The 1,153,433-nt window shown below is 36.7% G+C and overlaps 5 protein-coding genes, 1 non-coding gene and 1 pseudogene across 6 annotated transcripts; 3 read left to right on the forward strand and 4 right to left on the reverse strand.

Annotated features, from left to right (window-relative positions):
* Positions 1 to 229,843: 229,843 nt before the first annotated feature.
* On the forward strand, positions 229,844 to 795,804 carry IL1RAPL2 (interleukin 1 receptor accessory protein like 2). Its single transcript, XM_063084855.1, has 12 exons — positions 229,844 to 229,987; positions 230,413 to 230,467; positions 234,141 to 234,362; positions 247,736 to 248,009; positions 281,257 to 281,443; positions 306,674 to 306,827; positions 527,081 to 527,155; positions 740,497 to 740,626; positions 766,274 to 766,419; positions 775,074 to 775,217; positions 781,089 to 781,259; positions 795,107 to 795,804. Exons 1-12 carry the CDS (start codon positions 229,844 to 229,846, stop codon positions 795,802 to 795,804), a joined length of 2,400 nt encoding a protein of 799 aa, XP_062940925.1.
* TEX13A (testis expressed 13A) lies at positions 265,736 to 266,972 on the reverse strand. Its single transcript, XM_063083696.1, has 2 exons — positions 266,541 to 266,972; positions 265,736 to 266,413 (listed from the first exon to the last, which is right to left on the reverse strand). Exons 1-2 carry the CDS (start codon positions 266,970 to 266,972, stop codon positions 265,736 to 265,738), a joined length of 1,110 nt encoding a protein of 369 aa, XP_062939766.1.
* On the reverse strand, positions 602,471 to 602,654 carry LOC134368876 (U2 spliceosomal RNA). The gene has a single exon (XR_010022562.1). It is a non-coding gene; the product is annotated as a U2 spliceosomal RNA (small nuclear RNA).
* On the reverse strand, positions 607,645 to 607,962 carry LOC134367736 (large ribosomal subunit protein eL36-like). Its single transcript, XM_063084461.1, has one exon. It carries the CDS (start codon positions 607,960 to 607,962, stop codon positions 607,645 to 607,647), a length of 318 nt encoding a protein of 105 aa, XP_062940531.1.
* Positions 795,805 to 840,053: 44,249 nt separating the features above from the next.
* On the forward strand, positions 840,054 to 975,590 carry NRK (Nik related kinase). Its single transcript, XM_063084051.1, has 29 exons — positions 840,054 to 840,233; positions 847,281 to 847,346; positions 897,826 to 897,882; positions 899,199 to 899,270; positions 907,082 to 907,207; positions 910,339 to 910,449; positions 911,931 to 912,021; positions 914,979 to 915,109; positions 916,707 to 916,761; positions 926,531 to 926,609; positions 927,694 to 927,869; positions 929,394 to 929,457; positions 929,878 to 931,039; positions 940,500 to 940,604; positions 943,585 to 943,652; positions 945,375 to 945,469; positions 949,169 to 949,266; positions 950,412 to 950,779; positions 952,304 to 952,637; positions 955,288 to 955,474; positions 956,046 to 956,201; positions 958,101 to 958,244; positions 960,167 to 960,325; positions 963,807 to 963,911; positions 965,506 to 965,648; positions 965,940 to 966,089; positions 968,922 to 969,081; positions 973,325 to 973,464; positions 975,495 to 975,590. The coding sequence occupies exons 1-29, from the start codon at positions 840,177 to 840,179 to the stop codon at positions 975,588 to 975,590; spliced, it is 4,755 nt and encodes a 1,584-aa protein (XP_062940121.1). The 5' UTR covers positions 840,054 to 840,176.
* An 88,560-nt stretch (positions 975,591 to 1,064,150) lies between these two features.
* SERPINA7 (serpin family A member 7) lies at positions 1,064,151 to 1,067,714 on the reverse strand. The gene is made up of 4 exons (XM_063084454.1): positions 1,067,066 to 1,067,714; positions 1,065,742 to 1,066,015; positions 1,064,883 to 1,065,030; positions 1,064,151 to 1,064,354 (listed from the first exon to the last, which is right to left on the reverse strand). Exons 1-4 carry the CDS (start codon positions 1,067,694 to 1,067,696, stop codon positions 1,064,151 to 1,064,153), a joined length of 1,257 nt encoding a protein of 418 aa, XP_062940524.1. The 5' UTR covers positions 1,067,697 to 1,067,714.
* A 54,069-nt stretch (positions 1,067,715 to 1,121,783) lies between these two features.
* Positions 1,121,784 to 1,123,550, forward strand: LOC134368304 (CTD small phosphatase-like protein 2; annotated as a pseudogene).
* The last annotated feature ends 29,883 nt before the right edge of the window (positions 1,123,551 to 1,153,433 follow it).

Here is a 1,153,433-nt window from a genome sequence, read left to right on the forward strand (position 1 = left end):
TATTTGTTATATAGTAACATTACAAAACAGAAATCTATGGAAGAAGTTTTATGTAACTGAAGTTTGGCAATTGAATGTTATTAGTAATGAAATGGAAGAAATATTATTATTGTACAGGTCTACCTTACCTTACATTGATTGAAAATTATCACTTTCCATCACTGTGTACCTCTATTTCAAATACTTTTATTGCTTCCCCAAATAAATGAAGATATTCTTTAAAACAAATTTTTCAAAGAGAGTGATAAAGGTCTAGCCTCCAGAGCTGCAATGTCAATTTGATAGTTGCATTGGGGCTATTGAGCATTCAATACGTGACTAGATCAATTTGACATGTGCTGTGAGTATAAAATACACAACTTCTTTTAAAGGTTTAGTATTAAAAAAAAGAATGTAAAATATCTCATAAATAATATTTATATTGCTTACATGTGGAAATGATAATATTTTGCATATATAGGATAAAATAAAATATTAAAGAAACTTTACCAGTTTTTGTTGTTTTTTTGTTGGTTTTTTTGTTTGTTTTGTTTTTTTGCTTTTTAAATGTGGTTACTAGAAAGTTTTAAATTACACATATGGCTCGCATGATTTGTCGATTAGATGGTGCTGCTTGGGGCTAGACATCATGTTTTTGCAGCAAACCTTATGGATGACCCTGCTTGCCTGAAGGTCAAATGGTGCTACTGAGCTTGGGACTAGATTCGGTTTACAGCAGGGCTTCTCAAAGTGTGGTCCTGGACATGCAGCATCAGTATCACCTGACAACTTGTTAGAAATGCACATTCTTGGGCCCTATTCCAGACCTACTGAGTCAAAAAGATGGGAGCAAGGCTCAGAAATATGTGTATTTACAAGCACCCCCCGGGCAATTCTGATGCAAACTAAAGATTGAGAAGGGATGGTTTGAAGGATCCTGTGGTAAATCTGAGAATACTTGTTTCTAGTGTTCTATGGTGCACGCCCCAAGTGAATAACGACAGACACTCACTGTTAAAGTCAAGAATTATGGATTTTACTTCTCGGCTGGCCAGCTGTCTCCCCAGAAAGCCTGGTTAGAGAGCAGCCCCAGCCTCATTAGAGAAGGGTTTATAAAGGCAAAAACCACATCCTGTCCAGGATACAGGATGTCCTGCAAGAGCAAGCAAGCTGGTTTACAGGAGCCAAAATAGGCAAGTTAAGCCATTTTTATTGGCTCCTCTTCCTGTCTTCAGGCAGAGTTTCCTAAATCGGGGGTCTTCTAACAGATGGTTAACTAGGTTACTGTGGTTGTGAGTTAAAACTAGGTAAAAAAGCTTTTTGGGTAAGGGTCTTTATCACACCTGGGTGCAAGGGCAGGAAATGTGGTTACTTGAGGAGGGGTCTGCTTTAGAGAGCAACTCTGTTTCTCATCTACACAGGAAAGAGCTGGCAATCTGTGGTTTTCTTGCTAACACTGGAACAGTCTTGTGACCACAGAGCTACAGAGTGCAGAAACGTATTTAGCTGTTTTCACAAATGGGACAAGGATGGAGTCAGTCATGTCAGCTTGCAACACTAGTGTATCAGCTTTGAAAATCTGGATTTATACCTTCATATGTTTGCTTATATCATGGCCCAGTTGCCTCAAGATGAGCATTGTAATGGTGACAATTATTGATTATAAAAGCCCTTTAATGAGACAACCATCTGCTGTTTATATTTAGAAGGGAGAATATGACCCTTTACCTTAAAATGTATGAACAACATCTACTCACAATTCTCTCAAGGATTTAAATGTGTAGTAAATTAAAATAACTACCTATACAATTATTATTTCTACTGAATGTAGACAAATGACAAGACTTGGTGAGAAAAGGATAGGAAGAAGAAGAATTAAATTATTTTCCTTCATTCACAAATATTTGTTGAGCACTAATGGGTAAAGAGAATCTAGAGAATTAGCTACTGCAGGCAAGGATGAGGAAACAGCATTTCTCACTGCCCAGAAGCAGCGATCTCAATTATTTCTCACAATGCATGTATGGATTGATGAAGTAAGAAATGATTTTCAGCATTGGCTTTATGTAATAGTCATAACAATAATTATGTAATAATCCTAACAGTAACAGCTTTTTGTAAGCAGAGGCTTTTGTAATTGTTTTTAGAAATCATGAACGTCCATAATGAGTGTGTTTTTCTTTTGAACTGTGACCTGGCTTTTAAGAGCACATAGAATATTCTTAGTCAATGTGAACCTCACAGCATCTATTACATGTATTGTAGTGAATATTTAAAACCTTTTAGGTTACACTGGAATGTTGATACAAAAATATTCACCCCTGAGCATTTGGCATTAGATAGCTTTTGGAACTTGTCTAAAAGGAGCTACATTTTAAAATATCATTTCCCTGTTGTGCTAGGTTCTAGGGTAAGGAGAAAAAAGACAGAGTTTACCTTCTAGGAACTCATAGTTTCCTGCTGCTATTAAATCTGGTTGTACCTTAGATCACCTGGGGGACTTTTAAAAAAATACCAAAACTCAGGCCCTTCTTAATTAAATAAAAATCATTAGGAGTAGGTGCAATGAGAGTTGAGAACTACTGGTAGAGCTGTTAAATACTTAAATACAGTGTCACAGAACTAAACTAAACATATTAATAAAGTATTACAAGAATGCAACTAAATTTTTAAGGGGACATTGCTAATGTTTGGGGAATATTTCACCAAAAATGTAAATCAGACAAGAATCAATAAGGTATGACAACTAGTTTCTTTCCTGTTTTGTTCTGAGATCTCTGTTTTTCCCCTGCTTTCTGGGACCAACACTAGTTAGTACGTTTTCTGAGTTCTTGTGTTGATGTCTTCTGTTGAGCTCTTTCCTCCCCATTACATATACTTAATACTCTTTGCATACTCTCTTCTAAGCGGCCTTTGGTGAACTAGATAGAAAGACTTAGGTTCCTTGTTTGTATTGCTAATGAGAATTACTTGCATTCCCAGTTGCTGGTTTCTTTTGTTCTGCTGAACATCTGTGCAGCCCACTGAGTCTCTTCAGATTGCTTTGGAATTGATACATATGAGGGCACTTCAAAAAGTTCAGGGAAAGATTCATATTATCTTTTCATTCTATTTTTCCATGAACTACTTGAAGTACCCTCATATCTTCTCAGTCATTAAATTAGTTTTTCAAGAATGGGCTTTAAAGTCTTTTTCAAATTTAGTACTTCTTCCTGTTTTGCCCTGATATCTCCATGTGGCAGGGGGATGTTCCTGTTCTTGTCACCACACTGTAGGCAATGAAACCATCACCCTTTGTTAAGCGTAACATCTCATTACATTTCTCACAATTCTCCCTAACTGGAATACCTGGTTAAAGATTAAGGGAGGGGATGGGGGTGTCTAGAACATTTTCTTACTAGGCTTTTCACCAATCCTCTTTTCAGCCCCACCCTAAGCCCTGTCTTCAGAGATACGTGATGACTTCAATATCTGTGTGTTTCAGGAGTTGCATGGTGGAAAATAGGCTTGTTTCTTGTTGATATCCTGACATATAGGTTTAGGTTTTCACTTTCCTCAGTATGTTAAGTTAGTTACTACTGTATTTGTTTTCTAGGTTCCAAAATGTTGTTGACATTTCTTGCTTGCTAATTATCTTCTTTCCTGTTCTCTTTGTGCATGCTTGTTTCTTAAATGTCAATTTAGTGTGGTGGTTTTGGAGAAGAGAGTATGAAAAATATGTGTGTTCAATCTACCATGTTTACTAGGAAGTAGCTATTTGCATTTTTAAAATGTTTCAATTCCATAACAGGGAGTCAAGTTTATCAATAGTTTTACATACTAATGACTAAAACACAAAGTATGTCTTAAAGTACCATTTAGGTTTTACAATTAAACACAAGTATAAAGATAATGTATGAATATGTGCATTGCTTCTCTATTCATCTTAATGCATACTGTAGTCTAAGATTGCCACCTCAGCCTTAAAATTGGCAAAGTGATGAAAATGTTGAGTTTAGAGCAAGCTGTAAAAATGTTTAGGAGTGATTAATGAATCCAGAGAATTATATATTTGCCATGCCAATATTCTTATGCATTTGAATTCCCTTTCCCATATCCTATGATAAGCCCCCCAGAAGGTAAATCAAGATATTTATGCCACTTTCAAATAACAGACTAATAAGTAAGAGATAAAATAATAGGCACAATCATACTTTAAAACTTTGACATGCCTTTCTCAGGAACAGAGAAAACAGGAAAAAAAAATCAGTAAGTATGTAGAACATTTGAGCAAACAGATGGCAACTTGAACTAATTGACACATATAGTAAATTACACCAAACAACTACAGACTATACCCCCATTTTTTTCAAATCCAAATGTTTGGAAATTAAGCAAAACATTTAAAAAAAAAAACATGGATCAAAGAATAATCATAATAGAAATTACAAAACTATTAAAACTGAACTTATAATGAGAATATAAATCCTCTTATATTAATAAGCAAAAGAAAAAACTAAAAAATTCAGGCCAAATATTTGAGAAAATACTTTACAAAACTTCAAATGGCTAATAAGTTATTTGAAAAGGTGTTCGATATTATTAGTTATTGGGGAAATGTAAATTAAGACCACAATAAACCACTACCTGCACATCAGAGTAGATAAAATTTGAAAGCCTGATAGTATGAAGTATTGGCAAAAATGTTGAACAGCTAGAACTCTCATACACTGCTAGTAGAAATGTAAATTGGCATAGCCATTTTGGAAAAACTTTCAAAATGTTTGAATGCCAATTATATGCAAACCCTGTGACCTAGCAGTTTTACTTTCAGCCAAGAGAAATAAGTCTATACATGCACCAAAAGTCAGGAACAGAAATTCCCATAGCAATTTATTTATAATAACCAAAACCTGGTTCATCAAATGACGTATAAATAAATTACAGTATATTAATCCAATGGAATATGACACAGCAATGAAAAAAATAAATTACACACAACTACCTAGATGAATCACACCTGCGTAAAATACAGGGGAAAAAGAAGCAAGACACAACAGGGCACATCCTTTATGATTATATTAATATGAATTTTTCAAAACAGGTAAGCTTAATCTTTGGTAATGCAAGTCAGGATAGTGGTTACCTTAGGGGGGTGCTGACTGGAGAGGGATACAGTGGAGCCCTCTGGAATACTGGTAATATTTTATATCATCTTCTGGGTGGTAGTTACATAATCAATATGTATATCTATTCATCTATCTATCTATGGAACTATGCACTTAAGGTTTGTGTACTTTTCAGAATATATTTTCAATTAATAAAAGTAACAAAAAAACTCAGCAAGACTCAAACAAGGGAGAGAAGTTCAGAGAAAGTAATGTAGAGGCTGAAAAGAAATGAGAACATTTGTCTGGATATGTATATTCACATTGCTAGAATAAATGTGTGTTTTTTTTTTTTTTTGTTTTGTTTTTTAATGAAAAATAGAATCCAGCAGACTGTCACTGAAAGAAGCAGATTGAAAAACTGCCTTTTGGTTAACAGGGAATTTAGTGACTTTATCTGTGAACAGAATCAGGCTTCACATTTTACAATGATATAATTGAAATCACTTCATCCCTATAATGTGGGAAATCAATGTCCCTCTATGTTATTTGTAGCCTTCGATGTATGCTTATCATCTTTTCTTCTTTTCTAAGAAACTCTTTCTGGGCATTACGATGGCAATATAAATAACTTTTTCTTTTTCTTCCTATCTGGCCCTACTTCACCCTGTTTCTCCACTCTGACCTTTCTTTTTCTTCAGTAAACTTGCAGCTTTGTACTGGTAAACCAGATTTTTTTATCTTACATCCTGAACTGTGAGAGTGATGTAAATCCTCTCTAAATCACATGTAAAGATTTCTTCACTCTTTTATGTTGAATGCTCTGGAATTGTCAGCAAAAGTGTAAAAGTCTGCAGTGAAGTAAGTCATAGAAAATAAAAAAATGTGTCAACTGTGTTATTCTAGAATATTGAAATGGCAGTAAAAGAAGAGAACAAGATTGACACCTTTTTATTTTTATTACCTTCAAGGTCTAAAATGTTCTTTTTAAATATTATTACATAGGAAAGAGCCAGAATATGTGATGAGACAAAACAAGAAACTGCTACTGATGAAAAAAAAAGTAGCTGTTTCCTAGTTTATTGAAATAAGGTAAAAGAGAAGAGACAGAAAAGCTCAGTCTCACATTCTTCAGACATCAGGGAACAATTAATTTCTTATTACATTTCTGGTGTTGTGATATTCAAGAACAGCAAACTAACTGTTTGCAAAAGAACATTCCTTAGGTTAGATGTGGTCCTGGGTGAAAATTAAACTCGGAACTCCTCCATTTGATTCTCACCCACAGTTTGTTTGTTTTTTTAAATTTGAGGGAAGCTTATAAATTGTCTGTGGCATCTAAATGGAGGACCTTGCCATGCCAACTCACTAACAAGCAGGAATGGATAACTTCACCAGATAGACCAAGCAAAATCAGTCCCCCTCCCGAGTTCTTACACCTAGAACAGGTTATCTCATTGCTCCCAGAGGAAACCCCTAATTATGCTCTGGAGCGCTCTAACCCTATTTAGGTAAGAATTAAACGCTAGGATTTGTAAATGAGCGTGCCCAGTTGAGCTGAGCAAGCAGCTAGAAGTTGCTTGAAAGGATGACTGACTTAAAATTTTGCCTAGAAACAATGAATGGAAACTGCTTCTCAAGTGAGAAGAGAAAGACCTATTGCTGTTTAGAAAGTTTCTTCTCTCTCCATAATCTATGTTGGTTTGCAGTAGTGGTGACTTCTGATTTCACCTTAACAAATATGTGAGTTACTACCCTAGGTAATAATACCAGAGAAGATCATTTTAGGATTCCAAAAGAAAATTTGTGTAACATTTGTCAAAAGTCTAATAATTAGGAAATTAGCAAGTTAGGCATTAACTACAGGATTTTCCATAGTCTGAGGCTGTCTCTGTTTCTCAAATTAACTTTTGAGATTATCTAACATTTATTAACTTTGTCAATCCTATACCTTTTATTTCTGACTGTCAACCTCAGGAGAATACAGCATGTTTTTAATCAGTCCAGGATTCTAGATTTGGTTTCTTATAGTAGTAACTTTGGTTCTATTCCCTGATCAGAGATCACATCACAGCCATATATAAAGGTCAAAAGGGAAACTGAAAGGCTATTGGTCTGCTCTGCGTAACCTCCTTCATCAACATGTAATGATTAATCAACTACCATAATCATGTTGCGTAAAAAAAAAAAAGAAAAAAAGAAAAAGTGGGGGAGGAATGAAAACTATGTTCTGTTTATGATGAACATATAAGTTTATATTCACATGGGCTATCTAATCCATTTATTTAACATTTGGAAATTTGCAGGGCAAGGTGAGTTTGCATCTATTCCATGCCTTAGCATTTGACTTCCACAGCCTATGATCTTCTCTTCCATTGGCAAAAACTTACTCAGATATAAATAAAATACATGAAAGATATTTCAGTGTGGTTTTGATTTGCATTTCCCAAATGCTGAGTGATGCTGAGCATTTTTTCATGTGTCCGTTGGCCATTCATATATCTTCTTTGAGAAATGCCTATTTAGCTCTTTTGCCCATTTTTTAATAGGGTTACTTGTTTTTTTGTTGTAAAGTTGTTTCAGTTCCTTGTATATTCTGGATATTAACCCTTTGTCAGATGTATATTTGGCAAATATTTTCTCCCACTCTGTTAGTTGTCTTTTAACTCTGTTAATTGTTTCTTTTGCTGTGCAGAAGCTTTTTAGTTTGATATAATCCCATTTGTTTATTTTTCCTTTGGTTGCCCGTGCTTTTGGGGTCATATTCATGAAGTCTGTGTCCAGTCCTATTTCCTGAAGTGTTTCTCTCATGTTTTCTTTTAGAAGTTTTAATGTTTCAGGGTGTATATTTAATTCTTTAATCCATTTTGAGTTGATTTTGGTATATGGTGAGAGGTAAGGGGCTAGTTTCATTCTCCTGCATATGGATATCCAGTTATCCAGCACCATTTGCTGAAGAGGCACCTCAGTTAGGGTGGCTAATATCCAAAAGACTGTGAACAATAAATGCTGGCGAAGTTGTGGAGAAAAAGGAACTCTCATACACTTTTGGTAGGAATGAAAAATTGTGCAGCCTCTGTAGAAAATGGTATGGAGGTTCTTCAAACAATTGGAGATAGATCTACCATATGACCCAGCTATCCCACTGCTGGGAATATACCCAGAGGAATGGAAATCATCAAGTCAAAGGTGTACCTGTTCCCCAATGTTCATCACAGCACTCTTTACAATAGCCAAGAGTTGGAACCAGCCCAAATGTCCGTCATCAGATGAGTGGATACGGAAAATGTGGTATATCTACACAATGGAATACTACTCTGCTATAATGAAATACTGCCATTTGCAACGACATGGATGGACCTAGAGAGAATTATATTAAGTGAAATGAGTCAGACACATAAAGAGAAATATCACATGTTCTCACTTGTTTGTGGGAGCTAAAAATAAATAAATAAATACACAAAAACCCGGTGGGGGAGGGGAGGGAAGAAGACACAACAATTACCATTCCTTGAAGTTGATACGACAAGTGAACAGAAAGGACATTTTGGGGAGGGAGGGGGGAGTGGGGGGAGGGAGGGGGAGAGGGAGGAGGGAGGGAGGTTTCGGTAATTGGCCACAATAATCAACCACATTGTATACTGACAAAATAAAATATATATATAAAAAAGATAATCTCTTCTTTTCCTATCCCAGGTTTATTTATCTGAGTCATAGTAGTTAACACATTCTCTCATAAATGGTCCCTAGAAATTAAGCAATCAATTGTGCTTGATACCAAGGAGTGGCTGGCTCAGGATCACACTCTCATATTAACTCTTTTTTCCTCTGCTTCACTTTACTTTTCCCTTACTTCTGCTATCCTGAGCTAGCACTACCAAAGAGTAGTAGTGGCATATAAGATTTTGCCTCAGGCTGTGCTTTCTAGGGATACCAAACTAAGACAGAGACTGTTTACATAAATTTTATTTAATTTTATTTTTTGTTTTGTTTTTGTTTTTGGTGGCTGGCCAGTACAGGGATCCAAAATCTTGACCTTGGTGTTACAAGGTGGTGCTCTAAGCGAATGAGCTAACCAGCAAGTCCTACATACATTTTAAAAACATACAAAAATATTTATTCTTATCAGTTATAAAATTACAAGAACATTCATGATTTAGTTACACAATAACATCAGAATAGCAGGTACTTTTGGGCGAGGAAGAATGTGGGAATGCTTTAACTGTACTAGGGTACATCAAAAAGTTCAAGCAAAATTTTGTATTATCTTTTAACTTTAGTTTTCCATGAATTATTTTTAAGTACCCTCATATTTGTAATATTCTACCTATACAAAGAAAAAGAAAAAGATCGTAAGTAAATATGGTAAGACTTTGTTTATATTTGTAAAATCTAAGTAGTAGACATGTAATCTCTCATTTTTGGTGTATTTCATTTTTTAAAGAGACTATTCAACTCTATACTCTCTAAGATGCATTCCAAATGTAAATTTATTTTACTGAAAGTGCACAGTACCATAAAATTCTCCCTTTTGACATATACAATTTGGTGGTTTTTACTATATTCAGAATGTTAGGTAACCATCACCACTTTCTAGTTCCAGAACGTTATCATTACCTCACAAATAAACCTATTAGCAGTTGTAAGGGTCAAAGGAAAACTTCATCACTGAAGGTCATTAATAAAAATCACTGATGGATTTAGACCAATATGAAGAAAGGGCATAACAAATTCTACTATTTAACATGCTGGGAAGAGGCAAAGTACAGGTGAAATCATAAGAGAGTAATGTCCCAATTTCCAATGAGCATAGCAAAGCTCATATAACGTAGTTCATGAGAGAGAGAAGGTGGGGGAAGATACCAGCCGCAGAACAAGCTCTTTCGTGGTGGGGGGGGGGGTGTCCTCACAGGTGAAAAAAGGAAGTCATGAGTTAAAGCTAGATACAGACATCTCGTATGCAAAAGAAAATACTTCAGGTAATTTAACAGCTGCCCTCAGACAGAATAGGGAGGGGTAGCCAAAGGGAGGGGTGTCTCAGAGGAAGCCTGGCTGTTTGCATTTTCTGATGTAAATTTATTTCCACAAAGAAGCAGCTTTCTAGCCAATCTTGTTTTTCCAATCTTTCTGAATAAGCCATCTTGAAATATGTCAAAGAAATATATTTTAGGGCCAAAATATTTTGTTTTCCCACAATCATTCCCCATATCCAGCCTCCCCTCTACCCCACCCTCTGGAAACCACTAATCTATTCTTTGTCTTTGTGAATTTCCCTATTCTGTACATTTCAAATAATGATTCCATTTATTTACATGTTCTTTTCTGTCTGGCTTCTTTCACTTAGTATAATGTATTCAAGATTCATCCATGTTGTAGTAGGTATCAGTTTGTAATTAATTTATGGCTAAATAATATTCTATTGTACAGATATATCACATATATCCATTTATGTGTTTATAGACATTTGGGTTGTTTCTACACTTTGGCTATTATGACTAATACTGCTATGAACATTTTAGTGTGTGTTTTAGCATGGGCTTATATTTTTGTTTCTCTTGGATATATACATAGGAGTAGAATTGTTGAGTTGGATGGTAACTCTGGGTTTAACCATTTGAGAAACTGCCAAACTGTTTTCCTAAGTGACCATACCATTTTACATTCCCACCACTGATGTACGAGGCTTCCAGTTTCTCCACATTCTCACCAACATAATAACAGGGATTTTGTTTGTTTTTATTGTTTGCTTGTTTTCGTTCATTTGTTTTTGCATTTCTCTGATGACAAATGATGTTATGCACTTTTTATATGCTTAGTGGCAAAAGGTTCAGTTTTTGGCCCATTTTGAAATTGGTTTGTTTTGTTATTGCTGAGTTGTAAGAGTTTTTTAAAATATATTTGGGATACATGTCCCTTATGAGATATATGATTTGTAAACATTTGATTCCACTTTGTGAGTTTTCTTTTCACTTTCCTGATGGTGTCCTTCGAATCACAAAAGATTTTAATTCTGATGATATCCTATTTACCTACTATTTTTTGGTTGTTTATGCTTTTGGTATCATATCTAAGAAACCATTCCTTAATCCAAGATCATGAAAATTTACCCTTATGTTTTCCTTTAAAAGTTTTATAGTTTGAGTTCTTATGTTGGATTTTTATCCATTTTAAGTTTTTTGTTTGTTTGTTTGTTTGTATGTGGTGTGACATAGGTGCCCAAATTCATTCTTTTGCATGTGGATATTCAGTTGTCCCAGCAACATTTGTTGAAAAGACTATTCTTTTCCCCATTAAACAGTCTTGACAACCTTATCTAAAATCAATTGGCCATAGAAGTATGGGTTTATTTCTGGACTCTCAACTCTTTTCCATTGACATATATGTCTATCCTTATGTCAATACTACATTGTCTTGATTATTGTAGCTTTGTAGTAGGTTTTGATACCAGGAAATGAGTCCTTCTACTTTCTTTTTCTTCAAGATTATTTGTTCTATTCTGGGCCACTTGAAATTCAATATGAATTTTAAGATTAGCTTTTCCATTTCTGCAAAAATGCCAGTTAGCATTTGATAGGTACTACCTTAAATCTGTATATCAATTTGACACACTGACAATATTAAGTCTTCCAATCCATGAAAACGAATTTCTTTCCCATTTACTTAGGTCTTCTCAAATTCCTTCAATAAGTTTTGTAGTTTCCAGTCTACAAACATTGTACTAATTTTGTTCAATTTATTTTTATATTATGCTTCTAAAGTCTATTAGACCTGGAAATGTTTTCTTTGTTTTAGGATTTTTCATTATTAGCGATAGAAATACAATGGAATTTTGTGTGTTGATTTTGTATTCTGCAGCCTTGCTGAACTACTTATTAATTCTTATCATTTTTAGTTGATATGCTAGAATTTTCTGCATAAATGATGATGTCATCTGCAAAAAGAAATAGTTTTACTTTTTCTTTGCAATCTGGATGTCTCTTATTAAATTTCTTGTGTAATTTCCATGGCTTGTACTTCCAACACTGTTGAGTAGAAGTAGTGAGGGCAGACAACCTTGTCTTATTCCTAATCTTAGCAGGAAAGCTTTCGGTCTTTCACCATTAAGTATGATGCTAGAGTGGGTTTTTCATAGATGCTTTTTTATCTGTTTAAGGAAGTTCCCTTCTATTCTTAGTTTGTTGAATGTTTTTATTATGAAAGGGTGTTGGGTTTTTTCAAATGCTTTTCCTTTATGTACTTAAATGATCATGTGTTTTTTCCTTTATGCTCTTAATATGGTGTGTTATATTGATTGATATTAGTATCCCAAATCAACCTTGCATTCAGAGGATAAATCCTAGTTTATCATGTATTATAATCACTTTCCTATATTGCTGGATTCTGTTTGCTAGTATTTTTGTGTGTTTTGGGGGGGGGATTTTTCCATCTATATTCATAACAGAAAACCTGTAGCTTTCTTTTTTTGTGCTATTTCTTGTTTTGCTATCAGGGTAATACTGACCTCAAAAAATAAGAAGTGTTCCATCTTCTACTTTTTAAAAAAGTTTAAGAAGTAATGGTGCTAGTACTACTTTCAACGTTTTTGGAGTTTACCAGTAACAACATTTGGTCTTGGAATTTTATTTGTGAAAAGTTCTCTGTTTATTTTTTAAATATCTTCACATTTATATATGTCTTTCTAGGAATTTGTTCATTTCATTGAGATTATCTAATTCATTGCCATACAATAATATTCCCTTATCATTTTTTCATTTATTTAAATTGGTAGTTATGTCCTCTTCCTTCATTGCTGATTTTAGTAATTTGAGTCTTATCTCTTTTTTTCTTTGTGAGTGTAGCTAAAGGTTTGTTAATTTTGTCAGTCTTTTCAAGGAAACGAATTTTGGTTTTGTTGATTTTCTCTAGCTTTCCTATTGTCAATTTCATTTATTTCCACTCTTATTTCTATTCTTATGCTTATTTTGTTTGTTATTCTTTTACTAGCTTATTGAGGTGGAAGGTCAGTTATTGATACGTTGTCTTTCTTTTTCTTTTAATTTAGGCATTGTCAGCTATAAATTTCCTTTTAAACACTAATTTAGCCATATCCCATAAGCATTTGTATGTACTATTTTCATTTTTATTCATGTGAAAATATTTTCCAATTTCTCTTGTCACATGACCCATTGTTTATTTAGGAATATGTTGTTTATTTTTCACATATTTATTAATTTTCCAAATTTCTTCCTGTTATTGATACCCACACACACGTATATGTAAAATGTACAACATGATGTTGTAATATACATATACATAGTGAGGTGATTACTACAGTCAAGCAAATTAATGTATTCATCATCTCATATAGTTACCTGTGTTTTATGGTAGGAGTACCTAACCTAAAAATCTACTCACTTGGCAAATTTCCAGTATAAAATTTATTAGTGTGTATAGTCTTGATGTTGTACATTAGAACTCTAGATTGATTCATTTTACATAACTGCTACTTTGTGTCTTTGTCCTACATGTAATTTTATTCCATTGTAATCATAGAAGATGCTTTATATAATTTCAATTTTTAAAAATTTACTGAAACTTGTTTTGTGGCCTAGCATACGGTCTATCCTGGAGAATGTTCCATGGGCACTGGAAAAGCATGTGTATTCTGCTGTTGTTGGATGGAGTGTTCGATCGTTATGTATAAATTGAGTTCATTTATAATTTGTTGTTCAAATCTATTACCTTGTTGATCTTCTGTTTCGGTTGTTCTATGTATTACTAAAAGCAAGGTATTAAAGTCTCCAGCTATTATTATTAAACTGTCTGTTTCTCCCTTCAATTTTGTCAGTTTTTGTTTCATGTATTTTGGGAATCTTTTATTATGTCCATACATGTTTATACTTATTATATTTATTTGATAGATTGTCATTATATTATTGTAAAATTCCCTTCTTTGTTTCTAGTAACAATTCTTGCCTTAAATTCTATTTTTTTTAATATCAGTATAGTTACTCCAGGTCATTTTTGGTTATTGTTTGCATAATATATCTATTTTCATTTTTTACTTGCAATCTGTTTGTGTCTTTGAATCTAAAGTGTATCTTTTTATACAGAATATACTTATAGTTGCATTATATTTTATTTCAATTGACCCAATCACTGCCTTTTAATTAGTGTTTAATCCATTCATATTTAATTTCTGCCCAACTCAAATTTATAATTATTGCCTTATATACTTGTCTTCAAAATCAGATAGGTATTTAAAATCAGATGTATTTTGTTACAAACAAAAATACCTTTATAGTGTCTTTTATGTTTACCTATGTAGCTTCCTTTACTGGTACTTTTTATTTCTTCTTTGGGATTCAAGTTAATGTCTAGTGTTTTTTCATTTCATCCTGTAGAACTTCCTTTAGTATTTATTTTAGGGCAGGCCTGCTAGTAATAATTCTGTTTTTTGTTATCCAGCTCTTCTGGGCCTCCATGGTTTCTAATAAGAAATTAGCTGTTAATCATATTAGGCATCTTTGTACATGGTGTGTTGCTCGTGTCCTTCTGCTTTAAAGATTCTCTCCTTGTCTTTGGCTTTTGACAGTTTGATTATACTGTATCTAGGTGTGAATCTCTTTGAGCCTATTGTATTTAGAGTTCATTAAGCTTCTTGGACATGTAACTTAAACTTTTTCATCAAATTTGGCAAGGTTTTGGCCATTATTTCTTCAAATATTTTTTCACCCTTTCTCTCTCTTTCCTGTCTTTCTAGGACTCCCATAATGGAAATGTTGGTATGCTTGATGAAATCCAACAGATATCCTTAGGTCATGTTCATTTTCTTCATTCTTTCTTACCCCAATTTTTTTATTATTGTAAAACAATACATAACATAGATTTATTCATCTGAATGATTTTAAAGTTTACAGTACAATGTATTAAGTACAATCATAATGTTGTACAACTATCACCACCATCAATCACCATAACTCCTTTCATCTGGTAAAAGTGAAACTCTGTACCCATTAAACAATAACTTCCCATTACCCATCATTAAACTTTCCATCTGTATGATTTTAACTTGTCTCTATGATTTTAACTATTTTAGGTACTTCATATAAAAATGGAATCATATAGTATTTGTTTATGACTGGCTTATTTTACTTAATATAATGATTAGTGATATTGAATATCTTTTCATGTTCTTATTGGCCATTTATATATCCTCTTTAGAGAAATGTCTATTCAATTCCTTTGCCTATTTTTGAATTGGAATATATTTTAGATGTTGAGTTTTAAGATTTCTTTATATATTCTGGATACTATTTCCTTATCAGACATACGATTTGCAAATATTTTCTCTCACTTTGTGGTTTGCGTTTTTACTCTATTGATATTGTCATTTGGTGCACAATTAAAAAAATATAAAGTGCAATTTGTCTGTTTTTTGTTGTTGCTATTGATTGTGCCTTTGGTATCTAATTCATTAAATTATTATTCCTAAATCCAAAGTTGTGAAACTTTTGCCTTCTGTTTTCTCCTAAAAGTTTTATAATTTTAGATCTTCCATTTAGGTCCTTGATTCATTTTGAGTTAATTTTTTATTTGGTATTAGGTATAAGTCCAACTTCAATTTTTTCCATATAGATATACAGCTTTTCCAGTACCATTTGTTCAAAAGACTGTCTTTTCCTCATTGAACGGTCATGGGACCCTTGTCAAAAATCATTTGACCATTTATGTGGGGGTTTATGTCTGGGCTCTCTATGCTGTTCTACTGGTTGATATGTCTGTCTTTAAGGCAGTACCACACTGTTTTAGCTACCAGTAGCTTTATAGTAAGTTTTGAAATAAAGAAGTGTGAGTCCCCAGCTTTCTTTCTTTCTTTTTTTTTTTTTTTTTTAAATTATTTTGGCTATTTAGGGTTCCTTGAGATTTATTCATTCTTTTTGTTTCTGCTTCTCAGACTGGATAATTTCAAATTGGCCTGTCTTAAATTTTGCTGATTCTTTATTTCTGCCTACTCAAATCTGTTGTTGAACCTCTGTAGTAAACTTTTCATTTTAGTTATTGTATTTTTCAGCTCTAGATTTTCTGTTTAGTTCATTTTTATCATTTCTCTCTATATATTGACATTGTCTGTTAGATGAGACATTTATCCTCCTAGTTTCCTTTTGTTAAATGCTCTGGGAACCCAACTATGTAGAAGTTCCAACCAGTTCTGCTACTTCCAATAACTGCTAGGCTGCTCATTTTCATTGATTCTGGGCTCTTGTTTTTAAGTGCTACTGAAGAGCTGGGGAGGGGTAGTAGGTATAATTCAAGTTAAAAGTGCCATAAAGGTTGATGTTCTTATTGAGATTCAGTCATTTTTCTTGAGTAAATGCTCCCCAGAATGTTGCCAATCTTTGACTAATTTCTAGAATTCTAAAAAAGTTGCTTCTGACTATTTTTGACAGCATACTCATTGTTTTTATGGAGAAGAGGATTTTTGGAGGTCCTTACTTTGCCATTTTCTCTGATCCAGTCCCAGGGAGAAAATTTTGATGAGCAGAGAAACCTCAGTGGAATGTATTAAATGAACAAATTAATGAGTTACTATTGAACATTGGAGAACCTCCATTCCCGAAGAAAGGAAAGTCAGCCTGGTGATCCTTATGGACCTTCCCAACTCTGAAATTTTCACTGATTTTTGAGGACAGAATTGATACCTGTTGTGTATTGATTTGTGCAAATAGAATCATAGAATCAAGATGAATGATGGGATTTTAATAATATAGATATTCCATCAACCAACCTATCATTGGCGTGAAAGTTGAGGATGACCGCTATAAATTCTTTTTTTTTTTTCTTTTTTGTCTTTTTGTGACCGGTAAGGGGATCACAACCCTTGGCTTGGTGTCGCCCGCACTGCACTCAGCCAGTGAGCACACCGGCCATCCCTATATAGGATCCGAACCCACGGTGGGAGCGCCGCTGCGCTCCCAAGCGCTGCACTCTCCCGAGTGCATCACGGGGTCGGCCCAAAATTCTTTAAAAAAAAAAAAAACACAACAAATATTTCCTGATCATCTTCTGTGTACTTAGCTCCATCAGAGGAGCATCAAGTAAAATAAATATATGACACTTTTGTCACTTCCCTAATAAAAGTATTCTGTTGGGGAATTATTTCCAGTATCTGAAGCAAACTTGCAAACATTGCAAGAATTAATTGCTAAATTGCTTGAGATGTACAGGATATGTTGTCGAAGTGCAGGCATTTTTCATGGAACAATTCTGACATGGGTATTTCTAAATTTTCAAACTATATATAGAGAAAGATATTAATATTATGGAACTGTTATTTTGTTCATGCTTTCCTCAAATCAAATATCATTTTTGGTCATTGATTTTTAAAAGTATAGTCCAGGCCCCAATTTGCATCATCTCCATGCATTAAACTCTAGTGCACTGTCAGTATTTGGTGTGATGATAAGATTGCTTTGAATTTGCCCAATCTCAGCCATATACTGGAGGCATTGTGATCTGATTGTATTCACTTCAAAAGTACATCTATTTAAATCATATCAGCGCAGCACTGTGTTGAAATGACCATTAATGTCCTCTCCAAGCATCTTGCATCCCAGTTGATGCATTCCATTACAGGAGGATGTTTTCCGATCTCATATTAGGGTTAAAGCTACATTCATCTTTGAACTCTTGCTTAACACACTGACCTCTCATTTACTTTGAATTGCTATATTGGCCAGGATTCTTTGTGGCAGTTAAACACCACTTTTTAGAGCTTACCAGTACTAATAAAGTCAGGCTTAGGGACTCAATTCGATTAAGGACCAGTCAGTTTCACTTTTCTTTTACTTTAGCCTCTACCTTGTTTACCAAGATATACTGGACAAGAAATCGACCTTAGCTTCACCTTGAACTAACTGTGTGAATTTGAGAAAATCACATAACTTCTCTGGACCTTCATTTTTTTATCTGTAAATGAAAACATTTGCACCAGATGATCTTAACTTTAAGATTCTGTGACTTTAACAAAATAAACAGGGCAGGCTGAGAAAAAAAAATGGTGAACTTAATGCAAGCTCATTTTTCCTATTGAAGATAAAACTACATATCATGACTCCCAAGACCACTCCTCTTCCCACCTCTCTTACAATTTAAATCTTACCTATTTTTGGAAGTGTACTACAGACTCCATCACCTCCATAACATCTTTCCCAACCGTGCCAGCAACTGACAGTGATATATTCTTGTATTTTTTTTTCAATTCTAGTATTTATTATCATCACTACACTTAGTCTTTTCTATCACCTTGTATTATTGTCTAATGTTAGTGCTTTAGAGAACAGAGATAATGAGTTATAAACTTTTATATGTTCCAAAGCACATTGCCCAGTATTTTATATGCTTAATAGGTTCTAGATTTGTTGAATGAATGTTGAATGGGTGAAGAGAGTTTAGAACGCATCCTGAACCTATTGTTCTAAATTCACAATTCAAAGTGTGATTGAATTTTTCATATTTTTCTTTCACAGCAAAGGTACTTAATTTTGAAGATATTTTAAGAAATCTAAAATAAAATTTAAAGTTTACCTTAAATATGAATCCTTTCCCTTCTAGTACCCAAATTTTTGCTCGCCATAAAATCAAGAGTACTTCTTTTTAACTTGAATGCCCTGCCAGGAAAAACATTTTTCTTTTATATTCTCTAGAATATAACATGATTTGATCAGCCAGTGTGTGACTGGCATGTTATTTTCTATTACCTTTTTAGGAAACATGACAAATGACGTTGTCAGCACTGAAGGGAGTGTTGGGTTACTTGCAAGCACCAGAGCCAGTTCTCTAATATTTGATGGAAACAGATGGTAGCATTCCCACCACAAGGAATGGACAGGAGCAAAGTCAAACAATATTCAGGTCAACATTTGATTAGATTTATTATAGATATTAGCTCACCATGTCTCAGCTCCTTGAGAATTTGACACCAAGTGTTTTGTCAGTCCTTTATTCTCTATTTTAGCCTGCATAGAGAGCATGCCAGAATATAGTGCTTAGCAACCCAAAATTCATCTGGCCCAGGAGATATGAACAAACCCATTAGCGTTAGTCCTCATGCTGAGAGAGCCATGTTGTTTCTCGATCAGGTTGAGGCTGTGCCACACTTAGAGAAATTAGTTACCCCAACAAAATTGTTTTCTCTCTTGTTTTCTGTACCAGAATGAGACTCCAGGGAATAACCAAAGTTGATGTTGTATAAAGAAATTTCAAAGCTTCCGAACTCCCACAACTCAAGTAGCCATGGAAATAAGCACTGGCCAAAAATGTACTTAGATTGGATGGTAATTTGCAGCCATTTGGGGGAAGGAAACTGAAACATGTTCTATGTGATATTATTCTGTAGAATAGGAAGGCTTTGTTGAGTTGGTGTTTTAAGAAATAATGGGGAAAATTTGGACTGCTTCGTGTAGGTTTGTGAGGTGGGTGGTAGTGATGGTGCTGAGGGGAGTGGGTTTACAATACCTAGGCAAGATTGATGATAACATATTTTTTTTCATAAAGCATGTGCAGAAGTAAAATGGTCTTTTCTTAGATTCTCTCCTATGTCATTTGCTTAAGGAAATAGTAACCTTTCTCATTGGTTTTTCAGAAAAGATAGAGATGATTTGCTCTCACAATTTAAGTAGAAATAAAGATGTACCATGCCCCCGAATTGGCTTATATGAAAAAATCAAGATTACACCTTCAAAAATTCATGCATCTTGTTCCTGTGACCCCTTAGGCATGATAAAGGGTTTAATACTTTTATAACTGGATTTAGTAAATGCAACACTGGCATGATTCATTACATTCATGTCGTTTTTTCCTTGTGGTTATTTAGCCATTCATTTGTTCATAAGCCAACTTCCCTTGACCAAAGAGACTCAGCTTATATTAAGTACTAAGCCCAAGAGGACCCTCTACAACCACATTGCAGGTGGGCTACCTTCTATGCCACCTGCTCACATCTATATTCCATGCCATCGGTGTTCACTGGTTCAGTTGGGTCCTCTCTGGCAACATTAATCCCCAGAGCTTGGCTTGACAATGTCAGCATGCATTTTCAGTTCCCGAATTCTAGTGTACCTTAAGTGTCATTGTGCAGCCTAGGCTTTCTTATTACTACTATATTTATTGCTGTCACTGCTTCAACTGTTTTATTTATCTGACTCAACTCCAGGCAGTTTTTGCTCAATCTCTGGCAGGTGTTTAACCAGCATGTGTGTTTGGGGCAGCAATTCATTCATCCATTTTGACATCTGCACCTGACATCTTCATTAATGCCCCACACATCTTTTTCAAATTTCAGATCTGTTAGATGTCTGTATTCTTTCTGCATCCAGCTCTTTGCCAGAAAGTATATTTCATGTAAATGTCACTTTTTCAGATGTTTCACATGTTCTACAGTGGAACCATATGCCTTAGAGAAATAATGCCATTTTAGTTATGTATCCAAACATAGCTTGACAATGACTGCTCACAAATTCTAAGTCAGCTTGTAAGCTTTTACACTTTTCGTGAAATGTTTTCTTTAGGGCTTGTAAACTTCTTCCCCTGTTATTGCTTACTTGATGTACTCATGTGTTTTTTTTTTACATTAACTACAACCACCTTACCACCTTTTTATTGCCCTTTCAATTCATCACATTCAGCTGAGTTGCTGCCTCAGGCAAGTGCTTTCTCTCTGTTTATTGAGTTTGGTGTTCTCTTTGCCACAGAAATTCTACCTTGGACTTTCTTCAGTCTGTGACCATTTGCTAAGCTCTTTAAACATCAATGATGTTCAGTTCTTAGAAATCCTACATTAAAGAAGAAATAGTATTGCTAATTTTATGGAATTGATTCAAGATTTATAGTCAGGTACTATGAGTTGTCTACTTAAAGATGAGCAGGTAACCCCGGGGAAGCCATGTTGACAGGGAAGTAAGTTGTGGCATGGTCTGTGTGACTTGAGAGCTGTTTTCCCTGTTTACATATTTGCCATCATTTTTGCATAAGTGTTAACATTTTTTGAGTGCCCACTATGTACTAGGTACTCTGCTAAGGTCTCTACATGAAGTATCTCTTTTAATACTCAGAGTAGCCCTTCAAAGTAGGTTCTACTACTATCTCTGTATTACAGATGAGGAAACATAGACTCAGGAGAGTAAATGACCAGTTTTAGGACATAAAACTAGTACGTGGTAGAGCAGGTATTTGGATCTAGGGAGTATAGCTTCAGAGTCCAGATTCCTCTTAACCTTCACACTGTACTGCCTTCTTACAGTATAGCTACCATTTACTATTGTGCACCAATGATGAGCCAGGCACATAGTATAGTTAGCCACTATGCATTCAATGATTTATTAAATCATTTCATCAGCCCTCGAAGACAGGTGACATCACTATTTTTCTTTTACAGAAGAAGTAACTGAAGCTTAGAGAAAACAAGTAGTGTCTACAAAGTGATTCAGCTAGTAAGTAGCAGAGACAGGATTTTAACTTATATTCTTGACTTATATACCATACTGTACCAATAAATGATTAAAAAATAACACACAGTTTCCTACAGCCACAAGCAAAAATCATACCTTTAATCCTTCTGCTTGCAGGACCTATTAAGTGGAAGACATTGGGATAGATCAATAATATCAATAATTTATGTGTACTTATTCCTGAGATCGAAAATGGTGGAAATTCCCAAGTAGCAGGGAAGTAATGCCTTTCTTCACTAAGAGTTGGTTTGCCAAAAAATGCCAGATTATCTTGTCAGAAGTAGCACTGAGGAAGGGGTAGAATAGAATGTGGCATGCAAGCCTAGGAAAAGTGAACATATGGAAACGTGTATTACAGTGGAAACAGCAACATAGAAAAAGAAAGTGTGAAGCAGGGGGATTGCAGTGCTTTATTATTTCTTCTTCCCCATTTCTCACCCAAAATAAACCAGCCAGTGAATTGCTAGGATCTGTCTTTACCTGTCTAATCGTCAAGCAGGGATTGGTGCATTGAAGAGACATGATATTTGAATGGAGAATGTAGGAAGGATGATTTAAGAATATGAGCTGTTGCCCAAGGAAGGCAGGCCAGGTTAGATTTTTCATGGTGGGAGTTATAAATGCCTTGGGTATTAGAGGAATATGTGGCATTAATTGTGAGAAGGCCACTACAAAGATAGAAAGATACTCATATGCAGATTTTATCTACTTCAGATTTGATTATGGCTAATCTAAATTTCAGGCATTATTTATTCCTACTTCTGAGAATCTTTAAGTGATCTGAAAGAAATTAAAAGACTTTTCTTTTTAATACTATAATTTGGGCCAGGAAATTTTTGTTTCTTAACATTCCGTTAGCAGGGGCTTAAAATTTGCTGCCAGGCTTCTCTTGGAATCTTCCTCCACTGGCAAAGCCCTAGAAATGCTAATTTTATAAATTGTCATTTGGCCAGCAGCCCCACCACTCTTGAATTTTTACTCAAGTACCTATGAAGACATAGAAAAATGATGAGAACTCACAACAATGAAGATAATTTGGATTGACAGTTGAATTATTGCTAGAGCCAGGAAGAAATTTTCACTAGCTGAATATTAGGAAGAAATGGACTGAAAAGTGTTATCAGTAAACTACTCATATTATGCTGCTAGAAATTTGGTAAGCCAGTACACTGAGAATTAGTAGAAAAACTACTTTGCTTCCATACACTCTGAATCCTGGTTCCAAAACACAAATTCTATACCCAGCAAAACATGGGGTCGTTGTCCTATTGCATGTAAAGTACATTTTTAGATGTCTAGAAGGCTGAACCCTACTCTCTAAAATATTGCCTTTCTTCCTGAATATACTTGGAAGCTGGAGCTCTCAGAAAACAGTTAAGGAAGAGGGAAAACAGGAGTGGCTTTGGGATTTTTGAATATGAAGCTGTGGTGAATCACATCTTCAGTGCCCAAAAACACACTGCTGTAGTTGGGAGCAGAGAAAAGAACAATTTTGATGATAGTGTATTACGGGACTTCTAGTTTTTCATGTATTTCATCAGTTCAGATTATCAACAAGGCAGGCAGTTAGGTCAGGAGAAGATCCAGTCTAAGTCCAAAGGAGGTACGTTAGAAGAAATCAAGTTAGAACAGGCAGTTGAGAATGGGAGATATATACATCAACCTATTGTCTAGCTGTGTATCTGAGAAGGAATTTACTTAACACCCAGTCTGAGTTTAGCCAAAGACAATTGTCTTCTAACTACTGGTAAACATGGGATCAAGATACATTGTTACTCCTTTGAAAGTAAGCAATGAAAGAAAAAACAATGTAGGACATACTAAAAGTTTGCCAACAGGCTAAAGGTGAAATTATTTGGCAGACTCAGAGAAAGAGCATATTTCTGAAAATGAGTTTTTAAAGGAATCAGAAAAATATTAGAAAGTTTACTGTTACTTTAGCTAAAATACAAGATGACATAGCTTTTATGAAGAAGCAGTAGAGTATCAAATGGCAGGTGTTCATAACCTTTTGTGAGGTCATGGACCACTTTTAAAGTGTGTTGAAAATTCTGGACCCTTTCCCATATAAAACAAATTTATAAATATACTCACAAATTTTATTTTTTGCTTTCAGTTTCTGGGTTTTCTCATATATTCTAAAGCCTGTTTATGAACTTCAGTTTAAGAACCTCTGCCATAATCAAAGAACGGATTAAGATGACAAAACAACAGAATGAGACTATTAAAAATGGGACACAATCAAGATAAGGAAAGATTACAAGAAATTAAAACTCAGCCCCAACTGATATTATCAACTTCAGCTGTAGAGAGCAGAATTGACAATGCTGAAAATCAAATCAGTGAGAATGTCATATATACTTGAAAAATAGTTTCAGAAAGCAGTGAAAAACACAAAGATGAAACTCATGAGGGAGAAGATGATAAACGTGAAGAATGGATATCCAGTATATCTAATAATAATTGTTAGTATTCCTAAGGAAGAAACAAAACCAACCAAAACGATAATAGGATATATATAAAGAAAAATAAAACTTTCGTGAGTTGTAAAAAGACCTGAGTAGGCTCATCAGAGCCTAGACAAAATTAGTGAGAAGAGAGAAGAGAGCCACATTTAAGTTTTTTTTTCTTTTTTTAATTCAAAATATTTTAACACTTGTACATATTTATGTGGTACAGTATATTTCACTACATACATTGCACAATGATTCACTTAGGTAGGTTTATTTTTTTATTGAAACTCGATTGTACATGTCTGCGGGGTACAGAGTTTAATATCCACACCTGTGTGCAATATGTGATGCTCAAATCAGGATAATTAGTATATTCAGCATTACATAATGCAATCACTTTTCGTGGCCCTTTACCAATTTCTCACATAGTTTTGTACCCATTAGTCCACCAGTTTTTAATCATAGATGCCAATGCAAATAGCATTTTTGTATATAATCATACATTTGTTTGGCATACAAGTGTAGCCACCAGTGATTATAAATAGTAAGAAATAAATGCAGAAAAATAATATAGTGGTTAAGAACTTGTGCTGTGGAGTCAGGCCAGCTCTACTACTTAGCAGTCGTGTGGATTTGGATGAGCTAAGTAACTCTTCTGACTCTATTTTTATGTCTCTGAAACAAGGCTATTCACAGCTACCTCACAGGGTTCCTATGAAAATTAAATGAGGTAGTTTATGTAAAATGCTTAATAAGCACTTAGGAAGCACTATCTGTCTGTGGCTAATAATATTGCTGCTATTATCATTGTCGTCATCATGGGCTGTAGGATTCTATATGACTTTTAGTTCCTTTATTATTTTCTATATTTTCCAGATTTTCTACAATGAGCATGTATTGCTTTTATAACCAGGGAAACATATTATTTTTTAAATACCTGTATACAAATTGATATATAGCATCCAGGGCAAATGGTACTACAGGGCAACAGAAAGTATAGTAATATATATATATATATTTTTTTACATTTTCCTAATTTTTGGTAATAATCACGTATTAGGTTAATTTTTAAAAACTTATTTTAAAAGGTTATTTTATTTAGAACATATATATGAACTACATATGCTCATCATAGACGGTCGGGACCCTGCAGAATGTTTAGTGCCCCTTATACCAAGAAATGACCATTTTTGATTTTTGTGTGTACATTTGTTTTTTAATCCATGTTCATGGCATTATTGAGATTATATTACCTAGAATTCCATATCCTGCTTTTTTAAAGCCCAGTATTTTACTGGAAGAATTTATTCATGCAATTGAAATTCCAACAATTATAATTTTTAATAGTTGCTCAGATGATTCAGCCTTTCTGTGATTGTGGTGTACCTAGTATATTAGTTCATTTCTGTTGCTTATAAGAAAACATCTGAAATTGGATAATTTATAAAGAAATGAATTTATTTCTTACAGTTGTGAAGGCTGGGAAGTCCAAGGTCCAGGGAACACATCTGGTGAGGACCTTGTTCTGAGTGGAAATTCTCTACAGGGTCCCATGGCAACCAGGGTGTCACGTGGTGAGAGTGGGCTGAGCAAGAGTGAGTAAATATTCTCACTAGCTCTCCTTATAAAGCCATCAGAACCACGCCCATGACGACTCATTAAACCATCAACTCATTACTCCATGAAGAGATCAATCTATGCACTAGGGCATAGTCATCATATCCAATCACCTCTTAAAGGTCCCACGTTTCAAATACCATAATAAGATTTCCCACCATCTTAACACTGTTACAATGAAGATTGAGTTTCCAATACATGGACTTTTAGGGGACACATTTGACTCATGGCACCTAAATTGTTTATAATTTTTTGTTGTTATGTTTGATGCTCCAACAAAGAGTTATGCATGTGTATAACTTTTAATCTAAGTTTCTGACCATTTCCTTAAAATTGATTTCTAAATTTAGGGATATTAGGCCAAAAGGATGCATATTTTTAAGACTCTTGATGTAACTTGTTGCTTTCCAGAAAGATTGTAGTAATTTATATTCTTCCAACCAATTCCTTAACTCTAATGTCCAATGACAGCATTCCCTCATTAACATCATTTAATATTTAATTCTGTATTAATTTCATAAGCAAAAAATCCAGTTTAGTTGTTTTGACTTCCATTACTTTGTATATCAACCTGAACATTTATTTCAAATGTTTATTGGCCAGTTATAGTTTCTTCTCTGTGAATTGCCCATGTGTGATTTTTGCCATTTTTTTATTTGCAGTCTTAGTCATTTCATTGCGATTTGGGAAAATCATGTATAATCTGAAATTATTCGCATATTAAAAACAAAATGAAACTTTGTTATAATGTATGTAAAAGTTTAGAATAGTTTTGACCAGTGAGACCAGAGATCATAATTTTTATGGCAGAAAGAAAATGAAAAGAATACTTCATAGAATGATATATACATTTTCCTCTCAAATAAGTAAATAATTGTTCCTCTCAAGAGAATTTGTGACTTCTAGCCAAGGCTTTTCTTCAAACGTGAAAATTAACATATCATCTGCTTTAATCCATAAATAAACTCTTCAGCAATCATTTTCACTTGAAGAATGTGCTATAATTGCACAGCCAAAATGTTTTTTTTTTTTTTTTTTTTTTAATTCGTTCTGTTCTCCTTTCTTAGTAGTCCCAGAATGGACTGGACACTTTCCAAGGCTGAAATTAAACATGATCTTACAGGATCTCAGTTCTTGGAAATTTCGTGAATGTGTATGTAACTATTGTGACAGGGCAAGAATGTAGTATAGTAAGAGCATAATATTCTCAATTAGGGCATCTGTGGCTCTCTTTTCTCAAGTTTTATCAACATCTTCCATGCATATATTCAGAACTGAAACATCTAGCATTGCTCTTAATGGGGCAATGTGCTTCTCTTCCACAGTTAGACTTCCTCAACCTTTATGGTTCTGATAGAGTCCAAACTTACCGATTGAAAGCATATTCTATACTGAGCATAGTTAATGTTGTGTTGTATAGTCCTTGATACTGTGCTTTTCTTTTACCTCCCTTTCCACAAGTGCCATTATGTTTTTCTCTCCTTTCCCCCACCTTTAGCCATTTTACTATACATTTCTTATTCCATTTTATTCTTGTAAAATTTATTTTCCTTCTCTCATTCCAGAAGATAAAGCCAAATACCATCCAGAAGGGTCCATCCAAGAATATTTTTCACACTGTGGTTATGACCCATTGTGAAATCAGTTTAGTAGGTTGCAACTAGCACTTTGAAATGAAATAAAATAGAATATATCAGAGTATATCACATATAGTATGGCAATTACTTTTTCATGAAACAAATGTAGGAATGTACTGGATCTAATCTAAAATGTATTTCAGCCTGTGTGTCAAGATAAAAAATATATCTAAGAAACACTGCTATAAAGCACATTTTAGGATGCAAGCTATAGATTTAGTGCCAGTTTAAGGGGCAGGAGGCAGAGAAACTGGGTTCTGCTTTCAGTGATCCTTCTTTTCTCTGTGTTCTTCCTCCATCTCCATATGGTGCTCCCTCTGCCCTCTCAATAGATATTGAATAAATATTTAAAGAAATTTGATTTGAAGGAACACCAAATTAGTTGCCTGCTGATTTTGCTTATATGTCTTGGCTCAAGTCTGTATAGACCTTAAATTGAGAAAAAGATGCTATTGTACAAAATGTATTTATTTGTTAGCATAGTAATACTTGTAAAAAGTAAACCCCAAAACTTTAGTGATGCTATAGCACAGTAGAAGATCACTTCTTAATCATGTACTAATCCATTGCAGGTATGGGCAAGTAAATGAATAGTTTTCCTACAAAAGGTAATTCAGGAACCAGATTTCTTCCATGCTGTGACTCCTCTTTCAGAGTCTTCTGCATCCAGCCTGAGGATGGGAAAGGAAAGAATGGAAGAAGACAAACTCACTTACTAAAAACTCCCATCTGAAAGTGATACTCATCACTTCTGTTCACATTCCATCATCAAGAACTGGTTATTTGGCCACACCAGTACCCAAGGAGGGGTTGGGAAATGTACCTGACTAGGCAACTGCCTTCCAGCAACACCACTACACAGTAGGGGGTGGGCAAGAATTTTTGGTGAGCACCTGACTGTTTCAGTCACAGTAAGTTATAGTACTCATCAGGGTGTCTCTAGAAATTTCCAACATAGGTTTAGGAACACATCACTTCTCCCCTTACCACCTCTATGCTCTTTTTGTAGTGTGACAGGGTTGTATTGATCATTTGTGCATCTATACTTTTTTGGATAAAAGTAAGCCATTTCATTTTCTATCTTACTAAGGTAGAAACTTGGGCACCTTCACATTTAGTTGTATATTACTTTTAGTTTAAAATGAATTTAGTTGGCAAGCATGAAGTGTATAAGATAGTAAATTCTAAATTGTAGGCAGCCACCTCATTTATTCAGCTGCTGATTTCCATTTGGTTGACCAGTCAGAGCACTTTGCATTATATGATTTGTGATATCCGGATGCGGTAGAATGGCTTTAAGTTTTGATTAAACAGAAAGCTTGAGAGGTTTCAATGGTAAGCCAGTAATATTGGAAACATTACAATCCGGTTTAGATAAATAATCATCTGAATGAATTGGATATAAACATATTTATTTTCTGCAGAAAGCACTTTTTTAGACATTGCTCTTATGATTTTCATTTAAGCTTCAGAATATCAAAATAGTTTATAATTATAGATAACAATTGTTGGCAAATGCATTATTGCTTTATTAGAATTCTTGCCCAATATTGGTATTGTGCTATTACTTGATTATTGCTTTATTTTTTCTTCTCTGATAGTCAGGACAAAATATTGAGATTTGGAATCCTCTACTAGCAATTAGAATTTTCTTCAAGATACCTGCCAACAGTGTGACTATGGAAAATTGTGTTGCCTGTGTCTGAAATGCAACATGCAAATATCTTCAAAATAATGAATTCAGGAGACTTGTTGAATCACCACTGATAAAATGACTTTGCTTCACTGAAATGATTCTAACACTAAATTTGTATAATGAATTACTCTCTTTTTTCCCTTTTGTTTTCTGCTCTAGTTTAGTGAGCAGGTTAATTAAGTGCTAATATTAAATTTGCTAGAGTATACAAAAAAAGAAATAGCATTCACCCTGTTGATTAAATGGCAAGGTAAAAGGCTGGCCATGAAGTTTAATTGGAGGCATGGGAGCTGTTGATTTCCTTGTGTGATCTGACCACCTGAATGTTGATTCTTTTCTAACGAATGATTGTGGAAAAGAGGAAAATGGTGACATGGAAAATAGCGTTCACTCAATTCAAAAATAAATAATCATTATTAATCCATTGAAATATTAGTCATGTGAAACACTCCACAAGAAAGGGTTCTAGTAGTAAATAAGTTATGGAAACACTGAATCATCTCTCACAGATAATCATAATACGTGTGAGCCTTTTAAAGGATTTGAGAAATCTTTTAGTTAGGAAGCCTATTTGACTTTCTTAACCTAGAGATCTCAATTTATTTTAAGCAACTATTTTTGTTTAGTATTAAGCCTAATCTCTGTATCTATGCCCAACCCTTTTTCTTATAAGAGGTGGAAAATAATGCTTATAGTTTTTAAAGGACAGAAATATTTTCGTTTTGAAAACCAAAGTTCAGGTGTAAACCAAAAATAATCCAAAACAGGTTTCAAACAAAAACTTCCACAGGAATGTTCGTAGCAGCACTATCTATAATAACCAAAAGATGGAAACAACCCAAGTATCCATCAACAGATGAATGGATAAAAAATGTGGTAGGTCCATATAATGGAATATTATTTGGCCACATAAAAGAATGAAGTTCTGATAAATGCTACAGCATGGATGAACTTTGAAAACATGCTAAGTGAAAGAATCCAGTCACATAAGACCATATATTATATTTCATTTATATGAAATATCCAGAATTGAAAATGTGTAGAGACAGAAATTTGATTAGTGGTTGCTTCGGGCTAAGGAGGTGGTAGTGTAGGAGGATGTCAGCTAAGGGGTAAAGAGTGTCTCTTTTTGGTGGTGAAAATGTTGGAAAATTGGCTGTGGTGATGGTTGCAAATATAAGTGAATATATTAAAAATCACTGAATTGCACACAAAATGGATGATTGTATGGTGTGTGAATTATATCCCAATAAGTGTTTTTAGAGACTGTTTAAATAATTAAATGTCCATAAGCTCCTCTTCTTAAATATGAGGAACATTGTTTAAAAGGAGGTGTTACTCTGAAAAAACTGCTCTTCATTTTACCATTTTCAGTTTGAATCATCAGTAGCAATATTATACATGTCAAATTTGGTATATCATATAATGATACAAGGGGTCTTCAAAAAGTTTATGGAAGGACTTGTATTTTTTAATTTTTTCACAAACTTTTTGAAGACCCCTTGTATATGTTATACGTGGATGGATATCTGTTCATATGTAGATATAAATACTTTTAAGTGAACTAGTTTGAAGTACTATGTAAAGGTATTTACAACTATATTACCAGAATACTTTCAAAAAGGTCTAGAGGAGGGCCAGCCCCATGGCTCACTCAGGAGAGTGCGGTGCTGGGAGCGCAGCAGCACTTGGAGCACAGAGGCCGTGGGTTTGGATCCTATATAGGGATGGCCGGTGCACTCACTGGCTGAGCGTGGTGCAGACGACACTGAGCCAAGAGTTGCGATCCCCTTACCGATCGGGGGGGGGGGGAAGGTCTAGAGGAAATGTAAAGTAATATAAATGTTATATTATCCTTGATTTTTTGGCAATTAAAACAAAATGAATGACGAATAGAAGACACTTGGAAGAGTTTAGGCCTCAAGGTTTTATTGTGAGTGTTAAAGAAAGGCAGACCCATGTCATATTTTGAGGTTTGTTTATTCTAGTTCTGGTCACTGAAACTGTAATATGTTTCTTTTTCTGGATCCTCTTCTTTTCTTGGATCTCTTAACTTTGCCGTGCCCCTGGGCTCAATCCTTGGACCCATTCTCATCACTGTCTGCACTGATTCCCTTGATAATCTCATCTAGTTTCATGGCTTTAAATATCTTTATGTTGATGACTCCATAATTTGTATCTCCAGATCAGACTTCTTCCCATAACTCGACGTGTATAGCCAACTTGCCTAATCATCATTTCCATTTGGATGCCTAATAGATATCTCACACTTCATAACATTTCCCAAACAAAACTGATCTTTCTTCTAAATCCTGATCTATCCAATCTTCTCTTCTTAGTTAATGGCTTATCCATCCTTCCTGTTTCTCACTTTAAAATCTTTGAGTCACCTTGATTCATCTTCTCTTATACTTCAGGTCTGCTGCCCCCTCTGAGAGGCTTTGCACTGGTTTTTCCTTCTACCTAGAATGTTCTTCCCCTGATATCCATATGCTTGTCACTCCTTCCCCCCTTTCAAAGCTTTGTTCAAATGTCACCTTTCTTCTTAGTGCAGGCCATATCAACCACTCGACTTAAAACCGCAAGACTCAGCACCACTGATCCCCTGCCTACTCTATTTTTCCATAATACTTATCACCATCTAGTACACTGTTAAATTTACTTACATGTCAAGTTAACATTGAACTCTCTCTCCCAGCTAGAATGTAAACTTCATTTGTTCACTTTGTGTGTCCACAGTGCCAAAATCTGTGACCATATAGCACATGGTTAGCACTCAAGAAATATTTGTTCAATGAACAAAGGGTACTATATCAGCATATAGTCTCTGTTATTTTTTAATGACCCTAAAAATGGTTCCTCATATTTGGAAGTAGCTGATGTGGATTTTCCAAAACAAACAAACATTTCTTTTACAGGGTGCATGGTGTATGTTTTTTGACCAGACAAACATGTACAATTTATAACAATCACCAAGCAGCTATTCTTTACCCACATGCTCTCTCCATCCACAGCCATCTCCAACTCAAATTAAGTGCCAAATTTTAATCTTTATCACTTACTGAACATATTTCCAATTTTTATGCCTTCTCTACTAGAAAGGCAATAAGAACTTTGATTTCTGGATTTTTCTCTTCTTTTCTAAACGTCTCCCCTACACAGCTTAAAGAGTAAAATCAAGGACATTTTGTATGAAAGTTGGGATTACAATAACATTTAATTATCACTCATTTCACATTGAGTGCATTTTTACAAAATTCTTATGACTTTGTTCTCTTATCAGTGTTAACTTGTCTCTGAAAATAGTTTACAGCTTAGCAAAGAAAGCAAAATAATATGTGTACACAATTAGCACAAATTATTCTTGCAACAAGAACTTTAATTTCAGAAGTTGGGACTTAAATGACTCTTATATTTAGGTTGTCAACCTCATGGTCTCATTAATGTAAATTTTACATTTAATTTATTAGGACAGTGCTGCCTCCTTGGAACTGGCATATATAGTCTGTAAGTTATGTGATGTCTAGTGGGAAACACTGGTTTAGGATTCCTTTCCCTAGGTTTTATTTCCAGCTAATTCATTAACTTCGTGTGTGATCTCAGACTAATTAACTTCTGTGCCTCGGGGTTTTTTAAACCTAAGAATTCAGATAAATATTCTTCTGTACATGTCTTATAAAAAGAGACATTACTGAGGGCTGGACAGAGCACGGGTTTTGGAGTCATAAAGACCTGGATTGAAATCCTGCCTCAGCCACTAACTAGCTTTGTGGCTTTGCGGAAGTCAATGTCACTGATCCTTATTTCTGTCATCTGTAAAATGATGATAAGTCCTTCTTTACAAGGTTGTAAGGATTAGATAAATCATTTGAAAGTGTCTAGCATAGTGGCCAGCACAAATCTCAGTTCCCTGCATCCTCTTCCTCCTCTACCTGCCTCTGTCCTGGCTGTAAAATGTGGTTGGAGCATTAAATTTTATATATGCATAAAGCACCTGTCATTCAGTCGGTGCCTAATAAATGTTAGTTCCCTTAGATGTGCTACAAGGTAATTGAGGTTACTAAATATGAAAGAGTGAATATTATAATATTAGGAAAAGAAAATGAGGAACATAAGAAAATAAATTTTTAAAGGAAAACATGAAAACTTAGTAAATATAATAATTATTTCTACTGAACATAATTCCTGTTCATTTGAGACTGTTCTCCTTTCCAAATGCCTCAAGTATCCAAAATGTAGACTCAGATCCATAGGCAAGCCCATTATCTTACTGAGCCCTACGTTTTTGCAAAGATTTCATAAGGTATGTAATATAAATTCATAACTAAGAAAAATATTTAAATTACCAAATCTAATACTTTGCCCAACATGTTTAACAATCAGAGCGTTATCTGCTGCTAAGTGGAATCATATGTATGGTATACAGGGCTCATTGATCTCTTGGAAATAAGAATCTTAGGGGAATGTGTGTCTTTATAAATATGTACCAATTAATTTTAACAACATGTACACCTTCTTTGACATGCTTCCAAAATGAGATGTACTTGTATAGTGTATATGAATACTAAAGATGAACATTTGCTAATGTCTTGAGGAGAAACAGCCAATTAGCAAGTCCATTGATTGTGGTCCTATTACAATAAGTATTTGTTTTTAACACAACTTACCTTGATTTAATTCAGTATTAGTCATGCGTGAGTGGTAATGTGCTCTAATATATAGAGAGACATTTTTTGAAATTCATACAACTTGCTTTCTCTTTTTTCACCTTACTTTGGAATTAGATAGGAAAATACTTATTTTTTTTCTTTTTTCAGGATCATAAGGGGAGTCCTATTCCTCTGGGTTTTTAAAAGATACATAAATGTGGCTTCATAGTAAGGTGCATGCTGACTTAATATTTTTAAACTAAATTAAAATGTACAATATCTAATTACATAGCATTTGCTACAATTTCAGATCTGGTGGTCAGGAGATACCTGTTTGTGAAAATAAAATGACATGAAGTATGATAAACCCCATTACCAAATGGGAAATAAATAGGGAGAAAATAGCTAAACCAAACAGGGAATATGAGACCTAAACTTTTGGTATTCTGGTTTTTTTCCTTATTTTTATTTTTCAAAGTGAAAGAGAACAACTCACTTAAAGTAAATATAGAGTCATTCATCATATTCAACCTTTTGAGTTGAGGTTACCAAAAAAGACTAAACATAACAAATATTTGGCTCCTATTGGAAAATTGTAAATAAAACCCATTTCATGAAAGTGGCTTTAATTTTTTGATATTCATCTTAACAGTTCAGTTCAACAAATAGTTACTCTGAGCAGTCTACCATGGTGTTTAAGAGCATAAGCTGTGTAATCAAATAGACCTGGGTTTGATTTCCCATACATCGCTTTCCTGTTTGACTTGGAGCAAGTTAATCAACTTCTATCTTTGTTTTTTCAGCTGTACAGTTGGGCTCTCAGAACCTACATTTCAGGGATATAGTGAGGATTCATAAGGAAAGTGTATACACCTCCCTATAGTAAGCACTCAATGAATGGTAACTGCTAATACAAACTACATGCCAGACTCTACATGCTGGTTGTACAAAAATAAAAAGGACATTATTTGGTATTGAGGTTTGAGTATACTATAAGACGAGAGTATATTGAGACATAACTGTAATGCAGCTGGCTTGACAAATAACATGCTCCAATCAGCAACAATTTGTATTGCAAATATTATAGAAAATATATACTATACAGGTGATGCTAAATGAGCTCTATGTGTGTAAAATATTGAAGAATGTATGAGTTTTCCAGCCTTGATGTAAAACTCCTGGTGAGGCCTAAGTTGGCTATGGTTTTGGAGCACAAAATATCGATATTTAAAAAAAAAAAAATATTTTGAGGACATTCATTACACCCTTAACATCTTTAGAGTGAGAAAAACATTTTAAGAAAACAAAGTTTGTTTTGGTCTAAAGTGACTCATTTTTAAATAAAATTGACATTTAGGAAAATAGGTATGTTTTTTGTTGCTCAGAAGATATACATACAAAAAACTTGTATGAGGCCAAAATATCATGCATCAAGCATCTTCAGGTTTATTGGTCCATCCCTGTAGATTGCTTTACAATTAAAAGATAGAGCCCTCCGTAATGCAGTCAAATGAATGAGGTACAAGAACACAACATGACTTATTTTAATGCAAAGAGTGAATTTACTTTAACAAAAACATCAACACACAAAATAATGTTATCTCATTGACAGTTGAGTATTTCTGAGAAGAGAATTTTTGAGATGTGCCATAAACCCTGATCACTTACATGATATTACCTGTATAGTAGATTATATGATAGATGAGCAAGACAGGTGTTTTTCACATCATCTACTCCTTTCCTGCATTCATCAGCTGATAGAGCTACAAGAGTACCATTGGAAGGAAACCAGGTTCTTCTTATGCCCACTTACAAAATTCAGTTTTCTAATTCATTTAGCATTTTATTCAGAAAGAGCTCTCTGTGAACTAGTGATGCGTGCTTTCCAAATTCTGATCAGAACTCATGATGGCAGCACCCAATCTCAGCAAGGTTCCTCTGAATCAGAAGATTCATTTATGTCCAGTGTAATATTTAAGTGCAAATGTAAAGCTACACGAATAAGCCAGTTGTTGGGTTGAGGCAATATCTATGCTAATTGTCTGGTTGGGCTTTTATATTGTTAAGGCAATTCACAACTAAAGCCAGAAAGCTTCATTATTTTAGTTATACTAAGTTTCCATTTGTATTGTCAAGGCTAGGGCTCAGACCCTCCAATCCTGTTGTACAGACTGGGTCACCAGATCCCTCACAAGCCAGGCTGGCTCATCAGACCCCTCACACGCAGGTCCACAAGCTAGGTAATTGGGAAAGGTCCCAGGAGCCATTGGCAGATGATACGAGCTCAGTCCTCAGCAGCAGCAGCAGCAGCAGCAGAAGCTTACAGCAGTGGTGGCAGCAGTGGCTGCCGTCCCTCAGAGGGTCACTGTGGCACTGGCAGCAACAGCTTACAGCAACAGCCTCGAGCAGCAGTAGTGGCCTCCCCGTCTCCCCCTCCGCCCCCCGGGATTATCCACAGGGGGAGCCTGTGGATCAGAACCACTCATCCTCTATACTTAAGTCCATAACCCAGGACACCTGGGTGCCCACGCACAATTACATTAGACCATAACCAAGGAACACCTGGGCACACGTGCATATTAGCATCAAATGCTTGGCAAGATTCTGAACATCTGAGGGGCCCTGACCATTTTCCTATATTTTCCCAACAACAAATTATATTTAAGTGTGATTATAAGTAATACACCTGGTTCTCCTGCCTGGGTCGTAAAGGGGTGCTGAAGGCAATCACAAAAAGTGTAAAAACATGTCTCTACCTCCAACACGGTAGGAATATTTGCTTACCTTCCATGGCTACTACATTTAAAGGCCACTTTTATTATTGACTCTGTGCACAGCTGAGAGGTTACAGAAATGAGAAAATCTTAGCCCTGGCCTCAAGGATATTACAGTCTAGATGAGGAGATTAACAAGTCAACAATTGTTTATATACAGTGTGGTAAGTGTTCTGATAGAAGAAAACACAGGTGCTGTGGGAATCCAGAGGAAGGGCAGATATACAAGTTAGGGAAACCTTTGTAAACTAAGAAAACATACATTTGGATAGATAAGTACTGAGATACACATCACATATTATATTGAAATACTTTATAAGTTGTATTTTGACATCCTCTTGAGTGGCTAAACCCTTAACCAAACATTTCAGATAGAGTTACAGAATTGTTTTGTTTTCTCTATTCCAAGGAATTTATGTACCCAGGATCAGAAAAAAGCTTAAGGAACTTTATTTGGCCTCTCTGTTATAATACCCTGAAGCCAAGCTAACTGGCTTAGTATAAGATGAACACTGAATCAAGAAAATAGAATAAAGTTTCCAGATGAAACAGAGGTATTCATTATTATGAGTATAAATATTTTTCTCCCGTAAACTGCAGCCGTGAAATGTGTTCTAAAGTGTTCTTGATTTTCCTGGTGATGTCAATCATAAATTCAGTCACCCCAATCAACCACCAAGTATGCCAACACAGACACTAGCACATCTAATGTTTCTTTTCGTAGCAAAACTAGTAATCCCATTTTTTTCCCCTCTTCATTTCTCTTCTTTGTACTTTCTTTAGGATGATTATTTTTCTTGGGCAATGAATTGAACAACCGTGAGGAGGATGGGAGTTAGGCCATGTTCCAGACTGACAAAATTAGGCTATAGAATTCAAAAGGTGTCCAGGGACAGTTACACTGAAGACAGAGTAAGTGATCTTCTTCTCTGCCCTGGGCCAATAGGTCCAACTGAATTAAGTCAGCTGGCCAGTTATTTGAAAAGTGCCATGTGTGTAAAGTGGATTTAAAGAAAAACTTTTACCTCAAAAGCACTCCATAGGTAAGCATATGTTCACTCAGCAGACATTGACTCTGGAAAGGAAGAAAACCATAGTGATTTTAAATCATTAATCATTATAAGCCTTCAAATCATAAATAAACAACATGGGGAAGTAATTTTTTCCTTCTTGCCATCATTACCCACAAAAACATGAATGTTTGGAAGTTCAGAATCAATTCAATTCAATACATATTTTTTGAAGGTCTGCTAGGTGCTAGAAATATAATGATAAACAAACGTAACTCCTGTACTCATGGAGCTTCCAGTCTAACAGGCAAAGCAGATATTGCGCAAGTTGTTACAGGTTTGATGACTGCTATGAAAGAAAAGTCCATGAGGTTATGGGTGTGTAAGAGGGGCCTAATCTAGCCTTGGAGCAGGCAGATGTGGTCAAAGGCTCACCTACGTTGTATCTTAGAGTTGGTAGGGGCAGAGGGGAAAGTAGCCAGCTTCTCTTCTTTGTCTGTAATTCTCAGTATGGCTGACATATGCCTCAAAGTCATTCAGACACATTCGCCAGGGAATATGGGCAAAGAATAGTCTTTAGCTGATTCACATGCTTTATGTTCAGGTTTTTATTTTCTAAACTGGGGTGTTTGCTGTTCTTTACACTCCTCCCAAGATGATGGAAAGCCATTTCATCATAGTGCTAACCTGTATCACTGTAGCTTTCTAGAAGAGTTAACCCTTACCCATTACTTGGTGTATTAGGGCTCTCCAGAGCGACAGGATCAATAGGATATGTTATAAATATATGAGAGGGGACTTATTGCGGGAATTAGTTCAAGCGATTGTGCAGAAATGTCCCACGATAGGCCATCTGCTACCTGGATTTCTGTAGCATGGCTCAGTCCAAGTCCGAAGGCCTCAAAACCAGGGAAGCTGATGATGTCCTTGGTGTGAGTCCAGCAACCCAAAAGCCGAAGAGTCTCGAGCTCTGGTATCCCTTGATAGGAGAGAAGACTGTATTCCACCTCCAGTGGATAGAGAGAGAGCTTCACCTTTTTTCTCTGTCTTTTGTTCTCTCTGGGCCCTCAGTGGATTGGATGGTTCTCGCCTGCATTGAGGGTGGGTCTTTCCCACTCAGTCCATTCATGCTCTCATGCTAATCTCTGCTGGAAACACCCTCACGGACATACCTAAAAAGATAGCTTTTATCAGGTTTCTTAACATTCTTTAATCTGATCAAGTTGACACCTAGAATTAATATTCACAAGTCCCCTTCTTGTCAACTTGGTGTCCATACTATCTCCTTAAATCATACTTAAACTTCAGATAGTATAACCAAAACCACATTAATCCCTTTCTCAGAAGAGGTAAAGTCCTTAGATGATATTTACCCTTCTCTCAATATCCCATGACTTAAATGCAAATACTGTGAGGTAAGGTTAACAATATTTAAATTCTGGTAGGGTAAAGTAAGTAAATCTCGTGGTACATGATAAAGAACAAGAGGAACAAAAACAAAGATAATCGCTTTATACGTGTACAGTATTATACATAGAGACGTATTCTTAACAAGGAGAACAATTACAATCCTTGTTTCTGTAACTGGTCACGTGGTCGAAGCTGGTATTTATAGCTACCTTCTTCTACTACCCATTCTGTATTCCCTTTGCCTTCAGTGAGCACCTCAGCTGGTCGTGGTTCTTTACCTGGAGGAGTGACCTAAACCTTCATCCCTGAGGAGTCTGGGTCATTCGTAGTCTTGCCTGGGTTTGGTTGTTGTAATTTTCCATTGACTTTAATCACAGGGCACGGTAATACTAAGAGATGCCCTAAGGGATCCCCTGTATTCCAGATATAATCTTCCTTACCTCCATTGTGAAGTAGTAGTCCAACTTCCACTTGGTAATCTGGGCCAGTCACCCCAGCCAAGACCATAACTCCTGTCTTAGCCCGTTGATTCAGAGGCATGAGGAGCACAAAGTGGCCAGGTGGCAGCCTTAACTTCCAGTTCAATGGAGTCATTTTTGTGTCTCCTGATGGAAGCATTCCTCCCACTGGAACCAAGACCTCTAGACCAGCAGAGCATAAAATCACAGGGACAGGAAGCAAAAATTTTGGGTCCCTAGGAGTAATAGTGAGTGGTGACACTTCCGTTTCCACCACTTGATTCCTGGACCTGTGAATCCTGGCTATTGGAGAAACAGTACCATATATTGAGCACTGATTTAAAGCATATACAGCCTTCTAGAGAATGTTTCCCCAACCCTGTAGGGTATTGGCACCAAGCTGGTGTTGTCACTGTGATTTCAAAAGGCCATTCCACCATTCTATCAGACTGGCTGCTTCAGGATGATGGGGAACATGGTAAGACCAATGAATTCCATGAGCATGAGCCCATTGTTGCAATTCTTTAGCTGTGAAGTGAGTTCCTTGGTCAGAAGCAATGCTGTGCGGAATGCCATGACAGTGAATAAGGCTGTAAGCAATAAATTTTGTTTTCTTTATAAAATACCCAGTTCCATGTATTTTGTTATAAGCAACTGAAACAGACTAATACACTTGGGAACTCTTTTAGATATGTTCTTCAAGAATTCTGTGGCATTCTTAGACCCAGCACAATGTCTTTACTCTTCCTCCATTTGGTTCCAGAACTTCTCTCCTAGTAGGAAACATAAGAAGTTAAATTGATTTGTTAAGAGTTTTCTGTACCAAACAGTGCATTGAAAATAGATATTAGTTTCCCTTATTAGTTAAAAAACACCAGAGAGCAGAAAAGTAATTTGAAAAAAAAAAAGGTGGGTGGGACTGTGAAATCCAATAGTATTTGTCCTGACACTTACCCCAAATGATTTAAAGTTACTTTCTGCTGTGAAAGGAAGTCTATAACAAAGAGTTGGGGATCAGTACTTTTTTCTTTGCTCCACAAGTTTTGTGCAGGAAAGCATGGTAAACTGTCTTTCAGAATACACTTGAGTTATTGCCACAATTTAAAAGACCTGAAGATCTGTCCTGTTGTGGTCCAAGTAAAGGGTGTAGAGTAGGGAGTACTCCTTTTCCTTTTTTCTCAGCTTTAGTTGACTTAGCAGGTAAAAGGCACTCCTGGAATATGCTGAATTGAGTAGGAAGATCTGGGTTCTAATGATCCCAGCAGGTACTACTGTCTGACACTAAACCTGGACAACTCACTTCCCTTCTCTGGGCCTCAGTTTCACCATCTCTAAAAATGAGAAGGTTCAACTGTAATTCTGTGACTTTCTTCATAGTCATAGGCATTCTATGGAGGCACCATTAGGAAGAATTCTGGTGGCCAAGGGTTTGCCACTCACACACACACACACACACCCTGCCCAATGTTTTCAATAACAGTGGCTCTGCTTTTCTCTGCTTTCATGTTTTCATCTTCATGGATGATTTTATTTGACCAAAGGCATTCATATCTTTTTTTTTAAAAAAATGGTAAGCCATTGTAGTAGATAATTTTTAAGAAGTATGATTCTTTTGATTGCTACAGGTATCCTGCTCCAAGAGGCTCTCCTGCTGCTGGATAATTCATAAAACCAGCTCATGTGGGAGGAGGTGGCTTAGCTAGAAGGTGGTTAAAAATCTCTGAAGCTCTAAAGGAAAATAATTTCCTCTTCTTGAATGTAAATTTTTTGCTGCTGAGTTAAGATATGACAGTAGTGAAAAGTGGCTTGTACCCCTGGGTGTACCCACAGAGGTTTCCCTTGAATGAAATGGGAGGAGCTAGCAGTCTAAGCCTGGTAGAGTGTATGTTATAGAGGCTCCAGGGGTGTCAGTCACTGGTGCCCTGCAGTTCTGCAGTGAGCTAGAAAAGGCCTCAGGCCAGGAATTCTTCTGAGTGAAAAGTCCCTGAGATTGAGGGTTAGAAACAAGCCTCTGAGAGCTTTGAGTTTGTAGGGGAATTGCCCTTTGTCTTTGGATGGGACCAGGGCAGGGAGGGGATCTGAAGAACTATCTAGGCAGAATGGCATTTGGGGGCCTTAGGACTGGGAGGTAAGCTGGAATATGGAGGGAGGGAAGCAGACACTGCTTCTGTGAACCCCCACCTAATCAGAATATGCTCATCATAAGGGATTCTGAGGGGATTTAAGACCCAAGGAAACATCACACTTGCTTTTTTTGGGGATTTTTATGATCAGAAACTTAGAATTTGGGGACTTTATATTCTTTTTATCATTGCCATCATTTCATTTTGCTAAGGTTTCTTTAGAAAATGTCATGCCTAGTTATGTTCCAAAGGATGTGTATTTCTTTAGGAATATCCTTGTCAGGGCTAGTGTTATGGGTATGTGCTTGGTTTAATGTTCTGCTGTCACTATCATGAACTTCTTAATAACCTTTGAACAAGGGATCCCACCTTTTCATTTTGTACCAGTCTACAAATTATGTAGCTGGTCTTGGTCCTCAGTATCCATTTTATCCTAATTTTACTAGGTTATATGGTCCATGAATGGTATTAGGGAGGAAAATGGACAGAAAGGGAGCAATGTGACTTGTTGTATGTCCCAGACATCCAGAGTTTGTCTTAAGTCTAATCGCCAGGTGGACTGGCTGGAAAACGAGATGGCGTGGGATTAGGACAGGAGTGTTAAGCTCCCTGAAAATTGGGTATGGTCATTTCTGGGTTGCTGCTTAGGTAATTTATGTGTCATATGTGAATTATTTTTAAGGTTCCTCCTGTGAGCTCTTTTGTAAACTTGGCCAGATAGAGTGCTGGATTAGGAGGGCAGGGCAGGGCAGACTGAGTGATGGATTAGGAGGATTTACTGCTGGTACCAGATAAGAAAAGAGACTCTGCTAGCAGCTTTCTCCCACTCTGGAATGCTGTGTACAGTACAAATTGATAAGTGAATGCTGGCACATGCCTTGGGCTCCCCTTTAGGAGAGATGCTGAGGCAATATCGAGATTACTTATTGTTATTATTTATAATATTCCCATTAAGCCCTCAGGATGAGGCCTCATGTGGTTAACATTTCAGTGCTGTGGGCATCAGAGAAAAGTCTATCTCAGGCTTAGTAACCTGGAGATAAGTACCAAGCGAACAAACACGGCAGGTTAAAAGTTAATTTCACCTGGAGTTAATTACACCAATAGAGTTGTTAATTAGTGACCCACAATTACTGGGGTACATACTCTGAGGGGTTTACCATGAGAAATACTGGGTCTCCTTTCTTCTCACAGGGTCTCTTTGGAATTAGCAACAGTGAGATGCTGGGTTTTTGGGTCAGTCTGTGGCTGTAGAAGTTTAAGACAAGTTAGCTTGCTAGTCAATAACCAAGGCTTTGCTGGTGCCTCTTCTAACCAGATGAAAAATCATCTCTTTCTGTGGTATATTAAAAAAGATCCAAAGAAAGCACGTATACCCTAACTTCTCTCTTGCTAGGAAAAAAGCTTTAAGAAGAGTATATCAGACTAGCGAAGCCTGTTTGTGTTAGCCTTTGTTACTAGCAGCTTACATTGCCCCATCTGGAGATGGGTTATTATGTGTCCTCTTATTTCTAAGCTGATTCTTACATTTAATACAAGCAGAGTTAGTATGCAGGCCTTGTGCTAGCATGTACTCTTGGTGCTCAGGGTCTTATAGTGGTCCCTTACAGTTTCTGAAATCAATCTTGCTCTGAAATGGGGGTGTCCCATTTGTAGCTTCTCCCTCCTACAGTCATTTATAATTATTGATTTGCACTGAAGGAAATGTAAGATGGAACACATTTTTGTCTCTTGGAATATTGTGCCTTTCATTTGCTTCTGTTGCTCTCCTTGACCAGAATGCCTTCCTCTGTTCTCTCTCCTTGCCCAAACCCACTCTTCGTGACTCCCTCAAGTGCCACTATCTCCATGAAACCTTCTCTAAATACACCATCTCAAATCCATCATCCTACTCTTGAAATTGATATGGTACTTAAGCTGTGTACCATAATAGTTAACATTTAGTTAACCTGTACCTTAAATTTCCTTTTCCTGTTATTGCTTTAAGTCTCTTTAGCCATATAACTCCTATAGGAAATATACTTATTTCATTTTTATCCTTCAGAGTTCCTGCTCCACTTAATAAATATATGATTGATTATTAAGTTAGTGGAAGGATTCATTCCCTGATGGCCTTGTTAAGAATGTAAATGTTATAAGAGAAGAGCAGCCATTTATGCTTTCCCACAATTTAGCTTGTTAGATTAACCCTGGAATACAAGGCTTGGATTGTATATTGGACAAAAAGAGGAAAGGAGAAGTACCAAAGGTGATCATCAAAAAAAGAAAAAAAAAAAAAAGACCATCCTTGTTTTAAGATAAGGAAACAAGTGTAGAGAGGTTAACTGATTTGCCTAGGAATACACATGTAATACGAGTAAGTAACAGAAGCAAAACTTGAACCCAAGTTCTCTGACTAAATTCTGTGCTCTTCCCTACTGGGAAATATGGTATGCTGGCAACCTTGAGTGGGTAGGTGTGGGTCCTTCACTTTTCTGGTGTCCTTCTTAAAATGCAGCACCCAGGGGAATATGGGAAAGAGGAAGAGGGGGGAAAATAATTGCTGTGCATTCACTTAGAAATTCCAGTGCTGGCTAATCGCAATCTGTGAATCAAAACTGTAATGTTAATATCTTCTGATCATCCCCCTCATTCTTCTAACAACTCCTCCTAGCCCCTCATTGGACTCCTCCTTTTCCCATTCCACCTTCCCGCTTCTCCCTCCAAGTGTATAATTACAGTTTTGCAAGAAAAATTATAGACTACATATTGCTATATTCACACCAGGAATTTGCATTGATTTTATGGAACCAAGCTCTGAGTGCCACTTGGTGTTGCATTCCCATAGCAACACCAAATAGTAGAAAGGGAGAGAGGAAAAAAAATCTAAAAACTCAGCAACTGCAGCTCCTGGATCTTGTGCATTTATGATTTGGCTCTTCCTTGACAAGTTGCCTACTTTTCTAACTGTTTTTGAAAAGGAGACATGAATTAGAATAATACCATATTATATTTTGATTGCTTTGCATTTCAAAAAATGCTTGAAAGGGCATTGCATTACAGTAAAAGAAATAAAAATGATTTTTGGATGAGAGACGGCAGAGAGTGTGAAAAAGTTTATAAAAGCACCCTGAGAACTCTAGTTTCTCTGACCTGCTATAGTAAAAATCGGAGCACTCTGAAAGCCTCTGGCTCATTCTTTTACACCTGTAGGCTCAGAAGAAAGAAGAAAAGCAGCCAGAGTTCACACATTGCTGCTTTGGAGTCAGATCACGTTTGCGCATTTGAGTTGACCTTCTGGAGCCTAAGCTCTTGCCTGACTTTTTATGTTCTGTTTGACCAAAGATCTGAATTTGCCTTTCAGATTTGTCTGAGTTGCTGGATCCCTTGTCTCCAGCCACCCTGTGAAATGATAACTGCTTTGCTGCTAGCCATGTCCTGATGCTAGAGGCTGGTACTGTTAGCATGACTTGGCTCCCCTTACCATGGGTAATATTTTTCAGTGCTCCTCCCAGTCTCACCTAAATTGTCACCTCATCTGAGAGTTCCTTCCTGACCAATTTATATAAAGTAGCTCCCTCTCACCCATCTCTCCAAGAACTCTCAATCCTATTACTTTGCCTTATTTTTTCCATAGGACATATTATTAACCAAGATTACCTAATGTGTTGGCTTGTTTATTTTCTGAACTGCCCCACTGGAATGTAAAAGCAGTGGTCTCACCTGTCTTATATTCAGCACTTTACCTCCAGCTCCCAGCAGAGCGCCTGGCTCAGAATAGGTGCTCAATAAATAATTGCTGAATTAATGAATGAATGGATTTGGCAAGTGCTTATTGAACATCTGTTATGTGCCTACCACATGTCTACCCATTATGGAGAATAGACACCACCAGTCTCCTGGGGAGTTTACCCACAGAAATGCCAGACTTTGAAAGACTAATGTGTACTGTGTTTCTTGTTGCTTCCTGTCACCGTGGCCCTCACAGCAGTAGCAGCTCAGGAACTGTTTTGGGCCTTCATGGGCCAAGGAATTTCCAAGGCACTCTTCAGAGCTGGAGGGATTAGTTTGATTTACTTCAGATATGTTTCTAGCAACCTTGCTTTCTCCTAATTCACTGTTGGACAGTTAAGTTCTAAAAACGTTGGCATGGTTAAGTCTGTCTGCTGATACAGGCCAAAATTAATTTGAAGGTAAGTAAATATATTTGGGAAGCTAACAGCCAAGATTTCTGCCATGTACACCCAAAGGCAAAGACCATTAATACTCAAACAGTGAGGCTAAGAAGACCTTCATGGTGACTAAGGTATTTTAGTAATTTTCTTTAGATTTATTGACTTTTTTTTTTTATAAGAAGCAATGAAGATGTTAAGGAGAAGCACTCACTTGCTAGAAGAAAAATCATTTGCCCCAGAGTAGGAAACTAAATCAGCAGCTGTTACTAATGACAACCACCACAAAAACTACTTAGTGCATAGCCTACTCTACACCAGGAATGATGCTAAATGCTTTTCGTGTACTTATTCTATGGAAAGGAAGGACACTTTAGGGTTGAGCCTGAGAGAATTTTTTTTTTTCTTTCTAGATGTCATTCGGCATTTCCTTTCCTGGGATAAGACACATCAACACCCCACTATAGGGACATTGGAAGGCACCTTTTTAAAGACCTTTGTTGTGCTTTTTAAACGGCTTCTCTTCACAGTTAGCTTCATAATTCACTCAACTTTTTTTGGCCTCTGCTTCCCTTAGGAGGCCGATGCTATATGCTCTATATGCCTAATAGAGGTGTTGGATGGCTATCTTATTTTCTCTTTCTGGTTAATAGTTCATACAAATGCTAGGCATTACTTTTGGTCGTTGTTGATGGTCATCATTACTTAGTGGGTTTCTTTATCCCTGAGAGGTAACTAGTTCTCATTACATGTCACTGACTGCCAGAATCTTATTATCCACAGTCCTTGGGGTCTCAGCAACCAGATATCAAATAGTTTGCTGAATCTGGTAGTATTTGGTTATTGGTAGCCATGGTATTTCAGAAGGGAGATCTGGATTTAACTGAATGAGCCACGATAAGGTTTTCTAGATTCTAGAAGGTGTACATTTGGCTTTATTTTAAAAAAGTAATAAACATGTATTGTCTTCATATTATTTCAATTATGAAAAAAAATTGAATAGTCTTAAAACAGCAGTTAATACTTATATTTTCTCTTTCAACCAGTAGGTTTCACCATGAACCTAATTATTCATGTGTAATCCCATATCATACAGTAATGATATTTTCATAACAAGTCGTTTCCTTCAGGAATGTTGAGCATGTCCTGCACACATCTGTATGGCTTTATGGAAAATGAATGGAGTCAATGACCTCACCTGCCATCCCAAATTATAAATCACCCCTGGATCTTGTTGTGCCCTTAGGGATAGTAAAAAGATTGCATGGACCTGGACCCATATAACATATCAGCAGTGTCCCTTACCTTCTTTGGACTAGTCTATGTCCTGAAATAGATGACAGCTTTGAGTTTGGAGTCTAAATTGGGACAGAAAAGACACAAAGTGTTTCCTTTTTTAACTCCTCCATGCTTCCTCCACCTCCATTTTAGTATTTTTGACACCAAGTTTCTTTCAGTCATGCTTTAAGAGATTCTTTCTGTATGATTAGAAAATAAACAGTGTATCTTTACAAATAACAAACCATAAAGATAAGTATGTTTCAAGTACATAGGACTCATTTTCCACATATACGATAATTTAATGATTGTGTGTGTATGTGTATGTGATTATGCAATCAGATACTATACTTTATGAATCTATGACAAGTTCACAGGTACTTTTAATGATCTATGAGATCTGAAGGTGAGAGCATGTTACTCAAAATTCACTGATCAATCCAGGATGGGTTTGAAAATTTCCCAGTAACTGCTCTTTAGCGCTAATACCCATTTATAATCATTCATTTCAACCAATTCCTAAATAAAAGCTTCAGAGAAAAAAATTCTCCTTTGGCTTTTCCTGATCAGTATGCATAATGATTGACTTATTTTATATTGTATTACATGCCTTTATCACAATACTATGTTGTACCAAGGATTAATTTCTTTTGTATTGAAGAAAAAGAAGAAATACATCTCTACCTATCTCTTTACCTGAATCAACATCAAAGACACGCAGATATGATTTACAAATATTAGTTTGGGCAATGTGGCAGACTAGATGTCCTGGAAATTCTCATGATAAAATGCCTGGGAATACTGAAAAACATATAGCAAACATTCCTTTTAAATGCATAGCTGCTCTTTAGACCCCCTACCGATGAGGAATTGGCCAACAGACACAAAGAATGATTGTGTATTGTAATGATGAATAAGCTAACTATACTGATCTAACCATCACACAATCTACACGATTATTGAAAATCAACATTGTACCCCAGATGTATGTATAATAAAAAAATTTTAAAAATGCATAGCTGCTTTCACAGGAAATTCAGGGAAAAAAGCCAGGGCCCCACAAAAATAGGACTCTGGAAACCAGAGTAGTAAGGTAACAGTGAACTTGCAGTTGCCCTGGGAATATTTTCCCATCTTAGTAACTTACCACCTTGGATTTTAATGTACTCATAAGGGATGAAAGATGAAGCCTTGATTTTACACATGATGGTGATTTGGAAATGAGACTGCCATTTGGACCTCTAAATTGCTATATTTACATAGAAATGGTGGCCTTATATATATATATATATATATATATGTATATATATATATATATATGTATGTATATGTATATATATATGTATATGTATGTATATGTATATATATATGTATATGTATGTATGTATGTGTATGACTATGAACAAAGGGAGAGTACAAGTAAACTACTCTGTCTTGGTCTGGGCTTTCTGAGTGTGTGTGTGTGTGTGTGTATTTGTGAAAGCTCTGAGAGAAGGAGAATAATTAGCTGTGGGAGAGCTACATGACAGATGCCAATTTCAAAAAGATTCATCACACGTTCCGACCCTCTGTTTGTCTCTTTCCTTTTCTCTCTTTCTTTGAGAAGAAAGTTGATCCTAGTAATTTCAGCCATGCATTAAACAGGAAACAATAATAAATGTGTAGAATTCATATTTTTCTAAAGAGAACTTAAAAATTGTTGCTTCATGTAATATACAAAACTGGTTTATTCCACATGAACAGAGAATCACAAGTTTGTTTTTTGTACTTTTTGTTCCACTTTGTATTCAGCTATATAGAACTTCTAAATTCAGAATGAAAAGAAAGCTGTTCAGTATCAACCCATCTAAGCAATAAATGTTATATTTTAAAAACGGTATGTTGCCGGTCAAAACAAACAAAGTTATAAAATCCACACTGGGCAGGCCGGGTAGCTCAGTTATAGCACAGCCTTATTACACTAAGGTCGTGGGTTCGGATCCCCATATTGGCCAGCCACCAAAATAAAGAAATAAAGAAATAAAATAAAACCTACATTGACAAAACGCTACCTTCAGTGAGAGTCTGCAGAAACTAAAAAACCACAGAATTAGACCTTTAAGAACTTCAGATATTAAAAGTATCAAATACTAGATATAACATTTATATTTAAAGTACATAAATAAATAAATGGAATCAAAAACATGAATGAAGGAGAAGATACAATAAAAATGTTGAGTTATATTTTCAGAAGAACCAAATATATTTCACGGATATGAAAAACTCAGTGGATGGATTAAACTGTTGGGCATAAACAGAATTAGTGAGCTGGAAGAAAAATATGAAGAAATTGTCGGAATGCAGTACAGAGAGACATTAGATAAAAGATATAAAAAGCATGGAGAGTAGAGTGAGAACTATCATATGTCTAGCTAAAGTTCCAAAAGTTAAAAAAAAAAAAAAAAAGTCAGATTGGGACAGAAGTAATATTCAAAGAGATAATAGCTGAGAATTTTCTAGAAGTAATGAAAGACAGCTTCAGCGTCAGGTTGTATAATGTATAATGCAGAAAAAGAAATCACCACCTAGGTATAGAATGATTAAACTGCAGAACACCAAAACTGAAAAGAATATAAAATTTAAAAATAAATAAACAAAAAACAGCTCAGCTTTCCACCTCCAAATGATGTAAAGGAAAAGAAGCTAAGTGTAGAAGAAGCATGGTAAATACAAAGCACCAAGTCAAATGGTGGAATGTATAAGTAAACACAATAATATAAATGGGCTAATAACTTGAAAAGACAATTATTAGTTTAGATTTTTAGAATATGCTATATATAAGATTACCAAAAATATAAGGACAATAGAAAGATCGGAAGTAAAATGATGGATGTTTATCAGGCAAATACTAATGTATCCAGTAAATATTTGTATAGCTACATTATATATCAGATAAATAAACCTTAAGGTTAAAAAAAAAATGCTAAGAAAAAGAAGACTACACAATCAAGTCAATTAGCTATGAATTTTTAACAATTCTATTTTTGTATTTACCTAATAATTCAGTCTCAAAATGAATAAAGTAAAAATTGACTGAATAACAGAAAGAAATACACAAATCCACAATCATGGAAGAAGATTTTAATACATTTCTCAATGTAATTAATAAATTAAAAAGACAAAGTCGGTGAGAATATAGTTTAGAGTTCAGTGCACATTTTCTGTAAGGGGCCAAATAGGAAATATTTTAGACTTTGTGGACCAGATGTTCGCTCTTATAACAACTCATGTGTGCTGACATAATATAAAATCATCCCTGGACAATACTAAAGTGACTGAGCATGGCTATTTCCAATAAAACTTCATTTATGAACACTGAAATGTGAATTTTCCTGTGTCATAAAATCTATTTTTGCTAATTTTTAACCATTTAAAAATGTGAGAACTATTTTTGGCCTACAGGCCTAAAACAGGCAGCAAACCAGACTTGGCCCACAGGCTGTAGTTTGCCAAACCCTGATATCAAAGATTTGTATAACACAATTAATAAGTTTAACTTAGTGAAAAACTTTCCATCTAATGATTAGGAAATACATATAATTCTCAAGAATATGCGGAGTATTTACTAAAGTTGCCATTTAATAGGCTATAAAGCAAGTATTGAATCAGTATATTTGAAGAAATTCACATAGTACAGACCATATTCTCTTGACACAGTACCATCAATTTAGAAATAATAAGAGAATTACTCTTAAATCACATACTTCTGAAAAAATTTAAAATATATATGTAAATAAATATTCACTTATCAAAAAATTCATATTGAACTTTTGAAAACATTTAGAATAAAAGATAAAGAAAAAACTACAGGTAAAAATTTGCAAAATCAAGTAAAATGCTTGGATAGAAATTCATAGCATTAAATATATTAAAAAATACAATGTTATAAATTCATAAGCTAAGTGTGCAATTCTAAAGGTTAGTAAAAGAACAAAATAAACAGAAAGAAAGTAGAAAGAAAATGAGGATAGAAATTAATGAATCAAACAAGAAAAGTACAATAGAGAGATTCAACAAAGCCCAAAGTTGGTTCTCTGAAAAGATTAAAAACCTTTGGCAATATTGAGAAGTGAAAGAGAGGGAGAGAGGGAGAAAACACAAATGAACAGTAAACAATATTAGGAATTAAAAGGGGGGATATGGCTAGACTTAAAGTAACAAATAATAAAATACTAAAAGACAATTTTATAGAAATTGTATTAGTCAGTTTTCTGTCACTTAGAATACCTATTACTGGGCAATTTATAAAGATGTGGAATTTATTTCACAGTTTTGGAGGCTGGGAAGTCCAAGATCCAGGGGGTGCATCTGGTGAGGGCCTTCGTCTCAGTGGGGACTTTCTGCTGAAACCGGTGACAGTGCAGGGCATCACATGGCAAGGGCTGAGCAAGAGCTCATTCACATGCTTTTTCCTCTCCTTATAAAACTCCCAGTCTACTCCCTGATAACCCATTAAACTATTAACCCAGTAATCCATGAATAGATTAATCCATTCATGAGGGCAGAATCCTCATGATTCAATCACCTCCCAAAGGCCCCACCATTGAACACTGCCACATTGGAAACCAAGCTTCCATATGAGATTTGGAGGTGACAAACATTCAGAACATAGCATCAATATAAATGAGAACTTAGACAAAAACCAAACCACATTTTTTGTAAAGAAAAACATAACTTGCCTACACTAACTGAAGAAGAAATAAAACACCTGACTAGACTTATTAAAGAAATTAAATCTGTAGTTAAATAAACAAAACTATCTTTAGAAAACCAGAGATACCACAGGAAAATTCTATAACCATTTAAGGGACAGATAATTTCAAGTTCACATAAACTCTCCAAAAAGGATAAAAGCATGTATTTGCAAATTCATTTTATAAAGATAATCTTGATTACAAAATTAGATGAAGACAATAGGAAAAATTAAAACTATAAATGAAGCTTATTATGAACATGGATAAAAATTATAATTTAAATATTAGCAGACTGAAGCAATGTATGAAAATAATAATAATTTAAACCCAGTTCAGTTTCATAGTATTCTAAAGTTGGCTGAACATTAGAGAAAATATTAATGTAACTCATCACACTGATGAAAAGAAACAAAACTATATTACCATCTTAATAAATACAGTAAAATCATTCAATAAAACCAGTGCCTGTTCATAAAACAAAAACAAACAAAACAACAAAAGCACAGTTAACAAACTAGGAATAGAAGCAACTAATGAAGTGTATCTACAGAATAATCTGCTGCAATCATCATGCTCAATAGTGAAATCTTAGGTGAAAATCAAGAACAGGACAAAATTGCTCTATTGTCATTTCTACTCAACAGTGTACTAATGGTCCTACTCAGTCCAGTAAGGCAAGGAAAATAAATGAAAGAAAATTATTGGAATCAAAAAATCAATGCTGTCATAATTTATAGACATTATGATTTGTCTATCTAAAAGACCTGGGATAAGCTACAAACTCTTTGAGTTAATGATACTTCAACAAAAATTAATTATATTCCTAAATACCAGCAGCAAACATTTGGAAAAAGAAAAATTTTAAGAAGGATACCAATTATAATTGCAAGAAAAATAATAAGGTATGTAAAAGTAAATCTAACAAAGACATTTAAGACCTTAATGGAGAAAATATAAATTTTTTTTGAAAGACATTAGACTTAAGTAAATGCACATATAAAGCATGTCCGTGGAAGACTCACTATAAGAAAGATGACAGTTGTCTCCACTTAATCTATATATTCAATGCAGTTGCAGTCAAAATCCCAACAGGTTTTCAGGTTTTTTTTTTTTTTTTTTTTTTGTGTGTGTAAGAATACACCTGGTTCTAAAATGCATACAGAACGACAAAGGGCTCAGAACATCCAAGAAAATTTTCATTAAAATGGGGAGATGGGGAAAGGACATGGCTTACTTATTATTAATTAATTAATTAATTAATTTGTTAATTAATAAAGCTATACTACTTAAGATAATTCTCTTATGTGACAACTAGGATAATAGAATTCAGTAGAATAGAGATCCTGGGAAAACTCCTTTTCATATAGAAAACTTGATATGAGAGAAATGACACTGAATATTAGCTAGGAAAATATAGGCTATTCAATAAATAGTGTTGGTTCCACTGATCATACACACTTAAAACATATACAACCTATACAAATATAAATTCCAGGCATTGTACACACTTAAATGTAAAAATATAACCTATAAAATATTTAGAACAATATAGAAAAGGCTAACTTTATTACCTCACGGTAGGAAAGGACTTTCCTTTTTAAAGTTTCAAAATAGAAGACATAAATACAAAGGAAAATAAACATAAAGGAAAAGATTAATTCATTTTACTGTATTAGAACCTTTGATCATTTTTTTAAAAAAGTTAAGAAAAAGACGGTGAGATGATATTTGTAAGATATAAAGTCAACTAATAATTAATATTTACTATAAAAATTCCTACTAATCAACAAGAAGGGCTGGCTGGTTAGCTCAGTTGGTTAGAGCACTGCCTTGTCAAGGCTTTGGATCCCTGTACAGGCCAGCTGCTACAAAAGACAAAAACAACAATAAAACCCCAAAAACAACCTAAGAGAAAATTAGGCAAAGGTTATGAGCAGGCAATTCACAGAAGAGGAAACCTGAATGGCCAATAAACATAGAAAAAGATGTTTGATTTTACTTGTAATTAGAGACACATAAAGTACAACTAACATGATGTATAACTTCTCCACCCACCAAATTAGTAAAAATTTAATGTCTGACTATACTAAATTGTTGTGAAAATGTGTGGAGTGGGATCTCTCATAAGCTACTGGTGGGAGTTTAAATTGGTGCAATTACTGTGGAGAGCAATTTATCAATATCTAATAAAATTGAAGATGAGCATATCCTACTAGTCAGCAATTACACTCTTAGGTATATCACCTGAAGAAATTCTTGTACATTTGCACCAAAAGATATGTAGGATATGAAAAAAACATCTTTGTAAAAAAAATCATTGATAGGGGAATGGATAAATAAATTGCAGTAAAGTCATAAAATTAAACACTAAATAGTGCAGATAAATGAATTAGAGTTAACTATGTCAACATAATATTGATATAGTAACGAGCCAAGAAAAGCAATGTGCCAATTGAAATTTACAGTACAGTTCCATTTTTACAAATTTCGAAGACATGTAAGACAATGTTGTAAGTTGATGATACTTCTGTACATGTAAGCATCTTTAAAAGACTCCAAGAGAATAATAAACAAGTATATAAAAATAGTGGTTACCTTGTGATAGGGAAGGAATGGGAATGCACTGGTGGAAGAGTACAGAAAGGGCTTTGGTTGTATCATGGTAATATTTCTAAGCTGGGTGATGTTTCATGGGTATTCATTATATTAATTCTTGTCCTTTTGAATGTCTGAAATATTTTATAATATATTAAAAAGTAGCCCACTATGTCCCCTCCACTCTATGTTACCTTTTTCTTCTAAATTCCTATTTTTAAAATGACATTATTAATTTTCAAGTTACCTAACCTTGAAACCTCAGCTTCATCTTAGAATCTTCCATTTTTAGTGCTCTCCACAATCAGTTGACAGCATTGTAGCATTTCCCTTCTAAATTCTCATGTCCTGTCCATTTTGTTTTTTTCTTTACTTCTGCTACCACCTTTGCTTGTTACCTGTCACTGTGATCTTTACATTAACCCTCTCACTGGTCCTCCTGCCACTAGGCCAGTGCTTCTCAGCCTTAGCTGCACATTGGAATCAGATGGGGTGCTTTAAAAAAATTTACTAAAAAATTTATTAGTAAATTCCTCATGTCTGAATCCCACCCTAGGGATTCCATTTAAATGGTAGGCTATGGGACTCTGGCTTTACTACTTTTTAAAGCACCCCATATGAGTCTAATGTTCAGCCAAAGCGGATAACCATTGCTCTAGGTGAGAGGTTGGCAAGCTTTTTTGTAAAGAACCACACATATTTTAGGATTTACAAGCTTGACAGTCTTTGTTGCAGCTACTCAGTTTTTCCATCGTAGCTTGAAAGCAACCATCAATGACACATAAATGAATGGGTATGGCTGTGTTCCAACAAAACTTCATTTATAAAAACAGGCAGCCGGACGAGATTTGACCCAAAGACTGTAACTGCTGACCCCTGCTCTAGGTCAGTGGTTCTTAAATTTGAGGATGTATCACATCACCTGGAGAGCTTGTTGAAATACAGATTGTTGAGCTCCTCTCCCAGAGTTTATGATCCAGTCCATAGGGGAGGAGGTAGAATTTGCATTTCTAACAAGTTTCCAGGTGGTGCTGATGCTGCTGGTCTGGAAACCACATTCTGAGGGCCACTTATCTAGACCCTTTGAGCTCTAGTCCATTATCTGCACTGCTTCATGATTAATCTACTGCAGCCCTGTTTTAGATTTCCAATTAAAGTTGGTAGAAGAGCAGAATAATTCCTTATGTGATAAAATAATTAATAAAATATCAGCACAAATACCGACATCATAGTTAATTATGAAGTTCTAACAGTATTTTCTTTGAAGTGGGAAACAAGGCAATAGCACCACTATTATTTGAATTAGTTCTGGATGTACCAGCAAATGCAATTAGAGAAAAGAAGATATTAAACAACTGAAAAAGAATAGACACAATGATCATCATTTGAAAATGATATGATTGTATACCTGGAAAATCCAATATTACCAACTGAAATTATCAGACTTATATAAGTACATATCTATAGAAATATAGAAAATATTACTGAGTCCATGCATAAAAGCAGCTAAAACCTCACAATAAATCTGAGAAATTTATAGGACCTATATGAACAAAAATTTTAAAACTCTATTGAGAGACATGAATAGATGGAAAGAAATACCTTGTTCTTGGATATGAAGACAACATTGAAAAGATGTTAAAATGTAATGTGATCGCAATTAAAATCAAGGGAACATTGGACAAGGCATTTTGACTTCAAAATACATACAAAATATGGAAATAAACATGTGAGAATAGCTAGGAAAATTATGAAAAGGCAAAGTGATAAATAAGATTAATTTTATCATATATATATATTGTATATATATATAGTATACTACTATACTATATACTATCATATATGCATATATATATAGTATACTACTATAATTAAAAGTTTAAAAATAGGAAGACAGGTCAGAGAAGTAGATTTTTTAATTCCACAATTAAACTCGAACACTAACATATATGATTAAAGGCTCATATTAAAGTAGTGGGAAAAAATATGTTGAAACTGACTATCCATTTAAAGAGAAAAAAGTAAAGATAACTCTATCTCATTATTTATACCAAAGTTAATTCTAGAGAGATTATAGATTTGAAAATAATATTAGTGAAACTGTAGAAGTATTAGAAATAAGCATGACTTGAGAGGTCGGGGGATGAGGAATCTTGAAATATAAAAGGCCTAAGACACATAATCTAGAAACTCTAGTGGAAAATATTAACAAATATCACTACATAAATTTTAAAATTCTTCACAGGAAAATATAATGAAAAGGAAAAAGCTTGGAAATATTTTGCAGCACATACGACAGATAAAAGGTTAATAATTTGCTTTCTTATGAATCAATGCATGATCATTCAATACAAAAGAAAAGAGATGTGAACAAGCAATTCACTAAAGGAGAAATATAAAAGGCTTATAAATATAGGGCACAATCTTCAGTTACTTTCATGAGTAAATGCAGATCAAAATGAGAGGCAAATAATAAATTTTGATAATATGCAGTGTTGGCAAGTAAACAGATTACATAGTTAGAAGCAAATCCATTACTGGAAATTTGTCCTACCAGTCACAGGTTCTCCACCTTAGGCAATTTTGGCTCTGAGGCAAATCATTTGGCAATGCCTGAAGGCATTTTTTATATAGTCAATATATTCATAGTCATTTGATTTATTTTACTTTTATATTTAATTTAATTTAATTTAATTTTACTTCTCAAAATACATTGTACTTGATTTTCATGCTCCTTTGCCCATTCCTCTCCACCCAACCCCCCCGCCCCCCATATCGTATCTGTGTACTTGGCTTAAATAGTTCAAGGAATTTTTGTGGTTATTCTGTCTTCTTCCCGCCACCCTTTGTTTGTATGTTTATTTATTTATTAATTTTTGGCTCCCACAAATAAGTGAGAATGTGGCATTTTTCTTTCTGTGCCTGACTTGTTTCACTTAATATAATTTTCTCTAAGTCCATCCATGTTGTTGTGAATGGTAGTATTTCATTCTTTTTTTTTTATAGCAGAGTAGTATTCTATTGTGTAGCTGTACCACAGTTTCCTTATCCACTCATCAGATGATGGCCATTTCAGCTGGTTCCAGCTCTTGGCTATTGTATATAGAGCTGCAATAAACATTGGAGTACAGGTATCCCTTCAGCATGATGATTTCCATTCTTCTGGGTATATTCCCAGCAGTAGGATTTCTGGGTCATATGGTAGATCTATCTGTAATTGTCTGAGGAGCCTCCATATCATTTTCCATAAAGGCTGCACCATTTTGCAGCCCCACCAACAGTGGATAAGAGTTCCTTTTTCTCTGCAACCTCTCCAGCACTTATCGTTCTCAGTCTTTTGAATGTTAGCCATCCTAACTGAGGTGAGATAGTATCTCATTGTTGTTTTTCTTTGCATTTCCCTGATGCTGAGTGATATTGATCACTTTTTCATGTGTCTGTTGGCCATTTGTATGTCTTCCTTTGAGAAATGTCTGTTCAGCTTCTTTGCCCATTTTTTAATTGGGTTATTTTTTTGTTGTTGTAAAGTTGTTTGAGCTCCTTGTATATTCTGGATATTAATCCTTCATCAGATGTATATTTAGCAAATATTTTCTCCCACTCTATGGGTTGTTTTTTACTCGGTTGTTTCTTTTGCTTTGCAAAAGGTTTTTAGTTTGATATAATCCCATTTGTTTATTTTACCTTTAGTTGCCTGTGCTTTTAGGGTCCTGTTCATGAATTCTGTACCCACTCCTATTTCCTGGAGTGTTTCCCCTATGTTTTCTTTAAGGAGCTTTATTGTTTCAGGGAGTATATTTAATTCTTTCATCCATTTTTGAGCTGATTTTGGTATATGGTGAAAGATACAGGTCTAGTTTCATTCTCCTACATATGATTATCCAGTTTTCTCAGCACCATTTGTTGAAAAGCCAGTCTCTTCCCCAGTATGTAGACTTGCTAACTTTGTCAAAGATCAGACGGCTGTAGGCATATGGGTTAATTTCTAGGTTCTCTCTCTATTCTGTTCCATTGATTTGTGTGTCTGTTTTTATGCCAGTACCATGCTGTTTTGGTTATTATACTTTTGTAATATAGTTTAAAGTCAGGTAGTGTTATGCCACCAGCTTTTTTTTTTCAGGATTGCTTTGGATATGTGTGGTCTTTTGTTGTTCTACATAAATGTCTGGATAGCTTTTTCCATCTCAGAGAAAAATGTCATTGGGATTTTGATAGGGATTGCATTGATTTTGTAGATCACTTTGGGTAATATGGACATTTTCACAATGTTAATTCTTCCAATCCAAGAGCATGGGATATCTTTCCATCTTCTTGTGCCCTCTTTAATTTCTCTCAACAGTCGTTTGTAGTTCTCTTCATAGAGATTTTTTGCATCCTTGGTCAGCTTTATTCCTAAATATTTAATTTTTTGTAGCTATTGTAAATGGGCTGGCTTTATTGATTTCTTTTTCTGCATGTTCACCAGTGGAGTATAGAAATGCTACTGATTTTTCTGTGTTGATTTTGTAGCCTGCACCTTTGCTGAAATTGTTTATCAACTCTAGGAGTTTTTTAATAGAAGCTTTAGGCTTTTCAATATATATGATTATGTCATCTGCAAAAAGGGACAGCTTGACTTCATCCTTTCCAATCTGGATGCCCTTTATTTCCTTCTCTTCTCTGATTGCTCTGGCTAGTACTTCCAACACTATGTTGAATAGGAGTGGTGAGAGTGGGCATCCTTGTCTAGTTCCTGTTTTTAAGGGAAAAGCTTTCAGCTTTTCTCCATTCAGGATGATATTGGTAGTGAGCTTATGGTATATGACTTTAATTATGTTGAGCTACTTTCCATCTATGCCTAACTTGTAGAGAGTCTTTATCATGAAAGGATGTTGAATTTTGTCAAATGCCTTTTCAGTGTCAATAGAGATGATCATGCGGTTGTTTTTGCTTTTATTAACGTGGTGTATAACATTTATTGATTTACATAAGTTGAACCAACCTTGCATCCCTGGGATGAATCCCACTTGATCATGGTGTATAATTTTGTGTATGTGTTGCTGTATTCTATGAGCCAGTATTTTATTGAGGATTTTTGCGTCTATATTCATCAAGGATATTGGCCTGTAGTTTTCTATTTTTGATGCATCTTTGTCTGGTTTTGGTATCAGGGTGATATTTCCCTCATAGAATGAATTTGGAAGAATGGTCTCTGTTTCTATCTTTTGGAATAGTTTGTAGAGAATTGGTATCAGTTCCTCTTTGAACATTTGATAGAACTCTTCAGTGAACCCATCTGGTTCTGGGCTTTTCTTTGTTGGGAGCCTTTTGATGACAGTTTCAATCTCTTGTATTGTTATTGGTCTGTTCAGATGTTCTATATCTTCTTGGCTCAGTTTTGGTAATTTGTATGCATCCAGAAATTTATCCATTTCCTCCAGATTTTCAAATTTGTTGGCATATAGATGTTTATTGATTATCACAACTGGGTGGTGTGCTACTCTAATCTAGTGGATTGAGACCAGGGACTTTGCTAAACATCTTAGGATGTACAAAATAACCTGTGGAACAAAGAATTATCTGACCAAAAATGTCAATTGTGCCGAAGCTAAGAAATCCTGCTATACATATGCATGTGTGTGTAGATGAATGTTCAAGGGTGTTCTTTGGTACATTGTTTATAAAAGAAAAATGCTGCAAGCAACTTAAATATCCATCAATAGGGGTATGGTCAAATAAAATATGACACATTCAGAGTACTGTTATACAGTTTATAAAAAGAATAAGGTAGATAGATGCTGATAGAAAAATATTTCCAAGAGATGATAAGGAAAAAAATCAAGATATGGAACAGTGTATACAACATGTCCTTAGTTCTAAAATAGTAAAGGGATGCATGAACATATACAAAGGCATGTATGCATATAAGTGTGAAGGTCTACAAAGATGCATAAGAAATTATTGAAATAGTTAACTCTAGGTAATAGATCTAGGCAGGGAGACCCAGTTTTTATTGTGTTCTCTTTTGTATCATTTGAAATTTTACTTTATGAAATTGTTATTTTCATATTTAAGAAACCCAGCTTACCTTCCCATGCCTTCTCTCCATTTTGGTGTTTGCTTCGTGCCCTCTGCCTACAAAGGCTTTCTCCTAATTCCTATTTTTGCCTTTTAAAATCTTTTGTAGTAAGCCCCATCTCAAAGACCACTTTCTACGTCTAATCTTTCCTAGTCCCCTCAATCACTTGGGATCATTCATTAACACACACATAACATTTTATATATATATAAAAAGATAAAAGAAGTGTGTTCAGGTTTTAAGGCACCCGTACTCTGTGCTGTAGTGATTTGTGAACTTTTCTGATTTTCTTCTTGTCTCTATTTCCATTAGATTTTGAGCTTTTTGTTCATCTTTGAATTGGTTACAGTGTGTAGCAGAGTGCCTGATGCATAATCATTGGTCAATAAATATTTGGTAGCTTGAATCAAACTGAATGAAAGTTTATAACATATAGGCAAATATAAATGCATAAACTTAAAGGAAATAGAAAAAATAACAAAACTTTTTCAGTCTGTTGGCAATCTAAACTCTTTAGTACCTTTAGTACCTTTTCACCTTAACAGTTACTTTCTTTAGTACCTTTAGTGTACTAAAGATGTTTTTGAGTACCTTTTGACTTTAACAGTTTTGTGTTTTCTGAACAGAAGCCAACCATGTATACTGTAATACACCTAAGTGATGTTTTCATACTCTATTTCCTTCAATAAAAAGCTTTTCAATTCTTATAGCAGTTCCACTGAAATTATAATTGCTACTTTCAAGTGTCAGTCATTTTTCACATGTCTCACTATTTCTTTTTATTTTGCATGTGATGCATCAATTGCACAGTGTGTGAGACACTTCTTTTATCATCATCTCTAGCTTCTTTGTTTCTTGAGTGTTACATGTTACTGCTGAAATACAGCATTTCAGATATTCATGAGGCTGAAACATGTCCATCATCATGTTTCTTTGGGAACAACATGATGTATAGTAGATATACTGATTAAGTTGTTTCTTGAGGCATTCTTCATCATCTGTCTTATACATCATGATAAGGTCAAATTATGGTGGAAATTTTATTGTAAAATTAGGAGTTACTGATCTTTTGAACCATTATGAACTCTCTAAAAAAGTTGTCATCAGATCAGGGCTTGGTTAGAGGTATGAGAATATCATCTTGCCATTTTCTAGTCTTTCTGGGTATTTTAAGACTTTTCCTATCCGAATGTATTTCATAATTGTTTTCAAGTCAGAATTCGGCTTATTTGTCACTGTAGCTTCGATTTCTTTTCTACAGGTGCAAAAATATTCTTCAGTGTTGAATATACTATGTATGTGGTATTCTCTATTCCTGAAACAACTCTAGTATCTAATACAAGTGGGCCATGGTTTTTGTCACCCTGTGAAGCAGTATTATGGCTATTGGCCACCCACTCAACAGTGTTAGGTTACTGTTCTTCATTGCTTAAATGCAACCTCATCCCTCAGTTCAACTTCATCCCAACTAGTAGAAATTATGAGTTTACTTTCTACTGACAGTACTCTGGCTATATTTGTTCTCAAACTTTAAATCTCTTTAGCAAGTGTAGAGGTACAATTTTAAAAACCTCTGGCATTTTTACAGGTATTTTAATTGACAAATGCCCAACTGAATTAGCAATCTAGTCACCTACATTTGAGGGCACAGTAATAAAAGGTACACAAGCAAACATTTAGAATTAACATTCAACTTCTCAGATGGAAGACAAGAATATACGAACCAGAAATTGCTGTTATTCTCTTTATTATTTTAAGAAATTGTAATATTTATTTTTATTTCAACCTTGGATAAATTTAAGGAAGCATGAGGAGATAATTAGTTTATAATTTTAAAGCATAAAGTCAATGTAAGAAAATCTGCCACAGTTAATTATAGTGTCCAGACTAGGAACTTTCAGTCTCTTCCAGAATAATTTATGAGCACAGAGTTAATCAAACACGTGGGATTTTCAAAACATTTAATTAAGAAAAAAAAATATGAAAGGCACTTTTGAGAAAATATGGTCAGCAATAATCCCATTACCCCCACTGTCAAACTTCCCTACTAGCTGCTATTTTACTCATGTGCTCCTATCTGTATCTTCTTAAATGCCATGTGAGGGGGCTGCAAAAGTAGAAGACTTGACCTTTGCCTTCAAGATAGCTCTGGAGACAGTACTTAATATGGAAACAAGTGCTGCACTGTGTGATTCAGACAAGTATGATAAAAGCATAGAAGTTCCAGTGGACTGGGGTCATCTGAGCAAGGCAGGTCATATGGAGTTGATGGGCCTTAAAGGATGGATTAAAACATTACTGATTGAAACATAATAGTGTAGAATGATGTTAATCATGTGTTAGAGATTTCATCCTACATTAAGGTCAAAGAAATATTCTTGGATTATGGGAAATAATTCAACGTAAAAAATTGTCTTCAAATAGTGCCTTATTATAGATACATTTGATGGTGTGTTTATTGTTTTGTTATTGGAAAGGAGCAGAGAAGAGAGATGAGAAGTAATGTCTTAGTACTTTTAACTTGTGGTTAAGGACTAAATAGAAAGAAAATGACTAAAACTGACTGCAACAATAAGAATAAAAATAATGAAAAAGTATTACAAGCAGTATATAAGTGAACATTGATCAAAACTTACCGTATTGATTAAAGCATGTTATTAAAAAGCAAATTCACGTAGCTTTTCTTTATTTTTATAGAGGATTGGATTAAATTATCTTTCAGCTTCAAAATCTGTAAATTTATTAAAGTATCAGAACTTGTTTATCCCACTCTAGAATAGATATGAGTGTTTTCAGATAACAATAATCGAAAAGCAGCATCCCTCATATCACATTTTTTAATTGCAGAGATATTTAAGAGCTCCCATTGGTGCTGCACAGTGAAGTTGAATAAGTGCATGATGATACTAGAGAGAGATTATACATGCTGAGGATGGGTAGGTGTTATATTCCAACCTGTAACTGTCTTCACATATGTCAGTTTGCAATTATTGCCTCTTGTCAGTAAGATCCTACCTACATGGATTTCCCAGAATTTAGCAGAGAGAGAGAAACTGAAGGAGCTTTGGGCTTGGAGATAAAGAAACAGGTAATAGATAACATTTTTTTTTCCCTCAGAAAATATTTCTCAGAATAAATGAAGCATTTAACTAAGTCTTTGGAGCTATCAAATATTTGTCTTTTTCTGAGATCCGCATGCATTACATTTACAAACTTCATTGTGTGTACCTGTATTTCAGTGTTGGCATTTTATCTTAGAAACATGTGATATACAACAGGAAATGAAAAGCTGGCAGTAGACCCCCAATGCCAGTCTTATAATTTCAAACCAATCCACTAATTTTATATTAGTCAGTATCACCCATTTGCCTTTGGCATCTTTGTTCACAGTATTTTCCTTCCTTCTTTCAATTTATCCTTTAGGTTTCTGCTCAAATTCCACCTCCTCTATAAAGATTTTCTTGACTGTTTATCTTCTATCTCCATATTCTTTTCTCTTTCTGTGAATGTCTCTGTAGCACTGAGGGCTCAATTATACATGATCTTACACTGGTCTCTAGATTATTCTGCTGTGCTTCACCATCATGCTTGCTCCTCCAGGACTGGACAATTCTCTAAACCTCAGTTTCTCTACCTATACAATGGAGGTAATAATATAGCCACCTTAAAGGATTATTTGGTGGATTAAGTGAGATAGACCATGTTAATTGTATAGCATAGAGTCTGGCACACAGTAAATACTCAATAAACTTTAGCTATTATTATTTACTCTGTAAATCCTTAGTAATTTATAGCTTGATTAAGCTTCCTTTTCAAGTGTGAATTCTAAAAGATTACAACTATGCATCTGCTAGAAAGAGCATTGGGTTACGTCTACAGAAGCAAATCAACTAGTTAAACATTGAAAATACAGTCAACTGGTTGCTTTTTCTACATGCCACTAATAACTAGTTTGGCTGAACTATCTGAGTCAAATGATTGGGTGTTTAGATGTCTTGTTATCAGAATGTACATAATACGTACATTTCCACAAGTATCACTGCTTAGAAAAAGAAGTTGAAGAATAAGGCCATGCCTGTGAAGCATTTAGATAGAATTGCCACTTAACTCAGTAAAATAACCATTTTGACAGGCTTTTTTTTTAAAAAAAATTCTGATTTCAGTTGATTCTCTAACTCGATTTAAATTTCCTGGGATTTTGTGTGTAGAAAGAGCTTCAATCTTTTAGTCCTGCCCTGATTTCTTTTAAGTGCCAAATACATCGACCAATACTTAATCTTTTTATCCTCCTGCTGTGGGGAATTTTCTGGTTGCAACAGGCATTAAGAAATGGCATGAAATGTACATGCACTGTCTGCCTCACTGGCACTAATGTTAATATGCTGCATTTTGCTTGAATAGGGACCTTGTTACCTATATTCTCATATATCTGTTCTGCATTTCCATCTCTTCCCATTTTGGCAATAAAAAATACATTCCATTTTGAAGTGGACTTCCTGACTATCCAGATTATAAGCTCCCAGTCACCCTAGCCTGTGTGCAAATATCTTACTCAATAGTCAGGATTATTCAGGGGGATGGCCCTTCCGGCACAGGAAATAGTGCTCCAGGGACATGAGTCAAAACAGTTTCTGAAAAGGCCAAGGGGTAGCATAGGTTTGTTGAGAATGTGACTCAACATGATTCCTGCTTCTGGCAAATATGAATGGTAGTGGCAATAACTTATTGATTTGGAATTTATGCCCTGACTTCTTTCAGAAAGCTTTAAGGTAGTTTATAAACTGAGCATAATGCAAAATAAATAAATACATACATAAATAAAACTTTTAGGGATTAAAGCAGAATAAGACCATTCTATTAATGAGTACAGTGATGTCACTGCCAACTATAAAACTGTTCCTTACTAAATCAGTGAGTTTTTTTTCTTGCTTTGTACCCTATATCGAATTAGTTCCTAAATGACAGTTTTCAGGCACTATTGTTGGCTAGATCATTGTTGGTCGCTGATATTTTGTATTCCGCCCTCCCTCCCTCCACCGCCTCCTGCCCAGGAAGGTTGCCCTCCTGCATTGTAACTTGATCCCGAACAAGGTGCCTGGGGACCCACTGAGTTACATAGAGCAGCCCTCAACTGCTTTGTGACAGTAAGTACAAATGGGTATAACATGCATGTGTGTTTCTCAGTGAATCATTCATTACCTGTATGATGTCTCTCTCCCCAGGCAATAGGTATGATAGCACAGCCCCCTCAGTAAAGCATGAATGATAAGTTTTGTAGACTGTTAGTGGAAATTTTTAGTGTTTTTCTTCATGCTTCAGTTTATCTTGCCAACCAAAAGCATAGCACAGACACCTTTGCCAACATCCATGAAACTGTAAGACCAAGCTTTGCTTTTGAAGGTTTGGAAAAGTGATCTGTATTAAGTCTTTAGTCACCCAGAGTAAAGAGTTAAAGTTTCCAAATTCTGGTTTTAATGGGTTTCCCCTGACCACTGGCCATGTGGTGTGATGTAGAGACATTTCCTACAGGGATACATGCCTTAGCAAATTTTTGTCATCACTGTCGCATCAACTCAGCATTTTCTTGTCATCTTTCAGTTCTTATAAACTCCTTCTGAATTGACAGCTGTCACCAACATGCTTAGGTAGCAGCTTAGAGGTTAACCTAATTGACTAAGGTTAAATTTTCTACTTGCTCACTAAACCCTAAGAAATTTGGGGTGGTTTATAGTTAGGAGCTATTGCCTTGTTATGTATAAAGGAATTATGAGATGCTGTAGTTTCCCTACATCCTAATAGTAACTGTTCCCACAGAACTATTGTATTTTGTTTCTGTATGCATCAGAAATTGAATTCACAGTAACTCTAGAGTTTATTTTATTATAACATTATTGATAGAAAATATCAATAATATAGGTTTTGCCATATTCTGTTAGCACATGATATCTTATCTTGCTCTAGTTAACCCTTAAGTGCCTGAGAAGACACTATGGCAATAATACTATTTGAAATATCTTTGTTTTACTTTTATCATGCTTTCGTTGAAGCTTATTTTTAAAATTTAAAAATGTACACTCCACACATGCTAAAATGCTTTTGTGATGTTTTGAAAACTGTGTCCAACAAATTCACTGATTAAGGAAATCTATTCTTTCTCCTCAGTTACATATGCAGTTTTTCACCAAGTGTGGACATGTGCTTTACTGATGCACGAACGTACAGACTCCATGGTGATAAGGGAACTGCTGACACTATTCACACTACAATTATGGTAATTAATAGGCTTATCCAGAGCTGACCACTAAATGAGTTTTCATAAAGTGAATTATATTACTCTTATTTAGTACTTAATTCTTCTTTCCCATATGGCTGGAGACACAAATGTCAACTATGGATACCTCAACTCAGCCACAGTGACATAGTGAGCAACTGGTAGACAAATTGTGTGTACCCTCCCTCAGAAAAGTCTGGTGATCTATTGGAAATGAAGTTTATAAGAAATGTACTTGCTCCTTGGCTCATTCCCTTGAGGTTAATTTCAGTGTAGGTACACTGGGGTGCACATCTTGAGCCCTGGTGACAAATAAGGCATATGATTTGACCATTCTTGTAAACTTTGGGCACTGAACACTCTAACATCATTATAATTTCCCCTACAATGGCTCATCTTTCTTGTAAACCTGCACTTCTAGTTCCAGAGAGGACTGAATGAGTGAGGGTGGATGGCCCAATCTACCCTCATAACTGGGAGACCAACTCTGAATGCATGGTTTGTACCTGCTGCTGGGAATAAGCAGTATGTGAAAGAGAGTAAGGATCATATTTTTGACAAAGATAATTCCCATTAAACATTTTCTCAGGTTTCTGAGTCTCCTTTACATTCATATGTGGCATTTTTTGCTCCCTTGGATTATATCTTCTCATAGAGCAGGTATCATGCATGTTCTTTACTCTTGTACAATGCCTTTTACTGCCCAATATTTGACATATTTTTAATTTAAGAGAAAAAAAGTAAACGGATGACCATATTCTCTCATTGAAGAATTGTTCCTATTTGAATATCCTCTCTATCTTCTGGATTTCAGATATAAACCCTGAAATTAGTTTTGACCATGAATATAACTATTTTCCAAACCATTTCAAACTAGTTATTTAGACTCATTATGTCATAACACCATTTTTCTCTCTTTCATGCTTTCTTCATCTCTTTCGTTTTATTATATATAATATCAGATTCCACTGCCATCCTTTTCTAATTTCTCATGTCCTCCTCTTGCCTTTAAAGTAGCTATGAGTATTTCTTAAGTCCCTCTTTTCTGGTTAGTGCTTCAGGTAGTTAATTTAACCACTCCTGGTTTTCTGTGAAGAAGTTAGAGACATTTTGGCTCTTGACTATGCTATGTGATGTCTTTTGGTCTCAACTGTTCTGTGCTAGGCAGTTGGATGTTGTTGCTAAGTCAAGGATGAGCCCCTATTCGATTCTGTCTACCTCCTACATCACCGAAATCTATATTATTGGCTGGAAAAAAAGGACCAATATGTATCTTTTAGCTCATGAGAAGTTTTGATGACTTCTCCATGTATAAGGACTCATCATCACACACTATAAAAATCTGGAGTATGTCTTTCCTCGCGTGGTTTAAAAGTCAAAGGAAAATGTTAATACTTTGGCCGATGGGAGATTCTTCTTCATTCGTATCATCTAAATAAAACTTTATAGCATATTAGAGATCATTTAACTACTCTCTACCTCCTTGGGATAGTGTGGGAGGGGTATGTTTTTAACAATGGTAACGTCTTTTGTGATGTAAAATGAGGGACTTCAAAATGGCACTGAAATAGTCCTGCATTCATGATTCTTCTTTTTCTTTACAAGATATCTGAGAGGAAACATATCAATAATCTACTAATCTCCACAGCAAATCATAACATACCATGAATCATGCAAAGAATATAAGGCGACTTGAGGATTATAAAAATGTAACAGGTATTGAAGACTCTTCAAAAGCACTAGAACATCAGTGGCCCAAGAGAGAAAGAAGACCTTTAAAGCATATTGCAAATTATTATTCAATAATGCAGATGCATTGTTTGATACCTTCCTGTGGTCAGTAGCAGTTGAGAGACCTGTGTTGCAAAATCATATTTAAAGGTCACAGCTGTTTTTTTCTAGATGCTACCTACTCTCGAAGATGTTTAAACACATTTTTTAAAGAAATTGTAATTACTGTAGGGATGCTGTCCTATCCCTATAGAACTTCTAGGGCCTATTAGAGAAGAAATACTTTAGTAGAAATACTTTGTTTTATCAACACTAGTGAAGCCCAGTGGGGAAAACAAAAACAAACAATCAAAAAAACATAAGGTGGCTGTATGCATGGGAATTGTCCTGAAATTCACTTTACCAGTAGGGGTCGTTAGGACAGAACTTTCCTCTGGAGATTTGAGGAAATGATGTTACTAGGCAGCAATGAAGAGTGAGAATGCTTGCTACTCATGTACCTTCATACCCCTTCTCCCTAAGATTTGGAGTGTTTTGAATCTCTACACAAACTACTTTTGGCCTTATTCAATATCTTATTGTTTATTTACAAAATGTTAATATGTTAGTACATTTAAGTTATTGAGCAACCTGGGCAAGGAAGATTTCATATGGCATATGCCTGAGGATCAGTGATCAAGGGAACAGATAAGTTACATGAGTTTATCAAAGGAAAATCTAGAGGAAAGGCCCATACAGTCGTTCGAGGAAGGGAGTCTTAGAATGAAGAGTTTTAGAATCAGGCCCCAAAAGGAGATTGAGATGATAACTAGAACACAGATAGAAAGCCAGAAAACCTTTCAATGAATGGACAGAATGTCAGAGGTCTGCCTTCCAACAGGTAGGAGACTAAAAGGACCATTCAGAGGGTCACTGATGATAATGAATCAAGCCCAGGGTGTTTATGTTACATTCACATTGAAGGTTAAAAGGCCAAGGCTTTATCTACTAGCAACTCGAAAAATGAGTGCATCAATTGAAATTTCAAGAATTTTTCCTTCCCTTTGTTGCATTGTTTAAGACAACATTTACTGAGTACCCACTTTGAGCCAGGCACTAAAACAGTCTCTAGGGAATACAGAAATGTATAAAATAGGGTCCCTGCCTGTCACAAGCTTATGGTATAGTGGGGAAGACAACTGAAACAGTCCACAATGATAAAAACATTAAGTGCTATGATGAAATCATTCAGTAGGAGCTAAGAGAGAGCAAAGGAGGAACACCTGCATTTTATGTAGATGTTATTGTTCATGTGTGAGCAAAACCAAAAATGATCTTAGAAAGAGGTGTCACTAGAGTTGAATCTTTAAAAGTAAGAGGATTGGCAGGTGGATGGGGGTGGGTGGATATGAAGGAATTTTAATTAGCAGGAAAACATGTACTAAGATATTGATGGAGGCCAGTGTTGCTTCTTGAAGCAGCCAGTTAAGCTAAAACTGGGAGTAGAAGGGAAGAGATGACAGATGACGCTATAAATGTAAACAGGAGTCAGATCATGAAGGGCCTTTGTAGGCCATAGTGAAGAGTCTGGACATTACTTTGGAAACAGCAGGAAATCACTGAAGGATATTACACAGAGAGTGACGTAATCAGATTTGCATTTTAGAAAAAAAATCAAACTGGCTTTTGTAAGATAAGTACTGTAATAGAGATAAGCAGAGGGGTTAAAGGAGCACAGAGGAGGTATGCAGAGGGGTGCACCCAACTCAGTTACTAACAGACAGGTTAAATAAGCCCATACAACTAGCAAAGGCAGTTGTGGAATGCATTTATTTAATTTGAGCTCCTTTTTTCTCCAGAATTTTGAGTGCTTTTTAGTTCACAGTAGTTTGGGACATTTACCAAGATGTGATAGTTGAAAGACACATCTGTAGGTTATAGCTGCTTAATGTAGTTAGAGGGCTATCAAGATGCAGGGGCACTTTTCCTACCACTTTGAGGAGGACATCAAGAAAGACATTGACTTCTAACATGGCCCTTGTGGCTTTGTCAGAGGCAGAATCCTGACTTCTCACATCATCAGCAATATCATTAGGGAAAATCAGGAATTTGATGTTTCTCTTCAGGCCTTCTCTACTCAATATGAGTGCTTGAGGTTTGGCACTTCCCATTCAAAAAATAGAAAAGCCTACACACAAAAAAAATAATAATAAATAAATAATTAGTTTAAGGTAATTCCAACATTAGGGCCACTGCTATGTCAAGAAATATTATTCAATGATTTAGCTTGAGGAAGAATAGGTAAAACTTGATTTTAGATTTTAGAGTTTCAGGGGCTGGCTGGTTAGCTAAGTTAGAGCATGCTGCTGATAACACCAAGGTCCAGGGTTCAATCCCTTGGCCAGCTGCCAAAAAAAAAAAAAAAAAAAAGAAAGAAAAATATTTTATATTTTTAATTTCTCTTGAGTTACAGTCCATCAGTGCTCCCAGTTTCCTTTGGAAGTGAAATCAAGTCACCATCACCTGTTTTGAATTGTGGCTGGAAATTGCCACAGTTAGGAAATCAAACAGCTGGGCACCTTGACATTGCAAATGAAGCAGAGCCACTTGAAAGAAAAAAAAAAGTTACCCTGATGTTTGCACATTTGTTTTTTCATTGCCTGATGCCAGCTGACCAAAACTGTATTCAGCAGAGTCGGGAAATTGATTTTATTGAAATTGGTAAGTAAAACATATATAAATTAGTAATTGCAAAGTCATAAAATGTTTCTCATAGGTTAAGCATCTTTATTCATGAGTCTGACATGGTCTCTAATGATATTGCTGAATTGATCCTCCTAATAATATTTTGCAAGATCAGCTGTTATTATTGGCACCCCCTTGAATGTCAACACTTTACTTGCCAAGAAGAACACATTAAGCTTACATATACAAGCCAATATTATGTAACAAGGAAGTACAATGTTGCTGAAGACAAAATTTGTCTGAAGAGTAAAGGTGAACAACTAATCAATCCTTGGTTGTGCACTATTATTTAAGGGGGATCATTTAACTTAAATTTTGTTTGCTGTTAAGCTCACAGTTTGGTCTTTCATTATTACTTAATTGCATACGTTTTGGTAAATGGTTGCCTTTCATTTTGATGTTATATTCAGGGAAGCTTTCAAGGAAATGCAGATAGGACTTAAGTTCTCCTAATTCCCAAGTCAACTTTTATTGAATCTTTATGCAGTGCCAAGAACCATATTAGCTAGTTTCACGGAGAATATCTCATTGAATCCTCACAACACAACCCTGTGACACAAGTATATTTTACGTATAAGGAATTCAAGGTCCAGGATCATTAAATAACAAGCCCAAGGCTTCACAGGTATTAAGTAAGAAGCTAAGATGTGAACTTAGACAGTCTGAGTCCAGGGACCTCACTTTTAAACATTATGCTATACCGTCATTTTTTTTTTTTCCTCCAAAGTCAAGACTGTCAGTACCCAGAAGATGGTTACTACCATTACCAACATATACTCTGGCTTCAGAGCAAAATTTTAAATACATTGAAACTCTTAATTCCTTCCTACCCTATGCTCCAACTTCCACCTTTTGATAATTACCAAACAGACATGAAAACATGTCCACAGAAAGACTTATACATAATGTTCATAGCTGCTTTATTCATAATAGCCCCAAATCAGAAACAATGCAGATGTCCATCAACAGGTGAATAGATTGTGGTGTAGTCATACAATAGAATACCACCTAATTAAGTGAGGTGAATTATTGATACACACAACATGGGTGAATTTTACAGACATAATGATGAGTGGAAAATGCCAGACACAGGAGAGTACGTACTGTATGAATACATTTATATAAAGTTCAAGAATAGGCAAAACTAATTTATGGTGAAAAAAAATCAGAATGGCGGTTACCTTTGGAGAGGGATTGTCTAGAAAGAGTACAGAGGAACTTTCTTGGGTAAATGAAATATCATTTCACTTGATTGTGATATGAAACACACAGGTTTATGCATTTTTTAAAAGCTCATTGCATCGTACACTTAGGACCTGCCCATTTTAGTCATTATAAATTGTACTCCAATAAGAATGTAAAATGAGAAAACAAAAAACAAGAGCAAAGTTTAACCCTCAAATAACTTTCACATAGGCTTGTCTCTTACATGGTGTAAGAGTCTACCTGTGCCTAGAATTAGTATGTTACATTCAGAAACTTTGGTCTGTTTCATAACAGTGTGCTCACTGCAACTAATAAAGTAGTTAGTGATCAAGAAAGGGTAAGTAAAGACCTAGCTGTTAAGCTGAATTGAGTGGCCTTCTAAGTTGTAGTTTCTTTCTGCCACCTGGGCCATGTTGTTCAAGTAATCTCAAGAGCAAAGACACATGTTCTAATTAGTCTTTATAATAGAAGCAGAAAGTGCTACTTTTCTATGTGTTGATATCTGTCAGAGCTAGTCTCCTTTCATTCTGAAAGAAATCAATCCTTCATGTGATAGAGGATTATCCTCCTTGCCAACCAAAAAACTGGCTTTGATCCCTCTTATCTCTCATTCTTAAAGGGTGTCATCATTTCACCATTTCTCTAGCAGCCTGCAGGGTTCCAAACAAACAAGGCACTATTTTAATTTAAGCAGAGTCATATCTATTCAACCACTCACATGTATGGCTATTTTAGTGGTTTGAAACTGCTCAGTTTTTCTGAAATGAAATGTCTGAATATAAGATTCTTAATTTAGGATAAGAAAATAAGGGAAAGTTTTATTATCACTGCAATATACAGGTTTATGCTTTACTTTTTCTTCCTATCATGTAGTCATTCCCCAAACATGACAGGTTCAATTTTCCTTCACAATCAGAACTTAAATTCACTCAATAACCAAGTATATATTGAGGTTTAGGTTTACTAGCCTCAATGCAGCATGAGTCAGTTCATTTTAATTCAATCCAATAAACATTTAATGAACTCTTACTGCACGCCAGACACTGTGCTTGATAAAGAGATCAAAAAGATAAATACAGCCTCTTCCCTCAAGGAGAATACAGTCCATAAGTATGTAATAAGTAATTAAAGGTATGATGAGTAATATAAATGATGACATGCAGGCTACCGTGGGTACAAACAGCATGGGGAAAATAGTCTAGAGGATCAGGAAACGCTTCCATGAGGAGGCAATATTTAAGCTAAAACTTGTAAAATAATTGGAAATTAGCTATGGACAGACTGAAAATGGTTACTATTTTTAACATTAAGCAGCCAATTCTTCTTTGTTCTAGCATACATGCTATCATGCAGTCATGCCAAAGCCCACTGGCTTGTTTCTTAAGTAGATAAAAAAAGACCTGGATATAGAGAGAATATTATGCTTTGAATGAATTTATTTTCAGTCATTCAACAAATATTTATTGATTGCCTGCTACATGCCAGACACTGTTCTAGGCCCTAGGAATGGAGTAGCTAATAAGGCGAACAAGGTCTTTGAGATCAAAGAGCTTATATCTATTGGGAGGAGAGAGACAAGAAAATGATAAATAAGAAAATAGCAGGTATTGATAAATGTTGAAAATGAAGTAGAGAAAGACTCGAGCGTTTCCTTTTAATTAGATAGGAAGTGACATTTAAGTTGAAACATGAATTATAAGAAGGAGCCAGACAAGTGAACATCTTAGGAATATGTAGCATCAAAGGGTCAAAGATCTAAGACACCAAAAACTTGGCCAGCTAGAGGGACAGATAGGCCACTATGGCTGGATCATAGTGGACACGAGGAGACAGTGGATAGAAATGAGGTGTAGACTGGAGTCAGTTCATATGTGTTTTTGCAAACTTAGGAAAGGATTTGGATTTTATGCTGTGTGAAGGAAATCTCCTAGAACTTCACTATCCAATATGATAGCCACTACCAGCATGTGGCTTAAGCATTTAATATGTGACTAGTCCAAAATGAGATATACGAAGACTTAGTATGAAAAACAAAATGTAAAATATCTCACTAACATGGACTACATACTGAAATGATAATATTTTGGATATATTGGGTTAAATATATTTTTATTAATTTTACCTGTTTATATTCTTTAAAATGTGGCTATTAGAATGTTTAAAGTTCCATGTGTGGCTCATATTTGTGTCTCACGTTATATTTCTATTGGACAGCACTGCCCTAGAAAGTTTCAAGCAAAGGAGCAATATAATATTATTTCTGGTTTTTTGAAGATAACTGTGGCTATTGTATGGCAAAAATTGGAAGAAGGCAATACTGGAAGCAGGGGAGTTAATTAAAGGATTCTTGTAATAATTAGAAAAGAGATAATCATGGGTTGGACTGAGGTGACAGCAGTGTAGGAAAGGGTATGATTTATGACATTTTGGGTAGGTACAGTTGATCTTATTTTCTTATAGTTTGGGTATAAGAGAAGGAGGAAAAAAGGAAAAGTTTCCAAAAAGACAAAGCCTTGGGTTTTTAGCCGGAACAATTTTGTATGTGGTGGTATTATTAAGTGAGATGACAAAGAGATAAGGGACAGTCTCTGGTTTGGGGTAGAAATCAAGAGTTCTGTTTTGAGATACTTGCTAGATATCCAAGTTGATGAATCAAGTAGGTAATTGAACATAAGACTGAATTGTGGGGAAGGGTCAGAGCTGAAATTATAAATTTAGGATTCATAAGCATATAGATGTAAACACCATCTGTGGGGATAGACCATCACCCAGTGATAGTTTATAGAGAAAAGAAGAGATTGATTGGTAATACAGAAGGCAAGTACAGAAAGTGTTACTATAATACTATAACAAGGGACTTGTCAACTGAGTTATACTATCTGCTGTTGAGAAATCAAGTGAAGACAGAAAAGTGATTATTCTATTTGGAAACATAAAGGTCAAAGTTGGCCTTGGTTAAGTGGTGGTGGCAGAAGCCTCTTTAGAGTGGGATGAGAGGAGAATGTGGGTGGGGATGTGAAGACAAATAATCTGACAATTCTTTCAAGATTTTCCCTGAGGTAAAGCAGAGAAATAGGGCAGTAGCTGGAGAAGGATATGGTAAGAAGAGTAAATTTTCTTTCTTTCATTATTATTATTAAAATAGGAGATACTAGGGTAGCTTAAATGTTGATGGGAATGATCCCGTTGAGAGGAGGGGATTGCTTGCATGAGAGAAAAAGGACAATTGAAGGGGTGACATTTTGAGAACTCTAGATGGAGCTCTTTCATTGGAACAGGGAAACATTCATTGTAGCAGGAGAAGGCAAAGAGTGTGGGAAGAGATGATGTGTACATGGAGTGGGAGAGTGTGGGATAAGGGCAGGGAAATGAGCTATTGCAACTGATTCGAAGAGAGCAGAGAAGGTGTGAAGTATTTTTTCAAAGTGCAAAAGTAAACATACTAGGGAAGTGTAGGAATATCTCTGGGCAATATTGTGTGTCATTTGAAATTTGTGGCCATACATTTGAAGTGAGGCCAATCTACACAGTTGTACAGTTTTCTCCAACAACTTTCTGGATCTTAATGGAAGAACTGAAAGAAGCTGTTACTAATAAATTCTACAGCTAAGGTTGTGGAAAGTTACTTGTTGCTTACTTTATTTACGTTGCCTGATATTCATTTAGTCTGGCCTACTTTTCCAGTATGCAAGACCATTAAAACAGAAACCAATATGTTTCCTTGCAGGTACCCCCTTTTTTACACAGTGGTACACATACAGTGACTGTCTGAAAATCAGACCTCCAAGTGGAGATTAAAATTTCCCCAACCTTGCTTTAATTCTAGCATACATTCTGGCCTACAAGGGTGATAATGGCAAATGACATTTTTTTCCTACATATAAGGCAAACATTTAATTTCATGCCTGATGTTTCCAATTTCCTACTTAGTCTTTTGCCATTTAATCGTCCACTTCAAGATTATTACTCCTCCCACTCATACCACTTCTTTTTTTCTTTCCACACTGTACTTTGGTCACATTCCTCTGTTGTCTCATTCTTTTAAGTGTATCTTTTACTCTATGGCTGTTTCCATCCTTCCTCAGTTCCTTCTTCATCTTTCATTTCCTTCTGAAAGACTATTACTTGTAGATTTACTCTCTACCACATCATATATGGGTATGTTTTTATTGTGCTTTCATGTTAATATGAAATATGTTCTTTCAGCAAGGTACTTATTAATATTCCTTAAAAGTTCCTAACTGCAGATTATCTTGAAGTAGCCTAAGCTGCAGAGGAAGGACACCTATCTCTACTATGGAATTGCAATTAGAAGTCTACTTTCTATTTATAGCTCTATATTTTTAAAAATCACTTGGTGTTAGTGATTCATCTGAAACTAGAGAATTATTGTTGGTGTCTTGGGATAGCAGAGAGGCACAAGCTGGAGATCTTTCATGGGTGGCACTAGAAGTTTGGAGCCTGTTTGCTCTAAGCTAAAATGATATGGACCCCACCTAAGATAATTCTGGGAGTCAGAAGTACTGATCATCGGTCTCTAGCCTCACTGTAGGTATCAATATTCAAAAATGGTATGATGATGCTTTCATTGACCCTGGCTTTTTTCTAAAGAAACACTCTCATGTAATCAATGGCTGTATTGACTGAAGTACAAAATAAAATTAACTTTGAATTTAGAAAGCTTTTAAAATGCTTTCAAAAAGGGCTAGTTTCTGGTATGTTTAAGTACTCTAAATATTAAAGGTTACATTAAAATAGTGCCTGTTTCAAACAACAGTTACAGTAGCCTGAATGTTTTATACAAAGTCCGTAGAACTACAGGTTGATTATAATTAAATTACAGTTATTAACCACAAGAATCTATCGGCATTGAATTTCTATTATAATGAGAAGCCTGGTGTGCTGCTTCCCTTTCTTTAGCCTTCATGGATGGGGCATTTTAATCTCCAGCATTGCTCCAGCACCTGAGGACCAATCTGGCTTGTAATCGGAAGAAATAGAAAGACCCATTGGAGCCTTCAACCTAGCAGAAAGTCAGCCTTCTTCTGTTCTGCCTCTTGCTTGTTCTTGTGACCAAATCCCTGCCTTGTACCCACATTTAAGTAACTGGGTTCCCATTTTTTGCTCTCCAACACTTGCTCTCTTTACCTTTTACCTGACCCTCTCTGGCACTGCCAGTAACCCTGTTGCCACAGGGTTACCCTAACAATTGGCCCCACTGACCTACTGAGATATCCTATGTTACCCAACATTGGATATTCTTGATGTCAACTGCCTATCTGATTAGATTTCCTAGCATCGCCTTCTGCTGCGATCTGCACAGAAGACCTGTACTACTGGGATAAGCACATCTAGTCTACAGGATTCTGGACATTGCCTCTCTGGTCTGTTCTACAGATACTCATTCTCTTTAGACCCTTTGCCATAGTTAATTAATGTAATCAATTGCAAAAAACTGAATTCTGCCACTTCATTCACTATACAATAAACAGATAAACATGAGAAAGCTGGCCTTCAGGAGGATCAACCTGTTTCATCATTACGGTATAACTGTCTTGTCTCTATTTGAAGCTTTTTAGACAAACCACTATAACCAGAAGAGAGAATATGAAATAGTTAAAGCCCAAATCAGACAAACTCAAGCATAGTTAAATAAATGCTTCCTAAGAGAGATAACCAAAACAAAGGTGTTTTGAGAGTGTTGATATTAGAATAAACTTCATAGGTAAATTGAGCATCTTTTAAAGTGAAGTTTGGCGACTATACTGGTAGTTCTAACCATGGGATCATAACAGATGGATATACTAAGCGATGTGACAAGGACATGGTAAAGGGCTTTCTTATTACACAGTAGGTAAACTCAGAGGAGAGAGAGCAGAAGCAATTCATAGGCTCAGGTTTGCATATCAAAAGAGTGAAAGATGATGTGAAAAGTGAGGGTGCTCCTGAAGAGAACAGAAATCAGATTCTAGTTAGGTTGGTAATTGGGACCAAAGTGAAAGCAAAGGGGGTAAAAATAAAAGTGATGAGTTTCTGCAGAACGAATTTGGGAAGATTGCAGCAAGAGCTGTGTGAAATTGAATGAGTGCAAGCAGGAAACGGCACAGAATAGAAATGCAAAGCATTCAAGACCCTTCAAGTAGGGTCCTAAGGGTTCTGCCTGTCATCCGCCAATAAAAATAATAGGAGCGAAAGAGTCCTTCTATGTCTGAACTGCTATATGTAAAAAGCATAGAAGGACAAAGGGAGGTCTATTTGAGGAATAAAACATCAAGTTTACAGGAAGACAGGAAAATATCATAGAACGAGTTTGAGTGTAAAATAAAGATAAGCCTGACAAAGGAAGAGAATGAAAAGAAGAGCTAACATCCATAAGATGCCTGGAAAGCACATCCATTTCACAATTTTAGTTTTCCGAATGAGAAGCGGACACGAACTCCACTTAAATAGCGCCTTTTGTGAACTGTAAGTTGTCCTTTACGTATTTCAAAATGTCTCCTTGATTTGAGGAATGAAGTCTTGGAGTCCTTTTTGAAGTCACAAGGAACTGAATGTTTTAAATCTTGTAAACGATGGTTCGTGAACTCTCTGGGAAAAAAATCTCTTAAACTTTATTTTCATAATGGCGGCATTTGTATTGTTTATGTATAATGCTGTTTTTCCTAAAATGAAGAATGTCAGTAGCCATTACCCCAAACCTGTAATACACCCACAAAGACAAAAGCCATTATTTATTAATCATAGGAAATTAGGATAGTCCCAGGAAAAGGACAATTTTTTTAAGAGATTCTATGAATTAAGGCCTTTTTATTTTTATTTGTTACTATTGATTATACATATTCATGGGGCAAGAGCTGACCGTCAGCACCTGTGACCAAGACGTGGTGAGCAAATCAGTGCTATCAGCACGCCCAGCACCTCAAACTGCAGTTATTCCCTTTGTTCCCCAGCCAACCTCTCCCCAATGTCCCTCTCCCTCCCCACCTAGCCCCAGCAACCTTAGGTCTGTTCTCTCCCTCTGCAAGTTCAAAACACCACTGTGGTCTGTCTTTCCTTCTTTCTTTCTTAGCTCCCACTTATGATTGAGTACATGCAGTATTTTTCCCTCTGTGCCAGGCTTGTTTCACTTAACATAATTTTCTCCCCACTCATCCATGTTGCTGCAAATGACAGAATTTCTTTCTTTTTTAAGGCTGAGTAGTATTCCATTGTGTATATATACCACATTTTCCTTATCCAGTCATCTGTTGAGGGACATTTAGGTTGGTTCCAACTCTTGGCTATGGTAAACAGAGCTGCAATGAACATGGGAGTACAGGTATCCCTTCGACATGATGATTTCCATTCCTTTGGGTATATACCCAGAAGAGGGATTGCTTGATCATATGGCACTTTTATCTGTAGTTGTTTGAGAAGCCTCCACATAGTTTTCCATAATTGTTTTACTAAGTTACAGTCCCACCAATAGTGTAGGAGCATTCCCTTCTCTCCACATCCTCGCCAGCATTTTTTATTCTGTCTTTTTGACAATGGCCAGTCTGACTGGAGTGAGATGATATCTAAATGTGATTTTGATTTGCATTTGCCTGATGACTAGTGATGCTGAGCATTTTTTCATGTACCTGTTGTCCATTTGCATGTCTTCCTTCAGAAAATGTCTCTTCAGCTCCTTTGCCCATCTTTCAACTGGCTTAATTTTTTACTGTGTAGTTTTTTGAGTTCCTTGTAGAGTATTAAAAAATGGGTTAAAGAAAAATATTTTATGATTCTGTAGAAAACTCACAATTTCAGGTGATCTAGTTCTGTAAGCACTATCATAATATTATGCCATTCATAGTGTTTTATTGAGATCCTGTGTGAGAATTTTAAGGTTTTACATGTCCCAGAAAATTGTTTACATTGGTAAAGAAATGGAGTGACTGTTTAAGATGATGTTATTACCCTGGATAGGGGTGTGTGATCAATAGGATTTCTAAATGTTTCTTTCTTTCACCGTTGTGGTGATATTGTAGATGATAGATTTGCTTTGACATCAGTGTTAAATAGGAAAATCACCCAGGACATGCTTAAATTATATTCCTACCCATTCAGACTCTCCTAAATATACAATGCACAGCTGTTTTTAAATCACCATTCGGCATGTTATTTAATTTTTATTACTCTATATTACTATAAGTATCCAGTGAAAATGAGAGTGAAATCTGATATGGGCTCTAAAATCAATGAGCCATCAAAGAGTTGGCAATAATTTTGATAGAAGTTTGGAGTGCTTAATTATCACCCAAAATGTAGATGCTGAATTTCATTCTTGCTCCAAATGCTTCTTAAGAAGTCAAATATTTAGGATCTTCCATTTGCAGATTGGGTTTTACAGGTGAACATACCAAAGTCCTAACTTTTAGTGCTTAGCAATTTTTCATATCATCTTTAGGTTATATTATCTGTTTCTGTCTCTGTGTTATGTTCTCTCTCTCTCCCTCACCCTCTCTCTCCCTCCCCCCAGACGTACACAGGCATGCTAGAGATTTAAGGAAAGGTAATTACTTTTTCATCCTCTGTGTATCTTTCCATAATTTTCTTCCCCATATTTTAACTTTTCTGGAGTAAGTTTCTATTACTGCTGTCAGTCTGGAACTGGCTCACTTGGTAAGAGTGGGAGAAGGAACCGTTTTTCTTCTTCATTACATGTCCCACCTGTGATTCTGCAACTCTCTGCTTTAGTCATCTGTCCATCTACACTTGTCACTCATATTATTTTTCTCTGTGTCTCTATCTCCTCCATTTCCCTCCCACCAGTCCCCACACACTCAAATCTGTAATTGCAGAGGTCATTTATCTTCTCTTCCATGATGAGAAAAAATAATTGATATTAAAATAGGTAATGTTTATTGAATTCTTACTGTATGCCAGGCAGTGTTCTAAGAAGTTTACGGACATTAATTCATCTAATCCACCTAATTAGCTTTTCTTCAATTCTATTTCAAGATTTCAAGAAGGTTACAAAAAGGTAAGGTAACAAAAAGGTAAAAAATAGACATCTTGTTGCAGGCCTTAAAGAATCCTTATACATAAGAGATTTTTGTAGTTCCATGTCATCTATCTACCACCAGAAAATTTAAACCATTAGCTATTTCACTTGGATGTCTTCATATGTTGTTTTCAATATACATGTCTCTCCTGGTGATGTAGTTTTAATTCTCCAAGTCATCAGAAAAGGAGAGAGATTTAAATTTCAATTGATGAATAACCAGGATAAGCAGCCTGACGAGTGGGTGAAAATAAAGAAAAATGCTTGGGAGATTGAAATTGCAGCTGTGTTTTGAAGTCATATTAAAAGAGGATGATGTCACTAACATTAAAGAAACTTCTTATATTTTAAAAATATTTATGAGGCAGGAGGTAGACTTTTTAAAATTTCCAATGTTGAGTCCATACAACGTATGGGAAACATGCGGTTAGTGAAATGAGAAAATGTTGAATTTTTGATTAAAAATAGATGTCTTGCTCTCAGAGTTCAGCAACATAATTTCATTTTTATTGGAATCCTTCCTATCTCTAACATTGAAAATTTTTCTAAGGATGAAAATTTTGAGGAGTATGTACCTTTCAAAGTTCAGAATATAATTTTATTTTCATCAAATTATGCTCACATGTAATGTTAAAAATTCACTGAAGGATGAAAATGTTGAGGAGATCCTGAAACCTATTTCCAACCATTTTTAATAAGAATCTTGTGGTACCTCAATACCCAGGGTATTACTACAATTTGTCTTAAAAGGTCGCTCACCATACGTCTTTTACATGTTGTGAAGTTTCATCTGCAGAATGTGAGATGCTATTATCTAAATTCAATTCACACATTTGGTTCAAGGTTGAAATGTCCTGCCCCTCAGTGAGGTGGGAGAGGAAAACTGCTTTGTCTAATGTTAATGGAAAAATTTCACCTGTGAAATAGCTTCAAACTGTGAGATTAAATTCCCCATGTATGTTCTATGCTCACTTTCTCAGCCTTCCTCCCACTATCCCAGACTACCCTCTCTTTGGATTCTTCCAAGAAAGTTTTTAAATACCAGGTTGCACAGAGGGTAAATCAAAAGATCTGAGCAGGAAGGATCATTTCTGTGACCTTGGGGAAATCTTCTCCCTGTATGTATTGCCTCTCCAGATAGATTTTAAGCTTAGTAAGGAGAGGGACAGAGATTTTACCTTCCTGTAGCCTTCTACAATGCCTCACATAGGACAGTGCTTAATAAAGTTTTAATGACATTGATCTGAAATAAACACCCTAGCAACTCAGTACCTTGGTTGTCCATAAACATTCCTATGTCTGTGGTTCATGAACCAACGACATGAGCATCACTTGAGAGCTCGTATATGTAGAATCTCAGGTCCCACCCCAGACTTTCTCAATCACAATGTACATTTGAAAAAGATTGCCTTGTGATTTGTAGGCCATTAGTCTATGAAGTACTGCTCTGTGGCATTAAGGATTTTGTACTTTACTAATCTCACCTTAAACACTTTTGTCTTTCTCTTATCTTACATCTCTTCTGGGTCCCTCTTTCCTCCTCTTCTACTTACATTATAGGCTACTGGTTCCACCTTTCTAGTTCACCATATAATTCTAAGTTTTGTGAGGATTAGTCCTCACTAAAATGCTTTGAACTCTTTAATAATAATAATAATAATAATAATAATAATAATAATAATAATAATAATAATAATAATTAACATCTAATCATCTCTGCTTCCTCAGCTAACTTAGTTAAAATTATGTGAACTTAGATAACAGAGAGAGGAATTTTTAGTCTTCTCAGCCTTAAGTTCCCCAGGCCAAAGTTATGAAGGATTTCTCTCAAAAATCATGGATTACAGTATTATTGCCCTTCAAGTAATGAGCAGGGTTTTGGTAGGGAAAGAGCCTTTGAAAGGAAATAATTTCTGATTCTCATGGCTATGGAATCTTACTTACGTTTTATATAGATAAGGGGCAAGGCAACTAAATGAAGTTCATTTTGAGATTTCAGACACATAAGGGATTTTTTATCTTTGCCTAATGTTTATTTTTGCTGTGTTTTTTCTCTCTAAAAGCCATGGTGCTTCAAAATTTAATGAGATTATATGATGTATTATCATCATTTGCGAATGCAGTTATCAGCTGTGATTAATCCTGTCCATTCCAAGAAACCATACTGGGTGTTACTTTTCCCTCTTAGCGGGTATTTGTGTCAAACTTGCTTTATGAACTTTGACCAGAACTTCTGCAGAAAAGAGAAGGAAAGCCAATGGGATATTTGGAGTAAGGCTTTTTATGACTGACTTTATGTGGGCCTTTATGAGTGCTTGGATGGAAACATCTCACAGAAATTCACATCATCTGGAGAGAAAACAATTTAAATCTTAGTATACAGATATAATATACATTACTAACAACTTGTAAAAGGAAAATAATACTGGATATTTCCTGCTGATTTAAAAGATATGTTTGATTAAATTAAAGCAACATCAGCTCCTTGAATGTAACTCTCTCAGGACACTTAGGTAGGCCTTAGATTTCAAGGAAAACAGATGATTAGTCCTAGAGTTCCAAGCTCTATTGAAGAAAAAAAAAAAAAAAAAGGTAAGTCTCAGGCGACTACTGTACGCATTTAAGCAGTAAATTTTTATCCCACAAGATTACAGATGGGTTCATCAATTATTGGGCACTTAGGCTCACCTGGAACTCTGAGAGCTACTATCTCCAAGAATTAACTAAAAACATATTTTGAGATTGTGTCTTTGTTGGGTCCTAGTTGTGTCGCCTTGCCACCACCATTATCTGTACTACCACATAGGCAGGATAACTGAAGTCCTCATTAGGTCCTTTCCCAGAGGAAAAGGATGGATTTGTAAGGTTTGGTTGGAGTGAGTGGGTTAGAACCAGGACCCACAATTATTCAGTTTTAATCTACCCATGGTTATAAACCCTTACCTGGTCAATCATAAAAACAGTTATGGCTATTACAGCCACCTCCCAAATGGGCTCTCTGCCAAGGAATAAATTTAGCTGGCAGCTGCCTTTCTTATTTCCTGTTTGTGCCTTTCACTCCTGCCAACAACTTGCATCCCCAGTTCTCCCATCAATGAAAGGCTTGTTTAGATGCTGAAACAGCTACAAAGATGAGTGAAAGGGATACTGAAGCTCAAAGAAGTGATGTGACTTGTCTTCAATTGCAAAAGATAATAGCAGAATTATGACCAAGGAGAGGTGCTCAGTTACTTGTTGAGTTGAACAGATCTTAAGACTTTGAGGGAAATTAAAAAGAACAGCTGCTCCTCAGGAACTACTTTGGAATATGACATATAGTCCTGTAGCCTCACTGTATAGATGTGGAAACCATGGCCAAGATAGTGTTATCTGTCCAGAACTAAATTAAACCTAGGTCGTTTATCATAGGCCGGTGCAGTTTTTCCAGCATAATGTCTTATTAATATTCCATTGGCCAAATATATCCACCACTATTTGGCTCAGTTTAGGAGTATACCTCCCCTTTTTGTACTGAAGAAGGAAATTTTATCCTAATTTAAATCCTAGTGACATAAAGTTCGACATGGAATATAAATTGTGTGGCAGTAGGGCCTGACAATCTTTTTTTATTTTTTTAATTGAAGCATAATTGGTTATACATATTTTGGGGTGTACAGTGAGTATTAGTATTTGTGTACAATATGTGATGATCAAATAAATATTATTAGCATATTCATTATTACAAATTGTAATTATTCTGTGTCCCTTTCCCAATTACTCCCTAACACTCCTCCTCCTCTTCCACCTCTAATAACCATAGGTTTCTCCTCTCATTCTGAAAGTTCAACCTTATATTGTTGTGCTTTCCTTCCTTCCTTCCTTCCCTCCTTCCTTCCCCCCTTCCTTCCTTCTCCCTTCCTCCCTCCCTCCCTCCCTCCCTCCCTCCCTTCCTTCCACCCACGTATGAGTGAGGACATGTGGTATTTCTCGTTCTGTGCCTGGCTTATTTCCTTTAACATAATTTTTTCCAAGCTCATCCATGTTGCTGCAAATAGCAGAATTTCATCTTTTTATGGCTAAGTAGTATTCCATTATGTATATATGCCACATTTTCCTTATCCAGTCATCCATTGATGGACATTTAGGTTGGATCCATATCTTGGCTATTGTAAACAGAGCTGCAGTGAACATGGGAGTGCAGCTATCCCTTCGACATGACAATTTCCATTCCTTTGGCTATATACCCAGAAGTGGGATTGCTGGATCATATGGTAGTTCTATCTGTAGTTGTTTGAGAAACTTCCATATTGTTTTGCATAATGGCTATACTATTTTATAGTACCACTAACAGTGTAGAAGAGTTCCCCTTTCTTCATATCCTTACCAGCATTTGTTATTCTCAGTCTTGTGATAATAGCAAGTCTAACTGGGGTGAGATGGTATCTCAGTGTGGTTTTGATTTGCATTTCCCTGAGGATTAGTGTGGTTGAGCAATTTTTCATGCACCTGTTGGCCATTTCCATGTCTTCCTTTCAAAAATGTCTATCATCTTCTTTTCCTATTTTTTAATTGGAATCTTTTTTTTTTAATATGAAGTTGTTTGAGTTTCTTATATATTCTGGATATTAATTTATTGTCAGGTGTATAGTTTGCAAATATTTTCTCTCATTCTGTAGATTGTCTATTCACTCTCTTGATTGTTTCCTTTGATGTGCAGAAGCTTTTTAGTTTGATATATCCCATTTGCTTATTTTTTCTTTTGTTGTTTGTGCTTTTGGGGTCTTGTTCATAAAGTCTTTCCCCAGTCCTACTTCCTGAAGTGTTTCCTCTATGTTTTTTTTTAGTCATTTTATGGTTTAATGTCTTATACATAAGTCTTTAATCCATATTGAGTTGATTTTTGTGTATGGTGAGAGGTATAGTACTAGTCTCATTGTTCTGTATATGGATGTCCAACTTTCTCAGCACCCTTTATTGAAGAGGCAGTCTTTTCCCCAATGTATGTTCTTGTTGCCTTTGTCAAACATCATTTGGTTGTAGGTATGTGGGTTGATTTCTGGGTTCTCTTTTCTGTTACATTATTCTAAGTGTCTGTTTTTATGCCAGTACCTAGATTATCTGTTCAATGCTCAGAGAGTGGTGTTCAGGTCCCTCACATTATTGTATTGGGGTCTGTCTCTTTCTTTAGGTCTACTAATGTTTGCTTTATGTATCTGTGTGCTCCAGTGTTTGTGCATATATATTTATGATTAATATGTGTTCCTGCTGGATAAATCCCACTAACATTATATACTGGCCTACTTTGTCTCTTTTTGTGGTTTTTGGTTTAAAGTCTATTTTGTGATACAAAAATAGCTACTCCCTACTCCTGCTCATTTTTGCTTTCCATTTGTATGGTACATCTTTTTCCATCCCTTCACTTTTGTTCTGCATGTGCCTTTACAGGTGAGGTGAGTCTCTTGAAGACAGCATATAGTTGGGTCTAGCTTTTTAATCTAATCAGTCAGTCTATGTCTTTCAAGTGCAGAGTTTAATCCATTTACATTTAGGGTTTTTACTGAAAGGTATTGTCTTACTCCTGGCATTTGATCACTTTTTGTTTAGATGTTTTAAATATCTTTTGTTTGTTTCTTCCCGTTTTATTATTCATCTCCGATGTTTGTTGGTTTTTTTAAGATGGTGGTAAGATTTACTCTCTTTCTCTTTCTCATTTCCTTTTTTTTTTTTTTTAACCAATGAGTTTTGTTCTTTCTTTTGTATTCATGATAGTGATTATCATTTTCAGATTCCAGATGCAGGACTCCCTTGAAAATTACTTGCAGGCTGGTTGTGTGGTGGTGTGCTCCTGCAGTTTTTGTTTATCTGGGAAATACACTATTTTTCCCTCATTTCTGAAGTATAGCCTTGCTGTGTAAAGTATTCTTTGCTGGAAATGTTTTTCTTTTAGTATTTTGAATATATCATCCCATTTTCTTCTGTCCTGTAGAGTTTCAGTGGAGAAGTCTGCTGTTAGTCAGAAACGGGCTCCTTTGTAAGTGACTTGGTTCTTTTCTCTTGCTGCTTTTAGAATTCTCCCTTTGTCTTTGAGCTTTGCCAGTTATACTATAGTGTGTCCTGGAGAGGATCTTTTTGGACTGAATCTGTTTGGAGGTCTTTGAGCTTCCTGCATATGAAGGTCTATGTCTCTTGCTATACCTGGGAAGTTTTCCATTATTATTTCATTGAGTAGGTTTTCAATGCCTTTTCCTTTCTCTTCCCCTTCTGGCATACCCATGATTCAGATATTTGTGCACTTAAGGTTGCCTGCTAGCTCTCTTTGATTTTCTTCTTTTTTAATTTTTTTTTCTTTTTTTGTTCACCTAGGTTATTTTGAAAAGACCATCTTCAAAATCTGAAATTCTGCTTGTTCTAACCTGTGGCTTAAGCTCTCAGTTGTATCTTTTCTTTTGCTGAGTGAATCTTTTAGTTCCATGAGATTTGCTACATTCTTTTTTAGGGTATTTATCTCTTTGGAAATTTCCTCCTTCACATCTTGGATGTTTTTTCTCATTTCATTGTGTTCTCTGAGTCTTCTCTTATCTCTTTGAATTTTCTTAAGATTGTTGCTTGGAATTCCTTCTCAGTCATTTCAAGAGTTTCATGCTCTATGGGGTCTGGTACTTGAGAATTTCTATATTCCTTTGGTGGTGTCATATTTTCTTGTTTATTCATACTTCTAGTGTCTCTACATTGATGTCTGGTCACCTGGTAGAGCAGTTGTTCTATTACTCTGCAGTGGGCTTTGAGGAGAAAGATTTTCTCCTTTTTGCTCTCTCTGCTGGTGACTCTCCTTGTGTCAGTGCATTTGAGTGTGCAGTGGGCTGCCTGTTGGGTGGACCTGTCTGCTACTGTGGTGGTGATCTGTCCTTGAGGTTGTCACCTCAAGATGTAGGTATGGCCGTGGTAGACCACCTGCATGGAAGCAGTGCTTATGGCACACTTCCACCTGGGTTCCTGGTCGTGGGACATACTTCTGCCCTCTGTTCAAGTCAGAGGAAGGCCACCTGCAACTTCTGCCTGGGTTGCTAATCCTGGGACATGCTACTGCCTTCTGTTCAGATGGGGTGAGGGCTACCAGGGCCTGACAATCTTTAAGGTCTCTTTTCATGCTAAGATTCTAGACATAAAATCCACTAGTGACAAAGATAAAAATTATTCATGCTAAGCATAATGCCATATGCACTAGAGCTGTGTTCCTACCTTTTAAAGAAGATGGAACATTCAGCTACTACATAATTATGGGTTGGTTTTTTTTGGAATGTAAATTTTAATAAGACAGTTTTGTGAACATCACAGTAGGAATGTGAGCTGATAAAACAGATATACTACAAAGACCTAGTGGTGATGTCAGAAGTGATCCATATACCTGGAGCAAATGAAAAAAGAAATGTCAGTAAGAGAAAAGTTCATTGACTGAGACTTCAATGGCAAAGTAGGAAAATTCAGAAGCATTTCAGTATCATAAACTCCATACCTTGAACTGGACTTGGTGACTCAGTAATTAAATGATTAATAAAGACAGTAATACCCTTTCAAAGTGACAACTGCACTTTCTAATAAAAGAAACAGCTTTCCTGTTGCCACACACTCATTATAGGCTATTAGGTTTCAGTGTACACATTTTATAGAGTCATTCCTTGTATTCTGGATCACCATGCCATTTTAAATAGCTTTCTCTAGCTCTGGAGCTCATCAACTAGCCATATTTTCTCCTTTGGGCATGTTTTTTCTCCCCTGACATGTAGTATGTAAGATGGTTGTGGAAAGGGTGTGTGGTCTATGTTCATCAAACAGAGACATACTAAGTGAACTAAATAGAATTTGGAAGTTTGGTCTTGAATTAGTGAGCATGATTTCCACTTTTTATAAGTGGAAGAGGTAACCCATTGTGATAAAGCAAAATTTCAGCCCCAAAATATATTTCTTTGATATATTTCAAGACTGCTAATTCAGGGAGACAGGAAAAACAAAAATAGGTAGAAATTTGCATTTGTGTGTGTATGTAAAGAAACTTACATCTATTTACATCTATATGTGTGAAGAGCCAGGATTCTTCTGAGGCACCCCTCCTTTGATTATTATCTGTTGTTTCTGAGCTCAGCTGTGAGATTACCTGAAGTATATTTTTATTTGCAAACGCTAGATGTCTGCTTAACTTTAACTTCTGACTTCCTTCTTTCACCTGTGACAACACCTCCCCCCAGAACTTCAGAGAAACCTGGTCTCAGGCCATTGTTCTGGGGCTTGTACCTCCCCCCACCTTCTCTCTCTCATGAACACTGGTATATAAGCTTCTGTAACCCCGTTGGAATTTGGGGACATTTGGGACATTACTCTCTCGTGATTCCCCTGTGCTTTACCTTCTCCTAGCACATCAGATAATAAAATTTGTTATACCTTTTCTTCTTATTGATCTAAATTTGTCAATGATTTTTATTAATGAACCTTTAGGGGTAAAGTTTTCTTTTGGCCCCTACTCCATATGTGGTACAATTTCCAGCATCAGGAAGGCTCATGCATTTCCTCTCCTTCCCTCATTCGGATGTCTCTCAAATAGCACCTAAAATTCTGCTCTCTGAAAGTTATTCTATTAGTTTAAGGCCTTATTGTCTCGTATACTGCTACTCCCACCTCCCACACTCAGACCACTCATCAGGTTTCACTAATTATTGGCAGCTTAGTGTGAATGAGGTATATGAGCCCAAACTGTAAAGGACAGAGGAGGAACAACAATGAGGGTCCATGGCCCTTAGTGCAGTTAAAGGCACCACAATATGGATTCTAGATAGGGACAGGTAAATAACCTGCTTTACAATTTTGCCTTCGATGAGCCTGGCCTGGAGGCAAGTGATGGTGTTTATCAGACAAATAAATGGGTAATGCTGATCCCATTCATTGGGTTTGGGAAGTGTAGTTACTGCCATACTACTAGATGCTATAGGGGGCACAGAAGCAGCAGAAGGTATTATTATCCTAGGCATTCAAAGCTGGAAGGGACTTCGGCTGATGCAACGATGACTGAGATAAAGCAAATTATCTAAGGTTACAAAAGGAGAGTGGCAGAGCTCTGACTAATGAGAGCTAATCAATATTGTTTGGCTTGAACAGATTTTCAATTAGAGAAGTAATGTGATGAAAAGAGGGTTTTTATCTCTTTCTAATACTGTTTTGTTATGTGTAACTTTCCAACACTGTGCTTTTAATGGAGCATTTCCCTATATGAGTATGTGTGCCTCCTTATTATTTTCTTGCAGAAACCTCTCCCTATTACCTTAAATAAACTTTGTCTTGACATCTGCACACTTTCTGGAAATAATCTGTGTGTGATACTTTTTAAAAGTTTATTTAAAAAATTAAATTAACTGCACAAAATATTTTAATCATTTATTTTGTGTCTTGAAGGGCTTTGTATTATCTTGATAAGTGATTTTTGTCATCTTTTATGTAGAGTTTTGCTTTTTATTTTGTTTGTAGTCATACTGCTTTAAGAGCAGGTAGATCTTGAATAAATAATGTATTGCATATTTGAATGGTTTCCCCCAAAGTTAGGGTATATTCTGTTAACCCAGAAATGCCAATCTGATGTAGTGCAAATAGAAGTTTTTCCCGAAATAGCACTTGGCACCTTGGCAGTGTGCACATTTACTGCTAATTTTTTACCTACTGTGGTGCAAGAGTTTTATTCTTATTCTGGGGTGGACTTTGAATGTTTCATTTGCATGCCTGTTATAGTGGTAATAGACTATACTTTTTTTAAGATACAGTTTTTCTTTTTATTATCATGTTTCTCTTTTACCAGACTTTTAAGTTTGCTAGTTAGAGTCAGAGGGGAACTATCTGCTGTCTTTTAATGTTTATTTTAGATGGTTTAATGGAAGAGAGAGAATGTCACTGTGGTAATTGGCCATTTCCCTCATCTTAATAGCATTCTATAGCAGTTTCTTTAGATAGCAGTGCTCAGCAAAAGGCATTTGTGCAACTTCATCTTTGATTTGTCCATTCTTACATCTTCATGAGTGTTTTGAGTGCCTTAGCCAAATGGGCTTACCAAAGACTCTAAGCCTGCTGTTTGGCATTTGCTGCATGGCCTTGGCCAGAAGAAATGTGAGCTAAAAATAAATAAGCAAAAATAGAGAATTCTGGAACACTAGAAAATTCAGAATTAACAAAGATTTATAGTGCTGGATAATTCCCAGCTTCAAAGCAATTTTTGACCATAGCATTTAAATTATCTTTTGAAAATCTCTCAATTTATTTACAACTCCTTAGTAGAGACTGTAGAAAGTAGGGAGACTCTGAGGATATGTTATTCTCCTGATGAGATGCAACATTGGCAATGGATGTGGGTGGAGAGGTGGCAATATTGGAAACCTGAGGGGAAGATCTTGAATGGGAGTTAGAAGTAAGAAATTTACTTGAAATTTACAGCATGTGGTTAAGGACTTGGACTTTGACTCCAAATCCTGGCTCTGTCTTTTACTAGTTATGTGACCTTGGGTAATTTACTTAACCTCTATGAGCCTGCCTTTTCATATGTGAAGTTAGTACCAATAATTCAACTTCATAATGTTGCCATGAAACTCAGAGAGATGAAATACGAGTATATAAAGCTTTTAGTGAAGTAACTGGTACATATGAAGTGTTCAATAAATGGAAAACGGCATTAACATTTTATTTAATTCTCAGTGTTTATTATGGCTCCCTCAGGTTTCTTCTTTCATTGAAAGATCTCTGAAAAAATGCTGTTTCAGCTTTTCTTGTTTTTTTTAAAAAACAAATTTATTGAGACATAACTTACAAACCATAAAAACCACACATTTTTTAAATATTTTTTTTTATTGAAACACATTGATGGAGTACAGAGTTGTATTTCAATACATGTATACAATGTATGATGATCTGTTCAGGGCAATGAGCATATTCATCGTTGCAAAACAATGATTCCTTTGTGATGTGCACATTTGATCTCTTCTAGTCATTTGATTACATACAGTAATCATTGTTAATTATAGATTCCTGGGTTAACTGTCTCCCCATCCCTTTCCACACTCTTGTAACCATCGTTCTTCTTTTTCACCAGTGCAACTTATTTTAGTTTTGGGGATTTGTTTATTTATTCATTTCTTTAGCTCAACATATAAGTGAGAATATGCATTATTTCTCTTTCTGTGCCTGGCTTATTTCACTTAACATAATTTTCTCCAAGTTCATCCATGCTGCTGTGAATGGCAGAATTTCATTCTTTTTTATGGCTGAGTAGTATTCCATTGTGTATATACACCACATTTTCTTCATCCAATCATCCATTGATGGACAATTAGATTGGTTCCATATCGTGGCTATTGTAGTTAGAGCTATTATGAAAATGAGAGTGCAGTTATTCCTTAAACATGATGCTTTCCATTCCTTTGGGCATATAACCAGCAGTGGGATTGCTGGATCATATGGAAGATCTATCTGTACTTGTTTGAGAAACCTCCATACTATTTTCTGTAATGGCTGTACTAATTTATAATCCCATCAACAATGTATAAGGGTTTCCCTTTCTCTGCATCCTCCCCAGGATTTGGTACTTTCTTTTTGATAATAGCAAGTCTAACTGGGGTGAGGTCGTATCTCAATGTGGTTTTGATTTGCATTTCCCTGATGATGACTGATGTTGAGCATTTCTTCATATACTTGTTGGCCATTTGTATGTCTTCTTTTGAGAAATGTCTATTCAGCTCCCTTGTCCATTTTTTAATTGGGTAATTTGGGTTTTTTTTATTATTCAGTTGTTTGAGTTCCTAGAATATAGTGGATATTAGTTCCTTGTCAGATGCAGAGTTTGCAAATATTTTCTCCCATTTTCTCTTCACTCTGCTGTTCATTTCCTTTGAAGTGCAGAAGATTTTCAGTTTTATGAAATCCCATTTGTTTATCTTTTCTTTTGTTGCCTGTGCTTTTGAGGTCTTATTCATTAAATCTTTGCCTAGTCCTATGTCTTGGAGCATTTCACCTGAAAACAATGCATTTGAATTGTGCGATAAATGATTTTTAGTAAATTTACCAAGTTTTACAACCATCACCATAATCCAATTTAGAACATTTTTTATCACAACCAGCCCTAGGCAACCACTATTTGCTTTCTGGCTATATGGAATTGCATATTCTGGAAAATTTATATAAATTGAATCATACAATATGTGGTATTTTATGACTGGTTTCTTTCACATATCACGATGTTATCAAGGTTCATCCATGTTGTAGCATGAATCAGTACTTCTTTCCTTTTTATAGCTAAATAACATTCCATGTGCATATATTACATTTTGTTTATCCAGTCATCAGTTGATGGGCATGCAGGTTTGTTTCTACTTTTTGGCTATTACAAATGATGCTGCCATCAACGTTCGTGTACAAGTCCTTGTATGGACATATGTTTTCTTATCTCTTGGATATTGTAGTTGACTGAATTATTTTCCCCCCAAACTCCCTGAAGCTTGAATTGGGTCTCCAAGTTTTATGTATTAGAAACTCAGCCCCCACTGTGACTGTTAAGAGGGTGGGAAATCCTTTTATGTTAATCGAAAGTGGAGCCTTGAAGAGGTGATTGGGTTGTAGGATTGTGCAGTAGTGAATGGATTAAAAATGGTGGTCAGGTGTGTGGTTCTGAGGGTTTAAAAGAAGAGGAGAGTCTGTCTCTCTCTGCTTCCACCATCTTGCACTGTGAGACCCCTTGGTCACTGTCACCACCACCAGATGGACTTTGGACTTCCCAGCCTCACAAACTGTAAGCAATAAATTTTGTTTTCTTTATAAATTACCCAGTTCCAATATTTTATTATAAGCAACAGAAACGGACTAATTCAGATATATACCTAGAAGTGAAATTGTAGTGGTATTATTATTAGTTATTATTAGTTATTAATAGTAATTATTACCTCTATTTCATGATTCACCTATTACTCAGGTGCACTGATTGCTATGGAAAAACAAAGTAATCTTAGATGCCCCTTAAAGAAACATCACTAAAAACAAAACAAAAAGCAATAGCCCTTAACTAAATTAAAAAAAAAAAACTAAAAATTTCTGCAGGAAACCAATTTTAGTAACAAGATAGGTCATTTGAAGACATTTTTTCACATCAACTTTGGAAGAATTTTGAAGAAAATGTTTTTGTTTTGTTTTTGTTTTCTAACACCTCAAGTTTTGTCTTGTCTACACTTTTGTAAGACACATTTTTGTACACTGGAATGTCAATAGGACATATGATGCCTCAGCAAGGCAAAGATTTACCAGTGATTAATACAGGGTATAAATAATGGTGTCTGCATCTGGGCATCAAAGCAAGGAAGATATATCTTGTGATATCCCTACCTTTTTTTCCTGGGATGCACAAATCAGCCCTTAACAGAAGGGAGAGAGAGGATGAATGCTTTCGCACCAGTCAGTGGAATGAAATACAATTCTATGGCAAGGAAGACTACACAGTGGTTTGTGCCTAGTAAAGGCATTAGGAATTTCCAGGTTCCTAGCTAAAGGGTCATATTTAGATAGCCCTTATTTTAAGCAATATGTATGTTTCTGAAAATAAATAAATGCAAATATTGTGGGCCTATTATGGATATGTATTTTAGTACCAACTGTATGCTAGCCTGTAGAACTAGTCCTCTAGGCAGGGAGGCAAGGCTAGCTTTTACACAAATACACACACACACACACACACAACAGAATGATAAAATGCAACATTATTAAGTGCTAATTTATATGGTACCATGGGATTTCAACAAAGGGTAAGGTAAGTGGAGTACTCAGGTTAAGCAGTTAACAAAATCAGATTTTTATATTTTCTTTCATTTCAGTTTCTCTGCTTCCTAATCATTTCCCTACCCACATCTTCTATAAAAAGGAAATGAGTTATTCTGATTTAAACTCTGGTGGTAAAACCCATTGATACATGTGTCAAGTCAAAAGGATTCAGTCAGGTTAGATAACTCTGGAGTAGTGTTTTCTCCAAGTGTGGTTCAAGAACTTTTTTCATCTAAGTATTCATTTTGATCAGGTTCTCCAGATGATTGTGATTCACACTGGTTTAAGAACACTGAAGTGGAGGCCTCGATAGTGTTGTCTTTCCTTTACTTCCATCTGTTACACAAATTTAACTTGATGGGAAAGAATTCAATGGGATATTGTAAGAAAGCTGTAATTAAACAAAGAAAAGAGTAGATAGTATATGTGTGAGAAGTTCCATGGCTTCCATCAGGGTCTCAGACAACTCTGTGACTCCAGAAAAGATTAAGAACTACTTTTATTGGAAGCCTCGAGTGAGATCTCTGGCTTTAGTCCCATTCCCTTTGTGCTTTTAGCTATGTCAGCAGAACAGCAGCATCAAAGAATTGCATCTGCAGGGATAATTGTCATGATGGCAGGAAGCAGAGGTCCTTATACAGCTCCAAAAGTACCAGGGAAGGCTGTAGATGACCCACATTGAAAGAGGTTTTGAGAAGTAGAGACACTCTCCTTCCTAGTGAGTTTCTATACTTCCTGCTTACCAGTGACTGAGGTGTCATGTCAACTGGATTTTAGAGGAGAAATATCCTCAAATGTAGAGGGAGAGTTTTAGTCCTTGTTTGCTGGTATGGGTGAGGAAATTAGAGAGAGGCTTCTGGAGAATAGTGGTCCAGTTCTCTGCCTTGATGACTCTCTTTCTCTATGATGAAATAATCTACTTTTTAAATTTCCTTCCTTTGGAATGCCTACTTTATGCCCTCCTGCCTACCAAAAATCCTCTCTGTTATTCAAAGCCCAACTCAAGCCTTACCTCCTCTACAGCTTTTTCCATGATGAGTTTTCTTCGACATTGATCTCTTTTTTCTATTGTGTCTTATAGCATGTAATCAATGTCTTGTTACAGTACCTATTGCCTTATTGAAAAAGCATTGAATGTATTTGTTTTTATTCTCTCAATTATATTGTAAGATACTGGTAGACAGGACAGAGCTGCCTTCTTGACTCCTTTGATATGACTCAAGAAACCTAGCACAATAAGCACTAGGCACATTTTAGGTATTCAGTCACCTGAACTGACATGCCTGGAATGTTGATTGCTTATAATTCTATTCCTAAAATTGTATATCTTCCAAGCTAAGGTTCTATAAGTAATGTAGGAAGAATGGCTGTGACGAAATGGAAATTCACATCAGAGGAAAGGCACTTTTGTTAAGTGAAAATTAACTGTAGTTTTAAAAAATTTGAACTCAGAGCTAAAAAAAAATATATACCTATCAAGTAAGTCAGATTTTGTTTATAAAGGGGAGGGGAGTGATGATCCCTCAAAACTAAAGAAAAGTGATTGACCACTTGAATCGCACTTTTCAGTTTCTGAATTGTTCTTTGAGGGAGAATAGCTTTTAAAGACGTCAAAAACTCTAGTTATTAAGAACAAAAGGATGCAAAATGTATCAGTGTGCAATTACAATATTAATAAAAAAGAAAGATAAAAAGAGGTGGCATAATAGAGTATAATGTGAGTATAATAAAGAATAACATAATCGAGGGTGAACAGGGAACGAGAGCTGAGTGTGGGTGAAATAGAGTAGGTAGAGGAGAGGCTACAGGGAGGGAGTACAGGCATGTCTGGCAATAGAAATTAAAAGAAGTAAAGCATAGAAAAGAAAATAGAGGTAAGAGGAATACAATTTCTAGTAGGAAGCTTGGAAGAAAGTGACTAAGAGAAAACACAGCTGAGACCAGAGAATTTCCTATGTTCTGACGAATAATGACTATTCAGGACTGCAGCTAAGAAATTTGACCCTCATCTGCTCTTAGGTAAGCTACTGAGTGCAACACAAAGGGTTACTAAGAGAAGCCTCCTGGCCCAAAGTAGCACCCCCACCCCCATCACGTGCCCCAAATCCCCACCATTAAACTCATTCTTTGGGTTAAAGTAGTTGCATTTTCAGGAGTCCTTCTTTAAAGGCAAGTTAAACTGACTGGAAGGCTTAAAATATGCGCAGCTTTAATATCTGCCTTGAACCCTTCATAGAAAATTAGTCTTTGAGAATACTTTTAAATGTGCCTGCTACAGAAGAGGATCAAAACACTGCACGATTTGACCTTTCCAGCCTCATCTCTTCCTAATCCCTACCCTTTTGCTTATTACACTCTAGCCATAAATGAACACATCATGTTTATTTGTTATCCCGTGCCTTTGTATGTGCATTTCCTCTGCTTGTATGCCGTCCTCCGACCTCAGCTCAAAAAGTGTCTCCCCTGAAGCCTTACTTGAGTTGCCTTCCCCTATCCTTCCACTTAAACTTGCATATACCTTTCTGTGAGCAATATTGTCGATATATTGTAATTGGTGTTATCAGTATCTGTGTTCCTATCTAGACCATAGTTTCATACTTCTAAACCAAACTATGCTTATTCCATAATCACACATATCACATAGGAAGGCAGTGCTGTGTTTTAATTTGGGGGCACTGAAGTCAGAAAAACTGGAGTTGGAACTCCTGCTCTGACATTTCCTAGCTGTGGACCTAAGATAAGTTACATAACCTCTCTGAGCCTCAGTTTTGTCATTTAAAAACCAGGCATAACAACAACAACAATATTAATATCTAATAGTACTATGGACAGATTTAAATAAAATAATGCATACATGTGAAAGTACTTTAGTCTATTCAGATCTTTTTAGCCTTGATCTATGGAAACATACAAAAGAAAAAGGACTAGGAATCAAGAAAATTGAGTTCTATTTTGGGTTCCTACACTGACTTACTTTTTTAATTCCTGGCAAGTTACTCGAGGCCAGTTTTTCCTATTTTCAACAAACATTGTCAAGATATTGGTCTTTTACGTGCTTATTTAACCATTGAGTTTAAACAAAGGGAGGAACCTAAAAGGAAATTGGAGCCTCTCAGAGTGAGATATCTAAGAAATGCCAGGTGTTGCTATGGCCACCTGAAAAACAGCCAATCATCTTAATCACAATTGTTACCATTTCTTTAGGGCTTATGTATAATGTGTCCAGGCATTAGGCCAAGTATTTTATTTATAGTTCTCTGTATTTAGTCATGTATAAGCTAGGGCTGGTTGGTCACTGGGCAGGTGTGCAATGAGAGTATTCAAGTATGGAATTGAGTAGACTGAGATTGTATGGCTCTATTATTCAGTAGCATGTTTTTCTTTTCTGTAGAATAATTTTTCTCCTTTCTTTCTTTCTCTTACTGTCCCTCTAGATGTTTTCCCTTTGTTTAAAGCAATATGAAGAGAATTATACTTTCAACCATTGTGTGAAATCTTATGTCACTTCTGGAAGCTATTTCGTGGGGAAAGCTATAAAAATTAAAACGCTAGCTCTATAAAAACAGCCATAAGCGTCTTTTTACTGGAGTGAGGTTACTGCTAACGTATAATTAGTAGTAACACATATATTAGCAATTAGAAAGTCAGGAGAATTAAGACATGAACAAAAGACCATCTGTTATGTGAGAAATATCCAACCTTCAAAATCAGTAGGTAATAGATGCTCTCTTCTTCAAACATAATAAATAGTTAAAGAATAACAAAGGAATGTCTTATTGCTTGCTAAAAATACTCTTGGGAATTCCCCCAAAAGAGCTACACAATAATAGTAAAAAGTTCTGATTTTAAAAAATTGAACTAGAGACAACAACTGGCAAAAATTTTCCTCTAACCTTATCCTGATGTTCAGGGACTCCCTCAGAAGTAATTGTGGACCTCAATTGTTTATTTTTAAGTAAAGTGATTTCTGGTTAAAATTGAAATAAACTTTGAATTTAAAATCTCTCTAACTCATTTATGAAATTCACATAAAAGGCATTTGATGTGCTCCTGAATGTAGCAGACAAAAAGGAATCATAGGAAACTCTGAAGAGCAGGGGAAAGGTCCCATATTTTGGAGCCAAAGAAAACTGGGAAGTTTCTTAACCTCATTAAAAGTCATTTTCATTCTCTATAAAATGGAAGTATTAGCATTTAGCACAATGCTACTGCTGCTGTTGTGACAGACAAAATTCTGGACAGGATGGACCAGGGAGTTACTCTGAGTGACAAGTCATCTTTACTTAATGGAGGTAGATTGATCTGTCATATATAAAATGAGGATTAATAACACAATCAGTACTCACTGTGTAAGCTTTGAGAATGCAAGAAGATGATACAGGTAAAACACCATGGTGCCTGGCACCTAGCTCTCATTGTTACTCCTGGGAATCCCCCTGGTCACCAGTAATCACCAAGGGGACAGAGATGCCCCAGCACTGGCTTGAGTTTGGGAAAACCCCACACTACTAGTAGACTTGAGCAGTGACTCAGCAAGGTGGACAGAGGAGAGACAAAAGAAATGATACCTTGATATCTCTTATATAATACAGATTAGATATAGGGGAATGAGGACTTTATGCTAAATTCAGGTGACTAGGCATTCACTTAAAGATGTTCTATCCCTGCCTTAGCATATCCATTTATTTACACATCATTTATCATGGTTATTGGAACAGCGTCAGTAGTTTTCTAAGGCAAAGCCACACTGCAAAATAGGTTGGTGTTCTGTTTCTTTTCAGTTCTAATCTGATTGCCAGATCTAACTTGGGGGAGGTAGACTTGAATTATTTCCACATAACCTATGTGAACATTCCAGAAATATCTTGAGATGTACTCAAGTAAAAGTGTTGGTTTGATGATTTCCATTCCTTTGGGTATATACCCAGAACTGGGATTGCTGGATCATATGGAAGATCTATCTGTAGTTGTTTCAGAAACCTCCACAATGTTTTCCATAGTGGTTGTACTAATTTACAGTCCCACCAGCAATGCAGGAGCATTCCCTTCTCTCCACATCCTGGCCAGCATTTGTTATTCTCTATCTTTTTGATTATAGCCAGTATAACTGGTATGTCAAAGGGATACCTTCACTCCCATGTTCGTTGCAGGTCTGTTCCCAATAGCCATGATATGGAATCAACCTAAATGTCCCTCGATGGATGATTGGATAAGGAAACCGTGGTATATACACACCATGGAACACTACTCTGCCATAAGAAAAGAATGAAATTCTCCCATTCGCAACAACATGAAGGAGCTGGGAGAAACTTATGTTGAGTGAAATAAGCAAAGCACAGAGGGATAAACACCACATGTGCTACTCATAAGTGGGTGCTAAGAGAGAAAGAAGGAAGGAAATAAAGACCACAGTGGTGTGTTGGACTTGCAGAGGGAGAGAACACACCTAGGGATGCAAAGTGGAGTGGGGAAAGGGGGAGGAGGAGGGAGGTCGGGGATAATTGAGTGGGGGACACAGGGTATAATCACAATTTGTGGTAATGGGCATGCTGCCACTTTGGATCTGACCATCACATCTTGGGCACAAGCGGTGACAATCAGTCTGTCTCTCATGAATATTCATAACCAATAAAAAATAATTATTTTTTAAAAGTGCTAGTTCGCATTTAATTGTGATACAAGGAGAAGGCCTCCAATTAACTGCCATTTTAATCCTTTAGTGCTTATTCTTTCAGCAGGACCATGGATATTAATTCTAGTCTGCTGTGTGGCTCCAGGGACATCTTGGATCCTGGTTGTGTGGGCCAAGGAAAAATACACTGAGGAACTGCCCTTCACATTTTTATCCCCATGAAACCAGTTTGAAAGAAGAATCAAAAGCAATCTGTGAGATGGAGGGAGAGGCATTATTAGGTATGATGCTGGAAGTTTGTGCGTGGCCGTGGAGCTTGTATATGTACGAGCTAGCTAGGGAACTCCTCTTCTGCCTCACTGAGCCACTGCTCAGTCCGTCAGCAATGCAGGACTTCTGAAAACACCAGCTGGTTGCAAGGGGCACCTCTGCCTCCAGTAATAATTTAGTGAATGGGGATTCTCAGGAGGTTGCTTCAGGAAGCCCAGGTATTAATGACAGTGTTAGTCTGTTTTCATTTGCTATGACTGCTCTCAGTCTAAGTTCACTTGTTCTTTGTATGATTTTGATCATGACTAGGACTGGACTTCCCAAGACAATAAGTATTTGCCAATGATAAGCTAAGCTGAGGCTCCTTATTACCCTCCCTTCCATTCTTCCTTCCTTTTCCTCTACTTATTCAAAGAGTAAATCATATACCTACCATATGATAGAATGCAGAGGTATGTGGGTACTTCAAAAAGTTCGTGGAAAAATTTATATTATCTTTTAATTCTATTTTTCCACGAATTTTTTGAAGTAACTTCCTATGTAACTGCAATCAAAACATGCATGGTCCTTGTCCATAGTACAGTTAGGATGTGAGCCTTCATATCAACCATACAATTGTATAAATTAGTAAATGTGGGGGTTACTCTCTAAGGCACATTTCTGAACACTAGGTATGTTGTTCTTATCCTTCACAAGATTTATGCCAGTTCTCATTCCCCGTGAGGAATTTTTAGAAAAATCTAAATAAAATATATTATTAGATTCAGAGTCACATACACTATATATGTATAAATTTAGATTTGAAATATATATAGCTCAAGGTTAATGAAACTCTTGTAAAGATAGGGAGCCTAACACTTGGGAGGATGAGGGAAATTAAGAAATGTGACTGTTTCCAAACGATTCATTTATTCCCATTCTGCTGTCAGCGAAAATCAAGAATAACCAGGTTATAATCTTTAATTTCTGAAGATTCTGCTACATTATTTTTTAGGTGCCTATTTTCTAAAGAATTCACAGTGACATGTGCTAAATGACTTATAGATAGACTTACAGATACTTTCTTCTTCCATCTCAAGGAGGAGCTTGGTCAAGAAGCAAAGAAAATTTAAAACTTAAGTTATGTCTCCCTTCACACTCCAGGTTGCTGGGGAAATAAGAAAGGCCTTTTCTTGGATAGCCCAGGCTCCTTGGCTTTCAGCTCTGTGACTTTTCATGGGCACAGACCCCGCATGTAGGTAGACTACCTGTTAAATAGGATGTGAGGGACAATGAAAGTTCCCCCATCAGCCTCCTCAGAGTGAGAACCCCCCTCCCTCATTTCAGTGGTTGCTTTGGGACCTCTGGAAGTCTGTATTTGAATTTTAGTATCTGCTCTGAGAAGGCTTTATCCCATCACACAGTTCCATCCCACAGAGGTGATGGTTAGTGGGCAAGTGGATTGTCTCCTGTGGAGAAGGACACAGAAAAGGTCCAAAACCTGCGATATGGCTTCAGATGGATATTTACACTTTAAGATTAATGAATACTGAGGACATAAGGCACTAGATAAGAAGGGAGATGGGCACAGAAAGGAGATAGAATGTGAGTGACCTAAGACAACCCTTCCCCATTTTGTTATTTGGTTAGGCTAACACTGCCCTTCTTTGTAGACCTAATCACAATATAAGATTTAAGAGTTCTCAAGTTACCTGCTCCCCTTGATTGTGAGTTCTGTGATGGTAGGAATGCAGATTTTAGTTGTTTTGTATCACTTGCCCCTGGGTCAGGCCCGACATGTGATAAATGTTTAGTAAATGCTGGGTTTTTTAAAAACGGAATGTTGTTACAGGTGTGTGAAACTTTTGACTCTTCACCATCACGCTCCAGCCCCTCCCTTAATTTGTTTTATTTTGCTATTTAGCAGTTATCACTACCTGAAATTATAAAATTAATTCTTATTCTGTTTATTGTCTGTTTTCTCTGATAGACTCTAATCTTCGTAATTGCAGGGACCTTATCTATTTGTTCACTGCTGAATCTCCAATAGCTACAACAGTGCCCAACACAAAATAGCATCTCAATAAATATGTTAAAAAAAAAAAAAAAAAGATAGGGCTGGCCAATTAACTCAATTGGTTACAGCACAGTGTTATAACACTAAGGGTTCAGATCCCGATACTGGCCAGCTGCCCCCCCGCCCCAAATAAAAAACCCAAAAGACAAATAAAGGATAAACAAACATTTGTTGAAAAGTTTGAAAAATCTTGAGGGACTTTCTCCCAGATAGTTTTATTCCATTAATTTTTGTAATATTTGGATTCCAAAGAATATCAGATAAATTTGGAAGGTAATATTGAACATACACCATTAGGGAAAGGAAAACGTGTTATAATTTTAGATTTTATTGCTCCAAAAAGTCAATAAAGTAGTAAGAAGAATAAAAAGAGTAAGAAATAAGAAAGCCTCATGGCAATATCATTATGTTTTCATCTTATCAGGGGCAGGTGGTTTTTATAAGTACCTGTTTATTTCAAAAAGGTGGCATTTGAATTAATTCACTAGTTAAAAGTCTCAGTGCCTAAAAGTGATTTTTTTTTTCCTGTTTCAATTATCTTCATTTTCTGAAATATTTTCAAGGACAGTGACTTCATGCTGAGGATAGAGAACATACTTGAAGAGCTGTATGTAGCTCACAATTAACTGAAACTCTGAAATAAGCCTCTTCATGTATTTGGCAATTATTATATTTCTTTAAAGTAAGATTAAAAGGACAGAAAGAATATTTTCAACCAAAAGGAGCGCATTGCCTTGTTTTATTGTATATGCTCCATCTAACAAGTTACTTAATGAGAACAGTCCTTTGTGTCATATTCAAATTTTCATTTACGACTTATCCCAGGAAAATAGCTTTCTGCATCTCATATGATTTTGCCTTGAAGCATTTTGGCAATGGGCAATATTGGGAGACTTAGAGTCAAATTGTGCTTTTAATCTGGAATTAGAAAGATTTCTTTCATCTTCCAGGTGATCTTTAGATGACATGTATGTGACACTTTTTTTTCTCAAAAGTCTACCCTCTGGCTTCAGCTGTGATCACTATTAAGTGCAGACATATATGTACTTAGTTAGGTTCTTACAGTGTTTAAAGTAGTACAAGAGAAGATAGTAGTGTATGACCATGATATAAACAGAAATAATAGCAAAAAATACTGTATGCGGAATAGGAGATAATCAAATAAAGAAAAAAGGAAGCTGTGAGAATCAAATTATGGCTTTGAGGTTCTCTTCTTATAGGTTCAAAAACAGGTGAGGACTGGCGGTATCAAAGATTGTGAAAAATTACACGTTACTGGTTTTGTTATCTGGGGCAAGTGGTGGTCTCTGAAATAGTCACTGGTTGAGCAAAGGGGTGTAATTTTACAAACAAAAGAAAAAAGAGGAATTGTTAACATTACCTGCAAGTTTTTACAACTCTAATTTCTCTATAACATATAGCTTCTGTTATGTATGTTGGGTGGTGTTCAGTAAAGGAAGACAGCATATTTATGTTGATGGAGAAGGGGCAGTTAGAAATTTGGCAAGGGATTCTCAGTTGTTGTCTTTCTGTTGACTTCTTTCCATCCTTTGATTTGCAAGTGCAGTTGTTATGTTGATTTTCACCCTTTACTTTGCTTTTCTTTAGTATCAGTAATGATGTTAATTTTTTTGGATGGAAATACATTTTCTATGCCTACTGATAGTAAGTTAGGCTTTTTCTTTCCAAACCATTTTCTCTGTGGTGACATTTAAAAATGAACTTGTGATGATTTCCACTGTGTATTGTAGGGGGATTATAGAGAAAAACTCTTTTAAGATATCTTGTTTTGTTCCTACTTAGAACTATTTTCAGTTTTGCACACTCTTTAGTCTTCTTGTCTTTAGGTAGGATCAAGGAAGAAAAGAGAAGAGTTTCAAAATATTTATTTTCTAGTTCTCAATGACTGTTTACTATTACAGGAGAAAGTTAGACTTCCTTATTTATGACAAACAAATCCTTTAATATGATTTTATTCGAAACCTTATAATTCTAATTACTGTGCAACCATGTAGTTAGGACCACGTTTTTTGGGAGTTTTTTTGTAAAGACAGAATTGAAGTTGAAACCATTTCTTTTGCTCTCTAACTCAAGCAGTAAGCTGACCAGACTTTAATTTTGACTTCAGTATGTTTCTGGCCTGCCCCTAAATGTCAAATTAATCTTAAAAGCCCATAGGATTAATGCTGAAAATCATTCCACTTTTTTTATTATTTCATCAATACTGCAATATACCCTCCTTTTTCTCTTTCTGGGTGTAGGGGCTATAAATTTGATTTGATCTTTTGAAGCACTGAAGAGCCACCTTGGTCATAACATGAAGCTTCTTATATTATGTTAGTTCAAAATAAAATAATTTTTAAAATTGCAAAAAGGTGTTCATAAGTTATTTACACGGCAAACACATTCTTAAATGGTCATCAGTGTTTCTTGTAGGCCCTGCCTTTTCACAAGATTCTCTTATTTTTGGCAAAAGGTTTTTTATGAAAGAAAGGAGGGCTGTTTAAATAACTGCAGCTGTTTCTGCAGTCAAGGTGGGAAGAACAAAGACAGCTGGTTTGTTTAGGGAAAGACACAGAGTGTCTTCACTTAATCACGAAAAGACCCTGAGTTGAGAGCAAGGATTGAAAAAAATGGGAGCAAAATTGATCTTCTCAGTAAAAAACCCAGCGTTTTGAATTTTTTACAAGGCAGCCAAAAAGACAAAAGTTGGAACCAGGAATCTGTGGGAAGTGTAGATGGGAGAATGGGCTCCAGAGTCATGGTAGCTGGCCAGTATTTGAGCACAACCATGGCAGGAACTGGTTGTTATCTGCTCTGTGCAACAGTCCTTCTCTGTTAGGCCAACCTTTAGTGAAAGGCTGTTACATGCAAAAGCATTGTGTTAGTGGTCTCTTGAGGAGTCGTGCAGAATGGGTTGTATCTATGCTTGTTGTGAGTTGTTGTAGAGAAAGAGCAGTCATAAGTAATACTGACGCAAAGATTACTGAAGTTGATCAAGAATTGGGCTGGAAGCTGGAATTCAGAATTAAAGGTAATAACAATGACCAGGAAATACCAGGGAATGTTAAGGAAAGTGCTGGATTTCTGCAATTATATGAGAATAGGGACTTGAGTTTTTTCTTTTGATATTAAAACAACTCAGAATGCTAGAGAACTAGGGTACATTAAATTTATGTATGTGAGAAAGCGTGAGGATAAACACACATCCCTGAGACATGGTAAATTTAATGTATAGTTGTGTATTCAGGTTTTGCATATTTTTTTATTCTTATACTTGGTCAGTTTTGCTGTCTTTAAATAAAACTGTTCAAGACCTGTTTGCAGTACCTGTACATTTTGCTTGAGTACTCCAGTTTTTATTTTATTTTATTTTATTTATTTATTTATTTATTTATTTTTGTCATTTTTGTGACCGGCCACACCGTGCTCAGCCAGTGAGCACACCGGCCATCCTTATATAGGATCCAAACCCGCAGCAGGAGCACTGTTGCGCTCCCAGCACCTCACTCTCCCGAGTGCGCCACGGGGTCGGCCCGCCAGTTTTTATTTTAGATTTATGAAGTCTGATTATCATTCTGTCTTTGCTCAAGCCTTATATATATTTTTTCTTTTATCTTAAGTTTCAAGTCAATGATTATACTACTACCAAAATTATATGTTAAGTGCCTTATTAAAAACTGCATTCACTAGCATGTTCTGTGACACAACTAATCATCTACAGAAAGGGAATCATGTTTAAAAAAAATCTGGAAACACTGTAAACCAGAATCCACCACTAGTATATTCTCAATTCACATCAATAAAATAATGGCTCAGAGAGGTTCTGCAGCGGAATGAAAAAGATTTAATGTAGTTTAAACCAGCTTTATTTGACTATTAAATTCACTTTTTACCAAATACTTATTTATATTCCATGGAACTAATGTTCATTAAACAAAAGAATTCAAATTGTTTTTATATTATCTCATTTATTCTGACAAATATAATATAAAAAGGATTTACTGGTAAAAGAGAGAAAAAAATCATATAACTCCATTTATGTTTAATGTATCTTTATATATTCAGAGATTATATAAAAACAATTTACATCTTTTATTCCATGAAAAAATTCAGTCAATCTGACTTCTTCTGTGTTATCCTCCACTTACATTTGCTGAGTGTTTCACTTTTTCCTTTATTTTCCTTAACACAATGTTAAGTATCTACTATGTTGCACTGAATAAATATTACAAAACATTGCTATGATGCTTTAAGGTAGTAATATGGTTCCCCCCTCCCTTTTTTTCCCTTTGGTATATAATTCCCTCATTTCTGAACTCAGAGTCTCATATAGTCTATATGGTTCTCTCTACCAACCATGACCTACATGGAGGATCATCGACATTATTATCATCCTTTTGGTAATGAGTCAAAAAAGAAAAAGTAGCAAAAAGGAATTTGACAAACATCTATGAGAAAGCCACATTACCTAAACTTAGGACTTCTTCATTCTAAACCTCTGGTCAACTCAGTGCCCCACGCCTACTCCCAGCACCCCACAACACGGGCCTCTAAAACACTCTGGAGCATAGATAACCATGGATCTAAGTCAGATCTGTTAACTAAGATTTTAAGAAATGAGAGAACAGAAAGTTTATTTGGACAAGGTCACACAGATACTTAGTAGCAAGGTAGAAACAATATCTAAGTTTTTTGACCTAGTTCTGGCTCCTCTTTTTTGTTAATCAATCTCATCTATTTTGGAGTTTCCAAAACCAAAAACTGCCACCGTAATATACATGCACACTTACAGATACCACATTTGGAAAAAAGCATCAGTAATATATCTTACTGGGCCATTTACTAAAATAAATGAAAAAATCCGGAAATATTTTCCTTTGGAAAACTCAACAAGAGTTTTCTGTTTCCATATGAGGTTTTCTGAGAAGACTTGCCTATCTGTTCAGCACTTGCCCTGCCATCATAGACCACCTAAACTAGCCAGTTTTTGTTAAGAACCCACATATTCAAGAATTCGTGAAATTTCATTAATGGGACAAACTATAATACTTTTATGGTACATATTTAAACTCTCAACACTTATTCACAAAAATTGGCCCTGACAAAGCTTTTGGAGCTATTGCAGCTGAGCATAATAATAACATACAATAACAAAGGATAAAAACCAATGCCCATGGATGTCTATATAAGACCTTTTATTCAGTATTACTACATTTTATCTTTACCATAGAAAACTGTCAGAGATGATGGAGAAACTCCATCTTATCTCACAAGTTAACTTTGCATATGCTTCCAGGAAACACAGAAATCTAGAAGACGGAGTCATTCTTCTGTGGATATTAATATGCACAAGTTTGCTGATGTATATTGTTTGAGAATCTCCTAGAATACCAAAAGGGTAGGGAAAGTTGGCGAGAGGAACAAGAAGTATAAAAGTAGAGTGAAACCTAAGAGGGCTGAGTGGGAATTTGGCAGGATGATGTTCATTACCTAGATGTCAAAACAGATCATTGGATTGGAAGAAAAAGGCAAAACAACAGGGCGGATGGTGATGTTACCTGAGAGAGGTCTACAGGGAAACTGAGGAGTAGTGTGATAGTTATTTCTGGGAGAGAACTTAGCAGTGTGTGGGGGGCTGACAGGTGGAAAACGGGCCTGAGCAGAGTGAAGGACTCTTGTCAAGGAAAAGAGAGAGGGAAAGTTGGTTAGTTACAGGGGGCCAGCAATTCCAGAATGGAGATTATGGACTTGATACAAGAGAGTGAGATATGGCAGGATGACCAGCAGGCCAGAGAAGCAGTGTTCATTAAGCACCTTCCATGTGCCAATCAGTAGGCCAGGAGCTTCAAATCATTACCTCACTACAATCTTCACAGCAACCGTCTAAGGGATATTTATCCCTGAATTCCTGTTTATGCTCTATTTTCCCTCCTGTTACAATGGCTGAAGAGTACAAGCCCCTATGAAAGGCCTGCACTGCCATTTGTGCTCTGGATTCCAATGCCTCAATTTCTCTCTTTTCACTGGAACATTCCCAGTGGCATGCAAACATGCCTGGTGTCTCTTGTCTTAATAAACAAGCAAATGAAACTCTTCAACCTCCACTTCCTACTTAGGAAACTGCCCCATTGCTCTACTCACTTTCATGGAAGAATTCCTTGAAAATGTTATTCACACTCACTGACTCCACTTCCACATCTCTAATTGGCATTTGAAGATAATGAGGGGTTGAACAGGGGGAACATTCATTCCCATTAAGCACAGTTCTCCAAAAGTATTATGTTGTCATGATGGTTGTGAAGAGTATGGTGAAAAGATATTAAAGTAAGCTGTGGGGAAGCATTACTGTGAAACAGAGAAAAGAGCCAAAGGTTTTTCACCTTTTAAAAATGTACTTGACCTTAAAGAAAACTTACAGGAAACACTCCAGGAAGTAGGATTGGGCACAGACTTCATGAATACGACCCCAAAAGCACAGACAAACAAAGGAAAAATAAACAAATGGGATTATATCAAACTAAAAAGCTTCTGCACAGCAAAAGAAACAATTAACAGAGTGAAAAGACAACCAACAGAGTGGGAGAAAATATTTACAAAATATACATCTGACAAAGGATTAATATCCAGAATATACAAGGAACTCAAGCAACTTTACAACAAAAAAACAAATAACCCAATTTAAAAATGCGCAAAGGAGCTGATTAGGCATTTCTCAAAGGAAGATATATGAATGGCCATCAGACACATGAAAAAATGCTCAACATCACTCAGCATCCGGGAAATGAAAATCAAAACCACTTTGAGATACTACCTCACTCTAGTCAGGGTGGCAAATATCCAAAAGACTGAGAATGCTAAATGCTGGCAAGGTTGCAGAGAAAAAGGAACTCTCATACACTGTTGGTGGGACTGCAAAATGGTGCAGCCTTTAAGGAAAATGGTATGGAGGTTGCTCAAACAATAGCAGGTAGATCTACCATATGACCCAGCTATCCCACTGCTGGGAATATACCCAGAGGAATGGAAGTCATCATGCTGAAGGGATACCTGTACTCCCATGTTTATTGCAGCACTATTTACAATAGCCAAGAGTTGGAACCAGCCCAAATGCCCATCATCAGATGAGTGGATATGGAAAATGTGGTACATCTACACAATGGAATACTAGTCCAGTATAAAAAAGAATGAAATACTACCATTCACAACAACATGGATGTACTTAGAGAAAATTATATTAAGTGAGACAAGTCAGGCACCGAAAGAGAAATATCACACATTCTCACTTATTTGTGGGAGCTAAAATTAAATAAATAAACCCACAAACAAATGCGGGCTAGAAGAAACAATAACACAACAATTCCTTGAACTTGTTTAGACAAGTGAACAGATATGATGTGGGGTGGGGAGGGAATAGAAGAAGCGGGGAAAGAAGAATGGGAAAGGGTCACAAAAATCAACTACAATGTATATTGAGAAGTTAAAATTAAAAAAAAATAATAATAAAATAAAATAATTAAAATATTTAAAAAAATAAAAATGTCCTTGATCCTCACCAATAGGGCAAACCCTGGATCCACAAACAGCCTCATGCTCACATGCTTGTTCTTCAGTCCACTCCATTCTGTCCTGTGTCCACTCCAGTCAACTGAAATAGTTCTTGTTAAAGTCACCAGTGACCACCATGTTGCAAAACCAAATGGTAACTTTGCTGTCCTCATCATACTCAACTTCTTAGTAGAATCTAGTCCTCTTAATCATATCTACTTGAGTCACTTTTTTCCTGGATTGCTCGATATCATACCTTCCTGGTTTTTCTCCTAGTTTACTGTCAGATCATTTCAACTCTCCTTTATTTGTTCCTGTTTCTCTACATGACTTTTAAATTGTGAACGGTAGAGCAATGGGGCTGAGGAAGCATGCAAATTAGTACACGGTATTTGGTATCTCAACATACCACTTTGGTGGAAGAGCAGAGTGGTTATAGAACCACTTTCTAGGTATATGATTAGTGACTGACCCACCCAGTTCCCTGTCTCCTGGTGCTGGAGGATTATCTATGTCTTGTATTAACTTCTACTTCCTTCTTTGCACCTCTACCTTCTCACTGCATTTTGTGTCCCTAAGGAATAAGCCCTTTGGAGTTTATCTTCCTGGATACACTTCTTACTTAACTAAAGTAGCAGATTAGAGGGAACAGAAAGGGACTATAAGGTAGGATCAATGCCTGTAAGCTATCTTGTCATATCAAGGAAAAATGACATATTTCAATAGTATGAGGAAATGTACGTTCCCTTGCTCAAGGGCTATGAGGGGGTAATTTATAAAGGAAGATTAAAGGAACAAAATACATACAACTTGGCTTAGAGGAAGGTCTAAAGGTCTGCAGATATCTCCAACTGTGCAAACGTTAGCAAGAGAAAATATTGATTTAGCTTAGTACAAGGTACAAGGGGTTGTAACTAAGAGTAATGAAGTTAAAGAAACTAGAAGTAAATCAATGGAAATATTAAAATAAACATATGGAGTAAGCCATGGAATGTTCTTTAAAGGGAGCCTTTAAAAGGAAAACAGCTCCATGGGATGAAATAAATATTAGGCAAGATCAGTGATATCCTCAATTCCAAGTCTGCACAGAACAAAAACACTAGTTCTCTATTTTGTGTGGCCTTATGAGGATGAAAGTTTCTGTGCTTCCCAACATACCTATACATAGGTTCTGGGTCAACTTTTACCTGTAGACATTCCTTGATCTTTTAAAGACAATGATTACCACCTTTTCTTTTCTTTCTTTTTTTTTTTATTTCAGAGCACATATAGAAAAGAAAAATATTTGTGTAGCATACTAGCTATCAGAGAAGACTAGCCAAGGGCCCTAGCTGCTTCTGACTCTGCTCAACCACTCCAATGACTAAGGGGGTAGATATGTTGACTCACCTGGAACATGATCTTGGCAAACTAGTGTTCTTCAACACACTGGTTAGGAAACACTGTGCTAAAAAACTTTTGTTTAGGCATTGGAGGCAGCCAGTCTCCAACCCCCAAATCCCAATCCCTTCATCCATTACACTTCTTTCACTACTTTCTTAGGGTTATACTGAAATAAGTTCCTCCCTCCTTTTCCTTCCCATGTCATCTTCTCTACCTAACCATTGCTTTGATACAACAGCCAAACAAATTATTCCAAGATTGTTACAATGTGTAAACAGAGCCATGGTCAATATGTCCTCAGGAGGCATGTAGGCATTTTTCTAGTTTTCTAGGAGATATCTGAGTTTACCACTACTTTTTACAAGTTCCAGTGGAAGGTAACCAATTGCCACAAACTATAAACTGCCCAATGGAAGTTAGCCTGGTCCATATTTAGGTTTTTCTTTTCATCCTGAGAAGACCCCCAGTTTACTAACCACCAGCAAAGAGATATAATCTGTTCAAAGTTGCCAAGTCTAAGTAGTACCAAAAAATTAAGATTCTGGAGTTATTTAGCTTTATTTTATGAGTATCAAATATAATATTTTAATTATGTATTCCTAAACATAACTAAGAGTCTGGGCTGTTTGAAAATAGGCAAAAGAAACCACTCTTAGTGCACTGAGCCAATTTATTTTTTGTTTGTTCATTTAACTTCTCAATATACATTGCAGTTGATTTTCATGTCCCTTTACCTATTCCTCTTCTCCCCCTCACTGTCTCCCCCTCACTCTCTCCCCTTCCTGACTCCACTGCATAATATCTGTTCACTTGTCTTAACAAGTTCAAGGAATTGTTGTGATTGTTGTGTCATCTTCCCCCTCTACCCTTTATTTGTTTGTATATTTATGTATTTATATATCCTACAAATAATTGAGAACACGTGGTATTTCGCTTTCTGTGCCTGACTTGTTTTACTTAATATAATTTACTCTAAGTCCATCCATGTTTTTGTGAATGGTCGTATTTCATTCTTTTTTATAGTGGAATAGAAGTTCATTGTGTAGATATACCACATTTTCCGTATCCACTCATCTGATGATGGACATTTGGGCTGGTTCCAACTCTTGGCTATTGTAAATAGTGCTGCAATAAACATGGGAGTACAGGTGAACCTTCAGCATGATGACTTCCATTCCTCTGGGTATATTCCCAGCAGTGGAATAGCTGGGTCATATGGTAGATCTACCTGCTATTGTTTGAGCAACCTCCATACCATTTTCCTTAAAGGCTGCACCATTTTGCAGTCCCACCAACAGTGTATGAGAGTTCCTTTTTCTCTGCAACCTTGCCAGCATTTATCATTCTCAGTCTTTTGGAAATTAACCATCCTAGCTGGAGTGAGATGGTATCTCAAAGTGGTTTTGATTTGTATTTCCTGAATGCTGAGTGATGCTGAGCATTTTTTCATGTGTCTGATGGCCATTCATATATCTTCCTTTGAGAAATGCCTATTCAGCTCCTTTGCCCATTTTTTAGTTGGTTTTTTTTTTTTTTTTTTTTTTTTTTTTGCTGTAAAGTTGCTTGAGTTCCTTGTATATTCTGGATATTAATCCTTTGTCAGATGTATATTTTGTAAATATTTTCTCCCACTCTGTTGGTTGTCTTTTCACTCTGTTAATTGTTTCTTTTGCTGTGCAGAAGCTTTTTAGTTTGATATAATCCCATTTGTTTATTTTTCCTTTGGTTGCCTGTGCTTTGGGGGTCATGTTCATGAAGTCTGTACCCAGTCTTGCAATGTTTCCTGCAGTGTTTCTGGAGTGTTTCTCCTATGTTTTCTTTAAGGAGTTTTATTGTTTCAGGATGTGTATTTAATTCTTTAATCCATTTTTAGTTGATTTTGGTATATGGTGAGAGGTGTGATTCTAGTTTCATTCTCCTTCATATGAATATGCAGTTTTCCCAGCAGCAATTGCTGAAGAGGCAGTCTCTTCCCCAGTATGTAGACTTGGTGCCTTTGTCAAAGATCAGATGGCTGTAGGTATATGAGTTGATTTCTGGGTTCTCTATTCTATTCCATTTATCCGTGTGTCTGTTTTTATGCCAGTACTGTGCTGTTTTGGTTATTATAGCTTTGTAGTATAGTTTAAAGTCAGGTAGTGTTGTGCCTACGGCTTTATTTTTTTTTTGCTCAGGATTTCTTTGGCTATGTGTGGTCTTTTGTTATTCCATATAAAATGTCTGGATAGTTTTTTTTTCCATTTCTGAGAAAAATGCCATTGGAATTTTGCTGGGGATTGCATTGAATCTATAGATCACTTTGGGTAATATGGACATTTTCACAATGTTAATTCTTCCAATCTAAGAGCATGGGATATCTTTCCGTCTTCTTGTGTCCTGTTTAATTTCTCTCAACAGCAGTTTATAATTCTCTTCATAGAGATTTTTCACATCCTTGGTTAACTTTATTCCTAAGTATTTTAATTTTTTTTGGTAGCTATTATAAATGGGCTAGCTTTCTTGATTTCTTTTTCTACATGTTCATTGTTGAGTATAGAAATGGTACTGATTTTTACATGTTGATTTTATAGCCTGCAACTTAGCTTAAATCATTTATCAACTCTAAGAGTTTTTTGTAGAGGCTTTAGGCTGTTCAGTATATAGGATCATATCATCCGCAAACAGATACAGTTTGAAAGTTGGCAAAAGAAACCACTCTTAGGGCACTGAGCCAATCTGTAGTGCATAGGCCACTAAATGAATTAAACCTTGTACTCAGAACATTTATAGAAAGCTCTAAACACTTATTAGAATGCCAGAGCAATTGAGAAGGTGACAGTCTTTGTATCTGAGGGCCTGAGTGGGATATGTGGAAAGAACATAGGACCAAGACGTAGGAGTTCTGAGTTCTCTCTAGTTTTGGTTCTGTTGTTTGTAAACATTGTGGACTTAGATCTACTGGATCTCTTAGGATTTAATAGCCTTGTATTTTAAAATGAGGTGACTTGTCTTAACAAGTTCAAGTGAACAGATATGATGTTGATGGGTGGGAAGGTGGCAAGGGAGGGGGTAGGGGGGAGGGAGGAATTGGTAAAGGGACAGAAAAGTCAACTACATTGTACATTAATAAAATAAAATAAAAATTTTAAAAAATGAGGTTAGATTTGGTGAATTGAACACAGGCATGCATCTCTATTTCATCTTCAAACCCCACTGAAATAAGATTAAAGGAATAAATAAGGTAAAACAGTGAATAGGAAATGACAGCAGACAAGGGGTAGCTACAAAAATTTGTAAGTTGGAAACGAGATGGACAGGGGTTACATTGACTCGGGCAGACCTTGAAAAAGTTAAACCTAACCTTGCAAATGAGGGAAGTGGGGAAGTAAGAAGCAAGCCAAATTCCCACCACAGAACCCCAGAAAATTTCAAAACTTAGAAATATCAAAACCTCTTCAGGCAGGGCAGTTGGTTGAGACAGGTGGCCTCATGAAACTTCTTTAAACCAGAGATTTAGAACCTGAAGCCCAGATCTCCTTCCCATCCTGTACTCCCAGCCATCTGCTTCCCCAACTCCAATTCTGGTTGGAAACAAAAGTTTTACTCATTGAGGAGACTTAACCACTAAGGTTCTAGGCTCAGGGACATCAGGACCAGCTGAGGACAGAGGAGAAGCCTTATACTAATAAAACAAAGGAAATAGGAGAAAGTCTACATATTGAACAGTGAAAGCCCCAGTGTCCTTTTCATACATAGCTCTCCAAAACTGGCAGCCAGACTTCTACCCTGAGAGTGATAGCGTGCTGATAACTCTGGATGTGTGTTCAGAGGATATTTTCAGTTCTCTAGAGAATTGGAAGATGAATTAATTATTGGTACATAAGAAACTAAGCAACTGAAACAATGAGCCAATTAATGAGCTCCAGGAAAAAAAAAAAAAGTCATGCAAGAAAGGAATGGTAATCATAATAGGTAGCTCCGCTATAAGGAATGTGACATAGTCATAATAATGTAAACACTGAACTGATTTAACCAAATATGGTGTATGTATTGGGTAAAGGAGGGCATTTAAAAAGCTAAATTCTCATCTTATAATAGGAAGTCAGCAGATACTACCTAAAACTGAATTTAAAAAAAATAACAGTATGAGTGTATAATTTAGTTATGCAGAGGTAAACACCAGAAGAAATAGAGCAAAGAGTTGGATGTTGTTTGTTTCTGGAGAGCAGTATCAGCAGTTGGAGAAGATGGAGCAGGAGACCGCTCTTTTCATTATAAGCCTAGTGGTACTGCTTGACTTAGATTAAAAAAATTCATTAAAAAAACTATTAAGTACGACTAAATACTCTGGTCTCTCCTACTCTGAAAATTTGTGCCAAAAAACCCCCACTAATACTGCCAAGATTTTTTTTTTTTTTTTTTTTTTTTTTTTTTTTTTTTTTTTTTGTGGCTGGCCAGTATGAGGATCTGAACCTTTACCCTGGTGTTACAACACTATACTCCCAAGAACTTGAACCTCACTTTTTTTCATTAAATTAGATACTACTTAGGAAGAGGATACATTAAGACTTCCAAACTCTCACAGGACTCCCTACTATATGAAGTACTCAAGCTTACTCAATTGGGTAGTTTACAATGTGGTTGAAATTTTGTTTGATGGGTTTACTCCTTGCCACAGACGTATGGCTGTTTTTACTTTGGATATTGTATGACCTTCATAAATGTGCTAATTCTGAAAAACAGATGTAGAGCAATATGGCCTGAAGCACCAAGAACTGAAAGCCACCAAGAGTTGTATTAGGCTGACACAGGAGAGACTTTTTATTTCTCATGACTGACCCTCACCCCATCTCCCAATGTTGACTGTACTCTTTGCTTCCTGATTTGAATTTCTCCATGGATTGCAAATTATATTTCCTTCTGTGTGCTTGGTTCATAGTGTTTACTTAAAAACATCCGTTACCAGATCTTACAGGAATCACTTGCAGTAATTCCCAAATTCCAGGCTGAACCTACCTCCTGCTTCTTGGTGAATCCATTTGCTGATTCTTCTCTGACTCTCATTTCCATTTTTGTCCATCCCTGCATTGTACCCAGTGCAATGCATTCCAATAATAAAGAAATTATACCTGACTCACTATGAACCTCAGTTATAATTTTTAACATAAGAGGTTGATGACCATCAAATAATGCATTAAGTCTTGTCTTTTGGTAGGTTAGAGCAGTGTTAATTCTTCTTGTATTTTTCCTAATTGCTACTCTATTAGACACCATCCATCTTTCATTGTCCATTTTCTGCATTGCTTCCTTTACCCTTATAAGCATTAAGACATTTTGGGGGGTGCCAGACCTAGTAAAAGGGCTGACACAAGCAATTTGTTATTTCTTTATCACCCTTATTCTTCTCTCTTCCTCCCATTGGGCAGACTGAACCTTTCACATGATCTTAACACTCACCTTACCCTCTCCCTTCATTCCCGAATATCTAAAGATCTCCGGTATGTTTTTTTCTACATGAGTAAGCATCACATATCCAGATATAACTTACCGTCTTATACCTAACAGAACTTAATTGACTGGATTTCCATTCAGGTTGATCCGTGTTCTCTGCTGCAGAATTGGAGCCGAAAGCCTAATTCAAGTGATAAAGGTTGAGATTTGTTTAATGTAATTCTCCTCCCAAGTGATAGCTGCGACTTAACCGGCTCCTTTACCCTGCGTTACTCAAGGAAGGTATAGGGATGTGTGCGAGTGTATGTGGGAGTATGTGTGTAGGAGGGAATGGTGAATAATAGGCAGGGAGGAGGCGATGGGAGGTATTTCTGGTGCCTTTTACTTGTACCCACATGCACGGAGTTGCATATACCCTCACATAAAGAGTTCTTTTTTGAAGGTAGACTTGAATTGAATGTTTGAATTTTGGCTTGGAAGATGATGAATATCTAGTAGACAATTATTACTATTCCAAAATAGCATCATAGCTTTGGTACCTCATTTCCTTCAGGCTTCCTTTTTCTTTCAGATCTCTAATAATTTTGCACCCTTAATGTGTGTTGGGTATGCCATTTTGCTTTGTGTAAGATTGGTATGTTGTTTTAGCCAATAAAAACAGAAAATGTTTTTTATTTGGTTTTAATTGATTAATCTATTTATTCATTTATCTTAGCAAGAAGGAAAGTTCACTTCCCTGAGCTATTTTCCTTCTCGTTGGTAATTCTTGATGTTAGCTTGAGAGTTATGGTTTTTAGTCCAGCTGCTAATGATGCAGGATTCCTATGCTCTAGAGAGAAGATTTTAGAAGTAATTAAGTGTGAATACCTACTCATCAGCTTATCTTCTAACAAGAGCTTTTACTTATTTAAGAGTGCCAGCTCTAGCTTAATTCTTCTCAGAGTGAGCACTTTAAGATTATATGAGCAGTCTAGGTAGTCTCCTTTGATTCAATCTTCCTACTTTGGAAAGAGAAACAATGTGATGAAAAATGGGTATGCTAACTTTAAAACAACTGTCAATTGCTGTCACCAGGAAAGACTAGATGGGATTATATGGAATCTGTTTTGTCAAATCATGCCAAAAACATGGTTAATTTTGGAAAAGAAACACTCTTTCTGGGAGTCAATAGATTCAGGGAAAAGAAGAGAGAAAGAGATAGCAGGTATACAACAAACCCAATAAAAGAATGATCACTCAACCTGAAGGATCTGTTCTAGGAACAGCTTCCCAGACCACCACTGAGACCAGTGCCAACTCCGAAATGAAGAAGTAAGGAAACAGCTCTGTGGGGGAAGAAAGAACAGAAATCATAAACCAGGATGAGTGTCCACTGTGACAGGCTAGGTAGAAGAGGGAAAAGAACTCTAGCTGTGAGAGGACAGGTTAGTTCCCCATAAGATATTGAAGAGGTTTTCATGAAATGAGTCATAAAACAAATAGTAAGGAAAGAGTCAGTTAAACCAGTCAGTCAGAGAACTGTAAAATTCGCACTATTTCAATACTTTTCCACTGACTTAATATATTTTCATGCTTACTGAACTAAATCATTGGCCTGATTTGTTTAGGGCAGCACTGGCCAATAGAAATATATTGTGAGTTACATATGTAACTTTAAAATTTCTAGTAGCCAAAATAAAACAGGTGAAATAAAATTTCATAATTTACTTAATGCAGTATATCAAAAAATCATTATTTCACCAAGTAATCAGTATAAAAATTATCGATAAGATATAGTATATGTTTTTTCACGCTGGTACTTAGAATCCCAGTGTGTATTTTACACTATAGCCTATCTCTATTTGGACTAGCCCTAATTTATGTGCTCACATGTGCCTAGGGGCTGCCATATTGGATAGTGCATGTTTAGAGGAACCATCTTTCCATCCACACCTATGAAGTAATCTTGAACACAAAGACAAAACAAAGCAAAACAGAATTTGATCAAGCCGCTATATCTGCACTCTCCAATACAGTAACCACTACCAACATGTGACAATTTAAATTAATTAAAATTAAAAGTAAAAATGCATTCCTTCAGTTTCACTAGCTACATTTCAAGTTCTCTAGAACCACATGTGGCTAGTGGCTGCTTTATTAGCCATCAAAGATGTATAGACATTATGATTCTATCTTCTCAACTGAAAATAAGAGAGTAACTCTAAATCTAAGTCTAAATCACAGGGAATTTGCATCACCCTGATGAAAACAAACATTTCTCTTTTTTTATTTTATTTCAAAATCCTCTCTCACGTAGTGAACTTGTTCCCACCCATCCCCTCAATAAAACCTTGCTTTCAGGATGCAAAATTGTCCAAGAGAACCCTGAAAAAGTCAATTATGTGGATAGCTCTTCTCTCTCACTAATTGCATTTTTTTCAAGTTTCACAGAGAGCTGTGGCATCTTGTATTTGGAATATATGTCACACTTGGGAAAGAATGGTGAAGAATGGATTTCTATAAATGCTCACCTAACTTCCAAAACTTTATAATCTTAGGTGGTGCTATGACAATTGTAGAATGTGCAGTTTGGAAATTAAAAAGAAAGAAGGAAAAATGCAAACATGTAGCAATAATCTTTTTTTACCACTTCTTCATTTTAGCATTTTTTTCTTGTAGATGCTCTGGGCAGTGTTCTAACTCGGTATTTGCAAGTCAATGGCAAGGCCTGCTCAGCACTGAGGGAATTACATAGTCACAGACAATTAGTCTTTTAAAAGGTCTGCTGCTTGGAAATTTGCCACAAAACTCAGTATAGCCTCAGCACATAATGTAAATTTTTAATGATTATAACTTTTCTAAATTCAGCCTTTAACAAATCTTATAGTAGTGTTTCGAAACTTTTAAATCAAACATAACCCAATTAGGCTGGTATTTGATTAAACTGAACTGCCACTTCACTGAAGTGTTTAAATAAATCAACATTAATATGCTTTTACTACAGTAAATAAAGTTATGTCTATATAGTGAAATGTCAATATTCACACATGGCTCTTGAAAATTAAGTGCTCCCTGCACTCTGAATGACAAATCCAGCATTAATTTGGGGAAAACTATTGATTTCTTTTTGTGGGCCTGTGGGAGTACTTTGCCCCAAAGTGCTACACGTTCTTAATTTTTATAAAATATCAAACCGAATATTTCTTGAATTCTAAAACCGCTATCAGAGCTGTCTTCATAGTGACTCTGATTAATGGCATTTACTCCCAAAAATGTAGTACTGATTGATCCTTTAAAGAAGAGCTATACGGAATCTTTTTCATTCTAATAGTATAAAATTGTTAGGAGACCTTTGGTGGCTTTGCTTTTCCAACCTACTACAAAGTACTGTACTTGCTTTATTTAACCAATAATCGATTTTCTATAGCAGATAGTCTTCATCAAAGGTTAACTAGCATCAAGTGGCAGAAAAATCATATGTGTTTCTGCCCATAGGTACAGCATGGTGAATTTAAGTATCTCATCTAAGTGGTAAAGGATGCTTTTTGGAAGCAGGACTTAGTACACCGAAAAATGCAAATTTCCATTTTCCTTTCCTATTGCTGTACAGCAGATAGATGCAGTGAGATGATTTTCCATGACATTCATAGTTCCACATTTCATTTCTTTTTCCTTTTCATGTGTCCTTTAGCAATCTATTTGATTTTTGACTGGTCCCTTGAATTCTGTATGAGTCTCAAAGAGCATTAAATTCTTATTTGAGTACCCTCTGATAGTGTGTTCTGCTTTCAACCTCTTGTTCACAGGAAGGAGATGTTTGCACACTCTCAACTAGAAAAGCTATGATTAATTAGAATTAGGATTGGCTGCAAGTAACAAAAAACTTTGAAAATCAGTAGCTTACACAAGACAGGTGCTTCTCAAGTGCAGCAGTATATAGCATCCTTGATCTTGCAGCTCTTTTATGCCTGGCCTCCATTCTGAGGGATACCTCATGGTCAAAGAGGTCTTCATTTAGCCATCATGTCTGCATTCTAGCCAGCAAGAAGAAGGAAAGGGAGGAGAAGGACAAATTCCTCTCTTTAAGGACATTCTCAGAAGTTGCATGCTCTACTTCCACTTATGTCCTATTGATTGGGACTTAGTCTTCTGGCCACAACTAGCTGTAAAGAAGACTGGGACATAAAATCTTTATGTGGGGTGATCATGTGTGTGTTAGTCTGTTTCTGTTGCTTATAACAAAAATACTTGGAGCTGGGTAATTTGTAAGAAAATGAAATTTATTGCTTATAATTTCACAGGCTAGATAGTCCAGGGAACATACCTGGTGAGGGTCTTGGTGGTGGCTTTACAGCAATACAGGGGTCTCACATGGCAGAAAATGATGGAACAGAGAGAAACACTAATGCACTCTTCTTTTAAAGTCCTCAGAAACATGCTCCTGACCAGCATTATTATTCCATTCATTAGGTCCTACAATCTAATCACTTCTTCAAGGCCCCATCTTTCAATGACCATCATAGGATTTCCCACCCTCAACAGTTACAGTGGGAATTATACTTCGATGAAGTTGAGTGGGGGGTGGGGGTATCCAATCTACAGCAATGTGCTGAGCTAAAAAAATGGAATTCTATCATTATAGATCAAAAAGAATATTGGGGAAAAATTAAGTATCTGTGCAATACTGTTGTCTGGAATGGAACTCCTGGTCAGCAAAAGACTACATCATAAGCCTGGCAGCTTCTGCTAGAAAAATAAAGGAAGCAGCTAGGTTTCTGGTAGAGCTTCCCAAAATAATTGCTTAAAATACTTTTTTCTTCTGGCTTGCTATTTCTTCAGAGCCCCTCTCACCACAGCATATTAAATCTCCTGATCCTCTCATAGGTCTTAATTCCCTTGGACTTCAGCTGTTTCTTTTCAAAATTTCCCGGATTACCATGATAAGAAGTCATGTTTCAATTTTCCACCCTGGCATAAAACATTGTGGGAAGAAAAAAAAAGTTGAATTCTATTCTGATATTCCTGTAACATTTCTTCAATTCTGTTTTGCTGTTGTTCAGTTGCCACATATTGAAACACCTCTGCTGATGTGAAAACTGTCTGTACAACCTAAAATTAAAGTTTTGGAGTTGATCAAGTAATAATAATAATAGCCTCTGTATTTTGAGTGTTTACTCTATGCCAGGCACTGTGCTTTGGATTTCACTTACATTAGATCCTTAAATCTTTAGAGCAACCTGCTAAGGTAGGAGTATGGATGAGGAAATTGAAGCTCACAGAGATTATATACCTTGCCCAAATCCCCACAGCTAGTGAGGGATGGAGAGCAGAATTCATACCTAAAAAGAAAGCTGAATCCAGATTCCCCCTCCCTTTTTCATCCCATCCCCCATCTCTACTCCCCCCTTCACCACCCCTCCCCTGGGCTTAACCACAATATGCCCTGATTGGTTGACATAATTTCATATTGAAAAATCTAGATCTGTGTTGTACAATATGGTACCTACAAACCACACATGGCTATTTTCATTTAAATTTATATTTGGATTAATTAAAAAAATAAAATCTCAGTTTTTCAACCACACAGCCACATATCATGTACTCATTAGACACATGTGGCTAGTGGCTACCGTATTGAACAGTGCACATGTGGAGCACTTCTATCATCACACAGAGTTCTCTTGAAGAGTACTAATATAGACCACTCTGGTCCTAACTTGGATTTCTTTTTAGCCTTAATTCTCTGGCTGTCTGTGTAAATATGGCCAAAGAGAAACAGGTACAACCTCTTAAAGAAGACAGTGTCTGCATATATCATTTTGCCCTATGAATTCCACATTTGTAAACCAACATTTGAGTGAAAAATGTGAATATCTCTTGAGTATTGTCTCTGAAATTATCACCAACCTATTATGATGTCCTCATTATATCTCTACTTGTTGTTATATAAATGTGACTATTCTACTGGTACAATGATATGAGACATATAATGTCAGTTCTATACAGTTGTCTTAGTCTGTTCAGACTTCTATAAAAGAAATACTATGTACTGGGTGGGTTATAAACAACAGAAATGTACTTCTCACAATTCTGGAGGCTGAGAAGTCCAAGATTAGGCATTAGCATATTTGATGTCTGGTGAGGGCCTGCCTTCTGGTTCATGGACAGCTGTCTTTTTGCAGAAGGGATAAGGGAGCTCTCTGGGGCCTCTTTTATAAGGGTACTCATGAGAGCTCTTTCTTATAATCTAATTACATCTCAAAAGCCCCACCTCCAATACCATCACCAAATTGAAGATTAGTCTATGCCAATAGTTAATGTCTGATAATAACACAGTATTCATGGCATCTATTAATCCTTTCTTTCAACATTATACAGGAATAACTTGTTTCTTATTATTTTCAGCATTATGCAGTGAATATTTTGATAATGGTAAAAATAAAATAATGAGGAATACAGAGATACATACGAGCTAAACATAATCACTTCTAATCTTATCCCATTGGATATTTTATGAATTAATATTTAGTTTAAAGGTTAAAAGATGAGTACCTAGAAAAGAAACTGGAGTTATCTGTGGATTTGATACACAGTCAAACATAAAATTCTTCAGAATTGCCAAAAGTTACAACTTCAAAACCTTTGTGGGAAAACTGCTCAATCTCACTAAATCACTGCAGCTTTTACTGAAAAAACCCAGTGGGTTTGCCTATTTGAAAATGTTATATTAAGAGAATACTCTGGTAGCTGGCCAGGAAAAGAGCAACAAAAATGACTTAATACACTACTTCATTCAATTAGGCCCACTTTTCTTTTTTCAAAGGTGAAAGCAGAAACTTTTAACTTTAAAAAGCAACATTTTCTTGTAATTTGAATATCTACTCTTTGAGTGCTTAAGAAAACATATTCAGAAGATAAATTAGCAAACACATTGGTTATTTCAACTTTGGATGAAAAAAACGATAGTTTTTTTCTAGTGAGCACCACTGTTAAATCAGTAATTTTTCTACTTATATTCTTTCTGAATTAAAGAGCTCCAACTAAAAATAATAAAACATCATATTAAATAAGCATATATTCTCATCTTCATATACTGTAATTCTTCTTAACACTAGTAGGTATTCTGGAAAAAGTAGATTTGCATTTCAATCAAAGAACAACAACCATGGGACAGAGCAGACTGATGATCTTTCAGTGTTCCATTTCAATGCACCTCTGAGATAAAAGGGTACTTCTGACAGTTTTCAGCACCTGCCTTGCATTGTCTATTTTGTACTATGTAAAATCCAAAAATGTGCTTTGTCATTATAATACCCACATCTCTGAACTGGTTTTAAGAAAAAAAGTGACCATTCTAACAGGTACTGTAATTACAGTAGTGATTTGAAGATATAAAGAAATTTAGGGTTGGGGGAGACAGTTAAGATCATCTAGACTAATTTGAGAGAAGAAAAAAAAAAAAAAGACATAACCCCAGAGAACTTATTATCCGTGGGAGCAGTAGAGCAAATCTTGAATTCTGAAAGAGGAAATCTAGATGTAGGGCTCAGCTCTGGAATTAATTGTGGTTACTTTGTCAAAGTCACTTTCTCTTCCCCTGGACCTCGGTTTCCTCCTCCATAAAGAAAAGTTAAACCCCTTTCACATCTAAGGTCTATGCATGATTTCTTGTTACTTGCCAAAGGTCTGGCAACTAATTAATATTTTAGCAGATATTACTTCACTAAAACACTAAATAACCAGAAAACTAATATGATTTTTGTTGTTGTTCATTTAATTTGGTTAAGAGAGAGGCTAAAACCCAAGCAAGCTAGTAGTATCAGGAATTCATCTGAAAAATGGCCTCCAGGAAATGTTTTTATGTCAAATTACAGTCTTAGACATTCTGATTTTTCATCTTCTCTGGAGAATGAGTGCTGATGTGCACATTGATGACCATGAAGTCCTGAATGATCATTATTGCCAAGTAAAAACACAATTCTGTGTACCAGACTGCACTCACTTGAGCTAGAAATTTGTCTTGGCCATTTAAAAATATTTTTCCACAAGCACTGAAAACAAAAAAAAAACAAAAAAAAATTGTTTTTCGCTCAACTTTTGGTTAGATGATTCAATTACTTACAAAATCCTATTCCCTAAGCATACCAGTTAATCAAGATTTTATTGTAAATTCTTCAGACTAGCTCGTAAGATAATTAATTGGAGCAAGTGAATTGTTTGGCCTGGCTAGATGTCCTCTCTCATGTAATTGCTTAGATTGTATCATTCTGTTTAGTAAGGAGCAAAATTGCATGAACAGTGACATATGTAGGTTTGGCTAAGGCAAAGACACTTTATACGTAGTGAGAATGGTCAGAGTTTAACAGAGGTAGTTAAAATTGCTGTATGGTACCCCAATTATACAGTTTCCCAACTAACCCAGTAAATGATCCTGAGGCCCCGTTACCTATTTCTAGGAACAGTTATTAGTCAGTTCTCTTTTCTGGCTTATTTCCTGTGCCACACAATAATCCAGCTACCTCCATCTAGCAGATTTCCTTTGTGGTGAAAGGAACAGCAGGATCTCTCTATTGAGGAGAAGAAACTGGAACAGTTTATCATTATATCTCTAGCATAGACTACAGCACCCAGCACGTAGTAGATGCTTCATAAATGACTAATAAAACAACAAATTATTTTTTTACTAATAGGTTATTTTAGATGGTGGAGTAGTAATTGTTCTTTTAGGGCCAGTTTTGTAGTTTTCTTAAATTAGGTTCCTCAAACAAGTTTTAGCCAAGGCGAAACAGCATGTTTGTTATCTGAATGTATTTGGAAACTTACCTCTCCCCTTCTTCCCCCAGCTGTCAATAACAGAAAATTGGCCAAATATATGATAATAAATGTCTTTCATAGTTTGACATACATAGTAGAGACTCAATTAAATGTGTTCAATGTATACACTGGAAACCAAAGAAGCTTATGAGATAAAGGTAGAGGCATTTTGCAGATTTATTTCTTTTCTTCCAAAAAATACCCCCAAATGTATAGCTTAGAATTGACTCAATTTAGATGATGACATTGACAAAGTGGAGAAGGTGTGCACACAAAAAGAAAGAATTGACACACTAAGTAAGTGATTTTCTCTTAAATATGAACATAACTCGGCATCAGGTAATGAGCTGCTGTGTCCGTTTGCCTGATGAAAGCCAAATATTTTAACATGAGTAATCATACAGGCAGTTTTCCACCTATTCACTTGAAAGTTTAAAAATGCAAGAGCAGGATCAAGGCCATTTTATCTCCAAGTAGAATCCTGACAACCAAGAGCAAAGATGTGTGTAAATTGTTTGCAGATAATTATCAACAGTCGTGTGCTTCAGAGGTAAATGCAAACATGCACGCTGGAGACAGGCTTCACGACAGTCTGCTGACTGACCGAAAACTGAGGTACTGAAGGTGCTCTTCGTGTTGGAAGAGCTTGGGGTCTGCTTTGTCAATTAGCAAAGGAGAACTCGGGTTTTAACAGCAGCTACAATGTTGACCACTCATCCCGTGGTAAACAATACTTACTTCCACTAGCAGCATACAAGCTAGACCCCTTTTGCCAGCAGAATTCTAGGCTGGTCTTTATGAATTTCACATTTCCATCTTTGATCTCTGTGCAAAAGCATCTAATCAAGGAGCTTCATTATATACTTACCAAGCCCACTGCAACCAAATACAGAGAGACTTCCCATTTATTTCATAGAAAGTGTTGGAAAGTGTTCTGCTTCATCCTAAAATGTATTAGAGCCTCCTGGTCTGAATAGCTACTAAGTAGGTATGAATTTTCTCCATTCGTCACTGTCAGCCAGTATCCTTTGACTCAAAGGGAAAGCAAACCTGTTGGGCTTCTAAAACCTACAGGCCCTGTGTAGTGACACTAAGTGAAGAAAGCATTTTAAAATGATTTAGGGGACTGCATGTATTATGTTATATAGTTTTCTGGAAACAAAGTTATAAAGATTAAACAGGCAGCTGAAATATAATAATCACATTTGATTGAAAAAATAAAACCAAAATTTTCTGGTAATGAAATGTCTAGCCCCTGAAGAATACTGAGTCCAATTTAATTCACTAGAATGATTGCATATTGTAATGATGAATAAGCTAACTATACTGATCTAACCACAACATGTTGTACATAATTATTGAAAATCAAAGTTGTGTCCCACATGTATGTATAATAAAAATAAATAAATAAATAAAAATTACTAGAAAGATCAAAATGTGGTAACTGAGGGTTCATTATGACACACATGGAAAAATACCATTTTGTTTCTGTTTTGATATATAACAAAGCTTCTCTGATGGAGTTTGCTGAAAACTGGTGACTACAAAAATGTAACCTGGGTGTGTTGAGATCTTATCCCATGCTAACATGATTATTTATATTAATTTATTTCCATAAGACTCATATAAATGTCTGTTATTGTCATATCATCCTAAACAGCACTAGTTTCTCACTCTGGTTAGGCATCCCCCTCTGCTCCCTGCTAGGACAAAAAGTGGGCAAAGTATGGGAAAACAGGGAGTCAGGACAAAAACTGTTTTGAGAAAAATCAAGGACTGGGAATATGGTCTTAAGAGAATAGCCTACCGGCAGTCTTGGAGAGGAGCTAGAACTGATGAGTATGAAGTACATTGCAAAATGTATAAAATATTCTCAATGTTCAAATACCCAAAAGCTCTTACTTTTACATAAAATGCTGGCAGAGTGGTTGCGTTCCCATTGCTGTTGAAATATATGGTTTCTAACTTCACTTTGTTTTAATTTAACTGTTGTTTTACAAGTTTATGTGATTAAGGCCTACTGCATAGAAGGCAAAAGTTTCATTAAATCTGGTGACCAAGGTAGAATACCTGTCTGTTGGGAGGTGATTCTTTATAGGTATATGTCTGTGTTTTTATCTTTCCCAACCATTACCCCATTCCTCACTTCCCAACTCTGGAGGGAAGATATCTGAGGTGGTTTTCAGTGTTGGTATTACACAGAGAGAAATGGGAGATTGGCATTAGCTGAAAAATTCAAGTTTACTGGTGGTGGGAGAGCAAGGGAATACAGCTGAAGTGAGATGTGAAGACTGATTTGGAAGCAGGCTGAAATGCATCAGCACAGAAACCTGAAAGTCTTTCTACTGTTTTGAAACAATGATGCCAGCATTTCCCTTTCAATCCCCACTGTCACAATTTGATCTTTTTCTTTGCTTCTCCCTAGTATGTCAATGAGACAGTTGTCTTCGCTCTACTCCCATAAAATGACTTTGTCGGTCTTCCTAGCCATCCTGCCTCTTATCACATCCAATCCTTGTTGCCTATTAAATTTTAACCACTTTATATCTCGAATTATACCTGACTTCCTGAGTAACAGTTTCCTGCAGCAAAACCTACTGGTACCAACTGTGGTACTAACTAAACTCAAATGTGTCCTAGGAACAGCTGCTGATATTTTGGCTGAAACATATGATGGTTTTGAGGGACAGAGAAGTAGATTTTGTCAGTTACATAAATGCCTGTACTAACCAGTCCCATGCAAATGTATTTTTGATTGGTGTGTGAGAATTGTGAGACGCAACAAGGGACAACATGAATTTAATAAATACTGGTGTGGCTTGTAGGAGATTTGAAACTCAGTAGGTCTTTTACTCAAGTACTTAATGCTTTCAGAGTAGGTAGCCTTTCCTTTATTACCAGACACCCCCTTTCTCCCTTAACACACATTATTTTTAATTGACTTTTACTAAACATACTTCAGCACAAAAAAGGCAAATTATGGTAGGGTATAAAAAATAGCACCAGGAATATTACAGTGAACTTTGCTTTAAAGCTAAGGGAAAGGAGGCAGTCGAGTTCTAAATGGTATCCCAAAACTCTCCCTCTCCAGAATCTTCTCTGAAATATTACTTGAATTGATGTCCCGTCTCTTTAAATATGGTCTAAAAGTGGTATCAGAAGGGTGCTTCAAGAATTTTGCACTTGGAGTCAGCTGGGTGGATTGGTTGGTGCTCATGAATTGAAAACTGGTACCAGTTTGGTAAGTACAGGTTTCATCATCCTACGGAAAATTAAAACCTGCCTCAGATAGTCACCAGTGTCTATATAGATCAGTAGTTCTTAAGCAGGGGAATCTAAAAAACTTTAAACTGTAGGCACAATACACGTAGACACATATACCCATGCCCCCACACACAAAGAGACCCTTTCCACCCTCCTTCCAATCCCACTGGAGGTTTGGATTCAGTAGACCTGAAGTAGGGCCTGAGACTCTGAATTTTATTTTTTTTAAATTTTATTTTGTCGATATACATTGTGGCTGATTATTGCTCCCCATCACCAAAACCTCCCTCCCTTCTCCCTCCCCCCCCCAACAATGTCCTTTCTGTTTGCTTGTCATATCAACTTCAAGTAATTGTGGTTGTTATATCTTCTTCCCCCCCCCCGGTTGTGTGTGTGTGTGTGTGTGTGTGTGTGTGTGTGTGTGTGAATTTATATATTAATTTTTAGCTCCCACCAATAAGTGAGAACATGTGGTATTTCTCTTTCTGTGCCTGACTTGTTTCACTTAATATAATTCTCTCGAGGTCCATCCATGTTGTTGCAAATGGCAGTATTTCATTCGTTTTTATAGCTGAGTAGTATTCCATTGTGTAGATGTACCACATTTTCCATATCCACTCATCTGATGATGGACATTTGGGCTGGTTCCAACTCTTGGCTATTGTAAAGAGTGCTGCGATGAACATTGGGGAACAGACATACCTTCGACTTGATGATTTCCATTCCTCTGGGTATATTCCCAACAGTGGGATAGCTGGGTCGTATGGTAGATCTATCTGCAATTGTTTGAGGAACCTCCATACCATTTTCCATAGAGGCTGCACCATTTTGCAGTCCCACCAACAATGTATGAGAGTTCCTTTTTCTCCGACTCTGCATTTTTAAATGTTCCATAGTACACATTCTGATGGATAGCCAAGATTGACCTAATATGTGGTCTATCCTGGAGAATGGTCCATGTGCTGATGAGAAGACACTATATTCTTTAGTTGTTGGGTGAAATGTTCTGTACATATGTGCCAGGTCCAGTTGGTGTAAGGTAGAGTTTCAATCTTGTGTCTCTTTGTTGATTTGTTGCCTGGAAGGTCTGTCCCATACTGAGAGAGACATATTCATTGTTAACATATTAGGGCCTATTTCTTTCTTTAGGTCTAAGAGTGTTTGCTTTATTTATCTGTGAGCTCCATTACTGGGTGCGTACCTATTTACAATTATGTCTTCTAGCTGGATAGATCCTTTTGTCATTATATAGGGGCCTTCTTTGCCTCTTTTTATGTTTTTTGGTTTAAAGTCTGTTTTATCTGATATATGAATAGGTACACCTGCTTGTTTTTGGTTTCCATTTGCATTGTATATCTTTCTCCATCCCTTCACTTTTATTCTGTGTGTGTCTCTACAGGTGAGGTGGGTCTCTTGAAGACAGCACATACTCGGGTCTAGCTTTTTAATCCAGTCAGTCAATCTGTGCCTTTTGAATGGGGTGTTTAATCCATTCACATTTAGGGTAGTTATTGACAGGTATTGTTTAATTCCTGTCATTTAATTGCTTCTTGTTTAGATGTTTTAAATTTCTTTTGATCATTACTTCCCCTTTTATTTCTCTTCTTCAATGTTAATTAGAAATTTGAGGTGGGATGACTTAGCTTCTTTCTCTTTCTCACTGGCATTTTTGTTTTAACAGCAGATTATGCTCTTTCTTGTGTATCTGTGATAGTGATCATCATTATTCAGAATTTCTAGCAGGCCTGGTCGTGTGGTGGTGAATGCCCACAATTTTTGTTTGTCTTGGAAATACACCATTTCACGCTCATTTCTGAAGGAGAGACTTGGTGGGTAAAGAATTCTTGGCTGGCAATTTTTTTTCTTTTAGTGTTTTGAATATATCATTCCACTTTCTTCTGGCCTGTAGGGTTTTGGTTGAGAAGTCTGCTGTTAGTGTGATGGGGGTTCCCCTATAGGTAACTTGATACTTTCCTCTTGCTGCTTTTAGAAATCACTCTTTGTCTCTGAGCATTGCAAATTTGACTATAATGTGTCTTGGAGAGGATGTTTTTGGATTGAATCTATTTGGGGACCTTGGAGTTTCCTGGATCTGAAGGTCTGCATCTCTCCCTACACCTGGGAACTTTTCTGTTATTATTACCTTGAATAGGTTTTCAACACTTTTTCCCTTCTCCTCCCCTTCTGGAATATCCAAAAGACAGATGTTAGAGCATTTGAGGTTGTCTGCTGTCTCTCTTAGATTATCCTCATTATTTTTAATTCTTTTTTTTCTCCTTTTTTTGTCTGCCTGGGTTATTTCAAGAGGACCATCTTTGAGATCTGAAATTCTTTCTTCTGCTTGCTCTAGCCTGCTGCTCAAGCTCTTTGTTGTGCTTTTTTTTTTTTTTTTTTTAATTTCATTGAATGAATCTTTCATTTCTAGGAGTTCTGCTACACTCTTTTTTAAGTTATGAATCTCTTTGTAAATTTCCTCCTTCATATTCTGGATATTTTTTCTTGCTTCCTCATGTTCTCTTATTGAGTCTTCTTTTTCTCTGCGAGTTTTCTTAAGATTGCTCAAAATTCCTTTTCAGACATTTCATTGATTCCTTGTTCTATGGGGTCTAGAATTTGAGTGTTACTGTATTCCTTCGGTGGTGTCACATCTGATTGTTTGTTTGTAGTTCTAGTATTATTTTTGTTGCTGTTTGGTCATCTGGTAGAGGACTTCCTTCTTCTGTTACTCTGGGGTTGGCTCTGAGGATAAAGATTTTCTCCTCTATTGGCCGGCTCTACTGGTGACTCTTCTTATATCAATGTAGTCGAGTGAGTGGCAGGTTGCCTGTAGTGTGGCCCTGGCTGCTACTGTGGTGGTGAACTGTCCTTGTGGTGACAGAAGGTGTGGTGATGTCTATATTATACCACCTTGGCTCTTGTTCCAGCTTTCCATGGCCATAGACTGAGCCCTGGTGCTGTGTGGGTCTTGGCTCACTTCAGTGGCTGCTGGGCTGTGGGCACTTCCCTTTCCTCCCTGTATAGCCAAGATTGAAAACCCCCTGGCCCAGACACTTAAATTTGGCCTGGATTCTGATGTTATGTAGGTACTTTATTTTGTGACAGATTTGTTTAACAAATTCTCATTTAATTAACTCATTTAATCCTCATACCAGCCTTATGAAATAGGTACTATTATTGCCATCCTCATTTTACAGATCAAGTGAAAGAGAGGTACACTGTTTAAGATTACACAAATAATCTTCTATCTTAAGTAAAAATACTTATAAAACTACAAAAATGATAACCCATAGAAATGTATTGACTATTTTTAAGTTAGTAATATACTAAAATACTATGAACATTGTGAAATAATTACATGTGTTGATAACTCGTGGCATTAACTAGAGTGACAGAAGATACCTTGGTCTGGTTTATGAATATTAAGGAGTATGAGAGTCAACTTTAATTTCTAAATCTCCTAAAACAAGATGAATAGCTGAAGAATAGGATCTCTTTGAAAACTTTACTCTGGGGAAAAGGAAGGGAACAAGACACAAGTCAAACACATTATAATATGTGAATATTTATTACTATCATTAAAATATGTGATTGTGGCCTTTCTTGCCTTCTTACAAATCAAGAAAACCCTGTACTTCTTGATAACCTTAAAATGAACTCCAAGAGTATCAATGATATAACCTGTTACTACTAAATCCAGAAAGAAAAACTTCAGAAACTAGTCCATAAATTCAGTCTTCTGTGTTTGTTAATCCATAGTGCTGTGCTTACCTTTCAAAACAGTCTTTTATTAGTAAAATTAGATCAGAGAATAATCTAGAGACAAAGAGAAATAAGTTCTATTCTCAGCGCTGAGACTAATGGGTTCTATATTCTCTCCCCTTTCGAAGCCTCAGTTTCTTCATCTGCAAAATGGATGGATTTGCCGTAGATTATCTCTCCAAGGTCTCTACCAGTTTTAACATTGTATTATCTTGTTAAGAACCACTGTGACAGGAAGCGCGTGGCTTCTGTTTCTTCAAAGTAAGAATTTTTATCTGCCTACTTCATTGGATCTATGAGTGAGCATTGATTAGGAAGAATGTAGTGTTCTATGATGGACAGCTGACTTCTCTTACCCAGCAGAAATTTATCTGTCAACTTTCGTTAGGTGTTGTTGCGTAACATCATGATCAGTGATAGATTGCACCAGAAGTAGTGTTACGTTGACATTCAATTATAGCAGGGTCCTAAAGAGGCAGTGCACTGTACTCTTTACATTCCCGAGAATTTGAGATGCTGCAAAACATGTAAAATAGGTTGCAAGAAATTAATTGTTCCCCATGAGTTTTAATGCTATCATTTTGAGGCTGTTGAAGCTGCATCTGGTTTTACCGTCAATGGAAGTATCTTTTAAAATTTGGCAAGGTCAGAAGAAAAGGTTTCTTCAAATCTTAATGTGGCAATCATAACTGAGTCTTGGTGCTTTTAGCCAAGTTGCTCCCTGGCTTGTTGTCCAAGACAACACAAAGTGAAGAGAGCTTCCTCCTGTGGGAAAGATTAAGGTTGACAAAAATCAACTACATTGTATGTTGTTAAATTTAAAAATAAAAAAATTAAAAAGATCAGGGTTGGAGGGGGAGGGTGAAGAAGCTTTTTCTCATTACACTGACTTTTTCAACAATTGTGTTACCATCTGGGGACAGAAGGAGATGCACAGCATGACTGGAGAGTCAGAGACATCTAGCCTACATGGACAATTACACGGATGTTTCAGTTCCCATCCAATACAATCCATTCTACAATTATAATCATCTGTTAAGTGAGTCATATTCCATACATTTAAATTGCCACAAACTCCACAAGCCTCCATTTGGATTTGGCTATATAGATGCAGTGTGAAGATATTTATGAGTATTACTATTTACTGACATAGAAAGGTATTCAAGTTATGTTGTTAAATAAAACGAGCAAGTTGCAGAACATGGTGGTAGTCTGATCCTATGAAAAGAATATGTTTAGAGTATATTTTAGAAAAAAAACAGGATCATTATGCTGTATGGGGTTGGAGCTGGGAATTCTGCATGACTTTCTATGTGTTATATTTCTGTATTTGTTTTTTGTACAACAAAGACATACTTGCTTTGTATCAGATCAAATCAAAATAAAGATGTTTATTTTTTATAAAATGAAGTGAGGGAGGTTTGAGTACTTTGGGGTAATAATTTTTTTCTTCCAACAATTGAATTGTCACAGCCTTTTCATTATCAGCTTTTCTCCTTAATCTAAAAGTTAAAAGCGATTATTCTCATTGGGATTGATTTTCTGTTTCTTGCTTTACTTTATCAGCCTCTGTGGTGAGGAGCCATTGAAAAATTTAAGATATTCTTGCTAGGGTGTAAAAGAAGTCAGGATGGCTAGCCATGGCTGGCTCCTTGGTCCCTTTCCTGGGTGAGAAAGGGCTCAGCATAGTTTCTTTTGCTGGGAATAAAATGGCTTTGCCTGGTGTTTCAAGAGTTCTAAATTTGGCTTGGTGTCTCTTGGTCTAGGTGAGGCCAGTGTGAAGGGATTGTTTTGCTAATGTACCTTATTATCTAGGCAAAAATAAAAATTCTACTCCTTTGCCTCTGGCCCCAGCAGAGCCTTTTTAATACTTCATTTGTCCACAAATGATTGCTGTGTGCCATACACTGAGGAAACAACCAAGCAGAGTTCTTAGGTGAATATCCTCCACCAGGGAGGGCACCTGCCCCCACCCCATCTGGTTTTCTAGTTTGCTTAGGAAGGCCTTCCTTACCTTTAGATCTTAAAACAGCCTTTTTTTTTTTCAAAATTAGCTTACTTTGAATAAAAATTATTGTGTTTTCTTAAATTTTAATAATAATAATGAGTATGTTCACCTTTTAAACAATATGAAAGCATATAGAACAAAACAAGAGTTCTCCTTTACTTCCTGCCCCATCCTTAAGGATCTGATGTGCATCTTTCTAATTCCCTTTATATGCATTTACATATATATCTATATATAAACTTACATAATGTTTCTTTGTGTCCACTAAAAAAAGTTCTATTTCTGTGCTACCAAATGTGGTTAAGCACTTGAAATGTGATTAGTGTGACTGAGACAAAATTTTTAATTTAGGTAATGTGAATTGGCTTAAATTTAAGTTTATAGAAGGAATTCAAATAAGAAAAAGATGTAAAATAATCTCTGCAGACAACATAATCTTATATATAGAAAACCCTAAAGATTCCACCAAAAAACAAAACTAATAGATGACTTAAGTAAAGTTGCAGGATACAAAATCAATGCAGAAAATCAATAGTGTTTCCATACACTAACAATAAACTCTTCAAAAAAGATGTCAATAAAACATTCCCATTTATAATAGCACCAAAAAATATTTAGGAATAAATTTAACCAAGGAGGTAAAAGATCTGTATACCACAAACTATCAAACATTGATGAAAGAAACTGAAGAAGACACAAATCAGTAGAAGTATATCTCTTGTTCATGGATTAGAAGAATTAATATTGTTAAAATGTTAATACTACTCAAAGGGATCTATAGATTCAATGCAATTTCTATCAAAATTCTAATGACATTTTTCACAGAAATAGGAAAAAATTCTAAAGTTCATATGGAACCACAAAAGACCCCAAATAGCCCAAACAATCTTGAGCACAAAGATATAACCTGGAGGCATCACACTACCTGATCTGAAAATATACTACAAAGCTATAGCAATCAAAACAGCATGGTACTAACGTAAAAACAGACATATAGACCTGAAATAAATCCATGCATTTAAGGTCAACTTATCTTTGACAGGGGTGCCAAGGGCACACAATGAAGAAAGGACAATCTCTCCAATAAATATTGCTGAAGCTACTGGATATCCACATGTGCAAGACTAAAATTAGGCCCTCACACCATATACAAAAATCAACTCAAAATGGATTAAAGACTTAAATGTAAGACCTGAAACAAAAACTATTAGAGGAAAACATAAGGAAAAAGCTCCATGATATTGGTCTGGGCAAGAACTTTTTGGACACGACCCCAAAAGCACAGACAGCAAAAGCAAAAACAGACAAATGGGATTACATCAAACTAAAAAGCATCTGCACAGCAAAAGAAACAACAGAGTAAAGAGACAACCTACAATTAAAAGAAAATATTTGCAAGTCATACATCTGATAAGGGGTTCATGCACAAAAATATATAATGAACTCAACTCAATAGCACAAAAACAACCTGATTAAAATTGGGCAAAGGAGCTGAATGGACATTTCTTTAAAATGACGTACAGATGGCCAACAGATATATGAAAAAATGTCCAGTGCCACTAATCATTAGGAAAGTGCAAATTAAAGCCACAACACAATGAGATATCATCTCACTCCAGTTAGAATGGCTGTTTTCAAAAAGATGAAAATTAACAAGTGTTGGTGAAGATGTGAAGAAAAGGTAACCCTTGTACATTGCTGGTGGGAATGTAAATTAGTACAGCTGTCATGGAAAACAGTATGGAGGCATCTCAAAAAAATTAAAAATAGAACTACCATATGATCCAACAATTCTACTTTTGGGTATATATCCAAAAGTTATGAAATCAGTATGTCAAAAGATGTCTGTACACCTATGTTCATAGCAGTATTATTCACGATAGCCAAGTTAAGAAATCAACCTAAATGTCCATTAATGGATAAATAGATAAAGAAAATGTAGTATATATTCATTTATACAGTGGAATAATATTCAGCCTTAAAAAAAAAAGAAATCCTGTCATTTGTAACAACATGGACGAACCTAAATGACAATATGCTAAATGGAATAAGTTAAGCAGAGAGAGACAAATAATGCATGATCTCACTTATATGTGGGGTCTAAAATAATTGGTCTCATAGAAGCAAAGAGTAGAGTGGTGGTTACCAGGGGCTGGTAGGCATGGATGGGGGGAATGGTGAGATGTTGGTCAAGGGGTACAAAGCTTCAGTTAGATAGGAGGAATATGTTTCTTGAGATCTATTGCACAGCAGGGTGACTATAGTTAATGTATATTTTGAAATTGCTAAGAGTAAATTTCAAATGTTCTCACAATGAAAAAATGAGTATTTGAGGTGATGAATTTGGTTTTTAATCATTCCACCTTATATACATATGTATATGATAACATCACATTATGGCCCATAATTATACAAGTATAATTTGTCAATTTACAATGTAATAAACTAAAAATTAAAAATAAATACAATTTAAGTTTTAGTAACCACATTTGGCCATTGCCTATCATACTGGGCAGTGCAAATCCAAATCTAAGATCCAGGAACTGAGACAAGAAAACAGCAACAATGTGAGGTATATATGCAAGGGTACTTGGGTCCAGTATTTTACTGGAGATGCATCATCTCACTTAATCTTCACATCCCCATACATAGGTTCTATTGTTAATAGGTTTTAAAAACTGAGTCATACAACAAAAATAGGCACATCTCACCATAGCCATCAGAGCTATTATTGCCTTGCCTAAATTCTCCATGGTCATGGTACACATTCCATAAAATATCCCAAATCGGCCATGGACACTCTGACTCAATGAGTAATAAATTAAATCAAGTCTTTGGAGCTTACAAATTGGCTTTTTGAAAAGTGGGACACTATGGACCACCACTCCCAACCCCTAGTTAAAATAATGTGGCCCAATGTGAAATATAGCAGTTGGCCCTTCGAGGATTGGAATTTACTCCATAAGACCTAATTAGTAAAAGAGTGGTTATCCCTACTGCTTCTCCATTTACCAGCCCAACTAAGCCTGTTAAACTTGGAAAAAATGAATGGTGCCTCATCGTTGATTACTGCATCCTTCATGCTGTGGTCTTACCCATGAAGGCTCCTATACCTAATACTATTGAAATTACTGAGTATCCAATCAGCAACTAATAAACATTTTGCAATTATAAAGCAAAAACAAAAACAAACAAACAAAGAAAACTAAGTCATAGAGAGGTGAGCTAATTTGTCTAAGAGAGGAAGCACTAGATTGTTGATTAAAACCCAGACAGTGTAAATCCAGAAAGTACCTCCCTGAACTTAAGCATGTGGGAAATTGTGTGGTAAACTGGAAATGGAATGAGCTTTGGCATAGACAAAACTAGGTTTCCGATCTTGATCCTGCTACTTACTGGATTCCTTGACTGTGTTAGCAATGGGCGAATGACTTAGCCTCTCTGATTCTTGGTTACGAATTATATAAAATGGGGCTTATAATACTTTCTTCTCACCATCAATGGGACATACACTATAAGACATTATGTAAGGATACTTCAAAAACTTCATGGAAAAATAGAACTGAAAGTTAATATGCATATTTCCATGAAATTTTTGAAGAGCCATCATGTATGCTTTCCCCTCTTCCACTGTTGGTGGGACTGCAAAATGGCACAGCTTTTATGGAAAATGGTATGGAGGTTCTTCAAACAATTCCACATAGATCTACCATATGATCCAGCTATTCCACTGCTGGGAATATACCCAGAGGAATGGAACTCATCATATCGAAGGGATGCCTGTACTCCAATGTTAATTGCAGTGCTATTTACAATAGCCAAGAGTTGGAACCAGCCTAAATGCCCATCATGGGCTGAGTGGATAAGGTAACCATGGTATATCCACACAATGGAATAATACTCTGCTATAAAAGAAAAAAAAAAAAAAAAGAATGAAATACAACCATTTGCAGCAACATGGATGGACTTAAAGAAAATTATATTAAGTGGAATAAGCCAGGCACAGAAAGAAAAATGCTGCATGTTCTCACTTATTTGTGGGAGCTAATAAAAATAAATAAGTAAATATAGAAACAAATACATGGGGGGTGGGGGGAAGAAGACACAACAATCACAACAATTCCTTGAACTTGTTGAGACAAGTGAACAGATATGATGTAGTGGGGGGAGGGGCGAGAGGGAGGAAGGAAAAGGAGGAATTGCTGAAGGGAAACAAAAATCAACTACATTGTATATTGATAAAATGGTAATAAAAAAATGTTTGCCTTTGGGAGGTAACTACCTGTAGTTGGGGATGTTGTCACTGGCCATGAAACATATTAAAATTAAATGAGACTAAAACAGATTAAAATTAAGCATACCCATTGATCCTCGTGGGCCAGAACTTATTAGTACAGAATTCTTACCAGCTGAGATAATTGAGGAAGCAAGGGGATCTCTGGAACTACCACACTGAGTATAAGGCTAAAGGCAAGGAGCAGTTTAGTCTGCTGGAGATGAATTAGTTAATGCCTAGGGTTTGTAGTCAGCCTGTGGTTCAAGTTCCAGTTCCATTAGCTTACTACTGTGTGTGACTTTGGAAAAGTCACCTACCTTCCTTCTCTCGTAGTTTCCTTATCTACAAAATGGGGGTAATAATAGTGCCTGCCTCATTGTATAGTGAGGATTCAAAGAAAAGTGCATGTAACGTACTCAAGGCCTCACACATAGGTGCAGCAGTTACTGTGGCTGCCACTATCACTTCTATTAACAACAGCAACTGCAGTAGATCAGTCATCATCACCACCAGTCAGAGAATGTAGGAGCTGGTGACAGGTTCTGTCTTCAACTCTGTAACACCCTTGGATACAGAGGGCAGTTCTCCAAACTCTGTATGCTTTGAGTGTTTACTTTTATCACAGGGCTACTATGATAATTAATTAGAAACACCTACTACATCTCATGCTTTCCTAGGATATATAGCTCTGTCTACTCAAAAGTGTTTTTTTAGTGTCAGTACCTGCAAAGGAGACAGTTTCTTTGATGTAGGAGGAGTGTCCTGACTTTAATGTAGATCTCATGAGATATCTTATTTCTCTACTGGGTCCTCTCTCCTCCTTAACGTCACACCCAATTACATGGTGTCTTGTAACATTTGAGGAAAGATGTTATTTAAAGCCTATTTCTCCAAGATTCAGATCTGGGGTTGCTTTTGCATTCTCGATTCTCCCTTCATTTTCTTAGTTCTGAAAGAAATGTAGGCACTTTTGCCTATGTGGTTTATGTACTCTGTCATGGTTCGATTGGAATAATGAATTTTTGTAACACATTTGAACCACATGCTTGTGACAAACTGCATTGCATGACTCTAAGATCTACTGCAAATGTCAGAGTCTGTTTAAAGGCAGTTGTTAAAAGTTAACGTAAGAATACCGTATTTGTGAAGTGTTTCCAGAAAAAAATACTGTGTAAATCATAATACCACTCAAAATGGCAAATCACTATTAATTCAGGCTAATTGAGGGAGAGACCAAACTGAACTACTTATGAATCTAAATAGTAGAATATGTGAAAAGGAGTACGGGGTAGTTGGTGATGAGTAAGACTCATGCTGGGCCTGCTTTAATGAAAGATAACATTCATTTGTAATTGTAATCACCATAATAATGGAATGGAATTAAAGTATTTGAAAGCACAGTTTGGTCTATTAAGTAATTTAAATATTCTTCCAGCATTTCTGTTATACCATTAATTTGCTTAGAAAAACCTTTCTTCATAGATAATGCAAGGTCAACTTAAGCCCAGTCTGTGTCCAAATGATCATAAAACTTGAATTTATGAGGTCCACATTAATGAGGATTTATTATAATAATAAATCTAGAAAGACCAAAACCTAGAGCGGGCTATAGGTTATGCTGTCTTTAATTGCTTTGTTTTTTCTATTATAAATTTCACCTTCAGTGCCACTCTACGTGCGATGTTGGGACTAAAACAGTTCCCTGAAAACACAGAACTGAATTTGTATTTTTAAATAGAGGCCCACTTATTGGTGCCAGTTAATCTTCAATGAATGTAACATCAGTAAAGTAAGTAGATAATACAAAAATGTTAAATTTCATTACTAATCTTAAATCCTGCTTTAGGGAAAAGAAAAACCTTAATATTGTGGCTCAAGAGTCAAGTCACACTAGATTAGCATTGGTGGACATTAATAATGAAAAAAGCTGAGCCCGATTAGTGTCACTTAAAGTTTTGTGAATCAGAGATATGGCCTTACAAATTAAACAGCTTGAATACTGGATAAAGAGTCTAGGGGAATAATTCTTATTAAAAAAGTTAAAACCTTCACGTCTCTTCTAAAGGAAAATTTATCATTGGTAGAGAATTACATGCTATTCACTCTAAAGCATGAAAAGGATGGAACTTTGCAGACCATAAAATGTGTAATAGAGGAGCCACTAAAATTGATTTCCATTTAAGTAGATTACCAGTGTTTTCGTCCTTAACTGGAAGGAGTGTTCCGTACTCCTCCAACCTCTTTTCGGCGGTGAGACTATTTCTTTATGCAAGATTAGACACTGCCCCATTTGGGGATGTTTAAATATCCTTTATTATCCCCATCCTCAACTCCAAATCTTTTCTCAGCATAACAAGAGGAAATATATAGAAATGAACGTGCAAAAATTTCCAACAACTGCACAGACAGACCAAACTGTGAGGTAGGTGAAGTGGGTTCCCAATGTCCTTCTTAATCAGCATGCTTCTCTCTCTCCAACCTTGCCCAAACCTAACATGTCCAGTGGTCTCCTCTCTCACCCAGGATCTTCTGGTGCCATGCCCCAAGCAAGCCTGCACTCCCCTCCCCCTCCTATTTTTCCATCCCCTACTCTGTCTTCACAAAACTTACTTGTTCTGAGTCTATTTTATCAGACCCCTGTTGTCTTTCAAGAGTGTTAGTGGTAGTAGTAATGGCAGTAGGAGGAATCATAATAAAGCAATGAAAACAATAGCCAGTACTGAGTATAATGATGTTTTATTATGCTCCAGGCACTCTGCAAGCATTTTACATCCAGTACTTCATTTAATCCTCACTTTTACAGATGATAAATTCGAGGATTAGAAAGATTAAATGTCTTGTCTAAGGTCCCACAGTGAATAAGAGGACTCACTCTTGTTTGTTTAATTTCAAAGGCCCAACCTCTTAACTGCTACAACTCTGTACTCCATTTTTAGTTTTAGGAAAAGCAATAAGAGTTAATATCCCAGAAAGTATTTTGAAAAAATTCAAAATGGTTGTTACCCCCTAACTACTTATTGTTCATTATCAGACTTTGCTGCATTCTGTCTTAATAAAAAAAAAAAAGCAGGGAGAGGGGAGAGGATAAAGTAAAGGGAGGCAAAGAAAGGGATAAGTAGGAGGAGGAGGAACAATCGACTCTCAAGCTGGAATGGACGGTTTGCCTCAGTTGAGTACCAAGTAGATAACCTCTAGGCTTCCCATTCTCCTTACTGAGGTGCAGACTAGGCAAAGCTGAGGTGATACCATGGAACTGGCATAAATTCTCCACATCTCACTTTCCCATCCATGCACAAATTCCTGGCTCAATCATTTATGGCCAGGGTAGCAGGATTGGTTTCATTCAACTCAGGTCATAACAACTTATATTAGAATCAACTGCTTTATAGGACACTTTCCTTAATAGGTATATAGATACAGGCATCACAGGCTTCTGAGGTTACCTTAACTTCTCCTACAGCCTAACAAGTACAAATATGTATAATTCTCTTAGGGTTCAATCAATGGGTGGACAATATAAAAATTGGGGACAGCCTCCAGATGACAGGAAGAATGTCCTTGTCTCAGGTATGAGCACTCTTCCAACCCTAAGACTATGCCATGACATATTTGCTAATACACCTTTGCTTCTTCCCCATTTCCAAAACCAGTACTCTCTCCCAGGTACACTCTGGGGTCTTACTGGCTTCTACTCATGTTCCTAATTAGCCATGCATGATTCTGGCTCCCTGAATATAAAGATGATTTTGTTTTCTTTAATATGAACTTTGAGGGCTCAGTATCCAGCTGGCCCTAGATACTTAGGGGAACTGTTCAGTTCTGCTTTGGTGGCAATTGCCTTTGCTGTTTGAAAGCTCTGTTTTGCTCCCCTACTGTGTGTGTGTATGTAATATATACAAATTAGTTGCTTTTAGAACTGCAGGTGATTTTAAGATAAAAACTTTTACTTTAGTAAAAACATAAGTGAGGGCTGCACCTTCTGAAACTAACCTGAAGTAAATACTTTTATATCTGATTTTTGACCAAACTCTGGCTTTCTTCTCTAACCAGAGAAGCCCTTCACCAGAGATGTGCTGGAGCTCATTGCAAAGATAGCCTTGTCTCAAAGGTACACCTGGCAGTGATTTTTCCCATGAGTGGCCTTCGATGCTAACAATTTCTGATTCTTCTCCCTTCTTATTCTCTTCTGTTATTAACCCACTAGAATTGATCCCTGACAAAGTTCAGACATTTGGAAATTGGCCTTAGAACAAGAAGAACTAAGTCATTGGATACTAGATATTAGGGTAGCCAACCATCCTGGTTTCCCTAGGATCATTCCAGGTTTAGCACTGAAACTACTATGTCCAGGGAAACCTCCTGGTCCAAGGCAAACCATGATGATTAGTCACCCTAATGAACATATACGTAGGCCACATGGTGTATTAGAAAGAACACTCGTCTTTGAAAGTCTGGGCTCAAGACCTACCAGTGTTGCTTATTGTTATATTAACCATATCCTCTTCTGTTTTTTCATAGTACTTATCAATATTTTAATTCTGTATTTTGATATTTATTTGTTTAATATTTGCCTTCTAACCATGAGTGCTAGAGTCATGTTTTTTTTGTTTCCTATTACATGTCCAGCACCTAGCATGGTGTCTCATGTGAAGTAGGCACTGAACACTTACTTATTGAATTTTAAAAAATTAAAAAGTCACAACTCTTCTAGTCTTTCATTTTCTCATCCATAATGGAGATATTAATTACTTACTTCCAAGAGTTGTTGTGAAGAATTGAGATAATGTATATGTGCAAAAGATAATGTATGTTTTATAAACCATATACAAAAGATGATTAATAATGGTGATTATGATGTGTGGTTTATAATAATGCCTGTCTTTTATTAAGAAACCTACTAAGTGTTAGGCCCTTTCAATGTTATATTTCATATCATCCTCCTTATCCTTCAAATAGGTAGGTATGCATTATGTCCATTTTAGAAATTAAGAAACTGAGGTTTCAAAGAGTTAGGTCCAACTACATAGTAAGAGGGCACAGTCCCCAAGACTAAATGCACTTCTGACATCAATTGCAATTTTGGAGGGTTCTCAAAACCACCCTCATGTTTGGAACTGTACTAAATGGAGTATTTCCAGCCAAAGAAGCTTACCCAAGCCTTGGTGTTCAGAGTTTTTATTGAAACTCTATTACACAGGCATGATTGATTGATTATCCACATTGTTGATCTCAGTTTCCAGGTCGACTGATACCATGTGACTCAAAGCTCCTACCCTAAATCATATTGTTACTATCTGGCTAGCCCTAGGGCATCAGGCAAATATAGATTACCTCCCAGGAGATGAGGGCAAGAGCCAGACCTCTTTTGGGGCAAGTTTAAGTTCTTTATTACCGAGATGTACAGAGAGGTCTATCAACTCACCAAAAGTTGCACAGCTAGTACATGTAAATAAACCCCAGTTAGCTTACCTCTAATGCCCATGCTTTTATTTTCCTTTGCATGCTCTGTGTGCCTAATAAACAATGTAGTTTTTATGTGCTATAAAATGATGTGTGCTCTCATCATACAGCAAAGAAGGGCTTGACTGGAGGTAAAAAAACAAATACAAACCAAAAAAAAAAACCAAAAAGAAATGGGTAGAAATTATTATATTCCTTCCCCATATACCTTTCCATAGTTCTCAAACTTGAACCTTTCTTTATTCCTTGAACTCTAACACAGACCCACAATGGGAAACATGCAAAGTGAATAAAGGTGGATAAAAGTTTGTCTAAGGTATGCTTCTATTTTATCAACCTCCCCTCTTCTTCACTAATACTTATAAATACCCTCACATGTGCACATGCATGCACATACACACAGACATATGCACATATACCCATCAACTCAAAGGGCTCTATTCTTCATGGTCTGTTTAAAAAATTTCATTTTTAAGTGTTACATACAAGTTGACAATTCTTCCTGGAGCCATTTGCATTTAGATATGAGCCTCTTGAATATAGAGCAACAATGATGACAAAGAAATTAATATCATTTGATAAGATTTTTAGCAGGGAGTTGTGGGGCTATATAATCTTTGGGGGCCTTTCCAAATCACAGTGTAGACAGCCATCCCATACACCTGTATTGTGCTAGGGACTAGAGAAGGGGGTAGAAAAATGACAAGTAATAAGAGAGGAAACAGCGTAGGAAGGCAGGAGGGACATTCTGAAGTTCTGAAGTAATCCGTACTTGTTCAGAAATGGGAAAGCGGATTTCAGAGTGCCACATCACACGGAATATCTTTGAAAGCTTAAATAAACCAGAGCGAGCCTAGGGAAGATTTAACAAAAAGAAGGTAGTTTGATACAGCTAATATATTTATCTTTCTGATGGAGGGAGAGAAAGAATACGTAATTACAGCTTATCTACTACAGAGGCTAGCAGTAGAAATAGGACTGGCAATGGAGGCAGGCACACCACAATTTAAATTCCAACTCTATCATTAGCTATGTGCCCAAAGAAAATTCATTTACCTTTTCTGACCCTCGGTTTCCTCACCTGGACCACTGGTGCTAATAGTAAAACAAATCTCATAGTACACTTACAGAAACTAAATAAGATAATGCATGTAAAGTGGTTAGCACAGTGTCTGGCACAAGGTAAATGTTCAATAAATCTGATTCATGATGATTATAATGACAGTAATGATATGTATTGTTTTCATCCATAAAATGGAGATAACTGTCTTGGTTATATAACAAGGTTATGTGAGAATGTTTTGCTATATCGAATGTGACAGTACTTTTCAAAAAGTGCATTGCCAGGTCTTCAAGGTCAGTGTTGCCTCTAATCCTTATTAGGCAATGGATGGTTGTTCATGGAAGGCTGATGACTGGAATGTGTGCTGAGCCTTCCCCTCAGGTGTGGTGAAAACATTAGTAAAGTTCTGTTATCCTGCTTGGTACAATGAAAATATCTTGCATTACATGGTCATACATCCTGGTTTATATCTAAGCTATGCCACTTTCAAGTTGTGTGACCTACAGAAAAATGCTTAGCCTTTCTCAGATTCAGTTTCCTTATCTGTAAAACAGGTGTAATAGCACATACATTGTAAGTTATGTAAAGAACCCGTTCCAATGCGTTACTTATGTTCCTCAGTGTTTCCAGAAACTAAAAGAATGAGCATCTTCATAAACGGATAGACCCAATAAAATATTTTTATACAAACAACTTGTCACACACATACATAAAATGTATATGTGTAAAAATATATACATACATTGAAAGGACTATTCTTTCCCCATTGAATGGTCTTGGCATCACCCATGTTGAAATCAATTGACCATAAATGTATGGGTTTTGTTCTGAACTTTCAATTCTATTCCACTGCTCTATGTGTGTATCCTTATGCCAGTATTACACTGTCTTTGTTACTGTAGGTTTGTGGTAAGTTTTGAAATCAGGAAGTGTGAATCCTTGAATTTATTTTTCCAGATTATTTTGGCTATTTAGAGTCCCTTGTAATTCCGTATGAATTTTAAAATTTGCTTTTCCATTTCTGCAAAAAACAAAACAAAACAAAAAATTTTTAAAAATGGCAGTTGAAATTTTGATAGAGATTTTATTAAATCTGTAGATTATGTTGGGGAGTATTGCCATCATGACAACATTAAATCTTCCAATCCATGAATACAGTATATATTTCTGTTTATTTAGGTCTTTAATTTCTTTCAATAATGTTTTCTAGTACTCAGTGTGTAAGTCTCGCACATCCTTGGATAAGTTTATTTCTAAATATTTTATTCTTTTTCATGCTAATATTAATGGGTTGTTTTCTTAAATTCATTTTCAGGTTGTCCATTGCTACTATGTATTTTTGTATATTGATTTTGCATCTTGAAAATTTGCTGAACTCATTTGCTAGCTCTAATAGTTTTTTAGTGGATTTCTGAGTGTTTTCTATATACAAGATCATGCCATCTGCAAATAGTTTTACTTTTTTAAAAATCTGGATAGTTTTAATTTCATTTTCTTGCTTTATTGCCCTGTCCGTCACCCCATACCTTCAGTACAGTGTTGAATAGAAGTGGGGAGAATAGACATTCTTGTCTTGTTCCTGTTCTTCAGGCGAAACCTTTCAGTCTCTCACCACCAAGTATGATTTTAGCTCTGGGTTATTAGTACATTACACTTATGAGACTGAAGGAGTCCTTTCTATTCTTAGTTTGAGTGTTTTTTATTATGAAAGACTGTTGAATTTTGTCAGATTGTTTTTCTGTGTCTTTTGAGAAAATCATGTGGGTTTTTTTCCTCTTTATTGATATGGCAAAGCTACAGTTATCAAGACTATGTCGTACTGGTATAAGGATAGATATAAAGTTCAATGGAATAGGATTGGAAGAACAGAAATAAACCCATATATCTATTTATGGTCAATTTATTTTTGACAGGGGTGCCAAAACCATTCAATGCGAAATTAATAGTCTTTTCAACAAATGATGTTAGAATAATTGTATATCCACATGCAAAAGAATGAATTTGGACCTCTGTCTCACACCATATACAAAAACCTAACTTAAAATGGATCAAAGGCACAAATATAGTAGCTAAAACTGCAAAAACCCTTAGAAGAAAACATAGGCATAAATTTTCATGACTTTGGGTTAAGCAATGGTTTCTTAGACATCTATAGCACAAGCAACCAAAGGAAAAAAATAGATAAATAAGAGTTTCTCTAAATTAACAACTTTGTGTATCAGAGGACACTATCAGGAAAATGAAAAGATAACCCACAGAATGGAAGAAAATATTTGCAAATCATATATCCAACACGGGTCTAGTATCCAGAATATATCAAGAATTCTTACAACTCAACAATAAAAAGGGAAATAATGCAATTTTTAAAAAGGCAAAGGATATCAATAGACATTTCTCCAATGAAGATATACAAATCACCAATAAGCAAATGAAAAGATGCTCAATATCATCAGTCATTAGAAAAATGCAAACCAAAACCACAATGAGATATCACTTCACAACATTTACAATGGCTATAATTAAAAAAGAAAAAAAAATGGGTGGGGGGGCAGTTGGTGAGGTTGGGAAGATAGTTTGGCAGCTCCTCCAAAAGCTAAACCTAAAGTTATCATATGACCCAGCAATTATACTCCTGGGTATATCCCCAAAATAAATGAAAACATGAATTTGCACATCAATCCATACCTGAATGTTCATAGCAGCATTATTCATAACAGCCAGAAAGTGGAAACAACCCAACTGTCCACCAACTGAGAAATGACTAAACAAAATGTGTTATATCCATACAATGGAGTATTATTCTGACATAAGAAATGAAGTACTTTATACATACTGCAGAATGAATAAACCTTAAATACATTATGCTGAGAGAGAAAAGTCACACACAAAGGTCACATATTGTATGATTCCTTTTATATGAAATGCCTATAATAGGCATAGAGACCGAAACTAGGTTAGTTCTTCTCAGGGGTGGGGGAAGGAGAAATAGGCAGTAACTACTTAATGCATATGGGATTTCTTTTTGGGGTTATGAAAATGTTCTGGAATTAAACAGAGGTGATGATTGCACAATCTTGTGAATATAGTAAAGCCACGGAATCGTACACTTTAAAATGTTGAATTTTATGGTTTGTGAATTATATATCAATAAAAAAGTTACCTTTTAATCCAAAAACCTATTTTGACAAAAAATTAAAACCTTCTCTAAGTCGAAAAAAAATGCAAAATTACAAAAATCTATCCCTTGTTCTGTCTCTTGCCAGATGTCTCTGTGATACTTTAAGCTGTGCAGAGAGTATTTCACAAGCTGCAGCAGCTTAAAGGTGCCAGGTTCCCCTCAGGTCCAGCCTAATCCAGACTGTGTGCATCTTTTCTTCGTCCTTTACTGCAGGAAATGAGAAACAATGTCTCATTTCTAGGAGGGGGAGTAGGGAAAAAGAGTACAGTGGTTGTATACCTCCAAGGTCAACTGAGATGATACCTCAGGCTTAAGGTTAAGCAACATTAAATTTCAGTTGAAATTGCATATCTGTTCGCCTCCACTTAACAAATTTCCCCACTTAAGATGACACAAAAGCCTATTTATTCAGTTCTGTACACCATTAAAGTTTGAAAGTCCGACATGCATATGCTGTTTGTTGTATAGCAATAATTAAGTGTAATTGGAAAATATCCCATTTTATGGCTCTCCGAATTCTCAGTGATCTTTTTTCCTCCTTCCTTCCTCTCTTCTAACTTTTCCATTACTTAATCCTTACCCCACCCAGCACTCAAACTATCTTGATAGAAAGATAAGCAATTTTAGTAGGGTAACCATCACATGATTCTAAAGTTGGTAAGGCTCCTACAGAATCTCCTAGTCTGTTCTATCATTGAAATATGTGATTTTATGCCTGCAACTGTGGAGAGCAGAGCTAACCTGGGAAATACAGTGATGACATAAAGAACAGTTCTAGTATCTTCATTTTATCTATCTCACCTTCTCTGAGAATAGAATACAAAGCTCATTCTAGAAAGAACATGTGTGAAAAATAATTCTGAGTTAGCATATGGTAGAAGTGTCTACACCTTCATTGGGGCCCCTGGAAGTGAAATGTCCTTTTTACACATGTTCAATTTTCAATTTTAACATTATTTCCTTCCTCATTATATGATACTCCCACGTATCTCTTATAAGGTTTTTCTTCTTCATTGGTCCCTTAATTTTCTTCTTCTACCTCCTGCCCTCAATCCTTATTTTTAGTTTCTCTGTGTAGTGTCTTCTTTTCTGTTCTCTCTTTCTTTACTATGCTAGACTCATGTTTCCTTGCTATAGCACAGCTTCTAATTCTTTCATTTCTACTCTCTAGGCAGGATTTTTATGACTAGGTCTGCCTACTTTTCTTGATCAATCCTCTGCTTCCTGGCCCCACCCATCTCCTCTGAGGTTCCATCCATAATTCTTGGCTCCATTCCTCACTTGACCATACTACTGGTCATAACGTACCAGGAAAAATTCTCACATGACATCATTCACTTTGAAATGTTTTTGTCTTGCCTCAGAGTCACAGAAATTTGGTCACCCAATCAGGGGAAATATATTTTCAAATACTAACAGAGTTTCTGCCTGGGCACAATTTGAAATAGCTCCTATGAAAATCTCTGATCTTGTATTCCTGAATATTTTGATATATTTTGATCTGCAGGCTTTCTTCATGCTGTCACAGTTTGTATGAAAGGAGTGTGCTTCATAAAGCAACAGACTCAATACAAGAAAATCAATAAGCAATCTGTGTGATAATTAATTAAGATGCCAGAATGAATTACTGTTTCTTCCCCTCCTGATTTGGGTCAGAGTCATGTTTGATTTGGGAAGTTGTCCATTTTCAATTATGGTTTGTTCTGTTTTCTTTTGATATGACTGGAAAGGATGACTGGAAGAAAATCATGTCATGACAGAATACTAGGGTAAGTTTAACATGGTGAAGGTGTGGTTTGGAAAAGTTATTTCCAAGACAGAGCTGTTATCAGGGTAAATTAGTATAGGAGAAAGTTTTCTCTCCACATCTGTAGGCAAGCTATGACAAAGCCAACTTTGTTTTCTGTGCAATGTTCTCAGTTTTCATATATTCATTCAGCAAACATTCAATGAGCAAATACACTGTCAGACATTGTACAATACAGTACAGTGCAGTGCAGCTATGTAAAAGAATGTTTCAGTCCCTGACTTCAGAGAACTTATAGTGTAACAAGGGAGACCAAATTTTTTTTTAAAAAGTCACATACATAATTGACTAATTAAAATTTCTTTTTAGTGCTACAAGGAGGAATATTATACCTGTCTAGCTAGATTTTTTTCATAGCCCTAAGATTAATATTTAAACTAAAGCCAAAAAACATCCTGAAAGCTTTCTGTGCCCTTCTGTGCATCATAAAGGCTAAGGACGTAGATAACAATGCTGTGGTTTGAATGTCCCCCCCAGAATTCATTGGAGCTTGATCCCTAATATAACAGTGTTAAGAGAGTGGGAAATCCAACTATAGAATTTGAAAGGTGGGGCATTTAAGAGGTGATTGGATTCTGAGGACTAGGCCCTCATGAAAACCTAATGGGTTTTCATGGGTGTGGACTGGTAGCTTTACAAGGAAAGCACCTGAACTTGCTCTTGCCATTCTCACCATGTGAATACTCTTTGTTGCCCTGGATCTCTGTAGAGAGTTCCCAAGAACCAAGTATGTCCTTACCAGATGTGTTCCCTGGAACTTGGACTTCCCAGCCTCCAAAACTATAAGAATTTTTTTTTTTAAATAAATCACCCAGTTTCAGGAATTCTGTTATAAGCAACAGAAAATAGACTAATATAATCAATGAAGGGATGATTTCTCAGGGATACAGTGAAAGGTCTGCATGACCCCAGTTTGGGATCTAGAGTATCAGGCAACATGCTCTAACCAAAGAAATCCCTTAATGGTGTAATGTAGCTCATTACTGAGTCCAAGTCTCATCTTCCTTTATGTTTGTTTTAGTCCTCATTGAACAATGCCCAAAGATGGGCCGGTAATAATGATCAAGAACAGGCTGTTTTTGTGGATAGCGAATTCCAGGAGTGGTAGAGGTAGTAATAGACTCAATTCCCTAGCAGAGGGATTTCCTTAATAGAAAAGACTTCTGGATTACCTGGTGTTCAAAATATCAGAATGATTGAATGAAGGAGGCTGGAGAACTTCAATAAGTGAACATGTTCATATTTATTCTGGGTGGTGTAGTCATCACTGGCCTGAAGGTAGGGGGCCTAGAGCAGACTTCTTCAGGTCTAAGATTCTGTGAAGTTTGACTCGCTGAGTCACTAGCACTCCTGGAAGAATGGCTGAATGCCAACTCTTCTTTCCTTAAATGTGCATTTATAGAACCCTTGTGGTGCCAATTTATTCTTAGCTTTGTGGTCCTTCCCATGTATATGTCCTATAGACAGGGACATTATTTATATTTGATGCAAGGGTCCCAGCCTGAATGTGCTCACACTTTTCATAACTCAATTTATTATAATTATACTTAGGGAATGAGTAACTCCCCCTTTATCTCCCCACTGGGCACATGATTAATTGGCTTTGTAGCAAAATTTCCTTCAACACAGACCCAAGCTCCAGTGGGCTCCCAGAAGGTTAGGTTTTAAACCTAGGTAGGGTTTGCTTGGCCCTTACTCATTAAACTGGGATAAGTCAGGTTTAAATACCAAGGCCTTTTCATATCAGCAAGGGTAGGAAAAACCTAAAGTAAGCACAAGAGTTTACCTAGCATCTATGCCAGACAGATGCCAAATGCTAGTTGACAGGCATACCTTTATGGGTGAGAATGCTGCATTTTAACGATTAGCCCTATTTTAGAATAAGTGGTATGTAGAATCTTTCCGAGATCTTTTGGGGATAGCATTTTAGGGGGAGTCATTCTGACTCTTTTTGCACATTAAACCCTCATCAGTATCTACTTGGTCTGGATTATAATTAATGTTAATGATCTTAGACATGTTCAGCCATTTCTGTAACTGGTGTATTGCATATGTAAGTGTATTTGTAGTTGTCTGAGCATGAATGTGTGTTTTTCAATCTTTTTTGTGAGAAATTAGGAGAAGTTACAAAAATTGGAGTTTGTAGGAATGGTGCAGCCCCTTTGAGAGGTATATGTAGCTGACCTACTCACACACTCTGAGAACTTTACAATCAGGGATTTAAAGATATCGTTCCTGTAAGATGCTCTCTCTAAACATACATATTTCAAACTGGAGTAGCTGCTTTGCAGAAAGTATGTTCTAGAAAAGTTTGGTCTCAAAATCAGTTCTTGCCACTCAGCCTGCAGAGTCATAAGCTAGTTATCAGCAGAAACCATCTTCAATAGCACTGTGGCCCTGACACATAATAGGTGCTCAGGAAATAATGTGAAATAGAAAAATTAAAAATAGTAAAGTGCATGGTAGGTGGAGTGTGGAGAGAGGCACTATTTAAAGAACCCCTGTAGGAAATTCTTAGTCCCATCTAGTTTTCAAGACTTGTCATGCAGAAAGTGGCAAATAATACATTTAGTTGGGCCCAGGTTTCTGACGGGTCAAGTTTCACATGTCTGATTTCATGTCATCCTCCCCCAGTTTAGCTGACTAGTCTGACCCCTCACACACAACAATCAAATTCTCTGAAAGATTTCAGTTTAGCTGTATTCTAGGCCAGCAAGTGAAGAAGACAGATAAAGTTATGGCATACCTTTACCTCAGCTCTTGAGGAGACTTGAATCTGATCTGCAGGCCCCAAAATCTCCTAGGTTCCCCATTTATTTCCATTTTCCTCCATCCTCTGTAAAGCACCTGTTCCTGACAACCTGAATCTTCTCAACTGACTTTCTGATTCTTTAGCCACTTGTACTAGTCAGGATTCTCCAGAGAAACAGAACCAATAGTGTATACACACACAATAAATATACACATGCACACATATGTAGATATACATATAAAGAGGTTTATCATAAGGAATTGGCTCACATGATTATGGAGGCTGAGATGTCCTATAATTTGCAGTCTGCAAGCTGGAGACCCAGGAGAGCTGATGGTGTAAATTCCAGTCCCAGTGCAGAAGACTGATGTCTCAGCTCAGCAGTCAGGCAGAGAGAGAGAGAATTCTTCCTTCCTTCAATTTTTGTTCTATTCAGGCCTTCATTGGTTTGGATGAGGCCCACCAATGTTAAGGGCGACAATCTGCTTTACGCAGTCTACTGATTCAAATGTCAATCTCATCCAGAATCACCATCACAGACATATCCAGAATGTCTAACCAAATATCTGGGTATGCCCTGGCCCAGTCATGTTGACACATAAATCAACTATCATACCATTGCATTCCACAATGTATTCCGAGGTCAACTTACTGCCCCCCAATTCTCTGCCCCCCTTTCTGAACTGACTTCCCCCAAATTTACCAAGCACACCTGGAATGGCAACATTTGACTTTCTCTCCAGCTCTGATAATGACTGTGCCATTCCAACCGCCTTAATGATTGTGGTCTTCTATCTAGCTTACCTAAAAAGAATTTTAAGAATTTTCTTAAATGCTTATATTGGTTAATGGACATAAAATTACAGCTAGGTAGGAAAAAGGAACTCTAGTTGTGTGCAGTAATTCTTGACATCTATAATTAACAATAATTTATTATACGTTCTCAAATGATTAAAAGAAAGGAGTTTCAATGATATCACAAAGAAATGATAAATTTTTGTGATGCTTTATTTGCTAACTACCCTAATTTGATCACTGTAAGTTGTATACATGTATTGAAATATAACTGTGTACCCTATAAATATGTACAATCAATACGTTTTAATTAAAAAACGAATTAAAAATATAATCAGACAAAAAGAAGTGCTTAAAAAGTATGGCTAGAGAAGGGCAGGTGAATGATTCAAAGGATTTAATCATGTTCTTCTTTTAATACAAATCCCTTTGAATTAGACCTTCCTGTCATGCTTTATCTAGGGTATATTCTTCATTTCTCTTTTCTCCTTACTCCCCACCACTAATCCATACATAGTTGCGTCCTGCCTGTCCTACTTTTTGAGACAGTAAACTGTGGTAGTTATGAACACAGGCACTGGCGTCACATGGCCTGGGTTTGAATTATGTAACCACAGATTACTAAAACTCCCTGTGTCTCAGCATTCTCATCTGTAAAATGGGGATAATGATGGTACCAATCTCATAGGGCTGTTGTGAAGATTTAATGAGTTAATCCATGTAAAGTATTTAGAGCATTACCTGGAACATTCGATGAATTTTAGTCCTGGTTATTACACCCGTAAATAAAGCCCAAATCCCTCTCCCCCACACATACTTTTCCCCTCTTTCCTACTGCTATAATCCAAGTCACTTTTACCTTTTTGCCCAAATCCATTCTCAGCACTGTAGCAAGTTTAATCTTAAAACCAATCCCATCAAGGTATTCTCTTATTTAAGTTTCCAGTTGCTCCCCTCCACACTTAAAATAAAACCTAAACTTCTTTTCCTGGTCTGAACAGTTTTACTCATGTAGGGCTTACTCTGACCCTTTCTCCTTCTTAGACCTCCATCCAACCACCCTCCCCCTTTCTCACTGAGTACCAACTATGCTCACCTGCTGTTACTGAAATTACATAAACGTGCCTGCCATACAGCTTTTGCACAAGTTATTTCCTCTGCCTGGAAAAATCTTCCATCTGATCTTTCTGTGGCTTGGCTCCTTGTCATTTTGCCTCCTCAGATGTGCCTTCTGGGCCACCAACTCTGAAAGAGCTACCTGGGCAGTACCTACCCATCAGCCTGTTTAAATTCTTTGCATAGCATTTATCACTAACTTATAGGTCCTAGTTTGTAAGCTTGTTTTTGTTTATGGTTTGTCTCTCCTTATCAGAATGTAAGGTCCATGAGAGTATGGTTTTTGTTCACCACTTCATTCATTCAATAAATATTTATTAAGGGCCTACTATGTGCTCAGCACTGTTCCAGGGACCCTGGAAATATTGCAGTGTGTGAAACAGATAAAAATCACTGCCTTCTGGGTACTTATTTTCTACTGGGGGAGATAGACAAAAATAAAATAAACAATAAACTATATCATATGCCAGATGGTCAAAAGCAGGAAGGGAGGGTAATAATATCCAATTGTGGTGATAGTGGTGGGGTGGTGGTGTGTGCATGTGGCAATTTTAAATAAAATTGTCAGAAAAGGTCTCAATGATAAGGGGACATCTGAGTAAAAACATGAGGGTGAGCACTGGAGCCATTTCTATTTGGGAGGAAGATCAGTCTAATTGAGGGAGGAGACAGCAAGTGCAAATGCTCAAACATGGGAACAAGCAGAGTGTATTCAAAGAATAACAAAGAGCCTAGTATGGCTGGAGCGGAGTGAGTGAGTGAGGCTGGGAGTGGTAGGAGGTAAGGTCAGAGTGGGTAATGCAGGGAGAGGTGGCCAGATCTTGTGGAGCATAGTAGGTCATGGTAAGGTCTGTGGATTTTCTTCTGAGTTACGTGGTGCTATGGATTGAATGTGTCCCCCAAAAGTTTATGCGTTGGAAATTTAATTGCCAATATAACAGTATTAAGAGGTGAGGTCTTTAAGAGGTAATTGAGTCATAAGTGTAGGTCCCTCATGAATGGATTACCTTATCTTGGGAGTGAGTGAGTTCTCACAGGAGTGAGTTGTTATAAAAGTGAGCTCAGCTCCCTCTTGTGGTCTCTTTCACAAGCACTCGCTTGACTTTCCACCCTTTCACCATGAGATGACCTTCACCAGATGCCAGCAACATGCTCTTAGACTTCTCAGCTTCCAGAGCCATGAGCCAAATAACCTTCTTTTCTTTATAAATCACCAAGTCAGTAGTATTCTCTGATAGCAACAGAAAATGGTCTAAGACACATGGAGTGCCAGTGGCTCAATTTAAATAGAAGAGTAACGTGGCTATATGTTTTACAAGCATCAGTCTGTCTTCTGGATAGAGAATAGACAGTAAGAGGACAAGGGTAGAGGTGGAGGGTACTGCAATGATCCAGAGTGGAAGATGATGGCTATGTGAACCTAGTGCTATCAGTGGTGGTGATGAGAAGTGGTCAGATGCTACATATATTTCAAAGCACAGGCAACGGTATTTGCTAATGGATTAGAATGAAGGGTGTTAGAGAAAGGGAGTAAAGATGATAGCATGGTTTTTCCCCCCTAGCAAATGAAAAAAAAAAAATGAAGATGCTTCTCAATATGATGAGGAAGACTATGAGAAGTTTCTGGGGGTAGAGGAACTATGAACAGTTTTAAACATGTTCAGTTTGATACCTTTTCAACTTCTTTTTGTGATACAAATTAGATGTTTTTGTTTTCTAGAATAAAGCTTAGCATGAGATCAGTACTCAATGAGCATTTTTAACTGAATGAATTAGTACTCTTTAAGTTCTCCCTACTTCCTTTCATTCACAACCACATCATCTTACCAAGTCAGTCTGCTCCTGTTTTTGATATATTCTTACATTTGGTGATAAGTGAGCCTTAAAAAACTATTGATAATTTCTTTTGACCTCTTTCTAAGATGTCTTTACTTAGTCTCACATACTTTCTGTATGTGAGAAGGCCAAGAAGGCCCCTCTTTGCTCTGGTTTCCCATCTGTGGGGAAGAAAAACAGTTAGGAAGCCTGTTATTAATCTTCTTGTGTCAATACTTAACATTGTAAACCTATGCCATCTTCTTTCATTAGTTACAGAGAAAACTAATTATACTGACTAGACTTATAAACTTAGTATGCAAGTGTCCATGTAATGAAATGAACAGCCCAACTTCCCCCTACAATTCAAATACCTTCCCAATCTAGATTTTATAACAAAGCCAGAAAATTCCAGAAAATCCTCACAGTTTACTAATGTTAATAAATGTATATGTGCTTACATATGTGGGCTTGTGGGCCTATGGATACATAAATATGTATAATTGAGCATGTCTACTCATCTTTACAACTTGATGGCATACAAAGCAGAACTGGGGTGCTGTGGCCAAGAAAGGCATTTAATGTGAATGAGTGTCTCCTAAGAGCAGAATATATGACAGAAATTTACAAAGCAGCAATAGCACAGACAAGTCACTACAACCTGAGGGAGGCAGTGTGACCCAGGAAGATTATTTCTGCCATCCTGAGGGTGAGCTAGAAGATGACGAGTATTACTAATTCCTTTATAAACGACAAATAATGAATTATTTTGTGTAGGATAGTAAAAGTCTGGGTAAAAATCTGTTGTGGCTTCCTTTCCTGAAGAGATGGTCTTAATCACTGCAAGTTACTTAGCAGCTCCAGTAATTGCAGTGACAATAATGAGAAGCTGGCAGACAGTATTTCTGTCAGAGAAGAGTCTGAGATTCAGGGCATTTCTCTTCATTGGCGGGTTCTCGTTTAGCTCAGAGATGCAGGCTGAGCAGAACTGCAAGCTGTTTCTGAGCCCTGTCCTGGTGGTACCAGTTATAGGGCCCCAAAAAGGGTCTTGTGCCATTAAAGGTGGGTAATTGCCTATAATTATTTTATCCCCACAAAGAAGGATAATTAAGGGTCATCAACACCCACTGAATACTGTGCTCTGTTTTGGAGAAAAGTTCAGAAAAACCCCAGTGAGGAAGCATTATGGCAGGTGTTAGAGGTGGAGATTTATTTTGTTATTGTTACATGTGTGTGTGTGTGTGTGTGTGTGTGTGTGTGTGTGTGTGTGTGTGTGTGCTGGCATGAATGGTGTAAGATCTGAATATTAAATTAAAAAAATAAGAATTGGGAATTAAGAAACACATTTATTTTGAAATCAGATGAGTAAAACTGAAAGGACAGTGAATAGCCTGTCACGACCAAAGTAGGACTAGAGCCATTAATTGGATTCTGGAGCATTCAGGGGACAGCAGGAGCTCACTGGCCCCTGGGTAATGGCCAATGGTGCTAGGGAACCAGAAAGAGAAGATTCACTCAATAATTCATTCATTCTTCATTTATTTATTCATTCAACAAACATTTATTCAGTAGTCACTCTGGACTCTATATACGGGCTTAATCTACATTGGTGAATCAAACAGACGTGACCTGTTCTGGAATTCATATCCCAGTGGTCGAGATGGACAAATATGCAAAAAGAAAACAAAAACCAAAAAAACAATAATATAAAGCTGTGATAAATGCTACTGGATGTTGACTGTGCAGCAGGCATTTTATACTACATAATTTAATCTTGGTAATTTAAGACAGGGATGGACCCTGTCACTCTCTAGTACTTTTTTCATTACTTTAAATGATCTCAGTTCTTCAATTATGTATGTATTTTCCATTTCTTCCTGTTATATACAATGCTCCATGACAGCAGAGACATTGCCTGTCTTGTTCACAACTATATGTCTTGTTCACTGCAGTGTCTTCCTCAGTGCTCAATAATTATTTGTTAGGTGATTGAGTGGATGATTCTTACATTATCTTCATGTTAACCCTGTTAGATGGGAAATACAGATATTATTACGCCCATGTTATAGATAAGGATATGAGACTGTGGAATGGATATAGACTTGGGAATCAGCATTAAATGAAAGTACTACTACTACTAATAATGACAATAATGCTTTATTGAATGCTTACTATGTGTCAGGCACTGTGCTAGGTTTCCTGTGTGGATTATGTTATTGAATCCTCACAACAATTCTATGAGGTAGGTACTATTATTATCCCCTTTTTGTGCATGAGCAGTCTGAGAATCAGAAAGGTGAAGTTACTCATTCAAGGTCAGGGAGGTTACAGAGTTCAGAATAAATTCCAGTGTCTATTTTCAAGGCCTAGGTTCTCTCCACTACACCAGGGTATTGACATAGCTTTATCTGTGCTATAGGAGAATGTAAGACAGACAGTGTCTTCTGGCATACTCACTTCACTGCCATTTGGGCTCATAAGTTTAGTTTGAGTACAGAGGGGAAAACTAGAACCAGAAAGGAAAATTAGTTGCTCAAGTTTACACAGTCTTTCATGACAGAGCTAAGGCCAGATCTAGGGCTTCTGACTTCCAGGCCAATTTTCTTTGACACATCATGTTTTCTCATCCCTTTTCTCAATGGCTTTTAAATTTAATCCCTCCTACAAAGGTTTGCTTTCTGAATGGGGCTACAAATATTAAAAGCTTCTACTTTCAGCACCTTTAACCTAATATATGACACTTGTATATATCTGGGCAGCTTACAATTCCATATTTCCTATTGAGGAGGAAGGAAATAACCTGAGCAAAGTAGAATCTAAGATCTCCTCAGTGTAAAAAGTTTTTCTGAGCTTTATAGTCCTCAAATAAGTTCATAGCCCATATGTGGGAGAAAAGTAGCCCAAAAGACCCAAAATAGAAGCACACAATATAAAGACAGCTGGGCAAAATGAACTCCCTAAAGTTTCTCCAGTGCAGATATAGTGAGAAGGCAACCTCTTATTCAGTGTGGATTTTAGGAGCCTCAAAGCATGAAGATTCCATCATTTGCTTTAAAAATATTTTTGTGTGACTCTTACCAAATTAAAAAATATAAGAATACCTGGAAAATGGAAATATAAAAAATGATGCCAAATGTTTGTCACCAGTTCATTCATTAGTGTAGCTGTCACCTAGAAAAGAATAAAGAATGTCTAGAAGAGAAAAGTTCTGATGAGAGGACGTATTTATGGTTAATGATTCTGGAGTCATTCTACCTGCATTGAAAGCCTGGCTCTCAGGGACAGGACACCCCACCCACAATCAGGCACACCGTCAGTGCCTCAGGGCCTGCCCAGGTACCTGAGGTATGGAGCTGCAGACTGGACACCCCCTCCCACAACCAGGCACACTGCCAGTACCAAGGAGCATGCCAAAAACATCACCTCCATGTGGGTGGCCCACCACAGCCACCACAATAACCATGGCTGCCATAAAAGCAGCTAGACATCACAACCACCATGGAGATGGTCCACCAGCCACTGGAGTGCATTGACACAAGGAGAGTCACCAGCAGAGACCAAAGAAAAGAAGAGGATGTCTCTCTCCACAAAGCCCATTCCAGAGTGACAAAAGAAGCATCTACTCTACAATAATATTGGGGGACCTGACCACACCTCTCAGAATTGGACAGATCATCTAGGCAACAAATCAACAGAGTAACCATTATTCTTTCAGAAGGAGAGAAGAAATCTAGGGTTATGAGATGGGGGAGGGAGGAGGGAGAGTGGGATGAGGAGAGATTGGACAAGGGGCATAAAGAATGATTATGATTTGTAACAATATATATGCTAGTAATATTGATTTTATCAACATATCTTAATGTTGAATCCCCAAAATATGTATAATCAATTTTGTTTCAATAAAAATTTTTAAAAATAAGTACAATTTATAACAATATGTATACTAGTAATTTTGATTTGATTAACATGTCAGCATTGAACACCCAAAATATGTATAATCAATTATGATTCAATAATTTTTAAAAAATAAAAATAAAAATAAAAAAGAAAGTCTGGCTCTTCCATCTCCTAGCTTTGCAGCCATGGAAGAGTCACTTTATCTTTCTAAGCCTCAGTTACCCAATCTGTAAAACAGAGGTAATAATAGTACCTACAATCTAGGGTTTCTGTAAATACTAAATGTAATTATACTAATAAATGGCTTAGAGCAATGTCTGGCATAATAGTAAATGGTAGAAATAGTTATTACATGAGAGAAAAGATCAGAAAATTAAAATGTATTTCCTTATATTGTAACATGTAATTCAGTAAAAATTTATTTATGTCTCCCTCTGGCCAAGTACTGTGCTAGGAGCACTGGAGAGATGGATGAGATGCACTCCTCGCTATCAGGGAGCATCCACTCTAAAAAGACACAGACTTATACACAACTGACTATAAGGCCACGTCTGTCTGTTCTCAGTAAGCATTTCCAACCACAGGCATTATGTGCCACTATTATCTCCTTCTCTTTATTACTAAGATATTCAGCATACAAAATATTAAAGACCAGATGGTGTTAAGCTGCGAATTATAGGACTCATTGTAAAATTTCATTCTTTTTCTTACATTTAACACAGTATCTTAATGAGAAAGCCATTTGCAAAGCATTTATGGAGTACTTACACTTAGTGGATACCCAGAGAATGATATAAACAAGAATGCAGCTATGGGGCTTTGGGAAAAGCAACAGACTTGAAATTAGAAAATTTGAGTCTGAAGCTGGCCGGTTAGCTCAGTTGGTTAGTGTGGTGCTGATAACACCAAGATCCCTGTCCCTGCCAGCCACAATGAAAACAAACAAAAATAAAAAAAAAAAAAGTGACCTTGGATGAGTTACTTAATAATTGTATTCCTAGGAATATTAAGTGAACTAGAAAATGGGAAAACAGCTGGCTTTCAAGATTTTTTCAGTTATTCAGCCTTTCAGTCATTCAATATAAGCCACAAGGGTCTCTGTTTTTAATATATTTATTGTCTTTGAGAATATTTAGAAAGATATAAAAGGCCATATGTAGATTCACATAGTCTGTCTCCTACCATGTCACTGAAATTGACTTTTGCTAAGTTCACCAATGACTTTGCTGTCAATAAATGCACACTTCTGAATCCCCATTTTAAGTAACATTTCATCAGTATTCTCCATGGTTGACTCTTTCTTGATACATCCTCTTCATTAGGCTTCTGTGACACTCTCCTATTTTCCTTTATAGCTGCTCTTTCTCAGTCTCCTTTCTGAGCCCTTATTCTGTTATGTAACAATTATATGGCAGAAGCCCTCAAGGCTTAGTCCTATATCCTCTTTTGTTCTTACTAGTCTATCCTCCCTATGCTTAAATTATCATCTATGTATAAATGGCCCCCAAATCTATCTGTCTTTAGCCCAGCAATCCTAGGCTCCAGATCCACATAGCCAACTGCTTTGCCAACATCTGCATCTGGATGTCCACATCTGATAGGCACCTTAAACTCAACGTATGTGTCACAATATGAATTCAGTTCCCTCCCCTCTGCAACTAATCCTGCTCCTTCTTCCATTTTCCCCATTTCAACAAAGGGTGAGACTATCCACCAACGTGTTTAAGCCAGAAACCTAGGCATCACCCTTGGCAGTACTCCTCTTCACCCCTCACTAATCTAATCCTTCAGCAAATTCTGTTATTTTTTTACACCAAAGTATATCTTGACTATGTTGAAATCTCTAAATCCTCTCTGCCATCACCCTAATCTAAGCCTCATTTGTATCTGGGCTCTATCACTGCAACAGCCTCTCAACTGAATTCAGTACATGCACACTTGACATTTGCCTGAAGATATTTTACAAATGTAAATTGGATAATTTCACATTTCTGCTTTAAACTCCTTAATAGGTCCCCATTGCCCTTGGAATAAAGACTCAAATTATTACTGTACTCCACAAGGTCCTGCATGACCTGACCTGTGTCCATTTCTCCAACCTCATCTTGTACCTTTTCTCATAGGCTCTCTCCTCCTCACTCTGCAAAATGGGCTTCCTGTCTCTTAGTGCCTTTGTGCATGCTTTTTCTCTCATTTCAGATTTTAGTTCAAATATCACTTCCACCAGGAAGCCTTCCCTAACCAACCCTTGCCCCGAGGATAGCTTAGTCTACCTGTTCTGTGTTCAATCTAATACCGCACTTTCCCTTGTTCCCACTCAGAACCCATTTTATTACTTGTTCAGTGTTTTTCCTCCAAGTTAGACTTCATGTTTCATGAAGGCAGTGACTGTGTCTGTCTTAGTAAGCATAGTATCTGGCACATAGCAGATAACCTGTTAAAAATGAATCTAACACAAATGTTCATAGCAGCATCATTCATAATAGCCAAAAAAAGCAGACACTACCCACATGTCTATCATCTAAAGAATGGATAAGCAAATGTGGTATATCCATATAATGAAATGTTATTTAGGTATAAAAAAGAATGAGGATTTATTGTGCAACAAAATTTTCACTTGAAAACATATGATAAAGGAAAGAAGTGAGTCACAAAAGGCGACACACAGTGTTATTCCATTTAATGAGACATGTCCAGAATAGGAAAAATCCCTACAGATAGAAAATAGATGAGTGGTTGCCAGGGGCTTCAAAGAAGGGGGAACAGGGAACAACTGCCAACAGGTATGGGGTTACTATTTGGAGTGATGAAAATGTTCTAAAATTATATAATAGTGATGGATGTACACCTTGTAAGTATAATGAAAACAACTGAATCGGGCACTTTTTGTGAATTTTATGGTATATGAATTATATCCCAATAAAGATGTTAAAAATGAATGAAAATGTATAAACAAATAAACTATCTGCCAATGTAGAATAATACTGTGTGTTTTTTAATTTACCAGAGGATAAAGAAACAGAAAACAGTAAAGCTTCATCATATTAATTACACACAGTTACTTCATGCCTCTACTTTAACTCCTTGGGAACTGGCAACTGGGAGAGATTATGAAATTCAGGCATCTCATTCTACATATGAGGAAATGGAGGGGCACAGGGAAAGTGACTCTCCAAGTTCCCACAGCAAATTAGTGATCAGATCTATACTAAAGCCTTTGTCTCCTTAGTATCATTTTAGGATATTTTTTTCATTATACTCAGCCAAGTTTTCCCAGAAGCCCTTCACAACTTCTGCTTACAAATTATTATTCACCCCTATTTGCAAGGGAGGCTGAGAATTATAGTTTCTGTTAGTAAGGAAGAAAGGGAAAATGGACTTTGGGGCGGTAACTTGCAGTTTCTGCCACAGGTTATTTTGCTGGAAATTTTATATCGGGCAGTATTTAGATCCCGAAGAATCCAGTGTTCTGTGAGGTTACTTCTGAAGTCAGCATCAACATTTCTAGTAGAGTTCGAATACAATAGTCACACATGGAACTCCTCTCATGATGAACATCTCTAGCCCTAGTCGACAGGCTCAGCAGTTTCTGAGTAAATTCCATTTGGCAGGGACTCGCTGCAAGGTGTCACTGGCTCAAATGAATGCAACTTTACTTTAGAAACAAATCAAGGCAACACTCCCTATCCTAGAATAAAGAAACATAAGGTGAAAGATGCATTTAGAATGTAAATTGCAACCTGTGATGTAAAAATACTGAGTGACTTTTGTTGTTGTCTATTTTTAAAAGATGAAATCTCAACATGTTTTCCTGCATGTTCTTTTTTTGCTACATCTAATTACAGTGGCTTATGGAAAAGGCTTGACAAAAGTAGATAATATTTTTATTTCAAATTATTTCAGAATGTAACAATTCACTTCATTATTGGCTATAGTAGTTGGTGGTTTTTTTGTTTGTTTGTCGCAGCTGGCCAGTAGAGGGATCTGAACCCTTGACTTTGGTGTTACAAGGCTGTGCTCTAACCACCTGAGCTAACTGGGAAGCTCCATAGCAGTTTTGATAAGATGTGATTGACAACATATTCCACATGTTTTTCTATTTGTTCTCTCTAGTTATTCCACATGTTTTTCTATTTGTTCTCTCTAGTTGTTGGAAACAACGTCTTTAAAGTAAAATTATACTGGGGAGGCCTGGGTTGCAGAAGGTACAGTAGCCTCTTCTCTTACAGTTTGCAACAGTTGCCCCCCCCCATATTTATATTAATGGCACTGAAAGTACCTGAAAGCTTGAAGTCAAGGACAAAAAAGAAAGGGTGGCTGCTTCTTCCCTATACACTGTATTCCAGTAAGGGAAACAAGTATGCAGAACCCCTTTAACTTTCTTGACTTAGTTTGTATCAACCCCAAGAGTCATGTAATATTGTCCATTAGCAAGACAGAGCAAACGATGACAACGATTCCTCCAGATAAGTTCATTATGTGCCTTGAAGAATTCCTCAAGTTTCTTGATCCACTAATGATATTGGATAACATGGGCTGTTCCGAGACATTGTAATGAGTACCCAAGCAACAACAGTCTTCGGAAAAATATTTCTGACTTCTAATTAACTTATAAAGTTTCCTTGAGCATTTTTTTGGTTGTTGTTTTGAAACTGAGAATGAAGGAAGGAAATTATATGGTAGATACTTAATATATTCTTTCTAAATCTCTCTAGATGACATAAATTAATGGCTGGTCTCATTTTTCATGCTCGCATGCATGAAAAGAAAGAAATTAAGACAGTGATACTATTTAACTATTATAAGAGGAATTCATCTTTGATCAGAATTATCCAGAGCTTTCCAGCTCTGGCATCTGTGTACTTTACTGAGACACCTCCTGGGCCAGTGAACCAACTCAAGCTCTGCCAAATGGAACAGTTTAAATTTTAGTGAATCCGGCCCCAAACCTTATTATCTTTATCCACTGCATTGGTAGCATACTCTTTTCTGAAGCATAAGGAATTCTATTACCCAGCAGCCTGGGACAAGTTAAATTAGTCCATAGACAATTTAACTATAGGAGCACTTGCCTCAAGGAAAACCATTAATTTTGTTTAAAGTAACTATATTGCAATTGTTGGGGACTTTCCAAATTTTTCTGTTGCCACAGAGCTTTGCTTAAAAAGAATAATGATTGACTACATTTTTTCTTCTTGCTCCTCTTCCTCCCCCCCAAAAAGATCACACACACAAATATATAAATATTTACAGGTATTTAACAAAATTTTGCTTGAACTTTTAATGGGTTTTCTGAGCAATTAAAGTAGGGATTTTATAAGTTAAAAAAGAGAAACAAGACTCTGGAACTGTACTTATATCATGCTCTACAGGAATGAAAATGTCTGATGTGGAGACATTATATAGAAAAATAAAGAGAATGGTATTATTTCAATAGGACATCTTAGGAAATATAACCTGTAGTCTATCAGTTGAAAGCACACACTCATTGAATGTATGTATCAGCTTACATTTTGAATTTATGTGTCAGCTTGTGTTTTTGTGAACATGAGGTCCTCAAATGCAACATAACTCTGTGTGGATCGAGTCCCCCATCCTCACCACCCACCTTCCCAGATGCAGGCATCCTCTGCAGCCAATGTTGCTACAAAGGAAACTGCTGAAATAGATTAATTCTGCTTATAGCTTTCTAGGTGCCCTTAAGGGCAGCAAATATTCTTCGATGGAGTTATGCATATTCATTCTTCATTGTTTTCCTCTAAAGGGATCATATTAACAGTAAAATGCCCTATTGGTCCCAGGCCTATATTAGAAGTGGCTTTTAAAAGATTGCTAGGCCTTCCTAACAGTTAAATAAAATAAAAACGTAGTTTGCACAGATCTTACCTCTGGTAACCAAAGGCAAGCATCTTTACAGCTAACCTTGTATCTGTTGCAATTGGTACAGGGGAAAATGGCTGTACTTATATGGGGATGACACCATATCTCTATTGAGAGCTCAGAACTCCATTAGCAGTGCATTTTCTAATGTCTGACTACCAGCAAAGAGGAAATAAGCATATTCAGGTATAACAGTGATGATGCTATATGCTAATATTGGGCACCATTCTATGTAGCTGATGCTAATTGGAAATGACATTCTTCTAGACTCCGTCCTCACTTCCTCTACAATATATAAGTGCATTAGGAGGCCTTGGGTGTCCTTCTATAGAAGCAGGACCAAGTGTTCCTGTGTGTATGTGTGTGGTGGTGGTGGGAACGGGGCGGGGAGTGCTGCAGCAAGGAAGAGAAGAAAGATCTGAAGGTGGGAGAATCTAGACAAATAGTCTTATTATTCATAAGTATGTTGTCCAAGAGCTCATGTGTAACAAAATGAGATACTCTGTGTTGCCAGTTTTCCAGAAATATATTCCTGTTCTCTCTGCCTCAGAGTAGACCTTCTCAGAGGGGAATATTGTACCTCCACTGACTAGTACCTTGCTTTGAATTCTGGCTATCATTTTGTATCCCCACCACCTTTCCCCTAGTCTCCAGCTACCCTCCCTGAATCCTCTCTGATATTCCCCTTATTGTGGATTATACGTGAAAATTAAAACTAACTAGATGTTACCATAGTTATTGTTGATGCTTGTTGTTCCATTTTCTTTTCCATATCCTGACTTCACATTTGAGGAATGGTTACAATACTGTTTATCCAAGATAATTGTGGGGTACATGACTGCAGTTCATTCAAGTACAGTGTGGAAAGAGTGAGGAATTTAGAGTGGGACAGACTTAGACTCAAGTCCTATCCCTACCACTTACTGGTTACCTGATCTTGGGTACGTTACTTCTCTGAGTCTCGGTTACTTCCTCTGGAAAATGAGTGCAATGGACTAACTGTTTATGTCCCCACAAAATTCATATGTTAAAATAATAATCCCCAAAGTGATAGTATTAGGAGGTGGGTCTTTTGGGAGGTGATTAAATCATAAGGGTGGAGCCCTCATGAATGGGATTAGTACCATCATAAAAGAGGCCACAGAGAGTTCCCTTACCTTTTCCATCTTGAGAGGTTACTGTAAGAAGATGTTATCTATGGGGAAATGAATGTCATTCAGAATCATTTGCTGGTACCTGGATCTGGGACAGCCTATCCTCCAAAACTATGAGAGGTAAACTTCTGTTGTTTATAAGCTACCTAGTTTATGGTATTTTATTATAGAAACCTGAATGTAATAAGACAATGGGTCTAATTAGAGTATGTCCTGTTGGGGTTTTAGGATTTAAAATTCTCTTTGCATATTTTGAGTTGGGAACCACTCTTTGAGTCAGGCAAATGGAGATCAAAATGTCAATCACATTATTAATAAAGTTGATTTAAACCTGAGACTAATTACTGCTAATATTATCTATTTTTCCACCTTGAATTAAACTTATCCAACCAGGCAGTAACAGGCAGAACTGGACATCTGCAGTCCTGCCCTTCATGTGCAAATCCTTCCCCCAAAACTCTCCTAATGGCTGACCTAGGAATTTATGAGTTTTCCAGAAGAAAGACTGAAAACTCAGAAGTGAACGAGTTATACCTGCCGGTCCCTTCTTTCAATCTTGCCAAACAGCTATGAGTATTTCCCTCCTCCTATAGGCAGTAGTAGTGAGGGATAAAGAAAGACTGGAATTGTTCCTCCTCTACTTCCCTCCCTTTCTCTGGTACCTTGAGCATTATCTTCTTAATAGTTAGGATTATGGTGAGGATTAAATGAGATACTACATGCCAAGTATCTTACACAGTGCCCTGCATATGAGAGGAGTTCAGTTAGACAATACAAGAATCAAAATCCAGCTCTCCTAACTAGCTACGTCGTTTAGGGAAATTTACCAAACCTTTCTGAATTTCCATGGTTTGATCTCTAAAATGAAGATAGTAATAATTAGCTTGTACAGTTGTAAAAATTATAGAAAATATATATGAAGAGTTTGGCACATAGTAGGCACTCAGTAAATGGCAATTGTTATCATTACACAATTTATAAATTTGTTTGTAGAATATGTCCCACTGTTTTTTCCCACAGCAGATTGATGTTTCTGGATATAGTTGGCTTTGGTTTGTATGGCTTGGCAGCCACAGTGCTCATAGTTACCGATGGGACTAGTAAAGGGGTGAATTAGTGTATGAAAGTAGCTGAAAAGCAAGTCTAGGATCCCAAAAAAGCATGCTGGGTATGCAAGAATTTCTGTTGCTCATCCACAGAGCAGCAAATTTACATGTACATACTGAGAGGTGACTGAAGCCTGAAGGGTTTTTTTTTTTTTTTTCTTGCCAAGAAGATTTTTCCAGTAAGGAACTAACTTAGAGTTGTAAGGAAAAGACGTTCACACCTTTCACTCTTCTCTCAGGCTCACAAAATATCTCCTATCTGAAGTCCCATTTCTTGGCTGACTTAACATTGCTGACAAATGTACCCATAGGACAATTTCAGTTTCACCTAGTCCAGAGAATAATTGCCATGATGTGTCTGAAAGACTTCTTTAAAATATTAAGTTTTTTCCCTAGAGAGTGATCTAGTACAATGACATCTTCTTGAAACATCATTTGCAACCATTTTAGACCTTATAATTTGGTGAACTTATTACTGTCATACTTCATTACCATGTATTTTTGGTGTACCTTTTCACAACAAAACCACCATTCAAAACGTTTTGTGATCTGAAAGTAAGAGGTTTTTTTGTTTGTTTGTTTTGTTTTGTTTTTTAATCACAAATCCACTACAGACATGAAGATTTATTATCTGGTGGTCAAGACTGGATTGTCCAGTTGTTTATGGGAAACCAGTGGATTTTATCAGGGATGAAGTGGGAAGACTGGCATGGTAAAGAGAATGCAACATTTTGTTTTGGGGTTTTGGCTTTTGGTGGGGTGGTCTCTAGAAACATTATTTTCTTAAAATCTTATTTCTAATAGAACAGTCGTAACCCATTGTGTTTAACCCCTAAAACAAACAAGTTGCATTTTCAGAGTTGACACAGGCACTCAACACATGCCTGAATGGGCTCTGGCCTTGAGACTGTACCATTCATCCCAACCAGCTTATACTGCTCTAATAGGGACCACATGAGAGTAATTTAGTTACACTGGATAAACAAGCCAAGGCTTAAGACTTTTTGTTGAGATCATTAATATCATTTACATATATGAAGTATAGTGACCCACTTTCTACTTTGCGGAACTGTGCAGAGTAAAGATAGAAATAAACTCTCCTTTTAAGCTGTTTCTGTTAGTTGTTGCCTGACAGACTTAAAGTCAATGTTGGACCCATAAACATGAGCATATATTCAAATGAAAATTCCAAAATAGTTGTTTAAAGTAACTAAGTTCTCACCTCACTGTAGAGAACAAAATAGTCTATATGTACTCTGAGTCAAGAAAATATTTCAGGTGGTATCATCAAACAACTTAAATGGGGCCTCTGGTGATCCAGAAGCAAGAAATCCATCAAAGGAGGAGTTAATCTGTGTTATCCCAAAGGCAAGCCCTAATAGCTGAAAGAAGGTAATAGCACAAAGAGCCTCTGGCCCTGGAGCTGGTGACATGAGAGGAAAGGACATCCCTAGGCAGCTACTCTCCCATGTTCTTGTCTGAGAAGTAGCTGGTAAGACCGATTGAGTAACACACTTGCTCTATTCGCAAATGTGCAATTAAATTGAAGCCAATTTATGTTAGGATTAAATTTACTGCAAAGAAGTGCTCACTTAAATGGTCTAATCAAACCAAACTTTTTATTTATTTATTTTTTTAAGCTGTCTCAGGTCTGTGGGTAAGTTTAGGAATACCAAGCTAACCAAATAGAGTAAAGAAAAAAAGAAAAGAAAAACATATAACAAAAGCCGAAAATCTCCATGGACTTATACGCAATTTCTGTTGTTCTGAAATATATTGCTTTTCATTTCTCCAGATTTGGTGTTTAAATGATAGCTGATGATTTCTGTTTGTGGAAGCTCATGCACAGACAGCTATTCCCCTGTAAGCAGAGATGTGTGAGTATATTATGAAATGTCCATCATATACAATAGCTCAAATTCATATGGTACACAACCCTAATAAAAATGAGATGCAGCAAATTTTGGGGTAGGTGCTTCTGTTTTTTTATTTGTTATCTATAATTACATAAATTTTATAAGGAGTGCTTTTGTAGGTGAGTTACTGTTTAGCCAAGCCAGTGTCTTGGGGATAGGCTTTATGGATGCAGGTCTTGCGGTGAAACCAGGCTCAGTGCAGTAGTTACATTTCATGGGACACACTTTGACCTGTGATATAGCCAAGTTTTTAGCTACAAACTCTGTCATAACAGGATTCTGCTGTGTTTTACACAGTTCAGTAAATCAACTTGAACACGTCTCCTGTTGGAAAGAATTTAGGCCAGATTTAAAAGAAATGAGGAAGCAAGCAGGAAGGATTTTAATACAAGTTAATGTATATATCATTATGGGTCTCAGAGGTTATTTGATTGCAAGGAACAGAAATCCTTGCAAGTTCAGCTAAGTAAAGGGAAATGCATTTTAAGGGTCAAGGGACTCTTATGGAACACCATCTCATGGGGAATTGGATATTGTCAGACAGCTCATCTATCCATCTTTTGCTCTCTACAGCCACACAATCTGTCATCTCTGCTTCATTCTGCACAGCTGCTGAATCGTGTATTCTGCAGAATGTCTTCCTCTGTCTGGCTCTTAATTTCTACTTCCCCATATCTCCAGCTCAACTGAGGCTTCAGCTTGTTGTCGCACCTATTCTGGCCTGAAATGTTTTTGACCTTACACTTCCAGTGTCCAATAACTTCCAATCTATTTAGTCTTTGTTTCTCTTTGTTCAAATTCTTAAGAGAATTGGATTGGCTTTTGCCAGTCAATGGATTGACTCACTCCCAGCATGTGTGTCCACCCAGGCAGTGTTGGGGGCGGGGGCAGGGGGAAGGTGTTGACAAAGAATGTACAGCTGTGAGCAGTATAGTTTAAGCTAGAAGAGTTAGTTGGGTACTGCAGACAAATTGACTCATGTATCAGATACAGCTATTACTGTAATGATAACGATGATATCAGTGACTATAGTAATTAAAATACTATAGTAATTAAAACAGCTACATTTATTGAGCTCTTGACAAGCATATTACATACACTGTTATTTAATCTTCACAACAACCTTAAGAAGTAGGTATTATTATTGTCCCAGTTTTTACTGACAGGAAAATTTAGGTACAAAGAAGTTAAGTGACTTCTCTAAGGTCACATAGCTATTAAGTGGTTGAGCAAGACTCAAACCCAGACAGTCTGACACCAGAGCCTATGCTCTTAACTACTATGCTCTGCTGCTGATTCTGACAGTGTCACTATGGATTTGTGAATTGTAGGCTGTAAGCTAGCTTCTTTGTGGGAAAAAAAAATGTTTATTTGAACCACCAAATCTCTTATAGTATGTACTAGTTACATATATTCAATCCTTCCAATGTCCTTACACAGGGAAAAAGGAATTAGGACCTCAAGAAATATTTTTTTCTCTATGTAGCTGGAAAGAGAGTAATTACTTTCTCATTTGAGTTATTCTAGTATTTTCAGATAAATGAAATAACCTTTAAATATTCATGATCAAAGCATTATCCATTTGTCTCTTTGCCTTAATATTTATTTGAATTCAAATTAAACCTCCATTTCACCAAAAATCAAGAGTAAGATCCTGCTTTTTGCAGTGGAAGCCAAAGCTGCTGTGTGTGATGATACTACTGCCCTCTTTCCGAGCCACCATTTTATTGCTCTTCTGGGAATCCAGTTAAATTACAGCTCCTGATATATTGTGGACTGAGGATCTAAATTCTGGCTTTGGCCAAGTCAAGGGCTGGTTTCTTTGGGCTGTATTTCACTTCCTGTTTTATCTGTGCTGTCACCTAAATTTAGCAGTTAGACTATACTCCCTGATGTCTGCAGAAGTTTTAAATTATTTTTCAGTGATGCATACCGTGTCCATGCAGAGTTGCATGTGACAGATTTGTAGTAAAATCCTGGAGCTCTCCAGCTCCTTTTTAAATGAATTAGATCAGTAGCTCCCACAGATTTGACTTTGGGATGGGTTGTAAGGTAACGTGTTTCCCACAGAACTGATTGAGTTCTCTTTGGGTTTTTTTTTTTTTTTTTTTTTGGTTTTTTTTTGTCCCCCTGCTGTGCATTTTACCACCTGGCAGAGCAATCAGTTTCTTGACAGTAAAAGATGGGTACTCTCTCTTCATAAATCCAAATTCCGCACCTTTCTTTAAAAAATGTGGGCTTCAATCAGCATCAGCTGTAATTGGTAGAACAGCCTGACCTATTAATCCATAGATAAAAATGATTCAATTAAAGTGAAATATAAATATTGAAGGTAACGTAAAACCAAATGAAGCACATCACAGAATTTATGTGCAAATAAATTCACTGAATAAAAGTTCTCCAGTACATACAAAGTCCATATGCTCTCTTGGTAATGCTATAATTAAGTCAGAGAGTCATGTCATACTGGCCTTTTCCATCTGCTCTGTGATCTATTAAGGGACCCATTGAAACAGAATGACAGCTGACCTCAAAATGATACATTCTACTACTGCCCATTTTAACAGGACTGCTGGTTATGCACATTTTGTCTTCATTTATGCTGGAATATGAGAGGTTTTCCATTAAATCAAATAAATTGGAGCATGTGGTTTTCTATTAAATGGGCCTATTTAAACCACTATTTTATTTTCTGAATAATTTTTTTTCATTTTTCACAAGCAATAGATTGTAATGCAGCAATTTTATTTTGTTTTGTTCTATAAATTCAAGTGACATTAGAAAGAGACAGTGATTAAGGATAGGAAAATAGAGGCACCCCTCTCTTTTTCTTTCTAAGTTTTGGTACCAGATCAAAGTAAGGTGATTAATACTTGGAGACTCAGGATGTTGTGTATATGCAATTGACATGAAAGACATGTGCAAGAGGAACTAATATTTATAATACAAATTGATTTCATTTATTTTGCTTCCCTTGTGCACGCTTCACTGTCATTCTTGCCATTATCTTAACACTCAGAAAAGTCATTTTAAAGGCAGGGGATCTGGAGCACAGATGTGTCAGGTGTGAAGGCTCTCATCCTCAGAGACATTCAAATTGGCTAAAGGAAACCCCACCGAATGGTGCAGCTGAAGATCCAGCATTTGTCCATCTGTTTGTATCTAGGTTACCTTGTGACTGTCTGTTTAATTTCTGGTCCCTGGAGTGTCTCTATTTCAACAGTACATGCATATTTCTTTTACTAGAACTGCACAAGGGGAAAATTGGTAACTCTTGGAACTGTGATGACCTTTAGAAGATTATGTTTTGTTTCATTTTGAACAAAAACACAAATTCTAATAAGGGAGTTTGCTTTAGTCAAGCTCTCAGCTTCTTGGAGGGGATTTTCAAATATCTCCTCTTTGGCTCTGGAGGAAAAAAAGAAGAAAGAAGTCATACTCTTGATGTCACAGAGAGTGCTTGGAAAACAGGTTTAAAATATAGACCAATTTTAACACTTTTTAAACAGAAACCAAGCCACAACCAGAGACAAGCGGTATCCACGGAGTAATCTAGACTAAAAATCAGACAAATGACCATTGCTCTCTGGAGAGGCATGACCTTGGCATAGCAGTTACTGAATTAAAGTAACTAATTGCCAATGTGAAAATATCACGTAATACATGGGATCTTATTTATAAATGAAAATCCAATGGAAATTTTTAGTAAAATGTATTTGGCTAAGTCTACAAGGGGCAGGAAACATATTTATTTATGCAGTTGGGAAATATTTGCTGAATAGCTAATAGGTTCCCAGCATTGTTTTAGGTTCAGGGGATGTGTTAGTGAACAAAGGGGAAAATTGGTACCCCTTGGAACTGGGGTGACCTTTAGAAGATTATGACGATTTGGAAGATTATTAAACAAAGTCCACACTCTCATAAAGCTAACATTACAATGTGGGGGTGGGGGAAGGGCACACAGTAAACAAACATGTTATCTTTCCCGTGCAGGGCCCAGAACCCATTAATTAGCCTTGCATTTGGATGTTCGTTCACTGATAAATATTTATGAGGCTTTCCTGAAATTGCAAACTCTATATCTAAGAGCTTCTGGATGAGCCAAAATGAAATGGAGTATATAAACTCATTTCAGTGAAATGATGTTCACGTTAGCCATTTACTTTGAAAAATTTCTTGTCCTTTGCCCAAGTCCACATAGTACTTGATTGTAGTGTGGTGGGAAGGATAAAGGACTAGGTTCTGCCAAGATACCTTTATCTGTAATACTTATATCTTGGTGGAGAGAAACAATGATTCCTAAAAAAAAAAAAAAAAAAGATAAGGATAGAAAAGAGGCTGAGACAGAGATAAAAAGATTGGAGAGGGCAGGGCGTGTCAGGAAATCTGTATTCCTGTGATCACATTTAATTATTTATTTTTTATATTGGGAAAATAATAGCTTAGTTTAGTTGGTGAGAGCCTCGTGTTAGGATGGCATCATAATTAAAAATTCAGTCTTTCTTTGACCTAGTTAGCTGAGATCTATCCCATCCCCTGACCCCAACTAGTCATAACCAATTCAAGTCACAAATCACAAGCAGGTGCACATTTACCCACTATGGAAAAAAAAAGAATGGATCAAACATATCCTCTTAATGTATGTCAGTGATGCATAGAAATAATTGGTAGATTGATGATCTGAGATTTAATTAGTAAATTAGAACCATGAATTCTGCCAGACCTATGGAACAAAGAGCATATTAGATAAGAATTCTTTGTGGGTGCTGATTGTAGTGGAATGAGAAAGAGGCTTATTTAAATACATGTCTAAATAGTCAAAGCCTCCAAATCAGTTTCATTTATATTCTCAAATAATGAACTAACAGAAAGAGAAATCAAGAAAGTAAGCCCATTTACAAAACATTTTTAAAAGTCACCATAAAATAAAATATCTGTGAATCAATTTAACTAAGGAGGTGGAAGATCTCTACAATGAGAACTACAAACCACTACTGAAAGAAATTAAAGAAGACACAAAAAGATGGAAAGACATTCCATGCTCTTGGATTAGAAGAATTAAAATTGAGAAAATGTCCATACTACCCAAACTGATCTACAGATTCAATGCAATCCCCATCAAAATGCCAATGACATTCTTCACAGAACTGGAAAAAACAATATTAACATTCATATGGAACAACAAAAGACCTGAAATAGCCAAAGCAATCCTGAGCAGAAAAAGTAAAGCCAGAGGCATAATACTACCTGACTTCAAATTATACTACAAAGCTATAGTAACCAAAACAACATGCTACTGGCATAAAAATAGACACTTGGACTAGTTGAGCAGAGCAGATAACCCAGCAATCCTCCCACATGCTTAAAGCCAACTGATATTTGACAAAGGCAACAGAAACATATATTGGGGAAAAGACTGCCTCTTCAATAAATGGTCCTGGGAATAATTGGATATCCATATGCAGAAGAATGAAACTAGACCTGTACCTCTCACCGTATACCAAAATCAACTCACAATGGATTAAAGACTTAAGTATAAGACCTGAAACTGTAACACTACTAAGGAAAAATATAAGGGAAACTCTTGAGGAACTAGGTCTGGGCAAAGAGTTTATGAACAAATGCCCAAAAGCACAGCAACAAAAGAAAAAAAATATAAATGGGACTGTATCAAAAACTTCGGCACAGCAAAGGAAACAATCAACAGAGTAACTTTACAGCTAAATTCTACCAAACCTTTAAAGAGGAATTAATACCAATTCTCCTCAAACTATTCAAAAAAATTGAAACAGAAGCCATTCTCCCAAACTCATTCTATGAGGCCAACATAACTCTTATACCAAAACCAGATAAAGACACAACAACAATAAAATTACAGGCCAATATCCTTGATGAACATAGATGCAAAAATCCTCAACAAAATATTAGCAATCAGAATGCAGCAACACATCAAAAAAATTACACACCATGATCAAGTGGGATTGATCCCAGGGAAGCAAGTATGGTTCAGAATATGATAGTCAATAAATGTGATACATCACATCAATAAACTCAAGGACAAAAAAAGCATATGATTATCTCAATAGAAGCTGAAAAAGCATTTGACAAAATTCAATATCCTTTCATGATAAAGACTCTCAACAAATTAGGTATAGAAGGAAAGTATCTCAGCACAATAAAAGCCATCTATGACAAGCCAACCGCCAGTATCATTCTTAATGGAAAAAAACTGAAGGCTTTTTCCTTAAGAACAGGAATAAGACAAGGATGCCCTATCTCACCACTTCTATTTAACATAGTACTAGAGGCACTAGACAGAGTAATCAGGTAAGAGAAAGAAATAAAGGGCATCCAGATTGGAAAAGATGAAGTCAAACTGTCCCTATTTACAGATGACATGATACTATGTATAGAAAAACCTAAAGGCTCTGTCAAAAAACTCCTAGAGCTGGTTAATAATTTCAGTAATGTTGAAAGATACAAAATAAAGCCCCTAAATCAGTTTCATTTATATTCTCCAATAATGAGCTAACAGAAGGAGAAGTCAATAAATTAAGCCCATTTACGACAGTCACAAAATAAAATAAAATAAAATACCTAGGAATCAATTTAACAAAGGAGGTGAAAGATCTCTACAATGAGAACTACAAACCACTATTGAAAGAAATTAAAGAAGACACAAGAAGATGGAAAGACATTCCATGCTCTTGGATTGGAGTAATTAACATTGAAAATGTCTGTACTACCCAAAACAGTCTACAGATTCGATGCAATCCCCATCAAAATACCAATGACATTCTTCACAGAAATGGAAAAAGCAATCTCAAAATTCATATAGAACAACAAAAGACTCCAAATAGCAAAAGCAATCCTGAGAAAATAAATAAGTAAATAAATAAATAAATAAACAAACAAACAAATAAATAAATAAATAAAGCTAGAGGCATAATACTACCTAACTTCAAATTACATTACAAAGCTAGAGTTTCCAAAACAGCATGGTACTGGCATAAAAATAGACACTTCAATCAGTGGAGGAGAATAGAGAACCAGGAAATCACCCCTCAGGCTTACAGCCATCTATTATTTGACAAAGGGAACAAAAACATACATTGGGGAAAAGACTGCCTCTTCAATAAGTGGTGATGGGAAAATTCAATATCCATATGCAGAAGAATGAAAGTAGACATGTACCTCTCACCATATACTAAAAGCAACTCAAAATGGATTAAAGACTTAAGTATAAGACCTGAAACTGTAAAATTACTAAGGGAAAATATAGGTGAAATACTTTAGGAACTAGGTCTGGGCAGAGACATTATGAACATAAGCCTGAAAGCACAAGCAACAAGAGAGAAAATAAACAAATGGGACTATATCAAACTAAAAAGCTTCTGCACAGCAAAGGAAACAATCAACAGAGTCAAACAACAACATAGAGTGGGAACAAATTTTTGCTAACTATGCATCTGACAAGGGATTAATATCCAGAATATACAAGGAACTCAAGTAATTACACAGTAAAAACAAAAACAAAAACAAAAACAAAAAACCACAAATAACCCAATTAAAAAATGGGCAACAGAACTGAATAGTCATTTTTCAAAGGAAGACATACAGGTGTCCAACAGGTACATGAAAAAATGGTCAACATCACTAGTCATCAGGGAAATGCAAATTAAAACCACACGGAGATATCATCTCACCTCAGTTATACAGGCTATAATCCAAAAGAGAGAGAATAATAAATGCTAGTGAGGATGTGGAGAGAAGGGAATGCTCCTACACTATTAGTGGGACTGTAAATTAGTATAAACACTATGGAAAACAGTAGGGAGGTTTCTCAAACAACTACAGGTAGATCTTCCATATGATCCAGCAATCCCACTTTTGGGTATATACCAGAGGAATGGAAATCATCATGTTGAAGTTATACCTGCACTCCCATGTTCATCACAGCTCTATTTACAGTAGCCAAGATATGGAACCAACCTAAGTGTCCATCGATGGATGACTGGATAAGGAAAATGTGGTACGTATACACCATGGAATACCACTCTGCCATAAGAAAAGAATGAAATTCTGCCATTCACAGCAATATGGGTGAGCTTGGAGAAAATTATGTTAGGTGAAATAATTCAGGCACAGAGGGAAAAATCCCACATGTCCTCACTCATTAAGTGGGAGCTAAGAGAGAAAGAAGAAAAGAAAGTCTACAGTGGTGGGTTGGAGTTGCAGAGTAAAAGAGCATACCTGGAGTGGCAGAGTGGTGTGGGGGAAAGTGGGAGGGGGAGGCAGGTTGGGGATTAATTGAGTGAGGGATATGGGAAATAATTGCAGTTTGTGGTAATGGGCATACTGATAGTATTGATCTGGCCATCACATCTTGGGCACGAGGGGTGACGGTTAGCTTTTTACGCCATGAATATTTATAACCAATAAAAAAATAAATATTCAAAGCTATATATGCTGGTATGTAGGTGAACTAGTATTCCTCTTTCGCTTAGTGACCTTGAGGTAGGGCTACATTTATCAAAGTTCTCATTTTATCTCCCTCTATAGTCTTCCTTCAAAACTTACAGGCTTTTACACGAAGACCCTCCATGACTTTAACCAAACATATCTTTTCCTGAGCCTCCCCCGAGATGATTTAGAGATAAGTGACTTCAAACCTGGCTTGGTTCATTGCTATAATCATTTATGGTTCCTTTTGGAGGTAGCAAATTCTCATCAACTTCACTCCTATTAATCATGTATCTAAAATGTTGCATCATCAGGACAATTTCAAGTTTTTTTTTAAGGCACAACCTTGACTTCTCGTCATTTGTACATTGGCTCATAACAGCCCTGACACTCTGCTAAAGTGCTTAACTAGTCATTATTCCTCCCTGTACTACTAAACTTTTATGCTGCCAATAGTGCTTCTCACCTTTCTGCTGTGTCTTGCCATGTTACTTTCAAAATGGTGATTTTTTGTTTAACTTTGTAGTAGTGGGGGCTACAGTGGGTCATAGGTCATTTTTGAGGATCTGGAAAAAACTATGATATCTCTCCACAGGAAAAAATACACATGCACCCATGGTTTTGCATACATTTTCAGGGGATTTATAGACTTGTGAAGTCCATCCATAGACATCAGATTACAACATCTCGGTGTCAGGATTATAATTCACAAACATATTTCGCTGAAGTAAACCCTACCTATGTCTACTCATAGGCTCATGAATATTATACTATTTTAAAAATTATTCTGTTAAGAGAGGGTGTCTCTACGTTTTTTCCTCTCTTTGAATTTCTTTGATTTTTTTTTACCTGCTTTAAAAGACTTGATTATTCATTGTTAGCCACAGTAATAAATGTATAAAATTTGAGTAAAATGTTCCTAGCATATTTTTATAATTCCTAAAAGCATTTTCTTTCCTTCCTTCTTCCTTTCATCTGTCTCTCTTTTTTATTTTTGCTTAAAGAAGAATTTTTTTTAGTGTACCCCACACCTTACACAACCACATATTTATCAGAGGAAAGTCTCAATATTCTTTGTTCCAGTGATATTTAGTTTGTATACGGTACTTTCTCTTCTAGCTGCTTGTTGTTGATTTCTAGAGACTTATTAAAGGGAATACTGTTTAAGTTCAAATATATTTCTTCACTAATGTGACAATGGTTAATGTTATAAATTTCATGACAGAAGGGGTTGTGTCTGTTTTACTTTCCACTGTTTCTATTCCCAGAGTTTAGCACAGTGCCTGGCAGACAGAAGGTGCTCATGAAGTTTGTGTTGAATATATAATGAGGCACTAAAGCTTGTACTTTGCAAAAACCTTAATGTTTTAAAAAGTCGTTTAATCATCCTGATCCTGCAAGCTTCTTGAATGTTCATCCATTTTTCTCAAAGTCATGTGCTAACCCTTTACGAATTCTAGCTGAATGATGATTATAGTGACAGATATCCCAGGGGAGGAAGGCCAGTCAAAATAGTATTTTTGAAGAAATGCAATTTTATTTTAATCAAGCACAAAAATTCAAACTAAAGTAACAAAAACATGTTTCCAAGTAAAAGTTTTTTGATTGTGCTTAAGAAATAGGTGATAATAATTTGTTACTTTTTTTCTCAATTGGTATTTACAAAGTTCTTAAAATTAATTATCTTAAGTAGGTTAAAAATAGTCCTTGAGAATAGAATTTCACAATTAGAAGGAACATTAGAAATTATGAAGTTCAAGCTCCCACCCAGTATAGGAGATCCTTTGACAATACCACTCTGCAGTGACAGAACGTGCTATTTTTGTAGGCAGCCTCTTCCATTGTTGAAAAGTTCTCCTTAAATCCTGACTGTCCTTATTTGGTCCTCATTAAGCCTCTAGCCCTACAGAATAAATTTACTTTGTCTTCCATATGAAAGTGCTTCATGTATTTGATGACATCAAATGAATGGCATAGACCCACCTATTGATCTAGCATGTAACTCTGTACCAGTCCATACTACCTGGTGTCTGGAAAATTTCAAACAAAGAATCAGTTGGACGAATCCACTTGGAGAATAGAGATTACATTCACAGTTTTCTCCCTGATCTGCCCCCTCTCTAGGGAATCACCTCCAACAACTCCTTATTCATGTGGATGTGGATATGGAATTATGTTGGCAAACATTCCTGCATAATTGACACTGGATAGTCCCTATGTAGGCCCGTGACCACTACTCATTTGTTTAATATGTTCCCCCCACCAATGTATATTGAAAGCAAACTTTAGCAAGGTTACTTTCTGAATTGTCACAGATTCAAGCTATTTTTTTTTTTTTTTTTTTTTTTTTTGCTAAAGATTAATTAAGATCCCCATCTAGTAATCTGCTAAAGAGGTGAAATTATTTTTCTTAGTGATTGGAGTATAGCAGGTAAACCGAGGTGAATTAATATGCCATGGAAATGGGCCAGAAATTTTAGTTATGAAAACCATTCTCTTTATCTCAGTTCTCATTACACATGTCTAGGCAGGGGAAATTTGTGTCATGATATAGGTGTCAACTGTATTAATTTTGTATGGATGCCAGCATAACATTTCCTTAGTAACGAATAAAATCAGGTCACATATCAGAGATGCATTATTTTTCCCATGTTGATCAGGCATTGCTTCAAGGTTCTGCCAGAAAGGCATCACCACATACAATAATGAGCATAGCCCTCCCTTCTATAACCTTTGGTATTTTGCCCATAAATGTTGTTGAGAGTTGTAAGTCAATTACAATCTTGCAAAAAGCTATGAGCATCAGCTAAAGCTTCATCCTTGCTTCCTTTATGTCTTTCTAAAAGAATTGAATCTGGTGATTTACCTCTAGGTTTTACATATGTACTATCAAGATTCCCAAAAGAGCAAGCAAGAAAAAGAATTTAATTGCTAGATGCATTTGAGGAGATCTCAGATAAGAGCAGGGTAATCAGTGAAGTTATAAAGTAGTAAGAAGCGAATAACTTTTTATCCTGATCAATGGTTTCATTATTTGGAAGATTAACAGCGTTGGAGATAGAATTTTATTCCAGCAAAAAAAGAACTATTGCTAACTACCTCCGCAAAGACTGTGAACCAATATTCATTCAATATATTTATCATGGCTTATTTTACTTTATATGTAGGTATCTGCATTATATCCTGAATAAGTTGTGTGACTGATACCATCAGAGGCTAGTTTGAGTGTAAGTTGTATGTGGTGATTTTGTAGGATAATAAATTTTAAGGATTGGAAGAAACTGAAATTTTTCCAGCTTCTGGCCACATTGGACTAGGAAATTTATACACTTAGAGGAGTACAGTGTCTTGTCCAAAGTCACACAGAGCTGGTTCATGAGAAACACAGCGGTAGAACTCTTTATGTGACCCCATTTATAATTCCTTATCCAAAAAATCAGAAAAGGCCAACAAAATATTCTCTTCTGAATTTATGCCAGATTTGAACCTTGCCAAATAAGTTGTATTAAAATAAAGACTTTTTAAATGTAGTGCATTCTTTTGTGTCTTTAATAGTTGTGTTAACTTTTAGGTCATGAGGATACCACAAGGAAAACTCAGACAAACTAAAATGCGTCACTCTGAAAGAGACAAAAAAATGAAAACAAAATTTTATTGAAAAATTTTAAGTAAGTAAACAAAAACTGCAAATACAAAACAGCCAACATCTGTAGTGTATATACATATTCATTTTAATCTCCTAGACTTTCAGTCCCTTTAGAAAAATGGGAAATTTTATAATACATATAGTACACAAAGAGTTTTCTTTTTCTTTTTCTTTTTTTAGTTTTATTTATTTTATTTATTTATTTTTTTTAATTTTTATTTTATCGATATACATTGTGGCTGATTATAGCTCCCCATCACCAAAACCTCCCTCCCTCCTCCCTCCCTCCCCCCCAACAATGTCCTTTCTGTTTGCTTGTCGTATCAACTTCAAGTAGTTGTGGTTGTTATATATTCTTCCCCCCCCGCGGTTTTCTTTTGTGTGTGTGTGTGTGTGTTTGTGTGTGTGTGTGAATTTATATATTAATTTTTAGCTCCCTCCAATAAGTGAGACGCCACAAAGAGTTTTCTTATGACAATGCATAATTTGGTATGTATGCTTACGTACTAGTAAGTTAAAATAACCCATAGGAGTCTGTTATTCATCTCCAATTTCTTTTGCTGAAGTAACTTGCACTAACCTTTAAGCACTGGCTAAGGGAAGGATCTGATAGAGTTCCTGATCCTCCTTTTTGTGTCCCTGGGCTTCTTCCAGCCAGATTTTGCTGACATGTCTCTTCTTTGATTCAAAACCATTAGTTATTTTTGTTTTTATGAAAAATTGGTCTGTGTTATAACTTTGTCTCACTCTCATCTTCCTAATACCCTTTACTACCTTCCTCCATCAGAATAACCTCCCTTTCACTACCTTCAGCCAGTATTAACAACATGATATATATCCTTACCTAACTTTTTATACACGTAAGCACACAAGGGAGATTTTGTTTGTTTTATACAAGTGAGATTATGCTGTATACACTTCTCTGCATTCTTGGTGGTACATCCTGGAAAACCCTCCAAGTCAGCTGGCATGATACATATAACTTATTATCTTTAAAAATTAGTGTTGTGAGGTGTGGGTATATCACAATTTATTCAACCATTCCCCTAGTGTTTACTGACTCCATAGATTTGATGATGTTGCTGACCCACCCTGTTTCTTCTTCTGTTCAGATTCTGTGTACTGTTTTGCTTCTCTTACTGCTATGGCCCTAACTAACTGACCTCTTCCAGCAGTTGTTCTGGTTTGCCTTGCATTGCCTCTAGTGATTTATTATATTCAGGCCTTAAATGAATTGTAAGCTTCTTGATAACATACTGTATTTTATCTAATATTAGCCACAGTAAAAACCAAAATGTGTCTACAGAGCAAAAGTGTCAGGTTGAAAATTCAGCCATGGTAGAGCAGAAGTTTCAGAGCTGAGGGTCTAGACTAGGGAAGAATAGAAGAATCTCAGAACCTTAAAGTTTTCTATTGTATTTTTATTTCTGCCAAACATTTAATTTTTTTTTCTAATCCCAACTCAAAGTATATGTCTTCTTTGAAGATCCTTTAGATCTGTGCATATTTTTGTCTCCAAAAGGTTATGGTGTCTTAGTCCTTTGCCGCTACCATAACAAAATACCTTAGACTGGGCAATTATAACAACAAAAATTTATTGCTCACAATTCTGGAGGCTGAGAAGTCCAATATCAAGGCAAAAGCAGATTCTGTGTCTAGAGAGGGCTTACTCTCAGCGTCATAGAGGGTGCCTTCTTGCTGCATCCTCACAGAGCAGAATGGGTGAATGCTGTGTCTTCACGTGGCAGAAAAAGCAAAAAGGGATGAACTCGCTCAAGCACTTTCATAAGGACACTAATACCCACGTGTGATAGCACAGCCCTCATGTTCTAATCACTTCCCAAAGGCCTGCCTTCTTAATACCATCACCTTGGGGTTTAAGTTTTAATATGTGAATTTTAGAGGGACAAATATATTCAAACAATAACCTATGATTTCCTCCCAGATGTTTGATTTTTGTCTAATCCCCCTGCTGACTCTTAGTTAGCCTGGTTAATTTATTGGCAGAATAAAACGACCTCATGAGTTTTAGATCTGGGGATCAACCCTAATCTCAAGTAACTCCAAAATTGCTGTTAATGGGCCAGCCCGTGGCTCACTCAGGAGAGTGTGGTGCTGACAACACCAAGGCCGTGGGTTCGGATCCCATATAGGGATGGCCGGTTAGCTCATTGGGTGAGCATGGTGCTGACAAAATTGCTGTTAAAAGCTGTGGCCTTCTGCTTTATTCTGATTCAAAAACCAGACAAGGACACAACAACAAAAAAATTACAGTCCCATGTTCCTGATGAACATAGATGCAAAAATTCTCAACAAGTTACAGGCAAACTGAACTCTAACAGTACATTAATAAGATCATTCACTGTGATCAAGTGGGATTTATCCTAGGGATGCAAGGATAGTTTAACATATGCAAATCAATAAGTATGATACACCACATTAACAGAAAGATAAAAATCATATGATCATTTCAATTGATGCAGAAAAAGCATTTGACAAAATTCAACAATCCTTCATGATAAGAACTTTTAGCAAACTAGGTATAGAAGGCCGTATATATGTCATATATGGCCTTAACACAATAAAGGCCATATATGAAAAACCCACAGCTAACATCATACTGAATGAAAAGTTTTAGTTTTCCTTTTAGATCAGGAACAAGACAAAGATGCCCACTTTCACCACTTCTTGTCAACATGGCACTGGAAGTCTTAGCCTGAACAATTAAACAAGAGAAAGAAATAAAAGGCATCCACATTGGACAGGAGGAAATGAAACTGTCCCTGTTTGCAGGCAACATGATCTTGTATATAGGAAAACCTAAAGACTCCACCAAAAAAACTGTTAGAACTAATAAAAGAATTCAGTAATGTTGAAGGATACAAAACCAACATACAAAATTCAGTAGCATTTCTATATAATAGCAAACTATCTGAAAAAAAATCAAGGAAACAATTCCTTTCACAGTAACTACAAAAGAAGATACCTAAGGATAAGCTTAACTGAGAAGGTGAAAGACTTTTATAATGAAAACTATAAAAGTTTGAAGAAATTGAAGAGGATAAAAATAAATGGAAGCATATCCCGTACTCATAGATTGAAAGAATTAATGTTGGTAAAATGGCTGTACTACTAATTCATGCACCTGCAGCCAACTGATCTTTGACAAAGGTGCCAAGAACACATATTGGAGAAAGGACAATCTCTTCAATAAATGGTGCAGGGAAAAATGGATATTCACATGCAGAGAAATGAGATTATATCTCTACCTCTCACCATATGCAAAAATCAACTTATGTTGAGTGAAATAAGCAAAGCACAGAGGGATAAATACCATATATACTCACTCATAAATGGGAGCTAAGAGAGAAAGAAGGAAGGAAAGAAAGACTACAGTGGGGCGGTGGACTTGCAGAGGGAGAGAATATATCTAGGGATACAAAGTGGAGTCGGGGGGGGAGGGATGGAGAGGGAGGTCGGGGATAATTGGGGGAATAATTGGGTGGAGGACTGGATATATGATCACAATTTGTGATAATGGGCATGCTGCCAGTATGGATCTGGCCATCACATCTTAGACACAAGTGGTGACAATTTGCTCTGTGCTCTATGAATATTCATAACTATTTAAAAAATCAACTCAGAATGGATTAAATATTTAAATGCAAAACGTGAAACTATGAAACTACTAGAAGAAAACAGGGGAAACTATCCATGATATGGGTTTGGGCAAGGATTTGTTAAATACAACTTCAAAAGCACAAGCAATAAAAGCAGTAATAGGTAAGTGGGATTATAACAATACCAAGCCTATTGAGAACTAGGTGATCCTTCTTGACTTATTTTGGTCTAGATGCCTTCACACTCCATCAAAGCCAAGTTCACTAAAAGCTTGAGTTAACTCCTCTGCTTAGAAGCCTTTCATGGTTCTCCAATATATCCAGATTAAAGTTCAAGTTGATTAGTAGGGAAGATAGGGCCCCACGTGATGTTTTCTCATCCCACCTATATATTCAGCTTAATCTTTCACCATTCCTGCTGCTGCTGGTTATGGTGGTAATAATGATTACAATCCTGGTAATAATAGCTAACGTTTGTTGAGTGCTTACTATATGCCAGACACATGCATTCTATATTTGAATCTTCAACAAAACCCTAAAAGGTTGATACTTTTGTTATCCCCCAAAATCAAGTCTCAAATTCGTTTAGTAATATATCACAAAACTATTATGTGAGACAACTAGGAATGTTTGGGTTAAAAAAAAAAAAAAATCCGTGTTCTTAACCACTACTCTGGTGCTTATAAAACCTTATTCTGCATAATAATCACCTGGAGTGCTTTAAGAAAAAAATTTTCTTTAGACCTCATCCAAGAGATTCTCATTCAGTAGGTAGCGGTTTAGGGCCGAGCAATCTGTGTGTTACTTAGCATCCCCAGGTGATTCTGATGTATCACAGACCTCCACTTGGGAAATACTTTTCTACACCTGTGCCTCTCAAATTTTAATATGTATATAAACCAAATCACCTGGTGATCTTATTAAACTGCAGATGCTGATTCAGTATGTCTGTGGTGGGGCCAGATTTTCTGCATTTCTAACAAGCTTCCAGAGGATGTGAATATTGTTGGTCCGCAGACCACACTTGAGATATAACAGCCCTACACTACATGCTTAGTCAGTGGACTAAGATAAAATTTGAGTTTAGCATAAACATGGAGGTTAAATTTAGTTGAGTAGTATGTTATACATAGATATGTCCCAGAAAATTCACAGCAAATCTTATTTCTGTTACTTGAATTTCATTATTGCATTGACTTTCAGGATCATTTCAGAGTTACTAATATTATTTATTTCTAATAGATCTCTAGTGGCCTTCCACTTCAACTTTGTTTATCAGTCAAGTACTTAGGAAGGAATGACCTCCTGCAAGAATACTCAAGTACCCTAGAAGGAAGGGCTTACTAGATATAGAAAGTCTGTGATGAGTCTTTCAGTAAAGTAGAGAAGAAAATTTGAGATTCCTGGATCTGAAAAGGACCAGAGAAACCATTTTGTTCAAACTTTTAGTTTTATACATAAAAAAAGAAAGGCAAGAAACTAAATTTACACGGGGAATCAGTGGCAGAGCTGGAACTCAAACCCTATTCTGGTTGGATTTTTTTAATTTATTTGTCCTTTTGGTTGGTTGGTTTGTCTTCAAAGAATATTTTTAATGCCACCTGAGCCTATGTGTTGGAGAGCTGTATTTTTACAGCTGTAGTTTTATAGCCATACTTAAAGGGAAAGGGCCCAACACCTATAGCTGTTTTCCCCTAATTAAATATGACTCTAGACCAGGGTTAGCAAACTTTTGTTCTGTAAAAGGCAGGTAGTAAATATTTTAGACTTTGTGATCTGTACCGTCTCCATCACAACTACTCAACTGCTGTTGTAGCATGGAAACAGCAGCCATATATAATTATATATGTAACATATATTAACATATATTAATATATCCTCAAATGAGTGTAACTATGGACCCTGAATTTTGAATTTCACATAATTTCCACATGTCACAAAATATTATTCTTTTGATTTTTTAATGTTTTAAACTGTAAAAACCAGTTTTTGTTCATAGGGTAATACAAAATCAGGCGACAGACCGGATTGGTCCAGGAGCCATAATTTGCTGGCCCTTTCTATAAATTACTTAAGTTCTTACAAATGCTCATATAATCTTTCCTCAAGTTGGGCTGGTATTTCTTGATCATTCACAGAAAATAAGTTAGCAATTCAAACTTCACTGGTAAGTTTTAGGTTTTGCATAAATTTTGTTTATCAGAAAAGGTAATAGTCAGAAAGAGGTACACACTAACTTATGAGTGGATATCTTTGCTTTGCTAAATTATTTATAATACTGGAGGGGTGGATTGGGAAAGTCCAAGTGGGAAGGCATGCTATAAGGTGATTTGTTTCACAATAGCCACAGTAGTCTTTTTGACTAAAAGGGCATTGCAGTTCTTTTAAAGTAGTTGGTGAACTGGCTGCCATGCTCTGTGTTAGTCTTGGGTGGAAGGACAGAGAATTTGCTGAAGTTTTAATGGGGTCTATTCCTTTAATTCATGCCAGTGAGGCAGGAAAATGACAATAGTTTGAAAGGAACTGATGTATAAGTGGCACTTGGTCAAATACCAAAGGTTTCAAGGAAAGTCCCCTTGGTTCATTGTCAGATCACACCAAAATGCCAAGAACAAAAAGGAAAATGCCATATTAGCATAGTTTTTTTGCAAATGTCAGCTTTGACAATGCACAGATGACAAAGTTGGTGCTCTACCACTTATTTATTTTAATCAAAGGAAAATCACAACTGGAAATTCAACCAGAATGTTGTCAAATCCATTAGCCTTTTTAAGCCTTATTCCAAATGGTTGGTATATTGCCTCCTCTCAAAAAGGTTCAATTAAGATAATTTTCAGCATTTAAAAGTAGGTAAGGGTCCTGATAATAATGATAATGGCCAACTTAGAATTCAGGGTTCTTTAAAACATATAGGTTTCCAGGGAGAAAACAGAAGTACAAATTTAACCATTCCAGCATGATATTTTCACAGACTGCCCAGACTGCCACAGACTTTTATCAAATATCAAGTTATAAGCAAAGATTTAAATGTACTTGCAACTTAAAAAATTCAACTTTCGGGCAGAACCCGTGGCTCACCCGGGAGAGTGTGGCGCTGGGAGCTCAGCAGCGCTCCCGCCGCGGGTTCGGATCCTATATAGGGATGGCCGGTTCGCTCACTGGCTGAGCGCGGTCACAAAAAACAAGGACAAAAAAAAAAAAAAAATTCAACTTTAATACTTTTCTGCATGGTCAAAACAATTTTTATGCAAATAGCCACCTCAATTTATCTGTTTTTTAATTTTAGCATTTTAAATAACAAATTCTAACTGTATGCGTGCATGTGTACACCACCTTCATAAACAGCTGCAGTAAGAAGATGGTCAAGAAAAGAGGACAATGTGCCTGGCTGGCTTCCTACCCTACTTCCTTTCCCAAATCAGTGTCTTTCCTTATTAGAAGTTATAAGAAAACCTAGAAAAGGATTCTTGCTAGGAATTTGTATGAAAGAAAAAATTAAAATCTCACAATATTTACTAAGAAGAGGTCATATTGCTTCTTGCATTCCATATATTGTGATTAAAGCAAAGAGAAGACAATTTGGGGCAAACTCACTATGGGGAGAAGAGCACAATTTAAAGTTTCTTGGGTTCTCAGAGATGGAACTTAATTGAAATCAATAAGGGAAAAAGCAAAGAGTAGAAAGTGCTGTTCTGAACATAAGAGACTTGAATCAGCTAAAAGTGTGATATGTGTAGTATTCCTCATGGAGTTGAAGTTTGTTCAATAAAAATGTTTCTATGAAGTAACAGTGTTAGCCCTATTTCGCTGGCAACAGTTGAACTTCAGAATCAGTGCCATTGCTTCTTTATAGCATCCACACTTTCATAAATCTGAAGATATTTATAATTATAAATCTACTAAAATTTTGAAATGGAGGTGGATTTTATTTAGCTCAGTAAAAACATCATTGGAAATATTGTGTGTAAATAGAACTTCTGAATTAAATTCTGTTTCCTCCACTGATTTTCATGATTTTGGAGAGATATGTAACATTATTTTTATTGATCTTTAATAGACTTCGGTTTGTGACACTTTAGCATTTTTTCCCCTCTTAGTACTAACTTTTGTGGAACAGCAAGTTATAAACAAAAATTTACACATACTTGCAACTTAAATTCAACTTTAGTATTTTCTAGATTGTGGAAACAATTTTTATACAATTAGCCACCTCAGTTTGTCTGCTTTTAGTTTTAGAATATTAAATAATGGATTCTAACTCTGTGTGTGTATGTGTGTGTACACCCCAAGGGTATTTTATATAAATTTTCTCTCAGGACCAACAATAAGATAATTACAATTTATATGTATTTTTGTCTTACTGTAATTTATGACAGCAGAAATTTATTGCTCACAGTTCTGGAGGCTGGGAAGTCCAAGATTAAGGTACCAGCAGATTTGGTGTCTGGTGAGGGCTTGTTCCTCATAGATGGTGCCTTCTAAGTGTCCTCACATGGTCGAAGGGCAAACGAGCTGTCTTGGGTCTCTTTTATAAAAGTGCCAATTCCATTCATGAGGGCTCTGCCCTTATGATCTAACCACCTCCCAGACTCCACCTTTTAATACCAGCAGCTTGGGAATTAGGTTGCAACATATGAATTCTGGGGGTTACCAACATTCAGATCATAGCATTTTTATAGTACAACATCACAGAAAGACCAGTAGATGTTTTCTTATCAGAAAATGAGACATTCTACCAGTTTTCTATTTCTGTGAGATATAGATTTGTGCTTGTAAAATATTTTTGCTAATCTTGGACTGCATTTTATTTTCATTTTCTGATTGACTTCTTTAGCTTGGGTGATTTCTGATACCACAGGCTGCTTTTTATATTTTTTTAAAATTTTATGCATATTCATGGTGTACAAAGCTAACCATCAACACTTGTGCAAGATGTGATAGCCAGATCAATACTATCAGCATGCCCATTACCACAAATTGTGATTATTCTCTGTGTCCCACACCCAATTAATCCCTGACCTCCCTCCCCCTCCCCCCTCTCCCACCATGCTCTACAACCCAAAGTATGCTGTCTCCCTCTGCAAGTCAAACCCACCACTGTGGTCTTTCTTTCCTTTTTTCTTTCTCTCTTAGCTCCCACTTATGAGAGAGGACATGTGGTATTTTTCCCTCTATGCCTGGTTTATTTCATATAACATAATTTTCTCCAATTTCATACATGATGCTGTGAATGGTAGAATATCACTCTTTTTTATGGCAGAGTAGTATTTCATGGTGTATATATACCACATTTTCCTTATCCAGTTGTCCATTGATGGACATTTGGGTTAGTTCCATATCTTGGCTATTGTAAATAGAGCTGCGATGAACATGGGAGTGCAGGTATCCCTTCAACATGATGATTTTCATTCCTTTAGGTATATACCTAGAATTGGGATTGCTGGATCGTATGGTTGAGCAAAATAATAAAGTTGGAGGCATAACACTACCTGATTTCAAATTATACTACAAAGCTATAATAACCAAAACAGCATGGTATGGCATAAAAATAGACACTCAGACAAGTGGAACAGAATAGAGAATCCAGGAATCAACCCACAAACTTATAGCCAATTGATATTTGACAGCGGCAATGAAAACATACATTGGGGAAAAGACTGCCTATTTAATAAGTGGTGCTGGGAAAACTGAACATACATATGCAGAAGAATGAAACTAGACCAGTACCTCTCACCATATACCAAAATCATCTCAAAATGGATAAAAGACTTAAGTATAAGACCTGAAACTACTAAGGGAAAGTATAGGGGAAAAACTTCAAGATGTAGGACTGGGCACAGCCTTTATGAACAAGAGCCCGAAAGCACAAACAACAAAAGAAAAAATAAACAAATGGGATGATATCAAACTGAAAAGCTTCTGCACAGCAAAGGAAACAATCAACAGAGTGAAACAACAACCTACAGAGTGGGAGGAAATATCTGCAAACCATGCATCTGACAAGGGATTAATATCCAGAATATATAGGGAATTCAAGCAATTACACAGTAAAAAAAAAAAAAAAAAAAAAAAAAAAAAAAAAAAAAACCAAGTAACCCAACTAAGAAATGGGCAAAGGAGCTGAATAGACATTTTTCTAAGGAAGACATACAAATGGCCAATAAGCACTTAAAAAAAAAATGCTCACCATCAGTAATCCTCAGGGCAATGCAAATTAAAACCACATTGAGATATCACCTCACTCCAGTTAGACTGGCTGTAATAAAAAAGATGGAGAATAACAAATGCTGGTGAGGGTGTGGAGAGCAGAGAATGCTTCTACACTGTTGGTGGGACTGTAAATTAGTAAAACCACTATGGAAAACAGTATGGATGTTTCTCAAACACAAGCTGCTTTTATTAACTACAACTGTTTACCTGTGATGCCAGAACAATCCAAATTTGATTTAGTGATAGTTAATTACCTGATCAATTCAGTGAGCAAATTTAATTCAATCTCTTTTTTTGATGGAATTTGCCAATGGTTTGAATAAAAGTTTTGGTCATTTGAATCAAAATTGTAGAGCCAGTAGTTCTTTGTAGACACAATCTACTATGATTGGCTTCTACCCCTACCCCATGTTACTGAACTAGTGTAATGTGTTTCTCATTCATTCATTCAACAAACTTTATTGTCTATTATGTGTTGTGCACTGTGCTAAGTTTTAGAGTTACAATGAGGAAAAAGACAGTCCCTCTCTTCAGTATGATCACACAAAAAATTATTCAAGGGTAGTTGCTTAGTTTTTCTCACTCTGGCATTAACATTGCCATTTTAATAGCCAAGTAGGGTTCACCTAGTTCAGGTATTTAATACTATTTACAGGGGCAGGATATCTGAGGGGCAGGGGACACTTTATGAACAATAAAAGAAAGAGTTAATAATTACTAGACTCTGTAACAAGGGCTACACACATTTTACAAGGCAGTAAAATGAATTCTAATATCAGTCCACACTTATTCTTCAGAAAGGAACTAGTGTTAGTCCTGGCCAAGTATGGGTCTTCTTGTTTATGCACTAATTTGTATATAATCCCACTGAGCCTGATATCTGCCTTTTTTTTTTCTTGTAAGACCCTTTATTCTAAGACTTAAACTTTGTTCCATAACTCCAGAAATTACTGTGAAATTGTGATACCCTTACATCTCCAACTAGAGTTTGCTATCTCACTAGTCTTGGTATTTGGACCAAAGTTGTTCTGCTGGTGGTGACCAACATGGGGCAGAAAGAAGATAGGTACTACTTTGGAAAAGTCATATCTTTCCTACAGATAAAAAAAAAAAAAAAAAAAAAAAAAAAGGAACGCCCACTTGCTACATTACTATTTGCCCATACCATGTTCTGGGTAACACAACTAAACATCCCCAGGTAACGATAGGTACTATTTAGTATATTTAGTAAGTATGCCTTGCCACACCTTATAGAATATACTAGCATGAAAAAATGTCCTCCTGGTCTTTTTAGTTCAGTTGTTCTCAGGGGTTTCACTGCTGTAATGGGTGACTGGTAGTTCGGTAGTTAGAGCAACCATTAAATGATTTGGTGTGTTTGTAGGATCCTCCTTTAAACACACATGTTAGTTGGTTGTTTATCTCGATTAAAATAAAAGGAGAATGCCAAAAGCAAATCTTTACAGCATCCAAGCATTTCATTATCCATTTACAGGTGGCATGATACAGAAAACCTCATTTTGCAGTAGTACAGATAATTGCTAACTAGATATTTTTGACACTACTAATACATAATGGTAGAACTAGAGTGCAGAATTAAACTGTAACATCCTTGGGGATATGAGCTATACCTTAAATTGTAATTTTAATACCTAGTAACTGCATAGTGATGGACACATAAGTGCTCAAAACTTATTTGGTGATTTTAAAATATCAAAATAATCAAGGTGGTAATTGGTTCCTGCTCTAGCTTAGGGATTTCACAGGAAGTTTGGGAAATACCCACCTTTCATAGTCTTCCGCACAAGGGCAGATGGCCAGATCCCCCTACAGATGACTGCCTTTACACAGTGTGTCAAAAGAGGTTTAGTGTTTTAATTACTGGTTGTCATTCTGCTTTACTGAATCCTTAAGTAGAAGTTCTAAAAACACAAGTTGTGGATTTGGAACTAACTCCATATTTATTTTAGCACTGTCTTAGGATCGCCATCACAGTGAGACCTTGGAGAGAAAAGAGTTCCACAGAGGGCCTAGAAGGCAATATCATCAGCTTTAAAGTAATCAGCTTCATGTATGTCAAATAAAGTGTGGAATTAAGACTAACCATGAGCATCAAGGAAGATAGTGTTTTGTGACTTCATGTATTATCAAATGTATTCAAGTGTTAAGAAGACAATTATTCATTCTACCTGAATATGCATCCAGGTTAATGTTTTCTTGTTCAAAGGAGATTTCATTAGGATAGTGTTTATTCACTTCGATTCAGCTGACTTCAGAAGACGGTATATATTTTTCTGCACTCAACCACTGGTATAAGGCCCGGGCCTATATTAGATTTTCCTTGGTATTAATTTTGCTTACTTTGACTTTTATGCCTGTTTCTCCTAAACCCTCCTTTCTAGACAGTCGCAAATGGATTCCATAAATGTCCTCCACATAGGCATGTGCAAATATGATCTGTATTTTCTGTCACTCTCTGCTATATGCAGTGCACAAAAGCTAGGGACTAAATGAGTACTTGAATGACTGAAGTGAATCACACTGTTAAGAAAGTTGTGCTCAAGTATGGTATTTGCTTACATGCACTAATTGACTATAGTGTCATACTTTTTTCATGGTGTATGAATTCTGGTTCTTTGGAAGAACTGAGGCCATCATCAGAACAGTTCTCAATATTTTTAACAATAGGTTGTAACAACAATATACTTTTCCGTTTTCTTCTAATTCCTCCTCAGTGCATCACTGACTTTGTGCATTGCATGCTAAAACAGTGGCAAGAGATTAGTGGAGCACATATCGAGAATAGGCAGGACTAATGTGGGGAAATTTTGTGAAGAAGTCAATTTCATCATTATCTTGTAAGATAAGAGGGATAAAGGGTGAGAGGGCAGTAGAGCCAAATCACAGTGCCTTGGTACGTTCTCTTATTCCTTGGTATGAAGAGACATTGGGCAGAGATAAAGACATACAAGGGTACTTCAAAAACTTTGTGGAAAAATAGAATGAAAAGATAATATGAATTTTTCCACTAACTTTTTGAAGTACTCTTTTACAAACTCATATGGGTCAAGTTATTCCCCTACCTTGAGCCATCCCCTGTCCTGCCAAATAAGCCAAATTAGGAATGCAGTATCAGAGTCATTGTGTGCTTTTGGTGGGAGAATGAACATTTACAAGAAGAGAATCTTGATGAAGGGAGCGGGACGAATACCAGATGGTCTAAGGCAGGTAGAGATAGTAAACAACACTGTCAGAAGGGGCCTGTTTTTACCCACATTCTTGGAGTTGTGCAGTCCGGTGAGATAGCTACTAACCACATGTGGCTATTTAAATTTAAATGAACTAAAATTCAATTCAATTAAAAATTCAGTTTCTTAGTCTTACTAGCCTTATTTCAAGTGCTCAGTAGTCATATATAGCTACCCACTGCTATATTGGATAGGACTGACATGGAACATTCTCACCACCTCAGAATGTTCTATTGGACAGCCCTGTTCTAGAGCAAGGGGCAGAAATAACTGTTTGACGCACTAGGGGATAGGAGGCCCCTAGAGACTTATGAGTGCTAAAGTGACCACAAAGCTTTTTGTGTGAGCAAGTGAGAACACCAGTGTTATTAAATGACAAAGCACGAAACAAAAGCACAAATAGGTATATATTTCTACCTCCTGGAAAATTCAAATGAAGCTCTGTGATGACTTCCACTGTAAGAATAAACATAGCCATGTATTCCAATCAAAGTGATTGAGGGTTTGTTCTTTTTGGTTTTTGTTTGGGTTGATTTAGTCTGGTTTATTTAAGTACAGGTGCCTAGCTGACTTAATGATTAAATTCTTAGCTATTTTAGTCTCATTTTCTATATGAAACTAGTTGTTGTACTCCCTTCGAAGTACAGTGTCCTCATGGACAAGGATAGTGTGATGCAGTTGTTCCCAGGAAGTCCTTGTTGAATTAAAAGGTGGCTGCCTGCCTGTGCTTAGATAACAGCCACTAGTATTTAGTCTTTTTTGGAGACCTTCTTGAATGCCTCAACTGACCAGCAAGAAAATCCATTTAGATGTTTCAAATTTTAATTTTCATGAATTAAAATTGTAGTTTTTCATTCTTTCATTCAACAGTGGAAACACTATCTTTGAGGCACTATCAGCAGGCCTTGTGAAGTTTGAGGTGAAATTAGGTACTGCGAGCCCTCGAGGTATGTATAATCCAGTAAGAGAAAATATCAAAAAAAGCAGAAAATGAAAATCACCAAAAGAGAGGTAAAAGCAAGGTGCTATGAGAAGTCAGAGGAAGAAAGAAGTCCTTTGGGGTGGGGGAACTGGAAGGGTGGCTGCTGTTTGTACCTACTATATACCAGGTTTTTAATGTAACCCCACTGTTATGTTTCACCATGTCTAAAGTGTTCATTCTGTTATTTTAAAAAATGCATTTTCTGTAGTAGCTAAATATGAATACTTAGAGTCCAGGTGATGGTGCAGCATTTCTTGACTTTGTAGCCCATAGTAAGTCAGCCTCACAATAGCATTTGGGTGTGCCTTTCCTCTTCCTCTTTCCACTTCTCTGCCCTCTCCCCAGAGTTCTGGCTCTATCATTTCAGTGGCCCATATGGTAGAAGCCTGTGATACTATCCTTTGTGGATCCATGTCAGTTCTTTGTAGACTTCCAGAGAGAAAATATTTTAGATCCTTGATAATGGAGCAGCAATAAAAACAAACGAATCTCTCACTTGCTAATACTGATGATTTCTTCAGTATAACTTTGCCTTAGGGTGCTAAAAAGAACCTTTACCACATAAGGGGTAAGGTAGGAAAGGAACTGTAGCGGCATAACCCCTCATTCTGCTCACTCTCCCAACACTTAGTCACATCATCCCATCTTAACTAGAAAAGATTTTACGGAGGACATCAAGGAATTTGGATATTCAATATGGTAAGAAGACACTGTGTGAAAAGGGACAAATTCCAGTGCCAGGTTTTTGTTGTTGTCACTGCTTGTTTGTTGTACAATCAAGCATATCACACAAAGTAAGTCACATATAGATTAAATTCAGAACAATGGGTAGTTCAGTTTGCGAAAGATAAGGGAATATGGAAGGAGTAATGGGATATAAATCTGGAGAGGTTGGTAGGAAGTGACTAGGTTGTGGAGGGTTTCAAATGCCAAGTAAGTGGTTGATAGAGTTTGGATATGTTGTCCCCCTAAAACTCATATGGAAATCTGATCCCCGATGTGACAGTGTAGGAAGCTGTTTGAGCCATGGGGATGGATCCCTCATGAATGGATTAATGCTTTCCCTGGGGGAGAAGGGGTAGTGAATGAGTTCTTGCTCTATTAGTTAATGAGAGAGCTGGTTGCTTAAAAAACCCTGGCACCTCCCCTCTCCCTCTTGCTTCCTCTCTCCATGTGATCTGCTTGTACCTGCCGGCTGCCTGCTGTTTTCCTCCGTGAGCAGAAACAGCCTGAGGCCCGTGCCAGACACAGCTGTCCCAGAATCATAAGCCAAATAAATCTCTGTTCTTTATAAATTACCCAGTCTCAGGTAGTTCTGTTATAGCAACACAAAACAGACTAATACAGTGGTTTTCTTAGTCTGGGCTGCTATCACAAAGTACCATACACAGGGTGGCTTATACATAATATAAATTTATTTTTCACAGCTCTGTAGACTGAAAGCTTGAGGTCAGGCTGCTAGCAGGTCAGGTTCTGGTGAGGGAAACTCTTTCTCTTGCAGACTACTAATTTCACCTTGTGTCCTCACATGGCAGCTAGCTAGCTCTCGCATCTCTTCTTATGAGGGTACTTAAACCATTCTTGAGGGCTCCATCCTCATGACCTAATCTCCTCCCACAGGACCCACCTCCAAATACTACCAAACTGGGATTCAGGATATGAATGGGGGTGTGTGTGTGCAAACATTCAGTCCATTGCAGGTTGAAACTTATTTGGTAGAAACATGGAGGCAAGTCATCATCTAAAGTGACATAAATGCTGGAGAGGTTGTGGAGAAAAAGGAACTCTCATACATTGTTGGTGGGACTGCAAAATGGTGCAGCCTCTATGGAAAATGGTATGGAGGTTCCTCAAACAATTGCAGATAGATCTACCATACGACCCAGCTATCCCACTGTTGGGAATATACCCAGAGGAATGGAAATCATCAAGTCGAAGGTATACCTGTTCCCCAATGTTCATCACAGCACTCTTTACAATAGCCAAGAGTTGGAACCAGCCCAAATGTCCATCATCAGATGAGTGGATACGGAAAATGTGGTACATCTACACAATGGAATACTACTCAGCTATAAAAACGAATGAAATACTGCCATTTGCAACAACATGGATGGACCTCGAGAGAATTATATTAAGTGAAACAAGTCAGGCACAGAAAGAGAAATACCACATGTTCTCACTTATTGGTTAGAGCTAAAAATTAATATATAAATTTACTCACACACACACACACACACACACACACACACACACACACACACACACACACACACACACCAAAAAAAAAAAAAAAACCAGGGGTGATGGGGTGGGAGAAGATATAACAACCACAATTACTTGAAGTTGATACGACAAGCAAACAGAGGGGACATCGGTGGGGGGGAGGGGGAGAGGAAGGAGGGAGGGAGGTTTTGGTGATGGGCAACAATAATCAGCCACAATGTATATCGACAAAATAAAATTTAAATAAATAAATAAATAAATAAAAATTTTTAAAAAGTGACTCCAGCTATTTAAAAATGACACACATAGCTTGCTCTCTCTTTCAATGGACTAAACTCACATTCACAGAGAAAAATGACATGTATCACAGTGGTAGAATAGGACATGTGGTAGAGCTACCCGCTTTGTTCGTTCAGTTACCATCAGGCATGGTAGTTCAAATGTGCTAAGGAAAGGAGGGATATACAAAAGAAATAGAGATAATGACCTCTGATCTCAGGAAATTTATAGTTTAATTAAAGAATAGATTGTGGTCACGTTTAACATGAGAGAAGAACGTTGTTGCAGAAAATGTTACTGAAATCTCAATAGTCATTCTCCTTTTACCTTTCTATCAGAATCCTAATTTTGTTGTTGGCAGCAACCTGCCTTCTCAGATTCACTTGCAACTCAGGTGGCTGTGTGACAGACTTCTGCCCAATGGCACCTATGCTGGATTAGGCACTACCTCTTATTGCTTTCCTTCCCTTTTGACTAGAATGCAAACATTAGGCTGAAGGTGGAGCATCCAGCCTGGGATTGTGAAGTAACAAGCATAAGAGTGACAGTCAAATGCCAAAGATAGAGTAAAAGGATATAATGAACCTAGAATGTGGATGACATTTTGAAGCAGCTGTACCAACCCTGGGCTGCTTATCTTTGGCCTTTTTGTTATGTGAGAGGGAAGAAAAAAAACTCAGCCATTTGCTTCAGCCACCGAGGTTGGGTTTTCCGTTACTACTCAAACCCAAATGCAAACCCAATTGATAGACTCCTCATGGAGGGTCTTAGCAGTAGTCTATCCTAAACTGCAAATGAATATGTAAATGCTAATATCCTAAAAAGGTTTCATGGAAGAGTTTTTAAATTAGGTGTTTGAAGGATTAAGGATTTAATTTCAGATGTTCAAGAGCAAATGCTAATGCAGGGTTGTAATGTAAAATTATATTCATGAGAGGAAAGTATTTAAAGAAAGCCAGTTGTGGAATAAATTACTATTAGGAAATTGAGAAGTGGATGGAAGAGAAGAGGTGTAAGTGGTGGAGAGGAGCATCGGAAATCATGGGGCCCAAATAGTAATAGAAAATCCTCTGACCTCATTATCCCAAAATAGAGCTTGCAAGGGAGTGACTGGGCCAGAACAGAAGTCCCTTACCTGGGATTCACATCCTCATTTATTCAGATAAATGAATCTATAATGTGTCTCAGGCCAAGCCTAAACGAACGCCATTCTTTTTCATTAGTAAGTTCTTTAAAATCAATGATGTTTTCTTCAAAGGAAGGTTTTAGATGTTACTAATTTAAATCTCATAAACTTTTCACTTTATTTTCCAGGGTTCAATCTAAGCTACATCTTTCATTTAGATTTTAAGCTATAGGCTATATGTCATTCTATTAAAATACCCTAGGTAGACAGGAAGGAATATTTAAAACCCACAGGTGAACATTATTTTAGAAGGCTTTGAGCGATGCAAGCCTTTGGATAAGGTTTATCTTAATAGGTCACTGAAGGGATGTCAAGCAAAAATAACTGGTGGTATCATAGGTTGCTATGAGAGTATGTGTGTTGGGGGGGTGGGGAGAGAGAGAATCTTTTTCCCATCATAAGTTTGTAACTCAATATAAATTAGATTACAATATTTTCTGCGTAGCACATAAGGCAGGATACCACGTCCCAAAGAAAGGAAACCTCAGATCTCATTATTTTGTAAACCATATTGCAGAATATTTAGTTTTAAGTAGGGCCCCAAAATGACATTATAAAGGGTGTGCAGCTTAAGGCGAGCTGTCATACAGACTAAAAAATTTAGTACAGTTTTACCCCAAAAGTGGTTGGAAGAAAGTCTAAAATTAGTACCCTATTATTTTCTATGCATAAAATTAACACATCACAACCAATAGTTATTTTCAATTACATGGAATCAAATGAATCTTAAGAGGATTGGAATAATATCTGTGGTAGCTTTGGAGAACTCCTGCAATTGACAGTTTAACATAGCATGGCTTCATATTATGTGAAATCTGACAAAAGCATGTATAGCCTGCTTGGGAGGAGGAATTCTTTTCAACTCTATCTTGTTGGAAATATTTGCCATGAAGTAATAATAATGTCTTTAATATGCAAATTATTATAATTGCATTTATTACCCTGTCAAATGCAAGCTCAAATACTGGCTCTTTGTTTAACAACCCAGCATATGACACAGAATGAGAGAAATGACTGCTTTCATCATAGTGTTCATAAGAGGAAGAAGACATTCACTTTTCCCTGAAGTTGCTTTTTTTTTTTTTTCTTTCAGTTATGTTCTTTTCTCCCAAACCTGAAAAAAAATTAAAGAATTTAGCTGATCACTGAAGGATTTTGACATTCAGATTTTTTCCTTAATCTTCATCTCTTTTCTGATAGTCATATCCATGCACAATACTTTTGCTAGGACAAATGGCACCTTTGAAGGGGACTTTACAATAAAGTACCCCATATAACTACCTTTATTCTTATCCACTGTTTGATCTTACTGCATTTTTTAATTTCCCAAGTGTCTCATTTTTTCCTCACCACTTAAACAGGAATAATGTTTTGTTCCATTCATTTTTCCAGCACCCTCCAGTTCATTCGCCTGGGCTCATTTCATAAGCCAGTGCCCCCTGGAGTATCCTCATCTTCCACTCCTTGATGGAGAGGCACTGCCTGGATGCCATGTTTTTTCTGCCCTTAGGCACATGCAGAGGATAGGGTGAGAGGTGGGAGAAGAAGGTGGGGGGTGGATAGTTCCTCTGCAGCTTCAGTGAAGTTTGTTTAAATCTGATTTTCAGAAGACATTTCAAGTATGTGGGGACTTCTCTATTTTCTCACAGAGATCCTTTTATTCAGAGCATTAAATACTTAGTTCTCTTGGTATACATCCTGGACTCAAAAGATTATTGTCAGAGTCTCCTTTCGACAGATGGTCATGGGGGTATGTGAGTCTATTGTCTTTCCTCTGTCTGTCTCCTCTATTTGCTCCTGCCAACCTTTCCTGTGCCCATGGATGCTTTTCTTTCTTCCCTTGGTGAAAGCACCCACTTACTAACACCAATGCTTCATCATTTTCAATACTTTATTTCTTTGGGCTATTCTTTACTTCACTATGTCCTTCCTCCCTTATACCTCTGGTAGGTAAATATGCAGACTCACCTTCATTATTGGGAGAATCTGGGCTAAGACATTTTGTTCTTTCTCTTTTCACTCCTTTGAATCACAGGCAGTTCAAACTCTTAGTTAAGATGCAAATCTTAGGAAGGCTACACATTAAGTCAGTGTCAGCTATTAATTCCTCTATAATAATTAGGTTGTTAGAGGTTAGCCTCACCATCAGCCAGCTTCAAAGGGGTAGGGCCTAAGCTAAATAAGTTGAGTGTCAAGGTGAACAGAAAGGGCCCATGCATAGGGTCTTTCCAAGAAGGATATAATCCACCTCTTCATGCCACTGTCTTTACACAAGATCTTTTTTCAGTAGCCTCCCCACTTTCTATCCCTCAAACTCATCATCTGCTCTGTAGCCAGAGTGGTCATTTTAAAACTCACTTATCCTACTTAAACCCTTCAGTGGCTCCCCATTGTTTACAGATACAAATTTGACTCCTGAGCATGGTTAAGATCTTCAGCACTTGGCCCTAGTACCTATCTTCTATCTCTTACTGCCACTCATCATCTTTTCACTTTGCTTTTTCGTCATCCAGAATTGTTTCTGCCTTCCCCACACACCCCATGTGGTTCTATGCCTCTGTGTCTTTGTTCATAATACTTTCTATACTTGAAACATTCATTTTCTTATTGTTTGGCCAATTATCTATCCCCAGTGCCACCACAGGGCCTGATACATAGTGGCTGCTAAAATTGTATTGGTTGAATGATTGAATGAATGGATGATTTCAATATATCTCTTAGGACTTTACTCAGGGATTCCCTCACTGACTACATCCACACACCCTCTTCACCAGTTCAAGCTAGGCAGGAATCTCTCCCTGCTCCCGAAGCACCCAATATTTCCCCCATTGTAACACTTCTTATAGAGTAATGCTGTGTGCTTCTCTAAAGGCAAGGGCCATATTTTATTCTGTTTTGTGTCCAAAGCACCTGAAAAACAGCCTGGCTAAGAAGGGATGTTCAGTAAGTGTTTCTTGAACCTAATTCTTACTATGGAGAATAAGGATCAGCAAATGCCTTGTCAAGTGAAACCTAATTTCTGTTCTTCTAATGCCAAATCAGCCTACTGAAGCAAGAAGTTCTCCTAAGTCCTTTGAATAATGGCCACTGTGTTATTTTTAATTGAAAAATAATTGATTAAACCTATTTGTGTGGTACAGAGTTGAATATCAGTATCTGAGTACAATGTGTGATGATCAAATCAGAATGGTTAACATTCATCACTGCAAAACATAATCATTCCTTGTGTCCATTAACCAATTCCTTGCTATCCCTCCTCCGCCTCCCCCTTTCCCACCCCTGGTAACCACGATTTTGTTCATTGCATTATTCAATGCTTTATTGTGATTGCTCTTTCTTTTGTTCATTCTTTCATTCTTATATTTTTAAGCTCCTACTTATGAGTGAGGACATATATTATTCTTCTTTCTGTGCCTGACTTGTTTCATTTAACATAATTTTCTTCAAGCTCATCCAAGCTACTGTGAATGGCAGAATTTCATTTTTTGTTATGGCTGAGTAGTATTCCATTGTGTATATATGCCTGATTTTCCTTATCCAGTCGTCCATCGATGGATATTGAGGTTGATTCCATATCTTGCCTATCATAAATAGTGCTGCAATGGACATTGGAGTACAGGTTTCCCTTCGACAGGATGATTTCTATTCCTTTGGGTATATGCTCAGTAGTGGTACTGCTAGATCATATGGAAGTTCTATCAGATATTAAACTGAAATAGTACATACAAAGTTAGTTTAGGAACTCTACAGTGTTGTACTGGGGAACTGTATTATTGTCTATTTTGTACACCTCAAATGAGAGAAACTCCTCAGACCACTTCCAGTCAAGGCTGGGGCCCTGCATTTTCCTATTTATGTCCCTCTTCCCTTTAGTACCTAAACCCCCTAGAATTCTCCTGCAGTACACTGAAGAAGGCAGATTGGTGAGGAACATACTGGGAATTATTTACAAAGAATAGTATCAGTAAAGGTCTACTTTTCTTAGATTCAAAAGAGCTGGGCAGATTCGAAGTACTATTAAACATATTCACCAGGGATTCCTGGCATGGTCACTTCTTTTTAATCTTCTTCCCAATCTTTCAGAAGAATAGGAAGGCTCCCTCTATGTCCTTGTGGGAGTTTGATCATTTACTTTTGGGAGTCCAGGTCTATCACACTGATCCAGCCTACACTGATGTCAGAGTCCTTTCCTTTACTACTAAGACTATAGAGTACCTGTCACTCAGAGCTTAAGAAATGTACTCTGGGCTGTGTATGACATTAACCCTGTTCTTCTCTGCTATGGTCTGAATGTTTGTGTCCCCCAAACTAATATGTTAAAATCCTAACCCCCACTGTGATAATATCAGGAGGTGGAGACTTTGAGAAATGATTAGGTCACAAGTGTGGAACCCTAATGAATGAGATAAATGCACTTATAAAAGATGACCCAGGAAGCTGGTTGCTGCTATGTGAGGGCACAACAAGAAGGCACCATCCGTGAAGCAGAGAGCCCTCATCAGACATCAAACCTGCTGGTGCTTTGATCTTGGACTTTGCGACATCCAGACCTGTCAGAAATAATTTTCTGTTGTTTAAAAGCCACTCAGTCTAAGGTACAGTCACGTGTCACTTAATGATGGAGATATGTTATGAGGAATGTGTTGTTAGGCAATTTTGTTGTTGTGCGAATATCATAGAGTGTATTCACACAAACCTATTTGATGTCGCTTAGTACACACCTAGGCTGTATGGTACAGCCTATGGCTCCTATGAGTCATGTGTTATGCTACAATGTTAGGATGGCTATGATGTCACTAGACAATAGGATTTTTTTCAGCTCCATTGTAATCTCATGTAGCCACCCTTGTATATGCAGTCCGTAGTTGACCAAAACATCATTGTGTGGCACATAACTGTATTTTGTTATAGCAGCCCAAATGAACAAAGATATGCCTCTAAGATATGCAAATTAGATATATCCGACTCTGCCTTCTGGGATGGTTCAGGGTGTCCTCTTCCCTCACCTGTTAATCTTATTTCATATTCTCCTGGCCTTCAATTTGCTCTCTAGGCTTTCCCAGGGCCTCTCCTTCTTATTCCTGATCTCTGAAGAAAATTTTAGAAAGTCTGAGAAACCATCCTATAACCCCAGTCTATGAGAGGGTGGGAAAAAGATTCTCAGCCCTACCCATTCTTTCTATCTGAGCAGCCTAGAGTTTTCTTGTCTGGCTAAAATAAATCTTACAATTGTATTTTGTATTAAAGAAGCTACTTTTCACGGCTTCTAAATCACTTAAATTTTAAAAAATATAACAGCTTTATGGAGAAATAATTCACATACTATGCAATTCAGCCTTTTAAAGTGTACAATTCAATGATCTTTAGTATATTCACAGAGCTGTGAAATCAATTTTAGAACATTTCCCCCACCCCCAAAAGAAACCCCAGACCTATTAACAGTTATCCCCCATTTGCACCCAACCCAACTCCCCTTCCCATGGCAACCACTAATCTACTTTGTCTCTGCCTGTTCTGGACATTTCATATAAATGGAATCATATATATGGATATTTGTGCCTTCTTTCACTTAGCATAATGTTTTTAAGGTTATTCATGTCATAGTTTATATCAGAACTTCATTTTCTTTATGGGTAGATATTCCATTGTATGTGCATATATATTTTTATCACTTTTTGTTTATCCATTTGTGTATGGAATTTATGTTGTTTTATCTTTTTGGCTATTATGAATAATGCTGCTATGAACATGCAGGTGCAAGTTTTTGTGTGGGCATATTTTTTATTTCTTCTGTGTATATACCTAGGAGTGGAATTGCTAATTTACTTTTAAAATTAAGTCTCAAGACTTCTACAGAAACACAAACATCTACTGTTTCCTTATGGCGGTGGGAGGAGCAAGGCATTGCCACTTCCACCCTCTTAATCAGTAGTATAGATAAACCTATTTATTAAAGGAAGTTGCCATTTTTCTCCCCTCAAAGTAATCAAAGAAGGGCATTCCTGTCTATGAGCCCTATGTAATGAGGTAATTGTTTTATTTTTTTCTGCTTATCAAAAATTGATGATAAATTGATGCTTGCATTACTAACCACCCAATTTCAAAATGGTAAAATGCTCCTCCAAGGAACCTGTTCATTTCTCTATGTATATGGACAAAGCTAATTAGCCAGTGGACCTATGGCCACCTCTATTCTGTAACGTATATTCTGTATTCTCAGGAGACTGTACATATTACAATTCTGATGGCAAATATAATGCCATAACTTTCATTTTATAGCTGAACAGCAGCAGTGGGTTGAGAGCATACAAAGGAACTTATGAAAACTTATGAGAAAATGTATTTTACTATTTGGATTTTATAAATAATATGTTATGAAGGTGTCATCTGATAGATTTCATGAAACCTGTCTTTTCTTCTTAAAATTTCCTAGCATTTTATTGGAATCTAGGAAACCTGTTTTGGTGTAAAGGATGTACTCATATGTTGCTTAACTATTCTGTGCCTTAGTTTCCTCACCTGGAAAATGGAGGTAATAGTAGTACCTACCTCATAATGTTGTGGGGATAAAATGAGAATATGCATATTTAAGTACTATGCAAATGGTAAGTCACAATAGAAATCTGTGATTTATGTAATTATTTTGAGATCTATTTAAATTTTAAGTAATGATGGTAATACATTGTTCATTATACAAGGGAGTTCCTATGGTATCTGGATTGAGGTGTAGGGGAAGCCTAGATTTACATGGATTTAAATCCTCATCAGTTAACACAAGTTCTTTTCAAAATCTAGGCATGTGTATTGTTGCCCTTTGTTTCCTCACAGTAAAATATATGAAATTAAGACACTGAAGTATCGCATTAGTTTGACAGCAATATAGAATAACCAGCCAAGAAGGGAAATCACATAAAAACTAAACACTAGTTGATTAACTGAGCACTAATGCATCAAATAGTGTTATCAAAAGATGCATTGGGCTGTTAGAACTTGACTTTCGTTACTCTCTTTGGTAATTGGGTCAGAGTTCAACCTTTAACTCTTGTCTGCCAGTGAGGTGGAGCGATAGCAAAGTGGAACAACCTCCACTTTCAGGGTCCTGAGGTACAAGCTGAGTCTCACCTGGATATGTTTCCACTAGGCCCATTGAGGGTTAAAAACCCATCTGTTCAAATATTTCACTGGGGCTAGATACAGCTTGATTAAAGGGCCCCCAGGTACTTTTCTTTCCCTACACAGTACATTCTTTTTGGTATTTATTTGCTTCCTGATCTTGTTAAACATCTTCATCCTTAGAGTAAATGAACAGCTGCCTCAGTAGAAAGGAAATCTGCTGTCTGTCTCAGACTCAACTGTGCTGACAGTTCTCAGGCTACCTCAGCCTTAAGGGAAAGAAATAAGTGGTTTGCCTTTCATGGAGGTTAATAAATGCTTCTCTTGTTGGTTGGTGTGTCTATAACTGCTCAGGCTTTGGCACTCAGTATATCAGGGATCTTAACAAATTACCCTTCTGGTTATGCACTTAGAAATAACACTTGTATTACCAATAGAACAACCAAATGTTGAAGTAAATCATGACAGGCGATAAACAGAGTTTTGAGTATTTGCTTCACTATTTCTTTGAGCTGTCTTGGAATGTGAAAAAAGAGCAAAAGAATCAAGTGATAGGAATGTTCTGCATTTGTGGAGAAATAGAGAAAATTACTGTAGTTTTAGGGGAAAACATTCGAAGTAAGTATATTTCTCAAAAGATTATTTTAAGTATGTTTCAAAGTTTGCTTTATATCTTCAATTTTTTTTTTAAGGTCTACAGATTAAACATAGTAAACAAGAGAGAATTCAACTAGAAGGAAAACTCTACTTCCTCTATTTTACTGCCTATTGGAGGTGGGAGCAAGATGATAAACATAAATAATAAAATTGGGATAGTATGAGCTTTGTTATTTCAACATATTAGAAAGTAGGCCATATGATTACCTGAAAAATTTTTACCCCTTGAAAAATTAATTTTTCAGGTACATGCTGCTGAATGTGAGTGCATACAATTCATCTTGTAAAAGATAGAATTTTCAGCTGGTTGACTCTTATCCTATTCATAGTTCACTGAATGTGCTCCATGGCCCATAAAAATAACAAGAAACACTTTTATTATTTGATACTGTATTATTCTAAGGAATCATTGCATAGCAACAACTACTTCCTCTATTGTTTACTAAATTCTCTAATCAATTAAATAAGGCATTTTATGTGCCCTGTAATTCATTTAAACAATCACATATGTTGGACATTATATGCAAAATCCTGACTATTCATAGGCAAGTTTATGTAGGCCCTATTCAAGGGCACTTAAAAATCTAAGCAGAAAATTTCCAAATTCCTGAACATCACAAATATAATTTAGTTGGTGCTATGATTTGAATGTTTGTCCGTTCCCAAACTCATATTGAAATATAATTGGCATTGTAAGAGTATTTAGAGGTGAGGCCTTTAAGAGATGATTAGGCCATGAGGGCTCTGCCCTCATGAATGTGTTAATGCCATTATTGTGTGAGTGGGTTTATTTACATGGGAGTGAGTTCCTTATAAAAGGATGAATTTGGCCCCCTTTTGTCTCTCTCTTGCCTTCTCTTTGCCCTTCTACCATGGGATGTTGTAGAAAGGTCCTTGCCAGATGCTGTTCCCTCAATTTTGGACTTCCCAGCCTCCAGAACTGTTAGCCAATAAATTTATATTCCATATAAATTACACCATCTGTGGTAATCTGTTCCAGCAGTACAAAATGGACTAAGACAATCAGTTAATTGTTTTGTTGATTTAGCTCATTTGAATTCTGAAACAACTTGACATCTATATGTTAGTCCTCTTTCAACATGCATTAACACTAGGGTTGATTATGAATAGTTCTTTCAATTTGGAGTCCTTTAGGGAAAATGGACACGTGTCTGTAAAGGGCACCATATGAACTGGATCATGTGCTAATGATATATACCATCATAATATAGCTAACACTGTTTGAACATGTTTTATATTCCAGCCACATGCCCTATATTAACTTACATAATTCTGACAACAACTCAGTGAGCTAGATATTATTCTCAGTATCTCCAATTTATACATGAGGAAAGTGAAGGGCAATTACATAAATTGCCCACGTTTGCATTGGTTCAAAATGGCAGACCTGGGATACAAACTTAGGCAGTCTGACATTAGTATTCACACTCTCAATTGCTAAACCATACAACTCAGCAATGACACCAGAGGATACAGTAGAGCCCCAGTTACATGAAAATGATTACTTTTCTTCTCTGTGCCCTTTAGCTTCTGTCCCATTGTTTTTCTCTTCTATTCTCAGTGTCAAACACCTATTGCCTCCATTTCCTTATCACTTATCTCCTATATCCTGTGCAGATGGCTTCAGTTCCTAAAACTGGCATCTTAGAAGTTACTGTTGATCTTCTAATGGTTGGAATCAGGGTTGCAGAGGTTTTTTGTTTGTTTTGTTTTCTCCTTTTTTGTGTTCAAGCTCTCTGTTATACTCTCTTATTTCTTTCTCTTGATTCTCTGTTTCCTCCACTGGATCCTCTTCTCTTGCTCCTCCTCCTTTTCTCATTCTTTATTCTTTCTCTTTATAAATGCATTTATAATTGTGGCTCCAGTGAATATCTCTAAACAGCTTTTTCTTCAATCTGTATCACCAGCTCTAATCATTTTTATAAGCTCCTTTCTCTCTAACCACCTATTACATCCTGCCGTGAATTCACTTAGCTGAAGAACAAACTTATCATCCTTTTTACCAAACCAGTTTGACACCACCTTTTTAATTTTAATGGCATGATTTAGCCTCAAAACCTCCAACTCATTTGTTATTCATCCTTCTGATTCCCTTAACTCCTCAATCATCAAGACCTGTTGATCCTTATTTTGTAATGTATCTCATCCATTAATTCCTTCCTATTCCCCAGGCCTGAATATTTTCCAGGCCTCATTATTTCTTGCTTGCAAGAGTATAATAACCTTCTAACAGGTCTCCTGGCTTCCTTGGTGCTTACCCCCTGGTATCTTTTCCCATTTTATATCCTCATCACTTGTTCTACTTAGGGTAGGGAGGAGGAATCCACCCATGATAAATTACAGTTAAAATGGAAATAGAATAGTTTGAAGTCAGAGAAGCAAGCTCTCATTGTTGGTTGGGGTTATCAGGAAAAGCTTTCTGAAAGAGATGGAATTTAGAATTTATATCAATAAAGAGGTCTGAGGCATTTAAGATTGAGGAAAAATGTGTCAATAGAAGCTTGGAATGAAAATGTCAGGAAAGTTTGGGGATGGTTAGTAGGTCTGCCTAAACCAGAACTTTATTGTAGGAGAAATGTGGTTGGAAATATAGCCTAGTCTCTGATTGTAGGAAGCCTTGAATACCTGGCAAAGGAATTTAAAATGTATCATATAGGAAATGGGTAGAGACATAAGAGGCATTTCAGAAAGATGAATCTGGCAGCTGTGTGCAGGGTAGATTAGTGGGAGGAGAGACTGGTGAGAGGGGGCCTGGTGAGGAGGTTGTAATAGAGTTCAGATGTGAGCTAATGATGGCTTTGAACAGGATGGCAGTGAGAAGAGAACTGATGAAATGGATGCAGATGTGAGCAGCATTATGGAAGGAGATTTGATAAGGTTTCCTGAGAGGCTGAATTTGCAGGCGGGTGTTGGGGCGGGGGGGTAAGTGGGAGAGTTGAGTCCAGATGTCCAGGAGAAAATCTATCCAAATATTCTCATCCTTCAAGCTTCAGTGCTTCCTCCTCTGAGAGGACTTCTCTCAAAGGAGCATTGGGAGCAAGGTACCTTGTCCATAATAAATGCTCAAACAGGAAAGCCCACTCCAGCTGGCAGTGACTTTTCTTGTTCTTTTCTTGCTCTCCGAGACCTACTGACTGTACTTTTAGTAAGCACTTAGTATAAACTGCATGCTTTCTATTAGACTGGCTTTTAATTTGAGAATATTTTACCTCTATAATGAGAGAGAATAAGGAGCCTCTTGAGGGCAGAAACCATGTCCTATTCCTTAGATCCCCATCCTACCTAGTCCAGTTCTAGGCCTATGGTATTTGTTCAAAACATTTTCCTTGTTTCCTTTCATTCTCTCAGGGGGCTTAGATCAGTAATCTTACAGATATACTTTCCAGCCCATCATTAAGTTGATGGGAATTACACCTTAACTATATTATCACATCTAAGCCTCAGGTACTTACAGATTTTTAATGTGTCTTCCTTCACAGTCTCTTTTCCTTTTCCAGTGGTGTTAAATGAATTAGATCACATATTTTATGTTTCAGTAGGTGCTTGGTAAATGTTGGTTGACTTTATTCTAAGATTCTTGGCTGTGGTATGGGCTCTGCTTCATAGCTAATGCAGCTTTAGCTCCATTTACATACTTTCGCAACACTCCAGAAAGTGAATGTATTTGCACAAATGACAGATTTTGTTGGTTTAATTTTGTGAACTGTTTAAAATTTGGTTCATTTCTTTTCATTTTCAAAATATTTTTTATTCAAGTGTACTAAATGGCTATTCATCTCTGAAGAGATTTGCTATTGCCTGAAAAATACAGTTTGCTTTATGATCCCAATATTACAAAGCAATCAGAAAGAAGAATATCTCTATAAACAAAATATTTATTTAACTTTGGGACTCTTCTCCCAAATGCCTTTCCTTTATATACCAGTGCCAACTTCTACAAACATACATTTAAATGTTTCCTTAAATTGGTAAGATTTAATATATTTGACAGTAATTCCCATAAAAGGAAATTATTGCAGAAATTTTTCTCTAATGGCTAAAATTTGAAAGCCCTGCATTCTAATGCCATGTCTGCCCCTTAAGTGCTGTGAGAACTTAGGCAAGGTACTTAACTTTCCTGGGTCTCTTTTCCCCATCTGTAAAACAGGTGTTGAACTAGATCACCTTTTATCTTAGCATTATTTTGGCTTCAAGTTAGTTCAAGAAGAAAAGGTATTTTTTTAAAAAAAGCATACAACATGTACATTTCTGGGACAGGTTGTATGCCAGCATACCCAGACCTTATAGGAACTGGAATGGGAAACAGGAAAGTCAGTGGGGGTTATTTTCTCTCAGTATCTGCCTAGTTACAGAGCTATCTTACTCTCTCTCTCACTCTTTTTTCTGTACTTCTCTCCACATTTCTGCAGTATTCTTTTTCTACTGTTGGCTTCCTTGTATCTTCAGCTTACTCATGACCCACAAAGGTTCTAGCCCCAAGTCTTCCATGTTCTTCTAACTCAGCCCCCACAATTATCAGGCTTATCCTGTCAATTTCCAATTACAAAATTGGAAATGAATGGCTTAGCTCAGCTCAGCTCGTCTTTTGAAGCCAGACATTGTAAGTCACAGATGGCTGGCCAGCCTATGGAATGACTGCATTTATGTCAAGTGTCTATAATGGTCTGATTAGTTGTGGCCAGGGTGGGTGGAAGATTGGTTCATTTGGAACTGAAGTGGGAGTTAAGGATTGCAGAATCTATATTCTAGATAAGTGAATAAACATATAGACAGGTACCCTGAATTGAATGTAATACATCTTCCATCACTGATATATTATTAATCAAAAAGTATTTCTTATTGAACAACAAAAGAGATAGTGTTTTAATGGTTAGCGTTTCAGGTATTAGCCAGCAGGTGGGAGAGATATTGGTTGTTATTGTTAAATATAAATTCTGCTTAAAAGTAAGATATATTTCAAGCTGTTATTACTTATTTTTAGGGTGGGTGAGTTTTAGCTTCCTTTTTGAAAGACAGGTTTTGTTTAAGACATGAGAATATGGATTCCTTAGAGACTATTACCAGATTATTTAAAAAAGAGCAGAACTATGGGGGCACTAAGGAAAAGCTTCACCTATAGTTAGGCCCTTTTTTACATCTTACCTTCAAAGTCTAGGCAATGTCCCCAGTAACGCATCTCAGTCTTACTATGTCCAAAACCGAACTCCTGATTCTCACCTTTCTCACATCTGCTCTTTGTCGCTTCTTTTCTCTTCCAAAATAGTAATTCTATTCATCTCAGCTGAATATTATTAATCTCAGAATAAACCTGAGTTATTCTTGACTCCTCTATTTCTCCCATACCCCAATCCAATCCATCACCCAGTTCTTGAAAATATATTTCTAATTCTATTGTCTTCTCCATTGCTACCTTGCTAGTCAAAGCCATCATCATCTCTTATGGGACTACTGCAATAGCCTGTGTAATTGGCTGCTCTTGGCCACACAAGGAAATAGGTAAAGTAGATTTTCAGGAGATGGATTGAATAGGAAAAAAAAAATAATTTTAGAATGAAAGCCACATGCTATGGACTCTGGTTCCATCTCCTCTATTAACTAGCTGTGCAAACTAGGGCAAGTCACTTCTCCTCTCTGTAACATGAAGGAGTTTCTAAAGGATCTTATTCTCTTTCAGCATTCTGTTTTTCCACCATACTCACCCTCATCACCTTACTTCTGAATCCCCTAGGGTGCTATCCACTGGCCAACTGGAGGGATCCTCCTTTCACAACACCCAATGCTCGAGGATGATGGTTGCAGGAGAGGGAGTTAAAGTATTTATGGCATTTACTGTGCACCAGGTATTTTACCAGGGGCTTTACTTACATTATCTCATTTCAACCCCTTTACAACTCTATGAAATAGGTGTTACTGTATACCCATTTTGAAAGAAACAAAGCTCTGGAGGCATTAAACAACTTACACAAGTTGTATAGCTAATAAAAGGTGAACCAGGCTTTTCCAGACTGTAAGAAGGAAAATCTTTCAATTTCTCTAGAGCCTGGAGGTTGGTGGCATGTTTCGGCTATGAAGGTCCAGAGTGGAGAGGGGGAAAATGTCAAGTGCTGACATTGTTCCCATTCAGATCAAAAAACCAAGCAAACTAGAAACCCCCATCTCCTTCTGAAGATTCCTAAGAGAAGTTTTTCTCCGCCACTTCTTCTATGAAAATAAGTAAAAAGAAAGGAAGGGAGAGAGAGAGAGGGAGCGAGGGAGAGAATGGGATAGGGAATGGTTAGGCTTGCTCTGTACCAAATCTCCTCCATGACATTCTTTTTGTTTTGTAATAAATGAATCCGTACTAAATTAGTGGCAATAGGCTAAAAGGCCCTGCATCTCATAAATTTCCAAATGGGCCTTCTGGAAACACATTGCATTCCACACAAATAAATTACTGTAATAGAAGGGTAATTTTAAGTTCCAAGGCTAGGTAGTAGAAGAGCCATTTGAGGACAGACATGTGAAGTATTTTGGGGATACTGCTTCTCTCCATATAGGTAAGTATTCACTCTGCTTTCTGCAAGCCTTTCTATGCTCTGACATTAGCTTAAGCTAATACCAGAGAACAGGTGATTATTTTGTCCTCATCTTAAAATCACAGACTTTGAATTGGAAGACTTTAAAGTTCATGTAGTCCAAGCCCCTGATTTTCCAGAGGGAAACAGATGAGTTGGGTTAAGTGCCTTGCCTAAGGTAACTCAGCTAATGATTACATACAACTTGTTTAAAGAGACAACATATTTTTTGTTGTTTGTAATGAAAATGTTTACTTTCACAAAACATAATCTGTTGGGGCCTGGTTTAGTAATCCAACCTGAGACCCTTACTGACTTGTACATTTGCTATAAGCTAGATAGAGTTCAAAGAAAGCCTTTGCCAACTTCCGTCACCTGTGTTCCTTTCCCTCGAGAGTTGATAATGAGGAGTCAGAACTTTTTTAAAAATGTATTTAATCCTAAATTTAATCATCTTAAACTGTTTTTCAGTTAGTACCAATTTTTGGAATTTTAGAAAGCAGAAAGTAGCCCCAAAATATATTTATGAAAATCCACAGGTTTCTGAATAATAGCTATTATCCATGCTTAACTGTGGAGACTGTAGTAAGAACTGTACTGTAAAAATGATAATGACAGCCTTATATTATAAGCTACTTTGATCTGTCATCACTTGTGATATTAAGATCAATTTTTTTGTTTTTGTTTTATTTATTTTTATTGTTTATGAATATTTATGAGATACAAAGCTGATAAACTTTCTTTTCAGTGCTTTTACAAATGTGGTTCAATCCCAAATTTCTTGAGGATGATTTTGAGCTTGTTGCTTTAATGACTCATTGATCCCTGCATTGATTACATAGATAGGGAAATTTTCCTGGCATCCTGAACATATGCTTCCACATTATTTTTACAAATATAATGAAATTTTATAAGTGTATTTACACCACATCCAGGGATGCCTGCAAAATTGAGGGGCACTCGAGAAGAATGTAAAAATGGACTTAGAAAGGTGTATATATATATATATATATATATATATATATATATTTTTTTTTTTGTCGTTTTTTCGTGACGGGCACTCAGCCAGTCAGTGCACTGGCCATTCCTATATAGGATCCGAACCCGCGGCGGGAGCGTCGCCGCGCTCCCAGCGCAGCACTCTACCGTGTGTGCCACGGGCTCGGCCCTATAATATATATTTTAATTGCTGCTTGTGCCTTTAAGGGCTTTACCTATTTCAATTGTGCAAGTACTCTGAAAAGTTTCTCTGGAAAATTAATTCAAATACTGTATATATAATCAACATAGTTTATGCATCTCCCTTTCATTTTATATGCCCCAAAACTAGTCATTTGGTATTTGAAATAATTCATAAATCTAAGAGAGAAGATAAGGAGGGAGGGGCAGGGAAAGAAGGAGGTATTAAGAGTTTGATTGATTTTCTTTTTGATTTATCAAAAAGGCATCTAGGTTTCTCATTTGCTCTGCTTTCATTTGAGTCTACCTACTTCATTCATCTAAATATAAGAAAAAAAAATACTTAACAGAATATCTGATTGAAAATTTGGGCTCCTGGCCTAAGATGAAAATTTTTGGAATGATCCATCTGGATTGTAACATCTAGATGTTACCTGATAGTTGTACAGTGTTCCTTTTGAATTGTGCATAGTTAAAATCACTTGCTACTTAAATCTCTAGCCTGTTTTAGAAAGTACATCCACAGATTACTGTGGTTTTTCTCATTTACTTGAATTTAAAATTGGATTTTGGGTAACAAGATATGAGACAAATGGGTGTAACAATTGTACAGTATAAATTGCTACAGTTGATGGTGCCACAGCAAAATTATTACAGGCAGATTCAAGATGCAAAGATTATTTATTTGACAGCAAGCAGAAAGACAAATTATTCAGAGGCTGTGTACATGTGCTTCTATAATTGCTCATAAATTATTGTGGTTTATGCTAAGTCTCACCCAGTTTCCCTAGACCACATGGTTTTATTTTAAATAAGAAAACTGCAAATTGTTAGGAATCAGAAAATGTAATCTGCATTATAAAATGATTACTAACACTCAAACATGGCAATTTGTGTGCACATTCTTCATTTGCTATCGCCTATCTGTCAAAATCTTCATTTCATAACAGCTTTTAAGACCATAGAGCTTTCAAAACCACAACCAAAAAATCTGTCACTAGAATCTCACTAAAATATTATTTGCCATGAATTAGAGTTTATTATAAGGTGGGTAAGAATTGGACCCTCTCCAAGGGGATTTAGTTACTGGATGGCATAAGGTATTTTCCTTTATAACGTGTCTTTCCTGGCTCTGATTCTAAAAACTGTATTACAGGAGACTTAAGCGGGCTTATCTCTGAATAGCTTCTTGAACTGAGTTTAATGATCAGAATAAATTTCCTCAGCCCGGGAATAAATTTCTAATTATTCAACCCAGTCTTTTTGTCCACTGACCATTGTTAGATGATACTGTAATTCAGGAGTTACATAATGTTAACTATTTAGTTGTTCTACTTAGGCTACAGTGGCAACAACACTGGCCGTGGAGACAAGAATGGAGTTGTAACTTAACTATATGACATGAGTAAGTTGCATAGCTTTTCTCGGCCTAAGTTTCCTATGTAATTTGGAATAACTGTAAACTGTCTACCACCTATGACTGTTGTGAGGAAGAAACAAAAATTTGTGGGAAAATGCTTCATAAATAAGGCCCTATAAAAATAGAAGATATTTCTTTTGCTGCTGAAATGAAGATCCACTGCTTTACAATAGTATTCAGAGTGTAGCCAGCAACAACTTTGGAATTTAAGAAGCACTCAAATCAGGCACAGAAGTATTCCAGGGCATGTTATACATAGTGAACACAATTGTCTGAAGAGAAAATAAATCTATTTAAGCATTTGCTTCTGTGTTTCAAACACTATTAGGAAAAAGATGTTTCATCATTTTGTGTAACTGAATTATTATGTTTTTAAAAAAATAATAAGGGAAACAATGAGTGCTCTTTTAAATGTACACATACACACACACACATAAACACACTTAGAAAAATGTGGACACTATGTGTAACACCATGTATGGAAGTTCTCTTAGTCTGTTTGGGCTGCTATAACAAAAATAGTCATAGACTGGGTGGCTTATAAACAGTAACCATTTATTTCTCACAGTTCTGGAGGCTGGAAAGTCTAAGATCAAGGCACCAGCAGATTTGGTGTGAGGTAAGGACCTGGGCCTCCCATTCCTCATTGATGGTGCCTTCTAGCTGTGTTCTCACATGGTGGAAGGAGCTAGCTAGCTCTCCTTGGTCTCTTCCATAAGGGAACTAATCCCAATCATGAGGGCTCACCTTTTTGACCTAATCACCTCCCAAAAGGTCCTACCTCCTAATACCATCACCTTGGAGCTCAGGATTTCAAAATATGAATTTGGGGGGACACAAATTTTCAGATCATAGCAGAGGAAGTGTTAGGCAATTATTTGAGGGTTCCTTTAACCTCTAGATCAGGTGTAGACAACCTGTGGACCAGGGGCCAAATATGGCCCACCACCTGCTATTTATAAAGGTTTACTGAAACACAGTTAGGCTTATTTGTTTACGTACTGTCCATAGCTGCTTTCTCACTACAATGGCAGAGTTGAATATTTATGACAAAAAGTAAGGCCCACAAAACTGAAAATATTTATTATTGGGCCCTTTACAGAAAATGTTTGCTGACCCCTGCTCTATGATTTGCAGAAAAGGCTGCTCAAAAAGCCCCACCTCCTTGCCCATTTCAAATAAAATGCACCTTTCCTCCCCATGGGTACCAGCTTTTACTTATTCTTCCCAAGGAAAGAACACACAAGGGTCATCTGACAAGATTTCTGCTTTTGCTTTTGGTTCCTTCCAGTTGTCTTCCCACCTTTCCTCATATAGCCAATAAAAATAATAGCTAATCTTCACTAAGTGGAGTAACCTAGCAAGATTGGGAGGATTTTTATTTTTCATAAAAGTATTGTAGAAGATAAACCATATTTTCTAGAACCTTTAATATCTCTGTTAATATATCATGCATATTTCATATTAAATTAGCAGAATCTGCAATTATGTTACCACGACAAATACCCACTGTGCTTTCTGCACTGGTTTCTGGGAGCTCCTATCACCTCTGGATCTCTAGGTCCTGTGGGGATGTGCCCAAACCACACCCCATTTCTAAGAAGATGACCATTTCAAGCTCAGGAAAGGAAGGAACTGTTTACAGTCAGGCCTAACCCAATGTAGGAAAAGACTAGTCCGAGGAACTTTTCTACTTGCTCTTGTCTGTCATGTCACTGCCCTCTATTTAACAGACCTTCCATTTGATTAATACCCCCACCCCCATGCAACCTGATTTCTGAAAAGGAGAGTTAAGGGAACTCTTCCAAAGGTTTCAAATTCTATACAAGGTATCTGGGCAGCTGATAAATTAGATGTTTGTTGTAATAAGCTGAGGATATTCATGTGTTTCTATCAACAGCTGAAAGTGAGGAAGAATAACCTAAAAGGATTTCAATTCTTTTGAAAAACAAAACAGGAATCTTGCATTACTTTGGAATTCACTAATCCTGAGCTGACAGCAGATTGCCTGGTAATCAGGCTGTGTCTCAGATCAGTGATTGATGGAGTTCTCATATCCTTCTTTAGATGAGAGATGTTGGCATGATGGAAATTGGCTTGAACTGATCCCAAAGCTTCCCATTTTTGTGTTATGGCTAAATGTGTTGAAGATGACCAAATTTTCACAGTTTGCCCAGGATTTTCCTGGTTTTAAAACTAAAAGTCCTGTATTTTTAGAAACCTTTCAGCCTCAAGCAAACTGGGACAACTTGGTCACCCCAGGTGAATTATGAGATAAAATAATAGCTCAACCCAGATACTATGCAAAGAAATGTGGAAAAGATAGGTGATCAAATGCCAGCTAGTGGCAGAAGTGAGATTTGCTAACAAGCAAAATGAACACTGCAAGGACAAGAGATATGTTAATTTATTGCAATTGCTAGCATACTACAGGGGCTCTCTGGCCTAACCACATTTTTCCTTAAATACTTTCAATTCACGCTGCATTTCTGCTATGTATTTGCGCTTCAAGCCTCAGTCTTGGGAATTGGACAATGTGGGTTTAAATCCTGGCTTTACCACTTATAAACTAAATGACTTTGACTAGATTACATAAACTCTCTGTGCCTCAATTTCACCATCTGTGAATAGCGATACTAACCACAGTAGCTACCTTCTGAGGTTTAGGGAAAGATTAAACACATCATTACAAAACACTTAGAACAGTGTCTAGAACATAGCATGTGCTTAGTGTTAGCTATTATGATGATATCATGTATATCCTGCTTTATTCTGCATCTCTGCATATACCACTAACATGTGGCTGCCTCACAGGCACCTCCAACTCAGTGTATATAAACATGAAGTGCTCATCCTCATCCCCAGACTTCTCCTCCTCCTGTCTTGACTATCTTAGTGAAGGAAGTTAACTGAGCCAGAAACCGTGGACCATTCTTGACTCTTCTTTCCTTCACCCTCTATATCCAGGCCATAATCCTTTTTACTGTCTAAATATCTAACATTGACCATTCCTTTTTTGATTTATGTATTCTTCATTTATTATAAAACATTTATTGAGTACAACCTACTGTGCCATAAAATTGTGGAGCTTGGTAGTACTGCCACTGAGGCAGAAACCTGAGAGTCATTTGCTCCTCCCTTTGTCTCATTCTCCACATGCGATCCCTTACAAGTCCACTCTACCTATACATCACATATCTGTCCCTCTACTTTTCCGTTTCATACTGCCATGTTTCATCTTCACACTGTGTTTCCTGAACTGTAGTAATAAATTCATAGATAATCTCTATGCTTCCGGACTTGACCTCTTCTCCAGTCTTTTTTCCATACTCTTACCAGAATGATCTTTGTAAAAAGCTAATCATTAAAGATCCTTCAATGGCTCCACATAGTTTTCAGGATAATCACCAAATTTCTTGGCTTACTATACAAGGAATTTTAAAAATTATTTTTTAAATTTTTTTATTGGTTATGAGTATTCATGAGATACAAAGCAGATTGTCACCATTCATGCCCAACATGTGATGGCCAGATCCATAGAGGCAGCATGCCCATTACCACAAATTGCGATTATACCCCATGTCCCCCATCAATTATCCCTGACCTCCCTCCCCATCCCCATTTCACCCACTCTGCATTGTATCCCTCTCTCCCTCTGCAAGTTCAACACACACTGTGGTCCTTCTTTCCTTCCTTCCTTTCTCACTTAGCTCCCACTTTTGAGTGATTACATGTGGTATTTATCCCTGTTTCTTATGTGCCTTGCTGGTGTCGTCTTCTAACATTTACATATATGTTCCAGGCATGTGGAACTGCTTGTAGTTTCCTTAACACGTCAAGTTATTTCAGGCCTCCATGACTTCATATGGCTGGTTTCCTCTGCTTAGATTGTCTTTTCCTCTATATTTATCTACCTCTTGGTTCCTCATTCTTCAAAACTTTATTCAAGTGTCACATCCTATGCAAAGCCCTTCTTGAACTCCCGATGTGGCTCACAGCTCCCTTGACACCCTATGCTTTCCTCTGCGGTATAACATTGAAGAGGCAGTATGCTTAACTGTTAAAAGCACTGGCCTCAGGAGCAGTCTCCTTGGACTTGAATATTTGCCCTCACACTTACTAGCAAAGAGGCTTTGGGTAGGTTCTTAATCCTCAGGGTCCTTGGGTATAAAATAGCAAAATAATAATGATAGAATCTATTTCATGGAGATATTGTAAGGATTAAATGAGTTAACACATGTAAAATGCTTAGAATAGTGCCTGGCATATGGTAAGCCCATTATGTTACCTATTAATATCATCACCATAACTGTTTATTTAATAATCTCACTAGATTATAAACTTCCTGAAAGCAAGAACAATGCATTTTTTGGCAGTGTAGCCCCAGGGCCTACTCTATTGCCTGACACATAGGTGCTCAATAAATGCTTGTTGAAAAATAAATAAGTGAATGAATAAATAAAGAAATGGAGAACTGAAATGCCCTCCCCCACCAAAAGCAATTAACATCCTGCTATGGGTCAAATGTGTCCCTCCCCCAAATTCATGTGTTAGAAAGTTGATCTCCACTGTAACAGTGTTATGAGGGTGGGAAATCCAATTATTATATTTGAAAAATGGGGCCTTTGGGACATGAATGGATCGTTAGGATTGTGCCCTCATGAATGAATTAACCCATTCATGGAGTAACAACTTTTCATGGGTGTAGATTGATGGCTTTATAAGGAGTACAAGAGAGTTGCCATTCTCTCTACATGTGATATCCTGCATAGCCACAAAACCCTGTGTTGGGTTCCCACCCAGAAGAAGGCCCTCACCAGATGCACCATCTGAGTTGTGGACTTCCCAGATGCCAAAACTGTAAGAAATAAATTTCATTCCTTTATAAATTACCCAGTTTCAGGTATTCCGTTATAAGGAACAGAAAATGGACTCATATTCATCCCAACCCACCAAGCTCTGTTTAGCCTCATATACCTAAAAGAGGCAGAGACTAATGACTCTAGCTGGCCCTTTCTTTTTGCATATGCAGTATATCCTGTGCTATCTGGGGAAAAGAATGCAGGCTTGGTTCTATTTTCAAATGTCAGGAGTTTGTGCCTTCACTATCACTTTGAGCCTTGGGAAAATAATCAAAGAATGATACCATCCCTGACTTCAAAAGTGAAGTTCTAGAAAAAGAGAAAAAGGTGAAAAGGCTTCTTAATCATGGAGCGAGTTGTGCTTCATCCCGATCATTCTAGACACTTGGAGAGATGATCTCAAGAATTTGCAAGATTCCTGATTAATCAGAAAGTACATGAATTGGGGTGACTGACAGCATAGTAAAAAGAACATCTCTGCTTCATATAAATGGAGACAGGCTGACCTAGATTTGCGGCTGTACAGCTGCACAAGGGAAGACTTCTTGATGATGCTTTTAATGGGGAGTAGGGAGGAATTGCCTTTTTGATTGGCAACTCTTCTGTAATTAAGATTTAGTCCAAACTCGCTACAAGACAATTTTTAAGAATGCCATCAAATGTTACAAGCCTTATTATAAATTATTACCTTACTGCAGTCCGTTTCTCTCTGCCATTATTACTACTCCATGGGATTTGCTATTGCCTTTCTTCAACCAGATAACTAGACAAGCTGGGCTCAGTGCTCCAACTTCTCTCACCTCTTGTCTGAACCTACAATCAAGGAGTCCCCAGATCACTGATTAGTGTAGTAAGATAGCAGTTCGAACTCTGATATTCAGATATAATGAGGTAGGAGAAGGGTTGGCCCAGCCCTTTGTGATGAGGAGATGGTAATGTTTATCATTTTATGACCAACAATTTTGCTGGCCCTTCCTAAGGGGCCTCTTCCTAAGGAATAATTTTCTAACTCTGTGAGCCAACTATATGGGTGGAGATGAGATATCCAGGAAATATTTTTACCTTTATTCAGTTAGTTTTATTTTTCCTTCTTCTTCAGATCCACTTCTTATGGAATTGCTCTAGCTTCTAAACCACTTTCTTGCACTGTAGCTAATGATGGCAAAGCACCTGGTCAATTTGGTTTATTCAGACAGTCCACTGGTCAAGCACTTTAACACAAGATGATGGGGAAAACAAACAAACAAACACCAATTCTGTGAAAACAGTTTTGGAAGGGCTTCAGAGCTGAAAGAGCATGGCACCACCCCCACCCAACCCCTTCCACACATACACACACCTCAATATAACCTTTCTCTTAATGGAAGTAGAGCAGCTTTATCCCAAAAGTTTAAAGCTGGGGAGTGTGTCTTCAGGAGAGGCAGGGAAAGGACATGGAATTTGGAGTCAGAGATAACCTGTTTTGCCACTTTATTATTGTTATTTTTATTAGTAGAAGTATTAGTATTTATACAGTGTTTACTAGGCACCGAGATCTATGTTGCATGATTTATATAATTTACAGTTCAGTCTCTAATGACCTGTGAGAAAGGCACTATTATACTTCCCATTTTACAGATGTGGAGACTGAGGCACAGAGAGATTATCTTAATTGTCTAAAGTCATATAGCCAAGTCAATGGCAGATTTTGAATTCAAACAAAGGTATGTCTAATTATTAACATTTTTTCTTTTCTGCTTCTCTAACAAATATGTGGTCTTCATTAAGTAATTTAACCCTGAATTTCCCAACTGATGTGCCAGAGGCAGGCTACATGGGTGCCAATACCCTCAGCCCTTGGGGTGGCTAGTAAGGCCTGGGATGGCCAGCTACTTTGGTTTGCTAGAAGCCTTGTCATTTTATCTCAATGAAGCAATGCAGTTTATCATTTTCCATGTGCAGTATGACATGGAAATTTTGAGTAGCACAATTTAATTTCTGTGAGCTTCAGTGTCCTCATCCAAATGTGGGACTAGTCATATTTTTTGTTAGGGTTTTGGTGAGGATTAAATGAGATAATATATGTTATTAAGTGTACATTAAGTCATTGTATTAGGGTTCTCCAGAGAGATAGAACAATAGGAGATATACACACACACACATACATACATATATATATATATATGCACACATATACACACATACACATGTGTGTTTGTGTGTGTTTATGGAGAGAGACAGAGAGAGAGAGATTTATTAAAAAGTATTGGCTCATGCAATTATGGAGACTGACAAGTCCTAAGATCTAAAGTTGGCAAGCTGGAAATCCAGGAGAGCTGATGGTGTAAGTTCCAGTCTAAATGCCTGAAGTCTCAAGACACAGGAAGAGCCAATATTTGAGTTCAAGTCTGAAGGCAGGAAATACAAAAACATAAACAATGTCTCAGCTTTATGGCAGTCAGGCAGAAGGAATTCTCTTAGCCATTTTGTGCTATTCAGGCCCTCAACGTATTGGATGAGACCTATCCACATTAGAGAGGGCAAACTTCTTTACTTAGTTTACAGGTTCAGATGTTAATCTCATCGAGAAATGCCCTCACAGACACCAAGAATAATTTTTGACCAAATGTCTGGACACCCTGGTGGCCCAATCATGGTGAAACATAAAGTTAACCATCACAGTCACCTAACATGATGCCTGACATTTGGTAAAAACTTAATAAAAGATCCTCCCTTCATATCCCCTTCCTTGATGTTTACAACAATTCTATACAGTAAGTAGGCTAGTATCTCCATTTTACAGGTAAGAAAATTGAATTAAACTCAGATATCTTCAAATCTTCTGTTATTTTGATTGTACCATATAAACTTCATACCACTCTTTGTTGAATGATATGACTTAATAAGGGCCAGAGAGCACCTAAGGGCCAAATGTCCTTTCCCTTTTTTTCTTGTCTCATCTCTACCAAATGAAAACTATCCCCAGGATACCATTTCCTCAGTGGGTTTGTGCTAGGTGATGACAGGAGGGTAATGGGTCAATTGGGTAAAGAAATCTATGCTAAAATGTAATAATAATATTTCTGCTAGGAGGTTTGTCATTCCTCCTAGAGTATAAGACACTCTAATTCAGTAGAACTGCGAGATTCCTGAAGACCCCAAAAGGTGGCACAAAGGAGGTAAAGTCAGGTAAACCCCTTTGGTTGAGAAGCCTTTGAGTTTCTCTTAAACTGAACAAGATTGGTGAGGGGGAGTAATGAGGGAGTTAGTTTCTGCTCATTCCATCTATAAACTGAGTTGGTTCTGGGCACAGGCTTTTTATGCTGCAGCTTTGAAAGTCAGCAGACACCAGTGAGGTATCAATCTTAGGTCCTCTCTCCCAGCCCCTCCATAATAATGGAATCAATGTTATAAGCAACAAAAAGTATGTAGCCACATCTTCTATCTTGTCATGAAAATCTTCCATGCAGCTTGATAATAATGACCTCATCCAAAGAGATGTAAAACAAAGAGAGTCTTTTGAAACATTTGTGTTTGTCAGCTGAAAAACTGTGTGCAAATATCATGATGACAGGAAAAAAATACAAATGAGTATATGAAAATATTTATAACATCTGAAGGGGAGTGTTTTAGTCCGTTTTGTGTTGCTATAAGAGAAACACCTGAGACTGGGTAATTTATAAGCAAAAGAGGTTTATTTGGCTTATGATTCTGGGACAGCTGCATCTGGTGTGGGCCTCAGGCTGCTTCTCCTCATGGCAGAAAGCGGCAGGCAGACGGCGGGTACAAGCAGATCACATGGCGAGAAGAAGCAAGAGAGAGAGAGAGGAGGTGCCAGGGTCTTTTTAAGCAACGAGCTCTCGTGGGAACTTATAGAGAGAGAACTCACTCACTGATCCCTCCTTCCCCAGGGAGAACATTAATCCATTCATGAGGGATCCGCCCCCATGACTCAACCAGTTTCCAACACTGCCACCTTGGGGATCAAATTTCCACATGAGTTTTGGAGGAGACAACACATCCAAACTCCATCAGGGAGATTACAAGGATAATGAATTAAATTATGTTTGCCAATGTAAACTAAATTATCACTACTGATATTTTACATTATTTCTAATATGGGTGATAATTCCTAATATTAAACATTTTCAATTTCATAAATCATATTACTGATAAGAATTTTCACAGCTACAATTATAAATCATGTATTTACTATCACTACTTGATGGAGTTTGGATGTATTGTCCTCCCAGAACTCATGGAAATCTGATCTCCAGTGTGGCAGTTTGGGTCATGGGGGCAGATCCCTCATGAATGGATTAATGTTCTCCTTAGGTGGGGGAATTAATGAGTCAGTTCTCACTCTGTTAGTTCCCACAAGAGCTGGTTGTTTAAAGACCCTGGCACCTCCTCTCTCTCTCTTGCTTCCTCTCGCCATGTGATCTGCTTGTACCCGCCGGCTGCCTGCCGCTTTCTGCCATGAGGAGAAGCAGCCTGAGGCCCACACCAGATGCAGCTGTCCCAGAGTCATAAGCCAAATAAATTTCTGTTCTTTATAAATTACCCAGGCTCAGGTATTCTGTTATAGCAACACAAAATGAACTAATACACTACTATTAACAATAACTAATACATGAGTGCATACTAGATGTTAGATACTGTTTGTTCTAAGTGCTTGACATGTGTTCATCATCAAATCCTCACAAAGATCTTATGAAATAGGCACCAATATTATTTGTTTTGCTGACTTGGAAAGTTAAGCAAAGAGACCTTAAAATGAATACCTCAAAGAAACACACTTAGGATATTGCAGGAATGGCAATTGAACCTAGTTCCTGGGCCCAAATGCTTAACCTCACACTATACCACCTGTCTAGAAATTTCTTTCCTAGACTTTTCTAGTATCTCAGATCATTCAAGAATCTGTTGCAATTAAGCAAAGAGCAGTGTAAAGGGTTCCAGAGGACCTGGACTTCATGAGGGTTTGGATGAAGCCCTAGTCCCTTTTTTTTTTGAAGTGGGATTCAGAGAGATTTAGACACTGGCCCAAAGTCACACAGCATCAGGCAAGGCACATAGACTGGAGCCTGGACCTGGGGTCTGCCAGTTAGGAGAGCAACAGGCAGGAGGAGAGCATGGTAGATATTCACTGCAGATGTTAAGCTCATATTCTGTCATGGAGTTCCTAAGCTAGCAAGACTGAGACAAAAGATACAGGAGGATTTAAATTTAAAAGTTCAAATTTGGGAGAGGTCTAAGACCTCCTTCAGGCCACACCTCTGCTAAGAAAAAAAAGAGGGTATCCAAATTCATCACCCTATTGGTCTCAGAATTTAAACAAATTGGCCCTATTTGACCATGGGAGTCATGGTATGTGTGGAGGCAGACCATAATGTCCTGTAGTTATCCCCATATTGTCCCTACAGAACCTGTGACAGAGACTTCTGTGGCCAGTGGTGGGAGGAGGTTTCTGGGATGGGTCTCTATAGAATCACCCTCAACTGACTTGCAGTATGAGGTCAGTGGATATGGATGCGGAAGAGCCACATGTCACTAAAGATGGTTACATACAGGGATAGAGGGAACAGGATTGTGGAAGTCGGGAAAAAGATGGGATTCATGGTATGTGGCAGAGACAACAGGTACCCCAGGCCACCCTGTTCACCCATCCTCCCTTTGTCTACCCACTCCCCATCCTCCTGCAGCATTAGGGGTAAAGCTAGGTTTATATTTTGAAGGTCAGTTTTTTCTCACTGCCCTTTATTTTATTTTCGGGGTCTGTAGAGGAAGGTGATTGTCTTAGTCTGTTTTCTGTTGCTTATAACAGAATACCTGAAACTGGGTAACTTATAAACAAAATAAATGTATTTCTTACTATTTTGGAGGCTGGGAAGTCCAAGGTCAAGGGGGACACATCTGGCGATGGTCTTCTTCCTGGAGGGGATACTCTGCAGAGTCCCAAGGAGGAGCAGGGTATCACATGGCCAGAGGGCTGAGCATGTTTAATTGCTCTCTTCCTCTCCTTATAAAGCCACCAGTCTATTCCCATAATAACCCATTAATCCATGAATGGATTGATCCATTCATGAGGGCATGGCCCTCATGATCCAATTGCCTCTTAAAGGCCCCACCTTTGAAATACTATAGTTGGATTACCCTCTTAATACTGTCACAATGAGGAATAAGTTTTAACATGAACTTTGTGTGTGGGGGGGGGGATATTCAAACCATAGCAGTGATCTAGCCTCCATCATATTGTAGGGGACATATCTTGGGACATTGGTCCTGATATCCCCAAATGTTCCTGTTCAGGCTGCAAGCCTGCTAAGCTCAGTGCTGACTTAAATAGTCAAAAACTACGTGTCTGTGTGTGTGTGTGTGTGTCTGTGTGTGTGTGTGTGTGTGTGTGTCTGTGTGTGTGTGTGTGTGTGAGAGAGAGAGAGAGAGAGAGATAGCTACATGAGAGAGAGAGAGAGAGAGAGAGAGAGGGAGAGGGAGAGGGAGAGGGAGATAGCCTGGACAGAACCTGTTAAGCACACTCTTCTAATCTCTACCTCAACTTACCTGGCCTGATTATCTGCTTATATCTTCCTAGAACATATAGACCCAGAAGGGTGGAGGCTAGTGCTGGGGTAATAGGGAATGCTCCTCCCTGGCCACCTCCACCATTGGCCATGCATGCATCAGAAAAGCTTTCCATTAGAAAATTTTTCCAGAGGATTCACCATGTAACAGAGTCAAATCTCAGCTCTTTCTGAATCCAGTCCCTACTCTGGCTTAGAGTTCATGCTCTGGATTGGGTGAGGAGATATTCAGTTGTGCTTGGTAAGTACTGGGGGGATAATTAGGGGGTCTTGGTGGGCAAAATACCCGTTAGGCATGTATGGAAGGCCTGAGGGCAAAGATTTTGAGCAGAGCAAAGGCAGCATGGGTGAGAATCTGGGGAAATTACCTTATAGACGAAACAAGTCATCCTTCTGGATGATGAGAGGAACTGATGTGCGGGACCCTGTCAGGGTGCTGGTAGTCTGTTAAGGGTAAAGGGAAGAAGGTAGGGGATTAAGAAGTTATATTAATTTTCTATTGCTTCCGTAACAAATAACCACAAATCTAGCAGTTTAAAACAACATCCACTTATAAACTCCCAGTTTTGTAGGTCAGAAGTCTGAGTGGGTTCACTTGAGTTCTCTGCTTAGGGTCTCACAAGGCCAAAGTCAAGTGTTGGTTAGGCTGCTTTTACATGGAAGTTCTGGGGAAGAATCTCTTTCCAAGCCCATTCAGGTTGTTGGCAGAATCCAGTGCCTAATGGCTGTAGGGCTAACATTTCTGTTGCTCCTAGAGGTGGCTTGCATTCCTTCTCAAGTGTCTCCCTCCATCTTCAAAGCCAGAAATTGTGCATGGAGCCCTCATCACATTTCAGATTTTTCTGACTTCCCTTCCTTCTGCAGCTGCAGAAAGTTCTCTGCTTTTCAGCGCCCACAAGATTAGTTCAGGCCAACCTGTGTAATTTGCCTATTTTAAGATCAATTGTGCCATATAATGTAACATTATCACAGAAGTAATGTCATATTTACAGGTTCTGGAGGTGAGGATGGGGACATGTTGGGGAAGTCATTTTAGAATTTCTGCCTACTGCAGGGTCTTTATGGGGTTGAGGGTCAGGATTTTGTATTTCACTAGGAACCTCATGCTCCAAAGACCGATCCCATACTCTCAGCCGAAGCAGGGTCCAGGAGCTTTTGTTTTGGTTGGGAAGATGGGTGTGGGGAGAAGATGATGGGTAGTAATCTCTTAACAATCTGTGATCTAGGTGATGTTGATGGGCCCCAGAAACTGAACTACAATGACCAGGGATGAGGAAGAAGACCCTTAGGGTTCTGAAACTTAAGATTCCCCCATCACCAAATCTCCTGAAAACAGAATGTGCAGAGCCGTCCTCCCCACTGGACCACCTAAATAAAGACATTACTTGCCCCTCTGGAATTTCATGGTGAGACCAATGTAAGAGGGACATCTCTGGTGTCTCTCCAGGCTCACCTGTATCTGAGTCACAGTAAGAGATACAGTGGGTAAACCTTCAGGTTTGTGTAGAAGTGGTTAAGGACAGAGCCAGAAGCAAAGATGAGGCCAGCAGGAAATTGGGGTCCCTGGCATCTAACTCTTGTTTTTCAGAGGAAGAAAAGTTTTCTTGGAGGACAGAAAGAAGGTGGTCAGGCCTCAGTGGTCTGGCAGGGAGAAGGGACAGTGAATCTGGCGATCCCTCTCCCAATTGCCCTAACCCTGATAGTCTGGGCTGTATTACCCTCAAAATTTCTGCAGGGGGCCCAGCCCGTGGCGCACTCGGGAGAGTGCAGCGCTGGGAGCACAGCAACGCTCCTGCCGCGGGTTCGGATCCCATATAGGAATGGCCGGTGCACTCACTGGCTGAGCGCCGGTCACGAAAAAGACAAAAAAAAAAAAAAAAAAAAAAATTTCTGCAGGGTGCCTAAGCTCAGTGGTGAATAAATAGTCATCAAAAGGAAGATGTGGCTTGGCCTGGCTAGGCATGCCCAGGTAAACATATCCCTTCTGTTTTATCTTCTAGAGCTCTCTCATCCAGCCTATAAGTAGCATGTGGAGCTGATGTTGGGATGGTATACCTGAGGTTCTAACTGCTTCTTAAACAGACTTCCAACCAATCCTTTTTTTAAGTCTCACCATCATGTTCCCACTACTTCTAGAGGGAACTCCTGCCTCCAATTCCTTCCTATGAGGGGCCGACAAACCTCTATCCCATTAACAAATCTCCCTTATTCCTTCTCTCAATTTCTCATTCACCCAGGCATCATCATCATTCATCCATTCATCCTCCCACCCAGAGATGGAGACTCACTCCACTCCCTCAGCAGCCTTCCAGGCCATATTGATTGAGCCGGACCTTATCCAATACACACTGGACACTTGCAGACTGGAAGACTTGCGCCACTGTGTGATGTTGAACTAGCTTCATAAACAGCCATAAACAACAGGCTGTTGATATGATGTGTATTCCTTTGAGCAGGGAGGGAAGGGAGGGTGGTTAAAGACAGAAAGGGGAGTGCCACAGCTAGAGAGAAAAGAACTGTTGTCATTCACTTACTGATCACTGACAACAATGTCTTTCTTTATTCTTTTTAAAATTTTGCTTACTTTTTACCTGGGCTACTAGGAAGCTAAGAGACATATTGAACAATTACTGAATCTTTGAGAAGTATTTATTGTGCACCAACACTATACCAGGTGCTTTTGGTCTGTGCTACTTCATCTGAGTCTCCTGACAACATGTGGAGGGAGAGATTAATCCCCAGCACCACCCTGCACACTAGTCACTCCATCCCTGGCTGGATCCCCAATATCAGCACCTCCAAAGGCAGCCACTGCCTGTGCCTATGGCTGTTTTATAGATGAGGAAGTGGGAAACCCTCATTCTTCACTGATATATTACAACAATAAGATTGCTATAACTTGGATTAAAATATTAGTTACATGTGATAATTATTCGTATCAGTAACTGTGAGATAGTAGTAGGTAAGAGAGTGCAACCTAGATTCAAACTGGTTGTGGGACCATAGGCAACACATTTAATCTCTTATCTCAGTTTGCTCAGATGTAAACTAGGGATACCTATAATACCTATCTTATGAGATTGTTATGAAGATTAAATGAGGCAATGCACGTAAAGCAGGTAAAGCAATTCCTGATACACAGTAAAGAGTTCAGAAACTCTCCTATCATTAATATGGTTATTATTACCATCATTATTACTATTGTGTACCAAGTTTTAAGTCATTTAAACTAGACCAAAATTCCTTGAGGTGTGAATTTCTCCCTAATTTACCAGAACCCTTATTCCTCATAGTAGCATTAATTGCAATTATAGTACTAACATTAAGGCAAATAATATGATGGAGCTGATGTTGGGATGGTATACCTGAGGTTCTAACTGCTTCTTAAACAGACTTCCAACCAATCCTTTTTTTAAGTCTCACCGTCATGTTCCCACTACTTATACGTACCACTGATACGTGGGTATCAGTGATGCCTCATAATTATGTCCATTTTACAGATGCATGTCAAGATTCTTAGGAGTGGTATTAATTATGATTATAATATCAATGTAATGTAAATTACTGATATTCCAAAATCATCTTCATTTCACAGGCAGAACAGATAATACCATTATTCTTTTATGGGTATCCATTATTAGGACAGATGCATAGATGCAAAAATAATATTAGCAATAACAATAATGATAAGATTAACTATGTGATGTCATTATGTCATTTTCCAGAGTGGAAAAAACCACACCAGCACTACCAACAGTGGTCGTTACTACAATGTTTTTTTTTTTTTTTTTTTAAATATTGGAATAATGCAACTAACTGCATTAACATTTACCTCACTTATCCCGATTTTGATAAAATGAAAAGGAAACACCAGGATTTCTTAGCAGTATAGAATTCATTTATTATTAATTATATTTATTATTAAGTTATTAAATTGTGTTGCACTGTAATATTTGTTATTAACAATGATTGTGGTATAAATAATAGTTAATAATACAATTACAGTATTGGTTATAATGATTAATGATGTACTCAATTAAGAACTTTATAATAATTGATTCTCTAAAGGTGAAATAATTAAATAATATAAATAATAATGTAAACACAAATGATAATGAGCACACAGTAATTATCCCAAATTAACAAAAGGTAAAGCATAACACAAGCCTACCTGCTGGTGCTTCCTGGTTAACTAAAATTATAACATTATGATATTAATAAAAATACAAATAATAGTAACGCGGATATACTAGAATTATGCCCTTTTCACCGTGGAGATGATTAGTACGTGGGCACAGTGGCATACGTTTAATTTTCTAATATTAACCTAAGCGGACATAGTAACATTATGGAATGTCCTGTAATCATACTCATACCCTAGAGGGGAAAAGGCGTGGCAGACATTCTGGATAGTGAAACCTTTTATTATTAAGGTGCCAACACTACACTGATGCAGGTTATACCCAGGAAGTGCTGTGAACCTGGCAGTTTCCCTGGTGTGTAAGGCTGAGGCCAGGGTGGTGCCCCCTTGAGCACTCTTGGCCACACCTCCAAGTGATACCCGTACCTCCACCCTCCTCCATGGCACCCAGGCTCTTTCCGGCATTTTGAGGGCCTCAGCCCCACTTCAACCCACAGCTGCCCTCCAAATGCTCTTCATGAACGAACGCGATACGTTCTGAAGGTTGCTGAGGACCGGCTCTCCACCGCGCCAGTGGCCTGGGCATTTCCACCTCAAGGCACTTGTCCAACCTGCACTCCAAGGTACCCCACAGCTGCCACTTCCCGGGCCACAGGGGTCAAGGAGAACACGCGTGATTAGGGATGGGGGAGAAATTGCTGCCTCACCTTCCATTACCGCCCCTCTGCCCCTCCACAACACCTACTTGGATGAGAATGGAGTTAACTGGGTGGACAGGTATGAGGTGAGGGTGGGGGTGGAGGAAGGAAGGGAAGTGCTCAGGGTGTCAGAGCTGCTTGTGGAGATGGTGGGGGGAGGGGTATTAAGCCACCTATCTTTTTACCTGATCAGTCTGGAATCAATCCAAGAACAAGTAAATTCCCCTCGCCCCCAACCTACTTGAAGAGATACAATGTAGGAGGTTGCCTGCCAGTGAGCTATGCGGGTATGTGAGGGAACAGTGTACTAGGCCCTGGGCACAGCCACTGCAAAAGCCTGGGGGCTAGAAGGTGCTTTGTGGGTTTTATGAACTATTTAAGTGGCTCAGGCCTGACAAATTTGTGTTGATAAATAACAAAAATATTTACCAACTAACAAAGCGGTTCATAACCCTATTTTGCACTGCTCCGCCTTTTAAAGATAGTTACAATTTTATATAATAAATGTTTATTTATATTATGATATTTTACATAAAATATATAGTAGGATGACTCATATGAAATTGTCAATATTTGACCTTGATCTGCAAAAATAGCAATTTCATGTGATTCAACCTATTATAGTTAACACATAAACGTAATTATACATATATTTAGTTCTAAAATATATTTTTATTATATACATTATATAATTAATAATTATATAAAATATAAAATAAACATATTTATATAAATACAAACTTATAAGCTATAAAATAATATGCAAAATACAAATTTGTAAGCTATAAAATAATATGCAATCTAATAAATGTATATATAGTTTATAAAATATAAATATGTAGTCAATAATATTGTAATATAAGTTATTATAATTTAGCATACAACAAATATATGTATTATAATAGTGTATTAGTCCATTTCTGTTGTTTAAAACAGAAATACCTGAAACTGGGTGATTTATAAACAAAATGAAATTTATTACTTAACAGTTTCAGAGGCTGGGAAGACCAAAGTCCAGGGAACATATTTGGTGAGGGTTTTCTTTGGTGGTGGCTTTGCAGCAATGTAGGGTTCTCTCATGGCAGAAAATGGCAGAGCAGAGAGAGAGAGATAGCTCCTCATGCACACTCTTCTTAAAGCCTGAGAATCATGCCCCTGGCCACCATTATTAATCCATTACTATGGTGTGGTTCTAGAATCTAATCACCTCCTCAAGGCCCCAGCTTTCATTACCATAATAGGATTTCCCACCTTTGACAATTCCAGTGGGGATTAAGTCTCAATGAAGTTAGGGGGGCACCAATCTATGGCAAATAGTATAGAGTAATATACATATGTGCATATTATATATGTGTATATGTATATTATGTACATTTACTCTATAATATTATGTAAAATGACTATGAAATCATATTATCATATGTTAGTGTTTACCTAAAAAAAAACTGAGACCACACACATATATATATATGTGTGTGTGCATATATATATGTATACATATATATGTGTGTGTATACACACACACACACACACACACACACACATAGCAAGGTTTTAATGAGCAAATATGATGATTGCAATTGGGGACACGCATAGTTAGGTCACCCTGAGAAATGCATTACAAACAGGGCCAGCAGTGTTTAGCATTTTATAATCACAAGAAAGGGGAAAGGTCAAAGGATAGAAAGAGAGAAGACAGCCTTGCCTAATGACTTCATCAGGTTTTCTATTGGTTGTACATAACATAGAGATTTGGGACTGTTACTAGTTTACGTAAGGGTTTACAAGAAGCATTCTAGGTTATTTTATGGCTTTCTGGTGCCTTTAAGTCTGCTTCTAAGTAAAAATGGTCTTATGATAATGTTTTCTAGAACAGGTGGATGTGACTGCTGACTTATCCCAAATCTCTCAAGGCACTATAATTTAGCTGACCTGGTCAGAGCAGTTTTTTGGTTATTATTAGAGTTATTTCATTATGCCCATTATGCCCATTCAGTGTCCTGATGTGAAATTTATAGGTATTGTGACTTACTTATGCCCCAAATTTGAAAAAACTATTTAATGACCTGACTTTAAAGGGGAAATAATAGTAATCTGTATTGAAATAATGTGTACTATCATTTGTAAAGGCTTGAAAAGTACAGTAGAAGAATTAACAGACTGATATATAAGTCGTAGTAGTAGCAGTTGTAATAGGGAAGATTTACTAAGTATCACCTGTGTACCAAGCACTGGAATACACCTCACAGGAGCCATCACTTAACTGGTCTTTATTCCTACCTTCAACCCCTTCCCTTGTAAAATAAGCTTTTAGTCACTAATTTTTTTTTCAGTGCTCACATCTATGTGTGTTAGAGGCTAAATTTTGGAGGGCATAGTAGTTACCTCCAGAGAGGGGTTTGAGATGAAGATGGGACTGTGTGTGCTGGTTAAAGGGGACATTAGCTATATCTGCAATGTTTATTTCTTTAATAAAACAAAGCTACTGAAAGCGAATTGGAAAAAAAAGTTATCATTATTAATTTTGGATGTTGAAATCATAGGAGTTTATAATATTATTTGTTTTAGCTGTCTGTAACTTTGAAATTAAGAAAAAACTCAAAAAGAAGATTCCCAGTGGGAGATATTCCAAGTGAGCAAATATGCAGCTTGTCTTCTTGACCAGGGACCTCGGCAACCATCACATAATCCATATTATTGGTGCCAGGTTGGAGCTTGTCTAGTTTAGCATCTTCATTTCTTTTATTAGTAGAAACTGACTTACACAAAGCCAGGTGTCATGTTAATGAGGCAGAGGTAGAATGAGAACCCACATTTTCTGATCCCCAGTCAGCTCTATATTATTTTCACCACCTTGGCATTGGGGTCCAGGGTAATGAACTGAAAGGTCTGACAAATTCTCAGTCAATCCAGAAAGATTTTATTCTTTTCACAATTCTCTACTAACTGTGGCAGAGGAGTGGATTCAAGTGTTTTAGAAAATATTTCAACAACCCAAAGATTAATTTCCAGCTAATATGAAACTTAGTTAACCAAAGGAGTTCACTCCACCAGCAGTTAATTGTATGAGGCCTCATAGGATGAGAACATATAAACCTATATTTAGTAAGTCCTATTAAGTTTCTGATCCAGGAGGTGCTGATGGAAGATAATAAGAGAAAAAAAAAAAAAAAAAAAAAAAGAGAAAGAAAAAGAAAAACATAAGGAATCTCTGAACTGGACTAATGTGCAAGTCAGTATGGTAGTAAAACCAGGATGCCACTTCTAACTTGACACCTAGGTAAATTAAGCTCAGGGCATGACTAGGATTTGGTTGAGAGATGCATGGAAAGTGGGAGAAATGGTGTGGGGGTGGCATCAGGAAAGAGCTGAGTGAACAGAATCCCATAGCATGAGTGCTTTCTGACAAGGTAGGCTAGGGTAGGACAGGGTCAGTGGAGGTCAGCCTGTATAGAGCAGGGAGTTTCTCTTAGAGGGGTAGGCAGTCACTTTGATAGGGTAGGGCCACTTTGATAGGGTAGGGCCGATTTGTAAGAACTTGGGTGATAGACTGGTGATTGTGATTTACTCAGCAGGGGATCATGAGTTCTTGAGTAGGGGTGTGGCAGAGACATTATTTCTGTTACTCATGGCCACAGGTCATGGAAAAGTGGCAGTCGTTTATTATTATGAACACATTTTGTATATTGGGGCCAATACTCTGACATTCCTATCCGAGTTTGGACACATCACTTGCTCTGGTTGGGGAGCAATAGGGGAAATATTATGGTATCTTTGACAAATTTAAACAACTTTTGATTATCAGTGAATTTTGGGGGGAAACAATAACACAACTGATTTAATCCCATAAAAATTTAAGTGTCTACTGTGTGTGTTGCATTGGGCCTTGTCCTAGAAATATAGAGAAAATGAGACAACCATTTAACTGGGAGTGAGCTGTGTAGACAAACACATGGTGAGAGCACCACAGAGGACAGAATTCACATTGGGCAGTGAAGTACAGTTTCATAAAAGTGACATTTGAATCTTGGTCTTGGAGTATGAGTACAATCTCAATATGTAGGCACAGAGGTTCTGAAGAGTATTCTAGTGGAAAGAGCCAGAAGACCAAACGCAGAGAAGTAAATGGCCTGTTTGGAAATTGTGAGTATTTGATTCAAGTATAGGATGTGTGAAGTGTTGTCGATAGGGGCTGAAAAGATAGGCAGTTTTAGGTGAGCAAGGGGAGCTAGGCTAAGAGACTTGCACACAGAAATCCACTGAAGGATTTGAGCAATAAAGGGACATATAGCATTACATTTTTAAAAGATCACATTGGTCGCTGCTGAAAGAACTGATTGGAATGGAAAGGGTGGAAGATCATTTACAAAGATATTGCAATAGCAGGATACAAAATCAACGTACAAAAATCATCAGCATGTTTTTACACTAACAAGTAACTATCCAAAAAAAAAGTCAAGACAACTCATTTACAATATCATCAAAGAATACTTAGAAATAAATTTAACCAGGGAGGTGAATGATACATATGACACAAACTATAAAAATTTAATGAAAGAAATTGAGGAAGACACAAATAAATGGAACAGTATTCCATGTTCATGAATTGGAAGAATTAATATTATTAGAATGTTTGTACTACTCAAAGCAATCTAAAGATTCAATGCAATTCCTATCAAAATTCCAATGCAATTTTTCATTACAGAAATAGAAAAAGAGCTCTAAAATTCTTATGAAATCACTAAAGACCCCAAATAACCAAAACAACCTTGAACAAAAAGAACAAAGCTGGAGGCATTACACTACCTCATCTCAAAATATAGTACAAAGCTATAGTAATCAAAATAGCATGGTACTAATGTATAAGCAGACATGTAGACTAATGGGTCAGATTAGAGAGACCTGAAATAAACCCATACATTTACAGTAAACTCATCTTTGACAGAAGTGCTCAGAACACATAATAAGGAAAGGACAGTCTCTTCAATAAATGGTCTTTGGAAAAATGGATATCCACATGTGTATTGAAATTAAACATGCATGTTGAATTTAACCAATGTTTCCCCATTCCTCACTCCTGGCCCCTTATGATCACCATTCAAATCTCTATATTTATGAATTCAACTTTTTTAGATTTCACATATAACTGAGATCATGCAGTGTTCATCTGTCTGTGCTTGGCTTATTTTACGTAACATAACATCCTGCAGGTTTATCAACTCAACTTTGACAAAAAGTGCCCAGAGCACATGCATGTTGAAATTAGAGTGAAATTAGACCCTCATCTCACACCATATACAAAAAATTAACTCAAAATGCACTAAAGACTTGAATGTAAGACCTAAAACTCTAAAAATACTAGAAAAAAACATAGGGAAAAAGCATCTTGACATTGGTCTGGGTAATGATTTGGCAGGGGGCTATGATCTCCAAACCACAGGCAACAAAAGCAAAAATCGACAAATGGGATTGCATCACACTAAAAAGCTTCTGCATAGCCAAGGAAACAATTAACAAAGTGAAGAGACAACCTATAGAATGAGCAAAAATATTTGCAAATCATATGTCTGATAAGGGATTAATTCACAAAATATATATAAAACTCAAATAACACAATAGCAAAAAACCAAATAACCTCACTAAAAAATGGGCGAAGCATCTGAACAGACATTTCTAAAAAGAAGACATAGAAATGGCCAACAGATACATGAATAAAATGATCAACATCACTTATCATCAAAGAAATGCAAATTAAAACCACAATGAGATATCACCTCACACCTGTTGAAATGGCTCTTATCAAAAAGCCAAAAGATAAGTGTTGATGAGGATGTGGAGAAAAGGGAAACCTTGCACACCATTGGTGGGAATGCAAATTTGTATAGCCATTGTGGAAAACAGTATGGACGTTCCTCAAAAAATTAAAAATAGAACTATCATGTAATCTAGCAATTGTACTTTGGGGTACATATCCAAAGGAAAACTAAACCAGGATATTGAAGAGATACCTGCAGTCTGATGTTTATCAAAGCATTATTTACAATTGCCAAGATATGGAATCAACCCGTGTCCATTAATAAATGAATGGGTAAGGAAAATATAATACACACACACAGAGAGGAATACTATTTAGCCTGAAAAAAGAATGAAATCCTGTCATTCATGACAACATGGACAATCCTGCAGGATGTTATGTTAAGTGAAATAAGCCAAGCACAGACAGATAAACAATGCATGATTTCGCTCATACGTGAAATATAAAAAAGTTGAACTCTTAGAAGCATAGAATAGAATGGTGGTTACCAGGGGCCAGTAGTGGGGAATGGGGAAATGTTGGTTAAAAGGTACAAAGTTTCAACCAAACAGTAGGAAAATTCAAGACATCTTTTGTACAGCATAGTGGATATAGTTAATAACAAGGTACACTTGAAAATTGTTTGCTTTGTTTCTTTTTGGTGGCTGACTAGTACGGGGATCCAGGGATCCAAACCTGTGACCTTGGTGTTATAAGGCTGCACTCTAACCAACTGAGCTAACTGGCCAGCCCCTTAAAATTGTTAAGAGAGTAGATCTTAAGTGCTCTCACCACAAAACATAATTATGCGGGGTGATGAATATATTAATTATCTTGATTTCAAAATTTTATAATGTATACATATATCAAAACATTATGATGCATACCATAAACATATGCAATTTTATTTGTTAATTAAAAGTTAATAAAACTGAAAAAAATGATATTGCAGTAGTCCAATCAAGATACACTAAATGTCTAGAGAGAGGACAGATTTGAGTAACTTTTCAGAAGTGGCAAGACTTAATGTCTTAGGGAAAGTCAAGATTCAGGGATGACTCCCAAAGTTTTTGGCTTGGATGACTGTGAACATAGGATGTGGAGAAGATTTGGCATGGGAGAGAAGCTCACTGACAAGCATCCTGGATTTCAGGGGCAGCAGAAAGCCTGCTAGATTGGCTGGCGGGTAGAGCTGATATCGTGTCTCCCATAGGTATGTTTGCTGCCTCCGCCTTCTCATTAACATCAGTGCATGTGAGAAGAGCTCCTGGCTAGTGGCTCATTCCCAAGGAGACTCATAAAGCTTCAGGTAATCAGGAATTGAGGAGTTAGTTGTAATGCCTCACCATGGCTTCACCTCCAGAATGTAACTGTGGCTCATTCATCTGGTAAAGATCAAAAGAATTATCCTGACAAAGCATTGCACAGATCTTGTAATGAGAGGGAAATGAAGACGGTTGCCAGACCATTATTAAGCATAATCACTAGATTGAAATGAGATGAAGGACTTCATTTAGGCAGAACTTTCCCATTGACAAATAGTAGGGGGTAAAAGTATGAAAAGGAGGCATATAATCCAATTCATAAAAAATGTAAAAATGTTTTAAAAAATCTAGAGCAGTATCATTCATTGTATTTATAGAGCTGCAGCAGGGAATCTTTTTACTGATGAACATTGATGCACAGATGAAACTTAAAAAATCAATATTTTTTCCACAGATAGCACTTTATTTTTAAAAAGTGGCAAATAGCTTTGTCCATATTTATAGGCTAGGAGTAAGGAGGCATAGGTCACTCCTTAAAGGGTTTGACTGGCTAGTGTTTGTGTGCTGCCCACTTGAGGCAGACGGAGGCCACTGTGATGGGTATAAATAAAAAGAAACTTGTCTTCAGGTGCATGGGAGGGGGTCTGAGACAGAAATAAAAGGCATTAAACTCCCTCATTAAAATATTAAGAACAGGGAGCATAATGCTGTATTCAATAATATACATAACTACGAATGTTATGATAAGCACACAGCTCTATTCCTTGATTATAATGGTAGAAACTGGGTGATTATCCCTAGATATTTAATTTTAAATATGTTAGTATGGGTCAAGTAAAATATATCCAAGGTTTAGTTCTGATCTTTGAAGGTTACATCAAGTATAAGAATTATTAATAATTTATTAGACTGTAAACACTGTGTATAATCCATAGATAAATAATTGGCATATATTATTTGATGGTTATTATTCTCACAATGGTTATTATTTGGGGATATAATATCACTCAGCTGGAAAGGTCTACTCTACTGGACAAGCATGAACTTTGTGGAATACATATGACAATTTGGATAGCACCCAGCAAATTTTAATGTTTTACTGGCTCGGGAGCTGGGGTGAGGACAAGTATAGGAGGCAGCACATGAACACATCATGATTAATAGCTTAGGTTCTGGAGTCCAACTTATCTGGGTTGGGGTCTGAACTCTGCCACCACAACTTGAGTGACCTTGAGCAAGTCAGTTAAACACTGAGGTTTTCTTTCCTCATTAGTAAAATGGGAATAACAAGAGTCCCTCCCTCCCAGAGTTTGAAACAGAATGAAATGAGAAAAATGCATACAAAACACATAGCACTGTGCCTAGCTGTTCTATACTAGAGCTCAGTGAATACCCATAGCTGTTGCTGTTGGACTTTTCGGTGTTCGGTCATTTACCTGGTGTGTGTCTAATCTGGTTCCGCAGTTTGAGCAAGATTTCAGTTGTGCTATCAGCTTTTAGCTCCCTCTGTCACCCACAATGTGCATTATCATAGGTGTGCTGTGATCCCTCCCCAGCAACAAGCAGTTGGTCAATAACAAATTCTTAGTTTTAGAGATTGGGTAGGGAAAACTTGAGTACTACACAAAAACTTGGACAGCTCTCCCTCTAGTGGTAATTTGATGAATTGCCCCCAACAGTTGCCCTGTTGATTCACAAACAGGAGAGCTGGTGTAAAAAATGAATGGGATATACTTGACATAGTTAAAATAAAACATCTGGTTTAACAAACGAATTTGTTAATCACAAACACACAATAAACTAGCATGGGGTACATCGCAGGCAAAGGACTGAAATTGCAATGAACATCATCAAAGTATCTGGAGCTTGCATATTTTCTCATGTGCTAATTAGCCATTTTACCTAACAGGATTTCCAATTTGGGGAAAAAATCCAGAATTAGGAATTCTATACATAGCTATATATCCAATCTCCCAATAAAAAAGTTGTAATGTACATGACCATTAGAGTTTAATTTTACTGCACTCAATATTTTTTTCTTAAATATTATTATAATTGTTGATAATAACATCTTATCCTCTTATAGATATTTATAAACTTTTCACAGGGCTTTGTTTTTACAGCAGGTAAGTGTGGCAGAATTTTCCCTTTTGATTGTATTGAGGAGGAAGCAGGAGACTTATCTATAAAGAGGCTAAATGGTTATACTCAGGTCACCCAGGGCACTTTGCAGGGGACTGCACAAGTTTTTACCCATGGGTATCTCATCCTGGCAAAATAAATTATATGGATGCCGACATGCCCCTTTTATATTCTTAATGTACTCCTTCTTCTGAATGTTCATCTCAAATTCCCTGAGCATGCACTTGTTTTGCAGATTGGAATGAAAATGATTAAAATAGAGACCTGAATTTCAAAGAAGTGGCTTCCTTCACTCCATTGTAATTGTTGTGGAGAGCTCAGATATGAAAGCATTTCTGCCAATAAGACTAAACCAAGAATAATAACTTTATGAGTCTTGTAGAAATCTAAATCAAGGGAGTAGAGATGAGAATCTGAAATAACACAATTGTTCTTTTAAATACTTGAATTGCTATTCATAAGGCCGAAGAGTGAACAGAGAGAATGGATAATGTAGAAATAGGAGGTATTTCCTAATGGAGGGACAGGAATACTTATAACCAGCACAACTGTACAATTTCAGTGACTGCTTAGTGAGACCTAGTTATCAATCCACCTGTGAGAGAAACCAGTCTATCCAGAATACAGTTTTCTCAGGAGCCCTATGTGTGTGTGTTGGGGCCGGGCAGGAGGGAGGGCACTGCTTAAACAGGTACCACTGGAGTTGTGAATAGAATAGAGCTGAGTTCCTCTGTGGATTGAAGGCCTGTGCTGATGAGGTCAAGCTTTCAGGTTGGCCACCTCTATGGGCTGTTCACTTCCACTATGTTCCCAACCTGGCCATAGCCTGTACCTTTGCCAGATATATCATAGATCCATTCATTCAGCTATTTGTCAAATATGTATGGAGAATCAAGTTGCAAGGGGCTTTGAAAGTATGGTATGTTATTGCAAACTCCTCATGACAGAAATATGACATTATTTATGACTTCTGATGGCACTTGACAAATTCAGTTGTATTTGGCTTTTCACTTTTTTTCTTTTTGTGACCTTCTGACACCCCTCAGTTCTTCCCTCTTAACCTCAAGATATTCAATCCCTTTATGCTGACTTGCCACCTGACTATTAAGGCCTCTTACCTTAGTCTGTACTTCTTAGTTGTTTCACTAGTCCCAAATATAAAAATAAATGTACTATATCCTATTCCCTTCCCTCTTGCCTCATTCTTAGCAATCCGATATAAACAACTTATACCACCTTGTTGGAATCTAGTAGTGTTCCAATGTTCTTTAGATATGAGGCTACAATGCCTTAGCTCACGGAAATGGATTTGTACTTGCGAAAGTAAAGTTAGGAAAAATATTTCGTGGTGGGAGAGCCTTCGTGGATCCCTGGTATGATACCTTTGTCTATTTTTTGGGAAAACTTCCTTAGGACTCCTGAAATACCTTGTACTGTAAATACTAAGGGAAAAGAATAAAAAGGATAACGTTTAGAAATTATTTTCCCTATCATTACATTTCTGTTCTCTGCCTATTGACTACCTCTCTGATACCTAAAGCAAAGAAACAGAAGAAAAGGGCCTGTAAATCTGTTAAATCAAATACATGTTGCTCAGATGGTACTTAAAAGGAAATGAATTCTCAGTGTACTCTTAAGGTCTGTATGATAAAGTTAATTTTAATGGCATTTAAATGTCTTAAACTGCTGTTGAGCATGATTGTTGTGACTCAGAAGCAGATATTTTGATTATCTTCAATACCAACCATGTCCCATCACTAATGAGCCAAACCAGCCTGTTAACATTGTAAGGGTGTGGATTATGCAACACATCATTTAGAGGAGATAACTAAAGGGATTCAGGGAGAAAATGGAAAAAAACATTCCAAAATCTTTTTTCTATAAAGGAGGTAATTATAGTGTTTGAGGCTGTTTTACCAGGCCAAATTTGTTAATTCAAAAACACTTGCTGTGCATCTTAGGGTTAGGAGAAAACAAAAATTGAAATACTTAAAAGTATTTTTTTAAAATTATATCTGTTTTCCTTGTTTCTATTAATCAACTTTTAAAGTAAATCTATAAGAAAACATATATTTTCTTAAAAAAAATTATACTGTTACCTCTAACTTGTGTTAATTCACAGGAATAGTACAGCAGATAATCCATAAAAAGGAATAATATAAAATTCATCTAAAGATAATAGAACAGAAAATATTAAAACTGCATTTAATCCAGAGATTATCACTAGTAATTTGTCATGACCTGGAAAGTTCAACTAATATAAATTTCCCCCTCTCTGTTCTTGACAGTTATGAGACTGACAAATGACAGGTAAACAAGCCAATACCAAGGAGTGAATAAAAAAGACCCCTAAGAGATACCCAGTGACAGTACATATTTAGTCCAATCCACTGTACCCTCTTGGCTTTAACAGTGCACAACAGTCATCAAAATCCATAGTGATGAATCTGATACCTCTGAATTCAAAAAGAAAATTCAAATGCCCTTCAATATAAATTTAAAGTGAGTTATTTGTTTATTTCTAATGAATGCCTTGCATAACTATGAGAGGAGTTGAGGCACCTTATAATAAAAGCCCATATGCAGAAGGGCAATGAAAAATGAAGTCAGAAAGAGTGATCAGAAACAATGGAGTTCAAAAACATTCTCGGGCCATAGACCCCTTTGAAGATCTGATGAAGAGCTATGGAAAATCTCTTCAGAGAAGTACATCTATGCAAATGGAGACATTGTTTTGCCAACAACCTTGAAGCCTATCTAGGCACCCTCCCCCTGGGTGTCCTGGAACCCTAGTTCAGGAACACTTTATATAGAGAAAATGAAATCCTGAGGTAAGATATTTATTACATTTGAGCATTGTATTTAGCTCTGAGCTTCCTGTCAACTGAGGTTAAAAGATTAAACACACTGGGTTATAGAGTTCTCAACATCTAAAAAAGGAAGCAGATCGGTTCACAAAGTTACAAGCAAAACATAATTTAAAAATGGTTGTGTTTATACAGTTTATGAAATGATTATTTATAAAGAGTAATCAAGTAATATAAAGGGATGTAGTAAAATTTGATGAAATTCTTTGAAAATAAGTAATTGGAGGTAGAATGTCTATGCTAACTATATTGACTAGCATATTAAATTAGCCACAGTGTCTCGTTTCTAACCCTTCTGGAAAAAAGGGAATTTACTGTATATGTATTTTCTTTAATGGTAGATTTACCCACCTAATATTATTTGATTAAAGTTGACATAAATATAATATATTCCCATGAGCACACAACAGCTAAGCAGCAAGGGAGGCCTAAGGGTATAAAGAAAAATTGACTGACAATTAAATATCTGCTATTAATAGGTCATACCATGGAAAACTGGCATGTATATAATAGCAAATAATCGCTTTAGATGCTCACTGTTTCCCACCCCGGCATTTACTTTCTCAAAGGCAAATAAAGTACACAGTGGTTCTTGTCACAATTATAGGCATAGGCAGTATAGAGTAGGGGTTAAAAACACATTCCCTGGAATCAGAGGCTAGTTTCCCACAACTTATTAGCTGTGTGACCTTGGGCAAAGTCATTTAACTTCTCTGAGTCTCAGTGTTTTCATCTGTAAGGTAAGAATAAAAGTGTTAATTTCAGGGCTGCTCCTAAGTTGTGTAGGGGTGTCCTGGAAATTTTTGTTTTGCGGGGCTCCTGTCTATACAAACAATTTGAGTCACCTAAAACCAACACGCCAGTGTCTTTCTAGCTGTCTAATTTCACACAATGCAGTGAAGGAAATACTGCATGGCTAGCAGGAATGATCCTCTTGTCAAACCACTCTGCTGGAATTGGGACCTGGCCTTAGAGCCCCAGAACAACCCTATAGGCAAGACTGCTGTAGCTCCTTGGAGGATTTAGTCTACTCCAAGCATAGGGTTGCTGCAGAGGATTGGAAAACACCCCAAAGCACAGGGCTAGAGCAGGGGCTCTGCTTGTTAAGGTCTAAGCAAGACACTGGGCTATCTCATAGGATCACTAGGAATATGGAATGAAGTAATCTATGTAAAACACTAGACTCAGTACCTGGCTTGCAGAAAGTCCTCAGTACATGTTGGCAATGATTACTGTTCTTACCATTATTATCAACAATGCCTTTTCTGGTTCTCTTTCAGTGGATGGCTGCATTGACTGGTCAGTAGATCTCAAGACGTACATGGCTTTGGCAGGTGAACCAGTCCGAGTAAAATGTGCCCTTTTCTACAGTTACATTCGCACCAACTATAGCATGGCACAGAGCACTGGGCTCAGGCTTATGTGGTACAAAAACAAAGGTGATTTGGAAGAGCCCATCATCTTTTCAGAGGTCAGGATGAGCAAAGAAGATGATTCAATATGGTTTCACTCAGCTGAGGCACAAGACAGTGGATTCTACACTTGTGTTTTAAGGTGAGTGTTGTGTGAAAATATTGCACAATCACTTGGCTAATTGTGTTTTGATTGGGGCTGGAGTGTATGCAGGTGTGCCTTATGTCATACAGCAGATATGTTCTTGAAAGTTTGCAATGCATGTGGAATTTCAGTAAATTCTATTCTAATTATTTATTGGAACTACACAGCAAATTCTTATCAGATTTTCATAAAATAGAACTCCCATTTACTGTGAATGCTTATTTAATTTAGAAAATTATATGACTCATTCTTTCCCCAACCCCACCCCTGCCCCAGGGTCCTGTATTAACAATTGTTTTTGTATAGAGCCATTTGGCTCAAGGATCTTGACATCTGGCCATGTAAATGAAATAAAATATCATTTAGGCCAAGGTCTTACCTATCTGTTGGTCAAAAATAGCTTCAAATGCTGCTGGGAGATCTCTTAGCAAATGAGTTTTCAGTGTGAGTTTGAGTCCACTATGTCTAAATATTCAGCATGGAGCTCTGTAAACATACAGTCATCAAGAGTTTCTGGGTGGATATCACAGACACAATCCCACTTGCAAGAAGTTTATAGTGAAAAGCAATCTGTTTTATTCTTAGAGATTCCACAATATGTTCTCCCTTCCCTCTTTACCCCAGTGTTAGGATCTAGGATCTAGCATCTCAGATAAAGACTGGATTAGGTATTGAAGTAGGTAGCTGAGATGACCTTTAAACCATCTTTCAATTCTGCCATTATGGGAGTCTCTGATCTTTCTCACCAGGGACCTGCACTCTATTTGATTTTAAATTCTTGAAAATGCAGACCCTTCCTATTTTTGTCTCCTGTGGATTTTGATGCTAAAGCTAAGTCACTTCTTCATCAAAAGCACTTGGAAGCCCCTGGCAAAGCCTCATTGTTCAAAAGGCCAAGCGAACAAGGTGGTATATAAATAGAAAGCCTTCTTGATGCTCTAAGAATCACTTTTTGGGGTGGGAGGAGTGTTCAGGGAGCAAATGGTGAGTTTAGTCTCTGTTCGTGATAGGCAAAATCCTTAGGCTCTTGGCAGAAGCAGCAGTCATTCTAAACACACTGTTAGTGATCAGCAATATTTTCTCCTACTTGGGTAGCTAGTGGCAAAATTTAGAAGTAGGTGTAATTCAGCTGTAGTGACTGACACTATATTCTCAAGGGTGCTGCTACTCTTTTCTTGTCGCCCCCTTTTCCATCCCCCACTTTCATTCAAAAATATTTCTCTTTTACTCCCCCATCCCTGTTTGCTCTGTTTGTTTGTTGATTTCACAAGTTTAAAGTTTTATTGCAAAGCATCAGCCCACTATTTACAGGTGCTAAGCTTATAATGAATTGTTGAACTAATTATTGCTTACTTCCCCGGCCCTGCATATGTCCTCAGTCTTGCTACCTCCCCTCTTTCTCCTTCTCCCCACTAACCCCATTCCCCTGCTCCTAGTAATGTTAACACCTTAGTGTGTGTCCTTACATACATTTTCCCTTCTCTTTAAATTATACAAACGTATTTAGATGGGGATTTTCTCCTTACTGTTTTACAAAATCAAAGAAGGGTTAAAGATTTCTCTGCATTTTCTTGGTACCGATACATAGTGGAAATCTCTCCAACTACATTGATGAAGAGCTCACTCATTCTTTTAAGTACAGAATATACTGTGTTGCTTAATATTCCATGATACCACAAGTTAGTCCATCATTTCTCTATTGATGAGCATACACTTTGTTTCCAGTTTTTGTCTCTAAAAAAGTACTGTAATAAAAATTTCCTATTTGCTTTTAAATACACTTTTAAATTTTAAGACAGTTTTAGACTTACAAAATTATTGCAAAAATAGTACAGAGAATTCCTGTACACCCTACACCCAGTTATCCCTTTTATTAACGTCTTACGTAACTGTGGTACATATGTTACAATTAATGAACCAATAGTGGTAAATTATTACTAAGAAAGTACACTTTCTTCAGATTTCCTCAGCTTTTCCTTTATGTCCTTTTTCAGTTTCAGGATCCTATATGTGATACCACATTACATTTAGTTGTCATGTCTCCTTTAGCTTTTCTTTACTGTGGCAGTTCCACAGACTGTCCTTGTTTTTGATGACCTTGACAATTTGAGGTGCATTGGTCAGATATTTTGTAGAATGTCCCTCAATTGGGATTTATCTGATATTTCTCTTACGGTTATACAGAAATAATATATTTTTGACAGGAAGACCACAACAGTAAAATACCATTCTCATCACACTGCATCAAGGGTATATCAAAATCTCTTATCACTGTTGATATTGTCTTGATCACTGGCTTGAGTTAGTGTTTGTCCACCGTTAAGTTACTCTTTTTCCCTCCCTTTCCATATTACACACTTGGGAAGAAAGTTGTTATTCACAGTCCACACTTAAGAAGTGGGAAATTATGCTCCCCCTCCTTAAGGGTGGAATAACTATATAAATTATTTGGAATTCTTCTGAATGGGAGATTTGTCTCTTCTTCCACATTTATTTATTAATATCAGTATGGAATCATGGATATTTATTTTTTACATTGGATTGTAATGCAATACTATTTGATTTTCTTGCTCAAATTCTTTTACCTTTGCCCACTGGGAGCTCTTTCAGTTAGTTCTTTTGTCCCTTTGATATATAACCCCATATAACCCCATCTTGTGTGGTTTTTTATTTATTTATTTTTTTAACATTTCTTTACATTATGGAAAGATGCTCCAGGCTTATCTTGTATATTTCCTTCCCTAGTCCTAGTCTTAGCCATTTTCCCATAAAGCCCTGATTCCTTTTAATGGAGAATGGTATTAGAAACCAAAATTTGGGTGCTACGTGTGCTTATTACTGGAGTGTTGTTGCTTCTAGGTCCTCTCGACTGACAGGATATTTGCTTTTAAACAAACCTCTGCCCTCTTTCATTTCATGCACGAGTTCACTTGTGAGGGAGTACTTTGGAGATAGTAAAACTTCCCAATGTCCCTGAAGTCCTTTCCTATAGATGTCCCTCTCTTTCAAGTACATATCAGATTGACAGTTTATATGTATTGTAGATACCATCTGAATCAGTGGTTCTCAACTCACATGTAAAACAGTAGAAAAGAAAGGGATGGCATTCCACTGAACAGAGGCTTAGATTCAAGCATAGCTGGTGATCTCTTTTGTTTATGCAGCAGGGCTTAGAGAGTGATTGGGATTGACAGAGGTAGGTGGAACTTTTGATTATTCCTCATTTGTGTCTTGGTAAGGAAAAAAAAAATGGAAACCATTGTTCTAAGAGAAGCAACCACTCTTTTGTCAATTCAGAGACACAGAAATCTATTCCAGATATACATTAATGAAATAGCTAGCATTTAGCCATGAATAATGAACCTATTTTTCAGATCTAGTAGTAGCCACTGAATTAAAATATATGCCAAGTGAGAAATTCAATCCATATAGGTTATTTTATGTTATTGCCAAGAGAATGATTTTTATAGTGAAAAGGGCTCTTAATTTGACATTATCAGTGTTCACCTAAAATTCCCAGTTTGATACAACTTTAAGGTAGTCATGAATGATTTTCCTATGCTTTATTGACCTCATTTAAAATTACTCTATTGATTTCATTGTGCTTAAAATGCAGATATGAGGGGGCTGGCTGCTTAGCTCAGTTGGTTCGAGCATAGCCTTATAACACCAAGGTCATGGGTTCGGATTCCCCATACCAGCCAGCTGCCTCTTCCCAAAAATGCAGATATGAAATATCTAATAATATTTTCCACCCATTTGAATCATAACAAGAAGTTTACTGTTTATGACCTTTCAGTAGCCAATTCCTCATTTTAAAATTTTTCTCTGGCCAGTCTCAGGAGTGATTTGTTGAATTTCTCAGCATGTTAATGGGTTAGTAATAGAGAAATTGTGAAGGACTGAGTCCTATTTTGAGAGGTAGTGCCAATGTGAGAATTATTGTCTTCCCACCTCTCCACCCCACTCTTTTCAAGGGAGACACTTAATAGGATAAAAATAATGAGAATAATCTTATTTGACAAAATCCTACATATTACTTTCTCAACAGTTTGGAACAAGGGGTGACTTAAGCTGTGGATGAAGATAAATATATTTGTATAATCCTGAATTGAATTCACAGATATTGAAAAGAATGATTAAATATAATTGAACATCTGTAAAAATTACATATTTGGGGATAACCATAGCTAAGTGCAGAGAGCCAGTTATAGGTTCAAAATCATTATAACCATTTGCCTCTGCAATGAAGTAGACAGAACAAAGAGCACCATTATTAAATGAAAACATAATCCAAATATTTTTGGTCTTTACTATTCCTTGAAATAAATGAGATTCTCAAAATTTGAATGCCTCACAAACTCTTTCCAAAGAATTCCTTCATGTATTTATCCAGCCTGGAGGCATAACATTTACTTTGATTATTCAAATATGAATAGTCAATTCACATTTGAATGATTATTAATCTAGAAAAACAACATCACCAGAAAAGTTGATGCGGGTGGACTTGAAATGAAATGTAGCATGTCGATAATTTTTGAATCTACATATTTGGTACATGACAGTTCATTATATTGTCTTTTTTTTTTTGAGTATATTTGAAGTATTCATAATGAAAAAGAAGAAATAATTATGAGTACAGTAATTCTGCCTGATTTTAATGGCCATTAAATGATCCTGACCTATAAGTGTCTATGTAGCATATATAAGCAATTTTTTATATTCCAATCAACAGAAATTCATTGATTATGTACCATGTGATTCAGTATATGCCATATGGCAAAGAAGCCTGTGTCTTTAGAAAGAAAAGTGATTGTCCTAGTCTATCTCAGACACTAAAAAATAGCTCTTATCATCTTCCACCCTCCTACCTTACTCCCCACCATGGATAACAAGGGATTTTCAAGGACAGTGAGCATTTCTCATAATTCAATTCCAACTTAACTATTGATCCTTGGAAAGTTAAGTGTCAACAAGTCGGTTGCCTAGGTAGCAATTTCCAGGAGAGCTGATAGTTCTTGTAGGAAAAGTGAAAGCCTGGATCTTACAGAATTAATTGACCTCAGAAAAGATTAAAATTGTACAGCAGGGTCTTGAGACAGCAGCAATGCCTTCCCTGGTCTTTGTAGGCTACAGTGAAATGCAATTAGTTACTTTTGTCTACCTGTATTTGGTTATAAGCAGGAGTCGCTTGATTTCATTATTTTTTTTTAGCAATTGTGCATAAAATAACACATATCTAACCTGACAGAAACTATCCTTTCAACCTCCAAAATTTGATAATCAAACTGATAATAAAATTATAAATAACTTGAAATAGTAAAGAAGTGGCAATTGTACTTTATTTCCATTTAATTAACAGTAATTAGATGTATTGTAATGTTCAGAAGTATAACTATACTGTTGTACATTAGCTATGTAATACAAATATAACGTGCATTATCTATTTAATTTCAATTCCATTCAATTTGTTTATTGGAGGAAAGCAAATTTTTACAGTTTAGTCAGTTAGCAGGATTACTTGCTGTATTAGCCAGTTTCTATTTCTTATAATAAAATACCTGGAACTGGGTACTTTGTAAGAAAACAAAATTTACTGCTTACAGTTTCAAGGCTGGAAGTCCAAAGTCCAGGGAACATTTCTGGTGAAGGCTTTCTTTGGTGATGATTTCAGTGACCATACGGTATCACATTGCAAAATGGCAGAGCAGAGAGAATAACCTCTCACGTGGTCTTCTTTTAAAGCCCTCAGAAGCATGCCCCTGACCACCATTATTAATCCATTCACTATGACATGGTCCTACAATCTAATCACCTCTTCAAGACCCCCCTTTCAATTACCATAATAGGATTTCCCACATCAACAGTTACAGTGGGGATTAAGCTTCTAATATATGAAATTTGGGGGACACCAATCAATCCACAGCACCTGCTTTGTAAGAATTGATGGGTTATATCTGATAACCATAAAACAAGAATCGATTTCAAATAGCTATTGATGAGCTGGCTAACACATGTATTCAGGTGCACTTTTTAGTTTCATCTCTTGCATTACACAAACTTCAGTGACTTTCTGTCTTATGGCTATTTTTCTCAGAATCAAGGATTTTACCTATTGCAGGTGTTACAAACTCAAAATCTTTTCAGGGGTTAACTTAATGCAGTGAATGTGGTAGACCACCTGAAATATTTCAGAGTATTGGAGGTTGTAGCACTCCTCTCCATAATCTCATTTCTGCATTCTACTCTCTTGCCACCACCTCCTATTTTTCTACCTCATTCTTTCCATATCCCATCATCAGTAGTCTACTGATCCTACCCAGACCTCTGACTCATAGATCTGACAATTTATTTTTATTGAATCGTAATTGATTATCCTTTTGGGGGGGGTTCAATGTTGACATCTGTTGATCAAATCAATATTACTAGTATGTATATTGTTACAAATAGTGCTTATTATTTATGCTCCTTGTCCATTCTCTCCCTATCCCTCTCTCCCTCCCCCCTCCCCCCACTGATAACCCTGGATTTCTTCTCTCCCTCTGAAAGAGTAATGGTTACTCTGTTGATTTGTTGCATACATGTCCAATGCTGAGAGGTGTGTTCATGTCCCCCAATATTATCATACAGCAGCTGCTTCTTCTGTCACTGTGGAATGGACTTCGAGGAGAGAGACATTCTCTTCTTTTCTTTGGTCTCTGCTGGTGACTCTCCTTGTGTCAATGCACTCCAGTGGCTGGTGGACCATCTGCATGGTGGTTATGATGTCTAGCCACTTTCGTGGCAGCCTTGGTTACGGTGGTGGCTGTGGTGGGCCACCCACATGGAGGTGATGATTTTGGCATGCACCTTGGCACTGGTGGTGTGCCTGGTTGTGGGGAGGGGGTCTGGTCCCCAGCTTTATGCGTCAGGGATCTCGGTGGGGCCCCAAGGCACTGGTGGTGTGCCTGGTTTTTGGCAGGGGTTTCTGGTCCCCGGATCCATGCCCCTGGCCCCCAGACAGAGCCTCAATGTGCTGGCAGTGTGCCTGGTTGAGGGTGGGGGTGTCCAGTCCCCGCTTCCATACCCTAGGCCCCCAGGGAGGGCCCCAAGGTGCTGGTGGTGTGCCTGGCTGGAACTAATTTTTTGTCCTTTGCTTACTTCTAAAATGGGAGAACTTCCTGTGGGAACCAGTACTTACTTGAGCTGTGTGTTTGAGCGAAATTGCTGCTTTGCTGCTGTTTCCCTAGGGAAGGCTTTTTGTGCATCTCAGGGTTTAATGGATGACCTTATAGGTACTTCCATCTCTCCAGAGACCCAGTGTATCTGGGTTGTGTAGAAACTCTGATCTAGGTCTGGGTTTGTTCATCAAACTGCATCCCATGCAATTCTGCATTCCTGACCAGTCTCCTCTGAGTGGTCCTGTGCTGATTGGGGGATGGATCAGACGTCCTAGCTGTGTCCCAGTTTTCTCATGGTGGGCCTGTCTCCCCCACTGCCCATGCTCCAAATACTTCCCATGGGACAGGCCCTGCGCCAGTCCCTTGTGATGACTCACCAGCTTCTGAATGGCTCCCCTTTTTCAGCTGTTCTGGCTCCTTGCTCCTGCATGGGTCCACGGGAACCCTATTAATGGTCTTGCTGACCTGGGGGCCACCAAACCCCTCTTCTCCCCTGCCACCTCCAAGCAACTCCATCTGAAGGGCACTACTGTGGCTTCTGCTGGCTCCTGCTCCATGTGCTCAGCAGCTCCAGCCTTAAAGCAGCTGAGGCACGATACACTCTGAGCAGTTTTTTCTTTCCCTATTATGATTTCTCCTGCCTTCATGAACTCCGTAGGTCTCTCTTCCTCTTCTCCTGAGCTCTAGCAGCCCCAGCTTGGCTGATGTTAACATTTTTATAGTTGTAAATTCGTTGATTTGTGGGAAAGAGTGACATGGGGGACTGTCTATTCTGCCATCTTAACTGGACTCCCACAGTTTTTTTTTATTCCCTTTCTTTCTTCCCACCCAGCATAGTTTAAATTCAATGATCAATCATAACCCCTTCCATATATACCTTCTTGATTCTCTTGACTCTTTCTCCCTTCATATTACTTGCTTGTGAAAAACAACAACACTGTTTACACCCAATTATCTATGCTGTGCTTGCATTCTTGCAGCTGAACTTGGCTGAAGGAAAATATATAATAATATTGACTTGTCTCTCTTTAAATTCATTATCTCAAACTTCAAATGAACCCTTAATGCTACCATGTAGTGTCACTAAATGCTGCCATGTATTTTTACCATATATTCTAAGTCCATTCAGTCTCCCATCTGCCTAGATGACTGTTTTACATCATCTCCTCTCCTCAAACCTTTAACATATCCTTCCCCTTGCTTTCCATTTGCTGAAGAAACTGAAGGAGTGAAATTCCACTACATCCACTCACCTACTGGCATCTCTACCTACATACTCTGCCTTCCAGCCTGTTATCACAGATGGACTGGCTTTGCTTCAATCTAAGGTCAATCACTTCATGTGTGCACTAGATCCTATTCCTGTTTACCCACTCAAGGACATCACCCATCTTGCTCCTATATCATGGAATTTTCTGTTTTTACTGGTTCATTTCCATCAGCAAGCACACAGGTTGATATTTATGCCATTTTAAAAAAATCCTCTCAACTCCACTTCTCCTGTCACCCACTGCCCCCAATTCCTTGCTCCCATTTAAAAAAACTAATTCAAAGAAAAACTTGTATGGTAATGGTATCACGGATGTTTGCATATGTCCAAACATATCAAACTATACACACTAAATATGTGCAGTTCTTTGTATATCAATTACACCTAATTAAAACTGTTAAAAAATAATTGTCTGCACTCACAGTCTTGAGTTCTTCTCCACCCATTCTTTAGTAAACCCATTCCAATCAAAATTATACCTGCATCACTCTACCAAAAGTGCTCTTATCAATGTCTCCAATGACCTCAACAGTACTGAATCCAATGGCTCGTTCAATTTTCAGTCCTCTTTTTACTTGATGTGCAAGCACATTTGGCACCGTGGATCACTCCCTTCTTTTAATGACATGTGTTTTACCTCACTTTCAGAGAGTCACACTCTTAATTTTCCTCCATCTCCATCAGTTATTCTTTCTTAAGTTCCTTTCCTGGGTCCTCATATTCTCCCTGACCTCTTAATTTTAGAGGGACCTAGGGCCCAACATTGCCAGATCTTATGCTTTTTTGAAGAAAAACCTGAAATCTGAATATTTGTGTGAAATTGTCAAATTTAAATTTGGGAGAACCTTCCTCCCCCAAAAACCCCATATTCAGATTCAACTAGTAAACTCAGTTTGCAAACTCTCAACTAGTAGGTTCTGACTCCAACATTAACATAGACAGCAAGGTATAGTCATCTTAGAGAAGGGCCGGGGCAAGTTTTATCTGTATCAAAGTGAAGTAGGAGAGTGCACATTCCTATGGCAAGATAGAAGATTAGAGGAAACCTGCCACTCTCCCTAGAGTACATTTGATCACTCAGTAGTAGGGTCAAATGATGTCCCTGTATGTGGCTACTGCCTCAATTCCAGCTTAATCCCTTGTGTGGCATTGAAGTCTGGTCAATAGAGGGGTCCTTACTGTTATCTACAGTGTATTAAATGGTATTCTGTCAAGAGGATTCTAATGCTGTAAATTAGTGCTTCTCCTCTATCTACTTTCCTGTTAGAGATAAAACAACATGTATATATCTTGCCCAACTCCTTAAAAGGGAAGAGGACTGAAGATGTGCAATGACTCTAGTCTTAGGCATGAAAAGTAACTGCAGTGAAATTATCCTTTAGATACATCTAATGGCCTAATATTGTGCCAATCACTATAGTGAACCCAAGAGAAAATTATGGCACATATCTGACTTTAAAGAGTTACTAAAGAAGTGTATGAACTAGCTAGGACTCTTCTATACCTAACACTGTGGTGCAGTCTTCTACACCACTACTAATGTATCTTATTAAGAATATGGTCTCTGGAGCTGGAGTTCTTGGGGTTGAATCCTGAATTTATAACTTATTAGCTGTGTAACCTTGAGTAGTTTATATGATTACTTATGTTTAACTAGTGGACTCAGTATGCAAACTCTAAACTATTGGTTCTGACTCCAACATGAACCTAAGGAGTGATGGTTTATTATGGTTGTGTGACCTGTGCCTTGCTTTTCTCAAATGGAAAGTGAAGACTCATTTGTTTGTTCAACTTTCCATCTTTTGAACACTTGCTTTGGGTGTTAGTATATGCATTGAACAAGATAGATTGAAGTGCCTGCTCTAATGGAACTTACATTCTAGAGTCGGGGAAACATAAATAACAAATACATTCACAAGACTTCACTGGGTGATGCTTATGGTGAGAGTAAAAAAGGGTAATGTTGCAGGGGTGACTGGAAGGATACTTTTAGTCAGGTGGTCAGGAAGGGCTTCATAGAGAAAGTGACATATAAGCTGAGACCTTAATGAAAAGAAGGAAGCAGCCTTGTGATGATATGGAGGAAGAGTGTTCCAGTCAGAGTGAACAAGTGCAAAGGTCATGAAATGGGAATAAGCTTATAATATTCAAGAAAGCCAAAGAAAGGCAGTTTGGATGGAGCACAATGAGAATGGCACTAGATGAGGCTTGAAAGAGAAGGCAGAGGCCAGATACTGTTGCATATTGTGGGCCAGAATAAGAAGTTGAGTTTTATTAGTAATCAGGGGCAAAAGAAGAGTGTTGTTTCTGTTTGTTTGTTTTAAGCTAGAGAGTAACATGATCAGATTTCTATTGTAAAAAGATCACTTTGGCTGCCCTGGTGAGAATGGATTGTAGGGGGACAAGGAAGGAGACCAAGTTGGGAAGCCATTGTATCAGTTGAGGAGAGATGTGATGGTAGCTTGGATTAGGGTGATAGCTATGGAAATAGGGAAACGTGAATGGATCCTAGATATGTATTGAAGGATGAGCTGACAGGACATACTGATGCACTGGATATGAGAAATAGCTGAACAAGAGATGACTCCTATTGCTTTTGACTTAAGCAACTGAGCAAATCGTGGTGCTATTAACTGAGAGAGAAGACTTACAGAGGAACAGGGATCACAGCACCTACCTCAGAGAATGCTGACAAGCGCTTAGCATGAATGCTAATATAGACTAAGAACTTCATACAATATCTTTTATTTCTACTTTTACTACCACCACCACTGTTATTACTAGGTCTGATTTTTTAGCCCTTATTATATGGCAAACATTGTGCTAATCTTCAAGATAACTCTACGAGGTAGATCATATTATTGCTGATGATAAAACCAATACTTATACAAGTTAAAGAACTTACCCAAGGACACATGGCTAGTAAATGGTGGAACTGAAACTTGGGCAGGTCTATTTGACTCCAGGGCTTATACACACAATCAGTGTGCTCTACTGTCTTCTCATAGATTACCTGCTTTTACCATTCTTTATAGGAATCTGTATTTGTAAATCATAACAAATGAGATATGATTACTTATGTTAATTCCTGCCTGTATAAAGTTTTGTGCCTTTGTAGGTTTTCAGTTTCCTCAGAGTACAATATTGTCTGGTAATGAGGACAGACAACAGAGGGCAGTGAAACAGAGATTCCAAGTTCATGAAAAGTGAGCATCAGGTTAAATCAGGACTTTTCAGAGATAGAACCAGACTACTTGTCTTACAAAGTTTGAAACGCCTTATGATCATTTTTCAGTTTCAAACATTAGAAGTTGTTTTCTACCAAAGAAGAGAGATTGAGGAACTTTGCATGAACTCATTGCATGAAATCTCTTCCTTCCATTCACCTTAAAGTTAAAATGTTTCATAGTGGGATAGAAGTGAGAGCTCATTTCTTCCTAACTACAGTTTTGTTTGTTTTTAATAAAAGTGATTTTTTAAGTCAATATGATTTCAGTCCTCAAGTGTGTGTTATATTAATTAAACAAATATTTACTGAGAACCTCCTGTGTGAAAGGTACTAAAAAAGAAAGAGCAAATGACAGGACTTCTAACGGATTAAAAGAGGAATTAGGACACATATCTAAATTCCAATCAAACAAACATAACTCAAGTATAATACAGAATCCCATGTGGTTTAGCATAGAATGGTAACCTAGGAAACATAGTACAGCAACTAAACATATCTTTAAAAGTTTGAATATTAAAGTATTTACTGTAGTTCCTTGAAAAACATTAACGGGAGCCAATTTGTAACTCCCAGCAACACTTGAAATCATCTTTTCACATTACTTCCACTAACAATATTTTTCACTTGCTGCAGCTGCCCAGACACCTCTCTCATCACTCCTCAGTCTCATTCCCAACTAAAACACTTTCTGGAATGCATCCTCTGCAAGTTTCTCTTTTCTTTGCCCTTTCTCATCTATTACTTGTTTTTCCTTGCAAGAAGCACTTGTTCCAATGTAATTTAATTAAACTAGCATTGCTCCTTGCAATTCTTCAGCTTTTATCTGCCCATTACTCCTACTGTGCACATTAAAAGCCCAGGAACTGATCTTCCATACCAAGAATCTCTGTAGAAGTTGCTGGATTTGAAAAGACCCACGCAGCCAAAGAAAGGATTATGTTTAAAGGGCAAGGAAGGGAGAAAGCTAAAAACACTAACTGAATGTCCTTTATTCTATCACACATGAGAGAAAGTGATATGTGCTGTAAGAAAAATAGAGATAAATTAGTAGTAGACAGTAGGGGAATATAGCGTTTGACTTACAGAATCAGGGGTGCTTGAGATGGTTCTTGAGGATCTAAATAGGTGGCAATAGTAGAGATCTTCCCAGCAGATGAAACAATCTTCAAGGGCAAGGAGGCAGTGAAACATGGGCTATGCTGAGGGAAAAACAGCAGGGTCAGTTTGGCTGGAACTTGGGTTTATCAAGGCATTATTTCTGAGTGTGAACCTAGCAATAACCAACCCTTGTTTTATGGAGGCTTCAGATATATTTTATGAGCATGCAATTTTAAGACATTGACTAATTCTTAGAAAAGATGCTAAAATACACAACTAATGAACACCTTACCATGCAGTCAGGTAGTAAGGCATGACTTTGGCAGATGATGTTGCATACAGAAAATGTCTATTTAAAGGGGCTAAATTCCCTTCTATGACTCTACCCTTATTAGAGAAAAGCAATGCTGCTGACCCCACCTTGTTAATCAGAGTATAGACTCCAAATAGTTTTCTCAGAGGTGGAGGTGAATTCACACGAAACCATTCCCATCCCACTTTCTCATCAATGTGAGGAGTGATCCACCTTGTATCATTGGTTAATATTTGATGGGTACAGTCTGTATCTAAGGCTATGAAACAGAGAAAAGCTGCATAGAACGGTCATAGGTATTTCCACACTGGGGCCTTGATCTCATTAAAACAAGACCCAGGCTAACGCTAATCTACACACACTCACTTCCATACCAGATCACACTCTTCAACACAAAGGCAATATACATTCATCTGGGTATATAGAGATACTATATGCATTTTTTTTCAACCCCGTTAACTTGATCCGCTTTCAGTGCCTTCCCTAATTCCCCATAAAAGAAAGGGGGTTGGCCACATTTCATATTTGCATTCTTCCCTTTTACTCGCAGGCAAGAGATCTCTCCCTCCTCCTTTTTAACTTGATCTGAAGCTTACTCCTGAACCCCCTCAAACACTGTACACACACATAGAGCAGGCTTTCTGTAAATGTTGGTTGTTGACTTACTGACTGAAACCCTTAAATCAACATGGTTTAGAGGTTTTTAATACAAAAACACTGGCCAACTTTTGATCCCACATGACATGAAACAAAATTTAAAAAGAACTATTATTTCTAAACAATAAAATATGGTTTGACTTATTTTTATTTTCTATTATTTTAGAGACAGGTGTCATCAAGTTTGACTTCCTAGCATGTGTGTGGGTCATCAGAAAAAGAGAGGTCAACACAGGAGGCTTCTCTGGTTATTCCCTTTCATCACTTCACTTGTTATCTCAAATGGCAAGCCCAGAGACCATTACAGCTTCTCTCGAGGTCAAATTCACTGTTTTTGAACAAGGCATTCATCCCCACAACATTTCCATCCTTTTCCCTCACCCATTTGAGTTGGGTGTTTTGCCCAGCAATGTTGTTTTCAAAGCTGTCATTTTCTATAGCTGCCCATCTCACTAAGCATGTTTGCCCATGAGCTCAAAGACCAATTCAGATCACTTTTGTTGGGTTTGTAGAGTATATTCAATGATGGAAGTAGACTTAATTTTAGTTTATTAAATCCTTTCCTCTGGACTTATAGAGAAAAAACTTTTAAATGGGCATTGACATTAAATCATGAAAATGTTAATATCTTTTTGTAATCCTATCAGAAATAAACCAACTGAATCTTTTACTGAAAAAAAAAAAAAAAAAGTTATGAAAACAAGTTGTAGCACCAGAGAGATTTGTGTCCGGTGCCTCTTTTGAAACTACTCGCCTTCCTTTTTAGGGCCTCCTCCTAGGCTCCCACCACCCTCCCCTTTGATTTTCTTTCAGTTGAGCCCTATTCTAATTGAGTCCTCTGTGCAGCTTAATGATCTTTTCCTTCCACCACCCCATTCCCTGCCCCACCCCCACAGTTATTCCTAAATTTGCCACTGTCCAGAAGCCTCCCATCTCCATCCCAGCCTTCTATCCTTGTTCACTCTCAGGTGTCTAACAGATACACAGGAAGGAGCCCCATGGTTTCCTCCCCTCTGGCCACACAATCAGTGTTAATTCTCCTCTCCGCCTGTCCCAGAGTAAGAGGTGTCCTTTCCAAATCCATCCAAGCCAGCAAATTCATTTTTTTTTGTATTTTTGTGAATATTTAGTTATTTTACTTTCATAAAACAGACGTATATAAAGTAAAGCCCCTCTATCTTCTGCCCCTTACTCTACCCCGTACCACCCTATACTCCGGCACCCCACTGCCTCCCATTCCTTGACCCTGAGCCCACCCTCCCTAGGTAATAACTTATTTGCTAAACGTTTTTCCATATTTTTTCTATGCTTACTCCAACATAAATCTATATTGTAAAACAAACATAAATCAACAAATATATATTGCATACATATATACACAGAACTTTGGGGAGATTGTTTTACAAAAAACAAAAGGGATACTGTCATAGGATTTATTTTTATTTAATAATACATTAGTCATGCCTCCAACACAGTATGCAATATCTCATTCTTTCACATTTCTTACATTTTCAAGCTTTCTTCAGCTCTTTCCTTCCCCATGGCTCAAGTTTCTCCTCTATTCAAAAGAACCCTCTTTCAACCATGTGCCCCCACCTCACTCCTTCCCGCCACACCTAGTGTTCTTCAGAAAGAGCGTCCCCTCACTGACGCCACTTCCTCACTCCCCCCTCACTTCTCAGTCCTACAGTTTGACTTCTTCCCCCGCCACTGCCCTGGTCTGCTCGAAGATCCAGAATTGACACCAGACCCAATGGACACATTTTAGCTCCCGTCTTTTGATTCCATTCCTGTTCTGACTGCTCTTATGTACCTCACTGCCTCCTCCTAGGCTCCCACCGCCCTCCCCTTTGATTTTCTTTCAGTTGGGCCCTATTATAATTGAGTCCTCTGTGCAGATTAAAGGTACTTTTCTTCTACAACCCCATTCCCTTCCCCACGCCCACTCACAATTGGGGTGGGGTGGGGAGATGGAGGCTACTGGCATCTAGTGAGTTGAGGCGAGAGATTCTACTAAACAACCTGCAATGCACTGGACAGCTGCCTGAGATAAAAAGTATCTGACCCAAAATGTCCAGAGTGCCAAGGTTGGGAAACCCTGTCCTAGAGAGATATAAACAAGCTGGGGATCTGACTTCAAACCCTGATGACAGCTATCATACTATCCTCAACAGGAGGCAACCCAAAGTAATATCCAGCTGCTGCAGAGATGTCCCAGGGTCACCACAGCTTCTCAGTCTCTAGGTCGACAGTTCCTGGGCCATGTCCAGGGTCCCTCCAGTTGTGTCTGTCTGGTGCAGGTGTAACTCTTCCCCATCCTTCCACCTGTGGGCTAAACCAAAAATGTAGCCCGTCAACGCAGCTTATAGTCATCAGAGGGTGGAAAGCAGCTCATCCTCCCACCCACCCCCTTACCCAACCCACTCCCGTCCTCCTCTACCTCTCCCCACTCCCTCTGGAAGTTGATTTCTAATTGGTATATGTTTCTGTTTTTTGTCACTTTCTGAATTCACTGGGAGCTTTGTAGTCAGATTCCCCTCCCACACGTATTTTGGTGGTGTGCTGGGGGGGAGAATCCCTCAAGATGGCATCATGCTTTGACCCATGGCATAGACCAGTAAGCCCTCTGGGCACTATCAGTTGCTGACTCACCTCCTTGCAGTGGCATCAGTTTCCTGGTCAGATGTGACTGCTTCCTTTTCTGCCTACTGGGGACTGGGGAGGAGTCCCCTGTCATGGGGCTTCACAGTCATAGCAGTCCTTGCCTGCTGTTAGTGATGGCATCCTCTGAATGCAACCCTGCCAGATACCCTTAGGAATGGCAAAATTTTGCCACATTGATTTGAGTGAAACATAAACCCAGGGTTAACTCCAGGAGCCTGTTTTGATATTTCTTGTGATGTAAGAACACGAAGGAGCTTCCTATCCAATTCACTACTGTGGCTTCTTTGCATGCAAGAATCCCCTGTATTCGCCACATCCTGAAGCAACTCCCTAACCAGTTTCAGCATCTTATTTGATGGTATATTATTCACAACTGCTGTCCTTGCGCCATTTTCAGAGTTGGAAATAAGCTGGATGCCCAGAGCAGGAATCCACTCAGGTTAGCTCAAAGAAAAGTGGATCTGTGCAATGTGGATTTTCACGTAGCACAGTCACAGGGAGTGAAAAGTGCTTGGGCCGTTGCTATGCTCTCCACCTCTCTGGAGTCACAGGATCTACTAGCTCTGTGCCTGTCTGCTCCCTGGAACATCACACTGACATCCTCTAAAAGACACCTGTCTCTGTAAAGCACCTGGTTCTGCTCCCCCACAGCCAGGGCCAGGCCTTAGCTGTGGCCTCAGCCTCTGTGGCTCTGACCTTAGCCCCAACTCCAAATGACCCACTGCTTTATTGCCCAACACCACTCTAACTAATCTTCTCTCCATTCAGATTCTCTAATGTGTGAATCTATTGTTTGGCTCAGGATGGGTCAAATGTCCACTCCTTCTCCACTCATCTAAGGCCTAGATGTGGGGAGAGGGTGGGTGTTATATACACAGCTGCCCAGGTCCACCAGACACTAAGGTGGGGGGGTGTGAGGAAACACACACACAAAATAAAAGCTGCAGCAGTTCTGGGATACTGAGTGCTAATGCTCTGGAATAAAATGGGGGTCATCAAAATACATTTACCTCCCCACCATCTACACCCACCTCCCACCCTACCCCACCTCCCTCTCACCTCACCCCATCCTCCCACTCCCCTCACCCCATCCTCCCACTCCCCTCACCCCATCCTCCCACTCCCCTTACCCCATCCTCCCACTCCCCTTACCCCATCCTCCCACTCCCCTTACCCCATCCTCCCACTCCCCTTACCCCATCCTCCCACTCCCCTTACCCCATCCTCCCACTTATCCTCTTCTCCCTACTCCACCGAGTCCCCTCCCCACTCCCTCCCTCCCTCCCCCCTGAAAATTGATTTCCCATTGTGTTCTATTTCTCATTTCTGAATTCATTGAGGGTTTTGTAGCCAGATTCCCCTCCCACAATGGCAGCAAACTTCCCTCCGTGAAAAATTCACGGTATTGCACCAAGGGCAGTTCCATCCCCCGGAAGTGCGAAATACTTGTCTCCGGTGATAGGGTCGGGAGTCTCTCCAGTCCCTTTGGAGTTTTTGAGGGTCTATTCCCTTAGCCCCCACATCAGACAACAGACTAACATCAGGGGCCCTCCAGTAGGGAGGCATCTGAGGTGCAGCCGGTGGCACGGCTGCTGGTGGGCATGTGTCTGGGAAGGGGAAGTAAGGGCATTCATATGAGTATGTGAATGAGTCAGGGAGCTGGACAGGAAGGAACTCCGGCGAGGATGTGGACGGGGGGTTCAGGGTCTCGGAGACATAAGTCATGGCTATTTCCACTGACCTCAGATATTCCCCCCCCCGCCCTCCAGAAGTGTAATTTTTCTGCTCCACGGTTCCCAAGAGCTGCAGATCTCCACCCGGCTCCTGTGCTGCCTCCGCAGGGACAGCTCCCTCAGCATCCTGCTCCACCTCTCCTCCTCCTGCAGCGCCAGCGGCCCCTGCTGCCTCCTCTTCCTCCTCATCTGCTCCTTTGCGCCCAGCCCCTCTGGCAGTGGCCAGGCCTGGCCCCTCTGCGGCCCGCTCCAGCTGGGACTGAGAGTCCAGCTCCTGGAGAGAAGTGGGCAGGGCTGAGACGCGTTCTGGGGCAGAGAGGGCGGGGCGAGGGGGCGGGGCGAGGGGACGGGGCAGGGACAGGTCAGGGTGATCTTACCGCCCAGAAGAGCTTCCACCTCAGCAGCTGCAGCTCTTTCTGCAACTCCTCCAGCTGGGTCTGGGTCTGCTGCAGCTGGAAGGCCGCCTCCTTGCGCTCCATCTTCTGCTTCTCCTGGAGCTCCTTCAGCTCTGAGGACAGTCTCTGTGCTGCTGACCTGTGCAGTTTGGAGAACTCTTGCAGCCACTGCACCCTGAGCCCCTGTAACTGCCCCTGCCTGACGGCGAAGCGCACGGCCAGGGCCAGGCTGCTCCAGGCGCAGGCCTCCTTGGCCTCACTGGGCAGCTCACTATCTTCCACGATGGCCCTGAGCTTGTCTTCCACCTGCCTCCAGGACAGGGACATATTCTCGAGGTAGAATTCAGGACCTTTCGTGTGCTTGGCCATCTTGTCGTTGATGAAGGCCACCACTTCGCCATGTTGGAACCCACCAGAGGGGTCTTCGGGTTTCAAGGCCATGAGGGCTGAGGGCTTTAGTGGCTTTGCTGGCCCTGTGGGGATGGATCAACCTGTTGTCCCCGCCCCTCCCCTTTAGCCCCTCCATCTCCTAGCCCTCCCCCTCCCTCCTCCAACCCTCGTGATGACCCCTCGATTGGCTTGTCCCTCCGTAGGACACCTCCCACCAGTCCTCACCTCTCCAGCCAGAGGCCAGAGGAGGTCCAGACTGAAGACGCCCACCTACCATGCCCAAGGAGCAAGTGGGACAGGACCCCCTCCTTGCTTCGGCTTCTGCAAAATGGCGCCTTGGGTCCCAACCCTCGGGGCTTTTACTGTGGGACTGTTCCAACTACCGGAGACTGCGGGGGTGGGAGGGAGTGCGTGAGAAATGCTCCTCCCCCTCCTACGGATGTAAGAGGATACGCCACAAGGTTGAAAGTCCTGGAAGGTGGGTAGAAACAGGAGTGGTCAGAAAAGACTTGGAATCTGGAAAATGAAGCACTTGTACTCAAGTCAGAAAAGTTCACCCTCCCTCCCCTAGTGGTTTTTCCCATGCCGAGGGAGCCGTCTCCTAGAGATGGAATGTTCTAGAACAGGAAAGCGTCCAAACCCCTCAGTAGCCTCTGATGCATGCCCCCTGGAGGAAAATTCTGTAGTACCTTTTCCAGACTTTTGATTTCTGAATTATAAGGTTAGCAAGTGTCTTCTGTAAAGAGCCAGACAGAAGGTATTTGAGGCTTTGTGGGCAAAGGATCTCTGCCCTTAAATAATACCTGAAGAAATTAGCATGACTGTGTTCCAATAAAACTTTATTTATGAAAACATATAGTTGGCATGATCTGGCCTGCAGTTTGCCAAATCCTGATCTAAATTCACTTTTTATGCATGTTCCAAAGACACCCAAAATCAAAATGTTCATAATATAATTTACTGTTTTCCTAGTTAAAAGAAAAACTTTAGACAAATTTAATAGTTAATTTGAGCAAAGAATAATTCATCAATGGGGTAGTACTCAGAACAAGATAAGATTCAGAGAACACACAGCAGCACGAGCAGTGAGCTTTCTTATAGGCCAAAAATGGAGACAAAGCAGACAAGTCACATGATTGACTACAGCTAGGTGTTTGACTTATTTGGGGGTGGTAGAGAGGAGGAATTTGCTTTATTTGAACATAGCCTGATCTGTTCACTGTCTGTGATGGGCTGAAACCCAGGTACCTGTGATTGCCTAAAACTTTGCCATTTGTTATACTCCTAAATTAGATTATGGTTTGTTTACATACTAAGTTAGATTGTGGTTTGTTAGATAGGAACTCAAAGTACCTAGACAGCTTCAAACCAATGGCTTCCTGCTTATTTATTTTTATAACCCCAGGAAATTATTCCCTTCATGTATGCCTGTGTTGCTCAAAACAGAAAATTTGAAATCATCAGCACATGCCTTTCCTTAATAACAAATCAAATCAGTCACCAGGTCTTGTTGCTAATGCCTCAGAAACTTCTCTGACATTCATTCCCACTTAGGGAATGCCCGTGCTGCTTCCTAAATAATATTCCTGTTTTTAATCTCTTTCTCCTAATATTTCCTAACATCATGCTACTCTTAAGCTTAAAACATTTGATGGCTCCTTGTGACGCACTCCTTGTCCTGATATTAGAGTCTCACCCCAGCCTTGTTTTCTAATTTAACTCTCTTAATTTTCTTCTCTACCATCCTTTATGCTCCCAACGGACAAAGCCATGCAGAGATACACTCTTTGGGGTTTTAAGTTATTTCCCCCCTGGAAGATCAGGGCATTTATTATTTATTATATGGGCATTATGTTCTGTTCTATGAGCATTGAAAAACACACTATTTCTTCTTAAAACGTCTTATGTCAAGATAGAGAGAAAAAAAATAAATCAGATATTAAGATATGACTTAGGAAGGTAGTTAAATCTCAAAGGTACAAAGTTTCACTGTTTTAGCTCTGTTTGTAAGTGCTGTCTTGTGTTTCCTTTCCATATCAACTTGTACCTTTTATTTATCAGCCATTAGTGGAAAGGGTTCATGTTTTAACTTGTTCTAGAGTTTTGCAGAGAAAGCACTCAGGACATAGAATAGAAAATAGAATGGAAAGGAAATGGGGAGAGAGACTAGAGTTATGGAGACCCATTATAGATCTGCCATAGAAATTTGAGAGGTAAACTGAGGCAATGGAAGTACAGATGGAGAGGAGCGTAGAGAACCATTTGATAAGTAGAATTCATAGGGATGTCAGGGATGACGATGAGAGAATACCTAGGATAATTCCCAGGTTTCTTGTATAGGGGGTATATTAGTCCGTTAATGATGCTTATTAACAAAGTGCATGGAACTGGGTGATTTATAAAGAAAATAAAATTTGTTGCTTAGAGTTTCTGAGGCTGTGAAGTCCAAAGTCCATCTGGTGGTGGCAACAGTGACCCAGGGGTCTCATGTTGCAAGATGGTGGAAGCAGAAAGAGCAGAGAGGAAGACAGACTCTCCCCCTTTTTTAAAGCCCTCAGAACCACGCCCCTGACCACCATTTTTAATCCATTCACTATGGCATGGTTCCTACAATCCAATCACCTCTTTAAGACTCCACTTTTCGATTACCATAATAGGATTTCCCACCCTCTTAACAGTCACAGTGGGGGCTAAGTTTTTAATGCATAAAACTTGGGGGGACACAATTCAAGCTTCAATGAGTGTTGCGGGGGCATAATTCAGTTCACTACATTCTGCCCCTGGCTCCCCAAATCTCATGCCTTTTCACATACAAATACATTCATTTCATCCCCAAAGTCTTAACTTGTTTCAACTCAAAAGTCCAAAGTTTAAAGTCCCATCTGTGAATTCAATACAAGTTATCTACTTCCAAGATGCAATGGTGGGACAACCATAGGGTACATATTCCCATTCCAAAAGGAAGAAATAGGCCAAAAGAAAGGGGTAACAGGTCCCAAACAAGTCTGAAATCTAGCAGGACAGGCATTAAATCTCAGAGCTGGCGAATCATGTACCTTGACTCCATGGTCGACCTCCTCTGCATGCTAGTGTGGGGGTTGGGTCCCCAAGTCCTTGGGCAGCTCCACTCCTATGGCTTTCCTGGTTTCAGGCCACAATTCAGCTCTCCTAGGCTGGGGTTCCACTCTGGTAGCTCCACAGGTCTGGGGTCTCCATGGTGGTCCCACTCTCATGGTTCCACTAGATATGGTGCTGATGGGGTTTCTCTGCTACAACTCTGACCCCAAGTTTCCATTTGGCATTGCTCCAGTGAAGGTTGTCTGCGGTGACTCCACCCCTGTGACAAATCTCTTCCTGGGCCTCCGGACTTTTCCATACATCCTCGGAAATCGGAATGGAAGCTCCCAAGCCTCCACAGCTCTAGCATTCTGCAAGCCTGCAGACCTAACACTACGTGTATGCCGCCAAGGATTCCAGCTTGTATTTTCTAAAGCTGTGGGTCCGGCCACACCTGTGGCCAATTTACCCACAGCTGGAGTAGCCAAGGCAGCTGGAGTAGCCAAAGCAGCTGGGGTACTGGTGCTGGAAGCAGTTTCCGAAGGTGGTCCTGAGCAGTGACCCTGTGGAAGGTACCTTAGTTCTGTTCCCCAAGACCGTTTTCTCTCCCTAGGTCTTTGGGCCTGAAATGGAAGGATTGGCCCCAGAGGCTTCTGCAATGCCTTCAGGGCCTTTTTCTCCTCTTGATAATCTCTCTTCTTTGTACTAATCTTCTTAGTTAATGGTCGCTGAGTTGCACCATTGAATGCTCTCTGCTTCTGTACCACATGGTCAGGCTGCAAATTTTCTAAATTTTTACACGCTGCTTCCTTTTTAAATTCTGGCTTTATGTCATGCCTTTGCTGCCATAACTCAGTGTAGGCTGTTACAAGTAGCCATGGAGCTTCCTTAATGCTTTGCTACTTAGAAATTTCTTTGGCCAAATGCTGTGGTTCACAACTCCTAAGTTTCAACTTCCACAAACTCCTAGGGCATGGACACAATGCAGCCAAGTTCCTTGCCAGTTCATAGCAAGGGTGATCTTTGCCCTAGTTTTCAATAAATTCTGTTTTATTTCTATCTGAGACCTCCTTAGAAGTGTCTTTACAGTCCATATTTCTATCAGCATTCTTCTCGCCACCACGTAACCAGTCTCTAAGACATTCCAAACTTTCCCTTGTCTTTTTGTCTTCTTCTGAGTCCTCTAAACTCCTCCAACCTTTCCTTAACACCCAGTTCCAAAGCAATTTCCACATTTTCCAGTGTCTGTTATAAGCAACACCCCACTTCTCTGGTACCAATTTTCTGTATTAGTCTGTTTATTTTGCTTATAACAAAGTACATGGAACTGGGTGATTTATAAAAGAAATGAAATTTATTGCTTACAGTTTCTGAGCCTGGGAAGTTCAAAGTCCATCTGGTGGTGGTGACAGTGACTCAGGGGTCTCATGTTGCAAGATGGTGGAAGCAGAGAAAGCCATGGAGAGAGAGAGAGACAGACTCTCCTCTTATTTAAAGCCCTCAGAACCACGCCTCTGACCACCATTTTTAATCCATTTACTACTGCATGGTCCTATAATCCAATCACCTCTTTAAGGCTCCACCTTTCAATTGCCATAATAGGATTTCCCACCCTCTTAACAGTCACAGTGGGGGCCAAGTTTCTAATACATAAAACTTGGGGAACACAATTCAAGCTTCAATGAGTTTTGGGGGGCATAACTCACTACAGGGGGCTAAGTAGTAAGTGATGCTGTAGACTTAGATGAAGAATAAAGAAGTTGTCTGGGGTGAGTTCACCTTTAAACATATTGTATTAAGATACCTGTTGGACTTCATCTTTATGGCCAGAAATGTAATGAACCAGGCTGGTCCACAGTAGGTTAACAAATAACCAAGCTGTGGTATATCCATGCAATAGAATAAAATTCAGTCATAAAGAGAAGGGAGTTATTTCACAGCCATGTGTGTTTCCCTTCTTTCTGAATCTATATTAAAATATAACCCCATAAAGAAAAAAAAAAAAAAAACCCTAACAACAAAAAACAAGAAAAAGATAGCTGGTGGAAGTACCCAATAGACAGTTTGATACATGGGTCTAGAACTTCGGAGAGTCATCAGGGGTCGAGATGTAGTATTGGGAGGTGGAAGCTGAATTCATAGCAGTGGTTGAAATAACACAGAGAATATGAGGGGTCTCCAAAAGTTCATGAAAAGAATTGTGTTACTTTTAATTGTATTTTTCCACAAACTTTTTGAAGTACCCTCGTATAGAACAGGAAGGGTGGAGAGAGTCAAAGACAGAACCCTGGCCTGCCTTCATGGATCACTTCCTTTCTACTACTGTCTGCTGTCATTAGCGGTTTTATATCTGTCCCTCTTAATCTTTTGTGTTCTCTTCTTCCAACCTGAAATCATCTTTTACTCTCTCTTTTATTCCTTCTATAACATTTAAAACATAGACTTTAGCTTGTGATAAATTATAATGCTGCCTTTTTTCTACTTCTTTTTATAAACACTTTTAGAAAATTAAAAATAAATTCTTTCAGCCAAAGGATTGGGGAATGGAGAAACTGAAGACAGGGAAATCCGTTAGGAAGCTATTTTGGTAGTGCAGGCAAAACATGATTAGGACTTGAACTGTGGCAGGGCCTAGATAGGAATTCAGATGAGGAAAGATTTTTTAAACAGAATTAGCATAACTTGTTAACCAATTGTATATGGGGAATAAGTATGGGAAGGTAGAGTGGAGGATGATTTTGAGGTATCTTATGTGAGAAAGTAAGTAGTGTTGGCTAGTGATACCTCTAACCATATTATAGATGAAAAAACAGACCATAGGGGAGAGATAATTTCAGTTTTGGATTCATAAGTGCCTTCATGACAGTTAATTTGAATTATATTTAGATGGTTATAGCTGTCTGAAATTTAGAAGAGAAGACAGAACTCGAGATATGTATTATAGATTTGGATGTTTTCAGTGCTCAGTTTGTGGCTGGGACCCAGTGCTTGAATGAAATTGCTGGAGGTGAAGGTTAGAGGGAGACAGGGAACAAACAAACAAACAAACAAAAAAACCAGAACATAATAAAAAAAGAAATAGAGGAAGAATCCTGAGGCCTTGGGAAGTCTAGCCAACATTTTGGGCATAGATCAAGGAAGAAGAATGGTCAGAGAAGACAATTCAGAGGAAGGAGATATTTTAGAAGTAAGGAGCAATTAAGAAGGTAGAAGGAGTGGTTACATTGTATAATGTTGAGTATAGTAATTATCCTGATTTAAACATCACATATTACACACAGGTAATAATATTCACCTCTGTATTCCACAGTTATGTACAATCAACTGCGTTAAAAAAAAAAAAAAGAGTGGTTACCAGTTTCAAATAATGCACGGAGTTTAGATAGTATGAGGGTGAACAAGAGGTCATTGGATTTAGCTAATAAGATATCCTTAAAGATTCTGGTGATAGAAAATCAGTAGAATGATGGGGCAAAAGCCAGATGATAGTGGGTCACGGAGTGAAGTTAGAGGAGCAAGTAGAAATTTTGGATATTGAAAAGTCTCTCAGTATCTCTGACAATGACAGCTATGTTGGGTAAACTGGGTAAGAGAATAGATCATGGAGGCATAGGGTATGACTGTTTAGTTGAAGAGACAATTAAATTATACAATTTTTAACACAAAGAGAGGGAGAATTGTCTGGTATCTACTGTATGGGGAGGAAGGTAATTACATGTAAAGAAAATGGTGTTTTTGAAGAATTTGCAATGTGACCTGGGCAATAAGGCAAAACCTTTGTGAAAACTGTGAGAATAATTATGAAACAACATATTGACAGATACGAAAATATCAGTATAATCTAAATCAGAAACAGTCAGGAAGTGAGAAATAGTTATTAGAGTCACCAAAATTGGTTTAGGAAGGCTTTCTGGAGGAGAGTTATGTTGTTGTTGTTTTTAATAAAAACATCAGCTTTGTCCACAGATTTATGAAAATCGTTTTGGTTACAGTATTATATGTCTCAAATTACCATTCTTAAAATTGTTTTCAACCAAACAAGGAAGCAGGAATTACTCATACTTTAGTGTGGATGATGGTGGTAGCAGAGAATCTTTTTAACTTACCTTGATTATGCCCTTACCTTTACCCACATCTTTTGGTCAATCATTGGCAGTCAGTTTATGGACACACTACCTGTAACCTAAGGTAGAAGGTTGCAGATGCTTTCCTTGCTGATAGTGACATGAACTCACCACTAGAAAGATCCACAATTCTAAGTTATATATGGGTTATATATGAATGGACTGTCACATATATATGGAATATATAATTATTTTTTTTCTTAAGTAGGTATCTGATTTTAATACTCAGCCTCCAAATAAATTATATTTTGCTTTGAATTTAGTATGAAGGATATTTTGATGACAAACTTTTATCTTGAATGAGTAGTTTTTAGAATATATATAATGTATATTATAACCTGATCCATTGGCTGTTATTTTTTTTTAACAGCAACAACAACAACAAAAACATCTTAATTCACTTTGCAGTTTGGCTTGAGAGTCAGCAGATAATGTGATAATAGGGGTGATCGATGTTAAAGGGGGTTAATTTTTATTGGCACTTAGTATATGCTAGGCACTGTGCTAAGTGCTTTATTGGTAGGAGAGAATTCTCTATGGGTCTCTTGCATGTTTGCATGTCTTGTGAGCAGACTATCTATCCTGTGTTCTAGATTATCTTTTTAAAGGTGTATGTGTAGAGAACAGTCTTGGAAGATAAAAATAGTGTCTCCTCCTCAACAAAGGGCAGCTGTGCTTATATTCTTGGAAAAAACAGATAGTATCTTTCTCTAGAGCAAAGGGCTGCCATGCTTATGGCTCCTTATAAAAGATTTGTGTTTCCTAATCTTGGAGTTCTTCTCCTGTACTGCAACCCACTGCTTCTGCCGGTGTCACCTGATCATTTTTGCATTGTCCTGAGGGAATTGGGTTTGGAAAAGCAAGACAAATACTGATACTCTGGTTACTGCCATTGCTCATGTAATTATTCTTTATTCTCTCTGACCAAGGAGTCTCATGTCTTCTGTCAGTATCGATGAAACTGGCAGGCTAACTTGTTAACTTTCAAGTTGGGTAAAATCTCAGACCCTTTACAATTCTTAACACTTTTGTAGTATAACAACCCTTTATAGATAGCTGTTTTTATTATTCTCATTTTACATATGCTAAAAACTGAGACTTAGTCACCTTTCCTGAGATCCATAGTTAGGACATGAGAGAGCTAGGATTTGAACCCAAGTCTTTCTTTCTCCAGTGGCCACATTCTCAAGCAGTAAGCCACTTAAGTGCAGTTCAGTTCAAGTCCTACATTGACCTTTTCTCTGACTGTATCATGAACTATAAGGAAGTTAAGCTTGAATAATTCTGGGTTGGACATCATCAGTGTCATGCCAAAGGTGGAATGTTCAGGTCAACTGGAGATAAGAACAGTTAATAGAGTATTCTCTTTTTGTACCTCAAACAAATCCTTGTTTCTTTACTAACCAGGTTTCTTCCTAATGAAAAAAAAATGTACATAACTTAAAATCTAGCATATTGACTTTTTTATAGGCTACAGCTACCATCCATGAAAAATGACTTTCTTTGTTTAATAAAAAACTACCAGGGTGGGGGACATGAGGCACAAGCACAACTTGTGGTAATGGGCATGTTGCCAGCGTGGATCTGGCCTTCACATCTTGGGCACGAAGGGTGACATTCAGCTTTGTATCTCATGAATATTCATAACCAATTAAAAAAAAAGAAAAAAAAAAGCCCTGAATTCTTCACAAAATGTTCTTATCTAGAAGTAAGGCTATACACTTATAGACTAAAAATGACAAAAGTGAGTTTTTTCCAAAAGATCCTGTATTTCCCCCAACTTCTTCTTATAGCATAGATATTTTTATTCTTGTATTAGGTTTACATCTCTTTTCAACGTATATAAGAAGCATGGCACATAGCAGATGCTCAATAAATGCCACTTGAATGATTTTAAAAGATTGTGGCTCTTCATATAATATAATATTAATAAATTGGTCAGAGCTTTGGCCCTCTTGGTCTTTTAACATATTAATGTTGCACAATTGCAGTTTTATGTAGTTATTTCTGCACTTATCTGAAGGAATCATTTTCAACAAAATCGAAGACATTTTTCAATAAAACTTTAATTTTCTAATGATTTTTGAGAAATGGAATTCATCAGATGGCCTGAGATTCTGTTTGTTCATTCGTTTCTCTTCCCTGTATTTGGTACACTATTAGTTGTTAGTTCTTATGTTTTGAGGAGGACAATCTCATCTAGTGATTATAGACTGATTGATAGTTATGTATAGCAGTCAATTCACATTTTTAAAATGTCAAAAAATGAAATTTGCTTTAGTTTGCTGATCATTATATGGTTCTGGAATTTGCAAGGAAATATTTAGAAGTATTTTGATTGTCTTATGACAATCAAAGGAATCATTTCGAAAGTTTCATCTATATCCTAAGGCACTTTATCTAGGGCTTCTGGTTTTAGGTATCAAAAAGTTTCCTCATTTATTTAGATTCTTTTCACTAGCTTAGTTGTGGTGACACAACAAATTTGCATAAACCCAAGCTCTGAAATAAAACTTTAGATTTTATGGTATATGCATGTTTTATAAATGGGAGTTAGAAAAAGACATTTGGAATTTTCATCTATATTTTTAATCTTCATTCTTGATTTTCCCCTCAGAGAACCCAAGATTGGTCAACATCCTCCCCTAGAAATACCTTTGAAAAAAAAAAAAATTGAATTATATCTTAACTAGCTAAAATTAAACCTTTGGAATAGAAAGTGAGGTTTAATTATGAATTTGCAAGTTCTTCTGTGCTACACACATTAACACCATTATTCTTTAGATGTTATTTTTACACACTTGCTTTTCTATCAGCTTTTCCACGGTGGTATGGAAAACCCTGAGTTAGTTCGGCTGTTAAACAATGTTAGAGACAAGTTCTGAGAGTAGCCACGTGCTAGCAGCCAAGAAACCTTGGTTCTAAATCACTGACCAACTATACCAGCTTGACTGTTATTTGTCCTCTTCGTGTCTATGTTTTACTCCTTTAGATTATATTTACCCTGCCTGTTTTCCTGGGTTATTGGCAGAAACAAGTAAGATAATAGATATAGAAGTACTTGGAAAGATCACAAACGCCTGTAATTGTCACTGCAAAGGCGCTTTGCTTCCATTGAGCCTGAATGTGTTCTTTGCCCTCCTCAGGATGTGAAGTGGGGAGAGAAAAAGTAACACATTCCTCATTCTTGCACACTCATCAGTCTGCCTCCTCAAACTTGCATGGCTCTAATTGTACCTAATGAAAGAAAAGTAACATTTTTAGGTCCCAGTTGCAGGAAACATTTTAAATAGAACTGGCCTGGGGCATTTTTCAAAATAAAATCTATATAATGCAAGATTCTTTGTGGGAATTGTGCCAGGGCTGGATTACATGACTAATAAAGATCAACCTGAGTCTCAGACTGTCAGGTAGCCTTGATCACACCTCTCCCAGATCAGCCATGGTGACAGCAGGACATATGCCAGGACTTGTCTTTGAGTTCCAGGGACCTTGGTCATCATCACCAACTTCATACTAAAGATTGTTCATGGGTTAACAAGCAATTTGCCAACTGCCATTCACATGCCAGCAACCAGAGCAAGAATGAATACTTGCAGGGCCCTGGCCTAAGGCTGTTTGTGGTTCGGGGTTAGGAGGACTGAAATCCTTTGGCCCATCAGCAGTCCCCAGGGTGTTTTCCCTGCCTTTATAGCTACCCCAAGTCAATGTGAGTGCTGCTGGCATGGCCTACATCATTTATGTTTTGGAGGGGTTGGGGAATGAACATATAAGAACATCTCTTGTCTTGTGCCTGGAAACCTTACCTAGAGGTCTGGGCTTTATTACAGAAGGCATTGGTCTAAGAAGCTTTCAGAAGGTGTATTGGAAATCTTACTAATTCTTTGACCTTCACGGTTCTGGCCATTGCCTAGTAGCTAGTACTCATAGTACCTGGAAGTTTCTTTCTGCCTTAGCTGCTTTCTGTTGATTCACTTCTTTTTTGCCTACATCAGGAACTTTTTGATCCTTGTAGTCCTACCTGGCTCTCTGGTACTAGACCTCTTGCCCAACTGACCTCTTCCAGACTTATCCCTCTCAAGTAGCACTCCTAATGTAGTGGCCTATTTTAATCTGTTGCTGTCAGTGTGCTGTTTTTATTATATTGGTGATTATTTATGATTATTATATCATATATAAATTATTATTTATTAACAATATATAACAATGCTAGCAATTCTAATTATAGCTACAATTTATTGAATGCCTACTATGTGTCAGATACTGTATTATGTGTTTTACATATATTATTTAGTACTTAGAATGGTCTGGAGAGGTCAGGTACTATAACCATTCCAACTAAAACTGTAAACCTGTTTCTGCTCATAGTTGTATAATGAAAGGAACTCCTTTCTCCCACCTTCAATGGATCTACCATAAAGAGCTTTTTATCCTAATTTTTCAGGTTAGGTAACTGAGACTCAGAGAAGGTAAATAATTTGTTTGAGGTCATAGAGCTAGTTGAACCCAGTGGTTCTTAGTTCAAAACCAGTGCTTTATTAAGAAACCTCTATACTGGATTGGTCCTTTACTTTAGTCTACCCTTTTTTTACCCAGGGCTATTTAGGATAGTGAGATTTTTCCAGGGCATTGGACGTCCTACCTACTTCTCCTATTATTGAGACCTCTGGTCAACAGTTCTCTTTCTGTGGGGATATGACATAAAATTGGGAAGGTATTTAACAAGTAATTCTCTTTCACCTGTATGGATGAATACTATGGAGCAGACATGATCAAAATCTGTAAAACCAAGAACCATTCAGAACACTTTGTATATCCAGCAGAAGTATTTCTCTTTCTTCTGTGTTTGATACCCTTTAAAAACTGTGACCATTTATCATCCCTCTATCCCCTGCCCTCGCCCCAGTCCTTCTTGTGTCCCAGGTGTAGCCAGTATATTTCATTCTTTGCCAATATGATGATGCAAAAAACTTATTTGATCCTTTCCCTAGTGGTTGTACAAGAATGCCTGCAAATTATCTGGGTCATATTGAATAAAGGGAATGTGATGTGACTAGGCATATACCTGAATCTGAAGAAAGTGGGTTTTGTGCCATATGAGGATGATGCAAAAGTGGAACAGAGATGACATATCTCTTGAATACATACCCTTTGATGCCCATCACTTAATCATCTAGCATTTACTGAGCATCTACTATCTGTTCATTTAGATCCCAGGGATAGAGTGATGAACAAAAGCAACAAATTCTCTGCCCTAATTATGTTATGCTTGTCAAAGAAACAAATGTTAAAAATCAGGAAGAAGAGCTAGTGCAAAGGTCTATGGTTCAAATTGGCTTAATGTGTTGAGGGAACAAAGAAACTACCAGTAAGGTTGTACCATAATGAGTGAAGAAGAGTGAAGAAGAGATCAGATCATGTATGGCCTTGTAGGAAGCAGGGAGACTTGGAAATTTTTGGCACTGAAGTATTGAAAACATGATCAAGAACAGCTAAATTGACTGAGTGAAAGTTTACCCTTCTTTCCTGAGACTTTTAAAAAATTATTATTACAGTGTCTTTAACATCATTGCATTTAAAGAGGCTGTCCAGCATCTGACAAGAGTATGAATCTTTTTTTTTTTTTTTTCATTTGATCCACAGTGGGCATACCTCATGTCCTTTGCGTTCCAGGAACCCACACTGAGGAAAAGAGAAAAGCAATATCACCCGGTCTACATAGTGTAATGGGGTTGCATCTGAACATCAGAATTGGAGTGCTTTGACAGCATTATTCTCAGATGACACAGGTCTGGGCATAGTCAGGGGTGCTTGCCAGTAATTAAACTTCACTAGAAACCTAAGTAGGAGCCACGTTGATTAAATTAGTTTGTAAACTGAGTGGGCACAGCCGTCTGCACTCCTCTGTTGTGTATGATGTCTGGGATATTATAAAATTTCACTGAGTGAGTACTAAACAGTATAAATAGTACCAGTCATTTTGAGCCATCTTAAAATTATTGGCTGGCATGCTAATCCCATCTGTTAGGATTGTTATCACTTGGTTATAAAAAACACTTGGTTTTGAATAGCTGCCTTGGCACTTCATATTTTTGGCAGCAGGTACCCCTTGATGTTTAGAAAAGATATGGTCCTGAAATGTACTCCATACTGTAAGATTAAATACTCCCACAAAGATTTACAGTTGACATTCTTCTTAGTCTTGTCAGGCTGCTTCTGATCTCTTTTTCACACTTTTCAATTTTCTTTTCTGTGGTTGACGTGTTCTGGAGTCCAGGTAGGTAGAACAGGAAAAAAACATGGAGAAAATGACTTTTTCCACAGGAAAAATGAAAATAGAATTTTTATTAATTTATTTATTTAGTGAATCAAATTCATCAAATATTTTATTGAACTCATATTATGAAAAAAGTACTAACCAAAGTATGAAAAGGCAGAATTTTTATTCTATAAATATTCTTACATAATGAGTTAGCCAATTAGTGCCCAATTTTTAAGGTGGCTTCATGATAAAATTCAATGTTTAATTTTCTTTATAATGCTATTATTGGTGGATAAAACTAATCCCAACTGACCATACACTACTAAAATTTGTTTTTTGTAAGAGGCCAGAATTTTACCCCTGACACATCTCAGGAAGCACCTTAAAAAGCTATGTAAGTTAACAGGTGACCTCTGTATGTTGATCTGGTTTTCAGTATGTATCCTGTAAAAGAAAATGTTGGTTTACAAACCAATGGTAAAAGCCAACAACTCATGGAATAACTGTTAAAGGACTGGCCATAGGCGCAGAGCAAAAATGGCTACAGCTCTCATTATAAAGGGACTTTCTCACACGTTTTGACTATCAGAATTCAACATAGCAGTATTTACTACTGGAAAAGAAGTCTGAGTGTCTTACAGTTTGAGAGACGGGAACAGATCTTCTGCGTAGCTTTCTGTAGCTACCTCATGGCCAGAGATGCTCACATTAGCATTTTGTTTCTTATCTCCCTGTTAGTTGAAGTAGGAAACTGTTCTGTATTGTTTTGATGTTGTTTCTCATTTCTAGGCAAGGTCCTATATGAAAAAGTCAAAACTCTTGAAATATATAGAGTACAAACAAAGTTGTAAACACCCAATAAAGCCATTTTGTGATTTTTCTGTTTCTACAGAAATTCCACATATTGCATGAAGGTGTCAATGTCCTTGACTGTTGCAGAGAATGAATCAGGCCTGTGCTACAATAGCAGGATCCGCTATTTAGAAAAATCTGAAGTCACTAAAAGAAAGGAGATCTCCTGCCCAGACATGGATGACTTTAAAAAGTCCAATCAGGAACCTGATGTTGTATGGTACAAGGTAACTCAGCATGGTGTCAAATACATTTTTTTTCCCTCAGTCAATAGTAAGTTTAGAGATAGGGAAAGGGAGAAATTTTATTACTAGTATTTGGTATTAGACATTTCATTGAGAAGAATCAATAGATCCACAATTAAATAATTCAGAGCTATGACTCTTATATACCACTGGTTTTCATGTATTTCTATCAGCAAGTGTCAAAAGCAGTCTCACCTTTTCCAACAGCTAAAAATAAATAACATCTCCCTTCACCCCAACTCATAAGAGCAAAAGCAAAGAATGGTAAAGATTTAAAAAACATATGAAAGTAATTATTTTGAGGATCTAGAAATATTATTTACTGTTAGGAATAAAGGCCAATCATTAAAAATAGTAGTACTTACAAAGAATAACAACTGTTATCTTGGTCTATACTGTGTGAGCCACTGCACTGAATATAGAGAAGAGAAATGGGCGCATTACAGGATGTGTAAACACTCCTAAGGTTAAGGTTAGCTGGAAATAAGTCACACTCAAAGGTTGAACAGAAGAGAGTTGAACGAAGGGATTATTTACAGAGGTGTGGGCAGGGTTGATGGAACCAATAAGGGAGAAGCTTTTAATGATCACCCCTAGGCCGTAGTGGCAAGGGGAAGGAGCAGTGTCACTGGAACCTGGCAAGAACTGTGGCATTAGAGGAACGTATGAGGGTGACTGGTAGGGAGGGAGTAAGAAGGATAAATACCACAACCCCTCTTAACTCCTGCCCTCTGGTTTCCTGTTGGTTGCCTCCCTCTCCCCACCCTACCCCACCGCTAGTGGAACTCAGACAGAAGCCAGAGGGCAAAGTCAGGAAATAGAGTCAATAGTCAACAGTCTTTGGCTTCCCTGGGCACACAGTAGGGCAGCCAAAGGTAGAGAATGGATCTAGGGGAGGAAGCAGAGAATAACCCCATAACCTCCCAGCTATGATATTCTGGCTCCTAGCCTGGGGCTTTGTGGTCCTATAACAGGACTGAGACTGAGCCACAGCAATTGACACACTGTACATTTATATATGTGATGGCCAGAGGCGACCAAGGAGGTTCTGTGTGCATTGTTGGAATCAAACACACTTAAAAGTAGGAACAGGTTTCTATAGGATATGACAGACCTTCAGTTCTCAGGAAAGCCTAAATCCAAACTCCCACACCTGTTGTGTGCTTTTACATTTGGAAGCCTCTCTGTTTTCATATCTGAGGGAACTCCCCAGTAGACACGAAGAGCATGTTATGAACTAGGACATCCAGGTCTCTATGTGAATTGCCCCCCGCCCTTTTTTTTATCTTAAAGAAGACAATATTGTGATAAAAGAATCTGATGATTTTTGTGCATATACATAGATAATTTAAGTGAGACCTTTCATCACTTAAATATAAGGTTGACATCATCAACCTTGTTTATATTTATTAAGTACTTATAATGTCCTAAGCTTGGTCTCTAAGTTATCTCATTAAAATCTCAATGCAACTCTGTGTGGTGGGTGTTATTTTCCTCATTTATTTGAAAAAAACAAAATAATGTGAGGCTTAGAGAGATGCAACTTGTCCAAAGTTACACAGCTAACAAAGCCTGATTTTGTACCCAAGGCAGTGTGACTCCAGAGTCCATTTTCTTAATCACTACCCTCTCCTGCAATGGGCCTGGGACTAATCCCAGCTTTAGATCATGGGCACTTCTGTAAGATTCAGTGCTGGTGCAGAGGACACAGGCAAAAAAGAGAGTAATAAGGTTTTATTTAAATTTCATAGTTGAGGAAGAAAAGTTGACCTGCCCAAGATTCAGCAGCTGGGGCTAAAATCCAGGTCATGAGCCTCCTCTTGTAGTAATAATTCTATCTCATTTTCTTACCTTTCTGCTAAATTCTTTCCTCCCCTTTCTTCACGTCTCTAGACATCACTATCATTATTACATAGCAAAACACTTTATCCCTTGGGAAATGCTACCATCATTCTTTCTTAGAAATGGACCAATAATGGTGAAACAAAAGGCTTTTCTAGCTCTTCCTGGATATAACGTTTAATATTTCTAAAACATTTCACAATTGATAAATAATAATCATAATGATAGCTAACATTTATTGAGTACTTACTATATTCCAGACTGTTTTAAGTGCTTTAGATGGATTAACTCAATCCTTGGAACTACCATATAAATTAGGCATTATTATGCCTATTTTATGGAGGAAGTGACTGGAGACTCAGATAAGTTAAGTGACTTAGCAAAAGTCACACAGCAGTTTGTGACTTGTATGCAGTTTGGCTACTGGCCCCACCCTCCTAGCCACTAACCTAGGCTAATGGATAAGGATAAAATACCTAACCAAAAATTAAAGAGTCCGTGAAGCTCAGCACAGTGCTGTTGACCCTTGCTTCTCATACATGGTCTCAAGTAAATCCCTGAAGAAAATATATCAATGTATTGGGAAAGTGTTTCCTTTTACAGTCAGTATTTGGATAATCTGTCCTGCTCACTTTGCTGTCTGTGTATTTCCTAACAGGCTGCACAAGAAGCAATTATTGCTACAGCAATGTAAAGAGGAGGATACCTTTATCCAGGGTTCATTCTGGTGCACATCCAAAGTTAGAAATGTTCCATGTCTTATCTCTAGTGTTTTAACAGTGAAAATTATGTTTTGCATGATCCTTTTTCTTTTCAAATATGGGTAATCTTTAAACTGATTTCTTTTCCATCCATCTCTGCCTTTTACTTACTCTCTAATCATATTGTATCACTCTCACTGTCTTAGTCTGTTTAGTGTTGCTATAACAGAATAACTGAGACTAGGTATTGTATAAAGAAAAGAGGTTTATTTAGCTCACGATTATGGTGAGGACCTCAGGCTGCTTTCATTCATGGCAAAAAATGAAAGGAGAACTGGCATGTTCATGTCATGAAGAGATCACATGGCGAGAGAGGAAACAAGAAGGCAGAGGAAAGGTGCCAGGCTATTTTTAACAACCAGCCTTTGTGGAAACTAATAGAGTGAGAACTCACTTACCCCTGCTTCCCACCAAGGGAAGGCATTAATCTGTTTATGATGGATCCTCCACCATGATCCAAGCATCTCCCAGTAGGCCCCACCTTCCAACACTGTCACATTGAGGATAAAACTTCAACATGAGTTTTGGAGGGGACACACATCCAAACCCTAGCACTCACCCTCTGTTTTGAGTTTCCCAGGCTGTCTGCAATATGCTGTGGTAGGCCTCTGAGGACTATCATTCCATGCCTACATGTAATCCCAGCTGGATAAGAAGGTAGAGTTGGATCAGGTTGCACTGGGGGCATGTTCATAAAGGTGACTGTGTATGCCAACCCTGGCGGTCCCTGGAATGCAAGGGATTTGTGTAACAGGGCTGCATATCCTCTATCTGAACTCCATCAATTAACAAGAGGAAGTGAGGAGAGGGGCTACACTTCTAGAAGTTTCTCCTGACACTATATGGATGGAGGTTAGACATTAGAGGAGAATATTCAATAATGTTTGTGTTTATAGAAATATTTTAGAAATGAGAGATAAAGATTATTTTCTCTGTTAAACTAACAACACTAGAACCACCTCATTATCCATTGAGCATACTGTTGTCACGAATGTAGAGTCCCATTATAACTGAAGAGTCTCCTAACTTTAATAGGTCATCAACAATGAAAATACAAATACACACTTTGGAGTGAAACACTTATGTATGTGATTAGTTACCTCAGTTGGTAAAAGCCTGGTGTTACTGAGGTCAAGGCTACCAGTTTGAATCTTCTTTTTTTTTTTTTTTTTTTGCCATAACCATCTCAATCTCAGATGTTTGTCGTCAGTTATAAATGGCATTGTTTGGGAATGATGAATGGGTTAGTACAAATTCATTAATTTATTTGTACAACTGGCCATTCATTCAACACGAATTTATTGGATGCCTACGTGCGCAAGGCACCATGCTGCGAACTTGGAATAGTGCAGTTACCAAAATAAACACATTTCCCTGTTCTCATGGAGGAAGATAGAAAATTTAACACTTTCTCAACAATCCAGGAAGGAGCTGCAGTTCCTACTTGTAATCAAAAGCATCTTTGTATTGAGTAAAGAGCAGCACACATATCTGTTTTTAACCATAGACATGTGTGTCATTGCAAAATATATATTTATATATTTCCACGGTACATAATAGTCAACAGCAAGCTTTCATAAATCTTTTCATATAATAGCACACATAGAAATTGATAATATGGCATAGTGAAGTGAATGGATGATCTGCTCTGAAGATTTTAGGTGCTCCAGGCCCCTCCTGACTGATTTACGGCTGAGTAGCAGAAGATCAATATGTATATACACCAGTAACCCTCAAGTAACACCCCAGAGTGCTGTGGCCCACTAGTTTGGAAGCTCTGGTTTACATTTTCTGGTTTACTTTTATATGTGCCATATAATTATTTTTTACCTAAAGATGGCTGAGTAATCCAATCTTGGTTGTCCTTGGAATGCAAGGGGTATATGGGAGGGGCTGTATCTCCTCTTTCTAAGCTCCATCAGTTAGCAAAAGGGGGTGAGACTACTTATTGGTGGCTGTTATCTTCTTTTTACATATGAGGAAACAGAAGTAACTTATGGAAGGTCACTTAGCTAACATGGCCAATTGGGTTCAAACTCTAAACTTCTGACTTTTAATAAATGTTCTTAAAACACCGCTATGAGTGCTTCTCTAAATGTGTATGTTAAACACTTAATACACCTGTATCACTGATGTGAACACAATTCTCAATCAAAATTGTTGCTCTGGAAACAAATCCCAAAATGCTTCCTAAAAATCCCTTAATGACTCTAAGTGTCCAAAGGGACACAAATGAACCAGAAAGAGATTTTTTTTTTTCAGGATCAAAGTGGAGCTAAGTTGAAGGAATTATAATGTCATAGGGACCTTAGAGCCCACCTAGTACAACTCATTTTTCTTACATATGAGGAAACTGAAGCCCAAAGAGATTAAATGACTTGATTAAGTCTAATGAAACCTATTTCTCTTTTGACATTTGCTGAGTTCTACAAAAAGCTTGAAGACCAGCTAAAAGAGTGAATGTATATATATATATGTATGTATATGTATGTATTTGTTTATACATACAGTATATAATGTAAGTGTATATTTAAAAACTGATTATTTTGACAAATCCAACAGTGTAGAGAGAGGTGTATAAAATCTTTCCTGTATGCTAACATTCTCATCTTTCTCTTTCTCACTCTCTCTCTCTGTATATACACTTACAAAATATATAGTATTTACTTACGTACATACACACATGTATCCCTTTCCTTCATTTTTTAAAAATGGCAACATACTGTACATATTACACTTCAGCTCTCCCCATGACACACACACACATCATAAACATGCTCCCATGTCTATTCTATAATTCATTTTTTAATAGCTTCAAAATAGTTCATAAAATGGAACTACCTTATTTTATTCAACCACAATTCTCTTAATGGATAAGCATTTTTTCCTCTGGTTTTACTTTTAATAATTACAGTGTTGCAAAAAGCATCCTTGTAAATGTAAATATATTCTCAGTACTATTATTTAACTTTGTTTTGGAGGTTCTAGCTGATGCATTAATAAAATTAAATGAAATGTGCTATATAAATATAGGAAATGAGACAAAATAATCTTACTTTTTAGATTATATGATTGCATACTCAGAAAACCCAAGGGACTCAACAACAACAAAAAATAGAACAAATGAGAGAATTTGGTAAGGTAACTTACTAAAAAATATACAAAAATTCAATAGCTTTTGTTTTTGTTAGCGATAGTCAGTTAGGCATGTAAAAGGTAAAAATGAAACTATCTTATTTACAATGACAAATTATAAAATACTTTGGAATGCATTTAACAAGGATGGGAAGGGACCTCTATAAAAATGTAATTCTATCAAGGAACATAATAAAATATATCTAAATTAATAGACGTGTTTCCTCATGACAAGATATCATAGAATAAAACATCAGTTCTTCCAAAATACATATAAATAATGCAATTTGCTGGAATGGAATTTTTTTGGAACTGGATTACATGATTATACATTTAACATGGATGAATAAACGTAACAGAATTGCCAAGAAAATATTTGAAACACTCCTGAGAGGGAACTTATTCTAGCAGATACAGTTACTACAAAACAGCATCAATTAAAATAAGTTTAATATAATTGACCAGTAGAATAGAATAGGGAATCTGGAAACATGTGTGTGTGTGTGTGTGTGTGTGTGTGTGTGTGTGTGTGTGTGTGTGTGTGTGTGTGTGTGTGCGTGCGCACATATATATTTAAGTTTATATATGAAGTACTTCAAAATGTTTGTGGAAATGTAATTAAAAGATAATACAAATCCTTCTGTGAACTTTTTGAAGACCCCTTGTGTGTGTGTGACATAACTGAATATCTATTTGGAAAATAATTAGATATCTGACTCATGTACCATGTTTAAGAAAAATTCAGAATGGATTTTAAAGAGTTAATTTTATCTACAAAAATGATAGTTTAGGAATGACTGTTTCTAAATGCTATTACTCATTTCAGTGAGTTAAGTTTCCAAAAAAAAAAGAGCTTTACATTGATTCATCTTGTTACACATTCTGACTGTCTTCTTAAATGGAAAAAATAGTTCATTAGAGACCTCATAATACCATAGCCCAAATGACAAACACTTTCTAAAAAAAATATGATTTGCCATTATGTTTGGGGATTTTGATTCCCTTTTGGAAATGTAATAAAATTAATCTGTGCCTTCATTTGTAAGCATAACATTGTATTCCATCCCTGAATTTTTAATCTTGTAATGAGAATTTTCAAAGATATTTTTATCCAGAAGGAATATGCTGCAAAGCCCATATAGGTTTCATTTTGGTGTGCCCTGAAACCACTGTCAGTGACAGAAGATTTAAGACCTATTTGTCCTTGTTTTTGTTCCTAGATATGGTATGAGAAGCGGGTAGGGGTTCTTTACAGTTTGTAAATTATAAAAATAGTGGGTTAATATGAGAGAAATAGGTATTTGATATATGTAAGAAGCACTGAGCTTTAAGTCTGGGACCTTGATTCTGGTCACCATTCAAACATTTACACGGATAAGCAATTGAATGTCACTGGGCCTCAATTTGCCCACATACAAAATAGATATAATAATATCTGCCATGTATTTTAGACATGTTATACAAATATAATGACTAAAGTCATTACTTGATATTTGCTGCAGCTATAAAAAGGGAAAAGTTATATGGAAGCCAGAAGTATAGTTACTTAAGACAAACTCTAATTGGGAATTTAAAGCTGAGGATTTTTTTTTGGGGGGGGGGGGGGTTAATTGTGGCTAAGTGGTATGGGGATCTGAACACTTGGAGGCTGAGTTTTTATTATGCCATATTATTCTTTATAATTTACAAACAGAAAAATTCATCCTTTTTATGTGTACAATTTGATTTGATGTGTTTTGATGAATACATATACCATAACAATCAAGATATACAAAATTTCTGTCACCCCAAGTTCTTCCATGTCCCTTTGTACTCATTCCTCTTTTCCCAGACCCAGTCCTTGGTAAAAACTCATGTGTTTTCTATTCCTATAATTTCTCATTTTTCAGAATATCATATAAATGGCATAATATGATATGTAGCTTTTTGTGTCTGGCTTCTTTTACTTAGCGTAATGCATTTTTTGAGATTAGTCTGTGTTATATAGCATGTATCAATGGTTCATTCCTTTTTATAGCTGAGTAGTATTCCAGTATGCAACTGTTTAAACATTCACCAATTTATGACCATTTGAGTTGTTATTTTTTGGGATGAGGAATAAAGTTGTTATAAGGTTTGGTTTTAACTTTATATTTTCTTGGTTTATCAACATGATTTGTTCTTGTCAACTTTTGTAATCTTCTTTCAATAGGTAAGCTTTATTTCAAATTTGGCAACAGTTTGCTGTTGATCTTTCCCAAATTGTTGTAAGAATCCAAGTTTAGATGGGGCTTAATGGCGTCCAAGGGATAAAAACAGATCAAAGCAAATTAAAGCCTTTTAAGCAATGTCCTTCTTACAGTCTGGCTATCTTCTATATATATTCATGAGAATGGTCTTTCAAAAATGCATATCTGATCATAGGATGCCATTACTTAATGCACTTCAGTGGTTCTATAAAACTAGATGATAGCTCCTTTTTTATTGAGTGTTTACCAGAGCTGACATTGAGGGAAATGCAAATTAAAACCAAGTAAGTTCCCTGCCAAGTATGTTCACACATTAACTGTCTCAATCCAAAGAACAGCCTTCTGAGGAAGGAAACATAGTGGCAGAGCTGGGATTTAAACCCGGACAGCGTACAAATATCTTGGAATGGATGTTAAAGCTTTTTACATCTGGACCCAGCCACTGTCAACAAAGTAAAAGTATTTGTAATTTTTTTGTCCGCTCTGTGCTGTTTACATGTGGGTGTTTCTAGACATGTTGTTTCTTCTGTCTGATATGTCCTGTCTGCCTAAGTTTTATATATTGTCCAAAACTCAAATCAGATTCTCATATCCGTACACCATCACTTTGTTTATGCTCAGTCTGCTGTACTAAAAGATGATTTAGCACTAGAATTCAAATATTTCTTCTGTTCATTTTTCTTCTTCTACTCCTTTTGGTATAACAATTATTCTTAGATACACCTACACCTTTTGTAGTTGCCCCACAGTTCTTGGATATTCTATTCCTTTTATTTATTTATTTATTTTTCTTTTCTCCCATTGCTTTTCTGTTTGGGAAGTTTCTATTGACACTCATTATCTTCAAACTTACTGATATGTTTTTAAAATTTTTTCTTTGTTTTTTTTTTGCATAGTACATTTTTTATTGGTTATGAATATTCATCAGATACAAAGATGATTTTCATCCCTCGTGCGCAAGATGTAATGGCCAGATCCATACTGGCAGCATGCTCATTATCAAAAATTGTGATTATAACCCACATCTGCCTCCCAATTATCCCCAACCTCCTACCCCATCCCCCATTCCCCACTCCACGTTCTATACCTAGGTATGCTCTCTCCCTCTGCAAGTCCAGTGCACCACTGTGGTCTTTCTTTCCTTCCTTCTTTCTCTCTTAGCTCCTGCTTTTGAGTGAGTACATGCAGTATATATCCCACTGTACTTTGATTATTTCACTCAACATAAGTTTCTCCAAGCTCATCCGTGCTGTTGCAAATGGGAGAATTTCATTCTTTTTTTATGGCAGAGTAGTATTCCATGGTGTATATATACCATATTTTCCTTATCCAATAATCCATCGATGGACATTTAGGTTGGTTCCATGTCTTGGCTATTGTGAACAAAGCTGTGATGAACATGGGAATGCAGGTATCCCTTCGACATGATGATTTCCGTTCCTCTGGAAATGGGAATCAAAAGTAGGATTACTGGATCATATGGATCTATCTGTACTTGTTTGAGAAACAACCATACTGTTTTCCATATTGTTTGTACTAATTTACAGTCCCACCAACAGTGTAGGAGTGAGCATTCCCTTCTCTCCACACCCTCGCCAGCATTTGTTATTCTCCATCTTTTTGATTATAGCCAGTCTAATTAGGGTGAGATGATATATCATTGTGGTTATAATTTTTATTTTCCTGATGACTAGTGATGTTGAGCATTTTTTCATATACCTGTTGGCCATTTGTATGTCTTCTTTGAAAAATGTCTGTTCAGTTCCTTTGCCCATTTTCTAATTGGGTTATTTGTTTTTGTACTATGTAATTACTTGAGTTCCTTGTAAATTCTGGATATTAATCCCTTGTCAAATGCATAGTTACCCAAAATTTTCTCCCACTCTGTAGGTTTTTGTTTCACTCTGCTCACTATTTCCTTTGCTGTGCAGAAGCTATTCAGTTTGATATAGTCCCATTTGTTTATTTTTTCTTTTGTTGCCTGTGCTTTCAGGCTCATGTTCATGAAGTCTGTGTCCAGACCTAGTTCCTGAAGTGTTTCACCTATATTTTCCCTTAGTAATTTTACAGTTTCAGGTATTATATTTAAGTGTTTAATCCATCTTGAGTTGATTTAAGTTTATGGTATGAGATGCATGTCTAGTTTCATTCTTCTGCATATGGATATCCAATTTTCCCAGCACCATTTATTGAAGAGGCAGTCTTTTCCCCAATTTAGGTTTTTGTTGCCTTTGTCAAATATCTGATGGCTGTAAGCCTGAGGGATGATTTCAGGGTTCTCTACTCTGCTCCACTCATCCATGTGTCTATATATAAGCCAGTACCATGCTGTTTTGGTTACTGTAGCTTTGTAGTATAATTTGAAGTCAGGTAGTGTTATGCCTCTGGATTTATTTATTTTTTATTTTTTTAATTTTTTTTATTATTTTTTATTTTTTAATTTTATTTTGTCGATATACATTGTGGCTGATTATTATTGCCCATCACCAAAACCTCCCTCACTCCTCCCTCCCCCCCTCTCCCCCATCAATGTCCCCTCTGTTTGCTTGTCGTATCAACTTCAAGTAATTGTGGTTGTTATATCTTCTTCCCCCCACCCCTGGTTTTATTTGTGTGTGTGTGTGTGTGTGTGTGTGTGTGTGTGTGTGTGTGAATTTATATATTAATTTTTAGCTCCAACCAATAAGTGAGAACATGTGGTATTTCTCTTTCAGTGCCTGACTTGTTTCACTTAATATAATTGTCTCAAGGTACATCCATGTTGTTGCAAATGGCAGTATTTCATTCGTTTTTATAGCTGAGTAGTATTCCATTGTGTAGATGTACCACATTTTCCGTATAAACTCATCTGATGATGGACATTTGGGCTGGTTCCAACTCTTGGCTATTGTAAAGAGTGCTGCCATGAACATTGAGGAACAGGTATACCTTCGACTTGATGATTTCCATTCCTCTGGGTATATTCCCAGCAGTGGGATAGCTGGGTCATATGGTAGATCTATCTGCAATTGTTTGAGGAACCTCCATACCATTTTCCATAGAGGCTGCACCATTTTGCAGTCCCACCAACAATGTATGAGAGTTCCTTTCTCTCCAAAACCTGGACAGTATTTATTGTTCAGAGTCTTTTGAATTTTAGCGATCCTAACTGGGGTTACATGGTATCTCAGTGTGGTTTTGATTTGCATTTCCTGGGTGCTGAGTGATGTTGAGCATTTTTTCATATGTCTGTTGGACATTTGTATATCTTCCTTAGAGAAATGCCTACTTAGCTCTTTTGCCCATTTTTTAATTGGGTTCCTTGTTTTTTTCTTGTAAAGTTGTTTGAGTTCCTTATATATTCTGGATATAAATCCTTTGTCAGATGCATATTTTGCAAATATTTTCTCCCACTCTTTTGGTTGTCTTTTAACTCTGTTAATTGTTTCTTTTGCTGTGCAGAAGCTCTTTAGTTTGATATAATCCCATTTGTTTATTTTTCCTTTGGTTGCCCATGCTTTTGGGGTCGTATTCATGAAGTCTGTGTCCAGTCCTATTTCCTGAAGTGTTTCTCATATGTTTTCTTTAAGAAGTTTTATTGTTTCAGGGTGTATATTTAAATCCTTAATCCATTTTGAGTTTATTTTAGTATATGGTGAGAGGTATGGGTCTAGTTTCATTCTCCTGCATATGGATATCCAGTTATCCCAGCACCATTTGCTGAAGAGGCAGTCCCTTCCCCAGTGAATAGACTTGGTGCCTTTGTCAAAGATCAGAAGGCAGTAAGTGTGTGGGTTGACTTCTGGGTTCTCTATTCTATTCCATTGATCAGTGTGTCTGTTTCTATGCCAGTACCATACTGTTTTGGTTATTATAGCTTTGTAGTATAGCTTAAAGTCAGGTAGTGTTATGCCTCCATGTTTATTTTTTTTGCTCAGCATTGCTTTGTCTATGCGTGGTCTTTTATTATTCCATATAAATGTCTGGATAGTTCTTTCCATTTCTGAGAAAAATGTCTTTGGAATTTTGTTGGGGATTGCATTAAATTTGTATATCACTTTGGGTAGTATGGACATTTTCACAATGTTGATTCTTCCAATCCAAGAGCATGGGATATCTTTCCATCTTCTTGTATCCTCTCTAATTTCTCTCAGTGGTGTTTTGTAGTTCTCATTATAGAGATTTTTCACCTCCTTGGTTAACTGAATTCCTAAGTATTTTATTTTTGGGGGGGCTATTGTAAATGGGCAGGCTTTCTTGATTTCTGGTTCTGCATGTTCACTATTGGAGAAAAGAAATGCTACAGATTTTTGTGTGTTGATTTTGTATCCTGCTACTGTGCTGAAATCATTTATCAATTCCAACAGTTTTTTTGTAGAGGTTTTAGGCTGTTCGATATATAGGATCATGTCATCTGCAAACAGGGACAGTTTGACTTCATCTTTTCCAATCTGGATGCCCTTTATTTCCTTCTCTTCTCTGATTGCTCTGGCTAGTACTTCCAACACTATGTTGAATAGGAGTGGTGAGAGTGGGTATCCTTGTCTAGTTCCTGTTCTTAAAGGAAAAGCTTTCATCTTTTCCCCATTCAGGATGACATTGGCAGTGGGTTTGTCATATATGGCTTTAATTATGTTGAGATACTTTCCCTCTATACCTAACTTATATAGGGTCTTTGTCATGAATGAGTGCTGAACTTTATCAAATGCTTTTTCAGCATCTATAGAGATGATCATATGGTCCTTGTGTTTGACTTTATTAATATGGTATATCACATTTATTGATTTGCGTATGTTGAACCAACCTTGCATCCCTGGGATGAATCCCACTTGATCGTGGTGAATAATTTTATGTATGTGTTGCTGTATTCTGTTCGCTAGTATTTTAGTGAGGATTTTTGCATCTATATTCATCAAGGAAATCGGCCTGTAGTTTTCTTTTTTGGTTATATCTTTACCTGGTTTTGGTATCAGGATGATGTTTGCTTCATAGAATGAGTTTGGGAGATTTGCGTCTGTTTCAATCTTTTGGAATAGTTCGTAAAGAATTAGTGTCAATCCCTCTTTGAATGTTTGGTAAAATTCTGCTGTGAATCCATCTGGTCCTGGGCTTTTCTTTCTTGGGAGCCTTCTGATAACAGCTTCAATCTCCTTTACTGTCATTGGTCTGTTCAAATTTTCTACGTCTTCATGGTTCAGTTTTGGGAGCTTGTGTGTGTCCAGAAATTGATCCATTTCCTCCAGAATTTCAAATTTGTTGGCGTATATTTGTTTATAGTAGTCTCGAATGATTCCTTGTATTTCAGATGAATCAGTTGTAATATCGCCTTTTTCATATCTAATTTTTGTTATTTGAGTCTTCTCTCTTCTTTTTTTTTTGTTAGCCATGCTAAAGGTTTGTCAAATTTATTTATCTTTTCAAAAAACCATCTTTTTGATTCATTGATCTTTTGTATTGTTTTTCTGGTTTCACTTTCATTCAGTTCTGCTCTGATCTTAATGATTTCTTTCCGTCTGCTAACTTTAGGTTAGCATTGTTCTTGTTTTTCTAGTTCTTTAAGGTGAAGTGTTAGGTTGTTCACTTGCCATCTTTCCATGCTTCTGAGGTGAGTATTTAATGCAATAAATTTCCCCCTTAATACTGCTTTTGCAGTATCCCACAGGTTTTGATATGATGTATCATTATTTTCATTAGTTTCAATAAATTTTTTGATTTCCTGCTTGATTTCTTCTTGGACCCATATGTCATTAAGTAGAATGCTGTTTAATTTCCATGTGTTTGTATAGTTTCCAGAGTTGCATTTGTTGTTAATTTCTCGTTTTAATCCATTGTGGTCTGAGAAAAAACATGGGATAATTCCAATTTTTTTGAATTTATTGAGACTTGATTTGTGACCTAATATACGATTTATCCTGGAGAATAATCCATGTGCTGATGAAAAGAATGAATATTCTGAGGTTGTTGGATGGAATGTTCTGTAGATATCTGCCAAGTCCAATTGGTCTAGAGTCTTGTTTAGATCTTGTGTTTCTCTACTGATTCTTTGCCTAGATGATCTGTCTAATATTGACAGTGGGGTGTTCAGGTCCCCTTCTATTATGGTATTAGTGTCTATTTCCTTCTTTAGTTCTAATAGAGTTTGTTTTATAAATCTGGCTGCTCCAACATTGGGTGCGTACGTATTTTTGATTGTTATGTCTTCTTGATGGATCAGTCCTTTTATCATTAAATAGTGTCCCTCATTTTCTCTTTTTATGGTTTTTAGTTTAAAGTCTATTTTGTCAGATATAAGAATAGCTGCTCCAGCTCGTTTTTCTTTTCTGTTTGCATGGTAAATCTTTTCCCATCCTTTCATTCTTAGTCTTTGTGAATCTTTATGGGTGAGGTGGGTCTCTTGTAGGCAGCATATAGTTGGGTCCTCCTTTTTGATCCAGTCAGCCAGTCTGTGTCTTTTGATTGGGGAATTTAAGCCTTTTACATTGAGTTGTTATTAAAAAGTATTGATTTATTCCTAGCATTTTATTGGTTGTTTGGTTGTCTTAGGTGTCTTTTTGTTCCTTGCTTTCTGCTTTACTGTTTGGTTTCTGTGTTTGTTGGTTCCTTAAGTTGTAGGTAGCGTTTTTGTTTGTTTGTTTTCTCTTCATGAATGCCATTTTTATTATACTAGTGGGTTTTGATTTTTCTTGGGTTTTTATGGCAGTGGTAGTTATTTTTCAGGAACCAAACCCACTACTCCCTTGAGGATTTCTGGTAAGGGTGGTCATGTGGTAGTGAGCTCCCGCAGTTTTTGTTTGTCTGAGAAATATACTATTTGCCCTTCCTTTTAGAAGGATAGCCTTGCAGTGAAGAGTATTCTTGGCTGGCAATCTTTGTCTTTTAGTATTTTGAATATATCATCCCATTCCTTTCTAGCTTTTAGGGTTTGTGATGAAAAGTCTGATGTTAGCCTGATTGGGGCTCCCTAATAGGTGATTTGATGCTTCTCTCTTGCAGCTTTTAAGATTCTCTCTTTGTCTCTGTTTTTTCCCAATTTGACTATAACATGTCTTGGAGAAGGCCTTTTTGGGTTGAATAAGTTTGGAGATCGTTGAGCTTCCTGGATCTGAAGATCTGTGATTTTTCCTATACCTGGGAAGTTTTCTGCCACTATTTTATTGAATATGTTTTCAATGCAATCTCCGTTTTCCTCCCCTTCTGGAATACCCATGACTCAGATACTTGAGCGCTTAAGGTTGTCTGATATCTCTCTCAGATTTTCTTCAATGTCTTTGATTCTTTTTTCTTTTTTTTTGGTCTGCTTGTGTTATTTCAAACAGCCCATCTTCAAGTTCAGAGGTTCTCTCTTCAACTTTGACAAGCCTGCTGGTTAAACTCTCCATTGTGTTTTTTATTTCGCTGAATAACTTCTTCAGTTCGGCATGTTCTGCTACATTTTTTTTCTGGACATTGATTTCCTTGTACATTTCCTCTTTCAGGTCCTGTATACTTTTCCTCATTTCATCATGATGTCTAGCTGAGTTTTCTTGTATCTTATTCAGTTTCCTTAGAATTATCACTCGAAATTCCTTGTCAGTCATTTCAAGGGCTTCTTGTTCTATAGGATCTAGAGTTTGAGATTTATTAACTTTTGGTGGTGTACTTTCTTGATTTTTTGTATTTCTGGTATCTTTTTTTTTTGATGTTTATTCATTGTGGCAGGGGGTTTCACAGTCCACCGGTTTGAGACTATTGACTAACTAAGATGTTGCTGTGGTTGCCAATTTGGTATGGCTAACTTCGTGACTGCTCAGTTGGCCTCTAGTGCCTTGTGTGTATGGTTGCCTCGGGTCTTGGGCCCCTCTGGGGAGCCACCTCTCTGGTCAGCTTGGACTCTGCTGGGCTGCTGGATCACGGGGCAGTACCGCAGGGTGTGTAGTCTCTGCGGAGCTTTCACTTCCCGTGGAGGACTTCTCCCTGTTCCATGCGCTCTGGCCTGGGCTGTTGGATCATGCAGTGGCGACCCCACAGGGTGTGTGGTTTCTGTTGTGTCTCTGCCTCCCTAGCCGGACGTCTCCCCGCTCTGTGTGCACTGGGCTGGGCTGGGACGTGTCTTCTGCAACCCCCGTCTATTAGCTGGGCCTTCAAGACCCTGCTTGGCACCGCCTCCCCTGGGAATTCTACCAGGTTTCTGCTAGGCGCAGATGAATGGTCACGCAGGGTGCCTTTGTAGCACTGTGTAGATCTTTCTTGGGACTTATCACCTTCCTCCTGGTATCGCGGTTATTTGTGTAATTGTCTTATCTCCCACACCAGAGCGTGAGCTCCTTGGGGGAGGAGCCCGCAGCACACGGTTCACCTTTGTATCCCCCCGGCACGGACCGAGTCTCGTGCCTGCCCGCAGTCAGCTCTCCAGCAGGTTCAAGCGGACTTGGAAATTCTCCTACCACACTATTCCTAACCAGAAATTGGTTAGGCGTTTTTCAGAACTGGTGGCCACAGAGATGGTATCTGCCTCCCAGTAACTGGAAGTTTACCGGGGGCCGGAGCCCAGGGTGCGGTGGAGTGACAGCCGGCCCAGCCCATACTTCCTTGCCCTTCCGACACTGGCCAGGGACGCCCCACGCCACCAGCCCCGTCAGAGAACCATGGAGGGAGTGGGAGGGGAGGCCGGCCCACAGGCCCCGGTAAGCCCTGTGCCAGGGCAAGCAAGTGGGAAGGCTCAGTGAGGAGCCCAGCCGGGCGAGGAGGACAGGCCTGGCTGATCCAGGCTGGAGCTGCCACCATCTGAGAAAATGGAGGCAGCCCCGGGGGCGGTGAGTGGCCCGGTGATGCAGGTGGAAGCCGGGCGGGCATCTGCCCCTCTAGCAGGGCCGGGTCGGGGGTCACTCACAGGGCTGTGCCAGGTCGGGCACTCACTCTCTGCCTCTGGTTTGTTGCCTTCCCTGTTCTCAGCTGCTGCCACCTCGGGCTGCTCAGTCGGTCCCGAGCCGTGGCTTGGGCGCTCCCAGGAATCTTCTTTTATGCTGGCCTGAAACCTTGAATACTGAATAGTGCAGCTGGCCGCCTTCAGCGTGGCCCCAGCCTCTGGGATCCTGGCTGCATCAACAGCAGCCCTGGCGCCGTGTTCCCTGTTTAGAGACTCGCTTTTGCAGCTACGAAACAGCTCTTTTCCTGCTCCATACTTCAAAGCTGTTGCCTGTAAACGAGGCAGCCTCTCCTGCCAAGGGCAAAGTGGTGGTCAGCCCCCACGACCAGCCACCAGCAGTGGTCCTCCCTTAAGAGATGGCAAGAGGAAGGTCCACAAGTTTCCCAGCTGCCTAAGGCCCAGTGGCTGCCTTTTCCACCTCAGCTACTCCGCGCCAACTGCTGCTGCCACCGCCATCTTGAAGAATCTGGATTTTTTAAAAAATGTTTATTATTATTATCATATTCATTATTACAAATTGTGATTTTTTATGCCCTTTATCTGACCTGTCACTCCCCAAACAAACTTACTAATTCTTTCCTCATGCGTGTCCAGTCTGTTATTGAGCCCATTCGAAGTGTTATTTCTGTTATATTGTTTTGATTTCTAGCATTAGTTTTTAAAAATTTTTTCTAAGAGTTTTCATTTCTCTGACTACATTGCCCATCTGTTTTTGCATGTTGTTCACTTTTTCAATTACGGCCATTAACATTTTAATTATATTTATTTATTTTAAATTTCCAGTCTGGTGAATATAAAATGTAATTTTTTTTGAATGACAGACATGATGTATTAACTGGGTATAGCGGCCTTTAGTGTGATGTTTTTATGTTAACTGGCTGAGTTAGGCAGTGTTTGCTCTTTGTGGTAATTGTAGGTGTTCGAGGCTAAAATTCTCTCTGGTGTTCTTTTTTTTTTTTTTTTCACTCCCCTTTTGTCTTTGGGTTTACCTAGAGATTTCTTCTTAAATAAGGTTTGAGTTATGCAGTTCTGTCAGCTGTAATCCCCCATCATTAGACAATCACCCTACTGATGTGTTGGTAAGGTCTGTGGGGAGGGAAATGTTCTATAGTCTTATGGTTAGGTCTCGGTCTTGTAGTGAGACTTGTCCCTGGGCCGTGGCCTTCACAAGTGCTTCTCAGCTTCTTTCTTACCCACCACTAGTTCAGACAGGAAGGATGGGGGTCTAGAACTAGCTCTTTTTCTTCCTGTACTTCAAAGGCTAGAGAAAGATAGAATGGGATACTTCCCTATACTCACGTCAAGGGATACAGGAAGCTAGAATGTTCATGCCAGTTGCTGGCTCCTGCAGCTGCATCACCTCACAGTGAGCTGTGATTTTCAGTATTCTTTTGCCTCTTCAGTTTTTTGGGTAGTGATTTTCTCTGTGACCTCGATTATCAGCTAGATCTGAGAAGAGTTGTTGGTTTTCTGTTTGTTCTGCATTTTTTCTCTTGTGAGGATGGTAGTGATGACTTATAAGACTTTTGTGTATCAGAAAGGAAACCACAAGATGACCCCAGCATTAGAATTATATCCAATTAAAAAATGGACAAGTGAGCTGAAAAGACATTTCTCAAAAGAAGACATAAAAATGGACAACAGGTATATAAAAAAATACTCAATATCACTAATCATCAGAGAAATAAAAACCAAATTAGATATAATCTCACACCAGTTATAATGGCTATTATAAAAAAGAAAAAAAATAACAAATACTGGTGAGGATGCAGATAAAAGGAAACTCTTATATACTATTGGTGGGACTGTAAATTAGTGCAGTTGTTATGGAAAATTTAATAAAGGTACTTTAAATAAGTAAAAATAGAGCTACCATATGATCCAGCAATCCCACTGCTGAATATTTATCCAAAGGAAAGTAACTTAACATACTGAAGAAATATCTGTACCCCCATGTTTGTTACAGCATTGTTCACAATAGCCAAAATATGTAATCAGCCTAGGTGTTCATTAACAGATGAATAGATAAAGAAAATGTGATATACATACACAAGAGAATACTACTCATCCATGAACAAAATGAAATCCTGTCATTTGCAGCAACCTATATGAGCCTGGAAGACATTATGTTAAGTGAAATAAGTCACACAAAGAAAGATAAATATCACATGTTGTCACTCATATGTGGGAGCTAAAAAAAAAGGTTTTAGAAGTAGAGATTTGAATTGTGGTTACTAGAGGTTCAAAAGGGGATGGAAGAAGAGGAATAGGGAGTAGTAGTTTAATGGATCCAAATTTTAGCTGGATAGGAAAAATAAACTGTAGAGGTGTACAGTAATGCTCAGCCTCTATAATTAACAGTAATTTATTGTATTTTCTAAAATGACTAGAAAAGAGGAGTTGAAATGTTCTCATCACAAAGAGATAATAAATTTTTGCAATGATGAAGATGCTAACTACACTAATTTGATCATCACAAATTGTATACATGTATTGAAATATGACTCTATACCCCATCAATATGTACAATAAATACATGTTAATTAAAAAATACTTTTAAAAAATTATGACTTTGGACTAATGTGTTGTATCTATGCTCCCATAAAAATGTATGTTATATTAACTCCTGACAATCATTAACATATCATAATTGATGTGTATACAAGGGTATTTCAAAAAGTTTGTAAAAATAGAATTAAAAGATAATGTGAATCTTTCCGTGAACTTTTTGACATGCCCTCATATAATTTGAAAGCAGACTACTAATTATAATAATAATAATAGAATAATAGTTAATATTTATTATGTGATGCCCTATATTACAGGGCATTTACACATATTATCTCATTTAATCCTCATAATCACCACAGTTGGTAAATATTATTTCACTAATTGTTTAATTAATCATTTTTAATTTTTATTTATTTATTAATATTATTGATTTACATTCTAAGATGTTGCAGAGCAGTTGGGGAGGGGGAGATGGGAATAGGAAAGGAAATGGGGTGGAAGCAGGAAGGAGGGGGGCATGGTTGAGGCCTGTGGCACCCCCCTGTTTCCTTCAGGGGAGACCAGGGGCTTCTAGCAGTGGTTTGGTCATTGCTGGGCTGGATACAAATGTCAGGGAGATGTGGCCAAAGCGCTTGGCCCCCTAACCACCCCAGCTTGGAAGCCTGGGGTGCTTCCTGTGGTGGCTCAGTGGTTGTCGTTTGGCTGGTTGTGGGTGTCAAGGATTACTTTGATGACATTTGGTGAGGCACTCAGCCTTCCCTCCTTGGGAGCCCAGGGGGCTTCCAGTCATTCTAGGTTTTATAGGTGTTCTCTTGTGGTGTTAGACCTTTACTAGTTAATATCAAATTTCATCTCTGGCCTATGGGTATTTTGTTTATTCTTTTAGTTCTATGTTGGATTATTCTCTGTTCCCACCACTTTAACTCTGCACTGGAACTAATTTTTTGTCTTTTGCTTATTTCTAAAATGGAGGAACTTCCTGTGGGTCAAACAAGTGAGCCCTGTAGTTGAGCTAAATTGCTGCTTTGCTGCTGATTCTCTGGGGAAGGCTTTTTGAGTAGCTCAGGTTTTAATTTTTGACCTTGTATCTACTTCCGGGTCTTTTGGGGTCTGGTACTCCTGGGTCGTGTGGAAACTGTGGTCTGGGCCTGAGTCTTTCCAGCAAACTGCACACCCTACTATTCTATATTCCTTACTGGTCTACACTGAGTGGTCGTGAGCTGATTGGAGTGCAGATCAGCTGTCCATGCTGTATCCAATGTTACACCAGTGGGCCCATCATCCCCACCAACCACACTCCAAACACTTCCCATGGCACAGGCCATGCACTGGTCCCTTGCAGTGACTCACCGGCCTCTGAGTGGCTCCTTTTTTCAGTTGTCTGTGGCCCCTCCTGTGTGGGTTCCCAGGAACCTTTTAGTGGTCTTGCTGTCCTGAGGGCCACCGAGGTCCTATTCTCCCCAGGCACCTCCAAGTAATTTCATATGAAGGGCACACCTGCGGCTTTTGCCAGCTCTTGCTCTGTGTACTCACCAGGGCCAGGCTTGAAGTGGCCAAGACTTGAAATGGTGGGAGTGATCCTTTCTTTATCTCATCGTGGCTTCTCCTGCTTTCATGCACTCTGTAGGTCTCTCTTCCTCTTCCCCTGATCTCTAGTGGTCCCAGCTTGACTGTCATTGCTTTTTAATAGTTGTAAATTTGTTGATTTGTGGGAGAGAGTGATGCTTGGGACCATCTATTTTGCTATCTTGACCAGAACTGCCCCTGTTTTTTTAATAGGTGAAGCAACTGGGGCTTAGATTGGTTTAGTAGCATGCTTGAGAACATACAACTTGGGATTCCAACCAAAACGTTTGAGTCTAGAACTTACATTCTTAACCACCATAGGCTACCAACTCCAATATTAAGATAGAAAGTTGGATAAATATAGCTTAGGAGGGAAAGAAATCCTTGGACTGGGTTACATTTGAAGTAGAGGTAGAGCTTAAAAGGGGAAGGTTGATAACTAATTCACAATTGTGTTCCTAAGCATCTCCTCCATCTTTAAATTGCACAATGTTTGGGTTCCCTAAAAATTGTTAATAAGATGCCTGGATGCCCTACGGGATAGTACAGTCTCCAGCACAAAGGAGAAAATTTAGTCTGAAGAGGTGGATGTTGGGTATTCAAACAAAAGTGCTTTGAGGACCAGAGTTTCCATGATTGACTTATGATTGCACAGCTGCTTTGTGGTTGAAACTTAGAATCAGAAGAAATATTTTAATCAATCTTCCTCATGTTTTTACCTTGAGAAATGAGTCATGTGCTCTGAATGGCACTAAAGTAACCATGACCACCAAATCAAATGGATTAAAAAGCACCTGTGTGTGTGATGATGCTATCTCAGAACTAGATTGTGAGTACAAGTACAGTGGTGAATATTTCAAGGTGGAAACTCCAAGATCCAAATGTAGCTAGCAAATATGGTTACTTCAGGGATCTTGGTCAACATATGTCTCCATTGTGCATTCTAGGCTACCAACCCAGCAACTGCTGGCAGGGGACATCTGCCACCCAGGAAGGCTAAAAGTGAGGGAAAGGAGCTGGGCTTTAAGGGTTGACATCATGTTGACTGAACAAGGATGTTCTACAGCAAGCTGCTCTATGAAGTGACAACTAGGAAATGCAATGGAGCTATTTGTTGAATTTAGGCAACTCCAGTAACACTGGCCCTCTGAAAAATCTTCAAATTGATGAAGTTTATTTTAACAGTTCCTGGGATAATAAACAGAGAAGCATTACACACTGAAGTCAGTATTAGGGGCCTGCTCACATTTGAGCCTTTGGAGGTTTGTCCTGGCCTCAGATAAACAGCCATCTTGAGACTTGACCTGTGTGTTTCAAACTTTGCCTAACAGGCTGTCAGAATTTAACAGGTCTGATACAGTGAGGTATGGCAATGTTGTCTGTCAACTAGGAAAAAAGGGGGCAAGAGAGAAGCAGTGACAGCAGCAAGCTAAGCAGCCAGCAGCTTAGGGAAGAGACACTGAAAATAATGGAGTCAAGAGCCTGGAAGACTTCTGAGATTCTACGTAAGTACCCAGACCAAGGTAGGGTAGCCGACAAAGTAACTTTCCAAAAGGTGGATTGGTGGGAGCAGGATGGTCATCTATATGGAGCGATGGGAAAGGTACTTCAAAGGCCTATCTGACCAAGCTATAGCTCTTCTACCCACCTGCTAAGATTAGTGTTGGAGTGGCCTCTCAGGAGCTATGCATTTTCATTGGGTTAAAATATTATTTTTGTGGATAGCTAACCAATTAATGAATTGTTTTTATCTGATTACTCTATAAACACGAGTTTTCACCAAGCAGAGCCAGAGGTTCTGAAGAGACATTATCCAGGATTGGGAAAGTTTAGGAATGGAACATTCTCTGTGCTGGATGACCACTATATATAGCGCTGTCCTACAAGAATGTAATGAATAAACCTGTAAACCTCAAGATTCTGCCTACTCATATGGTAGTTAATATTACCCCTATAATGCAGCAGAAGAAATTGAGACCTAAAGAAGTTAAGCAAATTTGCCCAAGATCACAGGACTTAAGTGAACCCTGGTTTTTAACCTAGAGATGTCTTGCGCTAAAGCCAGTTTGCCTTTTCATCTATACTAAATTGTCTCCAGAGGGGTGAAAGTGAGCTGAAGGCAACATTTTTTGTATTCCACAGTTTCCCCCCCAAAAGCCCTCTACTGGATACAAATAATCCTTCACAAGGCTAGATGGCAACTTTGAAAGCATTTAGGACTATCTAGATATATCTCAATCTGTAAAGACTCCAGGCTGTTCTTTATCAGTAGGTACGAGTAATTTCTAATTTCTATATATTCTTTAGTTTTTACTCCCTGGGGAGGAGAGGAAACAGAGCAGTGAACAGGGAAAATGAAAATGGTTAGAACTAATTACATATGGACTTTCCCCCCAAATGACATTAGAAAACAATGCCATTTGTCTTTGAATAAAATGAGTGTGTGGGCTCATTTTCCCGCCTGCACCACTGCTGTGTGAAAGTGCAGCAGCTCAGTTTTCATTTTCTTTTCCTCTCAAAATGCCCAGCGGGACCATATATTTGTTTAATGACCTTCAGAATGATTCTTTAGAAATCTGAGGCTATCAGGGTTGGAAGCAATGCGAAAATAATTGTGGATTATTATTGTATGACGACAGTGGCAGCTGGGCTGTTTTTTTCTCTCTGTTCAGATTTTCTTCTTCATTTTCCCAGAAACTTTATATCCCAAGGTTTAACTCAGAAGCAAATCTCATATAGGTAATAAACCTTGCCAGACATGGTATGTAATATAATTTCAGACAGACCCTTAACTGTTCTTCAGAAAGACCCTGGGGAGTGAAGCAGCCTTATATCTAGATTCCCTCAATAGCATTCCATTTATTTACTCTCTGACAATGTGTGTGGGTAGTTGGACATAAAGCAAGCATATATCTTAAATAATATACCTGAGAACTTAAGCGCCAGTTTTTGTGTTTTGTTGTCAAAACTGCTGCTAACATAAAAGAAAAAAAAATTGTTATAGTGAAAAACTGATAAATGGGTACTCGCTCTCCCAAAACATTTACACATGCAGACACACACGAGCACTCATAGCTGGGGATTGAGCCAGCATAGATTCTAACTTTAAGTGAATGTTTAGGATGCATGTGTCAGCGGTGGGGTTAAGAAGAGAGGTAGATGCGGATGCTGTATACACCATAGTGGGGAAAGTAGAAGGTGCTCTCACATGTTGTTCACATCATCTGCCTCAAAATCAATTTCCTTATTGTGCCAACTGACAGACTCAGAATTTAGATAATAAAATACTTCTATCTTGATTATTCAACACTCCCTCTTAACTATCCTCTATGCATCCACGTTGGTTGAACATTTGGGGTAAGTGGGGTAGACAGATGGGGACAATATTGAAAATTAGTCTGAGAAAATTCCCAAAAGACGAAGCCAGATGGCTGAATATTCTTGCATACTTGGTTATTACTGCATCCTTGCCACTGTCAGGAAACTTGTTACACATTCCTTTCTAGGGAAGTCCAATTCCAGTAACAAGACTCCTCACATTCCCATCAGGATAATATAATTGGTTTCAAAACCCAAATCTTATTCTCTGGTTATACATCATTGAAATCAGAAAGTAAGTGGATGCTTTCTCTGTGCAGTTATTATAAGAAAGTGTGTCCTCATTTTACCTAGCTATGTTTCTAGAGAACTCTTTAAGCCTAATTTTCTAGACTCCTTCCCCTCATCCCCTAAATGGATCTCTTGACTCTAAGGAGTAAGACTCTGTGGTATTAGTATTAGTCTTTACAATGAGAAGTAATGAAACAATTGTAAACTTCATTGCCAATGTAAAAGCCTGTTATGAATGTTTAATGATGCCTAAGTCTCCCCTGGAGCATACTAACTGGCTAAGTGAACCATATCCTCTTAGGACATTTAAGAAAATCCCTGTCAAATAGAAAGAACCAAAACATTTTAATAATATTTAGCAACATTAAAGTTCTGCTATACCTCTTACATTTGGGGAGATTGTATGCTTTTCTATTTTTGCAGAATGCCTCTGAAGACTTCTTGCTTATGGGTTCAGGCCTTTAAAGTAGCTCTTAGTGTGTTAGTTGTGATATTTGAATTGGTCAGAATAAGACACATTTGTGACGTTGCTTGGTCATTGACTTAACTTCTTAGTTACATACTTTGAAAACTAAAGAGAAGAATACAAAAAAGTGAAAGTACTAATTTGCCAGTACTACGATATATGTGAAGCAAATTTTTATTTTTTGCTTACTTGCAAATATTTTCTCTGCAGGAATGCAAGCCAAAAATGTGGAGAAGCATAATAATACAGAAAGGAAATGCTCTTCTAATCCAGGAAGTTCAAGAAGAAGATGGAGGAAATTACACGTGTGAACTTAAGTATGAAGGAAAACTTGTAAGACGAACAACCGAATTGAAAGTTACAGGTAGGAACCAAATTATGGCAGATGAGATTTTAAGTATAATTTGGTTTGGGAAGAAAGAATTTGTCCATAGAGCCAATTTGCTGTGAATTTAGAATTGGCTGCAAGTCAAACAGTTGGGAAGCTTACTATTAATAAATTTCACTGAAGTAACAGCTATATGTGGAATATGAACAATTAATTTAGGAAATAAGGGCCCAAATGCTGCATATCTGTTCTCTGCTGTTATGTAAGTTTTCTGATTTTTCCATATATCATAGATTGTTACTAAACTTCTCAGAAAAGATATACTGGAACAACTATAGAATGCTGACTTAACCATATGTAGAACCTCCTTGTAGGTGTAAGCTGTTTTCAGAATGAGGTTCTATTGGACTTTTGGAATAAAATCTTCTTGTACTGCATTCAAAATATTGTTTATACAAAATTCTCCATAAATGATTGATGTTATTGTGACCTTTTAGTGATTCTTATGTAGAGCAACTGCAAAAGTAGAATGTGCATGTGTGTGTTTTACATCTGAAGTATTAGCAAAATGTAAACTCGTAACTACTCATAGGAGTGAATGGAGAGAAACTCAGAATATTCTTGTCTGTTGGAGAATTTTAAGAAGGTTTTCACACATCGGATGGAATCTAAAACCATAAAGATATCCCTCACAATGGTTATGATGGACCCTACGAAACTGTACGATGAAAAGTCTACTTGCTATTGTTCATGAGCAAATCGTGACTAATTTTAATTTTATTATATTTGTGAAATATATCATGTGGAAGTTATGTGTGGAATCTAAGAAAAGATGAATATATAACAACAGAGAGTAGAATGATGATTACCAGGGACAGGGGAAAGGGAACAGGGGACGTAGGTTAAAAGGTATATATGATGTTTCATTTATGTATGTAAGGATCTAATGTACAGCATTATGACTAGAGTTAATAATATTCTGTTGTATACTGGAAATTTACTAAGAGAGTCTTTTTCAGTTGCTCTTACCACACACACACACACACACACACACACAAAACTATATGAGGAGATGGATATGTTAATTTATTTGACTGTAGCAGTTATTTTACTATGTAAAAACATCATGTAGTATACCTCAAATATATATGATAAAAAAGTATGTGTGTATTATAGATAAAATCTGGACCATAATAAACTTTAAAATTATCCAGACAATTGCAATATTGGTTGCATTAAGTGACTTATGACTAATGCATTTGGGCGTTACCTGTTTAACCATCTAATGTTGACATCATCCTGTTGGTTAATTATCATATACTCTTTATCAATGCCCTTTCTGGGGTAGTGTTAAAATTAGTCAACTAAAGTTGATAGATGCTGAGTTAAGTTCATTGTTATAACCCAAATATTTAATTAAATTTTTGATTTCTCAGATACCAGTGTTTATGTTTGTATTTTCAAAACTCCTGAATGTTAATACAGGGAATAAAAAATATATTTTTAATAAACTAAGATATATTTATGTGATTTTTTAGTTTATTCTTTATCCTAGTAAATGAAAGTTTTACTTTTCAGTTTGAATTTGTAGAGCAACTTCTGTGAAAGTATAAATATTTTGATTAGAATTGCATGTTTTTCCCCCATGTGCTTTCAAAATAACTACGATATTGAACCAATTCCAAATAGCAAAGATCTGCTTTTGATTTGTTTCTGATTTCCTCAGTGTGAACCAGACTTCCCTGCCTCAATAATGGCAGAAGACTCAATCATAGGCGGTTATACCTCATTAGCAAGTGACCTGACCATGCACAAAGCCTTGCAGCAGCATCACTTTGACCACAATTACCAATCCTCATCAGATGCTTACAGAGCACATCCATTTGGGAAGGATTTACTAAAGTTTGTAACATAGTATTTGCCTTGAATTTTAAGTTGAACCAGGATAAAGTATCAAACCTCTTTTGCATTTGCTTCTAATGGGTTATGGCAACAACACATTTGCTTCTTTAGTTCATGTTTGATTCTAGAAAAGCAGAGCTACGTATTTTGTGTATTTTATATGATGTTAGTTTACACACTTTAAACTTTTAATAAAGTTGATATATGGATTTAAAATTTCACCTGAATACTTTGCAGAGGTTCTCAAAATTTAATGTGCATCAGAATCATGTGGAGGGACCCAGGTAGGATGAAGATGAGGATTTTAAAATATAGGATCCCGGGTCTCTCCCTCAGATTCTAATTTAGTACTAATCAGCAAAACTAAGAATTTACCATTTTGTCCAGGTGATTCTGTTGTATGATTTCCCAGGATTATTCTTTGAGTAACAGTAGAGGAGATAATAGTAATAAACAAGTCTAAGTAATAGGTTTGATTCCCTGTGAGCATGTTAGTTCACACACACTCATACATGTACACACACACACACACACAAACTAATTTTCATATGTCCCAAATTGTTTCCCCTAAACTCCTAAGAGCTGTCATGAAAATGCAAGTCATTGGTAACCAAAGGAAATATGTCAAGGGAGTATATGGGTAAAGCAATCTCAACCACTAAAAGAAGCCATTTATTCACTTACCATTTAAATGGAAATGTACTGAGTACATAATGTATGCCAGGCAATGAGCTACAAGCTGGACAAAATAATTCAATTTTTTTTTTTTTTTTTGTCTTTTTCCTGACCGGTACTCAGCCAGTGAGCGCACCGGCCATTCCTATATAGGATCCGAACCCGCGGCGGGAGCGTCGCTGCGCTCCCAGTGCCGCACTCTCCTGAGTGCGCCACAGGGTCGGCCCTCAAATTTATTTTTGATTATCCTTGGGTCAGTAGTCATTGTTGATATAGATGATATAAAGTTTATGTATTTAATTGAACAGTTCGAATGTTATGCTTGATGTAGAAACAATATGGATTTTGATATGGAAGTTCAAGAGGTTTCTCTGTGATGATGTACTATTATTTGCAGTATTATGTGTTACATTGTGCTTTGTATGCTCAGTATCATGAATGCAATAAACAAGTGAATTGTCCTCTTATAATTCAAAATATAAGGCTGGGGTTATTTAAAGAATAACCTATGCATACTTGTTTTGAGTTTAACAATATATAGGCACAGGTTAAGAATTTTATTATGAAATCAATAGGATTGGTTAATTGCAAAATTATGTAGCTAGAGATTCTTTAGGATGGTGTATTGCAATTGTATTAGTCCGTTTTTGTTGCTTATAACAAAGTACACTGAACTGGGTGATTTACAAAGAAAATAAAATTTATTGCTTACGTTTTCTGAGGCTGGGCTGGGAAGTCCAAAGTCCATCTGGTGGTGATGACTCAGGGGTCTCACACTGCAAGATGGTGGAAGCAGAGAGAGCAGAGAGAGACAGATACGTCATGCTCCCCTTTTAAAGCCCTCAAAACCACACCCATGACCACAACGTTTAATCCATTCACTACTGTATGGTCCTAAAATCCAGTCACCTCTTCAAGTCTCCACCTTCCAATTACCATCATAGGATTTCCCACCCTCTCAACAGTCACAGTGGGGGCTAAGTTTCTAATATGTAAAACTTGGGGGACACAATTCAAGCTTCAGGGAGTTTTGGGGGAACACAATTAAATCCACTACAGCAAGTATGGAAGTTCTGAAAGACTGTCAAATTTTTGAAAGTTTATTTTCTTACTGTTCTTTTTAAATTTATAGTTCTGAGAAACATTTTCAATAAAACAAATGTTCTTTTAAAGTATGTAGATGCTACTTAAAAAGAACAAGGTATTTAAAACTGATAAATTAGAAGGTAACTATCTGCTTTATGAAATTATTTCTCCATATAAAACAATTTGCCATTTTATTTTTTTAAGCATCCAGCTGTATTGCATTAAAATAGGATTTGACTTAAATGCAACTTTTCACAAACACTTTTATTGTATAAATCATGGCAGATCTGTGTGATGTTATTATGGAAATTTCTTTTTATTCTACTGGAGGCTGCAGATGAGTAGGGAGGGATTTAACAGCAAATAAAATGCACAATATATAGCATGTTTATGTCATTTACCAAGGATGCCTACAGCTAAAAGTTTTATTTCCCACAGCATATTTTAGGTAGCTATTTGCTTTAAAAAATTTTTTTTTCTTTATTCTCACATTGAATTTGTTTCAAGGGCTAGTTGAAGTGATAAGTGAAGCTGGGCGAGTTAGTTAGACGATGGTGAGAATGTAGAGCATGTGATAATGGAAGGAGGAGAGGAGCAGGAGAGGGTGAGCAAGATAATGGACTATGGTCTCCTGGGAGGTGAGGAGAAGGTCTGCCTGGAGAAGGTCAAAGGCAAACATAAATTATAGAGACTCCCCCAAATGGACACAAACAGAAAGCCAGCACTAATTCACTTTATTTGGAAGGTAATTCACCATTCATCTGACGAGTCATTCACAAATGCTGGCTTTTATGCAGCTTTTTTGAAATGGGTCTTTAGAAAAAAAACCACTAACCTGTTCTCTGATGAATATGCAAATAATGCCTCTTATCCTGATTATTATAGACAGCTCTAGGGTTTCTGACTGGGGACTTTTCACACATTAGGGATAATCTCTTAGCCCATTGGTGTCAAAATGTCATGGCAAGAGTGGTATAGTCTATGCACATGCTTCAAAGATTTGCTGCTGGGTTACTGTTAAGCAATAGTAGCAAAGCAATCTGGACATATAAAGCTTAGTAAAACTGCAAAGTGGGACTTGGGATCAGTCTGTGGTGAAGATGTTCAAATGCATGGCTTCAACAAATGCTTTTAATTCCATTTGGCTAACTTTAACTGTCGTGTATGTTGTAAGTATTTAGACTTTAACGTGGCTTGTTAGAATAACTTTCCTCAGTGTAGAACATGGCGGCTATTTACACACAGAGGAAGCAATTTCACATTCAGGTTGGAAAACAAGCTTTTTGTGGCCCTGGTTCTTAGTTCCTTTATACCTCTACTGTTAATGTTGAGACACTGGGGTGAGGTTGAATTTAGAAAAAACAGTGAAACAGCAATATGGTGGAGAGTGGGTGGAATAAATAGAAGCAGGTATTTTGACAAAGTAAGGATAATGTGACAGGAAAAGTAATCTCTAAGCCAACAAGTACTTACTCATAACAGGGGCTTCCAGAGAGCTAATGTTTATTGAGAGCTCTCTGTGGCACACATTGTGCTGAGTGGCTTTCATTCATTCTCTCATTTAAGCCTCACAACCACTGTAAAAGGTGGTTACTATTATTGTCCCCATTTTATAGAGAAAGAAACAGAAACTTAGAGAGGCAAACTGACATGCCCAAGGTCATGTACTTAGTAATTGGCAGAGCACAGGTATGAATCTAGGTCTTTCTGAATCTCAAATATAACTATTTAATCACCACCAATTTTTGGGTAGTGGTTGACCACAGGTAACTGAAGCTTTGGAAAGCAAAACCATGGATAAGGAGAGATCTCTAATCTAGCGAATAACTTTAACATTTTTCACAGGTTCCAAAGGGGAACATACTTCTCTCCCATTCTGCATGCTTTCAGAAATACTTTAGAAACTTGAATCCTGAACTTCTTGTTGCATACAGTAGGCACTGATTTATGTGTTGATTAAGTACAATCCATATAATGCCATTCACTAAATATGTGTATATTGCATACCTTGAGAACAAATACCACAATATCAATCACGATGTCCATCATCCCACTATAATACTTTTTGGGCATTCACAATTTGGTCTACATTAATTCCCTATTGAAATTTAGATACCCCTAAAAAAAGGTTCACTTGACATATTTGAGCCTCGTCCTTAGCTCTTAGTTGAACATCTTAGTTAAGGTCATTTGGAATAGGACACAGAATTCAATCTGAGCATGGGGTGATGCCAGAAAAGAAGGAAGAACAAGTGAGATGCCAGGAAAAGTTTGAACGTATGAAAGATAGAATATGCCAAGTTTCATGTTTTGGTGCCATATGGCCCTACTAATATGACGATCCATGTTGAGAAAAAAATAGATTCCAATGAGGTACATTGCAGATATGACAGTGATTTCAAGCTAGTGGAAGTGAAGCAATGGAGAAGTGTCTGATTAAACAATGTTGGCTCAGCTGATAAAGCTTAATCAACACATAAATCAGTACCTACTGTATGTAACAGGGATTTCAGGATTCAAGTTTCTAAGGTGGTTCTGAAAGCATGCAGATGGGGAGAGAAGTATGTTCCCCTTTGGAACACGTGAAAAACGTTGAAGTTATTCACTAGATTAGAGTAATCTCTCCATATCCATGGTTTTGCTTTCCAAGGTTTCATTTAACTGTGGTCAACCACTGTCCAAAAATAGGTGAGTACAGTACAATGAGATATTTTGAGAGATAGACCACATTCACATAAATTTTATTATATTATTATAATTGATCTGTTTTACTATTATTTTTAAAACTCTCTTACTGTACCTAATTTATAAATTAAATGTTATCAAAATATGTATGTATAGGAAAAAACATAGTATATATAGGGTTTTGTACTATCTGTGTTTTCAAGCATCCATTGGGGTTATGGTGGGACTGCTGTAGTGTTTCCCAAACTGTTCTGTGGAGCTCCAATTGTAAGAGATGTGAAGAGAGATATTTCCAAGAGATTTCCAAGAGACGAACCGAGAGAAGGGAAAGAAGGGAGGAGAGAACAGGAGAGTGGATGGTAAAAGATAGTTTCTGCAATTTATCTGCTAGGTCATAGTTAAATTGCTTTCTTTTATGCAATGTATCTTAGGACACCTTAGTGACTATAATATTCTAATGTGTATTGTAATTTTCTAAAAGGGGGATGGGATATATTTTAGGACACTTCTTAAACTTGTATGACTACATTCACTTCTCCCCCCTGACAGCATCTGAGGATGCTTAGTTTACAGAACAAACTTTAGGAAAGCTGAGTCACTAAGTGAGTACCAATTAGTACCTAGCTCTATTTGCATCCTCCTAATGACCATAACTTCAATAGCATCAGTAAAATACTTATTGGGCATTTACTTTACGTTAAAATTGTAATAGTCTATTGTTTTTTATTTTTTGTCTTATTTTCTCAACCAGCCTGGAAGCTCCTTAAACCTGGAAGCTCCTTTGTTGATTATTTCTCTTCTACATCCCCAAGTGCTGAGCATATAGCAGTTATTCAAGAATTATTTGTAGCTTGGTTTGGTTGGGTTGGGTGCTTATTTGATTGGTGAGTGCTTTGGTTGGGTACAAATAAGACACCTTTGTCTTTGTAGAGCCCTTTGTTATTTCAAAGCACTTTCACTTCTGAGATCTCATTCTGTTGCTCTCAAGAACTTGAGGAGTCAGCAGCAAAGATATTATTGCTATTATTATCTGTGCTTTTTAGAAAAAATAAACAATGGCTCTGAGAATTTAAACCATTTGCCCTGGGGTGGCAGCTGCTGAATGGTATGGCTAAGACTACAACCCCTATCTTCTGTGTTCTAGTCTGATGCTCTTCCTACCCTACCCCACTGTTACTCTGTGTGCAGTCCCTTAATCCTGGGTGCTGGGCCAGAAGAAGAGGAGCTACAACCCTAGAAGGACTCCAAAGTTGGTGACTCCCGAGCTCAGGTCTAAGCATCCCTGAAATAACCTTTTATTTAAAATGTTCATGTGTCAATCCATTATTTTGTCTTTAAGAAGAAATATTTCTGATCCTAAAAGGAAAAGCATTAGCTACTGATGGCTGAATCCAAATCAGCAAAGAGGTAACCCCCTGATCAATACTCAAATGCTTCTAGAAGTCAGACAGGCCATGTACATGAGTGTGATGGACCAGGTATGTGAGGCAACAGGGAGGGGCAAACTGGAAAGTACTAGCAACACTGTCTCAGCCCTTGCTGATTGCTGCCACTGAGATTGAGGATTCAATATTGCTAGGCCCTCTAATATTTGAAGAGATGCTGGAAGTCTGGATTTTTATTTGGAAATCCCTGAATTGTAAAGCTCTCTGTGGACCAAATAAAACACGCCTGCAGGCTAAATTCAATTTGGGGGCTGCCTGTTTGTGGCCTCTGCCTTAAAAGATTCAGTTCAGTAGGATTTTTAAACAAGCGACTGACTATGTGGTTCGGCTCAGTCTCTGCTCTACTATTTCCATCTCCAGCAGTGAGTGGGGAAAATTTTTTTAAAACCTGAAGTAGCCTGGAGAGCAGTTAATAGACAAACTGAGAACCGTACACCGAAGCCATCTTAATCACACCATCCAGTAGACCAGTCGATCTAAGTAGAGAATGAAGGGCACAATTTATGGATGTAACACTACAGGAGTGGTATTGACAAATTGATCACCTTACAGAGAGGAGCGATTTAGATGATGAAGCAAGTTGGTCTCAGATGTTACAGATAAATGAAGAGCCCTGGGGATAAAGCACCCACCTTAAAGCTGCCCTGAAGCAGTGTGATGTGAAGCACTGAAGGGAACAAATCATTGGCATGTGTTTTCTCTCTTTCATGTTCTCTCTGAGCAGCCAGTCAACATGATCTGAATGCATGTGTCCTGATTATCTCATGAAAATGTACCTCGTCTGTACCTTTTGTGTAACTTAATAAGGAAGGACCTCAGCAGTCAATACTTCTTGGCTGCATTAAGGGAAGGAACTTTCGCATGACTGTGCATTTCATAATTGACTGTTCTTTTGCAGTCGCAGGTGCAGAAATCTTATGACCAACACCGGCTTGCAGCAGCTTTTTTGCCTTTCCTCTTAGGCATCTCTCTCCCTTCGCAGGCAACCCTGGTCTTTTCTAGCCTACCTTAGATGATGTCTTTGTCCCTTATGTACCTCTTTTAACTGTTCTAATGTCCTGTCTTCTCTGCAGCCCATTTTCTCAGATCCTTGCTTTCTGTTGGGGCTAATCTAATACCTCAATGAGCTAAAGAATTCATGACTGAGAAAAGCCAAAAATGTTTCCCTTCTCAGCTAACATATTTGCAATTTAATAGATATTTTAATTCTGTAACTCATAGGCATGACTAATGGTGGGAATTTCTGGTAACTTTGCAGGGCCTGTGGGGGGCCTTTCCCAGAGTGTTACAATTCCTAGCCTGCAGGTGGCTGCTTGTTCTCTCCAGAAATAAGATCAACCCTATTTGTGACCTCGGGGGACTAGAAAGAAAAAAAAAAAATTACTGGGAAGGAGGGCGTTGGGTGTCAATCTAGAGAGTGATTTTTTTTTCCCCTTCTGCCACTCTTATTTTGTTTCTCCTTTCTCTCCCTTACTTCCCTTGCTCTGCCCCAATGTAGACACAGAGCTATCTATTGACCCTTTTGGTGACAGCCAGGGTCAAAGAGATTGCCAGTCTCTGTCCTAGGTAAATGTTTGTGTCATGTTTCTATGCCCTACAGGGAGATGAACTAATACTATTAACTGTCCCATCAGCAGAAAGACCGTCTTGTTTCCCTGCAAAGTCAGAGACTGTGAGAGCATTTGTTCCTGTGTGCTTATTTCACAAGCAGCTGTGCAGGAGAGCAACTTACAGAGCTGGGGTAAGTTAGAGCACATGGCAGCAGGATATGGCAAATGTGCCTTTCCAGACCAGTTCTGCTCCAGTGGCTCTCTTCCAGAACCTGAGGTGATCATTAACTCCCTGGCTGCCTTCTCTGATACTGAGTTAAGGCTGGGGGAAGGGATTCTTGGGAAGGATTTACATTGTGACACCTAGGTGTGTAGGCCCCTGATATTCATGAGCACAAATTTTCCTAGGTCCATAATGTTTATTTGTGAGAGTTTCAGCTGCTCATCCTGTACCATCCTGAGAGCAGTGGTTTGAGAATACTGATAATATTCTATCAAGCCACACTTGTGTAGGAATGAAAACTAGGAACTTTGTACGGAGGGAGGTCATCCAAGAACTAGATCCAATAGAGTGGAGCAGATGCTCAGAGAACTAATATTTATTGGGTCAGGCATTGTACTTTACAAACAGTCAAAGCTCACAACAACCTCAGTAGGTTGGTGATGTTTCCTCTGTTTTATACGGGAAGAAATGGAGAGTCAGAGAGGATAAATTACTCAGCTATGATCACACACCTAGTAAGTGGTGGAGCGAGGATTCGAATCCAAATTTCCTCCAAAACACTGCTCTTAAAGCACCCTGCTACAAACTTTCTGAATGGCTCTTGCACACAACAGTGCTCAATAAATGTCTGCAGTTTCTTTCCTTCCTGCTTGTCTGCCTGCTTTGTGATCTTTCCACTCCTCTTTGTCAGCACACATTTTGCACTCCTGTACTTTCTTTTTGAAGCCTTCATATACTAACCTCATCTTACAGTCACCTGTTTCTTTCTCCTGAATTTTCTTGGCTATTTTGCAAAAGTTTTCACCACACTGTTTGATGCTAATTTATAATTATAATATATAATTTATTAGAGATTTTCCTTGTGTAAGTTTTGTCTCACCAGTTACATTTGTGTCCTCCAAATTCTGCTCCTCCCCATACAAAGGTTTACTTTAATGTTTATATACAACACAAAATTATGGAGCTAGGAGCTGGACTCTATACTTTTATGTATTTGATCTCATTTAATCACCTCAACATCCTGTAAGTTATGTCATTTTAGCCCTACTTTACAGATGTGGAAATTGAAATTATAAGAAGTAATTTAAAATTTTTATAAAAAATTTTGTTTATTTGTAATTAGCATATTCATTATTACAAATCATGATTTTTCTTTATTCCCTAACCTGATCTATCACTCTCCAAACCACTTCCCTCCCTTCCTCATCTTTAGTATCCTTAGGTATGTTCTCTCCTTCTGAAAGCTCAACATATTGTTGTGATCCATCCGTCCATCCGTCCTTCCTCCCTCCCTCTCTTCCTCCTTCCCTCTCTCCCTCACTTCCTCCCTTCCATCCTTTCCTTTCTCCCTCCCTCTATCCCTCTCTCCCTGTCTTCCTACCTCACTCTCTTCCTCCCTCCCTTTCTTCCTTCCTTCCTCCGTCCCTTCCTTTCCTTCCTTTCCTTCTTAGCACCTGGTTATGAGTGAGAACGTGTGGTATTTCTCTTTCCTTGTCTGGCTTATTTCACTTAATATAATTTTATCCAGACTCATCCATGTTGCTGCAAATGGCAGAATTCCATTCCTTTTTATGAATGAATAGTATTCCATTGTGTATATATACCACATTTTCCTTATCCAGTCATCTGTCAATGGATATTTAGGTTGGTTCCATATCTTGGCTATAGTAAATAGAGCTGCAGTGAACATGGGAGTGCAGGTGTCCCACTGACATGATGATTTCCATTCCTTTGGATATATACACAGTAGTGGGATTGCTGGATTGTATCTGTAATTGTTTGAGGAGACTTCATACTGTTTTCTATACTGACTGTGCTAATTTACAGTCCCACAACAGTGTAGAAAAATTCCCCTTTCCCTGCATCTTCACCAGCATTTGTTATTCTCAGTCTTTTTAATAATGGCCAGCCTAACTGGGGTGAGATGATATCTCAATGTGGCTTTGATTTTCATTTCTCTGCTGACTAGTGATGCCAAGCATTTTCTCATGTACCTGCTGGCCATCTGTATGTCTTCCTTTGAAAAATGTCTACTCATCTCCTTTGCCCATTTTTTTTTTTTTAAATTCTTTGTATACTGGTTGATGTATCTCTTTTTTTATTATTATTATTTTTTTATTTATTATTTATTTTTTTTATTTTTTTTTTAAATTTTATTTTGTCGATATACATTGTGGCTGATTATTGCTCCCCATCACCAAAACCTCCCTCCCTTCTCCCTCCCCCCTCCCCCCCAACAAACCGGGGGGGGGGGGAGGAAGAAGATATAACAACCACAATTATTTGAAGTTGATACGACAAGCAAACAGAAAGGACTTTGCCCATTTTTTAATTGGGTGATTTTGTTTTGTTTTGTTTTGCTTTGCTGTATAGTTGTTTGAGTTCTTTATATATTCTTGATATTAATTCCTCGTGAAATGTATACCTTGCAAATATTTTCTCCCTTTCCCTAGGTTGTCTTTCCACTCTGTTGATTTTTTCCTTTAATGTGCAGAAGCTTTTGAGTTTGATATAATCCCATTTGTTTATTTTTTCTTTGGTTGCTTGTGCTTTTCAATGTTCTACAGCAATTAAATGTTGGTACTGGAATGAAGAGTCAGGTGGTGGTTGTTTTCCCAAAGCCTGAGCCTCTTCCACTAGTAAATGTTCATAAAGCTATCCACTGCTCATAGTATTATGAGCTGATTTGACTAGAACAGATATTCTTATGTGTGGAAGGATAAGACCTTATGCTGAGCAAAATACCAAAAGATGCTTCTAAAAATATATATAAAAATATAAAGGGAATTTAACACAACTAAAAATTTGGTTCTAAGAGAAGACCTGTAGAAAACATTTAGAACTTGATTTAATCCTGTGGACCCTGTTTCAGAACCAGAAAACCATGATCCAAATGATGATTCTAATAGTAGGTATGTGACACTGAGAAACTTAATTTACCCCTCTGCACTTCAGGGATCTTTTTCCTATCCAAAATGGGAATGGTGTTGCTATGTTGAGTTGAAGAAAATATATGAAAAACACATAGAGTGGTGCCTAGAAAATAGTAGGTCCTCAAATGATATTAATTGTTATAATTAGTATTATCATCATCATCATTATTATTCATGGAAAGCTTGCGAAGGTGACCTAACAGCCATTCACTGCAAGAAAGCAGTCTGACAAACAGTCTAAGACAAATTGCTATTGTTAATAGAGTGCTTCATTTACAGGGGATGAATTTAAGAAATTAGAAAGTTAACTAGGGGTTATGAAAAACTCAAGCAAAGAGTCACATAAATAGGTATTTCAGGCAGAACTGTTTCATTCAAGTAGATGCAATCATGTGGAATAATTTGTCAATTAAGTTGGTCAGAGCAAATATGTTGTCTGTATAAATGAGTTTTTGCAACCAGCAAGATATTTTGATGATGTGTGAGCCAAGAATGAATGCTGCTGACACAAAGATGGGGTGGAAATGAGTCCCTAGGACAAGCATGTTGAGGAGACTGTCTTTTTCCTGTCTAGCAATTCCTTATGTCATTATGATTCATCCCGGGTGGTTTATAAAGGCAGTTAAATGGCCTCTTTTGGCTGTCAAATAGGAAAATAATTCATCGGTTCAAGTCCATAAATCATTTCTTGGTACCAGGAGTACTTTATATACCTAAGAATGTCTCTGTGGGTTGGTACTATGCTCCAGGGGGAATGCTGAGGAGCAACTGTCAACCACCAGAGGCAGAAACTTAAGTGAGGAGCCATGTGGGCTTTCTACTGGGACAGAAGGTTGATTCCTTTCTGGGGTGCATTGCCTTGATCCCTTCTGACTGGCCTGGAAAAATACCCACTTGTGTGTCTGGCATACAGTAGTCACTTAGTATGATTGTTGAAGAACTAATTTAAATGTTTTGTGAATCATTTGCATTGGAGCCCACCTGTAGGGTCTGATAACTCTCTCTAACTGTATTCTTGGAAAATGAGATAAGAAGGCAGTAATTTTTTATCCTGCAATGTTACTGAAATTATTAACCAACTCTAGGAGTTTTTAAAGAGAGTCTTTAGGTTTTTCTATATATAGTATCATATCATCTGCAAATAGGGACAGTTTGACTTCATCTTTTAAATCTGGGTGCCCTTTATTTCTTTCTCTTGCCTGATTGCTCTGACTATTACCTCCAGTACTATGTAAATAGAAGTAGTGAGAGTGGGCATCCTTGTCTTTTTCCTGTTCTTAAGTGAAAAGCCTTCAGTTTTCCCCCATTCAGAATGATACTGGCAGTGGGTTTGTCATAGATGGCTTTTACTGTGTTGAGATACTTTCCTTCTATACCTAATTTGTTGAGAATCTTTATCATGAAGGGATGTTGAATTTTGTCAAATGCTTTTTCAGCTTCTATTGAGATAATCATATGCTTTTTTGTCCTTGAGTTTATTGATGTGATGTATCACATTTATTGACTTTCATATTCTGAACCATACTTGCTTCCTTGGGATCAATCCCACTTGATCATGGTGTGTAATTTTTTTGATGTGTTGCTGCATTCTGATTGCTAATATTTTGTTGAGGATTTTTGCATCTATGTTCATCAAGGATATTGGCCTATAATTTTCTTTTTTTGTTGTGTCTTTATCTGGTTTTGGTATCAGAGTTATGTTGGCCTCATAGAATGAGTTTGGGAGAGAATGAGTTGGAATAGTGTGAGGAGAGTTGGTATTAATTCCTCTTTAAAGGTCTGATAGAATTCAAGCTATAAAGCCATCAGAACTGAGCTTTTCTTTGTTGGAAGATTGCTGATTACTGCTTCAATCTAGTTGTTTGATACTGGTCAGTTCAGATTTTCTATCTCTTCTTGGTTTAGTCTGGGTAGTTTGTATGTGTCTAGGAACTTATCCACATCTTTCAGTTTTCATAATTGTCATACAGTTGTTTATAATAGTCTCTAATGATCCTTGGTATTTCTGCGGTTTCAGTTGTAATGTTTCCATTTTCATTTCTGATTATTGTTATTTGTGTCTTCTCTCTTGTTTTTGTTGTTGTTTTTGTTGTTGTTAACCTAGCTAATGGTTTGTCTATTTTATTTTTCTTCTCAAAAAACCAAATTTTTGTTTCGTTGATATCTTCTATCATTTTTTGGGTCTCTATTTCATTTAGTTCTGCTCTGATCTTAGTTATTTCTTTCCATCTACAACCTTTAGGATTAGGTAGTCATTATTTTCCAAGTTCTTTGAGGCATAGTGTTAGGTCGTTTATTTGAAGTCTTTCCTTTCTTTTGATGCAAGCATTTATTGCATTCCTGAGCAAAAAAAATAAAGATGGAGGCATAACACTGCCTGATTTCGAATTATACTACAAAGCTATAGTAACTAAAACAGCATGGTACTGGCATAAAAATAGACACTTGGACCAATGGAGCAGAATAGAGAACCCAGAAATCACCCCTCAGGTTTACAACCATCTGATATTTGACAAAGACAACAAAAACATACATTGGGGAAAAGACTGCCCCTTCAATAACTGGTGCCTGGAAAATTGGATATCCATATGCAGAAGAATGAAACTAGACATACATCTCTCACCATATAATAAAATCAACTCAAAATGGATTAAAAACTTAAATATAAGACCTGAAACTGTAAAAGTACTAAGGGAAAATATAGATGAAACTCTTCATGAACTAAGGCCTAAGCACAGACTTTATGAACATGAGCCCAAAAGCACCAGCAACAAAAGAAAAAATAAACTGTTGAGACTGTATCAAACTAAAAAGCTTTTGCACAGCAAAGGAAACAATGAACAGAGTGAAATAACAACCTACAGAGTGGGAGAAAAATTTTGCTAACTATGCATCTGACAAGGGTTTGATATCCATAATATACAAGGAACTCAAGCATTTACACAGTAAAAAACCCCAAATATCCCAATTAAAAAATGGGCAAAGGAACTGAATAGAAACTTTTCAAAGAAACACATATAAATCACCAACAGATATATGAAAAAATACTCAACAGCACTAGTCATCAGGGAAATGCAAGTTAAAACCACATTGAGATATCATCTCACCTCAGTTAGATTGGCTATAACCAAAAAGACAGAGAATAACAAATGCTGGTGAGGATGTAGAGAGAAGGGAATGTTCCTACACTGTTGGTTGGACTGTAAATTAGTCCAACAACTATGGAAAACAGTAGGGAGGATTCTCAAACAACTACTGATAGACCTGACATACAATCCAGCAATCTCACTTTTGGGTATATACCCAGAGGAATGGGAATCATCATGTCAAAGGGATACCTGCACTCCCATGTTCATCACATCTCTGTTTACAGAAGTCAAGACACGGAACCAACTTAAATGTCCATTATTGGACGATTGGATAAGGAAACTGTGGTATAAATACACCATGGAATAATACTCTGCCATAAAAAAGAATGAAATTCTCCCATTTGCAACAACACGAATGAGCTTAGAGAAACTTACGTTGAGTGAAATAAGCAAAGCACAGAGGGATTAATACTGTATGTACTCACACATAAGTGGGAGCTAAGAGAAAAAGAAAGACCACAGTTGTGCGTTGAACTTGCAGACAGAGAGAACATACCTAGGGATACAAAGCAGAGTGGGCAAGGGGAATGGGGAGGGAAGTTGGGGATAATTGAGGGGATAATTGGATGGGGGACATTGGGTATAATCACAATTTGTGGTAATGGGCATGCTGCCAGTATGGATCTGGCCATCACATCTTGGGCATGAATGGTGACAATTTGCTTTTGTACCCCATGAATATTCATAACCAATAAAAACAAAGCAAAACATTTAAGAAAATAAATAAATAAAGATAAAAAAGAATGCAAGTGTCATAAGAGAGAAATAAACCAAGTTGTTCCCCTGTAAGATTCGTTTGTGTACAACTGATAGTATGTAGTAATTTACTATGCTTACAAAGTGGAGTGGGGAAAGGGGGATGGGAAGGGAGGTCGGGGATAACTGGAGGGATAACTGGGTGGGGGACATGGAATGTTATCTGGCCATCACATCTTAGGCACGGGTGGTGACAATTTTCTTTGTACTCCATGAATATTCATAAACAATAAAAAAATAATAAAGTCATTGAGAAAGATAAACTGGAAAAAAAAGAAGGAAGTAATAATAATCTTCAGACATTATTGGGCCAGTACCCTGAGTTGTTTGCTCAATTTTGATGGACATGCCATCATAGTCTCACCATAAATTCTTGCATAATAGTTGCATAAGAAGTAAATGTGCTTCAATTTGTTTTTCTGATAAAAAGCATTTGAAATCATATTTTAACCACGGAATCCCCCTTGCTCCTAAAATCAAACATTGCTATCTCTATCCTTAAATTTTGTACTATTAAAATTATCTTTGGTGGGACTGCAAAATGGTACAGCCTCTATGGAAAATGGTATGGAGATTCCTCAAACAATTGCAGATAGATCTACCATACGACCCAGCTATCCCACTGTTGGGAATATACCCAGAGGAATGGAAATCATCAAGTCGAAGGTATACCTGTTCCCCAATGTTCATCGCAGCACTCTTTATAATAGCCAAGAGTTGGAACCAGCCCAAATGTCCATCATCAGATGAGTGGATACAGAAAATGTGGTACATCTACACAATGGAATACTACTCAGCTATAAAAACGTATGAAATACTGCCATTTGCAACAACATGGATGGACCTTGAGAGAATTATATTAAGTGAAATGAGTCAGGCACAGAAAGAGAAATACCACATGTTCTCACTTATTGGTGGGAGCTAAAAATTAATATATAAATTCACACACACACACACACAAAAAAAACCCGGGGGGGGGAGAAGATATAACAACCACAATTACTTGAAGTTGATACGACAAGCAAACAGAAAGGACATTGTTGGGGGGGAGGGGGGAGGGAGGAGGGACTGAGGTTTTGGTGATGGGCAACAATAATCAGCCACAATGTATATTGACAAAATAAAATTTAAAAATAAATAAATAAATAAATAAATACATAATTTTTAAAAAGCTTGAAAAAAAATAAATAAAAAATAAAATTATCTTTATGATGCTATTTAATTTACCTCGACTGGCATATGAGGTAAACGGTGAAAAGGACATTTTGGGACAAGTGAAACACATGTTTATTACCTAATGCAGTGGTTATCAACCCTGGCTTCACAAATAATATATTTGATATTCTTTTAACATTCATCAAATACTCATTGCACTAGGTGAATAGAGATGAACTAAACTAGACATGGTGTCTGCCCTAATTGAGCTTAAAGTATAATGTCTGGCATGAGGGTTAGGGGGAAGATAGAGATTATATGAATAAACACATGAATGTGTATAATTATATATTGCAATAAATTGATGCATTCAAGACATACTGTAGAGATAGAAGTGAGTATACTTCTGTATGATGATTCCTAGGTTTTGGGTTTTAGTAAAAGGGTAGACAGTAGTACTATTTACTAAAATGGGGAAGACAGGGAGACCAGGTTTTGTAAGGTGGGAGGGATTCAAGAGTTATATTTTGGCCATGCTCTTTTGTGTTTTATTTATTATTTATTTATTTAATTTTACATACATTTTTAAAAAAATAAATTTTATTGTTTATATTTGAGGTTTATAAAATAGTGTTATGTGATACATATAGATAGTAAAATGGTTACTATGTTGAAGCAGATTAACATATTCATCATCTCACAGTTACTTTTTCATGTGGCAAGAGCAGTGAAATTCTACTTATTTAAGTAAAATCTCAAATACAGTACAATTTTATTAACTTTAGATCCCATGTTGTGCATTTGATCTCTAAACTTGTTCATCTTACATATGTGCTATTTTGGATCCTTTGACTTAGATCTCTCCATTTCTTCTCCCTCCACCGCCTGTCCCTGGTAACTACTGTTTTATTTTCTCTTTGTATTTATTTATTTTTCTTTTAGATTCTACATATAAATGATATCATGTGATATTTTTATTTCTGTGTCTGGCTTATTTCATGTGGCATAATGTCCTCCGGGTCCATCCATAATGTGGCAAAGGGCAGGATCTTTTTTTAAGGCTGAATAATATTCCATTGCATATTTATACCACTTTTTTGTTATCCATTCACCCATCAATGACCGCTTAGGTTGTTTCCATATCTTGGCTACTGTGAATAATGCTGCAGTGAATATGGGTGTGTAGATATCGTTATAAGGTAGTGATTTCATTTCCTTTGGGTATATGCCCAGAAGAGGGATTGCTGGGTTGTATGGTAGTTCTATTTTTAATTTGTTTAGGAAACTCCATACTCTTTTCCATAATGGTTGTGCCAATATATATTCCCACCAACAGTGTGCAAGGATTTCTATTTTCCATCCTTGTCAACATTTGTTATCTTTTATATTTTTGATAATAGCCATCCTTATAGGTGTGAGGTGATATCTCATGGTGGTTTTAATTTGCATTTCTCTGATGATTAGTATTGTTGAACACCTTTTCATATATACCTGTTACACATTTTTATGTCTTCTTTGGAGAAATGTCTGTTCATATCTTTTGCCCATTTTATTTATTTATTTATTTATTATGAATATTCATGAGATACAAAGCTGATTGTCACCCCTCGTGCCCATGATGTGAGGGCCAGATACATATTGGCAGCATACCCATTACAACAAATTGCATTTGTACCCCTTGTCCCCCTCCCAATTATATCCAACCTCCCTCCCCTTCCCCTTTTCACTGCCACTCCACTTTGTAGCCCAAGGAATGTTCTCTAACTCTGTAAGACCAATGCACTACTGTGGTCTTTCTTTCCTTCTTTCTTTCTCTCTTAGTTCCCACATATGAGTGAGTACATGTGGTATTTATCCCTCTGCTTATTTCACTCAGCGTAAGTTTCTCCAGGCTCATCCATGTTCTTGCAAATGGGAGAATTTCATTCTTTTTCATGGCACAGTAGTATTCCATTGTGTATATATACCACATTTTCCTTATCCAATCATCCCTTGATGGACATTTATGTTTGTTTCATGTCTTGGCTATTATAAGCAGAGCTGCAATGAACATGGGAGTGCAGGTATCCCTTTGACATGGTGATTTCCATTTCTCTGGATATATACCCAGAAGCTGGTTCATATGGAAGGTCTACCTGTAGTTGTTTGAGAAACCTCCATACTGTTTTCCATAGTGGTTGCACTAATTTACAGTCCCACCAGCAGTGTAGGAGTGTTCCCTTCTCTCCACACTCTCACCAACATTCATTACTCACCATCTTTTTGATTATACCCAGTCCAATTGGGGTGGGGTGGTATCTCAATGTAGTTTGAATTTGCATCTCCCTGATGATTAGTGATGTTGAGCATTTTTTCATGTATCTATTGGCCATATGTATGTCTTCCTTTGAAAAATGGCTATTCAGCTCCTTTACCATTTATTAATTGGGTTATTTGTTTATTTACTGTATAATTACTTGAGTTCCTTGTGTATTATAGATATTAATCCCTTCTCAGATGCATAGTTAGCAAAAATTTTCTCCCACTCTGTAGGTTGTCATTTCACTCTCTTGATTGTTTCCTTTTTGTTTTCTGCTATTGAGTTGTAAGCATTCTTTACAAATTTTGGTTATTAGCCTCATTATGAGATATTTGGTTTTCCAACTTTTCCCAGGCTATAGGTTGCCTTTTCATTTGGTCGATTATTTCCTGTGCTGTGCAGAAGTGTTTTAGTTTGATGTAGTTACATTTATTTATTTTTTGCCTTTATAGCCTGAGCTTTTGGTGTGATATCCAAAAATTCATTGCTAAGGCCTATATCAAGTAGCTTTTCTCATATGTTCTCTTCTAGTAGTTTTATGGTTCCATGTTTTACAATTATATATTTTATCCATTTTGAATTGATTTTTGTGTATGGTATAAGATAAGAGTCCAATTTCATTTTGCATGTGGAAATTCAATTTTCACTTCACCATTTATTGAAGAGACTTTTCTTTCCCCATTAGGTACTCTTGGTGCCCTTGTTGAAAATTATTTAACCAGTATGTTTGGATTTATTTCTTGACTCTCTATCTTGTTCTACTGGCCTGTATTTCAGTTTTTATGCCAGTACCATACTGTTTTGGTTACTATAGCTTTGTAATATAATTTTTAGTCAAGAACTGTGAAGCCTCCACCTTTCTATTTTGGGATTTTTGTGGTTTTGTACAAATTTTAAGATTGTTTTTTTCTATTTCTGTGAAGAATGCCATTGGAATTTTAATAGAGATTATGTTAAATATGTTTATTGGTTTGGGGAGTGTGGCCATTTTAACTATGTTAGTTCTTTCCATTCATGAACATGGTCTATTTTGTATTTCTCTTGTCTTCAACTTCTTTCATCAATGCTTTAAGTTTTCAGTGTACAAATATTTCACCTGCTTGATTCTATTTATTTCTAAGCATTTTATTTTTTTGATACTGTTATAAATGAGTTTTTTTCCCTTGATTTCTTTTCCAGCCAGGTTGTTACACGTGTACAGAAATGTTACTGATTTTTTACCTTGATTTTTCATCCCACAGCTTTATTAAATTCTATTAGTTCTAACAGTTTTTTTGTGTGTAATATTTGGTGTTCTCTGTATATTGTATCATGTCACCTGCAAATACAGATAATTTTATTCTTATGCTTTCCTAATTTGGGTGCCTTTGACCATGTTTTGTTTAAGATACCTATTACATACCCTGGAAGGGATGTTGAGTAGACAATTGAATATATGTGTCTGACATTCACAGAGAAGTCTGGGCCAGAGATATAAATTTTGGATCTGTCTGCATGGTATACTAGATAGGATACAATAAGTCATTAAATTGTGTGGGGCAACTTGTGATTGCTATGGGACATCAATGCAAACTGCAGCTCCTAGGCCCTATGTTATAAAATTTCCCCAGAATCGTGACAGTGTAAGAAAGCTGCTTGTCATGATTTTTCCAATCCTCATCAAAATGTTAAATATCAAGCATGATGTTTGTACCTGTATTTATTTTTTCTGATATGTGGAAATGGCATCTTGCATTTAGCTGACATTCAAATCCTTCAGAGCTAGAGGAATATAATGAATGCCATACTAAATGCAGTCACTAATTATTATATATAATGGGCACCATATTAGTCACTTTACTTATATTATTTTGAATCTTTACCACAGCCCTGAACAATGCAGACCCCGATTTATAGATACAAACTCAGACTTGAGAAGTTATACAACTTGCCAAAGGCCACACAGCATGTAAACTGTTGTCTTTTCCCCATTCTACTCCCACAGTTTAGGAAAAGTGACTCTAAAATTCCTTTTGGATTCTTCCAGTTTCCCAAGTCTTTTACACCCTAAGGTACAGGAAGAAAATATTGAGAGGTACAAATTTGCTGATAGATCTCCTTGCTATTGAATAAATCCTTCTAAGCTTTATTGTTACATGGGCCTGTTCCTAGATTTCTGGTGCACATACATGGCTTGCTGCTAAAATACCCATTGCTTGCTGCCTGCCTGCCTGCCTAGACTAGCAGCTCCTGTCACACCCTTTGGATAACCTGTTCTGAATTCTTAGTTGGAGATTTACTAACAAAAAGAGGGAAACTCCCTAAGTTGGTACTACCTAAGAGCATAGAACCTGGTACATAGTTGGTTCACAATAAATGATAGCTAGTATTATTGTAAATTTCTTCATCTCATTCAGTGACAATGTCACAAAAGCCCTGTGAAGTAGGTGTTTATTACTTTACTGGTAAGGAAATCAAGACTTAGCAAGGCTAAGTAACTTGCCCAAAGTCACAGCTGATGAGGGACGGAATTGGGATTTGAAGGTCAATCTCTGAGTCCGAAGCTTATGATTTATATATTCTCAAGTTTCATGCCCGAGTGAAACCACGGGGACTGCATTGGAGAATATCAAGAGGTACTATTAAATAGAGAAAGTAGACTTAATTACTGAAGGGCCTTGAATTTTAGGAGAAATAATGGTTTATTGGTGAATGTGTACCATGAAAGAGTTATGATTTTTCCTCATTAATAAAGAAGGTCCAGCTTTTGAACACCAGGTACCTGTTTCCCAACTGAAAATCCTTATACTTATGCCTATTAGAGCCGATAAGACTTGCCTTCCTTCTGCTGTCTAATTTGCACACCTTTCTTTCTCATAATTTCTCTTTTTAAATCAATTAAAGTAAGTCTTTTCTCTGGCAAGACAGTGTGCTAGTTTCTGCTACATTGGTTGCTGGGAGCATGCAGGTACACCTAATCATACCAACTGGCCCATTTAGGTCTGGGGGGTGGGGAGATTTAGGAAGAGAGAAACTTGAGATATAGCCCATATCATTTTTGAAGCTTCTGCGAGAGAGAGCATAAGTTTATTCTGCCCTGTTAACCAAATATTCTCCAATTCTAAGAAGCTGTTTTTTAAATTAATTAATTAATTTTTACCCTCTTGGAATTTTAGCTACACAGCTTTTTGATTTACCCAGTAACATTTGCAGACCAGAAATAGTTTCAAGAGTGGATGAGAATTAGATAGAACTTTGAACAGCATATGATCTGATTTCCTTATTCTATAGATGAGGTAGCAGAAGCCCAGAGAGGTGCCCTAAAGACACTGCATGGCAGTAGCTAAATGCTGTTTTCTACCACTTTCTTCTACTACACAGTGTCTTTCTAACTTAGTCCTGAGTCTTGCCTCAGAGGGTTTTTTTTATGTCACATTTAATCAATGTCCTCATTATAATTGAAATATTTAAGTCAAATTAATATAAAGCCTTCAGAAAGTTCTGCTGATCTGGTTTATAAAAGTCTTTCAAGCAAAACTGTGTAAGTATACGGGATTTTGACATTTTCCAAAAGCCATTAGCTTAAGTTCTTCAACAACTCTGCAAATTTATGTAAAAGGACGACAATTTTCAAACTAACCTTCACAGACTCCATATTTATCCCCCTTTGATTTGTTCATAAATCAATTTTCTAATCCAAAGACGTTTTGATTCTCAGAACCTGAACCCTGCCTTAGTGATTATGCACTACAAAATCATGTCACAAACTACTTCATGGACATTAAAGTTTATTAGCAGGGAGATATCAGGAATCAGAACTTAGAAAATCACTCCAGCAGCTTCCCTTGCTTGATTGGAAGTATGATGGGGTAGGAAGAGCACAGGATTAAAGTCTGAACGATTTAGTTTCAAATTCTTTTTTTTACCGTTTAGTCACTGAGGGACTTTAGGCAAATTATGGAACTCCTCTGAGCCCCCACTTCTGCATCTGTTTGTATATCTTTACCTTACAAATTTGTTGGGAGAATTTGAGATGATGGAGTAAATGATAGCTATTTGTATCATTGCCATTGTCATTATGAATATTATTTACCATTCCTACTATTAGTATTAGTACTACTACTGTGACTATTACTACCACCACTAATCTACTTTATAGGCTGCAAAGGAAAAAAATGCCATATATATATATGTGGCCTATATATATTTGCATATATATATATATAGCCTATATATATATATGTATATGCAAATGGAATCAGCCTCATGAGCAGAGAAAACTTGAGACAGAATTATACAATGACAGAAAAACAGCTTCTGATAACATAAGCCAGAAAGTTCAAACAACCTATTGACTTATAAAAAATATATTTTTATAAATTAATTGTTTGGGAGAATAACTCTTTCATTAAACTAGTCAGTAAGTTCCATCAAAATAGGAATTGTATCTATTTTGCCCTTTTGTATTTCTATCACTTCAATACAGTGCTCAACATGGAATAGAAGGTTAAAAAATATTTGTTTAATGAATGAACAAAATCCCTAAAGGTAAAAATGTGTATTATTTAGCTGCTATTTTTACTCTATGGATGTATTCATTTATTTATTTAAAAAATATTTGGGCTGCTATTGTATGACAGACATAGTGCTAATTCCTGGGAACTAAATAGTAAGCAAAATCACACACAGTATCTTGCCTTTAAGAGCTTAAAATCTAGTAAAGGAACTAGTCTTTAAATAATCACAAAAGTAAATATAAAGTTGTAATTGTGAAAGTGCTGTGGAGGAAATAGGTACATGGGCTAAAATAACATGTATTATGGGGATTTGACCTAATCAAGGAGGTCAGGGAAGGCTTCTTAGAGGATGTAAAGCTTTAGCAGAGATACAAAGGGTAGGTGAATATTAGGCTAGGAGGGGAAGGAGGGGCTTTTTGGCTAAAAGAATCAGAATGTACAAGTGTATTCTGTAGAGAGATCATGGTGCATACCAAGAGCTAAAATAAGGCCAACTACAACTGGCTAGAGTGAAATGTGGGAGGGGAGACTAGAACAAACTGAGGCTGGAGTTGTGGTTAGGGGACAGACAATGCAGAGCCTTTATGCCATACTAAAGATTTCCTCTTTGTCCTAAGGGCAACAGGAAGCCATTAAAGTGGTTTTAAGGAAGGGTGTGGGTGTGACATCATTCGACGGTTGCAGTGTAGAGAATGGATTGGAGGGAAGCCAGAATACATGTGCTTGCAGAAGTAGTCAGTCTATAGGTGATAGAAACTTGGACTGGGTGGGAGTTTTGGCTATGGAGAAAAGTAGATGGATTTGAGAGCTGCTTAGAAGGTAAAATCAATAGTAATTGTTGATGTATTAGATGTGGAGTATTAGATAAATAGATGAGTGTCTCTTAAGTGATACTTAGATTTCTTGCTTGTCCAACTGGATGGATTGTGGTACCTTTTAGTGAGAGGTCCAGGTATGAAAAGGCTCAGTCAGTCACAAATCTTTCTTTGGGCTACTATGTGTCAGGTACCATTCTAGATGTTGGAGATTCAGAGATGAATAAATTATTATTCTTATCAACAAGAAGCTCACAATCTAGTGGGGGATGGGTTACAGAAAATCAACAGGTAGTTACAGTGCAACAGTGGGCTATCTGGATAGAGCTATGGAAGCCCAGAGGAGGAGAATTGCCTAGAGGATGAGCAGATTTGGGGAACTGGGGGGAAGGGAGGAGGAGAGGGAAGAACAAGGAAAAGAGAGGTCACTGTGGAATTGGGTTCTTTTGGATTTGGTATGCACTAACTTATCAGACCTGTCCATTAGACATTAAGCTTTGAAAGGTAAAAGAGAACTTTTTTTTTTCCTTCCTCTTCTCGGTCTTCTGCTTAGTATAATAAGGAACCTGGATGTATATTCCATGCCTGAGAGTCAAGAGGCAATTCCTGATGTCACTGGATGATTTCTCAATGTCTGGCAGAACTATTCGCGGACTGAGTAGTTTGCTATCTATTTCTTTAAAGTAAAACAGCATTCTCTAAACTTTTTCCATATACTCCTATTTAATTCTTCAAGTTTCCTTAACGCAGTACCCATTTATTTATTTACTTAAGTTTTATATATACTTCTAAATATATTTCTACATACATTTTATTAAATCAATGTTATTGAGATATTATTTGTATTCAATAAAATGCACCGATTAATGAGTTTTGACAAATATATGTACCCTAAAAATAGATGTAACCCTAAAATGTTGCAGTTAAGCCCTTTTACCTTTGGTCCCAGGTAAACACTAATCTGCTTTTTGTCACTAGATTCATTTTGGTGGGGATTGCATTTAATGGTCTCCAATGAATATTGTTGTGAACACATACTGGGAGAAAGCCACTCCCCTTTCTTTTACTTTAAAATTCTTATATTCCAACCTTAAGGATATATGAAGGTACTTCAAAAAGTTTATGGAAAAATAGAATTAAAAGATAATACAGATCTTTCCATGATTTTTTTGAAGTACCCTCATAAATAAGTGACTGTATAGACTAGGGGAAAATGCTTATCTTATACTTGTTTTAGTATGCTTGGGATCGTGGTGGTGGTTGTGTTTTCAAAGAGATAATTCTTGGAAAAATAATCTGTGGGGGCTACAAAATAATCAGTCTTTATTTAAAGACAGTCAGCCATCCCCACACAAACTAAGTTACCATTATTTATTGCTATCCTATTTTTATTTTTATTAAAACTCAATTTTTAACCTTCAAGGTCAAGGGCAGTTTATTAGAATGGGCATAGGACTTGCCATGCAGACCAGGGTTCAAATCTTTATCTCAGCCTTTTGCCAGCTATATGAACTTGGACAAGACACTTGGCTTTTCTAAGTTTCAGTTTTCTCCATCTGTAAAGTGGTATTTATAATATATTTTTATAGGGTTATTGTGAGGATTAAAAGAAACATTGCATATAAATTCTGCCTAGCATAGAAGAATCATTAATAAGTGCAGATCCATATAATCCCAAAGCATCATTCATTAACAAGTATTTACTGAATATACACTATTCCTGACTGTGTGCTAAGGAGGCACTGAGAGGGTTCAGAAGAAGAAGAGTAAATTATAAATTCACAGAATGATGAAACTAGGTGAGGCCTAGTCTAAATCTCTCCTTTTACTGGAGATCACAAGGATCTATTCATCTCTTGGTAATTCAGTCAACAAATATTTATTGAGAACCTAGTATACTCTGAATACTATAAAACAACAACAACAACAACAACAACAACAACAACAAAAAAAAAACTACCTTCATGGAGTGTGCATTCTAGTGGGAGAAGATAAACAATAGACAAATAAGCATTGTGTTAGAGAGAGTGTGTGTGTGTGTTCGGAAATTTTAACAATATTATACAGAATAGTCAGGGAAAGCCTCAGTAATAAAATGATATTTGAATAGAGAACTGACAGAACTGGGAGAGTTAGCCATGCTGTTATCTCAGGGCTGATTATTCTAGACAGAGGGATAGCAAATGCAAAGGCCCTGGGTGGAATCCTTCAGGTTCAAGAAACTCCAGAGGGACTGAAGCAGAGTGAGCAGTGGAGGGAAAATTAGCAGATGAGGTCAAAAAGGTGGTGACAGTGCAAGATGAGAGAATGTATGGTTGTGTAGGCCATTGTAAGGATTTTGGCTTTTAGTTTTAGATGGAAAGTCATTGGAGAATTTTGAGCAGAGGCTTGACGTGGTCTGGTATATTTTACAAGGAGCACTTTGGTTGCTGAGTGGAACGTAGACTGATGGAGGCAAAGACTGGAGCAGGTAGATGGATTAGGAGGCTATTGCTATAGTCCAGAGGGAAGATAATGGTGGCTTGAATCAGGGTGTTAGCAGTAAAGGGAATTAAAAGTGATAAAATTCTGATTGTATTTTGAAGGTAGAGCCAATAGGATTTTTGGATATATTGAATATGGGGTACGAGAGAAAGAAATGAGGCTCAATTGATTCTAGATTGTTTGACCTGCATAACTTGAAGGGTGGAATCGCTGATTATTGAGATAAGGAAGACTAGGAATCAGGGCTTTGGTTTTAGACATGTTACATTTGGGATGTCTCTTAGACATCTGAGTGGAAATGTTGGATGGGGAGTTGTATATGTGAGTTCAAGGTAGAAGTCCACAATGGAGAAATAAATTTGGGAGTGAACAGCATGTAAGTTGTAAACATATCCATGAGACCGCTGAAGAATGTAGATAGGAAACAGAAGAGGTGCAAGTTCTGGGCTGTGGGTGCATGCTAGCATTAGAGGCAGGAGAGATAGGAGGGGAACAGGAAAGAAGATTGAGATGTATTTAATCAGGAAGGAGGAAAACTAACAGGAAGTAAGTAAAGACATATCAATAAGACAGAAGTGAAGGACTGTTTTGCATGCTGTTGATTGGTCATGTAAGATAGGAATCGGAATTGACCTTTTTATTTAGAAACTTGGTGATTGCTAATTGACAGGATCTTGATCTGATAGGTTCAAATTGGTGTTTCTTTCACTACAGAACACTGCCTTTCTAGGTTCCTGTCCTTGAGAGTATCTCTTCATTTTTTTACATGGAATTTACTAAGAGCTTGTTGTATGCCAGACATTGTCCTAGGTGTGGGAATGGGCATGCTGCCAGTATGGTACTAGCCTTCACATCTTGGGCACTAGAAGTGACAAGCAGCTTTGTATCTCATGAATAATCATAACCAATTTAAAAAAAACAAAGATAAATAAGATATGGTCTCTCCCTTTAGGTAATCCTAGGTCTAGTAGAGAAATGAGATGCATTAACAATGATAATACAGCATGTACAGTGCTGCAGTAGAGACATGTACAAAATATGGGTACCCAGAACCCATCTTGGGCAGAGTTAGGGGGTAGTGGAAGAAGGCTTTTCAAGGAAGGTGCCTTTTGACAAAAAGATTTCAGTGATGAGTAAAAGACTAGTAAACAAAAGCACAGTTTATCCAGAAATGTTTCACAGAGCTGCAACATCTGAACATTGTTTTGAAAGACAGATTGTAATTTATCAAGTGCACACATTGAAGGAGGGCTGGAGAGATAGGCAAAGGTCAGATAATTCAGGGTCTTTGGTGCCATGCTAAGGAGCTTGGATTTTATCTTGTAAATGATTGGTTGTCCTTGAAGACTTTAAGTGGAAGAAGATTCTATATTAGAGGAGTTGGGGTGACAAATCAGGAAGGGGGAAGAGATAAGAAGGAATCGAGTGAATAACTACTTTGTTTCCTGATTTGGTGATTGCATTGATCGTTATGCCAATGTCTCCTAGATCACTGAAGCTCCAGTATTGAGTCTGTCAGAGGGAGCATAAGTCTCCGTCTCAAACTTGATTAGAGTTTAGTGTTCTGACACTAGACAGGTGGATACTGAATAACTGGGTGCCTCACTAACACTTGATGGAGTCTGATTTTCTGCTAAGTGAAACATCCAAGTTCTTAGAATTTTGCGTTTCTAATACGAACATTTCTCTTCTGCTAAGGCAAAAGTGGGTCAAGAGCGGGGACTCATCGTTCTGAAGGGCTATCAAATGAAATCCACAGCTGGGCCCTTCGTTCCTCATAATGGCCATTTCCGCCTATTTAAAGCCTCCTCTGGGCTTGATCAAAATCAAAACCATTTTGAAATGTAATGAATTATTACATTTTTGGTGAATCACTACTTCTCAAGGCCTCTTAGAACAGGAGGTTTGAGAACTGAGTTCACCAGGACTTTTGTACAACATTCTTTTTCCAAAGAAATGAGAATCTTACAGCACAGATATATTAGAGTCATATCTTTTCAATGACAAAAGTCCTGCCTAGTGCTTGTAAATATTTGTTTACTGTTCATTACCTGTTTGTCAGATAGGCAGGGGAGGCAAGACTAAAACTTTAGTGTGAAGACTTTTGTCCAAATAAATCATAATGATTTTCACAAATCATAATAGATTTGTGGCATTTATGAAATGATCACAAAATTCATCAGGAATATAAGCCTCAATTCTCAAACATTAGTCTTTTGTTCTGTTAAGGGCTATTGATGAAGTCACTTAGCTTTATTAAGGAAGCAAAAAGGAAACCCATGTCAGTCTGTATTTATTGTTGAATGTGTAATATTTGTACCCAGTAAAAAAATCCAAACAGTAAAATTATGTGTACACCAAAGAATCCCCGTTCTGGCTTCACTTCCCTATTCAAATGCAGCCATTTCCCCCCCGAATTTTTGGATATCCTCACATAAATATTCTGTAGTATGTAATAATGATTCTCAAAATATAGCCCAAAGATTCCTAGGGGCCCCAAGCCCTTTTCATGGGATCCACATGTTCAGAGCGATTTTCCCAATAATACTGATGAAATTAATGGTGATATTAACAAATATGATGTTTTTGAGAGCAAAGAATCATAGAATGTGTCAACATTTAGAAGATCTGCCTAACTCATTGAAACAATATTTTCCAGATAACCAATTCATGTTACAAAATCATGCATGTTAAAACATCCATTCAAACAGCAATGTAAACCAATGGATTTTAATGTAGCAAAGTATAAAAAGTTAATTGATATGATCTCAGGTTCTACATTTCAGCTAATTCTTAAGAAACTACCACTTGTGTTTAGTGTAGTATCAAAAAAGATCACCCACACTTTTCTGAAAATGCTATTAAAAAACTTCTCCCTTTTCTGACCACCTATTTTTGTAGGCCCAGATTTTTTCATATGTTTCAAGCAAAACAATATATCACATCAGGTTGAATGCAGAATCACATATGATAATTTATCTGTGTTCTAATAAACCAAGCGTCAAAGAGATTTTCAAATATATGAAATGATTCTTCTCACTGTCTTTTTTGCTTTAGAAAATAGTTATTTTTCTTAATGTGTTTCTTAAAAACAAATATATTTTATAATAAAACTATATCATTATGACTTTATTATTTTAAGTAAGTTATTAAGTATTTTTTTAAATTTCTCAGTTTTAATTACTAATACAGTAATATAACCTATATTAAACAAGAGCTGCTTGGGATTTTCTTTAATTCTTAAAAATGAAAGCTGTCCTGAGACCAAAACAGTTGAGAAATGCTGACATTTTAAAAATATATGTGCGCATTTGTTTATTATATCTATTATTCTATTTGTGTGTGTATCTCTATATATTTATTTTTACATATACAGGTACAATGGTAACATACTTTGTAACTGTCATACGACTTGACTTTTTGGACTTAATATTATTTGGTCATTATTCCATATCAATGATAAATATGTCACTTTTAAATGGCTGCATAATATTCCATCTAGAAGATCTGCATACCTCAGTGAAGCAACATTTTCTGGATAACCCATGCATGTTGTTACAAAATAATGCATGTATAAATTATCCATTCAAAGAGCAATATTAGCCAATGGATTTTAATGTAGCAAAGTGTGTGTGTGTGTGTGTGTGTGTGTGTGTGTGTGTGTGTGTGTGTGTAAAACTTTTGGAAGTGGAATTGGTGGATCAATATGTGCATGTCAAATTTGATAAATTTGTCCCTCAATTTGTACTCCTACCAAGAGTGTCTGATAATACCTGCTTATTCAAATCTTTATCAGCATAGTTTTTCCTCAAATTTTTGCTCTTTTCCTAGGAGATAGGAGAAAAAATGTATTTCACTGTAGGTTTATTTGATTTATCTGATTGTGATTGTCATACGTGTTACCATGTATTTCAAAGTGTTGCATTTCACTTTTCTGTAAATCATATGTTTTTACTTCCTTAAAAAGAACTCTGGCACTTTGGTACAGGTAATCTTTAAATTTCTAAATATAATTCTTAGGCAAAGTAATGTATACTTTCAGCTTTGAATGGAGTGCCCTTTAGAAATGAGCTCAGTACTTCAAGCTCTAAGGACCTTTTCAGCTCTGACATTCAGCTTCATAACAATAAGAGATACGTTTGAGCTATGCAAGAAATTAGCTTAGCATGTTTACAACACTGTGATTAAACTGTCATACGATGTAACTAAAACTAGAGAGTTGAGCAAAAGCAGTTTGCAAAAATAGATCATAATGTAATGAAAAACATTTTTTCTAAACATTAGTGATGCACTGTTTCCTTCACCTATTCTTTGTGGAAAACAATGGGGCATGTTATTCCTGTATCTGTCACTATTTCCCACAGTTCGATGGACAAGTTCCTGAAGATCCTACAGTTTCTGTTTACCAGAGCTCTGCTGTTTTTGGAGCTGAGGCAAGTGGAAATTTCTGTATATTTTATGAAAAACCTTGAGCTGAATAATAATTGTAGTGATTTCAGAAACAATCCTATTATACGAGAGCATGGGAAATTATTAAAGTTACAATCTTGTTTGAAAATGAAGGGGCTTCTCACTCAACTTAGATGTGAAGATTTTCTAAAAATGATCAGAACCACCTAATTGATGTGTCTGTTTTGAACCCTTTGGCACAATTTAGTCAGCAGAGAAGAACACAGCAAATGAAACTTCAAGGGTATAGGAAGAGTCATAGCAACATATAAGGTGATCAGGGGAAAGCACTGCCTTTTCAGGGTCTATCTGCTGTACATCAAAACATCTTTGAGAATGTCCCATTGCTAATTTTCAGCCAAAGTAAGCCAAATGAAAAAACAGATGGTTTACCTTTATCTCTGGCTGACCTGCTTAGGTGGCAGTACTGACTCCGAAAAATTTATTTACTTTAATACAATAGTGCAGAAGAGTGAATTGATTGAGTACTGAATCAAGCAGATTTTACTAAGTGCCTGCTATGTACTCAACCCAATGTTAGATGCTGTGTATGACATGACATCTATTTCCAGAGAAAGAACATGCAGGGGAAAATAGTTCTTGAGCATTTTTATCAGTCACTGTTCTAGATCCTTTATGTATGTTATCTTATGTAATGCTCACAATAACCTTGAGAAGTAGGTGCTATTATTCATAATTCATGGACATGCAGTTTAAGGCTTAGAGAAGTAATTTGCCCAAGGAGACATTACTGGTAAATGGCAGATTCAGGATTCAAATTTAGGTCCGTCTGGCTCCAAAGTCTGTGCTCTTTTCACTGAAGATGTTGCCTCAGGTTATGGAGCTAAAACTTATAAAATTAAAATAGAGAGCATGCTATGGTAAAGTCAAGCACCCCGTGGTTCTGTGTGTGTGCACGTGTTGAAAGGATTCAGTGAAGGGCAGAGTGATTAACAGCAGATGCTTCATAAAGTAGATGGGCAATAGTAGGCAATTTTGTGATTGGCAGAGGAAAAATGGAAGGGCATTCAAGGCAGAGGCAACAGTATGAGTACATTACAGAGGAAGGAACAAGCAGTATGTGTTTGTAGGGATTAATCAATCTAACATGAACTGGTGTGTTGAGGAGTTATAGAAAATGGAGTTGGTTAGGAATAGTGTCAATAAGTTATGGAGGAACTTGAAAGCCAGGGTACATAGTTTAGGCTTTTTGGACTAGACAGTATGGAACCATGGAAGGTTTCTGAGCAGGGAGTAACCTGCAGAAAATGGTTGTAGGCAGAGTACTCTGAAAATGGTGACTTTGGTGGCAGGGCGACTAAACTTGAGGGTATTAAAGTAGTCTGATGTGAGGTATATGAGTGTCTTTTCAAATAAAAATGTTGAAAGAAGCCTCTGAAAGGATAATTTCTATAGGCTTTGAATTATTTGCTTTGGGTCAAATTTATTAACTCTTGGTAGATGATTAGACAGGTGTAAAGTGAATCTCATGACCTAGACATCAAATCGCTGGGATTAATATCTAGGGCTGTGTTTTTCAAACTGTGGGATATGACCCATTAGTAGATTATACATGAATGTCAAAATTTGTGACTGGTATTTTTTTAAGTGAAGAAAATAGAATAGAATAGAAACTATCAATGTACATATGAGTGATAAGAGAAAATATGTTTATAAAATTTTATTTAAGTTGTTACGTGTATATACATGCACATTTGGTCACTATGTAAAATATATTACTGCGACTTCTGGTAATTTTTTTTTTTTTAAAGTTTCTAATTTCGAGTGTAGCACTGAATTAGTTAATCCTTTTTCCTACCATGTTAATTGTCAAAGTCTGCATGATTGATTTGAACAGTAATAGAAAAATCCCACCATCACTCTCCTAATTCATGATCTCTTTGCCTCTTTCCTGGACCATTTCTAACTACCCACACTTATCTGTATACCTTAATTCTCTACCAATTCCTACTAATCCGTCTTATACCCTGCTGCCAGATTAATCTTTCTATGGTGCTTCTCACATCATGTCCTAACTCTTTTCCAAAAAATACAATGATCCTCTATTTATTTATGTAATATTCATATAGCAAATGATGGTTGAGCACCTGGGAAATAAAACCTGAACCTTTCTTTAGTTACATATGCAAATTCCTTCATATTCTTACTCTAAACTCTCTTTCCAGCTTTATCAATTATGATAGCACCTCAAAGACCCCATGGATCATCTTAACTGTAATTCTTGCTCTTTCCAGAGTACATGCATTTTTTTCTCCCCTACATCTTTGTCCATGCTATTCCCCATTTACTTGCCCTTCTCATCCTTTAATGCCATGCCTTTTATAATCATCTCAGCTAGACATAATTAATTCCTCCTCTGGACCCACACAATATTTTATGCTTACATCAGTGAGACTCATCACATTCTGTCTTGTATTACATTAATTGGCTTTATTTCCTTTTCTTGATTGTAAATTCTTGAGAGTATGTGTTCTCTTTGTTTACATCTATAAAGTAAACAGTGCCTTTCACATCCTAGGTGATCAATAAATAGCTGTTGAATAAATGAAAATACTGAATTCATGACACAATTCAGTGTTTCATTTAAGCAGAACGACATTACATGGTTCAGCAAAGTATTTTCCCAATATTTTTCTCAGTATGACTGACAGCATGAGACAGAATGGACCAGAAGAAAGAGCACTGGGCTAGGAAATCAGAAGACCTCAACACTAGTCTTGGAACTGTCACCAGAAAATTCTGTCACCTTTAATATGCCATTTGATCTGTCTGGTTCTTTTGGCTTAAGGCATTGCTCCTATAACAATAGGGGCCTGATCTAGTTAACTAAAGGTGTTTTATAATTCTAAAAACATTTAATCATAGATTATTTACTGTGCCAGTCTCATTCACTCAACAGATATTTATTGGGCCCTCACTAGGGATACATCGATGAACAAAACTGACTATATGCTTTCATGGACCTGACATTATTGGAGTGGAGACCGATAATAAACAAATACAGGGTAATATATAATGTAAGGTAGTGATAAATGCTAAAATAAAAATAAAACAAAAAAGGGATGGAGATTGGCAAGGAAGGTCTGTCTCTTTGAAACATAACACTTTTGCAGAGGTCTGTAAAAGGTGAAAGATCTGTCTAACTGAAACACTATACCCTTTAACCAACAAGAAGTTGATGATTGATTAGACTGGAATTGTGGCCATGAGGGTGGAGAAAAGTAGATAGATTTGAGATATAATTTGGAGAAAGAATGAACAGGGCTTGTTAGTAGATTGGATGTGGTTGTGGTTAAGGAAAAGAGGGAATTAGGATGACTTTTACGTTTCTCACTTAATCAACTGAGTGGGCTAGTGATACCATTTAATAAGATGGGAGAAATGGGGAAGAATAAGTTTGAAGGTTGAGAATGAAGGCTAAATCAAGAGGTCAGTTTGTCTTCTAAGTTTAAATTGTCTATTTGATATTCAAATGGATAAGTAAAAAGTATATTTGGATATATGACTGTGGATTGTGGAGAGAAGTCAGGGCTGGAGATGTCTTTTTGAGGGCCATCACTATAAAAATGGCATTTAAAGTCATGCTGCTAGATGAGATCACCTAGAAAATTATCTTAGCTAGGGAGGATAAAAAGATTCAAGCCTGAACCTGAAAGAACTTCAAAATGTGCAGATTGAGTAGAAGAGTCAGCAAGAGAGTGTAAGAAAGAGTGGCCAATGAGGTGCAAGGAAGACCAAGAGTAGGATTTCACCGAAGCCGGGTGGAGATACTGTTTTGAGCCAAAGGGAGTGAGTCAAATGTTGATGAGTTTGAATAGCTTGAAGACCAGGAATAGATCATTGTATTTAGCAGCATGTAGGTCACTGGGCACCTTGCCAAAAGTTAGTTTTGATGTGGTGATGGTGGAAAAAAGCCCGGCAAGAGTGGGATGAAGAGAAACTGGGAAATGAGGAAGGAAAGGCAGTGAGTCTCTACTGAGAAATTTTCTTGTGAAGGAGAAAATTGGGATTAGCTGAAGGAAAATATGGGGCATCAAGGAAGCATTTTGTTTTTGTTTCTATGAAGATGTTATAATACGGATAAGATCCCTAAAAATATGCGAGAACTGAGTGCAGTCCTACTATTCTCATGCACATGTTAGATCTATTTTTATTTTTATTAAGGTGTAATTGACATACAAAAATTGCACTTATTTAATGCAGACGTTTAGATGAGTTTGGACGTATCCATACACCCATGATACTATCACCAGATTAAGGTGCTAAACATATCCATCACCTCTAAAAATTTCCTTATGTTCCTCAATGGGTATAAAGTTCTAGTTATGTGAGATAAGTAAGTTTTAGAAAAATGCTGTACAGCATAGTACCTATAGTTGACAATGCAGTATTATGCACGTTGAAGTTTGTTAAAAGGATAAATCTCAAGTGTTATACCACAAACACACATAATCACACACACATGCACATACACACAATAAGTTAATTTGTTAAATATACCTTATGCCATAAGCATCACCAATGACAGCTTTCATCTTTAAAATATCTTTCCTTTGCTTTTCCTTTTCCTTCCCTTTCTCCTTCCTTTTTCTTTTTCCCACTCCCTTCTCTCGTCTCTCTCTGTCTCTCCATCTCTTTCCCTCAATTGAAAAAAAAAAAGCCAAAATTCCCATTTGTGAAGTCTTTACTTCTCTTTCAAACACTTAGTATTTCCTCCTGAATGGAAATTCTCCCCAAATCTATTATGAAAGCGCCAAATTTATGAGGAAAACAAAACAAAACAAAACTGTAAGCTACTGCTGCTGGGTAATAAGGTTGAGCCTTTATTATGGCTAATATTCCACACTTGGGGATGAATAAAAGTCTGAGATACAAAATTAAATGGGAGACCTCTAAAGTTTGGGGTAGAGGGCTATTCTTTTTTTTCTTTTTCTTTTCTTTCTTTCTTTTTTTCTTTTTCTTTTCTTTCTTTCTTTCTTTCTTTCTTTCTTTCTTTCTTTCTTTCTTTCTTTCTTTCTTTCTTTCTTTCTTTCTTTCTTTCTTTCTTTCTTTCTTTCTTTCTTTCTTTCTTTCTTTCTTTCTTTCTTTCTTTCTTTCTTTCTTTCTTTCTTTCTTTCTTTCTTTCTTTCTTTCTTTCTTTTCTTTTCTTTTCTTTTCTTTTTTTTTTTTTTAATCACCTTCGTATCTACCCAAACTGATGGGAAAATGTTTTGCTTTTTTTTTTAAGGTCCAGTGTTCTTTTTTTAATTTTCAAAATATTTTTTCCTTTCTCGTTTAAGAAATTAGATGACATTTCTTATGATGACATGCAAGTTCAGACCTTAACCCTTCAATTATAACTATTTGGTGTGGACTTGGAAGGTTTCAAGCATGGTACAAGGGACTTCCACATGTCGTTTATCCAGATAAACAAATTTCATTGCACAGATTCACAATTTTTAAAAAAATTTTTTTTCCTTAACTTTGTCATTATTGATATCTGTTAGATAGAAAAATACAAAGATAGGTAAATATAGATAACAAATTTATAACACATACATTTTATGATATTATATAATTACAGTATAACATTTATATTTTTCTGAACAATTTGAAAATAAGTTGAAGATATGCTCCTTTAATCATACATACTTCAGTGTGTATATCTTAAGAACAAGGATATTCTCTTACATAGAACACAGTACAGTTATAAATATCTGGAGATTTAACACTTTTACATTACTTTCATCTAATCTTCAGCCAGTATTTGAAATTGTGCAATTAACTTAATCAAATCTTTTATAAATAGTTTTTTTTTCTCATTTCAGGATCAAATTCAGGATCATATTTGCATTTAAAGCCATATCTATTTAGTCTTCTTTAATCTGGAATGGTTTCTGCCTTTGTGTTTCTTGACCTTGAGGATTTTAGAAAGTACAGAGCAACTATTTTATAGAATGTCCCTAAATTTGGGGTCACCTGATGTTTCTTCCTAATTAAATTCAGGTTATACATCTTTGGGAGGAACGCCAGTTAAATAGAGGGTGTGTCCTTTTCAGTGCATCTTATTAGGAGGCGTATGATGTGGGCTTGTCTCAATATTGGTGAGGTTAAAATAGATGACATGGTTAAGGTAGTGTCCTTCAGGTTTCTCCAGCATGGAGTTACTATTTTTTCCTTTTGTAAGTAATAAGCAATTTGTGGGGAGACATTTTGAGACAATGTATGTATATATCCTATTCTTTATTAAATTTTTACCCACTAGTATTAACATTTGCTGATAATTTTCTAGCTCCAACATTTTCTTTGTATTTATTAATTGACATTTTACTATAAAGACATTTCCTTTCTCCCCTGTTTATTTATCTTATTATTTAAATCAATGGATTCTTATTCATCTAAAGAGTAACAATCCTTTATAATTTCTTTTTTTGCTATGGAAATTGTCCCAGAATTGGCCAGTAGGAATGCCTTCAAGCTGGCTTCTGTGCCCTTTTAGTATGTATCTGTTCCTTGAACACTTCCTTCTATTATGGTGCGAAAAGCTGTTCCAGGCTCATATTATGCTTTCCCTTATCTGGATTTGAAATCAGCTATTTCTTCATTGAACTCTGGATGTGTTAGTGAGGAATAGTATTTAGAAACCAGGATCTGTGCACTAGATGTGCTCATTCCAACAAGCCGCATCATTGTTTCTAGACCTTCTCAGTGGACAGAGTGAGAACATATATGATTGATTGATCCATCTTTTAAAAACTGTGAATTCATACTGATACCTCGAATTCCAATCCAACACCATTAGAAACTGGGGAAGACTAGAATGTTTTCTGTGCTGTTGGATTGGAATTCGAGGTATCAGTTTGAAATCATACTTGTTAATGGATAGATTTATCAGTCATACATGGCTCCCACTATTCTCAATAGATTTATACATTTGGTTAAGACCTGGGCAAAGGAGCTGAATAGACATTTCTCAAAGAAGGACATAAAAATGTCCAACAGGTTTATGAAAAAATGCTCAACATCACTAATCATCAGGAAAATGCAAATCAAAACCACTTTGAGATATCACCTCACCCAAGTTAGACAGGGTATTATCAAAAAGACAGAATAACAAAACAAATGCTTGCAAGGATGTGGAGAAAGGGGGACCCTTCTACACTGTTGGTAGGACTATAAATTAGTACAGATGTTATGGAGAACAGGATGGAGGTTCCTTAAACTACAGATGGAACTGCCTTACGATCTAGCAATCTGACTACTGGGTATATATCCAAAAGAATGGAAATCATCATTTTGAAGGGATACCTGCACTCCCAAGTTTATTGCACCTCTATTTACAATAGCCAGGCTATGGGTATTTAGGAACCAACCTAAATGTCCATCGATGGATGACTGGATAAGGAAAATGTGGTATATATACAGAATGGAATACTACTCGGCCATAGAAAAGAATGAAATTCTGCTGTTTGCAGTAACATGCGATGAGCATGGAGAAAATTATGTTAAGTGAAACAACCAAGGTGCAGAAGGAAAAATCCCACATGTTCATACTCATAAGTGGGAACTGAATTCATTAATAAACAAATAAGAGACAGAGATAGAGATAGAGATGAGAGACAGAGAGAGAGAGAGAGAGAGAGAGAGAGAGAGAGAGAGAGAGAGAAACAACAATCACGATAATACGTTGAACCTTTAGAAGTAGAGAACAGAACACAGAAGTGTGGTTACTAGACATGAAAATGGGGAGGGGAGGAGGAGAGGGAGGGGGGTTAATGAGGAATTGGTCAACAGACACAAAGAATGATTATGTACTGAAATGATGAATAAGCTAACTATACTGATCTAACCATCACACGTTGTACGCAACTATTGATAGTCAACTTTGTACTCCACAAATGCGTATAAGTTATCTTTCAATTAAAAAAATAAAAGACCAGAAAATACAGAAGATAGTTTAGAAATCACTAGCCCATTCCACTATGATAATGTAGCCCAATAAATGGAATTCAATATTTGTTTATAAATTCAATATTTAGTCAATCTTTTTATTTTAATTGAGGTATAATGTACATGTCTTGAAATTGTTAAATTTTAAATGTACAATTCAATAAATTTTGGTAAATGGATATACCCATGTGACCTAAACTCCTTTCAAGATTTAGAACATTTGAATTACTCTAGAAAGTTCTCTTATGTCCCTTTCAATTCAATCCCTCCTTACTTTCCAGAGTCATCCAATGTTTTGATTTTTTCACCACAGATTATTTTTGCCTGCTCTAGAACTTCATGAAACCATATACTATGTACTTTTTGTATCTGTGAGATTCATCCATGTTATTGCATATGTCAATAGTTCATTCTCATTTATGACTGAGTACCCATCATCCTGTTGATGAACATTTGTGTTATTTCTAATTTTGAGAAATTATGAATAATGCTGGTATGAACATTCTTGCATAAGTCTTTTTATGGACATACATATTAATTTCTCTTGGGTAAATACATAGAAGTAGAATTATTGAGACAAAGGATAGTTGCATGTTTAACTGTAATAAAAACTGTCAAATATTTTGCCAAAGTGGTTGTATAATTTTATAAACCACCAGCTGTGTGTGAGTGTTCCAGTCACTCTACATCCTTCCCACATTTGGTGTTCTCAGTCATGCTCATCCTTCTATTATTTTATATTCTAGTGAGGGAAATATGCTATCTCATTGTTTTAATTTATATTTACCTGACGACTTGCCATATTAAACATTTTATGCTTACTGGTCATTTGTAGATCTTCTCTCATGAATGTATTTTTAAATCTTTTGTCTGATTTTAAAATTGAGGGATTTGTTCCATTATTGCATTGTAAGAGGTTTACAATAAATACATATTCTAGTAAAAGTCTTATGTCATATATATTTTGCAAGTATTTCTATTTTTCAAGCATGTGTATATATGTTTGTGTGTGTGAATATATATCCATACACACATATACTCGTATATATATATATATATATATATATATATATATATATATATATATATATATATATATATATATATATATTGTCTGATTCAACTTGCTAATATTTTGATAAAGGCTTTTGCATCTATGTTCATGATTTGGTTGGGTCTATAGTTTTCTTTTAATACCTTTGTCTGGCTTGATTATCATGATTATACTGGTTATACAATGTAAGTTGGGAAGTGGTCCCTCTGACTCTTTTTCTGAAAGTGTTTATATAATATAGGTACTATTTTTAAAAGGTTTGATGGAATTTACAGTGAAGCCCTCTGGGCCTGTATATATTATTTATGAGGATAATATTGGAGATGGATTTAATTTCTTTGTTATATATATGGCTACTCAGATTTTCTGTCTCATTTTGCTTCAGTGACTGATTTTAAAGAAATTTGCCTATTTCCTCTAAGTTTTCAAACTGGCATAAAGTTGTTGGCTGCTTGGCTCAGTTGGTTAGAGTGCAGCCTTGTAACAACAAGGTCAAGGGTTCAGATCCCTGTCCTGGCCAACTGCCAAGAAAAAAAAATGGCATAATATTGCCTTATTATCTTTATTAAATCTGTAGTATTTGTACAGCTATCCTGTCTTTTTTCCTGGAATTGGTATTTGTGTTTCTTTTTTTTTTTTTTCAGTCTTGCTAGACGATTATGAATTTTAACTATCTTTTCAGATAGTAAAATGCTGGACTTCACTGATTTTTTTTCTACTATTGATCTACCTTCAGTTTTATTTGTTTCTGCTCTTTATTATTTTCTTCTTTTTACTTTGGGTTTAATTCACATGTCTTTTTCTATCTACTTAAGGTGGAAACATATCATTGATATTAAACTTTTTTTAGCATCAGGATTTCTAAGATTTCTTACTTTAGCCACATCCCACAAATTTTTATGTGTTGAATTTTCATCGTTATTCAGTTCAAAATATTTTTTTGTTACCATTGCAATTTTTTATTTGGTTTTTGGTGTATTGAGAAATGTGTTGTTTAATTTCCAGATATTAGGGCTCTTCTAAATATCTTATTATTGTTCAATTCTACCTTAACTACACTGTAGTCAAAGAACATAATCTGTAAAATTTCAAAAAATTTTAAAATTTATTGGGACATATTTTATGGCTCAATATGTGGCTTATCTTGGTGACTGTTTTTTGTGTCCATGAGAAAAATATGTTAAATGTGGTGTTATATAAATGTCATTGAGATCAAGGAATTTTATTCATTTATTTATTTTGTTTATAGTTCTATAATTTCTGAAAGAGGGGTGTTAAAATCTCTGATTTTGTGGATTAGTGTATTCCTCTCTTTGTTCTGTCAAGTTTTGCTTATGTATTTCAAAGCTTTATTATTAAGTGTAGATACATGTATAATTGTTATTTCTCCTTGATGAATTGACCCTTTTGTCATTGTGAAATGTCCTTCTTTATCTCTGGCAATATTCTTTGTTTTGTAGTCTATTCTGTCAATATAATCACTTCAGCTTTCTTATCTTTCTTAGCTTTGCCATCCTTTCATTTTCAACTTATTTTTGCTTTTGTATTTAAAATTCATCTTTCTTAGACAACACATAGTTATTTCTTGTGTTTTATTCAGTTTGACGATTGCAGCATTTTAATTGGACTATTTACTCAGTCTAAATTTAATGTAGTTATTGATATGCTTCAGTTTATGCCTTCCACTTGCTGTATATGAGGGCACTTCAAACATTTGTGGAAAAATGGAATTAAAGGATAATTTGATTTTTTCATGAACTTTTTGAAGTACCCATATATTTTCAATTTGTTCTGTCTATTTTTTAACAAGAGAAAAGCATACAAATTTATTATATTTTACTGAAACAATTGATTTTACATATTTGTGGAGTACAGAGTTGTGTACAAAATGCAATGATCAAATCAGGATTATTAGTATATTCATCATTACAAAATGTAATTATTCTTTGTGCCTATTACCTAATTTCTCCCTAACCTCTCTCTCCCTCCCCCTCTCTCACCTCTAGTAACCATTGTTCAGTTCTCTCCTTCTGAAAGTTCAACATTTTATTGTGGTCTCTTTCTCTTTTCTTTCCTTCTTTCCTTCTCTTTCTTTCTCTCTCTTTCTTTCTTTCCCTCCTTCCTTCCTTCCTTCTTTCCTTCCTTCCTTCCTTCCTTCCTTCCTTCCTTCCTTCGTTCCTTCCTTCCTTCCTTCCTTCCTTCCTTCCTTCCTTCCTTCGTTCCTTCCTTCCTTCCTTCCTTCCTTCCTTCCTTCCTTCCTTCCTTCCTTCCTTCCTTCCTTTCTTCCTTCCACTTATGAGTAAGAACATGCAGTATTTCTCTTCCTGTGCCTGACTTATTTCAGCTAAAGTAATTTTCTCTAGGCTCATGCATTTTGCTATGAATGGTAGAATGTCATTCTTTTTTACGGTTGAGTAGTATTACACTGTGTATATATACCACATTTTCCTTATACACTCATCTGTCAATGGACATTTAGGGTTATCTTTGTTCTTCTGTTTCTTCTTTCATGACTTCTTTTGGGTTAATCAAATATTTTTTTAGTATTTCATTTTAATTTCTTTATGGCAATTTAACTATGTTTAATTCTTTTAAGGTGTTTCTTTAGAAATTAAAATATGTGTCATTATTTTTTTTCCACTCTACTTAGAGGTAATTTTTCTACTTTTTGTAAAATGTGGGAACTTTGCAACAATATATTTTCATTTATCAGACATCATCCTTTGTGGATGATTATATATATTTCATTTGTATACATTGTATTTATGCTTATATTTGTATTTATATTTTATTTATATACTCTGTAACCCCAATATAGTGTTATAATTTTTTACCTTTAAAAGGTAGTAGCTATGAGACAACTCCAATTAAGTACATAAGCAGCATCAAGAAGGGACAACTAATAACTTGATAGAAGGAGATAGAAAAGCTGTGAAAAACAGGCATAGCAACTAGAAATTGATAGCCTACTGAGACCATGTAGTGTTGTAGAGGAAAATTCTATGAAGGTCACTGGAACATGGTATAGCAACTGCTGTTTTTAATGACAGTGCACCTAAAAAAGTACTGAGTAGTATTAAGTATTAATCAGCAAATATAGTTTCCAAAGACAGGTAATTATACAATATTATTTATTTATTTATTTACTTTTTTATTGTTTTCTAAAAAAATTATTTATTTTTGACTGTGCATATTTATGGGATACAGAATTGACTATTAGTATTTGTGTACAGGATGTGGTGATCAAATAAATATTATTTGCATGTTCATCATTACAAATCATAATTACTCTTTTCCTCTCTTACCCAATTCTTCCCTAGCCCCCCCCCGCCTTCCCCACCTCTAGTAATTATAGGTCTCTTCTCTCCTGAAAGTTCAACATTTTATTGTGGGCAGTCTTTTTCTTCATTTCTTTCTTTTTCTTTCTTTCTTTTTCATTTCTTTCCTCCCACTTAATAGTGAGGACGTGCAGTATTTCTCTTTCTGTGCCTGGATTATTTCACTTAACATGATTTTCTCCAGTCTCATCCATGTTGCTGCAAGTGGCAGAATTTAATTCTTTTTTATCGCTGAGTAGTATTCCATTGTGTATATATACCACATTTTCCTTATCCAGTCCTCTGTTGATGGAAAGCTTTCAATTTCAAAGCTTTTTCTGGAAAGTTCACTGTGGTGAAAAAATGTATTCCTTATTTCAAGATAATTCATGAGTTCCTATTAATGTGTGCATGTATGTACATGGACATTTATGTAGAAACAATATGTGTACTCAAATTCATTTGTGTGACACTGTTCACAAAAAAAAAATTGGGCAAAGTGGTTACCAATTCAAGTGTCACTTTTACTGGTGGTAGTGGTCAGGGGCATGTGGCCTATACTTTGCACACAGCATTTAAATGCCCTCTTTGTGAAATGACCATCTGAACCTTAGTTATTCCCCAAATACCTGGGTAGAGTGTAAAACAAAAACATTATTTCAGGTTAGGACAAGACAACTTGACCCAAGTTGCAAAGGATGGACAGGATTGTGATATTCTGTCTAAGAAAAAAATGAAATAAATCCACAATTCAGCTGAAGCAGTGAGATGCATCTTATTCTCTTATTGGAAGTGTATATCATCTAAATCTCTATGTAAAGTCTTAAGCATCAGTTAAAGATGCCTGTGAATTATATGTTGCTATAGCAGGAATGTCAATGGCTCAAAATAGTTCTGTTATGGAAAAAGGCCTTTAATTTTCAATCCCAAGTGAGATTGTCAGGTAACTTATGTTCTACCATTGTTCCTTAAGACAAATTACTCTTTGTTCTTTGTTGGGAAATCTGTTTGGATATAGAAATAGTTGGTATGACATTTTCTGAAGTTGTAAAGCAATATGTGTAAGGAAGACTCAGGAATAATATAAAATATTTGAATTTTTAAAAGCATATTTAGGACTCTAAGACTAGTACAGATACTCCCAGACTTTTATGTACATGGTAAATAATTAAGATAAAAGGCAACTGTACATTACCTCACATAATTATCATTTTTGCGGTGAGAACACTTAAAGTCTTCTCTGTGAGGTAATGCATATGTTAATTAGCTTGAGTTAGCCTTTCCACAATGTATAAATACTTTAAAGCATTGTGTTGTACAGGATAAATATATATAATTTTATTTATCAATTGAAATAGAATAAAATAAAATAGAACATTTAAAAAGGCAACTTTGGACATTTGTTCTTTTCCCATATGACTAAGATATTTTTCATAAATTCAAAAAGTTACTTTCCAATTGAATGAACAAGAAGTATAAATAATGGAAAAGTAAAATGATGAGAGACCACCATGTCTACCAAACTACTGGACTTTGGAATAAGTATTCATTCAAATATTTTAATATTGTCAGAATTCATATCATAGGCATTTCAAAAGTTCAGCATAAAGTCGTTCATTTTCCCATTCTGACCCAGTACCTGATGACTTCTGGGAACAGAATAGCTCTTTTTTTCTTTTTTTACTGTCTCCTCGAAATAGCCTATGATGAAATGCCTTCACTCAAACCTTCCCTGGAAGAAGATTTCAGAGATCTGGCTTAGACTTTATAAAAGTTAGAGTAACTGGTGATGTGAAGTTTCAACAGATAAAGTAATTAAACAGGGTACAATCAGCATTCCCTATAAATATATGTGAGACACAGGGATAAGAAATGATTTCAGGGCTCAGAATAACTCTGACAGCAATAAGGACAACATCAATACTTGGTCCTTTTCATCTTTCAGCCACATTTCTTCTGGTAGAAAGCAGAAAAAAATTAGAGTTACAAGCTCTATTGACTAATCCTGGTAAGAACATTTGCAGTCAGGTTGCTAAACTTTTAGAGTGGTATATTTCACTGTTATCCTTTTTACCCCCACAATTTGTTTGTTCTTCCATGTCATACAGGGAACAATTAGAGGTACCTAGTATTTATATTACATTGTGCTCAACTATTCTTTACATAATAAATGGCATTTAATAAACTACCAGGAATAATCTTCCTCAAAAGCCTCAATAGCCATTTTTTTTACAGTGATTTTGGCAGATTTTGTTCAGGACTTGTGAATGCAGATGATTTAGTATGCAGTTTAATAACAAACTTTGATAAGTAACAAATCATTTAGGTAAATGCGTTCATGATGTGAAGGAATGGGGGAGTGGAGGGGTGTGGAAACCCAGATCTCACTAAACATTCACATTCTCAAGACCTTATTTTCATCAAAGAGAGGTTGTTTCAAGAAACCCTGTGGCAGTAGACTTTTGTTCTTATGGCATCAGCAAGGACTATGTAGCAATTAATTTACAGATGGGAATTTTAGCCCAAGAAAAGTAACAAAACCTCTGTGAGATATTGTGGCCTTCATTTATCTAAATTGCCCTGTTAATGAGTTCTCTGGATAAATTGAATCATAATCTTTTATAAGTTACAACTGTTTAAAAAAGCCTTCAGAATTTCAATTAGATCTTCTTAGATGAAGAAAAAGGTAAATGCCACAACAAATGTTTTTAACTGAGGCAAAGTGAAATGTTATCTCTGACACTGCTGTCTCCTTTAGTGGCTTTCTCTAAGACCAGGACCTATACCATTTGCTCCTGTTTGCTTGAAAAACATCATTAATATTGGTAGTATTTGGAAGTGAACTTATCCTCTAGTGGATCTTGATGTTTCCAAAGGTGATGTTTAGCTTGACTAATCTGGGCTTTGGAAAGAGTTCATTGTATGTATCCACATGATTATTTGTTTCTGTTGCTGAGAATAGAGCAGAATAAACAGGCTAAGGCAGACTGTTTCAGGTCATACCTCAAATTAGAGGCATATACATTTTTGTCAATCTGCAGTTGTCTTTTGACTTATTGGGTCATTCTCCAATTTTTCTCCTCCTATTATTTTTTATTCCCCACCTGATTCCCCAAAAGTCTTGACGCAGCTGATGAAAATACATAAAATATGTGGAAATGGGATAGAAAGAAACAAGGATGAGGAGGCTAAGATGGAGCTGGGATACGGTCAGTAAGTAAATGCAAGCCATACTGTTGTATGATTCAACTACAGGTACATAAGAACCTCTTTAAACACAGCTTGAAGCAACTGGGGTGAGGATGGGGTGAGATGGGAGGGTACAAAAGCATGTAATGTTTGCAACATTTAGTGGCCATCTTAGTCTAATTCTGTAGGGAAGAATATCAGTCCCTCTAGAAAAGAGAGGAAGATGTGAGAAGCTGAAAGACTATGCATTCATTTTTTTTTTAATTGCCAAATGAGTCTATTTGTTGAAACAAAAATAATTTAGAGGAAAACAGACAAATTGAAGTTTTCTTCTCCCTACCCTTGAATATTGATATACCTAGTAAGAGGCTGTTGACATTGAAAATTGCCAATGACTGAAATAACAATTGGAATTTCAACCAAAAATATATGTCCTTCTATCCACTTGTAGAAATAGGAGGTCTGAATGATTATAAATTTTAGTCCCTGGTCCACAGTGATATACTTATTCTGTGCAGCTTTGGCCATGCAAACTAGCTTGGTCCATCAAACAGAGAATGATTTAACCTCAGATGAGGAGTTCTTGCATCCTGACAGAAGTTGGTGATGTCTTCTTAGCCCATGCAGTCTGACTCATATCAGGCAAAAACAGCTTTGAAGAGATAGTCCTCCAGATACCTCTGGGACGTCAGGGCCTTTGCATTTGCTATTCTCTCAGCCTGAGATATTCTTCTACCTTTTACCCATGTGACTAGCTCCCTCAACATCCTCCAGTCTTTACTTAAATGTTGACTTTTGGATGAGGTCTTTTTTGACCACCCTATTTAAAATTGCATCTCCCTTTCTCAGTGCAACCTTGATTAATTTTTCCCTTTGGCACTTAGCACTTTTTTTTAGGAATGTATTTATTTATTTTTATTGAAGCATAAATGATTATTTGTATTTGTGGGGTACAGAGTTGACTATTAGTATTTATTTTTTAATTGAAAAGTATTGATTGTATGTATTTCTGGGGCACAGTTATATTTTAATATATGTATACACTACACAATGATCAAATCAGGGTAGTTAGAAAATTTATCTCCACAAAAACTTATTATTTCTTTGTGATAAGAACACTTAACCTCCTCTATCTAACCATTTGAGGACATACAATAAATCATTGTTAATTATAGATGCCTAGCACTACTGTACACCACTAGAACTTATTTTTCCTATGTAGCAGTAATTTTTTGTCCTTTAACCAACTCTCGCTATCCTCCTTTCCCTCTCCTTCCCAGCCTCTAGTAACCACAATTCTACTCTCTAAGTGTTCAACTATTTTTTTTTCACTCCCAGACATGGGTGAGAACATGTGGTATTTATCTTCTGTGCCTGATTTATTTCACGTAGCATAATGTCTTCCAGGCTCATTCATGTTGCTGCAAATAACAGGATTTCATTCTTTTTCATGGCTGAGCAGTATTCCTTTGTGCATATATATGATATTTTCTTTATCCATTCATGCATTCATAGACAGTTAGGGTGATTCCATATGTTGGCTCTTCTGAATGGTGCTGCAATAAACATGGGTATGCAGATATATCTTCAAGCACTTTTTAACATAAAATATAATTTACTTTCTTTATTTTGTTTATTGTCTGCCTTTTCCCCACTAAAATATAAGTGTTGTGTGGGCAGATAATTTTTTAACTTTTAAAAAATTTAGGTAAAATTCACATAACCTAGAATCAACCATTTTAAAGTGTTCAGTTTAGTGGCCCCTTTAGTGCATTCACAATATTGTGGAACCATTATCTCTATCTAGTTCCACTTCATTTTTGTCACCAGAAAAGGAAGCTCCACACCCATTAAACAGTCATTCCCCATACTCCTAGGCCCCTAGACCCTGGTAACCATTAATTTGTTTTCAATTGTGCATTTGTTTTTGACTGTATGCCATTTGATGAGGCTGGTGAAAAACAGATGGAACTAACACTGGGCAAATTAGCCTAGTGGAATAACAAGGATATTAAAAATAATTATAGCTGGCGATGGACCATTATAGAAAAATCAGCCTGCTAATCAATGAAAAAAGGCATGAAATCAGTGATGGCCCAAGACTTTGTACTCATTAGTTATCTGGCTTTAACCAGAAAAATGAAGTAAAGATATGTAGACACATTGGTTATAATAAAGACATTGCAAAAACAGTTATTGATAAAACCAGGCAGGAAGAAAGAATCAGGAAATTTGAGTATTTGTATGTATAGTCTTTCCACCTAAAGGAGAAAAGAACTGGTTACTATATGGTACAAATGCTTCCATTGTCTACAAAATGAGAAATTAGCAAAGTTAAAATCATAGAAACACTGGATGAAGACACTTACTCATAAGAAGAAATTTCAACTTAATCCATATGCAAATGTTTGGGCATCTTGTTGGGAAACAGAAGTTAATGGGAGTGACAATGGGTATAAACTGGAAGAACCATTTAATGCCAGATTAAACCCAGTTTTGCCTTTACTGCCTAATGGCTGAATTCACATTCTGCCATTCAGTGTCTTTTGAGCCTCTTAAAACTGTGCACTAGAAACATTGGGAGGGGTGTGTGTGTGTTGATTTAAGCATTCAGTTTTAACCCATGACTCAGGTTGAAAGTCTCCAGTAATTTTTTTTTTTTTTGAGGTAAAAAGCACAACATCTATAAAGCTAAGCTTTAGATACCTGTATTAGGAATCACTAGAAGCTCTAATCTGGGCTTCACTAGTAATTAGTTTGGTGAATTTAGGCTAACAATTTACCATTTCTAATCTGATTTTCTCATCTCATGCTGCCTATCATATAGTGATTTTTAAAAGTAGAACTAGTCCATATGTTGAAAAACACTTTGAAATATAACTCAGCAACTTTTAATTTGAATATTTACAAACATCTGTCTGTTGGACCTGTAAAATAAGAAAAAAAAAATTCCTTCTTACGGAATGGAAATATTTGTTAAGGTTTTAATCACTAGCATTGATTATCTCTATAAAGTGAAGTCACCTAATATTTCAAAATGGTTTTTTGATGAGGTTTGAAAATATGAAAAATGCACTAGTGGTGGTTATTCATTTGTGCAGGATTTCCACTTTTTCTGCTCCAAGCTTCTGACTTAGTTTCTCTTAAAGCCCTCAAAAGCTTCTTGTGTCTCTTAAACGCAAGCCACGATATTTCCTTCCTATGTCCTAAGATGTCAGAGGAACCAAGACATTTTTGAGAAATTGTCTTTTTTAACTGTTGAAATCCACACATGGGAAAAGAGTAACCTTACAACAGATTAGTCTGGAGAGGTAAACATAATCCAGACCATGAAGGATCTTTTATGATATGAGCCAGGTTAAGAAGTTTAGATTTGTATCATTAAAACCCTGGGGAGTCACTTATGGGTTTTAAGCAAGGTATGGTATTTTCAGATGTGCATTTTAGAAAAATCACTCTGGCTGCCCTCTGGACTACAGGTGGGAAGGACTAGAGTAAAGAGAACACTTAAGAGGCAAGAGATGATGATGATGCCTAAACTAAGTAGTAGCAGTGGGGAAGAGAATGAATGGATTTGAGAACTCAAATCAATAGGACTTGGTGAGTGACTGGATGTGGGAAGTCAGGGAGAAAGAATAGAAAAAGATGGCAGCCAGGTTTCTGGTACCATTATTTAAATCAAAAACCAACCAACCAACCGCCAATCCACCTTGTATCCACATTGATTTGGAAAACTTTTGTTAGTAGGCTTGTTTTTCTTTTCTTTTCTCTCTTTTACAAATTTTATCAAAGTCAGTGTAATATAATGATTAAGAACACAAGTTGTGCAGCAAGGTAGACCCGGGTTGAAACCCTGGTTCATTATTCTCTATGTAACATTGGAAAAGTTGCTTAATCTCTCTGTGCCTCAGCTTCCTCATCTGTAAAATGGGAATAACCATAATACCTACCTCATAGGGGTGTGGTAAGAACAAAATGAGTTAATATGTATAAAGTTTTTTCCGAACTTTATTGAGGTTATAATTGACAAATAAAAATTACATATATTTAAGATATATATATGCATACATTGTGGTTTTGATATATGTATATATTGCTAAACAATCACCATATTGAGCTAATTACCATATCCATCACCTTACATAGTTACCTTTTTTTGATGAGAGCATTTAAGTTCCCTGAGCAAATTCAAGTATACGATATAGTATTATTAACTATAGTCACTATGCTGTATGTTAGCTCTCCAGAACTTATTAATCCTGCATGATTGAAACTTTTTATCCTCTGATCAGCAATTCTCCATTTCCCCCATCGACAACCCAGGCAACCACTGTTGTACTTCAACTTTTTTAGATTCCACATATAAGTGAGATAATGCAATATTCGTATTTCTGTGCATGGCTTATTTCACTTAATATAAAGTCCTTCAGGTTCACCCATGTCATCATATGTGACAGGATTTCCTTTTTATTTTTACAGCTGAATAGTATTCCATTGTGTATACATACCACATTTTCTTTATCCTGTTGTCTGTCAATGGACACTTAGGTTGATTCCATACCTTGGCTATTGTGAATAGTACTGCAATGAACATGGGAGGGCAGATTTCTTTTGACATACTGATTTAATTTCCTTTGTATATGTACCCAGCAGTGAAAATTCTGCGTCATATGGTAGTTCTATTTTTAATTTTTTGAGAAACCTCCATGTTTCAGTAATGGGTGTTCTAATTTATATTCCCACCAACAGTGTTCAATGGTTCTCTTTTCTCCACATCCTCACCAACACTTACTTTTTGTCTTTTTGCTGATAGCTTTTCTAACAGGTGTGAGGTGATATCTCTTTGTGGTTTTGATTTCCATTTCCCCCATGATTAGAGACTTTGAGCATTTTTTCATGTACCATGGGCCATTTGTATGTCTTCCTTTGAGAGAGCTTGCTGGTGGAGTCCTCAGGCACTATTGGGAATATAAGTCTTTGGATGTCTAGGAGTTTTGTATTAGAGAACTGTATGAGGTCATGTAGAAGCAGGGACGACATTATGTGGTAGAGCTAATAAGTACTATAGAAAGAAACAAAGTAGAAGGGAGACATGACTGGGGTTTGTTCAGTCAGGGAAGACCTTTTAGAAGAGATGGGACCTAAGATAACTCTTGAAGGGAAATGTAAGTGGTAGATCATTTGAAGTTCGAGAGGGTTTATTCTAAGGAGTCAGGAATAGAATAAAGGCACAGAGAAAGGAATACATATAATGTGTGTGGAAAGGATACTGACCTGAAGCAGTACTAGAGTCATGGTAAAAAACATGAAGTGAGGTCTTCTGTGGCAGGGTAAGCTAAGCAAATGGAAAGCCTTGAATGCCAACATCAGGGGTTTCTCTCTGCCTTAGAGCTGTTTAACGAATACACCCATTTCTGCTTATTCCAGACACTCTCACTGTTGTTATCTATCAAGCAGAATATAAGATGCATTTTCTTTCCAAAGTGCTGTCATATTTTATGTTTGTACGGGGAAATGTGACAGGATGAGTCCAGGTGTCAAAAGGGAATTATAGCTATTGCCTTCAATGCAATACAGAACTTCACTGAGGCTGCTGGGATTTTCATGCCCACCAGCAACCCATAGACAACTATTTAATATTTTAAATTATACCCTCTTTTCCCTTTTTTTCTAATGGCCCTGTGTTTCTTTCAATGCTCTGCCAGTTCTAACAGCTCCAGCTGTTGCTGTCACACTTAATAAGGACTTTGTGGAGCTTAGATATTGTGCTGCTACACCAACTTTCCCACAGCCCAGTAAAGGAGCTTTGAGATGAGCTGTTCTTTCTGTGTTGGTTGATGTTTAGGTTTCAACCTGACAAAGATCCCAGGTCAACCTGCAACTTATTCTTCTATCAATGAGAGGGTAAGAGTCAATAATATTAGCTCCCTCTAATGCCACAGCAAGGTCACCTACAAAGCTAGCAGCTTGTCGAATTGCATGAAATGATCCAAGCTAGTGCAAAACTCCCAATGTATTAAATGTCAGTGCCCGTATTTGCAAAATCAGGCATTTGAATTGTCCCTGGTATGAAATATTAGGCAGTGGTCCTAGGAAATTGAGCTCAAGGGTGGGGACATCATAACTTTGGAATTATTGGCATTGACATGGCTATTTTCACCCATTGTGATGGGAATGTGTTCATGAAAGAAGTAAGATGATTCTGAAAGTGCCATGCAATTATGAAATATTGGGAGATTAAGAAAGGGTGCTCTCATGCTTGTTTTCTTCCTGCTCATTTTTTATTCCCTGTTTTACTTTATGGTAGTCTATACATCAGTCAAATCAAGTATAATTGGTGCTATTTACTATTTGGTGATTTTACTGCTCCTTGTACAAAATATGCAGATGTTCTAAAATGTGTCAATAATGTCAGAACATCACAAATAAAATGAACATATAATGGAAATAACACTGTGCACACTCATATGCAAGCACATAGGAGTCTGATCTTGATAGACTCAGAGAACACTTAGCTGGCAGTTTTAACAGACTGTCACAGAAAAGAATGCCAGCAAAAAAGGCAGAGCTCACATTCAACTGACAAAATACCAGAATGACTTATTTTCTCAAAAATGGAAGGGGGCAGAACTGAAATGTGAAAATATATAAGGGGTCATCAAAAAATTCATGGACAGATTGGTATTATCTTTTAATTCTTTTTTTCCACGATCTTTTTGAAGTACCCTCTTATATGTGTGTATGTATATATCTATGTGTGTATACACACACACACACACATATATGTATATATCAGAATACAGAATTATATGAGGTAAGTGGTAGATTGGAAGGAGTGGATTAATATGTAAGTAAAGTGACAGAGTGTTTATTAACATAATCATGCTTTACTAAAAAGACCTTAAACTGGAAATATATAGGGGAACATCAATATCAAATGAGGAAGGTTGGTGACACTAGGCTGGGCAGCTATGATAAAGCTAGAAACATGATTTTTAAACTGAACTGACATTTTGCCCTTGATTTTATGAGTTTGTGTTGAGGTTGCTTCAAGAGATGTTAGATTTGTAAATCCTTGACTACAAAATAACTAAATTTCTTTATGGTCACAATGGTGAATTCTAACCACTTAACAACCGTGTTTGGGATGTAGGGTTGGTACTTCTTTCACTAAGTGGGTCTGGAGGGAATAAGGAGATCAAATGGCTGCCCACTAGGCAACTGCACATGTATGTTAAGGTGGGGGAAGGGGAAGGACTATTGGTAATACCCATGGATAGTCAGGGTCTGCCCTCCCAGAGACAGAGAATTGCAGTTGAGAAAGGCCTGTCTGTCTGCGAGTGTATGTTTGTATGTGTGGGGGTGTACTGTGTGAGGATATGTGAGTGTGTATGTGCAAGAGTGTGTATGAGCGTGTGTGAGTATATGTCTGTGAATGTATTTATGACTATGTACAAGTATGTATGTGTGTAAATGGTATGTGTGTTTGTGAGTGTATATACGGGTGAGTGTGTATGTGTGTGATTGTGTGTAAGTGCATGTGTGAGTGTATTTATGTGTGTGTGTTGTGTGTGTTTGTATGTGTGTGAGTGTGCGTATGTGTGTATGTGTATGTGTGTGTCCGAAGGTCACACTGACACAGAATAGGGCTGGGGGCCTCAGGGAGATTTGTACCCTGTCCTCCTGACTCGTGAGCTCATGCTCCACACCTGTGCTCCATCCCTGGCTTTACACATAAACATTGTCTCTCTCTGGAAAATCTTTCCCTCCCTCTCTGCCTGGGAAATTCTGCCCCATCCTTCAAGGTCCAGCTCAGGTGCAGCCTCCTCCTGATTTCATGTCCCCCACCCCCAACAAACGTGACCTCTCCTGTGGCTGTGGGTTGGGGTTGGGATGTTAGTGCTGGGGTACAGGAAGATGTTGGGGACACTGGGATGGGGCAAGCTGTCGGGAAAGATCAAAGGTTGGTACTTAGAATTTACACATTGTATTCATAAAAAGCAACCCTGGTAATTCTCATTATCGGGGTAAGTTTGGGAAACACTGACCCAGTCTTATCCCCTCAATTTATAGAGACAACTTAGACTCAGAGAAGGGGAATTGACTTGCCCAAGATCAAACAATCCCTTACTGACAGAACCAAGATTAGCATGCCAATATCCCACTATCTATTTAGTCCCCTTATATCTCCCTTTATATTACATTCTCACAGCAGAACGAGCTACATAATTCACAGGACCCAGTGCAAAATGAAAATGCTGGTCCCCTTGTTCAAAAATTATAAAGAATTTCAAGGCAGCAAAAGCAGAGTGTTAAACCAAGCACAGGGCACTCCCACATGCAGAGTTCTGTGTGACTGCACAGTCACACACCTGTGAAGCTGGCTCTGTTCTACAGAGAGTGTTGACAATATCTTGCATATAGCAGGCATTCTGTAAATATTTGTTAGATTAAAAACTGGATTGGATTAACGCCTCTCTGCCAGGATCTATGAGAGTTGGACAAGTGTGTTTTGATGGAAGCATAAGAAAGAAGAAAAATATGTCTGGAACATGAGACATGGGGTTACTTATGCGTGCGTTGGTATTTTTTACTTGAATGTTTTTCGCACATGAGTTAAGGTTGCTACAGGTGCTGTCCAATATAAGCAATTGCTGAGTAACCAACACAGGGTCTCTGACTGGTAAGAAAAATGAATTTAAAACCCTTAGCAACCATGACTGTGGGGAGAAGACTGCAGTCATATCAGGCCAGGAGGCTGAAAGAAAAAGGAAAAAAAAATGCTGCCAACTGAATAAGTATACATATTTAATAAGGAATAGTTTGGGGTGCAAATAAATATTCTGAGTTTATTAGATTCAGTCTGCCTGGGGAATTGGCATGTAGCTTGCTCCCTTGGTGAAGCTTAGATGTAAAAAATAATCAAATCTTTTCTGAGCTGTCTGGAGTCATTATCTGGAATCCTTATTCTGCCATCCGACCTCCGAAAGCCACACCTGCTATGGAATATTGTCTTGGTGGTCCATATTATCCCATTAGGCCACAGGTTCTCAGTATGTTTGTATTAGTTTTCTATTGCTGCATAACAAATTATCACAAACTTAATGGTTTTAAAGCCTCTTATTTATCATCCTACAGTCTCTGTATGTCAGAAGTGCAGGCACAGTGTAGCTGGTTTCTCTGATCAGGGTGTCACAAGACTAAAATCAAGCTGTTGGTTGAGCTGTGTTCTCATCTGGAACTCAGAATTCTCTTCCGAGCTCATTCAGATTGTTGGCAGAATTAAGTTCCTTGTGGTTATAAGAATGAGGTCTCCCTTTTCTTTCTGACTATTACCTAGGGGTCATTCTCAGCTCCTAGAGGCTGCCCTCATTTTTAGTTACATGGTTCTCTCCACTGGCAGTTCTTAACATGGTTATTTGCTTTCTTCCAGGCCAGCAAGAGAGCATCTCTCTGCTACTTAAAATCTCCCTGACTTCTCCAGTCTTTTAAGGTTTCACCTCATTAGGTCAGCCTTAACCAGGATAATCAATCTTATTGTTAACTCAAATTCAACTGATTATGAACTTCAATTTCATTTGCAAAATTCCTTCACCTTTGCAATGTAACATAACCTATTCACAGGAGTGATAGCCTATCATATTCACATAATATGGGGATATGTCCAAAAATCCTCTATATTTGTATGCAGAAATTTCTCTGATTGTGCATTTTTCCTGGGCAACAATTACCAGCTTTTATCAAAGGAAGTCCCTGACCCAAATATCATTAAGACATGCTTCAGTCTCATTACTCATTATTGATCTGTTTAGGTTTTCTATTTCTTCATGATTCAACCTTAGTAAGTTGTATGTTTTCAGGAATTTATCCATTTCTTCCATGTTTTCCAGTTTGTTAGCATATATTTTTTTGTAGTAGTCTCTCATGATCCTTTGTATTTCTGTGGTATCAATTGTAATGTCTCCTTTTCCATTTCTGATTTTATTTATTTGGGTCTTCTCTCTTTCTTCATTAATCTAGCTATAGGTTAATCCGTTTTGTTTATCTTTTCAAAAAAACAACTCTTTGTTTCATTCATCTTTTCTTTTTTTAATCTCTAGTTCATTTATTTCTGCTCTGATCTTTGTTATTTCTCTCCTTCTACTGATTTGGGGTTTGGTTCGTTCTTTTTTTTCTAGTCCCTTGAGACATAACATTATGTTGTTTATTTGAAGTCTTTCTTCTTCTTTGATGTAGGCACTTATTGCTATAAACTTTCCTGTTAGAACTGCTTTCACCATATCCCATAGGTCCTGTTATATTGTGTTTTCATTTTCATTTATCTCCAGGAAATTTTTAATTTAATTTTTGATTTCTTCTTTGGCTCATTTATTGTTTAGAAGCATGTTGTTTAATTTCCATGCACTTTTTCAGTTTCCAGTGTCCCTTTTGTTGTTGATTTCTAGTTTTATTCCATTTTCTGACAAGATAGTTGATATGATTTCTGTTTTTCTAAATTTGTTGAGACTTTTTTTTGAGACCTAACATATTGTCTGTTCTAGAGAATGTTCCATGTGCTGCTTGAAGAATGTGTATTCTGCAGCTGTTGGATGAAATGTTCTATAAATGTCCGTTAGATCCAATCAGCCTAGAGTAGAGATTCATTCTGATGTTTAATTCATTCTGTCTGGATGGTCTGTCCTTTGTTGAAAGTGGGATATTAAAGTGCCCAACTATTACTGTGTTGCCAGTCTAATTTTAGCATATTTTCTTCATCACAAAAAGATCTCTCCTACCCATTTGTGCTCACTCTAATTTTTCAGCTTCAGGCTACTACTAATATACTTTCTTTCTCTGTAGATTTGCCTTTTCTGGACATTTCATATAAATAGAATAATACAATACATGGTCTTTTGTTTCTGGCTTTTTTTAGCTAGCATAATGTTCTCGAGGTTCCTCTATGTTGTAGCTTGTGTCAGTACTGCATTTTTTTTTTTTTACCAAATATGGATATACCACATTTTACCCATTGATGGGCATTTCTGTTGTTCTACTTATGGGTTATTATAAATAATATTGCTACAACCATTCACGTACAATTTTTCAAATGAGCATGTTTTCATTTTATTTCTTTTGGTCATATACATGGAGTGGAAATGCTGGGTCATATGGTAACTCTATGTTCAACTTTCTGAGGAACCGTCAAACTGTTTTCCAAAGTGGCTGGACCATTTTACATTCTCACCAATAATATGTGAGGGTTCCAATTTCTCCCCATCCTCCCCAACATTTGTCATTATGTCTTCTTGATATAGCCATCCTAGTAGGTATGAAGTAGTATCTACTTTTGGTTGTAATTTGCATTTCCCTGATAACTAAATGATGTGGAACATCTTTTTCTATGCTCATTGGCCATTTATATAACCTTTTTTTTAAGAAATGTCCCTTCAGATCCTTTGCCCATTTATAATTGGGTTAATTTTCTTTTCATTATTTGAGTTGTAAGAGTTCTTTATATATTAAGATAAGTGTTCCATATCAGATATATGATTTGTAAATATTTTCTCCCAATCTGTGATTTGTTTTCATTTTCTTAATGGTAACCTTTGAAGCAAACATATATATATATATATTTTTAATTTTGATGAATTCAAATTGACCTAGTTTTTATTTTGTCACTTCTACTTTTGGTGTCTTATCTAAGGAATCTTTGTCTAATCCCTAAACACAAAGATTAATTCCAGTGTTTTCTCCTAAGACTTTTATACTTTTAGCTCATGCATGCAGGTCTGTGGTCCATTTTGAGTAAATGTTTGTGTATGGTATCATGTAAAGTTCTAAATTCATCCTTTTGCATTGTTCCAGCACCATCTGTCGAAGAGACTATTTTCTCCCATTGAAATGACTTTATATGTTTCTTACAAAAAAAAAAAAAAAGCTAGCCATAAATGTAAAGGTTTACTTTTGTTCCACACGTCTTTATTGCTATAGCTATATAGCATCTTTTGAACTTGGAAGGTTTGGCTTTGTTCTTTTTCTTTTTCAAGATTGTTCTAGACCCTTTGCTTTTCCATACCAATTTTAGGATTAGCTTGTTAATTTCTACCAAAAAAGCCTGCTGGAATTTTGAAGGGATTGTGTTGAATTTATAGATCAATTTTAAGATAACTGTGATCTTAATAGTATTTAATCTTTAATCCATGAATATAGAATGCCTCTCCATTTATTTAGATCTTCTTTAATAATGAATATTTCTTTAATGAGTAAATAAATGAAATACTTCTTTCTGTGAAATAGAGAGTTTCCTAATTTGATTTTAGCAAGACTGTGTATATAAGAAAAGACAATGCTATATGGTAGGCTAATGCAAATTATATTGTCGAGCATTTTTTGAGATCTTAACCAAAGTTAGGTTATGGTTTATTATATTCATTCATTCCGTCATCCATTCATTAAATAAAACTTTAATAAAAGCTTAAGCATACATTGGGCAGTATAGATTTTATAAGGGGGTAATTTTTGTATATTCAAGGAGTTTATAGTTTATAGTTTTTGTTTAGGCAAACATTCAAACAAATTGGATAATTACTACATTGAAGGCATTGGCTGTGTAGGAGCATAGGAGAAGGCATTTCCAAGTCCACTTGGGAGAAAAAGGAGTGGCTTCACAGAACAAATAACATTTGATTTGAGACTTAAAGAATGAGTAGGAATTCTCCTACTTATCTATGCTTTGCATGTATGTTAGTCTACATCCTCTGAGATGCACATGCCCAGATGGGATAAAACATGCAATGATAGGGGAAATATCCATGTGAAAAAGATGGGAAAAGATCCTGGAAAGACTGTGAGAGTTATCAGACCATAAAGCTAATCTGGCCTCAAGCCAAGAGGTGATGAAAGGAAAGGAAGGTTGGGTAGAATTGTCCTAGACTTCCTGGCATTCTAAAGAAGGTTTGATTGTGAGTCCTCAAGCCAAAGTGAGCCAATAATGTATTTTCTGTTTCCTAAGGATGGACTTGCCTTTGTGTCTCTGCCTGCCATGCTAAGTCATTGGCTGGAAGAAGCCCATGGGACACATGGCCTCAACACCAGTGTGGTGATGGAATTTAGTACACAGCAGCTAGATCCTTTAGTCAATTACATTTCCTGTAGTTGGAAGTCTATGAGGTGCATTCTTATGGTTGCCACAATACGCTTGACCAAACAATACACTTCTTCCTTTCCAGGAGAACTTCAGAAGAAGGATTTGATTATTCTGGCCCAGAACCAAATTTTCTTGAAGTTCAGTTTTATATTATTCATAATACTATGTGTATTCATCAGTGTTCTCCAGAAAGACAGAATCAATTGGATATGTTATAAATATATGAAGGAGATTTATTAGGGGAATTAGCTCATGCAATTATGACAAAAAGTCCCACGATAGGCCATCTGCAAACTGGATGTCTATAGAATGGCTCCGTCCAAGTCCAAGGCCTCAAAACCAGGGAAGCCGATAGTACCGTTTGGCATAAGTCCTGGAACCAAAAAGCTGAAGAGTCTCAAGCTCTGATGTCCACGACAGGAGAGAAGAGTGTATCCCAGCTCTAGCAGATAGAGAGATTTGCCTTTTCTCTCCATTTTTTGTTCTATCCAGGCCCACAGCAAATTGGATAGTTCTTGCCCAAATTGAGGCAGGTCTTTCCCCCCCAGTCCTCTCAAGCTCTCATACTAATCTCTGCTGGAAACACCCTCACAGACACACCTAAAAAGATAGCTTTACCAGGTTTCTTGGCATTCCTTAATCTAATCAATTTGACACCCAGAATTAACCTTCACACTATGCAATATATTTTCTGTTATATGTAGGCTGTCACTGTGTTCATGTTCTTGATTGTGCCATGCTTATTTCTAAAAGAAGTAGCAAAGGGAATGTAACTGGACTTGAACAACATTATTTAAGATGTAGTTGTAGGTCCTACTATGGAACTGTCCAGATAAATTTTATATGTGATTCCTTCTAGGTACCTGTGTGTCTCTTGCTCTTATATCATGACAATATACAGAGTAGGAAGTCCATAGGATCTGATAGGAGGATTTAATTTCAGAAGATGTAGACTTTGTACCTATTGAGATGAATGGCATGGAAAGAGTTAGTTTAAGGAAGTAGATGACAAGGCATGTAGGTAGAATATGGAGGCTACTGAAAAGATGTATTCCTATGGTGGGTACTTGAGTCACATCTCATCTTCTTTATATAAGTGGCAATTGTGTATTTGAATCAGCAAACTTTGGGGGTCGCATACTTTCTCAGCTATGTTTTCTTCTCTTCATATCTCCAAAAATGAATCTTCTGTTGTGTTTGACTTACCAATGATCCCTATGCTATCATGTGATTTCAGCCTTCTTTCCATTATGGTGTCTTTTTAACCTCCAGCAGAGGCAAGAGATGAGTTTTGAAGTGGAACGTTCTTCTTATGACAGTGAAAAAAAAAAGAAAAGAAAAGAAAAGAAATCAATATTACAACCATGAAAGAGGCAGGAGTACTGTTTGGGGCAAAAAAAAAAAAAATAGTTTAATCTAAATAGTGTATCTAGTTCCTTTGTCAAATTCTTTTCTGAACCTAGGAGGAAGTTGTGACAGCCCTCAGATTGCTCTGTACCCTCCAAAAATGTCTGACATTTCAAAAATATTTTCAATCATTTTTGAAAGCCATGGGGGAGCTTCACCATTTTAATGTAAAATTATGCTTTTCTTTGTATGATTTCAACTGCTCTGATTCCATTTTAGTTAAGAGTAGCTTAATTTTCATTGCTATAACCCACCCCAATATACTTTCATTAAGCCCTATTAAGTACATTTTACCAAGTAAAATTTTACCATTTGTTGTGGTTTTTCCATGAGAACGGGTGAAGTAAGAATAGTAATATCTTTAGTTCCTTTTTCATTTGTATCTGCTTCCTTCATTTTGGCCTTGACATTGCCTGTTATAAACAGTAAAACCATACAGAATTCAGCTGTGGGTTTAGACAGCTAATTAGGATTGAATTATTGGGTGATGTTTATCACAATCTCTATTCTTAGCAGGTCACTGCTGCCATAGCAAAGGGTATGTCTCTTTGTTGATTGAATACAGGTTCATTCATTAGAAAATATTTGGCTATGGATTCTTATTCAAAGCTCATTAATCAACAGAATTGATATATTATTGAGATGACCCAGGGCCTGGAAGTAGTGATGTGCGCCCATTTGTTGCTTCAAGTGTTGATTGTAAATAGAATGTAGTTATGATGCATAGCATTAGATACAGATTAGTAGAACATGAGAACTGGGAGGAACCTTAGAGATCATCTGGTCCAACCCCCCACATTTTACGAGAGAGGAAATTTTGTGTGACCCGAGTCACATAGCAAGTGAATAGAGGAAGAAATTTCTTGGGCCTAAATTTATATTTCCAGACTCTTAACTCCAGTGCTCCTTTTATTTTTTTGTTCAACTTTTTAAGTGGCTTGGTCTAAAGTGAGTTTATCACATATTGGGTAGCTTACATCAAATTTAAAAGTGAACACTGAGATACACAACTGTTTAACTTCATATTGAAAAGTAAAAGAGCAGTTGGCTATGAATGGGGTGGGATAAAAAGTTTCAAATGCATTGTGGAAAATTGAGGTCTATTTTTATGGGGATATTTCAGGTTGTTGATAATTGATTAAAGACACCTGATTTGGAACAGAATCTCTGGGCCTACTTTGTCCTGCATATGTGGCTTTTAAGCACTTGAAATGTATCTAGTCCAAATCGAAGATAGATGTGTTGTAAGTGTAAACTACACACTGGATTTCAAAAAGTTAATACAAAAAAAGGATGCAAAATATCTCACTAACATTTTAAATGTATACATATTGAAATTATATTATTTAGATATTGGGTTAATTAAATATATTTTTAAAATTAATTTTACCAGTTTATTTTTTACTTTTTAATGGGAGTACTAGAAAATTTTAAATTACATATGTGGCTCCCATTTTATTTCTGTTGGGCAGTACCTAAATAGATTGTTGCTACACAAAGTATGGTTCAGGGACCAGCAGCATTGGCATCTGATGGGAACTTGAAATAAATGCACTCTTATGTCTCACACAAAACCTATTGAATTTGAATCTGCTTTTTAACAAGACTTCCAAGGTGATTTGTATGTACATTAAAGCTTGACAAATACTAATCTACCGTGTGCACTACTTGTTCACAGATACTTCCTAGTTGTCCATGCAGAATTTGTTGGACCCCTTCTGACCTGACATGTGACAACTAAGGCCAGATCAACCCAAGACATGCTGGCTGTAAGCTTTAGTAGTTTGTTAAGCTGCCTTTATGTGCCATGGTCTTCTGATCTCAAAAAGTCCTACCCTCCTTTCACACCAGCATGATTCTTACTAACAAATCAGACTACAGCAATGATGATGGAATTCCAGTAGGCCAAAGATGTAAAGTACAAATGCTGTGCACACCCAGATCTACCTTCTGCTCGAATATCTCTCCTGATTCTACATCAGGATGGACAACTGTCTATTTTAATATTTACCTCTGGTGTTCTACTGGAATCTCTATATAAGGTGTCCAAAACAAAATTTATCACCTTATCTATAAAATATGATTCCTTTTACATGTCCTCATGGTTATCACCACCATCTACCTATACACCCAAAGTGATACCTGGAAGTCATAGTTAATAATCCTTCTTTCACTGTTCCCCATGAACCTAAGATCCAGTTGGCCACTTAGTATGGTAAATTCTCTTTTGACTGTGTACTTACTTTCCACTTTTAGTGCCCTGATTTTGAGTTTTCATTAAATCTTGCTGAATTATTATTCTGGCCTCTTTTCTAATCTTCTACCTCTAGTATCTCCCCTTTCTAAGCCATTTTCCACATTGCAATAAAAATATACCGACCTCAAATACAAATCTGGTCATGCCTGAAATTCTTTGGTGATCTCTCACTAGCTCAATATCCTTGTAAAATTTGGCTAATAATGTTACCTGTGTCAAAGGCTTGTTGTGATAATCACACAAATTAATGTACATAAAGTGTTTAGAATAGTGCCTGGTACAGAGTAAATGCTATGTAAGTATTAGCTTATACTATGATTATTATTTAAGGATCTTTACAATATGTAACCTCAACCTACCTTTGTAGTGAAACCAATATCCTAGCCATATCTTATTACACACAGCGCATTTTATGGCTTATGCATGTTCCCTCATAATATTTCTTTTTCTTTTTTCTTTTCTTTTCTTTTTTTTTTTGAGGTTGGTTTGACCCTTATTTTTTATTTTATTTTATTTTATTTTGTCGATATACATTTTGGCTGATTATTGCTCCCCATCACCAAAACCTCCCTCCCTTCTCCCTCCCCCCTTCCCCCCATCAATGTCCTTTCTGTTTGCTTGTCGTATCAACTTCAAGTAATTGTGGTTGTTATATCTTCTCCCCCCCCCCCGGTTTTGTGTGTGTGTGTGTGTGTGTGTGAATTTATATATTAATTTTTAGCTCCCACCAATAAGTGAGAACATGTGGTATTTCTCTTTCTGTGCCTGACTTGTTTCACTTAATATAATTCTCTCGAGGCCCATCCATGTTGTTGCAAATGGCAGTATTTCATTCGTTTTTATAGCTGAGTAGTATTCCATTGTGTAGATGTACCACATTTTCCGTATCCACTCTTCTGATGATGGACATTTGGGCTGGTTCCAACTCTTGGCTATTGTAAAGAGTGCTGCGATGAACATTGGGGAACAGGTATACCTTCGACTTGATGATTTCCATTCCTCTGGGTATATTCCCAACAGTGGGATAGCTGGGTCGTATGGTAGATCTATCTGCAATTGTTTGAGGAACCTCCATACCATTTTCCATAGAGGCTGCACCATTTTGCAGTCCCACCAACAATGTATGAGAGTTCCTTTTTCTCCGCAACCTCGCCAGCATTTATCGTTCATAGTCTTTTGGATTTTAGCCATCCTAACTGGGGTTAGATGGTATCTCAGTGTGGTTTGGATTTGCATTTCCCAGATGCTGAGTGATGTTGAGCATTTTTTCATATGTCTGTTGGCCATTTGTATATCTTCCTTAGAGAAATGCCTACTTAGCTCTTTTGCCCATTTTTTAATTGGGTTGCTTGTTTTCTTCTTGTAAAGTTGTTTGAGTTCCTTATATATTCTGGATATTAATCCTTTGTCAGATGTATATTTCTATTGCCTGGAATACTTATACTTTATTTTTGTGCTTAGAAAAAAAATCCTACTTCACATTTTGTTTCCTAAGTTGGTTCCTGGCCTTCAAAGGTTCCTTTTTGATGGCAAAAATTTGCCTATATCCCATGCTAGTTTATTTAAATGCATCCCTGAACAATGATTATCTAATGCTGGAAGCTTTGATAAATGTATGATGCTGTCCAAATGGAATGCATGGCAACATTTCAGATTTCATTAGCATTAACATTCAAACCAGTGTCACCAAAGCTCTCCCACTGAACTAACAGCTAATTTTTGTAAACAGAACGACAGGTGGTCTCTTAATTTATCCAAACTTAAAGTAAAAAGAGTTGTTTGTGACCTTCAAACAGACACTGATTACTGGGCAAAAATAGTTTTGGTCAGCCTCTTTATACATAAAGTTTTAAAGCACTATTACTTGGTGTTTTTCTCCTGTTTCATTTGAAACAATTAATTCCAATTAGAATTACAGGCATAATGATTTACAAAATATATCTATTTTAGAAGAATATAGTTTAACGGAGTTACTTCAAATCAAGTATTATCGTAATGGCATTAAGCAAAGCTGGAATTTAAAGGAATCTAATAGTGAATCCTATTAGGGTATTACCTCCTGACTTAGTGTTTCCTTTATTACCTCCTGACTTAGTGTTTCCTTAAGTGTACATTCTGGAAACCTGCATCAGTATCTGTTTCAGGTGCCTATTAAACTTCCAAATTCCTGACCAGTATCCTAGACCTATGAAACGGAATCTCCAGTAACAGGTCCACAAATCTTTGTTTTTAACAAGCACAACCCCCCCACCCCCCACCAAGTAATGCAGATACACATAAATGTTTGAGAACTAGTAGGCTAAGTCTCTAATTTGGTTTATCTGTATTTCCTGATCGTCCTCAACAGGAACCTTTGGCTATAATTCATTTGGATTGCTGTGGTGATTTTTTGAACATGCCTTGCTCCTTTATGCCTATCTGTTGTTGCGTGTGATGGTTCTTCTGCCTTTGATCCACTTTCTATCTTGCCATTCTCTCTTTTATTTTTTTCATCTTTCACTATTTTATTTGCTTTTTTTCTTTGTTTTATATTTATTTTTTGACATTTTTTTCTATTGAAAGATAATTGATTATATATATTTGTGGGGTACAGAATTTAATATCAATACATGTGTACAATATGTAGTGATCAAATCAGGATAATTAGTATACTCATGTTTACAAAATGTAATCAATCTTTGAGACCTGTAACTTTTCAAGTGTTCTCTAACCAAAGATACTTTTCTGGACACTGCCATGGGAGCAGTCATTTTTTGCTGATTACTTAGTGTGTACTACTCATGAACTCTTGCACATATTGACTTGGGCTCCTCATATTTGAATTAACATCTTACTGTCCTAGAATGAATCTCAGTGTCTTACTCATCACTCAAATCTTGCATGTACTTGTGAGTACACACACACACCATTCTCCACATGGCAAAAACATGCAACAAAACTTGAAAACTAACTTATTGGAAGAAGTAGTGAATATATATTATATATAGAAGTTTTCATAAAATGAAGTATTGGCATAATCCAGCAGGGTAATTGGACATGGTAACATAAATCCTTGAAACAAAGACATGACTCGGTGTAGCTTGGTATAATAATGCCTAAGACCTGTATCTTTCCAGCCTGCCCTTCTGCTCAGACCCTTATTCCTCTGCCTCCTGTTTCCAAGGTCTTCTATGTTTCTGCCCTCAGTTTGATGACCTTACATTGATGTCTTTACCAAAAGTTTGACCCTTGATGCCCTTGTCTCTGATCCTGTCCTTTAACTCTTCCCAAGATTAGGTACACCAAAGCTATTCAGTAGCCAGATCCCTTCCCTTCATGGGTATATGTTTGTATGCAGGAAGGTGCATTCTGCCAACTGATGATTAATTTCACTCAGATCTAACTGGTGCCACAATATGGCACAGACCTGTGTCACACAAAGAACTCCTCTCCGTGGGTCTCTCTGAAGGAAAGGAAAAGGTGAGTGTACACTTCCAATGCCTTTCTTCTTTTCTTATAAGCCACAATATTGCTTTAGCTCCTAGCTCCTTGCCTAATTATTTAAAAATTAGCAAAAAAAAAAAAAAAAGCCATAGTATTGAACCAGGACATAGTTCAGGCCCAGGACAGAGATTTTAGATGAATGTCTGACATATCCAAGCATATGAGGGCACAGACACATACATATAAAACCCATTTATGCTGGATACAAAAACATAGATGAAAATCTTTCCAGTTGATTGCCTCAAATAGTTGGATCCATTTTTAATAAAAGTTGTGCTAATTTGGTACAACCACCTTTGAGTTAGGACCAGTAGTGTTGCAGTGTGTTACTATGAACTTGCAGGGAGAGGCAGAAAACACCGAGGCTTGAGACAGGAAACAGAGTTTATTGATGCTGGCAGTGGCTCAGTGGACTCCTGTCACAAAGGCTGAGCCCCAAATGCAGCGGGGCTCTATTTTTTATATCATAGAATTTCTGGGGTTTTTTAGTGGGGCACAAGGGGTGATCTTATATGGTTATGACTCTATCTCAGGGGGTAAAATTACAGCAGGGGAGAATCAGGGTGGAAAATTCTGTTATAGCAGTGTGTGGCAACTGTAGTGTGAGACAAGGTGGAGGTGCAGCTGCAGCTGGTTCTGTATGATATCTGGGTGGGGTCTTGGTTACAGCATAGTGGGGCACAGCTGGGCAAATATGGGTGCCTCAGTAGGGATAGAGTGTGGTGAAAGGACTGAAAACAGAGGATTCCCTGAAAAGTACAAACTAAGCTTTAATGTTGCCTTGCTCTAGCAAGCCTTTTACATATCGAATTCTGCTTTTACTACACCACAGACAGCATGGGTAGGATAAGTTGATGTCCTTTGTTTTTATCTGTAGACAGACATCTTTTTTCTATAAGACAGAAAAATGTTTGCTAATAAAAATGCACACCCTAATAAGTACAGTTATTGGGTAAGATTAAATGTTTCTCATTTACAGCTTTCATGGTTGTTATGAAGAAAAGTTCTGCAGCCCTTCACACACCTCAAAACTGATCAAAACCAACTGAGTTATAGTACTGGTGAATAGCCCCACATTTTCCACTTAGAAAATACAAATGATGAGAGAGCCATTCAGCTCAAAAGAAAATGATTGTCATCCAAGCATGAAGTTTCTTGAGCCTTACAGAACAGATAAGATAAAGTTGTACTGATAGCATCACTCATCTACACATTGCAGAGTTATAATGGAGATGCCCTGTTGCTGATGGTAGCTAAGATACTTGTGACCTTTTGGAAAGGACTTTGATGTGGTCTGATTTTCTTGCCTTCTATGATATAGATCCTTCAAGGCATCACTCATTGATTCAAAAAATCTTTATTGTATGCCTACTATGTGCCAAGCACTGTGATAGTCCTATAAGGCTATGCTATTCTTCAAAACTTTCTCTTGCTTTAGGTCCTGAGACACTACATTCTTCTGGTTCTGCTCCTTAGTCATAGATGCAGCCTTTTCTTTTTCTATTTACTTTTATTTATTTTATTATTTTTTTTTTAAATTTTATTTTGTCGATATACATTGTGGCTGATTATTGCTCCCCATCACCAAAACCTCCCTCCCTTCTCCCTCCCCCCCTCCCCCCCAACAATGTCCTTTCTGTTTGCTTGTCGTATCAACTTCAAATAATTGTGGTTGTTATATCTTCTTCCCCCCACCCCGGTTTGTGTGTGTGTGTGTGTGTGTGTGTGTGTGTGTGTGTGTGTGTGTGTGTGTGAATTTATATATTAATTTTTAGCTCCCACCAATAAGTGAGAACATGTGGTATTTCTCTTTCTGTGCCTGACTTGTTTCACTTAATATAATTCTCTCGAGGTCCATCCATGTTGTTGCAAATGGCAGTATTTCATTCGTTTTTATAGCTGAGTAGTATTCCATTGTGTAGATGTACCACATTTTCCGTATCCACTCATCTGATGATGGGCTTCTATTTACTTTTAAAATCTAAGTGTTTCCCAGGGCTTGTCCTTGGTTCTTCTCTTGTTCTACACTCTCCCTTGGTAACATCCCATGTTTAACATGATCTCTACATTTTTGACTCCTAAAATGTACTCTACTTCTGGCTTCTCTCCTCAATTACAGATACAAACTTCCAGCTGTCCTACTGGCAAAGCCATCATGACTACTCCACCTATAATTTTTTCATGATCTGAACCACATGTATTACATTCTGCCTAGTCCCCAACTCTACTTCCAAACCTGCTCCTCCCTCCTTATATCATTTATTCATAGATAGCACTACCATATTCCCTGTCTTTCAGGTTAGAAACTTAGGCATCTCTGATGTCACTTTTTTCTTCCCATTGCATGTTAAATCAGTTTTCACAACCTGCTAATTCTACCTTTCCTGCGTGCTCTCTCTTTTTGATTTTTACTTCCAACAACCATAATTTAGGCCAATAATTACAAACTGACAGCCTACAAGCCAGACATGTTTTTTCAACAGCACAATGGTTATTTTTTTAAATGTAACAGCCTCTAAAATGGACATATACTTTCTAGTTTATCATATTTCTGCTCTATGCCCCAGGCTGGTGCTGAGCCAGTACTTTCTATGAAATAGGTAGTCAAGTAATATCTTGCATTGAGTGCCTTGTCCTCAAAAAGCCTATAACCTGGCTGGAAAGCATGAAATATATGTATGTGAAATGATTTAGCAACAACCCAAAGCAGACTATAAGAAGAATATCACAGAAAAGCAGAGCAGGCAATTAGTTTTCCATGTGGTGAGAGAAAGGAGAGATCACTTTGGGAGTAATCAGAGAAGAATTCACAGAGGAGAAGGAATTTGATATGAGTTTTGAGTGATAAACAGAACATATAAAATATGAAATAAAGTTTCTTTATTTTGATATTTGTATCCTAAATAAAGACTTTGTTGCAAATACTGTGGGTTTACAGAGGTTAAAGAGGGAGAATGGGTAGTTAGTGTACTCAAACTCCAAACACTAGGACAAATGAAGGGGAGGGAGGCTACTTGATGATTGAAAACAGTAAATATAAAACTGATAAATGGAGGTGTTACTTTAAATGGTGAGAATTACATTTCTGAAAGTATCAATAGCTTCAGATAAATGTAGAACTTTTAATAAACTCAATTGATAAATTTATGAATGACAAAGCATGGATTTTCAGATAAATCAGCATATTTTGGGAAAAGATGCTGGGAAATTAATCATGCCTCCCCATTCTGTTTCTTTGTTCTCTATTAAAATACAAAATATAGGGCTGGGCATGCTGCAGGCAGGCCAAGGAGCCCTGTTTTGATGTTCCCGTTACCTATACTCTCTACTAGCAAGGGATGGGATATAACGGAGGACTTTGCCTGTGTTCAAGTTACTGCAAGGGTTGAAGCTACAAGTGCTCATATACTCTTTTCTGATGAAGAGGTCAGCATGTAAACAGCTTAGAGAGAAGGATAAAAAAAAAAAAAAGAAAGTCCTTCCCTTTTTTTTTTTTTTTTTTTTTAACCAGGCACAGCATCTAGAATAGTGCAACATACATAGAAGCTGTTTCTAAACTTCTTTTGATATATTTCCTCTAGCTGAATCTAAAGGTTCAGTGTTTGTTCCTTGGAGCCCAAACGTTTGTCTGGGCTCAGACACAGATTATCCCTTCTTTCTGCCTGTCACTCTTCTACCATGCCCTCCTCCCCAGAACCTGTGGTGCTGTTATTTTTGAAAGTGCTTTCAATTCCATTATGATAGCATTGCAGACAAGCTGGTGCTATGGTGAAGCCAAGGGGAGTCAAATTGCAACTGCCCTGCTCTAGCTGGGACCAGCAATACTGCATTTGAAAAGAGTTAGGCTTCTGAAAAATGACCTTTTCCATCCTTGTTGTTGTTTTCTTTTTTCTCCCTCAGCATCTTTTGCAGACCTCACCTCACCCCTACAGCTGATTTTCTGAAGCAGTTTAACTACCTGTTCATTTAAAACTGCAGCACAGCAAACTTTGACATGTGGCCCCCACTGGGAGGTTGTACTGGTATCTAGCCCACCACTGCCAGGGCAGATTCCAGTTGTTTGACTCAGAAGGGTAGTATTATTCTTGGTAGTTTCTCTTGGATGCTCTATTCTGTCATCTGCACTGTTGATTCCTTATTGAAAAGTCTATGAGCTCCTCAAAACATATAGAGAATTATTTATTACTAAATCTTCCAAATAAACAGCTAGACTTAGGTGTTAGCTGTTGGAACTCCCTCAGCAGATATATTATCAGAATCTTGTAATGAATAACATATGAAACATTTGGAAAGAAAGTAAAGATGGGAAGCTGTTGGGAATGTTGGGGAGATATAAGGAAAGTGTGTATATGAAGATAAGGGAAGACACATTTTAAACTAAAACATCAAAAACGAGTATATCATTAAAAAAAATAAAAACCCCTGGTTTTTCTAAACACATTCCAGTGTTATACTTAAGGCCCTTATGCTTATACCAGGCTGGGCACAAGGTAGATAGGTCATCTGTGAAACAACCTATCTGCTCAGAAGTGCAAAGGAAATATGGTGAGGGAAGCTTCTAATTAGAATTAAGAGAAACCAAGGCAGATAACAGTCAGATGCAAAAATGGTGGAGAATCCCCACAAAACAAAAACCAGGTCATTTAATTTCTTTCATATTTTAAATATGAAACAGAGTGTGCAACACATGCTCAGTGGCATGCTGAGGCTGGGCCCAAGGAAGCAGTCCACTCTTGGTGCAGGCAATAATGGAGTGCTTTGCCTGTGGAGGGATAAAAACAAGACTTCTGACTAAAAGTTAGTGTTTATTTTAGTATCGCCATGTGTCAGTAATTCTAAACAATGCCAGTAATGAAAAGAAGAATCCCCCACTGCTAGGGTGGACTGCTCCTCAACCTCTCTCATCTTCTAACCACACTCTTTCAACACCCACACCCACACCCACCCACATACACACCCACCCACCCACCCTCAGCCCCACACACATGGGGGTGGGGAGGGAGGGAGAGAGATCACTGTACATTACTCCGTCTGCTGCTCCTTACTTAGTCTTCCTTATTAGTTCTTCCGTTTCTCTCCACCCTCTAAGCATTAGACTGCCCAGATTAGTCCTTGGATTTGCCTTTCTTTTCTGTCCATATTTGCTCCTTAAGTAATTTTTATATGCAGATAACTCTCAGATTGATATCTGTATCTATTCAACTGCCGACTTCACACCTGCACATGGAAGTAATAAACATTTGAAATGTAACATTTTCAAGATTTAATTCCTGTTATCTCCATAAAACCTGCAGCCTTCCCCATCTCTCTTGATGGGAACTTCGTCCTTCCAGTTGATCTGACCAAAAACCTTGGAGTCCTCTTTGACTCCTTCTCCTTCTCTCATACAGAACAACCAATGAGGAAATCATCTTGGCTCTAACTTCAAAATATTTCTAGGATCTGCGGACTCCTCACTCTCACTGCACCCTTCCTGTTCTGAGCCACCATTACCTCTTGCCTGATTTACCACAAAAGCCTCCTGACTGGTCTCCCTGCTATACTTAGAATAAAAACTAATGCCTTCACTTCCTGTGCAGGATCGTGCAGTGGCGACCCCACAGGGTGTGTGGTTTCTGTCGAGTCTCCGCCTCCCTGGCCTCACGTCTCCCCACTCTGTGCGCACTGTGCTGGGCTGGGGCGTGTCTTCTGCAACCCTCGTCTATCAGCTGGGCCTTCAAGACCCTGCTCGGCACCGCCTCACCCAGGAAGTCTACAGGTTTCTGCTAGGCACAGACGACCGGTCGCTCTGGGTGCCTTTGTAGCACTGTGTAGATCTTTCTCGGGACTTGTTCACCTTTGTATCCCCCAGGTATAAACCGAGTCTAGCGATAGCCAAGGGTTGGAACCAGCCCAAATGCCCATCATCAGATGAGTGGATACGGAAAATGTGGTACATCTACACAATGGAATACTACTCAGCTATAAAAACGAATGAAATACTGCCCTTTGCAACAACATGGATGGGCCTCGAGAGAATTATATTAAGTGAAACAAGTCAGGCACAGAAAGAAAAATACCACATGTTCTCACTTATTGGTGGGAACTAAAAATTAATATATAAATTCACACACATACACACACACACACACACACACACAAAACCGGGTGGGGGGGGAGAAGATATAACAACCACAATTACTTGAAGTTGATACGACAAGCAAACAGAAAGGACATTGTTGGGGGGGAAGGGGGAGGGAGAAGGGAGGGAGGTTTTGGTGATGGGGAGCAATAATCAGCCACAATGTATATCGACAAAATAAAATTTAAAAAAATAAATAAAATAAAATAAAAACTAAGACCATATACATCTGAAATCCTAATAATACCTCTGTGACTTCATCTCCTGTTCCTTTCTCCTTCACTCCCTTCATTTCAGCCCCACTGGCCACCTTGCTGCTCCTTGAACACACAGAAAACACCTCAGCATTAGGCTGGGGCATTTCTTCTTCTGCAATGCTCTTTCACTTTAATATCTGCTTGCTTCACTCCCTCATCTCCTTCAGGTCTTTGATCCAATATCATTGGTATGGATTGAATTTTGTCCCCCAAGTTTCATGTATTAGAGTCTTGGTGCTCACCATGACAGTGTTAAGAGGGTGGGAAATCCTGTTATGGTAATTGAAAGTTGGGATCTTTCAATCAGATTAGATTGTGAGGACCATGGAATAATGAATGGGTTAATAATGGTGGTCATGGGCATGGTTCTCAGGGCTTTAAAAGGAGAGCACCTGAGAGTCTCTCTTTCTCTGCTTCCACCATCTTGCAATGTGTTACCATCTGTCACTGAAGCTACCACCAAGGAAGGCCTTCAACAAATGAGTTCCCTGGACTTTGGACCTCCCAGACTCAGAAACTGTAAGCAATAAATTTTGCTTTCTTACAGAGTACCCAGTTCCAATATTTTGTTATATGAAACAGAAATGGACTAATAAAATCACATTCTCAACAAGCCTATCCTGATCTGCCTGTTCAATATTCAATTTGGCTTCACCCCACTTTCACCTCTCCATAGCCTTGATCCACCATACCCTCATCTAGGTTTTTCTTTTCTCCATACTATTTGTTACTTTCTAACATTCTCTAAAATTTACTTATTAATTTTGCTTTTTATTTATTGTATGTCTTCCCTCACTAGAATGTAAGCATTAATTTTCGTCTCTTTTATTTACTCACTTACTCTCAGTGCCTAGAATAGTTGCTGCCTGGCATATATTATGTGGGCAATAAATTATTGTTGAATGAATAAATGATTTTTACTTAACTACATTAATTGCATTGCCTATGAAAGTAACTTAACTGACTGAAGTTAGAGAAAGCGAGGCACAGGTTAGGACTACACATCACATCCAGGCATTTCGATATAGACTTTCTTGTACTCTGAAGAATTTATGGATGTTTGAGTATTTTCCTGTTTAGAGTATAACCTCCTTCTTGAAAGAAATTACAAATGCTTGTTTATACACACGTTCAAGCCTTTACTTTCTGCCAGCCTAGGTAAAGAAGATATTGTAAGAAGAATTCCCCTTATCCAACAGATGTCATTTACTCTAATTCACTCTTACACACTTGCACATTCAGTTTTGTTGTTTGTTTTGTCCTGTACTGAGGATTGTTTTGAAAGTAATTACACAGGGCTATTTAAAATCAGCATGATTGTTTACCCACTTTCTTATTCATCCAGATATTTCCAGTGAGGACAAAAAAAGGCAAAGGAGAGAAATCACCTAGAAAGTTACCTGAATTAACTCTTAATTAAGTGACATCTTAAACTAACCTTTAATCTCCAACTGGCCTGTAAACAAGGTATTACTTTACTACTTTGGTTTACGTATAAATCAAAAGCCTTTATTATATAACTTTATGAGATCTCCCACTAGCCAAGTGACAAATGTTAAGAACTGTTATCTCCATCTTGCAGGCAGAAAATGTAATTCAGTAATTTCATAGAGAGGCCTATACTGAAATATTTCATTACAAATGTTTTTAATTATCTGATTTTTTCCCCATCATTACCCATGCTTTTCTCACCCATTTTTTTTTTCACAACTTTCAACAAGAAAGTCCTGCTCATGCTTTTAGCCACATCTAGTACAATTGTCCCCAAAGGCTTTTGCTGAGGAGAGGGGACGATCGTTTGGTAGTTTCTTAGAGCAGAGTAAAATGGGATGGAAAATATAACCTCAGAACAAACTCAGACTGTTCTGTTTTAACCATTAGTGAACCAGACAAAGCAGCTGCATTTATGGAACTGAGCCAGCAGTCAAAACAGGATATAACTTTCTGGGACAAAATGTTGAAAATATCAACTCTTTAGTAAGATTAAACCTGTTTCTTATTTATTTAATTCCAATTAAGACATACGCCATTTATTGATTGATGTAAAGAGAAATAAGTAGTATGTTGCAACTAAATTTAAGTCAGGAGGCTCTGGCAGTTTGGTCTGACACTATATTACTTTGGGGATACATTTTGAAAATTCCCTTCCACAATGAGGAAGACTTCATTTCTGACCTTCCACGGTCTCTTAGGATAATGTTTCATCCTAAGAGGAAAGCAGGAAAGTATAGCAATTGGCTGCTTTCTGAGACCTAGACAATAGATCTGACCTAGATACTCTTAAAAATAGAAATGAGAAATCCTCGAAAATAGAAAATGTTCTATATAAGGTTGGTCGGGTAGCTATGTTGAAGAGGCATAGTCCTTGGAAGGGCCAGTTCTCCTCTGAAAAATCATTAGACATAGTTAGAGAATTTCTGACTCTCCATCAAGCAAGGTAAGGCTAGCTCTATATGTAGGTAATATGTTCTTCACACTATGTTCTTTTTTGTTTGTCTCTTAAATGAAAACAATTAGAAAAGCTGTATTGCAAGTATTTGTAAAATATAGAATGAATTTAGAAAGATTTACCCCAAAGCCACTATTCTTATAACACATCTATTAACATTTTTGGCATATTTCATCTCAGTCTCTTTTCCTATTTATAAAGGTTACATCATTGTAATCACACTGTCCTTACAATTTTGTATACTTCTTGATAGAGTTTGGACATGTTGTCTCCACCAAAACTCATGTGGAATTCTTATTCCCAATGTGACAGTGTTGGAAGCTGTTTGAGTCATGGGGATGGATCCCTCATGAATGGATTAATGCTCTCCCTACAGGAGAGGGGTTAGTGAGTGAGTTCTCACTCTGTTAATTCCCATGAGAGCTGGTTGTTTAAAAGACCCTGGCATCTCCTCTCTCTCTCGCTTCCTTTTGCCAAGTGATCTGCTTGTACCTGATGGCTCCCAGTCGCTTTCCACCACGAGTAGAAGCAGCCTGAGGCCTGTACCAGATGCGGCTGTCCCAAAATTATAAGCCAAATAAACCTCTGTTCTTTATGAATTACCCAGTCTAAGCTATTCTGTTATAGCAACACAAAAACGGACTAATAACTGCTTTTTAAAACTTAATATTGTATTTACGCATTTCCCAAACTGTTGCAAAATTCTCGTGATCGTGATTGTAATGGCTATATAAGGGTCCATTGAATACATGTACCGTGATGGACACTTGGATTTTTTCCAGTTTGGACCATTGTACATAACTATTGGGTGGGCATGTACCTACATAGTTATTTTTCCATAATTGGATTTTTGTAGTACAGACACCCACAAATCAAACCATTGGGTGAAAGAGTATAGTTCTTTTATAAAATGATATTACAGTTTGATTTTGGTTTTGCAGAAAGCATGTATGCATGTGTGTCTGGAAAGATACATATGTATTTAAAATTTAACAGTAATTATTTCTGCTGATGAGTTTGCAAATAAATAATTCTCTTTCCTTTTTACTTTTTTATTGTTGAAATTTTCCACAGTGAATATGTATTCCATTGTAAATTAACAAATGATAATATGACAAAAACAGAATAGAACGTAGTGACTTAGAGCACAGGATCTGGAGGCAGAATGCCTACCTATCAGTAAACACAAAAATGAGAACTGAGTTTTATTTTTTTTAGTAATTTCAGGATGAGTAATCTACCTAAAGACCAACATTTAATTCTGGAGAATAATCTATAAATTCTTGAATGGATATAAGAAATTGATGACTTTTATCATAATCACCTCCATTTAAAAATAATTTACCAGATTCCTACTCAATTATCTATTTGTAACTTTTTATTTCCCAACAACAATATATAAATAAGTAATTATACTATACTAGAGAAGCTCCCTGTGTGAAGGATCATCAGAAAGATTAGTTCATGCAGTAAATAATCACTATTTTATCTCTTTGTTAGTTAAGCTCAGGATTTTAATATATGTAAGTCATAACATATTTCTACTATATCACATGCGTGAGGTCTTCTTAACATGAGGCCCTCCAATCCTTCTAGGATCCATGGAAGTATTTTTTAGCTTTCTGATATTTTAACACTTTGAAGAAAGAAAAGTAAATATTCATTTAGTTATCTAGTTATCTAGAAGTTGCTTTTTTTTTCATTTCAAAGACTCTATAGCACGTGTGAAATGGACACCAAATCAGTATTTTCCAATTAGAATCTTCTTTCTCTGAGCATGATAATGGCATTTTAGACCATTCACCAAACAATGTGTTGTTCCTCATTCCTCTGGATGTTACCATCTTCTTTTCAAGCCCGTGGATATACCACAGAATGTATCCTCAGGAGGCAGTGGGAATTTAACTTGCCTGCTCCCTTAACTCTCAAATTAAGAGACATCAACTACTAGTGAATGCTGATAATGGCATGAGCACAGACATGGACTTAAGTCACTTTTGTCTGCATTTCTATTCCAGGGGACATGAAAATCACATCAATAGTGTAAGAAGAAGGCATTTGAAGTTCAGGGAATATCTGCTGTCGCCCTTGTGGCAGGCTTCAGACAGGAAGTTATTAGGTGGATCATTAAGGCCAGGAGTGTACTTAATATCTGTAACATCACTCAAGCCTACTCTAAGCTTTTCTTAAACTATCCCTTACTTATGTAGTGCTGTAAGTTTTAAAACACGCACACACACACGCTTTATCTTAAGCAGAAACCACTGAGTATAAAGCCTGTGAGGCTTTTGAACTAGCTGCCTCTCACTTAGGCCTAATAAACTCTGATTGTATTAGGAAATGCAGTTTAATAACTCATAAGCCAAGGGTCAATGTTTCTGTATCCCAGGAAAAGAAAATGAAATGAAATGAGTTGGGTAATATTGAGAGCTTTAAACACACAGTGCAGTGGACAAACTGCAGGTATTTCACTTTCAATTTCTGTGAGCAGTGATATATATAAATATATTTTTTGGTTATAAAAATAAGAAAAAGGAAAACTGCTGGAGTGTTCAGATACTCACCTCCCTGTGCTAGTATAACCCATGAGGAAACAATAGCTCTGCCTATGAATAAGTTTTCAAATCTATCAGAAAAGAAAGTACCTTCATTTTTATTGTTACCAGAGAGCCTTCTGCCAAATGGGGAAGTAGATATACTGACTGTGGCTTCATTTTGTGACAGCAAGAAAATAGGATATGACTTGAAAGGCCCTGAGGAAGACTGTAAGGCCTTTGTGATGCTGGTTTTGGGGGACAGGACTAACATCAGTGTCACATAGTAGCTGGGGTAGAGCTGGATTTCACTGAATGGAGCTGTTATATTTCCAAGATGCAGTCGGGCCTCTGGATATCATAAGTAGCTCAAGTATAAGGGGGGCTACTCTAGTTTAAAAGCAGTTTTTTTTAAAAAAAATATTTTTTGTATAATAATTTAACATTGGAAAGAGTAGTAAATGTAGCTAATTTTCTTCAAGTAGAATTGTTGAAGGGCAATTTTAAACTTTTAGCAGAGATAATACACAGGTTGTCCTTGGTGAGAAAGAAGGCTAGCTGCCAAGTCCAGAATGAATGTGAATATGGAATTGAGTTTGAAATAAACTGTTTCCCAATGGTGCCTTTCACAAAATGGCATTCAGTCCTGCTTGTTGAGTGATGTAAAGTCTTTTTGAAAATTCATTGATTTATATCAGTGGTGGTTTTTTTTTTTCATCAAACTCTCCTTCATAGCACCCTCCCCAACCCCACTCCACCCCTAAGTACCTTGAAAGGATTTCACTTTGTCTTCAATTCTTCTGACTCTCGAACCAAGTGTAAACCCTTAGCCAATTGCACACATAGTATAGATGTAAAGGTCTCTGGGGTCAGACAAACTCGGGTTTGAATCCTGATTAGATCACTTACTAGTTATGTGATCCTATACAAGGAAATTAACTACTCTGAGCCTCATTTTCCATGTGTGTAACGTGGGACTAATAATAGCACATTGAAAACATTTTTTTTTGTTGTTTTAAGGATTAAGCAAGATAATATAATAAAGAGCTTTGTAGAGTGTCTAGTAAAAACTCAAAAATAATAGATTCTGTTTTTATTATTTGTTGGGGTATTGTAATTCATATATCATCATCATCATTATCATTATCATTGTCCTAGGCCAACATCAACTGTAAAGGCTGTCTGATCAAGGTTAACCATAAATCATGCCTCTAGGCCAGTTTCTCAATAGCAGCACTGTTGACATTTTGGGCCAGATAATTGTTGGGGTAGGAAGAGGGTGTCCTGTGCGTGGTAGGATATTTAGCAGCATCTCTGGCTCCTACCCACTAAATACCAGTAGTACACATAACTCTCCCCCACCGAGTTGTGCAATCAAAAATGTCCCAAGATGTTTCCTTATATTCTCAGCAGTGGGCGAGGGGGGGCGACAAAGTGCTCCCAGATTGAGAATTACTACTCTACTTATTCTTTGGTTTAATAACTTCCATTGATATACCCATTCCACCATTCACATACCTATTGTTCTTCATTAGCTTATCTCTGGTTTTATCTGGCAACTTTGGTGTTTGGTGTACATCTTGAACTCTCCTTTTGATTTTCAGGGTTCCCTGTTTTTCCCTTAATTTCTGAACCTAAATCCTATCCTCTATTTACCTTAGTATAAACCAGCAACTCTTTCACAGCCAGTTCTGGCACTTAATGTGTCTTTGGACTAACAACTTTTCCATGCTTTTGGCTCCCAGTGTTCATCTGCCAATTCGTAGTGCTAGATCAGTGGTCTCCTCCCAGAGCTTTTCCTTTAAATATTTGTATAATAGGTGGTTGAAATTAGGACTCTGGAGCTAAACACCCTGGATTGGAATCCCAGTTCTCCCAGTTACCAGCTTACTGATGACGTTAACCTTTCCATTTTCCTCCATTTATAAAATGAGGACATTAATAGTCACTGGTTCATAGGGTTGTTGTGGGATTAAATAGGTTAAATAAAATATACTTAGAACACTCTCCAGCACATGGTAAACACTGTTTAAGTGTAAGCTATTATTATTACTATGTTTACAAAGATTCCCATGTGTCTTTATTAGCATAATGTTAACTAACCTCCAGGTCCCATCTCAGGGCTCCAACAAGCCTGCCAACTTTTTCATGCCATTGTGCATACTGAATATTATAAATATTCGCCCAGCAAACTGGAGAAAAGAGAGGAGGCTCTGACCACTTGAGGACTGAGGAGATCAATATCTCAGCGATGTGTAACCCATTTGTGACATGCAGTGGTCAACAGCTCTCTGGTTTGAAAGCTTTGAACCAGCCTCATCAAAATTAAAGGAGAAATGTTCCCATTCCTTTGGGTAATATACCCAATAGTGGGATCACTGGTTCCAAATGGTGATCTAGTTAGAAATTCTCATTTCCAGTTTTGACACTTTAGGTCCCAGTACCTTCAAAATCCCAGACCTTGTAAGGTCTATATCTGTCCTGTGGTTTTCCTCCTTGAACAAGTTAAAATAAAACAAAGACAACTTCTTTTGAATATCATGAGGTTTTAAAAATGTATATACTTTTTTCTCTAAAACCTCAGAATCTAGCAACTGCCATAAATGTAGAGCCATGAGAATTTAACCCAACAGTGTTAGAGAATAGGAGCTCTTCACAAATTTATTATGATGACCCACTCTTTCTAGTTTGTAATTTTCTTTGGAAAGCATTGGGGCAAAAATAGCTCAGGATATAAAATGGGCTATTTTCTCTGATTTTCTGTTTGAGTCTTAGGACTTTGATTTTATGGCATGATAGGACTGTTTTTCATTTGTGACCTCTCCAAGCACTGATTTTTAACAAGCTCATTAGCATATGCTTCCTCTTTGTGATTCATCCCATTCAAGCAATTGATTCCTTAGTCTCTTCAGCACAATATGACTAATATACTGTCTTCCTCTGAGAGACATTTGAAATTACGGTTTAGATATGTTGAGCCAGAAAAAAAAGGGGGGGGGGGTTGAGTCAACTTCCTGAAAATTCTCCTAGATGAAGGGATGGTACAAACGGACCTTCTGAGGTCAAGCAGAGCCTTGGCTAAAGAAGCCAGCCCTTCCAATTGAGGTACGATTTACACAGCATGCTATCAGCCCTACCAGAATATATGGCACTGGACACATTTATTCTAATTTTCCATTCCTATTGTCAGTGCCCTAGTTTATGCCTTTGTTAGTTCATGCTTCAACTTTGGTGATAGCCACATAATTGGACTGCTTGCTTTTCTTCTTCCAAGACCTCCCATATAACTTTCTAAAATGCAACTTTGATTGTGTAATTTCACTGCCCCAAAACCTTTAATGGCTCCCTACTGCTTGATAAACAGACTCCTAGGAATAATGGAAATCCTACAATATCAGCGTTGGAAGTTAATCCTGGAGAACAATTCAGTGGTTGCCAAACTCTAGTCTCTGGACCAGTGCCAGAAGTTTCCACCAGTTCTTAGTGGAAAGAGAAAAATAAGGACAATGAACTGAGCATTCTATAAAACTAAATTTATCCATTTAAAAAATTATTTGAAAGTATCTTGCATTTTTGTATAGAAATATCCTATATTTTATGAAGTGACAGTGTTAATAGATGGTAGTTTTTTGGTTTATTGTTGTTACTTTATTACTTATTTATTTTTATTGAAACATATTGATCATACATATTTGTGGGGTACAGAGATGAACTGCAATTTCAGTACATATGTACAATGTGATGTCGGCAACCATTTGTTGCTTCATGTCCCTCCATTTTTTGATTTTTACTGATCCATGAAATCTGAAAGTCTGGGAGCCACTCATTTCATAAATAAGAAACTTAAGGAAAGAAGGATTAAGTGACTCACCTAAGACCATACGAATAGTGACTATGCTAGATCACAAACCCTGTTATTAGCCTCAACTCTTTATCATGATATCCAAAGCCCTTTGTATTTAAATCTCAAGGTACCTTTGCATTTTATTATCAGGATACCCTAAAAGAAACACTGTGTTCTAAACAGTCATGATCATTTTCCATTCCTTGAACGTGCCTTGCATTCTTTCACTACCTTACCTATTCTACTAAACTTCTACCCAGTTCAAGTGCTGCCTATTTTTCAACATCTCAGTGTCAGAAGGAATCCTTCTCTTTTCTGTCCTCCTATAAATTTATACTGATTATCAACGTATCATATCTTGTCCAGGCTGTCATCATCTGTAGCCTATACCCCCTCCTATGCTCTCCGTCTCAGTAAATAGCATCATCATCTACTCAGTTGCTCACACTGGAGACCTCAAAGTCATCCCTTACCACTCCCTACACCAATATCTAATTAATCATGAAGCCCTGTCATCTTTACCTCTGAAATTCATCCTGCATATATCCATTCTAATTCTTTCACTGAACTACTGCACAGATCACACTGCCTCCTTGTTTCACCTTACAATCTATTCTTTATATAGCAGCCACTTTTAGGTCTGATACCTCTCCTTAAAAATTCCTGCAGTTTTCCACAGTCTTCAAAAATGAAGCCTAGGACCTTGAACATGTTTCAAAAGATACGTGGTGCCCACGCCAACTTCTCTAGCCTCATCTCTTGCTACTCTTTTCTTTGAACACTTTGCTTCAGCCCTACCGGACTTTCAATTCCTTGAATGTATCTTTCTCACTATTGATGCCCTTGCTTGCCAACTTTAATTGCCTCTCACCATTCTCGATCTTCACTTACATGCTATTTATACTGCCAGAAACACTCTTCCTCTAGGAAACATTTCTTAAGGTCCTGTGTTTTTATTTGGTGCCCCATGGCAGGATACCTTTCCCTTACCATAGCCCTCACAACATTATGTTATAATTGCTTGTTTAATTGATTTCTTTACTAACTAGACTATATGAACCATGCGGTCATGGATCATGTCTATCATGCTCACAGTTGTATTCTAGTTCTTAATTCTAGCATATAGTAGGCACTCAGTAAATGCATGATGTATGAGTAAAAGTCTCATGGTACATTTATTTTACACTATTGAGACTTGAATATCTTTGTTATTTCCTTAATTTGATTATAAATTTATTTAAGTCAAAAGGAATCTTTTATACCTTTTTAAAGCACCATACATATTATAAGCTGCTGGTAAATATTTGGTAAATACATAATTAACCTATTTTTTCATGAGGGGCCAGGGAATGGGATACAGCCAGGGGTAAGAATTATAGTGCATAATTTTAATAAACCTAGGATGCAGTACAACGAAATATGCTATACAATCTAAAGACTTTAAGCTGATACTAGCATTGATTGTTTATAATCTGGCATTTCAGGTTCCCCTCCACCAAAAAACCTCTCTACTTTACCTGGTTTAAGTTGGGAAATACTCTGTAGCTTCATCAAGATAAAATATGATTTTTTAAAAATAGGTATTTTTCTGCATCTTAAGTAATTAAAAATTGTAAAAACGTCTTTAAAAATATTTTTAAAGTATTTTTTGAAATAATTGTAGATTCACATGCAATTGGAAGAAATAATACAGAGAGATTCCTTGTACATCAGTAATATAAACTTCTGTCTTAAGAAAATAGAAAAAGAAGAGCAAACTAAACCAAAAGCAAATATATGTAGGAAATAAGAAAGATTACAATAGAAATGTATGAAATAGAGATTTAAAAACAATACAGAAAATCAACGAAACCAAAAGTTGATCCTTTGAAAAGATCAACAAAATTTGCAAACCTTTATCTGGATGTACCAAGAAAAAAGGAGAGAAGACCAGAATTGCTAAAATCAGAAATGAAGCAGGGACATTATTACATTGCCATTATGATTTTTATGGTGGTAAATTTCTTTTCTACGTTTAGTTTCTTTCTCTTTCTTTTTTGCATTTTTGTTCTACCAGTGGGTTTTGTTCTTTCTTCTGTATTTGTGGTTGTGATAATCATTTTTTTAAATTTTAACTTACCAATATACAATGTAGTTGATTTTCATGTCCCTTTACCAATTCCTCTTTCCCCCCTTCTTCTCCCCCTCCCACCCATCAACATCATATCTGCTCACTTGTCTTAACAAATTCAAGGAATTGTTGTGATTGTTGTGTCTTCTTCCCCACCCCACCCCCTGTTTGTTTGTATATTTATTTATTTTTATCTCCCACAAATAAGTGAGAACATGTGGTATTTCTCTTTCTGTGCTTGACTTATTTCAATTAATATAATTTTTTCTAACTCCATCCATGTTGCTGCGAATGGTGGTATTTCATTCTTTTTTATTAGCAGAGTAGAATTCTATTGTGTAGATGTACCACATTTTTCGTATCCACTCATCTGATGATGGACATTTGGGCTGGTTCCAACTCTTAGCTATTGTAAAGAGTGCTGCAGTGAAAATTGGAGAACAGGTTTACCTTCGACTTGATGATGTCCATTCCTCTGGGTATATTCCCAGCAGTGAGATAGCTGGGTCATATGGTAGATCTATCTGCAATTGTTTGAGGAACCTCCATACCATTTTCCATAGAGCCTGCACCATTTTGTAGTCCCACCAACAATGTATGAGAGTTCCTTTTTCTCCACAACCTCTCCAGCATCAAATTCCAGATGCAGCACTACCTTGAGAATTCTTGCAGGGTTGGTCAGGTGGTGGTGAAATCCACAGTTTTTGTTTGTCTGGAAAATACACTATTTCTCCTTCATTTCTGAAGGATAGCCTTCCTGGTTATAGTATTCTTGGCTGGCAGTTTTTCTTTTAGTATTTTAAATATATCATCCCATTCTCTTCTGGCCTGTAGAGTTTCTGTTGAGAAGTCTACTGTTAATCTGATAGGGGTTCCCTTATAGGTGACTTAATGGTTTTCTCTTGCTTCTTTTAAGATTCTCTCTTTATCTCTGAACTTTTCCAGTTTGACTGTAATGTGAGTTGGAGAGAATCTTTTTGGATTGACTGTTTTGGGATCTTTGAGCCTCCTGGATCTAAAAGCTCATGTCTCTCCCTATACCTGGGAAATTTTCTGTTATTTCCTTGAGTAGGTTTTCCATGCCTTTTCTTTTCTTCTCCCCTTCTGGCATACACATGAATCAAAAGCTTGTGTGCTTAAGGTTATCTGCTAGCTCTCTTAAATTTTCATCATTTTTAAATTCTTTTTCCTTTTTTTTTTTTTTTGTCCACCTGGGTTATTTCTAAAATTCTATCTTCAAGGTCAGAAATTCATTCTTCTGTCTCTTCTAGCCTGCTGCTTGATCTATCATTTGTGTTTTTCATTTCACTGATTGAATCATTCAGTTCCATGAGTTCTGCTGCATTCTTTTTTTAAAGTCTTAAACTTCTTGTAAACTTTCTCTTTCATAGCCTGGATTTTTTTTTTTTTTTCCTCATTTCATTGTGTTATCTGAGTGTTCTTGTATCTTAGTGATTTCCTTAAAATTGTTGCTCAGAATTCTCTTCCAGTCATTTCAAGGGTTTTCTGTTTTATAGGATCTGGTATTTGAGAATTGATGTGTTCTTCTGGTGGTGTCATATTTTCTTGTTTATTCATATTTCTAGTATCTCTATGTTGATGTCTGATCATCTGGTAGAGCAGTTGCTTCTTCTATTACTCTGGAGTAGGCATTGAGAAGAGAGGTGTCCTCTTCTTTTTTTGGTCTCTGCTGGTGACTCTCCTTGTGTCAATGCAGTTGAGTGTCTGGTGGACCACCTGCATGGTGGCTGTGGTTAATGCTGTGGTGTCAAGCAGCTTTTGTGGCAGCCATGGCTGTGATTGTGGCTCTGGCAGGACACCCACATGGAAGTGGTGTTTTTAGTGTGCCCATTGCCTGCTTCTTGGTTGGGGATGCTGTCCTCAGCTCCTGCCAAGGACCCCTGGTGTGCTGTATTTCTTTCCTGCTTCTGAATGGAGGGGGTGGCCCTCAGCCCCACGCCTAGGATCTCTGGCATGCTCTGTTTCTTGTCTTCTTCTGGGTGGAGGGGGCAGCCATCAGCTGCTGGCAAGGATCCCAGGCTTGCTCTGTTTCTAGGATGCTTCCCAGATGATGGGACAGCCCTCAGCTCCTGCCTAGGACCCTGGGCGTACTCCGTTTCAAAAAGTGTAAAAATCTTAAAGTGCCTACGGTGCCTAAGCCTTCATTTGTATGTGTGTGTGTGTGAGTGTGTGTGTGTGTGTGTGTGTGTGTGTGTGCATGTGTTTTGTTTCTTTATTAAGGACTGAACTCAGGCTGGAGTTTCCAATAAGTTACGGTTAAGATGACAGCTTTATGTTGAAACCAAATATTTTACTTTAACCATACAAAAGTCAGTTCAGATTTTTGTGGTGATTTTTGTGGTGATTTTATCTACTGAGAAAGTAATTTTTAATTTCCTGTTAATTGATTTTTCTTTCAACATCCAGAACATACTGAGATGGCATCAGTCATAGATACTTCGTATCACACATAATGACCTCTAATCTCAGTCTCATGCCTCATTGTATGTATCATAATTCCTGAATTGTTCTACAAAATAACCCATAAGGCAGAAAGCTTCTCTTATTTTTTTGTTTGTTTTCAGTTGACTCAGTGGAAACAAATAATGTTCTTTGTAAAAGGTGAGCAAAGCATCAGCACTTGTGATATTTATTTTACAGGATGTGCCTTAAGCCTGGCTCACTCCTCTTGCTTACAAGGGCTCTCCCTGCTCAGACCATTTGTTTTTGTTGAGTCCAGAGCAAACTGAAACAGGATGATGAGAATACTATTTCACTTTTAAGTAACGAATCTGAATGACAGCCCATTGTACATGACAGAGGACAGTGCCAAAAGACATTTTAGGCTCAGTAGTGAAAATTTTGACAAGCTTAAGTCTCCATCCTGTGAGAAGTATTCTGACCTTCCAGTGTAATTTGGTGCTCTTCTCTCTGACATCTATGATGTCATATCAAACCCAAAAGGCCTTGACAATGGATTGGATAATATGGATGAAGGAAAGGAAGGAGGATTCAAGAATGTCTTTGCCACTATAACCCCAGAATTATTATCTGGATCATGGTAGGCTGTAAATAAATATTAGTTGAAAGAATGAATAATTGAGAATAATATGCATTTTGGCATCCTCAGCCACAATATAAAGACTATAAAATTGATGTTTGTTTGTATCACTAAGTGGCCATATGTATGCTAATACCATAGTTGGGGAGTCAGAAAAACCTGGGTTTGAATCCTGACTTAACCATTCAAGCTATGTGATTCTGGGACAGTTATTTCACCTCTCTGAGCCTTGCTTTTTCTGCCTGCAAAGAGGAAATCATCTTGTACCAACATCAGGAGATTATGGTGAGGATTAGATGAGACATTACATTTAATGTACTTAAAACAGTACATGGCAGAGAATATTCCATAGAGTGTAGGTACTATTATTTTTGTTGTTGTTATAATGTAATGCACTTAAGTGTCTGGGAAATGGTAAATATTCAGTAATTGTCAGCTATAATTATTATAATTATCATCATCATAATAGTTTTATATTATTTAAATTAAATTAATTTCAATAGAGTACTTATGGAGAAAAAATATACTTTTTAATATTATTGGACATAGTTTATGTCTTAATTGCAATAATTGTTATTTCTTGTTTTGACAGTTTTTTATTGAAACATAAATGATTATATGTATTTGTCGTGTGCAGATTTGAATATCAAAACATTTGCACAATATGTGATGATCAAATCAGGATAATTAGTATACTCATGTTTATTAAACATAATCAATATTTGTTATCCTTAAATAATTTCTCCCTAGCCCCATGCCCCTATCCCCTTTTCCCTTTCCCACTTCTAATAACCACAGTTCTGTTCTATATTTTTTGAAAATTCAATGTATTATTGTGATTCTTTCTTTCTTTTCTTTTCTTCCTTCCATCCTTCTTCCCTCCCTTCCTTCCTTCTTTCTAGCCCTTACTTACGAGTGAGGGAATGAGGTATTTCTCTTTCTGTGTCTGGCTTATTTCACTTAACATGATTTTCTCTAGGTTCATCCATGTTGCTGATAATTGCAGAATTTCATTCTTTTTTATGGCAGAAATTAGAATAGTATTCCATTGAGTATATATACCACATTTTTCTTATCGAGTCATCTGTCGATGGAACTTTAGGTTGGTTCCAACTCTTGTTACAGTAACTAGAGCTTTAATAAACTTGGGAGTGCAGGTATCCCTTTGACATGATGACTTCCATTCCTTTGGGTATACACCCAGCAGTGAGATTGCTGGATTGTATGGCAGTTCTATCTGTAGTTGTTTGAGAAACCTCCATACTGTTTTCCATAATGGCTGCACTAATTCACAGTCCCACCAACAGTGCAGGAGGGTTCCCCTTTCTCCACATCCTCACCAGCATATTTTATTCTTCATCTTTTTGATAATAGCCAGTCTAACTGGAGGAAAATGATATCTCAAAGTGGTTTCAATTTGCATTTCTCGGATGCTGAGTGATGTTGAGAATTTTTTCATCTGTCTGTTGGCCATTTGTATATATTCCTTTGAAAATGTCTGTTCAGATCCTTTGCCCATTTTTTAATTTGGTTACTTGTTTTCTTACTGTTGATTTGTTTGAGTTCCTTATATATTCTGGATATTAATCCCTTGTTGGATATATGGTTTGCAAATGTTTTCTCCCATTTTCTGTAGGTTTTCTTTTCACTCTGTTATTTTTTTCTTTTGCTGTGCAGAAGCTTTTGGTTTGATATAATCCCATTTGTTTGATTTTCTTTTTGTTGTCTGTGCTTTGGCAGTCTTATTTATAAGCTCTTTGCCCAGTCCTATGTCCTGAAGTGTTTCCCATATGTTTTCTTTTGTGAATTTTATAGTTTCAGGTTTTATATTTATGTTTTTAATCCATTTTATATTGATTTTGTTATATGGCAGAGTTATAGATCTAGTTTTGTAGTTCTACGTATGGATGTCCAATTTTCCCAGCACCATTTATTGAAGAGGCCATCTTTTCCCCAATGTATATTCTCATTGCCTTTGACAAATATCAGTTGATTATAGGTATATAGGTTGATTTCTGGGTTCTCTATTCCATTCCATTGGCCTGAGTGTCTGTTTTTATGCCAGTACCATGCTGTTTTAGTTACTACAGAATTGTAATATAATTTGAAGTCAGGGAGTGTTATACCTCCGGCTTTATTATTATTATTATTATTATTTTCCTCAGGATTGCTTTGGCTATTCGGGGACTTTTGTTCCTCCATATGAATGTTAGGATTTTTCTATTTTTGTGAAGAATGTTATTGGTATTTCGATGTGGATTGCATTGAATCTATAGATCACTTTGGGTAGTATGGACATTTTCATAATAATTGTCATTTCTTAAAGTATTTGGAGTAGATGTGGAATATCTTTGCATTTACCTCAGTAAAGGCATTGGTTGTTTTTTTATCATTCATGTAAATTGTTCAGAAATGAACAAATTAAAGGATTTGTTTACAAACCCTAGTAGTTCTCCCCCACCCTCCCACACCAGTCAGGATAGGATATAATGGCTACATGGTTTTTGCTTTCTTTAATGAACCATATTTCAAATTCATTTAAGGACATCGCTGTTCCCATAAATCCAAGACCCCTTCTCCAGTTTCTAAACATGTATATACATGCATAGGTTTGTATAGAACATGCCTATACCGACATATACCCTGTCTTGGGCTGAGTACCAGAGCATCTACTACAATGCATTGCAATTTGAACTTGCCTTGAAGAATGAATATGATTTAAATAGATATAGAGGAGAACTGACAGATAAGCATTTCTGGGTAGAGTATTGGTATGGGAAAGGACGTTATATTCTGGAGAGAGAAATTAAATCAGAATTTAACACAACTTACATTTAATTCCTACTGGGTAAAGGTGCTATGCTGTGCTGGGAATTTTCATAATGTACTATCTCATTTAATCTTTATCATAGCCCTTTGGGATAGATATTGTTTCCATTTTATAAATGAGGAAAATATATCTCAGCCAAAGTCAACCATGAGGAAAGTGATAGAGCTGGCACTCAAACCCAAGTTTCCTGGCTCCAAAGACTCTGCTTTTTCTCTTATACCATGTTCATGTGACTAAAAACTGAAAAAATATGCCCGAAGATGGTGGCAGTAGATTTCAAAGAGTCTATAAGACACATTCCGGTTCTTGGTCTAGTACTTTACTGTGTTGATCCCTAGTTGTTTCAGAGACTGACTATAATTTTATAATGATAGTAATACATTCATTCATAGTATTGTATTAGTATTGGTTATCATTTGCCAATACTCTGTTAAATTTGCTCACTCTCCCTATGGATTATTACACTTAGTCTTCACAACAAACCTGAGAAAGTATTATTGTTCTTAATTTATGGGTGATGTAACTGAATCTTAGAATTGTCCAAAGTCATACAGCTAGAATATGACAGATCTGACATTAGAACCCAGGTCTTTTTGACTCCCAAAGTCCATAATTTTAAGCCTTCTGCTTTGTATCTTCTATAGTCATTAGTACAACACTGGGAACATAGTTAGTGCTTAGTGATTACTCATAATCTTACAAACTGGCGATAAGTGGCTTTGCCTCTTTGCTTTAGTGTCCATAGCTCTTGCTACGGTGGAGAAATACCTGCTTATGGCTAACAAGAATAGTATGAGAGACCAGAGAGTGAAGCAAGAAACCTAAAAGAGTGGGCCCTGCTTGATTTCTTCAGGCTTAAGGCTCTATAGCCTATGTCAATTGGATTGATTTTATTCATTGTTTCATGCTTACCCCTCATCCATCCTTCAGCGCAGCAAATATTTATTGTCTTCTTATGTGTCAGTCATTGTTCTAGACAGTGAAAAAAAGACAAAGTCCCTGTCCTCACAGAGTTTATATTATAGAAGAGGAGATAGGTGACTCACAACTGAATAGTTAAATATACGTTATCTTAAGATGGTAACAGGATTTCTGGAGAAAAACTAATATCTGGTAAGGAGGATACAAAGTGGAATAGAATAGGGGAGAGGTTTAATGTTTTTGAGAGGGTGGTCAGGAAAGACTTTTTGATGAGATGGTGTAAGAGTAGAAATCTGAGGGAAGAGCAGTATGCCATGCACGTATGCTGGGGAAGAGCATTGCAGGCGGAGGGGAGGAATAGTAAGTGTGAAGGCCTGGGAGAATGACCTGGCCTGGCATGTCTGAGGACCACCAAAATTCAATTAATGAGGTGCTATTATAATATTTTGCCAAATGACTCACCAGTGATATAAAAGATTTAAAAGCCCTTTTCCAACGTTGGCTATGTATTTCCTTCTAGAGCAGATTTGGCATAAGATTAAAGAGTGAGACAACAGGACCAATGGGAAAAGATTAAAATGGTGAGGTCCAACTCATCAAGAAAAAGTTAACGAGATGGGCTATTTAGTGACTACCTATAGTGGTTCCATGTAGGGGTTTTATAAGGAGCAGTGCAATAGCCTTTTGAAAACTAAGTTCTTCCCTTCGCTTTAGGAGGTAGGTACAAATTAGAAAATCAGGCGAGAGAGTATGTAGCCTTTGGTGACATGAGAATTGTTTGGGGGTGGCAGGAGGTAGGAAGCTGGTTGAATTCAGTCAACAGGTGAGAAATTTAGAAAAACAAAAAGGTCGAATTGGCCAATTTTAGAACAGAATCAATCTCCATTCTATTTTCAAGCTAAACAAAGGATAAAACAGGGAAAGGACTCAAACCCCAGCTTTGCTGACATGTTTTGAGTCATTTGCATGAATAACCAGTCTTAGAGATAAGTATGAACTTAAGGCAGATAATTCTGAAAATGGTTTCCTGGGGAGGATTGATTGGTACATTCATTCAATTATTTCTTTTTGTACATATTTATCTTCTGTCTTATTTCAAAAAGGAGTCGAAACCATTCACAGAGCTTTATAATGTATGTAATTTACAAGATAAAAACTAACAGAGAAAATCAGGAGGATATAATAAGAGTGGGAGAAATAAGGTCAAGTTAGGGTAAAATTAATGTCATGCCATAGCTACAGGTGGGCCACACCTATTTAGATCTGGGATTTCTAGAAAGAGTAGAAAGAGCGCAGGAAGTGATGAGTTATTTGATATGTAGTTCCCATAAGATAAAAACTGGATGTTTAGAAGAGGCAGGAGAGAAATTTTGTCCTCTTTGTGGCTGTAAAAGACAGATCCTAAGGAGGCCCCAGATATTCCCCACCTCTTTATGTTCAGGCCTCTGTGTAATCCCCTTTTCTTGAGTGTGAGCCCACCCACTGCTTGCTTCTAACTGATAGAATATGGCAAAGGAGATGGGTTGTCACTCCAATGTCATATCGTTATATAAAACATTCCCTTAGCAGACTGAATTGGGAGACTCCCTCCATTGCTGTCTTTGAAAAAGTAAGCTGCCATGTTGTGAGAGGGCCTATGGAAAGGGCCACATTCAATGGAACAGCCTGTAGCCTCTAAGATCAAAAAGTGGCCATTGGCTGACAGCTAGCAAGAAAATGGGACCTCAGTCCTGTAACCACATGGAGATATATTCTTCTAACAGCAAAAATGACCTTGGAAGGAAATATTTCCCAGTTCACATCTCTGAGAAGACTGCGTCCCTAGCCAACATTTGAATTGTAGCCTGGTAAGACTCAGGAGCAGTGGATCCAGCTAAGCTGTGACTGAACTCTTGACCAATGGAAATTGAGATAATAAACTCGTATTGTCTTGAGCCATTAAACTGTCTCAAACCATCCCTTAGTTCTCACTCTTTGATAGGCCCCCATGGGGCTTTTCGCTTCTCATCATGGTCTTAACTGCAGGTCTATGTAGATGCAGGATAAATAGGCTATGTGATTGGTTAAGGCCCCTGGAAAATCTTTCCTCATGTTTAGAACCCTGCCTTGGCTTTTGAGATACTTGAATGTAGCAAACTAAATCTTCTGGAATAGGGTCTGTCATCCTCCATGTGGGACTCTCTTTATATGCTATCCATCCATTCTTTTGCACTTTGAACACTTCAGGCTTTTACTTAGTATGTAATTACTCTACTGGCTTCTAAACAATAATGTCATTTGCTGAATTCCTTTATCACCAGACACACAATCATATGTTCAAAAACAATTATGCAAGATTCTCATTGATCTTCAGAATGTCTTTAAAGTTTTTCAACTTATAATTAACACATATATTTGTCTTCTCTGCATTAACACATGTGAAACAGAATGGTTTCCCTGCTGTAGCATTTTCATCTTTTGCCGGTCTTTGCTGTAATCCTTGAAAATGTGAAAGTGAATGGGTGCTTTTTGCTATACAATGCAGTGTGGTAAAACTTACAGCTACTGTTCAAGAGTTCCATTTAAGGGCCGAGCCCGTGGCGCACTCGGGAGAGTGCAGCGCTGGGAGTGCAGCGATGCTCCCGCCGCGGGTTCGGATCCTATATAGGAATGGCCAGTGCACTCACTGGCTGAGTGCCGGTCACGAAAAGGACAAAAAAAGAAAGAAAAAAAAGAAGAGTTCCATTTAATTTTAAGGGAAAGGACTGCTTTTATTCCAAATTAATACTTTTTATCATGCAGTAGACTGATGGAATTATATAATTCTCCCAATTAAAGTAGGTAATAAAGTTTTAAGACATATTTTACAATTTTCATTGTTATATACCACATGGAAAGCTAGGTATTTTTTGTTCCTTCACAGCCTGAGGGGGTAGGAACTTTTATAAATTCTACCTCCCAAAGGATCTCGGGTTTTATCATCTTCACAATAAATAACTCTACAGTGTCATCAGTGAGGAAGAATATTTTGACCAAACAAGCCTATTATTTCACTAAAACATTGTTCAAGCTCTCCAATCTCAATTCTCCAGAAAATATGTTTTTATGAAAGGCAGGTTACCAATAATAAATGAAAAACAAAAATCAAATTGAACATTTTGTTTAGGTAATAATCAGTGTCATTTATTTATTTTTTAATGTGTATATTTATGGACTACAATGTGATGTTTTACCTATGCATACTCATACATTGTAGAATTAGTTAATCAAGTTAATTAACATATTCATCACATCATCAACTTATTTTTTGTGATGATAACATTAAAATCTATACTTTTATCAATTTTCAAATATACAATACATTGTTTTTTACTGTGGTCACCATGCAATGCAATAGATCACTAAAACTTATTCCTCTAGTCTAACTGAAAGTTTGAACCCTTTAAACTTTTCCCATCCCTCCCCTTTCCCAAACCTCAGGTAACCACCTTTCTATGCTCTGTTTCTATATGGTCAACTTTTTTAGATTGCAGGTATAACTGAGATAACACAGTATTTGTGTTTCTGTGTCCGGCTTATTTCACCTGTGGAGATAGGTGCTTAATATTTGCAAGTTTAAAAGTCATCTTTTTGTCCTTAGTGATCTAGAAGAATCAGTAGTGCAGAGCTTTGTCAGCTCTCAGAGCTGGTGAGTTAGGAGCCAGTTCTTCAGGTGAAGGCTGTGTCAAAGTTGGGGAGCTTGATATGTGCAGAACCTACTTCCAGAGAAAGTCTGCATATCTGGATTTATTCCTGTAGCAAGCCAGGGAAAAATGATGTGTGGTGTTTTCACACTCCTATTCAAGCCTGAAGAAGTCTCACACCCTTCTAGAAGCGGGGAGACTTCTGGTCTGGAAATACCATGTGAAGAAAGCCATGGAGGAGGTCAGGAGTGTCTACTTTTCCTTTCATGCACAGATTGTTCTCCCTGCCTTCTTCCAATGACAGATTGCAGAAGTTTATGTCTAGAGCAAGCCAGGGGAGAGGCTGTGGGGAGTGCCATCTCTCTCTCTCTCTTTTTTTTTTTTTTGCTGGCAGAGACCTTCAACTTCTTTGTATGGAGGGTGCATGGGAGGAATTATCACGGGAGCAAGCCAGGGACAGAGGTGCAGGAAGTGCCTGCTCTCATGTTCAAGCAAAAAGAAGTCTCAGACACTCCCTGCTGGGGGAGCCTTCTGGTCTGGAGTAGTTGCTGGAGCAACCTAATGAAGAAGGCACAGGAAATGTCCCCTTTCCTTTTCAGGCACAAGGAGGTCCCCCAGCTTTCTTCTAATGAGAAATTGCAGGAATTTATCTCGGGAACAAGCCAGGAAGAAGGTGCATGGAATGCCCACTCACTTGTCCAAGCAAGAGGAATTTTCACACCCTTCTTATTGAAGCAAGCCATGGATGCACAGGGAGTGCCTAATTTTCCTTTCACACATGGAGAGTTATCCATATGTCTCTATAATGAGACCTTACAAAAATTTATCTTAAGAGCAAGCTAGGAGAAATGGTATGAAGGTTCTGTTTTCCTCCCTCTACCTAAATTTGTTCTTGCTGGCAAAGGTCTCCAGTCTCTTTCCACAAAGACATTGTAGGCTGGAATTATCACTGGAGCAAGCCAAGGAAGAGCAGGGAGTGTTCTTTTTCATGTTCAAGCAAGCAGGAGTTTCACACCTTCCTTGCAGGAGAAACCAGGACTAAATTTACAGCTGAAGCAAGCTGGAAGAAGGTGCAGGGGATACTCCCTTTGACTTTCAAGCATGGAGAGATCCCCCAGTCCCCCTCTTATGAGACACTGAAGAAATTCATCTCAGGAGCAAGCAACAGGAGAGGTCACAGGAGTGCTGTCCCTCCTGTTGTTGCTGGAAAAGGCCTCCAATGCCTTTCTATGGAGAAATTGTAGGGCTGGAATGAAGCTGGAGCAACCTGGGGAAGAAGGTTCAAAGAATGCTATCCCTCCCATTTAGGCTCCAGGAGGTTTGTTCTTTATGTGTTGTGTAGGTTCCCAGATACTGGCTTGTTAGAGGCCAGAACCATAGGGAGCTGTTGGAAAAGTGTGCAGCCAAACCCTTCCCAGGTAGAAGGTGGAAGCTGGGCTGATCCTGGGTATCTACAGACACTGGAAATGCTCATGCAGTTCAAAACCCCAGTTCTTTGTGCTTGAAGAAAATCCTCTGATATACTGTCCCTGCCATTCCTCAAGCATGGTGACTGAAGAACCAAGCCCTCCTGCGGGACTATAAAAATAATATATGTATAGTACAAACCCCACACCCCTGAAAAAGAGGCTGGGAGTTGGGGTTTTGATCTGGAGCATAAGGCAGTGTGCTGAGGGTGGGGTTAGTGCCCAAGTGTATCTTTGCTTTTCCTACCTGTTTAGATGTGGATATTTTCACAGTCATCCAGTGCGTAGGAATCTTTCGATTGGATTCTGGCTTTCTCTAGGAGAGAATTGATCCATGTGAACTTGTTCACTTGGAGTTTCTGTGCAAGGAGGAATAGTCAGGAACCTCCTATTCTGTCATATTGCTGACGTCATTCTCAGTGATGACGTCATTCTAATAAATATTTCAGATGTATGGCACTGAAATAGTCAGTTATTTTGTATAGGATGAGTTACAACCCTAAAAGTCAGGACCAAATCAATATGGGGATTTGTGGGGGTTTATTTGCAACCAGCATAATGGGTTTACATTAAAGTGCCCACAAGTTAGTGTAGGAGAACAAAAACTTTTCCTCTATCCTTTTAGGTTTAATAGCCACGGGATGAAAATTAAACTGCCAAAAGACAGATTAACAGGAGAAAAGGTTTATTTTACACACAAGTGGGGAGTTTCACAGTGAAAACTCAAAGAAGTGGTTATGCTTGAGGGCTTACATATCATTTTAACAAATAGTAATAAATTATGGAGAAGTGACAAGACAAAGGAAAAGAGGTTTTAGCTTCTAGGAGTGATAAATCATGGGAAGATAAACATATGGGGGAAACTATTGGAAAATAACAGTGATTTTAGCATGATTTGTTTATGCAGACTCATCTTGGTATCAGTTTTTCATCTCCTGTAATAAGGGTTGTTCTCCTTTTCTGGGTATGGGAGAGGGGAGGTGGGATATCAACAGAAAGGAAAACTTATGCCTTGCTTCTTGGCAGAGAGGGAGAGGGCAGAGAGTTTCTCCTCTGCCATTTTTTCATTTCCTTCAACTCAAAATAATTCTTGTGCATAAGGGACATATTTGGGGATGGCATATTTTGATCTTCTTCTTTAGTTATGTCTCAATTAAACAATGCTGTGGTCTAAGTATTTATGTCCCCTCACCTAACCAAAATGTGTATGTTGAAAAGCTCACCCCCAAAGTGATGATGCTAAAAGGTGGAGTATTTTGAGTAGTCATTAGGTCATGAAGGCAGAACTCTCATGGATGAGATTACTGCCCTTATAAAAGAAGACACAGAGAGCTGCCATGCCCCTTCCACCATGTGAGAACACAAAAAGAAATTGCTGTCTATGAATCAGGAAATGGGTCTTCATCAGATACCTTTGTCAGCACCTTGATCTTGGAGTTTTCAGCCTCCAGAGCTGTGAGAAATAAATTTCTGTTATTGGTAAGCTACCTAGTCTACGGCATTTTGTTATAGTGGTCTGAATGGACTAAGACAATATCCAAAGTTATGAATGCCAGTTAAGTAGAATTTTTCATCACTAAAGCATGTGATCAAACTGACTTCAGAGAGCTTGTTAAGAGAATCAACAACTTCTATCATGGCTTAGGTCCATCTGTAGGCTTTCCCAATGAGTAGTAATTCTACTGCTCATGATCCTGAGACCCCACAACATTTTCAATCACAAAAGAAGATGATCAATACAATAATGATAATAACAATAACACTAGTTGGCATTTTTGAGTTCTTTATGTCAAGCATTTACTTCTCATAGTAATCCTATACTGTAAGCACTATTATTATTTCCATTTTTATAATTGGAGAAAATGAGGCTCAGAGAAGTTAAATAGCATGCCCAAAGTCATGTGGATTTATAATAAAGCAGAATTAGGACCAAAGAGAAATTTTCTTGTCTTCTAGTCTATTGTGTTTTTGTTGTTGTTGTTGTTTGTTTGTTTTGTGACTGGTAAGGGGATCGTAACCCTTGGCTTCCTGTCTCCCACACTACACTCAGCCAGTGAGTGAACCGGCCATCCCTATATAGGATCCAAACCCGTGGCGGGAGTGCCACCACGCTCCCAGCACTGCACTCTCTCGAATGAGCCATGGGGTCGGCCCTAGTCTATTGTTTTTCATTAAGTTTTCTTTTTTTTCCTTTTTTGGGATTTTTTTTAAAATTTTAATTTATCAATATACAATATAGTTGATTTTTGTGTCCCTTTACCAATGCCTCTTTCGCACTTCCCTCTCCCCCATCCCTCACCATCAACATAATATATGTTCACTTATCTTAACAAGTTCAAGGAATTGTTGTGATTGTTTTGTCTTTTTTCCCGCTCCCCCCACCACCATTTGTTTGTATATTGATTGATTGATTGATTTTTAGCTCCCACAAATAAGTGAGAACATGTGGTATTTCTCTTTCTGTGGCTAACTAGTTTCACTTAATATAACTTTCTCTAAGTCCATCCATGTTGTTGCAAATGGTAGAGTTTCAATTTTTTTATAGCAGAGTAGTATTCCATTGTGTAGATATACCACTTTTTCCTTATCTACTCATCTAATGATGGACATTTGTGCTGGTTCCAACACTTGGCTATTGTAATTATTGCTGCAGTAAACACTGGAATACAGGTATCACTTCAACATGATGATTTCCATTCCTCTGGATATATACCCAGTGGTGGAATAGCTGTGTCAGATGATAGATCTATCTGTAATTGTTTGAGGAGCCTCCATATAATTTTCCTTAAAGGCTGCACCGTTTTGCTGTCCCACCAAGACTGTATGAGGGCTCCTTTTACTCCACAGCCTCGCCAGCATTTATCATTCATAGTCTTTTGGATATTAGCCATCCTAACTGGAATGAGATGGTATCTCAGAGTGATTTTGACTTGTGTTTCCCAAATGTTGAGTGATATTGAGCATTTATTCATGTGTCTGTTGGCCATTCATATATCTTCCTTTGAGAAATGCCTAATCAGCTTCTTTGCTCATTTTTTAATTGGGTTTCTTGTTTTTTTTGCTGTAAAGTAGTTTGAGTTCATAGTACATTCTGGATATTAATCCTTTATCAGATGTATATTTTGCAAATATTTTCTGCCACTCTGCTGATTGTCTTTTCACTCTGTTAATTGTTTCTTTTGCTGTTCAGAAGCTTTTCAGTTTGATAAAATCCCATTCACTTATTTTTCCTTTGGTTGCCTATGCTTTTGGAGTCATATTCATGAAGTCTGTACCCAATCATACTTCCTATAATGTTTCTGCTATGTTTTCTTTAAGGGGTTTTATTGTTTCAGGGTGTATATTTAATTTTTTAATCAGTTTTGGGTTGATTTTGGTATATGGTGAGAGGTACGGGTCTAGTTTCATTCTCCTGAATATGAATATACAGTTTTCCCAGCACCATTTGGTGAAGAGGCAGTCTCTTCCCCAGTGTGTAGGCTTGGTGCCTTTGTCAAAGATCAGGTGGCTATAGGTGTATGGGTTGATTCCTGGGTTCTCTATTCTGTTCCATTGATCCGTGTGTCTGTTTTTATGCCAGTACCATGCTGTTTTGGTTATTATAGCTTTGTAGTATAGTTTAAAGTCAGGTAGTGTTATGCCTCCAGGTTTATTTTTTTTTGCTCTGTATTGCTTTGGCTATGCATGGTCTTTTGTTATTCCATATAAATGTCTGGATAGTTCTTTCCATTTCTGGTAAAAATGTAATTGGAATTTTGATGGGGATTGCATTGAATTTGTATATCACTTTGGGTAGTATGGACATTTTCACTATGTTGATTCTTTCAATCCAAGAGCATGGGATATCTTTCCATATTCTTGTGTCCTCTTTAATTTCTCTCAACATTGTTTTGTAGTTCTCATCGTAGCGATTTTTCACATCCTTGTTTAACTTTATTCCTAGGTCTTTCAATTTTTGGTGGCTATTGTAAATGGGAAAGCATTCCTGATTTCTTCTTCTGCTTGTTCACTGGTGGAGTATAGTAATGCAACTGATCTTTGTGTGTTGATTTTGTATCCTGCAACTTTGCTAAAATCATTTATCAACTCTAAGAGTTTTTTTGTAGTGACTTTAGGGTGTTCTGTATATAGGATCATGTCATCCACAAACAGGGACAGTTTGACTGCATCTTTTCCAATCTGGATGCCCTTTATTTCTTTCTCTTTTCAGATTGCTCTGGCTAATACTTCCAACACTATGTTGAATAGGAGTGGTGAGAGTGGGCATCCTTGTCTAGTTCCTATTCTTAAGCTTTTCCCCCATTCAGGATGATGTTGGCAGTGGGCTTGTCATATAGGGCTTCAATTATGTTGAGATACTTTCCATCTATACCTAACTTGTAGAGAGTCTTTATCATGAACGAATGTTGACTTTTGTTATCTATAAAGTGGGACTAATAAGAAGATCATAGACTTTGAAGACACAATAATCTCATGTAAAATCCAAGCCTGTGATATTAGATGTATAGCTTTGGGGATGTTACATAAAGTTTTTTAATCTGGAGTTCTTAGCTGTATCATCTTCATGAAGTTAATTATTGTGAGCATTAAATTCAGAAATCAGTGTTTGTGTGTGTTGATCACACTGTGTCACTGTATTTTCTCAGAGTAAATGTAAGTCTCTTGTTTCAGGTCTTTGAGTATTTTTTATGAGACTGGCTACAGACTAATGACCTAATATTCTATTTTTAGATTTATAATGTGACTATTAATTTTAAAAGTAGTAAACTGACCATATATAGGCCCTCATACCTGTTTTGTTTGACTAGTTGAAATCATTTAAGCACATAAAAATAACATCAAAATATGCATTTCCATCTTTTCTTGAATTACCTTATGTTAATAACAGCTGGAACTTAGTAGCAGCTGGATCCCTTTTCAAAAGGGAATATACTCCAGTTTCTGTACTCATAAATTACTATTCTGCTCCTTTGCTTATTAACTGATTTGCATTACCATATAAGTATATAAGAGTCAGGATATTTTACAAAATATTTTACAAATAATAAATGTTTATTAAATGTTTATTGAATGAATATTTTACAAAAAATAAATGTTTATTTTAGGACAATAACAGGACAAAAATAAGCAACAAAAAATAACCACCTGTAGACCACAACCCAGAGTCAGCTACAATTAATGTTTAACGTATATTATTCCAGTCAGTTCTCAGAGGTAAGTATACAGACAGATAGATATGTTTAGAATGTTTTTTATAGTAATGATGATACATCAATATTATTCATCATTTTTCCTTATTTTGATGCAATAAAGACAGATTACCCAGGTAATGAGGGTTCAAGTTCATTTTTCAATAAACTGAAATATGAGAATGTTTAAATGCTTGTCATGGAAAGAACTTCCACATATGCCATTCTAGTTTTTAGTTCAATAAACTAGTGATGTGGATTCATGTAAACTAATGTAGACCTGCATATTTAAAATCCATATAGTCCTCATTTGGTTTTATCTGAGATGGTTGTTCAGGAAATGAATATAGCTGAGAAAAGCGTAGTAGATTGTTTCTAAATTTAAAATATCCCCTAAATCTTGGGGCTTCACATAAATTTATTTTCCTTCATGTCTTGTATGCTAGAATTTTCTCCATAGCATCATTATCATGGGTTTCTGAGTCCATTATTGCATGCCTCCAACGACAGAGAACTCATTACTTGTTGAGTGTACTGCCTGTCCTTTTTGGTCAGCTAGTAAAAAGGCCTTCAAGATATGCATGCATTGAAATGAAACATTGTGCCCTATAAATATTGTATAATTAAAAATAAATAAACAAATGTTAAAAACAATGCCTTCTTTTAATCACCTTAAATTTTGTGTGCCTATAACTTGTACTTTTGGGGGCCACAGAGAACAAATATGCATGCTTTCTTTTCTGTACATCAAGCCTTTTAATATCTGAAGAGCACTATCATGAATCTAAATATATTTCTTCCCTATACTCGAACCCTAGCTCCTTCAATGGAGTCTTTATATTGATGGCATGGTTTTCTGGCCCTTCATCATCTTGGGGAACCCCTCTAAAGAGACTGCAGTCTACTAATATCCCAAATATTAGCACCCATAAGAGAGAAAAAAGGATAGTGTAAAAACTAAACCCCATTTTAATAAGAATTTAGTTTCTTTGAGCTTTGATTAGAGCCAGTTTTTGTTACTCTTGTTGGGGCTGATGGTGCTGAATCACACAAAAAATTACATTAACTTTTTATTGCATTCTCTTGCAGACACAGTTTTGGGGACACTCTTTACCTTTAAATCTTTCACCAAATTTCAAGGATCTCAATAATTTAGTGTCAAATTAGCTATTTGACTCTTTTAAAATTAACGTAATTTATAGATGCAAGATTCCTAACAACTCCTTTTACTGTATCAGTTAATATCAGAATATTTAGTGAGAGGAGTCCTGGTAAATCATTCAGAACATACTGCCCGAAAAACTCCTCCATCATGACAGGGTCAGAGTCCCAAAGGGCAGCCAGGCTTATGCCAAAAGACCTAAAGAACAACAACCTGCACCTGCTATATTTTCAGAGTATTTCAGAAAAAGGCAAGTCATCATCATTACTTGAATCTAAACTTGACATTCTGGGAATTAGTCAATTTTTTTGAAGGAAATATGTTAACCATTTATTGCCACACTGCTTGCTTTTGAGATAACTGATATCTGCCCTCTTTTATAAGATCTTAGAAGCTAGCTCACTTTGTTGAAATTCATCACCAGTGATTTGAACTATAACATTCATAATGTTCTTTGTAACTCAGCACTTAATTACATAATGATATTTATTGTTCTCTAGTTGTTTCATGTGCACAAGTCTTGTCTTGCCAACTGTTTTATAAGCTCTTTGAAACCAAGTCTTCTACTACTTTCGTGGTTTTTGTTTCCTCACAATATCTTGCGCAGAAAGCACTTAATAATTACTTCTTAACAAGACAAGATCTGCACGTGGGCTGTGTAGCTTGGCTCTATTCTAACATTTCTGTTTGTGCCATTAACTCCACCCAGCTTTCTAGGAAGACTTCAGTCACATGGTATCTGGGCAAGGGAGTTTAGACGATTTAGGGAAGTCAGGCTTTGCTGATGGAGAAAAAAACAAAGGTTCCTGTGCTACTACTCAGATGAGAGGCGCCTCAGCTAATACAAGTAGTGCACTTATTGAGGCTAGCTGGTCCTAGCAAGTTTAAAAATCTACATGTAGCCTTAACATTCTCTCTGTGAACCAAAGATAAAGAGTGTTCACAAATTAGGCCAAGTGCTCCCCCAAGTCATGGCTTACATGTTAACTGAGAGATTTTCCCTTCCTCCTGGCAGGTATTCTTCCCTCCCCTCCTTTAAGAAATACAAAATTTGTCTCTGGTCATGAAGATTTGATATTAACCTATTTTCAAACCTTTACTGGAGAAAATCCTTTTTTTCTGCTGTTCCTGCTTCAATCGGCTGAAAAATGGCAGCCACCTTATTCTGGTGCTTCTAACTCTGCTACTCAGCATTTCTCAAATTATCCGAGAGTTTGTTGTTCTTCATGGTAGAAGATAAACCCTTAGACTCTTTCTTTTTTAGAAATTATCACTATAAAAGAGTTGCTGAGATGTTTCTAGTCTGGATATTAAAAAAATAAGTATTCCAACCATTCTTTCCCAAGTCATATTGGCATAAGAGGAGTAGGTGTATGCAAGGAGAAAACTAGTTATTGATTAAAGAAGTTTCTTTTGTGGGGGAGGGGTCTAAATGTCCTGTTTTCTGACATCAACCTATAGGAAATTCTTAAAGCGAAATTTGCAGTAATTTATCTTGTTGAACAATTAATAAGTTGATTGTCAAGTAGTGACCAAAATTGTCAAATCAGCTATGCCATTAGTCATTTGATATGTTTTTCTATCAAATTTTTCACCAATTTATTCATTGAAAAATGAATGTGTGTGTGTATTAGTGAAAAACTATTCAAGCAGTGTAACATTGCAGGCAACAGAGTAAGTTTATGTCCTGCCCCATACTATCAGTGCTGCTTTGAGATGCAAGCACTCTTAACAGATTTTTGTATAAACTTTTCCCAAATTTGTATGCTTGTACATGCTTAGAAATGTCTGTGTTGTCTGTACATTCTTTTTATTCCTTTTACACAAATGGTAGGAACACGTGTTTTCTCCCCCTCTTCATGGTGTGTCTTAGAGATTTAATTTCAGCACGAATTGATCAAATCGTCCTCTTAAACTACTGCATAGAATTTCATTACATGGATGTTTCATAATTTACTTTAACCAGCCCCTCCCCCATTGATGGGCATTTAGGGATGTGTGTTTGTTTGTCTGTGTGTGTGTGTGTGTGTGTGTGTGTGTGTGTGTGTGTGTACTGAGATAATCTTAAAAATTCAATTTTTCAATGAATGAATTTTCCAAACAGGTTAGACTGATCATTTGTTAATCGGTTGTTTTTCTTGGTATTTGACAGGTATACCAGTTGGAAAAATATATCACTTCAATTCTCTAAGTATCTATGAAGGCTTACTCTGTGTCCAGCACTGAGCTACATGCTGTTGTGTATAAAAAAGTTTATCAAAGTTCCTGCTCATACATATTTTACTTTGCAGTTTTTTAGAGCAGATTTACCCATGTGAAATGATTAAGTAATAGTATGACATTGGGTAACCTGGAAAAGGAGCTCTGATATGAACTTACTTAGGAGCTCAATATAAACAGGGAGGCTCCCAGAATGGTAGCAGGCTGTGACTATAGGCTAGTTGAAGAACTCCACACTGGGAAAATGCCCTGCTTTTCTGGGGCATCTGAGGTTTAATCTAAACTCAGAATTGAAGACCATGGACAAATTTTGAAGACCATGAGGATGTTTTCCTCACAGAGAAACAGCTTTATAAAAAGTAATCAAATCTGGAAGAAAACCCTATGAATTGAAATAATATTTCTCTATAACAAGGCTATTTTGCCCTCAGAAAAACTGAATAACAGTCTTTCCGAAGTGCACATATATGAGCTTGTGCATACTGTATAGATTCAGTGGCACAGCCACTCTAATTCCTTTTCAAAAGGACATTCTGTTTGTTTCACTGGAAACTGCTGGTTGGAAAAAAATAGTCTCCATTTCAGAAAAGAAAAGGAGAAAAGCAATAAGAGAGGAAGCTGATGTTGGTTAATTGCTAATCTTTGAGGTTTGGAGTATAAGGTAGATTTTTGAGTTTTGAAGTATTGTGCATAGAAATCGAGAGGGTAAAGGTTTGAGAGAAAATACAAATCGCCATTTTGACTTGATGAAGAATGCTGTATTTTACTTACTGTCCTTCAGTTGTAGTTCCAAACTGGTAATTTAGAAACTTTTGAAAGATGGAAAACATATAGATTAGAATCCAATATTTTGGTGGGTCATAGGCTTGTATGATTCTTCTTTTTGCTAACGCAGTCATTTGAGCAAAATGATATGGTGATAAAAGGTGATAAAATGCATTTAAGGGAAAGCGTGCTGTATTGTGCATTCAGAATTTTGGAAAATGTGATAACAGAATGAATGAGCAGTTTTGCAGGGTACATTTAGTTAAGATGAAAGCAGGGAATAGAAAAAAATGCCTTTCCTATACCAGATTTTGTATCTGAAGTGTAAAACATTTAGTGAAATATATCTATTCATCTAAATAAATTTCAGTTAGCCGTTTACCTCCTATTGTCTGTACCATGTTAACCAACTAAAAGTGTATGCTCTAACATTTAATAAAGCACAAAACTCATCAGCTTCTCAATAATGTACTGTTTCCCCCAATTTTCTATTCTATTCAAAAGTATTTTTGAGTAGGTAGTATATGTAAAACATCAAAGTAGGCACTGTGGGGAATGCAAACTCAAGAGGCAGTGCACTGGTCTTAGAATGAAGAAACTTGCCTTCTAATCCCAGCTCTTCCATTTACTTCTCATTTCAGAACATAGCACCTGGATTTGATGATCTCTAATGTCCCTTTCTGCCACAGTACAGTCAAATGCATTGGGTAAAATAGCTTGTATTCTATTGGGGGTTGAAGCTACTGCAGAAATAACTATGAGAGAAAGCAGAATTATATCAGTAATTTCAAGAGAGAGTTACAAGCAAAATGATGTAGGGTTTTGAAGGAAGGAGCTATTATATCAATGTATGATGCCATTAATAGCTTATTGGAAGGAGTGGTCTTGGTGGAATAGGCTTTTGATAGGCAGAAGTGGGGGTTATGGGAACTACTCTGCTCCTATTGTGGACTTTCTCCATTCTGGATATTACTCAGGATTTGTCATTGTCAAAGCAAAGTTGGCAGAAAGTCAACCTTTGAAGGATTTTTATCAGTGTTTTTTTGAAGTAGCTAGTCAATAGGTATAGATTGGAGCTGTAAATAATGAAACCAGAATTGCTGGGGAGATGATGGGCTGGGAGTCTATGGAGGGTCATGGGAATGGAATTCCTCCACAGATGTCAATAGCAACTGTCCCTTACATTTGTATAATGCTTAACAGTCTGCAAAGTGCTTTGTTATCACTTATCTCCAGGATATGAGTATGACAGAGCTGTTAAGAGCATGGCTTTAGAAGCAAACAGACCAGGGTTTATATACAAGTTCTGCCACTTACCAGTAGTGTAACCTTGGACAGTCATTTGGCCTCTTATACCTCAGTTTCTTCGTTTGTAAAATGGGGATAACAACTGCCTCATGAGATGGCAATAAGGTCAAAATAAGATCGTGTACATAAATCACTTAGCAAAGTGACTGACATGTAGAATGTGCTCAGAAATGGTAGCTGCAAGGTAATATGTCAGACATTGTTCTTCCCTTTTAAGAGAAAGTCAAAACTTAGTCTCTGAGATTCTCTATCGTTTATTAGATTCCAGTATTCTTTCTATTATACCAGTGATTCCAGCCCAGCCTGAGTTTTCTGCCTACACCCTCTCCCTGGGGGGAATCTGTGAACGTAATAATGAGAATCCATGAGTCATTTTCAATATTTGAAAGGAGCCTAACAGAGAGCATTCATTTACTTGTGATAAATTACACAACCTGACTAAAATGTCAAGTTTCTTTGCTCTCGCCTGAAATTATATCAACTCATTTTTGGTAATACTGGCTATCTCATGCTGATGAAAAACTGATTGGCAGTTATATATGTCTTTGATGAATAGAAATGGGGAAAATGAATTTTATATCATAAATGCAGTTGATCTGGGAGATTTTTTTTAAGCTTGGGAGAACATAAAGGAAAAATAAAATGCTCCTTTATTGTTGAAATGATTGAGAAGCACTGCACACCATGCTCTTCTCTGACTCAGGGACTGTGGGATAAGGAGGACAGAAAGATAGGAAGTTGTGGTCAGAGGGAATTTCAGAGTGTGAGGGCTTAGAGGTAAATTATTTTCACATAATAGTCATGCTCGTGATGAGGACGTGACTTTAGGTTTCCTCCTGCAAGAAGGATATAAGAAAACTGAGGCCCAAAGAAGGGTAAGGAATTGGCCTAGTTGACAGAAGCAGCTTATGGCAGAGCCAGTATTTCAACCCAGTCTTATGACTCCCTGTTCCATAGCTCTCTCCACTCCAAAGCAAAGAAATATAACGATCCTGGCTTGAGTTTGTCACAATGTCCACAATGACATTTCCTCAGGCCTGATTTTAATATTGACTTGTTCTAATCAAAGAGAGAAAACACTTGTTGGAAGATGAATGAAAATGCAATTAGCGACTTACAGAGAACTAACATACAAAGGTCTCCTTTGTATTGATTAGCTTCTTTATTGACTTGACAGTACAGATCACTATTGCCTGCCCTGAAGCTTTACTGAGAATTTTCTTGTTTCACTTCACTCTGCAGAGTTAATGTAAATACAACAGGTGCAGAGGGAAGCAGGTGTTGAATAATGAGGTAACTATCATTTATTAAGTGCCCACCATGACCGAGAACTTTATTCATGCATCTCTATTTATTGAGTGCCTACTGTGGGCCAAATACCATTTTAGAAAGTTATATGGCAATTAACAAGACAGACAAAAGTTCCTACCCTAATGAACCCTATATTTTATCATTCTAAGTGTTTTTACATGGATCATCTCACAACAACCTTGTAAGATTTCTACTGTTATTATTCTCAATTTACAAATGAAGAAGTGGAGACAGAAATTACTTGCTCAAGGTCACACAGCCAGGAATATTAAATTTGGAAGATGAACCAAGATCTTTCTGACTTCTAAATACATGTTTTTCTATTGTACTTTTCTAGTTTTATTCCACAATATGCTACCTCACCAGAGAACTTCTTTCTGTCATTATTCTCAACACCTTCTTCCTCTTGTATCTATTATTTCTTTATGTCATAATGCTGAAGACGTGCAGGTCAGGAAACCAAAGACAGAGAAGCAAAATTCATTCAAGTTTATGAAGCAAGATGTACAAAGTCTTGCTCACATACTAAACAGAGGGCATTATGAAAAAGATGCTTGATTTGGAGAGATCAGATAGAAGACACTTTATGTTAATAGATGATATTTATTGACTACTCATATGTCAGTCTGTACAATTTTTAGACATGATAGTACATTTAATTCTTACAAAAACCCTGTAATATAGGTATTATTATTATGTCCATTACCTAGATGGTGAAACTATGACACAGAGAGGTTAAGTAACTTGCCAAGAACCCTCAGGTTAGAAGCGGCAGAACTGAAATTAAAACTTGGGCAGTCAGTTTCCAAAGTTTGTGCTGATAATCACCAGGACAGTACTTACAATGTACTACATAGTGCCATAAGTAATTGATTGTTCTAAAGATCCAAGTGTGAGAAGATAAAGATATAAACTAGAGGAGTAACAATGAGAACAGAAAGGAGAATATGAATGCAATAGGCATTTTAGAGAAAGAAGCAACTGGATTTGCTAAGTCTCAGATTTGAGTTCCAAGGAGAGTGATTGCACCATTGATAGAGACTTTTTAAAATACTAATGAAATAAAAGGCTTGGGAGGGAAAATAATTTGATTTCTGATATTCTGAGATTGAGTCAATGGCAAGATGTCCAAGTAGATGGAGCTATTAAGCAGGTGAAATATTGGACTGATGCACAGATTTGAAGACAGAACCAGACTATGGAGGCAGAAAAGAGGTATGAAGAGACATGATAGTGAGAACCAAAAAAGAGCAAAGACTTATACCATGAAAACATTTCCTCCTTTTCCTTTTCCCATAATATTAGTATTGCAGTATGATTCAACCTTAGATTTAACTTCTTCCTGTCTACGATGCTCCCTTCCTTCCTCGGACCTTTTTTCACCAATATCAAATCATAATATAATGCAGTCCCATACATGAAAGGAACAAGTTAACAAATTAGCCCTTTAAAGGAAAAAAACAAAAACAAAAAAAAACCTCCCACAGACCCCTATTGTGGCCTGAATTATATTTATTATACATTTTATAAAACTCTGGACAGGTGTTAAACTAGTTTTAAATCCTTAGATGTATAACTTTTACACAAACAAAACCTTACAAATAAAATATAAATAAAATTACAAAATGATAAAATTAAAAGTGATGTTAATTATTTAGGTTTTACTAACATAAAATCACTATCTGAAATATATCTATGTGCTGACTGATAAATGTGGGTTCTTTTGATTTGCACATAGCTGGGTTAGTATATGCTGTGAGGTGCTTAAATGTCTTCATCAGTTTTAATTATTTGGACTACAGTGTACTTGATGTCTTTTGCTTTTCATTTGATGTAAAGGCATCATTTATATAAAATTTCATGCTTACTTTTATACACAGTACTACTTGGTACCAATGCAATCATAAAAAAATATGCAAAAGATGGCACTTAAATCATGTGGCAATATCCAGTTATGAAGTGATCACCCAGAATATCTGAAATATATTTTGTTGATTTATTTTAGTTGCAACATAAAGTTTGAAATACACACAAAAAAAATTCTCACAGAAAATTCCTGCCCTCTCAAAACTCTAGTTTGAGAAATAACAGTTTGAAGGTAGGAGATACACAGTCTTGCTGTGGTTTAATAAATTAGGACATTTTATTGGCATTACTAATTTAATCCTACCTATATGTTAGTATAATGAAAGTGGGATTCAGGAGACATGGGATCTCAAAATGGCTCTGCCACTATCCTGTTATGGAACCTTAAAGAAAGTGCTTTACCACTCTATACCTTAGTTTTCTCATCTATAAAATGGAAATTGAGGAGGAAGAGGCAGAATAAACTACAGATCTCTAAGGTTTCTTCTGGTTTTTAAGTCAACCATCCTGAGCTTCAGAGTATATGATGTACATGTAACTGTATATGTATGTGCCATTACTCATATAATGTTTATTTAACACCATGGATCTCAGTTCATTTTCCAAAGCAGAACATGACTCCAAATTCATTATAAAGAATATTCCTTTTGCTGCTCTTTTGGATCTGTAATAAGAAATTGTTAATTTTATCACCTGTGTATTTTCATAACAACTTTCACTGTGTGTATTTTCTGTAAAAATGTGTCTAACTTAATGATTATGAGTGGGCAATTTTGTTGCATTTTATTTATACAATCATGGTAATCAGAACCAATTCCTTATTATGAAATATAAGTATAAAATTGCACTGTAAATGAAATGTGTATGTAATTATTTCATCATAACATATAATTTAAAAGTTTTTTTTTCAAACTAGCAAATAAAGGACTTGACATTTGAAATAAAATTTATTATTTTTTATAATCTCATTTAAAATTTTTTATTTTGTTTTCTTCATTGCACTTGTTTATGGGTACAGTTTGTTGTTTCAATGTGTGCATACATTGTATAATGATCTAATCAGAGTAGTTAGCACATCTATCACCTAAACATTTATCATTTCTTTGTGGTTATAACATTCAAGATCTTCTTTTCTGGCTGTCTTGAAATATACAATATCATATCAGCTACTGTCACCCTAGGGCACCAGAACTTATTCTTCCTATTTAACTGTAATTTTGTAACCATTTACCAACCTTTCCCTGGCCCCCGTGCCCACCTCCCTTTCACTTTCTCTGATAATCACTATTCTACTCTCCATCTCTCTCTCTTTTTTCTCTCTTTTTAATTGATTTTTCTTAATTGATCCACATATATATTTATGGCGTACAATAGGCTCATTCATGCTGTGTGTAATGATCATATCAGGTTGCTTAGTATATCCATCACCTCAGACATTTGTCACTTCTTTGTATTAGGAACATTCAACATCATCTTGACAAGCTATTCAAAGATACATAGTACTTTGTTGTTAATTGTAGTCTCCCTCTGTTAGTATAGAACCCAAGAACCCATTTTTCTCTCTCTAATATTTTGTATCCACTGATCACCCTCTCCGAATCCCACACCAACTGTCTAGTAACCACTATTCTACTCTCTACTTCCATGAGATCAAATTTATTAGCTTCCATATGTGAGTAAGAACATGTGGTATTTATCTCTCTGTGATTGGCTTATTTTGCTTAATATAATTTTCTCTAAGTTCATTAATGTTGCCACAAATGGCAGAATTTCATTCTTTTTTATGGCTGAGTAGTATTCCACCCTCTCCTCATCCTTCTTCTCCTCTCCACCCCCTCTCCCACTTTCTAATAACCACTATTCTACTCTCTTCAATGACATCAACATTTTTAGCTTCCACATATGAGTGAAAACATATGGTATTTCTCTCTCTCTTTGCCTGGCTTATTTCACTTAACACAATTTTCTCCAAGCTCATCCGTGTGGCCACAAATGGCAGAATTTAATTCTTTCATTATTTTTTTTTATGGCTGAGTAGTATTCCATTCAGTATATATACATTTTCCTTATCCAGTCATCTGTCAATGGACATTTAGGTTGGTTCCAACTCTTAGCTATTGGGTATAGAGCCAAGATAAACATGAGAGTGCAGATGTCCATTCAACTTGTTAATTTCCATTCCTTTTGATGTGTACCCAGTAGTGGGATTGCTAGATAGTATGGTAGTTCTATCTGTAGTTGTTTGAGAAATCTCTATCCTGTTTTTCAGAGTGGCTCTGTACTAACTTAGATTCCCACCAACAATGTATACGAGTCCCTCTTTCTTTGTACCTTTGCCACCAGCATTTTTAAATTTTCTGTCTTTTTGATAAAGCCATTCTAACTGGGGTCAGATTATATCTCATTATGGTTTTGATTTAAGTTTCTCTGATGTTCAGCATTTTTCATATGCCTGTTGGCCATTTGTATGTCTTCTGTTGAAAAATGTCTATTCAGTGCCTTTGACCATTTTTTAATTAGATGAGGATGATGATGATGATGATGATGATGATTTTTACTATTGAGTTGTTTGACTTATTCATATATTCTGGATATTAATCCCTTGTTTGATGCATAGTTTGCAAATATTTTCTCTGATTCTGCAGATTGTCTTTTGCTCTGTTGATTGTTTCCTTTGCTATGCAGGAGCTTTTTAGTATGATATAATCCCCTTTCTTAATTCTTGCTTTTGCTCCCTGTGCTTCTGAAGCATTATTTATAAGGTCTTTGCCCAGACTTATGTCCTGAAGTGTTTCTCCTTAGTTTTCTTCTAGAAATTTTATAGTTTAGGGTCTCACACTTAAGTCTTTAATCCATTTTGAGTTGATTTTGGTATATGGTGAGAGATAGTGATCTAGTTTTATTCTTCTGTAAGTGGATCTCCAATTATCCCAGCACCATTTTGTTGAAGAGACTGTCCTTTCCCCAATGTATGTTCTTGGCTCCTTTGTCAAAAATCAGTTGGCTGTATGTACATGGATTTATTTCTGAATTCTCCATTCTATTCCATTGGTCTATGTGACTTTTTATGCCAATACTATGGTATTTTGATTACTATTGCTTTGTAGTATGTTTTAAAGACAGGGAGTGTGATACCCCCAGCTTTGTTGTTTTTGCTCAGGATTGCTTTGGCTATTTGGGGTCTCTTGTTGTTCCATATAAATTTTTGAATTGTTTTTTTCTATTTCTATGAAGTATTTTGTTGATAGTTTGGTGAGGAGTTCATTGATTCTGTAGATCACTTTACGTAGTATGGTCATTCTGATGATATTGATTCTTCCCGTACATTACCATGGGATGTCTTTTCATTTTTGTGTGTGTCTTCTTTAATTTCTTGAATCAGTATTGTATACTCTTCATTTTAGAGATCTTTCACATTCTTAGTTAAACTTATTACTGGGTATTTTATATTTTTATTGCTATTGTAAATGAGATAGATTTCTTGATTTCTTTTTCTGCTAGTTTGTTGTTGGTGTATAGAAATGCTACTAATTTTTGTGTTGATTTTGTATACTACAACTTTACTGAATTTGTTTATGAGGTCTAGGAATTTTTTTTGTAGAATCTTTAGGTCTCTCTATATAAAATCATGTCATCTGCAGAAAGGTAAATCTTGACTTCCTACTTTCATATTTGTATGCCGTTTCTTTCTTTCTCTTGCCTAATTGCTCTGGATAGGGCTTCCGATACTATGTTGGATAGAAGTAGTGAGAGTAGGCATCCTTGTCTTGTCCTGGTTCATAGGTAGAAAGCTTTGTGCTTTTCCCCATTCAGTATGATGTTAATTGTGGGTTTGTCATATATAGCCTTTATTGTATTAAGATAGTTTCCTTGTATACCTAATTTGTTGAGAGTCTTTATCATGAAGTGATATTGAAATTTATCAAATGCTCTTTCTACATCTATTGAGATGATCATGTTTTTTCTTTTCTTTCATTCTGTTGATGTGATGTATTGCATTTATTGATTTGTGTATATTGAACCATTGTTGCATCACTGGGATAAATCCCACTTGATCTGGGTGTATAATCTTTTTGATATTCTGTTGGATTCAGTTTGCTAGTATTTTATCGAGGATTTTTGCATTTGTGTTCTTTAGGGATATTGGCCTGCAATTTCCTTTTTTTTTTTTTTACTGTGTCCTTGCCTGGTTTTGGTGTCATGGTAATGCTGGCCTTATAGTATGAATTTGGAAGAATTCCATCCACTTCAATTTTTTGAAATAGTTTAGGAAGTGTTGGTATTAGTTCTTCATTAAATGTTTGATAGAATGTGGCAGTAAAGCCATCTAGTCCGGGGCTTTTTCTTTTTGGAGAATTTTTAATATTGATTCTATCTCATTCCTTGTTATTGATCTGTTTAGGTTTTCTATTTCTTCTTGGTTCAGTCTTGGTAGGGTATACATATCTAAAAATTTATCCATTTCATCTAGGTTTTTATATTTATTGGCATATAGTTATTCATAGTGGTTTCTAATGATCCTTTTTATTTTGGTGCTATCTGTTGTAATGTCTATATTTGCATTTCTGATTTTATTTTTCTGGGTCTTTTGTCTTTATTTCTTGGTTATTCTGGCTAGTGGTTTGTCAATTTTGTTTATATTTTCAAAGAACCAACTTTTTGTTTGGTTGATTTTTTTGTATTGTGTACTTAATCTGTTTTATTTCTGCTCTGACTCATATAATTTCTTTACTTATTTTGGGTTTAGTTTGTTCTTGCTTTTCAAGTTTGTTGAGGTGCTTTGTTAGGCTGTTTGAAATCTTTCTGGTTGTGTTTTCTTTTCTTTTTTTTTTTAATTGACATAAGCATTTATTGCTATAAACTTTCTTCTTAATGCTCCCTTGGCTGTCCACAATAGGTTTTGGTTCTTTGTGTTCCTGTCTTCATCAGTTTCAAGAAATTTTTTTATTTTCTCCTTAATCTGTTCTTTGACCCATTGGTCATTCAAGAGCATGTTGTTTAATTTCCATGTACTTGTGTAGTTTCACAAGCTCCTCTTGTTATTGATATCTAGTTTTATTCTGTTAAGGTCAGAAAAAATACTTGATATGATTTTAATTTTTATGAACTTGTTCAGACTTATTTTGTGACCTAACATATGCTCAGTCCTAGAGAATATTTCATGTGCTGATGAAAAGAATGTGCACTCTGTAGCTGTCAAGTGAAATGCTCTGTATATGTCTGTTAGGCCCATCTGGTCTATGGTGCCATTTAAATCTCACGTTTTCCTTCCCTGTTGATTTTCTGTCTTGATGATCTGTCCAATGCTGAGAGGGGGGTGCTAAAATCCCCAATTATTATTGTGTTGGTGTCTATCTATCCCTTTAGATCTGATAATATTTGCTTTATATATCTGGGTCCTCTGATGTTGAGTGCATACATATTTCTAATTGTTAAATCCTTTTGCTGCATTAATTGCTTTGTCATTATATAAAGGACCTCTCTCTTAGTACAGATTTTGAGTTAATGTTTGTTCTATCTGATATAACTATAGCTACTCCTGCTCACTTTTTTTCCCATTTGCGTTGGATATCTTTTTCCTCCCTTCACTTTCAGTCTATGTGTGTCTTTGTAGGTAAGGTGTGTTTCTTCATAGGCAGCATATGAATGGGGCATGCTTTTTCTTTTTAATCCATTCAGCCAGTCTGTCTTTTAATTGGAGGATTTAATCTGTTTTCATTCAAGGTTATTAGTGATATGTAAGGTCTTACTCCTGTCAATTTGTTGGTTGTTTTCTGGTTGTTTTGTGTATCCTTTGTTCCTTTCTTTCTCTCTTAATGTTATCCTTGTGGTTTGGTCATTTAAGGTTTGATTCCTTTCTCTTTCTAATTTGTGTATCTACTATACCAGTAAGTTTTATATTTTCAGGTATTTTCATGATGGTTTTTATTGTTCTTTCTCTTCTAGATGCAGGATTCCCCTAAGCATTTCTGGTATGGCCAGATGGTGATGATTTTGTTAATTTTTACTTTTCTGATAAAGATATTATTTTTCTATTTCTGAAAAATGGCTTTGCTGGGTATAATATTCTTGGGTGGCAGGTTTTTGTCAGTACTTTGAATATATCATTGAATTTTCTCCTGGACTGTAGGGTTTCTGCTAAGAAGTCTGCTGTTAGTCTAAAGGAGAATGCCTTATAAGTGACTTGACATTTTTCTCTAGCTGTTTGTAGAATTCACTCTATCTTTAACTTTGGATGGTTTTACTACAGTGTATCTTGGAGATGACCTGTTTGGGTTGACTCTATCTGGAGACCTTTGAGCTTCCTAGATTTAGATGTTCACATCTTTCCCAACACTAGGGAAATTTTCAGCTATTATTTATTTAAGTTTTCAATATCTTTCTGGTTTTCTTCTCCTTCTGGAATGCCCATAATTCAAATATTTTTTCACTTAATAGTTTCCTATATATCTTGTAATCTTTGTTCTCCTTTTTATTTCTTTTTCTTTTGTCTTCTTGTATTATTTTAAAACTGCTATCTTCAAGATCAGAAATTCTTTCTTATGCTTGCTCTACTCTGTCAAGACTCTCAGATATATCTTATTTCATTCAATGAATTCTTCAATTATAAGTTTTCTGCTTGTTTTTTTTAAACAATATCTATCTCTTTGTTGAATTTCTCATTCAGATCATGAATGGTTTTTATGATTTAGTTAAACTATTTCTCTGTATTGTCTTATATCTCAGTCAGTTTCCTTAAGACCATTAATTTGAGTTCCTTTTCAATAAGTTGGCAATTAATCTTTGGGATCAGTTACTTGAGCATTATTTTTTGTTTTGGTGGTGTCATGTTACCTTACTTTTTCATGTTTCTTGTTTCCAGGCATTGATATCTGTGCATCTGGTGGAAAAGTCAACTTTTTGAGTTTTGTAGAGTGGTTTACATGGGAAAAGGCTTTCACCAGCAAATGCGTCCTATGGTGTTGATTGGGTAGAGTTCAATGGCATTGTTCTGGATGGATGCAGTAGTGCAGACTCTCTAGTTTCTTCAGCTGTAATCCACTTTCAGCTGCTGTGTCTGTAGTTGAATCAGCAATCTATGTTTTGGAGGTTTGCAGTATAGGTTGTACAGCTTTGCCAGGGAATGTATTGCTGAGTTAGTTCACAGGCAGGGGGTGTGCACATGCACTCTGTGGGTCAATTGTCTCAGGAGTTGGCTCACTGGGGATGCAGTTGCTGGATTGATTATCAGGCTAGGGGTGTGGGTGTATGGCATACCTGTGTCTCTGGAGCTGTTTTCCCAGTGGCAGGGTCACCATTCTTCATATGTGACCAGGGGTGGGTACACTAGGGGCACATTAGCCAAGCTGTTTCTCACTTGGATACATGTATGATGGCTGAAAGACTCAAGGGTGAGTCTTCCAGGGGCGTGACAGCAGAGATTTATCTCTGAGCCAGGGGCATGGGTGCTCTTTGGCTTGGCTAGTTGAGTGTGGGTCTACCAGTGACCCTTCTGCTGTACTAGTTCTTGGGGCCTGATGAGAGATCATGCTTTCTACTTCAGTTCAGGAAGTGGACTACCAAGGGCAGAGCTGCTGAGTCCCTTCTCACAAACTGGGCTAGGGCAATAGGTGAGGTTGCAGTGAGGGGGCCTGTCTAGCTAATTCTTGGGTAGTGGGTGGGCCTGCTAGACAGGCCTACAATGAAGTGGCCCATCCAGCTGCTTCTGTGTGGTGGGAAGGGCCTCTAGGTAGGCCTGCAGTGAAAGGACCTGTCTAGCTGCTTCTGGGTGGGGGGGATGGGCTGTTACACAACCCTGCAGTGATGTGGCCAGTCCAGCTCCTTCTGGGAAGTGGGCAGGGCCACTAGGCAAGCCTGCAGTGAAGGGGCTGGAGCAAGCACTTCTGGGACTGTTGGCAAGGCCACTAGATGGGACTGTTAAGGATGGGAGTGCCTGGCTGCTTCTCAGGGAGGGTAGGATGCACTTTATTTCCATTGGCCCGAGGATGTATTCATTAGAATAGAAACCAGTGATGTTTGTCTAGGTTGGGGACTCAGGAGCACACAACTCAGTCAGCTGGCAGGGCTAGGAGTTAGGTGGAGGTTTGAGGTATGGTCTGAGGAGGGTCTGTCTGTCGGATCTCTAGCCAGGGACATGGGGATGTGTCAGCTCAGCAGGAGTAGAGTTGGCTTTCCAGACTGCAGAACTACAGTCATACCTGCTGTGAGCTCAGGCTTCAAGCTGCTGGGATCAGGGCATGGTAGCCTCTCCTGTGAGTACGCTGGTTTGAGGGCAGAGTCTTAAGGCTCGGAAAGTGTCATGGCTTCTGGTTCCAGGACAGGATACACTCTTTTAAAGGCAGTTCTGCATGGCTTGGGTCCCAAGGGCAGGGTATGGGAAGTGTACAATTTGTGCTAGTGTTCTCCAGCAATGCAGTGTGTTTGTAGGCCATTCCCCATACTTGTCTCCAGGCTTGTCGTGCAAAAGTGTCTGTGGGCCTCTGTGGTAAGTATTGTGGTTTTTGTGGGTCCTCTCCCTAACTTAGCCACAAGGGAAAATTCTTCCTTCACTGATCCCAGTGTCTGAAATACACTGGGATCAGTGAAGTCTTAAAAAATTAAGACTTCTCCAATTTCTAAAATTTAGGTTAACTTACAAAACAAAGTGAATGGCTTAAATTATGCTTTGAGTCTCTAGAAAATAAATGATTGAAGGAAACAAGCTATTCTGTAAAAACATAAATTAGTAATTCTGACCATATCAGCTGCCATAATTTTGCCTACCTAAACAAAGTGTTTAGAGTATCCATAATTATACTCAGAAATACCACAAGAAGTTTTGGGTCAAAACAAATACTTTACCAAAACAGAAAGGTTTTATTCACTAATAATGACTCAAAGTTAATACTATTAACAAGGCAAATAGAATTGTTGTGACCACAGATTTTCTGCAAACATTATTTCAAAAACTGGCATTTTTCACCTATTAGTCTATAGATCTTTATAATTTACAGCTCAATTTCTCCAAGTTAAAAGAACAAGCCAGTTTTATCACTGCAAAAGAAAAATAGAGAGAGCAATAATCATAGTCTATGAAAAGACTGATTCCATAATGGTTTAATGTAACATTGAAAAGAATGGAAGGCTTGCATCTCTCAGTCTCTCAGTGAGTATTTTTCTCTTTGACATCACCTTTTAATTAGGAGGACATCTGCATTTTCTTGTGTCTAGATTTACTAAAGGTTTTTGCATATCTCTCTTATCCAGTTTAGCTTTATTTAATATAACCCGATTGCATCTTGTTATCATTTTGTCTTGATTTGTTTTGTGTCTTATTACATAAAAGGGGTCCTAATCTTGGAAATTATTTCCTTATTAGCGTCTATTGAGACTTGCAACTTGAGATGCAAGCTCGTATTTTTTATTATAAATAATTGGCTGGAAAGGAATTCCTAGAATAATATATTATCAGCATAAATTATTATATTTTAATTCTAATGTTTTTTTAAAAAAATATGCTCACAGGAATGGTTTCCCTCATATTTAGGTTTGTTTGTTTTTGTGGTTGGTAGGTACAGGGATCCAAACCCTTGGCCTTGGTGTTATAACACCATGCTCTAACCAACTGAGTTAACTGGCCAGCCACATCACACTAAGTTTTTTTTTTTTTTTGCTCTATTTCTGCTTTATTAAGGCATACTTGACATATAAAATTGTATATATTCAATGTGTACAATGTGATATTTTGATATCTGTATACATTGCAATAATTACCACAAACAAGCTTATTAACATATCCAGTATCTCACATAGCTACCTTACTTATGTGGTAAGAATACTTAAGATCTACCCTGTCAGCTGATTCAAGCATGCAATACATTATTATCAACTATAGTCACCATGCTGTATATGAGGTCTACATATTCTTTTATAACCAAAAGTTTATATCCTTTGAGCAACATAGTTCCATTCCCCCTGTACTCCACAACCTAGTAACTACACTTTTACTGTTTCTGAGTTCAACCTTTTTAATTAATTATTTTATTTATTTATTATGAATATTCATTAAATACAAAGTTGATTGTCCCCACCTCCTGCCCATGATGTAGGGGCAAGATTCATACTGGGGGCATACCCATTATCAGAAATTCCTTTTGTACCCTTAGTCCCCTTCCAATTATCCCCCAACCTCCCTCCTCTCCCCCTCTCCCCTCCTCTCCAATTTGTAGCCCTAGGAATGTTCCCTCTCTCTGCTGGATCATGGCACTACTGCTCACACTTAGATTTGATAGAAGATTATTTTGTGCCTTCCCACACCACTCCTAGTGTAGATTCCAAGATATGCCACTTGCTTAATAATGCTGTAACTTTATAATTTTGTTGCTATTGACAACTTATTGAATAATTTACTCATAATTTAAAATTTCTTTGACATAAAGCAGATTACCAGATTGGGGTGGATTCTGTTTTATCTTTTTATAATTTTAGTACCAACTAATAGTTAACACTTTGTGGCCCAGTGTACAGATGACCCAGGAAAAGATATTGCCATTTGTTGGCCTCCTTAGTCTCTTCTATGACCAGGAATTGAAAATGAAATTGCCATTTTCCCTAAAAGTTTGTCCATTTGAGTCTCTCCCTTAATTACTGAATGTTACTGTTGTGACAGCTTGAATATGATTGTGTGCAGTTGTTAGGCAAGCACCACTCAAGAACTGCGAATATCTTAGAGATGCTTTCCAATGATAACTGTGTTCAATTTTTAAGGATAGGAACAGGAGACTAGTCAGACATAGATTTGACAAACAACCAATTACTCATTTTATATTGTTCATTATTGGTATTTTCTGTTCGTTTAGGAATGAATAAAAGTAGAAGATACTTCACTCTACTCTGTCTAGCCCAGAAGCTAGAATCCTCAAGATTGTTCTTTTTCAAATGACTCCCAAGGCAATGAATGAATATTTTGTTAGTAGAGCATTCATGTTTAGGTAGTTTACTCATATAATTTTATCATCCAAACGAGAAAACTTTTGAGAACAAAAGAGGTAACTAGTAATAATTATGCTGGGACAACTTGCATAAATTGGGACTGTCCCAAGCTAGCTGCATTATGTGGTCTACTCACTTTGGGACAACAGGGAGACTCGATGCCCTACTCCTTCCCCCAACCCCACCTATCTCCAATCTTCCCCCCCCCCCATTCTATGGAAATGCTCTGTGAGATATATATAGCTTGCGGGCTCTTCATCATATTGATTTTGTGTTCCTGTGTCAGGAATCACTTAAAAATAAACATCTCTCACTCATCTGTCTTTAAATCAGTCAAAACAAGGTTATTTTATATCATGTTTCCGTGTGCATCTCTTTTGCTTTTTTGCCCCTTTAACAGTCAGACTCTCAGAGAAAAAGGAAGATGATACTGTGTTCTTTCTAAACTGCATATCTAATCATCCACTCTACTATGTAAAACTGTTTAGTGGGTCCCCATCACCATGACCTTTGTGATCTGGCTTCTGCTTCAAATCCCACCATCTCTAACCACCTCCATTCACCAGTCAAGAGTCTCTCCAAATTCAAAAGCTATCATTTCAACGATATAGAAATATCCATATTGTTATATCCTAGACAGTAAACAGTGTGACTATGCATCAGAATTCCTCCATCATCTAGCATAGTGCCTGACATATTGGTATTTAATAAATTTTGTTTAATAAAGGAATGAATGAAGAGTTAAATGCCCTGAAAGAACTTTTATTTAAGGCAATCTATTTGTAATATGAATTAGTATATAGCAACCACTATCCTTTTAATCTGATTATTTAGGAGTTACTCATATTGTTGCTGTTTTTTTAAGCAAAGCATGTAGATATTGTTTCATAACATAATACTCCCCACTGTCTTATGGGTCTTTAACATGCTTAAGGGAAGTTAATGTATTAGTAATAAGAAGCCATTTCCTAAGGCCTCAATTAACCAATTTTTATTTTTTGCAATTCTGTGTGAGGGAAACATACTCACAGAGTTAAACTCTGGTGCATCCAGGGTAAAAAGCTAAGCTAATCTTGTAAATATGCATTCCAAATGACTTTCTTCAGATAAGGCTGGTGATTAAGAGACTCATTGACATAAACTGAATTTGTCAAATCTGTCAGTAAAGAAAATACTTGATGAAACGAAGATCTGGTATCACTATCACCTCACAAAGATGCTCTACATTATAGCATACAAAATACTTTTATAGATATTTTCTTCATTTAATCCTTAGACTTGTGGGGAGAGACTTTCTGAGGTAGGCATGGCAAGGTAGTTATTGTTATGCATATTTTACACATGATGAAACTAGATTGTGATATTTTGTTAATTTATTTCAGCCAGTGTATTTAGGCTTCAATTATTTATGAGATTCCAAAATGAATAATAATCATGTCGTAGTTTACTCCAACAAATTAATGATATTTAAGGAGACTCAGTTCTCAGCATACCTTTGGTTTATTTAAAATGTGCTGATCTGCAAAACTAAGCCACTAGGCTTGAGGAAGACTGACTGTGTCTGAATATTATACAGATAAAGATTAGTCAGGTCCTGTTAGCTACTTATTCTGAATACTTAATAGGAAGAATTGGAAGCCAGTAAGGTTTTATTCATTGTTCATTTAGGACCTCTCAGTCAGTACCTGTTCACAGAGCTAGTTAGAAATATTCTTAGGAAGCACAGGTTGTACAGAAAAATCTTTGCGGTACTCTTCCCTCTTAAACACACACATACAAAATGGATGAACAAATGAATGAATGATACCCTCTAATCTTGATCTTAGTTAATAAAAAGGAAGTAGAGCCCTAGACCAGGTACAATTACCTGGCACTTCACCAGTATTTGAATTACTGAACTGTCACCAAAATGCATGTCAAGTATTTTTCATATATAAGAAATTGTGCAACATGCCACAGATCCCAGGAGAAGATGAAGAACTTTGACAGTGACATATTTTTAAAGGTGCAAATGGCATATTTGTGAGTTATGAGCCTTATTCACAGTAGTCCTAATAATACATTTATCCCTCTAAGTGAGAGGGTCTCATAAATCAGCTATAGCAATGTCCAGTGTTCTCAAATTCAGCTATGGAGATATATGTATACTTTCAGTATTCCCACTGGTTGTGCTGAAGGGTTGCTGAATGAGTGAGTGTGAATGTATATGTGAGTGTTTCCTTCAGACTGTGACTTTGTTGAAAACATTAAAATCTCTAATAGACCCTCTTTTCAGGTTATCAAATCTTAGTTCATACCTACTGGCTATACTCTTTATTTAAATTTCTGATTCTTTTTTGGCATCTATTTTTATTTTTATTTTTATTTATTTTTTTTTTTAATTTTATTTTGTCGATATACATTGTAGCTGATTATTGCTCCCCATCACCAAAACCTCCCTCCCTTCTCCCTCCCCCCTCCCCCCCAACAATGTCCTTTCTGTTTGCTTGTTGTATCAACTTCAAATAATTGTGGTTGTTATATCTTCTTCCCCCCCCCCCCCCGGTTTGTGTGTATGTGTGTGTGTGACTTTATATATTAATTTTTAGCTCCCTCCAATAAGTGAGAACATGTGGTATTTCTCTTTCTGTGCCTGACTTGTTTCACTTAATATAATTCTCTCAAGGTCCATCCATGTTGTTGCAAATGGCAGTATTTCATTCGTTTTTATAGCTGAGTAGTATTCCATTGTGTAGATGTACCACATTTTCCGTATCCACTCATCTGATGATGGGCATTTGGGCTGGTTCCAACTCTTGGCTATTGTAAAGAGTGCTGCGATGAACATTGGGGAACAGGTATACCTTCGACTTGATGATTTCCATTCCTCTGGGTATATTCCCAACAGTGGGATGGCTGGGTCGTATGGTAGATCTATTTGCAATTGTTTAAGGAACCTCCATACCATTTTCCATAGAGGCTGAACCATTTTGCAGTCCCACCAACAATGTATGAGAGTTCCTTTTTCTCCGCAGCCTCGCCAGCATTTATCGTTCATAGTCTTTTGGATTTTAGCCATCCTAACTGGGGTTAGATGGTATCTCAATGTGGTTTTGATTTGCATTTCCCGGATGCTGAGTGATGTTGAGCATTTTTTCATATGTCTGTTGGCCATTTGTATATCTTCCTTAGAGAAATGCCTACTTAGCTCTTTTGCCCATTTTTTAATTGGGTTGCTTGTTTTCTTCTTGTAAAGTTGTTTGAGTTCCTTATATATTCTGGATATTAATCCTTTGTCAGATGTATATTTTGCAAATATTTTCTCCCACTCTGTTGGTTGTCTTTTAACTCTTTTAATTGTTTCTTTTGCTGTGCAGAAGCTTTTTAGTTTGATATAATCCCATTTGTTTATTTTTCCTTTGGTTGCCCATGCTTTTGGGGTCGTATTCATGAAGTCTGTGCCCAGTCCTATTTCCTGAAGTGTTTCTCCTATGTTTTCTTTAAGAAGTTTTATTGTTTCAGGGTGTATATTTAAATCCTTAATCCATTTTGAGTTGATTTTAGTATACGGTGAGAGGTATGGATCTAGTTTCATTCTCCTGCATATCGATATCCAGTTATCCCAGCACCACTTGCTGAAGAGGCAGTCCCTTCCCCAGTGAATAGGCTTGGTGCCTTTGTCAAAGATCAGATGGCAGTAAGTGTGTGGGTAGATTTCTGGATTCTCTATTCTATTCCATTGGTCAGTGTGTCTGTTTTTATGCCAGTACCATACTGTTTTGGTTATTATAGCTTTGTAGTATAGCTTAAAGTCAGGTAGTGTTATGCCTCCAGCTTTATTTTTTTTGCTGAGCATTGCTTTGGCTATTCGTGGTCTTTTATTGTTCCATATAAATGTCTGAATAGTTTTTTCCATTTCTGAGAAAAATGTCTTTGGAATTTTGATGGGGATTGCATTGAATTTGTATATCACTTTGGGTAGTATGGACATTTTCACTATGTTGATTCTTCCAATCCAAGAGCATGGAATATCTTTCCATCTTCTTGTATCCTCTCTAATTTCTCTCAGCAGTGGTTTGTAGTTCTCATTATAGAGATTTTTCACCTCCTTGGTTAACTCAATTCCTGAGTATTTTATTTTTTTGGTGGCTATTGTAAATGGGCAGGCTTTCTTGATTTCTCTTTCTGCATGTTCACTATTGGAGAAAAGAAATGCTACTGATTTTTGTGTGTTGATTTTGTATCCTGCTACTGTGCTGAAATCATTTATCAATTCCAACAGTTTTTTTGTAGAGGTTTTAGGCTGTTCGATATATAGGATCATGTCATCTGCAAACAGGGACAGTTTGACTTCATCTTTTCCAATCTGGATGCCCTTTATTTCCTTCTCTTCTCTGATTGCTCTGGCTAGTACTTCCAACACTATGTTGAATAGGAGTGGTGAGAGTGGGCATCCTTGTCTAGTGCCTGTTCTTAAAGGAAAAGCTTTCAGCTTTTCCCCATTCAGGATGATATTGGCAGTGGGTTTGGCATATATGGCTTTAATTATGTTGAGATACTTTCCCTCTATACCTAACTTATAGAGGGTCTTTGTCATGAATGAGTGCTGAACTTTATCAAATGCTTTTTCAGCATCTATAGAGATGATCATATGGTCCTTGTGTTTGAGTTTATTAATATGGTGTATCACATTTATTGATTTGCGTATGTTGAACCAACCTTGCATCCCTGGGATGAATCCCACTTGATCGTGATGAATAATTTTTCGTATGTGTTGCTGTATTCTGTTTGCTAGTATTTTAGTGAGGATTTTTGCATCTATATTCATCAAGGATATCGGCCTGTAGTTTTCTTTTTTGGTTATATCTTTACCTGGTTTTGGTATCAGGATGACGTTTGCTTCATAGAATGAGTTTGGGAGATTTGCGTCCGTTTCAATCTTTTGGAATAGTTTGTAAAGAATCGGTGTCAATTCCTCTTTGAATGTTTGGTAAAATTCTGCTGTGAATCCGTCTGGTCCTGGGCTTTTCTTTGTTGGGAGCCTTCTGATAACAGCTTCAATCTCCTTCATTGTTATCGGTCTGTTCAAATTTTCTACGTCTTCACGGTTCAGTTTTGGGAGCTTGTGTGTGTCCAGAAATTTATCCATTTCCTCCAGATTTTCAAATTTGTTGGCGTATAGTTGTTTGTAGTAGTCTCGAATGATTCCTTGTATTTCAGATGAATCAGTTGTAATATCGCCTTTTTCATTTCTAATTTTTGTTATTTGAGTCTTCTCTCTTCTTTTTTTTGTTAGCCATGCTAATGGTTTGTCAATTTTATTTATCTTTTCAAAAAACCAACTTTTTGATTCGTTGATCTTTTGAATTGTTTTTTGGTTTTCAATTTCATTCAGTTCTGCTCTGATCTTAATGATTTCTTTCCGTCTGCTAACTTTAGGATTGGATTGTTCTTGTTTTTCTAGTTCTTTAAGGTGAAGTGTTAGGTTGTTCACTTGCCATCTTTCCATTCTTCTGAAGTGAGCATTTAATGCAATAAATTTTCCTCTCAATACTGCTTTTGCAGTATCCCACAGGTTTTGGTATGATGTATCATTGTTTTCATTAGTTTCAATAAACTTTTTGATTTCCTGCTTGATTTCTTCTTGGACCCATATGTCATTAAGTAGAATGCTGTTTAATTTCCATGTGTTTGTATAGTTTCCAGAGTTTTTTTTGTTATTAATTTCTAGTTTTAATCCATTGTGGTCTGAGAAGATACATGGGATAATTCCAATTTTTTTGAATTTATTGAGACTTGATTTGTGACCTAATATGTGATCTATCCTGGAGAATGATCCATGTGCAGATGAGAAGAATGAATATTCTGAGGTTGTTGGGTGGAATGTTCTGTAGATATCTGCCAATTCCAATTGGTCTAGAGTCTTGTTTAGATCTTGTGTTTCTCTACTGATTCTTTGCCTAGATGATCTGTCTAATATTGACAGTGGAGTGTTCAGGTCCCCTGCTATTATGGTATTAGTGTCTATTTCCTTCTTTAGGTCTAATAGAGTTTGTTTTATAAATCTGGCTGCTCCAACATTGGGTGCGTACATATTTATGATTGTTATGTCTTCTTGATGGATCAGTCCTTTTATCATTAAATAGTGTCCCTCATTGTTTCTTTTTATGGTTTTTAGTTTAAAGTCTATTTTGTCAGATATAAGAATAGCCACTCCAGCTCGTTTTTCTTTTCTGTTTGCATGGTAAATCTTTTTCCATCCTTTCACTCTTAGTCTGTGTGAATCTTTATGGGTGAGGTGGGTCTCTTGTAGGCAGCATATAGTTGGGTCCTGCTTTTTGATCCAGTCAGCCAGTCTGTGTCTTTTAATTGGGGAATTTAAGCCTTTAACATTAAGAGTTGTTATTGAAAGGTGTTGATTTATTCGTAACATTTTATTGGTTGTTTGGTTGTCTTAGGTGTCTTTTGTTCCTTGCTTTCTGATTTACTGTTTGGTTTCTTTGTTTGTTGGTTCCTTAGGTTGTAGATAGTGTTTTTGTTAGCTTGTTTTCTCTTCATGAATGCCATTTTTATTGTACTAGCGGGTTTAGATTTTTCTTAGGTTTTTATGGCAGTGGTAGTTATTTTTCAGGAACCAAACCCAGTACTCCCTTGAGGATTTCTTGTAAGGGTGGTCTTGTGGTAGTGAACTCCCGCAGTTTTTGTTTGTCTGAGAAATATACTATTTGCCCCTCATATCGGAAGGATAGCCTTGCCGGGTAGAGTATTCTTGGCTGGCAATCTTTGTCTTTTAGTATTTTGAAAATATCATCCCATTCCTTTCTAGCTTTTAGGGTTTGTGATGAAAAGTCTGATGTTAACCTGATTGGGGCTCCCTTATAGGTGATTTGACGCTTCTCTCTTGCAGCTTTTAAGATTCTCTCTTTGTCTCTGAGTTTTGCCAATTTGACTATGACATGTCTTGGAGAAGGCCTTTTTGGGTTGAATACGTTTGGAGATCGTTGAGCTTCCTGGATCTGAAGATCTGTGATTTTTCCTATACCTGGGAAGTTTTCTGCCACTATTTTGTTGAATATGTTTTCAATGGAATCTCCATTTTCCTCCCCTTCTGGAATACCCATGACTCGGATATTTGAGCGCTTGAGGTTGTCTGATATCTCTCTCAGATTTTCTTCCATGTCCTTGATTCTTTTTTCTTTCTTTTTGTCTGCTTGTGTTATTTCAAACAGCCCATCTTCAAGTTCAGAGGTTCTCTCTTCAACTTCGACAAGCCTGCTGGTTAAACTCTCCGTTGTGTTTTTTATTTCGCTGAATAACTTCTTCAGTTCAGCAAGTTCTGCTACATTTTTTTTCAGGACATTGATTTCCTTGTATATTTCCTCTTTCAGATCCTGTATACTTTTCCTCATTTCATCATGATGTCTAGCTGAGTTTTCTTGTATCTCATTCAGTTTCCTTAGAATTATCACTCGAAATTCCTTGTCAGTTATTTCAAGGGCTTCTTGTTCTATAGGATCTAGAGTATGAGATTTATTAACTTTTGGTGGTGTACTTTCTTGATTTTTTGTATTTCTGGTGTCTTTTTTTTGGTGTTTATTCATTGTGGCAGGGGGTTTCACAGTCCACCGGTTTGAGACTAATGACTAACTAGGATGTTGCTGTGGTTGCCAATTTGGTATGGCTCCCGCCGTGACTGCTCAGTTGGCCTCTATTGTCTTGTGTGTGTGGTTGCCTTGGGTCTTGGGCTTCTCCGGGGATCCACCTTTCTGGTCAGCTTGTACTCTGCTGGGCTGGTGGATCACATACCACAGGGTGTGTGATCTCTGTTGAGCTTTCACTTTCTGTACAGGACTTCTCCCCGTTCGGTGTGCTCTGGCCCAGGCTGTTAGATCGTGCAGTGGCGACCCCACCGGGTGTGTGGTTTCTGTTGAGTCTCCGCCTCCCTGGCCGCACGTCTCCCCCCTCTGTGCACACTGTGCTGGGCTGGGGTGTGTCTTCTGCACCCCTCGTCTATCAGCTGGGCCTTCAAGACCCTGCTCAGCACCGCCTCGCCCAGGAAGTCTACCAGGTTTCTGCTAGGCACAGACGACCGGTCTCTCTGGGTGCCTTTGTAGCACTGTGTAGATCTTTCTCGGGTCTTGTTCACCTTTGTATCCCCCCGGTATAAACCGAGTCTAGTGCCCGCCTGCAGCCTGCTCTCCGGCAGGTTCAAGCAGACCTGGGAACTCTCCTACCACACTATTCCCAACCAGAAATTCGTTAGGCTTTTTTCCAAACTGGTGGTCGCAGAGATGGTATCTGCCTCCCAGTAACAGGAAGTTTACCGGGGCGGAGTCCAGGGTGTGGTGGAGTGACAGTCAGCCCGCCTGTACTTCCTAGCCCTCCCAACACTGGTCGGGACGCCCCACACCCCCAGCCCCACCAGAGAACCGCGGAGGGAGTGGGAGAGGAGGCCGGCCCGCAGGGTCCGCAAAGCCCCGCGCCAGGCCAAGCAAATGGGCTCAGTGATGGCCGAGCAGGGCGGAGCTGCCCGCACCTGGGAAAATGGAGGCAGCACGGGGGCAGTGAGTGGCCTGGTGGTGCAGGCGGGAGCCGCGTGGGCATCCACCCCCCGAACAGAGCTGTGCCAGGGATCACTCACAGTGCTGTGCCAGGTCGGGCGCTCGCTCTGTCTCTGGTTTGTTGCCTTCCGTGTTCTCGGCGCTGCCGCCTCGGGCTGTTCAGTCGCGGCGCCGCTCGGGCGCTCCCAGGAATCTTCTTTAATGCCGGCCTGAAACCTCGAATCCTGAATAGGGCAGCTGGCCGCCTTCAGTGCGGCCCCAACCTCCGGGATCCTGGCTGCATCCACAGCAGCCCTGGCGCCGTGTTCCCTGTTTCAAGACTCGCTTTTGCAGCTAAGAATCAGTTCTTTTCCTGCTCCACACTTCAAAGCTGTTGCCTGTAAATGAGGCAGCCTCTCCTGCCGGGAGCAAAGTGGCGTTGAGCCCCCACGACCGGCCAGCAGCAGCAGTCCTCCCTTAAGAGATGGCCAGAGGAAGGTCCACAAGTTTCCCGGCTGCCTGAGGCCCAGTGGCCACCTTTTCCACCTCAGCTACTCTGCGCCAGCCGCCGCAGCCGCCGCCATCTTGAAACTCTGGCATCTATTTTTAAATTAGAATACCTGCTGCAAAATAATTAGAACTAATGTATTAGTTAAGAGGAATTTTCCAAGATTCTGGTTTACCTTACCAAAACTCTGCTTCTTTCATTCAGGAGACTGTACAGAATCCAAATCACTTACCATATCAAGACTGAACCCCTCTGAATTGTTTTCAAGGTTTTTCAAATATTTACTCCTGCCCACCGATCTTGTCTCTTTTTCACTCTGTCCCTACCCTTCAGTCTAGTTAACCTGATTTTCTCATTATTTTCTACACAAGCTATGCTAATTCCTGCCTTCACAATTTTGCTCTTGCTATTGCCCTGGCACAAAATGTTCTTTCTCCATTTCTCCATTTATCCAAATTTTCACCAAACACCAACATTCATCTCAAGCTCTGAATCTTCTGTGAAGTCTCCTCTGTTACTTCAGGTGATGCTCAACTCTCCTTCCTCTGATTGCCCTATTACAATTATAGCACATAATGTAGTAATTAATTGTTTTGTAATTATTTAATATGTGTTGGTTTTGTCTCTATAACTAGATTATAACTTCCCAGAAAGCATAGCAGAGTACTACATAGTAGGTATCTAATAAATGAATATTTTTAATTGGTTTATTAGGTAAGCAGTGTAGAAACTCTGTGAATTTAACATCACCTAATGTGACTAGATGGAATTAGAAATAGTGTGTAGGGCAGTGTATAGTTTGTAGGGTGTTTACTATTATTATTATTCATAAAAGTATGGTCTTTCTTCAAACACTCAAATTTTGGTACTAGAAAAAACCAGAAAACACTTCTCCAATAACTCTGCCTCCTCTGAAAATAAATGCATTCTCACATAGATCCTCATGTAACTGTCATAAAGAAAAGGAGACATTCTTCTTAAGTTCATTTTAGAGATGAGAAAGTGGAGGCTGAGTAGGGAAGATTAAAATGAGAAGGAGATGCTTAAGCTGGGGAAAGGTGAGCGGCAAAGACATTCCACACATATAAATGCCTGGAAGAGAGATATGTGTATCCTCAAAGTGTTTAGTGATTTATAAATAGTGAAATATGGCTGGAACCTAGAGTTAGCCCAAGGCAAGTAAGGGTTGGGAAATAGAGGATATATTTTGAAAAAAGCACATCCATGTGTCCAAAATGGAGATCATCGCATTTATTGTCCACTTTCCAACTCCTTATATCCTCCTTTTAAGTGATCACACCACCACTCACCTAGTTTAAGCCAAAAATTCAACTGTCATCTTTGATTCTTCCTTTTTTCTTTCTCCTTCCTGCAAAAATGCTAAGTTTGGCTAAGTATACATGCAAATTAACCAGGGAAATTGTTAGAAATGTAAATTCTGAGGTCCAGCACCTACTACTGAATCAGAAACCCTGGGGATGGAGACCAACTCTCTGTTTTAACAAGCCCCCCAGTGGAATTTTGTGCACAGGAAAATTTGAAAGCCACTGCTGCAGGCCATGAGGAGTCATTGAGAGGCTTGTAGCAGGGAATTGACCTAGTAGAATATGCATTTTAGAAAGGGCATTCTGGTATTTATACAGAAGACAAATTGACAGGGAGCAAAACTGAATGTAACAAGACCAGTTAGTAGAACACATGAAGAAATTCCCAAGAAAGAGAGGAGAAAATAGATGCATGAGATATTAAAGAGTTATAGTTGATTGATTTTCACTACCATTTGGATGTACAAGATAAAGAAAAGACTAGTCAGAGTGTCTGGTCTTTCAAAATAAGTAAATATGATAGTCAGGGTTTGAGGAAAAATAATCAATGTCCCTTCCTTCCTCCCTCCCTCCTTCTCTCCCTCCCTCTCTTTTTCTTTTATATAGTTGAGGTGACCTTAGGGTAACCAGGAGTAAATGGTTAGGAAAACCTTGGATATTTGAGTCTGGACCTCAGAGAGGTCAGGTCAACAGATAAAGTCAATAGTGTACTAGGTGGTAATACATGTTGTCTGAATATACTGAATAACATGAAAGAACATTCAGAGTGAGAGGGGGACAAAGAATGAAGTTCTGATGAACACCAGTATGTAAGGGAGGACTTCAGAGAAGACTGAGGAATGGCTAAAGAGTAAGGGAGAGAATCAGAAAATTGATATCATGGAGGTAGAAGAAGGATAGAATTTCAATGAGATGAACAGTATCATGCCATAGACAGGTCAAGTAAAATACGAACTAATACATTATATTTACCAGTTAGGGGACCACTAATGTCCATAGTAATTAGTGCTTCAGGGTGTTTTTGAGAGCAGAAGACAGCAGTAAATTGAGGAGTGATATGGAGTAGAGAAATTGAAACTTTAAATATGACTTGAATATGAAAAAAAGGAAAGAGAGTACAGCTGGTTTAAGATAAAACATCACTGAAATATTCTTTTATTGAATAAGAAATTTGTGTATGTTTGCAATCTGAAAGAAAAAGAGTGAGTTAAGAGAGAAAATTTGAAGATGTGTAGAAAGAAGGAGAACTTGAGGAAATAAGGTCTCAGAGGAAAAGTGAGGAGATAAGATCCAGGGTGCAGGAAGAGGTATTAGCTTTAAATATTGTACTACAATGGCCTCTTAATGCATCTGCCTCTCCCAACTAAATTGAGAACTGCATGAATAAGTGGACATAGTCTATTTCAGTCCCTAGGATACAGGGCTCAATAAATATCTTTTGGATGAGAGAAGACCATTTCTCAATTTATTTTGATGCTTCTCTCACCTACTTACTCTTTATTGGTTTTTCCCCAATTTTCCATCCTCAGCTCTCTTCTTTTGTCATTATATTCAGTCGCTGGAAGAGATCACATCAATGCCCAAAGTTTCTCTTTCTGAGAGAGGAGAGGCTGAGTTGTGACTAGATATTGTATATTCAAGATAATGCTGAATAATTAATTAAACTGCCCCTGGCTTCCTGTTTCCTTTACTACTGAGCTTCAGTAAATAGAATCGGAAGGGCTTTGAGAGGCATGTTCCAATATGCACAAAGACATTTCATTTTGTCTTCCTGTAGGCCTCTCCCCAACCCTCCAAACTCAGGAACATACCCACTCAGTTCTTCCGGTAGAGAGCAATCCTTGTTGTGTACTTTCTTAGTCTGGGAAAAGCTTTAGAGAAGGTTTTTAATGGTGAATCCAAAGTGCATCAGAGGGCCGGCCCATGGCTCACTCGGGAGAGTGTGGTGCTGATAACACCAAGGCCACGGGTTCGGATCCCACATAGGGATGGCTGGTTAGCTCACTGGCTGAGCGTGATGCTGACAACACCAAGTCGAGGGTTAAGATCCCCTTACCGGTCATCTTTAAAAAAAAAAAAAAAAAAAAGTGCATCAGAGTAGCTTTCCTATTTCAATAAAAATTTCTTTGTTTTGATTTTATTGACCCGTCACTTGCTGAAAGATATAAGCAGCTTCACAGTAAAAGAGGGAATATTGGCACTTGGCATCTGCTGTTATGCAGCTGCCTACAAAAAAAAAGGAGGGGGGAGGCACAGACAGTATTATACACAGGTTGAAGCAGGATAAGTATTTTTGTCCTAAGAGATAAATCTGATCTAAAGATACACTTGATTTTTTTTGTGTGTATGTAATTAGGAATGACCATTTGAAATAGAAGTAGACATGCCCAAGAGCCCAATTTCCAAAGTAGTAATTTGCTATATTTATTTCAAAGTAAGTCTCTATGGCTAATTTTAGAAAAAGCCTTGGAAATGAACCAATATGCTTTAAGAAGATTCACATGCTTTAAGAATATTCATTTAAACCCTTCCATACTTGCTTTAAAACATTCTAGTATTTATCTGTGAATGAAACTCATTTTTTAATTGGCTATGAATATTCGTGAGATACAAAGCTGATTGTCACCCCTTGTTCCCAAGATGTGAAGGCCAGATTTATACTTGCCAGCATGCCTATTACCACAAATTGTGTTGGTACCCCATGTCCCCCACCCAATTATCCCCAATCTCCCTCCCCCTCTCCCTTACCCTCCCACTCCACTTTGTATCCCAAGGTATGTTCTCTCCCTCTGAAATGCATTTTAAATGTAAGAAGAAAGGCTATTCCCTTTTTAGTGCTTTTCTGCAGCAACTGGAACGTGAATTAGAATGCCAGCTGTTATAAAGAGTAGATTAATTTTCCGTTAGGTCAAGACTGGTCTTATAGTATTCTCCACTCTTCTCCATAGTGCCTAACACAGTACAGCAGAAACAATCGAAACCCAGTCCATACCTTTTGACTTGAAAGTTCACAGAAATGGCATCTTGCCCTCTAGTTCCTCCTTGAGAGTAACCCTGTCGACCCTATATTTTAAAAGTGGGTTGTGTGTAAGACTAGAGACAAGGTTATATCTGTGGAACAGATGCTCATTATAGTTCACATGCATACTGAACAAAAATTCTGAAAAGTGATGAGGTAATTTGTATAATCTTCGGAAATCCCCTTGAAAAGGTCACATTTATAGGAGGCTGGTAAACTCATTCTCCCAACTTGTCTGCTCTCTCATTGGCACAATCCATGTCCTGGGTTCCAATCCTGTGAGCCGCTTTTTATTCCTCTGCTTTTAAAAAAACTCTACAAACTTTAAAAGACATTCTACTACTGTCTACTGATATCACTTAACTGATTACTTTTTGTACTTGTCCTTATATTATAAGCAGTATACAGGTCAAAATCAATTTAAATATTACCTGTGTATACCAGGCAGTCTCCCCTTAACATCCCTACCCTTTTTAGAGGTCTCATCCTTAATGTTCCAAAAGTATTCTACACTTCTCTATCACAGCACTGATCACCCTGTGTTATAATTGCCTATTATTTTTGTCTGTTTCCCACATATTGAACCATAGGCAGTAACTAGCTTCCATTGTTGTACCCGCTGTACCTGGCACAAAGTCTGGCATATGATAAAATATTCAATATATAATTGTTGGATTAATGTATATGTGAGGTTCCAATATATCCAAATTTGCCAGCCTACTTTCAAAGCCTTCATTAGTCTGACCCAACTTCATTTATTTGTTTACGACTTTATTATGTGTTAAACATTGTGGATATAATGATGAATGAAAATAGAAACGGTCCCTACTCTTATAAAACTAACAGTTCAGTGGAGGAGGCAGACACATAATCAAAAATAAGTGTAAAATTACAACTGTGGTAAGTATCACAGAGGAGAGCTACATAGTGCTGTAAGAGGTAATAATGCAATAAAGTGGGAGGTTGACCTTATCTAGAAGGAAGTGATTCTTAAGCTGAGATCTGAAAGATGACTTGGAATAACCTAGGAAGAAAGCAAAAGAAAATGTACCAGGAAGTGAGAATAGTGCCCCATGAGACTGGGTCAGAGCCAGCAAAGGGAGAGATGAGGCTGGAGAAGTAGGCAGGTGCTAAATGATATATTAACTTACAGGCCATGTTAAGAAGCTTTTGTCTTTATTTTAAAAGCAACAGGAAATGTATCCTACAACACCCTTGGTCTTTCTGTAGTTCTCTAAAACTACAAATCTTAGTTGTTATACTTCTAATAACATTATCTTCCACTTGTATTACAAACACCACTTCTCTCCACTAATTCAAATCTTGTTTGTTGTTCAGGTCTACCTCAAGTCTTATGTCCTCCAAGATTACTCCATGATTAATTCAGTCTAGCTAAAATAGCCTTTCAAATTGTAGAGTACAGATTTTTACTATTCATATAGTCATTATGAGGGCTCTTATGTCACTCTATATTATATTTTTATAATGGTTTCATACATGGCTTTTGGCCTAAGAGAATGTGTAATATTTGTCTTCTGAATCCCTCTTAAATATTCGTAGCCCAGTACTTTATTCACACTGCATTCCCAAGATGTATTGAGCCATGAAACCAGAAACAAACCAAATCTTGTAATAGATGAAGGGAAATACTTTGATATTAATGCTCTTGTTGATGACTCAAGAGCAACCATTTAAAAATTAAACAAATACAGTTACATCAACTGGTTTTACTGGCAGCATTATGGAAATTACTTCTCTAAGTTGACTTGTCTTTATTTTCACTACATTTATCAATCAGCATTTTACTCATTCAATAAAAATATATTGAATGCATATTATGAAGTAACCATTGTGTAGGTAGGTAGGTAGTGTGGATTCAAAAAATAAATATAATGCGGTCTTGAGCATTGTCTTAGTCTATTTTGTGCTCCTATAATGTAATACCTGAAATTGGGTAACTTATAATGAACTGAAATGTATTGGCTCACAGTGCTGGAGGCTGGGAAGTCCAATATCAAGGTACCAGCACGTTTGGCAATTCTGATTCCAAGATGGTGCCTTGAACATTGTGTCCTCTGGGGGGGGGGGGCACTTGAACCTCACATGGCAAAAGGTGAAAAGGTAAATACATAAAAGGGGGCTGAAGTCACCCCTTTATAATGGCATTTGTGATGGTTAACTTTAGGTGTCAACTTGACTAGATTAGGAATACCTGGAAACCTGGTAAAGCACTATTTTTGTCTGTAATGATGTTTCCAGAGGAGATTAGCATGTGAGTTTCAGTGGACTAGGTGGGAAAAATCCTCCCACAATATGGACAGGCACCATCCAAATCCATTGGGAACCCAGAGAGAACAAAAACGGAGGAAAAGACTAATCTTTCTCCCTATCCCCTGGAGCTGGGATACACTCTTCTCTCCTGTCTATGGACATCAGAACTCAAGGTTCAAGGCAAAGCCCTCATGGCCTAATCACCTCTTGAAGGTCCCACCTTTTAATACTGCTACAAATGCAATTGAATTTCAACATGAGTTTTGGAGGAGATAAACATTCAAGCTATAGCAACCATCAGAAGGGTCAAAAAGACGGTATTCATAGCTATTAAAAATAAGCACATTTCTTTTGCCAAAAATATTATATGGGATTGGTCGACAGTCATAATCCTTAAGTAGTTTGCAAATGATATGTTTTATTTTCATAGAAAATGCAGTCTCACCATAAGATTAGGAATACAAAATCTGTATATCATAGGATGCATTCAGAATTAAAGTAATGCAACAAAAAATAATGTCCTGTATGATTATTGCAGCTTTTGAGGTTGAATCTCTAGGCACTATATGGGTAATGTGAAAAGCAGAGTTTTGTAAAGATAACAACTCATCCACATTTTTTCAGTAAGAATAAGTAAAATTTGCTTACAGTTGTGAGACACTCTAGGGCCAGGACTCCCCAAGGTTAGTGATTCCCTTTGAGATGCCATTAACAAGTTATAAAGATATCTAGAGATAGAGATCATCAATCAGCCACTGATCATTTGCTTTTTATTTTTGAAGAAAGGTTTTGGTCAAGTATATAGAATTCCAATTATTTACCAAAATTCCTGTAGTTGATGAAAACCTGACTAAAGCCCTGTGCTATAGGAGGGGACACATCAAGCCAGTTATTCTATTAATTTAGCATACATTTATAAGCATCTTGAAATCACTAGCAAAGTTTAGGTGCTTAAAAAAATTTCTGCTTTCCTAAACAGATATTTGAATAAAAGTCTCCTAAAATTAAACAATTACTGTATTAAGATCACTGGAACATATCACATTAGGGGATCTTTAGGGGATATTTCCTGAAGACCTCGTAGAGAAGCAGTCAGCAAAACATGCAAAGGTGAAAATAAAATTCAAAACTAAACTAATGTTCATTGCAAATCTTTTTTTTTTGGAAATCTTCAGTTATTTCATCTAAAGCAATATGAAGTTACAAATCATTATCATTAAATTATAAGAATCTTTCATACCACCCTGCTATGATACACTCATTTTGAAATATTAACAATTATAAGCCAGAGCTTCTGTAAACAGACATCTCAACTTTTAATACTAGCAACACTTTAAGCAAGATAAGAGTAACAAGAAAACTTACTTTTCTAGTCTGTTTTCAAAGCACGTATAATTTTTTTAAATGTCAGGGTGGGGGCTATTCCCTGAAAGAATTTATTTTAGGTCTCTTTTTCTTCATATCTTTTATGTCTCCATCACAGCAACTGAACTCTTATGTGATGAAAATAGGATGAAACAAAACTACTGAGAATATCTACATTGTCTTTGTTGCTAGAGGACAGACGGTGACCTGAGTCATGGGCTGCTTAGGCTTTGATTAAAATTAAAATCTTGTACAGATTCTGGTTTTGAACATATGTCTCAAGCTGTATGTGCCCACGTTAGGGTGCATTCAAAATATTTTACGGCCACAGATTACAGTAAGTAACAATATGCCTTTGTTTCCTACAAAGAAATGAGTCAGTAAATTGTTCTATTTAGTGGTTAAAAGATCAGCTCAAGATGCAAATATATCCCAATAATTCTAAATCCCACTGTAATTCTTCCTAATTAAGGCATTTATGAACTCATAACAGAGGCTCAAGCTGTTCATATTTCTAGCTTATTTTATTTTATATTTCTCTTATTACTTGTTCCACTCAAAGCTTTGCAAATCTTGGAAATCCAACAAATGTTAAAGGAGAGACTTCATCAATTAAAGTGTATTCCAACATAGTGGAGAGAATAGAACCATTATGTGGTTCATGGAGAACTGCATGATTTATATGTTTAATTTTTTCTTTCTCTTATTTGTTATATCAGCCAACTTCACCTAGTCATGTAACAATTACAGAGTTCTAAGTTCTTCACTTGGATTCTGTATTTAAAAGTACCTGTTCAACTGAGAGTGCCATTTTTTAAATTTTTCTATTTTTTTTTACATTTGGGAACTTGGTGAAACTTTTGGAGGCTAATGTAGCATTTTTCTTTCCAAATGCCTTCTAATAATGACTACAAATACACAGTTTATTAAAGAGATTCAACAATGTCATTTTCCTGGTTCTTCTCCACTAAGTAAAAGGTATTTTGAAATATTATTTTTTTCTAAGTATAAAAGATCCACCCAGCCATTATATGAAATAAGGAAACGCTTCTTGTTGTGTTAACATCTTGAATCTAGTCTCAGAGAAGCTTTTTTTTATGAGATTTACTGGTGCAATTTGGTTGCAGATGCTCGTGATTTCTAGAAAAGCTCATGGAAACAGTATCTGTATAAAGAACCAAAACCAAAACAAAAGCATTAGGTAACTCACATGGGTGCATGTCACATTCATCATGTTTTTGTTATTAAAGTTTAATGTTAATGTCTCAGGAGTTCTTGGGACTTAAGCTATGTGACCTTCAGATGTCTGTGGAGTGGTCCAGTTCAAATTCCCAGAGGCTCTCCTGTGATAAGGTTTGGGCTACTCACCATTTCAGCCTGTGAGACTTGAGACTTTCTCTGAATCCTGACCCTTACCAATTTCTCCAAATCACCAAATCTCCAAATCTCCAAAAGGCCACAATGTTTTGAAATCCTACTGCTGTCAAGCACTTTGTTTCCTCCTTTGTTAATGGAATAATTTATCAAATAATTTTTCTTTAGGAAACCAAAATGTTTCACTGCGTACTCTGATATTTGCATGCAAAGTGTTAGATGGCAAAATTTTTAAAAATAGGTATACACTGTTATGCTTCTCTCTCCCGCTAGTTATAAAATTGATGTTTATACAGAATTTATGTTTAGGATGATGAAAAGGTTTTGGAAATACACAGAAATGTCAGTCACGCAGCACTGTGAATGTAATTAATTCTATGCAGTTGTATGTTTTAAAATGGTTAAAATGACATACCTTTTGTTATGTATTTCTTACCACAATAAAAAATAAAATAAAATTGGTGTTTATCAAAAACTTATTAATTGATTGGTCCTTGTGTTCTATCACTCAACTAATCTTAGACATTATGTTTAGAAGATAAATAGAACAGGGAATTTTTCATCCTGCCTCTTGGTTCCTCCAACCACAGAGATATGAGCCACCTAGTGATGAAGCAGCAGGAAGAGAGCAGACTGTCAGCTTCATCCTTACTTGACAGAGAAGGAGACTAGTTTAGATGAGTTTGCCTAGTTGATATTAACTGTGTTCTCATTTCTCATGTTTGGCCTTATAGATCAATTAGACTAGAGTAATGCCATGACATGCCCTCACCTTTTTTAAAAAAAATTTCTAACCCCTAAGTTAACTCATCTGGCCACCATGGACCAGAATGTTAGTATTTGTTGCATTTGTTGCATATCATTTCTAACATGTAATTCAATATTACTGCAAGATGGTGCTTTCTTCTTCCCTGCCTGAAATTTTCTGTTCTCTCTTTCTTGTTTTATTCCTCTTCCATTCTGGGATGGGAGGGAGGAAACAAATTTATTCCTGGCAAAGAGAGCAGATATAGTGGTTGGTAGGGAGGATGGAAGGATCTCCTAATCTTACAGTTTTATATTTTGCATATTTATATTCAGGTGGCTCAACAATTATATACGCCAGTATCCTACATTTTCCAGCACTGATGATGTGTCATCTGAATAGGGTTACTTTCTTCATAGCTAAAGAAGTTATAGCAAGGCTCTTAGTATACATTCAATCTGTATTGCTGGAAAAGAAAAGATTCTTTTGATTTACAGAATGAAATCAACACATATTGATATATTGCACCCTACTTTCTTAAATTATTGTTTGCTACTAAATAGACATCTAAGTGAAATGCTATCCTAACCAATAAAACTCCCATGACCAAATTTAGCTGTTTCCCATAGAAGCAGATTTTTTAGCATGTGTTTTGAAAACATTCTGAGCCAGTAGCATTTATACTTTATTCTTACACATGGTGATATGTAGATATATTTGTTTTTATAAATATTGTGTGGATCATGTGTCAGTACAAAGTATTATATTTAGGGTCAATTTATTTTTTTATTGATTATACATATTCATGGGGCAAGAGCTGACTGTCAGCACGTGTGCCCAAGATGTGGTGAGCAAATCAGTGCTATCAACATGCCCACAATCCCAAATTGCAATTATTCCCCATGTCCCCCACCCAACCTTTCTCCAGTGCCCTGTCCCCTCGCCCACTCCCTGCCCCAGCAACTGTAGGTCTGTTCTCTCCTCCACAAGTCCAACATTCCACTGTGGACTTTCTTTCTTTCCTTCTTTCTTTCTTAGCTCCTACTTATGAGTGAGGACATGCGGTATTTTTCTCTCTGTGCCAGGCTTATTTCACTTAACAATTTTCTCCAAGCTCATCCATGTTGCTGCGAATGGCAGAATTTCATTCTCTTTTATGGCAGAGTAGTATTCCATTGTGTATATGTAGAATATTTTCCTTATCCAGTCATCCGTTGATGGACATTTAGGTTGGTTCCATATCTTGGCCATTGTAAATAGAGCTGTGATGAACATGGGAGTGCAGTTGTCCCTTCGACGTGATGATTTCCATTCCTTTGGGTATGAACCCGGAAGTGGGATTACTGGATCGTATGGTAGCTCTATCTGTAGTTGTCTGAGGAACTCCATACTGTTTTCCACAGTGGCTCTAGTAATTTACAATCCCACCAACAGTGTAGAAGAATTTTATGGTTACTTTTTATAGATATGCTTAGTTTGATTTTTGGAGTTTCAAAGCTTGTGAAAATTGTTTTGGTTCAGAATAATTAAAAGTAAGGTAAAATCTATGGGCATTTTCATATGTCTGTACAGAGCTTTCACTGAAAACTCAAACATTGTTCCTTTATTTACCTCTAGGTTTCACTTTTATTTAATTTAGTAACATAAACATTAGCACTGATATAAATTTGGGTTCCTCTAGAGAAAGACATGATTGAGACCACTAAGATGAAAACTCTTGCATTAACATCCCGTAATTATATGAGAACTGTAGAAACTACAGAAAATATAATACATCAGGATCCTATAAATATTATTTTTTTAATTTATAAAGAAAAGATATTTATTTCTTATAGTTTTGGAGGCTGGGAAGTCCAAGGTCCAGGGGGCACATCTTCTTGGTGGGTATTCCCTACGGAGTCCTGTGGCAATGCAGGCAATCACACAGCAAGAATGGCAAGAGCATTTTCATGTGCTCTCTTTATAAAGCCACCGGTCAGTCCATACCCATGGTAACCCACTTAACCATTAAATTGTTACTCCATGAGTAGATTACTGCATTTACAAGGGCATAATCCTTACATAGGATCCTGTTACAACACAGTGTAGCACTTACCTGGAAAACTGAATGAAAGTTAGCAGTGAAGTAGAATAAGTTTTTGATATATCTCTACCACTTACTTGCTATACGATATTAGACAATTTTTTTTTTCTTCTTTGGGCCTTAATGTCATTATCTGTAAAATGCAGTGTTACACTTGACGATTCTAAGTTATAGCCCAATACCAAATTTTTTCTTATGGCTGATACAGGTTTATTTCCCAAATCTTTCTCTTTTGAAATGATTAGGTATGTTTATAAGTACATAGCTTTAAATGTCAAACGAAACATCTGTGTTTCCCTTTAACATTTTTTATAGGTTTAATTTTTGAGTACCTATTCTAAACCAGTCTTTCTGTGTATAATGAAGTTGTTCTGTTTATAATGAAGTTGTTGAAAGCATATGTAAAATTCGGGACAGATTACCATGAGCCTGTGAAAAATTCTATAGATTAGATATTCTTTAAAAAATCTATACATTTAACAATTTTAAAAACAATTTTTTTGGAGATCCTACTATGTTCTAGGCATTGTTTTAGGAGAAAGTGATGCAAAAGTAACAGATAAGATCTCTGTTTTTACAGAGATTATATTCTTTGGGAGAGAGACAGAAAATGGATTTAAAAAACTAAGAGAAAAAACAGCTAGAGGTAACTGCCATCTAGAGAAACAACATATATAATATGGTAGAGATTGATGGGATGGGATACTTTAGGTGGTAAAGGAAAGCTGAGGTAAGAATGCCACAAAGAAGCCAGCCACATGAAGATGAGTGGGGGAAACATTCCAGGCTGATGTTATGTGAAGGCCCAAGGAAAAATTTAGCTCAGCATGCTTAAGAAATTGAAAGAAGTTTAGTGGGGCTGATGCTTAGTGGGAGAAGTAGATAATGGTAGGAAATGAGGTCATATATGTAATAATTCTGGTGTATAGAAAATAGACTGTAAGAATAATATAGATTTCAGGTATGTTTTGGATTTAGAGTCATCAGCACTTGTTAATGAGTTAGATGTCAACAGTGAGGAAAAGAGAGAAATTAGAATAACTCCTAGAGGTTTGGCTTGAGAACCTGGATAAATGGAAATGTCATTAATTGAGATAGTGAAGATTGGGGAAAAGCAGGTCTGGTAGGATACAAAGAAGTGAAGATCAAGAGCTCTACTTTGCCTTATTAAGTTTGAGATGTTAATTAGCCATCCATAAGGAGATGTTAGGTGAGTAGTTACATATACAAGCCTGAGTTTCTGGGTAGAAGTCAGAGCAGTAATTCCATATATGGGATTCCCCAGTGTATATAAGTTATAAGAAGTCATGGGACTTGATGAAGTCACCTAGGGAGAGTGTATACATAGAGAAGAAGCTCCAGAACAGAATCTTAGACACTCCAATATTAGATGTTAAGCAGGGGAAGAATTAACAAAGAGAAGGATTAGTCAGTGAGGTAGGAGGAAAACAAAGAAAGATTGTGGGATGAGGGACACCAAGAGAGAGACAGAAAATTGATTTAAAAAACTAAGATTAGTAAGCTATGTCAATTGTTGCTGAGGAGATAACTCGGATAAGAACTGAAAAATGTTTATCAGATTTGGCAATATGGAGATTATTAATTGGTGGTAAAGGAAATCTAATTAATGTTGATTGAGGAGAGAATGTGGAGTGAAGAAATAAAGTCAGCAGTTTCAAACAATTCCCTCGAGAATTATTGCTGTGTAGGAGAGGAGAAATATGACCCTGTAGCTGGAGGGACATTGAACTCAAGGAAGGGGTTTGTTTCAAGATTGGAGATAGTAGAGCTTGATGTTTGTGGATGGAAATAAATCAGTAAAGAGGAAAAATTTATGCTAGAGGAGGGAAAGAGGGGAATTGTAGTAGCAAAGTTCATGAAGAGGTGAAAGCAGTGGTATCCATTTCCTTTTTAAAAAATTTTAATTTATCAATATACAATGCAATTGATTTTCATGTCCCTTTTCCAATTCTTTTTTATCCACAATCATAGGAATGAAGGATGAGCATTCATACTTGGGCAGGTTACTAGTGAGGGAATTCCTGTCTGATTACTTCTATTTTCTCAGTGAAGTAAGGCAAGGTCACAAACCAGGAATCCAGGTTTATAGCTGTGCAGATGTAAAAGGTTTGAGGAAAAAACAGAAGAGATGAAATAGTAATTTTAGACCATGGAAAAGAAAACTGTTAAGGAAAACAGAGAATAACATTCTTTGATTTGAGGCAAGTCATTTGGACTGTCTTAGTTTTAGGTAATTTTCTCCCTAAAATGTGAGTATCAGAGGACATTATTTAAAGTTGAAAAATGGAATTTCAATGTGTAATGATTAGAACTTAAATATTCTTATAAACATTTCTTTTTAAACCTCAGAGGTATTTTAGGAATTAATATCTATTTTGGTGAAGAAAATCATATTTGAAGTTCAGTAATTCCTTCTAATTCAGTTTGATTTATTTTCTTCTGTTAGATTAAAGTAAAATTATTGAAAGTAATGCTTTTATTCCGAATAAAATATGGAATTTTATCCTATATTTGTAAAGTTATTTTTTTCCATCTTTCTATCTATATTTCTACATAGAGAGATGGCTAGAATGATAAACATTAATAAACATTAATAATGAATGTTTCTGCTTGGTAAAATTGTGTGTAGTGGTGTTTGTTGTTTAATTTCTTCTTTGTGCCCTTCTATATTTTATGAATTTTTGTGATAAGAATGTATTGTTTCTATAAAATAGTAAGTTTATTATTGTTTCAAAACACTGTTTTAATGTGGATAACATGTTCTTTGTCGTGGTAGACAGAATAGTGCTCCCCCCCACCCTCCACAAGATGTCCACAATACAATACCTGGAACATGACAATGCAGAGAATTAAGGTTGCTAATCAGCTGACCTTGAGATAGGGAGATTATCCTGAACTATCCAGGTGGGCCTAGTGCAGTCACAAGGCTCCTTATATGAGGAAGAGGGAGGGAGAAGCCCGAGAACCAGAGAGATGGAAGCATGAGAGTGAGATGATCCCACCCTAACTGCTTTGATGATACAGAAATGGGACCATGAGCCAAGGAATGTGGGTGGATTCTAGAAACTGGAAAAAGCAAGTGTTTGGATTCTCTCCTAGAACCTCCAGAAGGAATGCAACCCTACTGACACCTTGATTTTAGCCAATTGAGATCTGTGTTGGAATTCTGATCTATAGAATAGTAAGATGGTACATTTTTATTATTTTAATTTACTAAGTTTGTGGTGATTTTTTACAACAACTATAGGAAACTAATACACTTACATTCACACATTCCTCTCTAATTTATTCTGTACACAGTGGCCAGAGTAAACTTTATAGGCCTGCATTATTCACTGTCAGCTGCTAGCCACATGTGGCAAATGAACACATGAAATGTGGCTGGTGTGATATGTGTGAACTACACACTGGATTATGAAGACTTATACAAAATGTAAAATACCTGACTAATAATTTTTAATATTGACTTCATGTTGGAATCATAATATTTTAGATATATTGTGTTAAATAAAATACAATATTAAAATTAACTTTCCTATTTCATTTTATCTTTTTTAATGTAGCTACTACAAATTTAAAATTTACTGATATGACTTACATTATATTTCTATTACACAGTGCTTGTCAGATATAGAAGGTAAGTAGTATACTGTCATTTCCTTATTTAAAATCCTTCCATACCTTCCCACTATACATGGAATATACTTCACACTCCTTTACTTGAACTTATAAGATCCTGCATCATCTGGCTTCTGGCACCTACTTAGCTTCAACTTTTGCCTCTTCCACTCCATTCTAATGGGCAAAACTCATTTCTGCACATGTTGTTCTCTATATCCAGGAAACTCTTCAGCCTACTTTTTGTCTGATTGAAAACTTCTCATCTTTCCCTCTCAGCTCAAGTGCCACTCAGATATACCTTTTCTGGTGTCCCAATTTAAAGTATGTCCATTGTGTCCCTTCATTCATAGCACCCTGTACTTTTTCTTAGTGGCATATTTCATAAATTGTAACGATAAATTTAGTTGTTTATTTTTACAGTTCTCTTTGAAAGTGATAAGTTCAGCATACCTTTTATTTACCACTATATACTTAAGGCCAGGCAAGGCATAGATGTTCAGTAAATATTTATTAAATAAGTGAAGAATGATGAAATGGTCATGTCATGTCTATGTAAGTACATTGCAAACTAAAATGTACTATACAGATGTAACAGTCTTATATTAGTAACAGTAAAAGGAAGAGAAAGAGGAAGATGGGGAGGAAGAAGAAGAAGATAAGAAGAAATTAGAATAGTTTTAAAGTCTTTGCCTTGTGTCAGTTTTTAAATAAATTTTTCTAGTATATTAGGTTATATGTTTAAACCTTTAGAAATAAATAGCACAATAAGTAGCTATATCTCATTGCCTTTAAAAAGGCACTTCTATTTTCAAAGACACGTTTCGGTTTCTTAAGAAGTTTGACAAATTGATTGTTGGTGACTCAGATTCCCACTCACCTTCTCTAAGACTTAATCTCTATTTCCACAGTGGAGGACACCATGAAAATGAAGTGGGAGGTGGGGGCTAGAGAAAGAAAAGCAAAAACAGCATTGGGATATTTTACTAACGGTTTTCATATAATAGGAAATCAGGCATAAATAGATCAATTAAAAAAAATTTCTAGGGCCGAGCCCGTGGCGCACTTGGGAGAGTGCGGCGCTGGGAGCACGGTGACGCTCCCGCTGCGGGTTCGGATCCTATATAGGAATGGCCGGTGCACTCACTGGCTGAGTGCCGGCCACGAAAAAGACAAAAAAAAAAAAAAAAAAAATTTCTGCAATCCATTGGTACTTGGTTTTCCTACTTGTCCAGTCACTCCTACTCCTATTATTTCATCATTCGTTGGTCATTTATCCAACTGGCAAGACCATTCACAAGAACTTTTTTTGATTGGACTCAGTCAGAGGGGTTGAATTGAATTGGCAGCCCTGGGTAAATACGTGGAGGGTATAGAAAAGATTTTACAAGCCATTGCGATGGGCAGTAGGGCACAAGTCACTATTTTCTGACCTAAAATAAGAAATTGAATATTGGGGAAGACAAAGCTTTTGGGAAATTCAGGAATCCCCAAATATATCTGAATCCATCTGTACCTACTGTATTAGGGCTTTGTACAATTCATCACATGTAAGACAGTAAGTACAGTGGTAACAAAAATTTGCACAGCCTATCATTTTACTCTTCGTGCTCTAGGTGAAGTTGTCCAGAGATGTATGTCCACTTGAGACAGTTTTTGCAAAAGCAAAATGAAATAATGTGTAATGCTCATCAGAATCGCTATAAGCAAGTATAATTGCACTGTGCTTTCTTTGTACTTTTTGTAATAAGAAATTATTTTTTTTCTTTTACAAAGTTAGAGCTTAAGCTTAGCCTTCCTCAAATGACCCTAAAGTAAATTTTTCTGCCTTTGTACCTTTTCAACAACAGTTTCTGACTTATCATTAGCATTTTAATAGCCAAAAGAGTCTACCTTGTACTTAGTAGCACATTACAATCTGCATTTAAATAGGAATGTTGTAAAAGAGCAACAAAAAAAACATTACTTATGTTATGTTAGAAAAGTTGTTTTTCTGGGTTTTGTTTTTGTATTTTCCTTATGGCATAACCTCTGTATATGTTAGACAAAGATTAAGGCCTCTCTTTTTGAAGTTATTGAATTAATTCTCAAGAAACTGTTATCAGAACCAATCCTCTGCCTTTAATAAAAGTGTCCTAATGTGATATTTGAAAAATAATACGCAGGAGATAATGCTTTCAAAATCAAGATTAATCTGCTCATTTCAGATTTAGAAAACCAAAGGCAAACTAAAACCTTTTAGCTTATACAAGGGTAAGTCAAAAAGTTTGTGGAAAAATCAAATAAAAAGATAATACAAATCTTTCCATGAATGTACACAAAGTACCCTTGTATTTGTTAACTATAGACAGACATAGACATAAAATCAGACATAACCCAGCTTTGAAGAATGGGAATGTGTCATTATTACAAGATACTATTTAATAAGCCACATTCACAGAAGTCCTATTACATGATTCCTATATACCTGCCACTATTTGCCTTAGGTAAATCTCTATATTTTGCTGCCATTTACCCCTCCACCCATACACAAGTTCCAAAGAGCTCCCAGCTCGAGTCATGACTGCCTGAGTTTAAATGTTCTTTTCACCTAATACTAGCTGTGTGGTCTTTGCAATTCACCTAGGCTCTGTGTACATCAGTATCTGTATCTGTACAGTGGAGATAATGATGGTACTATTTCATAGAATTGTTATGAAGATCAAAAGTAATGCATGTCAAGTATTTTGTCACAATGTTAGCAATAAATGTAAGCTATTATTTTTATTATTTTAAGTTATGTTAGTAATGCTGCTACTACTATTTTTCTACTATCAGCCCTCTAAATATCCTGTATTTATTAAGCCAGTTCCTTAAAACATCCTTCTCTCACAGCATTCCTTTATTAAAGACAAGAGACAAGGGCCCTTCTCTAACCCCACCTTTGAGTCAGTTTCTCTTCTCATTGTCATGAAAAAGACACGAGCAGGGTTACAGCAGCATGTCTTTGGCTAAAGTAATCCAAACCCCAAACCAACATATTAAAAACAAAGGAGAACGTCAAAGCTGGTTCTTCAATAACCCCTCTATTTCTCCCAGGTCCCAACACCTAGGCCACAGTGTTTCTTCCTACTTTATCCTTTTCCCCTATCCCAAGTCTAGCCTACCTGGCTCAGTTTTGCAAATTGCAGTCCTTTTTCCTTTCTTCTGTAGTTAATTTCATTCAAGATCAACAAGTATTTAATAAGTACCTGGCTTTGTGCTAGGAAGCCAGGAGATGAGGGGGAGTTCTTAAGAAACATAAAATCATGAGGCACTGCCTCTTCTTTTGCTGAACAGGAAATTAGATTTGTGTGAGATGTATATGAAATTATTAGAAAATCCTACAGGAAACAGTATTCATTTGTTCAGTATTCATCACATGTACTACAATTATTTGTTTTTATGTTTTCTCTCTTACCATAATATAAGTTCCTTCAGGATATGGTCAATGCCTCAGCATATCTGCTATAGTTCCTGTTTTGTAAGAGACATGGAGAAGATGTTTATTGAATAAGCAAATAGAAAGACAAAAGGGTGAGACTTGGATCTTAACCTCAAAAAGCTTATAGTCTAGTGAAAAGGACCACCTGTGTACATAAATAGCATAATCCTCACCCCAGCCTACCTTTCTAGTCTCTTTTCTCCTCCACTCCCCAGTGTACTCAGCCCACAGGGAATGTGATCTGTATGCTTACACTTCTCTTCCAAAGTTTCTTTGACCTGGAATACCCTTTTCTTTGTTTTCTACTTATAAAGTCTTATTCATTTGTCAAGGTTCAACTCTAAAAGTATCTTCTCAGTGAAGTCTTCTCTGAGTCTCCTCCCCAAGCAGAATGGATCCCTCCCTTCCCTGCCCACTTGTAGCATTTTTCATATGCCTTTCTTAGAGCTTAGTACATTAAACCATAATTACTTACTTATTTTTTCAGCTCTAATGTGAACTCCAAAAAGTTTGGGACTTTATCTATTTGGCCTTTTTAATTCTAGGGCTGAGAATAGTGTCTGGCATATAGTTAGTGCTCAGCATGTGGTTGAATGAAAAAATAAATGAATGAATCAATGACTGAATGAATAATTATGGCAAATACCTTAAAAGAGGTAATAATAAAGATATGAATGATTATTAAATTGTGTAGTATGGTCCTAAGTACTAAATCCAAATTCCCCTTTTCTTAGTTAAAGTTCTCTCCACTTCAGTCCCCACTCCTATTTTACTTTTGTCAGTTCCTATAATTCTGTCTGTCCTTGACTTTGCTATCACAATTGCCTGTTATTATGGTAGATTCCATGAGCATCCAGCACATACATGAATATGGAAACAAAACAAAATTAACCATAGATGAAATTATAACATCTGAAATATAATGTTAACATGCAAAACTAATCATGGGATGTTCTGGTTAATTGCATATTTTGATTAATACTTTTGAGAGGAATAATCATTAGCTAATTTTCATGGAATTAGAATGAAGTAATACACACTCACCATTACAATTATGCAAAACATGGTTGAACCTTTTATCTGGTATTTGTTTAAGCATTCTGTGATCGTTGCATGGCAGATATGGCAGGTGGGGAAGATCAGTTTGAATCTACACTAATTGCAAGATGTACATGGGAATTCATTCCTTAAAAAAAAAAAATATGTTGGCAACTTGTTTCCTTGTCATTTATCGTATTTTTATAAAAGTCAAGACCAGAAAATATCCCAATTACTTTTTCCTTCCAATTGTTTGGAGATCTGATAAAAGGAAACATTTTAAAAGTGGTTCAACCATAACTGACAAAAGTCTATAACAGATCATATGCTGCATCATCATCAGTAACAGCACTGGTTTGCTCTGCCAAATCTAGCAGATTCCTTAATCTCTACAATCATTGGCTTGAGAGTGAAAACACAATCTCCAGAAGTACATCACCTAGTTACCACCAAAAAAATAGATTGGTTCTGTGTGTGAGTACTTTAAAAATTCAGAATAACTCATGACAAATTCCATTATAGCAATTGACAAGGGGATATATCTACAGTGTGTGATTGCTCAGGGATATTGTTTTGTTAAAATTTATCCTGAAACAAATAGGCTAGCAGTCACATTTTGAAAATCTATTTGTTATAAAGAAAAATTTCACTATACTAGTACTTCTTTTCATGGGATCTGGCCTGTATTATCAATCCACTATTACTTAAGAAATATGACAATAACAATCTTTTTTGAAACCACAAGCTTTATTTAGATTTTCCTGATTTTCTAAGAATTGGATGGACTCATGATAGAAATATCATTCAGTATAATGAACGTTTTACACTCATCACATACAGTTACATTGAGTATTTGTCTTCATTCTATATCTACCAAGGATTCCACGTCTGACTATTTCCATAAGCTTTCTTCAAAGCCAAAATTCTACTGAATTGAGAGTCGAGATGTTGTTTGTTGTTTTCCAGAAATATACTTGCATGCCACTATATTTTGGGCAGATGATCACAAACACATCCACACGAGAAAGTAACAGATGTAAAGAAAAAAGTGCTATATCTATTTCAAACCCAGAGAGCAATGCAAGTATTACAGCAAATTTGTGCCAATGATTATATATATTCTTTGCTGACAACTTGGTCTACAAAGCTGCTGGAGTGCAGAATCAGCAAATCTAACCCAGAGGCAACTCCCGACTGATGGATAATATTTGATTCAGTAAAAGAATTCAAGTAGGAGCTTTAAAACCAGTTACATCTTCTTTTATCAGACATTTCTTCATCTTGTCATTCCATTTTTTTTTGTAGACTATAAATTGGAATTAATCTAAAATGTTATCTGTAGGTTTGTTTTATGGCTTGTTGTAGGCAAGACCATTTGTAAAAGGATGCAAGTTAACACATGCATATTAGTTACTTATAAATGATAATATGTATGATTCAGTGTTTTGGAGTCTCCTTCACATTAAAAGACAAATAGGTTTGAAATGAGAAAATTACATCCAGTCTGTGTTTTCTTTCAAGTACAACAAACAAAAGGAAAATTTAATCTGGGAAGGATTTTTTGAAGTTATTTGATTCACCAATTCCCAGACCTGTTTCACATCATAAACCACCTAAAAGCACTTTCGAAAATAGTCTTAGGCTCCACGCTGAGAATTTGACTCAGGAGATCTGAAATTACTTACTGAGTACTTTCAATGTAACTAGTCCATGCTCTTTTTCAGAACTACAGTAGTCTCTCCTTTTCCATGGGAGATAAATTCCAAGAACCCCAGTGGATGCCTAAAACTGTTGATAGTAACAAACCCTATGTATATTGTTCTTTCCTGCACACACATACCTATGATAAAGCTTAATTTATAAGTTAGCCACAATAAGAGATTAACAGCAATAACTAATAATAAAATAGAACAATTATAAAAAGACACTGCAATGAAAGTTATGTGAATATAATACCTCTTTCTCTCTCCCTCCTCCCCTCTCCCTGCCCCTTTCTAAATATCTTGTTGTACTGTACTCACCCTTCTTGTGATGATGTGAGATGATGAAATGCCTACGTGATGAGATGAAGTAAGGTGAACGCTAATAGTAGCATTAGGCTACTATTGACCTTTTTTTGTTTGTATATATTTTGTTTTTTGTTTTTTGTGATTAGCCAGTATGGGGATCCAAACCCTTGACCTTGGTGTTGTAACACTACAGTCTAACCAACTGTGCTAACCGGGCAGCCCCTACTACTGACCTTTTGATGAAAGGTCAGAAGGAGAATCATCTGCTTCAGGTGATCCTATATCATTGAGCCATGATGATATCAATGGTTGGATGTCAGGCACAGACGATGTTGATTACTGAAGGGTGGGTAGCATAAATAAGTGTGGATACGCTGGACAAAGTGATGATTCATGTCCCAGGAGGGATGGAGCAGGATGGAACAAGATTTCATCACGCTACTCAGAATGGAACACAATTTAAAACTTATGAATTGTTTATTTCTGGAATGTTCCACTTAATATTTTCAGTCCCTGGTTGACTACAAGTAACTGAAACCATGGAAAGCAAAACTGTGGATGAAGTGAGACTACCATGATTTAGTCCAACTTCTTACCCGATGTACACTCCCCTGTACACAATCCTTAAATGTGGTCATTCAGTGATGCAAGGCAGCCTATTCCATTGTTGGGCAGTTCTAATAAAGGCAAGTTCTTGTATGTTAAACCATATCCTAGAAACTTCCCACCAGTAGTGTGTCCAGCAACCTCACAATGAACCCTCTACAGTCAGACATGTAGTAGGCTCACTGAGGATTCCTTCTTTTACTTAGCTAATTCTGTCTTGGGGACTAAGGAGTATGCAAACCAGAAAACTAAATTGTAACACAAGCTACATTTATATCAATGAAACAAAATATCTATAGGTTTATGTCTCTTAATTAACTGCTATGCTGTATTGGATTGTTCTATCAGCAATGCTTTCCAGTAATTTAAATGTTGGCCAAGTTTTTAAGATTAAGATTTGTCACTTTCAGGACAGCAACAATTCATTCTGTATTGGAGTTCGAGAAGTTTGACTGAAAAGCCACACTAGCCTACTCACAGGTATCAGAGTTACAGTTGGATTTAACCCCAACCTCAGGCTGCTCCTGGACAGAAAAGTGTCTCATCTTCTGAACTTCCTCAAGGAAGAAAAACAGGCCTCAGAAACCAGTGCCAAAATAATCATACCACTGAGGATAAGAATATTGCACAATTCAGGTAGGAAGTGGAATGATAAAGAGGATATACATTGAAAGTGGGGACAGGAATACAGTGGAAAAGCTAGTTAAACAGTGAACAAAGGGACTAAGTATGTACTGACAAGCCTTTTCTTTTCACCTTGTCTTCCTTCCTGGTAAGCTTATCTCTTGCTTAGCTTTATTTACAGTTCTACCATGCCTTGTGATCCTATGGGACACCACCATCCTATTTTGGTGGCCAGCTGGGCTTGGAGGGACAAGCTGTTTACTCTGGGTCTTCATCCAACTGAGCCACCAGAGCAGGGTCAGACTTGAAAATAATCCAGGGCAGCTAAGGCTCTGTGCTGACAGATAAACCAGTGTTGTTAGTTTCAGAGAGTAGATAACCTGGAAGAGGGAAGCTTAAATTTCACCTTGCTGAGGAGAGGTTGTCACAAATCAGACCGCTAACTGAAAACAACATTCTGACCATGGAGGAGTGTGGGCAGAGTAAAAGAGATTATCTGGGTTCAAGCTCAACAACTCTCTTTGCACTGAACATAATCAGGGAGGCAGATGTCACCTTCTAAGTAAGCACCTGGCAGACAGATCTAAGGCAAAGATAGGGGAAAAAGAAAAATACAGGGGAGGTAAAAAGAAGATGAGAGTTGGGAACAGTTAGGAAAAGAGAAATTGAGGATATAGGAAATGGAAAAGGATTTAATTAACAGGGGTGGGAACATCCCCGCAGTGCCCCCCCCCCCCCCCGCCAGCCCACCAGGAATTGTGAGTGCCGCAGCTACTCTTTTAACTGTTTTTTTTTTAAATTATTATTTCCTGAAGCCAATTCCTATAGATAGGATTTAGAAAGTTTGAAATTAAATGACACTAACTAGGTTTTTCGCCTCAGTGTAACTGTCCTCCCCTGCTATCCCCTTCCTTTCCTTTGCCGGTTTGTGTGAACAGACCTGTGTTAGTCCATTTCTGTTACTTCTAACAGAATACCTGAAACTGGATAATTTATAAGAAAATGAAATTTATTGCTTACAGTTTCAGAGGCTGGGAAGTCCAAAATCCAGGGAACACATCTGGTGAAGGCCTTGTCTTAGTGGCTCTACAGCCACTCAGGTTATCACGTGGCAAACATGGCAGAGCAGAGAGAGACAGAGCTTCTCATGTGCTCTCCTTTTAAAGCTCTCAGAACCATGCCCATGACCACCATTAAACCATGAACTCGTTAATCCATCTCCTAGGATATGGCTCTCACAGTCTAATCACCTCTTCAAGGCTGCAACTTTCAATTACCATAATAGGATTTCCCACCCTCTTAACACTGATACAGTGAGCATTATGTTTATAATACCTGGACTTTTTGAGACACATCCACAGCAAGTCCCATTATCTGTGAGAAGGGGAGCTGACAGAGTGTGCTGACCTTGATTCCTCCAAACTCGAATTCTTTTCATGAGGTATTGTGGGACTGGAGTGAAGTTCTGAATCAATTTTTTAAGTTGGAGAGCTAGAAAACAAAGAAATAAAATTGTGCTGTCTCGGATAATACCAATGATTTTCTAGATTTAATTTAGCTTATTTGGATAAAAAAAATGCTACGAAAACAACAACAACAACAACAAAAAACCCACCAGCAACAAAAGAACAACAAAAGCGCAACAAAGCCCAAAGCCTCCTGCCAGGAGATCAAATTGATTAAAGGGACCACCCCTCCCTGTATTCTCTGTAATAGCACTTGTCTGTTTCTGCCATAGCACATATCAAAATCTGTAATTTTCTTATGTATTTGTTTTTTGGTTTTCTTTTTTGTTGCCTGTCTCCCTTTCAGTAGAATGTCAAATCCATTAGGGCAGAAATTATTGACCATTTTGTTAAGTACTATATATTTCTCCACAGTTTAGAAGAGTACCAAGACATAGCAGGCACTCAATAAACATTCATTGAATGAATGAATGAATGAATGAGTGAATGAATGAATGGCGAGCCTCACTGAGCAGGCAGAGCAAACCCTCTGGAGAGATACAAACAACTAGTTCGTAAATCCCTGTGTCTTCTGACTCCTCTCTACCACCCCAACCTCATAATCTACTCTCCCTGGCCTTTGAACTCCTCTCACATGCCATGCTCTAATACCCCAGGGTGACACACATGCCATTTCATTTACTGGGGATCCCAGGATGCTCTTTCCTAGCTTGACAACCTCTTATCCTTCAGTTCTCATTCTAATAGGCACTAAAGTGTAACTCCTTGGCCATCCCATCTGTCTTGGACTGAGTGTCTCCCCAAAATTTGAACCCTACTGTCACAGTGTTAAAAGGGTGGGAAATCTTATTATGGTTATTGAAAGGTGGGGCTTTGGGGAGGTGATTGATTATAGGACCATGCTGTAGTGAATGGATTAAAAATGGTGGTCATGGGCTTGTTTCTGAGGGCTTTAAAAGGAGAGTGAATGAGGAGGTTAGTTTCTCTGCTCTCTCTGCTCTGCCATTTTTCATAATGTGATTCTCTGACATCACTGAAGTCACCACCAAAGAAAGCCTTCAGCAGATGTGTTTCTTGGACTTTGTAGTTCCTATTCTCTGAAACTGTAAGCAATAAATTTTGTTTTCTTTATAAGTCATCCAGTTCCACGTATTTTGTTAAAAGCAACAGAAACAGACTAATACACCATCTATGTAACTTCCCCATCCCCCTCCTTTTTATTCTCTCTCATTGTACCCTGTTCCTTTCCTTCAAGGCACTTTTTTGGTTATTTGTAAATATGTATTTATTTACTTCTTTATGGTATGTCCTCCAATTGTGATATCCATAAGGACTGGTACTGTGTCACTTTTTGCTCAACTCTGTATCCCCAATACCTAACACGTCTTTGGTACAGAGTTGACAAATATTTGCTGATTAAATGAGTAACTGAGTAAGTGAATGAACAAATGACTGACTAATATTTCTTCCCCTCCCCCTCAGTGTCCAGATATGCCATCTTGAGGCCTAGTATTCTTACCATACTTTTGGCATGGCTGTGTACTCTGAGCCCATACCAGAGGAAACCATGGGTTAGGAAAGCCTGAATAGCCCCAATTACACTTCAGTGATTTGAAGTGAAGATTACAAACATAATTTATTTTGAAAAGAAAAGATATAAGAAAGGAAAACACTTTTTTTTTCACTTCTTATGCTGAAGGTAGTTTGGGTCCAAAGCTGGATTTTCTTTATAAATATACCACACTTGCACTAACACAATATACCATGTTATTTTTGTCACAAGCAGCAAATCTCATAATGGGTGCCACAGAGTCCTTTGGTAACTTGGCTAGCTGGGCCTAGTAAGCCATTTTAATTGGATCACCTTGGATCATTGCTATGTGGGCTTCATCTTTCTCTTGCCAGGTTGTGGGCAGGGCTTGTGCAGGCTCCTGATCAGGCCTCCTGCTGCCAGCACTAGGCTGACACCCTCTCTTCTCAGGGATTCTTCATCCTCCCACATGCTCTGGAAATCTTTAACACCCCATGACTTTCAGCAGCTGTTGTCTCTGCCTCTGAGTCAGGCATGTATCCAATAGGGGTTTTATACAACTAGGCCCCGGGAGGGATTTATCCCAAGAAAAGCCACCTCAAATATTTTATTTACTTTAGTATATAACACTTATGTGTCCCTATCCTCCCTAGTAAGTATCATGTCTGTAAACTTTCTGGAGTCATATTTATGAATGCAGCAGATGTGTATACTACATATAGACCTTGCTGATTTGGAGCTCCTGGCACCAATCCTTGTATTTAGCAGACATTCAGTAAGTATTGTTTAATCAAATTGATCAAATCCGGAAGCTTATAGATGTCATTGGAGGAGTTAGATTCTGAAAAGACTGTCTTCCTAAGAAAAAAACCTCTTCTTTTTTTGTATTTAGTAATTATAGTTATTGCATGAGTCCAATGTGTTACTGAATCTAAATGAAAGTAGAGAAGCATGCCAGTTCACTTTGGATTTTATCAAGATGGCACACTGAGTCCACATTCTCCCTTTTATCAATATTTAGGTAGGACAGAAAAATACATTGAAGAAAACCTCTTAATCTCTTTAACATTTTGGGAAATTCATTTATGTTAGCAACATGAGTAGATAAGACTTAGATTATGTTTTAAGACTACTAACTGTTGGCCTCTGTCAGTAACAGGAAGAGACATTTAGCAAATTTGTGATTGGGTTTCTGACTCAGTTTCTATTGAAACCGTCTAAAATAATAGATGCACAAAGTAATTATAACTAAATGTTAGAAGTCTGAAATATTCCAATAACGATTCTGGTTTAAAATATTGAAAGATATGCTTTCAATATACACAAATTCAAAACAGTATATGAGAAAAGTAAAAAAGAAAAAAATAATTTAAAAAAATTTAGCTCATGTTACAAAAGAAAGCAAAGTTGAATCATATAGGGACATTTAGGTTTCTCTATTTTCAGAAAGTGTTATCAAAATGAAGGAAACAATAATATATAAAAGAAAAACTACAAAATATTTGATGCACTAAATAAATTGAACTACCATTTCCAAAGGACTAAAGTTTCTTTCTTATAGACAGTAGTGATCTAAAATTTGTGTGAGTTGTATAAACTGCTCAGTTACAGAGTCTAGGGATACAAATAAATATGGTAGCTTTCCCTTTCTCTATTGAAACTGAATTTCACTAACTCCCATATTTATTCTCATTCCCAGGTCAAGGTTTTATAACTCAGACTTTATACTTTGACCAAATGCTATTCGCTTTGACAATCTCAGAAGCCATTTTTTTCAGAGTTCCTGCCAACATTCAGCTCTGAGACTTCCCTCTAGGTCTCTAAGGGTCATCTGACTCCACCTCCACCCTGTGTCTCTTGTTCCTTTCATTCACTTCTGCAAAGGGGGGAGCTCTGCTCACCTTTTTGCATTTAGCAAATGAAAGCAATCAATAGTATTTACAATTTCCAACATATATAATTGAGAGACAAAGCAGAAAGGATTTAAAGCAGACTTTCAAGATTTAGTCAATACTGAATCTGTGGTACATTTGTATAGTCTCTTGGTCCAGACATTTCCAGGACATAGTGTCCCTCTTACAGAACTAGCCATTCATGCTGCTTAGCCCCTCATTTATTTTCTGTCTCCCAAGATCACCAAGCTTTATGTAAACTCAGTGCATAAAGGTCAGGTGCTTTCACAATTCATATCTTGTTGAGAGACTTGGAAATTAGGTGGACTGTGCTTGATTTTTGTCCCCTTAATCTGAAAAAACTGTGATTTTCCTTTCCCTGTAAGCATTCTGCTGGACTAAATGAAGACACATTCTGCTCCAAAGACAGAAACTCAAGAACACCCAGAAATATCTTGATCTGAAACAAAATCTATGCCAGACTTTATGGAAGAAAGTTTTGGAATATAGAAATAAGATTAGAATTATAATCCCAGAGTTATACACTAAACATTACTTTTTATCACAGAAATTGCTCAACCGCTTGGAATTTGGTGTAATGCTATGCAGATTCTAAATAAAAATGGGATTATATAAATTAGTATATTCATCAAAAATTGTGAAAATGAACTTCAAGTTATTAATGACGTGTAGCTGAACCTCAACATGGGCAGAATGCTGAATGTTCAGAGGATAAAAAACTGGAATTTGTTATAGAGCTCTAGGAACACCATGAAAATATTCAATCATTCTGGCAGATTGAAGATGCTGCAGACATCCCTCATTGTCAGGAGATTTGATTTAGAATCTATACATATCAAACTGTGACACAAAACAGTAGTTTCTGAAATTTAATATGCTTCAGAATCAACTGTCATACTTGGTAAAATGTAGATTCTTTGGCCCTTACCAAAGAGAATCTCATTCAATGGATTTAGTGTTGGCCCCCAAATCTGCGTTTTAACAAATAAGGCAGGTAATTCTAAAGCTAGTTGACCACGGACTACCTTTGACAAACAATTATCTAGTAAGTCAGGGGTCAGCAAACATTTTCTGTAAAGAGCCATATAGTAAATATTTTTTGCATTGCAAACCAGTCTATTACAACTCAACTCTGCTGTTGTAGAATGAAAGCAACCACAGACAATATGTAAATAAATGGGAGTGACTGGTTCCAATTAATCTTTATGTACTAAAGGAAACCTTAGGCTGGATATGACCCATGGGCCATAGGTAGTGAGCATAGTTTTCAGACCCCTGGTCTAAAGAATTAACTCTTCTTACGTACCTAAAACCACTAGTCTCAGGATTTTTTTTGGGGGGGGAGGGGAGCTGATATACAATTTATAGTAGGGAGGATCATCTGTTGGTCACTTATGGTTTTGAATTCCAGCCCCATTTGCTATTGTAAATACCAAATAAGAGGGAGAACAAAAATCCTTAGCTGTGTACACAAAATAAAGAGGGATTCTCATGACCCACTTTCTCCAGAAAATCTTTTTGGATTAACCAAGCCCAATCTCCAGTTAGCCAACACATTCTGCTACTTATGTTTTCTCCACAATTTACACTGATCATTTCGAACCCCTGTATGACAACAATATGGGGCAAAAGATTGAACAAGCTTATATTGATAGAGCAAGGATGGAAAATACCCAGCATCTGTGCTACCATTTCCACCTCCTGAACCCATGACAGCCATGGCTTTCCCAGGAGTTCCAGGTATTCATTGCCAACCATCCAGAATTGGCGTGTGAGATGAAACTTGTGTGTCATCCCTTAATAAACTAGCCTTGCTATATGGCATTTTTATTATATACGGTTATTCTATTTGGAGGCATAAAGTAATACTTTTACTATATCTTAATCCATGCAATTATGAGTCTTGCTTAATGGAGTTCCATAATATATACTTTAACGGTTGTCATTGTTTTCCTTTTAGAACATAAATATTTTAAATTTGGGCACTATGTCTACTTTATCATGTTATACACTGAGATCATTCCAGAAACTCTTTGTTTCCAGGTTTATACAACATCTTTTCTCATTAAAACGTCTATGCTCATCATGACTATGATATAATTAATATACTGAATATTTCTTCTTATGGTGACCTAATTAAAGGACATTTGAAACAACCATAAAAACTGATGTTGTTGGCAATGAGTAAATTGAAGTGACCTGTAGTCTATTTTCTGGTCAGATATCCATGAAACCATAGTATATTCTTTGAAATAGAATTTTAGATCTATTTGGGATAATATTTACTGTTAAAGAATTGTTTGTCTACATAATCAAAATGTTTGCTTACTAAGTACAATGTAGTTTATAGGATTAAATGGACTCTTGCACAGCATAGTACTGACTCTGCAAACTCATGTACTCATATGTTAGCTATTTTAGTAAAACTTATTTAGTAAAACTTGAAGAAAAATTACCATTTAACAAAGCGAAGCAATTTTCAAAGCATTTGCAATTCCATCCTGGTACATAAAGCTCATGTGTAATATGCCTGTATCTAAATATTTACTGAGCTGGTAGCAAGCGCTTTACTTTTAGCAGGATTGGTTATGAAGAAGGGTTTGACTTGAAACTCAAATTGAGTAGGATTAAAAGGTAAGCCCAGAGGACTAATGCAGTCTTACCATGTGGCTTGCCCCAAGGTTACTAGGATAGAACAGCCAGTAAATGAGACTTTTCCAGTGAACTTCGTCAGACACCCAGCTTTTCACTTAGCAAATTTGATAAAGTTTCAAACACCAAAATGAAGCAGATGAATAGTTGCAACTCCTTACATTTAGTATTGATGTTTTAGCACCAAAACCTCTATTACAGACAAACTATATTCTGCATGGTTTCCTACAGGCCTGTGGTAGGCCTTGGGGATCATGATCTTACCTCTGATAATTTCAAATATCCATGACGGAATCTGACTGTGTTTATTTTTAACCAACTGCTTCTCTTAAAACATGGAATATCTTTTCTAGTTATTCAACAGAACTGTCAACAGCTTTAGGCAAAGAGAGGGCATTTGTTAGAGGCTTTAGGGAGAGCCGTCTTCAGAAATGACACGTTCCTCACCTTTATAGTTCTGACGTCTGTCTTTGAGATGGATAAGAACCTGTCTACTCTAGGTATTTTCTAGTCTGTATGTTTACCAAGAGCATATAGGAAGTAAGAAGTGTTTATAAATGGATTTAGAAGAATGAAAGCATGGAATTTGTGTACAAATTATAGGGAGAGAAAAGATAATGGAAAGGAAATGTCAGTGCAAAAGGGGGCCTTGTAAAGAAGAAAGTGGAAGTTAAGAAATCTGTTGTGAGAGCCTTGAATATGCTACAGGTAATCAGATCTAAATGGGTTTGGGGCATGCTCTGGCCAAACTTTGACCAGGCTTATAAACTGCTTGTTGACAAGCTCAGTTTACCAAACCAAGAACCCTCATATTCTAAGATTTGGCTAGGCAGAACTAGCTCCCAACAAATTTGGGTAGTAGATTCGGTGTAATCAGTCTGCCTTTTCTGTAATTTTCTCACCCCAGAATATTTCCACCACAACTATCAAATCTGGTGCTCAGTATCCTCCCCGTGCATTCAACCCCTCTCTCTGGAAAATTACAACATCTGGAAAATATGTGGAGAGTTCATTCACTCTGGGGTGTTAATGAAGAGTGAAAAGGCTCAAAATGTTGCCTTTCCCAGGGGGGTGTCTTGGGTCCAGTAAATGACATTTGAGCAATTTTTTGTATCCTTCAGTTACCTGATAGAGGTATCAGTGATGTAGCAGGCTTTCTTACTGCCACTAAAATCATAGTACTTATAGGAAATCGATCACTCATAAAGTCTTCCCTATGGCTAGCTGGCCTTGCTAATGTAGGTTGGGAAGTTGGGAGAAGCTGTCTCTTCTGGTGTTTAATTCAACACTACCATTAAGCTCGTTTTGGCTTTGTTTAATTCTGTTTGCTTTTAGTTTCTTGAAATGAGACTCACATAAGAGTGCTAGAGAATCCTGAAAGATTAATTCCAAAATTTTCTAGAAAAACAATGTATACTTTATTTTTCGTATAAGGTTATTTGGGGAGTAGGATGAAGAAGCATTCAGAGTTCAAGACAAACCCTAGTATATAGACACCAGTTTTAGAGTGCCAACCAGGCCTTAGGAAAGCTACTTACCACACCATGGAGCCCATTGCTAAGTTGAAGGAGCAATTTGTTGTTTATAACCCAACGTGATTTCTCACCAAGTTAACTTCTCTGTTCAAACGATTATTTGAGAGTGGGTGTAATAATTGATTTTTTTTGTCTTGGTGACAGGTGGAAAACTAGCACTTATAATGTTATAGACCATGCCTGAGCATGAGTCATTAGATCAACTTCAATATTAATATACAAAGCTATTCTTGACTTTAATAAATGGCTTGCTCATTGGTATAGAAGATACATTTTTATTATCCTTTTTATTACTTTCCACATAGTTCAAGGTTTAATATTCTAGTCCAGCCATGCTTGGTTATAAAACTGACACACATGTCTGTCACTGAGCACAATAAGTGACTCTCAATGTGTCCCCCCCCCCACACAGTGGCTATATTTGTATCTTGTGAGAGTTGAAAATCATCAAATATTTGACTGGTCCTATTTGTCTTAGTATATTAAAACTGCTTCCCCAGTGGTATGGAATCCTAGTTCATTTTACTGGAGCAAAATAAACAAACCTAAATGAATTAAATGATTCTGTTAGTTGCTGCATCTATAAAATTAGGAAATTGAGTGAAATGAATACCACGTACCATACATATGTCCTCTAATATTCCTTCAGGCACTAAACATCTATGAATCCATGTTTGTATGGTTCCATAAAAATAATGCCTTATATCTGATAGCATTCTCTACTTACGTGAGCTTAATTGTTCCTTGCAATTACCCTATTTGTTTACATATTTACCAAGTTTCTACTAAGTGTCCAAAATGTCATTAGGATATGAAAATATAAAACCAAGGTAGGCAGTCCGGGGTTTATTATCCTTGTTTTAGAGAGAGAGAATTAGAGACTCAAAGAAGTTTAGTGACCAAGGGTTACACTTATGGAGCTGGGACAGGATTACAAGTATTTTAATACAACCTGATGATACTTCCATTCTACTTCTTGTATACAAATACATGGGCCAGACTGAAATGCAAAAGTTAATGATATGGATATGGCATCAAAAGCATGATCCATAAAATAAAATATTAATGTCAGACTTCATCAAAATGTAAAACTTTTCTCTGTGTAAGACACTGGTAAAATAATAAATAGGCAAGTTACAGATTAGGAGAAAATATTTGCAAATCACATATCTAAAAATGATCGTGAATCTGGAATATATAAAGAATTCTTAAAAGAATAATTAGAAAACCAACAACCCAATTAAAAATAGGTTGAACAGACAATTGATCAAAGAAGATATACAGATGACAAATAAGCACATTAAAAGATGCTAAATATTACTAGTCATTAAGGAAGTGCAAATTAAAAACACAATGAGCTACCATTAAAGCCCATTAAAGTATCTAGCATTAAAAAAAAAAAAAAAATACTGACAATACCAAGTGCTACTAAGAATGTGGAGCAACTGGGTACAGTGCTCTGAAAAATGGCTTGGCAGGTTCTTATAAAGTTAAACATATACTTATCATATGACCTAGGAATTTCACAATGAAAACTTATGTTCACACATAAAAAAATCTGTATATGAGTATTTATAGCAGCACTATTCACAATTGCCAAAAACTGGAAACAGCCCAAATGTTCCTTAACTGGTGAATGAATAAAGAAACTATGGTGTATCCACACAGCGAAATGCTACTCAACAATGAAAAACGGAATGAACCATTAATACATGCAACAGTATGGATAAATATCAAAGGCAATATGCGGAGTGAAGGAAGCCAGACACAACAAGTTATACAATGTATGATTCCATTTAGATGACATTTTGGAAAAGGCAAAACTATATGGAGAGAGGAGATCGGTGGTTGCCAAAAGATAAAAGGAGGGGAAGGAGACTGACTTCAAAGGCCAGCATGAGGGAAATTTCAAGGATGTTGGAACTGTTCTGTATCTTGTTTGTAGTGGTGGTTACAATCATATATGTGCATGTTAAAGTTCATAGAACTATGCATCCAAAAATGTTAATAAGATAATTATTACACATTAATTCTAATACTTAAAAATTGATCCTAGCCAAAATTTAAAAATTAGTGGGGTTTGAATTCAGTACTACATGCTTCCTCTACTTTTATCTTGTCAGCAACACTCCTCTAGGCATCTAGTCTTTCTTCAGTTCCTTCTGTCAGCTTTTGGGATATGACTTGATCACCAGTTCACATAAAAATTCAAATGACTACTAACAGCTACACATGTTTTCTCTAGTAGGTCATTTTCATTTGAATAAGTCACCAAGGTCTTAAGTTAAAGTAATGCATCTCCAACAGTGAAGGGGATTGCAAGCATGGGACAGTGGATAAAGGATCTGTTGTAGGGAGGAAGAGTCAGGATAGGCTTCTTTGCATTACTGAAACTAAGGAATAGTTGCTTAGCTGTTCAAGTTTTATTTTGGAGGTTGTATAAGAATATGACATGGTGAAATGGTAATATAGATGAATATATGTGTGAAGGTTAATTCTAGGTGTCAACTAGGTTAGAGAAAGGAATTCTGAGAAACGTGGTAAAGCTATCTTTTTAGGTCTTTCCGTGAGGATGTTTCCAGAAGAGATTAGTATGACAGCCTGAGTGGATTGGGTGGGAAAGACCCACCCTCAATGTGGGTGGGAACCATCCAATCCACTGGGGGTCCAGAGATGACGAGACAGAGGAAAAAGTTGAAGCTCTCTCTCTATCCGCTGGAGCCGGGATACACTCTTCTGTCCATTGACATCAGAGCTCGAGACTTCAGCTTTTGGGTTCCAGGACTTACACCAAGGACATCATCAGCTTCCCTGGTTTTGAGGATTTGGACTTGGACTGAGCCACACTACCAGCATCCAGTTATAGACGGCCTATCGTGGGACTTTTCTCCACAATTTCATGAGCTAATTCCCCTAATAAATCCCTTTCATATAATTATAACATATCCTATTGATTCTGTCTCTCTGGAGAACGAACCCTAACTAATACAATCTGTCTATTTGGCTCTCCCACATACTAAATATACTCAGACTAGGAAGGGAAATCTTTGATGAAACAATGAAAATAAGTTCTTATTAACCTGTTAATTAAATAAATCATTTAATTGATTTCTTACATCAAAATTCTAAAACCATACAAGCTCATCATAATACATATATATAATTTTTATTGTCAATTTCTGAGAGTATAAACTGATTTTAAAAGTTATCTAATAATGAGTATTCTTTTGTAAAATATAGTATGTTTAAAGCAAAAAGTCACCCAGTAATTTTTCTATTTTTAAAAGCTAGATTTGCATGTGAGATTTCGTTAAAGTGAGGCACACCTGTGCAAGAATGGGGAGGTTTTGAGCACTGCAGAATTTACCTACTTTCTTTTCATTCTTATTGATATCAAATGCAAGTAAACCAGATTTTACAAGCAATGCTACAAGCAATGTAAGGAGCGTCTGTACATCCATCATATAAATTCCTTTTTATTGGATCTCAGTAAGAGTAATAAAGGGACTCAAAATAAATTAGAGATGCAGTTCTTTCCAAAGTGACCCCGGTAACAATGTGTCTGAATTGGAATATTTTACCTATATTGATCTTCATTTTCATGTCAAGTTTGAAAAATATTTCAGGTGTACTTTGTGGGGGGCATAGGCATATGTTTCTATACTTTTTCCACTACTCTTCATATCAGATGCACTGGAAACACAAGGATTACTAAAAGTATTACCTGGAGTTATTACCCATCTAGAGGCAGGTGCTATGAACTCCCAATCTTGGGTTCTACCTACCCCATCCCAATCTCAGTGATTAACTACATTTAAAAGCAATGCAAGCCAGAATTTTCCTTGAGGATAACAACAGTAAAACATAAAGTGTTATAATAGGTACAAAAAATAGTTGACTGGCTGAATATTTGGTCACAGCCATTAACGTTCAATATGAATGGTTTGGATTGAGGAAAAAGATTTTGTTTTCAACATGACAATTGAGTAAATGAATAGTTGGATCGAAGTTTCCCATTAGAGTTTAAAAGTATGAGATGGGTAATAGAGTGTCAGAGAGGCCAGTAAAGTCACTGAAGAAATGGTTTCAACCTAAGAGAATAACATCAAAATTAACAGTCATGACTGGCCTAAATATTCCCATGTCATCAAAATAAAAAGGTTGTAGTATAGTGTTTCAATATTAATGTTATCAGCTTCTTATTTCTTCTAGGCATTCTAGGCCTTACTCCCTAACTTTGAGTAACTTTTACTTTCACCCAGTCCCTCTAAACTAGGGAAATGTCTATAATGACGATTTGAGTAATGGCACAAAGGTGAGTAACTTGAGAAATAATAACCTGGTTAAGTACCAGATAATGGGTATATATTGCCAAGGATTAAGGTGAGGCTTTGGCTAGAAACAAGGGGAATATTGACCTGGCCTAAGACAAAAGATCCTGAAGCAGCTAGCTGGCTCCAGATAAGGGAATCACAGATATTTTATCTGGGGGAATTAGCGGAAAGAGGTAAAAGAGCAAACTTGATAACACAAAGTAGTAACTATTGAAACTTCTGTTTGGGAGTAATTTTAGGAAGTGAGTTAGGGATGGGATATCTGTGTCCATCAGAGAGTAGGAGTGTGTTGGGAAAAAACAGTCATGGAAATACAGGATTTCCTTTTCTATGCATAATTTGGACTAAACTGACATCACTGCGGCTTTTGCTACTGTCAGATGGGCTGGTTTGTGGTAAACTCCAACTAAGTTGGCTTACCTTAAATTTAGTCTCTCAACAAATCAGAGTGGTATGATGTCAGGGTATTGCTATAGCATCCCTCTTCTCCCATTGGTCCTCATGACTCCAAGGAGAAGAAAAATAACTAGGCATAAGGAAGTAATGCAAATCTCAGGTTCATGTAGATGACCCTTGCTCTGCTTGGTTGACCTGCTTTTCTGTCCCTACCCTCACTTGTGATCTCGAACCCTACTCTTCTGACTGTTATTTTTGCTTGGCTATTGGCCCAGCTCTTGTGCATTTATGACCTTATTTCCTTTCTGCTGCATCTGCTTTAATTTAGATCCTGATTACATCCTGTATTATTAAGCCTAAAAGCCCAACCATGAGTCCTAATTGCTCCTCACACTAATGTTTTGTTGTGGCATTTTATTTTCACTTGGACTCTACTATGATTTCTATTAATCCCGCTACAGTGGCTCAGTCAAAAATGCCCAAGACCCATCTCTTAGCAATATAACTTTTGCTGAACTAGAAAAACGGGCTATGAAGAAGGATAGAAGGAAAAATGATACCAAGGAGACATTAGGGTAGCCCAGAAATCCTACATAGCTCTGCTTTGCTTTTAATTATTTCTTTCCATCTACTAATTTTGGGATTGGATTATTTTTGTTTTTCTAGTTCTCTGAGTTGAAAAGTTAGGTTGTTTAATTGAAATCTTTCTATTTTTTTGATGTAATTGTTAATTGCAATAAACTTCTCCCTTAGTACTGCTTTTGCAGTATCCCACAGGTTTTGATATAATGTGTCTTTATATAATGTGTCTTTATTTTATTTTTTATTTATTTATTTATTTATTTATTTTTTCTCTTTAAAATAGACTTTGTTTTTCAGAGAAGTTTTAGGTTCACAGCAAAATTAGGCAGAAAGATCAGCGATTCCCATATATCCCAGCCCCCACACATGCATAGCCTCTCCCTTTATCAAAATCTCCCACCAGAGAGGTACTTTTCTTTCAGGTGATGAACTTACATTGACACGTCATTATCCACCATTACAGTACAATACAGAATAGTTTCACTGCCCTACAATAACCTTTGGTCCACCTATTTATACCTCCCTCTACCCTACCCCTGGCAACCACACACGTTTTTATTGTCTCTATGGTTTTACATTTTCTAGACTGTCATATGATTGTTATCATACAGTATGTAGCATTTTCAGATTGGTTCCTTTCACTTAGTGATGTGCATTTAAATTTCCTCCATGTCTTTTCATGACTCAATAGCTCATTTCTTTTTAGTGCTGAATAGTATCCATTGTCTGGATGTACCATAGTTTTACCTATTCACCAACTGAAGGGTTGATTGCTTCCAAGTGTCAGCAATTATGAATAAAGCTGCTATAAATATACATGTGCAGGTTTTTGTATGGACAGAAGTTTTCAACTCCTTTGGTTAAATACCAAGGAGGGCAATTGCTGGATCATATGGAAAAAGTATGTTTAGATTTGTAAGAAACTGCCAAACTGCCTTCTAAAGTGGCTATCCCAACTTGCATTCCCACCAGCAATGAATGAGAGTTCCTGTTGCTCCACATCTTTGCCAGCATTTGGTGTTGTCAGTATCCTGAATTTTGGCTATTCTTTTTTTTTTCTTTTTTCCCTGACCGGTAAGGGAATTGCAATCCTCGGCAAGGTGTGGTCTGCACCATGCTCAACCAGTGAGCGCACCGGCCATCCCTATACAGGATCCAAACCCGTGGCCTCGGCGCTACCAGCACTGCACTCTCCAGAGTGAGCCACGGGGCCAGCCCTGAATTTTGGCTATTCTAATAAGTGTGTAGTGGTATCTCGTATTGTTTTAATCTGCATTTCCCTGATGACATAAGATGTGGAGCATCTTTTTACATGTGTATTTGCAATCTTGTTGGAGAAAGTAGTCTATAGACACTCATTATTTCCAATTGATTTGTGGTGTTGAGCTCAACTATGTCCTTACTGATTTTCTGCCTGCTGGATCTCTACATTTCTGATGAGGGCTATTAGTTAGTCTCCAACTATAGCACTGGATTCACCTATTTCTCCCTGCAGATCTATCAGTTTTTGCCTCACATATTTACATGCTCTGTTGTTAGGTGCATACACATGAAGGGTTTTTATGTCTTCTTGGAGAATTGACCCTTTTATCATTATTTAATGCCTCTTTTATTCCTGATAACTTTCCTTGCTCTGAAGCCTGCTCTGTCTGAAATTAATATAGCAACCCCTATTTGATTAGTGTTAGCATGGTATACCTTTCTCCATTCATTCATTTCCAATCTATACGTGTCTTTATATTTAAAGGAGGTTTCTGGACCGGCCTGTGGCTCACTTGGAGAGAGTGTGCTGCTGATAACACCAACGCCAAGGGCCCGGATCCCTATACAGGGATAGCCAGTTGGCTTGCTTAAGAGAGCATGGTGCTGACAACACCAAGTCAAGGGTTAGGATCCCCTCACCAGTCGTCTTTTAAAAATAAACAAAGGTGGTTTCTTATAGACAACATATACCTGGGTCTTGTTCTTGATCCACTTGAAAATCTGTCTTAATTGGTGCATTTAGACCATTAATTTTCAAAGTGATTATTGATATTTTTAGATTAATATATACTATATTCATTCCTATTTTCTATTTGTTGCCCTTGTTCTGCTCCTGTTGTAATGTGTCTTTATTTTAATTGGTTTCAAGAAATTTTTTTATTTCCTGTTTAATTTCTTCTTAGATCTGTATTTCCAAGTGTTTCTATAGTGTCCAGAATTTTGCTTGTTATTAATTTCTAGTTTTAATCCATTGTGGTTTGAAAAGATGCTTGGGATGATTTCAGCTTTTTTTTTTTATATTTGTTGAGACTTGATTTGTGACCTAACATGAGGTCTATCCTGGAGAACATTCCATGTCCTGATGAGAAGAATGATTATTCTGTAGTTGTTGAATAAAATGTTCTGTAGCTATCTGGAAAGTCCAATTGGTCTCAAGTGTAGTTTAAATCCTGTGTTTCTCTGTAGATTTGTTGCCTGGATGATCTGTCCAGTGCTGAGAGAGGGGTGTTCCCCATCTGTTATTATATTGGGCTCTATCTCTTTCTTTAGGTTTAATAATAATGTTTGCTTTATATATCTTGGTGCTCCAGTGTTGGGTGCATATATATTTATGATTGTTATGTCTTCTTGCTGGATAGAACCCTTTATCATTATATAGTGGCCTTCTGTGTCTCTTTTTATGGTTTTTGGTTTAAAGACTATTTTATTTAAGAATAGCAACTCCTGCTCGTTTTTGGTTTCCATTTGCATCGTATATCTATTCTATCCCTCCACTATTAGTCTGTGTGCATCTTTTAGGTGAGGTGGGTCTATTGAAGACAGCATATAGTTGGGTCTGGCTTTTTAACCCAATCTGTCAGTCTGTGTCTTTTGAGTGGGGAGTATAATCCATTTACATTTAGGGTTGTTATTGAAAGGTATTGTCTTACTTCTGCCGTTTTATTGCTTTTTGTTTAGATGATATAAATATATTTTGTTCCATTCTTCCCCTTTTATTATTTATATTCAATGTTGGGTTTTTGAGGTGATAAGATTTTGTTTTCCTTCTTTCCTATTTGCATTTGTGTTTTACCAGGGGGTTTCGTTCTTTCTTCTGTGTTCATGGTAGTGATTATTGTTTTTTGGAATCTAGATGCATGACTCCCTTAAGAATTTCTTGCAGGGCTATCTGTGTGTTGATGAATTCCCACAGTTTATGTTTGTCTGGGAAATACAGTATTTCTCCATCATTTCTGAAGGATAGCCTTGCTAGGTATAGTATTCTTGGCTGGCAGTTTTTTGTTTTTTTTTTTCTTTTAGTATTTTAAATATGCCATCCCATTTTCTTCTTGCCTATGGAATTTCAGTTGAGAAGTTAGTCTGATGAGGGCTCCCTTATAAGTGACTTGATGCTTTTCTCTTGCTGCTTTTAGGATTCTCTCTTTCTCTTTGAGCTTTGCCAGTTTGATTATAATGTGTCTTGGAGAGGATCGTTTTGCATTGAATCTGTTTGGGGATCTTTGAGCTTCCTGGATCTGAAGGCCTATGTCTCTCTACATATCTGGGAATTTTTCTGTTATTATTTCCTTTAATAGCTTTTCAATGCCTTTAACTTTCCCCACCCCTTCTGGAACACCTATGACTTCGATGTTTGTGCACTTAATGTGGTCTGCTGCTTTCTTAGACTTTCTTCATTTTTTTAAGAGTCTTTTTTCTTTTATTTTTCTGCTGGGGTTATTTCGTGAAGACCATCTTTGAGCTCAGAGATTCTTTCTTCTGCTTGTTCTAATCTGCTGCTTAAGCTCTTAGTTGTGCTTTTTATTACATCAAATGAATCCTTCAGTTCTAGGAGTTCTGCTACATTCTTTTTCAAGGTCTTAATCACCTTGTAAATTTCCCCCTCCGTATCCTGGATATTTTTTTCTCATTTCATCGTGCTGTCTAACTGAGTCTTCTCTTATCTCATTGAGTTTCCTTAAGATTGTTACTTGGAATTCCTTTTCAGTCATTTCAAGGGTTTCCTGATCTGTAGGGTCTGGTACTTGAGAATTACTATGTTCCTTTGGAGTTGCCTTGTTAGCATTTTGTATTTTATTTCACAAGTAACAAGAACTATCTTCTCCTATGAAACATTTCTTGGTACAAGTCCGAGAAAAACATACTTCATAGGTTGGATAATTATTCTGGCCCAGAGTGGTATTATGTAGGTCTGGAAAGGAGACAGACTCAAGGAGGACTGAAAATATCAGTGAGAACAGGATAGGAAATTGAAATCCATGATTATGTTGTATAATGGAAAACATCTGGTGACTTTAGCAGACTACTAAATTAATCCCTACATAAAAGATGGTTTGGGGCTTTAGGAACAAGACCCCTCAGGTATATGTCCCTGTCGACAACTATTTGTGACTATAGAAACAAGGTGAGGACTGCCTGGGTGAATGTCTTTCACAGCTAAATTGAGACATACACACTGAGGTAGAAAAAGTCATGGAGGTTTACTTTTCAAAATAAATTAATATACCAACCCAGAAAAACATCCCCCAAAATGACAGCATGTGAAGAGTTGTCCCCTTGGAAAAGGAATTCAATTTTGAATTATCTATACTATAGACCTTGAAGGTCTTTAGTCACCTCGTTCAATGAAAAATGGGGTTGTTTGACTTAGTGACAGATGATCTTCCCAAGAGTGTTTTCTTTCTTCTATTGTTGCTTCAATTGTGTACTTAGTGAATTAGATGTGATTGATGATAGCGTTTTAAGCATTTGCTAGTTTTTCTGATGAAAAGTTGGCATAATTTAACTATATTAATAGTTTTAGGTTTATATGTAGCACAATATATTTTTATAATCTTTCAATAGTGAAGCCACAATTTATACAAATGGATTTATTCTGTCTTTAGCCAAAGCAACTTTGACAAAACGATGTCATTTAAAGTAATGTTGCTCATCCTTCAGAGATGCAAAAGCTGAAAGCTACATTGCTTTGATATGAAATAACTTTTGAGTTTTGAATCCCTGGAAAAATCTGTATATGCCACTAACTTAAGTGGTTTGTACAGCTGAAGCCAAACATGCTTTGGAGGGAAAACATATCACCAACAGTTGTAATTTTAACATAAACAATAAGGTTAAAGAGACAGTTTTTTTCAGAAACACCAACTTCCCTAAAAACTAGGTGTGGAATGTACAACCAGTTTCAAGGTTTATTCGTATAATTGTACACAATGTAAAGTGGTATTGATTACAGAAGACTGGAGAGCTAATAAAATATTACCTCAGGAAATATTTTTTGTTGTCAGATGTATACCAGATTTACGGTGAGTACCCTAAAACTTTAGAAAAAATGATAGCAGCTAAATGTTATTTACTACTTAATCTATTCCCCAATGAAGAATAATAGTTTATGTTTTTACTTAGTAAACATCACAGTGGGGGAGAAAGTACAAGGGTTTGCACCTGTATTCTCCTTTATGGCACATAGTGCTATCTATGTGAATGTCAATAGCTAAGTTTTGTAAATGGAGAAGAAAGAGAACTTGGGAAATTAATTGATAAGAGATGGGGTTATCTCTTAGTAGTACTGAATAGTGGAGTGTTCACTTAAGTTACTAGGCCTTGAAGTGAAATCTCAATATTTCTAGTACTGAAAGAACCTAGGCCTCTCCTAAAACATGCCACTTCATATTTATGAGGGTATTTTAAAAAGCTCATTTACAAAAAGAATTAAAAGACAATACGAATCTTTCCATGAACTTTTTGAAGTACCCTTGTATTATACTCTTAATATTCAAGCCATTCTCTTATACTGACATCCTTAAATTGAGGTATATCAGTTTATTAATGTCAAAGTAGTATATGGCAGATTCCCAAAGACATGTAAACACGACCTTGACTAATAAATGTGCTAGGCGTTGGATCTTGCTTATCAGTAGTAGCTTCCAATCTGTTCTAGTTCTGAGTTGTGTGTGGTGTGTGTGTGTGTGTGTGTGTGTGTGTGTGTGTGTGTGTGTGTGTGTGTGCGCGCGCGCGCACGTGCGTGCTAGGAATTCTGAGACGGAGGAGCAAAACTATTTGTATTGACATTTTCCATGTGTATTTTTGGGGATATTCCAAGAATAGGTGTTTGTGAGAACAATCACCTTCACATAATGTGGAATAATAACCTCTTCTATTGGAGTAAATCTCTATAGAGAACATTCACACACATCAGTGGATATGATTTCTACAAGACCCTTGTAAGGAAAGTAGGATGGATGTTGTTATTCCTATTTTACAAATGAGGAAACTTAATGAAGTTTGTAAAAATTACACAGATGTAAATGAAGACCACAACTCATCCGAGGCCTCTCTTTTTTTTTGTACTGCTCTGTTAGAATTATGATTGTCAGTGTGGGTATCAGATTTATTTAATGAAATGTATTAATTAATGACATTGCTCCCTTGTACGTCAACATCTTTTTACATTGTGCTTCCATGCCCAGAATTTTCCTTCCATTTGTTCGTAGGCCTACCTCCTCCATGAAGCCTTCTCTGATTTGTTCATGGATCTCACCCCTCTCAGAACTTTTATAGACCTTTTAGTTTATACTCTAAAATCTAGCAATTACTTTTTACTTTTATAGTTTTTACAAAGTGAACTGTGGGAGTAAAACAGAAATTGCTCTTTTTGTACAAGTGGCCTTCAAACTTCTCTATCTCTTAACCTCTCCACTTACTCCCATGGGCTTATCTGATGGCCTTTGCTCAGACCTATCCCTCCACTGGGAAGGTGTCAAATTTATCTTTCTTTTAGTTTTCTTGCCTGCCAGATAGGGAAAATAATTACTATTTTATAGGACTGTGAGGGTTGAATGAGAATGAGTGTAAAAGTACCTAGCATTTTTTCTGGCACATGGTAAGGCACTAAATAAATGGTAGCTATTAGTGCATGCAGCAGATGTTAAAGTGTTAAAACGAATGATAGAAAGGAAAGACAGTGATTTAGGTCCCTTTTAGCATTCTTAGTGATTCCCTTTGGCTTTAGGCATGCTCGCATTTCCACTGTTCTCTCCATGAACATCTGTGCTTTGATTACATAAACATTCTTGTTTCCCAGATTAGTCTATCCATAATAACATCTGTGAAAAGATGAGCTATGTGTGTAAGCATAATATCTATAAAGAGAAGTTCAAATCACCTCTGCATACATATTATCTGCAGGTCCCCATGTCATCAAGTCCAATTTAATGCTGTTTTTTTGTGTATGCTGTATGAAAGATACAAAGATATTTAATGAATTACTCATTAACCACATTCAGTAGACATGGGTAGAGTTTTTCCCATGAACTTCTAGACATTATTTCTTTTGAAAAGTCCTCCAGTGTATAATTACTAATGCAAATATAGTCATGTGGCCTAATTTTTATTTTTAACCCTCTATAACACTTTTAGTTGCTTCCTCAACTTAGATTTTCAATTGTACCTTTTGCTATAGGTGGTACTCAAGAACTATGCTTTATCACCAGTGTTGAATCCTTCCTGTTATGCTAAATAATACAATTGAAAAAGTTTTGTGTCATCTAGCGATGATGTAAACTTGATGTGTACATTAAAATAAAGGGTGAAAAAAGAGTTTGTATACAAAAGAAGAAAGCCCTGCAATTTCGGCCAATTTCAGAACTGAACTGAAACTTTCTTCTCTTTTTGAGAGTATTGAACTTTTTAAACTTCCTTTTTCCAATGATGAGGTAAAAAATAGAATACAGTTATCAGAAAGCATACATTGGAGAAAGACTGCCTCTTCAATAAATGGTGCTGGGAAAACTGGACATTCTTATGTAGAAGAATGAAACTAGACATGCACCTCTAACCATATACTAAAATCAACTCAAAATGGATTAAAGATTTAAGTATAAGACCTGAAGCTTTAAAACTCCTAAAGGGAAAATATAAGGGAAACACTTCAGGAACTAGATCAGACTTTATGAACAAGAGCACAAAAGCGCAAGCAACAAAAGAAAAAAAATAAATAAATGGGGCTATATCAAACTAAAAAGCTTCTGCCCAGCAATGGAAACAATGAACACAGTGAAATGACAACCTACAGAATGGGAGAAAATATTTGCAAACTATACATCTGACAAGGGATTAACATCCAGGATATATAAGGAAATCCATCAACTACACAGTAAAAAAAAGAAATAACCCAATTAGATAATGGGCAAAGGAGCTGAATAGACATTTTTTGAAGAAAGACATACAAATGGCCAACAGGCACTTAAAAAAATGCTCAACATCACTAATCATCAGAGAAATACAAATTAAAACCACATTGAGATATCACCTCACCGCAGTTAGACTGTCCATTATTAAAAAGACCGAGAACAACTAATGCTGGTAAGGATGCAGGGAAAGGCGAACTCTTTTACATTGTTGGTGTGAATGGTGCAGCCATTATAGAAAACAGTATGGAGTTTCCTAAAACAACTACAGATAGAACTAGCATATTTTCCAGCATATATCCAAACAAATGGAAATCATCATGTCAAAGGGACACCTGCGTTCTCACATGGTGAGAGGAAGCAAGGAGGGGGCGGTGCCAGGGTCCTTTAAACTCTCAGCTCTCACAGGAACTAATAGAACGAGAACTCACTCACTACCCCCCCTCCCCCAGGGAGAGCATTAATCCATTCATGAGGGATCCACCCCCATGACTCAATCAGTTTCCAACACTGCCACATTGGAGATCAAGTTTCCACATGAGTTTTGGAGGGGACAACACATCCAAACTCCATCATTCCGACCCTGCCCCCCCAAAACTCATGTCACTCTCACATATAAAATATAATCATTCTATACGTACATTCCCAAAAGTCTTAGCTTCCTCCAGCACCAACTTAAAAGTCCAAAGTCCGAAGTCTCATCTGAGACCAAAAGCAAAAGTCCTTCTAGCTGTGAACCTGAAAAACAAAACCAAATTTATCTACTTCGAAGATACAGTGGTGGAACAGACATTGGGTATACATTCCCATTCTAAAAGGGAGGAATAGGGCAGAAGCAAGGAAAAACAGGCCCCAAACAAGTCTGAAACCCAGCAGGGGAGACACTATGTCTTAAAGCTCCAAAATAATGTTCTTTGACTCCAAGACCTGCAACCTGGGCACAATTGGGAATCTGGGCCCACATAGCATCAGGCAGCCTTGTTACCACAGCTCTGCCAGGCACAGCCCAGTGTGCCACGCTGGTGCTTGTGGCTTTTCCAGGCCTACGTTGCACGTTACCAGTGGCCCTGCAGTTGTGGGGTCCTGGCAGCAACCCTGCCGCATTGGCTGTACTAGACATTTCCCTTGTGGGGGCTCTCTGTGGGGGCTCTAACCCTACTTTCCTGCTTGGCATTGGTTTAGTAGATGTCCTCTGCCGTGGCTCTGCCCCTACAGCAGGTATCTGCATCGGTCCCCAGGCTTTTCCATACACCCTCTGGAATCTGGATAGAGGTTGCCACGCCTCCACTCCTCTCACGTTCTGCTGGCCTGCAGACTTAACACAACATGGACGCCACCAAGGTTTCTTGCCTCTACTCTCCAGGACTGCTGCACAAACCACACATGGGCCTGCTACAGCTGGAGCAGCTGGGATGCAGGGAACAGGATCCCAAGGGCAGCTGTGCCCCAGGTCTGTCCTCCAGGATAACACAGTCCTTCTAGGCCTCAGGGTCTGTGATGGGCGGGGCACCCTTCCAGACTTCTGAAATGCCTGCAGGGCTTTCTCTCATTTTCTCTGCTATTGGCATCTGCTGCCTCACCACCAAGATAAAGTCTTTAGCAAACAGTTTATCTGCTTCACCCTTGCATTGTTTGCCAGCTCTCCACTTCTTTATCACATAGCCAGGCTGCAAATTTTCCAATCTTTAAACTCTGATTCCCTTTTAAATTCTGGCTTTACATCATGTTTTTGCTGCCATAACTTAGAGTAGGCTCTTAAAAGCAACCGTGCAGCTTCCTTAATGCTTTGCTGCTTAGAAATTTCTTTGGCCAAGTGCTCTGGTTCACAACTCTTAAGTTCCAACTTCCACAAAATCCAAGGGCATGGACACAATGCAGCCCGGTTCCATGCTGTGGTGTAGTAAGTGTTATCTTTTGTCCAATTCCCAATAATTTCCTCATTTCTTTCTGAGACCTCATCATTCACATGGCCTTTACTGTCCACATTTCTATCAACATTCTGCTCGCCACCACATAAGTCTTGAAGACATTCCAAACTTTCCCTCATCTTTTTCTTTTCTTCTAAGTCCTTCAAACTCCTTGAACCTTTGCCCATCACCCAGTTCCAAAGCTGCATCCACATTTTCAGGTATCAGTATAGCAACTCCCCACTCCTCAGTACCAATTTTCCGTATTAGTCAGTTTTGTGTTCTTATAACAGAATTACCTGAGACTGGGTAATTTATAAAGAAGAGAGGTTTATTGGCTTATGATTCTCGGACAGCTGCATCTGGCACAGGCCTCAGGGTGGTTCTACTCATGGCAGAAAAGTGGCAGGCAGCCAGCAGGTACAAGCAGATCACATGGCGAGAGGAAGCAAGGGGGGGGTGTGCCAAGGTCCTTTAAACTATCAGCTCTCGGGAGAACTAATAGAGCAAGAACTCACTACCCTTCCTCCCCCAGGGAGAGCATTAATCCATTCATGAAGGATCTGCCGCCATGATTCAATCGGTTTCCAACACTGCCACATTGGAGATCAAATTTCCACATGAGTTTTGGAGGAGACAACACATCCAAACTCCATCAGTGGATGACTGGTTAAGGAAAATATGGTATACATACACCATGGAACACTACTCTATCACAAAAAAAGAATGAAATCCTGCCATTTTCAGCAACATGGATGAGCTTGGAGAAAGTTATGTTCAGTGAAATAAACCAGGCACAGAAGGATAAATACCACATATCCACTCTCATAAGTGGGAGCTAAGAGAGGAAGAAGAAAGGAAAGAAAGACCACAGTGGTCTGTTGGACTTGCAGAAGGAGAGAGCATAGCTAGGGTTATGGGATCGGGTAGGGGAGTGGGAGATGGGGAGGGAGGTAGGGGATTAATTTGATGGGGGAAATGGGGAATAATTGCAATTTGTGGTAATGGGCATGCTGATACTATTGTTTTGGCTATTACATCTTGGGCACAGATGATGATGGTCAGCTTTGTACCCTGTGAGTATGCATAATCAATAAAAGTAAAATAAAATAAAAAAGAAATCATAGACTACAGATTTTCTCAAGGAAGTTTCAGAGGTGATCATATCTATCTCCCGGCCCAAACTAGTGAATAAATTTGCACAATTAACTCGTAATTTAGGAACACTGCTTATGGAAGCCACAATAAAATACATATGTAGAGGACTATCCAGAAATTAACATTCCATTTGACAAATTTTATTTTGACTTTTTGTACACCAGGAAAATTGTAAAAGGATCCTTATAGGAAAGACCTGGCTTTGTTGATCCATCTGAAATATCTTTCCTACTTTTATGAGCTCTATCTTTATTGCTCTGGGGAGAGCAAAAAATGTGTTTATTATATATTAACATACAGTAGATATTAAAGGAGGCATTGGCTGTCTTAAAGATTCTCAGTGTTATAAATAATAATCTTAAGCTCTCAAAGTACCAAAATATTAAGCTGAATATTTTTCCAGACTCAATTCTACTGTCATGTATAGCTTGTATCTCTCAATTGTCCATCCCTTTAAAGAATGAAAAATGAGAATCCTGACAGATTTGGTGTCAGGTCTTAGACTTTAATACCCTTAGCCCTGCAATGAATATTTTTATTGGCATTTTGAAAGTATTTTTAAAAACCTGTAAAACAGAGATTTGAAGTGACTTGACAAGGATAGTAAGATGATGCGTGGTCCAAATTCACTGCAAAAACACAAGTTGAGCATTGTAGAAAGGCTTTAAATGTTTGATATCTCCATTTGAGAGGGAACACAAAGATATTCAATATACCTCCACTGGAAAGTAAAATTGTGAAAGAGTTTAGGTATGCTTTTAAGATCCCTCCATCCCACCCTCTGTATCTGTTTTTGGTAAACACCTATCAATCGACTTATACCTTCACACTGACACAGAGCACACAAAGAATCTTCCACATCTTAGATACAGAGTCAACACTTGGTAAATATTGTGTAATGATGAGGATGAAGTTCCTTTTGGCCTTATATTAGCCATTTTTCCTTTTGTGCAAGGTTGGCTTTGTCAGGAGTTCTAGGTTCCGAGTTCCAAAATAATTTAGGCTGTGTCAAATTAGTCAAATTAGTCATATGAAGTTCATTCAGTTTTTTCTGACCATTGACATTGTATGCGATACAAGCCACTTGTTTAGTCCTATTTCATTGTGAAGGGAAGTCACAAAAACTAAAAATTTCACCAAAAAACTCCTAGACCTTATTAAAAAAATAAGTAAAGTTGCAGGATACAAAATCAATATACAAAAATTAGTGGCATTTCTATACGCCAACAACAAACTAGCAGAGAAATAAATCAATAAATCAATCCCATTTATGATAGCAACAACAACAAAAATAAAAAAAAAACTTAGGAATAAATTTAACCAAAAAAGTAAAAAAATCACTACAATGAAAACTATAAAACACTGATTCAAGAAATTAAAGAAGACACACTCAAAAAATTGGAAAGACATCCGATACTCATAGATTGGAAGAATCAATATCATCAAAAGGACTGTACTACCCAAAGCAATCTACAGATTCAATGCAATCCCCAGCAAACTACATACTTCACAGAAACAGAAAGAAAACAATACAAGAATTTATGTGGAACAACAGGAGACCACAAATAGCCAAAGCTATCCTGAGCAAAAATAACAAATTTGGGAGTATCACACTTCCTGTCTTTAAAACATACTACAAAGCAATAGCAATTGAAACAGCATGGTATTAGCATAAAAACAGTCACATTGACCAATGGAACAGAATAGAGAATTCAGAAATAATTCAGAAACAGCTAACTGATTTTTGACAAAGGAGCCAAGAACACACATAGGGGAAAGGACACTCTCTTCAATAAATGGTGCTGGGAAAATTGGAGATCCATATGCAGAACAATGAAACTAGACCCCTATCTCTCACTGTATTAGTCTGTTTTTGTTGCTTATAACAAAATACTTGAAACTGGTTGACTTATAATGAAAATAAAATTTGTTTCTTAACAGTTTCAGAGGCTGAGAAATCCACAGTGCAGGGAAGACATCTGATGAGGGTCTTGGTGGTGGCAACAGTGACACAGGGTATCCAATTGTGAAATGGCAGAGCAGAGTGAGAGCAGAGAGAGACAGACTTTCCTCCCTCTTCTTTTAAATCCCTCAGAACCACCCCCCTGAACACCATTTTTAATCCATTCACTACAGCATGGTCCTACAATCTAACCGTCTCTTCAAGGCTCCACCTTTCCATCTCCATAATAGGATTTCCCACTCTCTTAACAGTCACAGTGGGGACCAAGTTTCTAATACATAAATCTTGGGGGACACAATTCAAGATTCAGTGAGTTTTGTGGGGACATAATTCAATCCACTGCATTCTGACCCTAATCCCCCAAAACTCATGTACTTTTCACATACAGATACATTCATTTCATCCCCAAAGTCTTGTTTCAACTCAAAAGACCCAACTTCAAAGTTCCATCTGTGAATTAAAAACAAGTTATCTACTTCCAAGATACAATGGTGGGACAAGCATAGGGTACAAATTCCCATTCAAAAAGGGATAAATAGGCCAAAAGAAAGGGGTAAAAGTTTCCAAAAGAGTCTAAAACCCAGCAGGGTTAGCATTAAATCTCAAAGCTGGAGAATCTTGTGCCTTGACTCCATATTCTGTGTACTCTGTTGTGGGAGTTGGGACCCCAAGCCCTCGGGCAGCTCCACTCCTATGGCTTTCCTGATCTCAGTCCATACTTCAGCTCTCCCATGCTGGAGTTACACTCTGGTAGCTCCTTAAGTCTGGGGTCTCCATGGTGATCCCACTCCTACACCTTCATTAGGAATGGTGCTGATGGGGTTTCTCTGCTGCAACTCTAACCCCACCTTACCACTCGGAACTGCTCTAGCAAAGGCTGTCTGTGGTGACTCCACCCCATGAAAGATTTCTTCCTGAGCCCCCAGATATTTCCACACGTCCTTTGAAATCAGAGTGGAGGCACCCAAGTCTTCACAGCTCTGGAATTCGGAGAGCCTGCAAACTTTACACCACATGGACTCTGCCAAGGCTTCCGGCTCATATCTTTCAAAGCTGTGGGTCTGGCCACTCCTGGACCCAATTTAGCCATGGCTGGAGCAGCCAAAGCAGTTGGGGTGCTGCTGCTGGAAGCAACTTCCTAGTTGGCCCTGAGCAGCAAACCTGCAGAGGGCACCTCAGGCCTGTTCCCCATGACCTTTCTGTCTCCAGGTCTTTGGGCCTGAAATGGAAGGGTTGGTTCCATAGGCTTCTGCGATGTCTTCAGGACCTTTTGCCCCTTCTCTTGATAATCCCATTCTTTTGTGTTAATCTTCTTAGTACCATTGAATTTTTCTTCTGAAAATGTTCTGTCTCTCTACCACATGACCAGGCTGCAGATTTTTGAAATCTTTACACTCTGCTTTCCTTTTAAATTCTGGCTTTACGTCATGCCTTTGCTGCCATAAGTCAGCCTACGCTGTTGCAGGTAGCCACGCAGCGTTCTTAATGCTTTGCTGTTTAGAAACTTCTCCAGCGAAATGCTCTGGTTCACAGCTCTTAAGTACCAACTTCCAGAAAGTCCTAGGGCATAGATTAAATACAGCCAAGTTCCTTGCCAGTTCATAGCAAGGTTGATCTTTGCCCTAGTTTCCAATAAATTCCTTATTTTTATCCGAGACCTCTTTAGAATTTACAGTCCATATTTCCATAAGCATACTGTTCACCACCATTTAACCAGTCTCTAAAACATTCCAAACTTTCTCTGGGTTTTCTTATCTTCTTTTGAGTCCTCTAAACTTCTCCAAACTTTGCCCAACACTCAGTTCCCAAGCTGCTTCCATATTTTCAATTATTTGTTATAAGCAACATCCTACTTCTCTGGTACCAATTTTATGTATTATTCCATTTCTGTTGCTTATAACAAAATATTTGAAACTGGGTGATTTATAAAGAAAAAAAAATATTGCTTACAGTTTCGGAGGTTGAGAAGTCCACAGTGCAGGGAAGACATCTGGTGAGGGTTTTGGTGGTGGCGACAGTGACAAAGGGTATCAAATTGTGAAATGGTGGAGCAGAGAGAGACAGACTCTCCTCCCTCTTCTTTTAAAGCCCTCAGAAACACACGGTGTCCACCATTTTTAATCCATTCCCTACTGCACGGTCCTATAATCCAATCACCTCTTCAAGGCTCCACCTTTCAATTACCATAATAGGATTCCCACCCTCTTAACAGTCACAGTGGGGACCAAGTTTCTTATACGTAAAACTTGGGGGATACAATTCAATCTTCAGGGAGTTTTGGGCAGACATAATTCAATCCACTACACTCACTGTATGCCAAAATCAACTCAAAATGGATTAAAGACTTAAATTTAAGACCTGAAACTATAAAACTTCTGCAGGAAATCATATGGGAGACACTTCAGGATATAGGTCTGCACAAACATTTTATGGTTAGAAGCACAGGGAGCAAAAGCAAAAATTAGCAAATGGGATTATATCAAACTAAAAATCTTCTGCACAGTAAAGGAAACAATCGACAGAGTAAAAGACAATCAAAAGAATCAGAGAAAATATTTGCAAACTATGCATTGAACAAGGGATTAATTTCCAGAATATACAAAGAACTCAAACTCAAAAAGTAAAATAATAATAATAATAATAATCTGATTTAAAAATGGGACAAGAAACTGAACAGACATTTTTTGAAGGAATACATGCGAATGGCAGATATAAGAAACAAATGCTCCATATTACTAATCATCAGAGAAATGCAAATCAAAACCACAATGAGATATGATCTGACCCCAGTTAGAATGGCTATTTTCAAAAACACAGAAAATAACAAATGCTGGTGAGGATGCAGAGAAGAGAAACTCTTATACGTTGTTGGTGGGAGTGTAAATTAGTACAGCCATTATAGAAACAGTGTGGAGATTTCTCAAACAACTACAGATAGAACTACCATAGAATCTAGTAATCCTACTACTGGGTATATATTGAGGGGAAAGGAAATCAACAACTCAAATGGATTATAAACACTCCCGTATTTATCATGGTTCTATTCACAATAGCCAAGAATTGGAAGAAACCTAAATGTCCTTCCACACATGATTGGATAAAGAAAATGTGATACATCTACACAATGGAATACTACTCAGCCATAAAACAGAATGAAATTCTGCCATTTGTGGCAACATGGATGAGCTTGGAGAAAATTACATTAAGTGAAATAAGCCAGGCACAGAAAGAGAAATACCACATGTCTTCACTCATATGTGGAAGCCAGAAAAGTTGATGTCATGGAAGTAGAGAGTAGAATAGTGGTTACCAGAGACTGGTAGTGGGCATGGAGAAGGGGGAGAGTGGTAGATGGGGATATGGATAGGGTGGATAGTGGATAAAAAATAGTGGAGAGATAGAAAGAATGAAATCTAGTGTTTTATAGTAATATAGGAAGACTGTACAGTTAACAGCAAAGTACTGTTTATCTTCGAATAGCTAGTCGAGATGTTCAATATTCCTAACACAAAGAAGTGACAAATGTTTGAGGTGATGGATATACTAAGCACGCTGATATGATCATTGCACAAAGTGTGAATGTACCCAAATATCATATTGTATTCCATAAATTTATACAATTATCATAGGTCAATTAAGAAAAATATATTAAAAAGAGAGAGAGAAAAAGAAATAGTAGAATAGTGGTTACCAGAAAGAGGGAAAGGGAGGGGAAGGGGGACCAGAGAAAGTTTGGTAGATTAGTACAAATTTATAAAGTTACAGTTAGATAGGAAAAATAATTTCTGGTGCTCTAGAGTGACAATAGCTAATAATGTATTGTATATTTCAAGATAGCCAGAAAAGAGGATCTTGAATGTTATAACCATAAAGAAATGATAACTGTTTAGTTGATAAATATAACTATTCTGATTAAGTCATTATACAATACATACGTTTGTTGAAACAGCAAGCTATACCCCATAAACATGTACACTGAAAAAAAGTTGTAATATTATCTAAAAAAATTTGCGTCATACTGGTTTTGTATATGTCCAAAAAAAACAATTTTGATTGATGTTTTTGAAGTCCAATCTATTGCTTAACAGTTAACAGGTAACCATGCAATCCAGCTAGGAGTAAAGATGCAGTCTTATGCAAATTCATAATAGCAAGTTCCTTTTTATCTTAGATTCTCTCAATTCCCTTCCTCTAGGGCAAGGAAAGAAGATTCATGCATCCTGGGTGTTTTCTTTCATGCTACTGTTCACCTTCACTATCTATCTAGTCTGCCACTTCTCCAGTAATTGTTTTGAAGTAGGATTATAGTCCCAAATCAGCACAGAAGAAAAAAATGCCAAAAAAAGTACAAGTTGTTTAGAATTCCATATCATAAACATATCATATGACTATGTATCCATTATATTTCTTGCATGTGGAATGGGTTGGGTCTAGGCAGGCCATAGTCTCAATGTTTTTCAGTAAATTGCAATCATCCTACCCTCTTTCAGCAACTTTTAAAAATTTTTCTATGTTTTATCTTGACATAGTTGCAGATTCACATGCAATTGTAAAAATAATACAGAGATCCCATGTATCCTATACTCACTGGTAACATCTTGCAAAACTACACAACAGTATCACAACCAGGATATTAAGATTGATACCATCAAGTTACAGAACATTTCCATCGCCACAAAGGATCCCTCCCTCTTGCTCCCTGCTCCATTCTCACCAGCACTGACCCCTGGCAATCACTAATCTCTTCTCCAATTCTAAAATTTTGTCAATTCAAAAATGTTACATAAACTGGATCGTACAGTTTGTAACCTTCTGGGATGGTGTTTTTCACTCTGAATAATTCCCTAGAGACTCATCCAGTTGATTTCTGCTGTTTATTCTTTCCTTCCTTCTTGCTTTGTGTTTATTTTGCTCTTTTCTTTCTAGCTTCTTGAAGTTGGACCTTGGATTATTGATTTTAGACTTTTTCTTTTTTTCTAATTAATATAAGAATTTAGTACTATAAATTTCTTTTTCAGCACCTCTTTAGCTGTACCGCTTATATTGATATGTTGTATTTTTCACTTATTTTCAATTCTATGTATTTTTAAATTTCCTTTGCAGCTTCTTCTTTGATCCAGCTGTTATTTAGAAGTATATTGTTTAATTTCTATTTCCTGGTGTCATTCTGTCATTGCTTTCTGGTTTGATTTTACTATGATCAGATAACATGATCTGTATGATTTCAGTTATTTTCAATTTGTTATGTAGGATATGGCCTTTGTTGGTGCATATTCTTTGGACACTTAAAGGATGTACATTCTGATATCGGTGGAGTGTTCTGTAGATTTTAATTAGATCTTATTGATTGATGGTGTTTTCATTTCTGCCATATAATTGCTGATTTTCTGTGTAGTAGTTCTATCAGTTATAGAGATAGAAGTGTGGAATTTTCAGCTATATTTGTTGATTTGTCTGTTTCTCCTTACAGCTTCATCAGGTTTTGCTTCTTGTATTTTGAGACTGTTGTTTGGTGTGTACACATTTTACGATCATTGTGTCTCCCTGGTGGATTGATTACTTTATTATTATGTAATGTAACTCTTGGCTGCTAGTAATTTTCTTTGCTCTGAACTTTATTTTCTTTGCTATTAATGTAGCCACTGCTGCTCTTCTGTTGATAATCATTGTATGATATCACTTTTTCCATCCTTTTACAGTAAAAACACCTATGGTGTTGAAACTCAAGTGAGTTCTTATAAACAGGATATAGTTGGGACATGCTCTTTTGTTTACTCTGCCAATCTCAGTCTTTTGCTTGGTGTATTTAGACTATTTATATTCAAGGTAGTTATCGATTTTATTATTTATTTATTTATTACTATTTTTATTGTGGTAAAGTATGTATAAAACAATATTTATCATTGTAACTATTTATAAGTGCACAATTAATGGCATTAAATATATTTACAATGTTGAGTATCCATCACCACTATCTGTACCCCAAGTTGTTAATCATCCCTAATATTAACTGTGTACTCTGTAGACAACTCACTATTTCCCCCTCCCCCAACTTAACTTTCTGTTTTTATAAAAGTGCCTATTCTAGGTACCTCAATTTCAAGCTCCATCCATGTTATAGCATATATCAAAATATCATTCATTTTTATGGCTGAAAATATTCCATTTTTTTATATACCTCATTTTGTTTTTCCATTCACCTATTAATGAATTCATGGGTTGTTTCTATCTTTTGGCTATTGTGAATAATGCTGCTATAAACACTGTTGTACAAATATCTGTTTGAGTCCCTGCTTCCAATTCTTTTGGCCATAAGTTTAGGAGAAGAGTTTCTGGGCCACATGGTAGTTCTATGTTTAACTTTTTGAGAAACCACCAGTTTTCCACAGTGGCTGCACAATTTACATTACTGCCAGAAATACACAAAGTTTCCAACTTCCTCATATCCACACCAATACTCATTTCCTTTTTGTTTCTTGGTTTGTTTGTTTGTTTGTTTTATTATAGCCATCCTAATGGGTGTGAAGCATCTCACTGAGGTGTTGATTTGGATTTCCCTACTGACTATGTTGAAAATCTTTTCATGTCCTTACTGGCCATTTATATGTCTTGTTTAGAGAAATGTTTACTCAATTCCTTTGCTCGTTTTTTGAATTGAGGTTTTCTTTTTGGTTTATTTGTTGTTCATTTGTGTTTCCTAAAATATATTCTGGATATTGATCCCTTATCAGGTTTGCAAATATTTTCTCCCATTCTGTAGTTGTCTTTTTCCTTTCTCAACAGCGTTCTTTGATGCACAGAAGTTCTTAATTTTGGTGAATTTATATTTTTTCTTTTGTTGCCTATGCTTTCAGAGTTATATCAAATAAGTTGTAGCAAATCTAATACCATGAAGATTTTCTCTAATGTTTTCTTCTAAGGATTTTATAATTTGAGCCCTTAAATTTAAGTCTTTGATGGATTTTGAGTTAATTTTTATATACGGTCTAAGGTAAGGGTCCACTTTCATTCCTTTGCATGTGCATATCCAGTTTTCCCAGAACAATTTGTTGAAAAGACTGTTCTTTCCCCATTGAATGGTCTTGCCACCCTCATTGAAACTCCATTGAAAATATATGTCAGGGTTTATTTCTGGGTTCTGTTTTCTATTCGATTGGTCTACATGTCTGTTCTTGATTTTATTATTTATTACAGATTTTATGTATTTGTTTGTTTCTTCTAGCTCTTGTTCCTTTCTTTTCTCATGTGTTCTTGTGGTTTACTTGACACTTTTAAAGATTACATCTTTATTTATAGTGCATTTTATTGTATCTCTTTTTATAACTTTCATATTCATTGCTTTGGGTATTACAATATACTTATTTGACTTATAGTAGTCTACTGGTGTTAGCATTTAGAATTTTACCCCTTTAAGTGACATATAGAAATCTCACTTCCATTTAGGTCCCTTATTTTTTTCACTATTAAATATCACCATTTTTAGTGTCAAACAGTGTTATAATTCTTTTCAGTCATCAAATATGATTTATCAAACTCAGGAATAAAAGGATAATATATTGTATATACTCATATTTCTGTTCTTTCTGTTGTTCCTCTACCTTCCTCCTCATGCTACAGGATTCTTTCTTTCATAATTTTCTTTTTTCTGTGTGAAGAACGTCCTTTAGCCAATACTTAAAGATAGGTCTGCTAGCATTCAATTATTTTAGTTTTTCTTCATCTGAGAATGTCTTCATTTTCCTTTCATTGCTAAAGGTTAGTTTTGCCAGGTAAAGAATTAGGAAATTTTTCCAGTTTGGGTTTAGTCTTTATTTTTTGGATACTCTTTTAGCTCCATTCTCTTTTTCCTCTCCTGAAACTCTGATGTACAAATATTAGATTTTTTTTGTTATCACACAAGCCTTTGGGGCTCTATTTATTATTATTCAGTCTATTTTCTCTCTGTTGTTTACATTGTGTGAATTGTATTCCTTGTCTTCAAGTTCACTGGTTCTATCAGCTCTCATCTCCACTCTACTATTGAGTGTATCCATAAAGTTTTTATAATTTATTTTATTGTATCTTTTAGTTATATAATTTTCATTTTTATTAACTTATTTTTTGCTGAAATTTTAGATATTTTATTAGTTTAAGGAGAATTTTTAATTGGTTGTTGAAGTGTTTGGGGGATGCCTGCTTTAAAATCCTTCTCAGATAATTCCAACATTCAATTTGTGTCAGTGTTGGGTCAGCTCATCGTATTTTATCATTTAAGTTGTGGTTTCCATGGTTCTTGATATGATGGGTAACTTTTTAGTTATTTCCTGACGGTGTGTCTGTTGTAGTAGGAGCATCTGGGTCCTATTTAAATACTTTACTTTAGCAGGCAGTTATCAATTTAGGTTTAGCACCCAGGTCCTGGTCTCCTTTTGCAGGTTGTGGTTCCAATAATGATTTAATTTTCAGACCCCTTGTGAAACTATTTTGGTCTGCTATGTTTATCTGGTGCTGATGAAATGAAAGCATATGTCTGCACAAAAACTTGTACATGAATGTTCATAGCAGCACTATTCACAATAGCCAAAACATGGAAACAGCCCAAATGTCCATCAATTGATGAATAGATAAAGAAAACATAATATAACCATATATTGGAGTATTATTTAGCAATAAAAAGCAATTAAGCACTAATACATGGATAAACCTTAAAATATTATGCTCATGTATTATGTTCACAGAGTTATGCAACCAACACCACAATCAATTTCAGGCTACTTTCATCATCCCCAAAAGCTGGGAGAGAGTGTTTTGTTTTTGTTTTTGGCTATTGGCCGGTACAGGGATTGAACCCTGGACCTTGGTGTTATCAGCACCACATTCTAACCAACTGAGCTAACTGGCCAGCCCTTATTATCACACCCAAAAACCCGTTCCTATTAGCAAGTCCTCTAAGGTCTTTTCTTGGCAAGTATATAGTCTTGCTCATGCATGTGACCTTCTAAATGCCCAGGAACATCTCAGAGCTTTGCAAAGCCCTCTATGAATGTCATATTCTCCAGTTTTTCCTTTTTATATGTTTTGGTAAGCCTCTTTTTAATTCCAATTGTTAAAGCTACAGATAGCTGTGAAGTTAAGCAATTGACACTGATCATTCTTGACAAATTCTTTGTTGATAAAATAGTTCCTCTGGTGAAAGAAATAGTGCCCTGAGAATGGAGCATTTCATTGAGCTTCCAGACAGGTTAAATAGTGATAATTATTTGAAGATGTGGCCTTTGGATTGCTCTAAACCCTTTCTAACTTTTCCAGTGGTTGGAAAGCTGCAGGTATTCAAGCTACTGTAGTTGTGAGGCTATTGGTTTTTAAGGCTACCCTGGAGCTAAGGATTATGGCAAGTTAAAACACTACAAATCTCATTATTATTACTGATATTCAGCCATTTTTACTGAATTAACACTAACTGGATTGTTGTAAACCTTTAGTTAATTTACAGAGTTCAGAAAAAGTTGCTTTTACAGTTTTTGACAGTGTTCTCATTGCTTTTATGGAGGAGTGAATTTTTGGGGTCTTTACTCCACCATTCCAGAAGTGCTGCTCTCGGATGAATGGTCTTAAAATATTTAGTTCAATGTAAAATGAATGTGTATGTGTATGTGCATGCATATTTCTGTCTGTCTGTGTCTGTGTATTAATCTCTCTCATACTTGCACATATAATTTTTGTTATTCTATTCATCTACTTAGACAATATACTTTCTGTCTATATGTTGGTTATTGAATATTTATTTTAAAGATATGTTAATTTTACAAAATCTTTCTAGTTCTCCTTTAAAGGTGAACCTTTTCCCTTATATTATCATCCATACATCTGTGTTTGGCTTTTAGCAGCAGAGCAATATCCCTGACTTTATCTTTGTGGCTTAGACACGTGAGCAGGACACAAAGGATAATAATACAACATTTCTTTAAGAGACCAAGCAGGTTGCTGTAAAAATAGAAATTCTATTTATATATACTTAGCAACCCTTTATGTTGAAACTATAAAAAAAAATACAATGTTGATAACGTAAGTGTTTGGGGCATGTGTATGTGAGTACATATTTTCTGTTCAAAAAAAAAAAAACTTTGTTATCAAAGTCCTTTAAATATCTTCTTCCGATTTGCTTTGCTATCCCAGCTGGGATCACATTTACAAATATATAAAAAATATATACACTTATTAAATACTCACAGAGAAAATTCAGTAGGAAAAGATGATGCTTGCCTAGGTATAAATATATCAAACTTATCAATATCATCCTTTATATTAGTTATTTTAGCCATGCTAAATTAAAATGCCACTATACCCCCTGGAATATTAGAGGATCCTTTGCTATCAGATTGTCCAACAGCTAATTATATTTGTTCAGCACCTATCTTGACAAAGTGGTAAAGCAGGCAAAGTTATGTCTTTAGTGCACACAAAACCCTTGATTCAGTTCAACGTATTTCTTCTCTCACAATATATGGTCAAGCAGGCAACCTTGCTCTGTATAAGGCTCTCCAAGTGACCACAAAAATGTTTTAAGAACAGGCAGTCTCACTTAAGAAAGGTGGCAAAAACTGCAAAGGGAATACTTCCCCAATCTCACCATATGTCTCCTTGTATAACAAAGGCTGCTGATGCTCTCATGTCTCTTTTCTCCCTTCCTCCCTACCTCCTTTTCTTCCTTCCTTCCATCTCTTTTCGTTTATCTCTTTCTCTCTTTCTTCTCTCCCTCCCTTCATTTCTTCCTTTCTTTCTCTTCCCACTCTTTCCTCCCTGTCTTCCTTCTTTCCTTCCAGGCACATGTGAACTACTTCTTTTTACACTGTATCTTTCAAATATAGATTATTAATAACATAAGCACATAAATAATGACATGCTGTTTATTTGGGATTTTTTCCAAGTAATGGAGTTTAGGAAGCTATATAATGAGCTTGCAGTAACCCTTCCTCTTCCCTCACCCTGAAATAAAATGGCAGGGATCTGTGAGTAGAATATTATATTGCTAAACATACCAAAGAATCTGATAATGTTTACTGAGCAATAGGTAAGAAGAGTTTCCCTAGTCTCTTCCATCTTCATTTTTAAAAAAATTCTCCTCTTGGGAAACCATTTGTATTCAGCAGATCATGAACTTTTGCACAGACATGTAGCTAAAACATGGTCACCTATCCATCTAGACCAAATAACTGACAACAATTCACTCATTTACCCAGAATAAAGCCATGTCTGTGTACATACAAGGGCAGTGTAGTTAAAATAGTTCATGTTATCTTGTTGCTAGGGAAAGAACATAGAAAGAACACAAGCACTTGAGTCAGACAGACATAGGTTTAAATCTATGCTCTGTTATATATTTGAAAGTTTCCTTATGTAGAAAATCTGAATTTCCTGTTGATCATGTTGTATTGAGGCCTTTGAGGTTGAGAGGATCAAATAAAATAATATATACATAGTGCCAAACACTGTGCCTAGCATACAGTAAGCACTCAGTCATTATTGCTGGCTGCTGCTGACGTTCAAGGAGAGTTTCCAACGCCCCAAGTTCAGGAACCCAAATGGAGCCACTCTGCACTTTACAGATTTTTTTGGTAGTGTCAGATGTCCTTAGTGCCTTCTGGCTGGGTGAAGAAAATTAGTCTCCTTCAACTCAAGAGGGAATGTATAGGGAGAGGATTAGGGACTGGGTCAAGAAGAAGCAAGTGCTAATGACTTTTCTCCATGGACACTTCGTCACCAAAATCTATTTGGGTTAGAATTCCTATCTTATGCTAGTGTTACCCTAGTGGTTTGAAAGGGTTAATACTTCCAAATGGAGTATGTTAGGCCCTAAAAAGAAAAATCTGTATACAATCGCTACACATCTGCATAAATTAATCTCAGCCTGCTTTTCTCTATTCCCTGAAGACTTGGGCTGTCTGAAGAGTAAATTTCTAGCTTCTCTTAAGCAATCTGTATTTAAGAAAATCACTGAATGTTCCATCAAAAGTACTTCCTTTCATCTCAGAGAACAATCATATCCTGTCGTAAATCCAGTACAATAGAAATAAAGTGAGGAATAATAGCCGAGTATAGTTTAATAGCAAGAAAGTAGGCTCAGGTGAACTATAAGCAAGAGATATGTGAATGCTTAATGTGGCATACAGAAGAAAGAAGCAATATCTAGGTATATGTGGAGTGTGTGTTTGTGTGTGTGTAATTTGTACAGTACAGTTTCTTAGGAAAGAAGCACTCTGTGTCTTGTTAGAGATGCTCTTTTGGTTCCTAAATAAACAGGACACCGGGGAACATGCACCTTCATCTCTATCCTTGATTTGCACAGCTCTCCCACCCTGAAACCCTTTCTCCCCCTGCAAAACTTTCATACTGCATCATTAATTGTTCCTGCCTGGGGATAGTCCCCAAATTATCTCATTACTGGGTTGCTTAATGCTATCAAAATTTGGATTATTAAGGAGCTGCATGAGGCCTTGTTTCCTGATAATGAGAGCACATTGGCCATCTGGATGGAGATTAATATCTCACTTGGGGTTATGTAATATTCTCTTTATTCCACTGCAGTTGCAGTCCCCCTTCCTAATTTTTCAAATTGCCACCAAAGCCCATTTCATGAAATTGCAAAGTAATCTGATGGTGATGAATCACTTTTAGAAAGAGAAAATTTGCTGAAGCTAGGGATTTGCATTCCCCATGTCATTTTACCTAAAATGAAGAATGCTTAGAATTTATACATAAACAGCATTGTGTTTTGGCTTTATTTATTACAGAACGCTCTTGAAATAGCTGCTGGTTTTAATTACACTTTGCCAATGTGTGAAGAGAAGAAAAAACATCTTCTTGTACTAAGATATTTGTTATCAGTGTAGAAATTTTATGGAATAATTTGTTAAAATAGCTATTAAAAGAGTTAAGGTCAGAATGATTGTTCTCAGAAACAAATCTATGAATTCACACTCTACCTATCAGTTCATCAAAATTGAGCCTCTGAGAAAGGCAGCCCGCTTGCTTTAACATCAATGCTTTCCCTCTCTTCCCATCTTTCTTTCCCAATATAACTCTTCAGCCCCAAATCAAAATTAAGAGATTAAATTCTCCTGCCCCAGCACACATGGCCTTTTGCCCAACTCCATTCATACTAATCACCCTTGGTTCAGATCCCTAGGATGCTCTCATGATTTGCCATCTGTGGCCCTGTCCCGCATTTTCTCTTCCCTCTAGTAGGTATTAGAAAGGTTCAGTTTTCTCTCTCATGTCACAAAACCCCTACTTGAAATCACTGGTAATCTACTTATCTGAATGGTTCATTCTGTGAAGTGTGATTACTTGCTATAACAACAGATGAGAATCTTGTTCGTTTGCTATGTTTGGGATAGCAGAAAGGATGACTAGTTTTTTTCTTTAGCAACAATACGTTTATTTTGTATGGAGGAGGTGAGTCCATGGATTTTTGTTTTAACCAATGTTGAATCAAGACACAAGCTTTTCCCTTCAATAAGCATTTATTGAGCACTCCATAGCCATTTATCCAATGGACAGTAAGAGATTGTACAGTGAATTGTGGCAAAGGATGTTGAATATGTGGGTCCTGCTCATAAAGACATGAATAACCTCTTGGCTTCCTTTGAAGGAACTGGTTTATTGATTTGATAATTCTCTTAGTACCTAGAGAGGTGCTAGATAGAGCTCAGAGTTCTAATTCTTGTTTGCTAATAATCAGGTGGGTTTTTTTTCGGCAAAGTCACTTTACCTCTTTGGGTCCCTGTTTATATATAAACAAAGGATTAGGCGAGATATATATGCCTCTCTGTCTCTTTCTCAACACCCCCCAACACACACACAGAAACATGTTTAGTTCCAAATGTTAACATGCAAAGCAAGCAGTCAGTAGTGAGAATAATGAGTCAAATAAAGCTCCTTCTAGAAGGTAAATTTTAAATTTTATTTGTCTCCTAAGTGTACAGGGTAATGGTTATGCCAAGAAATTTTGCATCTGAAATCAGAGAATAAATTACTTTCTGTGTATCTTCCCAGATTATGGCAGATCTTAGTATCTACCCTCCCACCTTGATTCTGCATACAGAAAGGAATTTGGCATAGTTTTATACTCTGGCCCTAGACTTACCCTACTCATTATAGATTAAGCATTTCTAGCTTCTGCTAGAGACCATTTATAGCATTTTGCCAAAAATAGTTTGCATACTCCAAATTTGACTGTACATTCCTTGAAAGCTGGGGCTCTAACCTCTTCTTCGGTTTTTTTACAGTAACTAGCACAATGCCAGGAACATAATAGAAATTCAGTAAATACTTTCTGCCTAAGATATCTTTGGGAATTTACACTGTGATATGATATTAATGTTTGTGCATTCCTATTTTAATTTTGTAAGGATTATAAATTAACCCAACGGAATAGCGTGGTAACAATCAAAATCACCTCAGGTCAAATTGATGAAGTACTTTCTATGTGCCAGACAATTCATATAAGTTATCTCATTTAATCTTTATAAGAACCCTATAAGATAAATATTGTTATTTTCACTGGTGAGGAAACTGAGGCATAGAGTGATTAAATAGTTTTCATAATGTCATATAGCTAATAATTAGTGGAGCTTGGATTTGAACCCCTGTCTAAGAAGCCTTTAATCACTATTGTACTGACTACTTGGCATTAAAGGAAAACAATTTATTGTGAACTAATCCATAGTCTAATTCCATAGTCTCCAGTTCTCTTCCCATCTAGAGAGAAGACAAAAGAACATCCACTTTTTTTTTCAGTCTTCAATCCTCAAAGATATCCATGTTTTTCCTCTTTGGTTTTTTTTTTCTATCAACCGCAAATTCTATGATTTATTTTATTTTATTTTATTTTGTCAATATACACTGTGGTTGATTATTGTGGCCAGTTACCGAAACCTCCCTCCCTCTTCCCACTCCCCCCTCTCTCCAAACAATGTCCTTTCTGTTTTCTTGTCATATCAACTTCAAGGAATTGTAATTGTTATGTCTTCTTCCCTCCCCCAGCCCCCTTTTTTTGTGTGTATTTCTTTATTTATTTTTAGCTCCCACAAATAAGTGAGAACATGTGATATTTCTCTTTCTGTGCCTGACTCATTTCACTTAATATAATTCTCTTTAGGTCCATCTATGTTGTTGAAAATGGCAGTACTTCATTCTTTTTTATAGCAGAGTAGTATTCCATTGTGTAGATATACCACATTTTCCATATCCACTCATCTGATGATGTACATTTGGGCTGGTTCCAACTCTTAGCTATTGTAAATAGTGCTGCAATGAACATTGGGGAACAGGCATAACTTCGACTTGATGATTTCCATTCCTCTGGGTATATTCCCAGCAGTGGGATAGCTGGGTCATATGGTAGATCTAACTGCAATTGTTTGAGGAACCTCCATACCATTTTCAATAGAGGCTGCACCATTTTGCAGTCCAACCAACAGTGTATGAGAGTTCCTTTTTCTCCGCAACCTCGCCAGCATTTATCATTCAGTCTTTTGGATTTTAGCCATCCTAACTGGGGTGAGATGGTATCTCAGTGTGGTTTTGATTTGCATTTCCTGAATGCTGAGTGATGTTGAGCACTTTTTCATATGTCTGTTGGCCATTTGTATATCTTCCTTTGAGAAATGCCTATTTAGCTCTTTTGCCCATTTTTTAATTGGGTTGCTTGTTTTTTTCTTGTAAAGTTGTTTGAGTTCCTTGCATATTCTGGATATTAAACCTTTGTCAGATGTATATTTTGCTGGGATAACTGGATATCAATATGCAGGAGAATGAAACTAGACCCATACCTTTCACCATATATTAAAGTCAACTCAAAATGGATTAAAGAATTAAATATACACCCTGAAACAATAAAACTTCTTAAAGAAAACATAGGAGAAGCACTTCAGGAAGTAGGACTGGACACAGACTTCATGAATATGACCCCAAAAGCACGGGGAACCAAAGGAAAAATAAACAAATGGGATTATATCAAACTAAAAAGCTTCTGCACAGCAAAAGAAACAATTGACAGAGTTAAAAGGCAGTCAACAAAGTGGGAGAAAATATTTGCAAAACATGTTTTTCCTCTTTGAAATTGACTCTGAAAAAGGCAACTTTCCTTAGCATGTTAACTGAATGTAGTATCAAGAATAGGAATGGAGATCATCATGTTGAAGGGATACCTGTACTCCCATGTTTATTACAGCTCTAGTTACAATACCCAAGAGTTGGAACCAACCTAAATGTCCATCATCAGATGACTGGATAAGGAAAATATGGTGTATTTACAAAATGGAATACTACTCTGCCATAAAAAAGAATAAAATATTTCCTTTCACAGCAACATGAACTTAGAAAAAATTATGTTAAGTGAAATAAGCCAGGCACAGAAAGAGAAATGCTGCATGTCCTCACTCATAAGTGGGAGCTAAAAAAATAAATAAATAAAAGAAAGAAAGATACAACAGTCATAATAATACGTTGAACTTTCAAAAGAAGAGAACAGAACTGAAGTTACCAGAGGTGGGAAGGGGGGAAGGTGTTAAGGGAGGAATTGGTAAAGGGTCACAAAAATTTATTACATTGTATAATATTGAATATATTAATTATCCTGATTTGAACATCACATTTTGCACACAGGTATTGTTATTCAGTGCTGTACCCCACAGACATGTACAAACAACTGTTTTCCAATAAAAAATAAATTAAATATCTGCTTGAATGGAGAAGACAAGTTCTCATTTTGTACTATCAAGTTATAGAAATGCATAATTATGGATCTCGAGAGCTGAATCTTATTTTAAAAATAGATTATTAGTTATTAACGGTTGTTGGTTTATATTGCTCTGTCATTATTCAAAGACAGACTTGCTTTTACTTTAAAGGCATTGAAATATATGGACAAGGATGTTAATATTCTTTTCAAGTTTCAACTTTGTATAGAGATGGACCCTGTATTTACAGGCAACTAATCAGTCCATCCTGATGAGAAGTGCTTCACCTATCCCTGAATTTTAACAGCTAGAAGGGACTTCCCATAGGTATATTTGCAAATTTAGGGAGTAAGGAAATCAACAATTCTCCCACTTGGTAGATGCTAGCGCAGCAAGGAAAGTGCTGTCAACATTTCAGAGTGGAAAAACTGACCTGCCTTTTCTGTAAGGGACTTTCTCTCTTTGTTCAAGGACAATGGGATTTCAAGTAAATACTTCTTTGTCTCACTTCAATTTTAAAGCTGCTTGTGGCTGCTTGTTAGCTGTCAATAAACCTGTTGTCTGTGTTCTCTAGCTTTTCTATCTTTTAAGGGCATAAGGTCCCTTGAGCATGCTCAGTGAGCATACTTTATCCCTGACGTTATTGATGTTGCAAATATTTCTTCCAAGGCCATCCAAATTGGCATATTCCAAGGATTTGTAAGGGATAGAGGTGGCACCATGGAAAGCCAGAATTAATGGCTCAAGTCACCAAGCCAAGTGACGATTTTGTCTTCTGCATCAGAAATCAGAATTCTGTATTCCCCAGCCATGAATATGGTCCTTAAGAAGCAAAACATTGTGGAACTGGACCCCAGTCACATTACCTTTCAGAATGCCTGGTCTGAAATAATTTAGGGCTCATATTTAGCTGCTTTTTATTGTCAAGACATATTCAGTCAAAATATTCTTGTAAAATACTTGCTTTTAGCATAAGTGAACAATATATTGACTTGAGTTCGTTGGATATAACAGGTTAAAACTGCTCTATCTTCTGTAGCTAATAATTTTTGGCACTGGGACTATGTTTCAGGATGGCAGAACAATCTGCATGAGTGATCATATTGGTCATGGAATATTAATTGGCTGCAGGCATAGTGTTTAGAGCTCCAATTTAGGGTTGACAAGAATGATAGCTTTCATTTGTATGCAAAAACTCCAACTGTCCCTTAAAGACGGATGATCAGATCCTGCTTCATCCGTCACTCTTTCTTTACTTTTTAATAGATTTTTTAAAAAGGTGAATGAAAGAACCATTCTCAAACATGCTTCACAAAATCACCTTGAAGCAAACAGGATGCTTCAATGATCTTGTTGCTTCTTAAAAGCATACTTATTTACTCCTCATCGGGTTAAGAAATGTGAGAACCAGTATAAGGTGAAGTCATTATTCATTGAAAATGACAAATACAGGATATTGTCTCTGAGATTTTAAGACTTTAACAGTGATTCCCTAGCTTTCCATAATATATTTCTTTTTAATCAAAAAGAAACACTCTTATTTAAGATCCTAGTGAAGTGAAGTATTGACTTCCATCTCTTCCACCATGCCAGTCAATTGCTTGGACAAGTTACGTAGGGAAGGCCTGGTTTTATGTGAAGGCAGTGTCACCATCAGCATAAGGAAATGCATATTATGAATCCTGAGAAAGTGCCATATTCCAACATAATTCTCTGTGGGTTAGGTTTAGATTCTATGACACATAACAGGAAGCCCAACTCAGTAGTTGCTCAAACGCATATGTGTTGATTCTCTCAAGCAAAAAGAATCAGGAGTGAGATGGTCCAGGGTTGGTATAGCAGCTTCAAGAAGTGATCAGGGATCTAGGCTTCTACTCTCTTTCTTCTCCTCCATTACTTGCATCTGACTTCCTTCCCAAATTTACAAGATGGCTGCCGGAGCTCCAGAAAGTCTGTACTCCATGGAGAAGATTAATTGAAGATATGTGGTAAATGTCACTTTGGAAACAAGAACCAGAAAGAAATAGAACATAGGACAGGAGGCATTGTGATAGGGAAAATGTAAGGAAAAACTTAAAGCGACAGTTCCTCAAACTCGCCTTACAATCAGAATCAACGGTACGAAAACTTGGTAAAAATGTAGATCCCTACTCCCCACACACTACCCTCTGGATTCTATTATCTAGTACAGAAATCTGAATTTCACCTTGCACTCTGGGTAATTCTGGTGATCAGGCAATGTATAATCTAGTATGACATTAGCAACTATAACAAGCAAGACAAAATATGTATAAGTTCAGCCATGATAGAAGTTTATTTTTTGCTCAAACAGAATCCTAGCAAGTGCTGTTAATTTAAGGACCTGGGCGTCTTTATTTTTGAAGTTTCACCACCTTCAGCATATGGCTTTCAAGGTCACCATTATTAGCTACATCAAGCTGGTAGAAGAGAAAATGGCATGAAAAATCTTGTGTGGGAGATTTTTATGGGTCAGGCGTGGAGGTGGTGCATATCACTTCCACTCACATTGTGCTGGATAAAACTCAGACATGTGGTCACACCTAACTACAAAGGAGGCTGGCAAATGTGTAGTCTAAGCATACAGTTAGGAAAAAAAGAAACACATTTTGCTGAGCGGCTAGCAATCTCTGTCACAGCAATGTTTGGGAACAGAGCTGGCAACAAAGGCATGTGACCTATACAGTTACACAGTGTCCTGTATTTAGAAGGATCTCACACTTCGTTTAATGATTTTCTGTTACCGTTTTAAAATTCTGAATAATTTTTGAACAAGGGGCCCCCTATTTCATTTTTCACCGGACCCTACAAATTATTTACCTGGCCTATTTGGGGAAAGAATGGCCCAGATTGGGAGGCAGAGCCAGATAATTATGGCACAGTGCTGGACTTTGGACAGTCAGCAGGCACTGTACTTCAGAAGTATTCATTAATGAACCAGTGTTGTTGACCACCAGACAGCCTTCTCTCAGGGTGCTGTCCTGCTCTGCATTTTTTATCAGTGACTTAGATGACATATAAATTATACTTATCACATTTTTCAGATGAGAGGAAGTTGGGAGGAACAGTTAATTCTTTGGAGACATAATTCTTATTCAAAAAGATCTCAGTAGTTTGGAATGATGGGTTGAAACTAACCAGATGACATTTAATAGGAAAAAAATGTAAAGCTTTTTATTCTGGTCCAAAAATCCGACTGCAAAAGTACAGTCTTGAGATTTTATTTGGCTAAGAGTACGAGCAGGGTGGCTAGGTTGCCAAAAATGTTAATTCAGTCTTAGTCTACATCACAGAAAGGTAGGATCCAGAACAATAGAAGTATTGGTTCCACTGCACTTTAGAAGACATCTGAAATTATGTGTTCAGTTTCTTGTGCCGTATTTAAGAGGCCTATTGACAGACTAGATTGCGTCCATAAAAGTATGTCTGGGATGGGAAAGGTTTTGGAAAACATGTTACCTAAAAGACAATAGACAATTGAAGGAAATTGGGGTGTTTAGCCTGGAAAGGGAAAGATTTCAGAAGGGCAGGGGTGAAAGAGATCAAGAAATTTGTCTGCAAATATTTTAGACATTGGCATGTAGAAGTTGCATTAAGTTTATCCTGTGTTATTCCAGATAGCAGAAATTGGACCAACAGATATTTTGTATATTTTATATATATACATAATTTGTTTTACATACAAAGAGACAAATTTTAGCTGAATGTAAAGAAGGAATTTTTAATAAAGTTATTTTAAAATATTTGAAATGATTGACCTTGTGAAATAGTGAACCTGTTGCAGAAAAGTTATCAAGCCAAGGCTGAATGCTGGGGTCTCTATGGCTGGAACTCATGTATTAGGGAGTAGGAAAGATTCTTTGGAATTATAAGATTTTGTAAGACTTAATACTGTTGAAATGATCCAAACTGATCACGATCCTGTTAAGTTTATGCTTACTAAAAGCTATGGAGCCCAACTACCTAGATTCAAGCCTCAGCTCTATTTCTCACTAGCTATGTGTCCTTGGGCCAGTGACCTAATTTCTCAATGCCTCAGCTTTTTATAACAATAGTATGTACTTCATTCATAGAGTTGTTGGAAATATTAAATGAATTAATATCTGTTAAGTCCTTAGGACATTACCTGGCTTACAGTAAATGACATATAAGTATTATTTATTATTATTTTCCAGAAATGTAGTTGGTGATGATTCTTCTCCCTTTTTTTTAATGAATGTAGCCTTTCATTACAGTTAGATTAATTTACACTAGACAGAAAGTAGAATGCCATGGTCTCAAAATCTGTTTAAGCGCTGAACAAACAACCAAAATGGTCCTGTAGATATTCTCAGGGAGCCCTAAGATTGGCATAAAAGTTATATCACTGGAATGCATTGTTGGAAGTTGTGACTTTAGGAGGACATTTCCAGCTTTACAGCTTATCTTTTTTTAAACCTCATAGGGCTTTTATATTTCTTATTTCATTTGATCCTATATTCACCCTACAAACTACATAGGGTAATTACCATCCCCATTTTGAAGATGGGGAAACTAAGCAATAGAAAAGTTAACTGAATTGTCCAAGTTCCCATTGTAAATTACTAGTGAAGCTAGGATTAGAACCCAGGTTTCTTAAATTCTAGCTCAAGGGTCAGAGATATACCACATAGATAATGAGCTTCTTTTAGACTCTTCCGTCTGTGGAAGACATTTCAGTAAGCCGATGAAGTGGCTATTTGCTTTTCAGCAAAATTGATACCAGCCTAAAACTTCAGACACCCAACTTAATTTCATTTTGGTTTTGCAGGAGCTTGGGAGAGTCTACAAAAGCAGTGACTTATATTGAGTGTATTATCCACACAGAAACTATTGACACACATTTGCCAGCTCATCCATTTCCTTATGTATTATTGTAGATATGTTTTAAGCTTCTAAAGAAAGATGTGATCCTCTTACTAAGGCAGAAGCTGATCATGTGAGTTTTAGACCTGGTTACCTATGCACAAGTACTAGTGTACTTGTGCTCATGGTGTTGGAGAATTGAACTTTTGAAGTGAGTGAGACTTGCTTTCTTGATCCCGGTGTTTTGTAACTCTGTCTACTACTTCCTCTACTTTCGTTCAGTACTCCATCCTTGTATTTTGAACCTTCTTCTCCTTGCCATACCTATTCTCAGTCATTCATTTACTGTGGGGTAATTAATTGGGTTCTCTTCATAGGGGGAGATATAGCTCAATGTTCTCTTTAATTGGCAAATCAATAATATTTGCTAGCATTTATGGAGAACTAAACTATGAGCCAGGCCTCTGCTTAGCACTTTAGAAGTATGATCTTATTTAATCCTCATAATAATACTAAAAAGTGGTACTATTATTATCCATAGTTATGCATTAAAGAAATGTAGTCCCAGAGGGGTTTAAGAATCATGATCGAGGTCACACAGTAAGTGGCAGAGCCAAAATTCAAACTCAGGTATTCTTAATCCAGAGCCTATGCTTTCATCTGCAACTTTATAAAGTTTTGTGACCTAGATAGTGGGTGGCAGGTGTTTTTGAAAGTTAGGAGAGGCTTTCCCCATAAAATCATGACATATAAGCAGCCATCTGTTCTGAATTAGGGTGAGATCAGCTTGATGCTGTTGAATATTGCAGATATTTCCAAGGTCTGGATACACATAAAACAGGCAGGGATGATGAGGTTTTGCTGTCCCAGGAACTGAAATACTCTTCTCAAGAACTAGACAGTGCCTTTTTCTTCTTTCAGGCTCTCTGAGACTGAGTGGCGATATTCTAGTGAGCTGCAGCTGTCAGGCTCATGCTAAAGCATTTGATGGGGCATCAGCCCACAAAAAAAGATCCTAAATGACTGGGTTTTGGTCAGCTATGTAATTAGGCTTAAAGCAGAGAAGTACACATTAAGTCACCTAATGCAGAGACATCTATCTGCAGGGTTTTCCCTGGTTTGTAGCCCCAGGTAACCACTCCCACCAAAGAGTTTCCTGAAAAGCCTTTTGTTCTCTCACAAATGACCTGACCACTTCTTGACTAAAGACACTCTCACAGAAAGTACATGTTTACTGAAGAAACATCCAGTGGCACCAGATCAATGTGGCATAAGGCCAGAGCAGAATTGAACACTTGGGTTTCCATCTGTACTGGAATGTTCTGCAGAGGAAGTGTCAGTCCAGACCAGGGGATGATGGGGGTGAGGGTGGGACAAGGAGGACATGCAGACTGAATTACACCGCACTTGGAAGCTTCTTCATTTCAAACAGTATAGAGAAGACTCAGGTGGGAGTGAGCGGCTTCACTGTCATAGCATTAGACTTTCTTATGGCATTTCAAACTTTGGGAAGATGCCAAAATAATTTTCTCATAAGCCTGTATTGTCCATGAAGTAATATTTTGTCTTTAAAACAATGTTGGTTTGTTACACTAGTCTGGCCTCTAATCATTACTTGCATTTTTGGCTTCTGTAACTGAGCTCCCTTATCTATGCTAGCCTGGTGAATGCTGAGAAAAGGAAAAAAAAAACAAACAAAAAAAACCCATAAAAACCCTGGAAGAGTCTGCTTATAAAAACTTTGTGAGACCTAAGCTCGGAGTCCAGATTTTCAAGCATTAGCTTGTCTGGGCCTGCCGGTGTAATAAATACCTGACTCTCCAACCCACTGAGTGCTGACTGCTTCTTGCTGAGTCTGTTTCCACAACACAAAGACTGCTTATTTAGGGACTCAGACTCTCCTTCTGAGCATGGGGTCCAATTTCTTGACAAAGTTATATCAGGAGATGAACGATAATGACAACTGAAAAAATGCTTATTCTATCAGAAAATATGGGGCCATATTTAAAGTTTTACAGTTAGAAAGCAAATTTATGAGGTTGACTCAAAAGGCTAGGCACCCTGTTTCGGGAGACTTGGATCCTACTTGAAGAAATTCCTAAGTTTTCTTATCTCAGTTTCTGGAGACAACAATTCTTGTTTTCCTAGCCTCCCAATTGGGCTTAATGAGATAAAAATGAAAAGGAGAGAGTGCTTTGTGAATTTGGTTGATTTTTCCTTCTTTTTGATTCTTCTGCATCCATCTAGAAATCACCTCGCTTATATTTTCTACTTGGAACTGTGAGCAGTCAAATAATTGGCTTCATTTGAAAATCAATTTCAACATTATAGATCATCAACTTATAATTGATTAATTAAATTAGTGCTCATCAGTGTTGCAAAGACAGGGAACAAGCTTGGAAACCTCCCAGACAGCTGCCATCATGTGGAAAATTAATCAAGATTCCTATAGGCCAGGCCCTGATTTCAGTGATGAAAATAGAAAGCAAAATTATATTATTTTCTGATATTGTTCTAGTATGTTTGAGTTCCTTTGAAATACTGTTACATATTCATCCTAGAGAGATTCAGGAGAAAAGATCCCAGCTTTAATGCCAGACAGATATGTTTCAACAGCTCTACCACTTTTGCTAGCTGGGTAACCTTGCTCAAGTGACGTAACCTCTCTGAGCCTTAATTTCCTCAATGATAAAATAGGAATAATAGTAGTACTCACTTCATAGTAATGTTGTGAGGATTAAATGAGACTAGAGGACTACAGAATAAGAGTAAGGAAATTAGGATTTGAATTCTAGTTCTGCTCCTTAGTAGACAGCAGTGAGTCCTTAGGTGAGTAATTTAACATCTACAAGTCTCAGTTTCCCCATTGTCAAAGTAAAAATAACACCCTGCAATTTATACAATATTGATGACCATGCACTTTACTTGTTCTCATGCAAACAAATGGGTTAGTAAAAATCATGAAAATGTCTCTAGAAATGCAAAGGTGACATGGAGGAGGGTAAAGTAATAATGCCTTATGAATGACATTAGTGTTGTTTTCCACTTCATACCTCAACCTATGTAAGTCTTTATCTTATAATGGCTCTCCACTTAGGAGTAAAGTTTATTCCTAAGCTCTAAATATCACATCATGTTTAATATTCACCAAACGAATATTCTGTGAATAAGAAAATTATTCTTGTCATGAAACTTTAGATTCCAAAGAAATCATTTGTTTGATATCCACAGTTGTCATCCTCATTGAGGACTATTAGCACATCCAAACAGCTAAACTTTTTAAATAAATATTTTGCTTTTCTTTACTCTTTTGCATTACAAAACATTATGTTGGCAGGTTATGAATGCCTAATGAGTTTGACAACCATAAATAAATAAACCATTAGGCTGAAAACAGAAGTATCAGTACCAGCCCAATCTACTCAAATAATTGTCTTGATAGACCTTTGTTTGATATATTCACAGATTAATTTGGCTGAAATGAGACCAGGAAAGATAAGTTTATTTCATAAAAATACAACACATGAAATGAACATTGTTTCATATGACAGACAAGAAGTCATAATCCCCTTTATTAAATTCCACTTATATATTGTTTTATTATTTCATGTGGCGGGGTGGTAGGCAGAATAACACCCCCCAAAGATGTCCACATTCTAATCAGTTAGAAATACTCATATGTTAGTTTCTGTAGCAAATTAAGGTTGCAAATGGAGTTATGGTTGCTATTCACATGACTTTAGGGAAATTATCCTGGATTATCAAGTTGGGCCCAATGTAATCACGGGGTCCTTAAAAGTAGAAGAGGGAGGTAGAAGGGAAAATCAGAGTCACATAATGTGAGAAGGACTCAACCTGTCAATTGTTGGCCTCGAAGATGGAAGAAGGCCAAGGGCCAAGGAATAGGAATACAGATAACCTCCAGCAGCTGGAAAAGTGAAGGTAATAGATTCTCTCTTAAGGTCTCCAGAAAGGTATGCAACCCTGCCCACACCTTAATTTTAATCCAAGGAGATCCACATCAGACTCTGACCTCCCAAACTATAAGATAATAATAAATGTGTTATTTTAAACTACTAAGTTTGTGTTAACTTGTTACAGCAGCAGTAAAAACTAGAACAGGCAATTACCACTTTTTGTCATTTACTACAGCCATTTGTATATGCCCACTTCTCTGACTAGATTAAGCCTTTTGATATGACTCTGTGTATTCTTCAAATTTGTACTTTACATCCCCACCCCCAACACAGAAACACACTATTTAGTAGAGTACATTTTTATAATAGAACTATAAATATTCGTTAACTGATTAAAGAGTAATCCAAGATTAAATTTTCATCTCACTCTGTGACCTGTGGAATTGTCAAAGCTAAAGGTATTCAATCAATTTATCCCCAAACCCCATCAATTTACTATTTAATAAACTATTTAGGTTTTGTGTGTGTGTGTGTGTGTGTGTGTGTGTGTGTGTGTGTGTGTGTGTGTGTGTGGTGCTTGTATGGAAACATAAGACATATTTTTAATTAAAAAAAATAGAGTCTTAAGTCAAAAAACAAAGAAAAAAGGTCACAGTATAGAGTAGTAGCTATGAGTTTGGACTCAAGGGTGAGATAGACGTAGGTTGAATCCTGGACCCATAATGTTTTTACCAGAAATATGACTTTGAGCAAGTCACTTAATCTCACTGAGCCTCAATTTTCTCATCTGTCAAATGTTGATAGTAATAGGACCTACTTTATACATTGTTATGAGGATTTAATGAGGGAATGCACATAAAAGTACTTAGCATGTAATGCATGCTTAATTAATGTTAGACATGGTGCAATGGCAAGAATACTAGACCTTAATTCAAGAAACTTGGATATTGGTCTTCTGTTTTATCACTAATTTGCAATATGATGTTGAGTACATCCCTTTCTTTTCTGCCTTGCAGTTTCTACATCTGTCAAAATAGCCAGATGAATTAGACCCCTAAAGGGTTGTGTAGTTTTAAAATTATCCATCTTTGAGTATCTTATATTAATATATGTTATATTCTTAGGCATCACTATCTGGGCCAAATTTCTATTACCTGGCACTTCACTAGCCACGGAGCCAAAAGATGGTTTCAATGCAAGGTAAACATATACTCATCTCCTATGTTTAACCTCTTATATTTATTTTGATGCTAATTTCTGGGTGAAACCCAGAAGTATGCTCTCTTGTGTGATTTCTTTGATAGTAATAACATACGGAATTTGTTTGACATTAAAAATATGAGAGTTCAGGAAGTACTATTTTAGAAAGAGAATGCAAAATCTTACTTGAGGGAAAAAAGGCAAAAGTGAAGAAAAAGCATGTACTATGAAGAAAATGGAAAAAAAAAAAAAGCGGCCATCATAACCTCTGTTTAAGTTCCCATTTCCCCCAAGGTTGTTTTCTTTTCAAGTTTGAAGAAGTTGCTTTATGTCTGGGCAGATTTGTGCTGAATAAACATTCTTCTCTCCAGAGAAGGGCCCTGTGTCAAATGGCATTGAAAAGAAATTGCCCTGCCTTTATGCTCAAGCTTTGCCAAAGCTCATGCATTGCTCAAATCTCAAATATTAATGGAAATAAATATGGGATCTACAGAAAAGGGCATCTCAGGGCAACTTCAGAGCAGCCCTGACCATTCACCACCTCAGGGCACATCCACTGTATTGCAAGGCAGGATACAGGCTCTGAGGCAATTGCTAGGGAGGACCAAGCTGTGCAGGGGCAAGGGCTAGGTAAGTTGCCCAGCATTTCCCCAGCAACTTAGCATCTGCCTGTTAAAGGATCTCTTATTTATTTAAAAACAGTAACTAACTTTAAGTTCTATGCTAAAAAAGGGCAAATACTTGAAATGACTTTAAATGATTGCTGGAGTATTTTTAGTGCAACTGGAGTATGTGTTTTAAAAGCAATTTAATTCTCTAAATATGACCTCCTATCTGTTTGACTCTCAATTGTTTTCAATAGTTTTATCTTCCAAATGCACAGATGAGAAACATGAACATTGTCATCATTAACATTGTCATATTAACAGTTACTTAATAAAAGGAATTTAAAAAATTGTACCATAGTTGATTGTACATATCTACAGGGTACAGAGTTGAATATCAATACCCATGTGCAGTATGTGATGCTCAAATCAGGACAATTTGTATATTGAACAATATACAACGTAATTGTTTTTTGTGGCCCCTTACTAATTGCTCCCTTACCCCCTTCACACTCCCCCTTTTCCACCTCTGGTAACCTCACTTCTGTTCTCTGCTTTTGAAAGTTCAATGTATTATTGTGACTGTTGTATCTTTCTTTTTATTTATTTGTTTATGAGTGAGGACATGTGGTATTTCTCCTTCGGTGCCAGGCTTATTTCACTTAATATGATTTTCTCAAATTCATTCATGTTACTGTAAATGGTAAAATTTCATTCTTTTTTTTTTGGCTGAGTAGTATTCCATAGTGTATATATACCACATATTCCTTTTCCAGTCATCCATCCATGGGCATTTAGGTTGGTTCCAACTTTTGGCTATTATAAACAGACCTGCAATAAACATGGGAGTACAGGTGTTCCTTCAACATGATAATTTCCAATCCTTTGGGTATATACCCAGTAGTGGAATTGCCAGATCATGTGGCCATTCTATCTGCAGTTGGTTGTGGAACCTGCATAGTGTTTTCCATAATAGTTGCAACAATTTACAGTCCTATCAACAGTGTAGGAGGGTTCTGCTTTCTTGATATCACTGCCAGCATCTGTTGTTCTCCATATTTTTGATAATTGTCAGTCTAACTGAGGTGAGATGATTTCTTAATGTGGTTTTGATTTGCATTTCTCTGATGACTAGTGATGCTGAGCATTTTTTCATGTGTCTGTTGGCCACTTGTATATCTTCCTTTGAGAAAAGCCTACTCAACTCCTTTGCCAATTTTTTAATCGGGTTATTTGTTTTCTTACAGTTAAGTTGTTTGAGTTCCTTATATATCCTGGATATTAATCTCTTCTCAGCTGCATAGTTTGCAAATATTTTCTCCAAATCTATAGGTAGTCTTTTTGCTCTGTTAATTGTTCCTTTTGCTGTGTCAAAGCTTTTTAGTTTGATAGAATCCCATTTCTTTATTTTTCCTTTTTTTGCCTGTGCTTTGGGGTCATATTCATAAAGCCTATGCCCAGTCCTACTTCCTGAAGTATTTCCCCTATGTTTTCTTTAGGTATTTTTATAGTTAAGTCTTTAATCCATTTTGAGTTGATTTTGGTATATGGTGAGAGGTACAGGTCTAGTTTCATTCTTCTATTTATGGATGTTTAGTTTTTCCAGCACCATTTATAGAAGAGGCTGTCTCTTCCCCAATGCATAACCGTGGTTCCTTTGTTGAAGATCAGTTGGCTCTAAGTTTGTGGGTTTGGGTTCTCTACTCTTCCATTGGTCTGAGTTTCTGTTTTTATGCCAGTACCATGCTGTTTTGGTTACTGTAGATTTGTAGTATAATTTGAAGTCAGCTATTGTTATGCCTCCAGCTTTATTTATTTATTTATTTATTTATTTATTTATTTATTTATTTATTTATTTATTTATTTATGCTCAGGATTACTTTGGCTATTTGGGGTCTTTTGTTGTTCCATATGAGTGTTAGGATTTTTTTTTCTATTTCTGTGAAGAATGTCATTGGTATTTTGATGGAGACTGCATTGAATCCGTAGATTGCTTTGGGTAGTATGAACATTTTCACACTGTTGTTTCTTCCAATCCAAGAGCATGGAATGTCTTTCCATCTTTTTGTGTCCTCTTTAGTTTCTTTCAATAGTGATTTGTAGTTCTTGTCATAGAGATCTTTCACCTCTAAAAGGAATTAATTTTAATGAGGGGAAAGTAGAGGAATGTGGGAGATACACATCAAAATATATGAAGGTTGAACCATCAATGTCTTGAAAACAAATCTCCAAATGCTTCTGGATATCACTGTCTTTGTTTCCTTTCCTGAACCTACCACATCCTTTCTACTATAGCTGGGACACCTAGAAAATACATCTTCTCTCTAGATGGAGTCAATAAACAAACAGTCCATGCTAGTCTGCCTCCTCCTGTTATAAATAAGAGATAATATTAGAATTTTGGTGGAGAAAATAATTACAAAATAGTAACTGCTACAGTGGTTAGTTGATGGAAGTAATAACAGGCTGAGGTGAAAACAATATTTGACTTTTAAATGACATTGATTTTGTTATTTTGTTATTTAAAATGTGCCTGGGGCTCTCTTTCCTACGATAATGTTATGAAGTAAAGAAATGACTCGTCATAATGCTATTTGGAATCTTGAGGAAAATATAACTTTATCTATTTTCATTGACTTTTGCTGAAGGCCACCCTGTTTGTGGGACAGCATCAATGTGAAGATAGGAGTTCAGGGATTGTCCCTGGGATCCAAATTGTCCATGCTGGTTAACCCCTATAAATGAGTAAAACCTTTCATTTCACATTTAGAGACAAACTTTCAAATCAACTACCCTTATGAGAGAATGTACAGATATCTTAAGTTCATATTAAGATTTAAATTGCAGGGAGTTCTTTGCATCAGGTTTTGATTAGAGAGACACACCCTAGATGCCTAAAATCAGGCTGGAGAAGAAACTTCTTTGAAGCAGGGAGTACAAAATGAGAAAGTTTAGGGCAAGGAGATACATTATATCCAAGACTGGTCCTATTTGGGTTTATAGTTTTTGAAGTATTAAGTATGATATTAAATAATCATGATTGTTGTGTGTTTTTTCCTGGACGATCATCTAAATTAGGGGATTCTTAGCCTGGTAATCGAAGGAATGACAGATTTTTAACATATGGTGCTTTAGATTAAGTGGCCAGTAAAATGTATATGTCATAATTCAGAATTAGGATGTCCATGTACTTAATTCAGGAAGAGATATCACTTGCCTCAAGCAATTATTAGCTAATCACATAAGAAGAAAATGCAAAGTATTCCAAAAAATAATAGTGCTTATGATATGTTCAGAGCTCAGAAATTTCTTGATTCATTTTGTGTTCAATTTATGAAATCGTCAAACTAGTCAACTATTTGGGCTAGTCTCAGCAATTTTTTCATCATGATTACAGAAAACTTTTAAGGACATTAATAGGATGCGTGGATCTACCTAAATCTAATTTGTTTAATAAGGACCTCCATTTTTGTCTTCCCATATAGAGTCTATTCCCAAGTCTTCCTTCATAAGATCCTTAGTTCCCTCCAAAGATCAGGCAATCTATGATACCTATATACATGGGCATTTTGGGGCAAAGTGACATAGAGCTGCTGTTGGTCTCTTTTTGAATTAGCTTGTGAGCTTAGGGAGTTTGGAAGAATCAAGAGTACAGCGAACAGTTGCCACCAATTGACAAAGACCAGTGACCATTTTAGATCTTGGAAAGTATTTGGCATAATAAATACACATTTTTTTAATCAATAAAACTCATTGCCTGTAGTAGTGGATATGTGTGGTCAAGGCCATCTCTTTGCATAACTTCAGGGCATCACATTAATACTGTGTGCTCCAAGGAATGCAATTCACATAGAATCTACTGTAAATGTGCCCCTGGAGCTGGGCAATGATGTGATATTGCCTGTTACTTTGGGCCGTTTAGTATTCAATTCTCTTTCCAGTGGCAACCTAAGTTTCCCTTAGGGCAGTGGTTCTCAACCAGGAAGAATTTTGTTCCCCTGGGAACATTTGCTAATGTCTTAAGACATTTCTGGTTGTTACAACTTGGGGAGGTTGCTATTGGCATCTAGTGGGTCGAGGCCAGGGATGCTGCTAAACCTTCAACAATGCATGGGACAATCACCTACAACAAAGAATTACCTGGCAGCGAATATTAATAATGCTGAGCTTGAAAAAAAACCTGCTTTTAGGAGATTCTTCTTTTCCTCATGTTATGCATGCAGTCTTGCTTAAGTCTGGCTCTCGAGACTTGTTCATTCAGCCTGTCTTTCCAGAGTTTTGAATCTTGATCAAAGTGATACACACAAAAACAAAACAAAACAAAACAAAACACACAAAAAATACTCTTTTTAGAAAACACACAACCAGTTCAATCCAATGATGGGGTCAAGATGGAAACATGGTGTAATCTTTTTTTGCCTGTACATCTAGACCTGGCCTGGTTTCTTTCCTGTTTCTAACCTAGTTCTTCAGACTTCCTGGTCATCCTTGGAGATACACTTCTGATGAATTCCTTTTTTGCTTTGATTAGCAAGTTCCTTGCAATGTAAGAACCCTATGGGAAACACTCATTTTTAGAGAAAGAATACCATGGGAAAGATAATTTGCATCAGGTTTTGATTGGAGAGACACACTCTAGGTGCCTAAAACCAGGCTGGAGAAAAAACTTCTCTGAAGTAGGGAATACAAAATGAGGAAGATTGTGTTTATTTGTTCCACAGTGTCAAACACTACCTTATTTGCTAGGTTATATGAGACATGATCCTTGTCCTTCAAGAGCGTAAAAATCTAGTTGGGGAGACTAGATATACCCATATAACGTAAGGTTTAATTTGTATTCAAAGCAGTACATGCTGTGAATCAAATGAGTGGTTCACAGAAACAGTAAATGCTTTTTAGGGTTTTAGAGAGAAGAAATATTACCTTGGGCTATTAGAGAAGGCTTTCAGGAGGATATAGGACTTAGGCTTTTGGAAAATAGGTAGGACTTGGGATGGTAAAAAGGAAGGTAATAGGAAGAGCATTGTGGGCATGGTGAATTCTGACAGAACACAATTCAGATCCACACTTTGCAATTCAAAAGCTGCTTGACTTTGGGCAAATTATTTGTAAAGTGTAATATGAAATGCCTTAGAAGAGTGCATAGCACAAAATAGATATTAAATAAATAATAATTATGGTAGTTTTTATTATTTGTTTCTAAATTTGGGGGAGAAGATCAAGCCAAGATGCAGAGTTTGAAATTAGCACAATATATTAATGGGGCAAATGAAGAAAGTAATTTGGCTACATCACTGATAAAATAGAAAACAGGTGGATAAAATGGCAGAAAAGTTTTTAAGGCTATACTGTAGCTTTTTGTTCCCAGGTGACAAGTTCAGATTTTATCCTCTTGTAAATGTAGGAGACATTCGTAGGTTTTGAATGGTTAAGTGTTGTAATAAAAATAATGATTTTGGAATGTGACTTCAGTGCTATTTTTTTGAATGGATCGGAAGGTGGGGGGGAGTCCATTTTATTGACCTTAACATGTAAATTACAAAATGGCTTCATCCACAGAAACTGAGTTGCTGTCCTACTCCCTCCCACTTGATCTTCCTGGCAAATCTAATTAAACAGACAAAGCAACAACAGAAGAGGACAATGAAATTATAATAACAGTATGTAACACTTGGGCAATGTAGTCAAATAAACTGATTTATTCAATCAAACAAAGAATTCTATTGATTTCTTATACTAAGTTCATGAAAATTCACCAATCATTTCAGTCAAACAAATTGATCTGGTTGTATATGTAGACACAACTATTGCCTACTATAGAAAAGGAAGAGTTAACTTAGGCATTCTCCTCTGTAAAGTTAGTGTCAAACATAAAACCTAGCTTTAGGAAGAAGCAGGCAGTAACTGTAGTAGCTTCACTAGCACATTAAGAGTAGTGTCATGGTATACTCAGAGCAATTCTATTTAAGGATAATTAAACATAAGCAGCTACAGAAGAAAATTCACAGGAGGGATTGTAGACTGAAATGTTAGTACCCAACTTCATTCCTTGCTTCCATTCTTTCAATCAAAACATGAAGCTTTAGCATCAAATTCAAAGACTAGCTCAGACCCCAAGTTTGTCCCTCTTAAGGTCCAGGATAAGATTTCTAATAAAATTGTAAATCTCTGCTCTGTTATTCAGGGAGCTTGATATTGACAGTTCTCCTCTTCCTTTCTCAAATAGTAATTATCAGTTTCAGATGAGATTTAACAAAAAAAAAGTGTGTGTGTGTGTGTGTGTGTGTGTGTGTGTGTGTGTGTGTGTGTGTGTGTGTGTAAATCCGACCACTGATAGATTTGTTTCTGGGCTGGTGGTCAGGTTCCAGATGAACTGCTGCAGTTGCTGCTTTATCATCACAAATGTTCTTTACTTCTTGGCAATTCCCAGGCCTAAACATGATATTTGAATTTAACGAGGTCCCACCCCTATACATACCACTGAGATGTATTTTGGTAAGTGAGAGTTCATTCCCTTCCATTTATGGGTTTAGCAGGGGAAAAGCGTATTGTGTGAGGTGTCTTAGAGGAATTATGTTTCAGCTGGCTGTTTACCACAAAGCCACTCCTATTGGCCTAGGAACCTTAGCTCAGTTAATTAGTGTGGAGTTAAATATGCTAAAATGACTCTTCTACCTATCCCCTGCCAACAACTTACATCTGTCTTTCTATCCATCATGCATGTGGGGGTTTTTGGTCACAAGGGAGCACATAATGAGACAATGAAAGATTCATTTAGTTTCATCACTAAATTGTCCACAAATGTAACTACCTTTATTACCTTACAAGGTGATTGCATAGATCACATGAGCTAATGTATCTGGAAGCACTTTGAAAACTGAACTGGGGCTTCTGGTCAAGGGGGCAGAATAGATGGTCCCCAGCATCACTCTCTCCCACAAATCAACCAATTTACAGCTATAAAAAAGCCATGGCAGCCAAGCTGGGGCCACTAGAGCTCAGGGGAAGAGGAGGAGGGACCTACAGAGTGCAGGAAGGAATGAGAAGCCATGATGAGAGAAAGAAAAAACTCCTACCATTTCGAATCCCAGCCACTTCCAGGCTGGAGCTGCTGAGCACATGGAGCAGGAGCTGGCAAAAGCTGCAGCTGTGCCCTTCAGATGAAGTTGCTTGGAGGCAGCAGGGGAGAAGAGGGCCATGATGGCCTCCAGGCCAGCGAGACCTCTAATAGGGTTCCTATGGACCCAGTTAGGAGCGAGGAGCCACAACAACTGAAAAAAAGGAACCACTCAGAAGCCAGTGAGTTATGGCAAGGGACTGGTCCTTGACCCATCCCATGAGAAGTGTTTCCAGCGTGGGAGGTGGCCAGAGAAAACTAGAGCACAGCAAGGACAGCTGATCTGCTCATCAATCAGCATAGGACCACTCAGAGGAGACTGGTCAGGAATATAGAATTGCATGGGGTGCAGATTGATGAAAAGACTCAGGCCCAGCCCAGAGTTTCTGCTAGAAACTAGACCCAGAAGTTCCAATAAAGTCAACCATTAAAACCTGAGCTGCACAAAAAGCCTTCCCTAGGGAGTCAGCAGCAAAGCAGCAAATTACCTAAACAACAGAGCTCAAGTACTGGTCCCCACAGGAAGTTCCCCTATTTTAGAAGCAAAGGACAACAAATCAGTTCCAACACAGAGTTCAGTGGTGGGAACAGCAAATCATCCAACAGAGAACTGGAAGAAAAAACAAAGTACCGGCAACCAGAGACAAAATTTGATATTAGCTAGTAAAGTTCTCATTTCACTTGAGAAAACCTATAACACCTAAAAGGACTGGAAGTCCCCTGGGCTACCAAGACAGAAAGTGGGGAGGGCCGGAGGCCTGAGCCATGCCTGACACCTGCAGCTTGTCCCAAGGGTGGGGGCTGATAGCCTCTGCTACACCCGCCTGACACATACAACCACCACAGTGGCACCCACCAAGCTGCTGCAGGAAGCACCGCAGGCTCTCCCAGGCTGGGGTGCTGGGGGACCAAGGGCCTCGGCTACACCCTCCTGACACATGCAACCAATCCAGCAATGACCACCGAGCTGCTGCAGGAAGCATGCCAGGCTCTCCTGCGCTTTGGCAGTGGGGAGATGAGGGCCTCGGCCATGCCTCCCTGCCAACATGTGCAACGAGCCCAGTGATGACCACTGAGCCACAGTATGAACCCTGTGTTCCCAAGCTGGGGTGGCGAGGGGTGAGGGCTTTTGCCCCATCCCTCTTACATTTGCATTCGGCCTGACAATGGCCAAGCCACCCCTGGAAGCCCCCTGGTCTCCCCTGTGAGAATGACGGGGGTGCCACAGGCCTCAATCCCGCCCCTCCTCCTTCCTTCTTCTTCCATCCCATTTCCTTCCCCTTTCTCCTCTCTCCCTCCCTCCCAACTGCTCTGCAACAACATCATAGAATGTAAAAAAATAATAATATTAATAATTTTTTTTAAAAATAAAATACATAAAATAAAATCATGTCTTTGGAAAAAACAAGCAACCATGCCATACATCCATGCCAGGATCTATCACTGGACATGCACGTGTCCCAGTCAGCCCTTTGTGTTTCTTCTTAGTGGGGATCTGATGTGTGGAAGTACTGCAAAAAAAAAAAAAAAGAAAAGAAAAGAAAAGAAAAAGAAAACTGTGAACCACCTATACATGTAAGGCACTTAAAATTATAATTATTATTAATAAACATCACTTCAGTAATTGACAATTTTTGTGCAGGTGTATTTTAATTTTATTTCACTTTAATTAATTGTTTATTTTTTATCTTTTTTTATGATTAGACTGTTTATTATTACAAATTGTAACTTTTTATGCCCTTTACCCAACCTGTCATTCCCCAAACCCCTTCCCTCACTCCCCCCCATCTCTAATTTCCTTAGGCTTGTTGTTTCCTTCTGAAAGTTCAACGTATTGTTGTGGTCTTTCGTTTCTTTCCTTTATTTTCTTTCTTTCTTTCTTTCTTTCTTTCTTTCTTTCTTTCTTTCTTTCTTTCTTTCTTTCTTTCTTTCTTTCTTTCTTTCTTTCTTTCTTTCTTTCCTTCTTTCTTTCTTTCTTTCTTCCTCTCTCTCTCTCTCTCTCTCTCTCTCTGCTTAATTCCTTCCTTCCTTCCTTCTTTCCTTCCTTAGCACATGGTTATGAGTCAGAACACAAGATGTGTTATTTCTCTTCCTGTGTCTGGCTTATTTCACTTAACATAATTTTCTCCAGACTCATCCATGTTCTGAAAATGGTAGAATTTCATTCTTTTATATGGCTGAGTAGTATTCTATTCTGTATATATACCACATTTCCTTATCCAGTCATCTGTTGATGGAAATTTAGGTTGGTTCCATATTTCAGCTATTGGAAATAGAGGTGCAATGACCATGGGAGTGCAGGTATCCCTTCAACATGATGATCTCCATCCTTTTGGATATATACCCCGTAGAGGGATTGCTGGATCATATGGCACCTCTATTTGTAGTTTTTTGAGGAAACTTCATACTGTTTTCCATAATGGCTGCACTAATTTATAGTCCAAGAGTTGTCTTTATGACATTAATACATATAACATTAGGTATCTGTATGCTAAGTCCTCTCATTTCTTTCTTCCAAGTGCCTCTCAGATTTCCCCCTTTTTTTTAAAATTTCCCTAGACTCCACCCTAGTCTGGCTCCTCATCCCCCTTACTGCAGCATTATTACTGCTTCCTCTTAGCTAGTTTTTTTTCTTCTGCTGCCCATCTCATATACCTAGCCAATCATTATTAGATAGCACTTCCTTTGAGTCATTTTTTTGTTCCAAGAATGTACAGTGACGCTTTATCCTACCACATCATGCCCAAATTCTTCTGCATGCTTCTGAGGATACTCTAGAATTGAGCTCTGTCCTATCTATCTAGTTTCGTTTCCAATTCATGATGAGCAACTGGCTCTACACCCCACCCCATCCAACCCATTCTCACAGACAATTCTCCTCTAAACACATTATGCTTGCTAAATTATATTTGTGTCTTGTTTTGTATTGTTAATCTTTCCTTAATTTATTCTTCCTTGCTCTCTGCCTTTCAAGATATTCTTCATCTCTTAAGGTTCATATGAAGATCCCTTTCCTTCATAAAACTTTCCCCAACCCTGCCAGCCAATCTTGACCTCTCTTTTCTCCATTTATTTAGCACATATGAATAGCCTTATAGCTCAAATGATGCAATTTTCCACTGGATTGTGTTCTCTGTTATCTCTCTTTCTTTTGCTGTGTTAGTCTTGTGTTCATAGTAATGTATTATAAACTGAGGGCATGGATAAAGACTCTACTTCCTTCTCCTTTATCATCCAGGACAGGACTTGGTACACAAAAGATGCTTAATCAATATTTTTGATGAACTATCCTAATGAAGGTACCAGTGCCTTATTATATTATTTTGGAGGTTAGGATGGGGCAGGGGTGTGATTCAGAGGGTTTTGGCCACCAGAAATGTCCTTTAGGATTTTATTTCATTGAGAATATGTAGTGCACGAAGCATTTATGGTGATTTAATTTTTCGTGCATAATTGTACCTTTAAAATCTATATTTCTTTGTACTTGCAAGCATATAAAAACCACCCAAAATTGTTCATTTGTTTGATCTTGTTGGAAAATGTAGCTGTCGAAATGGCCTATTTGCAGTGAATCAATGGTTCTCTAAATGTGCTGGGAAATAGATATTGTATGAATAGAGTAACAACCCAAGTAGGAACACTGTCTAATAAATGTTTACAGACCATCAAGTCTACAAACATTAAGTATCATACACAATAGAATCTTTTTCTTATCCCATAATTTATCTCAATTTTCCCATTATTTTCTTTCATTTTCTCTTCTAGCTTTACTCACAGACAAGCCTCCCAAGCCATTGTTCCCCATGGAGAATCAGCCAAGTGTTATAGATGTCCAGCTGGGTAAGTCCCCTTCTGGGAATAATAGATGCTAAACTTGCTCTCTGTTAACAGATGGGGAAAATTGCAGGAACCAGGAAAGGTTTATTGCCACTGTTATTACATGCAAATCAATTTGTGTTCTGCTCATTTATAACCCTGGAGTTCGGTGCAATAGCAGTTTAAGGAAATGAGTTTGTATTGCATCAAGGAATGGTAATACTAATTTGTTACACTGGGTATTAAGTGTGCTGTACCATAGAGCTTTTTGACTCTGTGATTGATAGATTCACAGGTGTCTTGCATTGGTGATTGTTACAGAAAACTTTTCATACAGGTCAGCCAAAAAGTTTTATTTGGAGAGCATTAATTTACGGAGACCAATCACTTCGTAAAATAAAAGACAGCTCTTCAGTGCAGCCTTTAAAATGATTTGATAATATCATTTCCAATGATACAATCCAGGGCTATTTAAAACTTGTTTTGGGGTTAGGATCCTGAACATATAAGAATTATATGGTGTTGAGAAAAGTAACAAGTTAATTTATGGGTGACACTGTCTTTTAACAGACTCAGATAAGGACACAAGGGGTTGAGCCTCTGTTTTGAGTCCCATACAGCTAATCCTTATGATTTCAAGTACCGTGAGGTTGAAACTCAGAAGCCTTCTAAGATCTCCTTAAACCATGGCCTTTAATTTAAAACATGTCCTTTAACATCTGAGAGCTTTCATCTGTGCTGGGTTTCATCCTAGTATTCAGAATTCCTTCAATTCTAAACAAGACAACCACAAAAAAACTGAGTAAATATTCTGGAAATACATTAGGCTTACACTGGGTATATGATTTATTGAAATTTGTGACCATAGTGGTACCCACCAATTATACAGCCAGGGAAGACAAATTGACCCCAATATTTTACTCACTTTGGAAATTTTGGACCCAACTTTTGATCTTCCCATTCTAACTTAGATTGTTAGAGGCTTATTTCCGTCTTGAGAATAGGAGAGAGAAAATTACATTTCTGAGAGATGGTTCATTTTCCTAAAATGAAATATCACACATTGTAGATTTTAAATGCAACCTAGCAATATGAAAGCCAAAGTTAAATATTCTACAACAAAAATAGGAGAAAATAATAAACATGTTTTCAAGAGTAAATTGTGGAAGTGGTAAATATTTTTAAAATAGTATTGTAGTATTAGACTATGGCTCTCCCCACATCCCTCATTTTATTTTGCATTGTTACATTTTGTTAGAGCCAAATCTAGATGTGCTGACACTCTTACTTTCCAATAATTTTTACTTGCATCTCTCCATCTCAAACAGGGATAAAAATATTAAAAGGGTACTCAGTGATTTAATAGGGTTTATATGAAGCCATATGATGATCTTGTATCAATAGTTTGCATGGAGATTCAAGTGGATAAATTATTTTTATATTAAAGCTTACATATTAAGGAGTAGAAAGTAACATTCACACAAGTATTTCAAATAAAATGTGAGTGAATTTTACGTTTGTGGACTCTGGGGGGATAATCCTTTATTCTCCTCTGCCATTAGACACACTTCAACAAAAAAATTTGAGAAATATTGTTCTAAAGCAAAGACAGGGAACCTCGTAGGCGATACATTTCTTGCAGGTTCACTAAGTACAACACCTGTATGTGCCATTCGGGATGTCTGTAAGATGTATGTTTTGTAAAAATGTATTTCAACATAGGTGTATATGCCAAAATAGCCCATCAACACTACCACCGTATAAAATTATTAAAACAAATTGCTTCCAATTAACATTAGATATAAGACTGAACTTTTCAGGTTTTAGTTAGTAGCACAACTTGGAAACAACTTTATTGCCATGAAGAAGGAGATCTTCCTATTTCTCATCCCAGAAAGGCTGTTTCTCCGAGATGTTTAAACAACCATATAATTCAGAGAAAGAAACACAAAACCAGTCAAACCAGATGTTGGCATTTCAAAGATCACATGACTGGTTGATTTTAAATTATTTTAACTTTTCCACAGATTAGTTTAACACCATTTATTCACAACTGGAAATCATTTTGTAAGTTGCTCTTATATCTCAATAGTAAGGTGTCAGTGGCAAATCTGCAGTTAGAATGATGAGAGTTTAGAAGCTTCAGGTTTAAAAAAGAAATAAAGAAAAATAACTGGGGATATTGAACATCCTTGTTTGTGTCTGGTTAACTTTCAGAATTCAATAAGGTAATGAAAACTTCTGAAAATTATTTTGCTTCAGTTTCTGAATTTTATCAAGCACATTCACCTTTAGATAGCCTCAGACTAAAACTACAATTAGATTCGCCAAAAATTGCAACGATCCAATCTAAATAGCTAAGCACATTATCATGTTTGGGTTTCCCAAATCCCATCACTTAAAATTTAAGGCAACATTGTGGTAGATTTAAGTTGGCCACAGATTTTTTTACTACTCCTATCATCTGAATGTGGTTTCTCACTCCCTTCCCTTTAAATCTGGGTTGGCTTTAGAGACATGCTTGACCAATAGACTATGGCAGAAGTGATGTTTTCTGAGTTTTCGGAGGCTGGGTCAAAAGAAACTTGCAACTTCTGTCCCAGTCTCTTGGTCTGTTCTGAAACCACCCTGCTATTTAAAACTCAAGCCACATAGAGAGCACCTAAAGGATGAGATGCTATGTGGAGAGGAGGAGAGAGAAATCACCAAGCACCAAGGCACTCGACGTGTGAGAGAAGAAGTCATCTTGAAAGTGGATCCTCCGGCCCCACCTACCCTCCCTGAATTATGCCGTGTAGATCAGAGACAAACCAATGAGCCAAACTCTTCTCAAATTTCTGACCCAGAAAGTCATGAGCAAAATAAAATGTCATTGGTCACTGAGTTAGGGGTAGTTTGTTAAGCAATAGTAGATGCGCAGAACAAACATTAATTAGTTTCTCAAGAGCATTCTCATTTTCAGATTACTGTGGACAAGGACACAATGCAACCATTTTATGCAAAATGAGAAATGTTGTGGGAAATACTTGTGTACCAGCTTAAAGGAAGTTTTAGAAAACATGGTCTGAAATAATTGTTTATGTGTTTCTTTGAAGGTTACACTCCGTTCTAAGTTCTGAATATTTCTAAAGGCAATCCAGTAAATTAAAATTTGCAGTAGAAATATTTTTTAGTGCATAGGGTTGGCATCAGTACAGGTATTTTGTTGTATCTCTAGAGGAAAATAAACATCTTGACTTTCTCTCTCCTATAGTTTAATCTATTAGTCATCTGCAAGATTCTACAGACTTACATACATTTTTGATGACATAGTGATGACAGTTTGGTTGTTGCTAAATTATGTTCACATTGTAATACTGAAAGAAGATTAATCTTAACCAAATAGCCATATATTTTGAGATGATAAACACATTCTTAACAAAATAATCTGAAAACTATTGCTCTCACAAAGCTAGCCTATGCAGCTAAAGCTGCCTGTGGTAGTGTACAAAGTACAAAGATAAAAACAATGTACAAAATACATACAAAAATTCAGTTTGGTCCTGTTATCTTCCATTTATTTCCTCTCTCTGAAGGGAAATTTATCTTTAAATTTGAGAAATAAACCTTTACTATACAAGGACTAATTCTATTCTTAGTAGTTGAAAAAAATATATTTTTAAATATTTTTTCTAAGAAAAACAACACTACATTACAATATAGTAATTTATATAACACCTTTAATAATCCAAAGTATTAAAACATCATAGGAAACTGTACTCCACTTAAAATGTGTTTATGCTATGTAAACCCTTCTTTATACACTACTTTTTTTATACGACCCAAATGCATGTTTACAAACTGTAACATTCTTGTAGAAGATTTGAAAAAGCCATGAACAAATTCAGATGCAAAGATGTGCGATCAGCCATTTAATTTTAATTAAGGGTAAATTTGAAAATGTGCATTGTTCTTCTCACCGATATCTTTCTTCTTGGAAGTTTCCTAAGATTTAAATAAGACAGACTGCTTTACGCAGAAAAAAATATAAACACCTACTTTCTCTTTCTGCGTCAAAGAGTCAAAAGAAGGTCTGGGGGCCTAAGGCATGTCAGAGAAACTCAGACCACCAGAACAGTCCAAGCTAATTGGATTACCTCAGATGTTTCAAAAAGCCAACAGTTCATCTCTAGATGAATCTGATCCAGTATAAAAGATTCTTTTTCTTTCTTTTCTATTCTCATTCAGAATTTATTTTATTTTTTACCAGCTATTCAAATTCATATTTCATGACTGTGTTACGTGCTACTGGTTCAGACTGTCTCTATATGTATGAGGAGTCTTAATCTTCATCAGAAATTGATTTCTCCAGCATTTCAGTTTCTACTGAAAATTATATTAGATCCCCTAAGAGACCACTGTAAAAGACTCTACAAGAGAATAAAGCAAAATATAACATTTAATCTAATATTCAGGACTAGAGGCAAAAAATAATTAATTGAACCCAAATTAGGAAATTAGCTGTTCAACAAAGTCTATGTGTTTTAAAAAAAAAACAAAAACAAACAAAAAAAAACTTTATTTACCCCAAAACATTTACCAAGGACTGTATTAGATCCTGGAGATGAAGAAGTGAATAAAATGAGGTTCTTGGCCTTAAGGAGTCCCCAGTCTAGTGGGAAGACAGATGAGTCAGCAGAATATCAATGCAATATGATGACTACCAAAACAGAGATGGGAAAAGGGACAGTGACTATTTTTGTGGCAGTACCTAATATATTAAAGATTCTATGCTCTCAGGCTTTCACTCAATACAATGATATAGCTCTGTAACCTCAACCAAAGTACTAGATTTATTTCAAAATGTTTAAAAGTTGCCAAAGATAGAACCTTTGAAGTTATAAATTGTCAACTCTTTGTTTTAATATGGCAAATACTAAAAATGGAAACATAATACCATTGAGTCAGTTCAGCTTAAGATAATTAGACAACTCCTTCTAAAGTTGACAAAGAACAAACAATCCAAAGCAAGTCACTAATCAATTGAGCTAAAAAGTCAAACCAGTACTGCTACCAATAAAAATAGGAATACATGATCATTTCATTAGGTGGAGTCATGACTTGGTGTATGCATTGTGTGTATAATGGTGATAGCAAGGGATTTAAAAAAAAAATTGTGTGTAATCTCCCTATTCTCTTAGTTTCAAATAACTCCTTGCAAACCTTCATGTAATCTTGAATAACTGAGGACTTTGGAGAGTTGGGAGAGGGAGAAGGAGGGTACCATGAGTTCACTCAGCTTTCTTTGGATGCATAATTAGAGCTGGTTTATGGCAGCATTCCCCCTCCCTTGTAGACATTGGAGGGTTAGTGAGTTGTTTCCAAAAGACCTATTTATTTAGGGTAACATGCATGAGCTTAGCATGGGCTACCTCAAACTGAAAACCCTTCTATTGCCCGGATTGAACAACATGTGCATTATTTAGAACTTTGGAAATTCTGAGCCACATCTTTTCTCTAAGAGTTGGCTGCAGTATTAATGACTGAAACTGAAAGTGGTTTTCTTACTTTGTCTCAGTTTCTTTAACTTAGCTGTACTTGTTTTGACACTTTTAAGAATAAAAAGAAAAAAGATTGACAGTTTACTAAAGATTTGTTTGAGTATAATGTAACAAGTTGATTCTGAACATCTCTTAAATGACATGATTGCTGTCATGATATTGACACGAGCTCAGAGGTGTTTCATCATATGTTTTCAGTGCCAATACTATAATTTTACATATGAAACTGAAACCAAAAGTATTTGAGACTTTACTCTGTATTAAGCACTGCAATGGGCATTTGCACATATACTGTCTTATTTATTACTCATAAAAGCCCAAAGTAGTAGTAGGTATTGTTGAACCATTTTGCAGATAAGAAAACTTAGCCTTGGGCAGAAGAAATAGCTTACCTGAGGGTGCATATTTAGTAAGTGAAAGAGATGGTATTTCAAACAGATAGGTCTGACTCCAAATTTGTGTTAGCATATATGGTATGGTAACATTACCTAAGCACCACACTCTGTCCTAGAAAAGACCATCAGACTAATGGGGCAGTTAAATAATACTAACGATAATAGTTATCATCATTCAATAATAGCTTTAGTATTACTACTACTGCTAATTATTATTCTATTTAGTATTATAATTTAATAATAGCTCTACTACTACTAATTATTATTATTATAATATTTAATAATAATACTACTAACAGTTATTTTCATTATCATAATAACTTATTATTTAATAATAGCTCTACTAATACTACCCATAATTATTATTATTTGTAGTAGTACTAGCAGCAGCAGCAGCAGTAGTAGAGCTATTATTTATTGATTGCTTACCAGGTACTAGGCACTATATTAAATACGTTATATGCATTATTTCATTTAATCCTCCACACAAATCTATGAGATAGACACAAGTATTTGCCCCATTTTTAACAGCTTTATTGTGATATTATTCATATACCATACAATTGGCCATTTAAACAACATATATTTCAATGGTTTTTAGTATATTCACAGAGTTGTGCAAACATCACCAAATTTCAGAATATTTTCAACACCCCAAAGTAGAAATTCTGTACCTATTAGCAATCACTCTTCAGTCCTCCATCCCTAACCCCACCTCAGCTCTAGGCAACTTTCTGTCACTACAGATTTTTCTATCTGGATATTTAATATGAATAAAATTATACATGTGGTCTTTTGTGATTGGCTTCTTAAACTTAGTATATTGTTCCCAAATTCAATTATGTTGTGGCATGTATAAGCACGTCACTCCATTTTATTACCGAATAATATCCCATTATATGGAGATATTACATTTAAAAAAAATTTAACATTTACCTGTTCATATTTGTGGGGTACACTGTGTTGTTTTAGTACATGCATAAACTGCACAATGATTCACTTAGGGTAGATAGCATGTTTTTGTACTTGTTATTTATTCATTCATCAGCTGATGAACATTTTGGTTATTTCCACTCTTTGCCTATAATGAATAATGTTGTTATAAATATTTGTGTACAAATTTTTTTATGGACATATATTTTCATTTCTCTTGGGTATGTACCTTAGAAGTAGAATTGCTGGGTCATCTGGTCATTCTATGTTTAACCTTTTGAGGAACTGCCAGACTGTTTTCCAAAGTGACTTCACCATTTTACATTGGTACCAGCGATGCAGAAGGGTTTCAATTTCTCCACATCTTTACCAACACTTGATATATTCTATTTATTTGATAATCACTATCCTAATATGTATGTAGTGGTATCTTATTGTGGTTTTGATTGACATTTTCCTAATGGTTAATGGTATTCAGCACCTGTTTGTACACTTATTTGCTATTTCTATGTCTTCTTTGGAGAAATGGCCCACTTTTAAAGTGAGAGAAATGGCCTAAGAGAAGTTATACAACTCTTTCAAGCTACTAAGCAACTTAAAAGTAGTAAGGCCAAAGTTGGCACTCTTAACTCTTATCCATATCGTCCATTAATGTTAATACTGTTATTTACTCAGTTCTCTTGTATTAGGCTTATCTCTTCTCTCTCTTGTTTTAAATAAATTTTTGGACAAAAGGTGAGCAATCATATATGAGGAAGTTAAGGGGGTATCCGGTGTAAATTGATTCACTGAGAAAATAGAAATGATTAAGACAACATTATTTTGATCTTCAACCTTTGTAACTCAGGCACAAACACCTTTTCAAATGGCAAACTAATTTGGAAGCTGGAGATATGCCTGAAAACTGGTTGTGAAGTACAAGGCAGTATAAAAAACGTATTCTGCAGGGAGGCACACTTAACTGGCCAGAAAGCTACATGTAACCCAGCATCTGAGCAGAGATCAGGAAAATTATCTCTATCATTCGAGAATAGGAATGATAGACTAGAGACCAAAAAGTAAGTTAGGGAACTCTCGGTTGTTGGAATTTATTAGGACTATGTGTCAACCGTGGGAACTATTCACCCAAAATACATTCTGTCTGCATTGATATCAATATCATCAGCTTTACAGTACTATTCAGCATTTTTATCTTTTAACCCACCGTATCCAGTGGATAATGGATGCTTTTTAAATATCCAAAAAGAAAAAAAATCTATAGGGCCGAGCCCGTGGCGCACTCGGGAGAGTGCGGCACTGGGAGCGCGGCGACGCTCCCGCCGCGGGTTCGGATCCTATATAGGAATGGCCCGTACACTCACTGGCTGAGTACCGGTCATGAAAAAGACAAAAAAATAAAAAGAAAAGAAAAAAAATCTATAAATTTTCACTATGTCTAAACATACAACATGAACTGAGGGGGAAAAAAAACAATTATTTAGGTACTTTCCTTTCAACTCAAATATTTTACTTAATTTTATATAAATAAAAGTAGATTTTATATTATAGGTAAATATGTAGAAAATTGAGGGAAATATCATCTGGCTCATTCACACATAAACTGCTTTTAAGTTTCCTCATAATTAAGGTAGATGGGTAGTTTTGCATCATTTAGATAATTTCCTTTATTACCCTTTACACCGTATTTATATAGACACGGCTTAAACTTTGAAAGATCCTTTGCTCTTTCAGAAATAGTTCTTTCCAGAAATTACCTAGACATATCAGGAGTGGTATGTAAATATCTGGTACTGTTAATAGGCACATGTGTTGCTGTGATTTAAAGAACACTATAAGCCTCCCCTCTTTTCTTTCCTTCCTTACCCTAAATATCTCCTACGTTGCTACAGTGACCAGTAATAGATCAGAATCAACACAGAATAAGGGCCAGGTAATAGATATGTAGAAAAAACTCAGAGATTTGCGAAGCCCAAGCCAGTAGTTTATAGTCAAGGTAGCAACCTGGAGTCTGGAGACCTGGAGATGTTGCAGAGGCCTCAGCAAGGTGGTGAGCAAATAGGTCAGGTCAGAAAAAACACTAATCATGCATTTCTAGCAAGGTGGAAAAGTCAAAGGCTAAGAATCCTTCAAAGAATGATTGTATATTGTAATGATGGATAAGCTAACTATACTAATCCAACCACCACACATTCTATCTATAAGATTATTGAGAATCAACATTGTACCCCACATGTATATGTATAATAAAAACAAACAAACAAACAAACAAACAAATAAATAAATGAATGAATGAATAAATAAATATATATCAGGCAGCAAATGGCTACTGAAAGATCACAAACGGTGGAACTAATCCTGTAAGAGTTGGAACCTGATTGCTACTAGAGAAAGGTATTGTCACTATGAGCCTAGCCGCAGAGAAGAAAAGTTTGAAAGAACCAGGGTCTAGGGTGATGCAAGGGAGGACACACCTGGCAATTAATAGTAGTTAAAGACCTCCTGGTTAAGAAAAGGAGCTCCATCAAAAAGAGTGGATAGTAAACTTGGCCTGACACCCATTTTGATAAAAACAGTCTAGTCATTGCCCATATGTGAATTTCTAAAATTGAAATAATGGTGTATGCATTAAGTAAGTCCACAGGTATGCTTTGGTTTTGTTTACAAATGGAATATCTACCCAGGAGTAGAGCTTATGTATATTGAAATTTTGCATATGCTTATAAGACAATTCTTTTCCAAGAACAGGAGGGTCTCTGACCTACTGAGAGTCTATATCAGCTGGTTTAATTTATTTTCCTTAGTTGCGAATGTGTTAAGAGTACACCCATTGCTATAATGATGATATTCTATTTATATTCAAGCTGTTTTATAAGTTTTTAACTTGGTGAGATGATAACCATGGTGTGTCTCAAGGCCGATTGTGGTGATGACTCAACAAAGGAACAAAAAGAATATGAACATGTGGTACAGGAGGGGCCTACACCAGAGGAGAGAAAAGTTTTTCTCAAGGCCAAGTTTGAAAACCCTCTTAGCTCAATTATGAAAAATAGATTTGCTTTAGAAAGAAAGAGAATTGTGATAACTCTAGATAAAAGAATTGAAGAAGGGGAAGGGTTAACTTTAATGAAAACACCTCATGTTTATGTAGTATATTCCTCCAAGGAACTCAACGAATTTTCAGGCACCATTAAATTAATTTCTTTAATAGTTTAGTAAAGTAAAATGAGTGTAAGATACCATTAACCGTTTACACATGCAGCAATTAAGGTTCTTTGTGATACCCACGGGCAGTTTAACTGAACACACTAGTGCGGAATCAGCTATATCAGTAGTGAATAAATGATTATTAGCCTGACCATTGTTAGTCAGCTCAGAATTGCTATGACTCTGCTATTACATATGTACAAATGTATAGCAGGGATGATCTGTCTAATCAGTTCTGACTGTGTTCCTACTTCCTTTCTCAGCCAAGTAGTTAGCTTATTAACCTAATAGTAGCTGTTCTCATGAGTAACCACTTTGTATATCAAACAAGTAGCTCATAAACTTTGCAGACCAATACTCTGTTTTTTTTCCCCCAGCAGTAAGCATAGTGCCTGATCCTCAGTAAATCTGTTTTATGTATGTATGCACATAGATAGGAGGGTACTTCGAAAAGTTCATGGAAAGATTTGTATTATCTTTTAATTCTATTTTCCATGAACTTTTGAAGTACCTGTGTATGTATGAACAAATGCACAGATACATGAATGAATGAAAAAATGAATGAATGAGCTTCTGAATTTCTGAGATAACTTAATTTCAGATGGTTGGCAATATCGTTCACTGCCTCCCGATTAATTTTCTTATATTTTCTAAATCCAACTCTACTTTAGAAAACAACCTTGTATTTAGTGCTATCAGGAACCATAGAATCTTAAAATTGGGAAGAACCATGGTGGTTTTATTAGTAAGGTAAGTAACTAGCTAATGCAATAAATAACCACAAAATCACAGGGGCTTAACATAAATAAGTTTGCTTCTTGCTAACACAAAGTCTAGTTGGATATTCAGGTGACTTTCTATGCAGTTTAAGATTTTCCTACCATTTCCTAATGATCCTTCAGAGTCTTCTTCTGGATCTTCTGCATTTACCTAGCCAAGAGCGAGAATGTTGCAATGGTGTTTTCTGGTGCCATAACAGAAAGAAATGTACGCAACTTCCAATCATATCTTCTTGTCCAGAGTTCAGCCACGTGGCCAATATAATATCAAAGGAATTTGTAGAATGTAGAGGAACACGTGAATATGGGTGATCACTGGCTGCTCCCACAGCAGTCAAATCTTACCCAATGTAAAAATACCTTTGGGAGCATCTCTAAGAGTATTTTATGATAGAAGAGAGTTTTTTGACAATGGAGAACTCACTACCTCTACAAGGCAGACTTTTCAATTATTGTACAACTCTTATCACTAGGAAGTTCTCCTTTATGCTGAGCCATAATGTCTCTCTTGTAGCAAGACAGTAATCTTATTTTTCTTCCATATAACCCTTCAAATATTTGGATAAACTAGCAGGGTACCCCAGCATCTTATTATCTTTAGGATAAATATTTACAGTTCTTAAATTTCTGTATAAACTTTATACTATTATGGCTACCCTTTTCTGGATATACTCTATTGAAATGTGTCACTATACTTCTTAAAATATGAGACCATATAACATATGTGCCCTAAATCATGTAGAGAACAAGAGACTGACCTCCTGTATTCTGGTCACTATGTAAAATGATATCATCTGTGTAAAAGCACTTTTACAATGTGAAGCAGCACACTCATGAAAGGTACTATTATTATTATTTTTTTTACTATTATAGTAGCTTGATATTCTTTGAGCTTATTTGGCAGCCACATCACACTGTTGGCTAGTATTTATACTTGTGGTCAGCTAAACCCCAAAACATTTTTCACAGGAATTGCTACATGAAAGAACCCCATAATCATTTGTTCCATGGTCAGTGATAAATACATCATTCAGTTTTTGCCTTTGAGAAAATAGGTTTAATAGTGTCTAGATTTCCAGGGCTAACTACCAGTTTAAAATTCTTGACAAGTTTTATGCTCTGTGAACCTATGCAAACCACTTTGACCAAATCAGTGTCGGGTTTTTTTTTTTTTTAAATTTTAATTACAAATTCAGTTAGCTAAGCATGTTTTCTTTTTGTCTGCATGACTACAAATACATGATTTAAGGCCTCTTTTATCCTTTTGTGGCATTTGTGTGGGGATGGCCTTAAACCTTTGATTTCCTCTTTAGTAGCTAATGACTTTGTTTTCATTAACTGCTCTCTGTGGTCAAGAACTGCACGTTTTTCTTGGAATTTTGCAAACAGCATGAGCAATTTAAATTATACAGAGGCTCAAAAACCATAAAAAATAACAGCCTTAAGATTGTATGATTAGTACAAATAAAGCAGAAATATGGAAAAACATACCTTTCCACCATATTCTTCTCCCTCTCTAGGAACGTTCTGGATCATTTACTTCTCAAGCCCATAAATCAGATCCATCTCTCAAATTTCGGGATTAGCAGTCTATAAAGAAAGGATGAGGATTTTTGTGAATGTAATCATTTTAATTGCTTAATCTATTTGTTCTCCTCCATAGGGAATCATGATGGTGTTTTCAAATACTGAGGTTTTGATGAAGTTCTCAATTAATTAATTGGAATACTTCAGTCATTGAAAGGCTATTATATTACATAATATTTGAAGTATATTAACTCTCTTTGGTCTTGGTAAACCAGAATTTCCAGTTTTCTAAATAGGAGAAAAAAAGGAGATCAGCTTTCTTATTGGGTAGTGAAAAGGACACAGCAGTTTTGACTGGGCCTAAATACAATATCTCTCTGGATATTTACCACAGAGAGATAGTGTTATATCATATGTAGGTTCATTTTATGTAGGTGGACTGCCTGCACTTTAGTATGACATACCCTCCCTTATCACATGTACTAGTTTTCTAGGGCTCCTGTTACAAAGTGCCACAAACTGGGTAGCTTAAAACAACAAAAATTTATGTATTACAGCTCCAGAGACTACAAGTCAGGAATCAGTGTGTCAGCAGTGTTGGTTCTTTGTGGAGGCACCAAGGGCAAATCTGTTCCGTGTCTCTCTCCTAGCTTCTGGCAGTTGCTGGCAATCCTTGGTGTCTCTTGGCTGTAGATGTATCACTCTAGTCTCTGTCTCTCCCTATCTGTGTCTCTTTCTGTCTCCAAATGTTTCTGTTCTTATAAGGTCACTAGCCATTGGATTATAGGGCTCACCCTAAACCACTATAACCTCATTTTAACTCAGCAAGGACCCCAAATAATGTCACATTCACAGGTACTAGGGTTAGATACGTAGCTTTTTTGTAGTCACGATTCTACTCATAGCAGCACACCTCCTTATGCTGAGAAGTTTGCTGTACTAAAATTTGAACGCCTAGAAGCCTGGATGTTTGAAGGCTCCTGGAAAAATGCAATATTAGTCAAACACATAGGCAGTTCTCATGCAGATTTTAAAAGGGAAGTCTTATATAAAAATAGGCTGTGGCCTCAGTACTGAATTTACAAGTCTTGCTTACCAAGTCTAGAAGAGGAAATCCCTGCATATATATGTATCTTCTTTCAAAATTAGGCCTCATTTGAAGTATCGTTTTCTTTCTCCTAGTTTTGGGGCTGTAAGGGCTTACTCATTTTAGCTGTCTCCCTTGACAGAAATATTTCCTCATCATCTGGAAAATTCTAAGATTCTGATGTGTTTATAAAGTTTGTATTTATGGAGCAATAGCAGTTTATAGATCAGAAAAAACTGAATAAAAACTTTCATTATAAACAACACTGAAGAGAGCAAAATCTGGCTAATGTAATCTTAAGGGTATATGTACAAATCACAGAAGTGGTACAACAAGCAAGTGCAATTTCAGCGTTATGTTCCTTTCTTACCTTAGCCCCCAAAATGGTGGAGAAAGTGGGTAGTTTGGAAAGTAGAGCAAAATAGCTGATGCATCTATTGTTTTCCTGTAAGTAGTTTAAAGATAATTATAAATTGAGTTTCTAGATTCTTGCTGTGTAGGAGTGAAGCCACTGGGATTTCTTTTAGTCTAAACATATGATGCAACCCATGTCCTCCTTCTAGCATCTAATACATGGCAGTGAAGATGCCATGTGTAGTCAGTGTAGATAACAGGCAGTTCAGACAATAGATGACCAAAAAGAACTGAATAAATCAAGGTAATTTTACTACAGTCTACTAAATAAAGGGGTAGCATTCACTTCCATTGTGATCCCTAGGTCCTTAATGCTGGTATGGTGATGGGGGATGGTTTAATCTTTGTTCTGTCTAGACCCATGAAATAACTTCTCACCCTTCCTTCCTTACCTGGGGATGTTCCTTCATGTCCACAAACATGACCTTTGCCAATAGGCTCTAATTTGCATAAATTTTAAGTAGCACTTCATACAAATAGATAATTTAAGCAGAGTTTCATTAGATTTAACTCACTTAAAAAAGTTATAGAGTGCTAATGATGTACTAGGCACTATTCTAACCACTGGGGATGTAAGACAAACAGTCTCTTCTCTCATGATGATTACTGTCTTGCAGGGGAGACAGAGGTTAAGTAAACCAACCTACTATTCTACATTAATGTAAAATTACAAGTTGTGACTTCATGTTATGAACTGAAAGAAGAGATAATATTTATTAGATCATGGGTGAGTAGATACATGGTTTTAGAAAGTTCAGAAGCTAAAACTTAAAGGATAAAAAGGAGGCACCTTGTGAAAAATGAGGCAAAACATGTTTTATGCAGAAGAAAGAGCTCATGTTAATATCCTGGAGAAGAGAAAAAAGGTAGAAAATATTTGAGAGACTTAAGTCCAGTGTACCTAGAAAATTGTAATCTGTGCAGATGGACATAGGGGTAGCATGAAGTTACATCAGAAAGGTAAGGAGGGTCACATCATGCAGAACCTCATATGAGGGTACTAATCGAAGGAGGCTCACATTGCAATTTATATACATTTTTAACATTTTATTTTGAAATAGTTTTAGGCTTACGGAAATGTTGCAAAAGTAATACAGAGTTTCTGTATACCCTTTCACCCAGTTTATTTCTATGAAAACACTAGTTAAAAGGATATTGTAGTTAAAAGGATATTTTAGGTAAAAGATGAAGGCAACTCAGACTAAGAAGGAGGTGGAGATGGAGAGAAGTGGTTGAGATGAGGAAACATTAATAGTGCTTCCCCTGAAATTAACCTACTATGCCTCAGACACTGTGTTAAGAGCTGGAAATGCAGTGATGAGCCAGGAGACATGGTTTCCATCCTCAAGAAGTTTGCAGACTAGCAGACTTGGTAATGGATTGGAAATGGGTTGATAAGAAAGAGGATAGGTGTAACAAAAGTCTTTCAGGTCACTGAGCAACTGAGTAAAGATGTCATTTACTAAAGTTGGTGTTTCAATTATCTATTACTCTACAACCACCCCTGCTGAACTTAGTGGCTTAAAAGAATAATGATTTATTATTTCTAATGGTGTTGTGGGCATGGGGGTAGATTTTTTTTTTTTTTTTTTTGACTGGTAATGGGATTGCAACCCTCGGCACGGTGTTGTCCACACCATGCTCAGCCAGTGAGCGCACCAGCCCATCCCTATATAAGATCTGAACCTGCGGCCTCAGCACTATCAGCGCCGCACTCTCCCGAGAGAGCCATGGGACCGGCCCATGGGTTTCTTTGTTGTTGTTTGTTTTGTTTTATGCTGCACATGATTTCGACTGTGGTCATTCATGCAGTTCCATTCAACTGAGAGTTTGGCTGGGCCTGCAACACCCATCATGGCCTCTCTTACACTGTTGGGGGCCTTGATGCTGACCTTTGACAAAAGCACCACATTTTATCTCCACGTGGCTTCTCTCTTCACATCATATTTTATTATTCACTCTTTTAGTCCTAGATTCTTTACTTAGTGGTTCTCTTCTAAGACAGTCAGAAGATGCCAAGCCTCTGAAAGACTAGTCCTGGAATGAATGTCATTTTAATCACATTCTGTTCATCAAGTCAAGTCACAAGGCCAGGCCAATTTAAGGCAAAATTGATTTCATTTTTTGAAAGGAGGAATCTTTGGAAACAATCTATAACTGTGGAAAAATCTGGATATTTGGGTTATAAATCACGAGATCAAATAAGAGGTAAGAATATTTGAGCTGGAGACCTCTTAAGAGAGCTTCTGGTCTGACCACATTGTTTTTCACATGAGAAACTCAAGCCCAAAGAGACAAATGTGACATATTTTAGGTCATACAGCTACATGGTATCCCAGGTGCAGTTTTCCCAAGTCAGCCAGTGCTTTTTATACTACATTCCTGCTTCCTCTTTGTATAACAAAATGTAATCTATTCTTGAATTTTCCTTCTTTCTATCAACATTTTTCAATCTAACATTCTAATGAAATGTAACTTGTTTCTCAGGAACCTCATGGGTTTCTTCTGCCTGTGGAAGAATAAGTAAACATAGCACCATCTTAGAAAACCAGGAAATAAATTGGCTCTGGCTATGTTTTATTTCTAGTGTCTGTTTCCCAAATGGATTCATGTTGTGTGCCATTTTATGTTGTTCTTACTCTGTCAAGAGAATGAGTTATTTGAATTTGGATGCCTCATATATTCTGTAAATTACAAATAGCATCATTCAGCTCTACTATTTTGACCTTTTCAACAATGTGTAATTTTTAGGGTATGCCACTGCACATCTTCCCTTGTTTACAGCCTCAATGAACTGTGGAAAAGAGATGGAATGGCCACCAAATCAAAATGTACAATACTGAGAAGGTCAAAAGAATATATCATGAGACTATTTTTCAAAGCAAGAATTAAAATCGGGATAAATCTGTCTTATTACTTCCTCCCCTCCTCCCATCATATGCACATGAGAAAATCTGATCTAAAAGACTGCACATGATGATGATGCTTGTGGTGGGCAGAAATGAACAATATAATGGCTAAAGTTGCTCTAATTTTTAAATTTCATTTTGAAAAGGAATTTTAATGTGTATGGGTAGACTTTAGATCCATGTCACAAATGGGTTTGATAGTGCTGCATTTATCAACCCCAGTCTTGGAACTTTCTCAGGGATCTCTACCTCAATTTCCAAAAATTTTAATTACAAATTTAATTTCAATTTATTTTTATGTTGATATTGGTAAGAAAACACCCAGCACATACTTAAGAGAGGCACAGGTTATGTCCAGAAATCAAAATATTGGTAGTGTTGGGATGTTACAAAAGTTAAAATTCATTATCTATTTCAGTGGCATTCCACTTTTAGTAGTGGAACCATGTCTACTAAAGCAATTTAAAGCCCAATATGAAAACATATTGAGAAAAAACAACTTTAGTGAAGGAGAAAATCCTTAATGAGGACTCAATCCCATTAGGCCTAGTCATTGATGTAGATCTACTAGGTCTCTGCAGGGTGGCTCTTAAAAATTTCTGTTCTATTGCAATGTACAGCTGCCTGAAAGAGCAACTGACCCTCCATAAAGTGAACTTTCATTATTTTGCCCCAAGGAGGGATAAGACCTAGAAGTTCCCTGAGTGCAAGAGAGAGTTATATTTTCTTAATTTCTTCTAGACCTTATATAGCAACCTTAACAGTGTTAGGCACAGTTAGATTTCATTCAGTACTTAAGAATACTTACAAACCTCACCCTTCAACATTAGGATCCTTTTCAGAGATTGTATTGCTAAGACTAGCATAAGTAACTAGTTTTTTTTTTTTTTTTTTTTTTTTTTTTTTCGTGACCGGCACTCAGCCAGTGAGTGCACCAGTCATTCCTATATAGGATCCAAACCCGCGGCGGGAGCGTCGCCGCGCTCCTAGCGCCGCACTCTACCAAGTGCGCCACGGGCTTGGCCCAGTAACTAGTTTTTGAAACAGTAACCAAAGCTAATGGCAGCCATAAATCATAGGTGTATGGCTAAATTATTCATGTCACTTAGCTTTAATCATCAAACCCTCTCTCTTTTTATCAAAATGAATACATAACTCTGTTTGAATTTCACATTGTCTACACACTGCTAGTTGCATGTTATAAGGTTTACCTCAAGTAGCTAATATTTTCCAGCTCTGAATAAAAATTCCTCAGTAGATGCTCTTAGGCTTCAGAAGTTTGAAAAAACAGTTGTGGAGCCACCCACAAAAAACCCCTCAGGAGCTTGCAGAGAAGAAAAGAAAAAAAAAAAAAAAAAAAAAAAAAAGGAAGCGTTGCTTTACTTCCAAAAAGGAAGAAACATGAACTTTCCCATTCCTTTCTACCTATGTCCAATTCTGAGATCCTTATTCATTGATCAAGCACCAGTGCTTACAGGTTCATTATTAAAGCAGTGGAGGACAGTATTGACTAGTAACTACCAATTAAATCACAGTAGTTTCATAGGCCAGTAATTACCAAATTACATTTTATAGAGCAAAGAAAACTTCTGTAAGCATCAGGAGACAAAGGAGATGGTCCCTGCTGTGTCACGAAGAGGCTTGGTGATGCTAGCAATTAATTTTCCACTGTAACTCAGTTTTTTCTTTCTAATCCATAAAATAGGGATTTATTTATTTATTTATACATTCATTCACTTATTTAACAGATATTTATTGACTACATGCTATGTGTCAGGCACAATTCTAGGCATTGGAGATATAGCAGTAAACAAGACTGACAAAATATCTGCCCTCATGGAGCTTACATTTTAGTTGGGGTAAAAGACAGTTATTAGGCATGCAAACAAATATATAAGGTGTTCACAGATTCCAATAAAGTTCTATGAGGGAAAAGAACAAGATAATATAATAGAAACTAACTGGGGGAGGCTATTTCATATGGAGTGATCAGAGAAGACGTCACTGAAGAGGTCACATTTAGACTGAGACCTGAAGGGTAGAAATGAGCCAACTATGGAAAACTCTTGCGGAACTTGTGACCAAAAGCTAGTCTTTCATTGGTCAACAAGAGGATTAGACTGGGACAACTGTGAGTGTGGACTAGAGAGGAGATGATTGGCCTTTACAACACCTGGGCCCATGAACTTGGCCTCATTGGTAGCCTCTGTCTAACAGAAAACAGAATTTTCTCATGAGTTAACATGTTTTGAGATATGCAAAGCATGTTTAATTTCATAAGGTAACAGATATAAGTGATGTGTATGTGTATGTGTCCTATGTCCTTCCTACTGGCAATGAGCAGTGAGCAAATAACCAATTAAAAACACTTTAAAGGGGAAGATCAATAATTAGATGTAGTTTTTAGCCACAGAATAGACCAATTGTATTGTCACCCTGTTGACCTTGTTAGGGCTGATCTCTAAAATCAACTGGAACTAGATGCCAAAAACCTTAGGATAGTGTTTCTCTCTAATCCAGAAAGATACACCTAGAAAGAATTTTGTAATCAGTTAAGTTCAGGAAAGGCCTCATAACCTCTCCCCGCCTTGGACATATGTAATCAATATTGGTCCATCAAAGCCTCCACAATGTTATGTGATAAAGAAACTTGTTAAACTTTGTTTAGTCCATCATTTCCTAAACTTATTTTACCATAAAATACTTTGCATGATAATGTGTATGTGTGTATGCATGCATGTGCTTGTGTATGTGTGTTTCTGTATGTGGCAGGTATGCATTTGTGTATGTGTGTTTTTTATATCCACCAACATCTCACTGAGCACAATGTATGAAAACCTAGGTGGGAGTTTTGGTACCTTGTGTGAATACGAAATGGATTCTGCCTTTAGTAGCACTGAATGTTTCTTTACTCCATGTATATATATGTTTCTGTTGTATCTTAGCATTTTCTGGTTAGCACAGTATAGAGCAAGAGGCTATCTCTCCCTTATCAAACATCTTGAAATAAACATCTAAGTGAATAAGACTCAATATCCCATGCTCAACTGAATGATTTACAAAAAAAAAAAAATTTCATATAATTTTAATCAAACTCCTAATATTTATATACTATATATCACATGTACACAAGTCCTTTTTCAGGCAGTTGGCTCTTTGAGTAATAGCTAACTGAAGAAGTAAAAATTTGAGTAATACCAAGTTTAAAATAATGTGTGTGATGTGAATTCTTAATGACTCTAGTTTCAAACTTTTTGAATCTTTTCTCCCTAATTTCAGTGCTACCATATGGCATTTATGGGTGAAAAAATTGTCACAAATAGCTTTTATTAATTTGATCCAATTGAACAGTCCTCAAGATAGATATTGAAATTGGGCATAGACCTTTCACCTCTTCTCTGTGATTTCTTATTGAACTCTATCAGTAGTAACTGCTAGTTCTAAAATCTTTAAGTGAGTTCTATTCCAACACAGCTGGCCCTCTGAATCCATAAGATGACATTTTTCAGGTGTTTTCCTATACATAGGAAGCCTTTCTTTGTATCTTTTGGAAACATGGAGGCGAAAGTGGTACTTCAGCTATGGTTTTTCTTTTCCTAGCTTCATCAAACACAATAAAGTATTAATAACCATATTTCTGAACAAAAAATTAGAATTCATTATCTTACATTTTTTTTTCTGACTTGTGAATTAATTTATGTGGAAAATCTTACAAAGGTGTAAAAGTTAAATCACATTTGGTTATATATTTAACACATTACATTTACTGAAAAGAATAAAATTCATGAGATGAGAACAGTTCCAGAAAAAATCAAGGAATAAGAACCATCCTTCAAATGAGAGTCAGACGTTATCCAAAAACAAATCCGAGAAACAAAATCCAGCAGTGCCAGATCTTCTTTTCTGTACACTCACATATAGTCAAAAGATTCAGATGACTGTTGTATTTTTAACTTCTCAACCAGCCCTCTATAAATTTATAGGGCTTTACTCAAATCATGTGAGCACAAAGGAAACGAAAACGCAAGAGAGTGATCAATAACCTAGAGCTTATATAATGTGATACAATTATTTTGTTTAACTTGTTTTTCTAATTGACCAAATCTTATCAATTGAAAAAAAAAAAAAAGAAAGAAAGAAAGAAAGAAAACAGGATTTTTATGAGCAAATGCCCTCAGAGGGAGACCTACCCTAGGTTGAATGGCATTCTTGTCTGGGAATTGCTTTCCTCCATAACTGAAGCATCTCACTTTTCCTAAACAGTTCTGTGAATAGTTTCTAGATCACTCACAATAATTTATTCAAGACCTGATAATTCTATTTACCTTTAGGGTTTGGATCACTTGCTATCCAGGATAAGATTATCACCTCTAAGTCTACTTGTTGCCAGATGCATCAGTCTAGAAATCTCTAGTCCTCTACCCTCACTTAAATGCATGGAAGTATTAGGCTTTGTAACAATCCTTTGTCATTGTTTATAGCATGTATTGGGTGTTATTTCAAGAATTCATGAAACTTTAAGAAGAAAGGAAAGAAAGATATCTGACTTTTGTGCTGACTGTAACAGATGATTATGGAATTAAGTAGGGGGCAACAGAACAGCTGGCAGGCAAGTGTATAAACTTTAATTTTCTAACTGTGCCTAGATTAAAAGCAACAATTTTTTAAAGTTTAAGCTGACTCCATCAAATCTAATTTAGATTCTTTATCAAATCATGTGAAATGGCAATAGAATAGGGAAAGCTGGTGTTCACTAACTGCAAGTCTGTGGGTTGTCAGAAAAGTGATGAGTCAAAAGCTACCTCGTTTTAACAAATATTAGTCTACTATCAGTGTGTATTTCCTATAAAGAGCTGGATGTCTGGCTAATTTCCTACCTTCGGGCTTTGGCCAACTAACCAGACTTTATTCACTAGATAACACCCCAAAAAGCTGCCTATCACAGTTTGGGATTTACAAGCAGTAACCTTTGGAGTCCCAGTACTGAATTTCTCAAATGCTGGAGAAGCAGTATAATTCAGTGTAACCTGGGCACAGGTGGGGCATTAAAAGCCTCCTTGTTTCCAACCCTGCTGAAACCAGCAAGTTGCCATAACCTTCTGTCTTAGTTTATTCATTTACCACATGGGGGAAATGATGCCTGCCAGGGAACAGGGGGAAAAGAACTTTATGTGGTAAAAGACTTTGAACAGACACAACTAAAGTCCAAAGTCATAGAGTATTATTTACATTATAAACCACAATACCGAGATCAAGGGTACTCCAAAATGTTTGTGGAAAAATATAATTAAAAGATAATACAAATCTTTCACGAACTTTTCAAAGACTCCTTCTATACAAGGTAGTCCAAAATGCAAAAGTGGGCAATAGAAGGAGGCTCATGAGTAGAAACTACTGTAGCCCAATGGGATGAAGATAGCATCAAAAGGAAGCAAATTGTTAATAGAGATTTTGCTTTATAGTTTTTCTTAACCAGGTTCCTTAAGGGCCAGCTGCACCAGTAAGCCACTGAAAACAAAGATTCTTTTAGCTCCCACCAATAAGTGAGAACATGTGGTATTTCTCTTTCTGTGCCTGACTTGTTTCACTTAATATAATTCTCTCGAGGTCCATCTATGTTGTTGCAAATGGCAGTATTTCATTCGTTTTTATAGCTGAGTAGTATTCCATTGTGTAGATGTACCACATTTTCCGTATCCACTCATCTGATGATGGACATTTGGGCTGGTTCCAACTCTTGGCTATTGTAAAGAGTGCTGCGATGAACAATGGGGAACAGGTATACCTTCGACTTGATGATTTCCATTCCTCTGGGTATATTCCCAACAGTGGGATAGCTGGATCGTATGGTAGATCTATCTGCAGTTGTTTGAGGAACCTCCATACCATTTTCCATAGAGGCTGCACCATTTTGCAGTCCCACCAACAATGTATGAGAGTTCCTTTTTCTCCGCAACCTCACCAGCATTTATCGTTCAGAGTCTTTTGGATTTTAGCCATCCTAACTGGGGTTAGGTGGTATCTCAGTGTGGTTTTGATTTGCATTTCCCGGATGCTGATTGATGTTGAGCATTTTTTCATATGTCTGTTGGCCATTTGTATATCTTCCTTAGAGAAATGCCTGCTTAGCTCTTTTCCCCATTTTTTAATTGGGTTGCTTGTTTTCTTCTTGTAAAGTTGTTTGAGTTCCTTGTATATTCTGGATATTAATCCTTTGTCAGATGCATATTTTGCAAATATTTTCTCCCACTCTGTTGGTTGTCTTTTAACTCTGTTAATTGTTTCTTTTGCTGTGCAGAAGCTTTTTAGTTTGATATAATCCCATTTGTTTATTTTTCCTTTGGTTGCCCGTGCTTTTGGGGTCATGTTCATGAAGTCTGTGTCCAGTCCTATTTCCTGAAGTGTTTCTCCTATGTTTTCTTTAAGAAGTTTTATTGTTGCAGGGTGTATATTTAAATCCTTAATCCATTTTGAGTTGATTTTAGTATACGGTGAGAGGTATGGATCTAGTTTCATTCTCCTGCATATGGATATCCAGTTATCCCAGCACCATTTGCTGAAGAAGCAGTCCCTTCACCAGTGAATAGGCTTGGCGCCTTTGTCAAAGATCAGATGGCAGTAAGTGTGTGGGTTGATTTCTGGATTCTCTATTCTATTCCATTGGTCAGTGTGTCTGTTTTTATGCCAGTACCATACTGTTTTGGTTATTATAGCTTTGTAGTATAGCTTAAAGTCAGGTAGTGTTATGCCTCCAGCTTTATTTTTTTTGCTCAGCATTGCTTTGGCTATGCGTGGTCTTTTATTGTTCCATATAAATGACTGGATAGTTTTTTCCATTTCTGAGAAAAATGTCTTTGGAATTTTGATGGGGATTGCATTGAATTTGTATATCACTTTGGGTAGTATGGACATTTTCACTATGTTGATTCTTCCAATCCAAGAGCATGGAATATCTTTCCATCTTCTTGTATCCTCTCTAATTTCTCTCAGCAGTAGTTTGTAGTTCTCATTATAAAGATTTTTCACCTCCTTGGTTAACTCAATTCCTAAGTATTTTATTTTTTTGGTGGCTATTGTAAATGGGCAGGCTTTCTTGATTTCTCGTTCTGCATGTTCATTATTGGAGAAAAGAAATGCTACTGATTTTTGTGTGTTGATTTTGTATCCTGCTACTGTGCTGAAATCATTTATCAATTCCAGCAGTTTTTTTGTAGAGGTTTTAGGCTGTTCAATATATAGGATCATGTCATCTGCAAACAGGGACAGTTTGACTTCATCTTTTCCAATCTGGATGCCCTTTATTTAATATATAAATTCACACACACACACACACACACACAAAACCGGGGGGGGGGGAGAAGATATAACAACCACAATTACTTGAAGTTGATACGACAAGCAAACAGAAAGGACATTGTTGGGGGGGGAGGGGGGGAGGGAGAAGGGAGGGAGGTTTTGGTGATGGGGAGCAATAAGCAGCCACAATGTATATCGACAAAATAAAATTAAAAAAAAAAAAAGATTCTGCTGTCATTAATTAGTTTAAAACATTAACCTTTGTCAGCCTCCAGGGCAGATCCTTCTAGAGCAAATCAATGGAAGCATGGTTGAGGAGAAGGGGAGGTAGGAGAGAAAACAGAGAATAGGGGGCTGGCCCGTGGCTCACTCGGGAGAGTGTTGATGCTGATAACACCAAGGCCCTGGGTTCGGATCCCATATAGGGATGGCTGGCTCGCTCACTGGTTGAGCGTGGTGCTGACAACACCAAGTCAAGGGTTAAGATCCCCTTACCGGTCATCTTTAAAAAAAAAAAAAAGAAAACAGAGAATAGGAGTGGAGGTAGTACATGATTAGAACCTTATAAATTTCCCAGCACTATGAACACATCAGAAAGAAAATAAATACTAAAGGTAAGAATAATGCTACTCCTAGGGTCTGATCACTGTGTTTCTTTTCTTTAGGAACATCTCTGAGTTATGCAGCCATTTCCTCCTTCACAGTCCCTGAGAAGTCAGAGAGGAAGTCTGTTCACTGATCACAATATCCATTCTGCTGGAGAAAAAGTCACAAACCAATGCCAGGAAACTCAAATCCTAGTTCTTAACCATTTTGAGAAACTGATGAAAACTACAGAAACTCTGTAGAGAAATACTAGGGTACTTTAAAACATTCATGTAAAAATAGAATTAAAAGATAATGCAAATCTTTCCATAAACTTTTTGAAGTGCCCTCATACATGTCCATAAGCTGAAAACTGCACAGAATTTCAGGACGTTCATGGTGGCTTGAACTCCAGCTTAGAAGCCTCTGCTTATCATTGCACTATATTTATATCTTCTTGTATGCTCACTTGCTAGCTTCATCTTTGAAGAGGAAGATCAGTGAAGATAGAGTGTTTTCTGACTTGGACACTTAGATCTTTAAAAATTTTGACCCACTGTCAGGCCAGGGATTGTCAACATGGAAAACAACTAGAATGTAACAGATGATAAGTGTTTTGGGAGCTCACTGGAGGCGGCAGTGATCAGGGAATCTTCAGTGAGTCCCATGGATCTGAGCTAGTCTTGGAGCATTTGAAGCAGGAGAGATGGAAGAAAAGACTGGCTCAGTTTATTACATAAGACTGTCTTACCTAGGCAGAGATGCTTACTAGGGGTGTGGTGGGGACGAAAACCAGGGACTTGTGACTAGGAAGAGTGGAAGGTGGAACAACAATGACTTGAATCCCTTGACATCTGCTTTATGTCTTGGCATCAGTGTATCTGGCTTACTTGATAAAAGTAAATGAGAAAATTCCATGTAACCTGTAAGAACTGCACTTTTATCCTTGTGACTTCCTTTAGTAGATGTGACAAGAGAAGACTCTGAGTTGTGCTCAGATTCACAGAAAATCTATTTCTAGGGAAACTGAGTGATTGTCAGTAGGGTTTAGAAATTTGTAAGGTGCAAGAATGTGTTATTGAGAGGTCAAAGCCAACACATCAGGGGAAGGAAGGAGGAATGGATATGAATAAATAATAGGCAAGCTCAAACATTTTCTTTTGAATGTGTGATTCAGGGCCTGGGGACAGCTGGTTGCAATGGTTATCCCCATCCAGACCATGTTCCCACTAAGTGCATATTGTTTATTTAGCCAATAACCCCCCACAGCATTGATTTGGCAAAAGGGAACCTTGTTCTTCTTGCACTGAGCAGGGATTTTTCATTTAATCCATTATTCTGAACTTGCTGCACTGTTTTCAAAAGTCATACTAAGTTATTCAGGGCCGCATTTGACAGCAGCCCCAGAACACAGGGGAGACTTCGTCCATGATTACAAGAGGCATGACATCTGGAGGAGAAATTAGAAATCATCCAAGTGCTGGATGTCTAAGATGACAAACACTGGATGCAATGGAAGACTTTTAGGTGTCAGTGAAAGCATCTGCTTAGAAATTGTTTGGTTGACCTTTTTAATTCGCATGTGTATTTTTCATACAGATCACATCCCTAGATGAAAAGCTCTTTGTGGACAGAATCCATTTGATACCCCATTATACCAATTAGTGTGTCATGCACATAGGAAACAGTAAATAAATACAAGAGTGAGTAGTGATATTTAAGACAGACCTTAGAACAATGATTCCTACATTCAATGAATGACATTTTTAGTAACTACTGTGTGTTGGGCACATGCCTGGGGATACAGAAGTAAAATACATAAGCCTTTTCTACAAGGAGCTCACAGCACAAGTTGAAGACAGAGACCAGTAGCAAATAGAGTACATACTAAGCAGTGGTGTGATAAAAATGTACAGAGTCCTAAAATATTTTTGAGGAGGGGCACCTAACTCAGATTGCAGGGTTGACTAGGAGTCAAGGCAGAGGTCAGAAGGGGTGGGACTAGTTAGGATGGTATAAGTAGAAGACTTGAAATTTGGCTCCAGATTTTTAGACAAGGGTTCTTTCCACTAGACATAAGAATATGTTGTGTAAGGTTTTAGAAATCAAAGGACAGAAATGTTTTGAAAGGCCGTGTTGTTGGTAATTAAGTAGGTATCATTTATTCTTTTATTGACTCCAAGGTACCACACTAAATGCTGGGGATGGGGTAGGTAATCAAGATGAAATGTCCACACATCATTCTCTCAAGAAACTCACTGTTTAGTGTTAACAGAAATGACAAACACAAATAACATCAAGTATAATACTGTAAATGTACTGTTGAAGTTTCTAATTCCAAATTTATGTATGCAGCTCCACACTGGATGTTTCAACTTGGTTGTCCTGCTAGTACCTCTAGTTAAAATATAGTCAAAATTTCCATGACTAGCACTCAAGACCCCCATAAATCTCATCAAACCTTCCCACTACTACATTCATTTATATGTTCATTTATTCTATACTCCAAACTTAAATGCCTGCTGGTTCCCATGCATGCTCTATCATTTCCCACCAATGTGTTTTTGTTTATCCCATTTCCTCTATTGGAATACTTTTTCTACCATTTCTGCATATTCAGATCCTACCCTAGACTTTAAGGCCCCATTCAAAAGCCAGGATATTTCTGATTCCCACTTTATTATCCCTTAAAAAAAACAAACCTGTAAGTAAGTGACTGATACTTCATTCAAACTTTCATAGCATTTTATCTGTACTTCTCTCACACTGCAAAGAGAGATTTGGGTGTCATTCCTACAAAGATAACAGCTGAAGCCTTAAACCAAAATTAAATCACCAAAGGGCAAGGTACGGAGAGATAATAGAAGAATGACAAGGGCAGAGGTTAGGGAAACACTCTTAAGAGGTCTAAGGAGAAAAGGCACCAAGAACAGGGACAGATAAATAGCAAAGAATTGGGAGAGAACAAAGAGAAAGGGGTGGTAAAAGATGTTGAATAAGGCAAAAAGATCAGCAAAGAGGAATTCACAAACAATGAATATCTGTGAACATATAAAAGAATGAGGAAAGAATGAACAAATGAAAGAAAAAGTAATGAATGGAGAGGCCATGGGATTTAGCAGATAGGAGATTTTTGGTGGGAAAAGAGTGTTGATCTGGAGAAATTTTGAGGGGAGGCGAAAAGATATAGAATTGGAATCTGAAAATCTGGGCTGGACTCCTAGGTCTTCTACTGTGTAATCTTCAGCAAGTTAACTTCTATGAAACTCTTTTCCTATCTCCAGAATGAGGGAAATAACTGCAGCCTTCACCTACATCCCAGGATTATTATATAGATTTGGAGAGAACATAAGCAAAGAGGCTAGAAAAATAAAGTGCTATATGAATGTAGGATGGTATAATTAGCATCATTTTAACGTGCTCTACAAATGAGAAGTCATTCAATCATCAGTCCAGGGAAATATTAGTAACAATGAATTAACAGAACTCCAGTTTACAATCATCATGACTTGCTGTGCATCTGCTGGAATTGAGTTAAGTACTAGGTATTATATGTATTGGATTTTATTTTCAGCTAGGATCCCATTACAGAGCTACACAGTATATCTTCCTTTAGAAAATCAATTATTACATTTGTTAAAAGAAGAAAAGTGATTTATCTTCTGTGAGTTTCACTAGGATTATTGTAGCTCTTCCCAGCACTGCTCAGAGAAATTATAGTCACAGAACCAAAGTATTTCAGACCACTAGTTCTCAGCCTACAGGTTACCATATTCTAGTGACACATTTCGAGTACTTGGTTACTAGTAAATAATGTAAGTATATATTAAAGTATAATCCTATAATAGCATATCCACTGGCATACATTTTGATTGAAATTCTTGAATGGGACAGAAAGGCTAGTATGCCGAGAATTATTTATTAATATATATTAATATATACAACCTTCCTTACCTATGCTACAACCCAGGCATCTGTATATCTTCCACCATGAGTGCCCTGGTAGAAAGATTAAGTATCAACGATATCCTCAGAGATCATCCAGTTTTATCCTTTTGTAGGGGTGGAAAAGTTTGATGCTTTTCCTCCCTATCATAAGGGTCACAGTCTACACTCCTAAATCAAAAGACATGTTAACAAGAAAAAAGTATAACAAATTCCTTTAATCGATGCTTTACATGATATGGGAGACTTCAGAAATGAAGACCCAAAGACTCAAGAAAAACCATCTATTTTTATGCTTAGATTAAATGAAGAGTGGACAGCCATGCAGAAATGTGATTAGACAAAAAGGTGTCATCTAATGGTAACAAATTGAGTGGGTAAACCTAGAAAGACCTGTCTGTTTAGATTCTTCTAAGCCTGTATGTGTAGCATTCCTTCCTCCCAAGTATGGGGCAGGAGCCCTCTGGAATGAAGGTCTTGTTAACTACTATTAGACAAGGTAGGTTAGGGAATTTCTTTATGGCCAGCTCCTACAGAGAAAGGTGGGGGAAGGTTAGAGTAATATTTCTAGGTTTTATGGCTGGATTTCAGGGAGTGGGGTTCTAGTTTCCATGATCTGTCTTACGGAAGAGGAATGCTAGCTTTTATGGCCTGTCTTGGAGAAAGGAGAGTAGGAGAGAGAAGGGCAGGAGAAGATCAGAAAGAGACTTTGCTTCTCAGACTAATTTTGAGGCCTTCCAATCTCCTCTAGTTCAAAGTACCCAGTATACCAAAGCACCATACTTTGGGGTAATGTTTTCTGAACCCCAACACTTTCATTCACAGGTGAGGAAAGTAAGGCCCAGGAAAGGGGAAGGATTTACCCAAGAACACACAAGTAGTTGGAAATAGGGTCAGGATTGGAACACAGATTTTTTCTCATCTTAGTCCAAGGTCCCTACTATATCAGCCTTTCACAAAGTGTGTGAATGTGCAAGGTGCTTTACACACACACACACACACACACACACACACACATTCACACACATGGGTGTGTGCACACATGTTCATCTACACATACATACATGCATATTTGGGGGGATGGTGAAAAACACTTAGACAGTTATAGACTGTATATTGTCCTCTTGAAGATTAGGTCATGAAGTCCCCCCAGATATTACCACCACAATTTGTAGATAAAACGAGGCTGAGTTTATTGCTTAGGCATTTCCACAAATCTTTGACAGTGTTTCAGAGGGGGGAAAGTAAGAAAAGATTTTATTAAGAACTGGAAATTTGACTTAAGGTAGGTATTTCAGTATGGGAATTAGACTAGGATTGGGTAAGAATCAGGATACAACAGTCCAGAATTGGTGGAAGTAGCAAGTTAAGGATTTTGAGGGGAGGTCTCAAAGAATCTTAGGGCTCAAACTGTCTGTAAATGCTTTCCATTGAAGAAGTGGTGGATCTTTCAGAAATTTCCTGTAATGAAAAATCAGATCATTTACTTTGGCAGGACAGTCATGGAAGAGTAAATAAATGCTAATGAAGACAGTAAAATAGAAAAGTCTTGTTACTATAGACATAAAGTATGGTTTTGGTTCTCAGTGTTCAGGATGAGTGTGAAAATAGACAGTATTGGGTCTCAATTTGTAATGTATATTAAAGGCTCAGAGAAGTCCTGCATTAGTTAAATTAGTTTAACTTTATTTAACACAGACTTTTTCAACACACAGACTGCAGAATCCTGGTTTTCACTTTAAACACATTCTGGAAAACACTGGATTCTATTTTGTTCTCTCTAAAATACATAGTTCTTTGGAACCTGCTCAGAAGTGGATCAGTTATGAATTGTTTAAAAACGTTAAAAGAAACGTACCAAGTATCTTTACCCAATGGTAGAAGTTGTTCTGATGATCTAACCAGTCTGCCTGACTAGGCTCCTTCTATTATACGCTATATAATGATTGCTCACCCTGATGAGAACTACTTGAGTTGTGAAGCTTTTAATTGAGGGCCAATTAGTTCTGCAAGAATTAAGTATCTGGAATGGATCATTCCATTTACCTTCTCATCACTTTGAACCAGAATAGTCTTTTTTTTTTTTTTTTGTACCCATATTGCTTACATCTCATTAGTCAATAAGTTGGTGTCATCATTTGCATTTTGAGATGGACATGCTCAGATGATTTTCAGATATTTTGATTTTCCAGCTATGTTTTCAAATATGTTTCAAAATTATTTTCTAAAGCATTTTAATGAGTACTTATTTAGACTAATCTCCTGCCAAATTTGATTTATAAAAAGGACACCATTTTGAGTTCTGTCAGCTATATAAGAAAACTAACCCCAGAGCCTTAAATTCTTCTTTATTTAATTTTAAACTGCAACACAGTTGAGACTGTGAATTTTGCCTCTTTTTAACTTAAAATTGTGCCATATATTTTTTCTTCTTGAAGCAATATTTTATGGCCCATCCATTTCCCAAAATTACTCAGATACATACAGATAGTTAGTTACAGAGTCATGCAGAACTTTAATTAGAAAAAGACTCAATGAGTCCAAAAGTAATTGTGTGAACAGACAAATTAAAGGGAAACTCACAAATCTTGGATGTGGCTGTGATGCTAGGCTTGCTAAAACTGCAACTGCTTAGACTCTTTCATTAGATTAGATTTAGCTGATCTCATGATGTTAAACTAGGTTGTTCTTCTATTGTAGCTATTTCTAAGATCAAGGAAATTCAAGTTTGGGGCATTTGGATTTTGCCCTCTGCAAAATGGGTCAGGTGCTCACTTGGGGATTTGGAGGCCACAACAACTACAACAAAACAGAGGGCTCGCCCATTAGCTCACTTTGTTAGAGCACTGTGCTGATAAAACAAAGGTCAAAGATTCTAATCCCCATATTGGTCAGCTGACAAAGAAGAAAAAAAAAATATATATATATGTATGTATATGTGTGTAGCATACCTAGGATATGCATAGCTTAAGACATGTGCAAAATGTATGTGAGCAACAACAAAATGGGATCAGGGAAGAACAAATAGATTGTAACTTTTATTAATGTCTAATTTTTTAGCAATCTCTAAATGAAGTTATATGATACCAAGACACGTAAGAAGAAAGAAAACAGTCATCTGCTGTTTAGATGTACATCATAAAGCTACACATAGCTTGATGGTGTCCACCATTCTCACTGTCAAGTAGCATGTGTGGCCCTGTCTTTGCAACTACTATCCACTGGTGCACATGGTTTAGGGAAATTTCATTAAATTAATTTTAATTTTTAATGTTTTTTAGCATTTAGTATGGACCAGCACTTTCTCATATATTGTTTCAATTGATCTCCTCAATAATTCTGTGACTCTACTCTTATCATACAGCTTTAATATTGTACTTACCTAATATATATTAAAGCAAATATCAATAATTTGGTACATGGTGAGCCATCAATGAATTTTAATTGAATCCAAACCCTGGACTTCGAGAGTTGGAGGTTAATTCTGTGGCTATTGCAGACATGTAGGCGGTGTTATAAAGCTTTTATTATTTGGAATTATTTGGTTTGAGAGAGGTGATTCTATATAAAGTATATATGAATCAATATAATGATAAATCTCATGGCTATAGTAGTACTTTCATGTATCAGCACAGCTAGGTAAATAATCAGATTTTATTTAGTTATCAAAATAAGTTTCCTATATGATGTCAAGCATCTGTATATTCAGAACCGTACATCAATCAAATTTGGAGCCATCTGGGATTTGTCATTATTTAGAAATAAAATGATATGCTCACCAGTGAACATTACTCTAACATTCAGAGTGGAGATCAGTAATTATATACCAGTAGGTTGAAACCCACCTAAGCTAAGAGTTCCAGTTATTCCATGACTTCATGCCCAGTTCAGTGGTTCTAAATTTTGGTTATATTTGTAGTCAGTCGGAGCTTTAAAAAGTATTGATGCCTTGATCTCACTCCCAGAGTATAGTTTTAAAAGTTTGCTAGGTATTTCTAATGTGAAAGCAAGGTGAAAGAACCATGATCTAGTTGATACACCTGCTGGTCCTAAGCTGCCCATGGTATTGCAGCAGTTCCTCAATAATCCTGTTTAGAAGATCAAGTCCCCGGAGGTTCTCAATAACTAGGTTCCTGAAACTTATTCCTCTCATATCAATCACCTTCATGCTTGGATCTCTACCAATTTCTTTCTACTTAAAACTCAATCACTTGCTTGATTTGCCCCTGCTTGGTTAGAAATAGTAGGTCTTGAAATCTGGTTCTTTGTTTTTCAGTCTCTTATTTTCCAGAATACCATGACTTTTTCCCATGTTCTGACCCCTGACCTTTGACCAAGTCTATGCATTTGCCTAGACTTTCAGTCCTGACCTTGTTCAATCTACCCTAACCTACCACTTGAAATTTGATTTACAACATGAGTATCTAGATAATTGTGGATTGTTTTCCCCTTATCCCATACATGTTCTGGCTTCATGCTGCTGAAAATGGTATCACATGGTAATGAACACTGTGAGTTCAGGGTTAGGGTATTTGAATTGAAATCCTGGTTTCACCATTTACTAGCTGCATGACCTTGGATTACGTATGCAGCCTCTCTTAGCCTAAGTTTTCACATCTATAAAATAGAGGTAATGATCTTGATTATTTGAGCTGTGAGCATTAATTAAAATAATCCGGTACCTTGTTTTGCACAGAGCCTGGTACATAATATATGTTCAATTCTACAGTAGCAACTACATCTGTTTTTAAATGATAAAAATTTGGCAGGTGATAATTGGTATTTGTTTAAAATCAATAAACAATGATTTGGCAATCAAAACAAATTGTCTCACCCATCCTATTTGCCATTCATATACTAGACATCTTCAAATTTACAGAACTCTCAGAACACTGAATTTGCCTTGGAAGTACTTAATTTCTCAGGGGAAAAATGGAGAGGGGTCCACTTTACTTCTAATGCATGAAAAGGCCATTGCCTTTGATATCATAGATAAATGCTAGGATACATACTTATAATTGCTTTATTGCCAGGAGTTTTCAATGAAGCCATAAAAGAAAAAATGATCAGCCTAATTGCTTCAAGATGGATATGTAATGCATAAATTTCTTGTTTAATGGATCTAGTAATAGGCCACCTGTTTCCCCTGCCTCCTACACAGTTCAGTATATGAATGAATAGTGCTTTCTGAAGTGAGCAAACCCAGACTTCAAAGTGCAGTAATACTGTAATTTAATGAAGCTCATCTCAAGTTTGAATCTTACCCAATCAGATAATTCTAGATTTTAAGAACAGATCTGTGTTCTTGCTTATCATTTTTATTGCACAATCATCATTGAGATATCCTCTAGGTAGAAGTTCTGGGCTCAAAGGTCCCACTTCGAGGATGAATAAGAAATAAGTAGAGGAAAGAAGATAGAGGTAGGCAGGGGGGTGTGGTACTTGGTTGATTTGTTCAAGATCAAATTCACAATATGTTAGTATAACTGGATTTAACATACAGTCAAGTTCTTCATCATTTATTTCCCACCATTTGACTTCATTATTTAATCTATCACAACATTCAAAGTCTGCCCTCATGATCCTATCAAGAATAAGTATAAATTAAGTCTAAATAAACCTTGCCACTTTTAACATGTCAGAGATTCAGGCTCCAGTAATTCAGAATTTGTGATGATTCAGACTTCTTTGGGAAAGGGGGCTACAATTATTCTTGGCAGATTAACAGTGTTAGGAGATAGACGGAGATGTGTTTAAGCTACTTAAAACACATCATCTTCAAGCACCTAAGAACTCATTTAATACAAATATTAGATATAATAATTATAAATCATCATAACAAACCGAATGAAAACTGTCACTGTGTTTACAGTAAAGATGTTTTGTGAGGATGTTATTTATTATTTGCTCTACAAAATCCCATGGAATATACATTTCTCTCTGGTCTCATTCTTAGGAAAAGTTGCACTTACCAGGAAAAGACACAATATTAATTAGATATTAAAATGTGTGCTTTTAGGCTGGCCAGTTAGCTCAATTGGGAGATTGTGGTGCTGATAACACCAAAGTCAAGGTTCAGATACCAGTACCGGCCAGCTGCCAAAAAATAAAATAAAATAAAATAAATAAAATGTGGGCTTTCTAGGCAGGACTAACTGTGGCAAACTTCCAACTCTGTCACTTCCTGACTGTGTGACCTTTGGCAAGTTACTTACCCTCTATGAGTCTCAGTTTTATTATGTGTAAATTGAGGTTAAAATAGCCCCTGTAGTAAGTATTTAATTATTTTTTTACATGAAAATAAGTTTACATGAAAAGGCTTAGAACTATGCCTGACACACGTGGTAAATGCCCAGTAAATATTAGCTATAATAGTATCATGACGGGCCGACCCCGTGGCCACTCGGGAGGATGCGGCGCTGGGAGCGCAGGAGCGCTACCGCCACGGGTTCGGACCCTATATAGGGATGGCCGGTGCGCTCACTGGCTGAGCGCAGTGCGGCCGGTCACAAAAAAGACAAAAAAAAAAAAAAAAAAAAATAGTATCATGGCTTTTTTCTTTGTAGCTAGTTCATCTTTTTTCCAAATAAACCTTGTATGGATGTTTCTCTCTTCACGTTGCTGCCAGACAGCTTAGGGTTTACTTGTGGCCCACCTATCACTTTATCACTTGCATGTTATGATTCCTTCTAACATTCCTACCATTATTTTAAATTTATTTTATTTCGTTAAATCGTTTGAACGTCTATAATTCCTTTTTAGAACCAGGCATAAATCAATCAATCAAACAATTGATAAAATATAAGGCAAAACTAGCTTAGCTTCAGCTACTATGAAGAATCAAAAGTAAAAAAAAAAGTCCCATTCAAAATATGTTGTTATTCAGATCTTTTTGTGATTTAAATTGGCTCTTTTACCCATTGATCTGAATTGGTAAAACATCTACTCTTTTATTATAAAGGTTTGAAAGCATGCAGAAAAGCAAAGAGATACTATAATGAATGCTATTAGAGCTAGTACCTAGATTTTACAACCACTAACATTTTGCCACATTTGCTATCTCTTTGTTTTCAGAGATATATTTTAAGGTAATTACAAATACCATGATGTTTCACCCCTAAATATTTAAGTATGCATGTCTAAAAAATAATTTTTTTCATAAACACAGGCTTATTAAAACACCTTACAAAATTAATAATATGCATTAGTGAGTTTCAAGATACTATGAAGGGCAGGGATAGTGACTTCTACTCTTTATATCAATGATTGATGGAGATATGGGTACATGTGCTGAGTGCATCCTTCTGAGTTGACTAGTCAATTAATTACTTCATGTACTTTATTGCACTTGCTCAGTTCTTCTCTCGAGTACAAAAGGTAGAAATCTCTTCTCTGCTATTTTTGTTCTCTCTTCCCTGCCTCTTCCCAAGTCAGTAAGAAAGAAAATAATACAGGGAAATTAAATTTCTCTCTCCCTGTGTGTAAACTCATACAGTTTGCCCCTGTCTCATGGCACCCTGTATCTGTAAGCAAGTTAATAACTCTTTTTCCTCACTGGCAAAAATCACTGACTTCTGTCTTCTCACAAAAGGTGGTTAATGGTTGTTAGACACTTTGAGATTCATAGATGGAAGTTACAATATATACCGAGAGCTGCTTTAATCCCACAGTTGACGTGAATTGTATTAGTAATAATTAAAATACCTACTATATTAACTCTATCAACAGCTTTGGCTCTAAGACAAGCCATGTTAACTACTAGCTCCAATCTTTTCCCACTTTTTCCCATGTAGAATATCTCAATCACTTTCCTTTGCAGTTTTTCATTCTTTCACCATATTGAAAAATATTTAATAATTTTCTGCATGGTTGAGATATGAAACCTCTTTGAAATTTTATCAAGTATGATCAGTGTGTTGCCCATTTGCAGCTTTGCCTATTGTTTTTAAGAAATGTGTAATTTAATCACATCATTCTCCTCCAGGGAAACTCAGGCCAAAACACTGTTATTGGAAAGATCAAACTCCTCAATATGTTTCACCACATGAAAAATGCACCTAATTATTTAATAACAACTTTCAGCAACTTTTCCCCCAATTCATTCTGCCTTGATTGTGTTCTTCCATGTATTAAAGATTAAATCTTGAGTCAATTATTTAATCTTGGACAAAACATCACATTTAGAAATAGCATGGATTCCATCATGCCTAGACGAGCACTATGCAGCTCTTGTTCCCATGCTCGTGGTTATTGACAAGACTGCTGTCACTCTTTGCCATTATGTGCTTCATTAATTCTTCCAGGAAAAAGGACTCTGGCATTTTGGCAATTGCTCTTTGCCAGGCTCTCAACTTTCTTCTAAGCTTTACAACTTGGCTACACAGGGATTTTTAGAGTGCTATTTGACATCTCGACTGCTGATTTAGTCATAATTGAAAAATACACTGAGTTGTCTTCATGTTCTCTCGTTCCTTTTCTGGTTTAGAGCTTTTTGTGAAGGTGATATATTTTTCACATATGTCAAAGTTTGATGGAATGTAGTTATGTTTACATCTGATAGTATGGATCATCTTAAATGCATTTCTGGATTTGATCATTATAATAAAAGTAATGTTGGGAAAGAACAATTAGGTCCATTTTACAGATGAGGAAACTAAGAACATTATTATTTTAATTTAGTGATATCACAAAGGCCAGGAAAAGAGCCCAGCTATCTTGAATTTTGGCAAAGTTAAATATGATGCCTCCTAATCTGTCTAACTTGGTTATCCTATTAATGAGAATTTGACAAAGAGTACCTAAAACTATAAGCCAGGAGACTAGGTTCTAGAGTGAGTTATAAGAAATGAATTAATTAATTTAGAATAAGATTGATCAGTAGCCTTTATTCATAAGATTATACAATTAAATGGACTTGTGTTTCTAGGTCCCTACTATTTATGTCCCCATGTGGATCAAGGTATCTTCCAAGTGGTAATAGCAAATTGTGGATCATAAGTCACAAATGTGGCTTTCTCCTCAAAGCCTACTGAAGAAAGAGGGCATGCATGCCATGAATGTGAGTATGTGTGTGTACATTTTTCTTTCTGAAACAGTTTGGGGATCTTAATGTTTTTCAACCAAAGGTTACACTTAGATTAACTATGGTACAATTTGTATGACAAGGATATTGAATCAATAATTAAGTGAAAAATGAGTTCTGCTCTATGTGATGATTATTGAAACAGAAATAACTTGGGTATTTCCAAATAGTGTGAATGAGACATTGACTTTGAAATTGGTGAACAGTGGTTCTAGTGAAAAATAAGAATACCCCCCAGGAGATAGTTATCTGTATGTGACAGTATCAGGAATTTTTGGTCCTCTCCCTTAAAATGCATCAAGTAGTCTCTTTGTGATCCTGTCATCTTCCCTTCCTCTTTCCTTCTACCAACCTCCCTTTTGCCCTCCATCTTCTCTGGTTACACTTGATTTAACCAGAACTCCAACCACTGACTCAAATGGAAAATATGCAGAACTGCTGCCCAGAAAGTAGGCATGTGGCAGAATCCTCTTGGACTCTCATGGTCTCATTCAGTGCTAATGATAGCCTACAAGGGCTATCAATCATTTCAAGCAGTACCCATGTCATAGGATACCAGGATTTTAAAAGCTAAGGGGTAAATGCACACCATTGAAAATGTGTAAATCAGCAGTTGTCAGTTTCCAGCAATGGATTTGTTAGTGGCCATTGTAAAAGGATTCTAAGATGAAAATAACAATATGAGTGTTCTGAATTTGAATAGCACTTTTCCCCTTGTCAGTATACTTTCCCATCTCTTATCTCCTTTAATCTGCACAACAGCCCTATGAAGTAGGCATGGCAAGGAGGTAATATCACCCCTATTTGACTCATGAGAAAACCCAAGTGAAAAGACAAGTTAATGACAGAACTGGGACTAGAATTTAGGGTATCTGACTCTGAACTATTTATCCAGCCATCCAGCCATTCATTTCTTCAAATATAACAGCTTCAGCCCCAGCACATTAAATGCCTTTAAGGAGAGAGAGTAAATTTCTTTTTAAAAAAGTTATAATTTTATTTTTCTCGTTTTTTATTAGGAAAAATTTCAAACCCAAAGAATAATTGCAAGAAAATTACAAAGAACACCCATATACCATTTACCTAGATTCAACAGTTGTTAACATTGTGCCATGTTTGTATTATATCTACATACATGCCTAAGTATGTCAGTATTTTTTCTGAACCATTTACGAGTTAGGTGCAGAGGTGACACTTCACCCCTAATAACTTACCTTGTGTCTTATAAGAATCAATACCTTCTTCTACATAACAGAATACAGCTATAATATTCAAGAAATTTAACACTGATACAATACTATATCTAATAGATGCTCTATACTCAAATTTCCCCAATTGTTCCAATAATGTTCCAGAATCCAAGCAAAGAACAGGCATTGCATTTATTTTTCATGTTTTTCTCTTTTAATCTAGAAACATTCTACCTTTTTATTTTATTTTTATTTTTCCAGCTTTATTGAGGTGAAATTTAAGGCAATTTAAGTTTATTTTAAATTGATTTCATGACATTGACATTTTTGAAGCAGCCAGGTTAGTTGTTGTATAGAATTACCTTCAATTTGAATTTTTCTGATTACTTCCTCATGATTAGATTTAGGTTATACATTTTTGATAGGAATACTACTAGGGTGATGCTGTGTCCTTCTCAGTGCCTCACATCAAGAGGTACATGGTTTCTGTTTGTCCATTCTTTGGCTATTCTGAGTTTAATCACTTGCTTAAGGAGGTATCTGACATTAATCCACTGCAAAGGCTTCTTTTATCCTTTTTTTAGTTAATAAGCAATCTGTTGGGGATACTTTGACAGGAATTGAATATCATGTTCCTCAAAACCTTTCACTGGTGATTCTTTCCTGAATCAGTGATTACGATGGTGGTTGCACTTGATGATTTCTAACTCCTTCTACATATATTAGTAGGTATTCTTACATGAAAAGGAGCTCCATTATTAGTATTAGTATGGATTCAAAGACTCTTGCTATTTCAACCAGTGCTGTGCATTATGAAATGCACAAATCTTAAATGTACAGCTCAGTGAATTATTTTTATCATTTTAACCATTTTTAAGTGTCTAGTTGAGTGGCATTAAGAGCGTTCACATTCTTGTTCAAGTATCACTACATTCAGCTCCAGAACATTTTATCTTCCCAAATTGAAACTCTGTACCCATTAAACAATAATTCCCCATTCGCCCATCCCTCCAGCCCCTGGAAACCACCATTCTACTTTACATCTGTATGCATTTAATAATTCTAGGTACCTTTGTGATATCATACAATATTTGTTCTTTCATGACTGACTTATTTCATTTAATGTAATGTCTTCAAGATTCATCCATGTTGTAGCATGTGTCAGAATTTCCTAGCTTTGTAATGCTGGATAATATTCCACTGTGTGGATATACCACATTTTGTTTATTCATTCATCCTTTGATGGACACTTGGTGTGCTCCCACGTATTGTCTACTGTGAATAATGTTGACATCAGTGTACCAATATCTATTCATGTCTCCACTTTCAATTCTTTTGGGTGTATACCCAGGAGTGGAATTGCTGGATAACATGTTACCTATGAGTGGCCTTCAAAAAGTTTGAGGAAGAATTCATATTGTCTCTTAGTTCACTTATTTCATGAACGTTTTGAAGTACCCTTGTATAGATTTAATTTTTTGAGGAACCACTATACTGACTTCCATAGTAACTGCACCATTATGCACCCCTACCAGCAATGCACAAGGTTTTCAATTTCTCCACATCCTCATGAATACTTGTTATTTTATGTTTTTGTTTTTGTTCTTGATAATAAAAATGGGTTGGAGGTGGTATTTCATCGTGGTTTGATTTGCATTTCTTTAATGATTAGTGATTTTGAGCATCTTTTCATGTGTTTATTGGCTATTCGTATATATTCTTTGGAGAAATATCTATTCAACTCCTTTGCCTATTTTTATTTTTATTTTATTTTATTTATTTTTTACAGAAACATAATTAATACATATTTGTGGGGTACAGAGTCGATTATTTGATTTCTGTTGTTAAGTTGTAGTTCTTTATATATTTTGGGTATTAATTCCTTATCAGGTGTATGATTTGCAGATATTTTCTCACATTCTATGGGTTGCTTTTTCTCCTGCTAATGATGTTAAATTTGATGAAGTCCAATTTATCTATTTTTTTTTCTTTTGTCCCCTGTACTTTTGGTGTCATACCTAAGAAATTATGGCCAAATCCAATGTCATGTCACTTTGCCCATAGGTTTTCTTCTAAGAGTTTTATAATTTTATCTCTTAGGTTTTTGACCATTTTGAATTAATTTTTATATGGTATGACCTTGGAGTTCAACGATGTTCTTTTGCATGTGGATATCCATTTCTCCAAACATTTGTTGAAAAGACTGATTTTCCCCTTTGAATAGTCTTGGTACAGGGTGATATTTCAATACATTCATATACTGCACAATGATTCACTTAGGAAAGATAGCATAGTTTTCTCCATTAGTCCACCACTCTCCTCCCCCAAACCCCCTCCCTTCGTGGCCTCTGGTAATCATGAGAACCACATCTTTTTTAAGATTCTGCACATGAGTGAGATCATGCAGTATTTGCCTTTTTGTGCCTGACTTATTTCATTTAGCATGATGGGTTTCCAGTTCCATCCATGTTGCTGCAAATGATAGGATGTCATTTTTGTGTGTGTGTGGCTGAATAGTATTCTATTATGTATATGTACCACAGGTTTTTTTTTTTTTTTTTATTCATTCTTCTGTTGATGGACATTTAGTTTGATTCCATCTCTTGGCTATTGTGAATAGTATTGCAATGAACATGGGAGTGAAGGTGTCTTATTAATATATTGATTTCATTTCCTTTGGGTATATATCTAGTAGTGGGATAGGTAGTTCATAACGTAGATCTATTTTTAGTTCTCTGAGGAACCTCCATACTGTTTTCCACAGTGGCTGTACGAATTTGCACTTCCACCAACAATGTAAGAGGATTCCCTTTTTTCTGCATCCTCACCAACATCTGTTGTTTTCTGTCTTGATAATAGCCATTCTAACTAGAATAAGGTGATATCTCATTGTGGTTTTAATTTGTATTTCCCTGATGATTAATGATTTTGAACATTTTTTTTCATGTGCCTGCTGGCCATTTTTATGTTTTCTTTTAAGAAATATCTATTCAGGTCCTTTGTCCATTTTAAAAATGGATTTTTTGTTTTTGTGTTACTGAGTTGTTCAAGTCCCTTATATATGCTGAATATTAGCCTCTAGTCTGATGGGTAGTTTGCAAACACTTTCTCCCATTCCACAGATTGTCTCTTCACACTGTTGATAGTGTCCCTTGCTGTGCAGAAGCTTTTTAGTTAGATGTAGTTCCATTTGTGTATTTTTGCTTTAGTTGCCTGTGCCTTTGTGGTCTCGCTCAAAACTGTGCTGCCCACTCACATTTTGTGTAGCATTTCACCTGTTTTCTTCTAGTAGTTTCATAGTTTTGGGTCTCAAATTTAGGTTCTTAAACCCCTTTTGAATTGATTTTTCTGTGTGGTGAGAGATAGGGGTCTAGTTTCAATCTTCTGTGTTTGTATATCCAGTTTTCCCAGTACCATTTACTGAAAGCGCTGTCTTTTCCTCACTGTATATTCTTGGCATCTTTGTCAAAAATCAGTTGGCTGTAAGTGCATTGGTTTATTTCTGGGCTCTATTTTCTGTTCCATTGGTCTATTTATTGAAATTATGCCAGTACCATGCTGTTTTGGTTACTATAGCTTTATAGTATATTTTGAAGTCATATAGTGTGATTCCTCCAACTTTGTTCTTTTTGTTCAAGATTGCTTTTGCTCTACAGGGTCTTTTGTGGTTCCATTCAAATTTTAAGATCAATTTTTCTAATTCTGTGAAGAATTTCATTGGTATTTTTATAGGGCTTGCATTGAATGTGTAGATTGCTTTGGGTAATAAGGACAGTTGGGTAAGGTTAATTCTTCCCACCCAAGAACATGGAATATCTTTCTATTTATTTGTGTCCTCTTCAGTTTTTTTTTTTTTTCTTCTCCAATGTTTTATAATTTTTATTGTAGTGGTCTTTCACTCCTTGATTAAACTACTCCTAGGTATTTCTCTCTTTTCTTTTCTTTTCTTTTCTTTTCTTTCTTTCTTTTTTTTTTTTTTTTGGTAGCTATTGTGAATGGGATTACTTTCTTGATTTCTTCTTTAGCTATTTTATTATTGGTTTATAGGAGGGCTATTCATTTAGGTGTGTTGATTTTGTATCTTGCCAGTATCCTGAATTCATTTATTAGTTCTAGTAATTTTTTGGTGAAATCTTTAGGGTCTTCTATGTATATGAGCATGTCATCTGCAGATAGGGATAGTTTGACTTCCTCTTTTCTGATCTAGATGTCTTTTATTGCTTTTTCTTGCCTTATACTATCCTAGTACAATGTGTAATAAGAGTGGGGAAAGTGGGCATTCTTGTCTTGATACAGATATTAAAGGAAAATCCTCCAATAATTGTCCATTCAGTATGATATTAGCTGTGGGTTTGTTATTTATGGCCCTTATTCTGTGGAGGTTTTTTAAAATTTATTTATTTATTTATTTATTTTACTTTTTATTTTACATACATGTGGGATATGACATTGATTTTCAATAATTGTGTAGAATGTGTGGTGGTCAGATCAGTATAGTTAGCTTATTCCTTCTATACCTAATTTGTTGAATGTTATTATCATGAATGGGCATTGGATTTTATCAAATGCTTTTTCGGCAACTATTGAAATAATCATATGTTTGTTTGTTTGTTTGTTTTTTCCCTCATTCTGTTCATGTGATGTATTTCATTTATTGATTTGAGTGTGTTAAACCATCATTGCATCCCTGGGATGAATCCCACTTGTTCATTTTGTGATACATTAAAAAGTGTATGAACTTTTTAATATATTGCTGGATTCTGTTTGCTAGTACACTGTTGAGGATCTTTGTATCTGTTTTCATTAAGGATACTGGTTTGTAGTTTTCTGCTTTTGTTTCTCTTTTTCCAGTTTTGGTATTAGGTTAATGTTGGCTTCATAGAATGAGTTAGGAAGTATTACCTCCTCTTCAGTTTTTTTGGAAGAGTTTGAGAAGAACTAGTGTTAGTTCTTCAAGTGTCTCGTAGAATTCAGCAGTGATTCCACCTGGTCCTGGAGTTTTCTTTGTTGGGAGAATTTTCCATTACTGCTTCACTCTCATTACTTGTTATTGTTCTGTTTAGGTTTTCTAGCTGTTATTGGTCAGTTTAGGTTTTCTAGTTCTTCATGATTCTACCTTGTTAAGTTGCATGTTTCCAGAAATGCATCCATTTCTTCTAGGTTTTTCAGTTTGTTCATATATAGTTGTTTGTAGAAGTCTCTTCTTATCCTTTGTATTTCTGGGGTATCAGTTGTAATGTCTCCTGTTTCATTACCAATTTCATTTATTTGAGTCTTCTGTCTTTTTGTCTTTATTAGTCTAGCTAAATGTTTATCAATTTTGTTTATCTTTTCAAAAAAAACAGCTCTGTTTCATCAATTGAATAACTGCCTTTACCATCTCTTGTAAACCAATTCTGATGTTGATGAATTACCTTAGCTTTTTTTTTTTTTTTTGTCTGGGAAATACTTAATTTCTTCTTCCTATTAGAAGATTAGTTTTGGTGGATAGAGAGCTCTTGGCTGACAGTCTTTTTCCTTCAGCACTCTGAATATGTCATCCCATTCTCTTCTGGCCTGTAAGGTTTGTACTGAGAAATCCGCTGAGAGATGTATTGGGGCTCCATTGAATATATATGTTTCTTTTCTCTTGCTGCTTTCAGTGTTCTTTCTTTATCTTTGGCTTTTGATAGTTTGATTATGATTTTCCTTGAGATGTTCCTCCTTGGACTGAATTTGATTGGTGATCTCTGAGCTTCCTGTACCTGGATGCTGTCATGTTTCTCCATACTTAGGAATTTTTCAGCCGTTATTTCCTTGAATGTGCTTTCTAGGTCTTTTCTTTTTTCTTCTCCTTTGGGTATGCAAATTAAATGGATGTTATTTTGCTTGAGGGCATCCCATATTTGCTGTATTTCTGTTTCATTTTTTCTTATTCTATTTTTGCTCCTCTGATTTTATAATTTCATATGTTCTATGTTTCAGCTCATTGATTCTTTCCTTTGTTTAAATCTGCTGTTGAAGCTTTCTATAAAGATTTTCAGTTCAGAGAATGTTTTCTTTATTTCTAAAACTTCATATATATATATATAATTGATTTAATTCCTTTGTCAAGTTTTTCATTCTGCTCCTGGATTGTTTTCCGTATATTTAATTTTCTAACTATATTTCCTTGTGACTACCTGAACACACTTAAGAGAGTTATTCTGAATTCTCTGTCTGAAATTTCATAAATCCACTGTTCCTCTGGGGCAATTGCTGGTGCTTCATTTGTTTCCTTTGTTGGTGTCATATTACTCTGTTTTTTTCTTGATTTTTGCATGTTTACATTGATTCCTGGGCACTTGAGCAGACTGCTACCTCTTGTCGGTTTTGTAGGTGTTCTTTGGTTGTGTTAGACATTTACTGGTTAATATCAGAGCTTTGTCTCTGGTCTGTGGTTTTGGTTAATTCTAAACTTGGGAGAACTTTCTGGGGGGACCAATGCTTGAGCTCTGCGGTTCAGCTAAATTGCTGCTTTGCTGCTGATTCTCTGGGGAAGGCTTTTTGGGCAAACAGATTTTAATTGTTGGCCTTTTAATCACTTCCAGGTCTTGTGAGGTCAGATACACCTGAGCTGTGTGGAAATTCTGGCCCAAGATTGGGTCATTCTAGCAAACTCCACCCCTGCAGTTCTATGGCTGTGACCAGTGTCCACTGAGTGGGCCTGTGCTGATCAGAAGGCAGATAAACTGCCTATACTGTACCCCAGTGTTCCCCTCGCAGGCCAGCCTCCCTCCTGCACTCCAATTGCTTTCCATGGGCAGGGGGTTGTTTGTGTAGGTCCCTCATGATGACTCACTGAACTTTCAGTGGTTCCTTTCTCTGGTTGGCTGTGGCCCCTTGCTCCTATGTGGGTCCATGGGAAACCTGTCAAGTGGTCTTTCTGGCCTGGGGCTTGTATGGTGCACTCAGAGGCCCTCTTCTCCCCTGCCGATTGCAGGTAACTTCATGCAAAGGGCACAACTACAGCTTTTGTCAGCTCCTGCACTGTGTGCTGTAACTTCTTCCCACCTCTCACAGGGCTATTCCTGAAGTGACCAGGCCTTGAAACAGTCAAAGTGGTTTCTTCTTCCTCTCACCATGGCTCCTCCCACCTTCATGATCTCCATGTGTCTCTCCTCTTTTCCTGAGCTCTAGTGGTCCTAGGCTATCAGTCTTTGCTTTTTAATAGTTGTCAAGTGGTTGATTTGGGGAGAGAGTGAAGCCAGAGACCATCTAGTTCACCATCTTGATGATGTCCACATTACTATAGCTCTGTAGTAAGTTTTGAAATCAGGAATTTTAAGACCTTCAACTTTATTGTCTTTGATGATTGTTTTGGCTATATATAGTACCTTGAGATTTTATGTGAGTTTTATTTATTTATTTATTTATTTTATTTTTTTTTTGTCTTTTTTCGTGACCGGCACTCAGCCAGTGAGTGCACCGGCCATTCCTATATAGGATCCGAACCCGCGGCGGGAGCGTCGCTGTGCTCCCAGCGCTGCACTCTCCCGAGTGCGCCACGGGCTCGGCCCGTTATGTGAGTTTTAGCATGGATTTTTCTATTTATGCAAAAAAAGTTGTTGGGATTTTGGGAGGAATTTTATTGAAACTATAGATTACTTTGGGTAGTAGTGACATCTTAACAATATTATTCTTCTAGTCCATGAACTCAACATGTCTGTCATTTATTTGTGTCATTAATTCTTTCAGCAACTTTTTATACTTTTCAGTATACAAGTCTTTCGCCTCCTTGATTAACTTTATTTCTAACCAATTTATTCTTTTTGATGCTATTGTAAATGTAACTGTTTCCTTAATTTCCTTCTTCAGTTATTCATTATTAGTGTATAGAAACACAACTGATTTTTTGTATTTTTTTATTTATTCAACTCACTGAATTTTTACCTATACATGCACCCATGTAATCAAACTATCAATCTGTAGAATGTTTCCATCATCCCAGAAAATTCTTTAATGCCCCTTTCTAGTCAGTCCTCTCCAAGAACTATTGTAGAGTCTATCAAGATAGATTTGTTTGACCTGTTTTTAAACTTTACATAATAAAATCAAACAGTATACATTTTATTGGTCAATATTTTATTAGTGAAAAGAGGTTTATTGGAAACCTACAGTTTATTAAGTAAATATGCTAAGGATTTGGTAGCTACACAGAAATATGAGGTAAAGTCCCTGCCTTCAAGGAACTTAAGATTTAGTTAGAAAAATAAGTTACCATCACTTGAAAGGGGTAAGCAAGCCACTAATACAGGCTAGACATAAACTGATCTGGATGGACAGGTTTGGGGCAATCACACACATGGCTTTAGTGGTTCTGTAATATTTACTCCAGGAGATGAGATGAGAAGGATGGGAGGATTTGTCAGGTAAAGGGAAGATAGTGTGTAAGCAAATAAACATACTGGGCTTGTTGAGGGAGCTGTTGGGGGGTCAGTTTTTCTGAAGTGTATGTGGGTGGCTTGTAGCCACTGGTGGACAGACACGGGTTTGTTGTACTCAATGTAGTTTTTAGATGCATCCATATTGCCATTGGATTAGTAATTCTTTTTATTATTGATCAATATATTCCATTTTATTTTATTTTATTATTGATAAAGATATTCCATTGTATACAATTTAAAAAATTGTATTTCCTCAAAATATGTTTACCTGTTCTTCAGTGGATGGATATTTGGGTTATTTCAAGGTTTTGACATCTGTAAATAAAGTTAATATCAACATTTTTGTTAAAGTCTTTGGTAAACATCTGGACTTATTTCTCTTAGATATATACCTAAAAGTGGAATTGCTAAATAATATGGTAAGTTTATGTTCAACTTTTAAAAGGAACTGTCAAACCTTTTTTTTTTTTTTTTTCCTTTTTTCCAAAGTGGTTGTATGATCTTGGTATTGTAATTCTTTGTCATTTTGGCCTTTCTGGTGTGTCTTTTGGTATTACATGGTAGTTTTAATTTTCACTTTTCTGATCAAAAATTATATTGAACACCCTTTCATATGCTTCTTGGCCATTCAGGTATCTTCTTTGGTGAAGTTCTTCTTCACGACTTTTGACCATTTTTTGTTTTAGTTTTATTTTTCTCATTGAATTTTAGAGGTTCTTTATATATCTGGATGAGAAATAGTAAAAGAGAGATTAAACATTTTTTCCTAGTCAGTGACTTTCCTTTTCACATTCTTAATAATGTTTTTTGATAAACAGAAGATTTTTATTTTGAGAAAGTCCACATTATCTTTTTCAATGTTTACCTTTTTCCAAAGTAGTCTATGGAACACTTCTTCAAGCTTGCTCCTGTGTTCTTTTCAAATATTTTCATCGGTTTTTGAATACTTCTTACTTTCTGGTACATAGTGTTCCAGACTTGGTATATACACTTTCCCTGACCCAGCCCTGGAACGAGCTTTGTCTCATTTTAGTGGGAAATGGTATTTTGAAACCACAGGGTCTGAGCACCAGTTTTGCTCATTGCTATTAGGGTGTCATTGATTTGATTCTTTTTCAGCAAATAAGTTCATATTGATCATTGTAATTCTAATCTAACACCACATTTTTTATTTCTCTTTCCTCCATTTCATATTTGTACCTCCTTTCACCCAAAGAGTGAAAACTGATTCCTGAAAGTGTCAACATATTTATTTATGTGTTTACTCCTACAATGTAGACAAAACAGTTTTGAAATTTCTACACCCGTAACAGTATCAGCAATAAACCTCTTACTTAAAGTTCATAGCTTCTTTGCCATTGCTTTTGCTCTTACACTATACTGATGGATTATGTATTGCCAGAGTATCCTGTTCAAAATTTACTTTGATTTTTTTTTTTTTTAAAATCACGGGGTTTTCTATTTGATGTACAGTATTACATTCATTCTCATTTGTATCTTTTTTTACTTGACAGTATATTCTGGGAGATCATTCTATATCAGTTCATATCAGTTTGTAGAAAACCTAATTTAAAAAAATATTTTGCAGTAATTGTACATTCACAGAAGGTTGCAAAGAATGTATAGGAAAGTTATGTGAGCGCTTCCTCCAGCTTCCCCCAATATTAACATATTACAAAACTACAGTGCAATATCAATCCCAAGAAATTTGGCATTGATTCAATCCACAGAGTTATTCCGATTCACCAGTTATATGTGTACTCATTTGTGTTTGTGTGTGTGTGCAGCTCTTTGCAGTTTTGTCACATGGATAGCCTTGTGTAACCACCACTACAATCAAGATATTCAACTATTCCATCACCACAAGGCTCCCTCAAGGTACCTTTTCATAGCCACAACCATACCCTCCCCCACCATCCCTAATACTTGACAACCACTAATCTGTTCTTTGTGTCTATAAGTATTTCACAGATGTTGCATAAATGGAATCATGAAATATATGTCATTTTGAGATTGCATTGTTTTCACTCAGCAAAATTTCCCTGAGGCTCATCCAAGTAGTTGTATATGTTACTAGTTTATTCCTTATTATTGCTGAGCAGTATTCTGTGGAATGAATGTGCCACAGTTTGTTTAACCATTCACCCACTAAGGGACATCTGGGTAGTTTCTGGTTTTTGGCTATAAAGGGTAAAGCTGCTCTGAACATTTGTGTACAAGTTTCTTTATATTCATTCATTTTTACAGTCACATGGAACTTCATTGTACGGATTTCATATGTATGGACATATATATTGTTTCCAACATTTTGATATTATAAAAAAATCCTGGAATGAATACTATGTTGCATATGCATTTTTCTATCAATGAAGATACATCTTCAGTGAAAATTTCTAGAACTGGGAATGTTGAGTCAAAGGGTAAATATGTATTTAGCTTTTCATGTATTTCAGTGATGGTTTGATGGTGGTTCATACTGGCTTTCAAGAGTCAATTGCTATATTTTCAGGAATTTTCTGAGATGGTTGTTAAAATTAGCCACCGTTGGTGGGACTGTAAATTAGTGCAGCCACTTTGGAAAACAGTATGGGGTTTTTCAAACAACTATAGTTAGAACTACCACATGATCCGGCAATCCCACTTCTGGTATACACCCAAAGGAATGGCAATCATCATGTTGAAGGAATAGCTGCACTCCCATGTTCATTGCAGCTCTATTTACAATAGTCAAGTTATAGAACCAAACTAAATGTTCATCAACAGATGACTGGATAAGGAAAATGTGGTATACATACACAATGGAATACTCAACCATAAAAAGAATGCAATTCTGCCATTTGCAGCAACATGGAAGATAAGAGCTTGAAGAAAATTATGTTGAGTGAAATAAGCCTAGCACAGAGGGAAAAATACCTCATGTCCTCAGTCATAAGGGGGAGCTAAATAGAAAGAAGTAAGTATAGAAAGAGCACAGAGGTGTGTTGAACTTGCAGAGGGAGAAAACAGACCTAGGGTTGCCAGGATGGGGGGCAACAGGGTGGGAGAGGGGCACTGGAGAGAGGTTGGCTGGGGGACATGGGGAATAATTGCAATTTGAGGTGGTGGGCATGCTAACAACATTTGTGGGCACAGGTGCTGACACTCAGCTCTTGCCCCATGAATATGTATAATCAATAAAAATTTTAAAAAATAAAACATAGTCAAAGTTATTAACTGAAAAAATACTTAGCCATTAGTAAAAAATAAATCTAAGAAACTTACAAGTTAAAAATTATATTCAAAATTAAGGTAATAAATACTCTAAACTCATTACTTCCTCGTTTTTTAATTGACTTTTTGCTATCATCTGTGTGCTTGTAGTTATTCACGTTAATTGTATCTGTATGGTAGGAAAACTATATAATAATGTAGTAATGAGCATCTCTTCACAATTTGTGCTCAGTGACTTCACCTTGGTAACTTGAAATTGGTCATGGTGAGACTATTTTTACCAAGGAAATCAGCAAATGCTGCACATCAGGACTTTTTCGATTTGGTTTTGATTTCTTCTAGACAACCAGCTGTCAAGTATTTGCCAGTATACCATGGGACATTTCAGAATTCCCCCCAGCTTCAGCAACAGTGTATTATGAAGCTCTTGAGTGTTTTCAAACTGATGGATGAAAAACTGTATTTCAGTGTGTTTTTGATTTGCAATTTTCCTATCACAAGAAAAGTTGAGCATCTTTTTAAAAATATATTTAAGGGACAATTGTATATATTTTAGTGAGCTGTCTATTGATGTCTTTTGCTCATTTTTCTAACAAAGTTTTATCTTTTATTTTCCCTCTATTCTGAAGAGTATATATCTATATAGTAGGGGTGTTAGCCCTTTTTGTGATACATGTTATCAAATAAAATTATTTTTTTTCTTATTCCTATTATGTCATTTCACTTTTGATTTGCTTACAGTGTGTTTTTGCCATGCAGAAATTTTTATGTAATCAAATATATTAATCTTTTCTTGCATCTGGAGTTTGAATCATAGAAGTTCTTTAAGAGAGTAAATCTTTTTAACAAGCCTCTCTCATAAGATTTTAATTGGGAACAGTAGATCAAACAAACTCAATTAAATAGACTTTAGGTGTCTATTATTTGCAGGAGGTTATGGTGAATACACAAACAAAAAAGTATATCCTTCATTTCATGAAGCCTGTAATTCATGGGGAACATAAACCTATACATGACTTTCCTGCTGCTAATCATAGCTGACTGGTTTCTGTTTAAATTAAGATCTGAAATCTAAAATAGGCATGTCTTACTACACAGTAATTTCACTATATTCCTCTTTAGCCTCACATTCCAACTTAAGATGATCATTTATTTTCATCCCTCATCCAAGCTTTTCTACCTTTGCTAGTACCTGATTATCTTATCTCATACCTCACTGAAAAATTCAGTGTATGGTTAAAAACATGAATGTGGAATCTATACTACCTGGGTGTAAATTCCAGCTCGAGTACCTACCAGCACTATGACCTTTAGCAGGTTTCTTAACCTTTTTGTGTTTCAGGGTTTTTTTACCTGTGAAATAATAATAAAGGTACTTACCTGATAGTATGCATAAATTGTGTATTTACGTGTGTATGTGATGTCTGGCAAATAATAATTGCCTGTAAGTATTTGTTATCATCATCATCATCATCTAGGAACACCCCATCTACCCAAGACCAAATCTACAAACCTATTTTTATCTGCGTATTTATCCATCATTTTTCCTACAGTTTCTAAAAGAGGATGCATGTAATCTCCCCTTCTATCAAAGGCAAATCCCTCCATCTCCTCTTTTTTTTTTTTTTTTTTTTTTGTCCTTTTTTGTGACCGCGCTCAGCCAGTGAGCCAACCGGCCATCCCTATATAGGATCCGAACCCGCGGTGGGAGCGCTGCTGCGCTCCCAGCGCCGCACTCTCCCGAGTGAGCCACGGGGTCGGCCCCCTCCATCTCCTCTTAATTTCCATCTTTTTTATCCTTTTCAAGAATTATGCTATATCTCCTTTTTCTACATCGTTAATTTCCACTCTTTACTGGATCATTCCCATCGACATTAACTTGCCTTATTATTTCCCAGTTTCCCGTTTTACAAAAAGAAATAACTTTTCTACTACTGTTCTACTACAGTTTACAAAAAGAAACAATCTTTCTATAACCATATCTATTTCAACTTTATTTCTCTGCTACTCATTAAAGACAAATTCATTTTAAGACTTATCCACATTCACATTCTTTACTCTATGAGCTTTTATTTACCCTTCAAACTTCTCCAATCTGGCTTTTTTCCCCTGAATTCAATTGAAAATACACCTGGCAAAGTCAATGACAGCTTCTGTGATGCAAAATTCAGTAGGCCTTTCTTTGTCATCATGTTACTTGACCTAAGTAGCATGTGGCACAATTGACCTCATTATTTGTCTTGAAATATTCTTTTGTCTTCAGCAATATCACTCTCTCCTGTTTTATGTTTGTTTGTTTTCTACCTCACGAGCTGTTTTAACTAAATCTCCTTTCTGGGCTTTTCCTCCTCTACATTCTAAATTTTGAAGTTCTTTAGAACTGAATGCTTAGTCCTCTTCTCTCTCTGCATTCTCTGCCTAAGTAATCTTATCCAGTCCCATTACTTTGACTATCTTTATATTCCATTGATTATAAAATATTTTTCTCCAGCTCATTCCACCCATTGAATTCCTGGTTCATTTCCAACTGCCCACTGACATATTCATTTGGTGTCTAAATAGTTATCTCTAAATAAAAATTAAATTCTTTATCTTTTCCCTCAATTCTACCTCCTACGTGACTAATATGCATCTTGGTAAAAGTTACTATTTAGTTACTCATATCATAAACTTAACCAACACCCTTGATTATTTCTTTTCTCCTATATCCAATTATTTACTACCTCTTGACAATTTTACCTCATATATATGTATCTATATATGAGGCATATATATATATAGGTCTGTGTGTGTATGTATATAATCGACCCTCTTTTTTAAGCTAAAGCCCTTACCATATCCTACAAAACCTCAGCTTTTCTCTCCAGGCTTACCTCATACCATTCTCTTCATTAACTTTGCTCAACCCCACATTGGTTTTATTTCATTCTTTGACTATACCAAAGCCTTTCCTGTATCAGTGCCTTTGCACAGCCTATTACCTTTGTCTGAAATGCTCTTCCTCAAACTCCTCACATAGTTAGATTTTTTTCTGTACTTTAGGTCTTAAATTACATATCATATCCTCATGAGGCCTTTGTTGACCACCTTATTTGACATGGGACCTTCCCCTTCTTGCTCTGCATCATTCTCAATGTCAGCCCCTACAACAAGTATTGATTAACTTATTTGTTTGTTTTTGCCTGCCTTTTCTGGTAGAAGTATGTTCCATGAGGTTAAGCACTATATGTGTCTTCTTCCTTGTTGTATCTGCAGGGTAAACAAAGTATCTGGCAAAAATCAGGTACTCAAATATTTGTTGCATTAATTAAATAGTGAATTAATCAAGGACCAAATTACTAATTGATTTTTGTGTTAAAGACCTTGAATGCCATTCTAAGGCTTCTGAACTTCATTTTGTGAGTGATAGAATATTGTGGAATGTACATACAAAGTGGAATGAGTGCTAAAGTAGAGGTAAAAATTAAATACTGTGGGAGAATAGAAGAGGGAGAAGTTAATTCTGGCCAGAGGAGAGTTTGGAAGGTTTGATGGAAGACATGCATTTGAGGTGGACTTTCAAGGACAGGCCATATTTGTACATGCGGAGATAAGAGGAGTAAGTGGGAAAGTATGGGTTATCCTTGAATAAAGGAATGTGATTCAGTTGTTTGGAGAATTAGGCATGTGGCATGCTTAGTGAAAGGTAAATCTGGAAAAAGTAGTTGGGACAGATTGTGGAGAGCATCAAGTACTGAGCTGTGACATAGCCTAAGCAGAAAAGGGATGTGACAGATTGTCAAATCCTCCATTATACTTCCTCCTGAAATTTCTCTTGAGTCTGTCCCCTTCGTTACATTCCCCACCTCTTCTTTCCTGGTTCTAGTCCAAGTTCTCTCTTGCTTGGACTATTTAAACAACCTCTTTATTAGTTCTTCCTTTCCCTCCCCTGCTCCCAACCTTCTTCTGAACAACAGCTTAATCTTTCTAAAGCACACCTCTGATCACACTACAACTTTCTTCAGAAACTTTCAGTTATTCTGTGTTGCCTACAGGATAACATCCAAACTTCATAGCAGGGTGGTTCAAGCCCCTCACCCTCCACACAAACACACCAGGCAATTTAACCTACATTTTCAGACTTTGTGTCCTTTATCCCCTTTCTCATGAATTGTACCTCCCTTCACACTGTCCCCTTTGCCAATCTTGTGCTTTTTTCTCTCTCTGCCTTTGCACATGCAGTTGCTTCCTCTTGTATTACCTTCCTCAGCTCCATTTCTCTTCAACTGGACTTATCTAAATCTTGCCTAGCTCCAACATCTTTTCCACCAACCTTCACTGCTTTTTCACCTCCCCAAGTTGTTAGTGATTTCTCTCCTCTAAATTTCCTTAATATTTTATCTCTACTTATCTTGCAGAGAACACAGTATTAGTTAATGAGGATAGAAAGCTGAATAACCCACAGCCTTACACCATTCTTCATACCGTGCTACATTTTAAAGATCGAGAATGTATTAGCTGAGTGACACAGCCCATTGTAGTCAGCCAGATTAGTTGGTTAACTCTCTTCAGATAATGTAGAATAAACCTCCCTTTTGGCCTCTATGGAAAATAGGCTATACAAATAGTTTTCAAGCAGTTTTGAAAAACTAGACTATATTTCATCTCTACACCACTAACACTGTGAAAATCTCTTTGAGGTTTTTTGTTCCTTCTTCCCATTTTCTCAGTTTGTGGTGGAAAAGAAGGGGTGGGTCACCAGCACTTACTAAAAACTTTCTATGTGTTCCTCGCAAGAATCCTATAAACTGTATTTTCTTATTATGCCTATTTTAGAGATAAGGTAACTGAAGAGTAGAGTGAGTGGAGAAGCCAGGATTCAAATTCAGTCTAGGAATTGGAGACGTTGGGATTAAAATTCAGGCTGTCTGGTTTTATATTGTTCACTACTTAATGACAATGCTACATTACATAGCTACCACTGTTTAATAGAAAGAAGTATATTAGTTCATTGGAGAGAGAAACTGCTTCACATTTCTGAGATGAACTTGTAATATTGATCTCTCTGTAAGTAAACACTGACCTTGAGTGTGGAACCATAGGACAGTAACTCCTTATGCAAATATATTTCCAAGGAAGTGACCTGGCATCTTCTCTCATCTAAACCCTGTGAAAACAGTAGTGTCACCTTCAAAGTTCAATCAGCCAATCAACTACTAAGTCTTGAGTACACATTGTGTAGCTCAACACTGTAAGGAATAGGATAAAAGAAATATGGTCATATAAAAATATTCAGCAATTCTCTCAAGGTCCATCCATGTTGTTGCAAATGGCAGTATTTCATTCGTTTTTATAGCTGAGCATTGAATGGGTTCAAAAAATATTTTAATGATTTCTGTAGAGTTAGAGAAGAAACCCAAATATGAGCACTTCTGGTCTTTTCCTATACTTCACACAGTGTCTTCCTCTTCCCCTTGTAGCATGTTGGAGCTGTGCAAATACACTGAATGTGAGATATGCTGTTTATTTATAAGTTATTTTCTATATGGCATTGGTGATCACATAACCTGGAGGGCTGGCTGAGGCTGCGAACTTTCTCTCATAATCAGCCTGAGACATCTGAAGATGAAGACCACAGCACTGCCTAAACACCTACTATATGTTAAGCACAGATGGGAGATTAACGCTTACACTTCTCTGTAATCCATTTTGAGAGAACTTTGGTGTTTGTTGTGGCACCTTACTAAAAAATCAACTGACCGTAAATGTAGAAGTTTATTTCTGGACTCTCATCTCTGTTTCATTAAGTTTCTGTGTTCATTCTTGTGCTAATGCCACACTGGAGCTTCATAGTAAGTTTTGATATCAGAAAGTGTAAGTCCTCCAACATTCTTCTTTTTGAAGATTGTTTTAGCTATTCTGGGTCTCTGGCATTTCCATATAAATTTTAGTATTGAGATGTCAGTTTCTAAAAAAATCTTGTTGAGTTTTTGGTAGGGATTGCATTGACATTATAGATCAATTCAGGGAAAATTGCCATCTTAGAAATATTGAATCTTCTAATCCATAAACATGGAGTGTATGTTATATTTATTTACATTTTCTTTTATTTATCTCAATAGCGTTTTATAGTTTTCAGTATGTAAGTATTGCACTACTTTTGATAAATTTTTACCTGAATATTTTATTCTTTTTGATGGTATTATGAATGAAATTGTTTTCTTAATTTAATTTTTGGATTCTTCATTGATACTTTTTGGATACATAGTTTTTCTGTATATTAATTTTGCATCATGCAACTTTGCTAAATATATTTACTAGTTTAGTAGATTTTTTTGAAGATTCCATATCTCTTTGTGAAGTATTTATTTGTAGATAAAAGGCAATTTTACTTCTTCCTTTCCAACCTGGATGCCCTAAATGTTTCCTTGTTTCCTTTCTTTTCTTTTTATTTTTTTCTCCTTGTTGCCCTAGCTAAAACCACTTGTAAAATGTTGAATAGAAGTGGCAATATCAGACAATTTTGACTTGTTTCTGATCTTAGGAAAAAAAGCTTTCAGTACTTCACAATTAGTGTTATTAGTTGTGGGTTGTTTGTGGATGCTCTTGTTCAATTTGAGAATTCTGTTCCTGGTTTTCTATATTATATTCCTTATAATTTCTAATTTGTTGAGTTTTTGTCACAAAAGAATGCTGAATTTTGTCAAATACTTTTTTCTTCATCTATTGAGATGATCACGTGGTTTTCTTTATTCTATTACAATATATTACAGTAACTGATTTTCACATATTAAGTTAATCTTGCATTCCTGGTATTAATCCCACTTATTATAGTGTATGACTTTTTTCTGTATGTTGCTGTATTTGGTTTGATAACTCTTGTGTTGAGGATTTTTATATCTATATTCATTAGGAACATTGGCCTGTAGTTTTCTTTTGTGATATCTTTGGTTTTGGCATCAGGCTAATACTGGTCTCATAGGAGGTTTTGAGAAGTACTCCCTCTTCTTCATTTTTTTTTTTTGTTTTTTGGAATGATTAGTGAAGGATTGTTATTAATTCTTGAGCTATTTAAATGAATTCACCAAGGAAGCCATCTGGGCCTGAGCTTTTCGTTAATTTGGTCAGTGTCTGGAATATGTTTTATGATTTCAACCTTTTAAATTTTATTGAGGTTTGGTTTATGGCCTACTATATAACCTATCCTGGAGAATATTTCATGTATGCTCAAAAATATATATTCTGTACTCATTGAATGGACAGTTCTATGTATTTCAGTTAGGTTGAGTTACTTGACAGTATTGTTTATATCTTCCATTTCTTTTGGATTTTCTCTCTAGTCATTCTATATATCATTGAGACTGAGGTATTGAAAACTCCAACTATTATTATTGAATTATAATTTCTCTTTTCAATGCTTTCTGGTTTTGCTTCACGCATTTTGTGGCTCTGCTGTTAGGTGCATATGCATTTATTATTGTTATATCCCCCTTATGTATTATATCATTATAAAATGTTCTTCTTTGTCTCTTTGCTGATATTAATGTAACCACTTCAACTCTTTTATAGTTACTGTTTGCATGGTATATCTTTTCCTATCCTCTTACATTCATTCTATTAATGTCTTTGAATCTAAGGTGTGTCTTTTGTAAACAGCAGATCATTATATCATACTGTTCTTTTTTGTCCAATCTGGCAAACTCTCCCTTTAAATTTGAAATTTTGAACGATTCACATTTAAGATAATGACTGATTTGTTTGGACTAACGTTTGATATTTTGCTATTTGTTTTTTATATGTCTCCTGTTTTTTTCTTTCTTTATTTTTCTGTTCCTCTGTTCCCCTTGACTACTTTATTTTGGGTGAAATAATTTGTTTGACGTGCTATATTAATTTTTCTGTAGATTTTTATCTAATTATTTGTTATTTTCTTTGTGGTTGCGCTAAGATTATAATATTCATCTTAGTTAATAATAATCTCCTTCAGATTAATACTAACATAATTCCAGGAAAATATAGAAACTTAGCAAAAGGAAAGCTCCATTCCTTCCTCTTTCCTTGTGTTATTACTGTCTTATATCTATCTATCTATCTATTTATCAATCTATCTATCTATCTATCTATCTACCTACCTATCTATAATATCTACATACAACCAACTAGTAATACTGTGTTATAATTATTGCTTCATGTAATTTTGTCTTTTAAGGAAGTATAGAATGTTATATTAACCTATGCATGTACATTTACTGGTGCTCTACATTTCTTCCTGGAGTTCAGGTTTTGATGTTATTTCCTTTCAGCACTGATAATTTTCATTTAGTATTTCTTAGAAGGCAGATCTGCTGGCAGCACATTTTCAGTCTTTGTTACTCTGGGAACATCCTTATTTAGCCTTCATTTTTGAAAGATATAGATTTCTTTCTTGATAGTTTTTTTTTTCTTTTACCATATTGAATATGTCATTCTAGTGTTCATTATTATGAAGTCAGCATTAATCATATTGATGATCCCCTATATGTGATGAGTTTTTTTTTTGTTGTTGTTTTTGGTTTTCTTTTTGTTTTTTTCTTGCTTCTCTCAAGATGTTCTCTTTGTTTTGGGATTTCAATGGTTTGCTTATGATGTATCTAGGTGTGGATTATTTTTTGTTCAAAGTTCAAGCTGTGCAGATTTTACTCTCCTCTGGGCTCTTTCACATCTTATCATAATCTACTTCTCATAAGTATGTATATGTGTGCAGCCTCAGTGTGGGCCAGAAGTGTGTAGCTAGGTTGGACTCTCATTCAGGGTATGTTTACTTCAAGCATGACTGCAGCCTTGAGTTAAGAGAGCTGTTGGTACCTCTCACTCAGTGGCCTCCAAGATTATCACTTCTACTGACAACACTGCTGGGCATGAGTGTCACCTTTCCAGTGCTCACCTTTCCAACTCAAGTGAGCTCTCTTTCATAGTGGCAAACAAGCTGTCAGTCCTCATGGCCTACCACACACTGACAAAATTTCTGCCTTGGCTCTAATGGAGGGGTTGAAGCAGCAATGATGGGAGAAGCACCACCACGATTCACAATGTTCTCACCCAAAGGTAAGAACATCATCAGTTTTCCAAGAATAAATGATTTTGAGATTGTGGTATGCCCTTGTCCACTTTTCAGATTGCTTAAATGATTATTTTTGTCAATTGTAAATTCTGCTGATTGTTACAGTTGCTGTTGGGGAAGAGGATTTGTCATCACCTTACTCAGACAGCCAGAATTCCCAGTTTTTTGCATTGCCTCTTTGCTTTTTAGATGACTGAATTCTTATATAGGAGATAGGATATCATAAACATGAAATAAACTAAAGAAATAAGCATAGCACTCCATGAGTCTCAATGAATAAATGAATATGCTATACCTTGTTTTTCACATGGTATTTGTTGGATATAAATTGAATGCTGTAATTAACACAGTGTTTTGAATTCATTCATTAATTGATTAATTCAATTAAATTTTCTTTCTTTTTAAAAATAATCTATATATTTTTAATTGAAATATATTGATTGTACAAATTTATGGGGTAAAGAGTTATATTTCAATACGTGTTTATAATATGTGATGGTCAAATCAGGGTAGTTAGCATATTTGTCATTGCAGAAATTTAAACATATCTTAGTGATGAGAACATTTGAGCTCCTCTCTTATGGTTATTTGAGGATATACAATAAATTATGGTTAATTGTAGGTGTCTGGCACTATACACCACTATAAATTATTTTTTTCTGTCTAGCTGTAATTTTTGTCCATTAACCATCCTCTCCTTATCCCCACCCCCTTAACCTTCCTCATATCTAGTAACCATGATTAATTCTACTCTCTACTTTTAAAAGTTCAACTTTTTTTATTTTTTAGCTCCCTCATATGAGTGAGAATATGCAGAGTTTATCTCTATTTGCCTGACTTATTTCACTTAATGTAATGTCTTCCAGGCTCATCCATGTTGCTGCAAATGATGCGATTTTGTTCTTTTTCATGGCTAGGTAGTATCCCATTGTACACATGTACCACATTTTCTTTTCTTTATTTTTTTTAAACTTATAAGGAACAGAAATTTATTTCTCACTGTTCTAGAGGCTGGGAAGTCTAAGATCAAGGTGCAGATTCACTGCCTGGTGAAGGCTGCTGTCTGCTGTGTCCTCACGTGGCAGAAGGGCAAAGGGCAGGTGGGGCAAACAGCTCCCTTGCACCTCCTTTATAAGCGCACTAATTCAGTTTGGGAGGGCTCCACCCTCATGACTTAATCACTTCCTAGAGGCCCCACTTCTTAATACTATCACACTGGTGATCAAATTTCAACATATGAATTTGGGGAGACACATTCAGACCATAGCAATATGCATTCATCCAATGCTCCCTTATCAAGAGACTAGACAGAGGGATCCCCTCCTCCTCCTGTCTGGGTCCCTCGTGGTCCATTTGTTCATCTGTGGATGGACAACAAGGTTCATTTCATATCTTGGCTATTGTAAATACTGCTGTAGTAAACATGAGAGTGAAGATATTCTCTTTGGTATGCTAATTTCTTTTCCTTTGGATAGATACCCGGTAGTGAGATTGTTGGATCATATAGTAGTTCTATTTGTAGTTTTTTGAGGAAACTCCATACGGTTTTCCATAATGGCTGTACTAATTTACATTCCCACAAACAATGTATGATTCCCTTTTCTCTGCATCCTCACTAGCATTTGTTATTTTATGTCTTTTTGATAATAGCCATTTTGACTAGAGTGAGATAACATCTCATTGTGGTTTTGATTTGCATTTCTATTATGATTAGTGAAAGAAATTTCTTGAAAACTCAATATGTGCAATCTTTTGATACACTATCCTAAGTCACATTGTGCACATATTCTCAAGGAACTCCATATTTCCTTAGGAAAATAGACATGCAAATAAACAAAAACAACACATTGAGATAACTGAACTAAAGCGAGGGTGAGGGGAAATAACAACAATAGCACTAAGGGTTGCTGTTGTTTAAAAGAATCCTATGGTGAGTTTTGTAAAGCTAATAATATTCACTGCCTACTGAAATATCTACAGGATAAGTACAGAATTGGGTGGATGCAATAGGAAGAAAAAAGTAGTATGAGTTGTGGTGCATCTGGGAGGATATCCTGAAAACTGTGAGCCTGGAACCTGACCTTTGAAGGAGCAGAAACCTGACTTATGGCAAAAAAAGAGGAAAAACATGCCCATGAGTAATTGAATTCATCTTTATCAAAGGTCTAGTTTTATCTAGTTACAAACTACATTTTCCATATATCCATGAGATTTTCGATGATTTGGAGTCTAACACCCAGTATAATGAGCAGAATTATACTCTCTCTACTTCTATTTTCTGAAATATATTATGGTTGATTATTGCCAGTGAAGTTGAACATATGGTCCTAAAATGGCTCTAAATGATTTTATATGTTTTCTGTTTCATTATTATCCATCTGATACCTCAAATGAGGCAGCATACGGCTGTTAATTTTCTCTTCCAGTCCCTCATGCACAATATTAAAACAATTCAAAGCAGTGCATATTTCAGCTGTCTTTTATGGATGAATTATACCTCCTGCCGTCTGTACATGGAGACATCGAACAGGCCATGAAACAGATTTCAGCATAAATGTTAGTTTGCTTGCTAAGAAGGTTTTAAAGAATGTATTTAAAATTATATGAGCTTTAAGTACAAATCAAATGCTGAAATGTTTCTTTAATTATGGCATGTACAGTAAATCCAAACAAACTGATGAATAGCCTCTATGGTATATTTTTAATTCAAAGGGACTTCTTAGCCATTGTAAATGACATTTGAGTATTTGAAAAAGACATTCAGTAGAATTATAGATTCTTAAGTTTGAAAGGGCCATTTAGGGCCATCCAATAAACCCATCTACCTGTTACTGGAAGACCTTCTACAGTATCCCCTGATGCAGCTATCTATTACTATCTAACCAACCACAACCTTCCTCAAATCTAGTGGCTTAAAATAACCAGCATATTTATACTCAGGATTCTATGGGTCACCAATTTGGGCCAAGCTTAACTAGGCAGTTCTTCTCCTGGTATTACCTAGGTTTACTCATGTGACTGCGGTCAGTTTTCTGGTGGCTTTAACATCTAATAATGGTCTAATCTGTCCTCACTGATATGTCTAATAGTTAGTACTTGATATTGGCTGCATCTCTCCCCACATGGTTTCTCATTTTCAAGGAAGTTATTCCAAACTCCAAAGGGCAAAACTGTGTTTCAAGAGAAGACAAGTTTCAATGTGCACAACTTTTGCAAGTCTCTACTTCTGTCATGTTCGTTAATATTTCATTGCAAAAGCAAATCACATGACCAAGCCTAGCTTCAAGGCGTGGAGAAATAGACTCTATCACTTGATGGGAGGAGTAGAAAAATCACAATGCATGCAAGAATATAAAAAATGTGGGTATTAAATAATCTGTCACATTCTGTTAGTGTGGCTATCCATCTTTTGCTTTAACATCTCCAATGGAAAGAAGTTTAGCACCTTGTAAAACAGCCTCTTTCATTGCAATTCAGCTCTGACTGTATCTTTCGTACACTGGTGATTGTATTTCATACATGCATACAGCTGTCCATCTAGCCAGCCACCAAGTAAGTATCTAATATCCTAAGCACCAAATAGCATGGAAAAACATACAGTTGTGATTTTCACTGTCATTAAACTCATAATTTACTGTAATGAGGCAGACAATAAATGAAAAAATAAGCAAAAAATTTTTGAAAAAATTATGTATGCCTTGAAGAAGGCAAGGGAACCACAAAAACATATACCAGTAGCAATCAAATTAGTCTAGGGGAGGAGAGTGAGGTAAGGCTTACTTGAAGAGGTGACATATGAATTAGGCAAATGAAGAGTGAGGGAAAAAACACTTCAGGCAGAGTAAACAGCATAGGCAAAGGCCATAAGGTGGACAGAACTTTACTGTTCTAAGCCAATATTGTTGGAGCAAAGTGAGCAAAGTGGAATGTGTTATAAAGTAGTGTTGGAGAAGTGGGCAGCAGACAGATTGTGTAGGGCCTTGGGGAATTTTTTGATTTTATTTTGTGGAGCCATAGAAAGCAATTCAAATCTGTCTTTTATGTGATAGCAATATAGGATGGTGGTTAAGAGTGTAGGCTCTGGAGTCAGTGTCTGGATAAGAATTCATACTCTACCACTTACTGTGTGATCTTGGACCTGTTTCTTCATCTGTAAAATGGAGATAATAACATCTACCTCATGGGTTGTTATGCTAATTAAATAGAATAATAATAGAATAATAATTTATACAAAGGGATTAACACATTCTCCAGCACATAGTAAATGGTGACTATATCGTAGCTGTTATTATTATCAATCTTTTTTTAATGTCCCTTCACCATATTAGGTCATTCTCCTCCCAATATATTCTAAACTTGTTGGTTTTAATTAACTGAGCTTCCTCTTTTGAATATCCACAATGATCTGGATTTGCTGTTAGAAAGATCATCCAAAAATCCATCTGGAGTTCTTCATGCTGTGACACAAAATAAACCCAATGCCTTGGATTTGGTTGTTTCTGGGTATGAAGAATATGCAGCTGGTATACCTTACCAACCTCGGTATGAAGTATCATGATCTTATTTCCTGATGTGCACAGGCGTGTGTTTGTGTATGTGTGTTTATCACTGAGTCATAGTCCCCAAGTTAATAGTAATAGCTAAAATTTTTTCCTCTTTAATATAGCAGTTATTCTTTAAACAACCGAAATTGATTTTTTTTAAAATAACCCAATCCGTTATGATATATGCCATTATTCTTAAAGCAATAAGTTTTTAGGACTACAGAAATCTTAACCTTCATCTAATCTAACCGTTTTCTACCTCACTCCCCTATTACAGTGGACAGAGGGATGTGCTGCCTAGAGTTCCCTTAAAGGAAGGAGTTTGGGATCCATATGTAGAGTGTTGTGAGCAGACAGCCTCCTGCTTTCAGCTTCTTCAGGGTTTGTCTCAACTACAGAGAACTGTTTTGCCCATGGACTTATCCTTCCTGTCCAATGACTAATTGTAGCCAGGGCTATAGAGGCTCAGCCATCTGATTCCATTATGAGACATGCTGATAAGCCATATCTACTCCAAAGCTCTTATGGGGTTGTGCTACATGGCAGTTTTTCCTGAATATCCAATCCTGCTCTCTCCTGCTCCTTTCCACAGGTTTTGATTCCTAATAAACACCCTAAACACCCAGCATGCCAAACTTCACCTCAGTATCTTCCCCAGAGAAACCAACCTATAACATTTCTTAACTCCTGAAGCCCACATTTACTCATAGACCTGAACCTAGAATCCAGTCTCTTAATTCTAAATCTTAAGCTCCAGTCCCTCCAGCTAATTTATTTAGTAAAACTTTCTTCATTGGTTCCATTTTCCATTTACTCAATTATTTTTGTTGCTTCTCTAGATGTCCAGAAAAAAAAAAATGTGTTCTCCTCCAAGGTTCTGAAGTCTGGGAAACTTGCCTGGCTGTATACTGAGATATATTTTTATATTAGGAATGATTTCTAGGTCTAAGAATGGTACTACTATACAAACCAATGGCTTTTACATTGCAGCTCAGTTCCATAAGATAGGACCTGAGAACTCTGAAATTGTCATTGATAAAGAGGGAGAGTCAGAGAAACAGGCAGTGGTCAGGAAGATGAGCAGGTAATTCTCTGGGGTCTGCCTTTCTGAGTGTCCTCCACCCAATTAGCTCAGCCATTATAAATTCCCTCATGTCTCATGTTCTGTATTGTCACCTGGATCTCCCTCAGTAAAATCTTTTCTCAGTGTCACTTATTAAAAATGCTGACTTTCAAAGAGCTCTATAAATTTCTTTCAACATCCCCTGACTCAATAAAAAGGGATGGAATTGAAGACTAAGGCTATATTCCAATGTCTATTTCCCAAGAGTGTTCAGATAAACTGTGAAATAAATCTTTCTGTCCCATCCAGGTCATTTCACTAGCTTTAGTATTATTTACAGCCCTATTCATACAATCCCTGTTCCTTACGCTGAAGTCATCAGCATGTTCTCTTTCTTTTTTGTTGCAAGCTCACAGGGTCTTTTAAACTGAAAATAGGTGGTACTTCTAACACTGATAATGGAAAAACTGCTCCCCTGGTTGCTTGTAGATTGTTTTCCAAAATGGAGTGTACATTAGATAAGTAGAGAAGAGATTTTTAAAATGCAGGGTGTGGTCCCAGGGCATACTAAGTGTTTAATTTTCTGAGAAGTAGTTATTATCTCTGTGTGGTGGTATTACAAATAATTTTTGTTCGGCTTTGCTGTATTCTGTATATTAAGCTTACATCACTTTTGTAATAAATTTTATGCTAAGAGAAAGAAGTCACATATGCATTCTAGAAAACCCTCATGCTACATGTTCATACACATATATACATACATACATATACATACATACATACATGCTGGCATTATTCAGTGTACTTTGCACATATAGAAACTGGAGTGAAGCCAGGTTCAATTTAGTGATGTCTGTCCAGGTTCTTACAGTGAGTAGTGGTAGAGCAGGAATGCAAGTTTCTTCTCCTGTCACCTAGCCTAATATTCTTTCAACAACCCCACGCTAGTTTTAAAGGGGAGTATAGAAGTTGTATTTTACTCAAAATTTTAGGATCCTATTATGTCTCTGAACATTCTTATCATTAGGAGCATTCTAACAAAATCACTTATACTAATGGAATGGAAGAATCCATACACTTTAAAAAACAAACAAACAAACAAACAAAAAACATTGTTACCCAGTCTTCACAGATGCCTCATTCCTTTATAAAGAAGGAAAAAGAGGCCTGTGACTTAAGAACCTCCAATGTCCGATACTTGAGAAGATTGATTTTATTAAAGTCATGAAGCTGTTTCTCTGAAAACCTCTGGACAATACGGTTGAACAGCTACCCACCCCCAACTGCCTTCATGTCTCTCAAAACACTAGACCTAAAATAAATAAATAAATAAATAAATTTTAAATGTCTAAGAAAAATTATCCTTCATTCATTTAAAAATGTTGGTAAGACACATAAAACAGAATGTTTAGTGAATGTTAAATAAGCAAGTATTTAGCCCCATAAACTGTATAAAGCTGCTGGGCTGCAAAAAAAAAAAAAAAAAAAAAGGACCACAATGCAGCAAAGAAGTGATAAAATAAGTTATCAATTCTCTTCTCCCTAATTACCCAACTCACATTCCCTTAATATGCAATGAAAAACATCATCTCCTCTGAGCTAAAGGGTAGGAAAATGGTCAATGCGAAGAATTTCTGTCAGGGACAAGATTTTTGATTCCTTGTACTTACTTTTCCCATAACATTTATCAGTCTGAATGGCAAAAATCAATTTATGTTTGTTTTCCCTCACTGTACCATAAACAGATGAAGGGTAGTGAGTAGATTCTGATTTCTCTCTAATTCAGATGCTTAACACATTGCCTGGCTCATAGTAGGCACTTAATAAATATGTGTTAAGCGGTATTCTTAAAACTGTGACAAGCATTTATTGGTAACCAACCCTACTTCCTTTTCCCTCACCAATATTATGCGTTGTGGCAGAGACAGTCTAATTGCTCATCCAACTCAGTTTTCTTTGTCCCTTGGCATGTAACTAAAATACACTCCTGAGTTCTCTTAAACTTAGATGTGGCCATATGACTGAATTTCTGGCCAATGAAAATTCAGTCATATGAATTTCGGTCATTTTCATGACTGAGTGAGATGATATAAGCTAGTGCCAGGCATGGCACATAAAAACCTCCCTTGTAATCCTGTCCTCTCTCTTTTCCCCCATCTGCTGGCTAGATGTTGAATCCCAAAGTAACCTTAGATTTGATGTGTTGCAGTTGGTAGAGCCTGGGTCTCTGAATAAGTGAGAAATACATTTCTATTGTGCTAAGCCATTGAGATTTCTTGGTTTAACTGCTGCCGCAACTAGAGTTACTTTAATAGATATGTGTCTATAATACTTGATGTCGATGTATTACTGTACTTGTTCAATGTCTAAAAATTTTCAATTAGGGTTCACACCATTTTTTGGCACATCATTGAATTTAAAATTTGTTCTGATAAGTTTAAATTGTGTGAAGTATGCTCTGTTTATTTTCCAGTGTCATAGTATCATAATGCTTTGATACCTGCCAAATTGTTTTCTGAAAAGTTCACAGTAAGAAAAAAACAGTAAGCAGCCTTTTAACCAGAATTTCCTAGCAGACTTTCCTAGACTGTCTGTGGCAGAGCTTAGTGGATAAGTGATCTTTAGCTATTGTGTAGAAAAGATCTCTCACTTAATCTGAGCCTTCTTAAAGAAGGAATAAACCATAATGGGATGGTTGCAAAGACAGGAAAAAAGATCATCATAGAAAAACATGGCCTAGAGGATTATGACTGACTGCATGTTTTAGGAGCTTCTTTGTGATTAGTTGGCAGGGACTTTGAAGCAGAGAGTCATCCGTATCAGGCAATAAAAAGTACCTGAAGGAGGGCATGTTGGGATCTGCAGTGGGAATCAAAAGGAAATTCTCACTAGGACAACTAATACTGGCAAAAGGAAAAAGTAGCTAAAAGGAATTTTAACTATGCAGATACAAATGACTGACTTAGAGTGGGCTAAGCTAATGTCCATGGCTTTTTTAAAGTTACATGATTTTCTGATAATAAAAAGAAAGCCCAATTTAGTCAAGGTGATTAATAATCACTTTGTATATAAATAGCAAACCTAGATAGCATCTGTCTCTAGGTATTTATATTTCTTTAAAAATTATCCTACGTAATATCTTTACTTAAATGAAGAGTTTAATCAGTATTTGTTTTACTACTTAAATAATTTTTTAAAAACATTTCAAGTATAGAAAAATTCACTTTGTATTGCTCTCTCAATTTTCCGTACTTGTAGCAACCCCAACGTATGGTTTATATTCCATAACCCAAGTTACCACTGATCACTTGGGGGTAGGACTTGTAAATTTTAGGCTTAATGCCTAAGGGAAAATAAGCTTATTTTTCCTCAATAGGTCTGACCTTACAAATCCAGCTTTGCAAGTTTACAGTTTCTTTCCGATTTTAAAAAGCTTTGTCTTCAACATTGAGTCCCACAACCAGGACTAGCCTGAGGCACCACAATCATCCTGAGTCCAAATTTCAAAGTTGGTAAAACATGCCTGCTGTACCTTTTTACCTCCCCTCTTTGTAACTCATCACTTGGGGTCACTGCACACTTCAGGGTCCATTCACATTTATGTAATCTGTGCCCCATTCCCTCAGGGCCCTGCCTTACATCATATGTGCTATTTCCACTGCCATCAGAAGCCCCTTGGGCTCCCAAGCCAGGGTGGTGAGGGCCTGAGGGTCTCAGCAATACACACTGCTCTGCAACAACATCTTAGAATGTAAAATAATAATAATAGTAATCAATAAATTAATTAAAAAATAAAAAATTTTTTAAAAGATGTGCTATTTCTAAGTAATCCTGAAACTCCTCCACAGGACAGTTTCAATTTGTAAAGTGTTGTCTCCTTAAGAGTATTTACATTTTAACCAAGGATTCTAGAAGGATCATGCCCTCCAATGGCAAGTAACTTTTTATTTTATCCCTCTGGCTGCTTTAAATTTTTTCTCATTGTTGTCAGTTTTCAGCAATTTGGGTATATCTTGGTGTGTTATTCTTTGTGTTTTTCCTACATAGGATTCACTGACTTCCTCTAATTTGTGTTTGAGGTTTTTAATCAAATTCAGAAAACTTTGAGCCAAATATATCTTCACATATTTTTTCTGCCTACTCTCCTTTTGGGAACTCCAGTTACACATATATTAAATCACTGGATATTGTTCCATGATCTGTTTAATTTTTTCAGCTTTTTTCCTCAATATCCTTCAGTTGTGATATTTTCTATTGCTAATAAAGTTTATTGTTCTTTTATTCTGCACTATTTAAATTTATATTAAGGCCATCTAGTGATGTTTTTTAATCTTTTCAGCTCTAGATATATTTAGTTCTTTTTTATATATTTCATTTCTATCTTTATTATGTTCATGTTTTCCTTTAAATCCTTAATCATCTTTATAATAGCTATTTTAAAATCCTTATATGATAATTCTATCATCTTTATCATTTCTGGGTTTGTTTTTTATTGACTGATTTTCTCCTAGTTATGTGGGACATTTTATTTATTTATTTTTTTTATTTATTTTGGGGGGGGGGCATTTTATTACTAAGGATAGACCCTTATGCATTCTCTAGTCATTGCCCTAGACCTTCAATGAAGTCTCTCCACTCTGGGTGATCAGAACTCAAACATTTACCAGCCTTGTGTGAGCTTTGGGAATTATTCAGCTTATAGCTCCCTGGCAGTTGGTCTTTTCCCAGCCTTATAGAATGTTACCCTATGCATGCACAGCTTAATATTAAGACAAAGATTCAGGAGGACCCCATGCAGATTTCTGGAGCTATTTCTCTGAGTAGTTCCATCTTCTCCAGTTATCTGCTTTGTAAGTCCCAGCCATCTCAGCCTCCCCAAACTTCAATCTCTGTCTTCTTAACTCAGCAAGAGTGCCGTGCTCTATTTGAGTTCTACTGACCTACTCTGAAGTTCAAAATGTCCCAGGGTAGAAAGCCAGAATAACTTTCAGGGTTACCTTGCTTATTTCCCTTCTCTCAGGGATCAAAATCCTGTGTTGCCTGTTGTCCAATTTGAAAACCATTATTTCATATCTTTCTTCCATTTCCCTAGTTGCATATGGTGAGAAAAGAAGTCCAGTGCCAGTTTACTCCTTCAGGTCCAGAAGCAGAAGTCCCAAGGAGCCATTTTGAAAGCTCTCAGTCATACCTCAGAGATGGCTTCCCATTATATCTTAGCATAAAATCTAGTCCCTTGGTAGTCCCAGATTGGACAAAGGGTGTTCCAGATAATAATAGTTCCTTATTAGTTAAAATATAGATGAACTCTTAAGTGTCTTGTACTATCTTGTTTTTACACACTCTTTTCTCCTGCCCATTCCAACCCACATCATGCTATGAGTTTACATTGATACTTTAGCTTTGAAGTAAAGCTTTTGAGATTAAAGCTTTAAATGAGAGGTATAGTTGTCCTCTCTTGGTAGCTAAACATTTGTGAGTTGTCCTTTTGTCTGAAAGATTATTGTGAGTTTCAGACAGAGAACAAGACCTTTTTTCCCCTCTTTTAAAAAGCATGCCTCAGCCTTTTGTGAACTTGAAATGCAGGTTTTATTTTATTCATTTCTCATTTGCATTATGTACCTTTAGTAGTCAGTGATCAGTGAAATCATTTGGACTTCAGAGGCCTTTGCAAAGAAGTGATCAAACAGGCCAAGATTATGTTAGTCACTTAGTTTTTCCTTTTTTAAACCAAAGGCATTACTCACCATCTACCCTCACCCCAGTTTAGGATTTTGCCTTAGATAAAAGAGCTAATTAAATTAATGACTATCATTGTCAAATTTTGCCTTCTCATAGGGGGACATTAGCAGAAGCTTTGTATACTTGCTTATTCCCTTGGCCTTTCTGAAATTATTTTGTTAGGCTTTTGCTGCTTTCTTGTGAACTTTTTTTTTGCTCTTTTTGCTAGGGTTTGTTTGTTTTCAGCAATTTTGTTCAATAGCTTATGCACAACTACTTCATAGTACCACCACTTAATGTAATTTTCTCACAGAGAACCTAAGATCCAAGAAAAAAGAGATTTATTCATAATCATCCAGCAATCAAGAAATGGAATCAGAACACAAAACTCCATCTCTTGAGACTTTAAGCCAAAATGCTCCTTTCTCCTGAGATTCTTGATAAAAAATAACGCAATCTGTACTCAACACCATCATAACACCCCCAGTACCATCATAATATTTAAGTTGCATATGAATCATTACATCGCCTTAGACCCATTACTACATATGCATTACTACATTGCCTTCAATCACATTGTTTGGATAGTAGTCTCTATTAGTACACAAGTGGTACAAAAACAGAATCTTAAGTAATAATAATCTGAAATGTTGTTTAAAATTGAGAACATATATGTAGCCTAGTAATCAGTATTTCCTAGGAAAGGTTCAGTCTTTGCTTCAGTTTTTATTTTGGTCACCAGATTTTATTATTGTGTAGTGAAAGATTTACCCTGTTCTTTAATAGGCATCAAAGTTATTTGAAATAATGAATTTGCTATTCAGGTCTTTTGCCCATTTTTTAAAATTGGGTTATTTGTTTATTTGCTGTTGAGTTGTTTGAGTTTGTTATATATTCTGGATATTAGCCCCTTGTCATATGTGTAGTTTGCAAATACCTTCTCCCATTCTGTAGGTTATCTCTTTACTTTGTTGATAGTGTCCCTTGCTGTGCAGAAGCTTTTTAGTTAGATGTAGTTCCACTTGTGTATTTTCTCAAAAGAAGATATATAAATAGCCAACAGGCACGTGAAAAAAATGCTCAACATCACTAGTCATCAGGAGAATGAAATTAAAGCCACAGTGAGATATCATCTCACCCCTGTTAGACTGGCTATTATCAACAAGAAAAGGGAACCCTGCTACGTTGTTCGTGGGAGTGTAAACTGGTACAGCCACTGTGGAAAACAGTATGGATGTTCCTCAGAGGACTGAAAGTAGATGTACCTTATGACACAGCTATCCAACTACTGGGTATACACAAAGGAAATTAAATCAATATATCAAAAAGACATATGCATTCCTATGTTCATAGCAACACTATTCACATCAGCCACGAAATGGGATCAACCTAGATACCCATTAACAGTTGAAGGGATAAAAAACAAAAACAAAAACAAAAAACTGTGGTATGTATTTACAGATGAATGGATTAACAGATGAATGGATAAAAAAACTATATATTTATGGAATACTATTAAGCTATAAAAAGAAATGGTATCTATCATTTGCAGCAACATAGATAGAATTGGAAACCATCGTGTAAAGTGAAGTAAGTGAGTCAGAGGAGGGATAAGCACTGTATAATATCACTCATATGTGGAATCTAAAAAAAAAAAAGTGGTTTTCATAGAAGTAGAGAGTGGAATAATGGTTACCAGAGGCCGGGAGGGGAGTGGGGGTAGGAGGAAGGAGAAGTGGTGGACTAATGGGTACAAAACTATACTATGTACCCTAAGTGATTCATTGTGAATTATATGCATGTATTGAAACAACATATTCTACTCTACAAAAAAGTAAATATAAATAAAATTGATTTGTAAAATACTTTGCTAACTAAATGTTATATAATCAAATACAGAATATAAATTAGGTGATAATAAAGAAACATAAGGCAGTTAAACTCCCTCTGTACTACTAAATTACTCCTTGCTTTAGAAAATCAGGGAAATACATAAAATGGTGGTCTGCTTGATATGGCCTTTCTGCAATATTGCTTCAAACCATAGAGCTATAAAATTTCCTTTTGATCTCTCACATGGAAATGTTTGTTTACTGTCTGTTTGTTTGAAGTTGAAAATCTTTTCATTGCATTTTAGAAAAACAATTCATATCATATCATGTGCTGTGGCTTAGAGAAGATTTAGAGAACCATCCTGCAGATGCTGTAACTTTGGTTCCCTCTGTTCACAGTCCTCTACTTCCCCAGTATTGCTGTTAGTGGTGAGCTGTCATATTTCCAAAGAGATGAGAGATCATTGCCCCAAAGCCTATTAACTAAAATAAAGAAAAACTCTGGAATAATGCAATGTAATCCTAGCCAGTAACTGGATTTTTTGGAGATCTTAAAAGAAGTAATATTTTCTGACATAAATATTACATTCTGCCAGATCCTGAAAGAAATACCAGAAATCTACCTATTTTCAAGTAAATACAAATGCTAGCAGTTTTACAGGGAATGGAAGAAAATTCTTGATGCTTATGTCTCCGTAATTCAAAAATTATGTCTTGTGCATACCATTTAATTTGGGCAACAAATTATACTGTTCCTTCCAAGTCTTAATGTGGCTCCCTTTCCCTGAAATAGAAGGGGACGAATACAAAGGGCTCCCTTTCTCATTCCCTCCTGGAACACAGCTCCAAACATTAACATTGATTGCCCCCATTTCTATGTCATTGAAGTTTATATAAAATATAACTCAATGCTGAATAAGAGGAATAGTAGCCTTCCCCCTATCCTGCAACAAAAAATTCTAGTTGGCAATTCATATAATTTTGAACAGTTCATGACACTGGAAAAATGTGCGTTATGCTTTCATAGGAAATTGTTGTGTACTCTAGAATACTGTTGACTTGCTAATAATCTTCACTGCTTTATTTATTTGTCTCAGAATTTAAGAAGGAAGCATGCATAATATTCTTTTGGGGACATTTTATATTTTGTTTAATACATGTACTTGGTAAAGGTATTTGCTAATTCAAACTGGTAAGCTAATTTTGAATATTTAAGAACTCAGAACTCAAGTATACTTCCATCCCTTATACTGAAGGACAGTATGGTGCAGTGTGAGAAAGAGTGTAGACTATGGGATCAAACTGCCTGGATTCACGTCACAGTTCTGCCATTTATTGGTACCGTGACCTTACGCAAATCATGTTATTTCTTTGTGTCTCAGTTTCTTTTACTGCAAAATGTATTTTACTGTAAAATACATACCTCAAAGGGTTACTGTAACAATTGAACATATGCAAAATATTTAGGATGCCTGGCACATAATCAGCACTACCCAGGTGTTACTATCAATTGGAAGCTCCCCATAGCAAAAGTCACATATCTCACAGTCTTCCTTCCTCACTACTTTCATTCCAGAATGTTGTCTAGGTGAAGCAGCATCCTGATTGGCCAGAAGAGAAGGACTTCCTTCACTCCACTCTAATATTTTTGCCCTTTTTGTACTGTAAGGTGAAGGTTAACTTGCTTAAATAATTATTTTCCTATTCTGAATTCTGTGCCCATATTGAAACTTGATGAATATTTATCAATCTGGGTAAAAAGGACAACCTCAATTTGGTTTCATAATTTTTCAGAAAGTGACTCAAGTTTTGACTCAAACTTTATGCATTTTCTAAAATCAAAAGTAAAATTTTCCTTTCAAATTAAATAGGAAGTAGTTAGTAGTACCTTTCAGAAATGTTCTAATCATGGTATTCTATGTACTGAACACATTTTACATGTGTAATGAGATTTATGTATTAGTGACATCTGCTACTGCTTAATCAGCTCCTAAGAATAATAACAAATAATCACAGAAAATGGATTTAGGAAGTCTGTGTTTTAATTAGGTCTGTTTACCTCAGGTTTTATTACATTTTGTCATTCCCTGGGCATAGGTTCCACTCTATCTCTTCGTACAGTTTTTAATCCTTGCCTAGAGCAGACATTTATCTTTATTTTACATTGCCTCTTCTAAGCCTAGGGCCATTGATTCAGAGTTTCTAATTTTTACTTATAAACCAACTTATCTTTATCACATTACTGAGACTTTTGAGTTTCTAGAGTTCAGAAAGAAAATGTTTCCCAGGATCATGGCCCGTTAATTCAGATGATTGGAACACACTAATGAGGTCTAAGCTGTGGGTTTGATTTCTGTATGGGCCAGCTAGCTTTATGCTTTTTCACCAGAATAGCTCTGCCACAAATGTGTACCCTTGACCAAAGGGGAGATTCATTGAGAAGTTGTGGATTCTTTGTGTGTGTGTGTGTGTGTGTGTGTGTGTATCTGCACTTATCAGTGTAATATTTGATATACTCCCTTATCTGATGACAAAATAGTGAATAGATTTTGGGAGCAAGGAGACAGAGTGAGATCTTGCTCTATAGGCACTTGGGGTAGTAACTGAGAGCTACCCCCAAAGGGGCAATAACAGGTGACTGCATGGAGTGAATAGAGCAAGCTCCATACTCCATCTCCTTGTACCAAAAATCTTCTATTACATACTCAAATTGAGGGCATGCCAGATATTAAACTGATAAGAACAGTTACTCCACTTGATCTCAGCCAAACAGGCCAAGAAGCGATAGAGAAGTTGTAGATCTTTAAGCAGAAAGCCATCTCTATTACTTAAAAAAACAGGACCAAACGAAAACCACACAGATGCACATCTGACAAGTTCTGAATCAGTAGAGTTACCTTTGTTTATACAACTTGAATACCTCAGACCTCACCAGGCTGTCGTTACAAATGAGGTCACATTAACTGAAATAATGCCAATATGCTTGTCTTATAATTTCTACTTGTGTATTTCAGGATCTCTTGACTCTCTCCCCCAAAGTGTCACCCAGTTATGTAGGAGAATCTTTGGAGGTGTCTCACCTGTGCTCAGAAACAGTATGTTCATATTCATCCACTTCAGGCCCTTTGGTGATGTCAGCCCCCAAGAAGACAATTGAAAATATCAGTTTGCTGCTGTCATTGCTGCCATGCCATCTTATGGGACCGTGATTTCTTGCTTAGAGTAATTACTTCTGCTCTTCAAAGTAACAAACCTTGTGAGGAGCCAAAACAACAGTTAAGGTCTTTTCATTCAGGTATCACTGTGTCAGTGCTACTCTGGGTAAAAATGGAGATAGTGCCACTCTGCCCCCTATTTATAGCACTTTGTCACCTGGGCAATGAAGCAGCATCACTTGTACCTCTGTCTTTCCCTATTGTTATTGTAAAAATAGCTCCTTTGACTTCTACCTTCAGCCTTGCTCTCCACAGGGCTCAGATCCCAGTTCTTGAGACTGAGTGGGGCATCAGACACTATCTTGGCCTCCATATCTCCCTTTATTGCATCAAAAACCTGTGCAAAAATTTGATAAAAACCTCCTTCTTCTTTCAGCCCCCATGCAAACTAACTCTACCAGTTCACCACAGCGATGCCAACTTGCCTGAACTCTAGCAATGGAACTAACAAGGCTCAAGCTGAGATCTCCACTACATGCTTAAAGAAAGAAACCTCTTCGAGAATCTTTATGAAGACGTTAAAAATTTATTTATTTATTTATTTATTTATTTATTTATTTATTTATTTGTTGGTTATGAATATTCATGAGATACAAAGCTGATTGTCACCACTTGTGCCCTAGATGTAAAGGCCAAATCCACACTGGCAGCATGCCCATTACCACAAATTGTGATTGTACCCCGTCTCCCCCAAACTATTATTCCCAGCCTCCCTCCCCTCTTCCCTGTTCCCCATGCCACTTTGTATCCCTAGGTGTGTTCTCTCCCTCTGCAAGTCCAACACACCAATGTGGTCTTTCTTTCCTTCCTTCTTTCTCTCTTAGCTCCCACTTATGTGTGCGTACATGTGACATTTATCCCTCTGTGCTTTGCTTATTTCACTCAACATAAGTTTCTCCAGGTTTATCTATGTTGTTGCAAATTGGAGAATTTCATTCTTTTTTATGGCAGAGTAGTATTCCATTGTGTGTTTATACCACAGTTTCCTTATCCAATTGTCCATCGATGGGCAAAGAGCTGAATAGACATTTTTCAAAGGAAGACATACAAATGGCCAACAGATACTTCAAAAAATGCTCAACCTCACTAGTCATCAGGGAAATGCAAAATTATGAAGACTCTTGTTCTGAGCCAGGGCAGCTTAGAATCACACATACTCTGTGGCAGGATTTCAAGAAAGCTGGGAAAATACTGATGCCCACTTGTTGCCTACACCTTGTATCCCAGTATTCCCTCAACTGTTGGTGTGATGACTATATTTAATTTCCAAAGGTGTCTCCTTTCACTTATGTCCTTTGATCTTTGCACAGAAGTCTACCTGGAAGAGAGGTGCACTGTTATCTTTCATCTACAGCTGCTTGTAGATGAAGGAGTTGAGTAGGTTTTAACAGGAAAAGAGCAGGAGAGAGCCAAACCCAGTGAGGGAAAATGGAGTATGGACCCCAGAGGGAAGAAAAAAGATGAAAAACAGGCTGTAACTATAAAGATGAACCCTACTGACTTCACAGTGATTTTTGAGGACCCAGTCTTTGTTGATGTACACTGCCTGTTAGTCAAATCTCTGACACTGTATTCTCTATCCTGCTCTACTTGGGAAACATTTTTTTTTCATTTTCAAAAGTTATTTTGACACCCTATAAAAAAGGCAACATTTTGTCCATCTCGTTTATGAGCATTTCACCCATTCTTTCTTTTCCCTCCCTTCTCTCTTTTCACCTTCTGTTACAATCACAAAACCCACAACCAGCACAAAAGAAAATAAAGCAAGCACCTATCATAAACCTATCCTCCATGACACCAAACAAGAGAAAATGAAACAGAGTCCACAGTAAGCTGCCGAGTTTTCATTAGTAGGTACACATTAGGGCCTCAAAGTTTTATTTATTTATTAATTTACTTACTTACTTACTTACTTACTTTATCTATCTATCTATCTATCTATCTATCTATCTATCTATCTATCTATCTATCTATCTACCTATCTATTTATTTTAGGCCTGACTTAATTGGGCTGCTTTTTATTTTTATGGCTGGTCTATGACATTACGAAAGTTAGCTCATCATGATTCACTTGAGCCAAAAACATCTGTCATCCCTAAACTAGGTCAGATTTAGACCCAAAAAAGAGATTTTATTCTCCAGAAAAATGTCAGTAGTAGAATGTCTTACCTATAAATTGGCTCACAACATGGACCTTTAGAACAGTTCTGGAGTATTACAGTACTCAGAGAGATGGGACACTCTCATACCATAAACTCACTGAGATATGGATGCTAACCATTAATAAAGATGTGGCCAGGTAAATGTTAATGGTCACAGCTCACCTTCAGAAGCTATTAAGGTTCAGCTTCACCTTGGGAGACAGATCTAAAGTGATGAAGCACTGGCAGAAATCTTCTTTGATCCATCTTTGCTTTGAAAGCCTTGGCCTAGAAGTGGTAGGTGGATAAGAAAGGAGTTACCCAAGAAGCCATACATGCTGGGGGGAATGTGGACTCTTAATAAGTCATAGCTGGTAGTTATCAAAACCAAATGGACTTGAGATTTCCACCAACACAGAAGAATCAATATTTATCTACAGGAAGAGTTATATTCATTATTGCCACTTGAAGTTCATACATATAAAGCATATATGAGTAATGCTAAAGCTCAGAGCTATTTCTTCTAATACTCAGGTAGATAGAATGTCTCTCCTTCATTTTTCCACTGCACAGTAGCCTGACTTCTCCCTGAGCTAATGCCTAATCCTGTCTTCCTATTGACCTTTGTGACAATACACTTCTTAAAAGTAAATGCTATGCAGAAATCAGAAGAGAAACTTTGCGGACAATGCAGGGTTTCACATCAGAAGAGGGTAATAGATTGGTAAAGGGACACGAAAATCAACTACATTGTATATTGATAAATTAAAATTTTAAAAAGAGGGTAATAGATTTCACAAATACTAAATGGACAATACCTGCAAGGTACAAAGTCAACAGCAGTTCTCAGGGTTACAGTAGGAAACATGCTGACTGTGAGGAGTAGCACTTCAATATTCCTGGGGTTTTCAAGTATACATGGCCAATGGAGATAGCTGAGGACACTTGGCTTGAATCCCTTTTGCTCCCCACTCCCATTAAATATTGAGGTGCTCTGACTTTCACCTACCTGTTAAATCTGCCTTGCTGCTCTATTACTAAAAAGGAATAGGCAAGATTTGAGATCCAGTGTTAATCTATTAAGGTGATAAATCACTTAAAATATTTTGACCTGAGAAGAAAATTTAAAGGAAGGAAAATTATTTTAAAAATGCATAAAAAATGTTATTGCATAGCATGGTGACTATAGTTAATAATAATATACTATATATTTATAAATAGCCAAAAGTGTGAATTTTAAATGCTCTCACCACAAAGAAATGATTAGTATTTTAGGTAATAGATATGTTGATTAATCTGGTTTGATCATTCTACAATGTATATACATATCAAAAAAAACCATTGTATCCCATAAATATATACAATTATTATTTGTCAATTAAAAATAAAATAAAGCCTAGAAAGCACACACAAAGCCACGTAATATGGGACACCTTAAGGAATTTAATTACAGGCCTGGTAGCCAAGATGTCAGATAAGCAGAAGTTGATGCCTGTAACTGAGAGAAGTCAAGTGTTCCAGTCACCCAGAGGGTTTAGCTTTCAGGATGCTCTGCCTTGGTAGAGGATCAATGGACAATAGTAAGGCTCCCATGCTGAAGTTAAGGCCTCCCTCATCCTGAAAGATCTGAGATTCTCCTCTCATTGGAATCCTTTATACAAAATTCATTCATCCAGTCATCGAATGTTTATTTAGTGCCTACTATGTTCCAGGCTCTATTCTAGGTGTTGGGCATTAAATAAAATAAAGTCCATGCTTTTGTGGAGGTTATGTTCTAATAGTAGTGGAAGTGAGACAAAAATAAACAAATATAAACAAATATATGTTTTGTCAGATGATAATTATAAAGAATAAAAATGAAGCAAGGTAAGATAAAAGAGAAAGGGTGATGACTACTATTTTAAATAGGGTAGTCAGGGAGGATCTCTCTGAGAAGGTAACATTTGATTTTTAACAATATGCATTTATTTGAGTACCTATCATGTGCCAGCCACATGAAATAACTAATTCCATCTTCACCGAAGTCTGTGAGGTAGGATAATTATTATCCTACTTTTACAAATGGGGAAATTGGGCAAAAGAGAAGTTAACTTTAGAAAGGGAACAGTAAGAGACAGAGCTGGGGTTTGAACTCAAGCAGTCTGGCATAAATCCCATCCTTGTAATCACTGTGATACTTGGCATTTTGGACTCTGCCTAAAGGTAGAGGGATGTACACACTTTCTTGTTAGCCCTGTGAGGCACCAACAGAATTATGCAAAAAGATGCAGTTATTTAAGCAGAGTAAGGGAGTTGCCTGACATAGAGACCTCAGAAAGGGAAGCGGGGAATTAAATGACTAATATTAAAGTATTTTCTTTTTTTCTTTCTTTCTTTTTTTCCCTGTAAAGTTTTTATTCTGCACAGAGGGGAGAGGGGGCTCAGTCCTTCTTGGCAGCCACTTTCCTCATGGCAGCCAGGACATTGCTCAGCTCCTGTCGCTTCCTCTTGGCACAGATGTGTGCCCCCAACCTTTTCTTAATAAACTTGAGGGCCCATTTGTCCTTGGAGACCTTGAGCAGTTCCATGGTGCAGTGCTCATATGGGGCAAAGCCACACACCTCTCGGATCATGTCCCACACGAACTTTGTATGCTTGGTGAGGCGACCATGCCAGCGGCTGTGCCTCAGCTTGCTCACATTCTTGGTCACCTTGTGGCCCTTGTTGAGGCCCATGGCCATGGAGTAGCGCAGAGCCATGGCTGCTACTCTTCAATGGCTGTTGCGATGGAAGCAATATTCAAGTATTTTCTATGTGTAGTTTTTTACACATGTACTCTCATTTAATACTCTCAACAAAACTATGATGTAGTCATAAACATACTTATTTTACAGATGAGAAAACTGAGGTACAGAGTGGCTAAGCTAATTGCCCAAGTTCTCATGAGAACAAAGAACCAAGATTATGAATCTGGGTTAGTCTATCACCAAAGTCCATGCTGTTTCTAATAATATTCCATGATGTCTCCAGAGAGAAGGAAAAGAAAAGCAAGAAAATCCAGAGCAAAATACATGGAGTCAAAGTGAGAAGTGAGAGACAGTAAAATAAAGACAATAGCTTTGGAGAGACAGAGGACTGACGGTGGCTTAAGGAACTTTTAATGGCACATTCATCCTCAACATCTTCTTTCACATGAAGTGTCTTAGTCTAATTGGGCTGCTATAACAGAAATACTTTAAACTGAGTAGCTTAAAAACAACAGAAATTTCTTTCTTACAGTTCTAAAGGCTAGAAAGTCCAAGATCAAGGGGTCAGCAGACATGGTGTCTGGTGAGAGCTCGCCTTCTGCTTCACTGACGGTGCCTTCTTGCTGAATCCTCACTCGGTAGAAGGGGCAAACAAGCTCCTTAAGGCCTTTTTTATAAGGGTGTTAATCCCACTCATGAGAACTCTGCCTCCCAGAGGCCCCTCCTCTTAATACTGTTACATTGGGATTAGGTTTCAACACATGAATTTTGGGGGGACACAAACATTCAGACTATAGCACCAAGTTAGATGGATTCCTGAGAATTTCTATGATTTGGGGATTTCAAGAATTGGCATGTCTACTTTCTCACTGAGACCTGGTGTTTACGTGTGAATAGATCTTAAGCAGTGCAACACCTTCTATAACTGCTATTGTCTCTGATTCAGATGCTCTAGGAAAGAAGGGCAAGTAAATGTAGTAAAGTACATAAAGGAAAATTTAAGAGCCATTTGGTATTTGAGGACTAGCATGTAATTGTCTGATAACAAGGTTGTTTTCTTTTCCTCTCCTAGGAAACACAGTTTAAAGCTGTCAGCCTTAATGAAATAACTTTAAATATGCCTTGCCTGCTAACCTTTTTCTTTCTGATAGAACAGTAGTAACACTGTAGGAATGTCAGGATAATATGCTGATGGGCAGTGTTAGCTAAGAAAGCCAAATGGCACACTGCCTGTCTTGTGCCGTAGCCTCTGTGTGGCATTGGGAAGCCAGGATGTGGTCAGACGGCTTGTGTGATGGGGCTGATTCACCCACTCATTATTTCTCATGAAAAGCAAGTCTGCCTCTCACCTTGCCTTGCCTTGTTTTTCTTTCCCTTCCCTCCCCTTCTCTTCCCACACACAAAGGTTTTGATTTTTGCTGAATAATACACAAACAAACAAACAAAGCAGCAAAAATACTTGCCTGATCTATCTTTAACAGAGTCTTAGGTGACTCCCTGCAAAAGGAAGCTGAGGGAGGCCCTGTGCAGGAGGCTGGCCAGCTCCATCATTGTATTCCTCAGGTAACTCTTTTAAGCCTTCGTTTGTTTCAACTTTGAAATGTTAGTTCGGTGGTTATTGCTTTATCAAAACTTTCAAGGATTCATTATGCATCTTTGAGAAGTGTTTATGAATTCATTAGGTGTTGGGAAAAATGGATATTTTAAAAGGAAAATGTAGTCCACTTTAGAATGCTCTCAAGAGACCAGAGAAACCATTGAAATTCGCCGTTAGCTCTGTAGAGCCAGGCAACAGGGTTATAACCCAATGTCTGTTGAAAACTGAATTAGAACTGGAAGTTGAATGTAAATGAAATATTATGTATAAAATTGATTTTGAGATTTTGGCAAGAATATAGGCTTTGAGGACCTAGAAACCAAGACAGTCTATTTTGCTATGGATTTTCTAGTTTTGTTATAGGGAACTAAGTTAGACCACCCCTATGACATCTGCTTTGACCAGTGGCCCGTCTGTAAAATCCGTGTAGTGTCATTTTAACCATAAATATTTGAGCCAATGTCTTCTAGAAATCTTAATTTCAATTTATAAACAAAGTGCAGAAGAATTGAGCTGACTTTTTCTGTTTTTTGTTTTCTTTTTTATTGAAGCATAATTGATTATACATATTTGTTGGGTACAAATTGACTATCTGTAGTTGTGTATAATATGTGATTGTCAAATCAGGAGAGTTAGCTTATTTATTATTAAAATATGTAATCATTCTTTTTGTCCAATAACCAATATCTCATTAATTTCTCATTAAACCCCTTCTTTTTCCCCTCCCCTTTCCACTTGTAGTGATCACTGTTCTATTCTCTCCTTCTAAAAGTTCAATGTATTATTGTGATGGTTGTTTTCTTTCTTTCTTTCTTTCTTATTTATTTATTCAGCTCCCACTTATGAATGAAGACATGTGGTATTTCTCTTTCTACACCTGGGTTGTTTCATTTAACATAGTTTTCTCCAAGCTCATCCCAATTGCTGCAAATGGCATAATATCATTCTTTTTATGACTGAGTAGTATTTCATTGCGTATGTATACTACATTTTCTTATGCAGTCATCCATCAGTGATCATTTAGATTGGTTCCATAGCCTGGCTATTGTAAATAGAGGTGTGATAAACATGGGAGTACAGATATCATCCCTTCAACATGATGATTTCCATTACTTTGGGTGTATACCCAGTAGTGGGATTGTTGGATCATATGGTAATTCTATCTGTAGTTGTTTAAGGAACCTCCACACTGTTTTCCATAATGGGGGCATGATGGAGTTTGGATGTGTTGTCCCCTCCAAAACTCATGTGGAAATTTGATCTCCAATGTGGCAGTGTTGGAAACTGATTGAGTTATGGGGGCAAATCCCTCATGAATGGATTAGTGCTCTCCCTGGGGGAGGGGGGAGTAATGTGTGAGTTCTCACTCTATTAGTTCCGGCGAGAGCTTGTTGCTTAAAAAGACCCTGGCACCTCCTCTCTCTCTCTTGCTTCCTCTCACCATGTGATCTGCTTGGACCGGCGGCTGCTTGCCACTTTCTGCCATGAGTAGAAGCAGCTGGAGGCCCATACCAGATGCAGCTGTCCCAGATTCGTAAGCCAAATAAACCTCTCTTCTTTATAAATTACCCAGTCTCAGGTATTTCTGTTATAGCAACACAAAACGGACTAAAACAGGGCATTAAGTTACAGTCCCACCAACAGTATAGGAGTGTTCCCCTTTCTCCACATCCTCGTCAGCATTTGTTATTTTCTGTCTTTTTGATAATAGTTTAACTGGGGTGAGATGATATCTCAATGAGGTTTTGACTTGCATTTCTCTGATGATTAGTAATGCTGAACATTTTTCATATACTTGTTGGCCATTTGTATGTTTTGTTTTGAGAAATGTCTATTCAGTTCTTTTGCCCATTTTTTAATTGGATTATTTGTTTTTATACTGTTTTTTGAGTTCCTTGTATATTCTAGACATTAATTCCTTGTTAGATGCATAGTTTGCAAATATTTTGTCCATTCTGTGGGTTGTCTTTTCACTCTATTGATTGTTTCCTTTTCTGTGCAGAAGTGCTTTAGTTTGAAATGATCCCATTTGTTTTTTTGTTTTTTTTTTCCTTTTGTTGTCTTCACTTTTGAGTTTTATTCATAAAGTCTTTACCCAGACCTACATCCTGGAGTGTTTGCTCTATGAATTTTTTCAGGAGTTTTGAAGTTTCAGCTCTTATATTTAAGTCTTTAATCCATTTTGAGTTTATTTTGGTATATAGCAAAATGTACTGGTCTAGTTTCATTCTTCTACATATGGATATCCAGTTTTCCCAGCCCCATTGATTGAAGAGGCTGTCCTTTCCCCATGGTATATTCTTGGCTCCCTTGTTGAAGATCAGCTGGCTGTAAGTATGTGGGTTGATTTCTGGATTCCCTATTCTGTTCCATTGGTCTGTGTGTCTGTTTTTATGCCAGTACCATGCTGTTTTGGTTACTATAGCTTTGTATTATAATTTGAAACCAGGAAATGTAATGCCTTTGGCTTTATTTATTTTTGCTCAGGATTGCTTTGGCTATTTGGGGTTTGTTGTTGTTCCATGTGGATGTTAGGAATTTTTTTTCTATTTCTATGAAGAATGTCATTGGTATTTTGCTGGGGATCACACTGAATCTGTAGATGGCTTTGAGTAGTGTGGACATTTTCACTACATTAATTCTTCCAATCCATGAATAAGGAATGTCTTTCCATCTTTTGGTGTCCTCTTTGATTTCTTTCAGCAGTGATTTGTTGTTCTCATTGTAGAGATCTTTCACCTCCTTGGTTAAATTTATTCCTAGGTATTTTAGTTTTTTGGTGCCTATTGTAAATGAGCTTGCTTTCTTGATTACTTTTTCTGCTAGGTCATTGTTGGAGTATAAAAATGCTATTGATTTTGTATCATGCAACATTTCATTATCGGCTCTAAGAATTTTTTTGGTAGAGTCATTTTCTATATATAGGATCATGCTTTCTGCAAACAGGATAATTTGGCTTTGTCTTTTCCTATTTGGACATCCTTTATTTCTTTCTTTTGTATGGTTGCTCTGGATAGTATTTCCGATACTATGTAAAATAGGAGTGATGAGACTGGGCATCCTTGTCTTGTTTCTGTTCTTAAAGGAAAAACGTTCAGCTTTTCCCCATGCAGGATGATATTGGAAGCGGGCTTATAATATATGGATTTTATTGTGTTGAGATGCCTTCCTTTAAACCTAATTTATTGAGAGTCTTTATCATGAAGTGATGTTGAATTTTGTTGAGTACTTTTTCTGGGTCTGTTGAGATGATCATGTGGTTTTTGTTCTTGATTTTGTCGGCATGGTGTATCACATTTATTTATTTGCATATGTTGAACCATCAATGAGTTGACTTTTAATGGACCAAAATGCTGTGGTTGCACATCTGAATGCTGTTATCTCTGCAATGCTTTTACACACTACAACTCCATCATCAGCTCTGCCCACCTATGCAACCAGTATGAACAACGCTTGTCTCCCATCAAAGTCTATACTTGGCAAATAATAGCTAAATGATGCACAGTTTATATTGCTTTGTGTTGAATTGGTGCCAGATTCTCTTTTCAAGACACTAGTGACCACCCATTGTCAGCAAGGAAAAGGAAATTGGGGCAAAGTAATAAGGAGAAAGGAAGGTTATAGAGTAATCAGGGGGAAAATGTGATTATAAAACATGTTTCACAAATTAAATAATCTATAGAGAGTAATTTGGTGAAGAACTTCAGAGTGTCTCATCAGCTTGAGAATCAGAGAGCTGCCATCCTTACTTGGTGTACAGTGATTCACATCAGGATGTGGGAAGTGGGAAAAAGTATGGATGGAGGCCAGATAAGAGGAAAATAAAGCAAAGTTCTTTGTTTACAGAAGTCTCCTCAGGAAAATAAAACCACTGCTAACTCCACAACTGTAACATCTATATTCTTAATGGCAGCAACGCAACCCAGAGGCGGCAGGGAGAGGTGGGGGGGAGGAGAGGAGAGAGAAACAGGATGGCAAGAGATGATGGAATAAGAGTGAAGGGCTTGGTTTCAGAGGTTGAAATGACAGGGCTTGGTAACGGAATGGATGTGTAACATGAAGGAGAGGAAGGAGTAGAAGCTGATATCCAGGTTTCTGATTTTAACTAATGGATGAATGGTAGTGCTGAAAATGTATACAGCCTCCCAAGACATCTTCTCTGTTTCTACACCTTTTCTTTCTTCACTGAGGTATGCCCTTCATCTCTTACGTAAAATATTCCCTTGACAAGAAGTTTACAAAGAGGTTTGAGAAACCTAGCAAACAATGTGTTAAGGACATCTGGAAACCAACACAGCCTGAGAAATTGTGGCTTGACGAGTGATCAAGTTAATGTCTTCCAGTATAAGAAAGATTTTTTTTTTTTTTTTGTCTTTTTCGTGACCGGCACTCAGCCAGTGAGTGCACGGGCCATTCCCATGTAGGATCCGAACCCGCTGCGGGAGCGTTGCTGCGCTCCCAGCGCTGCACTCTTCCGAGTGCGCCACGGGCTCGGCCCAGAAAGATTTTTTTAAAGGAAAATTTCTATCTATGCAGAAGAATAAAAAAGAAAATGGGATAAATTATAGCAAAGAACATTTCAGTGGGACATAAGAAAGATAGTTTTAACTGTTCTAGAGAAACAGACTAGAATAAAACAACCAAATGGAAAGTATGGTGATCTTTAAGGGAAAATGTGATAATCCTGAGACCTGAATAATTTAGACACTAGCCTGAAGACAAGGACCTGGATTAGATATCTCCACACATCCATCTTGCAAATGTCCTTTTATTTTGCCCCAGGTATCCCCAGATAAACTATCATCTCATTGATATGGCTGAGTAGATGAGTTGAGGGAAAAGGCACAGCAGATAACTGAAATTACCTAACTCTGATGGCTCTAAAAATGGAGATAGAAATCAGAAGGAGAAAATTGCTTACTTCAATTTTGAAAGTATTTTTTAAGTGGAGTCTTTAAGGCCAGCTCCTGTTAGGTGAAGAAATATATCTAAGAGCCAGAACTTAGGACATACTAACTATCCAAGATAAAGCAGGGGATGGTGGGGTGTGGTACAGATAGAGAGATGCAAAACAACGAATCAAACACTTCACTAAGTGTGAAACCAGAGCAGTACACTCCCTCAAGGATAAGTCTGTAGATTTATGGGGAAAGTAGCTTAGATTTGAGGCCCATGAACTATGAAAGGCCTGAGCATTCTCCACACTCTGACACACAAGCAGGGCAACATTCGTACACATTTATATACAAATAGTACACATACGTGAATTACTAAACCACAGTTCTATCATACAATCAGAATAATTGACTTTAATGATTTGGGATGAGCCAGACCCCTACTGGAGAATTTTGTCAGAAGAGTACAAGAAGGCTAGAAGACTTCTAGCTCAGTGAAACAGCATCTTACTAATGGTATAGATCTGTGATTAATGGGTCGTCCTTTTTCCCTTTCTTCTTAAGAGTTCATTTACATTTGAATCCTTAATTCCATTGCAATGGATTATGTCATTCTGAATTATTTGGTATCTTCTACCATATCATTATTTGTGAGTGGATCTGGAAGACCAATATACAAAATCTCATTCGTAAATTTGTCTTGGATTTTCTCGGCCTGGAGAGTTTTGCAGACTTTATCAAATACAATATTATTGATGCATTACAAATTTCATACTATTTTTCCCAGGGAATTTTTGCTAAATATCTATAGTCTATTGCATTTATCTAGGGATTTGTGGAGAGTTTTCTTCAAAGGAAAATAAAGCCCTAAAAAAGAAAAAGCCCATAAAGTTGCCTTCATGGAGTCACTTCTCTTTTAGTGCCTTCACTCATTCATTAGATTTTATAAAGTGTACCCTCTGCCATTAGGCCCTAAAGCATATTAACATAATTTAAATAGGAGAAGATATTTAAACTGCCAAAACTCTGTGTGTGTGAAAGAAACAGAGTCAGAGACAGAGACACAGAGAGACAGAAACATAAAAACAATAGCCATAAACATAACAGCCACTACATCATTTTATGTTAGACCTGCCTGCTCAGAAAGTCTTACTCAAGATGAAACTTGAGTGATAATACCTCCCTTTCTTCCTGCAGTATCCCCTATCACTATAAATTTTATTTTGTGACCTTCTCTTCCTCTCCTAGATGTATCATATAGCATAGATTTATTTTTTAAAAATCAGGTATGTGATATATAGAAAGATAGATGCATATATATTTATATATCAATAAAGCTGTTATTTCAAAAAAAAAAAATATCAGAAGTTCCCTTTAACATTCTTATTAGAATCTTGTGACACATTTTGAGGTAACTCAAAGCACCCCTGGCATAGGCAATGGTAGATGGGAGTGTATCATAAAACTCAGTTTAGGCTGTCATGGCATGGGGAGTGACTGATATGTATTTGTAACAAAATTGTATGCATCCTTGAAGGCTAACACATTTTAAAGAATGGTGGTCACTTGGCTCCTTCAGAGAAGCAAAGACGGAGTGTTTGGTTACCTCCTTGTTAAACTATCTCTATCTCTACACTTGATAATCAAAGAAATATCAACTGGGTGAGTTTCAAATAAGGCCAATTTTAAGTGTGGCAATTCATTGGATTAATACTCTTCATTACTGAATTGCATAGAATGCTAGATTTTAAAAAATGAGCTACATGGAAGAGTGGTTGCAACTTTTGCTAGATGCATGAAAAATTGGCATTGCGGATAGCCCCCTTGCAGCAACACAGACCCAGAACTCTGGAGTGTCACCGCTCATCCCCGGCTACACTGCCAATATTTTTTATTTTTTTGAAGGGTCTAATATCACAACATCTCAAGGAAATAATAGTGTATATACCGTTCATAAGAAGTAATTTATTGCTGAATGGTTGCTCTTATATGATTGCCATCCCAAATCCTTATAAATTGAATTACAGTTGACACTTAAGCAACTCATGGGTTACAGCTGACCCAAGCAACTCTAGGGTTAGGGGCACTCACCCCCATGCAGTTGAAAATCCACTGTGTAACTTTCTCTGAGGTCAAGGTGGCGTCTTGTGGGGGTGGGGGTAGGGGACAAGGGAGGGCGGTTTGCTTCCTTACATAAGTAGTAGTCTGAATCTGCATCTCTTGACTTACAATCTTATACCCTGTAGTGGTCAGTAAGGCTGTCACGAATATTTCAGTTCTCTTTGCAGCCATATGGTAAGGTTGTACTTCCTTGTCTCTTTAAAGTTAGGGGTGGTCATATGCCTTGCTTTGGTCATTGAAATATGAGAAGAAGTGACTTGTGTCATTTCTTGGTAGCAGCATTTAATTGCCAGTGCTCAGCTCCAGCCTTTCATTTTTCTTTCTGTAGTGATGTGGAAGCATGTTTTAAAATGTATTCTCCTTTAACCTGGGTCCTTGAGTGATTACCACAGATAGAGCCCCTGCCCCACCAAACTGCACTAGATATGAAACCTAAATAAGAAATAAACCTTTGTGGCTTTAAGCCAATGAGATTTGGATGAATTTTTGTCATTGTTGTTATGTTATAACCCAGCCTATACTGACTTGTTAGATACACTCTTTTCATAGGATCAACCAGGATAATTTCATTTAAGTATGTCTTCCTCATAGCTTCATATTTGTCAAATCTTGCTCCTTTAGGGCCAGTTCTATTTTTGCACAGGTGCATTAGTAACATTTTATGACCACTCTCAGACTGAAGCATTTTGCATTTGATAGGTGTGCTGAAAGAAATATCAGTGTCCTACTCTTTTTAAGTGTAATAGTGATAAACTAATCACAGATTCAGAGCTTGAAGGAATTTCAGGAGTCCAGCAATTCTACCTCTCACTTTTAAATAGGTGAGCACTTTCTCTTCCCCCTTCATACGTGCTTTGAATCAGAAAGAAAGAGATTTGATATTGTGAATTGAAGTAAAGGAAAAGAACATGGCAGTGATAACAATGCCATGCATTTGGAGATGGCCTTGCCCTATTGAGCGCAAATGTACTTCAGATATCATCTATGAAAGGGGAATTGGGAAGAGAATGTGTAAAAATTGGGGAGAGAGAATAGTTATCTTTTTTAACATTAGTTTAGAGCCCAAAATTTGCTCTGTCAAGTTATAAGTAGGTTTCTTTGAATATAATGGATCACATTTGAGAGTGAAAATGTTAGCTGTTACCACAGCATTAGAAAAACCTAACAGCCACCCTCTTGCAGCCATAATTCAAGCTTCACCGTGGCTTTCCTGTCACCATGTGCAAAAGCTCATTCTCTTTCCTTGACTGATCTCATCAAATCACTAAATAGCAAAAATGCAGAAGAGCCTACAGAATCTTAGAATCATAACCGTTATAGATGGAAGAAGCCTGAGAAATCATGTGGTTCAACTCTTACAGATGAGACCCAGAAAGAAGAGATTTGTCTCAGTTCATACACAGCTATCTATATTTCCTAATACACACATATGACTATCAGAGTTCATATCTATTTAATAAAATCTTAAAAGTTTTTCATAGCCAAGTTCCTAACTTATAAGTCTTTTTGGTAGCCTGAAACATAAATTAGATCCTTCATGTGTTGATAAATGCTGCTGCTGATGATGATGATAAATCTTTCAAATAACTTATGATGTATGAGATTGAGCTGCTATACCAAAGAAACATGAATACCCAGTGTCTTAAGGAATACTGAAATGTTTTTTCCCTTCATATGTTTGTCAATGTGTAAGTAGTACATGGCTGATACAATGAATTCATGTTTTGAAGTATCTAGGCTCCTTCTCTCATGTGACTCCACTATCTCCTGTTGCCCTTATCCGAATAGTCAGATATGATAATCTCATACTATGGTTATAATGGGGGATAATAGCTTCATGTGTTACACTTTCTTGATAACAATTTATTTTTACTCAACTTATTCTTGAAGAACATTGTATTAACTCAAAGAGAATGTTGCCTAGAATGATTAAACACACTAAGCCTATCAGATCTGTTTCTGTAAAAGAAAACACTGAGAGATAAGAGCACTGATGATAAGATATGTCTACTAATACTTGGTAATTTGATAATATGGTAAAGGAGGCCTGGGGGAAGGCCCACAATAACTAGCCTACAGATAACCACCAACTTTACTTATTTATAGGATTAAACCCTTGCTTTGTCACTAATTTTCTGTCTTCTAGTAAGAAAGAAATGATCAAAGCCTTACTTAATGATCAGTCCAAAAATAAGATTTCAACATCAGATTTTTGGTTTTCACCTCTATCATTAAAAATGAAGAAGTCCCAAGTATTTACATTTTCACTTCTCCTTCAGAGTAAGGAGATAGTCTGTGTGCCTAATGATATAATAGGTCATAGAAGCATTTACTAGCATTAGTTTTTCCATGACATGCACAATACTTATCAGACTCTGAATTTCCTCCTACTCTGGAAGTGTGAACACTGAGACAGAGAGGAAATAATTTACAAGAAACCTCAGCGTCAGAAAAAAAGAAAAGGTGCCGCAAGGACAGGTGAAAATGTCAAATCTAATGAAGCAAAGAATTCCTAGAACTGTGTTTATTTTCCAAGTGAATGTACAGATTTATGAAATGCTTAAGAAAGCTTAAATCTGTATTGTGGCCAGTAAGCGAGTTCATGGATAGAAATTAATTACTTTTTGGCCTTAGATCCTTCTGAGGCTAATGATGACTTTTACATATTGTGTTAAGCACAGGTATACCTTGTTCTAGGTAAACCGAACATTTGAAAAATCCTAATTGGCACAAATATTAAGATTAGCTCTTAGCTCTAGAAAACGATTCAAGTGGCGTTGAGCCCCCACGACCGGCCAGCAGCAGCAGTCCTCCCTTAAGAGATGGCGAGAGGAAGGTCCACAAGTTTCCTGGCTGCCTGAGGCCCAGTGGCCACCTTTTCCACCTCAGCTACCCCGCTAAAATCCAAAAGACTATGAACGATAAATGCTGGCGAGGCTGCGGAGAAAAAGGAACTCTCATACATTGTTGGTGGGACTGCAAAATGGTGCAGCCTCTATGGAAAATGGTATGGAGGTTCCTTAAACAATTGCAAATAGATCTACCATACGACCCAGCCATCCCACTGTTGGGAATATACCCAGAGGAATGGAAATCATCAAGTCGAAGGTATACCTGTTCCCCAATGTTCATCGCAGCACTCTTTACAATAGCCAAGAGTTGGAACCAGCCCAAATGCCCATCATCAGATGAGTGGATACGGAAAATGTGGTACATCTACACAATGGAATACTACTCAGCTATAAAAACGAATGAAATACTGCCATTTGCAACAACATGGATGGACCTTGAGAGAATTATATTAAGTGAAACAAGTCAGGCACAGAAAGAGAAATACCACATGTTCTCACTTATTGGAGGGAGCTAAAAATTAATATATAAATTCACACACACACACACACACACACACACACACACACAAAAAAAAACTGGGGGGGGGAAGAAGATATAACAACCACAATTATTTGAAGTTGATACAACAAGCAAACAGAAAGGACATTGTTGGGGGGGAGGGGGGAGGGAGAAGGGAGGGAGGTTTTGGTGATGGGGAGCAATAATCAGCTACAATGTATATCGACAAAATAAAATTTAAAAAAAAATTAAAATTAAAATTAAAAAAATAAATAAATAAATAAAAAATAAAAATAAAATAAAACGATTCAAGACGGTATTTCTTTACATACAGGGTCCTCTAATTCAGAAGTCAACAAATGACAACCTAAGGGCGAAGTCTGACCAGCCTCTGTGTTTGCAAATTTAGTTTTGTTTGAACACAATCATGCCCATTCATTTAGTTTATGGATTATTTACGGCTGTTTTCACATTACAATGGCAAAGTTGTTGCAACAGAGACTGTATAACCTAAGTGTAAATTACTTACTACTTGGCACTTTACAGAAAATTACTCTACTCAAGTGCATTAATTTTTTTTCCAAATTACATTAATTTGATTTATTTTGGGGGGGATTAAAAATATTTCAGTATAGTTGAAGAAAAGTGCAAATGTGCAGGAGAGGTAGAGATGAAACTAGTGGAGTAGACAAAGACCACATTATGAAGAGTTTTGTATACTTAGCTAAGGAGTTTAAACTTTATGCTCAAAGTATTAGGAAACCATGAAGGTTTTTAATTCAGTGGACTGACATGATTCACTCTGATGTTAATATGGGTTGGATTGAGATCAATTAGGAAAGTATCCCTTATCCAGGGAAGAAATAATGAATGTATGAATTTAGGTGGTAAGAATGAAGTTGAAGGAAACTCATGCTAATGTTACTAATGAAGGCAGAAGCAACATGATTTTGTGAATGGGTGGATGGATGTTAGTAGCAAGGGAAAGGGAAGAATATGGGATGACTTGCAGATTTTTGACTTAGAAAACCACACCAATTTCTAAACGGGACTATTGTCAGAAATGGGAAGCATGGGGAAGAAGAGGAATTTTTAGGAAAATAACATAGGCTCAGTTTTGTACATGTTGAATATGTTATGCTTGTGAGACATATTCCTTAGGCAAATAGAATACATGAGTCTGGAACAGGTAGAAATATTCCTTAGGCAAATAGAATACATGAGTCTGGAACAAAATTAAGAGTTTTAAGATAAAAATGTAGACTTGAAAGCCATCATATATAACTGGCAATTTAGGGCATAGTTTAAATAAATCGTTCAGAAGAACTCTATATAGTAAGAACAGCAGAAGACCCAAGGATGAGCACAGGGGGAACACCAGTATTTAAGCAATTGCAGAGGAAGCTCATGAAGAAGATCATGAAGGACATTTAAAAAGGAGCTGCCAATAGGTAAGTTAAAAAAAAAAAAAAAAAAAAAAAAAAAAAAAAAAACCAAGGGAGTATCATGAAAGCCAAGAGAAAACAAAATTTTAAGAGGGAATATCAAATGTCATATGGGAGATCAAGTAATAAAGTAATTTTGTGGCAGAAGATAATTCCTTGGGTTTGTAAATATGGAGTTCACTCATGACCTTAGGGAAAGCAGTGACTGGGAAGGAAAATAAAGAAAACAGTTAAGAATGGCATTGGTATTTTGATACAAATTGCATTGAATATGTAGATTGCTTTGGGTAATATAGACATTTGGATGGTGTTAATTCTTCCAACCCAGGAATGTGGAGTATCTTTCCCTTTATTTGTGTCCTCTTAGAATTTGTGTGGAACCGAAAATGACACTGTATAGCTAAAACAATTTTGAACAAAAAGAACAAAGTTGGAAGCATCGCACTTCCTTATTTCAAAATATACTATAAAGATATAGTAACCAAAACAGCATGTTAGTGGCATAATTTAGACAAATAGACCAATGGAACAAAATGAAGAGCCCAGAAATAAACCCACACACTTAGAGCCAACTGATTTTCGACAAAGGTGCCAAAAATATACAGTGGGGAAAGGATAGTCCCTTCAATAAATGGTGCTGGGAAAACTGGATATACACAGGCAGAAGATTGAAACTAAACCCCTATCTCTCGACACACACAAAAATCACCTCAAAATGGATTAAAAACCTAAATTAAACCCAAAACTATAAAACTACTACGAGAATACATACGGTAAATGGTATACAAAGTGAGAGTGGGCAGTGATTTTTGAGTAAGACCATAAAAGCACAGGCAACTAAAGCAAAAATACACAAATGGAACTACATCAAACTAAAAATGTTCTGCACAGAAAGGGACACTTTCAACACAGTGAAGACACAACCTACAGAATGGGAGAAAGTGTTTGCAAACTACATATCAAACAGGAGGCTAATATCCAGCATATATAAGGAAGTCAAACAACTCAATAGCACAAAAACAAAAAAAACAATTAAAAAAGGGGCAAAAGACCTGAATAGACATTTCTCAAAAGAAGACATACAAATGGCCAATAGGCACATGAAAAAAATGATCAAAATCACTAATCATCTGGGAAATGCAAATTAAAGCCACAATGAGATATCATCTTTTTCCAGTTAGAATGGCTATTATCAAGACAGAAAACAACAGATGCTACTGAGGATGCAGAAAAAAGGGAAATGGCCTATATTGTTGACAGGAATGTAAATTGGTACAGCAATTGTGGAAAACAGTATGGAGGTTCCTCTGAGAACTAAAAATAGATCTGCCTTACAAATCAGCTATCCCACTACTAGGTATATACACAAAGAAAATGAAATAAGTATATCAAAATACAACTTCACTCCCATGTTCCTTGTGATGCTATTCACAATAGCCAAGAAATGGAATCAACCTAAATGTCCATCAACAGATGAATGGATAAAAAACTGTGGTATATACACAATGGAATACTATTCAGCTATAAAAATAAATGATATCCTATCATTTGCAGCAACATGTATGAAACTGGAAACCATAATGTTAAGTGAAGTAAGTCAGACACAGAAAGACAAATACTGAATTATCTCACTCATATGTGGAATCTGAAAACAAAAACTGGTACTCATAGAAAAAGAGATAGAAAAATGGTTGCCAGAGGCTAGGAAGGGAGGGGGTTTAGGGGAGGAGAAGTGGTGGGCTAATGAATACAAAACTGTGCTATCTACTCTAAGTGAATCATTATGAGGTATATGCATGTATTGAAACAGCACACTACCCCACAAATACGTACAAGTAAGTGTTAATAATAATATAAAAGAATAGATATGGGTAACAGTATTTGACTTTTAAAAATCTCCAGATTTCTCTGATATCTTAAAACCTTCTTTGTAATTATCAGCAGGAAACTGAGAGTAAATAAGTTTACTTTGGATATAAGTGGGAAAAAAGTGAATATAAGGTAGACTTTCCTGTAATTTTTCTGTGGAAGACTAGAGAAGGCAATAGCTAAAGGACATCTTTAAATCAAGGGAGTGTATCTGGAGGACGAGAAAGAGCTGCTTGTATTTATTATGCTGAGAAGAAGGAGGCTGCAGGGCAGAGGGAGAAGACATAGAAGAAGACGCACTGGAGCTGTAGGCTACCAGGCCAAGCAAGCTCTGTACATGAATGACAGTCCCATCTTCTAGTCTCTCAGGTCAATGTCAGCCAGGCTAATCCAAAAAGAGCTGACATTTAGACTTTGGATGATAATCACATGCCTGAGAATATGATTAACAGCTCAATGACACTAAGTTTCCCAGAGCTGTCTTTCTTTAGTAGGATAAACCAAGAGCAACGTGTTTTAATTTTATTTTCCATCAGGCAGGAATCATTAAGCTGTCCAGAGAAAAGCTAGATAGCAAGTTGGCATGAGGAGTGTTGAACGGTGACTTTTCTGTCTCTGATGGCACTTGAATGCACAATCAGCTCTTTGTTTAATTTTGTGTTTAGAGATGTAAGATAGTAGTGTTAGGTATACTTGGGAGAAACCTGAGTTCTTTCTTCTCCGTAACAGATGGTATGATTTTGTGAGACTGCAGCACTGTACGTTGCTGGTAGTGTGGTGAGAGAAAGAAGCATTTTATATAACATACTAATAAGTAATAAATAGTTTATTAAAACTTCCCCTGATTCTTATAGACATTAATCAAATCACCCATTAATGCAAAGTTACAATTTAAAATATGGAAGTGATGAGGAATCACTCTACCGTTACTAACCCTTCTGAATATATATGCCAAACTTTCAGTAGGTCAGTAGGTCAGCAGTATACAGTGTGCTTACCCCCTACACACAGATCCCAGTAGTGGTCACCATGGGGGTATTCAGAAGGCTGAGCTCAGTCACTTTCTTTGAGGAACTTATATTCTGTTAGGGAGCTAAGACATGGTAATGTGAAAGTACACTTATTTGCAACACCTACATGACCTTACTACCTGCACAGTATTAGAGTTAATTTAGAAAACTGCAGAAATATCCAGAAATAGCAGATGACATGAGAGTATTGCATAAAGTAACATAAAACAGCTATATTATTAGAGAAAGCAACTATCAGAAATTCATTTATTCAACAAAATTTTATCAAGTTCATACTATGGGTTGAGCACTTCACTGATAATGGACCTGAACACTGAAAAATCCCACCAAGTTTTTGAAATGGTCCTGTATGATGTTAGTGGAAAGTCCTAGAAATAATTACCAAAAAAAAAAAAAAAAAAAGGATGCCAAAAACTTTGTTATTCTCACTGAATATTGCTTGATGGAGCAATTTGTAAAAGGGTTGAGCCATAGAATTTCTTCCCCAATTACTCTAAAGCCAAATCTTTGCCCTTATGCTAAACTCTAATGGCACTAACACAGCAAGACTTATGATTTACCACATTTGTCTATGTTCTGTCACTTCAACAAGACAGTAATTGTATCAAAGACGGTCTCTTTGGCTTTCCCATATAGTTGCCACTCAATACATACTATTGTGATTGATTTGATTGACAGTCTTAGTTTTGTGAACTAACATATCTCCCTTCAGCCAAAATTGAGGGCATATTTTCCAGACTACACTGATTCACGAGAAGGCATGTACCAACCCTCCTACCATCCCTACCCATAACTCTATTGAAGAAGCTTAAAGTGCCAGAATATAATAGTTTCCCCTCTTACAGACCGCAATACTCTATTCCCCCAACCAAACTCATCTCTTTTTCCATTCTGTGGTAGGACCTATGACACAGTCAAAATTGTGGTTTTCATTGCTCTGAAGTTATGTCAGTCTTGAAGACTTCAAGATGTTCCCAGTTGTAGGAAAATTTTCACTTTTTTAAATACAATTCATAATTTATAATCATTTTTAACAGCAGAAATGCTATAGGTTTTTTGACTAGCTTCCATTCACATGCTTATAAATCAGAAAATATATATGGTTGTCTCACACTGGGGATAGTTCTTGAAACAAAATATAGTTTTTGAGGGAGTGGTCAATTACTATGTTCAAGGTTATATGATTTGTCAAACATAGGGTTTATATAAAAGAAAACCATGTATGCTGGGCTTGGTTTGATATTTTAATATTTTACATTTTTTCCTACAAGTACCTTTAATTATGCTTTAAATCACTTTAAATCACAGTGAATAACACCTTTTTTGAAATAATGCAGTCTGCCTACATGGGATTGAAATATTTCTTTTTTTAATTTTAATTTTTTATTATTAGCATATTCATTATTACGAATCGTATTTTTTTTAATGCCCTTTACCCGACCTATCACTCCTCAAAACCCTTATACACTGCTGGAAGGACTGTAAATTAGTACATTCATTATGAAACACAGTATGGAGGTTTCTCAAACAACTGCAGAAAGAACTACCATATGATCCAGCAATCCCACTACTGGGTATATACCCAAAAGATTGAAAATCATCATGTTGAAGGGACACCTGCACTCTCATGTTTATCACAGCTCTATTTACAGTATCCAAGCTATGGAGCCAACCTAAATGTCTATTGATGGATGACTGGATAAGGAAAAGGTGGTATATATACACAATTGAATATTACTTAGCCATAAAAAAGAATGAAATTTTGCCATTCTCAGCAGCATGGAGGAACTTGAAGAAAATTATGTTAAGTGAAATAAGCCAGGCCCAGAAAGAGAAATACTGCATATCATCACTCATTAGTGGGAGCTAATAAATAAATAAATAAAGGAAGGAAGAAAGGAATGTAAGAAAGTAGGAAGATAGGAAGAGAGAGAAAGAAAGAAAAAAAAAGAAAAAAGAAAGAAGGAGCAATCATAATGTTACATTGAACTTTCAGTAGAAGAGAAAAGAAATGTGGTTACTGAAGGCTGCAAAGGGGGAATGATGGAGGGTTAGCCAGAAATGGCTTATTGAACACAAAACATCTAGTTAAGAAAAATAAGTTCTATTGATGTACAGTTGAGCTAAGCCTCTATAATTAACATGAATTTATTGCATGTTATCAAATGACTAGAAGAGAGGAGAACAAATGTCCTCAACACAAAGAAATGATTATGTTTTGTAATGATGAATATGCTAATAATCCATACTCGATCATCACACATTGTACATAGGTATTGATGTTCAACTCTGTACCCCACGAATATGTAAAATTAATTACATTTCAATTAAAAAAATAATTATAATGGGAACAGAGGCCAAACTCTAGTACCAATACTTATCAGACAAATTTATACTGCTCCTATCATTAGGGTTAATAGAAGACACTGAAAATCTCCCATGATTTCCAAAGACTTTAGACTGGACCCTGGCCTTAATGCCTTTACAGAGCCACGTGATCAGTAAATATGAGAATACTTCAAAAAGTTCATGGAAAGATTTCTATGAACTTAACTCCATTTTTTCATGAACTTTTTGAAATACCCTCGTATATGTTGAATAAATGAATAAAATAATGAGTCTGTGTTGCCCTCTGGGTCCATGTTGTGGAGCTATCATGTAATTGAGATCCATTTTATATTGAAGGCTTTCAGCTTCTTCATGAATTGAATCCCATTAGATAGAAACTCTAGCTAGTGAAGTGTTCAGCCCTCTTCCCAGGGAATAATGTTAGAGGTAGACTCTTAGCATTTGCCAACTGCCTGACTTTTGCTTGGCTCACATGTCTTGTGGATGAACTTTCCATTTGAGGAAAAAGTTCTACTGCCTAGTTACATTTTCACTTGGCATTTGGGAATATCAGTGCTAAAACAGGGTAGTATTTTTTCCTCAACTAATTTTTCATGGTCTTATTGTAACAATGACTTTAGTCACTTTCTGGAAAAATAATGCAAACCCTATGGTGATTTTTTAACCCCTAAAATAAATTCCTATGAGGAAAACAAAAGTTTAAGGTTTTAAGAATATCTTAAACTTTACAAAAAGGTAACCAAATGCATTTATTTTATTTCTCAAGCAAAACATTAGCAAACTAGCCTCCACCATGGCATCTGGTAGTAAGTATTAGTCATCACTGAAAGATTAGGCTGAGAATAAATAATAATAACAAGAAAACAATAACAACTCTACCCCTACTACTTATATTATTTACACTACTATTGTTAATAACAAGCATTGAGACGTTACTATGAGAAAGATACTAAGCTAATTGCTTTCTATTTATTATCACACTTATTCTTCCCAATGAATCTGTGCAATAGGTATTACTTCTCCACATAACAGATAAAGAACTAATGCTCAAAGAGGGACATTAACTTGATGAAAATCACATAAGTAAGAAGAAGTGAAGCCAATAATCAATTCTGACTCGGACACCACAGTCTGTTATTATTCCTTAGTCCATTTTGCCTGAGAACATCAATAGGGTGTTAAAAGTGCTATAAAACAAAATGTTGGACTCCCTTCCTAAGTCCAAGATAGGTGATTTGGGATGGTTGTGGTGTCCTGACAGCCCATTATATTGATACTTAAGAGGCCAAGGTAGTCTGTGAAGCTCAGGGCTTATTCTTTGGCCATGCTATGCATACTATGAACTATATTGCTTTCTCTCTTTGAAATATTGTAGCACAGATTGCTTTTACAACTGATTTGCTGCAAGGAAATTTTTCAGGTAAAACCATCTTTGCACTCTGCACTCAATAGATGTGTTGGTAGATAAATCTATGATATTGTTAAGGCTATTCAATGGAGCATTGATGACAAATCATCCTCAGTGCTTTCCTGCCCCAAATGCCATATTTGTATCCAGTGAAATCAGGCTAAAATAAACAGAAAAGAGTTTTTAAGTGCGTAGTCTCAGTTATATATCAAAAAGATAGACTTGGAGGAGGATATTCCTAGACAATATTTATGTCTTAGTGCTGGTGATAGGAGGAGGATGTTAAGTGAGTCCCAAGAATTTTTTTCTGCATACCCTTGCAAAGGCAACTTCCCTATGTCCGCCACCTGAGTCACTGTACAGCTGACAACAGTATGTATCACATATTTCCCCTAACAAGTGGCCCAGGGAAATCACCTTGATGCACCAACCCTAGGGACAGCTGGGGATTCTGCTAATGTAGGACCTTTGACAACAATAATAGGATAGCTAAATTCTGAAAGAGAAGAGCAAGCAGCAGACAGATTTCACAGTGTAAGTACCTAATGGCTACAGGACAGGACAAACACACACATCCGTCAAACAGAAAAATTTTCAAACCAAGACCTTGAGCCCCCTCCAGGAAAAGATGCTCAGAAGTTAGGCAGGGAAAGGATAGTATAACTTATAAAGGGAGAGGCGTTGGCAACCCTTTTAATTTAATTGCTATAGAATGAATTCTACTAGACTTCATTGGGCTAATTTTGTACAACTTAAAGCATTTTATGGAAATTTTAAATATAAATTTAGAAAATCTCTTAATTTTCCATGCTGCAAAGTAGGAGGGAGAAGAATGAAATAATTTAAATGGAGGAGGGATAATACTAAATAATTTACATTTGGCTTGGAACTGTATTCTAGGATGGTTTTTCCTTCTGCGGACTCACCTTAGTTTTTGTTCAGACTAATATCTAAAGTAATTGAAAGTTGCTGGATACACACCAACTGGCATAGGGCAGGGAACCTAGAAGAAGCAAGAGCTTAACCCAGTATCTGGGATGTACCATGGGCTATAGATGAACTATAAAGGGGATTAACTGCACAGTTATCCTGGGCTTGACTGTATTGCTACACTCAAGCAATCATGCAATTTCTCTTTCCACAGCCAAACATAACATTAAAAATTTTGTTCATTTCTGCCCTTTAAAAATGTGGACTAATTTATTTTCTGATTATAAAATTATCAATTTTCATTATAGAAAATTTGGAAATTACATGAATAATATAGAAGAAAATAAAAATCACCTTTTGTCCTACCATCTAAAAATAATGGCTATTAATATTCCAGTGTATTTCTGGCCAGTTTTAATATATAATTGTAAATACAGATAGATCATGAACCTGAAATCAAACCATATATTTAATCTTTTATCCTTGTTTTATTTAATTCTTTATTATGGACATTTTCCATTTAGTTAAACATTCTTTACAAGAGAACTGGCTTGTTTGTGATTTTTTTAAACCACTTGAATATACATTAATTTATTTAATCATTACACTTTTCTTGGACATTTAGGCTGTGTCTAATTTTTCACTAACATAATGAATTTTGTTATAAATACATTTTATACTACCTCTCTGCTTGTTTCCTTGGGATAGGGTTCTAAATGTGTATATTATGATAACAATGAGGATACATACTTTTGAGACTTCTTATAACATAGTTAAACTACTTTCCAAGAAGGTTGTATAAATTTACAACCACAACAACAGTATGTAAAATTGTCCTTTGCCATACAATAAAAGGTCTAGTACACACATATACATACATATTTTAGGCTGGAAAATAGGATTTCAATTATTATCATTTTCTTATATTTGAATTAAGATCTAGGTTTATAGTTTATTTGGATTTTTTTCTTATCTATTCAAGTACTTTGCCAATTTTTTTATTTGGATGTTAATCTTTTAATCATTGATTTATACTATCTGTATATGTCATTTTAAGATATTTTGTTAAAGAATCTGTGTATCTGTGATCATAAACAATATTGATGTGTACATTTCATTTCTTACAATGTCTTTTTCTGGTTTTCAAATTCAGTGATATGGACCTCATAAAACTAATTGGGAAGTTTTAATTTCTCTTATACTTTTTAGAAGAATTTGCACATAATTGTTATTAATTTTTCCTAAAGTATTAGGGAAAATAAATTAGTGGAGCCATTTGGGTCTTAAGTTTGTGGGAAGGTTTTAACTAAGAATTCAATTTCTTTAACTGAGGTAAGAATACTTACGTTATCTATTTTTTGAGTGTAAGCCTTGTTGGTTTGCATTTTTCAAGGAATTCGACTATTTCACCATGTTGTATTTATTAGCATAAAGTTGTTTAAACATTCCCTAATTATCTTTTAATTGCCTTTTAAGTAGATATATCTCTTCTTTCTTATCTGATATAAATGATGTGTGCCTTCTTTCTTTTTTCCTTCAGTCTGTCTAGAGTATTATGAATTATATTGATTTTTTTTTAAAATAACAGCTTTTTAAAATTTATTTTAATATATCTATTTCATTTTTTTCTGCTCTTTATTTTTTGATTCCTTGTGCTTATTTGGGTTTGCTTTTTTCTTTTTCTTTTTTTTTTCTTTTTTTGCTAGTTTCTCAAGGTGGAGATTTAAATCATAGATTTGAGAACTATCTACCTCTCTAATATAGACAGTTAATGTATAGGTTTCTAAGTATTACTTATGCTACATCATACAAACTTTCAAATGTTGTTATTCATTTTCTTTCAGATCAAGATATTCTCTAATTTCTCTTATGATTTCTTCTTTGGCCCATAAATAATTTAGAAGTATGTTATTAAATTTCCAAATATGGTCCATTTTGGTGAATGTTCCATGTACATTGAAAAGAAGCTGCTGCATTTGTACGGAGGATTCTACAAATATCAATCAGGTCAAGTTAGTGGACTATGCTGTTCAAGTCTTCTGTATCTTTCCAATTTTTCGTGTACTTGTTCTGTCAATTATTTGAAAGGAGAGTGTGAAATCTCCATCTATAATGGTGGATTTGCCTATTTCTACTTTCAGTTCTGTTAGTTTTTGCATCATGTGTTTTGTAGCTCTACTCTTTGGTGAATAAAGGTTTAGGACTGTTATGTTTTTCTCTTAATGAATTGATTATGTTATCATCATTAAATGTTCTTCTTTTCCTCTGATAATATTCCTTGCTCTGAAATTTTCTTTGTGTAATATCAATGTGGACATTTTAGCTTTGTTTTAATTAGTGTTTTATGGTCATCTTTTTCCATTCTTTATTCTTTAAGCTATTTATTTCTTTACATTTAAAGTATGTTTCTTGAAGACAGCTCATAGTTGTGTCTTATTTGTAATAATTCAGTTTGTTATGTTGGAGTTCTTTTTATGCTTTGTACAGTCAATTACCTTCGAAAGCAATTAATTAGGAGAAAAAATCTTATACATTTACTGACATATATTTACTATTTGCTGACTATAAAATTCTGGGTTGAGAGTCTTTTTATCACTATCTTAAATATGATGCTACCATGTTCTGGATTATATAATTTCTGAAGATCATATCTTTTTTCGTCTCAGCCTAGAAGCTCTACTCATAAGGAAGCTGAACAATTATCAGGCTCACCTTATTTTGTTCCATCTCCCAGAGATTACTGCCCTATTATGATTCTTGTCCAAAGTCTGCAACTGTCATTTTATTTATTTTGTCTATTCCTCTCTCTTTTAATGCAGGAGGTTAAATCTGTCACCTATTCCTACATCATGGACAACAGTAGTAGGTCTCTATTTCTTCTCGAATCAATTTTGTTAAGGTATACTTTTTCATAAATTTTTCAACTTCATCTAGTTTATTCACTAAAGTTCATTGTAAAATTTTTATCTTTTCATTTCTGTTGAGCTGGGTTTCATTTGTCATTTATAAAAAAAATATATTTATCTGTACCTTTTCTTTTTTTGTTGATTAATCTTTCCAAAAGTTTCTATAATTTGTTAGATTGTTCAATAAAACACCTTTGCTTTCTCATTGATCCTCTTTATTATTTGTTTGTTTTCTATTTACTTTACTTTTCAGTTATGATTTCTTTCTACTATTACTATTACTTCATTCTACTACTCATATTTTACTATTATTCTTCCTTCTACTTTCTTTAATTTTATCCTGTTGTTCCTTTTCTACCTTCTTGGGTGGACCTTGTTAATTTTCTGCCTTTATTCTTTTTGTATTATAAGCACTAAAGACTAGGAATTTCTCTTGAAACATAGCTCTCACTGCATCCCACAAATTTTGATGTGCTATGTTGTCATTATCACCCCGTTTTGAACATTTTTAAAATTCTATTAGGATTTCTCGATTGACCATGAAATTATGTTTTTTAAATTTCTACATATATGAGGATTTACTATTATTTATTTTGTATCATACTTATTAGTTATTATTAATTTTTTTATTCTAAAGCAGAATTCTATATTATTACTTTTATTTTATTATATTATTACAATACAATACTCATTTCTGGTATCACCATGATTCAGGTTGCACTTTATTGTTCCATGGTTATTCATCTATTTAAAATATTTATTGAGCACCTAACAAGTGGCAAGTGCTATTGTAGGTAATGAAGACACAGTAGTAACAAAACAGCCATAGCTCCATCCCCGTAGAGTTTATAATCTGGCAGGAAACTGAAAGACTACAGGGTAGTACAGATGGAGAAGAGTAAATATAAAGAGGTTCAAATAACGCCTCTCTCAGATACTGTTCAAACCAATGTGAGTAAATTTTACCAGCACAAAAAGGAGGATATCATGTAATAAGTAAACACAGGAATAAGTGAGGTACATTTGAGGAACTATAAAATTAAGACATGGCTCAAATGGAAACAGAGAGGTGATTCCATGAACAGAATTTCTTTTAAATTTTATTTTACACTTTTTGTTTTTATTATACATTGACTTTATTATTATTATTATTATTATTATTGTTATATTTTTTAATTGGAACATAATTGGTTATACATATCCGTGGGGTACAACACTGAATATCAATACCTGTGTGCAATATGTGATATTCAAATCAGGATAGTTGTTATATTCAACATTATACAATGTAATTGAGTTGCATGGCCCTTTACCAATTCCTCTCTTACCCCTTTCCCAGTACCCATTTCCCAACTTTGGTAACCACAGTTTTGTTCTCCTCCTTTGAAAGCACAATGTTTTATTATGATTGTTATATCTCCCTTTCTTTTTTTCTTTTTTATCAGCTCCCACTTATGAGTGCAAAGATGCAGTATTTCTCTTTCTGTGCCTGGCTTATTTCACTTACCATAACTTTTTCTAAGTTCATCCATATCGCTGGAAATGTCAGAATTTCATTATTTTTTATGGCAGAATAGTATTCCATTACACACACACACACACACACACACACACACACACACACACACACACACACACACACCACATTTTTGTTATCCAGTTATCAGTCAGTGGACATGTAGGTTGGTTCCATATCTTGGCTATTGTAAATAGAGCTGTGATAAATATGTGAGTCCAGGTATCCCTTGGAAATGATGATTTCTGTTCCTTTGGGTATATGCCCAGAAATGGGATTGTTGGGTTGTATGGCAGTTCTGTCTGTAGTTGTTTGAGGAACCTCCATCATATTTTCCATAATGGCTGCATGAATTTACAACCCCACCAACAGTATAGGATGCTTCCCCTTTCTCTGTATCCTCTCCAGCATTTGCTTTTCCCTGTCATTTGGATAACAGCCAGTCTGAATGGGGTGAGATGATATCTCAGTGTGGTTTTCACTTGCATTTTCCTGATACTGTGTGATGCTGAGCATTTTTTAATGTGTCTGTTGGCCATTTGCATTTCTTCCTTTGAGAAATGCCTCTTTAGTTCCTTTGCCCAGTTTTTAATCAGGTTATTTGGGGGTTTTTTTTACCGTTAAGTTGTTTGAGTTCTTTGTATATTCTGGATATTAATCCTTTGTTGGATGCATAGCTTGCAAATATTTTCTCCCAATCTGTAGGTTTTTTGCCTATGATTTAAGGGTCATATTCATAAAGTCTTTGACCATTCTTACTTTCTGAAGTGTTTCACCCATGTTTTCTTTTAGGAGTTTTTATATTTAGTTCTTTAATCAATTTGAGTTAATTTTGGTATATGGTGACAGGTACAGGTCTAGTTTCATTTTTTTCCATGCTGAAGTCCAGTTTACACAGCACCATTTATTGAAAAGGTTCAATAATTTTATTATTATTTATTTTATTTTTCTTACTAACATCTAACTCAATTGTACTATTAAAAGACAATATTGTCAATTTGAAATCTATTTTTCAATTTGTTAAGATTTGCTTTATGGCCTGGTACATGATTGATATTTTCATAAAATGTGCACTTGAGAACAATTTAGGTTTTTAACTGCATAATGAGCTTTTCACAGTTGATAGGTTATTTTAAGCATATGTATTATTACAAGTAATAATTTTTCTTTATCTACTTTACCCGACCTATCACTCCCCAAATCCCTTCCCTCCCTCCCCTCCCATCTCAAGATTCCTTAGGTGTGTTCTCTTCTTCTGAAAGTTCAATGTATTGTTGTGGACTTTTCTTCCTTCCTTCCTTCCTTCCTTCTTAGCACCCAGTTATGAGTGAAAACATGTCATATTTCTCTTTCCTTCTCTGGCTTATTTAACTTAATTTTCTCCACATTCATCCATTTTGCTATAAATGGAAGAATTTCATTCTTTTTATGGCTGAGTAGTATTCCATTGTGTATATATACCATATTTTCCTTATCCAGTCACCCATCAATGGACACTTATGTTGGTTCCATATTTTGGCTATTTTAAATAGAGATATGATGAACGTGGGAGTGTAGGTATCCCTTTGACATGATGATTTCCATTCCCTTAGATAGATACCCCATAGTGGGATTACTGGATCATATGGTAGCTCCATCTGTAGTTGTTTGAGAAACCTCCATCCTATTTTCCATAATGGCTGCATCAATTTACAGTCCCACCATCAGTGTAGAGGAGTTCCCCTTTCCCTGCATCCTCACCAGCATTTGTTATTCTCACTCTTTTCAGTAATGGCCAGTCTAACTGGGGTGAGATGATATCTCAATGTGGTTTTGATTTGCATTACACTGATGATTAGTGATGCTGAGCATTTTTTAATGTACCTGTTGGCAATTTGTATGACTTCCTTTGAAAAATGTTTATCGATCTTCTTTATCCTTCTTTTATTCAGATTGCTAGTTTTTGTTGTTGTTGTTGTTGTTGTTTTTACTGTATAGTTGTTTGAGTTCTTTATATATTCTGGATATTAATCCCTTAGTCCAATGTATACTTTGCAAATAATTTCTACCATTCCATAGGTTGTCTTTCCACTCTGTTGATTGTTTCCTTTGCTATGCAGAAGCATTTTAGTTCGATATAGTCCCATTTGTTTATTTTTTCTTTTGTTGTTTGTGCTTTTGGGGTAGTATTGATTAAGTCTTTGCAAAGTCCTACTTCCTGGAGTGTTGCCAGAACTATGTTTTCCTTTAGTAATTTTATGGTTTTGGATCTCATATTTAAGACTTTAATCCATTTTGAGTTGATTTTGGTATATGGTAAGAGGTACAGGTCCAGTTTCATTCTTCTGTATATGGATGTCCAAATTTTCCAGCACCACTTATTGAAGAGGCTGACTTTTCCCCAATGTATGTGCTTGTTGCCTTTGTCATAGATCAGTTGGCTGTAAGTACGTGGATTGATTCCCAGGTTTTCTATTGTGTTTCATTGACCTAAGTGTCTGGTTTTTATGCCAGTATCATGCTGTTTTGGTTACAATATCTTTGAAATATAACTTGAAGTCAGGAAGTGTCATGCCTCATGCTTTGTTTTTACTTTATTATATTTTATTTTTTTGTTCAGGATTGCTTTGGCTATTCAGGGTCTTTTGTTGTTCCATATGAATGTTAGGATTGCTTTTTCTATTTCTGTGAAGAATGTCATTGGTATTTTGATGGAGATTGCATTGAATCTGTAGATTCCCTTGGGTAGAATGGACATTTTCATGATGTTAATTCTTCCCATCCAAAATTATGGTATGTCTTTCCACCGTTTTGTGTCCTCTTTAATTTCTTTCTCATTGTAGAGATCTTTCATTTTCTTGGTTAAATTGATTCCTAGGTATTTTATTTTTTTGGTGACGATTGTAAGTGGTCTGGCTTTCTTGATTTCTTTTACTGCTAGTTCATTACTGAAGTGAAAAAAACAGTACTTATGTTGTGGTGTTGATTTTGTATTCTGAAACATCACTGAAATTGTTAGTCATCTCTAAGAGTTTTTTGTTAGAGCCTTGTTTTTCTATATATAAAAGATCATGTGATCTGTAAACAGGGACACTTTGATTTGTTCTTTCCAATCTGGATGCCGTTTATTTCTTTCTCTTGCCTGATTGCTCTGACTAGTACTTCCAACACTGTGTTAAATAGGAGTAATGACAGTGGGTTTCCTTGTCTTTTTCCTATTCTTAAGTAAAAGCTTTCAACTTTCTCCATTCAGGATGTTATGGAGAATTGGTTTGTCATACATGGCTTTTACTGTGGTAAGATAAATTTTTTCTATACTTAGTTTGCTAAGAGTGTTTATCATGATGGGATGTTGAATTTTACTGAACACTCTTTCTTCATCTATTGAGATAATCATGATTATTGTCCTTGATTTGGGTGATGTGGCATATCACATTTATGGATTGCATATGTTGAACCTTGAACCATCCTTGCATCCATGGAATGAATCCAACTTGATCATGGTTTATAATCTTTTGAATGTGTTGCTGTATTCTGATGGCTAATATTTTGTTGAGGAATTTCGCACCTGTGTTAATCAAGGATATTTGCCTGTAATTTGTTTTTGTATCTTTGGTTTGGGTATCATCGTGATGCTGGGCTCATAAAATGAGTTTGGGAGAATGGCTTCTGTTTCAATTTTTTGGAATAGTTTGGAGAGAATTGGTATTAATTCCTCCCTTAATGGTTTGATGGAATTCAGCTGTAAAGCTGTCCAGTTCTGGGCTTTTATTTGTTGGAAGATTGCTGATTACCACTTCAATCTTTTTGCTTTGTATTGGTCTCTTCAGGTTTTCTATTTCTTCTTGGTTCAGTGTGGTAGTTTGTATATGTCCAGAAATTTATCCATTTCCTCCAGATTTTCATATTTCTGGTGAAAAGTTTTTATAATGATTTCTAGTGATTCTTCTTCATATTTTTATGGTTTCAGTTCTAAAGTCTCCTATTCATTTGTGATTTTTGTTATTGGGTCTTTGCTCTTCCTTTTTTTTTCAGCTACCCTAGATAATGGTTTGTATATTTTATTAATCTTCTCAAAAAACCAACATTTTGTTTCATTTATCTTCTGTGTCTCTATTTAATTTACTTCTTCTCTGATCTTAATTATTTATTTCTGTCTACTACTTTTAGGATTGGATTGTTGTTTTTCTAGTTTTTTCAGATGTAGAAATGGTGGTTTATTTGAAGAGTTCTTTTGATGTACATTTATTGCAATAAACTTTCATTTAGTATTGCTTTTCAATATCCCACAGTTTTTGGAATGATGTATCTTTATTTTCGTTAGTTTCAAGAAATTTTTTAATTTCCTGTTTAATTTCTTCTTGGATCCATATGTCATTCAGGAGACTGTTGTTTAGTTTCCATGTACTCGTACAGTATCCAGAGTTTTGCTTGTTATTGATTTCCAGATCTGAGTCACTGTGGTCTGAAAAGATACTTGGAATGAATTTGACTTTCTGGGAAGTAGGATTAGATACAGACTTTATGAATATGATCCCAAAAGCACAGGCAACCAAAGAAAAAATAAACCAATGGTATTGTATCAAACTAAAAAGCTTCTGAGCAGCAATATAAACAATTAACAGAGCAAAAAGACATCCAACAGAGTGGGAGAAAATATTTGCAAAATATACATCAGAAAAAGGATTAATAACCAGAATATACAACGAACTCAAAAAAACTTAACAGCAAAAAAACAAGTAACCTAATTAAAAAATGGTCAAAGGAACTGAATATGCATTTCTAAAGAATATATATGAATAGCCAACAGATACATGAAAAAGTGCTCAACATCACTCAGCATTTAGGAAATGCAAATCAAAACCACTTTGAGATACCATCTCACTCCACTTAGGATGGCTAATATCCAAAAGACTGAGAATGACAAATGATGGTGAAGATACGGAGAAAAAGGAACCTTCCTACACTGTTGGTGGGACTGCAAAATGGTGCAGCCTTTATGGAAAATGTTATGGAGGTTTCTCAAACAACTACAGATATATCTACCATATGACCCAACTATTCCACTGCTGGGTATATACCCAGAGGAATGGAAATCATCATGCACTCCCATGTGTATTGCAGTGCAGTTTACAATAGCCAGGAGTTGGAACCAGCCTAAATGCCCATCACTGGATGAGTGGATAAGGTAACTGTGGTATATCTATACTATGGAATACTACTCTTTTATAAAAAAGATGAAATACCGGTGTTCACAGCAACATGGATGGACTTAGAGAAAATTATATTAAGTGAAACAAGTCAGGTACAGAAAGAGAAATACCACATGTTCTCACTTATCTTTGGGAGGTAATATAAATAAATAAGTAAATAAACAAATGAACGGGGAGTGGGGAAGGAAGACACAACAATCACAACAATTTCTTGATTTTTTTAAGACATGTGAACAGATATGATGTTGATGTGGGGGAGGGGGGTAAAGGAGAGAGGAAAAGGAAAAATTGATAAAGGGACATGAAAATCAACTATACTGTATATTGATAAATTTTAATAAATAAATAAATAATAAAAAGTAATACAAAAATAAAATTTGCTAAGATTTGATTTGTGACCCAACATGTGGTCGGTCTATCCTGAAGAATATTCCATGTTCCATGTGTTGATGAGAAGAATGTGTATTCTGTAGTTGTTGGATGAAATGTACTGTAGATATTCACCAGGTCCAATTGGTGTAAGGTATAGTTTTGTTTTATTTTTATTTTTTAATTACTTTTATTTATTAAGGATATTCATGAGCTACAAAGCTAATTGTCATCCACCGTGCCCGTGATGTGAGGGCCAGATTCATACTGGGGGCATACCCATTACCATAAATTACTTTTGTACCCCATGTCCCCACCCAATTATGCCCCAATCTCCCTCCCCTTTCCCCTCTTCACCCCCACTCTGCTTTGTAGCCCTACGAATGTTCCCTCCCTCTGCAAGACCACCACACTACTGTGGTCTTTCTTTCCTGCCTTCCTTCCTCTCTTAGCTCTCACATACAAGTGAGCACATGTGGTATTTATCCTTCTGTGCTTTGCTTATTTCACTTAACATAAGTTTCTCCAGGTTCATCCATGTCGTTGCAAATGGGTGTATTTCATTCTTTTTTATGGCAGAGTAGTATTAAGGTGTAGACTAAATCCTATGTTTCTTTGTTGATTTGTTGCCTGAAAGATCTATCCAATGCTGAGAGAGGGGAGTTCAGGTCACCTACTATTATCGTATTAGGGTCAATCTCCTTTTATAGGTCTAAGGGTGTTTTCTTGACATATCTGGGTACTCCAGTGTTGGGTGCATACATATTTACGATTGTTATGTCTTCTAACTGGGTAGCTCCCTTTATCATTACATACTGGCATTCTTTATCTCTTTTTGTGATTTTGGCTTAATGTCTATTTTATCTGATATAATAATAGCTACTTCTGGTCTTTTTTATTTCTATTTGTATTGTATATCTTTTTCCATCCCTTCACTTTAAATCTGTGTGTCTTTACAGATGAGGTAAGTCCCATCAAGAGAGCATATAGTTGGGTCTAGCTTTTTAATCCAATCAGTCAGTGTGTGTCTTTTGAATGAGGAGTTTAATCCATTTACATTTAGAGTTGTTATTGACAGGTATTGCTTTAATCCTGTCATTTAATTGCTTAATGTTAAGATGTTTTAAATATCTTTTGTTCCTTTCTCCCCCTTTTATTTTTCATCTTCAATGTTAGTTGGATTTTTGAGGTGGCATAATGTAGCCTCTTTGTCTTTCTCATTTGCATTTTTGTTTTAATAGCTTTTTTTGCTTTCTTATGTATCCAAAATGGTGATTAATGTTATTCAGATTCTGAATGCAGTTCTTTGAGAACTTCTTTCAAGTTAGTCCCACAATTTTTGTTTGTCTGGGAAATATACTATTTCTCACTTCCTTCTGAAGGATAACCATGCTGAGTATAGAATTTTTGGCTGGCAGGTTTTTTCTTTTATTATTTTGAATATATCATCCCATATTCTTCTTGCTTGAAAGTTTTCAGTTGAGACATCTACTGTTAGTCAGATGGGGACTCCTTTATATGAGACTTAATGCTTTTTTCTTGCTGGTTTTAGAATTCTCTCTTTGTCTTTGAGCTTTGCAGTTTTGACTAGAATGTGTCTTGGAGAGGATCTTTTTGTATTGAATCTGTTTAGGGATCTTTGGGATTCCTGGATCTTAAGGCCTGTGTCTCTCCCTATCCCTAGAACTTTTCTGTTATTTTTCCTTTAGTAGGTTTTCAAAGCCTTTTCCTTTCTCCTCCCCTTCTGGAATACCCATGATTCAAATGTTTGTGTGCTTCAGGTTTTCTGCTAGCTGTCTTAGATTTTCTTCATTTTTGAAAATTCGTTTTTCTGTTGGCTTTTTTTGTGTATGTGTGTCCGCTTGGGTTATTTCAAAAAGCCCATCTTTTTTGAGACCTGAAATTCTTCTACTTGCACTAGCCTGCTGCCCAAGCTCTCTGTTGTGTTTTTTATTTTATTGAGTGAATCGTTCAGTTCTATGAGTTCTGCTACATTCTTCTTTAAGGTATTAATCTCTTTTTAAATTTCCTCTTTCTTATCCTGGATATTTTTTCTTGTTTCTGTGTTTTCTAATTGAGTCTTCTCTTTTTAAATTTTCTTAAGATCATTGCTCAAAATTCCTTCTCAGATATTTGAAAGGTTTCCTGTTCTATGGGATCTGGTACTTGAGAATTACTGTATTCCTTCACTGGTGTCATATCTTCTTGTTTATTTGTAGTTCTATTATTCTTTCATTGATGCTCGGTCATCTGGTAGGGCACTTATTTCTCCTATTACTCTGGAGTGTGCTATGAGGAGAAAGATTTCCTCCTCTATTTGTAGGCTCTGCTGGTGACTCTTCTTTTATCAGTGCAATTGAGTGAGTTGTGGGCTGTCTGTAGGGTGGCCATGGCTGCTACTGTGCTGGTGATTGTCCTTGTGTTGGCAGTGTGGCCTTGGCTGTGGTAGACCACTTTGGCTCCTGCTCTAGCCATGGGTGGGCCTTTCTAGGTTTGGGTCTGGGCCCCCGGTGGTGCACAGTATGGTGCTCACCTCAGGTCCTGCTCAGGAAGTGGGCAGGCCTTTCTGGGGCATGGGTCTGGGCCCTGGGCAGCAGCATGTGGGATGGTGCTCACCTCAGCTCCTGCTCAAGCAGTCTGTACTTGATAGTTTTAATGACTGCATAAAATATTAAACCTTTTTTTGTTGTTTACCCATTGATCTATGCTTTGAAAGTTACAGCTTTTACCATCATATGATAAATATTCACCTATCCTTTTTTATTTATTAATGTTTTTCTGCCTTCTTAGCTGTTTGGAATTTATTTTGGTATAAAGTGTGAGTTTAGAATCTAACTTTTTATTTCTATATGAGGGTACTTTCAAAAGTTCCTGGAAAAATAGAGCAGAAAGATAATGTGAACCTTTCCATGAACTTTTTGATGTATCCTCATATATTTAAATGTTGTAACCCTATAACCACTAATAGAATTATTAATGTAACTATATCTTACTGATTTTTCATGCCACTTTTAACGTAAGTTCTCTTAAATGTGTTTTGGTAGGTTTCCGGGTTATTTTTTCTGCTCTATTGATACTGCTCATCCTAATACCACACGATTCTGTTTATTTTATCTTAATAGTTCATTTTAGCAAATCAGGACAAGTCTTGTCTTATTATTCTTATTTTTTAATGGTATGAACTACTCATTTTAGTTTATTCCTATAAATAAAATACAGATTGACTGTCCAGTTAAAAATTTATGCTGAGTGAGATAGGTTAATTAGGTACAATAAGTTGAACAAATCTTGATCACATCATATTACTTATTTGCCATTTTATCACCATAACAATAGCACAAAGAACTTTATGATATTGTAAAAGGAAAGACATCCTTTGATGAATGAAAACTGAAAATTACGTCTCAGACTTATATCTTCTCTCCATTTCCCCTGCAACCACCTTAATTCTTCACTATCTACAAAATTTACCAAAACATGTTGAATTGGAACTCTGACATAGACAGAAGTTTATAGATAAAAATACTTCTTCCACCAAACAGGTTTGAAAGGGTCTGGGTTGAGGAATACTAAATAGGCATTTTACCAGTAGAATTTCTCTGAAACTTTAATATGCTGAGGAATATGTTATTGAGGCTGTCCATTAAAGGAATAAAGTAAATTGTATTTGCCAAACCTTTTGGCCTGACACTCAGGTTCTCTATAATCTTAACCCAATGTCATAGAATTGCTGTGAGAAATAAATGAGTTATAACCTATAACACATTTTATCAAGGATGTTTGCATTTATGTTTGTCAAAGATATTGGCCTGTACGTTTTTGTTTGTTTGTTTGTGGCCCCTTTCTCTGGCTTTTGTATCAGGGTGTTGCTGGCCTCACAAATTTAATTTGGAAGTGTTCCCTCCATTTCTATCTTCTGGAAGAGTTTAGGAAGGATTTGTATTAATTCTTTGAATGTTTGGTAGAATTTGGCTGTGAAATATTGGTCCCGACCTTTTCTTTGTTGGGAGGTTTTTAATTAATATTTTAATCTCTTTATATATTATTGGTCACATCAGGCTTTCTATTTCTTCTTGATTCAATCTTGGTAGGTGGAACTTGTTAGGAATTTATTATCCATTTCCTCTAGGTTATCCAATTTGTTGGCATATAGCTATTTATAATACTTCCCTATGATCCTTTTTTTTTTTTATTTCTAAGGTGTCCATTGTAGTATTTCCACTTTTATTTCTGATATTATTTAAGTCATCTTTCTTTTTTTTTTTCTTAGATAGTCTAGCTAAGGATTTGTTGCAAATATGCAAAGGATTTCTGCAATGTAACTGCAATGCAATCTGTTCTGATTCCTCAAATCCCCTCCTCCACCATCATCAGTGATATAATCTCTCCCTCCTTTGAATATGAAGTAATGCCTTTGAATTTATCTTGGACAACCAAAACATTCACATGTATTTTCAATTTCCCCTGTGGGGGCTCTACTGTTCCTGAAGGAGAACCACTGAGGAGAGAGCTAAGTATTCAATAAATACATGTTAATTGTTGCCCCAAATAGGCTTAAAAATTCACTATGTGCAATTATTGATTTACTTTTCAAGTACCCCTTTGTCAAAATAAGGTGAAACCAGTAAATCTGTATTTTATTCTATACAGGTTTATAATTATTCTTTTGAAAAGTATGAGTCAAACCACTCATGTCCCACATAATTTGTCATATTTCTGATGATATTTTTTTCCATATCTCTGACAGATGGTGAGCAATGCATAGTAAAGAATGCTCTCACAAATTGTGTGGCAAGCGTAACACTAAATTGCCAAATAGGGTGTGAAGAACAGGTATGTGGAAGCTACATGGAGAATATTATCATTGGAAATAACCGTTATTGCATTGAACTAATGAAACAAAACAAAATAAAATTGTACAGAGAGTCAGAGAGATGGTAAATATGGACTTTGAGTGTAATGGACCTGGGTTTGGATCTTGGCTCTATTATTTACTAGATATTTAGCTGTGTGGCCATAGACTAACTTCCTCACCTGTAAAATGGATGTAATCATACCAGACTCAAAGTGAAGTTACACAGGGCTTACACTATGGAGAGGTGTATGGGGAACTCACCTTGAGTGCAAAATGTAGAAGGCATCAAAAGAACTCAGTAGTTAAGAAAAATAATGTTTTATTACAGAAAATCAAATTTAATGCAGAAATCCATGATGAAGAAAATATCAATTTTTATAATAAAGACAGAATCCAACCTTGCACTTGGATGACCTGGCCTCATTTGCCTCTCCCTAATCCTGGCCCTGGTTGTTAAGGAAGTTAAATGAGATAATATGTGTAGAGTAGTGTCTTTGGTATAGTCTTTACCCCCAATAGTCAGTTATAAACTGTAAGATTGAGAAAATGGCCTTTAAATCTTGATAAAATCAACATTTCATAGTGAATAATGCTTAAATACATATAAATACACAGAAACCTCACCTATTTCTAACTCTTTGGTTTTAATTCTTAAGTATATAAGTAGCACATAATTATGAGAGGTCTTCAAAAAGTTCATGGAAAATGTGTATTATGAAAAAAAAACTATGCATGGATTTCAATTTTTTTTTGTACCAAAATAAACTTGTACTAACTTCTTATACCATGTCTGAACAGGATTTAGTTTGAATATTAAAAAGAATAAGATAGTTTGAAAAGAGCCCCTATCAGAGCAACAAGAATTCTGCTAAGGGCTGAGCCCGTGGCGCACTCGGTAGCGTGCTGCGCTAGCAGTGCGGCGACGCTCCCACCGCGGGTTCGGATCCTATATAGGAATGACCGGTGCACTCCCTGGCTGAGCGCCGGTCACGAAAAAAAAAAAAAAAAAAAAAAAAAAAGAATTCTGCTAAAATTGAAGCAAGAACATATATCAAATTCACAGTGAAGCTTGGGTAGAAGAATGGTGAACTCATTTATGCTTTATGAAAAGTTTATAGGGACAATTTCCTAAAGAAATCAGCAGTTACAAAGGGATAACTTATTTTAAGAAGGAATGAGACAATGTTAAAGATGAAGCCTGTAGTGGAAGACCATTGACATCAATTTGCAAGGAAAAAATTAATCTTTTTCATGACCTGATTGAAAAGGACCAATGATTAACAACAGAAAAAATAGTCAATACCATAGACATTTCAATTGGTTCAGCTTACACAATTCTGACTAAAAAATTACAGTTCAATAAACTTCCCATTGGAAGGGTTCCAAAACTGTTCTGCCAGATCAGCTGCAGACAAGAGCAGAGCTTTCAATTGAAATTTTAAGCAAATGGAACAAAGATCCTGAAGCATTTCTTCAAAGAATTGTAACAGGAGACAAAACATGGCTTTACTAGTACAACCCTGAAGACAAAGCACAATCAAAGCTATGGCTACCAAAAGGTGGAAGTGAGCCAGTCAAAGCAAAAGCAGACCAGTCAAGAGCTATGGTGATGACAACAGTTTTTTGGCCTTTTGTTTTTTTACTTTCTGAAGATCCAAAGAACCATAACATCTGCTTATTATGAAAGTGTTTTGAGAAAGTTAGCCAAAGCTTTAGCAGAAAAAGGCCCAGGATTGCTGCGCCAGAGAGCCCTTCTCCACCACAACAGTGCTCCTGCTCATTCCTCTTATCAAACAAGGCCAATTTTGCCAGAGTTTCAATGGGAAATCATTAGGCATCCACCTTATGGTCCTAATTTGGCTCCTACTCTTTATAGGGCATCCATTTTTCTTTAGTTAATAATGTAAAAAAAGACTGTATTGACATGGTTAAATCCCCAATACCCTCAGTTCTTTACTGATGGACTAAGTAGCTGATTTCATTGCTTACAGCAGTGTCTTGAATTTCACATAGGTTATGTTGAGAAATAAGGTTTATTTTTTTGAGGTTCCAGTCAAGATGGCAGAATGAACAGTTCCCAGCATCACTCTCTCCCACAAATCAACCAATTTACAACTATTAAAAAGCAACGAAAGCCAAGCTGGGGCCACTAAAGCTCAGGGGAAGAGGAGGAGAGACCTACGGAGTTCATGAAGGCGGGAGAAAATACGATGAGAGAGAGAAAAAGCTGCTCTGAGCATTTTGGGCCACAGCTGCTTTAAGGCTCGAGCTGATGAGCACATGGAGAAGGAGCTGCAAGAGCCGCAGCTGTGCCCTTCAGATGGAGGTACTGGGAGGCAGCAGGAGAGAAGAGGGACTTGGTGGCCTCCAGGACAGCAAGACCACTAATATGGTTACTGTGGACCCCCATAGGAGTGAGGAGCCAGAACAACTGAAAAAAGGGAGCCATTCAGAGACCGGTGAGTCATTGCAAGGGACCGGTGCAGGGCCCGTCCCATGGGAAGTGTTTGGAGCATGGGCAGTGGGCGAGATGGAAACGCCAGGGGAACACTGGGACACAGCAAGGACAGGTGACCTGCCCCCCCAATTAGCACAGGACCACTCAGAGGAGACTGGTCAGGAATGCAGAATTGCATGGGGTGCAGCTTGATGAAAAAACTCAGGCCCAGATCAGAGATTCTACAGAACACAGATCCACCGGGTCTCTGGAGAGCCAGAAGTACCTATAAGGTCAAACATTAAGCCCTGAGCTGCACAAAAAGCCTTCTCTAGGGAAACAGCAGCAAAGCAGCAATTTAAACAACCACACAGCTCACGTACTGGTTCCCACAGGAAGTTCCCCCATTTTAGAAGTAAGCAAAGGACAAAAAATTAGTTCTGGCCCAGGCACACCACCAGCACCTTGGGGCCTTCCAGGGAACTGGAGGCTTGGATCTGGGGACTGGACTCCACTCCCACTTCCAGGCAAACTGCACCAGTGCCTCGGAGCCAGCCTGGGGACCTGAAGCATGGAGAAGGGGACTGGACCCCCCCCCCACAACCAGGTACACCACGCCAGCACCTTGGGGCCTGCCCAGGGACCCGGGGCATGGAGAAGGAGATCAGACTGCCCTCCCTCAACCAGGCACACTGTGCCAGCGTCTTGGGTTCTGCCCAGGGACCTGGGGCATGGAGAGGGGGACTGGACCCCCCTACCACAACCAGGCACATGGAGCCAGCTCCTTGGGTCTCACCTGGTGATCCGAGGCATGGAGAATGGGACCGAACACACTCCACAACCAGGCACACCGCCAGTGCCAAGGAGCATACCAAAAACAGCACCCACACGTGGGTGGCCCACCACAGCCACCACAATAACCATGGCTACATGCCACAACCACCATGCACATGGTCCACCAACCACTGGAGTGCATTCACACAAGAAGAGTCACCAGCAGAGACAAAGAAAAGAAGAGGATGTCTCTCTCCACAAAGCCCATTTTAGAGTGACAGAAGGAGCATCTGCTGTATGATAATATTGGGGGACCCGATTACATCCCTCAGCATTGGACAGATCATCTAGGCAACAAATCAACAGAGTAACCATTATTCTTTCAGAAGGAGAGAAGAAATCTAGGGCAATTAGAGGGGAGAGGGGGAGGAAGTGGGGGAAGGGGAGAGATTGGACAATAGGCATGAAAAATAATGACGATTTGTAACTATATATATGCTAGTAATATTGATTTAATCAAAATATCTCAATGTTGAACCCCCAAAATATGTATAATCAATTATGATTAACAAATAAAATATTTTTTTAAAGTTTATTATTTTTTTGTTTTTAGTTTTTAATTCCATTATCCATGAGCTTTTTGAAGTCTCCTCATATATTATATGTAAACCCAGCATCCCCTTAAACCAAAACTTTTTCTAAGCATTTATATACATAGCCGTGTATCTGTAGAAAATATATAATTTTAATTTTATTTCTTGTTTTTTTTTTTTTTTTATGAAATTGGCATTTTCCTGTACAAATATATCTGAAAGTTTGCTTTTGTTTCATTGAACACTATGACTTAATGGTACCTCATCCTTGTAAACTACTGCATAGTGTTTTATAGTATGGATATACTTCAGTTTGTTCATTTAGTCTTCCTATTGGTATTCATTTAGGGTTGTTTCCAAATTATCACTCTTACACACAGTGTTGCAATGTGTTTTTCTAGTTTAGATACTGGGAAGTAGCGTTGCTGGGTTTTACAATATAAACATTAATTTCATCCTAATTGTTACTGCGCAATTGCTTTCCAAAGTGGCAATTCTAATTGATCCTCTTATTAGAAGAATATGACAATACTTGTTTTACCACACCCTCACTAACATATAGACAAATTCATTATTTGCCATTCTGATAGTTTAAAATGGTATCTCGTTGTTGTTATTTTTGCATTTCCCTATTTACTTGCGAATAAGCATCTTTTATATATTTATTAGACATTTATATTTCCTATTCCATGAACTGCCCTTTTATATTTTTTTGTCCATTTTTCTATTGGAAAATTTGTTTGTTATTTTCTGTTAAAATTCAGGAGTTCTTTATATATCTGTGGATACTAATATCTTGTCTGGAATTTTGCTAATAATTTAATTATATCTAGTCTTCTGCTCTTTGTTTACACTTGTTTAGAGTTTATAGCAATAAAGAAGTTTTACATTTTTAATTAAATTGTTTTATTTACTTTTTAAAAAATAATTTTCCCTCTAAAATACCACACAAATAGTATATTGACTTCTATTTTAATGTAATGGTATTTTATGTTTCATTTGAAAAAATCAATTTGGACTTTTTATAATGGTATGTGGTATGGATTGTTTGTGCGGTTTTTTTTTTTTTTTTTTTCTCTCAAAAACAAATGGTCAATTTTTCTAGCATTATTTAATTGAAATGCCCACTTTACCATACACTAAATTCTCAGGTATATATGGGTCTGTTTTTTAGCTCTGTTATGTTTCATTGATTTATTTGTCTATTCCTATACCAGCACCATATTCTTTTAATTATGATAACTCTATGTTAGTTTAGCCTATGAGCGTGAGAGTTTTCACAAAGGAAGTGACTCTTGACCAAGTATTTAAAGATGCATAGGCATTCTTCGGGATATACAAAGGAAACAAGGCATTCCAGTTAGAACAAACATGTGCCAGTACACAGAGGTCTGAAATCGTGTGGCGTATTTAAGGACTCTTGGCTGTGTGCTATCACTAGAGGATCATGCGTATAGTCCCGGGTGAGTTTGAGGCCAGAGAAGGTTGGGACCAGATTATGAGGGGGTTTAATTGATCTGTTAAAGACTTTGGAATTATCCTCAAGGCAGAAGCTATTCCAGGCTTTTGAGTAGAGGAATAATATAATCAGCTGTTTTTGGCAGAAGTGTGAGGATGGTTTAAAGGGGAAAGAGCCCATGTAACTGCTGTAGAATTTCAGGAAAAGAAGTGACCTTTGCAAGCTGGATTAGTAAGAAAAGCTTTATAAGGGAACTGTTAAGCTGTGAAGGAATGAATGATGTGGTTAATTTAAGGAAAACACTCTGATCCATGGATTCAGGAGGATAAAACTGTTATATGTTTAGTTATATTTGTATTATTCTGATCTAATATCCTTTTTAGAATAGGGCAAGTTATAAAATGAATAAATCCAATACACATTGGGTATAGATATCTTATCATGTAATTTATTCAAGCCAAGGTTGTCTTTGTTTCAAAATAGTGCAATATGGCTCCATTAAGTAATCAAGCTTTAAAATATCAAATAAAGATTTGTCACTCACAAAAAATAAAAAAATAAAAAAGCATTCCTGAGAGAATTTTTGAAAAAGCTAAGGACAGACATGCTTCCAGTTTAAAAGACAGCTTGGAAACTCAGAATGAAGGAAAGGACAAGTGGGCAAATAAAGCAGAACTTCAAGTTGAAGCCTAAGCAGAGAAATTATTTTAGCAGGCAGGAAACAAAAAAGCTACAGAATTACTGTTTCTGACTTCTAGTACAGGGCAAGAAAGTGTTAATGGGACACATTAAACCTTAAAATGTAATTGTTTTAAAACTGTGATTCATCTGGAATAGATAAGACAATAGTTCTTTTTAAAATTACTAGAACAACCTGTTCATAGAAGTAGGATAAAGCAAAAGTCAGAAAACCTTACGAAGTCTATGGGTTTTTTTCCACTTGTTCTGTGTGGAATTGTATGGCTAACAATTATTTACTGATTTTATCTAATTTATTATATTCAAAATAATTTTAAAGTTAAATATTAGTGAGTATATAATATGTACTATACCAGATTTTTCTTAGTTTGTCTATGTCTAAGAAAATCCAAACTTCCATGTGTGCTATTCTAACCTGATGATTCACCACAAATTATGTAGTAGCAACTTCCTGAAATAAAGGCAGAGTTCAGTAGGGAGAAACTCAACTCCTGTCTAGGATCTTTTCTGAAACCTCATCCCCTGAATCATGGGAGAATGTCACACCCTTCGTGCCATAATCTGTGAGTAAACTACTATTCTGAGCCACACTCCTTTAAATGGTTTGGTTCTGTATGTTCAAAATATTTTCAAAGATCTAGAAAGAAAAGAAAGAAGGGAAGGGGACCTGCTGGATAACTCTCTTTTAAAACAAGCTAATTGCAGACAGCAAATAACTTTTGCAAAAATTAAAGGTTTTTAAGCAGGAGATGAGATGAATACTAATAATACTATTCATTAAAAGAGAGAATTTGGTATGATAAAGTTTTGGAAATGGATAGTGGTGATAGTTGCAAAATATTGTGAACATTCTTAATAGCACGCAATTGTACACTTAAAATGGTTAAAATGGTAAATTCTATACTATATATATTTTACAATAATTAAAAAAATTAAATGCTAAAAGAGAGGGTTAAGGGTAATCCTAGAGTCCCCCCAAAGGAGCTTTTTTTTCTGATAGGGGAATAATCATTCTATATATTACCATCTTTGTTAAGTTTTAGCTTTTCTTTTTTTAAGAACATGGAACCTGAGTAGGGTGAAGATGTTCCTTCTCTATGCTCAGTACAGGAAGAATACCAGAAGTTTAAACTGAAGTGAGAACAGCCTGTGAGTCAGGAATAGATAAGGTCTTAGCAGAGAATAATTATAGTTAGAGTGATTAAGAGACTTCAGTGCCTAAAGTGACCAGCTTCATGCCAAGCTCTGATGCCCCACAGCCTCAATCAGAGCCAACATATCAGGCAGGCAGAAAACAGCACTTGTGACCAGACCAGGACCTAGGGCAACTTTTCAAAGCTGGGATGGGTCAAAGAGAGTTCTAATTAGATCAGGGCGATACCAGGATCTGATTAAGCTATTTAAAACAATCTAATTTAATGTGGTAGGTGTTCTTTTTATTTCAGGTATTTTTGCCTTAGCATTTTACTTTTGATAGATTCATTCAGTCTAGCTATCAAATTCATAGAGTTATATTCAATAGAAAATATATATGGACTGAAAAGGGGCTGTCTGCCTGCCTGTGGCTCCTAGTTGGTGATAGCTCCCAGGAGGACAAGCGAAGCTACCATCCATTGGAGTATCTACCTCAAATAGGAGCTATTGCATATCCATCTTTAAGTAACAAGAACTTCACTAGTTGGTGGGTTGGATTTGGTTGTTAGTATAGAAGATTGATTTTTGGCTACCATCTTAACAACAGTGACTCATTTCATTGACTTATTATATGGAGCCAGATTTTGTTTCAACCAGGGTATCTTTTGTTTTCACTTTTTAGAATTTTATTTTCATCTCCCTTTGTACTTCCCCCACACAACTCTGCCCATTTATTTCCTTTGCATTTTATTTTTCTCTCTCTTTGCTTCTATGCCCCCCAAAATCTGCACTATTGTTCCATAGTACATGATACATCACTAATGCCTTAAGGAAATAATGACCAAAGAGATCTATTGTACATCATGGTTACCTCATAAAATGTATTTGTCTGTTTCTGTTGCTTATAACGGAACACCTGAAGGTGGGAAATTCACAAAGAAACGAAATCCATCCTTTACAGCTGCAGAAGCCGGGAAGTCCAAAGTCCAGGGAACACACTCGGTGAAGGCCTCCCTCCTGGTGTCTTTTAAAGACATTTTTTTCTTTATAGAAAATTTAAATCTTTCCTTACTAACATATAATTTATATACAAGAAAATACACATTTTCAGTGTAAAGATTAATGAGGTTTGACAAATGCAACCTATACAGACACCACCCCGATTAAGGCTGACACATTTTCTTTGTGCTTCTTTGTAGTCAATCTCCAACACATTCTCCACCCTGCCCCATGCAACAACTGACTTTAGAAACAAAAACAAAAACAAAACTATGGATTCATTTATATATTCTAGAACTTCATGAAAATAGAAACTTTATACTACTTGATGTTTGGATTCTTCTGCTTAGCATAAGGTCTATGAACTTTATCTATGTTTTTGTGTGTATCAGCAGCTTTTCTTTTTCTTATTATGTGAATATAACACAGATTTTATCAGTTTAACAGCTTATGGGCATTTGGGTTCTCTCTAGTTTGAGGCTTTTATGAATTATGTTCCTTTGAACCCTCGCATGCCAGTCATTCTGTAGATGAATGTTTTTATTTGTCTTGGGTAAATGTCTGAGAGTGGAATAACTAGGTAATGTGATAAGTGTATATTTACTTTATAAGAAATAACTAAATTGTTTTTCAGCATAGGTATACCATTTTACAATTACATAAGCAGTGTATGAGAATTACAATTGCTCTACTTCCCCACAACACTTGATATTTTGCGTTTTGAATTTTAGCTATTTATAATAAATATGAAGTGATATCTCATTATGGTTTTAATTTGCATTTCACTCATGACTAATGATGTTGAGCATCTTTTCATTTGCTTATTAGCCATTTATGTATTTTCTTCTGTGAAATACCTGTATAAGTGTTTTGCCCATTTTTATTGGGTGGTTTGTCTTTTTATTATTGAGTTGGAGGGGTTCTTTATATATACTGAGTAACAGTCCCTTGTCAGATACAGGTGTTGGAAATATTTTATCCTGGCCTATGGCTTGCCTTTTCATTTTTTAAATAGTGTCTTTTAATGAGTAAACATTTTTGCTTTTCATGAATACCAACTTATCAATTTTATATTTTTACTTCAAACTTTTTGGTCCTGTCTAAGAAATTATTGTGTCAAGCCCAGGTAGCGTGGCCGAGTGGTCTAAGGCGCTGGATTTAAGAAATTATTGTGTCAAGACATATTAATATTAAAAATAATATTATTATGTTAAGAATTATTAAGAGCATAGATATGGGAGTTACTCAGACCTGAGTTCTAGTGGCATTGCCACTTACTGTGTGACGCTGGGCAAGGGACTTAACATCTCTGTTCCTTAGTTTCCTCATACACAAAATGGAGATAATTCTATCATTTACCTTCCAGGACTGTTTTGAGGAGCAAACTAGATAACATATGTAAAATATTTGATGTAATCCCTCATATATAGCATGCAGTTATTAAATGGGTGCTGTTGTTATTTGCAAGTGTGTGTATGTGGGACCTTGCCATCATCTTTTTAAAATCCTTTTCTCATCCAATCATCCATATCTTGGCTATTGTAAACAGAGCTGTGATAAACATGGGAGTGCAGGTATCTCTTCAACATGATGATTTCCATTCCTCTGTATATATACCCAGAAGAGGGATTGCTGGATCATATGGAAGATCTATCTGTAGTTGTTTGAGAGGATGATTGGATAAGGAAACTGTGGTATATATACACTATGGAATACTACTCTGCCATAAAAAAGAATGAAATACTCCCATTTGCAACAACACGGATGAATCTGGAGAAACTTACGTTGAGTGAAACAAGCAAAGCACAGAGGGATAAATACTGCATGTGCTCATTCATATGTGGGAGCTAAGAGAGAAAGGAAGGAAGGAAAGAAAGACCACAGTAGTGCTGTGCTCTAACAGAGGGAGGGAACATTGCTAGGGCTACAAATTGAAAACGGGGGAGGGGGGAGGGAGGTTGGGGGATAATTGGGTGGTGATAACGTGAGCAAAAGTAATTTCTGGTAATGGGTATGCCCCCAGTATGAATCTGGCCCTCACATCATGGGCAGGTGGGGTGACAATTAACTTTGTATCTTATGAATTTTCTTAATAAATAAAATAAAATAAAATCCTTTTCTTTTTTCCTCTCCCAACTCAGGCAGGTAGCCAAGAAAATTTCTCTATGCACACTGAATGTTAACTGAATAAGAGGATTATAACTAAAGATGGTTGTGGCATACCTTAGCTGTTGGTGAAGTAGTCAAGGTGATATTCCCCTGAAAACAAGGGAGAGCATAGGGGCCAGTGTCAGGCCCTTGAGTGTCCATTGACCACCTCAAGCTGCAGCTACCCAATTCTGGGGACTTGCTTTCTTGGGCCCATAGCATCACATAACTCAAAGACCATCAAGCTCCATTTCTTTGTGTGTGTGTGTGTGTGTGTGTGTGTGTGTGTGTGTGTGTGTGTGTGTGTGTGTGTGTGTGTGTGTGTGTGTGACCAGTAAGGGGATCGCAACCCGTGGCACGGTGTCATCCGCACCTCACCGGCCATCCCTATATAGGATCCAAACCCGTGCACTCGGCACTACCAGTGCCGCACTCTCCCGAGTGAGCCACAGGGCTGGCCCCAAGCTCCATTTCTTTAGACACGGTTTCCTGTATTTGATTTGGGGTCTCATTCTGCTCTAAGACATCTTCCTTATTATTTTTAATATCCCCTCAAATTCAGAAAGATATTATTTCCTGACCTTGTCACAATTAACAATAGCTACTTCTTGCTAATGAGCTATTACCTGCAACTCCACATAATTCTTCTTACAGGTTGACTGGCTGACTAATTAACAAGGTTTGACCACCCTCTCAAATCAGCTGGCAAGGCTTTGGGCTTTGACACTGAAAAAGTTCTTTGAAGCTTACTTACCAATCTTACCTGCTGTATGCATATGTGAATAATAAATACAGGCTTGCTGCATATGGAAGTTTGTCTTCAGAGTGTGCTCAGCATACAAAGCTATCTGAGCTTCAAGAAAGCTCTCTTTAATGGATTATCTGACAGGGTTTATATGCAATCTCAACCCTTTCCCTGATAAACACCTATTAGAGCACTGTTGTTAAATAATTTTCATAAAGAATAACCGATTTGATTTTTTTAATGATACTCTTAAAGCATACTATTTACCCAGAGATGTCTTTCCCAGAAAGCCTTAACCTGATTACATTGGATACTGCCTTTTCTTATCATGTGTCAGTTTTACCCACACTTCTAGTAATAAAAATAATCTCCCACACAAACACACACACACAAGTGCATGTGCACAGGCACGCACACACACACACAGACACACACACACACGCACAAACACACACACACACACCCCTAGGCAGAAAAAAACGAATAGAGAGAAAAAGTACAAGAGGCCTCAGTTAAGAAGCATGGTGGGAAATAAATTTGTCTGCTTAGCTAAACTCACCGGTTAGGGAGGAAGTGAAGCATAAAAGAAAAACATTGGAGTTTAGAGTCAAAGCAGAGGATTTACACCAGTTACAATCTGTGTGACCTTGAGTCACAACCTCTGTGATCCACAGTTTCCTCTCATAGAAAATTGGTATAGAAATGCTTATGTTACAGAGCCATTGAAAAAATTCAAATAAAAGCATAGAATCTAGGTGAAATCTAAATGTTCTTTAACATTAAAGGGATATCAGAGAGTTACTCATATCCTGGAACCACCCAGGTAAGGGCTTTCAATTATGATATCCATTGTAATGAACATGGAGTTGTGCTGTCCAGATTCTTCTTCAACAAGATCCTTGTTGCTCTAGCTACTAGACGTGTGGTCAGCTGACAACCTTCATCGTTAGCCTCCTTCAGAAACTGCCTCACCTGTACAGAGCTACCTCATGTCCTTCCTATGGAGATTTAGAGGAAGAAAAATAATTTTCTCTCTACCCTTCACAGTTATTAGTTGGGACAGATTCCTATAATGCAGGGCAGATTAATAAGAGAAAAACAGAAGTTTTCCTTTTTATCTACAGATAAGAGATAATCCAGAGAACTAGTAAACCTCAAGAGTAGATTTCAAAGACTTGTCTTAGGCTTCAAGCTTAAATATCATTGTTCTCTGAAACAAAGAAAAAATGATGTTCTCTGAAACAAAGAAAAAATGAAACAAAGAAAAAATGATGAGGTTAAGACCAGAAGGCCAGGAAAAGTACCATAAAATAAAGGTAAAATTTGTTATGCAGATTTTAGTCCATGTCTTCTCCATTGATTAATACTCTGTAGTGATTTTGTTATCCCTCTATTCCTGGTCCAGAGAGGGAGACACCCTTACAAGTGGATATTTCCTTTATAGATACAAATTCCTCCTACAAAAGGATAAATTTTGAAAGATTTTCCTGTATCTAGAGTTTCTCAAAATAATTCTTAGGCCAATGAGGCATAATTTGACAGGCGGGGATACTCACCACTATACTAACGAGGACAGTAATGAGGCATAATTTGGGGTGGCATATTCTGAACTCGTATAGTCATATTTTGGGGTAGCATGTTGTGAACACTATCAGAGGCCCATATTTTATAAGTAATTAAAGCAAAGACGTAAAGGTCCAATGTAGAAGCAAGGAGGCCATTTAAAAGACTGTAGAGGTTGTCCAGAAGAGAAATGTTGGAGACTTGGCCTAGAGTAGAGGTAGTTGATACAGACAGAAATAGGTATATTGAGGATATGTTTTGGATGTATATTCAACAAGACTTGGGGGTGAGAGGAAGAATGGAGTAAAGAATATTCCACAGAGCTTTGGTGAGAAATGTGGCAAAGATTTATTATTTAGTCCATAATAATTTGAGATGCATAGTGGACATCAAGGTGGAAATGAAAAAGAGATAGGTAAATAAATGAGTTTGGAACTCAGAAGAGAAATCAGAGCAGAAAATAAAGAATTAGGAGTCATCGGTATAAGGACATGGAACTAGATGAGATAACCTCCATAGAATATGGGAACCTGGGTCTTTGTATCACTCAGATTTGGAGAACAGTGTTTGTTGATGTCATGCTTATAATACAGAAATGCAACACTTCATCAACTGTATGATTTGATTCCAGACCATTTAGAAAAAGGCCTCATTAAAATGAAAATTTTTGGTTTTGCTATTGTTTTATTTAAGCTAATAATTATAGAGTTTCTACTGTGTGCTAAGTGATTTCTATGTATTATACCCCTTAATCTTCACAACACATCCAGGTGAACACCCCTATCATCCTGTTACAGATGAGGAAGTTCAGTTTGAGAGAAGTGAAGCAATTTAATACAAATTACACGGTTAGTCAATGATGGGGGTAGATTTACCTCCATTTAGCCTCCACATGCAGTACATGACAAAACAATATTAATATCAGGCATTAATGAGGTTTTTAGTATGTTCAGATCCAGGCTAAAGTTCTTTACATGTCTTATCTTATCTCATTCTCATAGTAACATTACTTCTTATCCCCATTTTACAGATGAGAAAATCTAGCCTTAGAGATGCTAAAATCTTACAGCTAGTGAGTGGCAGATTGGAGTTTCAAATATACATTTGTCTGACTCCAGAGCTTTCATCTCCTATGACCTTAGGTAAGTAGAAGGGAAAAATTCCTTCTGGAAGGGGAGATACTCATAAATCTCCCGTAATGCCAAGCAGATTAAAAGCACAACATTAAAAATTAATTTTATTGTAAATAAGTTGAAGGTGATTATTAAAAATCAGCAAGATATTAGGAAAGCATCTGTTCAATTATTTTCGAAAGCTATCATATTTAAATAAGCTATGGTAAAAATGTGAATCTGCTTTTGCTTCTGAATCTAAATTGTTTATGGCCGTGAAACAGAATGAAAATCACTAACCAACATGGGATTGAACCCATGGCTTTGGCTTGTGAGGACAGTGTTTTCAAACACTAAGAAGACTTGTAAATTCTTCTATTGTCCATGTTGGAAAGACCAGGAGATGTCCGAAAGCCGAGGAGATTTATTTGATTGAGTCTAATATCCCTCAGCATGACATCAACATTAAGGTAGAGCTGCAGTTTTTCTTCTTCTGTCAGTCTTTTGGCTCCTGAGGAAAGGGTTTCTAAACATGGTGGAATTATATCTAATCTCAAAAGGCGCTTAATGAACACATGCAGTATCCAGAACACATTAATAATTGCTCTGGGGACACCAAATTGTTTTTGAACGTTTTAAATGAGGCTTGTGTGGAGACGTAATGATGGACATATTTATCTCTGGAGGTCCCTTAAACGTTTAATTGATCTGTTTGATTTTCTCTAACACTTAGCACAGAATCTGAAACTTACTAGACACAAACATCAGTTGAATTAATTAATGAGCCTTCAAAACCTCAAGCCAAAGTAATGTTTGATAGTGTGAATTTAAGGCATCATGGCAAGCCCATTGGTTTTTATCCAAGTATGTGTCTTCCAAGTAGTGAGGCTCTCCTCTTAAAGAAGGCTCAAGCACGAGGTGAAATGAATGCCTTATTGCTTGTGATCCTTTCAAAAACAAAGTTCTGAAGGGCTCATCCAGAATTTGGTGAATACTGAATTGATAAAAATAAAGTCTAAAGCCTTCCACAAGTCATGTTGGCATGTTAGTCAACAGGGAAGGGACATGTATGGAAACTATCTGTCTAGTTTTGTTATTTTAAGCTGTTGCTACATACTGATTTTTAGGTATTTGGCTTAAAATATTTCTAAGTGGAGTGTGAATATTGACAATTATGTCCACAGAGAAGAGAAAGTCTTTATTCTCTGGTTGTCTGAAGCTAGTATCATATAATTCGGGCACTAGTGATAGGGACATTAAGCTGACCCATATGTGTAGCTCACCACATACCCTCAGGCTTGAGATCCAAAGAATCATCTAAGTATTCCATTTGGCTTAAGTGTCTAAGTATTCCCTCTGGTCTAAATGTGCATGTATGTTGGGGAGGTGAAAGTAATGGTTCACTTCAGTGGCAGTCACGCCTGTGTCATCACTATCAAGCATGTTTAAATATTCCTAGTAAGTATTCTTTGAGGGTGCTCCACATTTCAAGTCTCCTGCCTTTTTAATTATACTACATTATAGCAAGTTTGATAATAGTCTGACAATTGAATGTTCTAAAATATTTATTTAGAAACTTATATACATTTTAAATATGTATTCAGTTGAATCACAGTAAATAATGCCAATTTTGATTAGCTGAATCAAAAGTTAACAATAAAAATAGTAATAATAGAAGCATCAGACACTGCCTAGGATTTTCTAAATACCAATTCAGCCAAGCATCATGTCCTGTGGGCAAATGCACAGCTAAATAAATAGCAGCTGTCAGATACCAGCTAGAACAGCAGGAGTGTGTTTCTCAGCAGGAGTTTTTCTGTCTTCCATCATTTGGGTTCTGGGTATTGTAAATAGGATGTGTTATATTCTTGTTATTACCTTTCAATTATAGAATCTGAGAATACGTAGGATTCTTTGAGGTCATCTTTTCCAACTTCTCTCCCATTGAAGTTATCCTTTATATAACACTCATGACAGACAGCCATTTAGACTGAAAGTGTCCGGTGACAGGAAAATCATATCCTAAAAAAGCAAACGTTCCTCTTGTTGAAAAGTGCTGACTTTTTTTGAAAAGTCCATTTCTGTGTTGTATAAGATCTGTTTCCTTATAACTCTAACCATCACTACTGCATTTATTCCCTTGAGTCATATTGAGTGAGCCTAATCCTTTTCTACATGATGGCCATTTACATTTTTGAATACAGCTGCAATTGTCCACTCTCATATGACCACCCCCACTAATCTCATCTTGAGTTTGAAAACCTCTATTTCCCTCATCTGTTTGTCTGTTCTTTACATGAGTTCATCTTATAATCTACCCCCTTTCCTTTGGAATTATATAGACTTGGGTCAAATACTGGCTCCCAGTATTTTGTGACCTGCAAAATGGGGGAAATGATTTCTACCTCACAAGATTTTTTGAGATTAAAATCAACAGTTAACCCTTATTTAATATTACTGGTTAAACATTCTATGTTATACGTATTGACTCATTTAATTGTAACAACGGCCCTGTGGATTATTTACTATTATTATTTCCCCATTTTTTATACAAGAACATTGAGGCAATAAACACTTACTCAATATTACATAACTAATTAGTGGAAGAATAAAGATTTGTACCCAGGCAGTCTGGCTCTAGAGTCTTGACCATTAACCATCATGCTGGACTACCTTTATTAAATGAGGTACTTCATTTTAAATGAGGTACTTTATATATAAGGGTACTTCAAAAGTTCATGGAAAGATTTATTTTATCTTTCAATTCTATTTTTTCCGCAAATTTTTGAAGTATCCTTGTATACACACACACACACACACACACACACGGTCTTCAAAAAGTTCATGGAAAGATTCACATTCCTTTTTTTTTTTTTTTTTGTCTTTTTGTGACCGGTAAGGGGATCACAACCCTTGGCTTGGTGTCGCCCGAACCGCGCTCAGCCAGTGAGCGCACCGGCCATTCCTATATAGGATCCGAACCCGCGATGGGAGCACCACTGCACTCCCAAGCGCTGCACTCACCTGAGTGCACCACGGGGCCAGCCCCATATTACTTTTAAATTCTATTGTGTGTGTGTATGTGCATGTGTGTGTGTACTTAGTACAGTGTCTAACAAATTAGGAATTTGATAAATGTTCATTTTCTTTCCCATTCATCATTCTGCTCCCCTTCCTCTGGGTACTGTTCATTTTTTCAAAATCCTAATTGTGGGCCTGATGCTGGAGATGTAATCTAATAGTCTAAAACAAAGGGGCAATTTCTTCCAGTTTTAGGACCGGGTTTCATTGGATGCTTTGTAGACTAGATGAATCTAAGTAAATTCTCCTGTTTCTGATAGCCACATGAAGATCCTTCCCTCAGTTATGGTGACTCATTAATTTATTCTACAAACATTTATTGAGCACCTGCTACAAATTAGGCACAATGTCATCTGTTGAGTATACAGTAGATGATGAACAAACAGATGTAGTCCCTGCTTTTATGTAACTTAGAATCTAGTGGAAAGACAGATATTAAACAGATAAACACCAAAATAAGCACTTGGTTACTAATAGAAGAAAAGAATCGGATGTAATAATAATAAAATGGAGAACCTATTCTACAATTGGGCTGGTGAGTGGCTAAGGAAAAGTCTTTCCATGGAAGGAAATTTAAGCTGAGACTCAAAGGATGAGTTGGACTTAGTCAAGGAAAATGTGGTGAAAGACCATTCAGGAAGGACTTAAAAATATGTTGAAGGCTCTGAAGAGGAGAAAAGTTTGGCCCAGTCAAGGATCTAAAGGAAGGCAGAGTGGTTGGGGAATAGTAAAGGGGAAACAGAATGACTCCAAATGAGGTTGGAAGGTTAGGCTGAGCTACATCGTGCCAGATGATTGTCCTGAACTAATGCTGCCATTGGGACTAAATGGGGCCATGTTGCAAAGTTGCAGTCAGTGTTCTTGGAAGGCATCCTGAAAGGAAGCAGCTCAAAAGAATACAGCAAAAAGAGTCCACCAGTTGCTCTTATAACTTACCTGAGGCTTCTATGCAAACATGCAATCAGCTCATTAATATTGGTCACTCCTTCTCATTAATATCACCACTAACCCCTCACCCACATCTACAACTCCTACCTCAGGTTGCCCTTTTGTGCCTGTTTTTTGCCCTCCAGTCTTCCAAAGATATTCTTGCCAAGCAGAGATCACCTATATATGTGTTGAAAGAAAGGCTGTTTAATGTGATTTGTACAAGTATCATTCACTCCTAGATATGGGACTGGAACCTATATACTAAGGGTAGGGTTTATGATTGTAGCCATGTTCCAGCTTGTTCTGCCAATAACAATAAAATCAAGCCTCAAAGTTAGGCTCTGGAGTCACACTGACAAGGTATAAATTCATGCCTATTGATTAGCTCTGCCACTAATTTTCTTTGTGATCTTCAACAAAAGTTAACCTCTCAGCCTCCGTTTTCTCATTTGAAACGTGAAGCTAATAATATTTACGAGGATAATTGTGAGAATTAAATAAGATAATGTGAGTGAAAAAACCTGGCACAATGCCTGACATGCAATAGATACTTAATAAATGATTAATTTATTTCTTTATGATAGGCAACATAATAAGTGTTTCTCTTTTAAAATGTCACCATAGGGTGAACTTTCACATCCAAATCATGATAAATTATTTCTGTTATATTATATTTGGACATAGATTACTTGTATGAGTTTTGCTAACTTCAGTTTCTACAGTATTTTTATAGAACCTTAGTACTAGCATTTGCATCCTTACCTTTTAGTCAAAATAGTGATGGAGAGTCTTAATCCTGAAATGTATGCAACACACACACACACTCAAACATACATTCGTACATGCATACATACATATAACAAAATGGTAATTGATTTTTCCCTTTGTGCCATGCTCTGCTAGGTCCTGGAGATATTAAAGATTACTAAGAATAATTCATAACCTTAAGCAGTTTATTGTCCAATTGGTATGACATATATGTGTGGAACTAACTATATTAAGAGGCAGAATCAAGCAAGTATTAAATACTTTTTGTGAGAGCACAGAGGAAGGAGCAACGAATTCTGCCTGTGGATGTGACCACAACAACTAGCCCTTTTATTATGTGTATGTGACTCCAATGGGCATGCTAACATCTCCAGACTCACTTGCTTTACAGCAACTTAAAAAGTACATTTTATGTTGTAAGTGCTGAACCCATTCTGATTAGGAGCATATTTTCCTCAGAACAATCAATCAACAAGTCGTTCCTCACTATGTTAGGGGTTGTGAGGGAGAGAGAAGAAGCAGATTATTTGTCCCTACCCTCAATGTGTCTAAAGTCCACACAGTTGAGAGTACAAAGACCTCCAAAATGTCACTTACAGACAATAAACTACTATTCACAGTGGAGCTGCCTCTGAGTATATTCAGAGGAGAATGAAGGGTGAGTTGCAATAGTTAGTAATAAGCTGAAATCATTGTTCTAGCAGATTCAAACATTAGTTCAGACTTCTAGAAACTACCTACAGATGTTTAGAGAGTCATTCAAATATTCTCTCATGCATAATATCTCAAAAGAGAAAAATAAGTTTAGTGCATCAGAATCTCTCCCAATGCTTCTTAATCTGAATTTATAGTTCATTGCTTTAAGAGTGCTTTATTTACATTCTGTTAAAAACCTTAGCTGGAAAATTCCTAGCTGGTCCAAAGACAGATAAGTTAAGCATGTATTGGTAAAGATAATAGACAGACTTATAGGCTCTCAAAGCTGTATACATGTCAGATTAGGAGAAACCTGACATAAGATAAAAGCAAGGATGCAATGCAATATTTCAAAGCCTTGCTTTATGTCAAATGAGCCTTTGAAAAGGGTGTTTTGAATTTTTGAGGTGCACACTCATCTTTTTGTCAGTGAAATGCCACAGGAAGGTGTGTTTGGAAAGAAGCTGATGAGAAATGAGGAGAGCTGTCTAATGCATTAATAAGTTGGAGGAAGGTCAGCAACCCATTTTGAGTTAAATCTATTATCTGAGTTCAGAGTGGTCCCGAGTGGAACTTGGGCTGCCATACCCAGAACTCCCTCTCTAGCCCAGAGCAATAGAAACAAGAGGAAGGTAATTCTGATTGTGATTTTTAGGATAACTCTTACTCCTAAGAAGGATGAAAGAAAATTTCAGACTCCTCAGTTTGGGGGTAAATTTTTAAATATAAATATGGTCAATGTCAGTTATACTTAAGAAGTGAAAAATTTTATTAGGTTTTTTAAAAAATACACACAAATAATTGAAAAGTTCTCCAAGCTAGTCATTTATAATCCACTGGAGAATTATTCTCTACCTGTCCTTAAAATCAGTCCTGTCTCCTTGGCCTAGCAGTTCTTAAGATTCAGTGTGCATCAGAAACACTTGGAGAAAGTGTATAGTGTGCAGATTCTTGCTCCCCCCTCCCACTCGAGATTATGATTCAGTAAGTCTGAGGTTTGTCCTAGTGATCAGGAGTGCTAGTGACAAGAAAACATACAGTAAAAATAATAGGGAAATAGCTTTTCAATAAATATTAGAAATATTGTTTTTAAAGGATCAAGCTAGCCCTGTATTTTAAAAGGCTTTCTTTCTATAGTAAAAGCTTGCATGGCCTTTTAGAAAATCTTCTGACTGCACTTTGGGCCAGACTGACATTTATTGCTTTATTTAAAAAGAAAAAGAAACAACAATTAATTGTCATATAGTCTGTAATGTCTTATATTTAAAGATGATCTAGTAATGAATATCCTCCTTTTATTAAGATTATGAGTTTTTCCAATTCAGAACAAGATTATGAGGTTTTTTTTTTTCCGATTTTACATTTATAACTCTGTTTTACAAAAGTAAAAAAAATTTAAAAAAAGAAGTTAAATGACTAAAGTCACATAGTAACCACTGGCAGACAGAAGGTGAGAAGCTATATCTTCTGAATGACAATGCAGTATTCTCAATGCTGCTTTTAGCTAGAAATCATAGATGGAAGTTTTTAAGGCTTGATATTTGAGCCACAGATACTAAAATGTTTCCCTGCCCCACCATGCCAACTCTTACCCCATTCTCCCTTACCCCTACCACAGTTCATCTACCTTCAACCTAAAGTTCCCTTTCCATTTCTTCAGTATTTATTTTGTTACTTGAAATGTATGGAAAGTCAGGAAGTTGTTCGCTTAATGACATGAAGTTGTTCTGATAACTATTTAAAATCAGATATATCCCTTAGCCCTGATGAAAACAATTTTATTACATCATTTTGTGGCTTGGGTGTGAATAGGCCCAAATGTGTGTGCTGAGCATGCATCCCAGAACATCACTCCATAATTAAGGAAGCTAGCTGGCTTCACAAAGTCAGCTCTCCTCAGCCATTCTACATATGGCAGGTTCAAGAATGGCACCTAAGTTGCTGAAATCATTGAGTACAGAATCTCTGTGAGAGTTTACTTTCTCTGTTCAAGCAAGACTATGTCAGCAGAATTCTTTAGGTTGCTGGAGCTTGTGTGTCTGGGGATGGAGCGGGTAAGGTTGATGTAGGGGTGGAGGGAGCCTTTTCTGGGTGCTGACTTTGCCGTTTGCTCCTTTTGCGAATAAGTTTGCAGGCTGTCCTGGGGGAGCTGCTTCAATGTCACGGTGCATTGGTCTTGCACCCTTTTCAAAAAGTGGAAAGACCCAGCTTGCTTACTGTAGCTCAACAAAAAGATCAGTTCACCAAACCTGGAGAAATCATGACTTGCCAATAACTACATCTGAAGGTTTTAAATTATTAGCGAAACCTTCCTAACATTTAAAATCTGCTATCTGCAATGCATCTTGTCTAGATACCAAAGGGACAGGGGCCTTTTATATCCTTGGCATGGCTGCTGTTAAAAGATAATTATACTAAAAAAATTATAAACCAATGACTTTCATACAGATATAAAAATGAACAAATGCTAAGGATTTTATTTAACTCATTAATGAGGAAACTTTTGAGGTATTATAACCAGATAGAGGGAGAATTCAAGAGAAAATAACACATTTATAGATCAAGAATATTGAAATGGATATGAAAATGGAAGCAAACTGGCCTCTTTCAAAGTTGAGAAGGGGGGGTGAACATCTACTGAATAGAATTTACATGTCTGTGGACAAGAATTATTTTGCATCATTTTCAGTGTACTACAGTTTACAGAGTTGTAAAATTGCTCAAAGACAATGAAAGACCAGAATCAGATAACGTGGAATACTGTGATCTGAACAATGTATACTTTTCCATTCAAAGACAATTTTTTCCTATACTGTGTTTGGGAAAATGGCCCAGGCCTTGGCAACACGAACCAGCAGGGTAGAAGCCATCAGCTCCCTGCTGCCAGATCTCCTTGATCCTTGTGTGCCTGAACTGGCCAACTTAAAAAATATTGCTTGAACCTTGATTTAGGATACCTTTGGCCTGCTGTTAGACTCTTTTTTCCCCTCTGTTCCTTTGAAATGGCACTATTTCATTGTACAGCAACTGCAGTGTCATGGCAAGGAAATAGAAGGAAAGATTAGCAAGTTCACAGAAAAAGTCAGAAATTAAAAAGTCACATTTTCCCATTCAGTTTCCACTGCAGATTCTCTTTTGCCAAAGAAGGGGAATTATCCAAGCTGGGTCTTTCCATATTTTGAAATGGGTGCAAGACCAATGCACTGGTGCTACTCTCTCTCACCCCATAAAGCCCTGCTTGCTGCAGCACTTTGCTTTTGATTTGGTGGACTTGCTTCCATTCTCCTATTTGATATATTTTCTGGTTTTTTTTTCTTTATCATTTATTCACTGAGAGTATATCCAGGGAGCCCTGATATACACACACACATACTCACCCTCATACTCTCACACACACTCACCCTCATCATACTCTCTCACACACACCCCATACATGCAAGTATCATACACACAGTCCTGAGGAATTAAATCTTCATGTTTACTGCCAAATTATGTTATCAGTTATTCAATTATTCATGCTAAAGAAGAGGAGCCGAGGAATGGCTAATCCAAAATGCTAGGTAATACTCAAATTATGTAATTTGGCTTTGTTTTTGTTTTTGTATTTGTTTCCTTTAAAAAGATCAACAAAATTTGCAAGTCTTTATCTAGACTGACCAAGAAAAAAAGAGCGAAGATGAAAATTATCTAAATTAGAAATATAGCAGGGACATTATTGTATTATCATTATTGTTCTCTGAGGTGGTAAGATTTGGTTTCTTTATCTTGCTCATTTGCATTTTTGTTCTACCAGTGGGTTTTGTTCTTTCTTTTGTATTTGTGGTAGTGATTATTGTTTTTCATATTCCAGATGCAGGAATTTCTCAAGGATTTAATGTAGGGCTGGTCGTGTGGTGGTGAGCTCCTGCAATTCTTATAATACAAAATACATTATTTTCCCCACATTTCTGAAGGATAACCTTGCTGGGTATAGTCTTCTCGCCTGGCAGGGTTTTTTTCTTATAGTATTTTGAATATATCATCCTCATTTTTTCTGGTTTGTAGAGTTTCAGTTGAGAAGTCTGCTGTTAGTCTGATAGGTGATCCCTTATAGGTGACTTGATGGTTTTCTTTTGCTTTTTTTAAAATTCTCTTTGTCTTTGAGCTTTGCCAGTTTGACTATAATGTGACTTGGAGAGGATCTTTTTTCGGTTGAATCTGTTTGGGGATCTTTGAGCCTCCTGGATCTGAAGGTCCTTGTCTCTCCCTATACTTGGGAAGTGTTCCATTATTATTTCATTCAGTAGGTTAACCATGCCTTTTCCTTTCTCCTCCCCTTCTGGAACACCCATGATTTGAATGTTTGTGTGCTTCAGTTTGTCTGCTAGCTCTCTTAGATTTTCTACAGTTTAAAAATTCTTTTTTTCCTTTTTTTTTTTTTTTTTTTTGGCGACCTGGGTTATTTCAGCAAGACTGTCTTCAAGATCAGAAATTCTTTCTTCTGCTTGTTCTAGCCTGCTACTTAAGCTATCCATTGTATTTTTTATTTCATCAAGTGAATCTTTCATTTCCATGAGTTCTGCAACATTCTTTTTTAAGGTATTAATCTCTTTGTGAATTTCCTCCTTCATATCCTGTGTTTTTTTTTCTCTTTCATCATGTTGTCTAACTGACTCTTCTTGTATCTCAATGAGTTTCCTGAAGATTCTTGCTAAGAATTCCTTTTCAGTCATTTCAAGGGTTTCCTGCTCTATAGGGTCTCATATTTGAGAATTACTGTATTATTTTGGTGGTGTCAAATTTTCTTGGTTTTTCATATTTCTACTATTTCTACTTTGATGTCTCATTACCTGGTAGACCAGTTGCTTCTTCTACTGCTCTGGAGTGGGCTCTGAGGAGAGAGATGTCCTCTTCTTCTTCTGACCCCCACTGGTGATTCTCCTTGTGTCAGTGCAGTCAAGTATCTGGCAGGGCACCTGCATGGTGATTGTGGCTACTGCTGTGGCATCAAGCCACTTTTGTGGCAGCCATGGCTATGGTGGTGGCTTTGGTGGACCACCAATGCGAAAGCGGTGTTTTTGGCATGCTCTCTTGCCTGCTTCTGGGTGAAGGAGACTGACCTCAGCTCCTGCTGAGGACCCCAGACGTCCTCTCTTGCCTTCTTCCAGGTCAAGGTGGCAGCTGCCCTTGGTTCCTGCCTAGGACCCTGGGCATTGCTGTCTTGTCTGCTTCTGGGTGTAGGTGGTAGCTGCCCTCAGCTCCTGTCTAGGACCCTGGGCATTGCTGTTTTGCCTGCTTCCAGGTGGAGGAAGCTGGTTGCCCTCTGTAGTGTGGCTTTGTAGTATGTTTTTTTTGTGTGTGTGTGTATGTGTGTGTGCTGATGTTTGAAATCAAATGTGCCTTATCGAAGCAGGCATTAAATTATAGTGAAAAAGCACTAGAAAGGGCCCTTAAGATACTCAAAGTATGATTTTACCTCAACTAGGTTTGTGACCAAAATAAATTCAGTTTACTTTTCAGCCTCACTATCTAACTCTATAAAATGAAGGATTTGAACCAAGCAATTTCTAAAGCCCCTTTCAGCTCTTACAATTTCAGGATATTGTAGGAGTTGGCTTTAATCCAACAGTTAAGCAAAAAAGCAATCCAAACTCAAACTCAAGGGGGCGCTGGGAATCTGTACAGTTTTCCTTCTTTACCATCTGTTTAACTCTTGCCTGTGTCTTTCATGTTAAGAGTTGACCTCTCTCACTTTCAAGTGTTCACTCACCTCTTCATTTGGTAATATAAATGGCTACTGTTTATTGAGTACTTACCAGTACAGGCACTCTGCTAGGCACTCTATGTGTATTACCTCAATTCCTACAACAATCCCAAGAGGTAAATACCATATTGGTTCCATTTTATAGATGCAGAAATGAAGTTCCAATATGGCAAACAACTTACTCAAAGGCACATAGCTAGTAAGCATCAGTGCCGCAATGCAAACCAAGTCTGTCTGGCTTCAAATTCGAAGCTCTTTTTTATTAAACTATGCTGCAACTCCATATAATTATCAGAGTTATGTGCAAACTGTGAAAGGTACTATGGAAAACAGAATGTTATACAAGATTCAACCACTGCACTTAAAGGTTTTAACCAATGTGAAGAACTGATTATTCATTTGAGTTTCACGGGGAAAAAAGAAAACTGTCTGGAAAGGAAGCATTAAGTGAATTAAGTTTCAATAAATTGAAAGGTGAAATATTAGAAGAATAAATCACCTAAGAAAGGAGAACAGAGATAAGTATGAAACATCTTATGATCCTATTTATTTACTTCTGCCCAAGTCAGAAGTACCAGTTCTGCTATCATTTGCTGTGTGAATTTAAGCAAATCTTGTTTCTTCTGTGAGTCTTGGTTACCTCATTTCTTAAGTGATGAAGATAACTAAATAATTTCTATTTCCCTTGTTGAGATTCTGTGATTATATGATAACTTGTTGCTCTTTTGCCTACATCATCTGAGATTTAAGAATGGAAACTGAATAGGTGGATTTCATGAAGGGATCTTATTCAGTTGCTGGGTAAGAAGAATTCTTTAAAGGAAATGTGTATCTCTGAAAAAGTAGTCAAGAAACTTGCATAGCCCTTTTTGTACAAAAGATCGCGATGGGAGAAAAAGTGATGTGTTCTATAACTATCCTTTGAAATGTGTCCACAGCATCTTTTAAAATAGAACACATTCGTATCTGAGAGAAAATGTTCAGGCAAATAGGAGATGCCAAGGAAGTGAAGATAGATTTAGTCAGTGCATCTGGTACATCTGGTGAAATGAATAGCCCAGCCAAAGGGTTAAAGCTGAATAGCCCTAATTACCAAGAATTCAGATTAGGCATATTCAACAGTTATAAACATCCCAACCATCCATCATCCCGTCTGGTCCTTCTTCACAGCAAATGGAGAGGGATGAGGAGGGCATGCTGCCCTGACACAGTCTCTAATTTCTTCAGAAAACAGCCTCTCCTTGCTCCAGCATCCGGAGTCCAGTTTCAGGAATGAATAAACAAACAAACTCAGGCCTGCTTCTGCAAGGGGCAGTATTGTAGCCCAGTCACCTATTGACTGGAAATGTAACCTCCCTTAAATGAGGCAAGATGTGGCCCAGCATTATTCAAGCCTCAGTGCCTTCTGAAATGAGAAGGAAAGATTCTTTTAGTGCAAGGTTTGGGTAGGCATATGAAGGAATTCAAGAATTTCAAAAAACCCTGTCCTATTTCCTTCCTTCAGCTGCCTTCAGCACACAATCACAGTTAATCCACCTGTGAATCCTGTCTTTTGACTTAAGGAATCCAGCAGTTTTAAAGTTGGTCTAGATATTGATTAAAGAGAGGAAGCAGCCTAAAGTTTAGGTACCCAAGGTGGTCTTTTCTCTTTCTAACTAATGCTCCCTCACCCCCTCCTCTTTTGTACCTTATTCTTTTTTTATTTTTTCCATTCTCACACAATCTTCCCTTTGTCTTCTCCTGCTCTCCCAGGTCCTCTCTTATTCTTCGTCCTTTCTTTTTCTTTTCTGCCTGTGCCTTAATCTTGTCTGAACTCACTAAGGCTTAACTCTGCTGACAGCCACACAGAACTAAAGAAGTCCCTGGCCCCTGACATTCAGGATGTTCAGGTGTGGTCTTCATAAACTCCCTGAGATTGAAGACCCTCCCATATGCTTTTGCATTCTCCATTGAATCTATGGCTGGATGCTGTGCAAATGGTCAATAAAACCTTTTTAGTTAAGTGTAATGGGTAAATCACTCCTCTAGGCTTCCATATGTTCCTGGGAATAAGACATTTTGGCTCTCAACAGCTGACAGAGTTTGACATTAACATGAGGACTCAGAATTTTGCCTGCTTGTGTGACTATATATTTTTCATGTTCCTATTCTATCAGTATTGAGTGAGACTTGCTAACAGCCTCAAGAGGAAAGTCAAAGTTTTCATATTTTTATTGAAGTTAGTGGAGCAAAGAATTGGAGGAACTTCTTTTTATCAATTCTTGGCAGCAATCATTCTTCTCATTTACCCCCAAACAGACTTTTAGGAAATGACTCCAAATCTTAAGCAAGATATTAGCTCAGTTTTATTTCTGCTGAATAGAACAGAAGTTTTAATACTTGAGTTCTGATAGGCTGTGGGCTCTTCCACCCTTCAAGTATAATGTGCCTTCACTGAGGCCATATAATCTAACTTGCATAAAACTTGTCATTATTGAGGAAATGACTCCAAATGTAACAAATCAAAATGTTTAATTTTCTCAGTTGGGAAAGCCACAATCCTGGATAGATCTAATCACACATGCCAGTTCTGACGGAGGGGAGTTTCAGCCACACCCAGTTGTGCAAGTTTTACATAAAGCCCAGTTTTTCTTCCTTGCTGCCTTGAGGAAAGGAATTGGGCACAGAACTTTCTCTCTGTTCCCAAGTGTGAAGGTGCACCATCAACACATTCATTCATTCTATTCTCCTCCCAGTCAGAGAAATTTCCTCTCTTATCCCTCAGAGAGAAAAGAGAAATATGGGCTATAAGCCAAGCATGAGGATAGATCAAGTGGGTTGAGCCTTGACATGCTGCTTCTCCACTCCCATTTTTATTTCATTACTTGCTAATCATTATAAGTCTTTACTTAAGATGTTTTTTGATCATTGTTCTTTGCTTTATTTTTTCCCAAGGGAGATATAATAAATACATACACACACCTGTATACCCAGTGAAACTCACTAAGCTGTTCTCAGTAGTTTATCTCTGTTAGTGAGAGATAGATTCTTGCTTTTGAATTTGAATCTTGGGAGAAAACATTTGGCACCTAGCACCTGAAAAGGTCCACAGAGAGATTGGGGGCAAGTATATGGAAACATGACAAATGTCTTTATTTTATGATTTTTCCTAGATTTGACTCTAATAATGTCACCAATGGGGCATTTTTTATTCTTTGCTTTCCTTTTCATTTTTGGTGTTCTGTCTGACAGCTAAAGAAAGAGACTATGGACCTCAACTGAGCTCTTTTTTATGGGTAGAGAGTGTCTTCTACTTTTCTTATATGACTTACCATTTCTAAGGATCTGTACACTGAAATAAATCAATGAATACTATTGACTGACTTTCCTAGTTCAAAAAGTGAAGCATACATGATAGTATCTGAAAAGAGTATAAAAAGGAAAGGTAAGATTTCCTCTCCTGATAATCAGGTCTACAATTTCTCCCATTAACTCTAAGGCTAAGCCCTCTACCAACTTACTTCCAGTCAATACAATCCCTAAGTAAACAATGTGCCATGAGTAACCAAGCAAAGGATAGCCAGAATCTAGTCAAAGTCGAAAGAAAATATTACAATGAAGTTTCTTACATTCTTACACTAATCACTGCTGCTTCCTTTGGAACTGAACAAGAGTAAGAGAACAAAGAAAAATTCCAAAGAAAACCAGCAGGAAATAGAATTCAGTTTATTTAAATTCAACAAAAACATATTGAGCCCCTACAAAGTAAGATAAGGAAGAAATGGTTCTTGTCCTCATATTCTAATAGTTGGAGGTTAATGACACGTGCCATCCATGTAGATAAATAATCTTAACAAAAGTTGGAGATAGAAAAGTTCAGTAAAAGAGGCAGAACTTAATTGCTTTGAAGTTCTGGGTGAAGAACATATGGTAGTATCAGTAGTAATCATAGTTGTAGTAGCAGTAACAACAACAATAATAATGACTGCTTATTGAGGTTTAGTATATGTCAGATGCTATGCAAAGCACTTTTGTAAGAATTTTCTCATTTAATTTAATCCTCATACCAACTCAGTCAGTTGGGGATCATAGTTATCCTCATGTTCTGAATGAGGAAACTGAAGCTATTTAGTAACTTGTCCATGATCACGCAGCTAGAAAATGGTAGGACTAGAATTATTCCAGAGCTTATGTTGATAAGAAAGATTTCACAGAAGAGATAACATTTAAAATGATCTTTGAAGAATGGGTTGAATTTCAACAGGAAAGAAGGACCAATTCAAGCAAAACTCTGGCAGGCGTTGGTGGTATAGTGGTTAGCATAGCTGCCTTCCAAGCAAAACTGTGGAGGCTATAAAGCACATGTGGCATGTTTAGAGCATTGCAAATGGTGCAGTTTACCTGGAGCAAAGCCAAGTCTGTGGTACTCGCAACAGAAAGAGCCAAGTCCAAAGGAAAGCCAGATTAGAAGGAAAGGTGATGAGTGTGGCTGTAGACATGCTCCTGAATTTCAGACCTTTATTTCCATCTTCATTGAGAAAGAAAGAAGAATAAGCCAAGAACAGAATCTTAGGACACAATTACGCCAATGGGGTAGGAGGAATTAGAACCATCAGCCAAACAGATAGAAACAAAGCAGTTAGAACAGTAAGAAGAAAAGCAGAGGTTTACAGTGTGGTGGTTTTCATGGAAGGTCAGTGTGCCAGAAGAAGGTGTTTAGTACCTATTGCCAAATGATATATAAATTGAAGAGAATCAGGACTTATAGGAAGCTAAAATTCTACCACTTATTCATCACTATGTTCCTGGTGCTATGCTAAGCGTTTTATAGGAATTGTTCATTTTATTCTCAGAACCACTTGTGAGGTAGAGACTGTAACTTCCCCGATTTTAAAGATGAAGAAACTGAAGTTTTTAGTGGTTAAGAAACTTGATCAAGTCCTCATTTGTAGTTAAGAGACACAGCATGGACTTAAACACAAATCTCTTTAACTCTGAAGCCCATGTTCTTAATCTCTCAGATCTATTGCCATTGAATTTATTGACCAGGAGGTCACCCTTGAGAGAGAGGTTTCAGCACAGTAATAAAGGTAGGAGTCAGAGAGCAAAGATTGATTGGAAAGGAGAGGACAGATGTGAGAGTGATTGTGAAATGAGTGGGTGGTAAGACAGTGGAGGTTATGGGTATCAACTTATCCTGTCTATAGTTTAGTAGGGTTGACAATGAAAGGGAAACAGTTGGGATGGGTATCCTCAGGGGATAGAGGAGTCCAGGGAAGTTTCTTTTAGGATAGGGGAGGACTGAATCTGTTGTTGATTGAAGAGGTGCCAGTGGAAAGGGAGAAAGAGGACATAATTTACGAAACAAGAATGTGGCAGAGAAAGGAGTAGTAAGATTAAGAGGACAAGAGGAAAGGTTCAACTTAGAAAGAAGAAAAGACATTTCTTAGGTAACCCATTTTCTTAACCTTTCCTCCTCTCCCTGATCCGATCAAAATGTAACGTCCCTGTGTTTGACTCAGTCGGCACCTTACTTCGCTGAGTATAATTACTTATTACAATTGGTATATGTTACATGAACCTTCATTCATAAAAATATAATAATTAAAATGCAAGATGACTATGAAACACTAAATATAATTAATTAGGAATTATAAGTAGTGAATAAATTAGAGATACCAGGGTATTAGATAATGACATAATATGTTATCTCTCTCTGTAGTTGAATTTTCATAGGAATGTTGGAAACAGACAAAAAACTTACATCCCCCCAGGTGACCCTCAAATACAGACAGATGTTAGTGTGAAAACAAACATTTGTTCAGCAAACATTTATTGAAATTCTGCTATGTAACAGACTCTGTGCTACACATAGTGGATATGAAGATAAAAGACAGTTCACATCCCCAAAGATGCCACAGTCTAGCGAAGGAGGCAAAGAAATTAACAAAGCATAATGCAGCATGATGAATGCTGTGACAGAGGTAAAAGCCATGAAATACTAGTACACTGGGTAGGGAGACAGGGGGTGGGGTGCAGGGAAGGCTTCCCAAAGGAGGTGATATTTGAGATGAGTTTTGACCTTGTACTGTTGCTTTTATAGGGACCTACACAAGGGGCCAGGCATTCCCCTAAGGTGTCACATTACAGGTAACAGCTGCAACTCACTACCCTGGCTTCACCCTCAATGTCTGACATCAAGGTCACTAAGCTGAAAGTTGGGACACGGGAGAGGATTGGTTATACAATGGCTCTAAATCTAACCTCTGGGCTACTGGGTCATAGGAAAAGATGAGGGCTACAGGCTGGGTTCCAAATTATAATCTAAATGGATAGCCTCCCCTTTTCTAGGGCTGGGAAGGTGAGAAAGTGCAAAGGGAAAGTGGAAAGGGGCTAGAAGAAGGAAGGAAGGAACAGCTACCTCCCTATTAGATCTTTTTGTCTGCTGGGAAGAAAGCCTGCTCTCTGCATATACACCACTCGTCTTCTTTCAGTCTTTATTCTTGCACCTTTTTCCACATGAAAACAGTAGTGAATACATCTCACCTCAGTGCAGAGACATTTAGAAATGAAAAACAAGCTCAACCAAGCTCTATTTCTCCTTCCCTTGAAGGCGGAAGAGTGATTGTAGGTCAGTTTCTATTTTATCTGAGCCACTTGGCCCATCTGGAATAGTCACTCTAGGAAATTGAAAACTAAATTTAAATTTTATAAAGAAGAAATTCTGAAATGACTCTCTCAATCTGATCAGACCCATTCCCTTGCATCCTTCTGTCTGGCATGATGCTGAGCCTCTGAAGAAACACTGAGTGGCAATTGTCTGTTCTTAGTATTAAATTATTTGGCACCCCCTTATCTCCATTCATTTGCAGCTTTGGACATACTATAAAAAGACTCACGTTGAACAGTTTATCTTTTAAATTCACCTCTCAGTTTCCTTTCCTTAACGAAAGGGACTAACCACACATTGAAGCAGGAAAGACTATAGTTAGACATAAGGAAGAACATTAGATAGATAAAGTACTGGGTTTGGCATTACTAAAAGATATTTGGAAGAATTTTGAAAGATCCTTGTTTTTGTTTCTTTTCCCTTTTTGATTGTTTGATGTTGTTATTCTTGATGTTTGGGGAGAGGGGTTGTTTATAAAAGAACAAGCTTACTAGAGACAATTTGAAGGGGGGAAGAGAAAGCATATATCCTGTATAGTTAGGGGGAAGAAAAAGATCTTTCACCTTGAAAATTCTGTGATCCTACTCTGTGATCTTCAGGTGACCTCAGATCTGCATTAGCCCTGAAACACCGAAAGTATTTTCTTGTACCGGTGAAAAACTCCTCCTTTAGAGGCTCCTTTAGTGGTGTGGAAGAACCATAATTCTAATAAATATGAAAGCATTTGAAATGAACCACTGCTTTAATATAGCTCTACAAGGGAAAAGGGGGAAAAAGCAATATAATTCTAAATAATTAAAACTGTTAGAGTAAATTAAATTGCAATTGAGATCAATCTTGTTAAAAAATGAAAGAATTCAGTTTTGGTTCCAGGGATTTGTACACTTGTGGGCACCATGTATGATGCAGGATAGACTTTTATTCTGAAAAGAACAGAGCTTTTTTTTTTTTTTTTTTTTTTTTTTGCATATACTGGGGTTCCCCTGGTCTGGCTTAGGCTTTTATGTTGACCTGAGTTATATTTTTCTCTTATTCTTTGTTCAGAATCACCCAGGAATAATGCCTAGTGGAAAAAAAAATAGAGAAAAAAATTACATTATCAAATCAGTATTTCATTTCTAAATCTGAATTGTCACATACAATCTTTAATAATTTAGCTATACAGGGACTCTAAGTAGCAATATAAGTTCTGTTTGGGGAGCTTTATTTTTCCTTTTCATGTAAGTTTTTCTGATTTAATATTAAGTTGTATCCAGTTTAGTATTACATACTTGCATCCACTATGGTTTTTTTCAGATTTGCATGTAGAGAAAAAGTCAGTAAATATTTCAAACTTTAAATCACTCTTCATATTTCTTTGTTATATCAATTTATGATTTCAAAACACTTATTTCTTAAATTGATCTTATATCATAATTACAATGTTTTGAATCCTCTCTTAAAACCTATCAGGAACTCACTGCATTGCACGGGACACAACCTACCATAACTCTCCGCTAGGCATTTTCCACACACAGCCAAGCTAAATCCTTGCTCTTGTGAAACTGGGCACAAGTAAGGCATGAACATTTGTGCAGTATTCAGAATGTCATCATTAAGAAGATACTGAAAATAGAAATTCTAAAAGGGTAAGTAACAAGATCTAGAACACATCCGAAAGCAGAGGAGCTCTGCACTTGGAATTAAAAAATACCTTATTGGAAATGGAGAGCCTAAAAAAATAGTGAACCTTTTAAAAAAACTAGAATTAATTTTTCTTTACACAAAGTTTTTAATTTTACACTGTAGTTTACCTTCACACTACTAGTCACCACTTCTCATCTGTATTGTAAAATAACCATCTATTCCCTGCTTTATTTTTTCCAACTCAAATCCTATTATCAGGCTACGTCCCTTGCCTTTCTCCCCTACCTCCCTACTCCCCCTGCCAAAAAAAAAGAAAGATAGAAAAAAAAAAAAGAAACAAAACACACACTCACACACAATAAAAAGCCATGAATTTTCTTTTTCCTTTTCTTTTTTTGCATAGTACATTTTTTATTGGTTATGAATATTCATGAGATACAAAGCTGATTTTCACCACTCATGCCCAGATCCATACTGGCAGCATGCCCATTACCACAAATTGTGATTATACCCCTTACCCCCAACCCAATTATCCCCGACCTCCTTCCACATCCCCCTTTCTCCACTCACTTTGTATCCCTAGGTGTGTTCTCTTCCTCTGAAAGTAAAACACACTACTGTGGTCTTTCTTTCCTTCCTTCTTTCTCTCTTAGCTCCCACTTGAGTGAGTACATGCAAAAAGCCATGAATTTTAACTATTGAAGACATGAAGCCTGTTGGCAGAAATGACAAGTACCGTATGTCATACTATTTTTCATGGTCCTCTGCGTGGTTATTGGTTTCTCATTACAGCCAGTCAAGTCATGTCAAACTTGCAGTCTGCCCTTTCCTATCATTTATAGATACTTAAGCTCCAAAAAATTCTATGATAATCCACAACCGTACCTATCTGTCTATCTATCATAGTTTATATCTAGCTGAAGACTATAGAAATTACTTATTGTTGTGAAATATGGAGGAGGGGATCTTATTAGTTGTTACTGTTGATATAACTCATATCAAAACTCATTCAGGTTTGAGTTGGGGATTTGAATTTGGGCCAAGAACTCACTTGAAAAAATGAATTTGCAGAAAAGTTTTCGTGGCCTGGCTGTTTAATGCCTACCATCAGCATAGACCAGTCCTAGACTTACTTCCAGACACCTCCCCCAGGATCCTCCCTCCCTCTCTGTATCAGCCACAACAGGAATCCTCTTGCGATTTCAGTCTATTTTCTCTTGTGTGGTAACTACAAATAATGCTGCAACAGGCTCAAAATACCCATATCTGTTCAGGCCCTGTTACAAGAGGATTGTATAGGCCAGATTTTTGTGTTTGAAGATTAAACTGCTGGTAGTGTTTGCTTTCATTGGCACAGATGTGACCAAGAAGATGGGGGTGGACTAATGAGCTAATTTCCTAAAAGCCCCAAACCATTTCAAATGTTTTAAAAATTAATGCAAGGACTGGTTCATTAAGGTACACAAAGCCTTTTCAAGTAAAAATATATACTATTTGTGAGTGGTTTTTTTTTTTTTTTTTTCTCCTCCCTTAAGCTCAGGCTCTTGTGTTTCTCAACTAATCTGTTAATGGCTAGAATTGATTGACAGGTGCAACAATGCCCGTGGAAGCACTGTAGGAGTCCTAATCGTGTAGTTCTTTATAAAGGAAATTAACGGCTGAGTAAATATAGGATTGAAAATAGATGTTATACTCCTGAAAATTAAGCAAAAAGTAACTAAGCTTAGGCTGCAAATACATAGGATTGGAAGACTCTAGGCTAGCATCTCAGGTTCGGCAATTTATTTAACCTGTAAAGAAGTGAGGTCATTGGGAAAATAGACTTTTTAAAATTGATATATCTACCGCTAAAAATCCTTAATTTGTACTTGAAAGCCCTTTTTGCTGGTTAGAATATGGGATCCAACAATTTATTTTTAAATAAAATCTGTAAGTTCCTTTGTTCGTTAATTCATTTATTTATTCAGCAAATATTTACCCTAGGCAGGGGCTATAGAGATGAATAACATATAACCTTGTTTGAGGAGAGAGATGTAGGCTTCCTTGAGGAGGTGATCTTTTAGCTGAATCCTAAACGGTGAGAAGTTAGCCAGCTTGAAGTGGGTGATGGATGGAGGAGTTTGCATGTTCAAAGGCAGATGAACATGAATCATTTTTGCAAGTGTGGGGAAAGAAAAGCAATCTGATGTAGATTTGAGTAAAGAGAAAACATGTAGGAAAGTGATGGAAGACAAGAGTAAAGAAGCCAATCATGCCTTATAAGCCATGTAATGGACTTTGGAGTTTATTTTGTAGGCAACTGGAAGCCAATGGTGACATGATTAGAATTACATCTTAGATCACTCTAACAACATTATGGAGGATCTGACAGCATTCTCATGGGGGAAGGCTGGATTCAGGAAGATTGATTAGGAGACTGTTGCAGTAATTTAGATAGTAAGCAAGGTGAACTTGAACCAAGGCAATGGCAGAGAAAATGGAGAGAGGGATATCAAATATTGGAATTGTTAAAAACAAACAAACAGAAAAACTTTGAATCTAAGAACCTGGTGATGAAGGTGGAGTGATGAGAGAAAGGACTCTAGAGGGACTTTTGTATTTCTTACGTAGATGACAAGGTAATTAGATTGTGGCTACATCAGCCAAGATGGGGAACACAGGAGGAAGATATTTAAGGATATTAGTAATACCTTCTATTTTGGGTCATGCTTTGTTTTTGAGGTGTCTAGTATGTAATTGAATGCATGGGTGTGAAGCTCAAGTGAGAGGCATGAACTTTTGTGTTTGTTTATGTGCCTATAACTGATATGTACAAATCTGTGCCTCTGTTTTCACTTTCTAACCCTTTCTGTATATTATCGCTTTTTAACCCCACAGGATTTCTCCAGGCTCCATATGTCCTCACAGTGTTCACTGACTGCCTACTGGGGAAGATGGGTAGAATGTGTTATCAGATCTCTACCCCTAAATCGTGCCCAACAGTCTGGGTCATTTTCCTCATTTTCCCTGCATACCCCCACTCCTGCCCTTACCCCCTCACCCTGCCCTCATCAAAATTTACTTGTCCTTCATCCCATTTCCTGCTAGGTGGTTGACTAATCTGAATAAATTAGTTTGTGCTCAGAAATAAGTGACCAATTGTGGGGTTTTGTTTCATACTTCCTAAGTAATATACAGACACAAAGAATAAAGGAACTACAAGTGTAATGAAAGAATAGCAAAGAAGGCATTTGGCATCAATTGGGCCCTTTCAGTGTTCCTTAAACACCATCACTTAAACATCATTACACACATATACTTCACCTATTTAACAACCTTCTTTTGGACTTTTAATCCAGCAGAAGTCTTTGCTTCAAATGAATTACCCCTTACCAAGCACAGTCCCCTCCCCTAGAGCCACAACACTCAACCAACATCCGATTCCTGATCTCTCTTATTGATCTCTACAGTTTATTGCTTCCTATTTCCCAACAATAAAACTGCCTCATTGGCTATCAGGCTTCAGGGTATCCACAAAGAGTCGTTTCTACCCTCTTCAATTGTGACTTCCTGCTTAGCAATCAATTAGTCCTAGAAGATGAAAGATGGAATTGACCTCAGAAGATGAGAGATGGAATTGACCTCAGCAATCAATTAGTCCTAGAAGATGAGAGATGGAATTGACCTCAGAAGGTCATTTAACCCCATAACTTCTTATTAAATAGGAAACTAAGACTCAAAGAGGGGACAGAACTGATCCAACCTCACACAGCTATATCACAACTACCTCTGTGGACATGCTGCCATCATCTGTTCTGCTTGATACACAGTCCCCTTTCACACCTTAGAATTAAATTACCTTGATTGTCAAGGCTCTGTCTCCCATAATTCTCCTCTGGGCCTTTAGAAGCCTAAGCATGCAACCAAATACAACTTTTGTATTTTTCAAACTCCTTTGTCAATGGAGAAATATTCCTCTGTGCCAGGTGTCCCATCTCCTATCTAGGCAAGAATTCCAAGGAAGTTGACATAAGTAGTGTAGGCCCTATAGAACTGGGGTGGCTGGCAGGACGACCCCTGCAGGTGTTTGTAATGCTGATGGTGTATACAATATTGAAGTTTGAAAATTGCATACAGAGAGCTGAGGTAAATAAACCAGAGAAATAAGTTTAAATAGATTGTCAAAGTAAAGAGAGACTGAGGCAAGCCTTAGCGGCCTGAGTTTAGAGCAACAAGGTTCTGAGAACTTGGGAAAAAAAACTGTTCTGGTTGAAATGGGCAAGTAGGAAAGAGCAAGAGGGCAAGGGCCTGAGGCAGCATTTTTTACCTGAACTTGGGCTTTTGCATGCTAAGAGATGATGCAGATCCATTTAAAGGACCAGGAACAGGGACAGAAATAACACTACAAGCTGACAGAAAAGAGATCAAATGTGTATCTTCCCTGGGTTAGGCTTCTGACTCTTTGCTTCTTTGCAAGAAAATTGGGCTCAAGCTGATGGTCCCAGAATTTTACCTACTCTGGCCCAGAAATAAGTTTGACAGCTGGACAAAGTTTTACACAGTATCAGCAGCTGGGCAAGCTCCTTGTCGGCACTGTCCATCTGCCTCCTTTCCTGCCCAGTCAGCCTTTGGCATCTCAGCTGAAAATGCTCAAGAGGGTGCCATTTGTGCTGGTGATTTGATCCCACCCAGTGGTAAAGACTTTCTGATGATGACCTGTCTGGCTCATATTTACAATGTTGTCTTATAGTACAATAGTATATACCCAAGCAAGCTTTTCCATCAAACCTATTGTTTCAGAAACATGTTCAGAGGGCCCCATGTCTGAGATTTTGTCACTCCTTTTCCAAGCAGGGAGGCAGAAATTCCTGTATCATTATTCTCATAACATGATGGCCAATTTTTGACCTAAACATTCAATCATGCTGTATTTTCTTCCCCCTTTGATTGTGTAAGTCAAGGTTGCCACATCCTTAGGAAGCTTTGTCTGATACACCAGCCCAGTCTCCAATCTGCCGTAAAGATTCCCTTCTCCCAATACACTTTTGTCATTTTTTGATTACACAGTTGCTTTTGTGTGTTTGTTTTGAGGGGTCGAGTATACTTTCTAAAATCAGATGGTTAAATTGTGGTCTTTGGTAGCAGGGACTATGTCTAATTTTAGCTGAAGACCCAAAGTCTCAAATGCAATGCGCTCAGATAATTTATATAAATAAGTAATATAAATAGTCTTGATAGGTGAGGAAGCAAAATAGCATAGAGGGTAAATGCATCAGACAGAACTGGGTTTCCATTTGAGCTCTGTCGATTATTAGTTGTGTGATGTTCCTTAAGGTACTTGATATCTTTAAAGGCTTAGTTGCTTAATGAGAAAATGGGGTATGTTAGTAGCTACTTCACAGAATTTATTAAAACATGTTTTTTGAGGTAACTCAGGTAAAGTGCTTTGCATAGTGCCTGACACATAATGAGTATTCAACACAGTATGATTGGTATTCATTCAGGCTAGTTGCCCAAACCACTGAGCTCTTATGTCTGCAGTCTCTTTCATGGGTAATCTGTGGCCTTGGCCTCCTCCCTCACCCCCAAGATCATTATTGCAGATGTGCCACTATCTCCAGAATAGGTTCAGCTTTCTTCTCTCTTCTCTCTTCTCCTATGTTCTCTCCCTTGCCCTTCTCTACTTCAACTATCTCAGATGCCTTCTCTCTAGCTCCTGTTTTCTCTTCCTATCCTGCTCATGACATGAACCTGATTCCAGACTGGGTATCCAGGAGCTTTCCTAAGCTCTTCTTCTTGCTTTAGTTGTGAACCTGGGGTTGAAGGAAGCCCTTTTGTGTGTCCAGAGCTGCTTTGTATTCCAAAGTAAAAGCATGACTGTATTATATGAAGTTGAAATTAGATCACAGCAATGTGTGGAAGGATGTATGTACATATGTGTGTGTCTGTTTAGGTTTGTTTGTGTTGATTTATCAGTAATTTTCTGAAGCTTTGTCCAATAGTTCAAATCCTGAGGCTTTTCATTCTGTGAAGAGAGGCTAGATTGGGAAGGGCAAAGAACTACTATTGCTGCTCTTATTCTCAATGATTATAATAGTAATTGGCTGTATTTGCCAACTGTGATTCCTTAGGAAAAAACATTTGAGGAGCCATGTACAGATATTATCATCCTATTTTACAAAGTGTCATCAAATCATTTGTGTTACTTTGCAGGACTGCTGCTGGTCAAATCCTTTTGTGTCAATATCTATCACTGAGCACCTATTTTGTTCCTAATCAGGTGCTGTAAAACATGCAAAACCAAGAAAGATGTAAACCCCTACCCTTAAAAGAGTTTGGTTAATACACTGTGGGTGAATGGACTTTCCTAATTAGGTCAAAGGCCTCCAGTCAACCCCTGAATCTAGCCAAGCCCATATCCCCATGGCAGCAATGAAAATTTGCCTCTCAGTTCTCCTACTGTGAGGATTGTAATTGACTGACAGCCCAGCTAATGAGCTCTGAATCTACCACTGCATTGGGGTACACATTTCTCAAAGGCTTCTGCCAGCCAGTAACTGAGCATGGCAAGGACACTAAGGCAGGCCCATTCCTGGGAGATGCAGAACTCCTCTGACAAATGACTTTCACTCTAAGACTCCCTGTTGGCTTTGCTAAAACTTTCTCAGAATTGTTCTGCACTTTAAGACTCTTATTAACTAGCCCTCCTTCCTTCCTTCTCTTCTCCACGAGTCATAACTGCACCACAGTATATTGGCTCTCCCGGCCTCCTTTGTCTTCCTACCCATTTTCCCTCTCAGGTCCCCCACCCTGCAATAAATCTCCTGCATGTCTGATCCTGCCATAGCATCTGTTTCTTAGAGAATTTGAACCAACACATTCCACAGCTCTGTCAGCTGATGTGTCAATGTGGTTTGGTCACAAGTTAGACCTGATGAAAAGACCAGTGATTCGGTAGCTATAGTGCAGTGTAAGAAAAAGAACATATACTTCTCACTTAAGTTATCAGAGACTGTCACCATATCTATAAAATGGGGTTTGTAATACTACCCTGCAGTGTTGGGAAGAATCATAATAATGTAGGCAAAAAAGGCCTATAACATGGTAAGCAATTCACATGTTTATTCATGTTAATGAGAAAATAACTTTCCAACTAATGGCAGTTCTTATAAATCAAATTCTTAAATCAATGACAATACTCTCTCATTAGGAAAAAATATATAGATTATATGCAAAAGGAAATAAAGATTTTTTTTTTTTTTCTGGTGCTCAGAATCATACTACATTTTGTTCTTTTCTGGTAAAAATGATGAGCAGTAGAAAATGTTCAGAACAGGGTTCTGGGCTTCTGGAAACTCTGCCTGTGGCTTAACATGATAGAAATGTGTCCAGATTGCTTTGTGATGTTGTCTCAGACTGGTACGGGACAAGAATTTTTTAAAGAAAGAAAGATAAAGAAAGAAATGGAGATAAAGAAAGTGAACTTCAAGTCCTAAGATGCAAATTAAGGTTACTGGAGATGGCAGGGGGAGGAAGGGGTTTGGGAAGGGACAGGTCAGGTAAAGGGCATAAAGAAAAATCATGATTTATAATAATGAATATGCTATAATAATAATAATAAATTAATTTTTAAAAATTTGGAGATACGGCTACGTTTAACTATCCTCAACAACTTTATCAGTTCTGTGGTACTACAGGGAATCTGCAGAGCACTTTCTGAAGTTCTCTACAAGAAGAAAAGAGGACGGGAGGACAAATTCTGATTCCCTTAGGGCTGCATCTGTATGACATTGTAGAGTTTGCTGTACTGAGGAAGGAGCTGGTAGGTGTTTAATGTACTTGGGACAGAGCTATTGTAGTGTATTCTGTTTTCCAAGGCAACAAAACAAAACTGTGATTCTTCCTTTGGCTAAATGCACAGACAAACTGGTCACCAAGTCTGTGTACTTGTCTGAGTGTGGAGAATTCCTGTGAAGGCACCAAAAGGGTCAGGGAAGGAATAACAAGGTGAGGTTACCAGTGCAGTCAATCCCCAAGTGTCAGTGTGGTCTCAGAGCACTGGGATGAAGGCAAAGGAGAATACAATGTGCCTAGTAGCAGTGGTGAGAGAAGAAAGTCAGCAGGCTATTTGGAGCTAGGTTTAAGGCTTTTTAGATTTCTAAAGTACCACTTTCTGTGTTACTGATAGAGGATAGTAGGAAATTATAACTGAGAATTACATCTAATATGCAACCGAGGGTACCATACTATTTTTGGCTCTCTACTTTCCATGCTTTCTGTTTCTAGATTTTTTTTTTAATGTTAAGATTTAGGCAACGAATTTCCACAACAGGGTTGCCTCTATTCCCCTGCTTTCTTGAGCCATTCATATTCCGTCTGAGCCCAAATCTGATTTCCTTAGTTCTTTGTGAACTGATTCCCCTACCCAGCATCAGTCAAGCAAAAGAGACAAAGAGAAAGAGGTTGCTAACAATGACCATAAGGCAATAAAAGATCCTAATGAGCCATTTAAATGGTCAAATAAAGATTAAATGATGTTAGCTATAGTTTTAGTGTTTACTGTGTTTGGTTTCTTTGCAATTCCTTGATAAAACAGTCAGTAATTCTGTTATGCTATCTGTAATGACTCTCAGTTAACCAGAGCATTTGATTAAACAGAATGACATATTGCTTCCAATACTAAATAGTCATTATGAATTTGACAACATATTAGCCAATCTTAAACTAGCTAACTTCCCAACAAATACATGAGTCAAGTACATACAGAAGCCACAGAGAAGTAGAGGCCAGACTTTGGGAGTGTTGGAAATCTGCCTGCAGGAAGAAATGGAAATGTTCAAGGCTTGAGGCAGAGCAGCTTGGTCCTCTATGAACTAGAACAGAGCATTTTTTTCATCTCATAAAGGAAAGGCCATGTGCTCCCTCTCCAATTTCCAACAAGACTAGAGGTTGAAGAAAATGCAGTAGAAAGTACACAGCCCATAGGGGCCCAAGTTGGCACTGTCTTCCCAAGGAGAGGAGAAAAGCTATCCTGAGTCTTCTCAGGTCTTCCCGTCTTTTAGAAAGTAAGGAGGACATGAGAGAAGTAGCATTGCCAACCATTCAGCACATTGGTAGAAGAGTGACATCCCGAGTAAGGTAGATTATGACATAGGGGTCAACAAGAGCTGTCCTCCCCTAGATAGTGATATCAACCAGGGGGCACTCTTTAGGCTAGGCCAGGACTCCTTAACCTCAGCACTCTTGATATTTTGGGCTGGTTAATTCTTTGTTGTGGGGGTGCACTGTAGTTTGTTTAGCAACATCCCTGGATTCGACCCACTGGATGCCAGTAGCACCACCATCCATCCCCAGTAGTGACAACCAAAAATCACTCCAGACATTGATAAATGTTCTCTGGGGGTGGGGGGGACTGCCCCTAGTTGAGAACCACTGGCATATAGGGACATTTGGAGACATACCCTTATGGTGATGGAGGGAGATGGCTTTTTTGCAGGATGATTGAGTTCCAGCTATTACTCTACTAGAAGGTAAGGCAAAAGTTCCTTATGTGTTTTTGTTTGTTTGTGACCAGCTTTATTGAGACTCATATTCTTCAAATTCCTGCCAAATCAAACTGGTTGGGCTTGGGGAAAATATGTACAATTTACTGAAAAATGGGACATTTTCCACAAATCTTCTCCTTATAGAAATAATAATATTATGCTGCTCTTCTTAAGGAAAAAATGGCATTTTACTCTACTTTTAATTCCTGCCAACCTATTCTGTAAACAAGAGCTCGTTTGCATACTGTCTAGATTATATTAGGGATTCATGAGGTTCTCAGTGCCCATGTAATGGAATGAAGCTATAGAGCTCACATGAAATCAAACTACAAGCTTAACCCATTAGTATAGGGCTCATGCCTAAATTAAATTCTAGCAGGGTGAGGCCCAGGTTACAAGTGAAGAGACAAACCATCAAGACTGTAAAAGATCATAATGTAGAGTTATACTGATAAATTATCATGCCTTAGAAACAATACATAAAATTGATCTGATAAAAATCTGAATTGCAGTGGTGAGATAGCAGTTCAGAGTTGGCTTACTATATTTTAAGTGTCAAATATTTCTAAAAATGGTTACAACGTTCTCAGCCCTCTGACAGTCATTGTCCCTTAGGTTTTGAGAAAGTATTACTTTATCATTTGAAGGCCTAGGATTTTCCCCTCTATCTTTAGCTCTATTTGGATTACTGAAAAGATCTAGTAAAGGTGGGTTCAGGGTTCAAAAACATAACCTTTGCCTGAGGCTATGTAAGTTGGTAAAACTTCCTATGTCAGTGGCACTTTGAGTAACTTTTCCCTTTATGTAACTACACAATTTACCCATGAAGACAGGAAAAAAAGAAAAAAAAGAAAGAAAGAAAAGAAAAAAAAAAAGGTTGATCTCTGTCCACACCAGAAATAATTCTTCTGCACAGTTCAACTCCTTAGAGAAATATTGCTTTTTAGTTTAAGTAAGATTTTCCACTGGCATTTGTCATCAAGAAAAGGAAAAGAAGCTAATTTTTTAAATATTCTTGGCCTTAGGAGCCAAGGCAGATATATGCTCTTTTTTTAAAAAGTTAGAGCTTTAATTGTATGACTATTTGGCATGAAAGACAGCAAGATTGTTTTTCTTATTATAAAGCTATCCCAGAACAGAGATGATAAACAGCAGGAAAATAAGCTGAAGAAGAGAAAACCAGGGGGAATTGAGATTGTTCAGCCCATAGAAGACTTGGCTAAGAGGTGACTTAGTAATGATCTTCTAGGACCTCAAGGACAATCATTAGGACCAGATGCTCTCCATCTGCAGAGAGGGTGGAGACACAGAAAATGATACTATAGCAGAAGAAAGTTTAAGGAAGAATTTACTGGAAGTAAAGGCTGTCAAACTTCAGGATACATTACTTTAGAGGTTATGAAATTACCTCTGGGCTGTTTTACGTTTTGGTTTCAAACAGGATAGATTCCCTCTTGTCTGAGATGGTTGAGGTGAGGTTTGGCAGGAAGATTGAGGGAATAGACAAAATGATATCTCAAGATTCTTCATAGTTCTAAGGTTCTATGAACTCTGTATCTTTACGTATTGTTTGCACTATATTACCTAAGTTGATTATTTTACAATGTGCTGTTTGCATTATATTTCCACTTAATGGAGCTTCAATTTCTCTGTCATTCCCTGTTATAGAAATTTATTGTGTGACTTTTCTACCCTCTTGGATTATTGAGAACTGTGACTCTGCCTCGCTGCTCTTCTTTTTCAACTCTTTCTTTTCCTTTTGTGTTAATTCTCTCACTTTTCAGGCAAGTGTTTACTATCCTGCAAAACCCTTTGAGAGCATGTGCAAGTTTTACACAGCGTTTAGCAACTGAGTGATTTAGGCCAATTTAATAGTTATTTATTGTTTTATAATTTCAGGATGTAATACAATATAAGACAATGTGAACCCCTAATGATAATTTCAGCATACTCCATAATCTTTTCACTTGGCCTCTCACTGGGTATATGTCTTTAGAGCCACAATTTTTGTGTCTATGTCAAAGTAACCCTTTGGTTCAGTCATTCATTTTAATGCAGGGGTGAGAGGCTGGAGCTAAACAGAGAAATTATCAATCTACTTAATAGGCAACTTTAGATTAAAAAAAATTATCAAAATATCACATGTACCCCATGAATATGTATAATTATATATCAATTAAAAATAAATTAATTTTTAAAAAGCCACCAATCTGCTTCCATGTTAACCCATTAATTCATTAACCTGTTAATCTACTCATTGGATTAATGGATCCAGTCACCTCTTAAGGCCTCACCTTTCAAGTACCATATTGAGGATAAAGCTTCAACATGAGCTTTGGCAGGGACAAACATGCAAACCATATTATCCTGTCCCTGCCCCCCCAAAGCTTATGTTCTTGTCACATACAAATACATTCATTCCATCCCCAAAGCCCCAAAGGTTTAACTTGTTCCAGCACTAACTCAAAAGTCCAAAGTCTCATTTATGAGCCTGTGGAATCAATACAGTTTATCTACTTCCAATGTACAATGGTGGAACAGGCATAAGACAGACATTCCTATTCCAAAAGGGAGAAATGAGCCAAAGGGAAAGCGTAACAGGTCCTAAGCAAGTCTGAAACCCAGTGGGGCCAGCATTAAATCTTAAAGATGGAGAATAATCTTCCTTCATTTCATGGGCCTCCAAGGCCTGGGCGGGCCCATCTTTATGGCTTTTCTGGGCTTAGCCCACAGTTTAGCTTTTCCCAGGCTGACATTGCATGCTGGTAGCTCTACAATTCTGGGGTCTTGATGAAGATCTGGTTCCAATATCTCTACTAGGCATGTCCCTGGTGGGGGATATCTATTGCAGCTCTGACCTCACATTTCCACTCAGAATTGAGGCTGTCTGTGATGGCTCTGCTCCTGCAACAAGTCTCTGCCTAGGCACCCAGGCTTTTCTGTACATCCTTTAAAATCTGGGGGGAGGCTGTGATGCCTCCACAGCTCTTGCATTCTGTGAGCCTGCAGAATCAGCACCACATGGACACCACCCAGTGCATCCAGCAGCAGCACCTGGCACCATTTTAGCCATGGCTGGAGATTCCTGAGTAGCCAAGGCATGGGGAGGAGAATCCCAAAGTAGCCCTGGGCAGTGAACCCATGGAGTACACCCCAGGCCTGTTTCCCGAAACCATTCTGTCTTTATAGGCCTCTGGGTCTCTGATGGGAGGGGCAGCTTTGAAGATCTCCAAAATGTCTTTGGGGTCTTTTTCCCATTATCCTGATGGACAGCACCTGCTTCCTTTTATCAGTGCTAATCTCTTTAACAGCTAGTGGTCACTCCATAACAACCTTGGCACTCTGTTTTAAACATGCCTTTTTACTTCTTACATGGGCAGACTGTGAGTTTTCCAATTTTTTACACATTGCTTCTGTTTTTTATTTATAAATTTTATCTTTAAGTCATATCTTTATTCTCTCATTTCACTATAAGCAGTTATAAGCAGCCATGCAATAACCTGAATGTTTTGCAGCTTAGATATTTCTGCCACTAAATATCCTAGTTCATCACTCTTAAGTTCTGCATTCCAAAAAGCCTTCAGGCATAAACACAGTCCAGCCAAGTTCTTTGCAAGTGTTTAACAAGGTTGACCTTTCCTCCAGTTTCCAATAAGCTGCTTCTCATTTTTATCTGAGACCTCCTCAGAATGGCCTTTATTGTCCATATTTCTATGAGCATTCTGGCGGCTACCACTTAACCAAGTGCTAAGAAGTTCCACACTTTCTCTAGTTTTCTTGTCTTCTAAGCCCTCACCCGAAGCTAGGCTTTTTCTAGACTGGTCCTCCAAATTCTGCCAGCCTCTGCCCATTACCCAGTTCCAAAGCTTCTTCCACATTTTCAGGTATTTATTATTAGCAACAGCCCCACTTTTTAGTACCAATTTTCTGTCTTAGTTCATTTTTTGGTTGCTTATAATAGAATATCCCAAACTGGTTAATTTATTAAAAAATATAATTTTTTACAATTTTGGAGGCTGGGAAGTCCTAATTCCAGGAGGCACATTTTGCAACAGATTTCTTACTGGTGGAGATTCTCTGCAGAGTCCGAAGGTGGCACAGGGTATCACAAGGTGAGGGAGCAAGAGTGTATTAACAGACTCTCTTCTTCTTCTTCTTATAAAACCACCAGACTGCTCCCATGACAACCCATTAATTCATTAACCCATTAATTCATGAGTGGAGTAATTCACTCATGAAGGCATAGACCTCATGATCCTATCACCTCTTAAAGGCTCCACCTTTTAAATACCATATTGGGGATTAAGCTTCAGCATGAGCTTTGGAGGAGAAAAACATCCAAACCATATCCGCTTCTCTTCCATGAGATCTCCTTTAACCATCTGCACCCCAGGAATGCTTCCTTCTCTGAATTCATAAAACCTATTGTCTTTACCATTTATTTAGGCACTGAATCTTACTTGAAAGTTTCTCATATTATTTCCATGATTAAACTGTAAGCTTTTGAGGGGAAGAACTGTGGCTTATACTATTTTTATGCTAGTTTAAATGCAAAACACATAGTAAGCCCACAATACATATAATACTCTATGGAAGGGTGGAAGGAAGTATGGATGGACAGATGGGAGGAGTGATCAGGATTAGATAAAGTTGCCTCCTGTGGTACCAGTGGTATGTTATCACATCATCAGCATATTCATTGGCCATCTACTATATACGAGTAATATGCTGTGAACTATGAGGGATAAAAGAGAAGGTGAAAATATTGCCTCTGTTCACAATGTGAAGAGGAAGACAAGAATAAATGCAATCTTATTGAGAAAATTTATTAAAGGTCAGTAAACAAAACTAAAGTCAAACAAACTTAAAGAAGCAATGCTTACATATGCTGAACTAAGTAATACTATGTAATACTGGAATAGGGAAAGAACAGTATTGGAATCCCTAGAAAATCCCTTTAGGATTTCAGTTTTCTTAGGCAACTTGGATTTCCACCTTTTCCTTATGCCTGTCAAAAAAAGGGCATGAGAATGTGACACAACAGAATAATAGAACGAATTTGTGATGCTGGAAAGCAGAGTTTCTACCCATTGTTTGGAATAGTAATAATGGCATGTCACAGATGCAGTATAAAATGAAATATCTTTGGAACTCGATGAATTATGAATCCAAGCAAAGGGATTCACACCATATCTGATGTAACATTAATATTTTATGCATCTTAGGCCATGTGGTAATCTTTCCATCCTTCCTTCCTTCCTTATTTCCTTCCTTCCTTTTGGCTGAGAATTTTTCTTTTAATGAGGTAGACAGTAGTTATATTTCCCCCCACCTGGAAGTAGAACAATTTAAAATCCCAGGAAAAAAAGAGAAAAATATGTTCCCTTCCTCACACTCAAACAAGTATTGTTCATACAGTTTATCTTGGAGGTTTATCTTCAGAATTTCTCAAGACAAATAGTGCTTCCTCTCAGAGATTAAAATGTTTTAAGCAGACCAAGGCCATCCAGTACTTTGTATGAATCTGTGTTTTTGCTTTTGCATGTATTTGGGGGTGGGTGGACATGAGTCAGGAGTCTGAATGTCAGTCTTCTTTATAATCTGATTTTGAAGCCTTACTTTGTGGCTCCCAAAGTGGGTATGCACACACACACATGCAAACACACGCACACACACACTCACCCTTTATGTTAGAGAATTCAAGTGCAAAAGTAACATAATTCGAATGTGCCCAACTTGATCCAGGGATGGGAAAGAAGCCACAGAATTGTCAAAAGCACACCCTAGAGATTCCAGTGGCTTGGCCATAAGTTAGACATCCTTTGACCTTTGAGGTGATGGCTGAAACTGAATGCTCACATCTTTTGAAATTCTCATTCCAGAAGAACTTTGTGGAGTATTATGAACTTCTGTGAAGATTTCTGGAGGACAGTAGAAGATAGAAATAAGGTCTTCCTCTCCTCTACCCAAAGGGGAAGCAAGAGCTAGTTTTTATTTTAGGCCATTTATCTCCTCTCTACATCAACACTCCACAGGCTCAAATTCCACCTTTTTTTTTAGCTCCTTTAATCTTGTACCTTAGCCTGTGAAACATGAAGTTTTTAACTTTGAATGAAGACTTTTCTCTATGATATTTTGAAGAAATGTCATATTCGATATCCAATATTAATATGGATTATGTCTATATTAATTCAAAAGTTGATAAGTGGCTCACCTTGAAAGCTGTACTAAATATGGTCCTATTTGACTATATTGAGTCAGAATATCTTCTTATTAAATAATTGAAAGACCCTAGAATTTCCTTATTGTCCTCCTTTATTGCTTGTGTACCAACATCCAACATCCGTTCCCAAACAGACTAAACACTACTTATTTTGTTTGTTCTGAAAATAAGGAAGCTCCATTTTAATACTACATCCAAGGTCATGTTTGTGGCATCTATTGACTTCCTACTTTAGACTAATCTTCTCTCTTTGTTTCTCAAAACACACCACAGTGTCTCTCAAAATCACATCAACATCTTTTTCTGTGCTCAGAATTGGGCTGAAAGAAGATGACTTTGGAAAGTCCATGAGTCCTAGGTACAAGTCTCTCTTTAGTTTAATTCTCCCTTCCTGTCCTATTCACCTAGCCCACTGACAGATGACCCCTGGAGTGAGGGTGGGCAGAAGCCCCATGGGAATGTGGAACTTTCAAGAAATTTTAGAGTTGATTGAAATGGTGGAAAATCCTCATGTGGTTCTGAGAGTGACGTTTCTTCATTATGACCATATAAGCTAACTCCTTTCCATTTGGTACTTTAGAATTTTATTTTCATGTTTCTATCTGCTATAAGACCAACATAAGGAAAATAACATTAGGTCATACCCATGATCTATTGAGCCAGCAATTCTGTTTCTAACAAGTGTCCAAATATCACTTTACTGTACTGATGACGAACATGCATCTTGGACTCTAAGCCAGGACCCAGGCACCAAGCACCAATCTTTGGTCTGTAACAATACAAACTTATAGGGTACTTCATCTCTCCCACAATAATACATCCTATCCTATCTCATCTCAACACATCCCGTTCTGTGTACATATATAAATCTTTAATTACAAAATGAGCATTTCTCTTCTAATTCTTAAATTGTTTTTTATATCACCAATTACTTTGTGATTCTTGGCTTGTTGAGAATTATAATATCACTGTCCAGGCAATATGCTGTTCTTTGTATGTTCCAATAGACTTGTTTGGCTGCAAAAAAAAATGTCATAAACAGACTCAGCCTATTTTGCAACTATCTGTATTGCTTCAATGTCAGAGTACAAAATAGAAAACATTTTTGATGGAGAAAGTCCATTTAACATTTCAGCCATAAATCTGGGTCTTTGTAAATGCATGAATTAGACAGTAGAAAATGTAGCAATGGTAGCACTATTCTTTTCTGATTTTTAATCCTTCTAACTGTGATTTTTTGTTGATTAAGGAATTAAACCATTGGCATCAACATGGTACATCTAACAGCAGCTTTTCCTCATCATTATAATTATCAGGCTTTTGTCTGAGTTAAAATATTGGGAGATTGGCCAATGTCTTTTAATTTTAATTCCTCATTAAAAAAAAAAATCTTGTTGTAGAGGGAAGCAGGTGTAGAGAGAAGCAAGTGAGCTATACATATATGTGCCTCCATTATTTGTTTTTTTGTTTTGGAGTGAAGGGTAGCAGATGGGAAGCACCACACCTTTGTAACAGGTTTTCATATAACAGTCTGTTTGTTTGCTTCTTACTTCTAGGCAACAGAAGACAAAATAAAAACATTTTTATTGAGCACGTATTTAGTGCAAAGCACTATGTTAGGTGTTCTGGGAGACCCAAGATAAATGAGATATGGTTATATGCTTCCAAAGAGTATATTGTCCAGTAGCTATCTTGCTTTTTTTTTTTTTAGTATATGCCTTATCTTTGTTTTGTTTCCCTGCAAGGGGGAAATCATAAGATCTAACCCATCATTTATATGGGTCCCTGTTAAGAAATGGTATTGTTTCCACAGGGCTTTCTGGTAGTATCTTTTGTTCAATACATTTTCTCCCCTCTTCCTTCACAGGGTGTATAGTTGACAAGTTTTGCAAAGGATATCACAGATTCCTCTGTCTTTCAAACGAGCAGTCCTGGATTAAAATGCACAAGAAGCTCACATTCTCTGTTCTAAAGAAAGCAACAACTCACTGTTCAGAATGTTGTTTATTCTACTTCTAACTTGCCCCAGACACATGGATCACACATAGGTTACACATAACTTTCCATTAATATCCTTAACCATGAAAAAAAAAATTTTCTTTTTACATTTGCAAATGTAAGGAGTCCATTCCCTCCTTATCACATTTACAGGCCCTACAAATTCTACCATCACACTACTACTACAACTACAACTCTGACTACTACTACTGCTATTACTATTATCACACACACATACACACACTCACTCATGCTATCCTTGACAACAGCATGAAGATATATGGTTGTGGTAGAATGATGTTATTCGTGATGTCAACCTCAAAAATTAAGGGCATCCCTATATACTCCTAGCTGTCCTTAATTTATTAAACAAACTCTACGTGTTTATTACCCACTGTGGGAAGTGTGAGTGTTCTGTTTAATTTTCCTAAAATCATCTATAAAGAAATTCCTTTCTTTTGAGTTGTATCAGATAATTTAGTGATGAATTTTGTGTTTTCTCATTCATCTCTGCTTGATATTGTGAACACGCACCTTACTCAGAGCTGTAGTGTCTTGGACTTGAGAGGTATATCTTCCTTTCCTTCTGTCTTCCAGTAAAGAGATCAGCAAGCAGTAACATATTTAAAAGACTTAAATTAGCATCACCATCATCATCATCATCATCATCATCATCATCATCATCATAATGGCCTTGGAAAGTGTATTATTTGGGGAAAAATCAAATGAACTTTCTAGAATCTACTTAAATGGGGGAGAGGGAGGAGAATAAGGAGGAATTGGTAAAGGGACAAGGAAATCAGCTACACTGTATATTGATAAATTAAAATAAAATAAAATAAATAATAATTGGATGAAGCAAATAGATCTCAATCCCATGAATAAAATTATGGGGTTGGTTAAGTAGATCTTAGAGGATAATACTATTAGCTCATGTGAACTATCAAACTGCATTAATAGAACCACCCTTCTCCCAGAAAGTTGCATGGTCTAAGAAGTCAGAAAAGAATCCATTCCAACTCTTGGTTATTTACATTATCTTGAGCCCAATTTCCCAAATGTGAATAATCTGCTGTTGAAATGTTGCTCTGCCAAATGTTAGTGTTGGTGGCAGTAGCAGCCTGTGAACAGTGAGATTGTGACATGGCTCCTAATTTACACACAGAATGATTCTATCATATGTGGAATATATTATTGGCATTCAAGTCTTCATGTCCTACAAAATTAACTTTCTTTTTTTGAATAAGAAAATACTATTTTGTACAAAAAAGTCAGTCATATTTTCCCTGAAAAAGGATGCATGTTTTCATAGACCAGTTCATAAAAGGATCTTTTAAGTGTTTTACTTTCCCTGAGAGACACAGTACAGTTCTGAGAACCCCAAATATCATAGTTGTATAATACCTGTCTTCTGTCTAATTTCTGTCAGCTGATTCATAGATAAGCTTACCACTTTCAAAGGAGGAAGAGCTAGAAAGACATTATTCATTATTTTCCTACTTCCCAGTTGAAACTGGGGTTGCTGCAAGGGGTTCCCTCGAAAAGTAGTTAAAAAGTAATCCATGAAAATCAATGCATCTTTTTCATTTTAAGCATTTTTTTAGTAAAGATATGGACATACAAAGTTTGTTTTCTTCTTTACTGCAAAGTAGTATTTGGCAGTATTGACTTAGATGCATCACAGATCTCAGATTAAAAGACACCAATAAAGACAGATTATTAAATCACGACCCAGTTGACTAATTACACCATGAAATCTAAAGTATATTTCCTTTGTTGTCACTCACAGAAACATTCCCTATCTTAGCAAAATCTTCAATAATTTGGTCAGTGTTTCTCTCTCATTTTTTCTTCCCCACTCTTCCTGCTTCATCCATTATCTTCTACCAAAGCCAGTGACAGAATGTTTATGGCCCCCAATCTCTTTTTCTGCATACACATTGAAAGCCTTTCCAATGATGCTCATAGAACTCCCATGCTTATGAGTGTGGATACCATCTGGGAAGCATCTGTTAGCATAGTATCTCTTTAAGAGATGATTCCATACCTTAGGCACAACTCTCAAAAGCTTCAGTTGTAAAATCCCAGAATTTGAGTCATCATGTCTTCTATTCTTTGGCTGACACTGAGCTTTGTGATGTATGGTTTGAGTTCTGTGTAAACAGTATCTTATCTGATGTGTGACTAATGTGAGTTTTATCAACTGAATACAAAAAAAGATACCCAAGAATAAACTGGAGTTGGCCATGGTCGTACTTTTGAAAAATGTCCGCAAATTCTTTGAAACTTCTCCCTTCTAGAGGTAGAAACTAATTCCCATACCTTGGTGTATGGAACTGTGAACATGTACCTTACTCAGAGCTAATTGTGTGGGCTTGGTGTATGGGCTGGCCTTAATGACACTTCTAACAAATAGAGTAAAGCAGAAGCAGCAGTGTGTCACCTTAGAAACTGGATCACAAAAGGCACTGTGGCTTTCTCCTCACTCTCCCTCTCTTAGGTTTCTCACTGTGGGGAAAGTTAGCTGCCATGTTGTAAGGACACTAAAGTAGCCTATGGAGGGCTTACCATTGTGAGAAACTGAGGCCTCCTGCTAACAGCCATGTAGGTAAGCTATCTTGAATTGGATCCTGACGCTCAGTCAAGATTTCAGATGACTGCAGCCTCAGCCAAAATTTTTACTGCAACTTCCTAAGACATATTGAGTCAGAATCACCCAGCTACTGTGTGATAGTAAGTGCTTGTTACTTTAAGTCAGTAAGTTGTAGGGTAATTTGTTACATAGAAATAGATCATTAACAAGAAACTAATAGGTTTAATTAGACTATTAGAGTATCATATCTCCCAAAAAAACAGCTATATGATACTTGCATATAGTTGATAGATAATAATTCAAGCTATCACATAGAATGGATTGTCATACTTTGACCCTTGTCCTGAATAGTTATAACCCAAGAAGTGAAATCTTACATAAAATGAAATCTAATGAGCCCTTATGTGAGTATGTGAGTGTGTGTGTGTGTGTGTGTGTGTGTGTAAAAGTTTAGCCACCTTAACAGAGCAGCTAGTTGTACTGTTTTTCCTCCTGTAATTTGGGAGAAGGAAACCAAACTACAAGAAAACCTGTTACATTTTTATGGCTGGATTTCTAAAACATTTGACCTTTTTAAAAACTATATCCACCATAATACTATTTAACATTTCTTGTTTTTTTATAACAAAAACAAATTACAAGATGTTTTCTTTCATTTTTGATGGATTACACAAGTTTAAATTTTACTGTAAATTGTTTACTGAATGGCTAAAATAAAATATTGATTCACTAGCTGAGTATATGTTTATTGAACTGGATTTATTTTTTATTTCCTTTTTATAGTTTTCTCAGAATAGGGTTTTGCTTCTTTGAGCAAACATGGAGTGCAAAATATAGAAATGTTTACTAATTAGCCGCAATTAGCAAAAGCTAAGAAAACAAAACTACTTAGTTTTGTAATCCATGTCAAATAGCTTTAAAATTATCTAACATTTTAATAGCAAGCTACAGCTCACAATTAGTTCTTTTCTTTGTTATTTTTTACAATGTCTTAACATTAATATATAAATAAAAATAGTTTATTTTTTATGACTTGTGTAGATTCCAAAATACTTTTGGATAAAAAAAGTGGGGGAAGGTTCTTGACCTCCTACAAACAAACAAGCAAAAAGGATTTCCCATGTTGGTAATTTCTCATTCAGTACCCCTTGTGGGTTCCACTGGTTAAAGTTTTCCCAGTCTCCTGAACTTATTATCCCTAAAGGACAGGAAAGAGACAAACATTTTATGTCAATTATGGATAGAAAATCCTGGCTTGTCCCACCCAAATATCCAACTTGATTCCCAGTGGCCAAATTCCTGAGAGTATTTCATTTCTTGAAAGATGTAAATAAGCACCACATTGTCTTTGTCTTACTGCTTTCTTTTATTTTCTTTTTTCCACCCAAAGCAATTTTTCTAATTAATCTTTTTATTTTGAGATAATTGTACATTAACATGGAGGTGTAAAAAAAATAATACAGAAAGATCACATGTACTTTTTACCCAGTTTGCCCCAGTAGTAACCTCTTATAGAACTGTAATGCAATATCACAACCATGATACTGACATTGATAGAGTATCATGATACAAAACTGTTCTATCCCAGCAAAGATCCTTCATATCCCCCTTTTATAGCAACACCCACTTCCCTTCCACTCCTATCCCCTCAACTCCTGGCAACCACTAAACTACTCTTAATTTTTTTAATTATGTCATTTTGGGAATGTTACACAGAAAGAATCACACAGTATATAATCTATGAGGACTGGCTTTTTTCTATTAGCATAAGTCCCTGGAGATTCATCTATGTTATGTGTTAATCAATAGTTTGTTCTATCAGTATTTTCCATGTTATGTATATACCAAAGCTTGTTTAACAATTACCAGTTGAAGGATAAAGGACATCTAGGGTGGTAAAGTTTTGGCAATTGTGAATAAAGCTGATATAAACATTCATGTAAAAGTTTTTGTGTATGTGTGGGAATGTAAGAATTCATTTCTCTGGGATAAATGCCCAGGAGTGCAATTGCTGGGTCATATGGTAGTTGCTTATTTAGTTTTCTTTAAAAAATGACAAACTGTTTTGCGGAGTGACTATAGCATTTTACATTCCCACCGGTGATGCATAAATAATCCAGTTTCTTTGTATCCTCTCCAGCATTTGGCGTTGTCACTATTTTTTTTTTAAATTTTAGGCATTCTGATAGGTCTGTAGTGATATCTCATTGTGGTTTTAACTTGTACTTCCCAAATATTTAGTGATGTTGAACATGTTTTCATGTGCTCATTTGCCATCTTTACATCCTCTTTGATGAAATGTCTCTTTATGTCTTTTGCTCATTTTCAAATTTATTGCTTGGTTTTCTTACTGTTAAGTTTTGAGACACTATTTAAATTACTAGATAATAACCTAGATACTTCATTAAAATTTTATTTGATACTATTCTTTTGACAGACATATGGTTCACAAATATTTTCTTCCACTCTGTAACATTGCCTTTTTATCATTTTTAACAGAGTACTTCACAGAACAAAAGTTTTTAATTTTGATGAAGTCCAGTTCATCCATTTATTTCTTCAATGGTTTGTGATTTTGGTGTTAAGCCTAAGCCTAGATCCCCCAAGATTTCCTCAGTTTTTTAATTTTTTTCTAAAGCTTTTATGGTTTTACATTTTACATTTTTAAGTCCTTGATCCTTTCTGAATTAATTTTATTATATAAGGTGTGATACATAGTTCAACATTCATTAGTTTTGACTATCAATGTCCAGTTGTCCCAGCATCAGTTGTTGAAAAAGCTGTTTTTCCTCTATTGATTTGCTTTTACATTTTTGTACTCAGTTGGGAATATTTCTGTGGATATGTCTGAGTTAACTGTTCTATTTCATTTATATATGTGTCTCTCTCTCTCAACTAGCACCACTACTACCACACAATCTTAATGACCGTAGCTATATAATAAATTTTGAAATCACATGACTGACTCCTCCCATTCTGTTTTTTTCATTATTGTTTCAGCTATTCTAAGCCCTATTACTTTCCATACAAATTTAGAATAATTTTGCCCATATCTACAAAAAAATTACTGGAATTTTGATAGAAATGCTTTAAAAATTTATATCAATTTGGGGAGAATTGACATCTTTGCTATTTTTAATCTTCCATCCATGGACACAATGTGTCTCTCTAGTTATATCCCTTTTGATTCATCTCTTAAGTGTTCTATAGTTTTTGGCATATAAGTCCAGTACATGTTTTATTTTATTTATACCTAAGTACTTCATTTTTTAGTGATTGTAAATGATATTCTATTTTTTTTGTTTGTTTTTGTATTTTAACCTTAGTGTCCATGTGTTGATTGCTAGTTTATGAAAATGCTATTGATTCTTGTATGTTTATATTATATCCTGAAACCTTGCTGAACTCATAAGTTCTTGGAGGTTTTTTGTTTTTTTTGTTTGTTTGTTTTTGTGTGTGTGTGTGTGTGTGTGTGTGTGATTGTAAATTCCTTAAGATTTTCAATATACATATGGCATCTGCAAATAGTAGCAGTTTTATTTCTTTATATCCAATCTGCATACCTTTTCTTTTCTTTTCCTGCCTTATTGCACTGTCTAGGATTTCCAGCACTCTGTTGAATAAGAGTACTGTTTTTCCCCATAGGTAAGGTGTCATTTTGCTCTGCCTGCTCTCAAGATTTTCTCTTTGTGTTCAGTTTCTATAAGTATAAATATGATGTGTCTTGGTATGGATTTCTTTATGTTTATTCTATTTGGGGTTCACTCAACTTCTTGAATCTGTAGGTTTATGTTTTATGCAATATGTAGGACATTTTCAGACATTATTTATTTGAGTACTTTTTTTGATCTCACAATCAATTTCTTCTACAGGGACTTCAATAACATGAATGTGGAATCTTTTGTTATAGTCCCACAGGTCCTAGAACCTCTGTTCATTTTTCTTCTAGTCTATTTTCTCTCTGTTGTTCAGAATGAGTAATTTCTATTGTTCTATTTCCAATTCACCAATTTTTCACCTATCCCCTCCATTCTGCTCTTGAGACCATTCATTGCATTTTTATTTCCATTATTATATTTTTCGGTTCTGAAATTTCCAGTTGATTCTTTATATCTTCTAATTCTTTGCTGAGACTTTCTATTACATTACTGAGGCTTCCTATTTTTAAAAAATTTTGATTTAAGTGTATTTGTAATTATTTATTGAAGGATTTTTATCATTGCTGTTTACATAATTGTCAGATAATTCTAATATCACTATCATCTTGGTGTTGGTGTCTATTGATTTTTAAATTTATTTCGAGATTTTCCAATGCTTGGTATAACTAGTAGTTTCTAATTTAAACCTGGGCATTTTTGTATTTTATTTTTATGTAAGCCTTCTATTTTAGCTGGCTCTCTCTGGCACAACTCCATCAGAGGAAGGAGAGTGGGAATCACCTCATTGTTGCGAGGTGGTGGTAGAAATCTAGGTTCCGCACTCAGCTTTCACTGACACCCAAAGTGAAGGTATCTTAACTACTACTACATGGGTAGGAATTCCATGTTCTTCCATGGTCTCCATTGGCATAATGGTGGATGTGGTCTCAATATCACTTGGCAATGATGAATGATGAAAAGCCTTCTCTGACAGAACCCCAGTGGGAAGGTAGAGGGATGCCACATTACAGCTGGGTGGGGATAGATGTCCAGACACCCCACATGGTCTCCACTGATGCTGCAGAAGGATGGGAGGATCTGGTTCTCACTAACAACTGGCAAGGATAATAGTCTTGCCTTCCTATTTGGCTGTTTCTGATACCACCACGATAGGATGTTAGGGCGCCTTGTTATAGCATTCTAAGAATGAATGCCTAGGCTCCCTAATTGGTCTTGGTAGCATGGGCAGTGGTAGGGCCACAGCTTTTCTTGAGATGTTTGGCTGTAGTAGGGCAATTATTGTCTAAAAGTTTTCTATCTTGCTGGACTGCCACTTTGTTGGTCCTTTAGCTAGAGAGAGCAGGTCTTTGTTGAACTTTATTTTTGTCTGTGCTGGTTGCCATTCCCAGGTTTCTGGCTTGTTCAGCAACACATCTGAGATATATGAGACACAAAGAAAACCCAGGGAACTCAACACCATGTCATTCCTTGCTTCCTGAGGTCCTTAGCTTGTCTGCTTTTTTTTCTCTGCTTTTCAGAGTCTTCTTATGTTTGTTTTATACATCATACCCAGAGATTTCAGTTGTACATAGTAGAAGGAATAGGGGAAACTATATCTATTCCATATTCCCAGAAGCAGAAGGCTTCTAAAGCAATTTTTACAAATAAGAATTGTGTCCACCTGGGTACCTTCCTTATTGGTAAAAGGTAATTATCACTTTCAAGATCACTGAAACATCACAGGCCAGACTAGAGCTTATTCACAGTAGCTTTCATCTTATGGTAGTTCGATGTAGGCTGTTGGTGAAGATAAGTATTCTCTCAAACACATTTTTTTTATTGGTTAGTTGGAAGGCAGTAGAGTTTTTCAAAGTCTCCCTAGGTGATCAGAGAGATCACAAAAAAAAAAAAAAAACTGTCTTTTCTTTGATGGCAATAGACTCATTAGAATACACTAAAGAATTGCTCAGAGACTAGCAAGATAGGGCCAACTAAAGCAATGTAGGAAAAAGTACTCCCTTGTACTTGATGAACCCCGCTTTGGACAAAGGGTATCTCTATCCCTTGAACATCTACATCCATGGAGAGACCTGCTGAAGATTACTGCTACCAGTCTTGGAAGATTTACTATTAGACTCCGCTTGATACCATATTGAAGGGGCTGCCACCCAAAGCACAGGAATGTTAGATGAATGGTCTCCTCAATAATTACATAGCAATAACTGAATGTGTAACTACATGGCACCTTGTCAAAACTAGATAATAATTGCATGTTATTTTTTATTTCCCTTAACTAGTGCTATTATATCAGAGAAACAGCAAGATACTAAGTCATAATACTTTGTTGACTACATATTTATTTACTAAATAACCAGGTAGAACATAATTCTTTTAATAATATAAGACCCAGTAATTTCATTATTTTCTGTTTTGTGCTATGTGAAGTAAACGTCCTATTTTTTAACGATTCAAATGTCTTTTGGGGTTATTATTATTATTGTTATTTTGGTTATTATAGCTTTTTATTAACACTTGTGTTGCATTAAAGAGGCGCTTTACTCTATAATTGAATAGTGTAAATAATTTAGTATAGTTTCTGTCTTCCAGCATCCAGCTCTGTGTGTTAAAGAATTTTAAAGTTGATCATTTAGATTACAAGGAAAAATTGTCACTGAACACTGCCAAATCAAAGAAAATGTCACCAGTTCTAACAATTTCTGATAAATTTCCCCTTTTTGATTGAAATGTAAATATTGGATCCCATAGGATAACTAAAACCTGATTAACTTTACAGGGTGATTTTTTTCACTAAGTATCTATATGTACTGCATATCCCAAAACTTGCACCATATCCCCCATTCTGTGTTATGTAAAATTCTATAAACTTCCCCACTTCTTATCACCAGGCTCTATAGAACAAGCAAAAATAAATACTTGAATTAAATTACAGTCAACATTAATAGTCTGATTCTGTGAAAGCCAGAAAAGTGTTTTTTTCAGGTAGTCCTTATTTGAAATGAAGCAGTTTCATAGCAGGCAGACAACACTGGTGGCACACTAGGCTAGGCTTTCTTAATCCCAGCACTATTACATTTATGACCTGGAAGATTTTTTTGGAGGGGGGAAAGAGGATGTCCTGTGCTGTTTAGAAGCACCCCCTGCCTTCTACCAGCTGAATGCCAGTAATACTCCCCACCAGTTGTGATAATCCAAAATGGTTCCAGACATTGCCAAGTGTCCCCTGGGGACAAAATTGCCCCCAGTACTATGGTCCTATATATAATTTCAGTTTAAATAGAAGTTTAAAATAGTGCTCTCATGGAGATTACAATACAGTCAATTCTGCTACATATCATAGCCTATTAGTGAAGTGAAGCTATTGCAGGAGAAAATTTCCCAAATGGAAAGTTGCACCCCGAACCCTTTTGTAGTGAAGTGCAAATAGGGAGTTTTTGTCATTTCCTGAACCTCAGATTTCTAACCTGATATCAAAAGTATGGATCTATCATCCGATTGTTAGTGACCAAAACCAAAAGACATTAATTAATGTATAGGGAATAAAGGTAGAAAATAAAAAAAAATAATAATGAATACAAATACTACTAGATATTTTATCTGTAAGATTCCGTACTGATGCAATGTATGGGTAATAGGTAAATAATAAACTTAATGGAATTAAGAGACAGTAACCCCTCATTTTATAGGAAGTCCTAGAGTAGTTGGTAGCTGCTCTTCAGGTTATGAAATCAACTGCCATTGATTTCCTTGTCTTTTCCTTTCTTCCGAATTATTTAATATTAGGAGTCAACAAGGTAATAGCCACAGTGGCAAGAGTTAAGATCTAGAATCCCTGACACTTAAAACTGCACCCCCACCCCCAAATACCCAACTTTTATCAGAGAACAACAACTCTTACATCTTCCTTTGGCAAACTATAAGGTAACTAAGGCTAATTTATATTGCATATTACTTAAAAAGAAAAAGTAGAATAATTTATTCTAACAAGCAGAAACATTAGTGTTAAGATATGCATACCCAACCAAGAAAAGAGGAAATGGAGCATGAATGAAAAAGGCAAGGTATTATTTGGTTAGGGGATGAATTACATCCTCCAAGTATGTCAAGGGATGGCTTCCAAAAAAGTTCCTCTCTTTTTACTAGCATGTGATAGACAAAGTCATTTCTTTTTTTTTTTTTTTTTTTGTATGAATAATGATTTTATTTTTTATTTTATTTTATTTTTTTTTATTTTATTTTATTTTTTTTAAATTTTATTTTGTCGATATACATTGTAGCTGATTAATGCTCCCCATCACCAAAACCTCCCTCCCTTCTCCCTCCCCCCTCCCCCCCAACAATGTCCTTTCTGTTTGTTTGTTGTATCAACTTCAAATAATTGTGGTTGTTATATCTTCTTCCTCCCCGCCCCCCGGTTTGTGTGTGTATGTGTGTATGTGTGTGTGTGAATTTATATATTAATTTTTAGCTCCCTCCAATAAGTGAGAACATGTGGTATTTCTCTTTCTGTGCCTGACTTGTTTCACTTAATATAATTCTCTCAAGGTCCATCCATGTTGTTGCAAATGGCAGTATTTCATTCGTTTTTATAGCTGAGTAGTATTCCATTGTGTAGATGTACCACATTTTCCGTATCCACTCATCTGATGATGGGCATTTGGGCTGGTTCCAACTCTTGGCTATTGTAAAGAGTGCTGCAATGAACATTGGGGAACAGGTATACCTTCGACTTGATGATTTCCATTCCTCTGGGTATATTCCCAGCAGTGGGATGGCTGGGTCGTATGGTAGATCTATTTGCAATTGTTTAAGGAACCTCCATACCATTTTCCATAGAGGCTGCACCATTTTGCAGTCCCACCAACAATGTATGAGAGTTCCTTTTTCTCCGCAGCCTCGCCAGCATTTATCGTTCATAGTCTTTTGGATTTTAGCCATCCTAACTGGGGTTAGATGGTATCTCAATGTGGTTTTGATTTGCATTTCCCGGATGCTGAGTGATGTTGAGCATTTTTTCATATGTCTGTTGGCCATTTGTATATCTTCCTTAGAGAAATGCCTACTTAGCTCTTTTGCCCATTTTTTAATTGGGTTGCTTGTTTTCTTCTTGTAAAGTTGTTTGAGTTCCTTATATATTCTGGATATTAATCCTTTGTCAGATGTATATTTTGCAAATATTTTCTCCCACTCTGTTGGTTGTCTTTTAACTCTTTTAATTGTTTCTTTTGCTGTGCAGAAGCTTTTTAGTTTGATATAATCCCATTTGTTTATTTTTCCTTTGGTTGCCCGTGCTTTTGGGGTCGTATTCATGAAGTCTGTGCCCAGTCCTATTTCCTGAAGTGTTTCCCCTATGTTTTCTTTAAGAAGTTTTATTGTCTCAGGGTGTATATTTAAATCCTTAATCCATTTTGAGTTGATTTTAGTATACGGTGAGTCATTTCTTAATTGCCCTCCACAGCTTCCAATCACCTAGACTTGTTTGCTATATGGAATCGTAAAGAAAGATGGATTAACAACAGAATGCAGCACTAAAATTCGCTTGGGGCTCTACTTAGTTTGTTATCTAGGTTATATGTCATGGCAGGTCAAGCACCTTTTTGGGAATCTTTTTTGTTACATCATAAGTTCCTTGATAGAGGAAACACAGACAACTCTATAATCTGAAGTCAGAAAGGTAACGACAAATTAAATACATTGTTAAAAGATCATTTTCAGAATAAGATAAAATCATTATTTTCATACAGATATAGAAATGAATTAAATATTTATTTATATGTATGATATGAAAGAACCCAGCAGATATAATAACTGCTTCAAAAGAAAAGTCAAAACAGCAAAATTTTTTTATGGAGTAAGGGAATGTTGGAATGACTTACGAATAGAGACAAAATTTTTTTCTAGGGTGAAGTAGGGAAATCAAATCTCTACCTAACAGTATATAATATACATATCAGTTTACCTACACTTTACAGGTAGATGCAAAATAGCTCAGACAATAAACAGGGCTAGAATTAAACCTGAAAAATGCGCTATAAATGATGCATAGTTTTTCATTGAAACATAATTTTTATGCCCTCCCTCTTAATCAAAATCTCAAAGAAAGATTATCATGATCATAAAATAAAATTTGTCTCATTAGATTTGAGTTGATTATTTACATAGGTGTAGCAAGTTTGTTAATTTGCCATATGGACCATCTTAAATTTGCTTTGATGGAAGTTTTCATGAGGAATCTCAGATCAGACTTTTAAAAGACTATTCTTTGTGGTCCTGAGGCTAGGAAACAAGGATTTTGCCTATAGTACCTATAAATTTGGGTGAATTCCTTCCTTCTTGAGGTTCTGAAAACATCCTAGGTTTCCTGGCCTGCCAGGAGGTGACCTTCGTTGTTCATCTGCAAGACTGAGAACACTGGAAGCTAAGTACCATGGTAGTTTCCCCAAGTGGGCTTAGTAAGCATTGGCTTGCTTCATAATGTCAGCCTTATTGCCTGAAAACTGTTTGGTCACATCTAATTGAATGAGCATAATTTTTAAGTATGACAACCTAGGTAAGTCTTTGGTTGTGTAACCAGTGTTTCCAATTATGTCCTAGTAAAAGGAGAACTAATTCTTATTGAATCTGTGCAAATAATTACATTGCTATGAATATAGTAATATTCAATAAGAGTTTTTGAATTCTGAAGGGGACAGACAGGGGAAATAAAATATTATTTACAAATGTTTTATTTTGGTTTACAAAAGCAGAGTCTACTAAATTATTATGAGTTATAGAAAGTGTAGGGCAGAAAGATGTGATATATTTCCTCATTCACCATAAGGGTCATAGCCAACACTCCTATAACAAAACACAGATTAACAAAAGAAAAGCATAACAAATTTATTTAATCAAAGTTTTATGTGACATGGGAGTCTTCAGAAGTAAAAACCCAAAATCCCAGGGAAAACTGTCTATTTTTATGTTTAGGTTCGATAAAGAACAATAGCCATATAGAAATGTAATTGGACAGAAGGGTATGATCTAATGATAATAGACTGAGGGGGAAATCCAGCAAGGCCTGTCTGTTCAGATTTTTCCTGGGCTCTCTGTGTAGCATTTTTTCCTCCTGGGGATGGGGCAGGACCCCTCTGGAATGAGGGTCATCAAGAAAGAAGGGAGACGGGAGAGAATGACCTTTCTAGGTTTTATGGCTTGCTTTGGGGAAAAGGGGTTCTAATTTCTAGGACCCGCTTTGGGGAAGAGGAATTCAGGTTTTCATGACTTGTTTGGGGGGAGAAATAAGGAATGGGAGATAGAAGAGCAGGAGACGGTCAGAAAGACCTTGCTTCTGAGACCTTTCCAATCTTCTTCAGTTAAAAGTACTCAGCATGTCAAGGTGCATACTTTGGGGTATCATGTTCTGAGTGCCAACAGTAGCTTAAGAGGAAAGAGGAGAAACTTGGTTATACATTCAGAAAATAGAACATTAAACTATCAACAATATTCCAAAAAAAATCATATCATGCACTCATGCAATTATTCTTGTTCCACAGGATCTTGTGTTAGCAGAAGCCTGTACTCGAAGTGCTTGGCATAATCCTTTTGCATGGGGCTCTGAGACAGTCTTTTTGTTGTTGAAGATGAAACACTCAGGCCTGTAGCTGATTGCAAATGTTCTTGGGGTAGTATCAGAGTAAAAGAGCAAAGAAAAACATCTATATATGACAAAATATTTAACATGGCTGTGGTTAATTTATTACTGATAACTTTCAAAATAAAAGACCTAATGAATGTTCATTACAAGACTAATGCAACTGACAAGGAAATTTGGTTGTTTCTTTGACATGCAAAACGAGATAGTAAAGTCAGCCCAGAAAAAGTTTCAGGTAGAATAATTATAAGCAGAGTGATTAACCCTATTTTCAAAGAAGACAGCGAACATTATATCTAATTTATAAAAATGGATGAATATAATCTTTACAGAGAAGAAATTCTTAAGATATAACATTATAATAAGCCTGACATAATATGCAATGAATATACCAAGCATATAGTAAAAATATAACAAGAGTATATCAATATCAAGTAAAGAGGTTCAGTAAATCTGGAGTGCATCCTAAACATCTATATATTAATAGAACTCCATAGGTAAATTATGTGAATCACCATTTGAAATCCACTGGCCTAGATGATGCTGGATTCAAATTAAAGAAACCAAGTGCGACCAAGTTAACATTTTTAAAGTAACTGAAATTATGACTCATAACATTTTACTGCTATCATCCAGTATCAGGCAAAGCACCACCAGGACTCTGATAAATAGAAACACATCATAGAGAGCAAGAGCTTTGACAAATTCCTTGGAACTTCCCACCCAGTATACAATTTCTGAAATAGCTATACCAATAATATTTTACCCATACAAATTTAACTTCGAGAAGGCTGAGTATCTCTTATGATTTAAAACTTCTTCTTATACAACTCATCAATAGTAACATATAAAATAAGCCTACTTGTGTTTATCACTTCTTTTTTCCCAAGATGAAGCAATATATCTTTGTGCCTTTCCACAGGGCTAAAAAGGTAGTTTTCAGTGTAAAAGATAACCTGGAAGTTTAATTTAATGTAATTTAATCTTACGTTTAGCATTAGATTTTCAGAAGGCAAAAATCAAAAATTGCCAGAGTATTTGAACATTTAAGATAGGAATTGAATAAAGGAGCCTGAGAAACTGTACTTGGCTACTCATTTCAAAATGATAATAAAACTATAGAAGACAAGATGATTGTAATAGGACTTAGCTCTTTCCTAAGTGAGAAACCTTCATTTTCTTAAATAATCAAGGACATTATAAAGTCAACATAAACCATAAAATGTTATTGGTACAACACAAATCTTTGTTATCTAAGCACATTAATAGAAAACAATAGCAACAACAATAACAACAACAATAACAAATAACCCTTCGTATAGTAGATGAAAGCAATGAGCCAAGGAAACAAGCCGATCAGAATTGTTAAGATATGTAATACAGTTCATAATTTTTCAAACTCATATACTATGAACCAAAGTAAATAGAATTGATTTCCAACTTTTGTCCTTCATTATGCACTTTCATGTTCTAGAATAAACTGACAATTTACTTTAGGACTGTTCTCAGGATGTCCAAGAGGTCAGAAATAATTTCATAATATTATTTAGCAATATGCAATATGTTTATTGTTACTTTTTTAAAGTCACAGTAAATTTTATTTTATTTTTTCTTCATCTTTTATTTTGTTTTATTTGTTTTATTTTTATTGAAACATATTGGATTATATGTATTTGTAGGGTACAGAGTTAAATGACTACATGTATACAATATGTGATGATCAAATCAGGATAATTAGTATATTCATCATACAAAACTTAATCATTGTTTGTGTCCATTAACCAGTTTCTTGATAACGCTCCCTTCCCCTTCCCCTTTCCCACCTCTAATAATCCTAGTACGGTTCTCTCCTTCTGAAAGTTAATTGCATTATTGTGATTTATCTTCCTTCCTTCCTTCCTTCCTTCCTTCCTTCCTTCCTTCCTTCCTTCCTTCCTTCCTTCCTTCCTTCCTTCTTTGTTTATATTTGACTGAGGACATGCAATATTTCTCTTTGTGTGCCTGTCTTATTTCACTTAACATAATCTTCTCCAAGCTCATACATGCTGCTAAGAATGGCAGAATTTCTCTCTCTCTCTCTCTCTTTTTTTTAATGGCTGAGTAGTATTCCACAAAGACCAATGGAACAGAATAGAGAACACAGAAATAAATCCGCATTCTTACAGCCAACTGTTATATTTGACAAAGGCAACAAGAACATACATTGGGAAGAAGACAGACTCTTTGATAAATAGTGCTGGGAAAACTGGATATTCATATGTAGGAGAATGAAATTAGACCTGTGTCTCTTGCCATATACCAAAATCAACTCAAAATGAAATAAAGACTTAAATATAAACCTGAAACTATAAAATTCCTAGAAGAAAACATAGGGGAAACACTTCAGGATGTAGGACTTGGCAAAGACTTCATGAATAAGACATCAAAAGCACAGACAATGAAAGAAAAAATAAACAGATGGGATTATATCAAACTAAAAAGTTTCTGCACAGCAAAGAAAATAACCGAGTGAAAAGACAACCTACAGAATGGGAGAAAATATTTTCAAACTAAGCATCCAACAAGGGATTAATATCCAGAATATATAAGAAATTCAAGCAACTTCACAGTAAAAAGCAAACAATACAATTAAAAATTGGGCAAAGGAGCTGAATAGACATTTCTCAAAGGAAGACATACAAATGGTTAACAGGTACATGAAAAAATGCTCAACATCACTGATCATCAGGGAAATGCTCCTCAAAACTATATTTAGATATCATCTCACCCCAGTTAGACTGGCTATTATAAAAAAGACAGAGAATAACAAATGCTGATGAGGATGCAGAGTAAAGGGAACTCTCTACACTATTGGTGGGAATGTAAGTTAGTGCAGTCATTATGGAAAACAGTATGGAGGTTCCTCAAACAAGTACAGGTAGAACTACCATATGCTCCAACAATCCCACTACTGTGTATATACCCAAAGGAATGGAAATCATCATGTTGAAGGGATACCTGCACTCTCTTGTTCATCGCAGCTCTATTTACAATAGCCAAGATGTGGACCCAACCTAAATGTCCATCAATGGATGACTGAATAATGAAAATGTGATATATATACACAATGGAACACTACTCAGCCATAAAAAAGCACAGTTGCTATCTTTGAATGCATCGTTAAGTGTATATATTTTTTAAAATTTCTCAGTTTTAATTTCTAATATAGTAAATATAAATAGAACCCACAAAAAAAAAGCTGTTTGGGGTCCTCAATAAGCTTTAAAAACAATGGGATTTGGAGACTAAAAACACAAAAAAATTCTTTAGAACAAAACAAGTATTTTTCTTGGAAAATAAAAATACGTTATACACAGTTGTATTTCTCTGCAAACATTGTTCCCACATAATCTCATTCACATGTATTAATGTTAATTTTCAATCAAAGTAATTTATATTTCACAGAGTAAACTTCGGATGGGGGTTGGATAACCCATCACCGTTGTCATCCAGCAGAGCTCACACACACCCATAATACAACTTTCTACAGCCACACTTTATACAGTTTCTCAAAGTGGCAAAATGTACATGTTCATTAACAGAGCCAGATATATTGTTTCTCTGTATCATATAAAAATAAGAAAGAAAAGCGTATAAGTTTATTATTACTTTTGTAATTCAGTGTGTCAGCATTTGATTTCACTTAAAAATGATCTAGATATCTAATGAACATCCATTAATTAACTCCAAATAATATCAGCTTAAGGTTTTAAGTTACCTAAAGATCTTGGAAATTATTTTCAAGTTGACATACTATAAAACATAATTACTGTTGAAATAAAGTTAGTCAGAATAATGATCCAATTTGATTAAACACAAATTTACATTTTGTGTAGTCTTAAACATTAAGTAGATATAAGGCTAGCTTATTTCATCAGTAAACCTGTATAAGTTTAGGAGAACATACCCAAGTAGAATAAAATCTACACTCATATTATACTCAATACTGATAAATCAGAAAAGACATAGCTCTTTTATTAAACCAAAAATATTAAATTAGTCTCATTTGCCAAGGAATTACCTAAATTATGTGAACTTGAATTCTTAAAAACATTTCCGAATTGGTTTCTGAATTCTGTGAGAATACTTATCAAATCTAACATGCCGAACTTATTAGAAATTCAAATATTTTATTTTCTGGGAATTTCAGAAATATATAAGCGCTCATTTCTATAAGGCAACCCTTTAATTTAAGATATTTTATATTCTAATATATTAATACCACCCAGATATATGAAAATAATACAACCTTTCTTAGTCTGCTCAGGCTTTCATAACAAAATACCATAAACTGAGTGGTTTAAACAAAAGAAACTTATTTCTCACAGTTCTGGTGTCTGGAAAGTCCAAGGTCAAAGTACCAGCTAGGTAAGTTTCTTTCTGAGGCCTCTACTTTTGGCTTATAGGCAGCTGCCATCATGCTATGGACTCACATGATTTATTCTTTTGTCACAGTCCTATCAAATTAGGGCTCCACCCTTATGATCTCATTTAACCTTAATTACCTTTTAATCACCCTATCTTCAGATGGAGTCACATTGGCTATTAGGGCTTCAACATGTGAATTTGGGGGGAACAGAATTCTGTCCATAGCACATTCTTACACAAAGAGAAATAAAGTTTCTTCTGAAGTACACTTAGACATGCAGACACAGTGAGAGCTTATAGCTCCAATTCTAAAATTTCAGCATAAGAGTAAGCACAGAAGCACATAACTTATTGGCCTATAGCAGATGATCTCTTCCCATTCTTCAGTTCTTAACTGACTTGAGCTCAAAATAGACAGACAATCAGAAAAGACTAAAAAAAAACAAACAAAAAAAAACAGATTCTCTATTGCCTCTCACCTAATAGACCCAAGGTCTCTATACAACTAATTAATCTGTTTACAGAGATCACCAAATGCTCAGGTCATAAAACCAAATTCCTAACCAAAAAGGCCAACAAACCAGATTCTCTGTTGTCTCTTGGCCAACAAATATCTCTATAATCCATTAATCCATTTACGGAGATCATTAATGATGAGACATAAAGCCAAATTCTTAACGGCAAGCACTTTATTGCCCATAAACAAACTAAAACTAAATTAATGGGGAGCATAATTAATACTCCAAAAACAGCACCAGCATAGTTCTATTTCCCCTTTGGATTCACCTCTGGGTGCAAAAAAAGACATGCCTGGGCTAAAACTGTTAAAAAGGAATTTTCAGATAAAGGTATCCTCATGACTCATATATGTCATAACTGATAAAGGAAAGTCAAAAAAGCATAAATGTATATAGAATAAAGTAGTGATATGAGAGGCAAATAGAAACAAAATGTTTTTTTCCATGAGAGAGGGTGGTATTAAGGGGAAGATAAATCAATTTAACCTCTACCAGGCAGGACAGAATTTACAATTTACAGTTACAAAATAGCTCAAGGACAGTGAACAGAGCTAGAATTAGACAAACCACAGTTTTCCACTTAAACATAGATTTCCAGTGAAACACAGTATTTTTTCTACAAGTAGAAATAGTTTAAACTGTTTTATATTTGAGTGCATTCTGTAATTAGTTTTGCTGGGAATATTGAAGATTACATTCCTAACAATGTGTTGTTCAGGCTGATCTTCAGCTAAGGTTAAATACCCTCACAGATGTGGTGGTAACAACCACGATCATCACTACAACCACCACCATTACAATCATCATAATAATTCTTACTCTTTACATATCACTTACGTTGTGCCAAGCATGCTTCTAAGCACTTTGCATACATTAATTTATTCCCCTTAACAACTCTAATTTCGGCACTAATATTATCTCTATTTTACAGGTAGAGAAACCAAAACACAGAGAATTGAAATAATCCATGGTTACACAGCTAGCGAGTGCTGGTAGTTAAGGCACTGAGAAGCTAGCTAGTTATTTGGAGAATCTCACCTGGGTTTTAATAAACTGATTAATATGCTCTAGATAGAAACTAAACATTCCTGAAATCCAAAAGATCTTCCATTCTTGCATTGGTTCACTGAATAATTAATTGAGTACTACTGTATCCCAGGTGCTGTGCTAAGTGATGCAAGTAGCTATGTAAGTAAACCAAAATCCATGGTTTTGAGTTCCCAGTCTTGGGAGGGAAACTGACATGCACTCAAACCATTACAAAGCAATATGCAATAATGAGAGCTACCTTTCCAAATAAAGGAATGCTGAATGAAGGAAAAGGTTGGAGAGATGGGCATGGGTGAGGTTGGAGAGGGCCTTGAATATCATTCTGAGCAACTTTGACTTTAACCTGAAGGCCAGGAAAAGCTATTGTAGGGTTTTAAGCAAGGGACTAACATAATCAGAATTGCATTTTAGAAAGATCCTTCTAATAGCAGTAGGGCAAAGTGATTGAATAGGCAGTGTGTCTGGATCCAGAGAGACCAATTTATCACTAATCTGATAATAATTTTAAAACTCAACATTTGGTGTACTATTTATTTGCTTAAAATTATGTGGATCAACAATTTGAGCTGTGCTCAGCTAGGCTATTATTCTGTAGGTCTCTCCTGGAGTGTCACCTACGAGTCTGATAATTTCTTTTAGCTGTTTTCTGGGCTTCTCTATCCTAGTGGGTTTTTATCTTTAAAAAGGGTAGCCCATGCCTCTTTACATGGTTATGGCAGGAAGAATAATGGTTCCCCAAAGGTTTCCATGCCCTAATCCCCAGAACCTGGGAACAAATTACCTTACATGTTTAAATAATCATCATAGATGTGACAAAGTTAAGGATCTTGAGATGGGGAAATTATCCTGGATAATTCAGACAGGCCCAGTCCAATCACAAGGTTACTTAGGGAGGCAGGAGGATCAGTGTCAGAAAAGAAGATGTGATGACAGAAGCAGAGGTGCGAGAGTTGGAAGAGATTTGAAAATGCTACAATCCTGACTTTGAAGCTGGAGGAAAAGCTCATGAGCCAAGGAGTACAGGTGGCCTATAGAGGCTGGAAAATGTAGGGAAATATTCTCCTCCAGAGATTCCACAAAGAAAGCAGCCCTGCTGAAATCCTGACTTTAATCCATTGAGATTAATTTTGGACTTCTGACCTTCAGAACTGTAAGATAAATTTGTCTTGTTTTAAGCCACTAAGTTTGTAGTAACTTGTTATAGCAGCAATAGGAAACTTATACACATGGCACTCTCAGAACAAAAGATTAAATAAAAGCAGAAGTTACAAGGCATCTGTTTAGTCTGTTTTTGTGTTGCGTAACACAATACTTGAGACTGGGTAATTTATAAAGAACTTAGGTTTATTTGGCTTATGATTCTGGGACAGCTGCATTTGGCTTGGGCCTCAGGCTGCTTCTACTCATGGTGGAAAGTGTCAGGCAGCCAATGGGTATGAGCAGATCACATGGCAAGAGGAAACGAGAGAGAGAGAGAGAGAGAGAGAGAGAGAGAGAGAGGGAGGGAGGGAGGGAGGGAGGGAGGGAGGGAGGGAGGGAGGGAGGGAGGGAGATCGCACCAGGGTCTATTAAACAACCAGCTCTTGCAGGAACTAATAGAGTGAGAACTCACTCACTACCCACCCCCCAGGGAGAGCATTAATCCATTCATGAGGGATCCACCCCCATGACTCAAACAGCTCCCAACACTGTTTTTCAGGAGGACAACACATCCAAACTCTATCAGCCTCCATAAAGCTCCGCTCAGAAGATACACAGTGTCACTTTTGCTCCATTGTATGGGTCAAAGTAAATTATTAGGCCAGTTCAGATTCAGGCATAGGGAAATAGAATCCATTTTCTGGTTAAAAAAGCTATGAAGAATTTATTGCCTTTTTGAATCCACCACAACAAGTTAGGAGGCAGAGTAATCCAGGTAAGAAATGAAAAGGACTTTAAGTTGCTATAGGAGGGATGGAAAAGAATGGAGAAGTTCACAAAATATTTAGTAGGTAAAACCACCAAAATTTGATGATTAAGTGAATATAAAAGTTGAGGGAAAACATATTTGATCCTCACATCAAAACTATGAAGTTAAGTAAACATTAACACCTACCTTTAGCAGAGCAGGAAACTGAAGCCCAGAAAAATTAAATGATTTGTCTGATGCCCTATACCTTGAATTAGAACACAAACTTGTCTTAGTCCACTTTGGGGTTGCTATAACAGAATACCCGAGACTGGGTTTTTATAAAGAGAAGAAGTTTATTTGGCTCACGATTCTGAAGCAGCTGCATCTAGCATGGGCCTCCGGCTGCTTCTACTCATGGCAGAAAGTGGCAGGGCAGCCAGTGGGTGCAAGGAAATCATGTGGTGAGAGACGATGTGAGAGAGAAGAGGGAAGTGCCAGGCTCTTTTAAACAATCATCTCTTGCAGGAATTAGTAGAGTGAGAATTCAATCATAACCACCACCACCACCAACCCCACCACCCCGCTCTGGAGAGAGCATTAATCTATTCATGAGAGATTCTCCCCCATGACCCAAACACCTTCCACTAGGCTCTACTTTCTAACACTGCCAAACTGGGGATCAGATTTCAACATGAGCTTTGTGGGGACAAACATATCCAAACTATATCATTCCTGAACCCCTGATCTTTTCTTCTGGCTGAACTGTGTTGCTTACATATCTCCATATCCCTGCCCCTCCTGAGATCCCAGATTAATAGAAATATGCCTCCATTTACTCTTTTATCTGAAATAAGTACCCTCGTTTACTTGCACTCATAGGATTTTATATAACTGGTACAGCAATATCAATACATTCCATGCTAGATAATATGGAAAAATTGAAGGAGAAACTAATAATGAAAATGCAGATCCAAATAAAGCCACCTTTTAGTAATCATGCCAGTAGAACACTAGGCATAAGATGCTGAGTTGACTAATATTTCATTTGGGGGAGATGTGGTTTATGAAAGGAGAAATGGCTTTTAAGACTTCTTTCCCTGGAAATGAGGGTTTTTATTCCCTCTCTTTCTCTTTCTCCTTGGGAATCATTAGTGAGTTGAGGAAGCAACAAACACCCAAAGTTGAGGAAGGTTAGCTTCATTTCTTAAAGCTATTATGTCATATGGCTAGTTTCCTTAGCAACTGTGTACATATCTCCCCACATACTATCTTGAAAATTGCAAAGACGAATACAGTAAGTGGTGGTGTTCTTAAGGTTATCAAAAAAATTCTTCTAAATGCTCCTACTTTGAATTTCCATATAAAAAGCTATATTCTAGATTTGTCTCAGTCCCAGTAGACAATTACTCTCACATTACTTTATGAATCAGTAGATAAGTGAGGTAATAAAGCAACAACAAAAAGTTATATTTCAGGGAAAATGTGTCAGATGCAAAGTAAACTTTCATAATGAAAATCCACATGCCACCAAGTACAGAGTATAGTGTAGTATAGAGTACACGTACACTTCCATGAGGCTTAAAGCTAAATGGTATTAGCCTGCAGACCTCTTTTTTTTTTATGGCAGGAAATCTAGCCAACATAGGATAAGTGTAGTTGCTATTATAAATGGTAGTTGCTATTATTATTATCATTAGAAGTTTATAGGAAACAATATAAAAAGAGAAATGCAGTTGCCTCTTTGGTAAGTATTATCCATGTCTAAGAAAACATAGCCTGTTTAGGCCCCAAGTTACAAAGCAAGTAGCTGTAATAATATAAAAGCTACCCCATGTGGAGCATTACTATGTGCTAAGGATTTTTTTTTTTTTTTTTTTTTTGACCAGTAAGGGGATCGCAACCCTCAGCACAGTGTCGTCCGCACCACCACATTCAGCCAGTGAGCGCACCGGCCATCCCTATATAGGATCTGAACCCAGGGCCTCGGCGCTACCAGTGCCGCACTCTCCCAAGTGAGCTACGGGGCCGGCCCTGTGCTAAGCATTTTAACATACCATCTCATTTAATCATCACAAAACCATTGTACAGTAGATACTATTACCTTAACAATTTTATAAATGAAGAAGTTGCAGTGGAGAGAATAATTGACTTGACCAAATACCCACAACTAGGAAGTGACAATGCTGGGAATTGACTCCAGGATTCAAATACATTTCTGCCCAACTCCAAAGCCACATACTTAAGTCAATTGCTTTTCAGCCAGTGCTTCAACATCAGCATACAATCTTCTCTAATGGTGTCCCATATAAGTTTAGGAGGAGAATTAGAGGACTGGGACATGGATCCCTGCTTAACTGCCACTTCTCTCCTAATCTTATTGCCTCTCAACCTATGTTTCTTGACTCTGTGCTTTGGAAAATTCAAACAACGTGTTACATTTCATGTAAGATGATCATCATCAATGTCATCATTACTATTATTAATATTTGTATAACACTCTGCACTTTGCAAAGTACACTTATCATTAGAGGTTGATTTGCTGTGAAGCTAATGCAACATAAGCCTTACAGACTCCCTCCAAACCCCTGTGAGTAGCCTTAGCAATGCTTTTGCCTGATCATATGTTTTTGTAAAATTTGCCAAAGGTATTTTCACTGAATTCAGTTTAGACACTTTCCCTCTTGTTTGGTGGCATTGGACTGACCATGGGCATTTTAAGGATCTAGCTAAGAAGTTCAGCTGGCAAAATATTTAATTTGGGTTTGTGGGATTCAGAGTTACTTCTGCAAATAGTTAAATTATGCTAGCCACCCCATTATCAAATGGCTTTCAAAAAATCATCCTACCACACCATGTGCTTACTAACTGAAGGATCCAAAGCTGCAGAACCAGAAGTGATTTCAGAACAATAATATGTCCTAAAGTGTTTGGCTACAGAAGTAGAAATGAATGTTAGAAAAATAAGTTTTAAAATATAGAGAGCTAGAACCAGTCTGTGGAAAATTATTCTATATTTAGAAGAAAACTGATAGAAAATTGACTTTAAAAATCAGCAGATGTTTTCCCAAATTTGGCAGCAACTGTCAAACTTTACATGACATTAGTAAGTTATGAAGTTGAAGGAAACTCTTAAACTTATCAATAATAGAAAAAAAATATTTCAATCAACCATGCTGGAGGAAAGATTGAATTATCTTTCCATTTTATTTATAGAAAATATAAAATTGTCATATGAAGAGAAAACCAAAGTGTATGCAATAAAAAAAATGCTAGGAATAAAAGTATTATAGAAGTGTGTCATGCAGTTAATTCATGAAAATATTATGAGGTTTGTTTCTATGGATTCTGTGATGTTTCTGGCATTTATTAGCTTTTAAGAATGTGTAATATAAAGTGGTTTCTTTTTCTCATTCTAAATAATATTTACTTTCATACTTAATTTTGTATTTCTAATTTTGTATTCTATATTTAAAGACACTCTCCTTCAAATTGTGTAAACTTTAGACCCACAAAACCTAGATTGGCTCCTATACATGCATCCTGTCATCTAACCCTCACAATATTCCTAGAAATATTGCATTTTAGAGATGGAAGAGATGCACCTCACTCATTCAGTGTTTTAGCAAACATTTATGAGGTCCTACTATGTGTCAGTTACTCTTCTGGGCTCTGGGGATGCAACAATAACAAAAATTCGTGCTCTTATAAATTATATATTCTAGTGACATTATAACAAATTATATAGATAAGTTGTTATTTATCCTGTTCCATAGAATTAAAAATAAGTAAATAATCTTGGACTTGAACCCAGGTGTTTTCCCTTCAGTTAATCTCTCTTTTTTTGATTAGCTCAATTTACCAAGGCTCTTACTTCATCTTCTTCATTCTTCTGTGGAATGAGGTTTGGATCCTATCCTCTCTAGGCTTGGAAAAATCTACACTTTCCCTATGACCTTCTCAAGGTTCCTAGTACAAAGTGATGCATTTCTTAAAGACGCTTACTTATTTTTAACATAGCCTTATTTTATCTCTTGGATGAAATTCACCCTGAAAATAAACTTGTTGGGCCTTTTTGTCCTTTTCTCTAGGTCACTGCTTAGATTACTTTTTGAGTTTCAAAGTTGCCGTCAGCTCATGTTGCAGAGACAGGTTCTTAGCCATCAATTTTTGCTTTCTAGGTAAAGGCGAATAGGTTACTCTTTTCAAATGTCTTCCGTCAGCCACTGAATTTCTCTCAGTAGTGTCTCAGCAGTATCTTTTAAAAAAATATTCTGGGTTTTGTTTTTGTTTTTCTTTTGCCAACAAAGTTTTTCTCTCTGGCAATTTCTCCCACTTTCCATTCATTGTGGAAGTGGCTGGTGTTAATAAAAAGGTAAATTCTCCCAAGGTTATAAAGCACAGTAAAAGCAGCAATATAAGTTGGAGTGGGCTAAGTTGTTCACTAACAGTCACTTTTCCTGCACTGCTTTTGGGTCCATCACTGCATTCAGAGAAAAGTGAGTACTGAAGTCAAGTTTCCTATACAAACCTGGCAGGGAGCTAAATCTGAAATTGAGGCAAGAGGAGTCTATTTTGACCTTCAATTATTGGAGATAACTGAGTCGTGTAACCTCTTCATTCTCCATTTTTAGGCAGAAACTTACACATCATCTGATTTTCTTCAAAGGTGTATATTGTAAAGAGAATTTCCCTAAATGACTCACCTACTCTTCCAGACTCAAATCCTATAATTTGATTTCCCTCATTCCAGCATAGCTGCCTATCATTCTCCAAGGCAGTAGGGGTTGAACTTCTCGGAAAGCACTTAAATCTCAGTGGGACTTTATGGTGACATTTTGCTAATGTGCTTTGGTAAACAAAACATACTAGGTTGTGAAACCAAAGTCCTTTTCTATGGCTTTGTTTTTTGTTTCAAACACGTCATTAAGAAAGAGAATATGCGCATTTTTTAATTGGGTTGCTTGTTTTCTTCTTGTACAGTTGTTTGAGTTCCTTATATATTCTGGATATTAATCCTTTGTCAGATATATATTTTGCAAATATTTTCTCCCACTCTGTTGGTTGTCTTTTAACTCTTTTAATTGTTTCTTTTGCTGTGCAGAAGCTTTTTAGTTTGATATAATCCCATTTGTTTATTTTTCCTTTGGTTGCCCATGCTTTTGGGGTCGTATTCATGAAGTCTGTGCCCAGTCCTATTTCCTGAAGTGTTTCTCCTATGTTTTCTTTAAGAAGTTTTATTGTTTCAGGGTGTATATTTAAATCCTTAATCCATTTTGAGTTAGCCAAGAGTTGGAACCAGCCCAAATGCCCATCATCGGATGAGTGGATACGGAAAATGTGGTACATCTACACAATGGAATACTACTCAGCTATAAAAACGAATGAAATACTGCCATTTGCAACAACATGGATGGACCTTGAGAGAATTATATTAAGTGAAACAAGTCAGGCACAGAAAGAGAAATACCACATGTTCTCACTTATTGGTGGGAGCTAAAAATTAATATATAAATTCACACACACACACACACACACACACACACACACAAACCGGGGGGGGGGGGGGAAGAAGATATAACAACTACAATTATTTGAAGTTGATACGACAAGCAAACAGAAAGGACATTGTTGGGGGGGAGGGGGGGAGGGAGAAGGGAGGGAGGTTTTGGTGATGGGGAGCAATAATCAGCCACAATGTATATCGACAAAATAAAATTAAAAAAAATAAATAAATAAAATAAAATAAAATAAAATAAAATAAAATAAAATAAAATAAAAAAGAAAGAGAATATGCGGAGCTTAACTGTTAACTATAGTCACCCTACTGTGTAATTGAACACCAGAACTTATTCCTCCTATCTAATTGTAATTTTGTACCTGTTGGACAACCTCTCCATGTTTTTGTTTTTGCCGTCCCCTTCCCAATCTCTGGTAACCACTGTTCTATTCTGTCTCTATGATATCAACTTATTTTCATATTGCACATATGAGTGAGATCATTTGGTATTTGTCTTTCTGTGCCTGACTTACTTCACTTAATATAATGTCCTCCAAATCCAACCATGTTGCTGCAAATGACATAATTTCATTCTATTTTATGGCTGAATAGTATTCAATTGTGCACATATACTATATATTTTTTATATTCATTCATCCATTGTTGGACACTTAAGTTGATTCCATATCTTGGCTATTGAGAGTTGTGCTGCACTAAACATGAGAGTGCAGTTACCTTTTCAACATACTGACTTCATTTCCTTTGGGTATATACCCAGTAGTGGGATTGCTGGATTTTATGGCAGTTCTATTTTCAATTTCTTGAGGAACCTCCATACTGTTTTCCATGATGGATGTGCTAGTTTACCCTCCCACTAACAAGTGTGCAAGTGTTATCTTTTCTCCACATCCTCGCCAATATTTGTTTTCTTTTGTCTTTTTGTTAATAGCCATTCTAGCTGGAGTGAGGTGGTATCTCATTGTTGTTTTGATTTTCATTTATCTGATGATTAATGATGTTGAGCCGAAGAGACCTTGAATAGCCAAAGCAATCCTGAAAAAAATGAACAAAGCTGGAGGCATCACACTACCTAACATCATTTTTTTTTAAATTGAAACAAAATTGATTGTATCTATCTGTGGGTTATATTGTTGTATATCAATACCTGTGTGCAATATGTGATGATCAAATCAGGATAATTAGTGTATTCAACATTGCACAATGTAATCATTTTTTTGTGGCCCTTTACCAATTTCTCGCTAATACTCCTCATCCCCTTTTCCACCTCTGGTGGCCTCAGTTCTATTCTATCTTTTTGAAAATTCAATGAATTATTTTGATTATTGTGTCTTTCTTTTTTGTTATTTGTTTATTTATTTATTTATTTATTTATTTTAGCCCCAGTGAGGATCTACCTTAAAAATAAATTGAAGTTTGAATATTGGAAACAACTTAATCTGTTACTCCTCTTCTTCCAGGAGTTTTTGAATTTTAATAAAGTGCAATCAAAAGTAAAATGCATTAACCTGAGGAAGAAGTGATAGATTGAATTTTAGGTATATGTAGGTCAATTAGGTTTGCAGGAAGAATGAAATGCATGGAAAAGGAAGAATAGAGTTTGAACCTTTGCATCATACCCCACATAGATAGTGATCTTATAGGCACGAATATGTGCGTAGCCCTTGAGACAATTCGTAGGGTGATTCTAAATCCACTGATTTAGATCTTTGACATCTGTTTCAGAAATGAATTTTCACAATAAAAACTATTGCTCTTTAAACAGACAGGCACAGAAAGTATTTATTATTTACTCTATTGCTACATTGAATTCCTGCAATTCCTATTACCAACTACGCAGTTGGTTTAAAATGTGTATGTCAGTACAGTCTACTTAGATCTATATCAAGCTGATCACTTCAGTGCAGCTGTGGGTTGATGTCCCAAGTCAAGGAAGAACTGGCTGCTTACCTGCCTGCCTGCCAAGTAGAGCAATTGTTATTTTTAGCTTAATAATTAACATCAATTTCATTACCAATAAATTTGATAATTTTAAGAGGACTTTCATAGATTCAAATGAAAAACTGTATCCTTAATTTTTACATTGATTCTGTGCTTGTGCTCTGCTCGTGGTATTGATGGTTGTTTGCTTTTGTTCTTATTTTGCTGTGTTTTCTTATTTTCAGAATTTTGTTCTTAGATTGCAAGAGTGACCTCTAGTGTGAAACATCTGTATAGTTATAATCTCAAGCTTCAGGAACCTTATTCAAACTTAATTTCTGCAGGTATTAGTGTTATATGAAATATAACTAGTAAGACCTTCATACATATGACAAATGTCATCCGAGAATAAAAACCCTAAGTCAGTTGTTTTCTTATTAGTGATCATATATTTTATCTCCAAACATTGGCTACCAAAGGACAGATTCATTCTGGGGGTTCTGAGATGGGAAGGACAACACTTTCACAAATGCCCTTGCAGAGAACTAGAGGTAAATTATGACATTCTTTATGAGCTGGATGTATTTCACTGCAGAAAAATTGTTCTGCAGGTTTCTTGTTGCCCCTGGCAATCCTGTTGTGAATAATTGGCTGGCACACTCACCTGTTCTCTTTCTTCTCCAGAGAAAGGAAATGTTTTCCTTACCACAACACTGTATAGATGCAAGGCGTAAAGAACACACTGTATTCTTCATGGGCAGAATTAAAGTAGACTTTAACTTATACCCTGCACACGAAGTCAACCAGAAAATTTGCAGTATGGTCAATAGCATTGCTTATTCCCCTATACAAGGTTAAATGGAAGCTTTATCTGCCTTTCAAGGGTTAGCTCCCCTTGCAATAAAAATAACAGTCCTTCACATTGGCATAGTGCTTCAAAACTTACAAGGCACTTTTACTTATCTAATTTTACTTCTTTCTCTGACCACCGTTAGGAAGTAGGCAATTTCTCCAGTTTCAGTGATGAAAAATAAGAGGACTGGTGAGGTAAAATGACATGTCCAAGGTCAAACACACTTAACAAAGAGTGGAGTTATAAGTCTTTGGATTACAAACTTAGTGTGTGTTTTCTCACAGCTGCTTCAGAGCCTAGCAGGTAGGCTTTGACAAAATAATGTATACTATTTTGTATTTGTAGTAAAACTGCCTACATATAAATTTCTATGAGACTTGAGAAAAGATCTAATTGTAAGGACCAAGGAAGGATTTTATGGGGGAGGTCACATATAGTTCAGTCTTTAACAAATTGAAGATGTGGACAGATGAGAAAAACCATTCCAAGTTAAGCAAAATCAGGGCAATGAGAAATTATGGGCAATATATGAGCATACTTGAAAAAGTCTGTGGAAAAAATGGAATTAAAAGATAATATGAATCTTTCCATGAACTTTTTGAAGTACCCTCTTCTAAGAAATAAGATGTGTGGGAAGGTTGTGGTAAATAAGGTTGGACAAAAATGTTGAGATCAGGATATGAAAGTCCTCTATTTCTAGTACAGGGTTTTCTCATTCTCAGAGCTATTGACATTTGGGGCTGGATAATTCTTTGTTGTTGGGGCTGTCCTGTGAATTGTAGGAAGTTTAGCAGCATCCCATCCCACTAAATGCCAATAATACTCTCTCCCTCAGTTGTGACAATCAAGAATGTCTCTAGATATTGTCAAATGCTCCCTCTGGGGCAAAATTGCTCCCTGTTAAGAACCATTTAAATTGGGGTATTACGGGAGCCATTTCATATTTTGAAGCAAATAAGTGTCATAAATACGTCTATGCTTAGGGAAGATAAACATGGCAAAAGTCTACAAGACAAATTGGCAAGAGGAGGAGGTTGAAGGCAAAAAAAGCCTGTCTGGAGGGTATGGCAGTAGTCTCAGTGTAAGGGCCAGAGGTAGATGCTATATTAGAAAGAGAATTAAACATAGAGTCAGGGCACTTGGACTGTATTGCATGCTCTGCCAATAGTTAGTATGTGTTCTTGGATGAGTCATTTAAAACTTTATGGCCCCATTTCTTATCTAGAGACAAAGGGACATGATGATCTCAAAGTTCCTTCCCTTCTAGTTCTATTAGAGACAGATATGCAAATACTGTCACTAACTTTAACTGCACCCATTTTTTCCCATATCTCTTTTAAAAGAATGTTGATGAGTATCAAATGTATGTCTGACTTCTCTGTGTAAAGATAAACAGCATGACCTCAGTGTCTCAGATTATGTTGGATGAAAAGGAAAGTCAGAAATAGTGAAAAATCTGAATTATGAAATGCATTTTAAATACACATAGTTATATTACTTTCAAGTACATGAAGTACGTAAAACATAGATGTTGAAGTATTGTCTAGGCAAGTTTTTTTGGAAGCTAGTTTAGTTTATTAATTTAGCATTTACTGAAAGTATACTAAGTACAAGACACTGTGCTAGGCTTTACAGGGGTTACCAAGATGGATTCGCTATGTAGCCTGCCAAGGAGCTTACAGTATAGTAAGGGAGGTCAGAAATATACACAACTATAATACAGAGCAGAATGTAGTGCATTCCAAACAAATTGTAAGTGCAAAACTCATACATATTGACAAGCTGATTTTCAAATTGTTTAATCTTGTAGAATACAGCTTAAATGTAGGTTTTAAAATAATTAAATCTGTTTTACAAAACACACGCAACTTTTTCACTGAGTTGCTAAAAATATCTGAGTAAGAAAAAATATGTTAAACTATTATCCATCGACTCAATTAAGATGTCTGAGTAATACATAACTTAATTGTAATTTTTCCACACATAGGAGGACCTTATCTGCCAGTGGAGCCTTAACAAGTAGACAAAAATGGTTGGCAGCTAGCAACTTGCTTATATGTAAATGGTTATTTTAAAGAACTTGATGCCAATAATACTCTCTCCCTCAATTGTGACAAACTATTTTAAAACTATTTAAAACATTAAATATCCTGGTAAAATTTTATCTATACTATTTTGTTTCTTGCTTTAGCAACCTTTGTTCTTAACCAATAGCACTTGTAATGTGAATGTTTTACTATATTCCATATAACTAAATCTGAATTACATAAGAATATTTTTCCCATTGAGCTGTTTCCTACGATGCTCTTTCTTGTGCTCTCTTCAGGCTATTGGCAGAGCTATGTACATAGCAGATACACCACTTCAGTCAATAGGTCATACTTCAATAATTTTTGAGGTACATACATACTCATGTGCACAGATACACAGTGTAAGGGGGATGTGGCAGAGACAGATGCAATCAATTCAGGGAGAAAATGTCATGTCATTCAGAAAGAGAGAGACAGAAAGTACAATAAATAGATAGATAGATAGCTATATATAAATAGACAGATAGATACATAGATTGATAGATATACACAGGTAGATAATACTATTACACAAGTGGATATATGTCTGTAAGTAGGTATGTATATAGGTGTGTATGTCTAAGCCAAAGAGAAAAAAAAATACAACTGGCAACTATTCAGGAATTAGTTGTACAGTTTGGATGCCTTATTTTTCTTTCTTTTACCTAAGTTACTGCACCACTTTTCTTTCCTTATTTAGTGAACAGGCAGGGAATGGAATTAACAGCCTAATCACTTTAGCTTCTTTAGCTATCTCTGAGGGAAAAAGTATGAACAAAAGTTCAAGCTAACACACAAAATGTGGTTTCATATTACTTATGCATTTAAATAAACTCAGCTCTCCCTGTTCCCTCTTTGTAGATAACCAAGGGTAATCACGTTCATGTAATTCTGACCTTGAAAAGACAAAATCTGGAAAGATACATGTATTTCTTGTAACGTATATAGGAAAAGTGTGGATACACAGAAGAAAACCTGAAATATAAAGTACAAAAAGAGGAAATTAGAATGTTCTAAAGAAAAACTCATGAAGAGAAAGAAGTTGCTAAGTACAACAGACTGTTCTAGTCGGGACCTAGCTCCTGTCTATAAATACATTCAAGGTAACAATATAAACACAGGAAGGAAATTATTCACAGAACTTGGGAAAGCTAAGACTAGCCATTTGTAGATAAGAAAGGAAAGGGTTGGGGTTAATATTAAGAACAAGGAAATAAGAGGAAGTACAATTGAGAATAGACTACTAAAGGAAGGTTTAGGAGTTGCGGTTACTTCAAATACTAAAAAAGTAACCATAGTGAAAATGAAACTATGGCCTACATCACCATCTCCTTTAAGAGAAAAGGCATAAATAACCCGGGATTTAATTAAAACAAATATACCTCCCTTTGTTAAAGGGAGGTATTCAATCCCATCCATTGTTAAACTAGGAGTATTCTAGCCAGCAAATCAGTTCAAGCCTTCTGTGTGCCTAGCAATCTGATAACTACTAAAGAGGGTAGAAGAGAAGAACCAGCTCCTTATCCTCTGGGAACTTAATGTCTGATCTTCTTGAGAAAATCATATGCAGAAAACCAAGGTCTTCATTGTGCAGTTCTCATGATCAGTACAAGGAATGGAGATAACAAGAATACTGAGCCTTTTTTGATTTACCACCTGCACTCGTCGTTGCAGAGGCTTTTTGACATCATCAGCTTGAATACTTCTTCCAAAAGATGTGATCCTATTTCTTCTGCTTACAGCTGCCTTCCTAGCCCACTTCTAGCTGGCAAATTGAAAAACGTTCCATCAGATGGCGGAGGGCCACGCCATGCACATAAACTATAACTCATTGGCCAGTATCCGGCCAAAATGCATCAGGAAACATGACTTCCTTCATTTTCCAAGTTGAGTGGTTAAGGAAACTCCCATTTTAGTGTCTATTTACCTTGAGAGCTGCAGGAAAAAGAGGTTGTTTTTTACCAGGTTTTTGATTACAAGGAGTAAGTGAAAGTGTGGGGCCAGGGTAGAAGGATGTTGAGGTACCTATTGGATCCAGTCAAATAGAAAGGAGGGTGTGACAGAAACAGGCTTTGAGTTTTTGCCCAACTAGGTCACTCCTGGTCTACTTCTTGTACGACATTCACATTGTGGGAAATATGGAACAATATAAGGCACAGTTCTGGCCCTTGTAAATTTGTAAAAAGTTCAGAAGACTAAACAAAAACAGGTGAAAAGAAAACTACCAATATAAGTAATGTTATCAACTATCTTTGATAAAGAGTACTTAGTGACACTGCAATCCTTAAAAGCAGAGACTAACCATGTATTATTTAATATAATATCCCCTCAAGACTTAGAAAAGGACCTTGCCCATAGTAGGCACTTGTAATACATGTGTTGAAATAAAGTGGCATGTTTATCGAACAAAACATAAAAGCTATGGAAATTCAAAACAGAGCGAGATCACTGTTTCCAGAAGCCTACTTACAAGATACTTACAGAGCAATTAACAGTGTAATTGGAAGGTTGCAGAGTGTGATTGAATCTTAGAAGTACTTATTATTTTTATACTAGAAGTCACAACTTTCTAGAGGCTTTATAAGGAAAGGGCAGGAGACAACTAATAGAAGATAGGGCCACATCTAGAGGATAAGAAGAGTGGGGATGACTGAGAAGACAAGAGAGTTCTCTGTGGATTTGGGAGAGAATTTTGGAAAACAGAGAGAAAAGATTGTTGAGCAGCTGCTTTGAGGACTTTGTATCAATACGTGAGTAAAGAGTAATTTTAGAAAGCTCTGCTACGTTAAGCAATTCTTATTGCTTAACAATTGCTCTGCTCTTTGAGAAACTTTGCTAGAGATGCACATTAATATTCAAAGAAAAAATGCACATTACATGGAAGAATATGGAGACCCCCCTTCTTTAGCTTTATTGCATTTTAGCAAATGATCAGGCATTATTTTATAAAATTAGCCAATTGTTTCACTAGGGAAGTTAAAGAGAGTTAGTAGTGGAAAGTTACAGTGAAGAGGAGGTGTGTAAGCTAGCAAGGATGAGTGGTGAGGGCCAGTGAAGGACTCCAAGAGTGAAGGCAAGCAGCAATGATGGGGGGGAGAAGGAATCCATTCTCAGCACGGAGGTTGGCTCAGTGTTACAAGGGGAACAATCTGAGGACGCAGAAATTGGGGATTACACGGCTCAAGAAAGGGGAATAAAGCACTGGAGGATATAAGAAAATCTCAAAGTACACTTCACCAACTTTCTAAATTTGGTGTCAGGCTGTTCCTGACATAAGACTCAAAACTTGGCTTCGGATTTTTCTTGTGAGCAACGATAGGTTTTTATTTCTTCTAATCATCATGCCTTTCAACAGAGGTTTAAAGAGGAGATGACCTCTTGTTTATTATGGTATTGCTAATTGTAATAATTACCTTCAAAATCCTCCATTTTCTGTCATTTATATATTCTTCTATCTACAAAGAACAGAAAAAAAATATTTGAACTTAGTAAATGAATAAAATGTAACTGTTCCACTCTCCCTTGAATCCATTGAACTCACTCTGTTCTCTCTTCTGTAACTTTTGGACATGAGAAGAGGAGGATTCCATATACAGAATGATTCAAGATAAAAATGAAAACTCAAGCCTGAACAGTGCCAATGTTGTGCAAATTAGCCAACAGTACCCTGGCTAATATGCACATACATATAACTATCGAAGTTCCTTTTTCCCATTTTGTTGATCCTACCTTGAGTGAAGTTTTGAGAAGGCAACGCAGATCATGGCTGTTCCTCCTCTCTTTCCTTTCTACCCTCTTCCCTCTTTATAAACGTTGGTGAAAGAGGGGAAGATCTTGAATTACAGGGTATTCATTTATTATTAGTAACCTGATTTATTTCAAAATGGATTCGTGAAGAGTGAAAAATACATTTAATGCTGCAAGAGAAAACCAAGTTAAAAATAAGAAAAATTAAGGAAATTGAGCTAAGCTTTTGAGAATCAAGCAAGTACTACTGTGTATAACTATGTGCCTTGCACTATCCTAGTCCCTCTAAAGAAAGGATAATGAAATAAATAACATACATATGTCATCCACACTTAAAAACCATAACATTTAGTTGGGAGGAGGAAGCAAATGTCTATGAAAGGCAGTATGAAAGAGTGGTTATGATCTTTGGCTCGGAGTCTGTCTGGTTTTAAAACTCTGCCACTTACAATATTTGTAACCTTGGAAAAGTTTAAGCTCTGCCTTTGTTTGCCCATTCGTAAACTGAGAATAATAATAATATACTCACTGAGTTTCTGTGATGATTAACTTGGACAGAAAATGTTAAGCACTTAGCTTATTTTCATTGTAATAATTACATGAAGCAAAGCACAACTAAACTTTTAACTTCCTGTAACCATATGAAAATGGGATTCAGAGAAGAGAGCACTAGGGTACTTAGGGATGGCTTTATGGTATAGGTGACACTTGAGTTAGATCTTGATGGGTGAGGCCTTAAGTGGGCAAAGGTGGAAGGTATAGGCATGCCAATCAAGTAGGCTGCAAAAGAAAGTATAATGAAGGGCAAAACCAGAGGGATTTGTAGTCAAGGTAAATGAATAGTCCAAAAGAACCTTTATAGGACTTCAGATAATCAAAGTGTGACATGAATCTGATCAGTAATATGTGGATAGCTTTGGATTTCATTTTCTCAACTAGGCATTAAACCAAGATATTTCCATTTTCTGAAGGATTAAAGGATCCTTGTGGGATTATTTTAAACATCATTTCTGGGGTCACTGCCTGCAGACAGCCAATAAAACTTATCGGAGAGAATGGAAACTATGTTAAAACCACAACCACATTTTATTTTTTTTTTATTTTTTGAAGATTGTTAAAAGATTTCCACAGCCACATTTTATATCACACTATTATGTCCAGAAAACACATCAGTATTTTCTTCAGTCACCATATAATACCTGGATCAATCTTCAGATCCACAGTAACAATTGCCATGGTTGTAGTGACGCATTTCTCCTTCAAACTTGTACAGCAAGATTTGACTAGCAAGTCATTCCTAGTACCAGAAGTTGTGACCTTATCAGTAAGGGATTCACAAGTACTTTCCATGATGTAGAAGGAGAGAAAGTGAAAAAGATTTCTGTTCCCAATCAGATGTTCTCAAATGACAAAGGTGACCTCTTTTAGAGGAAGTGATGGTTACTCTGTGTTCTATTTTTACTACTTTTTTGTCTGGCTGCTAGAATAGATCTAACTTTATAAGCTTTAACACTTAACCCCATATAGTATAAAATCAAATAAATAACTTTTGAAACAAATGAAAAGAATAACTTTAAACATAAATCTAATATAGATTTAAGTCATGTTTCAATTGATATGATTACACAAGTTGGCTACTCTACAAACTTAGATTTCTATATCAATAAGATTTTTTTTTTAAATGTAGTCATTTAATGATACGGCATTTATAGAAGTGATCTGGGTTTTTGGTTTTTGTTTGTTTGTTTGTTTTGTTTTTGTTTTTGTTTTTGTTTTTGTTTTTGTTTTTGTTTTTTGGTCCACCTACCAAAATAAAGAGAATCATGAACTATCAATTCAATCCAAATGAATGCTTTTGCAACTATACATACACAGAGAGATAGTGTATTTGCTTACTTCAACTCTCTTGATACCTTAATTTGCTGAGTATGAACTGTACTTGCTAGTATAATGAGTTTTTTTTTTTTTTCCTTTTCCAAAAGGGAGTTTTTTAAAATCCCTCTGTCAAGCTGAGATATTCAAAGCACTGGGTCAAGGAAGGCAGGGCCATAGCCAAGATCAGCAGAGCCAGCGAAAGCAGCCAGAGGCCAGTGGGGTAGAGAGAAAATAAGGTTCAAGGCAAGGTATGGTTGATAGGCAGAAAACCCACTCTGAAGCAAATAGTTAGAGGTTAGGGAATACACAGGAAGTGGGACTCCAGGCACAGCAGGCAGGCTGACTCAGATACAAAAAACCATGGCCAAGGGACCTTGGAGCTAAAGCTAAAACCTACTTGAAGCAGAGAGACTCATATCCTCTTTCTCTTGTGAAAAGAATCAACAACCAGTCCTTAAGGGTTAGGTCTCAAAGTGAGGCAATTCAACCCACATGGAAACATCCTAATACTCACTATTCTATGCCAGCTATTTAAAATATGAGAACCTCAGACCTGAAAGTGTCCTTAAAGATTCTCTGAGTTGACTCTTATCATCTTTTAGAAGGAGAAACTGAGGCTCATTAGGGTAATGGACTTGTCAAAAAAAAAAAAAAAAAAAACCAGCAATGTAGTAGAAGGGCTGGGGCTATCACTTTTGTGCCCTGACCCTAGCACTGTTCCATGATATGTTTCTGCCTTCCTACATCTGGAGCCCTTGAATGGAGGATATGACTGAGAAAACTAGGATATTCAGACACTAAACCAACCAATCCTTGTCTTAAGGAAATGAAAGAGGAAAAAGTAAGCAAAATTTTGGGGCATGATGTGTAGTCACAATGGGAGTTCTGTTCATTCACCCTAGATCAAATTTAGTAACAGAAACTTCCACTGGGATTGAGGCTACTTGGCAACACAGATAGGTAAGTCCTTTAACTCAAAACGATTCATCCTTCAGTGGACTTTGTACCAATTATCACTTTGAGCCAATTATAGACCGCAGAAAACCCATCACTTATACTTTTTACTATGAAAACAGTTCTCTTGTCTCATCTTACTTTCAAGCCTTCTGCTGTGCTACTTCCCTCTAGTATAGGCAAATAATTATGGCCCTGTTCTCCACCATACCTGAAAAAGATTTCCTGGCTTCACATATGTTATGAAATAAGAAATAGTAGAAAGTTTAAGGGTCTCTCTGTCTCTTCCAAATAATTATTCTAGTCCAAGGGTACTTTCAGTCTTCTTCCTTCCCAGATAAATTAGCTTTGGTACCCACTTTCTTCTCTTAAAATGTCTTCCTGTTTTCTGGATAGAAAACCCTAATTTTCTGCATTTCCCACCATCTGGGACAACTAACTCATATCTCTATGTCTCATCAACTTTTCATCTCCTTATGGATTGTACTGGAAAAAATATATTCTTTCTTCCTGCCTTTAGACTCATATTAGCTTATTCTCAAATATAATTTAGAATTTGCCTCAGTGACCATATAATTTAATTTAGAAAATGATGGAGAGTTGGCTCTTCTTTAGAAAGAAGGATTAAAAGGCTGCACAAAGTCACTCTGGAATGTCCAAGCCGCTTTCTCTTCCTGATGTATAGAAATGGGAAGGCAACATTGTTCTGAGTATATTGAACACTGTACTGCATATTAGAAGATGTAAATTATTTTCAGCATTGAAGCAGACTCATATTTGACCTCAAGAGAGTCAGTTAATTTCTGTCTGAGCCTGTTTCTAAATGTCAATGATCCATTCAGTTTATTTAAGACTATAATCTCAGAGAAAGCATGAACCCTGGTGTTTTTACCAGTGTAGTTTCTGCTTTAAGTAGGTACTTACCCTATTAGCTGTCTGATAGGAAAGGCCACTATGAGGAATGAAGAACTATCTTGTGATAAAAACTACACTAAGCTATTTTATATATATTTATGTGTGTGTGTGTATGTATGTGTGTATATATGTATGTATGTATATACACATATATGTGCATATATATTTATACATATATGTGCATATATATTTATACATATATATATATATATATATATATAAACATTTTATTTTCAAAATGAGAGAATATATGTTTCTCTCCACCTCAGGCAAGCCACACTTATGGAATGTTTGTTTTCAGCTTTTTCCCACTTAACACACTGGACAGATGACATGCACTGTAAGAGACACTCTTAATGGGGCATTTCCCATGTTCAAGTTATTATTCCACCCTTTATCTCCCACTCATTAAAATAAAACATACTGGAATGCATATGTGTAAGAGTGTCGTTAATATAATGATGATCTCAGCTCTGTTGTAAATTTTTGAGGAACTAATTCACAAGTTTCAGTGCATTATTAGCACAGAATTTGACTTAATCAAATAAAGTTACTCACATAACTGAAGAACAAGTGAAGTTCTGACATTCTTCCATTGTTTTACTTTCACATTTCTTATTAATGTTAATGAAAATAATGACCAATATTCACGTTGGAGCTATACTTGTTTTTCATTTGCAAGCATGTGTTCCACAAAAATAAATGAAACTTCTTAAAAATGTATCTTACAATTGAAAGAAACATGAAATATGTCCCTGTGTTCCTTATGTCCTGACACTGACTTACTAGACTAGAGCATGTGGCTCAGGGCACTCTCACAAATACTAATAAAAGGTGTGTGCTCTAATTGTGGATTCCCTTCTGAATGAAGGAACAAACTTTTCAAAAGTTGAAGCTACAATTTTAAGTACAAAAAGCACAGCAGGAAGGTGAATAGCTTTCACCTTGGCATCATAACCATGCACTCCTTTTCATCTCATCTTAAAAGGCCAAATCTAAGTGTGAGCTCAGGGAAGAAAGGAGAATCTCTATGTCAGCGGTAACAGGAACAGAAACTCTATATTTAACTCGTTGGTGAGAATGGTGAAAATATAATTAAGTTGATTATTCAGGACAAAGATATACAATTTATAGATTTCTGTGTTGAAATTTCAGACACTTTGTCAATATGGTAGACTGAATTGACATGGTAAAGACTCACATCTGGTTCTAACCACAGAGAAATACTGGTCAAAAAAAAAGCAAAGATTTTACATGCTTAGCCCAGCTTGAATGTAAGTAAGGGAAATTCTGGTTTTAGGAATGAAAGGGAACTCGAAGCCAGAGAGAGGAGTATAAACTGAAGATGAATACCTCCCGGGGATAACAAAATTAGATGTGAACCTTAGGGGTCTAAGGGCTTGAGCTCAGGATCTTTTTAAAGTATGGAGCTAGAATTGAGATCCCAGCAAAAATCTAGAAACCTGAATAGTCTATAAAGCCTAGAAGTCTATGAAATGGGGACTAAAAAACTCTACTCATTGATCTAGGAAAGCAACCAGAAAATTTACATTCAGTCCAGGGCCATGGTCATGAATGGAAAAAAAAACATTTAAAATAAATTGGAACTCTGATTTTAAATGCACACAATCCACATGTGGCACAAATCTCCAAGCTAAGAAATTAACAGAAAAACTGGTTCCAAACCAGTGAAACTTGTAGGACCTTGGCAGAGGCAAACTTGGAACTACTCTGAGGGAATTCCTCCACAGCCCTCAGCATCTGTGACTCCCACAGAAAACAATCCCTGCTGTAGATGAAAACACAGTAATGAAACTACAAATTTCACAAGAAAATTAACCACCAAGAGGGTGCTTCCCCTCACTCAAATGGAAAAAAAAATGCATCCCAAGAGATAGAGGTAATAGGACTATTTAGAAAAGACTTTAAAAGAGGTTGAAAATTGTTTACAGAAAAATATGACAAAGAATGGAGAAAAATTATTTGGCAAGAAAAGGGCATTGATGGTTATCTCTGGTTTTTATAAAATCCATAGCCCATCAAAGGGTGGGGGTGGAGCTAAATAAAAGTACTGAAAATCAAACTGTTGTCCTTGAGAAATTTTTAGAAACTTCTGGTAGAAGACATTAAGGTATGTGGTCAAAATAAAATAGATTTTATCTTTCCACCCTTAACCTGCAATTCTCTCACATCAGGTAATTCAATCTCAGATCCTTTTAAAGTTCTTCTAAGAGCACTTCTATGAATTTGAAATGCAAAACAGAATCTATTATCCAATTTATCAAATAAAGTCACTCACATAACTGAAGAACAAGTGAAGTTCTGACATTCTTCTATTGTTTTACTTTCACCTTTCTCATTACTGTTAATGAAAATAATGACCAATATTCATATTGGAACTACATTTGTTATTCATTTGCAAACATGGGTTTCACAAAAATAAATGAAAGCATTCTATGAGAATGATCTGTGTACATGGAATTTACACTAAAAATATTGCTTTTTATTATTATTTGTAAATTGTTTGACATCCTTTATATCGGTATAATTTGTAATAAATGTATATATTTATATGCATACTTTTTTTTTCCAGAAAATCAGTTGTAAAATATTTACCAGCACACCACTGATGTATATCTTCATTAGTTATTTAGAAAATGTGAGAATTGTAAGATGTGGACCCTATCCCTCTCCAACTCCCATTTCCTTCTTAATCCCACACTCACACACACAGACACACAAACAAGCAGACACACAAACCCAGCCACCACTACCACCACATCAACTTTCATTACTCTTTGATTTTGTTATCTCATGATCTGGTTTTGAAAAATTTGGGGCTCTAACACCCAAGAAAATGTAATGGGATGTAGGAGTTCGAGCTCACTCTCCAGAGACTCTCCTCCTAAATATATTAATAATCTGAATTTCAAACAACTACAGATAGAACTACCATATGATCCAGCAATCCCATTACTAGGTATATATCCAAAGTAATGGAAATCATCGTGTTGAAGAGATACCTGCACTCCCATGTTCATCAAGCCCTATTTACAATAGCCAAAATATGGAACCAATCTAAGTATCCATCGAGAGACGACCGGATAAGGGAAATGTGGTATATGTACACAAAGGAATGCTACTCAGCCACAAAAAAGAATGAAATTCTGCCATTTGCAGCAACATGGATGTGTCTGGGGGAAATTATGTTAAGTGAAATAAATCAGACAAGGAAAGAGAAATACCACATTTCCTCACTCATAACTGGGTGCTAAGAGAGAAGGAAAGAAAGAAAGGAAAGAAAGAAAGATAGAAAGAAAGAAAGATGAAGGAAGGAAAGACAGAAGGACAGAGAGAAAGAAAGAGAAAGAGAGAGAGAGAGAGACAGAGACAGAGAGAGAGAGAGAGAGAGAGAGAGAGAGAGAGAGAGAGAGAGAGAGAGACCACAATAATACATTGAAGTTTCAGAAGGAGAGAATAAAGCTAAGGATACTAGAGATGGGGGGAGGGAAGAAGGAGTGTTGAGGAGTGATAGGTTGGGTGGTGGGGATGGGGAAAGATTATGATTTGTAATGATGAATATGCTACTACTACTACTACTACTAATAATAATAATAATAATTTAAAAAATAATAATCTGAGTTTATCCTTTTCAAGTCAAGTGTCTGGCAAAATACATGACTGTAAAAAATTTAAGCCTGTTGAGAATTCTAGATTTTTAAGGTCTCTAAGCAACCTATTCATAATGCAGTTGCTCACAGAGCCCTCTAAGGAAAGGAATTGGGAGAATAGCAGGGCAATGGAGAAACAATCCACTTTATGCCACTTTCCAGAAAGTTTCACTTACCTCATTACCTAGCACTGATGCACCAACTCACAAAGCTCTTTTTTATTTTGATAGTCTTCAACCTACTTTAGATGCAAAGGTGAGGTGGCCATCTCCACTAACAGGACATACAGAACACAGGAATGACATTAAAATATCTGGCAGCAAAACAAGACAGTAGCAAACAGATGCAAATGGTAGATAGGAGTTTGCACATAGCCAGATTTTAGAAATACCTGGAGAAATTCTGTTTCAGGTTATTTTCCCAATAAATGCAGAGAGATAACTCTCATGCCTTCAGAAGAGGAGGTGCCCACTCCCTGGCACACATTGAGTTTCACCATATGGCACAAGAGCTGATGATTTTGGGACTCTCCTCAGAGTATTACATATTATGGTTGGACAGTTTTCCTGTTTCTGGCCATTGACAAAAGGCTTCAGGATATTTATTTAGCCTTTGTAGAAACCAGACTGCTGAAATATCTGTCTCTTGCATTTATTTAATAAGAACCTGTCTGATGGGAGAGTAAAAACATTCCTCCCAGGAGAAATTGCTGCAATAGTCAGTACCTTGTGTGTAGTGCCAAGAAAAGGGCAGATGCTGTCATTTTTGATAGACCACCTTGAGGAGACCCCTTTTTGCACGTTGCTATAATTGTCTTTCTCCATTAAAATCAAACCAGGCCTGAGAACCCACATGCTAGGAATCACTAAAAGGAATTTTACTTGGTAGATTCTTTCAACATAGCCCAAAGAAATGACAACTAAAATTTATATGTATAAATGTATATATATACTGGTAGTTTTAGCAACTGGTTTCTCTTCTAATAATGTTTATCACAATCTCTGGATTTTCTGCCATCTGGTTTGATGTTCCTTAATACCTTCAATTTCATGGAAATAAATGGCAGCAAGGCACACAAAAACCCCTGTGTTCAGTTTCAGAAAACTCAGACCCTGCTTGAGTGAATCATACCTACTCTAGAATCCAAGAAAAATTTACAGAACATTTATAAGAGAAGGGTATTACTCCATAGAAACTCTTAAATAAAGGACATGAGATTGACAGGGTCAAAGTGAACATGTATCTATCTCAGTATATACATTAGACTTTGCCTCAAATTTTACTTCTACTTGGATGACCAAGCCACAGAAAGAAAAATACTCTATGCTAAATTTGGATGAGGCCTTTGAGTTCACCAAGCACTGTTTCATATGTTGTCTCATTTGAGCCTCCTATTTTTACTGTCCTCATTACATATATGAGAAATCACTTTACAGAATGTTAGGTAATCTACCCAGGGCCAGTCTGCATGTTCATGATAGATCCAAAACTAGGATCGATGTTTCCTGACTATTAATACAGTACACTACCCACTATACAAGACTATCCTTCACTTTTACACAACTTATATGGCATAGCGTATGTTCAAAGCAACAAGGAATAAACTTGTTTCAGATTTGTATCAGACATACATGAGAGACTCTTGACATAGAAGGCTCTGACAATTATGGAATATTAAAAGGTCCCCAACGTGTCGTTTTGCTAAGGTATAAATTTGCACTACAATAAAACTAATATTTGGCACCAAGTCACTTATTATGGGTCAGCCTAGTCTATCACCCAGAATCCAAATGTCTATGAGATGTTCTTAATCTTCCTTTTGTCTTAATATAGACTAACTCCTATTAAAAAGTTGTTGTTGTTGTTGTTTTGTGGAAATGATCCTCAAAGAAAGCTATTACTAGTTCCGGTAATTAAAGAGAAACAGTTTCAGAAAATAATAGTTTTTAGAACATGGAAGTTTTGGATAAATTTAAGTGTACAATGGAAAATTTGTCCATGGCTCAGGGTAATCATGGGAACAAGTCCACCATGAACACTACAAGGAAAAAACATTTTGAAATTGTTTCATCTAGTCCTCTAATCAGGGCAAAATTTGCATGTTATGTAGAAAATGATATGCTATAATATAACTTATGAATTGGGAAATTCCTGTAAGTGTCAGAAATGTCAATATTGTGCTCACTATACCATTCTTCCCTTACTGATATACTTTGCAAGAAGAAAATAAAATGAATGCCAGAAAAAAATGATTATATATTTGGTAAGAAATTCACAATTAAAAAAAAAATTAGCTATAATCGCAAAGAAGCATAATAAAAAGTAATGGGAGGGAGGCAGGAAAAATAAACTTCTAAAAACTGAGTAACTTTATTTTCTCATTTTTGATAATATTTGGATTTCAAAATTTCCTGGGAGCCCTTATAACTACTTTAAAATTTTCTCATGAAAAACCTCTGAGTTTTCCTTTGGTTCTTAAATGGTCCCTTCCTATTTCCCAGTGATATAAAGGAGTCATTTGCTTATTTCTTTTTCTCTCATTCTCAGGTAAGCCACTGAATATCCCTTGCAAAGCATTCTTCGGATTTAGTGGAGAGTCCGGGCCAATGATCTACTGGATGAAAGGGGAGAAGTTTATTGAGGAACTGGCCGGTCACATTAGAGAAGGTGAAATAAGGTACAGAACTTGAATTGCTTATTTTTCTTTGCTGTCTTTGCAGTTGAGCAATAACACATCCTAGAAGGGATTCTGCCCAAGATTTTAATTGCAACTTCAATTCATTCCATTCTCTAAAAGCTGATCTGGTAGAGACCAAGAGTGACTGCCTTAAGAAATGCAAATATGTAAGCTTCTAACATAATAAAGAGGTTGTTCTCATGTTCTAAGAATATGCCATTAGGGTGTAATGACCTTCTCAAAGCTGCCTAAGCAAATTTCTTTAAGTTTCCAAAGCTTAGGACACTGTTACTCCATCCAGTCATAACAGAGGTCCAAACTTTTTAAATGACTCCTAAGACCACTGGGCAAATGTTCATTTACTCTGTGGGAACAGACAACTTTCATATTTCATAAGTGTAAAGCTATGGTGGCAATAGTGAGCTGGTACTCAGCCAAAAGAACTTGACTCTTTTTGGATAGTGTTTATTTTTCCCAGCATCCACTGATCATCCTAAAAGTGACTAATCCTTCTGTTTAACATATCCCTAGACCTGTTTTTACTTTCCTGTTACACAGCTACCTCCCTGGTATATAGATATCAATACTATTGGTTTTCTAATTCTATTTAGTACTTTCTCATTTGTAGAAAAAAGTGATAGGTAACTTTTCTTACCCCATGCAGTGAATGAGGTTTCCCTTTGTTTCAGAGATGGTGATGTGTAGTGTATGTTCCTCATTCTGATAGGAATTAGAACCCTTCCCACTCCACCCTAATTAAGAATCATGTAGTTCAAATCAATCTAATATTTCAGTGCAACCATGTTAAAATGTATTCTTTCATTTTTTATTGACTATATACCAGTATAAATGACACAAGTATACTGTATATTATTAACTATGAATAAATATAATTTATAATTACTCCCATGACAATTTCTCTTCATGTATCTGCCTAATAACTCTATTCTAGAGGTTCATAACTTGGAGGGTCCATGAAACTTTGAGAGCCTATGCAAAATATTAACACTAGGAGCATATTTATAGGCAAAAAGTACATGAAAAGGTGCTTGGAATCATTAGTCATCAGGGAAATACAAATCAAAACCACATGATACAACTTCATACTCACTAGAATGACTATAATAAAAAAGATTATAACAAGGGTTGACAAGGATGTGGAGAAATTGGAAACGTCATGTATTGCTGGTAGGAATGGAAAATGGTTAAGCATAGTGGTACCATGTGCTGCAGTTAAGCCCCTTCAAGGTATATAACCAAGAGCAATCAAAACATACATCCGCACAAAAACTTGTGCACGAATGTTCATAGCAGCGTTATTCATAATAGACAAAAGGTGGAAACAACCTAAATGTCTATGAAATAATGAATGGATAAATAAAATGTGGCATATTCATGAAGTGGAATATTATTAGCCATAAAAAGGAATGAAGTTCACTACAACATGGATGAACCTTGAAAACATTATGCTCAGAGAAAGAAGCCAGTGGCAAAACACCACGTATTACATGATTTCATTTATATGCAATGTCCAGAATAGGTAAAACCATAGAGACAGAAAGTAGATTACTGGTTGCTTAGGGCTAGCAGGGAGGGATGGGGTGATAGGGGTGATAACTAAAGTGTATGGGTATGTTTTTGTGTGTGTGGTAAAATACAACATAACATAAAATGCATGATCTTAAAGTGTACAAATCAGTGGCATTTAGTACATTCATGATATTGTGCAACCAACACCATTATCTAGTTCTAGAACATTTTTGTCACTCCAAAAGGAAACCCTCTAGCCATTAAGCAGTCTGGGGCATTTTTTTTTTTTTTTGAGGTAATAAAAATGTTATAAAAGTGACATGGTGAAGGTTGAACATATCTGTGAATATCCAAAAAAAAATAATAATAATTGTACACTTTCAATAGGTGAATTGTATGGTAAATGAATCATATCTCATTAAAGTAGTTTTATTTTTTTAAAAAATCCCTTCTAATTAATTGCCTGGCACAAAGCAGATATTCAGAGAATAATAATTGATATACTACAAGTAATTCTTAAGTATTAATTCCCATTTAAACTTTAAGTTTCCTAATTAGTAACACTTTTTTAGGCAATTTCAAGTTAAGATTTATTTGAAATTAATGCAACTGCATTTCTTGTAAATTGTTTTTAGATACTACACGTTTGGGATGATTAACAATGTATCTAACTGTAAAAGACCTTAAAAATCATTCTTCATTTTTCAGAACAGGAAACTGGTACCCCAAAGGACAAATGATAGGTACACTGGTACATATTTAGTAGCAGAATTTTCACTATTAGAATGCTCAGGGCTATGTTTTATGATCAAGGGTAATAATTACATGACACTAAGATAATTATCTCCCATTTCCTGTACATGACTGAGTGGATTTTTTTAAACAAGTGGCTTTATTAGGATATAAGTGACATACAATAAACAACATACAATATAAAGTGTACAATATGGATACACCTGTGAAAGCATCACCATAATAAAAATAACATATAAAGCACCGCCACAATTTTTAGTGCCCCTTTGAAATCCTTTCCTCCTGCCTTTCTCCCACAACACTGATCTTCCTGTCACAATAAACAAGGCTGCACTTTCTAGAGTTTTATATAAACTCATTTTTGTCTGGACCATTTCACTTAACACAATTATCTTGAGGTTTATACATCTTGTTATTCATATCAATAATTCATTCCGTTTTTATTTGTGAGTAGTATTCCATTATATGATTATACAACAGTTTGGTTATCCATTCATCTGTTGATAAACATTTGGGTTGTTTGCAGTTTGGGACTATTACAAATAAAGCTGCTATGAACATTCATATAAACATCTTTGGATATACATATATTTCCTTTTTTCTTGGCTAAATACCTAGACATGGAGAGGCTGAATTATGTGGTAGGTACACATTTAACTCTTTTAGTTCATTTTTTAGTTATGATTTTTTAAAACAAACTGCTTTGGAATAATTTTTGATTTACAGAAAAATTGTGAAAATAGTATAGATAGTTCCTATGTACCCCATACCCAGTTTCCCTATTAATAACCTCCTAAGTTGCTCTAGTACATTTTTTACAGTTAATGAACCAAAATTGATACATCATTATTAACTAAAGTAATTTCTTTATTCAGATTTCCTTAGTTTTTGCCTACTGTCCTTTTTCTTTTCCAGGATTACTTAACTTTTTAAGAATCTGCCTATCTGTATTCTAAAGTGGTTATACTATTTTACAAAAGAAAAGTGAGGCACTGCTGCTTCTCTCTGGCAGCAAATGATTAGAGTTGGTGTGAGACCAAAAAAAAAAAAAAAAAAAAAAATACAAGCATGAAACAGTTAAATCCAGAACAAGCCACTATATTAGGTGCCAAATGAGTCCACCAGCTAGTAAGTCCTATAGGAAGTCAACCTTTCATTGTTTACAAAAAACCATTGTTTATTTGATTCTGTTACATCCTCTGTCTCCACTTTCCTCAAACCTGTTCCCCCAATAAAAGGGGGCATATAACTATATTTTCAGTAGAGTAAAGATACTGGAAATTTATTCTGAAAATTTCACAAAACCCCCTTTGCTAACTAGAGGCACCTTCAGAGAAGTGCAAACAAAAAGGCAGGAATTCCTGGCCAACATAAACAAATAGTCAGTCATTTTATAATATTAATTGTGTGATCTCTGATCTATTTGGGAGCTTGTGTGGATTCCAGAATTCCTTCAGGCTATGGACATTTATGCTGACACAGGAGTTAATTACTAGATTCTGTCTTCTAGCCTCCAAAGCCAATGTCCTTGAAAAAAAGCATACAAGATTTTCACACAGCATGGCAGATTAGAACAAATTTGGCAGTTGAATAGAAAAAAAAAATTGCTAGTCATATCATTAGTTGAACCAAGAGAAGATCTGCATTCTTTCATAGCCCACACATTTTCTCCAAATGAAATGGTTCTCACAGCAGAATGCTGAGGATTTTAATTAGGGTGTTCTTCTCAAAGACATTTCTGGAAACAAAATTTACTTCTGGATGCATGGCTCTCCTTCAGGGTTGTCTTAGTCTGTTCAGGCTGCTATATCAAATTTCTTGAACTGGGTCGTTTATAAACAACAGAAATGTACTGCTTACAGTTTTGGAGGCTAGGAAGTCCAAGAACAAGGCACTAGCAGATTTGATATCTGGTGAGGGCCTGTTCCTCATAGATGGCACCTTCTATGTGTCCTCACATAGCAGAAGAGGCAAGGGAGCTCACTGGAGCTTTTATAAGGGCACTAATACCACTCATGAGGGTGGAGCCCTCATGACTTGATCATTTCCCAAATACTCTACCTCTTAATACTATCACATTGGGTATTAGGTTCCAACATATGAATTTGGGTGGAAGGCCAACAATCAAACATTGCCAAGCAGATCTATGAAGTGGGGATTTAAATAAATAGTGCCCGGGCAGTTGACTTGTGCAGAAGCTGCCGAGAGGCATTGGACCTGGCAAGAAGACTGGCTTCTCTGCCTAGGTTCTCGATTTCTTGGATAAAAGCTTGGTCTTATCTATAAGTATGTATTGCAATGTTTTTATCTCTTAGTATTGCCCTAGTGGAATACAGGACTTTAAAAATAAGTTACCTAGGGAAAAGCATGGATAATGGTTACCAAGGCTGCATGAGATAATGTCACTTAGACTTCAGTAGGCACAACAGCTGTATTTAGCAGTTCCCCTGCAGCTTGACTAGTATATTAGATCAAATCTTGGCCACGGTTTTGTAGTTCTCATTTGTTTACTCTCTGGTTCACTTTAACCACTGTGGTCTCCTGACTTGCAACTCATTGCCAAGGTACTTAGACCTTTTGGGCATACAGATTCCCCTTTATCTTCCTTTGATCACAACTGCATCACAACCCTTCCACTGACCCCCCAAAAATGTAATTTGTAGAGATAGTAAAGGAATTTAGTGTATGTGGTAGCATAAGCTACAATTGTTTAAGTTTGGTTATTTTTTTTTTACCATTTAAAATTCATTCCAACAAGGAGTGCTGCAAGTTCCACCATGTCTATTCAGAGAAGTCAAATAATTATTTGGAGGAGACCCAGTGGGAATCATCATTAGGAGAGGGCTTCCTAATATCTGTCCTTCTGTTAAACCTTAATGGGAACTGCTTGTAAAGTGGGATTGGAGAGTTCATGAAAAGAAGTAGCCTTTGTTTGTGAACATTCTAAGAAGGCCGCCCCAGTTCTGCACCTCTAAGAACTTCCTTTTAATTAATCTTACAAGAGGCTTGAGAATTTTTTAAAAATAAGAATTAGTTAGTGAGGTATGTATTCCACATAGCTACTAAAAAATGCCAGAAAAATTGAACCAGTCCTATTAAGAAATAATAATCTTTAAGTTGCCTGCAGGGTTGTGAATTGCATCTGGTTGTTGATGGAGACTGCATGAATTTCAAGACAATTGCTTTGTCCCAACTAAGAGTAATTTTCAATTACAAATCCCACTTTACTAATCGCTGTATCAATACCTAATGTTTTCTTCCTCAGGCAATACTATAAAATTGTTTACAAAATCTTTTGTAATTCTTGACCTGAAAAACACATCCAATTTGTCTTAAGATTTTTCACTAAAGCTTCTTAAAATGCAAATAATTTCATTTACATTCAATTCTTAAAAAGCTGCAAGTATAATATGCTTTTGTTTGTTTGTTTTTAGTTTTAGTTTCTTCACTCCTGCTTTCACCACTTTCTGGTCTTCTGTTCTATCCCCTTACCTTAACAGCCTCTCTTTGAATGAGTAAAATGCTCTAACAAATAAGGGAATCCTGATATCATTATGAAAAGATTTTATGCTCAAAATAAAGTGAGTCTATCTTAAAGACTCAAAATAACCTATTAGTAACTCACTCTTCTTAAAAAACAATATGGATCTGTGAATATGTAGTTTGTCCCAAAAGTACAGAGGAAATCATTAGAATCCCAGGAACAATGATGAGCTCTGTTTTGGCAACCTCTAACAAACTTTTTTAGTGCCTTGAAGCACTCCACGTGTTCTTGTCCTTTCCGAAATTTAGCTTCAAAAAAAAAAAGTATTTTTTCCTCCCACTCTCAGCCCATACCACCAGAAAAAGGAACACCGTTCATCACTTTGCCTTTAATTTAAATGTTTCAAATCTCATCACACCTATACGTGAATGGAAATTTTGTATGTCATAAGGAGGCTTCAATGGAAAAGATAATCTTCATAAGCAGCATAGTTTTACCCAGGACCAGCCTTAATTGCCAGTTATCTGAAGGATCATTTTGGAGGAGTGGTGACTACTATTCATAGTTCCAGAGTCAGTCTCAGCCTTGCTATATGTATAAATTATTTAAAGCCTACCTAAGACATATTATCTTTCTTCATTTACTGAGCAGACTGTAGATGCCCAGTCTTAACTATATTGCCTTGGATTGTAAGCTGCTGTAGACTAGAAACTATAAGTAGTAAATAATAATATAATAATTCCACTTCATGTTTTTGTAATACATAACAGATTGCAAAAGCATTTTGGCATCCTAAATCACATTGGATCCTCATAATAACCATCTGAGACAAATAGTATTAGCTTTATTTTGCAGATGAAAAAAATTGAGGTTTAGAGACTGACAAAGAGCTACCCTCGTGCGGTTCACAGATTGTGGGGCTAGATTGAATTTATCAAAACACAGCTAGCAAGAATTCTCAATTGTCCAAAATGCATTGTTGTACTCCATATTTAGGCTGTAAAGAGTCAAAACCTGCCCAGGACTGAAAGAGTGAAAATCAGTATGGACTGAGAAAAAGCAGCCCTGTCATTAATCAGGCTGGGAGGACAGACAGATAAAGCCAGCTGCAAAGTTAAACAGAAAACACTGTTTTTCCCAAGGTCATGCAGCAGTTATAAAATGCCGTAACGACCCCCACCTCCTTTGAATAACTACTGCTTTCTTAGCAGTGATGCCCAGAACTGCTTTGCTATTTTCATTTATTACTGGAGATACTCAATTGCTAAGACAAACTCGCCTCATGACAGTGCTCAGTCCCTAGCTAAATCCCCCCTTCTCCTGATCACGCCTAAGATACTCCTCCCAATCAAGAGTTTATCCCTGCTTCCCTAGACCCTCCTCAAAATCTTTCAGTAGAAACCTAAATGTTACAAAATATTTTTTCTTTCTTCCTTCAATCAAGGATCAATACACAGTTCCTCTTGAGTGCCCCTCCCCCCATGCATTGAGTCAATAAATCTGATTTTGTCCCGCTACAGGCTTGATGCTGGTCTTTGATGAATAAGGCTTTAACAGGCAAAAAAGAAATGACCCAAAAGATCTTGTTTAATTAAAAGTTGTTGTTGTTGTTGTTGTTGTTTTGTCTTGTTTTTAAATACCTCCTACCCTTTATATTCTCAGTCATCGTGCCTGGACAATGATTACTTATACTCAAAATAATAACCTAGAGACTTTGCAAGATACCTAACTATCAAAGGAGGACTCAATTTAGTTTTACTTCAAGGGACTATTTACAATGAATGAAAATGGGACTTAGATATTTTAGAATTTTCACCTCAATTAAGAAACCAACAGGATTTTCTATTTAAATCTCAGGTGACAGAAAATTCAATTATCCAGAATCCCCATTTCTGAACAATTCCATTAACCAAGATTTCACTAAGATTCCATTGCATCTGTGTTCCTTATCTGAATGCTATGAATGATAATTCCATGCATTTATCACTTCTTTTAAATTACGGATTTTAGGAGAGCAGGGAGCACCTATATGTAAATATTAGTACTGTGCCTAGCCAAGCAGATTGTTGCTTACTAATAAATACTTTCTGATGATGATGACAGCTGTAGTGGTAGTAGTGATTTTGCTAATATGGGCAGACATTGGGGAATATGATCTTCGGGCTCTCTGGTGACAATTCAGAGTCTTTATAAATAATTTAAAGTACCATTGCTGTTGGAAAAAAAAAACTGGAAAGTAGTATGGAATTTCCTTACTAATAAGTATTTTCCTTTTTACTTTCTCCTTTCACTTCCCTAGTTAAATTTTATCAGAGGAAGTCAACAATGATAAGTAATGTAAAAAAGTTGAGACAGCATTGTTTTTATTAATACATCCCAGCTAACCACAATGATAGCCACATAGAGCTTTTAAAATATCTGTTTAATAGCATCAAACTGTACTAAATAGCATTAATATAGTGCCTTTCTAGTATCACAAATACACATACACATTTTAATTTTTGGATCAGATTTAGATTCACAGCAAAATTGGGTGGAAAGTACAGAGTTCCTATGTACCTGCTGTCCCCTCCTCAGCCGCTCCTATTATCAACATTTAGCACCAGAGTGGTTCATTTCTTACAATCAATGAGCTTATATTGACACATCCTCATCACTAAAATCCATAGTTTACATTAGGGTTCACTCTTGGTGTTGTACACTCTATATATTTTGAGAAATGTATAATGACATGTTATCTACAATTATACTATCATATGAAATAGTTTCACTGCCCTAAAAATTTGTGTTCCACCTGTTCATCACTCCCTCCCACAAAAACTCTGGCAACTCCTGATCTTTTTACGATCTCCAAAATTTTGCCTTTTCCAGGATGGCATATAGCTGGAATCATATAGTTTGTAGCTTTTTCAGATTGGCTTCTTTCACTTAATAATATGCATCTAAGGTTCGTCCATATCTTTTCATGACACATTAACAAAAGTACATCTTTTTTAAAAAAATTTTGTACTGTATAGTTGTTTGAGTATATATTTTCTGAATGTTTATCCCTTCTTGAATGTATAGTTTGCAAATATTTTCTCCCATTCCATAGGTTGTCTTTCCACTCTATTGATTGTTTCTTTTGCTGTGTAGAAGCTTTTTAGTTTGACGTAATCCCATTTGTTTATTTTTTCTTTTGTTGCCTGTGCTTTTGGGGTGTTATTCATAAAGTCACTGCCCAGTCCTAAATCCTCGATCATTTCTCCTATGTTTTCCTTTAGTAATTTTATGGTTTCTGGTCTTATATTTAATTCTTTAATCTATTTTGAGTTGATTTTGGTATATGGTGAGAGTTACAGATCCAGTTTCATTCTTCTACATATGGATATCTAATTTTCCCAGCATCATCTATTGAAAAGGCAGTCTTTTCCCAAATGTATGTTCATATCACCTTTGTCAAAGATCAGTTGGCTGTAAGCATGTGGGTTGATTCCTAGGTTTTCTATTCTGTTCCATTAATTCAGGTGTCTATTTGGATGCCAGTACCATGATGTTTTGGTTACAACAGCTTTGGGATATAATTTGAAGTCAAGGAGTGTTATGCCTCCATTTTTTTTTTTTTTTTTTTTTCCTGCTCAGGATTGCTTTGGCTATTTGGGGTCCTATGTTGTTCCATATGAGTGTTAAGATTGCTTTTTCTATTTCTGTGAAGAATGTCATTAGTATTTTGATGGGGATTGCATTGAATCTGTAGATTGTTTTCAGTAGAATGGACATTTTCATGATGTTAAACCTTCCCATCCAAGAGCATGGTATGTCTTTCCACATTTTTGTGTCCTCTAATTTCTTTCAGTAGTGTTTTGTAGTTGACATTGTAGAGATCTTTCAAATCCCTGGTTAAAGTGATTCCTAGGTATTTTATTTTTTGGTGACTATTGTAAATGGACTTGCTTTCTTGATTTCTGTTTCTGCTAGTTCATTGGTGGAGTATAAAAATGCTACTGATTTTGGGGTGTTGATTTTTGATCCAATTAAAAAAATGGGAAAGGTGATGAATATTCATTTTTCAGAGAAATATAAATGGCCAACAGGTACATGAAAAAAATGCCCAGAATCACTAATCATCACAGAAATGCAAATCAAAACCACATTGAGATATCATCTCACCCCAATTAGACTGGCCACTATTAAAAAGAACAAGAATAAGAAATCCTGGCAAGGATTTAGGGAAAGAGAACTATTCTACATTGTTGATCGGACTGTAAATTAGCACAGCCATTGTGGAAAACAGTATGGAGGTTCCTCAAACAAGTACAGATAGAACTACCATATAATTCAGCAATCCCACTACTGGGTATATATCCAAAGAATGGAAATCGTTGTACAAAGGGACACCTGCACTCCCATGTTCATCGCAGCTCTATTTACAATAACCAAATATAGATACAACCTAAGTGTCTGTCAGCGGACGACAGGATAAGAAAAACGTGGTATATATACACAGTGGAATAATAGTCATAAAAAAAAATGAAATTCTACCATTTGCAGCAACATGGATGAGTCTGGAGAAAATTATGTTAAGTGAAATAAGCCAGACAAAGTAAGAGAAATATTACAAGTTTTCACTCATAACTGGATGGATGGATGGAAGGAAGGAAGGAAGGAAGGAAGGAAGGAAGGAAGGAAGGAAGGAAGGAAGGAAGGAAAAAGGACCACAAAAATATGTTGAACTTTCAGAAGGAGAGAACATAGCTAAGGATACTAGAGATGGGGGGAATGGAGGGAGGGGATTTGGGGAGTGGATAAGTCAGATAAAAGACATAAAAAATAAATTACGATCTTTAATAATGAATGTGCTAATAATAAAAAATAAAAATTAAAAAAAATCTATTTATTCAGTGTGCTTCTATTGAGTTCCCATGATGCCAACAACACTATGCTAATTGTTGATGACACAAAAATTAAGGCTCAAGCATGCCCTGAAAAAGTAGCTCTAGTAAAACACTTTTTGAAAAGACAAAGGAGAGTTGTATATGTACGTGTGTGTGTGTGTGTGTGTGTGTGTGTATTGTATTGTATTGTATTTAATAGGCTTTATTTCTTACAGCAGTTTTAGGTTTACAAAAATGTTGAACAGATAAGAGGGTACATTTATGTTATGTGTTTTTTTTACCATAATAAATAATATGAGCAGAAAGTACAGAGTTTCCATGCACCCCCTTTGTCCCTCCTCCCATTTTCACCTATTATTAACATCTTGCACTAGTGGGGTACATTTGTTACAATTGATGCAACCCTACTGATGTATTATTATTAGCTAAAGCCCATAGTTCATATGAGGATTCACTCTTTGTGTTATACATTTCCACGGGTTTTTAACAAATGCATAACATCATGTGTCCACCATTACAGCATCATATGACATAGTTTTACTGTCCTAGAAATCCCCTGTCCTCTACCTATTCATCTCTCCCTCTCTCCCCTCAAACGTATGGTAACCAATGGTCTTTTTACTATCCCTGTAATTTTGCCTTTTCCTGAATGTCGTATGGTTAAAATCATTCAGTATGTAACCTTTTCAAACTTGTTTTTCACTTAGTAATATGCATTTAAAGTTCCTCCATGTCTTTTTGTGGCTTGATAGCTCGTTTCCCTTTATCACTGAATAATATTCTATTGTATGGATATGCCACAGTTGTTTGTCCATTCACCTATTGAATTACCTCGTGGTTGCTTCTAAGTTTTGACAATTACGAATAAAACTGCTATACACACTTGTCTGCAGGTTTTTGTGTAGATATAAAAAGTGTAATTGATGGATCATATGGGAAGATGATGTTTAGCTTTGTAAGAGACTGCCAAAACATCTTTCAAGTGGCTGTACAATTCTGCATTTCCACCAGCAATGAATGAGAGTTCCTTTTGCTCCACATTTTCACCAACATTTGGTCTTGTCAGTATATTGGATTTTAGTCATTCTAATAGGTGTGTAGTGTATGTTATTGTCTTAATTTTAAATTTCCTAAAGACATATGATGTTGAACATGTATTCATATGTGAATTTGCTATCCATATAACTTTTTTGGTGAAGTTTATGTTCATATTTTTGCCCACTTTTTAATTGGGTTGTTAATTTTCTTATTGTTGAGTTTAAAGAGGTCTTTGTAAATTTTGTACACCAAAACAGACAAATATGTTAACAAAAGTGTGTTGGCATATATTTTCTCACACCCTATTGCTTGTCTTTTCATTCTCTTCAACAGTCTTTCACAGAATAGATGTTTTTAATTTTAATGAAGTCTAAAATCATTTTTTTTCTTTCATGGACACCTTTGCTGTTATATTTAGAAATTTGTCATTAAACTCAAGAGCATCTAGATTTTCTCTTATATAATCTTCTAAAAGTTATATAGTTTAGTGCTTTACATTTTCATCTATGATTCATTTTCAGTTCATTTTTGTGGAAAGTTTAAGGTCTGTGCTGTGTCTACATTCATTTTTTTTTTTTTTTTTTTTTTGGCATATGGATATCAAGTTCTAGCACCACTTGTTGAAAAGACTATCATTTCTCCACTGAACTGCCCTTGCTCTTTTGTCAAAGATCAGTTCACTAAATTTGGGTTCAGTATATGTTGGTCTATTTCTACGCACTTTATTCTATTCCATTGATCTATTTGTCTATTATTTTGACAATACCTCACTGTCTTAATTAATGCAGTTTTATAGTAAGTCTTAAAGTCAAGTAGTGTCATTCCTCTGACTTTTCTTTTTCAATAGAGAGTTATTCTGGGTATCTTGCCTTTCTTTATAAGTTTTACTATCAGTTTATCAATAATCATAAAATAATTTCCTGGATTTTTTATTGGGATTTTTTAAAATCTATACGTCATGTTGGAGAAAAATGACATCTTAACAATATTGAGACTTCCTATTCATTAATGTGAAATATCTCTCCATTTATTTATATCTTGATTTCTTTTTTTCAAGATCTTGATTTCTTTCATGACATTTTATAGTTTTCCTCACAGATCTTATACACAATTTGTTAAATTTGTTAATTTATACATAAGTATTTCAATTTTTTTGGTGCTAACATAAATGATGCTGTGTTTTTAATTTCAAGTTTCAATTGCTCATAGCTGGAATATAGTAAAGCAATTGACTCTTGTATGCTAACTTATATCCTGCAACCTTGCTGTAATTGCTTATTAGTTTGAGGAAATTTTCATAGATGCTTTGGGATTTTCTACATAGAAAACCAGAATCATGTCATCTGTGAATTTATTCTTCCTTAAGAATGTGTATACCTTTTATGTTATTTTCTTGTCATATTACATTAAGATGTTCATATGGTGTTGAGGAGGAGTAGTGAGAGAAAGGACAGCTTTGCCTCGTTTCTGAACTCAGAGAGAAAGCATTCAGTTTCTCACCATGAAATATGTTAGTTTTAGGTTTTTTCTAGATGTTCTTTATCAAAGTGAGTAAGTTTCCCTCTATTTCTAGTTTTCTGAAAGTTTTTATCATGAATGGGTGTTGGGTTTGGTCAAATAATTTTTCAGCATCTACTGATATGATCACATTATTTTTCCTCTTTAGCCTGTTGAGATGATGAATTATATTAATTTGTTTACAAATATTGAGCCAGCCTTGTATACCTGGGATAAATCTTAATTGGTCATTGTGTATGATTCTTTTCGTACATTGTTGGATTTGATTTTCTAATATTTTGTTGGGGATTTTTGCATCTCTGTTCATGAGAGATATTAGCCTTTAGTTTTCCTTTCTTGTAGTGTCTTTGTCTGTTTTGGTATTACAGTAATGCTGGCTTCAAGGAATGAGTTAGCAAGTACTTACTGCGCTTCTGTTTTCTAGAACAGTTTGTAAGAATTACTATCATTTCAATGTTTGTGAAACACAGTGAACCTATCTGGGCCTGATAACTTCTGCTTTGGAAGGTTTATTAATTATCGATTCAAATTCTATAATAAATATTGACCTATTCAGGTATCTATTTCTCCTTTTGTGAGTTTTGATAGATTGTGTCTTGCAAAGAATGTCACCTTAAGTTATCAATTTTGTGGACTTACTATTTTATATTATCCCTTTATTATCCTTTAATATCAATGGTATCAGTAGTATGGTCCCTCTTTAATTCCTGAATTTTATAATTTAGAAATTTGTGTCATTTATTTCCTTGACTCTGACTAAAGGTTCATCAGTCTTATTGATATTTTTCAAAGAAGTAGCTTTCGGTTTTGTTGTCTCTATTGTTTTCCTGTTTTTAATTTTATTGATATCTGCTCTAATTTTTATCATTTCTTTTCCTGTGCTTACTTTAAATTTGTTTCTTTTTTTTTTTTTTTTTTCTAGTTTCCTAAGTTAGAATCTTAGATGATTGACTTTAGGTCTTTCTTTTCTAATACATGCATTTGCTGCTATAAATTTCTGTCTAAGCACTGCTCCCCCCAAAAAAACTGATAAGTGGTATTTTCATTTTAATTTATTTTTATATGGATTCAAAGTTCTTTTAAGTGTTCTTTGACCTACATATTTTTTAGAAGCATATTGCTTGATCTCCAAATAATTTGGAATTTTACAGCTATCTTTATGTTATTGATTTCTATTTCAATTCTATTATGGTCTGAGAGCATATTTTTATTATTTTAAATTTGTCAATGTATATTTTATGGCCTACAATATGGTCTGTTTTGGTGAATCTTCAATGTAAACTTGAGAAGAATGTGTAAACTGCTATTATTAGATGAAGTATTCAATAAATGGCAATTATATCCTGTTGGTCAATGATTCTGATCAGTTCAACAATATCCTTGCTGGTTTTCTGCCTGCTATTACTGATAGAGGGGTTTTGACGTCTCCAACTATAATAGTGGGTTTATTTCTCTTTGTAGTTCTATTATTTTTTTGCCTCATGTATTTTGACACTCTGTAGATACATAAAGGGTATATTGTGTGTTTTTAAAATGTAACCCCTTTATCATTAAATGCCCCTTTATATCCCTAGCAATTTTCATTGCTCTGCAGTCTGCTTTGTCTGAAATTAATACATAGCTATTCCAGTTTATTATTATTAACATGGTATATCTTTCTCTGTACTTTTACTTTTAACCCATCTCTGTTTTTATATTTAAAGTGGTCTTCTTATAAACAACATAGAGTTGGGTCTTGTTTTTACATTTGACAATCTGTCTTTTAATTGTTTTGTTTATACCATTCACATTTAAAGTGATTATTAATACAGTTGGTTAAATATCTACTATATTGGTAATAATTTTCTATTTATTGCTCTTGTTCTTTGTTTCCTTTTTTTTATCTTCCACTCTTTTTCTGCCTTCTCTGATTTTAACTGAATATATTATTCGATTTTCACTCCTCTCTTAGCATATCAATTATACTTTAACAAATTTAGTGGTAGCCCTAGAGTTTGCAATATACATTTACAACTAATCCAAGTCCACTTTCAAATAATACTACACTATTTCATAGGTGATGCTGGTACCTTATATCAGAGTATAAACAATTCCTCCTTTCTTTCTCTTGTAACATTGCTGTCACTAATTTTGCCTATCTATCAGCTATACTCACCAAATACATTGCAGTTATTTTGAACACACTGTTCCCTGTTAGATCAATTAAGAATGAGAAAACTAAAAGATTTTATCCTATCTTCATTTATTCCTGCTCTAATTCTTTCTTTATGTAGATCCAAATTTCTGACATATTATTTTCATTTTCTATGAAGATCTTCTTTTAACATTTTTTGTAAGACAGGTCTACTGGTGACAAGTTCCCTCAGTTTTTGTTTGTATGAGAAAGTCTTTATTTCTTCTTTACTTTTGAAGGATTATTTAGCTGAATACAGCATTCTAGGGTGGTGATTATTTTCTTCTAACACCTTATATATTCACTCCACTTTCTTCTGTTTACGTGGCTTCTAAAGAGAAGTATAATGTATTTCTTATTCTTGTTCCTCTATAGGTAAGTTGTTTTTCCCTTTGGCCTCTTTCATTTTCTTTGTCTTTGATTTTTCGCAGATAAAACATAATACGCCTAGGTTTAGGTTTTCTGGTATTTATTCTGTGTCCTGTTCTTTGATTTTCGTGAATCTGTGGTTTGGTGTCTGTCATTAATTTGGGAAAATTCTCAGGTATTTTTACTTAAAATATGTCTATTGTTTCTTTCTTCTCTTCCTAGTGTTTTCATTACATGTATGTTACTCTTTTTTACAATTGTTCCTAAGTTCTTGGATTTTTTTTTAATTTTTTTGAATTTTGTATTGAAACATTTATTGTACATATTTATGGGGTATGGAGTTATACATGCAGAAAATCATGTCACAATACATGTATACAATCATGTATAATATATGTACAAAAAATTATAAATGTTATAAAAAGTTATACATGTATAAAATCAGTCAATACATGTATAAAATATGTGTTGATCTATTCAGAGTAATGAACCTATTCATCATTACAAATTTAATCATTTCTTTGTGATGTGCATATTTTGATCCCCTCTCTTCTAGTCACCTGGCTACATGCAGTAAAACATTATTGGTTATAAATTTCTGGGTGGACTGTAAACCAGTAGGGCTTATTTTTTCTATCTCTATGTACTTTTGTGTCCACTAATCAACCTATCACTATTCTTCCTCTTCCCTCCCCCTTCCCACCTCTAATAAACATAATTCTTTCTCCTTTTAACAGTTTGACTTATTATTATTATTTAGGTCTTTTTATTTTTTAAGCTCCCACATATGAGTGAAAACACATGGCATTTCTCTTTTTCTGCCTGGCTTATTTCACTTAACATAATTTTATCCAAGCTCATACATGTTACTGAGAATGGCAGAATTTCATTCTTTTTTTATGGCTGAGTAGTATTCCAATGTAAATAGGTACCACATTTTCTTTATCTTGGTTCTGTATCATGGTTCTACGTCTTCACTACTGTGAACAGAGCTGCAATAAACATGGGGGTGGAGGTACCCCTCTGACATGATGCATTCCTTTGGATATATAACCATTAGTGGGATTTTTTGGTTATATGATAGTTCTGTCTGAAATTGTTTGAGAAATCTCCATACTGTTTTCCATAATGGCTGTACTAATTTACAATTCCACCAACAATATACAAGTGTTCCCCTTTCTGCACATCCTCATCTGCATTTGTTATATTCTGTATTATCGATAATAGCCAGTCTAACTGGAGTGAGATGGTATCTCAGTGTGGTTTTGATTTGCATTTCCCTGGTGATTAGTGATGTTGAGCATTTTTTCATGTATTTATTGCCCACTTGTATGTCTTCTTTTGAGAAATGTATATTAAGCTCCGTTGCTCATTTTTAAAATAGGTTATTTGGTTTTTTCTATTAAGTTGAGTTCATTGAATATCCTGGAAATTAGCCCCTTATTGGATGCATACTTTGCAAATATTTTCTCCCATTCTGTAGGTTGTCTCCTTGCTCTGTTGCCTGTTTCCTTTACCAGGCAGAAGCTTTTTAGTTTGATATAATCCCATCTGTTTATTTTTTCTTTTGTTGCCTGTGATTCTGAGGTCTTATTCAAAAAATCTTTGCCTGGTCCTACGTACTGGAATATTTCTCCTGTGTTTTCTTCTAGAAGTTTTATAGTCTCAGGTCTTATGTTTAAGTCTTTAATCCATTTTGAGTTGATTTTTGTATATGGTGAGAGATCAGAGTCTAGTCTTATTCTTCTATTCATGGATATTCACTTTTCACAGCACAATTTATTGAAGAGGCTGTCCTTTCCCCAGTGTGTGTTTTTAGAGCCTCTATCAAAGATCAATTGGCTGTAAGTACATGCATTTATTTCTGGGGTTTCTGTTCTGACAAGAGAAAGGAATAAAGGGCATCCAAACTGGAAAAGACTCAGTTGAATTGTTCCTGTTTGCAGATAACATGATCTTATATAGAGAAAAACCTAAAAATTTTACCAAAAATTCTCAGAGCTTAAAAACAAATTTAGTAAAGTTACAGTATATAAAATCGATATACAAAAGTCAGTAGCGTTTCTGTATATCACCAACAAACTAGCAGAAAAAGAAATCAAGAAGACAATTTAATTTACAATAGGTACCAAAAATAAAATAAAAATACCTAGGAATAAATCTAACCAAGGATGTGAAAGATCTCTACAATGAAAACTATAAAACACTGATGAAAGAAACTAAAGAGCACACAAAAAAGTAGAAAGACATTCTATGCTCATTGATTGGTAGGATCAATGTTGTGAAAATGTCCTTACTACCCAGAGAGATCTACAGATTCAGTGCAATCCCTATCAAATTGCCAATGATTTTCTTCACAGAAATAGAAAAAGCAATCTTAACATTCATATGTAACAACAAAAGACCTTGAATAGGCAAAACAAACCTGAGTACCAAAGACATTTTTCTCAGAAATGGAAAGAACTATCCAGACATTTATATGGAATAATAAAAGACCACGCATAGACAAAGCAATGCTGAGCAAAAAAATAAAGCTGGAGGCATAACACTACCTGACTTTAAGCTATACTACAAAGCTATAATAACCAAAACAGTATGGTACTGGCATAAAAACAGACAGACTGATCAATGGAATAGAATAGAGAATCCAGAAATCAACCCACACACTTACTGCCATCTGATCTTTGACAAAGGCACCAAGCCTATTCACTGGGGAAGGGACTGCCTCTTCAGCAAATGGTGCTGGGATAACTGGATATCCATATGCAGGAGAATGAAACTAGACCCATACCTCTCACCATATACTAAAATCAACTCAAAATGGATTAAGGATTTAAATATACACCCTGAAACAATAAAACTTCTTAAAGAAAACATAGGAGAAACACTTCAGGAAATAGGACTGGACACAGACTTCATGAATACGACCCCAAAAGCACGGGCAACCAAAGGAAAAATAAACAAATGGGATTATATCAAACTAAAGAGCTTCTGCACAGCAAAAGAAACAATTAACAGAGTTAAAAGACAACCAACAGAGTGGGAGAAAATATTTGCAAAATATGCATCTGACAAAGGATTAATATCCAGAATATATAAGGAACTCAAGCAACTTTACAAGAAAAAAACAAGCAACCCAATTAAAAAACGGGCAAAAGAGCTAAATAGGCATTTCTCTAAGGAAGATATACAAATGGCCAACAGACATATGAAAAAATGCTCAACATCACTCAGCATCCGGGAAATGCAAATCAAAACCACATTGAGATACCATCTAACCCCAGTTAGGATGGCTAAAATCCAAAAGACTATGAACGATAAATGCTGGCGAGGCTGCGGAGAAAAAGGAACTCTCATACATGGTTGGTGGGACTGCAAAATGGTGCAGCCTCTATGGAAAATGGTATGGAGGTTCCTTAAACAATTGCAAATAGATCTACCATACGACCCAGCCATCCCACTGTTGGGAATATACCCAGAGGAATGGAAATCATCAAGTCGAAGGTATACCTGTTCCCCAATGTTCATCGCAGCACTCTTTACAATAGCCAAGAGTTGGAACCAGCCCAAATGCCCATCATCAGATGAGTGGATACGGAAAATGTGGTACATCTACACAATGGAATACTACTCAGCTATAAAAACGAATGAAATACTGCCATTTGCAACAACATGGATGGACCTTGAGAGAATTATATTAAGTGAAACAAGTCAGGCACAGAAAGAGAAATACCACATGTTCTCACTTATTGGAGGGAGCTAAAAATTAATATATAAATTCACACACACACATACACACACACACACACAAACCGGGGGGGGGGGGAAGAAGATATAACAACCACAATTATTTGAAGTTGATACAACAAGCAAACAGAAAGGACATTGTTGGGGGGGAGGGGGGAGGGAGAAGGGAGGGAGGTTTTGGTGATGGGGAGCAATAATCAGCTACAATGTATATCGACAAAATGAAATTAAAAAAAAAAAAAAAAGACAACCAACAGAGTGGGAGAAAATATTTGCAAAATATGCATCTGACAAAGGATTAATATCCAGAATATATAAGGAACTCAAGCAACTTTACAAGAAAAAAACAAGCAACCCAATTAAAAAATGGGCAAAAGAGCTAAATAGGCATTTCTCTAAGGAAGATATACAAATGGCCAACAGACATATGAAAAAATGTTCAACATCACTCAGCACCCGGGAAATGCAAATCAAAACCACACTGAGATACCATCTAACCCCAGTTAGGATGGCTAAAATCCAAAAGACTCTGCACAATAAATGCTGACGAGGTTGCGGAGAAAAAGGAACTCTCATACATTGTTGGTGGGACTGCAAAATGGTGCAGCCTCTATGGAAAATGGTATGGAGGTTCCTCAAACAATTGCTGATAGATCTGCCATATGACCCAGCTATCCCACTGCTGGGAATATACCCAGAGGAATGGAAATCATCAAGTCAAAGGTATACCTGTTCCCCAATGTTCATCGCAGCACTCTTTACAATAGCCAAGAGTTGGAACCAGCCCTAATGTCCATCATCAGATGAGTGGATACGGAAAATGAGGTACATCTACACAATGGAATACTACTCAGCTATAAAAACAAATGAAATACTGCCATTTGCAACAACATGGATGGACCTTGAGAGAATTATATTAAGTGAAACAAGTCAGGCACAGAAAGAGAAATATCACATGTTCTCACTTATTTGTGGGAGCTAAAAATTAATATATAAATTCACACACACACACACACACAAAAATAACGGGAGGGGGAAGAAGATATAACAACCACAATTACTTGAAGTTGATACAACAAGCAAACAGAGGGGACATTTGGTGGGGGGGAGTGGAGGAGGGAGGAGGGTGGGAGGTTTTGGTGATGGGCAACAATAATAACCCACAATGTATATCGACAAAATTAAATTTAAAAAATAAAAATAAAATATAAAAAAAATAAAAAATAAAATATAAATGTTAAAAAAATAATAATAATAATCCTGACTAAAGTGGGAGGCATTACATTACCTGACTTTAAATGATACTACAAAGCAATAGTAACCAAAATAGCATGGTACTGGCATAAAAACAGACAGTTAGACCAATGGAGCACTTCTTGGATATTTTGTTATATTCTTTTTTATACTTTTTTTCTCTTTACACTTCAGTTTAGGAAGTTTGTACTGACATCTTCAAGCCCACTGATTCTTTCTTTGGCTGTGTTCAGTCAGTCATTCTTCATTTCTGTTACAGTGTTTTGATTTCTAGATTTTCCTTTTGATTCCTTCTTTCAGTTTCCATCTCTCTGGTTACATTACTCTGGTTACATCTCTTTGGTTACATACTCTATTGATGTATATTTTCCAGTTTTTCCATAAAAGTCCTTGACATATTAATCATAGTTGTCCTATTTTCTCATTCTGATAATGCCAAAATTTCTGCCTTATCTGAGTCTGGTTCTGATGCTTTCTTTTTCTCTTCAAAATGTGGGTTTTATTTTTGTGTTGTTTTGTTTGTATTTGTTTTGCTTTTTTTTAGCCTGACTTGTAAATTTTTTTTAATTGAAAGCCAGATATGAGGTATTGGGTATAAGAAACTGAGGTAAATAGATCTTCATATTTTATATGTATCTGTCTGAGAGGCTGTGTTTGCCATTTTCTATAGCTGTAGGTGTCAGAAGCTAAAATATCCTCTAGTGCCCTTGTTTTTGTCTTCACTGTTTTCTTTGGGTTTTCTCAGAGACTGCTTTTTAAATAGGTTCTGAACTTTGCAGTTTTTTTCCAGCTAAAATATCTTGTTATTATACAGGAGCCTTGTTAATGTGGTGGTAAGCACTTCTTAATTTTATGATGAGGTCTCAGTTACTTAGTGAGCCACGTCACTGGATTGTTACCTTCATAAGTGTTTCTTACCTTCCACCCCCCCTTTAGGTAAGACAGAAAAGCTAGAGGGGTCTGGAGTTGGCTATTTTCTTTCTCCTATATAGGATAGGTTTTTGTAAAACCTAAGTAGTTTATTTAGGCTGTGATAAAATAGTTTCCCTCCAGGGCAGCCTTTTTTAAAGGACAATAGAGCTTTCGGGACTTATTTTTAAGTGGTTAATTTTCCTTTTCTCCTGCCAGAAGCATATGGACACTTATATCTGATTTTTACATTGAGAACCTCGTAGTGCTTCTGTAGGCAAAACTCACAGAAGTCAGGGGTCCCCTTAAGATTAGGTTAGGTTCCATGGAGTTTTTACCTCCCAAGCTAGTCCATAATGGGCCTCCAGAAATTCATCAATTTTGGTTTAAGTATTCTTACAGGTACTGGCTCCAGCTCCTGGCATTCTGATCCCTGTACACTGTTTTTCTCAGTATTTTCCTCTCTCAAGTTTTGGGGGCAGGAGTTCGCCCTGTGACTTCAGTTCTTTAATAGATCTGAGAAGAGTTGATAATTTTTTGTTTGTTTGGCTTTTTTTGTTGTTATTGTGAGGATGACAGTGACAGTTTCCAAACTCTTTCTAGTATCACTTTGTAATAATAGATCCTAACTAAATAAAACTTTTGAAGATAGTAATTTCTGTCACTTGAAAATGATTATTTTTTATTTTGCCAGTGTTCACTGCTACATACATCTTGCCTTAGATGTTAATCCTTGGACCCCTTTGGTTAACCCCCTTCCCCCATGGGTATAAGCATCTGTCCGAATTCATCAAATTGTATACATTAAATATGTACAGTTTTTTGTTTATCAATTATACCTCAAAAAAGCTGTTGAAAATAAATTAAAAATATATGTGGTTCTTACCACCCCCTCAAAAAATGTTAGTCCTTGGAATGGGATACTTCTGAGGTCATTTGAAATACAGTTGGCCCTCTCTATCCATGTGTTTCACATCCATGTATTCAACTGACTGCAGATTAAGAATATTCAGAAAAAAACCTGCATCTGTAGTGAGTATGTACAGACTTTTTTTCCTTGTAATTATTCCCTAAACAATACAGTATAACAACTATTTGCATAGTATTTACATTTTTTTAAATATTATAAATAATCTAGATATGATTTAAAGTATATGAGAGGATTGCATAGGTTATATGCAAATATTGTGCCATTTTATATCAGAGATTTGAGCATCACAGATTTTGGTATCTGAGGGACAACTCTATGAGTATATTTCAGGAATCTCTCACCTGTATCCTCCATTCTGAAACCAGTCTCTTTAGCTTATCCCTTTCACACATTCTGCAAAAACCTGCTCCTATTTTCCATTCTGGAAAGCCTTCCCTTCTTTCTTTTGTCTAGCCAGAGATTTCTAATGTCTTTCCTAGCTATTTAGTCAACAATAGTCTGTCTCTTCTTTAAAGTGCTGTTGTAAGTATGACTGTACACCCATGCTTTTTTTTTTTTTTCAAAAAAAAATTATAGGTCTTGTCTTCACAAAAATCAACTACATTGTATATTGATTAAATAAATAAATAAATAAATAAATAAATAAATAAATAAATAAATAAATAAATAAAAGTTGCCAAGTTAAAAAAATAAATAAATAAAGCTTAATGGGAGCAAGAACCAGGTTTTTAAATATTTATATTTTCTCACACCAAATATCTAGCCCAGAGCTAGGCATTTATTACGGACTGGCACAGAATCATTGATGGATTATTATATATCAATATTCGCAAAGGAATTATCACTGCTCTGCAGAGTGATTTGCAGACATAAACACCATCATGCTGTTTAATTCCAGAAAAGCAAGTCATCTTTAGATTTTTTAAGAGCTGATAATTAAGACACCTCATATATATTAATAGATGAACCAAGGATCATTTTACAAATCCTCTCTCCAGATTCTTTCTGCAGCCTGTGAGGAGCTGTTTTTGGAAACTGCATTAGAAATGAAGAGGGAAAAGGCTTGGTTGGGAAGAACAGGATCAGCTTTCTGCCCCGTGCCTGGCCGAGACTGTGGCTGCCCTCCATATGAAGCTTTAAATCAAACTGAATTTGTGGTGCCTAAGCAGCTTCTGGAACTACACGGGATTCTTCCACAAATTACACAGAGCTAAAAGAATTGAGTGTGGTGGATTTTACCAATAGCAGAGAGAAAATGGAGAGAGCAAAATTTAATGTAAACCACGAAGACAGTAAACTCCCAATTTTTTCTTGGTTAGGTACATGTTGGGAGAGGAGAGAGAGGGGAAAACTGCAACTTTAGTCAGGAAGAAAAACAATTAATAGAAAGACTAACAGTAAGATGCAGCCTCAAAAGTCCAGTTAAGAAAATTCTTATTCTAGTCTGGTTTGGTGATGATACATAAATGTAAAGAACAGGCGAAGAAGACTTACTGGAGCTACAAATGCCAGTATTGTCAACTCTCAGGTATGTATGTTGTTGAAAGGGAACAGAAACAGGGTTAATTTTAAAATCATGTGTATTTGGAATATAATTTTGGCTTCAGATTTCAGTATGGGAGACTCTCAGATTCTAGGAATTCCTTTCCATCTACCCAACTTCAAGCCATTCCTTCTCTCAAAGGGGTGCTAGAAAAGATTAAGCAAGGCCAATCCTAAATGTCAACAAAGGTAAATACAGATGTTTTTAAGGAGCCAAAATAGAAATAATCTACCTTAAGATAATGAGATGTTTCTGTTTAATAATCTTCTTTGCCTGTGCATAGTGCTATTTATTTTTCAAATCACTTTAATTCATTTTACTCTTACAACAAAGTTAAAGTAAGCATAGTAATTATTTTTCCTAATTTAAGGTGAGTTAAATTAAGGAACCATTGAGTTAATAACTTTGTAAGGACCCAGATTGAGCTTGTAAGTGGGAGGCCTATATTTGAGGCCAGTTTTCTCTGAGAACAGTCATCTTTTCCTACTTTACACTCAATGCCAGTAAATCACAGGGGCCTTCTCTCCATCTAGAATATTTCATGCTTGCAAATATATGTATTTAAGAACCTACCCCAGTACTTAACTGCAGGATTACCACCATGTAGACTCATAATTTGCTCCTTCTTTGGCCAAAGCCAGGAGATAGGAAAAAAAAAATCAGTAGGGTACCCACTTTCATCTCGCCCAAGAGGTAGCTGTTCACTGATGGGAATGTAACTCTGAAGAAGTAGGAGGCACAGGCCGTAGGAAACAATCCTGACAACTCAGCTCCTCTGTGAAGAACACCTGTTCCTGGCTGTTCAAAGCCCTTTGCAACTTCACTTGAAAAAGCAAAAGACAGGACTAGGAGAAAATGTCACAAAGGGTAGGGTTTCTTATGTAAGGGCAGAAGGCAGAAGGACAAATGAGGAGCAGGGCAATGGGGGGTGGTTAGTATCTTTGGGGTATTAGGGCACAGGGTACATGACTGCATCAAACCACTGGAAGGAGAAAAGAAGAGAACAGCCTTCTCAATGAGGTTTGGGGATAGAAATCTACTAACTACCTTCAGTTTAATTTTCTTAGAGCAACCATCTTTAAGGTCTCATTCTTTACCCCTTTACCTCACTACTTTCAAAACTCTAACCTCTAACACAAAACCTATACTCTTACAGATTTTCCCTGTACGTGCCATGATGGAAAAACCCAATTAGTTTTCATAAACTCAGTTTAGAATATGGAACCCAATGTCTCCACCCTTTTGGCACATAAGTCACATTGGCTTCATTTATCACAGACTAGTGTCATGTTAATATTTTTTTGCTGAGTGAATTCCTCATTTCTTTTCTTTCTCATTAGATCTACAGGTTAAGAGCCATTTTTTGTATTTTCTTGTTGAAATTCCAGCCTGCCCATATACCCACCCAGGATTCTCTGTGCCCACCAGAGACATGTGTGAGCTGCGTAACCATTTGCAGCCTGTGCATGGCTGCTTTCTGCCCAAATCAAACCAGTTCAGCCAAGAATATTGTCTTTATTTCAGGCTCCTCAAAGAGCATCTTGGAGAAAAAGAAGTCGAGTTGGCACTCATTTTTGATTCAGTGGTGGAGGCTGACCTGGCGAATTACACCTGCCACGTAGAAAACCGAAATGGACGGAAACATGCCAGTGTTCTGCTGCGTAAAAAGGGTATTTATTTTTAGAACTATAACTATTATTCATTTAGCTACCAGTAACTATTGAACTAAAATGTTTCCTGGCCTTATTTTATTATTTAGGTATAAACTTCTGTTAAATATTTTGTCTTTTTAAGGAATAATCTCTCTCTTGCTGTGCATGTAATGTAAAAGGCCTATGACCTTTAATACAATTCGGAAGTGGATACATGAAATGTAGTATTGTTATGCTTTAAAACTGGTGAGATAAAATGTACCTTGGATATGTGTTACATAAAATTTGATATATATTGACATACCATAGTTTCTCTAAATTTCACCTTCTTATATCTTATATTACTTGAATAAAATGCTAGAGATTATTATTGGATAAGAAACAAAGTTGCTTTTTTATTCCCTGACCAAAAATTATATATAAATAATTTATAGTACTATATAATATTCTTACAATTGTCATCATAAAGATTATAAACTACATTTTATGATACAACCTGGTATTCAGGCCTTTAGCAGGTGCAAATATTTCTAAATAATTTGGCATTTATGGAGATCCCTCTCTAGAGTTGGTTTAAGATTTGGCAGAAATTGTATATAATGGGCAAAGAAAAGAAACTCTAAATACACAGATGAAGGGGATAAAAGCAGACATAGGAACAACTATCTCAGCAGCTAGAGTATCTTCTGAATTGGCCCTTACCTTGCCATGACTCTTGATTTCTGTGAAAGGCTACTTTCTATATGTGTGCATCTGGCAAGGGTTTTGTAAAAGTAACAGAATGAATGTTCTCAATCAGTGTTCTTGTTGCCTAGGCTATACAGCAATAGTACAGATTCAATCAGCAAGGTCACTAGTTGTACCTACTGGCCAGGGTGGAATTTCTATTTTCCAGCCAGCCCTAATACTGGACCATGACCAGAAGCTCTTGATGAAGCAGGGAGGTGTCACTATTCTGAGGACAATGCTTTTATTTCTCTAGCATCATTTCTTACTCTGTTAGACTTGATTCTGTCTTAAAATAAAGGAATATTTAAGTGTAAAGGAGTCTACTATGGAAAGTAAAGTCAAGACACCTACGTTCATGAGATCCTGGTTCAGACACCTGATTCAGCCACCTGGTTCAGTAGAATTAATTTATCTGATTTGACTCTGTGAACCTTAATTTCCTGATCTGTAAAATAGGGGTAATAGTATCTATCTTGCAGTCACTTTGAGGTTCAAATGATAATGATAAAATGGATATAAACTATACCATGCCTAAACAGTGTTTGTTATTATACTGAACTTGGATAATTTCTCCTTTGCACTTAGTCCACCTACGTGAAGGGCAGGCATTGATCATGTCCAGACAGATACCCTGTGGGAAGGATCATTTTGTTCTTATCCATCTGTCTTATTTCAGGCTCAGAGATCCTCCAACCAGAACCTGTTGCTGTATCTCTGTATCCTCAATAACTTAGGCAGTGTCTGGTCACTAATAGGCACTTAGAACCCATTCTGGTCAAATGAATGATTAAAGTTCTCTTTTATTATTGAGGACTCAGTGTAACAAGCACTGTGCTAGGTGCTAGAGATTGCTCAATTTGACAGACATCCCCAAGTCCTTGGGGAGTTTATTTGGGGAGGTGAGAGTGTAAAGAAAGACAAACATTAAACAAACAGTTACACACATTATATAATGTTACATTTAAAAACCTGCTGTAAGGAAAATAATAGTAGTCCTATCTTTCAGCCAGTGGAGTCCAAAATAGCCTTATCTGAGTTTTAAAATAAATCCATTTCTCTTTAACAAGTAAAGCAACAACTGGCAGCACTTAAAACTTCTAAAATCTGACACTAGTAACCAAGGCACACTGTAAAACTCAGCTACCTCCCATGGCTTCCATAAGGAAAACTGTCTAAATCATGAATAACTGACAATATCTATCCCATCTTCATGATATTTAAATATTGGAGTTCCTCAGAGTTCAGGTCCCCTCTTCTCACTCATTCCCTCTAGGTGATTCCATTCAATCACCATCTCATGGTTTTGCTTACCATTTATATGCCATCAACTCCCAAATGTATATCTGTAGCCTGAACTTCTCACCTGAACTCCAGACTTGTATATCCAATTGCCTATTTAGCAACTCCACTCAGAGATCCTGTAGGCATATCACGCTTAGTTTTTCCCAGGCAGGATTCCTAATTTATCCTTCCTACAAACCTGATCCTCCAATCCCCTTCTCCATCTCCATCACCATCCTTCTAATTGCTCAGGCCAAAATCCTTGGAGTCATTCTTCATTTTTTTTTTTTTTTCTCTACTCACATCCTATATCTAATCCACCACCAAATTCCATGGGTCTACTTTCAAAACCTATCTAGACTTTGACCACTTTCCCTACCTTCACTGCCCCCACCCTTGTCTGAGCCACCAGCACCTATTGCCTGACTCCTTGCTTCCACCTTGGGCCCCTCACAGTCTATTCTCATCACACTACCAGAAGGAACCTTTTAGTATGTCAGATCATGTTATTTCCCTGATCGGAACCATCCAATCACAGAACCTTCCCTGTTACACTTAGAATAAAATCCCAAATACTTACCATGGCCTATAAGACACTTCACAATCTGTTCTTATTTCTGATCTTACTTTCTACCACAATCTGCCTCAAACATCGTACACACTAGCCTGCTTTCTATTTCTCATGCTCACAGCACAGTCCTGCCCTAGGTCCTTTGCATTTGCTATTTCCTGTCCCTGGAACACTCTTCCCCCAGCTGTCCCCGTGACTCACTCCCTCACTGCATACAAGTCTGCTTAGCTGCCCTACATAACATAGTATTACCATTTATTTTCTTTTCTCTCTAACTTGCCTCTATTTTTTTTTTTTGTTGTATCTATCACTACTTGATATTACATTACATATTTGTTTGTTTCTTGTCTTCTTTTCCTGCACTGGAATGGAAACTCCATGAGAACAGGGACTTTTCTTACCTTATTTACTGATGTATCTCTAGTGTATAAAACATAATAAATGCTCAAAAATATTTGTTGGATGCAAATTCTCTTGGTAGAAGACCAGCACACTGAGGTGGGGAATAGATATAGGGATTAATAAAGAGAGGATTTGTTCTGTGATCTTGTCTTAACAAATGTCTGCCTTGGGTTACCTAAATACATTTTCTCTTTTCAGAGATTTTTACTTTCTAAGGTAAAGGATTGAAAACTCAAAGACTTCAGGGGCCAGGCTGACGTCGAGATTTCTTTTTTAATAGAGGGCTGGATGTTATAAAAAACAAAACATAGACTAGAGAAAACAAGCCTTGCTTTAAAGGGACATCCAGCAATCTGTTTGGAAGATTATTGCCATGCTTGCTGGAATGTAGGTCCAGAAACATTAGAGCTTCAAAGTTTTAAAGTGAAGCTGGAAGATCAAATATGAAATCTTTTGATTTTTAAATATTAGTATTCACCTTTTGGAAACATTGTATAGTCCAACGAAACCATTTTTTGGCCTGTGGTTTACCAGTTTGCACTCTGTTCTAGGTAGCAGTTACATTTTTTCACTGTGCTTTGCCAAAGGATACAGTTAATATTTCTTCACTTGGTTTCCTGAGGAGCTCTCAACAATATGGTTGAACCCCCCCAAAAGAGCAAGAATCACTGTGGCCCTGCCCCACTTTTTTAGTCAGACCAAGCTATGGCTTGTCTTGAGGAACTTCAGATATTTCCTTTGGAATTGGACTTTTAGGCTTTATCACAGTATAGCCTGGCCTCAACAGATGCAGTGTTCTCACCTGGAATATGAGTATGGCTTATTTTATGGAACAATAACTTCTTGATGAGCTGTAAATTGAACATTTAAAATGCCCTAAGTGATCATTATGGAGAAGAAATATATGATCAATCTTTTCATAAAGTGAAAAGGCTTTTTGTAAAATAAAAACTCATGTCTAATATATCCAACTAACAGGGTTAGGTATTGTAAAAACAAGATGCCCCTCACCTATGCATCTTCTACATGCACCTACCACTTCCTTATTTCCTAATGAACTATTTTCCAGTAATTACAACTGCATTTCAGTATGAGGTCCATCCTTTGTTTTTGTTGTTGTTGTTGTTGTTTGTTGGTTTGTTTTTTATTTTATTTATTTATTTATTTATTATTATTATTTTTTTTATTTTTTTTTTTTTTTGGTGAGCCAAGACTCTGAACTTGGCCAAGAGTCTGAACTTAGGCTTAAAAGAAAAATTCTTAAAATTATTTCTGCTTCTCTGCACACACTTCCTTTCCCACAAAACAGAGGCTTATCACTGAATCCCTCTCTTTATTCCAAGTTCTGCTGTTCCACCCTGACCCCCAAACCTGTACAGGAAGCTTTTTTAGTCCATTAAGATTATTATAACAAAACACCATTGACTGGGTAATTTATAAACAACAGAATTTATTGCTCACAGTTCTGGAAGCTGAGATGTCCAAGATCAAGGTGCCAGCATATTCTTGTCTGGTGAGGGCCTATTCCTCATTTCTGTCTGAGTCGTCATCTGAATGGTCTTTACTGTTCATCTATTTCTTCCAACATTCTGATTGCAAACACTTAAGTAATCTCTAAAAAGACTGAGACTTTCTCTACAGCTCTCTCCTTCTTCTGAGCCCTCACCAGAAATGCTCTTAAAAATCATTTTATGGCAAGGTACCTCAAAACTACCTGTTACCCAGTTCCAAAGTTGCTTCCACAGTTTTAAGTATTTGTTATAGCAGCACCTCACTTCTCAGCACTAATTTCTGTTTTAATCTATTTGGCTGCTATATCCAAATACCTTAGACTGGGTAATATATAAACAACAGAAATATATTGCTCACAGTTCTACAGGCTGGAAAGTCCAAAATCAAGATGTCAGCAGATTTAGTGTCTGGTAAGGACCCATTACTCATAGAAGTTGCCTTCTATTTGTCCTTGTATGACAAAGGAGAAAAACAGGCTCTCTCCAGCCTTTTTCTTTATAAGGGCACTAATCCCATTCATGAGTACAGAGCCCTCATGACCTAATCACCTCCCAAAGACTCTACCTCTTAATAAATACTATCACCTTGGTGGTTAGGTTTCAACATGAATTTTGGGGAAACAGAAGCATTCAGACCATGGCAGAAGAACCCAGGTGGGATCTCCAAATCTGCTTCCCAACTTCCAAGTCAGAGGAGCAAGCTCAAACATTCCTGGCCTTCTCTCTCTTCAGTCCCTTGGGTTCAGCCGCTATTTGTCCCATTCTATAATATCTAATCTCTGTGTTTACAGTGAATAAATAATTGGGTTCAAACTAAGAAGGTTAAAAATAACTACACTTAGACATTGGGTGCCTAGAAAAATTATACCCCATAAACATTTGCCCTTCTGGCTACTACTATCCTTGTGAAGTGTATATAAGACACAGTGCAAATAAAATGACTTTCAGCTTTTCAGTCAGGAAATGTCCCTAGAAGTATATATCATGCTGAGATGGAAAGTGGCAATTGAAAACAAAAGACAAAAGAAAAGCCAGGTGTCATTTGGGTGATGGCAGTTCTGCCCTCTGATTATAAGGTAGATGTTTCCCTTTTGATATGACTGTCTGGGCTGAATCAAAGTATATTAGTTGAGTTTCAGGGCCTGGGTCTTTAGTTTTCAACTTAAATATCCAACATTACATAATATCTTTCAAAAACATTTTTATGAAATGGACCCCAAAACCACAAAGGTACTTTTCACACCACAGTTTTCTTCCATAAATTTAGTACTGAAAAAGGTGTCTGCTACTTGGGAGCACAAATTGTTCCTTCAGCTGAGGTTTTCCATCTACCTAATAGCAACTCTACTCTGTAAATAACATAGAAATTGCTGAAAAAATTCCCATTCAGTGATTTTGAAAACAGTTGAAAGCTGTTCTGACCAGAGAGAGACAGAGAGACAGAGAGAAAAATTTACAGTATAAAATGAACATCTTACAACAGGAAAAATATTTTGAATGAAGTCAATCAATGCTCTAAGATAAAAGAGAAGTCAGTTTCCAGAGTAACAAAGAAAATCATATTAGTCTGTCGGTTTAACACTGGCTATTAATAATGTATAATTGATGTAAGGTGGTGAGAATACAAGCAAAAAATTGTGATTTGTAGCCCTACAGAGGTCTCATAAGCAAGCCTGCTTTATTCCTCACATAGAGGTAGACAATGTTTCCTGCGGAGCCACTTTCTGTATAGAGGGCAGCAGGCAGAGCTAATAGGTGGTTGCAATTTTTTTTTTCTTTTACCTGAAATTTTGTGACTTAATTTTCAAAATGACCACGTCATACAGCAGGCAGGACAGACACAGATTCTAAATTCCTAAGTCTACTCATTATGTGTCCCCTCAAAATGTTCCTTATTGACATATTTTGCCCTTCACAGCAGCCGTACTCTCTTCCTTTTTCCATCCTACCTACTTTCTCCTTTCTCAAAAACAGTGACATTTAGTTGTGTTTTTTTCATTTCCACTATTTAACTCTCCTGATTGGCTGTGCTGTGTCTGGCCACCAGAATCTCTTCTCTCACTCCACTTTCTTTCCAAGACTAAATTCCCTCTCTCCCCACAAAACCTAAGACTTTTCTTTATACAGTGGACTTCAGGGAGCCCCTCCTTCCTCCCTGGCTACAGCTGCAGGATTCTGCACTACCCTCCAATGAAGTGTCTGAGATCTGCCCCGTTCTTTCATTCTGTCTGGTGAATTGTAGTTTACCTTCTTCCCTTGGAAATGAAAGGGCAGAAGGAGCTAAAAATCACAAGTCACATGTTGTCAGGAAGCACTACCAACAGCGCTATGGAAGAACAACAGGTAAAAGGCTTTCTGTTGGAACTTACCAGGCTAGAGTATACAAAGCTGTGGTATAAAAAAAAAAAAAGAGCCTTGAATTGAAAGTAAGAGATCTGAGCATAAGTTCCATTTTGGCTACTTCTTAGATGTATGACCTTGGGTAAGTGACATAAACTACTGAGTCTCAGATTCTTCATATATAGATTTAGACTAATAAAATTCTGGCCCTAAAGGTTTATTTAGAGAATAGATGATAGGCAGGTTGAAATTTTATCTATAATATATATTACTTGTAATTACTTGTATATATTATATGCTTATCTTTTTTATAAACTATAACACCCTAAAGGCATCTTAACTGTCATATTGAACCTGACTAATTTCTCTTAAGCAAAAATCCTATATAGAGATAAGGGACATTCTCAGAGAAAGGTTGATTATCTGGTTCTCAAAAGTGACAGCGTGTCATGGTCAGCAATTTGATTTTGACAGTGCCCCAGAATTGATCCATCCAGGGAGCCCGACTGATGCCAATCAAACTTATAAGCAACTGGTGTACAAACCAGAATGCCACTCCTTTTCCCAGTTTCTAGTTATATGGTAAGCTAAATTAGTAATAAAAGAGTCACTTGGTAATTATGGAATTAGATTAAAGGGAGGTTAGCTAAACTTGTAGGCAATTTAAATGTAATTTTGATGAGACCAATGATGTCCCTGTCTCACAGTGGAAATTATGTCTCTGGTCTGGTGTCTCTCAGATTCAGCATTTCTCCTCTGGACATTGCCAAACTCACATTATAAATTCTTCTCTGACTTCCCATTTCTCTATATTCCATGATACCATTTACCCTTTTGATGATACAATCTTTAGATTTGTTAATATTATTAATTAAGCTACAGATAAGTCACTATTCCCCGAATCTGGGAGACATAATGTCTCCTTCCATTATGTGTCGATTTAATTGTTCAATACTCAGAGTTCCAGGGAAGTCCCACTGGATCAGCCTAAGGCTATCAGGTAGCCTGGTGTTGGCCAAAGAGACCATGTGATGAGCCTGGATTTCTCTTTCTCATTTAGCTCCACTGGGCATATTATATCACATACATATTATAGTCCTTTATTCAAATAAGCAGGGGAAATGGATAAGCTAATTTCTCCTGCTTACCTTGTATTGAATTGTGTACTACAGAGGTTAAATGAAACAGTCAAATCCTGTAGGCTCATTAGGATTTATTTGATTCTGAAAGTAATCTTATGATGTTGTTCTCCTATAGAAGAATAAGACCTGTGGCCTGAAAAGTACTAGATGGTAATCTTGCTAAGCCAATAATTTAACACAAACAACAAAATATTGGCCCTGGACCCAGAATAAAGTAGCTTTGATAGTTCCCTTAAATACACTTAAAGCAAAAGTATATATGTGAAATCTAGATGTTTTCAAAACAAATTGGGAGTTACTGTTTCTTTCAGAAAGACTTACCTTTTTTTTTTTTTTTTTTTTTGGCTTTTTCGTGACCGGCACTCAGCCAGTGAGTGCACCAGCCATTCCTATATAGAATCCAAACCCGCGGCGGGAGCGTCGCTGAGCTCCCAGCGCTGCACTCTCCCGAGTGCGCCACGAGCTCGGCCCAAGACTTACCTTTTTTAATAGTAAATTATTTGAATCTTTAGAAGAGAGTTAATTTAACAAAAATTTGATTCATACAAACATTTTAAGAGCAAAGCCACTGCATTAAGCAAGAACCTTTTTGGAAAGAAAAGCAAAATTGGTAGTACATCTTACATACTAGAAATATGGGAAAATTCCAATGTTGCTGATTTAATTACTTTTTCCTGTTTTTTCTGTTTGCTCCAGATTTAATCTATAAAATTGAGCTTGCAGGGGGCCTGGGAGCAATCTTTCTCCTCCTTGTACTGCTGGTGGTTACCTACAAATGCTACAACATTGAGTTGATGCTCTTCTACCGACAGCGTTTTGGAGGTGATGAAACTACTGATGGTAAGCTGTCTCCTATTATTTAAATTCAATTAAAAAGCATGCATTTGTGATTATGTAAGAGAATATCCCTATTCTTAGGAAATACACACTGAAATACAACAAATGCAACTTACTCACAAATAGTTCAGAAAAAAATATATATTTATCTATAAAGAAAGAAAATAAGAGAAAATATTAACAATCGGTGAATCTAGGTAAAGAATATATGCATGTTTTTTTAAAGGTTTTATTTTTGTAATGTTCCTATATGTTTGAAATTATTTCCAAATAAAAAATTTAACAAAGAGACATTGGTTGGTTAGGAGATAAAACAATTGTTGTCAAAGTCCTTTCCTTTAGTAAGAAACAAGTTAAGAATCAACTCAATTTTTTTGTCCAGAAAATTCAAATTTAGGAACAGATCATTTTAAGCCATTGCTTTCATTGAGAAAACAATCATTCAAGACAGAAATTAGAGCTATGAAGACATTCTTTCTTTTAAAGCTCAAAGTATATGGACCTACATAGTTTGTATGCTTCTAGCACCATTCTCAAAGTTAACCACAAAGGATAAAAATTCAGGATGTGGCTTATAATTTTCTTATATTTGCTGTTTATGACTTTTGAAAATCTTATGAATAAAATATCAATAAAGCTTTGTATTGAGACATGTTTCTTTGAACATTTAAAAATGATTTAATTTTTTCCAGAGAAAAAATTGTCATGTTTCCAATCAATACCATTAAGAAATCATGACATGTCACTTCTTGTACATAAAGTCCTCACCCCAAAGTACTATAAGCCTTGGAAATGTGTGTAGAATGCCTTATGTAAGCCAAAATAATTTTTAAAATAAGTCTGATGTGTAAATCACTTTAAAAAGGCAGATTTAAAACTTAGTTTTTATTGTACTGAATTAACAAAGATTAGAGCTTTTGCTTTTTTATTTATTTTTTTTTTGAGTTATCTTACCTCACAAGAAAGGAGTTCATCATTTTGTTTTATTTTTATATTCATAGATGTAACATCAGAATTTTTGAGGAATCTTTAATTTTGTTCTTATTGTTACTATTAAGTAAATTATGACATGAGTAGGTTTTAATTGATTTTTATATTTTATTATTTTTTTTAGAAGATTTTCACTTCTTTATGTGCTATTACATTTTATTCTTTTTGGGGGGGCTTTACAGTTGTTTTTTTCTTTCAGGATAATGGCTATATTTATCATTAAACAATGCAATATTTTTTTGTGGACCTTTTTGTTTTAACAGTAAGTTGGAGAAATGCTTTTTGATGAATACATATGTACGCTCATTTACAAAGCTGTGCATTTATTTACCCAACAGTTACAGCAGCACATTTAAAAGTACTACAGATTCTTATTCAGACATATCTTCAAAATGAGAAACTAGGGCCTCTTCCGACCATTACTATATACTCCTATTATATATATGAAAACATGGTCAATTATCCTCGGTTCCTATCTACAATAGTTAATATTGAAAAAATCTGACTTCTTACCTGTACACATAAAACTAGATGAAGTATGCTTTGAGGAAAATGTCACTGGTTCCCAGGTGCCAAGAAGTGGCTAAAGTATCCAATAAGGAAGGTTAAAGATTTGTTGTCTATATAAAAGAACATGAAAGAGAGGCTCCTGTGAATCATTTGTTTTGAGTCATAATTATAAGCAATTTGTTAATCCTTATAAGAGATAATACACTTTATCAGGTTAATCTACAATAATTAATTACTTTTCTCACCTATATCCAAAAATCCAGACTAACTGATCAGTCATAATTCATATTTGTAATATTAAGTTCATGCTAATATCATAGCATTTTTCAGAGATAAAATATTCTATTTTGCATCTTTATCTCTAATGTGGCCCATGTGGTCAAAGGTGTCCAGTAATATAGAGCATTTTCATTAGAGAGTTGTACTATTGACTTCAAACCCATTGTTTGGGGGGGAAATGCAATATGCGGAGAGGGTACTTTGAGTTTTCATTAGGAAGGAGACTTAAAATATTTTATATTACAATATGAAAACTTGGACCTTAAGTACACAACCTCTGTACTAGGTGAATGGAATACTAAGAAGTCAGCAGGTATGGGTTAAGATAAATAAAATAAATTTAATACCCTTTTAGAAATATCAAGTTGCATAATGCCAGATAGCAGCCAGTTAATCTGCCAAGTCTTTCATTATTTTAAAAAATATTTTGACATCTTATAGAAACAACTTAATTTTACCCATATGCTTTTCTTCATGTTTTCTCTTTGGCCATATCTGTAGTGACATTTCCCAAAGGTTCTTATAAAAATGCTTTATTTTTATGAAATAAAATCCATCAAACAAACTTTGACTTCTTAGCCATTTTTTATATAACTCATTTCATTTCAACCCACCAAACAATGATCACTTCATTTATTTGACCTTTCAGTTTTTCAGTATTAAATATTTATTAAGTGCCTACTATGTGGTAGGCACTATGCATGATGCATTTACTTATATTTTCCATCTGGATCAACACTACACACACACACACACACTCACACATCCACATACACACACACTCAGAAGTACTATAGTAGGCACTAGTTATATAATTATAATAATCAATAAGTTTGCACAGTCTTTGCACTTTAGAAGCTAAAGGTTTAGCACTATGTTTAGCATAGCTGCAGAAGAACTGGGTTGTAAATAGAAATGGCTTCCTGATGGCAAACATGATTAAAATTAGATTTAAATACAGGGAAGGACAGGTGTGAAAACAGGAGAATTCTTCCACAGAAGGTTTGGTTTCTCTCATAAGTTCTCTCTTCATTAGGAATTGCATACCTATAGTGAACACTGTGCCAGCCCTCCTCCTTATAATGCTCTGCCTGCATTGTGCTCCGTTTTCTGGTTCCTCAGATGAGCTTAGTCAGCATGATTTAGCACAGAATGCTGCTCATTAGCCTTGCCTAGAGAATTCATGTTGCTGAACTGCTTTTCGGTTTTAAAAAATTTTTCAGGCCTTGCTGTTAACCTTATTTGCATCATGTTGTTGCTTTTGCTTTATCCATCTTGTTCCTCTCTGTGAGCAACAGCTGTGGCTATTCATGAGGTTTTCCTGGCTGTCTACATAAGGCTGAAGTGCATTTTATAAACTGGCATCTGCGTCACTGCTGGCTCACTAGCTGGCATCCTAGAGCTTCTGGGACATCTGACATGGTGGCTTTGAGAGCTGCTCTGGCCAGCCACCATAATCTCTTCACCTTTAGTTCATCTTAAAGGGACATGACTAAAACCAGAAGCAACCATTTTCCAATGAATGATGTGCTTCTAGAATTCTAGGTATAATTGATTATCCAGACATGTTGGTGTTAACTCATATCAAAGACATCCACATTCTTTGTCGTAAGTTGTTTTAGAATATGCAAATATAGAAATACTTTCTAGGGGAATGTCTTTATAGCATTGAACTGTAATATCAGGATATAGGTAGAACAAGTAAGGATAGGACCAGGAATATGTGAGTTTAGACATGGCTGGAGGGCAAATAGCCATAGTCAGGACAAACGATATAACAGGCATTTAGAAGGTCTAGTCAGATGGGTGAAGGAGTCATGTAGCTATGGGAGGTGGCTAACTCATAGTGGATGCTTTACAAATCATTGTAGGAGTAGGTGGGATGCCCTATCTAGAGATACCTGAGGTAGGATTATGAATGAATAATTGAATTAATTAATAAGTAGTTGAATTTAGGGAGTTTGTGAGGTAGGAAAGTTATCAAAGTCAGACAAAACAAGGGTCTAGTCTGACATAATGGAGTTTGAGTTAGCAACACTATCCACCAAGAACAATGAAATATATTCTGCTCATAGAAATGGAGCTGTTTGTCCTTTGGCCTATTTTATTCTTCCAGCTGTGTATCATCAGCAGTTCTGAGTCCCAGGTGAGTAATTATAGTTGGAGAAAGTCAAGGGCCTGCAGGTGCATCCTGTGCTTGATTGGAACAGGGGCAGAGGTGCTAGGATTACCAGAAGGTTCTTACATTAGCATTGCTTATGAACATTCTCACATCCAAGTGGAGTTTTATGCACAACAGTGGAATGTGCCCAATTTGTTAGCCAATGATCTCCTCAGATATCCACAGCAGTCCTTCATGTGCATCTGCTTCTAGGCAATCAAGTAACCCAACCAAGGTTTATGAAAACATTTTGCAGCCAGAGGACATACTAAAGAGTATTAACCCTTCCTTCTGGTTTCAGGCACCATTTTAACATAGATAATCAGAGATTCTTTCATGTCAGGGTGGTGAAGACTGGGATCCAACTAGAATTAGAACAACATAATCCTACCTTAGGTATGTCTAGATAGTCAGGGGGTCCCACCTACTCCTACAATAGGGTATCCATGTTTCATTGTATGTCTATAGTTTATTACCCCTTCAGCAGGTAGAACAAAATCATTAATGGTGTAGGTAAGTGAGTGGCTGCTTTTGTCAGATTTCTAGCTGTATTCTAATCATCCGTTTTAATGAAAAATAGTGATGTGTTTTAGAAATGAGTCCTGAATGCTTGCCAGTCTTTCAAAATTATTATTTGCAAGTAATTGGATTTAATAAGTACTAATAGTTTCATGAGCCTGTGCTCACTACATTAAATTTTAAAAATAATTTCTCTTTCAACAATGGAATTTTGAAAATACCACTATATGAAGTAAGTCAGGCACAGAAAGACAAATACTGCATGATATCACTCATGTGGAATCAAAAAAAAAGTGGTTCTCATAGAAGTAGAGAGTAGAAAAATGGTTACTAGAGGCTGGGAGGGGAGAAGGGTGGGGGGCAAGGGAAGTGGTGGACTAATGGGTTCAAAACTATGCTATCTACCCTAAGTGAATCATTGTGTAGTATATGCATGTATTGAAACAACACACTGTTCACAAATATGAACAAGTAAATGTTAAAAGAAAAAAAAAGAAAATACCATTATAACTTTTCCAGTGTAGTCCTACTAAAATCTATGGAGACTAATACCTTGGGTAGCTTTATTCACTGACATTTTGTAGAAAAAAATGCATACACATTTTCTCTAAGGAAAGACTGGCTCTGAGCCAATACAGCAAAGGAGGAAAAAAATACACTGACAAAGCACAGTTATCTCCCTGACTAAGTGTGTGAAAGAAAAACCCTAATTTGGCAATACTGGAAGGATGTATATTTCGAAACAATGGCTTCTTTTGGAACTTGTGTCAAATAAGTTGGCCATGGCCTGAACAAGAATAACTGGCAATGCACTTGTATAAAACGCAGCTGCTGTCTCTAATATTTGGTAATGAACTGCTTTTTGTATATGAAGATGACAACACTAACCAACTGGAAGTATGGCATGTGCTGTGAGTACTGTCTCCAGGAGTGAGACTGGATTATTTCAATCTTCCACACTCTCGGTTCCAGCGCCTGTTGGAACTTTTGCACATATTTGTGCAAACAAGGTATAGTCTGTGACTAAGTAACAGAGCCAAACCAACTGGCGCATAAAGGGATCAAATCCATGACTTTGGTCAATTTAGTCCTGCATTCAAACACACTGAGTTAATCACTCACACATTATTGAACATCACAAATGTGTATAGTCACCGAAAGTCACAAATAATAATTGTGTCCTTTATTCTGTCCTAGCTATAGGTGGCCTATTACACAAGAGTTTCAGTTCATGTAATAAGACTGGGTTTTGTTAAATGAGCTAGATTTCCTATAACATGGCTTGTGACTTATTGTTTTCCAATTATTACAGTCACTAATTATAGAGCTTATTTCAGCCTGTTAGTGGTTATAGACTTTTAGTACTTAAAGAGAAGCTGCTAGTACTTACAACCCTTTTGTTCTTTGTATTTAAGACAACAAGGAATATGATGCCTATCTCTCTTACACAAAAGTGGATCAAGATACTTTAGACTGTGACAATCCTGAAGAAGAGCAGTTTGCTCTTGAAATACTGCCAGATGTCCTGGAAAAACACTATGGATATAAACTCTTCATCCCAGAAAGGGACCTGATTCCAAGTGGAAGTAAGTACTTTCGAGTTTTGTATTTAAAATGTTCAGTTTCTTTTAGGAAGTTATATAGAGGCTTCAAAAGTCAGAGCCAAGTATTTAGACAGTTGTTTTTCACAGGAGATTTTATTGAATTCAAATTTACCCCTAATGCCTGTGTTCTGACTTTTTTGCATCTAAATTTTTTAAAGGTATTCTCACTTACATTTTATGCATGGTTTTTAAACTGTGCCTTAATAGTGTTTTATTATTATTATTATTATTATATTGTCTTAGTGTTCTGAGAAAATTATGATACTTTAAAAAAAAATCTGTAAAAGTCAGTTAAAGCTTTTTTAATGTACTTGAGTTCCAAAGCTGGTCTTCTGTTGTGCTTCTACTTATACCTACAATCAGTATCACTAATAACTCTAAATCAATGTCTTTCAACCGTGTTATTCATTATGCCTCGTCACTCATTCCCAGATTTATGGGAAAAAAATCCAGTTAAAAAAGTATATGAGGCCATTGGGTACAGCACTTGCACTGTATATTTAAATTATTTTCAAGTTCTGGACACTGCAAGCTTGAATGCTACTTTTTACTACATATTGAAAGCTACATTTGAGCTTTCAGAATAAATTCAGTTTCAAGTCAAAATCTGTACTTTGTTCCTGTTAATGTTCGGAGTACATGCTCATACACAGTAACGTGTAAGAAGAATAAAGAGAAGCCTAAGATATCTGTGCTCCTGGCACTCAAAGAGCTTAAAATGCCATTGAGGGAAGTTAAAAGTGCTAGAATTCATTTGCATACGTGTCTATGTTAATATGCTTAAGAGGAGAAGATTGAACTAGTGATTACAAAACATGTTAATTTAAACACATGTGATAACAAAATTTAAAAAGCTTGTATTTTCAGAACTTGACAGTATATACACATACACTATTTCATTCCACCTTTACAGTAACCCTGTGTTGAGAAAGAACAGGTACTCACCTCCTCATCTGCAAGACAAACAAAGCCTCAAAGAAGTTCAAGATCAGACAGCTGCCAAACAGTGAATCTGGGATTAGAACCCAGATCTGTTTAACTTTGGTTCTTACTCTGCTAGATTATGATGTTCCTCAATACCATTTATTCAGATTATCAGCAGTCCACCATGGTCGCCAAACTGACAGGAGACAAATGGAAACAACTGAGTCTTGGTTGTTCATCTCTTTTCTAAGGTTGCATGTATGTCTGGTATGTTTGTGTGTGCACATTAGTGTGCAAACTTACACATGCATAGAAAGGAATAAAAAAGACAATATTTACTGGTCCATTACTTTTGTGCCCCACAAATATAAGAATTCCCCAGGCTCCTTCCCATGGTCCTCTACTCTTTTCTTTCTGTAGTTTCCCCCATTTTCATAACTTGAAATATCATTCTATATTGATCAGTTCCTCAAGGAATATCTGGATACCTCAAAGTCATTTTTTATTCTTCTGTGTTCTTCTTCCAAACCCAGTGTCCCTTGCATATTTTCCATTCTTACTTCTGCCATCCTAGTTTAGGTCCTAATTACCTCACTCCTGCAATGTGGATTATCTCTCCACCTTCTTTATCTTTCTTCCCATCTGTCTAGCCACACTAATTCCATGTACACCTTCTTGATCATATCACTCCCCTGTTAAACAAACTTTAATTATTCATTATTTTCTAAAGGATAAAATTCATAACTCGTAGCTAAACACTTCTACAATCTGCTGCCAGGCCAGATTAACCTCCTAAATTTTTCTTCTACCATTTTCCCTAGTTATGCTCCACTCTAGCCAAACTGTGCCTTTGATGTACATTGTGTACCCCTGCAAAGTTTTTGTTCATGTTATTCTTTTATGCCTTTGCAAATTCTATTTATCCTTCTCCATATCACTTCCTCTGTGAGAAGTTCATAATAACCTCTCCAGCCCTAGAGTTTGTGGTGCACAATCACTTGTTTGACTATAAATTCTGTACTCCTGTGATATTTTGTAGCGCTTTATAATTTTATGTAGATTTCCGTATATTTACATCTAATCTAGTCAGCAAGATTACAAGCTCCCTGAGGACAGGGACTGTATCTCATGTATCTTCATATCCCCATTGCCATCTAGCAGAAGACTTGTGCTCAGTAGGTGCTTTATAGATGCTTGTTGATTTTGTTTAAACAGTGCTGGTTTAAGACAAGAAGAAATAATGTGAATGAAATAAATAAGAACTTATATTTTTGCAGGACAGTATCTGAAAGTCATTTTTTCTTAACAAGCTGAATGTGAAAGCTAGAAGTGAGCTTTCTACCAAAAGAAGAAAAATGTGGGTAATTCATAAGAATAATCTTGGTCCATAGAACAGGCTAATAAGTATATTGCTTTTATTTTATCAGATAGTAAAAGAATAGCTGTAAGAGTTTGATTAATCATTAATGAAAAATTAAAAACACTCCTCTACTATTTTTGGCCTAATTCATTAGATTTCTATATGTTTTTTAAAATTTTTACCAAAAACATCTTGTTAAATGTAGAAATTCTATAGCATCTGTTTTTAGTGTGATAATATCCTAAATTGCATTAAGGGAATATCATTACCAAAGTGGAATCTATAACACATGTCACGTCATCTTCAGTAGTACTTAATGTGGTGCTGGCCTTCCTGCATTCTTACATTCCATAATTGTTAACACCACAATGGAAATTCTTTATCAACCCGAACAAGTGACTGAAAAATGTCAGTCTTCGTATATGAACACTTCAACATACTTATCTTTCTTCTGAACTGGAAAACAGTGCTTCATGGTTATGCACATTAGAAAAGAAAATGGGGACAACATGGAACACAGGTTATCTGCTTTATCTGAGACTCAGTAGATGACACTTTCTTATTGTGTAATGAAGCAGATACTGTGAGTGGGTGAGAGCAAGACCCAGAAAGCACGGGTATGAGAAGGATGTGCTCCAAAGTTGTGTCCTCCTGGAGATCCAATTTGATGACTTGACAGATCAATTGAATCAAACCACTCTGTCAATTTAGCCAAACAGATAGTAGAATATTTTACACTTCATTGAGTCAACTGGTTGTTTGGCTCAATTGATTGAAATCAGTCAGTCGTTTCATTGTACCATAGACAGTCTGAAAGTTTTCTTTGATCATGGAGTATGAGGCTTGCGCAAGCTGTAAAATCTCCTTGTTGAAAACTACAAGATTTTAGTTAAGGACTATAAGACATGGCATAAAAGATGATTGGAGGTAGTCACCTAGTTTACCGTGACATTTATATATATATATATTTTTTATTTTATTTTATTTTATTTTGTCAAAATGCAATGTGGTTGATTATTGTGGCCAATTACCAAAACCTCCCTCCCTCCTCTCTCTCCCCGCTCCCTCCCAACAATGTCCTTTCTGTTTGCTTGTCCTATCAACTTCAAGGAATTGTAGTTGTTATGTCTTCTCCCCCCCACCCCAGTTTTTTTTTTTGTGTGTGTGTGTGTGTGTGTATTTATTTATTTATTTTTAACTCCCACAAATAAGTGAGAACATGTGATATTTCTCTTTCTGTGCCTGACTTGTTTCACTTAATATAATTCTCTCTATGTCCATCCATGTCATTGCAAATGGCAGTATTTCATTCTTTTTTTATAGCAGAGTTGTATTCCATTGTGTAGATATACCACATTTTCCATATCCACTCATCTGATGATGGACATTTGGGCTGGTTCCAACTCTTGGCTATTGTAAAGAGTGCTGCGATGAACATTGTGGAAAAGGTATACCTTCGACTTGATGATTTCCATTCCTCTGGGTATATTCCCAGCAGTGGGATAGCTGGGTCATATGGTAGATCTATCTGCAATTGTTTGAGGAACCTCCATACTATTTTCCATAGAGGGTGCACCATTTTGCAGTCCCACCAACAATGTATGAGAGTTCCTTTTTCTCTGCAACCTCGCCAGCATTTATCATTCACAGTCTTTTGGATATTAGCCATCCTAACTGGGGTGAGATGGTATCTCAGTGTGGTTTTGATTTGCATTTTCCGAATGCTGAGTGATGTTGAGCATTTTTTCATATGTCTGTTGGCCATTTGTATATCTTCTTTTGAGAAATGCCTATTTAGCTCTTTTGCCCATTTTTTAATTGGGTTGCTTGTTGTTTTCTTGTAAAGTTGTTTGAGTTCCTTGTATATTCTGGATATTAAACTTTTGTCAGATGTATATTTTGCAAATATTTTCTCCCACTCTGTTGGTTGTCTTTTAACTCTGTTAATTGTTTCTTTTGCTGTGCAGAAGCTTTTTAGTTTGATATAATCTCATTTGTTTATTTTTCCTTTAGTTGCCTGTGCTTTTGGGGTCATATTCATGAAGTCTGTGTCCAGTCCTATTTCCTGAAGTGTTTCTCCTATGTTTTCTTTAAGAAGTTTTATTGTTTCAGGGTGTATATTGAATTATTTTATCCATTACCTTGACATTTAAAAGAATTCAACATAAAAAAAATAAAATAAAATAAAAACACCAAGACAATATCGTCAGGATGGTAGAGATTTTATAATCCACAGAAGACAATTTTAATTTTCTTTTTAAGGTTGTACAACCATCAGGCTGAGCAGGGGCTTGGATCTTGGGTCCTCAGTGGTGCACAAGAAGATTCCTTTTACACATAAGCCATTTGGGACAATTATGCAGTTTTTAGATGCAACCACTGGAGGGTGTTTGATTTTAATCCTTCCTTCCTGAATGAGGAAATTCATGTTCTCTGAATTTTGATTTGCTAGTGTAACCTGCAGAGGTTCTTAAAAAGGCCCTTTGACAATTTTTCTTTTCCATCAACATTTCAGAGTTAGCTGAGTAGTCACCATGTCACGATTAACGAGTTTTTCCTTGGCATTTTTAGCACGCATTCAGGAAGTCGATGAAGTATATGAATAATATACTTGATTTAGACATGAATGACAGAGTAGAACATTTTGGACTTGGTGTATGTGTGTTATTAAAGACGCTTCTGTGGTCTGTATTTTCAGCCATTGGTACAGATTTAACAAGTTATGCTATATAAATATAGACAAATTCCTCAGGGGGGAAAACCTAGTTACAATATTATAAGCTGTGTTTGTCCCTCACATCTCATTTAAAACAAGTTGACCTAAGACTACTCCTTCCTCCAAAAACTAGCAATGAGGCCTTTGAGGAAATAAAAGCAGATTTCATAAGACCATTATTGATCTATGACAATAATTTTCTGTGAACCAAATTAATGAAGTCTATGACACAAACTCATCCATGTTTACTATCTTCACTTTTCATATATCCTCTGTTTCTTTTTTTGCTATTCTTATGGTATTCCAGCTGAACCTCATCAACACACAAACCTTTCCAATGTACACAGCTTCAACAGTATATGAAAATCAATTTCTTTCTCTCCCTCTCTCTTTCTCCCCCTCTCTCTCATATCACCTCAGAAAGCTTCAATACAAAGATGTCACTTTCCAAGGTGAGCTGGAGGTATCTGTACCTTTCTCACATTCCTTACTAGGGAAATGTCCTTTGGCCATCATCACTAACAGAGATGGGGAGCTTTAATGCAAATATATTTCCTAAATGCTGAAACTAAGTTTTCAGATCTGGACATTATTTTCCTGGCAGTGACTACCTTTCCATTCTTGAGCCTGTGGCCAGGATCTTCTTTATGTTTTCTCAGGTTGGGTGCCTAAATGTGGCAAGAATTCCTACTTTCCAGTAAAAGTTTGGTCTGTCTCTTCCCAGACTAGAAACATCTGTCCCTGAGAACAGTAAAAGCAACTTTGTTGCCAACAGGCATCTGAATGTCAGAAGTGACAGGCAACCAAAAGAAAGCCAGATAGAAAACACCCTACTCAAACTGCCTAGAGACACAAACTTGAGAAGTAGAGATTTTCTCACCCCTGCAGCTGCTGGGTTTTGTGGTGTAAAGTACTCTACACAGAGCACATTGTGTTCATGGGGCCTAGTGGCTCCTTGAGGAATGAACAGATGTGCTCTGAAGCTGACATGTGACCAACAGAACCCAGCTGTGCAGCTGAGATCCTGAGATGGGGGACATTTTTGGACAAGTACCATTTAGGCTCTTGGGCCTGTCTTATCTCAGTGTTTCTGCAGAGATTAAAAAACATAAAAATATAAAAGGTTATTGAATCAGGCTGAGGACCACTGGTCAGATGGAGAAAATAGCATTCTAAGACTAAAAGTAGAAACAACCCAATCCTATATTCTTTGTTTTCCCTTAAGAAAAATCAAGTAATTGATTTTTGTGTCCATACAATGTATATTGTGAAGTTAAAATAAATAAATAAAAGAACATAAAGTCCAAGAGTACAGGGCTTTGTTATTAATTGCTGTAATTCTAAGGCCTAGAACACTACCTGGCATGTAGAAGGTGCTGAGTAAAAATTTGTGAAATGAGTTAATGAATGCTTTATCTTCCAAAAAAACAGAAAACTCAAGTAAATTGCTTAAGAGTACATATGTAATATTTATTAACAATTATTAATTGAGCCAGTTCTGGCTCAAGCTTTAGAAAAAGCTATAGATGTCTAAGTGGACCTTGAAGAGGAAAAAAACATCATTCTAAGGCTTTAACTTCAATTTCCCTTTCTATTCATAGGAAGACTATGGTGATCTCTGTGTGAGTTATTCATGCATGATTGCCCAGAGAAAGACATCAGTGAACTAAAAATATTATCAAGCATATGGTTGATCAACCATGTCTATTGAAATTATATTTATGAATTTGGCCTCAAGTATCAAATTGTCTTTCCATTTGTTTTCACACACAATTTTTCATGAGTTTCTCTAACTCAAGAATCCTAGGATGCCTTCAGTAATTTAAGGAAAAATTATAATATCTGATTATATTCTCACATTTGCTAGACTTTCCTCACTAGTTTTATCTTCAGTTCCTTAATACTTAGTACTTGCCATGTGATTGTGCTGACAATGAAATGACAAATGACTGGAGAATACATCTGGTGTCAGATGATCCCTAGCCACTTTTGAAGTGAGGCATGCAAAAAACATTTTTGTATATAGATTGTAAGTATTCATTGCCAATAGTTCCTCTAATAGCCGAACAGATTGGAAACCATTCAAGTAAGTTGTCCTTGGAGAGTAATAAAATCCTTTTCCAGGCAATCTGATGTCTATGACCTAAAAAGTGTAAGGCAGGGGTGACATGCACAATCATGGAAATTTAACACATTATGTGAAATTTACTCAAATGGAATAAAATTAGATGTGTCCACCATCTCATTCATGTTAGAATCAGGAGAGAGGGAACTGTACTCCAGTGTGCCCAGAAATGTACTGAGGTCAATGGACTTAGGATTCTCACTAAAGTTTGAGGTAGAGGTTAGAATCCATGGTGTAGAATTTCATGAAAAAATCTACAGTTTGGGTGGTACAAAAAAAAAAAAAAAGGCAGCTTAAAAAAAAAAAAAGCATAGTAGAAGACCAGGATAAAATTATCTTAACTACTGAAGAAAACACAGAAAAGACTATACAAGGAGCAAGTAACTTTGTTCCATATTCAGTAAGGTTGCACTGGTAGGTATCTACATCTACAAGTTTCTAAAGCTTGAGGTAAAGGTAGAAAAGAGGAGGGGGAGAACATTTTGCAGACTCTCCTTCTTTTCTACTCTTCACTTTATCTTTCTTTCAATATTCTCTGAATGTGTCCCATTACCTACCTCTACTCTCCATGAAGAAGTGAAAAGAGAAGAGAAAAAGGAGAGATATGAGAGCAGCATTCCAGAATGGATTCTTCCCACTGTCATGCTTCCCCACCCACCCACATGTGAAACGCAAATGCAAAAGTAAGTGACTCATTACCAGAAATGTAGCTTACAAAGTCAGAACTGCAAATAAATCAAGTTCCCCGTAATCACGAGGTCTCAGCAAACCCATGTTAACGGTTAATCCACTTACTGATCAGAATTAATTAGGACCCTCATACTAGCCAATAGAGAACAAATCTCCTGCATAAGAAATTTAGCCCAGCTAACTATTTGTAAATTATCAAACCAAGGTCTTCAAAAAGGAGGTGGGGAAGTTAGAAAGCCCCCTACACACACACCTGGCTAAATAAAAATTGCGTAGCCTCAGTCTCCATGGTAGACAACAGAGACAGAATTTTATGTCTGCCAGAGTCAGAATCAAGACCCAAAAGCTCTAGCAACATCAACCAAGATAGTTAACCTGTGTAACTCTTCTGATAGTATGTAGCATGATTATTTAAAACCCAGATAGCATTTTCAGTGAGACTACATTATAAAGTACTTTTCTGTGAGCCATTAGTTATACACAAGGTCTAATAATTTTTTCCCAAATACATAGTTGTCAGTAATACATTTTTGATACATGAGAAATCTATACAGGCTTGATTTTAAGTCTTCATATATTAACGTGTACATTTTATAAATATTCTTGATAGCTATCAATTAGCTAATGTGCATCAAAAATTAATGGAGTATTGTTTTGATGCAACCTGTCTCACTTTAATGATGTGTCTTTTTAACTAATAGCTGCCGTATGTAGCTGTGGGCTTAAGCATATCAAACTACTATTATTTGAATCTGGCAAAGTAATAATTATGCCTTTGTAGGATAAGTATTTGTCTTTTAACTTATTAAAAAATATGCTACCTGCCCCTGATAATGACTTTGACCTAAGTGGAAGTGTCAACACACAAAAAAAAAAATTACAAGGATCTAATTGATTAGTTTGAGAAACCAGATGGTTAGTAGTCAGCAGCAAGACCACATACTTCATGAATATAGAGAGTTTTTTCTCCTTTGTCCTTCTGCCTACATCTGTAGCAGACTAAGCCTCAGAACGAGGAGAGTACTATGAGTTCTTTTGGAAAGTATACACATCCATTAGAATCAAGTTGGGGGAGGGGCTGCCATTTTTCCTGCTTCCCTTTATTTGTCTATTTCCTCCCTCAGTTTGCTTTTTTGCTATGTTAATAAGTGGAATAATTTATTTTCAAGTCACTTTTCTATTCAACCCTACTCCCCTTCTAATTGCACTAGAACTTTGTTTTATACAACTGCCCCTGAAAGAGATTTTAAAATTGAATTTGCTCTGTTTTTAATAAGGTTTTAGGTAGTCGCTTTCCTTATTTCCTACAAATACTGATGCTTTTGGCATAACCTTTATTTTTCTAATAGGTACACATCCCAAGGACAGTTAAGTGACAATACATTTTCTTCTAGAATATTTTCCTAACTCTCTGTCAACTCCCAACATAGACAAAAGGGAAAATTTCCTTGCATTTGCACCTATAATGTGAAAAATGAATTTATAACAAGCACTCCTATCAAAACTATATTCAAGGGGATTTTTTTTCTTTATATAATTGTGAAGATCACAAATAGGTTAAATTGGCTTTAATTGGCTTCATCTCACGTCTGATAATCTGCTGTGGTTTTACAGACTTGTCCAGAGAAACATGACTATCAGATACACTCCCCCTTTGGTCTTTGCTGTCATCAGAAGTTACATCAAATCAAAATTTGCAAAGAAATGACTTAGTGACCTTTTATAAAAAGGATATATTTTATATTTTTACGTGAAAATAGAGTCTTCTAAGGGATTCCTGCTACTCAGTTGCTAAATTTGCCTGAATAAGTCAGGGCAAAATTTAGTGAGTATTTATATGTGCTGTGGATTTAGGGATTTTTTTTAAAAAACATTTCTTTATTATCTCTTTGTGGTCACAAGCTTTTAAAAACGTTTTCTGAAGGTTTCTATAATGTCTCCCACAAAACCACAGCCCTACCAGGGCAAACCCCACTGCCTGTCAGGGACTATGCTAACTATGGACCAAGCAATGTATTAACTTGATACCTGTTTCTGCTAAGTTTATTTGGAACTTTTCCAAACCTAACCACCCTGCTTGGTCTCTAATTCAGGGGTGGCAAACCCTCTCTGTAAAGGTCCAGATAGTAAATATTTTAGGCTTTGTGGCTAATATATGGTCTCTGTTGTGTCATATTCATTCTATTTTTCTCCTCCTCTTCTTCTTCTTTTTTTTTTTTTTTAATTTTATTTTGTCGATATACATTGTGGCTGATTATTGCTCCCCATCACCAAAACCTCCCTCCCTTCTCCCTCCCCCCCTCCCCCCCAACAATGTCCTTTCTGTTTGCTTGTCGTATCAACCTCAAATAATTGTGGTTGTTATATCTTCCCCTCCTCTTCTTCATGTTACAACTCTTTAAAATGTAAAAAGTAATTCCTAGCTTATAGTCTATACAAAAACAAGATGTCGGCCTATTTGATCAGGTTCCAAATCACAGTCATTGGATGCAGACATGCAACCCTGGAGTGGGGGGGAAATTATTTGAGGCACTTGCTTTATATAAGTCAGCAACAACTCCCTAGCTAAAGATTAGCAAGTAAAAAAAAAAAAAAATGAATTCTACCTGTTTGATCTATTCCTCGTTTACTTATATTTTCCATCATGGCTAGGTTCTTGATTTTTTCCAAAAGAAAAAGAGAAAGAAATAAAAGATTTAAGAAGGGGGAAAGGAAAGAGGCAGAGGGAGATAGAGAGAGGAAAGAAGAGGAGGAAAGGGAAAGACAAAAAAAAAGAGAAATAAAGCAGAGAGAGAAAAAAAAAGGAGAAAGGACAGAAAAAGAAAAAATGAAGGGAGAAAGGGGGAAGAAAAAGAGAGAAAAACAGAGTGAGCCAGTATCTGGAAGCTGGAGCACAGTCTCTCCTTTTCCTTAGGGCCAGGCAGCTCTTAGAGGCACCTCCCAGCTCCTTTCAAACATCGAGGCTGCTGCCCAGCTACTGATCACCATCCCAAGAAGTGAAATGTGGGCTTCACATCTGAAAACTTCCACTTGGTTATTCACCAAGTGAAATGGAACACGAGATTCAGGGCCCAAGCAAATGGCTAATGTTTTCTTTGGGACACATGGGCTATTTCTACCCAGGGAAAACTTTGATGTACTGACTGACTCCAGAGCATATGATTAATGTATATATAGGGCAAACCAGGATAATTCAGACTTTTTTTCTTCCACAGAAGGTTTTCGGCCGGAATTATCTGGATGGTTGCCTCAACTCTCCACTAGCCTTTGCCAGGATAAGCACGGCTAGTGTAGTATGCAAGAGACAGGGACCACTCCCTCTCTCCAAGGTTCCCTTCAACACCCACACCCTGGGCAGCTGAGCATAGTGGGATCTGTCCTGACATGCATTCCTTCTGGGGGCAAATGTAAATTCTCTCTAATGAGTCTCTGAGAAGCCCCAAAAGCCCTAAATATTGCATTCTGCTTAGCTGTCAAATGGCAAAATATAATAGACGGGTGGAAGAGAACCATACTATTGGGGGAAAAAAGTCACCCTGTTTCCTTCCCCATCCCAGAAAGAGGTTAGGAAACCCAAAGCCCATGAGGTCCAAATGAAATTAATTAGTATTATGTATATAGTTTCTCTTCCAACTGCAGACACCTGTGCTATAATTTTTTTTAAGTAGAGATATGCATAAATAAGGCCTTTGTTTTTAAAATCATAGTTTAAAAGCACATTTACATTACATCCCAAAACATAGAAATAGTGTTCCTAGAGGTATACTATATGTGACAGAATGCTCCTGACAGGGTTTGTACTTATTAATTTTAAAAAATTAAATTGCAAGCTGCAATTAATGAGAGAAAAATACTACTCAAGATAACCCCTTGGTTAATGATTTTGTAAAGAATATTTCTATAAAATTAACAGCTCACAATTTATTTGGTAAAACTATTTTCATGGACTCCTGCACTGATAGCATGATTGTGGGTTTGGGTTTTGTTCTGTTTTGTTTTGAAGGAAAGGTGAAAAGAATGGGAAAGATGCATGATAGTTTATTTTACTGTATCTTACAGATCCAACTTCTAATGATGAAGCTTTCCACATAACTTCTTTCTTTTGGGGAGCAGAAAGAAAGGAAGAAAATGAAGAGTCAGAACTGTTGATACATTGGGATAATATTTTTCCACTCTATTGAAACCTCCTGCCTTTCCTTCCATTCCGTTTTACCAATTATCTAAGTGATAATTATAGTGATAGTTTCCCCATTGCTACTTGTGTGGTGTTTTTTGTTTTATTGTGTTTTTGTAGATTTCACTGCTGACTTTTTTCCCCCTGAATACGTAATCTCTAAAATAAAACATTAAAAATCCTTAAGAATTTTCTTCCTGAGTTAAAAACTGCCTTATCTCCTCAGAAACAGTAGTAACTACTGCATGAAAAGTCCTAAAATGTATTACATCAAAACCAAAACAGCAGTAACAACAAATTGTTAAATCGGCAATTCTATGTGTTATCTCTCTTTTTATTTTTTTTTTAACTTTTATTTTGTCAATATACATTGTGGTTGATTATTGTTGCCCCTTACCAAAACCTCCCTCCCTCTTCCCTCTCCTCCCTCCCCACCCAACAATGTCCTTTCTGTTTGCTTGTCATATCAACTTCAAGTAATTGTGGTTGTTATATCTATGTGTTATCTCTTAAAAAGCTTTTTGTTTGTCTGTAGGGTGTGTAGAAAGTTTGCTCTTTTTCACTTGTGGAAGTTTTCTTGCTGCCAAGTGGTGGGAAAAAAAAAAAATCCCTGGAAAAGAGAGATCATCTGTAAAATATGCATCTGTAAGATAAGTTTTTCTTTTCAAACGGCTTGTACCTGGCTGTTTGGTGCCCCCACACTATGTGCTGAATGAAACTCCTTGAAAGCAGTCTGTAACCTTGGCAGATCCACAGTGACAAATGTTGCTATCCTTTTGTAAGCACTGCTTCTGCTGGAGGGCACTGTACATTAGAAAAGGCCTTGTGCTCTGCTTAGTAAAGACAGCTCTCTGGTGTGTCACCTATGTCCAAGTCTCCATTTGTTAACACGTGTGTGTTTCCCTTTTTGGCAGATAAGACTTTGGGAAGCATGATTGCAAAGGAATTATTCCATGGGATAAGCAAATCTAGAGTTAGTTGAGTGTTTTTATACCATGAAAGAGCCATAACATATTCACCACCCTTTCAGAATTGCTCTACAAATTAGGGCAAAGACTTCCTTCTCAATTGATAGATGCCATCTCCTTCACCATTCATTCTGCATCATCCCCCACGTACAACTCTACCCTTCACTTTCCCTTGGAACAAAAAGCAGCTGGTTCAAATTAAACTTATGAACACAGACCACTTCCCTGTCTTTAGGTTTGAAGGGGAAAATGGAGAACCCGAGGTTACAAATGACAGAAGGTATTCTGAGAAACAAGCTGACAATGATTCTAGAAGAGATTTTGAAGTTCTCTCTCAAGTAGTTAGTATACATAGCCCAACTACTTGTTTAGTAGTTGAAAACTAGGGGCCATATTTTTTTTTGTCAATTAAAAATAAATAATATTTATATAAAAGAAAGAAAACTAAGGTGGAAAAGCAAACCTAACTCATAAATACTCTAGCCCTACATTTATTAAAAGGCTGTGTTTCTCTTTTCATTGACCCATTGATTGCTTGTTTTTAGAGTACTAGCCTGGAAGCCCACCTTAAATTAAATGATTAAATAAATAAAAATCACTGAAATACACCTAAGCTCTGAAGAAATGTTTATGTTAGCCAACAGAACACTGTAAGTAATGATGAGGGAAAAGAAAATAAAATTTTTAAACATTTGGTGTTTAAATTTTCTTATTTTTAAGGAAATCAGTTTCCTGAAAGTGCAATGCAAGAAAAGAAAATGCGATGGACTTTAGTGAAAGACTGGATCTTTGCTATGCTAGAGTGAAAACCTGATGTTTTAAAGACTGGCAATGTCTTTGTTTTACTCTTTCTCTCTTTCTGTGATTTGTAGCATACATTGAAGATCTCACAAGATGTGTTGAACAAAGCAGAAGACTTATTATCGTGCTAACTCCAAACTATATTCTCAGAAGGGGATGGAGTATTTTCGAGCTGGAAAGCAGACTCCATAACATGCTAGTCAGTGGAGAAATCAAAGTGATTTTGATTGAGTGTACAGAATTAAAAGGGAAGGTGAATTACCAGGAAGTGGAATCACTAAAGCGCAGCATCAAACTTCTGTCCCTGATCAAGTGGAAGGGATCCAAAAGCAGCAAATTAAATTCTACGTTTTGGAAGCACTTACTATATGAAATGCCCATCAAGAAGAAAGAAATGCTATCTCAGTGTCATGTTCTGGACTCTGCAGAGCAAGGACTTTTTGGAGAACTCCAGCCTACACCCTCTATTGCCTTGACCAGTACCTCGGCCACTCTGGTGTCATCTCAACCTGATGTCCCTGATTTCCACCATTCAGATTCAATGCAAATGAGGCACTGTTGCAGAGGTTATAAACACGAGATGCCAGCTACCTCCTTGCCAGTACCTTCCTTAGCCAACCACCACACTTATTGTAACCTGCCTCTGACGCTACTCAATGGACAGCTACCCCTTAATGATGCCATGAAAGATACCCAGGAATTTCATAGGAACAGTTCCCTGCTGCCTTTATCATCCAAAGAGCTTAGCTTCACCAGTGATATTTGGTAGTGAAAAATCTGAATTGCTCTGAACAGATATATGAACATACAAAATTTCTGCTATACCAAGCATCAACTGCACCTAATAACACTGAGGTGCTGAAAAAGCATTTGAAGGAAAAGGCACAGAAATTGCTTTTGTACTTAAATATTCTTGTTTACATTTCAAGAATAGTGGGGGGAAAGAAGGATCTGCTTTTGTAGTATGGCACCTTGTTCCAATGTACAGTTTTGACTTCTTCCTAAATAAATAAATAAATAAATAAAGTCCTGTTATTTTAGAGTAGGTTTTATGATACCACGGAGACTACAAATTTGGTAGGTAAGTTGTCTTCCCCATATTTATGAATATTTCAGTATTTACATGTTTTTGAAATAAGGAAAACTAAAAGACTAATTGAATTTGAAAATTCTGAATTAAGATTAAGAGGAAAAGTAAACTTCTATTGAGTAACGGAAAAATCAGGAATTATCAAGAAAGAAATTTTGAGGCACTCCAACTGGAAGATTGTTTGTAGAGGAAGATCAGTTGAGAAAAAATGTGATTGATACTTTTATAACTGCTTCAACATCATGGACAACTTCTATAGACTAAATCAACAGGTCATAACAGCTTTTAGTTTCATTAGGGAAGCACGTCTTCTATAGGCAAACTAGTAGGTAGGTGAACAATGTGCATTTCTTAAGCAAATGAATAGATAGGCTGTACATTCTTTTAGGATGATTTTGAACAATGCTGTGGCTCTCTAGCATATTTCAAAAGTTTTACAACTTTGAAAACACATTTTAAAGTGCATATTTTATTGTTTGCTAACAAATTCACATTTGGATTTTTTTCCCAAATGATCTCCTGACCTATACAAAAATGTGGACATCTTTCTACTTTTTTTTCAGCATCATTGGAGTTTGAATTTAAATACATATTGACTGCAAGTGTCAGCTATTGAAAAAAAGTAATACAACAGTATTCACAGATGAAGTGCTAAATGATTCAAGTCTACTAGTGGTAGAGCAGCAATTGCAGAGATTCTCATCTACAATGTAGTTGTGAAGCAGACTATTCTATAAATACATAATATCTGATTGGCCATGTGTGCAAGGCTCCTGCAGGAGTATCTCTATTCCCGGTGCTTCAAAGAGTATGTTTAATAGACTAAACTTCTTCACCCTCACATAGTGACTGTGACTGTATTATACCAGAAAATCCCCGTCAACAATCTAAGACATTGCCTATTTGCTATTGTGGATTACTACTTTATGTTCTTTCCAATTAATCAAATTTGTTGTGCTCTCCACCTAGACGCCTGTGGGGGTCAATTGTTAAGTTTGATTCTGGCATTTAGCAATGGTTCTCAAATCATGTTCTTGGACAAATATAAACAAATACAAGTGTACACAGTGTGTAAAAATACAGAATTGGTCCATCCCTTGTAGTTGTGATACCCAAATGTATAAGAGAACTCTAGATAATATGCTTTATTTCTTGCAACCTCTTTTCTGTATTGATTCTCTGTGATCCATGAGTTTTGCTCATAGCACTTGTTTCTCTGTTGCTTTTCTGTATCCAGCCATTCAGAAAATCCATTATGCACCAACAGTATGTGAAAGCTTAGCAGTGATACATATTCATTTCACAGCGGGACAATTAGCTTCTTCTTTGAAAAGTCCTGTTCAACTTATGTCGGTGTTTCATAGATGTAATTTTTATTGAGAAAGGTGATTTTGCTTCTGTAAAAGCTATAGGTATTTTAAAATGGAAATTTATCAATTCTGAACTGTTTTCTTAGTACTGTAAAGTTGTATTTACTCTAGTTGTTCTGTAATGCTATGTGTAATTACTAAATTAATAATATGCATGAACTGAGTAGTATATATTTAAGTGACCAGTTGTACTTTTTGTTATTTTTCATAGAAATCTACATTAATTCAAGTAGAATGTTCAGTGGTATTTTTAAACTAACAGTTCTGTATTGAGCATGCCAGTTCTGAAAATATAACATGGGTCTCTCTGCTTCCTTTATTTACAATGATTAAACGTGGGTAGCAATTTGAGTTGGCTGGCCACAATGTGTCCTTTCACTACTAGTAGGTACTCAAAAACAGAGCATTCACACTTGTGCTGGGGAACTTGACAAGAAACCTTTTCTGCCATTTTCAGGAACCAATGTATACACTATCTATAAAAATTTATTTCTAGATGGCAATTCAAAATTTAATTTTCATCTGAGATTTTTAGAAGATATGGCCGATAAGGGTATAATAAGTATTTAGTCTAGAACATGATGTATTCTTCCAGTGGCTTTCACAGAGGGAATTTTTTTCCCTTAATTTTTCACTGAAATGGATTTTGGAAATCTAGAAAAACACTGGAACAACTAGTAATCACACATTCATAACAAATTTATCATTATGTTATTGTATGTAAGCATATATACTTCTAAAAACAGATTGTTTTAAGGTGAAACATTCTGAAAATATCAGAAATGGTGAGACAAATGAGAAATCCACAAAAGCAGTAGATACATAGAGAATGAAATCTGCATTGGGAACAAACTATGCTCAGGGAGATGAACAACATGGGCATGGGTTTAATTTGGCAAAATGTGAAATCTGGCAGGTTTGGTAATCTATGGATTCCAATCTATGAACAATTTGAAAGGTAGCTGAATGATTCCCAAAAAGAAGTGTCTCCTCACTGCCTGTAAGCCTTTATTGAAGTAGCTTCAAATCTGTTTTGCTTTCAATCACTTATTCAAAAATGTGGATATAAAGACACTTACATGCTTCAGGTAAGACTTGAGCCCAAGGTATAAACGTGAAAGGTTGACATTTTGTTTGAGGATTGATGGTTAACATTGTGGGACTTAAAAAGAGGAAACAGTGCAATCAGAGGACAAAACAGAGTTCACTTATGAAAGAGATATTTACAGAGGACTTCTCGAGGACATGGAAATGAGTAGTATTCTAAGGAGTATTTCTGCAACAGGTTGGAAAATGGCAAGTGTGAGAAAGAAAAAAATTATGGCAAGAAAGGGAAGGATACTCCTTGACCTGACCCACTTGATGTTTGAAGGGCTTACAAGAGTATGAAACTACTGGTTTAGAGCATTTACTGCCTTTTTCAATTTATTTTCAAATAGGTTAGGGTTTTTTCTTTCTTTCTTTCTTTCTTTTTGCCCAGTGTTTTCCAGAAAATTGAGTAATTACCAAGGGAAATATCTTCAAAATTGCACCTATAAATCTTTACACTTCTTATGTTCATTTCCCAATGCGAGGTAGTGAACTGATAAAACCAGACTCAAGTTAAGACAGAAAATAGTTCCATAGTGACCAGTTAGTTTAAACTCTTGCAATTGTTGCTCTTTTCTGGGAGAGAATTTAATGTTGAAAATTTTCTGGCTCCAGCTTCTCTATTACTCATACATTTTTGTTCAAAGATATCTGATAGGAGGTCACAGTGTTGAGCGTTAAGACTCTCTGATAAATGTATGGAGCAGTTTGATAAACAATAATTCACTTCAAACTCTCATATCAAACTTGCCTTTTCTTAGAACTGAAATCAACCACAGACAATTTAAGAACGTTATTCGGCACTCCGTTTAATTACTGTGCGATCAGAACTTGTAAAATCACCTACACCCATCTAAACTAGTCTTCCCAAATGCTCACTGCTGTTTGCTCAACCCCATTTTCTCCAGATGGTAATACAGTCAATCAGGAGCATGTATTGACTGTTCACTGTGTACTGGCCACTGCATCAAGTATAATAAAAATGTTTTTAAAAATTAAAGTCCATGTTCTCAAATAGTTTACACATCATATGCATGATAAAAAGCGTTATTTGTAAAACACATTCCAGTGTAGGAAAATTAATATTGTACATACAGAGTAGATAAGTAAGGTGGGGCAATTCAGTTCCAACTTGGGCAAGAGATACGTTTGGAATAGGGGGAACAGTAGTGAAGAATGGGAATTTCCCAAGTGCAGAAAACAGAACATGTGGAGATTGATGGAAAAATAAATAAGTCCTGTTTAAGAGAAAGCAGCATATTTGGCCAGCAAGAGCAAAGATCTGTGTGAGGACATAATAAGAAATAAGGTTGGGAGACATGCTAGATCATTCATCTCATGCTAGATGCAGGAATAATCGGGCGGGGGGAGGGAATGGAGGTAGGGAGACCAGTTAGAAGGCTGTTGTCATAATCCAGGTATGAGGTAATAAGAGATGGATACTCTCAGAAAAAAGGTATATCTGAGGAGAAGAAGAAAGGGGCAGGATGTGCTAATGCAAAAGTGGAAACGATAGGAAAAAAAACAGTTAAAAAAAAAGACTTCAAGGATCAAGAAAACCAGTTGTATTAAAATAATTATTTTTGGGTGTTTAACCTACTTTCTTAACTGAGCATCTTGACACTGTCAGGACAAGAATAGAAACAACACAATGAAAAGCGTATTGCTACTGGAGCAACCTATGAAGTGTTTGGTGGAGAGTAATGGTCAGGAAAGACAAAGCACTTCTGCAGATCTGGTTCAGAAACAAATCATTGCATTCACTCCACTGATTGTAATCCTAAATTCTCAAAGAAGGGATTGATAGAGTGTGGTCCTTTAGGTGCCATCTTCTGATTCTACTTAAATGTCTCACCTCACTTTGGAATAAAGAATTGTAATCTTAACATGAAGACATTGAAGTGACTGAATCAGAGGGAAACAAACTCCAGGAGGCAGGGACTGTGGGTATTGATCCCCAGTTCTAAAATAGAGAAACTGGACAAGGTTCCCAAAGAACAAAGGTTATGTTGAAGTGTGTTGGAGTGGCGGGAGGAAGTGCAGAGTGGTCCTGTGAAGAACAAGAAAATGCATTGGTTACCTGGTAAGTCTAGAACCCAGTTTTCAACAAAATTGAAGGTGAAGTAAGTAGCTGATTACAATCTTTAAGATTATGAAGAAAATTTCATGAGGGAGATTGTATTAGTCAGGATAGGTAACAGTTGTTAACAACCACCCCCAAAATCTCTGTGTCTTAACACAATAAAAATGTATTGCTTACTCACGTCACAGTCTAATAAGGATTGGATGGGATTATGGGGAGAGTCTCTGCTTCACAGTCATTCAGACACAGACTCTTTCCATTCTGTTGCTCTGCTCTCTCTAGGCCTAAGGAGTCCTCTCCATTGAGCTAGTAGATGGATAAAGAGAAAGAACATGGTGGTTGGCACAAGATGGCCCATAACAACCACTCATACTCCAACAGGTGTCAGTCTGGGTGGGAAATGTAGTCTAGCTGTTTGCCTAGAAGAAAAAGGAAATGGGATTTTATAAGCATAGTCTCCATTACTAACACACTAAGCAATTTTATTCCCTAATGCCAGATGATGAAACAAACTATAAGCAGAAAAATGATAGGAAGGAGAGCCTTTACTTTCCAGTGCAGAAAATGCCAGAACAAATGAAGAGTTTCTGAAGATCGGTGGCCTCATCTTATTTTTTTGCTATAGTCCAAGCACCAACAGTGCTGGTCCCAGAGTAGGTGCTCACATCACATCTGTTATTAAAAGGACAAGTGGATTTGGAAGCATCTGTGAAGTTTCAATTCCTAGAGTCCTTCAAAAATATAAGGATTTTTTTTCATCTGCTTCTCTCAGCAAGCAATTTTTTTTATTGTTTGTAATTTTTTTTTAAAGGGGAAAAAAAGAGTATTAGATTATATCTTTACATTCTGCTTAGGTCTACAATTTTAGGATTCTAAGTCAATTTGTTGTTGGAGATCAAAGTTTCTTAAGCATTCTGCCAGTCACACAAATCACTCTTTCTCAAAGCATTCAGACAATTTAGTTCTATGAGGCCACCCAACATAGTTCATTGCTCCTAACCACATAGTCCTTTTTCCTAAACACATACTTTATATGCTGACATTGCCAAAAGAACATTGCTTTTCTCTTTTAGTAAAGGGTACTTTTATGCCTTTAATTATTATATTGGGTGGAAGAATAGGGATTAGATTAACCTACATTAGTGGGCACAGGATGAGCCACAGTAGCAGTTCCACCAATGAATTCAGGGTGCAGTAATATCTGAGTTTCTGTCCCCCTTGGATATATTTTCTAGGCAGCCAATACATTGAGAGTCCCTGATCTTCTTGATAGAGGGAATGTCAGAAAATGGCCTTAAAAAAAAAAAAAAAAAAGAATCACCTCTATTTTTACCAGGGACAAATTACTTAATCTTTCTGTGCCTCCATTTCCTCATTTGTAAAATGGCGATAATAAAAGGAATGTTGTGAAGATTGTAAATTAATGTATGTAGTTTTTGGAACACTGTTTGGCACAGAGTAAGAGCTACATAAGCGTTAATATTATAGTTACTGTTTCATATAAAAATGGCACTGCTGACCCACCATCCGTGGGAATCTCAATCATTTTTATTTTACTTTCCTAGTGGTAGGGACTGGCTCTTCAGTTTCTTGCGTGACTGCCTGTATGACCAAGGACACTCATTTTCCAGACAGCTGGCTGAGGCTAGAGGTGCATTCTGTGGTCATGGAACAGATCACAGCTAACTGGCCCATACAAGGAACAAACCTACAGTAACTTTGACCTCATTAGTAATGTGTCCTGAACTAGACAAAAAACAGGACTCTCAGAACATGGATTATTCAGATTTGCTGTCCATGTTAATCATAGTCCCTAGATGATTGCTGGATATTCTGCTTCACTTTAGTTAGGTTTACATAAGACCAAAACATCTGGATGAGAAGTGAAAAAATGCAGATGTTTAAGCCACATGATGGGAAACATCCAGATGTCTCAAACTTGGATTTGTCATTTTGTTCTTTGTTTTAAAAGGAAGAGAAGCCAAAAGTAAAAACAAAACAAAACAAAAATCCACCAAAGTTTGTCCTTTTTCCTTAACCTGGGTAAAATCAAGCTGGTTTCTTATTATAGAAGGTTACAATGCCCAAAAGTTGGTTAGAAAGCTAGGAAGCTTTTTGATACTATCACTAGATGAGCTGTGTTTCAGGAATAGATTTTTTTTTTTTTTAAACTTAAAGAAGCCATCTGATTCATGAGTAGATGAGTAGCATTTGTGAGAGGCAATTGCTTTTAGTGTAAGAATATCTTGGAAGAGTTGGTCATAATGAACCATATGGGAAAGTATGGAAGTGTGGCTAGGATGATACCAACATTAAAGGAAAGTTTGCTAAAGAAACTCCTCAGATATATTATTTCCTAAGAGGATCGGGCCTCAACTAAATGTGTAAGGAGTTAGTTAAATTCAAGTTAATGCATATAAATCTCTTCTTCTGTTTATGGAATGACCATTTATTAAATATTTTCTACCTGGAAACCAACAGAGATAGTTGACTACAGGCGTAAATAAAATAGGTAGCAATTTATGGAGTGCAATTTGAAGAAAATCAGAATTCATGAGGAAATCCCCAAAATGACTGTCATCAGTGTCCTAAAATTATTTCAACTAGGTAAAATAAACCATAATGTTCCCAGGGAATTATCACAATCTAGCCTTTATGATTCCACTAAACTTGTCTATCAGGAAGACAAGCATATAACACATTAATGTAGGCAATGACTCATGCAATTTTAGAACAAGACAGACACTTCAAGGAGGACTATCTCAATCCCTTATAGGAAAATTGAGGCCCAGAGACTGACTTGGTCAAGTGACAAATGTTACCAGGGGATAAAAAAGCCTATAATCATGAGGCAACTAATAGATAATTTTTCATAAAGGTGGAAGGAGATAGAGATAAAAAGTAGGAGAGATTCAGGAATTCATGAAGGCATTGGGCACAGAGGGCACACTGGGAATATGCTGAGGATAGGAGTGGAAGTTAGGTGAACACCAAGCAGAGGAGTCATAGGAATCCCAAGATAAGTAAGCTTCACCTATGAATAATTTTAATAAATACAACACTACTTAACACAAACAGCAACATTTTGTGATTGCCCCATCTTCTACAGTGGTTAAAAATCATTGAGTATAATGTTATTTGGAACCTGGATCAGCTCATTTGACAGAAGAAGATATAAAGTTTTAAAGCTTTCCTCCAAAGACTCAAGGTGTTGAAGAACTAAGCTCAGGTTTGGGGAGTTGGTTTTGATTATTAGCTAGTGCTCAACTGCACAAGCACATGGCAAGCAAAACTAACTTTAGATCAAAGTGAGGCTTTCCAGGTCTCTAGCACTGTCTTTGGCAATGTGTGTGGAGAAAATACAAATCAACTGGTCTTAAATGTTTCAAAAGGCATGGATAAAAATAAATTAGGAAAATATTCTGCACACCTGGAATGCCCCAAGTAGAAAAAACATGAGGAATTTTCTCCTCAGAGTTCTCTGGTCTTCTCAAAAGCACTCCCATATAATGAAGAGAAGCCTAAATTAGGACGTATATATTTTTTTTTTTGAGTAGTAGGACCAAAATCCACACAATTGTTTGTTGATTATGATTATTACATGATTACCATTTTTTTCTAAAATGATGGAAATCTACCTGGAAATAAAAATGTGTGCATTAAATAGAAATATAGAATATCACTATAGAGCTCAGAGCTCAAACAGGCACCATACCCAACCATTTATCATTTCAATTTAAAATCAGTAATGCTGCCAGTGGAAACAAAAAACAAGTTGTCAGCATTTTTTCCTTAAACATGATGGAACCACAAACCCATAGACCAGGCAGTAAAATTCGTAAAATTTGTTTTAAAAGCTAGATGTTTCAAGACAAGCCAGATTATTATGGGAGATATACTGTAAACTACTCATCTAATTTATTTTGCAGTGATGCCAATTCACATGAAATTAGCTTTACTGGTTTGAAAGATATCTCCTCTCCTTTCCTTTCTTTTAATGTGAGCAAACCTAGTTCTAAGCCACTTGTGGCAGATGAGGGTCATTGATCTCCCTCTTTGCTTTGCAATTCCAGCCACAACCCAAAGATGATTTAAAAAGATGAAACCAAGGCTTGAGTTTGTTCCTTCATTCATGAACATTCCTTAAACTTTTTCACTACTTCTCCAACACAGATTTCCTTTAATGTCTTAAAACATGTAACATTAGAGTGGGAAGGGTCCTGAGAGATCATCTAACCCTCTTATTTTAATGATGGAGAAACTGAGACTCAGAAATGTTGCATCACTGATCCAAAATCAGAGAACTAATTAATGACAGAGCCAAAACTCACATACAGGATTCCTGATTGACCATACTCTTTCCACTACCCTACTCAAGCTCTCAACAACTTATAGATTGGATTCTTTTTTTTTTTTTTTTTTTCATATTCTGACCTTTTTATTTTTTTATTTATTTTTTATTTTTTATTTTTTTTATTAAGTTTTATTTTGTCGATATACATTGTGGCTGATTATTGCTCCCCATCCCCAAAACCTCCCTCCCTTCTCCCTCCCCCCTCCCCCCCAACAATGTCCTTTCTGTTTGCTTGTCATATCAACTTCGAGTAATTGTGGTTGTTATATCTTCTTCCCCCCCCCCCGGTTTGTGTGTGAGTGTGTGTGAATTTATATATTAATTTTTATCTCCCACCAATAAGTGAGAACATGTGGTATTTCTCTTTCTGTGCCTGACTTGTTTCACTTAATATAATTCTCTCAAGGTCCATCCATGTTGTTGCAAATGGCAGTATGGCTAAAATCCAAAAGACGCTGAACGATAAATGCTGGCGAGGTTGCAGAGAAAAAGGAACTCTCATACATTGTTGGTGGGACTGCAAAATGGTACAGCCTCTATGGAAAATGGTATGGAGGTTCCTCAAACAATTGCAGATAGATCTACCATACGACCCAGCTATCCCACTGTTGGGAATATACCCAGAGGAATGGAAATCATCAAGTCGAAGGTATACCTGTTCCCCAATGTTCATCGCAGCACTCTTTACAATAGCCAAGAGTTGGAACCAGCCCAAATGTCCATCATCAGATGAGTGGATACGGAAAATGTGGTACATCTACACAATGGAATACTACTCAGCTAGATTGGATTCTTAATGAATTCATCCATCTACATTTTCAGGAGGAGGGCAGCTAATGTCTTGCCAATACACAAAACTTTAAATACTTTCAAGCATCTTTATATGACATAGATCCACCTGTGAGATTGTAAATGTTTAACCAAATACACTACATACACAAAGGAACCAAAAATCAATTGTGAAACTTCCTCCTCCATAACCACTACCACCAATTGCAGAAAAGTAGGTATATTAGTCTGTACTATGGGAACTTAACTCACCCTTAAATTTGGTCTTTCTAGCCAAAGCAAATTGGGGACATTTTCTAGGTACTGTAAGACATTATTGCAATTCTACTCTTCTGATAATGGTGTCTTTCGATATAAGAGGCATTATGAGCACCAACTCTAGTGTCAGGCTGCCTGAATTCAAACTTCAGACTTGAATTTACTGACTATTTCTCTTTGGGCAAATTACGTAAACTCTCAGTGCCTCGCTTTACTCAGTGGTAAAATAGGGATGAAGAGAATTATGATAACAATACTGTCAATTTCATAGGATTGTTGGAAGATAGTGAGTATACAGGTGCTTAGAAGAAAACTTTGTATATATAGTAGCAGCTGTAAAAGTGTTGGTTATTACTTGTACTTTCCTCTCTGCTGTATAGGAAAAAAATAAGTTGGCTCAGCAAATTAATGCCCAACATTGAACATTACAAGGCCTGTTTGAATTTTTATTGGTTATGAATATTCATGGGGTACAAAGCTAATTGTCACCACTTGTGCCCAAGATGAAATGGCCAGATCCATACTGGTAGCATGCCTATTACCACAAATTGTGATTATACCCCGTGTCCCCCACCCAATTATCTCCCCAGTTATCCCCGACCTTCCTCCCCATCTCCCTTTCTCCACTCCACTTTTTATCCCTAGGTATGTTCTCTCTACAGGGAATGTTTTAAAGGATTTTAACCATGAAATGTACATAAGGAAGTGTAGTGTTAATTACTAGTCATGCGTATTCATTAAAGTTGGCCAAGCATGTTCTTTCCTTGAAAACATCATAATAGTCTTTATTCCAATTACTATTTTTATATCAAATAGCATTATATTTCAAATCTGAATGTGATTGACTTTCTACTAATTCAGTAAATAGATCTTCCAACTGATTGGAATTAGCGAGTGTGAGTGTACCTCACCACTCACCTCTTCCCCCAAAATAATGAGTCTAGGCATTTTTTAAAAAGAAGTAATTTTTAATCCTTTGTCAGATGTATATTTTGCAAATATTTTCTCCCACTCTGTTGGTTGTCTTTTCACTCTGTTAATTGTTTCTTTTGCTGTGCAGAAGCTTTTTAGTTTGATACAATCCCATTTGTTTATTTTTCCTTTGGTTGCTCATGCTTTTGGGGTCATATTCATGAAGTCTGTGCCCAGCCCAAATGTCCAGCATCAGATGAGTGGATAACGAAAATGTGGTATATCCACACAATGGAATACTGTTCTGCTATAAAAAAGAATGAAACACTGCCATTTGCAACAACATGGATGGACCTAGAGAGAGTTATATTAAGTGAAACAAGTCGGGCACAGAAAGAGAAATATCACATGTTCTCACTTATCTGTGAGAGCTAAAAATAAATAAATAAATTCACAAACAACCTGGGGGGGTGGGGAGGGAAGAAGACACAAAAATTACAATTCCTTGAAGTTGATAAGACAAACGAACAGAAAGGAGATTGGTGGGAGGGAGGGGGAAGGAGGAGGGAGGGAGGTTTTGGTAATTGGCCACAATAATCAACCACATTGTATATTGACAAAATAAAATATTTTTTAAAAAAAGAAGTAATTTATCAACCTGCCAAGCTCCCTGAATTTTCCACTCACAAAGACCTCAACAGGTTTAAAAGGCCAAAATAATAAAGAGGAAGTTCACCGGGTCAACAAGCCATTGCATAGTTGTGGTTGTTAGGCAATCACAAGTTTAAATGCCAGTAGTGTATGTAGCTGCTTCGAAAGCAAATGTAGTGTTAGAATAGAGCAATACAAGTAGAATGCCCAGTTCAAGGGAAGAACTCAGCAATAGTCAGACCACATCTGGTAGGCTGTGTTCATTCCTGGGCACCCAAATTCTAACAGAAACTTTACCAGCTTAGGGAGATTTCAGAAGAAGATGGTCTAGACGGTAAGTTTCTGAAATCATGCCATGGAAGGGATGATAGAAGGAACTGGAAATGTTTTTCCTGAAAAAGAGAAAATTTAGCCAGAATGTGACGTAGAAGCACAATCAGACATATTCAGTGTAGCCCGAAGGGGAGAACCAGGATAATGAGTATATCTCACAAAGAGGCAAATTTAGGCTCAGAATCAGAAAGCTCTAAGGGTACAAACTGCCCATAAACAGAACGTACTGTGTTGCAAAGCAGTTAACTTTGTCATGGCAAACCATCAGAAACTGGGAGAAGGCAGAAAGGATTTCTAGTTTAAGTGTAAAGTTGAAGTAGTTGATATCTAAAAATATTCCCAAGTAAAACCTGTGATTGTAGCCCTATGACTATATGCCCAGGTAGCTGAAATACCCATCTAGCTGGTTTGCCTTCTAATCCACTTGACCACCACTGTCAGACTACTACTTTTACTCGACTTTGATTTACTTCTCTCTCCTTCTTCTCCCTTTCCCTTTCCCTCTCCCGTCCTCCCTTCTCCTCTCCTCTGTTCTTCTCCCCCCAACCAAAATACATACACACACACACACACACACACACACACACACACCATATTTAATAATTGAAACATATATCGAGTTCATTGTGTGCTAGGCACTATTCTAAGCATTATATGTACACAGAAACACAAACAAACAAACAAACAAACGAAAACCCAACACACAGGCTTTATATATGACTGCATTGGATCCAAATCTCTTTTCTGACCTTTTGTACCTCCTACTACCTGAACTCCTCCCTCTTGGTAACCTTATTTCTCTCTCTTTCCAAAACATATTCTCTACTATTAAAGTTATCCTAACCGTGTCAAACTCATACTTTATACCATGCCTTTGTATGTACTGTACTTCCTGAAATTCTCTCAATTCTTCCCTCTGTGAAATTAAACAGTACTCATCTTTCAAGGCAAAGTTCTGGTTCATCTGAAACTTTATTTCACTATTATAGCCCACTATGTCTCTTTCCTCTGTATTTGTGAACATGGAACTATCATATGCCCAATCTCTAGTTTACCTAATTCACAGTTTTCCAAATGAGGAAATGACAGTTCCCCCAAGTAAAGTGACTTATCCAAGCAAACCCAGCTAATTAGTACCAGAGCCACAAGGAGAACTTAAATCTTTCTGTTCTTGGTCTGGGTCCTTTAGTGTGTAATTGTTTTTTTGTATTTGTTCATTTCATCTTCTCATCTTCTCAAGTGGATTCTAAATTCATGGGTGATGCTGACTCCTCCGTTTTCAAATATTTTCTTTGTATCTTCAGAGAGCTTACCACTTTCTTAAGCACATAGTTGTTGCTCAGTAAGCTCTTGCTGATTGATTGAGTCTACCTGGAAAGTTATATTGAGTACCCTCTCCACTAGGCACTGTTCTAGTCGTTGGGATACTGAAGTGAACAAAACAAATACAAATACATGCCCTCACAAAGCTTACATTCTAACACATGGTTTATAAAATCCTAGAAAAGAAGGACTTGTTGAAAGAAGAGTGATGGAGTTTGGATGTGTTGTCCCCCCAAAACTCATGTGGAAGTTTGATCCCCAATGTGGCACTGTTGGAAACTGATTGAGTCATGGGGGAGGATCCCTCATGAATGGATTAATGCTCTCCCTGGGGGAGGGAGGAGTAATGAGTGAGTTCTCGCTCCATTAGTTCCCGCAAGAGCTTGTTGCTTAAAAAGACCCTGGCACCTTCTCTCTCTCTCGTTTCCTCTCGCCATGTGATCTGCTTGTACCCACCGGCTGTCTGCCACTTTCCATTATGAGTAGAAGCAGCCTGAGGCCCGTGCCAGATGCAGCTGTTCCAGAATCGTAAGCCAAATAAACCTCTTTTCCTTATAAATTACCCAGTTTCAGGTAATTCTTTTATAGCAACACAAAACTGACTAAAACAAAGGGTTCATCTGACTTGCTCTTCTGAAAAACTTTTTTGTACACTACCAAACTAACTTGAACTAAACAACACTGTCCTTACCATGTGGGAAAATTTTGGAAACTGGGTTATTTTTCTTGTGTTTTAATGTACCCATTAGAAGGGTCATCTGCCATGTTTGTGTAAATGAAAGTAAGTCCTGGAAGCTTCAGTCTAACTACAGTCATGTACAGTCTAATTAGATCCAAACAGAGTTGACCACTACTAAGAACAGACTGATTGAGTTTGGCTCTCCAAAGCCACATTTGCACAATGAGCTCTATTCTTTGGCTTTATACGTTTACATGTAAATCTAACCACCTATAACCATCTCTAGAAGTTAGAAATATTATTTTAATTCACTAAAGGTAAGAAATCACTAGTTAACATGAAACTTGAAATAATCAGTAGATACTGAGTATCTATCATATGCTGAGCATTGTGCTGGACATACAGGGAATCCAAAGTATAAGTCATGGCCCCTGCTTTCAGTAATGCTAGACTAGGAAGATAATGTAGGACAGCAGAAAGTCTGTCAAGTCTAGGTGAATGGTGAATGTAAATACAAGAATGCCAAGTGTGAAATATAAGCACTTCTTAGGTAACTTCCCCCCTTTAAGCCAAACAAAGCATATGTATAGGGAACAGTGTTAGGAAAGGGGATGACTTAAGGGCAGAAGTAAGAGCTCCAAGTTGACAAAATCTGAAAATGTCCCAATTCTGATATTGTGCATCAATGGATGAAACCCTGTTTCTGAGAGTTGAGTTCTTAGTCACCCCTGAGAAGTTGAAGGAGCTCTTTTTCTCCCCACTCTTCACTTCCCCCACAGACCAATGCAGACTATGGAATGTAAGTCCACAAACCGCCACATCTCCACTCTTTACCTTGTGAGGAGGCCAAAAATGTTTAGCTATGTCAGTGGGTCCAATGGCCAAACCTCATATTTTTATGCATAAATAATTGGGAGTATGTGTAACACTCTGTCCTCAGGGTTTTCAGGGACTGGGAGGGTGTAAATCATCTTAGAGTGCTGAATAAATGCAGATTGATAAAGAAATGTACACAGGTTTACACATATAAATTCATAGATATTAATATGCTGGAACATTTTCTCCGGCAACCTACAAATAACAACTGGACCTCAAATATTTGAAAAAGATTTATAAGTCCAGTAACAGTTCCTTTGCTGTTTCTCCTCTAGTAGCTACAACTGGTGATTTTTATGTGACTTCCAACAGTTCAGCTAGTGGTCTGTAAGTTCCAGCAGCTTGAAAAAGGAGACTCCATCTCAAGGTGTAAAGGGTTCAATCCCAAAACCAGTTTTTATAGTCCGGAAAGTTGTAGTCTCATTTCAGGAGAACTCCCCCAAAAAGAGAAACCTCTTGAAAGGAAACTTCTTTTGGGGTCAGAGACCCTAATTTTACTCTCTGAAGAATTTCCTTAAAACAGATATGTTTAGGTTTATATATAATAATGATTCTAAACATACTTTTGGACCACTTTGAGAATCTGGTAAAATGTACAGATCCTATTCGACAGGAAGAAACGCACACATATCCAAATGTTTTGCTCAGCTTACAATCTGAGAGGGTTTGTGTATCTCTAGAAGCCCATCTATGGATGTCATTAAGTGGCCCCTAAATTAAGAGTGCCTCCTTTAGAAGTTGAAAACTGAACATAGGTAGACGTAGGCATAGGAAAAGAAAAGGTAGGGGATATAACTTAACACTTTCAAATGAAACAAAAACGCAAAGAATGTTAGCAATCTAGAATTATAGCTGCAATAGCCCCATGCCAGGAATAAAACAACAATAAAAAAGATAATGTGAGGAGTTGTCACAAAGCTATGAGCTTTTTACTCTGCAAAAATAAAAGCAGGATATGCTTAAAGATATTCTTGCAGAATGTAGAAACTGTGACCCTTGGCTGCTATCATTTTTTTCTCTATTTTTCTTGCCAAACAAATGTTATGAAAGAATATCTCCAGGCATCCACTCTACCCTGAGGGTTAAAAACATGTACAGGATGGAAACTGGCAGAGTGCTGAAGTTGGCGGACTCATCTGCCTTGCTAAAGCTTCTAGAGACTTTCAAGGGCTCTAGGGATGAGGGAGTTGTCTTTTTTGGAGAAAATCAGGTCACAAAAAAGTGTCCAAGTCTTCAGAACAATTGAGCCATGGCAGCAGATACAAGTAGAAAAAATGTTCTTCAGTGTAGATCCCATGATCTCAGAATGCTGTATTTTACATTAAGAGCATCTACAGGAAATACTTTTGCCAGCACAAATAATCAGGAACCTTTCTCAAATGAAGAAGCTGGGAACAAAACAGCAGAGACATCTTAAGGGCAGATAAATGATTGAGGCTCAGACAGGATTCCTTGTGGCTAAAATTCTCAAAAAGAATTCTATGGCAGCTGAAATCACCCTCAGATATCCACAGATTTCCAAGGATCTTTTATTTTCTTGTCTCCAAGAAAACCAATATTATACTGTCTTTTGTATAATAGTCTCATAGACTTTTCTGAGTTCCTCGTGTAGGCTCTGTACTTTTCTAGGCTGGGAGTACAGCCGAGAGCAAAATGTATCTGAATTCTATTCTTAAGGAACTCACAGTCTCGTGAGGAAAATAGATATGCAAGCATGTAATTGTAATTAAGTGTTCTAAGTGTATTAAGAGACATATATACAAGATATAAGGTAGAACAGAGAAAGGAGAAGCTAAGTCTGCCTGAGGAGGTGATGCTTTAACTTAGATAATGAAAGAGTAGTAGAAGTTTGCTAGGTAGCCATGGGTAAGAAGGACATTCCAAGAAAAAAGAACAGAAAATACAAAGGGGTTAAGAAATGAAATAACACGCATGCCTGAGGAACTGCACACAGAATATTGTTACTGGAGCATAACATGTGACAAATTAAACAGTAAAAACTGTCTCAGTTAGACCCACTGATTTTCAATAGCCATGATCTATGACACACAATAGAGTTATAATAAGGGATTAGGTTGACCTAGATGACCTTTAAGGAACCTTTTAACTTGATATTGGGGCTGTCAAATGGCTAAGACTGCTTTTTAAACATATACATACCTTTACCTCAAGGAGGTCCTTTTCTGTGTCTTCTGCTCCCTAAACCCAATTTATCTCAGAAATGCGAAATGTAAACCCCACTGCTAAAATACACATTTCCATGAAAACAACATGAATAGTGAATGCCTACTGCCTTTTAAATAAGTCAGTAGACTTCTCTTATAAACCAGTAAGACAGAAATTTTTCTTATATTTTTTGAGGTGAAATTCACATAACATAAAATTATTTTAAAATGTACAGCTCAGTGGCATTTAGTACATTTGCAATATTTTGTAACCAACACCTCTATCTAGTTCCAAAACATTTTCACAACACCGAAAGAAAACCCCCAGACCCATTAAGCACTCACTCCTTCTTCCCCTCTTTCCCCGGCCCTTGGCAACCACCAATCTGCTTTCTGTTTGTATGGATTTACCCATTCTGGACAATTCACATAATTGGAATCATACAATATGGGACCTTTTGTGTCTGGCTTACTTCATTTAGCGCCACATTTTCGAGGTTCATCAATATACCATGTATCACTACTTCACTTCTTTCTATGGCCAAGTAGTATTCCACTGGATGTTTATACCACATTTTGTTTACTCACTCATCAGTTTATGGATATTTGGATTGTTTCCACCTTTGGGTTATTGGGAATAGTGCTGCTATGCACATTCATGTGCTGGCTTTTGTTTAAAAACCTATTTTCAATTATTTGCGGTATATACCTAGGAGTGAAATTGCTGGGTCATATGGTAGTTCTATGATTAACTTTTTGAGGAACTGCCAAACTTTCCCACAGTGGCTGCACCATTTTACATTGCTATTTGTAATGTATGAGGGTTCCAAATTCTCCACATCCTCATCAACACTTATTATTTTCAGTTCTTAAAAATTATGACGATCTTAGTGTGTATGAATAAGATAGAATTTGGCACAATACAAGATGGAGAGAGAAAATCTACTTCAAGACCATTTTGGTGGACTATCATGACAACTGGGGACACCTTAATTGGTCTCTGTCTAGAGTTTTAAAATCTATGAACAGTTAGCACCATTGATTAAAACCATAATCATCAACAAGTCACAAATATGCTTTTTTTTAATCTGTTCACTTAATCATATATACATATACACATACGTATACACATATATGAGGGGGTTTCAAAAAGTCCATGGAAAGATTAGTATTATCTTTTAATTCCATTTTTCCATGAACTAGTGTGTGTGAAATACACACACACACACACACACACACATATTCTTAATCTAAATGTCCAAAAAGAGACTAGGTGGTGAGATTGTGCAGCCCTAGCCACACAACTTGAAAAAGAAATAAAACCACACTAAAATCTCATGATGACAAGTTAGAACGTATTTTTCCGCTATGAGAAATATATTTCTTTATTAACATTAAAGTCTATAGATGCTATTTGCTCTGTCAAAGCTCATTTTTACAGAATATCTGAGTTTGCTAAACCCTGGGGCCAGCTCAGGCTTTCTTTATCATCAATTAGAGCTACAATAATTTTCCAGTGATTTCAATTCTGATCACACCCCTGAGGGAACTAAACTTCTTGGGTGGGGTGGAGAGCAAAGAGCTTTGTATAAAAATTCTAGTACTGAGCAATCTCTGGCAAGCCAGAGCAGCTGGATGAGCAGCATAGAGAAATTCATATGAACCTGGGACCAGTTTATATGACTAGCCCTGACTTCCAGAAAACTAGGCCAGCAAATGTTTGCCGAAATTAATTATCCTACAGATAAGCCCCACGGCAAAAAAAACAGCATAAAATCCACAGGAGAGACCAAAATCTGAGCACCACCATTTTGTTCTTAAATATATACATCATTTAGCTGCAAATGATATAAGCAGTCAGATAGTGAAGAAATTCTAGGTATCGAGGCATATTTGTAAGTCCAGATATACAAATCAAGAACTAAGGAACAACTTCTTGAATATCTAGGAGACAAGACACCATAATAGAAGACTGTAAAAAGGAGAGGTAGGGTGGGGAGAGTTTTCACCTGAAAAGTTCTTCAAGAAAAAGAAGGTAATCATCTGTTGTCATTATTGGGCCTGCCATAGGTGTAAAAGTAGAAGGTGACTTCCCACATGGATAGGAACGTGAAGGATGCCTGGAAAGGTCTGTCCCCTGACAAAAAATGTCTGCCCTTTTAATCTGCTTTAGTGCCTAAGAATTTTAACATTTGACTCCTTCTCCAGGGGATCTCAAAGTCAACACATTAACATATTAGAACCCAAAAAGGCCAAGAGCAACAGTCTTTGCTCTAGAGAAATGTATTAGTAATAGCATTCCACATAATATAATAATTGCAGCTACCATTTATGTTGTGTTTACTTATATGGAACACTACGCTAAATATTTTAGATGTATTATCTCACTAAGAGAAAGGTAATATTATTATACTGCTCTTGCCCATGGAAAGACTGAGACTTTCAGGTTGTGAGGGACTCAGGCAAGTTCATACAACTTGCCAGTGACAAAACCAGAATTCATTATATACTTAAAGATTCTTACTTAAAGACGAAGAAAAAAATGTTATCAAGCTCCAATTTTTTGACTATTGGATAAAATTAGGGGTGAATGTTACCATCACAAAATAAATATTTCCCATTACCAAAAGAAATTCAGCATTCTTTACAGAACCTGTTATATTTAAGGGTTAAGAGGGAGAGTCTGCTGGGGATCAATTTTAGTGAGAAAAATTTAGCTAAACCATTAAAACCATTTTAAAATTAGACTGTATGTTCCTGAATGACAAGAACTATGCCACACAGTATTTTTTATTTATCCCTCCATGATGCTAGAGTAGAAAAATAACTAGTATTAAATAAATATTTGTCAGGTGTTAAGAGTAGTATCAAACACCATTGTTAGTTAGGACCAGATTTGTCTTCAAGTGAAAAAAAGCCAAAATAATAATGCTTACACAAAAAAGTTGATATTGATCTCTGTCTTGTATAGGTAGGTGTATATGATCCAAAGAAGTATTACACATAATAATCTCAGGAAACCAGGTTCCTGTTTACTTGTTATTCTACTCTGTGGTTCAAAAAGCTGCTAGAGTTCAAGCTATTATATCCCTAATCCAGCTAACAGGAGGAAGGAGCAGAAGAAGAGCATACCCTCGTTATTCAAAGACACTTTCAAGAAGTCACATTTTCACTCCCACATTTACCACTGTATTATTTACCTATTGATGAATAATAACCTACTCCCAAATTTAGCAGCTTTAAACAACTCACAGTTGTGTGGGTCAGGAATCTGGGCATGGCTCAGCTGCATCCTCTGTCTCACAATCTCTCACAAGGCTGCAATCAAGGTGTTAGTTGAGGCTGGTCTCATGTGAAAGATTGACTGGAGACCTATACACTTCCAAGGTTACTCACATGAAATTTAGCATGACTGACTTCTTTGCTGGCAGTTGGCTGGAGGTTTCCCCCAGTTCCTTACCTCTCCAACCCAATCCCATTGGTCAGAACATAGTCACATGGCCACAGTCAGATACAAAAGAGCATGGGAAATGAGGTCTTTATTCCAGGTGGCCATATGCCATGATAAAATTAATCATACTACTATTAAGGAAGAAGGGTAGAATATTGGAGAACAATTCATATTTTTTTTCTTTTTACCACAGACACTTTATTCATTTGTCTCATCAATTCTCATAATTACTCTGAAAGGTAAACAATATTACCCCATTATGCAGATGAGGACTTTGAAGATCAGTCTCTGTTTAGTAACTTTTCAAGAGTTACAAAACAAATCAGATTGGATGGAGAGAAGAAAGGAGATAATGAATGGAATAACTCTGCTGGAAGATTGTTACTCATCCTAATTTTCTGATAAAATTTTTATAGGTGAGTCTTATCCCACATAATGTTGGAGACAATTTCATAACCAAAGACCCCAAACCGGGACTTAAAATTGGTTTTCACAAAGAAAATAATCTTCTAGTTCTCTGCTGAGATTGAGTTCCCTGATTCTTCCATAAACTAACCCCTTGCCACCTAGACTCTCCAGACCACTCTGGCCTCTTGGGATTATTTGTTCCAACTTTCGTTTCCTTTTGTCTCCCAAATATGATTGCGACACCCTGCATAATTTTATATGGATATTTTCTCTATTCTCTGCCTTCTGTTTTACCTATCTTTCCCTCACTCTGTCTTCCTCCAGCTCTCTTTTTTCTCTGTATGACCCTCCTTTGACAGTGAAGAACAGATCGTATCTGGTGAGAGAAAGAAAGGAAAATGAAAAAAAAAAAAATCTCGTGTTACTTTTATTTCCATGTTAAGTCCAGTTCAACCTAAAATATGTCCCACTGAGCATGGGCTGGGGCTTAAACAATTCTTCAGTTCTGGTTAAACTTGACAGCATCCTTTTTAGAGAATAAAGTCTCTGTGATTTGGAGGAGATATTTTAAAGGGGGAAAATTCAAAAGCCCCCTTAATCAATCTGTCTATATATTCTTGCATGCTAATTTCAGCACTTTCACTTGTTTCCTTTGTAGAATCCCTCACATTTTTGTTTAAAAGCTGGGTGGACATATAAGTTCCTAATGTTTATAAGCACCACAGAAAAATGTTCATAACTGTGCTACAATGTAAGAAGGCTTAGCTATGGCTATAATTTCTATGATATGTTTTTTACCCTTTGCCCCACATCAGTAATAAAACTATGTTTGTAGTAGAACTTTGACAGCCTCTTAATTCTGGCAGAGCTTCTGTGAGTGTCCTAAAAGATGAAAGAAATCTAGAGCATCTGGGATACTTGGAACATGATGCCTGGTTAGAAAAGCAAGGATATTACTGAAACATGAAAACCTCACTTATGAATTATAATGACAGATGAGGTTGATATCAATAAATTTATGTGCCTGTCAAACATTCTAAAAGTAAGCCTTGGAAGAATATTCATATGTTAAGGCCCACATATGGAAACCACCAGGCTCTGTTGTAGTTAAGACCTGCTTTGCTAAGAAATTGCCTATTAACTCCACCTAAACATATTAAAATATCAAGGGCTATTCAAACCCAACAGAAACATCCACATGCTGAAAAAAGTTTATCAAAAGTGCCAGTGCATTTATTTGGAGGCTTTTCACAGGGTTGCACAGCTGTTCCCGTAACCTTAACCAAAGAACATGGGCCTTTCCCTGTGAAGGACAGCTTTTTCCAAGTGTGCAGTTCAATAAGTGACCCACAGGGAAGACTGAGCAATGCTGCTGAGTCTGATTATTTCAGATTCCAGTTCAAATTTACCTGCCTTTGTAATCATCATCATAACCAAAACACAAAATCTTGTAAAAGGTATTTAGGAGATCTTGCTATTTTGAAAAGATGGGATTTGATAAGTAGGACAAAGTAGAGGTTCTACTTGGACAAAGTTTTCTTTGTGATTTTAAAAGTCACCTACAATAAGACCAGTGTAAAATGTATTAAGTACCTACTGCATTCCAAGTACTGTATATGTACTTTTCATATATTATCTTATTTAATCCTCTTAATACTTCTGTTAGGTAAATATTATTATCTTTGTTTTTATAGGAGAAGAAAGCAAGGCCCATAGACGTTAAGTGGTTGGTCCAATGATAATACATAGTTGGAAAGTGATTGATAGAATTCAGAATCAAATCTAAGAGAGCCTGACTACAGAACCAATGCTCCCTCTGCGAGATTCTCAGCCAAAGAAGAAAGAATCACGAAGATTTTCTCTGGCCTCTTTTGAGAGAGAGAGAGACAGCGACAAAGAAAGACAGAGAGAGAGGAGAGTGGCAGCTTGACTTTCAGAATAACACTTGTATGATTCTTTATTAAAAAATATTTTCACATACATTATTTCTTTTAATTCCCACAATAACCCTTGAGGCATGTGTTATTATTCCCAACAAATCTAAATGTAAATATAAAATCCTTTATAAGATATTCTGGAATGTGCGAGTCTTTGCCTCTTTCTGTTATACTACCCTCTATTCCTTTTGAAAAGTACTCTTCCCAGTTAGGACTCAGCTTTTCAACTTGCTTCTTCCTTTCTTTTTTGATGACCTACTCTCATTTCCTAACCATCATTAAAAGTGCAACCCAAGAAGCTTGGGAAGGAGGCCACCATGACCCGAAAGGTGAGAAATTGGAAACTACAACGTAAGCCTGACGATTATTGTAAGTTCTATTGATTGGGGGAAAGATGTTAACCTTTGAGCAGAGACAGTTAAGTCTGTTATAACTTTTCACTTCAGTGAGTTAAAAGGATAGCAGCCAGATAGAATTTCCATTGTTTGAAAAATAAAGAGAAAATTTTAAAAATTCACTGTTAGTCTATGAATGCTATTAAAATTTTCTAAAAGATAGTTTTTTATAACAGAGTAAAGTAATTGTCTTAGTTTTTATCTGATTGCCTTAACCTATCAGTAACGAAGTTTCAAACTCATCTCCCTATAGAAAGTTAGAAACCATTTGAGAAGAAGAGGAATTTAACAGATCTAAAGAACCTTCAAAAGAGACCCCAACCGAGTACTTTTAAAGAGAGAGAGAGAGACAGAGAGAGAGAGAGAGAGAGAAAGAGAGAAAGAGAGAAAGAGAGAAAGAGAGAAAGAGAGAAAGAAAGAAAGAAAGAAAGAAAGAAAGAAAGAAAGAAAGAAAGAAAGAAAGAAAGAAAGAAAGAAAGAAAGAAAGAAAGAAAGAAAGAAAGAAAGAAAGAAAGAAAGAAAAAGAAAAAGACCTCCAACATGGGTTGCAAAGTAGGAAAAGAGAGGGTGGATGTCAAATAACAACAGCAACAACAACAATATGGAAACCATTGAGACAGGCAATGTTTAATGCAATATGCTGCCACACAAACAGGGTTAGTCTACTTGAGTGTGCTTTGAATTAGAATTGATTCATTTAAGCTAGGGAATTAAAGGCTCAGGGTGACTTATTACCCTCTAGGTATATACACACTTTAGCAGAAGATTTTAACAAAGACTTAATCCAAGGGATGAAAGGATACTCTAATGGTGAGAATTTCAGGCACTGGCACAGGTTGACTAGAAAGCCATTGGGGGGCAAGAAGGAATTTCTGCACCATTCAGTTCACACCATGGAAGTCTACAGGTACTGGTATTCCTGCTATGATCGTATAAATTGCTGAGAAATAGGGCTATTTTTAAAGTTGATAAATTATACAACAAAACAAACACAGTAACAAAAGGGTTTCAAGAACTGCACTGGGCAAGAACTTACAGGTTCAATCCTAATTGGGGGGGGGGGGAGAGAAAGAGAGAGAGAATCTCTCCAAAACACAGATTTGCCAAATCTTTTTCCCAGCAACACATTTTTGGGGCACTTGCAGAGAAAGAACAGAAAAAGGAGTATCTGGGAATAGGGAACAGTGGGTTTGAAGTTTCAAGATCAAATACCAGATTTAATGCCACCAAACACAAGAACAACGTTCTTTTCATTCTACTCTTCTCAACCTATGCTCATCCAAAGCCTTTCAAAGTACATATCTGTCTATTACCAAATATTGGTAACCGAAAAAAAAAAAAAAATGCAGCATGAGTTTCTAGTTAAAACAAACTACAGAAACAATGAGAATCTCTTTTATAAGAAGGCCAAGATACTGAATCAAGGATGAACCAATCAAAGAGCATGATAATTAAGGCAACTCATTTTCCCAAAAGGAGCAGAGTTAACCAGAATGTAGTAAACACACAATATCCATTTACATAAAGCTACTCATCCTTAAATGGGTGTCTCCTATGACAAAGCTAAGCATCTCATTTAACCTCCCAAGGCCAACTAGCTAGCCATGTGTAGGTACCCAGACATGATGGGAGATAGCAGGACCCTTCATTTCCTCATAAAATTGCTGCCATTACACTGCTAACAACCAAAGGACTGAATGGTTCATTGGCAGCAAAATATAAACAACCACATAAAAATGGCAAAAAAAATGTTGAAAGCTCTCAAGTTGAAAATAAAAACACAATAGAGTAGAATTTTTTTCTATCAGAATGTCTGCAGAAAGCATTTAGATACCACAATGATATATTCCAAATATATGTTTAGAAAAAAACAAGGGCATATAATTAGGGAGCATTTTCCTTTCACCACAACTTGGTTTATCCTGATCCTATCACAATACATACATTATGTCATAATACACTTGGCCCTTCAATATCAATGAAAGTTTGTAACACAGACCCTAGAAAATAAACAGCTATATGTCAAAGTGAAATTGCATTAAGCAGACCTGAAAGTACATTTTTGTCCTTTAGAAATCAACAAATTATGGTATTTGTGTTAATGAGCTGGGGGGGGGGTTCTTCTTATGGCAAAGTCATTTGTTTTGAAGACACTTTAAAATATTTAGACAATATTACTTAATTTTTTAATTTTAACTTATACATTTAAAATATTTAAATAATATTTGAAGAATATTAGCCCAAAACAGAAAAGATGTCATTAGTTGAGGCCCTCATTTGTACAGCAGAAATTGAATTCCAAGCCGAGGGCATAGACCCAAAGAGGCTAAACACTTTCTCAATAAGCCAAAAAAAAAAAAAAAAAAAGAATTTGGAATTTGGTAGCCAGATAATCCTATGTAAATATTGTTGAGAATTGCCCCCCCCCAAAAAAAATTTGGTGTATAAGTATGCTTATAAAGGTAAACAGGAAACCTCCAATGATCAGTGTTACTTGAGAAACAATGCCATGATGCTGTAAAATAGGCTTTGACCACGGAAACTAATCTGGTGAGGAAAAGGTACATATGACCATCCTGAGAAACTCAGAACATTGTGAGAAAGGCTACTTTTTCACAAATGAAAGAGGGGATATTTTTTAATAAAACCTGAAGGAGTCCCATTCTGATTGTGAGTGAGACCCGGAACTCTATCTTGGCTGTGGGGATTAAGGAGACAAAGAGTACAAAATGATTAGTGTATTAAAGTCCTCCTCCTCCAACTTGCTTCATCCAATGGGAAATACTGGGGAAAAGGAGAAGCAAAAAACTTGTGAACTTTCTTTTGGCGGAATTCATTGAAATAATCTTAGGAATTTGAGAGAAATGAGTTGTTAAAATTACCATCTCCTAAAAGGGTATTAAATGGCAAGTATACCAGCAACATTCTTTGTAAAGTAGATACACGGAGAGGAAAAAAACCAGCATCTTTCCCCCTTATTGATGCAAGACCAATACAATTTAATGTCCCAAAATTCATTCCTGTACAACAGATTCAGAATCTAGTATCTTCTGAGAGTTAGGACTATTTCATTCATCAAAAAACTGATCTGGCACAACGATCAAAGCGGGTAGAATTCACAAATCAAGAAAAGTAGATTTGGGGCTGAACTAGTGGCTCACTCGGGAGAGTGCGGCGCTGGGAGCGCAGCGGCGCTTCTGCCGCGGGTACGGATCCTATATAGGGATGGCCCGTACGCTCACTGGCTGAGTGCGGTGGGGGCGACACCAAGCCAAGGGTTGCGATACCCAAATTTCCCAGTTATTGCTTCATCTTTCTGTTTTAAGGCATTGTAGTAATTGGTTAAGAACCAAGTGAGAGTCAGACTTGTATTTCAATCACACCTGTACCACTTATTAACTGGGTGGACTTGGGAAAATTATTGGCTCTCTCTGAAACATTTTCCCAAAATTTATAAAATGAGGGTGATATTACTACTAATAATATCACCTTACTGGATTATCACATGCATTAAATGAGATAATGTATTTAGCATAATGCCAGGAATAGAATACGTCCACAACATATGTTAGCTACTAATACTTTAAAATTCAACCACCCCAGGGAAAGCAAACATAGCATATTTAGCTTTATCAGTCATTTCTGATAAGTTTAGCAACTCCTTTCCTCAGAGCAGGTCTTCAGGAAGTAAAAATCCAGAGAACACTCCAGATTAGTGAGGAGACTGTATGTGATGGGGACAGCACCTCCACTCTAGGTTAAGGGAAGGGATGTATGAAGAACAACCCAGAACCTAAGGTACACCCTCAACCTCACAAGCTTCCCGGGCTTGGCCCCTCTCCCTTCTGTTCCAGATATTCTTCAGCTACTTAGGTAAATCAGATTTGTTAGAATTGGTTACTTGGGTGGAACTGCAAAACTCTGTCCTCACGATGGAAGTGTTCAAATACACATGTAAAAGGAGAAGGAATCTATTGAAAGCTGTATTTAAAAGGAAGGGAACTCACAAGCAAGCATTTAGATCACAGTAGGTCTATTTCACTCTCTTGCTGAGACTCTCATGTGACCTCTGGCTTCTTGTACTCCTAAAGAAAATGGTAATTTCTTTAGCAAAAAGGACATACAGGCAGTATCCTCTCTCTTATTCCATTTGTTTTGCATTCGAGGAGTGATCTTGCTTTACTCCCTTACTTTGGTCCCAAAGAAGCTGAACACGGACTGAAAAAACATGAGGACCTAATTGAATAACTAACTAGTGTTTCCTTCAACCAGACTTCAGGAATATCAGACTGGTCCAGTCATATGTCTAAAGCATGAAAATCAGATTAACTACTCAGAATCATCACATGGTAAATGTGGGTATCCACAGTCGACTAGTCATGTGACTTGAGCAAGTTGCTTAAGCTCCTTGGGCCTTAATTTCTTCATATATAGAATGGGTTAGTAGATCCTCCAATAACTAAGTGAGGATTCAGTTAAATAATGTTCTTAAAGCTGTTAGTGTAGTACCTCCTCACTAATGGTACCAATTAGTATTCTTAGTGAATAAATGTATACTGCTATGTAGCATTATGGTATAATGACAAAAACACAGATTTCAGAGGCAAAACAACTTTAATTTTGAATCCCAGCCTCCTGTGTTACCTTGGGCAAGTTATTTGACTTTCTTGAATCTCAGTCTATTCATCCACAAAACAGAAATAATAACTGACTTCATAGGACTATTATAAGAATGAAATAATATATTTATAGGATCTGGTTCAGGGAAAATGATCAATAAATTTCAGTTTCTTTCCTTTCTGCATCTACTAACTGCTCTTTAATGTCTAGGGAAGATTATTCCTTTAATGAGAAAAAATTCTCATGTAGAAAAACTTCTCCAGACCTTAATAAAAGATTTGGGCTTAGAATGGGCAAATTAAAGCATGAAGCATAATTAGCAAGTGGCATTCTCAGATAAATACTATCATTTCATTGAGACTTTATCTGACTACCTTTTATAAGGGCAATTCCCTTTATTATTATTCTCTTTCTTATGTTATTTTTATTATTTTCCTAGCACTTGTCAAAAAACACAATTATTTTGATTGTTTATTTGGCATATAATAGGTGTTCCATAAATGTTCCTTAAATGAATGAATCCAACTTCTTTTCAAGAAAGTCAAATATCATTCCGTGACCTTTTTCTGCTTGCCTTGGTCCATCAGTGCCAGGAGATATTGCAGATAGCTTCCTTATATTGCACACTGAAATAGTGATCTTCCCTCACTCCCCACTTACTTTTATTTCCCTTTGGAAATTGTTTCCAAGGTGACCGACTCTTCTGATTTGCTACCACTAGTAAGACATAGGCTTTGAACTTAAGGTAGTGGTGAGAGGTTTGCATTGTACCATTCACACAATCTCTCTCTGCCCATATTGTAACAAAAGACACACTTACACCATAGAATTGATGATGGTTAGTGCTGAAGTCTACAATTCTGGAACACAGCAAAAGATAAAACACCCACATGGAAACTAAACCCCCAATTTTTGTCTTATTAATGCCCCCCCCCCACATTTATTCAGATAACAGAGCATAAAGGGCACAAAGCCAAGTCCACAGGTACTGAGAGTGACTCTGGTCCTGATGCTGGAGGAAGGGTCTGGGTAGGCCCTAGTAGCCGGCCTCAACCCAGCCAGTCCTCTTACCAGATTGGTGACTCCACCACTGGCAAGAATTCAAGAGCAGAGTCACAGTAGGACATGAGAAAAGGTTTAATATAACAAATAAGAGATACCGACTTCACAGAGAAAATGATGCATAGCTCCACAGACTGAGCAGTGCTCACTCCAAGTTTAACACAAACGTAAGAAATACACACTTAAAAGTTCAGTACAGAGTTCAGGGTGGCTAGGGAGAATGAGCAGCTACTTGCTGAAAGTAAGTCTGATACAAAAGAAAGCATACACATAGCCAGCAAAGTGTGGATTGGCCCCAAGAAAGTGAGCAACAACCTCACCTTCTGCAAGGATTCAACTTCTATAGTTTCACTATCTAATACATTTTCATTTTTTTCTTTTTCTTTTCAATATTTTGAATTTATAAAATGATTATTTTGAATTAGTTTCAGAAGGCTGTAGTTATAAATGTTCATTATTTCTCAAGACTTCAACAGTTAATATCACATCATGAAATTTCAAGTATATTAAAGAACATATAAAACATCTTAGGCATTTTACTCTACAACTTCTTGCTAATGATAATTTTAAAATCAGTTCTCAAGTCATTTTCTTTCAGTTTCATATTTATTTGTTTGTTTGGTTTTGGTTATGAATATTCATGAGACAAAGCTGATGATACATATTCATGCTATCTAATGAATATTCAACTAAGGGAGTGCTTCCCAGTTACATAAAATAGTCTTTCACATGCTCAGTTGGTCTCTTTTTATAGCATGTTCATTGGTCAAATCCTATCACATGCACCAGACATATTCAAGATATTCTGTGCTCTTTAGCACCCCTAGTGGAAGGTCATTCAAAAGATAAACTACCTTCCATTGAGCATGCATGGTTGGCTACCTGGTTATGTAAACATTATCTACTGAGCATGCCCAGCCACTGTATTTGCATAAGCCAGCCCACTGAGATCTCAATTTCCCTCTGTTGGTGCCGAAAATAGGTCTAACTAGCAACAGTAACTTTTGTTTAGGGGATGACCTGCAGGAGGGGCCTGAAACTTTGCTGAATGTCTTAAAACTCAGAGGTGTGTCCTGTAACCCAAGCCCATGGAAACTGAGCACCTCCTATCTCAGTTCAACTCATCTTCAAAGTATAGACTACCTTGAGGGATTTTCCACCCCATCAAACACCAGAAGTTGTGGACAATGAGACAGTACCATTCTCAAGTAGTTTTTTGGCCTACCAGAGATTCTGCTGACAAAGAAAAAGACTAGAAAACATGTTTTTCTCCCTCCCAAAGCTTCAGAAGATCCATGATCTTATAGCATTTGGGGGACCTGTAAATACTTTTAAAGAGACTAACTACCTTATGTTGTGACTCACCAAAATCATCAGGGTCCAAGATGTCTGATGGCTGTATTCATTTACTAGCTAACCTGGGAGGAATAATTCAGTCATCCAACAAGTGAGCATCTACTATGTGTCAGGCACTGTGCAAGGCACTGGTGAGCAAAACTTGCTTCATGGATCTCATTGTCTCTATATTGAGTAATACAGGACAAAAGTATAATGTTTGAAGGGATGAGAAAAGAAAAAAAAAAGGATATCTCTTGGAATGTACTGCAATATCTAAGAACTTTTTAGTAGGGCCATCCATTGCTGAAGTCATTGATAATATAGTTTTTCAATCACTCTTAATATTTAAAAAGTTACATTTTTAAAAAATTTTTATGAGAGTCATTAATTGTGTAGAAGATGTCCCTAAACTGTTGGAAGATGAATATGTTATAGAACAAATGTTGGCAAAGTGGGCAAATCTTTTGCACGGTATGTGAAAAAAAGAAGAGTTAGGTTAAAAAAAAAATAGATAAAAGAATCCAATAAATACAGGCATGTTCAGTGAATGCTAGAATATTTGAATGGATGCTTAGAAAAGGTTGACTTTGTGCCAGACAAAATCAGTTCATACAAGGTACTGAATGGACAAATAGCTCCAAAAAAGGCTTAGATGTGTACTTGAATGACTGACCCATATTGAGTTATTCGGGGAAGGTAGGGTGATTGATAACCTTTAATTATGTGGTTGATAGGCTCTGCAACCTTTGAGATGACATACATTAGGGGTTGGCAAACTATGGCCCTGCAGCCAAATCTAACCAACTACCTCAAGCCAAGAATGATTTTTTTACATTTTTAAATGGTTAGAAAAATCAGAAGAAGAACAATATTTCATGACATAGGAAAATTATTCAACATTCAAATTTCAGTGTGTGCAAATAAAGTTTCATTGGAATTCAGCCATACTAGTTTGTTTATGTATTGTCTCTGTCTGCTTTTGTGCCACAATGGCATAGTGGAGTAGTTGCAACAGAAAATGTATGGCCTGAAAAGCCAAAATATTAACTATCTGGCCATATATCGATAAAGTTTGCTGACCCTTGCTGTAGACCATAGCAGCTCTGATATTTCACAGAATTGTGTTCAAGTCCCCACTCTGCCTTGGGTAAATTACTTAACCTCTGTGAGCCTCAGTTTTCTTATGTGAAAAGTGGATATGTTAATAGTACCTGTGTAGAATTCACTAGATAAAGAGTGTAAAGCATTTAGCCCAATTCCTGTCATGTTTTAAGCATTCAATAAACCAAAGTTGTTACAAATAATCCTCTCTGGCTCTGAGAAATAATGCTAGGCTGTATGGATCATGAAAGAGGACTACGTTGCAGTTCTAATGTTTTTATTACCAAGAAACTCTAAGCTGAAATCCGGAAAAACATTCAATATTTGCTATTCTTTTTCTTAGCCCAAACATAGCATCAGGACTGTCTTTTTAGTAGATTGCTAATTTCCACATTAATCCCCATAAAAGCATACTACTGAAATGATAACTTAATTCCTCAGCAAAATTATGGTTATCGTGCTAGCCTGGCTGGGTGATGTGTAAAAATAGTCACTTTTAATTTTAGTTGGCATATTGGCAGTGTTAGTTGAAAATCTTCTAATATGTCTACCAGAGGGCTAAGGTCAAAGCATGCACCAAGGGAAAAGCTGAAACCAACAATTCGGCAGAGTTAGATAAAATGAAATGAGCGATAGGCCTCGGTATAATATTACTTGGCTATATTTAAACACTTCTTTACACCATCATCACTCCCTCTCACAAACCCATACACTTTAAAGAAAAAGATCAAAACATTCAAGATCATACAAAAATATTTTAGCACATATGGTTGATAAACATTTACCTCTTACCGTTGGCTTTGTTTTCGAATCCGAAGAATTAGCCAAACTGATACTCATACATTGTGAAATATTCACTGTAATCAGGTAGACTTATAGTTCTTCATGAACCAAGCAGCGTGGAAATCCCATTGTAATTAAAGAAGGAGAAAGAGGAGGGGGCGGGGAAGGAGATGAGAAGGAAGACGAGGGGGAGTAGGAGGGAAAAGAGAAGGAAGGGGAGGAAGGAAGACTGGCAACATCTATTGTAGCAAAGGTGTGAAGATGAGAGGATCATTGTAAACTGTTACTGGGAATGTGTTTACTACAAAACGTTTTGGAAAGCTATTTGGCAATTGCTACTAAAAATTTGAAATGCACATATCTTTTGTTCCAAAAATTTCAGTTTTGGAAATCTGTACTAGATAATGAAAGCATCAGTACATAGGATATGTCTACAAGGGTATTTTTGAAGGCTTATTTATAAAGAAATAAAATATGGAGTCTACTTGAAAGTCCACCAATAGGTTAAATAAACTGTGATAGACCTATCCATGGAAAATATGTATCTATTTTAAAAAATGAGCTGGATCTTTGCACCTTGACCAGGAGAGATGCTCATGAAAAACTATTAAATGAAAACAAGCAGGTTGCAAGGTAATATATATAGGAGATCTCAATTTTATTTAAAATAACCTTTGTTATGAGTTTGTATATGTTTGTAAGAGCACAGAGAACCATGTGGTAAATAGTAAGTATGGTTATCCCACAGGGATTAAGACTGCAGGTGCAAAAGTGATACTATTAAGTTTTTCATTATACACTTCAATACAGGTTGACTGATATCCTGTTTCTTGAAAATGGGGTTTCATTAATTTTGTAATTTTTAATGAAATTTGCTTTTTCTTTGTGTTTGCATTTCCCTGACGACTAGTGATGTTGAACAACTTTTCATATACTTATTGGCTACTTATATATTTTCTTCTGTGAATTGCCTCTTCTGTGAATTTGCCCATTTTTCCATTAGTTTTTTCTTTATTAATTTGTAGAGGCTCTTGTCTATTAGAGATATTAATCATTTGTTGGTCATATCTAATATTCCATCTTTTTTTGCAGTTCTTAAAACAATAAGTTAGATTTATATGTCTTGATGTTTACAACATAGTAAGTGAAATAATAAATGAATAATATGCATAGTATGATCCTATCTTCCTATTTTGAAAAATACAAAGAAATATAGGAGTGTACTTCAAAAAGTTTGTGGAAAAATAGAATCAAAAGATATGAATTTTTCCATGAACTTTTTGAAGTAAACTCATACTATATTTTTGTATGTTTGCACAGACTTGTGTGAACAAAGATAAAGGTATGGAAAGATAAAAACTCAAACTGTTATCATTGATTACCTTAATGGAGAGAGATGGGAGGCAGAAGCATTGTATTAATTTATTTCTTTACATATCCCTGTATGATTCTACTTCTTACAAGAAGTATATATAACTATTGTAATTTTCAAAAAATTCAATAAAGGGAAAAGAACTTAAAGAATACCATTTTTGAGCTTTCAGCATCCTTCTTGGAGGAGAATATATATGACTTAGGGCAAGCACCACCCTCTCTCACGTATTCCCCTTGGAAGCCCTATAAGAGAAATATGTCCCATAATTCATGGTTGGGTGAGTAGCACGATCACTCAGAAACATTCCCAGAAGTAACACACTACCCACCCCCCTCACACACACACTACCTGACCTTGAAGACCCTCCTTCACGTTAGAACACCACAAAAAGAAAAACAGAGGAGATGGAAGTAGAAATTTGCAGATTGTGATGAGGGTGCATTTTGCATGGTAATGCCTTGGGGTGGGAGGGGGTTAAAGGGAGAGGGAAGGAGTGGTGGCAATGTTTGCATTGTTTGGCACTTGCTCCACATACAAAAATAGCTAGTTATGCCTTTGCATTCTAACCAAGTATAGCATTTGTTCTGTGACCTTATATAATATGCAATTTTCATGGGTGTGACTTAAGGATAGTACATGCCCCTGCATTGGAAACAAATAGCAATGTCTTCCAGGTAAACAGCCAGAGACCACCATACACAGAAGGAAAGAATAGCAGATGCGGTTTCTCAGAAATGGAAAGGATTCAGAATTGCTTTAGTTTAAACTATCTTCTAATCTACGAATTTTTTAAAAAATATAAATCTGGGGAAGATGATCATCTAGTCTCAGCCTAAATTATTTCCAGTTTGACAGGATTCTCTCCTTTAAAAAGCCCCTAATTCTTTACAATGATAATTGTTAGAATGTTCTTCCTTTAATTGCTCAGAATCTTACCTTTTTATAACCTCAATCCATTGATTCTTCTTCCTTATGACTTTCCATTAAAATTTGTGAAGACAGCTACTCTGTCTCCCTAAGACTTTTCCTCAAAATGCTATATGCCACTAGCCCTCCATCTTTCCAAATACGTCATGATTTCTAAATAATTCACCATCCTACTTTCCCTAGTTTGGAGACAATTTATTTAAAATGTAATACTCCAAAATATTCACACCTCTTCAGATGTCTTTGCCCTTGATTTGAATATTTTACTCGTTTCTCTGCAACACCAGATTAACTTTACCTGTTAAAGTTAGGTTTCTCACACCCCTTGCTTATGAAATTGATTGTTTTTCTAAATTTAGCTGCACAGTTTCACACTTAATCTCTATAAAATGTCATCAGGTTGGTTTAGGCCAATTATACCAGGCTCTGGCATAGTCTGATTCCCAGAATGGACCTGCTCCTTTAATGCTCCAGCCCCTCTCCAGAGGGAATGCAAAAAGCCATAAGCAAAAACAGCAGGAAGAACAAGCCAGCATGAACTGGCCTTCATCTGTGCTTATTCCTTGCTCCATTTCAGTTTGCCCCCTACCTCCCTTTCCTAACCCCCTGCTCATTTATCATTGTAGCTTCCTGTCAGCTCCAGTCTCATCTCTAGTTTTATCTTCTCAGCTTGTCTGCTTCTCTGCCTCCCAAACTTATACCCAATTTATTGCTTGTCTCCTCTACCCTGTTCTGGCCTTGGGACCCATTCCTTTGAACTAACCCTAAAAACTACCTTATGTTTCAGCCCAATCACTTCACTAGCTCTACTCCCTTCTTGCACTGACCTTGAAGTGCCAGTCCCAGGAAAAATACTGTCAACCTATAAATTAATAGTTCTTTCCAGTTTGGGTTCATTAACAAAAGTTATATTCATGTCTTTTATGTTGTCACCTAAAACATTGATAAATAAGTTGAACACCAGGCCAAGGACAGATAATCTGTACCACATTCCTTTCAGAGTATCTGTCCTTAGGTTTCTATTTGTTTTTCTCTAAAGTTTAACAAATCTGACTTCTTAAATTGTAGAGAGTTGCACTGGTCAATACAGTAGCAACTAGCTACATGGGTCTCTATAAATTTAAACCTACTTTAATTAAAATTAAGTAAAACTAAAAATTTGGTTCCTAAGTTGTCATGTTTCGAGTACTCAGCCACATGTTTCTAGTGGCTATCATAGATATATGATGTAGATATAGGATATTTTCATCACCACAGAAAGTTCTACTGAACAGCTCAGCATAATCTTGTATCAATTCTGCAAGTTCTCTTCATTTTGACATTGATTCATTAGTCAGTTGTTTTGTTCAACCAGTCATGAATATGCCTGTTTTTACTTTATTCTGCCCACATTTTTCTATCTTGTCCAAAATGATATCATAAAATCCTTTCTTGAAATAAAAATACATTGGCTACAATAGTCCACTGGTCTACTTAATGAGCAAATCATTTGATTAGTTATTTATGGTCTTGAAACATATCCTAAAATTCAGTGGCTTAGAACAATAGTATTGTCTTATCTCTACTGTTTTCTATGGGTCAGTAATATGGGAATGGCTTGACTCAGGGTATGTCATGAAGTTACGGTTAAATGTTGGCTAGGACTGCTATCATCTCAAGGGTTCAATGGGGCGGGAAAGCCACTTCCAAAGTGGCTCACTCATGTGGCCGGCCAGTTGGTGCTGGCTTTTGGCCATGGGATGGGCCTCTGCTCTTCTCTACGTAGACCTCCCTACAAGGATACTTCTCTAGGTTTGACAAATGGATTCCTCCAATCAGGCAACCTGAGAGATTTACCTGGAAGCTTCAATGGCTTTTACTACCTGGCATTATAAGTCATACACAATCACCTCCTCTGTATTCTAGTAGCTACATAGGGCCAGTCCTGATTCAACGTGAGAGGAGACTACAGAAGGGGAATACAAAGAGACCTGATTCATTGGGGATTACATTGTAGGTTTGATATTACACCATTCAAAATAGGAAATAATCTAGTTTGTCATGGCTCATTATTAGTGAACCTCTGTTTGCTCCTGAGGAACATCACTTAGGCACCATCTGTGTAATACTCTGAGAATTTCCCCTGGAATCAACGTAAAATTTATCAGTATATATCTATATTTTGTCCTGTTTTAAAAATTGGAATTTTGCCTGTTTCTAAGCTTGTAGCTCTTCTACTATGTTCCAAAGATCACCACAATCTCATCTGCATATTTTTTCTATTTTTGTCGTTGTTGTTTTAATTTTTAGTCTGTCATTTTTCTGAGCCTGGAGATTTGCCCCTAAGCATAACAGCTGGGTCCTCTCTATCAGTGTTTTCTCCTTGCCAAACTTTGTGTAGTGCCTCACAATAATTTTTCTCTTGAATGAATATTCTCTCAGATCTTGAGCCTTAATTCCTCTTAATGATGTTTGGTTAACACCTTACAATTAGAATAGTATTCTCAATGTTGTAAAGGAAGTAAAATAGAAATTAAGTCACTCTTTCTAATCCATATGAACAATTATCACTATACATATATCTACCCTAAGGAGTGTGATTCTTATTCATGATTCTGTTTTGTACAGGGCTTGCACGAACACACACAGAATCAAAAAGCTTTTTGCTTAGTTATCCATCATTTTATTATTTTTAAGAAACCTGACATTCTTTATGTTACCAGCCAGGGGAACACTACTTGTATATGTTAATTATACATACAAGGTACTTCAAAAAGTTCATGGACAAATGAAATTAAAAAAATATTAACCATTCCATGAACTTTTTGAAGACCCCTTATATATACATATTAAATGGAGACTAATATATGTATATATAATATATATATGAAATGGAGACTAATATATATCTATATGATATACACACACACACACACACATACACACACACACACACACACATACACACACACACACACAAATTAGATAGACCTCCATTGACTTGGTTTTTCCATCAGTCTTGGAGCACACTCCTTTAAATTGTGTCTTCTGAAGTTGAGATGGATGGAATACTACCACACATATGCATGCTAGAACATATTCTTTATTTTTAAACAAAACACCTTAACTATAATCACCATTCTGTACGATAGATCTCTTGAGCCAGCATGATGATTATAGTTAACCATGACATATTGTATTTTTGAAAAATACTAAGAGAGTGGATGTTAAATGTTCTCACCATAAAAGTGATAACTATGTGAGGTAATGCATTTGTTGATTAGCTAGATTTGACCATTCCACAATGTATATATACTTCAAAATATCATGTTGTACATGATAAATACATATAATTTTTTGTCAATTTAAAAGATAAATAATTTTTAAATGCCTTATTTCCTGAAGTCCATTGTGCATGAATTACTATGTCCAGGATTTACTTATTTCTGTACTAAAATATCCAAAATATCATGGTTGCTTTATCCTACATATCCTGTAATTTCCAGATCACCAATCAGCTTTTTCTTATTGCTCAAAATTAAATCCAGAGCACTGGCTTTCCTCATTTTTTCCTTTATCTTCTAATAAATAAAATTGTTGTCATGGCAATTGAAGAAACTTATCAGATTCTCTTTTTTCTTTTAGAAAAAAATCTAAGGGAATAATTTTAGAATGGGTTATGTCTGCACGTTTCACCTGGAAAGATATCATTGATATACAGTTGGCCCTCAGAATCTGCAGGAGATTGGTTCCAGGAGCCTCCCCCACCAATGTTGAAGTCCCTGATATAAAATGGCATAGTATTTGCATTTAACCTATGCACATCCTCCCATATATTTTAAATCATCTCTACTTATAATACTTAATACAATGTAAATGCTATGTAGGTAGGTTTTATACAGCATTTTTAATTGATATTATCTTTTATTGTTGTATTGTTATTTTTAATTCTTTTTTTTATATTTTTGATTCGTGGTTGATTGAATCCATGGTTGTTGAACCCATAATACAGAGAGATGACTGTGTGTTGTTAAATTGCAAGGTAATATGTATGGTATGGTTACATTTTAGTTAAAAAAATAAAAAATAAAAGTGAAAAAGCATAGGGAGAAAAAGTTCTCTGCGTGTTTACATAAGGTTTATGGTCATGGAGAATGAGAAAGGTTATATACCAAATTGTTTACATTGATCTCCTTGTTGAAGGGACTAGTGGTGGTGGTGTGTGACTGGATGGAGAAGGTAGAGATGGTTATCTTTTTCTGCATTCACTTTTTACTTTTTTGACTTATTACAAAAAGCATATATTAATACTGTAAATTTTTCTAATCCAATAATATAAGACATTAAAAATATGTTCTCAATCACTATTACTTTCTCCTCCACACTGTTATGATCTGGATCTAGGAAAATATTGCACATATAGTTCCTGTCATCAGTCTGTATCATACACCTATGACAATTTTACTTCTGTTTTCTCTCTCCTTTATATCTTCAATCAAAAGGATACCCATGCTGCTTATATGATGTACTTCTTTCTACATAGATGTATAATTTCTTAAAGTTCAATTCTATATTCCTCTTTCCTTCTCTGGGCGTTTCCTCTTTTAAAAATGCATTCTTTGGGGATTGCTACTTGCAACTATTATTTTGTCAAGCCTCAATAATATTATGCAGATTGTACGCACACATGCACACACACATATATACACACATATTTCACGTGTTTTCATTTCCCTATATGTTGTGCATTCAGTGCCAAATCCAATTCAAAGCTTTTATAATTTGGGGAGCCCACTTCAAAAAAAAAAAAAGGAATATAAAATTATCAATATAGAATTACTAAGGCCATTCCCAGGGCCTTGGAAGTGTAAGTGAGGGGTCTTGAAGTTTAAGCTTCATTAGTACCATAATAAATATGTTCCTCTGTGCATTTGTGCTGGGTGAGAGAGGATGGGTATCCTGGGCTGGGAATTCCAAGACAAGGATGGTATGGCCTCCAAAGAGGGAAAAGACCAGGAAAAAATGGATGACTCATGACCAACTTCAGAAATTTAGGTCTTTTGGTTTTAATTTCCCTGTTTTAATTCTCTTTATAAAACAATTGTCTTTTTTTAGAGTAGCATTCCAGTTTTCAATAGCAACAAGACCCATATTCAACTGGGATCAAGTTTCCATGGCCCCATTTTAGAAACAAGCATAGCTCAAATCATGCCGAGCTTAAGAGCATTCCATGACAAGCAGCAGAAGCTTTGCAAACTATGGTCAGAAGGCACATTTCATGACCTTTAGCCTGAGAAACATTAGGTGGCTTGATGCATCGTCCCAAGAGGAGTGGCACATAGGAAAAACTAGAAAGATTGGTGTCAAGAGTGTTAGGAACTATGGTGGAAATTCTACAGTTGCCCAGGTGTCTCCATAAGGAGAAAAAAAATCTCAAGAATGTCCTTTAGCCCAGTGGTTCCCAAAGAAGTTTCCTCTCTCTACTAGGACTTCTTGAGGATCTTTCAGACGTGCTGCCCCAGCCACTCACAGGTATATTGGAAGATATATATATATAGAGAGAGAGAGACAGAGAGAGAGAGAGAGACAGAGAGAGAATAGGAGTGTTTGGAATCATAGAGGTGTGAATCTACATTTCAAAACTACTATATAACCTTATTTCAATATTCCCATACAGGACCCAGTAATGCAGACAGCAAACTTCTCCTAACAGAAGATTACAGGACATTGACTCATTTTCATATGTCAGAGTAGAGAAAAGCCAGTAAATGACAGACCTTTTTGCATGTACTTGAAAATATTAATAAAGCATTTTATGAGATTCAATTTATTAAATACGTGTCTATTAAGATATAGAATGTCAATCTTAATGCATTAATGAAAACAAGAAAAACAGCTGAGAACTTTCGAATATATATTTTTCAAAACACACACATACCATTGCAGTGTAATTTTTTCAGATTATGATTATTAGCAATTTATATGAAAAAATGAATATGTAGCTCTTTATATACAAAGATGGAAGTACCAACTTTGGAGGTTTTTTTTCCAGTAAAAGGCACAGCTGGCTTGCAAGAGAGGAGGTGCTATCAAGGGCCAAAAAGTAGAAAGATGCACACTGGCCCTCTGGGGGATTAAATCCATGCCCTTGGCACCATGTTTACAGTACTCCTACCAACTGAGCTAACTGGCTGTAACCTTGCCATTTAGCATCTCAGGTCTGTTAAGCATGATTCCTCATAAACACAGTCTCTTTCAAGTCCTCACTGAATAAGGTTTGTTTCCAGCCAAAAAAACTCTCTGGAAGGAATGGAAATGGATTTTAATTTTTTTAAGCATTGAGAATTGTTGTTGTTGTTGTTGTTTCTGGAAGTTTCTCAAGCTTGAAATCCATGATTTTTCCCCATGAGGTGATCTACTCAGTGATCTCTGCTCAGCCAGTCACTGCCTACTCTTAGGCTATGACCGGGTTCCATTTCTTTTTATAATGTCCATGTTATTTCTGTTAGGAGGGCTTGAGGGCTAAAAGGGGGAAGGGGGAACTGGATAGCTCAGGGGCCTAGCTAATGTCATCTGATCTCTCTTACCCTAAGGCTTTTTTGAATTTGGCTCTTCTTCACACAGTCTCAAAATATGCACAGGCCCTTCAACAGTCGTTGACAAGTGGGCTCTGGAGTCAGACTGCCTGAGTTGGAAGCCAGGCTCCTCCGATTACTAACTGTGAAGCTTTGGGCAAGTTAATTCATCTCTCTGTGCCTCAATTTCCTTGCCTATACAATGGGGGTAATAATTGAAAAACCTGAAAAAAATGTTTGACGAAATTAAATGAGATACTATATACAAAGCACTTAGTCTGGACTAAGCACTCAATAAATTTTAGCTATTAAAAAAAAAAAACCCAACAATTAAAAGTTACAAAGGGCTCAAGGCCTTCAGATAACAGAATGGATTGGAAGAGAAAGGGACAGAATAAATATAGGACATGTAATGTTGACAGAGAGACCATTTCTAGGTAAAACACAATCTGAAAAATTTCTGGGCTCTGGACAGACTAGGGTTATTTTTATGCAGTTTGAGGTCAGGAAAGAAAGAGAAAAAAATAACACGTTGTGAGGGGGAAGGGGAGGTGATGGTTGTGGGGTGAGGAGAAAAAAAGTCCTGTAATTGGAAAAAGTGTGCCTTATTTCAACATTGTGTTCAAGGCTCATTCCCATGCTTGGGGCCATCTATCTGCCTTCTGGTCTGCTAGTCAGGCTGAACTTCCCCAAGCTGGCCACAAAAATCCCCATAATGTCCACTTGCAAAGCAAAGTTTCCATGCTCTTTCATGCCTCCCTTTTCCTTGAAAATAATAATAAGAAAAAATGTATAGGTTCTCTGTCAAGTTCTGGTCAAACACCTTTCTTCCCCTCCCCCAAGTCAGAGGGGTATGCGGCTAATCCCTATGGAGTCATGAAGCCGCTACCCTCCCACAGAGCCTTGCAACTAGAGAGCCCAATGATCTATCCTGGATTCTTTTGCCTGGTCTGGACTTGCCCCTTAGACAGGCTAAAACAGTCTTTGCCATCGGGGGCCACGGGGCATTTCCCTACACCCTAAACCGCATTGTTAAAAAAAAAAAAAAAAAAAAAAAAAAAGTCTTAACTTATGAACACTTCTTCCCTTTAGTAAAGATTCTCTCCACAGTTCAGTGTTGTATTTCATGACTCCGTGACTTGATTTCTAAAAAACTAGGTGTATATATAAAAGTGTATCTTTCTATTAACTAGCTCACCTGCCCTTCTCTCATTATGAAATGTTAATTTCAGGCTCACACTTAGAAAGAGCCAGAAGAGTTTTACTGATCATCCAGGAATTCTTAAATTGTGTTTTAAAGGGGCAATATTTCGTGTAGTGGAGTTGTCAAGATTTGAATTTTTGGAAAATGTAATTTCTCTAATGGTATATCTCACATTTGAATTAACGAGAAAATTCGATCCAGAACACCCAGGTTTGTTTTGGGGGGGAGGTGGTGGTTGGCTTTCTCCGCACCCGTTAACAGGGAATTTTCTTTAGTGAGACCCGTTTCCTCAAACAGGCTGTGGCCATTACAGAGCTCACCGAAGCTTGGAGGTTAAGGAATGTAAAGAGGCCAAATTCGTGCGTTGAAACTCACACGAAATAAACAAAATTCACCAATACATAAAGAGAATAATTACAAACATCAGAACAGTGGGTAAGAAATGGTGAGCTCGAGGTTAGTGGGAAAAATTATTCGTATAAACCTTCTCAGAAGAGGTAGAACATTCTTAATTAAAAAAGAAACAGGAAACAAATCCCCCACTTCACGTCCTGACCCTGGAGTTCGTGTGCGCAGAACGCAGTCTGTGAGCTCCAGAGAAAGTAAGCAGCTCCGGGACATTTTCTAATGTGCTCTTTGCACTGCAAGAGCTTAGAATGCGGTTAGTTTTACGCACCGACTCCCTTTCCCATAAATGCTTCAAGGGGCGCCTTACTTCTCAAGGCTAAATCAAGTTTGTCACATTTCTTTAATCTGTGTGTCTCAGACCCCCTGTGCTTTGAGGGGAAACGGTGGCGAACAGCCTGGACGCCCGGAAACTTTTTGCAATGAATGAGCGAATGAATGAAACCTGGCCCGAACGCTGGAGACTGGGAAGAACGCAAGAACTTTCTCTGCACATTGCAAACGCGTCTGCAAAAAGGATCCGGAGCAACTGGGGTTTCAGAGACTCAGTCAGTCTGTCTTAACCCCAAGCACCTGTGAACAGGTGCGGTTCCGAGTGAGCAACAGCCAGGGAGGTACCAACTAGCCTGGGGCCAGAGAAGATGCAGCCCGCCTCGAAGGGACTTCGCAACAGCTTTGTCCATTCTGAGCTGCCCTAGGCTAGGCTAGTGGCTTTCGAAGGCCGAGCTGTGGCAGCCCTGGGGTTCACTCAGTACCCTCTTCTGCTCAAAAATGGCTCGTCTAGGTCTGATCCCTAAGCCACTGGCAAGTAATTTCTTTTTCTAACTCGATGAGTCTTTGCAATAAGTGGAGCAATAAAATCAGAGGAGCAGAAAGAGAAAATAGACAACTAAAAAAGTTTCGAGTGTTTCTTGGGGAGACGAGGGCGCGGGCTGTTTGGACTGTGGCAGAGCTGTGGGGCCCAGACTGGGAGCGGCGCAGAGCGGGACCGGTTTTCCGGGGCTGGCAGCTGCCTCGAAAAAGTTTCCTGTGGAACACTCGCCAGCGGGGGCGGGGGCGGGGGCGGCGGGCGCAGCAGTAGACGTGGGAGGGGGCGAGAGGGTGGGGGAAGGCCGCGAGGGGCCGGCTCGCGAACCGTTATAGTCCTTCAGCACCTCCCTCGGCCGGTGGCCCCCACAGCCTGCCTCCCCGCCGCGCAGCTGCCCACCTGGCGACGTGACGCTGCACCAATCCCCTTCGAGCTGCTCCCGGGGGCCCCTCTTCTTGCACCGCCCCCCTCCCCACCCTGAAAGAGGCGCACCCTGCCGGGGCAGACACTGCACTCTCGCCGCGGAGCACCCCTCTAGCTTCTTCAACTCCCGGACGGCCGCTCAGGCTCTTCTCTCGCCTTAGCCAAACTTGCTTTCCCGCCTCGCAAACTCAGGCTTCCCTCCACTCCCAGCTCTTTCCCTCCACTTTCACCTCCTCTTTCTCCCACGCCACAAACCCCGATCCCCGACTCCTCTCTTCCACCCTCTTCCTTCCCTTCTCCCCCCTTAAACTCCTCGTCCGCTTCCACCGGCGCACGCCCAACTCAGTCGCCCGCTCCCGTTCAGCCCGGCTCGAAGCCATGGCGGGACCTGGGGGCTGGAGAGACAAGGAGGTCACGGATCTGGGCCACTTGCCGGTGAGTAACGGACGCCCGTCGCCCCCAAGTGAGACCTTTCTGTGGGTTCTGAGCACCAGGGGAGAAGGCGGACGCCCTCAAGCCGGGCTAGGCCAGGACTTCGACGGGTCCTGCGGGCGCGGGAGGGGACGCCAGGAGCGGGTGAGTGGAAAAGGCGCCCCCTGGACACGGGGGCCGCGCCAAACTTCAAGGAAAGGCAAAGGAATGGGATGGCGAGGGGAAGGGGGAGAGAAGAGGCGGCAGTGGGGTGCTGAGGACCCTAAACAGCAGGACATTTTCTAATCTGGCTCGCTTTATCTAGCGAAGCTCTGGTACCTGTCCTAGCGGGGCTCCAGGAAAGGCCAAAAAGTGCGACGTCGCGTCCCTGTTACCCCGCCGCCCTGTCGTTTGCTTCTCTTGCCAGCGGAGATGACTACTTGCTGGTGGCCTTTACTTTTAGGCGACGATGGGCTAGAAAATTAAAGCGGTGGAGTTTCACTTCTCTCACTTTCTAATAGCACTTTCTAAAACCTTCTTATTCTTGCCAGGGACATGTTCCCAATTTAATGTCGCGGGAGCGAAAGAACTCGACGCCGTTTGGGGAAGAAGTGAATTCTGCACACCCCAATTAGAAAAGCATTGCACTCCCTATCTAACCAGATTTAGCTTTTTCAACTGGTTTTCGTTTGTGAGTTCTCCTTTTCCCGAATGCCCATTTTTCTTCCAGAGTTTGTAATTGATTGGTGAGCTATTATCGCCATTGTTATTAGTAGACTTATTATTTTAGCAGCGCCATTTATTTCATTGGCATCTGGTTTCTGGCTGATATTGGATCCTACCCAAATCCGTTTTTCAAGTTCCGTTTTTAGATTGGCATTTCACTCGTACCCTCTCTTGAATGCAAAGGGCCCCTGGACTCTCCAAAAGGGAATAAGCAGGCACCGTGCTGGAATGATCTCCAGGCAACTGTAGTTGAGGGCTATGGCCTGCTTGCTTTGTGAAAAGCTAAATATTAACCTTAAGGTTATAGGACTATTCAAAGTCGCACTGGCTTAATTTTATACATATTTGGCACTTAAAGATTGTGTTATTGATGGTGACAGACACCTGCTCCCCTCAAAAATGGGGCATTCCCAAAGCCTTGCCTATGTAATTTTACACTAGAATGGTGTATATGGGGAGGAGAGGTGATGCACATGGGTAACATTTTAGCAAAGTGTTCTCAGCCATTAAAAAAAAATACTCAATAAAAAACATGTTGAATTACAGATATTAGCATTGTGATTATTGATACAGCTTCATAAAATAAGGTCACAGAACTTTTTAAAATTAAATCTTTTTCCACCCCGCATGCACCCAGAATTCCTTCCTTTTGTGTAAATATGTAAGATTTCTGGAATATGGAGGCCTCAACTGTTGGTGGTTACCTTTCTGAACAGAACTTTCATATACAGACTAGATTTGCTACCAAGCAAAAGTGTAAAACTAACGAATGAAATGTTACCCTCCTCCAACATTCTCTGTGTATAGTGGGGGAAAGGGAAAAAAAAAAAGAAAAGAAAAGAAAAAAGCAAACTAGGGCAAATATATGGAACTACATATAGTACATATAGGCAAACTGAAATAAACTCCTCTCTAAAAATGACTAAAGAAAGGAATGGGAAAGACCTCATAGAAAAGATAGGGTTGGGGTTCCAAACCCAAGGAGAAAGCTAAAAAAAGGTTTTATTGCCAATAAAAAAAAAATGGGGGCAAATGGACCAGGCTAACTGACCTGGCGGACATAAGAATTTAATGACTGCCCAGGAGATAAGCAGCGGGAAGGCTGCAATCTTTACATTGCAATTCAATGGAATGTTAGTTTTCTGGGGGCGGGGGGAGAGAAGGGGTACATGGGGAGAGGAGAAAGGTGAATGTTTTTTATGTAGGGAGAGTAGGGGGAAGTCACAAATTCTCAGGACACTGATGCTTGGCCTCATTTTACAGACTGTATGAAAGTCACATAAAGTCCTCAGGTTCTAACAATTTCTAAATTTCCTACAGGAGCCATTTTGTCTCATGTGAAGATTTTCACAATCTGAGCAAATTATACATAACTCTGCCGGAACACGCAGATCCAATCCCTAAGAAATCTAACAGAGGGGCAGCCCACCCTTTAGAATTTCTTTTAATGTCAAATTTTTGGAGATTCGAAAATCATTGTTGCTTTAGTCACAGAGGTATATTTTAGTGATTTGGGATTTCTTTATATTGCTTATTTCCTTAACCTTTGAAGAAGTAAAAGTAAATGAAGAGGTGAGGAGACATCTAAGTTAGCTGTGAAGTTTGCATTTTGATGCAAAGTAGAGATGATAAAGCAAGCAAAGAAACCTGCATATGGGTGTATCCCTTGCGATAATTATACTCAATAAGACATATATGAAGATCAGAAATTTGGCATCTGTCAATACCAAATATACCAATTTGAGAACAGCCAAATAATGAGAGATTCAAACCTTGGATTTTCAAATTGAGCAAAAACAACCTTGTGGAGTACAGAAGAATAATTAAACATGGGTCTAGTTTAAGATTGATACATTATGTCCTTTGTAGGGCTGCTAGCTTGCTGAGCAAATTGGGATTTAAAGAAAGTGGCAGAAGATAATTTGGTATTTTTGTTACTAGATAGATATTTTTGTTACTAGATAGATATTTTAAACCTAAAATAGTAAGCAAGAATGAAAGAGGGGGAGGTAGAAAAGTAGGAATAATTATATAACTTTTAAAATGAAGAAAATTTAACCTTTATATAGTTATAAAATTTTTTTTGCATAATGCCCTTAAGTTAGAGACAAAATAAGAAAGCCAGTGTAATTACCAGTGAATAATATATCAACTCAATTATGTTTGTTAATTAATAGGTTACAGTATTTTTTCCTGATTTTCTATTGAATAAATATTTTCTATATGTTATAAAACAAAAATGAAAGTGCAAAGATTTGTGGTTTGAGCTTCCTATTTGAAAAGAGACTTACAAAGGCTTATGTCTTTATACATATCTTTGTAAAATGTATGTATTTTTTTTCTCCTTGCCTGCCAGCGATACCTGGGCTTGTGCCTATCTATCTATCTATCTTTTTTTTTTTTTTTCCAAGTATGTCTGCATCACTCAGTCCTTGGGACTGGCAACTATTTCTTCATCTCCAAATCTGGCATGTCTTTCACTATGATTGTCCTTTTGCCTTCTGTGCCCAGTACGGCTGAGGCCTTGGTATTTGACACTGCCATGTGTAGTCCTAATCTATATTGGGGTCAGGATTAGATATGCCTTGAGGACAGTATTGGCAGAGGTGATCTGAAATAGCACATGATACCAAAACTATATTTGAATTACATTAGTTTTATATTTAAATATAACTGCCAGCTCTCCCAGTCTCCCACCATTGAGACCAACCCTGCTTTCCACATTCAGTCATGAGAAACTTCCCTCTTTATCAAGTCCCTTAAGTGCCCTATTCAGAAGTAGTTTTACCTTCAAGTCTACAGGGATTGAAATATTCAGCATATCCTTAATCACATATAGAGCATCACCTCAGCATGACATTTTACTTCAATTTATTTTCTCAGTTTTTTTTTCCCCCAGTTTCTAGAGCAGCGGTTTTCATATGTAAATGCATAAGATTAAATCATCTGGAGATTTTGTGGACCCTCCCCTGAAATTCTGATTTTGTAATTCCATGAGATGCCCAAGGAATCTGTATTTTTAAGAAAATTCCCCAGATGATTTTCATGTAAAATTAGACTACGCACTCCATAGCTTGAGAAGCACTGGTCTAGGGGAAGAAATTTATTTTAAAACTCTCAACACTCCATTTACATTATGAAGCCCATTCCTCCAACTATCTCTGATATTCACTCTGGCACTTATCTCGTCATATCCACCATTTTCAGATTTTTTTCTCCATAAGCCTTTTTAATAAAATTGCTGTTTCTAATATTAAAAATAAAAGAAAAAGGAAAGCCTTTGCTCTCTCCTTCTAGGTACTGTGCAATCTCTTTCCTTCCTTTTGCTGCATGACTACTGGAACACATTTCCTCACTCTCCTTCTTCACTATCCTAAATTTGAAATGTCTTGTTACTCATGATGGCCATTTATTTGTTCCCTTTTCTCCTTAATCTCTGCCATATTTGGTTCTATTGATCAGCCTCTGCTTTGAAAGTCTGTCCCTTCACCAGTAAACACTGCCTTCTAGTGGTTCTTTTTCTTCCTGTTGCCCCCACCCGAGGCCCTTATTAAAATTAGCCATCAAGGTGCTCATTCTTTCCCCCTCCCCTTGAATTCAGAAGACAAAAACAGAGCCCCAAATTCTGGGTTTCAGGGGGCAGCCAACTAGGGCTTTTAAATTACAAGAGATAATTTAGATACATAGAAAGATACAACAAAAATATAAAGTATTTGTCTAACAATATATGATTCAAAAATATTTTAAGACTTAGATTTTTTAGTAATTTTGTTTGAGAAAAGCTTCAGAAATTAGAATTTCTTCTTTACTGACCACTTTGTTTACCCAAATGGGACACCAAAGCATGCCAAATCCTCAAATAGTCTCCAAATTGATATAGCAGTCATAGATACAAGTGTATTTCCTCTTCTGGTTTTCTTATCTTGGGGTAGCAGGGCAGAGGAGAGGACCAGGTAAATATGGAGGCCCTTCTACTGTGGACCTCTTGGTCACAGTGACCAAGAAAAGCGTTTTCCTTTAATTCTTCCTTCCTTGAGTGCCCAGAAAAACTTGCTCTAAGTGGAAAACATTATATAAGAAATCGTGTATAATTATCCTAGTAATTAGCATAGTCCCTCCCTTTATTTTCCCCCAATTTAACAATCATTTAGTCTTGAAAGATAGCATGCAGATGGGGAACAAAAAATATTACATAAAGCTAATTAAAACTATGTATAGTCTTAGAATACATGAATATTAAGTTAAGCTGCCTTTAAGAAAAAAGGAAGTTTAAAAAACGTTCTTTTATTAATTGTGAGCATAAGGAGAATTAAGATGGTGTGGTCATTTGTGAGCAGGAAAATGTTTCCTGACAACATGAATATAAATAAAATAAAGCCTCCGTGAATTTCCACAAGCGTTTTGTTATCCCAGTCCATTTCCTTGGGGTCTCTTTGGAGTAATTAGATACCCAAGTTCAAATCTGAGCAAGGTACTGATGTTATTGAGGGCTAGGAAAAGGATTAAAGATATTTAAGACTGTTTGTGCTCAGAGATTCAGAAATAAAAGTTGTACAGACGATGCGGTCGCTGTCTTATATATGGTATCTTTTCCAGCTAAAATGCAGCCTTGACTGTAACAAAGAATGGTTTACCAATAGGAATTAGCTAACATATTTGATTCTTTTGACAGATGGCCAGAGGCTGTTTCTCCAGAATTAATCATGTCTAAAATGAATCCCTCTATGATATTCTTCAAAAAAATATGCTGAAGTGATAAAGTCTTCGAGCTTGTCATAAGTAACTTTTTTTCCTTAAATCTTTCAATGGTGATAACAAAAGTGATACGTTTAATGTCAAGGACACTATAAAAATCTATTTTTACTTCTTGAATACTAAAAATTGTCTTTTTAAATAACTTTTACATTTTCGTTGGGAGTATGTGCCCTGAACTATTTGCTTATAATGATGACTGTGTCTATTGTGACGTTAATTTTGATGATCATTTTGAGAAAGTGGGCTGCTGCTTTGTCTAACAGTGGTTGTATCAATCCTGTGGAAATATCTGTATTTTAGAATGGTAGAATTTGATTTTTTTCTATAGAATTTTAAAGCTGGGAAATCACCTAAAACAACACCTTAATTTTATGTATGTGAAAACTGAACGCCAGAGAGAGTAAATAACTTAACTGGAGTCATATAGTTAATTAATGGCAGAGCTGGGGCTAAAACTGAAGCCTCATGACTGTTCAGTTGAATATTTGTTGACTGAAGTAATCCCAGGGCTATGTCATTCTCCTATGACAGTTTTGCTAGATTACACAAATATCCCACCCATTTAAAAAAGTTTATAATTTTATTCATATATGTTGCATGTACTCAGGAGTTTCTCTGTTTTGCTCACATTTGTCGCAATGATAAAAATGTTTTCAAATAGTATTAAAATTTGTGTGTCTAAAATGTGCTTTCTGTAAGGCATGTGAATTTCTAAGAACTTGCCAATGTCCTACCATTTTGTTTATAAATTGGCATCTACTCATGCCTCATTTAAGATTTGCTAAAATAGCAAAACAGACTATTAGACTAAAAGTTCAAGCAGTGATAAAATTCAAGGAACCATGTTTTGTGGTGAACAAGAAAGGAATACCCATATTTAAAGGTAAGGAAACAATGCTTGAGGGTGAACATGGAAGCCTTAGGACTCTATCCCTAAACATGTTGTGTTTTCTTTCCTATGATACCACATTTAGTCTTAAGTCACTGAAAATATCAGCTTGCGCCATGAAAAAGTATTCAGCTGATACAAAGATTAACTTTAAAAAAACAAAAACAACACTGCCTAGTTTTTTTAAAATGACTCTTTTAATGCCATGACTTTGCTTTGTTATTCATATTTAAAATGCTATTTTTTTCTTAAGAGTTGCTATAGTATAAATACGTCGTCTAGATTTTGTATCCAATATCCAGTCATCATTGCTGTATGTTAAACTTTCCTGTTTGGTTAGCACTCAGAAGATGGGTATTAAGAGAGAACTTCGAAAGCAAGTAAATGAACTTATTTCTATTTTAATTATTTTTCTAATTAAGTCATGAATATTCCTCAGCTTTACATAATTGTGTGCATTTTACAGTTTTATGATAACTTAATTACACAACTACTTAATGTCCATATCATTGTTTCTTTTTTATAAATGACTGTACTCAGTCCAGGGAGATTGTGACATGTCTATCTTCTTTTGGTAAATGACACTTAGGGTCTTCCCATGTAAATTCTAAGGAAACAAGGCAGTTTGGAAATACCATTTAAGGTAATTAAATGCCTATTTTCCCTCGAAGATTGACAGTTTTTGTTCTACTTTTTTTCAGGATCCGACTGGAATATTTTCACTAGATAAAACAATTGGCCTTGGTACTTATGGCAGAATCTATTTGGTAAGTGGAGTTAGATTATTTGTTTTCTAATAACAATAATTGTGAGTCGAACCCCCACACTGCAAATCAAATAATTCCAAGACATAGCATTTCACTTTGAGTGATAAATCAAGTTAAAATTAAGATAGCTCAGTGAATCTATAGTAAATCAACCAACCAAAGATAAGACCTATAAGTTATTAGCAGGAAAGTAATAAAGTCACCAATGGAAAAGGAAACTAATTCAAATAAGATGTACCTAAATAAAAATATCACTTGATTTATATTATACATCTATACTATTCTAATTACACATATTCAACTTTAAACTGAATATAATAAAAAATAAAGTTTTCATAACATTCTATATCATATTGTGTACATGAGTGTGCACGTGTGTCATAAAGTTTGCTGAAGAATCTAACAAGAAAAATTATGCATTTATTTAAAGATTATATATTAAGCACTAAGTATGTGTCAGGCTCTGTGACAGTCTCTGGGGGATAAATTGATAAACAAAACAGACAAGGTTCCTGCTCTTATGGGGCTTGTGGTCTAAAAATGTATAAGTGATTAAGTGTGTGTAGGTGTGGGGAGGGGACTTGGGGGACCTACATATATGACATAAGTACACAAATAACTGTATAATTTCGGTTGTAATATATGATCTGTAAGACAATTCCTAGTGATATAAACTCCTAGTGATACAAAAAAGGGAGGCTTAATTTACATCAAAGTGTCAGTGTTGACCTCTCAGTCCCTGGAAAATAACAGTTAAACTGATACCAGGAGAATAAATATGAGGTGACCAAGCAAAAGTGGGGTTGTGGAAGATGATGTTAATGCATTCTAGGTAGAGGCAGGGTCAGTGTTGAGGGCTGGATGAGGGATGGAGGTGCTTTAGTAGCCCGATCACCTTGGTCAGGTACCCTTCCCCCACTCTCTAATATAGGGATTTAACATTTTTCTCAATATTGTATAAGTTTCTATAAAATGCAGTATTACTCTTTCCCAGTCCTGTCCCTCAGAATCCAGAATACTGTCCCTAGGCTGATCACAGATTACTGTAGACTGATCACACGTCCTCTAAATATGGGTTGTGTAGAGGTGTCCTGGTAAAGGTTCAGAGGAAGAGGTTTCTTTCTAGTTCAGACAAGGGTGACGTCTGCTTGCTAAACCTTGCAACTTTGGGGCTACATCTGCCCGAAGGGGCTGCTTTTCTAATTCTTCTACCCAGGTTGGAGTGGGGACATGCTTTTAAAACTTTGCACAAATGTGCCTGTAGCGTAGAAGTTGAATAGTAGGAATAGCATGTGGACAGGTCCTAAAAGCAGAAAGAACCTTGGTTAGCATCGGGAACAGAAAGAATGCCAGTATTCACGACAAAATTTTTTCAAACTGTTTTGACCTTACCCACTAACATAACCAATAAACTATAGACAGTGACATGATACAGACCCAAATATATTATTTATGCTACCTCAATTGAATCCCATCCTGAATAACTGGTTAACATTTGTGTAATCTAGATCAGTTTTCCCACCTTATATACAGGTACTTACACCTGATACACAGAAGCAGTTTCTCTTCTTTATGACGCATTTACAGTCTCTATGGCTCTGTACACATTTTAACTCGTGAGGGGCGTGTGTGTCAGTGTGTGTGTGTGTGTGTGTATGTATACTTCTTCTGATTTAAAGGTGTAGAGCCTTCTCCGCCACCAGATGTTAGAAATAAAAACCTTAGAGTCATGTAAGGTAAGAAGCAAAGATAAGATTAAACAACACAAACAGATGATGTCTCATCATCATTCATCAGAAGTGTGATGCTATCAAAGGAAGAAAATTCAAGAGGCTAAATAAAAAGGTAAGTTGTGCATGAGAGCTCCCTTTTTTAAAACTCAGAGTTTACTGAGGTGTAGTATATATTTGGTAAAATTTACTCTTTCTAAAGTGTACATTTTTAATGATTTGGACAAGCACACAGAGTCATATAACTACCACCACAGTCAAGATTTTAAACATACATCTTAAATTAATCACAATGTTCAAAGGATATTCTACTGCTTCACTGTGTGTTGTCCCAAAAGGTGTGCTATAGTTATCACACATTTTCTTTTACATATTGATATAAACCCATAATATTACTGTACTTTTTTACTATACTTACTCTTTTCCTTATACTCACTATGACTATTTTTTATTTAGATAGCCAGTGATCTTTTAGATCAATTAAAAATAAGGAAAAAGTCCTTTATATTTATCTTCATTGTAGCCATTTCAGAAATCTTCATTTCTTGGCGTAGATCCAAGTTTCTGTCTGGTATAAAGAACTTAAGACTGAAGAACTTCCTCTAACATTTCTTGTAGTCCAGGGCTTCTGGTAATTAATTATCTGCCTTTGTGTGAAAAGTATTTCTCCTTTATTTTTTGAAAGATATTTACACTGGGTATAGAATTATGGGTTGACAATTGTTTTTTCTTTCATCCCTTTAAATATGCCATTCCACTGTCCCCTGGTTTGCATAGTTTCTGAAGTCTGCAGCACTGATATTTGCTCCTTGGTATTTTTCCTCCCCTAGTGACATACTGCTAATGCGTTTCTTTATGTGCTTGTTATCCTGGTGATGTAGGTGCAGGGAGGAGTTCTCTGTTTTTCTGATTCAACCTCAGCTCAGTCTTAGCAGATCCTATGCCTCTGGGTCATGAGAGTGAGAATTTCTTAGTTATCCTGCTCCTCTCTTAATGGTAAGACACTTCTAATTGTTTGGGCTCAGAACTAATTATTGCCCTCCACCAGAAGTAGAAGGCATTATTTTTTTTATTTTTTTACCTTTGCCCAGTTGCAGTAGGTCTTTATCTGTACTCTGGGGTGAATAGGGTTTCCTGCCCTTCCCCTAGGGCTTAAGATATTTATTCATTAGGGGGAAAGGAACTGGACCTGGTTTTTTGCCTTTTCTACTGTGTACCTTCTCCTCTCTACTAGGTCTGTACCATAAATCTGTGGAGAAGAGCCCATTAGTGTATGTAAATTCTTGTGTCTGCAGCTCCCAGGTGTTCTGTACTCTCATGCTAGCCCACACTTGGCCTTTAGTAATTAATTGAAAAGATTAGCTGAATTCTTTATACTGCCTCTATGGTGACCTTGTCTCCCCCCTGCAGCCACAAATGAGCCAGTGCTCATGTCCTGGCTCTCCTTGTGGGTGCTTTTTTTTCTTCAGACTTTGGGTTACTTGGTTGCCTTCAGACTTCTCTCTGGATTCAAGAAAAGTTATGATTTTGTAGATTATTCAGCTTTTTCTTGTTAGGGTGGGAGTGACATTCTTTCTAGCTTTCATATCCTCATCAGAATTGAGAAGCCCAGGTCAATTCCTCTTAACTGAATCTTCATGAAGCATCTACCATATGCTAGGTCCTGTACACATTTAAGATTCCTAAGAAAGTAGAAAACCTTTCAAAATAGAAACCTCTGTGTTATAGAAGGTAGATGCTTACGGTAACTTTATTTACACCAGAAAGATTTCCCTCTGTCACTCATTGATTTGACCTCTTTTTTTCTTCCTCACATTAATTTCCTTCTGTAAAAAGGATTGGGATATTGGCGCTGTACGTTAACACCACCCTTGTGGAAAACAATCTGGAGTATGTAATAAATGCTTTTAAAATGTTCATCCTCTTTACACCAATAATTCCACTTTTCGAAATCTAAGATTAACATCCCAGATATAGAACAAGCATACAGATATTCACTGCAGGAGAAAGGAAGCATATTGTAGTGAAAAGAGGGCCTGCTTTGAACCAGACAGACCTGATTCAATGTTTAGTTGGTCGTTAATTAGCTGTGACCTTGAGCAAGTCACTTAACCTTTGAGTATAAATTTCCTTATTTATAAAATGGAGCTAATAATACCTATCTTGCAAAATTTGTTAAAAGTTTGAAACTATATTTATGCTCGACACATGATATATACCTATTAAAATGACCGTTATTGCTTTCGTTGTTGTTGCCATTATTTTTTTAAAAATTCAGCAACACCCTAAATAGTAAAAAGGTAAGATGGAAGTAAAGTACCTTATACCCAGTCAATATATCATTCTTCTGTAAAGCAATGTTTATGAAGTTACCTAGCAGTAAAGAACTATGCTTAAGATGTTAAATATTTCTTATTATACATATACACTAATTACAGCTACATTAAGACACAGATGAAAACTGATGAATTAAACGGGTAGAATAGTGATTTGGGGTGTTTTTGTTCTATTTTATGTTTTTTTCTATTCTTTATTTTCTAATATATATAATGTTATATTATTTAGGTAAAGAACATATGTGCATATTTAGCATATATATTATATACATGTATATATATTATATATGGGTGTACATATATATATATATATATATATATATATATATATATATTAGACAGTATCAAATGCTGTATAAATAACCTGTACAACAAAATGGAAGCATGATACCATTAAAAATTAATGTCAGAGTGACTCATAGAGTCCTTTGCTTTTTCAGTACTGCCAACCACATCCCCTGCTGGTGTTTGTTTTGGTTAAAGTCTCTCAAATGTCTTCCAGCTTGTTTCCAAGACTTCGTTGCCTGGCAGGTTTCCAGCTGTCTGCTGAGGTTTGTGCACGTTGAAATGAAGGCTAAGTCGCACACTCCACATTGTAGCCCTTTTTCTTTCCTTTTTCTTCTAATTAGATGCCTAGCCTCCCACTCTTTCCTACCTCCTGCCAGTAGAAAACTCACTTGAAATCGTGGGTTTTATCTTTCTCTCCTTTTAGGAGAGATAATTTCTGCTTTTCCTTTTTTTCTCCCCCCATAGGGTTAGAAAAGGTAGTCCCCACTTCACCTTTAGCTGCTAGTCTCATAGCTTATGGGTCATCATTTGAATTAGAGGAATATTTAGGATTTGGCCATGTGAGGCCATATTAGCAAAAAGAAAACGGATCGGAACTTGTTTTTAATGGTACAATTAAAAAATAAGCAATTTCACAAAGAGCAGTGTACACAGACCACAGTTATGAAGTATTAAGAAAGAGACCCCAACCTTTTAGGGTGGCACAGTGGGAGTTGGCAACCTGATTCTCCCACTAACTGACACTAAACATGCCACTTGGCTTTTCAGGGGCCAATTCCTCAACTGTAAATTAAATGTATTAGACTAGATAATCTCTAGTATTTCTTCTGGCTTTGAGATAATAATGCACCTAGCACAGTGACTGGCAGTCATTAAAATGTAAGCTATTCTTACTCTTACTTTTATCAGCATAATAATGATCTTATAGTCCCTTCACCACAGAAGTTGGTTATTGGCTGTTCGTTGGAGTTCTTTCACATTTCACCAAATAAAATGATTTTCATCATGTTTTTTCATTCTTCCCTTCACCACTTGATAGCGAGACCTAATATTTAGCTCAGTAGCTACTATGACACCCAATGCAAAGGTAAAACTGGGTAATAGGTATATTGGAAAGGTGGGGTTGCTTCATTATATGTTCCTGTTATGTAACACCACTTTGTTAAACATAATACTAACGAGGTAAGACAATAAACTGGATTTCCAGAATAAATGAGTTTGCCTTGATCTTCATGAGGTCTTCACTACACCCCTACCATCAATCACCTACTCCCACATTGCCATTTGCCCATAGTGAGGACAGAAAAAGGAATGGGAAAAGATTCAAGGCAACCATTTCAAGCAATGGAAAAAGTCACCTGAAATAGAGTAAACATGTACAGTTAGGTCTAGAGCCTAATTGCCACATATGCTTGATGCCTAGTTGAAACTCAAATAAATGATGGTGGAAGGAAGGGACCTCCCCAGATTTCCTATTCTAGAACTTAAAAACATACCTTGGGCATAAGTAAGCATCTGTCCTTGAAAGAGTTTAGAGGAGTCATCTGCTCCTTGGTGGTCAGCAGATTAAGTCAGGTATATGAAGGTGTGGCATTACAGTCATAAGCAAATTCCTGATTTGTTTTCACTCTGGAAGTGTATCATTGAATATGGAAATTTTGTTTTAAAACACTGTCCGGTACATCACTCTTAAATTGATTTTTTAAATCATTTCTTGACACATCACTTTTATTTGCAAACCTCACCAGACAGGTAAGATTTAGGTTTATTAGTTACATTTTCTGGATTTGAAGTTGGGCAGGGAATGGAAATGGAAGGGAAGGAAAGAAATGTCCTCAAAGTTGATGACATGCAATTTATGATATTAAATTAAGTTTCAGAAACACGGTGCTGACATTTGGGTTGCCTAGCCACTAGGCCTATTGGATGGGGGTTTGAGTATTTTTCCTTTTAGGCTGAAATTATACTGTTTATTTGCCTACCAAATGTCTAGCACTGTGAATGCTTTCTTTTTAGGTAGGAAAGTTTCCTCACATCCTTGCCATTTTGCAAATATAGCTCAATTAAGTCAGCCAACAAATATTGCTTGAGTGCCCATAAAGCACATAACACTGTGCATTTCATTATACATTGCAAGACTCTGAAGCAGAATCTGAAGCCAAACTTAGGCCACAAGTATACTAGGAAATTGTGCCTTTATAGTGCAGTCCCACAAGTCCAGAGATATCTCTTGGTTCCATCTTCTCCCTGTGACATTGCCCCCATGAAATAATGTGCCTCGAAAGTAGAAATTGGTTTTCTTAAGTAACCCTCAGACTGCTCTAGCATAGGAAACATTGAATTTATCCATTAAACAAAAACATTGCTTTGAATATTTAGAACTTTCCATAACATACAATTTAAGAAAAATATTGAATGCCAACTACGTCCCGAGCACCGTTAGGTACTAGGTGCTAGTTAGAATGGTCAGAAAATACTTTTTGGGGGGAGAGTGTCTTTTTTATTGATTTAGTTTTAATACTAAAGTGATAAGGAAGGAGTTATTATCCCTATAATTGTGAACTCTTCATCTGAGGAGAAGGAGATGAGTAACAGGAAGGAACCAGAGAACTGGGTGATATTGTGAAAAAGAAAGGAAATATGGATGTAGTTTGTCTGTTTTCTGAATGAAGAAAGTCTAATTAAGATTCTAACAAGTGAGACTCCAGGAAAAAGTTTTTTCCTCAATAAGAGAACAGAGGTTGAATATTTGATATTTGTGATGAGTATAAAAAGAGCCAGCATAGGCTAAATAAATTGAAACCTGGGACCAAATTAGTGGAAAGTGCTGAAGCTTGAAGGTCTTGGAGAAAATGGAATATTTCTATTTTGGCCATGACATCTCTCCAACTGTGGAAGTAACCGAGGCCTCTGAGTTATAGTCTTGTCTTTTTCTTTCTGTGTTATACTGAAATTTAATTCTGCCTCCCAATAAATCTCGAGGCAGGGAGAAGTAGTTAGTAGCATGATAGGAACGAAAGGGGAAAGTAAAAGTCATGTGTGGGATTTCTTCTCCCAAGAGGCCATAATTATTTTTTTTTCACAACTACTCTAACCTGTTTAATATGTTCATAGATATATATGGAGAGCAATTCAAATTCTATGTTTGGTGTTTTGGGGTAACAAAAACCATTATCTCATTTCTGCAGATACTTAATCCAATTGATTGTTATTCAGTTCTTCCAGGGATAGAAAAGACAAATTTAAATGTTTGGAGATAAATACACATTACAGAAGCCCAAACTAATCAACTCTTTGTAGCATGGTGGCTTTGGTCAATCAGATAAAAGCATCCTAATTATAAAAATCTTTAAAAAGTGTGAGTATAAACCTCTGTGTGTGGGGGGGGGTGGATAATACAGTTACTTAAAAATAAACATACAAGATTGCCTAATTGATGCTCAGTTTATATAACTTAAGGCTGTTTTTAGTATATCAATCCTAGGAAAATTTATGTGGACAAGATTTATAAATCACTTTAAAGAGTGGTGAGGATGGGTGGGGCAGTGTTAGAAATACTAATGTGTTCTTTGTCTGATATATTGAAAAGAAAGTTTTCTTTTTTGTATATATATATATAATATAAAATTATGGTCAGGTTCTCAGAGTAAATTTAGTGAAGGTGGTTGAAATATCAAGAGTTCTTGCTTTCCTTTATCCTCTAGTAGTTGACCACTAAAAACTAGTTGGCTAGTTCTTCATTACATTTCATGAAATGGACACTTTGAAAAACAGCATTTGGGCAGTTCCTACACTCGAAATAAGAATGATTCCTAACTCGATTTTAGTACTTTCCAACATTCTACCATATTTATGTATTTGTATCTAAGGTAGATTTGTGGGTGTTGCCAAAACTGCATTTAGAAATAAATGTGCTGCTGTAGATCTCTGGGAATGTCAAAGGAAAAATGGAAGCTCTCATAATTTTATGTTGCTGGGACTACTTTGAAGGCAGGTTCTTACAAAGAAGCCTATCAGTAAAATTAAATTAAAATATCATAGAATATCAAAAGGTATGAACAGTTCTTTATCCTGTAGTCTTATTTTTCTCTGCTCATCTACAACCAAGTTATAATAAATTCCTCCTCTACCAGAGCATGAAGAAAAAGGGGGAAAATGAGATATGAATTGAATATCATTTCAATTAGAGAAATAATGATACAGTGGTGGTTTATGTGTAATTAGTGTTTTAAAAAAGTAAGAAATCTCTTTTTAGGTTTGTCCTATCCAGGCAGAATCCTTTTATGACTAGGAAAAGAAGGTTGGATTATTCAGGGTCCCCTGAGGGAAAAGAAGATTGATTATATTCCAAGCACTGCCAGTAACATTTTGTATAAATCATTAACTCCGAAGTGAAACAAAACAAAAGCACTGCCATGATCAGAAAGAACAAATCTAAGAGTCCTCAGAGGACAGCTTTTCTTGACTGTGAGAAAACAAACAAAAAACCCTTAAATTTAAATAAAGTTATTTGGTATACAAATTGGGTGAGAAAAAAAAAAAGATGGAGATTTAAATATTAATCACTTTACAGATAGTGACCTCAATGTCCTAAAAGTGGGTAACATTTACTGAGTGCTTACATTGTGCCTAGTACTTAATTCGCATTATATCATTTACATCTCATAAAAGCATGATGAAGTGGGCACCATTGTTATGGTAATTCTCCCATCTCACAAGGGAGGAAAGTGAGGATTCCAGAGCGACTTACTGAGCAAGTTCATAAAGCTAGTAAGTTGCAAAGTCCAGGAGTAAAACCAAAATTTGCCTGGCCCCTACTGGGAACCCCAGGAAAAAGAGAGACAACAGAATATTATTGAAAGTTAATGCATGCTTTGTGGATGATTGGTTTTTGATTGATGGGGATTTTAAAAATTAACAAGTTAAAATGATTTGTGTATTTTCTAATAGTTGTATTTCTACGAACATAGGTAAAGATTAAAATATAGAAAATTGTGGGGACCCTCGTTTGTTCCCTGCCTCAGAACTGAACTTCTCCCAGAGTCTGGGATGGAGTCAATTACATGAAGGGGATAAGAAGCTATAGCTTGGAAGGTTAAAGAGAGTTGAGCAGGTAGATGGAGACAGAAAGAGTTTAGCATTGAGATGAGGAGATGAATACCAGGTGTGCTGTTTAAGTAAAATTACCCTTATATTGTTCCCATCAGATGGATATGAGGTTTCAACAGAGCTTACAGCTTGAGGCTTTCCTGGTGGTTAACCTCTACAAGGGTTTTGCAAGCAGCTGAGTGCCTCTCACCTCATCACAAAGTCAAGTGTTGCAATTACAGTAGAAAACCAGCTACAAGACTTGGAGTGGATGCCTGAGAATTCATTAGTCTTTAAAACTAGTTTGCAAATTTCTTCAGGGGCAGAGACTTGGACCTTTTTCTTTCGACTATACTTCCAGAGTGCCTAGTAAAGTACATTGCACATACCAGACACAAGGTCATCAGGGATAAATGACAAGCAAAAATTTCAGTGTAGACTTTTTAGTATGTTTTCTGTTGCCACACTATGTTCTCCTTTTACTATCAGTGCTGTCATTCTACAAGTAAATATTAAAAGAAAAATTAGGTATGTTCATAAAATCTTAGTCACTTTTGTAACTTCTTTGGGACTGGCACAATACCTTATATATATATATATGGCTGTTTGGCACCATTTCTTGTGGAACTAAAAAAGATGTGTACAGAAGTGACCCCCTCCCAAATGATATTTTAACGGGGGCTCTCTGCAGATGTGCCTTGAGGAAAAGGATTAACTGATGACGCCCTGTTAAGCCAATGCTGGAGACAGGTTAGCCTTTCAAAATTATACCACCTATGACACCTTCTACTCTGACTACAAAAAAAGGTGGCACTGTGTAGAGATAAATATTTCCAAAGGATGGAAATATTAGCCTTACTTTTTTATTACTTTCTGCTGAATGAGTCATTTAGGAAGGTTGAAAGAGTATATTTTTTCTCAGGGCAGTGTAGTTTGCTGTAGCGTTGTTGGCATGGCCAAGTGTAAGGGTGATTTGAAGAGAGCCTCATACCTTCAGGAAGATGTCTACAACATGTGCAAATATTCCCTGACTTGGAAGATTGGCAGCTGTTAGAAAAAAAACACATATAAATAAGAGCCTACAAATTTTCTTACTTCTCTTAGCCTTCTATCTGTGCTTGCCAATAACTGTAATGGGTTTTTTAACTACCTTAAATTTTAGTGAGTTAAAAAAAAAAATTAAATGGCTTATAGTAGTCCGTTTTTGTGTTGTTATGACAGAATACCTGAAGCTGGGTAATTTATAAAGAAAAGAGGTTTGTTTGGCTCACAATTCTGGGACAGCTGCATCTGTTGCGAGCCTCAGGCTGCTTCTACTCACAGTGGAAAGCGGCAGTGCAACCAGTGGATGCAAGATCATATGGCGAGAGGAAGCAAGAGAGAGAGCAAGGGGAGGTGTTAGGCTACTTTAAACAACCAGCTCTTGTGGGAAATAGAGCAAGTCCTCATTTACTAACAGCCTCCCGTCCCCCAGCTGCCAGGGAAGACATTAATCTATTCATGTAGGATCCACCCACCATGACCCAAACAGCCCCCAACACTGCTACCTTGGGGATCAGATTTCAACATGAGTTTTGGAGGGAAAAACAAATCCAAAGTATATCATGGCCCCAAATGTTAAACCCTAAAAGTTTTAGTAATGTGGATTTTGCAGATCCCACACTGCATACATATGAGGGTATGTAAAAATGTTTATGGAAAGATTCATATTATCCTTTAATTCTATTTTTCCATGAACTTTTTGAAATATTTGTATGTATATATGTAAAATGTTCATATATCTATATGTCTAATGCGTATTGGTTGACCAACTTGTCTTAGTTTACTGGATGCTTTTCAAGTATCATGTCCTGGGAAACTCATACCAGTCAAGTACAGTTGGCCACTGAATGGATATGCTTGATTTATGCCCTTTTATACTTGAACAACACATTGTACTTGGTGAGTGGTAGTGGTATCCTCCCCTCAACTGCACTCAGGGCAGAAGTAACAAACATGAATAGAAAGGTGCAAACTAGTTTGAGAAGTGTAAAGCAGATTGGTGATCTTTGTAGGGAGTACAGTCTGTGTTCACCCCAGCCACTGCAACTTGAAAATGGGCTTGACTGATTTCTTCATCACCACCACCACCACCCCTCAAAAAATATACAGACAGAATTAATTGACTCATTATTTGATGGAAATTACCAAGTCGTTTATTGGCATCTGGTACACATAACCTTACTAAAATGGAAAATGCATGTTTTACATTGCATCCAAGATACTTTTAGGGACTTCTCAGGCAGATCTGAATGCTTGGACTCAAAGTATAGAGAAGTATAGAGAAGAGATATTAGAGAAGTATAACTCACTCTGAACCTACCTCCCTGAGGCACTTTTGACGGGATGCTGTGGTGTGAGGCAGAATTTTCCAGATAAACTTTTTCCCATTTCTTCCACCTTTTTGGATCTGGCAGTGACATGAGTGATAGGTAAGTTGGGTTGGGAGAGGGTTTACAGAAATCCATTGGAATATGGCCTGTTCATTTATAAAAGAAAATTTATTCAAAGAAACAAATAGCAAAGTAACTATTTCCATGATTCCATTGAGGCTGAGTTGTAAAGCGTTCCTCATTCTCTACAAAAAAATGAAAATTAGTACTTTTTTAATAGGCAAAGGATTCGCCTATTTACAGTAGCTGGTATATATGGTAATGTGCTCTCAACTCCTTTGTAAGTGTTCATATCTTTTGAGTTCTTTTGTCAATTATCTTGCCATTTACTTGAATTTTATATGTCATTACACACTTGGTAAAAAGCTGCAATTCATTTTGAATGAATTACAGTAACAGATTTAGTGCCTGAGGATGTGTCTCTAGGTTTATATGGAAGCAGAAGCCATTTGAGTTTCTAATGATGAAACTTGCCCTCTATTTGTATTAAATCCTGCAGAATGAGATGTGGACTGAAGCAACTTCACTTGGCCCTAATCAAACTTTTAATTCTAAAAAAGCTATGAGGTCAGTAACTAGATAATATACATTGCTTCTTTTATATCCCCTGCAATAGTACTGTGCAAAATCAAATTTTGTTGGTTCATTCTCTATTTAGTGGTTCCCTTATTCAGATGTTATATTCCAGGGCCCTGATGATCAGAATAGAGGTGAGGTGGGGTGTAGAGCTGAGAAAAAAAAAAGAGAGAGGGAGAGAGAGAGATAAATAGAAGGGTATGAGAGACCTTAGAATTAGATTTGCCAGATTTGGCAAATAATAATACAGGACGCCCAGTTAAATTTGAATTTTGATGAAGAACAAATGATTTTTAGTGTCTGTCCCTCCCAAAAGTATATACTTATATTCAAAAATTTGTTTATCTTAAATTCAAATTTAACTGGGTGTGTTCTGTACTTTATCTGCCAACTTTATACAGAACTGACTTTACCCAGGTCACAGAGTTGCCAACCCCCTAACCCTGTGTTAAGAAATAAGAGGGAGATTGTCTCTGCCACCTGCTGTGGTGTGGCAGAGAATGCACGATCAGCCTATCTAAGAAGCTGCCAAAGGGTGGGGAGGGGATGGTCTTCTGGTCCTAGAACAGCTGCTACTCCTCCCTGCTTCTTCTGGCAAATGTTGTTCTGTGCTGCTTTTAGAGCTCCATAGCAAAGCTGCTTTGCTGGCAGCTGTGGGGGCCACTGAGTCCAGGTGAGTAATTCTCTCTTCACTGAGGGGCTGGGGCGAGGAGAGGAGGAGAGTTTCCTCACTGACATACCAAGGAGGGCATTTGTCTACTCAGGCCCTAGCCTGGAGAAGAGATTCAAGGTCACTCTGGATTTTTTTTTCCTACTCCAAAAGTGGAAAGGCTCTGGGCTGGTGACTTGATTACTCTCCAGTTTATTATACCTAATATAGGTCCAAGCACCTAGTGTGATTGCAATCAATATTGATTGATGACGTTAATTTTTTTTTTTTTTTTTCAGTGAAAGACCTTATGTTCTTCTGCTTCATAGGCCAGACCATCACTGGCTTCTATCTACAGATTGCTCACAAAAAAACCATTTGTGCTATTTAGAGCCCCATCACATGTGGTCCACTTCTGCGAGTTGTGAATTGTCACTCATTTTACCTGTGGTACTAGGAAGTTTACCTTAAGGAGGATATGTAGGGCTTGGCTGGTCGGTGTGGAATTGTAGCAGATTTCCAACAGAACTGCTTAAATCCGAAGTCATATCACCCTGCTCTGAATTCTGCCAGCATGGCCCAGAGAATGTACTATTTTCTCCGTCTTGTAAATGATATTCCCTCAAAGACAGCTGACAATCTGTAAAGGAATTATCCTTCTGTAGATTCTGAGAAAATTCCAAAAGGGGCAGCAATATGCTGCAGTTCTCCAGTTGATGTTGCTTTGCTAGTTATGCCATCTCTGGATTTGCTAAGAGTCATGGAGAGAGAAATAGAGCAAGAAATAGCGTCCCTATCTCCCAGCCCTTTCAAGGATGTCATTTGCTGAACCTTTCACCATCATCAACTCTCTTTCTAGGGCTTCAGGAAAAGTAGTTTCTCATTAAAAATTGGGGGAGGCCATGCACTGCAAACTATAGATACAGAATAAAAAGTCTTTCATTCCCCATTAACGATTCAAGATAACTTTAATTAAGTGCTTACTATATGCCAGACACTATTGTATATACTTTATAGGCATTAACTCATTTGATCCTCATAGCAATCCCATAAGGTAGTTTTTATAAATGTTATTATCATTTTGTATATGAAACTGAAGCATAGCAGACTTAAGTAACTTGTTAAAAATCATGTATTAAGTTGCTGAGCCAGGTTTCAAATGAGATCTTTCTGGCCTGCAAAGTCCTCACTTTTAACTATGCTATATAAAACTATAGGAGAATTAAGTACAAAAAGTATTTCTAAATGATATACTCAGATTGGGGAGGACCTGGAAGATGGTACCACCAAGCCCCCAAGGAGTGTTTATGTTGAGGTTCCAATGTATGCCACTATCATAGTAGCACTATTGTTTTCCTCTAGTAAGTTTCAAACAGCCTTTCTGATAAAGATAGAGAGAACTAAAGAATTATCTTTTTAGTCAATTGACAAAGCCAAATTACATGGTACATTTTATGGGGAACATTAGAAGCTATGTGAGAAATTAATTAGCCATTCACAAAGTGCCTGTGCTGAATAGTAAATATTTAAGAAGTATTCTATTAATTTTCTCACTGAGAACTAGCTTTTTTCTAAGAATAAATTTTATGTAAAATCTTTCAGCAGTAAAGTGCCCAGTGCACAATGTAGGTTTTGGAACCAACCGGAACAGAAATAAATTAGACATGCTATCGATATTATGCTATACAATTTCAAGAGGGAAAGCTTTTCTCTCAAAAAACTAGACAGTAGACATATACTGTTTAAAAGACTAATCCCTTTGATGAGAGCCCTGGCCAGGAAGGTATCAGTTCAGGTTCATGGAATACATTCTAAGTAGTCAGCTAAAAATTCATGTAGAGACATATTTTGACACAAGTTTGGAGTATGCACCTTCCATCCTTATATAATCAAGTCATCTTAGTCCCCTGCCATGCCACAGTGGGAGCATGTGCTTTGGTGTCACACATATCTGATTTTAACTTGTGGCTCAATGAAGTGAGTGAGCAGGGGGTGGGTCACCTAACCTATGTAAGCCTCAGTTTCACAAAAATAATGGGGACAATAAAACCCATTATGCAATGTAGCTGTTATTATCCCATGAAAGAACATGCAAAAGGCTTTCATTAATACTGAAAACAGGATAAAAATGTTATTCACAATTGAGAGTGGGGGCATTGATGGAGGAATGCCTTTCTTTAATCCGAAGTTTAATGTTCACTACTCAGAAAGCTGGGGCAGATGAGGAAGAATCAAATTGTACTGTAGGACGGAGCTGGGAGCCCACCCTCCCAGAGGTTGTAGGTCAACCATTTATTTATAGGTGACAAAATTCAAGCCCTGAAAGAGGAAGTGACTTGCTCAAGGTCAAATAACTAAAGATGGAGAGCCTCACTTTGCTATAGAAATACCATGTTCCTTTCCCTTGCTAACTCACTCCCACTCGTTCAAGGCTTTCTGTATATTAACTAATACTCTAATTTCCAGGCAGTCATCCTCTAAGTGAGTATCCTGCTTCTTCCCAGGGAGCCGAAGGTGAAATATCTTATTTTTCCTTCTCATACCAGACTGTAAATGACTGAAATGGTAATAATTCAGGATAATAATAATAGCTATTCTTATTATACCAGTGAAAGTGCAATATTTTTGAAATCATGTATGATGATTCAAATGTACCTCCAGAATCTTATGAGTGACAGCTATGAGTTAAGGATATTTTTCAATATATATTAAGGAGGCTTATTGATGTTCATCAAAATGCAAGGAGAAAAATAACTGATAGAGCAGCCTTAAGTTACTCCAGCCTCTGAAAAAATAATCCTATCTCCAGCTCACATCAGCCCCTCTTCACATATCTTTCCCTTGATAAGTACTTTTATTTTTATTTTACATCTCTCCTTAATTTCTTTAGATCCTACTAACAATTTTCAGTGTGGTTAATGACCTTAACCATGCTTTGTATTATTGTGTAAAATTTTGAGAATTTTTCCCAAGTATGTTAGATGGTAATGGAAATTTGAAAGCACTGAATCAAGTGAAGGCTTAGCCTGCCTTGCCTTAAAATGTCTCTCTGTATTCTTCTTTATATGGCCCTTTAGCAGGTCAGATAACTGCTAATACTAAAGATGCAGGGGGACAGGAGGCAGTGAGGGAGAGAGAATGAACAAGAGAATGTATAATAGATCACAGATCTCAATGATCTCAATGTTGCATTCTTTCCAGGGTAATCCACAATTTGACATGCACTGAGAAACTGTTTCAGCAACATTGTAAACAGAGGTAGTAGCAGGCCTGGACTTGCTGCCCTCTGATAGTGCAGAATGCACTTATTTCTGTATGTCAGAAGTTCTTAAATAAGGGTACACATCAATATCCTCTGGAAAAATCGTTTGAAAATGCAAATCATGAAGACACACCCTAAAAGATTAGAACTAGGGACCACTGCGTAGGTGAACTTGAGATGCTAGGTGTAAACTAGAAATCTCAGAGAGGATTTATTACACTTTTCAGAAGTTGGAAAACTTAAGCATATATGTTGGGAAGGTAGAGATTTGACTCAGTAAGATGTGATTTGTGAAGAAAAGATATTCCATACCAAAAATATGTCGGTTAGACCAGCCTGCCACATTCCTCAAAATTCCCATTGTTAGAGAGTCATTCTTTTGGACTTCCTAGTAGAAATCACCTGTTCATGTGCATATTACAAATTAAGTAATGCATTAAACCACTAATTGATTCTCGAGCACAGAAGAGATTAGTTCTCACCTTAATCCCATGGTAAATGAGGCACAAGGCAGGTAAATTATTTTTGCTGGCTGTGAGAGAGTTGAGAGGGAGAGTTTTTTAACAAGGGGAGTTCCCAAAGAAAGCAAAGCCAGATGTAGCACCTCTGTAAAAGGAGAGAGCCTTAAGGGTGAGGTGGGAGTGGTAAGGGGATGAAGCCTAAATACATTTTTGCCAGAAGTTATCCAGTTGCCCTTGATGGAGGGAGCCTACTTCTCTCACTGTTATAGGCTCAAGTCTCTCTTGCTTAGAGTGACCCTCCACTGACCCTGGCTCATTTAAATGCAAAGCAACAAAAAGAGAAAGGCTGGAGGGACTTAATCTTACCATTTAGGTTACACAGTATTAAACAGCTGATTGATTTGGCCCATTCAGTGAAGAGAAAACATACATGCATATTCAAAGCAACTGTTTGAGTTTATTTGTCAGTTCAGGGAAAACAGTTAAACCATGTTAGACCAATGGAGAAACAACTTTCTCAATCTCTTTGCAATTGCTATTTTCTGTTTGCTCACCTGAACCTCAGCCAGAGTGGTGGGGCCTTCTAAGTCCTCTGGTGGATAGGGGAACTGACCTTTGAGTCAAATATTGTCAGAACCCTTCAATATCCTGAAAATATTGAAGTGGTGGTAAGCACAGGAACCTAGACTGAAGGCAGAATAGAGGAGTTAGGGGAAATGGTCATGCAGATTTGGCTGTTTTAGGTTAACTAACAAATAGGGAAATGGTGAAAGTTCTGGTTATACCTGTAAAAGGAGTTTTGGGACCTGGGACATCAGTAACCACAAATTTTCCTATACCTTTTATATCTCTTTCCAGATGTCAATAAAGCCCATTTTCCAGATGTCTTCAAAACAGCATTTAACACTCTTAAAGGTGTGGTTCTGATTCATCTGCTTTTGGATCATCCAGTTGCTCTTTGGTTGGATAACTTAAGCCTTGGCCTTTAAATTTTTTCTTTTTTATATTCGGCCATGTAAAAGAGGGATTAAAGCACGTATCAAATCTAAACAGCAGTATTTAAACCAAGCCAAACACATGAATACTTTCTTACTCCTCCCCTACCAAAAAGTTAGCATCTATTTCCTCAAAGCAGCACCAATGTTTTTAATTAAGGAAGCTAGTTGAAGTGGCATGAGTGTAGACCACTTTCTTACAGGAAGCCTAGAAGCCAGAACGAAAGTCTTGGAAGATAATACAGTGGAATTAAAACCTAGTTACTATGGATTTATGGAAATATGCTCAAGCTTCCCCAAACCCCAAAGACCTTAACAGTCTTGGTGGCAGTGGAAGGTGGGATACAGTGCTTTCAGTCAACTAAATAATGATATATATTTTTTCTCCTCTGGCATACCAGTTTCTTCCTGCAAAGTTCAGTGCTGTGTTCTGGTCCTCCTTGGAATGACTCTTTAGTTTTTCTTTTATGACTTTTTGGAGTGGTTGATTCATGGATTCTTGTTTCACATGTTAATTCTTTTAGTATAGTGATTCTCAAAGTTTGATTCCGGGACAAGCAGTGTCCATATCACCTAAAAATTTGTTAGAAATGCACATTCTTGGGGTCAACCCAGAAATTCTGAATCAGAAACTCAAACTCTGTAGTAGGAGCACTGGTTGGGGGAGCAGGCAATCTGTGTTTTAACAGATTAGGTCATTCTGTTGCAAGAACTAAGTTGGAGAGCCACTGCATTAGTGAGTTCCTTAGTTATATCCTGTCCCTGAAGGCACTCTTTTGTCCCTCCACTGCACATACTATCCTCACTTAGAATAAAGTTCTAACAGAGGAAAATCACATTTTCATTGGAATTTCAAGGTGGTTTGGCAGCACTGATTCCCTTCCCCCTCCCAGCCATATGTACACACACACACACACACACACACACACACACACACACACACACACACACACACACACACACACACTCACACACACACACAAAGTTAGGAGATAAAAATATTCATCATTACTTGAATATTCCAGGAAAGGGAAAGTGAACTGAATATTTCTCCCCCACTGGGTGAATCCCAGTAAAAAGATGAAGTAGGCAAAATTTCCCCACAACAGGCATGTAAATTTATATATATTATCCTCCAGATTAAGTTCTTAGAATATACAGATTTGAGGAAGATATTTAAGACTCTCCTTTACAATGGAAATAAACTATAAACTACAAAAGCATGACTTCAGGCATTGATAAAAGCAAATATCCTGACTCATCTACCCCACACCACAAATCCCGAAAAGATTAGAAATACACATAGCCTTGGTTTTGATTATAGAATTAGTTACTTTTCCTTTGCATATGTATCCTGTTAGTGATTGGGAAACTTAAGCAATTTTTTCCTTACATCTTAATACACTATTGAGTAGCATTTTGGGGCTGTTTTAACAAAGTTCTTTCTTGGCAAGTTAGTAATGGCAGCTTAGTGCTATGGTTTGGAGTACTGTAACATCATTCTGCAGTAAATTTCCCTGTGATGATGGCTTAGAATTTGCTAAATGTTTCTGCAGAACTTTCAGATCTGTAAACATGGGCAGGATCTCTCAGAAAGCGCAGAAGTTAAGGATGGTGATGTAGATAGCTGTAGGATCCTCTATTCTGGTAAGATTTCCAGAGTGAGATACTTTGCAAATGACTTGAGGACTTTTATTAGTTTGCAACCAAGCATATTGGTCTATACCAATCAACTTGGTCGATCAATTTAAAAATAAAAAAAGAAACATTTATCAAACCAGTTGTAAGGTAAATTTACTCTTGGTTAACTTATACTAGCTGGTTATTTCATTAAAGACACATAGCCTCAAGACACAGCCTAAATTTGATAGAGTCCTAATAAGAAACTTAAAATATTAACATCTGCAAGCCACATGAATATAATTTGATATTTGGTCAATGGGCTTCAGATGAAACATAATTATTTGAGTCACAGGAAGGAACAAACCTTTTATAGTCCAGTACATTTTACCTACATCTCTTTTAACCTGCACCCGAGTGGACTGAATGCAGGTTCACTATGGCCTGGTACATAACATTTTAATTGGACATGACAGGTGATAAATGTTCTTCTGTTCTCTCTGAGGTTAGGTTTCAGTATTTACAATGGAACCTTCAGTTGTATTAGCTCTTTTTATTCTTATTTTAAATAAATAAAACCTGAATTGCCTTGGGGAGCTGCATAATGTATTACAGAAAGCATGAGCTTTGGAGTCACTCAGACCTGGGTTTTAACCTTAACCAGGCCACTTTCTGTGTGATCTTTTGCAAATTACTTAACCTATCTGTGCCTCAGGCTTCCTCAATTGTAAAATTAATGATGATAAGAGACATCACAGGATACAGTGCCTGGTACTCAAAAAGTGATCAGTAAATGTTAGTCACTTCCTGTCAGGGCAAAGGACTGAATTTGCACTTGAGAATCTAATTTTAACTAAGAGGTATAAACACTGAGTTGTGTCAGTTACCTGTAAGAAGCATACTGTTTGTCTTTCTGCCAGGTCAATCATGACCTGTGAGTATGGGTGATATATAAGCACACAAAGGGGGTAGAGAAAAGGAAAGGGCCAGAGGTTGGCCTCTCTGTACCCTGATTTCATAACAAGCATAAAAGATTTTTGGTTCAATGGAGGAAACAATAACAAATGGTAAAATGGAAGTACAGAATTCTGAGGGACGAACTAAAAATTAGAATTGAGAGGAGGAGGGGAAACTTCATAATTGACCTAGGGGACCATGCAGAAATTATTGTTATACAATGCGTGCTGTAAAAAAATATATATATATAAAGAGTTACTAATGACAGTGGGAATTTGTGAAAGAAACATATTGAAATTATTCTGATTGAGAAGATTGGGGTTAGGGGAGTATCTGGAAGCTTTCTCCTCAGGCCCTCTCACCTCCTCTACCTGGCAGACAGGTCTGCATTTGCAGCATATGTAATCGATTATCTCTTCAGGTAACTGTCTCCTGAATGATGATCTTTATCTAACTTATAAAGCAATAGAATGAAGAAAAATTATTGGCAGTAGGGACCTGTAGATACTCATTCATGCTTCACTTTTTTTTTGAGACAGTAATATTTTAAAATTTTGCTCTGACAGAAAGACAATAACATGAAATCCACTAAAACACTGTAGATACCATACTTTTTGTGGAAGATAAAATATGTTATTAAGGTATGGACTCATACCTCACTTTTTAACAACACTCTATGGTACTTAACGTTAAGGGAGAAAAACAAATTTAATAAATGAGCAAGGGATGATTAAGATGAATAAATAGTCACTCTAGTTATTAGTTACTCAACAATATTTATAGTTTTAGTTATAGTTATAGTTTTCCTGTGCCATGTAAATAATAATTTATAACTCACCCATTTTTTTTCTTTTTTATATTAGCACATTCATTATTATAAATCATACTTATTCTTTATGCCCCTTATCCAACTTTCTCCCCTTCTCCCACCCCCTCTCCTCCCCTCCCCAATAACAATAGATTTGTTCTGTTCATCTAATAGATTAACTATTCCTCTGTTGGTTTGTTGCCTAGATGATCTGTCCAGTACTGAGACAGGTGTGATCAAGTCTTCCCTTATTATCATAAATCAGATGCTTCTTCCATTACTCTAGAGTGTGTTTTGTGGAGAGAGAGGACCTCATTTTTTTTTTTTTTTTTTTTGTCTCCTCTGGTGCCTCTCCTTGTATCAGTGAAGTTGAGAGTCTGGCGTGCCATCTGCATAGTGGCTGTGACTGCTGCTATAGAGACTAGCTGCTTTTGCAACAGCCAGGGCAACAGTGGTGGCTATGAAGGGCTATCCATGTGAAAATGGTGTTTTTGGTGTGCTATTTACCTGGTTGTAGCTGGTTCGGCTTCCCTGGCTCCATGCCTCAGGACCCTGATGGGGCCCACACTGTTGTGGCAGCTTGCCTAGTTGTAGCTGGGTTCGGCTTCCCACAGCTCCATGCCTCATTCTAAGATGTTGTGGAGCAGTTGGGGGGAGAAGGAGAAGGGAATGGGGAGGGGAAATAGGGTGGGAAGAGGGGTAAGAAGGTGGAGCATGATCGAGGCCTGTGGCCCATCACTCATTCTGGCATGGGAGACCAGGGGGCTTCCAGCAGTGGCTGGGTCATTGCTGGGATGGATGCAGATGTCAGATGGGTGTGGCTGAAGCCCTTGGCCCCCCACTGCCCTGACTTGGGAGCCCAGGGCACTTCCTGCGGCAGTTTGGTGGGCATCACTGGGCTGGTTGTGGATGTCAGGGAGGCATGGCTGAAGCCCTCAATTCCCTACCACCCCAGCTCAGGAGCCCAGGGTACTTCCAGCGGCAGCTCAGTGGACATCACTGGGTTGTACCTTACCCATTTCTTTTTAAGTTTTATGTTTATCAACCACACTCAAAAGAAAAAATTGGGGGTAGTACCATTTGCATTGGTTCTACTGATCTATTTCCTGTAATCATTCCTACCTTGACTAAAAAAATTTTTGACAGTTTTGCCAAAGTCTTGAATTGATAACTTATGAAAATATATCTAAATATGTTATTTAGTTACATTAATAGTTGCTTACAACAAATTTGAAAACCAAGACATTTACAAGAAAGCTCTGCTGAGAAAGTGCCTGGGTACCTAACAAAGAATTCTCACTAGAATCCTGTCCTTAAAATAATTCCAAATTCTGGGGCTGTGTTTATTCTTCATTTTTGCCACTTGATCTTCAATGGTATGTAAACAGTCTGTAATAAAGTAACACTAATGCTCCTGGAATGCCATGAACAATCTCATTTTAGTCCATTATGTCATAGAGTTAATGCTCATGTACATAAGATGCTAAACAGCTGGATATTGACAACATTTGAATGTTAACAAATCACATTGATATTGCCAATGTGTGTGCTACTTATTTAAGAATTTTCATGGATGCAATAGCAGCAGAAAACAATATCAATATTTATTATGCTTGTAGGCTATTCCAGTTTCGGTAAAGGAGAAAAACATATCAGGCTAGTGATACCATTGCCACAGGACCACTGACTGTGTAGGGACAGAAATAGGGACCTCAGGATCACTTATAGAGATAAAAGAAGCTGATTTTCTTATACGCAGCAGTATCCAAACTTAACTGTTCCTATACAAGGGCACTTCAAAAAGTTTGTGGACAAATTGAATTAAAAGATAATACAAATTATTCCATGAACTTTTTGAAGACCCCCTGCATATGAGGTTGTTTCAAATAGATTAGTCAAATAAATAGTCAGATCGATTTAATCAGTGAGTGGGTTGTTGGGAGTCAGTTAAGAAAGTTATTGGACTCAACATATAGTGAAAGGAAGTATTGTATAATGGTTAAAAACGTGTTAGCTGGAGTCAGATTTTCTGAATTTGTATCCTGTTTCTGCCACTTAACTACCTATGTGATCTTGAGCATGTGACCTCTCAGTTTACTCATCTGCAAAATGGATATAGTAGTACTAATTACCCTGTAGATTTACTGAGGATTTACTGAGTTTATATATGTAACATTTCTTAGAACAGAACCTGTTACATAATAAGCCATCTAGAAATTTGCATTTAATTTTATCATTGTTATTATTTGAGTCTAATGTTTCTTTGTCCTTGAGTAATTGTGAGACAGTAACCAGCACATTGAAAAAAATTTGATTGATTCATTTCCTTTTGTATGTAATCTTTATTTTTTATTGCTATATTCCACTTTTAAGGAAATAGTATTGGTCTATAGTCTGGTTAGAATTACACTTTTAAAATATGGGCTATCAGTTAAGAAGCAAAAGGTTGGTACAGATCCGTGTTCTACATTATTCTTTTTAGCCAGTTACCAAGCAACCAGATGTAAACAACTTATAAATTAAACCTTGCCTTTTGTCAGAGTATTTGAGGCAATTTATAATGTTAATATGCATTGTTAAGATCAAGATGAGAGATCAGAAACCAATTAGGAGAAGAATGAAGATAAGTATCCCAAGGACCTGAGATAAGAAAATGAGTTCAGTTGAATAATAAAGATCTGGATTTTCTGGCATCCAAAGCCAAATAGATAAATAACCAAAAATCATGATGGTATTGATATCAGTTTGCAGAGAACCTATATTTCTTAAAAGAAAAAAAAATGCTAATTTTATTTGCAGTCTTATCTTGATAGATTCCTAAGCCCAATCAAAAGTACCCTTAATTTACTGGGAGTTTTGTTACATAAATAGCTTGTAGAATAAGAAAAATAACAGAACAACTTTAAAAAGCTATTTCCAGGCACTTGCAGGCAGGTTGGCACACATTTAGCCGAGTTTCACAAATCTCCTGTGTGTGTAATCAGTAATCAAGATTGATTCTTTAAAATGTACCAATAAGTATTTGCCATCTCTCTTTCCTCTTTTATTGCTTCTCTTTCTCTCCCCCTATTTGTTTGCTAGTATTCCTCCTGTCATTGCCCAGGCCTGTCACCTGAGGAACCCTACATAACCAAGCAAGTTGGCCTTTACCTTTCTCATCTCTACTTAATAAGGCAGCAAATGGACTCCAACATTTTAGAAAGCTTTTCAGCAAAAGTGGGACAAAAAGCATTTTTTGGTTGCTCTCGGTTAACCTAAACATTTAGTCAAACAGAACCTTCCATTAACTGATAAGTCCATTACCAGCACTGTCAATATAGTAAGAATGAAGTGCCACCTCAGGGCATTTTCTGGGGTAATGAGACTATTCTGTATCTTGATTGTGGTGGTGGTTACCTGACTGCATGAATTCATCAAAAGTCATAGATATGTACACTAAAGTGGGCAGATTTTACTGATGTAAATTATACCTCATAAGCCTGACCAAAAAAAGTTGTGTCATCTCTAATTTGTTTCTTTTTGGTATTAAAAAGAGGGGGATTTGAAGGATATGTGGATGGATGAATGGATAGATCACAAAATGCTATAGAAATAAAATTGTGTAGTTATAGAAAAGCACTGAGACTGAGACCCTAGAGGCATAATTTCAGGCTCAGCTACACCACTGGCTATGCCTTCTCCTCCAAGTGACACCAGTAAGATTATTTTCCCTTTCTGCAGTTTTTTTTCTGCCTCTATAAACTTAAGGGGTTGGACAAGAATCTCTATGCTCAGGCAATTCTCTGTCGAAGTGGCCTGATTTGGGGGGAGGGTGGGAGGAGCGGGTAGGGAGATTTGTTTAAGTGTCAGTAAGTAAATCATCTGTCACAAAAACAGGTGGAATGGATAATGTCATGTGAAATTTGAGAAACATCTGTTCGCCTATAGCAGTGTCTGGGTCAATATGGAGCCACCTGGGTTGAAGAGACGTATCAGGTTGCCGAAATCAGAGTCTAGTTGACCCAAGATGTCGTTTTGGTCGGTGTTAAAAAAAAAAAAAAAAAAAAAAAAGACTATCAGTTCTGTAGTTTTAAGGATTTTTTTCAATTTCTTTAATTTCTAAGAAAAAATTTTTGGAGCTAGTAGGGAAAGAGATAAAGTGAATTAATGAAAAGTTTAAAAGAATTACATTCATCTTTAAAAGGGAAAGATTGCCTCTAATATGAGTAGGTATTATTTTCTGAATCTTTTACTGTCTTGCTTTCTTGCAATTGCTTGTTGAAATAGATCTCTTTCAATTATAGAATGGAGAAAAACTTGTATCATTGACTGCATAAATATAGAATATGAAAGCAATATTGATATGTGCTGTATAATATAACCTGGTTATGTTTGGGAGAGGTGGATTTCTATTTCCAAGCACAAACAGACCTAAATAAAATAGTAAATTCAATAAGATGATTTTGGAAAAGAATTAATAATAAGAGCCAGGGCAGACTATGTTCTCTGGTTGACCTTCCTTGTCATCAACCTATAAGGAGCATCAATAAATGAAACCTACCAGATAAGGTTCTCCAGTGATAAATTAGAGTACTCTTATATCAGTGAATCACCAAATCATTGTATATAGCCAGTATCAGCATGATTTTCATGACTCCTAAACTGACAAGAGTGTGGTTAAGATAATATGTAGCTTGAACCTAGAGAACAGCAGTAGCTGGAGCAATCTGAATACATCTCAGAAACACACTGGAATGTGTTCCTTCACAGAGTGCATGGAAGCTAAACTTCTACTGTATAATACTTTTGAAAAACATATCACAGCTATCCTCAGTGAGAGATGGCTGCTTTATAGTGTTCGCTTAACAACCACACATAAATAGAGTTATTTTCACTACCTTACATGAGGTTTCCCTAATCATGTGTGTAATGGTGGTGGGGGGAGGGAGGAATGCAAAAACCATTTGAGGGGGCATATGGGTAGTTGGGGATCTCTTGCCATACAAGAAAGCTTAGAAAGAATAATAAAACTGGCTGAAGGTAATTTTGTAATAGCCTAGTTGACCCTGAACCCCTTGAAGGTGAAGTACTTGACTTAATTTGTTTTTGAAGCTCATGTCTAGCACCTTGCATGAAATGAGGTTCTATTTTGTTGTTGTTGTTTTGTCGTTTGGCCTTTACAGGGATCAAGCCCTAGACAAGGTGTTATCAGCACCCTGCTCTAACCAACTGAGCTATCCTGCACATTGAATTAATTAGTTTAGTTTGGTTTTGCATTTTTTACTGCTTACTATGGGTCAGGCACTGTGCTACTCCTTTCATGTATGTTATCTTCTTTAATCACCAAAACAATCCTTCCAGGAAGATATCATCATTCCCATTTTACAGATGAAGAAACTGAGACTCAGAGAGGTCAAGAAACTTGCCTAATTATGACATAGTTAGGTAATGATAAACAGCTAGAATTCAAAGACCAAAGCGTTTTTTTTCTAACATACCAGAGCTTCCTTCAGTGTCCAAACAGATTAACCATATATCAATATGTCCCTTTAATATGCTAGTACTTATTATTAAAATGTGTCTTTTGCTAAATTGTCCTGTTAAGACTAGAGGAAATTCACACAATGTATCTAATCATTCTTTAACTTACTTTCATTTTAGTTAACAGCTTTATTGAGATATAATTCACATTACATTCAAAGTGTACAATTCAGTAATTTTTCGTATTTTCACAAACTATGCAACCATGACCACCATTTCATTCCATCACTCACAAAAAAAACCCTGTACCCATTAACAGCCATTCTCTGGCCCCTTTCCCCCCAGTCACCAGCAACCACTAATCTACTGTCTGTCTCTATGGATTTGCATGTTCTGGATGCTTCACATAAATGGAATCATATATTATGTGACCTTTTGCAACTGACTGCTTTCACTTAGCATACTGTTTTCAAGGTTCGTTCCTGTTGTATTTTGAATCAGGACATTATTCCTTTTTATGGCTTAATAATATGTAATTGTTAAGGATATACCACATTTTCTTTATCCACTTATCAATTTTGATGGACATTGTGTTGTTTCAACATTTTTTGGCTATTATCACTAATGCTGATATGACCATTCATGTACAAGTGTTTATGGGGATGTACGTTTTCAATCCTCTTGGATATATGCACACATCTCTGAATGGAATTGCTGGGTCGTATAGTAACTTTATGTGTGACTTTTTGAGGAACTGCAAGACTGTTTTCCACCATAACTGCAACATTTTACAATCTCACCAATAGTATGAAGTTCTGATTTCTTCCCACCCTCACCAACACTCTTTTCCATTTTTAAAAAATTATTATAGCCATCTTAGTGTGTGTGGAATCGTATCTCACTGTGCTTTTGATTTGCATTTATCTAATGACTAAGATATTAAGCAGCTTTTCGTGTGCTTATTTGACTACTTGTGTGTCTTCCTTGGATAAATATCTATTCAAATCCTTTGCCAATTCAATTCCCTGATCAGATTACGATTTTCAAATATTTTCTCCCATTTGGTGGGTTGTCTTTTCACTTTAATTTTGATGAAGTCTAGTTTATCTATGCTTTCTTTGGTTGCTTGAGCTTTTGGTTTCATATCTAAGAAACCATTACTTAATCCAGTTTCACAAATATTTATTCATATGTTTTCTTTAGCTCCTACATTTAGGTTGCCGATCCGTTTTGAGTTACTTTCTGTATATGGTATGAAGGTATGAAGAAGGAGTACCACTTCATTTTTTTGCAAATTGTCCCAGCACCATTTGTAAAAATGACTTATGCCTTCTAATTGAATTGTCTTGACATTCTTCTTAAAAAATCAATTGACTCTAAATATAAATGTAAGGGTTAATTTAACTTAATTTTATCTAATTCTCAAAGCTTATTATTATTAATTATGTTTACCATGAATTTGATTTAGATATTAGAGCTTCACACAAAATGAAACGGTGGTAAGATACAAATTGTGCTTACTTTCAATAAAGTAGTTATTGAAAGAATTTCATCATCAAGGAAGCAAGAGTGAGTTTCCAAATTTGAAAATAAATATACTTGGGTCTTTGTTACAGTAAATTATTATTCTCTACTATAGTTTAACCTTCACTGTGAAATGGATTACCTAAGAGCTAGTTTTGAATAACATAATATATAAATGTTATCACTGGTTGCCTCTATTAAATTCAAGAAGAATTTCTTACTGGTTAGTAATTAAAATTTCAAACTGGAAAAGATAAACCAGCCAGGTAATCATGCTACACAAATTAAACCTAATCTTAAGACATTTTAAAAAACAAAAATAACAGGAAAGTCATTATCCATCTCCAAAATGAAGAAATAAATTTTCAAATCTCTCAAGTATTTTCTTTCTCAAGATCTTCCTTTGGTTGAGATTATCCAGAAAATTGTTTCACAGAATAGCAATGGGTGACAAAATATTTTGGTACTAGGATATAGATCGTTTGGTGTATAAACAAATGATATGGATAAAAACTTGGTTTTGAAATGGGTGTATTTATTGCTTTAACTTTCCAAAATCAACATTTAAGGATGGACACAATTAGTGGCAGATGTTAAAACCAGGTTAGAGGGACTTATGCTTATTGGGCCCTTAATGCTTCTCAGCAAGTGATTAAATTTGTTTCCAGTGGGCAACACATTTGTGGCAGAAAGGCCCTGCGTACTACTTAGCAAATTCATACTTTAACTCTTCTTAAATCTTCTGTATGGTAACTGGCTGGTTTGAGAATTAAGATTTTAGCTATTAAAATGCTAGAAAGTAGCAAGAGAGCTTATTTTCTGTTTATCATCCAGGACAGTCCTGGGAGAAACAGAAACCAATACTGTATAAATGGTGGACACAGAGTAATATTTAAGCTATGGGATAGTATGTTATACAAATTTTATGAAATCTCAGCCCAGGCTTTTGTACCTCATTGATAGCACTTTCTGAAAGGCAAGATAGAAGTCACTATGAAGACACTACGAATGATTTTAAGGATGCAGAAGTTGCAAAAGGTAGGAATGCAGTTGTATTATTGAATACTGTAACTAACAAGGAATACAGAGATTTGTTCCAACACCATCTATTAGACTGACCAAACTTCACACTTTTAGGTTAGATAGTTACACACACACACACACACACACACACACACACACACACACACACTCACAAACACAATTTTTAAAGTCTCTGTGGAAAGGTTCCCATGTGTTATCATCTTACTTGTCAAGGAATTCTTGCTGATGTTTAGTCAAAATCTTTCCTGCTTTAATTAAAGTCTTTTATCCTTTTTATCAGTTTTCTGTAGTCACAGTAGCAGCCATGACCTTCTGTACATTTCAAGCCAATCTTTCAAGTTACCATTGAACCTTCTCTGCTCTCATTTTCCATCACTTCGACCATTTCTGTTATTCTCTGTAAAAGTGTATTCTTTCCTTTCAAAGGTAGTAGTGCCGAAATTGGCTTAAGTAGAGTCTCTTCAGGAGAGTCTGTAGTTTTTATACTTTTTCAAATGAAAGAGGGAGTCTGACAATCTCAGAATTCTATCAAGGAGACTTATGTTTCTTATTTTGACATTTCTCAGACTGTCATTCCTTACCATCTTATGTGATGATTTAAGAAATCTATATAAGCAAGGCTTATGCCAAAGCATGTCTCAAAGGCTTTTCCTGTTGTAGTCAATTTGGTCATCAGTCCATGAGAATGAGTTGTTTGAGTCAATTTTTGCAAGAGGATGATCTTCTAAGCTTTCCCTTATCCATTGTAATTCAGTGGCATGATTGACAATATAAAGTTGTAATTTGGTTGAGACAAAAATTTGATTTCAAAGACTTTTTTTTACTGCTATGATTTTATTTAGAATGTATACTGCAGAAATATGCCAAGTATAATTTATACATCTGAAGGGCAGAGTGTACAGTTCTGAATCCTTATAGAAAGGATCCCACAGTTCTCAGTGCTTCTTAATATCAAAAATCTAAATGAGACACAAGCAAAACATGGATATTTAGCTATAAATGGTATGTGGTACATCTAGTTATCTCATAAACTTAGGGGAGATTTTAAGACATCTGTGGGCTGCTGCCCAGTTATAACTTGCCTCTACTACAAGTTGACTCTTTATTTGGAAAATCTCCCCCTATTGGCTGAGCTGGAAGTTTCTGAATCCTTGCAAATTAAAAGAAATAAAACATTGATGGAAAAATTCTGAAACCATCAAATACACCAAGTAGAAGAAGAAATCATATCTTTACAGAAAATCACTGTTTGTTTTAACTGGTAGCAATGATGAATCAAGTCGTCCAGAGTTAAATGAATATATACATATTGAGTGAAACACACACAGACAGGCACATATATATGTGATTCTCAGTACTTGAATAATCTTACTGATTTCATTTGGTGGTTAAACTTGCCATGATAGAAAAACTAGTTTTCCATTTGACTTTCTGTAAAGCAAGTCTTGGTCAGGCTAGAGTTAATTTGGGAGAAAAAAAAACTAGGTCATTTAGGGTGTATGAATTTTGCTGAGATATTAGGTTAACGTCACAGATTTTAGGCAAAAAAAAGGCTAATTTTCTGGCTCCAATCTTTGCCCATTGTATTAGTCTATTTTCTGTTGCTTATAACAGAATACCTGAAACTCGATAATTAATAAAGAGATGAAATTTATTTCTTACAGTTTTGTGGGCTGGGAAGTCCAGGGTCCACGGAACACATCTGGTGAGGGACTTCTTGGTGATGACTCTACAGGGTCCTGTGGAAACGCGGGGTATCACATGGCAAGAATGGCAAGAGCTCTTTCATGTGCTGTCCTTATAAAGCCACCACAATGCATTCATGATAACCCACTAAACCATTAAACAATCCATAAATGGATTAATCGGTTCATGAGGACGGAGTCCTCTTGATTCAATCACCTCTCAAGGGCACCAGCTTTCAAATACCATAGTTGGATTTCCCACCCTCTTAAACCTGTTACAAGTTTCCAACACATGAACGTTTGGACACATTTAACCCGTAGCACCCATTCTCCTAATATTAAAACTCTGCTTTATTTAAAGTTAATTAATTTAATAAAATCATCACCACCCTATTTTGTTACCCACACAAGGGGAATTAGTCTCTTCTCCCTCCTCTCTTCTTGTCTCCTCTCTTCTCCCCTTTTCTCCCCATAGCCTCTCCCCAACAGTTTGGGCAGGAAGGCACCTCACAGCTAATCAGCCCGTCAGTACTCCTAAGTCACCCAGTCTAAGTGTATGGGTTTACTCCTCAGCCATGTTCCCATTCAGGCTCCTTTTGGGAGATGATTTTCTTCCTTCAAGATTGCCTCTGATGTTTCAAACTGTGAATTTCTCCTGCATTTAAATGTTTGTTGTACTTCTTACAGCTGCTGAAACAGATTGCATGGGTTCCACTTCAGCAAGACAACTATAAAACAGTCTCACTATCTCTCTAAGCCCACACCTGGGGCGGTGGGATGGGGATAACGGGAGAGGAGGTAGTGGAGGGTAGCAGTGCATCCCTGGGAGGGAAGGCTTAATTTTGCCAGGGGCAGAATTCTCCTTTAGGAGGCCCCTGAGCTCACACTCTTTCATGTACTGCCCCATGAAAAGCATAGGCATTTTCTGACTTGCATGGTTCACAACGGAATAAAGGTTCTCATAGTTCACTGTGGTAAATAAGAGTAACATTTAAATTACCACACTGACAGTGACTCATGACACTTGTAGCCAGAGTACTTTGGTTGTGTGAAATCCCAGGTGTGGGCTTAAGGAAATGGTGGGAACTTTTTTTGTAACTGTCTTGCTGAAGTGGAAACCCTGTAATATGTTTCAACAGCTGTTAAGAGGTTCAACAAACAGTTAAACCCACACAAATGCAGAAGGCTGCTAAGCTGCTATTTATGTAAATATTGTAATTTGGGCCTGAAAGGAATCAGATTTTGTGTATTAATAAATAAAATTGGAAAAAAGAAAGAAAAATACCATCTGTCTTTGCTTCCTTTCTTTGCAGGCTTCTAGCTTTGTTTCTATATCTGATGAAGACTTATTTAGGAAGAAGATAATGGTCTTACAGCCTTGTAGGTGTTGGTATGTGTAGTAGATTGAATTATGTCCTGCCAAATCTCACTGAAGCTTTAATTGTATCCCCAAAGTTTTATGTATTAGAAACTTAGCCACCACTGTGATTGTTAAGAGGGTGGGAAATCCTATTATGGTAACTGAAAGGTGGAGCCTTGAAGAGGTGATTAGATTTTAGGACCCTACTGTAATGAATGAATTAAAAATGGTGGTCAGGGGCGTGGTTCTGAGGACTTTAAATGAAGAGAGTCTCTCTCTCTCTCTCTCTCTCCTGCTGTCTCTCTCTCTCTGCTGTCTCTCTCCGTTCTCTCTGCTTCCACCATCTTGCAATGTGAGACCCCTGGGTCGCTGTTGCCACCAACAGATAGACTTTGGACTTCCCAGACTCAGAAGCTGTAAGCAATAAATTTTGGGTTTTTCTTAATAAATCACCCAGTTGCAGGTATTTTGTTATAAGCAACAAAAATGGACTAATACAGAAAATTGGCACCAGAAGTCGGGTGTTGCTTATAACAAGTACTTGAAAATGTGGATGCAGCTTTGGAACTGGGTGTTAGGCTGGAGGAGTTTGGAGGACTCAGAAGACAAAAAGGTGACAGAAAGTTTGGAATGTCTTAGAGACTGGTTACATGATGGTGAGCAGAATGCTGATAGAAAAGTGGACTGTAAACATCATTCTAAGGAGGTCTCAGAGATAAGAAGGAGCTTATTGAAAACTGGGGCAAAGCTCACCCTTGCTGTGAACTGGCAAGGAACTTGGCTGCATTGTGTCCATGCCCTAGGACTTTGTGGAAGTTGGAAGTTAAGATTTGTGAACCAGAGTGTTTATTGGAAGAAATTTCTAAGCAGCAAATCATTCAAGAAGCTGCATGGCTACTTGCAACAGCCTTACACTGAGTTATGGCAGCAAAGGCATGACATAAAGCCAGAATTTAAAAGAGAAGCAGAGTGTAAAAATTTAGAAAATTTGCAGCCTGGCCATGTGGTAGAGAAGCAGAGAGCATTTTCAGAAGGAAAATTCTATGGTACTGAGGAGATTAACACAAAAGAAACGGATTTTCAAGAGAAGGAGAAAAAGGCCCTGAAGGCATTGCAGAAGCTTCTAGGACCAACCATTCCATTTCACGCCCAAAGGCCTAGGGGGACAGAATGGTCTTGGGAAGCAAGCCTGAGGCGCCCTCCACAGGCTCGCTGCTCAGGGGCACCTTGGGAAGCTGCTTCTAGTACCAGCATCCCAGCTGTTTTGGCTACTCCAGCTGTGGCTGGACCTGCAGCTTTGGAAAATACAAGCTGGAAGACTTGGCGGCATCTATGTCATGTTAGGTCTGCACGCTTGCAGATCGTTAGAGCTGTGGAGGCTTGGGAGCCTCCACCCCAATTTCATAGGATGTATGGAAAAGACTGGGGCCCAGGAAGAGATCTGTCACAGGGACAGAGTCGCCACAGGCAACCTTCACTAGAGCAATGCTCAGTGGAAATGTGGGGTCGGAGTTGCGGCAGAGAAACCCCATCAGTGCCATGCCTAGTTGAGCCATGAGAGCAGGACTGCCATGGAGACCCCAGACCTGTGGAGCTACCAGCATCCAACACCAGCCTGTGAGAGCTAAAGCATTACCTGAGACCAGAAAAGCCATAGAAGTGGAGCTGCCAGGAGGCTTGGGGACCCAACCCCCAAACCAGCATGTAGAGGACATTGAACATGGAGTCAAGTTACAAGATTCACCAGCTTTGAGATTTAATGCCTGCCCTGCTGGGTTTCAGACTTGTTTGGGACTTGTTACCCCTTTCTTTTGGGCTATCTCTCCCTTTTGGAATGGAAATATGTGTCCTATGCTTGTCCCACCATTATATCTTGGAAGTAGGTAATTTGTATTGATTTCACAGATAGGACTTTGAACTTGGGACTCTTGAGTTGAAAGAAATTAAGACTTTGGGGAGGAAATGAATGTATTTGCATGTGAAAAGGACATGAGTTTTGGGGGGACAGGGGCAGAATGTAGTGAGTTGAATTATGTCCCCCCAAAACTCACTGAAGCTTGAATTGTGTCCCCCAAGTTTTATGTATTAGGAACAGCCCTCACTGTGACTGTTAAGAGAGTGAGAAATCCTATTATGGTAATTGAAAGGTGGAGCCTTGAAGAGATGATTAGATTGTAGGACCATGCCATAGTGAATGGATTAAAAATGGTGGTCAGGGGCATGGTTCTGAGGGCTTTAAAAGAATAGAGTCTGTCTCTCTCTGTCTCGCTGTCTCTCTCTGCTTCCACCATCTAGCAATGTGAGACCTCTGGGTCACTGTTGCCACCCCCAAATGGACTTTGGACTCCCAGCCTCAGAAACTGTAAGCAATAAATTTTGTTTTCTTTATAAATCACCCAGTTGCAGGTATTTTGTTATAAGCAACAAAAATGTACTAACACAGTGTGGCAAGATAGTTTTTTCTTTTTTTTTTTTTTCTCATTTAGATTCTGCCAACACAGCCAACTGTTGGTCAGTTCAGGGGAAAACCAGTCTAGTCATTTATTTTTTTTTTCAGTGTTTAGCCCAAGGAACACTGCTTAGCCTGTAGAGTACTCTAGGTGGCATACCTCTCAGAAAATGTAAGTTAGGTGCATAAAACAAAACAAAGCACAAAGTAGGCAACAGTCAGCCAAGTTTTTAAAAGTAGGTCTTAATCTCTGTTATGAAGTCTCAAGTGAATATTTTTCTTAGCTCATTTATTTGTATTAGTGATAAAAGAGGTTTATTGCATAGACGAAATTAAAAATCTGTTAGTAAAATGTTAAAATATCAGAATTTTTATGCACATGCACCTAAAATACACCCCAAAAACAACTGTAGGTAAATTTATAGAATTAGAAAGAGATATGGATAAATCCACAATCACAGTGAAAGACTTTGACATCTGCCTCAGAATTTTATGGATCAAGTTGGCAGAAAATTAATAAGAATACAGTTAGTAAGCTTGGTCTCTTAGAAATATGCAGGATTCTGCAATCAACAATTAAACAATAAACATTCTTTTCTAGCACATAAGGGCCATTTTGTAAAATTGATTATATACTTGGTTGTATAGAAAATCTTAAATATCAAGGAATCCATATCCTACAGAGCATTCTCTTAGACCGAAATTCACAGTAACAAAAAAATCCTTATGTGTTTAGAAATTGAACAAATGCATATATAAGTAATTTACCAGAAAATGAATATTTTAATGTAAACTAAAAATGTATTCTATCAGATATTTATAAATGTATTCTATCAGATATTTATTTGATCCAATAATACTTTCAATTAAGGAGAAAAAGTGTATTTTTTTTTTTTTTTTTTTGTCGTTTTTGTGACCGGCACTCACTGAGTGCACCGGTCATTCCCTTATAGGATCCGAACCCGCAGCGGGAGCGTCGCCGCGCTCCCAGCGCCGCACGCTACCAAGTGCGCCACGGGCTCGGCCCGAGAAAAAGTGTATTTTGGATCTCCCATGCATATCAAATGATAATAGTAAACATATAGCATAATAATTTATAAATACTTGTTGATTCACTGCTTGAAAAAAAGTTGTTAAGCAAATTAATATAATAAACAAAATTATAAGATCATTTAATTTATTTAGGGTAATAATTTTTTGACAGTTTTTTAATTGAAACATAATTGATTATACATATCTGTGTGGTGCAAACTTGAATATCAATACCTACATATAATATGTGGTGATAAAATCAGGATAATTTGTGTACTCATGTTTATAAAGTGTAATCAATCTTTGTGGCCCTTAAACAATTTCTCAGTAACCCCTCTTCCCCTCCCCCTTTCTCATCTCTAATAACCACAGTTCTTTTCTTTTTATTTTCTTTAACAAGTTCAATGTATGTGAAGACGTGGTATCTCTCTTTCTGTGCCTGGCTTATTTCACTTAATATAATTTTTTCTAAGTTTATCCATATTGCCTCAAATGGCAGAATTTCATTCTTTTTTATGGCCAAATAGTATTCCATTGAATATATATATACCACATTTTCTTTATCCAGTCATCTGATGATGGACAATTAGGTTGCTTATATATCTTGGCTATTGTAAATAGAGCTGTGATGAACATGTGAGTGCAGGTATCACTTTGAGATGAGGATTTCCATGCCTTTGGGTATATATACAGCAGTGGGATTGTTGGATTGTTTGGTAGTTCTAGCTGTAGTTGTTTGAGGAAATTCCATACTGTTTTGCATAATGGTTGCATCAATTTACAGGTTCCCCTTTTTCTACATCCTTACCAGCATTTTTTGTTCTCTGTCTTTTTGATAATAGCCAGTCTAACCAGGGTGAGATGATATCTCAATGTAGTTTTGATTTGCATTTCCCTGATGCTTACTGATGTTGGGCACTTTTTCATGTGTCTCTTTGCCATTTGTGTATCTTCCTTTGAGAAATGCCTCTTTAGCTCCTTTACTCATTTTTTAATTGGGTTACTTGTTTTCTTACTGTTAAGTTGTTTGAGTTCTTTGTATATTCTGGATATTAATGCCTCATCGGATGCATTAGGATAACAATTTTTTTAAGTACTTTGGCAGCATTGGATTTTCTAGATTTTCTATCACACACTTCCTTGTATAGCACTTTCCAAACAGGCATTCGGTTAATTTTTGTTGAATTGGTTGCAGTGAAAAAACTACACCTTGTTATGGTCTTGATTAGTTATTTGAAAATCATTCTTACCCAATCATCAAAGTAGATTCTCTAATGTTCACTATGAGGCAACCTGGATTGATATGTTGAAGTTACTTCTGTTTACATTTTGAGTTAATTCAGATTGGCCTTCCTGATAATACTGCTAAATAAGTGAAGTGTAATATAGTTGTTTAAGCTTTTCAAAAAGACTAAGTCTTAAAGCCACATTATGCAAATACTCTCTTGCCTTGGTCAGGTATGGATAAAGTGTCCTTTCTGGACTGTACACTCTGTTTGCTAAGCCAAGTGAAGATACATGGTTTTTGAAAGGCTCTGCTGATTAGCCAGGGTGAACTTGCTATGGTTATATAGATAGGCCACCGAAACTTATGCCTAATTCCAGACTAAGAATTAGGTCACAATCTCTGATTTATATAAGCCCAATCTGTAAATAAATCCCATCAAACATAATTTTATCATTTATTAAGTCCCAGTGTTGTCAGCGAAATACACAAATGGTTATGGTAGTATTTAGACGGTGCTATTGTGCCTGTATTTGAGTCCACAGAGATCTTTGTAGATGAAATTCTTTCTTCTGTCATGGACAGAAATTAAAACAAAAAAATTCAGTCATCCCGTAGTAGTTGTTTTTCTTATATCATTCACATATTAGCAGTATGCTCCATAAGATTTAATCATGGATCCATCCTGAAGCTTATGATTATAATAGTAATATATGGTATTGGAATCATTATGAGACCATGCAGACCCTATGATTAATGAAATGTAGCTATTATGTACGAATTAAAATATTTATTGAGGATTTGAAAATAGTCAAATACACAAGAATTTCACTGATTTAGGAGATGGTCGCCCTCGATTTGTGAAATATTTTCAATAGGAAAATCTCAAATATAATTCAAATACTTTCAAGGACCTTGTAACTTTTCAATTATAATTGTACCTTTATTATGAAAATTGTCACAAGGTCTCTTGTATTATGGCAATCTGTGTATCTTTATTACTATATTAAAAGTTCCTTACTTCTTAAATATAGAAACTGTAGCTAATTTTTATAAGGTCTTGCTTGCTACATAGAATATTAGTGGTATTTAGTAAATACTTTTCGAATATGGAGGCAGTACAAAAGAGTAAAATGAGCACCAGAATGGGAAGGGAGTCTGGGCTCTGCTACTAACTCTGTGCCACTGGGCAGTAGGGATCAACGAATTTGGTGGGTTAGTGAGAAAGAATACAGCAGGAAAAATGGCAAAATTATTTGAAGGAAGAAAGAAAAAAGTCAAAATTTTGAACAATGCAAAGTTGGTTTCTACATGCTCTCATGATCCTTTAGATTTCTCTCCTTCCTTTTCTCAGGATCTTGGAGTTGTAATTGCTACGCACACACACATACACATACACGCTGCTTCCACCACATACTCCTCCTACATGAGTACACACACACACACACACACACACACACACACACACACACACATTTTATTGAAACAACCAGATATTTCATATAGATGTGCATTGTCATCTAGATGATTGCCTTAGTCTTCCATATTGCCTTGCTATATTTGACTTGCTTGCCTCAGCGACTTTTCTGTTTTGGGTAGCCTTAACTAAAATCTGCCTGTATTTGGATACTATTTTCCTGTGCATGAGCACCATTCTCCTTTTATCAAGTTGCAGTTTTCAGCTTGGCATTCTCTGGGTAGTTATAGCCCACCATCCTTTCCCCCCACCCACTTCTGTTCACCACACAACTGTGATGAATATACTGAGGGGTTTAACTTTGAGCCTTTCAGTTGATTTCACACTTCTCAGATTTCATTTCTGTAGCCTTAAGGTAAAGAGCCCATCATGGGCAGATCCAGCACTATAGTTTCCAAAATGTGCTGAATTTCCACTGCCTTGGTAATTCTGTATAGTTAAAAATCTCAAAAAAAAAAAAAAATAGTTCCAGTTAAAATGCATGTGTAGTACTTTGGTGAGAAGAGAAGTCACTAGATAAAACTTCTGCAGTACATCAGTAAGGGAAAGTTAGCTAGTGCTTTGACTTTGAAAAGGCCAGAACAAAATGCTAAAGGAATGGGGAAATAGGGTAGAGTGTTAAGGGAAGGAACATGTGGAGCATGGAGCATTACCCACAAAGGTCAATTTAAGGCAACAAATTACATGGAGAAGAAGCTTTAAGTGAACTTAGGGGCTAGATTGAGGACTCTCAAACTTTTTGAGGCTGGCAGGTATTGGGAGTTAGTGGTGAATTACCAAACTGATAGTGATGGAATATGTCCTTGATCTTTTTTACATCTATGCTTTAGACTAGACCCTGAGGGCTGGTTGGTGTTTCTTGACCTGTCTTCAATGGAAGACATCTTTTTAAACCTTATCATCTCCTTTCTCAATCTTTTTTCTATTCCCTCCTCCTCTTGTTTTTCATGCTACTCCTTCATTTTTCATTTTTCCTCCTCCTTGGCCTTTCCCTTAGTTTTAGTGTCCATTCCAGTCAAGTTTAGGTGCTTCTCAAATGTCTTTGAGAACTGCTAATCAATGCTGTGGATTCTGGAGACAATTTAATTTATAAAGACTTTTTACTTTAAGGTACCAACACCCTCTCTACCTTAGCTTCATACTAAGGGCTGTTGTGTTTGTTGAGAGAGTTGAGAGTCCCATTTTGGTTGGGTAGATCTTAAGGCAGAGCTGCTTCTTTTGGTTGAGCTCCTCTCCACACCCATCACCCATCTGTCTCAGTGCTTTTCTTTCGACTAGTTGTGTTGTTTGATAGAATTGAAAACACTGCAGGTTACATCTGTCTGAGCAGATGGAATGCATTTTGCATGAGTGTTAACTCATTTATGAATTGCATAAAGAAAGCAATCTGTGTTAAAAAAAAAAACATTATGACATTGCAATGAGGCATTATCTGTTGTGTGCTGATACCTGTTTGCTCATAGAGGGTTTGTTTCTTTGCCCTTGACCATGTCCTCACCCATTGCCCTGTGGGTAAGCCCAGACAAACTTTAAAGAAAAAAAGTATACAGTCTGTGACAGTGGGACAAAATAGGAACTGAGAAGGAAAAAAAAGTGTGGATATAGAAGTGGCTTCTGGGAGCTGAGTTTTCTTTTATTTTTGTAGTATGCGGTCCTTCAGATGGAAGAAAATCGAATGTCATTGTGGGGAAGCTTCATACATGGAGAACTAAATCGTCATCTCTTGCTTGGTTATAGTTTCCCTATACATTGATAAATAAAGCTGCTTAGAAGTGTTGTCAGGGGGTTTGAGATAGTGTGTGCCCTAGTGTCATGGAGTTCCTACATAGTTCCTCAGCATGTGCAGTTACAGACTGTGACTTTAAATTTGAGCTAGTGACCAGCATTGAAAGGTTTTATGCTGTCTCTCATTTGTAACAGCAAACCTCAGTGTCTTTGTACTTTTGGCCCCTGTAGACCTAGCTTGCTACATAGCAGGATATTGAGGTCTTCCCTTAGCTGCCTGCTAGTAGCTATTCATTTATTCCCAGCAAATGTCGTATGTATCCTGCAGCCAAGAACATTGAACTTTATTGTCCATTTTGTGCTATTCGCCGTTTGGGTACTGTACTGCAATAGAGAGTGGCTCCATTTGCAAATGATGTTACTACATTTTTTGACCTATTTTTCCCTGCAGGAGTAATAAGAAGGGTAATAAAACTCAGTTGAAGCTGCTGTATAAGCACACATAACTGCCTGAAATTACAGGGCAGTTTTAAGCTACAAAGCCACTGAAACCGCAAAGGCTCTCTCTATTCCAGCTCCTTTCACAGTTCTAATAAGCGTGACCATGACTGTCCCAGATTCTGGAAGAGGAAAAATATTATTCTGTTGGATTATGCTGGTGGATCCAAGGCATTTTAGCTACAAAATCTGTTTTAGTAGAAATTCCTTGACTACTCTAGCCAAGGTTTGGGTAATTTGGGGGGTTGCTAAGAAAAAAAAAAACGATGTAGAACTTGGAGCTCTCACCATCTTATGTCCCTGTAGTTGATATAATCACAAGGGGTATAAACTACAAGACTTTGGTGAAGTTTTCCAAATAGTAGCCATGGTTTAGGGGAAGTATGGATGAGAATCAGGTAACGTCTCCTAATAAACCAAACTTATGCCGTTTTGGCAAGAACCTTGACACTTCTGTTACTTATGTGAGTTCATGCTCTCTGACCTTGACTAGCATATGTCTTCTCCCTTGAGGCTCTCTGACTTAAGACAGTAGTGAGGAAGTTTGAGTGGCTTCACAGTAGAATGACAAAGATAATTATAGGGTCAAAAAAAAAAAAGGAAATTCACCTTTGGACAAATAATGGGTTTTGAGTTCCTGGAATACTTAGCTGTAATGCAGCATATCACAGCCTTTGTTAGGAAACTCCAGTTTATCATGGAGCACATTGGGATTTGGGCTCCCTCTAACTCTTCTTCCATATTGTTTGGCATAAAAATTATCTTTGTGCTCTCCATGATCACTTCCATATACATACACACCTCTGCCCATGTTTCTTCTCTGTTTAGAGCTCCATGTTGAGATCGACTTGGTTCAGTTCAACACATATTTGTTGAGTCCCTACAATGTGTCAGGCACTATGCTAGACCCTAAAGATATACAGAGAGGAAATTTGACCATAGGGAACTGCCAGTCGAGTAGCGGAGATGGATAGGTAAAACAGATTAATTGGGCAAAAGGAACTTATGAGGCCTCAGGAATATAAAATACCAAGTGATCATGTAAGTTTCGTTTATGTTTCTGAAACAACTTGAATGCAAATTTACCCTCATGATATATGTGAAGATATGACAGTTCTTCATAGTGGCCTAAAAGTGACAACTGTGTCATAAGCAATATTCATAAATTCTAGCAACAATTTCTTTGTTACTATTCTTGAAGGAAGAGGAGCTCCCGTTTCCCCTTCCCCCCTTAACTCGAAATGTTTGCCCTGAAAGTTGTATCAGCTTGATTATAGAACCTTCAATCAGCTTTTTATCTCATGAATATTCATAACCAACTAAAAAAAAATAAACCTTCAATCCTAAGGTATCAAGGTTAAAATAGTATTTATTCAACTCCAGGCTCCATGTGCTCAAAGCCAGAAATATCTGTTCCTGCCTATTCTGAGTTTTCTCCAAAATAAGAAAATCACACCTAAGAAGAATTTTCCAACTTTGATATACTCGACTATGTTAAAACGTTTGTGATGATGGGATGCTCACCATGATGGCAAATATAGAATCAGTGACTCTCTTTAGTGCCCTTTGGCAGCTAAATGACTGTCACTCAATCTAATGTAATGAGCATAGTCTGTGGCCTACCAGTATACTAAGCTTTGTGGGAGTTAAAAATAGTATGAGTCTTAATAATCAAATAGCACCTATCAAACATCTGCGTATCTATGAGTTCCTTAAAGTGTCTGAAAACAAATCTAAAGTTGAAGTCTATAAAATTCCTTTGAGTCTTTCCCCAAACAGGATGCATCTCCTCTTTGGCAATTGTTAGAAATTTTCCTGATGATTGGTGTGTTCCCCTATACATCACCAACTCTGTCTCCCCACCACTACTACCAATCTGTGCTAGCTCCTCTCTAATCTCAGTCACATATCCAAATCCTGACTCCAAACCTCAGTCACACCTCCAAACCACGACTCCTCTGAACCCATCTGTCCCTTTGGGCTTGTTGAGCTTCTCAGTGGTGATAAAGACTAAGAAGGTAAACAAAATGAAAAGAAGCAAACTATCATTACTTCCCATCTCAAGAATTGGTTTTCAAAAGGCCCTGCTTGGAGGCAGGGATATGGACTTGCTAATCTTTGAAAGTTCTCTCCAGCCCCTGACGTCTCCGTTTCTCTACAGAGACATTATGCTGACAGAAACTTCTGTATTAAACATGTGGTCATGTCCCTCCACAGCACAGCACCAAGTACTCCCAGATGCTGTTTATGGCTGCACTCTTGGTGGCCTTGAAGGATCACTTGGTTTGTTTTCTAGGAGAAAGCTGGCACCCAAACAAATGACTAGAAGGACAAAACTGTGTTAATGAAGAACAAGATTACAAAATGGACATGAGTGTATTTATTGACTGTTTCGTGACCTTCCACCACCACAAAACCAATTGAAAAGAAAGAAAAAATGCCCTGGGAATTATGTGGTTTAGATTTGCCAACAGAAAGGCAAAGAAAATAACTGGAAGGACTATGGAGGAACTGCTGAAAAATCGTCAATCTTTCCAAAACAATTTCATTGACTGTACGATTTAAAAAAAGATTTAGCCTAATCAGAATTATAAGGCCATCAAGGACTGTCCTGTATTCTTTCCGGGGGGAAACGTGGTAATTAACTACTGCAGAATGATGGATTTTCCAAACGCAGCTGTCACAATGCTATTTTAAATCATTTGTTATGGTTTAAAATGTGTAATCCCCAAGAAATTGATCATTACTGCAAATCAATGCTGGTTTTTCAGTGCCTTAACAACCCTGAGCTTTGCATCAGATCATTAACTAACAAAAGATGGTCAAAAAATGCTAAACTACTAATGGTTAATTTCTCAATGATGACTGTCTTCTTTTAAACAAGATTTTATTTTTTTAAAATTTTACACTTAAAATTCTGGTGTGATAATAACAGGTGCACTCTTGCATTCACTTATTCATCTCTCCTCTCTCTGTGGCCACTCCCCCTCTTTCCTTTTCTTTTCTTCTTTAGTGGATGTGCATTCCTACTCAGCATTACCTCATAGACTTTGCTCATGATGTGCCATCCACTGGGCCCTCCCTCTACTTCCAAATCTGTTGAAATGCTATGCCATCGTCATGGCACAGTTGACATTCTATCTCTTCCGGGAAGCCTTCCCAGTTACTCTATTCATCATTCATTCAACTAGTATTCATTAAAAGGGTCTTGTGTACCAGCTGCTGTGCTAGGCACTAGAGATACAAAGATGAAAGAAATATACAAGTACTCCCAGACTTCAAGAACTGTTATGTTTCATCTGATTATATTGATGAAGTGACTGAATCTTTGAAATATTGTTGTGCTTGATAATTAGGCTTAATTACCTTCATGTATTTTTCCATCATACTTTTCTGTATTTAAATTTGCCCACGTACCTTGATCAATATTGTCAATGTGCTTCTGAACTGAGACTACTGGGCCCCACCTAGGCCTATCACCTGTTCCCTGATCTACCTGTACCTTTCTACCTCATGCTCCCACTGCCATGCATATCTAGGACTATCTCCTTGATCTGCTAATAAAAATCATAGTGAATACCTGGAAGACCCATTTATATCCACTCAAACATGCCCAAAGGCCGAAAACAGACTTATAAAACAAAAGAGGAAATCTTTAAATGCTGTATGCCAAAAAGAAATATGTGCTAAGGACTATAGTGGACTGGTTGGCAGTTAGAAGTCAGTAAGTCTAAATCTTAGGTGACCAGAACACCGATAATTCACAACTTTCCTCTGCAATTATTGGGTAAACTATATTTGATTCTGGATGCCTGGTGTATATGTTGACCTTCCTTTATTACTTTTGAGATATTCCCCCAAATCAGAAGTGATCTGAAAAGTGTTAAATTGATTTTGCAAAAGCAAATTTTGAGAGTTTGGTGTTGAATGAATACCAGTGCAAATTCTTTTGTAAACTAGAAAATTATTTTATGACTGTCTCTTTATTTCTTTTGTTATATATATCAAAATGTCCTGCATTGATTTGTGTTTAAGGCAGGAACATATACTTTTTAACAATGTGTTATATGTGACCAATGTCTTAAATTCAAGGACATGTAACATTTTCTGTTTGTAGGACAGATTCCAAATGATAATATTCATCTTGGAGCCATTGAAAAATATGAGCACAGTAATAAACTCTGTTTTTCTTGGGGGAAGCAGACTAAATATTGCTGCTTATTTGATTATCTAAATTAATTAATTAAAAAAACAAATCCTTGACAAATTGAAATCAATACATTGGGGGATTCCTGTTCTCTTCTGAATAATTTCAAATGGTCCTACAAAAACAGTACACATTCATCCTAATTACTGTATTTCGGAGGGCAACCCCAGGAAATAAAATTAGTCATGAGAGAATAAATTTGTCAGGGAAGATTTTTGGGACCATATTTAAGTCCTTCCCATGGTAGTGTACATTCATTCTCCTCAATCCTTTAAACAGACTGTATTTGGGATCCAAGAATTTATGTTAATATCTAGTTTATGCAGGTCAGAAAGGAGGAGGGGGAGGGGGGCTACCGAGAAATTGGTTAAGGGTCACAAAGATTGATTATGTTTTCTAAACATGAGTATGCTAATTACCCTGATTTGATCACCACATATTGTACACATGTATTGATATTCAAATATGTACCCCACAAATATATATAATCAATTATGTTTCAATTTAAAAGAAAAACTGTCAAAAATTATCTAGTTTTTCCAATCGGTTCCATCCTCTAATTTTTTCAGGTGAATACATCTTAAAAACTGTAATTTTTCCAATAAAATTGTGACTTGGAACAGTTTATCTCTCTACCTCTTCATCCCCATCCCCCCTTTGTTAAACTCCTTTAACACTTTGAGAATCCCTTCTCACTCACCATTTCCCTTCTCCCCATTTTACGCACCTGCTCCATTTGCTATGGCTGAGGAAAAACTTCTCCTAATACTCTTCTGCCCCAGTCCTTTCCTTCACATTCTCCTTCCATCAAAATTCACCTGTTCATTGCCGTTGTTGCATTTACCTTACCTGATAATCTAACTCATGCTAAAATGTTAATGACAAATAATAATTAACGTGCCTTTCTCTCAGCTAATATTTGAATAATCAGGGAGTTTCATTACTTTAATATAATGGAGGACAGGACTTAATGAATGATTTTTATACTTTGTAGCAGGTTGTAGGGTACAGGGAAAATTTTTCGAGTAGTTGACCTTCTGTTGCCCCTAAAATCAAAACATATAAGCTTCATCTATTAATAACTAAACTTGAATAAGTTGAAAGAATTTGATGACCAGACAAAAAATTGCCTGAGCTGAAGATAGTAGACTTCTTGGTTCCAAATGTCAGTAGGCTTGAGCCTAGAGATAGCAATGGTTACAAAGCACTGTTACTATATATTATTTTCTGTTCCTCGAATATGAGAGAGCCTGTGAACTTGTACCAAAGATTTAAGCTGCAGTTTCTTTTTTTATGATGAGAATGAGAACTACGAAAAGTTTCTTGTCCTTGCTCTGTGATCCTCCAGAATTATTAATAAAAGGAAGAAATCCTGTCATTTGTGACAACATGGATGAACCTGGAGGACGTCATATTAAGTAAAATAAGCCAGACACAGAAATACAAATACCAGATGATCTCACTTATATGTGGAATCTAGAAAAATTGAACTTATAGAAACAGAGAGTAGAATGGTGGTTACTAGGGTCTGGGGTGAGGGAAGGAAGGATGTGGAGCAGAGAGTTAGGGAGATGTTGGTCAAAAGACAAAATTTCAGTTAGACAGAAGGAATAAGTTTAAGAGATCTATTGCCCTCATGATGACTATAGTCAATAACAATATGTTATATACTTAAAAATTGCTAAGATAGTAGATTTTAAGTATTCTCACCCCAAAGGTAATAAGTATGTGAGGTAATGCATCTGTTAATTAGCTTGACTTAGCCATTCCACAATGAGTGTGTATGTGTGTTTATATATATATATATATATAAAACCATCTTGTTACACACCATAAATATACAATTTTTGTGTTAGTTACAAACATTTTAAGAGGTGATTTTTTGCACTCAAACTGTTTAAGGGAGCATTGCTAATCCAGTGCAGCTAGTGTATCCTATATGGTATTACTAATATTGTTGGTAGGAAAAACAAAAAATCCACATTTATCACTTAAAGCTTCCATTGTGATTTTCCTGCAGGAATATTCGCTAAGGCCAATGGCAGTTGATAGTTTATTTGACACTCAATCTAGAATCCATATTCAAACTACTTTCTTAGCATCTTCTATGTGTGTTTACAACAAATGGTGTTTTAACTTAATTTGTCATAAAATACACATTGTAACAGAAAAAAGGCAGATTCTAAAAACTGGATTTTCAGGTCTTGGTTCAATATCTCACCTAAGGAAACAATCTGTTTATGACAACATGGCCTTCAGCTAAGGTCACAAAACAGCTTCCATAAAATTGGTAAACCACAAAACGGCACCACTGAACAATTAGATTATCTTAATATGACTTCTGGGTTCTCTAGATAGATGCTCAAGAATAGTCTCATCCCTTTTTAAAACCAATGTCAATCACTTCTAATGAATAGAGTATGAGATGGAAAAATAGTAACTTTACAATGGAGAGACTTAGCAGATGTTACCTTAACCAACTGATCAAGGTTAACATCACCATTGATCAGTCATGGTGATATCATGTACCCCTGATATGATGAGATGAAAAGAGGACCTTACCTTTGTAGTATTCCTCCCCCCATGCTCATAACCTCAGTCTAATCATGAGAAAACATCAGCCAAACCCAATTTGAGAGACATTCTACAAAATACTTGACTGCTACTCTCGAAAAGTGTCATAGTCATGAAAAACAGGAAAGACTGAGGATCTGTGAAAGATTGGAGGAGCCTGAAGGAGACATGACCGATAATGGAATGTGGGATCTTGGTTTGGATGCTGGACAAAGAACATTAGTGGAAAAACTGGGGAAATCAGAATAAAGCCTATAATTTAGTTAAGAGTATTGTACTGATATTAAGTTTTTAGTTTTGATGATTGTGCCATGCTCATGTAACATGTTACCATTAGAAGAATCTGGGTGATGAATATATAGGAACTTTCTGTGATACCTTTGAAACTATTCTCTAAGTCTAAGATTATTTCAAAACAAAAGTTTTAAAAAGTCAAGATACAGGGGGAACTCTCTGAAATGTTATCTTAACATCAGTAATTTTCCATTATCTATTATCTGTATATTCTAGACTTCTATGGAGGGTTATAGAATTGTTTGGCATATTCATGTTTCCAAGACCTGGGAGTTTATTCCTCTGTAGGCACAACGAGCATATTTTTCAAACTCCACAGTAGGACACATTGTCTGACAAAATAATTTTGTGCAATTTTCAAGTGAGAATCAATCACAGATAATGAGGGTAAAACCAAGTTGGTTTTTTTTTTTTTTTTTCTGTTGTATGGCCATGGGTGGCACCTTTTAATGACAGTTATTTCACTAATATATGTCACAATTATGATGGCTGTGGATTCAGACTTTTAAAATTTTATATGTTGTTGACCACCAGTCCCATCAGATGTGTGGCTAATATCTTTGCTATCATGTCAAATACTTTGTATTGCACAGAATAGTTTGGCTCTTATGAGTCTCAGAATCAAGGAAGAAAGCATTTTAACTCCTTTAAGGGATTCTTGAGAACCAATTCCCAACATGTTGTATTTGTGCATACAGATGTGGGAAATATTTCCTTAGGAAGTGTTTGTATGAATAATTAGGAAAACAATACTTTCTAAGTTATAAATAAGGGCTAAACAAAAAATATTAATATTTAATTTCTCCCAGAGATGTAAATAAATTTGGAAGGTCTCCAACTATTCAGTATTTTTTAAAAACTCAGCTAAAGTTCAGGGGTTGTCATAATCATACAAAAAGAACAGTGTAAAACTATTTTTTTAACCACTTAAGAACTTGTTTTAATAGTGTCCTGCAAAAATAACTTCACTCTGCAGACAGGCTGCCCAAATTAAAACAAGTGACAGAAGATAATACAAGCTTATGCTCTTTTGAAAAATTTTAAAACAAAACTAAGGATGAAGAGGTTGCAAAGAAATTTATTGTTCTCTATGAAAAGAGACGATTATTTGTAGAACTTGATGCTATTGCTTCATGGATTGATTCTTACAAACTGCCTCATTTGTATTTCTCATGTAACCTCGATTTTTTATTTTGACTTTGATATTTTTTCCCAAGATTTTAAGTTAAACAGGTGGGTCTTGATTTTTGGTTCCTACTTTTGCCTGATCAGTCAATAATCTGGAACTTTTTCCTTTTCTTTAAAAATTCTGATCTCCCATAGCTAGCATGTTTCACCATAAACTGCTCTCCTGATACTAAACATTTCCTAGTACCTTGATCACCAGTGTCTGAACTTTATCCCAATCCAAGCCCATTCCCTTGCTTAGTTTACATCCTTCTGTCCTTGTGTACTAGTTTCATAGGGCTGTTATAACAAATTGCTACAAATTGAATGACTAAAAACAAAAGAAATTTATTTTCTAACAATTCTGAAGGCTAGAATTCTGAAATCAAGATGTCTACAGGGCCAATCTTTCTCTGCAGGCTCTTGAGGAGAATCCTTCCTTGCCCCCTCCTAGCTTCTGGTGTTGCCAGCAATCATATAGCTGCATCACTCAAATTTCTTCTTGTCTTTTACGTGGCCATCTTGTGTGTATGTGTCTTTGTGTCCAAATCTCCCTTCCCTTTCTATTATAAAGACACCAGTCATTGACCAATTGAATCCATTGTGGCCTCATCTTAATTTGATTACATTTGCAAAGATCCTATTTCTAAGTAAAGTCACATTCTGAGGTTCCAGGTGAACCTGAATTTTGGGGGGACACTGTTCAGCCCAGTATAGCCCAAGAATCAAATCTTTTGCTGTCGAACTATCACATAAGATATTCTGTTTAAGATTAAGATACTCATGGTAATACCAGACTGAATTTTTTTCTATGACTACAGCTTGAAATATGTTTAAAAGATACCAGCTACAAAATAAGAGCTCTGATTTCAACCTATACATTTATATATTTTTAATTATAAGTCTGTAATTTGCATTTTGGATAAGACTAAGTAAGTCCTTAGAACTCATCATATTTTCAATAACATAGTCCAGAACTTATTTTTTTATAAATATTATTGATTCATATGATTCAGGACATATTAAACAGTTTAGAGGTTGTTGAATGAATTATGAATCACTCTTACCAGTGATCATTATGGTGAAATGAAGTGTATGAACAGGGGTCCAATGGAAAGATATGTCTGTATAGTACCACATAATCAGTTGAAGAAAATGTTTAGTAGAATATTTCCTTTTTCTCTATCTTTAATTGAAAATTCTCACTTTTCATCCGGATGCTTTGGTACCATATAAACCTGGACTGAAGATGCTAAGTAAGCAATAAATTTAAATGGCCAATTAAGTCTACTATTTAATATAAACATAAAAAGCAAGACTACTCTATAAACTTGCTTGATTTTTTGAGTGAAATGGTTGGAGTTTGTATAAAATGCTGACAATTTAATATTTCTGTTTTCTATATAATATCTTATGTTTAATCTGTATATAATGGCTTATTTTATAATATGCAATGTGTTCCACTTTATTTAATTTTAGTATTTTTAATTTGTTTGCTTCTTGATAACTGGATTATCTAGCCAACACTTGATGTTTACCACTATCCTGTGTTTCAGGGACTCCATCAAAAGACTGGTGCATTTACAGCTGTTAAAGTGATGAATGCTCGTAAGGTAATATTATATCCTGTCTGTATTCTGTTCTCTTAATGGACTGTATTCTTGAGATAAACAGCTAAAAAAATATTGTATTTTTAAAAATCATTATTTTATATAATTATTGTTAAATTAACTGGAATTCATTATATTTATCTTTTAATATTATTTATATAAATTAATATATTATACATATTGATTTATTATATTTCCACATAAAAATGCTTCACTCACAGCAGAAGTTCCACATAAAACAATGGGGAAAATATCTGTATTCTTTTTTTTTATTTCTAGTTTAGTATCTGTTCCCAGAGATAATAAAGAAGAGATTTCCTCTAATGTTGTGTTAATATTGTTGTATTCCATCATATTCTTTTTCCCTTCAAACAATTATTTTTGAGAATTGAGGTCATTAGATTTTCAATGACAGGTAGATGGAAAGAACTCGTCAGAGATATACATTTTTTTATGTATTTTTTTTTTTTTTGACAAATGAGTAAGAGAGACAGTTTAATTGGCACTGTTCCTGCTAACATTCATAAAGTTTTGTTACGGTTCATAACATATTGTCATAGAATTTGCTAAGCACTGATTTCTGTCCTCTTTCTTTAGTATGAGTACCTCGCTTCCTTAACATAATATTAGCACGAACATAACAAAGGTCATAAAATGTTCACTTCACTATACCCTAAGAGAAAATTTATGTTTTAAGAACTATACAGATTCACTGAATTGCTGTCAATGCTATAAACTGTTCTTTTCCAATTTGTGCAAGAAATGAATTGCTGAAACTTTTTAAAGAGTTGTATGCTTTTTGTTTTGCCAGTACATGTCAAATGTTGCAAACCAATGTGACTTTTAAGAGATTTTGAGGTTTTGAGGATTTATTTTGCCCTACAAACCATGGCTTCCAAATAACCTCGTACTTTTTGAGTGAGACTCTCTGAACTACTTATGTCCTGTTTTAACTTGAGAGAACTTGACTTATATTTAATCTAAATTTTAGATACTCTGACTTTTGAAATATTTCACATTCAGCCTGTAGATGGTTAGTTCAGTTACTTGGTTTTGTAAGGAGAAAATAGCACTTTACTATCATCAAGTTGTAATTTTCTCATTAATATGGCAGTTAAATCTATTATCATGAATTTGGTGCCAAGTTTCTGTATATAATTAGAATCTAATTTTTAGATTAAAACTATTAGTGAAATTGAGAGAGGAATAATATTATCTTACTCTTCCATTTAGTGCTAAGGGAACATAAAGTACTTAAGCATAATTCATTTTCAGAGTGTACCAGTGCATCTACTCACATTTTGTTCTTGGTTTTACAGACCCCTTTACCTGAAATAGGAAGGCGAGTGAGAGTGAATAAATATCAGAAATCTGTCGGGTGGAGATACAGTGTGAGTACTAAAAGTTCTCATTAGCATGAAAGTAGTCTTTTCTTTAATTATTAGCTTTAAACTCTTCCCTTTGCATTGTGTCATTATTTCTAGAAGGCTGCCACTAAAATATTAGTGCCTTTTACTGTGTACAAATAATAACATACTTGTATTTTAACATATTCACATAGATTTGATTATCATGTTCGAACACTAGAGTCTGTCAGAGAGCAGGGCCTAGAAGAAATGGTTCCTTGAACAAGAAAGTGTTGATGACATGTGAGGGATTTAGTAAATCTACAGAACACAGAGCCCTCTAGCTGGGTAGCAAAAAAAGAGGAAGTGAGAGGAACAAAAGCAAATTTTGCCTAAAATTGGCCTTGGCAAGGTTCTTTCATACCTTTCACATGGTGTTCTGGACTGAATGGCTTTTCCACTGTTATGATTTTAATATACATTGCCATTGTATATGAGCCAAATGAAGACTGCCTTTTTTAATTATTATTATTGTAAGAGCAACAACAAACTGAAAACCAACAGGCTACTCAGCCTGAAAGTCTTTGGACAAGTGACATTGTACTGGAACACATGAAAGAGTGTGAAGATGCTTTCTACCTGCAGCTTTTTGACTGCCCTGCATAGCAGTATCTCTGATCCCAACAATACACTGGCTGTACAACAAGATTAGGCAAAGAGAATTCCCCTTTACCAGTAAATGTTGGAGATCTATCAAAGTATTGTATGAGCCTAACAGTAGAATTCCTGCTCTTATCAATAACATTTATTGATATATTTTTTCCTATTTTTCACTTTCACAGTCAACTACATGGGATTTGAATATTTCCAACCTTTTTCATTTTAATAAATAGGCTCTCAGTTACATTAAAAATAACCCTTTCCATTATCACAATCCCATTTAGAAATTTTCTGATTCTATTAAAAAGCTGTTCTTAAACAGCATCATGATTCATCTATTAGTACTAGATTCCTGTTTTTCTTTACAATGTGTCTCAGGAGAACAAGCATATCCAAGGGAAACAACTAGAACAGGTAATATCATGCTTTCACAGATCAAGAAGCCATGAAAGAAAGGTAACATGTGAAAAATATAATTATTTGATCAATTCTGATTTCATCAAACATTTGTGTTAATAAAACTCCTTTAAAAATCTTTCCCAAAACCTCACTGGTATTCTTTCCATAAGGAAAAGGCTTTTGATTCTAGAATTCGGTGAAATCACAAAGGAAGATCTGGCATCTTTGAGCCGCCTCTTCTTGACAAAAAGCAGGGTATTCAGGCCAATCTGGGATCAGCTGGCCTTGTGCCAGGAAATGCTGTCGTGTCATATTACTGGGAGATGTGTGAGAGTTTTAAATTACCCACTTGGCCTAATGGATATAATGTACTTATGTGTTTCTCACAAGCTCAACTTCCTGTTAATTGAGAGTGGCAAACACGCTAATGCTTTCCAAACATATCTTATCTTCGTTTATTTGTTTTGGGGCAGTTTACATTTATGTGGGAAACCCACTCTTAGTAGTTTTTTTCTGGTTGGAGACTTTGAATTTTCTGATTACATATTTTAGTAAGAAAAATAACTGCTAGCTAATCAGTGAGTTAGCATCTCTAAGTCATCTTGAATTCTTTTGCATAAAAAGTGTATGACTGGAACACACAACTCTTAGATGTCAGGGATTTATGAAAATAGCAGTAATGTAAAAGTTCAGAAACATGGATTCAGATCCCAAGTCTACCACTAAATAGCCAGAAAGTACTTGGGAAAATGGGGTATTTACCTCGCTAAGCCTCAGGTTTCTCATAGGCAAAGAGACACCAAAAATGCAACTACACTGCTACTTAGAGTCCAGCTGTTCTCCTAGCCTTGCTTGGAGAGACAGACTTTCTACTCACAAAGAAAAGGAATCTCCTTGACATCAAACTACCAAACAGGTTAAAGCACTCAGTCATGCCCCTGTTTCTCTTTAACGCGTTCATTGTATTCTTAACCTTATACCATCATTTCATTCCTATTTATTGCACTAATTATGAGTTCATATTTCTCTCAGCAGAACCTTAGTATTTTAATAAAAACTGAGAGTGTATATGTGCATACAAAATTGCTAGTGCCTGTGGTTTATTTCTATATGGTGCCAGATATTATTACAATTTTAAAGGAGGGCTACATCACAGGGGAAACAGAAAGTTTAAGGGTCTTACATGACAAGAATGAAAGCCACAGGATCAACTTTTACCTTTCAAGAAAACAGATTAAGAGAATTTGAATGGAACTTATTAACTGAGCTTCCTTGTGAGGCTGGGATGAGACTATAGCCTGAACTTTCATGTTATTCTCATGCAACAAATTGTTTTATTCATTCATGCCTTTATTACACAGTAAACAGAAAGGGGGGACCTGTCATTGGGGTTTCCAACTGGTCAAATAAGGCTCTATCCTCTTCCCCCATAAGACAAATAGGTGGCTAGAGATATATTTTTAGTAGTTGAATGTTTATGGATATAAATACACTGGAAAATCTAGGGAAACGCTAAAGAATGTTCTGCACCTGCCAGCCATTTTTCTGAGATTTCAAACTTTTATTTTTTTTTACAAGATATGTTATAAATACTGGGCATTTGGGGGGATAAAGATAATTTACAAACAAAAATCAAGTCAGCTTGGAGACACTATGGAGCCTAGTGCATTGCCTAATACTTATGTCTTAAGTATTTTAAAGCCCAGCCACAATATAGCTAAATATAAATGTAATTGCCCATTTTTTCTTGCCAGATCTTAGAGAATAAGCTAAGAAGGAAGGTGATAACTGAGTAAATATATTCAGTTACCTATGTATTTCAGCTGAGACTTATTTCCCTCTGTCCCCAGGTCATTAAGTCTGGGTAGTTGAGGAAAATGCTGAGGAGAAATAAAGATAATTGGTGGCTAACCCCTTAATTCTTTTTCATGTCAATTGGCCCTTTCCTAATGCATTGCCCAAAAGATGTCAAAAGTACCCTTTTTCACTGAACAGGAAACTTTTGTATCTTCAATTCAAAAGTCTTCTTTTCTTTTCATTCTACAAATATATTCCACCTTGGACTTAAGAATATTTTTTAAAAGCTTATGTAAGTTGAATTTTTATAGATGCAGTAGGAGAGCTTTTTTTATTTACAATCAAAAAAAATTTGGAGCTAGTAGGAATTCAGAGGAGCCCAGTGGTGAACCCATTCTTCAAGTGAAGAACACTTCCTTAGTCATCTCATATCACCTTTGAGTTCATTATGCACTATCTTGTGTTCATTATTGGTTATGTCATCCATGTATGTGAATCTTATTGTCCTGTATATGAATTGGTTTAAGTTAGGACTGTAACACCTAAATGCACAAATATGTTCGTTGGGAATTCCCGACATTTTAAGTTACCTTAATGTAAATAATATTTTAAGATTCTTTTCTCCAGTGCATTGCACCTGTATATACAAAAATGTGATTATTTCCCAATCATTAAGAAGCAAAGAGCTTTGTCCTAGATTGGCTGAAAAATAAGTGTTACAAAAGAATTATCAAAACTGCTCGGTTGTCATGGTACAAGCAGACATGGCTGAAGCTTAGAAAAAGAGAATTGCTTCCCATTTCTCTCCACTATAACAAATGTGCTGGGAAAGAAGGAGATGATGTTTGTAAATTAGGGTAAAATGTGGAGAGAGATGTATTGTTTTGATAGCACTCAGGCTAATTTAAATAACAGGCCAAGTATTGAAGACACTTTGTGATAATACCTTGCATTTATAGCATTTTTCTTCCAAGGATTTCAAAGAACTTTATGTATATTATCCCATTTGGTCCCACTAATGTTGCATGAAGATAAGTAATGGCTGCCATCTTTCATCATTTTCTTGAAAGTAAATTGAATGTGGGGAAGATTAAGTGAGTTTCCTACTCTGGGCTGTCCATGCTAAAAACCTAGGTGTCCAAATGTACACGGTAGGTGTCTTTTCTGACTGACATCGCACTGTCTTCTGCTAAAGCTATCTCTTGAAATTGTGTATTCTGCCTCAGTAATCTCATCTAATCAGATGGCTTCAATTATCACTATATAGATAATTATCAAAAGCAATAGCTCTAGACCTGACCTGTCCCATGAGTGCCAGACCCATATCTTCATTTTATGCAATCTCATGAAGACGTAAATGGAATGAGCATCTGTTTATTGATGTATAAAGATATGCTTTATATATTGATTAAAAGATGAAAGTTGCAGAATAGTGAAAATACTATGAGCTTGTTTAGTTTAAAAAATAAATGTCATGTATGTATGTTGATCATATCTTTATCCATTTAACTCTGTCAACTCTCTAGCTACTGCATTAGCATATAGAAATGTCTGAAAGAATGTATATTAAACTGTTAACATTGATTGGGGGAAATGTTCAGTGGGAGTAGACCACTTACATATTTTTATTAAAATACACACACACACACACACACACACACATATTTATATTTATTTATACATATGTACCACTGTTGTGATTTGAAAAGCAAATGTTTTTAAACATATATTTTTAAAATATCAGCACAGAACATCCAATGCCTTTAAAATATAATGAATCACAAACAAATCAAAGAAATGTGGTACTGGCTATTCCCATGAAAAGAATAAAGTTGGACTCCTACTTTATACAAAAATTAACTCAAAATGGACCTAAGACCTAAATTTAAGAGCTTAAGCCATAAAATGTTGAGAAGAAAACATAAGGGTAAATCTTCATGACCTTTGATTTGGCAATGGACTTTTAGGTATGACACCAGAAGTTCAAACAACAAAACACAACTTGATCAACTGGACTTCATCAAAATTAAAAACTTTTGTGCCTCAAAAGACACTATCAAGGAAGTGAAAAGAGGTTCCACAAAATGGGAGGAAATATTTGCAAATTGTATACCTGATAAGGCACTTGTATCTATAATATATGAAGAGCTTTTACAATTCAATAATTTTTTTAAAAAAAAACAAATTTTAAAAAGGGGGATAGCCAGTCTGATTGGGGTGAGGTGATATATCAAAGTGGCTTTGATTTGCATTTCCCTGATTAGTGATGTTGAGCATTTTTTCATATACCTGTTGGCCATTTGTATGCCTTCCTTTAACAGACGTCTGTCTATTCAGTTCCTTTGCCTATTTCTTACTTGGATTATTTTGGTTTTTTGCTGTAAAGTTGTCTGAGTTCTTTGTATTTTCTGGATATTAATCCGTGGTTGGATGCATAGTTTGCCAATATTTTCTCCCATTCTTTAGTTTGTCTTTTCATGCTGTTGATTGTTTCCTTTGCTGTGCAGAAGTTTTTTAGTTTCATATAATCCCATTTTTTTGTTGTTGTTGTTGCCTGTGATTATGGGGTCTTATTCATAAAGTCATAGCTGAGTCCTACTTCCTGGAGCATTTCCTTCATGTTTTTTTGGTAGGAGTTTTAAAGTTTCAGGCCTATATTTAAGTCTCTAATTCATTTTGAGTTTATTTTGTTATATAGTGAGAGGCACGGATCAAGTTTCATTCTTCTACATATCCAGTTTTCACAGCACCATTTATAGAAGAGGCAGTCTTTTTCCCAATGTATGTTCTTGGTGCCCTAGTTGAAGATCAGTTGGCTGCAAATATGTGGGTTCATATCTGGGTTCTCTATTCTGTTCCATTGGTCCACATGCCTGTTTTTATGCCAGTACCATTCTGTTTTTGTTGTTATAGGTTTGTAGTATAGTTTGAAGTTAGGAAGTGTAATGCCTCTGGCTTTACTTTTTTTGCTCAGGATTGCTTTGGCTATTTGGGGTCTTTTACTATTCCATATAAATGTTAGGATTGCTTTTTCTATTTCTGTGAAGAATGTCATTGGCATTTTGAGGGGGATCACTTTGAATCTGTAGATGGCTTTGGGCCATATGACATTTTTACTACATTGATTCTTCCAATCCAAGAACAAGGAATATCTTTCCATGTTATAGTGTCTTCTTTAATTTCTTTCAATAACAAATTCTGGTGATGATATGGAGAAAGAGGAACCCTTCTGCGCTGCTGGTGTGACTGGAAATTAGTACAACTGTTATGGAAACAGTATGGAGGTTCCTTAAACAACTACAGATAGAACTTCCATATGATCCAGCAATCCCACTACTGGGGGTATATCCAAAGAACTGGAAAACATCAGTTCGAAGGGATACCTGCATTCCCATGTTTATTGCAGCTCTATTTACAATAGTCAGGCAGTGGAACCAACCTAAATGTTCATTGATGAATGAGTGGATAAGGAAATTGTGGTATATATACACAATGGAATACTACTCAGCCATAAAAGAGGATGAAATTCCACCATTTGCAACAATGTGGCTAAGCCTGGAGAAAATTATTCCAAGTGAAACAACCCAGGTACAAAAAGAGAAATACCACATGTTCTCACTCATAACTGGGAAATGAATCCATAAATAAACAAATGAACAATGAAAAGAGATAGAGAAAGAGACAACAGTCACAGTAATACATTGAACTTATAGAAAACTAGAGATGGAAAAGGGGAGGGGAGGGGGAAGTGAGGGGGGCTAATGAGGAATTGTTCAATGGAAACAAAGAATGATTAGGTGCTATAATGATGAATAAGCTAATTATCCTGATCTAACTATCACACATTGTACACAGTTATTGAAAATCAACATCATACCCCACATGTATTTATAATAAATTCTCTTAAATAAAAAGGGCAAAATGTTTTGGGTTAGACATTTGTCAACATATACAAATGGCCAATAAGTACATGAAAAGATGCTCAACACCACTAGTTATCAAGGAATTGCAAATCAAAACCAAGATGACATACCACTTCATGTGCACTAGAATGGTTATAATAATAAAACAGAAAATAATAAGTGTTGGTGAGGGTATGGAGAAATTGTGACCCCCTCATATATTGCTGTTGGAAATGTAAAATGGTGCAGCCACTGTGGAAAACAGTTTGGCATTTCATCAAAGCATTAAACATAGAGTTACCATTTAACTTAACAATTTCACTCTTAGGTATATACCCAGGAGAAATAAAAACATATGTCCACATAAAAACTTGACGTGAATGCTCCTAGAAACATTATTGAGAATAGCCAGAAGGTGGAAATAACACAAATGCTTGTCACTTGATAAAATAGTAAGAGTAAAGGAATGAAATACCGATGCATGCTACAACATGGATGAACCTTGAAAAGAGCTAATCACAAAAACCACATGTTATATGATTTCATTTATATAAGATGTCCAAAATAGCTAAGTATGTAGAGGCATAAATTAGATTAGTAGCTGCAATCAGAATTGGGGGGTGAAAGCCAAAGGGTATGGGGTTTCATTTAGGAGTGATAAAAAAAGTTCTAAAATATATTGCAGTGATGATCGGACAACTTAGTAAATATACTAAAAACCATTGAATTTTACACTTCAAATGGGTGAATTGTATGGTATGTGAATTATTACTCAATAAAACTGTTACAAAACAAACAAAAAGGAAATGACTCCATTCAGTGAAAGCTTTAATATAGTGGTCAGTGCTGCTGGTCCAGGGATCACATTTTGAGAACCACTGAATTAAAAGATCTTCAATTTACCTTTCTGTCTCCTAAATTCCCAGTTAACCAGGGATCACCATTCACTGAAAATTCCATTTGAGATTTTATTATAAATTGCTGTGTGATATAATAGATTGCTATAGGATTCTCCTTTTTTGAACTAGTATAGTTGAAGGACTCATGGTCATTGAATTGCATAGCTTAAGAGTTTTGAGGTCTGTTCTTATTCCATAGGATGAGGAAGAGGATCTCAGGACTGAACTCAATCTTCTGAGGAAGTACTCTTTCCACAAAAACATTGTATCCTTCTATGGTGCATTCTTCAAGCTGAGTCCCCCTGGCCAGAGGCACCAACTTTGGGTATGTTTTTTATTTACCTTGATCTTATTCCATAAGAATAAGTCTTCCCTTATAACTTATGTTTTCACGAGCTGAGATATCACTTTTGCACACTTACCAGAAAACTTAAGCACCCAACTACTCATTGGCATTCCTGGAGTTGAGAGTGATAAGATATGGAAAAATAACTTAAGTGCCTGGCAAGGGGCTTATTGGAGGATGGGAGAGGACTCAAACACTGGAAATATCTAGCATAAATCTTTTCAAATATAGCTGTGCTGCTTTTAACTTCATGTACTTACTACATTTGCTGGTATGGAAAGTATCTGATGGACTAGCAAATAGTGACTGGATAAGGATCAATTCTAATTAGCACTTGACATGCACATATAGGTGCATTTTAAGTGTTTGCAAAGTATATGTACTTATGTATAGCCATAACTGGTAGAAACTCTTTTCTAGATGGTTAGTTGATTTATTCTTTTCTTATGCATGGAGTATCACAAATTCCAATCAAATAAGATATCAATTTTGGAGGCTAACTGGAACCTATACTTCCTAAGCCACAGTTACCAAATGTTTGCTGCCCTCCACTGTAAGAGAAATAGTTAAATGACAAGAAATTAAGCTTTAGTCAAGGATGTCTTTATTAAAAACAAAATATTTAGAACATAAGCTTGGTCAGCATACACTTAATCTCTAAACTTGCCACATTTCCATTTCTGCTCCAAGTCAATAATAGTATTTTTTTTTCAAAATAATGACTATGACTTTTTCAGAATCTTCAAATGTCAGTGAAAGACTATGTTACTTTCTGTATAATGGACTTTAGGAAGTAGGATATGGACATTATGGGAAGGTTTTTAACAAGGAGTTGAATTGAAACAGTGGTCCTCAAACTTTAGTATGCATAAGAATCTCCTGGAGAACCTGATAAAAGACAGTTTGCAGAATAAGACAACTCACAGAGTTTCTTATTCAGTAGACCTGAGGTGTGGGTCTAAGAAATTGTACTTTCTAGTAAATTCACAGTTGATGCTGATGCTGCTGTTCTGACTGAATACCATACTTTGAAAAACACCAAATTTGGAGATCTTCATCTTAACTCTATTTTCTCCCAAATATCCAGCTAACCTATATCGTCTATTCTCTGACAATTCCAGTTCAGATTTTATTAAATATCACTGCACAGCTTTAATGGTTACTATTTTTTTTTGGCATTCATCATTAGTTTTTTTATATATTTTTACTTACAGCTGTTTCGAGAGTATGGGAAACTATGAGAAATGTTGAAGTCTCTTTATTGGATATATATTATTAGTACTCAGTTAATTCAGTCATTCAGCATATATTCACTGAAACCATTTATTTGCCAGGCATTCCTCTAGATGCTGGGGATACAACAGTAAGCTGAATGGACATGTCCTGGTTCATTGGAGCTTACAGTCTGTTTGCAAAGATCAATGTCAATCAAATCATTATATAAATGAATGTATAAGTGGTCAGAAGGGAAATAACATGGTTCTATATGGGTGAATAACAAAGGAACCCAAATTATGCTGGGGAATGAGAAACTCTTCCTTGAGGAAATAAAAGCTTGAACTGAGATCTAAAGGATAAATAGGCACTTAATGCATAAATTATTTGTGGAGGGAAGAGTTTTATGGGACCATTCACATTTTCCTTCCCATGTAAATTAGAAAAACAAATAGGAAGTAAGTAAAAAGCTAAATAACTACCATTTATTATGTGTATGTGCCAGGCACTGTGATTACACAGCTATGAAAATGATCGAGAGTGCCTTACCTTCCTTTTACAGTTGAGCTCTTCCGACTGATTTAATTCTAGCAAGATCTTCCAGGTGCCATCTTAGTTGAATGGCTTTAATTCAGGTTTGTCATGATTCAAAACAAACCCCTCTTCTTCCATTACCACAGTACACATGTTGTATCCATTCAGATAGCCAAGACTTAGTTATTCACATGAAAATCAACCTTTTGTGGTTTATCTGTATCGTTGGTTTTATTTGGCTGCCTCTTCTTCTTGGTGAGAGTGTACTCAGGTGAAAGACAGGCTATAATATATATCAGTGGTGAACAACTATAAATTACTGGAGTAGGTTTCTGAAAGAAAATCGTAATATTCCAAAAGGAAATAAGGTAGGCTTTTTGAACATTCATGATTTTGGTTTTATCCTTTTATCTGTGGTAATAAATAACTTGCCTACAGTTTTAAAAAAAGACATGTTTTGCTCTTTTGATAAAGCAGTTTTGACGTGGACAGTAATACCTAAATCTGCACTTAAAGAGAAGGTTGCTAGGTTGATCATAATAGTTACATTCTCCTTCACATTGCTCTGTCCTCTAGTTAGCTAATATTATCTGGAAGGAAATTTATTAGTTGAGCACTCAATTCATTGGTGGTAAAAATAAGCTTTCTGAGAAATAGAGTAGATTAATACAATAGAATCTGAATGAAATATTGTCAAAAATATTAGCCTTAAAATAGGTGTCCTGTAGCAATAACCCCATTTGGAAGAAATTATCCTATAGGAATTCAATTGACAATTTCCCACTTGGAGTTTTAGTTTGCCAGTATCTTGAGAAAAATCTAGAATTTGAAAATAAAAATAAAACAACAAAAACCAAATGTAGACTTAATATTCAAAGGTAAACTCCTTTGAGACCCTCCACATCCTGCTTCTCTACCCCCGATCAAACTGTTCCCCCAACTGTCTTTTCTTTTTTTCTCTTTTTTTTCTTTTTTTTACTTCAGTCATCACTCAATCTTGTTCTTTGTACACCCTTCTTTCTAAGGACAGGTGTTCATTCTGTTTTCCATAAACCGAATGCTCTTCCTTCTAAGCATATCCGAACACTACCTATTCTTTTAGGTTTAGCATAAATCCCACCTTCTGGTTAAATATTCTTGGTGTGGTACCTGACTTCCCTCCCTCCACAAATCTTTAGGTCTTATCCAATTCTTTCTAATTCCACTAGCCTTTAGAGTCTTCCACCACACGATTGAGGCAGTCTTGCACTACCTTAATTTCTAGACATTACATATCAATACAAGCCATATGGACTAAAACTCTCCAGATATTTTCAGAGAATTACTTTCTAATTCTTGATACTTTGCTGACTTCCCTGCAGATGGTGATGGAGTTATGTGCAGCAGGCTCAGTCACTGATGTAGTGAGGATGACCAGAAATCAGAGTTTAAAAGAAGATTGGATTGCTTATATCTGCCGAGAAATCCTTCAGGTGAGTCTTCACTTGGTCATTCTCCTCTTGCCTTGTAAGACCCTGGAAATAATATGTACAATGTAACTTATTACTGTTTATATTGGATAGTTTAAGGATTCTAAACATAGCCTCTGGGTCAAGATATCTAATAAGGCCAAAAAGCTTTCAAAAAAACAGATTTTCAGGTGACGTCCTTAAACTTTAAGGCAGACTGCAAGATGGATAACCAGGTTCTTCCAAATCCTGGCCTTTAATGACTCCATCAGATTCAGAATACTGTATTCAATGGATCACGGAAATGACCACCTGGATTATTTATTATATTATTGTGATTTTTTGAGTTCTTTTTTTAAAAAGCATAGCACTATCATCATAGATTATGACGAAGGTGAGTAAGGAGAATTCAGCATTCTACACAATGGCCCCAAACCATCTGCAGCCATTTTGGAGACAGACATCTTCTTTGAATACTGCCTCATTTATTTGTTTATTTATTTCCAATACCCAGTTAGATGAGAGCAACAATCTTCTTGATCTGACAAACTCAAAAATTTTTTTTGGTGTGTGTGCTTAGGGTCACCCAAGAAACGGTACCGAACAGCACCACTCATACAATGGTAGAATGTCTTTCCTCCATCTTTGTTGGATTCACTTGTGATAATAGTATAAACGGTTAAGAGTGCGAACTCTGGACTGAGTTTAAATTCTGATTCACCATGTATTAGCTGTGTGACCTTGAGTCACTTAATTTCTCCATGTCTCACTTTCCTCATCTAAAGTATGGTGTGAACCCTTCCTCAAAGGGCTACTCTGAGGATTTAATAATTTAATCCATGTAAAGCATTTAGCACAGCGCCTGGCAAATAATAAAGGCTCAGTAAATGTTAGCTATTTCTATTGTTACCTATATTACTAATTCCCCCTTACTATCTGGAGCAATCTCACTGGAGCCTAACGCTGCATATCATGTCATGATTTAGCCAGGTCACAGCTTACTTTTAATGGTAAGTGGGCTGGAGCCAGTGTGGTAAGCCAACACAAATTGCAAATGCTTCAAAATGAATTTCCATATTCCCCCAAATTCTGAGCCTACAAGGCTGACTAGAAAATATTTTGGACTAAACGATGTTGGATGAGGAATAGAGTAAAACAGTGGCTGAACTATGATATTTAAGATGTCCAGGTCTTTGCTCTTATGCTTAGTTGGAAATATGGAGGGTAGAAAGTAAGGTAAAGTAGCCCAATGTATACAAACATTACTTTTTGGTGTTCCTTTAATTTCATGGGTGTCCTGATTTATTTTCCTTTCCTTATAGCCAAAAGTATTTCTGGGAACTGGTTGTAGTAATTCCAGCCTAAAGAAAGAATTTTGTCTGAAAAATCAGATCTGGGCCATTTCTCTTACCAAAAGTTTTTTCCAAAAATACTAAAGACAGTACCAGAAAAGAGAAAAAAATATATACATTGATATGGCTTTTCTTTTAAATATATGTATACAGGGCTTAGCACACCTTCATGCTCACCGAGTAATTCACCGGGACATCAAAGGTCAAAATGTGCTACTGACTCATAATGCTGAAGTAAAACTGGGTAAGTATATTCTTACAGTATTTTAGGTGAGGTTTAAAACATATTCATAGAGAAAACTCCTTTAAGATAACTGTGCTTTCTGTCATGACCCCGCCAATATCCTCTACTCATTTGAGCTGGGTCTTCCCCACCTGCAAAACTGGTCGAAATTTGAAAATTTGGGAGGGGCAATGGAGCAAAAGAAGGAGGATGCACCTACTGCTTCTTTGAAACCATGTAGATAAAACAACTTTAACAATCTGGAGTTAACTTTTTGTTCATTGCTTTACCCTATATTACAGGTAGAAGTTCTATTTGTTTCAGCAATTGAATTGAGTATTTACCACGTACAAGTTTCTGTGCCATAGGCAGGGGTTTAAAAAAAGACAATTATTCCACATCACAGAGCCATATTTTCCCAAGTATATCAAAGAAGTTGCAAATTACTTAAGCACAAATTGCTTCTTTTGACTTTTTCCTCAGATGTTTAAAGAAACAATATCAATCAGAAATGATGCTTCTATAATATGCAAATAAAACTCAGAATTTGAAATAAAAAGACCGGAATGTTGCTGGCTTTCTAATGCAGGGTTCAGAGTGGCATAATTTATTTGAAAATAACCACACTTATTTTCTCACAGGCACACAGGGAATAAATATTGATGGTTGGTTTTAAAACAATAACATATAAGTAATATTACTATTATGTAATGGCAGGTAACCCCATTGATATAGAACATTAATTACATGTATTATTTTTTAATTACATCAATTCATTATTAACATGACCTTAAGATATTTCCCATTTTCTTGCTAAAAAAGTAGAGCCAAAGTAGAGATTTTGTTCATTCATTGTGATCATTTTTTTTATATTTTAAGAAACTAAATTTTCAAATTGAATATGATTATAAATAAAACAATAACTCTGATAGAAATTAGTGTATATTGTGTTGGTTTTCATTTTGCTTGTTTTCTTTTTTAATTGACACCAATGAGAACATTTTTCACTGAACATTTGTAGAAGAAGCATGAGCTAGTAATTGTTTGTGAAAGAAGTGAAAGTAGTTTCAAAATGTGCATTATCTCTTTTGTGTCTGAAAGCTAAAAGCTAGAAACACAATTTTTAAAAACTGTGTTAAAATACGTAAAGGACACATGGATTTCACATTTAAATGTGTAGGATAGATAGTTCACCACAAGGCTAAACACTATGTTCACATATAGAGCAATACTCCCTATACTTGGGTCAGGTTGCTGGCCAACCTGACCATATGCAACACAGAGGAGAAATTGCCAGTAAATGAAAAGCCGTTGAAATATCTGTCACAAAGTCCCTGCACTAAAGCTCATGTACTTCACTCTGGAGGACAGACCTTTAAGTGCTGGATTAGAATTTAATCAGGCTTTACACATAATCCTTATACAATTTTTGTATATTTCTCAGATTATCGCATATTTTTAAGCAACATATTATAACAGAAAGTTGCAGAAGGCAAACCTAGTGACAGCCAAAGGGAGTGACAGAAAGGAAAGAGATGGGAAAATGATTATATTGTAAATGCAATTGATCAATAATCTTTATTATTTATTTTTTTTAAAGATGACCGGTAAGGGGATCTTAACCCTTGACTTGGTTTTTTCAGCACCACGCTCACCCAGTGAGCAAACCGGCCATCCCTATATGGGATCCGAACCCGTGGCCTTGGTGTTATCAGCACCACACTTTCCCGAGTGAGCCACAGGCCGGCCCCTTGATCAATAATCTATATTCCAGTCCCTAAGGTCATTAAAGAGAAGGTTAAATTATGCCATTGTTGAGGTTTTATCTCTACCTTTTATCTTAATTTCAGCTTTTCTTTTTCTCTCCTTTTTTTCCCCTTTTTTCTTCCATTTATCACTCTCTTTTAGTCTTTTCTCCTTTCGTTTTCTTCCCTGGATGTATGCCATATACCAGCTTATGGACTTTGTAGGTAATTCTTGGCCCTTGAAGTTGGCCCTCAGAAATCATGAGAATGCTGAGTTCTGATTTAACCTATTTCTTAAAAATAAAAAAAGAAAAAGATAAATAATAAGATTGTGTGACACCCAATGGGGATCTTCATAATGCTGTGGAAATTTTTTGTTCTTATTAGATCCTTCCTTAAAAACTGCTTTAAACTATGAGGTGTTTTTTTTTTTCTCCTTTTTTTTTTCTTCCCCTAAATTCTTCAAGCTGCTCTTCAGTCAATTTTGTTTGCCACCCTCTAGATTCCTGGAAACCACTCTAAATTAGAAAATCTACTTTACTTTTCATCCTTGTCTTATTATTATTATTATTTTTTTTTTTTTTGAATAAATAACCCCAGTCTATGTTAGCCTCTTTTTTCTGTTTCTGAGGATACCATACTAAATATTTTCTTATAATGTATCCCACAGATGAATAAAAGACTGAACTTTTATAGTCTAAGCTAAGATATGGATACCATAATAAACATTTGAATGTGATTCAGGAGATCTGTCTGTGTAAGAACTTAAACTAAATTTTAGCAGAAAACTCATTTTTCTTTATCAGAGTGATAGGACTTTCTCATGTCATGAGTGAGGCTTTCTAATCAACTCTTAATAGATTTTGGATTTCTTATTTATTGCTTACAGTGCTGGTCTTCCTCCAGCTTGGTGGCATGTCCAAACACTACATATGTTATCACTTCAGAGATTTAGTGTATACCAGTGGAAATTTATTTTTAATATTCATGGTAAACATTCAGCCAAACCTACTGTAGATTTATAATAGCCCTGCTGAGTCTCATTCCAACACAAATAGCAGCAAAATCTTATTTCCCAGTATTCTTGGAGTAGACTTCATGGTAAAGTTTGCTAGGTTGGAATGAAAATCTGTTATCCATTGTGGCTTTTATATTGGCTTTCCGAGTTAAAGCTGTAACTTATTCAGCTTTTTGTTCCTGATTAATTATTTTGACATATGCTGAATTTTGAAGTTGATTTTGGAGTGAGTGCCCAGGTGAGCAGAACTAATGGAAGGAGAAATAGCTTCATTGGGACACCATACTGGATGGCACCTGAAGTGATTGACTGTGACGAAGACCCAAGACGCTCCTATGATTACAGAGTGAGTATGAGGATTCAAACAGTAGGAATCAAAGTATGGAAATGATTTTTGACTAATGTATTTTAAATGATAAAATAAAAGAATTAAAGGCAGATAGCCCCTCCTTTCACATTAAACTCTAATAGAAAATACTAGCCTCTATTCCTATGTGTGGTTTGATTTTATGTATAAAAGTAATATTTTCTATTAATGTAGACTAAGTAGACCATTAAGAGTTACCTGGAATTGAGGTAGAATGTCTAGGTCATGTTGCTTGTAACTTCTTGTTAAGAGTATTATATTATGTGGCTTTATATGGAAATTTAACTTCCAGGAGCAGAGGGCTTTGTAAACTTAAAAATGAATAAATGTAAAGCCAATTATTAATCCCTACAGTAACTTAGCTCCAAAAAGAAAAAAAAAAATATTTGATTACTCAGGGTAATGGAGAAAATCCTTGGCTCAGTGTTCACCTCCCAAACCACAGAAAATCAATGGAATAGACAAATTAAGTAACAATTCATGTTATTTATTAAAATTTCCACTGACGCTGCAATTTGGACAGTATACATCTATGTACACATTTCAAAAAGCTCATGTGGAAAGAAAAATCTCCATTTGCTATAGACTGGAAAAACCTCACTCACTCTCCACATCATAAGTCATCCAAACAATTCTTTGTGGTCTTCCTGTGTGGAACCTAGGACTCGATACTTGATGTTGATTAATTTAAGTTTCATATCTTTTCCCTTTCCTTAAATGCCCTCTGCTTGATCTGCAAAATAATTGTTTACTGGCAGCCTATTATATGTTCAGAGCTATATTAGAAGCTATGGGGACTATGGAAGCATAAAGTTCTCCAAGTGGCTTGCTGCAAAAATAATGCTTTATAGCTGTATATTTCGTTGCAGTCTTCCAAGGACTTTCACCTGTATTAGTTATTTATTTTTATATTTTAGCCATGTAGAAATCTTAAGCTTAGACTATCACAACAGCTAAAGCTAAGTGATCTATAAACCGGCGTTCTAAGAATTCGATTAACTTGTTTAGGAGTCATTCAGCCCAATCAATACCTCTAGCCTTGGGCCCTTTCCACAGTCTGAAAAGCAAAGTATAGTTAATAGTAGTGAGTAGAATTCCCTAGAGCCTCATTATAATTCTAGCCTCAGTTTATTATATTTAAGGAACTGCTAAAATCTATACACTAGCCCTATTAGGTGAATAATACTATTATTGCCATTTTACACAGAGTTGAAACTGAGGTGCTGAGAGTTTATTTGCCCAAGATCACACAGCTAGTAGGTTTATGCAATAGGACTTCTTTATGTCAAGTTCCTTTTGGTATTTCAGGTAAGTCAACAAGAGTAATACATTCAAGATGGACTTTCCTTGCACTGAACCTCATTCCATATCTTCCTGTTGTGTAATGAGGTACTGGTTGGTCACAAGTTCAGATAATGTATTTCTATGTCAGTCGATATTGAAGCTTCATTGTAGAAAACCCACAAAATGGTTTGGGCAGTGATACCTCCAACCCCAACTAAAGATTGTTTTGACATTCTAAATACTACCAGTTTTCTATTTTTAAGTCACATTTTTGTCATCTTTTCCTTTGCAGAGTGATGTGTGGTCCGTGGGAATCACTGCTATTGAAATGGCTGAAGGGGCTCCTCGTGAGTAAAAATGTTTGATATTTGTTAAGGTTTACGGAAATATACTATACAGAGCTGTCTCTCTGGAAGAAGATGAGATTGTCACTTGTACCAGTCAGCTTTTACTGGCCATACAGGTGTTGCATTATGTGCCAAACTATAAATGGTGGCCTCCTCGGTGATTACCAAATGATTTTGTCAGAATGGCTAGATAGGGGTATGTAAAAGCAAATTGTGCTTTGCTTTCTTATGATATCTAATATTAGGATGACAGAGTGTTGTTTCAGTTTAGCCTCAGTAGTATTTGGTCCTGACAGTCCTAAGAAACCAGAATCCAAAGGTATTCCAATCTATTATGATGTAAAATATTTAGATTATAGAACATTTACAGTTACACTCTGCTACTGCTTCAGGCTGTGATGTTGAGAAAATCCTCCAGTGGTTTATTGAAATTGAAACAATCCCCAGCACTGTTGGGAAGTAAGCATTTTTTTTTTTCCTTCGGAGTCAATCCAGCTCAACTTTGGTGCCTTCTTTGCCCCTTTTAGCCAACCCAGTGCCATTAACTGTTTCCTCTTGTATCCCTCACCTCCCCATCATCTAAATGACCTGTCAGCATTCTGTGATCTCAAGCAATGCTTTCTGGTAGGAAAGTGAAAATGGAATGTGGTCTCGAATATAAATGATTGATAACCACCTGATGTATGATTCCATAGCATAGCATATTTGCTGTCCTCAATACCTAAATTCAAAGGTATAAGTGATAATGCATTCCTGGTGGGTTTTTTTTTGTTTTAATTTTATTTTATTTTGTCAATATACAATGTGGTTGATTATTGTGGCCAATTACCAGAACCTCCCTCCCTCCTCCCTCTCCCCGCTCCCTCCCAACAATGTCCTTTCTGTTTGCTTGTCGTATCAACTTCAAGGAATTGTAATTGTTATGTCTTCTCCCCAAGTTTGTGTATTTATTTATTTTTAGCTCCCACAAATAAGTGAGAACATGTGATATTTCTCTTTCTGTGCCTGACTTGTTTCACTTAATATAATTTTCTCTAGGACCATCCATGTTGTTGCAAATGGCAGTATTTCATTTCTTTTTATAGCAGAGTAGTATTCCATTGTGTAGATATACCACATTTTCCTTATCCACTCATCTGATGATGGACATTTGGGCTGGTTCCAACTCTTAACTATGGTAAATAGTGCTGTGATGAACACTGGAGAACAGGTATACCTTCGACTTGATGATTTCCATTACTCTGGGTATATTCCTGGCAGTGGGATAGCTGGGTCATACGGTTTATCTATCTGTAATTGTTTGAGGAACCTCCATACCATTTTCCACAGAAACTGCACCATTTTGCAGTCCCACCAACAATATATGAGAGTTCTTTTTTCTCCACAACCTCACCAGCATTTATCATTCAGTCTTTTGGATATTAGCCATCCTAACTGGGGTGTGATGGTATCTGAATGTGGTTTTGATTTGCATTTCCTGAATGCTGAGTGATGTTGAACATTTTTTCATATGTCTGTTGGCCATTCGTATATCTTCCTTTGAGAAATGCCTATTTAGCTCGTATGCCCATTTTTTAATTGGGTTACTTGTTTTTTTCTTGTAAAGTTGTTTGAGTTCCTTGTATATTCTGGATATTAATCATTTGTCAGATGTATATTTTGCAAATATTTTCTCCCACTCTGTTGGTTGTCTTTTAACTCTGTTAATTGTTTCTTTTGCTGTGCAGAAGCTTTTTAGTTTGATATAATCCCGTTTGTTTATTTTTCCTTTGGTTGCCCGTGCTTTTGGGGTCATATTCATGAAATCTGTGCCCAGTCCTACTTCCTGAAGTGTTTCTCCTATGTTTTCTTTAAGAAGTTTTATTGTTTCAGGGTGTGTATTTAATTCTTTAATCCATTTTGAGTTGATTTTAGTATATGGTGAGAGGTATGGGTCTAGTTTCATTCTCCTGCATATGGATATCCAGTTATCCAGCACCATTTGCTGAAGAGGCAGTCTCTTCCCCAGTGTATAGGCTTGGTGCCTTTGTCAAAGATCAGATGGCTGTAGGTGTGTAAGTTGATTTCAGGATTCTCTGTTCTATTCCAGTGATCAGTGTGTCTGTTTTTATGCCAGTGCCATGCTGTTTTGGTTATTATAGCTTTGTAGTATAAAGTCAGGTAGTGTTATGCCTCCAGCTTTATTTGTTTTGCTCAGCATTGCTTTGGCTATGCATGCTCTTTTATTATTCCATATAAATGTCTGGATAGGTTTTTCCATTTCTGATAAAAAGGTCATTGAAATTTTGATGGGGATTGCATTGAATTTGTATATCACTTTGGGTAGTATGGACATTTTCACAATGTTGATTCTTCCAATCCAAGATCATGGGGTATCTTTCCATCTTCTTGTGTCCTTTTTAATTTCTCTCAGCAGTGGTTTGTAGTTCTAATTATAGAGGTTTTTCACATCCTTGGTTAACTTTATTCCTAGGTATTTTATTTTTTGGTGACTATTGTAAATGGGCTACCATTCTTGATTTCTTTTTCTGCTAGTTCTTTTTTGGACTGTAGAAATGCTACTGATTTTTGTGTGTTGATTTTGTACCCTGCAACTTTCCTTGAAATCGCTTATCAACTCCAAGAGTTTTTTGGTAGAGGCTTTAGGCTGTTTGATATGTAGGATCGTATCATCTGCAAACAGGGACAGTTTGACTTCATCTTTTCCAATCCGGATGCCCTTTATTTCCTTCTCTTCTCTGATTGCTCTGGCAAGTACTTCCAATACTATGTTGCATAGGAGTGGTGAGAGTGGGTATCCTACTCCAGTTCCTGTTCTTAAAGGAAAAGCTTTCAGCTTTTCTGCATTCAAGATGATATTGACAGTGGGTTTATCATATATGGCTTTATTTATGTTCCGATACTTTCCATCTATACCTTACTTGTAGAGAGTCTTTATAATGAATGACTGTTGAATTGTATCAAATGCTTTTTCAGCATCTAAAGAGATGATTGTATAGTCCTTGTGTTTCACTTTATGGATATGGTGTATCACATTTATTGATTTGCAGATGTTGAACCAACCTTGCATTCCTGGGATAAATCCCACTTTATCATGGTGTATCATTTTGTGTATGTGTTGCTCTATTCTGTTAGCTAGTATTTTATTGAGGATTTTTGTGTCTATGTTCATCAAGGATATTGGCCTGTAGTTTTGTATTTTAGTTGTATCTTTACCTGATTTTGGTATCAGGGTGATGTTTGCTTCATAGAATGAGTTTGGGAGAATTGCCTCTATTTCAATCTTTTGGAATAGTTTGTAGAGAATTGGTGTCAGTTCCCCTTTGAATGTTTGGCAGAATTCTGCTGTGAATCCATCTGGTCCTGAGCTTTTCTTTGTTGGGAGCATTCTGATAACAGCTTCAATCTCTTCTATTGTTATTGGTCTGTTCATATTTTCTATATCCTCTTGGCTCAGTTTTGGTAGTTTCTGTGTCTAGAAATTTATCCATTTCCTCCAGATTTTCAAATTGTTGGCATATAATTGTTTATAGTAGTCTCTAATGATTCCTTGTATTTCAGAGGTATCAGTTGTAATATCACCTTTTTCATTTTTAAATTTTGTTATTTCAGTCTTCTCTCTTCTTTTTTTTAGTTACCCATGCAAATGGTTTGTCAATATTATTTATCTTTTAAGAACACCAACTTTTTGATTCATTGATCTTTTGTATCGTTTTTTGGGTTTCAATTTCATTAAGTTCTTCTCTGAACTTAATGATTTCTTTCCATCTGCTAACTTTGGGTTTGGATTGTTCCTGTTTTTCTAGTTCTTTAAGGTAAAGTATTTGGTTGTTCACTTGCCATCTTTCCATTCTTCTGAAGTAAGCATATATGTGATAAATTTTCCCCTAAGTACTGCTTTTGCAGTATCCCACAGGATTTGGTATGATGTATCATTATTTTCATTAGTTTCAATAAATTCTTTGATTTTGTTTGATTTCTTCTTAGACCCATATGTCATTAAGTAGAATGCTGTTTAATTTCCACGTGTTTGTATAGTTTCCAGAATTTCGTTTGTTATTGATTTCTAATTTTAATCCATTGAAGTTTGAAGAAATACATGGGATAATTCCAATTTTTTTGAATTTTTTGAGACTTGATTAGTGACATAACTTGTGATCTATCCTCGAGAATGATCCATGTGCTGATGAGAAGAATGAATATTCTGAGGTTGTTGGATGAAATGTTCTGTAGATATCTGCCAAGTCCAATTGGTCTAGAGGTTTGTTTATCTCTTAGGTTTCTCTTCTGATTCTTTGCCTAGATGATCTGTCCAATATTGAAAGTGGGGTGTTCAGGTCCCCTGCTATTATGGTATTAGTGTCTTTTTCCTTCTTTAGGTCTAATAGAGTTTGCTTTATAAATCTGGCTGCTCCAACTTTGGGTGTGTATATATTTATGATTGTTATGTCTTCTTGATGGATCAGTCCTTTTATCATAATGTAGTGGCCCTCATTATCTCTTTTTATGGTTTTTAGTTTAATGTCTATTTTGTCAGATATAAGAATGGCTACTCCAGCTCTTTTTCCATTTCTGTTTGCATGGTAAGTCTTTTTCCATACTTTCACTCTTAGTCTATGAAAGTCATTATAGGTGAGGTGGGTCTCTTGAAGGCAGCATATAGTTGGATCCTCCTTTTTAATCCAGTCAGCCAGTCTGTGTATTTTGATTGGGGAATTTAATCCTTTTGCATTAAGAGTTGTTATTGAAAAGTGTTGATTTACTCCTAGCATTATATTGATTTTTGTTTGGATGTCTTAAATGTCTTTTGTTTCTTTCTTTCTGATTTACTGTTTGTCTTCTGTATTTGTTGGTCCCTTGGGTTGTAGATAAACTTTTTTTTTCTTCATTGTTGGCATTTTTATTTTACTAGTGGGTTTTGATTTTTGGGGGGGAATTTTTATGGCAGTGGTAGTTAATTTTCAGGTACCAAACCAGGTACTCCCTTGAGAATTTCTTGTAAGAGTAGTCATGTGGTAGTGAACTCCCGCAGTTTTTGTTTTTCTGAGAAATATACTATTTGCCCTTCATTTTTGAAGGATAGCCTTGCAGGGTACAGTATTCTTGGCTGGCAATCTCTGTCTTTTAGTATTTTGAATGTATCACCCCATTCCTTTCTGGCTTTTAGGGCTTGTGATGAAAAGTCTGATGTTAGTCTGATTGGGGCTCCCTTATAGGTGATTTGATGCTTCTTTCTTGCACCTTTTAAGATTCTCTCTGTGTCTTTTAGTTTTGCCAATTTGACTATAACATGTCTGTGAGAAGACCTTTTTGGGTTGAATACAGTTGGGGTCTTTGAGCTTCCTGAATCTGAAGATCTGTGTCTTTTCATATACCTGGGTAGTTTTCTGCCACTATTTTGTTAAATATGTTTTCAATGCAATCTCCTTTTTTCTCCCCTTCCAGAATACCCATGACTCAGATATTTGTGCGCATAAAGTTGTCTGATATCTCTCTTAGATTTTCTTCAATGTTTTTAATTCTTTTTTCTTTTATGTTGTCTGCCTGTGTTATTTCGATCACCCCATCTTCAAGTCAGAAGTTCTCTCTTCTGCTTCTGCAAGCCTGATGATTAAATTTCTGTTGTGTTTTTTATTTCACTGAATGATTTCTTTAGCTCGGCCAGCTCTGCTACATTCTTTTTAAGGGCATTGATTTACTTGTACATTTTTTCTTTCAGGTCCTGTATACTTTTTCTCATTTCATGTTGTCTAGCTGAGTTTTCTTGTATTTCATTTTTTTTCCTTAGAATTATCTCTTGATATTCCTTGTCAGACATTTCAAGGGCTACTTGTTCTATAGGATCTAGAGCTTGAGAGTTATTACCCTTTTGTAGTGTACTTTCTTGATTTTTCATATTTCTGTTATCTTTCCTTTGATGTTTAGTCATTGTGGCAAGGGATTTCATGGCCCACTGGTTTGACACTGTTGTCTGGCTAGAATGCTGCTGGGGATGCCAATTTGGCACACCTGCCTCAGTGTCTCCTCGGTCACCCGCTGGCACCTCAGGTGCATGGTTGCCTCGGGTCTTAGGCCTCTCCAGGGAGACACTTCTCTGGTCGGCATGCACTTGGCTGGGCTGGGGGTGGAGTCCAGCAGCAGGAAGGCCTATCGGCTGGGTCACGCATTGGCACCATGTGGTGCATGGTCTCTGCGGATCTTGGGCCTCTCTGGTGGTGTGCCACTCTGATCGGTGCATACTCGGCCGGGCTCCATTCTTGGTGTTTTTGAATGCCAGGTGAAAGAAATACCTCTGGCAGTGAGTGGGAAGGAATTGCTTTGCTTTCCCCTCTCTGAGCAGACCACATAGGTTTGAATGTTCCTGTACGCTCTATCTATACAATATGCACCCACCAAGTTTTATAAACTTGGTCTATCTTAGCACTGTGTTTCAAGGCCAATGGGAGAAATTTCAAGGAGTAGAAGTAGTAGTATCATAATTGTTGAGAATTTCTGGTGTCTCTTGGAATATCAAAGAGGGGCTAAGATAAAGCTAAGACAGATGTAGAGATCAGGTTGCTGCTGCCTCTATCCTAGTGTCCAAAAAACTACAGAGTGCCTAAGTCAGGTGAATAAAAAATTGATGATGGAAAAAACTAAGATGTAAAAAATTACATATGCATACCACATATATAAAATGGAAACGAGACTGGGGAGATGTGAATTACTCCTCATCATCACTGAGTATTTCTGCTTGGGAAACATGATTAGAGTATGTTGCTGCTGTTCCTCCTCCTCTTCCTCTTCCTCGTCCTCCCTCCTTCTCCTCCTTGTCCTCGCTCCTCCCTCCTTCTCTCTCGCTTTAAGTACATAGTATGCTATCTCACATTAGCATTGATGCATGGTTTTGGTTAGGATGCATGACTGCATCAAGTAGTATCATTTGCCATTTTTCCTGGGTGCTTCTCACCATGTCTTTAAAAAAAAAAAAACAAGCACTCTACACTTTGCAGCTTTGTACTTCTTGGTTCACCATTTTTTTGTTTCACTTTTTTTTTTAATTCTAAAAGGCGAAAAAAGGGCTGATGATCATACTCATAGGAGGAGTGCAGAGAAGGGATTTGGCACAGAGTACGCAAATGACAACCTTCTTGCAAAAGACAAGTGAAGACCAGGAGATTCTGAACTCAGAAGGAGAGAAAATAGGGCCAGCCAGCCTGCAGAAGTAATTGAAATGGTACAACTTTGGTCATGAGCAACTCTAGACAGCTACCTTACTAGAACATTTCTTTTTCATCAGCCTCCTTTATTGCCTGGAGTATTAACTTTTCATTGAAATGATTGTCATCATTTTAACTGCAGAAATCCTCTCGGTTATAATAACTACCATCTCAGGGGTGATGGCCTTCCAAAGTGACACTTACCTGATAATATCCTCTGAGATCCAGATAACAAAATTATCTTCCTTTGGTCTTTTTTTGGTGAATTTCTCCCAGAGAAGTCAAAAGAGAGGAAGATTAACTTCTCTCTGAAAGGTTGCTATAAGGGTTCTGAGAAAAGAACTGGACCTTTGCACACCAGGACCTCCTTTAGTCCTTAGGTTCCAGTTAGGAATTAAAACAATGTGGAGACCTTTAAATCAAGTCCAGAACATTGCTAGTAGTCATTCAAACATCAGAATATCATAGGCCAAATAATATTAAATAGATGTGGTTCTTAGCCTCTCCATTCTTTATAGAAAAATGAATATTTTCCTAGAGGAGAAGCAGGATAGGGTCAATAATTTACTCTGACTCCACTTCCTTGTCAAGGGTCTACACCAGCCCTTACCTTAATCTGGACTATATATTTTCCTATTTTGGCTTTCTCTTTGATGTTGCAGATTACTTTTAATATTGTCAATGATGCTTGTTTATAGTCCTACTTTTGTTCCTTGTGGTGTCCCTTCCTCACACCCCATGTCAATCTTTACCTGAACGTGTCATGATTCAGATTTGCCCGTCCCATGAAGAGGCTCATTTCTTTAGTATTAAGAAGATTCTTTCAGATCTCAACATGTGTCAGGAATAAACCACATTATTTAACCTAATTCAGACTAAGCACAGTTTAATAAGTGTCCAACCCCTCAAGAGATATGTTTTTTTAAAGGAGGTTTGCTATTTCAAAGGAATGATCATCTAAGGGTGAGCATTTAGGCAGTGTTATGAGATATGGGTTGGAGAGGGCATTTACTGTGACATTCCTAAAATTAGACCATATAGGAAACCATCCTCAGCTGCTATTGACATAGCTCTGCACCCATCCTATGCACCATTCCTTTGTGAACTCTTCCTTTCCCTTGATAAAAACTTGTCTAGTCTGTGTCCTAACTCTAGGCCCCTGAAGATGTTGTCAGTTGACTAAATGATGCTTAGATGTTAATAAATGACAACTGCTTAACATTGTATGAACTCACTTACAATATGCTTAAAGAACAGAACCTGATGACTGATTGGAAACAGTATGGGAGTAAATATGACCCTGATCTATTGAGCTTGGAGCTAATTCTACCTTCAGTTGTAAACATACACCTTCTACTAATTTATACTCATGTAATTGAGAACAAATCTTGGCCTTTGAAAAATTGCTTTTGTATCACTCTAATAAAATCACACTGGGAAGTTTTTTCTACTACTGTGAGAGACCAGTCTGGCACTGTAGGTTTTCTGGGGATGCATTTTGGAAGAGTCATTAATATCAAACTGCCCTCACAAAACTGACATGCTTGTAGTGTTAGGTGAAATTTACACTATTGCTCTCCATTGGGGACTTTTTACACTGCCAGTTTTCTTTATTCAAAACACAAGAAGAAATATGTGAAGTGAGACACATATTTAAACGCTTACACAAAAACCTAGAATTCCCAAACTGATGAGGTAATTAATTTATATAGCACATTTTGGAATAGGCTTTTCTTTGTATGCCTGTGTGTATGAAAAAACACAATGAAGGTTCAGTAATTTGGCACAGACTTGAAGTGCAATATAGTTTAAAAAATCTTTATTATAATATCAGTAACTAATGTTTATTTATTAAGTGCCTACTACATACCAGACACTTTTACTTCCAAGTTGCTATTTAATCCTTACAGCAACTCTTTGAAGGGATTCCTGCTACATTTCCTGTTTTTCAGGGAAAGAAACTGAGGTGCACAGATAGGTTAAGTAGTGTAATTTTCCCAAAGTCAAAAAGGCAGAGCTAGGATTAGAACTAGATGATCTTTAGAAGGTCTGTTCTTAATAGTTAGTTGCACTATATTTGCCTCTTTTGCTAGGACTCTCAGCTTCCAAAACAGATTCTTCTCAGCTTTCTAGACCACTAAACCATTGCTTTTTTAAATATATTTTTGTGCTTATCTACTAATCAAGTTAACTTTCTCAGTCTATAATTAAATATTCCAATTTTACAATGGTAAGTACCTGAAATATGGTAACAGAAAAGTGCTTATCTCCACCTTTGGTTAACTTTTATAGATATAAATTATCAACCATACATTTCAAAATTTTTTTCTAGTTGGATTTATTATTGATTTGTCATACTCAGTTATGGTAAAACTTTAGAATCTTACATAATGCAATGTTTGTGTTAAAATGAGTTTTTTCTTAACTAGATTATTTTATATCTGTTCATCTCAGCATGTGTCTACTCAACATGATATATGAAAGAACACTGAGAATCCCCACTGGAATGAGGAGTGTACTCTGTAGTTACCCTTCTCATTCTTTCTAAACTTATCTATTTCCATTTGCAGCTCTGTGTAATCTTCAGCCCCTGGAAGCCCTCTTCGTTATTTTGCGGGAATCTGCTCCCACAGTCAAATCCAGCGGATGGTAAAGATGAATGTCTTAATCCCCTTAATTCACTGACTTGACATTTTTAATGTAGCAAAGAAGTTTTAATTCTTTTGGTCAGTCCTGCTTCAACCATTTTTGTTGGACAATATTTCCTAAAATCCATTATCTTAATTGGGAGGTCTGAATGACCAATTTTCATTAAGAACTACTAGCCAACTAAAAATAAGTGATATCCTCCATAGTATATTATGATGATATTACTGTCCTGCCACTAATGGGCATATTCAGTTATTTCCTCAGTCATGGGATGGAGCAGTGGCAACTATTTGTGAAGTTTCTCACTGACTAGATAGGCACTCATTGATTATGATAGACACCCCTTTTGGTTGGCCCATTAAACCAAACATCCACAGACCTAAAGTAGAGGATTTGTTCTCCCAGGGTGCTACAGGCCAGCTAAACTTGGGAATCCTTCTCTCTGAAGCTTGTTGATCTAGTACCTTAAACTCTTGCATATTCTTAGTATTTATTGTTTGCCCTAGTATAAGTGGTGACTATGATTTGATTGCTGACATTCTTCCTCGTGATTCAATGTAACCCTTTCCACAGATTCAAGCTTTGTGGCTGCAGCTGTATTCATGGGCTATTTTATAAGATTAGTTAGTCCTGGTGCCATTAACACCCTCTTTTTGGGTCATTACATTCATTCCTCAGTAGCTAAAACTGCATGTTGTCAAGTGACACGTTCAGGCTTCAGAGTATGACTGTTGTGGACTGACCAATCTAGTCTCATGGACTACATATATCACATTAACCATTTAATTGCCATATCACCACTTGAGTTTTTACTTATTCCATACATACAGCTGAATTCATTGAAGTTTCTAGTATTATTTGGGTAGAAAATGCTGTTGACTGTGGCTTCTTTTTCTGAGGTTTAGATGGCCTCACTGTATAATGTATGTTGTCAAGCTGCAGGATGTTTGCCAATTGACAAGGCAGTTATAGCTAGAGGCAATTCTTTCCAAAAATATGACCTTCAAAGTGGCATGTGGGTGGGGGTGGGACTAGGTGTGGTGGGCCTAAGAATACTTTTATCTCTTTGACACATTTCATTTAGGTCCCGCAAGTTCCACAATTTCATGGAAAAATGCATGATAAAAAATTTTTTATTTCGTCCTACTTCTGCAAACATGCTTCATCACCCATTTGTTCTGGATATAAAAAATGAACGACATGTTGTTGAGTCGTTAACAAAGCATCTTACTGGAATCATTAAAAAAAGACAGAAAAAAGGTAAAATCTGTGAAGTTTCATTGTACTGGAATGAATATTCAAATGAGAGCAGAGTTTATTCTTTTATCGTTTTCAGAAAAAAAATTAAGAATTAGGTTAAAAGTAAAAATTCTAAGGTCTTCAGTATTTAGTTTTTCCAATAATATGCTATGTGCTCTTATTCAATTCATTTCCTCTTTCTGAGCACCTATATATATAAGGTTTCTCATCATTGCTAGTTACACCTGGAAAGTATTCATATTTACAGAGACCCTGAAAGCCTCAAATAGAATTTTGTGATGTGCCAATTTTAAGTAAACTCCTATCTAACGAAATAAAGTAAATGAAAAGGTAACAAAATCTGTATCTTACTGTTATTTTTCAGTTGATATTTTAATTGACTCTACAGAGATAAATGGATTTGTAATTAATCATTTAATGATTACTAAATTTGAAATAATGTTTGTGTACCATATAAATCTAATTTTGTGTAGTAATCTCCATTATATGATGTAATTAAGGGAATAAATTTATAAAAATAAAAGTAAGCTTCTTCCTATTAATGCCAAAAATGGCAGGATAGATTTTCACCAAATCCAGAGGAAACTACTTGAGAATTTAACTTATAGGTTATGTGGTATATTCCACATATAATTTCGGGGACCATAGGCATGGTTGAGAGTAACAATGGAGTGCCTAAAAAAGATAACAGGCAACCTCAGATTAGCTTCAGCATTAATTGCAATGAAGCTTGTTCCCTCTGCATAAATATATGTATCCAGTTTGGAAGTCAGGAGCAGCAGGAATTAATTTATTTGCCTATGGTGATGAAGTCCTTGGACCAGTGTCACAGAGGCCAGCTAGTCTCAAATGGGTGCAGGAAAGCTACACATCTGCTGGATAATTTGCTAATTTCCAGAGTTACAAGGTTTACAGAATGTTACCTGCAGGAAAAGTCCCATTTATAAGGAGGTTACATTGAAGATATAAAATATAATTGCCTGAAACATTTTAATATAAGAAATTTAAAAGAATCTCTTTCGTTTGTAAGCTTCTATATTTCGATAGTAACAACACAGCTGGCAAGAAAGAAGCTGAACATTTTCAGTGTGTTAAGTATAAAACCCAGAATGAAGATTTTACCTTATTGAAAAGACCAAACATCAGTCCCAAGCCATAAAGTTCTTACATGTAGAGCCCACATCTCTAAGCCATGCTCAGCAACCATCTAGAGTTTTTCTTGTCCATTCTCCCTTTGTCCTATTCTCTTCTTTCTCTGTAGAATTGCAAAAATCAGGTTGTTAAATTTTCTTTCCTATGCCCAGAGAAATTCATCTGCATGCAATAGCTGTATTGTGCTGCAAAAGTAGTCCTAGGAACTAGAATATTGTCTATGTCACCAACGAAGAGTGTTTGTAGAGCTACCTTATTCTTGCCCTTCCGAATTCACTCCACATCCTGAGCATTAGGGGGTACAAAGTGACTGAGGTGAATTACATGCATCTCTGCTGACTTTATGCATTATTTTTTCTCTTTCATAAAAAGGGATACCTCTGATCTTTGAAAGAGAAGAAGCTATTAAGGAACAGTACACCATGAGAAGATTCAGGTGCGTTAGACAAATTGCATGTATAATTTGATGATAGTAATTAACCTGAGGCAATTGATTCTGTACTGTTACTTTTGACTCAAAAAAACAAGCCTTTCTGATACAACAAATCACAGACTGTTTTCAAGAGGTATTGAGTAGAAATATTGAGGAGAATTTTTTATTACTACCCAAAGACTCCTTACTATCTGTCAATAGAATGATCAAGTAGTATCAGACTCCATTAATAATTGAATATATTGGTAATACAATGTTACCTCTGGGATATTTTAGACATTACAGGAATCGTTCCAGGAAGATTTACTGAAAATATGTTTGTTGAAGAAATGTCCATCTTTTAAAATAAAAACAATTCCACTGAATGGCTCTATTCCACTGAAAATTTTAATTGTATGGCAATAACTTATATTTTTATTTCAGAGGACCCTCTTGCACTCATGAGCTTCTGAGATTGCCAACCAGCAGCAGATGCAGACCACTTAGAGTCCTGCATGGAGAACCTTCTCAGCCAAGGTGGTTACCTGATCAAGAAGAGCCACATGTCCAGGCACTTCATCAACTACAGGGAGCAGCCAGGGTGTTCATGCCACTAAAGGCTCAGGACAATGCACCTAGGCCTCTACAAGGGCAAGCTCGGGCACCTCGACGACTACAAGGGGCAGCTCAGGTTTTCATGCCACTACACGCTCGGGTTAAGGCTAAGGCTTCTAGGCCTCTACAGATGCAGATTAGGGCACCTCCACGACTACGGAGGGCAGCCCGAGTGCTCATGCCACTACAGGCTCAGGCTAAGGCACCTAGACCTCTACATGTACAGGCCCAGGTATCCAAAGGGCAGCAGGACCAGGACCAGGCCTCAGAACAGACACAAGATCTAGACCAGGTGCCAGAGGAATTTCAGGGGCAAGATCAGATACCCGAACAACACCAAAGGCAGGGCCAGGCACCTGAACAACAGCAGAGGCTGAACCAGGTACCTGAACAGCAGCTGGAACAGAACCAGGCACCTGAACAACCAGAGGTACAGGAACAGGCTGTTGAGCCTGCAGAAGAAGAGACAGAGGCGGAGGAACCTGAGTCCTTACGAGTGCATGCCCAGGTGTTCCTGCCCCTACTGTCACAGAACCACCATGTGCTGTTGCCACTACATTTGGATACTCAGGTGCTCGTTCCCATAAAGGGGCAAACAGAAGGGTCACCTCAGGCACAGGCCTGGGCCCTAGAGCCCCCACAGGCAGTTGGCTCAGTTCAAGCACTGATAGAGGGATTATCAAGAGACTTGCTTAGAGCACCGAACTTCCATAACTCAAAGCCACTTGGTCCACTGCAAACCCTGATGGAAAACCTGTCGACAAACGTGTTTTACTCTCAACCAGAACAGGCACAGAAGAAAAAATCAAAAGTTTCTAGTCTAAGGCAGGCACTAGCAAAAAGACTGTCACCAAAGAAATTTAGGGCAAAGTCATCACGGAGACCTGAAGAGCTGGACTTCTCAGATCTAGAAGCCCACAGGCGAAGGCGCCAATGCAGATGGGAGGATATCTTTAATCAGCATGAGGAGGAATTGAGACAAATTGAAAATGTAAGAGTTTTTGATATCTTTACTGAGTCAAAAATGCAGAGAAAATGTGCTAGTTGTTTTTCCTCTGTAAAATCAAATAAAATATATATCCTTGTTTTCTTCAGATTTACTATATGTTTTGTGCTTCAAAAAATTATCCTGAAATTTCTTGATATTTGTGACTAAATTTTGCTTGAATGATGCAAGTAATTGCTTAATGTATCTATATGAAAATACAGCTTTAATTATTCATTTGCTACTTATTATTTCCTTAACCAATAAAAGGACACCATCTGCACATTTTGCACATTTTAAATTACTATTTTGAATCTTTTAAAAATAACTTTTGTAATTTAAAATGTCAAAGATAACTTATTAAAAACAAAAACAAAGACAAATTTGGTTTTGTTTCCCTAACTTCTAAGTTAATTTGCTCTTTCTTCACACAGAATGCTGAACTGTATTATTTGAGTGAATTACATTCATTTTTATACTTTAGGATGTTAAAATGAGAAGGAAAGGCAGTTTCCAAAACATTCCATATACACTTACCATATTTATGACTTGTCTAAGTAATTTGCCACTGATTTTACATAATTAATCAGTGACGTGTCTGCACAGTACATGAAACAGGTTACAAATAGGTCCCTGTGCCCTTCGAAATGTGGAATATAATATATTAATCTCTATTTTATGTATAACAAACAATAAAACACCACTTTTTCAAAATCCTCTAATACAAGTGGATATAATATGACTGGAATTGTAGAATTTATTTGGCAAATCTAATCAGATAATGAAGAGTTTCTGGGCTTGATAAACAAATTAATGAAGTTAGACAAGATTAGGAGAACAGTTGTTTTCTAACAGCATACATAAAGCATTCATTTATGTAAAAGGAATCATTGGGATGATCCTAAATTAAACCCTGTTATCCACACCCATTTACCTAATAATAATTGCTATAGTAATTACAAATGAACCATGTCTGAATATCTTGATAAGAAATTCTTTTGTTCGTGCACATTGAGCCAATTGAACAAATGCTAATTCCCTGATACATTTAACATGAACAAAGGTAAAAGCAGCAAGAGAAGAAATATCCAAATGGGGAAATGGACAGCTTGCAGACAAAGAGGGAGATATAAAAAGAAAGAAACCAGGTGGAGAAGGGGATGTATGACTCTAAAATTATAATATTTGGCAGAAATTAAGGCATCTAAAATGGTAAAAACTACTCTTAATGAACTCTAGTAACCAATTAGATTTAATGGGTTTTGCATTTATGAAAAAGACAATTATTTATCTCTGAAAGACTCATAGTATTACCAACGTGGCAAATATTTACCGTCATTCATTGTTTTAAGTATATATGTGGGAAGCCATTCTAATATAGAATAAAAAAGTCTGTAAATACTAGTTACCAGTCTCAGGACCATAAGCTCTTGTATGGGCATTCATGTCTTTATGTGTGGTCCTTAAAGAAAGCATAAAGTAAAAGAAAATTATTGAGACTATAGTCCAAGTCTTTTGAAATATCTGAAATTATATTTACATTTTTTATAAATGCTTTATTTTAAAGTTCAATATTGACCAGTGTAATCATTTTTTGTGTCTCTTCACCAGTTCCTCCCTCACACCCCCTACCTTCCCCCCTCCCCCTCCCCTACCCCTCCTCTGGTAACTTCACTTCTTTTCCCGCCTTCTGAAAGTTCAACGTATTATTGTGATTGTTGTATCTTTCTTTTTAAATTTTTATTTGTTTATTTTTATCTCCCACTTAGAGTTCAGACATGTGGTATTTTGCCTTCTGTGCCTGGCTTATTTCACATAACATTATTTTCTCCAAGCTCATCCATGGTGCTGCAGATGGCACAATTTCATTCTTTTTTATGGCGGAGTAGTATTCTCTTGTGTATATATGTACACCACATTTTCCTTATCTAGTCATCTAACGTTGACCATTTAGGTTGACTCCAACTCTTGACTATTATAAATAGACCTATGATAAAAATGGGGGTGTGAAGGTATTCTTTTGACATGATGATTTCCATTTTTTAGGGTATATACAATGGGATTGCTGGATCTTATGGCAGTTCTATCTGTAGTTGTTTGAGGAATCTCCATACCATTTTCCATAATTGTTGCACCAACTTACAGTCCCACCAACAGTGTAAGAGGGTTCCCCTTTCTCGACATCCTCACTAGCATTTGTTTTTCTCTGTCTTTTTGAAAATAGCCAGTCTTACAATGTAAGTTGATATCTCAGTGTTTTTGATTTGCATTTCCCTGATGCTGAGTGATGTTGAGTATTTTTTGATGTGTCCCTTGGCCATTTGTATAACTTCCTAAATGAAATGCCCGTTCAGCTCCTTTGCCCATTTTTTAATCAGGTTATTGGTTTTTTACTATTGTTTGAGTTCCTTGTATATTCTGAGTATTAAGCCTTTAACAGATGCATAATTTGCAAATATTTTCTCCCAGTCAGTAGGTAGTCTTTTCACTCTGTTAATTGTTTCTTTTGCTGTGCAGAAGCTTTTGAGTTTGATATAATCTCGCTTGTGTATTTTTCCTTTTGTTGCCTGTGCTTTTGGGGTCATACTCATAAAGTTTTTGCCCACTCATACTTCCTGAAGTATTTCCCCTATGTTTTCTTTTAGGACTTTTAAGTTTCAGATGCTTTATAGTTTTCTAATGTTTAAGTCTTTAATCTATTCTGAATGGATTTTGGTATATGGCGAGAGGTACAGGTCTAGTTTCATTCTTCTATTTATGGATGTCCAGTTTTTCCAGCACCATTTATTGAAGAGGCAGTCTTTTCCCAAATGTACATTCTTGCTGCCTTTGTTGAAGATGAGTTGGCTGTATGTTGTGGGTTAATTTCTGGATTCATTATTCGATTGGTCCAAGTGTCTGTTTTTTTATGCCAGTACCATGCTGTTTTGGTTACTGTAGCTTTGTAGTATAATTTTAAGTCAGGTGGTGTTATGCCTCTGGCTTCACTTTTATTTTTGTTTTTTTGTTCAAGATTGCTTTGACTATTTGGGATCTTTAGCTGTTCGTTATGAATGTTACGATTATGTTTTTCTATTTCTGGAAAGAATGTCATAGGTATTTTGATGGGCATTGCACTAAATCTGTAGATCGCTTTGGGTATTAAGGGCATTTTCACAATATTAATTCTTCCAATCCAAGATCATGGAATATCTTTCCATTGTTTTTTGTCCTCTATAATTTCTTTCATTTTTATTTTATTTTACTTTTTCAATATGCAGTGCAGTTGATTATCATGTCCCTTTAACAATGCCTCCCTTCCCCCTCCCTCTAACCCCTCCCTCATCTACATCATATCTGTTCACTTGTCTTAACAAGTTCAAGGAATTGTGATTGCTGTTTATTCTCCCCCCCCCCATTTATTTGTTTGTATATTTAATTATTTATTTATTTTTTACTCTGACAAGTAAGAACATGTCACATTTCTCTTTCTGTGCCTGGCTTATTTCACTTAATATAGTTTTATCTAAGTCCATCAATGTTGCTGTGAATAGTAGTATTTTATTTTTTCATACTAGTGTAGTATTCCATTGAGGTATATAACACTTTCCTTATCCACTCATCTGATGATAGGTGTTTAGGCTGGTTCCAACTCTTGGCTATTTTGAATAGTGCTGCAATAAACATGGGAACACAGGTATCCCTTTCACATGATAATTTCCATTCTTCTAAGTATATATCCAGCAGTGGAATAGATGATCATATGGTAGATCTATTTGAATTTGTTTGAGGAACCTCCATACCATTTTCCATAAAGGCTGCACCATTTTGCAGTCCCACCAACAGTGAAGGAGGGTTCCTTTTTCTCTGCAACCTCACCAGCATTTACCTTTCTAAGTCTTTTGGCAATTAGCCATCCTAAATGGAGTGAGGTGTTATCTCAAAGTGGTTATGATTTGAATTTCCTGAATGCTAACAGAAGTTGATCTTTTTTTCATGTGTCTGTTGGCCATTCATATATCTTCCTTTGAAAATTGGCTATTCAGCTACTTTGCCTATTTTTTAATTGGTTTACGTGTTTTTTTACTAAGTTGTTTGAGTTCCTTGTATATTCCGGATATTAATCCTTTGTCAGATGTATATTTTGGAAATTTTTGTTTGTTTGTTTGTTGTTGCTGTGCAGAACCTTTTCAGTTTGATCTAATCCCATTTGTTTATTTTTCGTTGGTTGCCTGTGCTTTTGAGGTCATATTCATGAACTCTGTGACCAGTTCTACTTCCTGGAGTATTTCCTCTATGTTTTTATTAAGGAGTTTTAATTGTTTCAGGGTGTATATTTATTTCTTAAATACATTTTGAGTTGATTTTGGTATATGGTGAGAGATGTGGGACTAGTCTCATTCTCCTACTTATGAATATCCAGTTTTCCCAGCACCATTTCCTGATTAGGCAGTCTCTTTCCCAGTGTGTAAACTTGGTGACTTTGTCAAAGATCAGATGACTGTAGGTGTATGGGTTGATTTCCGGATTATCTATTCTGTTGCATTGGTCCATGTGTCAATTTTTATGCCAGTACCATGCTGTTTTGGTTATTACACCTTTGTAGTATAATTTAAAGTCAGGTAGTCTTATGCCTCCAGCTTTATATATATATATATATATATATTTTTTTTTTTTTGCTGAGGATTGCTTTGGATATTTGTGGTCTTTTGTTATTTATTATAAGTGTTAGGATTGTTTTTTCCAATTCTGAGAAAAATGTCATTGGAATATTAATGGAGATTGCATTGAATCTGTAGATCACTTTGGGTAGTATGGACATTTTCACAATGTTAATTCTTTCAGTCCCAGAGAATGGGATATCTTTCCATCTTCTTGTGCCCTCTTTAATTTATGTCAACAGTGGTTTGTAATTCTCATCACAGAGGTTTTTCACATCCTTGGTTAACTTTATTCCTAGGTATTTTATTTTTTTGGTGATTATTGTAAATGGGCTACCATTCTTGATTTCTTTTTCTGCTAGTTCTTTTTTTGACTGAAGAAATGCTACTGATTTTTGTGCATTGATTTTGTATCCTGCAACTTTCCTTGAGATCCTTTATCAACATGATGTGGTTTTTTTGTAGAGTTTTTAGGCTGTTCTATATGTAGGATCATTTCATCTGCATACAGGGACAGTTTGACTTTGTCTTTTCCAATCTGGATGCCCTTTATTTCCTTCTCTTCTCTGATTGCTCTGGCTAGTACTTCCAACACTATGTTGCATAGGAGAGGTGAGAGTGGGCATCCTTGTCTAGTTCCTGTTCTTAAGGGAAAAGCTTTCAACTTTTTCCCATTCAGGATAATATTGGCAGGGGGCTTGTCATATATGGCTTTAATTGTGTTGAAATACTTTCCTTCTATACCCAATTTATAGAGTTTTTATCATGAATGAATATTGAATTTTGTCAAATAAGTTTTCAGCATTTGTAGAGATGATCATGTTTTTGTCTTCGATGTTACAGATGAGTTGAATCACATTTATTGATTTGCATATGTTGAAACAACCTTGCATCCCTGGGATGAATCCCACTTGATCATGGTGTATAATTTTATGTATGTGTTGCTGTATTCTATTAGATAGTATTGAGGATTTTTGCATCTATATTCATCAAGGATGAATAGTTTTCTTTTTTTGTTGTATTTTTGTCTGGTTTTGATGTTTGGGAGATATCGTAGAATGAGTTTGGGAGAATGGTTTCTGTTTCAATTTTTTGCAATAGTTTATAGACAATTGGTATCAATTCTTCTTTGAAGGTTTAGTAGAGCTCTGCAGTGAAGCCATCCTGTCCTTGGCTTTTTTGTGTCAGGAGACTGCTGATAACAGCTTTGATCTCTTTGATTGTTATTGGTTTGTTCAGGTTTTCTATGTCTTCTTTGCTCAGTCTTGGTCGTTATTGTGTGTCCAGAAATTTAACCATTTCCTCCAGATTTTCAAATTTGTTGGCATATAGTTGTTTATAGTAGTCTCTAATGATTGCGTGTATTTCTGAGGTATTGGTTGAAATATCACCTTTTTCATTTCAAATTTTTGTTATTTGTGTCTTCTCTTTTCTTTTTTTAGTTAGCCTTGCTGATGGTTTGTCAATTTTATTTATCTTTTCAAAAAACCAACTTTTCATTTCATTGATCTTTTCTATCATTTTTTGGTTTTCTATTTTATTTAGTTCTGCTCTGATCTTAATTATTTCTTTCCATCTACTAACGTTGGGTTTGGATTGTTTTTGTTTTTCTAGTTCTTTATGGTGAAGTGTTAGGTTGTTTACTTGCCATATTTTCATTCTTCTGAAGTAAGCATTTAATGCAATAAATTTCCCCCTTAGTACTACTTTTGCAGTATCCCACAGGTTTTGATATGATGTGTCATTATTTTCTTTAGTTTCAATAAATGTTTTGAATTTCTCTTTAATTTCTTCTTGGACCCATATCTCATTGAGTAAGATGTTGTTTAATTTCCACAAGTTTCTATAGTTTCGAGTTTCATTTGTTATTGATAAATAATTTTAATCCATTGTGGTCTGAAAAAATACATGGAATAATTCCAATTTTTTTGAAAAAGTTGAGATTTGATTTGTGACCTAACATGGTCTATCCTGGAGAATGTTCCATGTGCTGATGAGAACAATGAATATTCTGAGGTTGTTGGATTAAATATTCTGTAGATATCTGCCAAGTCCAATTGGTCTAAAGTGTTGTTTAGATCTTGTGTTTCTCTCTTGACTCTGCCAGATGATCTGTTCAATGCTGAAAGTGGGATGTTCAGGTCCCCTGCTGTTATCGTATTAGTGTCTATCTCTTTTTTTAGGTCTAATAATGTTTGCTTTATAAATCTGGGTGCTCTAATGTCATGTGTTTATTTATGATAGTTATGTCTTCTTGATGGATAGATCCTTTTATCATTATATAGTGGCCTTTATCTCTTTTTATGGTTTTTGGTTTAAAGTCTATCTTATCTGATAAAAGAATAGCTACTGGAGCTTGTTTTCATTTCTATGTATGTATGCTTTCTAAGTCTATGTATGCTTTAACAGATGAGGTGAGTCTCTTAAAGGCAGCATATTGTTGGGTCCATCTTTTTAAATCCAGTCAGTCAGTCCATGTCTTTTGAGTGGGGAATTTAATCTTTTTACATGGAGTTATTATTGAAAGGTGTTAATTTACTCCTGACATTTTACTGATTTTTGTTTGGATTTTTAAAATATCTTTCTGATTTACTGTTTGTCTTCTGTATTTCCTGGTTTCTTGGGGTGGTAGATAAGCTTTTTGTTCTCTCTATATTGTTAGTATTTTTATTTTACTGGTGGGATTTGCTCTTTCTTGAGTATTCATGGTAGTGATGGTTTTTCTTTCAGGTAAGACCTAGTACTCCCTTGAGAATTTCTTGTAAGTCTAGTTGTGTGGTAGTGAACTCCCTTAGTTTTTGTTTGTCTAAGAAGTATACTATTTGTCCTTCATTTTGGAAGAAAGCCTTTCTGGGTAAAGTATTCTTGGCTGACAACTTTTGTCTTTTAGTATTTTGAATATATCATCCCATTGTCTTCTGGCTTTTAGGGTTTCTGATGAAAAGTCTGATGTTAATCTGATAGGGGCTCCATTACAAGTGATTGATGCAGCTTTTAAGATTCTTTCTTTGTCTTTGAGTTTGGTCAATTTGACTCCAACATTTCTTAGAGAAGACCTTTCTCTATGTTTGGGGATCTCTGAGCCTCCTGAATCTGAAGATTTGTGTCTTTTCCTATATCTGGGAAGTTTTCTGCTGTCATTTCATTGAATATGTTTTCAGTACCATTTCCTTTTTCCTCCCCTTCTGGAATACCCATGATTGAGATACTTGAGCGCCTAAGGTTTTCTGTTATCTCTCAGAATATTTTCAATTTTTTAAATTCTTTTTTCTTTTTCTTTCTGCCTATGTTATTCTGAATTGGCCATCTTCAAAGTCAGAAATTCTCTCTTCTGCTTGTTCTAGCCTGCTGGTTAAATGCTCTGTAGTGTTTTTTATTTTGTTGAATGATTCATTTAGCTGCACAAGCTCTTCTACATTCTTTTTCAGGGCACTGATTTCTTTGTGCATTTCTTCTTTCAGGTCCTGTATACTTTTTCACATTTCGTTGTGCTCTCTAACTGAATCTTCTTGTATCTCATTTAGTTTCCTTAGAATTGTTGCTCAAAATTCGTTGTCAGTCATTTCAAGGATTTCCTGTTTATAGGATCTAGAAATTGAGAGTTGTAATATTCCTTTGGAGGTGTCCTACTTTCTTGATTTTTCATATTTCTGTTATCTCTCCATGGATGTTTAGTCATTGTGGCAGAGGGTTTCACAGTCCTCTGTTCCACCGTAGTGTCTGTCCTGGATTCCACAGGGGCTGCCTGTTCGGAGCTGCTGCCTCCGTTGGCACCTGGGGTTTTGTGGGTCAGCCTGGTCAGGGGAGGGGACTCGCCTGGGCCTGCTGCCCTGCTGGGTTTGGTTCTGCTGCTTCCCTCAGGGCCTGGGAGTCAGCGGGTTCAGGCCTCTATAATTTCTTTCTACAGTGATTGGTAGTTCAAGTGTAGAGATCTTTCACCTCCTTTGTTAAATTTATTCCTAGGCATTTTATTTTTTTGGTCGCTATTTTAAATGGGCTTGCTTTCTTGATTGCTTTTTCTGCTAGTTCCTTGTTGTATGATAAAAATGCTATTGATTTTTGCATTTTGATTTTGTATCCTGAAATTTTACTTAAATTGTTTATCAACTCAGAGTTTTCTTGTAGAGTCTTTAGGTTTTTCTCTATATAGGATCATGTCATCTGCAAATAGGGACAGTTTGACTTCAGCTTTTGCAATCTGGATGCCTTTTATTTCTTTCTCTTGCCTGATTGTTCTGTTTAGTACTTCCATTACTATGTTAAATAGGAGTGTTGAGAGTGATACCTGAAATTTTATTAGAGTTTAGAGACATATGTGGGTGCTTCCTCTCACCAATAGGAAAAGAAAAGACATATTTTCATCACACTCTTTGAGGAGGTAATATTGATTGACTTAAAAAGGGAAAAAAGTTTCCTCAACTCCTAGAGCTTGATTAGGAAGAAATATTTTCACCACTGTATTAGAGATCTTCCATTGCTCAGGAGGACCAAACTTTGGAGTTAAAACAGTTTATTAAATGTGACAGTAAGGGGTTATGAGTATATCATAACCAGATCTTTTTCACCTGAATCCCTTAGATGAGCTTTAGCAGGTCAGTGATCCTCTTGCAAATATATGCAAATACGCATGTCTATCTGCAGCATTCTATGGACAATTTGTAGCATTCCTGAGATTTTGAAAAGGATTAGAACTAAAAACTATTAGAAAGTACTGGTTTCAATTATTTTTAATATTTGGAAATTATTCTTTTAAATTATGTATTAGGATGATGCAGTTGTTCCTATCTTTTCCATGCAATTAAAATATTTTCCTTTTTTTTGTAAAGGACAAAGAAGATGAGTCATCAAACAATGAAGTATTTCATCCGATTCAGGCTGAAGTTGAAATAGAACCTTTGGAGCCATATGTTCCGAATCCTAAAGCAAATGAGGTAAATTTCTCTATATGTGTTGCTGTGACATTAGTAAATGCCTAAAATAGTGCTTCTTAAACTTTTTGGTCTCAGGGTCAAGGGAAACTCTTAAAAACATTGAGGACCCCAGAAAGCTTTTGTTTATTATATGGACTGTGTCATACAATATTTAGCTTATCAGAAATTAAAACCAAAAAATTAAAAATGTTTAACTCATTTAAAAAGAAAGAAAATCATCACATGTTAACTTAAAAAACACAATTTTAATTGAATATAACTATATTTTCCAAACAAAATTTTAGAGAGAATGATATCATTTTACATTTTTGCAGATCTCTTTAATCATCTCACTTAATGGAAAAAAAGATGAATTCTCATATCTGCTTCTTCATTCAATGTGTTGCCATATGTTGTTTTGGTTGAGGTACATGTATAAAAGCTGGCCTCTTAAAAATAATTAGTTGGAAAGGAAGAATTTTTATAGATTTTTGAGTTAATTGTGGTGGACAGTCTTTGGTAATACACCAAAATTAGAGAAATGGAATCTAAAACCATATCAGTGAAATTTTGTAATATTAAAATCATTTGGTTTGTCTTGTTCTATGAATAGATGTTTGCACATGTATGATTTTAAACTTCATGCGTTGGTCAATTGGAAAATATTGATTCATCGTGTATGTAGGTCTTCCCAAATGTTTACATGTTTCATTATACAGTATCAAAAAATAGCATTTGCTAATATCACCATCAATTTCATCATAAAAGTTGTTGAGCATTGGTAAACTGTCAAATGCTCATATAATTTAAAAAATGCTAACTTTCCCTTGAAAGCTCAAATCTTATCATTGCTAACAAATAGCATCCGTTGGATTTTTTTCCTCTTGAATTGACAGATTTACTTCATTCACTTAAAATAAAATGTGTACCAAATACTCAAAGTTTGAATAATCAATAATCATAGTTTTTGCGTCAGTCATTCTTTAAGTAAAAATGCTGCCCATGAAAAATGCAGGTAGTCGTTTGTAACACAATCGTATATATCTTTTTCCTTGATTAATTATCTCTGTGCTCCGATGCGGTTTGTGACAGGGCCTGGGTCATTTAACCTGTGGTTTATTTTCTTACACTTAGAGGAGTAATTACGTCAGTCCTAATGTCCAGGTTGACTTCTGTTTTCGTGACTACACTAATAGTATCCTCTTTAGCACATGTATTGTTGAGGCCAGAGTTGTAGGTTTAATTTTTGTGTAGACAAAGTAGCATCCTCATAGCCAGCACTTACAACATCCAGCCATATAAAAATTTTTTCACCACTAAGGGAAATTATTAGGTGAGTGTGTGAAGGACTTGAACTCTTGCCTTATTGCTGGTGGGTCAGCAGCCTCTTTCTTGTTCCTAATCAGCACAAGATGCTTCACAAGAGTCTATTATGATGTCTTTTATGGACAATTTTTAAAATATATAGTCCCCTGATGCTAGCAGTCCTCTGAAATGAATAATAAAGGCTATTGCTTTATAAATAACACAAGCAGAAAGAACATAAACTGGATTGTATTATTTAATTAGAAAAGGCAATATGTCTTCCTCTTTGCTTTATTAAATGACTTTACTCCTACTCTCAGGTAATAATTATTACCTTAAGCATGACACCTTAAGCAGGAAATGTAATGATGATCTGTGTCTGATTTGGAATACATCATTTGCCTTAGTATATGCTATTCTTACTAATAATTTTCTTCTCCCCATTTTTCAGACTAAATACAGCCAATTCATATTAGGCAGTCTTTCTTATATTTGGCCATTATCTATTCTGAATAATTTTGGCTTCTGGTTTACTAGTGTCAAAAAACTTTCTGAGACCAGCTTCATAAACCAAGAGGCCTAGACTGGGTCAGTCTGATGCCAACTACCTGGATTGAAAGCAGAAAAAGTTAGCCAAGCAGATGTTTATCCCACATAGTGCCAAACATCTGGCTATATTTGGAAACACTCATTAGCAAAATGTGAAAGATTGACAATATTTTCATTTCTCACCTCTCTGTCTGTGTGCAAAGACAGCCTTGATAAGTCACTTCATAGAGAAAAAATAGTGGACTAAGGCTAGTATAGTTTCTAGAAACTATACAGTGATTTTATCAGCATAAAAATGCTAGGTTTTTTAAAAACATAACACATTGGAGTTTCCTTTCTAAAGAATCGAGTATGATGACTCCTTGCATGTCAGAATGGCTTACTTTTTTAAGCAGCTAAAAACTATTGAGTAGAAACCTAATAAAAAGCAAAGCAACATTCCATGGCCCTGCTACCAATGTTGGCAGAAAGTAAATTTGCATCACTGATGGAAGCTGGCTCATTATATGTGCCCTTTCTTGAGTGTTTTGCTGTATTAGATGAGTGTTTAACTAGTAAAATCCATATTAATATATTTGGAGGTGAAAATGCATTTGGGACAGTTTTGACTCCTGAGAGATTTTAATAATGTCTATGTGTGTGTGTGACAGCTTTTGAAATTCTAGGTTTAGCTTAAAAGGGTGAGTGAGTGAGAAATGTGAACTTGAATTCTTAAATTCTGAGTAAGAAGTTTAGGCTTAATGTATAAAAAGTAATGTGATAAAATGGAAATAATATTAAATTAGGAGCTGGGAGACCTACATTCTGATTTTAGATGCTCCTTTGACTTGATGTAAAATTCTTAGAAAATTCAGTTTTCCTCTTGACTACAGATTCTTAACAACAAAATTCGCATTTTTGGTTATATTATCTCCAGAATCTGTCTCTATACTAAAATTCAAAGATAACTATCAGAAATTATAGCTAAAGAGTTCTAATATTATACTATAAGTAATAATGAAAATAGAATCTATTTATGAAAATCTTATATTATAAGTTGAATTTTTAGAAAATGTGAAGAAAGGCATTTCTTCATTCCCCATAAATTAATAGCTCAAAAGAATTTATGATGTAGAGTTCTACCAAAGTATTGCATTGTGTCTTTAAGGTCCCAGAAAGATCTACATCTATGCCTTACAACCAGGATCATGCACACGATGTCAAGCTCTCTTCAAGGTATCTGTCTTTGATTTCTATATTCAAGTTACTCATGATTATCACATGGAAAATGAAAACTTTTTCCTTTAACACTAAGTTCTGTGTGAAGTCAAAACTAAGATATCAGTGACAACATCACTGGCCCACATTTAAAATCTTAAATCCAACGGTCTACTAACTAGATCTTTTACCTTTGGACATAACTGTAGTCTCTGTGTCATTTAGTTTGATAATTAGCTGGCAAGTTCCACAATTTAAAAAAAGAAACAATAACAATTCTTTGTCAGTATTCAATTGGCAATCAATGATAAAATGATATGAAATTCCAAGTGACTTTTATTGCATGTACTACATGATAAAACGCAAACACAATTTATCCCTAATCTCAGAAGCTAATGCTACAGAATGGGCAAGACTGAAAATGACCTATATTCAAAGCCAAATCTACGACCCAATATTAAATCAATAAAATATCATATATATGCCAGTCACTGAATTTTTTGATCTTTGTAATATTGTTGATCTTCAGTAATTTTCAAAGATTATGTTCTGTATTTTAGATGTTATATTCAACATGTTATATTTGAATGACAAATTTTAAAGTAGATTTTCTTTGAAAATCATATCCCCTCCAATCCCAGCTCCCAATGACAGAATTTAGCCTATATTCATTCATTCAGTCATTCAGTAAATATTTATTGATCACTCAGTATATCCAAGTTACTGGACAGTATGGTCAGATGGCATAGTGTTGATATTATGTTGTATATATATTCCGGCTTCATTATTTTTTAAAACCTCATACATTTATGTCTTCAGATTTAACTGGTGTTCAGAAATTTTGAAAAATTCTAAAGCAAGACTAAGTACTTTATTTTTCTCTGCGCTCAGTAAATGAGTTGTCATAGTCCTCCTGATCTCCAAGGGAAGAAACTAGTTTAGCTTTGAGAAGTTGTTTTTGGTATCATGGAACATAACTTTAATAAAATCTATTATATAAAAAGTCAATGTTAAACTGGACACAATTGTTCACTTTACAAAATTATTTTTGAATTTAGAAATAACAAATACATTGCCTTTAAATATGGTTAAATTTATAAAATTAATTTAAATGAAACTTATGTCTTTCCCTCTGTTCCGGGCCTAAATCAATAAACAAAGTCTTCCCCATACAGAAATGCTAAAGCAACTGTAAAATTCAGAAGCACTGGTCCAAAGCAACTTGCTAAATATTCTTTGAATTTGAATCGTAAGAACTAAAGTGACCTATCTGGTTATCCATCTATCTGTCTAAACCAGGAACATGAACTAAAAGCATTTAAAATCAGGATAATAATAATAGAATATTTAACATAATAATAACTTACTTTGTTTATTAGGTTAAAATACTCACATACACTACAAGGTTATGTTTATTGCCGTGTTACCCAGGTAATGATATTGTCTAAATATTAACTTAAAGAAAGTTTAAAGGAATTTAGAAATAAACATATGTGAAGGAAACATATACTGCATGGAAACATATTTATTTCTATATTTTGGAAATTGTTTCTCTGTTCTAGATAAAATAGCAGGTTTGGGGGATAATGGAAATTGTAAAATATTACTTAAGCTTCACTTGTTTTCAATTCAATATATAACCATATATTTAAGCAAAACTATTTGTTGGTCTTTATGTTGAGTTGTTCATTCCCCTTATGAATGAAGGACATGGCACATGCTTTTCTGTCTTTTCATTAGTGTTCCTCAGCGGTCTATTTTGGAGCAAGCTCAGAAGCCCACTGACATCAGACAGAGGAGTTCGCAAAATCCTCAGAATTTTGCAGCAGCATCAGGTGATTCAAAGCACAAAGTTTCAGTGGTCAAAACACAGAGCTAATCTTTAACAGTTTGTATTTCAGAAGTCAAGAAAGACAAATTTCAAGAAGGAATGAATCAGTAGTGTCAGGGAGGCCAAGTAGGATTAGGACCAAAAGACCATTAGATTTGACAATTGGGTGGTCAGTAGTAACCTTTGAGAAATGGAAAATATTTTTTTGAAGTTTCTTCTTTCAGTTGGGTAGTAGTTAGTAATGTGTCGAGGGAGGCAGAGAGAATCAACTTTATTTAGTTTCAATACCAGGTGAGAAAAATATGAGAACGGAACTTGGAGAGGACACTGCAATAGGCTAATATTTTCAGGTAACTTTTAGAATGAGCATGTGTTTTATTTATCAGTTTGCTATTTTGCCTCCCCCAAATATGATATATGCAGTGTCTTGTTAATATCCCTAAATGTTGCAAACTGATGGTTTTATTCAGAATGCATGAAAAATTAATTGACCAAATCATAGAAAATAACTTCACAAATTGTGATATGAATTTCAAACATGTTTTATTTTAAGATGTGCTTTTGAGGGAATTTAAGTGAGTTATAGATTTGTGAAATATTTTGATTTGTGAAATCAAAAGTTGCACCTCAGATTATAAAATCTGGCATTATACAGTTTTAAGCAATCCAGGTTAATTAAGCAAAGGAAAAATGCCTGAGTCCCTCAGTCATTTGTAAAAATGTAGCATGTAGATTTTATTAAAACATTAATAATAAAAAGAATGTAGGTGCACTTCATTTTATGAAAATCAAATATTCCAAGATCAAAACCCTATTCCTCTGCTTAAGAGACTGAGAGTATGGCAGAATTATTTTCGTTCATTTTTCTTTCTTATTCGAATTTATCAATATACAATGCAGTTGATTTTTGTGTCTCTTACCAATTCCTCCTTCTCCCCGCTTCCTTTCCCCTTCCCACTCCCATCAACATCATATCTGTTAACTTGTCTTCACAAGTTCAAGGAAGTGTTGTGATTGTTGTGTCTTCCCCCCTCTTATTTTTTTGTATATTTATTTATTTATTTTTATTAGCTCCCACAAATAAATGAGAACAAGTGGTATTTTTCTGTACCTGGCTTATTTCACTTAATATAATTTTCTCTGAATCCATCCATGTTGCTGCGAATGGTAGGTAGTACTTCATTTTTTTTAATAGAGTAGTGTTTCATTGTGTAGATATGCCACATTTTCCTTATCCACTCATCCAATCATGGGCGTTTAGGCTGGTTCCAACTCTTGGCTATGGTAAATAGAGCTTCAATAAACACGGGAATACAGGTATCCCTTCAACATGATGGCTTCCATTCCTCTGGATATATACCCAGCAGTGGGATAGCTGGGTTATATGGTTGATCTATCTGTAATTGTTTGAGGGACTTCCAAGCCATTTTCCATAAAGGCTGCACTGTTTTGCAATCCCACCAACAGTGTAGGAGGGTTCCTTTTTCTCTGCATCCTCATCAGCATTTATTATTCTCAGTCTTTTGGATATTAGCCATCCTGACCGGAGTGAAATGTTATCACAAAGTGGTTTTGATTTGCATTTCCCGAATGCTGAGTGATGTTGAGCATTTTTTTCATGTGTCTGTTGGCCATTTATATATCTTCCTTTGAGAAATGCCTATTCAGCTCCTTTGCCCAACCTAATTTTTTAATTGGGTTGCTTGTTTTGCAGTTAAGTTGTGAGTTCCTTGTATATTCTGGATATTAATCCTTTGTCAGATGTAGATTTTGCAAATATTTTGTTCCAATTTGTTGGTTGTCTTTTTGCTTTGTTAATTGTTTCTGTTGATGTGCAGACATTTTTTAGTTTGATATAATCTCATTTGTTTATTTTTCCTTTGGTTGCCTGTGCTTTTAGGGTCATATTCATAAAGTCTGTACCCAAACCTACTTCCTGGAGTGTTCCCCTATGTTTTGTTTAAGGAGTTTTATTGTTTCAGGAAGTATATTTAATTCTTTAATCCATTTTGAGTTGATTTTGGTGTATGGTGAGAGGTACAGGTCTAGTTTCATTCTCCTACATATGAATGTCCAAATTTCCTAGCACCATTTACTGCAGATGCAGCCTCTTCCCCAGTGTGTAGTCTTGGTGCCTTTGTCAATGATCAGATGGCTGTAGGTGTATGGGAGGATTTCTGGATTCTCTATTCTTTTCCATTGGTCTGGGTGTCTGTTTTTATTCCAGTACCATGTTGTTTTGGTTACTATAGCTTTGCAGTATAGTTTAAAGTCTGGTAGTGTTATGCTTCTGGCTTTATTTATTTATTCTGAGGATTGCTTTGGTTATTCATGGTATTTTGTTATTTCATAGACCATATGGGATTTCCATGAGATCACATACTTCATCATGAAGGAAACTAGAGCACCTTACTACAGATATGTCCCAAAAATCTCAAACACTCCCCTGAACTTTTTAGTCTACTAACACACCAAAAGCCTTGAGAGTAAATGATTTCCTGCAGAAAAATAATGAACAAGAAAAGTACAGCCATGCCAGAAGATAACACAAATGATAGGATGCATTCTGTGTAATGTTCTCAAAAGACAGCAGTGTTTACACATACATACTTTTTTGAGTTGTGGTACCTGTACTTTGGCTATATATACCAAGGCTCCAAGTAAAAGAGAGGGTGGTAGTATTTATCTTTGAACTCCAAGCATGTAAAAACAATATACAGGGACCTTAGTGAAATTTTTTTTAAGGCCTACTGATTTTTTTGGAGCTTGTTAGATATTCTCACAGGATTTTAACTACAGATGTTATTTACCATACTGCAACTCAATATCAAAGCTAGATTTCCAAACTGGATAAATTTGTGTTTTAAGTGGAAATATTTGCAGTATAGAATTGAGCTACCCAATGTGATATAGCAGCCACATATGGCTATTAAAATGGAAACTAATGTGAAAATTAAATGAAATTAAAAAGTCAGTTTATCAGGCACACCGACCACATTTCACATGCTCAATATTCCTGTGTGACTAAGTGGTTACTCTACTGGACAGTGCAAATGCGGAACATTTCCATCACTGCAGTAAGTTCTATTGCACATCGCTGCCATAGGAATGTTCCCAGATATATAAAAAGGGGGTAAGTTTTATTTCTTTTCAGTAGTTCACTCCACAAATGTATTAAAATACTTGAGGATATATCATTGGGTGAAAATTGGGGTATTAGGGTTGCAGAGTCAACTCTCAAGAGTTTTGGCTAATATATCATCATCTCATACTCTGTTGGACTCTTTTTCTACTGGTTACTATGTGAGGCCAGTGGTACTCTCAGCTCTTATTCTTGACACATTTTTTAAAATAGATCTACCTAACTACGAGTCATACTGTGTACCTTCTTACACAGAGAGAAATATTTAGCAAGTGTGCACTTAATATTGAAGACAGGAAAGCCATGTAGGACCACAGACAGAGCAAAACTTGACCCTTATATTACCTCTAAAAACAGAATCTTGGCCCCATGAGAATTTACCAGGTTATATTTGGAATCACAGAGGCTGCAACAACAACAACAGCAAAAAAAAAAAAAAAAAAAGAAAAAGAAAAAGCCAACCAACAAACAAAGAAACAAGGGATTGAACTGGTGTACTACACAAATGAAGGAAATGGCTGTAATCACCACTTTTACAAATGTGTTTTTGGCATTCCATAGAATCTTCTTCTGAGGAAGAGAGTCCTGTGACCAGGAGGAGGTCTCAGTCATCACCGCCATATTCTACCATTGATCAGAAGTTGCTGATTGATGTCCATGTAGGTTTCCATCTTAATGCATTTATGTCTACTCTTTTATTTTTCAATTTTAAAATTCTTTTTAAAATTCAATTACACATTCACTAAAGGAAGGAAAAGTTAGAGTTTATTTTTTTATTAATCTTATTTAAGATAGATTCCCATCACTATGTGAACATGCAGAATGTGAAATCTAGAAATTAAAATTGAAATGGGAATAATCTTAACCAATCAGACAATATTTTATTTTCACACTCTTACGTCAGTTAGAACATGTTTGAGAGAAGAGTCATAAAAAGCTATTTGTCGAAGCTAGTCTTAAATTAAGGGGTAGAGGTTAGATGCTCAATTTTTATTTAATAGCGTTCCTTGTGTGATAGGCAATGTAAAAAAATGAAACATTTAAGGGCTGGCCAGTTAGCTCAGTTGGTTAGAGAGTGGTGCTGATAACACCAAGATCCAGGTTTCGATTCCTGTACTGGCCAGTCGCAAATAAAATAAATAAATAAATAAATAAAATAAAACATTTAGTGAAAAAATATTGTTTGATTGTATAAATAGAAGAAAAAGTCTTGCAACTCTTTTTGAAGTGTGTTTTCAAATTATTCTATTTTACTTTGTAATTACCCCTTCTCTACCATACATACATCCCTTCCAGCTTGCCCAAAAGTTGCTATATGACACATACCATACTTAAAAGTTGACTTATATTAATTTGTTTTTTAGAAGTGTTTGAGATACTTTAAGACAATGTATGGTATGTAAAACCAGAGCTGGGAAATTAACATATCAATTTTAAGAGCTATGTGTTAATCCCAGCATCAGGAGGTAAAAGGAAAAGATTACTGTATTTATAAAGCATCAAATCACCGGTTCTACTCTCCACATCAAAAACTAATATCTGCTGCTCAGCAGACAAGTAAGGATAATAAAAAACAAAGTGAGTAAATTTTGCCCTGTGTGATCCTGAAAGGCCATTAATAATCACAGCCTGATGTATGGGTTTTGGCATCTCATCCTCACTAAAATGTTGGTTTTCTCTAGTGAGTGAACATCTTTGTTTCAATTGAAAATGTATTTTAAAATGTTGTCAGCTTGGAAACTTTCCAGTCTAGAAGAAAATGAAAGGCTACTAGAGACTACATTAACCTTTCTTGTGCACACAGGTTCCAGATGGATTTAAAGTAGGAAAAATATCACCCCCTGTATACTTGACAAATGAATGGGTTGGCTATAATGCACTCTCTGAAATCTTCCGGAATGATTGGTTAACTCCTGCACCTGTCATTCAGCCACCTGAAGAAGATGGTGATTATGTTGAACTCTATGATGCTGGTGCTGGTACTGATGGTGATGATGGTGATTCTAATGATGCTTATGAAGATACTTATGACCATACCAATGGCAATAATGACTTGGATAACCAGGTTGATCAGGCTAATGATATATGTGAAGACCATGAAGATGATGACAACAATGATGAATCTGTTGATGATGTAGACAATAATTGTGATGATGCGCCTAGTTGGCCAAGGTTTGTTTTTCTGGATTCCTATCTGTGTTTTAAGTTCAGAACTACTAGTGTATTTGTTTTTTTTTTCCAAAATTTATTATCAAGAGGGTGAATGAATTTCACTTACATATTGGTAAATGGTTTGATTTTCAATAATAGATTTTCAATTGTTCTAATGCAGAACACTTAATTTTGTGTTATTTATATAATTTCTTAATTAGCACTCAAATATTTGCTAGCTTCTTTATAACTGGAAGTATCTGAGTGTTTGTTAAAATTAATGCCACTGAATCATCCTATCCTATGAAACCAGAGTGAGTGTGAGAAATGGGATACCAAATGAAGTATGCTACTTACTAACCATAAAATGAAGCCCTGATATTTGTGAGCATAGCTATGCATTTCTCAAACAGTGCGATATTGCCATGTAAACAATAAATTTAAAATGATCTTTATCTGGTTAATTAGTGGAGAAATTGCCAAGAGTTCTTTGGTCTTTTTTCCAACTAAAAAATCAGCCAAGAATTCCATTGTCAAATAAACTTGCTTTTAGAATTACCATACGCACATATGTTTAATGGTGTCTCTTATGCAAAAAAAAAAAAAAAAATAGCATTAACATTTTACTAAGCTTGGTGTTTTTTGCAAATCTCAGTTCTATAAAATATGAGGTCTATAATATTGAATTTCTTGGTGGGAGCCATAGGGATTCTATAGCAAAGCAGTCAATATATGTGTTGGAAAGTTAAGGCAGATGTCAAAATTAACATAAACTAGATATATTGCAAAAAGAATTATTGAAATATGTTGTGGTCAAGCCAAAAATATGGGCTGGGTCATTCATGTGGCTGTGAAATTGGTAATGCTTGAAGTAATCTATTATTTTAAAAATATACATGTTTTTGTTGGTAACTTAACACACATACCTAACAAAGAATGCAAATTCTCTTCCCTCTGCCATTCAAACTGCATTGACACAAGGAGAGGCACCAGCAGAGACCAAAAAAACAAGAGGTCCTCTCTCTCCACAAAGCATTCTCTAGAGTAATAGAAGAAGCATCTGATTTACGATAATAGGGGAGGACTTGATCACACCTGTCTCAGTACTGGACAGATCATCTATGCAGCAAACTAACAGAGGAAGTTAATCTATCAGATGGAGAGAGCAAATCTATGGTTATTAGATTGGGGAGGGGGATTGGATAAGAGGCATAAAGAATAAGTATGATTAGTAACAATGAATATGCTAATAAAAAATTTTAAATATTTTTTAAAAACGTAGAATGATTTCTCAAATTAAAAAAAAAAAAAAAAAAAAACTTGCAGCCAGAGAATTGATTGTGGCTATGATATTAATTCACTGTTTACAATTGACAGGACATGGGGCATTTTTCTTGTCTATATTATACCAATAGTGTTTCCATAGAGCAAAAATGTGCCTGGATATGGTAGCTATGAATAAGACACTTCCTAATTCTGTTTCATTTGCTGACTTTCAAATGTGTTTTTATTGGGTGGCTTTCATTAATTGGAGCTTGTTATCAGGGCAAGCTATGGCAGAGATGAAGGCTGCAAGCAAGATGGCAGTGATGGAAGTGATGGAAAAGAAGGAGTCTGCAGAGGTTATGGAAGCCAGAGAGCCTGTAGAAGCCGTGAAGGCAGTGCAGCCAGTGGGGGCAATGCAGCCATTAGAGATGAAGAAGGACACAGAGCCAATATAGACAGTGGAAGAAGAGGCAGCGGGGGTAATGGAGGTAAGGGAATCAGTGGAACCAATGAAGAAAGTGGAGCCCTTGAACTCAATGGAGGAGAAATTTGCTCAGAGACAGATGGTCCAGGATTGGAGAGACCCTCATCCCAGGAATTTGAACATCAAGAGGTAATGTGCTATTTGAAAAGGAGAATGAACTGCTCTCCTTGTGAATGTGTTTCTCCATGTTATATGTAGCATTTCCAGACATTCCAAATAGATTTTAACCTTCTATCCAAAAGACTTAAACATTTTAAATTGTAGATGTATAGGTAGATCTTTAGTACTTCTAATTTGGATGATTTCTATTTTCCAGGGGAAAAATCTCTCTCTCTCTCTCTCTTTTTTTTTTTTTTTTTTTTTTGCTTTATTAAACAGATCACATGTCTCTATGTCTCTTAACACGTATCTTTTTTTTCTGGAAAGAGTTTTTTGTTTGTTTTCATTGTGAAAAAAGATCATAAAGTTGACCGCTTTAACCATTTTTAAGTGTACAAATAGTAGCATTTAATATACTCACAGCATCATGCAGCCATCACCACTATCAATTTCTGGAGCTTTTACATCATCCCAAACAATGAAACAAGTAATTCCCCATTTCTCACTCCCCTATCTCCTGTTAAACTCTATTCTACTTTCTGTCTATGTACCTTATTTAAGTGCAATGATACAATATTTCTTCTTTTGTTTTTGGCTTATTCCACTTAGCATAATGTTTTCAAAGTTCATCCCTGTTGTAGCATGTATCAGAATTTCATTTCTAAGGCTGAATAATAATTCTTCATATGTATATACCACATTTTCTTTATCCGTTCATCTATTGATGGGCACTTGGGGGGTTTCCACCTTTTGGCTATTACAAATAGTGCTGCTGTAAATATTGGTGTGCAAGTGTCTGAATCCCTGCTTTCAGTTTTTGGGGGTACATAACTAGGAGTGGAATTGATACATCATATGGTAAGTCTATGTTTAGCTTTTTGAGGAACTGTTAACAAAATTTAAATTAAAACAATGTACTGTGTTTAGACAATGATTATGTCCCTCACAAAACGTTTATTGACTTTATAAATAGGTTTAAAATACTCAGGTTACACCCACAGATGCTAATTCAATAGGAATTGTCACAGAGAAGATTTGCTGAAGCGCATGGTATTTGAACTAATTCTTGACAAATGGGGAGTATCTGGATACTTGAAAACACAGGTGGGACTCCTGACAGAGGAAAGATCATGCCAATCTAATTTCCAGCCTATTGCCCTTTCATACAATGTGGCTTTGCAGATGTCATGTTCTTTCTTGAATTAGTACCCTTGTACAAGTGGTTTCCTCTGTCTGGAAGGGTGCCCCCTCACCTCTTTGCTGCTTGGTGAATTAGTATCCTTGACAAACAATCTCAAATATTATCACTGACTTCCTGAGGCAGAATTATATATGACTTCTCTATTTGCAAGCATTTTGCCCATAGTTCTATTTTAGTACTTAGTACATTGTAGTTTACTTGTTTTCTTGCTTTTCTGTAATACCAGATTATGAACTCTTAAAAGGGGGAAATTATGTCTGATTTATCCTTGATTATTTTTCTACCAACTCACCCAACATCAGGGTCCAACCTAGGGCCTGGCCTAAGATAGGCACACTATAATTAAGGAAGAAATCAATGAAAGACAGAAAGAAAGGGAAAAGGGAGGAAGGAAATTCCTTAAATAGCTTCCAATAGGAAAGCAGTATCAGTAAGAAAGTATCTATGCCTCTGTCTATCTGTGTATCTATCACTTATCTATCTATCATCTATCTTTCTATTTCAATTAAAGACATTAAACCCAGAATAGATTTCATAGCACCCTTGGGTATCTCCAGTTATCTTAAGGAAAGTTTTGGAAATTTATAGAATGAATGAATCCTTCTTTCATTTTAATTAAGGACATTTTGCCATACCATACTTTTCTGGTTGGAAAGGTCATATAAACCAGTTTTTGACAGATTGGCACAACTCTCTCAGTGCCAAGAATCACTCTTTGGATACAAAGAAGAGCTTGTCAACAGACAAGCTTATCAAAAACAGTTGGTATGTTTTTTCACAGGATATGGCATCTCACATAAATTGTAACATTTTGTGGTTTTTATTCTTAAGTATATTTTCTGTCAGTTAATGGAAGCAGGCTAGATTTTCAATGAAGCATGTTCACACTCTTGAATTTGTGTTGGTTGATTTTCCATCATTAGCTTTGTCATTCAAAATTTCTCCCTACAGGATTTTTATGCTCCCAGTTCCCTGAAGGTATCTTAAATCAGTGGAGCAGATACCCCCAACACTGTGCTTGTTATTTTTTCAAGTGACTGGCATAGCATAGCTGAATGTAAGCTTTGGAATCAAACAGACTTTGGCTTCAAACTCTGTTTCCCCTCCTCACTAGCTCTATGATGTTGAATAAATTGTGTAACTTCTCTAAGCTTTAGTTTCCTTTTAAGTAATGAGATAATTATGCTTATTTGTTGGGTTGTGGAAAGGATTCAAGAAGGTACTACATAGTTAAAATTCCACAAATATTAGGCCCAAAATTGTACAGTTTTTTTTAAATTTCTCCTCTGACATCAGTTGCCTCAATAAGTTAGTTCTCTCTCTTCTGATGACATTGTTGAGTTTTTCTAGTAAATGTGGATTTTATAGGAATGCAGATGTTACAAATTTTGCAGTGTCTATTTCAAGTGACCCATAGGCATGTTTCTACCACTGTCAACCTCTCAATAAAATAAAAATCAGTTTTTGGTTTTCTTTTAGGAGCCAGGTGGTGTAAGTGAGGCCTCAAACAACATTGCCTTAGGTGCTGCACCCTCAGCACCTAATGACAAGAATGAGAGTACAGACATACTGGAATCATCAACACAACTGGGTTTTTCTGCCAGCCACTCATCTCCTTCCAAAAGTTTTGGGGGAGCTGCTGATGCTGACTTTGCCAGTGCAATCTGTGAGTGTAGTTAATTTAATCTCTAAATGCTGCTATCTGTTCACATATTAAATAGTGTTTAACCACTGGTTCATGAACTGAAAGGACTCAAATCATTCTGATATTCAGTTGACATAAAGTTCTGATTGATATATGCTTTTTAAAATCTGCTCTCTGAATATTTATGGTACCTAAATTTAAGCTACAATTGAGAAAAAAAGTTCCTCATCTGGATTTTTTTTTTTTTTTGCATTCTAATCACAGTAACTTAAAATATATTCATATTCAGCAAGGTGTTTGAACAATCATGATTTGTGCTATCTGATGGTTTAGTAGTTACTGAAATGATACCTTCAGTAAAAAATAAAATACAATATTGATCATCACACATTGTATACATGTATTGGAATATAACTCTGTACCCCTTAAATATGTACAATCAATACATGTCAATGAAAAGGTAATTAAATTTAAAAAATGCAGTGAAGGAAAAGGAACTCTTCTGGTTGTATCTCATTTGTGGAAACATTCAAGCACATATGGTGTATAGGCTAGTAATTTCTCTGAATATCTTCCCCTAATTTCTTCACAGTATATGCTGGATTCGTGGAAGTACCTGAGAAATCACCTAAGCAACCCTCTGAAGTCAATGTTAACCCACTCTATGTCTCTCCTGCATGCAATAAACCACTAATCCATATGTATGAAAAGGAATTTACTTCTGAGATCTGCTGTGGTTCTTTGTGGGGTGAGTTTGGTTTCTTAAAACTGAGTTGTTGTTTTAAAGAATATATTTTTATACATGTAGCAAGCCTGTGAAAATCGTGGATGTAAAACATTTGTTTGCTGTTACCAAACCATTACCAATCAAATAAAAATATGCATAATCAATAAAAAATTAAATAAAAATGTATTTACAGCATTAATTTGCCCAGAATTGGTTTTGCTGATTTTTTTTAACTCAATGCAGTTTGACGTTTAAATTGTTGTCCTGACCCATATTTTTAGTTTATCTTTCTTTTTAATCTGAATTGACTTGGCTAAAATATAAAATTGGACTAGGTTATAATTAGTAGAAAATTTGAGCTTAGTTATTCTAATTTAGGGTAGTGTTCAGCATATGATACCTAATGAGGTATTACAAGAAAGATTTATGCAGAATCTTGTTTTCAAGTAGTCTTGAGGATTTGTAGAAAGTTCCTTCTATAATGTCTTAACTTTGATAGACTTTTTCAATCCTTTGTTTCAGAAGAATAATAACCACATCGGTAATGCTGAGACAGTATTTTACCTCAAGCTCATCTGAATCATAAATGAAAGAGAATAAATGAATGCAAGGAGGAGAGATATCCCAAGTAAATCCCAACCTCCAACTTGCAATTTCATATATTTTGCTTAATGTATGATTGAACAAGGGACAGGGTTTTAAAGAAAAAATAGAACAAGTTAGCAAACATTATAATTACACGGATTGAGCAACTTAGAAAAAAATGTCATCCTCAAAATTTTGCTAATTTAACATATCAGATAACAGGAAAGCATTAACATTTCAGTCTGGCAAACTTAAAGAGATATAGTTAATGTCTAGTAACTCATTTTTTTTAAACTTGTGACTTTAAATTTTGAAAACAAAAGATTATAAGAAACATTGACTGTACTTCACCCTCCCTCACTCCCTGATTCCCCTGTGGAAGGAAAATGCATTTCCTAAACTTGCTATTTGCCGTGAAGTGATTTAGAGAACTAGTAAAGGACAGAGTGGAAAAATAAAGGCAAAAACACTTGTCTTTTCTCCTTATACCCATGGAGCACAAATATGAGGGAATGACAAAAAGTTCATGAACGATTTATATTGTCTTTCACTTCTACTTTTCTATGAACTTTTTGAAGTTCCTTGTATTCTCCAAGTAGAAGGAAGACACCGATGTTTTCTCCTTTGTTACATTACATGGCTGATTGTCTTCTATGTCCGTTTATGGTGAAAAATTCCCACGGTAATTTGAAGTATATTTTAACTTTAGTTCTATATCAGTCATCTCATTTGGTCTTTAAACAGTGCTTCTATTTGAACAAATAAAGCCAGTCAAAAAATAATAGAGTATATAGGAATTTAGATACATGAAGGTAAGAACTTATTTCACAGGCATTTATCAATATAAATTTTTTAGTATATGCATGAACATAGAATCACTCAACTTCAAACCAATTATTTACATATAATTATTTTGAAAGCATTAAAACCTTTAGCTATAGTTAGGAATGAGAAATTAAATGAACTCTTTGTATGTGCTATAGACTAAGGATGTTTAATGGTCACTTTCAAAAGGATTGATTGATTTTGATAAAGTTTGGGACACTACTAAATGTTGTTAAGATATTCATAAATTCTATTCATGTGAAGGTATACCAGACACCAGCCAGTGAACTATTGCTAGAAGGTACTGTCTTCTATATTTCCATGTATTTCGGTGAATTTTTTTCTGTTGATACAGAGTAGTTACCAGTAAGAGGTTAACATTAGCCTAAAAATGATAAAAAGTCAATTTTACATAGATCAGCACAATGAAATAGCAAAAATAGTAATATGAATGCAATTACACAAAATAATCTGAACTAATACAGCACTTTTCTTTTTATATATAAACAGGAGTCAATTTGCTGTTGGGAACCCGATCTAATCTGTATCTGATGGACAGAAGTGGAAAGGCAGATATTACTAAACTTATAAAGCGAAGACCCTTCCGCCAGATTCAAGTCGTAGAGCCACTCAATTTGCTGATTACCATCTCCGGTTTGTTTAAGAACTAAAATTAGCTGAGTAATTATGCAGATTAATTAGGCTGCAAACTAGGTTAAAGACCTCCTTAGGTAAAAATGTTCATAGGAGAACATTTTAAATATCTTAATTGGGACACCAGACTTTGCTACATTTATTTTGTAATCTATTTACAATTTAAATTAACTTCCTGCAACTTCACGGTTCTAATTCTCATCCACTCCTGCACATATGACCACACCAACATCCACCATATACCTTTCCTGTGATGTGTTAAGAGCAACAAAGAACAAAGTGGACAATAGTTGGATTAAAAAAGAGAGAGAGAGAGAGAGACTTGTCCCTCGCACAGCCTTATCACAAGGGCCTACGGATATGGTTAGTGACAAAAAGGGATCCCCTGAAGACCTCTTCATTTTTCCTACACTGTAGTTGAATTTCTTAGTTTTGCTCAGTCAGAGCCTGGACCTTTGAATACAAGAGAGCAAGTAAATGGGTGTTAATAGTGATTATGATCATTAAACAGGACTTGGTATCAGGAAAACAGTGGCATTATAGCTGACTATAGGCAAAAAATGACTGACAAAATTAAAGGAGAATTAAAAAGAAAAGTGGCTGGGCTATAGAATAAAATGATGCTATTTAGTCATCTATAGAAGTTTATACTAGGGTACTTCAAAAAGTTCATGGAAAAATTGAATTAAAAGATAATATGAATCCTTCAGGAACTTTTTGAAGACTGCTCATATGCATGTAATATATATTATATATAATTAGTGTGCAAATTTCCATGTTGCACACTAATAATTATGTATATTCCTATATATTATTGAGTTTGAATTAAGTTTTGGTTAGAGGAGAAAACCCTTTTAGGTATGCTCAGACTTTATGATTTTTTTAAATCGTTTCATGGTCATTCATTTATAATTGTTTGAGGTACACAGAAGCAATATTTAGTTAATAAAATCATCTGGGTAGCTTAAAGACTACACATCTGGGTAAAAGATTTGTTTACTTTTTATCCAGCTTTCTCTAAACCAAATGTGCCCTTCTTTAATGCTTGAGCTTCTCTCAAATGCGGATTATTTTTGCATCAAATAGTACCGAGAACATCAGTATAGGAGGATACTCAGTAGTTTAAAGCACATTTTTTTTTTTACCATTTAAGAATAGAATGGAAATAGACATAGATATCTTAAGCTTAACACTGCTTCAAAAATGTTATGTAAAAAATATTAAAGATTAATCACTTAAGTAAGAATCCCATTGTTGGATCTAGAAAATATGTAATAATAAATCCTAAAAATGAATAAGAACAATTGACATAAAGTCACTATATAGAAAGAGAAATGGGTGATTTTAATAGCCTATGTTTCCTGAATAAATTATAAGAATTTCATGGGATTTACAATTAATTAATTAGCATTAAAGATAAATTGAGTTGAGAAAAAAATAATAAAACTATTTAACTATTTCGTAATCATGCTAGAAAGATAGAACACAAAGAGACTCATTTTACTGGTCCTGAATGCCTAAACAGTCAATACTTAGACATTCTTCCCAAGTGCACACACTACCAGGGACAGCTTCTAGGTCTTTGAACTCAAGAGTGGTAATGATTTAGTGAAAAACCAAGGTACAAATGAATGGATGGTAATTCTGTTGCCCGCATAGTCGTGTTCTTAACCTGTTTCTAAGAAGTGTTTTAGATCCACTTCAGACAGGCACATAGGTAGCTGGTAGACACTTTGACTATTCCCTGAAAGTGAGAGATTGCTATCACATTTCCAAACTCTGAAGGAGAAACTCCAATGCAATGTAATTTTTTAAAAGTGCTTTTTACTTTAATGAAAGCTTTTGGTTACAGAGGCAAAATACCTTTACTTTTTTGTTCTTCAAATATATGAAAAGGAACTGTATCTTTTTTTATCTATCAGGACATAAGAACAGACTTCGGGTGTATCATTTGACCTGGCTGAGGAACAAAATTTTGAATAATGATCCAGAAAGTAAAAGAAGGCAAGAGGAAATGCTAAAGACGGAGGAAGCCTGCAAAGCTATTGATAAGTTGACAGGCTGTGAACACTTCAGTGTCCGTAAGTCTAATTCCATGTTTACTATATAGCTGTATAAATTTTGCTTTTTTTCATTTTTTTTTTCATTTGGTGAAATAATTATGAAAGGCAAAGAGTAGATAAATGAAAGAATTTGAAACTTCAAGATGAGTGAATTTTATTGAGACATCTTCTAAGTCTTTCACGCTACAATCTTGGCTGTTATTGAGAAAATACTGATTGACTGAAATAGCTATTAATGTTAAGTTTGATTAAGTCTTGTTTTTCTTCCCTTCCCAGTCACCCTAAATATTCTAGATAAACCGACATTTTTTTTCCTGCCTCTGTATAGATTCAACTATATAAATGTTCTTGATGCATCTTTAACAACCTGTAGAGACTCATAATATTGCCTTCTTTGTAACAGCAATAAAATAGAATCCTTCCTAATACCTACCAGGAAACTTTATGATGTGTCAAAAAGAAAGTTCTTCCATAATCTGCTGACTCTCACTCCCACTGTCAAATTCATGAGTATAACTGCTAACTATTTTATGTCTGATTAGAGTGTTTTCATATCCTGTCTCTTCACAACCATTTACTGTGAAATGGAGTAACAACTCCAGGGTCTCAGAAGTCTGCTCTCAGATGTCAGCAACTGTGAAGTAATGTCATCCCATTCTGTTCTATTTCTGAAGCAAATCCCCTCTATTCCCAACTTTTTTTTTTTTTTTTTATCTTCTTTCCCTCTTCACTAATTGCTCCTTTAGGCAGAACTGGTGGTATAGGTGGGAGATAGCTGGAATCACATTGTATGAATTGCAGCAGGGTATTTTTATCCTGACTGACAAATTTTGTTCTGCAAATCAAGTGGCTTTCAGAGGATGGGTTTTCATAGGTGTGTAATATGTACACATACACCATTAAAGGGGAAAATGAGTACCCAGATAAATTAAGCATTAAATAAATACACTACTTCTAGTTTTAGGTATCACTACTTCTCTCCAACTCATAGTATGTAAATTTGATAGCCTCAGAAGTAAAAGATATTCCCAGATGTTTGTAAAGCAGAACTACCTCCTACTAACATAAATTTTTGGTTCAGTAAAAGATAGTTACAAAGGTAGTCATCTTACAAATTTTGCTTTGGTAGGAGGATGGACTAGATAAATCCAGTTTTCCTGGTTAACTCCATTCCAACCCACACCAACACTCAGAACAACCCAAAACATTTGTTCCACTGACAGGTAAAATGGTAGCAGCTTCACACAGGAGACCAGCAATGAATCATACTTGCCTGGTCTTTTCATAGCCTTCTAGGATCCACAAAACAATGGACTGGCATAAATTACTGCCCTATATTAAAGTTATAGAAGGATTTGCTTAACAGAAAATTTATTTGCTTGTTGAGGTTTATTAATCATGCTCCCTTGACTTACCTGGGAATAATACAGGAGACAATGAAAGAGTAAGCTAGACTCAGATCAAAAGAGAGAGACCGACACTGTGTATTGGTCTCAGACGAAGTCCAGCAAGAGGGGACAGAAACAATATCCCAGCCAAGGTAAAACAACATATTCCACAAGAACCTCAAGGCTACCTTTGAGCAAGCATATACTTTTTTATACTTTTTGTTTTCTCTTTAAAAAAAAAAAGTCCTATTGAAATAATTTACATACTATAAAATGCACCCATTTAAAGTGTACAATTCAATGGTTTTTAGTATTTTTATGGAGTTGTGCAACCATCACCATGATCTAATTTTTATCTTCCCCAAAAGAAACCCTGTATCCATTAGTTGTCACTCCCTATTCCATCTCTCTTCCCTTCTCCCTCTTCCCCTCATAGTCCTAGGTACCCATTAATCTACTTTCTTTCTCCGTAGATTTGCCTCTTCTGGACAATTAATATAAATGGAATCATACATTACATGGCCTTTTGTGACAGACTTCTTTCACTTAGCATAATGTTTTCAAGGTTCATCCTTGTTGTATCACATGTATTAGTACTTTCTTCTTGTTTATTGCTGACCAGTATTGTATTGTATTGATATACCACCATTTTTTCTTAAATCCATGTATTAGTTGATGAGCATTTGCACTCTTTCCACTTTTTGGCTATTAAGAATAATTCTGCTATTAACATTTTTATGTATCTTTGTATGTGGATATGTATGTTTTTTTCTCTTGGATAATACTGCTAGACTTTCAGAGTGGCTGAACCATTTCACATTACCATTAGTAATGTATGAGGGCTCCGTTCTCTCTACATCCTTGAAAATACTTGCAGATGTCTGTCTTTTGATTCTAGCCATCCGAGTGGGTGCAAAGTGGTATCTCATTGTAGTTTTGATTTGCATTTTCCCAATGAGTAATGTTGTTGAGCATCTTTTCGTGTGTATACTAGCAGTTTGCATATCGTCCTTAGAGAAATGTATATTCAAGTATTTTGCTTATTTTTAAATTGTATTTTTTTGTTGTTGAGTTGTAAGCATTGTTTAAATATTCTATATAGTAGATCCTTATGAAATATATGATTTGCAAATATTTTCTCCCATTCTATAGGCTGTATTTTCAGTTTCTTGATAGTGTCATTTGATGCACAAAAGTTTTTAATTTTGATGAAGCCTAAGTTATCTATTTTTTTCTTTTTTTGCTTATACTTTTCAATGTCAAATATACGAATCCATTGCCATATTCAGGGTTATTAAGATTTATCCGTACGTTTACTTCTAAGAGTATTACAGTTTTAGCTCTTACATTTAGTTGTTTGATACATTTTGAGTTAATTTTTGTATATGGTATGAGGTAGAGGGTCCAACTTTATGATTTGCATGTGGCTATCCAGTTGTCCCAGTAACATTTGTTGAAGAGACTGATAATGATTTTGGCACCATTGACCATAGAAATATGGGTTTGTTGACTCCCAGTTCTATTCCATTGATCTATATGTCTATCCTATGTCAGCACCATACTGTTTTGATTACTGTAGCTAGCTTGTAGTAAGTTTTTAAATTAGGAAGTGTAAGTCCTCCATCTTTTACTTTCTTTTTCAAGATTGTTCTGGCTATTCAGATCCTCTTGCAATTCTGTGTGAAATTTGGGATCAGCTTTTACATTTCCACAATAAAAGGCCATTGGGATTTTAATAGGGATTGCACTGAATCTATAGAGATTGCTTCCAATAGTATTACTATCCTAACAATGTTAAGTCTACCCATCCATGGACCTGGGGAGTTTTTTCATTTATTTAGGTCTTCTTTAATTTCTTTCATCAATGTTCTATATTTTTCAATGTACAATTTAGAATACTCTTGAAGGCTAATGAATACACTCCATAAAACTATATTTTTTATATTTTGTTACATTTTGGGGGACATCAAATTGTAACCAAGTGGCTTTTCTTAAAATATACAGTCTGTGCTCTTACATTGTATTTATAACATTTTTAATGACAAATATAAATACTTGATTGTTCTTTTTAACTCTGTGGTATGTTACTTCTTTGTATTTTATCATTGTAGTCCAGCATGAAGAAACAACATATATTGCAATTGCTTTGAAATCATCCATCCACCTTTATGCATGGGCACCAAAGTCCTTTGATGAAAGTACTGCTATTAAAGTAAGTGATCTCCTTTTCCTTTGGCTCATACAGTTTTTCTTTTGAAAAGAAATTGTAAACAGAACAGTATTTTGGAATGCAGTTGCAGAAATATTTACCATTCTTCTACAGTTAATGTAATTTGAATATACCATGTCAATAATTATCATTTAACCCTTTTTTAGACAATTCACAGGCACTACAGCAAGGGAGAATGTGAGGGAAATCCCCGACCCCTCCCCTTACAGGATCTCCCCACCAGCTCCTCACTCCCAATTCCTGTAGTCTACATGAAGACCTTCACTTCTAGAGCCCCAAACACAGGCTTTGGGTGCCACCCCAATGACTTGAAGCTGAGAAAGTCCCTGTTCTCTCATAGTGGGGGGTGGAGAGCAGAGGGAAGGTAAGGAAAGGTGTGGCAATGGTAGAGGGGGGAACCCCATTGGAAGAGGAAGAAGGGAAGAGAAAGCCTTTGCTCCAATTACCATGACTACAGTAGGTGGGGATGGGGAGGAAAGGGGTGGGTCTATACTTCTTCTAAACTGGAATTCTAAACACATTTCTCTCTAGAACTGTTGTGAGGCATAGTGGTTAGGCTTCCCAGTACTCTTTCTACCTTTATTACAATTTAGCTAAATTTCCATGTATCAGCTACAGAAGGTAAACATTTAGTGTTCCAAACAATTAAGCTGCTGCTGATTTTTTTAAATTACATTCCATAAGCTTGGGACTGTTTTTTATCTAGAGTAACTTACTTATAATGCTCCAGAATTCTACTAAAATAAGATTATTTTGTATTTAAACCATAGTAATGAGGGCTGATTAATGAACTGGCAGCATTCTATTGAATCCAATAGGTCCTAACCTGGGGTGTACATCAGAATCAACTGGAACATTTATTAAAAGTCTAGATCTCAGACGAAACCCCAGGCTGAATTAGTGGGTCTGGAGAGGGGCCTGAGAATCTATATTTTTAGCATTTGTTCAAGGTGATTTTAACAGGTTTCTACAAAGCACTGATAGGGACACATCCTGGTAGACCTCAACAACTTATTCATAAAATACTTTTGTATCTTACATCAGGATCTGTTTACATGGTATATTTTGTAGGTCAAAACATTAATGTATACAATAAAAATGGGCTGATTCTTATGACTGCCCCTCAATGTCCATTTGCACAATAATGATGTTCTTTTATAAATAGCACAGGTTACTATATAGACAGTCTGAGTCTGCCCTGACACAAATTACATCTCTGATCTGATCTGCCTAAATTGGTCCTGGGCCAGCTGTCAGTATTTGGATATGGGTTTGTTCTTGGGTATCTGCTGATAGGTCAGAGCTGCCTGATACGGAGCTGGAAAACAACAAGATAAGTACCAATAGTCTGTTTAAGCCTAATACACAGTTACTGGTCCAAGTCTTCACACTAGTTCTTCAATCCCACCTCATGACTACAGTACGGTGAATCCTGTGATGTTCATTCCTCTACTGTGACCTGATCTTGGCAATGAAGCCTGCCTGGCCTCTTGCTTCCTTGGACTAGAAATCATAAGAGCGTAGATTAAACCCAGTCTATGGTAGGTTAACATGTATGGCCTTTTTCATTCCTTACCAAGTATGCATTGATCAATCAGCAGACTCGGAAGGAGACTACATGTCCTATGAAGCCTATATACGAATACTGGCAAAAATACAGGCAGCTGATCCAGCTAACCGGTTTAAGAGACCAGATGAGCTCCTTCATTTGCTGAAACTCAAGGCAAGGATTTTAAGGATGAGGCAGAGTGCAGGGCCATACAAGGCTCTTATGCTATTGGCAGTTTGACCTTTGAAGGGAAACCCTATATTTAGAACCTGAATATAATTATGTCTTTGTTGTAGTAGCAGACTTAAGAAAAGTTGTAATACATAGGTCTCTAAATTCAATATGCCATTTAAAAAATCCTCCTGGTTTTTATATACCTGTAAAGCTGGCAAAAGAGTGGGGAATTTTTGCCTTAGTCAGAATGTCATTTTGGTCTTCTGGCCATATTTTGGTTTATATTTGCAGGTATTTCCAACACTTGGTCATAAGCCAGTGACAGTTGACCTGGCTATTGGTTCTGAAAAAAGACTAAAGATTTTCTTCAGCTCAGCAGATGGATATCATATCATTGATGCAGAATCTGAGGTTATGTCTGATGTGACCCTGCCAAGTAACGTAAGATAATACCTTCAGATCCCTAGAAATTATTGTATGCCAGTATTTGATTTTTCCCAACTGTCAAAATTCTGAAAGGTTTAAAAATATGATTAGCAATATCTACACTGGAACTGACACCTAAAAGGTAAGTATATAGTGCCACAAAGTGGTCATGCATAAACAAAAATCACTGATGGTTTCTTAGTCCAGACGGCTGAATCTATTCTGAATGTAGATTTTGTTTGTCCAGCACAGTATGTTCTTATTTTTAAAGAATAAAGTTCACACTTAAAATCTGGACTTCTACTGATAAACCAGAATATCTGACAACATCAGGCCCACATTATTATCCAGTCTTTTCAACTGGAATTGACTCTCACTTGCCTTCTTTTTGATGGGATATATGCTGTACATTCTCTATCCACCCATTTTTATGCACTTATAAAAACTAGCCCCAGGAGGCATTTGAGTTTCAGTCCTTGCTTTAGTCTTTCTGGACCCCATAATACATTAACAGATTTTTAAAAATACATCACCAATATTGAAATGTATCCCCCTTCTTTATTGTATTACTTTTACTGTGATACGTAGCAAATTATCATAAAATGTTCTCTTATAATATTAATTATAGTTGGAATTTTTGATCAAAGGTTTCAACATTTTAAAAGCATATGCACTTCAAATTCTTAACTCTTAAGTAATTATAAATATTGAAAATATGATACAACATCTAAAATATAAATAGTTGTAAAATATTTTAAACATCATTTATATAAAGAGCTGGAGCATAACATAACATCACCCCCCCACACACACATCATATAAAACAGAATTTTATTGTGTCTCAAATTTGATAGTGGCAATGATGTTGGTCTGAGTCAAAATTATATTTAAAAGGAAAGCCTGAACCAACAGTTGTGTGCTTCACCTGTTTTTACTTCCCAGTTTGCAGACAACTAAACTTGTAGCAGTGTAGCATTACATAAAATGTCCAGGAGAAGACTTTTGTGTGCTTTTAATCATTGTAGCCATGCGATATTTTGAACAGCTTTCAAAATTATCTCATATATCTCTAACAAATTACATAGACCAATTGTCAGAACATTAGTGGAGATATTATTTTTAAAGTATTTTTGTTATGAAAGTAATCATTAGCTGATCACCCAGTTTTTGCCTATGACTATATACAAATCACCCTATTTATAATGGAGAAAATACCTAACGAATCCCAGCCAAAGCCACTTAGATATGAGGTTAGGTTAGTTTTGATATAAATACTATAGTACTCTTCAGTTGGAGTGTCTTTCATAGCTTCCTCCATCTTTTTATGTTTTTTAATGTTGTGTCAGGTAGCCTTTAGAAGCTCTTTAGTGCAGTATTGAAGATTGCATCATTGGTCCAAGTTTAAACTTATTTGCAAATCCATTCAAGAAGGTTGAGTTGTGTGTTCCATCTGACTAATAAGCAAAGAAAATTATTTCTTTTTGAAGTAATCTATTAATTACTGTGGAAGCTAGAATGAAAGATGAGTTCTTAAAATTATTTTCTGACCTAATTAGGATACCTTATGTATATTTAAAAATATTTTTAGCTAAATGCCCTAGTGTCTTGACCCATTAAAAGAGAAAGGACTTTAATAAAAGGGAGGGGAAGGTGTCTTCTGAAACAGAATGTACTAAAAATAGTATTTTACCAAGAGTGCTAGATCACAAAAACTGTAATGTTACAAGAGAATTTGTGTGTGCTAACATATCTGGTTACTTCAGGAAATCTTCTGAGAAGCAAGAGAATTATCTCTGAGGCTGTCAGGATTTGCAGCAGTCCAGTTTTTTTCTAAAAAGATTTTATTTAGACAGCCTTCTTTCTTGTAATTTCTTTTACTCTTTTCCTTCATCTCTTTTCTGATTCAATTGCTCATGCAAGTGCCCAGGGAACGCATTAAAATTGCTTTTCGCCTCTGGATTCCCATTTTAGTTTTAAGGATTGTTGTTGCTGAGACATGGCCTCAAGCACTTGGCCTGAGTACGCTGGGTTTGGCAAGTATAGTTTCTGAACTTTTTTTTCTTTAACATGCTAATTTGGAGAAACTGTAGAGGAACACAATTGTTCATTTCTCAGGGAAAATTTGTTAATGTGACAATATCTGTAGTTTAAGCAAATTTTGCCACATTGTTTATGCATCATGAAATTTAGAAATGTTTAGATATTTCTTAATATTTCATGTTATGTCACCTAATATGTCTCTGAATTTTTGTACTGAATGTATTTTAAGATTATATAAATGGATAAGAAATCCTACTTTTTTGCAAATTGGGAATGACTGTTATATTTCAAGCTATGAAGAATATTACAAAGCTGCCCCTTGTAGGCATTTTAAGCTCAATCTGTTTTTAGGTTAATTTTCTGTTTCTGCTTTGAGTGAATTGGCTAAAAACCAAGGATTGTGTATTTGTTAGATGGCTCGCACATTCATTACTAAAGTATTCATTAATGTGCCAATGTGAATCTTAAATCTAAGTCTGTAGCAAGTAATGTTACTTCTATCACTATATATAATACTTTGTGAAATTTCAAGAAATTTGTCAGTATTGGAAATATATCTTTGCCAATTTCCAACAAGGCTTTTCTCCTAAATATAAAGGAAAATATTAAACAGTGACAATCTTATGACTTAAGGAAAGCAGCTTTTTTCAAGTGTTGGATAACATGCTGTTTAATTTGGAAATAGAGGTTTCTCTGCCTCCCTGCACTTTGAACCTCTTTTGGTCTTTGTTGCTCAGCCAAGCTGCTTCAATTAAAGTAGTATGATAAAATGTAGAACATATAAATCTTTATGAAACATAATTCCAGCCCCTGGAAATCATTATACCACAGAATATCATCATTTTGCCTGACTGCTTGGGAATTGGCATGATGCTGACCTTCAGTGCTGAAGGCCTCTCTGTGGAAGCAAATGAACAACTCTTCAAGAAGATCCTTGAAGTGTGGAAAGACATTCCCTCTTCTGTAGGTATGTATAAAGTTTCTTACTCTTTCAAATGATCCCAAAGAAGCTTTTCAAGGGTAAAAATCATGTCCTAAGAAAAGGTTTCTCGAATTATTACGTTTTCTCAAGGCACATTCGGTTAATTGGGAGTCCTGCATACTTATTTCCTCAGTAAGGTGATGGTGTGTTTGTTGTATGCTTAATGTGGTACTCCACGAGACTACCACAAAGAGACTGATTTTGGTGTTCTGAGTTGTTCATTTGCAATAATTATATAATTTAAATTAATTCTTTTTCACAGTAATCTACAATTTTGTTTTAACTACCTTTGCTTGAAGACTTTACACAGATGTTGAAAATACTTTTTTATCACATTGATTTTGGGTGTTTACCTTTTATCTTATGAGACTGTCAAATAGTCATAAAAGAGCAAAATATTTATATTACATGTAGTCAGTAGTGTTTGTTTAGTGAATATTCTGTGAAGAGCCAAATCATTTAGAAAAGAAATAGATATGAGTAACTGGAATGCCTATTAGATACCACCCAGATGGCAACATAAAGGAAACTGACTTTTCATCTTCATCAGAGTAGGACATTTTTTCTTTCTAACCAGTGCAAGACTGCTGATCTGGGTAATCCGAATAATTTGAGATTCTTGTGTATGTTTCTGAGGCTTAGTGACTAAAGGGATGATTCTAGATAGAGAAAAGAATGCATTTGAAAAGTAAACATATGAGGGAGGGTAGAATGATTAGACGTAGGATAACTGGTCCTAAAAGGAGAACTTTAGTGGAATACATAAAGGTGAAAGGCAGCAGTGTGTGTGTGTGTGTTCATGCACATGCTTGCATACATACTCAGAGCGAGACAAAGATGGAGTTCGTCTGTCAAAAGAAAAGTCAGAAGCCTCTGAAATTTCTGTAAAATGGCTAAATGTGATCCTCATGTGGCTTTAAGGACAAGTTTGAAAGAATTTCTTTTTAATGGACATTTTTTTCATATGGGATGATGGCACTTTACACTGCATCTGCAGAATCCTTTCTTTTTGCATGCATAGTCTGTGTTAAGGATTGGCCTGAAAACCTACTCTAATTTCTTCAAACAGGTAAGAACTCACAGAGGATTTAAAACCATTTTAAGTGACAGAAGGTAAATGCTTATGGTATAATTGACAGATCTGGGGCAAAGGAAAGTAAAAATAATGAATCATGTTGTAACCTTATAGTGGTCTTTTTGTGATCAATATGTTAATAAGAAATGGGAATAAGGAAATTCAGTTCAAATGTGAAACTGAACAAACTGCTATATTTATGCCACTAGACAATCATAGGAGCCAAAGGGATCTTGAAAGGTGATTTGGCACAGCTCTTATCCTTAAACAGGACAACTTCTGAACTAAACAAAAAACTATTTTAAGCTACTATTATTTGAACAACATATACGTGTAAAATAAATTCTAATGCTATGAAAACATGACATTTTAGTTTGTGTATTAAGGATATTTTGAGAGTATACTAAAGACTACAGTATAACACTGATATTAAGGAAATCAATTACTCTACTTTTTCTTTTTTTATTGAATCATATTTGATTACACATATTTTTAGGATTCAGTGTTGACATATGTTGATCAAATCAATATTACTAGTATATATTGTTAGAAATTGTACTTATTCTTTATGCCCCTTGTCCATTCTCTCTCTATCCCCCTCTCCCTCCCTGCTCCCACCACCAATAACCCTAGATTTCTTCTCTCCCTCTAAAACAGTAATGGTTACTCTATTGATTTGTTGCCTAAGTGATCTGTCCAATGCTGAGAGGTGTGTTCAGGTCCCCCAATATTATCATAGAGCAGATGCTTCTTCTGTCACTCTGGAATGGGCTTTGTGGAGAGAGACATCCTCTTCTTTTCTTTGGTCTCTGCTGGTGACTCTCCTTGTGTCAATGCACTCCAGTGGCTGGTGGACCATCTGCATGGTGGTTGTGATGTCTAGCCACTTTTGTGGCAGCTGTGGTTACTGTGGTGGCTGTCGTGGGCCAGCCACATGTAGGTGATGTTTTTGGCATGCTCCTTCGTGCTGGCGGTGTGCCAGGTTGTGAGCAGGGGGTACTGGTGCCTGGCTCCATGCCACAGGGCGAGGGACAGGAACCCCCTGCCCACAACCTGACACAGCAACAGTGCCTCAGGGCTCTACCCAGGGGCCTGTGGTATGGAGCTAGGGACTGGACCTCCCCCACCCACAATCAGGCACACCACCAACACCTTGGGGCCCCAAAAGGGGGCCCAGGACATGGGTCCCCCCACCCACAATTACTCTATTTTTCTGTTTAAGAACAACTGTAGGGCTGGCCAGTTAGCTCAGTTGTTTAGAGCACATCCTTGTAACACCAAGGTCACAGGTTTGGATCCCAGTACAGGCATGCCACAAAACAAAAACAAACAAAGAAAAAACTGCTTTGTTATTTAAAACTAACTCAGATCCAGATCTCCCCAATCTAAATTTTACATTTCCTTAAGCTATACTAAATGTTTTCAATAATAAGATCATTGCATTTCCAAACACGTATATATAGATGCTTAGTGTTTGCATCAAGTATTACTAATTGTTCCCACTTCCCAGGCATTGCATCCTATCTCAGAAAGCAAGCTAGTTCAGTAGATAGGTTAAGTGGCATATTTATGTGTTTCAGGACTAAGGTGGAAATTATGTGGTTCCATATGAACTGTGTATTTGGACTCAGCTGGTAACCTGAGCATTAATTTTAGAAATTTTTGTTCTGTATGGTTGTTGACCAAAACATCATTTTTAATGTAGTCACATAGGTGTAAAAAATTCAAATTCAGATAAACTAAATCTATTACTTGTTCCCATCACTCAGGCTGCTGATTCTCCTTATTTTTCCTATACCTGGGATAACTTTAATTCTAGTCTGAAATTGGATTTATAAAGTCTTTCAAAGGGCAGCTATTATTCTGAGTCAAAATGTAATTGTAATTTAATTACAATTTTGATGACAACTTAATGCACCTAAATATTTTGAATTGTAATATAAAGGAAAGCAGGAGATAATAAATGTTTGGTTTTAGTTGAGGGATTCAAAATGGTTCGCACTATGCCTATGAAAAGTCACTTCTATAAAATTTTAATAATTTTTTCATAGGGTCTTTCTATGTATATTTAATGTATACTTATATAGGCCAGATAAATTTTGGTTGAAGCAAAGATGTCCTAGAACCTTCGAGAAAGATAAGAAAAAAGTTTTAAAAACCTATACTGTAATTATATCAATGCAAAGTTTATTTCCTTTATAATGGAAATGGAAAGTCATTTAATTGAATTCCAGTTTTAGTTATATTAATATGGGAATGAAGTTGCCTTATTTTGGTGTTTTCTAGACTATTTTAGCTTAGCTTGGGTTAAAATCTTGAAATTATTTTAAATGTCAGGATTTTATTTATTTATGGAAATTTCCTTCCCTCTAAAGTACATGAGAAGATCAACTTGAAAATTAAACATTTAATGGTAATGCTGCTTCCTATGCCAGAAATACCTTACAGCACCAGCTCACTTTATGGCTATTTACATAATTAGGTTTTCTGCTTTAAGGCAATTATTTACATAATCTATATTGTCATAAAGTATTATAAAACAGGGACAAAAATGTTAAAATCTTAATAAAATTTCCTCAGCAGGAAAAAGCCTTAACAGTATCAAATTAGCTTTAGTTCTGCATATAACATGGTAATTTATTGAATTGCATTAGGGTTGCTAAAGTCATTATTTGAGTAATTTTTTAACAGTTTTAATTTTTAAGAGTCAGGTTTCCAGGTATGTCACTTGAGCACAAATACAAATCCTTATTAGGAACCCTTGTAGGGAATACTGTACCTCACCTGGACTATAAAATAAAGAATGGCTTTGAGTAAATTTGAATTTTGACAAACAGTGTAGAATTAACCCTTGGCTTTTTTGGTGATCTTAGAGAATATGAATATAAGAATTAATTGAAAAAAAAAAAAAGAATTAATTGAGATCTAGTAGTTCAGGGTTGGTCACAGTAGTGCCTTTAGATAGGTGGTTTGAACACCACTCCTGAGCAGCAAAATGACTAACTGACTGACTATAGTAAAAGGGGAAAGAAAGGATGTATCAACCTGAAATATAATGAGCCTCTTAATAATCAAACGTTGACTGTGGTTATAATTTTCTATCACTATTGTAAAGATTTTGTGTTTTTCTTATTTTTTTCATTTTTGTTGTAGCTTTTGAGTGTACACAGCGAACCACAGGATGGGGCCAAAAGGCCATTGAAGTGCGCTCTTTGCAATCAAGGGTTCTGGAAAGTGAACTGAAGCGCAGGTCAATTAAGAAGCTGAGATTTTTGTGCACCCGAGGTGACAAGGTATAACTTAACGATCTGCAGTTAGGGCAAAAATAAAACAAGCATTCAAAATTAACTGTGCTATATTTTTCAAGTTGGCATAATGTTGATAAAAACAGTTTTACATTTTGCAGAGGAAACATTGATTTGGTAAATGATGAAATTTGGTTTAAAAAATATTTTCCGGGCCGACCCCGTGGAGAACTCTGGAGAGTGCCGCGCTGGGAGCGCAGCCGCGGGTCCAGATCCTATATAAGGATGGCCAGTGCGCTCACTGGCTGAGCGTGGTGCGGCAGGTCACAAAAAGACAAATTATATATATATATATATATATATATATATATATATATATATATATATATATATATATATTTTTTTTTTTCCAAAAAAGTGAAAATTCTAGTTACATCTTAAGCAAAGCTTATTCATTATTTTGTTTGGTGCAAATTCCTTTATCATTTTTGATCCATAGTCCTTTTCATGTTCATATTAAAATGATATTTTTAAACAAAATTCTTGAGCAAATCTGTTTATTATAGCTTTCAAAATAATTCAATCACAGAAGAAGTGAAAAGTACTTACATTTGCTGGGCATCTAATTACATGGTAAGCCTTGTGCTAGGTACTTCAAAAGCTATCTCAATTTATCTTTACAAGAGTATTATGATGTCCATTTTGTAGGAAAGAAAAATCAAGATTGGCAATTATTGTGTAAGTTGATCAATTTAAAAAATTAATTCAAATCATTTAGATGGAAAAGTTCATTGTATAAAATCATTATCATTTCAACATATTATAAAAAATAATAATGTGAAGAAGCAATCTTAATAAGATTAGAAAATACTCAAGTTTGAAGAGATTACAGAGGATTACTCTTAATATAAGAACAACCAGGGTAAAGCACTGTACATCAAGGAAAGGTGCCAATTTACAATGTAAAAGAGATATAATGTCATGCACCAGTGTTTGAGGTGAGATAGAACTAGGATGCACTCCTGGCTCTGCCACCTAAGGAGGTGTGAGAACCTAAAAATTTGATTGACCTTTCTGAGACTAAGTTCCTTCATCTCCAAAATGGGAATATTAATAGCTGCTATAAATAACAATTGTGAAAATTAGAGATGATATGTATATAATAAGCATCTCACAGATTGCCTGGCACATAAAATGTGTTAAGTCAAATATAGCTAGTACATCTTATCATTATCATTGTGTCCCAACCCCTCCCAAGTATAGCCGTTTTAGATGTCAAAAGCCTTAGTACTAAAAAGAAGGTCTCTGTTTGATATTTATGTTCCTGTTCTGTTCAATTTTCTTTATGGCACAGCTCATATTTAAACATGTTCCTCTCTGAGCCATTGGGTTTAACTCATTATATAAATCTGGTGATGTCAGTACATTTCACTGAAATAGACAATCAGAACAGGTAGAAAATTTCACTGGCTTCTTAACCACCAGCAGCAGTGATAAACAACATCTAAATGACTTAATTGTTTTCTTATTTTAAAAAAAGTCAACTGGACTAAAAGGAGATAATTGTTTAAAAAGTAAATAATTATTAACTAATTAAAAGTATATTATTTTTTTAAATTTCATTTTACTTCTCAATATACATTGTAGTTGATTTTCATGCCCCTTTACCCATTCTTCTCCACCCCCTCCCCTCCACCCCCCACATCATATCTGTTCACTTGACTTAAGAAGTTCAAGGAAATTTTGTAAAGCATTGTTAACCAAAACTAATCAAGAACTTCAGCAGATGAATGTCACCCATGAAGGGAATAATTTTATTTAAACCATATGAGTTATAATTATATCGAATAATATAAAAAATTGTAAATATATAATTTAGACTCCAAACTAATTTAAACTCTTATTCTTTAATTTGAGGAAAACAAGTTCTCAGAGATAGTATGGCTGAATGTTTTAATTAACAGATGCAGATAAATTGAAAATATAGTTATATTCTAGAACTTAATACTTTCGCTTATCAAATATCTGGTTACAATGTATTAAATATCTACTAATGGTGTTTTTCTTTCTTTTTAAAGCTGTTCTTTACCTCTACCCTGCGCAATCGTCACAGCCGGGTTTACTTCATGACCCTTGGAAAACTTGAAGAACTCCAAAACAATTATGGTGTTTAAAAGTTTCCAATGATTTATTACAACATTTACAAACATCACGTATATGCAATTTGCATCTTCAGATTTCTGAGATTAAATGATCATTCATTTATATTGTTAGGGAAAAATTAAATCAGAAACTTAATTTTTAATGTAGTACAGAATAGTTTCAATGAGAAATGCAGCATTATATATAAAATAACTATAGCAAGCTCTATGTACTCCAATGGTGTACAATATTTTTTGCACAAACTTTGTAACTTTTGTTACTGTGAATTCAAACATTACTCTTCGGACAGTTTGGACAGTATCTGTATTCAGATTTTATAACATGGAGTTAAGAAATCTGTTATGAATTAGATTACAAGCAGCTTTCGAAAAAATTGACCCTGAATAAGATTTTTCAGTAAAAGAAAAATATCAACAAAGCATATGTGGTTTTTCCAAAGTCATATAAAAAACTAAAGGTTAGATCATGAGACGAAAATAGTAAGGTGTATGTTATAACCCAGACTAAGGTTGAACAACCTGCATGCCCAGAGGAGAAAACTATGGGGATAAAGGCGAAAAGATCACCCATTGCCTCACTGCTCCATGACAATTAAGGTGACAGAGACTAGTTGTGTTCTTTTCCTCCATATTAACCTGGTTTTTCTCCCGATAAGAAGAAAGGAAGAAAGCCTCAGCTGTTTGGTTTTCCTCAGAACCCCCAAAGATGTGCAATAGCTGTTTTCACGAACCACCAAGTAATAATACACTTGCAAGCCTGAATACAGGACTGAACTCCTATACACATGTACTGTAGAATTGAGGGTTTTGGGGTTTTTTTTTAATACTTTAAAGTAGGCGTCAAATTCTACACCCAAGGACAGATTGGTTGAGTTGTCAAAATTATTTTCTGGCCAACAATGTGACAATGAGACAGCATCAAATATTTGCCCAATTTCAGAAAAAACTACATAAAAATTTCCCTCCAGTTATTAAACAAAAACAAAACATGACAATGAAAAAACATTGACTGATAATACTTATGTTTTTCATGTTTCTATTTCTATAAAATCAGAAATCAATCTAAAATATTTCAGTCTATATGTAGGGGCTTAATGTTATAGGTAAAAAATAAAATAAAAAGATTTTGAAAAAAAAATACAGCTTTCATCATATATCTAATTCTGCAAAATTAGAATAGTGAAAGTCATGCTAGTCCATCACCCAAATATGTTATAGACGCCATAGACAGGTGATGTGTGGTCGCCTATGGTAACTGCTACCTGGTGAAAAGCATAATTTCTGCACATCCATCCTCAATACCATGGTTAGTTCTGTGGCAATAGGAAAGCAGCAGAACTACCACAAAGTATACCTCAGTATAATTCCTCTAGTTCTGCTCCTAAAATATAAAGACAGTGCTAGTGGGATAATAATTTTCAAACTACCTGGTTAACCAAAATACAAAAGCAGCTGACTATGTGCGATTTCATGGTAGCACATCATTTCTTGGCATCTTGGTGCCAGAAATGAAGATTGGATTTTCCTAACAAATATCAAGAGTGTAGTAGCTCAATTTGAGAATTTAGGAGAACCTGAATCCATGAATCAGAGAAATGTGATTCACATTTCTGTTACTGTGACACAATAATGTGATCCTAAAACTGGCTTATTCTTGAGTGTTTACAACTCAAATGACTTTTTAAATGCAGTAGTTTAAAAATAAAACAAACTTTTATGTCAAATTCTATCCTTAGAAGTAGTCTTCATTATTATAAATTTGTACACCAAAAGGCCATGGGGAACTTTGTGCAAGTACCTCATCACTGAGCAAATGGAGCTTGCTATATTTGAATTTTCAGAAAATTTTCTCATTTAAGTAGTGTGTAGAATCGTCTTTTAAGAATTTTTTTCTTCTTCATAATATTTACTCAAAGTTAAGCTTAAGATAGAAGTTTTATCTTAAAATCATATTTTTAAGGCAGTAAGACAATATACTACTATAGGAAGTCAACTCTCATTGTGCTTTGTGGCAGTTATTCCAGTAAGCATAGGCAATAGTGAACTGAATCTATAAAGATGTCCCAGAGTAATGAGGCAAGTGAGATTGTAAATGTGTAACTGAGCTTTAAAGGATAAAGTGTTGATGAATAAAGGAAGCTGGTCACACATCAAGAAGGGAAGATTGATATGCTGAGTAGCCAAATAGAAAGGATTGAAAATATTTAAAGTGGTTCATACGTAATGAATGTTTCTGATTTAGATGTAAATCCATTTGGAATCTTTACATCTTTTGCCAGCTAAAACAAGAAAGTGAAGGGACAATAAAATTTTATAGTCAATGTACTTTGTAACAGAAGAAATTATGTATGCACTTGACCTTGTAGCAGCAGCACATGGAAGCCCCAGCCCATCACAGAAGTGTGGAGGGGGATTCCTGATAAGCCAATTTCCCTAGCCCTATGATTTGAAGCATGAAAGTTCTGGTAGGTCATGAGCAGCCCTGAGAATAGAGTACAGTTTTATTTTAATATAATTTAGTTTTTTTCACCAAAGCCCTTGTCCAAAGTAAAAGGCATTATTGGAAATATTTGAAAACTAGGAAATTATGGATGAAAAGGGCTAAGAAAAATTCTGAATGATTAAATCAGCTGAAGTAAGGTAGGATCATTAGAGGGAATGGTCAGAAGAGATCATCCTTAAGATAGTAAACAGGCAAAGCAGAATCACACACACACACACACACACACACACACACACACACACACATCCTTAAGATAGTAAACAGGCAAAGCAGAATCACACACACACACACACACACACATCCTTAAGATAGTAAACAGGCAAAGCAGAATCACACACGCACACACACACTAGAATGCATAAATTTTAATATTTTCAGTGCTACCAGTTTCCAGATAAATGAATCACTGTTTTCTGCCAAGATTCATTTATTTGAGATGGTATGCACAAAACTAGGAATAATGCCACACACATTCAATAGGATGTTTCATGTACTCTTCAGTTCGTTTTGAGAAAAGTGCCTGTTTAAATCAATTTGTATTCAATCCGTACTCTAAAAAAATATTGAAACAATTTTGAGACTGGCAATTGCTTCATTAGAAAGTCTGCAATAAATCATTGTTCAAATCTAAAAATAAAATTTTTAAAAATTATTGGTTAATGTCATGATTGAAATATATTTGTCTAATGCCTTGAAATTAGGACACATTCAAGGAATATTTATTTCTTTAAAGTGTGTAATAATGCACTGATTGAAAGATGTTAATGGTCACTACCTGTTGTTGCATTAGGAATTCTGGCCAAGGAGGAGTACAGTAATTTGATAAGTATCTTTATGAAATTAGGAACTAATTAATTGAAAATAGAAACTGGCTAGTTTTCTTCTAAATGTATGGAACTTTACACATAGGCACAGACTCACATGGTATGGGTAAAACCCAAGCAAGTCATGTGTTGTTTTTTGTTTGTTTTTCTGAGGCTGACTATTACATGGATCTGAACCCTTGGCTTTGGTGTTATCGGCACCATGCTCTCCCAAGTGACCCACCAGCCAGCTCCAAATAAGTTTTAATGCCACCTTTCCTCCCATTCCACCCCTGCATCTTCAAATCCAGTGGGGAGGAAAGAAGAGCAACAGTATCCAAAGAGAGGAGTAAATATGTACAGTTTCTTACTGTTCAAAAAAAGGGTTTAGTGCAAAATGAAACAGAAGATGGAGTAATCTTGGCAGGTTGCGAAGGAAGCTGAGTTCTTCCTTTGGGACCAAGAGAAGGCCCTAAAAGGGCCTGGTGGATGTAATCCTAATTTGTCAAGTGTGGCCAGACATTCAGGAGCCGGGCTACCTGGACACATCAAGCTTGTCCAGGCTTTTAGAAGCTAAATTCAAAATGCTTCATTAAAATCAAATTGATTCATTCAGCTTTATATATAGGGCCCACTGCCTTCAGCTACTTTAATAGACAGTGTAATAAGGCAAGGAATAACAGTACCATCACAAATTGGCATTAGCTTGGACAGGGTGTGAAGCCCCAAGGCTAAGAGAGAGAGCATTATTCTGTGGACCCTTTTTCAAAGCATGAAGACAGGGTAGGTCATAAGTAGAAGTCATTAGTCATTAGCTGTTAGTAACTTTGTCACTCACAAAGGGAGCAGTGGGTTTATGGACTCCAGTGCTGCAAATCTATCGAGTAAATCTTTTTCCAACACTGATTTCCAACCTAACAGCAATTTTTAAATTTATAAGGGCCTTTATCCCTCACATAGGCATACTCAGGTTCCTGAAGATAATAAAGACATTAAGTGTGGCTACTTTTTAATTCCAAAAACTGAATGGTGGAAGCTAATGAATTAAGGTCAAACATGTTTCAGAAAGCACTGTCATATGTCACATTTTGTTGTTCACAACTATGTCAACTGATTCAAAAAGAATAGTTGCAGTGGGAGTAAAATGGATTCTATACAGATTTATATTTTCAAAACTCCACAGCATACTTTGTGGATGAATACAAACTCTTTCTTATGGTTTTGCCACCACATATGTCCAAGTGCCTCATTTGATGCTTAACATACAGAAAATGTTCAACAAAAGCATGAGTTGAAGGGGAGAAATGGGCCTTTTTTTTTTTTTTTATTTGCAGAGGTTGTCCTTAGTGCTATTTTATTTACAACCACTTAAAATTCACAAATCCATTCGTTGTTTCACATAAGTATCATCTGTGTCTTCGATGATCAAAGGGTCATAACCTATTTTGGGTAATTCCAAAAAATTTTACCCTACAAACCTGAAATGAAACAAAGAATGGGTCAGTATAAAAATTGTCTTATTTTACTTGTTTACTTTTAAAAGAAGCACATAAGGGGCCGCTATGAACATTTAGCAATTACCCAATGCTCACTAGTAATGATAAAGATTGTCTAATTACATAAAAACAGCACAAAGAACAAACAAGCTATTCAACTGGGTGTTTTGTACAAATGTTTGGTTTGAATGTGATTCTTTTTCACAAGTTTAACTCTTTATATTGTAGCATCCCGAGACATATCTAAGGCTCTTCACACCTTGTCAATATACATTTTTATCCAAAAATTTTGCCCCATAAACATATCCCAGGTATTTCCTGACGGCATTTTTTTTGGAAAGGTAAAAGAGTCCGTATGGCTTACAGATGAGCAGGTAGCCATTAAAATGCATGTCAGATGGAACCATCTATCCAAAAGTCTAAAAAGAGGGCATTCGACACCCTAAAGTTGAGTCTTACAAGTTGAAGTAGAAATGAATATAATGAAGTTCAAGGCAAATCGAACTGCACAGAAATGAAGAACATTTCTCCACAAGTAAAATTAAAATTATATAACAAGCTGAAAAAATATGGGCTTCATCTGACATTGTAAAAAGTATTTATGGGTTTTAGTTTACAAACTTGAATATGCTAAAAACAATGGTTATTTGGATTCCAACTCCCATGCTGCCAATCTGATGGGAAATTTAATCTTAATCATTTGGGTTTGCCTCACTTATCTGTTAGGTTTATACAAAGGTCCCAGGCATCTTTTACAGATCAGAAAATTCAGGGGTGCCCCACTAGCCTATATTCTACACTAGTTCACATTGATACATTTATTGCTCACTTAGTCTCTTTCAGTGGCTCTGGGGCTCCTGGGGCATGTGTAGCCATGGAAATCTTTCTCAAGGCAGGGGACACAGATACCTAGGGTCATATCCAATGTGATCCCACTATTTCCCTTGGTGCTGGATGGGCATGAGTCCCTGCTGCTTTAGAAACTATAGAATCCTATCCTTTCCCGTTCCTGGTGAATCTATCTACCCTGAAGTCTTGTACTTCTGTCTCATCCCATCCCATATAAAATGCACTTACCTCTTCCCCTTTCCTTTTTGAGAATGACGTATTATAGGTGTGCCAAAGAGCTTAGGCTTTAAGAAGAGGTTTTCAGAAAAGTTTTGCTTTAAGTTCCACTATACAGCCTCTCTGTGCACCCAAGAAAAAGGAATGCTCCATGCACTGGGGGAGGAGAAATTCAGTGAGAACAAATTAAGACCCCAATTAATTATCCTGTCACCTACATATGAAAAAAAGTTCAACTTAATGTAATAAAAGAAATTAAAATTTTTAAAAATGATGCAATATCATTGCTATTAATGAGGAAGACCAAGAATTTCTAATCATCTCTCATCACCCTCTCTACAATCTCATCCCTAGTATCCTTATCCCTTCCTCTGTGCCCTGTTGCAGCCTACAAACACTGGTCCCTTCTAGATCTTTGTCCCTCCTTTATCACTGAAAACCCCCACCTTTGAATCTATTGTTATCATACTGTACTATTAGCCCTCCTTGTTGCAGTCCTGCCTAGCTCTATGCACTTATTCCTCCTTGTTTTGGTCTGTTGGTGCTGCTGTAACAAAATACCTCAGACTGGGTAATTTATAAAGAGCAGATATTTTTTTCTCAGAATTTTGGAAGCTGGAAAGTCCAAGATAAAGGTGCCAGTAGATTCAGTGTCTGGTGAGGGCTGCTCTCTGCTTTTAAGATCACACCTTGGAGGCTTCTGGTCTAGATGGCAGAATAGACAGTCCCGAGCATCACCCTCTCCCGCAAATCTACCAATTTACAACTATCTAAAAGCAACTACAGCCAAGCTGGGGCCTCTAGAGCTCAGGGTAAGAGGAGGACAGACCTACAGAGTGCATGAAGGTGGCAGAAGCCACAATGAGAGAAAGAAAAGACCGCTCTAACCATTTCGAATCCTGGCCGCATCAAGGCTGGCCCTGGTAAGCACATGGAGCAAGAGCTGGCAAAAGTCACTGTCATGCCCTTTGTATGAAATTGCTTGCAGATGGCAGGGAGAGGAGGAACTTGGTGGCCCTCAGGAGTGAGGAGCCACAACATCAAAAAAGGAGCCACTCAGAGGCCAGTGAGTCATTGCAAGATACTGGCGCACAGCCCGTCCCATGGGAAGTGTTTGGGGCATTGGCGGTAGGGGAGATGGGCCCACTGGGGGAACACTGGGGCACAGCATGGATAACTGATCTGCCCCCCAATCATCACAGGCCCACTCTGTGTAGACTGGTCAGGAATATAGAACTACAGGATAAGCAGTTTGTTGAGAAGACTGAGGTTCAGACCAGAGTTTCCACACAACCCATGTGTACCAGACCGCATGAGACCTGGAGGTACCTATAAAGACAACTGTTAAAACCTGAGCAGCACAAAAAGCCTTTCCCAGGGATTTAGCAGCAAAGCAGCAGTTTAGCTCAACTACAGGGCTCAAGTGCTGGTCCCCACAGGAAGTTCCCCAATTTTAGAATTAAGCAAAAGACAACAAATTAGTTCCAGTGCAGAGTTTAAGTGGTGAGAACAGCAAATAAAGAAACAGAACTGAAAAAAAAAAAAATACACACATACCAGAGACAAAGTTTAATATTAAATAGTAAAAGTCTAACACCACCAAAGAACACCTATAAAACCTAGAAGGACCAGAGCCCCCTGGGCCCCCGAGCCAGGGAGGAGGGAGGGCCGGGAGCCTCAGCCATGCCCCTTGACACCCATAACCATCCCAGCAATGACCACCAAGCCACCAAAGGAAACACCCCCAGCTCCCAAACCCGGGCAATGGGGGGCCACGGGCTTTGGTCACACACCCCGAACATCGGCAACCAGCTCAGTGATGACCACTGATCCACTGCTGGAAGCCCCCTGGTCTCCTGAGACAGGATGGTGGGGGCCAAGGGCTTTAACTGCATCCCCCTGACATCTGCATTCAGCCCAGCAACAACCAAGTCCCCTCTGGAAGCCCCCTGGTTGCCCCTGCAGGAATGAGTGGGGTGCCACAGGCCTCAACCATGTCCCCGCTCTTTCCTCCTTCTCCCACCCTATTTCCTCCCCCCTTTTCCTCTCCCCCTCCCACCCAACTGCTCCACAACAAAAACATAGAATGTACAGACAGATGGAGCCAGGGACCAAGCCCTCCTCCTGCATCCAGCATGCCACTGCTGCCACAGGGCCTGCCCAGGGTCCTGAGGTCTGGAGCCAGACAGCCAACCCTCCTCCCACAACCAGGCAAGGAGCATGCCAAAAACACCACTTCTGTGTGACCACAGCAACCACAATAGCCATGGCTGCTGCAAAAGTGGCTAGATGCTACAACTACTGTGCAGATGGCCCTCCAGCCACTCGAGTGCACTGACACAAGCAGAGTCACCAAGGGAGACCAAAGAAGAGGACATCTCTTTCCACAAAGCCCATTTCAAAGTGCTAGAAGCAGCATCTACTTTATGATAATAGTGGGGGACCTGAATACACCTCTCTCAGCACTGGACTGATCATCTAGGCAACAAATCAACAGAGTAACCATTACTCTTTTGGAAGGAGAGAAGGAATCTATGGTCATCAGAGGTAGGAGTGGGGAGGGAGAGAGGGATTGGGAGAGATTGGATAAGGGGCATAAAGAATAAGTACAATTTGTAATAATGAAAAATAGATTACACCTTGTTGCTATGTCATCTGGAGGTGACAAACACTGTGCATGATTGAAGGGGCTAACTCACCCCCTCAATTTATTTTATGATGTAACTAACCCCATCCATAAGGACAGAGCACTTTTGCCCTACTTCATAATATTGCATTGGGGATTAAATTTCAACATGAATTTTGAAGGGGACAAATATTCAAATTATAGCACTCCTCATCCCTTAAAAATGTTAGTACTGGCTATCTATCATTTTTTCCAACACTACTCCTGTCATAATTCTTGATGATGTTAATATCTTTTTAGATATTTCTATCAATGTCTTTCCTTCTATAATCCATGACTTCCTATCCAATAAACTTGACCACATATGTCAGCCTCCCACTTCCACAGTAATACCCTCAAGACCGTGTCATTACCAATAGCTACACTTCTTTCATAAACTCAGTTTCAAGTGTACCAGTCTGGGACCACCATCTTCATTTTTCGAGCTGACTCCTTCTATTACTGAACTCCAAAAATTCTTTGACCCTGTACAGACTCACAATTCATTGATCCTGACACATTTTCACTGTCCTTCACCCTCACCCAAAGAAGTCCTCTATTCCTTACTTACTCAGCTAAGATTCTGTAGTAAATCAACGTAATGAACCCTTTGCATATACCCTCAACTCCTTTGCCTTTCTTCAGCTTGGCAAAAACCACAGATTTCCTTGAATCACACTCTTCATCTCCTCCACTTCCACACCAGCACAGCTGGTTGTGGTTACAGACAATACAAAAATGTGCTAACTGGCCTCATTTTAAATTTATGACTGAAAACCACAGTTGGGCTGGCAATGCCAACCTAGTAACCTACACTACATTTCCCTTGTTCACTCACTGTCCCCATTCTCCTAGATGAAAACGTGATGTTTTTCCTGTTTTTAGTCTTCCAATATTTCCTCCCTCACTCATTGTCACCTAATGAGCTGCTTTCCTACTTCAAAGAGAAAATAAAATCTACCAGCTATAAATTTCTACTTTTTACAATCATCTTATCTACCCATGTACCAAATTGATAGTCTGTAGTTCCTCTTTCCCAAATCAGTTATGTTAATTCCAATCAGACTTTCATCCCCACCATTCCATGGAAAGAGCTAAAGAGCTCTTGTTAAGGTTATCAATGACCTCCACATTGTTAAATACAATGCCAATTCTTCCCAGTCCTCTTTAGTGGTATTATTTGTACCACTAAAGTTTTAGTTTTGATGAACTCTAATTTATCTATATTTTGTCTTTAATTGCTGTGCTTTTGGTGTCATATCCAAGAAATAATTGCCAAGTGAAATGTTGTGAAGACTTTCTCCTGTTTTCTTTGAAAAATGTTTTAGTTTCAACTCTACATTTAGGTCTCATCCATTTTCAGGGGTTTTTATTGTGTGAGATAATGTGAGACAAGTGCAACTTTACTTATTTTTTGCATGTGGATATCAATTTGTCCTAGAAACACTTGTTGAAAACACTATTTTTTCCAATTGTTTTGTTATCCATGTTGAAAAACAATTGCAGATAGATCTACCATATGACCCAGCTATCCCACTGCTGGGAATATACCCAGAGGAATGGAAATCTTCAATTTGAAGGTATACCTGTTCTCTAATGTTCATTGCAGCACTATTTACAATAGCTAACAGTTGGAACCAACCCAAATGTCCACCATCAGATGAGTGGATGCGGAAAATGTGGTATATCTACACAGTGGAATACTACTCAGCTATAAAAAAGAATGAAATACTGCCATTTCCAACAACACGGATGGACCTAGAGAGAATTATATTAAGTGAAACGAGTCAGGCATGGAAAGAGAAATATCACATGTTCTCACTTATTTGTGGGAGCTAAAAATAAATAAATAAATACACAAATAAACTGGGTGGGAGGGAAGAAGATACAACAATTACAATTCCTTGAAGTTGACACAACAAGCAAACAGAAAGGAGATTGTTGGGAGGGAGCGGGGAGAGGGAAGAGGGAGGGAAGTTTCGGTAATGCGCCACAATAATCAACCACAGTGTATATTGAAAAAATAAAATTAAATTTAAAAAAAAATAAAAAAGAAAAATGAATTGACCATAAATATATGGAATTTTTCTGGGCTCTCAATTAGATGCCATTGCTCTGTATGTCTATCCATTGCTAGTACCATGCTGTTTTGATTACTGTAGATTTGTAGTAAGTCTCTTTTTTTTTTCATTTTTTCCATTTTATTGTAAATTGACAGTTATAATTGTGTATATTTATGGGTACACAGTGATGTTATGATATATGTATAAAATATGAAATGATCAAATCATGCTAATAAATATATCCATTGCCTCAAATACTTACTGTTTTGTGGGATAAGAGCTGAAATTTACTCTCATAGCAATTTTGAAATATGCAGTACATTATTATCAACCATAGTCACCATGCTATGCAATAGATCTCAAAAAACTTATTCATTCTAATTGAAGTTTGTATCTTTGACCAATATCTCCCCATCCCCTAGTCCCCCAGCAGCTAGTAACCACCATTTTACTCTCTACTTCCATAAGTTTGATTGTTTTAGATTCCACGTATTAGTGAGATTATGCAGTATTTGTCCTTCTATGCCTGGCCTTTTTCACTTAGCATAATGTCCTCCAGTTTCATCTATGTTGTCACAAATAGCAGAATTTTTTTAAAAGCTGAACAGTGTTCCATTGCATGTATATTCCACATTTTCGTTATCCATGCATCCATTAATGGACACTTCGGTTGATTCCATATCTTGGCTATCATGAATAATGCTGCAATAAACATGGTAGTGCAGATATCTCTCCAATGTACTGATTTTAAATACTTTGTATATATACCTCAAAGCATAATTGCTGGATCATATGGTAATTCTATTTTTAGTGATTTGAGGAATCTCCATACAGTTTTCCATAATGGCTACAATAATTTACATTCCCACCAAGAGTGTACAAGGGTTGCATTTTCTCCACATCCTTGGCCACACTTTTGTTTTTTGCTAATAGCAATTCTGACATAAGTAATTTTTAATGTTTTTAATTTGCATTTCCCTAATGATTAGTGATGTTGATCATTTGTTTTTTATGTATCTGTTGATCATTATGTCTTATGTAGAGAGATATCTACTCAGGTCCTTTGCCTTTTTTTTTTTTTTTTTTTTGGATTGGGTTATTGGTTTTTTTTTTTGCTATTGAGTTCTTTGAGTTCCTTATTTATTTTGGATATCACACCTTTATCAGATGTATAAATCACACAATATTTAATCACAATCCATAGGTTTTACCATCCCTTTATTGTTTCCTTTGCTGTACAAAAGATTTTGATTATTTTTTATTTTTATTTATTTCTTAAATTGAAACATAATTAATTGTAATATCTGTGGGGTACAGAACTGAATACCGATACCTGAGTGCAATATGTGATGCTCGAGTCAGGATAATTAGCATATTTAATGTTACACAATGTAATCATTTTTTGTGGCCCTTTACCAATTTCTGGCTAACCCCGTCTCCCCTCCCCCTTTCCACATGTGGTGGCCTCAGTTCTGTTCTCTCCTTATGAAAGTTCAATGAATTATACTGATTGTAGTATTTTCTTTCTTTCTTTTTTTTTTTTTTGTTTCCTATTTTTTTAGCTCTCACTTATGAATGAGGAAATGCACTATATCTCTTTCTGTGTCTGGCTTATTTCACCTTAACATAACTTTCTCCAAGCTCATCCATGTTGCTGCAAATGGCAGAATTTCATTCTTTTTAATGGCAGAGTAGCATTCCATTGTGTATGTATACCACATTTTCCTTATCCAGTCATCTATCAGTGCTCATTTAAGTTGGTTCCAACCCTTGGCTATTGTAATTAGAGCTGCGATAAACATGAGAGTACAGGTGTACCTTTGACATGATGATTTCCATTCCTTTCCATAAATATCCAGCAGTGGGATTGCTGTATTGTACAGCAGTTCTATCTGTAGATGTTATAGGAACCGCCATACTGTTTTTTATAATGGCCGGACTAATTTACAGTCCCACCAACAGTATAGGAGGGTTCCCTTTTCTCCCCATCTTCACCAACATTTGTTATTTTCTGCACTTTTTTGTAATAAACAGTCTAATTAGGGTGAGATGATATCTCAATGTGGTTTTGATTTGCATTTCCCTGATGTTTAGTGATGTTGAGTATTTTTTCATGTGTCTCTTGGCCATTCGTACATCTTCCTTTGAGAAATGCCTATTCATTTCCTTTGCCCATTTTATAATCAGGTTACTTGGATTTTTTACTATTGAGTAGTTTGAGTTCCTTTTATATTCTGGATATTAATCCCTTGTTGGATGCATAGTTTGCAAATATTTTCTCCCATTCTGTGGGTTGTCTTTTCACTTTATTAATAGTTTCTTTTGCTGTGCAGAACCATTTCAGTTTGATATAATCGCATTTGATTATTCTTTCTTTTGTTGCCTGTGCTTTTGGGGTCTTATTCATAAAGCCTTTGCACAGTCCTACTTCTGAAGTGTTTTCCCTATGTTTTCATTTAGGAATTTTATAGTTGCAAGTCTTATATCTAAGTTTTTAATCCATTTTGAGTTGATTTGAGTACAGAAAATTTTGGTAGATGGTGGGAGGTACAGGTCTAGTTTCATTCTTCCAGATAGATATGGATATCCAGTTTTCCCAGTATGATTTATTGAAAAGACAATCTTTTTACTAATATATGTTCTTTGTGCCTTTGTCAAAAATCAGTTCACTGTAAGTATGTGGGTTGATTTCTAGGTTCTCTATTGTATTCCATTTGTCTGAGTATCTGTTTTTATGCCAGTACCATGTTATTTTGTTTACTGTAGCTTTGTAGTATAATTTGAGGTGAGGTAGTATTATGCGTCCAGGATTCCTGTTATTTTTTGCTCAGGATTGCCTTGTATTTTTGGGTTTGTCTGTTGTTCTGTATGAATGATGGGAGATTTTTTCCTAATTTTTGTGAAGAATGTCATTGGAATTTTGATAGAGATTGCAAAACCTAGTGGTAGAGCTAAAACACAAATAAGAAAGAAAGAAACAAAAAGCTATATGTAGATAGCTTTGGGTAGTATGGACATTTTCACAATGTTAATTCTTTCAATCCAGTAGCATGGAATGTCTTTCCACCTTCATGTGCCCATTTTAATTTCATTCAGTAGTGATTTGTAGTTCTCATTGTAGTGAACTTTCATCTCCTCAGTTAATTTTATTCCTAGGTATTTTATTTATGGGGGGATTATTATACATGGGCTTGCTTTCTTGATTTCTCCTGATTCATTGTTGGAGTATTAAAATGCTACTGATTTTTGCGTTTTGGTTTTGTATCCTGCAACTTTACTGAAATCATTTATCAGTTCTTATAGATTTGTTTATTTTTGTTAAAGTCTTTAGGTTTATATATATATATGATCATTTTACCTGCAAACAGGGACAGTTTGACTTTGTCTTTCCAACCTGGATGCCCTTTATTTCTGTCTCTTGACCAATTTCTCTGGCTAACACTTCCAATACAGTGTTAAATAGGAGTGGGGAGAGTTGGCATCCTTGTCTTCTTCCTGTTCTTGAGGAAAGATTTCAGCTTTTCCCCATTCAACACTATATTGGTGGTGAGTTTTTCATATATGGCTCCTACTGTTTTTAGATAATTTCCTTCTATACTTAATTTGCTGAGAGTCTTCATCATGAAGAGATGTTGAATTTTGCCAAATGATTCCTCTGCATCTATTGAAATAATCATATGGATTGTCCTTGATTTTGTTGGTGTGGTGTGTCAGTTTATTGACTTGCATATGTTGAACCATTCTTGCATCCATGGGAAAAATCCCACTTGATCATGGTGTATAACTTTTTTGATGTGTTACTGTATTACGTTTCATAATATTTTGTTGAGAATTTTTGCATGTATGTTCATCAAAGTTATTGAACCATAGTTTTCTTTTCTGTTGTATCTTTGTCTGGTTTTGATATCAGAGTGATGCTGGCTTCACAGAATGAGTTTGGGAGAATAGCCTCTGTTTCAATATTTTGAAATCATTTGAAGAGAATTGCTATTAATTCCTCTTCAGAGGTTTGGTAGAATTCAGCAGTAAAGCCATTGGTAAGGTTTTTCTTTGTTGGGAGACTGCTGACTACAGCTTCAGTCTTCTTCCTTGTTATTGGTCTATTCAAGTTATCTGTTTCTTCTTGGGTCAGACTTGGTAGTTTGTATGTGTCCAGAAATAGAAGTATTTCTTCCAGGTTTTCAAATTTGTTGGCGTATAGCTATTTATAATAGTCTCTAATGATTCTTTGTGTGTCTGTGGTATTGGTTGTTATGTCTCCTTTTTTATTTCTAATATTTATTATTTGTGTCTTTTCTCTTCTTTTTTTAGTTAGCCTAGATAATGGTTTGTCTATTTTGTTTAATCTTCCCAAAAAATCAACTTTGGTTTCATTAATCTTTTGAAATACTTTTTGTGTTTCTATATCATTTATTTCTGACTTGATCTTAATTATTTCTTTCCATGTACTAATTTTTGGACTGGAATTTTCTTGTTTTTCTAGTACTTTGAGGTGTAGCATTGAGTTGTTTACTTGTATTCTTTTGATGTAAGTATTCATTGCAATAAACAACCCTCTTAGTACTGCTTTTGCAGCAACCCACAGATTTTGGTATGGTGTGACTTTATTTTCATTAGTTTCAAGAGATTTTTGATTTTCTGTATAATTTCTTCTTGAACCCATAGGTCATTCCGAAGCATTTTATTTAATTTCTATGTGTTTGTATAGTTTCCAGAGTTTTGCTTGTTATTGATTTCTAGTTTGGGTCCTTTGTGGTCTGAAAAGATACTTAAAATAATTTAAATTTTTTAAAAATTTGGTGAGATTTCTTTTGTGGCCAAACATGTGGTCTATCCGGAGAATGTTCCATGTACTAATGAAAAGACTGTACATTCTGTCATTTTGGGGTGAACTTCTCTGTAGATATCTGCCAAGTCCAACTGGTCTAAAGTGTAGCTTAATTGCTTCATTTCTCTGTTGACTTCTTGCCTAGATGATCTGTCCAGTGCTGAAAGAGGGGTGTTCAGGTTCCCAACTATTATTGTATTGTGCTCTAACTCTTTCTTTAGATCTAATAGTGTTTGCTTTATGTACCTGAATGCTCCAGTGTAAGGTGCATATATATTTATTATTGTTATGTTTTCTTTATCATTATATAACATTCTTCTTTGTCTCTTTTTATGGTTTTCAATTTGAAGCCTATTTTATCTAAGATTACCTACTCCTGCTCATTTTTGGTTTCTATTTGCATGATATAACTTTTTCCATCCCTTCACTAATAGTCTGCATGTGTCTTTACAGGTGAGGTGAGTTACTTGTACACAGCATGTAATTGGGTCTAACTTTTTAATCCAGTCAGTCAGTCTGATTCTTTTCAGTGGGAAATTTAATCTGTTTACATTTAGGGTTGTTATTGAAAGGTATTGTCTTAGTCTTGGCATTTTATTGACTTTCCTTTCAGATGTTTTAAATATCTTTTGTTTCTTTCCCTATTATTGTTTGTCTTCAGTCTTTGCTGGTTTTTTGAGATGGTAAGATTTTGTTTCTTTCTCTTTCTTGTGTTTTAGCTCTACCACTAGGTTTTGTTCTTTCTGGTGTATTCACAGTAGTGATTATCGTTATTTGGATTCTAGATGCAGAACTCCCTTGAGGACTTCTTGTAGGGCTGATTGTGTGGTGATGAATTTCTGCAGCTTTTGTTTGTCTGGGAAATGCACTATTTCCCTTTCGTTTTCGAAGGACAACATTTCTGGGTATAGTATTTTAAGCTGGCAATTTTTTATTTTAGTATTTTGAATATATCATCTCATTATCTTCTGGCTTGTAGAGTTTCTACTGAGAAGTCTACCGTTAGTCTGATGTGGACTCCCTTGTTGGTGACTAGACAGTTTTCTCTTGCTGCCTTTAGGATTCTATCATCATTTTTTTTTTTTTTTTTTTTTTTGTCATTTTTACTATAACGTGTCTTGGAGAGGACCTTTTTGAATTGAACCTATTTGGAGATCTTCAAGCATCCTGGATCTGAAGGTCCATGTTTCTCCCTGTACCTGGTAAGTTTTGTGCTATTATTTCACTGAATATGTTTTCAATGCCTTTTTTTCTCCTTCCCTTCTGGAACACCCATTATTTGGATGTTTGTGCACTTAAGATTGTTTGCTAGCTCTCTTAGATTTTCTTCATTTTTTAAATTATTATTATTGTTATCATTTTGGTCTACTTGTGCTATTTGAAGATCAGAAATTCTTTATTCTGCTTGCTCTAGCCTGTAGCATAAGCTCTCAGTTGTGTTTTTTATTTTGTTGAATGAATCCTTCAGTTCCAGGAGTTTGGGTACATTTTTTTGTTAAGGTTTTAATCTCTTCATAAATTTTCTCTTCATATACTGGATAGTTTTCTCATTTTCTCATTGTATTGTCTCACTGAGTCTTCTCTTATCTCATTGAGTTTCCTTAAGATTGTTGCTTAGAATTCCTTTTCAGACATTTCAAGTGTTTTCTGCTCTATGGGGTCTGGTAGTTAAGAATTATTGCATTCCTTTGGTGGTGTCATATTTTCTTCTCTTTTCTTATTTCCAGTATCTCTGCATTGATGTCTGGTCTTCTAGTAGAGCAGTTGCTTCTTTTATTACACTGGAGTGGGCTTTGAGGAGATTTCCTCCTGTAGATATATTTTATATTAACTGTTGAGTAGACTGTTTCAGTATTTGTTCCAGGTAGACCCAGTTGTGTAGTCTTCTCATGGGTACTCCAGCCATACTCAATGTCAGAGTTGTGTGTGAGTGCCTCCAAGGCCTAGGCATTGGAGAACTTAGTGATTCTTCACTGAGGTTAATGACACTGTGTTGGGTCATCAAGGATGTGAGAGAGCTCTCGAGTTCTCAGGAGAATCACCTGGGTTCCCTGTCACTCTTTGGCTGGGGTAAGTGACCCTGAGCAGGCTCGTTCATACTCAGACTAGCATCTTGTGACACTGAGGTAGGCACTGAAGTATACTGGAGCTACCTAGTTTATATTAGTGACTCAGGGTGAGATTTATCTTTCCTCTTTCCTAGAGGTAGAGGCTCTTCCTGGGTCCTTACTTCAACTGGTTGGGGTATGGGTTGGTGATGATTGGGAATTTTCTTCCTTACTATATTTGGCTCTCTTGTGTTCTGCCCTCTCCCAGGTTCTGTGGGTGTCTCTCCTTGGATCAAGACAGTTGTATGGGCTGTGCATGTACCTCCCCCCTGTAGGTACATGAGGCAGTATAATTCCCCCTGTGTGTTGGGCCACTGGGTTATGGATCTTCACTCACTTACCTTTTTCCATGGGCTCTGCTGGTGACCCTCCTGTATCAATGCAGTTAAGTGATTGACATGCTGCCTGCATGATGGCGGTGGCTACTGAAGCAGTGGTGGTTTCTGCAGTTGTGGTGGCTGCTGTGGTGGGCAGGCCACCCTTTTGGTGGCAGTGATGGTAAGTTGTCCTTGCAACAGTGGTGGCTGTTGCAGACCACTGGTGTGGTGGAGGACTCTGTGGCAGGTGCAGTCCACCCATATGATGGCACCTTGTGCCCTTGCTGGATGCATGCATGGGATTTCCTCAGCTCCTGAGATCCCAATGCTCCTGCCATTTGCCCATGGGGGCTGAGTGTCACCTCTCCCCCAGGGTGACAAAGATGCAAAGGATTACTCAAAGTCCCTTTCTTCTCAGCAGTGAGAAGACCCAAAATGGTTAACTTCCAGGAATCCTAAAGAGAGAGGCATTCCTACTTGGAAAATTAACACCGAACTCCGGTCTTCTCTCTGTGTTTATTCTCCAGGCCAGAAAGTTACAGAAAAGGAATATAGGTGGTTACAAAAGAACAGTAAGATAATTGTCATGGCAGCAATCATTAGGTTTAGCTGCACCAAGGACATCTGCCCTTGGAGCCAGCAATTTTGCTGTGTTACAATTCTTTATCTACAACAGAGACTTTAGCCTGGGGAAAGATTTTTTTTGTCTTTCACAAGCTTAACATTTCTATGTGTAATTTTTAAAAGTTAGGCTATACCTGAAACTATAGGGCTTTGGAAGCTAGGCCCTGTGAAATACATTTGTTTTATTAATTTTAGTACACTCCACACCTGAGATCCTTGCGCTCATGCTGTTTGTGAGGAAGCTTTATAGTTTGATGAAATCTCATTTGTCTCTTTTTGCTTTTGTTTCATGAGCTTTGGGGGTCAAATACAAAATATCATTGCCCAAACTTTTTCCCTGTTTTATTGTAGTAATTGTACAGTTTTAGGTTTACATTTAAGTCTTTAACGCATTCTGAGTTGATTTTTGCACATGATTGTAAGGATTCAACTTTATTCTTCTGCATGTGGATATCCAGTTTTCCCAACATCCTTTATCGAAGAGACTGTCCTTTTCCCATTGTGTGTTCCTGGCACCATTGTCAAAAATCAATTGACCATAAATAATGTGTGAATGTGTAGGTTCATTTCTGGGCTCTCTGTTTTGTTTTATTGGTTGATGTGTCTATATTCATACCAGTATAATGCTGTTTAATTACTGTAGCTTTGTAATGTAGTTTAAAATCAGATAGTGTGATGCCTCCATCTTTTTTCTTTTTGATCAAGTTTACCTTGGTTCTTTGTGTGTGTGTGTGTGTGCGTGCTTGTGTGTGTGTGTGTGTTTGTAGTTCCATAGGAATTTTAGGATTTTTTTTTTCTATTTCTATGAAAAATGATGTTGGGATATTTATAAGGATTGCGTTGAATCTGTAGATCACTTTGGGTAGTAAGGACATTTTAACAATATTAATTATTCTTATCCACAAGGATGAGATATCTTTTCATTTATTTGTGTGCCTCTTTCAATTTCTTTTACCAATGTTTTATAGTGTTCCGTGTACAGATCTTTGACCTCCTTGGTTAAAATTACTCAAAGTTTTGTTTGTTGTAACTATTTTAAGCGGGACTGTCTTTTTGATTTCCTTTTCAGATAGTTTGTTGTAAATGTATAGAAATGCTACTGATTTTCATGTGTCCATTTTGTATCCTGCAACTTTGCTGTATTCATTTATTAGTTCTAACAGCTTTTTTTGGTGGAATCTTTACAGGTTTTGTATATAAGATAATGTTATCAGCAAAGACAATTTCACTTCTTTATTTCTTATTTGGATACCTTTTGTTTCTTTATCTTGTCCTGATTTCCCTGGCAAGGACCTGCAGTACTGTGTTGAATAGAAGCAACAAGAATGAGCATCCTTGCCTTGTTCCTGATCTTACAGGAAAAGCTTTCAACGTTTTGCTATTGAGTATGATATCAGCTGTTAGATTGTCATATATGGTCTTTATTGTATTGAGGTACAATTCTTCTATACCTAATTTGCTGAAAGTTTTATCATGAAAGGATGTTGATCTTTGTCAGATGCTTTTTTCTGTATCTAATGAGATGATAATATGATTCTTTTCTTTCATTCTGTTAATGTGATATATCATAATTATTGATTTGTGTATGTTGAACCATCCTTGAATCCCAGGGGTAAATCCCACTTGAGTAGGGTGAATAATCTTTTAAATGTGCTGTTGAATTCTGTTTGCTAGTATTTTTTTTTTTTTTGAGAATTTTTGCTTCTATGTTTATCGAGGATATTGTCCAGTAATTTTCTTTTCTTGTAATGTCTTTGTTTGGCTTTGGTATCAGGGTAGTGCTTTCCTCATAAAATAAATTTGTAAATATTCCCTCTCCTTTGATTTTTTAGAAGAGTTTGAGAAGGACTGGTATTAGTTTTCCTTTAAATGTTAGGTAGAATTCAGCTATGAAGCCATCAGATCTTGGGTTTTTCTTTGACAGGAGACTTTCTATTATAGAGTCATTCTCCTTTCCTGTTATCGGACTGTTCAGATTTTATCTTTTCATGATTTAGCCTTGATAGGTTGTATATGTTTAGGAATTTCTGTCTTTCTTTTACATTATCCAATGTGTTGGTGTATAATTGTTCCTAGTAATTTCCTATAATCCTTTATATTTCTGGGGTATCAGTTATGTCTCCTTTCATTTCTGATTTTATTTAGTGGAGTCTTTTCTCTTTTTTGTTCTTAGTCTAGTTTGTCCACTTTGTTTATCTTTTCAAAAAGACTCAGTTTTGTTGATCTTTTCTATTATTTTTCTAGTCTCTATTTCATTTATTTCTGCTCTGATTTGTATTAATTCCTACCATCTACTAACTTTGGGCTTAGTTTTTCTTTTCCTGGTTTCTTGAGATGTAGCATTAGGTTGTTTATCTGAGATATTTCTTATTTTTTGACTAGGCATTTATTGTTATAATTTTCCCTCTTAGAACTGCTTTTTCTGCATCTCATAAGTTTTGTTATGCTGTCTTTCCATTTTAATTGGTATCAAGGAATTTTTTGATTTTCCTTTTTATTTCTTTTTTAACACATTGATTGTGATATGTGGTTGAATTTCCACATATTTGTGAATTTTCCTAGATTTCTCCTGTTATTGATTCTTAGTTTCATACCTGTATTAGTCTATTTGTGCTTCTATAACAAAATACCTAAGATTGACTAATTCATAAAGAATAGAAATTTATTTCTCACTGTTCTGAAGGCTGGAAGTTTAAGATCAAGGCTCTGGAAGGTTTGGTGTCTAGTTAGAGCGCTGTCTCTGCTTCCACGATGGTGCCTTGTTGCTGCATCCTCCAGAGGGGATGATCACTGAGTCCTCACATGGCAGAAGGCAAAGGGTAAAAAAGGGTGAATTCCCTCTGTCAAGCCATTTTATAAGTGCACCTAATCTTAAAGAACCCTCATGATTCAATCACCTTGTAAAGACCACAGCTCTCAATACTAGCACATTGGCCACTAAATTTCAACCCATGAATTTTGAGGGACACGTTCAGACCATAGTATTGCATCTTTGGCCTCCAAACTTTGTGTCCTTCTCACATTTAAAATGTATTCGTTCCATCTGTATAGCCCCAAAACTCTTTACTTGTTTCAACACCAACTCAAGAGTACAGAGTCTCATCTAAATCAGAAAAGGGGAAAAGTCAAAGTACCATTCATCCTGTGGCAAATTCCTCTCCAGCTGAGAGCTTGTGAAATCAAACAATTTATGAGTTTCCAAAATACAGTGGTAGTACAGTCATAAGATAGATTTTCCCATTCCAAATTGGAGAAATAGGCAAGAAGAAAAGAAGTAACCAGTCTCAAGTAAGTCCAAAACCCAACCGAACAAACATTAAATCTTTAGTTGTAAGAATATAATTCTTTGACTCCATGTCCCACCTTCCAGACACAGTGGGGTGGGATTTGGTCCCCAAGGCTCCAGGGTAACCTGTCCCAATGGTGTGCTGGGTGCAACCCACACCACAGCTCTCCTGGGTTGGAGTCAGGTGCCTGTTGCAAGTTTGGGGTCTTCGGTGCAGCCCTGCTTCCATGGCTCCATTAAACATGGCCCTAATGGAGACTCTCTGTGGTGGCTCCAAATCCATGGTTCCACTAGACATAGCCTTAGCTGGGGCTTTCTCCTGCATCCCGACCCTGAGGTAGTTCTTTGCCAGGGCCCAGAGGCACTCCAAGACATTCTTTGAAATATAGGTGGAGGTAGCTATGCCTTCACAGATCCTGCACCCTGTGCATCTTCAGAGTTTGTACCACATGGACTCTACCAAGGTTCACCACTTGCACACTCCAGAATGGCAGCCCAAGCCATGCCTGAGCCACAGCTAGGGCAACTAAAGAGCATTTCCTCCAAATACAGGGAGCAGAGACTTGAGGTGATTCTGGGCAGTGAGCCGCAAGGTCCCAAAGGCAACTTCCCACTAAATAATTCTGCCCTAAATGCACTGGTATTCTGGCCTGTGATGGCCTGGCAGCCTCCAAGATCTCAGAAATCCTTTTGGGGTCATTTTCCCATTGTCTTGTTGAACAGCATCTGGTTCCCTTCTATCCATAGTATTCTCTTTATCAAAAGGTCTTTTGGACACACCCTTTGTTTTCTCTCCTAAACATACTTTTTTATTCTTTACATGAATAGGCTGAGAATCTTCCAAATTTTTACCTTCTGCTTCCCATTTGATTATAAATTTTGCTTACTCTTTGATTATAAATTCTGTCTTTAAGTCATCTCTCTCTCTCTCTCTCTCTCTCTGGCCCTCCCTCCCTCCCTCTGTCCTCTCTCTCTTTCTCTTTCTTCTTCTTCTGGAACTCTGATAACACAAATGTTAGCTCCTTGTGATTTTCTCACAGGCCCTTGAGATTTGGTTCATATGCTTTTTTCCCAGTGTATTTTCTTTCTATTATTTACACTGGATAAATTCTATTGACCTGTTCTCTAATACACTGGTTCTATCCCCCTCATCTCCACTCTACCCTTAAGCCAACCCAACATGTTTTCTTTTTACTTCTATTATTTTATGTTTTAGTTATATAATTTCCATTTGGTTGTTTTCTATAATGTTTATTTCTTTGCTGAGATTCTGTAATTTTTTATTTATTTCAAGAAAATTTATAATTGATTGTTGAAGTATTTTATTACTCCTTTAAAATCCTTATCATTTGTCACTCCCACACTGGAGATTCACAGAGAAGACCCCTAGGGGCTTGTGGGTAATCAGTGATGGCACTCCATGGTGACCAACAGATGACAGCAAGGAAGCCTTCTTGAAGGAGATGATGCCTGAGTAGAGTCATTAAGGTGGAGTTGGTTTTAGTAAAGCAAAAATGTTGGAAATATCTTCCAGGTAATGAAGTGGGCCAAGGAGCAAAGGATAAGAAAGTCTGCCTTGTTCTTGAAACTACAAGATTGGCAATGCTCAATTAGTCAAGTAAAAAAATAAAATAAAATGTAGTGCATTTGTGAAAAAAATGAAAAAATAAAAAATGAAATCCTTGTTAGATAATGCCAACATTTGATTCATCTTGCTATTTGTATCTGTTGACTGCCTTTAAATTCAAGTTGTGATTTCCTTAGTTCTTGAGAGGACAAATTGTTCTGTTTCCTAGACATTTTCGGTGATTATGTTAGGAGACATCTATTTAAATATTTTATGTGAGCAGGCAGTCATCATACCTAGGTTTAGTGCCTAGTTCCTGGTCTACTTTTGTGGTTTGTGGGTACAATGAAAGTTTAATTTTCAGAGGCTTTTCAGTATTATTTTGATATGCTTAGTTTACCTGGTGCTGCTGCAGCTTCCACTGGCACGTACTGGTGGGGCAGAAGAGATATCCCTAGGCCTGAGCGCACGGTGTCTCTGGTTAGGGAAGGGGAGTCTTAGGCATAGGGTAAGGTTGCTATGGCATTCTTTTTCCTGACTGTGAAAGATGGAAAGCTCTTTTCTGGCTGGATACTTGTTGTTGTGATTACTTATCTACTGCTACCCTAGTGTCTCTGTGTGGGGAAGTTAAGTCTCAGGACTACAGGGACAAGGAGTCTTTTAGGCTGAGTTGTTGTTATAGTCGAATCTCTCTTCCTATTGTCACCCAAACACTCTAGCATCTCTGGATAAGGAAGTGGAGTCTCCTGCCTCGGAGACAAAGATGCTTCCCAGGCCAGGCTGATTATTGTGGTGGAGCCTTCTTGCTGGTTTTGCTAGGATGCCCCAATATCTCCCAGGGTGGAATAGAAGTCTCGGGCCTAGCAGGGAGGTAGAGGTGACAGCAGATTGCCTCAGAGCAGACTCACTCAACTTTCTGCTTTCTGCCTCAAGGCCTTTTCCAATACATTGGGACACAAGCACAACCTGAATATATGGAGAATTTATCATACCCTGTGAGTAATTCTGAACCAGTAGGTGACAGAAACCAGTAGAGAAATGCCTTTGGCCTCTGAATCTTCATGTGGACAATCCACAGAGACCTTGGGTACACTTCTCAGGAGGTCCTGGTAGAATTCAGACTCATTGCCTACGGGCAAAATACATAAAAAAAAAAAAAACTGATCATCAAAAGAAATATGAATAACGTAAACTTACAAAAATACGTTTGGCCAACTCATAATGAAAGAAAGAATAGGAAAAAAATATATACCATTTTTACCTGTCAGATTGGCAAAGGTTAAAAATTTTGATATTACACCACTTGAGCTGTTATATGTGCTATTGCTGCAATCTCATTGCAAGGCAATTTGACAATAAATTTTAGCACACACATTCCCTTTAACCCAGCAGTTTTACTTCTAGAACTATATACTAAAAATATACCCACACGGGTGAACGGGTATATGCACAAGGATGTCTGTTGCAGGATTGATTAAAATAAAGCAACAGACTGGGGGATAGACACAAATTTTCGTCAGTAGACAATTGGTTAAAAACGTGTGGTAAATTCAGACAGTAGAATACTGTGATATTAACAAAAATAGAGCATAACTATGTGTGTCAATATAGAAAAATTCCTCAGATTCATTAAAGGGATAAAGCAAGAAGCAAAAATGTAAATAGTATAATTGAGAATTCTATTATTTACATTGTCTAATATATCACAAAATAACTTTTTTTTTTGAACGGTGAGGGGACTGCAACCCTTGCGCACCACGCTCAGCCAGTGAGCGCACCGGGTATCCCTATAAAGGAGCTGAACCCGCCGCCACAGCGCTACCAGCGCCACACTCTCCCAAGTGAGCCATGGGGCCGGCCCTCACAAAATAACTTTTAAGATTGAAAAGCAATTTAATTACTATTACCAAATATAAATAATTCCATGATCCAGAATATATTGGAAACCTGGTATTAATTTTTTACTTGTGTAGTAAAAACATAGAACACAGACAAAGAAGAACTTATAGATTATGAATGCTGTTTAGACACTAAAACTGACTACTTTGCAGTGTTTGGGATACCCCTTTAAAAGAACTTGAAAGAGAGACTGGATTTCCATCTGTCTGCACTGGTTTAAGTTAAAGCATCTTGTTTTGAGATTCTTCTGATCAAAACTGTGGTGCTCCAGTAGCAGGATACAAAATCAACACACAAAAATCAGTAGCATTTCTTTTCTCCCATAGTGAACATGCAGAACGAGAAATCAAGAAAGCCTGCCCATTTACAATAGCCACCAAAAAAATAAAATACTTAGGAATTGAGTTAACCAAGGGGGTGAAAAATCTCTATAATGAGAACTACAAACCACTGCTGAGAGAAATTAGAGAGGATACAAGGAGATGGAAAGATATCCCATGCTCTTGGATTGGAAGAATCAACACAGTGAAAATGTCCATACTACCCAAAGTGATACACAAATTCAATGCAATCCCTATCAAAATTCCAAGGACATTTTTCTCAGAAATGGAAAGATCGATCCAGACATTTATATGGAATAATAAAAGACCACGCATAGACAAAGCAATGCTGAGCAAAACAAATAAAGCTGGAGGCATAACACTACCCGACTTTAAGCTATACTACAAAGCTATAATAACCAAAACAGTATGGTACTGGCATAAAAACAGACACAATGACCAATGAAAAAGAATAGAGAATCCAGAAATCAACCCACACACTTACTGCCATCTGATCTTTGACAAAGGCACCAAGCCTATTCACTGGGGAAGGGACTGCCTCTTCAGCAAATGGTGCTGGGATAACTGGATATCCATATGCAGGAGAATGAAACTAGACCCATACCTCTCACCATATACTAAAATCAACTCAAAATGGATTAAGGATTTAAATATACACCCTGAAACAATAAAACTTCTTAAAGAAAACATAGGAGAAACACTTCAGGAAATAGGACTAGACACAGACTTCATGAATACGACCCCAAAATCACGGGCAACCAAAGGAAAAATAAACAAATGGGATTATATCAAACTAAAAAGCTTCTGCACAGCAAAAGAAACAATTAACAGAGTTAAAAGACAACCAACAGAGTGGGAAAAAATATTTGCAAAATATACATCTGACAAAGGATTAATATCCAGAATATATAAGGAACTCAAAAAACTTTACAGGAAACAAACAAGCAACCCAATTAAAATATGGGCAAAGGAATTAAGTAGGCATTTCTCTAAGGAAGATATACAAATGGCCAACAGACATATGAAAAAATGCTCAACATCACTTAGCGTCCGGGAAATGCAAATCAAAACCACACTGAGATACCATCTCACCTCAGTTAGGATGGCCCAAAAGATTCTGAACGATAAATGCTGGTGAGGTTGCGGAGAAAAAGGAACTCTCATACATTGTTGGTGGGACTGCAAAATGGTGCAGCCTCTATGGAAAATGGTATGGAGATTCCTCAAACAATTGCAGATTGATCTACCATATGACCCAGCTATCCCACTGCTGGGAATATACCCAGAGGAATGGAAATCATCAAGTTGAAGGTATACCTGTTCCCCAACGTTCATTGCAGCACTCTTTACAATAGCCAAGAGTTGGAACCAGCCCAAATGTCCATCATCGGATGAGTGGATACACAAAATGTGGTACATCTACACAATGGAATACTACTCAGCTATAAAAACGAGTGAAATACTGCCATTTGCAACGACATGGATGGACCTAGAGAAAATTATGTAAAGGGAAACGAGTCAGGCACAGAAAGAGAAATACCACATGTTCTCACTTATTGGTGGGAGCTAAAAATTAATATTTAAATTCACACAGACACACACACACACACACACACACAAAAAAAACCGGGGGGCGGGGAGAAGAAGATATCAACCACAATTACTTGAAGTTGATACGACAAGCAAAGAGAAAGACATTGTTGGGGGGGAGGGAGGAAGGGGAGGAGGGAGGGAGGTTTTGGTAAGGGGCAACAATAATCAACCACAATGTATATCGATAAAATAAAAGGTAAAAAAAAAAAAAAAACTGTTGTGCTCACCTGGGATGCATCAGGGAGGTTCCACTTTTCCTGGGAATCTGAAAAAGACAAGTCACAGAAAAGAAATGGTGTACAAATGTCATCATCAGATTCATCATCCATGGAATCCAAGAGCTTGAGGTCTGACCCATTAGTAGTGCAGATGCTTGTTTTACAGGTGAGGAATCAGGGAGGGGATGCAGGGAGGCCTAGAGGATGTAACCCCTCGCTTGTTGGTAGCAGAGCCAGGGCAGGGAACCCTGTTGCTTCCTCACAGAGCAGATCTTTTTTTTCACCATACTTCCTTGCATCTGAGAAATCTTGACTTCAGGTTTGGGTTTTTTGTTTGTTTGTTTGTTTGTTTGTTTGTTTGTTTGTTCACTCTCCTTCCACTGGAAATGAAGGCATAAGGAAGGGTGACTCTTACACTCAGAGGGAGAAATTCCCACAGGAGCCATAGATTCATTCATGACAAAATGTGCCCGCCTGTTTGCTTGAGGCAAGTCTTTGGAAGTGTTTTGCACAGAGGAAAACTTTTTAGTAGCTCCCTTGCAAAACACCAGGTTTGTTGATTGAGAGTGACAAGTTGTTTTCCTCTTTGAAATTTGTAAATATGACAATATTGTCTTGACAGATGGATGTGTGAGGAACGGAAGTTATTCATTTTAACCAACTAATAGCTAATTATAGACAGGGGATGGGTATTAATATCAGCTAATCAACACAAGCTCTGTGCCAACTGTTCCTGAATTTCCTGGTCTTTACGTTCACCATATGGTGAGTTTGAAAAAACCAGTATATGAAAATATGGTGACAAGATGAAGGTGATATACCTAAAACATAAAGCCAAGGAGAGATGGGCCCTTCACATCAGGCACGGCTTTGATCTACATGTGTCCTGTCCAGAACCACCAGTAATGAGTCAGTGCCCCAAGGGTGATCCTACAAGTCTGAGCTATGGGTGGTTTGTGGGTGCATAATGTTTCCTGTATGGCAAGGACTGAGGAATTTTACAGCTTTCTAACAGGCACCTGAAGTCAGAGTGATCAAGGTTAGAATTCAGTTTTAACACTAACTAGCTGCTGCCAACCAGCTGAAAGACTGCAGGCAAATCAATTGACTTTTTATTTTATTTACTTATTTTTTAAATTTTATTTTATTTTATCAATATATACTGTAGTTGATTTTCGTATCCCTTTACCGAATCCTCCCTCACCCTACGCTCTCCCCCTCCATCAATATATCTTTTGCTTGTCTTAAGTTCAAGGAATTGTGATTGCTGTGTCTTCTTCCCTGCCCCCCCATTTGTTTGTGTATTTATTTATTTACTTTTACCTCCCACAAATAAGTGAGAACATGTGGTATTTCTCTTTCTGTGCCTGACTTGTTTCACTTAATATAATTCTCTCTAAAGTACATCCATGTTGCTGAAAATGGTAGTATTTCATTATTTTTTATAGCAGAGTAGTATTCCATTGTGTAGATGTACCACATTTTCCGTATCCACTCATCTGATGATGGACATTTGGGCTGGTTCCAACTCTTAGCTATTGTAAAGAGTGCTGCGATGAACACTGGGGAGCAGGTATAACTTCAACTTGATGATTTCCATTTCTCTGGGTATATTCCCAGGAGTGGGATAGTTGGGTCATATGGTAGATCTATCTGCAATTGTTTGAGGAACCTCCATACCATTTTCCATAGAGGCTGCACCATTTTGAAGTCCCACCAACAGTGTAGGAGGGTTACTTTTTCTCCACAACCTCACCGGCATTTATCATTCTCAGTCTTTTGGATATTTGCCATCCTAAATAGAGTGAGATGGTATCTCAAAGTGGATTTGATTTGCATTTCCTGAATGCTGAGTGATGCTGAGCATTTTTTCATGTGTCTGTTGGCCATTTATATATCTTCCTTTGAGAAATGCCTATTCAGCTCCTTTGCCCATTTTTTAATTGGGTTACTTGTTTTTTTTTGCTGTAAAGTTGTTTGAGTTCCTTGTACATTCTAGATATTAATCCACTGTCAGATGTATATTTTCCAAATAATTTCTCCCATTCTGTTGGTAATCTTTTAACATAGTTAATTGTTTAATTTTCTGTGCAGAAGCTTTTTAGTTTGATGTAATCCCATTTGTTTATTTTTCCTTTAGTTGCCTGTGATTTTGGGGTCATATTCATGAAGTCTGTGCCCAATCCTACTTCCCAGAGTGTTTCCCCTATGTTTTCTTTAAGGAGCTTTATTGTGATAGGGTGTATATTTAATTCTTTAATCCACTTTGAGTTGGTTTTGGTATATGGTGAGAGGTATGGGTCTAGTTTCTTTCTCCTGCCTATGGATATCTAGTTTCCCCAGCACCATTTGCTGAAGAGGCAGTCTCTTCCACAATGTGCAGACTTGGTGCCTATGTCAAAGAACAGATGGCTGTAGAAGTATGGGTGGTTGAATTCTGGATTCTGTATTTTATACATGGATCCATGTATCTGTTTTTATGCCAGTATCATGCTGTTTTGGTTATTATAACTTTGTAGTACAGTTTAAAGTCAGGTAGTGTTATGCCTCCAGCTTTATTTTTATTGCTCAGAATTGCTTTGGCTATTTGGGGTCTTTTGTTATTCCATATAAATATTAGGATAGTTTTTTCCAATTCAGGGAAAAATGTCATTGGAATTTTGATGGGGATTGCATTGAATTTGTATATCACTTTGGGTAGTATTGACATTTTCACAATGTTACTTCTTCCAGTCAGGAGCATGGGATATCTATCTATCTTCTTGTGTCCTCTTTCATTTCTCTAGACAGTGGTTTGTAGTTCTCTTCATAGAGATTTTTCACTTCCTTGGGTAACTTTATTCCTAAAAATTTTATTTTTTTGATGGCTACTGTAAATGGGATAGTTTTCTTGATTTCTTTTTCTACACGTTCAGTGTTGGAGTATAGAAATGCTACTGATTCTTGTGCGTTGATTTTGTACCCTGCGACTTTATGGAAATCATTTATCAACTCTAAGAGTTTTTTGGTAGAGGCTTTAGGCTGTTCGATATATTGGATCATGTCATCTGCTAACAGGAACAGTTTTACTTCATCTTTTCCAACCTGGATGCCCTTTATTTCCTTCTCTTCTAGGATTGCTCTGGCTAGTACTTCCAACACTATGTTGAATAGAAGTAGTGAGAGTGGGCATCCTTGTCTAGTTCTGGTTCTTAAGGGAAGTGCTTTCATCTTTTCCCCATTCAGGATGAAATTAGCAGTGGGCTTATCATATATGCTTTTAATTATGTTTAGATCCTTTTCATCTATAGCTAACTTGTAGACAGTTTCATGAACGAATGTTGAATTTTGTCAAATGCATTTTCAGCATCTATAGAGATGATCATATGGTCTTTCTCTTTGATTTTATTGATGTGTTGTATCACATTTATTGATTTCCATATGTCAAACCAACCTTGCAACACTGTGATGAATCCCACTTGATCATGATGTATAATTTTGTGTATGTATTGCTGTATTCTCTTAGCTATTATTTTATTGAGTATTTTTGCATCTATATTCATCAAGGATATTGGCCTGTAATTTTCTTTTTTTGTTGTATCTTTCTCTGGTAATGGTATCAGAGTTATGTTTGCCTCATAGAATTAGTTTGGGAGAATGGCCTCTGTTTCTATCCTTTGGAATAGTTTGTAGAGAATTGCTATCAATTCCTCTTTGAAGGTTTGGTAGAATTTTGCAGAGAACCCATATGGTCCTGGGCTTTTCTTTGTTGGGAGCCTTCTGATAACAGCTTCAATCTCTTTTTTTTCTATTGTATGTACAGATATTCTAAATCATCTTGGCTCAGTTTTGGTAGTTTGTGTGTGTCCAGAAATGTATCAATTTCCTCCAGATTTTCAAATTTGTTGGTGTATAGTTGTGTATAGTAGTTTCTAATGATTCCTTTTATTTCTGAGGTATCAGTTGTAATATCACCTTTTTCATTTCTAATTTTTGTTATTTGGGTCTTCTCTTTTCTTTTTTTAGGTAGCATTGCTAGTGGGTTGTCAATTTTATTTATCTTTAAAAAAAAACAACTTTTTGATTCATTGAATTTTTGTATTATTTTTTGGGTTTCTATTTCATTAAGTTCTACTCTGATCTTAATTGTTTGTTTCTGTCTGCTACTTTGGGTTTGGATTGCTCTTGTTTTTCCAGTTCGTTAAGGTGAAGTGTTAGGTTGTTCCATTCTTTTGAAGTAAGCTTTAATGTGATAAATTTCCCACACTTTTGCAGTATCCCACATGTTTTGGTAATATGTATCATTATTTTCATTAGTTTCAATAAATTTTTTGATTTCCTGTTTAATTTCTTCTTGGACTCATAAGTCATTAAGTAGGATGTTGTTTAATTTCCACGTGTTTGTATAGTTTCCAGAGTTTCATTTGTTCTTGATTTCTAATTTTAATCCATTGTGGTCTGAAAAAATACATGGGATAATCCCAGTTTTTAAAAATTTGTTGAGACTTGATTTTTGACCTAACGTGATCTACCCTGAAGAATGTTCTATGTGCTGATAAGAAGAATGAGTATTCTGAGGTTGTTGGATGAAAAGTTCTTTAGATAACTGCCAAGTCCAATTGGTCTAAAGTGTTGTTTTGATCTTGTGTTTCTCTGCTGATTCTTTGCCTAGATAATCTGTCCAATATTGAGAGTGGGGTGTTCAGATCCCCTGCTATTATGGTATTAGTGTCTATCTCATTCTTTAGATCTAATAGTGTTTGCTTTATAAATCTGGCTGTTCCGATGTTGGGTGAGTATATATTTATGATTGTTATATCTTCTTGATGGATAAATCATTTTATCATTATCTTGTGTCCTTCTTTTTCTCTTTTAATGGCTTTTAGTTTAATATCTATTTTATCAGATATAAGAATAGCTACACAAGCTCATTTTTCATTGCTATTTGCATGGTATACCTTTTTCCATCCTTTCACTCTTAGTCTATGTATGTCTTTACAGGCGAGGCAAGTCTCTTGAAGGCAGCATGTAGTTGGGTCCATGTTTTTAATCCAGTCAGTCAGTCTGTTTTTTTAGTGGGGAATTTAATCCTTTTACATTAAGAGTTGTTTTTGAAAAGTGTTGATTTACTCCTAGCATTTTATTGATTTTTGTTTGGATGTCTTAAGTATCTTTTGTTCCTTTCTTTCTGATTTGCTGTTTGTCTTCTGTATTTGTTGGTTTCTTGGGGTGATAGATAAACTATTTTTTCTCTTTTGTTAGCATTTTTGTTTTGCGGGTAGATATTGTTCTGTCTTGTGTATTTATGGCAGTGGTGGTTGTTTTTCTGGTATCAAACTCTGTACTCCCTTGAGCATTTCTTGTAAGGCTTGCCATGTGGTAGTGAACTCCCACAGTTTTTGTTTGTCTGAGAAATATACTATTTGCCCGTTCATTTTGGAAGGATAACCTTGCTGGGTAAAGTATTCTTGGCTGGCAGTCTTTGTCTTTTAGTATTTTAAATATATCATCCCATTGTTTTCTGGCTTTTAGGTTTTGTGATGAAAAGTCTGATGTTAGTCTGATTGAAAGTCTGAGGTTAGACTGATTGGGAATCCCTTACAGGTGACTTGACAATTCTCTCTTGCAGCTGTTAAGATTCTCTCTTTGTCTTTGAGTTTTGCCAATTTGACTATAGCATATCTTGGAGAGGACTTTGTGGGTTGAATATGTTTGGGGATCTTTGAGCTTCCTGAATCTGAAGATCTTTGTCTTTCCCTATACTTGGGAAATTTTCTGCCATTATTTCATTGAATATATTTTCAACGCAATTTCCTTTTTCCCCCTCTTCTGGAATATCCATAATTCAGATATTTGAGCACTTAAGGTTGTCTGTTACCTCTCTTAGATTCTTCAATGTTTTTAATTCTGTTTTCTTTTTTTGTCTGTCTGTGTTATTTCAAACAGCCCATCTGCAAAGTCAGAAATTCTCTCTTCTGCTTGTTCTAGCCTGCTGTTTAAACTCTCTGTTGTGGTTTTTTTTATTATTTCACTGAATGAATTCTTCAGCTCCACAATCTCTGCTACATTCTTTTTCAGAGCATTGAGTTTTTTGCACATTTTTTCTTTCAGGTCCGGTATACTTTTTCTCATTTCATTTTGTTGTCTGAGTTTTCTTGTATCTCATTTAGTTTTCTTAGATTTATCTCTCGAAATTCCTTGTCAGTCATTTCAAGGACTTCCTGTTCTATAGGATTTAGAGCTTGGGAGTTATTATTACCCTTTGGTGGTGTACTTTCTTGATTTTTCATATTTCTGGTATCTTTACTTTGGTGTTTAGTCATTGTAGAAGGGGATTTCACAGCCCACTAATTCGACCCTAATGTCTGGCTAGGATCCTGCCAGGACTGCCAATTTGGCAGGCTGCATTGATGCCTGTAGGTAGGAGGCTTGGGCCTCTCTGGCCAGCTGGGACTGGTCTGGGATGAGGGTGTCCCATGGTGGCACCTACATGGTCCAGTGTGGGTGCCTTGGGGGGGTTGCACAGGCCGGGCAGTTTTATGGGCCTCTCTGGGGGCCCTCTCTGGGTGGTGTGCACTGGCTTGGGCTGGGGGTGTCCCATAGCAGCACCTATTGGTCTGGAATGTGTGCCTTTGTGGGTGGTGGGCCCAGCTGCTCTCAGGGCCTCTCTAGGGGCCCACTCTGGGCAGCACAAACTGGCCTGAGCTGGGGGTGTCCTGTAGCAGCACCTACCTACATAATAACTTTTAACATTAACAGATATTGCCTCTGAGGAGGGAAAAATGGAGCCTGAGGGGATGAAATATCTATTTTCCATTTCTGTCCCTTTACACTCTTAGAATATTTAGTCATGGACATATATTACTTTTTTGACTATAAAAAATTTAATATATAAGAGGGAGATGCCAGGTCCCCGTGGCATGCCCCACTGAGAGGTGAGACCAGCTCAAGAGACCTGAGCAGTGGTGCAGCCCACCCCTCTCACCTTGGACCCAAAGGGAAATACCAAGTCCCTGCAGCACACCCCACCAAGAGGTAAGCCCAGCCCAGGAGTCCCAAGTGGTGGCATAGACAAATCCTCCCCTCCTGGATCTGGAGGGAGATGCCAGGTCCCCATGGCATGCACCACCAAGAAGTGAGTTGTGTGGCTCATTCTAAGGTCACAGATTCTGGAACAGGACCCAAGGTGGTGTAATAGCCACTACAACACCTACTTTCAAGCGAGGACCATATAAAACCACAGTAGCAGCCAGTGCCACTCTACACATAACCTATGGCTCACTCGACTACAGTGATAGAAGAAGAGTCACCAGTAAAGCCTACCAATAGAGGAAGAAATCCTGGCCTTCACAGTCAACTTCCCTCTAATAGAAGAAGCAAACCTTCTATCAAATGACTAAATGTCAACAAAAAATACTAAAAATACAAATAAACAAGAAGATATGACACCACTGAACGAATACAGCAATGCTCAGATTTCAGACTCCATGGAATAGGAAATCCTTGAAATGTCTGAAAAAGAATACAGAGCAATGATCTGAAAAAGTCTTGAAATACAAGAAGACTAAATTAGAGAACACAATGAAACAAGAAAAAATATCCAGAATATGAAGGAGGGAATCTACAGAGATTAATACCTTAATAAACAGTGTAGCAGAACTCCTAGAAATGAAAGATTCACTCAATGACATAAAAACACAACAGATAGCTTGAGCAGCAGAGTAGAGGAAGCAGAAGACAGAATCTCAGATCTTGAAGATGCTTTTTGAAATAACCCAGGCAGACAAAAAAAAGGAAAAAATGAATTAAAAAAATAATGAGGAAAATCTAAAAGAGATAGCAGACAACCTCAAGCACTCTAACGCCCAACTTGTGGGTATTCCAGAAGGGGAGGAGAAAGGAAAATGTATTGAAAACCTATTCAATGAAATAGTAACTGAAAACTTCCCAAGTGTAGGGAGAGATACAGACCTTCAGATCCAGGAAGCTCAAATGCCCACAAAAATATTCAACTCAAAAAGATCCTCCCAAGACACATTATAGTTAAATTCAGAAAACTCAAAGACACAGAGAGAATTCTAAAAGCAGCAAGAGAAAAGCATCAAGTCACATATAGGGGAGCCCAGATCAGATTAACAGCAGACATCTCAAACAAAACCCTACGCACCAGAAAAAGTGGAATGATATATTCAAAACACTAAAAGAAAAAAATTGCCATCCAATAATTTTCTACTCAGCAAGGCTCTGCTTCAGTAACGAGGGAGAAATAGTGTATTTCCCAGACAAACAAAAGTTGTGGGAATTCACCACCACATGATCAGCCCTGCAAGAAATTCTCAAGGGAGTCCTGCATCTAGAATCTGAATAATGATGACCTCTATCATAAAGACACAGGCAAGAGCAAAACCCACCATTAAAACTAATCTGCCAATGGGAAAGAGAAAGAAGCTAATTCATGCCACATCAAATCTCCAACTAACACTAAAGAAGAGAAATAAATGGGGAAGTAATGATCAAAGCATATTTAAATCATCTAAACAAAAAGCAATTAATTGTTAGGAAGTAAACAATACTTGTAAATAACTACCCTAGCTGTGAATGGAATAAATTACCCATTCAAAAGACAAAGACTGACTGATTGGATTAAAAAGCTAGACCCAAGCTTATGCTGTCTCCAAGAGACCCATCTCACTTGTAGAGACACACACAGTCTAAAAGGGAAGGGATGGAAAACTATATACCATGCAAATGGAAAGCAAAAACACGCAGGAGTAGCTATTCTCATATCGGACAAAGCAGACTTTAAACCGAAAAACATAAAAAGAGACAAGGCCACTATATAATGATAAAAGGATCTATCCAGCTAGAAGACATAACAATCATTAATATGTATGCAGCCAATACTGGAGCACCCAAATATATAAAGCAAACACTCTTGGACATGAAAAAAGAAATAGGCCCTAATACATTAATAGTGGGTTATCAGAACAACCCTCTGTCAGTATTGGACAGATCTTCCAGGCAACTAATCAGTAAAGAGACACAGGATTTAATCTACACCTTAGACCAACTGGAACTGGAAGATATATACAAAAGATTTCAACCAACAAATAAGAATATACTTTCTTCTCATCAGCTCATGGAACATTCTCCAAGGTGGACCACATATTAGTTCACAAATCTAGTCTCAGCAAATTTTAAAAAATTGAAATGATTCCAAGTATCTTTTCAGACCACAATGAACTAAAACTGGAAATTAGTAATAAGCAAAACTCTGGAACCTACACAAATACACGGAAACTAAACAATAGGCTCCTGAATGACATATGGGTCCAAGAAGAAATTAAACAAGAAATCAAAAAATTTCTTGAACCAATGAAAATAAAGGTACATCGGGCCGGCCCGTGGCTCACTCGGGAGAGTGTGGTGCTGAGAAAATAAAGGTACATCATACTAAAACCTGTGGGACACTGCAAAATCAGTACTAAAAGGCAAACTTATTGTAATAAATGCTTACATCAAAAGAATGGAAAGATTTCAAATAAACGGCCTAACACTAAGCCTCAAAGAACTTGAAAAGCAACAACAATCCAAACCTGAAGACAGTACATGGAAACAAATAACTAAGAACATGTCAAAACTAAATAAAATAGAGACCCAGAAAACAATAGAAAAGATTAATGAAACAAAAAGTTTGTTTTTTGAAAAGATAAGTAAAATATACAAACCACTAGCAAGGTTAACAAAAAAAAAGAAGAGAGAAGATCCAAATAACAAAAATAAGAAATGAAAAGGGAGAGATTACAACTGATACCACAGAAATACGAAGAATCATTAGAGACTATTATCAACAACCATATGGAAACAAATATGGAAATCTGGAAAATATGGGTAAGTTTCTAGACACATACAAACTACTCAGACTGAACCAAGAAGAGATAGAAAACCTGAACAGACCAATAAAAAGCAATGAGATTAAAGCAGAAATCAGCAATCTTCCAACAAAAAAATGTCCAGGTCTGGACAGCTTTACAGCTGAATTCTATCAAACTTTTAAAGAGGAGTTTATACCAATTCTCCTCAAACTATTCCAAAAGATTGAAACAGAACCTACTCTCCCAAACTCATTCTATGAGGCCAACACAAGTTTAATACCAAAACCAGATACAGACACAGCAAAAAAAGAAAATTACAGGCCAATTCCCTTGATGAACATAAATGCAAAAATCCTCAACAAAATATTAGCAAGCAGAATACAGCAACATGTTAAAATCATCATACACCACGATCAAGTGGGATTCATCCCAGGGATGCAAGGATGGTTCAACAGGTGAAAGTCAATAAATGGGATACATCACATCAACAAACTCAAGGACAAGGACCATATGATTATTTCAATACATGCTGAAAAAGCATTTGACAAAATTCAACATCTCTTCATGATAAAGACTCTCAACAAATTAGGTATAGAAGGAAAGTATCTCAACACATTAAAAGCCATTTATGACAAGCCAACCACAAGTATCATTCTGAATGGGGAAAAAATGAAGGCATTTCTCTTAAGAACAAGAATGAGACAAGGATACCCATTCTCACCACTTCTATTGAACACAGTTCTGGAGGTACTAGCCAGAGCAATCAGGCAAGATAAAGAGATAAAGGGAAGCCAGATTGGAAAAGATGAATTCAAACTTTCTCTATTTGCAGATGACATGATACTATGTATAGAAAAACCTAAAGACTCTATCAAAAAACTCCTAGAGCTGGTTAATATCTTCAGTAACATTCCAGGATACCAAATAAATTCCCCCAAATCAGTTGCATTTATATACTCAAATAATGAGCTAACAGAAAGAGAAATAAAGAAAGTAAGCACATATACAATTGTCAAATAAAGAAAGTCAGGCCATTTACAATTGTCACACACAAAAATAAAATACCGGGTTAATCAGTTTAACCAAGGACATGAAAGATGTCTACAATGAGAACTGCAAACCACTACTGAAAGAAATTAAAGAAGACACAAAAAGATGGAAAGATATTCCATGCTCTTGGATTGGAAGAATTAACATTGTGAAAATGTCTATACTACCCAAAGTTTACTACAGATTCAATGCAATCCCCATCAAAATACCAATTACATTCTTCACAGAAATTGAGAAAACAATCCTACACTTCATATGGAAAAACAAAAGACCCCAAATAGCCAAAGAAATCCTGAGCAAAAAAAATAAAGCCAGAGGCATAACACTACCTGACTTCAAATTATACTACAGAGCGATCGTAACCAAACAGCATGGTACTGTTATAAAAATAGATATTCAGACCAGTGGAGCAGAATTGAGAAACCAGAAATCACCCCTCAGGCTTACAGCCATCTGATATTGGACAATGGCAACAAAAATCTACATTGGGGAAAAGACTGCATCTTCAGCAAGTGGTGCTGGGAAAACTGTTTATCCATATGCAGAAGAATCAAACTAGCTATTTACCTCTCACCATACACTAAAATCAACTCAAAGTGGATTAAAGACTTAAGTATAAGACCTGAAACTGTAAAATTACTAAGGGAAAATATAGGTGAAACTCTTCAGGTGCTAGGTTGTGCACAGACTTTATGAACATGAGCCCAAAAGCACAAGCAGCAAAAAAGAAAAAATAAACAAATGAAACTATATCAAACTAAAAAGCTTCTGCACAGCAAAGGAAGCAATCAAGAGAGTGAAACAACAACCTACAACGTGGGAGAAAATTTTTGCTAACTATGTGTCTGACAAGGGATTAATATCCCTAATATGCAAGGAACTCAAGCAATTACACAGTAAAAAAATAAATAAATAAATAACCCAATTAAAAAATGGGCAAAGGAGCTGAATAGACATTTTCCAAAGACATGCAAATGTCCGATAGGTACATGAAAATTGCTCAACATCAGTAGTCATCAGCGAATTCCAAATTAAAACTACATTGAGATACCACCTCACCCCAGTTAGACTGGCTATAATCAAAAAGACAGTGAATGACAAATGTGGAGATAATTGAACGCTCCTACAGTGTTTGTGGGACTGTAAATTAGTACAACCACTATGGAAAATGGTATGGAGGTTTCTCAAACAACTACAGATAGATCTTCCATAAGATCCAGCAATCCCGCTTCTGGGTATATACAGAAAGGAATGGAAATCATTATTTCGAAGGGATACCTGCACTCCCATGTTCATTGCAGCTGTTTACAATAGCCAAAACATGGAACCAACCTATATGTCCATCGACGGATAAGGAAAATGTGGTATATATACACTATGAAATACTACTTACTCAGCCATAAAAAAGAATGAAATTTTTCACATTTGCAACAATATGGATGAGCCTGGAGAAACTTATGTTGAGTGAAGTGAGCAAAGCACAGAAGGATATATACCTCATGTACTCACAAAAAAGAAGGAAAGAAAGATTACAGTGGTACATTGGACTTGCAGAGGGAGAGAACATTCTTTGGGCTACAAAGTGGAGTGGGTGGGAAAAGGGGTGGGGGAGAGAGTTTGGGGATAATTGGGTAGAGGACACGGGGTACAAATGCTATTTGTTGCAATAGCTATGTTGCCAGCATGAATCTGGCCTTCACATCTTGGGCCCAAGGTGTGACAGTCAGCTTTGTATCTCATGAATTTTCATAACCAATAAAAAATTAACATATATACACATATGCATGTGTGTGTGTGTGTGTGTGTTACCACCACTCAGGTCAAGATATAGAACATTTCCAATGTCCCAATGCTTTCTTGCTTCTTCCCCATTAATACCTACTTGTGCATTGAGTTAATCACTCATTTGACTTCTGACACCATTGATTAATCTTCAGTTTAATTTTAACTATTGGTTTCAGAGCGAAAAACAGTTTGCTGTACAGAGCTTGTGCATAGAGGAAAAACACCAAAATATTAAAAGTAATTATCTATTTAGAGATAGAATTACACATGACTTCACTTATTCTATATAATTTTCTGAATTAGTTGTAATGTGCATGTATTACTTTAACAGTAAAGTAGTAATAAAAACCTCTCCCCTAAAACAATAAAGAAAAAAACTTTTTGTAAACTCTGCATGTCTGGATGTCACCCTCATCTTCCTTAACACAAAGCTTCTTTATCCTATTATCGGCTTCCTCCCCTGGATACTTGAGCTTAAGCCTTCAATGCCTTATCTGTCGGAACATGGTTTTATCCTGACCTTTGATGAAACTACAGCTGTTTGATATTTGGGTTTTAGTTCTACTGCACTTGACTATTTTAAGTGTTATACCCAAATTAGAAGATAGAAACAACATTTCTTTCCTTCTAGACTTAGGACACTGAAACCCCTTAGAAATACTCTTACACCTGCTTCTCCCATGTACCATAGTAGCCACTAAGTGGAGCTATAGTCTCAAGTATGAGAAATGTGTGGCATGAGTTCAATAATTTTATGAAAATAAATACAATGCAATTCTTGGAGTTTTCCAGGAATAATGAAAAAAATGCAGGCTTATTTTCATCCCAAAATTTTACTCTCTGGTTCAAAGCGAGTATTCATAAGCTGAGATGTTGAAGGAATGGGTGTAGTTCTTTAGAAGGTCTAGGAATAAGATATATAGGTGACATTCAGTTTCATTATGCTATTTTATACCATGTTATTTTCAACAATTGCAGGATTATAGATTATACAACAATTGAAGCACTATAAAATTGTCTTTTCATTTAAAATTACACCTTCCTGCATTTCATTTGCCATTTTCTTATGCTTCAGTGATTATCACAAACTTATATAATAACTTTATATTCTAGGAAACTGGAAAGGAAAAACAACTAAAACGTATCATATTTAATACAATTTTTGCTAAATGGTTCCCATTTATAATTGATAACTCTACTTTTTAATTTTTTAATATATTTTTGCCTAGAGTAGTGTTTACAACAGGGTAGGGCAGAAAGTTTGCCCTCCGTGGGACATCTGGTAATGTCTGGAGACAATTTTGGCTGTCACATCTGGATGGAGAGTGGTACTACTGGCATGTAGTGGGTAAAGTCCAGGGATGATAAGATGGGGAGTATTTGATCCTTGATACTCATACACTACTACAAAGTAGAAATTAGAGGGAGGGAGAGAGGGAAGAAGGAAGGGAGGAGGGAGGGAGGGAGGGAAGAGGAAAAGACAAGATAAAGGAAAAGAAAAGAGAGTAAGCAAATTGCCTATGGTCATCTGAAGTTAAAACTTGGTTCCTCTGACTTTAGGGCACTTCCAGAAAGCCAGACTCTCTCTTTGAAAAATCATACACAATGTTACAACTATTTTTTGTTGGAACAGCTTCAATGTGGATATATGGGTATAGGTGAATAATCATGCATAATAAAACAATAATACAAGCTTCTATTTATTGAATTTGCTATATGTCAAATACCGTGCTTAAGAAATTTATATACATCACTGATATCAAAACTATAGTAACCCCAAGAGTTGGTGTTATTATTTCTACTTTACAGATGGGAAACTGAGATTTGGGGAGGTGAACAAATTTGCCCAAGGTCACAGAGCTTGTAAGTGGAAGAATTAGAGTTTAAATCTAAGGTCTGTTGACTCAAGCTTGTGTGGGGATTTTTTCTATTTTTTAAAGTAAAAACTACTTTTTAGAAGTGTTTTAAGTTTACAGCAAAATTGAGTGGAATCAAGTCCATGCTTTTAACTGCTATCTCATCTCGTATTGCCTCTACCATAAAGGCTACTACACATACACACACACACACATACACACACACAAACACACAGATGCTAGCTGATTTGCACATGTAAGTGACTGAAAAGTAGCTTAATTGAGAATGGTTGTAGCAGAGACTGCACCATTCTTCTTATGCCTAATATTGGTTATCTTAATCTGTTCATGCTGCTATAACAAAATACTGCAAACTGGGTAATTTATAAATAATGAACATTTATTTCTCACAGTTCTGAAGGCTGGGAAGTCCAAGATCATGGTGCCAACAGATTCAGTGTCTGGTGGTAACTGCTCTCTGCTTTCAAAGTGGATCCTTGTTGCTTTACCCACCAGAGGTGAAAACTGTATCTTCACAAAGCAGAAAAATGGAATGGCAAAAGGGTCTAGCTAGTTCCCTCCAGACCTTATATAAGGAACTAATCCTATCCATGAGGGCAGAGCCCTCAGGGCCCAATTACCTCCTAAAAGCCCCACTTGTTACTGCTGTTGCATTGGGGATTAAGTTTCTACATGAATTTTGGAGGGGAACCAAATATTCTAACCATAGCACTGGTCCTTAGATTCAACCAGTCAAGTAATAGTACTTTTAGCTAGGGATGTGGCTTCCTAGAATAAAGAGTAGATTTCTAAACATCCCCATATGTGGTCTATGATTACGTTCTGAACAATGTGATGAAAGTATAAGTGTCATATGACACCTTCTAAGAATCTTCCTCTTTAAAAGTGCTGGAGTTTACATTTCGTGCCTTTTCTTTATCCTTGCTTCCGTCCAGCTGCCAGGAATGCAGTTGATGCTTCAGACATGAAGATGAAGGCCGCACTTAGCATGGTGGAGAAAGAGCTAGAGAAACATGTTCTTGAGGATTTCATTGATCAGATTTCCATGTCACCCCTGAACTATGAAGCTTCAGACTTTTACATGAGAGACAAATACACTTCTAAAATATTTAGGCAACTGCAGTTTTGACTTTTTTAGTCACTTGAAGCATTAGGATCCTAATCCTAACTATCATAAGGATAAAATATTTTTCATATGGAGAACTAAAGAAATGTAGTAAGGCCGCAGACCCTATTGACTATACCAGAACACTGTTCTCCCAGACCCTTCCACCCAGTCTGCAAGTCTATGATAACTTTTCTTCAACAATATTTCCCCAGATATTGCTGGAGAGATACCCAGGGATTCATTTTTTTTTTTTTTTTTGATACGGACAGGACACAATCTTCCCAAGGTAGAAGCATCCTGACTCCATAATACCAAATCTGCTTTCCCTTTGTCACACAAAAAAAAATCTTCCTAGACATATCTAACAGATTGATAGAGGAGACTGAGTCTATGTTGACAAGTCTTAAGCAGCACCATCTTTGATGAAGGCCCTTATTAGATACAATTGAACTCCTAGCAAAGAACTTATCTGTCTACTAAAGCTTTATGCACTATGCATAGAATCACATCTGCTAAACTGTGTGGGGAGGACACAAAAGAAGTGAATGCAGGGCTCTACAAGTAAATCCAACATGGCAGAATACAGTCTAGCCACATGAGAAAAAAAATGTACTAGAGACTGAGATTAGGGAATAGTAAGCATGAGTACAATATATGGCATTCTGAAAACATTAAGACATGCTCCATCCAAGATGCTTGAACCTACCTAACCTCACTCCCAAGAAGCACTTTTGTGTCCTAGGAGATGGAATAGGTGTGGGTATAAAGCTAAAGGTGTTATAGCACCAGAGTTCCTTGTTTGTTTTCTATTAGACTCTTCTAAACAGTTTACAGAGAAGAAAAAAGAAACTTTCTAATAGTTCCAGGGGACTTCAACCAAAGAAATAATTATAGTGAAACCCTCATACGAAGAGCAGAGATACATTATTCGCAGGTACACTGTGATGGTAAACTGTAATTTGTGGTCTTCAGTACTGAGGTTGCATAAATGATCAGTGGCATTTGAACAGATTAGAGATCCATGAAAGTGAGCGTTGGACCAATTTGTCTAACAAGTTTGTGTAACAAGACAAGTTTTAACACTTATGGATGGAAAGTGTCAATCAGCAATAACAATCACATGACTGTGCAATGGCAGTGAGATAACAATAGTGAAAATGGATAGATTCAGGGGCTGTAACATGTCTGAGTAAGAATAGCCTTGAAAGCAGGCCAGGTGTGGACAAAAATAATAAAGATCAGAGCAGAACTAAATTGAAGAGACCCTCGAAAAATGATACAAAAGACAGATAAAACAAAAAGTTGTTTTTTTCAGAAGATATACAAAAATGGCAAACCATTAGCTAGACTAACTAAGAAAAAAAGAGAGAAGACCCAAATAACAAAAATCAGAAATGAAAAAGGAGACATCACAACTGGTAACAAAGAAATACAAGAATCATCAGAAGCTATTATGAACAACTGTACACCAACAAATTTGAAAATATGGAGGAAATGGATAAATTTCTGGACACATGCAAACTACCAACACTGAACCAAGAAGAAATAGAAAACCTGATCAGACCAATAATGAGCAACGACATTGAAGCAGTAATCAGCAGTCTCCCAACAAAGAAAATCCCAGGATCAGATAGCTTCACTGCTGAATTCTACCAAATTTTAAAAGAATTAATACCAATTTTTTCTCAAACTATTCCAAAAAAATAAAGCAAAGGATATTCTCCCAAACTCATTCTATGAAGCCAGCATCACCCTGATACCAAAATCATGCAGAGATCCAACAACAACAAAAACTATATGCCAATATCTTTGATGAACATAGATGCAAAAGGTCTCAACAAAACACTAGCAATTGGAATACAACAACACATCAAAAAGATTATACACCATGATCAAGTGGGACTCATCCCAAGGATGTGAGGATAGTTCAACATATGCAAGTTAATAAATGGTATAAACCACATCAATAAAATAAAGGACAAAAAACATTTGGTTATCTCAATAGATGCAGAAAAAGCATTTAATAAAATTACTTCATGATAAAATCTCTCAACAAATTAGGTATAGAAGGAAAGTATCTCAAGATAATAAAGGCTGTATATGAAAAACTCACAGCTAACTTCATCATGAAAGGGAAAATATGAAAGCTTTTCCTCTAAGAACAGGAAGACGACAAGGATGCTCACTCTCACCACTCCTATTTGACATGGTACTAGAAGTTCTAGACAGAGAAATTAGGCACAAAATAAATAAAGACATGCAAGATGGAAAAGAGAAAGTCAAATTGTCCCTATTTGCAGATGACATTATCCTACATATAGAAAAACGTAATGACTCCTCCTAAAACTTTTAGAACTGATAAACGAATTCAGTAAAGTTTCAGGATATGAAATCAAGATACAAAAATCAGTAGCATTTCTATACACTAACAATGAACTAGCTGAAAAAGAAAGCAACCCAATTTACAATAGCTACCAAAAATAACAAAATAATTAGGAATAAATTTAACCAAGGAGGTGAAAGGTCTCTACAATGAAAACTATAAAACAATAATGAAAAAAATTAAAGAGGACATAAAAGAATGGAAAGACATTCCATGTTCATGGATTGGAAGAATTAATGCTATGAAAATGTCCATACAACCCAAAGCGATCTACATTTCAATCCCCATCAAAATATCAATGAAATTCTTCACAGAAATAAACATTCCTAACGTTTACATGGAATCACAAAAGACCCCAAATAACCAAAGCAATACTGAGCAAAAAGAATAAAACTGGAGGCATTACCCAACCTGACTTCAAAATATACTACAAAGGTATAGTAACCAAGCATGGTACTGGCATAAAAACAGACAAATGGACTAAAAGAATAGAATAGAGAATCTGGAAAGAAATCCACACATTTACAGCTAAATGATCTTTGACAAATGTGCCAAGAACATACATTGAAGAAGAGACAGTTCCTTCAACAAATGGTGATGGAAAAACTGGATATCTATGCATAGAGGCATGAAATTAGACCCCTTTCTCTCACCATTTACCAAAAGCAACTCATAATAGATTAAAGACTTTAATGTAATACTCAAAACTATAAAACTTCCAGAAGAAAACACGGAAGGAGGAATGCCTCAGAACATAGGACTAGGCAAAGATTTTATGAATAAGACCTCAAAAACACAGGCAACAAAAGCAAAAATAAACAAATAGGTTTATATCAAACTAGAAAGCTTCTGCACAGCGAATAAAACAATTAACAGACTGAAAAGACAACTTGCAGAATGGGAGAAAATATTTGCAAAAACCCTATGCATCCAACAAGGGATTAATATACAGAATATACTAAGAACTCAAACAACTCAATATTAAAATAAAAACATTCCAATTACAAAATTGGCAAAGGAGCTGAATAGACATTTTTCAAAAGAAGACATAGAAATGGCCAACAGGTGTATGAAAAAATGCTGACTATCATTAATCATCAGAGAAATGCAAATAAAAACCACATTGAGATATCATCTCACCCCAGTTAGATTGCATATTACCAAAAAGACAGAGAACATTAAATGCTGGTGAGGATTTGGAGATAAAGGAACTCTTCTATACTGTTGGTGGGACTGTAAATTAGCACAGTCATTAGGGAAAACAGTATGGAGGTTTCTCAAACTACAGATAGAACTACCTTAATATCCAGCAATTCCACTGCTGGGTATATGCCCATAGAAATGGAAATCATCATGTTGAAGGGATACCTGCACTCTCATGTTCATTGCAGCTCTATTTACAATAGCCAAGAGTTGAAACCAACCTAAATGTCTATTGACGGACATCTGGATAAGAAGAATGTGGTATATATACACACCATGGAATACTACTCAGCCATAAAAAAAATGCAATTCTGCCATTCACAGCAGCTTGGATGAGCTTGAAGAAAATTATGTTACATGAAATATGTCAAGCACGGAAAGAGAAATACCAAACGTTCTCGCCCATATGTGGGAGCTAAGATGATGATGATGATGATGATGATAATTAATAATAATAATAATAATAATAGTAAGTTGAACTTTTAGAAGTAGATAGTAGAACTGTGGTTACTAGACGTGGAAAAGGAGAGGGGGGGGCGATAGTGAGAGGTTGGTTAATGGAAAGCAGTCCACGTGGAGTGTGATTCAAGATTCATCAACTTATTTTCATTACCTATATTTGCAAGGCACTCGAATAGATGCTGGTGACATAGCAATGAAAAAGAGAAGAAATTCTTTGACTTCATGGAGCTTACTTTCTAGCATGGTAAAATGCCAAATAAATAAAACATATAAGTAAATTATACTCATACACTGTTTTAAAATATGAAATGTTATGGAAAAATGTAAAGCATGCTAAAGTGGAGGAAGAGTGCTGGAGTAGTTGGTTGTAATTTTAAATATGATGGTCAGGGTAAATCTCCCTGAGGTGATATTTGAGAAAAGATTTGAAAATGGTGAAGTAGTAATTTGTGTTTCTATTTGAGCAAAGAGCATCAGAGAGGAAATTACAAGTGCAAAGGCCTTGAGGTGAGAACATGCCTAGTACATCCAAGGATCAAGGCGGTCAGAGGACCCACAATTGATTGAGGTGATGAATACTAGAAGAGGAACTCAGAAAGTGAAGGTCTTTAGACAACTAGAAGAACTTTGGCATTTATTCTAAGTGAGATGGATGTCTTTAGACGGTTTTGTGCAAAAGAAACATATGAGATGACTTAGGTATTAAAAAATTACTCTGGCTTTTTGAGAACAGACTGTAGGAGAGCAGATAAATGGCTGTTACTATGAACAAGTTTAGAGATGATGGTGGCTTGGACCAGGGTAGTAGCATTGGAGGGGGTGAGAAATTTGAAATATTTTATGTAGGTAGGGCCAACAGGATTTCCAGATCAATTATGTTTAAAGCGTAAGAGAAAGAGAGAAGACAAGGATGATTCCAAGGTTTCTGTTCTGTGTAACTAGAAGGATAAAATTGCCATGAACTAAGAAGATAACTAGAGATGTAGCAGGGCATTTGTTTGCCTGTTCTTCTTGTTGTTTCTTTGCTTTCTTACTTTAGGAGATCAGTAAATTGGTTTCAAAAATGTTAAATTTGAAATTTCTATTATTTTTTTTTATTTATTTATTTTTTAATTTTATTTTGTCGATATACATTGTAGCTGATTATTGCTCCCCATCACCAAAACCTCCCTCCCTTCTCCCTCCCCCCTCCCCCCCAACAATGTCCTTTCTGTTTGCTTGTCATATCGACTTCAAATAATTGTGGTTGTTATATCTTCTCCCCCCCCCCCGGTTTGTGTGTGTGTGTGTGTGTGTGTGTGTGTGTGAATTTATATATTAATTTTTATCTCCCACCAATAAGTGAGAACATGTGGTATTTCTCTTTCTGTGCCTGACTTGTTTCACTTAATATAATTCTCTCAAGGTCCATCCATGTTGTTGCAAATGGCAGTATTTCATTCGTTTTTATAGCTGAGTAGTATTCCATTGTGTAGATGGACCACATTTTCCGTATCCACTCATCTGATGATGGGCATTTGGGCTGGTTCCAACTCTTGGCTATTGTAAAGAGTGCTGCGATGAACATTGGGGAACAGGTATACCTTCGACTTGATGATTTCCATTCCGCTGGGTATATTCCCAAAAGTGGGATGGCTGGGTCGTATGGTAGATCTATTTGCAATTGTTTAAGGAACCTCCATACCATTTTCCATAGAGGCTGCACCATTTTGCAGTCCCACCAACCATGTATGAGAGTTCCTTTTTCTCCGCAGCCTCGCCAGCATTTATCGTTCATAGTCTTTTGGATTTTAGCCATCCTAACTGGGGTTAGATGGTATCTCAATGTGGTTTTGATTTGCATTTCCCGGATGCTGAGTGATGTTGAGCATTTTTTCATATGTCTGTTGGCCATTTGTATATCTTCCTTAGAGAAATGCCTACTTAGCTCTTTTGCCCATTTTTAAATTGGGTTGCTTGTTTTCTTCTTGTAAAGTTGTTTGAGTTCCTTATATATTCTGGATATTAATCCTTTGTCAGATGTATATTTTGCAAATATTTTCTCCCACTCTGTTGGTTGTCTTTTAACTCTGTTAATTGTTTCTTTTGCTGTGCAGAAGCTTTTTAGTTGGATATAATCCCATTTGTTTATTTTTCCTTTGGTTGCCCGTGCTTTTGGGGTCGTATTCATGAAGTCTGTGCCCAGTCCTATTTCCTGAAGTGTTTCTCCTATGTTTTCTTTAAGAAGTTTTATTGTCTCAGGGTGTATATTTAAATCCTTAATCCATTTTGAGTTGATTTTAGTATACGGTGAGAGGTATGGATCTAGTTTCATTCTCCTGCATATCGATATCCAGTTATTCCAGCACCACTTGCTGAAGAGGCAGTCCCTTCCCCAGTGAATAGGCTTGGTGCCTTTGTCAAAGATCAAATGGCAGTAAGTGTGTGGGTTGATTTCTGGATTCTCTATTCTATTCCATTGGTCAGTGTGTCTGTTTTTATGCCAGTACCATACTGTTTTGGTTATTATAGCTTTGTAGTATAGCTTAAAGTCAGGTACTGTTATGCCTCCAGCTTTACATTTTTGCTCAGCATTGCTTTGGCTATGCGTGGTCTTTTATTGTTCCATATAAATGTCTGAATAGTTTTTTCCATTTCTGAGAAAAATGTCTTTGGAATTTTGATGGGGATTGCATTGAATTTGTATATCACTTTGGGTAGTATGGACATTTTCACTATGTTGATTCTTCCAATCCAAGAGCATGGAATATCTTTCCATCTTCTTGTATCCTCTCTAATTTCTCTCAGCAGTGGTTTGTAGTTCTCATTATAGAGATTTTTCACATCCTTGGTTAACTCAATTCCTAAGTATTTTATTAGACATCCAAGAGGAGATGTCAAGCAGGCAGCTGAAGAGTTATAAAGATATACAGCCATGAGATGCGATGAAATCAGGTAAGGGGTGAAGTAGATAGAGAAGAGATCTAAGAATTGAGCCCTGAGCTCTCTAATCCTTAGAGGTTCAAATGAGTACGAGAAACAAAAAGGAAGACTGAAAAGGAATGATCATGAGGTCGGTGGAGAACCGAGAATGTGAAGTGTCCTGGAAGCCAAGTGAAAAAATTATTTCCAGGATGGGGAGTGGGCAATGATGTCAAATGCTAATAGTTCATGTAAAGTGCAGACTGAGAATTGACCATCACATAAAGTAATATAGAGGTCATTAATAACACCGACAGGAGCATTTTCAGTGGAATTATGGGGACAAAAATCTGATCGTAGTTATTTCAAGAGAGAGTGGAAATACAGAAATTGGGAACAGTGAGTAAAGAACTTTTTTTATATACAATTAGGATACCAAATAAAAGTATGACTTTGGCAGGGTTTGTATATTGGGAGAAGCAGAATGGAAGGATGCTCTTCCTCCTGAACCTGCTGTATCTATAGCCTTGTAATTTGAGGAAGTCAGTTCTACAGGATGGGTTGGACAGGCTTATGATCATTTGACTTTTCTTCTTTAGTCTGTTGATATGGTGGAGTACCTGATTGATATTCAATTGTTAAATCAGTCTTCCATACCTGTAATAAGTCCCAATTGCAGTGGTATATAATTCCTTTTTATATACTGTCGTATTTTATTTTGCTAATATTTTGCTGAGGATTTTTGCATCTATGTTTCTGATATTGGTTTGTAGTTTTCTTTTCTCGTAATGTCTTTATCTCATTTCAGTATTAGGGCAACTCATAAAATGAGATAGGAACCGTTTCCTCTACTTTTATTTTCTGGAAGAGATTGTGTAAAATTTTTTTCATTTCTCCTTTAAATGTCTGGTAGAATCCACTACGGAACTGTCTGGGCTTGGTGATTTTTTTTGAAAGGCTATTAATTACTGATTCAATTTCTTCAAAATTTATAGGCCTATTCAGTGATCTTTTTCTCCTTGTGTGAGATTTTAGTTTGAGTTTTTCAAGAAATTGGCCCATTTGCTCTAAGTTATCAAATGTATGGCCATAGAGTTGTTCAAAGTGTTCCTTTATTATCCTTAAAAGCCCATGACATCAGTAGTGATGACCTCTGTTTCATTTCAGATATTGATAATTTGTGTCTTTGCTCTTTTTCTTATGGTTAGCCTAGCTAAAGGTTTATTGATTTTATTCATCTTTTCAAAGAACCAGCTTTTGGTTCTATTGACTACCTATTGTTTCCCTCTTTCTCATTTGTTAAAATTTCTACTCAAGTTTTTATTATTTATTTTCTTCTGCTTGCTTTAAGCTTTGGTTTCCTGAGTTACTGATATTAGATCTCTCTTCTTTTCTAATACATGCATTTAACGCTATAAATCCCCTAAGTACTGCTTTTCCAGCGTACCAAAATTTTGATAAATTGCACTTCCATTTTAATTTAGTACAAAATATTTAAAAATTTCTCTTGAGATTTCTTTGACCCATGTTTTACTTAGAAGTGTGTGTTTAATCTCCAAATATTTAGGATTTTCTAGCTATCTTTCCATTATTGACTGCCAGTTCAATTTCATTGTGTTCTGAAAACATATGTTGTATGATTTATACCCTTTTAAATTCATTTAGGTGTATTTTGTGGCCAGAATGTGGTCTATCATGGGGAATATGTCATGTGAACTTGAGGAGAATGTGTATTCTGCAGTTGTTGGATGTATTTCATTAATGTCCATTACATCAAGTTGATTAGTTGTGCTGCTCAGATCTACTATATCCTTACTGATTTTCTGCGTGCTTGATCTATCAATTGTTGACAGGGTTTTAAGAAGTTTCCAAATATAATAGTGGATTTGTCTATTTCTGTTTTTAGCCCTATCATTTTTGCCTCATGCATTTGGATGCTTTGTTGTTAGGTGAATATACATTATGGATTGTTATGGGTTCTTGGATAATGGACCCCTTTATCATATGTACTGCTGGTCTTTATCCCTAATAATTTTCCTTGTTCTGAAATATGCTTTGTCTTAAATTAATAATTAATTCAGCTTTCTTTTCATTAGTGTATATCTTTCTTCATCCCTTAAGTTTCAATCTAGCTGAGTCTTTATATTTAAGTGGGTTTCTTGTAGACAATATTTAGTCAGCTCCTGTTTTTCATTTACTCTGACCATCTATGTATTTTAATTGCTGTATTTAGACTATGCACATTTGTAGGTTAATCAAGATAATTATATTACTATCTACCGTGTTTGTTATTGTTTTCTATTCATCACACTTGTTCTTTGTTTATTTTTTCCTGCTCTTTTTCAGCCTTCTTTGATTTTAAGTGAGCTTCTTGTATGATTCTACTTTCTCTTCTGGCAGTATATCAATCTCATTTATTTTGAAAAATTTGTAGCAGTTGCCCTAGAGTTTGCAATATGCATTTTTAACTAAGTCTGCCTTCAAATAACACTATATCACACTACCTATAGCAAAAATATCTTAGAGTATTTCCATTTCTTTAGTCCCATACATTTGTTTCATGTTTCCAAACACTATAATTTCTCAATGCATTTTTACTATTATTGCTTTAAACAAACTGTTGCCTTTTAGATCAATTAGGAAAAATAAAAGATTTTATTTTACCTTCATTTATTCTTTCTTTGACAATCTTCCTGTCTTTATGTAGATCTAAATTTCTGACACACATAATTTCCTTTTCCCTAAAGAAAATATTTTGACTTTACTTGCAGGGTAAATCTTCTAGCTATGAATTCCCTCAGTCTCTGTTTGTCTGAACAAAGCTTTATTTCTCCCTCACTTTTGAAGGGTAACTTTGCTTGATATAAAATTTAAGATTGGTAGGTTTTTTTTCTTTTGACACTTTAAATATTTCACTCCACTCTCTTCTTTCATGCACAATTTCTGAAGAAAAGTCCACTGTAATTTTTATCTTTGTTCCTCTATAGGTGAGGACTTTTTGTCCTTCATCCTCTTTCAAGGATTTCTCTTTGTTTTTGGTTTTCTGCAATTTAAATATGATATGCATAAGTGTAGATTCTTGCTATTTGTCTTACATGTTATTCTCTGAGATTCCTGGATCTGTGGTTTGCTGTCTTTAATTTCTGAAAATTCTTAGTCATTATTAATTCAAATATTTCTTCCATTTTGTTATCTCTTATTTCCCCTTCTGATATTCCAATTATATATATGTTACACCTTTTGAAATTGTTTCACAGTTCTTGAATGTTCCTTTCTTTCTTTGTTTCTTCCTTTGTTTCTTTCTTTTTTCCTCTTCTCTCTTTGCATTTCAGTTTGGAAAATTCATATTGATATATCTTCAAACTCATTGATTCTTTCTTTGGCTGTACCCAGCTTGCTGATGAGTTCATCAAATTCTTTCTTCATTTCTGTTACAATGCTTTCAATTTATTTGTTAGAGTTTCCATCTCTGCATTTCCTTTTGATTTTTATTAGGGTTTCCATCTTTCTGCTTATATTACTTATCAGTATTTGGATGAACTCTCCCTTTTCTATTAGTGCCCTTAACATATTAATGATAGTTATTTTAAATTCCCTGATAATTCCAAAATTGTGTCATACCCAATTTTGGTTGTAGTGCTTACTCTGCCTCTTCATACTGTGACTTCTTGCTACTTAGCATACCCTTTTTGTTTGTTATTGGAAGCTAGACATGATGTATCAGGTAATAGGAATTGAGATAAATAAGCCTTCAGTGTGAGTTTTTTATGTTAATCTGGTTGGAAGTTTGGTTGTGTTTAATAGTTGTATTATCTGTGGGTGTCAGTAGCTTCATATTCTTCTAGTGTCCTTATTTTGTCTCCCCTGTTTTCTTTGGGATTTCCTAGGAACCCCTCCTTAGGTGTCTGCATGTTGTAGCTCTTTCAGCTGTAATCCATTTTGTTATAAGGTAGCACTGTGGGCACAGTGGTACAGTGTGAGAAGTATTCGAAAATATTTTCTCTTCAGTTGTTAGAGAATAATTTATTTTATTTTTGAGAAATTATGATTGTATATAATTATTGTGTACACTGAGATTTTAGGATATGTGTATACAGCGTGGAATGATTGAAGCAAGCTAATAATCCATCACTTTAAATATTTATCACTTATTCTTTCTGTCTAACTGTAGCTTTCTACCATTTGACCATCATCTCTCCATTCTCCCCACCCCCAGCCTCTAGTAAAAACCATTCTACCTTCCACTTCTGAGTTTGATTGTTTTAGTTCCACATATAAGTGAGAACATGCTGATTTTGTCTTTCTGTGCCAGGCTTATTTCACTTAACCTAATGTCCTCTAGGTTCATCCATGTTGTGCAAGTGAGAGAAGTTCCCTCTTTTTTGAGGCTGAAGAGTATTCCATTGTGCATATATACCACATTTTCTTTATACATTCATCTGTTGATGGACACTTATGTTGATTCAATATTTTGACTACGGTAAATAATACTGTAATGAACATAAGAGTGCAGTATCTCTTTGAAATACTGGTTTCAAGTACTTAGGGCATACACCCAGAAGAGGGATTGTTGGATCATTTGAAAAGGGATTACTATCCAAAATATGTAAGGAACTCAAACAACTTAATAGCAAAAAAACTCCAAAGAACCTGATTAAATAAATGGGCAAAGGACCTGAATAGACATTTTTCAAGAGTAGACATACAAATGGCCAACAGATACATGAAGCTCAATATCACCAATCATTAGGGAAATGCAGATTAAAACCTGAGTGAGTGGGGAAAATACACATTGTTTATCCTCTGCTCTCACAACATAATCATCAACACAGAAGACTGACTTCTGTGACCAAATGTGTGGGGATTTCTTCCCACTAGCAAGCAAGTAACCAATTAGAGGACCAGCTGGGTGTTTTCTAGTTTAATTCTATTCCAACACTGTCTCCCTGGAGAGAGCATCAGATCCCATAGGTTGAGGGCTTGGTCCCCAAGACTGCCCCCACTACAGATGCCAGTCACAAGTCTAGGCCTCTGGAACTTTGACTGATCAACTATAAATCAGGATTCCCACAACCACTTCATTGGGTTTGATTAGTTTGCTCACAAAATTCTAGGAAACTCATATTTATATTACTGGTTTATTAGAAAGGATATTATAAAGGATACAGATGAAAAGATGCATAGGGCAAGGTATGGGAGAAGAGGCACAGAGATCTGATGCCCTCCCTGGTCATGCCACCCTCCAGGAACCTTCACATGTACAGCTATCTGGAAGCTCCCCAAACACTGTGTTTTTGGATCTTTATGGAAGCTTCATTACATAGGCATGAATGAAGCATGAACATCCATGCAGAAATGTAATTGGACAAAAAGGATATGATCTAATACTAACAGAATGAGTGGGGAAACCCAGCAAGGGTGTTTGTTCAGATTCTTTTTGTCCTCTTGGTGCAGCATTCCTTTCTCCTGGTTATGGGGCAGGGCCCCTCATGATATGGGGATCTTATGACTTACAATCAGATAAGGTATGTCAGAGAATCTCTATATTGCCAGATCCAAGACAGAAAGATAGGGGAAGGTTAGAATAAGTTGGGAACCAATAGATGAAAACCAAAATATAAATCATAGTATCACAAAACCACAATGAGATACCAACTCATACCTGTCAGAATGGCTATTACCAAAAAGATAAAAGGTAAGTTTTCACAAAGATGTGGAGAAAAGGGAACCCTTGTGCATTGTTTGTGGGAATGCAAATTAGCAGTCATTGTGGAAAATTGTCTTATGATTAAATATCAGTTTTTTAGTGGGCCTGTACTCCTGGTCTGTGACTTTTACAAGTGTTTACATTTTTCTCCCCCTTTGGAAAGACAGGAATGCTAGAGAAGGCTAAAGCAGGGGAAATACTCTTTTATCAGGTGGGATAAAGCTCTGGTAAGGTCTGTTTTCATAGAGAGTAGGCCTTGACAATGGTTTCTTTTCCCCTCCTCCTGCCAGTCAAGATTGAATTTTTCTGGCTCTTCATTGTAATAAGTTGGTGCAATTCCTGGAGGTAAAATCCTCTAACATGTAGTTCACCCCTAAGACTGTTGCTCATTCTCACGCCATTGCACAGTTAAAATTGCTATTGATGTATTCCTATCACTTATGGTTCTAGTGGCTTCTTCTTCAGGTAAGAACTTAGCTACAACTCTCTAGAGGATTCTCTTGTTTTTGAGCAAATGAGTTACACAATCTAATTTTTGTTATAAAAAGATCATTGTGGAAGTTGTTAAAAATAGGCTGTACACGTGGTAGAGAAGAGTGGGTAAAGGTAGAAGGAGGGAGAATTAATTAGGACACTATTACAGTAACCCAGGAAGAGAAAAGGGTTGTATGGACCATAAAAATTAAAAACATTGTGCACACACACAATAAGAGAGTACTTCAAATGTTCATGGAAATATTCATATTCTAATTCTATTTCTTCACCAACTTTTTGAAGTACCCACATATATGCTGAGAGCTTCAATCATTGATCATCAAGAAAATTCAAAATAAAACCAAAATAAGATCATTTTTCATACTCACTAGAATGGCTAAAATTAAAAAGACCAACATCACTAAATGTTGGCAAGGATGTGGAGCTACTGTATCTCAGATATTGAGTGCAAGATGTAAAAAAGTTCAACCACTTTGGGAAACAATTTGGCAGTTTCTCATAAAGTTAAACATATGCTTAACATATGACCCACCAGTTTCACTCTTAGGTATTTACCCTAGAGAACTAAAACATACATCTACAAAAAGACTTGTACAAGAATGTTTAATAGCAGCTTTGATACATAGTAGCCACATACTCAAAAATATAAAAATCCAATGTCCATCAACAGGGAAACTGTGGAGGATACTAACATTAATAAAGCAAATGTATTTCACAGGGCCTAGCTTCCAAGGCCATGTAGTTTCACGTATAGCCAAACTTTTTAAAGTTACACATAGAAATGTTAAGCTCGTGAATGACAGGAAACTTTCCCCAGGCTAAAGTCTCTGTTCTAGATAAAGAAACGTAACACAGCAAAATTTTTGGCTCTAAAGGCAGGTGTCCCTGGTGCAGCCAAACCTAATGATTATTGCCATGACAACTATCTCACTGTTCTTTTGTAACTACCTATGTTCCTTTTCTGTCAATTTCTGGCCTGGAGAATAAATAGTGAGAGAAAACCCCAGTTCAGTGTTATTTTCCAAGGAATGCTTCTCTCTTGAGGGTTCCTGGAAATTAACCCCTTCAGGGCCTCTCATTACTCAGAGAAATGTGCTTTGAGTAATCCTTTGCATCTCTGTCACCCTGGGGGAGAGGTGGCAAATGGTGCCCTGTGTGAGGCATTCCATGGATCAGAGACTGACCTGCCAATCCTTGGAAAGTAAAGGACATCTGACATTTATATTTGCACATCCCAGTAAGGGAATACTCATCCTGGTAAAGAAATCACAGGTGGGGCCGAGCCCGTGGCGCACTCAGGAGAGTGCGGCACTGGGAGCACAGCGATGCTCCCGCTGCGGGTTCAGATCCTATGTAGGAATGGCCAGTGTGCTCACTGGCTGAGTACCAGTCACGAAAAAGACACACACACACAAAAAAAACAGGAATCACAGGTGGCTTTCGATTAGCGACTGCACAACTGAGGCAGGTCAAGCTAGCTTTCAACCGGAAGGTTTTTTTCTTTTTCTTTCACTTTTAAAATATCGAAAATTCTTTAACAAAAAGGGAGACTCAACATAAATTACAACTTTAATGTCTCCTTAAAGCAGCTGGCTATAAAATAACTGGCAGCTTGTAAACTGTTAGTGGTTATTAGACAACTATGTCCTTGCTACCCCAAGGAAGGGAGACTTGACATAAAAATTTGGAAACAAATTGATCACTAGTTAATTTATACTATGGGTCTCGTCAAGGCATCCCATCTAACAACTTGGAATCTATGTCAAGTCATTTTGAGACCTATTCAAGACCTTAACAAAAAACAAAGACATGTTTATGTAACTGAAAAAGGATCAAACTTAACCTTTGCCAGTGACTGAAAGAACTTTAAATTGTACAAACCAAAGTAAAATAAATTAATATTTCTTTGCAATGTTGGTTTTGTTTGAGCATGTTTTCTTTTCTTAAGTGCATGTGCTTCTCTTCTTTGCCAAAGACTCTGAGGCTTTATGAGAAAGGCAGCCCTGGTGCCAACCAGACCTCCTTTTGGGTCTGCTGCTTTTCTCTTGAAACCCTAAAAGTCAAATGGCTTCATCTCTGTTTAATAGCTCAGCACTTAAGCTCAGTAACCCATTTGAGAAACAAAAACTAGACTAAAATCTACCTGATTAACTAGATGGTCTCAAATTTTCTGGCACCCAGCTGATCATTTTGGACAGACATCTAAATTTTCTTATAGGCTTATCTATGTATTTCTTCACAAAATCCTATGGTAGAGTTCTATGCCATTTTTTAAGAAAAAGAAGAAAACTTTCTCTGCATCTCCTTGAAAAGCCTCCCATACTTTGCTTTGCAATGTAAATTTGTTACCTTGCTTTCTCTAAAACAAGATGAGGACTCACAGATAAGCTTTAACATTCTTTTGAAACACAATTTAAACCTGACTGTCCTTTTATACTAGTGAGTTTTCTATTTTACCTGTCTCATATTATTTTGGACGAAATCTATAAAATCCTTATTGTTTCTGTTTCTGTCTACATATACATGTATGTAAATGTATGTTATGTCTACATGTTCATGTCTGTATGTGTTTGTATTGGCTGCATGGTACCAAATTGGCTTATTATTAATGCATGCTCATTAAATAAAAAAGTATACTTTTCAAGCTCACATGACTTTAATTTTCTAAAGTTTTGATAAAGTAAATATATTTTCAAAATTTGATTTAAACCTTTTGCCTAAATTTGTCTTTAGTTCAACACATTTTGTGGTATGTTTATGACAAAACCCAATACGTCTTCTCCTTATCTCAGGTCTGCCTCCTGGCCATGCTGGGAGAGACAATGTCTCTTAGACATTATGTTTGTAAATGCTGCCCTCTGCCTTAGCCTCCACATGGCCTCTCTGGATTCCACATGGCCCCAAATGCCACGTGGAAACTTGGGACGCAGGATGGCTAGTGAAAGGGGACCTGTGCCCAATATTTCAAAGGCCCTAGTTAACATTATCTGATAAAGGTATAGATTTAATACACCAAGTTTTGGGCTGGAAAACTATAAATATTTTTTTGGTAAAAATAACTGAGGCTCAAACTGGGTGTTATGTAATCTGCTGTGACAAATGGACCTCCATTTACTAACCTGAATGTATAATAATGTTCTTATCAGCACACATCTTTGCTTGGGTTTACTAATCAAACAGGGTTACATTTGTCTTTGCTGGAGGCTTTTAAGTTTTAAACCCCCTCAAAACCAGAAATACCTTTCTATATATAATTTTAAGGCAAATGAAGCCAATTTAACATTAATGGAGAAAAAATCAAGTATGTAAAAAAAGGTGATATGAAAAAAGCTATGGATGTGTAGATGTCATTGTGATTAGAAGGGCTAAAAAGAAAAGAAAACAATTTTTATGTGAGAAAGCATCTGGTACAGTGTATTTTTGTCCTAGAGTAAAATTACTGGCTATTTAGGAAGTAGGAAGTATAGGACAAAAGCCGAAAGTCTGAGTTAGTCGTGATAATAGTTTGCATAGGTTAATTTGTAAAAAAAAAAAAAAAAAAAATTAAAATTGCTAAAGTTAAAAACAGATTATGGGGCCGAGCCCGTGGCGCACTCGGTAGAGTGCTGTGCTGGGAGCGCGGCGACGCTCCCGCCGCGGGTTCGGATCCTATATAGGAATGACCGGTGCACTCACTGGCTGAGTGCCGGTCACGAAAAAACGACAAAAAAAAAAAATAAAATAAAATAAAATACTGTGGGATTCTCTGCAATAAATAAATTCTATAAAAAAAAAAAATTTAAAAAAAAAAACAGATTATGTATAAGTTTTTCGAAAAATTAAACATCAATATTAAAAGTATTCTGATACAGATTTAGAATTTTTTCTCTTGCATTGGAACAACCAGATTTCCTAAAAGCATTTAACTACTCTTAATAGAAAATTGTAAAAGGTTTTCTTTATCTTTTAGATAACTGGCCCAGGAAACTTATTTCATGTTTTATCATGATAATTTCTTGTGCTCTCTGCCTCTGAAATCCTTTGTCACTTTGGTTTTATTTTTGTAGTGATTTAGGATCTTATTTGACTAAGTGTTTTAAACCTTTGTTATTTGACAAACTTTCCAAAACCAAATTCTAAAAACTCAGACTTGAACTAACTTAGGGAGGTTCCAAGGGCTCTGGAGCTTCTCAAAGGATATATAAGAGATGTATCAAAACCAATTGCCTTATTTGGTTTGTACTAAGATGTTAATATGCGTTCCAAAATTTTGTAAGGTTCTTAGAAATCTGTGTCTTGATATAAATGCTACTGGTTATAGTCTTGGTTCAATTTTAATTATAAATTGTATGTCTTCAAATATTTCATGAAAAAAAAATTGACAGGTACAGTTTCCTGACAAACTTTGTGTTCATACCTTTGAAGTGAATTTCCAAAATTTGAATGAAAATACTGATGAGTATGTGAAATTACTCACCAAGGTCAAAACAACAAAAGTTAATTACATAAAACTAATGAAGTGATTAAAAAGAATTATAGGTTTTAAAATTTTTATTTTGAAACATTGCTCATTAATGTTTTATTATTTTCCAGATTTAAGAAAACTCTCTCTCTTAAGCATCTATACCTACAAGCAGTTTGGTAAAATAAAATTTAAAACAGATATAAAAGCATTTGTTTTCTCCCTTTTTGATTGCCCCCAAATTTAAAACTTTGAGTAACTTTATGATTATTATGGCAATGTGGCTATTTTCATAAGTTCAATAAAAATTGACACTCTCTTTTTAACAGGATATAATTTAAAACTTTTGTTATAAAATAGCATTTCTCTTCTAAGTTCCTGACCCCTCTTCATGTTGCCTTAATTTGGCCTAACTGCTGTTTCATCTTTCCCACCAGCGTGCGACATGACAATCTGGGAATGAGCCTTCCCAGCACCAAGGGATCTATACAAAGAAAAGTAAAACCTTTTCAATCAGAAAACTGATCTTCAATGCTTTTATGAGGAATGCTTTGACTGTAAAAGGGGGAAATAATGTCTTGTCTACAAAAGCTGTTCTCTAAAGTTTCATGGCCTTAAAGGGGGTGCTCATGACTTGAATGAGACATCCTGTTCTTAAACAAAAGATTTGTAATTGATCAAGAAATTTTACAAAGATCAGGTGCTTTGGAAGCAGTGATGTCCACCAACAAACTCTCTGGACTCAAAATCAACTATTACATGGAACAGAACCCTATTCTGGAGTTTCAACAACTGGCAATAAGACCCCTATTCATACCACCAGGAATGATGCCAATGCAACAGCCCTGAGAGATGATGACATCATCAGTCCCCACCTGGGATAAATTAAAAGGACTTGCCATGCTAAAATGATACTAACTTTGCTTTAACAAAATGTTTTTGTCTTAACTGTGAAACCTTGATCTATAGCTTTTGCTTTTCCTTTTCTTTTTTTAAAAAAGGGGGGTCATATGTGGAGCATACTAACATTAATAAAACAAATGTATTTCACAGGGCCTAGCTTCCAAGGCCATGTAGTTTCATTATAGCCTAACTTTTTAAAATTACACATAGAAATGTTAAGCTTGTGAATGACAGGAAACTTTCCCCAGGCTAAAGTCTCTGTTCTAGATAAAGAAATGTAACACAGCAAAATTTTTGGCTCTAAAGGCAGGTGTCCTTGGTGCAGCCAAACCTAATGATTATTGCCATGACAACTATCTCACTGTTCTTTTGTAGCCACCTATGTTCCTTTTCTGTAAATTTCTGGCCTGGAGAATAAATACTGAGAGAAAACCCCAGTTCAGTGTTATTTTCCGAGGAATGTTTCTCTTTTGAGGGTTCCTGGAAATTAACCCCTTCAGGGCCTCTCACTACTCAGAAGAAATGGGCTTTGAGTAATCCTTTGTGTCTCCATCACCCTGGGGGAGAGGTGACAGGAAACAAATACATAAATTATGGTATATTTATATAGTAGAATGCCACTCAGCAATAGAAGGAACAAGCTAGTAATACAAGCAGCATCATAATGAATTTCCAAAACATTAATTTGAGCTTGTTGTGATCACATCCTATTCAGTCTGTCAGTGAGGGACGGAGTCATGCCCTACAATTCTTGGAATGGACAAACATAGGACACCAGACACTCAACAAGTGAGTTTGGCAGCAGTTTATTAGTCACATATACTCACAGCTTGGGGGAAGAAGACACCACATGCCATGCAGGGCCACACAGGGGTTGCTCTTGGGAGGAGAGAAGACCAGTAGAGGCTGTGAGACAGAGGCTTTTTAGTAAGAGGAGAGCGCATCAACCCCTGGTTCTCATGGGAAGATGTGACTGACTTGTTTGAGTATTTTCACAGGCCTGCAGAGATGTGAAACCTGTTAGATTGAGAACGCAGTTGTGTTCAGCTTGTCCAGATTATAGGAGGACTAGCCAGATGGTGAACTTCTCCTGCAGGGATGAGGATCACACCAGGCAAGAGCAGGGAAACTACAGGCTAAGCTTGTGGGGCTCTGTGAAAATCAAAAATGTAAAGGCAGATCATGGAACTTCCGGTTTACAATATGCAGCTGAAGAAGCTAGACATAAAAGAATCTGTCTATGGACTATTGGGTCCATTTATATTTAATTTAAGAACAGATTAAACTAATCTATGGTTATAGAAATGGAAACAATGTTTGCTTGAGGTGAGAGTGGAGATTGATTAGAAAGGGGCATGTGGAAACTTTCTGGATCGATGCAAGTATTTTGTGTCTTGATTTGAGGATGGACTTTGATGCTGTATGCATTTGTAAAAACACATTGCACTGTACACATTCAATATAATTATTTTACTCTATGTAAATTATAATAAATGTGTACCTGTGTGCATAAAAGAAAGAGAGAGAAATGGTGATGTGGGGGATAAAGAATGGGATGAGAAGAACTGGAGAACTTAAGTGTTGGTAATTTTTAAGTTTGGCTGTGCAAGTTAAGTAAAGGAATGTGGTATGAGTTAACAGGGAAGTGAGATCAAGGAATGTTTTCTTTTATGATGGAACAAAATAGAAAATTGTGTTTGCTGGAATAATCTACCAGAATGCAAAAAAAAACAAATAATTTAATGGGAGAGAGAAGGAAGAATTGCTGGAGCTCAAGGCAAAAGGATATGTAATCTATTGCAAAAAAAATTGGTTTTAGAGAAGAGTGAAGGAAGTTTATTTTGTAACAAGTAGGAAGTTAAAGTACAGTATATGGGTATAGATACTGCAAAGTGGGAAGCGATATTGATAAGCGTCTGTATAAATTCTCCGTTAATTTCTTCTATTTTCTCTGCAAAGTAGGAAGCACAGTCATCAACTGAGAAGATGAGGGAAATGGTATTGGAGGTTTGAGGACAGAAAAGAAGGTTTGAAATGAGAGATTTAATGAGTTAGGAACAAATAAGAGATCCTGGGAGTGTTAAAATCCTACTTTAAGTGTGTGGTCATTAATTTATTATTGTGTGTTTTTCTCTAGTCGTTATCAGTTTCTCAGGTATAGGCATGGGAGAAGACTAGATTTAATCAAGGTTGCAGCTTTCCCAAGTAAATGTGATAAAACGAGGGAAGGGTAAAAGAAAATTATTATAATGATATAACGATTGACCATGGAATTTGAACTGGGTAAAATATCTCCATATAGACTGTTTCAATGGACTTCCTAAGACAATGCCTTCAGAAAGAAAGATCTATAAGTTTAAAAATGTATATTTGTAAAAGTGTCACACGTTCCTTGTTAATAAATATGAAGTGTATAAAATTAAAATTAAAATGCTTAATGTTCACACTTCCACCTCCACGCCCACCCCCCACTACTCAGGAACAACTACTGTTAACTTTTTGATGTCTATACATCAAAAATGTAGTTGATTTTCAAACCCTCTCTGCACAGATACAGCTGACTAAATCCAGGCTCCCACCAATTTATCAAATTTGGGGAATTAAATTAGAATAAGCAATTGGAAAAGATGCCCCCCCTAATAGTTAAAGTTACTTTTATTAGAACAGAGATTTTTTTCAGGTGGTCCTGCTCTAGCACCAGGGAAAGAGGCATTTGAACTCTGTTAAGAGCAAAACTTGGAGCTGCTAGATGCAAAAGAGAAAGTGGTTAAGGGGAAAGTTTAAAGGTCCTCAGTGTCTGAAAGTAAACACTAGTTAAATAATACTGACAAACTACTTTAGGACTCAGAGGCAGGCCAACGGGAATGTTATGAACCACCGGGACTATCCAAGTCAAAAACTTAACTGTAGGTATGTTGGTGATGGAGACTTGATTACAAAAACCGATAGGGAAATAAGCACAGAAAGCAGAAGTAGTGATCAGCATCTCGTGAAAAAGAAATTGTCAGGGGAGAAGGTAAGACCAAATGCTTCAGCTGAAGCTCTTAGTACCAGATCAGAAAGATCAGGGGAAGAACCCCCCTCCACCTCACATAATTTATTTTAATTAATACAAAGTAAAGCTTGTTGTCTCTAGTCAGTTATACTACAATTTTTTTTTTTTTTTTTTTTTTTTTTTTTGTCTTTTTCGTGGCCGGCACTCAGCCAGTGAGTGCACTGACCAGTCCTATATAGGATCCGAACCCGCGGCGGGAGCGTCGCTTCGCTCCCAGCGCCGCACTCTCCCGAGTGCGCCACGGGCTCAGCCCCATATACTACAATTTTATATTTAAAAGGCTCTAGGCGAATAGCCAAAATTTATTTAAAAGCAATTTAAATATTCCTCTTTTCTTAGGAGCATCTCCTGGCCCTTTTGTATTGTAAACTGAGGTGAACTTTTTAGTGTCTTTCAATTCTGCAGCTCTACCCATTATTCCAGTCAGCACAATAAAATTCCATAGCTGGGTGCTGCCCATGCAACAGGGGATTCCTCTTTGTGACATGGTAATAAAGGAGGAAAGGGAAATAGTTCATTTAAAAAAAAAATTTTAGTCACTGTTATATAATACTAAAAACTAATATTTATTGGGCACTTACTACACAATAACTCTATGATGTAGGTGACATTTCTATCACTTTGTCTCAAATGAAGAAACTGAGGCTCAGAAAGGATAGGTAAGTGGTGGAGTCAGAATTAAAACTCATGCTCTGATGTTAATACCCATGTATGTCTTTGGTATATTATATATGGCCTTTCTATGGAAGCTCTTTAGAAGTTAGGAAAAAAAGAAAACAACTCCGGCAAACTTAAGCAAAAGTGAATTTATTTTAATGGTATTTAGGGCTCACAGAACAAATGGAAAACTGGAGAACTGGGCTAGGAATGAGCAGAAATGGTGCTGTATAACGAACGATTGGTCTGATTAGGGCACTGACATGTTAATTGCCTGGACCTCAGACAGTTTCCGTCTTTTTATCTGTATGATTAAGATTCAAAGACTAGCCACAGAGCATTAGATTATCCTAGCTTAGGTCACGTGCCTGCCTATTGGTTAGAGAAGGGCTGTGCCATTGATTTAAGTAGACTTACTATGAAGGGCAGAGAGTAGTTCTTTAAAAGGAAGTTGGAGCACCATTAGGGAAGGAAAAATTGATGCTTGGGTTGCCAAAAGCAATACATGTCTACTAGAGTCCACCCTTATGGTGGCACAGTATCTACATACCTTCTACCCATATACTTTCTTCCAGGAATGCCACTGCCTAAAAAGATACAATTATTTCATGTACCACCCAAAACAAATTCTGTCACTTCCCAACATCCTATGAGTCACTTCATTGAGCTACAATCCCGGAATCTGTGGGTAATATTCATACCTCATTTGGATCCATTGTGATTATGTTTCGATATTCTTCAAACCTTGGACTAAATTTAACCACCATAATCACAGTTTATGTACAGATTAGGAAGAAATAGAATACATATTAATTAAAATATGTAAGTATATATCCATGACCAGGAAGAAAGGACATATTTGTAAAGACCAAAATCTCAATTCTGTAGCTGGTCTTGAGGTTATATTTAGTATTCATCACCTTCTTCTTTCACTTTTTATTTAATATACCACACTGTTTTATCAGCACCTCAGCAGTTGGAGTTCACTGCACAGTGATGTACCCAAAATTTAATTATAGGCTGATCTGAGCCCTTGAATGTTCTGTCTGAGAAGAATCATATTGATTTACATTTGGTGTCAACCTCTGAATTTAGGTAACAACTCCGGAATGATTCTCCAGTATTGTACTCATGTCATGTTCCTCAGGCATTAAGTAATTTGCCAAAATTCCCATAGCCAGTAATTGGCAGAACCATGATTTGAATTCAGGTACCTCTAGCTTCAAAACTCACACTTGTGATGCTAGTCTGGCTCCTTAAAAAATTTAGAAGGGACTGAGTTAGGAGGCAGTAAATAAGTGAAGCAACCTTCAGAGGAAGTTATCAGCAAAGAGCAGGCCCATTGTTTGGGCAGTAGCAGGACAAAAAGCAGATAAGAGAGTTGCCACAACAGGGTTGGGGGAAGGAGATGCAGACTGAGACAAGCCCTTGCAAAATCTCACCTTGCTAAGTTAATAATTTGCAGGAACATAAAACAAATAAGTGATAGGTGTAGCAAAAATCAACTTAGACCTTGTGGGGGCGTTTCATCTCAGGTTCTGGGAAGTGTGGTGCATCAAACAGAGAGAGTAACCCTTGTTTCTCCAGCCTGCAGAAAGAGACCATTATATCTGAACTGCTGTACTTTCTTCCCTGCTTTATTGTTCTCTGTAATAATTATCACCATCTAACACCTGGTATCCTCTAGTTATTTAGTTTACTGCTTGTCTCCTCACATATAGAATGTAAACTCCATAACAATTTTTGTTTCATTTTGTTGGAACAGACCCTAGCACATAATAGGCCCTCCATTGATGTTTTTTGAATCAATGAGTGAATGAATGTGTCATCAAGAGGACTTGTGATGCCTCCCCGCTTCTAAAAGAGATGCTGGGGTTCCAATATCTAGTTCCAACTTTCCAACCAGCTTTTTATAAATTTGTGGCTCCTTCTCAAAAACTGATAAAGCTTTCTGACTGCTTTTGTTTACTGCCTTCTGTTTACCTTGTGGGGTGGCTTCCTGCTGCAGCATGAAGCAACTTCAAGGAAGAGGCCAGTACTGCTCTCAATGCCCTTGTTCCTACCATTTCCCAGGAGGCAAGTAAGATCTTGCCAGGACCGGAGACTTCAAAGTGAGACAGCCTGGGTGAGAATACTGGTTTCATCCCTAAATAGCCATATGCCTTCGGGAAATTTTCTTAACCCCCTGAGCCTTTGTTTCCTCATCTGTATAAAGGGAATAATACTGATACATTTCTAGGTAAGGGTAATGCTAACTGTTTTACCAAATAAAACCAAATGGTTTCCAAGGCTTAATAAATTAGGCATTTGTTCCACTCTCACCTAAGAGTCCAATGCAGTTGTTCATGATAGGTGGGTAGTTTCCTCCACATAGTGATTCAGAGGTCCAGACTCCTCCATGTTTTATCAGTACTCCATACTATTGGGCTCTGAAGTGCCTTACTTCCAGCCAGCAAAATTAGGAAAGAGATGATGTAAAGGACATATATGACTTAATTTCCTTGGCTCAGTACTAACACAAATCACTTCATCTCATATTACATTGGTAAGAACAAGTCACAAATATCTGTTTAAATGGAAAGCAGCCTGGGAAATACAGTACCTGGATAGGCAGTTGTTTCTCAACAACTAATTTATCCAATGGAGGACAGGGCACAGACCTTTGGGGAACTGTTAGTTACCTCTATTTACTCCTCTGGCCATTAAGTATCTGTATGCACATTTCTTCTCACACCTGAAATACACTTACTCCCTTACCAAGGGAAATAAGCCATTGTTCTATCCAGTTCTCATTCAGAACAATACCTAACAGGCTCCTATTGAACTAAAAGTTATCTGCCTCCCTCATATCTCCAATATACAAAGATGGAATAGGGACAAGAAAATCCCAGTTAAAAACTCCCACTAAGCAACAGAAAGATGAAAGATATACAGGGATTGCTGACCCATAGCAATAATGGACTCTCACTGGTCAGGCACTGTGAAGACATCCTGCGCTGGCAGTGGGGGAGGTTCACTGATTAGATCCTGATTCTTATTTCTGTGAGAAAATGCTCTCCATGGCCATAGCTGAAATGGGTTTGGAGGAGTTTTCCATCTGTGGTCGATACAAAATTTTCAATTGCCCTCTTCCTATTGGTGCAGTTTTGCGGGCCAAGGGATTGCTGTATAGCTGTGGGCTTATTTAGACCTAGTTTGTAGTTTCTTTGGCAGTACAATTGTCTCAAAACTCAAAAAGCTTTCAGTCTATTTACATTCATCCAGTCCTCCATGCCAACAGCCACACCTAACTTTTTTCCTAGAGAGAATTTTCTTTTCTTCCTCATCTTCATGCTCTCTCTTTTCTTAATGGAGGCCACCTGAATCAATTGCATTGAGTGAGAAGGGAACAATCTAAATCAGATCTTTGCTGAAAAAACCGAGTCCATCTTTTTAACTGACCAGTCTTAATGAGCCTATTTTGTTCAAAGACTTTTTCATTCTGAAATTTTTCTATTTAAAATAAATTTTTGTATATGGTTTGAGGTAATGGACTGCATTAGTCCATCTCTGTTGCTTTTAACAGAAATACCTGAAACTGGGTAATTTATAAGAAAAGAAAATTTTTTGCTTACAGATTTGAAGGCTGGGAAGTCCGAAGTCCAGGGAACACATCTAGTGAGGGCCTCCTTTAGTGGTGCCTTCAGTGATACAAGGTATTACATTGTGATATGGATGGCTTGAGCAGAGAAAGAAAGGGAGCTTCTCACATGCTTTCCTTTAAAAGCCATCAGAAAAATACCAATGACAACCATTAAATCATCAATGGATTAATCCATTCACTCTGGCATGGTCCGCACAATCTAATCACCTCTCTGAGGCCCCATCTTTAATTATCATAAAAGGATTTCCCACTTTTTAACACTGTCACAGTGGGGATTAAGTTTGTAACACATGGACTTTGGGAGACACAATTCAATCCACAGCAGGGTCAAACTTCATTCTTTTGCATGTGGATATCCAGTTACCCCAGCTTCATGTGTTAAACAGACTATTATTTCCCATTGAATGGTCTTGGGACCCTTGTCAAAATCAATTCACCATAGATGAATGGGTTTATTTTCAGACTGTAATTTTATTCCATTGATCTACATGTTTATCAATGCCAGTACCACACTGTTTTGATTACTGTTGCTTGACATAGGTTTAGAATTTGGGGTGTGTGAGTACTGCAACTTTGCTCTTCTTTTACTATTATTTTGCCTATTCAGGGTCCATTACACTTGCATATGAATTTTAGGATCAGCTTTTCCATTTCTGGAAAAAAAAGGCAGTTGGAATTTTGATAGGGATTGCATTGAATGTGTGGATCAATATGAGGAGTGATATCATCTTAACAGTATTAAGTCTTCTTATCCATGAACACAGAATAGCTTTCCATTTATTTAGGTCTTCTTTAATTTCTTTCAACAATATTTTGTAATTTCAGTGTACAAGTCTTACACTTTCTTGGTTAAATTTATTCCTAAGTATTTTAATCTCTATGATATTATTGTAAATTGAATTGTTTCCTTAATTGCCTTTCAAATTGTTCATTGTCAGTGGATAAAAGACTTATTTTTCTGCCTTGACTTTTTATCCTGCAACATTTCTGAACTCATTTATTAGCTCTAATAGTTTTTTTTGTGGATTCTTTAGTTTTTTTAATATAAGATTGTGTCATCTGCAAATAGAGATAGTTTACTTCTAACTTTCAAATCTATGTACTCTCTTTCCTTCCTTTCTTTTCTTATCTTATCTTTCTTTTCTTTCTAATTTCTTTGGCTAGAACTTCCAGCAAAATGTTGAACAGAAGCAGTGAGAGTGGGTATTCTTGTCCTGCCCTTTGAGGGAATGCTGTCATTCTTTTGTCATTGGGCATAGTGTTAGATTTGGGTTTTTAATAAATTGCTATTATCAAATTGAGGAAGTTCCCTTTTACTTCTAGCTTGTTGAGTGTTTTTAACATGAAAGGGTGTTAGGTTTTCTTAAATGCTTTCTATTCATCTATTTAGATAATAATGTGCTTTTATTATTCATTCTATCAATTTGGTGTGTGCCTAAATTTCACTCTAAACACTGCTTTTGCAGTATTCCACAAGTTTTAATATGTTGTGTTTATATTTTCATTCATCTCTAAAGTATTTTCTAGTTTCTCTTGTGATTTCTTCTTTGACCCATTGGTTGTTTAATAGTGTTCTGTTTAACTTCCACATTTCCTTTTGTTATTGATTCCTAATTTTATTCTATCACAGTCAGAAAAGAAATTTTATGTTATTTCAAACTTTTAAAATTTGTTAAAACTTGTCTTATAGTTTAATACATGGCATAGTCTAGAATATGTTCTATGGGTGCTTAAGAACATGTTCTGCTGCTGCTGTGTGGTGTGTTCTCTATATATATATAGCTGTTAGGTTTAATTGCTTTATAGCATTATTCATGTTTTCTATATCCTTGCTAATCTTTAGTCTACCTGTTCTTTTTGGTATTTAAGTTGGGGTACTGAACTTTTTGACATTATTGTTGAACTGTTTATTTCTTCCTTCAATTCTGCCTCATATATTCAATTTTGCCTCATATATTCAATTTTGCCTCATATATATTGACCTCTTATGTTAGGTGAATATGTGTTTATAATTGTTATATCTTCTTGATGAATTGACAGTTTATCATTATATGATGTTTCCTTTTTTCTCTTGTAACAATTTTTGCCTTAATGTCTATTATGTCTGATAATATTCCCACATCAGTTCTCTTTTAGTTAATTTTTGCATGAGGTATGTTTTTTGTCCTTTTACTTTCAAACTATTTGTGTATTTAAATCTAAAGTGAGTCTCTTGTAAACTTCATAAGGTTTGATCATAATTTTTTATTCATTCTGTCCATCTCTGCCTTTTATTTGGATGTTTTAATCCATTTATATGTAATGTAATTACTAATAAGAAATGACTTGTATCTGCAATTTGGCTATTTGTTTATTACGTGTCTTCTATCTTTCTAGTTCCTCAATTTCTCAATTACAACTTTCTTTTGTAATAAATAGATATTTTCTAGTGTATCATTTTAATTCCCAGGTCATTTCTTTACTTTTTTTTTTTTTTTTTTAGTTATTTTCTTAGTGGCTGGTTGCATGGGATTATAATCAATGTCTTAATTTATAACTATTCAGTTTGAACTAATACCAATTTATTTACAATAGTATAAAAAACTGTTCCTGTATAGCTCTGACCCCCTGCTTCATGGTGTTATTGTCACAAGTCACCTTTATATTTTATACATTGTGTGCCCATTGTATTAATGTGTTTTCTTTTTCTTATAGCAAAATAAAGCAGAATACCTGACACTGGGTAATTTCCAAGCAAATGGAATTTATTTCTTACAGTCTCAGAGGCTGGAAAGTCCAAATTCCAGGGAAAAAATCTGGTGAGGGCCTTCTTAGAGTTGGTGACTCTCCACAGAGATGAAGGGTATCACATGGCAAAATGGCTGAGCAAGAGAAAGCTAAGCTTCTCATTTGCTCTCTTTTTTAAAGCCATCAGAACCACACCCATGACCACCAATCAATGGATGAATATAATCACAAACGTACAGTCCTCAATTCTAATCACCTCTTAAAGGCTCTACCTTTCAATTACCATAATAGGATTTCCCACCCTCTTAATACTATCACAGTAGGGATTAAGTTTCTATGTGTTTTGGAGTACTTTCAATCCACAGCAGCCTCAACATAGATTTATAATTATTGTTTTAAGCAGGTGTCTTTTAAATTATATAGGAAAATAGGGGATTTACAAACCAAAAATACATTGCTATTAAATATTTTTTTACTATCTGGTTAACTTTGATGTTATTCTTAATTTTTTAATGTAGATATGAATTACTCTCTGATATTCTTTCATTTCAGCCTGAAACATTTAGCATTTCTTGCAGAGCACATCTACTAATAACAAACCCCCTCGGGTTTTTTTTTTCCTCTGTGAATATCTTAATTTCTCCCTCATTTTGAGGGATATTTTGCTGGATATAGAATTCTTTGCTGGTAATTTTTTGTCTTTCAATATTTTGAGTATGTCATCCCATTGCCTCCTGGCCTTTATGGTTTCTGGTGAAAAATTACAACTACTTAGTTGAGTTTCTTCTCTCTTGCTGCCTTCAAGATTGTTTGTCATTGTCTTTTGACAGTTTGACTATAATGTGTCTCAATGCAGATGTCTTTCAGTTTATCCTACTTGGGATCCATTAAACTTCTTGGTTGTGTAGTCATATATTTCATCAAACGTAGACATTTTTCAGTTATTGTTAACTAACGAATATTATGTCATTATTTCAGTCACTTTTCTTTGAATGTTTTTTCTAGGATTCTCATTATACCTATGTTGGTACACTTGATCTATGGTAGGACACTTAGGCTTTTTTCATTTTTTTTTTTTTTTTGATTCTCAATTGACCTCTCTTCAACTTTGCCAGTTCTCTTTTCTGTCTGCTCAAATATGCTGTTGAATTCCTCTAGTGATTTTTTATTTGTTACTGTATTTTTCAACTCTAGAATTTCTCTTTGGTTCATTTTTATAATTTCTATCTTTTTATTAATATTCTCTAATTGGTGACACATCATTTTCATGTTTTTTTTTTCATTTCTACTATGTGATTTCATTTAGCACTTTGAGCATATTTAAAATAGTTATTTTAGAGACCTTGTTTAGTAATTTAAAAGTCTGCATTCCACCAGGGCAGTTTTTATCAAATACTTTTTTGTCAACAGTATGAGGGTACTGCAAAAAGTTTATGGAAATATTCATATTATCTTTTAATTTTATTTTTTCATGAGCTTTTGAAGTCCCCTTGTATTTTGGCAACACTTTATTTCTTAGCATACAATGTAATTTTCCTAAAACCCAGGCATTTTGCATATTATAAATGTGGCAATTTTGGAAATCAGATGTTACCCCTTCCCCATGGTTTGTTGCTGCTTATTGCAGTTGTTTCTGCATGTTTGTTTAGTGACTTTTCTGAACTAATTCTGTAATGTCTGGTGTTCTTTTCATGTGTGGCCAATAAAGTGTTTTCTCTTTTATCTTAGTGGTCAACTAGTAAATAGACAGAGATTTCTTTATATACCTGGAACCAAAAAAAAAAAAAAAAAAAAGACAGTCTTGGCAAATGGGCTCAATGTGGGTATTGGGGCATATCTCCAATACTCAGTCAGCATGGATGTTTACTACTCTGCTTTAGCTTTCACTTCCTGTTTGCACATAGATGGATCATTAGCCAGAACTGTGGCTTAGGTCCTCAGATATTTCCTAAGAATACACCCAACTCTGGGCATGTGTATGTACTTATAGATTCCTAAGAATATGCCAGAACTTTTGAAACTCTATTCATCTAAGCATCTAATTCCCCAGCTGTTCTTCTCAAGCTTTTTGGTTTATTAATTATATTAGTTTATTGTTTCCTCCAATTGTTATACATTTCTTCATGCAGCAGTGACTAATTCATTTACCTTTAAATGTTTTCAACAAATGTTCCCTGGGTAACCACCTCAGCAGTGGCAGAGTAAAGTGAAAAAAAGGCAGCCTTTATAGCCTATCCTTCAGGGAACCACCAGACACATCGAAACAACCAACCATAATCCTTTGAGAAAAAGGTCCAATCTGCTCACTCTTTCACCAGTATCTCCACCTAGAATGCATGCTTTTGTCTTAAAGGACATCGCAGAGCTGGGGAATGGGATATGAAGTCAAAGCAATTTCAAATTTTACAAATATCTCTCTCCCAACTCAGTTTCAACTATTTTTTTCTTGATTGAGCATTCCCCTCATTGTTACACTCTTTTGGTTAGTTTCTGGAGTTCAGAAAAACTGATTGTGACAGGTTTTGCCAATTTATTAGTTGCTTTTTTTTTGAGGAATAGGCTTTTTGAGCTCTCTATTCTGCCATTTTCACACTAACTGAGATAGTTAATGAGGCTTTTTACTTAAAGGATTTTTTTAGCCTGAATTCTTTCTATTTTGAGTCCAGCAGTAGTTGGCATTTTAATCCACGCATGGCCACTGCTATAGACTGAATTGTGACCCCACAAAATTCAAATTTGAATTCCTAAGCCTCAATGTGACTGTACTTGGAGATAGAGATTTTAGGATGTAATTAAGGTTAACTGAGTTCATAATGATGGGGTCCTAATCTGATAAGGTTGGTTGCCTTATAAGAAGAGGAAGAGAAATAACATTTCTCTCTCTCCGTGCACATGCACAGAGGGACAGGACATGTGAAAACTCTATGAGAAGGCAGCTGTATGCCAGGAAGAGAGTCCTCACCAGAAATCGACCCTGCCAAAACTTGATATGTAATTTTCGTCTTCTAAAACTGTGATAAAATAAATTTCTGTTGTTTAAGCCACCCAGTCTATGGTATTCTATTATGGCAGCCTGAGCAGACTAGGAAAACAACCAATTTCTGGACAAAATTGCTTTCTATCTTTAATATCAAACTAGGCAATTCTTGCCTGTGTACACCCCTTTCTTGATACACCTTGATAAATGCAGCAAATAACAACCAATGCACACTACCAACATTCTGTTATCCAATCTCTCCTCCTAAAAATGTATGCTTAGTAGGTCTTTGATCTGACTTCCAAGTTATCATGGATGATAAATTCACCCAATATTTGCTACTGAACAACTGTGCTATCCATATCTCCAGTTTCCAATGTCAGCTTCTTCACTTCATACCAATTGACCGCTAAGGCAAAGCCACACAGTGCAGGTTTTTATTATGGGTGAATTTCACTTAAAAACAATTTCTATATTTTTTAGTGCAGTGTTAGCTGCTGTTACAAATACATTTCAACATTTCTGTGATTTAAAACAAAACAAAGCAAAGAGTTAGTTTTTTAATCACGGAGTTATTCCCAGGTAAAGATAACTTTCCTCCATATGGTGACTCAGAGAAAACAAAATCTCTTTCTTGTGTAAGCTTCTGGGATCTGAGAGACCTCTTTTAAGAAAGAGAAAGTGGAAAAAGTGCACTGCTCCGTAATCTGTGTTGTTCAGAAGTGACATACAGTATTAACTTATCCATCAGGCACAGTAGCCACAGGGCATAGGGCTCATGATATTTTTAAGGGCCCATAAAAAAGCTCTTAGTTTTAATTTATTTTAAAAACAGAAGAAAGATGAACATAATAATAATGAACTTACAATAGTGAATTAAGCCTGGATTATATTTATCTTCATACCAATGCAGTGATAAAATATATTTTCATGGAGGAAGGGGAAGACGAAATCAAAATACCTAGGGCCCTTGCAAATTGCAGTGTTGTCCTAGTGATATTTCTGACCAGAGTTTTTTGGTGGGAACTGTATTAGATTCCTATGGCTGCTGTAACAAATTACCACAAATTTAGTGCCTTTAAACAATAGGAATTTATTTTTCTAGAGTTCTGAAGAACAAACATCCAAAGTAAATGTATTAGGATGAAACTCAGATGTCAGCAGGGCTGTGCTCTATTTGGAGGATCTAAGGGAAGATCTATTTCCTTCCCATTTCCAGCTTCTAGTGCTACATGTCCTGTATTCCTTGGCTTATAGCCCCTTTTTTCATTTTCAAAGCTAGCAACATAGCATCCTCAAATGTCTTTTTGCTTCCATCATCACGTCACCTTCTCCTATGGTCAAATCTTCTTCTGCCTCTCTCTTAAAGGGACACTGGTGATTGCATTTAGGACCCACTTGAATAATCCAGGATAATCTCACCATCTCATTATCTTTATCTTTCTTCATCTGAAGGGTCCTTTTTGCCATGGATTCCATAGATTATGATGTGAATGAATTTGGGGGCCATTATTTAGTCTATCACAGAAACTAATCCCATTACTCCATTTAACTGCACAGGGTGGATGGAAAATGTAGCCCTGCATTGGGCAGCCACTTCCTAGAAATAACCCCTCACTGCAGAAGACAGCTAGCTGACTCTGTCACACTCCTCCATAGGGTTGTCATAAAAATTAATTGAGATCAAATATGTAAAATGCTTAGCATAGTGACTAGCACATACTAAACTCTTCATATAGCATAAAATCTATTACTATGATCACTTTTTTAATTTTTATTATTAGATTCATCATTGCAAGTTGTAATCTTTCCCCATGCCCTCTACCCAACCTATCACTCCCCAGACCCCCTCCCTCCTCCCCCCCATCACTAGTATCCTTAGGTTTGATCTCTCCTTCTGAAAGTACTATGATCACTCTTGTCATTCATTTTCACTACTCCTTTCTCCTTACCTCTTATCTGATTTCTCCTTTAATGCTTTGCTCTTGATTTTGCAGGGTAAGGGTTTATATTGGGAAATATTTTCCAAAACAAACTTATTTCACCCAAATTGGGTGTTCTTGCCTCATAGTGATATAAAGCTTTCTCAGACAGCTAAATTAATCCTGCATGTCAAGAAATTTGAAATCATTTTCTAAGGACCAGAACAAGATTCAAAAGCTTTGTGAGGAGACCATACAAAGTAAAGTCAAGTTGACTCCCCAGAATGGGGATCATTTACCCTATTTATTACCTTAATGTGAGTTTTCTGCATGCCAAGAGGCCTTAACCCAGAACAAGGAAAAACTTTGTGTTCTTTCTTTGAGGGACTTAGTCCTCATGACCCAAGACCTGATCATCATTTCCAAAGTCACCTTCAACATATTGCCCCAAAAGGCCTTGGATACCTTACACAAATACCCTCTTGGTGGCTGCTCTGATAGCTCAGTGTCCCTGTAGCATGGGTATACAGTAGTACTGGCCATGACCTACAATGCATGCCTCGTCAAGGCAGGCCTATTTTCTTTGAAAAGCCTTTGTCCTTGTCTAAGGACCCTCTCCTTGGCTGAGCCCCTGGTAGAAAGGACAAAAGAAACTCCAGATAAATTTAGGGACATCATCCTGGAAATCTGGAACCTGTGTGGATAAGCCACACATCCAACACTGTATTTCAGAAGAGTAGCCACGACTGAAAGAAGTGTTGATGTACATGTGCATAAGGACAGCCTCATAGAGATCCTGGCATCCTGGCAGCACTGCGTTGTGTGGGGATAGCTGCTCTTAGTTTTTATGCCCCAAGGGTGGTGCCTAAAGTGTTGAAGGAGAGCCAGAGGATTAAAACGGAACTTGAGATTGGCATCAGGACAATGCAGTAAGGGGGCCCCAATGAATTGAAGGTCATGGCAGGTTAAGAACCAACTGAGCCAATGCCAATAGGGATGAATAGCAGCCAGTTTGGAAAGGAAATATCAACAGAAGTCAACGTGGGCAGATACTATCCACCTTGGACAAGATGCCTCTCCCCCAATATCAAGGTAATGAATAAGCAAGTTTCTTTCTTCTTTTTATTTTCTATTTTTTCTGTGCTCACCCTCTTATCCTCCTTCTTTAGTACTCAGAGTAACATTTTTTGGTTTGTTTCTTTCTTAGAAAAAATTAGTTATTAATGTTATTATATTTTTACATTCTAAGATGTTACAGAGCAGTTGGAGGGAGGAGGAGAGGGGAGAGGGAGGGAAATAGGGTAGGAGGAGGAAGGAGGTAGGACATAGTTGAGGCCCATGGCACTCCCCTCATTCTGGCAAGGGAAGCCAGGGGGCTTTGAGCAGAAGCTCAGTCATTGCTGGGCTGGATGCAGATATCAGAGGGGTGTGGCTGAAGCTCTCAGCCCCCCCCTCCTGGCTTGGGAGCCCAGGGTGTTTCCGGTGATGGCTCAGTGGTTGTCACTGGGCTGGTTGCTATGTCGGGGCTGTGTGGCTGAAGCCCTCAGCCCCAAATGCCCCAGCTCAGGAACCCAGGGTGCTTCCTGTGGTGATTAGGTGGTCATCATTGGGCTTGTTGCAGATGTCGGGAGGGCTTGGCTGATGCCCTCTGGCCCCCACTGCCCTGGTTCAGGAGCCAGGGGCACTTCTGGCAGCAGCCTGGTGGTTGTCACTAGGCTGGATGTGGTCATCGTGGGGCATGGCTGAGGCCCATGGCCATCCTCCCTCTGTGGCTTGGGAGCATGGGGGGCTTCTGGTCCTTCTAGGTTTTATAGATGTTCTTTGGTGGTGTTAGACCTCTACTAGTTAATACCAAAATTTGTCTCTGATCTGTGGGTATTTTGTATTTTCTTTTAGTTCTGTATTGGATTATTTGCTGTTCCCACCACTTAAACTCTGCACTGGAACTAATTTACTGTCTTTTGCTTACTTCTAAAATGGGGGAACTTCCTGTGAGGACCAGCACTTGAGCCTTGTGGTTGAGCTAAATTGGTGATTTGCTGCTGATTCCCAGGGGAAGGCTTTCTGTGCAGCTCAGGTTTTAATGGTTGACTTTGTATATACTTCTGGGTCTTGTGAGGTCTGGTACACCTGAGTTGAGTGAAAACTGTGGTTTGGGCTTGAGACTTTTCAATAAACTGCACCCCCTTCAGTTCTATATTCCTAACCAGTTTTCACTGAGCAGTCCTGTGCTGACTGGAGGGCAGATCAGCTGTCCATGCTGCGCTCCAATGTTCCCACAATGGCCACGTCTCCCCCACCTCCCATACTCCAAACACTTCCTATGGAATGGGCCATGCGCTGGTTCCTTGTGATGACTCACCAGCCTCTGAGTGATTCCTTTTTTCAGTTGTCTGTGGCCCCTCACTCCTATGTGGGTCCATGGGAACACAGTAAGTGGTCTTGCTGGCCTGCGGGCCACCAAGGCCCTCTTCTCCCCTGCCACCTCCAAGCAACTTCATATGAAGGACACAGCTGTGGTTTTTCTCAGCTCTTGCTCCGTGTGCTCACCAGGGCCAGGCTTGAAGCAGCCAGGGCTCAAAATGGTGGGATTGATCCTTTCACTCTCACATTGCAGCTTCTCCTGCTTTCATGAACTCCATAGGTCTCTCCTCCTTTCCCCATGAGCTCTAGCAGCCCCAGCTTGGCTGTCATTGCTTTTTAATAGTTGTAAATTGGTTGATTTCTGAGAGACACTGATGCTGGGGACCATCTATTCCATCATCTTGAAGTTTCCTCCTTCTTTGTTAGATAAATCATTGTGAGGATTGGAAAGTAGGAAAAATGTGGGAGAATGGCTTGAATTGAATTTGACCATGTATTCACCCAAAAGAGAGAGGGAAAGTTTGTAAGTGACTGAACTTGCCTTGAAGTGACTAAATTGGTGTGCTATTAAAAAGGTTAGGTGGTCAAGAGTAAAGTTAAGTGCACTTATAGGAAAATAAAGCAATTTTTTTTTTACTTCCATAAGCTACTTCAGGGAAATGTCCCCAAACTCATTGTATTAGCCAGAGAAGTCCAGAGAAATATATATATATATATAATGAGATTTATATTTACATATATATAAAATGAGAGAGAGAGACATAAGACAGGAGAAAGAATTTCAAAGAATTATTTGTGAAGAGTATTTGGCCCTAGAAAATATCCCCATGTTTGTTTCATATGATACAGACCATCACCTTCTCTAAGGTGTATATTATGTGTAAAGCAGTCAGTGATCAGGGGACTTCTCCCTTCATGGAACCAGACCAGACCTTTCAAAGATTGGAAAGAAGAAGAAATCTGTGACTTACATTACTTTCCAGAGGAGCCTGCTGCTGTCACCAGGTCTGTAGTTGCTAATGACTTACTTTTGCTTCTTAATAGTCTTATGAAATGGATGAACACAAGTTAATATTAACAGGAATAGTGCAGGTGATGTTCCAAGATGACACAAGACAACCAACTAGCCTTTTGCCATTCCTTGTGCAAGGTGTTAAACACAAAAGTTGACAGGAGAGACTCGGTGTCTGCTCTTCAGGAATATCTGTTCTCAGGAAGCACAAAATGAAAGTAATGGTTCTTACTTCTGGCCGCACCTTAGAATCACCTGGGGTGCTTAAAAATATTTATGCCTAGATCCCACCTCCTTACTCTGATTTAGTTAAACCCTTTAATTACTTACCAGCGTGTGTGTTGGTTCTTTGTGTATTTTCTCATACGGAGGTAGCAACATTTGAGCAAATATAGGATTAAAATAGGTTGAGATTAGTACTACAACAATAGATGTCAGAGAGAAGAACCCATGGATATAGAGAGAAGAGATCTACTAAGTCTGCTTGAGGGAGTTAGGGACTGCTTCATCAGAAAGCCTATATTTGAACTGTTTTTGCTTTTTGGTTTTTTAAGGCTTAAAAGTTTCAAGCCTACAGAGAAGTCCTGAGAATAATATTAACAGCACCCTGTTAATGCCAATCACAATGATAAAAAAATGTTTATATATTTTATTTTATTCCTTGAGAAATAAATAAAAGTGCAATAAATAATTGTAAATATGATTAAATTCCTCTTTATTCCCTTACTCAATCTTATCACCACCTTTCCTCCCCCAAAAGTAAGCATTAGCATGAATTTGATGTATATATTTCCAGTTCAGATCTTTATACTTTTACTTCGTATGTCTGTCCATGCATTGTTTAGGTATTGTTTTTTGAAGGTTTTTATTTAGGTATAACTGACAAAGAAAAAGTGTATATATTTATTGGTGTACAATGTGATGTTTTGATATATGTATACATTGTAAAATAATTAGCATAATCAAACTAATTAACACATTCACATAGTTATATTTTTAGGTGGTGCGAACATATTTAATATCTACTCTCTTAGCAATTCTCAAGTATACTAAATATTATTCTTAATGATACTGACCATGCTGTACAGTAGATCTCCAGAACTGTTTAGAAATTGATTTGTGTGGTTTTTAAAAGTGATGTAAATAGTGCCATACTTTGTTTGGTTCTTCAACTTGGTTTTTATCAGGTGACATTTTTTTGAGATTTTTGAGATATATTCATGTATAGACATGTAACTATAATTCATTTATTTTGTTCCTAAAACAGTATTCCATCCTATGAACATATCAAAATTTAGTCATCCACTCTCATATTGATGGATGTTTTGGTTATCTGCAGATTTTCCTTATGACATGGTTGCTGTGAACTTCCCAGCATATGTCTCTAAGCACACACAGGCAAGTGTTTCTCTAGGACAGTGGTATTCATCCTGGTTTACACATTCAAATAACCTGGGAAACTTTGAAAGAACACATAAACATTTCTTCTTCCATGTATGTGGAGTAGTTCATTGTAGGCCAATGCTCTTATAGAGAACTAGAAAAGCCGGATAAATTACTAAAATATAGTTTTAAAGGCATCTGAAAACTGCAGAAGCAATGGGGACTAAAAGAAAAAATATTCCAGAGACAATAGGTCCATTCCAAGCTGTACTGAGGATCTGCAATTTCTTTTCTTTTCTTTTTCTTTTTTTTTTTTTTTTCTTTTTCATGTGAAAATTTTACCAATTTTGTCTGAGGGCTGCTGCTGGGAAATCAATAAACCAGGTGAGCTTTTGGTGGTCACAAGAAAGTGGAATAACAAATTTGAAGACCCGGGGGGGACTTGAACACACAACCAGAACCTCCCTCAAGATATTTGTTGATTTTCAAATCTGCAAAGGGAGAGAGGCTAAAGAGTTAAGTGGAAATCCCTCTGGAAAGAAGGATGGAATTCTTCACACTCTCTCAAGGCTTAGGAAACAAAGACTCCCCAGGAAAAGTGACTAGGAACTTAAATGTCAGGATTTGGAAACCTTAAAGGAAATGACGAATTTGCAACAGCTTTCCCTGGGGAAACTTGCCAATTAGAATGCTCCTAGATGTTGAGAATCAAGGGATATCTATGAAAGTTTATCATATGCACACCCTAGGACCTGGCAATTCCACCCCTGGATTTATATCCATCAGGAAGGCGTACATCTATTCACCAAAAAAAAACCTGTATAAGAATGTTCAGAGAGTCATTTCTAAATTTTTTATTTTTAATTGACCTATAATAGTTGAATATATATATGGGTACTATGTGTTATTTGGTTACATGTATACAATGTGCAATGATCAAATCAAAGTAATTAGCATATCCATCACCTTAAACATTTGTCATTTCTTTGAGGTGGGAATGTTCAACATCCTCTCTTCTACCTATTTGAAATGATACAGTAAATTCTTAACTATAGTCACTCTATAGCTAAAGAACACTAAAATTTCTTCTGACTTTCTACCTGTATTTTTGTATCCATTGACCAACCTCTTCCCCTCTTCCCTACCCTTCCCAGCCAGAGAGGTAGTATTTATATGAGTAATAGCTTGAAAACAGGAAACTACCTAAATGTCCATCAACATTAGAATATATAGACAAAATGTGGCATTTTCATAGAAAAAAATACCATACAACAATGAGAGTGAAAAATCTGTAATGATAAGCAATCAGCTAGTGCAGAGTGGTAAACTGAAAACAAAACAAAACAAAACAGACACCAAAGAGTATTAGCTGTATGATTCCATGTATATAAATATTTTTAAAAAACAGCTAAAAGTAATTTGTGGTGTTAGGAGTCAGAATAGTTGTTACACTTGGGAGTTTAGTAAGTGTAACGTGGCATAAAGGGAGCGTCTAAGGTACAGATAATATTCTCGTTTCTGATCTAGGTGTGGGTTGCATGGATATGTTTACTTTGTTAAAATGTATTGAGCCCAATACTTCTAAGTTTTGTATTCTTTTGTATGTGTGTTATATACTGGAAAAATGATAAAACATTAAGATAAAGCAAAGCAAAACAAAAAACATGAATAAACACAAGTGCACAGGCCTCACCTCCAAGAATTTGGTTTCACTTAGTCTGTGGTAGGTCTAGTTCTGAGCACTTTTCATAGGTTTATTGCACAACCCTTTTTTTTTTCTCTCTCAGCACTGGATTTCGAATCTTTGTCTATTTTTTCTCTTTGATTGATTATCATTTTCTTATTGCCTTTCTAGGCATAGCCTATCTTATTCTTGTCTAGGAATGTATTTCCACTTTGTTTAAGATGTATTTTGTCAATCAGAAGGTTTTATTCTTGAGGTCAATTTTTTCCTTATTTTTCTGTATGTGTTTTACTTTTTGTTATTATTTCAAAAATCCTTCTCCATTTACCATTTTATAAGATATGCTATACTTTTAATATTTTTAAAGTTTTCTTTTTACATTTATGTCTCTAGTCCATCTGGAATTTATTCTATTATACAGCAAAAGGTAGGGTTCTAGCAATTTTTTTCCATATGGTGAGTCCATTGTCCCACTGCCAGTATAGATCTGATAATCATTTCCCCACAGATATTTTATTCCAACTCTATCACCAAATTCCTGTTTATGCTTTGTCTGTTTTGAGATGTCTATTCTCTTTCACTGACTTATACTTAAATTAATATATTACTCTTCTAATTCCTATAACTTAATCATAATTTCCTCCAACCTTATTTTTTTCCCAAATTTTCTTGGGTATTCATGGATTTTTATTCATTCTATATGCATTTTGGAGTTAATTTTACTAGGTCTACAAAAATTACTATTGACTGAAATTCTATGGAGTTTATAGATTGATTTAGAGAGAACTTACACTTTTATAATAAACTTTTAGCCACAAAGTTCAGTATATTTCTCCGCTTAGTCTTTTAAAAATTATGTCATTTATAAGTTTTCCCCATAAATATGTTCTCATCTGTTTTTAGGTACTTTGTATTTTTGCTACCATATTGTAAGTAATATTTTTAAAAATTTTGCTTGCAAATATGTTATGTGTGGTATAAGAACACTATTAATTTCTGTATGTTTGTTTTACATGTAGCAATTTCACTGGTATGGGTTAAATGTATCCCCTTAAAGTTCATGCATTGGAAACTTAATCTCCAATGTAACAGTGTTAAGAGGGTGAAAAATCCTATTATGGTGATTGAAAGATGAGTCCTTTAAGAGCTGATTAGATCATGAGGACTGTACCCTTGTGAGTGGACTGATCCATCCATTAAGTAATGGGTGTAGTTCTGATGGCTTTAAGAGGAGAGCAGGTGAGGAGGTTAGCACTCTCATTCAGCCCATTTTTGCTGTGTGATACCCTGTGTCATTGTAGAGAGATCACCAAGAAGGTCCTCACTATTAGGTTGCATGAGACAGAGAAGAGAGAGAGACCCAAGCCAGGAGCCATTTCATCCCAAAAGCTTTATTCCACTAATGTGGAGGGGAGACTGAGCCAGATCAGTTCCCCCAAATGAAGGAAAGCAAGAGGTTTATAAGACTTTGAGGGTTCTGGCAGAGTAATGGGCAATTTCAAAATCAGTGGTATGCAAGGTGACACAGTCCTTGTGGTCCAATAACATTGGGTTGATTAAGGTATAGGCTCCCAATTAGCTACTACCTCAATACAAAACATTCCAGCCCAAAGCTTGCTAAACACAGCCCACAAGACCTTCCTTTGATGATAATGGTAATGCTTACCCCTTCCCAGGTGAGGAATCTCAGTTTCTGGGGCAGAAAAGGGAGAGGAGAGGGGGAAAAGGGGAAAAGTTGCTTAACCTGGCTGTGCTGATGTTAAGCTAGCCATGAGGCCTCACACTTACCAGATGCATTCCCTAGACTTTGAACATAAACTGTGAGAAATAAATTTTATTTCTTTATAAATTACCCAGTTTCAGGTACACTGTGATAAGCAACAAAAATGGACTAATACATTTACCAAACTCATTTTAGTTTTATTAATGTAGATTTGGTGGATTTTCATTGTAGTCAATCATGCTGACTATAAATGATAAATTTTTCTCTTCCTTGCCAAACTTTACACTTTTTACTTCTCTTTTCTTGTCTTATTGAATTGACTATGACCTTTTATATAACATTGAAGAGTATAATTTTGTGTGGAAATATAACTGACATGAGGTTATAGTATATGCAGACTTATGCACAGTGGTGAATGGCCTATTAGTCTGGTCAAGAACCTGTTAGAAGAAAGATTAGAAAAATAGGGACAAGTAGGCATGGTGTAGAAGCAAGTTGGCGTACATATGAGAGTAGGCACAAAATGCGAAAATATTTGTACCACATGGGCTATGGTTTGATTGATGGTGTCCCTTCCAATATTTAATTCCCACTGCAACAGCATTAAGTGTGGCCTTTTGGAGATGATTAAGTCATGAGGGCTTTGTGATCATAAATGGGATTAACATCCTTATAAAAGAGATTAAGGTTGAAGGAAGTGCTCTCTTACCCATTCATCCCATCTGCCATGTGAGGACACCTAGACAACACCATCTATGAGGAACAGGACTTTACCAGACACCAAACCTGCTGGAGACTTGATTTTGGACTCCCCAGCTTCCAGAGTAGTGAGAAATAAATTTATGTTGTTTGCGCAGTCTCAAATATTTTGTTACGGCAGCACAAACTAAGACAGAAACTGGTACAAAGAAGTGGGGATGTGGTTATAACAAATACCCGAAAATGTAAAAGTGCCTTTAAAACTAGGTAATGGCTTGAGGCTGGAACAGTTATGAAGTGAATGCTGGAAAAATCCTGTATTGCCATGAACACAGCATTAAAAGCTGAAGAAGAGGAGACCTGTGGAGAAATCCTCAGTATTAGAGATTATCTAAGTGCTTCTGAACAGAATGTTGGTAGAAATATGTACAGTCAAGGCCATTCTGATGAGGTATTAAATGGAAATGAAGAATATCTTTTTAAAAACTGGAGGAAGAGTCATCCTTTTTACAAAGTACCCAAGAACTTGGCTGAATTATGTCCCTTTCCTAATGTTCTGTGGAAGGCGGGATTTAAGAGTAATAAACTAGGATATTTGGTGAAAGAAACCTCTAAGCAAAGTGTTCAGGGTACTGCATGGTTTCTCTTGACTGCGTATAGTAAAATGCAAGAACTAAGAAATGAGTTAAAGATGGAATTTAGAATCAAAAGGGAAGCAGAATGTAAAGTTTTAAAAAATTCTCAGCCTAGCCATGTACAAAATAATAAAAAAAGTACTTTTAGGACAGAAAATCAAGAGTGTGGTCAAGCAGCTGTTTGATAAGGAGATTAGTATGAAAAGAAGGATGCCAGATCATATTCATCAAGATAATGGAAGAATGACCCTGAAGGTATTTTGGAGATCTTTGTGGCTTCCATGCCTATCCCAGGACCAGAATGCCAGGGTCTGGCAGAATGGTTTCAAGGAAGGGGCTTGGTGTGCCTGTGATACTGTGGGGCTCACTGCCCAGCACCACCTCAAATCTCTTCTCCCCTCATTCTGGTGAAGTATTCCCTGGCTACCCTAGCTGTGACTGAAGAAGGAACAGATGTGGCTCAGGCTGTTCCTCCAGAGGTCACAAGCCCTGAGAATTGGCAAGGTTTACATAGTGCTAACTTTGCAGGTGCTAACTTTGCAGGCACTAACTGTGGTGCTAACTGTGGAGCATGGCTTCTTTCACTTAGACTTCAAAGAATCCCTTAGAGAGTCTTGGGGCCCAGGAAGAGACCTGCCACAGGTGCAGGGCCAGTGCAGAGAGTTCCCACTATGGCAATGCCCAGCATAATTGTGGGCTCAAGGACACTACAGAAAGCCTCCACTAGAGCAATATTTAGTGGATCCATGGGAGCATGTTCACCCCCAAGACCCCAGACCTATAAAGCCACCAGCATGCAATGCTGGCCTAAAAGAGCCTCATGCACCTGACTCCAACCCGCAAGAGCTTCAGAGTAGGCTGTGCCCAGCAAAGCCATGGGGGCAGGGTATCCTGGAGCCTTAGGAACCTAACCCTCACCCTGATATTTCTGGAAGGTGGGACATGGAGACAAAGATGTTTATTCTCAATCCAATGTCTGATGTTGAACAACATGATTGAAAAAACTAATATTAACAGTGTTTTTTTTATCAGGTCTCAGGCTCTGTGATAAGCATATTACATGCTTTGCAATGTTTAATGTTCACATAATCCTGATGATGTTATAATAATTAGTGTTTCCATTTTACAGATGAGAAAAATAAACAGCAGGGTTTTAGTACCTTGCCTAAGATCACAAAACAGTGCAAGTAACAGAGCCAAGACTGTAATGTCACTTCAGTGAAACTGAACTCCATGTTAACAATGAAATTTTTGTACCACAAGTCACTATCCCTGTCTGGGCTTCCTATTTCTTATCTGTAAAACCAAAGTGTGAACTATACCAGGAATAAGCAAACCTCTATGCAAATGGTCCTACTAAGAAAAAAAATAGAATGTTCATGGTACATGTACTTTTCTAAACACACATATTTATTTCAACCTGGAAACACAACATCCGTATCAGCACTTACACATTTGTTACTATTTTCCTGTCATTGAAAGATTTCACCTTAGAGCTAGAATTTCGGACGCTGCAACATTAACACTCTTTGTGCTACTTATATGTGCTGAATTCTAGGGGCTTTGAATACATACAAGGGTACTTGTGGAAAAATTTGATTAAAAGATAACACCAATCTTTCCATGAACTTTTTGAAGATCCGTTGTATTGTCTGAGGTGAAATCTAATTTGGTGAATGGAGGTGAGTTGGAATGCACAAGCTGAGGGAGGTTGTTGAAGGATCTGGTGATATAAAAAGTACCAAACTTCAGTGAGAGTAAAAACAAAAAGACAGATTAACCAGGAGATTCCTTACTTGAACAAATGGGACAGGGGCGCAATATTTGGAAAGGAGTCTGGTTAGGCTACAGAAAAAGAGGGGCTATGAGATATAATGTGGATGAATAACTTTTCTTCTCCACATTCAGCTTACAAATTAGCAAGATGGGAAATTTTGGAGGGAGGAGGTGGACTTGTACCAGGGAGTTCACTTCTCTTTTGCTCTATTGCCACATGCTTATTAGGTCACAAAAGCTAGATCCCTAGTAGTAAGCTCTCAGTCCATGACTCAGCCCTGTAGTGAGAACACCTTTCTTTATTCAATCTACCAATTGAAGTTCTGTCAACACAGAAGCATTCTAATGAGGTGGAGGGATGGGTGTTGAGAAATTCACATATAATTCACTACATTTGCATTGTTTTGTGTTCATTGATCTTATTGTTGGAATACTGATGTATGAGTACCTGACCTGCATTTCAACTACTCCCCAGAGGGAAGAGGAGGGGGTATTTGTCAGCCCAGTCAAATTTCTTGGAGCTAACTAATTGGAGGGAATTCTAACATAGAGCCTTTCTGTGCTTTGTATAATAATGAGCCACTCATTGACTATTTGAATGTTTGGTCACAGAATTGGCCTCTTCCACAGCCAATACAGTTCTTCCAGGGTCCAATTTCTACCCCTGCACAGAGGAAGCCATATCCAAGCCCACATTAATCATATAAGGATATGCTATTTATTTCCCATTGCAATATGCACATGCAGTTAACCATTGGCCTCTTTCCCAACTACACTCCCACTGGGTTCACGACTTTCCCTAAAAAGAGAATGCTTCTGGTACTTTTCTCCAAAATCAACAGCATGAAGGATCTATCAAATTGGATAATAGGGTGAAGGAGAGTTATTTCAGGCTGATCCAGGAATCTGACTTCAGGGACAGCTACAGCTTCGGTTCCCTTTTCACCAATGTGCAGTACAGCATTGTGGGCAACCTGTGGGGGGACAACAAACACTGATGGTCCCCTGAAGAAATAGGAACAGTCTTTGAGAGGGTTTGGAAGTAAGAAAGGAAAAAGATGGATGGGGCCACTGCTTTGCCACACAGTGTTGATGAAACTTAAATACAAAGGATACTTGACTAAGTGTAGCTAATGAATCTCTGGTGATTTTATGGCTAGCTTTTAGGAAACAATCGCATTTTCCAAGGCCCTCTGCTTCCAGGAGTCACCTCTTAAGCACTCCCACTGCCTCCTCCACAACTATATATCACCATAGTCATTTCTGATCATTAGGTTCTTCTATCAGAGTCATTTTAGGACATAAAGGTCAGAGATGGAAGGAACTGCTACAATTCTTTATTTGGAGTAATGAAATAACTCTGGAGTGATTCTGGCCTAGGAGGAGACACACTGAGTCTCTAGACATCAGAGTCCTCATTGGTAAAATGAGATAATTTAATTAGTTGACTCTCAATGGCCCTTCCAGCTCATACATTCAAGGACTCTAAACTACCAACTTACATTGGAAAGTTTTAGACCATTGTCCTTTGTGAGTCCAGGAAAATCAGCATTTTCAGCAAAGGCATCCTGGATGCCCATCTTCAGAAGCATGGCTCCAAGGTCATAAGTAGCAGAAATGGAAAACTTTGGAACAAACAAGTCAACCCACCTGTGGAGAAAGAAGACGAGAACACATAGCTATCACCACTCCATGCTCATGACTCCCTTCTTTTTCTCATCATGCTATTATATTGGACTCTGCTACTCCTGTGAGTATTGAAAATCATTGCTACATAGGTCGACAAGTGGCACCAAAACCACAGACATTATTCTGGAAGGAATGCACTCTGGTCCAGCCAATGTGGGTCTATAACAATGGGTGTATGGAAATGTAACTCCCCTATAATCAAAAGGAAACATTTCTGGGACATTGGCCAAGGTTGGGGAGCCAGTGATACCAGGAACTTCATGGGTTTTCCATCTTGAATTCCCAGCCTGGAATGGCTGCCTACCCACCTCTTAACATTTAATTCTACCTGTCCCCCAAGCTCTAGTTGGTTTCTAGAAAGGCATCAATTTATTAGCAGGTTAACTTTGGAGAGCTCATTTCTTCTTTCTAGACCTGCCTTCAAAATTTGAAAAATGCCAATAATATTACCTCCTTTGCAGGTTTGTTGATGTGCTTAGATGAAATGAAGTGTGTAAAGTGCCTGGCAAAGAGGCTGGCACATCATATGTTTTCTGCATACTCTAGTGATCATCACCCAGCTGTTAATAGGTGGTTCAGGGTGAGTCTCCTGCCTCTACGTTTCTGATGAACTCAGTCTTATCTGCACCATTATGCACACCCTCCACCTCTCACATCCTCTAAGATGTTTACCCTTTTTGCAGTAAGCGGTTCCATTTCTTCAGTGTTTTAGATGACATGGCTGCTTCCACCCACTCCATCTGTCCCTCTTTGGGAAGGACAAAGAGTGCCAGAGCATTCCTGCTGTAGTCCATTTGCAGCACTGTGCAGTTCAGTTCCATATCCACCAGGTGATAGTATTGTTCTATCTGGTGCATCATGGGTACTTGCACTGTGGTAGTCTTGTCCACTAAGAAGCTGGAACTGTCTTCTGTCTTAGATGGATCAAAAGGATTTGCCCATTGGGCTTAAAAAGCAGAGAGAAAAAAAGCAGTGTTTGTTTTAAATCAGTATTAGTGCCAATGAAAGCATTTTCATTCATCATCTCACCTAGTAATTAAGACCACCACAGAGGTAGGCTCCAGTTTTAGTTTTATACGTAAGTAACGGAGGATAAGGGAGAGAAAGTCACTTGACATGGTCTCCCAGCTAGCAGGTGGCAGAGCTAGGAGTCATACTCAGGGCTGTTGGACCTCATGGTCTGTGTTCAAAACCACTATACTTACACTAAACCAATCAAAGTCAGTTTCCTCTTCTGTAAAAATGTATAAGGACATCCAACACACAGAATGAAATGAGACAACAGATCGGCTCTGCCATTTTAGCAATTTATATGTGTGTGATCTGTGGCCAACAACTTCTCACTCCTCCACCAAATATGGCTGACATGTGCTGTAGAACCAGGAGAAATCATTTGGGTACAACATTTTCAGAAAAGAATCACATGATTCTTGCTGTTACAAGCACAAGCTTTAGAGTTAGACAGCACTGGTTGGGAATACCAGCTATGAAGCTTATTAACTATGTGAATCTAGGCACTTCTGAGGACTAGATAAGACAATGTGTGCAAACCGCACATGTAGCACAGTTCTTGATATATAGTGAGTGCACAATATATGATAAAAGTATGTATGTAGCATGAATAAGTGTGCGCAGCAAGTGAGGGTCATAGTAGGGTTTAAATACAAATCCTTCCACCTACCAAGTACAGCCTTGTCCCACCTCATCAAATCTTTGGGAAACTATGATATTTTAGCTAAATATGAGCATGCTGTTCATACCATTGTCACCCACCTCTTTGAAAGTGCTTTCTCCCTAGAAATTTCCTGTGCTCATTCACAGAGCTCTGTGCCCTTCCTGGAAGATCCAATACTATGCATAGCACTGTCCAGTGGAGCAGATCACTGTGGCATGAGGGATACCTACTGATGCCAGTAATATGAGACCATGAGCTCATCTCAGTGCTCCACCAAAGTCTCTGAACACAAGACTTGAAAATGACATCTTAGAGCCTTACCTTTAAAGTGAATGTAGTTCACCAGGACCATGATGGTGTTTGGTTGGAGGTCTTGGATAAGGCCCACAACTTTCCCTTTGGTTTGCTTCTCCACATGACTGTTGATCTCCTGCTGAGCTGCATAAACATCGGAGAAGTCAGTAGAAAAGACTTCAGTCTCATAGAGAGTCTTGACATCATTCAAGAATTTTGCAAGTGGTTTCAGGTGCTTCCCAATGAAGAGGGCACTTTCCATCTGCAATTCCAATTCCTTCTTTGGAAAATTCAGTGAACAGATCAGATGCTGGAAGCCCTGCTGGATCTCTGCTATTGCAGTGTCTGTGAGATTGAACCCCAAGACCTCCAGGATCTGAGTTTGGGTACTGCAGCAGGCCCCAAAGGAAAGCATGTCCAAAGCTGCAGAAATGCTCACGGGGGAAAAGAAGATGTTCTGATCTGGAGTCTCCATAGTCAACCTCCGGTACAGATTAAATGCAAAGTCAGCATTGATGGATGACAGCTTATAGAGAGTGGCATTTTGGTGGGTCAAATGGCAGGTGGTTACTTTGCCTTCAGAACTGTTAGGTGTCACACAATAGATTGGAGCGTGAAGCCCAAGTACCAAGAGAAACAGATGGAGGAACAGTGACATTTTGGAAGGAAGGTAACCTATAAGAGATAAGGTAAGATAACAATTAGGAGAGCTTAGGTGGATGAAACTCTCTGAGCCGGAGATGCATAATAATCGCCCATGTTGATTAATAAAACAATATCAAAAATTTGATGATATGCTCAGAAGGGGCTGGGTGGAGGTCTCTCTTACTTGAAAAACTGATGACATATCTAATGGGAGCCAGGAGTATGAGAAGTGGCTTGGCAGGGTCACAGAAATAATGCCATTGAAACATTTAGATGTAATAGAAACATTAAGAAATGCTGTGAGTAAAGTAAATTTATGAAAATTGAATCACTTTTTATGTGAATTAGAAGCAGCCTTTTGAAGAGGGAAGAATGCTTAGGTAAAACTAGCACTCCCTCTGCATACATTATTCCTCGTAGATTCAAGGTTTAGATTTTTTTTAATTTGGTATTTTCTTAAGATAAAATCTATGAGGTGAAATGATAGAACACCTTACTTTCTTTGGCTAAAAGAAAAAATGAGAATAATTTGTACAAGATATGATGAGTTGAAATGAAAGGGTGGTGGTATATAGAGCCATGTACAAGGTCATGAGCTAAAATTGATGAATTTGTGCAATGCATGGAAGCCACAGGAGTATTTTCAAATGGTAAAATAAAAGTATAACTTTCTACATTTTAGATCTCTGTCACCATCAGTATTATCTAAAGAGTCATTTCTAAGTTGTAAGACATCTTAACACTATTATTCTTATACCCATGCATGTTACTTTTTAATTATTAGAGAGAAAGTCAGAAAGGTATAGTAACACTCTCTGAGCCTGAAAGAGTACAAGCAAACAGAGTAAGGGGGTCAGCTTACTCTGAAAACTTTATATGTTTAGTGCAGATTCATCTCCTGAGTTCCTCGCCATTTATCCAGCTGCCTATTAGATATATCCACCAGAATGGCCCACACATACCTTGATTTTAAAGTTCCCAAAAGCAAACTAATCATATCCTCAAGGCTGCTCCTTCTCCTTCATTCCACATCTCAGTTTATCACATCACTGTGTACTGAGATCCCCAGGCCAGAAACCTGGGAGTCATCCCAGGGGCTTCCTTCATTCTCATTCCCCACATCTAATAAGTCATGATGACCTATGAACACTACGTTCTAAATACCTCTCAAAATGTCTCACTTCTCTCTGTCCCTATTGCCACTGCTTCAGCTCATGGCCTGAACTACAGCGTCACCTCCTAGCAGGTCACACTGCCTTCTACCTTCTCCATCCCAACCTAGCCTCTTCCACCACTGTATTCAATTTCCATAGTGTCACCAGAGTCTTCTCTTTTTAGAAGTCACTGAGGCTCGTAGAAGGTCAATTATCAGATGACCACACTTAAACCTTGGCCCCTGGAGCTAGGAATTTGGAGCTCACAATTATTTGGGACTCTGACTTGCTGATAAAAATGTCCAAAGTTCCCAGAGAGAAAAAAAGTACTTACAACACATGCCCAAGAAGCCACTTGCATCTCTCAGAAAGCAACACCTTTCCAACTTTATAACATGTCCTGTATTGCAAAACTAGAGCACTGTTAGTTACAAATTAACCCCAGCATTAACCCTGGGATGATATTTTCAAAGCTGGTGCACAAACCAAGGCCAAGAGGAACAAAGGGAAAAAATGATAAGGTTTGAACTTTGGGTGATGGATTTGGCTGACAGATCGTTCATCTATAACAAAAGAGAGAGAGGACTGTCAGAGCTTGTGGAAAACTGTCTTTTCAGCAGGCAGCACGAGGGCCATGGGCAAAAATGCCAAGAGACAGCAGGAGAAAGAGAGTTCTCACCATCATGGCCAAGTGGTGCTTGGATTGACAGCCTTTTGAGGAAAAGGTGCACACAGGCAGAGGCTGGCTGAGCCTCTGTAATGGGGACTGTAGAAATTATTTATGCATTGGTGAAGGGAATGATGACAAAAGTAGCTTCCAGTCCTGGACTTGTGATGCTGCACACGTATATGTCTGCTCAGGAAAAAAAAAAGTCCTGTCCTTTGGTCACTAAAATATCCTGTACCATCCCCTGGGCCACAGGACTCCAAAAGAGAATGCAGAAGGAGTCAGGGAAGGTGGAATCAAAAATTTCACTACTCAGTATTAAGTAGTGAGAGACGCTGTGCAGGGAAGCAGTGGGAGCAAAGAGCACTGGACTCAGAGGACCTGAGTTCAACCTTGCCTCTGCCAGTTTCTAGTTCTAGTAGGAGCAGTAGTAGTAATAGTAGTAACAGTAGTAGTAGTAACAGCAACTTCTGCTAATCGACCATGTGCAGCACATGATGTGAAGCATCTGATTCCAGACACTGCCAGCTTCAGAACTACATTAGGATGTGTGTGTTAAGAGTGTGAGGACTGGGGAAACGGGGGGGCCAATTTGAGCTAACCCTAGACGCAGTCTATAGTGGGACTTGGGAGTCAGAATGGATAGCGCAGACTTTACCCTGAGGGCATTGGGAAGCTACTGGGGGACTTTAACAAAGTAGTGACTAGATAGAGAGTGATTCTGTGTGCCAATGTTTCTTCTCAACTAAAGATAAACCGAGCTCCTACTATGTGGAAAGCACCACACCCAGCAATGAAGTTTCAGAGATGATTGCCAAATATCAGTCCTTAGCCTGATGGATCTTTCTAACTACCTGGCACCCACTGCCCAAACTGAGTAAGAGAGGGCACACCTCACATATGGGATGGTCACCGGTGCATGTGTCCCACAGAAGGCAGTGGCAAGCTCAGGTCTCTCAACTGAAAGGTCAGTCCATGCTCAATCCTGGTAATATAACACATTTTCTACTCTCAGCTATAGCAAGTCCTTGCAGAAGAAACAGGAAATAAACGTCTAAAAAGAAAACTTCCAAACTTGTGCCCTCTGGTGGCATAGACAGACAATGGCACAGGTTGTTTTCTACTGCATCTGATTCAGCTGAGCTTTACTAACAGTAACTGCCGGGCTTGCATCTGACATATGAGAAAGGCACTCTTCCTTCTGCAGGCTCCCCTGTCCTGTGCTCTGGAGTCACTAGGCCTGTGCTCTTGTCGTGTATCTGCTATGTAATTTGTATAATTTGTGTAAACTATGTAATTTGGGACAAGTTACTCAATATCCCTGAACATCAGTTTCCTCACCTCTAAAGTGGAAATGATAATGCCTACATCATGTGGCTATTTGGAGTATCAAATGAAATTTAGAGGTGGTGTCCAGAAACTCCATCATGATGTCTGTCACATAGTGGGGATCTGTCAACTCTTAATTCTCCTCCCATTCATCTGCTAGCTTGTTTATTTATTTATTTACTTATTTCGGTGTCTGGCAAGTGTGGGGATCTGAACCCTTGACCTTGATGTTACAACACCACCTGTCTGTTATCTTGCTTCTCTTCCCTCACCTCAAGTCTCTATAGTCCCTGGGTTCCAGTCCCAACCCCCACTGCTATTCAATTCTGCTTTCTTCAAATATACTGTCTTTATAATGAAATTGATAACGTACAAGATCTTCTTGCAAACTTATATTTAGCACAAAATTTTCAGTCTTGTATGAAGCTGCTACAGCTAGCCCACTGAATACAGAATCTTTAAGAAATGTTACTGTATCAATAAATTCAATCAGATTAAAAATTATGTATCACTTTTATTGGATGAACACCATCATAATCCATTTCCACACAAATTCCTCGGAATTTTATCTTTAAAATGTTCAAAATCCCACAGGATTTTTAGTGTGTAAATGCTTTTCTCCTTGCGGTGACTTGGTATTTGATTCTCCATCCCAGTCTGGGAGGAAATAATGGGATCTTACTCTACTTATAGGTCTGGAGACAATGATGGCTGTGGGATGGTATCATCAGGAAAATTAACTTCTTGCAATTTAAGTCTCACAGGCAAAGAAATGACTGGGTCTTTAAGCAAAGGAGAAACAGTCTCATTGGACAAAGACAAGGACTGCTTCGGCTGGCAAGGGAGGTTCGGTGGGCATTTTGGGTTGAGGTTCTTTTAATTCTCTCAATATTCTTATTCTTAAGTCCTCACTGTGTTTATTTCAATGACTAATTTTGAAAAAAGTGACCTATCAATGCTAGGAAGTCAACAAATTCTGTAATTTGGTAATACACAGGATCAAATGCTGACTATAGGATTTGGCTAACTTAGCCTTCCAGCTGCATTTCAAGAAATTTTATTTGCACATGCCTGGCTTCAGTATATTTCATGATCACTTGAGCCAAGAATCTAGGGTTTTGAGCATGTCATTCTCTTTTTAAAAAAAAGCTTTTTAGTGCCATCAGAAGCTTCCAGTTCATCCCACATGATCTTTGAACTCCTTACATCCTTCAGACTTTTACAAGTATACGATAGCAATTAAGTCTTCTAAGGCCACACCTTCCAAAGGCTGTACATTTTGGAGAATCACTTAATTAACTGCTTTGTCATTTTATTCTATGGGCTGCCACATTCCCTGTCTAGAACATATATAGGGTTCTCAGGTTTTCAAATTCCTTTAGCCCTACTAGGCTAGCAAATCAACCTTGAAGTTCCACAATTTCCTTAATTTTTGCTTCCTGAAACCTAATATATGATATCAATGTCTGTATCTGTTACAGTACTTGGTTCCAAACAACAATAACTGCTATTGGCTAATTTAACATAAAGACATTTATTGGAGGGTCTGACTTTACACAAAATTAACTGGAATGCCAGAGAACTTTGTTCATTTTGTATGGAATGGGACATAGGCAAAGAGGTATGAATCTAATGTGACTAGTGGACATTGGTTAATGGTTTGGCTGGATGTCCCTTGGAAGAAACGTGATTGTAAAATAGGTGATAAAGAGGTGTGGGGAGCAGGAATGTGTGTAGACCTCTGCAAATCAGCACAGAGTGTGAAGGCATTTGTGTCCCATGTGAATGCTCAACGAGCAACCTCAGGAGTAAGAGTTTAATAATCAGGTAGGCACAAAGACCCTGAGGAGCTGAGGGCAGCCCCGGCCCACCAACAGATGGCAGGAGTGTGGGGTGCCATCACATGGATGGCCTGCTGTTGTCACAGAAACCACTGAAGTGTGGGTGGTCTGCCACAGCCACCACTGCTGCAGCAGCCACTACTGCCATGCAGGCAGCCCACTGACCACTCAACTATATTAATACAAGGAGGGTCACCAGTGGAGCCCAGAGAAACAGGTGGGTGAGCACAGACCTGTGACCCAGTAGCCCAACCCACAGGGGAAATTATGCTGTCCTCACAGTAGCACACCTGGGGGTGGGAGGTAGGTGCACAACCCATGTGACTGCCTTGATCCAAGGAAAGACACACACAGAACCCCCAGAGATTGCATATACCCAGGATAGCCAAATAGAGTAAGGGAAAAAAATTCCCAACCACCACCAACCCATCCACCAACCAGGGGAAGCAATGACCCATGAGGAGCCTCTGCCTGTAGGAAAGAGGAAAGAGAAACTCAGCCCAAGTTCACCCATTCAAACTGAGGAGCTCCAGTATACTCCAGTGCACCCATCAGGGTCATGGAATGCTAGGCAGGGTGCCAACAAGCCTGCCCTGGGTCACCCACACCAGCCAAAGAGCAACAGGCAACCCAGGAAATTCTCCCAAGAATTTGAGAGCTCCCCCACATCCTCAATGACCCAACACAGTGCCACTAACCTCACCAAGGAATTACTAATTGCCCCAGTGCCTAAGCCATGGAAACACTCACACATAAATCTGGCAGTGAATATGGCTGAAGTATACACAAGGAAACTATACTACTGTGTCTACATGGAACAAATAATGAAATACTCTATTCAATGATTAATAAACAAAACACATCTATAGGCAGAAGTCTCTCCTCAAAGCCCACTCCAGAGTAATAAAAGCAGCAACTGCTATGCCAATGACCAGATACAAATGTAGAGATATGAGAAATACAAATAAACAAGAAAATAGGACACCACCAAAGCTATACAATAATTCTCAAGTACCAGGCCCCATAGAATAGGAAATCCTAGGAATGACTGAAAAAATTCCGAGCAACAATCTTAAGGAAATTCGATGAGATACAAGAAGACTAAATTAGACTACACAATGAAATGAGAATGACTACCAAGGATACAAAGGAGGAAATTTACAAAAAGATAAATGTCATAAAAAAGAATTCTGCAAAACTCCTGGAACTGCAAGATTCATTCAACAAAATTAAAAAAAAAAAAAAACATACACACACAACTGAGTTTAAGCAGCAGGCTAGAACAAGCAGAAGAAAGAATTTCTGATCTTTAAATAATCCAGTGGACCCCCCCCAAAAAAAAAGAAAGAAAGAAAAGAAAAGAAAAAAGAATCTTAAAAAAAAAAGAAAATCTAAGAAAGCTAACACACAAACTTAAGTGCACAAACATATGTTTCATGTGTGTTCCAGAAGGGGAGGACAAATGAAAAGGCACTGAAAACATATTAAACAAAATAATAGCAGAAAACTTCCCAGGTATGAGGAGTGACATGGACCTTCAGATCCAGGAGGCCCAAAGATCCCCAAACAGATTCAATTCAAAAAGGACCTCTCTGAGGCACATTAAAGTCAAAATGGCAAAAGTCAAAGACAAAGAGAGTCCTAAAAACAGCAAGAGAAAAGCATCAAGTCATCTATAAGGGAGTCCCCATCAGACTAACAGCAGACTTTTCAGTAGAAACTCTAAAGGCCAGAAGAGAGTGGGATGATATATTCAAACTACTAAAAGAAAAAACTGCCAGCCAAGAATACTATACCTAGCAAGGCTATCCTTCAGAAATGAAGAAATAGTATATTTCCCAAACAAAAACTGCAGAAGTTTACCACCACAAGACCAACTGTACAAGAAATCCTCAAGGAAGTCCTGCATCTGGAATCAAAAAATGATAATCACTGCCATGAATACAAAAGAAAGAACAAAATCAATTGGTGGAACAAAAATGGAAATGAGAAAGAGAAAGAAACAAAAATCTTACCAACTCAAAAAAACCAACAAACACCAAAGAAAAACAATAAAAGGGAAAGAAAGGGGAAAAAAAAGATATTTAAAACTTCCAACCAAATATCTATAAAATTCCAGGCTTAAGACAATGCATTTAAATAACAACTCCGCATTTAAATAACAACTCCCAATTTAAATGGATGAATTCCCTGCTCAAAAGACACAGACTGACTGATTGGATTAAAAAGCCAGATCTAACTATATGCTGTCTACGAGAGACTCACCTGACATATAAAGACATACACAGACTAACAGTGAATGGTTGGAAAAAGATATATCATGCAAAGGAAACCAAAAACAAGCAGGAGTAGCTACTCTTATATTAGATAAAACAGACTTTAAACCAAAAAAACAAAAAGAAACAAAGAAGGCCAATATATAATGATACTGGGAAATATTAAGCAAGAAGACGTAATAATCATAAATATATATGCACCAAACACCAGACCACCAGATATATAAAGCAAAAACTAACAGACCTAAATAAAAAGAGACTCCAATTCAATAATACTTGGGGACCTGAACACCCCTCTCTCCTAACTGGACAGATCATCTAGACAACAAATCAACAGAAAAACACGGGATTTTTTTTTCAAAAACAAATAATTTACTTTTATTTTTTTTTGACAGTTTTTTGGTTGAAAGATAATTGATTATATATATTTATGGGGTACAGAAACAAATATGTGTAGAATATGTGATGATCCAATCAGGATAATTATTATACTCATGTTTACAAAATGTAATCAATCTTTGTGACCCTTAACTAGTTTCTAGCAAACTCCCCTCCTCTTCCCCCTTTCCGATCTCTAATAATCAGAGTTCTGTTCTCTCTTTTTTTGAGTGTTTAATGTAATACTGATTCATTCTTTTTCTTTCTTTCTTTCTTTCTTTCTTTCTTTCTTTCTTTCTTTCTTTCTTTCTTTCTTTCTTTCTTTCTTTCTTTCTTTCTCTCTTTCTCTCTTTTCATTCTTTATTTTGGCACTCACATATAAGTGAGGAAATGTGTTATTTCTCTTTCTGTGCCTGGCTTATTTCACTTAACATAATTTTATCCAAGTTCATCCATGTTACTGTGAAAGGCAGAATTTCATTATCTTTTATAGCATAGTAGTATTCCATTCAGTATATATACCACATTTTCCTTATCCAGTCATCTGTCAATAGATATTTAGGTTGATTCCAACTCTTGGCTATTGTAAATAGAGCTGCAATAAATATGGAAATGCAGGTATCCCTTCAACATGATGATTTCCATTCATTTGGGTATATATGATGAGACTGCTGGATCATATTGCAGTTCTATCTGTAGTTGTTTGAGGAAACTCCATATTGTTTTCCATAATGGCTAAACTAATTTACATTCCCACCAACAGTGTAGGAGGGTTCCCTTTTCTCCACATCCTCACCAGAATTTGCTATCTCTGTCTTTCTGATAACAACCAGTCTAACAGGGGTGAGATGATATCTCAGTGTGGTTTTGATTTGCATTTCCCTTATGCTGAGTGATGTTGAGCATTTTTTCATGTGCCTGTTGGCCATTTGTATATCTTCATATGAGAAATGTCTATTCAGATCCTTTGCTCAGTTTTTAATTGGGTTACTTGTTTTCTTGCTGTTGAGTTATTTGAGTTCTTTGCATATTCTGGATATTAATGTACTGTTAGATGCATAGTTTGCAAATATTTTCTCCCATTCTGCAGGTTGTCTTTTCACTATGTTAATTGTATCTTTTCCTGCGAAGAAGATTTTTAGTTTGATATAATCTATTTGTTTATTTTTTCTTTTGTTGCCTGTAGTTTTTAAATAAATTTTTTAAATTTATTTTATTTATTGAATCAAAATTGATTATACATATTTTGGGGGTTCAACATTGAGATGTGTTGATCAAATCAATATTACTAGCATATATATTGTTACAAATCATAATTATTCTTTATGCCCCCTGTCCAATCTCTCCCCATCCCCCTTTCCATCCACCATCCCCCCTCTAATTATCCTAGATTTCTTCTTTCCTTCTGAAAAGATAATGGTTACTCTGTTGATTTGTTGCCTTGAGGATCTGTCCAATGCTGAGAGGTGTAATAAGTTCCCCCAGTATTATCATAGAGCAGATCCTTCTGTCACTCTGAAAAGGGCTTTGTGGAGAGAGAAATCCTCTTTTCTACTTTATCTCTGCTGGTGACTCTCCTTGTGTCAATGCACTCCAGTGGCTGTCAGACCATCTAAGTGGTGGTTGTGGCATCTAAACACTTTTGCAGCAGCTGTGGTTATTGTGGTGGCTGTGGTGAGCCACCCACAAAGAGATGATGTTTTTGGCATGCTCCTTGGCATTGGCAGTGTGCCTGGTTGTGGGAGGGGGGCCCGGTCACCTTCTCAATGCCTCAGGTCTCTGGGTGGGCCCTGAGGTGCTGGTGCAGTGTGCCTGGATGTGGGAGGGGCGTCCAGTTTCCTTCTCCCTGACTCGGGTCCCTGGGCAGGCCCCAAGGTGCTGGCGCAGTGTACTGGTTTTGGGAGGGTGGTCCAGTCACCTTCTCAATGCCTCAGGTCTCTGGGCAGGCCCCAAGGTGCTGGTGCAGTGTGCATGGTTGTGGAAAAGTGGCCTGGTCCCCTTATCCATGCCTCGGGTACCCAGGTGGGCCCCAAGGAACTGGTGTGGTGTGCCTGGTTGTGGGAGGGGGTCCAGTCCCCTGTTCCCTGACTCAGGTCCCCAGGCAGGCCCCAAGGCGCTGGCGCAGTGTGCCTGGATTTGGGAGTGGGGTCCAGTCTCTGGCTCTAAGCCTCCAGTTGCCAGACAGGCCTCAAGGCACTGGGGGTGCCTGAGCTGGAACTAATTTGTTGTCCTTTTCATACTTCTAAAATGGGGGAACTTCCTGTAGGAACCAGTACTTGAGCTGTGTGTTTGAGCTAAATTGCTACTTTGCTGCTGTTTCCCTAGGGAAGGCTTTTTGTGCAGCTCAGGGTTTAATGGTGGACCTTATAAGTACTTCCAGCTCTCCAGAGAGCCAGTGGATCAGGGTTGTGTAGAAACTCTGATATGGGCCTGAGTTTTTTCATCAAACTGCACCCCATGCAATTCTGCATTCCTGACCAGTCTCCTCTGAGTGTTCCTGTGCTGATTGGGGGGTAGATCAGCTGTCTTTGCTGTGTCCCAGTGTTCACCCGGTGGGCCCATCTCCCCCACTGCCCATGCTCCAAACACTTCCCATGGGATGGGCCCTGTGCTGGTCCCTTGAGATGACTCACCAGCCTCTGAATGGCTCCCTTTTTTCAGTTGTTCTGGCTCCTTACTCCTGCATGGGTCCATGAGAACCCTATTAGTGGTCTTGCTGTCCTGGGAGCCACCACAGCACTCTTCTCCCCTGCCACCTCCAAGTAACTCCAGCTGAAGGGCACAGCTGCAGCTTCTGCTGGCTCCTGCTCCATGTCTTCTGCAGTTCCAGCATTAAAGCAACCACAGCCTGAAACACTCAGAGCAGCTTTTTCTTTCTCTCATCATAGTTTCTCCTGCCTTCATGAACTCCATAGGTCTCTCCTCCTCTTCCCCTGAGCTCCAGCGGCCCCAGTTTGCCTGCTGTTACATTTTTATAGTTGTAAATTGGTTGATTTGTGGGAGAGAGTGATGCCGGGAATTGTCTATTCCACCATCTTGACTGAACCTTGTTGCCTGTACTTTTAAGGTCTTATCCATAACGTGTTTGCACAGTCCAATATCCTGAAGTGTTTTCCCTATGTTTTATTTTAGGAAATTTATAGTTTCATGTCTTATATTTAAGGCTTTAAACCACTTTGAGTTGATTTTGATATATGGTGAGAGGTATGGCTTTAGTTTCATTTTTCTACAGATGGAATTTCTGCTTTCCTAGCGCTATTTATTGAAGGGGCAGTCTTTTCCCCAATGTATGTTTTTGTTGCCTTTGTCAAAGGTCAGTTTGGCTGTAAGTATGTGGGTTGGCTTCTAGGTTCTCTATTCCAATACATTGGTCTGTGAGTTTGTTTTTATGCCAGTACCATGCTGTTTTGGTTAATATAGTATAAACTATACTTTGTAGTATAGTTTGAAGTCAGGAAATGTTACACCTCCGGTTGTATTTGTTTTGCTCAGGATTGTTTTGGCTATTCGGGGTCTTTTGTTGTTCCAAATGATTGTTAGGATTGTGTTTTTCTATTTCTGTGAATAATGTCATGTATATTTTCATGGGGATTGCATTGAACTTGTAGATCACTTTGGGTAGTATGGTCATTTTCACAATATTAATTCTTCCAATCCAAGAGAATGTAATGGCTTTCTATGTTTTTGTGCTGTCATTTGTAGTTCTCATTATAGAGATCTTTCATCCTTGGATAAATTGATTCTTAGGTATTTCACTTTTTTAGTGACCATTTTAAGTGGGCTTGCTTTCTAGATTATTTTTCTGCTACTTTGTAATTGGAGTACAAAAATGCAACTGATTTTCATGTGTTGATTTCATACCCTCAACTTTAACAAAAGTGTTTACCACCTCTAAGTATTTTTTCATTGAGTCTAGTATTCTCTATATATCAGATCAAGCCATCTGCAAAAAAGGACAGACTGACTTTGTCTTTTCCAATCTGGATGCCCCTTATTTCTCTCTCTTGCCTGATTGCTCTGGCTAGTACTTCCAATACTATGTTAAATAGGGGTGGTGATAGCCCGCATCCTTATCTTGTTACTGTCCTTAAGGTAAAAGACATTCAGGATGATATTGGCAGTGGATTAGCCATATATGGATTTTAAAGTGTTGAGATATTTCACATCTACACCAAATTTGCTGAGAGTCTTTATCCCAAAATGATATAGAATTTTGTTGAACACTTTTTTGAAGTCTATTGAGATAATTGTATGATTTTTGTCCTTGATTTGGTTGATGTGGTGTATCACTTTATTCACTTGCACTTGTTGACCAATCCTTGCATCTCTGAGATGAATCCCACTTGATCATGGTGTATAATTTTTTTTATGTTTTGCTGTATTTTGATTGCTAATATTTTGTTGAGGATTTTTGCATCTATGTGCTGATGAGAATGTATATTCTGTACTTGTTGGATGAAGTGTTCTGTAGTTATCTGCCAAGTCCAATTGGTCTAAAGTATTTTAAATCCTGTTTTTCTTGTTGAATTGTTACCTAGGTGATCTGTCCAATGCTGAGAGAACTGTGATCAGATCCCCAACTATTATTGGTGTCTAACTATTCCTTTTTTTATTGGATATGAATATTCTTGAGATACCAAGCTGATTGTCATCCTTCGTGCACAAGATGTGAAGGCTAGATCCACACTGGCAGCATGCCATTATCACAAATTGCGATTATGCCCCATATCCTCCACCCAATTATCCCCAACCTCCCTTCCCCTCCCCCTTTCACCTACTCCACGTTGTATCCCTAGGTATGTTCTCTCCCTCTGCAAGACCCACAAACAACTGTGGTCCTTTGTTCCTTATTTTTTCTCTCTTAGCTCCCACATATGAGTAAGCACATGAAGGATTTATGCCTCTGTGCTTTGCTTATTTCACTCAATATAGGTTTCTTCAAGCTCATCCACATTGTTGCAAATAGGAGAATTTCGTTCTTTTTTCTGGCAGACTAGTAATCCATTCTTTATATATACCACAGTCTCCTTATCCAATCATCCATCAATGGACATGCAGGTTGATTCCATGTCCTAGCTGTTGTAAACAGAGCTGTGATGAACATAGGAGTGCACGTATTCCTTCGACATGATGATTTCCATCCCTTTGGGTATATACACATAAGTGGGATTGCAGCATCATATGGAAGATCAATCTTTAGTTGTTTGAGAAACCTCCATACAGTTTTCCTTAGTGATTTTAATAATATACAGTCCCACCAACTGTGCAGGAGTGTTCCTTTCTTTCCATATCATTGCCAGCATTTGTTATTCTGTCTTCTTGATTATACCCAATGTAACTGGGTTGAGATGATATCTCAATGTGATTTTAAATTGCATTTCCCTGATGACCAGTGATGTTGAGCATTTTATCATGTACCTGTTGGCCATTTGTATGAATTCCTTTGAAAAATGTCTATTTGGCTCCTTTGCCCATTTTTTAATTGGGTTATTCATTTTTTTTAAAGTGTAATTGCTTGAGTTCCTTGTATATTATGAATATTATTCCATTGTCAGATGCATAGTTAGCAAAAATTTTCTCCCACTCGGTAGGATATCATTTCATTCTGTTCATTGCTTCCTTTGCTGAGCAGAAGCTTTTTAGTTTGATTCAGTTGCATTTGTTTATTTTTTCTTTTGTTGCTTGTGTTTTGGGCTCATGTTCATAAAGTCTGTGCCCAGACCTAGTTCCTGAAGTGTTTCACCTATATTTTCCCTTAGTAATTTTACAGTTTCAGGCCTTATGTTTAAGTCTTTAATCCATTTTGAGTTGATTTTAGTATATGGTGAGAGGTGGATATCTAGTTTTGTAGTTCTGTATATGGATAACCAATTTTCCCAGAAATACTTTTTGAATGGGAAGTCTTTGTGTCAATGTAGATTTTTGTTTTCTTTGTCCAACATCAGATGGCTGTAAGCCTAAAGGTTGATTTCTGGGTTCTCTATTCTGCTCCACGTGTCAAGGTGTCTATTTTTGTGCCAAGACCATGAAGTTTTAGTTACTGTGCCTTTGTAGTATAATTCGATGTCAGGTAGTGTTATGCCTCTGGCTTTATTTTATTTATTTATTTTTTTTGCTCAGGATTGCTTTGGCTATTCGGGGTCTTTTGTTGTCACATATGAATGTTAAGATTGTTTTTTTCCATTTCTATGCAGAATGTCATTTGTATTTTGATGGGAATTGCATTGAATCTGTAGATTGCTTTGTGTAGTATAGGCATTTCCACAATGTTAATTCTTCCAATCAAAGAGCATGGAATAACTTTCCATGTTTTTGTGTCTTCTTTAATTTCTTTCAGTAGTAGTTTGTAGTTCTCATTGTAGTGATCTTTCACCTCCTTGGTTAAATTGATTCTGACATATTTTATTTTGTTCTTGACTATTGTAAATGGACTTTCTTTCCTGATTTCTCTTTCTGTTAGTTCATTATTTGAGTATATTAATGCAACTGATTTGGGGGCATTAGGTTATATCCTGCAAGGTTACTGAAATTATTTACCAGCTGTAGGATTTTTTTGATAGAGTCCTTAGGTTTTTCTATATATAATATCACGTCATCTGCAAATAGGGACAGGTTGAATTCATCGTTTCCGATCTGGATGTCCTTTATTTCTTTCTCTTACCCAACTGATCTGCCTAGTACCTCCAGTACAATGTTAAATAGAAGTGAGAGTGGGTATTCTTGTCTTGCTCCTGTTCGTAAGAGAAAAGCCCTCAGTTTTTCTCCATTCAGAATGATACTGGTGGTGGGCTTGCCATAGATAGCTTTTAATGTGTTGAGTTACTGTCCTTCTATAACTAATTTGCTGAGATTCTTTATAATGAAAGGGTGTTGAATTTTGTCAAATGCTTTTTCAGCATGTATTGAGATAATCATATGGTATTTGTCCTGGAGTTTTTTGATATGATGCATCACATTTTTGACTTTTTATGTTGATTCATCCTTGCATCCCTGGGAAGAATCCCATTTGATCATGGTGTATAATTTTTTTAATGTGTTGCTGTATTCTGATGACTAATATTTTGTTGAAGATTTTTACATCTATGTTCATCAAGGAAATTGGCTTGTAATTCTCTTTTTTCTTGTGTCTTTATCAGGTTTTGGTATTAGAGTTATATTGGTGTCCTAGAATGAGTTTGGGAGAGTAGCTTCTGCTTCAATTTTTTGGAAAAGTATATTGTCGCTTTGCATTGCTTCGTCCCCCACGGATTTGTCACCCCACTTCCCATGGGTGATGGAGATGCAAAGGATTACTCAAAGCCCATCTCTACTGAGCAGTGAGAGGCCCCAAAGTGGTTAATCTCTCTATGGGATGCTCAAGCAAGAGCCATCCCTTCCTTGGGAAATTAACACCAAATTGGGGTTCTCTTTCTGCATTTATTTTCCATTCCATGAAGTTACAGGAAGAGAACAAAGATGGGGTTATAGTTTAACAATATAGGCTGGTAACTTTCAGTGAAACAAGCCAGATGACATTCCAGTAGACAATTAAGTGGTCTTATCACCAACAGTTTGATCTTAGCAAACATTCCTTCCTATAGCAATTTCTCAGTATCTTTACATAACAGTCAGTAACTAGTCTATCTTTGAGCCAGCAACCTGCTGTGACACAATTCTTATCTTGCAACAGAGACTTATAGCCTGAGGGAAATTTCTTGTCCTTGCAAAGTCAATATTTGAAACTGCAAGGCTTTGGAAAACCAAGCCCTGTGAAGTACATATGCTTTTTAGCATATTCTACAGTATATTCTTTAGTTGTTCGGTGAAATGTTCTGTATATATCTGCCTGGTCCATTTGGTCTAAAGTGGAGATTAAATCCTGCATCTCTTTGTTGATTTGTTTTCTGGGTGATCTGTCCCATAGTGAGAGAGGGGTGTTCAGGTCACCCACTATTAATGTATTAGGGCCTATTTCTTTTTTAGGTCTAAGAGTGTTTGCTTTATACATCTGGTTGCTCCAGTATTGGCGGCATATCTATTTATGATTGTTATATGTTCTAGCTGGATAGACCCTTTTATCATTATATAGTGGCCTTCTTTGTCTCTTTTTATGGTTTTTGGTTTAAAGTCTATTTTTTTCTGATATAAGAATAGCTACTCTTGCTCATTTTTGGTTCCCATTGCATGGTATATCTTTTTCTATTCCTTCACTTTTAGTCTGTGTGTGTCTCTACAGGTGAGGTGAGTCTCTTGAAGACAGCATATACTTGGGTCAAGCTTTTTAATCCAATCAGTCAGTCTGCTTCTTTTGACTGGGGAGCTGATTCCATTCACATTTAGGGTAGTTATTGACAGTTTAATTCTTGTCATTTAATTCCTTTTTGTTTAGATGATTTAAATATCTTTAGATCATTACTTCCCCTTTTATTTCTCTTCTTTAATGTTAGTTGAAAATTTAATGTGGCATGATTTAGTTTCTTTCTATTTCTTGCTGGCGTTTTTGTTTTAATGGTGGGTTTTGCTCTTTCTTGTGTATTTGTGATAATAGTCAACATTATTCAGATTCCACATGAAGGACTCCTTTAAGAATTTTTCGCGGCTTTTTCAAGATGGCGGCGGCTGGCGCGGAGTAGCTGAGGTGGAAAAGGTGGCCACTGGGCCTCAGGCAGCCGGGAATCTTGTGGACCTTCCTCTCGCCATCTCTTAAGGGAGGACTGCTGCTGCTGACCGGTCGTGGGGGGTGACCGCCACTTTGCCCCCGGCAGGAAAGCCTGCCTCATTTACAGACAACAGCTTTGAAGTGTGGAGCAGGAAAAGAACTGTTTCTTAGCTGCAAAAGCGAGTCTCGAAACAGGGAACACGGCGCCAGGGCTGCTGTGGATGCAGACAGGATCCCGGAGGCCGGGGCCGCGCTGAAGGTGGCCAGCTGCCCTATTCAGGATTCGAGGTTTCAGACCGGCATTAAAGAAGATTCCTGGGAGTGCCCGAGCGGCGCCGTGACTGAACAGCCCGAGGCGGCAGCGGCCGAGAACTGGGAAAGGCGGCAAACCAGAGACAGAGAGCGAGCACCCGAGCTGGCACAGCACTGTGAGTGATCCCTGGCACAGCTCTGTTCGGGGGGTGGATGCCCACGCGGCTCCCGCCTGCACCACCAGGCCACTCACCGCCCGGTGCTGCCTCCATTTTCCCAGGTGTGGGCAGCTCCGCCCTGCTCGGCCATCACTGAGCCCTCCCACTTGCTTGGCCTGGCGCGGGGACCTCCGCTCCCACTCCCTCCACGGTTCTCTGGAGGGGCTGGTGGCGGGGGTGTCCCGGGCCAGTATCGGGACGGCAAGGAAGTACGGGCGGGCCGACTGTCACTCCACCATACCCTGGACTCCGGCCCCAGGTAAACTCCCTGTTACTGGGAGGCAGACACCATCTCTGCGGCCACCAGTTTGGAAAAAAGCCTAACGAATGTCTGGTGGGGAATAGTGTGGTAGGAGAGTTCCCAGGTCCGCTTGAACCTGCCAGAGACCAGGCTGCAGGTGGGCGCTAGACTCGGTTTATACTGGGGGGATACAAAGGTGAACAAGACCCGAGAAAGATCTACATAGTGCTACAAAGGCACCCAGAGAAACCAGTCGTCTGTGCCCAGCAGAAACCTGGTAGACTTCCTGGGCGAGGCGGTGCCGAGCAGGGTTTTGAAGGCCCAGCTGATAGACGAGGGGTGCAGAAGACACGCCCCAGCCCAGCACAGTGCGCACAGAGTGGGGAGACATGCGGCCAGGGAGGGGGAGACTGGACAGAAACCACACACCCGGTGGGGTCGCCACTGCACGATCTAACAGCCTGGGCCAGAGCACACGGAACAGGGAGAAGTCCTGCACAGGAAGTGAAAGCTCAACAGAGATCACACACCCTGTGGTACGTGATCCACCAGCCCAGCAGAGTCCAAGCTGACCAGAAAGGTGGCTCCCCGGAGAAGCCCAAGACCCGAGACAACCACACACGCAAGGCACTAGAGGCCAACTGAGCAGTCACGGAGGGAGCCATACCAAATTGGCAACCACAGCAACATCCTAGTTAGTCATTAGTCTCAAACCGGTGAACTGTGAAACCCCCGGCCACAATGAATAAACACCAAAAAAAAGATACCAGAAATACAAAAAAACAAGAAAGTACACCACCAAAAGTTAATAAATCTCAAACTCTAGATCCTATAGAACAAGAAGCCCTTGAAATGACTGACAAGGAATTTCTAGTGATAATACTAAGGAAACTGAATGGGATACAAGAAAACTCAGCTAGATATCATGATGAAACAAGGAAAAGTATACAGGACCTGAAAGAGGAAATGTACAAGGAAATCAATGTCCTGAAAAAAGATGTAGCAGAACTTGCTGAACTGAAGAAGTTATTCAACGAAATAAAAAACACAACGGAGAGTTTAACCAGCAGGCTTGTTGAAGTTGAAGAGAGAACCTCTGAACTTGAAGATGGGCTGTTTGAAATAACACAAGCAGACAAAAAGAAAGAAAAAAGAATCAAGGACATTGAAGAAAATCTGAGAGAGATATCAGACAACCTTAAGCGATCAAATATCCGAGTCATGGGTATTCCAGAAGGGGAGGAAAATGGAGATTCCATTGAAAACATATTCAACAAAATAGTGGCAGAAAACTTCCCAGGTATAGGAAAAATCACAGATCTTCAGATCCAGGAAGCTCAACGATCTCCAAATGTATTCAACCCAAAAAGACCTTCTCCAAGACATGTCATAGTCAAATTGGCAAAACTCAGAGATAAAGAGAGAATCTTAAAAGCTGCAAGAGAGAAGCGTCAAATCACCTATAAGGGAGCCCCAATCAGGTTAACATCAGACTTTTCATCACAAACCCTAAAAGCTAGAAAGGAATGGGATGATATTTTCAAAATACTAAAAGACAAAGATTGCAAGCCAAGAATACTCTACCCTGCAAGGCTATCCTTCCGAAATGAGGGGCAAATAGTATATTTCTCAGACAAACAAAAACTGCGGGAGTTCACTACCACAAGACCACTCTTACAAGAAATCCTCAAGGGAGTACTGGGTTTGGTTCCTGAGAAATAACTACCACTGCCATAAAAACCCAAGAAAAATCTAAACCCGCTAGTATAATAAAAATGGCATTCATGAAGAGAAAACAAGCTAACAAAAACACTATCTACAACCTAAGGAACCAACAAACACAGAAAACAAACAGTAAATCAGAAAGCAAGGAACAAAAGACACCTAAGACAACCAAACAACCAATAAAATGCTAGGAATAAATCAACACCTTTCAATAACAACTCTTAATGTGAAAGGCTTAAATTCCCCAATTAAAAGACACAGACTGGCCGACTGGATCAAAAAGCAGGACCCAACTATATGCTGCCTACAAGAGACCCACCTCACCCATAAAGATTCATATAGACTAAGAGTGAAAGGATGGAAAAAGATTTACCAAGCAAACAGAAAAGAAAAACGAGCTGGAGTAGCTATTCTTATATCTGACAAAATAGACTTTAAACTAAAAACCATAAAAAGAGACAATGAGGGACACTACTTAATGATAAAAGGACTGATCCATCAAGAAGACATAACAATCATAAATATGTATGCACCCAATGTTGGAGCAGCCAGATTTATAAAACAAACTCTATTAGACCTAAAGAAGGAAATAGACACTAATACCATAATAGCAGGGGACCTGAACACCCCACTGTCAATATTAGACAGATCATCTAGGCAAAGAATCAGTAGAGAAACACAAGATCTAAACAATACTCTAGACCAATTGGAATTGGCAGATATCTACAGAACATTCCACCCAACAACCTCAGAATATTCATTCTTCTCAGCAGCACATGGATCATTCTCCAGGATAGATCACATATTAGGTCACAAATCAAGTCTCAATAAATTCAAAAAAATTGCAATTATCCCATGTATCTTCTCAGACCACAATGGATTAAAACTAGAAATTAATAACAAACGAAACTCTGGAAACTATACAAACACATGGAAATTAAACAGCATTCTACTTAATGACATATGGGTCCAAGAAGAAATCAAGCAGGAAATCAAAAAATTTCTTGAAACTAATGAAAACAATGATACATCATACCAAAACCTGTGGATACTGCAAAAGCAGTATTGAGGGGAAAATTTATTGCATTAAACGCTCACTTCAGAAGAATAGAAAGATGGCAAGTGAACAACCTAACACTTCACCTTAAAGAACTAGAAAAACAAGAACAATCCAAACCTAAAGTTAGCAGACGGAAAGAAATCATTAAGATCAGAGCAGAACTGAATGAAATTGAAAACCGAAAAACAATTCAAAAGATCAACGAATCAAAAAGTTGGTTTTTTGAAAAGATAAATAAAATTGACAAACCATTAGCATGGCTAACATAAAAAAGAAGAGAGAAGACTCAAATAACAAAAATTAGAAATGAAAAAGGCGATATTACAACTGATTCATCTGAAATACAAGGAATCATTCGAGACTACTGTAAACAACTATACGCCAACAAATTTGAAAATCTGGAGGAAATGGATAAATTTCTGGACACACACAAGCTCCCAAAACTGAACCGTGAAGACGTAGAAAATTTGAACAGACCAATAACAATAAAGGAGATTGAAGCTGTTATCAGAAGGCTCCCAGCAAAGAAAAGCCCAGGACCAGATGGATTCACAGCAGAATTTTACCAAACATTCAAAGAGGAATTGACACCAATTCTTTACAAACTATTCCAAAAGATTGAAACGGACGCAAATCTCCCAAACTCATTCTATGAAGCAAATATCATCCTGATACCAAAACCAGGTAAAGATATAACCAAAAAAGAAAACTACAGGCCGATATCCTTGATGAATATAGATGCAAAAATCCTCACTAAATTACTAGCAAACAGAATACAGCAACACATACGTAAAATTATTCATCACGATCAAGTGGGATTCATCCCAGGGATGCAAGGTTGGTTCAACATACGCAAATCAATAAATGTGATACACCATATTAATAAACTCAAACACAAGGACCATATGATCATCTCTATAGATGCTGAAAAAGCATTTGATAAAGTTCAGCACTCATTCATGACAAAGACCCTCTATAAGTTAGGTATAGAGGGAAAGTATCTCAACATAATTAAAGCCATATATGCCAAACCCACAGCCAATATCATCCTGAATGGGGAAAAGCTGAAAGCTTTTCCTTTAAGAACAGGAACTAGACAAGGATGCCCACTCTCACCACTCCTATTCAACATAGTGTTGGAAGTACTAGCCAGAGGAATCAGAGAAGAGAAGGAAATAAAGGGCATTCAGACTGGAAAAGATGAAGTCAAACTGTCCCTGTTTGCAGATGACATGATCCTATATATTGAACAGCCTAAAACCTCTACAAAAGAACTGCTGGAATTGATAAATGATTTCAGCACAGTAGCAGGATACAAAATCAACACACAAAAATCAGTAGCATTTCTTTTCTCCAATAGTGAACATGCAGAAAGAGAAATCAAGAAAGCCTGCCCATTGACAATAGCTACCCAAAAAAATAAAATACTTAGGAATTGAGTTAACCAAAGAGGTGAAAAATCTCTATAATGAGAACTACAAACCACTGCTGAGAGAAATTAGAGAGGATACAAGAAGATGGAAAGATATCCCATGCTCTTGGATTGGAAGAATCAACATAGTGAAAATGTCCATACTACCCAAAGTGATATACAAATTCAATGCAATCCCCATCAAAATTCCAAAGACATTTTTCTCAGAAATGGAAAAAACTATCCAGACATTTATATGGAACAATAAAAGATCACGCATAGCCAAAGCAATGCTGAGCAAAAAAAATAAAGCTGGAGGCATAACACTACCTGACTTTAAGCTATACTACAAAGCTATAATAACCAAAACAGTATGGTACTGGCATAAAAACAGACACACTGACCAATGGAATAGAATAGAGAATCCAGAAATCAACCCACACACTTACTGTCAGCTGATCTTTGACAAAGGCAACAAGCCTATTCACTGGGGAAGGGACTGCCTCTTCAGCAAATGGTGCTGGGATAACTGGATATCCATATGCAGGAGAATGAAACTAGATCCATACCTCTCGCCGTATACTAAAATCAACTCAAAATGGATTAAGGATTTAAATATACACCCTGAGACAATAAAACTTCTTAAAGAAAACATAGGAGAAACACTTCAGGAAATAGGACTGGGCACAGACTTCATGAATACGACCCCAAAAGCACGGGCAACCAAAGGAAAAATACACAAATGGGATTATATCAAACTAAAAAGCTTCTGCACAGCAAAAGAAACAATTAAAAGAGTTAAAAGACAACCAACAGAGTGGGAGAAAATATTTGCAAAATATACATCTGACAAAGGATTAATATCCAGAATATATAAGGAACTCAAACAACTGTACAAGAAGGAAAACAAGCAACCCAATTAAAAAATGGGCAAAAGAGCTAAGTAGGCATTTCTCTAAGGAAGATATACAAATGGCTAACAGACATATGAAAAAGTGCTCAACATCACTCAGCATCCGGGAAATGCAAATCAAAACCACATTGAGATACCATCTAACCCCAGTTAGGATGGCTAAAATCCAAAAGACTCTGAATGATAAATGCTGGCGAGGCTGTGGAGAAAAAGGAACTCTCATACATTGTTGGTGGGACTGCAAAATGGTGCAGCCTCTATGGAAAATGGTATGGAGGTTCCTCAAACAATTGCAGATAGATCTACCATACGACCCAGCTATCCCACTGTTGGGAATATACCCAGCGGAATGGAAATCATCAAGTCGAAGGTATACCTGTTCCCCAATGTTTATCGCAGCACTTTTTACAATAGCCAAGAGTTGGAACCAGCCCAAATTCCCATCATCGGATGAGTGGATACGCAAAATGTGGTACATCTACACAATGGAATACTACTCAGCTATAAAAACGAATGAAATACTGCCATTTGCACCAACCTGGATGGACTTTGAGAGAATTATATTAAGTGAAACAAGTCAGGCACAGAAAGAGAAATACCACATGTTCTCACTTATTGGTGGGAGCTTAAAATTAATATATAAATTCACACACACACACACACAAACCGGGGGGGGGAAGAAGATATAACAACTACAATTATTTGAAGTTGATACGACAAGCAAACAGAAAGGACATTGTTGGGGGGGAGGGGGGGAGGGAGGAGGGAGGGAGGTTTTGGTGATGGGGAGCAATAATCAGCCACAATGTATATCGACAAAATAAAATTTAAAAATAAATAAATAAATAAATAAAATAAAATAAAATAAAATAAAGAATTTTTCGCAATGCTGGTCGTGTGGTGGTGAACTCCCACAACTTCTGTTTGTCTGGGAAATACACTATTTCTCCCTAATTTCTGAAGGAGAGCCTTGCTGGGTAAATAATTCTTAGCTGGCAATTTTTTTCTTTTAGTGTTTTGAATATATCATTATACTTTCTTCTGGCTTGTAGGATTTCAGTTGAGAAGTCTGCTATTAGTCTGATGGGGACTCTTTTATAGGTGATTTGATGCTTTTCTCTTGCTGTTTTTAGGATTCTCTGTCTTTGACTTCTGACAGTTTGACTACAATATGTCTCTGAGAAGACCTTTTTGGATTGAATCTATTTGAGGACCTTTGAGTTTTTGGATCTGGAAGTCCATATCTCTACCAATACCTGTGAAGTTTTCTACTATTAGTCCACTGAATACATTTTCAATGCCTTTTCCTTTCTCCTCCTCCTCCAGAACACCCATGATTCAAATGTTTGTGTGCTTAAGGTGGTCTGCTACCTCTCTTAGATTCTCTTCATTTTTTAAAATTCTTTTTTCTTTTTCTTTACTTTTTTTTTGTCCACTTGTGTTAATTTAAAAAGACTGTCCTCGAGATCAGAAATTCTTTCTTCTGCTTGCTGTAGCCTGCTCCCATTCACTCTCATTCTTGTTTTTATTTCATTGAATTAGTCTTTCAGTTCCAGGAGTTCTGCTACATTCCTTTTTGTGGAATTTTTCTCTTTGTAAATTCATCCTTCAAGCCCTGAATTGTTTTTTCTTGTTTCATTGTGTTGTCTAACTCAGTCTGTATCTAACTGAGTTTGTCTAAGATTGTTATTCAAAATTCCTTTTCACACATTTCAAGGTTTTCCTGCTTTATGGGGTCTGGTACTTGAGAATTCCTATATTCCTTTGGTTCTGTCATATTTCCTTTTTTTTTTTCATATTTCTAGTCTCTCTACATTGATTTCTATTCATCCAGCTGAGCAGTTGCTTCTTCTATTACTCTGAGGTGGGTTTTGAGGACACAGATTTCTTCCTGTAGATGTGTTTTATATTAATTGTTCATTAGGCTATGTTAGTATTGAGTCTCAGTAGACTCTATGTAATCTCCGTGTGGGTACTTCTGTTGTTCAGTGTCAGAGTTGTGTGTGAGTACCTCTGTGGTGTAGTCACTGGGGCACTTAGTGATTTCTTGTTAAGGTTAGCTGGGACATTGAGGATGTAGGTTAGCTCTCCAGATCTTGGGCTAAGTTCCTGGGTTCCTTGTCACACTTTGGCTGGGGTGAGTGACCCTAGGGTGGACTTGTTGGCTCCCTGACTAGTGTCCCATGACCCTGGTGGGTGCATTGGTGTTTACAGGCTCTCCTCAGCTTCAATGAGTGTTCCTGGGCAAGGTTACTCTTTCCTTGTTCCTATAGGCCAAGGCTTCTCCTAGGTTCTTTCTTCCCTTGGTTGTGGGCTGGGTTGGTGGTGGCTGGGAATTTTCTTCTTTACACTATTTGGCCATCCTGGAATTCTATATTCTCCAGGTCCTCTATCTGTGACTCTCCCTGGGTAAAGGCAGTCATGTTCACTGCAAACAGGGTGAGATTCCCCCTGTGAATTGTGACACTGGGATATGGGTCTGCACTAGCTTACCTCTTTCTGGTGTCTCCGTTTCTGACCCTTCTTTTGTCAATGCTTGGTGGCACTGGTGGGTCCTGCCTTTGGCCATTCAGACTGGTACAACAGCAGTGGTAGTGGTGCATGTGGTTGCCAGCAGTGGCATTGGCAGAAGCAGCGGTACAGGCAATAGCAGCCGAGGTCTAGTATTTCAGCATTTACAGGGTGTTTCACCCACTGCCAGTCTGAGTGATGCAGTGGCGTGGGTGGGGGTTCTGTGCCTAGTCGATCTGGCAGGTTCAGTGGCTATGGTAACATCAACCACACTACATTTGACTATGGAGGGGGTCCCACATGCAGCAGGGTCACTTGGTGAAGTGTTTTGAGCAAGTGACCTATGTACAACTGGTCTGGCTCGTGAGGTGGCATGGATGTCCCCTGACAGTGCCTGCCATACTGCAGAAGGGTGCTGCAGGGGTCCCACACATAGCCGGGCTGGCTAGTGAGGCAACTTGAGCAGGGGTCATTGCTGCAGCTGGTCTGGCTGGTGTGACAGTGTTTAAGGTCCCTGGTGATGGATACCTCACTGCAGGTGGTGGCAGCAGGGGGTCCCATCATCAGATGGGGTGGTTACTGCTTCAATGTTAGCAGCGGGTCCCACACCCAGCCAGTCATGCTGGTGTGATGGCTATGGTGGTGGCAGCTGCACTGCATGCAACTGCAGCAGGGGGATCCACAAGTAACTGAGCTGGCTGCTGAAGCTGCTAGGGCAGGGTCCCGGACATGGCTGTTCTGGCTGGTACAACAGTGTAGACAGCCACTAGCAAAGGCCACTGCAGTGCAGGTGGCTGTAGCATGGGTCCTGCGCACAGCGAGGCTGACTGCTGGAACAGTGTGCATGGGGATCCTGTGCATGGCTGGCCTGGTTGGTCCTGTAGTGCCAGTTTGGATGGCTACTAGCAACAGCAGTGCCTGGAGCTGCACTGTAGGTGGCAGCATCATGGAATGGGTGAAACTCACAGTGGGAAGTTGGGCAACAGTCTTGGCTCCTGGCAATGTCACTGGCAAGTGCAGTGCTGGTGACAGTGGGCTTATTCTGGTTTTCTCCTGTGGGAGAAATATGTCCTAGGTTTGTCTAGTCTGCCATCTTCCCACAATTCCTCAGAAAGACAGGATTTAAACCACACTTTAGACCAATTGGACTTGGCAGTTATCTACAGAGCTTTTCATCTAACAGCTACAAAATGTACATGTTTTCTCATCAGCACATGGAACATTCCCCAGGATAGACCATATGTTTGGTCATAAAAAAAAGTCTCAACCAATTTTTAAAACTTGAAATCATTTGAAGTATCTTTTCAGACCACAATGGATTAAAACTAGAAGTCGAAAACAAGCAAAAGTCTGCAATCTATACAAACACATGGAAATTAAACAACATGCTCCTCAATGACCTGAGGATACAAGAAGAAAATATGCAGAAAATAAAAAATAATCTTGAAACTAATGAGAATAAAGACACATCATATCAGAACCTGTGGGATGCTGCAAAAGCAGTTCTGAGAGGGAAGTTTATTGGAAGAAACACTTACATCAAAAGAATAGAAAGATTTCAAATAAACAACTCATGCTATGCCTCAAAGAACTAGAAAAACAAGAACAATCCAGTCCCAAAATTAGTACATGGAAATAAATAATTAAGATCAAGGCAGATCTAAATGAAAGACAAACACAAAAATTGATACAAAAGTTAAATGAAACAAAAGTTGTTTTGGGGGGAAGATAAACAAAATAGGCATACTATTAGCAAGGCTGATTTTTAAAAAGATGAGAGAAGACCCAAATAACAAATATTAGAAATGAAAAAGGAGACATTACAACTGATACTGCAGAAATACAAAGAATCATTAGAGACTATTATAAACTATATGACAACAAATTTGAAATCCTAGAAAAATAGATACATTTCTGGACACATACCAACTACCAAGACTGAAACAAGAGGAAATTAAAAACCTGAACAGACCATTAAAGAAGGATTAATACCAATTCTCTTCAAACTATCCCCCAAAATTGAAACAGAGGTCATTCTATGAGGCCAGCATCACCCTGATAACAAAACCAAAGCTATAACCCACAAATACAAGTACAGGCCAATATGTTTGATAAACATGGATGCAAAAAGACCTCAATAAAATATTAGCAAATAAAATACAGCAACTCATCAAAAAAATTATATGCCAAAATCAAGTGGGACTCATCCTATGGATGCAAGGATGTTTTAATGTACGTGAGGCAATAAATGTGATACATTACATTGACAACATGAAGGACAAAAGCCATATGATTATCCCAACAGATGCAGAAAAAGCATTTGACAAAATTCAACATCGTTTCTTGATAAAGACTATCAGCAAATTCAGTATAGAAGGAAAGTATTACAACACAATAAAAGCCATATATGACAAACCCACTGCCACTATCATCCTTTAAGAACAGGAACAAGACAAGGATGCCCACTCTCACTACTCATATTTAAAACAGTATTGGAAGTACTAGCCAGAGCGAATCAGGCAAGAGAAAGAAATAAAGGCATCCTAACTGGAAAAGACAAAGTCAAACTTTCCGTATTTGCATGTGACATGATCCTACATGTAGAAAAACCTGAAGACTCTACCAAATAACTCTTAGCTGATAAATGAATTCTGTAAATTTGCAGGACACAAAATAAACATACAAAAATCAGTAGCATTTTAAATACTCCAACAATGAACTAAAAGTAAAAGAAATCAAGAAAGCAATCTTATTTACAATAGCTACCAAAAAAATAATAAACTATCTAGGAATAAATTTAATAAAGGGGGAAAAAGATCTCTACAAAGAAAATTATAAAACACTGATTAAATAAAAGATGACACCAAAAAATAAAAAGACATCCCATGCTCATGGATTGGAAGAATCAACATTGTCAAAATGATCTTACTACCCAAAGAGGTTTTCAGATTCAATACAATCCACATCAAACCACCAATGAGATACTTCACACAATTACAAATAACAATCCTAACATTCATAAGGAACACCAAAAGACCACAAATGACAAAAGCAATCCTGAGCAAAAAGAAAATAAAGCTGGAGGCAGTATACTTACTGAGTTCAAATTATACTATGAAGCTAAAGTAACCAAAACAGCATGGTACAGACATAAAAACAGACACACAGACGAATGGAACAGAATAGAGAACCCAGAAATCATTCCACATACTTACAGCCAACTGACCTTTGACAAAGGCACCAAGAACATACATTGTGGAAATGTCTGCCTCTTCAATAAATGGTGCTATGAAAACTGAACATCCATAAGTAGAAGAATCAAACTAGACACATACCTCTCACCATATACCCAAATCAAATCAAAATGGATTAAAGACTAAAATAAAAGATCTGCAACTATAAAACTCCTGGAAGAAAACATAAGAAAACACTGAATGTTATAGGTCTAGGCAAAGCCTTTATGGATAAGACCTTAAAAGCCCCGGCAACAAAAGAAAAAATAAGCAAATGGGATTATGTGAAACTAAAACAAACCATTTTTAAATGAATGTTTCCAAACACAAATTATCATAGTTATAAAAGAACAAGCATGCTTGAGAGAAACACCAATATATTATTTTTAGTTTTATCTGCATCATTTTATTTCAGCTTCACAACAAATCCTCTGTTTCAATATATGCATCCCATTATCAAAACTCGTATTTCTGCTTCCAGGTCTAAATATCTTCATTTATCTTCCCAGTTCCTATTATACTTACATGGGTGAGAATTTCAAAATCTCTATAACTGTAATTAATTACTAACTGGGTCTTGGGTTACATAACCAATGGCCATTTCATCTTTTACCAAAGTTATGATGTCCATTATGACTTCCAGGTGAGTGAGATAGGTGTGTCCCATCACCTATTGAGAGACCTCACTGGTGGTCAAACACATATCATATGGAGATGTTTACAAGGTTATTTACTGCATGATTTTCTGTAATAACAAGAAAATATCCCTTCACATAATAAAGTTGTGCATCAAAGTGTGAAAGAATAAAGGATTTATGGTCCACCAAAGCAAAAACTTATACATCAATTAGAAAGAATAATGCTGTTGTAAATATAACAAATCGCAAGACAAATCAAGTAAAAATGAGATTGCAAACCAATAAGTACTAAATTTTGTCTTTTGTTTAAAACTCACAGATACATATATGGAAATATATATATATATACATATATTTTTGCAGAATGCAATGACATGTTAATGCACATAATACAGGTCTTGAATTATATCCCATTATCTGGTAACAAAATAACATACAAATTCAGGAAGAATGAGGGTGGTAATAGGTGGTGAAACAAGATTTTATTATTCCTATAATATTTAAAATTTTTACAAGGAGAATGCATGTATGATTCAAATATACAACTAAATATTACTTTTTAAAATGTACATTTAAAAGCATCTAAAGAGAAGAAAAATAGAGAGAGAATACACATGAATAATGACTGAGGAAATATAACAAAGTCTAAACAAGAAAGAGTATAATTTATGACAAATAGATTTCAAAGGTACATAGAGGGATATTTCATTCTGATTAAAATAACTAATTATTATAAACATTCAAGTCCGTGACAAAAAAATTTTTGAATCAATAAAACAAAGCAGGCTTGGAGTAAATGTAAAATAAATCCAAATGGAAATTCTACAATTAAAAGGAACATTTAAAGAAATTAAGAAATGGGTTAGTGAAGCACTTCTGGAATGGTAGTGTAAGGATTTCCAAAAACCAATGAGGACACTGAAAAATTGTCAAAGTAAACTTTTTACAATGCTGGAAATTAACCAAAGGGTTTCAATTATACAAGGAGCATTTATTCAAGAGAAATGGCCATATCTTATTATTAACAATTAGATTTGTGTCATTTTAATGTTACCTATCCTGGTCCCGTCATCTCCAGATCAAGTGGTAGTGTTGAAAACTAATAGCTTTGCGATTTTTTTACCTGAGCAACCTGCATCCTGGGAAATGGTGCAGGGGCAAAAAAGGCTTAAGTTCCCCAACAAACCCATTCTCAGAGAATTATCATTATTTGGCCCATCTGGCAGCTCTGTGAAATGCTTCATTCTCAGACAACACTTCATTTATCTCACTTAGAGTCAATTTTGTGTGAACTGGCCTATCCCCAGAGCATTTGGAAAAAACATTCAGCAGCAATTGCTTAACATAGCAGATTTCAGAGTGGAGATATTAGGGCGAACAAGTAGCTGTCCAAAAAGTTAAAATGAAAAACTGGGAGAGAAAGAATGCTTTAGAAATTCCAATATAACTTAGATCTGGAAGACCTTGAGTATGTGTGAAATTGTGTGCATAGTCAGGAAATATCTGAGAAGGCACAATGCTTTCATCTGCAGTTGATATTGAGGCCTTGCATAAGCAAAAACTGAAGGCAAAAGCACAGTTGTAAACTGCCCAAGTGTTGAAGACATCCCCAAATATATACACAAAGCACCTGAGAAAAAACTGGAAGATTTATTGGTTCAAACCATTTAATGAAATCTCTGATCATTAGCGGACCACCATCAGAGAACAGAATTCAGTGGTCACAGATAACAGCATATTCAGGCATTAAGAAATTATTTATACAAAGTCACTATATAAGAAAACAACAACAACAAGAATAAGAACAAACAACAATGAATTTGGGGAGGGAGGCATAATCTTATTTCTAGAGTTGCCACATTGTATTATTTAAAAAGTCCAATTACAGCAACAGAACTACAAAATATATAAAGAACCAAGAAAGTATGGCTCATGAGAAAAGGAAAAAAAAAAAAAAAACAGTCAATAGAAACTGTTTCTGATGAATCCCAGATATTGGAATTACCAAACAAAGATTTTAAACCAACAATTATAAACATACTCAAATAACTAAAGGAAAGCATGTTAAGTCTGAGAACAATATCTCACCAAATACAGAATATCAAGAAACATTATTTTTTAAAAGAAAAAAACAAGCAAACAAAAAAAGCAAAACAGAAATTCTGAAGTTGAAAGGTACAGTAATCAAAATGAAAAGCTCATAGCAGATTTGAACTAGCAAAAGAGTCATTGAATTTTAGGGTAGGTCCATTGAGATTATTCAGACTGAGGATGAGAAAGAAAAAAAATGAAGAAAATTAAAGAAAGTGAGAGACTTATGGGACAATAATCAATAATATCCATACACGCATAATGGCAGTCCTAGAAGGAGAGAAGAAAGAGGAAGGGGCAAAAAGAGTATATGAATAAATAATGGCCAAAACTTCTTAAATTATTTGAAAACATTAACCTATGCACTCAAAAATTCAGTGGCATACTAGGAGGATAAACTCAGAGGATAAACAACTAGATAAAATGAAATTAACATTTCCAAGCTTAAGACAAAGATATCTTGAAAGCAGCAAGAAAGAAAGAACTTAACACATACAAAAGATCCTCAATAAAATCAATAGCTGACTTTTTGTCAATCGCCATGGAGTCCCAAAGGCAGTGGGATGATATATTCCAGGTGTGGGAGAAAAAAGACTGTCAGCAAACAGCAATTCTATATCTAGAAAAACTATTCCTCAAAATTGAAGAAAAGTTAAGACTTTTACAGATCAAAACTGAGAAAGTCTGTCACTAGTAGACCTATCCTACCAAGCAGTGTTAAAGAGAATCTTTCAGGCAGAAAGGCAATGACAGTAGACACTACTCTAATCTACATGAAGAGATAAAAAGCACCAGCAAATGTAAGGGGATAGGCAAATACAGAGACTGTATGTGAATATTTACTTGCTTTGCCACTCTTTTTCTATCTGATTTAAAAGAAAACTATAGAAAGCAACAGTTCCAAAATTGCATTGAAATGATTACAAGATGTAAGGATGTAATTTGTAAGACAATAGTAGCCCAAAGAAAGGAGGAAATGCTAATAGTTACAAAGCTTTTGTTTTCTGTAAAGTTAAGTTGGTATTAACCCATCCTTAATTTTAAGCTAAAATGTAAATTGCAATTCTTAGGGCAACCAATAAGAAATAACTCAAAAATATAGGAAATCTGAAAACAAGGCAATTACAATGGTACAATAAAAATATGTGTGAAACATATGAGAAAGAATTAATAAAGGAATAGGGCAACAAAAGAGACATAAAACAGAACAGAAAGCTGGGGAAAGATAGCTGACTAGAGGTGCCCAGCATATATCCTTCTCACAGAAAAAGACCAGAACAACTAATAGACAGTTAAATATTGATGGGAGCATCTGTGGGAGACTTCAAGAATACAGTAGGAGACTGATGAGGCCAGGATAGCCCATAAAGAGAAGTGAGAGGCACACAGCTCCTGCTGCTAAGTCTCCACCATTGGGATTGGTGCAGGAAGAACTTTCCCATGCAAGGAAAAGGTAGGAAGAGGGCCTGTGCCAACCCCCATCCTCACCACAGAGACCTGCTGTTCCTACTGCAGGATGATTCCACAGCCCTTTCAAACCTGGAGCCAAGTGTAAGGAGCAGCCTAGAATATACACACTGCATTGCTCTAGAACAGAACCACATATGGTGCACTCCCTAACTCCCACCCTTGTGACCTCAGCTGATACAGTATGGTACCATCTTGAAATCAGAGCTACTATGGGAGTATGCCCTGCCCTGGGAGCCAGTAGACCCTGTGCTCCCTCACAGGAGGGGCTACAATGCCTTGATCCCAGTGGCTTGAAGCCTGGACCCTGGAGCAGCTGTGACCCCAGACCTATACATCTGGGTAGGCAATCCAGGCCTGCTGAACTGATGCATTCCAATGTCCCTGGCCAGAGATCAGACAGGTAGACCCCCCTGCACACACCAGTGGGCTGAATTCTGTGCTCTCAAGCTCCAAAAACAGAAAAACAGCTCGTGGGTCCATAACTTAATGAACACACCCCCAGGATGGTGTAGCTAAAGCATATCCATGCCCTGCAAGAGAAGTGGCCAGGTACTCTTGTCCTCAACAGTCCCACTTAGTCGCTTCACCCACTGCCCAAGAAGTAGCTGGCAGAGCTCCTTCTTGTCAGTCCTGCTTCACGGCCTCACCCACTTCCTGAGAAGCAGCTAGCAGGGACCCTTCTCTGCAGCCCCTTCTAGAGGACTCATCCACTACCCAAAAAGCAGCTGGCTAGGCCACCTCTCAGCAGGCCTGCTTTGCAGCCTCGACCACTGCCCAAGAAGTGATTGGCAGGATCACATCTCAGCAGGCTTGATTCCTGACCTTGCCCACCACCCAAGAAGGGGCTGACTGGGAATCATATCTGCAGGCCTTCCTAGCAGCCACACCCACTGCCCAACAAGTGGCTCAGCAGCCCTACTGTGTGCAGACCTGCTCTCAAACCACCAAGGGAAGCACAACCTCACAGCTGGCCCCATGAAGTGGCACAGTAAACTGGCTCCTGGCAGACTGACACCCACATAGTTGAGCCAAAACATGCCCACACTACTGACTCAGAGAAACAGCACAGCTGTCATGCCCCTGGTAGACCCGCCCCTTTGTCCTTGAGCCATCACACACACATACATCTGAGTAAGAAACAACCTGGCTGACATGTACCTGGTGGGCCCATACTCAGTCAGACAATCAGCACAGTGACTCTGCCGATAAACAAACACTGGAATCCTTGACATGCCACATGCCACACCTCCAGATTGAAAATCAATCCAGCAACCCAATACTCCATGTGCCAGCACTAGAGATGACTGATCCACAATGAGCACACACACCCACCCCCTAGCCTGAGAACAAACACAGCAAGACCACCCCCAGCAAAGCCATGCCACTGATGACACAAACCTCCCAAGCATATGTTGCTCAGGCACACACAGACAGAGTGACGGTGAATTACAAATGAAGACAGTACAGTCTATAATACTGCACCCATCCAACAAAGGCACTGTATTGTACCCAACTGACATCCAAGGACACACTTAAAGGTGAAATTCTTTTCCCATGTAAGGAACTCTACAAAACTAAAAAAGATGACTGCTCAACCAGATACACAGATATCAATGCAGAGAAACAAGAAACATGAAAAAACAAAGTAATAGGACACCACCAAAAAAAAAAAAAAAATCCTCCAGTAACTGATCCCAAAGACTTGGAAGTTGCTGACTTGCTATTAAAGGAATTCAAATTAATGATGCTAAGGAAACTCACTGAGATATAAGAGAATACAGACAAATAGTTGAACAAAATAAGAAAAACAATTCACAATGTGAATGCGAAATTCTACAAAAGGATAGATATCATTAAAACTAAGAGTCTCAAAAATAGACTACATAAAGCAGAAGAATGAATTTCTTATCTTGAAAATAGCAGTTTTGAAACAACACAGGAAGACAAAAAATAAATTTAAAAGATTTAAAAAGAATTAAGAAAACTTACAGGATCTATAGGATACAAGTAAGTAAACAAATATTCAAATTATGGCCATTCCAGATGGAGAAGAAAACAAAAAAGATATTGAAAACCTATTTTAAAAAATAATAGCTGAAAACTTCCCTATTCTTGGGAAAGATGCCAACACCCAAATCCAAGAAGCTCAAAGGTCACCAATTAGATTCAACCCAAATAGTCATCACCTAGACATGTAGTTAAACTGTCCAAAATTAAAGACAAAGAGATAATTCCAAAACAGCAAGAGTAAAAATTCAAGTAAATTATGAGGTAATCCTCATTAGAATAACAGCAGACCTCTCAGTAGAAACCCTAAAGTCTAGGAGAGAATTGGATGATATATTCAAAGTATTGAAAGAAAAAAATGCCAGCCCAGAATATTATGCCCAGCATAGCTATCTTTCAGAAATGAAATAGAAATAAATCTTTCTGAGATGAGCAAAATGTAAGGGTATTCATCACCACCAGGCCAGACTTACAAGAAATGCTTAGGGAAGTCTTACATAGAGAAGAGAAAGAACAAAAACAACAATCATAAAAATACCTGAAAACATAAAACTTACTGGAAAAGTCAATACACACTTAGAAAGAGAAAAGAATCAAATGTTATCAATACAGAAAACCACTAAACTAAACGGATTGATATTAACAGAGGAAAAGAAGAAGAAAAGATACACAAAACAATCAGAAAACAACCAACAAAATGAGAGGAGTAAAGCCTCAAATATCAATAATAACCTTGAATATAAATGGGTTAATTGCTGTAATTAAAAGACCTAGAAGAGAAAAGACCCAAATAACAAAAATCAGTAATGAAGAGGGAGACATAAAAACTGATACCACAGAAATACAAAGAACCATTAGAGACTATTATAAACAACCATATGACAAAAAAAAATGAAAACCTGGAAGATACAGATAAGTTTCCGGACACATACAAACTACGGAGACTGAATCAAGAAGAGATGGAAAATCTAAACAAACCAATAACAAGCAAGAAGACTGAAGTGGTTATCAGCAATCTTCCAACAAAGGAAAGATCAGGTATGGGTGGCTTTACAACTGAATTCTAACAAACGTTTAAAGAGGAATTAATAGCAATTCTCCTCAAACTATTCCAAAAAATTAAAACAGAAGCCAATTCTTCCAAACTCATTCTATGAGGCCAACACAACTCTGATACCAAAACCTGATAAAGACACAACAACAAAGGAACTTATGGGCCAGTATCTTTGAAGAACATAGATGCAAAAATCCTCAACAAAATATTAGCAATCAAAATACAGCAACACATTAAAAAAATTATACACCATGATCAAGTGGGATTCATCCCAGGGATGCAAGGATGGTTCAACATATGAAAGTCAATAAATGTGATACATCACATCAGCAAACTCAAGGACAAAAACTATATGATTATCTCAATAGATGCTGAGAAAGCATTTGGCAAAATGCAATATCCATTCATGATAAAGACTTTCAACTAATTAGGTATAGAAGGAAAGTATCTCAACACAAGAAAAGCCATCTATGACAAGCCCACCATCAGTACCATTCTGAATGGGAAAAAACTGAAGGATTTTTACTTAAGAACAGGAAAACACTCTCTCCACTTCTATTTAACACAGTACTGAAGGTACTAGACAGAGCAATCAGGCAAGAGGAAGAAATAAAGGGCATTCAGATTGGAAAAAATGAAGTCAAAATGTCCCTATTTGCAGATGACATAGTACTATATGTAGGAAAACCTAAAGACTCTATCAAAAAACTACTAGAGCTAGTTAATAATTTTAGTAACATGCAGGGTACAAAATAAATGCCCTCAACTCAGTGGCATTTATATTCTCCAGTAATGAGCTAACAGAAAGAGAAACCAAGAAAGTAAGCCCATTTACAACAGTCAGGAAAAAAATAAAATACCTAGGAATCAATTTAGCCAAGGATGTGAAAGATTTCTACAATGAGAACTACAAATCACTACTGAAAGACACAAAAACATGGAAAGACATTCCATGCTCTTGGACTGGAAGAAATAACATTGTGAAAATGTCTATACTACAAAAAGCAATCTACAGACTCAATGTAGTCCCCATCAAAATAGCAATGATATTTTCACAGAAATGGAAAAACAAATCTCATCATTCATATGGAATAAGAAATGACCCCGAATGGCCAAAGCAATCCTGAGCAAAAAGACTAAAGCAGGAGGCATTACACTACCTGAATTCCAAATTATACTACAAAGCTATAGTAACCGAAACAGCATAGTACTAGCATAAAAATAGACACTTGGACCAGTGGAGCAGAATAGAGAACACATAAATAACCCCTCAGGCTTACAGCCATCTGATATTGGACAAAGGCAACAAAAACCTACATTGGGGAAAAGACTACCTCTTCAGTAAGTGGTGCTGGGAAAATTGGATATCCATACATAGAAGAATGAAACTAGATATGCATCTCTCACTAAATACTAAAATCAACTCAAAATGGATTAACAGCTTAAGTATAAGACCCCAAACCATAAAATTACTAAGGGAAAATATTGGTGAAACACTTCAGGAACTAGGTCTGAGCACAGACTCTATGAACATGAGCCTGATTGCACAGGCAACAAAAGAAAAAATAAACATATGGGACTATATAAAACTAAAAAGCTTCTGCACAGCAAAGGAAACAATCAACAGAGTGAAATGACATCCTGCAGAGTGGGAGAAAATTTTTGCCTGCTATGCCTCTGACAAAGGATTAATATACATAATGTACAAGGAACTCAAGCAGTTACACAGTTAAAGAAACAAATAACCCAATCAAAAAATGGGCAAAGGAGCTGAATAGACATTTTTCAAAGGAAGCTATAAAAATGGCCAGCAGGTACGTGAAAAAAAAGCTCAACCTCCCTAGTCATCAGGGAAATGCAAATTAATACTACATTGGGATATCATCTCACCCCAGTTAGATGGGCTATAATCAAAAAGATGGGGAATAACAAATGCTGGCAAGGTTTTGGAGAGAAGGGAACACTCTTACATTGTTAGCAGGACTGTAAATCAGTACAACCTCTATGGAAAACAGTATGGAGGTTTCTCAAACAACTACAGATTGATCTTCCATATGATCCAGAAATCCCACTTCTGGGTATATACACAAAGGAATGGAAATCACCATGTCAAAGGGATACCTGCACTCTCATGTTCATCACAGCTCATTTTACAGTAGCCAAGATATGGAACCAACCTAAATGTCAATCAATGGATGTTTGGATAAGGAAACTGTGGTATATACACCATGGAATACTACTCTGCCATAAAAAGAATGAAATTCTCCCATTTGCAACAACATGGATGAGCTTGGAGAAACATGTTGAGTGAAATAAGCAAAGCACAGAGGGATAAATACCACATGTACTCACTCATAAATGGGAGCTATGAGAGAAAGGAGGAAAGAAAGAAAGACCACAGTGGTGTTTTGGACTTGCAGAGGGAGAGAGCATACCTAGGGATAAAAAGTGGAGTTTGGGAAAAGGGGATGGGGAAGGAGGTCAGGGACAATGGTGTGGGGGACATGGGGAATAATCTCAATTTGTAGTAATGGGCATGCTGGCAGTATAGTTCTGTCCTTCATATTTTGGGCACGAGGGTGACAATCACCTTTTTATCTCATGAATATTCATAACCAATAAAAAATGTACTTTGCAAAAAAAAGACCTATACTGGCTGAGTGGATAAAAAACAGGATCCCTCTGTATTTTGCCTACAATACCTTACCTAGAGAGACAAATGTAGACTGAAAATAAGGTATGGGAAAAGATATTCCATGTTAATGGGAAAAAAAGTGAGCAGGAGTAACTATACTTAGATAAAAATACTTATACTTAGATATTAGATATACTTAGATAACTATACTTAGATCAAAATCTGTACTATGAGATAAAGAAGGGCACTATATAATAATAATGGGATCAAAACAGCAAGAGTATGTAACAATTATAAATACATATGCACCCAAAACTGGAGCACCCAGATATATAAATTAAATATTATTAGATCTAAGGGAAAGATGGAAACCAACACAATAACAGTTGAGGACTTTAACATCACACTCTTAATATTGAACAGATCACTGAGACAGAAAATCCACAAGGAAACATTGGATTTAAATGGCACCATAGACCACATGGATCTTATAGATATATACAGAGCATTTCACCCAAGAGCTGCACAATACACGTTTTTTTCATGAGCACATGGAACAGTCTCCTGGATTTACCATATATTAGACCAAAAAATATGTCACAGTAAGTTAAAAAAATCAAAATCATATCAAGTATTTTTCTCACCATAAAGGAATAAAACTAGAAAACAATAACAAGAGGAACTTGTGAAACCACACAAATATGTGGACATTATACAACATGCTCTTGAATGACCAATATGTCAAAGAAGAGATTAATGGGAAATAAAAAAAAAAATTCTGAAACTAATGAAGACAGAAACACAACACACCAAAACCTATGATATAAAGCCAAGGCAATATTAAAAAGAAAGTATATAGCAATAAACAACTATATCCAAAAAATAGAAATATTTCAAATAAACAGCCTAACAATGTACCTCAAGGAACAAGAAAAGCAAGAACAAACTAAACCAAATGTAAGTAGAAGGAAAGGAATAATAAAAATCAGAGCATATCTCAATGTAGTTTTGATTTGCATTTCCCGGATGCTGAGTGATGTTGAGCATTTTTTCATATGTCTGTTGGCCATTTGTATATCTTCCTTAGAGAAATGCCTACTTAGCTCTTTTGCCCATTTTTTAATTGGGTTGCTTGTTTTTTTCTTGTAAAGTTGTTTCAGTTCCTTATATATTCTGGATATTGATCCTTTGTCAGATGTATATTTTGCAAATATTTTCTCCCACTCTGTTGGTTGTCTTTTAACTCTGTTAATCTAACCCCAGTTAGGATGGCTAAAATCCAAAAGACTCTGAACGATAAATGCTGGCGAGGTTGCAGAGTAAAAGGAACTCTCATACATTGTTGGTGGGACTGCAAAATGGTGCAGCCTCTATGGAAAATGGTATGGAGGTTCCTCAAACAATTGCAGATAGATCTACCATACGACCCAGCTATCCCACTGTTGGGAATATACCCAGAGGAATGGAAATCATCAAGTCGAAGGTATACCTGTTCCCCAATGTTCATCGCAGCACTTTTTACAATAGCCAAGAGTTGGAACCAGCCCAAATGTCCATCATCAGATGAGTGGATACGGAAAATGTGGTCCATCTACACAATGGAATACTACTCAGCTATAAAAACGAATGAAATACTGCCATTTGCACCAACATGGATGGACCTTGAGAGAATTATATTAAGTGAAACAAGTCAGGCACAGAAAGAGAAATACCACATGTTCTCACTTATTGGTGGGAGCTAAAAATTAATATATAAATTCACACACACACACACACACAAAAAAAAAAAAAAAACAGGGGGGGAAGAAGATATAACAACCACAATTACTTGAAGTTGATACGACAAGCAAACAGAAAGGACATTGTTGGGGAGGAGGGGGGGAGGGAGATGGGAGGGAGGTTTTGGTGATGGGGAGCAATAATCAGCCACAAGCTATATCGACAAAATGAAATTAAAAAAAAAAATCAGAGCATAAATAAATGAAATTGAGACTAAAAATACAGTACAAGAAATCTAAGAAAGGCTGGTACTTTGAAAAGATAAATAAAATTGACTAAGCATTAGCAGACTAACCAAGAAAAAAAGAGAAAAGACACAAATAAATAAAATCAGAAATGCAAAAGGAGATGTTACAAGAGATAGCCCCAAAATACAAAGGATCATCAGAGACTGTTATGAACAACTATATGCCAATAATTATGAAAATCTACAGGAAATGGAAAAATTCCTGGACACATATCCCCTACCAAGACTGAACAAAGAAATGGAAAACCTAAATAGACCAATATGAGTAACAAGGTAGAATCAATAATAAAAAGACTCCCAACAAAGGAAAGCCCAGGACCAGATGGCTTACTACTGAATTCCAGTAAACACTTAAAGAAGAACTAATACCAATATTTCTGAAACTATTTCAAAAATTTGAAGTAGATGAAATTTTTCCAAACTCATATTATGAGGCCAGCATTACCCTGATATCCAAACCAGGCAAGGACATAACAAAAAATGAAAACTACATGCCAATATCCTTAATGAATACAGATGCAAAAATCTTCAATAAAATACTAGGAAACCAAATCCAACAGCAGGTCAAAGAGATTATATACCATGATCAAGTGGGATTTATCCCAGGGATGCAAGGATGGTTCAAATTACACTAATTGATAAACATAATACACCACATCAACAGAATAAGAAAAAAAGCATATGATCATCCCAATAATGCAGAAAAGCATTTGATAAAATTCAGTGTTCCTTCATCATACAGATTCTCAATAAATTAGGTACAGAAGGAAAATATCTTAATACAATAATGGCTATACATAACAAACCCACAGCTAACATCATACTGAATGGGGAAAAGCTGAAAGCTTTCCCCCTAAGAACTGCAACAAGAAAACTATGCCCACTTTCTTTCACCCTGTCTAGTGAACATAGAGCTGAAAATCTTACCCAGAGCAATTAGGAAAGAAAAACCAATGAAAGGCATCCAAATTGGAAAAGAAGAAGTCAAGTTTTCTCTCTTTGCAGATGATATGATTTTACACTGAGAGAAATCTAAAGACTCTACCAAAAAGCTCCTAGACCTCATAGACAAATTTGATAATGGTGCAGGATACAAAATCAACATACAAAAATCAATAGCATTTATATACACCAACAATGAACTAGCAGAAAAAGAAATCAAGAAAAGTATCCCATTTAAAATAGCAAAAATAACAACAAAAAAAGTAGGAGTAAATTTAACCAAGGAGGTGAAATATTTCTACAAGGAAAACTATAAAACAGTGATTAAAGAAATTAAAGACACACAAAAAATGGAAAAACATCTGATGCTCGTGGATTGGAAGGATAAACATTGTCAAAATGACCATAACATCCAGAGAGATCTACAGATTCAATGCACTCCCCCTCAAACTACCAAAGAAATACTTCACAGAAATAGAAATAACAATTCAAAAACTTCTATAGAACAATGAGAGGCCCCAAATAGCTAAAGCAATCCTGAGCAAAAAGAATGAAGTGGGGTGTATCACACCCCCAACCTCAAAATATACCGTAAACTGATACTAATCAAAACAGCATGGTACTGGCATAAAAAAGACATTCAGTCCAATGCAGCAGGATAGAGAACCCAGAAACCAACCCTCCTGCTTACAGGCAACTGACCTTTGACAAAGGAACCAAGAAAACGCATTGGGGAAAGAGGAGTCTCTTGAAGAAATGGTGCTGGAAAATTTGGAGATCCATATGCTGAACAATGAAACTAGACCCCTATGTCTCATGTCCCAAATCAACACAAAATAGATTAAAGAGTTAAATGTAAGACCAGAAACTATAAAACTACCGTAATAAAACACAGAAGAAACACTTCAGGGCATAGGACTGGGTAACTATTTTATGAATAAGCCTTCAAAAGCACAGCTAACAAAATGAAAAATTAAAAAATGCGATTATATCAAACTAAAAAGCTTCTACACAGCAAACAAAAAAATCAGCATGGTGAAAAGACAACTTGCAGAATGAGAGAAAATATTTGGAATCTATACATCCAACAAGGGATTAATACGCAAACAGTATAAGGAACTCAAACAACTTACAACTTAACAGTAAGAAAACAAATAATCCAATTTTAAAATGAGGAAAACAGCTGAATAGATATTTCTCAAAAGAAGACATACAAATGGCCAATAGGTACATGAAAAAATGCTCAACATCACTAATCCTCAGGGAAATGAAAATCAAAAGCTCACTGACATATCATCTCACCCTAATCAGACTGTTACAAAAAATACAAAGAATAAAAATGTTGGTGAGGATCCAGAGAAAAGGGAACCCATCCACACTGTTGGTGGGACTCTAAATTAGTACAGTCATTATGGAAAACAGTATGGAGGTTTCTCAAACAACTACAGGTATAACTACCATACAATCAAGCAATCTCGCTACTGGGTATACATGCAAAGGAACAGAAATCAACAAGTCGAAGGAATACCTGCACTCCCATGTTTATCATGGATCTATTCACAATAGCCAAGATTTGGAACCAACTTAAACGTTCATCGATGAATAACTGGATAAAGAAAATGTGGTAATATACACAATGAACTACTACTCAGCCATAAAAAAAAAAGAATGAAATTCTGCCATTTGCAGCAGCATGGTATGAGCTTGGAGATAATTATGTTAATTGAAATAGCTGGACACGGAAAGATAAAAACCACACTGTCTCACTCATGTGGCAGGTAAAAAAGTTAATCTCATAGAAGTTGACAATACAATAGTAGTTACTAGAGACTAGCACAGTGAAGAGGAATGGGGAGATTGGGAAAGGGTGGTCAATAGATATAAAATTGTAGAGACTGGAAAATAAGATGTAGTATTCTATAGCAAAATAGGGAGACTAAAGTTAACAAATTACTGTACATCTTCAAGTAGGGAGTGGATGTTGAATGTCCCCAACATAAAGAGATGACAAATGCTTGGGGTGGCAGATATGCTAAATATCCTGATATAATCAATGCACACTGTATAAATGTACCCAAATATCACATCGTACTCCGTAAATATATACAATTATTATGGGTCAATTAATAAAAAATAAATTAAAAGGAAAAAATATTTCAGAGACAGAAGTAGATTAGATTTTACCAGAAATTGGTGGAGGGGGAAGATTAATGAGAAATTTTTGCTTAATGGGTACAGTTTACATTTATGACAATGACAAAGTTTTGGAAATAGTGGTAATGGTTACACAGCATTGTGCATAATTAATTTCACACAATTGTATGTTTAAAAATGTTTAAAATGGTAATCCTTATGTTATATATGTTTTACCACAAGCCTTTAGGTGTCTATCTGGTCCTGTCTCAAGGATGATATTGCCAAGTGATCAATCTCCAGTCTCCAAGCTAGAAACACAGTACACTGAAATCTTTCTCCCCCAAGACTATGGTCCATCCCCCAGAAAGCGAGATTCAATCATCACCCAGTTAAGATACTATGTCATCACCATTCCCAGTTGCTGTCATCCCCCTGTATGGGCTTATTGACAACCCATCTGCTTTAGCCTGGTTCCTGGAAGACCCAGACACCACCTGCCAAACACAGGTGGCAACCCAGGGTACCTTCATTTTACCAAGAAGTACTAGTTAAAGAAGTAACAGTTAGTAAAAGCTATCCAGGTGTCTCTGTCACAATAGCAACATCCCGTTTGTGATGTCAATTGTTCTGTCCACCTCCCATTCACTCCATTGGTGAAGGAGGGATTTCTACCCTAAATAGTGTGGAATGGCCAAGCACAGGACGCTGGACACTGGATAAATGAGATTAACAGTTGTTTGTCACATTTCTTCATTACCCTGGGGGAAAAGAACAGTGCATGCAATACAAAGTCATGTGGGTGATGTACACTGCAGAAGATTAACCTCACGGGCTGTGAGAAACAGACTTTGTAAAACCAAGAGGTGGTGAACACCTTAGTTCCCACAGGAGGGAACTTATTTGAATATTTGTGGGGGCTGGCAGGGAGGTGAAACCCATTAGGAGGAGGAACAGGTAGGGTGCAGCTACTCTGTCTGCTAGGGGAACCAGTTAGGTGGGGCACACGGAGCTAGAACTGGGGAAATCACAGGACTCTAGGGCTTTATGAAGCTCAAAGGTATCAAGGCAGCACTTGCTATTTTAGGTGTTATTATACATACTGGAAACCTACATAAAGCAGTCTACAGATTAAATGCAGTCTCTTTCCAAACCCCATTTTTTTTTTTTTTATAGAATTGAGAGAGCAGATCCTAAAATTAATGTGTAATTTCAAGGGGAAAAGAATAGGTAAAACAATCTTGGAAAAGAGAGACAAAGTTGGAGGACTCACACTTCAGGAGTCAAAACTTGCCACAAAGCTACAGTAATCGCAACAGTGTGGTACTTGCATAATGATAGACATGTAGATTGATGGAATAAAACCAGGGAATTAGAAATAAATGCATACACCTGTGGTCAATTGATTTTCAGCAAGGATGCCATGAGCATTCAACAAGGTAAAGAACAGCTTTCAAAAATGACAGCTACTCATTTTATCTCTTCTTCAACTCTCCACTTTGACTGCATCCATTTCCAATTTCTAGTCATTTTCTAAGTAGCTTTAATAACGTTAAAACATCAAAATTATCTTTTTCTCTTTTTCTCATGAGAGGCTCTTGCCACTGCTGATATTGATCTATAACTTTTCTTTCTTTCCATTTTTTTCAAAATGACCATGTCCCAGCTGGCACCAGCTGTCCCCAGGTGGAAATTGGAAACAGATCACAGTTTGCACGCCTCAGGGCCCGGCATATCGGCACACTACTGTTCTACCGGCAACAGTAGGATTTTTAAAAAGTACCAGACTTGTGTGAGCTTCGAGGGCAGCCCGGGGCCCTAAGGCCTCAAGGGAAGCTGAGGACCTTGATCACCCACTGGATTCAGGGAATGTCAATCATCACTTTTCAGCAAATGAGCTTATGCCGTGCAAGGAAGGGGAGCAACCATTTGTTGACCCCGCTACGTTCCGCCCCATCACCAGCATATCTGACCCTTTTCCATCTTGTCCACCGCCATTTCAGGCACAGCCTTGGTGGGTCGCTCCTTGGGCTACCCTCTTGGCCTTGCTGTCGCAGGGCCTCCACAGGCACCGTCACAGACTTTCGTTCCGTGTGTGGGCCACCTTCTCTGCCACCCCCACTGCTTCCTTGCAGGCCCCGCTGCCAGCAGCCTCTGTCCCTTCAGCCACAGTCACCTGGGAGGCTGCCATCTTCACTGTCATCATCCCAATCACAGTCTGATCTTCTCTCCTGTCAAGCCACTAACTGGTGCATCCCTCTTGTCTTGTCTGACACTGAGGAGAAAGATCCGGCCCTAGGTGGCCAGAGTGGAGCTGGTGAAGGGGTGGACCGGGACCCCAGATCCGTCTGGGGCCGCTGGATGCCTGTGGAATGGGCAGCTGTGGTCACGGGAGCCGTGGCCTCTATCACTTTACAGATGGTTGTGCGGGCCCTTTGGGAGGAGGAGGCCCGGGTCACCCTCGAGGACAGCTGGTTTGTATAGCAGGTAGAAGAGGAAGAGGAGGACGACGATGACAAAGAGCAGGAGCAGGAGGAGGAGGAGGGGTAGGGAGAGGAGGAGGGAGAGGAGGAGGGAGAGGAGAAGGGAGAGGAGGAGGAGGGAGAGGACGAGGACGACGATGACAAAGAGCAGGAGCAGGAGGAAGAGGAGGAGGAGGGAAAGGAGGAGGAGGAGGAAAAGGAGGAGGGGGAGGGAGAGGAGAAGGGAGAGGAGGAGGAGAGAGAGGAGGAGGACGACGATGACAAAGAGCAGGAGCAGGAGGAGGAGCAGGAGGAGGGGTAGGGAGAGGAGGAGGGAGAGGAGAAGGGAGAGGAGGAGGAGGGAGAGGACGAGGACGACGATGACAAAGAGCAGGAGCAGGAGGAAGAGGAGGAGGAGGGAAAGGAGGAGGGGGAGGGAGAGGAGAAGGGAGAGGAGGAGGAGAGAGAGGAGGAGGACGACGATGACAAAGAGCAGGAGCAAGAGGAGGAGGAGGGAAAGGAGGGGGAGGGAGAGGAGGAGGGAGAGGAGGAGGGAGAGGAGGAGGAGGGAGAGGCGGAGGACGACGATGACAAAGAGCAGGAGCAGGAGGAGGAGGGAGAGGAGGAGGAGGGAAAGGAGAAGGAGAAGCAGGGGGAGGAGGACGGCGACGAAGAGGTTGAGAGGAAGGAAAGAAGAGGAAGGACAAGAGGAGGACGGCGACGAGGAGAAAGAGGAGGAGAAGGAGGAAGAGGACAGCGAGTAGGACGCGGAAGTCGCCGTGGGTGCCCGTGAGTTACCCGTGGTGGTGTTTGGGTCCCTGTCCCGGGATGTGTGCTGTTCCCTTCTGCACGGTGTCTGTATAACGACCAATCCAGGGCCAGGCACGGTCCCAGGGAACCTGAGGACCCAGGAGAGGGACCTGTGCCCAGAGAGTGGGGGGTCCTGAGATGGAGCCGACGTCTGGACGGCGAGTACTGGGCAGAGGGAACCTGGCCCCCGTTGCCTCCACGAGGGCGGCATCCCAGGCTGCAGAGGAACCTGCAGCGCAGGCCGAGGTCTGGGAGCGCGGGGCGCTGCCGATGCCTGGAGTCCTGGGAGGCTGTGGCCTGTGCACCTGAGGGGACCGAGGCTGGGGCGTAGCAGCAAAGTCCTGGGAGGCTGTGGCCTGTGCACCTGAGGGGACCGAGGCTGGGGCGTAGCAGCAAAGTCCAGGGGCCTTGCAGCCTGTGTTGGCGCAGCCGCCTCACTTGCAGGCCATGCTCAGCGCTTGCTTCAGCTGATCAAACGGTGGGCTAATGTCCTCAAAAGGCTTCAGGCCCAGTGTGCCCAAGTAGAAGCCCAATTCTGTAAAGACCTTTACTTTCTTGAGAAAAAGCACGCTGCCTTCCACCAACCTCTGTTTGGTGAGAGATCTGAGTTTGTCAGTGCCATGTAGGAGCCCACGGAAGGAGAATGGCAGTGGGAAGTAGGTGTTCAGGAAGGAGCTTGGGAGGACATGGAAAGAGAGCCTGGAGGCACAGGGCGAACAGATGGCACACCTCGCTTTTGCCTGACAGCTTTTGCAAATGTCAGGAGTCTTGGTAGTATGATCCAGGAAAATGATGAACAGGTACTAGAGTGCTTGAAAGATGTGAAAAATAAATTTGCAGGGGTTGAGGAGCCAATGAGCCTCTCCACAGAATTTATCTTTAATTCAAACAAATACTTTTTCAACAAAGTTTTGATGAAAACTTACAAAATGTGATCAGACCCAGATGCCTGTGATTCCTTCTCCCAAGGGCCAGAAATCAGCAGCATAGGGTGTGAGGTCTACTGGGAAAAGGTCGCGGTGAAAGCTGTCAAGTAGCAGAAATGTGAGGGCCATGGCAGTGTTGCATTAACCAGCAGAAACATGCCCAGGTATTCTTTTTTTTTTTTTTTTTTTAAACTACTTTTTATACTGAAGGTAGAGTAGTGGATGCCACTACTGACTATAAATTGTGACATTTTTTCCAAGAAATTCTGGCCCCAGAGTCTGTATTATTCTTCACTAATGAAGCAGCTGAATATAAGTATGAAAACTCTGATGATGACGCCCAAGAAGCTGGAGGCGAGAAGGAGAAAGAAGAGGTGAAAATGGAGACTGGAGGTGGGACCTGAAAAGCATCTGGACCCAGCAAGAAAGCAGCCCCTAGAATCCCGGTATCTACGCATAGCTTAGTGTATCATCCAAGCAGTCCTGACAATATACCTGCTATGTTTTTTATTTTCTTGTAAACTAAATAACAAAAATATTTTTAAATTTTAGTTCTAAAACCCAGTTTAATGTTAATAATATACTTGTATACTACATTGTGTAGAATGCAGCCTGTTCTTAAATGCTTTTCATTTACAGCTACATGTTCTTTGTGCTTTAGCTATAGGACTTCCACAGGCAGAAAATTTAGTAGACCTGGTAGCTGATACCAATATTTTTTTAGAACACAGTTTATCGAACAAGTGGCTAAAGCAACAGGAATGTACACTATCGGGGCTTCATATATGTGCAGAAATACGGTCTCTTGTACTAACTTAGGAGACGATGCCTTTGAGAAGATGACTACTTGCAGAGGTGTAATACTTTGAGAATTTCAAGTAAAACCACAGGTAATGATTGATACCCAAGCATTCATTCAGTTGTATATTTTTGTATTTCATGTGACAATAAAAAAAAAAGAAAATGAAAGTAGTCAGGAAGATTAGTGTTTCTCAGTAAATTGATAATTAAGTTATATTATCCCATGTATCCCTCTTTCCTTCCTTCCTTCCTTCCTTCCTGTCTTCTTCCCTCTCTTCCTCCCTCCCTCCCTCCCTCCTTTCACAGACATGGAACCTTTTACAGACACAGTCAGGGAAGTTAAGAGAGCATGGTTTATGGACAAAGTACAGGCTTTTTAAATGGGAAGATATACTTAAATCCCAGAATAATCTCTCAAAATAAAACAAAACAAGCATTTTTGGCATTTGGAAGGTGGGAGATGAGGTTGATGTGATCAGAGAATTGAAGAAAGATCATGCATGAATACCCTCTTACCCAATGGTCTGAGTTACAAGAGAAAATGTGTGGATTTCTCCTGTTTAGACAACAAACAGGATTGACTGTTTTCTTAGATTTAGAAAGTCACTGGTGCATGTTAATGGTGTACAATTGTTAATTATCTCTTATTTCATCCTAAAGTTTGAAGAAATCAAAGACATAAAGGAAGAAACAATTTGTCACAGACTTGAGATTTTCTGACTTTCAGTAGCACATAGGGATTTTATCAACAATGATGATATTCCAAATTTCATCGTCACAAAAGTCATATCCAGTGGTTTTTGACACTTCTCCTATATTTTTTTAGATATATCTGACAGCATTTGTTCTGGTCAAAAATAAAAGTTTTATGAAATAAATAAACTGCATATTTTTGGATAAATAACATTGACTCAAATCTATATATCACTGTATCTTTATTTTTGTTTTGGCCCACCTTACTGTTATTGAAAGGGATCACTTTTAACCATGTTTTAAGTTGCTTTAATGCAGCCTCCAATTAATTATAAATTTAAGTTATAGACAATTTATGGAAAGAGAAAGATGAAGTTCTAGCTTCTGCATTTTATTGAAAGAAACCAGTGAATGACCCAGCTTGCCTGGAGGCCAGATGGTGCTACTAGGCTGCCACAGAAAAACAACATCAGCATCACCTGGGAACTTATTAGAGCTGCAGATACCCAGGCCCACTCCAGACCCACTGAATCAGGAATTGTGAAGGCTGGCTGGCAACGAGAGTTTTACAAGTCTTTCAGGTGATTCTGAAACATTATATTTTGAGAACCACTTGTTTAGAGCAATTGGGGGGAAACTTTCAGCTTCATCAATGTTAATTGAGAGTGTTTCAGGTAATCTGAACAGAACAGTAAAGGCTGGACTGGGCATGAGCCTAGAATTTTGAGGGGTTGGGACACAGAAAGACCTCCTGGAGGGGAAAAGATTGAATAGCGGCATTGGAAAAAATGGATAAGTGAGAAAGCTAGTTCCAGAAGGATACAAATTTTAGTTGCAATGTATACGAAGTTTAAAAACATGCAAAATAACTAGGTATTGATTATGGGTATATATACACACATTAAAAGGATTTATAAGTATGCACGCATATGTAGCATGCAGAAAGTCATGTATGAGAGTGAGAAACACCTATTTAGGATTGGGACAACGTGCAGAGACAGGGAGGAGGATTCATTTGGGGAGGGTACTCTTAGTTCTCTACATCTGTGAGAGCAAATTACCACAAAGTGGTGGCTTAAAACAACATAAATTTATACTCTCACAGTTTTGGAGGCCACACATCTGAAATCTGTTTGCCATCACAACCACATCCCTCCATAGTTCTAGGGGGGAATCTTCATTGCCTCTTCCAGATTCTGGTGGCTCCTGGAATTCTTTGGCTTGTGGCAGTTTAACTATAATTTCTGCCTCCTTTTTCATATGACCTTCTTCCCTGTGTCTTTTTCTCTTCGTGCTCTTATAAGTAAAGCAGTCATTGTATTTAGGGCTCACCCTAAATCCGGGATAATTTCATCTTGAATTTCTTAATTAAATTATATGTGTAATGAACATATTTCCAAATAAGGTCACATTTACAGGTTACCAGGGATTGGGACTTTGACTTTCTTTTTTGGAGAATGAACTTTAACTCACTAGAAGGACACAGGGAACTTCCATTGTACTTGTAATATTATATTTCTTAAATAATGTGGTGGGTACATGATGTAGTATTCTCTATAACTTTTGTAGGTCTAAAATAATTTCCTAATAAAAAATGACAAAAAATTAAAAGAGGAAAGGGAAAAAAATAGGCCGAATATCTAGAAGGTATTTATGGAAAACGAAGTCTTAATTGACTGGTGTAGAGGATCAGAGAAGGATAAAGACCAGGGATTTTATGGTAGAATACCCTGTTTCTACATTTATGTAAGGCTGTCTAGGTGCTTTCCAGTTAGCATTAATATCGTTCTTTCATATTCTATGGTAACACATCTCATATTTTAACTAATATTACTATTTTTTTACTTTCATGTATCTACTCTCCCACCCCTTTGTATATCCCATGGATTGTGAAATTCCGAATAATAGTAATCTTAAAAGTTTTATTTATCCTTTCTCAAAGTATGAAGCACTCTGTTTTCCCTTTTGTACCTGCTCAATTAATATCTGTTAAAATAAACATAATGCATCCACAATACCCATTTCTTCTGTCACCAGTGTTGACAATTTAAAATGTAATATCATGTAGTATTTCTTATGGCTTAAACCACAGGGTGAGACAGAAGGCATAGGTCCCTTTGTCATCATTATTTAAGTGAAAAGGGCAGGCCATGTAGACAACTATTCATGTAGTGCAATTTGAAGGACCTCAATGTGTTTTTTATTGGTTCATGTTTATGCTGTATAAGTTCATAAATAAAGTACTTCTCTAACACCTGTCAAGAGGGACCCTTGTTTTGCACTTCATGATTTAGGGCCCCCTTTTGGCTCTCTTCCTGCTGTGCCATTCCCACAGGGCCAGGAGCCTAGTTTGTGGGTCCAGAGGAACATATGTACAGTCAGAGTTCTTGCCCACTCCAGTTCATCCTCAAAATACCTGTGACTCCTGAATTCTTTACCTATGCCCACTTCTACCACCTGTATGATCCTCTGCATCAGATCTGTCATTCAGAGGACTAATTGCACTGTTAGTGTATGTACTCCCAGTTGGCTGTGGGGTGGCTGTACATGGGGAACAGGTGAAGAATGGTATGGGATGTGTGCATGCACACAGGTAAGACCTCTTATGGTGGGTGATGAAATTCAGTGTGGTAAGAGAAAGGCAGAGGCTTCTCTGAGGCCATGGGCATTAAGGGATGGTGGTAGTTTTTCCCATGCCAATGGTGCAGAAGACAGAGCAGTCCAGGAATTATATTCAAAGTTGACCCTCTAGATTATTATAAAGGTATATTCATTATGGAAGGAGATATATAATGTTTTATTTAACAGTTTATTAGTTGATTTAAACATTTCAAATAATTAGGTATATGGCATGTAGGCCTCTAATTGAAGTCTTACCATGAACCCTGCAAATTTTACAAATTTAAAGGTGGGCCATGTTAAATATCTGGTCTACTTCTTCCCCCATGGGCCTTTGGGCCCTGTCTTGATGTTATGTGCTTCTTCGCACTAAACGCATGACTAACCATATAACCAGATAGGATCCTGGCTGTGCACTTGTCCCACTACCATTTTGCTAATTATGGCATTCTCCATCTGAGGCTTTCCTTAAAATATAGAGAAGTATTACAAATACTTAATATACCTCTCAAGGAATTGGCAGGATCAATTCCAGACAAATGGACTATATGGGTTCTCTGCCTCCATTATGTGGCTACCACTGCTGTCTAACACGCATTGAAACTTGTTTCAGCCTTGGAGTTGCCATTGCTATGTTGGTGGCAGTTTCTGCCACATATGGTAGTTCTTGAGTCCAAGCTCTGCTACATTTTTGGGTAACTGGGATACTTACACTGAGACAATAGCATGCAGTTCATAGTGAAGGAGACCTAACAGAGCACTAACAGACATAGCATTCAGTGATCATTTCATGCCCCTTTCATACTTGTGCTGCTGGCATTTTCAAGAGGCGGAATGGCCTTTTAAAAATTTGACTAATAAACATTGCTAGAAATTCCACTTCTGGCAAGACAGCATGAGGAGCTCTGCAGATCCTCTCCCTAGTGAAGTGAAACTGGTAAAAAAAAAAAAAAAAAAAAAAAAAATGTAAACCCTACCATTTGAATTCTCTGGAAATGGTCCTAAGAGCATACAGCAAGGAGAAAAAAAATATTCAATAAAATCTACTAAAACTTGGTAAGAGTCTGTGGTATCTGAGCCAAGACCGATACCTTCTCTCCCCCTTCTATGTCAGCAAGATGGAAACTTCATTCCAGACTGGAAACTTTCCAGATGGAAACTTCATTTCTTGGTATAGCCAAGAAAACAGGGCTCCTTTTCCCTCTAGCTCCAGAGTGATCTTTTCAGAAAGGGAAGCACACTGTCATTTCTCATCCTACTCCCAGTTACCTTTTGCTGAGGCTGAGTTCCAGGTGAGTGCGGCCTAGAGGTGGGAGCTACCATCTTCCATACAGCCTCCGCTTGCAGGATGGAAAATCTACCTTGCAGACAACACTGCTGAGGATATTGATACCCAATTGCATAAGGGGTTCCTCACTGGGAGAGGCAAGCCAAAAATACCTGAGACTCCTGCCCCTCCACTGGATGCCCAGCTCCTAAAGAAGCAGCACACCATTGTCCCCATCCTCAGATCTAGATTCATAGCTCAAAGATTTTACCAAGGGAGAAAGCCAGGCCATAAATCAGAAAGCTTTGCATCTCTTCCCAAAGGAAGTAAACCCATTTGTAACAGAGTGTGAAGAATTTGAAGCCTATGGCTCTCTCAAAAATAATGGAGTTTGTGGTTAAAAACAATTAAAAGGAAATTGGTAGGATCATTAGAAATAAAAGCTAAGCTATAGGCAAGGTAGTTTACCGGAAAGGACCAGGTAGAGACAGCTAAGAAGAGTCCTTCTGGGGTAAAAGCAAATCTCAAACACTGCCTAAATATCTCTCTCTCTTGAAAGGAGCCTGAATTTAATTGGATCCGTCTGTTGAGCAATTTATGCCCTACCTAGAAATTAGTGGAGATTAACAGCTGAGTGTGGTCAGGGAAAGAGACAATTAAAAGGAGTCCTGCCAAAGCCACTGTAATCCCAGGGTGGCTGTCAGCATACCAAGCCTGCACTCTTGGAGAGGAACTTCAGAGATTTCACACTTTGGGGGAGGTGGAATAGACTTCACCAAAATAATTCAACCAGTCACTAAACAAATCAAAAAGCAAATAACAATAACAGGCTCCAAAGGGAGGAGGACCAATACACAGAGTGGCTGGGAAATATTGTCTAAAATGTGCACTTTCTCACATAAAATTTATGAGACATGCAAAGAAACAGGAAAATCTAACCCTGGTTTTGATCTACCTTTTTGGTGAGAGAGGGATCCTCCACCCTAACAAGTAAGAGATGGCCAAACACACAACACCTGACACCGGACAGACAAAATCAAACTAAAGTTTATTAATTGAACATACAGTCCCAGAGAAGGACATGGCATGCCACGCAGGGCTACACGAGCATTGCACTCAGGAACAGAGAGAACAAGCAGGAAGTGTGGAGGCAGGCTTTGTAGTAAAAAGATGTTGAGATATCCTATAGTTCCTACAGGAGGATGTGATTGATTTGTTTGAATAATTTTGCAGTCTGGCAAAAAGATGAAGCCCATTAGTCTGAGGACTGGGTGGAGTACACCTGGTCTGGCTGATATGGGAACTAGCTCTGTGGAAAGGCTTTTCTGCTGGCTGGGCAGCATATTGGGCAAGAGTAAAGGAAATCCTGCTTAGGCTTTTGAGGCTCCATGAGGCTCAAAGATGTCAAGACAGCACATGAAATTTTAGACCTTGTAGTACAGGCCCATACACTGGGAAAAAAGCGATCAAAAGAAACTGGCTGTTTTTTCATCTGTGTCTCTGCACATACAATGCGGCAGGGCAGTAGGTAAGAAATTGCTACTAGTCACAAGTGCTGTCTGTTGCTGCTGCAGGCTAAGTAGGAAAGATACCACACATAGAGGAATTGGGACCATAGTCAGAGCCTGAGGACACTTCTCTGTCGCTACTGTTAGTTTTACACGAGGCACCCATAAAAGATGAGGCTGAGAACATGGAAAAATTCTTAGCGATCAAATCAAATTCAAAAACAATGTACTGCCAGAGCAAAAAGGAAATATTCAGAGGTTGGTGATAGCCTACTGTATTAGTATGCTTTCTGTTGCTTCTAACAGAATACCTGAAACTGGGTAATTTACAGTTTTGGAGGCTGAGAAGTCCATGGCCCAGGGGGCATATACGGTGAGGGCCTTTTACTTGGTGCTGACTCTCCATAGTAACACAGCATATCATATGGTGAGTGGCCTGGCCTGAGCAGGATAGAGCTAAGCTTATCACTCGCTCTCCTTGTAAAGCCATCATAACCACACTCATGACCACCCATTAAACCTTCAATGAATTAATCCATTCACACAAGAGTACAGTCCTCACAATCTAATCACCTCTTACAGGCCTCACCTTTCAATTAACGTAATAGGATTTCTTACCCTCTTAACATCGTTACAATGGAGAAGGAGTTTTCCAATGTATGAAATTTTGGGGACACATTTGGCCCATAGCACCTACCTTCAGGATGACAAAAAACACCAAAGAATGAAACCAGCTTGTTGACTTCAATTTAAAAATTCATTAAAGAAATCACACCAGAGAGAGGAAGGAAATCCTTCAAAATAGAGTAGGGTTGGACATAATATGAATAATAATTTGATCACACCAACTCCAAGAGCAGGAGAAAAACCTAACAAACAAATATCTGGAAAGCTGGTAGTTACAAAATGATAAATCAACACATGAGACAAAATGTAAAATTAGAAGATATTCCTTACTCTGGCAGTCCCCTAAGGACTACATTGTCAGGGACTATATTTTCTCCAATCTTCAACTTTTTTTCACCAGCAAACAAAAATGAAATATCAGGGTCATATTCTCCAGGACAGGCTATGAAAGCTGAAGGGATGGTAAAACAATTTGATCTGGAAGAGGTGGATGAAATCATTACTGGTACTGCAGCAACAAATCATGGAGTAGCTTCCTTAAATCAAGCAGTTCAAGTGAGGCTACAATAAATAATGGTTTAGAAGAACCAGAAGAAAGAGTTTACTGTGATATCCCACTCTTTAAAAATCTGTAACTCCAGGTAGTATTCATCAGCTCATGAAGAGGTCACCTATGAATAAGACTGGAAAGTGTTTGACTTCTATTATTTTATCAAACATGTTCCATCACTGATAGAAGAACAATCAAATAGGATACCTGCTCTTTCATTGAAAACAAGAAGCACACCAGAATTCTGCCTATTTTTATACCTGGATAAAACAATAGTGCACTTTAGTCTAAATAAGCTAGAAGATTCATCAGTTACTTTTCTAGTCCTTTTCAAGATATCATTTATCAGGTTTATGTGAGATAAAGAGCATAGTTCAGAGATTTCCTGAAATGAATTTCTCAGATGTATAACCATCTTTTTACTGCTTCTAAGATGTATGCAGACATGTTACTGAACATATTAGACCCTAAAAGGAAACAAGTCAGGAAGAAGCCTTTCTGTGAATATTGTATTTGTTGTATACAAGAAAACTGTATAAAGGAATGAGATACCCTTGGAAGAGATCTTTCAAGAACTGTAATAATTGACAACACCACAAACTTTTGCATATCAGCCTTCTAATGGAATCCCTATAGAAAGCAAGTTTATAGAATAAAATGTCAATGAATTCCTAAAATTGATTTCAATTCTGGAGAATCTAGTACAACCGAATGAAAATGTTTGACCTCACATCAGACAGAGACAGATTTTGCATGCATGATATGTTCTCCCATTAAACATGATGACTTGTCAACCTACTGAAGGGAGAGAAAATACAGGGCCCTTTTGAACTAATACAAAAATATTTTTATTACTATTGAAATTTTGCATTTTGTGCCCCATCTTGCTTTTCCCATCTTTGGTGTCCAATGGTTACAGAAATCCATCTCAGATTCAATACATACAGTAGATAGGCTAAACACAAAAATGTCTTTAGAACTAGTGCAACTCTTGTGAATTTTTTTATAAAGAATTCTGTTTCTGCCCTTTCAGTTTGACCCATAGTCAAACAGGGTTTTATAATTAAAAAGGAGATGAAAACAGTGGGTTTGAAGCCACTTTTCTGTTACTTTAAGATTCTCATCTTAACAGAAATTGGAAGTAAAAGTTGCTTGATTTTTTTCTGTGTTCTATAAGCTTTTTACATTTATGACCTCTATATTAGTCAGTTTTTGTGCTGCTATAGTAGAATACCTGGAACTGGGTAATTTATATATATAAAAAAAGTTTTATTTGGCTCACAATTCTGGGACAGCTGCATCTGTTGTGGGCCTCAGGTTGCTTCTATTCAGGGCAGAAAGTGGCAGGCAGTTACAGGTACAAGGCCAAATGGGGAAAAGAAGCAAAAGAGAGGGAGAGAAGATGTCAGGGTCCTTTAAACAACCAGCTCTCCAGGGAGCTAATAGAGAGAGAATTCACTCACTACCCCCTGCCCCCAGGGAGGGCATTAATCTAATCATAAAGGATCCACCTCCATGACCCAAACACTTCCCAACACTGACAAGTTGGGGATTGGATCAGATTTTGCTATGAGCTTTGAGGGGACAACACATCCAAACTCTATCAACCTCTATTAAATTAGAATTTCATCTTGCATTCCTTTTGGCTGGGGCACTTCACAGTTTAGTCAATTTTTATTATGTATCTGAATGCCATTTTGGTATATTTTCTTCCTGCATATTGTATATTTTGTAAAAAAAAATATTTTCTACTTTTATCCCATGTAAATTTCATTTAGGAAGATATGCATTTATATTTTGTTTCTGTAATATTCTACTGTGTATTATTTATTTTAAAGGCTTGATTTATGTCAACTTTCAGTGTATTAGTGAAGATTTTAACTGTCCATCATGTTGAGTGTTTTCTTACTGTATTATCTATTGTGTATGTAGTTAGCATGTTGTGTCACTGAACTGCTTAAAAACTTAGCATATGGACCAAGCCTATTTTATAAAAAATTGTTACTCATTTAAAAAGTCATGGCGGATTTTCTGAAAAAAAAAAAAGAAAAGAAAAAGAAAAACAAAGATTTCAATTCAGATTACTGATTTTTTTTTATTTACACAAGAAAGGGTATATTGCTTGCAGGAACTAATAATCTAAATTTATTTTAATAAAAAATCATTGATATATATTTATCGTTAGTTCATCTGAGCATCTTTATGCCTTTTGTCTTCTGTCTTTCTTGATATAAAATATATATAAAGTTTTTAAAAAGGGAACTGCCTGTGAGAGAAACTAGATGTCAAATTTAACAGACAATGACTTCAAATGAGCCATTATAAGTATGTTCAAAGAACTAATGAAATCATGTTTAAAGAAGTAAAGGAAGATATAACAACAATGCCTCATCAAATAGAGAATGGTAATGGAGAGATAGAGATTATGAAAAAAAATACTTTGGGAAATTCTAAAGTTGCAAAATATAATAATTGAAATGAAAAAATCATTAGAGGAGCTTGACAACAGATTAGAACTATCAGCAGAAAGAATTAGGAAACTTAAAGATGGGTTGATCCTCATAAGAGAGGTTAAAAGAATAAATATAAATGAATAGAGTCTCAGACAAATGTGAGACAGCATCACAGGCACCAACATGCATGTAGTGGAAGTGCTAGAAGGAAAGGAGAGGGAGTAGAAATGAGAAGAAAAAATATTTAAATGAATAATGGTTGAAAACTTTTCAAATTTGGTGAAAAATATTAATCTACATACCAGAAAGCTCAACTTACTCAGAGTAGGATTAATGCAAAGAGATACCAAACAGACATCATAGAAAAATATTGAAATCTAAAATCCAGCAGAAAATCTTAAAAGCAGCAAAAGAAAACAGCTTATCACTTAGAAGGGAATTCCAATAAGATTAACAGCTAATTTCCTATCAGAAATAATGGAGGCGGTAGGATATTCAAAGTTCTTAAATAAAAAAGAAACTGCTCAGCAAAGCTATCTTTTAAAAATGAAGGTGAAATCACTTTCTAGAAGAACAAAAGCTTACGGAATTTGTTACTAGCCCACCTGCCATACAAAAAATACTAAAGGAAGTTTTTCATGCTGATAGTGTGTGACCTCAGATGATAATTTGAATCCACACGCACAAAAGGAGCACCAGTAAAAGTAATTATGCAATTATAAAAGACTGCATAAATGCATATTTATTCACCTTCTCTTAACCAATTTAAAAAGCAATTGTGTGTGTGTGTGTGTGTGTGTGTGTGTGTGTGTGTGTGTGTGTAGTTTGGCCTATAACATATAGAAATATAATACATCTGCCAATAACAGCACAAGGCTGATAGGTGGGAGCAAAACTGTATTGAGCTTAGAAAATGACTTCAGATGCTAACTTGAATGCACAGGAAAAAATGAAGAGAAACAGCTATGATAAACAAAAAGGTTAATATAACAAAAAGCTGTAAATACATACTTGATCTCCTTTCTTCTTGAAGATTCTTTAAAAGACATAAAATGTATCATTTGGTTTGTAACATTTATATACATGTATAACATACATAACAATAATATTGCAAAATAGGGTAAAGGTAAGGTAGCTATATAGAATTAATATTTCTGTATCTATCTGGAATTAAGGTAGTATAAATTTGAAGCTGATTCTGAAAAGTTAAAACGTATATGGTAAGTCTTAGAGCAAACGCTAAAAAAAAAAAAAAAAAGAAAGAAAGAAAGAAATCAAGCAAACAAGAAACTCAAAAAATGCAATGGACATGTGGACTCTTACTCCTGGTTAAAAATTTATGTGTGATTTTTCAGGCTGGATCGTAGGCAATTACAAAGACTTTACTTGGTAGACCACGTGGGAGAAAGCTGCTCTTCCCACACCTGACTTGTATAACCAATGCATTGCAGTATCCGAAGGGAGTTGCTGTCCAGGAAACAGGACCCCTGACCAGCCATGCCCTCACACATAGCTGCATTCCTAGCCCAGGTACCATTAATGACAAATGTCTTTATCAGGTGACTTTGGCAGAGACATTCCACAGGCACCTTTGCTAAAATCTTTTTTTGTAAGGGGAGAGCAGAGAAACCTGGAAGATGTATTTTCTCCATTCCAGATAAGTACTCAGTACCTTTCTACTCTTAGGTCTTTCCTCTTTTTTCGTCATCAGCCCCCAGTCCATAAAATTGCAGGAGCATTTTGTTCACAGCACCTCATTAGTGAGAAACCCCCCACATCTGTGCTCATCCATCTGACCCTCAGCCAGTGATGTTCCATGGGCAAAAATGGAACAGAGAGGGTCAGCACTTTATCCAGGATTTTTTTTTTCCTATATTATTGCAGTGATTGAAGTCTTGATTGTCCCTTTCATTTTGGCTTTTTGTCTTAAGCAGCTACTCTGACACCTGGCAGCTCGGCTCTCTGTCTAGCACAACTGAGCTCCTAAGAAATTGGTGCAGCAAGCCAGGTAGTGAATTAACCACAATGTCATTGTGGAAGAGAGAAAAGCCTGAAAATCCCACACGATCCCTACCTTAGTCCATTTTGTGCTGCTATAACAGAATACCACAGACTGGGTAATTTATAAGGAACAAGAATTTCTTATAGTCCCAGAGGCTTGGAAGTCAAATACTTAGGGACCATATCTGGTGAGGGTCTTATTGCTGCATTGTAATATGGCAGAAGGTATCACATGGCAAGAGAGAGCAAGAGATCAAACTCATACTCTCAATCCCTTTTATAATTGGCATTAATTCATTCATGAAGGTGGAGCATTTATGACCTGAACACCTCTCATTAGGCCCCATCTCCAAATACTGTCGCATTGAGGATTAAGCTTCCAACATATACTTTCTGAGGAACACATTCAAGTGACAGCATTTCATCCAAGCTCCCCCCAATTCAGGTTCTTTTCACATGCAAAATACATTTATTCCATCCCAATAGATACAGTCTTAAATCTTTCCAGCACCAGCTCAAAAGTCCAAGGTTCAGAGTCTCATCTAAATCAGATATGGGTGAGACTCAATGCACAATTCATCCTGAGGTAAATTCCCCTCCAACTGTGACACTGTGAAATTAAAGAAGTTATCTACTTCGAAAATATAATGGTGGGACAGGCAGGCATAGGATAAACATTCCCATTCCAAAAGGGAGAAATAGGAAAGAATAAACTGGAAATTGGTCTCAAGTAAGTCCAAAACCCATGAAAGAAACCATATTAAATTTTTAAGATGCCAGAATGATCTTTTTTTTGACTCCATGTCCCACATCCTAGGCACAATGAGGCATGGGTTGGGTCCCCAAAGCCTCAGGCAGCTATGCGCCTATGACTTTGATGGGCTCAGTCCACCTAGCAGCTCTCACAAGCTGGAGTTTCATGCCTGCAGTTTTCCCAGCCTGCAGATGCATGCTGGTGGCCCTAAAATTCTGGGGTCTTGTAGTCATTGCCCTAGTGGGGATTCGGTGTAGTGGCTCTGCCCCTGTGATGTCTCTTCCTGTGCCCCCAGGCTGTCTTTGACATCCTTCGAAATCTAAGTAGAGGCCACCATGTCCCCACAGTTCATGCATTCTGTGCACCTGCAGAAATAACACCACATGGATATTGCCAAGGATTACAACTTGTGACTTCCAGAATGGCAGGTTAACCTGCACCTGGGCTCACTTGAGCCATGACTCGGTCAGCCAAGTGGTACCTTGCAAAAATCTGGGGAGCAGAGTCTTAAGGCAGTGCAGGTCAGTAAATGCTGAGGTACTGCAGACACTTCTCTGGAAACCTTGCACTCAATATCGCAGCTTGCCCTGAAGATCTCTGAAATGCCTTTGTTGTCATTCTCCCATTGTCTTGATGAATAAATCCTGGCTTCCTTCTATCAATATTAATCTCTTTAGCAAATGGTCTTTTGGCCACACAGGCAATATTCTCTCTCAGACATTCTTTTTTATTCTTTACATGGCCAGGCTGAGAGCTTTCCATATCTTTTCATTCTGTTTCCCTTGTAAGGATAAATTCTGTCTTTAAACATATGTCTTTTTTCTAATTTTATTGTAGGCAGGCAAAAGAAGCCATGCAGCACCTTGAACACTTTGCTACTTACATAATTATCCTGCAAGATATCCTAGTTTATTGCTCTTAAGTTCAGCTTTCCACAAAGTCCCAGGGCACAGACACAATTCTGCCAAGTTCTTTGCAACTGTATAACAAGGATGGCTTTTACTCCAGTTTCCAATTCCTTGGTTTCTTACTTCTGTCTGAGACCTCATCAGAATGGCCTTTGTCATCCATATTACTACCAACATTCTGGCCACAACCACTTAAGTAATTTCTAAGAAGATTCAGACTTTCCCTATAGCTCTCCTCTTCTTCTGAGCCCTCATCAGAATTGCCCTTAATACTCTATTCATAACAATACAGGCTTTTTCTAGCCTGCTCCTCCAAACTCTTCTGGCCTCTGCCCATTTTCCAATTTCAAAGCTGCTTCCACATTTTCAGGTATTTGTTATAGCAATAGCCCCACTTCTTGGTATCAATTTTCTTTCTTAGTCTGTTTGGTGCTGCTATAACAGAATACCACAGAGTGAGTCATTTATAAAGAAAATAGATTTATTTCTTATAGTTCTAGAGGCAAAGAAATCCAAGCTTAAGAGGCCACATCTGCTAACGGTCTTCTTGCTGCATCATAATAATGACAGAAGGGATCACATGGCTAGAGAAAGCAATAGATCTGACTTGCAGTCTCACATCCTTTTATAATTGGCATTAATTCATTCATGCAGATGGAGCTCTCATGACCTAAACACCTCCTTTGAGTCCCCACTTCTCACTTTTTTCATGATTAAGTTTCCAACATATCCTTTTTGGGGGACATCTTCAAATCATTACAGTGCCTTTGGGAGGTGTTAGTGGAGTCTGCAGGACATATCAGAAGAGGATTGTTTACTAGTGTATTGTTTGGAAGAGTCTGAGGGTTCCATCGAGTACTTTGCCAGCCATGTATATTTATCTTGGGAAGTGCTAGAGGAAGATAAGAGACATTTTTAGAAGGTGTAAGCAAATTTTCATGTAATCTTTTCAGTTCTAAGGGAGATTTTTGGTCTTTCTCTATTTTTTAACTGGTTATGAATATTAGTGGGATACAAAGCTGATTGTCACCACACATGCCCAAGATGTGATGGCCAGATCCATAACAGCAGCATGCACATTACCACAAATTGTGATCATACCCCGTGTCCTCCACCCAATTATCCCCAACCTCCCTCCCCATTCCCCTTTCTACCACTCCACTTTGAATCCCTAGGTGTGCTCTCTCCTTCTGCAGATCCAACACACCACTGTGGTCTGTCTTTCCTTCCTCCTTTCTCTCTTATCTTCCACTTATGAGTGAGTACATGCTGTATTTATCCCTCTATATCTTTGCTTATTTCACTCCTCAACACAAGTTTCTCCAAGCTCGTCCGTATTGCTGCAAATGGGAGAATTTCATTCTTTTTTATGGCAGAGTAGTGTTCCATGGTGTATATATACCACAGTTTCTTTATCCAATTGTCCATCAATGGACATGTAGGTTGGTTCCACATCTTATCTATTGTAAGCAGAGCTGCTATGAACATGGGAGTGCAGGTATCCCTTCGACATGATGATTTCAATTCCTCTGTGTATATACCCAGAAGTGGGATTGCTGAATCATATGGAAAATTTATCTGTAGTTGTTTGAGAAACTTCCGTACTATTGTCCATTGTGGTTGTACTAATTTATAGTCCCACCAACAGTGTAGAAGCATTTCTTTCTCTCCACACCCTTGACAGCATTTGTTATTCTCTGTCTTTTTGATTGTAGCCAGTCTAACCAGGGTGAGATGATATCTCAATGTGCTTTTAATTTGCATTTCCCTGATGACTAGTGATGTTGAGCATTTTTTCATGTACCTGTTTGCCATTTGTTTGTCTTCCTTTTAAAATGTCTATTCAGCTCTAATATCCAAAATATACAAGGAACTCAAGCAATTACACAGTAAAACAAACAAACAAACAAACAAACAAACAAATAACCCAATTAAAAAATGGGTCTTTCTCTTTAGTCCCTGATGCCTCTGTTGAGCTAGCCTGGCCAGTCAGACAAAGATTACAACACAGGGGTTTGAAGACATCTAGGGAAACAGTATCTGAGCCACTGCTTAGAGCTCTCTGACAGTGGGGCCAGAGGTGGGGGTGGGGATCCCTCACAAGCAGAATAACTCTAAGTATGTCCCTGGTGCCAATAAACACCCTATAGAGCAAGTTTTGGAAACTTCAAGAGAGGAAAAAAAGTGAATACCCTTCAAGATTGCTTTGCCCAGCAGCCGTGAAGAGACCATAAAAACTTAATTAGATCCCCTCCGGAGGTAAGCCCTTAATACAGGAGAGTGTCACAGTGTGGGATGTGTTAAGTACAAATCCCCTTCTTTAGAGTGCCCTATCAGCAGCCATTGTCAGGATAACAGAATGAAAATAGCAGCAGTAACAACAGCTGTAGCCATCTGGATGCCATTTCTTTCCAGGAAAGCCCAGGCTCTAGTGAACAGGTCTGCCCTGCATGCCCCAGGAGTCCTGACTAGGAAACAGCTGTCTACCCCACCCATTGCTCCACCCACTGTCTGCTCCCTCTTGCTCTCTCTCCAGAAAACTTGTGACCAAATCCAGGCAGATGGCCTCACTTGGGTCTGCACATTGTCAGCCCCTGTGACTGATGCAGGTCTTGTTCCCTCTGCCCCTCCCTATAAGCTTGGGGATAGATCAAAAGACCCAACAGCCTTTTCCCAGACCTCTCAGCTTTCAAGAAAAAAAAAAAAAAAAAAAACAACTAGGGATTAAGCCAATGTCCCTCTGTTCACTGGGGAAGGACAGGGGTCCCTATGCCAAGGTTAAGATTTAATAGAGAAATCAAAAAAGTTAAACTTCTTGGCTTTCTAGGTATTGCTTCATAAGTGACTGAGGTCTCCACAGCCCTTGGCACCAAAATGAGGGGAAAGTAGCTAATACCTTCTGATTTGGAGTCCACAACTACCACCACGGAGGCTCTTGCCCAGGCCCAACTATGGGTAGGTCCTTTTGGGCCACTACTCTTCTATATTTTTATGGACCCTACTATTGAATGTATTATTGATATTGACATATTGTATATGTATACCTCTGCTAGCATTCATCCCCAAGTTCTGATGGGAATTGCTACAGTTAGGGCTACTTTTGTGGGAGATGTGGAAAACCGTAAACTTACCTGACTAATGGGTTATATCTAATGATCTATTCATATGATCAGGCCACTGGCAAGCCTCAGATTGGCATATAAAACAAGTCCACTGGTAAAGCCAAGGCATTATAAAAGCCAGTTCTACTTCTAATAAATTTTTGTTACCCATGTTCACTAGAAAGTCCCCTATGCTGACAAGAGAAAATACAATCAGTGAGCCAACTGTGTTTGTCAGCTAAATGCAGGGAATGTAGTGTCCTCTCCCCCAAAGCATGTATATGTGCAACATTTCACATCTTGAATTCATGAGAGAATGACCCATAGAAATTCAGACACTATCCCAAGCTTGGCTTATGCACATGGACTGCCACTGTTGTCAGAAAACGATGAAAGTAGTATGGAAAATCTGTCCTGATTGCTAAACCCTGGTCAAGGCTAAAAACACTGCCCAGGGACAGATACCCCAAGCCAGTGGGCCAAGATGTTCTTTATAGGTTAATCACAATGAGCCTTTGGGCCCATCTAGAGTGTTTTGCTGGATTGTGACTGCAGTTGACACTTGAGAGTCGATTTTAGCCATCTCTGTGTTTCACTGACTTAGGCCACACTATCCAGGACTTGCAAAACCTTATTTATTTCTGGTTCAGGTTTCTTGAACATATTCCATCTAATAATGGCTCCAGATTTGACCAAAGCTATAGTTTTGTGTACCTTTGGTGGACACAATTATACAGCATATGATAGACTTCCACGCTTCATATCACCCCCAAGCCACAGGTGTAATTGATTTAAATGATAATTTAAGGACAGGCTTAAACAGCTGATGAGATAGAACAAGGTAACTTCAGCTTGGACTACATATCTCAGGAGAACAGTTTGGGGTATCAACACAGCAATTCTCCAAAAGGCACTTCGCATTTGTGCTATACATTTGATTGGGATGCCTGCCCCCTTCTTTCAATTGCTCACCTTTCTTTTACAGTATTGACACTTCATTCTCTGTGGTAGACCCTGCAATATCTTCTCATCCCCTCTACCCTTTACAAAAAACACAAATAGATGGGAAATAAAAATGGCTATTAACCGGCAAGGAATGAGAGGTTATGTAAATCTATCCTAAAATATTCTAAAATTTCAGAATTTTGTGTTAACCAATTCTTAAACATGATGTGGATATTTTGGGTTATGTCACAAAAAATGTTTTTCTATAAAAATGTTTTGTTCCTTTGCATACATTCCTGCTGGACAAAATGTTTAGATAAAAAAAATTTAAATGATTTCAAAAAAATTTGAAGTCTTGCTTACTATATGAGACATTCTGGCAACAATGGGGAAAAAATCAAAACCCTGGCACCTGAAGAGGCGCAAGGGAAGGAGAAGGACATTAATGCTCTTTGCTTTTCGGAACTGCACCTGAAAGCTTTCCCCTCCTCCTGGAAGGAAAAAAAAAAAACTATAACAAAACTTCCCATACTTCCTTTCCAAGCTACTTTGAGTGCTTTGGCTTCAGACTGACAACTGAGCCTATGATCATATCGAACAGTGTAGCTCCTGGACTTTTCACAAAGAACACCTCCAGATGTCGTCCACACTAGTGAGACAGACAAACTGAGGCCATGGACAAACAAACCTGTTTAAAACTGACTGCCTCAAGTAATACCTATAAAAGCACAGACTAAACTAAATTATTCAGACTGGACTGGGGATTCTTGGGCAAGAGGCTCCACAATGGGAGGCCATATTGAGAGCTCTTTTTTGTTGTTGTTGCTGTAACAAATTTGATTGTACATATCTGTGTAGTACAGAGTTGAACATCAATACTTGTGTGCAATATGTGATGCTCACATCAGAATAATTGTTATATTCAATTATACACACTATCATTGCTATTCGTGGCCCTTTACCCATTCCTCCCTCCCCCCTCCCTTCCTACTTCTAGTAACCTCAGTTGTCCTTTTGAAAGTTCAGTGTATTATTGTGAATGTTATATCGTTCTTTCTATCTTTTATTTATATGTTTATTATTTTAGTTCCCACTTTTGAGTGAGAACAAACAGTATTTCTCTTTCTGTGCCTGGCTTATTTCACTTAATATGGTTTTCTCTAATTCCATGCTTGTTGCTGCAAATGGCAATAATTCATTCTTTTTAATTGTGGAGTAGTATTCTATTGTGTATATATACCACATTTTCCTTAATCTAACTGCCTGGTTAATGTATGCCCTGCTTGGGATGACCTAACATTATAAGATTTTTGTTTCCAGAGGCACCGTGTGTGCCCTCTGGGATTATATTTATTATATATGTACCCTGACTATCACGACACTGTCTCAGCCCTAGAAGCCATTCAGGTCAGTTTTAATTCAATTGCTAGAGTTGTACTGTGCCTGAATTGATGCCTCAGCCAAGGTAAAAAAAAAAAAAAAATCACTCAAACTTGAAAGAGAAGCTTCTTGGCTCTCTAAAGTGTACACTAATGGACCACTTGATATATTTTCCTGGATTGACAATGGTTGGGGTTCATGGTTATGTTCAGCAACCCATACAAGCCTGATCTGCTTATAGTGATCTTGATCACAGCCTTGGTCCACTGCTGCCTGACAGTAATTACCAGGTTACTGCTCTTCAAAATCTACCACATTTAGGTCCATGATAGGATAACCCATATTTCTCACTCATGTCCTGAAAAATGAAAGGGTGGAGATGAAGAGTCCAGGTCCTAGTTTAAAACCTGTATATGATTTTTCAGGCCTGACCGCAGATGATACAAAGACTTTACCTGTCCTCCCCACACATACTTGGTATATAGCCAATGCATTGCAAGCACAGAAAGGAGTTGCAGTCAACAACTCATGCCTACCTGGCTGGCCATGCGTGTATGCACACCTGCATTCCTAGCCCAGCCACCTTCATTTGGAGGCCTCTTTATTGGGAGTTTTCTGCAGAGGATTTCCTCTGGTACTTCTGCCAAAACCTCTTCATTAGGGGTGGAGAGTGGAGGAGACTTGAAGTCAATTTTACCCTCACTTTGACTCAGTAATCAGTACATTTCCACTCATATCCCTTTCTTCTCCCCCTTCCCTTGGCCCCCAGATCCATAAAACTGCAGGAGAATTTTGTTTAGGGCTCCCTCAAAAATAAGACACCAACCATGTGTATCTTTTCTACCTGATGGTTGATCAGTACCATTCCATAAAGAAAAATGGAACTGGGGAGAGTTAGCACTTTGCCTTCTTTAGCCTCTTGCAGTAAGCAATTAAAGGTTTGACTGTTATTTCATTTTGGCTTGTTGTCTTAACCAGCTATTCTGATATCTGGCAGTTCAGCACTCTCTCCAGTTCAGCCGAGCTCCTGACACAAATATAATTATGGAAATTAAAATGTTACATTAAAAAATATTCACTTACTGCAAAAAAATAGTGAGCTGGAATACTAGTGAAAGAACAAAAATTACATGGACATATAGAAAATGAAAGTAAATGGTAGACATAAATCTAATTAAATCAATAAGAACAGTAAATGTGAATGTAATAAGCATTCCATCAAAAGGCAGTGGTTCTTAGACTGGATAAAATATAAGAACCAAATATATGCTGTTTATGGTAGACACAATTTAGAATTAAAGATACAAATAGATTGACAGTAAGAGGACGGAAAAAGATATGCAAACAGCAAGCACAAGAAAGCTGTAATGGGTATACTAATAACAGACAAAATAGATTTTAAAACAAAAATGTTAGTGGAAATAAAGACAGACATTTTATAATACGTGAACTCATGAGGGAGATTTAATGATTATAAATAGGACATCAAATTATATAAAACAAAAATTGACAGAAATGAAGGAAGAAACAGACATAGATAATTCAACAATACTAGTTGGAGAGTTTAGTATCCCTATATCAAAACTGGATAAAACAACTAGGCAGATGATCAATAAGGAAGTACTTGACACTAGAAATCAACTAGGCTTAATAAACATCTACAGAACACCCCCAAACAGAAAAATACACATTCTTCTCATGTTCACATGGAACATTCTCCAGAATAGACCATATGCCATAAACCTCAACAAATTTTAAAAAATAGAACAATACAAAGCACGTTTTATGATTTTAATGGAATGAAATTAGAAATCAGTAATGACGTAGATTGAAAGCCCTCTCAACCTTGTTGAGGCTTAATCCCTATTGTAACTGTTGAGGGTGGGAAATCCTATTATGGTAATTGAAGGTGGGATCTTGGGGAGGTGATTAGATTGTAGGACTATGCCATAGTGAATGGGTTAATAATTGTGGTCATGGGCATGGTATTGAGTGCTTTAAAAGGAGAGCAGTGAGGAATTATTCCTCTCTCTGTTCCACCATTTTCACAATGTGATACTCTGCCACCACTGTCACCACCACCACAGCTCTCACCACGTGTTCCCTGGACTTTGGACTTCCCAGCCTCTTAAATTGTAAGCAATAAATTTCATTTTCTTATACATTACCCAGTTCCAGGTATTTTGTTATAGGCAACAGAAATGAACTAATATAAATAACCAATAGAATTTTGAAAAACTCACAAATATTTGAAAAATAAACAACACACCCTTACATTACCAATGAGTCAAGGAAAAAAATCAAAAGGGAAGTTAGAAAATACTTTGAAATGAATGAAAAAAAAGACATACATACCAAAACTGATAGATTGTAGGTAAAGCAGTGCTTAGAGGAAAATTTGTAATTGTAAAGGCCTATGTTAAAAGAAAAGAAAGATCTTAAATCAATTACTACAACTTCCACTTTAAGATACTGAAGAAAAAGAGAAAGCTCAATCTAAAGCAAGCAGAAGGAGAAAATGAAGTTTAGAGCAGAAATTTATGACATAAAGTATAGGAAAACAATAGAGAAAATCAATGTAACAATAAGCCTGTTCTTGTAATGATCAATAAAATTTACATAACTTTAGACAGATTCACCAATAAAGAAAAAGAAACCTCAAGTTACTAAAATCTACTCATTTTCCTATTGCTCCACTAGAAAATTCTTGCTTCCAGTCCATGTGACATAGGCTTTCCTGGTCTAAAGGACTCAGGTTAAATGGAGGATTGCTTCCACCACAGGAAGCAAATACAGTTCCATTAAACTTGTAAATGTGATTGCCACATGGCCACTGTGGACTATTGCTTAACACTGTATCAATAGGAAAATAATGAGGTTACAGTACCGGTTAAGTGGCTGATAATTGCAACAAAGTGGAAATTTCATTGCTATACAAAATGGGGGTCTGTAATTCAGGTGTTCCCAAGGGATCTCTCTTTGTACTCCCATGTCTTGTGACTAAAGTCATTGGAAGACTACAGCAACTCACAGAAGCAGGACTGCTAATGGCTCAGATACTCCAGAAATGAAGATCGGGTCATCCCACCAAGCGAGGAACCTAAACCAGCCAACATGCTTATTGAGGGCAAAGGGAATATTAAACGGGTTAGTGGAAGAAGGTAAATAAAAACACCAGTTTTTATCTGGTGAAATATGTAGGTATACATTTAACAAAGCATTTGTGGATTCTGTATGCTGAAAATTGTAAAATGCTGGTGAAAAAAATCAAAGACAACCTGAACACTTGTAAAAAGATACTATATTCATTGACTGGAAGTCTCAACATAATAAAGATTTCAATTCTCCCCAAATCAATCTATAGATTTAATTGATTTTCTATCAAAATTCCAGCATGTTTTTGCAGATGTAGAAAAGCTTATTCTACAGAAAACTAAAATATCTGAACCCTTCTATTGACATTAACACCTAATATCCAGTGTAGCAACCAAGACAGTGTGGTACTGGCAATGGGTATAGATACCCATAGATGGGTATAGATGCACAGATAAATGGAACAGAATGGAGAACCAAGAAATAGACCCACACAAATGTGTTCATGTTGCTTTGCCTCCCACGGATTTGTCACCCCTTTTCCCCTGGGTGACAGAGTTGCAAAGGATTCCTCAAAGCCCATCTCTTCTGAGCAGTGAGAAGCCCTGATGTGGTTAATCTCCCGGAACCTTCAAGAGAGAGGCATTCCTTTCATATAGGAAATTAACCACAAATTGGGGTTTTCTTCCCACATTTATTCTCCAGACCAAGAAGTCACAGGAGGAGAACACAGATGGGGCTATAGTTTAACAATATAGGCTAGTAACATTCAATAAAACAAGCAAAGTGGCATTTTATAAGGCAATTTAAGTGATCTGCCAACAAAAGCTTGATCTTTGCAAACATTCCTTCTCCCTACAATCTTCCCAGTATCTTTACATATCAATCAGTAACTTGTCTGTCTTTGAACCAGCAACCTTGCTGTGTTACAATTCTTTATCTTACAACAGAGACTATAGCCTGGAGAAAATTTCCTGGTTTTTGCAAGGTCAACATTTTATATGTACTTTAAAGAAGTTTAACTAAACCTGATAGTACTAGAAACTAGGCCCTGTGAAATATATTTGCTTTATAGTATTCTGCACATGTTCAACTAAGTTTTGACAAGCAAAACAATTTAATCAGGGAAGCATAATCTTTTCCAAAAAATGGCCCTGGAGTTATTGAATATCCATATGCAAAGAAGTGAAATTCACCCTGAACTTCACATCCTTTACAAAAATTAATTCAAAATGGACCATAAACTTAAACATAAAATGTAAATCAATAAATCGTTTAGAAAAAAATATGGGAAGTGTCTTTAGGTTCCATGGCTAAGCAAAGGTGTTAGTCTTGAAATCAATAGCACTATCCACAAAAAGAAAAATAAATAAATAAGTTGAATTTTATCAAAATTAAACACATTCTGATAAAGGCACTGTTAAGAGGATGAAAGGATAAATTATACACTGGGAGAAAATATTTGAAGACCACATCTGATAAGAAACTAATACCTAGAATATGAAAAGTACTTTAAAAACTCAATAGTAACAAAAACCAATGCAATTAGAAAATAGATATTTCACTGAAGAGGATTAGAGATGGCAAATAAGCACGTGACAAGATTAGCCACTAAGTAAATGCAAATTAAAACTGCAATGTGAGCCAGCTATTCCACTGCTGGAAATATTCCCAGAGGAATGGAAATCATCATGTCGAAGGGATGCCTGTACTCCACTGTTTATTGCAGCACTATTTACAATAGCCAAGAGTTGGAACCAGCCCAAACGTTCATCATCAGATGAGTGGATGTGGAAAATGTGGTATATCTACACAATGGAATTCTTCTCTGCTATAAAAAAGAATAAAATATTACCATTCGCAGCAACATGGGTGGACTTAGAAAAAAATTACTTTAAGTGCAATAAGTCAGGCAGAGAAAGAGAAATACCACATGTTCTCACTTCTTTGCAGTAGCTAAAAATAAACAAATAAATAAACAAATGTGGAGGCGGGGAGGAAGATACAAGAATCACAATTCCTTGAACTTGTTAAGATGAGTAAATAGATATGATGTTGATGGGTGAGAGGTAGTGGGGGGAGGAATCGGTAAAGGGACATGAAATTAACTACATTGTATATTGATAAAATAAATAAATAAACTGCAATGTGATATCACTACACATACATCAGAATGGATGATTTTTTTTTTTAAGTGATAATACAAAATTGTGGCAAGGATGCAAAGAAACTGGATACACTGCTGCCAGGAATTTAAAATGGTACAGACACTTTGGACAACTTTGGGAGTTTCATAACACTATTCAACTATCATATAACCCATCAATTGTAATTTTGGGCATTTATCCCAGAGAAATAAAATATATGTTTATTTTGTTAATAAATTAACAAAAAATCTGTACATGAATGCTCATAGCTGCTTTATTTTAATATCAAAAATTGGAAATAACCCAGATATCTTTTAATGGGCAAATGATTAAAGAAATGTGACATCACCCCCACCATGAAATACTTCCCAACAATAAAACAGAAAGAATTATTGAACATAAGAACTTGGATGAATCTCCAGGGAATTATGCTGACTGAAAAAAGCTAATCCCCTAATATCTCAAATTGTATACTTCTATTTATGTAGCATTCTTGAAATGACAAAATTATAATAAATGAAGGACAATTTAGTGATTGCCAGTGGTCAGGGATAGGGTGGGAAAGTGAGTTGGGTGTGGCTATAAAAGAGGCAGCATGAGAGATACTTGTGCTAATAGAACTGTTCTGTATTTTGGTACTATCAGTTCAATATTTTGATTGTAATATTACACTATACTTTTGCAATGTGTTACCATTTGGAAAACTGGGTAATGGGTACACAAGGTCTCTTGCAACTGTGTGTGATGCTACAATTATCTCAAAATAAAAAGTTTACAGAGAAAAACTAAATGTGTGGCAACTTACTCTTTGGATCAGAATTAATTAGTAGTGACTTGCTTTACCCTTTCTGCTGAAACACGTATAAAAAGAGACACAATATTAGAATAAATTATTTCTAAGACATTGGCTGTTGGGTAACAAAAGATGTTGATCTTTAAGGTACAAGAAATAAATTATGTGAGCACTAAGATTACCCCAGCTCACTGTCTGGAAATGTTCAGGCTTTTACAGAGGAGATTGAGGTATCCAAGTAGAGCCTGACAATATCTCTGAGTTAAGGAGATAAAATCAGGAGTCACAGCCAAGTCTAGAGTTGAGAGAGTAGAGTTCTGGGGAAGAGCAAGCTGCAAAGAGACAACGTCAGTTACCTGCAGTGGCCCTACTTTAGTATTTAGTTGAGTAATAATCCATATGTGCATGTAAAGACACTCTCCTTATCAGAGGAAAGGATCACATGAAATGACTGGAGGGAATAATACCCACATCTAAAACAGGGTAAGGAATATTTTCAAGGTAAATTTATCAGTGTTTGGCATCCAGTGAAAAATTACTAGGCATGTAAAGAAGCAAGAAAATATGACTCAAAATGAGTAGAGAATCAAAATTGACATTGAAATTTTACTGGTGATAGAATGGGTAGACAAGTACATTAAAATAATTTTTATAATCTTATTCTATATTTGTCCCAAACTAAAGAAACAATTAATGTGCTAAGTAGAACCATGAATAAAATGTTAAAAAATCCAAATTCAACTTCAATAAATGAAAACTACAGTTTATGAAATTGAAAACACATCAGATGGGATAAATAGTAGATTATACAGTACAGAAGAAACAATTGATGATCTTGAAGACAGAGCAATATAACTATCCAAAAATGAATAAAGAAAGAAAAAAAATAGGGTTGATGAGATGTTGTATAACTTTAAGTGTCCCAATACAGGTTGAATTGAAGTCTCTGAAAGAGGGGGCAGGGAAGGAAATATTTGAAGTAATAATTGCTCCCAAAATTTCCAAATCTGATGAAAATAATAAATCCACATATCCAATAAACCCCAAGCATATTAACCTTTAAAAAAAAAAACCTGTGGCAAGTTATGTCATAATTAAATTGCTTAAAACTAGTGATAGAGTACATTTTGAAAGCAAAGGAAGACATATTACATACAGAGTACCAAGAGATTATTGACCTCAGATTTCTTATTAAAAACAATGCAAGTTAGATGACAATGGAGTTACTTTTTTAAATTAATGAAAGAAAAACTTAAGCTAGAACTCCAACTTAGCAAGTATATCTTTCAAATTAAAAATTGAAATAAATAGGTTTTCAGACATAAAAAGCTGAAAGTGGTTATCACCAGCAGAATTCTGCTACAAGATGTTTCTGGAAGTCTTTCAGAAAGAAGGAATATGATTCCAGATGGAAATCTGGCCACAAAAAGTAATAAAGTATACCAAAAATGGAAACCACATAAATAAATAAATTTTTTTCTATTATTTAAATGTCTTCAAAAGTGGCTGTTTGCACTAAAAATAATTTTAAAATATTCTGTTTTAAAACATATGTAGAAGGAAAATGTATGACAACAGGAGCACAAAGACTGGGGATAAATAAATAAAAGTGTACTGTGGAAAAAGTTTTAATCCAGACATAAAATTGCATAATATAACCTGAAGATACACTGTGATAAGTTAAAGATATATATTTAAAATTTGTATTATCTTTAAATTCCATTTTCCACCAGCTTTTTGATGTACCCAGGTAACACTGTGTGTGTGTATGTACGTGTGTGTATGTAATTTTCCGTTTAAATGTCTATAAAATATAAGCCGCTCCTTCACCCTTTTGGCCATGAGTTTTAAAACAGAAATTTCTATTCTAATTATATACTTTTTAAAAACCTTTTAATTTTTATCTAATAAAAATCTTCCCAATTGTTTTGCTTTTTTTCTATGCTCATACCATATCTGTACCTTAGAATCTGTTTCCCTATCATACTCTTGTCATATCCTATTATAATTGTCTGTTTTCTTGTTTGCTCTTTCATTACACTTTAAGCTCTCTACCTTAATGGCACTTTGTAGAGTCTCAGTTAATATTTATTGAATAAGAAAGTGATTAAATAATGGATGATTTGAATACCTGCACTGTGTTGAATTTTCTTATTTGGAAAACTGTGCTTCTTTGGGATGTTGTCCATGAATAAATTCATACTGGATCCCCAAAAGGATTGAAGGAGTATGAATATAGTGAACAATGCATTCAAGTTGTGTCTACGTTAGAAGAGACAAATAAAATCTATCAAATTGTGCATCTGAAAATACAATAAAATAAAATGCTGAATCAATCAATCAATAACAACAAAGGGTAAAAGGTAGTAAACTTATAAAGCATATAAAATGAAGCCAAAAACACACCCAATTAATTCAAAAGAAGGCAGAATGAGAGGAAAAGAGAAACAAAAAATAGAAAATAGAAAATAATTAGCAAGATGGCAGATTTAATCACATCAATAACAACAATAACCACAACAAATATAAATGGTCTAAACACTCCATAATCAGAGACTATAAGATTGGGTAAAAAGAAAGACTTGATAATATGCTGCCTATAAGTAACCCACTGTAAATATAAAGAAGCACCAAAAAGTAAAAGGATAGAAATAATATACCATGATAACACTAATCAAAAGAAATCTGGAATGGCTATATTGATATTAAACAAAATAGACTTTAGACAGAAAATTGGAATCTGTGGATCAGAACATTCAATATCGTTAAGGTCTCAATACTACCCAAATGATAAATAGATTCACTACAATCACAATCAATATCCCAGCAGTCTTCTTTGTAGTAATTGAGCAGCAGATTCTAAGATTCACATGGAAATGCAAATAAAGTTGAATAGTGAAAACAATTTAGGTAAAGAACAAAGTTGGAGGACATACTTCCTGATTTATTATCAAGGTACATTACCAAGATAGTGGGGTGTTGCTGTAAAAGTAAACAAAGCACAGAGGGATAAATACCACATGTGCTCATTCATAAGTGAGATCTAAGAGAGAAAGAAAGAAGGAAAGAAAGACCACAGTGATGCATTGGACTTGCAGAGAGAGAGAACAGACCTTAGGGTACAAAGTAGAGGCTGGAGGGGGGAAGGGGCAGGAGGATGGAGGTTGGGGATAATTGGGTGGGGGACATGGGGTACAAACACAATTTGTGGTAATGAGCATGCAGTCGGTATGAATCTGGCCTTCACATCTTGGGCACGAGGGGTGACAATCAGCTTTGTATCTCATGAATATTCAAAACCAATAAAAATAATAAAAATAAACACATAGAGCAATTAAATAGAAGAGATAATACAGAAATATATTACACATCCATGAACAATTGATATTAAACAAAGATGTAAAGGCAATTCAGTTGAAAAAGGTGTTTTTGAACAAGTGACACCAGAAAAATTGAATATCCACATAAAAAACACACACTGTGTACCAAAAGTTAAAATAAATCGTAGAACTAAATGTGAAATGTAAAAATCACAAAACATTTAAAAGAAAATGTAGAAGAAAATCTTTGTGACTTACAGTGAGGCAAATATTTCTTAGATATGACACCAAATTACAATTCATAAGAGAAAAAAATAATAAATCAGACTTCATCAAAATTAAAAAATTGTGCTCTTGTTAAAAAACAGGCCCTCAGACCAATGGAACAGAATAGAGAACCCAGAAATCATCCCACAAACCTACAGCCAACTGATTTTCGACAAAGGCAACAAAAACGTACATTGGGGAAAAGACTGCCTCTCCAATAAATGGTGCTGGAAAAACTGTACATCAATATGTGGAAGAATGAAAATAGACCTGTACCTCCCGCCAGATACCAAAATCAACTCAAAATGGATTAAAGACTTAAATACAAGACCTGAAATTATAAAACTCCTGAAAGAAAACATAGAGGAAATACTTCAGGATATAGATCTTGGCAAACACTTTATGAATATGACCCCAAAAGCACAGGCAAATAAAGGAAAACTAAACAAGGGATTATATCAAAGAAAAAAGCTGCATAGCAAACAACAACAACAACAACAACAAAAACAAACTAACAGAGCAAAAAGACCCTCACAGAATGGGAGAAAATATTTGCAAAGTATGCATCTGACAAAGGATTAATATACAGAATATACAAGGAACTCAAACAACTTAACAGTAAAAAACCAAATAACTCAATTTAAAAAATGGGCAAAGGAGAGAATAGGCATTTGTCAAAGGAAGATATATGAATGGCCAACAGACACATGAAAAAATGTTGAACATCACTCAGCATCGGGGAAATGCAAATCAAGAACACATTGAGATATTGTCTCACCCCCATTAGACTGGCTATTATCAGAAAGACAGAGAATAGCAAATGCTGGCGAGGATGCAGAGAAAGAGGAACCCTCCTACACTGTTGGTGGGACTGTAAATTAGCAGCCATTATGGAAAAAGGTATGGAGGTTCCTCAGACAACTACAGATAGAACTGCCTTAGGATACAGCAATCCTACTTCTGGGTATATACCCAAAGGAATGGAAATCATGTTGAAGGAAAACCTGCATTTCCGTGTTTATCACAGCTCTGTTAACAATAGCCAAAAGTTGGAACCAACCTAAATGTCCCTTGTTGAATGGCTGGATAAGGAAAATGTGATATATTTACACAATGGAATACTACTCTGCATTAAAAAGAATGAAGTACTGCCATTCACAGCAACATGGATGAACTTGGAGAAAATTATGCTAAGTGAAATAAGCCAGGCACAGAAGTATAAATACCACATGTCCTCACTCATAAGTGGGTGCTAAAAAATAAACAAAAAAAATTAAAAAGAAAGATACAACAATCACAATAATACGTTGAACTTTCCAAAGGAAAGAATAGAACTGAGTTTACAAGACGTGGGAAAGGGGGAGGAAGAGGGGAGTAAGGAAGGAATTGGTAAAGGGCCACAAAAAATGATTACATTGTATAATGTTGAATATACTAATTATCCTGATTTGAGCATCACATATTGCACACAGGTATAGATATTCAACTCTGAACCCTGCAGATATGTGCAATCAACTATGTTTCAATAAAAAAAAAATTAAATTGTGCTCTTGGAAAGATACCTGCTATAAGGCAGTGAAAAGTCAAGCCATAACCTGTGAGAAATAATTGAAATAATATATCTAATAAAGGACTTCCATCCAGAATTTATAAAGAGCTCGCAAAATTAGAGAATAATAAAACAAATATCCCAGTAAAAATGTAAGATTTATTTTATTTTTTTAATTTATTTTTAATGATTATAAATATTCATGAGATACAAAGCTTATTGTCACTCCTCATGCCTAAGATCTGAAGGCCAGATTCATATTGACAGCATGCCCATTACCACAAATTTCAATTATACCCCATGCCCCCCACCCAATTATCCCCAACCTCCCTCCCTATACCCCTTTGCCCCAATCTACTTTGTATCCCTATGTATGCTCTCTCCCTCTGAAAGTCCAACACACCACTGTGGTCTCTCTTTCCTTCCTTCTTTCTCTCTTAGCTCCCACGTTTGAGTGAGTACATGTGGTATTTATCCCTCTGTACTTTGCTTATTTCACTTAACATAAGTTTCTCCAAGCTCGTCCACATTGTTGTAAATGGGACAATTTCATTCTTTTTTATGGCAGAGTAGTATTCCATGGTGTATATATACCACATTTTCCTTATCCAATCAATTGTCCATCAATGGACATTTAGGTTGATTCCATATCTTAGCCATTGTAAACCGAGCTGCAATGAATATGGGAGTGCAGGTATCCCTTTGACACAATGATTTCCATTCCTTTGTGCATATACCCAGAAGTGGGATTGCTGGATCATATGGAAGAACAATCTGTAGTTATCTGAGAAAACTCCATACTGTGTTCCATATCTGTTGTAGTAATTTACAGTCCCACCGACAGTATAGGAGCATTCCCTTCTCTCCACACCATCGCCAGCATTTGTTATTTTCCATCTTTTTGATTATAACCAGTCTAACTGGGGTGAGGTATCTTAATGTGGTTTTAATTTGCATTTCCCTAACGACTAGTAATGTTGAGCATTTTTTCACGTACCTGTTGGCCATTTTTATGTCTTCCTTTGAAAAATGTCTATTCAGCTTTTCTGCCCATTTTTTAATTGAGTTATTTGATTTTTTACTGTTTAATTGTTTGAGCTCCTTGTATATTATGGATATTAATCCCATGTCAGATATATGTTTTGTAAATATTTTCTCCTATTCTGTAGATTGTCTTTTCACTCTATTGATTGTTTCCTTCACTGTGCAGAAACTTTTCAGTTTGATATAGTCCCATTTGTTTATTTTTTCTTTTGTTGCTTGTGCATTCAGGCACATGTTCATAGAGTGTGTGCCCAGACCTAGTTCCTGAAGTGTTTTGCCTATATTTTCCTTTAGTAATTTTACAGTTTCAGGTCTTATACCTAAGTCTTTAATCCATTTTGAGTTGACTTTAGTTTATGGTGGGAGATTTATGTCTAGTTTCCTTCTTCCACATACGAATATCCAATTTTGGAAGCACCACTTATTGAAACGGCAGTCTTTTCCCCAATGTAGGTTTGTGTTGCCTTTGTCCAATATCAGACAGTTGTAATCCTGAGGGGTGATTTATGGTTTCTCAATCTGCACCAGTGGTTTCAGTGTCTATTTTTATGCCATTACCAAGCTGTTTTGGTTACTATAGCTTTGTAGTATAATTCGAAGTCAGATAGTGTTATGCCTCTGGCTTTATTTATTTATTTACTTTTTTCTTGCTCGGGATTGCTTTGGCTATTCAGTGTCATTTCTTGTTCCATATGAATGATAAGTTTGCTTTTTTCCATTTCTGCTGCAGCTGTGGTTGCTTCCCTCATGGGCCTATGGGAAAAAGATTTATATCAACACTTCACCACGGAGTATTCTAGAATGGCAAATAAGCACATGAAAGATGCTCAACATCATTGGTAATTAAAGAAGTTCAAATCAAAATCAGTGCACACTTAACAGAGTGGCTAAAAATTATATGTATACCAAGTGTTGGCTAAAATGTGGAAGATCAAACTCTCATATGCTACTGATTGGAATGAAAAATAGTGCAGACACCTAGGAAAACAGTTTATCAGTTTCTTAAAATGTTAATCATAAACCATATGATCCAGCCCTTCCACTCCTAGTTATTTACACAAAGGAAAAAAAAAGTGTGTCCACACAAAGACATAAATATTTGTAAAAGCTCAAAATTGTAAGCGTCCAAAATGCCCATTAATAGGTAAATGGGTAAACAAATTGTATATACATTCAATAGAATACTAATCAATAAAAAAATTATTGATAAGTACAAGAATGAATCTCAAAATTATTATTCTGAGTAAAAGAATGTGATAAAAAAGATGACTTACTATACTTAATATAGAAGTGCATGTACATAAATTTCTAGAAAAAACAAACAAATCTTTAGTGACTGTGTGAGTGAGAAAAAACACACACTGTCTTTTCTCTGTTTTCATAGCACAACAAGAAACACAGAAGACCCACTTCTCTGTCCAAATGTGTGATGATTTCTCCCCACTGGCAAGCAAGCGATTGAGAAATTCTTAAGCAGACACCCACTGGGTATCCTCTAATTCAATTTAATTCTCACTCTATCTAACCGGGGATAGCTCAGGGTGAAGACTCAGTCCCCAAGCCTGCCCTCACTTCAGATGCTAGTCAAAAGTGCAGACCTCTGGAACTTCTGACCAACCAGCTATAAATCAAGGTTCCCATAACCCCCTCCTTGGGTTTGATTAGTTGGCTTGAGCAGCTCATAGAACTCAGGGAAACACATACTTAACATTTACCGGTTTATTATAAAGGATATTACAAAGGGTACAGATGAGGAGATGCACAGGGTGGGGTATGGGAGAAATGAGGAAGGGCTTCCATGACCTCCCTGAGTGCTCCACCTTCCAGAGACCTCTACATGTTCTGCTACCTGAAAGCTGTCTGAATTCTGTGCTCTTGGGTTTTTAGGGAAGCTTCATTATGTGGGCATGATTGAAGCATGGACAATCATGTAGAAATGTGATTGGACAAAAAGGGTATGATGTAACACTTACAGCCTGGGAGGGGAAATCCAGCAAGGCATTTTGTTCAGGTTCTTTTTGGCCTCTCTGTGTAGCATTCCTTCCTTCAGTGCATGGAGCAAGGCCCCTACTGAAATGAGAGTCTTATGACCTGCAATTAGACAAGGTGGGCCAGAGAATTTCCTGCCTTAGGGACAAAAAGGAGCAGGTGAAAGGAGGGCAGAAGTCAGAGAGTAGAATGAGCCAGTTACTGTTGACAGAAACCAATATATAAATAACATAATATCACATGACAGAAAACAGATTAGTGGTTGATTGGTTGACTGTGAATAGGAACTGGGTAGAGGAGCATTACAAAGGAGTGTGGGGACACTTTGTTATCTTAATTGTGGTGATAATTTTAACGGTTTATACATGCGTCAAAATTATTAAATTATGCAATTTTGAAATGTGCAGTTTATTGTATGTAAATTATGCCTCAATAAAACTTTTTTACTAGCCACCACAAAAAAATAATAAATAAATAAATAAATAATGGTTAAAATAAAAAACAGACTATGAAACACTAAGTAAGATAGTGTCTTAGTCTGTTCCTACTGCTATAAGAGAAATACCTTAGACTGGGTAATTTATAAAGAATAGAAATTTATTTCATTCAGTTCTGGAGTCTGGGAAGTCCAAAATCAAGATGCCAACAGATATAGTGTCTGGTGAGGGCTTGCACCTTCTTGCTGCATCCTTACTTGGCAGAAGAGATAGAAATGCCAGAAACCTCTCTAAAGCCTCTTTTATAAAGGCATTAATCACATTCATGAGGGCAGAACACTTCTGACTTAATTACTTCTCAAAAGGCCCCACCTCTCAGTATCATCAGCTTAGGGTTTAAATTCCAACATATGAATTTTGGGGACACATTCAAATCATAGCAGATGGCTCATCCATAAGATGTTACAATATGCAATTGCTAAAAACAATGAAGTTATCATATATATAATGATATGAAATCATGTCATGTTATGTTTTTAAAAAGCAAAATGCAAAATGGCATGTAACCTGTGGCCCCATTTTTGAACAATGTGTAAAAAATCTGTAAAATATATGCCAATAATTAAGAGTATATCTGTGTAGGTAGGCAGGGAGGTGGGGGTAGTGGAGATATAGAATCATATCAAATTCTGTATTATGTCTGATATGCTGTATAATTGTCTGTGTTATATAATTCTTCCAGTTCAAAATTCTTTTAAATTTGCATTATTTTGGCTACCAGAAAAATGAGATACTTTAGAAACATAGGAAATATCTTTCAAAATCATCTCTTGAATGATGAAAAAATATTTTTGATATAAAACCACACACGCAAGGCACTAGTGGATAACTGAGCAGTCACTAAGGTAGCCACACCAAATTGGCAACCCCAGCAACATCTTAGTCAGACAATACTGTTAAACCTGTGGACTGTGAAACCCCCTGCCACAATGAATAAACATCAAAGAAAAGATACCAGAAATAAGAAAAATCAAGAAAGTACACCACCAAAGTGTAATAACTCTCAAGCTCTAGATCCTATAGAACAAGAAGCCCTTGAAATGTCTGACAAGGAATTTTGAGTGATAATTCTAAGGAAACTGAATGAGATAAAAGAAAACTCAGCTAGACAACATGATGAAACGAGGAAAAGTATACAAGACCTGAAAGAAGAAATATATAAGGAAATTAATGCCCTGAAAAAAAATGTAGCAGAGCTTGCTGAACTGAAGAATTTATTCAGCAAAATAAAAAACACAACTGACAAGTTAACCAGCAGGCTTGTGGAAGTTGAAGAGAGAAACTCTGAATTTGAAGATGGGCTGTTTGAAATAACACAGGCTGACAAAAAAAAAAAAAAAGAAGAAGAAGAAAGAAAGAAAAAAGAATCAAGGACATAGAAGAAAATCTGAGAGAGCTATCAGACAACCTTAAGCACTCAAATATCTGAGTCATGGGTATTCCAGAAGGGGAGGAAAAGGTGATTGCATTGAAAACATATACAACAAAATAGTGGCAGAAAACTTCCCAGGTATAGGAAAAATCACAGATCTTCAGATCCAGGAAGCTCAAAGATCCCCAAATGTATTCAACCCAAAAAGGTCTTCTCCAAGACATGTTGTAGTCAAATTGACAAAACTCAAAGACAAAGAGAGAATCTTAAAAGCTGCAAGAGAAAAGCATCAAATCACCTATAAGGGAGCCCCAATCAGACTAACATCAGACTTTCAATCACAAACTCTAAAAGCCTGAAAGGAATGGGATGATATATTCAAAATAATAAAAGACAGAGATTGCCAGCCAAGAATACTCTACCCAGCAAGGCTATCCTTCTGAAATGAAGGGCAAATAGTATATTTCTCAGACAAACAAAAACTGTGGGAGTTCACCACCACATGACCACCCTTACAAGAAATTCTCAAGGGAGTACTGGGTTTGGTTCCTGAAAAAAAACTACCCCTGCCATAAGAACCCAAGAAAAATCGAAACCCACTGCTATAATAAAAATGGCATTCATGAAGAGAAAACATACAAACAAAAAGGCTATCTACAGGCCAAGGAACAAACAAATAGAGAAAACAAACAGAAAAACAGAAAGAAAGGAACAAAAGACACCTAAGACAACTAAACAATAATCAATAAATTGCTAGGAATAAATCAACACTTTTCAATAACAACTTTTAATGTAAAAGGCTTCAATTCCCCAATCAAAAGACACAGACTGGCTGACTGGATTAAAAAGGTGGACCCAACTATATGCTGCCTTCAAGAGACCCACCTCACCCATAAAGACTCACATAGACTAAGAGTGAAAGGATGGGAAAAGATTTACCATGCAAACAGAAATGAAAAACGAGCTGGAGTAGCTATTCTTTTATCTGATAAAATAGACTTTAAACTGAAAACCATTAAAAGAGACAATGAGGGACACTATGTAATTATAAAAGTATTGATCAATCAAGAAGACATAACAATCATAAATATATATGCACCCAATGTTGGAGCAGCCAGATTTATAAAACAAACTCTATTAGACCTAAAGAAGGAAATAGCTAATACCATAATAGCAGGGGGCCTGCACACCCCACTGTCAATATTGGACAGATCATCTAGGCAAAGAATCAGCAGAGAGACACAAGATCTAAACAATACTCTAGACCAATTGGACTTGGTAGATATCTACAGAACATTTCATAAAACAACCTCAGAATATTCATTCTTCTCATCATCACATGGATCACTCACCAGGATAGATCACATATTAAGTCACAAATCAAGTGTCAAAAATTAAAAAGATTGGAATTATCCCATGTATTTTCTCAGACCACAATGGATTAAAATTAGAAATGAAATTCTGGAAACTGTACAAACACATGGAAATTAAACATCATTCTACTTAATTACATATGGGACCAAGAAGAAATCAAGCAGGAAATCAAAAAATTTATTGAAACTAATGAAAACAATGATACATCATACCAAAACCTGTGGGATACTGCAAAAGCAGTATTGAGGGGGAAATTTATTGCATTAAAGGCTCACGTCAGAAGAATGGAAAGATGGCAAGTGAACAACCTAACACTTCACCTTAAAGAACTAGAAAAACAAGAACAACACAAGCCTAAGGTTAGCAGACAGAAAGAAATAATTAAGATCAGAAATCTTGATGAAATTGAAGCCCAAAAAAACAATACAAAAGATCAATGAATCAAAAAGTCAGGTTTTTTGAAAAGATAAATAAAATTGACAAACCATTAGCATGGCTAACAAAAAAAGAAAAGAGAAGATTCAAATAACAAAAATTAGAAATGAAAATGGTGATATTACAACTCATTCATCTAAAATACAAGGAATCATTCAAGACTACTATAAACAACTATATGCCAACCAATTTGAAGATATGGAGGAAATGGATAAATTTCTGGACACACACAAGCTCCCAAAACTGAGCCATGAAGACGTAGAAAATGTGAACACACCAATAACAATAAAGGAGATTGAAGCTGTTATCAGAAAGCTCCCAACAAAGGAAAGCCCTGGACCAGATATATTCACAGCAGAATTTTACCAAACATTCCAAGAGGAATTGACACTAATTCTTTATAAACTATTCCAAAAGATTGAAACAGACACAAATCTCTAAAACTCATTCTATGAAGCAAACATCATCCTGATACCAAGACGAGGTAAAGATACAACCAAAAAGAAAACTACAGTCTAATATCCTTGATGAATATAGATGCAAAAATCCTCACTAAAATACTAGCAAACAGAACACAGCAACACATATGAAAAATATTAACCACGATCAAGTGGGATTTATCCCAGGGATGCAAGGTTGGTTCAACATACACAAATCAGTAAATGTGATACACCATATTAATAAAATCAAACACAAGGACCCTTTGGTCATCTCTATAGATGCTGAAAAAGCATCTGATAAAATTCAACATTCATTCATGACAAAGACCCTCTATAAGTTAGGTATAGATGGAAAGTATCTCAACATAATTAAAGCCATATATGATAAACCCACTGCCAATATCATGCTGAATGGGGAAAAGCTGAAAGATTTTCTTTTAAGAACAGGAACTAGAGGAGGATGTCTAGTTCTCTGACCACTCCTCTTCAAAATAGTGTTGGACATACTAGTCAGAGCAATCAGAGAAGAGAAGGACATAAAGGGAATCTAGATTGGAAAAGATGAAGTCAAACTGTCCCTTTTAGCAGATGACATGGTCCTATATATTGAACAGCCTAAAGCCTTTACAAAAAAACTCTTGGAGTTGATAAACGATTTCAGCACAGTAGCAGGATACAAAATCCACACACAGAAATCAATAGCATTTCTATTCTCCAATAGTGAACATGCAGAAAGGGAAATCAAGAAAGCTTTCCCATTTACAATAGCCACCAAAATAATA

Source organism: Cynocephalus volans, chromosome X, assembly GCF_027409185.1.
Source record: "Cynocephalus volans isolate mCynVol1 chromosome X, mCynVol1.pri, whole genome shotgun sequence".
Classification (NCBI taxonomy): Eukaryota; Metazoa; Chordata; class Mammalia; order Dermoptera; family Cynocephalidae; genus Cynocephalus; species Cynocephalus volans.

What these genes read in the sequence shown, in the direction of transcription:
- NRK (XM_063084051.1), top strand. Translation starts at nt 840,177, where the DNA reads ATGGCGGGACCTGGGGGCTGGAGAGACAAGGAGGTCACGGATCTGGGC. An exon ending in CTTATGGCAGAATCTATTTG is followed by an intron (nt 847,347 to 897,825) that starts GTAAGTGGAGTT and finishes CCTGTGTTTCAG; the next exon opens with GGACTCCATCAAAAGACTGG. An exon ending in AGTTGCTGATTGATGTCCAT is followed by an intron (nt 949,267 to 950,411) that starts GTAGGTTTCCAT and finishes TTGTGCACACAG; the next exon opens with GTTCCAGATGGATTTAAAGT.
- TEX13A (XM_063083696.1), bottom strand. Translation starts at nt 266,972, where the DNA reads ATGGCCTTGAAACCCGAAGACCCCTCTGGTGGGTTCCAACATGGCGAA. An exon ending in AGTTGCAGAAAGAGCTGCAG is followed by an intron (nt 266,414 to 266,540) that starts CTGCTGAGGTGG and finishes CCCACTTCTCTC; the next exon opens with CAGGAGCTGGACTCTCAGTC.
- SERPINA7 (XM_063084454.1), bottom strand. Translation starts at nt 1,067,696, where the DNA reads ATGTCACTGTTCCTCCATCTGTTTCTCTTGGTACTTGGGCTTCACGCT. An exon ending in AACCGCTTACTGCAAAAAGG is followed by an intron (nt 1,065,031 to 1,065,741) that starts GTAAACATCTTA and finishes CTTTCTCCACAG; the next exon opens with GTGGGTTGACTTGTTTGTTC. An exon ending in ATGGTCTAAAACTTTCCAAT is followed by an intron (nt 1,064,355 to 1,064,882) that starts GTAAGTTGGTAG and finishes GTCCCCCCACAG; the next exon opens with GTTGCCCACAATGCTGTACT.
- LOC134367736 (XM_063084461.1), bottom strand. Translation starts at nt 607,962, where the DNA reads ATGGCTCTGCGCTACTCCATGGCCATGGGCCTCAACAAGGGCCACAAG.
- IL1RAPL2 (XM_063084855.1), top strand. Translation starts at nt 229,844, where the DNA reads ATGTATGGAAGGCCTGAGGGCAAAGATTTTGAGCAGAGCAAAGGCAGC. An exon ending in CTGATGTTGTATGGTACAAG is followed by an intron (nt 281,444 to 306,673) that starts GTAACTCAGCAT and finishes TTTTCTCTGCAG; the next exon opens with GAATGCAAGCCAAAAATGTG. An exon ending in GGACCTGATTCCAAGTGGAA is followed by an intron (nt 781,260 to 795,106) that starts GTAAGTACTTTC and finishes TGTGATTTGTAG; the next exon opens with CATACATTGAAGATCTCACA.